This window comes from Rhipicephalus sanguineus, chromosome 1, assembly GCF_013339695.2.
Source record: "Rhipicephalus sanguineus isolate Rsan-2018 chromosome 1, BIME_Rsan_1.4, whole genome shotgun sequence".
Classification (NCBI taxonomy): domain Eukaryota; kingdom Metazoa; phylum Arthropoda; class Arachnida; order Ixodida; family Ixodidae; genus Rhipicephalus; species Rhipicephalus sanguineus.
The window spans coordinates 219692292-220715207 of NC_051176.1; the positions used below are offsets into that span (position 1 = coordinate 219692292).

At 45.5% G+C, this 1022916-nt stretch overlaps 15 protein-coding genes, 1 long non-coding RNA gene and 3 other non-coding genes across 27 annotated transcripts; 10 read left to right on the forward strand and 9 right to left on the reverse strand.

The window, feature by feature from the left end:
* Nucleotides 1-577: 577 nt before the first annotated feature.
* LOC119372433 (transforming growth factor beta regulator 1) lies at nt 578-30418 on the reverse strand. Its single transcript, XM_037642916.2, has 5 exons — nt 29700-30418; nt 18002-18298; nt 12256-12470; nt 5295-5502; nt 578-746 (listed from the first exon to the last, which is right to left on the reverse strand). The coding sequence occupies exons 1-4, from the start codon at nt 30174-30176 to the stop codon at nt 5313-5315; spliced, it is 1179 nt and encodes a 392-aa protein (XP_037498844.1). The 5' UTR covers nt 30177-30418; the 3' UTR covers nt 578-746; nt 5295-5312.
* Nucleotides 30419-33474: 3056 nt separating this feature from the next.
* Nucleotides 33475-63422, reverse strand: LOC119372443 (uncharacterized). 3 transcript variants are annotated; one of them, XM_037642926.2, is made up of 4 exons: nt 63021-63422; nt 55510-55894; nt 44278-44424; nt 33475-33834 (listed from the first exon to the last, which is right to left on the reverse strand). In XM_037642926.2, exons 1-4 carry the CDS (start codon nt 63245-63247, stop codon nt 33499-33501), a joined length of 1095 nt encoding a protein of 364 aa, XP_037498854.1. In that variant the 5' UTR covers nt 63248-63422; the 3' UTR covers nt 33475-33498. The 3 variants fall into 3 exon arrangements, with proteins under 3 accessions (XP_037498854.1, XP_037498861.1, XP_049275582.1); XM_049419625.1 differs by lacking the exon at nt 33475-33834 and adding an exon at nt 33980-34096; XM_037642933.2 differs by lacking the exon at nt 44278-44424.
* Nucleotides 63423-64022: 600 nt separating this feature from the next.
* On the forward strand, nt 64023-109737 carry LOC119372457 (GMP reductase 2). The gene is made up of 7 exons (XM_037642936.1): nt 64023-64293; nt 64403-64522; nt 75864-75947; nt 77109-77282; nt 97977-98165; nt 100777-100979; nt 104515-109737. Exons 1-7 carry the CDS (start codon nt 64207-64209, stop codon nt 104702-104704), a joined length of 1047 nt encoding a protein of 348 aa, XP_037498864.1. The 5' UTR covers nt 64023-64206; the 3' UTR covers nt 104705-109737.
* Nucleotides 98458-98530, forward strand: Trnas-gcu (transfer RNA serine (anticodon GCU)). The gene has a single exon. It is a non-coding gene; the product is annotated as a tRNA-Ser (tRNA).
* A 2887-nt stretch (nt 109738-112624) lies between the features above and the next one.
* Nucleotides 112625-178009, reverse strand: LOC119372469 (heat shock factor protein 1). 2 transcript variants are annotated; one of them, XM_037642950.2, is made up of 11 exons: nt 177820-178009; nt 172799-172907; nt 169013-169134; nt 159384-159743; nt 152021-152301; nt 151174-151342; nt 146173-146462; nt 141554-141656; nt 126643-126681; nt 123599-123635; nt 112625-113626 (listed from the first exon to the last, which is right to left on the reverse strand). In XM_037642950.2, the coding sequence occupies exons 1-11, from the start codon at nt 177922-177924 to the stop codon at nt 113301-113303; spliced, it is 1941 nt and encodes a 646-aa protein (XP_037498878.1). In that variant the 5' UTR covers nt 177925-178009; the 3' UTR covers nt 112625-113300. The 2 variants fall into 2 exon arrangements, with proteins under 2 accessions (XP_037498878.1, XP_037498870.1); XM_037642942.2 differs by having other exon boundaries at nt 112626-113626; nt 141512-141656.
* A 1520-nt stretch (nt 178010-179529) lies between these two features.
* On the forward strand, nt 179530-193956 carry LOC119372501 (programmed cell death protein 6). Of its 2 annotated transcripts, none has more exons than XM_037642979.2 (6): nt 179530-179782; nt 180037-180098; nt 183813-183857; nt 185632-185808; nt 188112-188221; nt 191600-193956. In XM_037642979.2, exons 1-6 carry the CDS (start codon nt 179715-179717, stop codon nt 191699-191701), a joined length of 564 nt encoding a protein of 187 aa, XP_037498907.1. In that variant the 5' UTR covers nt 179530-179714; the 3' UTR covers nt 191702-193956. The 2 variants fall into 2 exon arrangements, with proteins under 2 accessions (XP_037498907.1, XP_037498915.1); XM_037642987.2 differs by having other exon boundaries at nt 185650-185808.
* Nucleotides 193957-195066: 1110 nt separating this feature from the next.
* On the reverse strand, nt 195067-217633 carry LOC119372493 (E3 ubiquitin-protein ligase RNF166). Its single transcript, XM_037642966.2, has 5 exons — nt 217372-217633; nt 214923-215076; nt 214639-214857; nt 201633-201740; nt 195067-199586 (listed from the first exon to the last, which is right to left on the reverse strand). Exons 1-5 carry the CDS (start codon nt 217491-217493, stop codon nt 199521-199523), a joined length of 669 nt encoding a protein of 222 aa, XP_037498894.1. The 5' UTR covers nt 217494-217633; the 3' UTR covers nt 195067-199520.
* A 211-nt stretch (nt 217634-217844) lies between these two features.
* Nucleotides 217845-233065, forward strand: LOC119372483 (uncharacterized). Its single transcript, XM_037642955.2, has 6 exons — nt 217845-218066; nt 218662-218692; nt 221984-222142; nt 228134-228249; nt 229833-230004; nt 232638-233065. The coding sequence occupies exons 1-6, from the start codon at nt 217927-217929 to the stop codon at nt 233046-233048; spliced, it is 1029 nt and encodes a 342-aa protein (XP_037498883.1). The 5' UTR covers nt 217845-217926; the 3' UTR covers nt 233049-233065.
* Nucleotides 233066-244769: 11704 nt separating this feature from the next.
* LOC119372530 (F-box/LRR-repeat protein 8) lies at nt 244770-246429 on the reverse strand. The gene is made up of 2 exons (XM_037643013.2): nt 246211-246429; nt 244770-246048 (listed from the first exon to the last, which is right to left on the reverse strand). Exon 2 carries the CDS (start codon nt 245992-245994, stop codon nt 244786-244788), a length of 1209 nt encoding a protein of 402 aa, XP_037498941.1. The 5' UTR covers nt 245995-246048; nt 246211-246429; the 3' UTR covers nt 244770-244785.
* Nucleotides 246430-246463: 34 nt separating this feature from the next.
* Nucleotides 246464-247038, reverse strand: LOC119372546 (cancer-related nucleoside-triphosphatase homolog). The gene has a single exon (XM_037643031.2). It carries the CDS (start codon nt 247030-247032, stop codon nt 246469-246471), a length of 564 nt encoding a protein of 187 aa, XP_037498959.1. The 5' UTR covers nt 247033-247038; the 3' UTR covers nt 246464-246468.
* A 358-nt stretch (nt 247039-247396) lies between these two features.
* LOC119372557 (ubiquitin-conjugating enzyme E2 C) lies at nt 247397-260507 on the forward strand. Its single transcript, XM_037643040.2, has 5 exons — nt 247397-247631; nt 248009-248036; nt 253500-253586; nt 254926-255130; nt 260108-260507. The coding sequence occupies exons 1-5, from the start codon at nt 247531-247533 to the stop codon at nt 260224-260226; spliced, it is 540 nt and encodes a 179-aa protein (XP_037498968.1). The 5' UTR covers nt 247397-247530; the 3' UTR covers nt 260227-260507.
* Nucleotides 260508-293113: 32606 nt separating this feature from the next.
* Nucleotides 293114-301026, reverse strand: LOC119372568 (uncharacterized). Its single transcript, XM_037643048.2, has 3 exons — nt 300886-301026; nt 296682-296748; nt 293114-293766 (listed from the first exon to the last, which is right to left on the reverse strand). The coding sequence occupies exons 2-3, from the start codon at nt 296746-296748 to the stop codon at nt 293414-293416; spliced, it is 420 nt and encodes a 139-aa protein (XP_037498976.1). The 5' UTR covers nt 300886-301026; the 3' UTR covers nt 293114-293413.
* Nucleotides 301027-400357: 99331 nt separating this feature from the next.
* LOC119381606 (uncharacterized) lies at nt 400358-818003 on the forward strand. Its single transcript, XM_049419611.1, has 24 exons — nt 400358-400453; nt 483825-484666; nt 584920-585130; nt 618602-618666; nt 667873-668000; nt 723292-723490; nt 724404-725331; nt 760278-760381; nt 767995-768195; nt 769140-769338; nt 769829-770019; nt 770605-770762; nt 771652-771811; nt 775733-775876; nt 777428-777689; nt 777830-778042; nt 779310-779599; nt 797383-797730; nt 798499-798645; nt 799257-799484; nt 801804-802001; nt 802338-804762; nt 815378-815512; nt 816455-818003. Exons 2-24 carry the CDS (start codon nt 484453-484455, stop codon nt 816672-816674), a joined length of 7368 nt encoding a protein of 2455 aa, XP_049275568.1. The 5' UTR covers nt 400358-400453; nt 483825-484452; the 3' UTR covers nt 816675-818003.
* On the forward strand, nt 473715-473787 carry Trnar-ucg (transfer RNA arginine (anticodon UCG)). The gene has a single exon. It is a non-coding gene; the product is annotated as a tRNA-Arg (tRNA).
* On the forward strand, nt 775328-775399 carry Trnat-ugu (transfer RNA threonine (anticodon UGU)). Its single transcript has one exon. It is a non-coding gene; the product is annotated as a tRNA-Thr (tRNA).
* A 4819-nt stretch (nt 818004-822822) lies between the features above and the next one.
* Nucleotides 822823-829249, forward strand: LOC119372584 (uncharacterized). The gene is made up of 2 exons (XR_005179581.2): nt 822823-826077; nt 828200-829249. It is a non-coding gene; the product is annotated as an uncharacterized LOC119372584 (long non-coding RNA).
* Nucleotides 829250-840472: 11223 nt separating this feature from the next.
* Nucleotides 840473-932100, forward strand: LOC119372590 (protein FAN). 2 transcript variants are annotated; one of them, XM_037643070.2, is made up of 32 exons: nt 840473-840701; nt 849709-849807; nt 849882-849960; nt 850826-850881; nt 850988-851081; nt 856470-856538; nt 862382-862426; nt 865071-865123; nt 867289-867421; nt 870551-870622; nt 874781-874889; nt 875291-875384; nt 875724-875806; nt 880114-880193; nt 880766-880856; nt 886811-886874; nt 886969-887077; nt 890813-890882; nt 890982-891113; nt 892610-892652; nt 893577-893761; nt 894413-894512; nt 896585-896643; nt 900672-900739; nt 902764-902828; nt 905833-905894; nt 907788-907849; nt 917550-917733; nt 926499-926537; nt 926704-926806; nt 928684-928793; nt 931840-932100. In XM_037643070.2, exons 1-32 carry the CDS (start codon nt 840670-840672, stop codon nt 931935-931937), a joined length of 2742 nt encoding a protein of 913 aa, XP_037498998.1. In that variant the 5' UTR covers nt 840473-840669; the 3' UTR covers nt 931938-932100. The 2 variants fall into 2 exon arrangements, with proteins under 2 accessions (XP_037498998.1, XP_037499005.1); XM_037643077.2 differs by lacking the exon at nt 862382-862426.
* Nucleotides 932101-932196: 96 nt separating this feature from the next.
* LOC119372624 (transcription and mRNA export factor ENY2) lies at nt 932197-939989 on the reverse strand. 3 transcript variants are annotated; one of them, XM_037643100.2, is made up of 5 exons: nt 939744-939989; nt 939295-939375; nt 935232-935302; nt 934731-934805; nt 932197-932439 (listed from the first exon to the last, which is right to left on the reverse strand). In XM_037643100.2, exons 1-5 carry the CDS (start codon nt 939782-939784, stop codon nt 932360-932362), a joined length of 348 nt encoding a protein of 115 aa, XP_037499028.1. In that variant the 5' UTR covers nt 939785-939989; the 3' UTR covers nt 932197-932359. The 3 variants fall into 3 exon arrangements, with proteins under 3 accessions (XP_037499028.1, XP_037499038.1, XP_037499034.1); XM_037643110.2 differs by lacking the exon at nt 939744-939989 and adding an exon at nt 939486-939666; XM_037643106.2 differs by lacking the exon at nt 939744-939989 and adding an exon at nt 939482-939644.
* A 3138-nt stretch (nt 939990-943127) lies between these two features.
* Nucleotides 943128-946375, reverse strand: LOC119372605 (ras-related protein Rab-30). Of its 2 annotated transcripts, none has more exons than XM_037643085.2 (3): nt 946109-946375; nt 945551-945746; nt 943128-944577 (listed from the first exon to the last, which is right to left on the reverse strand). In XM_037643085.2, the coding sequence occupies exons 2-3, from the start codon at nt 945728-945730 to the stop codon at nt 944143-944145; spliced, it is 615 nt and encodes a 204-aa protein (XP_037499013.1). In that variant the 5' UTR covers nt 945731-945746; nt 946109-946375; the 3' UTR covers nt 943128-944142. The 2 variants fall into 2 exon arrangements, with proteins under 2 accessions (XP_037499013.1, XP_037499019.1); XM_037643091.2 differs by having other exon boundaries at nt 946125-946358.
* Between the last annotated feature and the right edge of the window lie 76541 nt (nt 946376-1022916).

Sequence of the window (1022916 nt, forward strand, 5' to 3'; positions counted from 1 at the left end):
CTTGCTCTTCTCTTGATAGTTGATGCCACAAACCCAAATGGCTGTGGCACAAACACAAAGTCCATGGCGATTGGCTGATTCGAGCATCGTGAGCTGCATAGTTACCGCGGCCGCTGCGGGATGCCGCAATGTGCCCGCATACTCGCTCGCGATCACACTGAAAGTAAGCCGTGCATTCAAAGAAAAAAAAAGAAATGAGAGTGCTCAAGGTCATGATGCACGCTGACAAACGGACGTAGCTTCTTGCCCTCTTGTCATTCACCACCTGCGTAGCTTTCAGCGTGGTCACCGGTACGAAAGGAGAGAGAAAGCGCTTAAAGCGTGCGACAAATCCCTGTAACTCAGCTCACACCTGACAGATTCGAAAATTTTTTGCGGCAATAGATTCATGAACCAATAAACTCCCAATAGTGAGGTCATTCGATGGTTAATTTGAAAAGTGTTGCAGGGCCCCTTTAAGTAGACCTACTAGCAGGGTAGCTTTAGATCATGGTTGCGCATCGCGGCAGCAACCATGATCATCATTACAAAGCGTATGTGCACAGCAAGATGCTCAGTTCAAAGCAACAACTTTAAACACAATGTAGCTGGCATCAGTGCCAGAGAATATTTTATTTGCCAGTAATATAAATAACATCAAGCTCAACATCTGCAGTCCTCGTCCTGATGTGGTCCTGGCATTCGGCTTCCACTGGTGAGCATGTGCTCTTGATTCCACCCCTGATCAAGCTACCTCACATGAGAACCTGAAAGTCCGTTCAAAGCATGAAAATAAGGACTACCTTAGTATAAGCCTCAAGTAGAAAAAAAAACAAACAAAACTTTTCGTAGTTCTATGGAACTGGTGCTTTTAAACCATTACTCCACATCCTAGTGTCACATGCCCTTCACTATTCCAACTTGAATATGCCTCCTAACAGGTATGTTTATTGTGTTCCATTTTTTTGAATGCCAGCTTTTTAGCATTTCACACATATAGAACTCACACTATCAGCTCGCAGAACATTTCACATCACACAAAATTTTAGATGCAAATCCTTTCTCCATTCCTGACTTCCAACTGCTGAAGGTCACAAAAGGTCACAAGAGCACTTGAAAGCATTATAAGAGAAAGAAAGTTGAAAGAAATTTGGAAATATTTTTTTACTAATTACATTTGTATATGCATATACCCTGTACGATCGTATGCCATGTACTTTTGTGTATTTTTGCATTAAATCTGTGCTGAGTGTATTCATATTGTAATTCCCTATTCTGTAACAGCCCGAGAAGGGCTCACAGTATGCTCAAATAAATAAATAAATAAATAAATAAATAAATAAATAAATAAATAAATAAGTTCCTCAATGGTGGAAAATAGACCACAAACTGCTCAGTTGCAAAGCTCATATCGGCACTATGTGTCATTGATGACAATGCTGTGAAAGGCCCTCTATTCATGTACTTTTCATGGAAACTCCTTCTATATCTGACCACTCTCGTTATAACAGTTGCATTTTCATTAGTCTGCTCGCTCTTTGTATGCCACCTAGCAAAGAGCTGATTCTTTACTGCCGGTATTTTTTTCCAGTGTTAGTCCTATAAATGACAGCATTAAGAAGTTAACAAATCTTTATTTTGAATCTATTATTCATATAAACACAGCTCTTGTGGCCAGGAGCATGATCTTATGATCCAGCAGTGTAACTCGTTGGCCTAGGAGATAAATATTTTTTTGTAAATACACAAATATCATGCGGCCTTCACATAAGTACTGCCATAAGCAAACAGTCACGACAAGAAGACCACGCAATAAACGCACACATACAAACATACGGCTAACAGACGACACTGAGAGCAATCCACTCTAACCGTGCTTCCACTGCCAACAACTGTGCTTGATTTATAGGGGCATAGTGCTCTGGAACAATCCCTGCAAACCGTTCTACAAGTGTAATGCTTCAATAATTCAGCAGGGTAGATCAACTAACACCAACATGCGGCCTTCACATAGCAAGCAAGCGCACAGCGGGACAGTGGCATCCCCTGGCTGAAGTCACATACATGAGGCCACCAAAGCCCTGAGGGATAATACAGGCTAAACTTACAGGGTTCTATTCATTTTAAGACGGCATGGGTAATTTGAAATGATATAATGGCAATCAGCGAAAGCAGAATTAATTTTCAAGCACCTACAACTTCTCTGGCATTACTTCATCTTTGGACTGAAGTGTTACACAGAATCCTGACATGGTGGCATACAGATAACCATGATTGGGAATCATTTGGAGAATAAAACAAATATATGCATGCATGCATGCACACACTCGTGCATGCAGCCAGACACATAACAATATTGCTTTAAGTTTATGCCCATCATGCATGAGAGATGCCATGAGGAACTGGCTTCCTCCTCTTCTGCTTAAGATCAGCGTTGTAGATGGTCAACTTTGTACATTCGACGAGGAGCTTTGCAGAAGTGGCTCACAAATGCCTTCCCATTCCTTCAAAGGTGCCTCCATTTCTGAGACTTCACCCGCTAATGACATAGGCGTGGATTTCTGGCAGGGGCAAACGTTACTCGCTCGATATCTTGGCGTTTTGAGTTGTACTTCCTCGATACTGTAACATATTACATCGGCATACAATGTTGGTTGCATAATTCGGCTAGCTGGGATACTGTATAGAAGGTGCAATAAATGCCCTTCTGTTTGTTTCCACTACTGTGCACTGTGTCCTTTGATCTATGAGTGCAAGCGACCCCAAAAGATGAAGGAACAGAGCAGTGTCTCACTTGTTTGGCTTTTTTAATGGTTGAACAACCATAGACTTTTGACGCACGCCCTCACATACATTGTTATTATGCTATAGATGTGTGTGTCTGTTGCTCTGCTGCAAGTGAAGAGGCATTTCATGCAGTGCAGACTACTGCCCAAGTGCCGAATCGGAATTCCATTCATTTGATGTCAGCCCTTCAGATGAGAGATAACCAACTAGTCTGGATTCCGAATCTGCTCAAGGAGCACCTTCCCAGTGATGTGCATGGCACAATAATGCTGACTGGGACAAAGGTGACAGCAGTCTAATGTGTGCATTATTCCACACCTGTGAAACATATTCACTACACTGCATATACTTTTTTAATTCTTATTCTAAGTTTTTACTTCTATTGTCATTACTCATGAATAAGCAACACATCTATAACTATACAATATTTTTTTTGCCATTTCATGGTCACTGAAGACTTATGGTAGTTTTTTTCTTTTTTTTTTAAATAGGTCATTCTGGTGATTTTTAGTATGCAATAAAACAATCAATTCTGAGGGGTTGCACTTGGTAACAGTAGAGTGAATGAACCCTCAGGGGGTTAGAATTCCATTTTTTTAGGCATTGTTTACAATCTTAAAATACAACTTCCCTTGGCTATTCTCTGTGCTAGCTGAATGACCAAGTTGCATTAGTTCTACCAATTTTTTTGCTTTCTGCAGATCTTTATTAATAGCAATATATACCAGTATATTTGCAAGGAAGAACAAGACTGCAATAATTCACCATAACATAATAAAATATAAAACTGTAAGAGCCGATAAGTAGGGGTGTGTGAATATTCGAAATTTCGAATATTTTTCGAATAGTGTTTGCTATTCGATTTGATTCGCACTGGAATTTTACTATTCAAACGATTCGAACTTCTCAAAAACAAATACAGTCAACGTCCGATTGAAAGTCACCCCTTCAGATTTTCAATATGCTTCACCTCGTTACACTCCCGTATTGCGGCAAAGCTGCCTTTCAAGCTCCGATACGGTCGAACTTTGCCAAGACACAGGCAACGTCCGATTGGAAGTGGTCTCTATATTTTCAATATGCTTCACCTCATCACACCTCGGTATTGCGGCAAAGCTGCCTTTCAAGCTCTGCTACGGTCGCAAATGTACTAACTTAAGAAAACGCTGGTTCCAACATGGAGATGAAAGATGTGCAGAGGTGGGGGCTCAATTAATGCTGTTTTGGACCTGAAATTTGGGCAGGAAGTTCGAAAAATCGGAAGCCGCAGCTTTTTAGCATCCAAAATTTCAGATGTTCTTATATATCGACGTCTACGAGGCAGGTTTGGAACTCCGGACTTGGAGGGAGCACACCCTTGTCCGCCACATCAGTCGGGCTTCCACAGAAGTTGAAAGAGGAGGAGAGGCTCAGGAAATGGCATCTTTGCCTATCACATGTAAAGTGTTGTCGGCAACACTTTGGTTGCACCAAATCATCTACATAAATAGAATTCCGCCTCTACATTACCTCATTCTTGATAAGACAACCATGAAACACCACCCTGCCAGTGCTTCATCAACCTAGTGAAAAGAAACACTTTCATGTTGCTGTCTCATAAGGATATGCTTAGGAATCCTCTCCAACTTTTTTTCTGCAATTTCGCTTCGAAGTATTCGAAAAATATTCTAGAAATATTCGGAGAAATATTGTAAAAATATTCGATTCGATTCGCACTCGAACCACAATATTCGAATTCGCTTCGCACCCAAAATTTTGCTATTCGCACAGCTCTACCGATAAGTATTTCTGATTTAACTCACTACTTTACTCCACTGCTCTGCTTTAAATTCTGATTAGCTTTATTAAATGCTTTGGCTTTTGGGCAAAACTACCAAATGCTTTCTTCCTTGGTCAGACGCTTGCTACACTAGTAATGCTTCCTACTGGCCAGAAGGTGCATGTCACTCTTGTAACAAAGACAGCCAAAATATGAAGAATAAAGAAAACAAACCAGAAAGAGAGAAACATGTGTGTGCATGCAAACAATTTTGCTGTCCATATAAACCAAGACCAACTGATAATCTTGTGTCAGGAATGAAAGGCTAACAGAAGAAAATTTGGATGCTAAGGAAGGGGCTTTCCCTGTACAAAGATGGGCTTCCCAACAGGCTTTGTTTTTCTTCAGTGTAATTTTCAACACAATGTGCTCTATTGAAAAACCACCCTCGCATAAGTAAACTAAGCTCTCCAAATCACTACGCTTTCTTTTCTTTTCTGCATGACTCCAAGTGTTCCCTCATCTCGTAGAGCATGCCATTTGTAAAATATATGGCTGGCAACAATAATACATTGATGACTTTACCCTTCAACAAGCTACTTGCACGACCTAGCCTTGTCTACAAGAAGCAGAGAGCAACAGATGAGCTCAAATTATTGTGAGGGCTGCAGAAAAAATAAAACAGCACCAGATGAGTTGGTCTCTTTTTGCTCAACCTGCCTTATATATAGAAAGGGGTGATGAACATTTTCTGAAAAATTGAACTTGCCATTTGTTTTTGATGTGCCTACACAGTGTCCAATGGTTCCTGTTTGATGGTCACTCCTCCAGGCAGGCTGGGCTCAGATGCCGCAGCTATGGCAGCTAGTCGTGGCTGAAGACACAGTTGCCGAAAGGCTGCGTAGCTCAAGTAGGGGTCACTGTCAAGCCGCTCAGTTTCATCAGTCGCACTGCGTGACACCTCAAAACGCACCCATCTGCCAAGAAGAACATGTTACAATTAAAACTAAGGAGCAGCACTACATGCTAGGGTCATTTGTGAATTGCCAATACTAAAAATCCCCACCCCCCATTTTAGTGTACGAATCCCCCCCCCCCCCCAAAATCAAATGCACTACATCCTCCCACATTTGCCTTTTTATGGATCATATAACAACAAACCACAAATTTACCAATGCATCGTTGAACGATTAAGTTATTTAGCTCCTCAGGCACAAATTCTTACAAAACATTCTCAATGCACAGGATGCTTTGTTCCAAGAAAGTTAAGGTGGTAGGATGTTGCTTGGTACACCCTCTAATGAGCAATGATAATTATGGAGTAGATAAATATCTACTATGCAGCCAGTCATATTGAATTTTTGCATACAAAGAATTGAATCACTGACTCAAAGTAGATGCACAATTTGCTTACTGGCTGTGACCATTATGAGGAATGAAGAACTTATTCTTTTGCCATTGCTGTTGCTAGCGCCACGTTGAACATCACGGCAAACGTGGTAGTTCTCCACCAAAATGATCAACTTGAACAATGCATAATAATAATAATATCTGGGGTTTAACGTCCCAAAACCAAGATATGATTATGAGAGACGCCGTAGTGGAGGGCTCCGGAAATTTCGACCACCTGGGGTTCTTTAACGTGCACCTAAATCTAAGTACACGGGCCTCAAACATTTTCGCCTCCATCGAAAATGCAGCCGCCGCGGCCGGGATTCGATCCCGCGACCTTCGGGTCAGCAGTCGAGCGCCATAACCACTAGACCACCGTGGCGGGGCAACTTGAACAATGCAGACATTGCAAATTAAATTAATGCACGTTAAATAAGGAAGTGGTTGAATTCATCCCAAGCTCAATTTCTGTTGCTTTTTCTTTGCCATTGCTGGTCACAACTGGCAAAAAAAATTGCGTATGCAAATGTGTACGTTTGAAGGGGTTAAAAGTGAACCTGAAGGGGTTACACTGAAAATTTTTTAATAAATCATGGTCATTATGTTTTATCGAAACAAATAATTTTTTATGTACAACAGTCAAGGACATGTCGTGCAAACAGCCTATTTAGTAAAAAAAATTACCATCAGAAAAAAAGTGGAAGATAAGATAAAATGTGGTCGCCCATGCATGAGATAGTTAGTTGGTATTCTTCAGGCTGCAAGGAAATGCACAGGTGAGCTAAAAAAAATTGCATGAAGCACTGGTGTTCATATATTCCTGCTGCTACCAGTCATCAGTGACTCTATGGTGCTTAAAGGGGAACTCTGGCACAGTTTCCATCATATTAAGATGTTGCCGTCTTCAAATGGTATTTACAGCCCTGTAACTGCTAGGATGGCTCAATTTGCTTAGAGACTCATCAATAGGCGCTGCGCAAAGCGCCGACAACGCCGCCTGTCGACACGGCTCGGAAGCGTAGGCGGGTTCGGGCGAACAGTGTTCCCGTGAGCATCAAGGCACGAGTGCTGTAGTTGCGTTATCCATCGCAATTTAACACTTCTGTCAGCCTTCAGCGATGTCCAAAAACAACTGCTGTGTAGTTGGCTGCTTGAACACGTACAAAAACTCGCGAGGAATACACTTTTACAAGTGTCCGGTGCTGCTTCAAGAGGAAGAGTGGCAGCGGCGGTGGATTGCCGCTGTTCGACACAGAAGGTAAGCAATTGCGCTTTGTTTACAGCAGTGTTAGAATGATTACCGTGTTTTTATTTCTACATTTATGTCGCCAGGCCTTTAGTGAACGCTTCCATGTTTACAGTTGGTCGCCTTGTCTAAATTCTGGAAGCTACAATGCACATCAGGTAGTTGTTACTCATGAGACGCGATGCCGCTCTTTGAAAAAAAAAAAACGAATGATGTGAAGCGCAATGCCAGACAATGCGGAGTAAAGCTATGAAGAAGTAATTGCGCTTAGACACTTTAAAGAAAGGACTTGGAGTTAAAATGCTGGTAACGGTGCTTCAGAAAAGCGCCGACTGAATCACACATGTGCCGCACGGAATCGGCTACATGCTCCAACCTATCGATCGCACTGGCATGTGATCTTCGGTGCAGAATGTTCACTGTGCGCTCGCCTGAGCTATCTGCATATTGGCTGTACAACCTGGCATCTGTGAGCATTGAAGGCTTTGGACAAGACATTAAACCTCGTTTTGAATGCCTCTTAACATGACTTCGTGGTATTAGGAAACGCCCGAACTTTAAGCCCTGATGCCTGCCACTAATGCACACTTACTTTACGTAAGTTGTGCAATGCATGCGGTCGATTCTGAAACCTTCCAAGTTTTTTTTTTTCTTTATTCTTGCTAGTGGTGCTAGCTACTACTTTTTTTTTTTGAATGAAACTGGTGTACATATGTTTATGTTGCTGCATTGTAGTTTTGAATCTCCTTTCAAAATGATTGCAATGAAGCATGCGGTTTACAAGCAATACTTATGACCACTCTTCGCATTTTCTTTCAAGCTGTGAATATTGCGAATATGTATTTTAACTAATTCCTTGCTTCTTCCACTTTTCTGTAACCTTATGGACCTTTTAGAGAGGATGGGAGCCCCTGGGAGCCTACAAAGAACACCAGGATCTGCAGCCAGCATTTTCTGAACGGCGAAAGATCAAATGATCCAATAAATCCAACTAACGCAATTATTGCTGGAGTCCTATACGTGCTATCTTTCTCAAGTTTATAGTGCTGCTTTGGAAGTTTTACGAATGCTTACATTTCACGTGGCCGCACCTGTACAAACCATTCGGTAGCGCGATAGCGCTCCCTCGAAATCTACTATAAAACACACGGCATATAAACGAAGCTATTAATGGTCGGGGCGTTATAATGAAAGCGGCACATTTACGATGAGCACCACTTCGTAAGGAAGCTTGTTGATGCTCGTTTGTGTATGGCCTTCGAGGTTGCGCGCCGGATCTCGGAGGCCATGGTCTGTGGCAAACACTTGGCGCGTATGGTAACAATGTGTTCCCATAAAGCTATGAAATTGGACGTATGTCCACAATTATAAGGTGTGGTTCCTTTGCGCACACTGTGACCGCAGAATTATTTGGGATGCGCACAAGTGGCAAATCATGCGCACGCACATCACCCATGCTTGTGGTGAAAGCAGGCGTCTCCGGCACGAAGCCCGCCTGCGGTTCCAATGGCCGCCGCTATGTGGCTTTCAGTGGCACCCCTATAGGCACTGCACACCGCCTATAATTTTAAGTATTAAAAAAGAATCTGGGAAATCCAAAACTGAAATGGGCAGCTGCTTTGAGCAATGTTTACAATGACGTCATGGAATACCCTGCCGCAGTGAAAACACACACAAAAGAGTTTTTGCCAGGGGACAAGTTCACGCACCGAAAAGCAAAAAGCCACTTCTCCTGAAAAGCACTGCTGGAGGGAAATGCGTTACAAAACAGACACCCCTGATCTTCATTGCTCTATTCTTGGAAACTTCAGCACTACACCAGCTTTAGAAGAACTGATAGCTGTGCCAGTTGGTGATAATACTTGAACATGTTTAACTTAGCGAGTCAGCGATTGTCCCCTCTTCTCTTGTGTCCACGTCGTCATTGCGCTAAGTTAAAGATGTTCAAGCACACCAGCTTCCCCCATCGCTTTTTACTGCACACAATGCAGCTTAAAAAGCCAAACAATTATCTGTGGTGGCTGTCACTGCCACTGTCCTGTTGAAGAAACAGCCCGCTTTGTCCTTCATTGCTTCACCTCCTTGGTTAGATGGGAGAGATAGCGAGGCAGGGTATGTAATAATAATACCTGGTCTTTTACGTGCCAGAACCACCATATAGTTGTGAGGCATGCCGTAGTGGAGGGCTCCGGAAATTTCGACCATCTGGTGTTCTTTAATGTGAGGTAGGGTATGTAACCAAGTCACAAACACAGGGTAGCCCACATTTACAGGTGTGATTCCAAAATTTGCTAACAATCTTTAAAATTCATTATCAGAAAAACTAAACGACTTACAACCATATAGCTTGGCACATATCATCAGTGTACTAAAGAAAACGGATGTTGCAAATTTTATTGAAATTTTATTGAAAACTTTCAAGTAAACGCACGCATCAATTTCAGTATGCTGTCACGATTATCAATGGCAAATGCGGCAGTGCTACGAGCCGCGGGCCCCCCACAAATTCCCAGAAACAATCCCTTCTTCCCTCAGGGCCTTTCGGTAATCCTCAGCCCCTCAGCGTTCACTGTGACGTCAACACAGTCGTCTGCTCATGTCATCCACGAAAAGAATCTGTTTGTCTGCACACACGTGTGCACGCTCACCACTCTTCCTCGTCGCACGGTGATGAGGAACACTTGCGAGAAGGAGAGACAAGCCAGCGAATGGAGTATAGCGAAGGAAAAAGCGAAATGAACGAGGGCCTCTTTTGTATCATCAAACACGTGCAACTCCACTATTACGGCACAGTTTTGAAAAATTATCACGGCTACAGGTTCGTTGTAGACTCGTGCACAAGTGCAACATCACAACTAAATTTTGACCTCTGGGTGGTTTAGGGGCCCTTTATTTAACAAGTCCTGCTGAGTATGAAGTTCCATGAATATTTCTAAATTAAACATGAACGAATATTTACAGGGTTAAACCCTTCACTGTCCCAGATCAAGAAGCATAGACAGATCGGCACCAGACAAACAACCAAAGAAGCTGTGCCACCATAAAAATATTGCTTCATTTCAATGTTTAAGAAAAACCTGGCAATAGGCTAGTTGGTTAAAGGACAACTTTGTTTGCGCAAAACTACAAAAATGTACTGGATATAGTCAGAAAAAGGCATTGGACTGTTGTTCAGTGCACGTTTTTTTCTTGCTGTGTCCAGTACAGTTTCTGTAGTTTTGCACAAACGAAGCTGATCATTTATTTCAATGTGTTTACTGGCAAAGCACATTACATTTTCATTTAAAAAACTATATATATCAGGATCCCTGGCTCAACAAAGTGCGAACTTGGACATGGGGAACCTATGCAGCACTGAACCTTTGATCAAAGAGTTATGACATATGTTTTATATCCGTAGAATCTTCCTTTCTTTTTTTTTCTTTTTTCATTAGCATGCCCGTTCTGTACACTAGCCATAATAGGCAAGGCATATGGAAGCCATGTGGACTTCATCCAGTACAGTTTCTGTAGTTTTGCACAAAGGAGGTTGATCATTTCAATGTGTTTAGTGACAAAGCACATTTTCATTTAAAAAACTATATATCACGAACCCTGGCTCAACAAAGTGCGAACTTGGACATGGGGAACCTATGCAGCACTGAACCTTTGATCAAAGAGTTATGAGCATATGTTTTAAATCCTTAGAATCTTTCTTTCTTCTTCTTTTTTTTTTTCGTTAGCATGTCCATTCTGTACACCAGCCATAATAGGCGAGGCATATGGAAGCCATGTGGACTTCATGCACTTTGGATAAAAAAAAGACAAATGAGCTTCAAGTTCCAAAGCCCTCTGCTACCCAATTGGTAAATGTCTCAAACACATTCGCATCTTAGATTTACAGCGTTGGCAAGAAAAGCAGCAAGGAAAAGGTAAATACATCAGCAAATGCTAATGAAAACAAGGAAACAAGGAGGTAAACTCTGTGAGCACGTGTCAGACAGCACGAAACACGCACAAATGATCTTGAAAGTCTGTCAATATATCGGGAGCTTAAGCAGTGCTTGTGTAGGCTTCCATGACAGCAGTGTAAGTGGCAATGGCAGAAAATAATTTTAAGTGTTAACCTTTTTGCCTTTAACCTTCATGTAGCTTAGCGGAGTTGTTCAGACATGCTCAATAAAGCTGCCAAGAGCATGCCACGTCTATGCCCCGTTGCTTCAAAGGGACACTTCAGGGAAAAATATTTTGTGCTATGTAAGTAAATTAGCTTCTATCAATTCTCACAAATTCTCACAGACGTCACTTTAGCAGCTGTGACAATGCAGGGAAGAAAGCACTGGCAATCTACTTTCTTATTCACTGCCAAGAAAACCTCACGAGTAGGAATGCGATGGACGTTCACATACATACTCATGGTGTCAGATGGAGCCGACAGTGACTTGACGGCACTTAACGATAATACTCAAAGAGCTATAATTGTCTGAAGGGGCCTGGTCAGCCAGAAAAGGTAGAAAGGCAAAAGACGGGTGGCGCCACCACCTCGAAGTTTCCATTGCCATGTCATGGTTTTTGACGGCACCTGCTCGTACCTAGTCAATTTTATTAATGACAATGATGAGCTACATTTTATTCTAAAAAAGCCATAAACTCCACTAAACAATATTCAAGAACTTCTACTAAGCCACAGTGGCCCAAACACGAAAAATTATTTGCAATCCATGACGTCGCACTCACGTATTGGTGCTGCAGATTCAGTGTGAAATTTAAAAGTTGAAGTATCACTCCATTAGGAATAAAAGTTTTACCATGAAGTTAAAAAAAAGCCAAGTTTGTAAAAATACCTTATCGGGCTAAACAGATTTAGAGATCCCCTTTATATGTCCTTTAAATGCTTGGTTCCACTTAGTGAAACATCCTCCAAAAGTATTTTCAATATCTTTGCACCTCACCCTCCTTTCCACACAGTATGTCCCAAATCGCCGGTTATTTTTCACCTTAGCAGCTATTTCTAGATCGCTCTCCTTAAACCCTAACGCATGAGAAATATTCCTCAAAATTGAAGAGAACCCATGACATATGCAAGACGCACGAGTTAAAGCGAAATACTAACCTGTAATTGGGGCACTTGCGTGCACCAGGACAACTCTGGACCAAATTCTGAATGGTTGGATGAGGCAAAGCAAAAAAATCTGCACCTCGTGCTGCAGGCACAATTACCTCTGCCCCACACGTTCGATTCACTGCTCGTAGAAGAGCAACATAGCATTCATCTGGACTGCTGCCCACAAAAGGTCGCTCAGGTGCATCCTCTGCAACAATTTCGAACTAGAAAAGAAAAGTGAACAAGACAACATATTGTTCATAACACCTTACTAGCATGAGCTAGACATCCGCCTCTGTTGTAGAGATTACTTTAAAACAGTCATTTACTCCTACATTCTAAAAACACATTTTACCTTGCTATACTTGCAATGATTACATACTCTCACTATAAAAAACAGCAATTATTAAATAAAGATACTGTTATTTGCTTTGATTGACTGTTATATCACTGCATATGCAATGCACAAATATCTTACGGCCATTTACGTACAGATCTTGATATGTACAGGCGTGAGCATAAGTATATGGACCACGGGATCGCGTGGCAGAATGGATCAACACGCCATCTACCGACAACGCATTGTCGAGAGAACCACTGAAGCTGCAGCTGCGGTGCTCATGCGCGTCCTGTCATATCAGGTGGCCTCTCATTGTCTGACTGTCTGACGTGGTTATGGTGCTCGTAGACAAAACATCAACTGGGTGTCGCTTTCCTTGCCCCACCGTATCTTTGCGTTGTTTTACGTAGCGCTGCAGTGGAGCCAGCTCGAGCGCCTGGCGCGCATCGCTTTTCACAACGCATAGCATAGCTAAGCATAACTAAGCATAATTAGCATTCTACTGTCTAATAAAGCCAAGCATATTTAATTAGATTTTCTGATGACGCCGTGCGGCGTCACCAGATAACTCAGCCCTGCTTGACTTTGACGCGTTAAGCGAAATCAAGCATAGATGAGCAAGTTAAGCCAAGTATAGCCGACCCTAATTAAGCCTAGTTAAGCATGGTATCACCTAATAAAGCCAAGCATAAGTAAGTTTATTTAAGGTAATCATAATCAAGCCTAGCCCAGCTTGCCATTGCTATGCTAAGCTGGGATTAGTTGAGTCAAGGTAAGTATAGGCAAATCTAATTAAGCATAGTTGAGCATGGTATCTCCTAATTAATTCGAGCATAACTAAGTCTAAATAAGTCAGATCTGATGGTGGCTAATTAATCCAAATCGAATTCTTCATCAGCCTGGCGAAGCCAAGCTTATGTAGATCTAATTACCACTGAACGAGTGGATCATAATTAGGCTCTATTAAACTTAGTTGGGGCTAATTAATACAAAGTCTAATCAGGACTGATTAAGTTGTGTGATATCAAAGGCACTGCACTCGAGATAGATGAGTTTCATGCGGCCTAGTTATGCTAATTACTCCTAATTAAGCCAATTAGGTAGAGCCATGTTTAGTCCAGATAAATCTCAATAAGCATAGTTCAGTATGGTATTATACATATATTAATCTGAGTATATTGATATATAATTAAGCCAAACCTAATTAATCCCAATTAATCCAAGCAATCCAAGTCTATCTCTTAAAAGGGTCGTGAAAAGAAAACGAAGCTGCCCAGTTGTAATTTTCCCTGCTTTAACAAGGATTAGACGTGCCGATTCCAAAATATTTCGGCGCAATATTCAGTCTGTAATTAATGACGCCCATTTGAAATCGCAGTTTAATTTAGCTCCCAAACGACTGTGCGGAACTACCGGCTGCCTTAGGCACTAACTTCTCTTATCGTGACGTCATGGTAAGGGAAGTTATAAACACTGCGTTAGCTTTGATTTGCTCTAAAATAATAGATTTATAGAAACCTAGACAAGAAACAAATGAAAGAGCAACTTTTGTGCTCTGAGTTATATACATTGTACACTGCACATACAGCACGTGATCTGCTTGCTTCCGCTTTCAAGTACATCCAGGCTCCGTCGCGTGTGTATTCTTGCCTTCGCTCGCTTGGTGCAACGTCCCAGTTTTTTCTTTCTGGTTGCGTTAAGTTGTGTTTTACAGCGTGTTTTGGGTGGCTTAGTCCTCGCTATGCCAACTGTGTGCATCTTAAAATCTTAAAGGCGTTATGGTGACGTCTTTACTGCGTATAATGCTACTGTATGATGCAACGAACCTCGGCCAACTATGGCTCAGCAAACATTGCTGCGTCGCCATGTTTTGTCGACGACAGAGACTTTTCATTGGCTGACTTAAAGTGACGTCAGCTGTATAGTTGAGGGGAACGTGAGAAGGGAATCGTAATTGTGCTTTTACAGCTATTAAATGAACCCGGATGATGAAACGAGTCGAGGTATAGTATTGAATGGATGGCCAGGATTCCAAATATACACGTAGTTCAAAATTTTCGGAAAACGTTTCATGACACCTTTAATGAAGCTAGTGAAGCCATGCTCACAAATATACTGATTATCACTGACCAAGCTGAACTAATTAAGCTCGAATAAGTCTAATTAGTGCTACTAAGCCTTAATCTCATGCTAATTAATTCGGGTTGGCTTAATTCGATTTAAACATGTTTGAAATAATTAGGCAATACTATTCTTAACTATAATTCATTAGATTTGTCTGTAATTACCATGGCTCCATCTAATTAGCTTCATTAGATGCAATTAGCCTAACTCTGTTTGAGATAATAGGTGTCTTTGGCGTGTTTCGTTTGATCTCGGACAACTTAGACCTAAGTAGAATATTTCTTAATTGGCGCTAGTTAAACTTTATTTAGCTTTATTAGGCTTGACTCGGTCAGTGGTAATTAGCATCTTCAAGGGCTTGGCTTCAGTAGCTTCACTGAACGCTCGACTGGGATTCTTTTGGTGCAATCGGAATTAATTCGGTTTGGCTTAATTAGATGTAAATATGCTCGGAACAATAAGGTGATACCATTCTCAACGGTGCCTAATTGGATTTAACTATTCGCACCTTGGACTCGTTTAATTAGATTAATTAGGCTAATTCGCATAATTATGCCTCGCAAAACTCAGTATCTCGGGTGGATTTCGTTCGATCTCACACAACTTATTAAATTCTTATTGGCTTTATTCTTAATTAGCAATTATTAGCTTGAATGAGCTTACACTATGCTCGATTCAGTTAGGTCAGAAGTAATTAGCGTCTTCCTGAGCTTGGCTTCTCCGGCTCATGGTGAATTCCACTTGGATTAAACGCCACAGTTAGGCATGACTGATTTTGACTTGAATGTGCTCGGTTTAATTATGAGCAGTAAAACAACGCCGGTGAAAACAACAGGCCAGACGAGAAGGACACGTAATACAAGGCGCTTTGTGTTACGTGTCTTGTGTTACGTGTCCTTCTCGTCTGGTCTGTTGTTTTCGCCAGCGCTGTTTTGCTGCGATTATGAACCAACTAGCCCAAAAGTACATTTTAATTATGAGATACCATGCTCAACTATGCTTAATTAGATTTGGCTATAATTACCTTCACTCAAGTTAACTCACCCAAGCTTAACATAGCAAAAGCAAACTGCACTAGGCTTGATTAGGATTAGCTTAATTAAACTTACTTATGCTTGGCTTTATCAGAAGATACCATGCTTAAATAGGCTTAATTAGGGTCGGCTATACTTGGCTTAACTAGCCTCATCTAAGCTTAACTTCGCTTAAAGCGGCAAAGGCAAGCAGGGCTGAGTTTTCTTGCGATGCCGCAGGGCGTCATCAGAAAACCTAGTTAAATATGCTTGGCTTTGTTAGACTATAGGACGCTAGCTATGCTTAGTTATGCTAATTAGCTGGTGTAAAAACCGATGCGCACCAGGCGTGCCAGCCAGCCCCGCCGCCGCCGCTACGTAAAACGACGGCAAAGATGATAGAGCAAGGAAAGCGACACCGAGCAGGCGTTTTGTCTATGAGCACCATAACCACGTCAGACAAAGCCACATGAGAGGCCACCTGATATGACAGGACGCGCATGCGCACCGCAGCTTCAGTGGTGCTCTCGACAGCATGTGCTACGTCGGTAGATGGTGCGTTGATCCATTATGCCACGCGATCCCGTGGTCCGTATACTTATGCTCACGCCTGTACCATCACACAGAGCAAGACAACAATGCTTTACTAACAATAACTTTACCTTTTTACCTTTTACTTACTTTTAACTCTAACAGAACAGCAAAAAATTGTCACGAGCTCTGGCACAGAATATTATAAAGAGAGTGCACATGACTACTGAGATGTAGAGCATTACTCATTTATTGAAAATACCTCAAGGACTCTGTAAACAGGGTTTTACATGAGTATCAGAAAAAGACATCATTCAGCTGGCTGTCTCTGTCCTGGATACAGCTGAGATAAACCACCCTGAATCACTTGCTTCATGTTTTCACAATTTAACACCCCTTACATGGAGGTGTATGGTTTGAAGGCACAACACAAGTTACTCAGGACGGTTGATGTCAGCCGAGTCTCGGACAGAAATGGCCAGCCAAAGGTTGTCTCACTATTCCATGTCTCAACAGTCATTCACATCTTGTATGTATACTGTTAGAGAGCTCATGTCATCACAGCACATGAGTAGCACACCAAAGGATGCACTTTACAGTCTTTTATTTGCTTCACGGTGCTGTATTTTGTGCCTCTTACAAACATGAATGTTCCAATGGTTTCGCAGTAAAAACTCTGGTCTGATGGTCAAATGCTGCCTTTGCCATGCCCTTGTGGCCATCCCCGCTTTTCGCCACACACACAACTATGACACTGTGCTGATCGTCATGCAATCTCCACGCTTCTTTGCCAATCATCATCAAGGTGGGCATTGCTATCAACATAGCTTCTAAGACCAATCAGTCGTATTTTATTATATCAGAAATTATTGTGTAAGCAAAGTGGCATTGTACTATTATTCTCTCACCAGATGGTGCCACTGCTTTTTCAGGTGCAGTATTTTTTTATTGATATTATTATTCTTCGCCCTGCCAAAGGCACTTTTTCTTCACGATGTAAAATTTAGCTATAACATACAAAAAAAGGTGGTATGAATTTGACAAAGTCAAGTCAGGCACTCTTCTGAGCAAAGTTTGAGGTCCTTTACTACATGTGCATCGACATTTGGATCAGGTTTTCATGAAAGTATTGCACCGTGAACAGGCACACTTATCGAACATATTAAAATTATGCGACTATAACACTATTTTAGCAATAAAAAATAACTTTATTCATGGGGAGTATGCACATAGTTCAGCATGTTTAGCTAAAGCAACTGCCGCCCGTCACATAAACCATTAAATAACGAAAGCAACCACCGTATTCCTGTGAGCGCATTTACATGGACAACAAACAACCACCACCCCTAGCACCATTTGGTACGTAAAAGCACTACCGACAGTTAAGTCTGCTGTTTTGTGCATGGCGTGCAGCCTTGTCAAAATAAAACTAGGGTCGTCACTAGGACAGCTAGATGTTTTAATGTGATAACATTACAGTGTACGTCCACAGAAAAACCTGTCTGTTGCGAAATTGGAAAAAAATCACTTCATCCTTTACTCATTTATTTCAGGAAACATTTCGTTAAACCGGGTTTAGTGCCATGATAGCTTCATTAATTCAAGTCGGCGACAACACTGAACCCTATGAGTATGTGCCGGGGAATGGAAATTTCTTCATTAGATTGGGAAATTTGTAAAATCAGGTTTCGTTAGATCAAGTTTTAACTGTACAAAAATATGAAAAGTGGTAGAAGCGTTACCATACCCGAGGTCCAGTGCCAGCATCCAGAATGGTGCATGTGTAGATGCAGGCGTGATTGGCATTCAGAACACTCGCATAAATGCGGGAGCTGCAGTAGCCAACAGGGTACAGGCTCTCCTGACAGTGGAATCCAGCTCGATCAGTGACAATCTCCCCAAGGCTATGTACTTTGCAACCGGGCAGCACAATGGGAAACAAGGGTCGACCACATGAGTCCAGAGGAATAGGTGCTACAAGACGCTTGTCCGCTCCTGCTGGCTTTCTCCGTTTAGCTCTTGGTGCTTCCTCAGCAATCCCCTCCTGTAAGACACACAACACTGCGTTTCATAGAGGTACCTTGAAGACTGGTCTGATGTCCACACATTCACAAATTTCCCAGACTACATATGTGTACTTCATGAGAATTGAAACTTGAGCTAGTTGGTACGGATTCATCATGATTTAAGTAGCGCACTGACGGACGAGGACAGAGAAAAAGAAGGTGCACAACACGGGCGCTAACTCGCAACTGATTTTATTCGGAAGAACATGCTAATATAAAGGTGAAGAACAACACAAAAAAAAGGGAACAGAAACATACAAACTTTGTAATCATTTGCAGGTTCCGCTTAGGTATTGAAATTCCGCGTCACTTAGCACGATAGATGGTAGACTGATACATTTTTCTCCTTTCCTTTGAATGTGGAACGCTTCGATGACTTCTCTTGCCATCTGTTGTCTGTGACGTGACAGAATCATAGTGTCGGCGAAGAATGGTGTGCAGCCGCATTGTTTGCAATGGGTGGCGAGTGAAAATGGTTTTGTGTCTGACAGTGAACGCTCATGCTCCCTAAGACGGATATTGACACACCTTCCGCTCTGTCCAATGTATGATTTTCCACATGATAATGCACCCTGCACAGCATTTGCAGGGTGTTTGAAATTACCTGAACAGAAATCCTAGAAAAAGTAGCCCCTTGAAGATAATTGTGGGGTGGGGAGTTGGGGAAGGAACTAAATTCTGGATTTTACAACTGCCAAAAAGCCAGACTTAAACCTCCTAAACTGAGAAGGCTTGCAGAAACAGGCTGCACTTCAAAGGGTAACTATGCACCTGATAAAAAAACTCACTCTTAACAACTATTGTCAGGTAGAGGACACCAATGGTCTTCTCCCACAAAAGCATGCTGAACCTCAACTCTGTCTTTCCATGCTTCCAGACATTACAGATATGTAGGTTAGGGTACCTCAAGTATTGAGGGATGCAAACCACAGGGCACACAAAAGTGTGTAGAAAGCACAAAAGAATAAAAGGGGCCTACAATGGCATCCCCCACTGTTTGGGCAACCTAACCAAAAACTCTAATGATTCCCTAAGACTTAAGAGGCATGAAGAGTAGGCAACCCAGTGGCTCCGCATCAATAAAATATAAAATAATGTAGCCGTGCATGGCTACATTTTCAGTAGTTAACAAGACAAGAACAACGTGTTAAGAAAAAAATAAGCTACAAAGATTTAAAAAAAGAAGACAATTTGGATACTTTGCGTGCCAAAACAATGATACAATTATGTGCCAGGTCGTAGTAAGGGGCTCCGGATTAATTTTGATCACTTACAGTTCTTTAATGTGAACCTAAATCTAGGTACACAAGCTTTTTGCATTTCACCCTCGTCAAAATACAACTGCCATGTCTAGGAATCGAACCCGTGTGCTCACGCTTAGCAACACAACGGCAAAGCCACTAGGTTACCACAGTGAGTTATGAACTAAATAGATCATAATTTACAATGTCTTTCTTCAAAGCCTGCAACATTAAAAAAGTTATATGATGTGCCTCAGCATCCTTCTTTTAGCCCTTTATCATGAAAAGCAGCAGAAACACAATGGATGAACACAAGGAAAAGTATGAGCGCTGATTTCAACTGGTTTATTTTTCCAGAAACACACAATTTATAGCACTGACATCACAAGAAACACAGAATTACAGCTTGCGCAGACATTCCTTTTCTTTAACAAGAAGAAGGATTGAAGGGCTGCTTACACAGTGATTGGCAAGTTTTTCTATCATGTCAGCTTCTATAATCTCACGTGTAATCTGTTTCCAGCATCTGGAGATGACACATGACTTGACAAATATTGGGACGCACCCGCAGCGAGTACAGTGATGAGCTAAGTTGCCTTTTATACAATGTCATTGTACTTGTGCTCAGATAGTCTAGAATTGAGGCACCAACCCGTCTGGCCTATGTGCAATTCACCGCAATATAATGGCACACAATACACAACATTCACTGTGCACAGGAGAAACTTATTCTTGAGCTTAATAGTGCATGCTGCATGATCTTTGTGGTTCAGGTCAGTGATGCTGCAAATGTATGACTATTTATCAGGCGCAGAAAATGCAACGCAAACATTAGCTCACTGAGCAATCACTTTCAGAATGTGGGAAAGCATGCATATAGGGAACAACCATGGTTTTACCCTTTTCTGGAGGCATCCTGCAAGACAACTGCTCAGACCTGTGCTCATTTCTGAGCAAACCCTCAACTATTGAGGATAACAAAATCTTGGAATACCCCACGTCTGTTAAGCGATCAACTTGTCTGTTAAAGACTTTCAATTATGGCCTGAGAATGAGATTTTTTAAGCACATTAATGAAACATAGCTTAGCTTGACGAGTTTAGAATGCAGGGAGTCATACTGAAGCAAAGGTTTGGTAGCATATCGCTCATACATCCAACATGTGTGTTCATCAGTAAATGTTAGTTTAAGATCTAGAAATCTGATAGAGTTGTCTACTACGATTTGATGCATGGTTACTAGTGCATGCAGAACTTTCTGGAAAATTGTTAGTATATCTGCTACGTTGGCAGTCCGCAAGATGCTGAAGTCAAATAAAATCAAATAGTCGTCTACAAATCTAAAAACATTAAACATGTTAGTGCTCTTTAGACAGACCAAAACTCGTTTGTCCAGCAAAGCTAAAACCAAATCGCCAAGTACGGGTGCAAGGCAGAAACCTACCCACACACCTTTCTTCTGAGTATGAAGGCAATCCCCCCATCTTACGTATGTTGCATGCAAGTAAAAAGCGAGTAACTCTAAAAAAAAAATACTCACAGATAGCCCAGTGGTGTTCCGAAAATCAACGGCACCAAACTGGTCAATGCTATCTTCTACATGCTTCAAAATTAGATCTTGTGGCGAGGAACACCACAGATCTTTCACGTCTACTGATATGGCAGTGAAATGTGTCTTATCATGTTTCCTGAGGCACTCAACAACTGCTTCTGAATATTTAACCATGAACAGATCAACAATAACGACATTTCAGCTTTTTCTGTAGGAACCGGGCAATATATTCTTGCCATGTTTATTTCTCAAAAAAAAAAAAAAAAAAAAAAAGACCCTGAAGAGGCAGTCAGCGCTCGTATGTCTCCTTGTGTTTGCGCTATTTTTTAAGATCATGAACAACCAACTAGCCAAAAATATCGCCCTTGTGAAGTTTTAGCCCTTGTTGGTCAGCATCACCAAATCATCACTTATGATTTTCAGCCTATTTCATGTCCAGTGCACCACGTAGGCCTGTCCCAATTATCTTCAATTACCTTTATCTTGTGCGAGCTGACTCCATTTTGTGCCTGCGAAATTCCCGATTTTGTCACTCCATCTAATCCTCTGCATTCCTCAGCTACATCGCTCATCCCTTGGTATCGATTTTATTGCTCTAACTGACCACTGGTTATCTGTTCTTCAGATTACATGACCTGCCCAGGTCCACTCTTTCTTTTTAATGTAAGCTAGAATGTTGGCTGGCCCTGTTTACTCCACTCTCTTCCCGTCTCTAAGTGTTATGCATACCATTTTTTGTTCCACCGGATGTTGCGTGATTAACTTCTCGAGTTCCTCTGTTATCCTTCCAGTTTCTGCCCTATACGTTGCCTGCCATTATTTGGGAATATCTGCTGCAAGTTCTCCAGCCCATCCTTATTTCTCAGTAGATTTCCTTAGCACGAGTACGCTCCCCTGTCAGTAATTGCCCTAGGTACACATACTCTTGAACAGACTTCAGTGGTTGGTTGCCAATAATGAACTCTCTTTCTTGGCAGGCTATAAATTTGTCCTTGGCATGTTCATATTTAGCCCTACTTTAGCACTTTCTGTTAAGGTCTTCGATCATTTTTTCGTAATTCATTGCCATCATTGTTGAAGAGCACTATGTTGTCTGCGAATAGTAAATTGCCAAGACATTCTTTATTATTCTTTATTCCCATCCCTTCCCAACTAGTCATTTGAACACTTCTAAGCATGCAGTGAACATTAGAGAGATTATATCTCCTTTTCTGACCCATTTCTCTATTGCAATTTTATTGCTTTTATTGCGGAAAATAATAATTATTATTGTTGGGGTTTTACGTCCCAAAACCACAATATGATTATGAGGCAAATACCACGACGAGAGAAGATGGGAGACGAACAAGCGCAAACTATCAACTGATTTTATTCGAAAAGCACACACATATATAAACGAGCAAAGAGGAAACTTTTTGTAAGCATTCTGTAAGTTCACGGTGTATCCCATAGGTTGAAAAAAGTGGATAATAGGTTCGGATGCAGTGTGGTTTTTTCTGCTGCAGACAAGCTTGGGCGGGTATGCGCGGCCGTTGGTAAGAAGCTGCTAGGGCAGAGCAAGCGGGACTACGGGTGCGACATCAGGCACCGTGATAAATTGGTCGACTGTGGCAGAGGGGTAGTGTATCATATACTGTTATCGTGTGGTAAATGCTATGTCGGCTAGACGGGACGATGTGTGAACAACAGACTGTTAGATCATAAAGCTTCATTGAGGGGAACACCTTGTTCTACTCTGTCTTTACATTGCAGGGAGTGCGGCTGCGCACCCTTGCTATCAGAAGCTAAGGTGCTCTCAAGATTAAAAGAGAAGGTTGCGCGAGAAATTGATGAGGCTTTTTTCATTAACAGATTGGGCGAGGCATGCGTAGTGAGGCCATCTATCACGTTGCATGCCACAGAGGTAGATTACTTGAACGCCTGCCCCTAATCGAGTTTAGTGTTTGCTAAGGTGACTCGTGACTATGACTTTGCTCGTTTATATATGTGTGCGCTTTTCGAATAAAATCAGTTGATAGTTTGCGCTTGTTCGTCTCCCATCTTCTCTCGTCGTGGTATTTGCGCTATTCTACCATAAGAAAGTCACTTTAATGATTATGAGGGACGCAATAGTGGAGGGCTCCGGAAATTTCGACCACCTCGGATTCTTTAACATGCACGTACGTAAAAGTGCACGAGCCTCTAGCATTACACCTCCATCAAAGTGCGGCCGCCACAGCCGGGATTCTTTCTTGGGGAGCAGCGAAGTAGCTGTGGAGTCCTTGCAGATGTTGGCTAAGGTATTTATTTATGTTCCAAGTGCTCCTTGGTGATGCAATGCTTCTAAGACTGTTGGTATCACTACCGAGTCGAATGCCTTTTTGTAGCCTATGAAAGCAATATAAAGAGACTTGTTTTACTCAGCAGATTTCTCAATTCCCAAGCTGAGCCATGCTCCCAACTAGGGCTGCAAAAATATAGTCATTTCCTCAACTTTTTCGCGCGCTTGACATAGTACATGCAATATCTGGCCGGTCATGAACCGCTTGAGCTATACCTTCAATCCTTTTTCATGATTCAGCCACCGGATGCACTCTGCTCAAACAAGCCAAACAAACCTGCAACTGGTTGTTTTTATATTCTATTATTGAACAGCATGCCCATTGGTGCAACAGATGAAAAAGATAACAAATAAATGCAAGTCAGATAAATTTCTAGATGGGTGTTGCGAAGCCCCATTATCATAAAGGTCCATGTTTTACATCATGCATGACATGAAATACCGCAATGTGACATTTTTGCATCACTATGTAGAATTGGATATCTCTTTCCTTCAATGTGTTTGATGGATCATGCCTACCACACTTTCCCCTACTAGCAGCTCGTGAGGAAGCCATATAAACTAGGGGTGTGCGAATATTTGAAATTTCAAATATTTTTCGAATAGTGTTTGCTATTCGATTCGATTCGCACTAGAATTTTACTATTCGAACTTCCCAAAAACAAATAGAGTCAACGTCCGATTGAAAGTGACCCCTTCAGATTTTCAATATGCTTCACCTCATTACATTCTCGTAATGCGGCAAAGCTGCCTTTCAAGCTCCATTACGGTAGAACTTTGCCAAGACACAGTCAACATCCGATTGAATATGCTTCACCTCATCACACCCGGTATTGCGGCAAAGCTGCCTTTCAAGCTCCGCTACGGTCACAAATGTACTAACTCAAGAAAACGCTGGTTCCAACATGAAGATGAATGATGTGCAGAGGTCGGGGCTCAATTAATGCTGTTTTGGACCTGAAATTTGGGCAGGAAGTTCGAAAAATCAGAAGCCGCAGCTTTTTAGCATCCAAAATTTCAGATGTTCTTATATATCGACGTCTACGAGGCAGGTTTGGAACTCCGGACTTGGAGGGAGCACACCCTTGTCCGCCACATCAGTCGGGCTTCCACAGAAGTTGAAAGAGGAGGAGAGGCTGAGGAAATGGCATCTTTGCCTATCACGTGTAAAGTGTTGTCGGCAACACTTTGGTTGCACCAAATCATGTACATAAATAGAATTCGGCTTCTACATTGCCTCATTCTTGATAAGACAACTATGAAACACCACCCCGCCAGTGCTACATCAACCAAGCGAAAAGAAACACTTTCATGTTGCTATCTCATAAGAATATGCTTAAGAATCCTTTCTAACTTTTTTTTCTGCAATTTCACTTCGAAGTATTCGAAAAATATTCTAGCAATATTCTAGAAATATTCGAAAAATATTCGATTTGATTCGCACTCACACTTCAATATTCGAATTCGCTTCCCACCCAAAATTTTGCTATTCGCACAGCTCTAATATAAACCATATACGACAAAGGGACACAAGTTCTGCATATCTGAAGCGTGATATCATTGATGTGACCTTATTCGTACTCTTCACCGTTGGTGTTAAGTGCAGCAAATACGTAATGTATGGACTGCAGCATGAAATTGCAATCTTTCATTCTCTGTAATACGTAACCCAATGACAAAACATCCACGATGGGGGAGACCCGCGCTGTGGAGGGGCGCTGCAGTGCCAGGTACTGCCGCTGAATGTGGAGAAAAAACTCGTAACGCGACTGTACACCTCGCCGCTCTCTCATTCACGCTGCCTTGAGTTCCCGTTTCTTTGCACACACTCTGCCCATGTTTTCGCGGGTCTTGTGGCTCATGAGACGTTCTAAGAAGATCTGCGTGACTGAGGACTCCTTTCGTAGCTGCAGTGTGGCGAAAGGGTAGCGTCTACTTGGCCTTATAGGAGATGCGGAGCAAGTATTAGCAGACAACATCATCCTGGTCTGAGCAAAGGGCTGTTTGCATAACGAAATATTTGTGGCGCAACTGAGAACGAGGAAGAAAAATGAGAGAAGACAGGATAGAGTGCCAGATTCATTACATTTGCCCCAAGAGACAGGATTGTGCTGTTTACCACAAAATATATCTGCTACAAATCAGTGTCGCCTCTGTTGGCTACAATGCATTTCTATTGGCGCTGCGTAAATAGATAAAATATATGACTCCACAACACAAATACGACATATGAGTACACGCCTTTTGCTAGTACGTCCTCTATGATATAATCAGTGATGCTACTGGCTTAGGCCACTTTGGAGCAGCTTTTGGAGCAGGCAAAATTGCGTTTTGGAGCAGCAAAACTAGCTTTTGGAGCAGGGGCTCTGACTTGAAAAATTAATTCTGAGCCGAAGAATTCTTAAAAAAGTAATAAACATTGACCACAGCAGCGTCGACATCCGAGCCAATGGCACTCAAGCCGCGGGCAAATGAGTTGTGCACTTTGTGCAAGCAGCACTCTCCTACATGTCAGGGTATGCTTCCTGCATTTTTTTTTTGAAGCTTTTCATTGCATTAGGGCCATCCGTAGAAAACCAAATGACATTTTTCTGCGGCAGGTCCATCATTGCTCTCCACACTTCATTAGCCAAAATTTCCGAAGTCGCAGAGCCCAGCCGGAAAGACTGTAGGTGTTCCACAACTCGCTGCATTTTGCTGGAGAAATGCCTAACTACAACATCAAGTTGTTGGCACCTCTGTTCAAGAAGAGGGATCTCGTCAATGCTAACAGAAAAAACCGCATCCGGCTTGTTCAGCTCGTCAAGCACAAGTTTCTTAATATATGGCCCGAGGCCATCACTAACTGTGTAGGATGCCTTGAACCTCTTACAACTAAACTGCTTCGCTGTTTCGGAATCTCCAAATAACTTGGGAAACAAGGCAGGTGCTGTGTCGGCCCACGAGTATGGGATGCCCTTGAGAGTCATGCCAAGCACAAACAGTTTCTGCGTTCGTCACGCGGTCGTACGCGGACGTACATCGCGCTGAAACTAACTACATGCATGTAGTTAGTTTCATTTCTGAAAGTAGGAGCACACCCCTTTGGCGCAGGCTTGGCGCAGAATTGCCAAATTTTGAGGAAATGTAGCAGGTTGTAGCAGCCAGGGCACTTTGGCGCAGTCTGGCGCAATTGGCGCAGCGGTAGCATCACTGTATACTGTAAAATCTCAAGCAAGCATCCCTACCTGAGCAAGCACCCCCTTCCCCTTTTCGGGAGACTTGAAATACGAGATAATGATCGAGCAAGCGCCCCCCCCCCCCCCCTCCACCATTTTTTTCAACCTGTTCTCCACTATAGATTCCTGCAGCAGTGGTTCCTGGGAACCCGAGTTCTGAGAGTCTTTAGATATGGGCACGTTTTCTTAGTACTTTTGCAGTGTGGTACCTCGGGGTTGCATTCCGAGTTGTCATAAATTGTTGGAACATTTGAAGAACATCTTTCCCCCATGTCACAACACATCAAATTTCACATTAAGATTCCCACCAGTTCAGTAAAAACAGTAAATGCATGCATATTCAATAAAACACTTCATTAGAAACACAGGTGTGCATTCATCTTAGAGGCATTTCCACCACCATCCTGAATTTTGGTCCGCGACCGAGCAAGGGCCCCCTCTCCAAATCTTGTCCGATTACCTTTCACTGTAGGGGGGGGGGGGGGCGCTTGCTCGGGATTTTACAGTAGAATAGCGACAGCAGCGTAAATACAGGGGTGGCACTGAGTCAACTGACATATTTTAAGGGCTCATTTCCAGTGGCGTAAATCCAGAAAAATCTCAAGGGGGGACACACATATTGATGCCATGGTGGCCATTTTGTTTTTGATAAATATGCCTTTTATTTTTAATTATATAAAAATTAAAATAATGTTGTCAAATAAATTAAAAACAAAACAGAGCCCGGGCCTGGGCAGCCAATAGTTGGCAAAGTCAGTGGCTAATATGTAATTTGGATTAAACCGCAAAATGAAAATGCTGGCACTTTTTTTTCGTTATAATGCGTAAACGAACAGCTTTTCTTTAACTTCATCTCTAATCGTGTATACTGCCAGCCTTCCAAGATTTACCCCTGGAATATTTCTTGTAAAGCGTGTTTATATTGACCAGTGGTTTTTTTTAATGACACAGTTATACTCAGGCAATCGCATTCATACTTAATTGGCAATGTTTTCCACAAATCGTCGACATGAATAAATAACGGCAGTGATTGGACATTCTTTACTTTGCGCTTCAAAGGCCCGAATAATAAACTTCTGCGGCACGTCAGAAGCCACCCGTAGCATTTCAGAAAGCACGACCTTTACAGTGCCTTTTGAAACCAAAGACAGCTTTCACTCTTGTACTTCGTTTCTACTTATTAAAAAGACTTAAGATTTCAGAGTTGCTTTTAAGGAGAGTGCACTATGTTTAACTGTCAAGAATTTAAAATATGCTGTTTGAAAGGTAAATCTCAGGGGGGGGGGGGCACTTGCAAGGGGTGTCCTCCCAGCCTGAATACAAGGGGGGTCAGGACCCCCCGACCCCCCTATGATTTACGCCACTGCTCGTTTCTTTGTTTGATACAACCTTAATGAAAACCAACAGATAATGAAGCCACGGCAGGTACAGGGGACGTTTTCAGAATTTCATAATCAGAATTTTATTAATACAGATAAAGGAATATTATATGTGTTTAGTGTACATAAGGAGGTCCCAAAGTCAAAGACTGTATCAGGACCTCGTTAATTGTACTGTTGTAACTGTATTGTAAAAACTGTGATATAAATGTGAAAAAAAAGTAAAGTGAAAGAATATACAGTTGAAAAAGTTGTTTTTTCATAGCAAACGGCTGGACAAATTTTAAATAAAGTTTATTGATTCATTCATTCACCTTATTTTCTTCACCTTTATATCACAACTACTGCAATACAGTTAAAACAGAACAATGAACGTCCCCTGTAACTTCCTTGGCTTCATTATCTGTTGGTTTTCATTAACATTATATTTCAAGTAGTCGTATATTATATACGCACACAGGAAAAAAATAGGTAAGTGTCTATAAATAGGACCAAGTATGTCATTCATTTACCACCAATTACAAGGTAATTTCTTGAAAACTACATCTGACAGATGGCCTCCTTTTACATCAATGCGTTGTTGCAAACGCTTCTTGAAGTCGCACATGCACCCCGTAGGTTCTCATAAATCGCTGCAACTTCGTCATTAATGGCTTGCAATTGCCATCAGCAGCCTCGTCAACAATTTGAAATGTGTAAGTTGGTCATCAAATAAATTGCACGACGAAAACACAGACATAAGAAAGGTACAAACACAGCGTCATATATGCCGTCATAAATGTGTCATAATGCATGTAAAATGCGTCATAAATGCATGTAAACGGAGGCCATCTGCGCTGTGTTTGTACCTGTCTTCTTATGTCCGTGTTTTCGTCGTGCAATTTCTTTGATGACATGGATCACCAACTAGCCCAAAATGCTGCTCTCGTGTAAGTTGGCTTTGCACCAGGCTGTATATAGCTTCGTAAATTTTTATTATTGGTGAAACGACGGAAGTTGAACGCAGTGTAGTAATTTCTGCTTCAATGCTGGCACAACCAAGACGCGGACGTGTACCACCCAGTAACTCAATTGATCAGTGCAGTTGTGAAGTAGGAATGAATTCTGGTTATGTTCAGTGCTTCCTGCAGATACTCATTTTCTCTGCACGCGTGAACTCCAACCACGCACTGCTAGCGCATGCAACAATATTTGTTTACCTTGTTCAGCGCACTTCAGTAAGCCGTGCCTGTCGTCTGCTTTCTTGGTGCCATCTATTTTGGAATCAATAGAATTTTATGGGTGGAACCAACCCCTTCGTGTTCACAATGCGGTTATGGCAGTTAACAACGCAGCAGTAACCAGCAGTCCTCCGTCGGGGCGACATCGCAGAACGAGAGACGTTTCACGTTCAGCGCGAGCTTAGCAAATGTGTGGAAACCAAAGGGAGCGGAGGAGTTGTAGCAGGCGGCTTAAGTTCGCTTTCTTCGGTAGGGGAATGGCAAGCACTGGTGTCGGCGGAGAAACTTGAGCGGGTTTCCCCTATCCACACTAACACTCAGGTCAAGTTAAATGTGCACTTGACATATTTTACTGCTCAAGATAAGCGAAGGTTCTTAGCTTGCGCACAGCACCATTGTAACATAAGCAACACGTAAGTAGATACATTTCGCTAGAATTTGCTTACAAACCTTAGTGTTACGGCGCTTAAGGACCTTTTTTGAAGACTTTGCTGGCGGCTTGTCGATGCTGTCCGAAATAGCCCCATGTGTTGCCGTGGACGGTGGCGTCGAACAGCGACTCTGCGCCGGTGCGCTGACGAGTGTAGGTCGCACTGTTTCAACTGGTCCATCACGTTGCTGGCGATACTGGAGGAACTTCTTTAACAGGAAACGTCGCTCTTCTTTGGCCACAAAGATAGACTCTTGTACGCGTGCCACTTGGTCACACAGCGCTGCACTCTCTATTACCAAGTCCTTCATAAAGCGCTCAAGCTTACGGCACTTAGTGCGGTAGCGTTCATTTTCCATCGTGAACATAAGGTTTGCGCGTTTGAGGGCCAAATTACTCGGCCCTTTCTGACGACCGCTACGAGGAAAATATTTGATTGTGTGTGCTGGGACTCCAGAATCCAAGTCGCTAGAATCATCTGATACGTCGTCAGTCATCTCTACTTTTTTTACCTGGCTGCCTACTTATAGTGGAAACAAACTGACTCCAACACCGCGCTACTAATGAAATGTTCTTGCACAGATCAGGAACCGCTTACAAAAGGTCTTCAGGAACTTCCAGATTCGGCTAATCACTTTGCCATCGCTTTTAATAAACTGTAACCAGCAGAAGACATCAGTACCCACATGCGAATGCACACGAAATGAAACACAGTAGTTACAGGTGACAATCGCACACTAGACAGGTAGACAAGCTTGGCTTGGCTGGCTAGGCTACGATATTCGATTCATGGCTGTCAATGGCTTTGTGGGAGAAATGATAATGGGCAAATATTTACGTGCGTTTCTTTTGCATGCGAGCCCCGTACCTTTCAAAAAGTTCTTCAATATGTTTTTTTTTTTACAGCGCAGCTATTAAGCTTTTCAGTATACCGTACGGCGACACCAGAAAACTATCATCATCATGAACTAGAACGCGTTCTTTCGCTGAAAAAAAATGCGCTCTCCACGTTCTCCCCTTTCAATAGAATTTTCTCCTTTCTAGCCACCCTACTAGAGGGTACTAGAACTACGGTCCCTAGAAGGGACCGTACTAGAACTGTAACCCTACTCTCTCCGTCCTCCGCTAGGGTGGCTAGACTACCTGTGCTTTGCTCCTAGAACACGCGTGCCGATTTGTCCGGCGTGGAATGCAATAACTCTGATGGGCGGGAGAACAGGTACAGAGTGAGGGAAAGGGACGAAAAAGAGAAAACGAAAGCGAGCACGAGTACCGAGAAAGGACGAGAGGTTGAAAGACATAGAAAGAGATAGAAACACAAAAAAGGTGTAGCAAAAAGGGAGAGCAAGCATAGTCATTCATAGTATAGTCTACAGGTTTCCCCGCTGAATTTAATCCAAGCGCCAGCCAAACTAGCTGGCGCTTGGATTGAATTGAGTGGGAAAACATGTAGTTTAATAAGGAGGAGAGAAAGGAGGTGAGAAGGTAAAGCACAGCATAGTCTTGTATAGTGTGGTATAGCAAGGGGTGGGAACCCACGAAACACAAAAACCTCTATAAAACGTTTAAAAACCTCTATAAAACGTTTTATATAGGTTTCGAGTTTCATGGGAAAGGGAAGTCCCTGTCCTGTTTAGGCAATTCAACACTTTTGATCATGAAGCAATATGCCCAATTGTCAGCCATTCTGAAGAACACAGGTGGGTATGCGCCACAGGAATTGGGCAAGCCACACTACCGAGTACAGCAGGTGCGAGCGTTAAACGAAAACTTTGCTCAGCAAAGTAGAGCACGTAAAACATGTGAAAGAGACAGAGAGAAAGAAAGCGATAGAAATAAAGAGAAATAAAGGCAATGCAGACATAAAAAGATAGAAAGACAGAGAGAGAGAGAGAGACAGACACGAAAAAGAGAAAAACAGAGCAAGAAAGAAAGAGCAATAAAGAGAAACAAAGAGAGGAGATAGAAAGATATAGAAAAAACAGAGCAGGACAGAAAGAGATATAGAGAAACAAAGAAAGAGAGGAAGAAGCAGAGAGAAAGTAAGGGAAGAAAGAAATAGAGAGAAAAAGAAAGGAACAGAAAGCAATGGGTACAAAAACAGAAGAAACAGAGAGAAAGGAAGAAAAAAAAATAAAGAGAAACGAGGAAGGCCACCCAGCTCCGCTCTTCCTTCAGGCTTGGCACCTGCAATGATTTTTGCACTGTTTTTCACACTTTACAATGAAGCCTAAACTGGCTCATCTGACCACTGCACTGCAGTGGCTCACAAGCAAAGTTCTGCAACTAGGTACAAGGTCACCACTTACCACAGTCATTTTCTGACAGGGATGCAATCAAAAAGCTCATGACCCAAGCATTAATTTTGTTCACATTAAAAAGTAAAAAAAAATCCAGGTAGTCAAAACTAACCTGCAGCCCTCCACTATGTCATCTTTCATAGTACTGTGTTCCTGACAGTAGCCATATAAAGGCAGGTGTTTTCTCTTAACGTAATGAACACGAAAAAAAAAAAAAAAACAGCATTGTCAACATTCAGTACATATTGGATGGCCAACAGTGTCCTGTCAGGAAGAAATATGACTATATTACTCAGTTACCAGAGAAAGTTGAACAGCTTGCACATTATTGTAAGGCTGAAAATCTCATTCACTACTGCCCTCATTTGTAAGAAGGCTACAACAACATGCACGATTACATTAGTGGTGCAAGCATGATGACAACCCTTGATCACATTGGTTTAAGCGCATTTTATTTATTTACATTAGAGACTCACGCGTGAACATTACATGAGGGAGGCACGTACAATCCGTAAAATAATGAACGTGTAAGAACAAATAAAAATTAAACAGATGTGTGCATATGTGTACATACAAACTAAAAAAAGATAACAAGGCAGGTCAAGACAAGGACAAACTTGTTATAACAATGATGTCAGTGTTCCGCTCAGCAAATTTCAAAACAAGGAACAAGTTTTGAAATATTTTCGCTTCATCAAAGATACCTTATAATTTTATTAGCACGATGGGTACAAAGTGAAATGCAAGGGGTAGTGAGATATGGTTGTGGACATGAAGTGAATTGATCTACAGATGAATGCTTGATATGTCCCCTCGACAGAAGTTCGTGAAAAAGTAGTAGCAGCTGTGCTGGACTTGCAGTGAGCATCCATAGATGCCAGCAAAGAGCCACCACACATGTAGCATTCTTCAGGCACACTTAAAATATAGTCCGGAATGCCTGGCCACAAGCTACATGACATTTTCAGTTCTATGAATCATGTTATAACAACATGCCAAAAACATAACAGTATTGAGTCAAATATGGCAGTTTCAGTGTACCACAACATCTTTCATGTAATGAAGCTTTGTTCTAGATCATAGCAGATGGCATTTTCATTTTATTTCGAGGTGCAAACGTTTTTAGGAATAGATATAGGCAATTTTTATCTTATGTGATGAAAATGAAGAGCTATGGCCATATACCATTCTTTTTTCTATTTTGCGGGCTTTTAGTGTCATTTGCAATCTGGCGTGTTACATTCAAATTCATATTATACACAATCTTTCAATGCACTTTACTTGTATTTGGAACTTCATATAATACACAATGAAACACAAGCACAATTATTCCAAATTCCAAACAAAACACTCACCACAAATCAAATGTAATAAGTTCAACTCGAAGATGAAGCAGAATAAAATCCATTAAAATATATAGCTCTTTTCATGATTTCTTCACAAGTCAAGTAGTTTAGCATGTATTGATCCAAAATAGTCAAGCACTATAATACTAAAAATTAATAAAAGATTAAAACCTTTAGGAAATGCAGCCACTCATGGTGCCATAATTTCTCAGTAATGTGAGAAATACATCCAAGTCCCTGTTCATAATGGTCACACGACGAGAATTATGGGCCACAACGTTGGTACCTTCTAAAATTGCCACAATCACAGCCTCGCTGGCTTCATGGAGGGCACTCAGGGCAAGTTTCTGCATCTTGAAGTCGGTTCCCGCCAAACGGAAGAGCACTTCCCGCACAAAACGTGCAAACGGAAGACGTGGAATCAAAGTCTCAACAGATGACTGATAGCGTGTTATGTCTCGTAGCGCTTTGTATCCTGCTGGCCTTTTGACGGATTTCTTGCGTTTCTTCTGCAGGAAACAAAGCACATAGGTTACAATGTAATTACGCTGGCTTCAATGAAGTATCATAATCATCATCATCATTTTCGGCCTCACTGCAGGACGAAGGCCTCTCGCAATGATCTCGAATTTGACCTACCCTGTGAGAGCTGGTTCCATTTGATGCCTGCTAACTTCCCGATTTCGTCACTCCATCTAACCCTCTGTCATCCATGGCTACGTATCCCATCCCTTGATATCCATTCCGCAGCTCTAACAGAAAAATGGTTATCTAAAAAAATGGGCCTGGTCAGGTCACAATGTCTTTACAAACCTGGGCAGGGCACGTTTTGAATGTCAACTACAACATAGGCTACCCCTGTTATGTAATCCACTCTGCTCTCTTCCTTTTTATTTATTTATTTATTTTTTATTTCTTCACTCTGCTCTCTTCCTTTCTCTTAAAGGGAACGACAACAGCTCAGAACATGAATTGAGAAAACCCCACTAATAGAAGAATTGTCTATTGTATTGTCTAAAACGAACCCTGTTTTTCTGTTTAAGTGCGGATTTATATTTTTATTTCTTCATTCAAGATTACTGTTGGCGCCTCTCGCGGCAAAAAAGTGAAGGTGCACTTGTAGACGATCATGTGACCTTTTATTGGTGTACATAGACGTGTGCATGGGGGGGCGGGAGCCCTAGCAGTCACCTAAGAGGAGGGCGCAAGGTCTGCACCATAGATTGGCTTAATAGGGGGGGGGGGCGCCACGATGACCCCTTGCACCCCCCCCCCTGAAGGGGAACCCTGCACACGGCTATGCTGGCGTACACTATTGTCTGTATATTAGCACTGAAATGCAGCACACTTTTCATTATAATCTTTTCCAACTTAAAACGTGCAGATATGTCTTCGTGGTAAAGGGACCTCACGTGACGACGAGCATTCGGAAAACTTATTCTACCTGCTTTTTGTATTCCAAAACTGTCAAAAATCTCAATGTGAAGGTGGTTAACCACAGTTTCACTCATTCCTGTGAAAGCAGAACCTTGAGCATAATGCAAGGAGGGCTATTGGCATCGCTATCACTTCACAGCGTTGCTGGAGGGCGTCTACGTACAGTATAGGGGCTTTTAAGATTTAAAAAATACTTCTTATAAAACAACCACGCGCTTTTGAGATCAACGGCTGCAGCTACAAACACTACGAAGGGTGAGCTTTCTGTTGCGTCGTAAAAAACTGGGCTGAGAAAAATCAGTTATCGTTCTTAACTTCTTGAGTTCCTTTGTTATGATCCAAATTTCTACACCACATGTTACTACAAGTAGTATACAATGGTTGTACACTTTCTGCTTTAGGAACAGCAGTGGATTGCCTGCGATTGTTTGGGAATGTCTACCGTAAGTGCTTCAGTGCATTCTTATTCTTCAGAGGATTTCCTTTTCATGAGCAGGCACCAGTATTGCGGAATGGGCGCCTCCATTCCATTCCAATTCCATTCCGGGAATTAGAACTTGCCGCAATTCCATTTCTTTCAATTCCTAGGAATTAAAAAACTTAGCCCATTCCCACTCTGGGAATGGCCTGGCAGTTCATTCCATTCCTGTAATTCCTCAACGTAGGAAAGGCATCTTCATAGTTTTAGCGAGTTAAGAATGAATGCCCCATAAAGCTGATGTCATCAGATGCATCAAGAACAGCAAAAGTATGCAAAACACGTTACCAAGGTTGAGGGATAGTAGCTTGGTGACATATCTCGTGCAGTACAACCACCCAACTAATTCCCATAGAGGCAGTTCTCCCGCTATCTGTAGCATTTGCATGGTCAGCATGTTTGAACAAATGGTGATGTTGTAATATTGTTTATGCTTAAATGTGTTAATACTAAAATGATGACATAGCATATTTTTATGCTGACAAAAGTCGTATTCAAGAAGACTAAACAGTTTTGCCACGCGGCTGGAGCGGTCGTGAATATGGAGAAAACTAAGATTTGGTTAATGGGGAGAAAACCCTCTAGATCCGCTCGTATTAGTAGGAACAGTGCAGTGCTCGGGCACCTTGTGCCTTTGCATTAAATACGGAACACTGGGCCGCACTGCTCGTCGGCACTCACGCTTGTCAGGCGCGCCTCGCAAGCATGAATGGGGTGAGGCGAACTTTCTGTGTTCGTCTGTGGGCAGGTATGCAATGTCTTGTTAAATTGTTAAATTCGAGGCTCTGACTTACTGATGTTTGAAGTTTGAAAAACAGCGTGTAGACGAAAACGTGCTCTATTTAAAAAAAAAAAGACTTAATTCCATTCCCATTCTATTCTGTGCAAAATGTGCTTAATTTTATTCCCATTCCATTTCTCCAAACATTGTTCCCATTCCATTCCGGGATCGCGAAGATGTGGAATGATTCTGGAGTCATTCCAATTCCAGAGTGGCAAGTCCGCAACACTGGCAGGCACCTCTGTGCATAATTGTCCGAGGCATACATACTCTTGCACACACTCCACAGGTTGGTTGCCAATCATTAACTCTTGCTCTTTTGATAGGCTACTAGTCATTGCCTTTCGCATATTCATACAGTTGAAACTCGATTTAACGACAAGATCGGGGTGCTCAAATTACTTCATTAAATTGAGGAAGGGCTTTCTCGGTCCTTCGAAACCTAAAATTGCACCATAGCGTGACCTGAATGCTATCGTGGCATTTTATTTACCAATAATACACGCTTGCGCGTGTGAAAAGTCTGCAATGGCAGTCCGAGCATGCATTCCTCCCATGTCCGGGCGATGCAGGAGAGACAGATGATCACGTGAAGCTATGGCAAGCTGCCGACATTCAAAGACTTGGAGAATGAATGCAGTTATTGTGCGAGCAGGAAAAGCAAGAAAGTTCCAAGGAGACGATCAGTGCCATCTGTCACATAAACCATTAAATAACGCAAGCAACCATTATGTTCCTGCGGGAGCATTTGCAGGGACAACAAACCACTACTGCCCAGCACTATTTGATACGTAAAAGCGCTACCGACTGCGGCGTGCAGCCTCGTCAAAATAAAACTACTAGTGTCGTGACTCGGGTGGCTAGATGTTTCAATGCGATAGCGTTACAGCGCATGTCCAAAGAAAAGCCGTCTGTGTAAAAATTGGAAAGAATTCACTGCATTTTTGCTCATTTATTTCCGAAAAAACTGTTAAATCGAGTTGATGACAACACTGAACCCTATTGGTACCTGCCAAGGAATGGTAATTTCTTCGTTTGATCAGGAAATTCGTAACATCGGGTTTCGTTAGACAGAGTTTTACTAACTATTTCCAGCCCAACTTTAGTACTTCCTCAGTTTAGGTCTTTAATCATTTTTGGTATTTTCTCACCATCACTGCTGAAGAGCACTACGTCGTCTGCGAATAGTAGATTGCTAATATATTCTCTGTTAATGTGTGTTCCCGTTTCTTCCCAATATAGTCTTTTGAACACTTCTAAGCATGCAGTGAACAGCACTGGAGAACTAGTACCGCCCTGTCTGACCCATTCTTCTCTAAAGTAGCTGCAGAGTCTATGTAAATGTTGGCTAAGGTGTTCATATATGTTCCAAGTTCTTGGTTACACAATGCTTAGACTGCTGGTATCTCTACAGAGTCGAATGCCTTTTCGTAGCCTACGAAAGCAATATTAAGTGGTTTGTTCTGCTCAGCAGATTTCTCAATTATCTGGTCAATCACTAGGCTGTGATTCACTGTAGAGTATCCCTTCCTAAAACTACCTTGATGCTTAGGTTGGTTAAAGTCAAGCATTTCTCTTATCCTGTTTGAAATCAACCTCATGAAAATTTTGTATAATACTGAAAATAAGCTGATGTGCCCAAATTAAGTCTTTTATGTTGCCATTTTTTCAGCTAACTGGCACCTTTGGTCTAAGGCATTCAGTATGAAGGGTTGCAAGTTTCTTCTACATAAAATCCCCTCCATCAGCTATGCACCATCTCGCTGAATTTCAAGTTTTGTTAAACTTCTATTATTCATAAGAGTCAATACCACAGTTACCAATTGCTTCTTCCCCTTTCAGTTTTCTTCCTACTTTTGCATTCAAGTCTCTTCCGACTATGGTGCAGCAGGTGCACGTCTTTTGCACTGCTAATTCAATATCGTCGTAGTGTTCTACTTTTTCATTGTCATGGTTGGACGTTGGAGATTACACCTGCACTAGTTTGAGTTTATACCTATTATTTAGCTTTATCATGAGGCTTGCTACCTTTTCATTGACACTATAGAACAGACCTTTTTCAAGCAATCCAGAACGCCCCACGAGCACGCGGAGCACTATGGGAAAAGTGTGTACTTTGAGCGAGCCAGCTGTTCCGTTGGCTGCTGCTCATTGGCGCCGTAGGAGCACGAAACGAAAAGAGCATGCCGCCGCTTGTTGCCTATTGTTAAATCGTAAATATTACGCATGTCCAAATGAACCTGCATGTATCTCTACGCATAAAATGTGAAAGGAATAACGCAGTCAGAGTATGTATTACCGAGCAAATGTATATAGGATTTAGCAGCTAAACGGCATGCGTGTTACCGCGTGCCGATACAGTGAAAACGTACTATCATGAGCCATATGAGTTAGAACACCGAATTTTTGTTTATTCAGTGATTACTTGCAATGTAATGATATGAATGTGAAATACGAAACTGAAAGAGATACCTTTCCTTTTTAGCACTTGGCAGTGGCGCATATCCAGAAAAATCTCACGGGGGCAAACATTGTTTTTATAAATATAGATTTTATTTTTAATTTGCTTCAAAATTTGTACTCATGTTTTTGAATAAAATTCTGCTCTTTGGAAGGCCTCCAGATATAAGAGTTATCGTGTTGACTGCTGACCCAAACGTCGCGCGATTCAATCCTTGCCACGGCAGCCCCATTTCTAAGGAGGTGAAACGCTAGAGACCCGTGTACTTAGATTTAGGTGCCCATCAAAGGTCCGTAGGCGGTCGAAATTTCCGGAACCCTCCTCTACAGCATATCTCATGATCATATCTTGGTTTTGAGGCATAAAACCACAACGATATAATATATTTCAGTGTAGGCAATGTTACTGTCAAATAATTTCAAAAAATTCTGGGGGGGGGGGGGTGTCAACGAGCACAAGGTGGTCAACAACCACCTTGTGCTCGTTGACAGTGTCGATGGACGCTGATTCCAAGTGAATCCATGAATTATAGATCACCCCTGTACTTCATAGGAAACCGAGTTGTATCTAATAAATGCTGTAAGACATACTGGCGATCACTTCATCTTGGCTACACTTGCAGAAGTCATCTTGCTGGTCACTGCAGGTACCAGACCATCTAAGTAACGGCTCACCCTGATTACAGAGCATCATTGAACTTCTTGCACACTGCAGAGTTGCTTATTCATATTTATAGGCTTTTCTTTTATGATGTAAGGCAGCCTTTCTTGGAAAAAGAAAGATATATAAAGAGAAGGACCTATATATTAAGGTTGAATTCGAACGGCAGATTCACAGCAGCCAACTATGCAAGCAAGTACTCATATCTGGAGTAAAGGAATGCCTCCTAATCTCCGATTGGAACATAACTCCCACCACTGGAGCAAAGCAGGAGTGGAAGTTTTAATTGCCAGGTGCAGGCACAACATCGTGGCGATTCATAGCACTGACTGGAACTTGAGCCTTCATACTTTGAGCTGTCACTGTTGAGTAGCAGAAGCAATGCCACACGCCATGCCAAGTCCTTCATATCATTATTACCACTAAAAATCGCGACTACTATGGCACCACAAAGCAGGTAAATGTGTCAAAGAGCCACCGAAGGAGATGCGCCAGACAACGTTATAGTCCACTTCAGCTCTTGAACATCTTGAAAACAACGCAAAATACGGCACAGACAAGAGGAAACAAAGACACGGCATGGACAAGAGGAAATTCAGCACTGCAGTGTATTTTGCATAGTTTTAAAAGTGTTCAAGAACTATTACCAACTAGCCCAGCTGTCAATTCTTCTACGGTCCACTTCGACTTTCACGGTGCAATTTTCCCTGCTCCACTGAGTGACTGCTGCTCTGTATCTACTCATTGGAACTGTATCTCATTGGAACACGTGACTTGCACACTCACTTTGTCATTAAAATAAACTTGCTCCAATAGAGCAGAAAATTTACTCAGACTTCGAATTCAACGTACCTCATGGAGAACTGGTTCCTGTATACCACCAAATTTCAAATATATGAGCATGATATGTATGGTACAGTCAAATTAATGGCATTTTTCACCGGGAGATTTGGAGAGGCCGCCAAATCCTGGAGTGAGCAGTCTGATTGCACCAAGCCAAGTATGCCAATGGAACACTGGAATATGCTCCATAGGAGATTACACCGGAAGTTGTTTATGCACATGTCACGTTAACCAGTTCTGGAAACTATTCCTGCTTCAGCTCTGTACATTTCCATGGCAACCTTGGTCACCGCTGAAAAGCGCGAACATGGTTGCTCGAAGAATGACGGAAGTGACGTATGCTGCTCGTACCATTCCTGCTCGAATCTGTGGCTTGGCGGAGCAAGTGAGAGCAATCCGGTGCGGAGCGACTTGCTCTGAAATGACCAGCGGAATGCGTGAACCCGCTCCAGATCGAGCAGTGAAATACGGATTCGCCACCGCGGAGCAAAAAATCCTGCTCCGGATCGACCAGTGAAAAACGCCATAAGAGGGGGAGCAGGGTTTTAGACAGCAATGTTTTTAAAACATTTCCTAAGGAACTAATTTTTTGCAAAGTTCTTCAAAGATGCCAAAATGCCTTTATTGCAAGTCAAGGAAACTTGCAACGAGGCAAACATATGAAACAAGAAATAGACCTTTCACCATTATGTCATCCCTCACCTTTGCCAATTACTTATATTCTTTCCATCTGACCAATAAAGCAAACTATTATCATAGTGTACGCTCTGTCCTCTAGTTTTCATGAGCGTGTGTGTATGCGTATGTTTAGTGGCCACAGTACCTTCACACAGTGACATGGTTTAGCCACTTTGCTACCAAATACCATGCAGTATTAAGGAGGCAAGCAGATGGAAGAGTGAGGAGAGGGTAGGTTGAGCTCAAGATGACATTAGTTTGCCTTCTTAAAGAGCAAGACAGACTAAGATGTTCCATAAAAGTGCCCTAGCTGCCACTTATTTTAATTATTTGTTACTGCCAGCCTGACTACCAGGCCTTGGGCAGGAGTGTGTGGTGCAAAGACATATGAGTATGCTGTTGTCAAGAGAAAAAAGGGGCAAAAAAGGGCATCCGTGAGGACAATTTCATACATATACCGTAGTAGCATTGTAACATTGTAAAGATAAGTATCAAATATTACAAAGGTCAGGGACAAATGTCACAGTTCTTTAGTTGGGAGTGGCACCAGCTCTGCAGTGCTCCAACACAACTTGTGGCGTGTTATGGAAAGAACAAAAGCCTTAGGCAAGCAACTGCTCTGGGTCTTGCCTTTACTCATGTTCTTCACAACTGGGATGTAGACATTAAAACATTATTTTTAAACTTGTAGTCTTAAGAAAACAACTACCATTTGATTTAAGGGGGGACCCTGCTTCGGAGACATTTCTTTGTTTTTGAGTACATTTTTATGAAACTTTTGCAGCTTATGTATTTTTATGTCCCGATTTCAAATGTGCAATTATTTTTCTAGTGAACTATGCTGTTTTCAAAATATCAAATATTTCATGTATATTGCTGGGAGCCAGATTTATTTCTAAATTGTGAGAGTTATAAAGCAAATCTGCATATCACAATAAGCTGGAATTAATACTGTGTGCAGTAAAACAAGAATGGATGTTCCAGGCGCATTTGAACAAAAGTTATGTGTAGTGTCGCCGCCGGAGGTACCGTCCGGCGGGCCAAGAAGGGCAGCTCAGGGCCGGAGTGCACGCAGCTGCGTCAAGACAGGCCGGGAACGGGGAAGGGACTCCAGTTTATTAACAAAGAGATTGGTCATACGAGTTCGTACATGAAATGCTCGTTGTGTGGCGTTCTGCGTCACACAATCGAAACCGAAACTGATAAGGCGCGACACCACATCATCTCCCCCTAAAAAGGAAAGGAGTTGTACTCTGTATATGACATTATACAGTGGTAAGGCACTGAAACGTTTGTATGAAGTAACATGTTGGCACACAATCCTTGAACATCTTGTAAGAAAATGTGCAAAAATAAGTAACATCATTATACAATAGTTATCATATGCAGGAATGTATTTATTATTAGGACAATATTTATGTGACCAGAGTTGACGTAGTTTGACTAAACTTGATGTAATGGATTTTTATTTTTATTGCATGAACCCATTTACGAACTGGTATAAGTAGTAATTAAGTGTCAGTCACCATTATATGTTCCCCAAAAACAGGAATATGCAGTATATGAAAGTATTACATAAAGTAGTATATAAGTATGTGAAAAAGAGTATATTATGAAAATATATATATATCAAGGAACGTAGTCTTTGTACCGCGTCTGCTTTCTTCGGTGCCGTTTGGGACGAAGGGGACGGTTAGTAGATGAATTTGAACCTTGGGGCTCACCTACACGCTCATCGGAGAGCGAACGCGGCAGAGTTTCAAGATTTTCCGTAGTCGGCATATTAGTCGACATATGTACCCCCCCTTCGAGAAATGTTGCATTGGGGCTGGGCACATCAGCCGATTGTTGTGAAGGTGCCTGCAAGGTGGTTAGTGGAAGTCTCACTAACTGTGGAGCTGCAGAAGAACATGGAGGTGGGGAGGAATTATGCTGATGCATGGACGATGTGTTAAGTGAAGGACATGAATTCTGCTGTGGAGTTGCGTTCTGCTCAGCATGAACAACAACCAGCTTTGATGCATTCCAGACGTTGCCATCACTAAGGCGAAAGGAATTGAATCCAGTTTGACTAAGGATTGTATAAGGACCTCTGTATTTATTCTGCTTCCCTGGCAGACGAACTTGAACTCTGAGGCCCACCTGTAGCTTAGGAGGTTTTGCTCCACGCTGAGAGTCAATGCGCTGCTTAGTTGCCTGTTGCTTGTGGAACACTCGTGTTCTCACAGGATCCAAACTGGGCGAAGGAACGGAAGAGTTTGGGTGTAACCCTGCAATGTCAATTCCAGAACGCGGTTGGCGGTTATGCAGAAGTTGTGCAGGCGACAAGCCTGTAGTAGCTTGAGGCGTAAAGCGATACGTGCCTAAGTACTCTGTTACAGCTTGTTTCAGTGGGCGGCATTCAAGTTGAGCGAGCTGAATTTGCTCTTTCAAAATGCGGTTGAAGCGTTCAATCTGACCGTTAGATTGCGGATAGTAGTTCGAAGAGCAAAGATGCTGTATGCCTCTATCGGAGAGGAATTTCTCAAATATTTGAGATTTAAATTGAGGACCGTTGTCCGTGAGGATTGCTTCTGGAAAACCTTCCCTACTGAAAAGTGCTGATAGAAATGTAATTACTGCTTCTGAAGTGACTGCATGGGTAAAGCAAACCTCAGGACACTTAGAGTGGTAGTCAACTAATGTAACTGCAAATCTGCAGTCGAAAGGAGCACGTTCGAGTGGACCGACAATGTCCATGCCTAGCTTTTCCCAAGGTTTGCCTGGCCATGGGACAGGCTGTAAGGGTGCAAAAACTGGTTTAGCAGATTTATCTGCTGTTTGGCATACGACACAGTCGCGAACTGCACGTTCAACTTGGCTATCTAAGCCAGGCCACCAGTATCTTTCTCTAAGTCGCTGCTTAGTCCTGATAATTCCAGGGTGACTTTCGTACTTTGTAGTGTCGCCGCCGGAGGTACCGTCTGGCGGGCCAAGAAGGGCGGCTCAGCGCCGGAGCGCACGCAGCTGCGTCAAGACAGGCCGGGAACGGGGAAGGGACTCCAGTTTATTAACAAAGAGATTGGTCATACGAGTTTGTACATGAAATGCCCGTTGTGTGGCGCTCTGCGTCACATAATCGAAACCGAAACTGGTAAGGCGCGACACCACATTATGGTATGTTGAACATTCCCAGCTTCATCCCAGTTTGACCGAGCTCGACATTGCTCATTTGCCAAATTTGGAATGAATACATGCATACAGTATTCATTCCAGGTTATTGTGACATGCTGATTTGCTTGATAACTCTCACAGTTTAGAAATAAAGCCTGCTCCTAACAATACAAAAACTATTTAATAGTTTCAAAACTACTTATTGTATTAGAACAATAATTGCATGTTTGAAATCAGCACATAAAAATGCATAAGCTGTGAAAGTTTTATAATGATATGCTCAAAAACAAGAAACATCTTTCAGAAGCAGGGTCTCCCCTTAAGGACGATGCTAAGCAGTGCTGTCCATTCACAGAACATGTGTTTAATTTCTGATTCTCTAACTCTGCAGCAGCTTGAACTATATAAATGCATCCATTAAATTTTTTTTTTGTCTTCTTAAAACAAATATGCACACTCACCTGCTCATCTTTTCTAGGTGCTTGTGAATTAGGAGGTTGCTTCCTCAATGTGCTCAACTTGTCAGCAGACATTTCTTGCTCCAAGATCCTGCAGCTTGAAGTAAATGGCGGAGAAGATGCCCCCTCCAAATTCTTGCGCGTCTTCATCTGCATGCAACAAGGCAGTCTGGCTGTCAACTGAGAGACTAACAATGTTATTTAAAGGTTTGCAAGTAACCATACACACATACTGTACCATACCATGAAAAAGTACTTGTTACAAATGCAGCAAATCTGGCGACAAAGATGGGCAGTGTGCATAGGCGTGCACAGGGTTCCCCATTAGGGGGGGCAAAGGGTCGTCGCAGCAGCCCCCCACCCTTCTAAGTCAATGTATGGGGCAGATTTTGCGCCCCCCCCCCCCCCCTTAGGTGACTAGAAGGGTCAATGTACAGGGCAGATTTTGCGCCCCCCCCCCCCTCTTAGGTGATTAGGTGGGGCGGCCGCCCCCCCTGCCCCCCCTGTGCACACGCCTATGGCAGTGTGGAAACAACAAGCACCACAGGAACAACAACAGCACGAAACAACAAAAAGGGAATGTTACATAAGGCGTCGCAGCCAACTGACAAGTTGTTCTTAACTCTACTCTGTAGTTAATTTAGTCAATATAGGCTTAATAGAAGAGTAAATGAACGTCAAAGTTTCATTTTTAAATTTTGCACCAGAATATCATGTATGCTTGATGTCACGGATTTCAAAGTGTTTCTGCCACACTGGCTCAACAAAATTTGCTGAAACTTTGTACATTAACTCTCTGGCCTTTTCAGAGGACAATGTACTTCATTTTTACTGACTAAAAACTGCATGCCCTGGCAAGCGCAGTCAAAATTTATGACGTCACAGCGAGTTGGTGCAGGAACTTTCAGGTGGTGTCGCCATCTGCATTTTCGTTTTCCACGTCTTCTTGAGGCAAGGCTTGAGCTTTTGTGAAAGGCGAACTCACTAATACAGGAAAAATCACTTCTCTTTAGTGTCTTTTTAATGTATTGAGTAACGGCATCACACAGACGTTGATCACGGCGCCGCTGCAGTTCGATTCGGCGTCAGAATCGCGGGTCAACTACGTCGAACAGCTGGAAGAATTTTTCGAAGCAAACGACGTAACGTCCAACTCCAAGAAGAGGTCTGCCCTGATTTCGATCTGCACTACACCCCGCGAGCTATGCGACCTTTCGAAGCTCGGTAGCATGGATGAAGCCAGCCAAAAGGTGAACCGTACGACACAATCGTCCGACCTCAGTCTTGAGCCATCAGAGATCCACGAAACCTTCGATTTCAGACTCTGATGCAGAACAACAGATGAGTTGCCAACTACCTAGTGAAACTACGACAACATGGTCATTCACCAGAAAAATTTTCGCGGCGTTTCGTCATCTGACTGCATGAGAAGGGATTGTAGAGGCTGCTCATTGCTAAGCCGTCGTTTGCCGGTAACAGTCGGCGTGACCGTTTTGTAGAAGCATCGCGTTAACCTTAACGCCAGACGGCCACTGGACAAGAAGTTGTCATGACAAATAGCATGCATCAAAACACACTAGCGACAGAAGTCATACAGCGCCAGAATGCCCGTTTGATAACACAAGCTGTTTTAAATTCAACAAGTGCAGGTATTTAGCAAGCCAGTGTTCTGGCAGTAAGCAAGTTTCAGTCGAACATGGTGCTTGAAGAGGAACACAAAAGAGGTACCTAGTAACACATAGTACAATTATTACTACTCAACCTGGGTGGCGTGGAGCTGGAGATACAACTTCCCAAGAGACGTACTACAAGCGTTGGGCACATTCGACGCTGGCAGACAAAAGGCTGGGAAACTTTCCTTGGGGTATTGAAGCTTGCAATGTTCGTCCTCGCCGCACGCGATTGGTCGAGGCTAGCGTAAGGCTCGCGCGAACTGGAGGACTAGAGCAACGCCTCCTCTAGAAAGATGCCTGCCGCGTGAGCCAAAAACCTCCTGCCCTACCCTTTCCCTCCTTCACAGTTTCTAATGAGGGCAGTAGGTGGCGATCCTTGTGGTGGCCCCTTGCAACACACATTTGTGCATGCACACATTACCCCCCTCGACGTCACACCACGCCAGCCCCATTGAAAAGAATAGGGGAGAACGTGGCGCCATCTCTCGACAAGCGACCACAACTCAAGGCAGGACGGCTACAATGGGATAGCCAGCGACTCCGCAGGCATCTTTCTAGAGGAGGCGTTGACTAGAGACGTAGTATGCATGAGCGTCGACCAATCGCATGTGTCCAGGACGAACGTTCTAATAGGCAGTTTTAGAATAGGTTGTATTCACGTGACGTCAGGTTGGCGGAAGCGATAGCGGAAAGTGCGCCGGCTGTGCTGGCAACCGTGTGACCGCCATTTTGAAGGCCGTCCGTCCCGACCGGTGCATTCACCGTCCGCTGCCTACAAGCTGTATTTGCTCCACATTCCTCTTGTTTTAATTTATTTGGCTCAAAAAGTATTGCATTTACCGGTTGTGAAGCTGCTGCAGCCATGAGCGATGAGCACTCGTCTCGCTTGAGCGTGTACTCCGAGAAATTGGACGCCGATGCGATACAGCGATGCACAGACAAAGTGGCTCTTAGCGGTGGCGTTGACCCACTCATTCTGACCAGCTGTTCTGACGAGCAAGGAATTAAGCCTGATTCGAGATTGCACTCGTACCGAAGGTGGAACTTTCAGACATCAAGGAGTACTTGGTGCACGCTACCAGTTTTGTGACGCATGGACGACTGAAAGCCAAGAAATCTTTGGAAGAGTGGGTTTGTCCAGGAACCCTCGCCGAAAAGTTACGGCGACTGCGTCGTTGTGCGCGCAAAGGTAAGATAATCTTTAGCGTTGAACTTAAATTTCAGCTGTAAGCGCGAAGGGTGAGCGTACCAAACAATTTGATGGCAGTGCAATTCTCTACGAACCTGGTTGAAGCAGCGGTGTTAACAGCGCTTGCGAAGTAATGCATGTAAAAGCACCGCTACGCGGTGTACTTTCGATTGCAGTCGAGTGTGAACGAGACTTAAATTTCGACGTGATCGACTCACCTACAGCTTTGATCGATCGCGATGAAAATGTATCTCTAGGGCGTTAAATTATTTAACGAGACCAAGGTTGCAATTAAGTCACCTGTGTTTTGATGCAAGTGTACAAAACTCGCAGCCAGAAGTCCACTTTAGCGAGAAAAACAAAAGCGTGTGCGTCTCATTTTAGCTCGCAATGTACCGCGCATGTGTAAATATGAACAGTCTAACGTTGAGTACTTTACTGTGTTATGCTTTTCCCAGATGTTTTCGCCAGTGCAGTGCGGCAGAATCTGAATGCATTTACTGTGTCAACGCGATTTTTTTTCGTGTTTCGTTCGCGGGTTTCCTCCTTTTTTATACACAACTGTCAGAATATGAACTCAACTGAGTTTCTATTCACAGGTAAACCACTCTCAGGCGCTTACCGCACAGCCTTTGGAGCGCGGCGAAGGCGGCTGAAACATTCGTCACGACGCTTCGCCGAGACCTCCAGAGCACGGCTACATTGACCGCGAATAACGTTCGGCAACGAATAAAATTTAACCGTTCTTGCGTTCTTACGCGTGTAACTCTCCGATTTTGTGCGATTGCTGCACCCAAATACGGCGCAATTAACCGTGATTTTGGGTGGTGGGCGCAAAAAACGGCTTAACTCGCGTATCGCGCAGAGGCACACATGGGGGGCACGGCCTCAGATATGGCGGCGCAGAACATGCGGGTATGCTGCGGGAGAACAGGGTTGCTCGGGGGTGAATACCACCTATAGTGTACGACGCGTGCGCAGTGGCGACAAACACTAACGCAAAGCTTTGCGTACGCTATTCTAAAACTGCCTGCAGAAGGCATACAACAGGTGTGCGATCTTGTACATGTCCATCGCTCTGCGGTCGCGATATCATTCAGAAACTTATTCTTGGGCAAAATACCACTTTTGTGCAGGTGGGCAGCTGTGTTCAGGAAACAGTGACACAGCTGAAGCGGGAATGCAATGACTTGTTCCAACCTGGGACTGATGAAACGGCCACAGCACACATCAAGTTAAGAAAGAGGTAAACCACAAATTCATCAAAGTACATTCGCTGCCATATGCAATACATGACGAAGTGGCTATGGAGCTCGACAGGCTGTGTGAAGAAGGAATTCTGTCACTTGTCACCCAGTGAGCAGGCCGCACCACTTGCCCCAGTGCTCAAGAGTGACGATAGTTGGAGATTGTGTGAACATTTAAAAGTCACTTTGAACACATCATGCAAGGTAGATCAGTATACCCATTGCCTAAAGTGAATCACATGTTCACCACTCTGAAAAATGGCTATTAAATGCGAAGCATTTGTTTGTGAACCAGAGGCACTTTGTTCGTTCCTTCCTTCCTTCCCTCCCTCCTTCCTGTCTGTCTGTCTGCCTGCCTATGTCTGGGTGCTCCCGTGGTCATCTTCGTAGCTTGGTATATACCAAAATTAGCAAAGGAGGACATGAATGCATGATGAACAAGATTAACAGGATGACACGAATAACGTGAAAAACCTGTCGTGTACGTCATGAAACCCTTTCCCACAGTCACGTGTGGTGCATACCCGCATACCACAGCCCATGAAATGCAGGCATGCACCACGAACGATTCACGGTCTACACCAACCCAGGAACGGCGAGAATAGACTATGGAATCTTAACATGATGGCGTTAAGGAGCCCGTGTCGCAGAAGATCTGTTGTCGGCGGCATTGGTGGTGAGCAAAACATCTCGATCAACAAAGAATTAACACAATTTGAGCTAGAATCAAACCAAAGTGATCTGCGTGAAGTGTTCTACCGCAGGGCCACGCCAGTGCTTGGAAGGGCTTCAGGAAAAGACCCTACACAGATGTCATGTCAGGGCAACGTCGCTCGTCCTTGCAGTGTTGGCTACCAGATTTTATAACAATGTAATATGCTCTCCTATGACTCAGCAAGCTATAGTCAAGCATTGCTTGAGCCTGGAGGAATACACTAACGAATGCTACTTACGGTATGCACATAATCGCATGGCAGTGTGCAATTTCTTTCGATAAAACTGACGTGTGTGCTCTAACGCGAGGCCCGCCGTTACATCAGACCATAAGCTACCCTTCAGGTGCCAGTGTAGTCAATGTGCCAGGCAGACCCTCCATACACCCACAATCAATCAATTTACAAAAAGACGCTGATTCATCTCTTAACACTTGGCTCAAAGAAAAAAACCACAGCATAGGCAGCCACTCATTGACTGCTTCGCGTGACATCAATTCTCACAATGGGCGAGATCTACAGGAACTTTCGGTTTACAAAACTTGACTTAAGTCATACTGCCATGTGGCTTTGGATAAGGAGTCAAAGAAGACAGCAGTTCTAAACACCCACAAACCTAAAGAAGGTTTTGTCAGCTCTCTGGGATAATGGTATCAAGTGCCGGAAGGAGAAATGTGTTCTTGGTGAAGGAGTGAGCTAACTGGGGCACCAAAGAGACGAGAAAGACTTTCACCCTTGCGAAAAGGCAATGAATGCCATTATGAAGGCACCCAAGCCATGAAATATCTAGGAACTTTGTTCATTTTTTGGACCTCATCTCCTACTATTGGAGTTTATTACCTAATATATCCACAATGCTTGCCCCACTACATCAGCTTCTAAGGAGGGACTCAAAATGGAGATTGGGCAAAGAAGGAATGGATGTTTTTAGAATAGTCAAGCAAACACTGCAAAGTTCCAACCTTCTGGTCCACTATGACTCAAACAAACAACTCCTTTTCGAATGTGATGCATCACGTGAAGGAATTGGAGCAGTACTTTCACACGTCATCGATGGTGCCGAACGGCCAGTTACTTTTTATTCAAGAACACTCACAAAGGCAGAGAGAAACTACTTGAAACTTTAACGGGAGGCCTTAGCGCTTGTTTTTGTGGTCGCAAAGCCCGGAGATTACCTGTTAGGTCACTCTTTCATTCTGAAGACTGATAATGAGCCTTTGGTTAGATTCTTTAAAGAAACCGAGGCAGTACTGGCAGTGGCAGCAGCCAGAATCCAAAGATTGGGACTGGTCCTTGGAGCACATCAATACACTATTACACATAAACCAGGTCATCAGAATGGAAACGTCAATGCACTCAGCAGACATTGCACATGGAGACTCCAGCGGTCAAACTAAGCAAGTGCTTTCTACGAGCCTTTGGGACACCAGCCAACTGTCACATCAACAGCTGGAGGAGTTGACCCAAAAAGACCTTGTGCTAAAGGAGGTGTGTCACTGAATCCAACAAAGATGGCCAAGGAAAGTTAGACAACAAATTGCAACCTTTCCGGAAGCTGCGATATGCACTCACAGTTGGCAGTGGACTGATGCGTCGAGGTGATTGTGTTGCAATTCCACAGTAGGCAAGGGAAGCTTTCCTGTTAGAACTACTTGATACCCACCTTGGAATTAACTCTACTAAGGCTCTTGCAAGGGCACCCATGTGGTGGCCTGGCATTGACTCTGATGCAAAAAACTCTTGTATGAATGTAGCATGTGTGAACAAGCGGAAGCGATGCAGTCATTAAAGAACCACTGAGTTGGACAGTTATGATACTGCCATGGACCCACGTCCATGCTGACTATGCAGGCCCAGTGGAAGGCAAGATGAACGTGGTAATTGTGGACAGCGATTCTCAATGGACAGAAGCCATTCCAAACCAGTCAGCTACGGCAGCGCCGACAATACAACTTGGTTGAGTAGCGTTTGGTGGCACAAAAGCAGCTAAGGCTATGATGTGTCAGCCATATGGTAATAAAATTTCACTGGTACACACAGCATACACTGCATGCTTAACCCTTTCATACACGACCTATGAAGAACTGTCTGTAAATGCATCAAATTTATAAAACATGATTTCAAGGCACTCAATATTTTGTTGCAAAAAAAAATATTGTCATATGTTGCTTTATGACTTTTATAATAATTAATCTGAAATAAATTGTCATTAAATATCTATTTATCCTGAAGTAATTCATGTTCTGTTTTGCATAAACGGAATGAAATCTCTGGCTAGAAATAATATAGTGCAATTTCATTTTCGGCTATGTTTATTTTGAGCAAAGAAAAATACTTTTTATATGGCTCGCAAAAAGTGGCACGTTGAACGACTGTACGAGCATGGTAGTGCCTTCAGCAAAGTGATTATATGCAGCAGTACACTGTGAAACGAAGTTACATAAAAACCCATTTATTATGCAGCAGGTCAAGTTCACCCAAAGAAGAATTCATCTTGCTCTTTCCTAGCCACTAGTAAACACACCTCACAAACACCAATTGTGTACAAAGCATCCGAAAGGGTTCAAGCTTATTTAAAAAATCTCTTCTACGAAAGTGATCACGTCATTTGAAGAGACCAGTGCATCAACTACTATGTAATTTTTTTAAAGAACACCCTTTAATGATGACTGATTATTATGAATGTCCCTTTAATGATGACAAAAGGAATAAAATGAATAATGTAACACGGCTGCAGAGAGGCATAATAACTGCTGTATGTGTAAAATATATATACATCAATATTATAAGAGTGGCACGTGCGGTGGTCAGTGGTATGGGCTGCGTGTGAAGTGCTCATGTTAAACATGCAAGATTATGTACAGGCTGTTTCACTTAGGAAAAATTTTGGAGCACATTGCAACGTGCTCCTAGTGCTGCACCATACAGGAATAAAATATTGCTATATGGTGCAGCACCTAAAGCTGATTTAAAGGGACCGTGCAACGCTTTTTCAGCGTGGTCAGAAAACGCTGCCAATCGGTAGTTGAGCACCTGAGAACATGTGAGCCAAACATAATGCAGCCCCAACGTGTCCAACATTGCTCAAACGTGTCCACGCACTCACTCGCGATTCCCCTGAAAGATAATTATTGGGGTTTAAACGTCCCAAAACCACGATATGATAATGAGGGATGCTGTAAGAGGGCTCCGGAAATTTCGACCACCTGGGGTTCTTTAACGTGCACCTAAATCTAAGTACACTGGCCTCAAGCATTTTTGCCTCCAGTGAAAATGCGGCCGCCACAGCCAGGATTCAATCTCATGAATTTCGGATCAGCAGTCAAGCACCATAACCACTAGACCACTGTGGCAGGTGATTACCCTGAAATAAAGACACGCGTACAAATAAAAGAAAAAAAAGTGCTCAAGGTCATGACGCACACTGATGAATGGACGTAGCTTCTTGCCCCCTTCTCATCCCCCCCCCCCTTCCCCCCGCATAGCTTTCGGCGCACTCACTGGACAAAAGGACAGAGAAAGCGCTTAAAGTATGCGACAAATCCTTGTAACTCTGCTTGTATATTTGACTTAATCTAAACATTTTTGTTGCCATCAATTTGAGAGGAAATTAACTCCTTTAATGAAGCCATTCGATGATTACTTGAAAAAGTATTGTAGGGCCCCTTTAGATATCCTGTGTCGTCTAAAAAACAGATCATGGCAGTCAGTAGGTACTAGTGAATCACTTGCTAAAATTAACACCGGGTGAAGGGGGGCGTGTGAATTCCACAGCGCGCGGAATTGCTTTTGTCTTTGTCTTTCGGGATGTAATGAAAATGTGTATTACTGTCAAAAGTTCCTGACATTTGTCGCGCATTGGTGGTTCCTGCTCTGTCAATAAATAATTATGTGTGGTTTGTGTATGCTATTGCAGTCAACATGGAACTATGAAACGCTACTGATGATAACATGTCTTCCATTTGCCAAGGGCAGGTTTCATGCGGTGAAGTTTATTGCTCTCCTTTGACCTCCATTCATGTTGCCAGTTTCAGGTTAGTGATTTGCAAACAGCTTTAATCCCATCCCTAACAGGTATATGCACTTTCGAAAATGGCAGATTTTTCGTGGTTGCTGCACATTAATCCACCTTTTCATTTCCGGGGATATGAACGTAGCTGGGGACACAGGAGATATGAGCGGTCTGGCCATCACTTAGGCTTGGAAGTATGTTGAGGATGTCGCCCATGATAGGTTTGTACTGAGACCGTATGTTGAAGGCCTTCAGGGCACTTAAAGAACCTGTATAAATTACTGATTTTCTTTGTTTGGCACTTATGATCTTTTGTACAGCCATACACAAGGCATAATACTCAGCAGTGTAGACAGAGACAAACTGTGGTAGTCTAAATGTATGTTCCCAGAAACCTTTGACCACACTGCTTCCGGCAAAAGTAGCTGTCTTGGAACCATCTGTTCCCGTGGTGTATCTTGTTTTCTAAGGTGTGGTCAATGAGAAATCGAGGAATTTCATGACGTCGTTCCATGAAGCTACTCTAGTTGGCTTTTGCCTGACAGTGCTTTGGCAGGGACCTTGCACAGACTGCTATTTTCTTCAAATCTAAGTATGAGCGATGCAATGGCATTTGGCTTGTTAGTGTAGCGTAGTCCTGTGTCACAGTGCATGATAATGTCATGGCATATGTGCCATGTGTGCTCTGGAGATGAATGAACTCTCAGAATGGTTTGCTACTCTCAGTGTACAAGGTAAGAATGGGTGATGTCCTATATGCACTGACTACTAATCGGAGTCATTTATTATGCATGAGATCTAGCCACTTAAGGGGAGATGCGGGGCTAAAAACACGATTTGACAAAAATGTGCATTTTCAAATTTTAGTTGTTTTGGATGGATGGTTCATTAAAGAACATGCTCACCAAGTTTGGTTGTCATTTGTACAGCAGAAAAGACTTAAATAATTCTTTTTTCAAGAGGGTGGCGCAAATTTGCTGGGGAGAGTGTCTCTGAAACACCCCTTTCAAGACCCGGCTCCCAAGCGGGCAAGAAGCCGAAAGCAATGTGAATGCCCATGTTAGATTGTTTTTAGCACTTTGTCACAGAAGACCTTCTGTCCAGAGTACATCAGAGGACAAAGAAATAAATTAAAAAGGCACATTTTGAGCCGCACGCCAACAGCAGAGTCGCTAGAAAACTGAAACTGAAGCTCAAATTGGCGGAAACGTATCACGTGACCATCTGCCGCGGCTTTCATGCCAATTATGAGTCACTCCTGCTGTGTTTGTGTGCCACTCGGCTTATATGTTCCTCTTCCGCGGAGATCATTGTGATCAGCACGTGGTCTGTTTTGTGACCAACACTTGTTGTGAGCAACATTTACAGCTCGAAAGCTGCGAAAAAATTGAAGACAATTGCACGAAATTGTCACAGAGCAGTGTCATGTTGATGCGGAAGGCTGTATTTATGCTGGAGGTCACTTTGATAAATTTTTTTTTTACCATCAAAATAAATAGCATGTTGTGAAATCTAAACTCATTTTTCTCAGCTCGCATTTTTGGGGGAACGAGCCTTTTTGGAAAACTATCACTTCCAAACTATTTTGCCAAAAGCTGCTTACAAAGGTCGTTTCTAGACTGAAATTTTTGTCAGGAACAAGATAAATTACTTCAGTGATCCCTCAGTAGTTTGTAACAGAAAAAAGAAATCACTAGTCTGACATGCAGTGACAATGAAAAAATTAACCTTCACTTTTAGAGCGATGGCATTTTTACAGAAACGTCATAAAAAATATGTGACTAGCCTTGTCCTGCGCTACAAACCTTCTAGAGGACTTAAAATGATAACTCGTACATTTTCATTATTTTTATTGAATTGAAATCATTGCATATATTTAAACAGCAATTACCTTCCGCTGAAAGACAGCTAGCCGTTCCATCCTCACTGCTACAAGTAACTTCTGGGAAATTAAAATCGCCCATGATAAATATTTGAGAATTTGGGTATCTGACAGAAACTGCGTGCAAACAGTCATGGAAGTTTTCGCAAAAGTCTGAGGAGCAGCGAGGTGGACGGTAGCAAGCACACAAAAGTGAAGTGTGACCTCACACAAAAGTGGAGCGGTCATTTCATACCTTCAGACCAACATACATTCACATGATTTGTAGCATGTTGTGCAATGAATCACTGAATATATTGTTGCAAAGCGGCAACTGTAGCAGTCATAATTAAGTTAACAAAGCTGATGATCGTAGCTTTACATCTAAGCCATGTGCAATCGAACCAAGCAGAGAAAATGCAGGATTGTTTTTAGCTGTTACCACACTCTTCCCCATGCACTAGCATTAACAGTTTGAACATTTTTTTTTTTCTAAGTCAGTTGTGCTTTCTATCCTAATCAACTGGTGCTCTTACTTACCGATTTCCGTTGACTGCTAGCAGAAAGTTGTAAGTGTATATCACTCAGTCGCTGCTCTGCTCTGGTGAACCCATCGGCAGACTTTTGTTCAGGTGCACTTTTCCTGCCACTCTGAACAGCACTTTGTGCTAAGGAGTCAGAAGCAGCCTCTTTACGCCGAGGAGAACCCCAGAATGACCTGCGAGGCGCTGCAACTGCTGGACCAGCCAGCGAAGCACTCTTTCGAGGTGTCATGGAGCTTGCCACTTTCTCGGACTCTGGTCGGGACATTTTTCTTGGTGACATTTCCGGAGGTGAGCCGGCTTCTCTCAACGTTCGCTTCCTTTTCACATTTTCATTCTGTAACCTGGATGTTGTGTCGCCTCTCAATGAACGTTGGGGGCTCCTGCACAACCACACAACTGCTACAGGTATTGGTAAAAAATTACGGGCTTTGCACTTTTGGCCTACAATTTCAACACTTAATTTGATCTTTATGTTGCAAAATGATAGAAGCTAATACAATAACGAGAAAAATTGGTTGAACTGCTTTCTGTTGCAGGCTAACTCACAAATTAGCCCAACTCTCTCTTTAACAGGAATACTCACCAATTAGCTCAGCTCTCTGTTATTCTGATCTCTCCATTATTTGCACACAAATATGACGTCTTCAAACAACGTAGCCAATACAATGTGCAGTTTTCACTAGGTTGGGCTGTTCTAACCTCAAACCATATGACAAACAGCTACAGAAAGTTGCAACACCTTAATGCCTATGGAGTGCATTATATCATAAAAGGCCACTGGAAAATGTTTCAGCTGAAGGCAGCACCTTCAGCATAATTAATACTTGTATTTTTTTCATACGTCCTTATTAATATAAAATAATTCACAGGAGATGAGACACCAAAAGAGCAATAGGTTACAGAAGATGTCAGAGAAGGAAGCTCTTAATTTTGACTGTAACAGTGTAGTGTACATTGCATGCTCAGCCGCTTTTACACAAATACAAGCAACACAACGAACTGTGGCAGCGCTGATCTTATTTCCCAGCCTTTGTAGAATCTCTCTTAGCTTGAGTGACACCTTTCACGTTTTAGCAAAATGACACCAGTAATACAAGTCAAGGTAGTGCATAGAAAAGCCAAGACCAGGAAGTAATTAACTTTTTTTTTTAGGTACCACCTGCAGTACAGAGTTGGCCTGAAAATCTTTAATGGAGCACTGACACAAAGATTTTACATCTTGCTTTTTCTGTTGCAATAGGTAGCCAACTACCCACTTATCACGGCTGGAAAGCTCGTTTGCTCGAGCGTGTGACAGTTAATTATTTGGAGATGGTTTTATGGCGCTCAGTCGCAGTTTCGGTTTCAGAGAGCACCGAGTAAGGTGGAAACCAGAGTGGTTTTCGTATAAACATAGCTGGCTACGTGAGCACACAAAACCGCGTGCACATGTGCACTGCGTTGACAACTCTTTTCAATGAAGGCTTCCTGGGTGCTGCTATAATCTCCTCCGAGGCATTGTAAATATGCGTGACCCCCCATTCTGCCCCCTCTTTCCAATGAAAAGATCTACTAGGAGAGAGCACTTGCAAGGATCGTGGCACCCAATAGAAACTCTTGGCTCGGGGACAGTTGGTTGTTTACTCGAAAACCAAAGGCACGTTTCGCATGCAGTGGCGCGACACGCACTTTAAAATTTACTTTAGGCATGTTCTAGGCTATACTATCCATTGATATTTCGTAGATGCGTGTGTGTCCACACAAATATATCCTGCAAGTTATCTTGCCTTCAAAATTTTGTGTCAGTACTCCTTTAAGGATTAACATAAAGAGCACAAGTGAAGGTATGGTGACTGCTCTATTGCTCTTAGCAAGAAAATTACAATTACAATATTATGTCTACAAATGTGTGTGTAAAAATGAGCGGTGAACTTTTGTTGTTTCTGCAAGCTTATATCCCAATAACAAAAGCAGCTTTAATCGTCATCAAAGTCAACTTGGATGATGATCACAGTACAACTCAATGCTCAACAATATGTTGATACTGGTTGATCAACCCAATATCACCATACAAGCGCTGAAAGCTTGGCGAGTTCGTAAGGTTTCATCTTCTAGCAAACTGCGCAGCAGATGGGACACAAAGAAGAAACGAAAGGGACAGATGAGACTGCACTCGTCTGTCCCTTTCGTTCCTTCTTTGTGTCCCGCATGCTGCACAGTTTGCTGGAAGATGAAACATCACCATAAAAGTCTGGAACAGAAGGCTATTGCTATGGTAAGTGCCCATGATACAGTAAAAGCAATGCAGAATGGAATCTTAAGGTAAAATGCAATTTTAAACATTTAGGTGGTAGCTGTGCTTGGGCAGGTTGATGGATCAGTGTAAGGAAAAAGTTGAAATGGGAATGATTCTTGTATATGAGAATGTGACATAATAATAATAATAATAATAATAATAATAATAATAATAATAATAATAATAATAATAATAATAATAATAATAATAATAATAAAAACTTTAATGCCCGAATGTATAATCCAGATATCTATGAGATGCTGAATAAAATTTAAGTCACCTATATGATCGAAGTGTAACAAATATGCACTTCAACAGTGATGCTACCGAGGACTTCTGATTTGGAGCAATTTTTGGAGCAGCAAAATTTCCGTTTTGGAGCACTTCGGAGCAGCAAAATTTTCATCTTGGAGCACTTTGGAGCAGATAATTTTGCATCTGGGAGCACTTTGGAGCAGCGAATTTTACATCCTGGAGTGCAATACAGAAGCATATTGCATTAACATTCAAGCACCTGAGTATTATTATGGGGCTCTTATGAAGGCTAGAAATATTTCGATTCATTGCAAATCTCATGGAAAAAATCATCTCAGGAGAATAGACGTGCGCACAGGGGGGGCAGGGGGGGGGCGCAAAATCTGCCTCATACATTGACCCTTGCGATAGCAATTATATGGACACTCTTGGCGGATTTTTGCCGTCGCCGTTGCCGTAATTATCCGTATAAAGTCCAAATTAATAACATCACCACGCTTATTCTAGCCGCGGGTAAAAGCTCGCGAGCGCTGGCGACGAACGCGGCTGAAGCGAGATTAAACTAGCCGGCCGTCTGTCTCCGCCGCACGGACAGCGCATGAGATAACATCTTCCCGCGTGCGGGCCTGCCGTCGATTGCTCATCAAACAGAGAGGAAACGCCCCGCCCGTCTTTCGTAAGGAGCATGAAGGGACGCCAGGGGAGCGGGGGCATCTTTCGAAGGGCGCAGTCGCTTGCGCGCGCGCTATCTCGAGGCATCAGGAGACGGCTCGAAACTTGCTGTGCTCTCAACGCTTACTTCGCGCTTAGAGAACTCGGAGCAAGAAAACGCTTCAATTCCTGGAGGGGCCATATGCCCTTAAACCAGCGTTCTGTTAAGTTACGCGAGATCGGATCCAAAAGAGTTAGCTGCTAGTCTTCGTTTGACAATACAATTTTTTGGTATCGCATTCATTGCTTCGCTCTTAAGCGAAACTGAGTTTTTTTAACCGTTAGCTATTGACCCCCGAAAGCGAGGGGCAGACGTGTAACATGGCGTAGCCGCTTCACTGTGGGCCGTCAGCGACGGTCCCGCTACTGACAGCTGCGCATTTGCGGCTGCTCCGACCAGGAGATATGATTTTACTAATGAGATGACATTTTTAAAAAAAGCAAGCGAAAAATTCGAATTGGAACCCTAGCACGTGAGCTCGAAAGGGCAGGGCCTTTTAGGGGGTATTCACCGCAGTGATTACAAACTCGGACGTGCTGGCGGAAGGAATTATGAAAAAGCTGTTCTGGATGAAGATCCATGGATAAATTATATCCGAGGAAAAGTGTCAACGCGTTTCCACCGTTCACGTGCTCTTCCATAAACGCGAAGCAAGGAAAATTCGATATTGTCCCATATATCTACTGCGAGCGATCACAGATTTCATTCCGCGATGTCCGGAAACAGAAGTGACAGACATTTTAGCGGCACTCATGTAGTTATTACTGAACATTGCTTTCCTTACGTGCCGTGCGACGCTTGAAACGAGCTATCAGCAGCGTTTCTGGAACAGACGACGTCCGCCGATGAATCGCCGTCGCACTTTCTCGCTACCGATAGGCCTAGACATCACGAGCCTCTGCGGAGAGCGCGTTTTGCTGTCGAGCTGACTTGCAGAACAGAAGCTGCGTCGGCACAGTGCATGGCATCGTGGCTTAAGGGCGAGACAGACGGTACGATTTTTCATGCGATTCGACGTCCGACACGGCGGAGGGGAAACCGGAATGGTGACCTTTCATAGCATCGTACAGCCACCATTCCCTCTCCCCCACCGCGGCGTCGGCCGTCGGATCGCATGGAAAATCGGACCCGTCTGTCCCCCGCTTTACTCGGAACGCACGCGCTAGCGCTATTTATTCAGCGGAATAATTCTTGGTCCATGACTGCGACTTTATTGGCAGCCCCAAGATCGAGCTGCACATGTTCTGACGCGCCGGCGGTGCGATTGCCGGTGATAGACGCCCCCAAACCCGAGACTTTGGTGCAGTTTGGTGCAAATTTCGTCGATATTATCAGGATGGCGCAGTAAATACAATTTGGCGCACTTGGCGCAGGAGTGGAATCACTGACTTCAAAAAAAAAAAAAAAAAAGTAGAAATTTCTTTCTACAATAATTCATAGAAAAACCTTTTCAAGGTTATTTCCCAATACAATGCAGTTTCTCTCTCGCTCTCTCACTTTTTAATGTTAATCACATCTTGCATTGAAACAAGTTTACCTGGGATGGAAGTATGTAACAAAAAAATATATGTATTATTTGAATATGATTATTCATACAACAAAGAATTGTTAGGAGTATGATTTACTGTTGGCCTAGTTGGTATTCGTTCATCTGGGCAGAAATGACAGAGTACAAGATGACAAACAGGAGTAGACAACAAAAAAGGCTGGACACAATCCAAACACATAAGTGAATCAAAATATCACACCTAAACACACCATATACAGCTGAATGAAAACAGTGTTATTTGTTGCACAGTGCAGGTAAGACATTTTGCCTGGGTTTAAAAAGTGCGGGGCATATCAGGAGAATAGCTGACACCCATTCAGCACATTGCAGCAAAATGGGACCCATCATTGTTTAGTGCCCCCAGGTTACCTACGTTCTATAGACTGATATCTTGATGATGTTTAGCGACGATAATCTGACAGCTCTACATATTGAGCACATCATGAGGTTTAAGCCTAACCAAGGACACTTCATTTTTTTTCTTTCCTCTCTGAGAGCAAAGGTAGCTCCTGAAAGGCTCAACACGCATGAAAGTGTTATTAGATGGGCATGTTGCATTCTACTCCATTTAGAATAGTGGCTTGAATCTTTTACATCAGGAACCTAGAGAAGTGGCCATGTGTGGTAGGGTACAGTTATACTTCTGCTACACCTTGTTCTGAAAAACATACACAAGTTCTTATGTGAAAAACTATGAAGAAACAAGATAATAAACTTCGATATATCGCTGAAAGTAACAAAGAGCATAGGCGAATAATAGGACATGTTTACTAGCGAAAAAGACGAGGACGAGAAGAAGGAATACAGGACAACGCTAGCGTTGTCCTGTATTCCTTCTTCTCGTCCTCGTCTTTTTCGCTAGTAAACATGTCCTATTATTCACGTTACCAACTAGCCCAACTTTCCGCCTTAAGAGCATAGGCGTGCACAGGGCACCCCATTAAGGGGGGTGAAGTTTCACTACAGCACCTCTTCATAGCCCTCCCACCGATACCTTTACATTCAGTATACAGTGGAAAACCAAGGTTTTGGGGGGAAGGGAGTGCTATTTAAAAGCTGGTGACAAAGTACAACCTCAAACACTGAAGTAACTCCTATATACATCCTACAGATAAAAAAATACCTCGAAGGCTCTAGTCACTACTGTATACAAGCTTACCTCAGTTTACATAATTGTGGTATCTGTTGGTTAAATGTAACAGTAATGTTACTGTGTTAACATTTTTGAACACTTGTTTGAAATAAAAATTTGTGGAATTTCAGGCCTGTTGCCTGAAATGGTTGCCTTACTATTCGAAAACTATGTAAACAGCATGCAATTCGCATTCGGTATTATCACTATTCGATTCAGTTCTAAATTTCACTATTCGCACACCCCTACATACTCGTGCGCAGGAAACATGTGCATTAGCTGCGTGTCAGTGGCACTTGAAGAAAAAGATTGCCTTCATGTTGCGATAGAGCCTTTGCGCATCAGGACAGTGATGTTCGATTTTTCATGTATAAGTTTCGTGTTTGTTCAAATAAACTCAGTTGATGGTTTGCGCTCGTCTGTTGTAAGTGTTCTTTGTGGTCCTCGTGCTTTTTGCGCATCGTTTTTTTCATTCAGTACTTTACATATTCACCATCATTTGGGTTTTCATGCTGGGTTGTGTAGAAGTCATGCTCGTAGCTCCTAAGGTGCTGCAAAGAAAGCACATAGCACAAATGGGCAGTGCCAAAAATGAGGACACAAGGCAGGAAGGACCATCTTTTGCGTTGGCTTAAGAGGCACTTGCGCGAAATAAAGTGCTTGTGTTGTTATACCCTACTGCAAGTTGGGCATCTAGATTGTAGCAAGCTCGACACACAACAGCGCTGACTCGCAACCAACTTCATTAGAAAAGAACACACACGTTTAACCTATCGCCTACATTTATGATGACATTTTCAGTGTAACTACAAACAGTAAGCCCACAAGAAGGCAATACGTATTCGCATGCTGCTAGGCACTGTTCATAACACAGGCTAATCCCAATCTTTGGTGATACAACTGTTTCCACACATGGCAATCCGGTTACCAGGGAGATTATTGAGGCCTGCCACATAAACAAAACAGGCACTTGATGCGTAATTGCTCTGCGCGATAGCGAAATTTCATCTTATCATCGCTTCATTTCACAGTAAAAGAATGAACAGGTCATTTCTTTTAACTGTTTGTAAGTGTACTGAAAATGTCATCGATGTGAGACGACGTGTGTGTACTTCTAATGAAATTAGCTGCGAATCAGTACTGTCCCGTATTCCGTCCTGCCTTGTGTACCCATTTTTTGCGCTATCCCCTCAAGATGCGCAAGCACGGCTATATGCAGGCAGGGTTCTGTTTGGTGTCACAGAAGTCTGTTGCCAGACTGAGAAGCGCGAAGCGGCTCGTGCGTTACGTGCGCCCCAATGACACGCGCATACCACGGACGCTGGCAAAATACTGAGAAGGGCGAAGCGGCTCGTGGGTTACGTGCGCCCCAGTGACACGGGCATACCACGGACTTCAGTGACACCAAACAGAACCCTGCCTACGCCCCTTCCCGCCCTGCTGGTAGCCTGTTTTCGCAGCTGCTTTGGCCGTCAGAAACGCGTTATAAGCGAGCGTCTTGACCTCATTACGAAGTATATACTAATCTATTACCCTAGTGCACAAATGCAGAGTTTGTGCCCAACATGCGCACGAGCACTGACCTTGTTAGCGAATGTGGTCGATGCATCTGCGACTCGTTACGCGAGTCATCTTCCTCATTACTTCCTTTCAATATAGTCGAGCTGAGAGACGAATCTGATGAGGAGGAGGATCTCGACATCGCCCACTTTGCAAGAGTTTGCCATGCGTCCTTGCCTGAACGCGACTTCTGGACCGATGAGCTCGAGCTGCTGCTGAGTGTTGAAGGCATGAATGGTCGAGCTGCCATGTCCGTCAACGTAACAGTTCCGGAGCGTTGCGGGGGTACCAGGCTGAAAAAAACTGGTTGGAGAAATTTTCAGCAGCACGAATACACGGCTATTGTAGTTACTGTGTAATACGAGCACTCGTTGAACTCACTACCCTGCGCGGCATACTCGAAACCGCGGTCCAAAACGCGCGGGAATAATTTTGCTTTCTCCGCTGCCATCACACGTGATCATACAACCGCTGTTGCCAGATTAGAATAAATTTCTGACAAACTGAAGCTAAATATATCGCGAACGCGGAGAGACGTTGGTTTGACTGCATTGTGAAAAATTTGCGCACACCACACGAAGACACAAAGGAAAAGTTCACAAGGATCAGCGCAGTCTGCGCTGGTCCTTGTGAATTTTTCCTTTGTGTCTTTGTGCGGTGTGCGCAAATTTTCCTCAAAGAAAACCTGTCCGCAAACGCACCTGGAAGATGCGGTGATGCGGTCACCTTTGTTCATGAAATCGCACTGGTGCGCACCGGGGTGCCCCGGTGCACCGTTTCGTCCAATTTCGTCCAATCATCCTTGGTGCCCTGCTGGTGCGCACCGGGGCGATTCATGGCATCTTCGACCAATCGCACTGGTGCGCACCGGGGCGCCCTGGTGCGCCGTTTCGTTCAATCGTCGTAGCGCCTGGGTGCCCAGGTGCGCACCGGTGCGATTTGTCGAAGATGGCATCAGATGCCATATGTCCATATGTCTGCCGCCGCTGTTTGGGAGGGGCGCTGCTGGCCACTTTAGCTTCGGGTTTCTATGGTTTATGTGGCCGGTGCATTTGGCGCCATTGAGCGTGCATCGTTGTTGGCACGTGTTGATTTCGTGCACATCCTATGGTTTCCCGTTTCTGAACGAAAGCGGAGGAAGTGAAAGTACAGTCGTCTTTACAAGTGCTACCGACTTGAGGTGCTCATAAGCTACACCTATCATTCAATATGCCGCACATTGACAACGATGTGAAGCTTGATTTCAAAGACGTCTTGCTGCGACCGAAGCGCAGCACGCTCAAGAGCAGGGTGGAGGTGAGCTTTTCTTGGCGCGCACTGTCCTTTGGTGTATCATTGCTGCGCGCGTTTTTAAACAAACTTGTTCGTTACTGGTTGCTTCTCTTTTCTTTTTCTGTTCCCCTAGGTCGATCTCAACCGCACATTCAAGTTCAGAAATTCAAAAGCGACATACACTGGGATACCCATTATTGCCGCTAACATGGACACCGTGGGGACATTTGAAATGGCACAGGTGCTGGCTAAGGTCTGTACACTTGCGTTAAATCATTTGCTGTGTGCTAATAGCACGAAGCTTAACTGGTCGTAAACGCAAAAAGAACAAGAAAAAAAAAGAGGGCTGCAAGTTTTACGCTTAACCAGAAGTTAGTGTGGATTAACTTCGGTGCACGTGCGTGTTATTAATAGAAAATAAGGTGTGAATATTGTGCTCGCAGCCGGCATTTTACCGTTCGTAGTCATTGTGCCGGCAACAGCTGCTGAAGTTCCGTCCAGCGTGTTAATTGTGCCTTCGGCTGACACCGTTTTACCAGTGCCATTGGCTCGCCCGGGTTTGTCCAGTTACAGACGGTGGGTGCCGCCCAGCTCGTGTCGGCAGTGTTGACGTTGGCAAAATACTGAGAAGCGCGAAGCGGCTCCTGGGTTACGTGCACCCCAGTGACACGGGTACACCACGGACGCGCCTGCCCCGTCGTGGCAGGCGCGCGGGCTAAACAGCGCGTGGCCGCGACAGCGGCCATTAGCGCGTGACGGAGACCCTGCCAACCGGCCATTGAGCGTCAGCGAAATGGCCGCACTCGCGAAGCGAGGGCGAAGCCACGATTAGTTTTCCGCGCCCGAAGGGCGCAGAGGGCCTTCACTGAGCAACAGGGAAAAACTGCCGGCAACTTTGCGCGCGTCTGTGCCAGCCATGGTGCCAGTACGGTCCCTAGAATATACTGGCTAGTCTGCCGTCTCCGCGCCGTCCCCATGCAAGGCCGCGTCCGCGCAACTGATGCTTGCGCAGGGGGCGCTGCGGTCCATCGGAGCGCCTGCACGGTGCATGTCGCGCAGGAGGAATCGGTGGAGTGTCGCGCTCTGCCTTTTATTTTGCGCTCCCGCATGAACTCCACGTTTTCATTCTGTTCGTGTGGGCAGAGACTGGAACATCTTGAACCGCCCAAACATTGCATTCAACGTAGTCTCTTGTCTGGACACTGCCGTGATCACACTAAAGTCAGTGGTGGATCCAGACGCTCATTTAAGAGCGCGCAGTTACTCGAAGCAAAACCAAAGGGCCAAAAATTGGCTTTTATTTTTTTTCTTAAGGAGTTACTGTTATCACAAGACTGCCATCATTATATATATGCTGTTAAATTGTACTTACGAAGGTACCAAACATTTCTAAGATCAGTTTTTAATAAGCAAACAATTCTGACTCTGAGAGTAAGAACGTTACATCAGATATATTTAGTGTGCTAAGTCTCGTAATTATAAAGGTTGGTTCTCGATGTGCTACGGAGAAAATAAACGCAATGCAGTTCTCAGAATGGGTGAGTATATTATTTACAGACATTGTAATGTTGGAGAAGACTTTTTTTAACGATAAGCTAACTTCATGCGATTTCGCTCAAAGTGTTATTAGATCTATTTACTGTCCTGCAATATATATATATATATATATATATATATATATATATATATATATATATATTGCCACGTACGTTTCTTATCATTACTTTTGCTGTATTCGGTTTTTCGCCCACAAAGGCTGTCAGCAACACTCAGCGCAAACTGCGCCTCATTGTTCGAGAAGCTTCGCGGTTATTGTAGATCATTTTGTTAAGATTGCGCGCAAGACGCGAACACTCGAGCTTATTCTAGAGATTGCGCAACAACCACAGATATCGCTAGAAAGTTCGATAGCGACTGTATAAAAGCCGACGCGCTTGACCGCTTGTCAGTTGATCGACCGGTCGACGCTCTTTCCGCCGCTATCAGTGTATTGCTGTAGCGTTCAGTTTCTCGGCCGCAAGTTCGGCCTAATAAAGAGTTTCATCTCGACTTGCTGACTGCTGCCTTGGTCGACGTCACGACCACGTGACAATATATATATATATATATATATATATATATAGACAAAACTTTATTTTTGTCCAAGCTTGCTGCGGTCCAGGGAGGCGGCAGCCGGGAGACTATATAGCTATAGTGCCTAGAATATACTGTATATTCTAGGCACTATAATATAGCTCTACAATGACGCCACAAATAAGTTGCGCCTCCAACAGGCTGAGACATTTACAGCAGAAGCTTGCCAGATCAAAACCATGTGTATCAGCCGAAGAACAGACATATGGTATATATCTTTTCCACGAGTACCTTGCCACAAGGTTCGAAATTATAAAATGAAAGGGGTTTTGGCTTTCATAATGTGCGTTGTATTTGGTTTTCGTCTCCTCCACTGAAAATATATAGGTCCGTTCTTTAATGACACTGTTGCATGCCGAAATGAGCGGGAAATAGGCTCGAAGCGCAGCACAAGAAATACTCATTCGCGGCACAAGAAATACTCAACCAGATGTGTCGTTCAATGTAAGTTTGTCGACTGCTCTCCCACCGCACATGTTTTGTACTCACTGTCACGTTCTGTAATAAAAGCAAACACCGCAGGCCTTCGACGTGAAAAGGTAAGCAAACGCGAGAGCGCGGTTGTAAACGGCTCCGCCAGCCCACCCGTAAGCGAGAGTCGCGGGCGGGGCGTCTGCTCAAGGAACTCCGATTGCGCGCAGCGCCACCGCCGCAGGCATCCCCGAGAGGACGCGGCGGAGAGCGGAGACGGCAGACTAGCCAGTATATTCTAGGGACCGTAGTGCCAGCGTCCGTGGTGTGCCCGTTGGGGCGCGCTGCCCCAAGTTGCCAGGCTTCTGCGACACCAAACAGAACCATGCCCTCGTGTCACTACTGCCAGAGCCCGGATCGGCAGCCGCTGACACCGTAATTCATTTAAAAAAGAGTTACTGTTAATATTATTGTTAGCTTCAATGTTAATATTGAAATACTTTGAAAACACGCAGTGGCATAAATCCAGTTAAATCACAAGGGGGGGGACACAATAGAGTTTCCTACAATACTTACTAGAGGGAACTCTGGCGCTAGTGTCTATGGGAGCTGCAACGCATGGCGCTTCAGCCAGCATGGGAATGATGGGTAGTACACGGATTTGTTTAAACTTCGTTCTTTCGGATCCGTTTGGCTCCGCATCGCCTGCATATGCTTAAAGTCAGCAGTTACACTTCACCACTTTAAAGGGACCGACAACTTATTTTTCTCGACCCAGTTTATTACGGCGCGACAGGAAGCTCGCCCTTCGTAGCGTTTGTAGCTGCGGTGGTTTATCTGAAAAGTGCGTAGTTATTTCATAAGCAGTATTTTTCGATCTGGAAGGCTCGAAACACGCATGGAGGCTTGCTCCAGCAATGCTGAGAATTGATAGCGATGCCGCTAGCCCTTGTGAAAGCTGTCGTTGTTCTCCTTTCGCTGGACTTGCTGTAACTATGCTTAACCACCTTTATTTTGAGCTTTCCAACCATTTTTGAAAATACCAAGCTGTTACAATGAGATGTGTGGCTTTATACACCTTCCCGGTATTTGTACAGCGTTGTGTGCACCTGCGCCCAAGGTTGCCTGCGCCTGTGTCATGGATGGCTTGTCCCGGCGTCGTTACTCTCTCAATACACGAGCCAAGCCAAGTAATCGAAAACGTAACTGTGCATATGCACGGCCGCACCGAGTAGCAGCGCACGTCATTTCTGAGATGAAGTGTAGGTAGCAAAACTATGTCGCTCCAAAATTTTAGCGACCTGGAAACTGCGTGCACGGTTGCATGAGCATGCTGAAAAGTTGCTCAAGACGCGCTGACGAGCATGGGATCATTACGTCACGCGCAGGCAGCGCCACTTTAATGCATACTACTAACGCAGGCCTATATGTACATTATTATGAAGTAATACCTTTTAATATAAAGAAACAAACAATATTTCAATACTAACAAAAAAATCGTCGACTGCGTACAGCAATCAACGGTCACGTGGCCGTCTGCATCGGATCGTTCACGTTTTTGCCGCGCCACAGGTCACTTTTCGAGACTTTCAATTAAGAAATAAAAATATAAATCCATCTCTCACGAAAAAAACAGGGTTGGTTTGAGTCAGTGCAACGGACAATCTTTACATCAGTGGAGTCAACTCATTTCATATTCTGGGCAGTTTCAGTCCCTTTAAAGGGACCGACAACTGGCCAGAGCGTGGGATTAGATCCTGCTATAAATGAAAAGACTGTAAAATATAGTGACCGATTCCAGCATCCTTTTCGTGTTGTGAGTAGGATTTATATTTTAAATCGTGTGTAAAAGTAACAAAAATCGGTATGTCATGCAGCCTAGTGGAAGAGCCGTGAAGCTCGATTATGAAGTCGATCACATTGCTGTACCTAGTCTGATACTGTCATGAGTGCCATAATTAGTCCTCAAAGTTAGAGTATGTATATTATTATCCAGCCCCACTCAATTCAGTGCTGCTTACGAGGTAAAAGGAGCTGCACGATGAGAAGCAGCGCTGCCTTCGCGGCGGCCAGTGGTCCATGTCGAGCCGTGGCGCGTGCACGCATGCGCAGTAACTCACTGCACTCGAACACGAACCGCTCTTGCGCTCAGTGTCTGCAGCATATGTTGTCTCGTGTGTAAAATGACTTCATATTCGCCGCAGATGGAAAAATTCTGATTACAAATGTTTCACGGCGTTTTCCACGTTACCATTTCGTGATTAGGCACTCTTGACTGGTGAGCTTTCCGCTGCTCTGAAGAAAATAGGTGCCATGAAAATTGGTTGTCGGTCCCTTTAATCTTTTTAAGCTTGCTAATTCGAATCTGGTCATGAAGTTCACAACGGTCTATTCTTTTATCTGAAACAAATGCCAAAACACAGCAATAAACAAAGCCACAGGTGCGTTCGAAGCCGTAAGCACGAAGGTTAGGCAAATCCGTGTACTACCCATCATTCCTATGGTGGCTGAACGATCGCAGCGCCGGAGTCCCCTCTAGTTAATTTTAGGAAACTCTGTGGGACACACATCACGCAGTAATGGCTATTTTGTTTTTATATTTATTTATATAAATATTAAAATCATGCTTTGAAATAAAATATAAAAAAAAAACACTCATGGGTTCCCAGCTCATGTAATCGCATTGTAAGTTCTATTGAGTCTTCTCCGAAAGTAGCGAAGTGGCAGCTGCGATATTAAATCGCACACTACAAAACAAACAGGCCTTAACACAAAAAGTAGATTGCACTATACTTAACTCGCAAGCAATTCAAATATATTGCGTTTGAAAGATAAATCTCGGGGGGACAATGCAAGGGGTGTCCCCCCCAGCCTGAACACAAGGTGAGGGTCAGGACCCCCCGAACCCCCCCCCCCCTCGTGATTTACGCCAGTGAAAACACGGCCCGAGAGGTGCACTGTTCGTTAGTCTGCTGCGCCACCACACTCAAACAACGAGAGTACTTGAAGGGTTCGTGAAAAGGTCGCTCCTAAAACAATGCGGAACCGCTGGTCGACATACGCACTAACTAGGTGACTGTCAGCCTAGACACTGATCACATATGGCAAAGACGCCGATGAGCATCCGTTGTGCGCACTCGCAGGTGCCGTGGAGTTCTGGGTTCCTCGATAGGCAAAGCATCCTTGAAGGTCTACTCTACTTAGGCTGACGTCGCCTAGTTAGTGCGTGTGGCTGTCGGCGGTTCCGCCTTGTCGTTTTAGGAGCGACCTTTTCACCACCCCTTTAATAACTTGCATTTATTGACGAACAGTGTCTGCACAATATTTTCAAACTATAGAATGCCAGATGCCGGCAATATATTCACTTCCTACAAAACATACTGCGATTGATTACCGTATTTACTCGAATCCAGGCCGGCCCCGATTCAAAGCCGAACCCCGAAATTCGCAAAGCCAGAAAAAAAAAAAAAAAAACCTATTCATTGTACTCAAATTTAAGCCGACCCCTCCCACTTCCGCACATCGTTTTTTTTTCGAAAAAAACATCGGCTTAGATTCGAGTAAATACGGTGCATGTTAAAATAGAACACCACTTCCCTGCTTTGCGACATTCTTGACACGCGTGTGAGTTAGGGGCATTAAAATTGATGCCTACATAAAGGACTATTTTTCCTTTTTCCCATGTGTAAACTTCACGTTATGTACACCCTTACATTTTTTTAAACATCACGCTAGCATTGACCCTGGCACATGGTGGGGCGAGAACTAGTGAGACCTTTATAGGGTGTGCAAGTGCACAAGGTGGAAAGTGCACAAAGCATTATCTATGCGATTATGTGTTCAGACAACTGGTATGAAGCTGTTCATTGTGTCACTGATCCTGTTGCTTCTTGTCGATATTAAACATTACTGTATCATGGGGGGTCAATGCGCATGCAATATTATTCATACGTTGCAAACAAGTGTACACAAGCATGAACTGTAGGTTGAACGCTGTGTATTGAGTGGCTGAGGGCATCGAAAGAGCATTTCTGTGACTTCCCCTACCCATTTTAGCCTGGCTGGATGTCTGGCATTTAATAGTGTATAAACTTCGTTGATACACATTTAAATGAATGTATTTAAATGAATTTTTTCCCAGGTGAGAAATTGAACTCGGGCCTGCATAGTGTTAAACTGATATCTTTACTTTTAGCCACACCTACATTCTTGGCAACAAATGCTAGTATGGGCAACTACAGAAGCGACATACTCTCATAACGTCCCCTCACTACATGCCTGCCATGTGTCGCACATGGTAAAACAGGCTCCCACTATTATGACGCCAATCAGCTGTGCACTCTACATTGTCTGCAATGCTATATCAAGTTGTGCTAACAAATGCTGTCAAGAATTCTTGAAGGTTTAGTCATTCGGATTATAATTCTCTGTAACAGACTTGATACATATACCACGGACATGAGGTGTAATGGATCGTCTTTGCCGGAGTTATAGAACAATTGAAAGCATTCATATATAAAGTATTCACTCTCGCAAAGGATATTTTAGAAATTGAAAATAAAATTTTAAAATGTACACATGAATGATGCTATATTTTTCTCTGATCAAGACATAATGCACATACTTTCATGAAATGAAACCTTTTCATTTCAAACATTTCAAGCACAATTTTGTTTCATTTTGCAAAGCTAATTTGTCTGGTTTTAACTAGACAAATTTACAGTATTCTTTGCTCGTCATGCATCTTCACAGAGTGGAATGGTCATGAACTTTGTGCACCAGTTGCATATGTGCAGAGCTCGGACTTGACTGGTGCTGCTATTGATGTTCAGTGCTTTTAAGAGATTGGCCCAGCCTTTGCATCTCTGAAGCACGACAACAGTAATAAACTTAACTTTCTGTTTGTTTACTACTGCATAGATTGCTCCAGTAAAAACTGGACAATATACTTGTCCCAAACAGAGGAGTTAAATCATGTCTTTTAGCTAGTATGCTAAGCGATTGAAATGGTAGCACTGAGTAAGATAAACAGGATTTTTGAACGAGCTAGCAAGTGCCAGTTTGAAATGCCACATTAGGTTGGGCTATTCTGCGCTTAAGGGCTACCGACATGAAGTGAAATTTCGGCGGTGTGGCTTTCTTAGTGCTGCACACATATGAAAAATAAGCGGCTGCCACCACCATGATTTCAGTGTTCTGGGGACTGGAAGTAGTGTGCAGTCAGTGTACGAAAGCACTGCAGCCACTCCGTTCACCGGTTGCCTTGCACAGGCACAAGATGTCGGAATTTCACGTCGCCATTCACTAGATTTGCAGCCCACAAAGCAGCAAGGGCAATTCATAATGTTCAAAAAGGAAATCATGTGCTCAACTCTAGTTGTGCATTGCTAACACAAACAGCTCACAGCTCACGGCAGCACCGTCGCCGCGTTTGTGTGGATAGGCGGTTGGTGGCGCGTATACAAATGTACGCAGCGACGCTTCGCCGTATGCGGTTTAAGTCTATTGTTGGCGAGTAAAGCGCGTTGACTGCAGCCTAATGGTGATGTATGTGCCCTCCATTGCCACATCAATGCGCGCAACCGTCCTAACGTACCTATTTATTGTGACAGAAGTGCAATCAGCCAATCAATGGGGTACTGGCCTTCAGTCGCATTCGTGTTTTGCCCCGTGCTCGATGTTTTTTCTTGCTTTATTTGCACGTGTTTAAATTGTGTTTTGCCCCTATACCACAATATAAACTGTGCAGGGATGCAACAGCTGCGCCAATTGCTCCAATTTGATGCAATTCCTTATTTTTGCGCCAAGCTGAGCCAAAACCATGAAATTGCGCCACGTTGCGCCAAAATGCCCGACCAGCTTAAATTTTTCTCAGTTGCGCAAATTTGAGCAAGAAATGGAGGCTGCGTTGGTCATCTGCAGTGTGGGCATCGTCATTCAATACAGACGCGCAGACCCTAACCCTAAACCCTCGCGAAAGAAAAAAAAAACTCAGTTTCACTGCAAGGACGAAGCAATGAATGCGATAGCAACAAATTGTAATGTTATACTAAGTGAGGCTGGCAGCAAACTCTTTTGTATCCGATCTCGCGTAACTCTACAAAACGTTGGTGTAAGAAAATACGGCCGCTCCAGGGAAAGATGCTCTTTCTGCACAGTGTCTTCGCATTGACAGCGCAGCACGTAGCAGGATATACGAGCAGCCCGCTGATGGCTGCCGAGATAGCGCGCACGCCAGCGATCACGGCCTTTGAATCAAAGTTCAAAGTTGCTACTCAAGCGACAGCCCCCCCGCCCCCCTCTCGCGTCTTTTCATGCTCGTTCAAGACAAGCGGAGCGTTTCCTCTATGCTTTGATGGCAGGCTTCCCGAGCTGAGTGGTGTTATCGCATGCGCCCTCCGAGCGATGGAGATGGGCTGGCTCGTTTGATATCTGCTTCAGCCGCGTTCGTCGCCCGCATTCTCGTGCTTTTATCCGCGGTAGAACATACTATGTACAGGGATATTCTAAAAAGACAGGGCGTGCAAACACGGACACAAGAAAGAAGTCAGGACACCACAAACGCCGACTAATAGCTGAAGAGACGCACAACGGCTGAAAAGACAGAAGGCACGAAAACTTATCTGCGCATGCCCATGCAACAGGCGAACCTATCAATCCGGCACGCATGGCGGTCTACGTGGAAGATAACTGTTAAGGCATTTGATTTCATCTTTATGCAAGTTAATCGACGGTTGGCTCACGCATGCGCTACCACTATTCTCGATATGCCATGCTTCAATCATCAGGCGCGTTTCTTCATTTCTATGCCGGTATATCAAATTTTGGCGTGCACTTACAATCTCGATAATGTAAAGATAGATTAGAAGGTTACAGGGATATGTTATAAATTTGAACTTTATATGGGAGGTGACAACAAAAACTTGTCGAGAGTGTCCATATAGTTGAATAAAAAAGGCCATAGTTCTGCAGAACGCTTTTTAAGCCACTTTTGCCGCAGTACACTGGTGTCCTGCGGAAAAGCATACTGAGATTTAGAAGGGGCTATTAGTACTAGCTGTCAGAGACTCAGCACATGTTTGTTCCTTAATTACTCATTCGTGCACGCACCGTGTAATTACGAGTACTAGTATGATCGCTGACGTCTACAAAATTATTGGCAATCATTTGGAGCTGCTGTGTATGGCGTTTCTGCGGCCTTGAGAAACAATAGACAAAAGCGTATGCCAGTTTTCGTTTAGGGGCGTAGCTCCTCTTAGTCTAACCTTGTCCCATGTCAGGCGTAACCGCGGCAGTATCTCCCTAACAGTATAATAGATGGCGCTGTCCCATAGAGATGCATGCAAACTGCAGTTGGGTGACGATACACTAGATGGCGCTGTCCCATAGAGATAGAAAAATAAATAAATAAAAGAAATTAAAAATAAATAAGTAAAAAATAAAATAAAAATGAAAATAAAAAATAAAAATAATAAATAAATAAAAATATAAAAAATAAAGAAAATAAAAAAGAAGGAAAAACGGAAAAAGGAAAAATAATCAAAGCGCCGTATCACTTTGATTACTGCTGGGCGAAACCACTGAACATTTCACGGTGTACACATGATTGCTTCAGGAGCTTCGCCCAAGCTCTTCATCATTCACCCGTGGATATGCTGTAATTTTTTTTTCACTACCCCCACTTGCTCCTGCTTTACGAATCTCCCAAATTTCCAGGTTGCCAGGTTCGCAGGTCTGGATAAGCATTTCCAATGCCTGTTGAATTATTCGAAAGCTCCTGCAAATGCTAATGTGGACTTAGTCATTGTTTGCACTCTGGGGTGGCTCAACACACTGCTTATATTGAAATAGCAGTGTTCACGTGCACCGTGCACGAATTAGCTGATGTTGAATGGTTTTTGCATATTTTTGTTTTTTTTTTCTAAAAATAAGCCTTCTTTGTTATACTGCTCCAAATTTGGAATTTCAGGCTAAAAAATTCAGGTTTTTTTTTTCATAACCTGCTACAAATTTGGATTTTTGTGCTCCAAAAGCAATATTTTGCTGCTCCAAAAATTGCTCCAAATCCTATTTCGACTGTTGCATCCCTGACTGTGTTGCGCGACTGAGCCATTAAAGTATTTACTTCTTGAACATGTTTAACACAGCGCAACGACGACGAGGACACAAGAGAAGAGGAGACAAACCACAGCGCTGGTTTTCTCTTGTGTCTCCTCTTCTCTTGTGTCCTCGTCGTCGTTGCGCTGTGTTAAACATGTTCAAGTATTATCACCAACTGGCCCAGCTATCAGTTCTTCTATTTACTTCTTGCTGTAGTGGCTACAAAGAAAGAAAACCTGTATTTCTGTGTAATTAGATGAAGTAGAACTTTGTGCACTCTGCTTTTCTGTTTGCATGAATACGCATATTGCTGTAGAAATGCGTGGCTTCAGGTCTTTTTTACCGCTTACCATCCTCTGCAGATGATAGTTCATGCTTTGCGGTATCACAAGGATTTCCAAATCGCCAACACATTACGAGATGGTGTCACTAAAACTCTGCATTCACACCTCGACATTTAGTACTTTATTTTCGTTTAGGACGCCACCGAATGAACTGTGTGACGTGCTTGAACAAGGAAGCGGTACCAACATTGAAATGATTTTGGTGAATATACGGTACGATGGTTAGACCTAGCGCCATACCGACACGGGCGTGTACTCACTTATTAGAGTGCATACAAGTCTTGTAAGGCGAAATGCTTATGTATATCGTGCAGGCATACGTACAAGCATTTGATACTGTGCTAGCACAACGGAATAAGCTGTAATCTGTCGACGCGCATGACGTACGCACACATGCGAACACGGTGTGGCTAGCAGACGACGCAAGGAGCCATCCACACCACGGGGTTTCGTCCGCTCGCCGCTAGGTACCGACTCTGCTCGATCTCGCCGCCAGTAGACTAATGGCTTTAAATTTTCACAATGACAACTTAGGATGGTGGTTTTACTAATCCTTATATTCAAAGAAAAATGTGTAACATTATGTTGAATGGAATTTTATTGCAGCATTCAATGTTCACAGCTATTCATAAGCACTACTCTGTGGAGCAGTGGAAAGAATTTTATGCATCCAATCCAGGCATTTTTGAGGTGAGACATGCCCTTGTTTGCTAGCCTGTTCTTTGTGAACTGTAAAGTATGGGGTGAGAAACATGTGATAACCCTATCACAGAGCCCATGCAATTTCATTTGCAGCGAATGTGATTAGGTGTTAATGCCATTTTCATTGATGTTACACGGGCATAGTGAATGACATTCACAGCTTATGGCATTCACCCATAGAATGCATGTCCCAAACTCGTGCATGTGTGATGTCTGTAATGTCGATGACAGGGGCTTGGCAAAAAGTTGGCAAAACCGATAACTTCAAGCGAAATGTAATCAATGTTTTTTATTAATGGCTGTTAACTTTTGATATCTTTTTGATATATAGAATGATAGTTGAATCAATCTGTGCAACTGTATTCTTGTTCTCAGACTCAGACTTGATGCCAGTGCTTCCTGTAGGCCACGTTTACAAACGCTCACAGTTCTTTCTTCTTTTTGAATTCCTCCATGTTTTGGTGAAGTGGTGCCACAGTAGCAAGGTCAGAATTTCGCACGCAATATCTGTACACCAGCCATGGATGCAAATTCTCTATCGTCGGCAGAAAATAATAATCAAAAACTGCACTGGAGTGATGACGAGCATTGACATCAATTGTGAATGCCATTTAGTATACCTGTGTAGGCTAGGAATACAAGACTGCAGTGACATTGATTATGAATGTCATTTACTGTGAGTGGCATTACATGTGCTGCATGATGTTTATAAAATTAAGATGCTTCTGTAAACCGTGAAACTCCACTCAAATTTCAAATTATTTCATTTACTGCACGCTGATGTATTGCCACCTCCCGCTCATTTTTTAGTTCTTGTGCTGACTAGTCATTATGAAAGTTCTACAGGTGTTTTCAGTGCAGATTGTTCAGGATGTCTGACCTGTCTCTGTCATTATTATTCAATGTTTTTAATATACACATACTTTTTAAATCGCTTGTGATTGCACAGTTGTGGTCCTTGAGATCGATTACTCGAAGCAGCTGACATTACTTGAAAGGTTAAGCTTGTGACCTTCAACAGGTTTTTCCCCCTTCATCTGTAACAGTGCTTTCACATGAGAACTCTTTCATACCATAGTGGTTATATAGAGTGTTATGCCCAATTTTCGCTCATTTTATAATCACAGCATCATAATTTCTTACATTCAGAATATTGCTGTCAGCTCTGGCTCGGGTGAAGCAGACTATGAAAAGATGAAGGCCATCCTGAGAGAGATCCCCGCATTGCGCTACATTTGCCTTGATGTTGCAAATGGTTACTCTGAGGCATTTGTACAATTTGTGCGATCCGTCAGGGCAGACTTTCCAAGCCACACAATTATGGTAAGTCTTTTTTTTTAGGGGTGTGCGAATAGTGAAATTTCATCTCGAATCGAATAGTGCCGAATAGTGACCAAAAATATCGAATATCGTATAGTATATTTACACGAAACGTGTACTGCTATTTATGGCAAGACAAAGGAAAAATCACTGACGCTACGGCGTGGCGACAGCTTTATTGAGCGCTTGTTCGGGAGTCTTTTTTTTTTTTTTCAGCTTTTATAGGCGTGCAAGCATGTTTATAGAGGAGGCGCCATCCCAGTAAGCAGCGCGACTCCTAACGGCTAAGAGAAGGGGTTACGGTAACCAGTGTGTCGGAACGGAATGAAAACGGGGGAAAAAAAAAACGATATTTTTGACCGGAATGAAAACATAACCGAAACATCATCTATTATTTCGTTCCGGAGTGACACCGAGATGTTTTTTATCGCTTTTCGCTTCACGGGAAAACTTGGCGATACGGAACAACTGAGTTCATGCAACGTGAGCAGTAATGCACATCTCGGGGTACAGTATTAGCGCGTGTCTCAGACAGGAACTCCAAAGTAAAGATGTGTACAGAGCATTCTCGGCGCTGAAGTTTGTTTTATCAGAACAGCGCAGTGTTGCGGAGTTGCCACTCCGAAATCGGAATGACTCCGGAATCATTCCACATTTTCGCGACCCTGTAGGAGCACCGTCATCCAGTAGTAGAGTGAGAGCGCTTTTGCTGCGCCAAGAGCAGTGAAGAGCAGTTCAGTCTGCTCCCCGTTGTAAAGCGGAGTGAGCGGAGAATGCAGGAAGTCACGTGACTTGTTAACATCATATCTGGCCATACCCTCCCAACAATCCTCCTCACTTCTTTGTATTTCGCTTCCTCGTGTACGGCGGCAATGCCGGCAGCAAAGCATGTGTGGTGCTCTGGCTCCAACAATATTGACGTCGTTGCGGTAGATTCTGGTAGTGTTCGTCTACCTTGCCTGTCGTCAGATGCACGGGGGACGGAGGCAGCAAAGCGTTGTTGTCTTGCCGAAATACTTGACGATCTTGAATTTCGGTCCGGGACAAGCAAGCCCCCCCCCCCCTACAAATCTGGTCGGATTATCCTTCCCCGTAAGGGGGGGCGCTTGCTCGGCATTTTACGGTAAGACTAGTGAGCTAGGGTCCCTACACACAATCACTAAACGCGTGGCTACGTGCGCAAGAATGCATGTGCGACGTGCACGCTCAAACAAGCAAAAAAGCAATCAAATTCACTTTACCTTCTGTAGTAGACGGGTGGCTGGCATCGCATCAAAGAAAGCAGGATGCGCTGAGCTTGCGATTCCATCATGTAATAGTAGGAAGCGGCAACATTGCAGGATGGCGAGCAAGCGAGTGCGTCCTACCGATCACCGCCACATGTGCTTTCCCCGGCTGCCCGGCTCAGACCACACGTGCTTCGCAGCAGAGGATGCTGGGATGCATAACATTTCTCCTCGCTCGTTTTTTTTACTCTCTCCCACCTGCTCTCCGGAAGCGTGTCGCATTCCAGTGGCAGATCGAGTGACACTGCTCTCAGTGCTCTGCCCCCCACTCCTCACTGCACGGCGCCCCTACTCCTCTTCTCTCAATGGAATTCGCCATTAGAGGAATAGAGTGGGAATGGAATTAGGCGCCTTTTGCACGGAATGGAATGGGAATTGTGGGGTCTGATGCGATAAACGCCGCCCTCGGAACACACGTACGCAGTTCACGCGGTCGTGCAACAAACGTGGGTGTTTATTAAACACTTCTTTAATATATGGCAAGGTTGCCGGCCGAATTAGTAACACGTAACACGCTCAACTTATACACCATAACATAAGACATACAATAAGACGGCATAATACAATACAAATGCGGCGCCGCAGATGCACGACTCACCACGAGGGCCCGAGGGAAGCGAGCCGCGGTACCGTCACCCCCTCGGACCCACCGTGGCCGACGTCCATCACGCGCGGCAGTGTGGCAGTCTGAGCGATAAAACGCCGCCGCCCTCGGAACACACAGAGACAGTTCACGCGGTCGTGCAACAAACGTGGACGTTTATTAAACACTTCTTTAATATATGGCGAGCTCGCCGGCCGAATTAGTAACACGTAACGCGCTAAAACTTCTACACAATATAAGACATACAATACACCATAACATAAGGCAACATAAGACATACAATAAGACGACATAATACAATACAAATGCGGCGCCGCAGATGCACGACTCACCACGAGGGCCCGAGGAAAGCGAGCCGCGGTACCGTCACCTCCCGGACCCACCGTGGCTGACGTCCATCCGCGCGTGCAGCCACACCCAAAAGAGACTCCTTGCCATTTCTATGCGCCGGCCTAAATTCTCCGCGGCGGCGATGTCGGCGCCACCGCGCTAAACTCGGGTTACAGCCAGCGCATCCCTGACCTTGGTCGAACGTCTCCGCTTACGCGCAAAGCACGTGCGTACCAAACGCAGTGGCTGCACCCAACAGTCGCCTTTACAGGGTGATATAGCACCCCCACATAATAGAATTACGTCTTTTTCTGAAAATGGAGCACATTTTCGTCTACGCACTGTTTTTCAAACTTCAAACATTAGTAAGTCAGAGCCTTGAATTTAACCATAAAGCAGTATTTTTAAAATGACTTGGCTGATTGCAAGCACGGTACATTTACTATAATCAACGCGCCTACTACAATTCTGTCCTTATATAGACTGTGTCGCTCCTAAGTTTGTCTGTATTCTTCGTGTAACCGCGGTTCTGTGCCATTGGTATCCGTCGTGCGGAACTACGGCGGCGGCATAGCCCTCTTGCGCCTTCTGATTTTTTTTCCTCGCCCCAGCCGCCTGCTGTCTCCCCACCCTTCACTTCATTGTTTTTGCTTCTGTCGCCGTCAGCGACTCGGACGCATGTTCAAAAAAGCACTTCTCTAAGCTTCTCTAAGTTGTGATGCGTATTGATGCTGGTGCGATGTCTGTGTTCACTTCAAGCTTTCGTATACCAGCTTGCGCGCCATCTCTGGAATGGTCTTGACGGCGCACTTCGGCAGTCACCTTCTGCGCAAGTTGGGGAAGAAATTCATCGTGAAATGTCTCATGAGCTTTAAATGTGATGTGTGCATTTTGTGTATTTATGTGATTTTTTTTCTACCATTCAGCACGTGTATCTTGATGCAATGCTGATTTGTCACACACGTACTTGTACTCGTACAAGATGTTTTTCCATTTGCATGCCCATTCACGCAGTTTTGCGTTACTTTTCATGCTAATTTGTCCTATGTTATGTCTGATTTCCACGAAACTTCTGTACCCACCCCTGCAATGTCTCGCAAAGAGACAGCAGTATATGTAAATAAAAAAAATTAAAAAATAAAAAATACCCCCCCCCCCCTTGCAATACTGTCCCCCCTGTCTAGACACACGGTTTCCTTTGCCCGAAACTGTCGGCGAAGGTCTATAGGTCAGCGCAGCACACAGCCGCACACGATTAACCATGTGCCCTCCCCCTCTGTACAGGGAGAGCGAGAGGCGCGGTAGACAAAAGCGTGAGTGCCGACGAGCAGTGCGGCCCAGTGTTCCGTATTCGATGCAAAGGCACAAGGTGCCCGGGTGGTGCACTGTTCCAACCAATACCAACAGATATAGATTGTTTTGTTCTCCATTAACCAAATCTTTGTTTTCTCCATAGTCACGACCGCTCCAGATGTGTGGCAAGACTGCTTAGTCTTCTTGAACACTACTTTTGTCAGCATAAAAATACGCTATGTCGTCATTTTAGCATTACCACATTTAAGCCTAAACAATATTACCATTCGTTCAAGCATGCTGACCGTGCAAATACTATAGGAAGTGGGAGAACTGCCCCTATGGGAATTAGTAGCGTGGTTGTAGTGCGCGAGATATGTCACCAAGCTACCATCCCTCAACCTTGGTAACGTGTTTTGCGTACTTTTGCAAGTCTTAATCCATCTGATGACATCAGCTTTATGGGAGACCAGCGTATGATAGGTGGCGCGCCGAAAAAGGGTCCTTGGCGGAGAGTCGTGATATAACACAGCCGCTCGCGCCCAGACGGCGGACTGCAGTGTATCGCGGTGAGCGCACGCGCGTGCGCCGTTCCCGCGACATTGGCACAAACAGACAAGCCTCCATTGTTAAGTCCGTGCTGTGTCGATACCATGCTGCCCAATTCTGTAGTAAAGATTAAAAAAATAGAGGCAAGGGGTAGTTGCGTCTTTTTTTTTTTCCCCCTGCCATGGTATGTATGCATGCGGACGTTGATCAAGCAAATCGCCGTGGTAGCACAGTACGTATGGTGTCGCGCTGCTATGCTTGAGGGCGTGGGATAGAATCCCTGTCACGGCTGCCGCATTTCAACGGGGTCGAAATACAAAGAACACCCGCGTACTTAAATTTATGTGCACATTAAAGAACCCCAAGCGGTCAAAATTAATCCCGATTCCCACATTACGGCGTGCCTCATAATCATACCATGTTTGGCACGTAAAACTCGCCATTATCGATGTTGATCAAACGCATTTATTGTAAGCAGACACAGGCACGCGAAAAAAAAAGAGTACGTTAGGCGAATTAAGCGACGAGTTGAAATCCAAGACATTTGAAACTTCTCTAGCGAGGCATAAATTTCGATGTCACTTCGCCACGCCAGCCAATGCACAAAGAAGCTTTACCGCATCGGCTGACTGCAGAAATCTAAGCTTCGAGTAGTCCGCTGCTTTATTCCTAACAAGAACCCTGTCTGCAGCACAACCCGCCACGATGGTCTAGTGGTTATGGTACTCGACTGCTGACAAGAAGGTCGCGGGATTGAATCCCGGCCGCGGCGGCCGCATTTTTCATGGAGGCGAAATGCTTGTGGCCCATGTACTTAGATTTAGGTGCACGTTAAAGAACCCCATGTGGTCGAAATTTCTGAAGCCCTCCGCTACAGCGTCTCATGATCATATCGTAGTTTTGGGACGTAAAACACCGACAATTACATTATACTATGTGTGTAGCACAAATTATGTTAAATGTAGGCATCTCACCATCGAGTATCCATTGTGTGTGTTTTTTTTTATAACAGTTCAGCGGCTTAGGCGAACGTGCACCCGCACACGTCTTGTAGATAAGGCAGATTTTCTTCTAAGTACCTGTTTGCAAATAATGCAGACTACTTGCCTATCGTATCATTCACTTCACGTGGTGGCATCAGAACGAGCTTAGTGGTGCTGCAGCAGTCAGATGAAACAATTGTTACACGTGCCGTATGCTGCATTATCTGCGGCAAAACACCGGCTAAATTCTGTTCTTTGGCCTTGGTTTCCACTGGTAGCCGTCTTCACTATCGAATAAGACTATCGGACACGCGCAATTCGGTTTATAAACCAGCGCGACGCCACTTGAGAAGGGAGCAGAAGCAGAACATACACTGCTCGCCTGACTGCCCGGATGCAACGCCGCCTCCGTTCTTATTCATGTGGCTTAGAAGGGAAAATGTAGCAGGATACGTCCTCCCTCATTTCTATGTATTGTGGCACTTGAATACGCAACAGTAGCACCAGCGTCCTTTTGTTTTCTTTTGGCGATCCGCGCCCGCATCGTTTCTACCAGTCGCCGCTCTCGTCCGTGGGAGCGGCTGGGATATGCGCGCTTTGACCACCAGGGCGGCGCTGCCCGTACCGCGGAAACTCGAGCGCTGGTTCCCTATGGGGCGTTCATTGTCAATTCGATAAAACTGTCAAGATGCTTTTCCTACGTTGCGGAATTACAGGATTGGAATTCTACCCGACCATTCCCGGTGTGGGAATGGGCTGTTTTTTCATTCCGAGGAATTGGAAGGAATGGACTTATGGCAAGTTCTAATTCCCCGGAATGGAATTGGAATGGAATGGAGGTGTCCATTCCGCAACACTGGAACAGCGGTCTCGCATATCAGAGAGTGCACTCGATGGCGGTCTGCTTCTTAGATCATGCTCACTCCCTGGACAAAAAGCATTGAGCCTGATCTGAAAATTTGTAATTCAGTTTTAAGAAAATTAATTCCTATAACTTAAAAGTGTGCTAGTTTGCACTAGTTGGTAGGAATTCGTGGCGCAGTTACTTACGCTCCTCTTAACAACGAGGGAACGTGTTTTACCCCTGCCCACGTTCTTAAAGGGACACTAAAGTGAAACAGTAAATTAGTTTAGGCCGATAATGTACGCGCTGAAAGCCGTAGTGTCTCTAATTTCACCGTCATAGCTTTATCAATAGATGAGAAAATCTGTCAAAAACTTCATATTTAAATTTCCCGCCAAAACTTCCGATGGCGATGCCACGGATTTCAGTGTTTTTTCGTATTTTGGCCACATTTGCTCAACGAAATTTCAGAACCTTGATATGGTAAGTCTCTGGCTCCCTCGGAAGACAATGGAGTTAATTTTTACCTATTAAGGACTACGTAGGGCCTAGTAGATGCCGTCAGAATCCATGACGTCACGGTGACTGGCGCGAAAACTAGAAAAGTTCGGCGAGTACCAACTAGCCCAACCTTTTATCCTGTTGCGAAAACTTCAAGGCGGCGTCTCCACCTGCATTTTCTTTTTGCTAGTTTTCTTGCTTACCAAACGTCCTCGCGGCAAGTGTGAGGACTTCGTTATTGTGAAAGAGTAATTTACTAACACGAGAAAAATCGTTTTTCTATTTAGTGTCCTGTTAAGAGGAGTGCAAGTAACTGCACCACAAATCTTGCGTTTTTATGGTTACTTTAACTTCGAATTTTTGCATACAAATAGAAACCGTTACGGAACACTTTTTTTTTCGTTCCGGAATAGAAATGGAGCGGAACTTTTTGTGGTGGAACGAAACTAAAACCGAAACGAAACACATTTCGTTCCGACACCCTGACGGTAGCTAGTTTTTTTTCCCCCCTATGGTAGCGTAATATGGCTTGTCTTGAAGCATTGATGTGCTCCTTCGCAATGGGTGCTGTGGGCTTAAAAATCTTTGGGTGCCCTTTCACAGCAGCGTTTTAATTGAGCGCAAGAACGATGGGAGTTTCTGAATGAGTGGTGCGGTGCGGCAGTGGCGACTGCACAGCGTGAACAAATTTTCACATGTTAAGCCAACCAGCGAGAGTTTTGCTGGCCAAAGTCGGGACGTTTTACCGCGCTTGAGGCATACGCGACCGAACTACGCAAGAAGTCCGTGGATTCGTTTCGGAAGCGAAGTTATGAAGGGCTTGACTCGTGTTTTTTTGTTTTTGTTTTTTTCATAAGCAAAGGACATAATCTCGAGAAGTACGGACTGCTGGGCGAGTTGGTAACTCATCTTAATGCTGTGGTGCGCAAAGGAACGAAACACGAAGGAAGGCAAACGAAACACGGCGCAAACTATCAACTGAAAATTTATTGAAACACCAAACATATATATATGTGGTTAGATGACCCCGTGTTAAAGGCACGTGTACACACAACGATTGTCTCACTGACGCGCTTCCAGAAAATTTATCTCCGCAGCAAGTAGTGTGACGGAGGGCTTCGCGTCAGTGAGACAATCGTTGTGTGTACACGTGCCTTTAACACGGGGTCATCTAACCACATATATATATGTTTGGTGTTTCAATAAATTTTCAGTTGATAGTTTGCGCCGTGTTTCGTTTGCCTTCCTTCGTGTTTCGTTCCTTTGCGCACCACAGCATTAAGACATAATCTCCTTTAGTATAAACATGCGGTCGCTTTTGAACCAGGATATCTGCGAAAATTTTAACCAAAGGCCTACTGCAACGACGTAAGCGTTGGTTTTAACCACCCCCACCCTAACAAACTTGCACCATTGGCCTTTGTCGTGTGTTAGGTATTCGTCCTGTCGAATTATTCGAAACTTCGAATACTAGCTATTCGAAAGTCTAATCAAATTATTCGGTTAGCTATTATTCGATTCGAATTCGAAACTCGAATATTCGCACACCCCTACTTTTTTCACTTAATTTTTCATGAGTTCTCCCAAGGCTAAGATTAATAGTTGTGCTGACCTTGATTGCTTCATTATAGGCACTTGACTGGCATTTATGCCTGAAATACATTGATGAGTGTACTATGCAGGAGGGCTGTCCTGCATGGATCGGGCAACACATTGTGTGAAAGCTAGAAGCAATGTGTATTGTATACATACCTGACAGCTCTCCTGATTTGTCCTAGAAATAAACTTCTGAATTCTGACCATTCCTTCCAATTGTATGGCTGTGGCAATCTTGTGTAAACCGCCACTTTGCACATGGTTGTTCCCCCAGTCATCTACCTGTGTAGCTTCCAATGCGCATGCAGGATGAAAAGAGGAAAAGTGCTTTGAGCCTGCAGTAACTACTTGTAGCTCCGCATGTACTTGATGAATTTGAAAAATTTTAGCAGTGGGAGATTCGTGAACAGAGACCAATAGCAATGTCATTCTATGTTTACTTGGAAAGTGCTGCAAGCTCCAAGCAATTTGTCCTTTTTCATCCCGCATGCTCATTGGAAGCTACACAGGTAGATGTTTACTTGAAAGTGTTGCAGGGTCCGTGGTCGCAGTTTCGCACACAATTGTGCTGTTTGAAATGAAACTTGATAAGTACATTCTGCAAAAAATTTCGCTGTTTAATTGCTCGAGTTATTTTTATTGTAGTGTTTTGTAATTTTTAAGAGTATATTTTACAGGTGAGAGTTTTCATTTTCCCGGAGGGTGTGGGGGCCTGACTTGCTTTTCCACATTTCTGTCTCACTCTCTCCGTGTGTGTGTGTGTAGAGAGAGTGTCCAACTTCCAAACTGAAGAATTTAATGTAACTTTAGTCTCATAGGTGCCGACACCCCGATATCATTATGAAGATCTCTAGTGGCAGACTCCAGATTTATTTTACAATTTACACAGACATTGGAAGCCCATTCTCCGCCTATGGTATATTCTTTGTGCAGATATGCAGACAATTCATGTCGTTGGGAGTTACCTTGCCTGGCAACCTGGAAAATGCAGTGTGGAAGCACCACTGCTTTTTCTGGGCTGTCGGCTAACGTTGCCATTTGAAAGAAGGCCTTTCCTTTATCTTGTATATGGGTCATTTCTGAAGGGGATTTGGTGTCGGGATTTGAGAAACATGTCTGTACAGATATTCAGAACGGTGAAAATCTGGACACCGAATGTGAAATATAGATTTTTTGACTCCTCAGTTATGTTTCAACACATGGCGACCACATGGATTGCCTCAGGACAAGAAAAAATGCTTGGGACCAGTCATGTCTTTGTAGGTTACCTGAACAAAGCCTTGTAAATCCCATCAGGTGTGAAAATGTCAGTACCGTTTAGTAAAGTCATAGAACTTTATTCCTCTGTGAAGCACAAAATAACTGCTAAAGTTCTAAACATGCTGGCTTGATGCTTGGCAACACTTAGCTGCAACAAGAGATGTTCACATTAAAGGGGCCCTCCAACACTTTTTTTGAAGTGCCTACATCGCTGCTGACCGCATCAATGCGTAGTGGCGCTCGCCAGAACTATTGCGCGTGGAAATGACGAAGATGAGCGCTGGCCTATGATTGGATAAATGTAACGTTAGAAGTAATAGCGGCATTGCATCACAAAATAGTTTTTCTTGAGCATGCTTTTTTCACTGAACACCAACTAGACAGACGATCTTAGACATTTCAGCTTTAAAACTGCAGCGCCCGGCAAAGAATGCGCCGAACGCCATGGCGCTGGAGGGAAACGCGCTTGGGACGCTCCAGGCGCTGTTGTTTGTAGAAACTGAAGGGAAAAAAATGTAAGAGCGTTGATATTGTCGCGAAGCATTTTACTGCTTGTTTTGTGCATGCCGATAACCGACGGCCCGTACCTTTATCATCTAGGTTCGTGATACGAGACGTGCCGCGCTTTATCTGGGATGATCGCCGTCCCACGCATTGACTTCGCGATAGTTGCCGAATGTAGTGGCTGTTTTGGGGGGCGTATCTCGAACGTTCTATGCCGTCTTAAATTGAGCGCTGGCGACTACAGCGGGCATTCCTGTTCGTCCACGATATTCGTGCTTGCTGCTGCCGCAGCAGAGTTGTATGTAGTACTGTTTCTTTTATTCGGTGCAAGTCAGCCTAATAAACGTATTCTTTTCTTTCACGAGCCTTCCAGTCTCGTGTGTTCCGAACTACTGTCACTGCTACGTGACATCTGGTGGAGGTGCTGGGTATGCACCAGACTGATCCAGCAACAGCCGACGAAGACACCGATATTCGAAGCAGCCGCCGTCTCCGCAACCTGCCACCTGAGCTGGGACCACTGCCGAACCCCACAAGACAGCAAAAGGAAGCGTCCACATCCACCATGACTCCGCCACCGACATCCGTTCCTGTCATTCTGCAGCAGCCCCGCGTACCTCCAACGTTTCATGGCTCCCCTGGCGAAGACCCGGAGGAATGGCTCGACCAATTTGAGCGAGTCGCTACCATCAACAGGTGGGAGGATGACATGAAACTCCAATATGTCTTCTTTTCCTTGGATGGCCCCGCTAAAACGTGGTACGAAAACCACGAGAATACATTGGCAACTTGGGAATTATTTAAGAATGAGGTGCTGAAGACGTTTACTAGCATTATGCGGAAAGAAAGGGCTCAGCTACTGCTTGAGTCAAGGACTCAACATCCAAATGAGACATTGAACGTGTACGTGGAAGAAATGACACGCCTTTTTCGATGAGCGGACCCAAACATGACGGAAGAGAGTGGGGTACTTGATGCGAGGCGTAAAGGAGTCTCTTTTTGCCGGCCTCATAAGAAACCCACCCAAAACTGTCGCTGAATTTGCACAAGAAGCGTGCACTATCGAACGAACTCTCGACGCCCGGACTCGACAGTACAACCGTCCACTACAGATCAACTCAGCTGGCCCCGAACCTTCCACCACCCCCACCGACTGGCGAGAAGTTGTGCGTGAAGTGGTCCGAGAGGAACTACGTCGACTGATGCAGTATTTTGCACAGCCTCAAGCAGCGTCACTTTTCGACGCTGTGCGTGAAGAAGTGCGGCTGGCGCTTGGCTCTCCGTTAGCGACGACTGGAATAGAGACCCAAGCTCTGAACTACGCCGCCGCAGCGCGCAATCCCCCAATCCGACGGGTCGAGCCCAGCCCCCCTCGACGCGAGCCAGCAGCGCCAAACCGCCGGCCCCTAACTCCTGATGCAGTCCTGCCCGTCCAATCTACGAGTCCACGACATACGAACAACGCCCCAGCCCCCGAAAGTGCGACGCCTGGCGAACTCCCGACGACCGTCCGCTGTGCTTCCACTGTGGTGAGGCCGGCCACATCCTTAGACACTGCCCCTACAGGCGAATGGGGCTAGATGGCTTCTCCTCCGGGGCACCACAACCACGCCCTGGACAGCGACCTCCAGCCATCGAAGACTACTTGCGCCACGCCGAATACATGTCCAGCTGTTCACCATCGTCATTATCCGCACGGTTCACGTCGCCGGACCGCAGCTATGCAGCAGCCCCACGAGGTAGGTCCCCAAGCCCCCGTAGGGGAAACTAAAACCAGCAGCCTTTGGAGGTGAGGTTGCTTCAAGACGAAAAGGCGAAGATCCTCCACCGACGACGACGCACGATGATGCTGCCTCAAGTACAACGACGATGACGCGACGCAGTTGCGATAAAAGCCGCGCTCCATTTCAAATGGCAACGGAAGGGCCCAACAGTCGTCACAGTACCCGATGAAGCCGTGACCCTACACCCAAACCTACTTGCAACTCCAGCACACGGACCACTGACATTGAAGTGTCTATCGATGGTCGCACGGTAACTGCCTTGATAGATACAGGCGCCGACTACTCCGTCATAAGTGGCCCATTCGCAGGTCAGCTGAAGAAGGTAAAAACGGCTTGGGACGGCCCCCAGATCCGCACAGCAGGAGGCCACATTCTCACCCCATCGGGACGATGTACTGCAAGGGTGACATTCAACGGACACACGTACCCTGCGACTTTCTTGGTGCTACAAGAGTGCTCCCGTGATGTGATTCTCGGCCTGGACTTCTTGATCAAGCATCGAGCGGTTATCGATCTGAGGTTCAGGTCCATCACACTTTCCAGGGACGAGGCCATAAATTCACACTCGGCACTGAAAAAGCAAGTAGCCCTCCATGTGCTCCAGGATGACGTGAGCGTCCCGCCCCGATCAGCAATGCTAGTCACCGTAACGGCTGGCACCGCTGAAAACATGCATGGCATTGTCGAGGGAAACATGCAGCTTCTTTTGGACAGAGAAATTGGAATCGCAAGAGGCGTTACCGAATTCAAGAATGGGCAAAGTGCCGTGATGGTAACAAATTTCAGCCAAGAGTACCGTCACCTGGTCAAAGGCGCAGCCATTGCATTTTTTGAAGAAATTGCCGAAGTGAGCAACACCCTCGCCCTCTCGTACCCGACCGCAGTGACCACACTGCCTCAAATCTCGGAGCCGACTTTCGACATCAATCCGTCCCTACACCAGCACAGGCAACAACTGCTCCAGAACCTTCTTCAAAGTTATGGCGACTGCTTCGCTGCTTCTTCAAAGGTCAAACCAACGTCGGTCGCAAAACACCGAATCATAATACAAGAAGACACCCGCCCCCTCCGCCAAAGCCCTTATCGTGTGTCAGCGCGTGAACGCCAAGCCATCCGCGAGCAAGTCGAAGAAATGTTGCATGACGATGTCATCCAACCATCTAAGAGCCCTTGGGCAGCACCGGTCGTCCTTGTCAAGAAGAAGGACGGAAGTCTTCGGTTTTGCGTCGATTATCGCCGGCTGAGTAGCGTGACTAAGAAGGACGTCTACCCCTTACCCAGGATCAATGATACATTGGACCGCCTCGGCGAAGCAAAGTACTTCTCGTCCATGGATCTGAAGACTGGGTATTGGCAAATCGGAATCGATGAAAGAGATAGAGAAAAGACTGCCTTCATTACGCCGGATGGGCTGTACGAGTTCAAGGTGATGCCATTCGGGCTTCGTTCTGCTCCAGCAACCTTCCAACGTGTAATGGATACAGTACTGTCAGGGCTCAAATGGCAGATTTGTCTGGTATATTTGGATGATGTCGTCGTGTTCTCATCCAACTTTAGTGATCACCTGATAAGGCTTCAGACAGTATTGGACGCAATCAAATCATCAGGGCTAAGCCTGAAGCCAGAAAAATGCCACTTCGCCTACAGAGAGCTGCAGTTTCTTGGCCACATTATAAGTAAAGAGGGGGTACGCCCAGATTCACAGAAAACAGATGCTATCGCACATTTTCCTCAGCCAGCAGACAAGAAAGCCGTGCGCAGGTTCTTAGGTCTGTGCGCGTATTACCAGCGGTTCGTCAGAAACTTTTCGCACATTGCGGCGCCTTTGACTGAGCTGACCAAGTCAGACGTACCTTTCAAATGGGAAGAAGCGCAACGTCAGGCATTCGAAGAACTTAAACGCCATTTACAGACACCGCCTGTGCTTGGACACTTTGACGAAAACGCCGAAACTGAGATTCATACGGACGCGAGCGGTATTGGCTTGGGCGGTGTTCTTGTCCAGAAGAAAGAAGGCTCCGAGAGCGTCAAAGCATATGCCAGCCGTTTTCTGTCGAAGTCGGAGGCTAACTATTCTACGACAGAGAAGGAGTGTCTTGCGATAGTCTGGGCCACGTCAAAATTTCGACCATACTTGTACGGCAGGCCCTTCAAGGTTGTCACTGACCACCACGCGTTATGCTGGCTGGGCAATCAGAAAGACCCATCCGGTCGCCTAGCTCGATGGAGCCTACGGCTTCAAGAGTTCGACGTCAGGGTGGTCTATACATCGGGCCGTAAGCACTCCGATGCAGACTGCCTGTCACAAGCTCCCGTGGGCCAACCTCCAACGCACGATGATGACGATGCCTTTCTTGGGCTTATCAGCAGGAGCACTTTCGCACAACGGCAGCGTTCAGACTCCAACCTGCAAGAGCTCATCAAGTACCTCGAAGGCAAGTCCTCTATTCCTCCTGCACCATTCAAGCGTGGCTTATCTTCCTTCAGTGTGCGAGACGGAATGGTCGTGAAAAAGAACTTTGCACCCAATAAGACCGCTTACCTGCTAGTCGTTCCAAGTAGCCTCCGAGAAGAAATCCTACAAGCCTTACACGATGAACCCACCGCTGGCCATCTTGGTTTTACTCGTACCCTCCGCAGAATCAGACAGGTACTACTGGCCCCGGCTCTCCGCCGATGTTGCTCGCTATGTGAAGAGTTGCCGGGAATGTCAGCGCCGGAAAACACCACCAACAAGACCAGCTGGATTCCTACAGCCAATTCAACCACCCTTGAGACCATTCCAGCAGATCGGTATGGACCTGCTTGGCCCCTTCCCAAAGTCAACATCAGGCAACAAGTGGATCATAGTGGCGACTGATTACCTCACACGGTACGCCGAAGCGAAGGCTTTACCGAACGGCACAGCAGTTGAAGTCGCCAAATTTTTCGTGGAATCCATTCTCTTGCGACACGGCGCCCCTGAGGTACTCGTTACAGACAGGGGAACAGCATTTACAGCGCAGCTGACTCAGGCCATCCTTCATTACAGTAATACAAATCACCGGAGAACAACTGCGTATCATCCGCAAACAAATGGCCTCACAGAACGCCTGAACAAGACCATTGCTGACATGCTCGCCATTTACGTGGACCCACAGCACAAGACCTGGGATTTAATTCTACCTTACGTGGTCTTCGCCTACAACACCGCCGTGCAGGAGACCACCAAAATGACGCCCTTCAAACTTGTTCACGGGAGGGACACCACCACTACTCTAGACGCCATGCTGCCTAATGTCACCGACGAGGACAACCTAGACGTCGCCGCCTACCTCCAGCGCGCAGAAGAAGCCCGACAACTTGCGCGGTTGCGCATAAAAGACCAGCAGCGCACCGATGCCCGACGCTACAACCTCCGAAGACGCGAAGTGACATACAAGCCAGGTGACAGAGTATGGGTTTGGACGCCCATTCGCCACCGCGGATTAAGTGAAAAACTCTTGCGCCGTTATTTCGGCCCATACAAGGTCATCCGTCAAGTTGGTGAACTGGACTACGAAGTGGTCCCTGATGGTATTAGTGCATCACAGCGACGCCGCGCACGACCAGAGGTGGTGCACGTCGTCCCTCTGAAGCCGTACCACGCGCGCTAAAGGACGCTCCCTGTTTGCATTTCTATTACCCTTTTTTTGTGCGATCCGTGCTTATTCGTGTGTTTACCTTTGCACATGCAGTCTTTTTAGCATCAGGTCGATGCTTTCTTTTGAGGGGGGAGTAATGTCGCGAAGCATTTTACTGCTTGCTTTGTGCATGCCGATAACCGACGGCCCGTACCTTTATCATCTAGGTTCGTGATACGAGACGTGCCGCGCTTTATCTGGGATGATCGCCGTCCCACGCATTGACTTCGCGATAGTTGCCGAATGTAGTGGCTGTTTTGGGGGGCGTATCTCGAACGTTCTATGCCGTCTTAAATTGAGCGCTGGCGACTACAGCGGGCATTCCTGTTCGTCCACGATATTCGTGCTTGCTGCTGCCGCAGCAGAGTTGTATGTAGTACTGTTTCTTTTAGTCGGCGCAAGTCAGCCTAATAAACGTATTCTTTTCTTTCACGAGCCTTCCAGTCTCGTGTGTTCCGAACTACTGTCACTGCTACGTGACAATATAGACGCCGTCGCAACAAGAAACACTACTAAAACTAGAAAAAATGTAGAGGCGTTCACGATCTGCCTCGTTTCGCACGTGCAGTTCACTCCTAATGCACCACATTGTTTGTTACTATCGCAACGGCGTCATCAATACGTTGGAAAGAACGGCCAACATTGTATGCAAGCTTCCCATACGTAGGATCTTTCAGTTCGTTTCATTGGGGCGCCATCAGACGTCACAGGGCGAGTGAAACATGGTCAGGTGACCCCGCGAAAATCGAGTTGAGGGTAGGCTTCCATTTTATTGTATTTTGAGTGTTCTAGGCTGAATAACTTCGGACTGCGTGCCCCTACCGCTGCCGTTCTTGCTGCACTAATCTCTTCAGCCTCCAGTCTACGCAACCCGAAAGTAAAAACTGTAAAACAATGAAGTCAGGAAAAGTGTTAGAGGGTCCCTTTAATTTCTTGTGCCGAGACAATCCTTATGGTCAATCGCAGATGTTCATCAGTCATCCTTGACCGTAGGCTGACTTGTTCATTGGGGGTGGGGGGGGAGTAGGACGAACACAGTCGTGCGGGCTGGGCCATTAGCGAAAGGTCCTCGGGCCACATGTTTGAGACCCCTGGTATAAACGTATGCCACCGATAACGGCAAGACAAACAAGAAACTAGGGATCGTATGGTGTGGTTAGCGAATGATTGTTCCACACTATTATTCAAAAGATGTTCTTTTTTTTTTCCCCCGATCACTTACGGCACAAACCATAGAGTTGGTATATATTGAACTATTTATTGTGTGCATGGCTTTTGTGGGAGTGTCAGTCGTTGATTGAAGAGCTGCTGTTCCAATCAGCAGCGGTACCCTCAATGGCGAATGATGGTGATTTGTTTGGGGAGTACCGGTAGGGCCAGTAGTTGACGGTACAGTCCTTTTGTCTCTTCAACACGTTTTTTTCCAACGGCCGTGTGCCAGTGTTGTGCTTGATCGTCGTGCTTTATTGTCATGGGTGCTCCATGCCCAGAGCGCGTTAGGCTCACATTAATGGCAGCGTTGATGAACGCTGCTATAACATGGTGAGAAAGCTAACAACTGTGCAGCGGGATGCAAGCTAGGAGTTTCTAAACAGGTGGTGCGGCAATGGCGACTGCAGCGTGATGAAATTTTATCAGGTGACACCTTTTGTCGAGGATTTCGCGGGCCGAGTTCGGCATGCTTTCCGGAGCCTGCGGCATGCGTAACCGAACTATTCGATTGATTTCTACTGGTCACATGTGAAATACATGTGACATGGGCAAGAGGCCCATGTCTTTACCTCAGAAGTGGGAGTACCAAGGACGCTCATCAAAGCCAGCGGGGCCTGGGCATTGAAGTTCATGAAGAAGACTGGCTTTATGATGACTGTAGTTAGGACGCATAGTCAGTCCAGCGACTATGTGAATAAACTTCTGCTGTGGGCTCTCGTGTACTTTTTTTTTACGTGCAGCTAGAAGGCATTGACAGTGCACTTGTAATACTGACCTCAGCATTGCAGAACTGTGGAAGGCCCACACTGTGTTCTCAGACTAGCTGATATGTCAACTTGTCAAGCATTGGGCTAAGGGGCAGTATAGTGCAGTAATATATTTACCATTTTCGAATCCACTATACAGTGAAGGTATATGCAGTGGCATTTCTATGTGCTTTAAAGGCCAACTCTGGCTATTTTTTTTGCCATGTTAAAGTAATGGTGATTGCATGTTCCTGAGACACTCCTGTCACGGGGCCCGATAGCAGAAATTTCAAAAATAATTTTAAATAAGCAGAAAAATTTCACTGACGATTAGATACTGCCTAATGCCGAGCACAGCTATTTAGGTGTTTTGATTTTGCGATAAGTTGAGCAAATGCGCATGTGTCAAAGCGACGCGGCCCGGTGCGAGTGGGAGTATAGAATACCCAGTTTTCGCGTCAACGTAATGTGGTGAACCTGGCATCACCAACTTGCGCTGCCGCTGGCTGATGCGAACGTTGCACCGGACTATAAAGGGCCCGGACTCTTCCGCTAGAGCATTCCACGTACGATGACAGCGCCGCGCTGCGGCTTTGGAGAGAAGCTCTGGTGCAACTGTGTGCAAGCGCAGCCAACTCAACCTGTTTGTTGGCAGCGGGAACACGCGCGTGTGCGCTGCACAGTCGGTGCGGGGAACTGGGCACGCTGAACCGAGAGGCTTGATGTGCAAAGCTGCATTTCCAGGGTGGCAGAAGCGACCCCGCAGAAGTGCAAGCGAGGTCCGAAGTATTGCGGTGTCATGGCCTGCCACAACAGTGCAGACAACACCAAGGCACGCGATTCACGTGCGAAACTGTATTGGTTCCAGGGCGTGTGACACGAGAAATAAAGGCGGCAAGCGTGGATAGCTGACAGTGCTCTCTCGCCTTCTATTTTGGCTGTCTGAGTTCATCGCTTTCGTTCGTTTCGACTACCTGAATCGATACGTAACGCAGCGCATGCACGCAGCGACTACAGTAATGATTACTCGCTGTCTTCTCGCATTGTGAAAGTCCATGCAGTTACGGTTGTAGGTGAAACAACCTTGTGTTTTGATTCCCTGTGTTCGTGAGAGCTACCCGTCGTTGTTGAACGTTCACACTCGCATTATACCGTTAGCGTTGCACGGTTGGTTGAATTCAACTGAACTCGGCACATTGTCAGAAGTTCGGAACCTGCAATTCACGCGTCGGGAAGGCTACTTTATCACGCTGGAACGGACGTCTGTGCGTTTTCAGCAAGCTTTGACATCGTTCTCCAGGTTTGCTTTGTTTTTGTCACTTTATTAGGGTGATATATATTTAAGCCGCTAAATATAACTGGCACTTAATACATGCTTTGCAATTACAACCTTGAAGTAACCACCTTCTGACTTTGTGCGATTTTCTAGCCGCGTTCGCGCAGCAGGTTTTATATGCCTGTCAAGTCGATATCCTCATAAAGAGAGCGCAAGCATGACGCGAGAGCCGAAAAAACGAGGCGAGCAGTTCATCTTGCTTCACAGTGGGTAAAGCTCAGCTAGCTGCCTCGTGTCTTAATCGGTGGGTGATTCTCCAGCGGCATGGAGGACTTGACTCTAACCTTCTCAGGAAACAGTGCCATGGCCGTATAATTTCTTTTTTTCGCACGCCGCAAGCGTTTGTTCACGAAAGTACACAGCTGCTACTGTAAGCATGCCATATCAAAACAACAATCATATGATTCGTAGTCCACACTGCCGAACATCGATAGCGTGTACGGCTTCATTTCAGAGTGCATGTGGACGATTATTCCTCTTTAACATGACAGAATGAGACTTACCTCTAGGTATACGTCCTACACGGTGTAATCAGAACTTCGGAAATGCATTTCGCTTTGAGTCAGGCGTCGTTGTCGTCGATCGTCTGCTCTTCACCGTAAACGTGATTGACGAGCCTTTCTCCTTTTATCAAGTTCGCTTTACGGAAGTGCCAGTCAAGCTTGAAGATCCTTTTGAAGCCGCACTGCAAGCGGTACATTGTGAGGCGCCACAAGTGCACCGCGAGAGCTCTGCACTTGCACGGAAGCGAGCGGTAGCACGTTGGAGAGAAGGGAAAACGCGCGTTGCTTGCTCCCAGTTTGTATTTTTATGCCAGAGATGGCGCTGCCTGTCAAGAGCAGCAGCGCCACTAAGCGATGCTTGGGGAGCCTATGTGGTAAAAAGCGGAAGTCTTGCAAGGCATGCCAGTCCCACTAGTGCAGAGTATAAAATAGAGCACTGCATGGGCCGTGATTCTCTGCCTGGCCTGAGCCCGGAACTCATTGAAGTTTACCCACCCGAACACAAATCGGGCCCGACAGGGGCCTGAGCCAACAATCTAGGTGGTGCTGCCCGTAGATGGAATCAACAGCAAGGCGCTTTAAGTAGCAAATATCTATGTTTTGTTGGCACATGCTACGCTAAGCAGTACACTTTAATCTAAGGTAATTCCTTGTACAAAAGGGCGTCCGCCACGGTGGATCAGTGGCTACGGTGCTCAGCTGCTGACGCAAAGGTCACGGTTCAATCCGGGGCATGGCGGTCACATTGCGGTAGAGGTTAAATGGTAGAGGCACGTGTGCTACGCGAGGTCAGTGCACGTTAAAAAACACCAGAAGGTCAAAATTTCCGGAGCCCTCTACTATCGCGTCTCTCATAATCATATCGTGGTATTATTATTAAACGAAAGGGGCCTCACTGATGTTCGATATATCAAATGTTCCAGCTATTTTTGTTCAATGTAACCGTAGATTTCCAATGCATTGATGTCAAAGCATTGCCGTGTTCGTAAATAGTTCAATATGAAGGATAATTCGATTTACCCGAGTTCGATATAGTCGGGTTTGACAGTATGGGCTACAAAATGGTCGTTCGTTTAGTACCCAGGTGGCGGGATATAGGGAACTCTTGGGTGCGCCACCTATCCAGTGCTACTTCCCCATAGAGCATGTCTCATCAAGCATGATGTATGGCTTTACGTTACAGTTATGGTTAGTTGAGTTGATGTGATTGACATAATATGGTTAATGGTGGTTGACCTTGGCACAATTCTGCTCCATGTAGAAGCATATGCAGTAACTTAAGGCAGTAAAGGGAAGTGGCACAGTCTATTTGAAGCTTCGGGGAGCTCTTGATAAAGAGCCGATGGAGCTTTGTAATCATGTTACTTTTAAGGTGAATGATCTTGAACTCGAGACTTGCTTCAATGATATGAACATTACCTGTTCATTGGTTTGATGACATGGTAATGAAGCAGCTTTTTGTGTTACATTACTTTTGGTGCATTACTTTTAGTGGGGCAAGAAACTATGAAATGGAAATTAGCAGAGTTGTCAGCTTTTCGCACAGCTTGCAGTTTTTCATTTTACATACACTGATATGAGGGCTTTTACTTGTGTGATTACTTGTCACTATTGTTGGTTTACTCTTGTGTATTTTTATCGCCAGGTTCTGTGTTCAGTGTGTGGGCAGAGTTCTGTGATTTTTTTTTTACGCATTCCTTTCAGGCTGGTAATGTTGTCACTGGAGAAATGGTAGAGGAGCTTCTTCTCTCTGGAGCAGACATAATTAAAGTTGGCATTGGACCAGGCTCTGTCTGTACTACGCGCAAGAAGACTGGCGTAGGCTATCCACAGCTCAGCGCAGTCATTGAATGTTCTGATGCAGCTCATGGCCTTGACGGCCACATAATTTCGGTGAGTGGAATTTTTTTTCCTTGCTTGGGGAATGAAGAACGTGGGTTCAATTCAGTGTGAAAGCATGCTGCACTTCGATTGGGGCGATATGCAAGAACACCTGTGTTTAGATTTAGGTGCACGTTAAAGAGCCCCAGCTGGTCAAAATTAATCAGCAGCCCCACAATACAGCATGCCTCTTAATCACATCATGGTTTCTGCATGCGAAACCCGAGAAATTATTGTAATCATTGTTCAAGCTTTTATCATGTAATTTCCCTTTTCAAAGGAAGCTAAAATTGATTGATTCCCCGCCACGGTGGTCTAGTGGTTATGGCGCTTGGCTGCTGACCCAAAGGTCGCGGGATCGAATCCCGGCCGCGGCGGCTGCACTTTTGATGGAGGCGAAAATGTTTGAGGCCCGTGTACTTAGATTTAGGTGCACGTAAAAGAACCCCAGGTGGTCGAAATTTCCGGAGCCCTCCACTACGGCGTCTCTCATAATCATATCGTGGTTTTGGGACGTTAAACCCCAGATATTATTATTAATTATTGATTGATTGATTGATTGACATAGCAGAAGATGACACTCGGATAAATTGTGGTGTGCTTTATTATTTCATTTGTAATATCAGCAAGGTTCATGTAAAATTTTACCTCAGTTTTTCATGGAAAGTTGGGATGGTTTTATATTTTAAGCATATTGGTAAAAAAATTGTTCAGGGCAATTGGGCACTTCATGGGGCAAAATATGAGCACTGAGCACCTCTATCATCTATCAATGGAATATTATCAGGGCCATTAGCTGGTGATAGTGGTTTCCAGAACTATAAAACACTTTTCTGATTACATAAACGAAAAGCTGGAAAGAATATTGCTGTGCTCTCTGGAAAGTTAAATAAATTTATTTCACGTCTGTAATCAGTTGCAAAATTTTTTAAAGCTCTGGATTTTAATATCACCTGCTAATGACACTGATGTTTAGCCCCAAATGCCTTGGTTGTCATGCACTTTGCAACCTTGAAAAGGCTTTTTTCTCTCTCTCTCTCTCTCTCTTTAAAGCATGGAAAGGCCTGTAGTATCAAAAGAAATAAAGATATGTGCGTGCATGAGACCCTGAAACTTCCCATTATCATGGAGCCATTTTTGTTTACTGATTGGCACAAAAATGTTGGAACAGAAGATTTGATAAGAAGTTTATAGACCATGATTGGTGGTGGAGTAATCTGCTTTATTATAGTTTAATGTATGTTTTTTTCTTAAGGAACATAAGCATGTAGCAAAAGTAATGGAAATACAGTTAATAGAAAAATTATTTTTTTAATCTGTGCCTAGTAACACTTCATATCGCACGTTACACCATGGCCACCACTGCCGATGGCATGTATATATGGTACTTATAGATACAATTTTACTCCAGGTGTTTTTTAATATTACTGTACTTGTAGAAGTACACTTTATCTATATTCATATTCAGCTACATGGTATGTGGAATTTACAGCAGGGTACAGGGTAAATGCCACCCACTTCTACAATTTGCCAACCCTAGTGAACCAGCTCTATTAGAATTCTTTCTTCTCCTCATGATCCAAGGTGTTTTATTTTTACTTGTGTCGTTGAGTTGGGTTTGATCCCGGCCTTGGCAGTCACTTTTCGATGGAGGCGAAATGCTAGAGGCCAGTGTACTGTGCAATGTCAGTGCACATCAAAGAACATCAAATTGTTGAAACTTCTGGAGCCCTCCACCATGGCGTGCCTCATAATCATATCTTGGTTTTTGCATGTAAAACCCCAGATATTATTGATTGTATGGTTGAGTTCATTTCATTTTTCCCTCATGATCTTCAATAAAAAGCCAAGCTTATTCGACTGTGTAGCCTTCTTCCTCAGATTACAAAAATTAAAAAAAAAAAAAAAAAAATCCGAGTACACTGAGCTCAGTACAGTACTCACAGATTCAAACGCGACATGAACATTTTTAGTATAAGGACTTCTATGCGCAATAGCACGAGATAACCATGTCATGTCGCGACGAATCTGTTCTCTAAAGATAGTGTTGGCTCTGTTCTACACGCTCGAGTCAAAATTATGCCGCTATCACCCGAAATGAAGACAGTAGAACCGAAAACATGTGCATTACTTAGCCCTAAATTGTCCTATTTCAATCCGTGAGTACTGTACATTCTAAACGAGTTGCTTAAATTTCGAATTGTATGCCTATATTTTTTCTGCCAGAGCTCTTAGCTAGCATTGGTGCATACATGTGTAGCTCTTGTCTGTATTTTTTGTACCAATCTTTTAGCACTGTTTATATGTCCAACCTTTCCAAAATAAAGAAGGTTGTATATGCTACAAATATGGTGCAAATCATGAATTTTTCAGTCCCTTTTACTTTTCTGTAGCAGTAGGCCTTGATAGGTTCTCAACCAAGTGGATCTACTAAACAGTTGTACAACATGCAGTTGAGAGACAAGCTTCGGCTTAAGTGACAAGCTTTTCAAGTCGTCAAATTTGTCGCCAGGCTCTTACAATGCAGAGTTATGCCTGGCCTGCTTAGGAATATTAAAGGTGTGACAGTGCTGATGACAGTGCATGCTGTGCTTGAAAATATGGGACTCCTTCATGCTTTCAGGACGGTGGTTGCACTTGCCCTGGTGACGTGAGCAAGGCATTTGGAGCAGGTGCAGACTTCGTCATGCTGGGTGGCATGTTGGCAGGCCATGATGAGTCTGGTGGAGAGGTTATTGAGAAAGATGGCAAGAAGTACAAGATGTTCTATGGCATGAGTTCTGCCACTGCCATGGAAAAATACCACGGAGGTGTTGCAGAATACAGGTACAAACTGTGACTTGTAATTTTGTGTCTGTTGTGTTGGGAATGCTCAACTTTTTAATCGTATCGAGGCTATGGCAGGTATTGCACTGATTCTTGCACTCCTGTGGCTTGAATTTTAAGGGGTGTGCGGGACTGAAGTGTCACATTTGGAATGGGTAAACAGATTTCAATAATCACTGGGGCAACCTATTTTCTAGTCATCAGAATATATTCAGATTTTCATCACACCAGTGCAAGCAGGAAAAGAAAAGCTATGGTTGTAGCATTGTACAATAATATCTCATGAGAAAACTATCATTTTAAAGATAATGCACTCATTGAATTTTTTGTTATACAGTTGAAACTTGATTTAACGAAGTGATGAGGGCACTTGAATTATGTAATTAAATTGAGGAGTTTGTAAAATTGAGGAAGGGATTTTTCCGTCTTTTGAAATCTAAACCGCGGCATTTTATTTGCCACTAATACACGCTGCACTTGTGAAAAGATAGCGAGGGCAGGCTGAGTATGAATTCCTCCCATATATGGGTGATGCAGGCGAGGTAGACAATCGCGTCAAGCTACGACAAGGTGCCGATATTCAAAGATAGGGAGAACGAATGCAGTTAATTGGCGAAGCAGGCAGATCAAGAAAGTTCCAAGGATACGATCAGTGCCATCTGTCGCATAAACCATTAAATAATGAAAGCAACCATCGTGTTCCTGTGGGAGTATTTGCTGGGACAACAAACCACTACAGCCCAGCGCCATTTGATATGTAAAAGCGCTACTGACTGTGGTGTGGTGACTACAAGGGGCACCCTCAGTTGCAACGAGGGGGATGAGTAACTCGGTGGGGACAAGGTTGCTTTGGTATGGACCAGACTGATTTAGGTCAGACAGGGTCAGCTAAAGCAACAGTGTGTCACCACGCATGAGTTACGGGCCTTACTGTGCCTTTGGAAAAGCTAGGGCTCGTCTGGAAAATCAGTTGTCATACGCAAGTCCGCTGGTCCGATCCTGGGGGGGCCTACGCAAACTCATCCGGGAACCATCGGGTCAATGAGGGCTCGTCTGGCAGGCAGTGCCCATACGCCAACTCAGACGGTCCAAGGCACGCTAACTCTCCCAAAGCTCGGGGGTTCTCTGTCCCCCTTCGTTCCTGGCGGCTGCTTTGATATGCCCCTGCACTCAGAGGTCAACGAAGCTGCAAGGGGTCATTGGCCCTGCTTAGGTCTCCCCCTGTCGGACCTTAGAGCAGGCTTTTATTTATTTTTGTCTTAAAGACATAAATAGATGGCGTTGCTGCACTACAATGGTGTGCAGCCCCGTCAAAATAAAACTAGTGTTGTGACTAGGGTGGCTAGATGTTTCGATGTGATAGTGCTGCGCACATCCGAAGAAAAGCTGCCTGGAAAAATTGGAAAGAAATTGTCACATTTTTTCTCATTTATTTCTAGAAAAACTTCATTAAATTGAGTTCAGTGTCATGAAAGCGTCATTAATTCGAGTTGATGAAAACATTGAACCCTTTCGGTACTTGCCAGGGAATGGAAATTTCTTCGTTAGATAGGAAAATTCCTAAAATCGGGTTTCGTTAGATCGAGTTCTAACTGTATAACTTCCATGTGGTTTCCTTCTATACTACTCACATACTCGTTATGACAATATAGGATTATCGTCACTTTCAAAACTATGTCCATTTTTTATTGTCAATAAATTTCACGTCTAAATCATTTTGCTAGATTATTTAAGAATCTTAATGTACCTTACATTGTTCCTTACAAAATTTGTGTAGATGTCTAGAAACTGCCTTAAAAGCAGGTTAGGGCAAAGTAAATTGGAAATGATAGTCTTTTAAAACAGCTGTTGTTTTGCCAAAATGTGTAAGCTGAGAAAAGTAGGTTAAAAAAAAACTTAGAAACTTGCTATTTATTGTAATTGCTTGCAAAAACTATTGCTAACACTTGCTATTTTGCAACTGAAAATTTGTCACAAACTGAAAAAGTGTTGCAATGAGAGTGTGAGCTATCCTCCGTGTGGCAGATGCATTCTCCCATTTGTACAGCTTCTGGAAACATTTTTCACTGCATTCTTTTAGGAGTCATGAGTCAACATCGCATTTTTATCACAAGCCTCTCTCTCTTTTTTTTTTCTTCCACATTTTGGTTAATGCTCCAGCAGCTGAATGCCGCAATCTGTACCATGTCTGATGCTTCGTGATATGCGTCAGCGCCAGCCTGAGTCCCTTGAGCTGATACCTCTAGGGACTGTCTGCAGGAAAGAGTATAGGAATGAAGAGACAAGGAACTATGTAAATCTTAAATGTACAGGGAAAAAGAAAGCCCAGTGGACATTAGGTTTGATATCTCTAAACTTATCTATTCTTGGTTACAATTTCAGACACCGCAAAAAAAAAGTTTGTCGTGCTCCTAAAACTCTTAACTTCAAGGTGTAAATATGACTTTAATATATACTTTATATCTTGATGACTGGTTTGTTACAGCTCTCATGATGGGAATGCTGAGTAGCACTAACAATTGGCCGAGTTGGTATGGATGCATGGATTTAGAACGGCGCTTGTGTTCGTGTGATCATTTGTCTTTTCGTCTGCCTTGTTGCGCTGTTCTAAATTTATGGATGGGAATGCTACAGCATATACCAGTTCGAGAGAAAAAAAAAAGATAGCCCGCGTGCCTTCTACAATGCTGCACATTGTCTGCTATACTGCACGTCATCCAATGGCAGGGTCACTGCCCATTGTGTTCACATCAGTCTGGAGTGTGCGCCCATTGGTGCAGGCTTTTGTGCATCCGCCTTTGATGTGGAAAATACTACTGCTTTCTGCAGTTGTAACTGGCTTATAGTAGAGCAGAATGGATCGAACAAATAACCACTGCAGCATTGAATGAATTAATCGAGTTACGAGTTGCGATGAATATTATTGTGTGCAGTTCATCTCACATAGAGGCTTTTATGACCTCCTCCTTGTCTTCGGTGGGAAGTGGGCTTCCCTCGACCAGGAAGCGCGCACTGCTTTTCATTTGAAATTTCAGATGTCGCACCAAGTACAAGTTTGTCATCATCGTACAAGTACATCATCGTCAGAGTGTGGTCTATGCACTGTGGTTGTCTGCATTACCCAGATATATTGATAGATCCTTGAAAATCATAAATGTAAATAAGTTTCCAATTTGGAATGTTTTAACCAAGCTGGCACCAAGCAGTGAAGCAGCAGGGAAATGGCTTCAGGTGTCATAAAATATTTTTCTTAGATTTTTTTTAACTAGCACTTCATGTGTCTACATTGAGTGGGTTCATCAAAGCTAGTTGCTTTTTCTTATATTGGTACATAAGTGCTGAGGCAAACGTTCATGTGAAGATTTGACTTGCTTGTATTGTTTCTCTTTTAGAAAGTACAATGTGGCTGTTACTGGCAGAAATAATAGATTTCATTTGGTCAGAGTTCCCTTTAAAGTCTGTTAACTTCTGTTGAATGCACACTTTCTTCTTGCTGTGCCATTTTGTTGTAAACAATGGTTTCGTTTTGATACAGGGCATCGGAGGGCAAGACCGTGCAGGTGCCGTATCGTGGTGAAGTCCAAGCAACAGTGCTCGATGTCCTGGGTGGTCTGCGTTCGGCTTGCACCTATACAGGAGCTGGTCGGCTCAAGGAGCTCACTCGTCGAACAACCTTTATCCGAGTGACACAGCAGCTGAATCAAGTGTTCTCTCAAGAAGCCTGATAATGTACTTGTATCTTCTGGGCTTGACTGGTGTCTGTTTGATATAGGTTCTGCGCTGAGCATTGTTTTTGTGTTACTAAAAGTGGAAGAATCTCATGTTAAAAAGTGTGAAAACTGTTAATGTTGTTGTATGGCATACTTTGCTGCCTCTAGATAATGTATTATTTTTCTTGAGATTGACTCACTGGTGGCACCAAGCAGACATGCAAGCAACTACTGTTGACAGAAGTGACACATTAAATGATGCAGTTGTTAAAATGAGGCAGACAGGATAGTTTTTTTCCTTTCTCTCTTCACAACACCAGAAATGTCAATTTTATCTAAGTTTTTTTTGCAGCTGTTCAACACATTGAACTGCTGGAAGGCGTAAAAGAAATGTTAAGGTGAAGCATAGCACATTAACCGGAAAGTATGGTGTATGCTTTTAGGTGGTTATGTTCTATGTTTTATGTTTGGTATTGCCTTGCACGGGGCTTTTTTATTTCCAGTTTATATGCTTTTAAGAATCAGCTGCTTCAGACATTATATGGTAGAGGTGGTTATATTTTACATTACACCAGCTTTGGCTTACATTACCTAGGCAATTTTGATGTGGCAGTTTTTCAACCATGATTGGAATCAAGGGCATGGCTTTAAAAGCTTTTTGTTGCATTTTATTTTTAGCTGTCTACGTTTGTGTGGAAGCCTTCAGAGATTTCTTCGGAGCACTTGGTTTTATGTGCATGTTTAATTCATTTTATCAACTTTTTTTTTTTTTTTCATTTTATCAAGAAATGGTCTGCTCATCCGTGCAGGTGCCAGTGCGATATGTTTGAAAAGTAACATTCATCCTGGGTTATACCTTTCATAGTGTGAACAAGTTTGCTTACATCTAATGTTTGGAAACTGCTCAGTTGTGAAATTACCGGCCATGTGAGGTTATTCCTTGCTCTACATATTTGTGGTTATAAATTGTCTTTAAACTATGTTCTTAACTGGAGACAAATCATTGCCCTGCCCTGTGTTGCATTCTTAGCTGCTGTAATGGTGGCACAGGTGCTTGTGCCAGGATTATCTGTAGTGTTGACAGTATGAAAGAAAAGTGGCTAAGGATAACTACACTATACCACTGCAAATACTGCAGTTGAAAGGTATGAATACTAACACAGAAATGGACAGCAGGCTAAATAGACGCAAATAAAGTAAGAATTGCTTGGGTGCCAGATGGATGCTTTGTCTAGAGTTCACCGCGCTCTTTGAATTGTACCACATGTAGGCTCACAGCTACACACTGATGACTCCTTTCTCTTGTAAATATGCTACCATTGACCCTATTCTGTTAAAACCAAATCCCCGAAAAAAATTAGCGTAACATTTTCTTCAAATTTAAATGCTGAAAACCATTGTTTGCACTAGTTTCTACTTATGGATGGTGTTATCATTTTAATTTTCTCGTCTTTTGTTGAGCTTTGCATAGGTGTGAAACTTTAGTTCTGTTGCTCACAGTAGTGAAAAAATGGTACGAGTTGCGATTTGGCCTTGCAATGGCTACCAGACCAGCTTTTGAGTTCAGAAAGTTTAGAAAGCCATAATGGGCATTGGCATTCGCAAGTCCTACAAAGGATGTGGTAGCAAGTGCTTCGTCATACTTAACTTTAGCTTGTTGCACAGGGAAAGCTGCTAAACCTTCATGTAACAGGGTAAAGCAAGTAATTTTTATTTTATGGTAGTTTGTACTGATTTACAGTGTTGAAACACTTTCCATAATTTTTTTTTTTTCCATATGATATTTTTTGCCAAAGGCACCTTGAATTACTCCATTCCTGGGAATGAAAGAAAAACGGATTGACGGGCACATCGTTGGTTGTTAGACACAGCCATTATGGAGCCAAGGAAAAGCATAGGGGTTATAGTTTTTAACTGAACTGTTGTAATTATGACATAAAGGGAAACTAATTAAAGCAGGCAATAGAAAACTTCTCACCGGTGAGCACCAAACCCAAATTATCTGCATTTGCTTTGTGTGTAATACGAATGCACGTCATTTCAGTTATAACACCCCCTATGCATCACTTAGCATCATACAATTCCTAAGAAGCATTTCTTTGTCATGTTAACATTTAGCAGCATTTGCCTTTTGAATTTGAAATCGCTTAGGCAGATGGCCATCCTAAGCATTAAAGTGTTTTGTTGCATCGGAGTTCTATACCGTGGTACTTGGTTAGACGTGGCACCTTGCATCAGGTGTCTTGATTCAACTTGGAAAATTGAATAACACTGCTTCATGCTTATGTAGTGGGCAAATTGAACTTGCTGAATGGTCAGTGCTTGACCATGTGTTGCTCTACACATGAATATTCTCCATAGTTTGATTAGATGAAATAGCCTTAAGTCTTATCATGTGATGTCGTACTAATTCTTGATTTCATGCATTGCATAGCTCAAGAGGAGAAAGAAAAAGTTGCTGTTAGGCAACTTGACAAGAACAACTCCTCATGGGCCCCTGAACGACCTCGATATTTTTTTCAAACATTTCGAGTAAACATGCGCATCGTGTACAGAATGCCGTCACGATCAACGATGCCACAAGTGGCAGCGCTACAAGCCGTGGGCGCACCACAAAATCCAAGAAACAATCCCTTTTCCTCTCTGCGTCTTTTCGGCCTCCCTAGTGACGTGTGTGATGTGAACATGTCGAATCTGTGATGCGGTATGCAGGCGATGCTGCGATTGGTCGAACAAGAGACTACGACTTCCGGTTACTCTGCAAGCAGCTGCCCGCGCTCGTTGCTGTTCACTTGCGAATCGGTAACTGCGGCCCGTAACGCAACTGCCAAATCGCTGGCATACCAGCACAGTCACGCCTAGCGTTCTGACAAGCTGCGCGGACTGATTCCAACAGTGTTTTGCGATGGCTTTCACGTATCTGTGTGCGGTGCTTGGCTGCAAAAGCACTGACTGGAAAAACGAAAAGACGCGACACGTCACCGTATGGGTCCATCATGTTTGGCGATCCTTTGAAGGCGTACGCACCACAGAGAGGTCCATACCGGCACTATTCGTAGCAGCTAACGCCGTAGCAACGGCGTTAGCCGAGAAGCACGGAGTTCATGGAGTCACGGCAACCGGAAGTGCCCGCTGTTTCTAAGAGCGCGTCAGCGATGACGGTATGTCACTTAAGATTGTGAGGGGCACTCGGCGAGGAGGGCAAAGCGGCTTTGGGAAAGGAGACCAGCCGACAAGCGGAGGGTAGCGAAGGAAAGAGTGAAACGAGCAATTGCAGCTTTTCGATCATCAAACGCGTGTAACTCCGCTATTATGGCACCATTTCGAAAAATTCTCACGGCTACATGTTCGTTGTCGTGTGACAGTTGTGCACGAGTCTACAACTAAATTGCGACCTCTGGGTGGTTTAGGGGCCCTTTAAAGAGACACTAAGGAGAACAGTTATCCAACCTGTGTTGGTAAATTGCTGTTCTGCAGTGCCACAAAGATCACTCTTACCATGATAAGGCTGCTAAGGCAGGACTGCAAGAGCTGAGCCAAACCGTGAAAATTGTTGAAATTGCACCACGCTATGCCGACCAGATTTAAAATTTTCTCAGTTGCACTAACTTTAGCAAGAAATGGAGGCCGCGTTGGCCATGTGCAGTTTGGACATCATCATACAGTCCAATCCAGATGCGCAGACCCTAACCCTAACCCCACCGCGAAAGAAAAGAAAAAAAGGACAGTTTCTGAAATTTCCTGGCTTTGCTCTATTGTCTGCAAAACACTTTTTAAGCCACTTTCACTGCAGTACATTGGTGCCTTGCAGAAAAGTGTACTAAGATTTAGAAGAGGCTATTGTACTAGTTGTAACGGGACACAACCCCTGTCTAAAACGGGAGAAAATGTGTTAGGATGAATGCCACTGTTCTGTTAGCTTTCTTACTGGTTGGGTGTTGTCTTTAAAAGTGGATTTGGCTGTGGCGAGGCCTGCTTTTTCGACTGTGAACTTGCTGTACATTATTTTGTATTTAGTAGTAATTGGCATCTGCAGGGTGCTGTTGTTTAGACCAAACTTCCTAATCTTTATGTGCTGGCAAGTGCCATGTTTCTTCATTTCAACTCTGTATACTCGTTGGTCTGGCTATGCATGATGCTCATTTTCCGAAGGCAGATCTGCTATCGCTCGTTTATGCATTTACAATAAAAATAGGATGTTCTTTCTTAAGTCTTAATGCTGTCTAGTCACTGCATAGATTTTGTGATCGGAAGGTTTGTGCAGCATTCTCTGGTAGGAGTGTCAATGTCATGGTGACCGACTGTGTCAGATATGTGAAGAGTAGCAGAGTAGGTTGAAAAAAGTTGTTTGAGATGCATTCATATGTTGTGCGTTTCTGTTGAAATGTTGCATACTTCCTGCTCCACCAAAGTTTTCATTCTAGGTTTGTTTATGTATTTGTTTTGTACACGTCACTTCTATTTTTTTTATAAGGCTGTGATTTTAGGTCCAATGCCACTGTAGGGGATGACATATTTGTTGCAAAGTTTTCTGCACCCACTTTTCATGAACGGCCTGTCTCTAATAGGTTGTTTTGCTGTTTTGTGACTGGACGTTGTCACTGGTCATAAGTGGTTGACAGGTATTTTGAATGGGTGCAAAAATTTCAGTATTACTGTATCCAGAAAGTTTAGGTTTACTTGACCTCCTAGAAGGCAACTAGTGGCAAAGGTCAAGATGAACTTTGTAGTGGCTTCTGAAGATATAGACTTAAGCAGTCATTTTGCCATATTGAGAAGGAATCTCTGGTAACTTTGATGTAGTGTATTGCATGTTTTGCAACTATGCTTCTTTTACACATCATTGGTATCAATTCTTGCTGCACTTAGTCTTGGAATGTTTGTTTAATCAAATGTGTATGTAATAGTCACGAAGGCCCGAATCTCTTGCAGTCTTCCAGTGACTAGTCACTTAAAATTGTGATTTTGTTGTTGCCCGATGCTGTTCGGTTTGCTAACAGTCTGATTACTATTTTACTGTATACACAATAAACGGTTTTCACAAGTTGCTGTTCTTGTTAAGTTTGTTCAATTATAGTGATTGAAGTGTTGGAACAATCTGTGAAGTTTCTGACCTTTGCATTGTGATTTTTCATCAGTTTATTTACCGTCAGGTCTCACAGGTATTAAAGGGGAATGGGATTAGATACAGGATACCTAAACAAACATTGGAAATGCTGCTTAATTATAAAACTGATTCTGTAAGATGAAAGTAAAGGTGGTTCTAAAGATCAGAGGTGCTTGGAACAAAACCATCTAAAGCTGTTTGGTTTGTTAAAAAGGAATTCCTATTTTACTGGGATGATCGGTGCAGGTTGTACAGCAAGTAGCTAGGTGTAGTTTAGCCTGCAATGGATTATAGAAAATCTTGTAGAAAAGACAAAACTGGTAATTAATCTGCATTGTGACTGGTAATGATTGTTTTATAAATAACCCACATACTACAGTGGTAAGTATGAAGTGCAATGCTCTGTATTGGCCAGATTAAACTTCAGATGGTAGTGAACCAATGCCAGGGTTCTAGGCAGACGCTGTGTGTTCCAATATAGAATGGACTAGACCAAGTAAACTTGCCGAGTGATAAGGTAGAAGTTTTATGTACACAGAGGTATATGCATGAAGTCGTAGCTTCAAGAGGAGTATTGTTTCCAAAACTTGGTTAGTATACCAGACTGACGACTCATTATAGTCACTATTTCACAATAAGACATTCATCAGCTAAAAGACATTGAAGAAGCAATGTTACAAGGCAAGTCAATAACAAAATGCAAGGACAAAGAACATATCTTTCCATGGGAAATTACCACGCACACTGGTGAGGAACGGTAGTTAGTTTGATTAGCTGTTGCAAATAGACAATTCAAGAGGAAAGACTGCGCCTTCAGTATAACTCAGTCAAGATTGGTTACCTATACATGTTGAAATGGGCAGCACGAAAAACAAGGCCACAAGAAGGAGCACACACCACAGCACCTTCTTGTGTTGTTTTTGACGCTGCCCATTTCAATTCCAACATGCCCAAATATAGATTCTTAAGATTACTTAGTTTGAAAAGAAACCACTGCTGTGAAAATTTCAACAAATGCTTTTTTTTCTTTGAACGAACAGCTTTCAGTGTGATTGCAAGCGAACATGCAGGCATGTTGCGGCCATAGAGTTTCCTAAAATGACCTAGAGGGAACTCTGGCGCTGCGATCGTTCAGCCACCATGGGAATGATGGGTAGTACACAGATTTGCCTAGTCTTCGTGCTTGTGGGCTTCGAACGCACTTGTGGCTTTGTTTATTGCTATGTTTTGGTTTTCTTTCGAATAAAAGAATGGATCATTGTGAACTTCGTGACCAGAATTGAATCGGTGAGCCTAAAGAAGTTAAAGTGGTGAAGTGAAACTGCTGATTTTTGCTGAACTTCGTTTTGCGACAAAGCGGATGCAGGCGACGCGGAGCCAAACGAAGCCGAAAGAACGAAGTTTAGACAAATCCGTGTACTACCCATGATTCCCATGCTGGCTGAAGCGCGATGCATTGCAGCTCCCATAGACACTAGCGCCAGAGCTCCCTCTAGTAAGTATTGTAGGAAACTCTATGGTTGCGGCATCCCGCGGTGGCCGTTGCAACTATGCAGCTCACGATGTCCAAATGAGCCAATGGTCATGGACTGTGTTTATGGTACAGTCATTTGGGTTTATGGAATCATTTGTCGAGAGAAGAACGAGCAATTTCTCGCTGACCGAGAATTAATTATAAATTCCAGGCCGCGTGCTGCACTATGTTTGGCTCGCATGTTATTAGGAACCTCGACTACCGATCCGCAGCATTTTCTGACCGTGCTGAAAAAGTGTTGCAGGGCCCCTTTAAGGTTCTGGAGTCAATCCAGAGCTGGCTTGGTTTGTGGATTGGAAATGGATTGGGAAATGGCTTGGTTCTTATAAAACTAAGTTGTGAAGCAGCCACTGTGAATACTCATTTAAAAAATTCAATCTGTGTTAATTTGTGTATATCGACCACCTGTTCCGTAGGTGGTCGATGCGAGCAAGCCCGATTTATCACTCACCTAACAGGCCTTGTTTCATAGGTACTTTTTTTTTTTAGGGGTCATGACACCTTGAATAGTATTGAGGCATGAAAAAATGATGTTAGCATGAAAGCACGGAAGTAAACGGGAAAAATCTGAAACTTAGGTTCTTCTTCCCGCTTACTCTCCTAATCCGACACACAGGCTATTTGAATAGCCCCATACTTAGCTCCCCCACCCCCCTTTCCCACTTGCTCTATTCTCCTCACCCCCTTCTGTCGTTGGGGGGAGGGATGAAGGTGTACATGTACGTGGTGCTAAGAAAAGCACTTGCTGCCTTGACAAAGGCAAGTCTACTTGCTGAAAAATGTTGACTCCCGCGACACCCCCTATTCAAGGATTTTTTATCTATTCATTGCAGAGGAAGCATAGTTTTTGGAGTCAATTTTATGAGGAGTGTCAACTCATGAGAGCAGCTTGGTCTAGTTGGGAAGGGCACTGGTAGCTGCGGCTTATGGTGTCCTAGACCGAGGACTCCAGCTCAGTAAAGAACCCCATGTGTGCTCCTCTTGTGTCCAGTCTTCGCGCTGTTTTTTTCCTTCAAAGACTCCACCCACACCTAGGGCATGCCAAAGGACCCTGCGGCTTCTCTTCATTCTAATAAAGTGTTCGTCGCTATGGGAAGTGCTAGGCAATTTTTTTGCATAAACATTGCAAATGGTAAAAAATCTGTTATTGTCTTCAAATAAAAAATGTTTAATTCCAAGATTTGCCTGCTTCAAATGTTGCTCTGAGAGCTACTTCTACACAGGCAGATGTTTATTGGCTTCAGTGTAACGTATATTGTGATCACAATGCAGAGCGTTGGTTGCAAAACTAGGTGTAATACCGCATCTGATGCAACTACAAAATTATAAGCCTGTAAGCTTAAACTATGTTATGTTCTATTCTGGAGACATTTTCCCAATCATATGTGTGTGAAAGCATGCAATTATTTCTCTGTTCTGTAGCGGTACAACCCACCTAAGAGTGTCTGGAGCGACTGTACCTGAACTTGCTTCTTTGGCTTAGGCAAATTGAAGAGATCTTCCAGTGGTATCGAATTGTCTTTTATTATTTTGTCCAAGCGCCCAGCCCCGAACAACAATGGAGGTGCACGTCACTGGGTCACTAATCTTGTCAGTCTGTCCCTCTTGACTTCGCTGTACGGTGTGACAAGCGTCCTCTCCATTTTTGATCAACCAGAGCTTGATCCACAACAACGGCTATAACAAGGGGTGGCCAGCTCTAAATTTGAAGTGTGCTTATAGTGTTCTTTGCATTTGGTGCATTCTAGAACTAGTCTTGTTCTTTCAAGCCATCACAGTCTGTGATGTTTCCACTGCTGCTGATTGTATAGTTAACAGCAGCAGCATTTTAGAATTCTGTTCTAGATAGAATATAACATTAAGTGCAAATGCACAACCGTACCAGCCTGACTCGCAACATGTCAGTGCATTAGTTGCTAGCCATAGGGCTAGAATGTGTACTTCATATCCTGTGGAGACCACAATCCATTTCACTTCTTGCTACCACCACGACGTTTCCTGCCTGATGATGTGCCCTTTTTTCCAGCTGAGCGGGATTTGGTTGGCGCAACCGATTTGAGGTTGTGTTGAAACAGAAAGGAGGGGGACGCACATTGTGAGCTTTGGCTTTGCTCACACGTAACCAGTGAGCTGGACCTGGGTGCTGAAGATTCACTATTAGCAGCATTCAGTGCAGCTGAACTGCTTGGAAGTTCATCATCATCAGACAGCAATAGTTCACTGACAGGCTGGAATGCAGAGCTTTCTTCAATGCCCAGGTCGAGGAGGCTTGGTGTGTACTGCACTAACTCATTACCTGCATTGGAAAAAAGACAATGCACAGTAACAATCTTTTTCTAGACAATGAATAATCAAAAGGGATGTCCAAAATTTTATATGCAGTTTCATATAAGCAATCTCTCCTCTTGAACATTTTGAAAATACAGATTGATACAACAGGCTTTAAAAAAAATAATGCTTTCAATTGTGGGCCTTCTGGATCAACACTGTTTGGATGACTTGGCTGTGAAATGAAAATTTTCTCTCACCACCTCTCTCTTACATAACTTTGCATTGGCACCATCTACTGAGCTGATTGCTTGTTGCTCCTCCTAATGGTGTACAATAGGTGTTGACCTTAACTGCCACAATTTCGAGCCCTAAGCTACACATAGAAGTGAAAAACTAGTCAGTCAAAATCTTCAACCAGTTTTAACAATACACTGCATACAGTTAAACCTGCCTATAACAAACCTCCATACAACGAATTCCTCGATATTACGAAGTTTCTCTACTCCCCATCTTTACTCCGTAGAAGCACATGTATTTGCGACCTCTATGTAACGAAGAGGCAGCAGGAGACACCCTTGATATAACAAATTTTCGCCACCGACAACCTAGGGATTTTGCCCCGAATTTTGTCATTTCGGCATGAGCAGGAGCTGCATGCATTTTCTGTGGTTGCTCCGCCGCCGACAGAGCGCAAAGCAGCGGCGGCGGGCATGGAGTGCTCGAAACCCCGGGACTGCGAGCGCTCGTTTGTGCGTGCGGGCATGCATGAGATGGGCAGGCGGGCCTGTGCCCCACGAGCCAGCGTACTTGACGCCGCGGGCGTGCCCTTCTCCCCATCCCTTCAAACCTCATCCAGCTGCTCGCGGGTGCCGCCACGCTAGCCCTGCCGGCTTGCGTTCGGTTCATCTGAATTGCCCCGAGGATGCCAAGGATAAAAAACAAGGGCAGAAACATGACTGATGGAGTGGTGAAGGCTCTAAACAGAGGAACTGTCTCAGGAGACAGAAGGCGATGAGGAAGACAATAAGTCTCCGAACTGCACCTCGTTAACAAGACACCTGGTGATGCCACTAAAAAAAAATTCTTGCTTTGTGTTGTTACACTTTGAGTTCGCGCCACATGTGCAGGGTCGCACTAGGGTGGCTAGAATGGGGAGGTGTGATGAGCGCAGAACATTTCGCTTGCTGGAGAGGGTCCCTCGGCGTGCCGATGGCGCTAGGCATGCTGATGGCAGTGGAGCAGGTAGGCGCGGGGCGCCACATTCAGTGGCCAGGGCTGTTCGCTGGATTCTCTTCGCAAGCGGTCACTTATTTCCAAGTCTATTGTCGTTGTGTGCTTGCGTTCGGTTCATCTGAATTGCCTCGAGGATGCCGAGGATAAAAAATAAGGGCAGAAACATGACTGCTGGAGTGGTGAAGGCTCTAAACAGAGGAACTGTCTCAGGAGACTGAAGGTGACGAGGAAGACAATACGGGAATTCCATCTTATGCACAATGCGTCAGTAGATCATTAACGAAACAATGCCTTCCTTACATATTACGTTGCAACTAACGCTGAGAAAAACCGTGTACCTTGTAATTATTGGGGTAAGTGCAATTGCCTGTCTTAATTATTTTAAAAGAAAATATGCCAAGAAATTAATCTACCAGCTCAGACATGCAAGCAGAGGGATCCCGGTGGACTTCGCATCTGTCGAATTTCTGTACAACCTTAGTTAAAAGCAGCAAAAAGTAAAACATGGACAACGATGCAGGCAGTGTTTTATTTTCTGCTATTTTTCACTATAGATACGTACCAACTGGCTTGCATTCAGACGCTATTAACTGTACAACGTTAACGTGACCCTTATGCACAAAATCACGCATTTCTTTAACACAAATCAAAAATGGAAAAACAGCGCGAACACAGGACGAAGGAAGATGACACGCAGACGGGCGCTGACTGCTGAAGACTGGTGCTGACTGACGAGATCTTTAACAGATCTCGTCTTCGTGCCCAGTAGATATCTCGTCTTCGTGCCCACAATGTAGATATTGGTTGCTCACCACACACTTACGCATTTAGCAAAAGTGGTAATGTTTTATGTATTGCCTTATTCCGGTCCACTTTCTTTTTTTTAGGCATAAATCAAAATAAGACGAAAAGAAAATGAAAAGAGTCAAGTCATGTGAGCTACAGTGGCAGTGCACGAATGCGTTGGCACGCATAAAACAAAACTTGCGTGGTGGGTGCATGAAAATAAAATAGTGCTCTTGTGAAAGCATATGAGGGGTATTCATGAAGTAACGGCCATTAATTTGTAAAAAATTATTTCATTAGTGAAATTATCTTTAAATTTATGGCACTTTCAGTTTTAATCACAGAAAATTTCTTCATTAACTTCATTTTCTCAGCACCTTTCATAACTCTTAACAAGCTTCCTTATCCTTAATCATTCAGATTTGTAGTTCGGCGCCTGAGAATTGAATTAGTTTATGAGGGTGAAGACAAATGGCGCCACAAGATTGGCAGTGTCTTTTTGTTTCAGTATATTGACATCTCGTGGCAAGAACATGGCAAGATAAGTTGTCTCTGTTGTGTCGATAGCGGTCCAAAAACGGTCTTCCACGTGACAGTCTGTCCTCTCTGTGTTAACTGGTTGTGAAGCATTTTTATTACCCACCTAATACACAGTATTGAAACGCCTGAGGTTTTATGTTACACTCGAGTAAATAGTGGAGCGTCCAACAAAAGAAAAAGTATATCGATCAGTCAGAACACTTATCGTCAATCGTCGATGAAATCTCAAATCTTGGTTCTCTTGTCGAACTGTTTCATAGGTCTCGCTACTAGGCCTCCCACTTCGTTCTTTTTATAACGCACATTTGTGCTGCCATTTTTTATTGATGTCATATTGTATAGTTTCCTTCACTCATCGCTGTAGATCTTTAACCTAGACAACTCTCTATTAACACAACCCATGACCCTTTCGCTCACAAAAATCGGATCGCAGCATGCACTCGGCAACTGGCAGGAGTGATGAATTCTGCAGACGTTGCCGCCTGCAATCACCGACACGCTAATTACTGCATGGATCCCAATAATAACTTTAGTGCATCTAGAAGAAACCTGTACGTGGCCCTGCATGTGTACAAGTTTTGTTCTGAACCTCAAGTAGTTAAATACAGTCGGAAGGCTCTTATTTTCTGAATGTGCTACGTATTTTTCTTCACTCAATTTGTACTCCCGGGGACAAGCCTCAAGACACAGGCTTCATGGGAAATGCAAGTTTTGCACTGTTAATACCTGAATCATTGAATTCAATGCATAACTGTTGGCCGCAAAAAATACTATAGGCTCATACCTTTAATTACAGGCTAAGTGAGCACTAAGCTGCAGTCTGAGAAACTTGGTTGAGCATTGCAACAAAGCGAGGCTCTTGTGCAGATATTTTTGTGTGTGCATGAAGATATTTAGTGTATTCACAAAAATATGAAGCTTTGAAGTACTAATCATTGTCTCATAACCAGCATGACATTTTGACGTGAAAATACGCGATGGTACTTAATCCACACAGCTGGCGTCGAGCATTGAGTCTCGCTCCGACGCATCCAGGGGACTTTTTTTTTTTTCGAGATCCAAGAGTGATGTATTTAATCACATTTGCTGAACTAAAGAGGTTTTCACCAAAAAACTTGTGAACGTCAGAGGGCATGAGAAAAATTTCAATGGCAAGAGCAGCATACACTCACACGTATGGTGGCTGCACTTACCCTGCGCCCCTGCCTAGAGTGCCCCAAGTGGCATCAGCGTGCTTTGGGGACCAGTTTCGGCGGCCGCTTTTCACACCTTAAAACTTCTAGCCACCCTAAGCAGCGCCGTATATGGAGAGTGCTTTTCAGAATATTCCGTCGTATCTGTGCCATTCGCTCTTCGTTTTCGACGCCTTGCCGCATGTATGGTTTCAGTGCGTGCGCATAGAGCAGCCCGTCAACGTGCAGCTTTGCGATTTTTTTTTATGCGGACAGCAGTGTCATCACTACCGAGGAGATGTTAGGTTAGGTGCTGGTGGAAACTGACAGAGACCACGGTGACGACGACGGATCTTTGGAGGTCGACTCATCATACGCTTTGCCGTCTTGCGCCACGCCGCGGGTTTGCTAGACCATGGCCTCCGTGATTAGCTCCGGCAACGCGCCGGCGTGTTGCCAGAGCTAATCGCAGAGGCCACGGCTAGACGATGACGGAGCAGCATTGTACTGATGTCCTACGAACGTTCAGTATTGCCATCCCTCACGAACAAGCAATAGAGCAAAATAATGCAGTTCTTTGTGGCTAAATAAATGTTATGGGTGAGCTCTGCCTTCAGTTACCCATTCATTTAATTTGTGTGTTTCTTTTCTGAATTTTCGTGCATATCACTGCATATAACGAAAACCTGTTTGTAACGAATTTTTTCAGGAATTGGTCAATTTCGTTATATCCAGGTTTAACTGTACAACAATGAGCAGCCAATGCACTGTGAACTTTAATGTGTTTTCAATTGTGAAATAAACTGCCTACTGCAATGTTCCCATGCCACATTATGGGTTACAACAATTAAACCTGGCTCCTAGATGTCTGCATGAAAAGAAACATCCAGAATGCTGGAATAGACAAACAAAAAAAGTTGCAAACGATTACAATACTCCCTAGCATGAAATTTGAGCGCATCAGGATTCCTGGGTCAATGAAGCTGAGCCTCTGCTTGGGCAGTTTGTTTAGCAACAGTTCATCTCCACTAGTTGCATCACTCAATGTTCAGAAAGCGTGAACATGGGATCACATGGCTCACAGAGTGCATTCTCTAGTGGCGGCAGTGCAGGCTATGTTTTCTCTTTATACCAGGGTGTCTAGCAAATTTCATATATCAAATTCCCTGACTTTTCCAGGTTTTAATTGACTATTTTAACTAAAATTTCCTAACCAATGCAATGGACGCCTTTTCGTAGAAATCGGTCATGAATAAGATAAAAAAAATTGCAGAGAACATGGAAGATATTTATAGCGATTGCCCTTATTTTCCAAATGCACTTGTATTACGCTTTGAGAGTGTTAATTTCTTTCTGAAAAAGAAAAGCTTTACCTTGCACTTCAATGAGCACCCTTTGCCTTATTTTTCCTTGTAGCTATTCGGTCAGCATTGCTATTCTCTTCTTTTTTTTATTTCATTCAATTTTGATGTTTCCCCTCTTTGTTTCCAGCTGCTCTTTGTGGGCACTGTAGGCACTGTGAACTGCCTTCACCATCCTGTCAGTAGCTTCTCATTTTGTTACACCACCTGCCGCTAAGACAGCACTGTGCATCACTATATGTGCTATAAACGATTTCTCCAGCAAATTCTCAAAAAGACACGCCTTGTTGACAGAAAAGCCTGTCTCCTTATACACCTTTTCAAATTCTCACGCCAGGGGGGTGCCATATTGAAATGCGCGCCGTCTAACGAAATCGCCATCTTGGGCTGCACGTACTCGAACCGGCACGCTATCTGTTGGTGCGAGATCCCTGCTAAAGCCTGTGTTTGCTGATTTTTCGTTTCTTTAGACTGTTTTGTTTGATATCGTCGCTGCCACTGACTGATTCGCTGTCTGAACCGTTGTCGCTGTCTGAACCGTTCAGTGGTGTGCATTCGCGCTTGCGATGCAAGAATGAGCTCTGCGTCTGCGAACAACAGTGCTTCGTTGTCGGTACCAGTAGCAGCAAGCGTAGTACCAGGTCGATCACGGCGTGAAGTGTTAATAATCGGTAACTAGAGCATTCTTGCAGCTGTCTACCGCTTTCCTTTATTGGCATACTAAAAGTCTACGGATTATCCATCGGTTTCACACCTCCCTGCGTACTCGTTCGCGGCGCGTAAGTTTGTCAGCTGTAAACTGTAAACACCGCACAATCCTTCTTCTTCACAGATCCCTTGACCTACATTCACCCTGACAACGTCAAAGACTAGGCCGAGGACACGTGTGAGTGGCCAGAAATACAGCGAGTGAACATTGTTTATATCTTGTTGAGGCGAATGCGTGGGGTCTTCGCCAGGTGTGCAACTACGAGGCACTGGAGTCGCACAGCTACGTGCAGTCTGGCTGGGTCGGTCAGTCGTGCTGGTAAAGGGGAATGTGACACGGTCAGCAGCCGTGAACAGTAGGCCCCATCGCGCATGGGCTTCCGCGAAGCCCTCCGATGAAGTACGGTGCACGCAGGCTGGACATGCGTAATCAGACAAGGCGGAGTTTGCAGCCGTGTCGGCCGCTGTGTTATAGACGATATGAAGTACGAATCCGCAACATTCTTACGAGTTACTAGGTGAGTCATCAGTGGCTTGCATACCTTTCCAGGATACTACACGAGAATGTTGTTCTCATCGGTTTTCTTGCTGCCAATGAAATACCGGGAACAGAGGCGTGATGACAGCGACACGCAGAAGTTCTTCCGATTTACTGAAGCCACCTACTGTTGCCGCAATTCAGGCGACCAAGGAAAATGATGCAGCGTGAACATGCCACACTTGCACTCATCGCGTGGCATACTGTGCTGAGGACACACGATTGCACCTAAAATATTTCTCTTCTGCTGCTTGTTCGTTCACCCGTACACGACACAGTGATGGCCAGATGACTTGCTATGCGAACGCAGCAAATTTTCTGCAATGACAGTCACTTCGTAGCGGAGACAGGCGCATAACACAGTCACACTAACACATACCAAAGCAACACAAACACAGCAATGGCACAGCCCAAAGCACGATGGCAACACTGAGAGCATACCCTCTACCCCTGCAGCTCACTGGTTCGAGGCTGCTCCTGTGAAAAGGTCTATAGCAGTATCTTGTTTTGCAAGCAAGACACAAGTTTCACAAAGAACTGCACCTTCTTGTGATCCTGAGAGTACATTTAGCTCTGTGCACTGAGTATGAAACCTCTGTTGAAACCTCTATGAACCAACCAGCCCAAATGCATATCCTACTCTGTTGCTTACTGTCAAAATGTGCGAGTTGTGCTTGTGCAGTGCTTTCTGAGCACACCTTCATGTAGGAACGATGGGCTAACTTTGCTTGCAAGCCAGTCATCCACTGGTGCTCAGTAAGAACTCCAAGTGCCAGGGTGAGTTGCCTGGGGCTAGCCACCAAAGACAGTGCACATACAGGGTCCAAACAGCTTGCACCCAATATCAATTTGCACTTGAGTGGCAATCTCTGCACCACTTTATGTGCACAAGCGTTGGCAAAAGACATGCAGCTTATCTTGAAAATTAAAATTGCAAGCTGCGACAAATTCTTGTTCTTGCAGAGCTTATCTTTTGCCAAAATCCAATGTCTGATGAGGTTACATTTATTACATTTTTTACCATTCTTCAACAATAGAAAGGGAAGACCAGCTTTGCTGACATAGTGTTGCATGATTTGCTCCACACAGAAATCCCAGCACGCATGCACAGGAACACGAAAAAAGAGGAAGCCACCTTTCTCTGTATCTCCAATGTCTGCATATTTGCATTTATCTAAAACCCATCAAAGTGTTTAGCTGAAAAGACTGTGCTCGAAAAAATAATGGAGTCAAAACAGACTATGAAAAGTGAGCTCAAGATCGTGCAAAAAACAAAGTTCAAGGTTGTGTTCCTTGTTTTTCCTGTCGCTGAGTGCCTCTATCTTGGAATTGTTCGAAAGCTCACACTTTCACCTTCCCATTCACACCATCATCGCATACAATGGCTGCGCATAAAACAAATGGGGCAAGAAAAAATGAATAATGATAAAGGCAAGTCTGATGAAATTTGCTGTGTATACAGACCTCTGAATTGTTGTGGCTGTGGCAAATTGTACACAGACGCCACCGGCAGGGTGTTAACCTGTAGGCCTCCTTTGAAAACTTCGCCAATCCGCCACTTCTTTGTTGTATATAACTTTGCAACCGTAAACAGCGGTGTACTGAGAGCCGAGAGAACCTTAATCTGATCATATATGGCAAAAGGTAGGGGGTGCTCATCAAAAAGCTCAGACGATCTAACGATCATGCCAGACCAAAGAAATCGAACACGTTATGTAATCCCCTACCGTGTCAGCAAATTAGCGATAGCAAACCCATGTTATCGAGTCATGCACTACATGGGCTGATGCAAAGGTTGTGTAGGTGGGAGCGCCGACGATGCGCTTGTTCCTGCACCTCGCAGCTGCAGGTTCTTGCGGACTCTTTGCTGTACCCAGAAGCATAGCCTTTGAAGTTGGTAGCTGTTAATCAGAGGAAACTTTCACTGGGATGTGATTTTTTACACCACCTAGAAAGGTGGTGAAGAAAGCTGTTTTTCCTGACTTGTCTTGTTTCATGAATGAAATCCTTGACCTTTCACAGTAGCTCAAAATTCCCAGACTTTTCCAGGTTTTCCCGGTCGCTAGACACCCTCCATGCTTTCGCTGTATCCTCCTTGAGCTGTTTTTGCTGTCGGCATCTTTCATCCTCCATTAAGCTGCATTTCCTCGGTCGCTACTTTTCTCACCATGCTTCCGCTGTACTTTCCTCAGCTTCTCACTATCTTCACTCACTACCATTCAATCTCCACTGCACTCTGCATTTGCCTTATTTCATCCACCCGTGCTAATTGTTAGCTTGGTTATGCCGACGAGGACAATGCAAAACACTTGAATGCGCACAGCAGCACTCCAAAAACAATACTAGTTGGCGCACCCTGCAGAGTACCATATGTTCCGAGAGTTCATATTGCTACGTAACAGCAGCAGTTACAGAACTCTTGAAAGAAGACACTTCATTCATGATTAAGATGATGAGAATGATGAAAGAAACTGGCACCGGCTGTTCATCTTGGGCAGTTCATGTGAAAGACCCTATCACATGCCACTATAGCCCTCCAACCCTTTTCAAGCCCCTGATTTTTATTTGCAGGTTGCACAGACTGATTGGAGGTGCATTTAGTGTAGGTCCATGCATCATAATGAATATATTTAATATTTAATGACATCAGCAGTCACTCATCTGTAAGTGGTTGCAGATAACCACTTCACTGCTGCAAGATCATCTTTGAAATTTTGTTTTAGTTTGGTTTTCTGTCTGCACTGTTCATATTAATGCAAATAGATGTGTCCAGAAAAAAAAAAGAAAAGCACTGTAACTACATAACACAAGATAGGAATGCTGACCACATTCTCGCCTGTGGCTTCCGGGCGTAGAGAAATGTGCACATGAACAGTTTATACATGTTAAAGCTGCTCTTTCGCTTGTGTATTCCTGCGAGCAGCCTTGTTTGATGCACTGATGATCTTCAATATGTTTCTATAATATGTTCATACAAAAACACCCTTCCACAGTCGGGTGTTTCTGGCCATGAGGCACGAGTGTCTGCTTGGTTTTGGGAATGTCAGGGAAGCTTGAAATGCAGAGAAATGGCACGTTGTGAAGTCAAGATGACAGATAGGAATGGAAAGGGGATACAACAACCTCGTTTACTGCTGACAGCAGCAAGCAAGGCCGCGGTGAGTGAGCAAAAGCACTGACTGAGCCACGCTTCGGTCAACTGGAGAGGCAACAGAGTGCACCCCTGAACTTGCCGCATTGTAGCAGACAAACCAACAAAATTTTAAAAAACTGCAAACCTGCGACAGATGGTAGAACAATCCTTGCACCCGTAGTTGCATGCACGCCGCATGGTCGCTCAGCCCGAGAGAGTAGAGTGTGCGGAGCGAACATGCCCCCAAGCAAAGAAGAGTGGGCGCGGTCATTCCGTACTCTTCAATAAACGTACTAACACAGTGAGGGGCAATCATCCATGCTTCTAGAAGGATCCGACAGATGGCACAACCAGTAGAATCACGCTAAATCAGGCCAGCTTTCCGCTTCGATGCAAATTTATCACACGACGGAGAACATACCATTATGTCAGTGACACTGGTGAAGGGGGGGGGGGGGCGAAAACGTACCGATACGTCAGTGACAGCAAAAGGGTTAATATAAAAAAAGATGCTAAAGTTGCTTACCAACAGCATCTGATGATCTATTTTCAGTGGCCAGGTCCTAAATAAAGAAATAAAAAAGGCTTAAATTTCTGGACAAAGTCTGAGAATTCTGCAGAACAAGAATAAAGCTAAAAACCTGAGACAGAAATTTATATGGGAAACACTTTGGACTAAAAAATAAAAATATTTGAAGGAATGTGAGGAACAAGTACTAGATAGGTCAAACCTCAATTAGCAAACTATTTTCATTGCCCAATCTTAGCTCTATTGAAAACCATGTATTTGTTTCCACAATTTAGCAAGGTAACATTGTGTCATAGTTTCAATTTACTAAAATCCTTGCACAGTACATACACACACCTGGTCTGTCTGTGACAAATAAAAGGTCGGTAAACATGCGTTGGGAGAGAATCATCTTTCACAGGAGACCTTTTGCGTGCAAACGTTGCTGGTGGGTGGCAAAAGCACCATCAAGCAAATGGAATAGAACACACTGGTGTGCTATCACTTTTTGTCACGAGAAAGTTAACTGTACCCCACAATTTGCAGCATGGCCGACACCATGCTGTACTGCAAAATATGGACATTTTCGGTTGCAAAGGTCAGCCGACCAATGACTAAAACACCGGTGTGATGTGCATATGGATAAGCATTGGAAATGGTGGCAAAAACACCGAAAACACCATCAAGCAAATGGAAGGATGCACCGCCGTGCTGTCACTTTTTCTCATGTAAAAGTTAAGAGCGCTCCTCTAGTGTGATTGACTGTATGCTGTGCCTTTCTGCTGCTAAGCAGGCCAACAATGATTATGACTCATGGCGTGATTAGACTTACACTTATGGCATGACTATATAGAGTTAAGTATTGGGAGTGCATGGAGACGTCAAGGCGGCCACTAGGAAACGCGCGAGTACGACTTTTACCCGAAAGTCCTACTGCAATAAGCATCTTCAACCATCTGCTTCGCTGTGCTTCTTATGTGGCGCTGCTGTATTATCTATTGCATGTTTTTAACAGACGACAATGCTAACATGCCACTCCGTCGTTTGCTGTTGCCTCCTTGCACAGGAGCGCTTCAACAGCGCATCACACTTGCAAAAGTGAACAGCTCGCTGTATGGTGTGTTCCGCACAGCCTCAACAAGATACTCACTGAACCCATTTACGGTCAGGCGTGGCATGGGCATGAAGAACAATTCCTGCACAGACACTTCGCAGCAAACGTGTGCATGCGGTACAACCACCACCTCAGCACAGTGATAACATTCAGCAGCAGGCACATTTCAATGAAGCGATGCCCGTTGAAGGAAGTCAACGAATTGTACGGTCTCTTACCATTTCCCTGTCAAGGTTTTGCAATGATCCTTGGTATCTACCGTGTGCCCTCCATGCAGGAGCGGCGGAACTTTTCCGCACTTTGAATTTCATCACAGCTTTTGTGGTGAGCAGTTGCATTACTCTGCTCTGTTTGATGGCTTCTGCAGTTTATTATGCTTCCTAATGAAATGCATGAATGATTCTAGAAACCTGTGGGGTATTTTATAGTTGAAGCATAGGAACATCAACCTAATGAAATTCGTGATATCATAACTAGGGGTGTGCGAATATTCAAAATTTCGAATGTTTTTCGAATAGTGTTTGCTATTCGATTCGATTCGCACTGGAATTTTACTATTCGAACTATTTGAACATCCCAAAAACAAATACAGTCAACATCCAATTGAAAGTGACCCCTTCAGATTTTCAATATGCTTCACCTCATCACACCCCGGTATTGCGGCAAAGCTGCCTTTCAAGCTCCTTTACGGTTGAACTTTGCCAAGACACAGTCAACGTCAGATTGGAAGTGGTTCCTAGATTTTTCAATACGCTTCACCTTGTCACACCCCGGTATTGCGGCAAAGCTGCCTTTCAAGCTCCGCTACAGTCTCAAATGTACTAACCCAAGAAAACGCGGGTTCCAACATGGAGATGAAAGATGTGGCAGAGGTGGGGGCTCAATTAATGCTGTTTTGGACCTGAAATTTGGGCAGGAAGTCCGAAAAATCAGAAGCTGAAGCATTTTAGCATCCAAAATTTCAGATGTTCTTGTATATCGGCGTCTACAAGGCAAATTTGGAACTCCGGACTTGAAGGGAGCACACCCTTGTCCGCCACATCAGTTGGGCTTCCACAGAAGTTGAGAGAGGAGGAGAGGCTGAGGATACGGCATCTTTGCCTATCACATGTAAAGTGTTGTCGGCAACACTTTGGTTGCACCAAATCATGTACATAAATACAATTCGGCCTCTACATTGCCTCATTCTTGATAAGACAGCTATGAAACACCACCCCGCCAGTGCTTCGTCAACCTAGCGAAAAGAAACACTTTCATGCTGCTATCTCATAATAATATGCTTAGGAATCCTCTCTAACTTTCTTTCCTGCAATTTCACTTCGAAGTATTAGAAAAATATTCTAGAAATATTCGAGAAATATTCGAAATTTATTCGACTCGATTCGCACTCACACTTCAACATTCGAATTCGCTTCGCACCCAAAATTTTGCTATTCGCACAGCTCTAATCATAACGTTTTCTGCCACTGCTACAACTATGGCTTCATTATAACTAGGCTTCATTGTATATAAATTCAACCTGTTACTACACAGGTCGTGACTCTAACGTGCAGAAGCTTGTTTCTAACAAAAAATGAAGATCAACCTTACTGTAAAATATGCAAAACATTACTGCAGACATTCTTCATTGATACCTGTGTGGAATATCTTCACCCAAAAATACAGGGAGCATTACGCTGTCAGCAATTCTTGTACTTAAACTAGCCCATATTTTTCATGTTAGTTTTAAGTTCTCACAGTCTTTATTATATAGAGCTCTATGCATAGTTCTTTTTATGTTTATAGAGTTCAACAGAGGTGATATTTATAGGCATATCAATACTTTTAATATGAAATAAAACAATTTTTAGAAGGTGGATTTTCAAGTTCTTGCCAGAATGTTAATTTTGCGAGACAGACAACAAAACTAATTTTGTTATGAATGAAGCGTGCAAAAAAAATTACTTACTCCTAAGCGAGATGTCAAAGTGTCTTCTGGAGAAAACAACTGAAAAGGAATAGAGATGCCACATGTTTTCTCTGACTGCACAATTTCAGACTTCATGTGCTCATTACATTCATCGTAAATGGCACAATGGCAAGGGACAACAGAAAGGAAGAAGAGCACAGGTGCAAAATTGACAACTGATTTTACTGAATGAATGAACAAAAAGAATGTAACAAACACTGCAATAAAACAACAATACACTGAAAGCAAAAGCTTTTTCTTGTAAGTGCCCCAACAAACCTACAGACACATGTGTACACACTCTACGGAGTAGTAATTTGTTCACAGCATATTTTTAAGATGATGATGCTTATCATACAGGCACAGATGTGCATTGCACGTACAGGTGTTCACGGAATAATTTGGAATGCAAGACCGGCTGCCACTCGCTGGAAGAGCGCACTGGCAGGAAAATAGTGCTATAGGCCACCCATGCTCAAGTTTGCGCAGCGCCGTCCGCCCCCCCAGCGGGGAAAGCTCCGGTAGCTCAGATGGGTTGCTCTTGCTTGTTTTTCCCATTGCACGCGCGGAGAACGTGCTCCCCGGGGCTTTTATCTATGGGCGCCGTTCCTTCGTCGTATTGGAAAGCAGGCACGCAGTCCTGCTAGTCCTGCTGCATTGTGAACTGTCACAAAAGTTTAAAAATGACGAACAGCTGAAAACTGACCGTCAAGTTCTACCGTTTCCAATGCAAGCAGTGCGAGGAGCAGAGACGTCAAGAGTCAAGAGTGGATTATGGCAGTTCGCCGCGATGCTTTCGCGGTCTTGTCATCTTGAAGCAATTTTTGTCGTACACAGTATTACGAACTATTAACAGGGAGAAACGCGACGATCGTTCTCATTTGAAAGGGAAGTGCATTTGTGAACCGAAGCTACAACAAATAGACAGCCACTGTACGTTTCTAGATTGCGCGCTGGCTTTCCGAGTCAACCATTTGTAATGTGACAGCAGCAGAGCATGTGGGCTTAACACACCACAGTTTAAATAACATACCGTGAGTACTAAGTGTTTAATTCAGCTGACTGCGGTACATTTCCCGTCGCGGCTCACTGTAAACAGAATTAAGCTGCATGTTTGCACTGAGCATTCATATTGGCCTTGCATGGAACACGCCGTGATTGCTTAGCAGGCTGAAGTGTTGCGCTGCTAAGATTGTAATCATGGGTTCGATTCACGCATACGGCAGCTGCATTTCAATGGGAGTGAAATGCAGTAACACCGGCGTAGTTACATTTAAGTACACGTTAAAGAACCCCAGGTGTCCGAAATTAATCCAAAGTCCCCCACCACGGTGTGCCTCGTAATAATGTCGTGCTTTCGGCACATAATATATAGCCTTGCATGCGCGTGAGCCGTGGGCAATATACCGCTGCCGCTTTGGAAACGAGCTGAAAAGAGAACCAAGGCGGCAATTAAATTTTCGATGGCTTCGCAAAATCAGACGCGCTTATCATCGGGCACAAATCTCGGCATAATCATAAACATGCGCGATCCCAGTGGGTATTGTATAGTATGATGCAGACCAAGCGAACTGTCAAAACAACCAAAGCGACATTCGAATCAGCAAACGCAGTGCGTGATCAGGCATCGATACTATTCGAAATGAAACATGCCTCGGCAAGAAACAAGCATCGTCAAAGTGGGCATAAAATGTATACTTTCTTGCGCGTATCATTATGCTGTCAAATGGAGCTCTAAAAAAATTCAAGGTGACATTAAACTTGCGATCCGACGTTGTTATCATTCGATGCAAACCTCGGCAAAAGTGAAGGTGGTCAATCAACTGCCCTCCTCTGGTGAGATTCCCACCGTCAAAACGTTTTTTCCATCTCTGCGATTTTTCTAAACCTTTACAGCAAGCGACACGTGAAGCTGTACATGCAAGGCGAGAGGAGAACAGCACGTGCAGGGTGCATGAACGTGCTGAGCCAGCGCAGTCAAAAGGCAGGTGCGAGGAGAGGAGCGACCGATTTTTGCAAGAAAGGCGGCGAAACGCATGCGACTCAGCGCCCTCCGGCCGAGCTTGGGAGGCCTATGGTCTGCACGTGCAAGGTCTACCTAGCAAGCAAACCTCGCTTCCTAGTGCAGCTAGATTAGCGCTGCCTTGGGCCTAAAAGCTTGCGTTAGGTGCTCTGTGACAGGGGTGCTGGACGGCTGATGCCTGGGATAAGCTATGTGTGCACGTCGCGTGCCCACATTGGATCATAAGCATTTGTGCGTGAACATTCGTATGTTTCGGCACCCTTTATCTTTTGTTACACTGGGCACCACATATATTTTTGACACCACTTGCCTGATTATGATTAGTCAGCAGATTTACAGTGTGCAAGTGTGACTAGCGGTGACAAAGCCCGGTGTCAAAGTGCTAATAGGGACCAAACGTTACCCTTTTAGCGCAAGGCATGCCATTCTAGACGCACTATGGAGAGCGCACATGCGCAGATCATGACTGTAATTCCGCTTTTATGCTTCGCCGGCGAGCGGCTGCCCATCTGGCATTCCAAATTATTCTGTGAGCACTTGTACAGTGCTCACAGATACAAATGCGACATCAAATTTTTTAGTATCCGCCTCGTGCATCGGTATGGTGGCGCCACCGCTCGGCTAAGGCGGTTGTACCCTCTCCCAACCCCCCATAGGATCCCATGCATTTTGAATTAAGTTTGCGATTTCTTTGCGCAAAAACAAACTAGCGCCATCTCTCGACAATACGCCACACCGACGACGCAACACTTCCTCTTGCTTCCACCGATACGCGATGCTCGTAGGTGCCCCTCTCTCCACTTTCTTTTATTTCTTTCGGTGGCCGTGAGAGCGCGCGCTGTGCACTGTGCTGTAGCGCACCCGACAAGACCGGCTGGGCTTGTCGTTTTCGTCGCGTCTTCCTTGAACGTTGCAACGTTAATATTGTGTTAAGGCGGTGGCCACACGTCGGACGATGAGCCCTGATTTCGTTCACCTGCCATCTCATCAACGGCAATGTTTCAGACGCCTCAGTTGTGTACTTTTGTCCGTTGGTTGCGGGACAAGATGGCCTCCTGCAAGACCGCGTTTTTCCAAGTCAGCTGTGTGCGTAGTTCTCGGCGTCGTAGCAGTTTGATGACGCGAGGACGTCAACTGGTGCTACATCGTGGGAACCGCTGAAGTGACTGCAAGCTTGACGACATTGTGCCAGAAAATTCTAGCGTACTGTACGCGCACGATTGTGATACACTTAAAATACCGCGCTTGGCCTCGAGCGTCAACCTGGTACGCCTGTGTGCAACAAGCGTCTTGTTATCGTTGTTGCGTCGGTTAATATTGAATTGCAATTGGAATACCGTTTTTGCAAAGGTAAGTGAAGCTGTAAGTAGTTGTCCTGCTATATGCTCGCTACTCCACGAACATTACTTCTAGAATCGCATTTTATGTTGAGCTGCACGTACCAAAGGAGAATCTAGCATACGAGATATATTGCACGCGTGCGCATTTCCTATATAAATCTGAGTAATGCCACGCGTGCGAATTTCCTATATAAGTCTGAGTAATGCCATGCTCAATTTAAAGCGCATGTGTTAGAGGATTGTGGCTTCAATGGTGAAAGTGATTAGATATTCCGAAATATGTGATTGCAATGCAGTTAGAACTTCCTCATATGTTAATACGGTCTGTGAACAAAAAAAAAACGCTGTGTGAATGTTTGTTGGTCATTTGCTACAGTACTTCACGCATTATTATGCAGCTGTGTGACGGCTGTTAAAACGTTCAGCAAGTTAGATTTTGGTTTTCTTGGCCTAGTTGAGTGCTACGAGTGTTGGGCGAAGATAAAATCGCGTGTCTTTTGTGCGTTTCTTAAGCAGGCATACAGCCTTAATAGTCATTGTTGTTGTACTGTTTGGGGTGTTCAATAAAACAAGAATGCTGTTTTGTACTGCAACAATTTTTATTTCATCTGTGTTAACAGATTACGCAAACAACTTGGACACATGCACGTAAGAAACGTACGCAGTGCATCGCGCGCACGCACAAGAAAACGGGCCTGTCATTTTAAAACAAATAATATAGAACAATCGACATAACAGACGGCATGGTTGTCTAGTGGAGCAGCGTCTGCAGTACAAATATCAAACCAGAATGAAACATGAATAGAAAAACGGAGAGTAACAGGCGCTTTGCCCACGGCTTCTATGAGCCGCGCATATCCACCTATCGCCACCGTCCGCCGTTGGTGGCGCCACCAGTACCACTGAAAGCAGCAGCGCACGAGGCGGATAACAAATGGTATGCGCAATTGCTCGAGATAACCACACCATGTTGAGACGAATCTGGTCTCTGAAGATAATGTTGGCTCTGATCTACGCGTTCATGTCAAAATTACGCCGATATGACCTGAACTGAAGACGGTGAAAATGAAAGTATATCCGTTCCTTAGCCCTAAATTGTCCTGTTTCAATCCGCGAGTGCTTAACAACTGCTTCCTGAAGCCATACATCTTGTGACACATTATTACCCAATGGAATTCGAATTCGAAAGGAAAAGGAGAAGTCTTACCAAACACAACAACGACAAAGAAAAAGTCTGCAAATTCTATATACAGTAAAAGCTCGTTAATTTGACTCTCGTTAATTCGGAAAATCGGTTATTTCGGACACATCAGCTGGTCCCTGTAAATATATGCATCACTCTATGAGAGCGGGCGCTCGTTATTTCGGACAGATTTGACCGCAAATCGGATAATTCGGCGACTTTCAGGCCGTTGGCGAGGCTCGAAAACAAAAAAAGAACAATTCGGAACAAAAGTGAAGCTCAAATGCAGTATCGCCATGGACATCAATTATCGACTTGGCTTGGATTGAGACTGGTTGAACGCCTTTTTTTCGCATGTGGGTTTTGTTGCTTTGTTCCCGTTGGTGTGCTGCATCGTTGATCGCCGATTTATCGAGGAACGTTTCAGTACGGCTCCTTTAGCTTGATCGTTGCTGGTGCTTTTGTGCTGACTTCTCGTGTGACCGCACTCTCCGCCGATGGCAACGCCGGCGAAGCGGCCCAAGTACGAGGCCAAGGACTTCACCACCAAAGTAGAAATTTTGCGTGCTCTGAATAATGGGCTGTCCCATCAAGAAGTGATGAAGAGTGATGAAAGGGGATCCTTGTATCGGTGGCAAAAGAAGCCAGGAACGAGTAACCGTACTTTTAGCTGCCAACGTGACGGGAACAGAGCGCTTGGCGCTTCTCGTTATCGGAAAGGTTCAAAAGCCACGCTGCTTTAAGAACATCAACAATCTTCCCGTGGATTACCGTGCCAACCGAAAAGCATGGATGACGGGTGAAACTTTTGCGGACACTGCAGACATCATGCGAGCTGCTGTGCACCTTGAAGGGCTCAGAAAAATTGTGTCCGCACGAATATCTGCTCGAAAACAGACAAGCATCCGCGATTACTTTGTTATGTAAAGGTATGTTGAAAAAACTCGTGCATTTATAGTGTTTATTTTGACCATTCGATAATTCGGACATTCGGTTAATTCGGACATTTTTTCCGGTCCCTAGAAATCCGAATTAACGAGCTTTTACTGTATATATATATATATACATACATACAGGGTGCTTTTTTAGACAATACAGATTTTTTAAAAGTATCCTAGGACAGTAAGGCTCCTGTTTTCACACACGAACTCCACGTCGAGGCGGAAATACTTTGCCACAGTTAAAATGACACTGATGCAACTAATTAACAAAAACTCGTTCATTAACTTTTTATTATTGATCCGAGGGCAGTTTTTCATATTAGAAAGTTGTAGTGCTTGCCAATTTATGGCACAGTACCGATTTTATACAAATAAAAAAAGTTGCACAAGATTAGAGATATTCATCATTGAATTTTAAGGCTGATACCAAATTGATCGCGCCCGGCACGCGAAAAACGCGACCACTCTGTTACATCAGATTGGAACTACACATGACAAGGTGGTGACGATCGCACACTTGAGAGCAGCACAATAGCAATGCGCCAATGCTGAGTCATGGTTTTTTTCATATTTGGCGGGCATTCTTTGCAACGCAGAAAAAAATGACTATCGTACAGGAAACAACTCAATCGGTGGTTTTGTAAGGTGCTCTACAACTATGTGTTCATACTTCAGGTTTTAAGCCAATAATTAAGAAGTTTGGCAATTAAACATAATTAACAAGTTAAATGGAAAATAAGAAATGGCCTGATTGACTATAAGCCAGTGTGAATAGTATGTGTTCGGTTCAATTCACTTTCGACACACCTTTTATTTTCAAAGTCTTGACCCAAGTTGCGCAAGACAACCTGTATAAGCATACATACATACAGTTAAACCTCGTTATAAAGAAATTGAAGGGCCGCCGCGATTTGCTCGTTATAACCAATATTTCGTTATAGCCGCAGCAGGCATTTACTGCAAATATTATGCGCTGTACTTACCGAAAACAAATAGCGGGCGAAATAGCATCTCGCCGCACGCTGGTACGCAACAAAATAACTGCATTCCGCAAATAAAAAGGAAAAGTCACACACCTATTTTATTACACTTCAAAATACACAGCTCGCATTTCAAACAGCCGTAGCTGCAAAGAAGTCCGTAATTGGACGTTGCTGCATCTTCCTGATGCGAACGATGGCTCGCTCAGCTGCGGCTGCAATGTTCATGCCATCTTCGCCGCCCTCGTGAGCGCCGTAGTAGCGGCGCAGTACGTCCACCGCGTCTAATGCCTCCGACGCTGTCGGCACGTTGGACGCTTTTGGCACGGTGTCGGCACGTTCGTCGGCAGAATCATCGTCGCTGGTCTCATCCGGATCGTTGACAGCGCGCACAATGTCGTCATCCAGGAGCTGTTCCGTTACCACCACTTCCGAGTCCGCACTCACATAGTCGCAAAACGACTCGCTGTCAGGCACGACACCGGCATCACGAAGTGCCGTCCATGATGCTGCGACTTCGTCTGATGTGGCGAAACCGTCTGGCATAGCGGGCTCGTCTAATAATGGCTCATCGCTGGCGTCTGGTGCGGCGGCAAATGAGGCATGTCGAAAGCAATTTGCGATCGTGGTCGCCGTCACACTCATCCACGCCGCTTGAAGCATTTAGAGTGCAGCGTACAAGTCAACATCGGTGTTCCGCTTCATCCTCATGTTGAGCAGGAGCCTGTCGATCAGGCGCTTGCGGTAACCTGCCTTCAGCGACATAATCACGCCTTGGTCAAGCGGCTGTATTTTTGCTGTGCAGTTGGCAGGTAGGAACAGCAGCTCGATGTTTTTGAGCGCGGCAGTGGTGTGGTGGGCGGTGCAGTTATCTAGAACAAGGCACACTTTGCGGTTCGCCTTTGCCAGCTTCTCGTCCCATTCGCGAAGCCATTTTGCAAAAATCTCCCTGGTCATCCAGGCTTTGCGATTGGCCGTGTACTTGACTGGGAGCTGCCTCTTCCCCTTAAAGCAGCGGGGGGATGTGCTTTTGCCAATTACGAAAATTGGCAGCTTCTCAGAACCAGTCATGTTTGCACAAAGTAGCGCAGTGATCCGCAGCTTACTTTGTTTGCCGCCATGACACGGCTCACCTTTGAGGGCTAAAGTCTTGTGCGGCAACATCTTGAAAAAGAGAGCGGTTTCGTCCGCGTTAAAAATGTCCTCCGCGCTGTATCTTTCTAGCAGCCGCACAATGTTTTCTTTCGCCCACTTTGTAGCCTCTGCTTCGTCGACAGATTGCGATTCGCCGCAGACCACTCTCCCGACAATGTCATGGCGCTCCTTGAAGCGTTGTAGCCAACCCGAACTTGCTACGGAGTTGTCATAGCCCATGATGCAGGCGAAGTCTCTTGCTTTTGTTTGTAGCAAGGCGCCGCTCACCGGCAGATTCATGGCCCGCGTGTCCAAAAGCCATTTAAAAACGGCCCTTTTGACCGCTTCAAAGGCAGGAGCCCTCATCCTTTTAGCGCTTCCTTTCACGCCACGTGCAACAGCGTCGATGATGGACTGCTGCTTGCTTAAGATGGTGGACAGTGTACTCGTCGATATGTCAAAGTCTCTCGCCACTTTGCTTTTCTTGGTCCCCGATTCGACGGCTTTTATCATAGCCGCCTTCTGATCTAGCGTTATACGCTTTCGCTTCCCGCCTGGCGCATTCATGTTGCTGGAATCACGAGCGCAGCACGATAAAAGCACGACAAAGGCACTGCGGAAGCACTAAAGAAAAACACGCACGCAAAAACAATGCGGCTCACGTCGGCGAGTGACAACACTTGCAGTGGTTGCAGGCGCGTCGCGGCCTTGCGCACCGAGGCGCCGAGGCAACCGAGGAGAAGGTGGGAACGGGCTCGCGGGCGCAGAGAGAGAGAGATTGTGAAGAGGAAGGGGCGCTCTTTTCTGCAGCCCTTTAGGGAGTGCGACTCAGCGCCATGAGGAAGGAGAGAGGGAGAATATAAAGAAGACGGAAAAGAAAAGGGCGAGATGTTCGCGGAGTTGCCGAGTCCTCGGCTGTCGGCGGTAGCCAAGCGGACACCAAGCGGCGCACGTGCAACGCCCTCTCCTCCAGAAACGGCGTGCGCATGGCGCGCCTTGCTGGAGGATGCGTGGCGGGACTTTTGAACTGCTAAATAGTTGTCGCGTTGCGCACCATCTCAAATTCGCGTTGTGCACTGTCGTGACATCGGCTCAAAATTTTATTTCCTAACAAAATTTGTTCGTTATATCCCATAACAGGCAAATTTTACCTCGCTAAAACAAGGTTTTTAATGCATTGGTTTCTATGGGGACTTTCAAGGGAATTACGATTTGCTCGTTATATCCATTATTTCGTTATAGCCCGTCTCGTTATAACGAGGTTTAACTGTACATACATAATCGAGAGCGCCCTCCTGAAAGGGCACCTTGTTCCTCAGCTATCGCGTGTGCCAGACCCGTGCGGTTCGAGCGCAGAGAGGTGGTCGCAGGGAGGTGGCGCAGGGAGGTGGCCATGTTGCCGTGTAACTGCCGTTACATGGCAACATGGCGACCGTAGCTACAGCGCCAGGCCTTTTTGTCTGGTGCAAGCCATGCGTCGCTCTTTCCCAGCGTGCAGACACGCACCTGTTGGGCACTGCTCGCCACATGTCACACTAGCAGACATCACTGACCACGCACGCCTGTCCGCACTGGCCTCCAGTGACAGCCCCCGAACCTCCTCTCCACCTGAGCTCGCTTCTGTCTGGCGCTGGCTCGCCGCATCAGATGCTCTCAGGCCAGCACGAGAGACTTATGTGCTGCTCTGGCAGGCGGTTTCTCATTCATGCGCTCGACTGCTGCCCTTTGTGTGATATCCGTAGCGCCGCCGGCAAGCGCACACTTGATTGGTCTTGCAGGGTTTCCCTGGCAAGCCCGTGATTGTTGCACTGTGCTGCATCTTGGGTTAATAAACTCGTGTGTGTTGACAACCTGCCTCGAGTGCCTTTTCTGCGCCGTCTCGGAGAGTCGATGAACCCGGCTGCAGTGTCTTTGTGCGCGGTGGCGGAGGAGTATGTCGCATCCCTACCTGGTCGCACTTGTAGGGTAAGCTTCTCACACAATACATACATGGGTTATTCTATCTCAAGTGTACAGGGTGCTTTTTCGACCACCTCCAATAATTCAGGTAAAAAAAAATCATGCTATCATATCAGAACTTGGGAAGCAGTTATTCAAGTGATATTTTTCGGCAAAACATTTTTTGATGCCGTTAGGGTGCTTCGAACTTTGCACACAGAATAATTTATACAAAATTATCTCTTTAGACATTACTGCGAGAAAAAAAAATTATTTTTCAATCTAAGGGCCGGGCAGTCCTTCAATTTGATGATAGTTGATTTATATTTGTTTTAATTCAAATTATTGTTGGCTATAGGAAAACATAATACAGTCGAACCCGTTTATAACGAACTCGAAAGTGTCGCGAAAAGTGGTCGTTATATCAGTAGTTCATTGTATATAGACTCGCCGTTAAAAACGTGCGCTTTGCGGCCAAACCGTTTTTTTTCCCCTTTGTGCACTTTTAAAGTGCTAACAACTCCTTCCGTGACAAGCTAAGCCTTTTCGCATCGTGAAGCGACGCCCGCTGCGTGCTCACGAGTGAACTAACCGCCTTTGCAATGAGCTGACACCGTTTCACCGAAGCGCGGTACCGCGACGTGGAGCCGATCGTCCCTGGCTAATTGCGTGCAGCGCGTCGCCTACTCGGGTCGCGGAATTACTGCCGGGCCGCTTGCTGTATGCTGTATGCGCGCGTTTGTGCTTGCTTCGTGCTTGCTTCACTCCGGATCGTGCACAAATGCGGCGACTAGCCTCTTCGGTAAACGCGGCGAAAACAAGCATTTTCCAAGCAACGCGCACGTCTCCGCGATGCTCTCGCGGCCCTGCACGACGATGCGCGGCGCACTTCAGTTGTCACCTAGTCAAACACGCAGTATACGCTCGCTGTCAGTGCATCGACGTTTCTCGGTGCTCCCGCCACTCAAAAACAGCGAGCTACTTTCGTTTCTACAAAGCGACGCGCACTTTAAAGCGGTCTCGCACGACGCGGAGGCGGCAAACTTGCGAACGGCAGCATGGCTAAGCATGGCGCGCTCGTACCGCCGTCAATCAGCAGTGTACGGTGTACGCCACACGCGCAGCCGAGCACATATCTACAGATGACTGTGATAATGTGGTAGGCTATAAGGCATAACGGCACATTTATCGACGGCCGCCACCTCGCCTTCGCTCTTTTCTGATGCTTATCCGCGAAGGCATCGCCGCAATCGCGCGGAAGTCGACCGGTTTCTGCCGTTACCGAAAAGGCAGACGACTTTTTGCGGCACATTGTGGCGTCGACGAGTTTAAGGACGCAGTGAACCTTTTTGCGATGGAAAGTTATCGCGGTTATCACTTCTTGCATTTATGCCTTCTTGCGTTCCAAGGCATTGTTTGAAAGCTGACCGCAAGGCTTCATGCTGCCTACTATTTTTTTTTTCCTCACTGCCATTCTACCACTGAAGAAACGCCTGGAAAGTGAGCGACCTCGCTCGCAGCGTCCGAAATCTGCGTGCGGTGCTCGCCGATCTGGGTATCTTAGTCGCGAGTAAACGGGAACGGGGCACGCGCGAGCGCGCGCCCCTGTCACGCTTTAGAAGGCATGCTTTAACTTTTTTTCGCTTCGTATGCGCCATATTTTTACCGCGACCGCGTCTCAAGTGTTCGTTGTAAAAGTAGGAGGCTTTGAAAAATGTTCGCTATATCTGGACACAGCTTCAATGGTTAGCATAGGAAAATCGTAAGTGCACCCAAATATGGTCGTTATAACCGATAGATCGTTATATGTGGGATCGTTATAAGTGGGTTCGACTGTAAATGCAACATTTTTTACTTTTATTAGAGAAAAATACAGGTTCTTTAATGATGAATATATTCACACTGGAGAAGCAAGTAAAGCAGAAACGTGACAAAATTATGACAAAGTTGGCAAAAATGACGTTTTTGATGCATATTTCGGCATCAATTTTGCAAGATAGTGATTCAAGTAAAAATGTGGCCTTTACATAATTGTCTAGTATGCCTTTTAAAACAGTAATTTTTGTTCAAAGTGAGAAAAAATATTTTGAAGTGGACAACCAGAAAGTCAACTAAACAGCATGCTGGCGGTGGATTTCAGAGGGTGCCATATTATCTATCTCCTGTCAAAAATACTTACTTTTGGCCAGCCCAAGGAAGATATTCAAGCTAAATGGCAAGTCACAAGGAATAATTACCATATCTACCTTACTTTAAAGCACAAATTACTTTTTAACTAAAACCAAGAAGACCTGCCTGCATGGTGCAACAAAATAAAAGCCACACTGAGTTTGTGATGTTCGCAAAACCGCACCACCAGAGCCAAAATTTTAGGCACTGTCATCACAAGATGGTGACAAATGTTCTTATATGCAAAGGTGACAATGCACTGCTTGCAGTCCTCGATTATGTGGCAAAATTTAATCATAACCCCAAATTACAAAAGCAAAATGAAAATAGTTATAATTCCATTCTAAGCTAGTGCAAACAAAGTTATGTCATATTTATTATGTTGTGGAGAATTTTCGTTCAAGATCGTTTTGCTTTTTTTTTTTTTGCATTTACTGGTCAGCTTCGTTATCATCGCCTGCTTTACAAAGACATTATAAATGTTCACTACTATGTAATTACCACATTACTTTGTAGGTTGTTCAACATTTTGTTATCCTTTTGCTTTGTACTATTTTCTATGTATATCTATGCTAATGATGATATGGTAGACCTACTGCCTCATCGTAGTTGCTAAGGCATAGTCAACCTATACACGTCTGGGTGCTTGACATCCAAGGAATATGCCTACCTAGCAGGTAAATAAAATGTGATATTAATTTCATGGGTAGTGGGAGGAGATGATGTGCATGTATGGGATGTTTTGTGCAGCAATGTACATTCCAATAAAACACAGTTGAAAGTCCAGCATTCTTCTATATCTAACGCTTTTTTCTTGTGTACGTGTCCTGTGCATTAGCCGGCACCCCCGTTTTCAAGTTAAGTGTTTTGCTCTAGCTTCCATTTCCTAACTATACTTTGGAATTAATGTGACTTCAAAGAATGTGTTGCAAAGGATTTGCCTCATCATGGGCCACAACCTCGTATGCAACTGTTGTGCAGTCATTCAACAATGAAGAAAAGCTTGTGGCAGATAAACAATGATAAGAGTTTTGTCTGAGAATGGTGACAAATAATGAGCTTTAAATGTCAATACACTACCATTCTTAAATGGTTTGACCTTTTCTGGTGGCCAGAAGTGGAGGCAGGTTACATATTTCGTGTTAAAAGATAACATGTGCAAAATGGTATTTCCACTTTGCTAAGTGAATAGTGTTAATATGATTTTTTAAAACAGGTTTCTGCTTTGAAACAATAAGACGGAGTTTGCATTAGGTTCAGTGGCATGACAGATTTAGGTAAATACAGTAGAACCTCATTGATACGTTCCCACTTAGTACGATTTCCTGGCTCCTACGCTCGAAATCGCGAAAATTAAAAATAACCCAATACAGCTGTGTGTAATTCGTCCCGGTTAATACGTTCCCGGAAAATACAATTATTCGGCAGCAACATTCAGCACCGCGGAAAACTGCGGTCGTATGATACGTTTTGTACTCAGAAACTTTCACTCAGGTGCGCAAAAAGCGCCCTCTCGTGTACTTGTGAAGCGCAAAGTGGCAGACAGTCGCCGCGCGGCGACGGCGGCTTCTCCGCAGTGCCTTTTCCCCCCTCCGCGCTCTTACTGCTTTGTTAAATTGTCCCCTCCGCACTTTCTCTGCTTTGCTCAATTGTCCCCTCCGCGTCTCTTCCGAATTGCTCGATCACCACTCTCTGTCAACCACACACCGACCCGAAGGCAGGCGGCGACGCTGGCCGTCGAAATCTTCAAACGGCTTTAAAAAAAAATAATAATACTTTTCTGTAGCACTTGGCACGATTTTGCTGAGCATTGCAAATCCTTCATCCGAAGCCGGTACACAGATGCACACTCGTTACACACACTTTTGTTCAGACCCCAAGGCTACAACAACAGCCGGGAGAACTAACAATGTGGCCCAAAGAATGGAGGTTGTCGCTTCTCCAGTCCGCCACGGTTCGCTACAAGACCTACGGAAACGTGCATGCCGCCGCCGCATCGTCGCCGCTGCACAACACGCCGCGACACGTAACCATAGCAACGCCACCATTGTGCCCAGTGAATATGGCCAATAATTTGCCCCACACTTTTCTCCCGGAGCGCTTGCAATGCGGGCGCTTGGGGACTTCACCTTCGGTTGCCATTACGCCGGGCGTTATCTTTTAAAGCCCGTTCCGCCTTGCAAGATGGTGTGATTACGAGTGGCGGCGAACATACCAGCACATGTCTCAATTAAGACAGAACGCAAACTGATCAGCGCGAGTGTGTGACGATATCCGCGAACAGCTGTCATTTTCGGGGACGCTTATCACTTTCGCAAGATTTCACATATCGTGTTGTACCGCGATTGTTACATGCACTGCGAAGAGTTGAGCTTGTTAAGCCTTTAGCGGGGCGGCAGCTTTTTTCACGGACGGGGCGAGTCGCGCATGATCTTGCGAACGTACATCATCAAATGCGTATGCTCGAGAATATCACTTCCGCTCTTCGGCAAACCTAGCCCCATATTTCCAAGCGGCAATGCATAAAGAACCGACGCTCATGCAGCAAGAAGTTTCGTCTGCTGACACGGCGGTAGCGTTTCTTTACATTTACGCTGGTTGTCCCAGAGTTCGATTTTGCAATATTCGGGTTGTCTCGGGATTTCAACACACGTGACCACGACATTATTTCCGGTCAGGACCGGAACTAGCTGGCTGACCTCTGGCTGCCAGCGAGATGCCAGGGGTTCGAAAATCGAAGAGTCCCTCCATGTTTTTTTAGAAACAAATGTTTTTTTTCGCACTTGCACCTCAATATGGGCTTGTCAGCCTCAATTTTTACTCGATTCGGATCGTACGTTTTCCCGGATCGTACGTTTATTTTCCGCATTTTTTTCGAAAACGTATCAACGAGGCTCTACTGTACCTACACCCAAACAAAGCAGTATTCTTGTGTTGGGCATCTTTTCTGCCGCTTCAGCTTGATCAGCTGAATAACTTAGTCAATTTCACCTATCTTGTCAAGGTTAAACCAGCCATAAAATCTACACAGTATAGAAGTACGACTAAGCATAGCAACATATTCGAATGGAGAACTAGAGCAGGCTGCTTTGTGCAATTCACACAATATTTTGTGTGGGCAAAAGCACAAGCGCAGCACTGTGATCATTCAGCCCATCTACCTTTGGTGATCCCAAGAGAAGCCCTGTCCACTCTGGACATACCCCCATGAGTGTGGAAGTGTCCAAGTTCAGCCCTCCACCGGACAGCTGGTCCTGCAGCCAGTCCAGGTCGCAATCTATGGATTCCACATGATCTGCAAAAATCCTGCACGCAAAGAGAATCAAGGCTAAATGAATGCAAAGAGAAACAGGGAGTAATGCTGCAGAAGGGAGCATTAGCTTATTCACCACACAGGATGACTGACATTTCATATGCCTCATGGGGTGTGCCAGGATGACAATGGTCAAAATACAGGTAGCATGCAGCGTACTTGCATACAGCAATATGTGAGAGCTTTCTTTTCGCCACTCATGAAATAGAGACGCTTCTTACAGCAAATTCACATATCTTGACATGCTTTTCATGGTCTCTTGCAGACTTGAGGCACTTATTTTTTGGTGGATTCATTATTTTGGTGATTATTTGGAATTTTATGGCAGTTACTTAGTCCGAATTGTCAGTTGGCAATTGTGCTATACAGCATCAAACAAGGAAATAAGTGTGACATAAGTTTCTTCGAGGTTAAATTCAATAGGAAGACAAGAAGAGCATAACAAACAGCACTATCAGCATACAACAGCCTATTCTTGTAGCACTCCACAACAGAATGTACACAAAAGTTGGGTTGCCAAGTACACCCATGAAGATAGCTGCCAAATGATTAAAGTTAAATTTTAAGTATACCAAGTTAGCATAACAGGTGTAAGGTGTTGGCAAACAGGCAAACAAATTTTGCTAAATATGTGGGTATGATCAGACCCGAAATGCAACAGATTTTGGGGCACTTTTCGTACTTAGAGAGTCATGATTATTGTAATGGACGAAGAGAAAGAAGAAAATAGTTAAGAACACAAAGCAACAATACTGACGACAGAGAACGCAAAAAAATCAGGCGAAGCTTGCACTAAGCCACACAAGGCTTGAAACAGCGAAACTGCACAATTCTGAAGACTAATCTGGTTGCGTCTAGGTTGTTTCCAGGCCTTAGCTAGGTGATGCAGGTCGTTTCTACGTTGCTTCTAGGTTGTAGCTAGGCAATGCTCAGTTGTTTCTACATCGATTCTCAGCGCAGAGTGGTTCGAGTTAAACCACAGACAGTCACAGACACGACACCGATGTCCAAACTCCACAGACAGAACCTCACGCTGAAACCAAGCGTTTGCACCTCTAATAGATCTATGGGCACGTCGTCATTGGCATAGGCCTACGATCACTTTGGGGTCTTCTCGCAGTTTCCATTGCCTTTCGTGTTCCCTAGTACTATTCTCTCCTTGTACATACTCGGGGTCTTCGGCTCGCCGCCGTCACTTCGCAGTCATTTGTTGGGCTAACTGTTGCCTTCTTCCTTTTTAGTGGAAGTTGTGTGTAGTGGGATTTACCCAATTTCTGAGGCACAAACCCCTTTTATGATGATGAGTTTTTTGATAGGCCGCACAGTGGCACATACCCATTTGATGACGATAGTTTTCTTTATTTTTAGTGGACCAGGTGGTGAGTAGTGGGATTCACACCCAATTTCTGTGGCACATACCCGTTTATGATGATAGTTTTTTGGTACGGGGTGAACAAGGAACGATTTGCTAAACAGCTTCGCTGTTAAAAAGTTATGCATGGTGAAAAGAGAAATGAAAACTGCCAAGATGGCACAGACAGTGCCAACATTCCACTTAAAATTCATTAAATTTTAGTTAAGAACCCTGCCGGCGGCAAGTCATCTTTTCGTCCACTTTACTTTCTTCACATTTATATTCTAAATACTACAGATAACACCCCCTGTACTTTCCTTGGCGTTATTGTCTGTTAGTTCTCATTAATATTAAATTTTAGTTTTACATGCCAAAGCTATGGTACAATTATGAGGCATGTTGTTATGTGGGACTCGAGGTCAGCTTTGAACATCTGAGGTTCTTGTATGCACCTAAATGCACCACACAGGCATTTCTGGATTTCAATCACTCTGAAATGCAGTTACCATGCTTGGGAATCGAAACCTGCACCTTCCCGCTTAGCCATGCCACACTACGATCATTAAGCCACCGAAACTGTGTCTGCACTGTTGTCCTAAAATGCCGTGTTCTAGACATATAAACAAGATGGCGTATGAACTGTGCTCGAAAAAGGAACGGAAGTGAACCTGTGTGCTCTTCACCTCTTGACCCATGGACATGGATAGGACCATATGCTACGTTATCATCTTCAGAAGCAGCGTTTAAGGTCTAGGCCTATTCCTCCCTGTAGCTCCATCATGCACTACAAACATGCATACAAGGAGGCACCCAGAATTAAATGAGCCTAGCCCTGCGTTATCAGCAGTAAAACGTTGTGGAGTGTTCAGAACATTATTCGCTTCGTTTCTGAATGTTAGTAGTTGTGAACAACATTCCTTTCATAGTTCAAGCTGACTTTCGCATTTAAGTTTCATGATTTATTCTTGCATTGTTGCTCTCTGTACTGTGTTTTTTATCAATGTTTCATTCTTTTTGTACTGCTTTTTGTACATTTCTCAGTAATTCAAAATCCATGACAATATCACATGCACCAACATCAGATTTGCAACAGGTGTGATCGTATATCATTGAAGGGACACTAAAGAGCAAAACGATTTTTCTCATATTAGTAAAGTACTCTTTCATGATACCTAAAAACACCACGCTTGCTGGAAGAAGACGCTTAGTAAAGGAGAAAACGCGCAAAAACAAAATGTAGGTGGCGACGCCACCTTGAAGTTTCCGCACCACTCGCCGTGACGTCACATGTTTTGACAGCGCCTTCTATGGGCTACGTAGTTCCTAATTGGTAAAAATGAAGTACATTGTCCTCTCAGGGGGCCATAGATTTAACATACCAAGTTTGAGGTAATTTTGTTGAGCCAATGGCGCCAAAATACGATAAATACACTTTGAAATCCGCGACGTCACGCGGAGAGATTTCGGCGTGAAATTTAAAAATGAAACTTTGAATTTGATTTTCTCCTCTATTAAGAAAGCTATGGCGGCGAAATTAATGACATAGAGTTCTCAGAGCACAATTTATCGACCTAAACCGATTCACTGTTTCTCTTTAGTGTCCCTTTAAGATTTCATGGTAGCAACAAGGTCTAAAACAAGCAGCATATGCAGATGTCTGAACATCAAAAGCTTCAGAAACTTAATTTGCCCAACCAATGAATTGCCCAACCAAGAAACTTAATTTGCCCAACCAATGAATAGTGTCTTCAATCCTGCAGTTGATTTTTTTCAAATAACATATGTTTCAGAGCTCATTCGTAAGGTATCAGCAATTACTTAGTTGCCTCCAGTTGAACAAGTGAAAATTACTACCAGCGTACCGGAAAACTACAACCGTGCAGCTATTTTCAGAGCGCCTAGCAATTATTCTTGTTTTGGCTTGCACATGCATCAGGGTCAGATGGGAGCAATTGATATCTTGAGAGAGAGACAGGGAAACCCAGTTCCAAAAATTCTCTATCATAAAAGTATAAACGTATTCAAACTTCTGAAAATCCTAGTTTTTTGTATCAAAGCTATGATCTGTTTAGGAAATACACCACAGTGAGGGACTTCGAAATAATTGTGACTAACTGGGGTTTTTCAGTGCACGACTAAATCTTAAAGGGACAGACAACCGCTCACAACACGAATTAAGATAACACCACTAATGGAAAGATCGTCTATTGCATTGGCTAAAACGAGACCTGTTTTTCTCATTAGATGTGAATTTATATTTTTATGTCATCACTAAAGTCAAAATAAGTTTTGGCGCCCCACACGGCAAAAGAGCAAAGATGCATAAGAGTCCAGTCACATGACCTTTTACTGGTGTTAGCGGTTAATGGCCTCTAAATTAGTCCTGAAATGCAGTACACTTTTTTTTTATTATCATCTTTTCTATTCTAACTTAAAATAAGCAGATACGCCTTTGTTTTAGTGAGCAGAACAACAGCGCCGCCTTCGCTTGACATATGATCCGATGCTCACGAGCAGCAGCATGGAAATTGTTTGCATGGTTGTTTGTTACCCGAGAGACTAGCGACACCTGCCTAAGAGTTGGCAAAGTACCAGGTGTTCCTGGCTCACGAGACGGTAAGGGGACCTCACGTGACAACGAGCCTTCGGAAAACTTATTTTACCTGCTTTTTATGCTCAAAAACGTTTGAAAATGTCAAAATAGAGGTGGTTAACCACAGTTGCACACCCTCCTGTGAAAGCAGAATGCTGAACGTAATGAACAGTTTGCAAGGAGGGCTATCAGAATCACTATCCCTTCTCAGTGTTGCTGGAGAAGGGATTAACTTTTTTAGTGGTTTCTTGGATCGAAAAATTCTGCTCACAAAACATCCACGCGCTTTTGGAATCAACTACTGCAGGTTTAACCACTATCGAGGGGGAGGTTTGCGCTGCACCATTGAAAAACTGGGTCGACAAAAATCTACTGTCAGTCCCTTTAAGTACATGAGCTTTTTTTTGTATTTCACCCCCATCAATATGCAGCCACAACAGCTGCTATCGAACCCGCAACCTCAAGCTCAGCAAAGCAATAACATAGCCACTGCACCACCATAGCAGGTAACGCATACATGCTTAATTAATTAAGCACACCAGACTCCAGGGGCTTCCCTTACTTTGTGTTGCCAGAATTTTTGTCCTGCAATGCCACCTCCATTCCCAGGCTTGGTGGTGAATCTGTAGCATTCTCCTTCTGTCTGGAACTATCCTCTGTTGCAAGCTCAGTGCTCGAAGTAGCAAGGGTTGAAGTAGGAACGGCTACAGGCGATCTCACACTGCCTGCGAAATTGGGAAGGTCTTCCAACATGACACAGCTATTCAGCACATCTGAAGTGCCATTGGTGGCCTGCTTGTCACCAAGTAGTGTTGTGTCGTCGTCACCAATCAAGTCAGATGAAGAAAAAGCCTGTTAGAAAATGGAATAAAGAGAAAAGAGAGTATGAGGGAATATTGCATGCACAGATTTAGAAATGGCACTCTCAGGACAGGTGCACTTCCATAACACACAGCCTAACAAACTGAGGAAATAGGCACGAGTAGCATAAGCTGTAGCTTTATGACACCATCTCCCATGTATCAACTATATGTACTCAGTCGTGCATTAGAACAGGTGTTGCTTGTGACAGGGCACAGTTAGCTCTAGCCAAGTCAGACCAACTCAGATATTACAATTCTACACAATTCAAGAGATGCTCCAGGAGGGTCAATAAATCTTAAAACAGCTTCAGAATACTTAACTAGGTTAACCAGAAAGACTACATAGAAAAAAAAGTAAATTAGGACTGTAAGCAAGCAATGTTTATAGCACAATCCGCTACAATTAGCTATTTTTATAGACACATTAAGGAGTACTGACACGAATTTTAAGTATTTTCGGACTGTCGCTCCAAATAATAGCACTGGTGTCGAGAACTCTAAAAAGAGTGTTGTGGTGCCTGGGAATGCACCGAATATATGTTTAAGAGCGCTACCTTAAAAAAACACTTTCAGTTTCAATATCGAGGGGGCGGCTTCTCAGTGATGTGTCATGGCAGTGTGACGTCACCGGGGAGACAGTAACACGCAACGTACTAGCGGCAGATCTGTCTCCTGCTCGTGGTGCACTAAACAACGAGTTAATTGGCATCCAGTGACCACGACAGTGATTTTTATGATTTAGGCTGCATGCAGGACACAGAGTTCGCAAACTTAGTGGAACTATCTTGACTCATCGTGATATTGTCCATTGCAGTGGGGCTGGCTTGCCGTGCTCAGCGACGAAAACTTTAAAATCAAAGTAAAATATTTTATACGTGTTGTCTGACTCTGGTGTTTGGAGAGCGTTAACACTGCACACCAAGGAAACGAAAAACGTCACTTTTACTATGTCTCAAAATTGTGTCAGTACTCCTTTAAACAACAAAGCTATTACAGTTAATGAGAACTAACAGACAATAATGCCAGGGAAAGCATCGGGGATGTTATTTTTAGTAATTAGTATATAAAGGTGAAGAAAGTAAAGTGGACCAAAAGATAACTTGCCGCCAGCAGGGACCCTCCCGGCGGCCCTTGAAAAGTTACCTTCTTTTCTTCATTCATAGCGAGGGTCTCGTTCTGGCAGACTTGATGCCTTCACATAGTATGTGAGGCATTATTGGTCGGCTCCCAGCTCGTAAAAAGATCACGTGTTACGTGACGCCAACAGGCAGAAAAAGAGTGTTCCACACTCACCGCAATAGTTAAATGCACACATATACCCAAAAAGGTAGACGGGAAGACGACCGCCACTGTAGCTCAGTGGTAGAGCATCGGACGCGTTACTATTCGAAGGTCACAGGTTCGGTCCCTGCTGGCGGCAAGTTATCTTTTCGTCCACTTTACTTTCTGCACCTTTATATACTAATTACTAAAAATAACATCTCCAATACTTTCCTTGGCATTACTGTCTGTTAGTTCTCATTAATAGCGTGTCTAACAAAGAAAAATAAGCCCTTGAAAAGTTACCTTCTTTCCTTCATTCAAAGCTATTACAGTGGTACTTACCCTGCATGCTTCCTTAAAGGGGTGGTGCCATCAAATTTCGAGGCTATAACAAGCCTGTTATGGGTTTCCTCTGTATGCAAGGACACTCCACACGAAGGGTCGGACACAGCAACCGTTTAGAATTCACTTCCAAAGTGTACCTAAATGCCCATTCTCCCGATCGAAACCCATCGCTAGCGCGCCAACACTGACGTAGATCTGTAGGATGGGCAACGAAAGTTGTAGTGACATCACACCAGACCTGCTGTAGTGACGTGAGTGACCTCCGGACCTCCACCACCTCCGCAACGTACGTACCGGCTGTAATGAACTAGAATATATTCTAGTTCACTATAGTACCGGCAAAGCATCGGTTGCTACATCACTCGCTGAGTTTCAATCGCTTTCTGGCTTAAGTGCGTCACAGCCTTGTGTGGTCACGTGACCAAGCCCCCTACACTTCTACGTCACTGCCCAACCTCGGCGCCCAGAAACCGAAACCGAAAGTTGTTCCCATCAAAAGGCAATATTAAATTATTTAGCGAGAATAGATTAATCTTGGTGTGCGCATCACGCTTCCTGGAGATATAGGGAACGCTTACAGCAAAGAACGCGCAAGCCACAAATTTGTTGGCACCACCCCTTTAATGTATGTTCCGTTGTCTTGAGCTATATTTTCACAGCTTTTTTGTGACACTACAAAACATTAGTTTAAACTCTATTACCAAATTGCTAAGCCTTTGCAAATGAATATTCAGTTGAATATGTATAATGCTACTGAGCATTTGCTTTGGTTAAAATTTCAGACCTCAATATTTTCACAAAGTATTTGAAACAAACAAACCTAAATTTTGGAACATGTATGATCAACACTTTCGGTGCTGGTGAGCATGTCGCAGTGCTCACTTGTAGCTCGGAGCCAAGTCAAGTCAAGAATGAAGGATTTTGTTTAGAGTCGCCAACTGATTTAGACCTTTTCAAATATTCCAACACTTCAAGGAAGGAAACAAACTACGAAGGATTGTTTCATCATTCAGCCAACCTTTGCAAGCAAATTCTCCTTGATACAGCACTCTTCTTTTCTTCTGTATCTTAAAAGTCGGCCCAACATGTGACCTTTTGCTTGGAAAACTCTGCCTAGCATTGACCTTCTTGCAATATTATCTAGAGGATGCTGTGCTGCCAAATGCATGAAAATGTCAGGATGTAGTATATTCAGATGGAGATTTATTCTTGAAATCCAAGGCACTAAAAATAGAATCAGCTAGCAGTGTTGTGTCTGTACAATGTTTAATTCTTTACTAAAAGTGTCCGTAAAATACAAATATTCTTTATCATTTTTTGAACTTGAAAAAAATTAAATCACAAGAACTTGTGCGGGGTTGTGTAATTAAACCAAACATGAACAATGGTGGCAGCCACTATTGTTGGGAGAACTAAAAAATAAAAAGCCTGTGCTTACTGAACACGAGTTTTAATTTTCTGCCAGTCAGTCTTCATTTATTTCACATGTCATACTGGGACACGCATATTTCACTTAAAATCTCAGAAACAACTTTTTACACTCACTGCAGCTTTGTTCTGGCTCAAATTTCCCTGAAAGATAACATTTTACGGCCTTGATCATTTATGTAAAAAAACACTTGGCAATAGTATTACTGAATTTACGCGTGCAAGTTGTCACGCTTGCATGATTGGCACACCGTTAAAGGGATCCTGAACCACCTATTGGGCTTAGCAAAAAACCACATTCTACAAACAGCAAACACTGCTGTGAACATTTTAGCTGATGAATCAAACAGAAACGAACAAGCAGCATTTTATGAAGTCTAATGATGCACGGAAGGTTTTTTTTTAATCGCAACTAGTTTGATTAGAAGTGGTTAATTGTACTCAGGACTCTTGATGTCAACGGGATCATTTCCAAGATGTCCCACTTGTGGCGCACGTCACGTCCTACATTTACCTTAATTTCTCGATTAGTAGAGCACTGCTGTTGATAATATTGACGTTTTAAACGTTCTCACACACTGACCTTTCACCCTGAAATAAATTCTTATTTGCCTTTAGTGTCCCTTTAACAACTACCCACGATTCAATAATTAAAAAATTAATTACAACGTTATTGCTAATTAGTTGCAACAGTGTTATTTCAGCTGCGGCAAAGTATTTCGCCCGGACGTGGAGTTCATGTGCAAAAATGACAGGAGCCTTACTGCGACAGGATTTTTATAAAAAATCTGTATTGTCTAAAAAAGAAACCTGCAGTTCGCTTACGCTGTAAATGTGCGCGCCGGTTGCTCTGCTGCTAGTGAGTCGAGCAGCGATTCTTCCAATGTGGACCATTCCCCGAGTGTATATTTGTATGTCTGTGAGCAATGTTTAATACAACACATAACTTTTATTTATAAAAAATCGTAGAAGTGTTTTTTTTTAGGATTTTGCTTGATGTTACTCATGAATAAACCATGTGTATGTAACAACAAAAATGACTTTTTTTTTTTGTCACTTTACGGTCACACGAAAAAATTTTAGATAATTTTTTTCTCAGATAGAATCATCTGAAGAATTTATTTCAGCAATACAAAAATTACACATTTTTGGAGTGCATTTCGCAAAAAAATTCAACCCTCAAAGGGTTTTAAAACCTACCACGACACAATCACCTAATAGGCTGACTTGCTGGCTTCGATCTAATGTCACGTTCCTTCCTGATATTTCCTTTCTCCATGTTCCAATACACCTATCATTTTTCTTTGTGTCATTTATGGCGCACCAGGGTAACTATGCTACTGACAAGGGCACTTGTGCCAGTAGTTTGAAGGTCTCTGAGGTTTTGATCGAGTGCAGTACAACTACGCTGTTGACTCTATGGACATACTGATTCAGTGACTATTTAAGCTGACTATGTAGCAGTACCCCTTTCACCAATAAATCTACGGCACACCAGTTCAGACACTGATATGCCTGTGTAAGACTAGAATAGTAGTCCCCTAAAACATCATCAACACAGGCATGAAAAAAAAAATGTGTAAAGCCATATCAAGCACTGCTAACATAAACAAATTTTTGTGAGCACATTCGATAAATACTCAGATTATGCCATAACAACTTACAGGAATTGGAGAAGTGACCAGCTTAATGGAGGAAGCAGCAGGTGTCACAACCTGTGAAGCCTTTAGAACAGGTTCTCGTAGGCCTTTAGAAGAGGCTACATGTGGATCTTGTGGACTAGGCTGAGTTGAATCCACGACTTCTTCAATGTCACATGGCAGCACATCCGGACTGCACAAAACAAAAAGAAACATCTGTATATAACAGTAAAACAAACACATTGAAGTGCAATCAATAGCAGCAAAGTTGGGCGTAACCATTTAAAAAGAGCGAAAGAAAGAAAAGAAGAATCATACATGCAGCAGTGGGTGCACTTGTGAGCTTGAATCGACAATTAAGCTAGACAAATGCACCATAAAGAATAGGAACCCAAATGTTTTGGAGCAGAAATAGCTGTGTGAAACCCACTGACTTGGGCAAATTTCTTAACAGATATGTTATTATTTTGAAGCAACACAGCTGTAAAGAAAGTTCACATCCAATGAATTACAGTTGGGGTAATTTAAAACTGCTTAGATGTACATTCCATATCATTACTCAAGAACATATGCGATGTGTGTCATTAAGCATATGACCAAGAAATGCTGCATCAAAATAACTACAGCAGATTGACATTGTGGATTTCCAAGTTTCAAATGCAAGACACTCATGGAGTCATTGGTAGTGGGTACAAAAGGTACTGCCAGACAGTTTAATTCTTGAACAAGAGTCCCACATTGTACACTGCTTTTCATAAGAACTCTGGCTACATCGCAGAACTGATACGACACTTTGTGTTACTTTGCAATCATAAAGGATAATCATAAACAGTTGATCTTGCTACAGCCAGTAATGAAAGCACATGGTCACCTCTGAGCATCTTGTAAAGGGTCGAGCAGACACAGAGGCTCCATAACATCCTCTGTACTGAGGGGACTGGACACTACAGGAACAGTGTCCAAATCACTACAGGCCGCTGGTGAAGCCGAGGACCGTGCAGGCGTCAAGGGTGTAGACACCAAAGCTGCCCTCGGGGACTGGGCAGAGGTCATCGGCTCAGAAACAATGGTGCTGTCTGTGTCACCAAGGTCTTCCATCAGGTCAGTAACATCATGTATTACAGGGCCTTCAGAATACTGGGAACTTCCAGGCTGCACAATGAGAAAAAACTTTAACTTACAGAGTTTGTGCACTAAAGTGCATTGTGATCCAGAGAAAGAGAACGACAGTTTGCAAGAGTTGTTTCCCACAAAGTGTGTGTGTGTACACACACACATACATAATAAATACACAATTAGCTTACTTGACAGGAGCGACACATCAAATCACAAAAATTCATTATTAGCCTCTTTGAAAGCTTGGTCTAGATTTTGGCCGTGGGATCGGCCTTCTGTCGAAGGCTGGTCCCATGGCCGTAGCAAGACTTCTGTACAAATAAGAATGGTTTCATCTGCATCCATTACAGCAGAGAAGTTGCTTAACCCTTTGAGGGATAATGGGTCGAATCTGTCCCACTTTTTCTTCTTCAGTAAAAGCTTCCCCAGCCGCTGCGCGTCATTATCAGCGCTATGATTTTTCTGCTGCCGTGGGTAAGAAACATATAGGAAACCAAGAAAAAATATTTCACCCGTTTACAATATGTGGTGTTGAGATTAAATTCATTTTGCTCTGTAAAATTTTCTTAGAATTGTTGTTCCATTGCGTGCAAGGTAGCTAAAGCTCAAGATTTATGGTATTTTTCTCTTTTTCTGAATTTCGAGAGAAGTAGTTCTTGCATAAATCTATGGACTTTGTTTCAAAATTGGAGCAGTATATCAGCCAATAATCGTGTCGAAGCTTACTAGAACGAAAAATAAAGCACTTTCTTTATAACCCTAACTACAAAACAGGTCCCCATAAATGCTTTTTCAAGTTTTTTGGGCACTATTACGTCGCAAGACACGCTTTCTGAGGGAGAAGGCGCTGAAATTCCTTTTTTTTCCTGTTTTTACGATTATGGTACCAGTGGCAGTCAGACCAAAAGCTGTGGCTAAGACGTTGTTCCTGAAATTGAGAGGCAAAAGAAAATAATGACGAGATTGAAGCTCTAGACAGCCAGGAAGTGAAAGAGAACGCAAATATACAAGATCTAAGAGAAAAGCTAATGCCTCATGCATGAATGGAGTTCATGAATGCATTTACCAGATTCAGTGCATTCGTTGACACCACACTGATGTGGTTTGCCTTTATTGATAGCCGCAATGTACTTGCGCATGTGCCGCGGCTTTCCACCCCTGAGCAATGTATGGGTAGGGGAGCCCTTGTCAGGCAGTTGCATCTGCCTTTAGCCCCTTCATCCCAGACAATGTCTGTCTGAATAAAGTTCAAATTCAAATTCAATATTATATATGAGTGGAAATTCAGGCGTAACTGAGGTGCTTGTCCTCATCTACAACGAATGAAGAGACAGAAAGGAGCCAAAGTGGTTGGTGTATGCAAAGAGGTCCGACAGAGCTGCTGACACAGCACAACAGGCGCTAATGCACATTCTGTACCACAACCGGAAATGAGTTGCGCCAGAGTCTTCTTTTTTTTTTTTTTTTTTGCAGAGTTTACGAAGAATGCAGTGCCCCTCTCTACCACTTACTTCGAGCCTTTTCGTGCCAGAAATTTGGCGAAAGGATTGCAGCTTGGTGCGCTTATGAGGCAATGGGACAGGTGTTGTCCCACTTTTTTCTCGTAAACTAATGGTCGTATTTTGGGGGAAGTTGTTTCATACTATTTCTAAGTATGTTAAGTGGATATTCCGCAGGCATATTTTTTTGTTATCGTGTGAAAAATATAGATAAACCCACAAAGGGTTAAGGCACTGGGAGGATCATCTACATAAAAATAAAATAAAAAATAAACCATCAGCCCCAGTACCAAGCTCTGGGGAATGTAACTAAAATAGACACAATGAAAAGTCAACAGTCTTGAATGTGGTAAGTGGAATAGTTTCCTACACTGCAGCTATGCTACAATAGAGCTCCCGATAATAATTTATCAGCATGGTTTTCATTATGGCCATTGCAGTGGGGGCTCATGTGACAACATTTAACAGTGGGCATTTTGCTGCCTCACTTTTCTTGGCCGTGTTCACAACACTTTCACACAATGGCGGGTGATCAAAGAGGATTGAAAATGTGCAAAGACCGAGTTCCCACAGTGTAACCCAAAAACAGCAATAGTGTTGAACTCCTAGTGACATAATCCACAAATAAAGGGCACAGAAATAAACATCAGTGGTCTTTTGACCTTTCATTGGCAGTGAAACATATCAGAGAGGTTGTCTTCTGTCCTAAATTCTGAGCGCCTGGTAAACATCCTGCCTGAGGTGCCTGCATTCAGTTGCTTGCATTCAAGCACCTGAGTAATAATTGAACGTTAACAGCCTGGCTGTTAACAACCTGGCCTTACATACGAAAATGGCCTCAAACATGTCACTTCTGTGCCATGCGCTAAACAGCTTTGCTGGTTGTCCACCTCACAGAGTGGAATGGCTCATCAGTTTTTTTTTTTCTTTTTATTGCGATGGCAATTTTATGGACACTCCCGACAGGTTTTTGCCGTCGCCGTTGTCGTCAGTTTCCTTCTGAAGTACAAATTGATAACATCACCCCGCGCATCCTATGTTCTATCCGCGCGTAAAAGCTCAGAGTGCTGGTGACGAACGCGGCTGAAGCTGAGACGAAATGAGCCAGCCGTCTCCGTTGCGCGGAGGGCACATTCGATAACATTAGCCCACGTGCGAGGCCTGCCAACGACTGCTCATCAAACTGAGAGGAAACGCCCTGCCAGCCTTTCGTAAGGAGTATGAAGGGACGCCAGGGGAGGGAAGGGGGGCTGCTTCATTCGTAGGGTGCAGTCGCTGGCGCATCCACTATCTCGAAGCATCAGGAGACAACTCATAAACTTGCTGTGCTCTCAACGTCTTCACATTCAGAGAACTGACAGCACGAAAACCGCTTCGGTCCCTAGAGCGGCCACATTTCCTTAAACCAGTGTTTCGTTGAGTTACGCGAGATCAAATCAAATAGAGTTAGCTGCTAGCCTTATCTCGTATAACAATACAATTTGTTGGTATCGCACTCGTTGCTTTACCCTTAAGCGAAACTGATTTTTTCTTAACCGTCAGCAATTGACCCTGGAAAGCAACAGGCGGACGTGTAACCTGGTGTAGCTGCTTAATAGTGGGCCTTTCTACTCCAGGGCCGTCAGCGACGGGCCCATTACTGACAGCTGCGCATATTAAAACCGAATTTCTGCTGCTCCGACCAGGAGATGTAGTTTTATTAATGAGATGATATCTTTTTTAAAAAGCAAGCAAAAAATTCGAATTGGGACCCTAGCACTCACGAGCTCGAAAGGGCAGGGCCTTTTAGGTGGTTATCACCGCAAAGAGCGATTACAAACCCAGATGTGTGGGTGGAAGGAATTACGAAAAAGCTCTTCTGGACAATGGAAAAAAGTATATTTGAGAAAAAGTTTCAAAGCGTTCCCACCGTTCACGTGCTCTTCCATGGACGCGAAGCATGGAAAATTCGACATTGTTCCATTTGTCTATCGCTAGCGTTCCCAGATTTCATTCCGCAATGTCCAGAAACAGAAGTGACAGACATTTAGCGGCACACGTCTAGTTATTACCGAACATTGCTTTATGTGCCGTGCGGTGCTTGAAACGAGCTACCACCAGCGTTTCTGCAACAGACGACATCCACCGATGAATCGCCACCACACTTTCTCGCTACCGATTGGCCTAGACGTCACGAGCCACTGCAGAGAGGGCAGGGCACTTTGCCGTCGAGCCGACTTTCACAACAGAAGAAGCATCGCATCGTGCATGACATCGTGGCATACTCGGGACGCATGCGCAAGCGCTGTTTATTTAGCAGAATAATTCTTGGTACATGGTTGTGACTTTGGCGGCCCCAAGATCAAACTGCCCATGTTCTGACGTGCCGGCGGTGCGACTGCTGGTGATAGACGCCGCCAAACCCGAGACTCTGGCACAGTTTGGTGCAATTTCATTCGATATTATCAGGATGGCACAGTAAATCCAATTTGGTGCACTTTGGCGCAGTTTGCGCAGGAGTGGAATCACTGCAGTCGAATAAATTTCATATGCGTTCACACTTTTTGTACACACTTTACAGTAATCTGTTAATGAAAATAAAACTCAGTCGTATGTGTGAGTCCACAAAACAAACTAAGAATGGTAGACTTTGCTTGTAACACGAGGCTGATAATTGGGCTTTTGTTTGGCACTTTTTCATGCCGTCACATCCAGAGCAGGCACCCCCTTTCAGAAAGTTGAAATTACTGGCAAATTGAAGGGGGGAGGGGGGCACTTTCTCCGAACGGCATCAAAATTCAATATGGCATCAGCAAAGTTTGCATGTCAGAAAAAAAGTGGACTTCCTCAGAAGTCTTCTCCCTTTCGTTCATGGCATGGCGCATTACGACGGCTCACAAATACAAGAAATGCAATCGCAATGTGATCAGACCGCGGGAATCATGGCACGGAAGCGTCTCCAATGATGAGCCAATGCAACAACTCTAAGCAACAAGCGCAGATCTCAGAGGCCCTACTTTTTACTGCATACGTCGTCATAAGCACCATCTTGAAACACAGATCTCGAAGACCATACTTTTGGTCGTGGAACGCTGAAAATTCTCATGGATGTCTTGCGCTAAGTTTAGGGTGCAATCATTATGTGGGGGGGGGAAAAAAAAAATCAAATTTTGACAAATTTCAGATGCAGGCTCTTTGAGATCTAGCTGATAAGCAGGACTGGATGGGATTCATGCAGGCCAGTGTTACGTGGGTGTGCGGTGCATGACCGGGGTGCAGAGTGAGATGAGAGGGAGGGGGGGGGACGCGCTCCTGGAACAGCGTGGAAATTTTGAAATTGGCAGTGAAATTGGAGGAGGCGCTAGCTCGGGTGGGAGCACTTCCTCGGAATTTTACTTCACGGTATGTATCTGCTCATTCCATCAACAATAAACTGTTGCAAGTCATCACTGTGTGTGTGTCTTTCTCTCTTGTCCATTTCTTTTTTGTGCTGTGTTTGTGTTATAATGGATTACCAATACGCCCACGCTTCCATCTTAAATCGCTCCTTTGATGGCACATTACAACTTCCAGTGTGCACACAAAATTCGGGCTCAGTGTGTGATTTCGATCTATAGATGAAGCTTATGTGAATATGTGGGCCAAAAATTACTGCACTTCATGCATCAAGGATTCATACTGTCATGTCAAAAACAGCAAGAACACTTGCACTCTTCTTCACAATGCTGTCATCAGGTATGCAGCAAGCAGGCTCAGCAGGTAATTGCTTGTTTCTCGATCACGAAAATGTTCTCACAAATTGTTTATTGCTAATTGAGAGTAAAATAAGATCTCAAATAGAGTAAAAAAGTATGTTATTTCTGTACAAGGGTTCTTCACTGATCTAGTTCTTTTACGTTCATTATGGTAAAACAGCGCAGACATTGGGATGTGTGGGAAAAAGAAGTCTTTGGTCGTCCGTTCTCAATTGATGTTCATCAGCTTACGTTTGGTTTTCAGCTGCAATAATGAAAGGTGGCACCACGCATACTGCATGCACGCTCTTTTAAGTATAACCCATTCGTTGCCGCCTGCCGTGCGCACATGTGGACCATCCATTTTTCTAGTTTTTTCATCACAAATGTATGCGCGTGCCCCAGGCCCACTATTCTTTGAAATGTGAACACCCAGGCAAAGTTTTGCAGGCACTATATATAAAAGCACATTTATTTACACTTGAGAAACCTCCAGGTTTTATGCTGCGACATTCGTGAAGCCACAGGCACTTCATGAGTAAGAAAGTTTGAAGCATTCAGGAATGTGCAGAGCGGCACCGTACTTCTCGCATTCCCAACGCCTTTAGACTTCTCTTTCCTTTAGCCTTACTAACTTGCCATTGCCATGATGAGCTCTCCTTAACATGCTTTGGAGGGATATGGCACAAGAAATCAAGTCATTCGGTCGCTTCAAAGCGCATCCACTGGATGCCACCATTACTTCTGCTGCTGGAGATGATCACGAAAATAAGAAAAAACACAGAAAAGTGCATTCAAAGCAGCACAGGTAACTGCTGTCATCTATCGACAACACATCCAGCAACGTTTAGATGAGCTGGCAAGTGCTGCCATTCATAAACATCCATCAACAGGAAGTATCTAATGTGTCTACCCAGCAATTTACAGTCTTCTACAACTTTGCCCCTGCAGGTGTGCTCGTCGATTCGCCAGCTTTGGCAGCGAATGGGTTAAACCTTTTCCTACTGTGAAAAAAGAAGTAAATTGTACCAAATTTACCAGAATTTTTTTTTCCACTTAATTTGTAGAACCATTTTTTTTTTCTGAATAAAACGGTACCACGATTTAAATTCAATGGGGTTCTTTTATTTCGCTACATGCACAAAAAAAAAAAAAAGATAGCTCGAAGATGGCTTCATCACATCGCAATACAATGAAAGATGGCAATAAATGAAAGCCGAGACACAAATGGCACAACATGGACAAGTGTGGCCATCTAGCGTCAAGAAAAACAGCCATGATGAGTACAGTTGTCACTGGTTCCACGTGGGACCAATTTTTGTTCATGACAAGTATAGTCGTCACCGGTCATTTTGGTAGAAAATCTCATGACGACTATACTGTCAGCGAGAGGGAAAGGGTTAAGTGTGTGAGTTGATCACTTGTCTCATACGGAGTTCACTATAACAGTACTCACCGCTGCATCTTGTTGCCTCCCAGACAACATGTAGGCCTTGCCAATGCAATGCATGCTAGCTCTCTTAGCCCCTTGCGACCTAAACATCTTGGCAGATATAGCTTCATATTGAGTTAACTGATAGTGCTTCAAAATGCGCAACTTGAATCTAGCTACCACCTGTCAGTGAAGCTGATGCACAAAGCTGGTCTGTATCATGTAGCACTCGCATAGCTTGGCGAGACTGCGGTGCACAAACATGAATTTAAGCACTGTTGTGCACATAGCAAAAGCTGTGCTACAATAATCATTTTGGGAATATATTCTTACAATGCATCTTGAGTTGACAAAATGCTTAGGGGTCTTTTAATTAAAAATAGAAAAGGCAAGTAAAAAAACAGACAAGATCTAGCTCCCAGCAAAAACTATTGCTTCTTTCATAGTTTCATCAGCAAAACACACTGAAGTTACCTGGTAATCGGTAACGAAGGCACCCTTGGTCAGTCGGGGCCTCTTGGAGGTGGAGCTGGGACTATCATGCAGCATCAGTGGCATCTTGCGCTTTACAGTAATGTTACGGTTGGCCTGCACCATGGTGATAAGAAACTGGATGAGCTTCTCAACAATCTGCTGCTGCTTTTTGTGCTTCTGGCGCAGCCGAGCCACTTCCCGCCAGAGAGCCTCATTTTCTTTTTTCATGTCGGAAAGCAACTGGTCCATTTGCTCTTGGCGTTCGTGCATGTTGCCTGCATTGGTTAATAGTTCTTTGAGGACTTCACTGTGAGCCTGTCCATCTTCAGGACCGTGAGCCCCAGCCCTGCTCGATGGCACCTGCAAAAGCATTTGACAGTTAATGTTAGTTCATGATCAACTCATCTATAATGGAGGGGGCTACTTCAAGTGCACTGATGATAGCCAAGGTTAGAGATGTTGAAACTGATGAAATTATCAATGTAACTATGCATCATCATTATGACAACCAATACATTGCTCATGAAGCATGAAATAATTCAAATAGAAAACATAACAGTGCTATTTTCATTCTCTTTGTCAAAACGTGAGAAGCATGTCATGTTACAACAGCAATAGTCGCACCCTATGCATTGCTGATGCATGCCCGCTTATGATTATGTCAAAGTTGTCCTTGACACATAATGAACTATTTGTTGTGTTGTGATTGTATTCACCAGTTCCGGTTTCTCAAATGTTCTGTGAGAATGCCAGGAGGCGCCGTTCTGGCATTCATGTTTCAACAGGTGACGTGTAAATAAACGCAGTGTGTGAAGAGTACTCTTGGAGTGCGGATGTTTCGTTCTTCTTCGGCGCTTCGCGCCAAACTGCGTGTTCGTGGCTGGACGGCGTCCCTGCCGGCCGCATCAGTCACCTCCGGTCTTCCTCGACTGCTGCTGCGCCGGGACTTGCCACACACTACACAGCAATGGCGGCAAGCACTTGTAAGAACCACATTTCATTCTCGGTGTTCTTTTTCTGCCTTGCAACGAACCCGCACAGTTAAGCCTACACGCTCTTTGTTCTCGGCATGGCGGCTGCGGCGTCTTGAGGAGATTCTACTGCCGTCCCTTTCTTCTTTCCGGCCTTCATCGCTTCACTTTCTTCTTCTTCGACATGGCATCTCCCATTTTCCCACCTTTGTTTCTTTCTTCGACCGGGGACCCTCCAATTCTGTGGTCGGATTGGAAATTAATCTTTCAGGCTTACGCCGACACTGCCGGTGAGGACGCCACCAAGCCCAAGCGTCGCAAAGCCCTTCTCCTAAATGCATTAGGCCATGCCGGACTAAAGCTTTTCTATACTCTTAACGCCACCAACGCATCTGCGTCTACGCCGGCGTTGGATATGTTTCAGGACGGCGTCGCTCTTTTCAACGGGCATTTCAAAGACGCCTCGTGCGACTATATCGCAAGGCTCAAATTTCAAGAAAGGCGACAATTTCGGGGCGAGCCTGTCACCAATTTCATTACTTCCCCTCGAACGCTCCCCGCGTCGTGCGGCTTCAGCGCGCTCGAGAATGACATGCTTCGGCATCAGTTGTTTACCGGCATAGCGTCGCAAAACGTGCACTGCCGGATTTTGCAGAAAGGCGCGTCCATTTCCTTTTCTGAAGCTATTGCAATTGCCTGGGAATATGAGCTCCTTCGCTCACAGTTGGAGCAGTTCGTTCCGCACTCAGTGCAGCAGCTTTCCGCTGCGGGGGCCCAAGGCGGCGGTTCTTTGTTTCACAGGACGCGTCAACATGGCGGCCCTTCTTCGTCTCGGCGCGGCGATCAACATGGCCGCCCGTCTCCAGTCTTTCCGTGGCGGCCAACATGGCAGCCCCTCCGCTTCGCGGGGGCGAGGAAGCCGTCAAAATGGCGACCCCATGCCGCCAAATTCAGTCTTTCCGGATCAACATTGAGCTTTGAGCTCGCGTCCGCAATTTTTTTCGCAAAGTTCAACCAATCGGCTCGGCATTTAGCCAATTTTGCACAGTGTCCCGCAACGAACCGCACTTGTCTTGCGTGCGGAAAAATCGGACATTTTCAGTCTGTCTGCAATTGTTGTCCTGCAAATCTTCATCAACCAGTTTCTTCAGCTGCTCCTTCGAGCACTGGCCAGACCAATATGGTCACGGTTTTAAACGTGGATGGTCTCCACTTAGCTCCGGAACCCCGCGTCGTGGCTTCTGTAGAGCGTGTTCTTTTGTCTTTTTTTGGTTGATACCGGTGCTTCAGCATCTTTACTTAGTACCGAAGATTTTTCAAATAATTTTCCTGGGATTCGCTTGGCGAAATCGAACCTTCGTCTTCAGAATTATTCTCGGCAGGTCATTCCCAACTGCGGACAGTTCGTAGCTAACATTTTTTACGGTGACACCAACGCTCCGGTCTTGCTCCACGTCACTCCGCGTGGTCCATCCCTTCTTGGCCGTGACGCAATTCGTGCTTTGGGCATCAACATCTGCGGTGCCACGATGTCCTGCTTTCCCTCGGGAACCGGTGTGACTTTGCCCGCAACTACAGCAGTGACTCTTTGCTCTCCTTCCGAGCCGGCTGCTACTTCCCCTGCAGTTCCTCCTCCTGTGTATGCTCCGGCTGCACCTTCTCCGTGTGTACAGCCTCCTACAGCGCCTGCATCTTCTACATGTGCTCCGCCCGTGCGTGTGCTTCCATCGACGCTGCCAGTTTTGCCCCTGTGTGGTGAATCTGTGTCTCCGACGGATGCCACTACCGTGTTCCCAGCCAGTGCTTCCATTGTGCATCCGACAGTTCCCCCTCCGCGAGTGCCTCCCTGTACCAACAAAACTTTTCTTCAAGGGGGGGGGAGGCCTTCCCAGCTCGTCGAGCTGGATCAAAGATGGAGCATCGGCCTGCAGCTCGGGCTACGAACTCGTCTGAGGAGGCAACGCAATCACCGTCTCTCACCATTCTGAGTGTTTCAACACTCAGTCCAGGTGGCATAACACGGCCACCTAGTTCTTCAAAAAAGCGCCGCTCTCAGCGGAAGCATCAGAAGCCGCGTCGATTTGAGGATTATGTCACCTAGTTCAGTGTCATAGCAGGTTCTTTAATCATGTATCATTACTGTGCTGTGTGCAGTGTTCAGTGCATTATAAACAATATGTGGACTGACTTTTCCGTGTGCATTTTTGGCAATGTGTATTGCAGTGTTCAATGCCTTAAGACATGAACTGACTTCCGTGTGCATTATCATGTATCATTTCTGTGTGCAGTGTTTCAGTGCTTCATAAACTGACTTTCTTTTGAGGGGGGGATGGTTATTGTGTTGTGATTGTATTCACCAGTTCCGGTTTCTCAATTATTCTGTGAGAATGCCAGGGAGCGCCGCTCTGGCATTCATGTTTCAACAGGCGACGTGTAAATAAATGCAGTGTGTGAAGAGTACTCTTTGAGTGCGGACGTTCGTTCTTCTTCGGCGCTTCCCGCAAACCGCGTGTTCGTGGCTGGACGGCGTCCCCGCCGGCGCGTCGGTCATCGCCGGTCTTCCTCTACTGCTGCTGCGCCGGGAGTGCCACCCACAACACAGCACTATTTGCATAAATATAGCACAAAAGAATGAAAAAGACTGTTCTCTATCCAAGAATATTCACCCAAGGTCTAACAGAACAATTTGCTTGCATTCAACCCCTTCACTTTTACTACCACCAATTCTGTACACCACCCTCTTTACTCTTAGAGCTAATTCAGTGATAAATGCTATCGAATGACAAAAAATGTTTCCTGTCATTAGGAACAACATGCCACATTTACATGGCTATCACCATGAAACACCTTCCATCACAGGCAGTCATTTTATCTTAAATATAGCTTCATTTCTTGGAACAACTCACCTCACATTCACAAGGATGGGATCTGTATTGGTTCATGTCTAACTCCCATTCTAAGCGACATATTTTTAGACAACTTCGGATGTACCAACAAGCCCGCATTAACACTTCATATCAGTTCATATTTTTAGCCAAGACTGACAAAATGATTGCTGCTCGTTTGTCCACAACCGATACCTTAAAGGTATTTGGGTATGTCGATGACTACCCATTGTAACCAGCAAGTCTGATGACACATCCTCATGGGTTCATAGCATTTTATCCGTTTTCAACACTTCGCTTCATCCCCTTTCATTGACACATGAATTACCCATGCAGGACACAATCAAGTGTTTAAATCTAACCGAGTTTTAACCCTGTCATGACTTGCTGGCGCTACCAGCCACATAGTGACAAATCCATCCTCCTATTTCAATCAGCCCATTCCAAGGAAGGGATCATTAACAGCTGTTTCTGCAATGCATGTGCATTCATAAGATGGCTTTCAGTCTGAAAATGCAGTCACTAACGTTGTCTGATGTCGCCTACCCTCTTCATGTACAGACTTGTGTAGTCGAGTCTGTGCTGAGAAGTTTGCAGCCCCATGCTTCTGATACGCAACTTCATTCAGGCAGTGGAAAGAATACAGGATCCCTTATCTTTGCAATCTGTCCCACAATCTTAAAAAGACAGGTGTATGTTCCAAAGCTAAGGTATAGCCTTCTCCACTCCATGCAAACTTAGAACCGCCGGCACAATCTTGTACACATTCTCTGATAGAACGGAACGCAATGTCACGAGAGAATGAGAGGGAGCAAACAGCCAATAGGCTGTTTGCTCCCTCTCATTTTGCTGTCAGGAGTCCTTTAATGTCTTGATTAGGTGCTAGGTGGTGTTGCAATTTTTCGAGACGTTTGGATGGGGGGGGGGGGCTGGTTGTTAGATTAAGCCAGACGCAAAGCAGGCAAATTAGATTCTCTGGTGCGAGCGCTTACGTTTCGATTCAATCCGAGTCTTCCAGAGACCGTTCTTTATTTGTTCCATTGGACGGAACGGTGTCCCCGTCCATTCTGTGCCCATTCTTTGCCTAGCAGACGACAAAATGATTAACAGCACTGCTTTTTCCGGTTGCTGTTCTCACATCTGACCGTCAGACGAGCCTCGACGAATCCCGTGCTGTGCAATAGAACGTTCTACAGTCGAACCCACTTACAACGATCCCACGTATAACGATCTATCAGTTATAATGACCATATTTGTGTGCACTTACAATTTTCCAATGCTAACCATTGAAGCTGCGTCCACATATAGCGAACATTTTTCAAAGCCTCCTACTTTTACAACGAACACTTCATACACGGTCGCAGTAAAAATATGGCGCATACGAAGCGAAAAAAAGCTAAAACAGGCCTTGTAAAGCGTGAGAGGGGGGCGTGCTCGCGCGTGTCCCGCTCCAGTTTACTCGTGACGAAGATATCCCTGATCGGCAAGCACCGCAAGCAGACTTTGGACGCTGCGAGCCAGGTCGCTCACTTTCCAGCCTTTTTCTTCAGTGGCAGAATGGCAGTGAGGGAAAAAAGAAAAGGAGGCAGCATGAAGCCTTACGGTCAGCTTTCGCACGGTAACCTTTCCTGACGCTGTTCTCTGCAGCTACAACCGCCTACGATGAACCAAACAATGCCTTGGAACGCAAGAAGGCATAAATGCAAAAAGCGATAACCACGATAACTTTCCATTGCATAAAGGTTCACTGCATCCCTAAACTCGTCCACGCCACAATGTGCCACAAAAAGTCGTCCGTCTTTTCGGTAACAGCAGAGACCGGTCGATCGGTGATAACGATTTCAACGCGATTGCGGCGATGCCTTTGTGGCGATGCCTTTGTTATCTACCATCTACCGTGCAGAAGCAATGTAACTTAGAAGGGTAGCGGCTTGGGCTAGTTGGTAGGTCTTGACAATTATTATAGCGCAAAGCAAGACAAAGACTTTAGCACTCGTCTTTGTGTACCTTTTGTCTTCGTCTTGCTTTGCGCTATAATAATTGTAATTGCAGAAGCGAGTGTGGGTCGATAAGCTACGCGTAGATTCTCTGTCACCGCCAGACTTGCGCCAGGGTTGCTCCATGTGCCACTGTTGTGCTTGATCATCATGCTTCATCGTCATGAGTGCTCTGGGTGGAAAAACTTTCGCTACTCATTCACAACAGCATTCAAGAGGGCTGCCAATGCTTTTCTCTATGACAAAAAAACGAACAACTGTGTGGCAGGACACGTACTTGGAGCTTCTCAATGGGTGGTGTAGCAGTGGTGACTGCAGTGTGACCGAAGTTTCAAGTAACGTCAAGCACTAGGGGTTTTGTGGGCTGAAGCCTCGACGCTTTCTGGAGCTTGCTACACATGTGAACAAACCATGCAATCGGTCTCTGTTGGTGAAACGCTGAATTTTCACTCAATAACTCCGCGTCTTCACTTTGGAAACGGGAATACTGAGGATGCACTTGAAGGCCGGCAGGGTCTGGGCATCGAAGTTCATGAAGAGGGCTGGCTTGACAATGATGAGCGAAAACATGTAGTCAGTCCAGCAACGACTTCAAATAAATTTCCATTAAGGAACGTGCTTGCTTTTTCTTTTATGCGCAATTTTGGGGGGTCGACGTACATTCAAGTCGACTTACAGTTGTGTAAATACGGTAGTTTGTGTCTGAGATGTGGTCTCGATATAATGAATAGCTGTAATAAAAAACACAGCTCAGTTTGTCAGCTGTATTGAAAATGTGGTTTATAATATTCCGCTTTCGTGCGGTAAGATGTACGCAGGTCAGATGAGCCAATGCCTAAATGATCGGCTCCATGATCATGCAAATAATGTGAAAAATGCTCGTGGTGGTTGCTCACTGATTCATTGCATTAGCTGTGGTTGCAAGCCTTCTTTCAATGCATGTACTGTATTAGTTCATAAGGATTGTGACCAGCTCACACACGAAATTATAGAGCCAAATCTCGTTTTAGGCCTTGGCCCAGACTGTGTGAGCAGTCCGTCACTGCTACTGTCTGATAAGGCAATCGAATTCCTAAGAAGGTGATTTATGCCATCACGTGACATCACTTATATGTGTTTGTGTTCTCTCGCACCTTAAAAGCATTATGAACGTTCACCAACTAGCCCAACAAAAAGTTCTCTTAAAACTTAAATGTACATTAGCCACTGTTTTATCAAATAAAGGTTGTTGTAAGTTAGCGCTCTTTCTGTACTGAATTCTTGTGCTCTGGCACTATTTATCATCCTTCATTATGATGTACAGGGGTGGTCAAAAGTTCCCAGGCCGCAACGCCCGGCCGTGGAGCAGCGGCTCGCTACTATCGGGGCGCTGTCATCGCAATCACGCCTTGGCGCACGCTGGCGTCCAGCGTGTGCATGGAAAGGGAGGGGATGGTGTATCCCTCTCTCTCTCTTTGTTTCTCTACTTCATAAGGAACCTAGGTATAAACTACTACTGTGCAGCACTGCTTATTCCACTAAGATGTTCCAACTAACCCCAACACAAGCTCTTCTGAATACCTTTCGGGCTCCGACCAAGCTCCTATGCAGCGAAATGGCCTGCGAAGACGGCTGATAGAACCACCGCAGTGCCAATGGAAAGTTAAACGCACGATATTTTCCAGGAAGCCGATAAGCACGGTAATGTATATGGTGCCTAGCTAAATGTGGCCACAATAATGATGCGTCAGTTTTCCAGAAGACTGCCGCCTCGCTACACGCTGCACAGTAGTAAAACATCGACGAACGGACAGTGAGGGAACACGACGCACCAAGTTTATACGTCGCTTTCTTATCAAAGAGAGCAAGAAATAGAGAGGGGTGCCCCTCCCCCTTCACGCACACGCTCGACGCCAGCGTGCGCCAAGGTGTGATTGCGATGAGAGCGCCCCGATAGCAGCGAGCTGCTGCTCCTCAGCCGGGCGTTGCGGCCTGGGAACTTTTGACCACCCCTGTACATACAGGCCTAATATGCTGCTGTAATGAACTCCTCATGTGATACGAGAAGGGCTTTCTCATTACAGGACTGTTCTGATATAGGGCGGTGCGTGTGATGTCACTTATGGTTTTATAAGATGGTTGTTCACAGTTTGCTTTTACCATCACTAAATATGTTAGGCTGACATATGTCCTTTGGAGATGAAGAGACCACTCACTTGACTCAACATAGAGGTTCTTTATAGGATTGATTCCGATGACACCAGTCGCAAGGTGGATACGAAGATTATGAACAAGGTACAATATGCTGAGGGCACTCAATGCAATGAACTGGTACACTACAGCACCATACTCAAGGTGTGAGCATAACAGACTCTCATACAAACCCAGAAGGCATCTCCACGTCGTACGCGCCAAGATTTTCAGTAGATTCATCTTTGGAGGTATTTTCTTATCAGATGTTTCAGATAAGGAATGAGTGTTAGTTTTGAACCTAAAATCATGCCTAACAATTATTGCTCAGAGCTCAGATAGATGTTTGCCACTGATATCGATACTGGGATCCGGTACCATACCAGTCTTCTTTGAAAAAAGAACACAGTCACTCTTTAGAGCATTAACTTGAATATATTCTCATATCTGTCCACTTATGCTGTTTGTTAAAGGGACATAAATCATTGTTGGGGTTTCATGTCCCAAAACCACGATATGATTATGAGGGGTGGCATAGTTGAGGGCTCCAGAAATTTCGACCACCTGGGGTTCTTTATCGTTTAAAGGAGTACTGACACGATTTTGAGACATCGCAAAAGGGACATTTTCTGTTTCTTTGGTGTGCACTGTTAACGCTGTCCACACACCGGTGTCGGAGAACACGTGTAAAATATTTTAATTTGACTTTGAAGTTTTCGTCGCTGAGCATCTGCAAGCCAGCCCCACTGCAATGGACATTATCCCGACGAGTCAAGACAGTTCCCCCGAGTTTGCGAATTCTGCGTCCTGCATGCAGCCTAAATCGCAGAAATCACCGTCAGGGTAACTGGACGACAGTTCACTCATCGTTGTTTATGTGCACCACGAGCAGATGACCAATTTGCCTCTAGTACGTCGCGAGTTTCTGTATCCCTGTGACGTCATACTGACATGAAACGTCACTGAGAAGCCGACCCCTCGATATCGAAACCGAAAGTGTCTTTTTAATGTAGTGGTAATTAAAATATATACGATGCATTCCCAGGCATCACAATACTCGTTTTAGGTTTCTCGACACCAGTATTTTTATTTAGAGCAATAATCGGAAAATTTTTAAAATCCGTGTCAGTACTCCTTTAAGTACATGGGCCCCTAGCATTTCGCCTCCATCGAAATGAGGCCGCGGCAGGTGGGATTCGATTCCGCAACCTTCGGTTCAGCAGTGTTAAAAGGACATTAAAGGTAAATAACATATAATGTCAGTGATAGGTCAATGTTTCAAAATCTCTAAAACATCAATATTATGCACAGAAGCACTTTAGTAGCTGAGAAATTAAGGTGTAACATATTCTTTCAGAGTGTGCATGTTCTATACACGCACAATATTGAACCCAGCAGCCAACACTACGTGCCACCCTGTAGAGCTACATGGGCTGTTCATATACTCTGCATGTAGCAGACGGCACTGCACATTCACTAGAGCCCTAGTGTGCAACTTACTAGAGCACATGGGTCTGAGTGGAGTGGACTCTAAATGCTAAGCTGAGCTTTGTATTACTGGCGGTCATGACAGAGCAAGTGACAAAAGAAAAACTAATAGCATTTACCTTTCGCTTGATGAGACCAAGTAGACATTCTTGACCACGGACAAAGAAGTCATGAAAAAACTCTATCTCCTCTCGCTCTGTCCTCAATCCCTGGTCTATGTTTGCCACTTTGCGAAAGCCATCTGGGGATTAAAAAACAAAGTTAGAGGGGGCATAAAAGTAGTTTTATCCTCACCTAATGTGTGCACTGATGCGTGCAACAAATTTAGATTCGGAAACAGCGGAAACTGACCTAACATAACTGCAATTCAAAGATTCTGCAAACACATTGGATCGTAACCCGGCAAACATTCATTCAGAATATTCTATAGACAATTTTCATCATGCTCTTGTGGTCGCTGTTGCATGCTGAATCATGCAGTGATGTGCAAATCGGTTGTCTCAGGCAGCCTCTGCTGCCTCTGTTTGCATGGGCAATGCATAACACTGGTGCAGAGCAGCAAGCTGCCATTTGTCACTCACAATTAGTACTGCACAAATGGCATGCAACCTTGGCCAAAGCTTTAGAAAATTAGTAAACATTGCATAATAATCCTTCTGAGCTCTTAACAACTTATCAAAATGGTGTGTTCTGAAGTTTGGCAGCCGTATACAGAAAAAAATATTTGATATTGCTTAACACTTGTTTACATTGCTGCTCCTTCCAAAGCACACAGCTTTGAACATTCTTACATGACATACAAACTACTCGTTAGTTGGTGTATTCCCTGAGTGCATTAATAAATAGGGGACTGTAAGACTGAATGCAATGACGGAAGTGGCTTTTGGTGTTTTGAAGCTTATTTTTGAGCAGAAAAAGTTATTTGGAGCTAGCAAACCACTTTTTGGAGCAATTAATTGTTGACACACAGCTAGCAAACTGTGCATGTAATTACTATGACAGAGAATGGAAGACTATGTGTGGAAAAAATATATTTGCATTTACCATTTCATCACCAACCTTTGCACTTTCTTCTTTCAACTACAGAATGAGTGTTTTTAAGTACTGTATGCTTCCTGCTGCTGATGCGTCATCCACATATCATAAGTTGGTTAGCTTTGTTCCTTCAATTTTCACTTCTAGATCCCAGTTCTTGAAGTCGCAGTTTCTAAGTACATAATCTGTATATAAGTTGAATAAGGATGGTGAAAGAATATATTCTTGCATGACTTCTGTTCGAACTTAAACCAAGCTGTGTTACTGATTTGAGGGGTGTTACTGATCTTAAAGAGTACTGCCAAAAAATTTTACGCCTTGTTCTTTCTGTTGCAGTAAGTAGCTAACAACCAGCTCATCACAGCTGAAAACCTCATTTGCTCGAGCATGTGACAGTTAATTATTTGGAGGCACTTTTATAGAGCCCAGTCGCAGTTTCTGTTTGAAAGAGTGCCGAGAGAGGTGGCACCCAGCGGGGTTTCTGTATAAACACAGCTGGCCATGTGAGCACATAAAACATTGACAGACTCATGCACGTGAGCACCACGCTGACAACCGCGGCAGAGAGCATGCACAAGCAACACATGGCAGCCAGCACTAAGTCATGACGCAGGTAGTTGTTGGTTGTTCACATTAAAACCACGTTGGTGTTGATGTCGTGCCAAGTTGGTGTTGATGTCGTGAAGTGGTCCGTCTCTTGTGCAGCTGCACAGCACATACTTAAAGGGACACTAAAGAGAAACAATGAATTGGTTTAGATTGATAAAGTGTGCTCGGAGAACTCTTGTGTAGCTTATTTCACCACCATAGGTTTATTATTAGAGGAGAAAACCAAGTTCAAAGTTTCATTTTCAAATTTCAAGCTGAACTTTGTAATTCGTGACGTAAAAGATTTCAGAGAGCATTTAACGTATTTTGGCACCATTGGCTCGACGAAATTTTCCCAAACTCGTTATGTCAAGTCTCTGGCCCCCTCAGAGAACAATGTACTTCGATTTAACCGATTAGGAACTACGTAGGCCCAAACAGGCGCCGTCAAAAATATGTGACGTCACGGCAAATGGTGCAGGAATTCCAAGGTGGCGTCACCACCTGTATTTTATTTTTGCGCGTTCTCTTGCTTATTAAGCGTCTTCTCACAGCAAGCGGGGTGTTTTTGGTATCGTGGAAGACTACTTTACTAATACGAGAAAAATCGTTTTGCTCTTTAGTGTCCCTTTAAAATGTGATTTCAAATATGTCCTAGGCCATATTAAGCGTTGATATTTTGTTGATGTGTGTGTGTCCACACAAATTTATCCTTAAAAATTTTGTGTCAGTATCCCTTTAAAAATACTTCCTGTCTGGTGTATGGGTTTCTTAGTAGAATTACAGGCTGTTCAGGAAAAAAACCAGCGAGGCTGCTTTTTCTCTAAACAACAACAACAAAAAAAGATAGTAAAGTTATGATAACAGGTAAAGTACAGAGCAGTAAGATAAACGACCTCATAAATGTTGAACACATTTTCCTAGGATGCTGAATAGACACTGACAGCAACTCTACAAAAGGAACACAGCAAAGATTAGTACTAGGAATGAGAGCAATTGGTGGACTTTCAAACGTTATGAAAGACAAAGATGTCAGCTGCAACACTAATTCGTCTCATAAACGTGCTGGCTATTCCTGCGGTAATGTTTGGTGGGGACCATGTTATGCTAGCCACACACATACAACAGTGCAGCTGCAGCTCTCTGTGCATGGCTAAAAGGTCACTTGATCTCTGCAGGCATATTTCCAATAATTCGGACTCTAGTTAGCCTAAATATGCCTTGTGCTTCCACCACTAGCAACAATTTTGTAAATATATGTTCTGAGTAACTGAAACAAAGTGCTTTGGCATTCATTCCATGAATGAATGGGCATGCTTGCTGATGCTTTGAATCCAACTAGAAGGGTGAATCTCCCAGCATCGTTGACACATGTATTACTAAGGCAACGGTCAACATGGTCACTCAAGGTACATTATTAATGAAGTTAGATTTCCAGTATGAGTTCTTCTGCATGTTATCAGTCTCAATCAACATGGCAAACATTTTTATGGGTTAATGAAGCAAGTGTAATAGCCATCGTTCGGCGAAAGAATTACGATAAGGCCACTACTAGCGTGCTTCAATTGTGGTTACGCAGTTGCGGTGCTATAATTCACAGATTTCAGTGTAACTTCATCATCATTATTAAAGGACTCCCATTACTTCAAACTCTCTGTGATCTCCTTGGTGCTAGTACATGGGCAGAAGGCAAGCAGTTTGTATTCAACAAAAGTGACAACATTATTACAAGAGTGCTTCAAATGCCTTTTAAACAAATGTCCTTAGACTGAAATAAAACTGTGCTGCTGCCCTGTTCTTCACAGGCGATACACAGCCTATCCGAAGCTTTCCCATTCACATTTGACAATGAGTACTTGTGCCATCGTCAACAAAATAAGCGAGCACAAATAAAATAAATGTACTGTGCGAGTTTTACCAGTTGCTATAAGAAAAATCATTAAAAAAACTAAGGCATTTCTCAGTGTCAGGGCTCAAGAAGCAAGTTTGGCCTACCGGCACAAATGGCAGGCACTTACGGGCTTAACAGTGCGAAGATATAACATTTCACACTGCTAAGCCAGTAAAAAAACATAAACATGGGTTGCATATTATTGCCAGCAACTGCGACAGAATGCAGGCTGGAATGGCAATATACTTGACAACTGCGGCGAATCCCATTATCCTCAGGATGATTTTGATAAAACTCACTTTGGCACAACTGGCAAAGCTGTACCCAACAATGATATGTCATCATCATACCCAATTGTGATTACAATGAGTGGCATAAGTTTGATACTTACACATGTTAAGCTGCCTGATAAAACTTGCCATGTTGCTGTGCTTGAAGTAGAGTGGCAAAAGGTCCTTGGCGAACTGTATTTGGTTGTGTATAATAAAGCTCCGGCCAGTCTGCACATACACAAAAACGTTTTCCATGGATTTGGGTTGTAGGCATTCAAAGGGCAACTCCCGAGACTCTCATTACCTAAAAACTTGTAAAGTTCCATGGAGCACATGATTCATGGATGCAAAACGGTGACAGTTGCCTTTACAACTTACAGTAGCAGAAAGCTTTAGGTAGGGGACCCCCAAGCGTTGGGGCATGCAAACTGCGGGGCAAACAAAAGAATGCAAAGGGTTAGGGGGCCCCAATGCTTGGGGCCTCCTAACCCAGCAAGAACAATAATACCTGGGGTGTTCAATGTTTTGAAGCAGCACAGTATGCCAAGTTGCACTGTAATGGAAAGCTGTATCTCTCCTCTTCTGGCCACATCTTTTTTTTTTTAGTTCGCATATAAATTAAGCACATGAGCATGTTTCCACACTGCCACCAAAGGAATGCAGACGTTGCAGAGACTGTCTCAATCCACCATCTCGCACTCAGCAATTTGATGAGCAATGCTAAGGTCACAATTAATGCCCATATTAAGTACACCCTACATGGCAGCGCCCATCAGGTAGAGGCATTTTTATTGTTACTACTGCGTGCTGCAGATACACCATAAGAGATGCTCAGTGCCTTTCAAGCGGAAAGAAAACACCACAAGTTCTGGGGAATTATTGCAGTGTGAAGCACTATGTGAATAGTTGCACAAGACACCAACACGTGCATAGCTGGTGGGGCCCATTCATCCATGGCAAAGTCATTCAGTGGGTAAATGGAGAGAAAGTCCTGAGCATTACCTTTCCATAACAGGCAGTGCTTGGTGCATACATGGACAGACCTTTAAAGTCATGAAATGGGAATTTCAGGCAGCCAGCCACAAGAGTGGGCCTATCCTACAGATAGTGCAATACTAAACTGCACTTTAGTGGTGCGCCCAACCACAAGACTAGGGAAAGCAGGCATGCTTCCTGGGTCTCCTTGCGCTCTTAATCGAGTAAATGCCTGTGTATAATCTATGCTTCCACATCTGAGCTCTCTGCCAGAACTGTGCTAAAAGATGCTTTGGTAGTTTACCTTGTGCTATAGAAGGTGTCACAAGATTTGGTGAAACGAATAGTAAGCAGTCACACAGATGGCCCTATCGTGTGGAGGTTTTCTAAAAGGGCTCCTTACTCGGCCCTATCTCAAATTTTGCTTAATCAGTGGAAGTTGTAAGGTCCCATCTGGGGAGTGTTTCACAGAAAGAATTTTTTGCAAATTGTTTCTTTACAGGACACATTAAGAAAATTTGAACTGTCTGGTTACCAAGCTTCCAGGGGACGAGCTTCACTACCAGACCTGACACTCTCCCTCTTAAGACGTGGCTACCATTCACAAGCGGCTTATTTCCTTAACATAGCGGTGGCCAAGTGGTCAGAGCGTCTGCCTCCAATGCGGAAGGTACTGGGTTCGATTCCCAGTGCTGCCTGCACCCACCAGTTTTTCTAATGGGGAGAGAGGTACCCCGGCCTGGCGCTTGGCGTTGTAGGTACTTCTTTCTCGAGAAGGTGGCCTCTCCTTTCCGCTCTGTTCTTTTCCTCCCCTTTCCCCTCCACCCAACAACGCTGAGCCATGCAATGCTTATGCGCGATGGAAATTCAAACAGTGTAAAATCAAATGCAGACTAAATAAAGATCAAATGGACACAGCACAGCCACTGGCACTCAACTAAATTTTTTATTGAAAACGCAACACTATTCACCTCGAGATATTTGAGTGGCGCCATCTCGCGTGTGACGTCAGAGGGAGGACTCGGGTTCCGCTCTTCGCATGCACGCTCGCTACATGAAGGCTGCGTGACACTGCCAGCAAGTCTGTCCTACTTGAGTTATTGAAACATCAGTGGGCAAGTTCACAGAACAACTTGTACTTAATGTTCAAGCAAAATGCCCCACGAAATGTAGTGGAGTTGCCATCAGGAGCACGTTCAGTGTCGATTGCTGCTGGTGTCATCTGCTAGCTATCAATGTGTACAGCTGAATGAATGGCGATGATTTCTTTTGGCGACAGTTGTGTCGAGTGTACTGGACATAAACACATTCTTGCGTTGCAAGCAAACTTATTACAAAGGCTACCTTTTCACAACACTGTTCTAAGAGGACAATAGTTAGCTCGCATGGTTTAAATTATTTGAATTGCGTGAAGATAGCTCCTAAAATTAGTTCGCATACTTCAGCACACCGAGCGTGCGATTCCCCTCATGAGCGATGCCATTACTCCGAGGCGCCCACATAAGAAAATGCAGCTGAGGAAGGAACCGCATCAAAACGATATTGCTCGCCTCTTGGGGAAGATGTGAAAATGGTTTCGGTTCTGATTTTAGCTTTGCTTGCTTTTCTGCGCCGCTTCTATTCTTATGTCCAGTACACTGGTCGCAGGGTTAGAAAGGGATATAGGCAACAGGCTCCAATGGGAAACTGCTTGCGGAATGTTTCTCTCAAGCTATATGTGGCTAAGCGTTTGACGTGGGAAAAAAAGTAGACAAAAGGCTGACAGATCAGCTGATTATGTATGCCAAAAACTTAGGAAAGCATGAACTTTGTGCAATGTTCGTGAGAAAAGTGCATCTGTAAATCGTTTTTATGGAAGTTTCTATGCTAGATGCCCTCTTTCCGAATCCTGCCATGAAAAAGGTTGTTATAAATATCACCATTCAAAATTCTACTACCCAAACAGAAATATAGCTTAGAAGGTTTCAGTGGAAAGTACCTCTATTAGCATTTCACCTGTTCTATACATGTTTGCCACATGCTTTCCTGTAGAGAATAGGGTTGCCACCTGCCCAATTTTAGACCGGCCCGACCGGTTTTTTTATGCAGCGGGCCGGTTGCCTGTCCGCACCTAAGACCGGCCATCATTTGGCAGTTTTTTGGCCATGGTATCGCAATTATTTATTCTTTTTTTTTTTCTCCATTTTACCTCGCACATTTAGCAACTTCGAAGATACTAAATATTTCTCGTCAGTCCCTAAAATTCAGGCAATTATCAACCAATTGCAATCTTGTGCCCATGAAAACACGAAGTAATTGACCCCTGCAGTTATACCGATCATTTAAAGGGGTACTGACACACTTTTTCGATGGCGAGTTTACTCTGCCATACAAATCTCCTGTACACAGAGACAGCGCTGAGCAAGTGTAAAGCTCAGCAAGTGCTATTTTATTTTGATATTAAGGTCAATTTTCCCATGGCGCACCTACCAACATCGACACTAGCATGACGTCAGGCTACAGTACTAATCTTGACTTCACACTTCTGACTAGGCAAACAATGTTACAATACATGAAATTGCATGTGAAATACTGAACACCGAGTCTTCTTTTTTTCACCATAAGTTCAACCACCTGTACATGTGCCCCCGCTTCCCTCCCCCCAGAGAGCAGTTTTTTTTTTTTCTTCTAGTGGTAAGGTGGCAACCCTAGGAGAGAATAGAGAAAAGGCCAATAAATGGCCTCATGATGTATCGAGGTTCTTAAGTGAACATGCAGCTTGCACAACTTGGTGTTTCAACACCAAATTCTGCCAATATGTATGCAAAAAATGCATTTTCAATTGTCTGTAAAGGAATTATAGGTTAAAGGCCTTTAGTGCAGAATGAAATGTTGCTGTATCAAATTGAAACAAGTCGTGTATATGGTCCAAACATACAAGGAAAATAAAAAGTCAGGAGCCTATGCCTTATCAGAAAAATGGGGGCAAGTGAAGCTTGGCATGTGTGTGCCTGACGTACTAATTTTCTTTCTATCGCACTGCGCAATGCTCCCTCCTAAATTTTTCCTTCCTCCATGCTGGAAATTGGGCCTTCACCCACGTGCTTAGCAAGCACAACACTTCTGTTTCTACACGCAATAACAATCGTAATGCGTTCATATCCAGGCAACAATGAAATGTGGCAATGTGAAATGACAAGTCGCTTCAATAAAAGATAACATTGCCATATCCGAAACGGCTGACGGCCGACAAGCCCACGATTGAAAGAGCATCAATTACTAGAAAATGGCACATACAAATATGCATGCGACCGGCGCACCTGCGAGGGCTGCATTTCTGCACAGTCGCCGGGTTTTTCGCGTACTATGCCGTTGCCGAAATCTGTAACTCGTAACAAGCTTCGCTTGAACGTCAGAATATGATTACGAGGCACGCTGTAATAGATGACTTCGCATTAATTTTGACCTTTTGAGGTTCTATTTGAAAATCACACTCTTGATCGCATGCGGGGGCCCCGAGAGACGGCGTGGCGAGACAAGTGCGTCAACGTATTTTTCTTTTTTTTTTATATATGTACGATTTCTCTACGACTCTGTTTGTCCAAAATTTTGCAGGACCAAATAGAGAAAAGTGTCACGAGCGGCGTATCCCCAAAATTTCATTCGCACTTGGTTGAACGGCGTGAATGATCTGGGCAACATGATTATTGGATTGGTGTGGAAAAACAAAAGGGTGGTTAAAGAAAAAGTGACATGCACCAGGCATAATCAAAACAGAGGGAAAGGGTGTGCCAGAATGGCTCGTGCTGCTTTATTATTACGCCACAATGCAGGTCACGTTTACGGCGCAGTATAGCTCGAACAGTGCAGTGAAACAAGCAAGGCAGAGACTCCGCAGCGAATCAAGCGCTTCAGAATACATGATCCGCTCGCGAAGCGCGATTGTAACGAGCGGTTAGTACATACATGCACACTGTTCGGTTGCCGGCTAACTTCAATTGACGAAATAATTTGGTGCACTAATAAACTCTGTTCTGTAAACGGGTGACAAACGCTAGCAGATCCGTTCTACGAGCGTCTGATGCGATGACAGTCACAGCTTAACATGGTAGCATTCCAAATAGGAAAAAGCTTCGTTTTGGAATTACCTAGCCCTAACCGATCAACAGCGAGGAGTGAGACATACCGAGCTCCAGCTGATCAAGTCGTTGCATTTCTCGTCTTCGACAAGCTTCCATAGTTTAACTAAAAATGCGGGTACGTTACTGATGCCAACTTCTGTGGTATGCATCGCCGAGCTGTGAGCTACTTATATTACGGTTCTGCAAAATGCGACACTCATTGGCACGGTATATATCAGTATATATTGTAGTTTCGCCGTTTCGCCTTCGCCGTTTCGCCAAACACGGTTGCTAGCACATCCACCCTTTTGGTCGGTCTTTAGCGAAGTCTAAGACCACTAAGAATATGAGCAGTGGCAGGCAGTGGTACCTCTATGGTGGTACTACAAGTTAGGACGTACTTTCATGTAAGGCGCCCGCCAGCATTTTACTTGCTACGATGTTCGAATGATAAATGAATGTTTAAAGTCCAGAAACATATGGAAGGTACTTCACGTCTAGTATGAAAAGGTTCAGCGCTTGACAGTCACATCGTTTCTTTCAGGTTGGCTGTTTTATTAGGGAGGGGTACTGCAAAATGGTGTTGCTGAGGTGTGTAAGAATGAGGAAACTGTGTTATAGAATGTTCAGTTCGTTTAGTCTAAACCGTTTGTTCTTGCTGCATATGCGATGATCCCGGCTGGAATACGAGCCACACTTTATCATTTCTCCATGAACGCTTCCGCAGCTTCCCAACTGCTCCACTGACGAGTCCATCGAGTACGTCAACGTTCCGCACAAGCGGGAATGTCCAATATGTAACCTTATTTGGCGAGCAGGTTCTCTGCCTTTTCCAGCCCTTCTCGTATTTGGTGATGAGTGTTGTGCGATCGTCCCCTGGTTTCTCCTGGTCAAGGGAGCGTTTCGAAGACGAGACGTCTTGGACGGATAGAATCTTATACAGTTAACGATATAACGAACTTCAATATAACGAAAATCTCGATATAACGAAGTATTTCACTTTCCACAACTTTGTCTGTAGAACATGCATTTTTTGAACCTCAATATAACGAAGCGTGTTTATCCGTGATTTTTTATATAACGAATAAGTTCCAATGCTGCCGCACAGGAAGACCGGCCGAGGAAATAAACTGAAACTTCTGCTGGGGCCAGTGGTAATGGTTGAGTAATTCGTCGCCTTGCTATTACGCGATTAGACCGCAGGTCCTTTTGTGTGTGTGTGTGTGTGTGTGTGTGTGTGTGTGTGTGTGTGTGTGTGTGTGTGTGTGTGTGTGGCGTGTGATCACGGTTATCATAAAGTCCCTAGATTTTAAATATAGGGACTTTAGGTTATCAATTTTGTGCGTTCATCGAAGCGAGTGGAGAGCAAGTGATTAGGTCTCGATAAACATGCTAGCATCGGCGTCGCACCACTCCGGGCAAAAATGTTTTGCCCGGAGTGGTGCGCGACGGCAGAACAGCCACGTGCTTATTCGCTTATGCAATATTACCACAGTGTGTCTGGCCGGCATTTTTTTCCGGTTTCACGCGTGACGTACAGCCGCTGTGAAGAGGTCTTCACCGGCGCACCCAACGTTTTTAGAACCCCAGGTTCCAGAAACGTTGGGCGCACCATCAAGCCGCGGTCTCCGGATCACAGAATCAAATTTTTTTTGCCGTTATTTTCTAGGGTAGGAAGGCAGCGCCACTGTATTGAGGACGCGCTTAAATGAGGAAGCTCTCTGACTCATGACTCTACTCATTGGCGGCGTCATGCTATCCTATCCGAACCAATCCAGTTCGAAGTCATCGTCAGTCATCGTGGTCAGTACCTGATTGTGTGCTGTGGTTTGTGGTGGTTGTTTCTAGTTTTCGTGTGCGGGCTCCGTTTTCCGTATTCTCTTTTAAGTGGTGTCACATTTCGACGTAAGGCAGGACATTTCGGTACATTTCTGTTGTAGGCGAAAGGGCAGAAGAGATTATGTATTCTCAAGCCCCACCTCAAGCACCGAAGGCCGATGTCGGCTACCTCCAGGGTCTCTTCAGGAAGTACGGTGATCTTGTTTCATTTGTCATCTGAAAGTGTGCGCAATTTTTGTTCGAATAACTGTCAGCACTCAGCACAGTTGTATAGTGGTAAGCGTTGGTATTGGGAGTCTAAAGTCGTCGTGCGTGGTTCAGCCCCCTTCGATGACGTTGTCACTGATTTGAAGCGGGCAGGACCGAATCGGTTAATAAGTTTTAGTCAGTTTCGCACATAAGATTCTAGTGATTTGCTAGACATGTTCGAATGGCTGTTTCAGTGTCGACAAAGATCGAAGTGGAAACATAAGCGCAACGGAGCTCCAGAGTGCCCTGTCAAATGGTGAGTTGACGTCCCTTATCTTGACGGGATGAAAGGGCTTGCGTAACGCTCTTAGGAGCTATGCCAGCAGTAGTGCACCCACTGGCAGGACCACCCGTGTGTAACGGACCTTATCGACAGGGTCAGACTAAATGGGATATCCTGACTGCAGGCAGCGCTACAATTACACATTTAGTATTGGCTCCTAGTCAAGATGTATATCAATGGTCTAATTGGTGCTGAAATACTGACTTTAGCAGCTGGGACACCGTGATGCAGAAAGCACTGTCGAGATACCTTATCCACTGCCATGAAAATGTGATAAGTTACCTGTATACCTCACACGATCTATTGCTTTTATATTGACAACTTTTGTTAACTTTGTACAACTAATGTAAATAGGACAAGCTATCCTGGAAAAATCACTGCGTCCTCTGCAGTGCTTCACACATTGTTTATCTTCATTGACAAGTGGTTTTAAAAATTTTCAACCATCATCGTCTCTGGTTTTTTTAACACATCAGCATACTGGAGGGAAAGACAGCATACATGAACATTCTGTGCCTGTCATTGTGCTTACATTACTGGTGATGCTCACTTTTTGGTCCTCTATAAAGGCAGTGCTTTATAATACATGGGCTTGGACTGCCCTGGAGAAGGTGCTCCCGTTAGGCTAACGGAAAGGTGAAGTTATCACTATTACTGAGCCGTATCAGCACTGGTTCAGCCTAGGTTTGACTGTCAAAACATGTGCACCAGTGAGGCTGCGTGCGATAATACTGGGGGCGTTCTGCTGAAGTTCCCACCAGGTTCAGTTGCACAAGTAACCACATTATTGTGTGCAAGATGTATGTATATGTTACAAAATTAACAGTATTTTCACCTCTAACATGCACATCTAGCCTACTAGACCCTCTTGACAATAATGTAACCGATTGCATGCAACTGGTTACAGAAAAATGTGATTGAATTGCAGTGGGTGTTACTGACAAAAAAGAGATAATAAATGACAAAACTGAGAATTCTACTAAAACCCTCATTTGTTCAGACAAATGTTGGCAGCACACACTGGTTCCAGGTTTAAAAAAGTGTGAGGCAATATTGTATTATTATTTCTACTAAGCAAATTTAATGAAGACTTTCACTAGAAAAGAGAACAATATGTGCACTTTCCAATATTATGAAATATACAAATGTTAGCCTTAAAACTATTAATATGTCTATAGTCGGGTACAACTTTAGAAGGCAGCGGCATTTCCCCCTCAAAGGCGGATGCACACGAGCCTCCACCAATAGGCGCGCACTTCGGGTGACGCCATGAGCCGGACGGCCGGTGACCCCGCCGACGGAGAACATGCCTAATATGGCCGCCCGGGACTATTTCTTTAGTCGCTGAGGCAATCAGCTGCTGCACTTGGGTCATCTGGGCGGGGCCTTTCCTGCCTTCTAAAGTTGTACCCGACTACAGTTAATGCCCCAGTTTTTCCTGCGGTGATCTACGAGTGTTTGCTGCATAGTCTTGAGCACCAATGTTCCCGTCAAGTCAAAGATAAGGTCCTAAGGCTTATTCTACTCACGTCATGCGGGCTGCCGGTTCAGTGGAGCATAAATTAATGCTAGCCAAAGTCACAAAATACAGGGTCACCAGTGCATGAGGTGGTTAGATAAGATTCTTCAAGCTACCGGGAAGCACCTCGGTGAGCTCAATAGCTTATGTTAACTCGACAGTATAAAATGGTTGCTTTATATACTATATTTTCTAGCATATAACCCGCACGAAAATGCTGGAAAATGTGCCTAAAATGTGGGGGTGTGGGTTATATGCATACTCTTTTTTCTTTTTGTAGCATTAAAGTTAGGGGTGCGGGTTATATGCGAGAAAATTCGGTATATATGCATGCATCCAGGATTTTATCTTATGGTGGGGGGGGGGGGGGTGAGGGGGTTGATATTTTAATAGTATGTGTGTGTTGAAGCCTACATATGTGTGCATAAACATACAAACTGAATTAATATTTTCTGTAGCAGTGTGCTTGACTAGGCTGGTTGGTGCATTATGAAAGGAAACAAAACAGTGCTTTTGACAGGACAAATTTTCATGAAATTAGGTAGGGGTGGAACCCTCCCCAGCCTCTGGTTGTACCTATATGTGTGTGTACGTGCAAATGAGCACACATACATACATATTGTATTACTGAAAGCAGTGGACATTGTTTGTGCAAGAAATTGAAATGAATAATTAACTGATTACCTTATGACAAATATTGCAATTGGTAAATTGAAGCTGGTAAGACTTCAAGGCATATCCACTTGGAAATAATTCTATGGATGACACAATTTCAGTATATATGCACTGTCAGACTTGTGGTAAAAATTAGAGCTGTGCGAATAGCAAAATTTTGGCTGCGAAGCGAATTCGAATATTGAAGTGTGAGTGCAAATCAAATCGAATATTTTTCGAATATTTCTCGAATATTTCTAGAATATTTTTCGAATACTTCGAAGCGAAATTGCAGAAAAAAAAAGTTGGAGAGGATTCGTAAGCATATTCTTATGAGATAGCAACATGAAAGTGTTTCTTTTCGCTAGGTTGATGAAGCACTGGCGGGGTGGTGTTTCATAGTTGTCTTATCAAGAATGAGGCAATGTAGAGGCCGAATTCTATTTATGTATATGGTTTGGTGCAACCAAAGTGTTGCCGACAACACTTTACACGTGATGGGCAAAGATGCCATTTCCTCAGCCTCTCCTCCTCTATCAGCTTCTGTGGAAGCCCAACTGATTTGGCGGACAAGGGTGTGCTCCCTTCAAGTCTGGAGTTCCAAATCTGCCTTGTAGATGTCGATATGTAAGAACATCTGAAATTTTGGATGCTAAAAAACTTCGGCGTCCGATTTTTTGGAATTCCTGCCCAAATTTTACTCCCAAAACAGCATTAATTGAGCCCCCAACTCTGCCACATCTTTCATCTCCATGTTGGAACCAGCGTTTTTTTGAGTTAATACATTTGCGACCGTAGCGGAGCTTGAAAGAAAGCCTTGCTGCAAAACCGGGGTGTGATGAGGTGAAGCATACTGAAAATCTAGGGACCACTTCCAATCGGACGTTGACTGTGTCTTGGCAAAGTTCGACCGTAACGGAGCTTGAAAGGTAGCTTTGCCACAATACGAGAGTGTAATGAGGTGAAGCATATTGAAAATCTGAAGGGGTCACTTTCAATCGGACGTTGACTGTTTTTTAGGAAGTTCGAATAGTTCGAATAGTAAAATTTCAGTGCAAATCAAATCGAGTAGCAAACACTATTCGAAAAATATTCGAATTTTCGAATATTCACATGCCCCTAGTACAAATGCACTTTCATTGCACCTAATTTTTAAAATCTTGCCTAATGCACTTATGCACAACGATAAGTGGACCACCATTTTATTTCTTAGTTAAGTTGAAGAACTAAAAATACAGAAACTAGTGTCATCTTGTGAATTTGGGGTGGATCCACCTTGTGAATGTCCTGGAATTTGTAAATTACTGTATGTGCCATGGGGTAATTAGTTGCAATGATTAGTGACTTGTATTAATTGTGTAATTATGTATTTGTTTCTCGAGCTAATGATGCCTGCTTCTTTGAATATGGTATGTGTGTGTGCATGTATGTGTGTTAACTGCTCTTGTGACACCAAGCATTGCTAGTACAGTCTGCTCCCATGACTTTCTAAATCCTGTTGTCATCTTTGATAGGAACTTGGAAGCCATTCAACCCAGAAACAGTGCGAATGATGATAGGTAAGTCCTTATTGTTAATTCATTGTTTTTTGCACTTGCTTGCATACTAGGACCTGTAATGTTATGTTAACTATGGCTGTTATTTAAACATTTAGCTTTTTGGTTATTCCTGATTGTTGGAATTTATTTATGTAGAGCGATATTTACAGAGTTTGTTTACTAAGCTGTAGCCTAATATGTAGAACATAGGGCTTGGTTGTGTGAGTTCCATGGTTTGATCCCCATCTTGTATGGTGCTTATTGGAGGTGTGTTGCCCAAGAGAGAGTTGCATAGACCACTGTGGTTGCTTTACAATAACTGACAAGCCACGGACAAGCCATGTGCAAGCCTCCACGTCTTTTTGAAATTTACGTGACGAAAATGACTGTGCTGATGCTTTAATATGGGAATGCAGGGCCAGTATATTGTAGTGATGCCTTTTCAGATGTTGATGCCTTTTCATGCTCTTCGCACTTTGCTCTTCACACTTTGCCAGTGGTCAGAGCGACAGTCCCTTTACATTATGAATGGGATCAGCCGACTGTGAGTGGCGGATGATAAAACAGGCATAGAAAAAAGCATAATGGATAGCTACAAAATGCCGGCCTTGACTTTGGCTTTGACATCTGCTTGATTGTGTGCTGTCTGATAGAAAACTTAGCTATATCCATATGTACATTTTCAGGACATATGCCTGAATATCTAGTATTTGAGTGGCTCAGTGGTGTTCACAACTGCATGGCATTGCTCTTGGTGCAAACTGAGCACTAAAGTTAGTGACTTTGAGGTCCTGTAGGTATCACCATTCTTTTTCTCTAATCCTTGAAGTGGAATAGACAGAACTGCTTGGACAGCTTTCATTCAACGCATTTTAGCCAAATACATGCCACATTATGGAGCTGAACCTCCATAGAATGAACACGGATGTAGCGAATTACCAAACATAACAAAGCAACTAAAAATTGTCCCACCGCTGTCACAGTGTAACATATGTTGTATGTTTATAATAAGTGTAGAATATCTTGAAGCAATGTTTGCGTCAAATGCAGCCTCATTATAATGAGCTCGGACTCTAGTGCATTGTTGACGACTATCAGCCTGCCTCTGGCTAAGCCAAAATAAATTATTGAAGTCTACTTTTCAGAGAATGGTAGAAAATGTTTCTCTACGCAGTGCAATGTCATCTACACCACATGCTGAGACAGCATGGTTAGCTTCTATGTGATAATGCTTGGTTGTGCCATGCTCACAGGTAGCCATATAACACTATTACAGTGTGAACCATCAGCTTGAATGTATGGAAACCAGGTCATGGATTTACTACGACTACCTTAAAGCCATTACAAAATTTTAAGTGGGTGCATAACAATATGAAGCTTTTACTGTATAGGGTGGCTGATTTTTAGGTAAACATTTTGGTCTTGGTACAGGAATTAGCCAATAAATGAATACATGTTAGCATAATACTTCAGCTGGCAGTCACTATTGACTTCCTTAATTTGCCATACGTCTTCCTACAAGCTCTTTTGTCCTAAAGCAAGACAACAGCAGGTAGGTGCACACAAATGAACATTAGGTGAGCATGTCATCCTATGTATTAAGCCTATGTGTTAGAACACTGTATAAGTCTTTGCTGTAGTTGTGTGTCTTTCTGCCAGTGTGCTTCCTGTGTTGTGGCATGACTTTCTGTGCACTTTGGCAATGCAAAGATACCAACTTTGTGGCGCACTCCTCACCATTCTTGTCTCTCTCCATTATCATCATCATGTGTGCTGTCCTCTTCCTCCAACACAGACATGTTTCGTTCACCAGGCATGTTTGACCGCAGCCGAACTGGCACAGTCAACTTCGACGAATTTGTCTCTCTCTGGAATTACATCACCAACTGGCTCAACTGCTTCCAGAGCTTTGACAAAGACCGTTCCGGTGCCATAGACAAGGGCGAACTCACTGAGGCTCTCACTAAGTTTGGTGTGTACCTGCACGTTTTATACTGTGATAAAGCTTATTTGACTGCTAAACCTTTTTTTACTATTATTATTTTTTGCTGTTACATGAAGTTTTGTCATTCTAGGGTTGCCATCAAAAATGGTACAGGTATGCTATGGTATGCAGTGCATTGCCTTGTAGACTGCCATGATGCAGTGATGTGATCGCTGTGCCAAACTGCACCAAGAGGTGAAACTTGCTAGATTTTGCTACATTTTGGCAAAAATTCCATAATTTGTACCACGTGTGCATCAAGATGTCATTTTTGTGGCCTTTCATAGAGATAGAAGACAATAGCTGCTTGAAATTCACATTTAAGTTAACACTAATTATGAGTGGCCACGGGAACAGACGATAATTGTTGGGGTTTTACGTCCCAAAACCATGATATGATTATGAAAGACACCATAGTGGTGGGCTCCAGAAGTTTTCACCATCTGGTGTTCTTTAATGTGCACCTAAATCTAAGTACATGAGCCTCTAGAATTTTCGCCTCCATCGAAAATGTGACCGCCACGGCCGGGATTCGATTCTGCGACCTTCGTGTCAGCAGTCGAGCACCGTAACCACTAGAACACCGTGGCAGGTGATGGGAGCAGACAGGCAAGTGCTATGTATTATATGAAAAAAACCTCTAAATACCAATAACTACCTACTCAACAGGGACAATTGTTGGATTAAGCTATTGATGATGAGCAAGTAAATCGCACTTGTCGCATCGTGATGGTACCAGCCTACCATAATGTCCATGCCCGACTACCATTCGTGTTACTATGTTGCCTGTGGCGACCACCTTGACCAGCTACAAGAACACGTGCACACAGCATCTCGTAATGGTGACATCAGCATTGAAGAGTGTGCCCTTTCATAAGCCACACCACCATCACTTTGCAGAGCAAGATTGCTCATGGAATGTTTTCCCCAGAAAGCACGATACCACAGTATCCCATTATCTCAGTTCCGCTTCTTGAATGTGGCAAAATTGCATGTTTAGGAACTTGTAAAAATTAAACATAAAGCTTTCCATTAATGCAAGTTTTATAGATTACAAAGTAGGTTTCTTAATAAAAGCACCAATTAATCATTAAATGCAGTATTTTATGAACTTCCCATGAACGAGGAGCTTAACAATTTTGTTTGTAAAGCGCAACAGCATGTATTTCACCAGACAATGTGAACGCTTGCCTTGTACTAAAGGTACAAACATCATTAAAATAATTCTTTTCAACAGTATAAAGAATGCATAGAAAATTTATGCAGCTAATGCTTCCAGTACTGCAAGTAAAGTATCGTGGAAAGCCTCACTGAAAGAGGAAGTGTATTGCGGGGAAATCTTACGTGATCTGAGGTCATCGAACTACAGAAGCTTGGGGCTGTCCCACAGGAAAATGAAGAGTGGTAAGTTAATATCACGTTCTGGGACGGAGGCTTCAGATGGGTGGCACCCCCCCCCTTTTCTTTCTTGTTTGGGAGGGGTTGGGGGGCCTCCACCGGACTAGATACCTCAGCAGCCTTAACTATGTGCTACATTTTGTTCAAGACATGTAGTACAATTCTGCAGTGAAGATTGTGCAAACGAATTCCAAATTTCGGTCACAACAACTTTGTGCACCTACCTCTCAATCCGTACCATCCCCTCCAAGAAAATGGGAAACCTACGCCTCTGTTCTGGGACATCACATATAGAGAAACATGTACGTGTGCTCATATTGACTTTGTTAAGCATGTCACAACTGCTTGTTGGAAAATGTGCGACTGGTAACTGCTCTGAAAGGCTGATTTGCTGCTCCAAAGTAAGGTTTTAGCTGCTACAGAAGCTGTACCACAGTGGCTTAAGTCAATCGCATCACCGCCAACATGGCTGCTGTGTGTGCGAAATAGTCGAGGCTGATAATATTTGATTTATTTGATGGTATTGGGAATGTTGGCAAGCTTATTACTGGCTTTAACATTTAGTTATCAGACAAACACACAGAAATGACACAAGGAAATGAGAAACAGACTGACATATATGCATGATGATATGCATTTAACATAACTTGCTGTCAGTTGTGCAGAACGAGGGGGCATTAAGCTCTTGACATCACTAGAGAAACCATCAGTCTTGTAACTAGAAGGGGAAAAGAAAAATTGAAGGTTCGTTTGAACTCTTTCGTCACTCGGCAACTGAGGAAGACAAAACATCTTTCATATGATGTACAAGTGGTTCTTTATTGCTTTAGTTTACTGATACAAGAAAAACAATATCGAGAATGTGACAAAAGTTCGCCCATTTTGTGATGCAGGCTATCGTCTCAGTGAACCAACCATGAGTATGCTGCTTGTCAAGTTTGACAGGGATGGAAAAGGCTCTATAAACTTTGATGACTTCATCCAGTGCTGTGTGACATTACAGGTGACATTTGTCTGTTCCTCCTTTTTTTACTCTTGATATTTCAGGTCTGTGCATGTACGAGTCCCATAGTCATAATTTATAACTTTAGGAACTGTTTTCCTTTTGTGTGGCATAATGCCCACGGTTATGGTTGCTGGGGCAGTGGTCATGCTGTCACTATCTTAACCAACCAGTGTGCTGATAAAGCGATCCATAGTGGTGTCATGTGTAGCCATTGTGGTGAGTCCATAACATTACATATATATATATATTGTATGCATGGTATGGAACCTTAGCTGCACTAATAGACTTCTTTGCTAAACTACAATAAGCTGGATTTTAAAAATGTTTGCTGTGTTTAAAGGGGCCCTATAACACTTTTCAAGTGTTATAGGGCCCAGGGGCGTAGCCAAGGGGGGGGTTGGGGGGGTTCAAACCCTCCCTGAAATTTTTCAGTTTTGCTTGCATATATATACACGCACACATACAAACGCACGCACGAACATACATAAAGTATGGTTGAACCCCCCCCCCCCCCCGAAAAAAATTTCTGGCTACGCCCCTGATAGGGCCCCTTGTGTTTCAAGTGTTTTTTTTTTATTTGTGGTGTAAGTAAACTGATACTTGGAGGCAGCTTTAGCATAGCTCAAAACATCAATATGAAAATATTTAATACTTTCATCAGGCATCTCTGTCATCTTCATCAGTGTGTAGTAATGCTTGCCAGAAGCATTTATGACAAACGTCACCAGTTGCTTGTTCACAATTGTTTAACAGAGTTGCAGATAACCGCCTCACTGCTGCAAAATTTTACTTGAGATTTGGTTTAAGTTTTGTTTGCTGTTCGTTTCATATTAATGCACACTGGTACGGTCTTAAAAAAAAAAAGCACTACAACTGCAAAACACTGTGTGCACATGAGCAGTGTATCTATGTGAAAACTTCTCCTCGTGCTTGTGTGCACTTGTGAACAGCCTCATTTGGTGTGTGCTGTACACTCATGAACGTTCAAGTGATGAATGTTTCTCACCTCAGCACATTGCCTCACCCTTTCGTTGGGGTGTGGCACCACAACGTTTGCAACTGTGGTAACTGTGTTATCAGCACATAGAATGGGCAACCATGGAGCGCAATCTTCCGCTACGTAGGTGCTTCAAGCTCTTGCCATTGGCAGTGCTGGGTTACGTCTATGGGTTAAGGAAATAAAGACATGTGACTCCATGAAGTTCGAGTTGAGGACACGCATTTCTTTTTCTGATATATTTAATTTTAGGCTGAATAACTTTGGACTGCATACCCCCTGTGCTGCCATTCTTACCACATTTGTCTATTCATCTATCAGTCTACGCAGTGTACAAAGAATGCAGGCTTAAAAAGTGTGAGTGGCCTTTTAGAGAGTTTGATGACTTGCCATTGTGCTGTGATAAAAATATAAAATAGGAGCCATATTGTTGTTGTTTGTATTACTAGTCAAATGAGCTGGACTTACAAGAGCTTTTGGCAGCTGTTCTTTTTCTTTCAAGTTATATCACAAAGTATTGCTGCGGAGTTGATTTTATGATTATATATACTGCCAGTGATCTTGTTTTGATAGTTTAGGTCCTTAAAGTGCCAGTAAACAGGCTCGGACTTTTTTTTTTACACCTCCCAAACAAGCTTGCTAATTCGTGCGAAAGGCTGCGGCGATCATATTTTGTGAATATCACAGCACTGCGCGCAGCGCAGACGCTCCATTTCGAACAACAATTCATGCGCCCCTCTCCTGCACCTGACCAGTCCTTTGCGCCCACGCAGTGACATAACCTTGTCCATCAACATTACGAGCACCGACTTTGTCGATTGGTTCTTTGCGCTACGAAACAGCGTCTTGGCCCTACAGTGATGCAGTTTTGGGTGCACAGTCCGCATTTTCATTCTCCTGTGCTGCCCTTTGCCGTTTCGGTAGAGCCCTGAGACTACTGGAACAAGCAGTATCGCCAGAACCATGGCTAGAACGAAAGCCTCTGAGATCAACAGGAGTCTTGCGACTTTATCGCTAGGGGAAGGGCGCTTGCGCCGTGGCATATTTGTTTACTATGCCAGTGCCTTGCACCGCGCTTCCTCACCGCGCCGCTCTGACACGGACAACATGTAGAGGAAGCCTTGCTTGGTAGTTGGCTGTGCACTGATGAGGTAATCGCTGACGCTGTGCTATGTTGTCGAAGTGGGCGTAGTCATGACAGAGGGCTATGCCTACCCCTCTTCGCTGCCCAGAAGGGTGGGAAAGCCAAGCGGGAAACTGAAACCAGCCAAAGCGGGCTGTTCTATACCCTGTAACTTCCTTATTACAGCACTTATTCACAAAATTCTTGTGGCAGCGTGTTCATACCGTACAAATGCACAGTTATCTCTCCATCTCAAATTTTGAACTGTGAGGTTGTTTGCTGGCTCTTTAATGATCCTGCATGGGATGAAGGTATTAACCCTTTGCGGTCCGTTGTCGGGCAGCGCCCGACAACGCAACACGGCCGTAGCGGTCCGCTGTCGGGCCCCGCCCGACAAGGGTGTTCGTGGTTTAAATTTTGCTGTTTTCTCACCGCGAGTCGCGCGCATTTTTTGTATACATGAAGGGCCATCTCTTGAGGAATAAGTGAGCTTTGTTTGTTGAGGTTTTACTTTTTTGACACTAGGGTGCAGCACTATGATCAGCACGGGGCCTAGAGCGTACCCACTCGCGCGCGCGGTTCGCTGAGAAGCATGGCCACGTTTTCACCGCGTGCGTTTTACGGCGGTGCTTTTAGCGAAAGCGAGGATGACTTTAGTGAGGAAGAGAATTACGTGCCTCCACCAGACAGTGATGACAGTGATTCGACAGAAGTGAGTGACGAAGACGACGACGGCGGCGGTGGAAACCTGCAGTAATAACCCTGGCCTGCACACAGGGGAATGCTTTGAGCGGTATCATACGTTGCCCAAATATCACTAAAAGAGTTGCCTGCAGAATGCAGGAGCAAAAATAAATATCCTGTGCGTTTCTCTTCCACAGCTTGTGTTTTTATTCGCGGCGCCAGAAACTGGCGAAATAGTTTCGGACCGCTAGAGCCGGAAAGTGGGTAAAGGTTTTGGACCGCAAAGGGTTAAGGGATGTGATCTGCAGATGTATGCACCTGCGAGCAGATGGCAATTACATATTGCTTTGTGAAAAAAAGTGCACAGGTAGTACTTGCCTTGAATACAGTAATGTTTCGCACTATAAATGCCTGTATTGTTATAGTTCTTTCATTTCAGTGTATTGCAAACATTTATTAGCCAATGAAATCCACATTGTTCTCCGATAGTTTACATTCTCTCAGACCAGCTTTACACAATGCTGCATAAGTAACTGGTTTTGGTCAATTTGCTTGCTTTTGTTGCCTTCAGACTTTGACAGCGGCTTTCCGGCATTACGACACCGACCAAGATGGGTGGATCACCATTGGCTACGAAGATTTCCTCAAGCTTGTATTTAGCCTGCGGATGTGATGATTGATTGCATTCTGTTAACATACTGATAGACTGCTGCATTCATTCCACCTATTCTTTTACGGACACAATTTCTTCTATGTGATCTGCCCACATCCTGTGCTGGCATTTGTATGGGATGGTTGGCCTGCGATTATTTTAAAAAGTATATCTGGATGTTTGCTTACTGTATCTAAAAAAAGATTGCCAGCTGAATTTTCGCACAGTTTTCAACCAACAATAAATTTGTCAGAGTGCTTTTATCCTTGATCTGTTTATATATATATTATTAAATATATGTGTGTGTGTGTGTGTGTTTGTGTGTGTGTGTAGGAAAGCAGATGACTTAAGTAGGGATGGGCGAATAGTGAATTTGAGGTTCGAAGCGGATCCGAAGCGAATAGTGATTTGGTCGAATAACGTCGAATCGAATAGTTCGAATAGCATGTACCACATATTATTATGTGGTACATGCTACATACATGCTACATGCCGCCCGTCCTGTCGTGTGTTTCTTTGCTTTGTGTATGTGCTCTTTCGCGGCTAAAAGATGTCACTAAGCAAGTACCAACTAGGCCAACAAACAGTCTTGTTAAAAATATTATGAAAAATGAACATTTTTGTCGTGACCTTTGCACAATATTTTTTAGGATTGGAGCTAGGTATGAGTGAATGTCACTTTTTTGGTTTGAAATGAAGTGGAAGAAACCTTGAATAGTATCAAAATTTGAATAGCAGTAGGGTGCAAGTTATAAGTGATACAATACGTTAAAATTTAAAAATTGCTATACTTAGCGCATATAAGCCCATATCACACACTTTTAAACTTAAAAAAATATGTACATTTAACCTTGAAGTGTGGCTTCGCGGCAGTGCAGATTCCCCTTGGGTGGGTGGTTTCACGGCACAGCAACCTTACGCTGCAGTGAAACCACCTTTACAGGGCGTTATGTGCGGTTAAACATGCATATATTCGTTCATTTCGAATACTTCGAAATTTTGAATAATATAAATTCGTATCGAAGTGAATTCGAATACTTTAATATTCGTTCGAATATTCGAAACGCCCGAATATTTGCCCATCCTTACTCTTAAGGGCTCGTTTTTCTTTGTTAGACACAATATTAATGAGAACTAACTGACAATAACGCCAAGGAAAGTATAGGGGGTGTTGTCTGTAATATTTAGAATATAAATGTGAAGAAAGTAAAGTGGACGAAAAGATAACTTGCCGCTGGCAACCGAACCTGCGACCTTCGAGTAACACATCCAATGCTCTACCACTGAGCTATGGCGGCGGTCATCCTCCCGTCCACTTTATGGGGTATATATGTGCATTTAAACCTAGGAGTGTTAGTCAGCACCAATTGGAGCCATGGTGGCGAGTGTGGAACACTCTTTTTTCTGCCTGTTGGCGTCAATGAAGATAACTTGCCACCGGTCCCTGCCGGCGTTAAGTAATCTTTTCGTCCACTTTACTTTCTTCACATTTTATATTCTAAATACTACAGATAACACCCCCTTGGCGTTATTGTCTGTCAGTTCTCATTAATATTGTGTGTGTGTGTGTGTGTGTGTGCGCAAGAATCTGCCCTGTTTATGGCAGTTGCTTTGCACACAGCTGGAGCACCATTGATGTTGCAGTAGTGAGTGTGCTGTTGTTTCAGAAGTAACAGATGAAGTGATGTTTTTCATAGATAATCTATGCACAGCACTAATTGTAAATGCTCAGTAAAGAGAAAGAAAGTGTGAACAACATGCGTTAAAAAGGCCATGATGATGTGTAGTGCAGCATACATTACATTATATAAATACCACTGTGACCACAACATTAACCATTTTTAGGTTATAAAAAAAGTGGAGAAATATGGTCATTGCACTGTTGGAGCTAAATCTCTATTTGTGCTACGTTAGGACGACTGGGCATCCCGTCTGTGTGGGTGAAGGCGCATGTGCGCTTCTAATAAAATTTTCACTGCTGCTGTCATTAAGCTTACCCCTTATTTTTGTAACTGCAACTGCCAACTATTTGCTGCCATGTACATACAGAAAATTGGTCCTTATACGTTGAAATGTTTGTGCTATTCTTTCAGGGATAAATATTACTGATGTGAATGTTGTGGACAAGCACATCATTTGAGGAACACACTGTGAGAAGCGGAAGATAAACCATATTTTAAGGGAGTATTAAATGAAGCATTTCCGTGTTCTAGATTTTTTTATGGCACTTGTGATATATTCCGCACTTTAAAAAATAAACATGTGCTAGCAAGGGAGTTGTGTTTCTTGCGGTGTTAAAAGAAGCCAATCTGTTCTTTTTCTCTCTCTTTTTTTTTTTTTTAGTATGCGAACTCTATCCAAGTTTGTTCTCAACCTTGAGCTTTAAAAGGCTAGTTTGCAGTGTTCCAGGATGCCCTTAAATGGAAATAGCAACAATTAATCGTTTCATTTGTGTGCGCTCTCAAAACGCACAAATGTGTGCTTCGGGAGAGCACACTCAAGTTTGTGTTCTTTCATTAATTTAGCATGAGAAAAATTGAATAGAGGAAAAGAAAATGGTGGTTAAACCTACCCATCTTGAATTTCTTGCAGCCTTGGTGCAGTTAAGATATCGGAGTATATGCTTGTATTTGAATCATTTTGGTACAGCAGGATCATATGAAAACATGCCAAGCCGAAACCTTTAGAATGCAGTTACAACCACTTAAAGGATGGTGCATTTGTCTTTGTATATTTCTCATGTTTGTTCTCAACAGAGTATTGTTGACGCAAGATCTACATTGTAGGATCAATGAAGCTCGCATCCAACAGAACAAGCCCTACCTTCATTGTCTGTTTTTAGATGCAGAGGCAAGAAGTGTGCAAAAAGTCTATTCGGTGGCCAAAAAATCACATTAGCGTCTGCCAACACTTATAAATGGGCAATAAGAACCTTACAAGAACCCCAACACTCAGAAATGCCTGGTCAGCATTGTCTGCTTGCACAAAGGAAGTCAGTGTGCACTTTGGCACGGAGTTCCTGAGCCATAAGTGCTACTTACATATTTAGAATCCCAAAGTTTGAAGTGGCCCAGTGGTAGTTCTGCCTTCCTTAGTCACTGGCTAATATGTGGACAGTGCCACTGTTGGTGCTCCCTGCAAATTGTTTATCGGAGGAGGAAACTTCTACTGGCACACTGATAGCTTCTCGAGCTCATTTGGTGCATTGTTTTGCACTAATCTGCCAACAATTCATTTTAAGTGTCTTTTAAAATGAGCTTTTTACACTAGCATAATGTTTGCAGTTTAGAAGTTCTAAAACACTACTTGGGCAGCGTTGCAACATTTCTTCTTTGCAGTAGGTTGCAAGTCTGTAGCAACTTATTTAATAACTTACAGGAAACCAGTTTCTTTAAAAGTTTTATTGAATAGAGGTTATTTACAAACGGTGTACAAAAGTGAAAAATGAAAAGTGTCCATCACACACATGGGAAGACTCTCCACTTTGCAAGAGCAGCAACTCCTGCATACCAATATAAACGCGGTTGGGCAAATCATGTAGTGCACTGAATAACATCAAACAAGTACGAAGTTGTCTACATAGTGTGGAAGCTCACTGTAAATTTACAGCCCCTGTAAAATTGCAAGCGAATGTTTTTCACCGGCTAAAATTTGGCCTGAAATGATGCTTGACAAGGCTTCATACATGGGCACACTGCAAGGGCAGGGCAAGGTGCCGTTGACACACTTGAATGCACAAGATGCACTTATGGTAACATACTTGACAAAAGCTGTTGTAAAGAAAAAAAGGAGAAACCTCTTGAGTTTTAGAAGTAAGCCCAACTTGCACAGCACTCAACTTTCCTCTACAGGTGATGAAAGCAAACATGGAGACATTCTATATCTTTCGCTGTGGCAAGAGGCAGTGCCAGGCAGGTCATATTAGCGGAAATATTCACCAGCTGGGAATGTATCCACTAAGTTATAGAGCAGTGCTCTTTTTTGGTAGGTAGTAATTGTGTGTGTGTGTGGGTGCGCAGGAAATTACTGAGCTAAATGGGTTGCTTGCTGTTGAAAACTGAATACTCCCATTATCAACATAACATAGAAAAAACAAATTGTTGCTACACACTCCTGGAAATATAACGTGCACAAAAGGGGCCATAAATTTCAGTCTGGCACTGGGCTGTTAAACATGGCTGCTTGCTGGCCACAGTTTGACATGCTTGGCAGAAAGCAAGGGAATTTGCAAAGGCCAAAATAAGAGAACACTTGAGACACAGGGGTTGCGTACACGCAGACAGCTGAAACCCTTGGTATACAGTGGTATTAAATGCATACCAATTTTGTGGTCAAAATGTATCTGAAGCCAACCACTGTGTAGTCTTTTATATACCAGGCATTCTTAGTCAATTGAGCCTCATCAATCACTTTGTTGACTTGAATGTTTTTTTTAGCTTATGGTAACATTAAGCAAAGACTTATATGGAGAAATACTTGCTTGGCACCTCTTGCACAGAAAAAAAAAAAGCTCAGCACAAGTGTCTTAAACCCACTTTTTTTTTTCATAGCCAGTTAGCTTTATTTTTTCACAAGGATCCCTATCTTGGTCATAATTTATGGCATCTGTGGGACAGTAGATTCAAAATAGCAGCCAAAACAGAACAAAATATGTTTCTGTGAAAGGAACACAAACAGCTTGTAATATGGCTATGGGATACTTCAAAACATGAAGGGCAATGCATGGTTTATAAAAACAAGCTTTGCAGTTTGTGAAAGTGTACCATGTTTTACTGTAAAGTGATGAAATTTGTGCACCATGCTGCAAATCTTTCTTCATAGGAAATGTGTGTCATAAGCTCTATGTTTGCTTTATACTCTGCTCATTCAATGGCACATCTGTTGAGAACTGGAGCTTATGGACTTGAACAAAGCACAATTGTTTCTCAACGATTAGAAGTTGCTATGCAGCATCATTTTTACAGACCTTTGCACTGAGCAATCAAGGAAATGAAATATGACGTGACGAAAATCAAATTCTAAGAGCAATGACCACTACAAAAGTCTGGCAGTTTAGGCATATAGCCCTGCACAGATGTTAGGTTATGTAGATGTGAGAGAAACAGTATAAAAGGCCTGAACAATACAGGTTGGTCAAGGCTGACAGCAGCTTGCTTGCTCGTGTAGGTTGATGGTACAGCATAAAACCTTGTCTATTTCACAGTTTAAGTACATTGTGACTACAGTAGTCCAAGCAATTGCACTTGTGTACAGGTAAAGACATTCACCATTTTTTAATGCGCAGTAACAAAATACAAGCAAAAATGTAATGTACCTGCATTACAAAAGTGGAATGCACAAACCTACGTAAATCTCTGCAGCTAATCACTTATGTGACTAGCACACTGGCAATAAACCAGCAACAGTGTCTCATTGGCAAGTGAAGCATACAATGGTTTCCTTGGGGATTGCAACATAGAGATGTCGAGGAAAGAATGTTGGTAAAAGCCAGTCACCATGGAGGTTGTTTAACTTGCACAGCTATAAGGCTCCCAACGAATACCACCCTGGACCACAGCAACTGAACTGTATGTCCAAATGAGTCTATGTAAAAGAGGCTGCATAAGGGAGACTAGAATTTGTTTTGTACAACTATTTGCAATAGTCCTGTGTCCCCTTTGCAACAGTAAAATGAAGGAAACTGAAATGCACAGTACCTGCAATATAAAGAAGTGCAAATGGCTGGTGTTTTTAAAGGCTCCTTAAGGGCAATCATCTTATCCAAATTAATTCTACCCACTGCATGAGGTTTTAATTTTCAATAAAGTACAAAACCAAGAGCAAGAGTACCACCACTCGGTTTTACAGAACAAGTCATGCAGTCTCTCTCCACAGATGCAGCTTCACAGACACCTGCTGCAAGACACAGCTATCGTTGTATACAGTGTATCAACCGACAGTCAACAGACATTGGTGGCAATTCCAAACACCATTTTGTAACAATGCTGCGATGCACTCTAACGACAACCTCTTATGCAATCCACAATAGCCATCACAACACACAAATGGCACGATCTTGAAGGCATCACCAAGATGACACACTTGACATCAGATTGCTGTAGCATGCCCTTTATAAGGACATCCCACACATACTATTAGCATGCTGTCAATTACTTGACCGGAGATATTACTCCAAACACCGGGTGCATTTCTAAGATTAGCAAATAACGACGATGCACAGTATGGCCACACTTGACCATGTTTTTCATACTTGCCAAAATGTGTTGCAAAAGTTTCAAGGAATACAAATCATTCTTGTGAGCAACACAGAAAACAGCAACATGCATATCTACATTTACAGCTGGCACATTTGTGAGTGGGTGGACATGGAGTGCCAGGATTCACATGTCTGCAGAGCAAGACTGTACTTTAGTCAATGATATGCACGGCTCGCAAAGTACCCAGACAACGGGGCACAGAGACTTCCTCCCTGTCTTGTATTCTCTTGTCCAGGTCAAAAAGGGACCGACAATTGACCAAGATACACTTGTGATGCAAAGTAAAATACAGTGAAACCTCATTGATACGAATCTCATGGGACCACAAAAAATATTCGTATAATCCGAAATTCGTATCACCAGAAAGCATGGAAAATTAGCATGCGACAAAAGAAAGCTGGCGTAAATTTTCATTTATTGTTTTTCAGGGCAGCAGCAAACGTCGGGAAGAATCCTGAATGATTTTATGCATTTAATTTATGAACCAGGTGCGTTGTGACCCGCGACAGCAGTAGCCCCTTCCAAATTTTTAGTGTGTTTTTTGCATGACACCGGAGTCTTAGGAACCACGGTCCTGTGTTATGATTTTGTTATCGCGTAGGTGTTGGGGATGTGTTTTGGGAGATTTACAACCGTGCCCGCACAAGTGCGACCTCAACGGTTGCGCATGTTGACATTGTGAGGCCTGACTTTTTCACCAAGACCGCCCTCGCCTTCTTTCGGTCCTCGTCCACCTTTAGAGGAGTGTTTTTCTTAAACCGCGATTCTGGCGATTTGGCGGTGCGGCGCGCATGCCCACGCTTGCGTTCCCGCGCTGCACGTGCCTGGCGCGTCTTCGCGACAGCACCTCTTCGTACCTGGGCGATAGCGTACGTTCGTATCAAACGTCGCTGGGTGAAAATCGGTTCGCAACAACCGTACTTTATTATATTGCAGGCCAATGGGCCTTGGCCGGGACCAACGAAAAATTTGTATCACCCCGAAATTCGTATGAGCTGTGATCGTATCACCGAGGTTTCACTGTACATCTTTATATTGACAACTCAGTCCTAGATGGATGGTTAAAAAAAACAGATTGGCAGAGAAGGCTGCAAGAATGCACAATGGAACTTTGTCCTTATGTGCACCATACAATTATAAGGCAGTTTATAGTCAGATGTATGAAACTATTTATGCATAAAAATACCTTTAAAACATGCCATTAGCCCCCTCTATTCCTCCTTGCCACTTGTTGGTGGTTCAACAGACACACCACAAATGAGTTAAAACAGTTTTGCCAACAAATCTTCAGTTGTACTGAACAAACCCTTTAATAAAAAGAAAGCAAGATGCTATTTCCAAACAAGATCCTAGGTCAACCTCACATCTCTGAAACACTGCTAACATTGCTAAGATATGATGCTGTTCCTGCAGCAACAAAAACCTATATTTAAAAACTGCAATAGTAGAAAGAAGTGGCACCCAGGATCTGTAGAGAAGGACTTCTTTCTCTTATGCTGTACATGACTGGTACAAAAAAAAAAAAAAAAAAAAAGCATAGGAAAGCCATGTCTTTCAAAACAGCTGGAATGCCACTTTGGCCTTTATTTCTCCTTCAGGGAAGCTTCCAGGGCCTGCTGCAGGGCATCGTCATCATCAATGCCATAGTCCTGCATCAAAAAACCCACAGCCATTTCTGCATTACTGATGCACGCAACATTTTACAATGCTGGTAAAGCTGCATGGGTTTCCATGCAGCCTTTTCCTACATAAGAAAGGGTGGGTAGGTCAGTGAAAACAGCATTCAGTCATGGTGGCCATGACAATATATTCAAAGAAAAAAAGAAGCTACGATTTCTTAATGAAAAGAATGCATTCTAGTTTGAAATCTTCTCGAAATGGTACATACTCTTTCAGCAACTTAGCGCCACTGCCCAAGCCTTACCTTCACCAGCACTTGTCGTCGCATACATAATCTTCAATGACTAAAACAAAACTTTGGAACGTCAAAGCTGTGCCACACCCTGCATCACTATAAAATATAAGTTATCATTATAAAAAAAAAAAGAGTCATGGTTGCATCAACTGCCAAGCCCATGGCTACATCACACTATACCAAAGAAAGAAAGACAGAAAGCTGAGCAAACCATAATTCCTTTTCATATGATTATAAAGGCAACTGCAGTAAACAAGATGGCAAAGCAAACCATATCCACCAGGTACAGACGGTGAAGAAATACCCTGCAAAACATTGGTGAAAGGCATTCAGAAGGAAGTCTTTTGCAGAGAAAAAGATTAGAACTTCTATTTTAATGTGCTGTAAGCATGTGCTGGCCAAGCTGTAATAGTATGCAAAAGTATGAATGCCTCAGAACACTGCCAGCAGCAATACACGTACAGTGCTTATTCACACACAAACACTACTGGTTGTAGGCTTTGGTATTTCATTTACCCCCTTTTAGTACAGAAAAATACATGGGGACGCTATAAAACATGTAGAAAAAGTGCTCTTTGTTTCCGTGTCAGCATTTTGTCTACATCTATTACACTGTCCCCGAGTGTTCTTGTGCTTTAAAGGGACCGACAACAGGCCGGAACGCGCGAGTAGATCCTGGTGGAAATGGAAAGACCATGAATTATAGTGACAGATTCTAGCATCCTCTTTGCAATCAGAGTAGTATAAATACATTTTTAAATAGAGTTTAAAAGTATATATATATGTATAAAACGGTATATCGCACAGCCTAGCAGACAAGCCTTGAAGCTGGATTAACGAGTCTTTCAGTTTGCTGTATGTAGTCTGATGCTTACATGCTCACCATAACTAGTGCTCAGAATCAGAATATATATACATTAATATCCATCCCCGTTCTATTCTGTGTTGTGCACGAGGTAAAAAACGTTGCATGCTCGGCCTTCGCGGCCACTAGTGGGACATGTTGAGCCGTGGTGCATGTGTACACATGCACAGCAAACGGCTCGCACAAACATGGACCGTTCATGTGCTGTGTATATACGACTTCATAGTCGCCGCAGATAGAAAAATGTTTATTATAAATGTTTCACGGCGTTTTCTGCGTTACCATTCCGTAATTAGACACTGACCTGTAAGCATTACGTTGCGCTAAAGAAAACAGGTACTATAAAAATTGGTTGTCGATTCGATCCCTTAAAAAAAAAAGTTCCACTAATGCCTGCCAGCCAGCCTTTATCTTAAAAGTGATAAAACAAATACTTGATGTTATATTGCAAGGGTTGCAATGTGGGCTTGTTGGTGATCATCTGAACAGCCTTGATGCAATGTGAAACAACACACGGGCATGAGAAGGCACATAAGGGCACCACACAGCGCTGTGTGGTGCCCTTATGTGCCTTCTCATGCCTGTGTGTCGTTATGCGCTACATCAAAGCTGTTTAGTTACACTGTAACTAATAGCGCATATAAGCAAACATGCCAATGCTTAGTATGCAGAGCAACAGTCGGCAGAAACAGGAATGCAGCAAATACACTACAGCTCAAGAATTTTAATTTTTTTATGACGTCATGGCAGAGGCAAACTACATTTTGGAAACAGAGTGCAAGTGCGGTGCAGTTTTATGAGTGGACTTTGTATTGAATTATTAGGTTGGCACTGAGCATACACAATACCAGAGTATTTTTTTTTTGCATCACCATTACCATTCTTTTTGTAAATAGTGCAAGGACGTTAACTCACCACGTAAGTGTCATACTCAAAGCGGTGCCTGAGGTTGAGGTGACTTAGAAAATTGATGGATTTCTGGTGAGGATTCCCCCATGGCATGGATGCACACACTGGGCACACCTGCACAAATAAACCAGATTACTGTTCTTGCGTGCAATGCAAACCCTCTGAAGGTTCACTGTTTTTTAGTACATAGTGCTTCATAAAAAGAGAAAGAGAGAGGTGTGGCTAGTTGCATTACCTTATCCATGCACACCCTTCATAGTTAAATATCTGGTCAACTGAGGAGCTTGTAAATTGCGAACTGCTGCTTTCAGTAACACAGGGAATTATAATATTGTCAGCATTGAGATGAGGAAACAGCTTGTTGCCAGATGCATGTAGAGTGCTGTGTTCATCGAAGCAGTCAGGTGCCTGACCTAATAATAAACTATTTTTCTCATACCAAGACAGAAAATCACAAGCTGTTCAAAAGTGAGGCATACTTATTTAAAAATTGGAAATTATTTGCTACTACAAGAGTATGCGATGCAGCTTGTGTTTCTATGAAAAACCATGGCTTCTTGCAGCAAAACCATCTGGAGTATTCATCAATAGCCCCATCAGTCTTTTTTTTTACCAAAACCGTATCATTCTTAAGGTTTGCAGTGCTAAAGGACACCATGAAAAAGCAAAAGATACAGACACAGCACTGACTATCAACTCATGTTTTCACTAAAATCACAAATAGAGGCACCTTTGGACAATGCAAAGATGTTAACAATTAGCTCTGATTCAAACCTTGGTTCATCACCTAATGGTGCACATATAGACACTTATCTCGAAGGTCCCGTGAGATGGTGTTTGTTTTGCTTCTTACTTTAGCCTTTGTTCGGTTAAAGGGACTACCACTGGCCACAATGTACGATTAGATCCTGGTAGAAATGAAAAGACCGTGAAATATAGTGAGAGATTCAAGCATCCTTTTCGCGATGTGAGTAGGATTTATATTTTTAAATTGTGTTTAAAAGTGATAAAAAACCAGTATGTTGCGCAACCTAGCAGAAGAGCCTTGAACCTGGATTATGGAGTCGATCACTTTGCTGTACGTAGTCTGATGCTTTCAGCAAACCATAATTAGTGCTCAAAATCTGAGTATGTATATTATCTATCCCCGCTCTATTCTGTGCTCAGTGGAGTATCAACTCGTGCGCGAGTGGGAAGGGTGTGGGGGGCAACCTTTGCTCACTCGTCGGCCACACACACGCACACAAATGAGAGAGAGAAACTACATTTCTTCAGAAATGAACATGATTTTTTTTATATACAGACAGATAATTTGCTTTTCAAAACTGTTGTCTGAAATCAAGGAAGGAGCTGCACAACCAGATTGTGCAGGCTGCGCTGCCCCTATACCACGACAACACAGCAGTGTTTAATAACATTATGGAAAAATTACCGTCAGTTTTGGAGAGTATGGCCACATATGACCTGTTCTACATTTAACCTGTTCGTCATCTGAGCATTTTATCCGCAAACTTCAGTCTCAGCTTGGCGTTGTATATACGATGAGTATGAAGAACATTCTATGACTCTAGTACCTTAAATTCTCACTTATTAAACAAAACATGTGGCTGACAAAGCAAGGCACTTTGCAGAAGTCTTCAGAATAAGCCGAGTGCCAATTTGTTTACTGTAAGAGCCCTCTAATTTAAAGTCTTTCTGAAGAAGAAGACCAAGTTCAGTTGATTAGTTGTTATGGAAACCACATTGAGCTGGCTGTGTATATAATATCATGAATGACTATGAATTAATATACAAGGTGTCGTTCCTTGCCCTCCTACGTTTCCCTGCTTGGGCGAGGTATGGAAGGAAAAGCGGTGAAGCGGCCCTTTTTCTCATCCTCCCCTGCGGCTCCTCCAAGTAAATACGTCAACGTAAACTGTACAAGCTCAAATTTTGCTTGACAAAATGTGGGTGATTGTAACATTAAACTACCCCGCATCGTTTTCTTCCGTATAGGTCGTTAGCTGTTAATGATTGGTCAAAGTTTTCTGGGTCATGCTTGCAGCACCTGCTCGTGACACGATGCAACAAATGACGCACAAGTGATCCCACTTACGCACGACAGCGTCGAAAAAAAAAATATATATATATATTTTCAGTATGGCATATTGTTGGTAGTTTTTTTGCTATCCGTCAAAAATTTTCAGTGTACCGTAAAATCGCCTCCTTGTTACGCAACATCACAAGTCTGCAAAAACTAGCGCCGTTAAAGGAAGTGTGCACAATAAACAGCGCATTACTATGCAGAACAATAACTAAACATTTCTTGGAATAGCCAGACAGTGTCTCATTCTCAACGTAATTCAAGAAGGCTGCCCACCAATCATATTGGCAGCGCCTTCTTAGAGGAGCTGGGGAGATGAATTCATATGCGTATAATAGATACTTTTAGTTGTAGCATAAAGATGTTGAGCTGTTTTTGCGCGTATACAACTCTCTGTGAATCCATCCTTGTTGAGAGAGAGGTAGAGAGAGAGAAATAAACATTATTAGGAACAGACGCAATCTTTTGCAGGTGGGCAGTCTTAGTCCAGAAAACCGTGGACCCTCACAATCTCACTGGTCAGGTAGATCAAGTTAAGGGGCAAACTTGAAAGCTGGGCTTCTCAATGTGCTCGAGTCCACTGCCTTATCTATAAGCCACCGCTATCGCTGCAGGCTACGATCTGATAAGCAAGGCGAAGCAGGTTAATCGGACACTAAAGCGGGAAATTTTTTTAGCTGTTCTGGCTCGGCACAACTAAAATACTCCACACTTCTGCAGACTAATCAACTCACAGCAGCTTGGATATGGTGCAGCGGCGATGCCATTCGTTTTGAAAGAAAGCGACTAAATTTCCTGAAAGCGAAAGAGCATTCGATCGGGCTATAATGCATTTACTGGTTTCCGCCCATATTTGCGCTGCCGATTACGTAAATTTCAGGACAGACAGAACAAAATAAAATCATGACAGATTGCTATAATGTTAAAGAGCCCCTGCTGAGCTATGGCGTTCTCTGCAATGCTGGAGTGCAAGGCGCGAAAGCGTCGCATAGGCAGCCCACACTGCAGAGAGCCTACAGTGCGTGGTTATGAAACACTGAGGACAGCCATCACAGCAGAATTGGACAAATTTTATTATATAATTATGTGATTGCTGCGCTCAAATAAAACTTTGCCTCACTCGTTAGTTTCCCAGTCTGCAGCCGGCAATGGCCGCAGTGGAAAGTGGAGGGGGGCTCTGTCCCCCTAACTTTTCTTTTGCTGAGGAGGGAGGGGGGGTCTGGCGCCCCCCTTGCCCTCTCGGCGGCAGATACGCCTATGTGTGTGCTGCTTACGAAGTAAAAGGAGTTGCACACGGAGAAGTGGCGCTGCCTTCACGGCAGCCAATGGAACATGTTGAGTCACGGTGCATGCACAATAAACCGCCACGCTCAAACATGAGCCGCTCTCGCGCTCAGTGTTTGTAGCATGTGTTGTCACGTTTGTACAACTTCACAGTCGCCGCAGATTGACAAATACGGATTATGAATGTTTCACAGCATTTTCCACGTCGTTACCATTCCGTGATTAGCCACTCCAACCAGTAAGCTTTCTGTTGCGCGAAAGAAAATAGGTACCATAAAAATTGGTTAATGGTCTCTTTAATATTTTCCTACATTATTGTTTAGAGCACACATACTTGTTTTACTTCAGTAATAACTAGGGGTGTGCGAATATTCGAAATTTCGAATATTTTTCGAATAGTGTTTGCTATTCGATTCGATTCGCACTGGAATTTTACTATTCGAACTATTCAAAGTTCCCAAACACAAATACAGTCAACGCCCGATTGAAAGTGACCCCTTCAAATTTTCAATATGCTTCACCTCATTACACTCTCGTATTGCAGCAAAGCTACCTTTCAAGCTCCGTTACGGTCGAACTTTGCCAAGACACAGTCAACGTTCGATTGGAAGTGGTCCCTAAGTTTTCAATATGCTTCACCTCATTACACCCCGTTATTGCGGCAAAGCTGCCTTTCAAGCTCCGTTACGGTTGAACTTTGCCAAGACACAGTCAACGTCAGATTGGAAGTGGTTCCTAGATTTTTCAATACGCTTCACCTCGTCACACCCCGGTATTGCGGCAAAGCTGCCTTTCAAGCTCCGCTACGGTCGCAAATGTATTAACTAAAAAAAAAACGCTGGTTCCAACATGGAGATGAAAGATGTGGCAGAGTTGGGGGCTCAATGCTGTTTTGGGAGTAAAATTTGGGCAGGAATTCCAAAAAATCGGATGCCGAAGTTTTTTAGCATTCAAAACTTCAGATGTTCTTGTATATCGGCGTCTACAAGGCAGATTTGGAACTCCGGACTTGAAGGGAGCACACCCTTGACCGCCACATCAGTTGGGCTTCCACAGAAGTTGAAAGAGGAGGAGAGGCTGAGGAAATGGCATCTTTGCCTATCACGTGTAAAATGTTGTCGGCAACACTTTGGTTGCACCAGATCATGTACATTAATACAATTCGGCCTCTACATTGCCTCATTCTTGATAAGACAACTATGAAACACCACCTCGCCAGTGCTTCATCAGCCTAGCGAAAAGAAACACTTTCATGTTGCTATCTCATAAGAATATGCTTAGGATCCTCTCTAACTTTTTTTTCTGCAAGTTCGCTTCGAAGTATTCGAAAAATATTCGATTCGATTCGCACTCTCACTTCAACATTCGAATTCGCTTCGCACCCAAAATTTTGCTATTCGCACAGCTCTAGTAATAACCTCATTTGATAATCAGTGCTGTGCTGGTGTTTCATGCCTTCATAATGTGTCTTTTCGCACTGCTTACCTCAAGAATTAAATATCAACTCGCTCAGCAGAACATCATTCTGGACTCCAGTAAGCGTCCTTATGATAAAAATATAAATATAACACAGTGCTTTACACACAGGACAAAAGAAAGAATTGGTACACACGGCGCTGTGTGTAAAGCGTTGATTCATATTTTTATCATAGAAACTCACCAACTCACCCAATCTGCCCACCTTCTGCAGTGTTATTATCTCTCCTACATTCAAACAGACACAAATGTTTGACAATCTTAAACGATAAAATCTGACACTCAACACATATTAAACAGCAAAGAATATTAAAATCATAATCGAACTTTCAAATATGTGCACAACCCTGACTTTACCAGAAAGCCAAGATGATGGTTGGCAAGTGTTGCAAGCACACGTGCAATCTGATAAAAGGTGCTGTGACCAATTCAGTAGATGAAGTGGGCAAGTTCACTCATGGTAATACAGGGTTGCATGTAGGTGGTCAAATATTTTTTTTCTGTGTTGTTGGTTGGCCCCTCATGTTATAGACAAAAAAGTATTTTGGTTGGGCTCAACGATGACGTGTACTATCTTAATTACTGCATAGTCATATCATTGTATGGTGCTCAGCCCACTGCTTTTAAAAAAATTGTCATTTCATGCATTGATTGCAACCACAGCACTGCAGAGAAGGACGGCTAGTCAGCACATTCCAGCGTTAACAATATTAGCATTGAGCTGGGTATTTACTAGAGCAACGAGAATGGCAAGTTTGACATGAAAAACTATCCACTAAAAAGAGCTGGCGATTATCTAAAAAAGTATTCGACAGAAAGAATTTTAGAGTGCAATGCTAATCCTAAAATCCTGTGTTACGAAGATGTGGTGCACCTCGTGCATAATTGCGTATGCTGTATGCCTTTATTCCAGATGATGCAAAAACTCGCCAGACCTCATAGATTTTGATGCTGTCTCTCAAGGCCTGTAGATTTTTATTGGCAAAAATGATTTACGTTGTGTTGTAAAGGAGCCAGAGGCTTAACATAGCAAGTTTCAGGAAAGTGACTTGCTTCAATGTCGCCAAAATATACAAAAAGGGCTTTGAAATCTGTGATGCCACACTGACAAGAAAATTGCTGTCGAACAAGGAATGTTGCGGGTGCCAATCTGCAAAAAGTAGACATCGACTCTAGCAACATTCACTGCTTGATGATTCATCACTTCAAGCCTTCGTCTTCCCCCGACATCGTTTTGTGACATCACGCTGACACCAATGTGACAAAGTTTCGGCACAAAATGAAAAACTTGGAGGATGCTTGATTTCTGCCTACAAGAATAGAACGCGGCAGCGTAATTGGACCCCATTCGCATCGCCTTCTCTAGCCAGGCTTTGCTTCTCAGTGGGCACCACAACTGCGCCGTGAGGGAAGGAACGTCTGTACGGGCAACATTAACCGTTTAAAACTATCCTAGAATGCCTACTGCAAGTAAAATTGCAAAGTGCCCACTATGCCATAATTCAAATTTCTGCTAATTAGTGAAGAATCCACTACGCATCCGTAAAGCAATACGCGCACTTATGCACCTGTATGCTTTGTTCATGCTGCTACAGATGTTAATCATGCCCAAGCACTTGGTAATGGGCAATGTATTTTTTTATTGCTGAATTAAATTCTTCAGACGATCCTATTTAAGAAAAAGCTGTCTAAAATTTTTTTGCATGACCGTAAAGTGACAAAACAATCATTTTTGTTGTTACATACACATGGTTTATTCGTTACTAACATCAAGCAAAATCCCCCCCCAAAAAGGCAAAACACTTATACGCTTCTTTATAAACAAAAATTATGCGTTGTATTAAACATAGCTCCCAAACATACAAAAATACACTTGGGAAATAGTCCACATCGGAATCGCCGCTTGACTCACTAGCAGCAGAGCAACCGGCGCACACTGCCATAGCGTAAGCTAGCTGCGTGAGTGAGAAAACTGTACAGTTGTGCGCCCATCCGGAAAGCAAAATGAGTGAAAAAGCTAAAAAAATCCTTCGTCTTATTGCCAACGAGATGGAGTTAGTTAGAAGAAGAAAAACAACGGTGAGACATCGGCATATGAAAAAAATTCCACGTATTCCCGAAGTGTGGCAGCACATGCCAAGCAAGAGAAATGATCGAAAAAGACTCGCGTTTTAAACATACAGGCAATGTCGTACGTGTACGCTGAAAATCCTTTGGTGCCTGTTAGGTGGTGCCATTACATGTATGGCCTAAAACCTCAAGTGGCTAAACCACCCCCTCGTTACGCAATTCACATGGTGTGACATTCTACGTTTCTGCCACGCAATATTACATGTGTTAACACGACTCCTCGCACTATATAAAAGCTATATAGGGCTTTTTTCTGAGACAGTTTCAAGCACTGGCATGGCTCTGTGGAAGAACACCTGCTTGCCATGCAGAAGGCCTGTGTTCGATTCCAGCTCAGACCCATGATTTTTATTATTTGCATCCATCGCGATTTTTTGTTCATGGACAATGCCGATTTTTCGCTCACAACCCAAACACTGACACCAATGCTGACATCGCAGTTTCTGCAAAAAAAGTTCTTTAATGCTATAATGTTGAAAGTGAAACTTTCAAGTTCATTTCCTCATTTGATAATTGCCTGCACTAAGGTGACACAGCCCTCTCACCACCTTGGTGTGTGCACGAGATGAGACAGACGGCAAATCATCGGCATGGCGAATACCCATCAACCGCCTCAGTGAGGCCTGAACAGAAAATATAGGCTTGCTGGCGATCCATTACAAATACTCGCTCTTGCTTCTTTTGTTCTTGTTCATTTTTACATCCAATTTCCAGACATTATCAGTGATGGAGAAAGTGGCTTTTGGAGCAGGTAAAGTTTCCATTTGCAGTGATGCTACCAAGGACTTCTGATTTGGAGCAATTTTGGAGCAGCAAAATTTCCGTTTTGGGGCACTTTGGAGCAGCAAAAATGTTCATATTGGAGCACTTTGGAGCAGATAATTTTGCGTGTGGGAGCACTCTGGAACAGCAAATTTTACATCCTGGAGTGCAATACAGAAGCATATTGCATTAACATTCAAGCCCCTGAATATTATTATGGGGCTCTTATGAACGCTAGAAATGTTTCGATTCATTGCGAATCTCATGGAAAAAATCATCTCCGGAGAACTCCATACTTCACTCACTAATGAAAAAATAAGGGCTCATGCAGTTGACTGTTCTGGATTGACCTCTTCGGCAATTACTTTCGACACTAACAAATAAACAGAATGCCGGATCAATTAAATTACATTTTATGAAATAACACTCTAAGTACATCTATGTGGTTATCAGCAGACATGGTAGACAAACGCCGTGATGTACAGCAGTGCCTCAATGCCAAAGAGCCACACTGTCCCTAATGCATTCCCCTAAGAAAACTCCAAGGCGAAAGCCAGGTTCTTTTTCTTCTCGATCGACGGGTAGATCCTCCCCTTCCCTCTCTGCAAGCTTTCTGCACCACACATGGTTTTGCACTAGCTCCATGATCGACGCACCGATCACGGAAGCAGTGTAAAGCGACAATGTCATGTGATGACGTCATCATGTGACATCACGATATATGACGTCGTGATGACGCCATAATATGATTATTATTTTTTGCATCAATCGACTGACGACGCCGACGGTCAATTTTCGTGTTTGATAAAGCCTCTAAGGCTTTCGCATTAATATTGCGTATTGAACGTTAACAGCCTGGCCGTTAACAACCTGGCCTTACATACAAAACTGTCCTCCACCATGTCACCTCTGTGCCATGCGCGAAACAGCCTCGCTTTCATCCACTTCACAGAGTGAAATGGCTCCTCAATTTTTTAAAATTTTTATTGTGATAGCAAATATATGGACACTCTGTGGAGATAGGTTTGCACTAGGCTTACCTACGAGCGCGACCATGCAGGGACGCGACGTTCTCCACTGCCGCTGCGTGCGACGACGCTGCGGCCGGGTTCGTCGTTTTCTCCGACACGGCGCAGAAACCACGCACGAGGCAGGTAACAGCAACAACGGGTTTATTAACCCAAGATGCAGCACAGTACGACAGTCACAGGCTTGCAGGCCGCATGGGGAACTCCGCCAGACCGATCGAGTACGCTTGCCAGCGGCGCTAAGACTACCACACAAAGGGCAGCGGTCGAGCACACGAACGAGAAGCCGCCTGCTAGAGCAGCGCGTCAACCTCTCGTGCTAGCCTGAGAGCATCCCACGCGGGCAAGCCCGCGCCAGACAGAAGCGAGCTCAAGGGGGAAGGGGGTTGTCACTGGCGGCCAATGAGGAGAGGCGTTGCGCAGTGACGTAAGCTAGCTTGGTGGCGTGAGCCAACGCCTCCTCTAGAAACATGCCTGCGGCGTCGCTGGTTATCCCATTGTAGCCGTCCTGCCTTGAGTTGTAGTCGCTTGTCGAGAGATGGCGCCACGTTCTCCCCTATTGTTTTCAATGGGGCTGACGTTGTGTGACGTCGAGGGGTGTAACGTGCGCATGCGCAAATGTGTGTTGCATGCGGCCACCGCCAGGATCGCCAGCTACTGCCCTCATTAGAAACGGTGAAGGAGGGAAAGGGTAGGGCAGGAGGTTTTTGGCTCACGCGGCAGGCATCTTTCTAGAGGAGGCGTTGCGTGAGCATGTGGGCATGTCGAGGCATACCCGGACGCGTGCCCGCGCACCGGGAAGCCGACGCATGGCTCGGACCAGACAAAGAGGCCTGGCGCTGTCGCCGTACTGCCGATTAACGGCGGTCCCCGGCGCTCGTGCCGCGCGGGGCCAACACATGCGCTAGCTGGGGAACGAGGCGCCAAAGGGGAGGGCGCGCTCGATTCCCACAACTCTCGGCGGATTTTTGCCGTTGCCATCGCCGTAATTTCCCGTATAATGTCCAAATTAATAACATCACGCGCATTCTAGCCGCGGGTAAAAGCTCGCGAGCACTGGCGACGAACGCGGCTGAAGCGGCCGTCTGTCTCCGTCGCACGGAGAGCGCATGAGATAACATCTTCCCGCATGCGGGCCTGTTGTTGATTGCTCACCAAACAGAGAGGAAATGCCCCGCCCGTCTTTCGTAAGGAGCACGAAGGAACGCCAGGGGAGCGGGGAGGGAGGGGACCGCATCGTTCGGAGGGCGCAGTCGCTTGCGCGCGCGCTATCTCGAGGCATTAGGAGACGGCTCGTAAACTTGCTGTGCTCTCAACGCTTACTTCGCATTTAGAGAAATCAGAGCACGAAAACGCTTCGGTTCCTGGAGCGGTCATATCCCCTTAAACCAGCGTTTTGTTGGGTTACCCGAGATCGGATCCAAAAGAGTTAGCTGCTAGCCTTACGTCGTTTAACAATACAATTTGTTGATATCGCATTCATTGTTTCGCCCTTAAGCGAAACTGAGTTTTTTTAACTGTCAGCTATTGACCCTCGAACGCGAGGGACGGACGTGTAACATGGCGCAGCCGCTTCACTGTGGGCCGTCAGCGACGGGCCCACTACTGCTGCGCATTTGCGGCTGCTCCGACCAGGAGATATGCTTTTATTAATCAGATGACATTTTTAAAAAAGCAAGCAAAAAATTCGAATTGGAACCCTAGCTCGTGAGCTCGAAAGGGCAGGGCCTTTTAGGAGGTATTTACCGCAGAGTGATTACAAACTCGGATGTGCTGGTGGAAGGAATTATGAAAAAGCTCTTCTGGATGAAGATCCATGGATAAAGTATATCTGAGGAAAAGTGTCAACGCGTTCCCACCGTTCGCGTGCTCTTCCATAAACGCGAAGCAAGGAAAATCCGATATTAGATGCGAAGTATCTTATGGCGGAGCTCAATCCGGTGGTGGTGGTGGTGTGCGGCGTGACCACCCTTATTACGCATGCGCATACCCTCTCCCCTGCCCCTCTCCACTTCCTCCGCTTTCCCCTCTCCACATCCCCTCTCCCCTCCTCCTCTCCACTCTTCCTCTGAAACGCGGGCTAGACATGCCGAAATTCTCTCCTGCGCAACGCCGCGATGAGCACCAGCCCATGCGCATCCCCTCCCCCTCTCTCTCCTCTCCTACACTGCCCCTCTCTCGCACGCCTGCCGACCGCGTTCCCCGCTCGCCCTGTGAGAATTAACAGCCAGGCTAGAGGGAAGACAAGATGCGCGTAGCATTCCTCTTCGCGTTCCACGACGCGAGGTCGGTAACATGCCCAAAGAACGCCAACGGAACGCGATCGTGCAAGTGCTCCGGCTTCGCATCGCCTCATGGTCCCCTTTAGCGGGAAATGGTGTAATTTTTGTTCCATATCTACTGCTAGCGATCCCAGATTTCATTCCGCGATGTCCAGAAACAGAAGTGACAGACATTTTAGTGTCACGCATGTAGTTATTACTGAACACTGCTTTCCTTACGTGCCGTGCGATGCTTGAAACGAGCTATCAGCAGCGTTTCGGGAACAGACGACGTCCGCCGATGAATCGCCGTCGCAACTTTCTCGCTACCGATAGGCCTAGACGTCACGAGCCTCTGCGGAGAGCGCATTTTGCTGTAGAACCGACTTGCAGAACAGAAGCTGCGTCGGTACCGTGCATGGCATTGTGGCTTACTCAGGACGCACGCACGAGCGCTATTTATTCAGCGGAATAATTCTCGGTCCATGGTTACGACTTTGGCAGCCCCAAAATCAAGCTGCACATGTTCTGACGCGCTGGCAGTGCGATTGCCGGTGATAGACGCCTCCAAACCTGAGACTTTGGCGCAGTTTGGCGCAATTTTCGTCGATATTAGCAGGATGGCGCAGTAAATACAATTTGGCGCACTTTGGCGCAGGAGTGGAATCACTGCATTAAATTGTACAATAAAATGCTTTATTGCGCACACGTATGCATTACATAAATTATTTTTTTGCGGTTTGCATGTACTTGGTACATATGGATGTCAACAAAAGCAGGGAATGAAAGAAAGAACACGGGGATGAATGTGTAAAGGCATCGCACTGTGTCCTGAACACGTAATGGAACTGCATAAAATTTATGTAGTTGTATAACATTACACTTCTTCAACTGATACTGATGTAGAAACATTAGTCGCGGTCTCCAATGTTTTAGGTAGTGCATCCCTTCCTTGTCCACCTGACAAAGTTCGGCAGCACTACATTGTGTAGCCCAGTGGTTCTCAAATGGGTGTCTGAAAAGCTATTTTTGGGAGTCTGTGAAACCCATGGCCGAAACAAAAGAAGAAAAATAAAGAAAAAACAACAACAAAAACACCCTATTGAAGGCACATATGTCCCCGTCACAACAGCCCCTTCCGACTTTTTTGTATGCTTCGGTGCACGATACGTTTGCATTGCGGCAGAGCTGACTTTATGTTTCTCCTTCTCCATGAGGTGGGTGTAAAGTTTTTTTGCAGTTTTCTACGACATATGCATGCAAGCATGCTTTTTCCAGGCTTGCATATTTGAAAAGCAAACATAGCTAGAAACAGGTTGAATGTTGCTGCAGACCACACAACTCATTTACAAGCTGTTGAGATCAAACTGACGTGGCACTTTTGCTTGGCCATTCTTTGCCAGGTAGAAATAAAAGGCACCTATTTCACGCTGCATGTGTTAATTCACAACCCCCACCCCCTTTCCCTCACTGCAAGAAGTCCCCCATCAGTTTCACCGGTCTACAATGAGTCCCTGAAACATCCAAGGGTGAGGACCACTGGTGTAGCCGGGAGAGAGAGAAAAAAAGTGGGCTGTGACAAACTGCTAAAGTGTAACAAATTGGCTTGTGATCTTCAATTTTTAAGATTTATCCATACAATAACTGAAGCGGTACAAAAGTGGTGCAATCACTGAACCCGAACCAAAACTGGGCCGATTTATTTTTCTGGTTCGATACCCCAGTTGAAATCGCAGGATCCACAATTTTTCTCAGCACGAAAATACATTTGAATGTTACACACAGGCCCTATGTTGCAGAGCTAACAAGAATTAAGTGAAAACAATACGTCTATGTGCCCTTCACCACTCTCCTTTCTCATATAAACTTCTATGTATATGCAGGCAACTCAATTCTCTGTTAAAAGCCTTCCTCTCTGTCATTCTCAACAAAAAGAAGCACAGAGGTTGGTTTTAACAAGGTACAACCTCCACAAAATAATGACTCACCACAGAGTGCGGACTGTTGTAGTGGTTTGCATTGCAGTGGTCCCTTAGGGCAGCAAGATCCAGGTTGTCCACATCACAGTAGGGGCAAGGAAAGGTGAACCGGTTTTCCTTGCCAGATGACTGACTGTGTGGGGGCTGATACACTGGAGGCGCGGCTGCAGCACCCTCCATTTCATCTGAGCAGCTGCTGTGGTGGGCCCGCAGTTTCGACAGTGAGAGCTGGGCAAGTAGGTTCATTTGGATAAACACCTAGTGGGTGCAATGGGCAGTGCTAGTAACCTTACCACTTTCCTACAGCCTGAGCAGGCAGCCTTGAGTGAAGAAATGTTCTTGGCAAGGTCCTTGGCCCGCACTGTCTTGCTGGGATCAAAGGTGGAACGGCAAAGTGGGCACTTGGGATCATCTAGCTTGCACTGGGCCAGGCAGCCACTGCAAAAACTGCAATGGCGTTTCCCTTAGGGCCATGAAACTGTGCAACACAGTAACCAAAACAATGGCAAGCAGTCAGTTCAGTTGAAACAATGTAAGCTTTCATGAAATGAGAGTGCAGGAACAGAGGACTGTAAACATGAAGCTAGAAACCAAGAAACCAGTTTAAACATTTTTGATACAAAGACAGCCTCATCTGTGCGTTTTTTTTAAATGACTGAAATGAAAATAGTGCACAGTCAACAAAAACGATGACTACCACTTTTTATGCAACAATAAAAACAGTAGTAAAAAAAAGTACAAAAAAAAATACAGCACAGCTTCTGGAAATGTAGAGTAAAAAAAAGTACACACACAGTTCTAGAGAATGTATTGCCTATAACATGTCCCCAAGCGTACATGAGGCCATGACACATGGTCCAAGATGAACAGGTGTACACATTAAGAAAATACAAGGATGAAATACATGCACATAGTTTGTGCATATATAGATGGCTTGCATTGACTTCACTGAAACCACCATGTTGGAGCACCAGCATGTGGAGACGTGACATTTGCGATGTCACATTAATGCTGTCAAAACATCACATGCAGGTTCTTTCGTTATTCATGCACAGAGACGCTCCTGCCACGTTTTCACAATGACGCAATTTGTTTGTCATCAAAACCACCATCGTGGAGTACCAGTACATTCAGAAGCTGCGTCCATGATGTCACGTGCACGCTATCTCTAATCCTACCATCAGCAATGGTATAGAAGCAGACAAGCTCATACATAAATGTGTAACACACGCAGTTTCCTTATGTAATTTTTAGCAAAATAGAAACTAGATAGTTGGCAGCAGATTGGCAATCATGGAATGATTTAGCTTGGAGGCATGTTTGGTTCCCCTCTGTACACTACTCATGACTTCCAGTGTGCTATTTTTCTTCAAATCCTACACCCTTATTTAGTGTAAAATTAATATGAAACATCACATCAAAATGGTACAAAAGGTACTTAAATATTGCAAGCATTTGTTGAAACACAGAAATAAAGTTATTGACCACAAAGGCTTCTTGAACATATTAGACAATGCAATGCAGTGATCATAAATAATCAAAGTGTTAACTAATAAACATGGCATTAGCATGAAAAGTTTATAACACATTCTTTTTGCCAAGCTTTTCATGGGAGCCATCTTGCATGTCTATCCCCTTCTCAATTTTATGAAACACATACCGAATAAAGCATGACTTGAACTAATAGCAAGTAAGCATCACTAGAACGACAAATTATGAGTGTAGCAGCAACTTAGTGAGCAAAGTTATTTTGGCAATGCAAGAAAAAGCATCTAAAGCAGTGATGTACGACGCGGATAGCGCATCCTCCATAAAAATAGTATTTACTCAGAACGAGACAATGTATTTGGAACGACAGCTGTTTCGAACTCTACCTTTTCTTTTTCTCACGTGTTTTACAAATAGAAAAATAAATGCGCTGTGAAGACAGAACACAATCGCGATTTGTTTTAAAAAAACGAGAAAACTATATACGCACATACACTTGTTGGCGTTACGAGCTAGCTAAAGCGTTCGGCATTTTCTGCTACACCAGCTTTTCTCAAAAGTGAGCAGAGATTCATCGAACACGATAGCAGCCTAGCGCGCGCTGCCTATCGAACTGCGCCGGAAGTTCGTGGTAACGCGCCGCCGCCGTTCCATTGAAATGCGCAGATCAGCTGTTGCGTATGCGTACTGTTGTAACAAGGGATGCACGCACCGTTGCGTAACCCTTCTTCTCTAACTGCGTTTCGCCAGTCACTGCTGCTGTTTACGTCCGCGCCTCGGCTCAAGGCTGGTCTTTACGTGGTTCCCGGCAGCCTGAAAGGCGTCCAAGACCCCCCGCATAGCAACAGCACGCTTCGGAAGAAGGGAAGAACGCCAAAACCGAAACTCCCTTTCCAACAGCTCAACGACGCGCTGTCCGCAGACATCGCAATCAGCTGTTCACTGCGGCCGCTCCTCGGCACTTTCGGGGGAAAAAATAAACGCACCAGCAATCGGCTGTGAGGACCAAACGCAAGAACAAAGGAGCGCGTACGGCAGCGAGTTCAAGTCGCAACGGACTAGCACCACAACGAACGCTTTAGGATTACTGAAAAAGAAATCTAATAGTCAAATAGAATAAGCGCAAAAAACATATTACTGTTCCCTGTGATCGCAGCAGCGTTAAAGAATGAACCAATTTAAAATGACAAGAGAACACGGCATGAACGTGCTGCGACACGAGCCATGCCTGGAATAGAACAAAGCGATCCTTACGTGTGGCCGCAGCTGATCGTGACGGGCTTCTGAAAAATCTCCAGGCAAATGGGACAGATGAACTCTTCGGTGTTGCTGATCATGCTGCTGGTTGCCTTGAAAAGGGACAGCTTAGCCATCATTCTGATTTGTGTTCGATGCACGGGGGGTTACTGCATGAAGTCACGAAATTAGTACGCAGCAAAGCGCTCATCCTCTAGAACGCGCTCCTGATTGTCGTGGTCTGTGTGCGTTCCACTGCTATGGCCCTCTGTTTTCGTCTCTCAAGCCTGCTCCTCGTGCGGAAGAAAAAAAAAAAAGAAGTTTTGAAGAAATACAAGCGTAACGTGTTGTAAAATACTTCCTATACCCAGAATAACTTTTCGTATATTTAGTATTTTTATGTATATTTATTTATATGAAATTATTACTTTAATTGTGTTACGTTCATTAGTGGCGACCTCTGACGTAAACTTTCTATTGTCGCGAAAACAAGAACTAGAACCACTAGAACTGCTAGAACCGCTAGAACCATGTGATTGTTGTTGTGTGTGTACGGTGTACGGTGGCATAGGTATGGGTGATATCTGTTGCTTTTTACGACGGTTTGTGAAAGCGCAGTCTACCTATGTGTCTCTGCGAAGACATTTTTCCCTCTGCAGTCATGACAAAGCGAAGCCTGGCGTCTTTTTACATAAGCTTCTCGACAAATCAAAGTAAGCGAGCCCGGCTCAGCTTTCGCTGCAGCCCTGCTTGTCGAGTGCTGCTACGCGGTCTTTTTCACCAATGCTTGCATTGTGCCTTCGTATATTCATTCAAACTTCAGAGAGAGAGAAGGAAAATGATGTATGTCAACAGCGAGAGAAAAAAAAAGTGTTTAACAAGCGGTAAAAGGAGGTTTCCGATCCTTCTACACGTGTATGTTAATTGTGTTGTGCGTGTGCGTATATCTTAAATCAAACGAAACATTTCTGGAGGGGGGATTCGAATGCTCCCCCACCTGGCTTGGATTATGCAAGCTGGCATTCCCATAGCTATAATTTATGCATGCACAAACCAACATTCTTTAGGGCATGAGCTGGTGTTCCTGCACCAAAATGTAAAAAAAAAAAAAAAAATCATTTGCAGAGGGACTGACGTTAATATGCAAAAGGGGTCGCTCATAAACTGCACCTTTATTTCGCAATTATGTCTATGGCAAAAGAGAAACAAAAATATTATAATGATTGGGCATCCTGCAAAGAAATGTTCAGCTGAGTAAAGGGACTTGCAGTGGAATATTGTTTACAAAATTTTTTATTTTCTTTTCAGGAAACGACACCCGCAGCAGTATTTATACGTGGTATGTTTGGCCTTGCTGTTGAAATTCTAATACACCGGTTTATCCTGCAGCATTGGTGAACCAAGCTTTCACTAGCTGTTTTTAGAGCACAGCTCTTAGGCACTCATTCCTGTATTGAATGACGTTGTCCACCGTTATAACTGAGTGAACGAGCATAACGAAAGATTTCCTCATGCACGCACCTCGAGCTATGCAACGCCCTTCTTCTTTTGCCAAGGCCAGCTGGATTATTCTGGAACCTTCGCTGCCAAAACTCGCATGAAAGAGAATAATAACAACAAAATGTCAAGGCAAGTGAAAGATCTGGCTCGCGCATCTTGAGCCACGTGACACTCTTCCTCGTTTGCTAACATTACCTGTGCCTCCAAAACACACACATGCACTTAACAACAAAAAATTAAAGAGTAGGTAAACTACTTTATTGATTCATGAGAGAATCATGTGACAGGGGTGGGGGGTGATGGAGAAAAGGAAGCAGAACAACGCTGGGCCCTTGGGCCGCTCTCAATGACCATGCACTTTTGTGCTTCGGTGACCCCTCTGCACTCTGGCCCAGCTCACTGTCTAAAGCTGTAGCTCCGGTTGCGAGCTGTGTAGAGCAGCCCCCCATCGCTCCTGCTGTTTTGACCCTTACCAGGTGGCTTGGGCTTGTTTGGGCAAATTAGAAAGACGTATTTAAAGTCGGCTCTGGTGCTAGGACGCAAGTGGCAGTGAGGAGAGGTTTCGTCATGAGTTACAAGGGAGAGAAGGAAAGGCATCATGACTGTGAGACGAAGACTGAAAGCACTGCGAGATGAAGATAGGTCGCTTTCAGCCCAGTTGACAAGTCCTTGGGCCTGGGTGGGAGCGGCCATATTGCCTGGGTGCCCGCTGTGTGCAGATTGGTGAGGTGATTAGGTGGGGGAGATGATTAGAGAATTCTAGCAGAAAGGGAGTGGATTTTGCAGTTGGCATAATTATTAATTGTGGTTTTATAATCGGAGAAAATATACTCAGCGAAGGAGTGAGCAATTGCTAAGGCAATTGCTGGCTCTTCCGAATCCAGGGATTCTGTCAAATTTTGAATCGATGCACTGACAGTAAGGTTTTGGAATCTCTCTACAACTGCTAATGCAAAAGTTGGCCGGTTTGAATATTCAGCCGCATATACATAAACTGCCAGAGTATCAGGAGGGTAGTTTTTGTGCAGAGCGTTGGCTCCATTTTGCTCGATGATGCTCTGGGTGGGTGTTTTTGGGAAGTGGCAGGATGCAGATTTTATTGCTAACGGCAGTGGGAGGAGAGCATGTGGCCATGGTAGAAGCAGGAAGTTGATCCCGAGTTGGTGCAAGAGTGTTTGACCAGTTTATGTATGTGATAGCATAGGCGTGCGCAGAGGGGGGGCAGGGGGGCGGCCGCCCCCCTAATAACCTAAGAGGGGGGCGCAAAACCTGCCCCATACATTGACCCCCCCAGTCACCTAAGAGGGGGGGGGTGCAAAATCTGCCTCGTACATTGAGTTACAAGGGGGGGGGGGGGGCTGCGATGAACCTTCGCCCCCCCCTAATGGGGAACCGTGCGCACGCCAATGTGTGATAGCCTTTGGTATTGACTTAAAGAGAAGCTGAAGTGGTTTTAGAATTCGGTAAAACTGTTGTTAATGAGGGCCAACATTATTGTTGACGATGGCATAATTTTTTCTGTTGTTGTGGCAGCAGGAGCTATCAAATGCGCAAAAGAAAAGTTCATCTTGCTTGGCCCACACGAACGCACTGAAAGTGTAGGCGTGGAAACAAACTAACCAGAACTACGTCATCGTCGGTAGCTTTGGCGGAGCCTCGCAGCACTGTCGTATCTTCAGCCGTGGCCTCCGTGACTAGTTCTGGCTGCACACATTGGTGGAACTGATCACGAAGGCTATGCTTTAACAGTTATGATGTTGCCGATGACGTGGCGCACCGAAGATGACGTGACCGCGTTTGCTCAACATCTCAAGAAGCCCTGCGACTGCAGCCACTGTTTTTTGCCAAGAAATGCTATTTGCGTTCACTTCTGTGAACTCTTACATTGATTTTCGAATTCTGCAGTAATGAAACTATGATTACACACTCCAAAGTCATTTTTTTTTTAAATGCTTCAGCTTCCCTTTAAAAGGTGTGCTTCTGCGAGCTCTCCCTGGGTGTTTTCCACCCGTAGCTCAAGGAGTTTCACCATAGGCATTGATTTAGGGACTCTGCAACTGTACGTACAGACGGGTCCACTGTTAAAGGGAACATTTGCGTGCAGGGCATGTTTAGATTTCGCTCTCTTGCAAAAACATAGTGGCTTAGATTTCCTTAAAACTACTGGTGGTTGACAGATCTGCCTCTTTTTGACAGACTTGTGCAGTGCATGAACAATATTTCCCTGTCCACTTGCTGTTGGAGGGCCAGCAAAATGAAAGGTGCTCATTGGAGTGTTCCATTTAACAGTGGACCGTACTGTACATACGGTCACAAGTGAATGTTTAGGGACCAACTTGTTCCACGAGTAATTTTTTTTCTCGGCAACCTGACTATGTTGCTTGAAGTCAAGTGGTGGAGCCTATGCGCACATGTTTCACCAATGCAGTGCATTAATGCAGTCCTACGCTGTGAAGCTGTGCTAGAAGAAATATACATTTTTCGGGTGCTGTGGACCCTAAACTTTTGCTTGCAACTGTACATGTATGTCTCTCACAAATTGTTTGCCTCAGTATCTGCTAAATGAAAATGTGTACAGTTGCGCTCACATTTGTGAGTGTTGCAAATGTGAGCACAAATGCGATTACGATACTGCATTGGTGAGTATCGTAATCGTTGGTAATTTTTTTAGTAGTCAGTACAACAAAATATCAGCAGTGTTACACACACAGGCTTGACCACGGCAACACAAGCATCGAGTAGTCATGGCTGCAGCAGATCTGTCTTAACATTGTTCTCTTTCTAACCACTTCAGCATAATAGCACAAGTAATAGCGTCAATGCCACATTGCTCATATTTAAGTTGTATCAAGCAGCAGTACTTGCACCAAAAGGCGCTGGTGTTTTGCAACTGAGCTCAAATTTATGGATTCAATTCTAGGTATCCACATTCTAATGGCAATGATTTGCAGAAGAACATTTCTACTTTAATATATGTGCACACTAAATAGGTCTGAGTCATCAAAACTTATTCCACAGCTCTCTGTTACCCATATGCAGCTTTGGCATCTTTATCTCCATCGAATAAATCAACTTTGCTATATGGATGGTGTGCCATGATCATTAGCACATCATGTTTGTTTTCTTGTAGCTGCCCAACTCTGCTGTGCCATCAACACCCAAAAAGGTGCAGGAGCGCACTAGGAGGCAGCGAGTGCTGAACACTGTGTTCATGGAGAGTCTGTCAAATATTATGGTTACGGGGACCATAAGTGAAGAACTGAAAGGTTTTGCCATTGAACTTACACAGGTGAGCAGAATGTTGATTCTGCTAATGTAAAATTCCTCTCTGCAGCACCTTGATCACTTAGTCAAAATAATAAGCTCAGTCTTATTCCTATTATTGTAGTTCTACTCTTACTTGCGAAGTTTCAACTATTTAAAGGGACCGACAACTGATTTTTCTCAACCCATTTTTTTTACGGCTCGACAGAAAGCTCACCCTTCGCAGTGTTTCTAGCTGCAGTAGTTAATCCCAAAAGCACATAGTTATTTTACAAGCAGCATTTTTCGATCTGAAAGGCTCTAAACACGGACAAACCTTTCCTCCAGCAACGCTGAGAAATGATAGCGATGCCACCAGCCCTTTTAGCGATTTGTGAAAGCTAACATTGTTCTGCTTTCGCAGGAGTTCCTGTAACTATGCTTAACCAACTTTATTTGTAGCTATTCAACTATTTTTGAAAATAACAAGCTGTTAGAATGAGATGATATGGCATTATACACCTTCCCTGTATTTGTACCGCATTGTGTGCGCATGCCTCCAAGGTTGCCTGCGCCTGTGTCATGGGTGGCTTGTCTCGGTATCGTTACTCTCTCGATGCACGAGCCAAGCCAAGTCTTCGAAAACGTCACTATGCATATGCGCGGCCCCGCCAAGTAGCAGCGTGCGTCATTTCTGAGACGAAGTGTAGGTAGCAAAACTACGTCGCTCCAAAATCTTAGTGACCTGGAAACTGTGTGCACGGTTGCATGAGCATGCTGAAAAGTCGCTCAAGACGCGCTGACGAGCATGGGATCATTACGTCACGCGAAGGCAGCGCCACTTTAATGCATACTACTAAAGCAGTCCTATATGTACATTTTTATGGAGTAATACCTTTCAATATAAAGAAACGAAAAATATTTCTATATTAACAAAAAAATCGTTGACCGCGTACAGCAATCAACGGTCACGTGGCCGGGCTCATCGGATCATTCATGTTTTTGCCACCAGAGGTGCCACAGGACATTTTTCGCGACTTTCAATTAAGAAATAAAAATATAAATCTATCTCTCACGAAAAAAATAGGGTTGGTTTCAGTCAATGCGACGGACAATCTTTCCATCACTGGAGTCATCTCATTTCATGTTCTGGGCAGTTGCCGGTCCCTTTAAAGGGGTCATGAAGCACCCCTTGGGCTTGTTGGAAAAACACATCCCGCGGAAAGCTGACACGGCTATGAACTGCTCAGCCAAATACTGCAGTCGTGCGCGCCGCGTAAGGGCTGCAAGCGGAGCGTGAAGTTGCTGTTTTCTCAGGCGGCCTCTTTTCAAACAGAGGCCGTTTCTCACTCTCGTCGGTGGGCGGGGCACCTGCCGGTTGACGTCGCGTATCTGCCTGTCCGCGTCACAAAAGACATAGCATCCTCATTGGCTGATAGCCGACATAAATCGAGAGTGGCATTCAGATCAGATGCGCTTCTCCACGGTGGGCCGCCACTTGTCGGCGCCGCACTCCTCAGTCTGCTAACTTTACACGGTAGCCACACTCGCGCACGCGAATCACAGCAGGAGAGCGATCGCGTTTCACGACGCGCGCTGACGTAACTTCCTTCCCCCGTGCCATACCTCCCCGTGTAACTTCCAGTGCGCTCATTGGGTCGAGAAAAGAGAGAAAGTGCTGGGAGCGTGCGCCAAACCCCCGTAACTCCGCTCGTTCTTGACGGATTCGAGAAATTTTTTCGGCAATCGATTCGGGAGGCAGTTAACTCTGATACTGAGGTCATTAGATCATTACTTGGAAAAGTGGTTCATGACCCCTCTAAACAAAGACATCACTCAAAAATATTGCTGTTGCTTCTGTATACATTTCATTGCAAATTGCTTTATTATTTCCATTACATATAATAGTTATTGTCGCAGTTCTCATCTGTGCACACTCTTAATGTCTCTATTTTCACTTTTTTATTGAATAACAATAATTGTTGTGGTTTTACGTCCCAAAACTATGATATGATTATGAGGGATGCTGTAGTGAAATGGTCCGCAAATTTTTACCATCTGATGTCCTTTAATGTGCACGAAAATCTTAGTATACATGGGCCTCAAGCATTTTGCCTCCATCAAAATGTGGTTGCCGTGACCAGCATTTGATCCCACAACCTTTGGGTCAGCAGTTGAGCACCATAACCACTAGACCTCTGTGGTGGGTACTATTTTTATTGAAATGATTTCAGGTTGATTTTTAGCTTAGATATGGGATTGAGTAATGGATTCTAATGGGATGTTTTTGCATTTCACATTTCATCAGTGGTCCTAATGGTGCATTGCAACCATTATTGTTGGGGTTGGCTGGCCATGAATGGTTTAGGGTAAGAAAAGTATGGTATCAAGTGAAAGGAGTCAATGCAATATACTAGCCTTAGGGTAAGAAAAGTATAGTATCAAGTGAAAGGAGTCAATGCAATATACTAGCCTTGTTGTTCGTGCTGTGGACACTGTAGGGATGAAACTACTTTAGCCGGCTGACCTCGGTGATATGTGATCAGCTTCACACATGTACTGCTTTAGCTAATGTTTATCCTAAACGTTGTCATATCTCTATGGTCTCTCATGTTGCTGTTCTTGGTTTTGCTCTTTATTATTATTATTTTTTGTTGCTCTTTATTATTATTATTTTTTGTTACTCTGTTATGGCTTGCTACACTTCTATCTCAAAAGGCATTTTGAGGTAGATTAATGTAATAAATAATGTGAATTAATTCACATGTGAAGCCAAGTGAATTAATAAACAAAGATTATTTCTTTTTTGCTCACCATTTCAAAGTAGCATTTGAATAAATGACTCTCGGAAAGGTGATATGTTTAAGATGGCCAATGTGATACGTGATGGATGCCTGCTAGTCAATTGCATACCTTGTAGAACTCTAGTTTTTGCCATTGTCACTGTTGGAATCATTTTTCTGCGATTATGCACATGCAATAGGAAAAAAGATCGTTGTTTGATGTGATCCATATGAAATATATAGTTTATTATGACTGGAATGATTAGGAGTGAAAAGTATATGACAGAAAATGCATTAAATAAGTACTACTCATTGTACGAGGCCTAGTGCACGCCTATACAAATACTGTCAAGCCCGACTATATCAAGCTCGGCAAAATCGATTTATCGTTTATATCGAACTATTTTAGAACGCGGCAATTCCTTAACGTCATTGCATAAGAAAATTTACAGCTACATCAAACAAAAATAGCCAGAACACTTGATATATTGATGGTCGGTAAGTGCGAAACGCCCTGATAAGTTGGCTTTCTCTCACGGAAGGGGACTTTCCCGCGTACATTTGGGAGAGCGAGCAGTGCATTTAGGAGGGCCGTATCGATACTGCATTTTCTCACCTACAACCTGCCCCTGCATATAACTTCCACCACCAACTACAAAGCGCGCAAAATTAAGAACTTAAAAAAAAAATTACAGCATATCCACAGGTGAATGACGAAGAGCTTGGGCGAAGCTCCTGAAGCAATCATGTGTACACCGTGAAATGTTCAGTGGTTTCGCCCAGCAGTAATCAAAGCGATACGCCGCTTTGGTTATTTTTCCTTTTCCCGTTTTTCTTTCTTTCTTTATTTTTATATTTTTATTTTTTAAATTTTTTTATTAAAACATTTTTTTTCTATCTCTGTGGGACAGCGCCATCTATTATACTGTTCGGGAGATACTGCCGCGGTTACGCCTGACATGGGACAAGGTTAGACTAAGAGGAGCTACGCCCCTAAAAAAAGAAAACCAGGTCCCCATGTGTTGTCCTAAGGCACCTTCCTTGCATCATCGTGAAGCAGTTACGTGAAGCCAACTTGTGCACAAAAATTTGCATAGAAAATATAGAAAGATCTTTAAAAGCTTTCTATCAAATTACAAATTATACGATATATCAAACTAATTCCCATTTTTTAGCGAGTGCGATATATGCGGGTTAGACTGTATGGGGAAAGCATTTGCTGTTGCTGCCGATGGCTGTTTTTAAGTGGTATTTGCTTCTGATTTTGCACCTCTACTGATACATCACAATAGAAGTGATTTTTATGTGTCAAAATTGTCTAAATACAAATTTCCATTTTGAATTTAGACAGCAGATTCCCAGGTTGACGCTGTTGCTATTGGACATGTTATATAACGAAGCAGCTTAACATTTTTCTCCCTGGCTGTAAAGTGCTAGGTGAACAATGGCAGAAAGGACAAGAGACACATAAAGCATGTGTCGCTCATCACAAAAGCTTTGTTTGTCGTATTGCCCTCCCTTTTGCCGTTCTTTCCCCTGCACTTTACAACCCAAAGATCATGAACCAACGACCCCAAATTTCCATTTTTTCTCCATTTTCACGTAAGAGCTTCAAAAAAGAAGAAAGAAGCATCCCTTGAACTTTAGCGGTTTCATAGCATTATTAACACCTTACCAGCGCAAAGAGAGCAGCATAAGTGATCAGCCTGCAACCATTTGAGCTTTTTAGTATTTCATGTTGCAGACATACCACTCAGGAGCTTATATTTATGAGGTTCAATGTTAATAATGTATATTACATTATGAAACAACAAAGTAGCAAGAGTACATTAATCATGCACCAAGAGCCATCTGTACCCACTGGTACAGAAAATTAAGGTACCCACTGAGATGCCTGAGTGGCTACAGTGTTGTGGCTTCCAAACTTGGACATGGTTTATATAAAAACATTTTGACAGAGATCTGTCTGGCTGCGTGAAAGAATTTTATATGTTGAAATGGCTGCAGCTACAGTTTTTGAAATGGACCTTAAAGTTTTGGGATCCATTTGGTCCCTTCCTCAGGGATTGACTGTACTGGTTGTGGAAGTGGCTCATTTCTTCTCCACACACCTCAGCTATTCCTTTCCATTGCATTGCGAAGGCCGCGCTCTTATACAATGGCGATTGTTCAGTACACCCTTGGCAACATTAACAGCTCTTTGTGAACGATCCCATTGAGCGGTTCCAAATCAGCTGCCATAACAGCAGCTGAAAAAAAAAAAGATAAATTTTATCACTTGCTCCTTCTGTCATTTAAGGCACTAAGTGCCAGGGTGTTCATTTTGGCTGTATGAGGCACTTAGGATATGAGTGCTCTTTTTCAGTTGTAGCTAATCTTATGTAATGTCTGCAGTTAGCTTCTCTTGGTACTGAATGCAAATGTTTACGTTCTGCATATCTGTCATCTGCTATGAGCATGGCAGCAACAGAAGCGTTAGTCATTGAGCCATCCGTGGCTCATTGCTTATTAGTTTACCTGACCAGACGGTATTCCGTTGAACTCTCGACTACGTAAACAACTGTGGCTGTATTTGAAGTGTAGCTTGTCTCCCCTTTTAGTAGGTTGTTGGACTATGCTACTTATTGATGTATTTGCCCTGCTGGTGCTGGTATTTGTCCTGCTAGTGCACTTTGTAAATTAAAGGGACACTAAATAGAAACAATGAATTGGTTTAGATTGATAAAGTGTGCTCGGAGAACTCTTGTATAGTTTATTTCACCACCATAGGTTTATTATTAGAGGAGAAAACCAAGTTCAAAGTTTCATTTTTAAATTTCGCGCCGAACTTTGTAATTCGTGACATAAAAGACTTCAAAGAGCATTTAACGTATTTTGGCACCACTGGCTCGACGAAATTTCCAGAAACTCGTTATGTCAAGTCTCTGGCCCCCTCAGAGGACAATGTACTTCGACTTAACCGATTAGGAACTACGCAGGCCCAAGCAGGTGCTGTCAAAAATATGTGACGTCACAGCAAATGGTGCGGGAATTCCAAGGTGGCGTTGCCACCTGTATTTTCTTTTTGCGCGTTTTCTCACTTATTAAGCGTCTTCGCGCAGAAAGCGTGGTGTTTTTGGTATCGTGGAAGACTACTGTACTAATGCGAGAAAAATCGTTTTGCTCTTTAGTGTCCCTTTAAGTGTTGTACATAACAAGCATTCTGTAGCCTTGTCTCTGTCATACTAGGTTGTCATGTATTCGTGAATTTCCAGGTTCGTGTATCTTCTGACTGTACCCACTTGAATGTGTATTGGGTTACTGCACTTAAGGAGCCTGGTGTGGATGAAAAGGTTGCCGAAATTCTCCATTCAAATGCTGGCTATCTTAAGTAAGTGAATAGTCTGTTTCAGATAATGGAATGATGTGCCATTTGCCAAAACCTGTAATTACCTAGGGATGTTGAGTATAACCTGAATAAACATGGTTCGCGTGTGCTTATTGGTTTGTGAGACAGAGCAGTAGAAATAGACGTGAGTACTTTAGCCAACTTCTACAAAAATTTCACTGACTGCCCTGCTTTTCCACAAGAAAAGCAAGAGATATTGTAACCAAGAAAGGGGTCAGGCAAGGAGGTACAATCTCCCCAATGTTGTCCACTGCGTGCTTAGAAGAAGTTGCTAAATGATTAGATCGAGAGGAAATAGGAATAGGGATTATTAGTAAACATCTTGGCACCTTACGGTTTACTTATGACATGATGCTCTTCAGCAAGAATGATGGTGAATCGCAAAAAATGATTGATGATCTAAACTGAGAAAATGTTGAAGTAGGGCTGGAGATAAATATGATTTTCCCGGGAGACTCCCGAATTTTCACCAATGCTTCTGACTGTATGGGCACAGCCATAAATCTCCTAAGAACAGCGCTCTCGCCACCGTAAAAAAAAAAAAAAAATTAACTAAGGGCATCGGTTCTGAAATTTTCTAATTGCGGGCACAATGCTTAGGTCACTTTTGCTGTAGTACACTAGTGTCGTGTGTAAAAGCACACAAAGGTTGGCAGGGGGCTACTAGATGTCATAGGACGCAGCAGATTTGTCCCTTAAATACACACGCGTGCACGCGCCATACAATTTGAAGTACCAGTGTAATTGCTAGTGTTTACAAACTTAATTGGAAATCATTCTTTTATGACGTTGCTGCGGCTCTGAGAGACAGTAAATTAATACGTACACCAGTTTTCTTCTGTTGCGTCCCCCCACCCCTACGAAATTTCAAATTTAGAGGTCACCAGGTTGGCAGGCATGCAGTACTAACGTATGGGACAAAAAGTTGGAGGATAACAAAGACACTCTAGAAGTTCAGGACCACACAGTGTGCGATGGAGTGAAAAGTCATAGGCGCAATGTTAAGAGATACAAAGCGAAAGAAGAATTTTTTTGAGAGGCCTGTTTCTTTGTTAGATGTAACCAAATGAATCCAACAGACAGTTAAGCCAAGAAAAGCATAGGGGACATGATTTGTTGTTTTTAACTGTAGTTTAATAGTTATGACATAAAAAGGAAGGAATTAAAGTGGACAAAAAAGCACCCTTTTCCATCAGTGGGTTCTGAGCCTACAACCCTTGAAGATTGTGGGTTTGGATCATATGCCACATGAAATCCTCTGTCTGTTTTTGAATTGGAAAAAAATAAAATTGATTGATTGATTGATTGATTGACGATGCTCTCTGGCGTAAAGAGCGTTCCACACTAGCCGCCTTGGCTACGAGTGGCACTGGCTAGCACTCCGAGGGATTACACATACAGAAATACCCAACGAAATGGACGGGGAAGCGCCTTCCGTCATAGCTCAGTTGGTAGAGCATCGGATGTGTAATTCGAATATCAGTGTCATGTTGAGATGTGACACTGTTATATAAATTGCTGCGAGTGATTGCTGTGCCTTGCTAACCATGTGGTGTAATTTTCAGGTCAGAATTGATCAAGAATGGTTTTATTGGCAAGGCACCAAAAATTACTTTTGTGAAAGATGTTACCTATGGAAGAGCTTCCGAGGTGGAGGCCCTTATTGACAAAGTTTGTGCTGATTTGCCACTTGATTTGGACAATCCTGCTCTTGCAGATCAGGAAGCTTCCAGTGATGTGAGTAACCATCATAAAAAGATAACTTCATAATTGTGCTGCTTTGTGTGAACATTTGGTCTCTTATGTTGTCTGCTTTGACCATGATTTCTCAAAGTTTTGGTAAGATTTGTGAATTCGTGCAGTTTTCGACAAATGAAGTGTCAACAGGAGTACAATGCTATTCCTAGGTGACAAATTGAGAGCATGATCACATGCCACTACTTAACTGGTCACAAAAGATGGTGGAGGCCCCTCATAGAGCATATGAGCTGAGATCGCATTGATACTACACGAGTTGATGAAAGTAGAAATTATAGAATACATTTTTTCCAATTAGCCCTAACTTGTTCTTACTGTTTCACTTGTCCATGAACAGTACAAATCTTGTCATCGTAAACACGAGACGTCTGAATTTTTCTGACCTGCTAAGCGAGAATTTTTAGGTGAAAATTCTGCTTATACAGTGTCTAAACATTTGCTTACTAAAAGAAACATGGGGGGCTTGCTCCCTGCAGTGAATACTATTTGTCCTTGTGGGAGTAGAAGGAACACACTTTGCCAAGATATTATATTGTAACATTTTAATAAGTTTGCACTGCCACTAAAATATTAAGCAATACATCTGCACACAAGTAATGTTTGTTATATGCTTTGAACTGATGCTAAATGGAGCTACTACTGCAGTGGCCGTAAAAAGAGAGAGAGTGAGAGGAAACTGTATTTCAGGTGAGGCAGAGAGGTTGGTATAAAGTTGAAACTCCTGTGGTAGGCTACATACCGTACATCACAAGAAGGGAAAGATTACGAGAGAGTGTTATGCAGGTTGATGATAAGGTGAAACAGTGAGGCAGTAAGATGTGAAGATTAACAAATTCATGTATGGGGGGAGTGCTCGTTGAAAGTGACAAAGCTAAACCAGAGTCAAGAAATTTAATGCGGCATTTTTCTGTGAGAATGTGGCAAGTATTCCAGATTATGTGGCCATCTGCAGCTCTGTGTGCAGGTTGCTACTGCTGCTGTTTGTGACCAAAGAAAAGTAAGTGCGTATGTAGGATTTACAATTCATATCACATCCCTAGAACCAAAGGATGCTGGCAATCGCCCTCCCAGTCTTTTCCGAAATGTTTCTGCTAGTGTTTTAGTGCATTTCTTGCCTATTTTTTATAGTCGCTAATAAAGTGAGAGCAAATATGTATTTTGGATATCGAAGGTATGATCACGCACTTTGTGAGTGTCTGCCTGCATGCTCTGTTGTGGTTCACCAAGCGCCACGCTTTTGTCATTAATCATCAGCACGGCTGAGCGGGACTGCTGACTATGCATACATTACATTCCTGTCAGTCATTTTGAAAGTGAAAGTGTTGCCTGCTAGGATTACAGTGGGTAGTGATTTATTATTGGTGTGTAAGTAGTACAATTTTTTAACACTTCATGCCATAGCATTGCAGATGGGACTAGTAGTTTTTGAAAAATTACGGCAAGACATTAGAGCAGTTTATTTTGCACTGTGACCCTTGTGTGCAGCTACATACTTGGGAATGCTTGGTGTCAGTCGCCTACACATGAAAGGACATAACACTGAAGGCCCAATTTTTGTGGTAGTGTAAACTTTTGAATTAGTTTTACTCTTTAATAGAGTGATGTAGTTAATTCTCTTGTGTCACACAAAATTCTAGTAACATTACTTTCTGTGGTTTCTGTCACAGAGCATATGCAAGCACTGTATTGACATTCTGTTAATTTCTCTAGCCACTGTGTGTACCATTGAATGAAATTTGTGGTAGTATGTTCACAGTTTTATTGCCTATTTGCATCTATATCTGTGTGTGTGCACTATTTAAGCATACCATATATGTAATTTTGCTGTCTAAGGTGTAAGCTTTTTTTTTTTTTTTTTGATGATATGAATTTGAAGGAAAGGTTGGCACATTTGGCTTCCATTTTCTTTTGGTGGCTTTACGATGCACAGCACACACAAGAAACTGAAAGCACAGATTCCCTGAAAAATGCTGGAGCTAGTCCAAGGTCATGAATGTATGCAAAGCCACACATAAGTCAAGGCGGTTACAGAAGAGAGCACAAGAACATGTCCAAACAAGTGCAAGTATTGAAAATAATCCAGAAGGTCACAGTTCTCTAGATGAGTGGACAAATGCAGTTACACATAAATCCATATCACAAACACAAATGTGCGGATACTTATGCATTCTCTATAGTCGGGTACAACTTTAGAAAAAAAGCGGCATTTGCACCTCAAAGGCGGATGCACACGCGCTTCCACCAATGGGCACGCGCTCTAGACTGACGTCACGAGCCGGATGGCCGGTGCCTCCGCTCAAGGAGAAGAAGCGGGACTATTTCTTTGCCGCGGAGGCAATCGGCTGCCGCGCTTCGGTCATATGGGCGTGGCCTCTCCTTTTTTCTAAAGTTGTACCCGACTATAGTATCAAGATAGTTGTAACGGTGGGATCATACATGAAGATTTATCATTCAAGCCTAACACTGATGTATGTTACTGGAAAATTTTCAGAGCAACATATACTATCCATTGTGTTACAATGAACTAGCATTTTGTTGCTTGATTGCTGCTTGCAGCTCATAAAATGGTCTACCAATTATGACAAGTAACATACTTCTCATTCTATGTGCAGGAAGAGAGAAGCACTGTAGACAGCTCACAAACTGGGCCCTACGTTCCTCCTGAAATGAAGATGGATGTTTATGGATTGGACCGTGCAGCCCTCATGAGGCAGGTCCTGCTAAAGAGCAGAGGGCAGAGTAGAACTCCTTTAGAGGAACTGGCTCCCCTTAAGCCTGGTACCCTTCACTCGGAGGAAGCGCAGGCCAGAATGATGAACCTTGCGGAATACGTGCGACAGAGGAAGCGAAAGAGTAATTTGCAGACGAAGGCTGAGAGAGAGGCACAGAGGAACTTGCAAAGTGTGCAACTGAGTCCATACGAGGAGCATTTGTCGTCTGCCACACCAGACCCACTGGTGGAGCCTGAAGACACGTATGACGAAGATGAGCACTGCAATGTGTCATTTTTAAAAGAGGATTAAAATACTTAAAAAGGAAATATGTTTTTTTTATCTTCTTTTGAATAGCTGCATATTAGGTGAGTGCAGTTTGGATGTCTTGCATAATGAAATGCAAGTTCTTATTCAACATAAACTGTTGAATTTTCTAAAATTCTAAATAATTCCTGAATACTTTGTTAATATTATTCAGTATATATGTATGGGCTGGGTGAATTCCACCATCTGGTAGTACTATTGCTAGTCACGCATGGTCCATCATATGTGCGCATGTGTATATGATAAATGTGTGTGTGTTGAACAGCTAAGATTGTAAAAAGGCAGAGAGCAATAACTGGGGCGATGATACTATTGGAAAACATGCAGTCATAGACTACTTAGCCGTTGTAGGTCTTGGAGAGAGGTCCTTGTTTTGCAAGGTACAGTGCTCCTTGAAATGATTTAAATGCAACACCATTTTTTTTAGTATAACAACTGCTATGAGCAATTGCCTGTGGTAACTGCGTCGTGTCACTGCAAATCTGGCTGTGGAAAGTAATGTTGGCTCTGATGCAAGTGTTCGAGACAAAATTATGCCGATAAGACACAAACTATAGAAGCTGGAAATGAAAGTATGTGCATTACTTAGCCCTAAATTTTCATGTTTCAATCTGCGAGTACTCTGCTTGAAAGGGTCCTGCAGTAACTTTTATAAAAACTGTGGAGCATGTCTTCTAATTAAGAGCATCTCATTATGGATTTTTTCCACCAAAAGAAAATTCAGTATAAATCATCTCAAGACGACTGATGATGCCAGTGCTCTAATTAGTATTGAAGCAATGCAGTGGCATACTGCGTTACCACTGTCAAAATGCGTCAAATATGAGGCATGTACTACAGCTGGGTTCCTCTTGTGCTTCCCACTGGACACATTGTAGCATCTAGCAACACCACTGCAGAGCCCATTTGTGGCACTTGTTTACAGACAAGAGTGTCCAAGTGCATATAAATGATGCAGTTTCAATTATGGCCACCACTGGAGGAATTTTAGAGGATATTGTTCTGTTCTTGAAGAGAGAGACATTTATTTATTTGTTGACTTATTTTCATACTTCAAAGGGCCCGAGGGCATTACAGAGAGGAGTGCTCTAACAATATATCATTAATTGCAACTTTGATGGCAGCAAGTTCTTCGATTGCAGCAACAGAGACAGGAAGGTGGTTCCAGTCGCTGCTTGTTTGCGGCAAAAAAGAAGCATGACATATTAGTGACCCAAGTTTGTGTCAAGGAGGTTGATTGAAGAGGAGCACATACCCAATGACCAAAGTTGGCATGAAAAGAAGACAGGTACCGACACAGGTACAAGGAAGTGTTTGAAGTGTTAGGGCTCTGATTACTTTGTGTGAAAGAAGAGTTGTTGACATTCATTGCTGCTTTTTGCCAAGCCCTGGCGGCTCCCAGCCCCTTTTTCTGTAACTTTGGCTGTAATCAAAGCTGTGCTGCCATCCCAAGCCATCAAGTTGTGACAAACAAGAAAATGCCAATGCCTATATGTTTAAAAATGTGTTAAATGCACACAAAATAGTGGGGATTTTAGGAAGTCAGAAATAGACAAGGCCGTTTGAAAGAAAGTCTAGGAAATCTAGGCTACTTGCACCAGGGTTTCAAAGACTGCTTCTGCAACTTGGGTAAACCATGACTTGACCTGCTGCTTTGTTTATTATAAAGAGAAAGAAAAATCTTTATTGAAATAAAGACCATTTAGGCAACATCCTTGTGCTGAGTCACTCTTTTTTGTCATTTTTAGATTATGAGCACTAGCATCAACTAGTGGCACAGCTGTGAGATAATTTGATTTGGCGAGTTTTTTCTCTTCTGGTATGCTTCTTTTTCATGCGAGACCATGCATTATTTGTTTCAGTTTAGTAAAATTGAAAATGTCTGAGGCCCGTGTACTTAGATTTAGGTGCACGTTAAAGAACCCCAGGTGGTCGAAATTTCCGGAGCCCTCCACTACGGCGTCTCTCATAATCATAGCGTGGTTTTGGGACGTTAAACCCCAGATATTATTATATTTAGTAAAATTGTATGTTTAATTGCAGCCTTTGCACATTGCGCAATATAAAGTGTGGATACCAGTTAAAAGGCTCCATCAGGCCTTTTTAAAAACTTTTATTATACAGAGCAAGGCACCCTGCATAGGGAGTGTTTTTCTGAAATAATTTTAAAAATTGGTATTATTATTATTATTATTATTATTATTATTATTGGTAATTTATTATTAGACTGGTTGGCAGAAGTCGAACAGTCTTGTTGCTGCACTAATGAGAGGTGAGCTTCACTGACAGATAGTGCAGACACTCCCTTAGCCTCGACTTGCAAGTGGCGTTCCTTCCTTGCCTTCTTGCATGTAATAAAGCCCATGGACATATTGCACTCGTGTGGTGAGCCCCACCTCATTTTTTCTTCTCTTTCTATTCTGCTTCATGGAGCATTGTATTCAAATGTGCAGTGCAGAACAGCATTGCACGTTTTGCATCGCATGATTAACAGAACTTATGGGCCATAGCCGGGCATTTGATGTGTTGTGCGAGTTGCAACGGGTATTTGCGTGTGTGACCGTAACTTTCGTTCTTAATATGGCTGTTTTGAGTGAAAGGGTGCACAGCCTTCTGCTTGAAATTTTGGCGTTTTCGTGCCATGCAACCATCTCATACTCTGCAGCTTCGATCACTATCAAATGATTCATGAACGCGCTTGTTTGTTTGCAATCTCCATACTTGGTGAGGTGCTCTTAATAGAAACCACCTGAATGCAGCTTTGCAGTGGACAATTTATAATCACCTTAAATGTAAGCCACGTGCCTAAATGTAAGTCCAATGCCTCTCACGTCATATTGATCAGAAATTGTCTGAAAGACTGTGTACAGACAGCGTTTTGACACTATGTCACACGTGGCTCTCGCGTTGAGACATGCGCCACTGTGTCTACAGAATGAGATTATAGAGTGCGTCCTACCTTGGGAAGAAGAAGAGGAGGAGGAGGAAGTAACCCTTGTAGAAGTACCAAGAATTTCAGCTAAAGAAGCACCGATGTACTTGGAAAAATTGAAGCCCTTCGCTGCTCAGCAGAGTGTTGTGCCGGAGAAGGTTTATGAGAGCTTGTACACAGTGACTCAATTCATGACCACCGCAGTCTTAAGTGCTCAAGTGTGGCAAAAGATTACTACATTTTTCAAAACATGCTAAATAAGCGGTAATTAACGGTCAAATAAGCAGCACTGCATATAAAAAGGTTTAAATAAATGTCATTTCAACAACTGATGTTTTCTTTAGCTCCTGATAAGTTGCAACATAGCTACTTCAGTTCAGCTAACTTTCACTAAAATGAACATTTTCCTGGGGTCCCTTGAAGTGCGTTCAAGTGGAGTTTCACTGTAATAATAACAATAATACCTTCCATCCATGAGCTACGAGTGGAGTGATGCTATGTGGGTTGATATTGAATGGCTGAGGTTCTCTACTACGCACTGCGTGGGTGTTTTTGAATTCATCGAAGTGCAACAACCATGTCTCATAGACTAACTACCCGACGTACTTACATATATATAAAACTGACCAGACTACTTGAAGCGGATGGTTGAATAAATTCCAATCACTATCACTTGGTTTTCTGGCTTTTATTCGTTTTCACTGGTTGTGAACAGGTGTGAACAACTTGGAGCAATAGGTTCCAATTAAACATTTTCACCCGGGATCAGTGGTTGCTGTGACAAGTGTGCGGTGAGAAGTATGAGCTGACAGTAGCAGATTCTAGCCACATTTCATGACTAATATATATGGCCGATGTATTAGCGATTCTCATACTCCACACATAATGAGATGCTGGCAAGCCAATACTAACTTGTGTTTGTACACTGACTTTGCCATGCGAGATGTTTTGTGCAGACCAGTGTGGTATTGCCCATTTTTACATAAAAGCATGTTGAGAAAAGTATGACAAGTGTTTTTATTGATGATTGTACCTGTCTCGTGATCCCAAGATGCTGTGTTGCATGAGCTATTACTGTCAAAAGGCCACATCTTAGTGTGGAGCAAATAACCATTCATAACATTTCCATGTTTAAAATTGTAATAATCATGTTTGTGCTCATCAGGAACAGAATAAATATGCCATGTGAAAATATCGGTACTTTATACACATCAAACGAAGGCATAAAAGAAACAAAATGTACAACCAAAACCTTTTATTTTGCACTGTTTTCTGTGTCATCCACATTTGTAGACTTAACACCTGAAGCCAGAAAAAAAAAACTTTGCATGCAACAAAACTTTGCAAGTGTTCCTTTCTAGCTCAATGGTACAAAACATTTTTTTCTTAATTCCTACTTCATTTATTGATTCATGCACATTAGACTTCACCTTCCATGAAATGGGTAAAACCACTTGCTTTGAGTGGACAGGCACACAAAAATGATATATAGACTGTTTAGAAGGAGCTTCTTCACATATTTGCACCTGTAAGGTTCCAGCTGTTGCAAAAGTGAGAGATCACCCACCATTTCCTCATTCTTGCCTGTAGGGAGTGGGGCGACATTAAATCACATTTATCAATAGCAGAGTGGCTTCCTCATGCATTGATCTTTCTTGAGACAGATACATGCATTTAAGTGCTACTGGAATGGAAGGCTTGTGCCACGCACACCACTGTGTTCTTTTTTGATACGTCAGGCAGCTGCTTGTCCTATGATCCCAAAGCTGCAAGAGAACTTTTGTCACTATGCACTGCAATGCTTGTAGTGGGATTGCAAAAGGCACCACACACACCAACTCGAGACAAATATCTATGGAATTTTCTGTGCCCCACTCATAGTCTGAGAGGTCTGTCGCTGGAAGGATGCCAAGTTAAAAAAAACAAACAGTTTGACAGTTCCAGCATTAAGCCTACAGCTCATTTTTGGCTCCATGCGTGGAAATTGGCAGGAAAGTGTGAAGTTTCAATTATTCAGTTATATCTCTTGAGAAACAGCTGGGGCACCCTAGAGAAAGCAGTCTTGGGGCACCATGTCCACAAATGTAGACATTAGTGTTTGGTGGTGCGTACAATGCTGCTATGAATGTGACTCTTGAACCTGCACCATGCTGCGCATGCTGTCATTGACACTGGCGTAAATCATGGGGGCGGGTCCTAACCCCACCCTGTGCTTGGGGTACGCCCCTTGCAAGTGTCCCCCCTTGAGATTTATCTTTCAAACATCAACCCTGAAACCCTTCCAAAGAGCAGAAACGAAGTACAAAAGTGAAAATTGCTTTTAGTTTGAAAAGGCACTGTAGAGCATAAGCTTTCTGGAATGCTACAGGTCACTTCTGACATGCTGCAATGTTTATTATGCTAAAGTAAATAAAGAATCCCCAATAATCTACTGTTACTTATGTGGATGATTTGGTGGAAGCCATTGACAATGAAGTATGAATCTGACTGTTCGATTGTGCCAAGACTGACATCAAATAAAACCTGTATTTTTAAAACCAAAATGACCACCATGGGAAGATGTGTGTCCCCCCTTGTGGTTTTCTGGATTCATGCCACTACTCATTGAACCTTATTTTGATTAGTAAATCACCAAAAACAAGCAAGCCCATATATTAACAGGTAAAAAAAATGTCTGCAAGACTTAAATGGTGCAAGTCAGTGATATGCTGAAAACACATGGGAAATATATGTATATATCTACAAGTGAACTACTCAAAGGTTTCGTGCTCATACCTGCCAAGTGAACTGCAGATGTAAGAACTCTGATTTTGCCATAGCAGTCTTGGAGTAGAAAGCCGATTCAGTGGTTGAGAGAATTTGTTGTTTTCAATGGCATGAACTTCTAGCATGGTCTGGCGCCCTGTCTCCACTAGTAGCATGTGCTGCAATGGTGTTGAAACAGTACCTGGTGCATAATTCAACATACTGCCATGAGCTGTATTAGTGGGCATGTTTAGACACATCATTTGCGCTGCCAGTGTGCGTGTGAGGCCTGTGACCGGTAAGTGTCGAAGTTTATATAACAGTGCATTGGGGGGGGGGGGGGGGGGCATGAACTACATGAGTGAACATATTTTCATGAATTGTAGGGTGTTAAAAAATATTAACTTTAGCCACCAGAGCATTGTTGGCAGTTCTCATAACAGTATCGTTTCCTTTTTCCTTTGCACAAGTACATTTTATTAAAAGGTCATATTCTTTGGCTTCAATTATCGGTGATGACAGCGACAGAATTTTTTTCGTGGCAACATATTTGTTGCCTTGTCACCCTGCCAACATATATTATTTCACATATTGCTTTGTCAGTGGAATCTAAAATTTCTATGAAACTTACTGAGAGTTTCACGACTTTCATAAACCATGCGTTTCCACCAAGTTATCTTGGCATAAACCAGTTCTGTCTTTATTTGGGAATGGAGCCTAGATATCTTGCAAGCATTCTCACAAAGAGCTGGCCGAGAGATTTATGCTAAATGCTTGACATGGCAACGATAAAAAACAAGGACACGATAATGTATTATGTTAGTTACTATTTTAATGGCTCAGGCATGCTTATATTTGTGCCAAATACAAGAGAGAGTGCTTTTAAGCTAGCAGTCAGTTTACTCTGGATTAACTGCGGTATTACTACTTATGGTAGCTTAAGCAGTGGTTTCATTCATTAGTGTGTCCAGAATTTCTGTATAGAGGTTACTCAAAATATTGGCAAGAAACCAAAGAGCCTCTTAAGAGGCGGCAGAAGGAGCAGCATCTGTGTGTGTGTGTGTGCTCTTTCTTGCAAGCTTTTGGCGGCGAGTGTCGGCGCAGGGACACCGCATGCTTTTGTCGTGCCATTCACACATGCAACGAAAAACAGGAGACCACTGCCGCCATGACTTCAGAGATTTGGAGACCATATGTCTGATGCAGTCAAGCCCTGATTAAGCCGCACTCCCCGCCTGCGTTTGCTGCTTCCGGTGGGCTGCTGGATGCCGGCTTGAATAAGTCCGACTTGATCAGCAGTGAACAGCTCTGTTTTGGCTGCTGGGCACCAAGTTGTCGCCTTCTGGCCTAAAAAATTGTCTGCGTGGGTGGGCCTTGATGGCTTCACCTAGGGACTAACCTTTTTGGGTGGTCCACATATAAAACTGTTTGGAAAATAAGCACACATCAGTGGTCACAGTCCACTGATGTATGCTTGTCGGCCTTTCTGCATGTGCAGCCCCAGCAAACAACTTCCAAGGAAGGGGGTAAAGGTACTAGCTTGGTTTATGGTCTTTTTGGTGCATTATTGGGTTTATGTGTATGTTAAGCAAACAGCGACTCCTAAGCATCAGTTTTTTGCACATTTTGGTGAGTGAATTTTTCTTGCATTCTGTCATAGAAATAATTTAAAATAATACCTAATTAAATCGGTGCTTTTTTTGTTACAGCCAGACAAAGGCAAGTGCCTGAAGATTCTGAAACCATGAATTGTAAGGTTAAGTCAAATAACTATGTCAAATTTACTTCATATTGGTGTTTCAAGCAGAGCTAGAATCTTGTTAGTTGGAACCTGAACGACCGTGAAAAGATGTTCTATTTAACTGGAGCTTTGCTTACTGAAAAGCATACACACACACACACACACACACACACACACACGCATGCGCGCACACACACACACACACACACACACACACACACACACACACACACACACACACACACACACACACACACACACACATGGGTGCAGCACCCAGTTACTAAACCAACCACATTAGAGGTAGTTGTTCTGTTTAAGCAGCAATCTAATTTAGGTGAATTCAATTTACCAAGGTTATACTGCACAATTCACCTGGTGCGCCACCAATGGCGGCGCTGCGAACAGTGCTCCGGTGACGCAAAGGAGGGGATTCGGCTTTTGTCGGCTGCGGCTAGAACAGCAGCATTTTCGTTATAGTTCGCTCATGTCGCACGGCGATCCTCGACTAATAGCTGTATTTTCTTGTAATGATAGTTCTTTAGATGGCTGCTAGCATTACAGGAGGTAAAAAAACGTTAACATTTAACGTATCTTCTATATACACAGAGCCATCGCGGTCAGGCTCATGCCATCGAGTTTGTAGCGTCACTCACTGGGCTGGATGGCGTTGAAATAGCTTACGTGAAAGCGAGTTAAAGAGAGTCTGCGCTGCTTTGGAAACAAAGCACAATAAATTTTATGGCTTATTCGCAAAAGTTGGCGCTTTGTAAACAGACTTGAATGAAAGTTCACGCTCCACTCCCAATTGTAGTCACGTACAAAAAACGTTTGCCGACAAAATAAAATTGATAACTTCATCGACCTGCGGGTTATTGCGAAGAACTAGCGTAGACTGGGCGAGTTGGAAACACATTAAACCTCGTTACATGTACTATCGGCTCCGAATGAAACGCCAGCAGTGGTACACGTGGTACAGTTCGCACCCTTATGATTAGAGATAGATACGACCTTGCGCTTTGCCGCTCGTGAGCCAGATTCATGCTTTCGATTGCGCAGCGCTGCCAATTCGGGTGTGCGTGCATGTCAATGGTGATGACAGGACGGTCAGTGGTGATGACAGGACGGCGCGCATTATACTGTTCCTAATGCTTGGGGAATGCGCTCCGCTGTTCGTGTTTCATTTGTCACCGATAATACAGCTTGGTAAACAGTAGGAAAAATCGGCAAATATGTCCAAGAGGAGAAAGAGAGCTCTTTCCACCATTCTTTTGGCCCCTTTGGCTGGTTATTGCTATTCTTTACCGCGCTGTAACAAGATTGAATATGTTACGGTGAAAGCTTTAGATTCCTGGTCAATCACGAAAATTCACCGTCGGCGTCCGTAGTTGGCAGCGTCAACACGAGTGATGCAAAAAATCATCACACGATGACGTCACCTTATGACATCCTCATGACATCACAGACCGCCAATATTTGTGACGTCATAACGTCATGTCACATGATGACGTCATCATATGACATCGTCGATTTGCACTGCCTTCGTGATCGGCGGATCGATCACGGAGGCAATGCAAAACCAGGCGATTTGTAAAAAACTTGCAATGCCTCCGATCCTGGCGGCAGTGCAAAACCACGTCGCGTCCAAAAAGCATTCGGAAGGAAGCGGGGAACATCGACTGAACATTGACGAACAAAAAGAAGAAGATAAATTTCGCCTTCTAGTCATCTTAGGCAAATGCATAAGGGACCCTGCGAGTCTTTTTAGTACAGTGACCGCATCATGCCCTATCAGGAGTCGACCGCTGAGGGTGATTTGCACTATTTTATTGCAAATACATATTACGACTTTTGATGCAGAAGCTTTGTCTTCATCTACGTTAGTATGATTACACTAATTCTGTTCAGCATACTTTCAAACGACCACGAACAAGTCAGCAAACGTTGATTTATTAACATATGGGTTAAAATATGCTGCAAAAAAAAAAAAAAAAAAAAAAAGCTCCGCACAACCTACGAAGTATTTCATATCACCGTCTTGCATCTCCTTTTGACACGTGCTCTCAACCTTTTCATTTCTTCTTTAAACTTCAAGTACTTGCGATGCGCTTACACGGCAGCTGCTGAAAACTTGGATTTAATCAAAGGTTATTGCCCGTAACGACCATTTAATTTATTTGAGTGACATCACACGTCGCTTGTCATGCGTTTAAAACTCCAAACAACGAAAACGAATCGAAGGAGCAGGCTTGGCAACTGAACACGCGTAGCACGCGGTATACGTATATTGCGCTTTAACGCAGGCATGGTAGCCGAAGCCCGATCGCTCAAATCAGTGATTGAAAATTGGCCGGAAAGTCATTTTGAGTGCGCCACAGCCATAGGACAGTCGCGAAAAGAAATCATCGCCATACATGCAGATGTACACATTGATGGCAGTACAAATTGCTTTATGAACTTGCCCACTAATGTTTCAATAACTCGAGCAGGAGGGACTGGCTGGTAGCGTCGAGCAACCTTCATGTAGGGAACGCACGCGCGAAAAGCGGCACCAGAGTCCCCTCTCTGACGTCACACGCGAGAGGGCGCCACTCAAAGATCTCGAGGCAAATACTTGTGTCACACAGGCACTTTTGATTGAGATTAAGCCTGATTAGGACTGAATTTTGCTATCTTAATTGGCTCTAACTGCAAAAAAGAGCTTATTGGAATTGAAAAATGTGCTTGTAGTTGGGCCTGATTGCACTCGAATGGTGTCCTGTGTGACTGAGTACAAGTTACACAATCTTTTTTACTGTTTGCTGAGCTTTGAATCAACTTGTAGTTGCAAAACAATGAATTGACCGATAGAGTGACGTAACGTATTGCTATTTGCATGCAAGGTAAACAAAACGTAAAGTATCCTAAACACCAGTTTCACACTACTTTGCTGAAGCAACATTATTGTTGAGTTACAATGATATTAGTTTAAGATTTACAACTGAAGTATGCTTGCAACGTGTACCACTCATGTGCTATGTAGCATCACAACTTTGGGCAACAGTTGTTAGGAGAAAAAACAAACATACTCTTCTTTTTTTTTTTAAGTACCCAAGGTTAAGGCTACTTCTTTTTAGTCCTTTGCGATACGAAATCGACTTAAAAGACTGTAGCACTAGGGCTACAGCACAGAAGCAGGGCACAGGAAAAGACTACAACCGATAGATACTTCGTACTGCACAACCAACTACACAACTGACCATGGATGTACGGAGAGGGGCAAGGGGTGGTGGCTGCCCCCCCCCCTACCCCTGGATTTTCGGATATTTTTCTATGCAGTCGCAATAAGTTACACAGCTTGATTAGCACACTCCGGTCCCGCATATTCATGTGAAATGGCCTTCAGGATTGCCAGGCAATTTTGCACATTATACGGTCATGTCACGGAAAGGCTACCTGTGCCGATTGCTTCCCTCCCCTTCCGCCGAAGCACGCCCCTGGAAAAAATTCTGTGGACGCCCTTGCAACCGACGAAGGCAACTGATGAGAATTTTATCCTGTGTTTTGTTTTTGCACTGTAAGCCTAGTAGCACTCCCAACCACAGTGGCCGCATTTTCGATGGAGGAGAAAATGCTCGAGGCCAGTGTACTTAGGTGGTTGTTAAAGAACCCCAGGTGGTTGAAATTTCCGGAGCCCTCGACTATGGCGTCTCTCATAATCAAATCGTGGTTTTGGGATGTTAAACCCCATCAATTATTATTATCAAGCCTAGTAACACAAGACGTTACTCTCAATAGCCCACACCTGCATAATAAAACATGCAAACAACAATACACAAAGAACAAGGGAAGAAATGGTACAAGTGCAGTCCATTATGCTAATTCACTAACTCACCCAAGCCATAATAGTCTAAATCCAGCAATAGTGACCAGTATATTGGCATTGTGCAACTTCTTAGTGAATGCACCTTTTCTTTTCAGTCATCTAGCATAACCGATGATGCAACACCTTCAGCTGGCTTAGGCTGTTTTGATGCTCCAAGAAATAAGTGTTTAAATCATGCTCACATATGATATATTAGTTCGTACTGAAGCTGAGTGTGTCGACATACAACTTACAATAGAAACTGCAATATTTTTTATTCATGATGCATTCATAATTATATGCTGTAGCTTCGCGACTACAATGCTTAGCTGTTAACTGCATTTGAAATGACTTTGCCAAACCATAATGTTTTGGGTACTTCCTCCAACATTTATGACTAGACTGAGAGGGAAAGTTTATGGTTTGTCTTGCTTATAAACAGCATTTTTGTCCAGGTGCACTATGCATTCACTTTTTCATCTGTTGCCCATGGCCCATCAGTGCCTCTTTCTGATCTCAGTGTGTAAAGTCCACTAGCTTTCATGTGTGGGTGCTCTCGCAGGATGTTATCTATCGTGTGCATGCTCAATGGGCAAAAGACATGCAGTGCCCTTAGCCTAGAACACCTACGCGAGAGTTCCAGCAAGGCACTTTCCAGTTCAGCACTAGGTGGCGCTTGCAAGATAAGTTTTTCAAGTGTTTCTGAGTAGTTGTATGCAGCCTGTAACACCATGTCATGTATTATTGTGAAAGTCTCCAGCCTCAGTACAGCGCAAGGTACCTCTGGCTTCATAACCAAAGGAATGACCACAAGAGGGCAAGTCTGGTCAAAATGCAGGGTAACACGCAGCTTGGGCAAGCGGCCAACAACACAAGACCACAGCTCCGAGCTCAGTTGTGTCTTTTCATCCTGTGGGTGGCTGGCAATAATCTCCTCACTGCGGCACTGCAGGGAGAGGTGCTCGAGAGCAACACGCTTTTCTTCAAGGAAGCACAGAAGCACATCTCGGGAAAGGCTGCACTTGTGTAAACACAGCTCACGAAGTCGCCGGCAGCGCTGAGCAAGTCTGAGGATGCTTTCTGGTTGCACCAAGCAAACTAGGTTGTCATTCTGAATGTTCAGACTTTCTAGCTGGGGGTTGTGCTGGGACAGCACATCAATGGTATGTGAATCAATCATCATTGGAAACTTGCTGAGATCCACTTGAACCAAATGACTGTTAGACCTCTTGAAAAGAGTTTCCAAGGCTGATACAAATTCTTTTCCTGCATAAAACAGAGGATTCTCACCAGTGCAAATGATGCTGAGGTTTGATAACCTTGTAGAAGAGCAATTGGCAAGCAGCAGAAGTGCTTGCACTGCATTTACACGATTGACATTTTGGAACTGGTTCAGTTCAATGACAACATGGCGCAGGTAAGAACCATATGATACAATGCATTGAAGAAACCTCGTGTCTTTGCGGCCATAGAAGCGAAAGTGGAAAGTGGTCCACGCAGCTGGAGAAGTGAAAATGTTGCACCACTGACGACAGGACAGGGCTGCTCGAAGGCGATCAGGTAGCGAGAGCTTCATAAAAATTTTTAAAAGAATAGTTTCAGGCAGGCTTTCATATGAAACAACTTTTTGATCATCTTCCATGACGACAAAGCACTGGAAGTAACACATCTCAACAGTCCTCGTTCAACGTGACGTTCCACCTGCCCATGTCATGGCGTGAATCTGGACAAAAGAAACGGCACTTATGTTAAAAACAACGTGATTTTAAATCCACCTTCCCACAACGGACACGAAAACAACAGCGTCAGTACCTTACCACCTACGCGGCAGCGCAACACATTCCGCCAAGGCATCTAGCAAATTAAAGCGCAAACATCTACTTACAAAGGTTCTAAGGCAGTATTCCTCACGCGCTGTTCGAACGACGTCCATATCGCAACTTAAAAACGTGAAACGGAAACGAAGCTCACCCCCTCCCCTGTGGTGAAGTCGAACAGCTCAGAGTCTAAATTTGACTCCCGACACACTCTCGATCACGCATCCAAAAGAGGAAGCTCGCCTTCGCGAAACTTGAGAGATTGGACCTGCGCAGTTCATAATTGGAAAGCGACAACAAGCTACGACGATGCCCTTAAGACTGTTTTATTTTCCAACAGCACTGCGAATAATGTCCAGCACTTCATTCACGAGATGGTCCCGATTTGAGCGGTTCACGGTCAAAACTCGTGCGCGCTTGTGACTTTTGATCTGGTCCACGAGAGGCAGGCACTGCGTTCCAGTACTCACGGGTACGGTAGCGAGAATACAGTTGCTTTCGTCAGAGAAGAGTTCAGCGACCTGGTTCCCAAATGGTTTGGAGAAAAGTTCCATCTTGCCAACTTCGTCGATAACAAGTACATCGCAACGTGGTTTTTTCAAGGAGTCCAGGGCAATCTTTTCGAATGCTTGCACAGTGACACAGTACTTTCCGACAAACGGACCTTTCCCGCCGGGGCACATTTCGCGAAGCCGAGCTAGCGGGGCCCTTTTGCCATCTGTCGTAACAACATCAAATCCAATTCTGTTTCCATCCTCTCGTAGTTCGGTCGTGTAGAAGCCGGAGACAGCGTTACCTTGATCAGCAAGAGCCTTCACAGCGCTCTTTACAATGGTGGTTTTGCCAACACCTGGAGAACCGGTGAGAACGACGAACCTCGGCGAGGCCATGATAGTAGTGTAGTGTAGTGTAGTTCCTATAATTTGGCACACACCCACGCTGGGGGATTGGCGAGGAAGCAAAATACACGAAAAAAAAAGGAAAAAGAAACGAGGCAAAGGCGGCAAAGCAGAGCAAATTGAGCACGTGATAATGTTTATACCAGGGTTCGCTGATCCTTGAAACCAAGTGCCACACCTGAACGACTTGCAAACTGATTAATACTGCTTGCTCATAGCGCTTTTTCTAGGAATGTCATTTATAACATTTAAATCACAACGCCTTCACAAATTCTCCGACCGAACATACCTTTCGAATATATCTGGAACTGCTCGAGAAGTGCAAGCTACGGCCACGATTGCAAGGCGTCGTCGTCGTCGCGTCTAGCGCTGTACCGATTGGCTAGTTGACATAGAGGACCTACTCGTTGGGTTTTGAACGCAATCAACGCAATCGTGTAAGCTGCGTAAGTTTGGACTGACTGCTGACTGCGCGGCATTGTTTTCGTAATGGCTTCACAAAATGTTGACCCACTGGCCCAAGAAGAGCACGCTAAGAGCAGCGACGAGCTACGGAGGGTTGACTCCGGAAGGCATTCGGTTGCAAAAAGGTAACGGTCCGGTGTTTCACAGCTCGCTGCGAGTCGTAGGCCTAGCTCACAATTAATCCGTAAATTGGCTTTGTGTCCGCAGAAAAAAAGTTGCCAGGGCAGCGCATTTTTTGCGCTTGCTGCGTAGCTGTGTAAATAGTTTATATCTTGTTCCCGTCCCCTTATTGTAACTCTGCATGTTAACCGTGACCAACAGAGCATGTTTCGATTGCATGCATAATGTAGGTTGCGGTTGACACGCAATATCTTCGGCACGTGTAACTGTGCTCGATTTTTCGTTGCATAACAAGACACCTGCTGACTAGCACGCACTAGCAAGCATCTACTTGGCTGCTCTTCAACGTTGTTGCATTGCTCATATAGTTTCTTTTTTTCAGGCTTCAACAGGAGCTGATGACACTTATGGTACGTTGCAATTGGACGCATAAATCCTATGATCGCGTCATCCTTTTTTTTCCCCTATGAGCGTTGTGTGTGTGTGTGTGAGCGAGCTTTCTGCGGTTATGAGCAGGTCTTTGCGTAGTGCTCTGTGGCTTTCATTTGTTAACCGACGACATACAAACTCAATAGTCAGTAGTGGCGGGAATGTAGCAACCTGAAAATTTTGTTTTCAACTTTTTTTTTTGGGGGGGGGGAGGGGGGGGGGCTCTGTTGTGCCCTCGCATATGGGAGAGCGAAAAAAGGAAGTATAGCAGCGAATTGTAAAATTAACTATTTCGACATGCAGTTGTGGTCATTTCGGCAAAATTTTATTGCATTCCTTGTCCGCAGGCCCGTAGCCAGTAATTTTTTTCGGGGGGGGCACTTGCTGAAAGCCTTGACTATTTGAGAAAAATGCCTATTTTCATTATTTATTTTCGGTAAAACACCATGTATCATAAAAATTTCGCCCCCCCCCCCCCTGGCCACGGGCCTGCTTGTCCCACTCTGCGCAAGCGACTTGCCACATACTTCAGAGGCCAGCCCAACGTGGGCTTAAAAATGCTTCGCATGTAGCAATTTCTACATGTGGCAGCCATTTAGAATTCTGTTTCTAGACATTAAAAACCATTAGAGCTTCCCGAAAGTACTTGGGACTCGCGAACTGTTTTCGCTTCACCATCATTGCGGCGAATTGTCATCCTGCATCTCCTATGTACTGTACTGCACAGGCCCTTTAATACCGAAAGATCGAACAAAACCCTTATGTTGCCGTAAGCTATCATGCCACTCTTAAAGATGACATTTTTTTAAAGTGAACTTTTATTTTTGACATTTTAAAAATGCCCAGACATTCAGAGTTGTGGTGCAGAAAAATTATGTCTCCATTTGGTTGTGTTCAAAAGTTATGGTCATTTTTTCTGACTACCCTCAAACTGAAAATGACATGTTTGGAAAATTTAATTCTTGTTTTTCTTAAAACCTGGTTTTCACACAGTTTTTGTTGCACGAAAGGTCATAACTTTTGAACAAATTAATATTTTCCATTGAAGCTTTCCATGCTTCTTGCGTAGACATTAACCTGCGCAATGAACTAGGGTAATTGAAAACGGTAAACAAGTTTTGATGTTATAATATTTCACTTTAAATACAGCCTTTGAAAACGACACAATTATTGATTTTTAGGCTATAATGTACCCAATATTGATGATAACGCAAAAGATCCTAATTCATTGCACAGCCTCATACACAGCTATAACGCTGCCAAGCCATTTTTCTTTTTGTATGGTTGGATTGGTAGTTATGAATGTTGGCGTGATCGGCATGTTTTGGTAATTGTATTGTAATTAGTTTCAATTTTTTTTCTCAATCATCTTTTTAAACCTTCTAAACAGTCCTATCCAAAGTAAACACAAAACAATCAATTTTGGGTCAACAATCTAAAAAGATTTCTAAGAAGGTGGCAACATGCCTTAAACTTGAGAACGAATGTCGCGTGGCGCACTTTTGATCACTATCGTGATTTTCAAGAGAGCGACGAATTGCGTTAGTTGGTGGCTGTTCATGGTTGTGATTGAATTGTAATAAAATTGTTTAATCGCAATTGGCTCATTTGCGCAAGCTGTGGAAAGGAACCAATCGCGATAGAAAAATTCTATTTGTCTGCCTTGATCACGATCAAAAATAACTGAGACACCGGTATTAAGCTTGCATGCATAATGCCCCAATAGCTCATTCAATTCAATTTTGTTTTGCAGGCATAATTTCTTTTAGACATTTGGCATATGCCTCAAGGGCCAGTTTCTCACACTCTTTCCATGTTACAGTTAGTACATTGAGGTGCTGTACTAGATTTCTGCACTCTTTTAGAATAAGCCCACATTCGCCAGTTCGTTCCTCAAAGCTGCTAACATTACTCAGAGCTGTGCAACATGATCGACCAAACTTGAGCAGGTTTTATCACTTATTCACCAAAACACTAGTACCGTTTTCATTTATGACGTAAACTGCATGTCACGGGTGATTGTATTCACGACTTTCACGTACCGTGGCACCGCTGAGCTGTTGCCGCTGGAAGCTCTGTTGAGATTATTGAAGTGTTGGACCTGCTTGAGACAGCAGATGTTGCCGCTAGTTTTCTCTCGTTTGCGGTTGTTTTCAACATTGTGAGTGGTCTCGATATTAGCATGACAGTTTGAGTTCAGTTTGAATGGAAAGTAGAAAGAAAAAGAGAAAGGCAACTCATTTTACTGTCGGTTTCGATGCTCGCAGCGTACATTGGGAAGTAAAGTAAGCCTTCCGTTCAGATTAGCGCGTCAAAAAGCCATGAGTTAAACTTGGCAAGCAAATAACCAAGACCCATGAATGTATGAATCAACCAATTTGTGTCAGAGTATAGCTACTTCTAGGGTTGCACCTCATACATTTCTCGTGCTTCGTTCCTCTGCTCGACACTGTCGCCGTGCAAACAGTGCCAGAACTGGTTAGGAATGTGTTCCGCCTCTAGAATACGATGAAAGGTCCGGTTTCAAAACGTTCATCGCATCATTCCACTTCTGAAGAGTCTGCGAAGTGCCTCAGTGACCTTCACATCTCCAGCACTTTTTGTATGGTATTACTTGCATTGGCGCTGGTTTTGTTGTCCCTGCCCTGTACCATGTTATTTCTTGCACTTCTCAGACACTGAAAACTTAGAATGATGACTGGAACGTAACTTAAACGTGAAAATTGCATCTTGCCGTTGGTTTCACTTGCTGCTTGCCAACTTGTGGTATTCCGCAGTTTTTTTTTTTTTGTTTTTTTTAATCGAGAAAGCACAATAAAATATTTCCGGTAATCAGGCATGCGTCAAGTGGTTCTTGCAGTGGTACAAGTGCTGCTGCAAACTGCTCCAAAAGCAAAAGGCTGATACATGCTGCTCCAAACTGTGGTTTTTGTTAGTAACTGCTCTGAAACTGCTCCTAAACGGCACTGAGGAAATGAAGATCAGAAACTTTCACCCTCTGACCAACTGGCAAACCCTAAAGGAACCGAAAACAATCTGTGTATCATCCTAGTATGCAGCTTTATCGGCTCTGAACTCGTGTATTCAACAAGAACTGCCATATGAAGCATATAGCTCCTTTGGCTGTTTTTTAAATTTTACATGCAGGCAATATATTTTGTTGACGTGTGAAAATGACTGAGATTGCATTTTAAATATATAGCTCGTATTACGGTGCATTCGATAACCAACCATCTCTTTTTAATTCTTTTGTTTCTTGTCATTTGCATTGTCTGTGAACTATCTTTCATAATAATAATTGAGACACTTCAGCGATGCTTTGAACTCCAGGAGTTGTATGGCATATTTTGCAAACTGCTCCAAAAAGACCAATACCTGCTCTAAACTAGCATTTTTCCTACTGTGAAAACACTTACGGCTGCTCCAAAGAGGTCCTTTTTCTGCTCCGAAGTTGGCTCCAGAAAGTAAGAAGTCACTTCCATCACTCTGTTCTTATGCTTCTGTCTCAAAGGGCAACATTTTTTTTTTCGTCTGCCTACTCCACTTCGTGCTTTTAAGTGAGCTGAACAAGCTATGTGGCAGAAGGCAATGCAAGCAAAAATAAGATTAAACGTGTGTCCTAGAATATCTCTGATATTACTGAGAGATTTTTACCACGACTCCCGTAGTAATATTGTTCTAAAACACAGCAGGCATTGCAAAGTGCGATTAAAAGCTGCTAACAAAGCAATGAGTGTGTTTGCTTTATTTACATTTCTGCTGATATGTCTGCTCTTATGCCTGATGTGGTACCCGACATTACTTATTACAATATGTTACCGCTCTCCTGCTTTCACAAGAACATGAATCGGATGGCAACCGAAGCACAAAGAACTGCACTCTTTGCGGAATGTGCATGTTCCTAAATCGTCTGTATCGGTGCAATAATCTCGGTGACCGCCATGTTGGATGTACAGTCACGCCATTTATAATAGGCTGTGAGAGTTGCGAATAACACTTAGTCATAGATTGTCACAATTGGCCCACTCAATATCAGTGTAGAACCCAACAGTCTGCATGTCAAAGGGCCAGAGTAGCAATCATGCCATTGCACTTTGTACGAATTTTGTCACCATCGTCATTGCATGCACACATGCACGCATCTGCTTGCCTTACACAAGCAGGTTGGTCTAGCGAGTTCCTCTTCACAGAGCTATGAATGATGCTGGATATACTTGGTGACAGCTCATCTTGGCAGTGGAGCGAAGGCTACGAGGCGGTGCTTCTGGCACACTCTTGTTACTCTGCTTTTTAGTCCGGCAGCTTGCAGCAGCTTTCATTTGTGCGTGATTGCAGGGTCAACATGTTTAGAAAAACACATACATGAAAAATGCGAATTCCGATTATTCATTGTGCATGTCAATGTCTCATTTTGAGCATATTTTTCTTGGAGAAGTAAATGAGGAGTTTGGGGTTGCAACAGGACCAACACGTGTCAGGGACACCATGTTTACTGTGGAGAACAGGCATGCAGAAAACGTGGTGCTGCCTGAAAAAAAAAAAGCGAAAAAAAAAAACTATTGAAAGTCAGCAATACTTTTATCTTATCTGTGACTTCCCATAACTGTTTTAGTTTTGCAATAAATGAAGCAGTGTTTAATTGAGCAAGGCAAACAAGAAAATCGTCAATGCCGTTAGGTACTATTTCTTGGTGTGCTAGCAGGCATGCATTTAGTTTCTTTAGCTTCCACAGCACTGCCAAGAAGAGTTGTCCTTGAGTATAGTTTGCAACCTGCAAAGATGATTAACATAACATTCATTCCCATAGTGCTGAGGACCTGCGTACCTTCTTGCGTTGGTAATCTTTGCGACTTATTGTGTAAACTCGACTAGACTGGTGCTAAGCATAATATAGGAATTTGTCAAACATATTTATCCTTATCTCTATTTGAAGTTCTATTTATAGCTAAGCAAGGTGTGGATGCCACTATGGTTGGTTTTCATTAACTGACTGATAGTGTTCGTGGTATGGCTGTAGCGAGTCTTGAGTCCATTGTTTTATAATTTTGCCTGCTATCCGTCCTTAGTGGTGTGAGAATGAGCAAACCCACCAGTTGTGCTGACGCATTGTGCGATGAGTTCAACCATCACACTAGCTTCTGTGCAATAAGTACTTCCGCCAGAGCTTATGAAATCGGTAAAGTTGCCATCAGTCCCTGATGGTTCCATGGTGCTTGAGGAGTGGTGAATTAAAAAAGGGTGTTGCGAACAAAGGAGCTCTACAGTATTAACGGTTAAGTGTTGTGTGTAAAGTCTATTTTTAATCAAGATTACTAATGTTTTTGGGATACAAAAAACGTTGGTTAGCATCAGCTGAGGTAGAAGCAGAAATTACAAAATATTGGTGATGTTACTGTTGCTGGCTGATAGTGCAGTTTAGTTCTTACACTTTTTTTTCTTACCAGATGGGTGGTGACAAGGGTATTTCTGCATTCCCTGATGGTGACAATCTTTTTCGATGGATCGGCACAATACATGGACCACCAGGAACAGTGAGTGTTCATTTTACTCAGTTTGCAAGGCTCTTGTTGGCAACACAAAACACCTTTGGAACATCCTGTAGTACAGAGCTATCTTGGGATATTGTCTTCCTGCTGATTTTTCCCCCCCGGTGTATATTGGAAACAGCTGCTTTTTTAAATCTAAGGTACATTGTGGGTCCACGAAATACTGTCGTGGAAGCCCGGCTATGACCATTTCCCAGGAACCATCATCGTCGGTATAAGACTACTGCCTGTACAGGATTTGCTACCACTCATCCTCATTTTTGTTAACACAAATCCTGTTTATTAGTTCCACTGTGAAAAAGATGCTCAAAACGCCGATTTTCCTTGTGACACGTATCACTTCATTGCGCAACACTAAATTGGTGTTAAAGGGACTAAAGAGTCCCTTTAACACCAATATCTCGCATAATTGGTGCTCTACTTGGTGCCTTTTGACCTCGTACCTTCAAATATGAGTTACCAGTGGATGCAATCCAGTAAGGACATCTTTATTGAAAGAGGTGCCTCACACGAGATATTTTTATCAAGAACTTCTTGTGAAAGACATTGCGGGGGGGGGGGGGGGTCAATCTGCTCCCCCCTCTTCGTAACTCACGCCCTTATTAATAAATATTGAGCTACCGTATGAACGCTAGTGCTTTGAAGTATGTGTGAGTCGACGGGAGTATAAACGTGAGCCGAAATAAGGTTGATAGTAATGCTGTACTTGTGTAGATAGAACCATAGGTCGGCAAAGCAGAGGAGCTCACTCAGACTAACTCAAGGAATATATTTTGCACTTAGAGCTCACTCGGACTCGCCAAAATTTTCCTCAAGTGAACTCTTTCAGACTCACTGAAATTTTTCTCAGCCTGACTCACTCGGACTCAAACTCACCAAAATAATACTCCCTCGGACTCACGGCTCTATCAGAGTCTGAGTGAGTACTCATAAGTGAGTTTGCTGACCTATGGTCACCGGTGACCCACATTCTATATAGGCATGGTAACAAAAGAGTTAAGTGGTCAGTAAGTACATCAGTCTCTGCGGAGACTTGGTGAGGGATTCGTCACTACATCTTACCCATTAGTATGTTTAAAATGGATACTTTTTAACAGTTTTCATATAACAATACAGTTAAGGAGCTGCCATCATGGACAGGTTCTATTATTAATGTTAACCTAGTTGTCAGTGTGCTTTTCACCACCATCGACAATTCTGTTTCATTATAGAATGCCAATAAGTGTGTGCACGTGTGGTTGGGGTTTCCTTGCATTCTCTTTTTGTCTTGTCACAAGCAAATTCAACATTACAGAATGCTTACTGCAGAATGTGTTTTTTCCAGGTTTATGAGAAATTGGTGTATCGGCTGAGGCTGGAGTTCCCTAGTGCCTACCCCTATGAAAGCCCACAGGTCCGTTTTGAAACTCCTTGCTTTCATCCCAATGTGGATGCTCAGGGGAACATATGTCTTGACATCCTCAAAGAAAAGTGGACTGCTTTGCTAGATGTTCGCACTGTGCTGCTCTCTATTCAGTCATTGCTGGCAGGTGAGTTTTCGACGTCCTGCTCATGTTTTTGCTTTGTGCGTGTTTCTTACTTGTGAAGGCAGTGGAAAAATACATTGCTTGCCGTTTCATCCCATTGCTAAAGATGACAGTGATGAGCTGCACCTTGCCTTTTTTGGTGGGGTTAAGGTTATTCATATATGCATAAGAACGAAATCAACGTGGGTGTAACTGCTGCGATTGTCGCACCAGGCAATATCAATACAATTTCCTATGGTAATGTAGATTGTGCCACAAGAAATCTATTGCCCTACTTTAGCTTATATTGTAAACCTCACATAAAGACAGGCGCTTTCTTTTCTTGTGTGTGGTCATTAGCAGCTGCTTTGGTTTTCTTTTGTTTGATGTTGCCCCTTTTTTCTGCTCTGCAGTGCAGTCACCATCAGCTTAGCCATAATATTGCACATGGTGGTGGATGTTTGGGCTTGTTGGTTCATGATCTTAGAATTGTATAGTGCAGGGATAACGATGACAAAGGGACAAGACACACACACCCCTGAGTTGGGTTGCTTGCTTGCTTGTTGACTATGCATGTAGAAGCTGCATTGCTTCAGTCCGTTCCGGTTTTCAGGTCTGAGGTAGGTTCAAGTTATACCTAATGTGATGGCTGAATGGCTCACCAATAATGTGTCCGAGCAGGAAGTAAAGCCTTATTTCTAATCATTTTTTTATTGCGATAAATTGCTTATTGGGCCCGAAATAGTGTTGAGTATTGGATGGATGCTTGGTTTAAGGGGCCCATGTGACACAGATTAAGCATTTTGTTTTCACTGCTTCTGTTACTGTGGGGAGCCTGCCACGGTGCTTTAGTAGTTATGGTGCTTGACTGCTAACCTGAAGGTTGCGGGATCGAATCCCGGCTGCGGCAGCTGCGTTTTCGATGGAGGCGAAAATGCTTGAGGCCCGTGTACTTCGATTTAGGTGCACGTTAAAGAACCCCAGGTGGTCAAAAAAATTTCCAGAGCCCTCCGCTACGGCGTCCCTCATAATCATATCATGGTTTTGGGACGTTAAACCCGAACAATTATTATTACGTTTCTGTGGCATGCAGAGGCATTGTAATACCTGTATGAATGCCGGAAAAAAAAAAAAAAAACAATTTCATTAGAATATAGAAAGCACATTCTGCTCCAACTAAAGCTATAACTAAACCACCAACATTGGTTTTTGGCATCAGAAGTGACACATGGTCATACGACAGTAATTTCAGTGGCTGTGCATTTTGATTGGCTCGACACGACAAATCGCACCTAACATTCTTGTGGTCCCAGCTAGGCCACACTATTGTGTGCTAAAAATTGTAAAAACAGTCTTGATAGATTATCAGATATGAAAGCATTTGTTTTTCAATACAGTCGCCGACCGATAAATCGGACACCGATAATTCAGACATGCTCGGTAATTCGGACTGTCGCGCGGCACCGCCGATGATCCCATAGAAGCAACGTGTAAAGACGACCGATATTTCGGACAGCTGCGAGATCTACATTCGATAATCTGGACCCTGTCCGAGACTGTCGCGCACGCCGAATCGCCAGCCATTATCTCCTCCGGCACCCGTACCATACAAAGTATGGCCTCAGAGATCAAAACGAAAGCTAATTGGTGATCTATGAGGCTCTATTTTGATCGCTACTTTATGCCTCAGATTTGTGATTGGAAATGCCGATCTTGGAGGCACTGGTCAACTGTGGGAAATCGTATCGACATCGCGAACATCGTACATTCCGGTTCCTGTATCTCCGCGCTGCGCTGCCATCACCACCATTCTGTCGAATGTGTCTGCGGTAAAGCGTTCTGCGCGCGCGTTCTGTTTTATCTCGAGACTTGCTTTATTTTACGATCTGCTGTCTCAAAAGATCTGAGTTAAATGGCGCCAACGGTGCCCTCACAGCCAGCGCCAAAGGCCGCGCCGACGACAACGAAACGCGGCAGATGTCTGCCGATTTTTCGGGCGCCCGATTTTCCGGGCATGCTCGAAAATTCGGACGCTTTCGCGGCACCGTCACCAGCCCCATAGACGTAAATGGTCAAGAATGTCTGAAATTTCGGACTTTCTGCCCAAATTGCAGGTCCAAAAGGCAATAATTGAAGCCCCACCTCTGCCGCGTCTGTCATCTCGTAGGTTCGAACCAGCGCTTTCGCGAGTCGACCTGTTTGCGACAGTAGGAGAGTCCGAAAGTCAGCTTTGTCGCGATGCCGAAGTGTTATGGGGTGAAGTGGACCGGAAATTCAAAGGGGCCGCTTTCACGGCGCCGTGCGGCGATGTCTTTACGGATAAGCATTGGAAATGCACGGAGGCGTGATGGCGGCAGGCGGCAAACGCGCCAGTACGGCTCAATCGCTGACAAGCCTTACGATAAGCATCTTCACTCAACTGCTCGATAGTGCATGTGGCCTGGTGCAGTTGCATGCGTAGTGCACGCATTTAATAGGCGAGAACCCAAACGCGCCGCGCCGCCATTCATGCTGCCTCTTTGTGCGACCGCTGAGTGCGCGGCACAGATGCGTTGCCTTCACGAACGAAACCAGCTCGTCATCGTATAGCGATCACATCAAACTGGCGGAGATGCAGGCGGACTTGGTTGCACGTAAGCGGAAGTGCGGGCAGCAACGCATTGACAACTTTTTTCGGCCACCGGCACCCTGAAGTGTCAATAAGTGTTTTTTTTTTTTTCTGACGCATTCGTTTTTTCGGACATTCGATAATTCGGACTTATTTACGTTCCCCGTGGAGTCGGAATTATTGGTCGTTGACTATTATATTTTAAAAAATTGCAACACATCACAAAGTGCACTGTGCAACGACTTGTAAAAACCACCATGAGGTGAGACTTCTGGTATAATATCTCATAAGAGGCGCCCAGTCATTAGAAACAACCAGTGATGTTACTGGCAGAGTGAGATGCAAAAGGGGATGTTTTTGCTTGTCTGCTTGGGTATTGAACTCTGAAGACTAACTTCAGTTTCCGTGCACCAATTATTGTCACTCTTTTTGCATTTATCTCATTATTCAATAGTACGCATACACACTCCAGTGCTATAGAAGGCAATCGAAAAAACATTGCTGGGCTACTTCAACTGAAGTCGCAGAGCAAGCAGCTTTTTGGGAGTGTTCTTGCTACTCCAACAGGGTTGATTGGTGGTGTAGTCGTGCTTTAACAGGAGGAAAGGTCCTGCAGCATGCGGAAGATGGTGCCAGGCTCACATCGGGGCTGTATCACAGCTGCATCAGCCCTGATGTGAGCCTGGCAGGTTTCTTAGTCTTCCCAAAGCTCAAGAGAAGCCTGAAAGGTCACCGTTTCGACGGTGTTCCTGCCATATGATGGGCTGTCACAAGAGTCTCTAAAAGAGGCCGTAGCAGCTGATTTTCACTGAGCTGTTGCAGTACGGGAATCGCTTTGGAAGCTCATCTTATTCTCTAATTGAACTATAGTGTAATTCAATTTAGAATTGCAACTGCTTTGAAATGACAGGCGCCATGTTGCTTCTGTTCCTTGTGTTATAAACGTGCAATGACCGAAGTTGCCATGGATCAGTTGCAACAATATAAAAGACAGCAGCAGTCGCAACCTAATAGCACCATAGTGTGCTTAATTCTATATTTCACTTGCCCTGAACACAGGTTAGACTTGATAAAATCCATTTATTATTTTTTATTACCCCAAAATTGCTCGCTTCAGGAGACAGTTATTGACATCAGGCCAAATGCCATTAAGTAGACTTGTGGGAGCTCCATTGAAGAAGAAAAAAAATTGTCATTCGGGAACTTGAGGCCTTAGCTACTGAATGTCATTTCCTTTGCCTGTGTGGCACAGGTATTAGAAGCTGTGGCATTGCACTTCCAAGCACTAGAGCACAAATGAAAATCCAGCTTTGATGGGTTTGTTTTGTTGCTTATTATAAAGAAAAGCTACAGCTTTTGAGATAGCACTGGTATGGATTTGTGCTATCTTGAAAGCTTTGGTAGAGTGCAGAATGTCTCTTGCATCTAACAAGATGACTTGTCTGGCTTATTAAAGCCCCAAAGTAAGGGGTGTTGGTGAAATGATTTGGCCATGGGGTAGAGGTTTCCCCTCGTGATATCTTGCTTTGTATTTGAATTGGATGCGTGTAGCTTGTGCTCTGGTTATCTAATTGCTTCTGTAGTGCAAGGTGCATTAGTGATGCATGTCACTGTGTTATGATAGTGTGCATGGCAGCATATAGCATTTTCTGCATGTGGTAGTTATTTGTGTGCCATGTACTCTCACGATGGCTGCGTCCAAGTGCCTTAAGCCATTCGCTGCCACCCACCGTATGCTTGTGTGGGCCCTCCGTATCACGTGTTTTTCAGCGAAAGTGGCGTGCTTGCAACACGCTCACTCTTCTCTGCGTCGTAAGCGCCTAGGCGAAGTATGTGCCAGACAAGACATCAAAATGCATTTGTTCACATCTCACAAAATTCACGTTTCGATATCTGCAGTTGTTTTAGTTCATGGGTGTTTCAAAGTGAAAAAAGTTTAAAGCACTGTGGCATATGGAGAGCGGCACCACACTTTTTGCACTCCCAGCGACCTTCACTTTTTGTTTTTCCTTGTGCCTTGCAAACATGACACTGCCTTGAGGGGTTCTTTTTCACAGGATTTGGAGGATTCTGGCATGGAAAATGAGGCAATTCAGTCGCTTCAAGGCACTAGGCACCATCATTCTTTCTGCCACTAAACACACACACACACACAAAATCATCAAAAAAAAAAGGAAAATAACATCACCACTGTAACTCTGCCATCTATTGGTAATGTATCCAAGCATCTTTAGATAAGCCGACAAGTGCTGGCACCCCTCAATTTCGAAAATACTAAATACAGGAGTCCGGCGATTCGCCGGCTTTGGCACTGAATGGGTTAACTATGTAATTTTCTGCGTAACATTTGGGTGCCCTTCTGACATTGGCTCTTGCACATTCTTTTTGTCCAGAACCCAATGTGTCAAGCCCCCTGAATGGCTATGCTGCTGAGCTCTGGAGTAATCAGGTCCTATACAAGAAGGTGCTGCTGGAAAAGTATGAGAAGAAAAACAAAAACCTGGAATCTTAGAGTGCCACGAGTGGTCACCTCACTGGAGTTTCTCTGGCAAAAGTGCTTTTTTATGGGTTTTATGGGCAGGGGGACCAAGGCAGGCGAGGTGCAAAGTGTGCACTATTCTTGGAAACATGCAAGAGAGCACGAGCTGTAAGTTATTTGAGCGCATTTTGGATGCACAAAAGTCTGTGCTGGTTTGTTGCCAGCAGATGCAACTTTTACATATGAAAGAAGTCATGAGTAGCAAAGGAGTCATTTTTATTTTTATGTGTGCAAATAAAGTTCTGTACAGTTGATTCCCCCTTGTCTGACATCAGTGTTGCTATAATTTAGTACTTACGGAACATATACAGAGGCGTACCTTGTTTCATACATGGAAAACAACACTGCAGTGCAGTTCTTGATATGCACTGTTTCTACTAAGCTCAGACCACTTATAACGTAACCGCTTACAGTGCAGTACCGGCTATAATGCGCTTTTTTTTCTGACTCCCGTTTACTCTCGCATAGGACTCCATATATACGCATGCCGCTTATTGTGCAGTCCCCCGAGATGAAAGACCGGTTATAATGCGGCTGCCGGAACGTTCTCAGATGCGAGGGAGCGAGCGTGCTTCTCGGCGGAGATGCGCCGCCGGGGGAGAGAGCGGCGACGGCGTTACGAAGGAGGAGGGGACGCGGAACGAACGAACCAGGAGCGGGGGGAGTAAAAAAAAAAAGTCAGTTTCGCCGCAAGGCCGAAGCAATGAATGCGATAGCAAGAAACATGCTATATGAAGTGAGCAGGGGCGTAGCCAGGAAATTTTTTCGGGGGGGGGGGGGGGGGTTCAACCATACTATATGTATGTTCGTGCGTGCGTTTGTATGTGCGCGTGTATAGGTATATACGCAAGCAAAACTGAAAAATTTCGGGGGGGGGGGTTGAACCCCCCAACCTCCCCCCCCTGGCTACGCCCCTGGAAGTGAGGCTCGCCAATGGATATTCTCAGTTTGAACAGCGTTCCTGTTGCAAAGGCGGCCGAAGCAGCGAAGGAAACTAGCGTGCTTCAAGTGTCGAGCTGTGACACTTTAGTTCGCGCTCATCTTCTGTTTGTTCGTTTAGCGGCGTCCCTTGAGCTCGAGTGGCTTTCGTACGCTCCGTAACATGAGCGCGGACATCACGGTGAAAGCGTGAAACATCCCTCTTCCCCTCAGCACAAGAAAACCGCGCGAGCAGACAGCGGTAGGGCAAGGTTCTCCCTGCGCAAGTATAAGAAGAAGCGAGCGAGCTCGCCGACGACCTTTAAATGCGCCTGTCGCGCTCCTAACGCCATCTCGCTGGTAATGAACAAACGCTTATAAGCGCAGCCGTCTCTGAGTCCGTCCAGCGGTAAAGGGTGTGTATATAACACTCGCCGTTACCTACGTGGAGGATCTGCGTTTCGTGGCGTAGTGGCTAGCGCCACTTGCTGCGGAGGAAGAGGTCCCTGGTTCGATTTTCTGAATTGACTTTCTTTGGGGCTTTTATATATATATATATATATATATATATATATATATATATATATATATATATACTTATACGGTGCATGACGACGGCGACGGCAAAATCCAGCCGAGACTGTCCATATAATTGCTATCGCAATAATTTGCAGTGGCTTAGCTCGGCTATGCCAGGATATACGTAGCGTTAGCAAAGGTTCAGCTGAATATTCTTAGCTTTCCAGATTGTCTAGGATTATTAGCTTTCTTCTGTTCATTCTTCGTACACTGACCCGCTAATTGCCAGGCAACTACACTCTAAGAAAAAAAAAAGTATGCGTGACTCTTTTCGGAGAGTTCTGATTTGCCACGTATAGGACTCTCTTTAAATAGTCACGGTGACTCTCTTGGTGGGTCAGGGTCGGCTCGCTCTAGGACAGTCCCCTGACCCTCTAGGAAGAGTGCAAAGACTCTCATCGGGAGGATCACGTTACCACTTATAGGGAGTCAGACGATTCTTGCCGGTAACGCTCCTAGGGGGGTCAAGGGACCCACACCGAAGCATCAAGCGACTCCACAAGTATTTTAAGCTACTCATTTGATCCTTGCTCTACTTTTGCGCGACTACTGTTGGAAATAGTGGAGTATTCATTTTAAGCAAGTCCAATAATACTTGCCGTTCTGCCCAGCGACTGTAAAAAAAGAATAGTTCAGTTTTAGCATTATTTTAATAAAACTCGTCAAAACAACACATATTTTTTAGCAAAGTTATATAGAAAGCGCGCAAAGATGGTCTGTGATTTCCAATTAAGAAGTTTGGGTATTCCTCATTTACATGCTTCTATGAGTATAGCCAACTAAAATGTGTGACTGTGATGTGCACAGTGTCATATGGTACTAAATGAACAGCAGAAATCGCCATCATGTTTCCATATTTATTCCTTGTGATTAAGAATAAATTAAAAAAGTGGTAACGGCTTGAGGCATCAGACTTGTGGCTTGCTAGGTTGTCGCTCCTGTCCAGCGTGAGCACAATGAAAAACGGTATCTGAAAAGCAGAACGTGATATTATGATGAGAAAATGAAATTGCAGTAAAGGTTTGCAAAACCTACACAATAAGTGGTTCACACAGACATAATAAAGGCTAACAACAAAGCACATCCTCCGGCAGCCAGTGGCATGCTGCGAGCGGTTATTGACCGCACGTTTTGCAAACGTAATCCATCCTTAAATACTCGGATAAACAGATGCGAGTACTAGGGCCCGAACGACACCCAGCGCGTGCGTACGCCGTCTACGTCGAGATCAGACATGTCATATGCTAGAATTAGCGCACATAACTCCCACAATCACGTACACTCACTCGACTCTGTTATAGCGCCCAACGTCATCGCAGTGTATGCAAACCACGAAAACACCGAACAGAAACGCGGGAAAAGAGTGCACGCCGGCGGCCGCAACAACGCGCGCCGTCGAAAGTCTAGAGCTTTTTCACTTTACCGTCGAGGCGTGTCCAACTTGAATGACTACCGCGTGCGTTCTGGAATCCACCGTACTATATCTGCACCTCAAACTACCGTCTTTAAAGGCCAACTCCGGCGATTTTTTGGCCATGTCAAAGTAATGGTGCTTTTATATTCCTGAGACGCTCCTGTCACGGGTCCGATAGCAGAAACACTCGGCAAATTGGAGAATAATTTTAAATAAGCAAAAAAGCGCAACACCGAAACCGAAACCCAACCGAGCATACTGTCTTCGCGTGACGTATAAGTGGTTACAAAACCGGAAATCATGCAAGGCATGCCGGTCCCGCCAGCGCGTAGTATGAAAGCTGCGAAAGCGGCGAAGAGCAGACGCTCATTTGAAAGCTGACTCCGTCGGAAATCTTGTGTGTGACTGACCGTGTCACGTGCACAAGCTGAGCTGTCGGAAGATGACAGCTGCGATTCCGACGCATTTGGAGGCCAACTGTAATGGCCATTCCTCTTTGATGAAGTGGAACACACCTGTTTAGCTCTTTGCTTGCCTGGTTGCACATTCCACCGCCAGATGGCACCACCTGTCCAGGGAGCTCAAGTTTGTGGGGCCGTGATCGGGTAAAATGCTATCGCTGAGAAGTTCGCGGACTAACTAAAGCTTCTTAATATTGCTATGGGAAGAGTGCATAAGTTTGGCAATAGCGGCGTTCAACGTCGCGTTGGTACGGCCGAAGGAACTTAACATAAGCCAAGTATGAGCCACCTTTCGCACCATTAGGTTACGTTGTTTCGCACGATGCGAAGCTCACCGTATACCGATATAGGACCAGTCACGGTGCACCCTGTATATGCTACGGGAAGTGTTTCCGTGGTGTTCACGCATGTGCATTCTTTAGCCGGTACGGTATTACCGTACTTTCCGTGCGGTAAACCGGCATTGCTAGCTAAAACACTCTAATATACATAGTTTTCATGTGACGTCACACCGTCGTCTGCTGGCGGTGTCCGCCATGTTGGAGAACAGCGACAAACGCGCTCGAGCATGCCCAAGCGTGCGCACGAGTGTTCATCGCTGTCTTCCTGCAGTCTGTCGGCGTGGTAGTCATTGATTTTGCTACTTGCGAGCTATCGAGTGTTTGAATGATGGCGCCTGTCAGGCGGAAGGAATTCTGCCCGTCATATTTTGCCGAGCTGGTGGGTCCGACGCGTGCACGTTATGAAGCGAAGATCAGCATGTGCGATGGAGTTGACCCCTACACGTTGTGCGCCGGTACTGACATGACGACGGACGTGGAGCTACTACCGGTTACGACGCATGCCGACATCGTGATTTGGTGCTGTGGACGAACCACGTATCGCTCACCGAAATGAAAGCTTACATGTCACTTGAGGCTCACAACTACTTCACCAGTGGCCGTGTGAGCGGCGTGACAGCAAAGCGGCTGCCCTCCAAGCGCGTCATCGTGTTGAGCGAGGTAAAGTTATTCAGCAGGCGTCTCTTGACTGAAGTGGTCGTCTGCATCGACCATTTCAGGCGAAGGATGGTCAACCTCTGCCGGCTGAATGTTAGCTGCGTTCGCGGCTGTGGCCACCTTTCTTTTCTTTTTTTTTTTTGCCAGCCGATTTTTGGCGCGCTTGTACCGAGAAGTAGAGTTAACGCCCGGTGCTGTGCGGTTGCTGTATCCCAAGTGTTGGCTCGGCACCCAATCCGGGTTTGTGTTGTCCATTAGACTCGCTGGATGTCCTGCAAATTACAAAACATCAACAGTGAAAACCTGGCGTGCTGTTGCATGTGAAATTGCGACTTCAGCGCGAAAACGGTCTCGTTACAAGCTGTTACGAACAGCGCAAAATTACAGAAGGCACTCGCGATCATTAGCCCGATGTGAACGGCATTTTCAATGCACGGTACAAACAACACGCATCGAGCACGTTAAACTCAGCAGTTTGGTGCAGACAGTGACATTTTAACTCGATTGCAGTACGCGCGGATCGCAGTCGAAGGTGCCCGTTAAGCAGCAGAAGATCCGGAACGGGCTCGAAAGCGACCCGGAGAGCTCCTGCGAGGTTTAAACCGCTGCACACACAGCGACGGCTGTGTTGCAGGCGATTGTAAGCGGTGGCGTTAATTTTTTGAAGTTTTCGCTTCATCCTGTTTTGCTTACCTGAGATGAAACGCCGACCGCATACACGGAGGTAATCCAGGTTCTTGAGGCCCTTTCTGTTGATGCGAGCGAGCCAGAGACGACGACGCTGCTCCGACAACACTTTCGTGCGGTCGCATTGCCGAGTTATCACTTTCGGCAATCGGTAGAGCCCGGTTCTTGGCTCCAGGTCCATTTTCTGTGCGGCAGACGTGCTTCTCGCACTGCAGCCAGTCATCGCACACATCGGCATTGCGACGCCGCGCTGTTACTGAACCCTCACAACGCGAAAATATCGGACCTGCACACGCACCCAACGATAACACCGCGCTAGCAGTTCACCATCATGGCGGCCACCTATCCCACAAGCCCCAGTTGTGACGTCCGTGAAAACTATGTATAGAGACGCAGGGTAATCGTTAGGTACGAGTGTTTCGTGACTGCCAACGGGGAATTGTGTGCAGCCCACAACGCGACACCACTTGCCACCCATTGCACGCATTACCACAAGGAACTGAAATTCACACGCCCAGCCAACGAAGCGCTAGCCAAACACTCGCGATTGTTGCCTTGCGGATAGCAGACGCTCTAGGGGCCCCTCGGTTCCGTCACTTCCGCTTAACAAAAAAGACGTCACGCACCCAATGTTGCCAATAATTTTGGGAAGCGAGGTGGGGAGAGTCGGGGCAATCAATAAAATTCATTTTCAATGAATCTGCGTATGTCTCCAGCTTGTAATTTGGCATATATAACGGGAACGTGAAAAGGAACGTACCCAGCGAATTTTATTGAGATCCATGAGCCTCGAAAAATCGCCGGAGTTGGCCTTTAAGCCAACAAAAACCATTACATATAGTGCGTCTGAGCATTCTGTACACAAGCTTTTTTTTTTTTTTTCACGTTCCCACGCGCGGAAGCACGCTGCACGCTCAAGGTCGATGGAAATGTTATTATGAAGTAGACTACAGTGCATCTCAAAACGACATCTTGCACCTTCAGTAGTGCAGACACAACGTGCGATCAGCAAGAAATGACCCTCGATTATTGTTTGCATCGCTCCCTTTATGGGAGCTTGTACAGCAACGCGCATAACGGTGGTAACTCGTTAACTGACAGCTTTAGTTGGGCATCCGCAACAGCCCCGCGGATGCAGGCTGCTGTTGGAAATGGCTGGCAGATAACTTCAGCAAGGCTGCTGCGGACGCCAAGCCAAAGCTGTATAATTAGTACCTACGAAAGCAGTACACTCACCGTTAACTGGCGCCCGTTGTCGGTGTCCGCAGCTCCATGAATATTTCGCCCTCCAAGCGTCACTTCGTGCACGGCTCGAGCCGGCGTCAACACCACCGAAGACGCGCAACCTACGCAACCACGCAACGCATTCCAATAGACCAGGAGACTGAGACGACTGAGACAGGAGAACGGCGCGCCACCCCGGCGCCAACCCCGCCTGCGTCGCCGAGCAAGGCGCCACAACGGCGCCAAAGGGCGAGCGTGCGATATGTATGGCGTATACGGCGGCTCTTCCGTATACCAAAGCCAATCGAAAAGCGCTTCAGGAGGGTCCAGTGACTCCTTCCCAAATGCGAACTCTTTTTCTCTGCCTGTACCTTCCAAAAGGGGTCAGATGGACACCCGAAGAGAGTCACGGTTCCATGACCCTCTTTTGACTCTCTTTTTTCTTAGAGTGTACGTCAGGATCCGATAAGCTTCTCGGCTCTTCTGCGCCGTCGAGCAGCATTTGCGCTCTCCTCCATGGCGTTACCCACCTGCAAACGCCAGTCAGAGGCGCAACCAAGCGGCCCCAGCGCAGTGTCAGACGGCGACTGTACAGCGAAGGCGGATAGCTGCGCGCGCGCCGGCGCCACTGTGTCTATGGCTACGACGTCACTCCTCGAATGCGGCGCAGACCAGCAGCGGCGAGCCGCGCGCGGCGGTGGCGTAGTCTGCGCGCGCGCCGGCGTCAGCATGTCTGCCGCGCCTGCGACGCCACTCCTCCAGAACGCGCAGACTAAAGCCACTAAAGCCCCTCCATCACGTCTACTCATGGAGGGGCTTTAGCGCAGACCAGCAGCGGCGAGCCGCGCGCGGCGGTGTCGGAGAGCGCGTGAGATGCCAGCTCCGGTGACCTAGCTGTGTGACATCACTGATCCTCGCGCATGCGCAGCACGGCTCATGACCATCCACGCGAAATCTGCTCCGGCTAGGCAAAAAGGGATGGCGGTGAGGGGCAGCAGCCCGGCGCGGATGCGTGGTTTGATGAGGGGGAGCGGTTGCGTGGCCGACGGAGAAAAAGCCGCTTGACATGCGCGCTCGGCTACGTACGGGCGCCCGCGTCAGCAACAAGAGCGCGTTACCGCTGTTTGTCTCCGTCGGCAAAATAGTTGCTTCGTCGTAGAGCGCAGATATCGCGCGTGCAACCTCGATTCCCCCGCAAGTAACAATGTTTTGAGACGCGATTGAGCTTTCGCCTTTGCCGCCAACAGGCGGACTTGCAAGCTTGAAAGACTCTTTCAGGATAGTTGCCGCGGCTGTTCTCCCAACTAGAGGTGTGCACGGGCTCCGGGTAGCCCTAAAGCCCGAGCCCGACCCGGCCCGCGGGCCGGGCTCGGGCGGGCCGACGTATTTTCACCTCGGGCCCGGCGCAAAGCCCGACCCAAGCCCGAAATATAGAGAGTGAGCGGGAATTGTTTTCCAGCACGCATACAGCGCCTGAGCTAGTGCGGCGCCACGCGACTGTTCGTGTTAGATTTAATGCCGAACCCCGTATGAGTGAAAATGCACGCGACAGCGACGAGCGACCCGACGTCGATCACCTTCGTGCAAGCTGACGCTTGCATGGGCATACGCCACACACGCGACGGCTTTGGCGAGCGAACTCCATTGTTGCTGGCATGAGGCCGTCTACTTGTATTCGCAATGCCCACGAACTATAGGTGGCGCGCCGTGCTTTTCAAGATGGCGCCAGGAGGAGGGTCAACCCGGGTCAACCCAACCCGTTTGTTAGCATAGGAACAGATAGGACGTGCGGACGTACGGCCAGTACCACTTTCACCGGATGAAGTCATGAGCTACGCTGAAATGGATATGAGACGAAAATACTTTCCCAAACCATGGAAAGTGCAAGGACTCGCCACCTAATTATTTGCTGCGGTGTGAAAGGTTATATTTCAGCTCCGTTACCATGCATAACGATGCTTCGCGAAATCCTGTGCGTGCTACACAAAACTGCATGATCTAGAATTGACGTGTGAGCTGAACGGCACTCCGAGGTATAGTACGTACCGAGCCTGCCTGGCGGATTTGCGGCAGTAGTAGGCCGCCAGCGAGTAGCGCCATCGCTGCTGCACGGGACCACACGTTTAACGTGGTGATGGTTTGCAAACATAATACGTACGCCGTCGTCATTACTTGCGCAGTCGGGAACGCGGAGTTACGTCTTCAACGGACGGAACACAAGCATTTAACATACCATTCAGTAGCGCTTGTGTCACAGCCATGCTGAGACTCTAGCCGTGGGCAATTCACTTCACTCGCATGTTGCAGGTTCGATCAGCACGATCGAAACATGAATATCGAAAAGAATGCACACGTATGCGTTTCGCAACGTCGAAGAAGTTAGCCGAGAGGCGTGGATTGTGGCCATTGTGGCCGTGAATGCACGTTCCATCGCTCAAACCATTTCGCTTCGCTGGTCGAGCTCGGGCGTGTTGGTGGCATGCGGCGCTCCATAATATCCACAATAATTGTGATACATGCAATGCACAAGAGGAACTACGGTTTTATTTTGATCTCGCTCAAGGATATTATACACTAAATACAATCAAAGTGACTTACGAGCGTGAAAGAACATTAACGCACGAGGGGACGTGAAGTGCAACTCGCTCCTCGTGAGTTAGCAGTTCTGGTTCATCGTCGCTGTCACTCTCGGTGCTTTCAGTCTTCTATGTCCAGTGAAAAATCCTCGTCGTCAAGATGGTTTCCTTCAACATCACTTCTGAAAGCAATCTGAAGAATTTCCTCCGCCGAACGACTTCGACCACTCCGCGTCACCACGTTTACAATTAGAGATACATCTGGGCGCGAACATTTTGCTCTCAAACCGGTCAACAAGCAAATCGCTTGCAGCGTGCTGCCACCTATCAACAAACGTACAAAAACAAGCGGCGCCGCGGTGGCCGCGGTGGCTATGAAACCCAACACTACCAACACACTGGCGAAGGAAGGCGTGGATGGAAAGCGTTCGCTCCACGAAAGGCGTCGAGCAGACGCGTCCTCGAATGATTGAAACGTCGCTCGCACGATTCGTAACAGCGCTTTGCTGACAAAGGATAGAGGTTCTATTTTAATGTGTCGCCAACTTGAGATCGCTCAGTTATACAAGAGCACATCGCGAGCCCGCGCGACCGCCCGCGTACAGTGTTATGAGACTCAAGCACTACAAGAAACACTCACCAATGCTATATGCAAGTAAAACAGGGTGAGCTTCAACTGAATATGTCAGATGATAACATTTAACTAACCTACGGGGCTACAGAAAGCCTCGCGAAGCTGATAGTATGTGTACGCTCTGGGCTAGCATTGAAAGCGCGAGTTGCCACGTATTTTCACGAAAACTTCGCGTCTCGCAAGAACGAACCAGATTTCTCGTGTCACGGAGGGCCCGGTTTGTTCACTCATGCAGGGAACATGCAAAGTCGTAGTGTTCCTTTCTTTCCAACGCGTTAACACTGAGAGCCGAACAAGGGAGCGACTGCGTAGTGCCGCCATTTTGTCGTCTACTAACCCTCCTCGAGAGGACGCTCCTGAATTCCGCTCTGCGGCACGACAGTCTATGGGCACTGCGAATAGCAAAAGTGCCGCGCTGTCGCAGGTATGCAATGCAAATAAAATTCCCAAGCTTGCCAGGCTCGCAAAAAGATATTAGCGATTCCGGCGACGAGTGCAAGCAGCGAACGTAACTTCAGTTCGGCGGGCTACGTAATGCAAAAGCGCCGCACTTCGTTAAAGCTGGAATCCTTGGACTGCTTGCTGTTTTTGCACGACAATTTGTAATCCGTGTAATAGAGACTGTTCGTCGTGTCTCGTTGGATCATATTCGATATGCTCAATAAAATGCCAAATTACCGAAAAACGATGTTTTGTTTTCGCAGCGAACCTTCAAAAAGCCGGGCCGGGCCGGGCCCGGGTTTGTGTTTTCGTACGTCGGGCCGGGCGGGCTCGCAGCCTTTTGCCGTCGGGCTCGGGCGGGCCTTCGACAAAGTCAGCGGGCCCGGGCCGGGCTCGGGCTCGGAAATACGGCCCGTGCACAGCTCTACTCCCGACCGCGAACCGAAACTTCGTTTCACGCGTGATGCCTTCGGTTTAGCTCGCGAGTGCGATCTCTTCTACGCCCGATCTCCGTGTTGTCTATGGCAAGCTTCTCTCGATGGCATGCGAAGTTGCAACGCGCACGCTAGGCCTAACAAGCGCTAGCTGCCATGTCGGCAGCCGCAGACTACAGAAGTTGTGGTTTGGTGCCGAGAATAGGCGTGCGCAGGGTTCCCCATCGGGGGGGGGGGGGGGGGGGGGGGGGCAAAGGTTCATCGCAGCGCCCTTCCCACCCTACAAAGTCAATGTATGGGGCAGATTTTGCGCCCCCCCCCCCCCCCCCCCCCCCCCCCCACTCTTAGGTGACTGACTAGAAGGGTCATTGTACAGGGCACATTTTGCGCTCCCCCTCTTAGGTGATTAGGCCCCCCCCCCCCCTCCCCTGTGCGCACGCCTATGGTGCCGAGTCGGTGAAACATTTTGCAGTTGCATTTAGAAGGGGTGACTTATATCTTTAACGAAGACGCTTGCGTGCGTGTGAAAGGGTGGCAAGGGTGAGGAGGAAAGCAGATAGTCGCACCAGACTACCGAGATGACGTCGTAGTATTTGTAATCTTATTCAATGCGTGACGCGAATTGTGTAGTACTTTCTCGAAGCCACGCGATTACTCCGGAACCTTGGACAAATCTTGTAAAAAAGCGGATGCGCTTGACCCGCAGTTCACGTTTTCGCCAGTGCTTTGTGAACAATAAGCGACGCAACCGGTGGAAGCAGGTAGAAGCGCTTCAGTTGCCGCAGCTGCTAAACGAGCAGCCCGTGCAGGGGCTCGGCAGCGGCGACGTCCCAATGCAGAGGTGCGCGCCTAGGGTTCCCTTGCCGAGAAGAGCCGGAAGCCTCAATATATCTCCAAATATACAGGGTGTCCCAGCTATCTTTAGCCAAGGGTTAAAAAATACAATATTAGAGGCAGGCGAGTGAAATGACTTGCAAATTGCTGGCAGCCACCTTGCGCACTACAGACAATTTTTTGTTTTGTAATTAACTAATTTGTTAATTAGGACGATTTAACTAAATTGCTTAATATTGACTTTAGGCAAGAAATGCTGCTTGCAAAGTTCGAGAGCGTCTTCAGAAACCCCAACTGCATTATTTGCGATAAAGAAAGTCTCACGTATACCATTTTTTCCCAGCTGCAAAGAAAGCCCGCGAAATACAAAAAGAACCACGTGACTAGCGCGCTCGCGCGCCGCGAGAATGCTGCCCTCAGCCGAGGTTTGAGCGAACGAAATCACCTGCGGCCGGGACTCGCCGGCTCCGTTGCAGCGGTAGGCCTATAAGTGGGCGGTGGTTTCTTGGCCCGTTGCCAGCCAGCTGCGCGCGTGACGGTGCAAGTTGTAGCGAGCGCGGGCCAAGAAACCACCTTTAACTTATCGGCCTACCGCTGCAACGGAGACGCCGAGTCGCGGCCGCAGCTGATTTCGTTCGCTCAAACCACGGCTGAGGGCAGCATCCTCGCGGCGCGCGAGTGCGCTAGTCACGTGGTTCTTTTTGTATTTCGCGGGCTTTCTTTGCAGCTTGGAAAAAATGGTATACGTGAGACTTTCTTTATCGCAAATAATGCAGTTGGGGTTTTTGAGGACGCTCTCGAACTTTGCAAACAGGATTTCTTGCCTCAAGTCAATATTTAGCAAATGAGTTAAATCGTCCTAATTAACAAATAAGTTAATTACAAAACAAGAAATTGTCTGTAGCGCGCAAGGTGGCTGTCAGCAATTTGCAACTGATTTCATTCGCCCGCCTCTAATATTGTATTTTTTAACTCTTGGCTAAAGATAGCTGGGACACCCGGTATATCCTGCGCCTCAGTGAATTACCAGATTAAAACGCGTACACCTGCGCTCCACGTTCGCATTGTAATCGTCGGTAAATTTTTTGGTTTGTTGACATATAGGGTCATCGGTGTGATGAATATGTTATATTTAGGTAAACGAGGTGTTTCTCAAGAAATAAATGCCTCTGGAAATCCTGAATAATACAGGAAATACGATGTTCGCTCGCTGCCCTCATAATTACTAAAGTTAAACATCGATCTAACGAACTTCAGTGTAACGAAATTCTCGATATAATGAAGTATATCGCTTTCCACAGCTTCATGCCCGTAGAACACCATGTATATGGAACCGCCAAATAACGAAGTGTGCTTATTGTGCTTATCCGTGATTTAAATATAACGACGTCAGCGCTGCCAGAGGTCGACCAAGGTGCTAAATTTAAATTTCTACCGGGGCCAGTGGCAATATGGTCGAGTTGCATGCGGTTTTTGCAAACGCATTCTCCAGCTTCTTTGACGCAGCCACCCCTCCCCCACCCCCGGCGCCCCTTCATGCTCCTTTCGCTCGATGAAGGACGGGCTGGGCGTTTTCTCTCTGCTTGGGAAGCCGTCGACAGCAGGCCTCGCACGCGGCGCAATGTTATAGCATGCGCCCTTCGTGCGACGCAGATGGCTGGGTCGTTTCATCTCTGCTTTAGCCGCATTCATCTCCAGCGCACACGCGCTTTGACGCGGCACGCGTAAACGTACGATGCGCGGGGCGATGTTATCGATTTGGACTTTATACGGAACATGACGGCGATGGCAAAAGCACGCCGAGCACTAGCGTAGCTAGAAGGGGGGGGGGGGGTTGAGTGACTACAGCGCCGCTGCTATGATCGCCCGTCGGAGCGTCACCCGAGATGCGGCGCAGGCGCTTCGTCAGCGGAGCAGCGCGCTTTCGAGTAGCAGCTTCGAGGGAAAGGGGGCGACAGTACTCTCATTCAGAGCAGCGGAGAGAAAGAGTATGCAGGAACCGTTGTGGCATAGCTTTCTGTATGGTTCTACCGTCTCTACGCAGAGTAGTTCCGTATTCTGTGCTGGGTGTGCCGTGTGTCAGCGCCTGATATCGTGTTTTTGTTACCGCCGCGTATCAAGTAGCATGTATGATTAGCAGCAGCACTAAACGCGTGAGCTCTTGTCGTCTAGCTTAGCGATCGTTAACGAAATGTCTGCGCGGCTCGCGTCTGCAAGCGACCTCGATAAGCGAGAAAAAGGACGTATTATGTGGATGATCATTGATAAATCTGACTTATAAGACTGCTGCATAACGACCGAAATTCGTGACGCCGTACCGGGTCTTGCTCGATTCTTCGGAAATCTGTGCGCGCGATGTTGCAAAAGAGAAAATGTCCCCTATACCTTCCTTCCAGGCTTCACTATTGGTTTACATTACGGTTGTTCCATACGAATAAACACTTTCCTAGAAACCGGGGCTGCTTCATAGCGCAGCAATTGACAGGTTAATGACAAGGTGGTGCATGATAACTCCGAAATTTCATTTTACATTTAAATTGCATGCGCCTTTTATGTAGTACGTAATTCGAGCGATAGAACATGTTTGAACAGCAAGCCTAACAGACAGACAGACAAACAACTTTATTGTGGTCCTGATAGGCGAGGCAGCGGGCAAACTAGGTAGGTCCCCACCCAGCCCTTGCCTAGTCCCATGTCGGAACAGAGAGGCCATGCCTCTACGCTCGTTGACGTGCCCTCTGGACAGATGAATTGGTTTGAGTCAACATACTACCTTATGTCAACTTTCTCCGTCAACATAGGGTAATGAGCGTTCATAAATGCTCGTTTCCATATGTTGACAGTAAATAGTTATGAGCGTTTATGAACGCTCATTACTGTTTTTATTACTTTACTTAATGCACTTTTATTGCGATAGCAATTATATGGACAGTCTCGGCTGGATTTTGCCATCGCTGTCGTCATGCACGGTATATATATATATATATATATATATATATATATATATATATATATATATATATATATATATATATATATATATATATATATATATATATATATAGTGTAAGCACATTTATCGTACTTCATCGTTCTCACTTGTACATAACCATCATCATCGCCATTGGGTTGGTTGCTGTTCTGAGCCGAGGCAGACATCGCGGAATAAACGCTGCTGCTGGCCCTGCCTGGTGAAGTCTTCCTGCGTCTTTCAGAGTGGTGGAGGTGGGTCAAGATCCCGACGTCCTCCTACGTTCGTGTCCCACCTGGAGCTACGATCCGGTCGCCGCTTGCGCCCGGCCACCCCCACAGCTATGCAGACAACGGAACCAACACCTAGCCCTAACCCTACCGCGCCGATGCCTGCGGCTGCCCTCCCTTCGTCCACTGTCACCAGCCCTCAGCGCGAACCACCCGTATTCGCTGGTCTCCGCGGTGACGACGTCGAGGACTGGCTCGACCTTTACGACCGTGTGGGTTCAGCCAATCGGTGGACCGAAGCGGAGAAATTGAGCTATCTCCCATTCTACCTGACCGGCGTTGCCAAAACGTGGTATTTCAACCACGAAACTGACTTCGTCGATTGGTTGACCTTTGCCACCAAGCTGCGACAAATCTTCGGATGCTCGTCAGGTCGTTCCGAAACCGCCAAACAGAAGCTGGCTACGCGGGTTCAACTTTCACACGAGACATACACTTCATATATCGAGGATGTTTTGGCCCTCTGTCGCCGTGCGAACAGCGATATGACGGAAGCCGAGCGCGTTCGCCACATCCTTAAAGGAATTGGCACGATTGCGTTCAACGCCTTGGCTGTTAACAATCCAACTACGGTTGAAAACATCATTTCCACATGCCAACGCCTTGACCAATTGCAGTCCCTCCGCCTTCAACAAGACAGCGATCCTCGCCTTATGCCTCCCTCTGATTTGAAAGCTCTTATCCGCGCCATCATCCGTGAAGAACTTCGAGACCTGGAACAGCAGCGGTCCACTGCCGTCTCAACTCCACCCGCACCGTTCGACCTGCGGAATCTTGTGAAGCAGGAGTTGGCGGCCATGACAACACCGACAGCGCCGGTCGCTCCACCATCACGCCCGCTGCCCACATACGCTGATGTGGCCTCCCTGACGACACCGACAGCATCAGTTGCTCAAACACTGATGCCCACATATGCCGATATAGCTGCAATTCCGCCTGCTGCGGTCACATCTGGGCCTGCTGACATTACTTGTGGCCATTTGGCTTCTGTGCGAGGTGCGGTACCTGCTCCACCCTCGTCTCCTCAGTGGCGTCCGTCTCGTCCTGTTTGTTTTTACTGCGGTATCCGAGGCCACATATCTCGTTACTGCCGTCGCCGCCAGCAGGATGAACGACGAGGCTATGCTGAGTTCGAGCGGGACCGGTTTCGAAGACCCGATCATTATGGTCCAGACTCCTACCCATTCACGCAGTACCGGTCTCCGTCTCCTCCAGCGTCCCCGCGTCAACATCAGGACTACCGCTCCTCCAGACGACGCTCTCCATCACCCTACCGCCGCTCGGCATCGCCGCTTCGCCCCCTCTCCCGCACTCTTGAACCACATTCGGAAAACTAAGGATTGCAGTTTTTGGAGGGAAAACTGCGTCCCGTCGATCATCAAAAATGCCTCCCGTTTCCCCGGCTAACCTGTTGTCAGTGACTATTGAAGGTGTTCCTGTGCAAGCGCTTGTTGATACCGGTGCCGCTACTTCTGTTATACGTAGTGACTTGTGCTCGCGGCTCCGTAAAGTCAGAACACCTTATGTGGGACCTGTGTTGCGTGGCGCAAATAACGTACTCATACAACCTGATGGACAGTGTACGGCTCGCGTTTTCATCGACGGCATACGTCACCACATCGAGATGATTGTGCTACGCACGTGCGTTCATGAACTTATCCTGGGTTGGGACTTCCTACATTCTGCCTCCGCTGTCATATCATGTAAAGAACACGTCGTTCACATCACGGATACATCGGATGCATCTGTGTCAGCCCCGCCTTCATTGATCTTCAACTTGGCTGTCGCTGAAGACTGTGTTTTGCGCCCTGGTCATGAACACGTGGTAGCTGTTGCATCTAGCCAAGTAGCCGATGGTGACGCCCTAGTTGCCCCTGCTCCTCGCTGCACCTCTCGTGGAATTCTCGTCGCCCCCTGTCTCCTCCGGTTGTCCCATGGCCGCGCGCTTCTGCCCATTTGCAACACAACTGCAGAATCTATGATGTTGCCCAAGGGGATGACTGTAGCGACGATAGACGCATCTCCACTGACCTCCATTGCAGCACTTTGCCCGTCTTCATCGTCAGTACCCACGTCAGGTGCGAGTTCTTCCCCTTTCCGAGCAGTAATCGGCTCCGATCTAACCTCTGCACAATCCACAGCGTTATTGGCGCTTTTAGCTAAGCATAAGGCCTGCTTCGATAGCTGTGCCACGACACTGAGTCAGACTCCCGTGGCCGTACACCGCATTGAAACGGATGGTTCTGGTGTTATACGCCGTCGGCCTTATCGTGTCTCACAATCGGAAAGAAAAGTCATTGAAGAACAAGTTGATGATATGCTATCACGCAAGATAATACGGCCATCTTCCAGTTCCTGGGCTTCTCCGGTCGTCTTAGTGAAGAAAAAAGATGGCTCCGTTCGTTTCTGCGTTGATTATCGAGCGCTAAATAAGATCACGCGCAAGGATGTATATCCTATGCCTCGAATAGATGACGCCTTGGACACACTACAAGGAGCGCAGTATTTTTCCAGCCTTGACCTACGATCGGGGTATTGGCAAATCCCTATGAATGAGGCTGACAAAGAGAAAACCGCCTTTGCTACGCCGGATGGGCTCTACGAATTTAACGTAATGCCATTTGGCCTGTGCAACGCTCCGGCAACATTTGAGCGCATGATAGATACTGTTCTTCGTGGCCTAAAATGGAAGACCTGCCTCTGTTATTTAGATGATATTGTTGTGTTTTCATCTACCTTTGCCCAACACCTTCAACGATTAGACGAGGTACTTCAGTGCCTTTCAAACGCTGGCCTTCAGATAAATACCAAAAAGTGCATGTTTGCCAGCAAAAGTATAAAAGTCCTCGGTCACGTCGTTTCCAAAGACGGAGTCCGGCCAGATCCCGACAAGATAGCCGCTGTATTGCAGTTTCCTCGGCCTTCCACCCAAAGACGTTGCGCAGTTTTCTTGGCCTGGCGTCATACTTTCGCCGCTTTATACGCAACTTCGCGACTATAGCGGCTCCCCTAAATAAGCTATTAGTCGCTGGTGCTCCTTTCGCTTGGTCCGAAGACTGCGAGATCGCATTTGAAGTCCTTAAAGAACGCCTGACTTCCGGACCAGTGCTTCGCCACTTTGACGAGAGCGCGCCTACTATCCTCCACACTGACGCAAGTGCGCAAGGTATTGGAGCAGTACTTTTGCAGCGTGATGCCGCCTCTAAAGAGCAGGTTGTGGCATACGCCAGCCGGACTCTGTCGACAGCGGAGAGGAACTACACGATCACGGAGCAGGAATGCCTGGCTATTGTCTGGTCGATACAGAAATTCCGCCCGTACCTCTACGGTCGGCACTTCACTATCGTCACAGACCATCACGCACTGTGTTGGTTGTCCTCGATGAAGAATATGTCAGGACGTCTAGGGCGCTGGGTCCTGCGCTTGCAAGAGTATGACTTTACCATCACATATAAGTCTGGCAAATGTCATCATGATGCCGACGCGCTGTCCCGATGCCCACTTTCACTCTCTCTTCACAATACGTCCTCCGCATCGCCTCCTGAGAGCTCCGACATCCCGCCTGCCTCACCACACCTGTCGATCACCTCACTGGACCAAATTCAACCTTCTTCGCAAGCCGGTTTCCGTTCACTTCAGCGGGCCGACTCCTACTGTCGAACTTTCCTTGACTACCTTCGCGGCATCACTAAACCACCTAACAGCCGCTTGAGACGCCAGCTTAGACAATTCCGCCTCGACGACGGTGTGCTCGAACGCTATGTTTATCATCCCACGGGTAACAAGTGGGTGCCGGTCCTTCCCCGCTGCCTTCGTCTTCGCGTTTTAGAAGCATTTCACGATGACATTGCTGCTGGTCATCTAGGTTTTCGCAAGACCTACGACCGCATCAGGACCCGCTGTTTCTGGCCCGGCTTGTCCACGTCGGTAGCCAAATACGTGGGCTCGTGCGCGTCATGTCAGCACCGTAAGCGGTCCACGTCCCCACCCGCCGGTTTCCTGCAGCCTCTTCCCTGTCCGACAACACCCTTTGAATTTGTCGGAATAGACTTGTATGGTCCCTTGCCGTTGACGTCTAACGGTCACCGTTGGATCGTCACTGCAGTCGATCATTTGACAAGATACGCCGAGACTGCGTCTCTTCGGTCCGGTACTGCTACAGAAGTCGCCGACTTTTTCTTGCAGTCCATCGTCTTGCGCCATGGAGCTCCTCGCGTTCTTCTGAGTGACCGGGGCAAAGCCTTCATTTCGCACGTCCTCGAGGAAGTCCTACGGGCCTGTAGAACGACGCATAAAACCACTTCTACGTACCACCCACAGACGAACGGTCTTACTGAGCGCTTTCACCGAACGCTCTCTGACATGATCTCCATGTACCTACGTCCAGATCACAAAAACTGGGACAATATTTTGCCGTTTGTCACCTTCGCATATAATACCGCGACACAAAGATCTACCGGCTACAGCCCTTTCTTCCTTGTGTATGGACGACCTGCATCATCAGTCTTCGACACGGCATTCTTCTTTGGCCCAGCTCCGTCCAGTACTCCTCTACCAGAAGAGTTCGCAGCTCGAGTCGCGCAATGCCGTGAAATTGCTCGGCGCAACACGGAAGCCACTCAAGAAGAACGAAAACGTCGCTGCGATAGCAAAAGACGCGACGTGACATTTCATTCCGGAGATAAGGTCTTACTATGGACCCCGACTCGAGCGTCAGGGCTCTGCGAGAAATTTCTTCACCGGTACGTTGGCCCATACGCCGTTCTACGACGAACTTCCCCAGTGAACTATCTCGTCACCCCGCTTCAGTCCGTCACTGACCACCGTCGTCGCAGCACAGAAATTGTTCACGTGTCACGCATGAAGCCTTTCATTACTCGTTCAGCTGATCTTTGATTTGCGGCCAGGCTGGCCGCTTCGAAGAGGGGGGGAAATTAGTGTAAGCACATTTATCGTACTTCATCGTTCTCACTTGTACATAACCATCATCATCGCCATTGGGTTGGTTGCTGTTCTGAGCCGAGGCAGACATCGCGGAATAAACGCTGCTGCTGGCCCTGCCTGGTGAAGTCTTCCTGCGTCTTTCAATATATATATATATATATGTATATATATATATATATATATATATATATATATATATATGCCACAAAGAAAAATAATTCAGAAATACTTTCCGACGCGCGGAATCGAACGGCCGACCTCTCGCTTCGCAGCGCGCGGCGTTAGACGGATATAGGCCACGAAGAGTACCGTCTTTCAGCATGCTAACGGCGAGTTATTTATATACACCATTTACTTCAGCGTGCTTTCTTACTCACCAGCGAGATGGCGTGAGAGGCGCGCTTTAAAGGTCATCGCCCCGCACGTAGCGTTGTGCGTGCGCGCCTCGGTGCACTTCGCCCTAGGGGCGTGGTCGCCTGCGTGCGCCCCGTGGAGGGAGCAGGGGGGTTTGTGTGTTGTGCTTTCACAGCGATGTCCGCACTGAAGTTACAGAGCGTACAAAGGTCACTTCGCTCGCTGCAGCGGCCGCGTTTGCGAAACGAGCACGCTGTTCAAACAGAAATAAGTAACACTGTGACCAGGGTGTCGGAACGAAATGTTTTTCGTTTCGGTTTTAGTTTCGTTCCACCGAAAAAAATTCCGTTCCGTTTCTGTTCCGGAACGAAAAAAAAGTGTTCCGTAACTGTTCGTAACGACTTTTTTTTGTATGCAAAAAAATGGAGTTAAGATAATCATAAAAAACATTTGATTTGTGATGTAGTTACTTGCCCTCCTCTTAAGAAAGTGGGACAGGGGTAAAACGTTCTTCCCACGTTCTTCAGAGGAGCAGAAGTAACTGTACCACGAATTCCTGCTAAGTAGCAGAAACCAGTATACCCTTCGAAGTCAAAGTATTCATTTTCTCAAAAGTCAATTACGATTTTTTAGCGGGCTCAATGCTTTGTGTCAAGGGCGTGAGCACGATCTCACAAGCAGCACGTCATTCAGTGTACTCTCTGATGTGCGAGACCGCTGTTCTGACAAAAAAAAAAAAAAAGTCGCCAGGCCTGCGCCAAACACGCAGCACAGTCACAGCGAAAGCTGGAAGAGCGGCATTTCTGTAGCCCGTTGTAGACTCTCTTGGGGCAACTAATACAAGTACTTCAAAATTGGATAGCGCGAAATCGACCAGGACTACGAAGGAACACAGAAGCACAGGACAGACGCCTGTCCTGTTCTTCTGTGTTCCTTCGTAGTCCTGGTCGATTTCGCGATATCCAGTTTTGAAGATTATGAACCAACTAGCCCAGCAACATATTCTGTTAAGTAATACAAGTACTATTGGCGTCAAATGAAACGCGAACAGCGGAGCGCGTGGCCCGAGCATTAGCAAATGTTTAAAGGGACACTAAAGGCAAATATTAAGTCGACGTTGATTGGTGAAATAGCGGTCTAGAAACCTCGTAGTGCTACTTATGTGCCAAGTAAGTGCTTATATTGAAATAAAATCACGTTTTAGTGGTCCGCATCACGTTAGCGCACTTCAAATCACCCGCCTGAAAGCGGTCTTTCTCACGTCACTGTTGCCGTGCCCAACGTTGCCCGCCTTTACTTCGCGGCGGCGTGCACTGGCGGCGTGCACCATTCGGGCATCCGGCAACATCACATGCATGCGGCATTTTGTCGAACTTTCTGTCAGAGCGAGTTTTACGAGCGCACAAAACACACGCGACAGTGCGCGATACCGAAACTACCACTGAGACGCGACCGCGTGAGCGAAGCAGGGCGCCGGGCGAAGCGCAGTTCGGCGAAAACGGAACCTTTGAACCACGCGCGCCGTTACCCATGACTACGCCAAAGATGTTCTTTTTTCCATGAATCAAACAGAAACGAACAAGCAGCATTTTATTACGTTTCTTGATGCACGGAAGGTTCTTTCTTTATTGCAGCTAGTTTGATTACGAGTGATTAATATTAGTCGGACTCTCTCTCGTCATCGGGATCATTTCCAAAATGTCCCGCTCGTGGCGCTCATTGTGTGATACATTTAGCTTAATTTCTCGGTAAGTAGGGCATTGCTGTTGATAATATTGCCGTTTTAGACGTTGTCATACATTGAGCTTTCACTCTGACATAAATTGTTATTTGTCTTTAGTGTCTCTTTAATGCGCACCGTCCAGTCACTGCCAGGCGCGCACATCGGGTTTGTCAGCACACTGCGATCCCCTTATTGTGCGATTTTTCGCTTCTGTTCTAGTTCTGATATAAAGGCGGCCGGCGTGAGAGTACCTGGCGCTTTTGGCCGTTTCATTTTCTTAGGAGCTGGCTCGCCAGGTTCTTAAAGGAGTACTGACACGATTTTGAAGTGCAGCAAAACGGACGTTTTTGTTTTCCTTGGCATGTAGTGTTAACGCTCTCCCCACACCGCATCCAGGAAACACGTATAAATATTTAAGTTTGATTTTAAAGTTTTCATCTCCCAGCATCTGCAAGGCAGCTTCACCGCATGGAGAGCCCTATGACGTTTCAAGTCAGCTCACTTGGTTTGCGAAATCTGGGTTCTGCATGCAGCCTAAATCACAGAAATCGCTGTCGGAGGCACTGGACGACAGTTCACTCATCATGAACCACGTTCGACTGACAGCAAAGGACAGCAGCTGCATATTTCGTGGGTTGCAGTCTGCCCGTGACGTCACGGGCAGACTTGACACGTCACTATGAAGCCGCCCTATCGAAACCGAAACCGAAACTGCTGGTTGAAAGAAGCGGTATTAAAAATATATGCAATGCATCCCCAGGCACCACGACACTCTTTTTAGGGTTCTCGACACCCGTGCTTTCATTTAGAGCAACAACCCGAAAAATTTTAAAATTCATGTCAGTACTCCTTTAAGCTGGGGCGAAGTCCCGCGCCGTACGCGTAACCTTAGTTCCATAGGCGACCGCTACAGGCGCAGCTCGCGCGAAGGAAAAGTCTTCCTCTTGTTCTTCGAGCGCCTTGATGATGATATTAACGTAGGCAAAACCACATATGGCATAGCCAACTGTAGCATGCGACGCTCGCTCCACGCCGGCGCGTGCTCTCGTTTGATAGGCGACCGCTAGAGGGCCACAACTGCGCGCTTCCTCTCTCTTTCGGCTGTGGTCAGTCAGTGCGCTTCGATACTAATAGGCACTTTTAGCTGGGCATTTACTATCCACTCCGGTTAGACCGGCGAATGCACACGAACGCGTAGAAGGAACTGTAGTGCGCGTGACCCAACTAACACACAAACATGTTGAAAGAACTGTAGTGCGCGTGCGCAGAACGATCGTGTGACCGGCGGAACGTAGAACGCGTCTCTCGCTCCGTTCGCGTAGCCAACTGACCAGAGCCTGAAGGTGCGTCTACTTAGTTTCGCCGTCGTTTTGCACCCAAGCCCACCGCGTCTCGGCAAGACGCGCTCGTCAAAAAGACGAAATCTATGCAGTTCCCGGCACTCTCTCGGGACGCTACATCTGCGAGGGGCTGAGCGTAAGCGACGCTCGGCTAAAAGAGCCCAATAACATGAACGAAGACAAGGCGGTGAAGCGGAGGGCTCGCAAGGCTCAAGCTCGCCACCAAGATCCCGCGGTGAGCTCGCGAGGCCGCAGAGAGACGTCAGCGTCGTGCGGACCCCGAGATACAAGCCCGCGAAGCCATCAGTTTGATGTGCACATCAGTTTGATTTGACTGTTCCTAATCCAGAACCAGCCATTCCTAATCCATAACTGGCAGCCATTGATTGAAATTTTTAAACAGTCAAATCAAACTGATGTGCACGTTTTTTCAATAGACGTAAAAGACCTATATTACTCACTGCCTCACGATGAATTATTAGAACGTATAAGGGATAATATAGATGCCTTTGGTGAATTGAATTTCCGATTAAAAACGGGTATTAGTGCACGGGATTTCTTTGACCTCGTTTTGATGTACCTTACCTCTACGTTCGTCGAATGGAACGATTGCATTTATCTGCAGAAAAAAGGGGTTTCAATGGGCTCGTGCATAGCACCTTTACTGAGCGATTTGCTGTTGGCTAAAATGGACAATTTACTGCTGAAAAAGTTAGAAGGTACGCATGTCATCAAAGTATTTAGATACGTGGATGACTTTTTGGTTGTTCTGAAGTGTAATTCTTCTATGTTCCACTCGCTATCGGCCCAAACGTTAAGCATGTTTGAAGATTGTTTGAAGCCTCTTTTGCTGACACATGAGATGCCCGAGAATGACAGTTTAAGATTTTTAGACTTAAGACTGTTTTATGCGCACATCATATTTGTTGGCGTTACGAACCACGTGCGCAGAAACCATTGCTTCCATTTTCTTCCGCCCACAGCAAGCTATAGTGCAGCGAGGCATATAGCACGTACCTGCCTTGTGAATGCTTTGAACAGGTCGTGCCATCACCGTATTTCTGCGAGTTTCAAAGCTCAAGTGTCCCGACTGATGGCTTCAGGTCTTCCAGAGGCGTTCATCGCGTCTGTCGCAGAGTCCATCTTCCGGACTAGTAAGGCAGAGCAGAAGAAAGGACAAGCTCCGGGCAACACAGCAAAAGAGCGTGAAAAGATAGCCATACAAACACCGTATATCTCACAGACTCAAGAAAATCGGGAAACGAGCTGGCGTTCGAGTGCTGTTTTCTGCACCGTTCAAATTAATAAGTCTCGCTAAAACAAGAGGTCCCCTCAAGAAGCAGTCATCTGCTGAACGTAACATTAAACATAGGACTACGTATGTGCATTGCTCGCGGGAAGTTGTATATCGGGTTCCCCTTTCCTGTGGTGCATGTTATGTCGGACAGACCGGAAGGTGTCTAAACGACCGACTATGGGGACATGCTAACAATGTTAGAAACGGGAAAGATGGGTTTCTTGCACAGCATTGTACTGCGTGCAACTGTACGCCTCTTTTCGAGGACACAGTGACGCTGTATAAATACAGAGATGACCGCACCCAAATCATCGTCGAGGCTGCGCAGATGGCGCGTGAGCACGACTCATGCGTGAGCAAGCCTTCCTTGTCTCTCTCAGAGAAAGAATTAAGGTTTCTGGAAAGTGTCGGCGCGCGCAACTAGTGATAGTTTTTTGTGTTTTTTTTTTGCTTTTCCTTGATGTTTTCTTTGGTTTCTTTTTGTATGTCTTGATGTTTGAATTGTTTGCATTGCTAATCTTTTGTCACGTGGTTGTGCCACCTATATATTTTCGTGTTCTGCGCAATAAACCCAGTTGGAAGTTAGCGCTCGTCTTTGTGTACATTTTGTCTTTGTCCTGCTTTTGCGCTATAGCAATTGTCTTAGCTTGGTGTAGACCAAGATTGGCATGGGAGGGTAAGAGGGTTTGGTGAATATGACTGTCTGGTCATGACATGAATAACGTGAAAATCCTGTCGCGTACGTCGTCACGTCAACCCTTTCTTTCAGGCACGTGTCGCCCGTATACGATGGGCCACGGCAAGCGGGTATGCGCCACAGGAGATTGACAGTTCATATCTTCCCAGGAACAGCGAGAACAGAAATTGTTAATTTAAATGCGAGAGCGTAAAGAAAAACCGACATCGGCGGCGTTGGCGCGACAAATAAAAATAAGGACCCCAGCTGGAATCGAACCCAAGCATTCTGCATGATAGTCAGGTATTCTACCACAGAGCCACGCCACTGCTTGAAAGTCCTTTGGAAAAAGACCCTATGCAGGCGTAATATCGGCGCAACGTCAATTGTGGTTGCGGTGCTGGCTATCTTATTTTATAACAGAGCAACAAGTACTGCAGATGTACTCTATGATACAGGCGTCATACCGGGTTAACGTCAACTGTGGTCACAGTGTTGGCTCCGCTTTTATAGCAGTCTAATAAACATTACATTCGCATGTCTGATTAAGCAAGCTATATTCAAGCGTTGCTCGACCCCGGAGCAATACGCTAACGAAAGTTACGTATGATATTCACATCATCGCACCGTAAAGTGCCCTTCGTTTCGATAATAGGGAGCTTTAGAATAGCGTACGCAAAGCTTTGCGTTGGCGTTTCACGCAACTGCGCATGCGTCGTACGCTAACCGCTTGCGGGCTCCCGTTAAGTGACGGAAATAGCGGGCCGCAAACGCTAACGCTAACTTAGCGCACGCTATTCGAAAGCTCCCTAATACGTTTGTGCTCCTTAAGTTGCCCTTTAAACGCCAGTGTAGTTGACGTGCCTGGCAAGGCCACGATGTGCACACAACTACTACGCTTACAAAAACAAGTCGATCCACCTCGTAACGTTTGGATCAAAGCCAAAAAATGCAGCATAGATAACTACTCGCTTAATGCTTCGCATGAATCCGATTCTCACAAGGCGTGGGATCTGTCGGTTTGTTTTTTCTTATTTCACGCTATAGCGGTTACGGACACTGGCGGCGACGGAAAACTATGGCGCCAAAATCGGCTGTTGTGATCTCATAACAGCTTTCGCTGTAACAAACTTCAGCGCAGACAATCGCCTCCCCACGCTCGCCTGCGTGACAGGCGCGCAGTCCACTTGCGTTAATATAAACATCTCTGGTTGCCACTGTTTTCGTGTTTCGCACAATTTCAACATATCTTTGCTTTGAATTCCTGCCTAAGGTACGCGCTAATACGTACTGTACCCTGAGATATGCATAATTGCTCACGTTGCATGACCTCAGTTGTTCCGGATGGTCAAGTTTTCTCGTGAAGCAAGAACGATTGAAACAATTTCGGTTTCACTCCGGAACGAAATAATAGATAACGTTTCGGTTACGTTTTCGTTCCGGTCAAAAATATAGTTTATTTTTTTTTTCGTTTTTCGTTTCCGTTCCGTTCCAGCACACTGACTGACACTTGATAGTTCGCGCTCGCCCTGTGTGTGTTCTTTGTGTTCTTTTCGTGCGTCCTTTGCGCTTGAGCGACGCGCTGGAAATTTCGAGCTGCTTTCCGTTCTTCGCGTTACATTCCAATTTGTTGCTATCGCATTCATTGCTTCGCCGTTGCGGCGAAACTGACTTTTTTAAAAGCATGGTAAATTTTGCGTGTTTTTATCATGCGTAGTATGCGTACACCAGCGAGATACTTCTCTGCACGGCTGAACACAGCGTAAGCCATGTCGACTCGCTTAGATCTTAGTATTGGTAAAACACCATCGGATGGGGTGGGCTTATCTGGGGCTGAAGACTAAGGAAAAAAAAAGACAGAGCTTGGACGCTTGAGCTTCGCGTTCAAGAGTAGAACGCGATAGCGTAATCGGGCCCCGTTCGCATCGCCTTCTCATTCGCTAGCCTGGCTTCGCTTCTCGGTAAACACCATGCCACAAGGAAAGTAATGTCCGTGCTTCGCGTTAAAACATGAATGTACTCATTCGCAGTGCGTAAAATTGCCATTAGCCATTTCTAACTATCCTAGAAGGCTTACTGCAAGCACAGTTGCGAAGAGCCCACTGCGCCATGATTCTTCCTTTTGTGAATTGGCGAAGTACCCACTGCGCATCCGTATGAAACTCGCGCCGCCGCGCAGTTTCACACTTGGTTGAGGCTGTTGCTGATTATGATAATTAATTATGACTGTGCGCTTTGTAATTGATGGGCATTTAAACCAACCATTCGTTACGCAATCCGCCTTTTTAACGATGCCACGGCGCATATGCGCCCTTCCCCTAGTGGAAAGTCGCGAACGCCTTTTCATCTCGGAGGTTTTCGTTCTGGCGAGACCAGTTATTTCGGCCTGTACCAAAATCCGTTATGCAGCGCAGCTTTTCAAGTCAGCTCTATCAATGATCATCCACATGATCCTCAATCTCGCCCGAATCAAGCAGCTCAGGAGACTTGGGCACAGGCTGGACGGTAGCGAAGAGAGGAAGAGAAATGTGGAGGCGAAGATCGCGGAGGCGGCCAAGTAGTACAAGAGGAATGCGTACGCCAGGCCCGTAGCCAGGAATTTTTTTCGGGGCGGGAGGGGGGGGGGGGGCACTTGCTGAAATCCTTGTCTATTTGAGAAAAACGCTCATTTTCATGATTAATTTCCGACAAAGCCAGCCCCCCCCCCCCCCCCCCCCCCCCCCTGGCTACGGGCCTGGCGTACGCAATATGGATGGTGACTGCTGCATAGAGTTTCTCACCGTTATCTAGAGGGAAAACTGGCGCTGCGACGCAGTTGTGTGCAGGGAGCCTTCATGACAGCCTGGTTTAGGGTGATGTCAGCTTTTGATACACCACATGCCGCCAACGCGTCGCCGCCCGCCAAATCACATTAGGCAGTTTTAGAATAACGCACGCTAAGTTGGCGGTCCTTGCGGTCGCCCGCTATTTCCGTCACTTAACGGGGGCCCGCAAGAGGCCAGCGTACGACGCATGCGCAGTGGCGACAAAAGCTAACGCAAAGCTTAGCGTACGCTGTTCTAAATCTGCCTAATGTTGTCAGAGACAGACGCCGCGCCATAGCTCCATCTTGTTCCTCGCACTGCGAGTGCCTTTGTTGAGAGTCTTTATTGTTGCCGCACCGAGTAAGCGCAGCTCGTTCACGACAGGACGGCGCCAAAGGTAGCAGTAGCGTGTTAAACGCTGCCAACGAATTTTCAGGAGCAGAGATACCAGGATGTTGCGTACTGCTGTGCAGTAACCACTCCAGGCAGGGCGTGCGAATATTCCGCTTCCCAACCTGCCCGAGCCTACGAAAACTGGCCCGCTCAAGTGAAGCTGGACTGCCGGGAGCCTGCGTCTCATGTTTGCTCTGTATCTGCGTATCTTCTTCACAGTTTTTCGCTGTGGGATGAGGAAGCCTATATACGGGGCGCAGTCATATAGAGACGAGCTCACTAGTCGTGAGCTGTAGCCTCCTTCGCGTGTGCTCGCCTCAGTGTTGCGGCGCTCGGCGTTATGTCGAAGGAGTTGGCGTACGGGCCGATACTTTCTTCGTGCGCTCGCTTTGTTCGAGAACCATCGCTGTCTGATGCCCATGTGTTTCGGGTTGTTAGCGGGCTCGGCATCGACGCCGTATGGACATATACATGGTCGGTCGCTTCTCTACAAGAATGGTGATGAGTTCAGCTACAGTGAACCCTAGCAGTGTGGTCACAAATACGTCTGAAATGAGACGCCAGATCAGTAGTCTACACGACGTGCGAATAGCGTTCAGCGTGTGTTGCTGAAGCACGCCGTTGTCTGTAAAAAATGCTCCTCCGCCTGCGCCACTCTCAGGACGCGTGATTTGACGCTTCTCCTTTTACTTTGTCCCGACCTTGGGGACAGCAAGAGAGCTTCGCCTTGCTGTATAATATAGCCTTGCTCAGGCGGGTGGCGGTGGAGATCGTAATGGCGGCGCACCAAACCACGCCAAATTTGACGGAAGCTGACAACTGCGTGCGCATCACCCGCGAGTTTTGACGGATTCTTTTGAAGGCACTTTTTGAAGGCTCTTTCTTGGCATTACACAGAAACGAGTTTTACTGAACTTTGACAACTTCTGTATCGATGTACAGTTTCACGAAACGCAAAAGTTAGCGAGCGGTCGCTAATGTTGGAAGACAGACGACAAGGTCAGCGTTCACTCTGCGACAGCTGTTTCTTCCTTTCGCCGTTTGGTCATGCCCTGCGGGTGAGTATGAAGGTTTTGAATATTTTGTTTTGGAGACATATACCGTCATTCCCTTGACGGCACAGCGCCCCTTAGGAAGCTCGCATGGACGGTGGCGCAGATTTCCCCCTAGGTATCAAAGTGAGAAACTCTGTAGACTGCGGCGACGGTCAGAACTCAAGACGCGGACTTGGTAGAAGAGGCGGCCGGAGGTCGCATGCCGTCCCTCCAAAATACACCAACATACTTCCCCACTACCGACAGACCAGAAGACTCCGTCTTCCACCACATCACAGGCTGAGCAGAGACGAAGCGGACGACTTCAGAATAATTCGAGCCACCTTCTTGAGACATACCATGCTCCTAAACAGAATGCACTCAACGAACTGCAAGAAGGAATGCAATAACTGCAAGGTTTCGGACTCCTTACATCACACGGTGCAGGAACGTGACGGCACCGACGCACAATCAATGAACCAACTGTTTAGCAGTGGGAGGCCCGGCTGGTCAACCGCGACCACGAGGACCAAGCGAGCCCTGTGAAATAACGACGCCGCCCAGACTGGGCGAAAACGTCGCCTGGTCCTTAGGTGGAAAGCGTTTACTATAGTATACTACTACAACTACTACTGATAATTCTACTACTACTATCTTAATAAGTTAATTTTCTGGTTTCGGCACTTAAAACCCCAGAAATTATTACTATCTTATTGCCAGTTTAAAGCAGCAGAAACGTGCGTTTTGCTGCATCGCTTATACCGGAAACAAACGAAACTGCATCGTATAACGTGATGTGCCAGCTGCAAAACTTTTCGATTAAGAGGTGCTTCAGCGTAACAGAAGGGATTTATGGCATGTTCATCAAATTGCACCGCTGCGCCGTTTCGTCCAACTATCGCAGCGCCTGGGCGCCCCAGTGCTATTTGTCGAAGATGGCATTACTTCAAAGCAAAACGAGCAAATCACGAAAGATGACGCAGATGGGAAGACACGCAGGGCGCTGAAGTCCAACACTTTATTGTTGGAAGTAAGCGCCGTCTGTCTTTCTACCTACGTGCATGTCTTTTGCGCTGTGCTCATTTTCGGCGCATACCAACATTCCTAATCCGCTGGCCTAATTTACTTCAAGGAACTCCAATGCACCCGTGGGTGAGGGGCGAGGAAAGCTTCTCTTTAATGCATAAATCCCATAACTATATGCGGTACTTCTCTGTGCATACACATCTCACCATTTTCCCATCGACCAGCATCAAACGCTGCCGTCGCTTAGGAATGCTTTGGTTTGGGCAAGTTGGCGTGACATCTGCAAAGTTAATCAGCACGAAAGACGAAGAAACGAGAAAACACGCACACACGGGACCAGTGCTGACACCAGTGCGCGCACACACCACTGGTCATGTGTGTGCATGTTTTCTTGCGTCTTCGTCTTTCGTGCTGTTTAACTCGGCAGATGCCTGTTGCCTCTGCGACAAAGCTGCGCCGGCTTCTTAGATTGTGCGTCCACTTTAGTTGGTGCATTTCTGCATTTCGGCATAGCTTGCTGTGTAAACAAACAGTATACACACGATTACACGTTGCATAGGACGTCACTAACAATTGTGTACATATAATTTGGTTGAATGCGACACATACATGATTTTACGAAAGGTTTGCTTCACAAAGGTTGCTCACGGGCGCCAAATAGATAACCTGCCGTCTTGCTTTCTGATAACCTCAGTTTCGCACACTCCTTATTGCGATCACAAACTGTTCTGACGTCACGCATGGGCACCCGGTTCGCCGTCAGCTAAAATTTAGCGGCTGCACGAAGGTCGGCGTTCCGACAAATCGACAAACTTCGGAGTCATGTATGGGCTGCTTTTTGAAGAGGTGGCAAAGGCGTAGCTTTGCCATTTTCCTTGGATGTGGGGGCGACACTGGCGGCGTCGTCCGAGGCAGGGGAAACAGAAGAAAAGGCGGGAAGTGTTACCAAGTGCGCATTGAAGGGAGCCCTTAGCCAACCCTAAGGGGAGCACAGGCGAAAGCCCTACGCCCAGGAGATACTCATTGAATTACTGCGACGTTCTCAGATTGCACTGTTACTGCCTATAAGTTATTTCGGGGTCGCCTAGACATCTCCACTGGTTCTACATGCTGAGACTTCGTCGCCAAGGGGTTAATTCTCATTTTATCCACCTTTCATTCACTTTAACATATATTCATGCTTCACCTTAATATTTCACCTTAATATTTCGCATTTTATTCACCTCAATATTTCATTCATCTTAGTACACTTCGGCATTTGATTCGCTTGCATATCCTCACTACTACAGTTCATTTCCACATTTAATTCACTTGTATATTTGATTCACCTCATGCGCAAATCGCTTCTAAATCACTTTGCGTGCCCTTACGCAACTTTCGATAACTTTTTTCCCTCATGCCCCCTGCGCGTGCACCTCCACACGGTTAGTGACTGAAAGGAAAAGACTGTTCTACAGGGGGAGTGGTTCGTAAGGCAGGTCGCCCTTCATTGGCTGAACTAATTTTCTTGAGCAAATTTTACCCAGAACTACTTCCCGTTGAACCTACCCAGTCGGGCGGTCTGCTCGCGATGCAAATTTCTAGAACAGTTTACTAAAACGCCATCACTAGTGTGATATGTTAAATGGAATAACTCAAGTACACAGACGAGAACACCGTTTGATGCATTTCCAGCGCTTGAAAGAAAAAAAAAACACGACATAAAAATACGAAAAACAGTATGAACGCTATCAGATTTCAGTATTACAACTAGACCAGCTAGCTAACCGCTTTAAAGAGATGCTGAAGTGGTTCTAGAATTCGGTAAAACTACGTGGTTAACCACGGCTGACATTATTGCCGACGATGCCTTAATTTTTTTTCCGCGGTTGTTGCAGCAGGAGCTTTAAGATACGTGAAAGGAAAGCGTCTTGCTCCGCCCTCGCGAGTGCGCCGAAAGTGTGGGCGTGGAAACGAACTAAACGAGCTACGCAATCTTCGGTAGCTTAGGCGGAGGCGCGGTGCACTCTGACGGAAGGTTCCCGCCACTCACGGATCCGAACCAACTGCGAGAGCCCTGTTTATATACCCGAGGCTCAAGCAAGTATACAGACGCTGAAAGTTCTGCCGTATAAGGTTACCATATCTGCCATAGCGGCAAACAACCTAGTGCAATGTGAAGAAGAGTTTATCGTATCTGAAACCGTGGCCTCCGCGACAAGCTTCGGCTATGCACCTTTGCCGGAGCTAATGGCTAAGGCCACGCTTTAACAGTGCTGCTGTTGCAGCTGACGCGGCATACCGAAAATGGCGTCACCGCGTTCGATCAGCATCTCAAGAAGCCGCGCTTCCGCAGCCGCCGTTTTCTGCAAAGAAAAAAAAGAGAAAAGCTATTTGCATTCACATTTGGGAACTATCTCATCACTTTTCGAATTCAGCAGGGATCAAACTGATTAGTCACTACAAAGTCTTTAAGAAGTGTTTCAGCTTCCTTTTAAGAGAACACCGCCGAGGAGGACGCCAAAGCCAACACTGGCGGAGATCCCCCAGCAGTAGCTGTTACAGACGGTACAACTGAAAGATTTGGCTACCATGAAGCTGTACGGATCTTTAAAAAATATACGCATTTATCGTTCAGCTTGACCTAGCTGCTGCAAACCATTCAGTACATTTTCTCAGCCGTGATAGCCGGCCATTACGGGTGCGCGATTTTGGCCCAGAGGGTTCATTATGAGCTCGTTGCACTGATAGCAATATTTTGTGTCTATACCAAGGACTGCTGGGTTTTTAGGAAACCATCGCTTCTCCATTCCCGCAGTCGAGGTGCTCATTTATTGCTGAAGGGTTGATAGGCGGTCTAGTTGGTATAAATTCATTTGCGCTTGATTGTGTCCCTCTCCTTCTGTGTCCAGTTTGTTTGCGCTGCCACGTTTACATAATGCTCATTTCTTGCGAACAAATTTTTCTTTAATGAACAGCCGGAACCTTATATTTATTGACTGATTGGTCCACGCATTAAAAACTCGCCGCAGTTGTAAAGACAAACAAAAAAGACGAATGACAATAAAAGCAAGCCGAAAGTTGTTCGGTCGTTGGCACATAGCACGAGAGCAAGCATTACAGCTTGTATTACGAGGCGTAGGCATCGTGGATATGCTTGAAGCCTGGGACATGACAGGGCATTTCCAAGGATGTGTGCAACTGGGGTGGCGGTAGAGGAGGTGCTGCGCCAGCGTTCAGGTGCGGCTGGAGGTAGTGCGCGTAGACTTGGCTGTGGGCGGACGACGGCCGCGGCGGTGGCGCCTGGACCTCGCCATCAGCCGAAGCTTCGGTTGGCGCGTGCAACTGGTGAAGGCAGGCGTAGAGTCGCTTGCGTTTTGAGGCAGCGTAGAAGCCGCACCAGCAGCAAGCCGTCACCGCAGCCAGGATGGCCACAGAGACAAACAGCAGCGCAGTCTCAGAGTTCAGCAGTGACGAAGAGTCTGCGAGAAATGAGCACGCATAGTGAATTGTGCATGACGAAGTAGCTGCACAGCGCTGAACAAACGAAGACGGAAGGACAGAAAAGATTGGAAGAGCGCCAGTTCCGTCCTTCCTGTTCTGTCTTCGGTGCTGCGCAGTTTAATCATGTCTTAAGGACTCGCTCATGCTTCTTCGTGAAGGACACAGCAGCTTTACGGCAAGCCAGGACACAGCTCGCATCTTACTTTGTCCTTGTAGACATCCATTTACCGAATCCACCAGCTGTTGCGAGTGAGCAGCCAAGAAAGGCCATCGCGCAACCTGTCAGCTAGAATTAGAGCTTTCTCATCAGGCGAGTTGTTCCATATTAGGTCGTAGAACAAAGATAGATCAAGGAACGTCAATGAAGTTCGACAAGGAGACTTAATTGTCTTCGTCAGTGCAGCAAGGGCTTTCCCGAATAGCGTTTATGCCCTCACTCTTCCTCAGCCTTAATGGAGGAGGAGGAGAGTGCGTGGAGTTACGAGAATCACTATTAAAATAAAATCGAGAAGAAAAATTGGCCGTGGTCTTTAGTTGTTATATAGAGGCAGGTAGATTGATGTATTCTGTTGTTCGTTTTGTAGTAAGGCTGCAAAAAAAAAAGAAGATATACAAACAGGAATGGATTTTCACATCTTGCAGATGAGCTGAGTGAAGCGCTTTAGTCATTTGAAATTCGGTGTTGTGCGTGTGTGCGGATTACATCTTAGGCAGAGATGGATAGATGAATAGAAAATGAGAAAAAAAGGCATGGATGTTAACCGGAAGAGGAACTTCTGGTTTGCTGCCCTACACTTTGAGGAAGAGAAAGATGGAAGAAAGAAAACGAAAGAAAAGGGGAGACAAAAAGCAAGCGCGCGAAAAAAAAAAATAGCGGTGAGGTACTGTATAATTAAAGCCTGCAATAACAGCAACAGTGGAGGATATTCCAAATGATTTTTTTTAAATACTTGCGTGGGTTTTTCTAGCGCGCATACAAGTCCAAGCTTGCACAAATAAGTTTGCGTTCGTGGTATGGCTGGGGCGCATATGCATTACCATGTGACCGGATTCAAACCATGCGCCGAAATATTGGGCGCCCACTACTTTCACGAAATGGCGAGAGATCTCGCCACCGACATCATACAAAGGTCGGGCATGGTCGGCTCGCATCGCATGTTAGAGTGAGCGTGCGCTGCGGGCCAGGCACCTTCTGCGCTAGTTCCGCTCGCGTTGTCCGGTGTCGAATATCTTGCTTCTTTCTTGCTGTTCTTCGCGCTTTCAAACTTTTATCAGTCTTTTTCTCGGGCAGTGCGATAGTCGAGGCGGTTATTGTGCTCGCAGCCGTACACCCACTGTTCCAGCGCGCTTCGTCCGGTTTATTTTTCTTTCACTCTTTTTGTTTTGCAGCATAACACTTCATGAATCGGGCACCTGTAACAGCGACGTAATAGTTGGCACAGGCGTGTTACGTTACGCTTATCTAGTGGATTGTCCAGCCATGCGCGCGTGATTGGACAGCGGAGACACTATGAGACGTCACGCCCGTACCCTCCGCACGTCTGACCCGGCTGCTGTAAAGCTTTATGAGAGAAAAAAAGAAAAATCGTTGCGTGTGACCTTCTGCATGTTGCGCATGAAGGATCACTTATACGTGTTGCCTCAAGTCTCATATATAGAGTACGTGACCAACGGTGTCGCAATGGGCGCAGCATGCAGACGAGGCACAAGCAGCACTGCACAAACAGGCTTTTATGTCAGAACAGACTCCCGTCACCAAGCCGTACCTTTGTGATACGGCTTAGTCATGCAACACTCAAGAGGAACAATTTTTAGCTCGGGAATGTGTCTTCCGTTGAGATACCCTTCATTTAGGAAAAAATAGATGCGTATTAACTATAGGCAGTCCTTTGCTTCCAATTTTTTTTATCCAAGTTCTCAGAATTTCTCGGCGTTACGAAGTTGACCTGAAGCACGGGACAGTGACTTGTTTCATTTTCTGTACACTGTGGGCTCTCTTGGACAGCTAAACGACAGATTCAGCACTAGCCCTTTTCACAGAAATACGAGTAAAAACAGAAATGCTATTCAACAGCTCGGGCGATTTTAATGATAAAAATTATCTTTTAAACAAAAAGGCGAAATCTTGGTAAATGGTAACAATAGCCATTTTGTTTTGACTCTGGAACTTTAAAGAAATTGCTGAAATTTGGGAAGTTAAAAACTTAAATCAATTTAACGTCTATAATTCCGCATCGAAAACGTAATAACAGAATTTTCAAAGCTGAATATATCAGACTAAAACGTAAGGAATTGACACGAAGAAAGCAATATTTTGTGAATAAAATGACTTGCAATGCACAAGTGAAATATTTCCGTTGCTTAATACGGTGTGCGTTTATATGGCACCTAATACAGTGTCGAACGTTCGCCAACATTCTACCTAAAGAACAGCGGTATCTATTCTTGAGCGAGGCTAGTCTAGATTCTCGAACTATTTTTGGGAGGCCTTGATTTTGGCTAGATTTAAACAGAACTTCAGGGCCTGTATTTATATATATAAAAAAAAAACAACCTAAAAGTCACTCGAACTTTTGCAACAGGCAATTCCTATAATTTCAAAGGCCTCCAAGAAGTGTTTAGAGTTATGTACTGTACACCCGGAGACAAAGGTCATGCCGACGTTTGTGAATGCGAATTTCTGCTCTGTTAATGCATGAAGCTTCTGATTTAATGGATAACTGTGCAGGTCACGAAAGCTACTACAGGATGATACTTTTAATTAGAGGCTATGCTTCCTGCAGGCTAAGCAGGAATTGAGCATTTTCTGCAAACCCCGTGTCTAGTACACTTTTGTTGCTTGGTGTGGTTAACCAGGGCAATAAAAGCTTTCTATCAAGTAGAACATACTCACGATAAGGCTCGATGAGAATGCGTTCTCCCTCGCCATCATTGTCAAGGTCGCCGACTACGAGGCTCATCTGAAACGAGAATCGAACATGCGGGTGTTCCTAGAGCAGCGTGTTCTGGAACGTACAGCGGTGAGCACTGTTAGGGTGAACACGCGAGCGCGTGGCCGACGGCACTATCAGCGCCGCGTAACAGCCATCGTTGGAAACATTGCACATGCGCAGCATGTGCTTTGCGATACACTCTTTCCACCACGCGCACTCCGTCATAGATATGCTTGTCGGGGATACGCTTGTGTGCGCGCGGTGGAAAGAGTATTTCGTTGAACGCATGATGCGCATGCGCAATGTTTCCACCGATGACCGTTACGCGGCGCCGACAGTGCCGTCGGCCACGCGCTCGCGTGTTCACCCTAACAGTGCTCACCGCTGTACATACATACACTGTGATGATAGCAGCACACTAGCGTTTTACTCTAGAGCAGTAGAGCAGGGGTCTCAAACACGCAGCCCGCGGGCCGCATGCGGCCCGCACATGACTGTCTTGGCCGCACATTTCGTTTTTATTTTCTTAATAAGTATGTTCGTGAGCTACACAGGCATGACTGGTTTAAAGCATTGTTTTCGTGAGGCACCCCATGGGGTCACATGTGTTGAAACATAACCGTGAATAAAAAAAATTCGCCGACGATTACGATACTCTCTAATGGGAATTCTGAGCGCAGGTTCGTGTTGGGGCTGCGCCAAATGTGTTTGAAATTTTTGGCTATCCACAGTTGTAGCAATGTAACATTCGTTACATATTGCCACAGAAACTGCCAGCGCTCGAGTGCTACGCACACAACTCTGTGCATTGCAGGCGTCGCGAACCAAGCGAAACGGCGACAGCCCCGTTACGACAAGCGAAGCTAGCCGCAGTGCACGTGCCAGCCCTGCATGCGCACGAGCTCAGACCGATGGACCAAAGCGCTTGACGGAGAAAGAAAGCGAGGTTAGAGGCCAGTGGCTCGTGATATCGACAGACTACGCGTTCGCTCTCTTTCGTACTCGTTCGCTCTGTCGGCTACGCCGACAACGCCAACGCAAATGGTGACGCCGCTCAACACAGGAACGGGCGCCTACAAGCTGCGCCCTAAAACTATATTTCAGAATCGACGCCCAGATTTTACTCAATTTGGAGATAGGTACAGACATGTCGTTGGAATTCTGACACCAAATCTCCTTCAGGAATGGCCCGTATATGAGCTATGGAAAAGGTTTTCTTTCAAATGACAACGTTTGCTGACAATTTGTGCAATTCGCCCTGCAGTGGGCGTAGACAGGCTGATCAGCAGAAGAAAAAAAAATGTACTGCGTGAAGTATGGGACAACTTCACGTGCGTAACTGTACGCATGTGTCCAGTTGCATATGGTATAGAATGACGCTTATCGCTAGAGCACACGCCAATCTGTCGGATCAAGTTCGAAGGGTGGTAGATAGGGCTTGTCGATGTTGCATTATGTTATACGAATGTGATTACCGCCGTTGGGAAGTCACTAGAGAGAAACTCGAAAGAGTGTCGTTCTGTTTCTGCTTCGGCCTGTTCATCTGAAACAAAATTTAATATCAAACAAAAAGTCGTGCAACTCTCCGTTGCACCGTCTGGTAGACACGGCCACTATGGCCAAATGCTTAAAGGGGCCCTGCAACACCTTTCTTAGTTATATTGGAATAGTCTCATTATTGACGTATGACTCTTCACGAGTCATATGCCGCAAAAATTTTTCGAATCCGTCAAGTCTAAGTGGTGTTACCAAATTATAGAGATCACGTTCCGCAGCTTTCTCCCTCAACGCTGCGAGCGCGCGGAGAGCTAGGCAGCGAGTCGAGGAAGGGAGCGCAGACGAGCGAGGCTCCGCCCAAGAGCGCCGGCGGAAATTTTTTCTTCATTTTTTTCTCTCTGACGTCTGGGCGCAACCACGTGGTCCGTGCCGCCACTTCCGGTCGGCTTGCGTCGTTCTCGTCGAGCGGAGTCGATCGCACTGTGTATCGCGCGTGCTTGAAATCTGCGCGTCGGTTTGGTAATGTTGGGTGTGCACCTCGAACGCCGTAGTGTTTTCATCGCTTTGCCAACCATGGAAACAAACCTGCGCGCTCGTTTGGAACGAATGACAGCTGAGATCGGTTTCGGCCCATACTCCTATACACCGCCTCGTAAGACGGCACTGGCAGACGACCCCGAAGCGCCGTCATTACCGGACGCCAGCATTGTTATCGGAGACATGCTGCACGGCTGCCTCGGTCGGTCGTGAGAACGTGCCGACGATACAGTTCCCAGCTGACGAGGCAACACTCGAACGGCTGCCACTCTCAACGGCAACCGGCGATGGTCAAAAGCACAGAAATATTCACGTTTTCGGCACTGCGCATGGCGAAGAAAACGGAACCACGCAACTACGAGCAGACGAGCTGTCGGTGAGACCGGAAGTGCTAATATTAATGTTTGTTCGGTGTTTTTAACGCCATAACAGAATATAAACATACATATCTACTTATTGAACTCAAAATTAACAACGAAAGTAATAATGAGGGTGTTATCGTGATTATAACATCAGCCAATGGTGGAACTGCCGACAATCGCGTCATATTTTGCGGACTAATACATCATTTGTCGAGAGAAGAGGGAGCGATTTTGAGCTGATTTTGAGAATTTATTGTAAATTCCAGGCCGTGCGCATCGCTATAATATTTGGCTCGCGTGTTCTCGGGAGCCTCGACTGCCGATCGGCAGCGCTTTTTGAGCATGCTCGAAAAGTGTTGCAGGGCCCCTTTAAGAGTGCGTATCGCATAGCTCTGTGCGTTGCTCCGCGGCCAAGAGGCGGGCATGTTTCCACTGTACAGCCAGCGGAGACTTGGTTTGTTATAAGAAACCAGGCAAGAGCGCCGCCTTAATCAGAGTACCGCCTTTTCCGATTTAGTGAAAGCACGATATTGTTATTGAAAAAGAAACAACAAAACACTGCCTTTCCCTGAAGTTGACGTGCAAATATTATTTTTGGCCCGCTGTTCACGTCGCAATGCGGCCTCTTGAATGCTTCTCAGGAGGAGGAAAGAGAAGGACGCGGCCGTGAACACGGGGATAAGCTGATGACGCCAGTTGTAGATGGTGGTTCTGTGCCTCCTGATGCGACCACGACATTGAGAACGCGCACACCGCCGTAGGCGGACATGGGTGCACGGCTTGAATTACGATATGCTTGAGCTGGGGTAGTATCTGCATCACTTTCCTCTGCATTGTTGCCAACTCGACAAAATGGTTTCATTAAAAAATATTATGCTATTCCCGCGACACCAATAAGATAAGAGTTTACTCCGAAACTAATATGTATGTTTCTGACTGCGTGAATGAGAATCTTGGTATATATATATATATATATATATATATATATATATATATATATATATATATATATATATATATATATATATATATATATATATATATATATATATATAGAGTTATTCCCAGATCAGCATTAGTGAATGCTAATCGCACACGATTCGGTAAACGAAGCGAAATTATACCGAATGGTACTGGCTTTGAAAAACACTTCCATTTGTTCTAAAATATACGCAAACTGGTCATACTAGAGGCGGAAAAAAAGCGGCCTATGGCTGATTATGTTCCGATTGTCCAGTGAAAATACCTGCTTTACTGCATTTATGGATACAGCTTGCTTATGCATAACTTTCTAGGATATGCAAGTTTTTCTTTCCTCTAGATTGCGTTTCGAACATATTCGTCTGTCTTTTTTTTTTAATTGCACGGCATACCAATAATACCAGGAGGAAAAATGTTCGCCAGTTTTCCCATTTCGTGAAGAACACTGTCAGTCGAAAGCGGAACGGAACCCTTAAAAAAATCCGGATATACAGAGTTAGCCTCGAAATCATCGTCCGAAAAAGAAATGACACCTATACGTAAAAAGAAAGTCAAACCGAGTCACTGCTTGTTGCTGGCTTAGCGCTGCATAGACTTGTCTAACTGCGATGACAGACTTCACCGCTGTTTCGTGCTGGTCGCCCTGCAGCTACCGAATGCAATGCCACCGTGTAGCGGACGGAGACACGGCCCTAGTCCGCTCGAATTACGCCCATCGGAAACTCGGCCTGGGCGCGCTGTCCCCGCTCGTAAACGACGTCAGGCGCATATAGTCTATGGCACTCACCTTGTGCGCGCGTTGTGGCCTTTGCCGACGGCTTGCGAACAGTTACGCGCTCTTTCGGGTGGTGTGCACGCAGGATGGGACGTCGTGTGCCACTGTGCATGAACATGAACCGACTGACGGTGGCCCTCCAGTTAGTAGCGCGTAGCGCTCTATCCCCCCCTCCCCCCTTCTTTCTTTTTCGTCACTAGGGGCTTATCACCTCGCACGTTCCGGGACCTCAAGAAACGTTTCGTGTTGTTTTCATCAGTGCGAGCCAGTAACACGTATACCTGCGTATACTTTCTGGCACGTTTCGACTGTCCTTATAGGAAGTACGAATGAAGTTGCGTCAATGCAGCCACACTCATCATTTTTTAGATTATTAACGCTTTCAGACGCCACCTATGAAGAACTGTTTGTAAACGCGTCAAACAGATACAATGTTACTTTAAAGCACTCGATATTGCATTGCAACAAAAATAATGTCGTAATACGTTCATTTATGTGTGTTATGGTAGTCATTCCTAATTACTTTGTAATTAAATATTCATTTATTTTGAAGCTATTGGAGCTCTATGTTTGCATACATAGGATGAAATCTCAGGCTACAAAAAATAGTGCAAATTTGTTTTCGGTTATGTACCTGTTGAACAGAGGAAAATTATGCTTTTGACGTTGGTCGCGGGAAGCGGCACGTCGAACGACTCGTCAAATATGGTAGTGCCTTCAGCAAAGTGATCATATGCAACAGTACACTGCAAAATGAAGTTAAATGAAGGCATATTTATTATGCAGAAGGTTCAATTCATCCAAAGCTCAGTGTATCGTGCTCTTCTTTAGCCCTAGGTCGATACAAATAGCAAACACAAGTGGTGTACACAATTGTGTACATTGCGTCTCAAAGGGTTAAGGCTGGCCAGGCGACTCCGGCCACTCTTAGCGACCGTGGAATCAGGCTGGAAAAGCTTTGCTTTTTATAGAGTACTTGAGCATAAGGTTCCTTCTGCATAAATCTATTAGACCCTTCTTTTAGGTCTTTTTTTCTTTGTTTATTCACTTTCAACCGGCTCTCCACCAGTCCAAGAAGATCTTGCAGCCGCAATAAAAACCGACGAAAGAGAAAAAGAAGGGAAGGTTTCCGTTAAACAAGTAGATGCACCTCCGAATTGCGAAGCGGTGGTTGAAGACCACACCAGAAAAATCGGTCTGGTACAAATATGTCTCCTCACAGCATCTCATCTTCGAGGGAGGTGGAGAACGAATGGACGACACAACGAAATAATTTGTTCGAAAGAAAATGCGGTGGCCACAATGATGCCTATTATAATACGAAAGGCGCAAAACATTCCGTACGCTTCTCAAGAATCTTACGGAAATCTTTGTCAACTAGGAGCTCACTACGACCGCAGTGATCGGTTTGACCACAGTGCCTGTGCAAGCCAATATACTGAAGCTTGTACTTGTGACGGCGGGTCCGTGTAAAGGCTGCACCCGAGTACAGGAACGAAGGTGGATCCTGCAGTTTAAGTGCCGGTCGCTCCAGCATTTTTGCAACGTCCGGGGATTGAAACTAATGCTGCAGTATTACGTGCCAAAACCACGACCCGAGGCACGCAGTAATGAGAAACTTTGCATTAACATTGACCACCTGGAGTACTTGAACGTGCGCGTAGCTCTGAGTACACCGGTGTTCCTGCATTTCACCTAAATCTAAACACGACCACCGTAGCCGGGAATCGAACCTGCGCCCTGGAGCTTAGCAGCGTGACACCTTACGTGCTAAGCTGCCACAACGGGTGGAGGCATGGATTCTTCACGCGATATGCGGGACCAACATGCAAGGTTCCTGAGTGGCATTCAACTCATAGATACAACGATCATGCAGAATCTACATATCCGCAACGATCAAGAAAACTACACAAGACGGCGGTTGAAAGCGCCTTGCGGACTGTAAAACAGGAAGACTGCTAAACTTAACAAGGAGCTTCTTAAACTTGATTAAGAGTACATATATAGGAACAAGAAACCACGAACAGCCATCAACCGGCGCAATTCATCGCCTTTTTGACCTTTCTTAAGGACAGGGAATAAAATGCCAGCGTTCTGCAAGGAGGCGACGTCATTTAAACTAGCACTGGCGTGGCTTCCACCCAGATTAGCGAGAAAAAAAAATCAGGATTACGATACATTGTATATGCTGGTAATATCGCAATTTGGGCTACTATGTTGAGTATGAGTGCGAAAATAGGAACACACTTCGGCAAATGCTTCATACAGTCACCGATTTCTTCCATGAAGTAAATATGCCAGCATTTGACCAAAAGATTGGGTTTTATGTCGTGGTCTTGAACAGACCGCAAGAGTAGCCGAGGAAATCCGTCATATGTTCTACCTACAATAGACGAAAGCACACGAGCTCACGGCGCTCCTACATCAGTGTTGCGGGAGCTTTCACCAATCAAAATAGGAATAGGACACAACAGGAACGACACAGATCTTCGAAATAACAAAGTACCGCGCAATCACATTCTTCATCTAATACGACATATCAAAACAATGTAGTGGGGCACGCAAGAACGAGAAACCAGGAAAATCGTCCAAGCACTTATTGCTCCACGCATATTATCAGGGTGCGACCGCCATAACCTGACGCCAAGACAAGCAGTACTGACAAAAAAAAAAAGTCTCAAAGGGATGCAGGCCTATCGATGCACGCGAAGCTGGAAGACCGGCATATACGCACCAATTAGAACACGCTAAGAGAACACGCCGATGAAGCAAGACATGCACAAATTAATCGTTTGCGAATGACCTCATCAGGAAAAAGGAGCAACGCCAAGCTTCGCAATCCAGTAACAATACGCGGCTGCACGTTAATGGCAAGCTCTCCTACTTGGAAGAGCAGAATAACCATGAAGCCATCATAGAGGGCAAACTTTTCATGCAATATGTTAGAAAGTAAAAGGCAGAATGAAGAAGCAGATGGGCGAAAGCGAATAGCCATTCGCTGTGCAAAAAAAAAAAAAAAAAATCCAGGGAGTTCGTCATTTTTTACACCGACGCAGCCAAGAATTCCTCTCAAGCCGGAGTGTAGTATGGCAGAGATATTGTGGGTGGCACTTTATGATTTCGAAGCTCATTCGACCAGAACAGAAGCAGATACGGCCGTGGACAGTAAACCGCTGTGGCTGTGGTAGACATGCTCCTAAATCGACGGGCAAGGGGATAATATAAAGCCTGCAATGCAAAGAACAACATCCCAATTTGTACTTACTCGCAAGCATTGCGCAATGCCTGCCCTGGCCCTCAGTTCAAAGAAATGACATACCGTCTGTTGGGGAAATTCAGCAAATTGAGCAGAAGTTATTGAAAACATGCGGAAATGAGCTTCAAATTAAGTGGGTACCAGCACGTGGCGGAGCAACAGGAAATAAATGGGTAGACAGCGCGGCACGAACGGCCCTTAGATGACACTTCGTGTTGCATACCCTGCCCATCTCCACCCACCGAATCTGCGCTTCACAGAGCAAAAGCGGAGAGGGAATGAGATGTCCCTTTCCTCTAAATGTCGAGGCTGCTACCAAAAGCAACACACGTAGGCTGATCACGAACGCTGTGTCGCCCGTCGAGAGGCAAAACGAAGGGGTGTGCACGACGTGCTAGTAACAAGCTGCTATGCAAGACATGTGACGTGGGATTTTCCGAGACACGAGGCATACCACAAAAGCATGATCGATGGAATACCTCTAGAAATTCAGCCAGACAGATTGAATGACTTCATTCAACTGCGCTACAGCAATCAGGAAGACGTTTCTTTTCTGTGGACGAAGCTCGCCGAATTCGTCTACGATGAAGACGGACCAAGCCATCGTTTTTTTTTTTTTGGACCGCTCGCAAGGACACGCTCAACCAAAGGGCTATCCGCGCACACCTGTAACGATGATGACGCTCCTAAGAATATTGCCCTCTACCCACTCAGGGAGATTGAACAAGAATGATAATGTCTAAGTCAATTGGGGTTTTGTTTTCGTTGCGACAGTAATTAAATGGACACTCTTGGCGGGTTTTTGCCGTCGCCGTCATGTTTCGTTTAAAGTCCAAATCGATAACATCGCCCTGCGCATCGTATGTTCTATGCGCGAGTAAAGGCGCGCGAGCGCTAGGGGACGAACGCGGCTGAAGCAGAGGTGAAACGACCCGGCCATCTCCGTCGCACGGACGGCACATGCGATAGCATCAACCCGCGTGCGAGGCCTACCGTCGATGGCGCCTCAAGCAGAGAAGAAACGTCCCGCCCGTATTCGGGCAAAGGAGCATGAAGGGGCACCGGTGGTTTGGGGGGGGGGGTGCTGCGTCGTTCGAGCAGCAACTGCGAACTTTGATCATAAGGGCGCGGTGGTGAGCGCTATCTCGACGGACGTCAGTAGACGGCTCATATACCCTTGAATGTGCTGTGCTCTCACCGCTTACTTTGCCTTGAGACGACAGACAGCACGAAAGCCACTTCGCTTCCTGGAGCAGCCGTATTCCCTTACACCAACGTTTTGTAGAGTTACGCGATATAGCATCCAAAAGAGTGAGCGGCTAGCCTTACTTCGTATAACATTACAGTTTGTTGCTATCGTATCACTGCTTCGCCCTCGCGGCGAAACTGTGATTTTTGTATTTGCTTTCGTTCTTTTTTTTTTTAAATAAAGATATTGCCAATTTTCCTTTGTACATCTCGACATGAACGAAAAAGAAAAAAAAGAAGACGAATACGACACAGATTGGCGCACTTTTTGTATGTCCTTCCGGTGGTGCTACAACGTTCTCATTATAAACGTCATACACCGACTCAGCGCATCGTATAAACCGTGAGGTAGTATGCCATGTATCTGGCTGGCATATCGTCTTCACTTCTAGCGAATATATACATGTATATACACAGATGCATCAAAATTTTACGTCGTAAGCGCCATCAAACTGGGATTCAGTGCAACCAATTTATGTAAACAAGAACGCGGTTTCCGTCGCGCTCATGTACGTACATATAGTTGAGGAGCTAGCGTTAATCGGATTCAGGCGCGAAGGGTCGGGCCTAATGCGTGTTGAGCAGCGGATTAGGCGCCTATTCCAGAACATATAATGACACGTGAGGTATGTCCGCTCGAAGTTCCTCTCCACGCGTTTTATTCTGAACCGGTGTTTGTGCCGGGTAAACGTATTATTTCGAGGGGCGCAGCTCTTGTGTTCAAGACCTGCTACGAGTTATGCTTCAACACAGAATAATTAAATTAAATAGGGCATTGTGCGTGCCAAAACAACGACATGCACGCTGTAGCAGGGCAATTGCCTCTAATATTGGTCTTTGAAGTGCACCTCAATCTAAGTGCACGGGCGTTGTGGTCACCTCGTCTATAGGTACGAACCCATTGCCTCGAACTCAGTACAGGTGCAGGACCACCACGGCATCTAATCAAGAGCTTCCGATCGTGTAACCCACAGACCCTCTGCTCTGTACGTTATTTAATATTGTTTACAGATACTGTGATCTTGCATAACGATATGAAATATGAGAGTGCAGTTTAGAGCTACATTCGAGATAGAGAGAGAAGATGGGAGGAGAGGAGGAAGCCCTACGCATAAAAAGAGGAGTCCGTATCGAATTGGTAAGTTCGCCAATGGTAAATCACGCATTGAACCTTATTGCCGTCTTTAGTTCTGTAAAAAAAATAAAAACAACAACAACAGCTTTCACATGGCATAAGAGAGATGACGCTTTAAATGCTGGGCGCCTCGAGGGTTTTTTTCTTACGGAACTATTTTGCCATCTGCTGAGCACTGCGGTAGGATCGAAAGTCAGGCTATAGCTGGTAGATTAACATGTGTAGTGGACCCGCCGTGGCAGCTTGGCACGTAAGGTCTCGCGCTGGTAAGATCGAGAGCATTTCGATCGAGGCGAAATGCAACGAACACCCGTGTGCTTAGATTTAAGTGCACGTTAAAGAACCTCAAGGTGGTCAGAATTGTACGGAGCCCTCTGCCACGGCGTCTCTCATGGCCTAAGACGCTTTGGGACGTTAAACCCCATAAATAAACCATTTGTAGTGCAGCGCGGAAAGACTAAAGAGGTGAGTGTGCACAAAAAATAAAGGCATCCGGAACAAGAAATGCCTGTGTTTATTGCGCTAATTTATATTTCACGTAATGCAAGACCGACTAACACAACAATTCGTTCTTCTAGAAAAGACAAAAGGCAGATAAAGACGTCCTGTTAATTTTTTTCACGCTGCACTAAACGTAAGCAATGCGGTCCTGTGTGGTGTGCAAGCTACTCTTCTGCAAGACATTATTGCTCTGTATGACCCGCCGTGGAAGCTTAGTATGGTAAGGTGTAGTGCTGCTGAGGCCGAGGGCGCGGGTTGGATTCCCGGCCGCGGCGGCCGCATTTCGATGGAGGCGGAATGCGACGAACGCCCGTGTGCTTAGATTTAAGTGCACGTTGAAGAACCCCAAGGTGGTCAAGAGGAGTCCGGAGTCTCCCCCTGCGACGTGCCTCGTAATTATATATCGTGGTATTGACACGTAACACCCCAGAAATTATTTATTTCTCTACGACGTTCTGCACAAGCGAACCAACTAATCGCGTACCGTTATTTTTGACGTAGAAGCAGAGTAGCAGGAACAAAAATTCGCGCCTACAGCTACGGTGCTCGCATTTCCTTCCGGCGCGATGCATCCACGGGATGACTGAAACGGCCGCCGCTGCAGTCGGTCATCTCGGCAAAAAAAAAAAAAAAAGTTCAAGCAGCACATTGACTCGTTGGGAACACGTGAACTTACGCGTTCAGCGCTACGCTAAAGTGCCGATCATTGGTCACTGCGAAAGCCTACGATAACGTGTTGAGCCTTGCCGAATGAACGTGTGTGAATGAACGAAACATCGATTGGATATAATTTAATATCTTAAATGTAGGAACTGTGGACAGAATATGGCTATCTACAGGAGCAGTCACCTTTCCGGCCTCCGCACGACACGGCTTCCATCGCACGAGCGGCACGTTTGCAGTTGGGATTTTCTTGCATGGCAAAGCCAGCAAGGAACCCCGACTTTCAACTATCGGATTCGTAGTACCTACACGCGCGGAAAGTGACCGGTGCGCAGTATTGTGCATTGGTTGTGTCTAACAATGAAACGAGTCCCTCAAATAATTTTCCTCCTTCTGGTGTGCACTATAATATACACAGCACGTATAAATAATGCACACACAGCAGTATAAATAGAACATTCTTAAAGCTTAAATGTAAAATGTATGACGCTCGTGCCGTATAGTTTGCATCACAGATGAAGTAGGTTGCTACGTCCCTGAAAAGCACTAAAAAAGTAGAAGAAAAGCAAAAGAAATTAAATTTCTCATTTATACCGGCGCACGTCAATATATATATATATATATATATATATATATATATATATATATATATATATATATATATATATATATATATATATATATATATATATATATATAAATTTTCTTTATGACTATAAAGAAAATAAAATCCCAGACTCGCTCGTTAGTCATGCGCAGCGACTGTCACTTCTGTCAGGATAAGCCGCGGCTGTCGCGCACGTTCTCGTGCTCGTCTAAGCGTGAGACAGCTCCCGAATCAGGCTAACACATGAACCCAATTCGTAATGTAGTTTGACGTCTGGCTGGTAGTGTCGCGCTCCGGGTCGGTGTCGTGCGCTCAAATTGTTTGTGACGGGCCGAAATTGCGGGCGTCGTAAGTGGGCCGTGAATGCTTGCCACGTTCGTTCTGGCCGTCGAGAGGAATGAGGAAAACCAAAAAAAAAAAAAAAGACTAAAGAAAGATAGGGTAAGGGTTATGTATTACATGACAGAAAGAGTACGTGTGCGCTAAAATAAGACTTCCATGAATTTTAGTGATGGCCTATTTCGCTTTCGCAGTTTGGAAAGTACGCCACCAAGAGAAGCGTGTGTCTCATCGTCTTCTCACGACTCTGCACTGCAGCTGGTGCACGATAGTTCGATTAAGCTGTAAACCGGCCTATGCACTGCCTGAAGGCAGCAGTCATAGTGCTATGTATATATATGCACCGTCCGTGGGTGACAGGAAGGAGAATGGAGTTATATCTACGTGTGTCGACAGACCGCTGCACGCGTATCAGCATCCTATAGTCCTACTGTGCTCAATGTGATTATGACTAAGCTCGGTGGGTGGTGTACAGTACTATTTGTTCCATCAGAGAAGTAAAAGATAGGAGAGGAGAAACTTCAGAAGATAAGCGGAGGAAAATAGACGCCGACAGCGAACACATAGCGGACGGGCGCCTGTCGCATATATTTTAGTTCAAGCAAAAGTCCCGGAAGAACCATTTAAAGGGACACTAAAGAGAAACAATGAATTGATTTAGATTGATAAAGTGTGCTCGGAGAACTCTTGTGTAGTTTATTTCACCACCATAGGCTTATTATTAGAGGAGAAAACCAAGTTCAAAGTTTCATTTTTAAATTTCGCGCCGAACTTTGTAATTCGTGACGTAAAAGACTTCAAAGAGCATTTAACGTATTTTGGCGCCACTGGCTCGACGAAATTTCCACAAACTCGTTATGTCAAGTCTCTGGCCCCCTCAGAAGACAATGTACTTCGATTTAACCGATTAGAAACTACGTAGGCCCAAGCAGGCGCCGTCAAAAATATGTGACGTCACGGCAAATGGTGCGGGAATTCCAAGGTGGCGTCGCCACCTGTATTTTCTTTTTGCGCGTTTTCTCGCTTATTAAGGGTCTTCTCGCAGAAAGCGTAGTGTTTTTGGTATCGTAGAAGACTACTTTACTAATGCGAGAAAAATCGCTTTGCTCTTTAGTGTCCTTTTAAGCGCTCTTCAGAACTCATAGTTTTGAAAACAAACAAGCTGAGCGCTTTGAATACATCGCAAATGTCGGGTATATACAGGGGCCTCGCGCGGGCGGGGTACTGGCCGGTTTCATGGTGGCCGTTGACTCGTTTCTTTCCTTAGTACGAGTTTCAATGACTGTGTCACGCCCTCGCCCAGTACAACGAGTGTGTATAGAAAAAAAAAAAAAACAGCTGCCGGTAGAAGAGGTCCGGTCGACCAATACGAGTGAGAGAAGTGGGAACGGGTACGAAGTCTGTCTGGCTCTTCCGCTTTGCACGTGTAGCGTTAACCAGATTATGTGGCCTGTCTGCACATCGTAATCGGAGAGTGCGCCACTAATTTAGAGAGCGAAATAACCTGCACCGGCAGCTCGATCGAGCTCGACTTGACGCGGCATTTGCTCTGTTCTGACGCAATAGCACACGTTGCTTAGAAATATTTAAGTTATTAGACTGGGAACTTGGGACGTATTAGGCGTGATGATTAATGGCGCACATCTCTACATTCTTTGGTTTAGAGAGGACGTTGTCCTCTTCAGCAATGGTGAGATGACGCGGATACATGAACTGTGACATTATGTATAGCCGACCAAATAAAAATATATATACATAATGTTTCACGTAACGAGACCCAATTATTTACAAAAAGTGGTTAACCGCAACTGAATGAAGCCAACGACACGTAGTTTGCCGTCATGTGGCGCTAGTTAGGGTATATTTATATTGCGCTTGATAAGTTTATTAACTAAGAGCAATTATACAAAAATATTTAGAGCGCAGCTCTTAGGCGCCCGTTCTTGCGTTAAGCGGCGTCGCCGACGGTGGCATAACCGATAGACATGAAAAAAATAAATGAGAAAAAGAAATGCCCAGGATCGAATGGGATTTGAACCCGAGCTCTTTACGTGACAGTCGAGTATTCTACCACAGAGCCACACAGTTTTTTTTAATGCATGGGAATAATGCCATCAAATCTTGTCATCCATTCCAATAGAATGCATCGGTTTAGAATTACATTCACATGCACGCATGCACAAAACACACATAATTTCACACAGTCCAAGGAATCTTCAAAAGTCCGGTAAACAAACACAAGCGTCCAGAAGTCCAAGCCACTCCGGACCCGGGTCAAAAGTTTCAGCAACACTGTGCACATATTAGCTGCTTCCTCTCGAAAGACAGACCTTGTCGAGCGAGGCGGCTCAGCATGCCTGTCAATCATGCGGCTTCTCCATAACGAATAAAGACACAACAACATGATTAAATCGTATGGTGCATTATTGTTGATGCTCTTTTTGAACGGGAGGAACCGAACACGATGAGATGTAATTGGAAATTCTTTTCTGAGGGTTCTCTTAAGAATGTCCCAGAAACGAAATGCATCACGGCTGTGAATAAAACAATGCTCTATTGTTTCAGGCTCGTTGCATAGCCTGCAGTTTTCAGACCAGGGCACGCATATCCCTTTTTCATGAAGCCATATATTTACGGGTAAAGTCGATGTGTGCAGCTTAAAGAAAAACATTTTCGCTGCTGGCGATATACACATTTTACGTACAAAGCAGAACACACAGGTGCTTCAAATTCCTTCCTAAAAGACCCTATGCAGGCGTTATGTCAGGCAAGGAATCGTGTTAACCTATGTAATATACCGTGGCAGAACAGTAAAATAACCAGTCATCACACAATGCTAACTGCGCAATGGGTGTGTGGTTTAATGCTTCCCACCCGCTGCAAAGTGCTCAGGCATAATTCTTCATCATCACCAGCCACATGCAGCATTAACAAAGTGCACACAATACCTTACAGATGTGTAGCGGGTACCTCGCTTATCCGCAGAAAGACAAATAATGGCGTAGTGGGTGCTGTCCTACTTCACTAAAAGTATGATTTATGGCGTACTCGATACCTTGCAGAAAGTCAAAACTTCAAAGACAGTTCGCCTTCACTCTAAGAAAAAAAAAGAGTATGCGTGACTCTTTTCGGAGAGTTCTGACTTGCCACGTATAGGACTCTCTTTAAATAGTCACGGTGACTCTCTTGGTGGGTCAGGGTCGGCTCGCTCTAGGATAGTCCCCTGACGCTCTACGAAGAGTGGAAAGACTCTCATCCGAAGGATCACGTTACCACTTATAGGGAGTCAGACGACTCTTGCCGGTAACACTTCTACGGGGGTCAAGTGACACACACCGAAGCGTCAAGCGACTCCACGAGTATTTTAAGCTACTCATTTGACCCTTGCTCTACTTTTGCGCGGCTACTGTTGAAAATAGTGGAGTATTCATTTTAAGCAAGTACAATAATACTTGCCGTTCTGCCCAGCGACTGCAAAAAAAGAATAGTTCAGTTTTACCATTATTTTAATAAAACTCGTCAAAACAACACATATTTTCCAGCAAAGTTATACAGAAAGCGCGAAAAGATGGTCTGTGATGTCCAATTAAGAAGTTTGGGTATTCCTCATTTACATGCTTCTATGAGTATAGCCAACTAAAATGTGTGACTGATTAGCATAGTGTCATATGGTGCAAAATAAACTGCAGAAATGGGCATCATGTTTCAATCTTTATTCCTTATGATTAAGAATAAATCAAAAAGTGGTGACGGCTGGAGGCATCAGACTTGTGGCTTGACAGGTTGTCGCTCCTGTTCAGCGTGAGCGCCATGAAAAACGGTATCTGAAAATAAGAACGTGATATTATGATGAGAAAATGAAATTGCAGTAAAGGTTTGCAAAACCTACACAATAAGTGGTTCACACAGACATAATAATGGCTAACAACAAAACAACAAATGCAAACAGGCATGGTCAGGAACGAAGTTTTTTAACGTCGAGATCAGACATGTCATATGCTAGAATTACCGCACATAGCTCCCACAATCACGCACACTCACTCGATTCTGTAATAACGCCCAACGTCATCGCAGTGTATGCAAATCACGAAAACAGCAAACAGAAACGAGGGAAGAGTGCACGGCCGCGGCCGCACCAACCCGCGCCGTCGAAAGTCTAGAGCTTTTTCACTTTACCGGTGAAGCTTGTCCAACTTGAATGACTACCGCGTACGTTCTGGAAGCACCGTACTATATCTGCACCTCAAAGTACCGTCTTTATGTCAACAAAAACCATTATATATAGTGCGTCTGAGCGTTCTGTACACAGGCATTTTTTTTTCACATTCCCACGCGCCGAAGCACGCTACACACTCAAGGTCGATGGAAATGTTATAGACTAAAGTGCATCTCAAAACGACATCTTGGACATTCAGTAGCGCAGACACAACGTGCGATCAGCAAAAAATGACCCTTGATAATTGTTTGCATCGCTCACTATAAGGGAGCTTGCACAACAACGCGCAAAGCGGTGGCAACTGGTTAACTGACAGCTTTAGTTGGGCATCCGCAACAGCCCTGCGGGCACAGGCTGCTGTTGGAAATGGCTGGCAGATAACTTCCGCAGAGCTGCTGCAGACGCCCAGCTAAAGCTGTATAATTAGTACCTACGAAAGCAGTACACTCACCGTTAACTGGCGCCCGTTGTTCCTGTCCGCAGCAGCCGCAGCTCCAGGAATATTCCGTCCTCCAAGCGTCACCGCGTCACTTCGTGCACGGAGCCGGCGTCAACACCAACACCGCCAACACCACCGAAGACGCGCATGAACAGACACACAACCCGCGCAACCAACACGCAGCGCATTCCGATAGACGAGGAGACAGAGAGGAAAACAGAAGCGGCACGCCACCCCGGCGCCGTTGTGGCGCGTTGCCTCGCCTCCGTCGTCGAGCCAACGCGCCACAACAGCGCCAAAAGGGAAGCGCGCGATATGTATGGCTATACGGCGGCGCCGCCAATCGAAACGCGCTTCAGGAGAGTCTCGTGACTCCAGTCGAATTGCGAACTCTCTTTCTCTGCCTGTACCTTCCAAAAGGGGTCAAATGGACACCCTAAGAGAGTCACACGGCCGTGACCCTCTTTTGACTTTTTTTTTCTTAGAGTGTTGCCCCAACACCAAGCTGCGCTCATAATTCGCATTGGGCGGTATCGTAATCGTTGGTGAATTTTTAATATTCACTTTAGGGCCAAGTGCGCTTCGTTAAGTTGTAAAGGGCATTCCAAAATGAACGACCTCATTCTTTGTGGCACTGTATACGTGCGGCGTGGTGATTTTTTTCCCGAAGTTTAAAGAAAAAAATGCGCAGCTTTGCGCTAGTGGCGTAAGGCTAGAGCCATAAGCGCAGGTAGTGTTCGACCTAGCTAAGTTTTGCTAGTATTGCCAAGCTTTTGCTGAGAGGCTAAGTTTTAGCTAGTAGTACTACGTATGCCTAGACTTCGCTAGACATGTCACGTGGCTAGCTGTTACGTGGTTTATGGCGGGGACATGTCACGTGAATATCTATTACGCGATTTTGCGTGATTTTAGTCGCGTGACAAAATGTTACGTGATTTTTAGTCGCGTGACTAGATGCTGCGTGACTTTACGTGATTTTTAGTCGCGCGAGTAGCTACATGATGTTACATGATTCTATTCACGTGGCTCATTGCGTCATGTTACGTGATCTTAGTCACGTGAATGTTACGTGTTTTTAGTCACGTGACTGAAATTTACGTGATGTTAAGTGATTTTAGATGTTACGTGATTTTTGTCACGTGACTAATTATTACGTGATGCTTCGCACTAGTGGTGCCAAGCTAAAGGGAGTGCGGAGTTGGGCAGCCTTATTTGTTTCTCTTTCCTTTTCTATTTCTTTCTTCCTCGCTTCTTTGTCATTTCTTTGTTTATCCTATGTCTTTTTTGCCTCTGTTTATTTCTATTTTTTCTTTTTCTCTTTATGGACTTCTTTGTCTTTCTCGCTCTTTCTACCTTTCTCCTTCCTGCCCTTGTTTCTTTCTCTCTCTCCGTTTATCGCTTCCTTTTTCTTTCTCTCTCTTTACACATGTCTCTATCTTACTTTCTCTTTCTGTCTTGTTCCCTTTCTTTCTCTCTGTTTCTCTCTATGCTATGCTTTACTCTCTCCCTTCCTCCTTTCTCTCCTCCTGGCCCTCACTTTCCTTTACCGCCACCTTGCCATACTATATTATACTAAGTCTATGCTATGCTCTTCTAGCGTGCCTGGATAGCGGAATGGTTAGGACGCTCACCTTCGGATCGTGGTTACGCGGGTTCAAATCTCACAGCCTCATCAGAATTTTTCCCCCATGATTTTCTCTTTCTTTATTTCTTTCTTTCTGTCTCTCTGTTTCTTTCTCTCTCTCTCTGTCTCTCTCCGTACTCGTTCTCTCCTCTCACCCATCATGGTTATTACAGGCGACGCCGGAGAAATCGGCGCGCGTGTTTTGGGAGCGAAGCAGAAGTTGAAAAGGACGAAGTGAGCGCGTACCGGTTCGTGATGATGATAACTGCCGGCACAGCGAAAAGCTAAAGAACTCCGCTCTTAAAAGCCCGCGAAATATGAAAAAAATTACAGCATATCCACGGGTGAATGATGAAGAGCTTGATAGAAGCTCCTGAAGCAAACATGGTTACACCGTGAAATGTTCAGTGGTTTCGCCCAGCAGTAATCAGAGCGATGTGCCGCTTTGATTACTGCTGCGCTCGCTTGCTGCCGCAGCGGCCTTCCGCACCCGGCGCTCCTCGTCGTCCATGGTCCGCCAAGCAGCACGATCCGGCAAGCGCACTCCTCCACGTACGGCGACGATCAAGGAGAATGAGAGATAACAGGCGCAGCAGCCAATCTGAGAGCAGCGGCACCTATAACGCCATCTAGCATGCAGGATGCCGCTGCTTTTTTTTTCTTCTTTCCCCATTTTTTCTTTTTTCTTTCTTTCTTTTTTGCACAGATATTGCACACATCTCTATGGGACAGCGCCATCTAGTATATCGTCACCCAACTGCAGTTTGCATGCATCTCTATGGGACAGCGCCATCTATTGAATGATGCGGGAGACGCGACGGCGGGGGAACGCCGGACGGAGTGACGACCGACCAGGTGATGCTATAAGCAGCTTCGCCCCTAATAAAACCACGTGAGAGAGAGAGAGACAGAGAGAGAGAACAACTTTATTGAGGTCCGTTACAGATGTGGGGAAGAGCGGCCCCCGCGCCCACCCGGCTATTCCCACGTGGGGACCGACAGGTCTAGCCTGTGGGCCCTGTCGCGGGCGTATATACCAAATCCTGACCACGTGACTGCACTCATCCGCTACCATGATCTCAACCATGCTGCCAGCGTAACCGTGCGCGCGGACCGTCAACTTATCGCTTATCAGGGACGACGGCGCTTCCTTGCTGTGTGCCGCCGTCAAAAATGCTGTAGCGATCTGAAGCCGATATAAAGCCGCGGCCCCTGATTCTGCCATGGTTCAATAAGCCCAATAGTTGCTAGAAACACGGAATACGAAAAGAAGAACAGAAAAAAAAAATGCGTTGGAGGGGCGTATGGCAGGCATTGACAAATCATGACATGAAGCATACCGTTTTTGAAACGGGAAGTATACAAGTGTACAATCACTGAGTTATAATGGTATTAACATATGCGGCAGAAACTTGGCGGGGAACAAAGAAGTTCGAGGAGAAGGTAAGGACTACGCAACTATAGCCATGGGGTGAAATGCGCAAGGCGCAGTGTGCGTTGCAGTATAACTCCACCTTAAATGTCGTCGAGTACGACAGAATGTGATGGGATTAGAAAACTTAATTGCAGGCATAAGACAGGGTCGTATGATCTGGCGCAAGACACGTGCGGTTTTGTGGTTGAATATCACTGGAAGAGCACGTCGTCCTGCAGGGGATATAAACAAACTGTTGCTGCCGCTGATGATGATAATGAACGATTACCTCCTTCGCAAAACAGGACTAGCCGATCGGATCGGACTAGCCGAACAGGACTAGCCATCACAGTCTGACTGACCTTGGTGGCAATAAAAAGGTTCTAGAGTGGTCCTTGATTGTATCACGGATGACTGTAGTGGCTTTTTATTACTATCCAGGCGACAGCCGCTTGAGCAGAAATGCGAAACAGCAGATAATGTAGATGCCGCACTGTTCGCGTTTCTTTCAATCCCCACTGTATGTTCATATGTTCTCATGACTTCCTGGTGACCGCGGTACATGGCACCTTAATTATGTTCTTCAGTTTTATGTACCGATTAAGAGGCACGCCGTAGTGAGAGACTCCAGAGTACCCGGGGTTTCTTACCGTCCACCTGAATATACGTAGACGAGCGTTCTCCTCCCTCTTTTTTCATTCGGCTTCCATCGAAATGCGGACGCGGCCACCGAAATCGCAACCGTGACGTCGTGCTCGACAGCGTAATGTCATATTCACTAAGATACGGTGGCAATGATTACAGTGGCTACAGCGCCATGGATAGCGGTCGTCTGTGACAACTAATGCAACCCGTGCGTGCGTGATCAGTACAGCTGCACCTTAAGGAAAGACAAAAGGGAAGGGAGTGGGGAAGGGGCACTTCTTCATGGGCAAGGACGCGGCATGGTAAGACCGCGTGTCTTTGCCCTCCTACAGCGTGAAAGTAACAGGAGCACGGCGCTCGCTTTGCATAATTGACCAAACAAGCCCGGCCACCGTTAATTTTAGGCGACTCTCCTAATTAGAGAATGGCTAATTGGCAGCGTCCGAGAGAAATCCGATAGCGTCCGCCTGCAGCTCGCAGGCCTGTCGATGAGAGACTGCCGGAGTGGGTGTAAGAGACCCGCGTGGGGTGCTTATGTATACTCCACGCCGGACACTTGGTACAAGAGCACTTTGCTCCCACATCAAAACCCTCCCTCACTCTTTTTGCGGATCACTCCACCAGCAGCAGCAGCAGTAGCGCGCCTGTATCTCAGAAGGAAGCGAGAGCGAACGGTTTCGTAGTACCACAGGCACGGGCAACAACGAGCGCTTGCGCTCCGTTCACGAAAATCGGGTTGATATAGGCGCATGCAGTCTGACAATAAAGTTTTATGGCTTCTGTTGTTAGCGAGGAAAAGAGGACTCTGCTGATGCGCACGCGCTATTGTCACACGCAATCTCTCCTGGCTCCATATCGAATCATCTATCACTGTTCTTGGAATCTGCTTCAACTTTGCAGTCACGGCTTCATTGACGCGGACCTCTGAAGACCGTCGGGTATAGGATGTCTGGAGACGTAATACCGGAGAATTAATCGAATAACTGTCGACATGAAGACGTAAAGCTGTGTGAATATGGTTGCCTACAGCATGGGAAGTTAAGTGCGGGCGAACTGATATCGGTTTGCATTTTACCGATAGACCAGTGTGCGTTTTTAAATTAGGAAGTGACGAGCGCGCGGATCGACCATTAAACTCAAATAAGCTCAGCAGTTATCACGTTACATATGATTGATATGACATTATTACGCACAACAGTCAAACACTTAAGATGATATAACGACATATTTTATATATATAATATGTCGTTATATCATCTTAAGTGTTTGACTGTTGTGCGTAATAATGTCATATCAATCACACTTACCATGATATAACGATATATATATATATATATATATATATATATATATATATATATATATATATATATATATATATATATATATATATATATATATATATATATATATATATATATATATATATATAGTTTAGAGAGCTAGAAGAAGCTAAGCAAAGAAGAAATACGATGTATAAAAAGAAGTTCTTCCGTGAGACTTCCTCGTTTACTTTTTTCATGCAGGTTTGCTGGGATCTGTATTCTCTAAAGAGAGGGATATGGAAATAGAAATAGAAATGTAGTTATACAAAGAACTGGATATATAAATGGGATATATAAAGAGTTGGCCGAAGCATAATATAGCATACGGATCTGGGGCGCTGATTCAAGGCGTATGTCATCTGTATTTCTTAAACGGACGTACAGAGAAAAATCTTTTGTGCGCGTAACGAAGGACGTCTTACAATGGATTCAGTTACTCTGCTTACAGTCATGCTAGTAGTTCATATGGCTCCACATTTTTTTTTAAACACTACTATGGCGAAGGAGGTTGGAATGTTGAGGGGCATATGCTTGTATATAGGTAAAAAAAGAAGTGAAAGCCCCTTTCATTAGGCGATCCTTTGAGAGGATTAATCGAATCGGCGTATAATGAAAAAAAAAATTACAAATCTGGGTTCATGTGAAATGAAGGGCTGAAGAAGAAGTGGAAAAAGAAGAAGGAGCAGAAGAAATCTCCCTATCGCTAGTCCTCCTGTTGCATTTGAGGTGAATATATGCTTCACTCTACAAGAAAACGCAGCGTTACGAATAAATTTGTTATCTATTCTCGTTTGTCGAGTACAATCTTGTATTAGTCTTCAGTAACAAAGTTGCGTGGGCAGCAACAACAGTCCCTGCTTCATAAATGACTGGCTTCATTTCTGTGTAGTGTCTAATGTTTCTTTAAGCGCTAGGGATTGGCCTGCATATTTAGTTTTCTTCGTCCTGTATATTTCTTGTCCTTTGAGTCCGATGGGCTTTTCAAAGGGACACACTCGGTGGGGTTCAGAATAATGTGCAGACACGGAAGCGCGGATGCCTGAGGGGCACTGGGCTCAGTACCGCCATTTTCTTGATATTTTGTTTCGTTATTTGCCGCTCAGTGGCTCTTGGAGTATGAAATTAAATTCCTGAGCGTGAAGCCGTGGGTTTGACTAACGCCTACGGGAGTCACATTCCAATGGAGGTGGAATGGAAAAACGTCTCTACACTTCGATTTTGGTGCACAAACTCCACTGCCGCTGCAACGTCTCTCAAAGACCGCTGTTGATTTAAGATGTTGAAATCAATCAATCAATCAATCAATCAATCAATCAATCAATCAATCAATCAATCAATCAATCAATCAATCAATCAATCAATCAATCAATCAATGACCGAGTGGGGTTGGCTAACCATAGTAGGCATTTCTGGCAAATTGAGCGCCTCAGAGGGGTGAAGGAAAGTGCGCTCGAAACTGGTCACATAGCACGCGATTTTGTAAAAATGAGTATATAAATATTCGATTGTTATGCTCGCACTGTTCTCTGCGCTTTTCCCTCACGACCTCAGCAAGCTCGTATAAAAGTCCCGGTGCCGTGGGCTGCCGGTCGTGGCGTGTGGTTCTGCATCATGTCAAGAAGAGCATTCTCGAATTTTTCCCATAAGGACAGCTACCGTTCTGAGATGGTGTCGTTTACAAGCCAGGACATTTGGTCGCAGGCACTGCACGGAGTTCTGAAGTGGCCCTCGAGGAACTGGCGCGCTTAGTACCGGTGGGTTCTCACGTGGTAGTGTGTGGTAGTGTGAGCTTACACGTGATAGTGTGAGCTTACATGCAAAGAAGCGCTTGCGTTCAGACTACCTGGCACGGTGATAGAACGCGTCCAGCGTTTCTAGAAAACGTTGCGCGCGCCCGACCTTTGCTTTGCCCTGGTCGCCCGTGCTCGCGCGCTTATCTCGTGAGGGGGGAGGTTTGTACGCCTTGTGCTTCCACCGCAAAGTTTGCGTTGAATCTATAGGCCGCACGAAGGTCACTTCGGTCGCTACAGCGGTCGCGTTTGAGAAAGGAGTGAGCTAGAAGAGCCAAAGTAGGGGATAGTTGGCTGTGCATAGTCGACACTTGCAGCGCGCTGCTCAAACACAAAGAAGTAACAACTGTGACAGTTGTTAGTTCGCGCTCGTCCTGTGTATACCTGGGCGTTCTTTTCGTGCGTCCTTCTTTGTGTTTGAGCAGCGCGCTGAAAGTGTCGACCCGTGACAGTTGTTAGCTCGGTGGTCGTGGTGCAAAACTTTATTTGTGCGAAGGCCAAGAGATATATTTTTTTTAATTTAAAAAGAAGCATTGTGGGTGGCCTTCGGGCTGCTGGTTGTGGCGTCCAGGCCGTGCCTAGTCGCGACGTCCAGGCTGAATCACCAGCCGAAGTTGGTGATCCGGCCTGGTGCTGGACAAAGCAGCCTCCCCCTGCTGCGTACTTAGGTGCCAGAGGCAGGGGGCAAGTGTGCCGGGCGTGAGAAGAAGATATGGTCATAATTGGCGATGGAGCTGCCACATAAGCGGCAGGCCGGCGAGTACGTCCCGGTGTGGAAGAGGGCAAGACGTGCGGGAGTGAGCAAAGTGTGGGCCTGAATTTGGCGCCACAAGTGTTGGTGGTGCTTGGAAAGAGATTCGCGCAGTGGGGGGAAAGTGAGGCGAGAGAGGCGGTAGTGCAAGGTGATGTCGTGGTACGTGAGGAGCGCGTCGCGCGTATCCATTCTCGGCGGGCGCGGGCTTGCTCGGTCAGTCGAACCGCGAGCGATCGAATTGGCCGCCTCGTTGCCAGGATGACCCGCGTGAGCGAGTACCGAGATGATTTGTATGGGGCGAGAGGGAACGGGGCCAGAACTCAAGATACCGGTGGCCGGGGGTGCCGCCCGTTCAATCGCTTAGTTCGCGCTCGCCCTGTGTGTGTTCTTTTCGTGCTTCCTTTGTGGTTGACCGGCGCGCAGCAAGTTTCGAGCTGCTTGCCGTTCTTCGTGTGACATTCCAATTCGTTGCTATCTCATGCATTGCTTCACCCTTGCGGCAGATTTGTGACTTTTTTTCTCCTTGCGTTGAAAATAACGACTACCGAGTTCTCAAAGCACGATAACTACATTTTTAGATAACAGTTTCGCTTGGTTTTCAATATATTATTTTTACAGCGAAGCTACCTTAGTCTTCCCTGCGTCGTCGTCGTCGTCGTAGTGGTAGTAGTAGTGGTAGTAGTAGTTGTAGTAGTAGTAGCAGTAGTAGTAGGTGTCACGCAAGTCACGTGGCCAAAGGGGAGAATGAATAAAGAAATAAATGAAACGAAGTGATGACCTTTTTTTTTTGTTGCGAAAGTCATCATCCTCATCATCATTACAGCTTCGCTGTCCGACGGCTTTCGCGGCGTGTAACTGGCTGAGTTTTTCATGGTTTTTCGTTGTTATTATTCGTGCTCCTTGTTTTTATACTTGTACTTAGTAGACGTCGCTTTGTGAACAACTTTTCGGTGCTTCTGCTCCTAGTTGGCTGCCTTTTCGTTTACACTTCACAACTAGGTCCCATAAAATATGATATCCCTTCACTTTTATTGTCTTGCTTCTGAAGCGCTCAGTTTGGAATATTGACAAGGCCCCCGGTATGTCTTGCTGAATATGCTGAGTCTATTCAGTTCGCCGAAGCATGCACCTAGTTCCCCGGACAGTACTTGGGAGAGAGACTACCCTTATCTCGTCTCTCATCTATATAGTTTGAGTATCTATAGACTTACCGAGAAATATCTTTCGATGGCAGTGGATTCGAACACCCATCAGCCCCGCCACGGTGGTCTAGTGGTTATGGCGCTCGGCTGCTGACCCGAAGGTCGTGGGATCGAATCCCGGCCGCGGCGGCTGCATTTTCGGTGGAGGCGAAAATGTCTGAGGCCCGTGTACTTAGATTTAGGTGCACGTTAAAGAACCCCAGGTGGTCGAAATTTCCGGAGTCCTCCACTACGGCGTCTCTCATAATCATATCTTGGTTTTGGGACGTTAAACCCCAGATATTATTATTATCGAACACCCATCACCACTAGCGTTTGGCATGACCAACCAGGAAAGCGCATGCGCATGCGTGTGGAATGCAGTTGCGACCTGCGGCCTTTCGCTTCGCAGCGCCAAACGAACGCTATAAAGATCAAGAAGGTGACAAATAGAGAGGGTCCTGTGTTTGTCTCATCTTTCAGCCTTGATTCACACTACTTCTTAATGCTTTCAAGTGAATAACATCTCAGACTAATTAGAGTAACACTGCGTCTCGACCAGACCTGCCGCGAGCACATATGCAGCGCTGGCTGCACCAAACGGCGAGAATACCATACAGTTCGTGGCATAAATAACACGGGAAGCGAGGCAGAGGATGGCGCCCGCACTCGTAAGTGGCCCGCACCACTCATCCTCGGCACTGCCGTGCCCGCACAGCGCAAGCATTCTGCATTCGCAATCTGCTGGCTGATGAAGGCAAGCTTTCTATCCTCAGACTGCAGCTGGCGAGCCTTCCTTTCTGGCCGCTCGAGGGCTATCTCCGCAAACTCGGCTAATTTATTCGGCCCCTCCTGGCAGAGCTCTAATGGGAGTAAAACGTTGGCCGCGCGATCTGTCGCAACTGGTCACTTTTCTTAATGCTACTACACTGGGCGGCAGTGCGGACGCGCATAGGGAAAGCCAACTTGCGGCTAGGCCCTAATGCGCTATACGACAGGGAAAGCGCGCTAGTCGAGAGCAGGGCGATCGCATTTGCAGTTTGACCCATGCGTATGTACAGTTGCTTCGGACATTTTTAAGCGGGCCTAGTAGAATCGCGCCGGCCTGAATGCTGTGCTCACTCACGTCCACTGAGCTTCGTATACTAAATACTTTCTATGCATAATTTTCTGCGGCAAATTTAAGTCGCGCAGTTACGGGCTAAGTCACAAACACGCCCTGTCTAGCTTTGCACAATCAGTGAACATGCAAATATCTGAAATTGCCGAGCGACGACTCTTTGTGGTCGCAACAGCGGTGTTATTGTTATCCATGGTTGTTCGAGCCGTTCTTATGGTATTGAATGTACACGTTGTACACTGTGAACAGGAGGCGGCTGTGCTATCTGTAACACACATCAGATGCGGCACGTTCATTTTGTCACTCGTCGCGACGCTGTCATGTTTGCTTCATCGTCGTCATTCCTTACTTCATTATTCAATTATCAGGTCATTCTTATCACCCTGTCGTCATCATATCATGGTCATAATTCCAACATCGTCATCCCGTTGTCATCATACGGTCGTCGTCACGCCGTGGTCAAGATATCACAATTTCTTCTTGAACATTTCAGCGTCTTCATTCTGTCCGTCATTACACAGTCGTCGTCAACTTGTCATCAAACCGTTATCGTTAATCCATCGTCGTCATGTAGTTGTCATTTCTTCGCCATTATGATTACTACATACTCTACCTTAGTAATTCATCAAATGCTCACTCGCTGATGGAGAGGCGAAAGACAAATTTCACTGAAAAGCGTAGCTGTCGAGTCAAGAGAGTTCCCGGAGGTGATAGCCCGGAAAGTATGTCGGCGTTGGCACTTCGCGTACGCCGATCGCCGTCGTCGGTCATCGTGAACCAAATTACTCCGACTGGTGCCGTCACGAACGAACCGCGTGCGGTTGGCGTGCCCGAGGGCATTTGGGGCCGTAAATACGTGCGGCGGGTGGGGGTGGAACAGCGCAGTTTCACACGGGCCGGTACGTCGGGGATGGGGTGGCCGTATCCCGCAAGAAGCTGACGCAAGATGGGCCTCCGCCCAGTGCCGGTGTCGCTGGGTCGAATGACCGCGGGCCCCATCAATCAGGGACCATTACGCCCGCGGTGTCCGTCCAAGCTGCCGCCGCCTCGGACAGAGCGTCTCCTCTCCAGCGTTGCGCTTCTTCCGTCAGAGCGTTCTCAGGACGTTCTCCTATAGAAACGTGCGTCTTCGCACCTGCACACGCAGCGCTTTATGCTCAGGTACGAGGTATTTATGAGGAGAGAAAAAAATTGCAATAGAAGTGGTCCGGCCCGTATTCTTAAGAATGATGTGGTGGCCTTCCTTCGTGGAGTACGTCTTCTGGTGTTTCGGGGCTCAAGACGCCTGTGGTGTCCACTAGCAACGATACTTATGAAGCGCCTAACTCTCATTAAGGGAAACAGTCCGGTTTGCACATGACGTGCTGGGTTGGGCGAAGGAAGCAGGAATGCTTAATAGCTCTACTGCTAGCCGCACTATACGCGTTCACTATTCTTCGAACATTTCACAGTCTTTTTATCCAAGGCGCTGCGCCCGCCTGGGTGTGGCCGAAATAGACGATACTCGCCAGCACGCGACTGATAGCTATGCCTCGCCGAGGCTCGTTAAAAAGGAACGTGCTCGATGACTGATCTGCCCGCCGATGTTGTCGCAACATGGCGTAGAAATTGTCGCTATTTCGCCAAACCATCTTACTGGAGTTGCTTGGGAGGAGCCTTAAATCGCATTTCTTTATTGGAGTTACGTTTCGGCTCTAATATTTCCTCAATACCAATTGGAGTACTAGCAAATCCACGACGTAGGACGGCGAAAATTGGACAACACACAGTGTTCACCTCTTTGATGAGCTCTCGGATAAGTGAAACTATGCATTAGGCCAAATGTCTTGCTAATACTGTACATATCGCTGTGATTAGTTATGGTCGAATACAACTTAAGAAGGCAAGAGAGGCCCCACCCATATGGCGGAAGCGCGGCAGCTGATTGCCTATGCGACTAAAGAAATAGTTCCGCTCACTTACGTACTGTTCTCCGACGACTGGATCTCCGACCGTGCGGCTTATGACGCCAGTCTAGAGCGCGCCCTCACTGGTGAAAGCTCGTGTTCATCCGCCTGTGATGTGGAAATTCCGCTGCCTTTTAGAGTTTTACCCGACTCACAGTTTATTGAATGATACAACATTGTGTATTCAAACAAGGGAAGGAAAATGAATTTCCTTCGAGGAGCCTTGCAACTAGCGCTCAAACACTTTTTTTAACTGGTTCATGACCAAGTTACCGCAGAGTCTTCCACCTGCGCTGCACTACAAGCTACATACAGAGGATATGTCTGTATTCGGGCCTTTGGTCTATGCGTCAGCCTTGTTCGGTCAACGTTGCAGAAAGATTTGAATATACTGTGCATAACTTAAACGAAAGAGGAATGAATGTGCTTCTCTTGTTTAATGAACTTTACTTTAAATTATGTGTGTTTGAATTAGTGGCATGAGCTCGCTGCACCTTTGAGAGTAATTCCTGTAACTCAATCACACCTGTGGCTTTCATTACATGTATTTTTATGTAAAAAAGAAAGAGTAGCCGGGGCCAGTTATATGCATCCATACCTCATAAACATCATGTATATATTTTTTCAATTATGGCTTTAATTTGTGCGTCGTTATGTCTTGATGTTCGTTCTTATGCCACGCAATAAGTTACAGTTGAGGGCGAGTCAAGTGCGGCGCGTTATAGTTTCGTGTGCGTAAGTCACCGACGTCTTGCCGTTTTAAATTCCAAGCGACCCGCCAGGGTGAACTAGTGGTTATGGTGCTCGACTACTGACCCGAAGGCGACGGGATTGAATCCCGCCAGCGGCGGCCGCATTTCGATGGAAGCAAAATGCTAGAGGCCCATGTACTTAGGTTTATGTGCACGTTAAAGGGGTCCCAGCAAGAGCTATTACCGTCAGCTTTAGGACTGACCACTCCACGACGTCGACAGCTGCGGAACTAGCTGCTCTGCGCGCTGCACTTTGTTTGGTCAATCGGGAACCACCTCAACATTGGTCTATCTTCAGCGACTCAAAGGCAGCCCTACAATCTGTGCTATCTGCTCTGCGTCGCGGGCCATACGAACAGCTCGTATTTGAAATTCGATGTCTTCTCCATACTTCACATGAGAAAGGGCACCACGTGACGTTTCAGTGGCTGCCAAGTCACTGCGGCGTCATAGGGAACGAACACGCCGATAATGCCGCTCGGGCAGCTCATGAAAGCACACAGGAAGATACCATCCTACTTTCAAGGTTTGACGCTGCCAGCAGTCTTCGAGGGCTTGCACATGAGATAACGCTCGCTCTATGGTGCCTACCAAGCAGCCGAACCAACCGGACCAATCGTCAACGCCACTTGTCCTCTTTGATGCATCTCTGTATGCCAACTGGACTCCGCCGAAGAGAGGCCACACTGCTTTATGGCTTATGGCTAGGCGTGGCATTTACGAAGTCCTATTCCTTTCGGATTGGAATGGCCAACAACGCTCTTTGCGATGCCTGTCGTTGCGAGGAGACGCTACACCACGTCCTGTGCGACTGTCCGGCATATAATATTTAGAGACAGTCACTGGCGTCCGTTCTAGCGCGCCTTGACAGTGGACAAATGTCTGTAGAAACAGTTCTTGCATGCCGTCAACAGAAGACATCACAGCTGAAGGCGACGAAGGCACTGCTGAGGTTTTTAAGAGAGACGAACTTGGACAAGCGGCTGTGACAGAAATGTCGCGTACCACGCAAGAGTGACCGACTGATTTTGTGTGTACAGTGTCGTGCGCTCTTTCTATCTTTCTCTCTCTCTTTCCTCTCCATCTTTAATCTCCCACACCCTGTCCCCATGTGTAGGGTAGCAAACCGGTTGTCCTATACTGGTTAACCTGCCTGCCTTTCCTTCTCTATTATTTCTTCTTCTTCTTAATTAAAGAACCCCAGGTGGTCGAAATTTCCGGAGCCCTCCACTACGGCGCCTCTCATAATCACATCATGATTTTCGGACGTAAAACCTCAACAGCTATTATTATATTATTTCCAAGTGAAGTCACAACTCTTTCTTATGCCATACTGACGTGCATAAGCTAATACAAAAATAATTGACATTGATATTGAATTGAAGAGGCAAGAGCGGCTCGATGGAGAATCAAACAAGTTTTCGTACCATTGGTTTCCTGAACGAGTGAGATTGCACGTGGCACCTATAGGGAGTTGCAAAGCCGTAAAGGAGGTTTGCCCTTTTGAACTGTTATAAGCCTGATGCCCAAAGTTGCTGGTCAGAAACGTGCTAAACAATGGATGATTTCTGGAACTTTCCAAAGCAAAGCAAAGCGAAATGAAAAAAAGTTACACAATAAGTCGAGTGCCCAGGCCGCGAAACATAACAAAACCGCCGCTGTTGCTTTAACTAAATTTCCGTCGCCGCTGGCTTAGTGGCGGTGCATGCTAGATCACGGCCGGTGGTGTTTTTAAGGATAACAGCACGCGGCCTTTGCTTTTACGAGTTCTTGTATTTAAGAAAAAAAAAAAAACTGCTGGGACCTGTGTTTCATTATCAGTGCTGTTGCGTTTTCGTTAGAGCGCCACAGCGGCCAAGTACGCTTGAAAAATAAACATTGTACAGTACACTGTATTATAATTTCATTTTTATAAGTTAATTTTTGTAATTTCATGAACGAATGGGTATTATGTCGTACACGGCAGCCCAAAGGATCATCTGCGCGGTCATTTTTATCTACTGCTACAGTCTTACTGGATCCGTGTGTGCTACACGTAGCGTTCATACATCTATAGAAAGCCGAGAGAGAGAGAGAGAGAGAGAAGGGGGGAGGGGAGGGAGAGAGAGATCAGTCGGAAACTTCACTTGGGAAGAGTAAGAGAAAGGTATCCCCCATTGGTTAATTACTGCTACGAAAGAAAGAAAGAAAGAAAGAAAGAAAGAAAGAAAGAAAGAAAGAAAGAAAGAAAGAAAGAAAGAAAGAAAGAAAGAAAGAAAGAAAGAAAGAAAGAAAGAAAGAAATGTTTACAGCGAATCTATGCAGAGCAGAAACACATCTGTTCTTTTTTACGTATACAATACGCGTGAAGCGGTGCGTAAACTTATTAGTGGTACACGCTCAGCTGTACGTTTATTAGACGCTGCCGTGCAGGCAGTAAAGCGAGGTACTGTTTAAGTGAAAGAGAGATAACGGTAATAACATTTTTGTTTGTTTAATTGCCGGCTGCGTACACTCGCATATGAGTGATGCAAGGTGCTCGTATTGTTGCCTCGTCGGAGTGTGGGCAAAGGGGGGAGGGGCGAGGCACGCCTGTTCCCGAAGGGCCGTTCCTTGACATTTACATGCTCTTTCGCTGATACGAATGTACGAGAATTCTAAGCACTGGCGCTCTGCGGTGAAGATGCTCGGCTGTACGTTTATGGAACTGGGCTTATAGTATAGTGTAAGCAACATCGCGTAGTGAGGTAATACAGCTGGCGATGAAAGGTCACCCAGCTAAAATAGCAGCGCCCTCGCGGCTTACCACGACCGACGAAACGGGGCGTGCGGATAAAACGTGCATCACTGCGTGTATTGCGAAAGTGCGCACCGCGCAAACGGCGCGCGGTATTCGCGGGAATGTGCAGAATTGCACTTCGCTCGCAAGCTCAGGCGTAAGCGCACGACTCTTTAACAATTCACCGAGGACGCTCGAGAGCGCGGAAGGCCGTGGTGGGCCTTGGAGCACTGGGAATAAGAATCGTAGAGGATGACCCTCACAGACCAGAGAGGGAGAGAGCGTCGTTTGGGGCTCACTTTGACGGCGAATATTTCTCCACCCAACACCGACTGGCCCGAGCGAGGGAAGAGGCGCGAAGATGAGGCAGCCGACAGACGCAGGCCCCCTTGCGCAGTGCGGCGGGCAGCCGCGACGAGCTCGCCCCGATTTCCCGCGGGACAGGGTGACTCCCGTCAGCCTCGGCCTGCTCTGGCTCCAAGACCTCTTCGCACCACCCCGCGTCCGGCTGCTTTTCTCACACGCAGGCCAGAGAGTCGGGGCAGCTCGCGGACCTAGGCAACGGGCTGTTTAGTTTACGAATAACGGGATGAGAACATAACCGCGCTCCAGTCAGGCACAGCGTGTGCGAAGGGGAGACTTTACACGTTCGTCGCCTGCCTTCTTTCATACAGACGAAGGCTGCAGACGTAAAACAGCTAGCGTATATAGCTGTTTGGCAAAGAGGACGAAACTAATCAACCGGTGTCGGGCTCAGTTTGCGCGGTTGTTGGCTAGTTTTTCTTTCCTGAGCCTGTTTAACTTCTGTTGTCGATTGTCACAGTAACCGGGATGCGTGCATTGAAAATGTAGAACGCAGAGAGTCTGGCAGCCATGGTTGTAAGCAATCTGCACTCTTGCGGCGAGGAAGCTCTGATGATGATAAATGCGCCTTACTGGAAGCTCTTCAACCGTTGGGGCCTTGCGGTGCAACGCGTTAAAACAGTGCGCTCATTCATGTGAGGTCCTCAGATCGAATTGCGCGTGTTTTGACCTTTCTTAAGGCGAAAGCCTTAATTGTTAATGTTTCAAGGTCGTGTGCGGACCAAAAGCAGATGATCGAAAAGACGAAGTGAGCTGGCCAGCTACGCGTGCCCTTCGTTCTCTTCTTCTTTGCGGCGTTCGCGTGAGTAAAAAAAAAAAAAAGAAAAGAAGAAAGTACATAAGCGCCCGAACTGGGCGGCTGCTTCGTCAGCTTCGTCTTTGCGGCGAATCTTCGCAGTCTGCTTCGCAAAACTGAGCAATGCCTTGGCTCGGACCAGTTGATAATCCAATAACTATCAGCTTTGTAGCGCAGAATTTACACCACAGGCAAGGAGACGCAAGACGTTCGTACACGCGCTAACTTCCAACTAACGTTTAATGTCAGATGCTCAGAATAGATGCAGTAAAAAAAAAAAAGCACGTGAGCGCGCGAGCTGCGCGTCTGCTTACTCTGCTTTGTCAACTTCGCCTTCGCGGCGTTCGCGTGAGCAAAAAATGGAAATTCGGAGGATGCTTGTAGTTTGCTTCCGGCACTTTCCTGGGTGGAGCCACCTGGCTGAGCGAGCGGGACCTCCAGTCGCGTTCAGCTTCTGCCACTTTTGGACCACAATAAAGTTCTCACTCACTCACTCACTCACTCACTCACTCACTCACTCACTCACTCACTCACTCACTCACTCACTCACTCACTCACTCACTCACTCACTCACTCACTCACTCACTCACTCACTCACTCACTCACTCACTCACTCACTCACTCACTCACTCACTCACTCACTCACTCACTCACTCACTCACTCACTCACTCACTCACTCACTCACTCACTCACTCACTCACTCACTCACTCACTCACTCACTCTAAGAATGTGAAGACGTAAACCTATTTGGACCTTCTGTCGATCTAGGGTTGAACTTTCTGCTGATGTGCCGAACTTTATGATGAATGACAACTCCTAACATAGGCACGTGTATTTGGCATTTCATAACCGGGAACATGTAAAAGCGATACAGTATGTTTCATGCTACATGGCAGATCGTAATGTAATGCTTGTGAGTGTGGATATCGAGCGCCCGCTTAGAGTTGCTGGAGGCCACTTGGGCTGTGAATCAAGTGTACAATGATATGTTGTTGAAAGTGGATGTGGAAGAGATGTTCTGTGTTGTTTGAAGCGTATACAGGGAGAGTTGGATCTCATAATGATCTCGTGTAAGATGCAATTAAACAGTACAGTTGGCGTGGTCTGAGTTAATCGTTACTTAATAAAGAGAAAGTGCTTTGACAGATGCAAGCAAATAGTACAGTTGGCTTGTTCTGAGTTCATTGCAACTTAATAAGGAGATGGTGTTCTCAGAGCTTACACACACGCTATAATGGTCGTGACCGTAGTACAGCGTCGGCTTCAGACGACTCTGGCAGAAGGTAAAATAAGCGCCTGCCTCTTCTTCGCTCTCGTTCTCGACATCCGTTTCTTTGCGCTTTACCCTCAAGCGTCAAACCCGACTCACGCAGAAACTGTTGCATTAACTATAGCTTCTAATTCCTATGTCGTTGTCCTGACAGGCTCACAGAGCGCCTGACGCAACCTGAATAAGGCGTTGAGCAAGGGCTGTCACTGCTTACAAAGCATCAAACCATCCAGGCATCAGTCATCTGGTTCCGCGGTCACCTGGAACCACCAGGAGGAAACGAAGCCGCTCATAGACGTGCCCGAGCTCGATGTACCGGGCGTCTCCCACCGAAGACTGCAGAGTGCTGTGACTTAATAGTTTCAACGACGTATGCCAACTAACTCGTGCCGCCTAGAAAGGCCAGACAAGCGTGTCCAACGTCACATAAATCTCTTAATATGGTGGAAGAAAACACCCTTAGGAAATTTCAAACAAAAACATCCAACACCGGCAAGGTTACACCAGTGGTGCCCCACACAAAACTCTCCAAAATGTCAGCACTGGGGAGAGGTAGCAAACTTATACCGCATGGTGCGGCCATATCAATGCATCTCCAAAGCTGACCGCATTCCAAACCCCTCGGAGAGTAGTGGGAGACCATCTGCTCAGCGATGACCGTGGCCGCCAGCGATGGTTGGTAAAGAGGGCCAACGCGGCAGCGATAACCGGTGGATTACCGGGCTAGGCAGCTCACTCACATGCTACAAGAAGATTTTGTGCAAATAAAGATGTTTTCAATCAAAATCACTAACGGACTGGAACAAATGATCCCTTGCTTGAATACTAGTCTGAGCGCGCTATAGTTGCAGCTCAACATTGTTCTTATAACGATCTCTCAACTGCATTGCGAGCAACAAACATTTTCGCACTTATTGTTCTTGTACCGTGGCCGCAGCGATCACAGGACCGGGTTATTGGCGAAACATGGGACAGGCCTTTGCCCTGCAGTGGGCGTAGTCAGGCTGTTGATGATGCTCACGATGATGGTGGTGGTGGTTCTTGTCGGTTGTCCCTATGTGCTCCAAAGTAAGGAATGAACCGTCATTCATTATCAATAGAGGTAAAACATGTGATAGATCATCCTGTACTCCCGGACAGAATTGAAAAAAAAAATGTCGCCGCTATTTTGCTACTGATAACACCTGGATTATAGCTTGCCAGGCGATCAGCCAGGCTAGCATCCCCACAGTGTGAGAAGCCCATGAAAGACGCTATCAGCGGCGCGGCGACAATTAATACACCATGCAATAATAATAATATCTGGGGTTTAACGTCCCAAAACTACCATATGATTATGAGAGACGCCGTAGTGGAGGACTACGGAAATTTCGACCACCTGGGGTTCTTTAACGTGCACCTAAATCTAAGTACACGGGCCTCGAACATTTTCGCCTCCATCGAAAATGCAGCCGCCGCGGCCGGGATTCGATCCCGCGACCTTCAATACACCATGCAAGATGATGTCTATTAGTAATACGCTACCCAGATTATATCGAATCCGAGCTCCTGTTAGGTGGGCTATTGTTCCTGGGTGTATATACAGGCTGTTTCAGGAAATGTGTCCGAAAATCCTGAAAAGTGAGGCAAATGGAATATTTGATCGTTACCTTCATAATTACTTTTTTCTGTAGCGGCAGATATCTTAAGACGGCTAGAGACATATATTACGTTAGGAATCACACAAATTAAGTTAATTACCGTTTTAGTTAATGGACACAGGCGGTCGGGTCAAATGGGAGAATGAAGCGCTTTCTGCGAAGAGCCCATTGCCGATTTGAGATTTCCAAAAAGCGGCCACTGGTAATTTTAGCCGGGTGTGATGAAATCCGACCGAATCCGCCGGTTTTAACCGAAACCGAAATGCGGAAGAACGCAACTGCCGTACTCTTCTGAGACGTCCAGAATGAGCGAGCGTCGTTATATCAACCATCGATCGACTTCGCTTCTTGTGTGTGCGGGCTGCGCTTGGGATTATAGCGCGCATGGCGCACGTAGTACGTTAACGAATGTAGAACTAACACCGCTGCTGTCGTTGTCGGGACCAGTGACGTCATTCTGGTCGTATGCTAGCAGCGCTTATCGGCGCTTCGGTTTCAGTTTCGCTGGTGAACTTGGTCTAATTTCATGTTGAGTTGAGTTGAATAAACTTTATTTGCCCAACGGTTGACATTGTGCCCGGGGCTAGGCTGCCAGGGATCCACCATTCGAGGAACATCTTTCGAGGTCCTCGGCCGACGGCCCTGGCCCGCTGGACGGCCCACTCCTGGTCTTCGGGGGCCTCGCTGAGAAGGGCGGTTCGCCATCGCTCAGCAAGGCGCCTCGCTTCAGAGGGTTTTTCAGGTGTCCTCATCTTTCCTCGTAGTGCATCGTCATTTCTGTCGCATTCCCAAAGTACATGGGCCATATCTAATTTCATGACTCTGCAATAATTACCAAAGGCCACTTTTTCGAAATCTCGTAGCGGCGATGGGTTCTTCGCAGGATGGACTTCAATTCGCCCATTTGACCCGGCCGCCTGTCCACTAATTAAAAAGTTAATTCGTTTAATGTCTTTAGTTATGTCATAATTGATGCCTCTGGTCATCTGAACGTGCCAGCAGCTACAGAAAAATAACGATATAGGCAACGATCAAATACTGCATTTCCCCTACCTTAGAGGCTGTTCGTACACATTTCTTGAAACACCCTGTACATTGTTCGCGCTGTGGGGAAAAGCCGCGAATTTTCAGTGACAACACCCGTGGGAATCGAGAGCGTCCTCCTCTTTGGCGCCTCGTTCCCCAGATAGCGCGTGTGCCGGCCCCACACGGCTCGAGCGCCGGGAACCGCCGTTAAACGGCAACATGGCGGTCGTGGTGACGACACCAGGCCGTGGCATGCACCACCGACGCGTGGTGCATGCCACGCGTCGCTCCTTCCCGGCTTGCAGACGTCCGGGCGCCGCTCGCGCACGGCACGCTGACACACGTCACTGTGTTACGTCTGTCCTCATTGGCCGGCAGTGACAGCCTCTTGTCCACATGAGCTCGCTTCTGTCTGGCGCTTGCTCGCCGCGGGAAAGGCTCACACGCCTGTAATTTGAGAGTCACGCGCTGCCTTTGCAGGTGACTTCTCGTTCGCACGCTTACTGGTCACCTTTTGTGTGGTAGCCATAGCGCCGCGGACAAGTGTACTCGATCGCTATTGCGGAGCTACTATGTACGGCCCGAAATCCCGTGATGGTCGCACTGTGCTGCATCTTGGGTTAATAAACCCGTGTCTGTTGAGAACGTGCTTCGAGTGCGTTTTCTGTCGACGAACCCGGCCGTAGAGTCTTTGTGCGCGGCGGCGGTGGAGTACGTGGCGTCCCTTCCCGCTCGCGCTCGTAGAGTAAGCATCGTGCAAATCTCTACACACTTGAGCGAGGTTCCTGTAGCATGCAGGATGTAAGTGAGCACGCAAAGAAAGTGATGCAGTCTCGAAGTTAGCCCCGTAAGGACACCCGTCGCGCTTTTCAGCAATTTTGTAGACTCATATGTATATATAGAAGCTGAAAGTTATGGCATTTGGTGTGTAATGCACTATAAAATAAATCACAACTAAACGTGAATCGCCTGTCACCGTGTTTCGGCAACACCTTCAGAGACAACTCAGCCATCGGTATGGAATAATCTTTCTCATTCATGAACTCGAGGCGGTCGTGTCAGACGCACTAAACGAATTTCTGGAGGAACGACGCGGATAAGGTGGGCTTGCCCGCGGGGGCCGCACTGTTGGGCAGCGGAGCAGCTGCCATCTCGACAGTGCAGCCCAGGGCACGCACGTTGCAGCACGAGTGCTCATATAGTCTCGTGGGGCCTCGAGTGCCATTTCGCCGCGCGCACACGGCTTTGTTTTGACGCCCCTACGAGCGCTTATTTATTCGGCACTCAGCCGGTGTGCTGCGTGTCATCGCAGACGGGGTGAAAAATACGAGACCCGAGAGAATTTTCGCTTCTGCCGAAGCCGTGGCATCCATGCCGCTCGCCCGCGGCGCGAAAAGGCCGCTTCGCTCCACCATATACAGCTTTTGCCGTAACCTCAATACGCAATGAACAGCGAGCCAGCGTCAAAAGTGCCGCAAACGGAGCAATGATCGGCAGACCTGGCACACTTTTCTTTTTCTTTTTTTTTTAAACGGAATATCGAGCATGGCAAGCTCCATGCCTTGCATTGAGCGCAGGACTCTCAGTCACTGAATTCCCGTTTGGGTATTGCCGAATAACTATAACCAAGTTGGGACTCCATCACGGCTGGATAGAGAGAGAGAGAGAGGCAAAGGAAAGGCAGGGAGGTTAACCAGACTGTACCCGGTTTGCATCAGTTTGGAAATTCCGGTGCTGCAGCAGTGTGCCGTAATACGCGCCATGATTTCACTTTTATATGCTTTGTGCACATGCTTTATCTCAAACGGACTCGTGTAATTTTTGCTCAACTCGAGCCACGTTCCACCTATCATATTATACAAGAATGGGATGAAACTTAGGCAAAAAAAAAAAGAAAGAAAGGAAAACCAGGATAGCCAAGTCGTGCTTATTGTTCCGAAGAATCTGTGAAACAATATGTATACGCCGTTATTTTTGCACTTATTGAACGTAATTTCAGATGGCTTGTAGCATTGTGACCATGAAAGTTACTATTTTTTATGTGGCATTGTTTATTGTTCCTCCATCTTAGTTCGTCATACCTTATAGTTTAGGTGATCATTTGTTATAAGCGAAGACTATAAGGTATGATGACCTTCACCTATAAGATATTGCCACGTGAGTTTCTTTATCGCTTTTGCTGTATTCGGTTTTCGGCCACAAAGATTGTCAGCAACGCTCAACGCGAACCGCGCCTCATTGTTCGAGAACCTTCGCGATCATTGTAGATCGTTTTGTTAAGATTGCGCGCAAGACGCGCACACTCGAGCTTATTCTAGAATTTGCACGACAGCCAGCGATAACGCTGGAATATTCGACGGCACATGTTTAAATAACGACTCGCTTCACCGCCTGTCGGTTGATCGACGGTCGACGCTCTGTTCGCCGCTTTCAGTTTATTTTTGTAAGCTGGAGTTCCATTTTCCCGGCCACAAGTTCGGCCTAATAAAGAGTTTCATCTTAGACGTGCTGACTGCTGCCTTCGTCGACGTCACGACCACGTGACATCTGGTGGAGGTGCTGTTCCTTCATGATCCGGACGCCCCCGTCAAGCCGTGAACCCAGTCCACAGCGCGGAGAAGACATTGCAGCCAGCTACGACCAGCGAGCTAGCCGTAGGCAACAAGGTCTACCACCGGAGTATGGGCCTCTACCTGACAAGACCAGGAACACCCCGACCATGCCCACCACATCAACGACGGCGACAGCACCCATGGCGCCTGCACCTATGCTCCTACATCAACCGAGGGAGCCACCTACCTTCCGCGGGTCACCGCTCGAAGACCCGGAAAGTTGGCTTGAAAGGTACGACCGCGTCGCTCGTTCCAACAACTGGACTGATCTCAATAAGTTACGACACGTGTACTTCGCCTTGGAAGACGCCGCTCGAACATGGTTCGAGAACCGAGAGGCCACGCTCACAACCTGGGACCTTTTTCGTGCCGCTTTCCTGGACACCTTCACGAGCGTCGTCCGGAAGGAAAGAGCCGAAGCTCTGCCAGAGACTCGTGTACAGCTGCCGAACGAGAACATCGGCATGTACACTGAAGAAATGGTCCGCCTTTTTTCGCCATGCTGACCCCGCTATGTCCGAGGAGAAGAAGATCCGCTTCTTAATGCGAGGAGTCAAGCAGGAACTCTTTGCCGGCCTTGTTCGTAACCCACCTAAGACGGTCGCGGAATTCGTCTCGGAAGCATCAACGATCGAAAAGGCGCTTGAAATGCGCACGAGGCAGTACAGCCGCCGGATTCCCACGACGACCTACGGGGAGGTTCAAGCGCTGCAATCTGAAGACCTGGAAGACACGATCAGAGCGATCGTGCGGGAGGAGCTGCGAAAACTGTTGCAGTCCTCGCAGCCTCAAGTAGACTCGATTACTGACGTCGTACGCCAGGAAATACAGCAATCCCTGGGAGCACCTCAACTAATGCAGCCTGAGCCACAAGGGATCAGCTACGCCGCTGCAGTCCGCCGCAACACTCCTCCTCGCTCGCGTCAAGACGCCGCGCCACCGCAGCAGTTCCGCCGCCAGGCACCGCCGCCACCACCACCGACGCCATACCGCCCGCCGACAGGACAACGCTGCGCCCCCCGAAAGACCGACGTTTGGCGTGCCTCTGACAACCGACCGCTCTGCTATCACTGCGGGGAAGCCGGCCACACATACCGCCGCTGCCAGTACCGTCAGATGGGCCTACGTGGCATCGCCGTCAACGCACCGCCCCCACAGCATGGTGAGCTGCCACGTGACATCGCCGACTACTTGGCCACCACTGAATGAGCACCTCGACGTACCTCGCGTTCGCCGTCGCCTGGACGCTACCGTTCCCCTCAGCAACGGCAGATGTACAGCGGCCCAAACCGGGGCCGGTCGCCTAGCCCGTATCCGGGAAACTAAGGGCAGCAACCGATGGAGGTGCGGTTGCTGTACGACGAAATGCCGAAGATCCTCCGCGGCCGCCGCCGACGACCACCCGACGAGACCTGCAGAACACGACGCGAAGCAGACGAAGCCCTGCCGACGAAACCTCGCGGACCGAAGAAGACCCGACGGCGCAACATGGAAGCAGCGGAACCTACCGACGCAGCCGTGACCCGACGCCGCGACCCAACCGCAACGCAAGACGACGAACTAGTGACCTCGACGTTATCATCGACGGCCACAACGTCACCGCTCTCGTCGACACTGGGGCCGACTATTCCGTCGTCAGTGGGCCATTCGCCACCAAGCTGAAGAAAGTAAAGACCGCTTGGAGTGGACCCGAAATCCGGACAGCTGGAGTCCACTTGATAACGCCGATTGGTGTCTGCACGGCGAGAGTCACCATCAATAACCGGACTTATCCTGCGAGCTTTGTAATCCTACAAAATTGCTCCAGGGATGTGATACTTGGAATGGACTTCCTAAGTGACCACGGCGCCATCATCGACCTTAGGTCTGAGTCGATAACACTAACCTCAGACAAAGCGCTCCCGCCCCGTGCGACGCCAGGGAACCATGCATTGAATGTGATAGAAGAGCAGGTGACCATTCCGCCACGTTCCAGCGTCATTATTTCCGTCGGCACCGAAAAATCTGCGTACCTTGAAGGCGTCATCGAGGGCGATCAGCACCTACTCCTGAACCGTCAAATTTGCGTCGCACGAGGTATAGCCGAGCTGCGTGACGGTAAAGCAAAGGTAGTGCTGACAAACTTCAGCCACGAATATAGGCACCTCAACATTGGTACGACGGTCGCCTACATCGAAGAATGTGTAGCCGCCAGCGATGCTTTCGCCCTCTTCGAACCTGCTTCGACGAACCTGCTTCGATGCTGCCGAACCTGCTTCGACGAGTCGAGGTCCCGAACCACATTTCGACGTCAACCCGAGCCTTCCGAAGGTCAAGCAAGACCAGCTCAAAACCCTGCTCCTGCAATACAAGGACTGCTTTTCATCGTCTTCCAGACTTCGGCAGACACCGATCGCAAGACACCGCATCATAACAGAAGAAAGTACCAGGCCACTTCGTCAGAGCCCGTACAGAGTTTCGACGCGAGAACGTGAGGCCATAAAAAAACAAGTCGACGAAATGCTACGCGATTACATCATCCAGCCTTCAATGAGTCCGTGGGCGTCGCCCGTGGTATTAGTGAAGAAGAAGGATGGGACCCTACATTTCTGCGTCGATTATCGTCGCCTGAACAAAATCACGAAAAAGGACGTGTACCCTCTCCCACGTTAGACGACGCCCCAGATCGACTCCACAACGCGAAGTACTTTTCTTCGATGGACCTCAAGACCGGCTACTGGCAAATCGAAGTCGACGAGAGGGACCGAGAAAAGACTGCCTTCATAACACCGGACGGCCTGTTCGAGTTCAAGGTCATGCCCTTTGGTCTTTTCTCGGCACCTGCGACTTTCCAACGAGTCATGGATACTGTATTAGCTGGCTTGAAGTGGCAGACTTGCCTTGTTTACTTGGACGACGTCGTTGTGTTTTCCTCGAACTTCGACGAGCACCTCCAGAGACTTCAATCCGTACTTCAAGCAATCAAGAACTCCGGGCTCACCGTGAAGCCAGAAAAGTGCCGCTTCGCGTACCAAGAGCTCTTGTTTTTGGGTCACGTGATCAGCAAGACTGGAGTGCTCCCAGACCCGCAGAAAACAGCTGCCATCGCCGCTTTCCCGCCACCCACCGACAAGAAGGCCGTGCGCCGATTTCTCGGCTTGTGCGCCTATTACAGACGCTTTGTCAAAGACTTTTCACGGATAGCCGAGCCACTAACGCAGCTCACGAAGACCGACGTCGAATTCAGGTGGCAAACAGCGCAAGTCGAAGCATTTCATGAACTCAAACGACGCCTGCAGACACCTCCGATACTTGCGCATTTCGACGAATACGCCGATACGGAGATTCACACTGATGCAAGCAGCGTAGGACTCGGCGCCGTCCTTGTGCAGAGGACGGGTGGACTGGAAAGGGTTATCAGTTATGCTAGCCGGTCGCTGTCTAAGGCAGAGGCAAACTATTCCACAACAGAAAAGGAGTGCCTCGCCATCATCTGGGCTACGTCAAAGTTTCGCCCCTACCTCTACGGCAGGCCCTTCAAAGTTGTGAGCGACCATCACGCCTTGCGTTGGCTAGCTAACTTGAAGGACCCTTCAGGTCGCCTCGCACGGTGGAGCCTAAGGCTTGAAGAGTTTGACATTACCGTCGTGTACAAGTCCGGAAGGAAACACTCAGACGCCGACTGCCTGTCTCGTGCCCACGTCGACGCACCACCGCCCGACGACCCGGATGATGACAGCTTCTTGGGAGCCATAAGTGCTGACGACTTCGCCGAACGACAGCGAGCCGACCCGGAACTGAAGGGCCTTGTGGATTACCTCGAGGGCAGGACCACCGTTGTTCCGAAGGTATTCACGCGGGGACTGACGTCGTTTTTCTTGCGCAAGGGTGTTCTCCTAAAGAAGAACTTCTCACCGCTTCGAGCCGATTGCCTTCTCGTGGTACCCTCGACATTGCGGCCAGAGGTCCTCCAGGCTCTCCACGACGACCCGACGTCTGGACACCTGGGTGTTTCTCGCACGCTAGCAAGAATACAGGAGAAGTACTACTGGCCGCGCCTTTCTGCCGACGTCACCCGTTACGTAAAGACCTGCCGGGACTGTCAGCGACGCAAGACACCGCCCACTAGGCCAGCCGGAGTTCTGCAGCCTATCGAGCCACCTCGACGGCCGTTCCAGCAAATCGGGATGGACTTACTGGGGCCGTTCCCGACGTCCAATACCGGAAACAAGTGGATCGTCGTGGCAACTGACTACCTCACCCGCTACGCTGAGACAAAGGCCTTGCCCAAAGGCAGTGCCGCCGAGGTAGCCAAGTTCTTCGTGGAGCACATCGTCTTGCGTCATGGCGCCCCAGAGGTCCTCATCACAGACAGAGGTACCGCCTTTACTGCGAACCTAACTCAGGCGATCTTCAAGTACAGCGAGACGAGCCACCGCCGCACCACCGCCTACCACCCGCAGACCAATGGCCTCACCGAGCGTCTAAATAAGACCATCGCCGATATGCTGGCCATGTACGTCGACGTCGAACACAAGACATGGGACGCCATCCTTCCGTACGTGACCTTCGCGTACAACACGGCCGTACAAGAAACGACACAGATGACGCCATACAAGTTGGTCTACGGACGGAGCCCGGCAACGACGCTTGACGCCATGTTACCAAACGTGACCGACGAGGAAAACATCGACGTGACCACCTACCTACAGCGCGCCGAAGAAGCACGACAGCTCGCCCGCCTACGGATCAAGAACCAGCAGACGACTGACAGCCGCCACTACAACCTTCGACGACGCCATATGGAATACCAACCCGGTGACCGTGTACGGGTATGGACGCCAATACGCCGACGGGGACTTAGTGAGAAGCTTCTTCGACGATACTTCGGACCGTACAGGGTACTTCGACGCCTCGGCGCCCTCGACTACGAGGTTGTCCCTGACGGCATTACGAACTCTCAGCGGCGCCGTGCGCGACCTGAAGTCGTCCATGTCGTGCGCCTCAAGCCATATTACGCGCGTTAGTGAATCTGAGGACTGTACTTTTGCTTATTGTTTATTGTACTTTCTTGCTTTACTCCTGTTGTTTATTGTTGCATATATTGGCCACCCACCCCTCCCCGTGTTCTGTTTGAAGCATCGGGACGATGCTTTTTCAGAGGGGGGCATCGCCACGTGAGTTTCTTTATCGCTTTTGCTGTATTCGGTTTTCGGCCACAAAGATTGTCAGCAACGCTCAGCGCGAACCGCGCCTCATTGTTCGAGAACCTTCGCGATCATTGTAGATCGTTTTGTTAAGATTGCGCGCAAGACGCGCACACTCGAGCTTATTCTAGAATTTGCACGACAGCCAGCGATAACGCTGGAATATTCGACGGCACATGTTTAAATAACGACTCGCTTCACCGCCTGTCGGTTGATCGACGGTCGACGCTCTGTTCGCCGCTTTCAGTTTATTGTTGTAAGCTGGAGTTTCATTTTCCCGGCCACAAGTTCGGCCTAATAAAGAGTTTCATCTCGGACGTGCTGACTGCTGCCTTCGTCGACGTCACGACCACGTGACAATATCATGATTGTGAAATGATGGTGTATTTTTTTCAGTGCTATGCATGGTTGATTTTTTATCCAAATCTAATCACGAACACTCCGCCATCGAGTCCGCCATCGTTGTCAGATATAAAGGGCAGTTTTTTAATGAATGCAATGAAGGCGATGTTTACACCATTACGGCAACATACGGCGTGTGTCATATAGTAACATTAACTAAGGTTCGCTTTATGTAAAACAATTACGTTTTCAGATCCTTCCAACAGATTACGCCTAGTCACGATTCTAGATAAGGCTGACACTAGATCTAAACTTGATGTTAAACCAAATGCACCACGAAATACCATCTCCGTTCAAAATTCGAGCACGGACCGGTCGGTGGTATAGATGATTCTCACATGACGTCACAGTCACAGCTTCCCATTGTGCTCGTACCAGACATGACGGCCATGGTGACGTCAACACACATTATCATCATGGGTATACGTCGCAATGCGCTTGACAGTAGCAGTTCTTGCGTTGATCGTCGCTAAATCGATTTGAAAACGAAGGACGTGCCGGTCGTGCTGTCACGTTTCTTGCTCCCACAGCTTCTCGATATGTCGGTACCTAAAGATGGTGGCCACAGCTGCGTCAATGCAAGCTATCTACTGAATGTGCCAGAATACACAAATTAGGCAGGCTCGCCCTATAGTATCTCATTTGTGGCTGTAGAAGAACTCGCAAGTTTGGCAGCCGCGACAACAACAAAACGCGTGATAGCACTAATGATCATGAAAGCGGCTCTTTGGATATGAAAGGAGTCCTGAACCACTTTCCCAAGTAATCACCGAATGACCTCTGTATCGGAGCTAATTGCCTCACGAATCGATTGCCGCACAAATTTCTCCAATCCCTGAAGAACGAACGGAGTTACAGGAAGTTGTCGGGCGCTTTAAGTGCTTGCTCGCTTTTTTCGTCCCGACGAGCGTGCTGGAAGCTTCACAGGGAGCTCGGGTGGCACGGAGAAAAAAAGCTACGTCATCGCGCGTCATGACCTTGAGCCGGATCGTCATGACTGAGTCGGGACATTGTGCCGGGATCGAACGTCAATGTGCGTTAAAGCCAGTCTTGAGCAGCGGCATACTGAACGCACCTAATAAACGCAATATTAGAATAATTATGGCGAAAAGGGGGGCGAATGGCAGAGGTGAACGGCAAGTAATGAATTTTATGGATTTCTCACGAATAGTTCAAACGCGTTGAATCTACGTCCTCACAGTACACTGGCATGAAGCAGGAATGGCATTTTTCGCTTCTTATGACCCTGACGCTTACGTGGGCGAACTTTAATGAGGTATTCATATGAAGGCGATTATTTCTCGCTATGCCGAAAAGGTCAGCGCACACGTCATCGAACAGTGACGTATGTGGAGGACACCGTTTTCACCGCGAAAATTGAGTCGACGAGCTTGCTTCAACCGTTCGTTAACTGGAAGGTGGAATGGATTTCATAATCGTGCGCTTTTCTGCCAGCGTGCAAAATAAGATTGATCAAAATCTGAGCATCTTCTGTAGGCCAGAATTATTCGTCGGTATAATAAAAAATGCGCCTGTCATTGCTTCAAACCCAACTGATATTGTATGCTGCTTGTTTTTTTTTTCTCGGGATGCTTCTCGGGATGCTTCTTTCTCCCGAATATCGATTTATTCACCTTTCCCATTCTCATTATTTCTAATCTTTTTTCCCATTTGCCTGCAGTAACGTATAATGTGCCAATAACATAATTACGTTTTGTGGGTGTAACCTAATGTTTGTTATTTCTTTCTGCTGCCGCTTATGGTTATAGTGTTCTGTACCTGCCGATCATTTTCCTTGCAGATTTGGGAGAAGAGGTAAAAAATATATATTCGTGAGAACTATTTGTCCCGCAGTGTAAGTGTTACTAAAACAGTGACGTACACAACGCACCCTAGCGTTGTGTACGTCGCCGTTTCAGTAACGCAGCTGTTTACATTCTTTTCAGGCACGCGTTTCTAGTCAACGCTCGTCTGGGGCTCCGTCACCTAGGGGAGAAGAAAATAGGAATGCTTGAGGCTTGAACAGGTGCTTTCGACGGAAAACGAGGACTTCCCACATTTCTCATAACGCCGTCAGGCTCGTCTGTTTTCGGTTCTTTTAAAAGTGATTCTAGCCCACACAGATTGAGCAAGCCTAGTTAAAACGCCAAAACGCGCCTACGCGGAGCTTTAGAAGAACTCGCGTGTTTTGAAGCTTTTGGCCCACACAGATTGAGGAAGCCGAGTTTTAAACACCACAACGCGCCTACGCGAAGCGGTCATCCGGCCTGCAGTCGAAGACAGCGCCCGGAATACTTGGCTTCGTAGCTGAGTCCGTAAACCGGCCGGGTCGAGCTTCAGCGGTGTGTGGCAACGGGCCGCTGCATCACGTGAAGCACCGATGATGCAGTAAAATTCACCAGCGCGCCGCATCGGCACCACATGGCCTGCCGCAGCTTTCAGAAGCCCCTCCGAAATATCAGCCTTTCGTTGAGCTCCCCTTGGGTCACTATCTCGTCACGACGCCTCAGGACGCTATTGAGGGCTAGACCAAAAATCTGAACTACCAATTTCTTTCTTTTGGCTTGTATGTCAAAGCATCCATATACCTGACGCGTCTGCTGAGCGTCCATTATTCAAGTAAGTTACAGTGCATCCATACTTTCACGCCGTTTTGACCCAACCGCACTATATGGAGGTTCACAGAGACGTCGACTGCGTTGTGCTTGGATCTGTCCTCGCTCAACGCAGGCTGCTTGAATTTATATCGTTCCGTACAGAAGCCGTGTCATCAACAATGCGTAACTGGATTACGCTGTCTTAGAAAAAAAATTGCTTGGACTACTGTGGGTCCAATATAAATAGCACTCTCTCCCCATTCTCCCGCACGCGCGCGCGCCCGTGTGTGTGTGTGTGTGTGTGTGTGTGTGTGTGTGTGTGTGTGTGTGTGTGTGTGTGTGTGTGTGTGTGTGTGTGTGTGTGTGTGTGTGTGTGTGTGTGTGTTTGTGTGTGTGCGCGCATAAGTGGGTCGGTGATGAAGTGTGAAATACATAAGCGCGACTAGAGCAGTTCGTGGAATGCAATTGAATATGCCCTGTGTATTGAGAGTTTTCGTCATAGACCATTTTACCTGTCTCGCACAGCGCATACGCATCGGTATAGTCCCCGCTGAACAAGTACAGATTTTACTTGTGTTCACGCTGACGTTGGAAGCATATTTGTGCAGCTGTCTTTAGGCCTGAAAAAGGAAATAGTCCGGCGTGCTTATTTGCAATGCTTCGACGAAAAAAACAAACAAACAAAAAACACATGCATGCTCTCTAATTTTCTTTGTGTCGTCTGTGGGGGAGAAGCACTGGTGGCTGGTCGATCTTTCGTATGCAGACATCGACGTGTAGTGTAGGATCTACTCCCTCCGATATAGCTTGAGATCGATGTTGGACTGCCTAGAACTTCAATTAAGTAGAACGACTGAATTTAATTATTAAGAAGGGGTCGCAGTAATTAGCCTGTTCGATCGTCCGGCTTTCCGCGAACTCCGCCCGTCATCGCGTGCGTGAGTAACCGGCTGCCTCGCTCCATTGTTGACGATCCGAATTTATAACCCCGACATGTGTATAGATTTGTGTGTCTTATGTCGGGCAGGGTGTATGCTTGCTTCTTTTTTCTTGCACTTAAAGAATTGGTTTACTTGTGGAAAAGATAACTGAACCATTCGAATCGAATATTCGAACCTTTGAACATTCGCACAACACTAGTCCGAAGTGTTTTAAATGATATACTACTGAGAAACTAGTGCAGGGTATCGATATCGCTGCAGGTGTTCTGCTCTCGCTAGCATAAAACGACGAGGACCTTTTTAAAACTTGATCATCGTCTCGCAGTACATATTGTGCGCACTTAGATAAGTGGGAACAATAACACAAACGAATGCGCGAATTTATTGCGTAAATCGAAGAGTAATTCTCTGAGTAGTCTTCGTCGCATCAGGTTAATGATGCGGCGAGAGCTAATGTATGTAATCCAATGACAACATCAGTAATATTTTCGGATGACATTCTGGAATTCTTTAGTGATCAGCGTAATGCTAAACTGGTCTCCACTGTTGTGCATCCTCGTTACATGTCGTCATTTTCATCTTTAATTACACACATAGAGAGAGAGAGAGAGAGAGATAATAAAACGAGAGAAAGGCAGGGAGGTTAACTAGAATTGTAGCATCCGGTTTGCTACCCTACACTAAGGGGAGGGGGAAAGGGAAAGAAAGATGGAAAGGACAGCGGAGAGAAGAGCAGGCGCGCGATCAAAAAAAAAAAGGTATAAACAAAAGGAAGTTGTAGAGCGGGAGTACTACAGCCTCTTCAATAGACGCAATAAGTTCGCTGTGCAGACAGTTCGGGTCGGCATTCCAGCACTGACTGTTCCGACAGGGGTCTGTCATCAAGGCGGGCCTAATTGCGCTTCCGTAGTACAGAGTGTGCTGCAATATGCGCTAGCTCAGATCGGCCTCTCCGGAGCTTTCTTCAAATGAGTTTTCTTTTTTTCTTTTTCTCTCTCTTAGTGACTTCGTGACGAAAAGAAGACTTCGATTTAAAAGGTAGAATATCATAGGGTCAGTTGTACTTCTCGCCTACTTGGACAAACGCGAGAGCAACCGTCCTCTAATTTGGAGCTCTCGAAGCGTTGCCGGAGGCGACAATTTCACGCCACAAGCAAACAGAAGTTCTTGACATGCTAAATGCTGAATTGCAATAGTCGGGAAGTGTCAAGCAGTAATGCATGTCCTTTCATTGATGCCACGTTGCAGGCGAGTGACAAAGTAAAAGTATTCTACCTTCTGAAATAGCAACTGATCTTACAGCCGAGCTGGTATGGTCGAGGTTTGCCGTGTGTCGTAGATAGAAAATCATCATCATCATGAACCGGCACGCGCTCAATCGTCGCCCAAGCATTCTGCATACAGATGGTTGACAAGAGAAGCTGAAACGCGCCCAGCAGCTCTGCTGTGACCCAGCCTTGCACGGATTAGTTCAAGCTGCGTTAATTTTATTGCGATAGCAATTATATGGACAGTCTCGGCTGGATTTTGCCGTCGCCGTCGCCGTCGCCGCCGTCATGCACCGTATATGTATAAGTATGTATATATCTATAAAGTCCCCACAGAAAATTAACTCAGAAAAATGCTTCCGAAGCGCGGAATCGAACCAGGGACCCCTTGCTCCGCAGCGAGCGGCGCTATCCACTACGCCACGGAACGCAGATCCTCCACGTAGCTGACGGCGAGCGTTATATACACACCATTTAGCACTGGACGGACTCAGAGACAGCAGGCGATAATAAGCGTTTCTTCAATACCAGCGAGGTGTCGCTAGGAGCCCGACGGGCGCATTTAAACGTCGTCGGCAAGCTCGCTCGCTTCTTCTTATATTTGCGCATGGGAGAAGCTTGCCCTTCCGCTGTCTGCTCGCGCGGTTTTCTCGTGGCGAGGGGTAGAGGAATGTTTCACGCTTTCACCGTGATGTCCGCGCTCATGTTACGGCGCGTATGAATGTCACTCGAGCTCAGGGACGCCGCTAAACGAACAAACAGAAGATGAGCGCGAACTATCAAGTGTCACAGCTCGACACTTGAAGCACGCTAGTTTCCTTCGCTGCTTCGGCCGCCTTCGGTCGCGTTGCAACAGAAGCGCTGTTCAAACTGAGAGTATCCATTGGCGAGCCTCACTTCGTATTGTTCCTTGCTATCGCATTCATTGCTTCGCCCTTGCGGCGAAACTGTGACTTTTTTTAATAGAGCTATGAAAACCAAATGAGTTCGCACCGAAGCCGGCCAAGCTGCATGGCCGTTCGCGAGGCTTTGCTGTAAGAGAAGACTGGAGAGTGAGGGCTCTTTCTTTCTAACGGCAGCTCCTACGAAAGGAACGCTCGTATGTCTTCCTGTTAGGAGCATTACTAGTTGCAGATAACGATTTCTGTTCCCTGCAGTCCGTGACCTGGCCATAATTGCGTAATGGCGTTAGCCTCGTAGCTTTGTGCCTCTCGACAGATCGAAAGAAATCGCCGGTGCCACTAAACAAGGCAGCACGTCTGACGCAAGCAAGCTGCCAGAAAGAGATCTTCGTAACATTTTTGGCTTTTTACATTGTAGGATTGAACTGCGGTATCTAGCGAAGTAACGCAGAAGTGTTCTTCGTTAGTTTCTGAAACGCTTCCTTTTATCGATAAATCACGTAAGTGATAGTAGTTGAATGCAGTCGCCCAAATATATGCCATTTATTGAAATACTAAAGTTATTTTGTTTTGCACTCAGAAGAAGATGTTTGTGCAGTAACCAACACATATTAAGTGTATAAGTTCGTAAATGAAGAATGAGTAGAGAACGATGAGTGATGTGCACGTCGTCACGACTGCCTGATATTGCTGGTCGTCATTCCTTACGACAATAGAGAGCCGGAAAGGCAGCACTGCGGAGTCCAAAAATTGTTGTGCCTCAGATTTTATTATTTTTCCTCTGCGTGCTTGTAGCTGACATGTTAGGTTTCTCCCGTTTAGCCAACGTTCGTCCGACGTTAGCGCTCTTTCTTTTTTTCTTCTTCTCGTTTTTTTTTCGGCACTGAGAGCAACGCGTTCTTCAGGAACATTTCACTGCAGTGAACTCTATACGTCGAGATAATCCTACCCCGAGGGCTGCAGAGAAACGTCTCGATGGCCCAGGCTGGGTCAGCTCCTCTGGCTTATCTTCGTGGTCATCTCTTTATACTGGACGGACGCGCAGCCCACGGCGATGCAAGCGAGATAAATCTTCCTTGAGGCAGCGCTCATATCCGTCGTTGCGCCACCCAGGTCGCCCGCGGAAGTCACTGAGCTACCACAATTTCTGAAGTGCCCCCGAAAGCGCCCCCTTCCTTACTTGAACTCATTAACGGTGGGATGGGTGTCACGTTTCTTCTTTCGGCGGGCCCGCGGCAGTGAGCGGAGCGCGGAAGCATCTCTTGCACTCGTAGAGAGACGCGACAGTGGCCGAGTCGCCGCGGGCAGAAGCGCTGAATTGTCCGGAGGGAATTAAACGGCCTACCACAACATCTTCTGCTGCGTCAGCAGGAGGAAGCAGCGATCACCATGACGCGCGCCCTCCTGTTTTTCTCGCGCGGAATGCGCTTCCCGTCCCTTCTTTCAGTACGCGTATACGCTGCTTTCCAAGTTCCACAAATGCCCTCGACACAGGATCCCAACGCTGTTTTGTCAGCGGCGCTGTTAGTGTAAGTTCCAAGGAAGAAGGCCAGTTTTCGGTCCGTAACTTGTTTTAGTGTGTGTATATAGACGCTTGAGTCTGAAAGTTTGTTGATGTTTCTGGTAGGAGTGCGAAACACTCCCAAGGTGGTCCTTATTATAACTCGCTGAAGTGGCGACTCTGAACACATTGGACGAGATGGCCGAATACGCGGACCAGTTTGTAGAGGCACAAAGATTTAGGAATTTGGTGAAGGTTGATCAGGATACACCCACTTCATCAGAGGGAGAAGGTAGTCATAGGACTGAGATGCCTGAAATGCAATAGAGATGTTTCTTGTATCGTCTTGAAGAGTTTTTTTTCTTTTTTTTAAAGCCAAAATATGCTTCTTCTTCCCGCCAGCCTCGTTTGCCATGAACTTGACCCTTACCGTGTGACGTTTGCGTGCGTGCCTTGCGTCCACATGTGCGTTCTGTGGTCAGTAAGCACCGCCACACATAATCACGAACGCTTGACAAACTACCACATCAACTCTTCGGCCTCGTTCGTACTATAGAGCTCGAAGCAGAAGAAAGTTGCAAAAGTCACTAGAAATCTGCACGATTCGCCGCCTAAGCTGGTGAAAAATCAGCCCAAGTGGTCTCGGTCCGATTTTTTCGCTACGCCAATAGCGGAACATCTTTCCGCTTCACCGGGAGCTGCACTTTAGCTGCACTAGATCATGTAAAATCCAGTCACAAATTCAAAATAATGGCCAGAGAGTCGGCGGTAATTCTCATCGACGCAATCCCGAAATACCGCGTGCTGAACAACAAAACTCACAGCCTCTACAAGGACGCAATCCTCACGATCATGATTTGGGTGAAAATTGCCGAGAAGACGGGACTTAGCAAAAGATGCAGCAGCGATGTGTTGGCTTGCCCCAACATATATCGCTTTTGCACAGCCAGGCGAATACACCACCGCCATTAATGGGGTTTCCGATTTTGTAGCCTCTATTCTCCTGAAAACAACAGCTTGAAAAGGTCTAAACTATTTTGTCTCCGCGTTGTGCATGCATAAATAAAATTCAGTACCAAATAAAAACCTCAGTAAAGAGTCAAAGTGGCATGTATTCACTTCATTCGCTAACGAAGAGTGGGTAGAAGTGGCGAACGTGGCGGCGGCAGCGGAGGACAAATGTGAGCACCTCGAACCAGCGCGAAAAAAGATTTGAGCCCGCCTTGGCGTTTTCGCTCTCCTGCCGCTTCCCTAGAGTGAATGAAGCATTCACCTTGTTGATGAGTTCATTGCGTTTAGTTCTCATTCATGGAAGTCGTCTATACACTTTGCCGTAACCATCCCTGTATGATAGGTCGTTTCCACATGAATGGGGGCTTCTGGCATATATATCTCATTGTCTTATCAACAAAGGTCACTAGTTTAACCTGTCCGGTCATGCTTTCAGTGTACACATAAGGCTTTTTCGTCCCAGTACTGTATTAGCCACTGAGTATCGCGCCACGTAGCTTTGGATTCTGTTGCCGAGACGTTACCAGTACATGCCGACATACTGTCCAAGCATACTGAGGTATTATCTCGGCATTAGCGGCCAGCACTTCGCAGCGGGCATCAGTCAAACCAGTCCATGCCACGCTGCGGAGCGTTCGTGTTAAGCCTGCTGACGGCTGTTACATACGCAAGTTTCCCATTCACTGCTCCATCTGTAACCGGCATTTGCGCATTTTCCTGACCGGATATTTCCATAGCTATGCTTACTAACGCAAGTTTTTCTTTGTCGCTAGCTTCACCTATTTCTCGTGGTGCTATGATTTCTGCACCTTGGTCTCTTGTTCTCCCCCTAGGCTACTCTCTGTTTTGCGACAACTCGTGTTAGAAGCCTGACGAAACCCTCGTTCACCTTTCTGTCATTTTTCCTCATCAAGCAAGCTACCTTGTCTAAGGACTCAGTCCTACCATTCCACTGCGCTATGGCCTTTCTTATTGCACAATTGACAAATCAACTGAGGGTCGTGCACGACTTCCTGCCCATAGCCTGATGGCCAATCCGGTAGCACAAGGAACACCTTTGTTGTATTCGCGCAACAGCGCGTGGCGGTATAGGATGCTCTCTGTACGAATATTAGCTGGAACTTATGATGCAACTTATGATGGTTTTGAGGTACCTGGCGTATACAGGGAGTACTGGTCTGCTTGATTTTACCGATTGCAGGATGTGCCTTATGCAATTCACAACCAATTATTTGGTGAATTTTAAGAGTCGATAAGCTGATAACTTGTGAGTCATTATTGTCTTCTCCACATTGTCTACAACAAAGCTGCCACTTGCTGCTTGAAGTAAAGAAATTGAATCGTTAGGCCGAAGAATAATGTCAGTTCTTATACCTCTCCGTTACGGTCCTTCCCTACTGAGTCCCACTAAGAAGATGTTATGCTGATTGGTTGTAATAATAATTGCTGGGGTTTTACCTCCCACAATCACGATATGGTTATGAGGGACGCCGTAGTGGAGGGCTCCGGAAATTTCGAACACCCGGGGTTCTTTAACGCGCACCTATATCTATGTACATTGCCCGCAAGAATTTTCGCCTCCACTGAAAATGCGGCTGCCGGGATTCGATCCCGCGACCTACGGGTCAGCAGTCGAGCACCATAACCACTAGGCCACCCGGTCCCGGATAGGTCCAGTGGATGTTTACAAACCTTATTTTATCATGATGACTGGTAGTGAACTGTAGTATAACGGTATCAAGGCGTCCAAAATAACTAAAGTACGAATTTAACCCTATGTATCCCAGCGTCCACATATGTGGACAAAACATATCAGTGAGGTGGGATCAGGCTAGCCAACGCATTGCCTTAATTATTGATTTGAAATGTTGGCATTGCTTCAGCATTTCATAAAAAATTTCGGCAGATCCCACGTATCGTGGGAGTCGATGTTATGCGAAGCATGCGGTGGGAAGGTGACTGTGGTGTAATTTTTTTTACTCAGTGACGCTAAAGATTTGTATGAATTTTATACGCACACATATATGTTGAAGAGTTGAATATGTGCTATATAACCAGCTGTTTACAGTTGGGTAGCGCTGCCAACGGCAACGTGGATATTACCAACACCAGAAGCGGTTTGCTGATACGTAGTGCTTATATTTGTCTCTTATGATGGAGAACGCACGCACGTTTCACGAACCCGTGTGCATGCGTGGAAGAGGTTTTTGACAGTTCTTGAACAAGGTCATCATCACCGTGGTCTGTGAGCACCAGCTGCTGGTCATGACTTGTTATTGGATCCGGTCGTGATCGCGGTGATGAGGGATCCATGTGTAGCGAAGTATGAAGTATACTACAGCTGTTGGAAATCGTGGATGCCTCGGTCATTTCGTCGATAAATCGTTTGTCGATAGAGCCGGCGAAATGTCGGAACCTGAAGTCACCCGTCGCGTTGGTGACATATAGGCCGTCGAGGCTGCTAGGCGTGAATAGTGCTACGTAGACCAACATCAGTGGATGGCGCTTGTATTCGTAGAATAACCTGGGCGCATGTGGCCTATGTAGCCTAGTCTACAAAGAGGCCGGGAATCAATCTGGCACCATCATCGGTCAGCATGAGGCCATCACCCAGCCTCGTAAGAAATGAAGAGGACACTGCGTCGTTCTGGCGGACTAAGTGCACTTTACGGTGCGATGATGTGAATATCATACGTAACGTTCGTTAATGTATTCCTCCGGTGTCGAGCAATGCTTCGATATAACTTGCGAAATCATAGGAATACAAATGTAGTGTTTATTAAACTGCTATAAAAGCGGAGCTAACACTGGAACCACAGATGTTAATCTCATATGACGCCTGTATCGTAGGAGTATCATGTAGTGTTTATTGCTTTTTTACAAAATTATAGCCAGCACCATAACCACAATTGACGTCGCGATAACATTAGGCCTGCAGAGGCTGTTTTTCTAAACCAGTTTATATACCTGGCGTGGCTCTGTGGTAGAATATCTGATTGCCACGCAGAAGGCTTGGGTTCGATTCCTGCTGGGATCCTAATTTTAATTCTTTCCATTAGTCGGGTCAATGCTGCCGATGTCGGTTTTTCTTGACGCTCTCGCATTTAAGCTACCAATCTCTGTTCTCGCCGTTCCTGGGTAGATATAAACTGTCAATCACCTGTGGCGCATACCCGTACATCACGGCCCGTTGTAAACGGGTATGAGCCACACGTGTCTGGAGGAAAGGGTTTGACGACGTACGCGACAGGATTTTCGCGTTATTCATGTCATGACCCGGCAGTCATATTCGTCAAATCCTCTTACCCTCCCTTGCAAATTTTGGTCTACACCAAGTTAAGGAGGCGATCATGAGAGCACCCAGACGTAGGCGGCTAGATAGATAGATAGATAGATAGATAGATACGTAGATAGAAACGCTCAAAGTGCCAGAGGTTCGCTAAGAAATGCTTCGCATTTAAAAACATCTATGTGTGTCCACTTCTGTGAACAAACAGCGGTAAGTGCGCACAGAACAATGGCGTTCTTATCAAGTCACCGATAGAGGTGTATGCCTTAATTTTTTTATGTTTTTATTTTTATTTATTTATTTATTTATGAATACTGCAACCCTAACATATGATTTTTGCAGGGTGGATATACATTTGCTAAATTTACACATAGACAAACAAATAAATATAAAACGGGTAAGGTATGTACACGCTTTCAGAAGAAAAAAAAAAGAAACAATGAAAAAGACAATGGTTTGTAATAAACAGGCATACGAGCATATAATGAAATCAGCGCTACATTCAAGATGATCACGAGTGGAGAATCGTTGCAGTGATTGAAATAAACAGCAGTAGCACATGTAATAGAATTCAGACACTCACTGCTGGAGCTGCGCAGCAAGAAGGTTCAAGGATGACTGGGAAACAACTTCGTTACTAAGATTATTCCATTCGGTAATTGGCCTAGGGAAAAACGAATACTTGAATGTGTTATTACGGGTAGAGAATGGGGTTATTGTAAAGGCATGCCTCTGCCTTGTGGCATATCTTGTGGAGAAATGAAGTATGTGTGATAAGTCTAACTTGAAATAACCTTTAACTAAGTGAAATAAAAATTTCAATCTCAATACTTTATTTCTTTGTGTAGGTGTTGGGAGGTTGGCTTTTGCTAATAAACATGTTATTAAAGTGCGGCCGAAACTGTTATAAATAAACCTAACAATTCTCTTTTGAGTTTTTTCCATTTCGGTGATATTTTTTCTAGTGTGAGGGTACCAAATTATGGATGCATAATCTAGAGTAGGTTGAACAATTGCCTTAAATGCAATAAGGCGAACGGCGGGAGTGGACAGCTTGAGAGCTCGTCTAAGATAAAATAGTTTGTAATTGCACGAGCTTATTACAGTGTTAATATGTCTCGTCCAGTTAAGGTCATTCGAAATCCAAAGACCAAGGTACTTGTAGTGTTGTACCTCCTGCAAAAAAAAAAAAAAACATTACTGGCTGAATATGCAAAATGAAGAGGGTTACGTTTGTGAGAAATTTTCAGGAAAACAGTCTTTTAAAAAAAATCCGGCAGATCCCACGTACCGTGGGAGTCGATGTTCTGCGAAGCATGCGGCGGGTAAGAGATTGTGGCGTAACTTTCTTTTTACTGAGCGACACGTTACAAAATGACGCTGAAGATTTGTATAAATCTTAAACGCACACATATATACGTTGAAGAGCCGCATATGTGTTATATAACCAGATGTTTACGGTTGGGTAACGCTGCCAATGGCAACGTGCGTATCGCCTACACCAGAAGCGGTAAGCTGATATGTAGTGCTCATACGTGTCCCGAGAACGCACGCACGTTTCACGAACCCGTGTGCATGTGTGCAAGAAGTTCTTCACAGTTCTTGAACAAGGGCATCATCACCGTGATCAGTGAGCACCAGCAGCTGGTCATGACTTGTTATAGGATCCGGTCGTGATCGTGGTGACGAGGGGTCCATGTGTAGTGAAGTATGTGGTGTAGTAGAGCTGGTGGAATTCGTGGATGCCTCGGTCATTTCGTCGACAAATTGTCTGTCGACCGAGCCGGCGACATGTCGGATCCTGAAGCCACCCTTCGCGTTGGTGAGGTATAGGCCGTCGAGGCTGGTAGGCCAGGATAGTGCTACGTAGACCAACATCAGTGGACGGTGTTTGTCGTATTCGTAGACTACCTGGACGTATGTGGCCTACGTAGCCTAGTCTACAAAGCGGCTGTCAATCAATCTGGCATCATCCTCGGTCAGCATGAGGCCATCGCCCAGCCTCGTAAGAAATGAAGAGGACACTGCGTCGTTCTGGTGGATGAAGTGCACTTTACGTTGCGGTGCTGTCGATATCATATGTAACTTTCGTTAATGTATTCCTCCGGGGTCAAGCAATGCTTCAATATAGCTTGCTGAATCATAGGAATACTAACGTAATGTTTATTAGACTGCTATAAAAGCGGAGCCAAGACTGGAACTACAGACGTTAATCTGATATGACGCCTGTATCGTAGGAGTACACATCGTAGGAGCATCATGTAGTGTTTATTTCTTTCTTGTAAAATTAGATAGCCAGCACCACAACCACAATTGACGTTGCACCGCCATTACGCCTGCATAGGCTGTTTTTCCATGGCTCAGTGGTACAATACCTGATTGCCACGCAGAATGCTTGGGTTCGATTCCTGCTGGGATCCTAATTTTCATTCTTTCCATTCGTCAAGTCAACGCTGCCGATGTTGGTTTTTCTTAACGCTCTCGCATTTAAGTTACCAATGTGTGCTCTCGCCGTTCCTGGGTAGATATAAACTGTCAATCACCTGTGGCGCATACCCTTACACCGCGGCCCGTGGTAAACGGGTATGTGCCGCAGGTGTCTAGTGGAAAGGGTTTGACGACGTACGCGACAGGATTTTAACGTTATTCATGTCATGACCAGGCAATCATATTCGTCAATTCCTTTTACCCTCCCATGCAAATTTTGGTCTACACCAAGTTAAGGAGGCGATCATGAGAGCACCCAGACGTAGGCGGCTAGATAGATAGATAGATAGATAGATACGTAGATAGAAACGCTCAAAGTGCCAGAGGTTCGCTAAGAAATGCTTCGCATTTAAAAACTGACATCTGCCATTTATCGCACCAACGAATGACCTTTTGAAATGCATCGTTTAAATAAATTTGGTCTGTATGGTTTTCTACTTCCGAGTATAGGAAGCAGTCATCCGCATATAACTTCACTTTTACAGGTATATCAGGTGATATATCATTTATAAACAATAAAAAGAGGAGGGGCCCGAGCACGGAGCCTAGGGGGACACCCGAGTCAACCGGTACTGTAAGAGAACAGTGATCATTGAAAAAGACGTACAGTTGTCGATTCGAAAGGTAACCGGCAATCCAATTTAGAAGCTGAGTATTTTTAAGAATTAAATCCAATTTGAAGAGTAATTTATTGCATCTACCTGTTTTCCGGAATTTATAGATAGTGCGAAATCATGAACTGTAGTTACCAGCTGAGTACAAGTAGAAAATCCTTTCCTGAATCCGTGTTGTGAACCTGACAAAATATTGTGCCTATCTAGGAATTTTGAAATATGCTTAGGTATTATATGCTCAAGTAGTTTACAGGAAGGTGCAATTAATGAGATCGGCCGATAGTTAGTAACAGAATGGGGATTTCCGCTCTCATATAGGGGCTTGACTTTAGCAGTTACCCAGTCATCCGGAACTTGACCATCTTTCAGAGATTTAGAAAAACGAATTGTTAGGTGCTTTGAAACCCATTGTGCATAGCGTTTTTAGAACTCATCCGGTACTCCATCAGGACCTGAAGATTTTTTAACCTCAAGCTTCAAAACCAAATTACAAACTCCCTCTTCACTTATGACAATATCTGATAGGGGTGGGCTTGCCACATCAAATGTTTCCAGGACTCCATTATCCCTCGTAAAAACAGACTTAAAATGATCATTGAAAGTACTAGGAATAACAGAGGAATCACTAGTTTCTACACCGTCAATTTCAAAAACATCAGTAGTCACAGGATTAGGCGAAATTAAACTCCAGAACCTCTCGGGAGACGAAGACATGAGACTCGGAAGTTGTTGGCCATAATAGCGTTCCTTATCAGACAATACATTTCCTTTCACTTGACACGCAAGTTCGGAAATTCTTTGCTGGAGGGTACCTACGTCTTTAGAGTACTGTCTTTGACTTTTTAAACGTTTGAGCCGTCTTCGCAACTGCAACGTTTCCAGAGAAATCCAGGGGTTTTTTCCTTTCGATTTTTTTGCAATGTGCGGAACAAATCTTTCAATACTCTCATTTGTAAGCTCCTTGAAACGCTTCCACAAATAATGAATATCAGCAGTGCAACTAAAAAAAGAATCAAATTCAAATGATAGTAAGTCTAATACTGAAGTGTCATCTGCACGTGAAAAGTTTGGGAACGAAACTCTCTTGCAATTTTTCTTTAAAACAACATCAGAAAGCGTAATTATCACAGCCTGATGATCAGATATTCCAGGGAGAACAGAGCAGCTAGCTTGAGCAGAGATTGAGCCACTAATGAAAGAGAGATCTAGAATTGAACAAGAGTTTGCCTGTATTCGAGTGAATTCATCAACGATTTGCATCAAGTCAAAAGAAAACGCTGTATCGATCATTATTTCACCAATTATATAGTTAGGTTGTTGCAAAGAGAATAATGACCAGTTAACATGCGGCAAATTAAAATCTCCAGCTAGAATTATCCGATCCTCAGGCTTCACATGCGCGACAAGGTAGTTGTGTAATTCATCCAGAACGTCCATGGAGGAATTGGGTGGACGATAAATAGCCCCGATAACATACCTGGTCTTTCCGTAATACGCTTTGCAAAATATGCCTTCGACATTACGTATGTCATGCATTTTTGTAATTTGCAATGACTGTCTAAACAGGATCGCCACCCCATCACCTTTACTCCCACGGTCATTCCGGTACACATGGTAGCCCCGAGGAACAAATTCACTATCAAGTATGTTATCGTGCAACCATGTTTCGGTTAGGATATCAATATGGGGACTATAGGCCAGGAGGGTTCCTTCTAATTCTGTGGTTTTGCTAATAACACTTCTACAGTTTAAATTTAGTGTTTTCAGCGACTGAAGGCTGCACATGTTCCGTCATTTTGCATTCTTCTTTAGCTTAACACGTGCATTTGTCGCTTCATCCCAACTAAACTAAAAATTCGTGAGCGTTTTTAAATTATTCGGCTTTATTCGAGAAAAGGAAGGGTCTAGCTTGTTTTTGTGTGAGTTTTGTTGCACTGTGAGCGACCAAAGTTTTGTAAGTTGAGTTGTCGATGCGGCGTCCACGTTTGTGGATGCCATACCGAGTTCGTTTATACACGAACTCGGTATACACGAACTCGGCATACCGAGTTCATGTATACACGAACTCGGTATGCCTGGCGTCCACAAGCGCTTCTTATAAGAAGCTGATAGAACGCCGCATGGTAGTAGGACCCGCTTCATTGCCGTGCGGCTCTACACAAAGCATTGTCTGTAATATAGCTAAATACGCCTTTTTGGAAGTTATATTTACAATTTATTTGCTATATTCGGGACGTGGATTAGGTGATGAAGACGCACATGCAATAAGTTTCGGGCTGACTAGCGGAAGCGAATGTTCCGATTTGGAGAGCACCGGTAATTAGCGCGTTGAAACAGAACAATCAACAAGCAAAGGACTCTTGAACAATGCTACTGCTGATGATCAGAGCATTCAGTTTGAAAGTAACCATAAACGCATTGGTAATGATGATCAACAACGATAAAGATGATGACGAACACGTTGAAGTAGAGCTGTGGGCAAGCAAATCGGCCTTGAATGGTGATAATGATGGTGATTATGAAAGCGTTGAACATGAGGATTAACGCGTTGATGATAGCTATAATGAACGATGATGATGAAAGTGTTGAATCAGAGCCACGTGAACGTTTGTGATGATGATAATGATGATAATAATAATGAACGCGTTGAACTGATGATGAAGGCGTTGATTATGGTAAGTGGTGGTGATGATAATGATTAATGCGTTGAAACAGAGCTGCCGGCAAGCAAAGTTCCCATCTACGATGAATAAGGATGATCGACCTAGTGTAACTGGTGCTCCCATCGTCCACATATGTGGACACTTGTTTTCTGCTAGAAGTAAAGCTAAATTTTCCAGGTTTCGGTTTATTCCCGATTTCGTATGCATTGTTATTGCATATACGCAAAAAAAAAAAAAATTGGCCGCGTATCTGCGTGCTTCGCTGCAAATGTCGTCTAAAGACGATAGAAGAGGCGCTGCGTGAGATATGGACGCCATCTGGCAATACGTCGGGAAACATGAGTGCTGTGTTGCGGGCTGGTAGTCCCGGCACAGCGGCAGGCGAAGACCGGCGGTGACCAACGCGACCGGTGGGGACGCCGGCCAGCCCGAACACGCTGTTTGACGCGATGCGCCGAAGGAGAAGAAATGTCCGCACTCAACGAGTACTCTCCACAAACTCTGTTACTTACACGTCGCCTGGGTAAAACAGGAATGCCAGAGCAGCGCCCCCTGTCATTCGTACAATGCAATACTGAACCGAAACCGAAACACAACATGAGCTTGTGCAGAGGGCACGGAGGAAGACAAGTTTCAGCGCAGTCGCATTTTCAGCGCACCTTAAGAAACTAGGGTTGTAACATTGTAGGGCGAGTAGGGCCAGAAGGACCGTCACGACGAAAACCTGCCTCCTCAGCCGTATTCACCTGGAACGTTGGTGTGGCTTCGCGTTCCCTCCTCCGCTCCTGGCCTTTCCACAAAGCTACTGCCTAAGTACGAAGGCCCCTACCGCGTCCTACATCAAGCATCCCCAGTTAACTATATGATTGAGCCTCTTCAATCATCTACGGACCGCTGTCGTCGCGGCCGCGAGACTGTTCACGTCGATCAACTGAAGCCGCATTATGACCCACCAGTTGTACCTGTTCCTTAGGTCGCCAGGATGGCTCCTTTTCCGCGGGGGAGTGATTTGTAACATGGTAGGGCGCAGACAAGAACGCCTGCGAAAGAAGAAGACGAAGACGGTTGTAGTTGGCGCTCGCGCTTGCTCGGCTTGGACCGCTGATCGCTTCAGCTGTGGCAATCTTTTAATAAACGCGTTACTGTCTCAACGTTAAACGCATATCATCAAGGTCTTTAAAATTGCGTATCTATGTATTTTCTATTAAAGGAACACACCAACTAATACTTACCTAATGATTTTACGCCTCAGATATGCGTAATATTTACTTTTTGATCGACAACGTTCACAAGTATGAACAGCCGTACCAGTTCAAGATGGGTGGGCGGTAAGCAAGTGGTTCAACTTTTGCCGGTTGGCTGAATCGGGTGACGTGCCGACAAACAGAAAGACAGAAAGACAGACCAAAATTTCTGCGTTTAAGTTCCCCAAGAAAGACTATCGTCTTTAATATTTGCTTGCGCTGCTAGATTGGCTGTGGGACACAAAGGGTTAATTGAGAATTTCTCTTAAGAAATTCACTTCAGTTTTACTATACTACACGGCGCCTTAGCCAATAGGAAGGGTGATTAGCCCCTCCACATTCATCCGCGTCGCGTCGTCTGCTCAGCGTCTCCTTGGCGTCTGCTCGCATGCGTAGGGCGAGTAAAGCGAACAGACGGCATCGCTGAAAAAAAAAGAATGGTTGCACCCACCGGAGCTGGGGCCCTCCGTTTCGAATTTATCGAGTCGTCATCGTGCACTGTGTAACCCGTAAGTTACAAACTGACGCTTGTATTTGCTTCAAATGAATCTGCTGACGCTTCGACAACAATGTACTCGCGAATATATTGCGTTAATTTCATCAACCGTTATCAAATTCTCGGCGAGTTAGGCTTAGCAGGCTTGGCTAAACAAACAGCTGATCTCGCAAATAACGGCAGAATGCGCCTCATGTTTTGTCTTCAGCGTGAGATGGCACAGTGCGATGGCTCATTTCACCATTTATTTGCTGCTTCCAACACAGTGGGCGTACAGCAAGCGCAAGTTCGGGTCGAAGCGAACGGTCGCGTCTGCATGTGCGCTGTCATGTTGATTTGTAACCGCAGTTATCGGCGGTTACTGATACAGCAATTAAAGGCACATGACATCAATGCGAAGAAGAATAAACATATAACGCATCGATGTGACGTACATGTTACAGACAAGCGCAAATGTCTCAACCCTTCCAACTGTAAAACAATTATATCTGGAACTAAGTTTTACTGCGCAAGTGGGTGGCTTGCTTATACCCCGTAGCCTTGGTAGTGCTGAATGGTAGTGGCCAGATGGAGTATAGCTGTCATTGGGGCTAAAGAAGGGAAAAATCATAAATAAAAAAACAAATAAGACGACTTGCTGGCTCATCATGTCTGCGAAAGGCCACGCCTAGAGGGGGCATTTTCGGAGAGCATTTCGTTGTTAGAACCATAGAGTTTCCTAAAATTAACTAGAGAGGACTCTGGCACTGCGATCGTTCAGCTACCATGGGAATGATGGGTAGTACACAAATTTGCCTAGTCTTCGTGCTTGCGGCTTCAAACGTACTTGTGGCTTTGTTTATTGCCATGTTTTGGTTTTCTTTCGGATAAAAGAATGGATCGTTGTGAACTTCGTGACCGGATTTGAATTGCTGAGCCTAAAGAAGTAAAAGTGGCGAAGTGAAACTGCTGACTTTTGCTGAACTTCGTTTTTCGACAAGCGGATGCAGTCGACGCGTAGCCAAACGGAGCCGAAAGTACGAAGTTTAGACAAATTTGTGCACTACTCATAATTCCCATGCTGGCTGAAGCGTCATGCGTTGCAGATCCCATAGACACTAGCGCCAGAGTTCCCTCTAGTAAGTATTGTAGGAATTTCTATGGTTAGAACAACTCATGTCTTGTTATAGTGTCCGACAAGAGCAACTTTTTTTTACATTGTCTCTAAAACAGCTGCTGCTGTCCCAGCTGTCCCACATAGTTCGAAAGTCGCCTTCGCAGCGCTCTCACAGCCACCTGGCCCTGATTGACGCGTAACGCCAATTGCCGTTTACCGGCGACCGTCTCTCCAAATGACTCCGTTGTTTTTGTTTGACCCTTCCGCCCTTCGTGTGCACTGACAATCAGGAGGTGTCCACACCAATGGTGACGTAAGCGCGCTTCGGTCCGCTGCTGCGCTTTTTCGCGCACACTGCACAGGAAGTAGACCTCCGGCGGATCTGCTATTGGGGATGGAGTGGCCTTCATCCCTGTCGGCTGCCGATTTCTTCCTGCGTGCGCCCAGTCTCGGCTCCAGTAGATCCCTGCTGAAGCGGCTAACCGGATTATAGCCGGGAGCTTCGATAGGCCGGGGGAATGTCTAGGGGGGTGCAGTAGTAAGAAGGCAGGGGAAAGCAAGCAGTCTGCGCTAGATGGAGACACACCCTTTTGCCTCCCCATTCTCCCTTTGCCGCAAAATTACTTCTCGAGAATCGGTAGTGGACGCTCTGTTTGTTGATGCCTCAGCCGTTCTCTAGCTGGCCGAACTTATTCTAAATGTCGCGTTGTTTCTACTTCGTGCGCGCTGTAGTGCGTTCCTATGCGCCATTTTTGTTTTGTCTTTCTTTTTATCACCGAAGCCACGTTCTTTACCTGACCACCGAACCTGCCCGGAATTCAAACGCACCCAGGAGCCGTCTTGGTCTACTTTCCTTCTAATCTCGCCGTTTATTGCGTTTTTTTTTAGTTGGCGCAGATAGAAGAGAAAAAGTATTTCTTTTTTAATTTGCTCAGTATAGTTTGCTTGTTCTTTCTGTTCGCGCCCTTGCCGAGATATCCGAGTGCTGTCATATTACGCAAGCTGTTCTTTTTTTTTCTCCTTGTGTGCACCGCTTCTCTATTATCGTTCCGATCGGTTACCCTTCTGTGCGCAGTTTCGTGCCTGTAGCGGCCTCTACCTTCCCGCTTCGCCGCTCTTCATGCATCGCTGGTCTGAGCGAGATTTTATCTGCAGAAGTGGCTCTGCAGCGGCCGCAAACCCGAAAGTCTTAAGGCTGCAGCTCGCGGTGCACCACCGCGACGTGCTGGGCTACTGCCTTGTACATTGCTTCTCCCCCGTCTATGCCTTTCCTACTTTCCCCGCCATATTATTCGCTCTGCGATTTAAGAAACCTTCCTTTTTTTTTTCTCCTGCCGCACTTAACGCACGACTTCTGTCCATTGCATTTTTTCTAAATATTTCGTTATTATTTGCTCCCTCCTTTTCTGACCCAGTCTGGTTTCTGTTCCTGGCCTGTTATGTTTATAACGTGTTTCAATGCATCAATGACAACTTTTCTTTCCATAGGTGTAGGTTTTTGCTCCCGTGTCGCTTTGCACATTCGTTTCCTCTGCTTGCTGCAGGGCGTTCGGAATGGTGTCGCTGCTGCTGCTGCAAGACCTCTTTTGATTTTATTTTTTTCTTTCTCTGTCTCGACCGAGTACCTCTTGATGTTTGCATTATGCACCGACGGAGCACAGCTTTCTGCGAACCACTGCCAAATTCGAGCTTTTCCACGTGTGATGCCTCCACTTTTTATTTTTTGCTTCTGCGCCTCCATTCGAGGTTTCTCCGTTGCGCTTTCTATCTTTGGAAAATAACTACCTGTCCGGTCAGGACGTCTGTCGACTGCATCCTTACAAAGCCGTTTCTTTCTTTTTCGTTCAGTATATTGAGCTGAGGGAATCTAGCGCATGCCGTCATTTGCAACCGCGCGGATGACAAATCGCTGTGCTATGCTTGGACGTCTGCGGCAATGAGAGACGTGCCGGGAAGTATATGCGCAACAATTTTCTGGAAGCCGTCGGCATAGCTGAGCGAGGCACCGCAAGCAGCGATTGCGACGTGCCGGCTGCAGTTCGCACGAAGCCTGCTGCCTATGCTAGCGCTTTTTAATGATGTTGAGCTAGGAAAGGAATATTCGTATGGCTTCAGTACAACCATTGATCCGATCGACTAGTTTAATGAGTGAGTGAGTGAGTGAGTGAGTGAGTGAGTGAGTGAGTGAGTGTGTGTGTGTGTGTGTGTGTGTGTGTGTGTGTGTGTGTGTGTGTGTGTGTGTGTGTGTGTGTGTGTGTGTGTGTGTGTGTGTGTGTGTGTGTGTGAGTGAGTGAGTGAGTGAGTGAGTGAGTGAGTGAGTGAGTGAGTGAGTGAGTGAGTGAGTGATATGCATGAAACCGGCAGTGTTCACAACCGACGTCGCCAACTTTTCAACAGCAATAAATTACAGCATGCGCGGAATTAAATGAACTCAGTTCTAGCATAAATAAATGAGACAATTCGTTAAACATGGGAGGTCGTATGTTTATAAGTAAATAATAATAAACCAACGAAATGGTTTATGACAACCGAAGCACGAACAGATACAGTGGTGGTGCTCACACGCTGCACTCAGATGTCATGCGCAGAGAAGTGCATTTTGACTGGCATTCTGTTTTTTACAAGATATGCGAAATAATTCACAAACTAGTGCACGTTCAAAGAATACAATTCTTTATCCTACAGTGACAGGGACGGCGTACTTCACAATAGCTCCCGTGTCGCTTTTTGTTGAAAGTTAGCGCACGTGTTGTGTCCTCCCTTCTAGTTCTTGCGTTACCTTGCGCTATATATCTCTTCATGTATTACCAACAATGCCGAATTTCTCCCCTTGTGCGATATGGCATGTTTGGGTGCAACCTGAATGGGGTTAGCATAATTTATTTTAAAACATTCTACCATATATAAAAAAACAGGAAGCTGAATGTCGTAGTTCGAGAAAACCAAACCCAAATGAATGAATGCCTGAACCATTGCACATCAGCGCCTTATCACGAGTTTGTCTACTGATTTGTAAGGGCAGCGCTAAAAAAAACATAAAAAATGAAATTACCTATCTATCAAAGTTATCCGATTTCCCTTAGCTGCCACTACGTATCAGTAGCGTAACTCCTTTGTAAGGCATATGGATTCTATAAAAAAAAAATGGTCGTACCCATCGCTGCCTGCCTGCATGCAGCGTGAAACTTCAGAGTAGCACCGGCTTCAAGGGAGGAAGCTCATAGTTCTGCAGCTTTGAAGATATAATGCACTACCATATTGATGGCGTAGTTCACAAAGACATTTCAATCCGATTCTCATCTTTAGCTCTTTGACCATATATCCTCCGCAGTCCTCCACTTTACCATGTTCGTTACCCTTATCCGCTTATCGGAGACTAAGCTTGACAACCTCATTTATGTCGGCTCAAAGAATACGGACTTCTCTGTTCCGTTGAACTGAACAGAAAAGTCAATATTATCATTTCTGTGTTTATTCGGCATCCTCCATATAATACGATTTTTCGTGCTTTCAGTAGCATTTAGTGGCTAGCACGTATAAGAATTTTTATAATTGGTAGGCGCAACATATAATGCGAAGAGATGGGTTCGGATCTCACCAGCGAAAAGTTGTTTTTTTTTTGTAAACTTTCCCATTCCGTGTACCTTATGTCATCGTAATAAGTCTTGTTAAGCATTTATTTGTAGTGAGGTTGCTCTCACTGTATTCTCGCTGTCTGCTGGGTGCATGCTTGTTGGTCGTGTATCTTCGCTCGGAGGGATGGAGGTACACGCTGTGGACGCTTCCGTTCTTCCTTGATGGTTAAACCAAATCTTCTCGGGAGTATTCGACCGGTAGTACTAATTTCCATCCGTTCACTTTGGCTCTTCTTGTGAGCCCCTACTAATTCTTCCCAGGCATTGTGTACTCGTAGTTTGAGCAATTTTTTAACTAACAGATTTTTAAAACAAATACTCTATGGAAACAGCGCAGATGTCGTTTTCACACAAACGTTTTCTGAAGAGGGCAACATTACGAGCCGAAAAGAAAGCCACACGAAACGTTTAATTAATCAAGGCTTGCTAATTAACTTTTAAACTATTAGATTGGCGCGATAATTGCTGTTATGGCGGAAATAATACATACATACATACATACATACATACATACATACATACATACATACATACATACATACATACATACATACATACATACATACATACATACATACATACAAGCAAGCGTTAGGTTGAAAGCATAATTGCATGCTGCGCCACTCAAACTTTCGGAATGCACAGACACTAACACAGGCAAGTGAACAATGAAGTGGACCTCTTTCGTCCAGCGCCTAAACAGGTGGCGGATGTGCCTAGGCGTGTTCTGCACAGATCGCAGCGATATGTGCGCAGCCCCGAATGCCGCCAGTATTGCCGCGAGTACCGCTTTTTCCTCCACCGTCTCGCAGAGTTCGTTGTCGTAGAGCTTCGCTTTGCATTGCGGGAACAAAGAACCGGGCGCGCGAATCGATGCCGCCACCGGCGGCCGCGTTACTGCTGCCCTTCTGAGTATCCTTCGCGACCCGCCGTCTTTCACAGCCCGTTCCGAACTGTCCGCGACCCACGTGTTGCACGCCACTCGGTCTCGGCAGGTGTGCGCGAAGCGCGCGGCGTCCCTGTGGCTGGCAGTTTACGCGAGCACACAAACACACGCGCATTGCGCGCGACCACGCACGCGACAGAGGCGGACGCAGAGCCGAAGGCTAACAGGTGCCGCCACCCTGGTCTCCTTTTTTCTCTCGAAGATCAGGGACTGGAAAGACAAAGTGTAGGGGGTGGGTGATGGTTACGTGGACGATGGAAGAAGCAGGGATGCAGTGATGGAAGGAGGAAATGCGACAGCGTGTTCGTTGATGCCTTCTACCGAAGTGTCACCCTGCCCAGGAAGGACGGTGCGGCGTAATTAAGAACAGACGCAGCCGTGGCCCTTCGTGTGCCCGAGAGAACGGCTTAGAAAACACGAGGAACAGGCGAAAACTTGTAGTGATGCGCCCATTAAGTGTAGGCGCGCCAATCACGCTATACACGCTTGGAGGAATAGGAAGAGGACACGACGGACGTCATGCCCCGCTGGTTTCGGTGCAGGATTTTCATCAAAGCGAGGCCGATCCGCATACAGTGAAAAGTTACATTCGCAATCATTTGTGTCTCGCTATCTTATGAGAGGTAAATGCCGGGAAACGTCTGTGCTAGCGAAGCGAGAGCGAGAGAGAGAGAGCGGGGGGGGGGGGTGGCAGGTGGTTTCCATAAAGAACTCAACTCATCCCAGTCCTTCTTATAGTCGAGAAACGACTTTAGGAACTTGTGGTCACTAAGACTTCATCAAAACTGATACAATGCGCGAAAATACGTTGTTTTGCTGTCTACCCGCCGCGGTGGTCTAGTGGTTATGGTGCTGGCCCGAAGGTCGCGAGATCGGATCCTGGCCGAGGCGGCCGCATTTCGATGGAGGCGAAATGCTAGAGGCTCGTGTACTTAGATTTAGGTGCACGTTAACGAACCCCAGGTAATCGAAATTTCCGGAGCCCTCCACTACGGCGTCTCGTACAATCATACCGTGGTTATGAGACGTAAAACCCCAACAATTATTATTGTTACGTTGTTTTAGTGCCGATTAGGCTTGTTTTCAGGCCTGCTATCTTCGGTGGTGTTCCACCCTTTTATGAGAGTATTTCGATGGAGGCGAAATGACCACTTGCTTTTTTTACGGGGACACGAGTTCGAATTTTAAGAAGTTGCATTGACGAGCCTCAAATCTTGATCTCGTACAGAGCACTGTCAAAAAAGCGTGTCCAACTGCATTTGTTCAGGGAGCATAAGAGAGAGAGAGAGAGAAGAAGAGAAGACGCCGCGTAGCAAAGCATTCGACATTTCGACACTTCAACAGGACTGCTGGCTTCCAGGTTACGCGTTTGTGCCTTTGCAGCTTGTATTTTATCCATCTCATTCGCTTGGGCGGTCAAGCATTGTATTCCGAAAAATAAAGTGTATGTATACACGTGAAATTAGCCCGATGTTAGAAAGTAAGCATAAAAAATTATTTCTTTGACCACGACGATTTTCTTGCCGCACTGCGAAGCTATTCGGTGAACGGATTTGTTTTCATGGTGCTTCATACTACTTAAGGACGGATTTCAACCCTCTATTCTTAGAACCTATCTCCGCCTTTTGAAACTTTCTCATAACTCACGTGGTTAAGCATTGTCCTTGAAAAAACTGCAAAACAGTAACCTGCCACTTTGTTTTTCGTGCTTGACTTGAAGCGCAATAAAAACAAAATCCAGCCGAGACTGTCCATATAATTGCTATCGCAATAAAAAAGAAACAAATATGAAGACACAAGAACGAAAGCCTCACAGGACGAGCGCTCGTTTTGTCCTGGCTTTCCCTCTTGTGTCTTCGTTTTTTTTTTTGTGCTTCATGTTAAACGAAATTTTTTACACACTCACCCAAATTTCATGCCTTGTTTGTTAGTTTTTTAGCGCACCACAGGCGCGCTTTATAGACGTGTGCGTTGAGAGCTCTGGGCGTGGATTTGGATTATGCCCATGCCAACAGTGTGGGTCGAGTGCTGTAGTCTTGTCCAGTCATTTGTTATATATGTTCTTTCTACGACTCTTTTTATGAACGTAGGCTAATCGGCTCGCCTAGGCTTAAAAAGTTCTGTTGCGAACGTGCGTATATGGAGGCTGGAGGGATAAAAATGAAAACATTGTGCTACCGTACGAAGTGCTTCTGAACGTCCTGGAGATAGCGCGAGGTGCGTTCCCTAATGTAATTACATTAGGCAAAAGCCAACAGAAGATCTGATAATAGAGGTAAATGTAATTACATTAGACAAAAGCCAGCAGAAGAACAGACAATAGAGTTAAACAGCTATTAAGACTTGAGCTCCCAAAATTTTCTATCCCTTTCCCGTTCCCATTTCAGTGTAGCCAACCGAGCTCAGCTGTGGTTAACCTCCCTGCTCTTTACCTATACACTACCCTTTTTGTTGTGCTTGAGATGTCTGGAAACATCTCAAGTACCAAAAAAAAAAGCAGCAGCGGTAGGTGATTGTGTTCTCTTTCCGTCAATTTACAGGAACTTTTACGGCAGAGGTCTTAGAGTACAAATGTCGCGTAATAGCATTTGTGACCCAGGCGTCGTTTGATGGCCGCCAACTCGTTCTCCAGCCTTTTGGCCTCCTTCCAGCTCTGCCAATAATCCTTAGTTGACAGCCGACGATGTCCTTTCTCTTCGTTCGCACATCACTTGGTAGCTTTGTTTCATTTCAATTAGACGTACTCTTTCATCGGTGGGCTTCAGCCTTGCGTTTACACGGTGCCACAAAGGACTTGATTCTATATATGGCGACAATAATGAACAGTTCCAGCAGTATTTTGTCTGAGCGAGAACGAGTGAAAAATCGGTGTAATCACACCTCGCGGAATCAGGTACCCTATAGGGGACTGCACGTGTCACGTATGCGTGAGGCCATTGATGCTTCTGGCTGGTTCATTAAGCGAAAGGACAAGATTTCCACATAAATATACGCAATAGAAGCTGTCACCGCACCAAAACTCGACGACGGGGGCTTACGTACGGGGAAGCAAGAGCCTGTACATTCATCTACGACAGGGTGGCTTACTGGAGACCGGTCGATATACCATAGACCGAGGAAGGCAACCGTGGGCAGAGCGTTCGTGGTCACGAGCGGCGGATTCGCCGTAAAATGGTTACATGTATGTCACGGTTGAGCGGCCGGGCGTGGCCGCTCCAGCATTATTTTTCCCGCTGACATGGTTGTCGACGCTCTGAATTCGCGACTTTTCGGTCTGCGTTGCGCTAGCCGTCAAGCGCCCTTCTTTTACTTCGACTATTTTGCCCTTTATTGTTGTCATTTGTAGCACCTATCACTTTCGGACTTGACATTCAGCGAATGCGCGTGCAAGGATCAACAGGCGTGGTTGACGGCTACCTCCTGTGCGTGGAAAAAACAAAAGCAAAAGGTACCACCGAGAGAGCCCCATTCAAGGTCAAGAAACTGAAATATGGTCCTCTGACTTGAAGGAACGCGAAATCGTTGAACAGGTAATGTCGCTGGAGCCAACGCTTCGAAAAGTGGACTCGTTTTCATTAAAGCAGCAACTTGACGAAGACAAGTCCACTTGCTGAAACGTTGGCTTCAGCGAAATTTTTCTTTCAATGATTTCTGATCACTTCAAGCCCCCGCCTTCCCCTGAACGCCTTTCTTGTTTGGATTCATTTAAATGGAAAAATTCCAGTCTTCTTTCTAATTTAATATCTGGGGTTTTACGTCCCAAAACCACGACATGATTAGGAGGGACGCCGTAGTGGAGGGCTCCGGAAAATTCGTCCATCTGGTGTTCTTCAACGTGCACTGACATCGCACAGCACACGGGCCTCTACCATTTCGCCTCCACTGAAATGCGATCGCCGCGACCGGGATCGAACCCGCGACCTTCGGGTCAGCAGCCGAACACCGTAACCACTGATCCACCGTGGCGGACCCAGTTTTTTTTTTGTACTTCGTTATATGTGGTCCTTAAGTATGCTAGCACATCACTCAGATGCCCCTGCCGTTCATATCCACCACTGTTGTAGTATCTGCATGAAACTGGCCTTCGTGCTTGCGTGCGGTTTCAGTTGGTCATTATGCTGCGCCGCAACCCAGGCAAAAAAAAAGCGTTAGTGTTTCTTGGTTTAAATGAGTTGCTACCTCGCTTCCACATAGAGTCATATTGATGCGTTCTTGCGGGCCACGAACCTTAACGAAACTTTGTAAACAGTGTAATATATGTGTATGTGTGCAATCTATCAGTGTATATATCATAATTATCACCCAACACCTGAAGTAGCATATCAGGAGAATAGCTAGGCTAACATCTCCAGCATCTCTTTAAAGTATTTCTCCCTTGCTCTCTTTAAGCAGATGCGCATCCCATTTGTGCTTACCAACGTATACCAGAAGAACTGAAGGCAAAAACTTGAAAGCCACTTAAGGTTCCCCTTTAGGAGTATAAAGCGCGACGGCCTTATCTGGCCCTATTCACTGCCTTCTCATTCGCTTGCCATACTTCGCTTCTCGGTGGACACCTCAGCCGGGGTCGTGAGGGAAGGTACATCTGTGCGCGCGACAATGGCTGTTCCTGCTCATATGGCCAATGGTCATATGAGCAGGAAACCATGCAAGGGTATGAGCTGTAAGCGACTTCTCACCAAGTATGTATTTGGCCTCTCTGCACACAGCGCAAACACTGAAAGCCCGAATAGCTGCCCTAGAATCACTAAACATATTTGCATGATTGTCATCTAAGAGAGCCATGGCAATGGCAACCTGCTCGGCTGCATTGGCAGTTTGGGCGCATACCAACGCCGCATTAATGGTAACCCCCTTGTGGTTAACTGCCACTACCGTAAACCTGCCCCTAATGTCATATTGTGTCGCGTCTACGAAACAGGCACCCCGTGGAGACCCGCAGCCCGGCGGTGAAGGGCCTGAGCTCGCGCTCTCCTCCTTCCTTCATTTCGCTGGGGATGCATGTTCCGCGGGGCAGGCGAGACGATAATATTCTCCTGATCGCTCGTCAGCCCTTGGTACAGAGCATCAACCTGAACCGGGAGAGTACCCATATCCGCGAGAATCCTCCTTCCCGCTTTTGAGCTAGATAGCCTAATTACCTGTGTTTTCTTGCACTTCCACGATTTTCTCTAATGTATTATGAATCCCCAACTGTATACGATCCGTGTGGGTATAATTGGGGAGCCACAGGACTCTCTTGACCCCCCTCCTAATCATCGCATTAAGCTTGTCCCTTTCCGCTCTCTTCCAAAAGTGCATTGCCGCCACATATGTAAAGTGGCACAACAGAAAGGCATCTATAAGCCTGATCGAGTTATACTTTGATAATCCTGCCGTTCGATTAGCCGCCCTCCTAATTAGCCTAATAACACGATCTGTCTTTTTCGCCAGCCGTTGAATCGTGATTTATTGGTGCCCGTCGCTTCTAGCGTCATACCTAAGATCCGAATGGAAGCGACCTTGGGGATTAACCCTCCACTCTTGGTACGTTGGTGGATGCCGGTCTCTATAGAGGCGGCATCCAACCGTTCGGTCGGGGGCCCTTCCTGACCGGGTTTATACATATTACGATTCTCGCTTATTTATTGAATGCTTCGTCCGTCACTGTGGTGTAGTGGTTATGGTGCTCGCCTGCGGACCCGAAAGTCGCGGGTTCGGCCGCGGTCGTTGCACTTCGATGGAGACGAAGTGCTAGAGTGCCGTGTACTGCGCGAGGTCAGTGCACGTTAAAAAACACCAGAGGGTCGAAATTTCTGGAGCCCTCCACTACGGCATGGTTGAAGCATCCACCGAGATCAGAAGCCAGACTAGCAATTGAGAAGGCGATGCGCACGGGGCCTGATTACGCTATCACGTTCTACGCTTGAAGCCGGAGCTCAAACGTCATCCAAGTTTTGTGGATTTGACACGTAAACCCCCACAAATTATTGTTATTATTATAAGTCAATATTTCGAAGATTTCAGCTTTGGTGAAAAACAAACGTAAGCTAGTTGATTGTCCAAATATTTGATCTCCACGTCACATGAATTGATGGACATTCCTGCGTGTCGTGTCGTTGGACTTTTATGACTATTTTTGCTATGGACCATATTGGCCTTGTGACTATGAGTGAAGGCACTCGTATATTTAATTATAATTTAATAACATATTATTACAATATATACCCGATCTTCTTTTTAGAAAATTGAGTCGTTTTGTTTTAACAGCGTAGCTCTTTATACTCGGAGAAACTCCGTTAGTCGTGAATAAAAAGTATCATCATCGTGAACTACGCGCACTCCATTCGTCCTCTTCGTGTTCTGCTTCGCTCCCAGGACACGTGCGCCGATCTGTCCGTCGTGGGATGCAATAAATCGGATGGGTGAGAGAACGAGTACACAGAGCGAGAAAAGAAAGAGCGAAAGAGAGAAGGAAAGAAATAGATAGAAAGAGAGCGAAGAAAAACAGAAAAAGATAGAAAGACAGAAAGAAATACACAGAGAGAAAAGAGACGTCATGAAACATACACACAAAATAGATAGAAAAAACAGAGAGCAAGACAGGAAGAAAGAGGGAGAATAAAAAAGAGAGGACAAGAAAAAGAAAGAGAGAGAAAGAAAGCATACCATAACCACGCATAGGATAGGATAGCAAGAAGGTGCGAAAGGGAAGTGACAGTGAGGAGGAGTGATGTGAGGATGAGGATGAGGGTAAGGAGAAGGGAAAAGGGTGAGGCATAGCATAGCCATGTATAGTACAGTATATCAAAGGGGGAAGGGAAGTGAGGGTGAGGAGGAGTGATGTGAGGGTGAGGATGAGGGAAAGGAGAAGGGAAAGGGTGAAGCACGGCATATCCATATATAGTACAGTATATCAAGGGGGGAAGGGAAGTGAGGGTGTGGATGGGGGAAAGGAGAAGGGAAAAGAATGAAGTATAGCATATCCATGTATAGTACAGTATATCAAGGGGGGAAGGGAAGTGAGGGTGTGGATGGGGGAAAGGAGAAGGGAAAAGAATGAAGTATAGCATATCCATGTATAGTACAGTATATCAAGGGGGGAAGGGAAGTGAGGGTGAGGAGGAGTGAAGTGAGGGTGACGATGATGGAAATGAGAAGGCAAAGGGTGAAGCGTAGCATATCCATGTATAGTACAGTATATCAAGGGGGGAAGGGAAGTGAGGGTGAGTGATGTGAAGGTGAGGATGAGGGAAAGGAGAAGGGGAAAGGGTGATGCACGGAATAACCATATATAGTACAGTATATCAAGGGGGGAAGGGAAGTGAGGGTGTGGATGGGGGAAAGGAGAAGGGAAAAGAATGAAGTATAGCATAACCATGTATAGTACAGTATATCAAGGGGGGAAGGGAAGTGAGGGTGTGGATGGGGGAAAGGAGAAGGGAAAAGAATGAAGTATAGCATATCCATGTATAGTACAGTATATCAAGGGGGGAAGGGAAGTGAGGGTGAGGAGGAGTGAAGTGAGGGTGACGATGATGGAAATGAGAAGGCAAAGGGTGAAGCGTAGCATATCCATGTATAGTACAGTATATCAAGGGGGGAAGGGAAGTGAGGGTGAGTGATGTGAGGGTGAGGATGAGGGAAAGGAGAAGGGGAAAGGGTGATGCACGGAATAACCATATATAGTACAGTATATCAAGGGGGAAGGGAAGTGAGGGTGAGGATGAGGGAAAGCATAAGGGAAAAGAATGAAGTATAGCATATCCATGTATAGCACAGTATATCAAGGGAGGAACTGAAGTGAGGGTGAGGAGGAGTGAAATGAAGAGGGGAATGCCAGGAGCTCCGCCGTTTCCTCAGTTTTCGCATCACTAATGCGTAGCTGCCCCAATTTTTTTCTGTAAAGTTTCCTTATTGTGCACAGAGTGGGCATCCTGCTTGGTCATCGACCCGTGGGTTGCACGAGATTAATTAATTTTGCTGGTCGGAGCATTTCAGGGACGCAAATGAAGGGGTTGTCGCCCTAACGAAACTAAATGTATGGTTGAATTTAGCCTACCGCAGATGTTCCAACAGACTTCCGATTTCACTAGTTGAATTAGTCCGCTCAATTTAGCGGGTTGTAAATGCGTTTATTGACGGCGGGATCGACGGCGACGATGCGCAGCGACGACAGTAACGACAGAGCGCAGACTCACAGACTCTCACGAGCAAGAGCACGAGGGGCGTGCTCTCCGAGAAGAGGCGAAGGGGGCGACCCACTAGAAGGCGCTCAAGAGGACGGCCCATTACAGAGTTCTAATGCTTCTGTACAATTACCCCGGGTACGCAAAGGGAGCCGCCCGGCGACCTAACAGCTGGTCACTATGAGTGGGTCATGGTAGGGCTTGAGGCGCTCCACGTTCACAATGTCGCGCCCTCGACGGCGCATGTCCGAAGATGGCTCAATGGGTTCAATCAGGTAGTTGACCGGGGACGTGCGTTCGACGACACGGTAGGGGCCCTCGTATTTGGGCAGCAGTTTGGAAGAGAGGCCAGTTGCAGCGGTCGGGACCGAGAGCCACACGAGCGCTCCAGGGAGGAACGTGGACTCAGAAGTGGTGGTGCCACCGCGAATGCTCTTCTGCCGCTCTTGTTCGTGCGTTGTAAAGGTCTTCGCAAGCTCGCGACATTCTTCAGCAAGCCTGGCTGTGTCCGAAATAGGCGCGCATTCAGATCGATCCGGCCTGTAGGGAAGGATGGTGTCGATTGTGTGCGACGGGTGCCTGCCGTACAATAAGAAAAATGGCGAGAAACCAGTAGTGCTCTGAGAGGCGGTATTGTAGGCGTACGTGACGAAGGGCAGAATGGCATCCCAATTTGTGTGGTCGGCTGCGACGTATATTGAGAGCATGTCGCCGAGCGTGCGGTTAAAGCGTTCGGTGAGGCCATTCGTCTGCGGGTGGTAAGCAGTAGTTTTGTGGTGAACGACGTTGCACTCTTTGAGAATGGCTTCGACGACTTCCGACAAGAAGACACGGCCTCGATCACTGAGCAGCTCCTGGGGCGGACCGTGACGAAGCATGAATCGGTGGAGCAGGAAGGAGGCCACATCGCGCGCTGTAGCCGCTGGGAGGGCGGCGGTTTCGGCGTATCGCGTTAGATGGTCAACAGCGACGATGGCCCAGCGGTTACCAGCCGAAGTCAGAGGAAGTGGTCCATACAAATCGATGCCCACGCGCCCAAACGGACGGTTAGGGCAAGGTAATGGTTGCAGACCTGCTGGCGACACGTGCGTTGCAGGTCTTCGGCGTTGGCAATCGAGGCAGGAGCGAACGAACTTCTGCACGTAGCGGTACATCCCTCGCCAGAAGTATCGTTGTCGAATGCGGTGGTAAGTTTTGGATACCCCAGAGTGCGCGCATTGCGGGTCAGAGTGGAAGGCCTCGCATATTTCAGCACGCAGACTGCGGGGTATCACTAGTAGCCACTGGCGGCCGTCGGCGTTATAATTGCGTCGGTGCAGTAGGTCGTCACGAATGGCGAAATGGTGGGCTTGACGACGCAACGCGCGAGTGGATGGTGTTGCCGACGGATCCGTCAGCAAGTCGATCAGCGAGGTGATCCATTTATCGTTGCGCTGTTCGGTAGCAATGGTGTGAACGTCAATTGAAGCAACGGCTATGTGAGATACTGAGCAGGGGGTATTGTCGTCAGGCAAGGGAGAGCGCGAGAGGGCGTCGGCGTCAGCATGCTGGCGTCCGTTGCGGTACAGCACGCGGATGTCGTAGTCTTGCAGTCGAAGTGCCCAGCGGGCGAGACGGCCTGAGGGATCCTTCAATGACGACAGCCAGCATAGTGCATGATGGTCAGTGACGACATCAAATGGGCGACCATACAAATAAGGTCGAAACTTTGTAAGGGCCCAGATGATCGCCAGGCACTCTTTTTCCGTGACTGTGTAATTGGTCTCGGCTCTGGTAAGCGTACGGCTTGCGTATGCCACGACATATTCGGGGAACCCTGGTTTGCGCTGCGCAAGAACAGCTCCGAGGCCTACACCGCTGGCGTCCGTGTGTACCTCCGTTGGGGCCGTAGGATCGTAGTGGCGTAGTATGGGAGGAGACGTCAACAAACGACGGAGCTTTGCGAACGCGTCGTCACACTTGGACGACCATGAATTTAGGGGTCCGTTACTTCCAAGGAGCTTCGTCAGCGGCGATATGATGGTGGCGAAGTTTCGTATGAAGCATCGAAAGTACGAACACAGTCCTACGAAACTGCGCAGTTCTTTGACGGACGTAGGTTTGGGAAATTCGGCCACGGCCCGAAGCTTGGCCGGATCGGGAAGGATTCCGTCCTTGGACACGACGTAGCCGAGGATTGTCAGCTGCCGCGCTGCAAATCGGCACTTCTTCAGATTCAGTTGGAGGCCTGCGTTGCTCAAACGCGTCAAAACATGCCGCAGACGTTGGAGATGCGTGGAGAAGTCCGGAGCGAAAACGACGACGTCGTCTAGGTAACACAAGCACGCGTGCCATTTCAAGTTGCGCAGAACGGTGTCCATCATGCGCTCGAAGGTCGCGGGCGCATTACACAGACCAAGCGGCATGACGTTAAACTCGTACAAGCCGTCAGGCGTGACAAAGGCTGTCTTCGGTCGAGCGTCATCCGCCATGGGTACTTGCCAGTACCCCGAGCGCAAATCAAGAGATGAAAAGAATTCGGCTCCTTGCAGACTGTCAATCGCGTCATCGATTCGCGGCAGCGGGTAAACATCCTTGCGAGTGGTCTTGTTGAGCCGTCGGTAGTCCACACAGAACCGCACGGAACCGTCCTTCTTCGCAACGAGAACAACGGGAGACGCCCATGGGCTCTCCGAGGGCCGAATAACGTCGCGTCGAAGCATATCGTCGACTTGTTCATTAATGACCCGGCGTTCTGCTGGAGACACGCGATATGGACGTTGCCGCAGTGGTGGTTGGGCGCCAGTGTCGATGCGATGGGTAACAGCGGAAGTGCGGCCGAAAGAAGTTTGTCCGGCATCGAAAGAAGAACGAAATTCTTCCAGCAGGCACAGAAGTTGGGAACGCTGGACCGATGTGAGGTTGTCAGCAATGGAGGACCTAAACACATCAGCAGGTGACGAATCGGACGTGGAAACAGCACTGAGCGTACGGGAGCTGGCGCAGTGCGTGTCACCCGGTGCATCTATAACTTGGGCGTCTTCGAGGGGTTCCGCTCTGCCGAGACATTCCCCTCGCACCAACGTAACAATGAACGGGGATGCGTTGGTCACAAAAATATCCGTGTCGCCCTGAGTGATTTCCACGGTCGCAAATGGCACCAGCAAGCCTTTCCTAGTGAAAACGCGGTCACATGGAGAAAGGAGTGCAACGGCGTCGCAGAAACCGGTGCAATAGACTGACACAGCCGTTGACGAATTTTCAGGAACTGTGATGTCGTCTTTGACGAATACCTTGGTCGAAGCCGATGAACTGTCTGCCGGCGTCAAATCTGAGAATGGTGAAAGCTCTATTTCGGCTGGCGCGCAATTAATGACGGCGTCGTGGCGGGAGAGAAAATCCCATCCCAGGATGACGTCGTGAGAGCATGAGGAAATTATGATGAATTCGAAGGCGTACAGAGCGTCCTGAATGATGACACGGGCTGTGCATACCGCCTTCGGGTGAATACATTGGGCGCTGGCTGTACGGAGGGAAAGACCGGAAAGTGGCGTCGTCACTTTTCGTAGCAGGCGGCTTAGTTTAGCGTCCATAACGGATACGGCGGCTCCAGTGTCGATAAGGGCAGATGCGCGAACACCGTCCACAAAAACGTCTATTACGTTCGATGGGCTTCGCTGAGGGCTTTCGCAGTTCGATAGCGTCGCAGCCCTTGCCTCGTGGACTGCGACGACTAGTTTTTCTGGTCGCGTGCGACCGGACGCGGGCGCATCGGCGACAGTGAGCGACGTCGGGGAGACGGAGAGCGCCGAGTAGATGGAGCTTGGCGTGACGTCGGTGACAGAGGCGTAGGTGGGGCGTAAAATGTGCGGTTCGTCTGGCTGGTGGCGGGCGACACGACTTGAGGCGGCTGGACGCGATTGCAATAACGCGCCACGTGGCCGGTGTAACCGCATGCGAAGCATATGGGGCGGTTGTCAGGTGTGCGCCATCGGTTTGCTGGAGCAGGGCCCGCCCATGGCGCAGGACGTGATTGACGGGGTAGCGACTGATATGACTGCATCGTGGGCTGCGGTCGTGGCCTCTCCATTACGTCGGCGTAGGTAGCCGGCACAGCCGCTTCGAAGGACTGATGTCTAGCGGCGGCTTCGGCGTAACTATGTAGGGCTGCCGTAGGTATTACTGGGGACGTCCTTGCGACAACTTGGGCGTAACTCAGTGGTGCAGGAGCGGGATGGTGCTGGTGGTACTCAGGCATGACCTCCGCGATTTCCTGCTCAATCGCTCGATGGAGGGGAGGGAGAAGAGTGGTTGACGGCTGGTGAACGTACTGAGGTTGAGCAAAGTCCAGCAGAGAGAACTGGCGCGCGATTTCCTCGCGCACGAATGACTTCACCTCTGCGAGCAAGGCGGAGTGGTCGGATATGGTCGACAAGCCAGCGAGCTCGGCGTCGCGGGATGGAGAGCGACGGGCACAGGTCGGCAAACTCACTCATGAGTCGACTCACTCAGACTCACTCGGACTCAGATCGAGCCGTGAGTCTGAGTCCGAGTGAGTCCGGGTGAGTAATATTTTGGTGAGTGTGAGTCCGAGTGAGTCCGGTTGAGAAAAAAATTCAGTGAGTCTGAGTCCGAGTGAGCCCAGTTGGCGAAAATTTTCGTGAGTCTGAGTCCGAGTGAGCTCTGAGGGCAAAATATATTTCATGAGTGAATCTGAGTGAGCTCCGCACTATTTTGCCGACCTATTGTTCTATCTACACAACTTCAGCATTACTATAAGCTTTATGTGGGCTCACGTTTGTACTCCCATCGACTCACACATATTTCAAAGCACTAGTGTTCATAAGCCAGCTCAATATTTATTGATCAGAGGCATGAGTTAGAGAGGGGGGGCAGGTGCCGTGACCCCCCCCCCTTGCAAACTCCTTCACAGGAAGTTCTTGGTAAAATATCTCGTGTGAGCCTCCTCTTTCAATAAAAATGTCCTTACTGGATTGCAACCACTGATAAATCATATTTGAAGGTACGAGATCAAAAGACGCCAAATAGAGCACCAATTATGGTCTTGCAGAGCATTGACACCATGGTCGAAAAAGGTGATTCTACGCTAACGGACTCATGATTCGACTCACTCAGACTCACTCAGACTCAGATAGAGCCGCGAGTCTGAGTCTGAGTGAGTCTGAGGGAGCAATATTTTGGTGAGTTTGAGTCCGAGTGAGTCCGGCTGAGAAAAATTTCAGTGAGTCTGAGTCCAGTTGAGCCCAATTGACAAAAATTTTCGTGAGTCTGAGTCCGAGTGAGCTCTAAGGGCAAAATATATTTCATGAGTGAGTCTGAGTGAGCTCCAGATTTTTTGCCGACCTATGGCGACGGGTCATCGACCGCTGCCGGCGCAGCTCCTCGTAGCTCTGGCAGAGCGTGATGACCTCGGCCACTGTGCTGGGGTTTTTGGCGAGCAGCATCGTGAAGGCATCGTCGTCGATGCCTTTCATAATGTGCCTCATCCTGTCAGATTCCGACATGGTGGCGTCGGCTTTCTTACACAAATCGAGGACGTCTTCAATGTAGCTGGTAAAGGTTTCGCCGGCCTGCTGAGCTCGTTCTCGCAAACGATGTTCGGCCTGCAGCTTACGAACGGCAGGGCGGCCAAACACGTTGATGATGGCGGTCTTGAAAGCGGACCACGTCGGGAAATCGGATGCGTGGTTGTTGTACCACATGCCGGCCACACCCGCGAGGTAGAAAACCAAGTTGCTCAGCTTGCCTGCTTCGTCCCATTTATTGGGGACACTCACCCGTTCGTAAATCGTGAGCCAATCCTCCACGTCGGTGCCATCCGCGCCGGTGAAGACAGGAGGGTCGCGGATACGGGGAACACCGGGACAAGTGGTCGGGGCAGGAGGCGGCGTTTGCTGAGCGGCGTCTTGCGGCATGGTAGATGGCACGGTAGGGATCGAAGCTCCAGGGGCATCAGATGGAGACCGAAGTTGTGGGGACGGTACAGCACTCTCCACCACTTTGTAAATGCGTTTATTGACGGCGGGATCGACGGCGACGATGCGCAGCGACGACAGTAACGACAGAGCGCAGACTCGCAGACTCTCACGAGCAAGAGCACGAGGGGCGTGCTCTCCGAGAAAAGGCGAAGAGGGCGACCCACTAGAAGGCGCTCAAGAGGACGGCCCATTACAGCGTTCTAATGCTTCTGTACAGCGGGTAATTACTGCTGCAAACCTCCAAAGCCAGTTTTCCCCTTTACTTAGATAATGACATTCCCTAGATTTTCTTAGACTGATCTATTTGATACGTTTGCCCAATTTTTGTCAATATAGTTTTGCAAAAGAAACATTTTTTTTTCGCTAAGCAAATACAGGGCAAAGTTTTAATGCGAGTGTATTTCTAAGCTCGTTTTACAATGTCTTAACATTGAAGTCGCTCCGCTGAAGCTGAAATGATGTCGCAGTGAAAGTAGTGGGGCTAACAACAAAACCTCCTGCTTGAATTCATGTGTTCAGTGCGTTTAGCATGTAGATTGCTCTACATGCTAAACAAATTTTGACAACAAAAATGTCACCAATATTTTCGTGGAACCTTACTCGAATTGTAAAAGTAACGGCTGCCGCATCGCCCTTATTGAATGTAATAGTGTCAGAATAGCGTGACACTGAAGAATGTAAAATATGCGCAAAAAAATTTATATAACGCCGCGTACTTACGTAGCACCTATACGCTTGCACTTATACGCAGTTCTGCGGAATCTAGCAAGGTGGAGGAAATGTTATGAAAAGGGAAATCGACAACCACCCGTTTGTAGCACAAAAGTAGACAGAAATCAATAAGGATTTCTGAGAAAGAAAGCTTATGAGTTGACGAGAAATACGTCCTGGTCCAAATGTAGAACCCATGACCAATGCGTTACCGGGGTGGCTGCGCTACCAATTGAGCTAACCAGGATGCAAGCGACTTGCACCGCGAAGGCAAATTAATCGGCAACTCGAAGCACACGGACGCTGAATATTGCTGGTTAGCTCAGTTGGTAGAGCAACCGCCCCGGTAAGGTGTTGGTCCCGAGTTCAATCCCCGCACGAGGACGAACTTCTCGTCAACTAACAAGCTGTCTTTCTATGTTGTAGCTTTCTGCTACGAACGGGTGGTTGCGAGTTTCCCCTTTCACACAGTGTAGTACGCTTATGCGCTCCCACGTCATTTGCAGCGATGCACGCAGATAAGCGGTTGATATATCGTTTCTTCCCCATGCCAAATTTACGTAACCACGTGACGAGTGGAAGTTTAGAATTAAACTTTTTTTTTTCATTCTTTATTTACAAAATACTTTACAATATACAAAAGCATTGCTGGACCCATAGCCAATTGGCTAGTTCCGGGTCCACAGACAACTTAGGGTATGAAATGCAGCACGCGAGCAAACAGAAACAGAAGACGTGATACATAATAGTAATATTACCATACATAACTCATACACAAATATAAATATAACATCAGTGTTCTATTATCCTTCTCGCACGCGAGCGAACAAAGCAAATACATAACAATGAGTATGACATGCACAACTTAAGCATTGACACGCACAACTTATGCAAGAATGTAAATATAAAGAAGTGTACTCTCATCGACAGTATTTTTCAAAAAAGTATTTTCTGACAGCAGACCTGAAGTTGCGGGCTTCTTTTATATGTATGGGCAGAGAATTCCAAATAAGTGCGCCGTTAAATTCCACGAGCCTTTTCCCGTACAAATTATGACATGGAGGCAGATTAAAACACTGATTAGTTGCAGCTCTTGTATTTCGTAGCGGGATCTTAACAATGTAATTGGAAGCGGATCATTGGTATCGATGATACTATGAATGACCTCAGCAATTTTCAATTCATATAATGCATGCACTGGCAACACATGCAATGAGCTGTACAAGTACGTACTGGATTAAGTACGCGTAGAAGTGATAATTCTTAATGCCCGTTTTTGCCGACGGAATACAGGATCAAGGTAAGTTGTAAAGGTGTTACCCCATGAATCAATACAGTAAGATATGTGACTTTGTATAAAGGAAAAGTACAGAATGCGTAGGACTGGATATTCGAAACATTCACGAGCCTTAAGAAGAATATAACATCCGTAAGCAAGCTTGGAACAAAGGTGTTTAATGTGAGTTTTCCAGTGCATGTCTGAGTCTAAGAAAATGCCTAAATATTTATAGGAGAAAACTTGTTGTAGTTTTATACCTTGTAATGATATATCCAGTGTTTCAGTATTGAGTTTTTTCTTCCTGGAATGAAAAACTGTATACTTAGTCTTACTAAGATTAAGGGTCAGCTCATTGGATGTGAACCACTTAAAAACATTTTCTAACTCAGCATTTATTTTATCCTGTATATCAAGCAGACTGTCACCAGTAAATAGAAGAGCGGTGTCGTCAGCATACATCAAAGCCTGTGAATGCCTAAGCGTTGCAGGGAAATCATTTATGTAGAGTGAGAAAAGCATGGGTCCAAGGACGGAACCCTGTGGCACACCAGTTAGTACGGTTTGTGAAGTAGACGTATAATTTTTAAGTATTACTTGCTGTTTGCGGTTACTGAGGTAGCTTCGGAGCAAGTTGTGGATTTTGCCCCTCAACCCTAGATTGTTAATCTTGTTCAGTAATATATGATGGTCAACTGTATCGAAGGCCTTTCTAATGTCGAGATAGGCAACGACCGCAATTTTATTCTGCTGGAGAGCCGTATTCAGTAGGTGCGTAAGGGTGAAAACAGCGGAAGAAGTAGATATCGAGAAGAAGTAGATATAGAACTTTGTGTTGTTTTCCTCTGCCTGTGGGCGCTTCAGGATAAACTTGCGTGCATAGTCAGCTAATGTGACCGCTTGCAGCATCTGTCTGTCCGCCATTCAAGAGTCCCCGCGACCTGATCGGCACCGCTCGGAACATCCGTAAAAAAAAATAAGTGTTTTTTTCTTCCTAAGCTGATTTAATTTATGCAGAGCAATGATGTTTGCGAATCACCCAGCGGAGAGGTGCTCACTGTCAACATATGAAATGCAAAGCAGAAAGTATTGCATCAAGTTCTCTCGTTGTGGATGTTGTAAAATGGTAAAGATTGCAAGTCAAACTGTTGGAAAGCAGCGCTAAATATACACCGCCTGAGACACATAGTAGACACGACGAGCGCTGACTTACAGGTGACCTTTTTTGCCATCACAGGCGCAAATATATGTGCTACAATCATTAATATTTTTCCCCTGACAAAGTTCTACTACGAATCACAAACACACCATATAAGCAATCTATTGCCACGGGGTCGTGACGTCTACGAAGACAACAGCTGGCGTGGTCAAGATGAAACTCTTTATTTGGCCGAACTTGTGGCCGGGAAATGAAAACTCAAACTACAGCAATACACGTTGTACACTGAGAGTGGCGAACTGGGCGTCGGCCGTCAATAATCTGACAAGCGGTGAAGCGCGTCGGCATTTATACATGTGCCGTCGAATATTCCAGCGTTATCGCTGGTTGTCGCGCAGCTCTAGAATAAGCTCGAGCGTTCGCGTCTTGCGCGCAATCTTAACAAAACGATCCACAATAATCGCGAAGCTTCTCGTACAATGAAGTGCGGTTTGCGCTGAGCGTTGCTGACAGTCTTTGTGGGCGAAAACCGAATACAGCAAAAGTGATAATAAGAAACGCACGTGCACTAAAAGAGATATCGTACAACAGTGGCTTTGTTTGGAGCATGTGTGCGGGAATAAATGAGACCACTAGCAAACATAAAACAAACGAAAACGTAACAACTGATGGACGCTTCGCATGAAAAAGCATACGAACTACGAAAATGTAAATTACATCCAAAAACAAAATCTGCGGGATATGTGAACGGTGTAATTAAATGAAACTTTTGAGATAATCCATCTCTGCGTCATACCTGCAAACGCACTTGTCGCCTTCTTCATGGATGAAGAAAGCGTCAACGGTCTCAGACTCCAATTTATCTTTTCCCTGTTTAGAACTCGCGTTCGTTGAAAAATCACTGAAACAGCCGCATCGCTTACAATGCTCACCCTAAAAACCTCCCGTCTTATTGCGGACGATCAAATTATGCTCTTTAGCTCTCTCATCAAAGCATCTGTCAGTCTGACCTATGTACTGGCGATCAAAGCTTAATGGGATGTTGTAAACCACGTAAGAGACTCGCGCTGCAAACCTGTTCCGGTGTCGCGGGATGCTGCGATGTTGTGGAACTTCGGCAGTTTGCACCGCGTGGAAAATACAACTTGAACGCTGCGCTTTGAAACAATTCTCTTGATATTGTGGGATAAATGGTGTATGTAAGGAATAACCTGCACGGGCTCCTTAGCTTTCTCGGGCTTGTCTCTTGCTCTGGAACGTTTAACATTTTGCAAGGGGGATTTGCATGCGGCAGATATAAGTTCTGGAGGGTAACACGCATGCTTCAATCTCGGAACTTGGGCACAAGAGCATTCAGAAAGAGCATGAAAACAAGTCTTGCTCAAGGCTGAGTTCAGGCGGTTCATTGCATTACACCGCTTGACAAGTTTGGAATGAGCACTGCTATATGGCAGTAAAGCTCTTCATCCTACCTTGGATTATACATGCAACAAATATGATGATCTGCAAAACGCAATATAACGCCCAAAAACTAAAATTCATTATTTATAGGCCTTTCATGCGCAAACTTGAGGCATTCGCCTTAAGTTTTCGCATGCTTTCCCGAAAGTTCGACCATGAACCAACTCGCCCAAACCAAAGTTCTGCTAACGATTACAACCTCTTTGTTCTTCAAGCAGAAAAAAAAAACATTTTCCACGCAAAAGTGATATGTTGTAAAATACACACTATCTACTTGAGATATTATGTGCACAATGCCACTATATAAGACCAAATCGTTCACACTAAAGTACACCACCACGTACAGCCCACTACAGAAAAGCAAGGGCTATAGTCAGCCGTTGTCCGATATGGGCGGCTGTCCTTTACTTTCTGTGAATGAGGCGTGTGATCGATTCATGCCGGCGACCGTCCATCGCCAATGATGGACCAACGGTGCTGGTATACCTGTAGATTGATGACATGGCGGCCCGTGCTTGCTTCGATCACTCAAGGTTAATCTTTTGGGGCGTGAAATGGCAAGGCGTGTACATAGACTCTCTGCCAAAAGACGTCAGCGTGATACAAAGTATGCTGAAGTTCTGATTTCTAAGACTTCGTGCGTAGCAAATGTTTTAGAGAATCAATTATGATAGCACTCCCACTGAGAACCGTCAAACGAATTGACAGTAATGCATGGGTACCACCGCATGACGGTATCACCGTGCGGTACCACCGGTGACAATATCGTCAGTAGCGCCGTCGTACCGATGCCACAGGAGCTTTTGCGGTATCGATATCACTGGTACCACCGGCAGTGGCGTAGGCAGAATTTTTTTTTTTTTGGGGGGGGGGGGGGGGAGGCGCGCCCTTGATCCGACATGGAGTCTCGGCAGGTAAGTGTGGTCGAGTGTCATTTTGTGCTCTGTATACCATGGGAGAAAAAAAAATCGGGGGGGGGGGGGGAGGGCACGGGACCGGTGGGCCACCCCCTGGCTACTCCACTGACCACCGGTATCACACGTATAGCGCACGAAACCACCGGCTCCTCAGCATGGTGGCACCGTCCGTACGACCGTGTTGTTTATATGTGTACTGCTGCGTTAGACAATTTTCCTCGTGATCGGCCCACGAGAATGATTAGACAAGAGCGTGAAACCGGCGTCAGCTTCGAAAGAACGGCAAGCGCTAAGCGTGCGTGCATACGAATACACGTGGCGATGTGAAGCACGCATCGCAGTTTGGACGCTGATCTTCAGAGTCCAGAGGTTGCCGCTCCTAGTGAGACAGAGCATTGCTTCTGCGCAAAATATGGCGTGTGTATACTTTGAGATTTAACGGAGCGCCTTAGCAGCGTGAAAAAGTTATGTTCGGGGATGTTTTCTGAAGGCTATGCTCGAGATTGAAACCGGCCAAGTTGAAACCAGCCAAGAAACTCGCGCTGCATACGTGAATGCCTCGGTGTAGCAAGCGAGGCGACGCGGGGCAATACTTTTCGGCTCGCCGGAGAGTAACACATGAAGAATAGGCGAAAAGAAAGCGTTTTTATCAAACCCAGGCCGACGACGCTGAATTGTGCGTCCCGGAAGCACGAGAAGCAAGATGCTCTTGTTTTTCTCTTGCTTTCTTTCGGTTTTCTGCTCAGAAAAAAAAAAAAGGAAACGGTACGCGATGTGCTTATGAAAAATGGATTGTTGAATGGAGTCTGTCATGGATAGAAGGGAGCCCGGACAGCGTGCGGGTATTCGTATGCGGACGAAATGGAGGATTCCCAGCGTCGCGGGCCCCAGTCGTATTTGTTCCTTTCTGCGGCGCCGCTGTTCTGACTGAATTCGTTGCTCGGGGTTAGCTGCTAACGCTGTGGGCGAGTCGAGACCCAAGAGAAGTATATACGCAGGAGTTAAAAAAACAAAAACAAAACAAAACAACAAAACAGAATGACGAAATGGAAGGGGAGCCCGTGAGGCGTAGCTAAATGGAAATCGTTCTCGCCACTTGTCAGAAGTGCGGGCGGCGATGCTCGTTCGGCAATATTATTGCCAGGGATCATCGCCGAACAGAGGCGAAGACAAAGCAAACGCTAAGATCCCTGTAAATGCGCAGGCTATCGGTTATTCTGCAAGGAAATAGCCGGTTGGGAAATCCTATGGATGCAGAATGAGGAAAGGAACAAAACACTATCCAGCCTTTCTTTTCCCTTTTGTTTTTCTATAGAGTGAAGATGGGAGCTTAAGTTCGAAGCTTTGTCCTGAAACAAACCGAAGGCTGCTCGAGGTACTATATATATATATATATATATATATATATATATATATATATATATATATATATATATATATATATATATATATATATATATATATATATATATATATATATATATATATATATATATATATATACGTAAAAAAACTGAGTGACTGAGTGGCAAATGTCCCTCAGCAGCAATGGTAAGGTTCGCTTTCTGGAATAAACGCGAATGTCAATACGCACGTATCGCTCTTTTCTGCCACTTCTACCGCTCTCTTCTTACGTAACGGCTGTTCAACTGCTTGTATACGCAGTCGAAAATCGAACCATAGTGAACTGCGCGTGGGCGATACTGAAGCAGACGGGCAGCGCCGTTTCGAAAACGCGGTTGTTGGGAGATTTCGTGCGGGCGAGCTTTCTCTTCCTGACACGACGTGCGCCGCCCTTGATCAGCACGAGTGAAATGTTTTTGTTCCCCAAGAAAGCAGGGCACTTTGGCGTCTCGCATTTGTGAGCTGCCATTCGAAGTGCATGATGATCGACGGCGCCTCACGGAATCTTAGCGGCTACTGCCGTGGCGCTTGCTGGGACGGACGCTTCGAGCATGATATTTGCACCTCAGTCGCCTGGAGACTTTGTTGTGAAAAGACTGGAAGAACGACGGCTTCCCGTACATCTCCTATTGTGTTCAGAGAAAGACAGGCGGTTAGTCCACTAGCGCTTCGTCTTGCACTGTACTTCGCAAAGCAAGCAAGCAAGCAAGCAAGCAAGCAAGCAAGAAAGAAAGAAAGAAAGAAAGAAAGAAAGAAAGAAAGAAAGAAAGAAAGAAAGAAAGAAAGAAAGGAAGAAAAGTCACAGTTTCGCCGCAAAGGCGAAGCAATGAATGTGATAGCAACGAATTAAAAAGTCACAAGAAGAACACCAAGCAGCTTGATACTTGCAGCGCGCCCATCAAGCGCAAAGGACTCACGAAAAGAACACGCATAGGATGACCACGAACTAACAACGGTAACAGCTCGACATTTGCAGCGCGCATCGGTGCTCCAACACAACGAAGGACGCTCGAAAAAAACGCACAGTTATACAGGACAAGCGCGAACTAATAACTGTCCCAGTTACTTATTCGTGTTTGAGCGGCGCGCTACAACCCAACGCGCTTAGATATTTTTGTTTTATTGCGATAGCAATTATATGGACAGTCTCGGCTGGTTTTTGCCGTCGCCGTCGCCGCCGTCATGCTGCGTATATGTATAAGTATGTATATATACATCAATATCCCAAAGAAAAGTAAATCAGAAAAATGCTTCCGAAGCGCGAAATCGAACCAGCGAGCTCTCACTTCGCAGCGCGGTGCGCTAAGCACTACTCCACAAAGCGCAGATCCCTCAGGTAGCTAACGGCGAGCGTTATATACACTCTCTTTACCGTTTGCAGTCCTCCGAGACGGCAGGCGCTTATAAGCGTTTCTTCATTACCAGCGAGATGGCGCTAGGAGCGCGACGGGCGCACTTAAAGGCGTCGGTCAGCTCTCTCGCTTCTTCTAATATTTGCGCAGGGAGAACGTTGCAGTTCCGCTGTCTGCTCGCGCGGGCGCTCGAACAAGCTACCACAGTGTTCATGATTCCCAGCCAGGTTGTCGGAACGAAATGTTTTTCGTTTCGGTTTTAGTTTCGTTCCACCGCAAAAAGTTCCGTTCCGTTTCTGTTCCGGAACGAAAAAAAAATGTTCCGTAACGGTTCGTAACGGTATTTTTAATGGAAAAATTTGAAGTTAAGGTAATCATAACGAACATTGGATTTGTGATGTAGCTACTTGCCCTGCTCTTAGGAAAGTGGGACAAGGGTAAAATACGTTCTTCAGAGGAGCGGAAGTAACTGTACCACGAATTTATATCAACTAGTACGAACCAGTATTAATTTCAAAAGTCATAGTATTTATTTTCTCAAAAAGACAAATACGAATTTTTTAGTGGGATCAATGCTTTGTGTCAAGGGAGTGAGCACGATCTCAGAAGCAGCACGTCATTGAGTGTACCCTCTGATGTGCGAGACCGCTGTTCTGATAAAGAGATCGCCAGGCCTGCGCGACACACGCAGCACAGTCACAACGAAAGCTGGAAGAGCGGACTTTGTAGACCCGCTGGGGAGTCTCTTGGGGCAACAATACAAGTACACATGCAAGGTACCCACTACGCCATAAATCATCCCAATTCTTCTGAAGTAGAGAAGTTCCCACTATGCCATTTTTCGTCATTCTTCGGAGTCTCGTGGTGCACGCTACACAGCTGTAAGGCATTATGTGACCTTTGCGCTGTGAGTGTGATGATGATAGAGAATTATGGCTGAGTACTTTGCAGTGGATGGGAAGCAGTGGGGCGGAATGGGCGCCTCCATTGCATTTTAATTCCATTGCGGGGAATTAGAACTTGCCGCAATTCCATTCCTTTCAATTCCTCGGAATGAAAAAACTTAGCCCATTCGCACTCCGGGAATGGCCGGGCAGTTCAATTCCATCAATGTGATTACTACACGTAAGAAAGGCATCTTGATAGTTTTATTGAGTTAAGAATGAACGCCCCATAAAGCTGATGTCATCAGATGCATTAAGAACTGCAAGAGTACGCAAAACAGGTTACCGAGGTCGAGGGATAGTAGCTTGGTTACATATCTCGTGCAGTACAACCACCCTACTAATTCCCATAGGGGCAGTTCTCCCGCTACCTATAGTATTTGCATAGTCAGCATGTTTGAACGAATGGTGGTGTTTTAATATTGTTTATGCTTAAATGTGTTAATGCTAAAATGACGACGTAGCGTATTTTTATGCTGACAAAAGTAGTATTCAAGAAGACTAAGCAGTTTTGCCACGCGTCTGGAGCGGTCGTGAATATGGAGAAAAATAAGATTTGGTTAATGAGGAATATGACCCTCTAGATCTGCTGGTATTAGTTGGAACAGTGCACCGCTCGAGCACCTTGTGCCTTTGTATCGAATACGGAACACTGGGCCGCACTGCTCGTCAGCACTCACGCTTGTCAAGCGCGCTCCTCGCAAGCATAGAAGCACTAGCGTGGCACTGTGGGGGAAGACCCGACTGCCACGCAGAGGGCGCGGGTTGAAATGCCATCCGATCCTAGAAATTTGTTTCTCATTTATTTTTTTTATATCACGCGATAGCGGTCACGGACACCGGCGGCGGTGGACAACTGTGGCGCCAAAATCAGCCGTTGTGATCTCATAACAACTTTCGCTGTAACAAACTTCAGTGCCGACAATGCCCTCTCTACGCTGGCCTGCGTGACAGGCGCGCAAAAATCCACTTGCGTTAATATAAACATGTCTGGTTGCCACCGTTTTCGTTTTTCGCACAATTTCAACATATCTTTGCTTTGGAATTCCTGCCTGAGGTACGCGCTAATACTGTACCCTGAGATATGCTCACATCACTCACATTGCACGAGCTCAGTTGCTCCGGATTGCGAAGTTTCTCGTGAACCGAAAAACGATTGAAAAAATTTCGTTTTCTCTCCGGAACGAAATAATAGATAAAGTTTCGGTTACGTTTTCGTTCCGGTCCAAAATATCGTTTTTTTCGTTTTTCGTTTTCGGTTTTCGTTCCGTTCCGACACCCTGTTCCCAGCAGATAGAGCTACGTGGTAGCTCTCACCGCGCGTCGCGTACGTGTAGCTAAAAGCGTTTCAGATGTCGTGCACGTAACGTACGTGTACTTTTCACGTTTGCGTTCGTGAAGTCCCTCCTACGTATGTGAAATTAAAACTGTCTAGTAGCTGCCGGGTAATGATGGACGCGCGCTAGTTGCAGCGCGTACATCACGGCCCGCTTTTCTTGCTATCGCATTCATTGCTTCGCCCTTGCGGCGAAACTGTGACTTTTTCTTGAAAACTGCGGCGCGTGGAGTGGCTCCTCCACGTCGCATGCCGCGTGGTGGCATTCGACGCATTGTTTACCTAGAGTCACTGGAAAATTTTCCAGTGACTCTATGTTTACCAGGCGTTCCACATCGCGTGTGGGTATAGAAATGGGCCACTTTTTAGTGTGTGTTTCAAGGACAGTTTTCAAGCAGAAGCAAAATTTAGGATCATTGCTTTAAAGCGCACCCTACGGGCAATCTCGCGGGTGATACTGCACACGCGAAAGCACTTCCGAGATATGCATACCGCCAGCGTTAAATGGTGTACATAAATAGCTCGCCGCTAGTATTCTACACAACCGGTGGCGCGTGGCCGAGTTGTTTAAAGCGGTGCGCCGACGAGCGAGGGGCCGCAGGTTCGTATCCTCGTGGCGCACTTCGGAATCATTTTTCTTCTGATTTATTTTTCTTTGCTGATTTTGTTTATATGTACATATATATACATATCCGGAACATGACGGCGACGGCAACGACGAAAGCAAAATTCAGACGATAGTGTCCATATAAGTGCTATCGCAATAAAGGAAAGAAAGAATTCATGAAGGAATAAACTTTAATTGATGTCATTACGGCAGTTTCGTTCGGGCGGGGTGGGGAGAGAGGGTATCAACCCCTGTCCCGTCCCACAGAAAGAAAGAAAGTTCTCGTACTACTTCGAATCGAAGTGATTCGCACGGTCTTAGAAGATCGGACGCTGTATTAGCTGTTGACCAGTGGTCGTATTGAGTATAATTATGTTCCATTACCATTATACCCGTGCAGAGTTTGTATGTTTGCCCGACGATATGCTAATGTTTTGGTGCGTTGCAGGTGTTTGGCGCGCTCTAACAGTGTGCTCATGCTGTAGGCACCCGCCGTGGTTTCGCACATACTATCGTGTTCTGCCGTTGAGCCACAAGGTTCTTCTGGCCCGCGGCGGCCGAGCTTCGATACGGGCAAAAGGCAAAATTGGCATTGCGAAAAAAAAATGAGTAAGAGAAAACAGATTGGTCTATGTGAACATATATATGCAAGTTCTAAACCTTGGAGTATGGAAGCTCTATGTATGTGATTAGTTTAATTATGTTAATTTAACGATAGCCCGATCATGCACCCTATACTTCTCTCGATAAAATGATCACAGCGCGATTGATTCTGCTTACCCGCATACACGCACGAATTCAATCATTCAAGACACTCACAGGCACTTACTGTGAATGAAGTTGGAAGTGAGAGCCTTCAGTGTTCTGAATGATTTAACGTGCGCGTGTACGTGAGAGTGATTTATTTCGCTTTAATGATTTCATCAAGAGGAGTTACCAGATAGCCTAAAAACAAGCTATTCTGCTGTACCTTATGATAAAATGCATAAATGATCGTGAACTTGGATTTCACCGAGATAATCATGATCCCTCTTCTACTGCGTCTGCCAGGCCCTTAGGTTGCCTTAGGACGTCAAACCAAATGAGTGAATCGGTGTACTGTAGCTAAGCCGCGGTGGCCGCATTTTGACCTGAGATGGCATTAGCTAGTTGATATTTTACTTCTTAAGCCATTATTTTGGGGCCTTCAGTTCTTTCTCATAGCGGGTTGGGTTTATTACTGACAAATTGTAAATATCATGTTCAAATATCAAGCAGCTCTTGCTTTGCATCTCTCAATGGACTTCGAAATATACAAAACGCGACTGCACAGAGATAATGAGCAGTACGGGAGTAAATGCCGCAGCCTGTTTTCCAACACGATACTCGAGCAATGTTTGAGCACCATCGCACTCTTCCGTACAAGTGCGCGTGGGCTCTGTCACAGTTGGTGAAGACACAGTCACTCAGTGTCTGTGTTTCACCGAGAGATGCAGGGAGAAAGGGAGAGATGAAAGAAATAAAAGGCAGGAAGGCTAACCGGGAGCAAAAGTCCGGACCTTCCAGGGGTGGTCCGTTTTCTAGACCTCAAGCTAAGACTCCCTCTGCCAATGATGTCTGCTAGTGCTATGCACCACGAGCTAAAATACGCTCTTACCTTTCAGCTTTACATTGCAAACGGGTCACACGGGTTATCGTGAACACGTGTTTTACTCAGTTCGTGCATTCGTGTTTATTCCCGCGCTGTTGAAATTTTCTTCACGATGAACATCCAACTCGCCCAAACACTCACGTTAATCAGTTAAAGTTTTCATGCGCGAGTGTTTAGACTTCAGGACACGGTATACCCTACGCAGCTACTCATTTCAGCAGCGAAAACAATTCTTAAGAAGTCAATGTGTGCGCGGAACCGTCGTTGATGTATACGGGGCCAGCCAAGAAGAAACATCGCTGTGATCGCGTGCGTTCATTGTGTCTCGCATCGATGGAGAAAGAGCCAGTATACAGACCTCGTCGTTTCGGCTCCTAATCAGTTATGTGAATTTTCTGGGCTGACGTATAGACAATAAAATAAAGTACGTGGCTATAACGTTAAACATCTATAGGAGCCCGTTCGCTGGATGCACCTTCAAGACCATCACCGGAAAGTTTAGAAGGGCAGCGATGTTTTTTTGTGCGAAACTTTTCCTGCGCATCGAATTTCTGGGATGCGTGGGAAAAGATACGCTGGCGATTTGACAACACCCAGTTTTGTGCGTTTATGTAGTATCATTGCATTTGGCAAGTACAGTCGGAAATGGTCGCAGTGAAATCACGCGTGTGTACTTTTCTATGTGTGTGTGTTTTGTCGAAATGTGAACGTCATATCGAAGTCAGCGCCTGTTTGTGTTTGCCTTTTTCGGCGTCCTTTGTCCCATGTCGCGCTGGTAAACGGTATGAAACCTCACCAACCAGCCCTGTCGCATACGTTACCCTACACTGAGAGATTAGGAAGGGAATATACAAATAGATGAAGCAACTGGACAGAGAGAGAGAGAGAGAGAGAAAGTGAATAGTCACTGCTATTCACAGTACTGTAGCCGCTGCTGAAGGTTTACTGCCTGTAAGTACTCACCCGACTGTGCACCGCTCTTTTCGTTCATCACAAACTGCTCCTCTTGCAAACGCGCTTCAATCTAACGTTTGGGGAGGGTGAACAACTTAAGCAGTTGAATTAACCTGAAGATATAAGTTTTCTTCATTTTTGAGTATCAAGTCCAACCAGCTCAAAGAGAATGCTCCGAGGTGGGCTTGAAGTCGTGCCACTTCCGAGTATTTTTTATGAAAATCGCATTCTTATGCCTTTCGGCGACGAGCAGCTTCATTCTGTCAATAGCGGTTTTTGATACACATATTGCCATGAAACTGGTGATATGTCAAGATTAACCTGTATAGGGTCTTTTTAGGCTCGATTTCGCTGCTTCACCGTTCCTCCTATACGTCGTCACGAGCACTCTTTCCATGCGATGCTGCGAAAAAGTTCCACTCGGCTGAAACTTGAAAATCCGTGGAGGCAAAGATTGATGAAGTTCTTTGTGTTTTTATACTGAGCCGCAGCCTCATGGAAAAAAGTAGTAAATCAGCGTGATTTCGGGAAGATCTTGTTTTAATACTTTCGGTATTGAGTCCTAGAATGGAAAGACTACAGTAGCGTCTTGGTCGAGACTGTCGGAAATCACTGGGGACATTAGGTAAATTGTATCGCAGCGGCCTTCCGTAGCTCGGTAATAAATAACTAGCGGATGCAATCATGCCGGTGGGTTGATCCAGTGGGATTGCTGCGGTGCATTCTGTACCACAAAAGGACCATTTTCGGCAAAATCTATAAATATTAGCGCAAGTTCTTCATTCTTGCTTTGGCTTGCTTTCAGCTGTCTGACGTGGTGTGCCTACTGTTTGTTCACGAAATGGTCCCCTTAGAGTTTTTTCAACATCCCCATGAAACTAAAGGAACACATCAAGTGAAAGAATTGATACTGCACCGCGTGCCACTGACCCACTGCTTTACCACGCTTTCTCCCGGCAGCGGCGCTCGCGTTTGGATGGAGTTGAATTGCTAGAGGCCCGTGTGCTGTGCGGTGAGAGCGCGCGTTAAAGAACCCCAGATGGCCGAAATTATCTGGAGACCTCCAATACGGCGTCTCTCATAGCCGGAGTCGCTTTGGCACGTTATACCCCATAAACCAACCAACCTCCACGCTTTCGTTCTCTTCAGCGTCAATGTTCAGGTTCTTCCTCTATAGCAATTCGGCTTCCTTTGTGGTAATGCAGTAGTTCGAATTTAACCGTGCCGGAGCTTTTAGGGATGAGTCGTCACGGTCATGGCGCCTCTGACTTCATTGTCAACATGGCAGCTAAAACACGAATCTGTTGGCTCAGAGTTGCAAAATATCCGCCCTTCTAAAGCGATTTATTCTTTTACAGCGAAAGCTATTATGAGATCACAACAGCCGATTGTGGTGCCGTAGTTGTCCGCCGCCGCCGCCGGTGTCCGTAACCGCTACCGCGCGATATGAGAAAAAAAAAAAAAAAACTAAGGGAGAAAAAACATCCAGGATCAGATGAGATTAGAACCCGGGCCCTCTGTGTGGTAGTCGAGTGTCCTATCCCAGAGCCACACCGGTCCTTCAAACACCTTCGCGAAAAGACCCCATACAGACGGCATGATGGCCAAGAAATCGCGTTAACATATGTAATATGGCGTGGCAGAAGAGTAAAATAACAGCCAGGCGCCACACATTGGGACTGCGTAATGAGTGGGTCGTTTAAAGCTTCCAACCCGTTGCAAAGAGCTCAGCCACAATTATTCATCGAAATCAGCCACGGCATCAACAAAGTGCATATAATGCATTACAGATGTTTAGCGGGCACCTCGCTTCTCCGCAGAATGTTCTTACATTCTTTCAAATCATGTAATGTCGGCCAAGGAATCTCGTTAACATACGTATTATAGCATGGTAGGAGAGTAAAATAAGAGCTCGAGCGGGTCGTTTAAAGCTTCCGACCCACTACAAAGGGCTCAGACATATTTCGTCATCGTCATCAGCCACAGCATCAACAAAGTACACATAGTGCCTCACAGATGTGTAGCGGGCTGTGGCGTAGCCAGGGGGTGGCACACCAAGTTCGTGCCCCCCCCCCCCCCCACCGACCTAAAGCATTTGAATGAAGACGCGAGATGCTGATTATGTTGTTTAGATGTTCCTCCACGGAAGCAGGAACCCTCGCGTCTGTGCGAGCTGTACTTACCGCTAGGACGCCTTCCTACGAAGACGATACACGTGCAAGCATGCAGGCTAGTCGGTACAACTCAACTTCAACTTCAAAAAATTTTGTTCGCTTAAAACAAAAAAATTATTTGATCAAAATTATCAGTCTGTAGACAGTGAACGTTGCTAATGTGCTATTTGGTATATTTTTATGAAGAACCACCTCAGTGTTAAATTTATAACAAACACCAGGCAAAAATAACTTTCCCGCAAACTTTTCGCCAGTTGTGTACGCGCCATTTCACGCTATGTCCGCCTCCAACTATATTTGTTGACAGCAAGATTTCCTGAGAACAAGTTAATATCGAATATAATCGTTCACTGAAAGCTATCTTTCTACAAGAAAAAAGTTTCGATATGGGCCATATTTTCTATATTCAAAGCGGTACAAAATATGCGCGGAAGCGTAAAAATCAACAAAACTTTTTTTTTATATAAACTGTGTAGCCTATGATCATTCTCTACAGGGAATTTTGTCCTAACCTTGTTTAGGAACAACACATTTTCTGACAATGCGTTTTACGAGTCATAGTATCGAGTTTTTTTTTCCCCAAGAAACTTTATATGTGGCTTTTGCGATGCTATTTTTCTTTCGCGAAAAAGTGTTTTCAAGGAAAACTTTTTGTTCCAGATTGATAGTCCCTAGCTTAGTCTTATTTTTTTCAATCAGATCTCAGACGGTTGAGTGCCGAGGTATTGACAGCTGGCGTGCAATAACTCTATGCTCTTCTGATATACATCATGATTCATGGCGTAATGTACTGCAAGTTACCACTTTAGAGAGAAGAAAGTGTTTTCTTATTCTCCACTATGCGATAACGTTTTTTTTTTTTCGTGCTGCTTGGTATTTAGAACGACAGCAAACCAGCCTCATATTTGAGACATCATTCTCGCTCCACAAATTTTGGTTTTGAAGTTTTAACAACTGCGCTGCAGTGACGAGGCAACAGTTTTCATACACGTGCAGCGGCCGAACCGTATCGGTACGCAGCGTTGTTTAGGTTTCAGTGGTCTGCCCGTGTCACTTGGGCCCGCGTTAAGTATTGTTCGGCCACCGATGCAGAATTTTCTGGCGTCAGTGTGGTCTGCGCGTGTCACTTGGGCGCACGTAACATAGGGTCCCCTTCTCTCGTCATCGTCGTCGTCATACCTCAGCCACCGGTGAAGTCGCACCGGCATTCTCATTGCCGTCGTGCCATTGCCGTCGTAGTTATGCCTGCCACGATTCCGTAGTCGTCTCTGTTATCATTACCGTGGAGTATTGCGGAGTAAATGATTTTTTGCCCCGCCACGGTGGTCTAGTGGTTATGGCGCTCGACTGCTGACCCGAAGGTCGCGGGATCGAATCCCGGCCGCGGCGGCTGCATTTTCGATGGAGGCGAAAATGTTTGAGGCCCGTGTACTTAGATTTAGGTGCACGTTAAAGAACCCCAGGTGGTCGAAATTTCCGGAGCCCTCCACTACGGCGTCTCTCATAATCATACGGTGGTTTAGGGACGTTAAACCCCAGATATTATTATTATTATTCAGTAAATGATTTCAATATGTCAAAAAAAGAAAAGAAAAATGGGGCAGCTACGCACTAGTGGTGCGAAGACTGAGGAAACAGCGGAGCTGGTGGAGTGCCCCTCCTTCTCACCCTTGCTTCCCTTTCTCACCCCTTGCTATACTATACTATACTATACTATACTATACTATACATGGCTATGCCATGCTTCAGCCTCTACCCTTCTCTTTTCCCTCCTCCTCGCCCTAACTTCCCTTTCCCACCCCCTTGCTGTACCATACTATACAAGGATATGCTGCTTGCACATCACAGAAGGATCCTGCACTGAAGAACCTGCGTTTTTCATCTCGCAACTTGGAGAAGAGGGAATATGTAAACTGCCACATCAATCTACCTCTACGGCATCGTAACTGCGCGCTGTTCTTCAAGCAGTGGAGTTTCTCTGCGAGATACTCAGAAGAGAGGCATTAGGGTCATTTATGTTGGCAGAACACACACACACACACACACACACACACACACACACACACACACACACACACACACACACACACACACACACACACACACACACACACACACGCACACGCGCACGCGCGCACACACACACACACACACACACCAACACGCGCACGCACGCACGCACGCACGCACGCACGCACACACGCACACACACACACACACACACACACACACACACACACACACACACACACACACACACACACAAGTGAAAGGCAGGGAGGTTAACCCTCGGTTTGCTACCTGCACTAGGGAAGGGGTAAGGAGGACAGAAAGGCAGAAAGAAATTGAAATGTTTTCCGAAGTTAGGCTAGCAGCTCACTCCTTTAGGAAACGCAGCCGCTGTGGCGAACGAAGTGACCTTCGTGCCGTCTATGGCTTCAACGCAAACTTTGCGACTGGAGCACAAGCTATATGCTGATCGCTTCTAAAGATACGGGACATGGTGCGCGCCACCACGCCTGGTCGGTCAAAGTACGCCTTTCTTGCCGGAACCACGCAGCCCCGCTACGGCTCCTAGTTCATGCGCCTTTCGCGCGGCGGAGATGGACGGCTTGTTTCATCTCTGCTTGAGCGGCGTTCGCCGGAAGCGCTCGCGCGCTTTCAGTGGCACACAGAACATGCGATGCGCGGGGCGATGTTATCGATTTGGACTTTATACGGAACATGACGGTGCCCGCGTCGTGTTCAGTGGAGTGCCGCGGAGTGTCGTATGTGAAAACGTTCGTGGAGTGTCCATATAATTCCTATCGCTATAATAAATTTCTGTGCAATGAACGCCGCTCCACGACACCTGAGTGTTGCTGTCGTCATGAAATTGACAATGTTTGACGCGTTCTTCTTGAGTGCTCAAAATACGCAGAAAGAAAAAAAGAACGTTAACGAGAAAGCTATCAAGTTTGGGCAATCTGAAGAATGCGCGAATTGCCTAGTTCATGGCCAGAAAGTCGTCTCCAGAAAACGGTATTCATAACAGACGTCTATGTGGACGCAGAGGTAGCAAAGCGCTTACGATAAGCAGAGTCATTTGCTTTTATATATTAAATGGCGCGCTATGATCTTAACTGCGAGCTTGACTATGAACATCCACAGAGGTGTGTGTTCGAAGTCGGTCCACAGATGGGATCATATCGCGTGGTGATAATGAAACGACACATTGCAAAGTACAAACTTGAAGTGCCATTTCTTTGGAACAGCGTTGGTGGGAACGAGCATGTTTCAATCGCGATAACCAACGAAACTGATAACGAATGCTTTGCAAGCGAATATCTTCGAGCGTCCAGTTAACGTATGCGAAAGTTATAACGCACTATCGCAGCGCAACCCGGTGACGGACGAATTTCCTCGGCCCTCGATATGCGTCCGCAAACATCGCGACTGTGGCGAACCTCTGGTACGCGTTCGGCTCAGCGCTGTATACACAGGCGCTGACGCGGCATTTGTAACCTGCGGCGGCACATTCGGTTGCGCGACGGGCGTCAAGGTTTGCCTTCCGCTTGATTCTCCTCGACGCAGATCGGGCCGATCGAGGCGCAACAGCCACCCCACGCCCGGGCCTGGGGCGCTGCGCGTGGCGCCGCCTGGCGAGCGGGCCCGGGGCGCTCGCCGGTGGGACCCCACCTCCTCTTCGACGCCAGAGCGGCCGCGCGCACACTCGCCAGCGGCTGCCGAGAGACCCGCGTGCTCCCCGGCCCTGCAGGGAAGCCCCGCGTGCTCCGGCTGCGTCAGCTGCGCCGGTACGCGCGGCCCAGGTGAGACGTCGTTTCTGCCTGCCTCTCGTGCGACGCCAGCCTGCGCACGTACAAAGCGACGCGTGCATTTCAGCGATTGTGCATGCGCTGTCGAGGTGTTGTGCACATCACCGTGCGTCACGAACTCAGCATCTTAGCAAAGTGCTCTTGCGGGCACCTTTGAGCGGCAGTAGAAAAGCATTGCCGGGTGTGTAGTCGGTTGTCAGAAGTGTGGCATGCACTCGCGCTTATGAGACGACGTGGTTTTTCGGGCTGACGCGCTGAGTCACGTTGAGTTGTCAGTGAACATGGAGCTACTCCCGGCTGGGGGTCCTTTGAGATGCCGTATTCAAACAGAGTGGAGCGACCATGTAGATCTTGACAGCAAGCAAGCTGGGCCGTTTTTGCTGAATGTCTAGCTTGCATTTAGCAAGTCTTAATTTTGCACTCATTTTGGAAAAACAAGGTTACAATGTGTTTTTCTTTTCTTCCTCGACTCAAGGAAAAATTTTGTTGATGAAATGACAAATCGTGAACACGGGGTGTCGCTAGAACCGACGTTTTGACAAGCGCACTTCTCTTCTTCAAGGCTGCAACATAACTTAACAACACATAAGGAACGTAAATTTCTTGTTTCTTAATTTTTTATATTGAACGATCACGTATGAAGAAAAGTTGTTCACTTCAGGTTTAGGTTCAATCGTACAAACATGTTTTAATAAAATGAGCGCGAACTGGCAAAATTAATATACGTGCTTGCCTTAGCTTTATTGCATGACCGAAATAATTTGACTAACGCCGCCGTCGTTTCTTTTCTTTCGTTTTTGTGTTCACGAAGTAACACAGCAGCTCTCAAATCAATTACTGTTTAGCGGTTAAAAGGTGGTTTAGCGGTTATATGCCTGCCGTTTTAAAAGTTAGTGGGCCAAAAAATAGTAAAGAGTATCGTTTTTTGTCTCCTCGCTTACAGGGGGTACGTATGCTGGGTACATCCGAAATAATTTTTGAATACACTGTACATACACCTCATTTAATTCAGAAACGAGACTTGTAGAGCTGTTCTATGACAATATTTTTTTAGCCGTAAAAAACAGAAAATGCCTGCATTTTCGGTTAATGATGGCCACGTCTGTTCACTGACTTGAATGAAATGCGAATAATTGAACGCATTCGAAACAAGTGCGTGGCATAAAGTATTGCAGACATCACACATTGAGCTTCGTTCACTAGAATACTAATGCCCGTTGTGTTCCCATTTGAAGGTAGCTGAGGTGCGTCGCTGAATAAATGATCAGCTTCCCCATGACCGCATTGGGAGATGTGGTGGACCTTGTTTTTTTTTAGGTGGCACTGCCTGAGTTTGCTTAATTCTTTTTATTTTTGGACAGAGAGTAGATTAATTATTCCGTTCGCATGAAAGCACGGATACTTAAATCGGAAGAGTCAAAGAACAACACCATGGCTGATTTGACGACAATCGGAACAGAAATAGTTCGATCCACGCTGGAAGATTCACTACTGCGTAGGCGCTCGTCTTATGAGGAATACATGACACATTAAATATTTGTAACGCAAACAACTTCGTGGCGTCTGAAGCGTGCGTCCCCCCCCCTCCTATGTTCGTCGATTTCGCGTCGACTTGTACGAGCCAATGCATATGAGCTGTAGCGTTTGCTGTACACTGATCACATTGGCTACCTGAATGTTCACGCTTAAAGTGCGCTATGTGCATGGTTAGAACATGTTTGCACAAGGTGAGCACGTAACCACGCACGGCGCCTTTGATTATCCCTAGGCGAGTGCCTCGTCAACGAAGCACTCGTTTAGGTATTGCAAAGGCTGCGCACACTGATCGCAACCTTATTTTTGTGGAGTTGTTGAACACGGTAACGATTACGTGGTTTTCGCGATGCTGTGGTATTGGAAATGCCGAGAGTGTATAATGTTGATCTCGTGGCTTTTGCAGTACTGTTACTGGGCATGCCGGGAATGAGAAGCAACGCATTCACTAACGTGCTTTCTACGGTGTACGGCTCACCTCTTACAAATTTAATGCAGTAAGGCCCGTCCGACGTGCGTTCGTTAAAAAAAAAACACGCGCACACACAAAGGATAGTAGAAACGACGTCGAAGGGGTCGACTGCCTTAGGTATAGGGACATGAAAACGTGGTGGTGAGTTAGCGTTCGACGCACGCGGCTCTGAGGTACGCCCGCTGAATTCTGTTTTCGTTCGAAACGCAGACAGTGCTCGGAGAAAGCGCATTAAAAATGCAAAGGGCCCCAGGCGGCGGTGTCCCATCGATACACTGGCGGTAGCCGCGTAAGACAAGAGCGCCTACAGCGGGACTTGGCTCGCGAACACAGCGAGCCAATCTGTGAAACGCGTTTCGAAATAACGCCGCGGCAAATGGGGAGGGATGCACTGGCGACGATATTTACCAAAATTTCTTAGCATTTTGAATGGCTGAGTTACTCCGTTACGGGCGACTCGTGAAACCAGTAAGGCGATACCTTGCGGCACACCGCAGGCTGCTCCTCCGAGTTACTAATAAAGGCGAGCAGAGATTTATGGAGCCGCCAACTGCGTCATGAAGATTTATGGAGTGCAAAAAAAAAAAAACAAGTATCCCGAACTCGGGGCCGACGTTACAGCCATTGGTTATCACTCTTCGCGGTGATTGCTCAGCGCGTCTCTCAATCTCCCTGCAGTGCCTCGTGGCGGCTAATCGCAGTAGCCGAGAATAGAAAAAAAGAAAGCGTAACCGTCTCCAGTGTCGGGAGGAGAGATCTGTCACACTATTTATTCTGAGCATAAGCGTGTTACTGCAAAGCTACATCACTCACGATTAAAGCCGCTCTCCATTATAGGCGCACTCTCGTGGTGGTGCAATGCGAGCAAGCCTATCAACAATGAATCGGACGGAGGCTTCTCGAAATGTCTGAAGAGAATAAATCTATTTCCCGCATCAGTTGTAAGCAACTGAAAGAAGGGAACGCCGGCAAAAGAAAAAAGAGATTTTGCTCGCTTACGAAAGGAAGCGAAATGTACAGCCTTTATTTTGTTTACGATACGCGAAGTGAAAATTGAGTAACGGCGATTCCTTGGGTTTAGTGAGGTAAATATAGCGTCAGCAGTACCTGAATAGCTTGAGACAAGACAGATGTATTTCGGCGCGTGAATGTTCGAAAATGAGAACACGAAATCAATACTTCTGTTTCGAGCTCAAGTATTCGAGTAGTTTCGCTTCCAGCATTTGATGTTCCATTTTTTTGTAATATTAAATATTCGCTGATTATGGAAGCCACAGCGAGATTACTGGAGCCCTGCCGTCGCGAATATGGGGGCCCGTTTAACTTATTAACTCTCTCAGGCAGTTGGTTAAAGGAGTTGCGCTTATTTGAAACTCACTTAAGCATTCACTTATTTCTCATTGAATAGTGGCCGGCTAAATGCAATTGTACGTAATATAACGCATATTGATGGGAAATAATTTCCTCGTTTCTTTAGCGTATCTTTCCGGTTCCAACTTGCTTGATGTGGGGAGGTTGAGGTACATAGCACCTCGGCTACTTCGTTGCTCTGTGTTATTTGCAGTTTAAGAAGTAGAAGAAAAACGCCATTTCATTCAGTGTTCCAAGTGGGCACTTTTTAAAGTATATTTATTCGTCTTGATTCGAAACTGTATTACGTCAAAGACACCTAACGGATCTTGTTTTTGAAAGAAATACTGTGTGGTTAGCAACGTTGCTTTACTCACCACGGTAGTTGCGCAGTAATATTATTCTGCGGATTGAGCTCCTGGTCGCAGCAACCATATTCTTCTAGAGTTTGGAATTGATTCTCTATTATGACAATTCTTATCGCGGGAAAGGGGTGAAGAAAAAAAAACTGAAACGTTCCACTGCACAAGTTGTTATACGGCCTGGTACAGATAGATTTGGGATGTCGAATGTCTGGTTGATCCGCATATACAACATTTGGAAATGCTATCAGCTGTAACTTCAAGAGTTTCTTGGTGTGTACAAATTGTCTGGCGGTTCAAGTGAAGAATGACGACATGAAATGAATAAGCACATTGAAAAGCACTGAGGCTTTCTGCATTACGCCGTAAACCCTAGAAACAACCTATCGTTGACATAAGAGAAATCACCTGGCAGTTGACGAAGGACGTGACATCGTATTTCAGCGTTTGCCAAGTCATTGTGGCTTCGTACCAAATGAGCAAGCGGACGCAACCGCTCCGTATGCCCGTGACAGTGTCGACAGTGTTGCTATCTCGATGTCAAGAGCAGGCGCAGTGGCAAAGCTCCGCGAGTTTGCACGCGATCGAGCTTGCGCTGGCGGCGCAATGGGATTCGGCAGACTTTACAAACCTGCGCCTTTGTTCCCTATATCCCCATCTACATATTCCGCAGGCCTTACCACCATAGGCGTGCGCAGGGTTCCCCATCAGGGGGGGCGAAGGTTCATCGTAGCGCCCCCCCCCCCCCTACTAAGTCAATGTATAGGGCCGATCCCCCCCCCCCTCTTAGGTGACTAGAAGGGTCGATGTACGGGGCAGATTGTGCGCCCCCCCCCTCTTAGATAATTAGGGGGGGCGGCCGCCCCCCCCCCCTGCTCCCCCTGTGCGCACGCCTATGCTTACCACGATGGGATGTGCTTAGCTCTCGTTTGCTGTCTGTGGCTTGCAGTATCATTATTTAATGTCAGGTGCTTCCTTCTGGGAATTCCAGAAGGTGCAGTCTGTGGATGCAAATAGACAATCACGCACGTTCTGTGCGATTGTCCTTGTTTAGGCGTACAAAACAAAAAAAAAAGAGAAAAAAAAGAGCAAGATAAACCGCCTTGCACCAGGCTCGACAAGCTTCCCAAATGTTTCCTTACGCAAAGCAGATTACAGCACTTTGACGTCAGCCGAGATGAGGCGCAGCTGCTCGAAAAGCCCTGGCTTGGTTTTTAGTACATTCAGAAACTGTTTGAAAAATTACAGTCACCGACACTGTGTCTGTGCGGCAAGGTTGACTTCGTATCTGTTTTTCTCTTAATTCTGCCTCCCCGTTCCCCAGTGCTGTGCTCGCAACCAGTCACTCAACTCGATAAACAGCCTGCCATCGATTTCTTATTATCTCATTATGCGAGAGATGTAGCTTTTAGAGAAGCAAGAAATACTAGATCGAGTAGAAAATGAGCAAGTACGATACTTTCTGCATTTTCTGTGATTTCCCGCAAGTATCCAGGCATAGCGTACAACGAAAAAAAAAAAAAAAACGTAAACAGGAAGGTAAGCGGCAAACAAAGCCGACGAAAAAAACACACACAAAGGAAACTGGCCAGATGGACAAACAAACTGTATCGGTAATAGTTAAACGATGAAACTTAAATAAAGATCGGTGCACTAGAGTTGAAGGCGTAATGTGTCTCGCAAACAAGAGATTAGCTGGCAGGTAAGCGGGGAATATGCAGGCTTGCCACTGAATTCACGCAGTCTTTGGTCGTCGCACCTTCAGATGGCCCTAACGTAATTAGGATTTATTGGATTATCTCTCCAGAGAAGGGGTCGGATGTTCGGGCTAATCTTCAGACATAAATTCATGCTACAAATAACAAGCCATACTGCGTACGCGTCACGCACGAGAGCCTGCGATGTAGTTTAATGACAGCGCTAATTTTGTTTCTGCAGTTTAGTCTTGAACAAAAGAAATAAAATCTGAGAGAAAAGGCCGCCCGTGAAAAGTATATATAAAAAAGACACTTTTGCCGGATCTCGTTTTAGTCCGTCATGTTCATTCTTCGTTGACCCCGTAACATCCACCGAAAATCTTCCAGTGCGCTTTTGCGTTGGTGCCCGCCGTTACGGTTACAGGCCCCGTGAACTTTCAATACAGGCGCAACGGACAGTATTTTGGGCCCTCCCTTCAAGAAGAAGCAACGGTCGCTTTCGTAAGGCGCATAGGCGCTCGTTGAAATTTGTGCAAACAAGGATCGTTTACATTTCACGGGTGCTGTAGCTATTAATGCATGCGGACGTGCTACGCTAGTTCGCGAACTCCGCACTGACGTTAAAAAAGCCTGTGTACACAGGGGCTTGTGTAAACGACATTCAACCTTCTACATATTCGCCTGTCCGGGTTTGCGATGCAAAATAAGATCCTCGAATTACGCTTAATCATTCTAACGCATTCTGAGAAAGCCAATTAAACTAAAAAAAAAGCAATCTTCTGAAGTTATCGATACAGACAACTCACCGACGTGCTTGGTGATATAATGGCGGGAATGAAAGAAAAGCTTTTGTTCTATTGCACGGTTAGAGCCGCGCTTGTCCGGTTCTCTCTGAGGCTCGCCTAAAATTGCTATCGCTGTCGTTCTCACTTGGCGTTGGTGTAGAAAAGAAATGGGTAAACACGATCCTGACTTCATGCAGGAAAGATATCATAAAGAAAATGGCGGCGGACTTCGCTACGGTGAATTAGGCTACAGTCAACGCCAGCTAATCATTACACTGGGATCCGGTTAATTGTTACAATATTAGGATATGAAAACGAACAAAAATAAAGTAACAAAGTCGTCCTCGCGTCACTCCGACACCAGAACGCCTGTGATACAGAGGCCTGTTGCTCGCCGCTTTGAGGAAGCAAGGTGTCCGATTTAGTAATCTATTTTTTTTTCTAACTTTCATTTCTTTGCGTTTCCCTGCCTATCTTTTTAACTACTTTGCTTCTTTTTGCTGACATCAAGATAAATTAGGCAAGTTAGTTTAGACGGTACATGCGTCCTAACACCATTTGCTCCGCGCTATGAGGGTGCGGAGTTCGGTAATCATTCACGTCCTTGTCGGGATGACTGCAGGGTATTTAATAATTAGCTAAGAACTTCCGTTTTTCTCTTATTAGCACAATTTTAGAGTATCTTTCACGAGGTTCTCTAAAGGCCTCTCACTTAAATATGTTCCGCTGCATTTACCGCCTAACCGCTGTAATAGGGGACACTCTGAAGAGCAAACGTCTTGCTAAATAAAACAAAAGGTAAACAAAAGTATCAACTGTCGGTTTCTGGGACCGCTCGTCTGTGGGCGACGTTTGGCGGCGCTTTACAACACGCAAGGCTACCTTTTGTGACACACGTGGCAGGATCGAATAAAAGGAACTTTATTTTTGGCTGACTGAGGAGTCAGAGAGGTACGCAAGAGCGCTATTTAAAAGTTTCTCCGTCATAATATCGTCCAAGAACTGTTCATCCTCTGAACCTATGCGGCGTGTTGTGCTCGGGACGCTCAATCCGTTCTTTCAAGCAAGGGCCTGCGCATGTCAGTTCGATGCTGAATGCGACAGAACGAGGTCGCTGTTTGATTTGCTTGCCAATATTAGAACAGTAAACTGTTGATGGCGCTTGGTTGTGCGTAATTGCTGCTTAGATTTTTATAATGTGCGAGTTATGAAATGCCCACCCCCGAATGCTCAGGTATCCTACGAGCGTGGAAAATAAACCCCAACGACAATCACGTATGTCACCACTTACGTCAATCATAACCTGCCACGAATATAGTCACAAATTTAGCGCGACATGTTCGTCACATAAGAACGATTAGACCCGCCGTGGTAGCTTAGCCCATAAGGTGTCACGCTGACTAAGCATGAGGACGCGCGTTCGATTCCCACAATGGCCGCCGTATTTCGATGGGGGTGAAATGAAAAAAAAAAAAGCACCCGTTCGCATAGATTTGGTTTCACGTTAAGGAACCCTAGGTGGTCAAAACGAATCCGGAGCCTCCACTACAGCCTGCGTCATTGTCGTATCGTAATTTTTGCACTCCAGAATTTATTCTAACCAATAATATTTATCCCCATACGTAGCTCATTCTTTATTAAAGCACACCTGAATATGTCTTTGCAAATTTCCTAAACATATGGACAGTGTTTCAGAACAGCCTATTCTAGTCTTTCGAACTTTCGATAATTTTTGCTCCTCGCCTAAGCATTTTCGATCAGCAAAGCGAAGTTTCAGTGTCTTTATGCTGCAATAAATTTAATTCTCCTACGCTGTACTGAAAAGGCCTCTATCGGGCCTTTACTGCTTCCACATTTATCGCTTTACATTCATGTCGTCGTCATTCTTTATATCATTCTTTACATTTATATCATAATTACTGCACTGCAGTTACAGACTACAAATATGCCCCCTATACCTTTTTTGGCTTCATTGTACCGACTTCAGCAGTCATATTTAGATCATATTTAGATTTTGAGGTTGAGGGAATAAATGTTGGTGTACTTAAATTTTTCTCTGTGAATTTACTTTTCGCGTTTTGTCAATGGTTTAAGCAGCACTGAGGTGTAGACAATAGCAGGTTGCGAGCGGGGGATAATAAAGGAGCCGGATTGTGCGAACGAAATTGCTACAAAATTATTGTGTAATGTTTTGTCTTTGTGTAAAATGTATGTTATATCCATTCAAAAGATGATACTTTGCCGTATGCGGGCATACCTTGAGGTCAATGAAATATGCAGCTTATAATAAGTATTTTGTCATCCCTGTACCTATTATCTTAAAGCCAAGTTTGTTCTCCAGCATACAACAATTTTCATTTTTCCCCTAAATCTTATCACGCGTTACTTACAGCACATTTGTCTAGACCTGAATTATGCGATATCAAAATAGTTGAAAGTGCTAGTGTTGATATAAGAATGAATGATAATGAAAAGCAATTAACTTTTGGGGTTTACCGTCCCAAAGCCACGGTATGATTATGAGGGACGACGTAGTGGAGGGTTCCGGAAATTTCGACCACCTGGGCTTCTTAACGTGCAGCTAAATCAAAGCACACGGGCCTCAAGCAATTCCGCCTCCATCGAAAATGCGGCCGCGGCGGCCGGGATTCGATTCCGCGACCTTCGGGTCAGCAGTCGAGCGCCATAACCACTAGATCACCGTGGCGGGTTAATGAAAAGCAAAAGAAACGGTGATCAAGATTGTACTACTACGCATCAGCTATTGAAGAAAACTTGTTCGTACTTAAAAAGGCCCTGTATGTAATTGCGAGAAAGGCGCCGTTAATCACCGCAAATTGCGCATTTGAATCTTGGTTATTTTTACTTGTGTGAGATTGAGTGCCAGGCACCTTTCGAGAAGGGGTTTCTCCATCGAACCATTCGGTTCAATCCCCTCTGGCGGTCTCCTGCATTTCCTTGTCCCGTAGTAGCATCCCGCGCCTCGGCGCGGACTCACCGGGTTGAAAGCATCTATCCGGTGAGCTTGGTCAGGAACGCGGAGAATTGGAAAGGAAAAGTTCCCTCGCGAAGCGTAATCGGCGTGCGCTTATGCCGGCGGCTCCCGAGATATACGCATGTACGGCGAGAGGCGCTGCAGCGGTTTTAGACCATTACCGCGGCATAAGAACGCCAGGAGGCACGCGAGTGCACGGCGCTCTGTGGCTCGCGCGTCTCTCAGCACTTCGCGGGGCTTAAGCCACCTGCGTCCCGCCCACTTCGCGCAGCTCGCGTTATGTTTGTGCGCGCGCTTGGCCACCGCAGGCGGCCGCCCGTGGGACTATACGTGCCGGCCGAGCTTTTGACGCCGGGTCGATTGTTGCTGGCGGTCCAGTCCCGTCGGCCGGCGCGGCCGGCCCGCGGTGATCACTTTTTGTTATGCGTTTTTGTTCGTGCGGACCGCGGCAACAAATCAAACACCTGAATTTCGGTGCCAAGGTTCCAGGCAATTTCAATATGGGCCTGGATGTTGCCACCGTACTATCAAATCATGCTACAGCGTTGCATTTTGAGTTAAAAGTATACAATACATGCGCCAGACAGCTCGAAGGACTGGCTCTCCCGCAGGCGGTGGTGTGATGTGTTAAACTTCAGAGGCATATAGTCTCCGTGACAAGAACTAATTGACCTTCGTAGAGAGCTGACGTGTATAGTTATAGCGGTGCGCAAGTCTGGCGAAAGTGGTCGATAGTTCGATGCCGCTTTTAGTTGTACTATGAATATCCGGAAAAGAAAGAACGAAGCACAATCAAGGCCCACGCGTCCGAGGCGATCGGGGTGATGGGAAGGTTCTTGTTTTGTACTACCCTGGTCGACCATAATCATAGTTCATAAATATGTGATTCCAGTGGAAATGATGTGTTTCGCTATCACCTGGCTGATGATGTGTTTCGTTATACTTTCTGTAGTTGAATGAGTGTATTGTTGCGCGATGATTTCGAGAGGTCGTCAACGTTTCCCTGAAACAAAATATTTACGAAGATCGACGATAGTGAGCATGTGCCATCGTTGGCCGGTGGAGATCTGTGTGGTACGAGCGGTATAAAATGACGCTGTCTAAATATCCTGAATTTCACAGTTTTCATGGGGGAGGCCCAGCACGATGTGAATTTGCGTGTATTTGTACAGCTCTGGGTCAAACATCGCAGAGCATGGTCACTGCCATAGATCCACTTTGTGACAGTGTATAGCGGAAACGGCGCATAATGAATTTGGTTAGCAAAGGAAAACAAACAGTTCTGATTTCAGTAAAGCAGAGTTTCAGCCAACGGTGACTCCCTGTACCTGTACTGGCGTGATGTCAAGATTGTAGTCGTCATTGTTCTCTTCGGGGACCGCGGTCTCCATTTCGCCGGCACACGGGAGTATAGCTATTGAGTTACGTGGCGCAGCACGCAATTAATTTCGCAAGCGGGCTGCCCACCATGCGCTGGATTTGTGTGTCGAAGCGGGCGTGGATTTCGTGGCAGTAGGATCTCGAGATTGGGTTCTTTCGTGCCGTATATAGTTACCATGATTCACAGCTTCACGAGTTTCAGCGCAGGTTTTGAGTTTCTTACGTTCTACATGCACCTACAAATCAGGCCAACAGCAAACACTTTTGAACTTTGTAACCCTCGTGTTCGGCAAATATCTACAAGCGTGAGGTACTGAAACGGCGTAGTTTATGATTTTCGCATCATACCGTATAGTTTGTACAGTGGTAAACTGGCGCTGAAAGCAGAAACTTATCTGGCGGAAAGACACATACTGCGACCATTCGACGAAAAGCAATTACGTTGGAAACTGCTTCATTACGGCATATAGGCGAGAGAGCGCTTTATGTGCTTGACGTTCTCAACACTGACCGGTTTTGAAACTCTGTATTATTCGTATCAAAGCTGCCACAAATGCAGTCCTGGCTTTTCACACCACATCTCACGTTTGATGAGCATCTCGCTCAAACGGGCCATGTCGTGGTCGCAGCTTCGGCCTCAGCGACTGAATTAAAGACTGCTGTTTTTATAACTCACTCTACTTCGTATTCTGAATGCAGCATCACGTTTGAAGTCTTTCGACATCGCCTATGCTTGATATTTGATGGCATAACTGTCGATATCACTGTTGCGAATGCAACATACAGAAGACAACAACACTCGCAAGAAAGAAGTAGTTTGTCCCTCGTTATTGCTGCTGCGTTCAGCCAAATGCGGGAAGCAAAAAAAAAAAATAAAATAAAAAAGTATAAGAAAACCGTCGACAGCGCCAAGGATGGAGCACACGTAGTCCGCGAATCGGTGGTCATTAGGCGATTCTTTTGCAACAGAGCGCAGAGAAAGAACGGGGCAACTGGGTGTCTTTCTATTACAGGCGCGAATGCGTGAGGCGAACGAAGGTGGCCGGGTAGTTTACTTGTTTTTCTTTCGTGCCGCATGACGGCGCGCCCGAGAGCGCGCTGTAATTAGGCTGAAGCTCGGGCAATGGGTCGCTGGTGGTCGGGTGACACCGACATGCCGATTGACCAGAGCTCGGTGACCGAAAGGGGTGGTGTCACCTTGACGGGGCTACGCTGGGGCCAGGTGGGGCCACGACGGCGGGCCGGCCGAGGCCCGTCCACCGCCGGTCGAGGTCGTCGGGCGTGCCGGCCGCCGGCACGAACTGTCAGGGCGGGGAGGCCACGGCTCTGAATGACTCGCGTGCGCTGTTTTCTTTTAGGAGTTCGCTGATGGGATAGTCGGACGGCGCACAGCGTCAACACTGTACGCATCGCGATGGCGCGATTACAGCGAGCCCGGCAGTTGTGATTTGCGATGTTCGAAGACTGCGCTCCAATGGGATGATGCGCATTCACTCTTCATTACGCGTAAATCTTGCACAGCACCTCGAGAAACCTAATTTTCGGTTGAATTTATACGTTATTCGCGACGTGTGCAAAAAATCGCGTTTATGCCTCACTGACAAGTGTAGGCAGCAAGCATACAGCTTGACGGAAACGAGAGGGCCGGTATCAGTGACAAACAAGAGAATGTTGTCTACATGTTTAATTCACACACACACACACACACACACACACACACACACACACACACACACACACACACACACACACACACACACACACACACACACACACACACACACACACACACACACACACGCACGCACGCACACACGCACACACACACACACACACACACACACACACACACACACACACACACACACACACACACACACACACGTACGCACGTATATATGATGGCACAGAATGCATCCTCACACATGAAAAAAAATTGTTCCGTTAGACGAAAAGGATAACTGCCCTGAATGAGGTCTTCATCAGCAGCAGCAACAGGACGAAGGCTATGCCAATGATCTCCAACTCACACTATGTTGTACGAGCTGAGTTCATTTTATTCCAGTGATCCTCTTGATCTCACCACCCCACCAAACCCGCTGCCGACATCGGCTACGTTTCCTATTCCTTGGTGTCTATTGCGTTGCGCTGACCACTGGTTCTTTTTCCTGCGGATTACGTGGTCCGCCAAGGTTCCTTTTTTTTTCGCCTAATATCAACTAAAATATCGGCAATCCCTGTTTGTTCTTTTATCCATTCTACTGTCTTACGATCTCTTAATGTTACGATTATAGTTACCGCTTCCATCGCACACAGCGTGGTGCTTAACTTTCTCTTCAGTTTCTTTGTTGTCCTCCACGTTTTAGCACCGCATGTTGCTACTGGCAATATGAAGTGATTGTACACTTTTAGCACTTTTAGCTACAGGGACAGCGGTAGGTTGTCTGTCAAGGTCTCGGAATGTCTGACATATGCGCTCCAGCCCATACTTATTCTTCTGTGGATTTCCTTTTCCTGAGTAGGCTCCCCCGTTCGTTATTAACCCTAGATATACTATTGCACAGATTCTAAAATATGGTTGCTAATCTTGAACTCCTCTTGTTTCGCCGGTCTATTGAGCATTATCTTTTTCTTTAGCATATTATTTTTAGCCGTACATTTACACATAAACAAAGAGTGGTGTTTAACGGGCTATTAAATGAATGAAAATTTAAAATCTAAACGTGTATTGCATTGAATGTACCATTGTAAAGGAAAGAAAGGTGGTAGACTTTGAAGTACGAATTCAGAAGGTCATTCGAATTCATAGAGGGGAACATATATGCGCCTACATCTGAATAACACGCCAAGAGTTTTGAAGAATCTTTTTTTTTTTGTTAAATAACAGTCTTTATGTGCGTCTTCCACAGGAAGTGGTTTGAAAGTACTACGTCTGACGTATCCTACCCTCGCACTAACTCAACAGCATCCAGCCCTAGTTAACGGTGGAAACGAATCTGTCCTGGACGGGGAAAACCATACCCATGCATATTTCGGCCTTAAGTTGAAGACAGTTTTTCAGTGACCAGTAATAAAACTTGCACCATACGTTGTTCTCGCAGTAAACGAAGTGGATTTCTAGCCGTTAGGAAGAAAAAAAGACGCACGTCACTGGCGAGCAAGATGGATTTAACGTTGCTGTCAGTATTGGCTAAATAGTTAGAAAGGGGGCTATCCTCAGACACTGAACTTGCTTAATGGTTACTTGACACGATACGTTTAACGTCCTCGCACTCCCGCCGACCAGTCAGGTAAGGTCGTCAGAGTGTCACTCTTATCATCATCATAATCATCGTCATCGTCGTCGTCATGCGATGACAACGTTTCGTCTACTGAGTTCTTACAGAAAAAAACGCGTCTAAACTGAAAGGCACCTCATGAACAGCATCGCATTTCTGTAGTTGCATACGTCGGAAGTGAAGGTGAAAAAAAGAAATAGGAAAGGGAGTGCGGGGGCGAGCTGTGCCAATCATGGCAAATAAACTTGCTAGGAACTTTGCATGCTCTGGCTGCTGTGCGATTATATATACATTTCGGAGGACGGAACGCAAAAGAGCGAGCGGCAAGAGGTTTTAGACATTGAAGTGTGATTGAAATTTATTGCCCTACAAATTGCTCTAATGTGAAATGAAGACTCTACAACTTTAAGGTGGCAATTTAGGCGAGTTGGTTTTGCATCATGAAATTGTATTGCAGAAATGACGAAACGGATGCAGAAGTGTCCCTGTCGCTATTTAGGTTTACTCTACTCTACTTTACATTTAATTCTGCGACTTTAACTGTTTTTATTTCTCTGATTGCAAGTTGTAGTAAGACTGATAATTGGGCAAGTTGGTATGTATCCATATATAAACTTTTTTTTTAACGCGCACAAAAGACAAAGACAAGAAAGAGACACACGAGCGCTAACTCTCAACAGTTTATTTTTGAAAGGAATGATACATATAAGTACCCAAGAACCAGCGTAGAGCATGTGCGGTGCAAGTCACGTAACACACTGTCAGAAGGGCTAAACAGAATGTAAAAAAACGAACTCCTTATCTATTAGAGCCACCGAAGGATGACTAATGCATTTTTTGCACACCTATTGATATAAAAGGCTTCCGTAACTTCACGTGTTAGTTTGTCTTTATCTGCAAACAAGATATCTGTATAATGAAAAACGGGTTCGCAATGGCATGATTTACAATGATCAGACAAGTGTGAAAATGTTTCTTTCCCCAGTGAGTTAGCATGCTTTTTAAGTCTTGTGTTGATACAGCGGCCAGTCTGTCCTATGCACATACTTCCACAGGTTAACAGTATCCGATATACCACCCCTTTTCGGCATTTCGTTAACTTCGATTCTTCTGTTAAGCCACAGCTACATTTCCTTTCCCCTGCTTTAAACTTTTTAGCAACGGCCTGGCACAAATGTAGCGCCTTAATGGCGGTGCTGAAAACAACTTCAATGCCATGCCTTCCGCCAACTTTTTTTTTAACCCGTGAGAAAATTTATGAACGTATGGCAAAACCGCACAGTGCTTTTTTTTTCTTTACTGAAGCGGTTCCTTGAAGGTGATGCTTGCACGCCCTGCACTATCCTTATAACTTTATCAACATCTCTGGTGATAGCCTGTTCCGGGAAGCGTACTGAGGATAGCCCTGCTACTTGTTTTGAAAAGCTTTCTTTCATTGCATGATAGCAAGACTTCATCATAGCCCCTCGAAGACAAGACACTGCTATCCATTTTTAACAATCTCTGAATGCCCCGACTTGTACTAGGGCAGTGGTTTTTCTGATCTAGGGCTGCACATCGAGCACATGTGGCTCGGTAAAATTCTTAGTGAAATGTCTAAAAACTGTAGTTGTTTGTCTTTTGCTGTCTCATGGGTAAACTTGAGTCCCAGGCCACATTCACGAGACACTTTCAGTACATTCACGGCATTGTACCCATAGTCAGCCCGATCAAATATAATAAAAAAATCATAAACGAAGCAGAAAATTCTTTTAGCCATGCCTTGAACGGCATGATGAATTTTTGGTCCACTCGTGCCGGAAAAATATCACTGAGTAAGGGGACTACCTTTGGACCTATAACAAATGCCGGTTTTTTGCACATACATTGCTTCATTCCACCCGACATAAGCAGAATACAAATAAAATACCAGTATTTCTGTAAAACATCCCATCAGTATTTCTGTAAAACACTGGCAAGTCACACGAACGCAGATAAAAGAATCGTATAAGTGACTGTCCACGAAGCATCGATCCCATTCAGTGTTCACTAAAAAACCCCATGGATTTTTGAGAACCCATCTCGAGTTGCAGGGCAGTACAATAATCGAAGCATTCCCACAGAGAAGGGATATTCTAACTAAATCATTGAGACGTCTGCGAAGTATCTCTCGCATCTGGTGATGCCCAGGAACGGAGGGGAAGGGGGTGGGGGATGGAGGTGGCGATACTGCCACAGTGCTCTGCGGTATCTTCTGTGGCGCAGTGTTGCGCTTTTAAAATTCATCTGATGTTCTTATAACTCGATTCAAAAAGTAAGACGTATCGTTAAAAAGGTTATGACCGCGTGCAGCGCCGGATCACTTGTGAGGCTTAAAAAGAATTGAAGGCCAACATACGCGACTTCGCACGCTCATGAAAACACGTCCATACAAAAATTTACTACCGCTGGCCGCAAACGATTGGCATACAAGGGCGAAAAAACAACAGGTGTCATTATGTCTGAAACATACGCGTCAGCAGCCAGTTTATCCCCAGCTTTATTGCCTATTGTACGAATGCGGCTCGAAATGCACTGAAAGGGAATTCGACTATCGAAGGATTTCGAGAAAGTTGATGATTTAGCAACTTGCTTAGGTAGTGAGGAGGAACCGTGACATAGAGAATTATTGAGCTATTTTGATAACATTAGCGCCGACTGCGGTACCGAGTCAGGCTGCGTATTCTTACAGGCATCGCTAGTGGACAGCCAGAGATATCGAGGGAAACAATTCAGCGAAGCATGGAACAGTCTTTCTGAAGGCGAATATATATATATATATATATATATATATATATATATATATATATATATATATATAACAGGCGCACGTAGCCAGGATTTGTTTCGGGGGGGGGGGGGGGGGCAAGGCCTCATTGTTCGAAAGAAAGTCTTTCCATGGCAAAAAGAAAAACAAAACTTGCCCAGGGATATAGAAGGCTAGACCAATTTCAGGGGGGGGGGGCTTGCCTACGTGTCTGATATATATAACAAAGACGTGTTTTTTGAAGGCACACTATGTCCTGTGACAGCGGCACCTTCTGATTTGTGATATGCTTCATTGCACGACCCGTTTGCGTTGCGCCGGAGCTGACTTCCCCTTCTCCATGAGATGGCTGTAAAGCTTCTGTTGCAGTTTTCTATGGCGTATGCACGCGAGCATACTTTTTCTAGGCTTGCATATTTCAAGTGAAAACATAGCTAGAAACAGGTTGAATGTGACTCAGACCGCACAACATATTGACAAGCTGTTGAGATCTAATTGGCGTGGCACTTTAGTTTGACCATTCTTTGGCAGGGACAAATAAAAGGCACCTAATTCACGTCGTAATGTTAATTTATGACCCCCCTCTCCCTTTTCTTTTACTGCAAGGGGTCCCTCATCACTTCCACCAGTCCACAAGGCGTCCCCGCAACAGCCATGGCTGAGAACCACTGGTCTAATGCTATGTCTTCTTGATTTCTGGCGCTGTTTTCGTAAATAGAAAGTTTTGTTTCCGTGACCTGCCGAGCCTTCCTGATGCTAACACCGGATGAAATTTTCCACAGGCACAGCATCGCGCATAATTAGCCCTAAATAAGCACACTTAGTTGACTCTGAAAAAAAAAACTAAAGAAAAAACACCATGTGATTTGCATATATTATAAATGTTTCTTGCAGACTCGGCCCGGCCTAAAGTTGCTCATCGAGTGAATGAATAATCAAAGATCCAAATGGTCTGGTCGCACTCCGCTCGGAGCCGAGAATATTGGCGACCGAGAAGGTGTCTCGAAGCTACACGCAGGCAGTTTGAAGTCAGGGGCTACTTCGCACGATTTCATGAGACTGTTGAATGCTGACTCTGCGCTAATCAGAGCAACGCTTTGTTTAATTCAAATCGCTCAAGTGGGCGACTACGCCAGCCGAATAACGACCCTGAAGACAGCGTTCGACCAGAGTAAAGTATGAGGCTTCATAGACAGCCTCTAAATGAAAGCATCGTAATGAAGATGAAGTAATATTCGATGTACGCGTAGTAGGCCCAGCTCCTTTCGAAAAGACATTTAAAATTGTCTTGTCGATTAGACATATAAGGCAACATGTAACATCATTTATGACGGGGCAAAACAAAATTAAAGTAGACAAGTCTCCTTGTGGAAATGCTGGCTCCAGCGGCATTCCTTGTTTGAGCACAGTAATAGCTTCGAGCCTCCATCTTCCTCCGAACTTCTGTTTTGTTTGAAGCAGACGTTAAAGCATTTTATCGATGAGCGAATACGGCTAAACATTCGGCGCACGTGCCCCGCGCTCAGGCTTTCCACGAAGTGCAACTGCTCTGGCTGGCCCACTATTGTCCCGCGAAAGGAGAGAAGACGGCGTTTATTAAATGGCACTGTTCTCACGTGCGGCATTTGCCTTTTAAGGCGCGAATAAAAGGCCCGGGTAGTGAGAGAGAAAGCAAGCTTTCCTATAGTGGCCGTACTTCGCATTGATTGCATCCCTCATCGACTGGCCAACGCGTCGCGGTTTCCTGGGGAACGAAGGGCTTTCCTCAGAAGACGTATGCATTAACGCTTCGCCGGACGGCTTGCGTCTCAGACTGCCATCGATCTCAACTGGCTGGCGTGAGACGTCAGGGTCACGAGCAAAGTCGGCCAGCACCTCGTCGATCAACGCTCCCGGGGACTGGGATCGTTTAAACATTTCAAATGGAGGCCTAGAAACCTACAGAAACGAAAAATAAGCTAAGGTTGTGGTTACTTAGCCACTGACATGACCGGTTATTCTAGTTATTGCGACAATACTGTAATCGTATGTCAAGACTAGAACAACGAGTAATAACGACGCAAACAACAACAGTTCCCAGTCAGTTCCAGTTACTACATGTTATTACTGAACGAAGCCGTTGGTTCAGCTCGCTCATTTAAACCTGGCTCATCTTCAGTGTGGCCACTGAAGCGTTCTGCCTTTCGCAGATGATATATAGGAGTGCTGTTCGCGAAAACGCTAACAAGTCGCTGTCGAGAAAAAATTGCTGACGGTTTTCCGTTGGCCTTACCTCGTGCACCTTTGCGGTGCGGCGCCCGCAATGGCGGAGCTGCCTATCATTCGAACGTTGTGAGATGCCTGGCAGCTACGAGCACGCTTTTCCTCCCGCGCAGCGACAGCAGTTGCTTCGCTCGTTGCGTATTGCCGACATGCCGTCATCGCGCATTGCATCACCGCCCGAGGAGCTCGCGGGCCTTGTTATCGCTTTCCCTCCATCGAACAAAACTGTTGCTCGTGCATAGGAGACGAGCCTCTTTCAAGCAGCATCGCGAATGCTTTGCTTTATCTGCTCGTGCTGCTGGTGTCTTTCCAGACGGTGCATCATACTGCCTCGCCGTTCCGGCCCGCACCGTTCTTGTCTGGTAGCACTTCCGATAAACCTCGTATCGTTTTTTATTTCCTTTCATTTTTTTTTTCGAGCTCCATCGACGATTGTAGTTTGTGTCGATTCCCTTCTCGAGTAATTAGCGGTTTTCTCCCAGTGCTTGACATTGAGGGTGACGCGGTGCAGCGAATCGCACGGGCCTTCACTCCTAAAACAACGTATACGCGATATATTCGAGTGTCAGACAGGCAAAAAGGGAAAATCCCTCTGTTCAGTGAACTGTAAATATCGCAGAATACTTGCGCAATTTATCGGTGCATTCATTCGCATATCTAAAGCTATGCATGTTGTTGCTGGTGTTAATGTAATTATTCGCAGTTTGGGAGTTCTCGGGAGTTCATCGTCTTTCGGAGAGCGCACAGAATGCTGGCACGAGCTCATGTTACTCAACCCCCCCCCCCCCCCCCCAAAAAAAAAACCCCAAAAAACCGAGTGGCCATTAAAAAAAGGGTTACGCCAGGCACAGGGCGTTTGAGAGTTCCGCTGCATTCCTATAAAGACTCAAATGTTTCTTGCCTTAATGACTTTACTAGTGGTACGCAGCCGCCACCGCCAGCAATGAAGTATGTAAAATCGAGCAGAGACAGAAAACACAGTCTAAAGCAGCTGAAAAGGACTCAACTCCTGAGATCTTACGACTAGTAAGGACGATACTTGTAGCGTCACGACGTCTTTCGCTAGCGTCAGAATTAAAGTGCGTCGCGACTGCGCCGGGTAGAGAGCTCCAACAAGGGCCTCATTAGGCGCAAAGTGCGCCTCTGTACGCACAGAGCTCGCGCCTGCGCCGCCAGGATATTGTCCGTTACGCTCGCCCGTGGGCGTTCGTGCATGACGAAGAAAACTTGAAAATATGAACGAAACAGAGAGTTACGTAAAAGATACAAGGAAAGACTACGTAAAAGATTATGATTATGCGCATGCTGATAACGTTCATATGGCAGCGCGGGGTCGGACGGGGCGGACATTGAAGAGGCCACGCATAAACGGCACACTCACTTGGAATAAGGAGCAAAAATATTTATGCAGGACGCCATGCGCTCATTGCTCGCCAGGTGGCTATAAAGAGCACGCACCATGCTCGCTCACATTAGAAATTAGCTATACGTTGGGGAACTAGACTCAGCAAGGCGAGTAGAGACTGTTTTCCTTTAAAGATAGAAGAACAAAACAAAAACCCGCGGGGCATCACCTACATCACCGCTGTGAGAGTTTCGCTGCTCAAAAAAAAAAAAAAAGTCACAGTTCCGCCGCAAGGGCGAAGCAATGAATGCGATAGCAAGAAACTAATGCTATACGAAGTGAGGCTCGCCAATGGATACTCTCAGTTTGAACAGCGCTCCTGTTGCAAAGGCGGCCGAAGCAGCGAAGGAAACTAGCGTGCTTCAAGTGTCGAGCTGTGACACTTGATAGTTCGCGCTCATCTCCTGTTTGTTCGTTTAGCGGCGTCCCTTGAGCTCGAGTGACTTTCGTACGCTCCGTAACATGAGCGCGGACATCACGGTGAAAGCGTGAAACATCCCTCTTCCCCTCAGCACGAGAAAACCGCGCGAGCAGACAGCGGAAGGGCAAGGCTCTCCCTGCGCAAACATAAGAAGCGAGCGAGCGAGCGAGCGAGCTCGCCGACGCGTTCCTCGCGCCATCTCGCTGGTAATGAAGAAACGCTTATAAACGCCTGCCGTCTCCGAGTCCGTCCAGCGCTAAAGGGTGTGTATATAACGCTCGCCGTTAGCTACGTGTACGATCTGCGTTTCGTGGCGTAGTGGCTAGTGCCACTCGCTGCGGAGCAAGAGGTCCCTGGTTCGATTCCGCGCCTCGGAAGCAATTTTATTGCGATAGCAATTATATGGACAGTCTCGGCTGGATTTTTTTCTGAATTATTTTTCTTTGGGGCTTTTATATATATACATACTTATACATATACGGTGCATGACGACGGCGACGGCAAAATTCAGCCGAGACTGTCCATATAATTGCTATCGCAATAAATTTGAATCGTTTGAAGGGGCGATCTGCTCTCAGCGACGGAAACTGGAGAAATCGAAATAGACTATACCCGATAGCAAGCGATGCACTCACGATACAGTTTCTAAACGTGTATGGTGAAGGGTCAGTTTCAAATGTTGTGCGAAGGTACAAAAGGGAGTCTTTTTACAATATTCGCGTCAAGTCTGCCAGCATTTATTCGTGGGATTGACTAGTACCGCGAATACACTATGTGCCCGTGTATTTATGTCCGCCGAGTGCTATATATGCTGATGAATACGTGCGGAATTTATGCGCGAGAGGTCACACATTTGTGGTACCTCGTTCAAGTTCGGCAGGAAAGCTTCTGGCAACAGCTCCGTATACCATTCTTTATTTTGTCAAGTTCCGAGGCTGACCTTGTTCTTTACAGCATTTTTCCCCACGTGCAGCGCAACATCTTGGTCACCCTCCATAAAAAACAGAAGCGGTCGGTATAATAATGAATGTTCGTTAAACACAATACTTAATAATTTACTCCGATGACTTAAGTTAATTTCTCCTCTACGTGAACTGTTCCTTAAATACCTTCCTATAATGGTAATCATCGCCTATCGTTTTGATCTGATCTGTTTTCCTTATTCGCACTGTGCCGCTGTTCCTGGTATACGTACTTTATTTCTTCAGCTGGGTTAAATATTGTACGAATCACCAAATACGGTGCATGACGGCGGTGACGGAGACGGCAAACACCAGCCGAGACTGTCCATGTAATTGCTATCGCAATAAAAGAAAAAAATAATGTTTTAAACTTTTTCTACTATGGCAGGTGTCGTTTCTACAATACACTGCTACATTAATTTACTATGTTTCTTTTTTTATTTTTTTTACAACTAGTAATAAAACATTGGAACACGACTAAGGGCCGACAGAATCTTTACCATCCTTGAGAAGGTGCAATCTCCGTATATTGTTGGCTGCTTGCGTGGCTCGAAAACATGCAGAGGAAGGGTCGAGGATTCATGACAGCATAAAAAAAACTTGGAGGACGCTTGAGCTTCGCGTTCAAGAGTAGAACGTGATAGCGTAATCGGACCGTGTTCGTATCGCCTACCCAATCGCTAGCCTGCCTTCGCTTCTCGGTCGACACCTAAACCGTGCCGCAAGGAAAGCCAAAGTGCATGCGCGTGCCGGCTCTTGTACCCGTGCATGCGGCGCGACAGAACACGGAAAGCGCTCCCGTGGGCCCTTTGCGCCATGTCGCGGGCCGCTGAAGAACCTCCGAGGTGTGCGTACCACCAACGCCAAATGGTGTATACAAATAGCTCGCCGTTAGAATGCGAAAGGATGTATACGCGCGGTGGCCGAGCGGCTGAACGCATCGCAGTATGGAGCGATGGGTCGCAGGTTCGAATCCCACACGAACCGAAGATTCTTTATTGTTTCTTTATTTGCAACTACCTCGAATTTTCGCTCACGGACAATGTTGATTTTTCGCTCACAACCAAAGACAACGACGCCGCCGAAACCGGAATTTCTGCGAAACGAGCTCTTTAACGCTTTCGCGTGAAAGCCTTGAGGAAGCCTGTTCGGTACAGTGCGGAATACAGGGCTTGCGCGCTTCAAGTAGTCGAAGGCTGCTACGCCGAGAAATCACAATTGAGGCCCAACTCCAGAATTAGTCGACGCTGTCTCGCATGCTTTTCGTGGTTTGGCGAATGAAAGTGGCCTTCATTCAAGCACTTCGGATGGATTAAATCGACTTAAAAAAAGTCATACAAGTGAAGAAGCCGGCCAACAGTAATAATCTTACTCGTAGTCAAAGCTTAGGCCGTTAGGACTTACAACGAAGAGTGAATATGAATATTCGCGTACATCTTGTGTGTTTTAGATTTGTACCCTTCCTATAATTCGAAAGGTAGCACGGACCACACCTCGTTTATGGCGCTGACGCATTTATTTCGTCATGCACCCAAAATTACCATCATCGTGAACCAACACGCGCTCTCTTCGTCCTCTTCTTCTTCTTCTTCGCTCCCAGAACACGTGTGCCGATTTGTCCGGCGGATGGCAAGGGAGAAGCGCAAAGCGAAGGAGAGATGTGAGGAGGAGGGCGAAGAAAGAAAGATAGAGAGAAACAGAGAGACCGAAAGAAAGATAAAAAGAAAGAGGAAAGCTTCGCGAAAAAAAATTCCTCATGAGGCGACGGGATTCGAACCCGCGTACCCGCGATCCGAAGGCGAGCGTCTTAAGTACTCGGCTATCCAGGCACGCTAACGGAGCACAGCGTAGACTTGTATAGTATCGTATAGCAAGGGCGTAGAAAAGGGACGTGAGGGTGAGGAAGAGTGAAAGGAGGAGGGAAGAGAGTAAAGCATAGCATGTAAAGAATGAGAAAGAGAGAAATTGAGAGAAAGAAGTGCCTTTACCATACATATGTTTAAGGACGGCTCATTTTGTAGAGTAGTGAACGCGTAATTCGAAGGCTGTGGTTTCGATCCCCACCGATGGCGAGCTATTTTTTCGCCAAGCTTAATTGAAACTCAGTTAGAACTGCTGAGAGGACGTGACACAAGTAGAAGTAGACAGGACGGGCCTACTTTACTTGAGTTCGTCAACATTAATTCATTTGGCCTTCATGTCATAATAGTTACACTTCCATAAAACGTTACAAATAACCAAGCAACGTCCTCTATGATCTCCGGCTTCGTTATGTGTCGTCACTCATATTTGTATATAGTGCTCAAATATCCTCTGCTCTTTCATGTTTTAATATTGACAAGTAGAACCCAGTGCTTTATACCGACATGTTTTGTAATTAACCTGCCGTAAATGTACATGGCATTGCAATACTTAAAGAAGCCGCTCGCACCTGCTTAGTAAAAGCTTCCTCTTGAGAAGGTACACGTTTGTCTTGAGTGCATTAAGTTTCAAAGCTGATTACAGGACTTCAAAAGCAACTCTAAAAAAAAATAGAACTGATATGTTCCTTGCGCGAACTGCACGTGCGTACTATAAGGAAGGCATGCCGGAAGCGATTCCCCTACGATGAAATATGACGCGCAAGTTAGATTCGATATTTAATCCCTAGGGCCGAGCTCCGGCACGCTGCTGTAAGAATTTCATGCTGGGCGAATCGCGAACAGGATTGGTTTGTTCTTTCTAGTTTCGAGACGTGCTACTTACAACAGAGCCGTGCTTCGAAGTTCTGAAGAATATTTGCATAAATGCCATCGCACGCGAGAAACATTCTCAGAAAATATATCACGATGCGGACGGCGCTAGAGGATTAATAAATTTCATTGCATAAAGTCTGTAGGCACGAATTAGCCGTCACAGCCAGAATATAGCGTAATTAAGGAAAAAGCCTTGGATGCCTCATCAAACGCGAAAATTGACCGTCGGCACGCCGCGGCGCCGGGCATAGCACGAGTGATGCAGAAAATCATCATCACGTGATGACGTCGCCATTTCACGTCATCATGACGTCACAGAGAGCAAAAATTTGTGACGTTGTCATGGTGTCACGAATTCTGGCGTGGCTTCACGTTACGTAACGTCACATTATGCCGTCATCTCATGACATCGTAGCTTGGTCAAAAGTGGGCCTATAAGACACACACACACACACACACACACACAGACACACACACATACATATATATATATATATATATATATATATATATATATATATATATATATATATATATATATATATATATATATATATATATAAGATAAGCGAGCGCCGTTATCATCCGTTGATCTAGATCCTTCGTCTCGTTGTTGAGCGAGCCGGACATCCTCCTCCTCCCCACCTACATCCCCCCCCCCCCCGTGCGAGGGAAACAGTGTCGTCACTGAGGGCGTTTCCGCAGTGAATGGCAGAGGCGCTTTTTGGTGCGTAGGTTTCGTTATCACCAGCAAAATTAACCAGATTTCATCGCTCCGCGGTGATTACCAGTGGCCGCCTTTCAAGAGAAGAGAAGAAATAGTAGAGAAGGAAAGGCAGGGAGGTTAACCAGTATAGGACAACCGGTTTGCTACCCTACACATGGGGACAGGGTGGGGGAGATTTAAAGATGGAGAGGAAAGAGAGAGAGAGAGAGAAAGATAGAAAGATAGCACATGACACAGCACACATAGAATCAGTCGGTCACTCTTGCATGGTAGCATAGCACACATAGAAACAGTCGGTCACTCTTGCGTGGTAGTTTGTCACTTCTGCGTGGTACGCGACATTTCTGTCACAGGCGCTTGGCCAAGTTCGTCGCTCTCAAAAACCTCAGCAGTGCCTTCGTCGCCTTCAGTTGTGATGTCTTCTGTTGACAACATGCAAGTATTGTTTGAACAGACATTGGTCTACTATCAAGGCGCGCTAGAACGGACGCCAATGACTGTCTCTGAGCATTATATACCGGACAGTCGCACAGGACGCGGTGTAGCGTCTCCTCGCAACGACAGGCATCGCAGAGAGCGTTGTCGGCCATTCCAATTCGAAAGGAATAAGATTTCGTAAATGCCACCCCTAGCCACAAGCGATAAAGCAGTGTGGCCTCTCTTCGGCGGAGTCCAGTTGGCATACAGATATGCATCAAAGAGGACAGGTGGCGTTGACGATTAGTCCGGTTGGTTTGGCTGCTTGGTGGGCACCATAGAGCGAGCGTGATCTCCTGTGCAAGGCCTCGAAGACTGCTGGCAGCGTCAGACCTTGAAAGTGGGATGGTATCTTCCTGTGTGCTTTCATGAGCTGCCCGAGCGGCATTATCGGCGCGTTCGTTCCCTATGACGCCGCAGTGACTTGGCAGCCATTGAAACGTCACGTGGTGCCCTTTCTCATATGAAGTGTGGAGAAGACCTCGAATTTCAAATACGAGCTGTTCATATGGCCCGCGACGCAGAGCAGATAGCACAGATTGTAGGGCTGCCTTTGAGTCGCTGAAGATAGACCAATGTTGAGGTGGTTCCCGCCTTTCAAAAATTTCAAAGCGGCTATGGGCTATTCTCAGGAAGGACTTCCATTCGCCCATTTGACTCGACCACTTATTTACACTGGTTAAAAAGTTAATTTTCTTAATTTGTATAATTACTGCCGTAATTAATGTTCGTACGCATCTCAATATCCCCTTTCCCACAGTAAAGGTAACGCCGCAGGTAGCACACAGATATCTCATTTCTGTGATTTTTAAAAAATACTGGACACATTTCTTGAAACACCCTGTGTGTGTGTATATATATATATATATATATATATATATATATATATATATATATATATATATATATATATATATATATATATATATATATATATATACACACATATATATATATATATATATATATATATATATATATATGTGTGTGTGTGTGTGTGTGTGTGTGTGTGTGTGTGTGTGTGTGTGTGTGTGTGTGTGTGTGTGTGTGTGTGTGTGTGCGCGCCAAAATCGCGACAGGATTACGAGGAACTGACCACCATGGTGTGCTCTAACGTGCACCCAAATCTAAGTACACGGGTGTTCTTTGCGTTTCGCCCCCATCGAAATGCGGCTGCCGTGGCCGGGAATCGATCCCGCGCCCTCGAGTTTAGTACAACGACACGTGCCAAGCCACCACGGCAGGTATGCAGAAATTACTCAATGTATGCAACAGGAATACGAAACCGAAGTAATAAAACAAAGAAAGAGCAATCAATAACTGTCGACGAATACAAGTGTATGAGAAAACGGAGATAAAAAATTTGGAATGTACAACAGTGGCAGGCCATAGAACACAAGATAACGGGACAAATGAACCAAGGAAAAAAAAAATATTTATTTCCCTCAGTCGTCCTTGTCCTTTCATCCTAGTAGAGAGAGCACGCACCATTTTGCCCTCACTGCCTTCGTTACACCTACGTTCTCTTTACGCGCAACAAGGACTTAAATCCCGTTCCGGATTCCTTTCCGAAGTGGATGGAGGCTTCACCATGAGGAAACAACCACGTTGCGGAATACTTTAATCTGTAACTGTAGCACGCAGATAAAGGTAATCGCTTTGCAAACGCGTTAGCTGGAACTTCAACGTAATGCATCTCAGTGTTGATTCCAGTTATTCTCGAGCGTTATTTAAAAGATGTAGGAGCAGAGCTGTCGGCACAGAGCTGTGTGCGTAAAATAATACACAGTGGTCTTAAGAACCATCTCCAGCCGCAGAGTTATGAGAGCTGGAACACTGCAGATGAACTGAGAAGACGCGACAGCAGATCCTGTAAGTGATATTGTTATGCAGTAATGCCAAGGTTTAGATCTAAAGGACCGTGGACAGCTTTGTTTCAAAAAATGGAACCATACAATATACAGCGGCTCTATAATTGACGAGTCATCAGTGAACTGTTGTCTCCTTCTTCCTAGCTATATGCAACACTAGTGTTGGCATTTGTGCCCGGTTAGTGCGGAAGGTCAGTCATACGGCTGATGCCACCAGAGGCATCAGGCCAACTCTTGTATCGCGAGAGTAATGCTCGGGTGACCACATTATCCGTCCATAAATCCGACGAACAGCTGCCACTAAAAGTCTACAGGCATGACCTCGAACAGATTATTCTGAGACGCCTCTCGTAAACCCAGATTTGAGCGAAGTAAATATTTCAGTTATAACGCTGATTTCGAGCCCACGCTGAGCGGAGCGCAGACAGCGCAAAAAAGCGTCGCCACAACGAGGCGGCAGCAAGCGAGAAGAAACGGCACTAGTGTGCTCTGAGACGCGAAGCTACTGGCTCTTCGTTTCCGCGCTTAGTTTACATGTCGGGTCTGTGCAATGCGATAACGTAACCAGGAAGCGAAGCATGCGAAAGGTCACCTTATTGAAATGCATGGGAGGTAGGTGTTGACATCTTCATGAGCGCCGGCTGCACTTCTTCTCTTCGATATTCGAGATACACACGCCGCGATGCTTAATAAAAATGCGTTGCGCTCGAAAATGAAAAGGAATAGTAAAAAATAGCTCCTCATCTGACGGGCTTTCTGTACTAAACATGTGATATTCCACCAGCACATGATATGTGACACTGAAACTTGGAGTTTAGGGAATAGACTGAAGAAAAAAGCTGAGAAAGTGCGCAACGAGGATCGGAAGAGAAAATTATGGGCGAAGCGCTGAGAGACCGGAAGGCAGCGATTTCGGTTAGGTAAAAGACGGAGGTAGCCGATATTCCGGTAGACATTACAAGGAAGAGGTATATAGCTGAGCAAGCCTTTGACGGCGTTGCTTTAAGTATATCGCCACGTGCCATCTCCTGCTAAAGTAACAGTAAGCGCCAAAAGCAGGGATAACGTTAGCAAAGGTGCAGTTACAAAATGTTCGTTCCCTGTACAGGGATAATGTACGTACAGCCGGCACACTAAATAACCAACCAATTTGATCGGTATAGTTGGTACAAATCAAGGGCGGTAGGTAGCGCAAATTTTTACAGGGATGAAGAAAGCGCTTACATACAATTATGTAGACAGGGAGGAAACTATAGCGAAATTTAGTTAAGTAGATGAAGATAAGAAAAAAAATCACAGTTTCGCCTCAAGGGCGAAGGAATAAATGCGATAGCAAGATATTGGAATGTCACAGGAAGAACGGCAAGCAGCTAGAAACTTTCTGCGCGCTGCTCAATCACAATGGACGCAGAAGAGGAAACACAGAAGGCGAGTTCGAACTAACAAATGTCACATCTCGATACTTGCAGCGCACTGCTCAAACCCAAAGAAGGACGCACGAAAAGAACGCACAGGTATACACAGGACGAGCGCGAACTGTCATAGTTGTTACTTCAACTAGCCCCTATACTTTGGCTCTTCTAACTAGCAGCTCATTCGTCAGGATTCTGGTCACGGTGTAACATATATACTGTGATTCTGGTTCAGCCGTCTCGTTTCTTCCCTCCTGTAGCATAAGCCTACAAGAGCCAAAGCGTTCCCACTAGCTCCCGCTACCACGGGCCACGGGACGCTCTTCTTTTTCCCTGGCCGACTGGCCACGAGGGGCGCGGCGCTACAACCCCAAAATGGAAAACTAGCGTGGGTCGCCAGCGATACGACGTAAGCGCAGCGCCGGCAACGATGCAGCATGGCCCGCGTCTCGCATAATTTTAATTTCGCCATGTCCAGCGTCCCGCGTGTTTTACCCAACGCCGCGTGCGTTTGTATTCTGCCGTTAGTATCCTGGATACCGAATGACGCATAGTGTAATTGTCAAAGGCAGCGCGCTGCGGAGCGAGGGTCGCAGGTTCGAATACCCGGTCCAGCGCTTTGGAATTCTTTTCTACTGGAATATTTTTATTTGCGGCTTTCATTTATATATACAGACATATACATATACGGGACGTGACGGCGACGGCAGAAATCAGCCGAGAGTGTCGATATAATTGCTATCGCGATCCCGAGTACTTTCTTGTATATTTCTTTTCACCCGAGGAACAGTAGTCAAACCGTTTAGGTCACGTCGCTCTTCTCTCTCTGCAAAGTTTTTCTTTCTTCGAGATGCGCTGTTTTATGACACCGTAACGCAACAAACTTATATTGTAAATTCCTCAGTGGTTGACCGATGCCGTAGGTCGCACGCAGGTTCTTTTGCCTCGAGTCATATTACCCCAGGAAAATTTCAGCGGCTTGTATATTTACCTCGCGCGTCAGCTTCCCAGCAGGACGCGCGGGCGCATCTTCGAGCATGTTTTCCAAACAGTCAGTTCAGTGGAAGCCGTTGGCGCAAAATAGAAACAAGAAAGTTCAGGCGCGTTCGAGTTCTCCGAAAAGCGAGGGCGGAGCGCGACAGTCCCGCGAATGACGCTGATGTGCGTACATGTGGATCATTTGAATACTCGCACTGCCGACAGCGTGCTCGCAATGTAAACACGGTTGTTTGCGTTCCCGCACTTTCTCGAGGAAAGAGAAAATCAGCCGGGCTAGGGAGGTTCCAAATGAGCACATAAAGGGCAAGGCTTAACGACGAAAAAAAAAATAGTAATAGGGAATGGGCAGCAGCGGATTCCATGGCGGCTTCATGTACGCGGCTCATGCAACGGCATCTTTTTAGTAGCGTGCTTCGGTTTCTTGATTTCCTTGCATTATAAAGATTCAAAGCGAGCATTTACGAGAAGGCGTTTCTCCTCTTCCTTTTAGGTTCTTGCCGGTGTTCAGTGCCTTGTATTTTCGTTTAAGACAAATAGGAGAGTGAGAAACAAAGAGAAAACAGGCTTGAGGCCTGTCGCATACCCTATCTTTACACAGCATTGAAAATATCACGAAATTCGTTTTTATCCGGAGCAGTTGGGCCGTTTCTTTCTCTGTATTTCTAGCTCCCATGTAATATGTTTCCTAATATCTGCTCTGGAAATACCAAAGGAAGCAAGTATATTGCCCGAGTGATGCAGAGGGCATGCAAGAAAATGGTGAGGCATAAATCAGCGTAGAAAAAAGGGAAATGTCGACGAGTATCACTCTCTCTCTCTTTTGCGGCGTACATTATGAGCCTTTCTGTTTTCTTGACGTACCAGAGCGGAATTGTGACCTCATTTATACCTACGTCGATAATAAATGCCATTGTGACGTCACTGTGGCTATCAAAAGTACTTGGGTAATTGGTTTGTTGCTTTCTGCTTCTCCCTCCTTCCATCTAACGCTTATGGACTGGTGTTCACGAAAGCTACTCTCGCTACTATTGGTCAGAGGACCAAATTTCAACCAATCCTGATGGCGGACATACCGCTAGTGAAAGTATTTTCCAGTGACACAGAATTACGAACCAAAAACTTTGTGAGTTTGGCCCCTATTTTTATTTTTGTGCGTGCGATGGCCAGGAGCCGAATTCGCAAAGCCTTTAGTTGGTAAGTGCCATTGGCCTGCTCGCTTCGCTAATGATACGTTCAGAATCACGATTGGTTGAAATTATTTCTTTCGGAACAATTCTAGCGTGAGATGCTTTTGTGAATACATGTACGGATTTTTTTTCTTGGCCGCCGGCTTACTTGCCGCTTTTTATATAATGTTATTCTTGCGCGCTACATGTTTCTGACCACTGGCACGACCAAATCTAAAGCACTCCAGAACGCAATAAGTGCTCACGGCTTTAACTGTCTGCTAAAACATTAAGCTGAGATAAGTGTTATAAATACGCAATTAAAGGTCTATACTCTAAAATTAACAGGCTTATGTACCGATCACTAATATCTCGACGTCGCGTTTGGTATACTGTGCTGTCGTCTCTGTCTAGTTTTTTAGTACTGAAAAATTTTCAAGCACTTCTTTGTTGTTCAGCGCATAAAAGAAGTATGGTCAAATGACTAATGTTAAATGGTAACTGAGACATTAGTGAGGAGTTGTAGCACATTGCATTAGCCCACTTTAAAATCATGTACATTGATCTGCTATCTCAACAACTTCTTGAAAATACGCGACTATTCACTACACGGACAAGTACGAACGAAAGTCGTTTATGGGCGGCAACCTTTCTCTGCGTTGTGACACATACTCAGTTATAGAAAATCTCGAAGTTACAATGCAATACGTCAACGACAATTTCCATATCCTCGGCAGTATTTGTAGCTGCTTCTTGATTGTCTGAGGGTTTTTTTTTTCTTCAGGTAAATTATTAGGGCATGCATTCTTGGAAGCGCCACGTGTGCTTGATGGCCTGAATAGAGAGAAAAAAAAAAGAACGTTAAGGGAGCTTCGCACTAGTGGCGTCAAGCCAGAAGGAAGTGCGGATCTGGGCGGCCTTCTTTGTTTCTCTTCAGCTTTCTTTCTTTCTTTCTTTCTTTCTTTCAGTTTTCTTTCTTTCTTTCTTTCTTTCTTTCTTTTTCTTTCTTCTTTCTTTCTTTCTTTCTTTCTTTCTTTCTTTCTTTCTTTCTTTCTTTCTTTCTTTCTTTCTTTCTTTCTGTATTTTTCTCTGTCTTTATTTATATTTATTTCTTTCTCTCTCTCTATCTGTTTCTTTCTATTTCTTGCTCTTTCTGTGTCTCACTTGCTTCCCCTTTTTCTTCTATTTTCATCCGTGGTTTTGCCTGCGTTACGCCAAGCGACGACAGCATCCGCACTTATCATAATCAAGGCGCTCGAAGAACAAGAGGAAGAAGACTTCTCCTTGGCGCGAGCGCGCGCTCAATGTGCTACAGATGGCTACACTATTCGTGGCTTTGCCTGCATTACGCCAAGCTACGACAGCATACGACAGGCCGGGCCCCTAAAATGCTCCGCACTTAAAAGCCCGTTCTTATGTCAGAAGAACAATACTGGTCTAGGGAGAACCATACTACAAGAATACATTTTTAACTTAATTACTGGGGGGGGGAGGGGGTTCGACATTGGCATTGTTTGCACGAGCTTGCAGAGTTTAATACTGTTCACCTGCTTCTTATTCATTCGCTTTTGCACTTACTGTACTGCACTTAAGACTTGCGTGTATAAAAGTTTACTATATTATAGGACGCATCCCGTAACGATCTTGCCAGTGTATATTGCAAACGGTGTTTCTTGCGCTTTTTACCTATTTCCAGCCTAGCGGGCACTAGTTGCGCGAATTGTGAATAGGAACTGCTAGTGCTTAGCTTCGTATGTTCTAGGGAATACTATATGGCAGCAAGAAAAAAAGAACAAGAACAAAAAGAAAGATAGAAAAACAAAATATTGTTTATGAATGTAAAGGATAGGTTAGTGCCTTCAGTCGACCCGGCTACTCATTTTCTTAAGGGAAACAAAAGCTAAAAGCTCGGAAAACCGTAAACGCACTAAAAACTGTGAAATGACATTAGTTTTTGTAAAATTTGGCAGGTGCGTAAAGAAAGGTCTAGAAAAAAATAAAAGAATACTGAAAAACGCATAATGTTGCGCAAAACTATGTTCACTGCCTATTTACACATTGGCTCTTATATGTAACGTAATATCTAGCCTACAAACGTGCAAGTTGCGAGAAATATAGTCCAACGCTAAAGGCAGTAGTGGACACCCGAATTCTTTAATTACCACAGTGGAAGGTCGCGGGATCGCATCCCGGCCGCGGCGGCTGCATTTTCGATGGAGGCGAAAATGCCTGAGGCCCGTGTGCTTAGATTTAGGTGCACGTTAAAGAACCCCAGGTGGTCGAAATTTCCGGAGCCCTCCACTACGGCGTCTCTCATAATCATATCGTGGTTTTGGGACGTTAAACCCAAGATATTGTTATATTATTACCACAGTGGATAATGCATTAGGTACCGCAATGGGAACGACGGAAGTCTGATGATGCGCATTGCCTCGGGCGGTCAGAATCGGGCTCAGTTTGTTGTTTTCTCTTTCACTAGAAGCTCCCCCCCCCCCCCCCCCCACACACACACACAAAAAAGAAATCAGATTTCTACATTCAGCGAGACGTATTTATTTTCTGCCCCCTACGCCTGAAACGCGGACTATAAAGGCCGCACTTTCTCTCAGCATCAGGGACCCCGGAGTCACGGGGTTATAGCTGTGCGGAATGCTCGTCAGCGGAACGGGTTCCGGTGTCAGCGCCGCAGGTGGGCCCCGGGTCCATCTATTATTGCGCCGACGCCGGTCCGGCCCAGTGGCGTGCCGCGGGCCGTGGTGCAGACGGGTGGCGGTGGAGGGTTGGCCGCGACCAGAGCGCGGACAGGTGGGCCGTTGACCCCACGTTTGGGACCCGCTGCCGGGGTCCTATTTTTAGGCGGCCCAGAATCGCGGCGCAAACGGTTCTCGCCGGCTTTTTGGGCGATCGAAGCGAACAGGTAGATTCTGGCTAGCGACGCGGAACTCGGGCCACTTAGCGTTATGTACACGCACTGGTAGCGTGAGTCTCCAGGTGCCTCCCCCCCCCCCCCCTTCGGCGCGCGCGCCCCACGTGCTTGCGTCGATTCGGCCACTGTCCCAGTTGGGACTCGGTTGTAGCCAACGACCTGCGCATTCGGCCAGCGTCCTCCGGAGCACGCGCTCTTCTTCCGGGTACGTCTTGCCACGCTTCCCTTCCAAGGCTCGCACGTAGGACGAGTCTCTTAAGAGCACACTCATTGCACGAGGCAAGCTGTACTTTAAATCTGCGATTGAAAGAAAGCTTAGTGGTCTTCAGACCCGGGAAGGTCAGCTTTATTGGTGAGCGACTGTACAACTTAGAAGGTCGGTGAAACATGAAGGAGGAGGCTGCGTGGCTTGGTGACAGATTTTACCCCTGTAAGATGCGTCGGGATTCTTTTTCCGTTCAATGTTATATACTAGATACCCGTGACATTATTAGTTTACGCCAAACAAAACTCGAGATTAATGAAAACGCAGTTTGATTTACTGTTTCAACTCACCACAGTATGAAGTTGTGCAACACATTGCATGTAGGTATAACATTCCGGACATGTCTCAGTCTGTCGCTGCTCACTTAGGTACTACGATTTCGTCTTTTTTTTTTTTTTTGCGGTTACAACAGTTTGAAAACTTCAGCCACATTGCATAAATTTTCACTCGAAAAAATGTTTTGTTAAGTAAGCAGCATAGACTACAAAATAATAAGCTTTGTTGCCTAATCTATATACTGTCGTAGTTTCACTGCATGAACAATGGTATGTGACCGTTATGGCCTGAATATATTGTAGTGAAGTTACCGCTGTTAGGCTTTATACTCCGTCATGTATTTGGTTTCTGTGAGAGGGTCCTCGTTCCTATACTTTTGCCTTCACGAGGGGACACGCATAGGAAGAAATTTAAGATTCTCGAAGCACTGCACTAACGTCCCCCGGGCGACGCTGTTCAGCGTCGTGTAACACCTGCTCATTTATTCCAGGTCCGTTGTTGCGGCGGATTAGATCTTCTAGAGTTTCTTTATCTCTCCTAGCTCGATCAAGGCACTTCCTTCCATCAAGATGGGTACGTAATGTATGGAGTAGAGGGAGAAAAAAAAAAAAACCTTCTGAATAACGAGAGAACTCGTTATTGGTGAAAAAGTATTTTTGAGCCAACTTTCTTCATTTTCATCTTCTCTGCATCGCGTACTATTTGAAAAAGAAAGAGAAAAAAAAAAGAAACTCTGCCGAGAGTCTCTAGGTTCTAGTTTTAACGAGAAAAAAAATGACGTCATTCATCGAGCCACTTACTCGGGATTTCCACATACTCTTTACGGATGTGGGAAATTTACAGGTGCGCTACAGGTACTCAAGATTGCATGTTCGGGAAACTAACAACACAAACCGATATTAATTGAGCGCGTCGTAAAAGCCCAACACACGCCCGTCAATACTTCCATAGCGTTATGCCCGCGCACATTTGCAGCTTTTGTTCGCGAGTCTTGGGCAACTTATCGCTTCAGGTATCTGACGTGATCGCCGCTACAGGCTCGTTCCCTCATTTTATCCGTAAAGTGAGACGGTAACGGTCCTGAAAACTTCAAAATTATACGTAAACGCATATAACGAACAACACTGGCTGCTTGTGATTGCGCGAAGGCAGCATAAAGTGTTGATTAATTTTTTCATGCGTTGGATTACTGGCTTTCGAACAACAGCGTCTATACGGTTACACCTTTGGACCGAATCCCACTTCCGAAAGCACGATTTTGAAGCGTCAACCGGAGGACATCGCTGTACTGTTTTCCCGCGGTTCGCCGTGGCTCGTGGAGCGTAAAACCGCATTCACGTCCTATTGCGTCTTACACAAGCGCGGATTGTCTCCCGCTCCACTGCGACCATCAACTCTAGTGCATGGCACGATGGCTGTTGTAAAAGGCCGAGAAAGGGGTCCCGCTGGAATAATTGACTTCAGCCCAGCCTATTGTTCGCAACGGCAGCATCGACATTGTCGTTGGTTATACAGGCTATTATATATACATATATATATATATATATATATATATATATTATATATATATATATATATATATATTATAATATATATTATATATATATATATATATATCTATATATATATATACTATATATTATATATATATATATATATATGTATATATATATGTATATATATATATATATATATATATATATATATATATATATATATATATATATATATATATAATATATATATATATATAATGACCACTTTCTATCAGGGCGCCATGATAGCGACGAGGAATGCAAACTGAAGGCTCGCAGGGAAGCGCTTGCCAGGGAGACGGATTTCTTCAATCGCTTCCTCCGTGTGGGAAATGTCAGCGCTAACGGTATCGAACAATGCGGGGTAATCCTCGAAGGTTTTGACATTAGGGAACACTCCAAGAACGTAGATGCCGGAAAGCTCGGCCGTAACGCTCACGTTCTCCTTTCTGCGAGGCCATCCACCGACACAACGCGGAGTTTGGCGTCTTCGTCAATATATGCTCGTCTTAAAACGATATTTTTCTCTGCTGTATAGCACTTGACAAATGAAACTTGAACTTGCAGCTCTTCTTGAGCGGATGCTGCTTTTGTGAAACCGCCTCGTGTGGACAGTGAGTTGTTCTGTATCGCAGACAAATGCAGGGATAGTGGCTGCAACTATGTGATGCTTATATTATTGTCTTCGCGAACAGCTTCGTTTTGAGCAACCCGATGGCAGCCCGCGCTATTCACAGTGAGCCAAGGCGCGGTTCGTATAGCCGGATGAAAACTTGGAGAACATACGCGGTGTCATTGGCAGCAGTTGAAGTTTAGGCAGGAATGACTGCGTTTTACGAACTTTTCTATAGGCGAGAATGCTGCGGGATTGATAAGCTTAAATTACAGGAATTTAATGTGCCGAAACCACGATATGGTTATGTAGGACGCTGTATGTACTTGAAGACTGCGGATTAATGTTAACCACCTGGAGTTCTACGTAACCACTTTAAACCATCTTGTTTAACGTGGTTTAACAATACACGGCGCACGAATATCGCTGCAGTTCAACTCCATCGACTGCCTTCATAGATATGCGGGCGCTGTGATTGGGAGCTCAGCGCGATAGATTCTAATACGGTAATGTCACGTGGTCATCACTTGCGGAATTAATTGAGGCGGAAGCCTTAGATGCCTCACCAAATGCGAAAATTGACCGTCGGTGTCGGCGGCGTCAACACGAATGACGCGAAAAATCACGTGATGACTTCACTATATGGCATCATCATCATCATCATGTGACGTCACTATGACGTCACATGATGCTGTTATTACATGACATCGTCGCGTGGTCAAAGGTGGGCCGGTCACGGAGGCAGTACAAAACCAGCTGAATTGAAGAAAGCTTGCAGTGCCTCCAGTCCTGGAGGCAGTGGAAAACCACGTTAGATGCAGAAATATTTCGGAGGGGTGCGGGGGAGAACATCGACTGAGCAGAAAAAGAAGAGGATGTATTTCGCCTTCGAGTCGTCTTAGGTGAACGCATAAGGGACCCGTGAACCTTGACAGCAAACGATAACCTTGTTGTCATGCAACGTTACCAAAACACACATACCCTGATTTTCATTTTTGAGCAGTTAAGTGATCGGTTAAATAAATATATCAATAATACAGCCGCCGGAAGATACACCTAATGACCAGCTGGGATACACTCCTAGCTTCGGTACCAACAGCGCTTGTTGTAGCTGCGTGTGAATTTGCGTCAGAACATGATTTTGAACATGACAACAAGTTGGTGCGGCGCCTCACGAATTTACTACGCAAATTCAGTTTCATTGTTAACTCTACGAACAACTTAGAAAGCGGGTACGATAATTCTAGGTGACAGAACACGAGCACAAGCAATAGGAGTACTTGGGAGAAACGCTTGCATTACAAATGAGGTTTCGTCAGATAACATGCTACTGTTAAGTGGCGCTCAAGCGTATAGGAAATAACAAACAGTGACGAAATGTAACGAACAAGGAACACTTGCTCAGCGTGTTATATTTTGTTTGTGGTTTAAAAGCTTTGGTTACGGGTCAGACGCTTTTGGTTATGGGTCAGGCCCATGCCGAGATGGCGTCACCTTTGTCTTCTTTGGCTTCACGTTTCTGGCAGAATCCACTTCCCTCCCAGGATTCACTTTCCTGATTCTTTTCTAAAGAACGTTTCGGTCTCTGCCTTCCACAGTGCAGCGGGTTACCATGCGGCTGCACTGGCTGATAACCTGGCTGCCTGAGCGAAGAAAGTGACCTGAATTAAGTGCGTTCAACTCTTATGTAAATCATTCTTTGAAGTACGGACGTTTTATTACTGCTGCTGCAATCATCATACCTCCATTATATACCAGCTCGCCCAGCAAACAACGCTACTCAATCTCGAATGAGCCCACTACTAAGGCGCTGTTTACTTTAAGATATACTGCATCCCGTAATGCGTGCATGCTGGTTAACCAACAGGTCTACGAGAGCTGGGCAATAATTCTGCGTTCGAGTATTGAGCGTCGCGGGAGTTTCGTGGTCCATGATTGGACCGGCCGCGAAGGCTTGATCCCCATTACGAGCTTGGGGAGGCTGCGCTTAACACAGCCTTTCATGGCAATGATGCCGGGAAGAAAGCATTCCCTGCTAAAATTGAATCGCAAAGGCCCCGGTATCGATTGGCGGGGCATTTGAGGGGCGCCGCACCGGTAGCGCGTCCACCGTGGCGTGCACGCCAGCGCTGCGAGCTAGAATGGGCGAAGCGTGCACGGCCTTTCGCTATTACCTGCTGGAGCAGGAGGAAAAAAAAAAAAAAACGAACGCTGCGATTCATAATTAATGCCAGCAGAAAGTGCAGATAGATCGAATCGGGCAAGCAGTAAGGCTGCTTATGTAGCGGCAACATTTGAGTTTTTTCTACAGTTTTCGGACGTTGTTTGCTTGTTACTTGTTCTTCCAGTTATCACGCTTGAAGGCCTGAAAATTTTGCCATATAAGACAACTCTCTTCCAACTACAAAAAAAAAGCGTTCTATGTATGCAAATTCGAGGGATTTATACATGCAATAACAGTGAAGCTGTGTATAAGGACGATCTGACACGTCTCATTTGATACTGTCCGTATATGGACTCTGTAGACGTTTCACTATATTTGAGCTTTGACTTTCTACGACGGTCGCTCAGGACATTAGTCAAGACAGATCTTAGCCTAGAACAAGCTCACACACATTCAAAACTCAATGCAAACTAACTCTGAACTGTTAAACGCCGTGTTTGAATGCATCCCGAAAGGGTCTTTGTGAGCGAAATTGAAATAATTAACAGTCAGTGATTTTGTGTCGTTGATGGAATTTTATACGAGCAACAATTTTGTGTTATTTAGTGAGCGCACTTTATTTTATGTGAGATATTTCTGTCATCTATTGATCACTCACTGCAACGTGTTGAGAGCATGACCCTTATTTTTGAAGTGGTTAGTCATGATGATTTTTTAATTGTTGTAGGACACGATGTTCTTTTCAGGACGCCGTCGATTTAGTTTTAGCTGATGTTGAACGATGCGGACAGGGACGATCTTTTACGTTCGAGTTACACATCACAGTCTTTAAATATGAACCTAACATCTTTCAATCGTCATGTTTGCTTTCTGTACAGCTAAGCGTCGTCAGCCCCGCCTCTTCTTTCAGAACCACGCACGCCCTATCATAGCACCTGGGTTGGTCTCTTTAAAGTGATAAAGAAAAAGAAAAGCAATATCTTGCGAAGTAAAACATGCGCGCGACAAGATTGGCGGCATTGCTGTTGCTCGCAAGCATTGGAATAAAGAAAAGCGAAATGTTCGATACGTTGCCATCTGTTACTGTACACAATGCGACCGCGCAGACAAGAAAGGCAGGGAGTTGGACATGACCACTTGCTGGACATGTCGTGACCTCGCTTGTGCCGCCACTTGAGGATCCTGAATTCGAGTGCAGCCGTAGTCCGGCAAAGTCCCACTCGTCTGCTGTAAGCTCTTCGGACGCAACTGACAATAAGCTCTCGCACAATTTCAAGAAAGTCGCGGGTAGGCACGGTGTATCGATGGTCTTTTCGGCGCCCGAGAAAATCGGGAAGTTGTGCCAACGTATTTGCTGCGAGAAGAAGCATGAGATGACTTTTGTGAAACGTTCCACGGGGTCGTGTACTCGATACCCCTATATCCTGCGGCAAGGTATACATCGGTCAAACCGAAAGATGTGGTAATGACCGGTTAAGAGAGCACGCCCAAAAATTAATAAAACGAGACGACAAGTATGCGCACCTGGTTGCGCATGCTATAATGAGTGGCTGTGACGCTGGATTCTTTGAGACAAAGATTCTCGGCGTAAGCAAAAGAAAAACTGCACGTGAAGTGTTAGAGGCTTTTTCCATAGAAAAAGACAACGACCGCTGTGCAAGCACCCCGTCGCTATCTTTGTTTCCCAGTGAAATTCAGTTCATCAGATCTAGACTGTGAGATGGAAGGAGCAGGAAAGAAAATGTATGTCTTGTTAGTGTGTGTGTTGGCTTTATTTGATGTTAACCCTTTCAGGCCCAGTGATTCCAATTGGAATCATCAATTTTCTAGGTCACTCAGCAAGCACCTGGTAAAGATAAAGCGTTGTTCTTTTTCAAGAGCTCATACTCAGCATCTGCTCTACGTATGGTGCCAACCTGGTACGTACAACAAAGCAAGGTCACCTGTGAACAAAGAAATTACAGAAGCGGTCATGCTGTTCGCGCATTTCGCTGAGCCAGCTTCTTCTTTCACGATGCAGAGATAGGGCATTTATTTAGTTTTGCGTCGAAAATTGGAATGTTGGCTATTGGGCATTATGCTATCCCATCTAAATAATTGTTTGAGTAATGAATTAAGTAAAAATAATGGAAGTATTATTAAACACTAATAATTAAATTAATTTCGACATTAATTACTTTTCATTCAAAAGTGTGAGCAAAGTTTTTTTTTTCATTTTTTAGTTACCATGATCATGCACATCTCAAAACTTAAAAACCGGTTGCTTACATTTAAAATAAATTAATTTGGGACTGAAAGGGTTAATGCGCGCATGTGCCCCATGCATATATTCATGCCTTCGTGCCATGAATAAATCAATCGGAAGTGAGCGCTGTAGTACGTGGTTGATGCCTGGGTGTGTGGGTGTGTGTGGGTGTGAATGTGTCGTGTGCTCTAATTACGTTTTTTGGAAATGATCTACCAACTAGCCCAACAACAACTTCTTTTACACAGATGAGTACGCACTCCGCGCATGCTAAGTCTCGGCTTCATCGCAGTGTTGCGACGATAATGCGAGCATTCTTCTCGTTGCACGCAGCTGTAGCAGGGAGAGGGTTCACCTCATGCTCCAGGAAGTTCTGCAAACGCAGCTAGAATGTATAGCAACGAGGTAAAACGCTTACGATGCGGCCAATCAATCTCCGCTCGAAGGATATATGCAAAACAGCCGCGTTACTGATATTGGTTCTGGATTTGTCGGTTACGAGTAATGTAAAGTGTGAACGAACTCTTATCACAAACATCTCCTAACTGGCAGTAGCTAAACGCGACACTTCAACTTGCAACACCGCCGAAGGCTCTTCACGTCGCCTGCAGCCGTCGTTCGCGAGCGGGCGTGACAGTTGTCACAACGTTCGCCTTTGCCGCTCTTCAGCTTTCTTTTCACTACCGCGCTCTAAATTTAGGTTGCTAAGCAACGTACAAACTACCGTTAATGATAACGATTGAGAGCGTTGCAATGAGTAGATGGTATACGCGTGTTCTCTACCAATAGCACGGCGTTTCGGCGGTGTTGTATCAACCGCTCTGGTGCTGCGTACGTTTAAATCTGTATTCAACCACGTCAACATTTTTTATTACATCCCATCCATATGTACTAGAATGCCACGGATGCGTACCTGTGGAAACATTCCAGCTGCTATAACTCACTTTGGTGGTAACCAAGTCCAGCGAGATTGAAGGATTGCTTTTATAATCAACGAGGCGTTTAGGTGTGATGGTAAGCAATAACTGCATTTGAGGTGCGAATTCCCCGTAGACTGTGTACCAGATATACGCGAAAAATGGCATTCGCAAATGAGAAAACGAATGAAAACAAGGAGGTTAGTAAAAGAAATTGTATTTATTATTAAATCACGCAGTGTGAAGCCAGCACGAATTGCTTCATTAAGTGTTTGAAGGAAGGGAACCTTGAGGGCTCGTTTCTTTGTTTGACACAGCCTTAATGAATACCAACAGATAATGAAACCAAGCAACGTACAGGGGACGTTAGTTGTACTATTTTAAGTGTAGTAATTGTGATATAGATGTGAAGAATGCAAAGTGGACGAAAAGAACACTTTCCGCTGGCAGGAACCGAACCTGTAACCTTCCGATTAAGTGATGCCACATAACGACGGAGTTTTTCCCGCGTCAACTACGTCTTGTTTTCTTACTCCACAGGGGTAAGCTTGAAGCGCCGCGTGACGCGCAAACAAAGCAAAATAAATATTTAGTGTCTTGCTTGAGAAGGCTTGATGCAACCCAATTCTGTAACATCGTTGTTAAGGAGTGACATTTGGCATACCTACGCACGACGGGTATATAAGCGCTTTATTTAACGAACTACAGCTTATGATGAACTTAATTTCCTCTTAGCGCGACTTCATTATGACGAGAGTCATTGTCTAATTAAACAAGCATATGAGCACACAGGTTTTTTTCATCCATCTTGCGGTTGCAGTAACCGTTGACAAAACGCAAAAAAAAGAAAGATAAAAATGTTTCTGCACTTAAAGACGACGAACAACCCGAAACAAAGGTTTCTGACAAATATTTCGTCCTCGAATAGGGGCCCTGCTCAACTGTATCGAACGCTGATGCGCCACAAAATTTATCACGTCGAAGTGAAGATTAATGTTTACCCCGAGTCATCGCGAGGTTGCAAAAGCATTTGCCGATCGATGTGGCATATTGAAACATAAATAAAAACCACCTATATGCTGGCTTTTCCCGCGTGCCTTTAGAACAAACTCCTGCTTATGCGTCTGTGGCAGGCATTATTTGGCAGGCACACTTTCATGAAACTACATGGACGATAAAAATACGCTTGCAAAGTCATAAAACAACAGGCACGAGAAATCGCAGATACTTCCGTAAATGCGTAAAACGCGTGTATACGCGCAGGCGCCATCAACCATGCTTTCACTTCTGGACGGATGACGCTTGAACTTTCCCCCGAGGGCGCACGTACATGGTTGCCAAGTGATTAGAAAACAACGTTGCGCCGTTGGCGAGGGACAGTATTTATCCTGCAGTAGTACAATTAGAAGACGGGCGCCTTAGCCACCAAGCTATGGGAGCTCGTCCGTGCCGAAGTGGGCTCGGAAAAGGTAATGGAGTGGCGTAGGCGTCGGGAGCATGTCGTCAAACGATGAAATTATGTGCACTTTCTGGACAATGCAGAACGACTTAGACGCGAGTCAGTGTAGTAAGGGATGCGTACAGTGTTTTATCGTGCTCAACGACCAACCATCAAAGGGAAAGGAAATCGCCAATAAATGAAGGCGGAAAATGTCGCCCTGAACCTTTGAGTTGTTGGCAGCTCACATAAAACCGAAAACCCGACCCTAAAGTGCCTCAGACGTGAAGGCACGGCTTATTTATGAATCATTTTAGTGGCATCGTTTAGTGGCATCGGATAGTGGCGAACCCAGAAGAAGAAATTGGCCTGGAGATGCGCAGTGTGCGAGGATGAATAAATAATTGATCCCGAAAAAAACTTCCTCATTAAGCTATAGTTCTCATTTTAGTAATGCTTATTGAGGTTTTCGGGTGCCGATTGAAGCGTTATCTTATTTCGCAAAGCGAGATAAAGATCTTTTTTTTTTGATATCGTCGTACACGAGGGCATGACGCTGGATGCATTAATTATGTATTTAAAGCCTCTATAGTTAATGCAAAATAATTTTTCGGATTTCGTTTAGCCCTTTAGTGTAACGTGGCAAACCAGAGATATCTCTTACGATTAACCTCCCCGCATTTCGGTCAGTTACTCTAAAAAGAAACTTTGCAAAGTAAAGGTTATTACGCCAAACTTTTCTGCGCAGTTTTCTTTTCCTACAGCATAAGGTATTGTTTCTATTTACCCTTGAAAGAAACCAGTGCCATAGGTTTGCAATTTCGAAAACTTGCGCTCAATTAATAACACGGCATTTCAGTCCAAAAACTTTCAGCCGCATGACGTTGAATCCAGAGTTGTACGTAACGAGTTACAAGTAGTTGATTACTTGTAATCAATTACATTTTTATGTATTTCGTAATATTATCGATTAGTTTTTGGAAACTGTAATTTGCTGTGTAATTCAAATACATTTTCTTATAATTGATTACCGACAATCAATTACCTTTTTTGTGAAAAATCAAGTTGTAACCAGTCTTCTACGGCAGTTGTCGTCCCGAAAATTATGCGACCGCTCTGCAGGGGCCCGCCGTCCTAAGAGACGCGGCGTCCCTAGAGTGTTTATTTTTTTCACCTTTTCCTTGCCCTTACCTGCAACGCTTTACCCAAGCGCCAGCAACAGCGAAGCGCGACGCTTCACAGAGGACACGGACAGCAGAGTCGAAACACTGCGAAACTACGAGCTGGTGGGCAAGGTGTTCGAACGTTATAATACCGCCAATCCTTCCAACGCATGCATTGCGAGAGTGTTCACTGTAGCAGCTGACCTCCTAACGTGGAAACGTGGAAGAATAAGCGACGTCAGCTTTGAAAAACAACACCTGTTGGAAGTTAGCAACCTCTAACGCTATATCACAGAAGCCACAGTAAGCCTCCCAGCCTTCATGCAAGCCTCCAGCCTTCTCTCTACCATGCCAGCCACAGTAGTTCGTTGTAGTTTGTGTAAACTTGTGTTATTGTGTTACGGCAATAAAATTTTGAAAAAAGTAACGCAAAAGTAATCGATTACATTCCTGTAATTGCTCAGTTACTTTTCTGGGGCTGTAATTGACCACTGTAATAAATTACATTTAAAAGTAAGTAATTGTAATTGTAATCGGTTACTTATTTTCTGTAACGTGTACAAGTCTGGTTGAATTTGATGCTTCATCCTGTGGGAACGGTTTAAACTTTGCTTTCAAGATGACAAATTTTATACTCCTCGTACTGAAGTAATACACTTTCAAAGTGATGGTCATGCTTATGCGACGTACAGCCGCACGTGTGCGACCTCGTCATATAATTGCCAGAGCAACAGCAATACTTGACGACGTAGACATCAAGCATCTTACGATACCCTCAACAAAGCAGCGTGCGCACCGGATAATTTCTTGCCGATGCTTCCACCACAAATAACGCAATTTCTCCGATTGGATCAGGATATCCGAAATGAGTGTCTTGAAGAGTAAACGGCGCCAGGGAAGGAGCGCTGTCTTATTCTGTCACCAAACTAAGCATGCCGTTAAGGCGACTTTTTTGCACCATGGGTCTTGTTGCAGCAGAGTACCCTTTACAGGGGCCAAGTTTCCTACAACATTAAGAGAAATCGTCAAGCAAGGAATCTCGCTGGGAGCCGAAGTTTCGACAAGCGGGCGTTGTCAGGGCAGCGGCTGCTTTACTTAGTAGCGTTTTATCGCGCAAACATTGTTGTTCTGCTACCCGTACCTCCGTTCGCCGGTCTATCCGACTGTAACGTAAAGCGTTACGCTTTACGTTAAGTGGGCCGACCGTCCGGGCCGACCGTATTCACTCGAAGACTACCGGCACTTACCCTACCGTGTTTACTCCGACACTACCAGCAGTGCTGGGCACTGATTAATGTCGGCTAGCGTTGCCTTAGTAGAGACTAATGCTTGCTAAATTACAGCGGATGTATTGGCTTCCCCTCCTCCTTTGCCTCTTCCTCCCCCTCACATCTCTCCTCCTCACCCTCACTTCCCTTTCCCATTTCCTTGCTATACTATAGTATGCAAGGCTATGCTACGCTCTGCACGCGTGCCTGGATAGCCGAGTGGTTACGACGCTCGCCTTCTAATTGCGGGTACGCGGGATCGAATCCTGCCTCGCAAAGAAACTTTTTTCGCCATGAATTTTCTGTTTCTGTTTCTTTCTCTCCCTGTACCGGTTAGTTCACTCGCCCATCAGAGTTATTGCATTCCACGCCGGACAAATTGGCGCACGTATTCTAGAAGCGAAACATAAGATGAAGAAGAGGACGAAGAGAGCGCGTGCGGGTTAATGATGATGATAGTGTTCTGTTCGCTCTGCAAGGACTAACGGTCGGCTTAAACAGCTCCGCTGTTAGAGGACTTCGATATGCACTTTAATAAAGATTTTAAGATAGACTTCAGTATAGCCTCTAATATAACGACTAAATTCAAGAGCTCCGTTTGATACGTTTATACCGGTTCGTTGGAGTGTTTAAAACTTGTGAATGAAAGGAAACTATATTTTTTCTTCCTACGGGAACGAAATTCTTACTGTATTATATAAAGTCTGACTTCATTTAAATTTTGACCTGGCATGTAGAAGTGTTGTGCGACTGCTTTCGGCAGTTTATTCTCCGTGTTCGCTTGATGGCTGTCTTATGTAACATTATTCGGTTGTCCTGCTTCGTAAATGTATCGTCTCTGACAGAGTGCATCGTTTACATAACCTTTCAGCTAGAGCAGGTAAAACAGCATTTTATTAAGGCGAAGGCCTTAGATGCCTCACAAAACGCGAAAACTGCCTGTCGGCGTCGGCGTCCCGTGGGGTCGGGACAATAGGGATGATTAAAAAAATCATCACGTGATGACGTCACCACATGACGTCATCATGACGCCACAGATCGTCAAAATTTGTGACGTTATTATGACACCACGTGACGAGGCGTCACATGATGACGTTATCACATGACATCGTAACTTGGTCAAAGGTGGGCCGACCACGGAGGCAGTGCAAAACCAGGTTAGGTGCAGAAAGCTTTCGGAGGGTGGTGGGGCAGGATCAATACATTGACTGAGAAGGAAAAAAACAAAAAACAAAAGATGGCTGTGAGTTTTTTCATACACGTAATAACATCCACTGTCTTTAATTATGGTGTTACTTCGAAGGTGTTTGTGAGTCTTATATCTTGACCGAAATGAAGATGTTAAATTGACGGACTGGATACACTTCAAGCGTACCATGGAGTCGCAGAAAGGCGAAAAATAAAGAACACGAAGGCAAGGCCGTCGAAATCGATAGTGTAACGACAAATGCACCTGTCTGCGCCGAGTGTTCAACAAGAGCCCACAGGAAAGTCAATATCTGTAGCCATTTTAAACACCTTGTTGTATTTGTTAATGCTTTAATTGTGAAGTCCCGTCACTTCAAATTGATTCAAAAGAGTGGCACTACGTTCGGGACCGACTGCGGCAGCATAGATCGCGGGGCACCGTTCGACGGCAGGGAAGCAACGACGCTGCACCAGCGAGATCCGTCTGAGTTGCGGGAGTCCCGCGGGCTCCTAACTAATGCGGGCCGTCCGGCACAGGTGAGACCGAACCGGGACGGCTCCGGCGGTGTGCACCACAGAAAAGGGGCCTCAATCGATGCCTCATCGACCGCCATCGAGCGGCGGCTGATCTGCGCGCGCGACGTGCTCCTCCAAAGGGCGAGAGCGTCCAAGTGGGTCTTTGACCAGCAGACACCGGCGCGCCTCGCACCGCGTGCATCGCAGGCCGATTCCACCGCTTTTGCTCTCTTTTATTCTTCCTGCGCAGGACCCTTAGAAGTGGTTTCTTTCTTCCTCTCCGTCTTTTGCTGCTGCAGACGAACCGGTGCGCGCCGAGTAACTGCAGTGTATGCCTTTGTGTGTGTATCAGTCACCCCGCGTCTCTACGAGCTGTTATCTTGTTGTTTTCATTTTTAGCGCGTCTTCGTTCCAGAGTCTATTTCCGGAGCAGGGTGGCAAAAGCTGCGCGTTCGCCGTGTCTAGCTGACAGCTCGAAAGGAGTTGGGCAGGCGCGACAGAGATCGCAATGGACTTTTTCCGAGATATTCGCCGTGCTCTTACGCTTCAAGTACGCTTCCTCACGTTCACTTTTTCTCCCCCCCCCCCTTTTTTTTTCTAGGAGAATATATATTTTTTTTTTTGCGCCGGCATAACATTCTTGGGAGAGCGGATAAGCCGTCGTGGCGAAAAATGCCACGTTTCTCACAGTTGCATTGTAGAATTTTTTTTTAGTCTGGCAGCCTCAACAGTGAGCGTATGCACACGCATGTTTAGAGGCCACGCTGTCTCGCCGCCAGCGATTTTTATCTTCCATGTGGTGACGCGCCTACATCTCTGGTCCTGAATGTTAAGCGGGCGCGGCTCTGAGCCACTGATGGGCATTCGGTGTCGCTGCCACTCTTACTCTTGGGTGGCTGAAGAAACGAAAGCATGGAGCAGTTATTTTCGACTGGCATGGACGAAACCGAACAACAAGAACAACAACAAGAACAAGAAAAAGAAGAAGAAGAAGAACAACAACAACAACATCATCATCATCATCATCATCATAATCAACATCAACATCATCATCATCATAATCAACAACAACAACAACAACTTGAACACCTCTTCGTATGCTAATTGTACAGCTGCGAGAAAATAATGATGCTCAAAAGAAGAGTAATCGGGCGGATATTCGAATACTTGCGAATATACTCGAAGAAATATCGTAAGACGAAGAGTCCACTTATAGCCTCTCCTATTGGCACCGATCTTAAGTTGCTTTTACTGCCATATATAAGCCGCGTTATGAGCGAAAAGCGCGGGAAAAGCTTGAGTGAGTTGCCCGTATCTGATAGCATGCCCCATAACGTAAAACAAAACAGGATAAAAATAAACCATTATAACAACAAAAAGGGGGAAAAAATAAATACAAACAAATAGGTAAATAAAACTTAAAAGTTGAGAAAGGTAAAAAATGAAAAAAGTTTCCAACAGGAGCTATTATCATTCCAAGTTACTTCACCAATACGCCCCTCTTCCTTTTTTTTCTTTATAACTGACTGAAAGGAATTGGTTCTTTCCTTTTCAAACCAACTTGAGAAATGTTAACATTTGAAACGTTCAAGATACAGAGATATAGGCGCAGAATTGGGGCTGCAATTTTTCTGCAGCTTGCAATTTTGTTCAAACTCCAGCAAAATGGCTACAGAAGAATAGGAAAGGCAAAACAAACAAATATGAAGCATATCAAATGGTACGTGTAAGCAATAGACGTATGGTGGCCTTATTTTTTCCTTGGACAGCCCACACGGCGGTCCCGAAGATGGAAGTAAAAATTCAGGAGACGACCTAAGCCATTTACGTTAGTAGACGTACGAGTGGGTAGACAGGGATGCCTTTCCGTGACTTCCTTGAAACACTGAACAGCAAGGTCGACAGGAACCCAGGCAAACATAGACCGCGTCGAAAACAGCATGGTGAAATCATAGTCACTGGTGTACTCTTTAAAAATCGCTCGACGACATGGCTGGAGCCGTTCATAAACGTGGAAGTTGATCCAACTAGCGGGTGCGCTACACTGTGAAGATACCCGGATAGCCGGTGAAGAGGTCGGCAGGTTAAAATCCACTATCGGTCTTAAAGACACGTGTGCAAGCCCATGCATAGAAGATATTTGCTCAGTTCGTAATTGGTCCACTCGTATTTACCCACGCATCTCGCAGATAGCGTATAGGGCAATGGAAACGGTCATTAGTGAAGCAAGGGCGGAACGTCGTGCACGAACCTTGCATGCACGACATCACGATCTACACTGGGTACGGGAGTCGAGAATGAGCCGGTCGGACTCAACGGCCGGTGTTCAACAACACTAAATGCAAGTATTGCCTGTTCGCTTGCTCGAAGTAACTATTGACTTTTAATGATTTGAACGCACCTGGTAGCTTGTAACCACTATATGCCACATCTCCCTTAAGGAAGCTAGCGTGTGGCGTTGTCAAAAGCCGATGGCTTTGTTCGTCCAAGAGGCTCAATATTTATTACCTACAGTGGTATGCGGTTTGTACAAAATCGATAAAGAAGACAAAGAAAGCACAAGGGAAGTTAGTTGCTGTGTTGTAAGTGAAGTATAAAAATAAAAAAAAAAAATCCAGCCAGCTCCACTTCGCGAAGACTGTCCAAAAAGCGAAGCTGATGCCCCCCCCCCTCCTCCTCCCTTCATCAGGCTATGTCGTACTTCTATGTTTTTCAAGTCTTCCCTTCGTTGGCGCTTAGCTTCGGCCTCTCCTGCGTGAACATTGCGGTTGGCTCGGCGACGACATGTCCGTTATCGCATCTCTCGCTGACGCCCACATCGGGCGCCTTCTTCATTGGGAGAACGAGAAATGTTCGCTGAACACTGACACTGACACGCTCTTTTATACTCCATTGAGCCTCGCTCTCAACCCCACTATGGCGCGTTTCTCGAAGGTTCACCCCTCCTACGAACCTCGACATCATCCGCCCTTGCCCTCGCTTCTCGCAGCACGGCGCAGCCCTCCCCTTCCTACCGAGCCTCACTCTCGCCATACTGCGAAGCCACGTGATCACCGCTACGCCAACGGACGGGGAAGCCTCGACTAATAACAGCTTCGCTGTTAAGGAACCGTATGACAGAACCTAGATACGATGATTGTGTAAGTTATTGCGAGGGCACAGAATATATACTTTTAGTTGTAAGATTGTGTCGTAGCCATAGGCCGGCAAAAAATGTGGAGCTCGCTCAGAATCACTCATGAAATATATTTTACCCTTAGGGCTCACTCGGACTGAGAATCACTGAAATTTTTCTCAATCGGACTTATTCGGAATCAGACTCACGAAAAAATTACTCAGCCTGTCTCACTCAGACTCAGACTCACGGCTCGATCTCAGTCTGAGTGAGCCTGAATGAGTCGACTCATGAGTGAGTTCGCCGACCTATGGTCGTAGCATGACGTCCATTTGGCTAGGTCACTTTTCAACACGTCTCTGAAGGCCTTCTAACCCTTTATGTGCGAGCCACTCGTGCGCTTCGATGTCATGACAGCACGACGGTGGTGTTCTGCCACTCTACCGCGCCGCTCTATAAGGGGCTCCGAGGGGCTCGATTTTCTGTTGGTAACAACCATATAAAGATCCAGGGAGAGATCAGTACTGCATCGGTCGTCTGCGCTCGCGAAATGATCGCCGACAACCTACCATATACTTTTCCATTATCGTCGACAGGAGATACTAAGGCAGTGCTTCCGCAACACACTTCGACAAATGTACGTTCACCCAATTTCCGTTGAGGCAGTACTTCAGCACCGACCTCAGTGCTCGTCAGCCCACTCGGTGTTGATGATACCTTTGTCTTCCTTAAATAAGACTGCGTCTTTGGAGGGTGTTTGCCATACTTTCTATTCTCCTGTCTAACATAGTCAATCGGACGTTTTTTACTGGTGGACGTTGCCACCTTTCTCCTTCCTTGCTTTTCTTTCTCTCGCCAGAAAGACTGAAGCTGCCACTCCCAGATGGCGTTCCTGATCGCTTGCAAAACCTCTCGTAAGGCAAGTGTTGACGAGATCGTCGGCACTGAGAACATGCACGCATTCTAGCAATCATGGCATCGATTCCCGAAGGACTCGGGGGAAAAAAATACACGACATTAACCGGGCCGTACCACGCTCTGTGCGAAACCCACTCACACTGACGATGGCCTCGAAGGAGCACGCTATGATCAAATCTATAGGGGCCTGTGGCCCGCGTACAGCGCGGAGAAACAAAATATCGGGGAGGTAGTTATGTTTCAGAGACGAAAAACAGGGCGTTCCTCTCGACCGTGCACTCCGTGTTTGCTGAAAGTTCAATATCCTGCTGGGAGCATTCACCGCGGGCTGACGGGCCGAAGCTGTAACGTTCGAAACGTGCACGAGAGAAGCCGACAGGAACCAGACTCTCTTGTTTTACTGCTATGTCTGGCTCGCGAATTTCTCACGCGATTGTTAATTCTCAAGTCGATCTGTTAATTTAGTTTTTTTTTTTTCATTTTGAAAGAAATGCTGAGAATCATCATGAAGAAAAGAAGCGGTGCTTGAAAACACGGACAAGAACAACACACCAAGATGAAACAGCGCTGATGAAACATGCCACAAACAAGTGTTTTTTAAATAGCGCGGCGCAATACACGAACACGCCATGATCAAGCAGCGCCGCTTAGTGGGACTTAATGCCGTTGTTGCGAGATCAAGTGAGGACGCATATGGTTTCTGAACCTATGGACCAGTGCTGGGCAGTATCGAAGATAGATGTATCTTAGATACTATCTTAGATACCCTATGGTTATCTTGTATCTGTATCGCGGTACTTCTCGAAAGATGAGTATCTGTATCTGTATTTCCGATATATTCAATAATGTATCGTGTATCTTAAGATACAAGATACTTCTATCGCAACACAACCGTGCGAAACAATAATCGCTGGCCAAGCACCGCTTCTCAAGCTGGTACTGGTGCCACTAAGCCATCTGAATAAGTCTAAGGGCAGTGACGCAATTTTATTTTACCGCCAGTGTCCTCCAGTGTGGGCAGAAGGTGAGGAAGACAATTAAGAGCGCGGACGTCTATGCCCAGCCCACGTACCTTTTGTTTGCTCCATTTCTTTTCTTTTTAGTTGCGCCAATGCCGCGACACTTGCTCTTAGCCACTGTCTTGCGCCGTGTCTATCGTCCAAATTCTGATGTTGCTACAGTGTCGTTATTGAAGATTGTCTTGCGTCTTGCGCCTTGCTCCGTAACGAAATGCGATGCGTGCAAGAATGGGGTTGCTTTGCGTCTTGTGGATTTTACATATCAGCGATTTGAAGGATCTTGTGATGTAAGTTTGACTTCCATGCAATGAATTAACTTATATGCAAATAAGATTGTAACAACTTTGGCCCCACTGTCTGATGCTGGATCTAATAGAGGAAGCGTTTCCCTAACAGAAAATATCTTTGCGTACCGTATTTTTCACTTCCTCCTACATTTATTCAAATAATTTATGAAATCATAATTTGATTATTAGCACAAGTGCTTTCTTAGCTGTCATTTTGCATCCCACACAATACCTAGGTCTCTTCACTGTTTTTCCGGTCTGGTCACTGCAGTATGTCTTTTGTAACGCGCTTCCAAAATAAGACCTCTGCTTTATTCTTCTAACTGTCTGCTTTATGTTTCTACTATTGTTTACACATTTACACGTTGCCAAGGCGATTTTCAAAATAAATATATAATTATGTGGGCGTCCCTTGAGTTAAAGTACAAAACATTTTGCTACCGCTTAGGAAAATAGCGAAATTGAGTTTGCATTATAATAATGTAAATAATTAGCAGCCATAATTAGCAGCCATGTTAAGAAGGGGATTCGAGAAACGTTGTTTTACTGAATGCTCCGTTTTACTAACGAGCGTCCCAACGAGTCGTTTCAGGCAATTTTCCATAGGCACTGAATTTTCTATTGTCTCAACAGGTAAGTTGACTTCATGCTCATAGCTATTAAGGGCACCGTCTGTATTGTGTTTCTGTACTCATTCAATGTGAATGTTTGATACACAACCCCTTCTCTGTTTTACCTATATTTGTTTCTCTGTTTTAGGCATTCTTGAATATTTTTCGTATTAGTAATAGCCACGTAATACAAGTGGCAATAGCGCGAATAGCGGCGGTGTCCTGCGACGCTTTGTGCAACAATGCAAAATGTCTGAGACGTTTCTGTGTTGCACATGTTCTCTCGTTGAAGGAAAATTGCTAAAAGATTGCACGTTAGTGAGTATATCAACAAATAATCCCTTATGCCAGCAGATATGTAGAATATGAAAATTCATTGCAGTTTTACGTCATCGTTTTACGCATACACCAGGGGTCTCAAACTCAGCTTACAGCCAGCGGGCCGCAGTCACAAAATTTAGTTCCAAGGGCCGGGACAGTGAGGATGGTGGGAGAGAGTTTGAACAAAACAACGTTGCCATTTGAAAGAAAGCCTTTCCCATATCTCATATATAGGCCATTTCTGAAGGGGATTAGAATTCAGGATTCGAGAAACATCGATACGGATGTACAAAACGAGCGAAATCTGGACGCGAATTGAAATATAGAGCTTTTGTTCCACGGTTATGTTTCAGCGCATGGTGACCACATGTTCCTCACGAAAGAAAGGCTTGAGACCAGTAATCAAGGGCGTCCGCAGAAATTATTGCAGGGGGGGGGGGGGGAGAGAGAGAGAGAGAGAGAGAGAGATCCAGCACTAACAGCTTTCACTGCCGCGACATGACCTGCAAGATTAGTCAATAGTGTGCAACGTGCGAAATTGGTTGGAAATAGAGAAGGCCGGGACCCGAGAGTGCTAATCAAGCTGTGTAGCTCATTGCTACCGCGTAGAAAAATATCCGAAATTCCAGGGAGGGGCAGGTGCCCCCCTTGCGCCCCCCTCCGGACGCCCATGCCAGTCATGTCTGTAGCTCACGAACATACTTATTTATAAAATAAAAACAAATGTGACGAAGACGGTCATGTGTGCGGGCCGGGCCGCTAACCAAATTTCTCAAACCCCTAGTATACACCATGCGTCCCCCCCCCCCCCCCCACAACCCACCCAAAAAATTTTCGCTACCAGTGTTATTGCTGCTGTACACCTGTCCGGATGTACGGTATTGTGCAAACCCGTCTTTTCCGGACAAGGTAAAAAGTCCACACCGGTATTTGCGCCGTCGTGCGAAGGCTTCTCATAGAAGCTATTGTGATTATATGGTAACCCGCTAGCTGGTCGGCTGCCCCGCCACGGTGGTCTAGTGGTTATGGCGCTCGACTGCTGACCCGAAGGTCGCGGGATCGAATCCCGGCCGCGGCGGCTGCATTTTCGATGGAGGCGAAAATGTCTGAGGCCCGTGTACTTAGCTTTAGGTGCACGTTAAAGAACCCCAGGTGGTCGAAATTTCCGGAGCCCTCCACTACGGCGTCTCTCATAATCATATCGTGGTTTTGGTACGTTAAACCCCAGATATTATTATTATTTTAGCTGGTCGGCAAGCTGAGCAGCGACTCCCATCAATGGCAAAAATGACAAGCAAGAACCGCTGTCAGCGAAGTGTATAAATAGTTGTCCTGTGAAGAAGCTAAAACAAACCCCAATAAGTTGTTTTGGAAGGAAACTAATGTACTTTGAGCAAGAAGGGCAAGAGTTTTGAGACACTAACAAACATTTCATTCAAATGAAACAAAATACGTCATAGTTAAGAAATTTTCAAGAAGACATTTTCGTGCATAGGCGTTTGCTGCTACATTATATGGATCTGTAATAACAAATTTGAGAATGTATCGATGTATCTTAAGATACAACTGCCAAGTATCGTATCGGATACAATTATTGCAGCAGTATCTTGTATCTGTATCTCCAATACTTCTTGCCTGTGTATTTTGTATCGTATCACGATACAATTTCAAAGTATCTTTGCCCAGCCCTGCTATGGACAATTGAAACGCAATGTCATAGATCAGGGGTCACAAACACGCGGCCCGGCCCGCACATAACTGTCTTCGTCCTATTTGTAATAATTTCCTTAGTGAGCATGTTCATGAGCTACACAGACGTGACTGGTCTCAAGCATCCCTTCCGTGAGGCCTCCCATCCAGTCACCATTTGTTAAAACATAACTGTAGGACAAAAACTCTATATTTCAGAATTGGGTCCAGATTTCAGTTATTCTGGAGATCATTATCGATATGTTTCTGGAAACCTGACGATGAATCTTCTTCAGAGCTTATCCATATAGCGGATATGGAAAAGGCCTTCTTTCTAATGGCAATGGTAGCTGACACTTTGCTCAAACTTCACCCCCCCCCCCTGCCTATTGGAAGACTAAGTTTCGTGACTGCGGCTCGATACCTGAGGTGAGTTTGAGACCCCTGTTATAGATCCTTCCATCAACTGCATGGAACAGCTTCTGCACCTTCCGGTATAAGGTAGGTAGAACAGAGGCTCGCTATAGGAGATGGCATGCAGAACCTACGAGTCTCGTACTGCGCGAAGCGATGCGGGATAGATGGGAAATATATTAGACGTTTAATGTACGCGAATAGCAAGTACTTTGCGGGACAATAAACTGGATGTCACCTGAATATGTTCAATTTACCATACGAAGAAAGCAAGGAAAAGTAAGCCAGGCAGTCTACTTGATCTGCTCCTGTTTCGCTGTTCTGCAATTCTTTGTGTGGAATCCATCGTTAACTGCTCTGCCAGCGTGAGTCACATGCTATATGTAGTGGAGGTGGGGAAAATTGAAACAGAACTCCTTCGTTATCTAATTTCAGCTTCTTTTCCTACCATACTGGTTTGTTGTTAAGGTTCATTTTTTCCTCGATTATACCAATAAGTTATTTCGTAAACTATATATTTATAAACATATTTAGAATATAAAAAAAAATCATTTATAAAACAAGGTACCGCCCGTTTCATGGTTGTTTCCCCGCGGTTGGTTGCGCCAGGTTACTAAGGAAACACCAACCAATCAAGCTTCTTCCTTTGCGCTACCAAGCAACAGGTGACGAGAAAGTCGGTGATGGAGTCAAACCAGCGCGTACCCGAATGCACTAAAAACAAAAAAAGGGGGGGGGGGGGGAAGGGAGCAACGGGCTGCGCTGCTCCTCTGGACTTTCTCCTTTGCGGAAGCTTCACTCGTCGCGCCCTCTTGCGACAAGCGGAGAAACGTTTCTCCTCAACTCAGTCTTGCGCGCACGCCGAGTTACGTCGTGATTCCGTGCCGCGGAGAGCGGTGTTCCGGTGTATATTTGCCGCCCTCTGCGCTACGGGTATTACATCTCACTTCACTTCCTTTCGCGCTAAGCTGGCAGTGTCAGACTATCCTGCACTACCCGTCCACAGCCAGCCGCGCACAATTACTTGCACCAAGGGTTGATACGAACAGTGGACAAGTTATGTTTAGAGTTTCATTTTATTTGTGCGGTAATGGGTGCGCTCGATGAGTCGCATACTTCCGTATGTCTCGTGTTGTTTGTATAGATTTGCGTGTTATCTCTTTGTCATAAATACAAGTACTGCTTCACAAAACAGTCTTGTTTTATAGAATACTCTAGACTGTACATCAATAATGCATTTTTTTTTTGCCGGTGTTAACATACTTGGCAAATGCGCTCGTTTTGAGTTTTGCACGGCGCTTGTAGCGCTTATCTATACAACAAGCAATGTAAAGAAACACCACAATTTTCAGCGTTTTAGCAGGCGTGATACCATTGCAGAGTGCAAGCGTGAAAGTACGACAATATATAATTGCTAAGGTTTTACGTGCCAAAACCACCATATGATCACGAGGCACGCCGTAGTGCGGGCCTCCAGATTCATTTCGGCCACCAGGGGTTCTTTAACGTGCACCCATATATGAGCAAACGAGTGCTCATTGCATTTCGGCCCCATCAAAATGTGGCCGGGAATCGAACCCGCGCCCTGGAGCTTAGCAACACGCGTCACCTTACCTGTTAAGCTACCACGGTGGATGAAAGCACCTATATACCACTGCAGGTGAATGCACAAAAAGAAATGGGCAGCAAAGTTTCAATGAGCGTTTATTTTCCAGACTGGATTACAATAATCAAAACGTTAAGCTGCATCACAATTGCACATTTCTCAAAGATAACCCATTGACTTCTTTCGATTAAGCTAAAATTCTGAATCACATGCGTTTTGAATGACGCATGCCATCACTGAGACTTAGAACGGAATAATACACGCACGCAGTCTCGTACACAGGATTCTGCTTTGGCATGTGAAACTCAATGCAAAAATGCACTTTGACAGCTCTGCACAGTAAGCAATTATTTACGAGAACTGTGTCTTCGTATTTTTCGCCACCTGCTCAAGGAAGCAATTACTAACACTCTCACTCACCTTTGTGAAAAGAGTATTCCAAATCTGAAGCAATAGTAACACCGCCACAACGATAACGACACGGATGTCGCACATTGACCGCAAGTTGACACGCTGCAGGCAAAGGCCGTGACATAGCTGCAGCAGATTAGTACGTAGGTAAAACATACTAAAATATTCTAGTACACGTAATGTGGGTAGCGGCCATCCATAATCCCCGCGGTATATAGCGCTAGTTCCTCTACTCATGCAATCGCGCTGCCGCGGCGCCAAGAGCCACTGACATCTCTCAAGGAATAACACCGTCCGGTGCGAGGCCATCTTGTCTTCTTTCTTCGCTCGACCGGCCGAGTAACGGCCGTCACGTCATCAAAAGTGTTGCCATTGAAGGGGTGACATTTGAACGAATCCATGGCTCATCGTCATAGTTTTGGCGAACACCTAAACAGAATGTTAACGCCAAAAGACCCACTGAATTCGACGCTACGAAGGTGACAGAATCTGTCTGCACGCTGGCCACTATCGTCCGCTGTGCTTAGAGTTACTGTAGCGTGGCCTCCGCGATCAGAGAAGAAAAATTTGTCTGTGCGCTGTCGAGAGATGACGCTGCTTTCAACATCTCGGCAGAGTATGTATATGGCGCCGGAGGTGGTGATTTTCACATGAACTTAAACAACTCTGTAATTATAACGATGGACATTATGCGGCTTTAGATTCAGAAATGAGCTTGGTCAACTGATAGCTACAATATAATTATGTCTGTATTTTTTTATGCAACAATGAAATGTCAAGAGTTCAAGAAAAATGACGCACCACCTGTACCACCACAGTAGGTCGTAATTCAGCGACTAAAAATACTTGAACGCTTCATACCAGTGTATGTGTACAATAAAGAGAACAAGTAAACGCACCTGTTTCTATGCGATTGACTGCAGTGGTTTGTTCATGATGTGGATTCTCTGTAGAATGGAATGAATTGTGCATTGTATTCAGTGAGTGCGTGTACTATGCACATGTCTCGCATGCCGTGTGCGTATTCTTGAAGAAGTGTGTACTTGCTCTGCGTTAACCTCCGGCGCCCTTGCGTAAACCATAAAATTGCCTACCTCACCAACTGTCCGTCAAAAGCCCATTCTGTAGTACGGTGCCTTGATGCGCGCCTAGAGGGCGCACGCATCGAGTTACACTGTTCTATAGTATCATTGCGCCCCGCCTCACTGATAACGTTTTATTTCATTTTAGTACCGTTGACTACCTCCAGATGGCGCCAGCTACTGTCTACTTCACGGCTTTGGCGCCGTCGCAGCTCCATCTACCTATATATTCTTGTACACCTTGCCACAAAAACTGCTCTGTGGCAGCGGTATTGTTTTGCTGCGACCAAGCGCACATTAGGTACATGTCGGGGCCGATTGCCCCGTAAACGAGTGGATAACGCCGCTACGCCGTGTGATGCTTCGAAAAATAAAGACAGCAAGCTTAACATGCAGTGGGGTGACAACTCTTTTGCAGTATCCGTCTCTTCCAAATTGAATGCCGTCTCGCTGGCCGAGCGAAACGTACGAGTTCCGTCGCTCCTTTTCGCGAGGTTTTCGTCACCAAAGGGTTGTCCGCTTGATTTTGTTGTCATATCGTCTGATATTAAGTTGAAGGGACCGTTTTTTGCGATCAGCTGTGGCGCATACTGTTTATCTGTTGAGAATTGATGCAACCGGTAGGCCTAATTGTATCGCTCGCTTCGCTGGGCTGGAGTCAATCATCTTAATTTTGACGGGGAGGAACATTTCTCTATGGCAAAAGGGAGAAGCGTTACCCATTTATAGACGAACATAGGGGACATCGCCGTTTCTTCCTTAAAGGAGCGAGGGCCACTCCATTTTTTTAGAGTGTGTAGGTAACACTCCATTGGGAGCACATGTACCTGATTGTATTACTTAATGGCGTCAGATGTGATCGAGCAAAAATTTAGTTCCACGAGTGTTTTCTGCGTAAAAAATTGAGCAAGAGCATTAATCCGGAGATCTTGTGATGCCCAGAGGTATTAGCGCGTTTATCGTCTTGCGTTATTGCGTGACTTATTAACTGGCCACAGTCACTGCGTAAAAGCAAAGCGGAGAATAAAGTACGGGCTAGCTTCTCAGTTATATAGCATTTTTCGGTCATTTTTGTTCCTGTTAATCACGCGTGCTACAGAAGATGTGCCGATGGGTGCTCTGTGCCGATGGGGTCCCGTTAGGGCATACTTATGTCCATTAATTGCGAGCTATTTTTAAGCGAAGCTTTTATATAACTCACAGATTTCGGCGTCATACGCGAAAAGCCCGGCACCGGCGAGCATACAGAAATGCGGCCCTCGAAGGTGCGCCGGTCACGTGCGTGTTTGCGTGCTCCGTTTTACAATAACTGATGCTCTCCATGTCATGGGCTTGTCGGCGATGAGCCGTTTCTGATGTGGCAATCTCAGCTTTCATCGAGGTGACTTGTCATTTCACATTGCCACCTTTCATTTCGACGTATGACCGTCGCTGTTGCCTGTAGCAACTGAAGTGTTGCCTTGCTAAGCCCGTGGATATAGCTCCGCTAAGTATGATAGTGGTTTCCAGCTGTTATCCATTCCAGCTGTCCCGAGGAGAGTTTCGAATACCGGATGCATTTCATGTCCAGATCGTCTCAAGATGTCTTCGGTTTCTTTTTTTTTAGTTTCTTGCAACGTTTTCGTTTCTAATTCGTCAGGCCTGTGGTTTAGCTTCTTCGCGTTATATTGCTGTATACAGGCGATCTTCTAGGCCCGCGTTGGTGACTCAAAAAATACACCCTTCGGTGCGAGCCTCGCATGTTGAAGTTTTGAATTTTATTCTTTTCATTCGTTCGTTAAAATAGATTTCTCTTCCTTTTCGAGGTTCTGACAATCGAACGAAAGCCATACGTTTTCTATGTATATACGTTTGCCCTGGTTTGGCAATAACATTCAACCGAAAGATTGCGTTTGCTTGTATTCCCTCCGATAATCACGTTATCGTAAAGTTAAGGAATTCAAACGAGGGCAAATTATCGTTGAGAAGGTTTGTGTCAAAGTCAACACCTATTAAAGTATGACGAAGGAAACAGTTAGGAGGGAGCATTGCGCAATGTGAAAGAAAGAGAGAAAGAAAGAAGGAGGGGCAGTAGGCCAGGCACGCAGACGCCAAACTTCCAGGGCCCCTCTTTTCCCGGTAAGGCGAGGGCTCCTGAATTTTTTTTATTGAAATAAACAGAAATGAAGAAGTTGTTGCCATTTCTTGGTGACGGCTACCCTCTTTCACTTGGTTATTGAAATAAAGATAAAATTAAAAAAAAAACAAAATAGCCTCGCGTTCGGTGAGTTCAAAAGTTCTCGTTTTAACACCGCCCACTAATGTTAGGAGCGCTACTTGAGAGGAATTCACGACAGCTTTGCTGGCCATTGACAAGATGCGTTTGAAAAAGAAGAAAAAACTTGGCACGCAACATGTACCTTTACAACTTTTCTCACTAGGTAAATGAGCTAAATAAAAGGAACGGTGTAAAAAACGTACATGGACTGAGACAAGAAGTAGAAATACTAACGGCGAGTGTGTGCAGCACAGGGACGACATGGTTTTATAAGTATCTCCAGCTTCCAAATAACTGAGAATTCTAAAGATCATTTATTCCTGCCGTCACCAATGCAGCGAAACGAGTTCTCATTCATCGTACGGCTCGATCGGCGCTCACAGATATACGTCGCCGTGGGTCAAACAATGGCGAAGGAAAGGTGCGCGGAGGCGAAAGAGAAATGAGAAAGTTGTTGACACAAAAGCCAAGCTGATAGACGTGATGTCATCGAGGGCCGGCGCACAGAAGGCCTGTCAGGTGGCAGTGGCGGAAAGACGAGACAGCGCTGGAATCGAAATCTGGAAGATAGTGCCGTCAGGGGACTGTGCAATCAAGGCAGAGACGACGGGGGTGCGTAAGAGGACAGGCGCATGGACAAGGTAAAGCGGCGAAGTGCAGACAAAAAGCAGCGGAGCGCGAAAGCGGGACGAAGGACGGACGGGTGCCAACTCCTGGCCATGGCCGAGCCGCCGAGGCTTATGTGTACAGGCCGGCGGCAATGTGGGTTACAGCAGGTGGTGGTGGTGGCGGCGGCGGCGGCAGCTCTGCTTGCCGCTATGGTAACGGCCAGCCACAACACTGTCCTCACCTTTTCGCTGTGATCGAAGGCTCCTGGCGCGACGCCGTCTGCTTTACTGCGGGTAGCGGTGCCGATATGCTCGCCGCCTGCCGCCACTCGACGCGGACACGTTCGTAGTCGCGTGTTTAGAGGCGCTGTTCTCTCGGCCATGAACAAGCGCTGTCCCGAGGAGAGTTTGGAATACCGGATGCATTTCATGCCCAGATCGTCTCAACATCTCTTCGGTTTCTTCCTTTTTCTTTTAGTTTCTTGCAACGTTTTCGTTTCTAATTCGTCAGGCACGTGGTTTAGCTTCTTTGCTTTATATTGCTGTATACTGGCGATCGACTCCGAAAAGATCTTGTAATATCAATTGTTATCTCTGTAAGTGATAAATTTTTGAGATTTAACTGCGGCAGATAAGCTCAGTGCTTGTATTTGACTTGCATTGTACTACGTCGTATACGGGCAACTAAACTTGCGCGATATGTGAAAATGCCGCCCGCGATACATACTTAATAATGGCCTATGCTTGAGAAGAGTCAATTTAGCGATATGTCCCAGTAATTATTATTATAGGCACTCGCAGTCATTTAGTAAGGACGATGCTTGACAGGCATCCAACACAACGAAAGAAAATTTTAATAATGCGTTGGTCGCCAAACGTCCGAAGTAGACAAGGCAAACCCACTGAGGCCGCACAAATCAGTGGGTTAAGTGCCGCAATACGGCCTCGACAGGCTTATCACACACGACGAGGGTTGCAATGTTTGCTTGTTGGTGTATCATTATGACAGCTTTGATGTAGCGCAAAGCGACACGCGGACACGAGAAGGCACTGTGCTGTGTGGCGTCCATATGTATCTTCTCGTGTCCGTGTGTCGCCTTGTGCTACATCAAAGCTGTTCAAGTTTATCACACACGCAAAAACAAAATTGAAATTGTTTTTCACAAACAATAGCTCTTCTTCTAGGCCCGCGTTGGTGGCTAAAAAATACACCCTTCGGAGCGAGCCTCGCATGTTGAAGTTTTGAATTTTATTCTCTTCATTTGTTCGTTAAAATAGATTTTTTTTTCCTTTTCGAGGTTTTGACAATGAAACGAAAGTCATACGTTTTCTGTCTATATAAATTTGCCCTGGTTTGGCAATTACATTCAACTGAAAGATTGCGTTTGCTTGTATTCCCTCCGATAATCACGTTATGGTAAAGTTAAGGAATTCAAGGGAGGGCGAATTATCGTTCAGAACGTTTGTGTCAAAGTCAACATCTATTGAAGTATTATAGCGATGAAATGTTGTGTATTCTAATATTTCCGCAATAATATTTCCTCAGTTCTAGTTTTTACTCAGTTCCAAGAAGACACCCATGTCACCAGAAGGTGGGTGTTGAAACGCCACGCGTACAGTCAGCGTGAAAATTTTGGGGACCACGAGACGCAAGAAAAAAAGCTGAATATTCGCGCTACCTCGTCAGGCAGCCTTGAATTTAGATTAGCGTCCTTGTCTAAAACGCGCTACCAACATGTACTGTGCAGTTCGACCGAATACAGTCACAGATTGCTGAGAAATTCAAAGTTTTATCATACTCAGCAGTCTCTAAGCTTCTGACGCCGACAGTACATGTTAATATGGCTCTGTATATACAAATCACTTTGTAATCAGTTGAAACGCATGTACATTCCGGGATTACGTCGCAGAGCACCTTTTTTGATTTCCATCGTTGCCATTCCGCTACCACCGAGACCACTACGATTAAAGAAACAATTATTGCATACATTCAACAATTATTGCATATAGGCATTCTTGTCGAGGTCAGAATCTGTTTCAGTGCCCACCACCCGACAGGACTGAGTCGTGAGCTCGAAGGTCCTTCGATTATTCGTATACACGTACTGCCAATGATTATCCCGTTCTGTCTTTTTCCTTTATTTTTCATTTTTTTCAACTGCCTGCGCAAGCAGCCGCTTCACAGATATATGTCTTTTCACAGATATATGTTTTTTATGGCTTCACACATGTCTTTTTTTCAATCAGTCATATCGTATTTTTCATATAAAGAATAAAATACCGGGCTCGAATGAAGTCACATGCACTCTTTATTATCGGTTTCATTAATTCTGATAAAATAAAAGTGAACTTTTCCCGTAGTTGTCGGAACGCGGCACGTCGAATGACTTGTCGAACATGGCGGTGCCTTCAGCATGGTGATCGCCAGTAGCAATGCGCGGCATATTGAACTTAAATGAAGACACATTGAATATGCAGGAGGTTCGATTCGTCCAAAGCTGAATGCTCCTTTTTCTTCACCACCGGTAGGCAGAACTTGCAACAAAAAATAAAATAAATAAAAATAAATAAATAAAAAGTAAAACAAAAACATGGTTTCCCCCACAAATGTGGACACCGCACCCGGAGGGTGGCGACAAGGGGCACGGTGTACGCAGTCTTTCCGTCTTTGACGCCGTGACGCTCTTAGTCAAACTCTTGTCACCATGACTACGTAGTTACTGACCGCCGCATATATATATAAGGAATCTGTGGAGGCAACGTGAAAGCGAGCGCACTGTGATATCTAGGCAGAATTTCCTTGTTTTTTTCCCCAACCTAATGTACCGAGAAATAATGCGCTGGAAAGAACGTTAGGAAGATTTCCTGGCCGGCGAACTGGTGAACCGAAGCTCAAGTTAATGACAATTTGATCTTCTACTACCTACCTTGAACGCTCCCTAGATCGAAATATGGGATCTCATTCCGGTTTTCTTTAGGTATACTGTACCGACCATGGCGTACCACAAGTGTGCACCCACGTGGGCGAACGGTCGAAAAAAAAAATCACCGCCGTTGTGTACTATTCTGTCTGAACCTAATCAAGTTCTCTCTCTCTCCTTTTTTCCTGAGGCAGCTGCCTATACGCGTGCGCACGTTGTTGTGTACCTCACGCGTACCTTGCAGCACTACTGTGTGCGGACTCCCTTATTGGGTTAGCGTGAAAGGTTTGCCGTTTACGACCAAGCACCCCCCTGGAAGCTGAAAACGAGCCACTGGGAAATTGCCCGGAGCAGACACTGGCGGATTCCTTTCGGTTTGGTTTCAAGATCCTTTTATTTTATTTATGTCTGCGCTCTAACGTAATCAGCTTCAGTCTAAAGTGACCCGAACTGCATTTGAGTTTGAATAGACTCGTAGACGACGAACTTGTTGTTTGGCTTCCATTTGCGTTCGAGAACGTTTTTTTCTTCGATGTCTGGTGGCTTAATCAGCCGGTGTTGTGTTGTATCCATTTTCTGCTCCACGAAGAAGTCTAGGGACAGCAATCTCCTGTTACTATCAAAACCGTACGGATGGTGTATAACGAATTCCACCGGCATTTATTTGGCGCTAATCGTATGTAACAAAAGTTAAGCCAGATTTGGCGGATTGAACTCCCTAGCACAGAGAGAGAACAACTTTACTATAAAAAAATAAAGTAAACGAACCCCAGTTCGGGTCCACTAAAAGAAGCAAATCCTAGTCATCAGACAGGCCTAGAACTTTGAGGTGTTCGAGTAGCGCCATCATGATGTCTGGGGAGGAGTCCGTCAGCCACCCCTCTAGGGTCGCAGGCCTTAGTTTAGTAGGTATGTGCCCGCGGCTCCCGCCCCTGGCTGCACGGCCACCCGAACAATCTTACAAAACATGACGGGTGATGGCTTCCCTTGTACATACAATTTTTTGCTTCGTGTTGCAGTGATTTTAACGGTTAAAGAATAACTGCGATATTTTTGCTAACTCCACTGAATAGAATTAAAAATAAACTTAAGCCATGACCTAATTATCATCTAACTACTTCTTTCACTACCCTGCTCGGCATATATGTTCCAGACTTACAGAACACGCGTAGAGGTGAAGTTTATGACCGGATTAGTAGCTCAATTCATGATGTCCCGCGGCTCTGCGTGATGTGGACTAACGCGAATACCCTTTCGTAACTTTATGGTAGGCTTTTATGGTGTAGTCGGCTAGGGGACGCGGCAGAAAAAGGCGAAAAAGTGGACACTTAAGAAGCCTGCGTTTGGGCCCCTCGAAGCGAGCGCTAAAGTGGTAGGCGGGCGCTTCGCTTCGTCTGGTCGGTAATCTGGAGTGCTGGTATGTGGCTTAGGAGGTGGCCCTGTACACCAGAGCCGCATTATCTAATGGGAGCCTGCCTCGTATTGGTGAGGACTCAGGCTGCCTCTGGGTTTCGGAAGTTTTCGCGCTGCGTTGGTTGGGCGTGCCAGTCGTGGAACTCAGACGGGCACAAATGTTCGTGGTGCTTTCAGTGGAGTGTGCTACCCAGCGAACGCTGTTCCTCTTCCAGGCGAAGTAAACCGGGAGCTCCGCTTACTGCAGCTCCTTCGTTGATCAAACATTTGCTTTCTCCATAATAAATAAATTCAGAAACAGCACTAACGTAAAAAGTTGCTATCTTTTTTTTTTCTTTTTGAATGCACGACATATGCAGCCCCGTTTGGTTGCGAGTTCTTGTAGATATCCACTTGCCCGCATCGCATTAGCTTGTGGGTGAAAAGGGTTTGAAAAGTCCTGCCTCCTTACTGGCCCCACCTTGCAGAAGTGGTTCCAGTGGAACATGCCGGTGAGCTCGAAAGAAGCGTTTCTTGCAGCATATATAGTTGAAGGGCACTATTGCGTTCCATGCAGTGATAGGGGCATTTTGGTTTCTTATACAAGGAACGTCTTCGCTGTGACACCTAGAGAATTGGAAATATTGTGCATCAGGACATGCACTCAGAAGCCCAGGACAAAGGCCCAACCTTAGCGCATAAACAGTAGGCCTTAGCTCTGGCGTCGCCAATAACCTCCTTTGATTACATAATGAGCGTAAGTCAGGGCACGAAACTATAAGTTGACGGTACAATTTTAGCTAAGACGCTGTTTTTCATAAGCTGATCGCGACGTCGGTGACCGCATCTGTTGTCAGAAGTAAAGCGCACGCGCGTGTGTGTATGTGTGTGTGTGCGTGCGTTTTTGTGGGTACGTGCTTGACAACACAACATGAATCATGTCTGGGCAGCTAGATAACCGCACTTTCTAAGGGTCTAGAAAGTGGACTGTCCATTTCAGCGTGTACTGAATGGATAGAGATCGGAGTTGGTGCTCACGACTTGTGCCGATCCCTTGACTCTCGAGGTAGAGCCAATCAGGGCATGCTGAAACGGACAATATGTTTAGTATAGCGCCACAATAGCTGCTACGCTGCTATGGCGCCAGAATAGCGCCATAGCAGCGTACCGAAAGCTTGTATCCAGAGTTCGGCACAAAATGACAATCTAGTGACCGTGTATACTCTAAAACTCCCCAACAACGCCATTTTTTTGCGTAGCCGTTCTTTTTTTCCTTTTTTTTTATTGTCATACGGGGCCAGTTTGGACGCCGGCCAGACGAGCGGCAAGCGCCACGCCAGACAACTAAATACGCACCTGCTGTCGGCGCAGCTACCGCGCCATGCATCCAACCGTGCTGCGCCTCTCAAGACTCCCTGATCGTGCGTTCCTTGCACTTAGGAAGGAGGGAAGATATGAAGGTGGGCAAGGGGCGTTCTATTGATTTTTCCATTAAGGTCTTTTGCTTCCCTCTAAGACTAGTCACAGGTAGCGCATTTTGGCGCGCCACGCCGGTGCGTGCCGCCGGTCCCAGACTCCGCACGCAGTCGCGTGCCGCCGTTCTTCCCCTGCGTCTTCCGACGGCGGCGGGAATATGTCTTTCTTCACTGCACGTGCTGGCTGCTTCTTTCCTTGTCTGCTTGTCCTTTTTTTTTTATCCCAGAAGCTGCAATTTATGGCTAGGTTTCTCGCGGACTTCCAGTGTCAGGAGAAAACGGAAAGAATGTCATTACAACGTCATCGCTCTGACGCACATGGAAAATAAAGGGGCCTAGGGAATAAAGGAAGAGAAAAACAAACAAAAATAAAAAGAATCCGCTGAAGCTTGTCGGAAGTTGTGTTCACACCATGCGCTTAAACGTCGCGTGCTTGTACAGCAGCACCGCAACGCTCAGTCCAGTGAGAGAAGGGCGCATTTTTCAGTAGCACATGTTTCGCGCCAGCGAGCTTACCGCTCATTCGCAGGCACAGCCTCACGTGTCCAGCTTCTGACTTAACTTGACGTGACCATGCTAGAACGGGAGCTCATGTATACTTTCCCGTACACAGGAAATGCATCGCGCGTTCCCTAGCCTTGCCTCGCCTGGAAAATTGCTTCTTTCGGAAATCGTCGGAGAAAAGCAGATGCTGTGCGGCTCCGTGCATTTTGAGTAATAAGAGCCTTTTGAGACGACAGATTGCTACAAGACAAAAGTCAGAAGGAGCGTTTTAGACGGAGCTTTTATGGGACGGCGACTAAAGAGAGTGGATTCGCAAACGGTTGTGAATGAACAGCTCGTGTCGTTTTCAGCGTTACACGACGTTTCAAAATAGCGGGAGAAAGAAACGTCTGTGCAAATGCGTAAGAACAGCGAAGAAAACGACGATTGCTCGCGCGTTTGATTCACGCATTTTACTACATTGAAGAACGCCAAAGACGGACATTACTATCTCTCTATTGCGGTTACCCAAACTTTGGTGTAACCGCCCCTTAAATTTGTAGGGGGCCACCGTTAGGCGGTCGGTGAAGAGAAAGAGAAGAGGCGGTCGGTGAAGGTGGCCACTACTAATGCATGAAGTTACCTTTTAATGCACTCATTAGAGAACACGAGAGAAAGGGCGAAAACAAGAAAAAGAAATTTCTGAAAAAATTGCGCGAATAACAAAAGTTATGATGTTTCCGATAGAACGCTCGCTTTCGAACATTTGCATATATGCCTTGCTCTTCCGCTTATGTCTTACGCCACTCATCTAGGGATTCTCGACTCTATATTCCGTGTAAATATATTCGCGATAGAAGTATGATTACAGTCAGGGTCTCAGTTCTTTTCGTCGCTTTGCACACATGACCGTTGTCCCCAATGAGAATATTATCTATTTCACTTGAATCAGTATCTTCTATTAACTACAGTGTTATAGACGACGTTCTGCACATCCATAGGTAAAGAACACGCCATAACGGGCTTTCTAACTTCACCAGTAGTAGTGTCCCCTGTGTGAAAAGTAGTGATACCGGTAGAACGCTTGCGCAGGAGCCGATTTGTGCTCACCGGACAACTTGATCCTCTTCTCGCTTGCAGGTTTCGCTTTAGACCTAAACAATGACAAAGCAGTGAGTACTTGCCCATCGGTTTTATATCGTACGTGATTTGCGAACGTAATTTACGCAACAGAATCTGCTTCACGAGGTCTTTATATTTAGTGTAATGTAATTGTACAATTACCTTAGGAAGATTACCGTTTACTTTGATTTCGATGTGCTTCGACACTTTGAGAACTACATCTAAAGTGCCATTAATGAATAATTTTGTGCCCTGGCAAATGTTGCGGTTGCTGAGGGCCTACTTAAGGAGCTTCGACATCGACAGGAGCAACGATGATTACGTAACGAACTAGTTGATCTTAAAGAGATCACCCGCAATTGAAATATAATTATGTATCGTGTTCTAAGTTCAGCTTTGAAAATCTTTAGCGAATCAGCTAATCCCCGCAAGCACCCGTCGTATGTTTGCAGAATTGTGACTGCATGCGGGTTATCTCGACAGTTAGAAATCTCACACTCCGTCGAGGTCGTAGAAGTGTCGACGCACCAGATTAATCCTGTCTGAAAACAGTGGGCTCAGCATTCCAAGCTGCAGCTCTCAAAAGCCACGCGTGAACGCATTCTGTCCTCCGTTGGAGTGAGAGGGGGCTTGCGAAACGCAGAGGCATTTTTCGTCACCTGCAGTGGACAGCGTTACATATTCTACACCTCCCAACCAGAAATGGGCTTCGCGACCTGCACTTCAGTGATTAATGACGTGACAGCTTGGTCCACCTCAAATGGAAGTATTCGCGACTGACTGTAATACAGTAGAAGCCGCTGATACGTTTTTTGAAGGGACCGAAAGAAATAAACGTAAGAGCCGGGAAACGCAAGAGCCGAGAAACAGGAAAAACTAAAAAAAATATTTAGTGGTACAGATTTCTGTTTGTGTGCTTACGCTTGAAAAAAAAAACGTTGCCTGGTTCATTTACTCATACCCGAGCAGCACGAAGAGTTTTTCGAGCACCTGCAGTATCGTATCGTTTCAATAAATCCAGTGCCAGCACTGCCGACACTTGACAAGCGATCACTTTTGGCGATACCTTCGCGAGATTGTGAACGGATGCGTCGGTGTTTCCGAGCGATAATGCAGCACTGTTGGCATGGTGTCGGACCACCGTGGCTCGTCGTAGATAGTCGATTGCCTCGCGAAAGTGAAAGTACCCCCGAAAGCGATCGTAGAAGAAAATGACCCATGCTCCACCTGCTCCTAAACTTCGTCACTGGTGCACGCATTGGTGCGCTCAGCCACGATCTAGTCGACGGATAGAAAAACGAAGCTGAGAAAGGTGTCATTCACAGCAGTGTAATCAACTTATGCGGTTCTTTTGGCACCAACAGTTGTAAGCGTCTAAGAACTAAGCCCACGCAACACGACCAGCGCTACAAGTCCGACCGCGAACCACGCGAACTGCTCCGACAAATAGTGATGATGAGTCCACGCCAGTGAAACAAACGCCGATCTAGAAGGCATTACTTTCGCGAGCGCTAAAAACAAGCTTAAAACCAATTACGTCATACATGTCATCATTGCAATACGAATTTGGAAGGCTATGTTTTTGTTTGTGGCAATCGAAAGTACGTTATGCGAGTCGTTTGCGCCGGTCATGCGGCTAATCTTACGGTCAAGGCAGGCCAAACTGCGTGAAAAGTCAACATGGCCGCTCTCTTCCGTGGTCGCTCGACCGGATCGAGCGCACTTCGCGACGTATCATACGGGAACGGTCCCGCAGTTGCGACGTAACAGCGGGGTTTCCAATACATTGGATCCTATGGGAGCTATACCGGGGCCGTCCGAGAACGACGTAACAGCCGGGAAAACGCAGCACCCGGGAACGCAACAGCGGGGTTCTACAATGCATCTTTGCATATAGCCCCATTACAGACGTTAGCATACCTTTCAAGTTAACTGGGTAGCTGCGTCCGCGAGACGATGCATAGGAGAGCCGTGAAGGAGAATCACGGTCTTTACCCGGCGCAGTCACGAGATCAACCTAGGTGTTCATCGATCCTTGAAGGTGTGGGCCGTTATTGTCTTAACAACACCGTAATTATGCCCTTGAAACAATTTGCTTGTGGCATTCATATATAACAAAAGGGCCCATTACAATATAGCTCATTATATTATTCTGGAGATTTTGGAAGTTATAAAAATGTGCATCCCACAAGAAAAGTCGCTAGATTTCCTTGAAAATTTTAAACGCGATTGCACTCGATAGAGGTGAAATCCCTGCTGGAAAAGAATCCGAGGGAGGATGCCGGCAATGGAGTAAGTTTATTCGTGATAGTTGTGGCACAACAATCATTTAAAAGGTAAAGAGCCCTATTAAACCAATATAATAACAACAAACTGATTTGTTGAATACTCGTAAAGGGGGAAAATCGGATGCGGCACAGAACTTGATTATACTATTTTCTCTTTAGAGAGTGCAGAGTATCTTCACAATCTCCTGTGACAGATAACACATGTGCGGTCGCTGAGCTCTACAACTGAAAGCGGGGAACATGTAAATGCGCGAGGAATCCGATTCTAAAATCGACTAATAAGGAAGAACATTAATTACTTTTCTAAGTATTTACTGTACGGCACACATTGAGATTTACGAATTGTAGCCCGTGAATTCCACTTCCCGTCTCTCCCCATACCCAGAAAAAAAGAATTTACAAGCGAAATTGACAGAAATTGACGTTGTTAAATCGTGCCAAGCGTCTCAGCGCGCTGGCTCGCCCAGAGGAACCTCTAGAGGAAGCCATCGGCGTTGTGGAGCACGCGTCGAGCGTCTGAACGCGCTTGCTTGCATGCGGGACATTCTTAAAATGCCTTCTATTACTGCTAATGAGGCAAGTGCCTGTGGCGGAGTGGTTAGAGTATACGGTTTTAGAGGCCCATATTTCAAATGCCGCCGTTGGAGCGTTTTGAACATTTTAATTTATGCTTATTTACGCTCATCCGGTGTAGATGTGCGCTACGCTGACGTCACCGTGCGTCTGTAATTGTTTCGGTGACGTCACAACGAAAGGTCGATCGTCCACCCACCCGGAATCCGTCGTGCTATAGCGAAAGAAATGCTATTCGCAATTAAAAAAAAGGGAAAAAAAGAAACCTTGCACGGCTCTTGCGTACTTTATTTCAGCAAATATATTATAGTAAGCACCTCGAACACGAACTGCTTTCCGATCCACCTCACATACCACCGTGCACTTATCCTGTTGATTCATGCGCAGATTCATGCGCAGATGTCATGTTGATTCATTCGCAGAACAGACCATGTGCTTGTACACATACATAGCCGCACCCAGGAATCCAAGCGCATCATACCAGCTATGAACAGTTTGTTTCGTCCTGCTTAATGGCATTTGTATTTGTTTTATTTTGTATTTCTGTTATCAATACCTGCTGTTTTCATTCTGCCCCCCCCCCCTTTCTGTAACGCCCTCAGAATATAAAGGTAAATAAATAAATAAATAAATAAATAAATAAATAACTCATCATGTTTGTACGAACAAATATTGAACGCGTTTTTGAAAATTCCAACATAAGCATGGCGCTTCGTGGATCTTGGCGAAACTTTGTTTTGCAGTGTTTTAGGAGGAGGATGTGTATTCGCGCAGCACATTTCCGTGTCATTAAAGATAGCCGCTAAAAATTTTGCGACACGTGCGCAAATTATACACCTAAAAAAAAGCTAGTCAAAGCTCAATCAAAACTCAATCGAGCCCCCCCCCCCCCCCCCCCCCCCCCCCCCCCCCCCCCCCCCCCCACTCACTTCGAAACCACATATGAATGAACAGATTAATTTTTTTTGGGTGGAAATGAAAGCAAGTGTAGACAGAATGTTTGAATAAAACCCGCAAACTATGAACCCTAGTTATAAAGCATAGCACTGTAAGTTAGCCCTCGCGTGGCGTGTTCGTCCGCGTGGCCTAATGGATAAGGCGTCTGACTTCGGATCAGAAGATTGCAGGTTCGAGTCCTGTCGCGGACGCAATTTTTTTTCTTTTTTTTATACGTTATTGTAACCTATTACTACGTTTTATTTTAAATGTAGTCTGCTCGACCGATTGGGTGACTTACTTTTTTTTGTTTTTCGGCCATTAGTTCCGAAGTGCGCGTGCGGTACCACTTATGGGAAAAAAAGAAACTTCGTGATTTCGCTTGCTACTTCTCACTCGTGTTTTTTTATACAAATACTTTGTTTCACAACAAAAGTACTGATGCAGCATTTCTCCTGCATCTGCTCCATAGAATTGCTGCACTCATGCCCAATCACGTCAAGATGACACAGAGGTCCAGGCTTTGCGTTCAGGTCGCAATCGCGCCTCGCGTATGCGGGTTGCAATCTCACTTCCAACAAACCCGCGTTGCATCCATAGCGCAAGGAGTTTTCGATGATTTCCTAAAGTTTTACGGTTGTAGTTGTTGATAAACTTATTACCGCTTACGCATTACAAGCTGCGTTACGCAATCCGAGCACAGAGCAAAAAATGCGAGCTGCTGCAATACGTTATGACGATTTGGACAACTACAATGTGTTTGAAGTATGTTTGTGCTGCGCAATATGACAGCATTCTAACGAGTGTATTATCAATGTGTTACACTCCGTGGATCAAAAGATAACAGACTGTGCACCCAGCACGTTAACCATCTTTGAAGACGGAAGCCAACTGTCCTTATCAAATCCTTTTATGCTAAAGTAAAATCTCTTTACATCCCCCTCCCCACTCTCCCTGCAACTTTCCCGCACCCCTTGTGATGCCAGAGAGGTCACCGATAGGCAGTTTCTACACAGGTGCCCCTGCTCCACTGAATGACGTGTCTTGTCACAGCTGTTCAGCCCCTCCTTCCTGCCAGCCTCCCCCAACCCACGTGAAAAATGCTGGTGTTGTCCAACAAGCGATGAGAATATGGGGAACCGACGGGCCGAATTTATAGCAAAGACCATATGAAGTTGAAGGAGTGTTTAGGCTACATAGAATAGCGCAAACAAAAGAGGAAATGAAGTAGACCTAATTTTTTTTTGGGTTAAACTGCTCTGTTTATTAACGACGAACCACACATTTTCACTAATCAAGTCATTAATGAAATACGCGGAAACTACAAGTGGAAGAAAATGTGTAGCTTTTGTTAACCCAAGGCAGACATCTGCACGGTGTCTTCGGCGCTTGCACGCTTTGTTTGCGTTTGCGTAAACCCGGTTTAATGCAAAAAACCACTTCTTTTTGGAGGATAGTTTTGTGCTGCCTGCACCGGTCACCATTGACCGCTACTATGATCACCTAATTTTAAGCTAACAAACCGAATTAAGTAACCAGAGCAAGCTCCTGTAGACTACCACGCATCAGAAAGGAGATGTAGAGTTAAACTGATTGATCAAAAGAAAGAAACGACGTGGCCGCATTGTCTGGGGACCGCACAACGTCGTAATAGGCTGCTAGAGAAATCTGTTGATTATACATATACATAACGCTTTTATTGTTTTGCATGCGTATGGCTGCCGGAAACAAAGTCCTCGATCTCCCTTTTATGACATGGGATGGTTGCTCAACATGTAAAAAGCTCAGGCGAGCGCTTTTCACGGAGCTATGAGAAAGTATAGCAGAAATACCTTGAGAGTAAGTGAAATCGGACGTTGTCCAATTACACGATACGCAAGTTTCCTGGATCTGGGATTATGTGTAACCGGGCGCTACACGTAATGGCCGTACGCCGTATGATCATGCGTGTATTTTGTTGTCTTGAGGCGGCCATTGGAATGCCAAAAGAAATGACTTCAAAAGCATGTCTCTCTTGTGAAGGCAAAACAGCTTCAACAGCAAATATTCACTGGTGCGTAGTATGTCGGCAAAATAACGTTGTTTCACATCGTCGAAAACGACGTCGCTCTCAGCTACGATAGCCACAGATATGATACATTAAGCAACGAACTCCGAGATTCCCAAAGCTCGTCGTTGTGCGCATTGATCTTCGGGCGGTTATTTTGATCGCCAGACTGGGCATGTTGTTGGCATATGTAGGTGGCAATGCGAACATAGCAGGCAGTGGAAGGTCATCCAGTCCACTATAGATCCGCGCTGTGATACCAGGCAAGGCGTCGAAAGCTGTGAAAAAGAGCGCTAGAAGGTTCAGGCGAGTTTGGAAGCAGATCGTCCTTCTACGCGTCTCCCTGCATATACGGGCGTGCAATAAAGGCTCCTCGGGTGGCACCGCGAGACGTAAATTTTTGAGAAGGGCTGCATGGCCGGGCCGGGATAGAGCGGGGAAGTGAGGCTCTAGGGGGCTCGAGAGCACGTGCCTCGCGGGCCATAGCCCCACGCTCAGCCGGGTGATTCCGGCGGCGCTCGAGCCGCGCTGTCCCCGTCTCGACGGCGGATTCCCACCGCGGCTAATGCGTTGTCGGTCGCGTTTCTTGGGTGACCGGAATGCGTGCCGCCGCCGTTGTTCCTTGCGGTCGTCTTCTTCAGTGGTGTGCGCTAGCTGCGTGCCTCCGTCGCGTCCTTCATCTAATGCCCGGATATGGGCGAAACGTGCGATCTTAAGGGATTCTCGTCGAGCGCAGGCGTCGCAGGGCTTTAGAGTTCGCGAGGAGTTGCGTTTAAGCAGCGAGGGACCGGAACTATCTCGCCAGCTTTATGAGTTGTGTTGCCTCTTAAAGGCCCCTTCACGTTCCGCGTACGTGCTGCACGAAGCCGGTGTCGTTATGAGGCGCTCACTCGATTCTTTGTGCGCTGGCTCCGCTTTGTTTTTTACGCGATAACAGCTCGCTCTAAACTGTCCTGCATGTACGCAACACGCCGTGATGACGTTGAATGCACGTTCGCTTATGATGCATGGCTGCTGACTTGTAATGACGATGACAGTGATAGATGGATGCCTGACAAAAAAAAAAAACACTTATTTGAAAGACCAAAATGGGAATAACAAGCCCATGGAGTCTATAGTTACGCACGAACGCACTCAAAGGCCCTCTAGCTCTGTGCATGTGCGTTGCCCGCCCACTGTGCGGACCGCCTCTGAGATAGCTAACGGTGGGTGAAGATTTCGGGGAAGTTATTCAGCACTAATAGGCTGTTCAAGCTTTGCTGGACATGGTTCGAGTCAGCCGAACGCGCTTGAATAGACTGATGCCGGGAACCCGACTGGCAGTGACTGATGTGTCCCTGTCATTTACTAATCGCCAGTTATTGGTTTTTCTTCGCTTACAGGAGAAAAAAAAGAAAAGAAAGCTGCTTGGAAGGAGCCATTATTTGCCGTTTTCGCTGATAATAGGGCGTTCACTAAGCTTCGTCGCTTTGAGGGCTTTTTCGGTGACTGATCAGCCTCCTAATGAAAGAAACGAAACAGGGTAGGACGGGAGTGGGGTAAAGGGAGAACATGAGCCCGGCGCTATACAATTTAAATTCGCCGCTGTATAAAAGCTCGTGATCTCCTTGGCTACGTGGTGTGTCATTAAAGGGACCGACAACTGCCCAGAACATGAAATGAGATGACTCCACTGATGGAAAGATTGTCCGTCGCATTGACAACAAACCAACCCTGTTTTTTTCGTGAGAGGTGGATTTATATATTTATTTCTTAATTGAAAGTCGCGAAAAATGACCTGTCGTGCCTCTGGCGGCAAGAGCATGAACGATCCAATGAACCCGGCCACGTGACCGATGATAGCTTACGCGGTCGACGACTTTTTTGTTAGTAGTGAAATATTGTTCGTTTCTTTATATTAAAACGTATTACTCCATAAAAAAATGTTGCAGTGGCTTAGCTCGGCTATGCCAAGATAACGTAGCGCTAGCAAAGGTTCAAGGTTCAGCTAATTATTCTTAGCTTTCCTGATTGTCTAGGATTAGCTTGATTATCATGCTTGCTGCTGCTCCAATGACACGCACACGGTGTACGTATTATGTGGCACATGTATATTTATTTTGCCAGGGAACTACTTCAGGATCCGATGAGTTAAGCTTCTCCGTTCTTCTGCGCCGTTGAGCAGCATTTTCGCTCTCCTTTTCCATGGCTGAAACACACTGGCAAACGCCAGTCAGAGGCGCTATCAAGCGGCTCCAGCGCAGTGTCAGACGACGACTGCACAGCGAAGGCGAATAGCTGCGCGCGCGCCGGCGCCAGTATGTCTACCTCGGCTACGACGTCTTTCTGGAAAGCGCAGACCGGCGGCAGCGAGTCGCGCGCGGCAGCGGCGGAGTGCGCGGGAGTTGCCGGCTCCGGTGCGTGACACCACTGATCCTCGCGCATGCGCAGCTCGGCTCTTGAGGAGCCACGCGAAACTGGCTCGGCTAGGCCAGTGTAGCTAACGCTATAAAATGTACATATAAGCCTGCGTTAGTAGTGTGCAATAAAGTGGCGCTGCCTTCGCGTGACGTAATGATCCCATGCTCGTCAGCGCGTCTTGAGCAACTTTTCAGCGTGCTCATGCAACCGTGCACGCAGTTTCCAGGTTGCTAAGATTTTGGAGCGACATAGTTTTGCTACCTACACTTCGCCTCAGAAATGACGCGCGCTGCTACTCGGCGCGGCCGCGCATATGCGTAGTGACGTTTTCGGTGACTTGGCTTGGCTCGTGCATCGAGAGAGTAACGACGCCGGGACAAGCCACCCATGACACAGGCGCAGGCAGCCTTCGAGGTCGGCTTGTGTACTGTCCCACCTGGCTCTTGTTCGTGCGCCATCTTGTGCGTCATATTGTTCACTCATGTGCGTTGCGCTTTTGATCGGTGACAAATTCTCCTCAAGGTTTTCGAAAGGTCAGACATCTCGCAAGACCGTATTCGCCTTCTGCAGCCTACAGCACCTTTCTCCTGCTTCTGCGGGGCACCTTCACCTCGTTCCCCGCAAACACGTGATGGCAATAAACCGCGTTAAATTTATTGTATGAACTGCTCTGTAAGAAGGACATCTGGTAGAGGCTCACGAAATGTCTCTTGGGAATTTAACCGAAGAGAGTCCTCTATGCAGAGAGTCGATCCTTCCCTTGCGTCATTGAACCGTGTTGTCTAGGACAGTTATACGGAAAGTTTCCACAATATTTGCCTATATGTCATTGCTGACCAGAGCAAGGATGTGGGCATCGCCATGTTTAGTGACCCACATTGCTATTTCGCGTATGCCGATGTGCCAGGATGTCCGCTCCGATGCGACATCATGTGCGCCAAATTCTTCGCTGTGCATTGTCCGCGACCGAAACAACCATATCGGTGCATTATGTTTTTGCTTGGATGCTGTGTACAGGTGAAAAATAAGCGGCCACATGTGTCTCATATATTGCTGTCTCGCACGTATACCCGCTTGTTTCCTAGTGTGTATATATATATATATATATATATATATATATATATATATATATATATATATATATATATATATATATATACATACAAAGTCTCGGGTAAAACTAAAAAAGTGATTAGAGACTACAGTAAGGCCAATTATAGTTGTATGAATTCTGACTTGGAAGAATTCTATCACAGCACATTCTTGCCCTCATTGCCAAGTCGTACCGTCGATGAAAATTGGTCATTGTTTAGAGATGAGATTACTTTATTAGTCGACAAATACGTCCCTGAAATTGCCATATCTAATGATAAGAGAAACCCATGGTTTAACAAATATTTGCGAACTTTGAGGAATCGAAAAAAAAGGCTGTATAGGACCGCGATGCACGCTTGTAGTGCCTCTGCTTGGAATTCATATAAGGAATGTCTTAAAAGTTATACTTCTGCGTTATTCACTGCTAAAGACAAGTATTTTAAACATGACCTACCTTCATTATTAAAATGCAATCCCAGAAAATTTTGGCAACAATTATCACCAGCTTCTGCTGTGACAGATATTACTTTGAAAGGCAAAAATCAATTACCTCTCCCAAGAGACCAGTGTGCAAGTGCATTTAACAGATTTTTTTCTTCTGTTTTCACACGGGAAGATCATTCTAGCATTCCTGAGTTTCCGGAACTTGATTACCCTTTCATGGCACCCGTAGATATTAACATTGAGGGCATCACTAAACTAATCAACAACCTCAAAGTTTCTACTTCTAGTGGTCTAGATAATATCAATTCAAAGATACTAAAAAATACAATTCCCACGTCGTCTCAAATATTATTTCACATTTTCAGACAGTCTTTGTGTACCGGTCAGCTTCCTAGGGACTGGAAAGTCGCAAAAGTTATTCCCATATTTAAAGCAGGATGTAAAGATGAGGTTGAAAATTATCGTCCCATCTCGTTAACCTCTATCAGCTGTAAATTACTAGAACATATCATTGCTTCTCACATTTACAGTCATCTTGAATCAAACGATTTTTTTAGTTCCACCCAACATGGCTTTAGGAAAGGTTTCTCTTGCGATACACAACTACTTGAATTCACGACAGATCTACAGACTAACTTGGACATGAACACACAGACAGATTGCGCTTTCCTCGATTTTTCGAAGGCCTTTGACCGTGTCGCCCATTGTCGCCTGATTTCCAAACTGTCTTCTCTTAAATTGGACTCCTTAACGCTATCATGGCTCCGAAATTTTCTTTCATTTCGTGAACAGCTCACATTTGCAAATGATTCTCATTCAGATATCGCAGAAGTCACTTCAGGAGTGCCGCAGGGTAGCGTTCTTGGCCCTCTACTCTTCTTAATCTTCATCAACGATCTGCCGACTAACATTTCATCCCGTATACGCCTGTTCGCAGACGACTGTGTCATTTATCGAGCCATAACATCTTCCTCTGATCATGAGGCCCTTCAAGGTGACCTAGACCTCGTTGGCAGTTGGTGTAATAAGTGGTTAATGAGCTTGAACACTTCAAAATGTAAAATAATGTCGGTTTCCCGAAAAACCTCGATTTCCACTTTTTCATACAAAATTAAAAATAGCGAAGTATCTCGAACCACATCATACAAATATCTAGGGGTTATTATTGACTCTAAACTTTCATGGTCTTCCCACATAACTTCCATTTGTTCCAAGGCATCCAAAACACTAGGTTATTTACGTCGAAATCTCCATTACTCCACATCGAGCGTCCGCAAAATAGCCTATTTAACATTCGTACGTCCACAGTTAGAATATGCCTCACCAGTTTGGTCACCTTATCAACACTATTTAATACAGATGATCGAAGCCATTCAAAACAGAGCAGCCCGCTTCATCACTCAGAACTACCAATGTCACAGCAGTGTATCACAAATTAAACGCGAGATCCGTTTACAACCATTGGATATCCGCCGCAAGATAGCCCTCCTTGTGTTGTTTCACAAGTACATTAATAGCAGAAATCCATGCGCTTTCCCTCTACACACACCGGATCGCATGTCTGCACGCATGCGAAATCAGCGCAGCTTTAGGCGTATTTTTGGCAGAACACGCGCGTTCAATTTATCTGCTTTGCCACAGGCAATCTCACTGTGGAATGATCTTCCCGACGTGATAGTTTCAGTCACTAACAACAACGCGTTCCGCGAGAAACTACTCTCTCACTACACCTAGCATCATTTCATAGACATTTGTATGGATGTGCATATACTTGGTGACTGTATTTTCCTTGTAATCAATGTTCTATTACTGTTATTAGTGTCGCTGTTATGTTGCATTTATTTGTATATTTGAACTGTATACGTTCTCATTTTTCTTTCTTTTTTTCTGTAAGCCCCCCTTACCCTATGCTCTAACGAGAGCCTGTAAGGTATGTTAAATAAATAAATAAATAAATAAATAAATAAATAAATAAATATATATATATATATATTTATATATATATATATATATATATATATATATATATATATATGTGTGTGTGTGTGTGTGTGTGTGTGTGTGTGTGTGTGCGTGTGTGTGCGTGTGTGCTGCTTATAAGGCCAGCATTCCCCTCGAATAGCGAGAATCGCTCAAGTGCTCTCCGAGCTCAAGAACACAGTCTGATTAATACCTCTGTCACGCACAGTACAGGACATCTGCGTCGGGAGTAACAGTGTAACGTTGGCGGTATCTGGTATTCTTTTGATGAGTGTCTTACAGAAACTCCTTTAACTTTCACTATCACCGCCCGCTTCGTTCTGACTCGGTTATTATGCATAATCGCGCGCACTCTATAGCTACGACAGCGCATGACTGTATTTTTTTTCTGTTGTAATGACGTATGTAAGTCCTGATAAGCATAAAAGGAGGCGCTCGCAACTTTTGTATTCCTTAATGGCATTTATTTAATAATAAATAATAATATCTGGGGTTTAACGTCCCAAAACCAAGATATGATTATGAGAGACGCCGTAGTGGAGGGCTCCGGAAATATCGACCACCAGGGGATCTTTAACGTGCACCTAATCTAAGTACACGGGCCTCAAACATTTTCGCCTCCATCGAAAATGCAGCCGCCGCGGCCGGGATTCGATCCAGCGACCTGCGGGTCAGTAGTCGAGCGCCATAATCACTAGACCACCGTGGCGGGGAATGGTATTTATTTGTCGTAATGCTTTCGAACACGTAATGAAGTTACTTCGTACGGCATTCAGGATCATAAAAAAAAACAAAAGTCCGTTCCACAAAGTGACGTCTGATCATTTTCCCACGATAGTTATAATAATAAAAACATTTCGAAGTTAGGAAAACGATGTCGTGGGTTCGAAAAATCGAAAGCATACAGTCCTATGCATACGTGAACATACATAAATAAACATTCGTGAAAATAACTAGCGCTACACTTATTCCATAGATATGTATACGCGTACGAGCTTGAAATGCCTGAGGGCGTGATCCAGCCTAACATAAGCAGGTTCACAGATTAGCAAGCTACATGCATATTAAGTAATGCACCCAGAAGTATACGAGAATCAAAAGTGAGCCTCGTCAAACGGGACGCAAATTTAAGCAGAATATGACCCACATAATATACAGGTGCACACACACACATAAAGAAATGAAAGACGGTTGTAGATACATTATTCTATCCAGCGCAGCAACTCGTACCCGTTAAGCATGTCTAGGTCTCCGAATAATTGTTCGAGTGCGTTTAATGCTTCTTGTTCTATTGTTTTCGATGGCCCAGGACCCAGCAATGTTGCCAGTAAGGAATGTGAAGAACAAATTTGATGGATAAATCTGAGCACACCATATCTTTTTCTGTAGCTGTCGTCTCTGTCTAGTGTGATTGAGGGCAATCGAGGACAGCCTTTTTTTCTTATTAGAAAACTTGCTTTTATAATTGTGTTTACGTGCGATTTCATTATTGTTTTGGCGTGTGAACTTTGTATGTCCTGTTCCTGATTATTCGGTGTAAGTAATTAAGTGGTTTAATAATTAGACCCACTAAGATCAGTTGATAACCTCGAACAGGCAGAAAGACCGCAGGGAGATCACCGCAGGGGAAAGACCGGTACGACAATGTTTAGAGGCGGTTTTTACAAATTCATACAATGCAAAGCGTGTGTGCGAGCTGACGTCAGTAATGGAAGACTTAACGAAATGTCGGCTAGCACATGTAGTGGTAAGAAAGTCCAAGACCGACTCCGCACGAGCTATGCTTGGTTGCCTGTAAACACAATTTCTTAACGTTATGGCGCAGTGGCAACAATAATAATGAAGTTTTCGTGCGCTTCTTTAAGCAGAAAACTGCCTGTTTGTTCATTTTTGTGGATTTTTTCATGATTAAGATCGTTCACTTTATTAGTGTCTGAAATAAGGCACATGGTATATAATCCAAGAAATCGTCTTGTTGCATCGGTACTAATCACGCATAGTACACTTTGTACTCATGTGAAAACTTCCGGATAAGAATCCGGTGTACATGTCGTGCAATGTCTGGCCAAACACACAAAGAAATAAAAAAAAAAAAGAAACGTCATGGGCTGTCGGAGGCATTTGTTATAAGGTTTTAATGACAGCACGGTATTTTTCTGGTGCCACAAAGCCAGCCAAACTACTACGCACATGTGCACACTGGATTTAACATTGGTCGCTAAAATGTCTGCTTGTAATTTGCTCAAGGAGGAATTCTTTTCTCTGTCTTTTTTTCTTGCGCAGGCTGCCTTCCGCGGTGGGATTGGAAGTCGATGTCATTTTCGGCCAGCGGCATGAGCAACACTTGCAGAGCCTCCAGTCGCGCCAAACTCATCATCCTGCACCGCAAGAGAAGATGCTTACCCACCTAAGCGGAGCCCGCGGCACCGTAGGCGGCCGCGACGCTTAAGAAGCTGGGCTCCTCGCTTCCCTTCACGTCTAGTTGCAGACAATCTCCTTTCACGCTGCGCCCTCTTTTGCTTTGCGGTTTCGACGTCTACCCTCTAGAGAACTTCTATTGTGCCGCCGCCGTTACCGTTTGGTTCTCAGGGTTTTGGTGTTGGCTGCTTTCGGTGTTAGCGCTCCTGTCTGGTCTCGCTGCGAGCTCATTTCGGCACCAATCTCCCGCACTTGCTTCGAGACGGCTGTAGGTAGGCAGCAGCTGACCCGCGCCTACCGCGAACACTTTCTCGGGACTTCCGCCCGCGTGCTCGTCGCTCGTGCGCCCGAGGCTCGCCGCGGCGCGCTTCCATGGACCGAGCAGCCTCGGTAGACTGGCGTGCCAGGCCGCCTCTGCTCCTGGCTGCCGCCTTGCTCGTGGCCTGGTGGCGGACGGCGCTGGCCGGCGTCGTATTCGAACACCCGCCCTCCAATGGCACCGACGGCGGTGGCGAGCGCGCCGAGGACACCGCCATGGTCTCCCGGCGACTGGCAACGCCTGCTCAGGGGGTGCGACAAGTTCGTGGACGGTTCGTGGTGGAACGGATCCTCCGCCGCCGTCCGCAGTACCGACTCGTCACGGCTCCGTCTGCAGCATCCTTTCCTGTCGCTAGCGGAAGGTGTGGTGCCGGATGTCACCTACAGCGGTGAGAGCACGCCCAGTGGCTTCCTTTTTATTGCTGCTGAGTGTACGTTCAATCTTGCGACATTAAGAGAAGTGTGCACCGACAGCTGGTGAACGGGAAAATCGTCTTTTGCGAGTTTCAAGGATGCTTTTCCCGGTACCGGAGTGTCTTCTTGTAAATATACATGCTTTTACCCTTTTCAAAGTGTGTTCGCGTGTTATGTGTGTTTGTGCTGCGAATATGGCTGTCGTGTGAGGATGGTGTAATAAGCAGCGTATAAAAGGAACGTATCATGTGTCTCTTATGCTGCCCAGCGGCAACAAGGTGCCTCCGCATGAAGCGTCGGATACTTTGCCACTTGCTCTGTATAGTGGCAGCTGCAGCCTCCGGGAACTTTCTTGTGCTTTCGTGTGCATTCGTGTACACGTAGAGACCCTATTTCATCTACTTACATCCTCGTTGGTCTCTTGTTCTTTCAGTGTGACATTAACTAGAGAGCCGACGCAGCCGCGGTTCCATAACACTCACACATGTGCATACGCATGCATATGCGTGCACGCACATACACGCGCACACGCGCACACGCATACACACATACATGTACGCATATATGCACGCACGCACGCGCTCATACACACGATACATACGCACACATACGCGTACACACACGCACGCATGCACGCACACATAAACGCGCACATGCGTACATACACGCACACACACGCATATAGTCGATGAGTAACAAGGGAAATGCCGCGCAGTCGGTGAGCTTTCTCATTCGCGACATACAAGCAGGCTACAGTGCACCGGTGCGCAAATATGCCGCGCGCGACGAGCGGTAACTCTCGGCGTGTCGCGGCACGCCTGCTGGCGAGTGCACATTTGCATGCTACCCGGGACACTGCCGTGGGGTGTACCTGGCGCCATTCGATCGTTGACGCTTCATTACCGAGCCATTAAGCGGAAACCAAACTGCACGCACAGACACTGATCGGCGACGCGAAGTTGTTTTCTCCGAAGCGCTTGGGCATCCAACCACCTGGTTCGGCATCCGCTCGGTCGGCTTCACCACCTGGCGCACGCCAGTGTTAATCCCCTGGTGGAACGCTTCTCCCGGTCGAAGTGGCGGGCTCTGCACGCCAGGCTGCGGCTCTCTGCGCGAGCTACATCTATGGTGGCACGCGTACTGCAGGCTACGCGGAAAACACAACCAGTTGTGTTAATCACCCGCGAGGAAGCTGTTTGGGCGCTTGCCACTCGCCCAGCAGGTTTCCTCAACCGGTGCTCCCCAAACACTGGTTCGGCGCTTCGACGTCGCTTGAATACGTTTGATGAATCTTTTTAACGAGCGAATTTGTTCGTGTGAGTAAGCGCTTGAATCCTCTTCCGATTGGACTGAGGGACATGAAATAAATAAAAAGGGATATAAAATAAGTGAAAGAAAGTAAATGGTAAATTTGCGCAGGCTTCCAAGACAATACAAAGGATGAGTAGTACATAACGATACTGTAAACGCAAAGTTGAGACACAGTTCAGGATTACTTAATGTGCTGCTAAAACAGAGTTAAGACTTAGTCACGGCACAATTAAGCCGTAGCTAAGCAGGTCAAACTGGCCTTTTCTCCTTGTAAACGTATAACACATTGACCAAATGTTCCTAAGCTTACAAAAACAAAGTTAATAAGCACTAAGTTAACCGTGCTGGCTTTGCGTATCCGCTGGCATTAATTAATTAATAATTAATAAATGTTTATGCCACTGTGAAATGGAACACACAAACACACAGATAACTTGTTCAAGCAAACCTGGAGAAAACATCTAATGAAACTAGAGTATGCAGCGAAACCTCAAGAAATTAATAAGTCAAATTACAGTGCTCTTCACAGAGATATACCGTAGGCAGGTGAACTCACATTTTAGTTTAGTGGTGCATGACCAGGTAACAGGTACATTGTCCGCATATGGATGTATGAATGTGTCCTTTTTTGAAAGAAGAGGACGGCTCTTTTTGGGGACTAGGTTGGTAAGGGATCTGGTTAAGGGGATTATTGGGTGAAGAGCAACCTAATGTGACGGTTTGCTCCTTCATATTTCACCGCGTTATGTAGAATAGATGTTGAACTCGATCGCTTTCGCACTAGTGGGTGTGTCCAGATAAGATCGAACACGAGATCCCGGTCACCATTCCAGATTTAGATGAAATTTGCTGTAGGTCTAGGAATTACACGCAGAACAATGGTTTCGAAGTTAGTTCTGGGAAAAAAATTTTGTTCGTCTGAAAAAAAATATACAAATTCTGGCCGCAAAAAACACTTTTCCGCCAATTTCGCGATTTCCGAATTTTGAGCGTGCCCAGGGAAAAAAACGGTGCACTTCTTGGACACAATATTTATTCTCCTCGAAGAACGAGTTAAATACAATCTTATGAGTCTATTATATTTCTTGCTTGTCGAAGCACTTTTGAAGGAAAAAATCACAAATTTGGCAAATTGCACAAATACCTGTATTTGAGGAATTTATTGTTGCAAACAAGTTAAAGTGAGGATAATAAAAATCAGTGCACATTAACTTTGATGCTTCCGCTCTCTTTTAAAATAATTTTCGTGGTTTTATCACGCTCCATTTTACTCGATAATTGGGCTGAAACGTAAGTGATTAGCCAAAAGCGCCAAACTTTGGAAACAGTTTTCTCAAAAAGGCCATTTTTAATTTTTTTTAAATCCCTCTGATTGAAGTCAAGGACGTCATCTATTATTCTGCATAAAAAAAACGTTGCATTATTTTGATTGCTAACAAGTTATAATGCGTCAAATGTGACCAAGTCGGCCTAGCGTCCGCGTCGTTCGTTATGGGCTGAAACTCGGATATAAGTTGTTCAAAATACTTGTACCTGACATAATCACGAATCAGTAGCTCGACACCAACAAATGCGCAGCCAGGTGTCGTGGTTCAGCAAGCTTTGTCTTGCGATCAGCCGCTTGACAAACCCGCAGTAACGGCTGCTCGATGCTGCGGGCGCTCACATTACATGAGTTCCGCTTCGACTCCTGATGAGCCCCGCTTGCGCGCCAAACTACGCTCAGAGGACGAAAGAGAGAAAGAATGCATCACTGTGAAATATAAAGGCTGTTAAGTGCCAACAGATGTCGTTATATGCAACGAAACTCTGCCGGCAATTTCGCAGTGCGCGCCTTCAATATAGCATGCATGTAATTTTTTCCCTCCTGTTATGCCCGCAGCCGCAAAATATCGTGGAAAATGCCCGGCTTGCGTGGAAAATATATGCGGAGGCACAACAATACAGCATTGTAAAAGCGGTGCTTTAATGAAGCAAAGGACTTGCACTCGCTTCATTTCACAGCCGGCTGACACAGGTGTTCTGGCACGATCGAGATAGAGAACAACTGCAATTTGAGTTGTTCGACCATCGGAAGCACGTATGAGACGTTTCTTTAGATGTCAATGGCTTGCTCTTGTGTCATATATTGCTGATAGAGTGAATCTAATTAACTTTAGGCCATCAGAAGAGAAAGAAGCAACACATGAGCGCATTACCATGGAGGCGCTCACTGCAAAATTACCGGCAGAGTTCTCGTTGTATAATATGGCTTTTGTTGGCACTTAACAGCCTTTAACTTTCATAGTGATGCATTCTTTCTCTCTTTCGTCCTCTGAGCGTAGTTTGGCGCGCAAGCGGAGCTCATCAGGAGTCGAAGCGGCACTCATGTAATGTGAGCGCCCGCAGCATCGAGCGGCCGCTACTGTGGGTTTGTCAAGCGGCTGATCGAAAGACAAAGCTTGCTGAACCATGACACCTGGCTGCGCATTTGTTGGTGTGGAGGTACTTATTTGTGATTATGTCACGTATAAGAATTTTGAACAACTTATATCCGAGTTTCAGCACATAACGAACGACGCGGCCGCTAGGCTGACTTGGTCACATTTGACGCATTATAACTTCTTGGCAACCAAAATAATGCAACGTTTTTTTATGCAGAGTGATAGATGACGTCCTTGACTTCAATCAGAGGGATTTAAAAAAAATTAAAAATGACCTTTTTGAGAAAACTATTGTCGAAGTTCGGCGCTTTTGGTAAATCACTTACGTTTCAGCCCAATTATCGAGTAAAATAGAGTGCGATAAAACCACGAAAATTATTTTAAAAGAGAGTGACAGTATCAAAGTTAATATGTACTGATTTTTATTATCATCCCTTTAACTTGTTTGCAGCAATAAATTCCTCAAATACAGGTACGTTGTGCAAATTGCCAAGTTTGTGATTTCTTTCTTCAAAAGTGCTCCGACAAGCAAGGAAAATAATAGAGTCATAAGATTGTATTTAACTCGTTCTTTTGAGGGGAATAAATATTGTGACCTAGAAGTGCACCGTTTTTTCGCTAGGTGCGCTCAAAAAACAGAAATCGCGAAATTAGCGCAAAAGTGCTTTTTGTGGCCAAAATTTGTATATTTTGTTTTCAGGAGAACAAATTTTTTTTCGCAAGACAAACTTCGAAATCGTTGTTCTGGGTGTAATGCCTAGACCTACAGCAAATTTCGTCAAAATCTGGAATGGTGACCGGGACCTCGTGTTCGATCTTATCTGGACACACCCACTAGTCGGTCTACGTCTATTACACAACCCTATAGATGAGCCTCTTTGACTGCCGTACATGTGTTGTGAAGGCTTTCTGTACTTTATTATCAAGGCGAAAGCCTTAAAAGGCTCACGAGAAGTGCCCATCGGCGAAAAGCCGGTGTGTGGTACAAAAAGTCCCATGACCATTCGCGAGCCTCACGGATCGTTGCGCGCGAGTTGCGCGTTCACTTCATCTTTGCTGCGTTCATGTGAATTTAAAAAAAAAATATGAAAAGCGGCGTTCGCGCGATATAAAGTGCACTGTAAAATAGCGCCGCCGGATGAATTTCGCCTTCGAGTCGTCTTAGGCGAACGCGTAAGGGACACTGCGAGTTTTTACTCTGTAAACAGGTACGTATCGCCCAATCTCGCCCTACATTATTCCATTATATTTCCCAGTTTTTAATTAAAATATCTCGTTATGTTATGTCTCTCCTCTTTCCAATACTTCTTATCTTCAATTTCTATTTCTTCTTTTCTATTCGGTTTAAAGAGCAGTAAAGGCAAAAAGATTTGGTTCCTGCAGGACTGAAGACCCTTTTCTTTAAACTTCACAACGGCACCCTACCATCTGAAACGTGGCTGCTTCTAGATCTTTACAGCCTGTGCTTCTAGGTCTTTATATTCGAAGCGCTCACCCTCAAGCAAGATCGGTTGACTCTCTTTTTTTTTTTCGTTTTTGAGAATATCGCGAAACTCAGTGATGTGCTGAAGCTCCAAGGGGCTGACGAGGAACTGCTTCGTATATTGCATGCCGTGCCCCTAACTAAACACAACCCGCGTCACACATGTTGGTGGCTGATGTGTGTGTTATATTTATAAGTGCGCTTTTGTTACATATCACATTTAAGAAGAAAATGCACCTGTGGAGTAATGTTTCGACCATCGGGCTTCTGTATAGGATACGTGTGAAATACGCCCGTCGAAACATCTTTATTTATTTATTTATTTATTTATTTATTTATTTATTTATTTATTTATTTATTTATTTATTTATTTATTCATTTATTTGCGTACGAGGACGTCACAACGTTGAAGTATAGTTTACGTGGTCTAGGTAGATAAGGGAAAAAAAATGCCTTTGATTGACCAAACAAATGCTTCGCACGGGATAATAATAGTAATCCTAGTGTCATGCAGCACCCCCTCACATATCGTAATGTCGCGAAATGGTCTGTGAGCATTCTCACTGTCTTTGACGACCTAACTACAAAAGACAAACAGTGCATTAGGTATACAGCTCTGTACCAGCAACAGTAGCTGATAGGCTATGACCTCTAGCAATTTCTACACCGTCCGAGGCATATCTTGTTCCCCAACAACAGAAGCCGCCAACCTTGCTTTCGATTCTCTCGTTTAATGCTCCGATATCGAGACTCTCTTGGAGATATTGCGCGTGCATTGTTAAAGGAAGTATACGCACACAACATAAGTGACTGTTATCATTGGATGACAAGCTGCGGCAGCGGCAGCAACTTCTGGTAGCGTTCAGATGAATGCAGAGTACAAAAAAAAAAAAAAAAAAAAACTTGCGCACCGTGATTTGCTGGTACGTTTTATTGATTCACGTGCTCTAAACAACACTCGAGTTCCTTTGGCACGTTACACACCGCTAATTATTAGATGGTTCTATATCGCGAGCATTTTTTATTTTTCGATGTCCAAAATTCGGAGGAAGAAAGAAAAAAGCCCCGTTAATTTCAGATTATTGCGGTAATTCGGATTATTCGAGAACTCTCGAGCAACTAGCCATTTGCAGTACGCAGAAAGTAATTTTGAGTGAGATGCGCTGTGAATTTCAATTCCTTCAGTGGCGTATTGAATTGGGCTGGTTGGTACATTACTGAACTTGAATATAAAAGTGTCAGAAACGAGACTATGACGTAAGAGGCAAACATGTGTTGTATGAGAGTTCATTTGGTCCCGTTCCTGCTAGATTGAGCTTGTCAGAGATTCTCAAACTTCACGTTATGCTTCGTATAGCGTTTTTGTCCCACTTCCAACTTTCGTCCCAAATCTATTTTGTTAAGATGCGGCATTGTATGAGTTTGGTTACATCGATGCGGGTCAACTTCACGAGGGTATCATACCGGTGCGCTTTATGTCTATTTGTTTTCCTTCTTTCTGTCTTTCTTATTGAGTGAACAATCAGCCGAGTGTCCATTATCCTTTTCTGGCTACTTCTCGAAAACTCGCCGACGCGGAGCCCAATCCTATTTACAGGCTGCCTCCGAGGCAAAGGCCTGCGCAGCCAACCGAAGTTGCGCAAGCTCCGTTTCCTTCTACGAGGGACCAAAATCAGGCTGTTGCTCCGTGGGCTGTAAAGAAAAGCCGGCGCGCTGTAAAAAACGCGCACGCACGCGCGCAGATAAATTTTTGAGTGGGCCAAAAGGAAAGGGGAGACCAGACGCGCGAGAGAAGAGGCCTAACTCGCGGACCTCGCTTGTCCACCGGGATAGCTGCTGCACCGGCAAGAGCCCCACCTTATGGCTATTTATCGGATCTATGTTCTTTCTTTCGATCGGCCAAGCTGACGACACATCAAACGACGGTACAGACAGACAAACACACACACACACACACAAAACAAGAAGTAAAGGAAGGTTTAGGGGAGACGGGGCCGTATGTTCTCCGTTCACTGGCCGCTGGGAGATTACGCCTTGCTCAGGTCTTGTTCATTTTCTTCCTCTCTCGCTCGCCATAGCCGTCTGATAAACCGACGCTGCAGGATGTTCAATCGACGAGTGCGTCGCGCTGCACGAGGAACGTACGCCGGCTAACAGTAGTGCGTGCACGTACCGCCGTCGTCCTGTAACAAACAAAAAAAAATAGAGAGACAGAAAGAAAGAAGGCAGATCGATTTTCTGTGTGTCCCGTGGTGGAAAGTGACACCGGCGAGTGTGTGTGGCATTCGTGCGAAGGTGTTGCATGCGCGCATAAATTGGCGGCCCGCGGGGCGATGTCACATCTTCGAAACGCGCCGGATGGCACTGTATATAGCGCAGTTGCTACACCGGCGTACGTGCAGAAAATAATGCCATGCCCCATTTCAGCCGCGCGTGTCTATGAGCGCCGCACGGCTATGGTGCGCTTACACGAACAGCCACCGTATACACGACCAGTATTTTCTCACTGTCCTCTCCTCAGATCGAAATTTTGTATATGGCGAACATATTATAGTTGTAAATTTTCTTCCTCGTTTATTCTGCTAAACTGTTCTGGGGATCGGCATTTAGTGACTGTCTGTAATGAAATACAGTATCCTCTTCGTGTGGCTTAGCTCTTGCAGGTGGCTTAATTGGTTCCATGAGGAAAGCCATATAACAGGGACGAGGAAGGACGCAGGACAGGCGCAGAATGCGTGTTTTTAGACTACCAAGAACGTACTGTCAAGTTGTAGGGACGGTGAAGAACATTCGAGGAGCTTACGCAGATTCGATAATGTATATGTACGACAGTAAACGCGTTGCACGTGATATCTTGCTTAGCGAAAAAAGAAAAACTAATCCACTACAAATTCCACGGTAATATATGTGTGGTGACCTCAAGTAAATTTATAACAACGAAAGTTGTTGCGGCCCTGGAAGCAAATCCCGCAAGGCGGAAGCATGGCTGGAGTGCTTGCGCTGGCACGCTTAGTTTCACCGCTTCAGGTTGCATTGCTTCCTGCATCATTGTGTCTTTAGCCACAATAATGCAGAATGCGCACACGTTTACACGTGGCTTCACTACTACGAAACGGGCTACATCAACATTATGGTGCTCCAGAAAGTCGTAGTTTTACGTTTTCTGTCTCTCTAATACACGGACTTATATTGAGTAGGGTAGCGATGCGGGCTTGTTGGTCTGCCATGCTTCTTGGATGTGGGCGCGAAAAGACACGGACGAAGGGAAGAAAGTACGCGCACACTGGCATTACTGACAGTGTGTGTGTGTCATCGGGCCCTTTCTTACTTGTGTTTCAATATCCCAGCCGCACTGTTGCCTTCCTTGCCACGGCTATTTGCAGATCACGAACGCTCAGTTTTTGCATTCGCAAAGGCTTTCTTCCAGATGACGTTGTAGCCATTTTTGGTGGTGTTACTCCGTCCATCGGACATGGAAAGAGGGTGTTGAAGATTTTGCGCTCTGAATGGCAACGCCAAGCTCGATTGCTTCGGGCGTACCTCAGTGTGCAGCTGTACGCTGCCTTTGAGCCTAGCGTCGCCTCGTGTCTTCTGAAGACGCATCTTCGTCTAGCGGAACAAGCCACCGAGAACCTTTGGAGGATAAAGTTAAGGCATCTTTGAGACCCCAAGTTTGGTGTTGAGACTTCAAGGACAAATGCCGAGCTGCTTTTTGTGGTGCGTCAAGTGTTTCGGCGTGCTTCCACGGAGGACGAATTGAGGATTAACTCCGAGGATGTCGATGTGCTGCTGCGCTGCAAACCAACCGCTTCCAGACTGCCTGTAAAAAACGTATTTTCCTACCTTGAACGTCACCTTCTTTGTGTCATTCCCGCCGACAAAGAGGGAGGCTTTGCTGTCTTTTCGCGCAACTGTTTTAATGTCAAAGCATGCAAGGCTGTTTCTGAAGTTTTTAACGAGCACAAAGATGTTGCCCTACGTAAAGTAAAACCTAAGCCGTAGAAATTTGCAAAAACCTGGGAGTTGAAAAATTACGAAAAAGCGCCGAAAAAAGCGAAATACTGTCCTTGGATGTTTTCTTTAGTGCAAAACGCACAAATCTGACATTCCTTTCAGGGTCATCATCTCTGAAAAAGGCACATGGCAAAAACAGATTGCAATATATCTGCTAGGTAAACTCAGTCTGCTTGAGATTCGAGATCCCTTTCTTATAAAGAACTCTAACCAGGTTTTAGATTTCGTGAATGCTCACGCTAATGAAGGCCTTATGACATTCTCTGCTGATATTAAAGACCTTTATTACTCCCTGCCCCATGACGAGCTTCTGCAGTGCGTTGAAGAATGTATAGACGAACTGGGGCCTGTTAAGTTTTCCTGTGAAGCCGGTGTTTTTGTAGGTGCTTTTTTAGAATTACTCGGGTTTCATTTATCTTCTGCGTTCATTTTAAGAAATGAGACTCCATTTCTGGAGAAAAAGGGAGTTTGCATCGGCTCTTGCCTGGCTCCCATTTAAAGTAATTTATTTTTAGAAAAAATTGACCGGTCGTCTGTCTCTGACACTTGACCTACGTACTAAATGTGTAACCATTTCAAGATTTGTTGATGATTTTATGGTGTTTTTTAACAGCACGTTGGATATGTTCCATGGTCAGTGTGATGACATTGTATGCATTTTACGCAGTTGTCTTAGTCCTCTTGTCATCACTGTCGAGTTGCCGGTGGATGGAACTATTAGATTCCTGGATCTGAAGTTTGCTTTTACAGATATTCACACCTGCTGGTCGTATGAGCCCAGGGCTAAGAAGGGGTTACTCAGTTTCAACTCGAGCCACTCAAAGCTCATGAAAAGGGGCACTGCCAAAATGTGCCTCAACAATGCGCTCATCAAATCATGTTCACATTTGGTACACACGAATTTCAGGCATCAAGTGCCACGGCTACACTGCCGGCTACCACTCCCATATCTGATCGTTTCTATAGCAGAAGGCCCACTCCGCCGGACTGAAGGCACGCAAGACAAGTCCATCACCGTAGGTTCGTCCGCCCTTAAGAAAGAAATTTTAGCGGTGGTTCCCTACATTCACCAAGTCTCGCATAACCTTAAGAAAATTGCAGGCAAATCTAAGTCTCGTGTTCTGTTTCCTGCCCCATGTAAACTGGGTAACTTGTGCAAGAAAACTAATCCCGGTAAGAAGGTTAGTGTAGTATGCCAGAAGAAGCAGAGTAAGCCATTTGTTCCATGAGAAACTTGCGTCATTTACCGGATTCATTTGTCCTGCGGCCCGTTTACGTTGGGCAGACGGGCTGCTGCCTCAATGATAGGCTCAGAGAGCACAGCAACAAAGTGGGCAAATCGCCCCTTAGCGGGTTTTTGGCACTACACTGCCATAAATTCACGTGCCGACCCAGTTTTGAAAAGACTGTTTTAGTGGGCAAGAGTAAGTCTGAAATCACTAGATTAGTAATCGAAGCTGAACAGATCGACTATTTCGGCGAAAGTTGTTTTAGCAAAACGTCACTGTCGTTGTGTAAAAAGCGCATGTGCTAAGGCCTGTCTTGTTTCCGGCTATCCAGAACCGTTCAATTTCGTCGTAGGAAGTTTTCAGCCCTGTCATTTTGTTGATTGTGTTTTTTTTTCATGTTTTCTTCAAGTGGTCACGTGGATGTCGTGTGCAAAAATAGGTATATAGTCGGCTTGGTGATTGAAATAAACGTTTTTGTTGTCAGTAGCGCCAGTGTGTGTGTACCTTCTTCCCTTCGCCCGTGTCTTTACGCGCCCACATCCAAGAAGTATATTGAGTGTTTCTTTATTATGCTAGCCCCTTTTTTGTTTTTTATTCGTTCAACCTGTGAGATTGCTGGCCCTGTCAGCGTCATAATTTTATGTTATCGATAATAAGGAATGACAAAAATTGGGCAGGTCCCACGCGTTGTGGGAATCGTTTTAACGTGAAGCAGTCAACGAGTACTTCTATGCTGTACCTTATGGCTTTGAGCCAAGCGTTATGAGGTGGATTGACGTGTTTTTGTAAGTGTAGTAGCTATGTGCACATCGTGGGCTTACCAGGCATGTTGACAACACCGGCGTTTAAAGGGTAACTTATGGTGCGACGTAACGTCAGCCCTCACGTTAGAGTACCTACGTCAGTATTATCGAAAGTAAGTGCACTTTTTGGTGCAATCATGTGAATATCACACGTAACTTTCGTTAATGTATTCCACCGGGATCGAGCAATGCTTCAATATAACTTGCTGAATCACAGGAATACAAATGTAATGTTTATTAAACTGCTATAAAAGTGGAGCCACCACTGGAACAACAAACGTTAACCTGACATGACGTCAGTATCGTAGGAGTACATATGTAGTGTTTATTGCTTTCTTGTAAAATTTAGATAGCCAGCACCACAAACAGAATTGACGTTGCACCGACATTACGCCTGCATAGGCTGTTTTTCCAAATCACTTTATAGACCTGGCGTGCTGTGATATAATACCTGATTGCTACGCAGAATGCTTGGGTTCGGTTCCTGCTGGGATCCTAATTCTTATTCTTTCCATTCGTCGGGTCAACGCTGCCGATGTCGGTTTTTCTTAACGCTCTCTTATTTAAATTACCAATGTCTGTTCTCGCCGTTCCTGGGTAGATGTAAACTGTCAATCACCTGTGGCGCATACCCGTGCACCGGGACCCGTGGTAAACGGGTATGTGCCACACGTGTCTGGAGGAAAGGGTTTGATGACGTACGCGACAGGATTTTCACGTCATTCATTTCATGACCCGACAGTCATATTCGTCCTATCCTCTTACCCTCCCATGCCAATTTCGGTCAACACCAAGTTGATGAGGCGACCATGAGAGCACCCAGACGTAGTTGGCTAGATAGATAGATAGACAGACATATAGATACGTAGAAAGAAACGCTCAAAGTGCCAAAGGTTCGCTAAGAAATGCTTCGCATTTTATAAGCCTCTTCCCTCATGTTGGCAAGGTTGAGAGAGCAGATTTGCAGTGCATTCTTGAAGTGGCTGTTACTTTTGCACATTGCCTCAAGGTGATTTGAACCAGCTGACCGTGGCCGTGCCAAACGACGCTTTGATGGCGAGCGCTGCATCAATTTTGGTTGTTCTACCAGTCCCTCCAAGCTGTACGAGTTCTGCTTGTACCATTGAACTTGGCTTATCAAAGTGAAAGTTGCTCACACTACATGACGCTGATGGCTGTGTATTTCCTATTACGTCAAACCAACAGACACCTATAATAACTCCGATTAAAAAAATAGTAATGATCTGTGTTTTGAAGACAGTAGTCCAGGTTTTATTTGGCCCGAGTCAGATTCCATGAGCGTCTCAAATCAGGCGCGTGCACCACAAAGCACCATTCACATTATTCATGGCTTGCCTTGACTCTTATTTGCGACTTCGCCAGTCCCAGCCGCACTCACATGTGGCGGAATAACTTTGTCCTGTGGCATGCGGTTGGGCGTCGCATTTTCGAAAGCGTATTCTCCTCTCAACGGAATGCAAACAGCGCCGCATGCAATTCTTGCGCCTGTGACAAAACTATTGACCTCTTTTTGTGTCACTGTCTCTTAATGATTGTTGGGGTTTAACGTCCAAATACCACGATATGATTATGAGGGACGCCGTAGTGGAGGGCTCCGGAAATTTCGACCACCTGGGGTTCTTTAACGTGTACCTAATCTAAGTACACGGGCCTCAAGCATTTTCGCCTCCATCGGAAATGCGGCCGCCGTGGCCGGGATTCGATCCCGCGACCTTCGGGTGAGCATTCGAGCACCATTGGCACTGTCCCTTAGTTTACACCATAAACGGCATTCCAACAACAACAACAACAACAACAACAACAACAACAACAACAACAACAACAACAACAACAACAACAACAACAACAACAACAACAACAACAACAACAACAACAAGATTCTTGCCTTAAGTACACGAAAGTGTTTGTTTGGACTATCCGCAATAATCTGGAGGCTTTTTGTTCCTCCTTATGAGAAAGGAGCCTATGGCGCCTCTCCCATTAGGCGAAACAAAAGTTGAGGCCCAGAATTCAGTTGCAGTTACAGTTACAGTTGAAGTTACAGTTGAGGCCCAGAATTCAAATCCCGCCGTTGAAACATTTTTATTAACCCTTTCCGCACCGAGCCCATAGGGCATCCATAGCCCGCTGTCGATGCTTGAGTCGCCACTTTCGAGACATTCCGCGTCACTCACGGACACTGCGCCATCCGTTTGAAGGAGAAGAACTATAGTTTTCTTCTTTATGTGGTTTTTCTTCCGCGCGGCCTTCATTTTTGAACGCGCTCCGAATTTGCGCGATCGTCTAAGTGGAAAGCAAAAATGTCCGCCGCCGGATGCAGCGCGTGCGCGCGCTTGGAAAGATCGCAGATATCGGTTTTCCGGCGTGCTTGTAGCTGATTTTATCAATTTAGCAAGCAGCAGCGAGCCTTGGGATGCTGCTTTTTGGCCTGACTTTGAAGAACGTCGGTGAGCTTCACTTTCTGCTTCGGGCCGTCTCAGTTCGCGCTTAAGCAGCAGCCTGCCAGGATGGAAACTTATAGAAACTGTAAGAAATGCGAGTGCGGCTGTAGAAAACAAACCAGAAAACTAAGAGTTTACTACAAGTCATGCGACGTTACGCTATGCTTTACATTGAGGAACTGTTTTGCCGCATGACACGCTCACTTGTAATGCTTACAGTAAGATTTTTGTCGGGAAAGTCCTGTTCAATGAAAAAGTTTGAATTTTTCAGGCATAGTGCCTATCAGACGGCAGTACATTTTGTATATCTCATAATTCCTGTTAATTTTTTTCTTAGAAGATAGAAGCCTGTCTTTACAAACTCTGCTCAGTTTCGTCGTGTAATCTTGAATCTGGCAATTTATGTCGCTCACGTAACATACATCTCGTTTATGAAACTTGCATGCGTGAAGAGGTAATTCATTCTGCTTTTTGTTGATGCATTACATAAAATATTAGGTGCAGGTAGTTCCTTCAGCAAATAAGATCTCGTGTAACCTAAAACAAGCACCTGCATTCTACGCGGTACGGAAAGGGTTTAGGCGAAGACCTTAACTCTTCGTTCGACGTGCCCGCGAAAATCCGGCACGTGGAACAAAGAAGCGCATGAATCGCAAGCCGCACGCCTCGTGGCTCCAGGCGCGCGAGCTGCGCGTTCCTATCGTCATTGCGGCGTTCGCGTGACTCTCACTTTGTATTTGCGAAAGCGTGAAACCGAGGCGTTAAAGAAGAATATAAATAAGACGATCCCTGGAGCAGCAGACGTCATCGAAAGCTGCCGCGGAGCGGCACCGGCCGCTTGGAGAGCAGAAAAAAAAAGCGGCCTTAGCGTGACGCGGCTTGGAGAGCAAAAGCAGTACAAATGCGATTGGAAACATGACTGTGCCTGTATATGTCAATAATAAAAGCCAAATAATGATGATGATAATAATAAAATGATAATCAAGAACAGATTTATTGAGTATTGCGTTAATTAGAGAAAATTGATTACTGAAAAGTGAGATTAGCGACAGTTAATTGTGATAGTTATTTAGTGATCTTTGGACGTGGATACAAAGTCCACGGCAAAATAGCCACATCTGCAGGCGTTCGCCTTGGAGTTTTATTAGGCAGATGTATAAAGGACCATGCAAATTTTTTATGTTTATGTTTATCCGGTGCACACATGCGTTGTTCCGACGTCCCTCACGCGCTCATGTGCTGTGGATGACAGCACACCTGAAAGCAGGTCGTCCACTCATCCGGAATGCGTAGAGCTAGCAACGGAAAATTTGTTGCCATTTAAAAAACAAACAAACAAACAAACAAACAAACAAAAGAAGCGCTACTTCAGGCATCTCTTGCATTCACTAACAAAAAAAAACAAAAAAAAAAACCGTGAAAGCGCTCGTACACGCTCGCACCGCGATTATACTGCAATGGAGCCGATAACGAACACTTCATCAACTCATTCATCACATGGTTACTAGTTCACGAACCGAGGCAGTTGTAGCAGCTATATTTGGCTCAGACTCCTGCAACCGCGGTGCATATAAGGCTAATCAAACACGGGCCTAGAAATCCTTCTACGATTTTCTACGACCGCAATACCTCCCTACACAAGCAAGAGGTACAGCTTGGGCGTAACATCTACAATCAGAACTTTGTTGCAGCGCATGCTCTCTTGATGTCGACGGCTCACCAGTTGTTGCTATATTTGCCGAACGCGCGATGCGCAAACCACTCCTTTGAATATTGTGCCTCGTAGATATCGCTGATCTTAATTAAGTGCCCGACTTTAAAACTCCTGTTTGTTTTCTTTTCGCACTTCTTCACTCGTCCATTTCGTAATCCTGTCACTCCTGATATTCTGGAAGAGAAGACTTAGTGACACGTAAGTACTATTCCCTTCGCATGATTTCGCGTGACTCAGAACCATATGCCTCGGCGTCTACAGGTGACAGCGTTTCTTCAACAATGCCAAGCACGAGATCCTATAACGACTTGTTTTCCGAGCCGTTATAAGATCCCGCCCCAGCTCGCGTAGTAATACATCAAAGGTGCTATTAGCAGACGCCGACGTGTCTGGTGCACAGTCATGCGAAATCTCGCGAAAGTAATAGCAGAGCCAAAAAGAATTGACCTAAAATACTGCTGCAGGGCTGGTCGATCATATTTCTAAAAGCGACACCTTGGTAGCTTAGATTTGTTAGCAGTTCGTAGCCGACACCCAATCTGCGGACAACCACGGGCGTTAAGGACGGGGACACGAAAGTGTGCCGCGAAAACCCGGCCCTGGTTAATGGGTCCTTTGTGCCCCGTTATTCTTATGAAGGAAATCAATAGCGACTTTCGCACGCGATGGCTAGATTCCGATGGGCGGAAACGGCGGGCGAGGACTGGCGAACACATCTAACGGCGTGGGCATCAGGCGAGTGCTAGGTCATTTGTGATCGCACGCGTCCTCGAATCGAACTGTCTTAAGCAGGAAGAGCAGCCATCTTACCTGCGTCAACGAACAACAGCCGCTGTGTTTTCGTGGCATACGCTCTGTACCCTCGCCAACAGTGTCATTGCTTATGAGAAGGTGACACGCTGGCACTGTTGCCAATGTGGTGGAGGCCAACGGTGAAATGAAGCGCGGCACTCCCCGCGTGCGACTGGGCACCTAGCTATCTCTCTCTCTGGGGCCAGAGCTTTCTCCTTTCACCACTGTGCTCGGTTTCACTTCCCTTCTATATTTCTCAGCCTAGAATGCAGAAATTGTGACCAACAGTTTCACAGGGGTCAGCTACATATAATCATCATCGTCATCGTCCATAGCGCCAGCGTATTGCCAGGTCTCTATGAACATGCTTAAGAATGTGTAGACTATTTTCCGTATTCTCAAACGAACTTCGACTCGAAGTTCTTCCTTCGCTACATGATTATTATGGTTTTTATTGATATTTCCTTCAAAACGGGATGTTAACAAATGGTCAGCTAGCCTGCTTGATTTATTCACGTTTTACTACAAGGCATCGCACTCAAGGATTTTGACCCCTTTCTAACTTCTTATTTTCCACCATTAGTGCAGGGTAACAAACCAGCTAACCTCTCTGCTTTCTCTCTTTTTCTATCCCTCTCTGTCTCCTTCTCACTATTGTCTATCTCTTCTTCAAGTCAAGTTTTATTTCCAACGAGCACTAAGTACAATGTTGAAGGCCACCCTGGCAAGAAAGCTGTAAGCATACAGCTTGACGAGGCCAGGGGGCCGTAACCAGGCATCTTTTCTTGATCTTTTCTTTATTCATTATAACATACGTTTATCTCATATCGTTCTGTTACCTACACCAGTAACGACTCCAGTTCTGTCGGTATCTTCCCCTCTTGTTTTCTTTGAATACCTGCGTCCTTTCAACACATTTTGTGTGACTGTCCTCGCAACAATGACCAGAAACAATCGTTCGTAATTGCACTAGCTCGCCTTGACCAAAGATCAAAACCAGTGAGATTTCCGACCTTATAATTTGTTACAGTTAGATGCTGCGAAGCACTGTTACTTGTATTTAAGAGCAAAAGATCTCTGCGCAACGACGGTAGTCGGGATTGGTGTCCATTGCGCTTCAAAAGTGACCTTGTACTGCCTCAGTCTGCGGTGATAGTGATCAACTTCATTCGCACGTCTGTGCTTCCTCTTTCCTGCCCTCTACTTAATTTTTTAACTGCCTCTTTCCGTTCCCTAGGTTACATTAGAGAAACGAATTTTCCCTTCTGGTGAACCTCCCTACTTTTACCTTTCTTCTTTGCTTGTTTAGACATTTATTTCTATATTGTACATCTATTAAAACTCTGCTTCTATAAATCTCTTCCTTGTTTCTTTTTTTTTTGCTATTAGTATTTTAAACGTCTCGTCCTTATACTACTGCTGACAAGTTGATGCTTCAATCCGCTTTCAATCCCAGCGCCTCTGGAAAGTGAACGTTTGATCCGGCTCTTACTGGTTGAATATGCTGTCTTTCCATTAAGATGCGGAGTACTTTCTCATCTATTGCTGCAGCGCACATATGCCTCATTGTGTTCAAACTACTTGATCTGGTGATTTTTTTTCTTCAGGCAGTCTTCTTGGACCCCAAAAATACCAAGACTTGGCTTTGTGTTACAGTACGGATTTTCCCTCCGTGTTTTTTTGTCCTCGGCCAATCTTCTGGGACCCCAAAAAATACCGAGACTGCGCATTATGCTATCGCACGGATTTTCCGCCTCGACTTCCTTCTTGTTGTGCTTGCTAATTAAATTCTGTGGTTTTAGGGCTAAAGCAAGATATAGGATTGCGAGGAACGCCGTATGTGGGGGATTCCAGACGTAGATGCGCGTTGAAGAACCTGACGTTACTTAACGTGCACCTACGCCAAAGTGCGCGGGCGTTTTTGCATAATCGCCGCCAATCAAAGTGCGGCCGCCGTGGCCGGGAATCAAACCCGCGCTTCACGTCAGCGCGACAACACGATGGCTCAAGACGTACTCATGGACGAGTTGGTTCATACTTGCGAAAAAAGAACGCCAGCGAAAACACAGAACTAGACAAAGAGGAACGACAGATACGCGGGCTGCCCTGTGTATCGTCTGGTCGCCTCGTGTTCTCTGGCGCTGTTTTACTGCCACCATGATGACTGCTTAGCCACCACGGCGGGTTGCCGTACGTGTAAGTCTCCGCGACTGTCGTCGTCGTTGTAGTGCCTGTTCTTTCTTTATTTAGATGTGAAAACATAGGAAGCTAGGCTGCGTTAGATCTGGCTTCCCAGCATCGTAACATTGTCATTGAATTGACAACGGTGAAGATCACGCCCAAGCCCGCCTAGTAATCTATGCGGGCTTGGGCGCGATATGAACAGTGTTATCTGCAGACGTCCACGTGTCTGGTGCAGAGTCATGCGAAATCTCGCGTAAGTAATAGTATAAGGAAAGTATGTGATAATCAAAAGCACTGTGTACACATATAATCGCCAGCATGCAAGGGATGTGTTTGCGGGCAGAGCCCCAAACATATGAGGCGGTCACACAGATCCCCCAGGTTACCGCGAATAGTCTAAACAAACACTTTGATTCAGGCTGCGTGCACTTTCCTTGCAAGTGCACGCAGCCTGAATTTTTCAACGAGTGTTCCTTTATAATATTCGTTAAACAGCCTGGTTTGGACTACTTATATCTTCCCGTATGACAGTCACAACCTGTAAACAACGAATGATTGACAGTGAACGTATCAGTGCTACCTTATGGCGCGGCAACTTGGAGGATAAGAAATAATATTGAGGCTCATTTAAGGGCGATGCTACTCGCGATTGAATTTAAAAAAGAATGGCAGCTACATTTTTAAGAGATATGTAAGCGCGAATGTGCATTAGCGAGCAAACGGGGGCACAGCTGATATTCGAATTAAGAGTGTGAAACAAAGTCGGGGCAAGACATGGGTGCAGGGATATGCAAGATCGGTGCAAGAGAGACAGATAAGTTATTTGAAGGCAGAGAGGTTGGCTTGAGCTAGTGCGCTATAGCCTGCTACTCTGCACGGGGGTAAATGGGAAGGGAAAAATAAAGGAGGGATGAGGGGTGATGATGGGGAGAGGAAAGAGTTATGCATATATATAATAACCGCGTACCATAGGGGTTTCGCTAGAGTCTGATGTCCAGTCCTGTACTATTCAGAAAACCTATAACAGCCTTGACAGCAGCTGTTGACTTTGTCTGATCGCACATTGCTGAGAGAATACCCGTCTCACTTAGCGCTGCCACACCGATTCCTGACAACGTTGAAGCAAGCGTATTTCGTTGCGACACGTAAAGTGGCCAATCACAAAACAGATGTATTTTGTTCAGCGTCCACGGTGGCACTGCGGGGATGATGGCTGGTGTAAAGTCAGAAGTGATGACGTGCCTGTGTGTGCCTAGGCATCGTGAGTAGGAGCAAGAAAAGTGCAAGAACCACCGAAGACAGCGATGGAGTAGATGTAGTAATAAGATTGTGAAATTTATATCAACACAATGGAGATACGGGCATATAAAAAGGGTAGTGGGACTCATTCGTCTTGCAATGTACGTACGTCTGATAGGCTAATCATGTATATGACTTGGGGATAAGACACTGAAGGCGCTTGAAGAGGCTGAAAGTGCCCGTTTGTGCAGGTGTCTAAAGAATATGTGACCCGCCGCCACGGTGGTCTAGTGGCTATGGTGCTCGACTGCTGACCCGAAGGTCGCGGGATCGAATCTAGGTCGCGGCGGCCGCATTTTCGGTGGAGCTGAAAATGCTTGAGACCCGTCTACTTGAATTTAGGTGCACGTTAAATAACCCCAGGTGGTCGAAATTTCCGGAGCCCTCCACTACGGCGTCTCTCATAATCATAGCGTGGTTTTGGGACGTTAAACTCCAACAATTATTAACGTAAAGAATATGTGGACTTGTTCTGCTGGTAGATTTAAGCATAATCAGTAGAACCCTTATGGCCACGAAAATGCGCCGGATTCGCATTGAGCCGTCTTGAAGGCGCGGCGCTAGATAACATCGTGCATCAGGACATTCGAAGCTCACGAATGTCGTGCTGCATTACAGACAATGCGGACGCGTGCCTGCCTTGGCACGCCGTTGATTGCAGGATCGATCAGACTAATATCCCCTCGATCTTGCCGCTGCCATCCACTTCATGGTCACTATAGCGCCGAGTAGGCTCAATTTTCCGAGGAACTATATTAAGAATCATGATTGCGTATCGCGAATGATGGCACATGTCAGGCTTGTGAACGTCATCATGGAGATAATTAGGCGCGTCCATTCCCTGCATAGCGATCGCCTCAATAGAGAGAGGAGGTACAGCGACGCTCATCAAATATAGCCACAACAACGCTCATTGGCTACGTACATAGGCCCGATTTATTAAAGTGTCAAGAATAGAGTGATGCGTTTATGCGCGACCATTGAGTATAGTAAACGCTTTGAAAGTGGGTTACCTGGAAAGCCGGGGCTTGCAGGGTTTTCAAAAATAACAAAAGCTTAGCAAAATATTTTACTTTCATATTGCTTTCTATTTTTTATTATTCATGAGTTCCGTGATTATGAGGGCACTTCTTGGAGTTAGACGCGAGCTTGTGACGCTTTTCACCGTCGGCGAATTCTGAGCGCGTGATTTGTTTTACCTCTTCGCCATTCATGAAGAGAATGACAGAAGCTAGGGAAAAAAAAACAGTTTTTCATTACAGAAGCACACGTTGTTGGGCTAGTCGGTTCATGTTCTTTCAGAAGCCACGGAAGTGGCTATTTCGCGCAAAGAAAACACAAGGGGAGGGTTAAGGGGAGCGCAAACTTTCGACTGTTTATTCCAAATTTACTGCAGTAGTATATATATACATATATGCAAACGCATGCGCAGAAAGCGAGGCAAACAACGAACAGATAACGTTTTGTGCAATGCAATACAGAGGTATAGACATGCGCAAAAGGGCAGGCTCACAACAATCAGATACCATCTTAATCACAACCTGCGATGCAAGAACGTGCTCTCTGCCTGCGAAAGGAACAATGAAGTGTCACTAATGCATAGTAAACCTCGTGCTTTTATGTGAAAAGCTTCCAACAGCTCCCGAGCAGTGGTGTCCCTGCTTCTCACAAGAATCTGAATTTTATGCAGATACGGCTCACACTTGTGGGAATTGCAGTGGGCCGGCAAATGTGCCCCATCTTTACCTTTTAGTGACAGCTCGTGTTCCCGCGCACGCTCATTCACGCATCTTCCCGTCTGGCCGACATATGTCTTGCCACAGGAGAGCGGAAATTCGTAAACAACACCGGTGGCACATTTTGTGTATGAGTTTGCGTGCTTCTTGCCACAGCCACTTTTCTTGATCCCGCAATTTAGAATACGCGGGCAAAGCTGAGATAGCTTCCGTGGCGCGGAAAAAACAATTGGCACGCCGTGCCTGTTTGCAACCTTCTTGAGGTTGTGTGAAATCCGGTGCATATACGGGACGACCTCAGGTCTCACCGTTCCTCGCTCTTGCTCAACCCCAGCCTTATGGTGTTCACATTTGAACTTCTGGAGGAGCGACTCGGCGACGGCGTTAATGAGCGTGCGAGAGAAACCAGCCAAGGTCAAGCGATCCAATTGGTTTTGAAAGCCCTTCTGCATGACGTGTGGGCACGACCTGGTTAGTGCAGACTCTAAACAGTGTTTGGCTATGGCCCGTTTCACTGTCTTGGAATGCGCCGACTCGAATGGCAGCAATTCTTTTTTAGACCTGGGCGAATAAAGCCAACAGGCGTGGCGCTCCTGCAGGTTGATACTCAAATCCAGAAACTGCAAGGCACCATCGGTCGGCAACTCGTGCGTAAACACCAAACCCTTCCCGAGACGGCAAAAGGCCGCTAAAACATTGTTAACGATGGGCTGATATGAAGTGGTGGTTAGTTGCTCTAAAATGATCAAAAAGTCGTCAACATATCTAAAAAGTTTCAAAACCTCCCCCCCCCCCTATAAAATGTTGGTGCAAGGCACGGTCAATAGAACACAAAAACAAATTACACAACATAGGAGCGACACAGGAGCCAATGCAAATGCCTTGTCTTTGTATATAAAAATCTCCTTTAAAACTGATGAAGGTGACTTTAAGATAAAACTCGAGAAGGGACAAAGAAGCTTCTATGGTCATGCCCGCGGCATTCTGAAAGGCAACAGCACCACTCTCTTCTATGCAATTCTTGACACATGCAAACAATTCATCGTGCGGCACAGAATAAAACAAGTCCTCAACATCAATCGAGAATAAGTAGCCTATCGTAGGATTTGAGGAAAGAAAGCGGGTAACACACGATGAATTCTCAGTCCGAAACGGGTATTTCACAGCAACACGGTTTGACTGTTTCATTAAAAAGCTAACATTTTGCCAGGTGCCTCGTTCGCTAACAATTGTCCTGAAAGGAACATCCGGTTTGTGCGTTTTGGCAGTGAAGAAAACCGAAAGGGCGTTGTTCTTGCTAGTTCCAACGGACCGGGCAAGTTTAGCAAGATCTAAGTCCTTACACAGAGCCACCGCCTTGCTTTTCACTCTTGTTTCACCTGCTTTTATCTTGATGAAGTTCTTGTCGACTGCCTTTCTTGCCTTGGAACTGTATGTATCTGCATCCAATGCCACGAAGCCACCGGTTTTATCTGCTTGAAGCAAACAGAGATTGCTGCGCTTAAAAAATGAAGCTACTGCAGCCATAGGGTCCTTGTTACGTGAGACGGAGTGTTCTTCTCCCATTTTTTCTAGAACTTCCACGCCCTCTTGTAAGCACCGGTCCTTAGCTTCTGTGTCCGCTTTTCCAGCCACTCGTCTGTTCAATGCCAGCAATTCGTAAGCCGGCAGAGAAGGTTCGTGACTAAATTTCGGGCCTTTGTTGAGCACACTGCGTATACTGTCTGGGATCCGAACGTTTCCCAGCACAACCAGGCCTTCTCGGACCGTGCGCGCAGGCTTCTTGGTAATGAAACGTCGGGCATCCCTTAGAACTTGGCTCCACTTTGCCTCAGTGATGCAGTAAATTTGGAATAAACAGTCGAAAGTTTGCGCTCCCCTTAACCCTCCCCTTGTGTTTTCTTTGCGCGAAATAGCCACTTCCGTGGCTTCTGAAAGTTTTTCATTAGCAGGAATAAACTAAAATAGCTTGAAAGCCGCCATACCAACTTATAAAAAATAATCTGAACCATTTTTATTCCACTGTAACCGCGTGCACTTTTTAACAGCTGACTGTAGACAGTTGTGCGCAGTATTGCTCCTTATCAGCGTTCTCAGGTTTTATTTTTTTTGAATTTTAAGCTAAATAGGTGGTCTGCCCACTGCTGTGTAATCAAGAGTGTTTTCCCTAACTTATTCCCCCAAAGTTTTTTTTGGATGAATGTCCATTGAATTTAATGGTTACGGCACTCGACTGCTGACCCGAAGGTCGCGGGGTCGAATCCCGGTCGCGGCGGCTGCATTTTCGATGGAGGTGAAAATGCTTGAGGCCCGTGTACTTAGGTTTAGGTGCACGTTAAAGAACTCCAGGTAGTCGACATTTCCGGAGCTCTCCACTACGGCGTCCCTCATAACGATAGCGTGGTTTTGGGGCGTTAAACCCTAACAATTATTAATTTCCATTGAATTCAATAAGAAGTACATAGAACGAATTATGAAAGCTCCGAGCCTGTCTACAATATTGGCGTTACAGTAAACGCTGTGCATGCCGAATCCGCACAGTGTCTTAAACTGACGTTAGCGACAGGCTACTGCACAGGCAAACATTCAAACGAAAGCGCACCGCTTCAACCGATGCTCCGTCTTTGTAAAAATCGAGTGCGGCCTCCTTGAATGTCGTTCTCGTAGATGGAGGCTTACTTCACACGTTGTCCTTTACTGGGCGTGTACACTCTGTCTCGGGTACGCTTGTTATTTTTTCTCATCATCATTTAACGGCTAGAACTTCAGCTTTAGAATATCTTAATTACAAGCTTGCACTCGAATAAACATGATTTTGAAAAAAGTTTATTCACTTGCCAATTCATCGTGAATTTTTAAAGGGCTGCATTAGGTATACAAAGAGCACAGAGTAGTGCGCCGGCGCCCATTTACTGTACACTTTTGAACTGATTTGTTGAGTTGAGCGATTTGAACAATTATTTCATATGAAAATCAAAATAAGAATGTTTATGCAGCCCACACATTATAATGCGCTCACTCGCTAAAAAATCGAGTGGATAAGTTCGGTTGAGAAATCGTTAAGATCTTTCGGGCAAGTTACGGAATAGTATACTATTGTAGTCAGTTTGTTAAGGAAATATACCAAAAGCTATAAAATTGAAACTGCCGTAAGCTGTACTTCAAAACACTGGTCTCCTGCGGTTGTTAAAAAGATTTAAAAAAATCACAGCATATCCACGGAGTGAATGATGATGAGTGGGCGAAGCTGCGGAGGTTCATCGGTAAACCGTGAATCTTCCGTGAATTCTGCCCAGTACATCATCACCGACGTGAGATCGGGCGCGTTTATACTAAAGGTTCGATGAGTTATGACGACTTGCAGCTCACTTTAATTTTACATGTACGCTGTGAATTTTCATTGTTTAGAAAACCATTGCTTTAGAAAACATCTGACGTCTTTCGTTAAGCAGCTGTCGTCTTTTCGTTTTTTGCTTTAGAAACATCTGGCGTTCTTTCGTTTTGCTTTTACAAAACATCTGGCGTCTTTCGTTGGTTTATTTCATCAATCAACGGCGTTTTGAACAAAATTTTTATTGTTTAATCACGCGCAGGAGAAATCTCACCAGGCACTACCTTGGAGGTAAACAATGGCTGCTAATGGGAATGAGAGACAGAAGAAGTCGGCTTTTAGCTAACACTTACACTTCTACTTCTACTAACGTTTCCTACTGGAACATGCCAATGGCTGCTAATGGGGAATGAGAGACAGAAGAATTCGGCTTTTAGTTAACGCGCACGCTGCGAATTTTTTATTGTTCAACAACGGGCAGGAAAAATCTCCCACCGGCACCACCTTGGAGGTCAAAGCGTAAGACTGGTTATGCACTACGACTACTACGACTACGACTACGAGGGACGAACGGGTGCCGCCTTAAGGAGCTTCGCCCCTAAAAAACGACTTCGGACCTACGCGACTACAGGCGAATGTCCTTGCTCTCCAAGCGGGGACTGTCATCATTTTCTGAGAAGACGTAACCAGGTTCTGTGCTTGCACAGCCCTTCACACGCCCACGGACAGGTTTGACGAGCACCTCGTTCGGGATGTCGTGTGCTCGTTGACGAGTTTAATCGAGAGCCCGCTGACGGGCCTTTCCCGCCACTGAACAAACAGTCCTGAAGCGCTGACGGGTGCACACCGACGGCATGAAGAGCGGAGTTGGCGTTGTTTGCGCGTGTGCGCTCGCTACACATCTCGAGCGCTGTCTCTTATACCGTGAGCTCCAGCAGCCGTGGCGGGAGTACCTCTCATTGTCTCAGTGTGTGCCCCTGCACTACGATTGCGGACTCCTTGGAGGTTGTGCGTTCGCGTCCCTTGGATATGTGTGGGATCTATAAATCGGATGGCCTAGATGGATTTTTTTTTACTTCCCGCGTATGACGCAACAATCGCAAAGTGAACTGGCGGGAAGAAATAAGCGGATGTTGATAGTTGAAAAATATTAGAGGACCCGAAAGAAAGCAGCGCACAAAAAATCCAGGCGTTCCCCTCCACGCCCTACACGGCGAGGGACCGCGTCTCTCGCCAATGTCGGGGTGTGGTGAAATGCTCTGCCTTCCCCTTTTTTTTTTGCTTTTACAGTGAACCCGAACGTGCCTACATTTTTAATAACCAATGTGCGTGGGTATTTCTTGTCTCTTGCACGTACTTGTATTAGAGCCGTCTAGGCCACAAATCGATGCCGTTAACCGCTGGGCGCCCTGCGCCCCTAGATGCCCGATCAATGCGCTAACCACCGGGCGACCCACGGCTTCTCTTATACCTTTTCGGTCGCGCCGTGGGGAGAGTCGGTCGAGCGGTAATAACCTCTCGTGTTTCACTATTTTACGACTTCTCTCTTGCTCTCGCTCTATGTGGCTTATCTTATACACTTGTTACCAGCACGCCAGGGTTTCTGGACAAAAGGTATGCAATACGGTGCATACTCTTAGGGTGATGTCCTCTGTGCACGCGTGTACACAATATCTGAAACGATATACAAAATATCTGATCTTTCTTCTCTGCCGCTGCTGCCGTTAGTTTAATTAAAACGACAAAAACGCACGACCCTCGCTACGATGTCTTCCCACCTGCTTTTCTAACGCGTCATTGCCTAATTAATCCCCAATGACGAGAATATGCCACGAAGTTTTGCTTTTTTGTTCTTTTTTCACCTCGACAGTTTCGTAAATTAAAAGCAGATTAATTACGCTATTTCGGTGGCCCATTTCACAAAGATTTTCTTTCGGAAGCGTTACTTGCCATTGGCCGGCTGTCTTTGCTTATGATATGTCCAACGTCAGGGTTGGCTGATATTTTCTCTTTCAGACAATTCAAGCGTGAGATGTTCTTGAGAATATGGGCTCTGTTCTTTAAGAAAACGATATATTTATGCACGTTTTATGTATGTATTATTGATCGATTATTTTCCGCTTTCCTCGTTACAACTCACACGTGCAGTCAATCGCGACTGGGCCACTCGGTAGCCTGCCGATTTCACAAGAAACTATTTTGGAGCGGTCGAACTTAGCATGCATGATGGCGGCAGGACCCGAACCTGTTTATCTGGGCTTAACTGACTTTGCCCTGCGGACGTCTTTAAATATGGTCACAGTTAACTGACCCAGAACGCTTTAGTGCTGTGTTCCTGTCACCGCTTTTTCCTTATGGTACCGAACCAGAGTTGCTATTTTAGTTGACCTACCTGCTTTCCTCGTAAGCGCTAGGAGTTTCTAGCCTGTGCGTCTCGCGCGTGATGGTACCATAACTTTCGATTCACTGCCCACCTAAGTCAAAATGTCGCAGTGACATGTCCCTCAAAACAGACACTTCTGGTGGTAAGAACATTGTTGACTAATCGCAGAGCAAAGGGAAAGCAGTGCCGCCGTATTGCGATACTTGGATTGGTTCATACTTCCATATGACGTTTTATGAAGGCGTTTTAGGAAGGTCGACGGGGAAGGAAACCGGTTTGGGAAATACGCGAGCGAATGCTTCAAAGGAAGGCTTGGCCTTCTTATGGGCCTGTCGAGTGTATACGCGTTTGAAAATGCTTCTTTCCTGTCGTTCTGTTCGATATATTTTGTTGATTCCGTCGAGCGTAAACGGCTTCAGTTTCGTCGCTGAACGTGATGTCGTCGTACCATCATTTATAGACGGAGGCAGCGGCCAGAACCATTGTAGGGTGCGGTAATGATGTGTTGCAACAACCGACTCTTGACAACGTTTCTTATATAGCAACTTGGTGCGTGCTCCTGGGGTAGAACCAGGAGCACTCACGCACGCACGCACCCATTCCAATTCATACGAACTGCGTGAATTAAATATATTACGATGTGTCAAAGCCATTCGGGCAATTACAGCAACGTGGCTTTGGCTAAGCTCAACACCTTTGATTGATGTTTATTAAAGCAACGAACGGGGCTAGCACGATAGTATTGCGCTTAGTATTACACGGAGAAAGGGAAAATTGCCATCCGCGCGTTTGTAACACTACGCTTCAAGCAAATCCATATAGATTTCTGATATTCTGGATTTCTGATCTGCCTTAGTATTACTCTGCCGAAACAATTAACAAGAAAACCCCTGAGCAAAAATAGCAAAGGACAGCCGTACGTGGCACAAGCTACAATTTCAGTTAAAGGGACTGTCTACCGTCCTTTGTCGCTTTTCTGTTTGGTACCGCAATCGAAAGCGCACTGTCTGAAGTGCCCAACCTTGCAGCGGTTTCTCTGGAAAGTGAGTGGAAATTTTTAAAACAGAATTTTTCGATCTGCGTTCGGTCTTCTTCCGTTGGCGTGAAACATGCCCACAACACTGGCTGGTGGACGCGATGATGATTGTAGTGCCGGTAAAAATTAAAACCGAAATAACATGTGATTTCTGTAGGATTACTTTATTTTCGCTGAACACTATTGTAATGAATGTAACAGTCGTTTTCAGCTTGCCAGTGGTTGAATGAAGCCTTATTATACGATTACAGAACACTTGTTTTGCTGTAATCGCCGTCTGCGTTTATTCTAGCACTGCTGCCTCAATCCAAGCCAAGTTGATTCATCAAAAAGAGACGATAAATGGACGCCTTCACAGTGCAGCACACGTGCGACATCCTAACAACAATACGGCGGCACAGTGCGACCAGCGCGGAGGGCCGCATGGCATAGCGCATAAGTTCAAGTAGACGAAATCGAAGGCGGCGCCGCAAGCAGCGCCACCGGGCGCCTTTTTGGATGCGCGAGAAAAAAAAAAGCAAGAAATTACTCTCTGACGCAACCGAAAGCTGCCTTAAGTGCGTAAAATACAATTTCACGTTTTACATGTTCGTTTTTAAGCAAAATAAGTCTACCTGCGAGGATTTCTTGTCCTACCAGTAGATTGACCACATCGCTGTTGGTTGACGCTAGCGGTCATTCTTTCACGATTTTCGACATCAAATTAAAAATATAATTCCTTTTTTATGGAGCAAAAGCATGCTCGTTGCCGCCGATGTGACGAACGATCTTCTCATTTTCACCACAATCAGAAAAATTTTTCCAAGCGGTAGGCAGTCCCTTTAATATTGTTAGTGAACACTCTTATAACTTGCTTTGAGGGATCTGAGTAAAATACGTATAAGATACGGCCTGCAGGATGATGACTTGTAGCAATTTTCCAAAAGCATGTTTATAGATCTCAAGAATCGTTATCACGGGGAATGTTACATATTAATGTAATTTTCTCTTGAGGTTTAGTTCTCCTGGACCCGAATAATGAAAACTCAGCCACTGACAAAGCACCACTACTAGAATGCTAGAACGATGAAGCTTTCGATCCCGTTACTCTTACCGCGCATCTCTTACGTTATCGTAGGTTTCTTTTTTTATACACAAACTGAAACACTCCCGAAAGAGACGACAAAGCCGCAAGCTAGCTGATCTTGCCCGCCTTGCCACTCTCAGAGTACAGAGCCCACGGGAAAAAACAAAATGGGAGAGTAAAAAAAAAAAAAAGGGAAAACACCGACAACAGCGAACGAATTCATAATCTTGACGAATCGAGCAAGCCAGCTCTGTCGCCGTTCCAACCGTTTGAGCGCGAAGTCCAACAAACGTTCCCACTTCCAACGTATTTATTTTGCGCTGGAAATAACGTTCCCTTTTCGGCGGTATTTTCGCCGTCTCTGATGGTCTCGCCGGCTATTTCATCTCTTCGAGCCTTCTGTTAGTACTTGCCGTTCTCACTTTTGTTCGCGCAGTTTTCGAGCTTCGTACATGCAAGTTTGAACAGCGCCTCTTGCGGAATCCCAGCGCGCCACGATGCCTGGATGAAGTTCCATGCGGCAAGCCACCGCGGATGCCCACGAGCGTTTTATTTTCCTTTCTATGGGGTTGGGCAGGTTTACTTTATTTTATTTTCGTATCCACTGGAATCTCTCGCAGATGAAGAAAACCGAAGATATACTTACGCTTTCATCTTTGTTCTCCCTTTTTTTTCGCAGCTACTTTCGCTTTTCGAACGGAATACGCTTTTTTGTTTCACACGCTGGCGACGAAATACCACAGGGGCATGCTGCGTGTTTGTGCGCAACCGCGCGCGTTTACTACGCCACGCCGGCCAAACCGTGTCCTCGCCGCTTCATCCGCTCTTCCTTCTTCGCTTTGCGAGCCGCTTTTGGGAGCCGAGAAGACCGGCTCGCGAATGCTTGATGTGATCTCCCCGTCGTCTTTTTATAGTATGTGCGCCGGCACATATGTGTTCGCTGGCGTTTCCAATGCGCGCGTGTGTATGCATCCGATGATAGCGCGGCTGCTTTCTTCTTCATCTCGTTTTCGGATTCGACGGGCACCTGCTGTTTCGCGAATGTATGATGCAATTCCCCTCGCGTTCGCTTCTTTTGCTTCTGGATCAACGCAATTTTTTTTTCAAGCAGGAAACGTAGTACATATCGTTATGTGGTCGACGTCATTCGCTTCTGTGGAAGGATTACCCAAGCGCAGATAACCATGGTCGTCCGAGTTACAGGTTACATATGTCTGTAGAGGTTGCATTACTGGCATATTCTTTGTTTTTCCTTGTGAGTGACAGTTAGCAAGCAAGCTTCGATAGGTTACTACGCCTAACTGTGGTTTGGTCGTAAACAACGTGAAGGTATCTACATTGGAGAATGTTGCTCGAAGGAATTAGCACTCTTTTTTTTGCGGTCAGCGCCTCTAATGACTGTTTAGGGCCAACGAAAAGAAACGTTATGAACGCTGCTTCGAGAAAAGTCTGCTGCGCGCTAGTATGTTTCCTAAGCGTATGGGATTGCAGAAAGAAAAATGAAGTCATCGCCACGGAAACCAACAAGTGCTTTTAAAGCGCCGTGAAGAAGCGTCCCAGCTCATAGAGTTCGAATGACACCGTTGTGGTCAGTCCGAGCAGTTTCTGCCCGCTTATATAGCACTTCACTCAAAACGCCGACAATTCCAAAGGAAGCAAACTGGCTACATCCGCTTAAGAGCCGCTTTAGCATAACCACCATTAGAAAGACAGATTGGTGAGATTAACTAATTAGCGTTCGGCCCCGCGCCATCTTCCACGCGTTTAACGCGAGGCTAAGAATAAACCGCGCCGGTTTCTTTCACGCGTGCTTAAAAAAGAGGAGTGTTTTGTAAGGTGGAAGTCTTTTTATAGATTGAATGAATGTTGCGCAGGGTATGGTCATCTTTATGGCGTTATTGAAGCAAGAATAGTAGCCTCGCATGTGGGATGCACCCTGCCGAATAAGTTCGCATTCAAACTCTACTGATGCGTTTTATTCAATGAGCTCTCACTCTGTATGCACGTAAAGGAGTTTCTGCGTTTCTACTACGGTGAAGCTGTTTTAAAAAGAATGCCGTAATGGTCGTCGCGGGGCGTTGAAGGTCGGCGGGTGGTAGCGTGGTCGATATCAAATGTAAGTGCAACGCAACGTGGGCCGTAGCGCGCAATTTGTTTCGAAACGCAACGAGGTACGAGAATATATTAAAATTTGCGTTGCGTATGCCTCAGACAAATGTACGGCTTCACCGAGAGTTTTTTTTTTTTTTTTTTTTTTTAAGGTGATATATGTATACGTTGCTTCTCGCGCCGAGTTTTACGGTCTCCACGTGGCGGGCCAACTAGGAGTTAGTACGACGGTGATGAGAAAGCTGAAGGCGTTGTCCAGCAACGCCGCCTGCGTGGGAGCCCCGACTCAGCGGTACGATCTAGGCATCGATTACAAATCATCACTAGAGCCACCACAAACAGACACTTAGTACATACTTCTGAAGGGCATGATGGGTCGCGTACTCGCTATTTTTAATGCAATTATTGGTCTGATTGGCATGTACCTGTGAAGCTTTTTTTTTTCTTTTTGTCAGAAAAGGAACACTTTTTCGCTGTTTCTTTCACTAGACGTTTATTCCTCCTCCTCCCACCTATTCAGGAATGAGTCGCGCAGCGCTGAAACCAAACAAACGCGTGTGTATTAAAAATTAAGTCATTGTGAACACGGGATGCGATTTTAGATAAGTTTCGTTTTAGGCAATAGAGGAAAATATATTTAGATGCGTGTACATTAAATGCGCTGCATATTCGGTGAAGAGTGAGCAAGAAACTTCAACGCGGCCGTAAAGGAGTGCCTATCGGTTGAAGCTATTGCTGTAGTAATGCAGTGGAGCAACACTTTGCATTAACGCAATTGCTATATTTTATCCTTCACCCGATAAAGAGGATGCCAAAGGATTTACACTACGAGATATTCTCGAGCCGCTGTTCGAACTGCAACGGTTTTTTTTTTGTTCACTTGTAGTTTTTACGTTTCATTCAATTCAGCCGCTTCGGAAGAATACATCTGAGCAGATGTCCTATGAATGAGAACGATATTAAACCTGGAGTGTGCATGTGTAGGATATAACCTCGAGCCGGAAACTGAAATTGCAACCGAACTGCAATGACAGCGTCATCCAGCTCATTTAATTTTTTCTCTTTGCCTGCTACTTCTACGCAGTTCTCTGTTCCTCCGTGGGGCTCTTCTCACTGTTTCGCAACATTTGTCCCATAGTAGCTCATCTGGCATGATTGGGCCGTGATGAGCCACTATTATGATACTGCGGCAAATTAGTTAAGTCAAGTGTATATTTCGTTTTAAGGAATAAACAAAGGAGTTTCATCTTTTTTTATCCTCTATGCTAAGTGAGGACATAACGTCGACAAGGACATTACGAGGTATACGGGGACATGGGCATGTTTAGAGGGCGTAGAGAATTGCACGAATTTATCAGTGAAATTCAAATCAAATACGTAAAGTGCGCATAAAATACGTATGCGTACATGGAGAACATTGGCAGGGGCTTTCGTCGTGCAGTTCACGATTATGATGATGATGGTGGTTATGCTCACGATGATGTTGTGTTACCAGAATCACTGTGTTTTCATCGAGCGAACAACACGTACACATCGACTAGTACGCTTTGTTCGCCACTGCAATTGAGCACATTTCCCTATTAAATCCGAAGCATTTCTTAGCGAACCCTAGGCACTTTCAACGTTTCTATCTATCTATCTATCTATCTATCTATCTATCTATCTATCTATCTATCTATCTATCTATCTATCTATCTATCTATCTATCTATCTATCTATCTATCTATCTATCTATCTATCTATCTATCTATCTATCTATCTATCTATCTATCTATCTATCTATCTATCTATCTATCTATCTATCTATCTATCTATCTATCTATCTATCTATCTATCTATCTATCTATCTATCTATCTATCTATCTATCTATCTATCTATCTATCTATCTATCTATCTATCTATCCGCCTACGTCTGGGTGCTCTCGTAATCGCCTCCTTAACTTGGTGTACACCAAAGTTGGCATGGGGAGGGTAAGAGGATTTTGCGTCGTCAAAACCCTTTCGTCCAGACACATGTGGCACATACCCGTTTACAACGGGCCGTGGTGTACGGGTATGCGCCATAGGTGATTGACAGTTTATGTCTACCCAGGAACGGCGAGAACAGACATTGGTAACTTAAATGCGAGAGCGTTAAGCAAAGCCGACATCGGCAGCGTTGACCTGACGAATGAACAGAAGAAAAAATTACAGCATATCCACGAGGGGAATGACGATGAGTCGGCCGAAGCTCCGGAGAGAATCATCGGTAAACCGTGAAACTCTTTCGTGAAATTCGCCCAGTACATTATATAAAGAGTGTGAAACACCATGCATATATTAAGCATCAAACTTTTATTGTACTGTTGGTTTACGTGGTCCCTTCATTATCACCGCTTTGTGATCGGTGAAATGCAGGGAAAGTGTCCGCTCCCGAGCGAAAGAGAAAGCGCGCCAAGAGCGACCGCGTTCCCCGCTCGCCCTGTGAGAATTAACAGCAAGGCTAGAGGGAAGACACGACGCGCGTAGCGTTCCTCTTCGCGTTCCACGACGCGAGGTTGCCCAACGAAAGTCAACGGAACGCGATCGTGCAAGTGCTCCGGCTTCGCATCGCCTCATGGTCCCATTTAGCGTCCCAAAACGAAACATCTTGCTCAAGGTGTGCTTTGCGTTTTTCGTAGAAATAATTTCTTTATCATGTACATTAAGACGAAAAGTTGAAAGCTCACTAGAGTATATCGCCCGCAAAGTATGTCTTTTAGTGTGATTTAACTCTCGTACGGCAGGGTCCTCACGCCGTTGCCGATCCGCGCTCGCCCGTTGCCGATCCACCTCACCCATTGCCGATCGGGCGAGTTGGCTACATACTACTACAGAGGAGGGAACGACCCACACCCTAAGGAGCTTCGCCCCTAAAATTAGGATCCCAGCAGGAATCGAACCTAAGCATTCTGCGTGACAGTGAGATATTCTACAGCAGAGCCACGCCAGGTCTACCCTTACAAAAATCTCATATATGGACGTATATAAAAATTCCCATATATGGCCACCTCAGGAATTGGGCATATCAGGGCTATATATGAATATTCGCCATATATGTACCATATATAGACATATATGGCTTGATATGCCCAATTCCTGATATGTGCCATATATGGCCATATGTGGCCTGATATGCCCAATTCCTGATATACCCATATATGGATGAGACCTATATATGAATGCAAGCCATATATGGCTTTATATGGGTACTTTTATATATAGCCATACATAGATGACTGCTACATATGAATTCCGCTTGTGAGGACGACATAAATTAAAGCTGCACAAAACATTTTACAGCTAGAATTAATGCTTCCTGATTATTGATGCCACCCAAAGGTCTGCAGTAGCAGTCGTGTTTTCAACACGAGGGTTGTGGGCTGTTTCACACCCTGCCAAGAAAAATTACAGTTATCCTCAAAGCTTTATTACTAGAACTGTCATTTTGCTGTTTATTACTGTTTGGGGTCAGCACATGACTGTTAGTCAAGTTATTTTAATGTATGGAGACATTCACTGCACAACAACAGTTTGGCAAGGCAGCTAAGATTCAGATCAGTTATATTCTTTTAACATGCACGATCGAAGCATTCTGTGCCCATGTAGCTAAAAAGCATGTAAATAAGTTGCTCTCATGTTTCTTTTTAGTGATTTCATTCAGGCTATATGAACTTTTCACGAATAGATACATTGTGTTTAAATTGAGTGCTTATCGACATATTCTATTCAGTTTCAACAGGGTGGCTACTTGGGCTGGTTGGTACTGCATTCTAAAAGAAAAAATACGTTCTTTGTGCGCAAAACGTTTCAGAAAAGACAGATAGGAGTGCGCTCTGTCCTATCTGTCTTTTCTGAAACGTTTTGCGCCCAAAGAACGTATTTTTACTATTCAGTTTCATAAACACATTGTCCACCGTGTTCTTATTGAGAATATTTTTGCGCGTCAATTGGGATTGTTTTGCGAGACAAATTAAGTTATCTACTTGCCACTGACCATGTGGACTGCGTGTGCATTGAATGATTTAGGGAACATGATATTTAACCTTTATTGAGTTCGACCAATAGCGGCTGGTATGCAAGCTTGTAATGTGCAAGTATAGTGGAAAAAATGGCGGCTATAAGTCTCTGTGCGAGTAGAAATTGAGTGACATTTCTTGAAAATCAGACGCTAAAAAATTGTGTTTTCAAAACGTTGCCTGCTTTTGATACAGCTACCAAAACATTAATATTTTAATCATTTGCAAGCCCTAAGCTGATCAGTCGGGTTTAATTTGTCGACTTGTACAAAATTACGTACAGTGCTCACGGATTCCAAGGCGACATCACATTTTTTAGTATAAGGACTGGTATGCGCAACCGCTCGAGATAACCACATCATATCACGACTAATCTGGTCTCTACATATAATGTTGCTCTGGTCTACGCGTTCGAGTTGAAATTACGCCGATATGACTCGAACTGAAGACGGTGGAGATGCAAGTATGTGCGTTAATTGGTCCTAAATTGTCCCGTTTCAATCCGTGAGTACTGTACACCGTCTTCTAGAATTGCCCTCGCAAGAAGTTTTAGCCGTGTGCACTTATCTTCAAGACAAGCGTAATTCTAAAAACAATGTAAAAGCTGGGCGACAACCGACAAATTAGGACACAGGCACATAAATGTCATGACACATACTTGGGGATGCGGATTGCCAACTGTTTTTCATTTGTTGATTGCGTAAGCAAAAAAATATATCCAGATATATTTATGTTTTTTTTATTTTTACGAAAACTACAATAACACGAAAGCCATAATTTAGTTGGTACAGCGCTTGCTTCCGATAAATTGGGGGAGTCATGTCTGGAAGAAATAGAAAAAACAAAACAAAATGGTGTTGTAAAAAATAATATAGCTAGAATACGACGGCTTAATCACGTAACCACAATTATTATGCAGTCATATACTAATCAAAGCATGCAATGCACTACGCTTTGTGAGTTTTAATAATTTTCGAGTACAGCGTAAGAAGGCAATGAAAACGATAAACTTACCTTAAAATTTAGCAGGGGCTGTGATGTACAGAGCCAGTAAGTCCAGAGGAACTTAATCACAACTTAAGACGACCACACTTATTCGTACTGCTTTTCAGAAAGGAAGAAGCGAGGAAAACTTGCACGCAAGCTTAGGCGTCCATTTTTCCGCACCAAAAGTTAACGATGGTCAAACCGACGGCCTCTCCACAAAAACACACTTGCCTCTGCATCCACAATTGCACCACATGCAGAGAAGTAAATTCCTCAGGTCTGCGTTGAAGTCAGTGCAAAATCAAAGCAGTCGCTGAACACGAAATAAGCGCAAGAGAGATCACAAGTGACGAACACGAGACGCGCATGCTGCTCCGGTCAGCAAAGAAGCAACAGCGGCGCGGATGGATACAGACTCGATCATGATGCAGCGCTAAGGTGTCCGTGAGATCACCAATTTACACAGTTGTCGCTGCAGTAAATCTTGCGAAGCTTATTGGCAAGCAAAGTTTCAACTCTTCATAATTATTAACGCGATATTAAAACCTTACAAGTTAAACTTTTCGTGTGCTATTTTCTTTATCGCAACCGTAAATGGGCCTACGCGCCTTCTGGTCGTCTGCGTTCCTGTGTGCCGTGGAAGTTTCCAGTATGCATTCGCCGAATTGCTCACCCACCAGACCGGAATCGCTCGTCCTCGCTTGTGTCCGCCGTGTGCAAGCAGCACCGCCTTTAACTAGTCACGCTGGTTTCGGGACAATAGGGCTCGCTCTATCCCCGCTGGCTACCGAGAGGCACAGGTGCATGACCTTTGAGGGAGGCGTTCGTAGAATCTGCAATTCGCTGCTTCACGTACGCTGGCTGCCACGACGTGTTCGATCTGGATATTTATCTTACTTCTCATGCTTTAATAATAATAATAATGGTAATAATAAATGTACTGTTCCTACAACCCCTAGATGGACGTTGAATCAAGGATATTACTCCCATGGCAAAAATTATATGGCCCCATTGAAACAAACGGGTGTGTCAGCGTAACCATGAGCCGCTGCACGCGAGCGTGTAATTATGCATGTGCGCGCATATGTATACGTATTCGCGTATAGTTCACAAGCATATGCGCCACACTTGTTAGTGTTGAAAGGATATAGCCCCATGTAGTTTTATTTATTACGTGGCTGCTCTACGGAGCACTGTAAATAGAATGGGCAGTCTGGTTTATGTAAGGCCCTTAATTATTCACAAAAACGTCTCGTGATAAATGCATTCGCAAGGTAACATTTAAGGCAATTGGTGCACGTTATTAGCGATCCCGATCAAGAAATGACATACACAAAATAGAAGTCTTGTGAATTCGGTGTTATAAAACTGCAGCATTCTGAGCGCTTAATAATTGGTGAATTAAATGTGCATCGTGTGTGCGTCAATTGGACACTTCTTAACGTATACCCCTTAAGTATGTATCGAGTGAGATTCAACTGACGCTTTCAAACCTCGCATCAAATGAATTCTTTGAATGTACTCATTACAAATGGACATTAAGTTGACGATCTGCACATTCAAGAAGTTTATACGCAGCCAAATGAAACGCAAGGCCCATTTTTGCAAGACATGAGCACGACACCAATTTTTAATGTAAGCATAAGGCCTGCGAGTTGTACTGTCTCATTTTTGTTTTTGAAAATACTGCCTCAAATATTGCTCTGCGCATACTAGTACTATGGTAAATGTCAACTGAAAGTGATCCCAGATGTGAGTAAACAACGTTCACAGAAACCTCGTTAAATGAGGTGTCCAGCATATAGCCATCACATACTTCGAATTATCAGCAAGTTTGTACACTGATGTGCGAGATAAAAAGCTGCATTAAAACTAGCTTTTATTTAACCATGCATTACTGTGAACAATAGAAGTTGCATGCATGGCGTTTTTTATATACCACAACTATACATATCGGCTTGGGTAATGAGAATAGCGAGGTTTGGGAGCTTGCATGTATTATATGCGCGGACAGGATAGCGCCCTTGTAAAAAAATCTCCTATATATAATAATGACGTCGTAAGAATTGCCACTTATTGTTGGAAACCTAAAGTTCATGTAAAACCATGGAGGAAGGAATACTAAAGAGAGGCCCTGACGTCACATTCGTGAAGCCTAGCTCCACATCGCAAACACCCGCATCGCCTCCTAGCGAAGGCGCAGCGAAACATATCGCGATTTCCGTCGCGACGTTTGCAAGCGCATGCGCGCATCACGAAACTTTGCAGCCCTTTTTTTGTTTGTTTGTTTGTTTTTCGCTGTGCAAGCGGTGTAGTCGATTCACGCATGCTGCTCTTTCTGTGTGTTCTTTAGGAAAGCTACGCAATGCCCAGCTGTTGCGTATACCCGGTGCAAATCGCGTGCACTGCGGACAGTACCGGGTGTCACTTTTCATGTGTACGTATACGTTCGCTTCATTGCTGATCACTAAGGCATGGTATTTGCGTGCGAAGCTCTCGGATGTGCGCTCTGTTGCATGTTACTCATTCTGTCAACTCAGAACTCATGTGAACTTTTGTTTTTGGCGTCTGACGCGCTGTACATAACATGCGCTGAAGGCATCGTACGTTTTAGAGGCTGTGTCGTTCAACGAAAAGGCAATAAACTTTTGTTGTTATTATCGGACTACGTGATGTATGTATTGTTCGGTGTGCGCTCGCTGCGTGCTTATGTTGTGCGCGCACTGGAATTACAAACTTTACGAGCACGATCCCGTATACAATACAGCGGTGTCTTCTTTTCGACGTGAAGTTACGTCAACTATTGGTTGGCGTTGCGCCGAATAGCTACTGCGCTCACTCCATATACACGAGCAAAGAACCTCTAATCGGGCAACAGATCTGGAAATCGGGCTACAAGAAAGGAAAAGAAAGGCCTAACGCCCAGCAGAACGCGTAAGTCACTGCTAGATGAATTCGAATACGATGAGGCAGGGGCTGAATGCTTTTGATTACGGCACGTACCGGTACTTTCTGTACTGTTGAACAAAAACGCTCCACGAAGACCTTCAGCACGCAGCGCTCGGGCCTGCCACGCACGAACAGCCTGGTAAACGTGTGCTTGCAACATTTTACTGCGTGCGAACCGCACAATACGTGCTAAGTTTATGCCGGGACTACAAATCCGAGCAGAAGCGAACCACCGCGGAGAGCACGCCGAGCACGCCGCGGGGCGTCTGCTGTTTTGTTTGCCCCATATCGGTTTGTTTGCCCCATAAATCTGACGTCGCTTCCGCCACACTTTTCGCAATGCATTGGGATACGATAGGGCCTCTCCTTAGTGTTTCCTTCCTCCATGTGTAAAACTCAGTACAAGCTATACACGAGTGAACCATGCACTGACACGTACATAGACCTTATTATTTTTTCTTTTATGATTGCATTGCAACAATGTTTATACTTGATACTCTTGTTGGTGTAGATACCAATTAGGCCACTTTCCTGTACGGCTTGCCATATATGACAATCCCCATATATGTTAGTAACTCGTGCCGATATACGTTGTTCATCCCATATATGGTAGCACAACCCCATATATGGATCTACTTGATGTATACATATATGGCGTGGCCGTGCCATATATGACTGCATTTCACTCTATATATAGACCAGCTGCGCCATATATGGCTGTATTTGTCTCCATATATGGGCCAATCGCGCCATATATGGCCCTATTTACATCCATATATGGTAAGCGGTAGCCGCATATGCAGACATATATACTCATATATGACCGCATATAATTTATATAAGTGCCATATATGACATTTCCGTAAGGGTATAAAGTGATTTGGAAAAACGCCCTATGCAGGCGTAATGTCGGTGCACCGCCATTTGTGGTTGTGGGGCTGGTTATCTAACTTTATAACCAAGCAATAAACACAACATATGTACTTCCAAGACACAGGTATCAAGTGAGATTAACGTGTGTGTTTCCAGTGTTGGCTACGCTTTTGTAGCTGTCTGATAAACATTACATTTGCATGCCTATTATTTAGCAAGCTATATTCAAGCGTTGCTAGACTCCGGACGAATGCATTAACGAAATGTACGTATGATATCATATCACTGCACCGTAAAGTGCACTTCGTTTCGGTAATACTGACATATGTGCTCTAACGTATGTGCTCTAACATGAGTGCTGGCTTTACGTCACACCATAAGTTAACGCTAGTGTTGTTGTGTTGTAGCGCCAGCTTAAACGCCAGTGTTGTCGACGTGCCTGGTAAGCCCACGGTGGGCACACAACTACCACAATTACAAAAACGCGTCGCTCCACCTCGTAACGCTTGCCTCAAAAGCCATAAAATGCAGCATAAAATACGCTAACTGCTTCGAATTAAGCAGATTCTCACAAGGCGTGGGATCTGCCGAATTTTTTGCTAGAAACTGCTTGATGGGTCATGTGGAACTTTGTAGGGCCGGGTCGGATTAACTTTCATCACTTAGGCTTCCGTATACTCCTGTCACACAACAAATCTAATGTCATTTACAGCAAATGTCATTCGTTTGTAATGTCATTTGTTTGCTGTCCCGCGGGGAAACTGATGCCATTCGATGAAAACGACATTTCTTGTCGAATGAGTTCACAAAACACATTCGCATTCGATTTCGGACCGAATGCGTAGTCTTGACGCCAGGGACCTTCTAGGGAGATGGCTATTGACTTATGTATACGTAACTTTCGTAATTCATAAATACCTTATTCTTTACTATATTAACTTATTACTGGTTTGATGACGTAATAACACGCGCGAAAACTTCTAAAAGAAAGCTACTCTCACCTACAGCTGCTGGACGCCGGACATGTTTCATTCATACTATGTTGTTGCTTGTATCGCCGGTGTTGATCGCCCGATTGCACGTGTATTGGTGATCAATTCGGTGGTGATTACACGAATTAGCTACCGCCGTCTCATTTCTGCAGCCGGAGTGTCAGTCGTGCTCCCACGCTTCAGTTCACTGTACCCATAGAGTTTCTTACAATTGCCTAGAGGGAAAACTGGTGCTGCGAGCTGTTGTAGGCATGGGAATGCTGGGATATGTGAGCTTCGGACTTGGCTCGGATTGGTATCGTTCGCGAAGAGCCCGGACACCTCAAAGACGCGTCTGGCTTCAACGCGTTCCTGGCGTCAAAGTGGTTTATTTCGTACTGAAAGAGCACGTAGTAAGCTATTTCTTTTTTATCATTGCACAGAAACGGATTTTATTTAACTTTGGAGATTTATGCGTTGATGTACAATTTTACGAAGCGTAAAAAGTAAGGAACGGCCTAAACTTGGAAGCAGGGCTGGGCAGAGATTGTCAGAAAAGTATTCCGGAATACAGATATCGAAATACATGAACTGGAAGCCTAAAATACAGATACTGAGATACATTTGCCTATAACGTAACGGGATATTTCGGAGATACTTTGCAATAAGAAGAAAAAAGTTTTCCGGAATACAGTTACAGCGATACAGATACCGGAATACTTTTTTAAATGCGAAGCATTTCTTAGCGAACTTCTGCGACTTTGAGCGTATCTATCTATCTATCTATCTATCTATCTATCTATCTATCTATCTATCTATCTATCTATCTATCTATCTATCTATCTATCTATCTATCTATCTATCTATCTATCTATCTAGCCGCCGACGACTTTGTGCTCTCCTGGCCGTTTCGTTAATCGGATGTATACCAAAATTGGTGTGTCATAACATGGCCTTATTACGAACATAAATGACAGGTCATATCATAAAAATCATGACACGCATGTCATGAACAGCATGATTTACATTCCACGGCCTTTGGGCTCTTGCGGCCGTTCCGTTAATTTCATATATACCAAAATTGGTACGGCGTGACAAGAGTTCATGAGGAACATAATGACAGGTCCTAACATGCAAATCATGACGCGCATGTCATGTGCAGCATGATTTACATGACATGGTCTCGGGGCGCTCGCGGCCGTTTAAACGAAGGGATACATACGAAAACTGGTATGACGAGACATTTCTGTATGACGAACATAACTGATACGTGGTAACATGAAAATCATGGTATGCATGTCATGTATGACATGATTTACATGCCACGCTCATGGCGCACTCGCGGCCGTTTCGCTAGATTGATATACACCAAAATTGGTACTGTGCGATGTGACTTTACGAAGAACATGAATAACAGGTGGTAGCATGAAAACCATGATATCCATGACATGTATGTCATGATTTACATGCCACGCTCATGGTGCATTCGCGTCCGTTTCGCTTGCGTGATATACACCAAAATTGGTGTTACGCGACACGACAGTATGACGACCGTAAGTGAGACGTGGTAGCATGAAAATCATGACATGCAAGTCATGTACGACCTGATTTACATGCCACGCTCATGATGCACTAGCGGCAGTTTCAATAGATTGATATACACCAAAATTGGTATTGCGCGAAGCGACTGTATGACGAAGGTAAATGAGACGTGGTATCATGACAATCATGACATGCACGACATGATTTACATGTCATGCTCATGACGCACTCGTGGCCGTTTCGCTAGGTTGATATGCACCAAAATTGGTATTGCACGATGTGACTGTATGAAGAACATGAATAGCAGGTGGTAACATGAAAACTATGATATGCATGCCATGTATGTCATGACTTACATGCCACGCTCATGGTGCACTCGCGTCCGTTTCGCTTGCTTGACATACACCAAAATTGGTATTGCGCGACGCGACTGCATGACGAACGTAAATGAGAGGTGGTAACATGGAAATTATGACATGCATGCCATGCATGTCATGACTTACATGCCACGCTCATGGTGCATTCGCGGCCGTTTCGATAGCTTGATATACTCCAAAATTGGTATTGCGCGATGTGACTGTATGACGAACATAAATGAGAGGTCTTAACATGCGAATCATGTTATGCATGTCATGTACAGTATGATTTACATGCCACTGTCATGGTGCGCTTCCGGCAGTTTTGTTAACGTGATATATACCAAAATTGGTATGGCATTGCACGAGTGCGTGATGAACATAAACGACAGGTCATGCATTTATATACCAGAATATGCGTTTCATTGGCATGGTGTACGCTAGATTGTGCATGCATGCGCACGTGCATGGCAAACATGCGATATATGGTGGACTAGATGCCATGGCATGAATGATTACATTTGGCTCAAAGACAAAGAAGGCGATGTGTGCAGCTCTTTGCTGACTGCTTCGCAATACATCGATTCCCACAGTGCGTGGGATGTGCCGAATTTTTTTTATTTGAAGGATGCTCATACTACGCAAAGACACTTATTAGTGCAGCATAATGTTGTAATTAAAGTTACAGCGCATCGAAACATTCAGTTGATTTATTTATTTATTACAGTACCCTCAGCGCCATTAAGACATTGCAGGGGAGGGGGTGGACAAAGTACATAATTAGCAATAATGACATAATTACAAGTATCAATTGCAATAAAAATACACTATTTCACAGCAACAGGAACAAGCATTGGACACCGAAATCGACATACTTGGCGAACAAACTATGCTATGCTGGAAATGGCACACTTTAAGCGAATCACTCGAATCACTAATGAACGCCAGTGAATTGAGAAAAAGTATACATTTACTTTGCACATAAGATCTGCTTTGCTGAGAAGGTTGCTGTGTGAGCATCTCAAATAGGCTGTCTTCTAACAGCGTCGGTTCAGCCTCAGCACAAGACTCACGAAAGAAAAAAAGTCTGTCTACCGCTGAAGGCGAGCACAAATTCGTGTTGTAGTGAATAAATATCGCCTTCATAGCCGGATTGCCCTGCAGCGTGGCGATATCTCTTCTCGGGTCATCTAGATACCGAAACGTTTCCGCCCTCACTTGGGTTGTTCTGACTGTTCAGAATCCGACGTCTGTCCCCATCTTCGGAATCATCAGCCGTCTGACCCTGTCGGCTTCAATGAAGCTGTCACCACCACCGACGCTACCAGCACCCATTTCAGAAAGCCGCAACAGGCGAAGTCGGCTCCGGCGGTGGGGGAGCCTGCTACCACAAAAGACCGTTTCACGCATGTAATCAATTAGGAACGCACCCTGACATTGGAGAGGTGGCTTAAGGCGCGTCAAACATAGCCATCTTCTAGTCACTTCCGCCGCGACTACGGGAACTGCTTTTGGAAGTGCCGCCGCTTTGAGAACTGAATGCACGCGAAGCATTGCAAAGCCTGTTCCAAGGTGGTATCCGCGCGGGGGGTCGCAAAGTAATAGTTTGCCACCCGAAAAAAATTAGGCGTGCTGCACTGACCATGAGAGACAGCGACTTTCGTCGGCAGAGGCCGACAACACTGCCCCCGCGATTCTGCCGTCTTCGGCGTCGCGCGCTTTACCACATGGACCATTCTGTGCTTGAGCGGAAACCATCGACGCTCTATCTGTCGGCGACCGGCGGCGCGCCTTTGCTTGTCTTGGCACAAAAAGAAAAAAAAACGCCATTCCCCCATTGGAAACACGCCTCAACTCATTTCCGACACAAAAAAACAATGTAACGGGATACCCGTGTCCAGCACAGTATCGCGATGCAGGCGATACATCGTAAATGTATTTCACTACTGAGATACAAATACATTTTTCAAATGTATCTCGATACAGAAATACAGATACTCAAAAGTAACTCTGAAATACTATCGCGATACTATTGTATCGCGATAATGCTCAGCCCTGCTTGGAAGGCACACGACGAGGCCAGCGTTCACTCTGCGACTGCTTGTCATCTGTTTGTTTCTTTCATTGTTTGGTTATGCCGTACAGGTGAGTGGACTTTTATTCTAGAAAATAATGCGCGTGAATAAGATCCGTTTATAAAAGTTTTGTTTTAGAGAAGCTTTGTTTGCGCAGTCGTATCCGCTTTTTAGCTGAAGCCTCGCTCAACACCAGCCAACACAAGCCTCGCAGACACATGCACCGTCATTCCCATCGCGGCAACGGCGCCCATTGAGAAATTCGCATAGACGGTGGCGCCAGGTTTCCCTCTAGTTATTATTGTGAGAAACTCTATGACTGTACCCACATCCCGTCATATCGTCGGTCGTGTTGGTTTTCGATTGCCTCTTGGCTTGACTTCGTTTGTGTCGTGCAGCTGGGGCAACTTCTGTAAAACGGCTGCGTTTATATTCTTGGAGCAGCTTTTTAGTGATAAAAAAATATTTTCGAAGATACAAGCATGTTACATGCAAGTTTTAACAGATTTTTATTTCTCCCAAAGTCACGGCTCGGGGGGGCTAGGGTCATGGTCATCATTTTAAATTGATACTTGTTTTCGATGTGTGCCAGCAGGCAGATTAAATAACATTAAGCTTACCTAATGTCATTCTTTGCAAATGACGTTAAATTTGCCGTGTGATAGGGGTATTAGATGTAGGTGCACGTTAAAGAACCCTAACTGGTCGAATTATCCAGAGACCTCCACTACGGCGTGCCTCATAATCATAACGGGGTGTTGGCATGTAAAGCCCCATTAGTGTACACCTAAATCAAAGCACGCGAGCTATGCTGCCATTTTGCACCCGCCGAAGAGTTTTGATATCCTAATGCCACAAAACAAAGTTATATAACTACTTTCAATCTGCGGAACAATAAAGAAGGAAATACTTCTTTTACGACAATGCTCTTTGTATTCCCCAAGCAGCTCAATGCAGCGGTATTCAACGGAAGGGAAACACAAAAGGTCGTTCGCCTGATCGGCGCGGACTTCATTGTCCGGCAGTGCACTACTTTAGTTTCGGTAAACTCACTTTCGGCCAATATTAGCTGCTGGCTCTCTCAACATTTTGCTTCTTTGCGCATTTGAACGCTCTCTTCCAAAGTATTTACGAAAATGCGGCTAAACCAACTCGCCCAGTTATCTTCTGTTCGTAGTTTTGAGCTCGTTTTGCTCAAGTGGGTTTGAAAGCTGCGGTCTGTTGTATCTTTAGAACGCTTCTCACAGCGCATACAAGATTATGCAAGTTTAAAAAAGGAAAGAAAACGGACAGGATAGGCAGAGGGAAAAAAATGTTTACTTCCAAGTAGTTTTATTTCAGTGAAGGATCATTTCGAAGGAGGCGAAAGGCCCGTGTACTTAGATTTAGGTGCACTTTAAAGAACCCTAACTGGTCGAATTATCCAGAGACCTCCACTACGGCGTGCCTCATAATCATAACGCGGTGTTTGCATGTAAAACCCCAGATATTATTATATTATTATTATTATTATTATTATTATTATTATTATTATTATTATTATTATTATTATTATTATTATTATTATTATTATTATATGCATGACGAGGGGAAGGGAAACAAGGCTGGGAACGTGAGCACGTCATTTCGCAGGCATCAAACATGCAATAACATTTGCCCTAAAGCATGTCTGGGGAACTAATTTCATGATTCGATAGCGCGATTGAGAGCGCGCTAACACACATGCCACCCGTCAAGTTAATCAATTGAGCTTCGATATATTCACGCGTAAGCTGTATCCTACACGCTTGCCATCACTCTGCATTCATATTTAAAAAAATAAAAAAGGTGCGCACCCGCAGTCGCTGTAGTGAAAGTCGATATGACCCGACAGAATCACGAACATTGTTCTAATGCTCACGCATTCTGCCGTTTGCGCATATGCCGGTTTGCCCAACGTAAATTTCTCTACTTTAGAAGAACTTCTTGCTGGGCGAGTCGGTGCATGTCTATAGATGGTGGAAATCAGTGCGCATGTGGTTGGACGGACACAGAAAAATGTATAATAATTGCTGGGGTTTAACGCCCAAAAACCACGATAGGATATGGACGACTTACTGGAGGGCTCCGGAAATTTCGACCACCTGAGTTTCCTTAATGTGCACCTCTATCTAAGAACATGGGCGTCAAGCATTTTCGCCACCATCGAAAATGCGGCAGCAGCGGTCGGGATTCGATCCCGTGACCTTCGGTTCAGCAGTCGAGCACCATAACCGCTAGACCACCGTGGCGGCTACAGCAAAAAAAGAAAAAAAAAACCAAGAAAACGATGTACACGGGAGGCAAATAAAAACAATTCATAGGGCAATATCAATTTCGTGCCTGGAATCGGCTTTTACTAAATCATGCTCGCATGCCATGCATGACAGCGTCTATAGTCAGTTTCGTAGGCTGCTTTCAGCCGGCTTGTCCTGCGAGGTCATCACGGCTGTGGCTGAGAAAGTTCTCAGTAATAATAATAATATCTGGGGTTTAACGTCCCAAAACCAACATATGATTATGAGGGACGCCGTAGTGGAGGGCTCCGGAAATTTCGACCAATTGGGGTTCTTTAACGTGCACCTAAATCTAAGTACACGGTCCTCAAGCATTTTCGCCTCCATCGAAAATGCAGCCGCCGCGGCCGGGATTCGATCCCACGACCTTCGGATCAGCAGTCGAGCGCCATATCTACTAGACCACCGTGGCGGGGCGAGAAAGTTCTCAGTAAGTTTTACAAAAAAAAATGAAAACTTGGCGGCACGTTGCGCCTGCGTAGCAAGAAGTTCACAGTTGTGCCATATATGCACTAAATCCCAATAACTTGAAGAAAGCGGCAAACAGGCATGGTGTCCAAGTGGTTTTTTCTGCCCCACAAAAGCTTGCCCAAGGATCGGCGGCAACAGAGAACGACAGGAGTAGTTTATCAAATCCCGCTGAAGTGTGGGCGATCCTACGTGGGTCAAACAGTGCGCTGCTGAATGTACGTGTAGGGAAACATGCAGCGTCAATTACAGAAAGAGGAGGAGAGAACTTACCCGCTCATTGCAGTTCACGCTTGGGATGTGAGCCAGCATTCAAAAAAGGTAAATATTCTAGGCAGGAGCAAGGACAGAATGTGGCGGGAGGTAACACTTGTGTTGCTTTGCACACAGTGAAGTCCTTGGGCAACGATACGTTAGGATTACTCATGGATATATACGACATCATCGAGACCTTCACCGCCTTTAGGCACTGTTGCGAGTGCCAGTGGGATGCGTTGCCATGGGCAATTAAGGCAGAAGTTCGCGGTCGTGCTGAGGATAACGTGGAAGTCAAGTATGCTACAGAGGCAGTGCACTCGGCCGGGGAAGCGTTCGTGGCAGCAACGCGCTGCAAAGTGTCAGCGCGTTGCTGCCACGAACGCTTTTATATGTCGTCGGGAATTAGGCTACGATATATCGTCGCCTGTCGCATTTGAAGCAACCCGACCCCCATGGGCGACGTTTGACCAGATCATCGTCGAACCTGTACCGCGGCACATGGATCGAGATACACAAACAGGACGACGCGAAGCACGCGTTCAACATCTCCAAGAAACCACAGGAGAGTGGATCTTGTACACGGACGCATCTCCGTCTCAGACCGGCGAGGGCTTTCGAACGGGAATAGCTTCCGAAGGACTACCACTGTCATGGGGCTTTCATCATAACATTAGTACGCAATGCATGGCAGAAATCACGGCCATAGTAGAGGCAGTCACCATACCCAACCCAAATGCCCGTTGTTTACTGATACGCACAGATAGCCAAGCAGCCTGTCGAGCCTTCACGACAGGTGACATTCCAGACGCGCATTACAGCACATTAACGAAGCATTTAGATGCCCACCCTTCGTTACGTGTTCGAATACAGTGGATACCTGGTCACTCGGGGATCAGAGGGAATGAAGTGGCACACGCCATGTCCCGTGTAAGTCTCCCGGGCCCTCCCCTGTGGTGGCCGGATTCCCTGAAGCGAACCGAATTACTTGCTATGGCGTGTTTAGACAGACGCGAACGATTAGACGAGATGCGCAACAACCGCAGGGTTTATCCCGATCCACCTCACTCCATGACGAGACGCGAGGCAGCCCTGGTGAGGCGTGCCCAAACTCACTCTTTGATGACACCCCACATTCAACACTACATACAAGGCAAGGACGGGTCTCCTGCCTGCGTGGCATGCGGTGGCTACCCGGATAACGCTCACGTTCTGTGGGATTGTCCGGGGGGCCGTGCAGCCATGGGCGAGAGCCTTAAACACATACCTACCAATCTAAGACCTGCGACCCTGGAGGAATGGCTGGCGGACTCTTCCCCAGACATCATGAAGGCACTACTCGGACATTTGAAACTTTTAGGCTTGTCTGATGGCTAAGTCTTGCCTTTTTTATTAGCGGACTCGGACTGGGGTTCGTTTATTATTTTTTAAAATAAAGTTGTTCTCTCTCTCTCTCTCTCAAGCGACCGTGTCGCCTGACATATAAAGGCAGAATGAAGGGGCGGAAGCTTCTTAAAGATGAACAAGGTTGTGTATTACTTGTTTCTTGTTGAATCACGGCGCTAGCTGCGCAGGAAGGTAAAATTACGAGAGAAAAGTGTATCAGTCTGAGGGCGCATGCTGATTCCTTGTGCCCCTCAATCAAATAAACGTTGCAAGCACATGCGTCACCAGTTGTCCGTGCATGGCAGTAATGAGGTTAAAAATTGTTGCTACAGTTATTGTCTCTAGAGATCTGCTGCCTCGTTTTCGTCACGACGAGCAACAATCTTGCTGTTGGCAGCACAAATATTAAGGAACATGCCAGCCAATGCTGAGATATGAATCTAAGAAGGCTGCTGCGTTAGACAGCAGATAAAGTTGCCACAAGATGGACCATACTCAGTGCGGGCGTAGGGGCGCATGGATGCCCAGATATGTGTTGTAAGGGCTTATGGAATCCATTTAAGAAGAACGGCGATTTGGGCTAGTTGGTTAAAGTGCATTTTTAAAGGTGTTTGTAGCGCAAGCACGTAAGTGCTGAAGGAAAGGCGACACAGCAAAGAACGGAAGGCAGCGATCGTGTGCCTCTCTCTTTGTCTTCCGTTCTTCTCTGTGTCGCCTTCCTTTCAGCACTTACGTGCTTGCGCGGCAAGAGAGAGAGAGAGAGAAAGGTTAAGTGAAAGGCAGGGAGGTTAACCAGAAAAAAGTTTTTCGGTTTGCTACCCTGCACTGGGGAACGGGTAAGGGGGGATTGAAAGGTAAGGAAGGAAAAAAAAAGAGTAAATAAAATAAAGAAAAAAACGCACATGAACTCAAGCACGGGAGTGTCATAGTCGTTTAGCGATGTCGGTTGAGCGCAGAAACTTCAGCAGCGCCTTCGTCACTTTCTGCTGGGAAGCTCGAACGTTCCGGCACTCCAAAATTGATTGTTCAGATAGCGGCTGGTCATCGAGGTGTGCTAGCGTTGCTGAGAGCTGCTGTCACTGGGAGCTGTAGTGAGGGCAATGGCACAGGACGAGCGCAATGGTTTCCTCGCTGCCACGGTGAGCACAGGCAGCACTGTCTACCATTCCAATTCGGTAAGCAAAGCTGTTCTTGAAAGTCACTCCAAGCCACAGGCGGCAGAGGACTGTTGTTTTGGATCGGGATAGTTTGGATGGAATTTGAAGTTGAAGTGACGGATCCAGACGGTGAAGGCGGGTATGCAGAAAACAGCACGTATGCCACATTGAATGCGTTAGATCACGTGTGTGTGAGCGAAAGTTTGATGCTGCATCGGTTTGTGATAAGGGAATGGCTTCCTGCACGCCACTTTCATGAGCATTCCTTGCAGAATTATCGGCATGTTCGTTGCCGTCGATGCCACAGTGGCCTGGAAGCGACTGAAAAGTTATGTCGTGCCCTTTGTCTTTTAATTGCTGGTAGGTTTGCTGGTAGGTTTGCTGGTAGGTTTGCTGGTTTGCTGGTAGGTTTTCTGTAGGTTAATTGCCGGTAGGTTAATTGCTGGTAGATGTCAATCTGTATCATTTTTTCCCACTTCTGTAAGAGCCTGTTAAGGCTTACAGTATCAATAAAATAAAAAATAAAAATTTCCAATACTAGTTGGTCTTGTGCACCACGACGTAAAGCTGATGACAGACACTGCAGGGCTGACTTGGAGTCTGTAAATATGCCCCCTTTTAGTGGTGACTCTAGTCCAATATTTCGAGGTGCACTGCGCAGTGCTGCAAGCTCCATAGCAGTCGACGTAGTCCTATGTAACGCTCTGAAATTATAGATTTCGGCTTTTGCAGGGAAGATAACAGCTCCTGCAGATCCCCTGACAGTTGTAGAGCCATCCGTGTAAGGTTTAACGTGGTCTGCGTATTCCTCGTGTAGCATCAGCAGAGACAGCTGCTTTAAAGCTGGCGACGAGAGCACCGCCTTCTTCTGAACCCCTGGTACTGTCAAACGAAGTTTAGGCTGATACAGGCACCAAGGTGGTGTCAGGATCCTTTCAGGAGGTGTGTAGTTTGTTGGAAGGCACTCTCGGAAAGCCGAACTCTTCTTGCAAAAGGAGGCACCGGGCCGGTCTACTGGAAGCGAGGCTAGGTGGTGGGCAGGGGCGCGAGCAAGGTGTCTAATGTGTGCCCTAAGCACGTCTATGGTTATGTGAATGTTAGGAGGTGGACCAAGCTCCACGCAAATGGAAAATACTCTCTGATGCGAAATCCGCATTACAAGCCCTTCATTCATGCTCAAGAAAAGGACAATATTACGCATTGGCTTCCGAGATCATACAAGCATTCAATATCACGCAACGGAATGGTCACTATATCATCTTCCAATGGGTACCTGGAGACTGTGGCTGGGCAGGCAACATGCTAGTTGATGCTACAGCGAAAGCCGCCGCTGATAACAGCGCCGTTCTCGTAAAAATTCCGTATTCGCGAAGTGACGTGAACTCTTTGTTAAGATCGCTTATGCGAGAGTTCACGACAACTTACTGGTCTAACCCAGACCATCGGCATAGGCGTTAGCGGGAAACAGACCCTCACATGACCTTTCGACTCCCGGCTAAAATAAAGCGACGCCACGCCAGTCAGCTGCACCGGATTCGACTAGGCGTCGCCTTCACCCGACGCTACGCGCACCTTATCGGCCGTGCGGACAGCCCGAACTGTGATCGCTGCCAAGTAGATGAAACTTTGGCCCATATATTGTGCGACTGCCCTCTGTACGTGTCCCAACGGAAGACGCTGGCTTCAACGTTGGCCGGCATCGGTGTGAACACTCTGAGACTAATCTGTTGTCCACAGTGTCCGACCAGACAGCATCACCGACTGCTACAAGAGCATTAATCGATTTTCTCAAAAGTACAGGACTTCACGATAGACTTTAAGAAGACCACTGTGCTACGTGGTTATTGTACATGCGCATTACCTCTTCCTGTCCCCATCATCATCCTCATTACTCTTTTTCCCCCTTCCCCTTTTCCTCCTGTGCAGAGTAGCAGGCTAGAGCGCTCAAGCTCAGGCTGACCTCCCTGCCTTCTAATAAATTCGCTCTATCTATCTAGCAGGATGATCCTTTGCGATGGCAATGGCCTCCGCTGTTGATGCGCAGCGTGGCAGTCCGAGACAAACTCTGAGTGCCTGGCCCTGAACCATTTTCGATTGTACGTATGTTGCTTTTACAAGTGTTCGTCAGCACCGGTAGACTTTACCGCAGCTACCCAAGAAATAGAGTCTGGTACAATTGCAACTTAGCGTGCACCGATGTACCCCACGTTTTCCCTCCGAAGAATTTGAAAAGATGTGAGATGCCCGTCAGGCGCTTCTTAAGACCAGCCACAAACGATGATGACGCCCAGGAATCTGGTGGTCCTGGCGTAACAAATTTGCCCCATTGATGGATACTGCATATGCTGTCATTGGCTTCCGCGTAAACGCGACCAACGCTAATTTCTCACGTGAAGTCTCGAGGCCTTGTTCACTAAGGTACGCCGATATTGAAATCGCGGCTTTTTGGAGCCTTGCACGCACCTGAGGCCGTGTTACACCTGACGTCCAAACACAGATGTCATCGGCATAAAGGAATATATGAAGTGAACTCGGTATGCGTTCCACCAGTCTGATCAACGCAAGGTTGAATAATATGGGGCTTAAGACTCCACCTTGAGAAACACCAGGGTGTGTGTAGTGCTGGGACGTTGGCCCATCATCAGTTTGCGCAAAGAATGATCTCATGTGCAGGTAGCAGCAGATCCAACGGTACACTCGACCACCAAAAGTAACCAATTCGAGGGCGTCAAAAGTATTTAAAAAGGCTTATGGATTCGTTGCGATGTTCTAAATTCTACCTGCATAAGTTCAGTGTTGTGTTTTGGCTGCTTGGACAGTATAGCGTTCGAAGGGCTAACGCAGGGACGCAATACCAATGCGGTGAACTGTTGGGTCACTACATACCTACTGCATAAGGTGTAGAATAGGGCAGGTACAAGAAAGCAGCTGCACGGTGGATACATGATGCCATCGACGACATGCTGTCGTGGCCGCTGATATAACGCTCGGTCAATGTCGGCTGGGCTCATGGAAGATATAAACAAGATCACGGGACAATGTCCTTATGTCACAATTCTCATACTCGAACTAGATTAAGTCGATTAGCTCTCTGAAGCGCCCGCAAAGAATGAAGACAGAACTAACGATCATGACTCGGACCACGATGGTGAAAATTTCTGATAAGTGTCATCAAATGGCCTCTGAAAACTTTGACGTTAGGCTAGGTTCGTGGCGTCTTCATAGTCACTCCGCGAGCTTTTGATTTTTACGGCGACTTGGTACTCAATGCGTTGGACAATATATGAGAATCATCCAAACAATCATGCTTCCCAGTTGCGCTCGCCGTCATGTCTTCAACGTCAGCTATGCGCAATGCACGGTAGATATGGTAACTATGTGGAAGTCTCATTCACTGCTAGTATAATCGCAGTTTGCCTAGATGACAGTCAGTGTCCAAGACTACCTAGTCCACACACACAAATATATATATATATATATATATATATATATATATATATATATATACGCACTACCTAATGTCACTAATGGGCGTAATCTGTGTGCTTTATTAACGCGGTAGCGTTAAAGAGCCCGTGTTGCAGAAATTTCGGCATCAGGTTCAGCGGCGTTGGTCGTCCGAAAAATAAAAGTGCGATTGATACAAACAATAAAAATCAGGGGTTCGAGCCCGAATTGAATCCAAGCATACTGCGTGATAGTCAGGTGTTCTACCACAGAGCCACGCAAATGCTTTAAACTGCTTCTGAAAAAAAAAATCCTGTACAAGCGTCGTGTCGCGCGAGAAGTCGTGTTAACACACGTAATATTGTGTGGAAGCGAGGAATCAACGCAGCATCAACAAAATGTACGGCCGCTTAGGTGCGCCTATTGCCTTACGGACGCGTTGTAGGTACTTCGCTAATTTGAAAAATGATGAACTATGGCGTAGTGGGCACTTCGCAACTGTACTTGCAGTACGCATCCTTGGAGAGTTTAAAACGGCGAATGCTACGCGCACAGACGTTCCTTTCCTCGCTGCACAGTTGAGGTGTCTACCGAGAAGCGAAGCACTGTAAGCGAGTGAGAAGGCAATGTGAACGGAGCCCGGTAACGCTATCGCGTTCCACTCTTGACGGCGAAGCTCGAGCGTCCCCCAAGTTTTTTCAACGACCGCATATTGAACCAGCGACTCAAAAGTGACGGTATGTATTCGACACACCAAGTGCGTCGCTCGCCTCTCTCAAGTAGAGAAATGATCCACAAGGTGTCGTAATTTAATGTACATGAAGTGGTTGTTCAGTACGAATGGTGTTCTCCTGGTTACATCATAAGTACTACACGAACGCCAATGGGATCTATTTATGCGACTTCTTGAAGCTCACCGAGACGTTTCCCTGCGAGCTGAAAGGCTACAATCTAACCACATTGCATTGTGCACGGGTGTCCTCTTAAGGCGGCGTGGGCGATTGTCAGCGCAGGAGATCCGGTGCTTGCTGCGGAAGACCGAACTGTGCGAGCGATTAACCGCTTTTATTTTTTTCCTGCCGCTAGTACAGTGTCGCAAACCGATGGCTGCTTATCTAGCTGGTCGGCCCTCCTGCCTTCCTTTTCATTTTTCTGTCTCTTTTTCCCTCTGTTAGACTTGCGACCACAGAGTTCGGCGTAGTATCAACTGAAGCAGTCAAGTGTGTCCCCAGCGGAAACGAAAAAGGCGCGGACGGCGTCGACAGCAGCGTTCGTCGCTGGTGGCGGTGGTCGTCGATATATCGTCGAGGCATATATCGTGTAGTGGGCACGGTGCAGTTATCGACGTAGTGCTACGAGAAGACAATAACTTTCCTTCAGATAACTGATAGTCGCTGTCATCGCACGGCTTACGTATGTAACTGAAGAGTAACCTGCACGACCACCACATTAGTCACGCTGCTTAACGGACGGTTATAAAGCTAACCTTATGAGAAAAGGGCGAAAGCCTTCCTCCTGCTGCAGATGATTAACGGGGACGCGCTCGGTTTTGAAACGACGTAATTGGCGATTTCAGTCGAAGTCAACGACGTTGCGATTGAATCAGTACCTGTACACATGTGTAATCCAAGCCTTGGAATATACCACCTGTCGTGTGTAAGTGATAGAGATCGGCTGCTTTAATATTTGAGTTCTTCACTGGCAATACCTCGACTAAAATGATTCCGTTGGATATAACTGGATTGTTCCCCAATTACCACAGATAAATCGATAAAAACAGTGTTAGTGAATATGTAAGTATTGCACCATGAACGGCGTTTTGTCCTCACAGCATCCTTGCCGAGTGACGGATCTCTTTAGACCAACCCGCTTCTAAATATTTACATAATTGAACAGTGGAAGCGAATGGCAAACAACAGCTGCAAACTAGAACCAAACACAAATCGACATTAGGCAGGAATTACGAAACGACACGTCATGAAGAGCGCGCTGGTCTGTGCGAGTTGTTTGCGCGCGCCCCAATGCAGGCTATAGATCGTTGGCTGCGGACTCATTAAACAAGCGCTCTTGGCAGCCCGTACGGAGCCGGGTGGAGAGCAGATAATTTGCACCGTCTCTGCGTCCACTCACGCCAGGAAGCGAGGAAACACATTTCTTTCGCCGAACCCGGAGGCCTGGAGGAATGAGCTTTATATGCGCAATCGATCCTGTCGTACTTCTAAGGTGTTAATGACTACGTCGGGCCATTCAACTAAAGCTGGCTGCCTCATCCCTGTAGTGTTTATGCTACAAACGTGTCTCTGATTGTTGCACAACTGTGCTTTGGTTTTCAAGATAGACGATCGGGGTGTACGCGGCGTGTACGCGGAGTCGGTTCGAATGCAGTACAATGGCGTTGCTTCTTGGCGGGTAAGCTCACGGATCACAAAAGGCTTGATGTGGACTTTTGTGGATCGCTCTAAAGGGATTGTGGATTGCATCGTTAGTGTTCTCAAAAATATTTAGAACTCTCAATTTTGGAGAAAATAAAAAAAAAATTATTAACTACTGTTCACAAAAGGTATATGAGTTCACTGCCTATACGAGAAAGTCTCGTGTAGTCCTGAGAGCCAATCTTTATTTGCTGGAGCACGACCAGAGTACGAGCAATTTCTGCACAGATATGGGACGTCGATTGAATGTACTCACACTAATGCAGGGAGAGGGCAAGGAACTCTTGTAAAATTGTTAGTTCCTGCGTGCGTAAACGTGTGCTGAACGCACGAAAGTAAAGGTGCCAGCTTGATCTGTCGACAGAGCGCGGATTCACTCAGCGAGTTTAAAGATAATTACAATTTCCCACCTAAAATTTAAACAAATCATCGCCTCTATGTACTGTTCATCGCGTGTACGTCACATTTCTAGCAATTTGCGCACGGCATGTCCCCTCATCATTTCATTAATACATCCCCAAAAGCCTTCATGCGTAAACCATCAGATAAGGATGGTGACGGCGCACCTATGACGCAGGTCGATTACGCAATTAGCTGCAATGAACAGGCTGTGAAACTAAGACTAACGGATCTTTAAAAGCGATATGTATATTTACAAATTTATATGAAGGCAAGTGATGAGGGCCTATAATTCCTCACGCTAAACATGTATATGTGGCATCGCAGCTTTTGTTGCCATCTAATTTACGAGAAAGTGTGCGATCTTAGTTATTGGCTGTGTATACCGTCTTTCATGATGAAACGGCAGCGCAACCACACAGGGACCGAAGAAAGAAGGAACACGGAACACAGCGAACCGAAATTCAGTGAGGCAATTATTTTGAAGAGACATAAGAACCGGTTTGTTAGAGAATTAAATGAGGCTTACTACATTAGGAAACAATCTGGTTCATGCATCAGTGAACCATCGGTGACGTTACTTGAGTGTGAGTATGAATATTTAAACCAGTACATGTGACTTAGCTGTGCAAGGTTTTTTGTGTTCGCTTGGGTTTTTGTTGATACGCAGTCACTGGGGAGTTCCTTCAGTTTGCGCATGCGGGAAGTTTACGGTGGTTGTTCTTTTAAGTGTCCTTTCAGAAATGAAAGATTCAGCTGTGAGTGGGCTGTGTTCCGTGTTCCTTCTTTCTTCGGTCCGTGTGTGGTTGCGCTGCCGTTTCATTATGAAGTACGACCAACGAGCCCAAGTTTCAGACTTAATACCGTCTTTGTCTACTGATTTTGTCACTGGGCAATCTTTTTCTCCTATAGAGTAAAAGAAAAAGAAAACAGTGCCTATATACTTTTTTATGCATTTCAGATGGTTTTCTCACGACTCATTTACCCAGAAAATTGCCGTCCTTAATTTGCGAAAGTCTGGACTCATCCAGGCAGTCAGGCATGTAAATATTTCCGGATAATAACATGGTATAAATAGTGAAGAAAAGGCAGCGTGCTACGCTGCGTCTCTAGAAGGGGAAGGTGGGATTTCCTGTCCTCAAATGAGCACTTGAGTAGCTGACCATCGCATATAAATCATAAACAGAGCCAAAAAATAAAAGATCGCAGTGTCAAGGTGCGGAAAAAAAATAATGACGGCATATATCTCGACGCGAAGCGCGCACCTGAGATTCATTAAGCCACAGTTACGCTTCGATGAACAATGAGCGCACGATCTCATGCGTAGCTGGCGTTTGGATTGCTCTTATTTGATATTTTTTTAGTTCTTTTTTGTTCTGTTGAGGCATTTAAGTTTAAGGGTACTGTGTTAGTGGATGCTGCTGTGCCAGCAACTGTGGCTGCTGGTGTCATTAAGAGCTCTGTAATCTATGATGTGAGGTATTCCTCCGCTGCTTTCTCTATATTGATAGTCCCGGTTGCCCTTACTACATGTAGATGCATACATGGCACGTAGTACCTAATTTGTTATGTTTGCCACTTTCATCGGTAGCTTGGAGCCATGTTCATTATACGCTGCCTTCGTTTCCAAGCTGTATCGTCTCACTTACGCGATGGAAGCGACGTGCTTCGCGGGAAGTACGTAAGGCGGCTCGAGACCAACGAGTGCCCGAAGTACATTGTTCGTATGAAACACGCAGCAATGCCCGTGCGCAGTGCACAAGACGTCTTAACGATCGTATTTCGCTGGATACAACTATACTCACGTGTCGTGTATGTGGTACGTCTGTACAACGTTTTAATCAATCAGCACAACTACGAAAAAGCGTAGGAAAGCGAAAGGCTTTCATGAAAGTTTATGAAAGCTTTATCAAACGCCAACTCGGCCAAAATGCGACCCTTTTCGTTCCCCCTGTGTTCACCTCTTCGCAAAGAGAGAGAGAGAGAGATACGAAGAGGAAAGGCAGGGAGGTTAACCAAGCTTTGGCTCGGTTGGCTACCCTACACTTGGGGTGGGGGAGAGGGGGAATAATAGAAAGGAAAGGGTAGAGAAGAAGAGTAAGAAAGAGATGGATGAACAGCGTGAAACTCGCGCTGTGTAGTTCACAGGCGCTCGTGAAGTCCGGTGGTCCTCGAGAAGCACAAGAGGGCTTTCGTGGCCTTGCGCATATGCGAGACCGTAGACCAAGGTCCCAAGATCTTCTTTTCTGTCAGTGGTCTTGAGTCCAGGTGACGGAGCTTGACCTCCATACTACGCCGTTGAGTCTGATATGATGGGCAGGGAAATATGTACACTCCGAGTCAACCGGCGTATCGGGAACTTGAGTTTGCAGCCATCTTTTTATGTTAGAAAGCTTCGTTGGCCTTTGTCCTTTTTGAATTTTTTTAACAAAAGGCATTAGTTGTAGCATACAGAGCACGCGAGGTTAGCTACATGTTTGCATATCGGGAGATATTGCTTGTAAGCAACTGAAGGAACAGTGCTGAAAAGCATGCACGCGAAAAAGAAAGTGAGCTCCTTCTGATGCCCTTTTTTTCTTATAACTTTGCTTTCAACTGCTGCCCGTATGGCGGGAAAGGAGTCATATTGTTCTTTACCGAATTTTCATATTGCTTTTTTCATTAGGCAGCCGTGGAGAGTATATGCGGCCACGCGCTGGCGGCGCTTTCACACGCTGCCTCGTGTGTTCGACTTCTCTTTTAGCGGCAATTTAGAGGTTGCGCTGATGTGCATCCTACCGCGGCGGTCTCATTTTATCGGATAAAAGACGAAAAAAAAGCTAGTTTAATTGGAATAGGTCCACAATAAGGAAGCCCAGCAAGTCAAAATCAATCCGCTTTGCACTCTCCCCTCCTCCTTTCTGTCCTCCGCACCACTACATCTCTCCTCCTCACGCTCACTTCCCTTTTCCACTCCCTTGCTGCACTATGCCATACATAGCTGTGCTCCGCTGGTCTTCCTGTATAGCCGAGTGGTCAGGACGCTCGCCGTCGGATCGAGAATACGCGGGTTCGAATCCCCTCTCGTGAAAGGGCTATTACAGGCCACGCCATAGCGGTGAGTAGTGGCATCTGCCCAAATTCTCTGGCACATACCCGTTCAAAGTGAACGCTGTTAAAAAAAGTCCTTTGTCTCTTTTATTTTGCGAGTCCTGACATTCCACGTGTATGACTCTTTAAAAAAAGACACGTGAACTCTCTCTGGGTATCATTATGCCCTCGTCGGAGAGTCGTCGGACCCAAAAGAGAGTTAACGTGTCTCCTTAAAGAGAGTCATATACGTGGAAAGTCAGGACGCAGCAAAAGGAGTCACACATGCGCTGTTTCTTTTCTTGGTGTATACACTGAGTGGGCGAAAAAGCTGCGACACTGTTCTGCGAGACACGCAAGAGGGTCGGTAAATGTCACAGCAAGTAACCGAAGAGAGAGAGAGAGAGAAAAAAAAAAGCGAGACCATATAAATGTGCGTGAACTTGGGTCAGGGAACTACACCGTGCGTCGTGCTTACTGTGCACCATGAGAAGCGTAGGCTGCAGAGGCGCGCGATTGTTTCACAACACTGCTGCAGTATTCATGGCCGTCGTTAAGGTGGTGGCTGAAGCGTGCTTTCCACTCGCATAGACTGACGATTGAGAGCAATCTAGCACTTGCTGTCGGTAGCGTTTGTTACCCCCGCGTTGCCGGTTCTTTTTTACCCTCGTACAAGTCACCGTTTTTGGCGTAAGAGTTTTTTTTTTTCTAGTGGCGCGTTTGCGCCGCTCTTTAACTGATCCTGAAATTAGCGATTAGAGAAAGCCGAGAAAGTTGACCGGGCTTAGTTCGGTTTGCTGCCCTGCAGTGGGGAAGTGGACTAAAGAATGAAAAGGAAAATATTAATTCACACTTCGCACGGACACACACAGACATGAGTGTTTACTGTTCACTTCATCACAAGTAAAACCGCATGGAGCCCGTCGAGCAAAAACCGAGTAAACGTGGTAAGTCCATGGCATACAGGTACCGGTTGTTTAACTTTGGTGAATTCTCTTTTCCTAATTTGGTCGTATGAGATGACCGGTGAATTACCGAGCTGTGTTCTATCTCGACAATGAAATCAACGTGCGTTCACTTGCTCCGTGTGTTTCACGGGCAGCTTTGCAGGCACTTTCATTGTATCCGGTGTACCCAGCGAAATGCTATGTGAAGACGTCATGAGTTCTGTCAAAAGCTTGACGGTAATATAATCTCATCTTTGATACTAAGTGCTCATGTGGGCCGTGAGAATGGAGAGATCACAGAGTTGCCTTTGAATCTCAGAACAAAACCCAAAGGTTTGGTCACTGTCAATTCACATCAGATTTGTACACGTTACAGAAAATAAGTGACCGGTTTCCCCGTAATGTACCAGCCTTTTATAGACGGGACATTTATATCGGCGTCTGATCGCATTATATATCACAACGTCTCAGAAATAAATCCTCCTGCCGGTATTGATAGATTTCACAGGAGGCTTCATAGTGTTCATATACGCAAGAAGTCGTCGAACGTCGCACTTTTTCGGAATGCAAAAGCAGTCGTCCAGTAACTTCAAGGAGACTTTAAGTTGGTACTGGAATGGATTTAGTGTGCTGGACTGAACTGCCTCCGTCGCCAGCTTTGCCGCGCATACAGAAATAGAACAACCCTTGGCCATTCGGTGCGTCAGTTTGCAGAAATCCGCTCCGTTTCTGAAATGCGTGTTCTTCTTGTAGAAGCGCAGCAGTCTGGGGTTCTTTCCTATAACGTCGTTTCTGTACTCGAGAAGCCCTAGCAATGCAATATTCGACCTAAGGTTGACTGGAACGCTAGTAAATAAAGACGACATGTCGAGAGACACCAGTAGGCTTCATGTCGTTCGACGACACTATATAGGCCCACCCGAGTCGAAACTATTTAGGTATGCATGCTACATACTACGTGATAATGAAATAAGGGAATCGAAGCATACGTGGTATTTTCAGGTGTAATACACCATTCAAAACAACTGAGATACTTATGTGTAACTTTGCTATATTTTATTAGTACCAGACTGATTTTTCTGCAAATGCATTTAGTTTATGCACACAGGTTCAGGCTCTTCTCAGCTTTATTCTTACAGTTTCCTCAGGAAAAGCTTGTCAGCCGTTACTCATAATGCATCCTACACTCTAAGAAAAAAAAGAGTCAAAAGAGGGTCACGGCCGCGTGACTCTCTTCGGGTGTCCATTTGACCCCTTTTGGAAGGTACAGGCAGAGAAAGAGAGTTCGCAATTCGACTGGAGTCACGGGACTCTCCTGAAGTGCGTTTCGATTGGCGGCGCCGCCGTATACGCCATAAATATCGCGCGCTTGCCCTTTGGCGCCGTTGTGGCGCGTTGGCTCGACGGCGGAGGCGAGGCAACGCGCCACAACGGCGCCGGGGTGGCGTGCCGCTTCTGTTTTCATCTCTGTCTCCTCGTCTATTGAAATGCGCTGCGTGTTGGTTGCGCGGGTTGTGTGTCTGTTCATGCGCGTCTTCGGTGGTGTTGGTGTTGACGCCGGCACGCCGGCTCCGTGCACGAAGTGACGCGGTGACGCTTGGAGGACGGAATATTCCTGGAGCTGCGGACAGGAACAACGGGCGCCAGTTAACGGTGAGTGTACTGCTTTCGTAGGCACTAATTATACAGCTTTAGCTGGGCGTCTGCAGCAGCTCTGCGGAAGTTATCTGCCAGTCATTTCCAACAGCAGCCTGTGTCCGCAGGGCTGTTGCGGATGCCCAACTAAAGCTGTCAGTTAACGAGTTGCCATCGCTATGCGCGTTGCTGTGCAAGCTCCTTTATTCGCAATGCCCATAGACTGTCGCGCCACCGAGCGGAATTCAGGAGCGTCCTCTCGAGGAGGGTTAGTAGACGACAAAATGGCGGCACTATGCAGTCGCTTCCTTGTTCGGCTGTGCTAGCCTCAGTGTTAACGCGTTGGCAAGAAAGGAACACTACGACTTTGCATGTTCCCTGCATCAGTGAATAAACCGGGCCCTCCGCGACACGAGAAATCTGATTCGTTCTTGCGAGACGCGAAGTTTTCGTGAAAATACGTGGCAACTCGCGCTTTCAATGCTAGCCCACAGTGTACGCATACTATCAGCTTCGCGAGGCTTTCTGTAGCCACGTAGGTAAGTTAAATGTTATCGTCTGACATATTCAGTTGAAGCTCACCCTGTTTTACTTGCATGTATAATTGGTCAGTGTTTCTTGTAGTGCATGAGTCCCATAACACTGTACGCGGAAGGGAGGTCGCGCGGGCTCGCGATGTGCTCAGCCTCATGTATAACTGAGCGATCTCAAGTTGGCGATACATTAAGATAGGACCTCTATCCTTTGTCAGCAAAGCGCTGTTACGAATCGTGCGAGCGACGTTTCAATCATTCGAGGACGCGTCTGCTCGACGCCTTTCATGGAGCGAACGCTTTCCATCCACGCCGTCCTTCGCCAGTGTGTTGGGTTTCATAGCCACCGCTGCGCCTCTTGTTTTTGTACGTTTGTTGATAGGTGGCAGCACACTGCAAGCGATTTGCTTGTTGACCGGTCTGAGAGCAAAACGTTCTCCGCGCCCAGACGTCTCTGTAATTGTAAACGTGGTGACGCGGAGTGGTCGAAGTCGTTCGGCGGAGGAAATTCTTCAGATTGCTTTCAGCAGTGATGTTGAAAGAAACCATCTTGAGGACGAGGATTTTTCACTGGACGTAGAAGACTGTGAAAGCACCGAGAGTGACAGCGACGATGAACCACCAGCTGCTAACTCACGAGGAGCGAGTTGCACTTCACGTCCCCTCGAGCGCTAATGTTCTTTCACGCTCGTAAGTCACTTTGATTGTATTTAATGTATAATATCCTTGAGCGAGATCAAAATAAAAGCATTGTTCATCTTGTGCATTGCATGTATCACAATTATTGTGGATATTATGGAGCGCCGCATGCCGCCAACACGCTCGAGCTCGACCAGCGAAGCGAAATGGTTAGAGCGATGGAACGTGCAGTCACGGCCACAATCCACGCCTCACGGCGAACTTCTTCGACGTTGCGAAAAGCATACGTGTGCGGTCTTTTCGATATTCATGTTTCGATCGTGCTGATCGAACCTGCAACATGCGACTGAAGTACACACGGCTAGAGTCTCAGCATGGCTGTGACACAAGCGCTACTGAATGGCATGTTAAATGCTTGTGTTCCGTTGAAGACGTAACTCCGCGTTTCCGACTGCGCAAGCAATGACGACGGGGTATTATCACAGAACACTTTTATGTTTGCAAGCCATCATCACGCGCAGCAGCGATGGCGCTACTCGCTGGTGGCCTACTACTGCGGCAAATCCGTCAGTCAGGCTCGGTACGTACTACCTCGGAGTGCCGTTCAGCTCATACGTCAATTCTAGTTCATACATGTTCATGTATATAGCACGCACAGGATTTCGCAAAGCATCGTTATGCACGATAACGGAGCTGAAATATAACCTTTCACTTCGCAGCAAATAATTAGGTTGCGAGTACTTAGCACTTTCCATGGTTTGGGAAAGTATTTTAGTCTCATATCCATTTCAGTGCAGCTCGTGACTTCATCCGGTGAAAGTGGCACGGTTCGCACGTCCTATCTGTTCCTATGCTAACGAACGGGTTGACCCTCCTCCTGGCGCCATCTTGAAAAGCACGGCGCGCCACCTATAGTTCGTGGGCATTGCGAATAGTGAGCGATGCAAACAATTATCAAGGGTCATTTTTTGCTGATCGCACGTTGTGTCTGCGCTACTGAATGTGCAAGATGTCGTTTTGAGATGCACTTTAGTCTACTTCATAACATGTCCATCGACCTTGAGTGTGTAGCGTGCTTCGGCGCGTGGGAACGTGAAAAAAAAATGCCTGTGTACAGAACGCTCAGACGCACTATATATAATGGTTTTTGTTGGCTTAAAGACGGTAGTTTGAGGTGCAGATATTCGCAATGCCCACCAACTATAGGTGGCGCGCCGTGCTTTTCAACATGGCGCCAGGAGGAGGGTCAACCCGTTTGTTAGCATAGGAACAGATAGGACGTGCGGACGTACGGACCATGCCACTTTCACCGGATGAAGTCATGAGCTGCGCTGAAATGGATATGAGACTAAAATACTTTCCCAAACCATGGAAAGTGCTAAGTACTCGCCACCTAGTTATTTGCTGCGAAGTGAAAGATTATGTTTCAGCTCCGTTACCGTGCATAACGATGCTTTGCGAAGTCCTTTGCGTGCTAGATAAACCCGTATGAACTAGAATTAACGTATGAGCTGAACGGCACTCCGAGGTAGTACGTACAGAGCCTGCCTGACGGATTTGCCGCAGTAGTAGGCCGCCAGCGAGTAGCGCCATCGCTGCTGCGCGTGATGATGGCTTGCAAACATAAAGGTGTTCTGTGATAATACCCCTTCGTCATTACTTGCGCAGTCGGAAACGCGGAGTTACGTCTTCAACGGAACACAAGCATTTAACATGCCATTCAGTAGCGCTTGTGTCACAGCCATGCTGAGACTGTAGCCGTGTGCAATTCACTTCACTCGCATGTTGCAGGCTCGATCAGCACAATCGAAATATGAATACTGAAAAGAATGCACACGTGTCCTTTTCGCAACGTCGAAGAAGTTAGCCGAGGGCCGTGGATTGTGGCCGTGAGTGCACGATCCATCGCTCTAACCATTTCGCTTCGCTGGTCGAGCTCGAGCGTGTTGGCGGCATGCGGCGCTCCATAATATCCACAATAATTATGATACATGCAATGCACAAGAGGAACTATGCTTTTATTTTGATCTCGCTCAAGGATATTATACATTAAATACAATCAAAGTGACTTACGAGCGTGAAAAAATATTCACGCACGAGGGGTCGTGAAGTGCAACTCGCTCCTCGGGAGTTAGCAGCTGGTGGTTCATCGTCGCTGTCACTCTCGGTGCTTTCACAGTCTTCTACGTCCAGTGAAAAATCCTCGTCGTCAAGATGGTTTTCTTTCAACATCACTGCTGAAAGCAATCTGAAGAATTTCCTCCGCCGAACGACTTCGACCACTCCGCGTCACCACGTTTACAATTAGACGTCTGGGCGCGGAGAACGTTTTGCTCTCAGACCGGTCAACAAGCAAATCGCTTGCAGTGTGCTGCCACCTATCAACAAACGTACAAAAACAAGCGGCGCAGCGGTGGTAGCCATCCTAGCGGTGGCTATGAAACCAATGAAACCATGAAACCCAACACACTGGCGAAGGACGGCGTGGATGGAAAGCGTTCGCTCCACGAAAGGCGTCGAGCAGACGCGTCCTCGAATGATTGAAACGTCGCTCGCACGATTCGTAACAGCGCTTTGCTGACAAAGGATAGAGGCCCTATCTTAATGTATCGCCAACTTGAGATCGCTCAGTTATACATGAGCACATCGCGAGCCCGCGCGACCTCCCTCCCGCGTACAGTGTTATGGGACTCATGCAGTACAAAAAACACTGACCAATTATATATGCAAGTAAAACAGGGTGAGCTTCAACTGAATATGTCGGACGATAACATTTAACTTACCTACGTGGCTACAGAAAGCCTCGCGAAGCTGATAGTATGTGTACACTGTGGGCTAGCATTGAAAGCGCGAGTTGCGACGTATTTTCACGAGAACTTCGCGTCTCGCAAGAACGAATAAGATTTCTCGTGTCACGGAGGGCCCGGTTTGTTCACTGATGCAGGGTACATGCAAAGTCGTAGTGTTCCTTTCTTGCCAACGCGTTAAAACTGAGGCTAGCACAGCCGAACAAGGGAGCGACTGCATAGTGCCGCCATTTTGTCCTCTACTAACCCTCCTCGAGAGGACGCTTCTGAATTCCGCTCGGTGGCGCGACAGTCTATGGGCATTGCGAATAGTACGGTGCTTCCAGAACGTACGCGGTCATTCAAGTTGGACACGCTTCACCAGTAAAGTGAAAAAGCTCTAGACTTTCGACGCCGCGCGTTGGTGCGGCCGCGGCCGTGCACTCTTCCCTCGTTTCTGTTTGCTGTTTTCGTGATTTGCATACACTGCGATGACGTTGGCCGTCATTACAGAATCGAGTGAGTGTGCGTGATTGTGGGAGCTATGTGCGGTAATTCTAAAATATGGCATGTCTGATCTCGACGTCAAAAAACTTGGTTCCTGACCATGCCTGTTTGCATTTGTTGTTTTGTTGTTAGCCTTTATTATGTCTGTGTGAACCACTTATTGTGTAGGTTTTGCAAACCTTTACTGCAATTTCATTTTGTCATCATAATATCACGTTCTGCTTTTCAGATACCGTTTTTCATGGTGCTCACGCTTTACAGGAGCGACAACCTAGCAAGCCACAAGTCTGATGCCTCAAGCCGTCACCACTTTTTGATTTATTTTTAATCACAAGGAATAAATATGGAAACATGATGGCGATTTCTGCTGTTCATTTAGCACCATATGACACTGTGCACATCACAGTCACACATTTTGGTTGGCTATACTCATAGAAGCATGTAAATGAGGAATACCCAAACTTCTTAATTGGAAATCACAGACCATCTTTTCGCGCTTTTTATATAACTTTGCTGGAAAATATGTGTTGTTTTGACGAGTTTTATTAAAATAATGCTAAAACTGAACTATTCTTTTTTTACAGTCGCTGGGCAGAACGGCAAGTATTATTGGACTTGCTTAAAATGAATACTCCACTATTTTCAACAGTAGTCGCGCAAAAGTAGAGCAAGGATCAAATGAGTAGCTTAAGATACTTGTGGAGTCGCTTGATGCTTCGGTGTGGGTCCCTTGACCCCCTAGGAGCGTTACCGTAAAGAGTCGTCTGACTCCCTATAAGTGGTAACGTGATCCTCCCGATGAGAGTCTTTGCACTCTTCCTAGAGGGTCAGGGGACTCTTCTAGAGCAAGCCGACCCTGACCCACCAAGAGAGTCACCGTGACTATTTAAAGAGAGTCGTATACGTGGCAAGTCAGAACTCTCCGAAAAGAGTCACGCATACTCTTTTTTTTCTTAGAGTGTATGTGTTCTCCCAGGTGGCAATGTTCGTCTTGCGCAGCAGGAAAGCTGAACAGATAGGCACCCCCGCTTTCACTTAAGTGGCACGCGCAAATACAGTTCCGTACAGGGTATACGTCACTGAAATAGTCTACGTTTGCTGCGACCTCCTTTAGCGCTGAAATATTGTACAAAAAATTATTGAAGAAACTAAGTCGATACTATGCACGAAAATGGCTGCCATATTCTTTATCGTCACGAACAAAGTGCATATGCAGTGTTCTATTTATTTATTTATTTATTTATTTATTTATTTATTTATTTATTCATTCATTCATTTATTCATTCATTCATTCATTTATTTTACTGGCCTCGTGAGACAGGACTGAAGTGCAAAAAATGACGGTTTCGTAGGAATGGCGAAGCAATGAATGCGATAGCGGCACACTGGCATATTATACGAAGTGAGACTAGCTGCTCTGGGGGCGATGTTGTGCTCCCGAACCGCGGGATCCTGCCGACAAGTCTCCGGCGTTGAGCTGCAGCATGTCTCACGCGCAGCTGCACGCTTTTCCTGCTTGCGGAACCGCATGCGAGCGCGCTTTTTCTTCAGCGCGACTAGCGTTTCTCTGAAGACCGACGTTGCGACGACACGCGAGGCGGGCGGCACAAAGTACGGGATCAACGCGCTGATGCGCTGGAGAAACGTCGGCACAAACTCATCGGCGAGAACGTTGCGCCATCTCGCGGGCAATATGTAAACAATTTTATGCGGCGCTGATGCACCTCGGAGGCGCCGGAATGACCTTGGATGAGCTTGAAGGTCACATTTACGCAACCAGGCGCTTTCTGGTTTTGTACTTGCAGTAGTAAAGCTATCGCCCTAAAAAGAATTATTAAATGTGGAGCAGAGATGCATGAATGCAGCAAATGTGTGGCGAGCGACCGATGACTGCAGACAAAAAAAAAAAACATATATACATTCCTGATGTGATACAATCAGCAGCTATAAGCCAGGCATATTACAAGTACAGCACATGTGCTGCTCAGTGTTTGCAGTAACATGTGTGTTCAGGTGCTCTTGAAGTGGATCGCGCCGCTTGCGCCAATTATTTTATAGGTGGTTTAGTCCATTCGCAGGTTGTCCTTAGGCAAGGGTGGTAGGGTGTGGAATGTTTGAACACAGCACGGTATGCCAGCGGCAAGAAGATTTTTTTAATGCTGAATATTACGAGCACAAAACAAATGAGAACAAATTGATCCGAAGTAATCACAGGTGGTCAAACCCCAGGTGGTCAAAGTTAATCCGGTATCCCTCACTGTGGCGTGCCTGATAATCATGTTGTCTTGGCACATAAAACACAACATTTACTTGCTTGACACATTCTTTGTATTTGCTCTTCTCTTTATTATCGCAATCTTTCATTATTTTCTTTCTCTCTCTTTTATTCCTTTTTTGCTGCCGAACGCAGAAATGCACTAGAGGATTGCCTGGCTTTATCCACAGAAGTTAGCTTACAACAATAAAGAGCGAGAGAGAGAGAGAGAGCGAGACAGAGAGAGAAAAATACGTTTTTCGTCCGCAACAGTTTCTGCGCAAATAACCCATTCAGGCATTCGTGCCTGCGTTTTAGGCACTGCCAGAAACATGATTGCAGACTTGCGAAAGGACGCGTGGTTTTCACAAGCGCGAGCATGTGGTCGGTCAAGCTACGAGTGCTTGCGAAATGCCCAGCACCTGTCAGACGAAGTCGCCGCTGACAAGAGAGAGAAAGGGAAGCGTTGGTAATGACGTGCCCCATGTTTTGAGGCAAACCAAAGAAGGTGGTTGTGCCAACGTCAGATTACGTAATTGGAATTCGCATCCCGGTGCGAAAACCTTGGAACTTAGTCCAGCGCATGCGCATCTGGCAACACTTTCAGTGTAGAGAAACGCGCGTTTATCATCCAATTCCTATGTATAATCGGCAAATGAACCAGGAAAAGTGATGAAGATAAGTACTCATCACAATTAGACCACGTTAAACTCGCATTGTGGCGTCGCCAACATCGAGTGAAAATTGCCATTTCTGCAACTAAGGCTGTGCAACTTGCAACAAGTAATGCGATATCCAATGTATTCATGTACATAGATATCCACCTTCAAATACCTCGCGGTTTATTATGGAAGGTGAACATAATACCACCACAAGTAGGATGCGTACAACGCTCGGTTTAATTTAAGGCATTCCTTATTCGATCAGCTTCTTTACGAAAATGACAGCATAAAGTAGGCTTGTCATTTCTGGTGCAAAATACACCCCCGTTATCTGGCATGCGTGAGACGCGAGACGATACAGAATAAGAGGTTTATCACAACGAAATACACGCGCATCTTTACTGCATTACATAGTATATCGAGGAGCCACTTCCACTGCCTTGACTTCAATGCGGCAGACCAATAATGCTATTATAACAATTTCATACGCTTCATCATACTAATTCCGTGTTTTACAAATCTCGCGTCATTGCGGTGCTTTCTAAATTTTTAAGCGTTTGGATCACCCACTTAAAGTACTTAAAGTACAACACCTTTTTCTTTTTTTGTTGTTGTTGCACGCGCTAACCCTTATTCACCACTTTTTGGGATATATCGTTCGATTAAGCTACTAAAGCACGGTACTGACCACGTTTATGGGAAGCACCTAATTTGTACTCAGGCCGTTATGACACCAACATTTTTCCTACGGAGGAAAATTGCCGTGTATGACGCCTATAATAAGGACGTCGATAAGAGAATGAATAATTTGCTGAATTTTGCGTACAACACAAGCTGCTATAAGCTCTATGGTCGGATACGACTTAAGAAGGCAGAAGAAGTCCCGCCCAAATGACGGAAGCGCAGCAGCCGATTGCCTCTGCAACGTAAGAAATAGTGCCGCTTATGTACTAGGCGATGTTCTCCGACGGCGGGGTCACTAATCGTGCAGTTCATGACGTCAGTCTAGAACGCGTGCTCATTGGTGAAAGTAAAAGGTTGCGCGAAAAAAAAGGGCACCTTCACAAGGAAGGATACGTGGACAAGCGCGAAGTCACACAAGAATGAGAAGAATGTACAGTGGAGAGAAAGTTGAACAGGTGTAAATATGCATCTCATGCTTGTTTCTTGCGCATGTGCTCTTGATGCTGCTTTTTCCGATTCGTTCAGTGCTTCCGCCCATGAATAAACGGTGTGAGTTTGCGCTTGCCTCCGTATGCTTCCTTGTGAACGTGTCTTTTTTTTTTTTTCGCGCGACCTTTTACCCTTCTAAAGTTGTAGTCGACTATAATAATAATAATAATAATAATAATAATAATAATAATAATAATAATAATAATAATAATAATAATAATAATAATAATAATAATAATAATGCCTTTTATTTCTTCAAATAAAGCAGTACATGTGGCTAGGCCGGTCAAAGCCAATTGGTGGCTTTGACCGGCCTAGAACCTGGCAGACAGCAAAACAAACCGAACGCGTTACAAGGTTGTAGTACATGACATAAGAGGGATGATAGGACAAAAACAACGTGCAAATTAGATTAGAAGCAACAGGGCATACAAGCGATAGTTATTAGCAATATGTAATAATTACGGAAATTGAAAGTGAACAAAAAACAGAAATACAGCAAAAGTTTCTTAAGCAAAGTACCACACTAGATGATTGTTCAGCAGCGTGCTGGCAAATGAGTGCATATGAAATAACACCTAATAATGATATACTAATAAGGGGTTTCTTTTAAATTTGGCGAACCCTGAACAGTGTACATGCTATTAATTCTCGTACTTTTATTTATGTATTGACATGCCGTGAATAAATTCGACATTAGAGCTTCTTCATTACAAGAAAATTTCAACATATTTTCTGACTGGCTCTCTGGAATAAAGTTTGAGCCACATGAAAAAAAAATTACAGCATATCCACGGGTGAATGATGAAGAGCTTGGGCGAAGCTCCTGAAGCAATCATGGTCTCGGGATCGACTTCTCGTTGAGCCCGTTTCGCAGCGGCGTCCTTGGCGCGCACCGGCCCGGGATGCGCCTGGCTGCCGCCAAGCGAGCGCCCCCCGCTGCGCATCGTTCATGCTCCACCAACGATCCGACACGTACGGCGACGATCCAGGAGAATGAGAGAGGCGCTCGCTCCCCGCGCATGCCCGCGCAGCCCGCGCAGCCCGCGCAGCAGCCAATCGGAGAGCAGCGGCACTTCTAGCGCCATCTATTGTTGATTCACACAAGCGCCATATTGCATACAATTCTATTGGACCAACGCCATCTAGGAAATGAGACGAGAAATGGTGATAACGACACGGATTCTGTACAGCGCCATCTAGAATATCGTCCCTGAACTGCAGTTTCTATTTACTTCTATGAGACAGCGCCATCTGCCGTTTACGCCGGACAGAGATACTGCCGTTGACACCGGACAACGGAGACGTGACAAGGTTAGACTAAGAGGAGCTACGCTCCTAAAACTTGTGACCTATCTATTGGGCAACCCCCAACAGCGGCATCCTTCTACCGACGTGCTTACGGTTGGAGGACGTCAAGTGATGTCCTCAAACCGCAAGATAACACCTCCCTTCGCTGTGATGAATGTTGGGGGACACCTCCGCACGCTGTAGTATTGAGTATGATTTATAATATAGCGATCAATTTATTTCCATCCCGACTGTGACCTAACGTGGCATGATACGTTAACGTTAAGCAGAGCTTAGCGCGTCCGTGAAGATCTGCCAGCTTAACTAAAATTTTTCCCAAAATAATCTTCTTTTTTTCGTGTTATAAAATTGGCTTGGCCTTTTTCGAGTTCAAGATGTTTTGATTTGGCCAGCACGCAAAGCCAATATCTTCGAGATAGTACACGCCATTACTTAACCAATTGCCTCGTTTAGGAGGCACTTGTATATGGTTCCGTGAGCTACTTCTGATATTAGCCTTGGTAGCCTTGGTACCTTTCAGAACTTGAAGCTACAGGTGCACGGAACTGTTTTTCTGGAACACATTTAGCCCGGAAAACGTTTAGACCGGTGTAAATGGAAATGTCTTCGGCAATAGCTTGTCCCTCTGTGCACGTTCTCTGCCTTCCCAGGAGCAATGTAGAGTACGTAGCTTACGCTATAACACACTACCGTGCACATGATGAAATCGCTTACCGCCCGCTCCGAACTCATGCGCCCCTTTTTGTCGCGACGAGAGAACTCCTTCGGTGTGTGCGTTTGTTCTGTCACGTGCCACGTAGAGCCCCAGGCATCTACGCGCCCTCTATACTGCTTTGAAAGGTATAATGCCCTTGTTGCAGAATTATTACGGTGCATGCAGCTTCTCACTGTAATAGTTATCGAGCGAGTCTTTGGGTTACACGACGTAGGTACGACCACCATGTGCAGAATAAAAGGTGCAGCGATGCCGCCTGCATATATATATATTAAAGCGAGCAGAGCCAGCTAAACTATCATCGTACGGTTTCCTTGCCTCTAAGACGCCGCCCACGTCTATAAGAAACTATAGGGCCGTGTCTCGCACGTACCAGGGGTGTCTTTAGGAACATGCCGACAGTGTTAATGCTCCAATTTACGAGGTATTCTTCGTGCAAAGGCGTTCAAAGAAAGGGGTTCTGTTCTGTGAGAGACGACGTTGTAGAGAGTTGATTGTGATCATTAGAAGTTTCTCAAAGGGCACCGTTCCTTCTAATCGAACTCCTCACTTCCTGCTTTGCCGGAATACTCCACACCAGGTAATCTGCCACGGTGCATCCATCTCCTCTCCATAACTGAACGAAATAAGGTTATGATACCTTTGGCTTTTGTGGATCAGCTGGTTGCTTCGATGCAGGACACGTCACACTAGTCAACATTCTGAAGCGTTTTTATAAAGATGAATGGCTTTTGTTTTGCTGCGCTTTGCCGGTGGACGATTATCCCGTTTGGCAGTAGTTTAACTGCAAAGGAGGTTATTGTAATTAATTGCAAGTTGGACGCTCTGAAATTTTCATCTGCCAGGTGGCGACGCGGGGCAGGCACAGATACGTCATCACTTTAGCCAAATGCAGTGCCCGTATAGAGGTGATCATTACAAGGGGAGGATAGACAGCCATGCTTTTCCTGTATTTTTACTCACCGATCTTCTCTCTACGCGTGCTTACTCGTCCGTTATTGAAACCAGGAAGTTGATCTTACTTATCTTATTGATTTTAGTTCGTCCAACTAGTATTTTCTGTGAATGTTGTTGTGCCAGCACTTTCACCTCTATAGAATTTATTCGGAGGCGCCTCTCCTTCATCGATGCAACTTCAGAACACGAACGACGGCGTTTAACAAGAAGACGCTTTGTGTAACACCGTGATGTGGTCCCGCAGGCCTCACTACGAACTCCAGGCTTCCGCTTATCGCGGGGGCAGAATCGGCAATTGCTTTTTTTTAATACATTATACGTTGATTTGGTTAACTAGACGTACTTCTGTAGGGTGTTTTTTTCCACCTAAAGCTATTTGAGCTACGCTGCCTTGACACTGTGTCATACGCTAAGGAAAACAGTGTAACGTACTACTAGTAATTAGTTATTTATTATCCGTTTTGAGTGTCCGAAGGTTGTATTTGTACGTCATTTCTCAGCCATGAATTCAAAATGCTACGATATTTAGCGCGTTTATTTCAATTTAATCATCTTCAATCTTTATATGTTGTTCGAAGTAACAGTTATATACTACGTCATAATAGTTACAAATTAGCTACCGAGGAAAAAAATGCACTAATCTCCACGAAGTGAATCATGACGAGTAGGCGAAGCTCTGGGTATCATATGGGTGAGTAACCGTACGTTAGCAGAGCGTTGCCCCACATAATAGAAATTGAGTGACATAAAGTGACATAAAGAGTCGACGACAAAGCTAGGTCCTAAGGTCCATAATGTGTACGTTGAATCGCCGACTAGTATAAAGGGTTTGTGCTTTTAGGTGTTTTATATTGTTCTGTGTCGTTTCGCGTATTATTCTTCCTTTTCTTTCTTCCTTTTTTGTAACATCTCTTTTCTATAATCTTTTATTGACCTTACCCATTTCCCCAGCGCAGGGTAGCCAGCCGGTCTGAGAACTGGCTAACCTCCTTGTCCTTCCATTTTTTTCTTTTCTTCCTCCTCCTCCTCTGTCACAATTATGATTGATGTTCGTCTATTATAAATCTTTTTTTACTCATATACACACATATATGTTTCGACTATAGCAACGGTTTTCTAGATACCGTGACAGCGGACAGTGAGAGTCAACGACAAAGATATGTCCTAAGGTTCATAATGTGTACGTTGAAGTCGCCGACTAGTATAAAGGGTTTGTGCTTGTAGGTGCTTTATATTGTTCTGTCACAATTATGATCGATGTTAGTCTATTGTTAAACCTGATGCTTCGATTTTACACGGCGATGTGCCGTGCACACAGACGCCAAACGGACGGACAAGCCTCGGCCTTAAGGTGCTTCGCCCCTAAAACACCCCTCTCCACCTAGCTTCTAGAACGACATGATTGGTGTCGTCCGCATATAAAGGGCCTTGATTTTGTTTAACGACTGTAGTTTGAACACCCCTGCATAGTCCAGTTACAGTTGCGTCGGAGGCAAGCACGCCGCAATATCGTCATTGCGACGCTGAAAGCGAGATGAAAAATGATGTAAAGAACAATATATATATAAACGGGCTGTGGCTCTCGCTAACAGCGTGTGCGCGCGCTTTTTTTTCTCTCGAATAAACGTAAATCTCGGACGCATTTATTCGATTGGCCGGTGCTGTGCGGCACGCACTTAACTGGCCCACGCCCATGGCAACTTCCTCCCGCTATTTTTGCCGGCGCACATAGTCCGTACCTCGCGCCACTACGCTTGCGCCACTAAACATAAGTTTAAAAGAACACTAGTCTGGCTTGCGTGCGTGCTCGCATCACCCTTTCAGATCTGGTCCTTAGCTTTCTTATCTTTGTGTTGCATTTCTTTCGATGAAGGTAGAGAAGCTATACCCAGATTTGCTTCGGTTTACTTTATTCTCTGTCATGTCTTGTTTTGCTCGATTCATAGTTTTTTGCCCGTCTTTCTATCGTTTTCATGTCGCATGAAAGAATCACGGCATATATATATATATTTTTTTTTCACTGAGGATAAGGAGAATCCTAACGACTACTGAAGCAATCAGTAGACAGGGTAGGGTTAGCTGTTCCCAACGGATGCGTTTAGGGCAAGTCAAAGGGCACGAATGTGTAGGAAAAAATACAATAAAGGGAATTGAACGTCCACGGCTAAGTGAGAGCATCAAAAAGTATCTAGAATTGAACGCTCTTAGTAATAAATAAACGCCCGTGATTGTTAAACAAATAAAGAAAGAACAACGCCACACAGTGAAACATGGAGCGCGACAATTAAATGAGTCAAATACTTAACTGTAGCACACGGAAAAGATTACCACACAGAAAAAAGAAAACAAGTCCTTCAGTATGAACTGAGTGCTCAAGCACCATTGTGGGAAAGTAACTATATAGCGTAATCGTAACATGGCACAAATATTGCTTCTAATGTATGAAATATTCTTGGCGCCAATATATTCTACGAAAAAAAGAGGTCGCGGCACAGTATCGTTATGGCCTACACGTAGCTGGTTCAGCTACCTAACCTTTTAACGTAAAAGAGAGATTTCTAGAGTATCAGCGAAAAAAAAAAAAAAAAAAAACGAGGAAGAAATTGGTTCAACTTGATTCGTTAGAGTCTTAGGTTAGAGTATAGAAATATGTGCAGCTTTAATGAAGAATGAATGGAACAGAGTTAAAAGGCAAAGCGCTGCAGATTGAAATATATGTAGCAAAAACTGATTAGCTGAAACCGGCTAGGTGTCTATTTGTAGGGGCGTCGTTTCTATAAGAACGTAATTAAAACAGCCATGGTTTGAGCGGAGTTGTTTTGATTGAAGCTGGGCCACCATATATGCGTTGGTATGCGTGCCACCTGGGAAACGCGGTTCTGTGGTCCCAATTCTGGGAAGAAAATAGAAGCTCGAGTCACGGTGATATGTGGCCAGAAAAGTTTAAGGGGGGGGGGGAGCGGGGGAGGTGTTTTTCGCTTCGTTGGAAACGAAATTTGCCTGTAACTTATTATAGGGCGACGGATCGACAAATTTGGTTTCGCTGAAAACGAAATTCCTTCCAGACTAAGCTTGTGTAACAACAGCAAAGCATATCGCTTGGTTGTGTTACAGATGAGTACTTTTTTTTTTTTCATTGAAACGGCTGGACGTAAAACGCGGACAAATATCAACGAAGTGCGCCTTTGCGATTAAAGTTGAAATAGAAATAAATAATTGATGAAAGTAAGACGGCGTAAGTGCGGATTTACTATGCACAACGGGAATATTTGGAGAAATTTCTGGGCACAACAGCCTTTTTCTCCTATGCTTCTTTTTACCCGCATTTGGCCTTCTACTTAGGCTTCTCTTCCGCAATGCTCGAAACTCTTAAATTGCTTCCGAGAAATGACTCTCATGTCCGAGGCCGATAACAATGCTTCAGTTGAAAGCGACTGCAAAGTCCGGTGTTACGGCAGAGCTCCTTGCAGGCTGTTCTCAGAATGCGCAGATGCGACGTGGCACGACAAATTGCGCGAGCAGTGCGCTCTGGAAGACACCTAGCTCGTCGCAACAAGTCATAAGTAAGTAGGGCTCCGTGTTTTCGTAGTTTGTTTTTCTTGAAATTCGGAGCGTGTTTTTCGGAGTTTATCTTTCGGGAGGAAATTCGGCGTTTATCGGAGTTTATTTCACGTAAATCTCCACTTCTCAGAAATTCGGTGTTTTGTTTTGCATTATAAGTTGTTAAAATGTATTCTTATTAATATTATTTTCAATGAAAATGCGTTGCATTGTTGCTGATAATCCTGTTTCTCCATCTTTTCATTTTTTCTCACTTCTTAATCATTTATCGTGTTAATACATGGCTGTTGATGTGCACTGCTGTAAAGTCGCCAAAGTGTACTTTGGGTATGGGGAAGGTGGGCGGAGCTAGTCAAGCTGCTTCTCAGCTTTTTCTCCCAGCCTCCCTCATCTTCTTGATGAAAAATAAAGGACCTATTATTATTATTATTATTATTATTATTATTATTATTATTATTATTATTATTATTATTATTATTATTATTATTATTATTATTATTATTATTATTAATATCAATACTCCGAAATCTTAGATGAAATGATATCTGAACACAAAACATGCAAGCACACTAAGTGTATTTTAGATGTCTGGAAGGTTTGAACGCACAAATACTCGAATACAAAACACCTACGTTTGTTCGCATTGCAACCTAAATCTTGTTGTAATAGACGCAAGCATATTTTACGAGGTTCCTGCCGCTGATGGAGGTGCGCTCTTTTCGATCAATGATTCTCAGCTTTGAAAATGCCATTTCAACGTTGAAAATGCCCTTTTAAAATCGAAGTTTGTCGGATAAATTCGAATGGTCAAAAATTTCACCGGCGAGTTTTTATCAAATTTTCTCGGATTTATCCGAAAACACGGAGCCCTTGTCATAAGGATGGCGCGAGGATGAATGCCTTCATCAGCGCTACAGGCATCGCATCTGCAGGAGAAATAAAGGAACGGAAAACTGCTGGCAATGCTTCGACGTTCAAGGGCACAGCTGCAGGACATGCGAAAGTGGGGGTGCTTCAGGCCACTCAGCCTGATCCCCATGTTATTCAGCCCTGCATAAGCGACAACTGTAAACACATCTGAAAACAATAGGACTTTATTTTGGACTAACCAAATCGTACTTCACTGCCCAGCTAGATATTGTAATTACAACCGACTCTGGTACAAGTTGTGCGAAAAAGTCACTAATGTTGCGGAATCCCCTGTCCATGCTTGTGCTGGAGTATGCCTTCCGGTCTAGCTTTTTCCGCCTTGATCGGTTTGCAAAACTGTGCTAAAAACATGATGTACTAACAGACAATAATGTAAAGGAAAGCATGAGGGATGTTATTTGTAGTAATTATGATACAAATGCGAAGAACGGCGCATCAATATTGTGCCTAACAAAGAAAAACGAGCCTTTGATATTTCCCTTCTTTCGTTTATTCATAGCGAGGGTCTCGTTCTGGCAGACTTAATGCCTTCAGGTAGTATGCGAGAGATTATTGGTCAGCTGCCAGCTCGCAAAAAAAAAAAGGAGATCACGTGCTACTTGACGCCAGCAGTCAGAAAAAGAGTGTTCCACATTCGCCGCCATGGCTGCGGTCGGCGCTGACTAACACTCAAAGGTCTAAATGCACAGATATACCCAATGAAGTGGACGGGGGGTGACCGCCGCAGTAGCTCAATTGGTCGAGCATCGGACGCGTTATTCGAAGGTTGCAGGTTTGGTCCCTGCCGGCGGCAAGTTATCTCTTCGTCCACTTTCTTCACATTTATATCATAATTACTACAAATAACATCCCCTGTACTTCCCTTGACATTATTGTCTTTTAGTTCTGGTTAATATTGTGTCTAACGAAGAAAAACGAGCCTTTAAAATTTCCCCTCTTTCTATGCAAAAAGTTCCTCGGCTCTCTTCAAAAATGAACGCAACTTGGCTCGACATTTGAAGGCAAGAAGAGAACGCAATAGCGAACCGCCATATGAAGCAACAGATATGCGACGCCACGTTCTTGTTCTCTTTTCCTTTTGTAGCCGCTGCCAGATTGGAAAATGAGACGAGGCATGACACGATCACTTCTCCAGGGGGCGCCTTCTACGCGCGGTCGACGCACGTATTGCGGCGTGCGGTGATCACGCAGCGTCAAGTACGCGAAACTCCATCGCTGTACGAGCTATCGCGCAGTGACTCCCCGTCGACCGACGAGGTCGCGTAGCGCAGCAACAAACAGCGGGCACAGTCGCGCGGCCCGTGCTATCCTGGCGCCTAGGGACCTTGGCGCGTGTTCCAAGTATCCTCGTCACTGGGCAGGCAGCGGCCGTGATAGACGCGCTGAGCGCAGTTATTCTTTTTCACGAACGGCGACGACCGCGGTCCGTCCGTCCTTGATAGGGGGCGAACATGCTGCGTGAGGCGGGCGTACGCCCGCCTACAGGCTCGCCTGACGGAGTCGTACGTGACCCGGGAGTGTCGGCAGCAGCGAACAGCAATCGCGGTCGTGCAGCAAACCGACTCTTTGTTCTTTTTGTCTCGAGCGGTCTCTAGGGCCACCCGATGGGCGGCGGCCAGGGCACGGTGGCGAAAATCGCCTGCACTGTGAGATAGGCCCCTCGCGGCTGATAAAACGCCGGTTCCGGAGACGTCAAATGGCACTCCAGGGCTGCTTTGTGTTTTTTTCCCCTCTTTATCTCTTTTCAGCTCTCGCTATGTGCGGGTAGGTTACTTGCGCTTAGATTCCCTCTTTCATGTATGTTGGAAGCAATCAGTCGCTTTCTGATTGACTGCTATCACTCTTTGCGAATTGTTATTATTTAAGCACACACGATCAATCGGCCTTGGGCAAGTTTATTGCACTGTAAAGCACCTGTTGATTACTTTTGCTGGCGCCCCTCCAATTGACCTTATCATCGTTGACCATATACTCAGTGATCTTACATTTGCCGTCTTGGAGTGCTCGGTCACAGTTAACAAACTTAGAATGTAGCCGTTGCCTTGAACGTTCGCTATTCCTGTTAAAGCTGAATTTCAAGGCTAGCATTCACAAAGTGTCTGCTATAATTGTCACCAAAAGCACATTTCTTTGTAAGAGAAATTTTCAAACTATCCATGAGCTATCGCTCAAGTGCAAAGAGTGCTTGCGAACAAAAGGCATTGTTGGTATACGGATCGAAGACGGGTATTCACAAAAACTTCTTACGCCAGAATTTTTCGGAAGACAGAATTCCAGGCAATCCTGAGAGAGAGAGAGAGAATAAGAATAAAAGAAAGGCGGGGAGGTTAACCAGGGCTGAGCCCGGTAGGCTACCCTGCACTGGGGAAGGGGGAAGGAAAGTTAGAGAGGAGGAGAGAAAAGTCACTCTTGCAGCCTACGTAAGAGTTCCGCGTTTGACATCACAAACGGCGAATCAGTCCGGTGTCCTTGAGAAAACGCAACAGCGCTTTCGTTGCCTTTCGGAACTCTGATGGGCAATCCTGAAGTTCGACATACGTCATTAGGGAAGGCGACTGACCAATAAAAATAAGAACTTACAAGTGAAAAATATTTGTCAATTGGGCCCCAGGTGCTTATTTCTTCCATCTTTTGCACCCTCGTGTTTAGAAATGCGACTTGACTTGGATATCTGACATAATCGCAATGCCTTTCGCTTACGTGCCGAAGTAAACGTATTTAGTGTCTTGGACGCGTTCATGACAGGCGCTGTATTATTCGACCTTGACAAAGTCAAGTCGAGGCTTCAAGTGAACGCTCATTTTTTTAGCACGGGAGAGGGGGTGGGTAGAAGTATGTAGCATAAACTAAACTGTCGTCATATCCTTGTCGGCCAAATAAATTACTAAATGAAGCTATAACTTTGTAAATTATAGCTTAAAATCGACTCCCGCAATTTTATGCATTGAGGGAGTCGATTTCATTGGAAGCAATGAACAAGTAGCTGCATATGCCTCAATTTTAGGCTTTACTCTTTTTACGTTTTAACAAGGTGGATCGACGTCTTTTTGTACATTCAGTGGTTCTGTGCATATCATGGGCTTACGCGGCATGTCGACTACACAGGCGTGTAAAGAGTAGCTCATGGTCCAACGTAACGTCGGCACTCACGTTACAGCGCAGACGTCACTTTTATCGAAACGAAGTGTAAGCATTCTAAAAAGACGGGGCGTGCAAACACGGACACAAGAAAGAAGTCAGGACACCACAAACGCGTTTGTGGTGTCCTGACTTCTTTCTTGTGTCCGTGTTTGCACCGCCCTGTCTTTCTAGAATGAATACTTACCATCTAGCTCAGCTCTCTGTTATTCGAAGTGTAAGCAGCGTTTGTTGGTGGATTCCTACGGGGACGAGCAACGCTAGACTGTAGTTTACTGAGCCATAAAAGTAGAGACGCAATGTTTATTACCTTGTTCGAAGAGAGGATAACCAACTCTGCCACCACAATTGACGTATGACACAACTTATGTAAGGCAAAGGTTGATATAAGAACTTGGAGGACGCTTGAGGTTCGCCTTCAAGTGTGTTACATATGCGCGCAATATTCCATTTCCTTCTCTAGTGCCGCCATCTATGCGCCGCCTTCAACTAAAGGACAGCTACTAGCGCCACCTATGTCACGCGTCTGTAACCTTGTTCTGGAGAATAAACAGTTCCACTTCTGCTCTCGACTGGGCTGGTCCCGTATTCATCGCGGCCCAACAACAACGCAACATAACATGGTGTCAGAAGTGGGATCGCAACCACCCCGCAACTATGGCCAGCGCCTTCCTGCAACCACCGGCACATTTCGAGCCAGGCGACAACCCGCAACAATCCTGGGAGGACTGGAAAGAAGCGTACAACATCTACGAGCAAGCTTGTGAGTACGCCACCAAGCCTACGACTACGCGTAGGGCCCTACTTCTCCATGTTCTCGGGCCCCAAGGCCGCCGCGTCGCCCAGGCATTTCCCTTTCCACCTCCAACCACCGACGGCGAGCAGCCGACGGATCAAGTTACGTACCTCCTGGAACAGTTCGACGCCCTCTACAGACCATACAAAAACGTAATACAGGCGTCTGCTGTGTTCAACACGATGAAGAAAAAAGAAAACCAGACATTCGACGAGTTTGTAACGGACCTTCGGAGGCAAGCAGAAAAATGCGACTTTGGGGAGAAAAAAGACCGACTTATTGGCGACCGCATCGTCGTAGGAATCAGAGATGCAGCATTAAGAGAGCGCCTTTTTCGCGAACGGGACCTCACACTCGTCAAAATCATAACAACGTGCAAGGCAGCGGAAATATCCAAGAAGCACGTAAAAGAGCTCCAAGAGCCGAATTTCGAAGTGCAAGCCCTACAGAAGCCGAAACAATGGAACTCACAAAAACCAGCAACAATGGAGAACCGGCAACAGCAACCACAGCTGAAGCTGCAACAAAAGTGTTCACGCTGTGGAACAACGCACAGACCACGCGAATACCCTGCCTACGGTTTCAACTGTTACAGCTGTGGCAAATTCGGGCATTTCGCCAGCCTGTGTAGGCAAGGCCAACGAGGCAGCAGTACCTCCCGCCAGCGAACAGGTCTCCTCGAAGATCCGCAGCAACAGGATCAGCAGAAAGAATTTTTCTTGGAGAGTCTCGACCTCCACAACATCAACAGCAACTCGAAGTGGACAGAAACGGTCAACGTAAATGGTCACAACGTCAGCTTCAAGCTAGACACCGGCTCCGACGTAAATATAATGCCAAAAAATCAGTTCAGCGCATGGCCATCGCAGCCTGCATTCAAGCAAAGAGCGGCACGAGTGACAACTTATACGGGACAGCAACTTCCCATCGACGCTGATTGCGAGCTGCGCTGCTCAACGAAAGAAAAAGAGTGCACCCTGAAGTTTCTCGTCGTCAGCCAACCGCTGAAGCCGATTTTGGGCGCCAACGCATGCCAAGCCCTCAATCTCGTCACGAGAAGGCAACCGCAGCAAACAACTGTAGATGCGTGCACAGCAACGCAATGACTTGGAAACGTTCTCAACGACTTTCCTGATGTATTTGAAGGCATCCGAAAACTACCTGGAGTTTATTCCGTACAACTGAAGGAAGGAGTAACTCCCACGGTGTCAGCTCCACGCCGTGTACCCAGCGCATTAGAGCACAAAGTGAAAGCAGAACTGCAACGAATGCAACAAAATGGAATCATCACCGAAATCACAGAGCCTTCCGAGTGGATCCATCCGATTGTTATCATCACCAAAAAAGACGGCAGCGTCCGACTGTGCTTAGATCCTCGGAACTTAAATAAGGCCATCAAAAGACAACACTACCAGGTACCTGTGGCGGAGGAACTCTTCGCAAACTTGAGCGGTGCAAAGGTATTCTCCGTCCTTGACGCAAGAAGTGCTTTCTACCAACTGGTCTTGGATGAAGAAAGTTCACGTTTGTGTACGTTCACGACGCCCTGGGGAAGATAGCGATTTCTTCGTGTTCCATTTGGCCTCGCAACAGCCGCCGAGCTCTTCCAGCAAGCTACTGACAGGGTCTTCGAACGGCAACTTACCGTCAAGCCCTACTTCGACGACGTTCTGGTCGCGTCACGAAACCTTGAAGAGCATGAGCAAGACCTCAGGAATGTGCTCACAAAAGCACGCGCCAACAACCTAAAACTCAACAAGGCCAAGCTCCAGCTGGGTTTGACGGCGATTACGTACTTGGGCCGCCAACTCTCACCTCAAGGGATCGCTCCAGACCCAGATAAAGTGAAAGCCATCAAAGCCATAACGATGCCATCAGGCAAGCAAATGGCAGCAGCAGACACACTGTCACGTGCACCAGACTCATCTAGCCAGATGCAAACAGCGGATCATGATCAAGGACTTCTCGTATCAACGTTGATCCAAACAACTCCAGCAAGACTTCATCAAATTGCAGAGTCAACTGCGCAAGATCCGACCCCACAAAAAGTGGCAACCCTTCCAAGCACGCTACAACCGAGCTTTCCAACCGCAACTCACCACACGCTTCTCCACGAAAGGCAAAAGCAGCAACACAAACACGGAGACTGCCACACAAGAAATCTCTCTGCGCTAATTCCTGGTCAGCCTGTGTGGCTCCAGCTGAATCAAAAATGGGAAAAAGCCACTGTGGTGAACGTCGGTCTAGAACCTCGAAGATACGCCGTAAAGACAGACACCGGAGGCATCTTCTTCAGAAGTCGCATCCATCTGCGACCAAGAAACACACAGCAGACTGTTGCAGAGGCTTCGCCAGAGGACTACGAGATAGCTGAGCCGAGCCCACCAGTTCCAACACAGCAAGTTGAGGAACGGCCTCGCCCACCTCAAACAACCCGCTCCAGAAGAAGGATCAAGCCTCCTGCACGCTATCCCAGCTTAAGAAGCGACTTCACTTAAAACTGAAAGGCTGGTTTACAAAAAAAAAAAAAAAAGGCGTGTTACATATGCGCGCTATATTCCATCTCCTTCTCTAGTGCCGCCATCTATGCGCCGCCTTCAACTAAAGGACAGCAACTAGCGCCACCTGTGTCACGCGTCTGTAACCTTGTTCTGGAGAATAAACAGTTCCACTTCTTCTCTCGACTGGGTTGGTCCCGTATTCATCGCGGCCCAACAACAACGCAACATAACAAAGTGTAGAACGCGATAGTGTGTTATCGGGACCATTTGTATCGTCTTACCTATCACTGGCCTATAGCTTCGCTTCTCGGTGGACACTTCAACCGCTTCAACCACGGCACAAGGAAAGGAACGTCTTTGTGTGTAAAAGTGGTCGTTTCAAACGTTTCAACTAGTGCCCACTACGCTATAATTCTTCCTTTTGAGAATTGACGAAGTACCCACTAGGCGTCTGTAAGGCAGCACGCGCACCTGCGTATATAGCTGCATTCTTTGCTGATGCTGTTGCTAATAAGGATGATCAATCATGCCTGTGCGCTTTGTAATTGGTAGACCTATAAACTAACACGACTCGTTGCGAAATTCACATCTTTGGACGCCTGGTGCGATTCTACGCTTCTGCCACGCAACATTACATGCGTTAAAGACACTCCACGCACTACATAATATTCGTATAGGTTTTTTTATTGCGATACCAATTGTATGAACACTCTTGGCTGATTTTTGCCGTCACCGTCGCCATCATGTCCCGGATATGTATGTGTATGTATATGTAAATAAAAGACACAAATAAAAATAATTCAGAAGAAAAAAAATCCGGATAGCTCGACCGGGGTTTCAAACCTTCGACACCACGCTCCGCAGCACGCTGCCTTAACAATTACGCCGTGCCTCATTCGTTAACCAGGATACTAATGGCAGAACACAAACGCACGCAGCGTTGGGTGAAACGCACGGGAGGCCACACATGGTGAAATTAAAATTATGTGAGACGCGGGCAATGAATAGTAACACCAGAGAAAAGTTTTCAATGCAAAAGTTGTAGCGCTTGTTCAGGAACATCGAATTTTTCAATCTATGTTAAGATTACTCCCCTGCTTAATTTTTTTTCCAGCCTTTCCTTAAAGCGCGCAAATTTAAAAAAAATACCACGTGACTGCCGCCAAACGCGCGGCGCTTTTGGTTCCCTCAAATGTAAGTTAAACGAATTATCAAAGGCTGCTTCGCGCACGCAGATTGATGAAACAGGTTATCGGTGACCGAGATCGACATTAAGCTCTTTCGTAGACTTTTTTTTTTTTAGACGGTACGCCCCTATCATCATTTAGCGTCCATCGCAGTCACCGGTAGCCTGCTCAATTGACCTTCGTGCGCGGAACAGACTTTGATAGTTCGTTCAACTTACATTTGAGGGCACTAAAAGCGCCGCGCGTTAGGCGGCGGTCACGTGGTATTTTTTAAAAACTCGCGCGCATTAAAGAAAGGCTGGAAAGAAATTAAGCAGAGGAGTTAGCATAGATTAAAAAATTCGATGTTTCTGAACATGCGCTACAACTTCGTATTGAAAATTTTTCTCTAGAGTTACTATTTAAAAAGTTCATTAAGCAATCTTTGTTAATTACCGAGCTTGGTGGATGGGAAAAAATATTGTGACGTGCTCTCTATGGCTCAGTACAATACTGCGCTAATTGGAGATGCGTAGCACCTATGTTTAATATTTTTAATACCTGGTGTTTTTTAGCTGAAACACCCTGTATATGTTACACCGTGACCAGAATCCTGAGGCTAAAATTACAGCGCAAATGCAAAAGACACCCACGAAGAAAAGAAACGTCTGCTTATTCTTTCATACGCCAATGCATATATAAGCACAAGGCAACCTTAACGCACATGTACACACAACAATAGCTCTAAACCAAAACGTGTAACAAGGATGATAGTGTATTCGATACGCGAAGACGTGAAATCATATTCAGATAGGTGCAGGGACAAAGAAGTAAAAAAGAAGTAAGAAGGACAAAGAAGTGCGTTTGCGCTCTAATTTCAGCATCAGGAATATGTACCAACAAAAGCCAAATGAAGTGTTATCTTAGTGGCGAGAATCGACGCGCGCAGGGAACGCGAGCCGTGACTTCACGTAGCACTGCCAAGCGCCGTCTTTATTTTCTTCTCTGGAGGCCGCGCGCTCTGCGGTTTTGTTTGCCGCCCAAAGGAAGGCTCTGCAGGGCCTTGGGACAACGCGAGCGCAAGAGTCCGAGAGTGGCGTGTGTTCTGCGCATGCCGGCTTGCAAATTTCTTGGGTCCCCGGTTCTAAAACTGTCTAGTGTTTCGCCGGAGTTGGGAGGTGCGCCTTCGACTTGTACTTTGACATACAGGGCGTGGTTGACCGTGCTCGCACCATTATCTCTTGAGGGGGAGTTTTGTACGTCTTGGGCTTTCACCGCAAAGTTTGCGTTGAAGCTATAGACCAAATGAAGGTCGTTGCTCGCTGCAGCTGCCGCGTTTGCGAAAGAAGACGAGGAGGGGTCACTCCACGCGTCGCAGTTTCAAGAAAAAGAATGTAAGAGCGTTGGGTTGTAGTGCGTTGCTCAAACACGAAGTTGTTAGTGCGCGGTCGTCCTGTGTATGCTTTTTTCGTGAGTCGTTTGCGTTCGAGCAGTGATGGTGGTGAAAAACTATTTGTGCGAAGGCCAAAAGGTAAACAAAAATATTTAAAAAATTAAAAAGCAGTGCTGTGGGCGGCCTTTGGTCTGCAGGTTGTGGCGTCCAGGCTGAGCGGCGCACTGCAATTATCGAGCTGCTTGGCGTTCTTCGTGTGACATTATAATTTGTTGCTATCGCGTTAATTGCTTCGCCGGTGCGGCAAAATTGAAAATTGTGACCTTTTTTTTTTTTACAAAAGCAGACTCAAGCAGGGGCGTGGCTTTGTGGTAGAACGCCTGTTTGCGACGCAGAGTTCGTGGTTTCGATTCCCACTCAAATCGAAGATTTTAATTCTTTGTCTATCTGCACGTATCTCGATATATATATTTTTTTTTTTTTGCTCACGGACAACGCTGATTTTTTGCTCACAACCAAAGACGCCGGCACCGGAATTACTGCGAGACTTGCTGTTTAACGCTATCGCGTCAATACATTCATTTGCAATCTGCACCACTTGGTTGCTGTTTGAAGGTCGATGCAGCACGTTTGGCAGGGTTTGTCTCCTGCATTAAAATCGTAAACGGTATGCATTTAACTCGTTCCACCCACGCAGCATGTCTTACAAAGTTTTAAGTGCCTATTTTCGCTATTCCTGGGTTGATACAGACTGTGAATCAGGTGTGGCGCATGCACGCATACAAAGACCCGTGGTATGCGGGTAAGCGCCACACGTGAATGGGGGAAAAGTTTCATGACGTACTCGACAGGCATGTCGCGTTATTAACGTCATAACCTGTTAATCGTGTTCGTCATACACTCGTACAATTGATGGAGCATCTGACGGGTTATCCGAAGGTCTCAGGTTTCGTCCCTACCGGCGGTCAGTTGTCTTTTCGTCCACTTTAATTTATTTACACCTACACTGTAATAACTACACTACAGTTAAAAAAATACAAATAATGTCCCTTAGACCTTACTTGGCTTCAATGTCTGTTGGTTTCATTAGATCAGGGGTCTCAAACTCACCTCATCTAGCGGGCCGCAGTCCCGAAAATTTAATCGAGGTGTAGTTTGTACAAAATGTCAGCCAACGTTGCCTTTTCAAAGAACGCCTTTCCCATGTCTCATGCATGGGTCATTTCTGCAGGGGATTTGACGTCAGGTTTCGTGAACCATATCGATACTTGTCTACACAATGACTAAAATGTTCTGAAGTATAGAGTTTTGGTTCCACGGTGCTGTTTCAACTCTTAGTGACCGCATGGGGTGCCTCGCGAAAAAAAAAAACAAAAAAAACTTGAGACCAGTCCCGTCTCTGAAAATCACCCGAACATAGCGTTATTAATCGCAACTGGGGAGAAAATAATGCTTGTACCATTTAGCCACAAGTCACAAAACTTTATTCCTTGTGAAGCCGCGAGCCGCTAGCGAAAGGTCTGCAGGCCACATGCGGCCCGCGGGCCGCGTGTATGAGACCCCTGCTGTGGAGTTTTGTTTCGCTGTTATGTATCAACTAGGTGTGCACGAATATTCGAAAATTTCGAATAACGAATCGTATAGCGTTCTATTCGATTCGGTGCTCGAATCGAATAGTGAATATATGAAATATTGAATATTTTTCGAATATTTTTCAAATAACAAGCACCGATGAAAGAACCTCAAAGGAACGAAACGTTGGAACAGAGAGGCGTAACGTTTCTTGCTTTAATCGTAGAATTACCAAGATGCATGCAGCCAAAGGTTTTACAGCACCGTCGACGCTATATTGATCACAGGATGAAGGCGTTTTTGCTCAAAACTCCAGTGTGGCCGACTCGACAGAGTCATCAATCCGCTGTTTTCACCATGACATTCGTGATGATGTTCACTCACGAATTTGTTTAATATTTATGAGTTTTACTTAAAATCTGTTGACACGGTGCCACGTTGAATACTGTAGTCACTTCTGTATTTCAACCTGTAGTTACAAAATATTTATAAGGCTCTAGTTGACGCTGTATACGAGCTTGCGTCAGTTTACATGATTGTGCTATTTCTGTCGGTTAAAAGTAATCGTAATGTTTCTTTTTTGGGCATGGGCGGTTTCGACAATGGTTGCATTGTCATTCTAGGGCTGCTTTGAAAACTGTTGCCTTGCTATTCGAAAACTATTCGAATAGTATTCAATTAGTATTCGTATTCGATTTGGTGTCATCGCTATTCGATTCGTATTCGATTCTGTTCTAAAATTCGCTATTCGTACACCCCTAGTATCAACACGTGGTGACCGTAGTCGGTGCCTCACGAGAGAGAGAGAATAAACTTTTGTTAGGGAACGCACGGAAAATGTTCGTTGAGTAGGGCCCTCAGTCCAGGGCTCATCCATTTCCTAGCGCGACCCTGCGAGCCCGCAGGACCAGCTGCTGCTGTTCCTGCCAGCGTAAGCTGCGCAGTGCAGACTCCCAAGAGGAAAGGGGGGGGGGGGAATCGGAGATGGGAGGAACGCCCCGTGGGCCAGGGCATTGACACGTGGGGTGGTACACTGTTGGTACGGATCCACAGAATCTGGAGTATAGAGTTGGATAAAAAAGATGGAGCATGTAGAGGCAAGGAAATGAGTTAGTCTGCAGTTGCCGCCAAGCGACAGCAGAGCAGATGCCTCACGAAAACAATGCTTTAGATCAGTCATACCTGTGTAGCTCATGAACATACTTATTAAGAAAAGAAAATAAAAAAACTATGGGATGAAGACAGTCATGAGCGGGCCGGGCCACTAGCGAGAGGTCCGCGGGCCGCGTGTTTGAGACCCCTGCATCAGATTGTGTCTAAAAAAGAAAAAAAAACGAGCCCTTGATCCAATCCCCTTCCGTCGTTCATTCATAGCGAGGGTCTCGTTCTCTCAGACTTCATGCCTAAACGTAGTATGCGAGGGTTAATTGGTCAGCTACCAGCCCGTAAACAGATCACGTGCTATGTGACGCCAGCTGGCAAAAAAAGAAAGAAAAAAGTGTTCCTCACTCACCGTTGTGGCCACGAGCGGCGCTGGCTAACACTTCCAAGTTTACATGCACAGAAGTACCCAATAAAGTGGACAGGAGGACGGCCGTCGCTGTAGCTCAATTGTAGAGCATCGAACGCGTTATTCGAAGGTTGTAGGTTCGGTCCCTAGCGGCGGCAAGTTGCCCTTTTGTCCACTTTGTGGCTAACGAAGAAAAACGATCCCTTGACCCATTCCCCTTCTTTCGTTCACTGACGTCCTCCTATGCCGATTTTGGTATATACCGAGTTAATTAGACGACCACGAAAGCGGCCAGATGTAGGCGGCTAGATAGATAGATAGGTAGATAGACAGAACCGCCCAAAGTGCCTTTGGTTCGCCAAGAAATGCTTCGCATCTAATAGGTAAAGTTTGAAAAAGATCAAGCTATCCCGATTTCGGGTCACCGCATCAGAGCCCGTATGCCCAATGTTCTTACACTGGAACTGTTCGTAAGATAAGGCACAAAATAGTCGTGATGCCAGACATATAATTGGTGAAGGGAGGCCGGCCAATGTCAAAGAACACTAACGAATGAAAAGCTTTGTGTTTCTAGCGTGCAGCGCAGATAATAAATCGGAAGGAGTACTGCCCTGGCAGATAAATGCTCTGGCTTTATCTTTCTGATGAAATGGTTACTGAGTCGACTCTTTTCCACAGAAGACGTTCTTTGCTGCGCAGCACAGAGAAAAGTGGTACTGCACCTGATTGAACTTGTTCCGAGGTTATAGTTGGTTCACATTTCAGGGTTTGATCACTTAGACGAAACAATGAAGTAGGCACGAGACAGCCGGAGTTAGCCAACTCCCAGCTAGCATCATGCATGTACTTCACTGTCTCGTCTATGTCGGGCACTTTTCAAACCTACAAAAGAGAGAGAGAGATACGAAGAGGAAACGCAGGGAGGTTAACCAAGCTTTGGCTCGGTTGGCTACTCTACACTTGGAGTGGGAGAAGGGGGAGTAATAGAAAGGAAAGGGTAGAGAAGAAGAGTAAGAAAGAGATGGATGAACAGCTTGAAACTATACAACACGAACTCGCGCTGTTAGTTCACAAGCGCTCGTGAAGTCCGGTGGTCCTCAAAAAGCACAAGAGGGCTTTCGTGGCCTTGCGCATATGCGAGACCGTAGGTCAAGGTCCCAAGATCTTCTTTTCTGTCAGTGGTTTTGAATCCAGGTCACGGAGCTTGACTTCCATACTACGTCGTTGAGCCTGTGATGGGCAGTGGCATAGAATGTGTTCAAGCGTCTCCTCGCAGGTGCAAATGTTGCATGCCGCACTGCTGGCCATACCAATGAGACAGGAATACGCATTCGTAAATGCCACGCCCAACCACATTCGGCACAGCAAAGTTGCATCGCGTCGTGAGAGCCCGGATGGCAAACGAAGTTGCAAATTTTGGTCAATCGAATACAGGCGCGCGTTGGAAAAACCCTGCGTATTCCACTGTAGAAGAGTGATACGCCGTGCAAGTGATTGTAGTCGCCACGCGGCGTCCGTTCTCAAGAGTGGTATGGGTGTCCGCAGGTCTTGATCATGAGCCGATCGTGCAGCATCATACGCATGGTCATTGCCGACAATTCCGCAATGGCTCGGCAACCATTGAAATATAATATCATGTCCTTCCTCGAGTGCTTGGTGGTAGTCGTGCCTTATCTCGTACACGGATTGTTCGTGTAATCCATGCCGTAAAGCAAACCGTAGTGTTTGTAAGGCTGACCTGGAGTCGCAAAAGATGGAGTCGCAAACGCACAAGACACCCCCGAAGAAAGGGATTCTGGCAATTCTTGGATTCTTGAAAGGATTCTTGCAAGGAGACAACACAAGCACTGACTAACAACTGCTTTATTCTTTCATACGCCAATACATATATCATCCCAAGGCAACCTTACCGCACACGCGCACACTACAATAGCTCTAAACCAAAACGTGTAACAAGGATGATAGTGTGTTAGGTACGCGAAGACATGAAATCATATTCAGATGGGTGCAGGGACAAAGAAGTAAAGAAGAAGTAAGAAGGACAAAGAAGTGCGTTTGCGCTCTGATTTCAGCATCAGGAATGCGTACCAACTAGACCCAAATGAAGTTTTACTTTAGTGACGAGAATCGACGCCCGTAGGGAACGCGAACCATGGCTTCACGTGCCACTGCCAAACGCCGTCTTTATTTTCTTCTCTTGAGGTCGCGCGCTCTGCAGTTTTGTTCGCCACCCAAGGAAAGGTGCTGCAGGGTCTTGGAACAACGCGAGCGCAAGAGTCCGAGAGTGGCTTGTATTCTGCGTATGCGTCCTGGCGGCTCGCAAATTTCTTGGGTCCCCAATTCTGAAGCTGTCTAGCGTTTCGCCGGAGTTGGGATGTGCGCCTCCTGTACATTGACATACAGGGCGTGGTCGATCATGCTCGCGCGATTATCTCTTGAGGGGGAGTTTTGTACGTCTTGTGGTTTCACCTCAAAGTTTACGATGAAGCTATAGAACGCATGAAGGTCACTTGGCTCGCTGCAGCGGCCGCGTTTGTGAAAGCTGCTAGCTAGAAGAGCCAAAGTAGGGGGTAGTTGAAGTAACATATGTGACAGTTCGCGCGCCTCCCATGTGTACCTGTGATTTCTTATCGTGCGTCCTTCTTTGTGTTTCAGCAGCGCGCTGCAAGTATCTTGCTGTGACAGTTGTTAGTTCGCACTCGCCTTGTGCGTTTTCCCTTCCTGCTTCCTTTGTGCTTGAGCAGCACGGAGGAAGTTTTCCAGCTGCTTGCCGTTCTTCCTGTGACATTCCCCTTTCTTGCTTGAGAAATTCTTCCAATAGACCGATCTCACCAGATCTGCGCATGCGCGAGTTTCCGACAGCGGCACTGCCACCATCTTAGTTGGAGTACTCTGAGCGCTGCTGGTGCGGCTGCTTGCTGCGTGCTTCAGGTACATTGTCGTTTGGCATGAATCCTCGGCACAGAAGACAATTGAACGCTGTGTTAAACTGTGTCCGGACCTCTCATGTATGTTATTTTACTTCAGGTTACACTGCATATCCTAGCTTTAAGAGAAAAAAAAAGAACAGTAGACAACGTTTACATGTGGCCAGGTCGTCTCGTCGTGTTCATGCGCGCGCGTCGCTTCGCTGAATACGTATTAGTTCAAAAAAAAAAAAAAGGCGAGAAATCATGTTCCTGTCGTCATGAGAGCAAGAATCTTTAGTGAACGTCAGCACGCGAGCGATACAAGTTACAGTGTGCGGAAAATAACTTGCCCAAACGTAAAGCTCTCCGCGACTACGAAGACGAAAAAAAAACAAAAAACAAACCGATGGGACGAAAAAAAAAAGAAAGCTTTTTGCACTTCTCTTTTGTTCAAGCAGTACTTTCAATGTACGTACACTGTGTTGGTAGCGCAGGATTTCGAGCACAGTGATGCGTTAAAGGTGAATGAATATGAGACGGTCGCCGTGAAGCAGGTTAGAAGCCCGCGCGCAGGGCGACGACTGGCCGCATGCCGTTTGCAAAAGTTTAACGTCACGGAAATCTTGTGAACGGCAAAATATTTACTGCTGCACAAGGGATGGATGGGTCAATAAGAGGTTTTGGTGACACACACAATGTGGCGGATGAGCAGTAGCCCGCTCAGGCCGGCGGCGGCAGCCTCAGCTGATTGCTCGGCGCCGATATCGTCGCTATAGGCCTATACGGCTTCGAAGCTGCAGTGTATAGCTACGTTAAGAGTCGCCTACGCTGATATAAGAAGCTAAGCTTTGCTACCGCTGTTGCTGCTTTACGCTGCGTTCGCGATAATGTCACATTTTGAAAATAATAGGGAAATCCCTGCGGCGAAGTTGGCTGCGATACCGGCACGGTCGAATTTTCGCCGTGCACTCCATGGCGCGAGCTGTACACATAAGTTTGGCTTGTATCACAGGTATCGTTCACGCTAGACACTTCACAGTCGTCATCGTGTTTGATGAGAGGTAGGTTTAGGTGTCGCTATATATTTAAGCAATCTCTATTTTGCCCGGAAAACACGTTGTATCCAACCTGTCGCCGCTGGCGGCGATCGCCCCAGCGAGGGGATCAAGCACACGTTGTATGAAGTTTTGCTGTCGCTGATCGGCACATCAGTAGCGCAGAAAGCTTGTTATGGCGCAATAGATTGTTGCTAAATTACCATGTATTATACACACGGAATTCACAAACACGGTGAACAATACGTTGAAAGTGCGCGGTAGTTGCCGCTCCGTCCGACTTCGTTGACTGTCGCACACATTCCTGTCGGAGCTTGAAATCCTTTGAAAACACGTAAAATCCTAGTCCTTTTGCTTCAGGTTGCTGTTGAGCATCTCAGCATGCAGCACGTGAACCCAACCATCGCGATTCATCCAAATACGGCCCCTAAAGCTCGATAATGCAGCTCTCCGATGCACCAGCTATAGGCAGCTGAACGTACCGAGTACTCTAAGTACCGGCATGCACTGCGGCAGCGGTGGCGTAGTGCAACTCGCGGTGAGATCGGTCTATTGAGGCGAAACTGACTTTTTTCATGTCATGACCAGTGAATCGTGTTCGCCATACACTGATCCCCTGCTATGCCAATTTTGGTATATTACAACCAGTGCTGGGCAGTATCGAAGATACATGTATCTTAGATACTATCTTAGATACTCTATGGGTATCTTGTATCTGTATCGCGATACGTCTCGAAAGATGAGTATCTGTATCTGTATTTCCGATACATTCGATAATGTATCGTGTATCTTAAGATACAAGATACTTCTATCACAACACAACCGTGCGAAACAATAATCACTGGCCAAGCTCCGCTTCTCAAGCTGGCAATGGTGCCACTAAGCCATCTGAACAAGTCTAACGGCTGTGAGGCAATTTTATTTTTCCGTCAGAGTCCTCCAGTGAGGGCAGAAGATGAGGAAGACAAGCACGCGGACGTCTACGCCCAGCCTACGTATCTTTTGTTTTGTAGACTTCTTTTGTTTTTCGACTTCTTTTCTTTTTAGTTGCGCCAGTGCCGTGACACTTGCTCTTAGCCACTGTCCTGCGCCGCGTACTCCACTGCGTGCAGCGTCTATCGCGCAAATTCTGATGTTGCTACAGTGTCGTTATTGAAGATTCTCTTGCGTCTTCCTCTGTAACGAAATGTGATGCGTGCAAAAATGGGGTCGCTTTGTGTCTCGTGGATTTTACATATCAGCGATTTGAAGGATCTCATGGATGTAAAGCTTGACGTACATGCAATGAATTAACTTATATGTAAATAAGATATGCAAACAACTATAGCACCACTGGTACTGATGCTAGGTCTAATAGATCAAGCGTTTACCTAACAGAAAATATCTTGGCGTACCGTATTTTTCACTTCCTGCTACAATTATTCAAAGAATTTATGAAATCATAACTTGATGATTAGCACACGTGCTTTATTGCTGTCATTTTGCATCCAATACATTACCTACGTCTCTGTACTGTTTTTCTGGTCTGGTAAGTGCAGTATGTCTTTTGTAACGCATTCCCAAAATATGATCTCTGCTTTATTCTTCTAACTGTCTGCTTTGTATTTCTACTACTGTTTACCCATTTATACGTTGCCAAGGCGATTTTGAAAACAAATATATAATTATGTAGGAGTCCCTTGAGTTACAGTACAAAGCATTCTACTTATCGCTTAGGAAAATAGCGAAACTGAATTTGCATTATAATAATAGAAATCATTAGGAGCTATCTTAAAGATGTTAGGAAGGGGATTCGAGAAACGTTGTTTTACTGAATGCTCCGTTTTACTCATGAGCATCCCAACGAGTCGTTTCAGGCAATTTTCTATAGGCACTGAATTTTCTATTGTCTTAATAGGTAAGTTGACGATACTTCATGCTCATTGCTATTAAGGGCGCCGTCTGTATTGTGTTTCTGTACTCATTCAATGTGAATGTTTGATACAGAACAACCTCTCTATTATACTTATATTAGTTTTCCTGTTTTAGGCCTTCTTAAATATTTTTCGTATTACTAATCGCCACCTAATGGGATCTATAAGCGGCAATAGCGCGAATAACGGCGGTGTCCTCCGACGCTTTGTGCAACCTATACAATACGTCTGAGACGTCTCTGTGTTGCACATGTTTTCTCGTTGAAGAAAAATTGCTAAAAGATTACACGTGAGTGAGATATCAACAAAGAATCATTTACGCCAGCAGATAAGTAGAATATGAAAATTCATTGCTCTTTTACGTCATCTACGTATACCCCAGGGGTCTCAAACTCAGCTTATAGCCAGCGGGCCACAGTCACGAAATTTAGTTCGAAGCGCCGGGACAGTGAAGATGGTGGGAGACAGTTTGAACAAAATGACGTTGCTATTCGAAAGGAAGCCTTTCTCATATCTCATATATAGGTCATTTCTGAAGGGGACTTGGAGTCAGAATTCGAGAAACATCGATACCGATGTACAGAATGACTGATATCTGGACGCGGATTCTGAAATATAGAGTTTTTGTTCCACGGTTATGTTTCAGCACATGGTGACCACATGTTCCTCACGAAAGAAAAGCTTGAGGCCAGTCATGTCTGTGTAGCTCACGAACATACTTATCTAGAAAATAAAAACAAATGGGACGAAGATGGTCATGTGTAAAGGTGGGGCCGCTAGCGAAAGGTCTCAAACCCCTATCATACACTATGCGTCCCCCCCCCCCCCCCAAAAAAAAAAAGTCGCTACCAGCGCTGTTGCTGCTGTACACCTGTCCGGATATACGGTATTGTGCAAACTGTCTTTTACGGACAAGGCAAAAGTCCACACCGGTATTTGCGCCATTGTGCGAAGGCTTCTTACAGAAGTTATTGTGATTATATGGCAACCCGCTAGCTGGTCGGCAAGCTGAGCAGCGGCTCCCATTAATTGCAAAAGTGACAAGCAAGAATCGCTGTCAGCGAATTGTATAAAGAGTTGTCCTGTGAAGAAGCTAAAGCAAATCGCAATAAATTGTTTTGGAAGGAAACTAATGTACTTTGAGCAAGAAGGGCAAAACTTTTAGATATTGGCAGACATTTCATTAAAGTGAAACAAAATAGGTCACAGTTAGCAAATTTTCAAGAAGACATTTTCGTGCATAGGCGTTCGCTGCTACATTATATGGATCTATAATAACAAATTAGAGAATGTATCGAAGTATCTTAAGATACAATTGCCAAGTATCGTATCGGATACAATTATTGCGGCAGTATCTTGTATCTGTATCTCCAATACTTCTTGCCTGAGTATCTTGTATCGTATCGCGATACAATTTCAAAGTATCTTTGCCCAGCCCTGATTACAACTTATGAAAAGGACCAGGAGAGCGCCCAGACGTAGGCGGCCAGATAGATAGATAGATAGATAGATAGATAGATAGATAGATAGATAGATAGATAGATAGATAGATAGATAGATAGATAGATAGATAGATAGATAGATAGATAGATAGATAGATAGATAGATAGATAGATAGATAGATAGATAGATAGCAAGTCCAGCTTTCTCCAGAAGGCCGTGAAGACCCTAAGGATTAGGACGTCTCCCAACCTTGTTAGAAGGCGCAACCATCGATCATGTTTGTTCTCTTGAACTCAGTGACTGCCGAATTATTGCTAGAATGTAATAGAAGCATTCGGTTAGGGACAGTGGTCCGTTGAGCAATTGGAAGTGGAGTAGGCTTGTGCCAAGATTGTGCCGAGACGGCTGACGCTTGAGCAAAAGTTGCAACGAAAAATATGTTGCGTTGATTGGAAAACTTGAGGTGACAGCAATGGATTCTTCCAAGGACACGATGCGGGCGATGAAAGCTTGACTTAGGAATACCGCAATGAGCTGAAGTGGCAAACCAGAAAGTGCGAAAAGAAAAATAAGCGAAGACCAAACAAGCGAAAAAGTATAAAGGAAAAACCGATCGTGTTGATCCTATCTTTTGGTTTGCACTGAATGCTGCACCACAAATTTGCACCAAATAATCAATATAACTTTCGTTTAGAGGCCCCGAAGCGTCTTAACCTCTGTGCGCTATTCATTGAATGTGAATTCTCGGCATGCGATTGTGTCATTGTTTGAGTATGCGTTTATTTGTTATAAACTTGTTGGGTGTTTGCAGGCTGTATCAGGATAAAAAGGTGTCTTGGTGAAAACACTGCAGTGGGACCTTTCGTCAGCATGTAGCACACAAGTAAAGATAGCACAGAGGCAATCCTGACTTATCTTTATTTGTTTATATATTATCAAAAAGTACAACTGTCGCTTTGTTGCAGTGCAACATAAACCGGGCAGACCTGAAAAAAAAAGTCTGGTCTCTCTATTGCCTTACAAGAACGACTGCTGTCGTAAATCCTTAATCATGAAGGGATGACTGTTACAGACGCACCTCATATGTAATTAAAATGTACACACTAAAAGGTAATAAGCAAGGTAGCGTGATGTGATGTGCAGATATCAAAGTAAAATTACAATTAATAAAAAAATGCTATATATTAACCATATGAAAAACAAGCTTTGAGAGAGAGAGATAAGCGAGGAAAGACAGGGAGGTTAACCAGACGCACGTCCGGTTTGCTACCCTGCACTGGGGGAGAGGGATAAGGGGACGAAAAGAGGGACTGAGAAAGAGAAGAGGGATGGACACAATCACGAGGACACTTGGGGGAGCACACTTTGAAGGGTCGCGCAAAAGACAGGGGGATAACAATGTGGTTGTTATAGCGGCGTTACACCAATACCATGCTTCAAGTGAGCCACTAAATAAATGAATGAAACGAAATATGGGATACACGAATTTCAACGAAATAAGATGTTCATGTAGTTGAAAAAAAATTATAATACACTCATGATTTTATTTAAAAATGCATATAGTAATTGTCACTGTTTTCTCGTATTTCTCCAGTTTGATGTATGAAATATTTATAGCAATCCTATTTTCATCTTTTTAATTCAGCCGGCACAGGGCATCTGTATTACTTATAGGGCAGAGATTCTCGTCGGGAGATACAACATTTTTGTTTTATAATGCAACATTTTCGCTTTACACAAACTGTTCTTTTTTTGCGGGTATTGACTTAAATCAGATAGTTCGTTTATGTGGAGTAACCCGAGGAGCAACAACGAAACCGCGAGCAAGCCCCCCCCCCCCCCCCCCTTCCCCGCCATCGTTTCATTCGTTATTTCAAAGAAAAGTACTGGCAACGGCTCGCTTCACTCGAACGAAGTTAGGGCAATACGGTTTGGCTCCTACAACAAGTTTTCGGAGGTCTGATGGGCGCTAGAGGAAACAGAACTCACTGTAGCCCCAATGAAGGCCCAGGGGACCATCGGCAGTTAGTCCCTGGACGCATTTGGTTCGTGTTGGTAGCAGGCGGCGTGAGTGGATCTCTGCTCGCCTGCGGCAGCGATTGATTGTCGGTGCTCTTTCATCTCGCAGTGGCTGTTCGGTCTGGTGCTCAGCTAGAGACGCACCCGGTGCTCGTGGCCGCGCAGCCTCCCGGCGAACTGGTGGAGCTACCGGAAAACAGCAAGCGCTGCGGCCTGAACGGAAGCTTTGCGGTGCTCTACCCGACACGTGATCAGCCACTGCTGCGGTGGAGGCCTCAGAGCGGCGCCAGGGACGGCCGCAACGAGTCAACTCTACTGACGTAAGCGGCACGTTGTAGCCCTCCGTATGTACTATCGCGATGGAAAGAAACGCGAACAGTGTGGCGTCTACGCACTACGCTGTCCGCATTCTTAAAGCGGTTGTAGCCCGGTTGGTAATAAAAAGACACTATAGTCATCCATGACACATTCAAGGACTACTTTAGCATCTTTTTATTTCCACCAAGGCAAGAGCGATATGAACAACTTGGAGAACGCTTGAGCTTCGCCTTCAAGTGTAGGACGCGATAGCGTGATCAGAGACCATTCGCATCGCCCTCTCAATCACTAGCCTGGCTTCGCTTCTCGGTGGACACCGTGCCCCAAGGAAAGGAACGACTGTGCTCGTAACATTGGCTGTTTCAGACTATCTTAGAATGTACGTAGAGTTTCCTAATAATACACTAGAGGAAAAACTGTTGCTAGTGTCTATGGGAACTGCAACGCATGGCGCTTCAGCCAGCGTCGGAATGATGGGTAGTACACGGATATGTCTAAGCTTCGTTCTTCGGCTCCGTTTGGCTCCGTGTAACCTGCAGCCGCTTTGTCGCAAGACAAAGTTCTGCAAATGTTCAGCAGTTCCACTTCACCATTTTGACCTTTTTAGGCGCACCAGTTCAAATCGGCTCACGGAATTCACAATGAACCATTCTATTAGCCAAAATACAACAATAGACAAAGGCACAATGCGTTCGAAGCCGCAAGCACGAAGATTAGGCAAATCCGTGTACTACCCATCATTCCCATGGTGGCTGCACGATCGCAGCGCCAGAGTTCCCTCTAGTAAGTATTGTAGGAAACTCTGTGAGAATGCCTACTGCGAGTAGAGTTGAGAAGACGCCCACTACGGTGTAATTATTCCTTTCGCTAATTGGCGAAGTACCCACTACGCGTCCGTGGGGCAACACTCGCACCCGCGCAGCTGCACACTTCGTCGATGCTGTTGCTGTAAATGATGATTAATTATGCCTGTGCTCTTTGTAATAGGTGAACCTTTAAACCAACCACTCGTTGCGCAATTGACATGTTTTGACGCCCAGTGCGATTCTACGCTTCTGCCACGCAGTATTACGTGCGTTAAGGAGACTCCTCGCACTACATGACATTTGTGTAGGTTTTTTTTTCTAAAACAGTTTCGGGAGTGGTGGCGTAGCTCTGTGGTAGAGAACCTACTTGACACGCAGAAATCCTGGATGCGGTTCCCACTTGAGCTGAAATTTTTATTTATTTATTTATTTATTTATTTATTTATTTATTTATTTATTTATTTATTTATTTATTTATTCGTTTATTTATTTATTTATTTGCATTTCTTTCGAATTTTCGCTCATGGACAAAGCTGATTTTTCGCTCACAACCAACGACGCCGACACCGACACCGACATAGGAATTTCTGCGAAACGAGCACGCGGAGCTTCCATGCAGCTCGTTTCGCAGAAATTGCTCGTCATTGCAACACGTCGCAATGGAACGAGCCGCACTTCAAGCATGCGGGACTATATTCCCTGGACCCAACTCTCAGCCTTTAAATTCCTCCAGGCCTTCGCCGAGGTGACGCTGGCCTCCTGCGCAGGTTATGGTTGGGTGTCGCGTTTACGCGCGCGTACGCGTGCCGCATAGGAATGGCCGACACCGCATCATGTGACCACTGCGGCAGTGATGAAACAATTCAACATATTCTGTGCGACTACCCACAGTACTGTTCACAGAGACAGTCACTTTGCAACGCGCTCGATAAGTTGGACGACCGCACTCTGTCGGAAGAAAGAATCCTGCGCCATCGACCGGAACAAACGTCACAGAAAAAGGCTGTGCAAGCGCTACTGCGCTTTCTGCGTTCAACCGGTCTCTCAGAACGGCTCTGACTGGAACGTCTTGCGTGTTTGTGCATGTGTGCGTGTTTTTTTTTTCGTTTTCATTTTATCTCTTTCTCTCTCTGCCCTCTTTCCTACCCCTATTTCCCCACCCCTGTGCAGGGTAGCAAACCGGTCACTCGCGCCAGGTTAACCTCCTTGCGTTTCCTTTTCATCTATTCCTCTCTCCTCTCTGCGAAACGAGCTCTCTAACGTTATTGCGTTAAACCAAATGTGAACAGCGGAACACCAGCGCGCCGCGCTTGTCTATGCAGACAATACTGTGGGCACTGGCACAGAATGTGGCTTCTGTAGCTTTTTTACTGGGAACCTGTATGTGGGTAGGACATTTCCGTCGACCCCGGGACGTTTGTTTGTTCCACACAAATTGGGTAAACTCCACTACTCACCACTGGTCCACTAAATAGGAAGAAGGGAACACACGGGCGGGAAGCCCCAATTAAGGTCGTGCACGAAACGCCAAGCGCATGCGACAAGACAGGCAATGCGACGCATGCCGAGGCAAAAAGGAGCATGCTGCTCAAATGGAAAACCTTAAATGAGCATACGCTAAATTCAAAAGGAACTTTCTAGACTGGCGCCTCGGGTTTGGTTGCAGGGTGTGGGATCACCTATGGTTCGAAATTCTGTGGCACCTCTGTCTTATGTGCTAAACAGCTTCGCTCGTCATCCACTTACACAGAGTGGAATGGCTCCTCTTTTTTTTTCTTTCTTAACAGCACTGGTAGCAACCTTCCGACGTTGTAGACTCACATGAAGGCAACTTTCCGTGAAGCGTCTAAAGATGAAAAATGAAGGCTGTCGTCGTGTAAATTGTTTTCTTTTTTATGTTACTGAAACATTTATGCAGCCATTTATACACGCACTTCGCTTGTTGAGTTTCGCCTGACTTCATCGCCTTTGAAAAGGCGTTAAGTGCTGTACTTATAGGAGCACGTATACATGGCGCCAGCATTAGTGGCAATGTTAACTACGAATGAGAATTTGTAGCATCATCACCGTCTACTTTACTCGTGCAATATCTTTTGATTAAGCTACCCATTTCATTTCTGGATGCTTTAAAGACATCTGCAGTAACCAAGATATATCCACACAGATTTCCTCCGCTTGCAACCGAAATTCCTGAATAGGTTTCTTTCGTGAGATTCCAGGGTAATTTTTTTTTCTGCGCCAGCACCAACAAACTCATTCGAAGAGCGAACTGCATTTCGGCCTAGTTGCTGTTCGCTACTGGACATGTTTCGCCGCAAGTTAACAGATTTTTCTTTTTAGTTTCGAAAGTTCGCCCAACGGCATAGACAATTAAATATAAAATTGCGGCAAGTTTCCGCGATATATATTAACACTACTCTATGGTGGGGCCCATAAAGCCACGAATCATAGTCTGATGATCTCGTTGTATGAAGGCCCACTGTTTTCATGTAGCGCCGTCGTACGTGGTTCAGGCCAGGGCGTGTTCGTAATAAGTGCTTGATGGTAGCCGCGGGCGCTTCAGCTGTACAATATGGGAAGGTATCGATACACAAAAGGAAGTTACACACATAGCGGCCCGTGCTGCCGTGTATGTGTGTTCCCCTTGTGCGTGTGTTAACTTGCGGCAAAATATGTGCTGTAAAAGCGAAGCCGGAAGAGAATTCATGTCCGAAGAGCACGGTCTGTCTTGCCGAGAGCGTTTCAGCAAAAGGAAGTAAACTTGTTTAGGCTAAAGGATGCATTTTGTAGGAAAAATTGTTCTCTGCTTGATAGGCGCTCATCCGCATTGGTTGCGAGTTCTTTTCTTGTTTTTTTTTGGCTAACTCTTGAGAATCATCCTTGCTTTCTCTATTCTTTTTCTGCCCTCCCCCCGTGTAGGGTAGCAAACCACTTACAACCTGGTTAACCTCCCTACCTTTCCTTTGCCTTTCTCTCTTTCTCCCTCTTGAGTTCCATGCTCGCACGATGGTTGACCAAACAGACTCGGGCGACCGTCCATACTAGACTATTTACGCGCAGTACGAAAGTGCTGTGTCATGAGAAAAGTGATATAGTATAGCCAGCTGGTGCCTAGTGCTTTCAGGCTTCGTGCTTTGTCTTTCGTGCGTTCGTGCGGGAAACGTTTGCAGGCTCTATCTCTTACACTCGACTGGCCACCGGAGCCGGAGTGGCGCGCGTATGGCCGTGCGAGTCCTCTGGCCCCTGGTGGTCCGCGACAGGCGACACGGGGGAAATTAAGGCCTGCATTATGAATGGCGCTAGAGACAAGGAGCCCTGAATATTTCACTTCGGGCTCACGTTCTTCCGCTCCTCGCCATTCCACTCCATACACACGCGTTCTATATATAACGAAGCATAGAGAAGTGCGCGACAATAAAAGAAGGAAAACGCGCACGTAGAATCTATTTGCCACGAGAGTCGCCGAATGTGACATGCGGATGCAGACAAAAGTCCGCGTCGGTGCGAGATGAGTCGCCCGCCATCTTTTTCTTTTCTCAGATTATATTAATATTGGAGCAATTTGTCGTCGGTCCACCCGTGGCATAGTGCGTAGCACACGCTCTCCCTTCTCTATCTATCTTTCTTTCTTTTTTCCTTACGTAGGCACTCTTTCTGATAGCTGGCCGCCTTTTATCGGAACGAAACGGGCGCAAAGACCGTGCTGTGTGTTAGTGCAAAATTCTCGAACGTACAATCGATGCCGCTTCGCGTATGGGCAGCACGATCATTGCGCTGATTCACTCCGAGCGGGCGTATTCTTTCTTTATTTTGTCGATTGCCGCATAGCGAAATTCGCCTATTATCCCGGAGCGATATCAAAGTGAAAAATGGGCGAAATCCCATTTCACCCATTTGGGCGATGTCGAAATGAATTATGGGTGAAATAGTGGAGAAAACGTCGTCACAGACGCGCGTAACTTGGCATGAAGGAGACTGAGAAATCTAGTTGGCGTTATTCATAGATGGCAGTGAAGCGCGTGTTGTCGAAAGCGAATGACGTGGCAGCGCAATTTCAAGAAAGTACCGTGATAACAAGCGAAACAGATAATTGGAAATGTGTACATCTCCAAGGTTGTTACTATAAAAATCAATGCTCTACCCTGGAGCGATGGCTTTCCAAGCAGGGCGATCTGTTGCCTTACGGAATGGCAAAACGGAGCCGGATATTACTTACTCTCCAGCGCTAAACAGCTGTTTGATAACTGGCCCACAGGAAGCAGCAGCACATTTATATGAAAAAAAATAGGATTACCACCAGTTGGTAGGAGTCACGTGGCAGAATTTTAGCTGTGCTGCGTAGGTGAAGAGCGCCCGTTCAAAGATCACTACCGTACACGCAAGAAATGGTACTTGCTGACCCCACAGGCAGAACACATTAAGTACTGAGACTCTGAGATAAGTTCATTCAGTGCCCGTAAATGCATTCTTTAATGCATTCTACGTCACCGATAGTGCTCACGTGCGCGAATGCTGAATTGCTGCAGCTTTGAAATTATTCTTGATATCCGCCGTAAATCGCAGGCGACTGTTTGTCCCACGTTCCAGTCTGTTTCTATGATATCAGGCTGAAAGATTGACATCCCCCCCCCCCCCCCCCGCTGATATTGTCTTTGAATTTGGTGTATACAATAATGGTCGATCCCACAGGTTCTCGTGAACGACGTGAACAGGAACTGCGAGCCGAATCTTTCGAACCCGCGAATTACACTGCAGTGTACTATAATTTCAGCTGTCACATAGAAAACCGTAAAACAAGCAATGCCCATGACGGTCACTACGAAAAGTGGTCCTATATAGGCTGCTTAACATTTATACAATCTTTTCGATGTGCTCCCCCAACGCGTGCGCGTGATTCTGTCCATCTCTCTCTGTTCTTGTGTTATCGCCCTTTTATCCCTTGCTCCATCGCAGGGTTGCAAACCGGACGTGCCTCTCCCCTGCCTGTCCTTGCTTCTCACTCTCACTCTCGCACTCTTATACAGTGAACATGTGCTCAATTAAACTTCTAACAGGATGAATGGATTTCAAACTCTCTTCAATTCATCTTACATGGTGGCCTGCTAGCTAAGTATAAAAGCATGTGTCTATTTTTGGAAATACGTGGTTAGTTTGCCTTTATTCCTCCAACTAAAACCCACATGTTTCAGTGTATACCTATAAACAACTATATCCGTGGAGTCCACTTCTGTTAGTGCGAAAAATGTATCACAACAAGTTTACAAAATCAGTTAACGAAAGTAATGATATGATATTTGTCGGGGTTTAACGTCCCAAAACCACGGTATGATTATCAGAGACGCCGTAGTGGAAGGTCCCGGAAATTTTGATCATTCAGTGTTCTTTAACGTGCACCTAAATCTAAGCACACGGGCCTCTAGCATTTCGCCTCCATCGAAATGCGGCCGCCGCGGCCGGGATTCGATCCCGCGACCTTCGGTTCAGTAGTCGAACACCATAACCACGAGACCACCGCGGATAGTTAACAAAAGTCGAAGGTATGCTTGAGGATGAATTCTGCGCTAGTTACCAAAACGACTATGCCCATCCCACAGGTATGTCTGCTTCAAGCTCACGCATTCTCATGATCCCCCCGTCACATGACGAATTCGCGCCCCCTTGCTGCGAGCTTCACACATCAGTACATAGAGCGAAGAAACGGGAGAAAGCGCGTGTGCTGTCATTGTTTCGGTTAACATGGACCGTACTTAACCCAAACTAAAACAACAACAAAAGAAACAATACTAGAGACCATTCCACTCGGTGAAGATGGGTGACCAGCTGAGCAGACGGGCTCAATATCTTCTTTGGAAATTGTCTAAGGCAGGGGTTGGCGACCTGCGGCCCCAGGCCCGTCAGAACCCTACACCCCTTGTCACTTCCTATCTGAGGCCGATATGGCATTTTCTGTCTCTCCTGTGTTGGGCGTGTCCTGGTACCACGTTTTGAAAGCTCGCTCAGTAGAGGAGAGACAGAAAATTTCTGTCATCCCTTGCGTACACGGTGTGAGCCATGCGCTCAAGAAGATTGTTGGCAAGGCAGGCGTGAAACTCGTTTTCTCGGCTCCTCGTAAACTCGGCCGCCTTTGCAAGAAAGTGAACGTTGACAATACTAAGGAGCATGCGTGTGTCAACAAACACAGGACGCAGTACGTCGAGTGTGTGAGCATCGTAGTGTACGACATTCCATTGTCCTGTTGTCTGTCCTATACTGGACAAACTGGTCGCTGTTTGAACGACCGCCTGAGAGAGCACGCAAATAACCTCAGGACTTCAACGAGCAGCACCTTGGCAGCCCATTGCTCCTTGTGCGGCTGCGCCCCGCTCTTTCATGAATGCAAGATACTCTCGAGATATCGTAACAAGACAGAGCGCGAAATTAACGAGGCTTTTCGTATCAAGACGAAAGGGGACATGAGCGTTAGTGAGCCTTCACTCGCCCTCCTGGAAAAAGAGATAATGTTTTTGAGCAGTTAACTTGTACTTTTTGACTCGTGACAGATTCGTTTTTGCCTTTCACTCTGATGTCCACGTGATGGTTCTTGTTTTCTGTTTTCAGCTATATATTTACAGGTGTAATAAATTTACACACAGTTGTTCGTCAGCGCTTGTGTCGTGTGCTCAATCTTTCTCCGTCCCGTTTTTTGCGCTGTTCCCCTCAGCATCATGTACCAACTGGCCCTTCAAGAAACCCATCGGGCAGGAGCCGCGACAGGCGCGCCACCGCACCGGCAAGACCACTGTCGCTCTTGGTCTACGCACTCGGTGTACGCACCGAGCTATCCGCTGGAAACTACCGTATAACAGCTCCACTGTAAAGGGAAGTAACGCAATGAACTTGTGCTACTCTCTGCGAACGATAAGCAGAACACGGCTCACGGCCAACAACGCCTTGAAGGCATGCAACGCCTAATGCTCGTTCAGGGAGCACGCGCAGAGTACATATGCAAAACCTTGCACTTAACATCACTAGCGCCAAGGTTCTTGAAGCAAGCGCTACTATCAAAACACGATCAAACTCGGAGTACTCGCCCACCTGTAGCGGCGCGGAAGACCCGAAACATTCGATCCTAGAAGCCGAGTCAGCAGCTGGAGTGGAAATCTCTTGCCGCCACTGTTCGCGCGCTCGATCACTTGCTTTTCGGCTAGAAGCAAATACAGCGAAGTGCTTCCGTGCTCCCCGCATCCGCTACGCCGACAGTGGTGCCTGGAACTATAGTGTCCCTGTATATGGCACCCACTGGGGGCCAGAGTTGCGCGAAGGTCCACCATCTAGGGCGACAGTGCTATGTTGGCAAGCCGCTTTTCGCACGCGCAGGAACCACGCTTACTGTGATGGTACGACGAAGTTATTCAGCTTGTTCGTTAGCGTGGTCCCGAGAGGCGGTCTGTCTCACATCAAATAAACGTGATTTTTCTGGTCGTCTGTATACGAGAAAATGCAATTGGAAATACCAGACACGCTGTGCACATATGCCGGCGCAGACATCGTTGAAAGCTTTTACGTTGCTAAACCACACGAACCCCGCAGTTGCTCGCCGCCTTTTTCAGACAGCGAACAGGGATTTGCCGTTTAGTAAACAACGCAAAAAAAAGAAAATGAAGCCTGAACAAAAAAAAGCAAAAGCATGCCACCGGCCGCTTTGTCAACTGCAACGTTGTGGCTGTCTACGAGATTGAACTCTCATGTGGAAAATACTACATGGAGTAAACAGGGAGATGCCTGAATGACCGTCTTAGAAAGCAACGGAAAGCTGTAAGCGCCGTAGCCGTAGCTAGCCATTTGGCTGGCTACTGACGAAAATGTGATTGCTCCCCGCATTATGATAACATACGTGTGCTCACCGTGCTCGCAAGAGACAAGTATAATCGGACATCCTGCATTTCAGAAGCTGCTGTTGAATGTATAAGCGCATCAGATGAGGCACTCACAGAAAAGGAAGTGTTATACCTTAAAGGGGCATTGCAACACTTCTTCAAGTAATCGTCTAATGGCTTCATTAAAATAGTTTATTACCTCACGAATCAACTGCCACAAGAATTTTTACAATCCGTCAAGTACGACCGGAGTTACAGGGGTTTTCCACACGCTTTATGCGCTTTCTCTCTCTTTTCGTACCAGCGAGCGCGCTAAAAGCTACGCAGAAAGGGGGAGGACAAGGGGGCAAGAAGATGAGTTTCTTTGCCAGCGCGCGTCATGACTTTGAGCACTTGCTTTCCATTTTTTCTGCGAACGCGCGGCTTACATTTACTTTCAGTGGTATCGCTTGCGCACGCGCGGACTCGTGGCGACATCCGGCGGCGGCCACGGTAACTATGCAGCTCACGATGCTCAAATCAGCCAACGGCAACGGCCATGGATTTCGGATTTATGGCGCGGTCATTTGGGTTTATGGCATCATTTGTAGAGAGAAGAGGGAACGATTTCTAGTTGACTTTGAGAATTATTTGTAAATTCCAGGCCTCGGTGCTGCGCTATAATGTTTGGCTCGCGTGTCCTCAGGAGCCCCGACTACCGATCGGCAGCGTTGTCTGACCTTGCGGAAAAGTGTTGTTGGGCGGGCCCCTTTAAGATGATAAAAAAATATGGTTGATCCCTCCGTCATAGGAATCGCAATAACACGAAAGTAAAACGTGCCCTTATAGAAGTAACTGAATGTTTACTGCACGTTGATATAAGAGAGTTTGCACAATGTATATTGATGTCTGGAAGCTATAGCACCATTTAACGTAGATGCACCCACTTTGATGCTTGGTGGTGCATCTCCATGCCGACGACTAACGTGCATGTTCAATGATTAAACAAACCCTTGTGGTAGCTGTAGTAGTTAACGGTGAAAGCGTAATCAGAGAACGAGTTGTGATTGCCAGAAAAGCGTCGCATACTAGACGCAGAACTTAGTCGCCATCGTGCGGCATGTTAAAATGTGATTGAACACCACGGCCGGATTAGAGGGAAACGCAAGGCGCGTCGTGCCGCCCCAGTAGCCCGGCCGCGATTTTTCTAAGGGCGAGCGCGTGAGCGGGGAACGCGGTGTTACTGCCAGGTGAGGCAGGCGCGCATCGCAGAGCTATGAGCGAGGGCGACGCTTTTAGGACGCTTGCGTTAAGGTCGCCACCTCGCGATGTGTTAAGGCATTGACAAAATTGCACTTCTATTGAAAACGCGCCGAATGGGACGAACGTGTAACGCGTTGCAGGTACTAATCGCGGAGGACAAAGTAATGATGAATTACTTTGCCGCTCCCAGAGGGCAACACCACCCCGCCGGCCGGGAGAGTGGTAGATACAAAAAGCGCGTTTGTAATGCCTCCAAATTCTGTGTGTGACCGTGGCGTAGTGTATAGCGCGCCCGGCATCTTTTGTTGCGGACCGAGCGGTCGTGGGTTCGATGCCCGTTGACGGAACTTTTTTCTTTGTCATCTGATCGTGTACATTTTTTCGACGTCATTTCCGTGACGGAAATACGTCACTGAAGTCTTGGTGGACCCCGGCATAAAACACTTTCGTGTTAAAACTCGCAGGGTCCCTTATGCATTCACCTAAGACAACTCGAAGGCGAAAGCCATCATCTCATTCTTTTTCTTCTCAGTCGATGTCTTGAGCCTCCCCCACCCCTTTCCGAAAGCTTTCTGCACCTTGCACCTTACGTGGTTTTGCACTGCCTCCGTGATCGGCCCACCTTTGACCAAGCGACGATGCCGTGTGATGACGTCATTGTGTAACGTCACGATGACGTCAAAGGGACGTCGTGATGATGTCACGAATTCTGGCGATCTGTGGCGTAATGGTGACGTCATATGGTGACGACATCACGTGATGATGATGTTTTGCATCACTCATGTTGACGTCACCTACGCCGCCGACGGTCAGTTATCCCGCTTGGTGGGGCATGCGCCAAACCCACGATATGATTAAGAGACACGCCGTAGTAGGTGACTGCGGATTAATTTCGACAACCTGGCGTTCTTTAGCGTGCGCCTAAACTTAAGCACACGAATGTTGTTTGCATTTCGCCCCGATCGCAATGTGGCCGCAGTGGCAGGGAATCGAACCCGCACCCTCGAGCTTAGCAGCACTGCACCTCACGTAATGGCTCGTCATGTTTTATTATCCCTTGTCACTTCTTTGCGTACTCGGCTTCTCCTTTGGGGTTCGCTCGTTTGCGCATCTCTACACATGGGTTTGTGGATACGGTGGCTTCTTTGCATGTTTAATGAATAAGATTTTCATGTCTAGTCTAGCTTCTGTTCTGCCCGATTTCTTTTTCATTAAGGTTTCGTTCTAGTAAATATGCCTGTGGTGAACTAACCTATGCCTGTGAGACATATACATTAAAAAGACTCACGCAAAACAAGGATGAAACAACGGAAACACGACGACAGGGGTGGCAAATGCTTGTTGTAGGACAAGAACAAGTGTTTTTGAAGTATACCCACGCCTGTGATGACTGCTTCATCGTCGCTTCCTTACTTTTCGCTTCTTCTTTCGTGTCCTCCACAATGGCTCGAATCCGCTACTTGCTGATCTCCACCGCTGACTAGTTAACGCGCCAATTAGCGCTTCTTGTAAGTGGACATACATTCCACTTCTAAGAATAATAATATTAACTGATGGGGTTTAACGTCCCAAAACCACGGTATGATTATCAGAGACGCCGTAGTGGAAGGTCCCGGAAATTTTGATCATTCAGTGTTCTTTAACGTGCACCTAACTCTAAGTACACAGGCTTCGAGCATTTTCGCCTCCATCGAAAATACGGCCGCCGCGGCCGGGATTTGATTCCGCGCCCTGCGGATCAGCAGTCGAGCACCATAACCACTAGACCACTGCGGCGGGTCTACATTCCATTTCTGTCTCGATGAGTATATTAACATTCTAGTGATGTGCTGGACGGTCCTTGGCGCTTTTTGTTCAGCAGATAGAGGTCTGCTGTCGTTTTAGTTTTCTCACACTAATTTACGCTCGAGGCTTGTGACAGCTCTTTCCACGTATGTGGTACCCTTCTCCGTACATGTGCCACCAGTGCTCACAAGTCAGGCTGTATATCACACACGCACAGAAATGTACACATTGTTTTTCCTGATTTGGTAGCCCGCCTGTCTTTTTTTTTTCATATTGTCGCCTGCCCTTTCTCTACACCCTTTCCTACTGAGTTATATGTTCAAAACAATATGATGATAAGTACCTGATTAATATGATGATGATATGATGATAAGTACAAAATTGTCTTCTCTATTGACAAGGTTGAGAGGCGCCACCTAAGGTAGCAGTGAAACACCCCTACAAGCATGAAGATAAGCTAAAAATAGCCGGCACCGGATTGTTCGACCTTGTAGGATCGCTGTAGAACATTCAGCGAAGCTCTTAGTGCGATGGCATAGCTTCTACCAAGCTGTGACGTCAAACTTTTCTGACGTCGTACTTGCACGCCGTATCCGCTATGGTAGCTTAGGGGCCATGGCGCGGCGTTCCTCACCATGACGTTGCGGGTTGTAGTCCCCGCCTTGGCGGCCACATAACGATGATGATGAACTGGATGAGTTGCAAAACTTTCCGTGTAAAGTGTGCATTGGGAACGCATTTAAGATCCCCAGGTGGTCCAAATTAACTTGACGTTCTCTACTACGGTGTGCGCCATAATCAGGCAGTGGTTCTGGTCTCGTATTTAACTTTAATTTTGTTGTACGCCTAATGGGCGATCTAAGCTGAGATTCCAGCGCAAATTTAACTATACACGCCGACTGTCGTCCAGTGTCAGATAGTGCACGGGAAGGAAGGGGCAACTTACGTGAGGTTTTGCTAGAAGTCGCTGCAGATATCGCTCTAGGTCCTTGATAAAGCTTTTCTGACGAAGCCGGCCATTTATAGAAGCAGCAGCTCGTTGTTCATTAAGCTGATTTTCAAACATCACCATTAAGCAATGGCATTTATGAAAAGCTGACTCAGCGAAACTGTACTCCTCATTACCTAACTTGTCCTCGACGTCGTTTTACATATCACCTGAACAAATGGTAAATTTTTCCGCAGTTTTACCTTCTGGCAGTCAACATAATGCGCATCGAATTGGAGTACTTTCTTTCTCCTTGATTTCACGGACAGTAACACAACCTCAGTTTTTTTTTTCTTTTTTGATTGAGTAATGTCATTCCCGTGTTTTCACAATCAAACAAAATAATGTACTTCGCACTGAAGGTGTCCATGTATACGATAGCCGCAGAAATGAACTAGTGGAAGTAAATAGAACAGCATTCAAGTATATAGTGCACGCAACCTTCGCAATGCCGACCTGAATCATCCAATGACAGAGGAGTTTCGCAGCGCACCAACACGCCATGTAGTATTTACCGAGAGCCCCATGACGTATAAGCTGCATTTCAGGCATTGCAAGCTCTACACGCCAACACGAGGTCCATAAGTCAGTGACGTCTGTGTCAAAGGCCTCGCGTGTCAACACCGCCTCGTGCGCCAGCACATATGTCATCTCACTACCACTCACTACCACATATGTCATCATTGCCGAGGAAAGCTGTTTGCTGTCGCCTTGTTTGCCCGTATCAGACCTTGGCTTGGAACATTTCGAGCTGTCTTCGCTGGTGCTCGTTCATGGTGCAAGGCCACCTACACTTTGCGAACGATCTTATAGTGTCTGTATCGGCCGGCGTGCTGATGCAGCGGGACGCGAGACGCATGCGATGATTGCAGGCACTTATATGTGTGTTCGTGACTGGTCTTCGACCGCGCCCCACCTCTCCTGGGACACCGGATCCACGCCCCTCCATTGGCAAGGTTGCCACATTCACCGAGCCTCACGTGGTAATCGAGCGAAATTAAAGGATAAACTACGGCGAGCCGCCTCACGCTCTGCGAGCGAGTCCCATTTAATAATTGAGTAACTGCAGCAATCTATGAAATTCTACTGGTGCATTCTTTCTTTCACGCAGCAGGCTACAAGTGCGAATTATTTTTTCGAGTTGACGTTTATGTTGATTATCGACGGCTGCAGAAGGGACGTGCGCCTGTTCTCTCATTGGCTTCGTTTCTTGGGAGGCCGTTCATCAAGACTATAGGAATACGTTCGAGCGCTGACGTGGTTGAAAAGCAATAGAGACAAGTAAGATGTGGAATAGGGCAAAATAATTGAATGGCCGAGCTCATATGTCAGGCTATTTTAAGCGAATCTTAGTAGCGTTATTCATGGAGCTATTGCCGAATACCATCGGTCATAGCAATGTGCCCCTTCGTTCTTGAGGTGTATACTACACGCGGCGTGGTGTGCGTGCGACAAAATTGCCTGTCCGGCAATGCTGAAACTTCAAAATAGTGATCATGCAAGTATTTTCAGCGCAACGACACCAATTTAGTTCAGAAGGGTGTCTTGCTGGGCGACTTGGTACGATAACATCATTAAAGGCAGCGCAAAAAACACGGACACAGAAAAGTAGCACACAGAAAAGTAGCACGTAACGCTGTGTACGTGTGCTCCTTTCCTGTGTCCGTGTTTTTTGTTCTGCCTTTAATGACGCAATTTACTTCACCGTGCAGGACCTATGTATGGCTATGAGATGTATGGTTATGAGGCTGCACTTCCGAAATTGGGACACCTCATTTTAGACGTGGGATGCCAGAAGATAGATAGATAGATAGATAGATAGATAGATAGATAGATAGATAGATAGATAGATAGATAGATAGATAGATAGATAGATAGATAGATAGATGGATAGATAGATAGATAGATAGATAGATAGATAGATAGATAGATAGATAGATAGATAGATAGATAGATAGATAGATAGATAGATAGATAGATAGATAGATAGATAGATAGATAGATAGATAGATAGATAGATAGATAGATAGATAGATAGATAAAGGTGCTACGGAATAAGGCAGGGAGGTCCAACCGCGCTCATCGGTATTGTTAAACGAAAGGGGACTACATAAGTAGTAATAGGAGAGAAGCAAAACGTTCACAACATGCACACAGGCGCAGGCAGGAACGAACTTTTCACTCAGCTGTAGAGGGAAACATTAAAAGCAGGGGATATGCGAAAATTAGGCATTTTCCTGTGGAGCACTTTTACGGCAGAGACGTGCACCTTATTGCTACTCGAGGTAGTAATTACAGAAGTACATATCAATATGAAAAAATTGGCTACATTTCCCGTAAAAAAAGTCAGCGCACTGATTCTAGTAGAAAACTCTAAGTCCGTCATTCCAGTGTTTTCCTAAAGTACAAATAAAGCTTATGTTTTTCTGTAGAGCAATAAGCTTCTACACTTTAAATCTAAAAAAATAAAATAAAAAAGAGAGCCAAGTGTCAAAAGCAAGCTGTCACGCTTTTAGCAGACACAGATTAGTGGCTTGCTGTTTACGTCTTACTTTGAGTCGACCATGAACCTGTAGTCGGTGACAACCTGGGAATAAAAAGCAAAATTTACCACTGTCCTTGCGTAAAATGGACGGACAGTGGTATTTTGCATAATTTGCAGTTCAAGCTAAATTTATTTCCACAAGGTGCATATTATTTAAATAAGACAGGGCACACTAGAAAACATTATCCAACACCGGCCAACACCTTTCATCGTTTCGTCCTCTCTATAATCATAAATAAGCAGCACCAGCATGTATGGCTTGGTTAATTGTTGCGGCAGCTTTCGTTCTGCGCCGACTGTATGGCATGGTAACTTGTAGCGCCGACTGTATAGTATAGTTACTTGGTGCGGCGACTGTACTGTCGTGTGTTCATTCTTTGCCAACTTTGTGGCATGGTCGCTTATTGTGCCTACTCTATCATGCAGTTAGTAGTTGCGCCAGTAGTATGATATGGTTATTTATTACGCCCACTCTGTGCTGTCCTGCTTCCTTTATGCGCCAACTGTGCGGCGAGGTTACCTGCTCCTGCAAATGTACTGTTTATTTTTTTCTGCAATAGCCCGGCATTGTCATAAAATACCAATACCCCGTGTATTCACATGAACCTTAGCGCGTTATCTGGACGCACTGTTTTCCGAGGAAAGTAGCTCGCGAATTCTTACACATATTATTACATATATTATAACGCATGTCGCATCTTTGTGATAAATTTCAGGGACCGGTGCAAATAACGCTGATGGTCCAATTGCGCGAGTCTTCAGTGACATATCGCGCAGTAAAACTTCCGGTAATCAAGCGTTTTAGAGCGCAGCTCTTACGCGCCCGTTCCTGCGTTGAGCGGCGTCGCCGTCGCCGTCAGTGGCGTAACCGATAGATATGAAAAAGTAACCGATAGACATGAAAAAATAATTAGAAAAAAATACCCAGCATCTAACGGGACTTGAACCCGGGCCGTCTGCGTGGCAGCCGAGTAGTCTACTACAGAGCCACGCAGGTGCTTTGAACTCATCGGCAAAAAGACCCGGCAGAGGCGTCACGTCGGGCAAGGAATCGCGTTAACCTATGTAATATAGTGCGGCAGAAGAGCAAAATAACAACCAGTCATCACAAAATGCTTATTGTGCAACGAGTGTGTGGTTTAATGCTTCCCACCCGCTGCAAAGTGCTTAGCCACAATTCTTCATCGTCATCAGCAACATGCAGCATCAACAGAGTGCACATAATACCTTACAGATGTGTAGCGGGTACCTCGCTTATCTGCAGAAAGGTTAATGATGGCGTGCTGTGTGTGCTGTCCTACTTCACAAAAATTATAATTTATGACGTAGTCGATACCTTGAGGAAAGCCAAAACTTCAAACACAGTTGTCCCAGCACGAAGCTGTGCTCAGAATTCTCACTAGGCAGTTTCGTAATCGTCGGTGAATTTTTGACGGAGCAGTTTAGAGCAACTATCTCACATAACACCATCGCTATTTATACAAGGAATTCCGGACATTTTAAAACACTGCTTAGAGTGAAATCATCGAATTTTCTTTGCGTTTGTTGTATTTCTGTTGCTACTCGTAATCGCAGCTGACTAACAGCAAGAAAAGTTTGGCCCGCTTTAAACACAGCACGAGGGGACCGTTGTCAACAGAACCACCGAATACCGCACAGTGCTACAACGTCCTATCATTAAAATATAGAAACAGGAAACTTCATGTGAACACTGCTTCACAACCTTTTGAAGGTTGCGCATTGGCGCTGTCTCATCTCTTATTTCTAGCACGTTCTAGTTTTCGCTGAAGTCTTCACCTTAAATTATGTAACAACAAGCCCCAACCGAAGTTTTATTGACGCTTTAATATCATAGGACGGAAAAGGCGCTTAAATAGGATTTTATTAACAATATTCGAAAGCGTGAATTCCTAATAGTTCCTATACACTGGCAATGCAAGTCGTTCAGAACGTATGGTCGCTGGTGAACAGCCGAAAATGGAGCCTATTTGGAAGGCCGTTCGGTGCAGCGTTGAATTCCCTAGTCAAAGAAGTGGATCCCAGTCTTGAACACTGCTTGCCCAGTCAGTGAGAGTAAGTTCACTGGAAGCACTTCCTCCTTTTGAGTCTTCCTCTTGCGCATTGCGGCTGCTGTGGCTCTTGTAGGCTCGACGTAGATGCAAGGCAACACTTGGTAGGAGACAGGAGCAAGCCATTTGTCGGAGAAGGAATAGCGGAGCCTTGTACGAGTTCCTGCATGGTGTTAACAAGGTATATTTATTGATCACCAACGTCACCAGAATGGATGCTAAAGCGATGGAGACGAACAGTTTTGTGAAAGGAAGATACCACAAATGTAAAATTGCGCGCTGCGGACCAAAGCGGAAGTGTGGAGCAAGCTTGGATAAACATTATTTATCTGCGCCTCAAACATCGCAGCGGATGGCTGCTTTCTTAAGGTCCACTTATTCACAAGTTGACACAGTTGCGTCATATGTGAGCGATTCACGTTAATAAGATCGATAACGGGGCTCACCTTCTGCACAAGGGTTTCTTGCGTGAGACGTCCACGTCTCATTGGCTCCTCCGATGTTGCCCTGGATGTTGTCACGGATAGCTTGCAGTGTGGTGGCTGCCTTGCAGGAAAACGAGTAGCCTCGCCCTGCCAAGCCTTGCTCCGCCAGTTGAAGTCGCGCTCCCGCCGCGTCATCGGTCTGCTCCGCCGCGGTCCTACTCGCCATTTGGTGGTCCACCTTCTCTGCCACCATTCCCGCTACGAACAGGCTTCTTCGGGAAACGGATGGAATGACAGCTATGCACTCCTGTTGCATCCTGGCTTCTTCGGGGCAGACAGTGCTGACGACGCGTTTCCTGATTGGCTCTCCAGACGCCTTCGAACGCGCGCAGCGTGGGCCCGCGCCTCGTGCCTCAGGTGACCCGTCGTCTTCATCGTCTTCGCCCCATGCAGCCTTGGCCGTCACCGAGACCATTTCTTTCTCTTTTTTTCTAATTTTCTAATTATTTATTATATGAAAGCGAACATAATATAGTGCTTAAATAAACTCAACCAGTAGTGCTGAATGATACGGTGTGCCACAATAGATTTGCGAATGGATCGACATCAGTGTTGTAAAAGGAAAAGTAAAAAAAGTATTATGTTGTCGCCCATGCCCAATACATATATTGGCTATTATAGTGTGCAAGGTGGGGCGAAATGTGGCGCGAAATTTTTTTCTCAATGACTGTATAGATTTTTTAGGGAAAATTCGGAATGGGTGCCTAATTGACAACACAATTAGCTAGTTCCTCATAGAGCGAAAGGAGATGCATGCAATTCTAATATTTTATTAAATTATATAAAACAAAAATAAAGTTACCTCCTGCAATGGGTTATCATTGCAGGGGGCATCTTTGCAGGGGGTATCTGAGCCCTCGAGCTCAGACGGTGTCACACTTTTGAGCTCGAGGGCGCGGTTTAGACTCTAGGCCATGGCGGCCGCTATTCGATAGGGGCGAAATGTGGGAATGCCCGTTCACCTAGATAGTACACTCTAACCTAGATTAAGTTTATGTTAAAGAACCCCAAGGTTGGTTGGTTGGTTGGTTGGTTGGTTGGTTGCAAAACTTTATTGAGGTCCTGCAAGGCGCGCGTCAGTGCGCAGCGGGCGACTCCCACGTCGGGACCGTCAGGCCAAGCCTGCCGGCCGCTCCGCGAGCCTGCTGGACGGCCCAGAGCTGGTCAGCCAGGAGGGAACCTAAATTAATTCGAAGTCTCCTACTAAGTCCTGCCTGATAAGGGCATCATGGTTTTTGGTTTTTGACGCGTAAACTCATAGAGATAATTCATTTATTTACTATTTATAAAAAATTAATTCTACAGTTTTTCTGTTCCAATCCCACGATGGGCTAATAAACCACGCCATAGTGCAGTCTCGGGCTTAGTTTTGAGCAGCTGTTGTCATCATTTGCAATGTGTAGCGTCATGCCCACACACAAGCACAACTCGCAAATTCAGTATCATGCCATTTATGTTTATGTACTATGCACTTTCAGAATGTTATCATTGTCATACACACATGACCGAATAGAATTTCGCAGTTTGAAATTCACTTCGGTTGGTTCATGAGGTTTGTCCCAAAGCGACTCGGGCTATGAGAGATGACGTAGTGGAGGGCTCCGGATAATTTCGTGCACTCACATTGCACGGAACGAGCCTCTAGCATTTCGCCTCCATCGAAATGCGACCGCTGAGGCACCACGTCGGCTGGAAAACACTTTAAATATTATCGTAGCTTGGAATTCACTACCTGCATACAGGTTGTCTCGCAAAGATTTAAATGTGTTAATGATTTTTCCTCCGAAATAATGCGTTAACGCCACTGAGGGTCATGCAAGAATAAACAATGAAAAAACTTTTCGATTGCTTCATTATCGTTGTAATAATAGAAGAGCGGGAAACATCGCGTAAACATTGTTTCAAATCATAAAAAAGACGCAAATGACGCATGAATAAGATTTTATTAACGATACTCAAAAATGTTAAGCGCTCATACTTCGTAGACACCGGCGATACAAATTGTTTGGATTCTCGGATCGCTTGTGGAAGTTGGAAAGATGAGCCTATCTTCAAGGCCGTTCACTGCAGTGCAGTTTGCCCTTGTTGAAGTGGACTTGAACTGCGAGACCTTGCTCGTACAGCCGGTGAAATTGAAGTTAACTTGAACCACTTCCTCGTTTACGGCCTCCTTTCGGGGTTCGACGACTGCGGCTGGACTGGTAGGCTCGACGTAAATGGAGGCAAACACATGGCAGGGCACAGGAGCAGGACACTTGCTGGACCAGGGCTGATCGATTCCTTGGACGAATTTCTGCATAGTGTTAAAAATCTTTTTTCATTACTAACGCCATGAATACAATGCAGAAGAGATGGAGTGGGACACTTAAAGAAAAAGACGCGCTTGCAAAAGTGCGCTCGCCAGTCGTGAAGGGCCGTGTGTAGAGTGGAGATAATGTTTATTGATCCGGCACTTAATTCACGACAATATAGCATCCGACAACTGCTGCTCTAGCTCAATGACTCAAATACGGTACTTTCAGGAGTTCAAATTGTTGCTTCATAGGTCACTGCTTTTCGTTCATAACATTCATAACGGAACTCACCTGCTTCACATGGATTTCTTGCGTAAGGCATCCACATCGCATTCGCTCCTCCGATGTTAGTCGCCGATCTTCAGCAGTGTGCTGGCCGCTATGCAGGAATTCGCGTAGCCTCGGCCCATCAAGCTTTGCTCCGCCAGTGCACGCTGGTGCCTCGTTGTGTCATCGGTCCTCTTCGCCATCCGAGTTGCCATGCGGCAGTCAACCTGGTCTGGAAGCAATGCCACCGCGAACAGCTTCTTCTGCAAAGGAGTGAAGAGACGGCCGTTCACTCCTGCAGCAGTGTAACAGTGCCTAGCTCCTCCGCGGCAGTCAGTGATGACGACGCGCTTCCTGGTTGGCCCTCCTGGCGCATTCGAACGAGGCACGTCACATCCTGCTCCCAGCGTGGCCCCGTGCCTCGTGCTCAGGTCGCGCGCGATCTTCGTCGTCTTTGCACCATGGAGCCTTCGCGTTAGAGGGAAAATCTTTTTACAAAACTTTACAGTCATTTGTTGGGCGAAACTGAATACATGTAGCAGTTAGGGATAACTTTGGAGCCTATCTTTGAGGTCCAACCAGTCCAACCATGTACAGATAATTCCGCGTATTTGCTGAAAAGACTACAGCTCGTTCTTTCGTTCGTTCTCGTTCGTTCCTTTGTTTGTTTTCGTTTATTCGTTCGTTATTTTGGTCATTCGTGCATTCTCGTTCTTTCGTTGAAGTCTCATCGCCCGTTTCTTCGTTCTTTCTCTATCGTTCTTTAGTTGGCTCGTTTCTTAGTTCATTCTTTCTCGTTCATTCATTCGTTCAACAGGATCGCACAGATAAACAAATCCGGGCTTGTGTCGTCTTAAACTGAACAGCGTAACAGATATAGCGCGCTTTTAAAGCATGCACGTATACTATCGCCAATCTCGCCGTTATAAGGCACCGATATATAATGCGGTCGACGCTAGCGCGGTATTATTAAAACGGCTGTACACCTTTGTAATAAAAAAAAAATCGCCAGGCCTGCGCGGAACAAGCAGCACAGTCCACTCCTTTGGGGAGCAATAAAGAATTCACCACCACCTCAGTCTCAGTGAAAGCTGGAAGCGCGGCCTTTCTAGAGCCCGTTGTCAACTCTCTCGGGGCAACTAATAGACGCACACATGCAAGATACCGACAACACCACAAATCGTCGTAATTTTCGTGAAGTGGGGAAACACCAACTATGCCATTTTCGTCATTCTGCGGAGAACCGTGGTACCCGCTACACATCTGTAAGGCATTATGTACACTTTGTATGTGCTGTGGCAGATGACGATGAAGAATTACGGCTGAGCCATTTGTAATGGGTTGGAAGCATTCAATGACCGACTCGTTGCGCAATTCGCATTGTGTGACGCCTGGTTGTCATTTTGCTCTTCTACCACGCTATGTTACATATGTTAACGCGATTCCTTGCCCGACATGACGCCTGTATAGAGTATTTTTGCGAAGGAGTTACAAGCACCAGAATGGCACTGTAATGGAATCCCGTCCGTTTCTAGAGATTTTTTCCTGATTTCATTATTTCTTATTTCGCGCGATAGCATGTACGGACGCCGGCGGCGGCGGCGGCGGCGGCGGCGGACAACTACGGCGCCAAAATCGGCTGTTGTTGTGATCTCATGACACCTTTCGCTGTAATAATACCGCGCGAACGTTGACCCCTGCACATGGTAGCGCCTAATATAGGCGAGAAGTAACGAGACTTTACACATGATGCGCATGCGCAGAGAGCACACTCGTGTGCGATCGTCTTCTGCTACGCTGTAGCAGAAGGCGATCGCCTGTATGCAGATGGCGATCGACTATAGTCGGTAACAACTTGAGGATAAAAAAAGACACTTGCACGGCTGTGTTCAACAGTGCTAGCATTTGTGCTTTGTACCATTATCAACAATATTAAATGCGAAGCATTTCTTAGCAAACCCAAGGCACTTTGAGCGCTTCTATCGACGTATCTATCTATCTAGACGTCTACGTCGGGTGCTCTCGTGATCGCCTCCTTAGTTTGGTGTAGACCAAAATTGGTATGGGAGGATAAGAGGGTTTGGCGGATATGACTGCCTGGTCCTGACTTGAATAACCTGAAAATCCTGTCGCATACGTCGTAAAACCTTTTCCTCCAGACACGCGTGGCACATACCCGTATACCACGGGCCATGGTAAGCGGGTATGCGCCACAGATGATTGGCAGTTCATATCTTCCCAGGAACGGCGAGAACAGAAATTAGTAATTTAAATGCGAGAGCATGAAGAAAAACCGACATCGGCAGCATTGACCCAACGAATGCAAAGAATAAAAATTGGCCGCGTATCTGAGTGCTTCGCTGCAAATGTCGTCGAAAGACGATAGTCTTGTGCCGGTCGTACTACACGAGACCTCCTCCTCTATGTTGAACCGCCGCATCTGCCTCATAGCGTCGCATTTTCAGCACAGCCTAAGAAACACTAGAATTTTCAGCGCAGCCTAATTAGAAACATTAGGGTCTTTAGAATTATCTACGTATTTTCTAGTAAAGGAACACACCACCCAATACTTAGGTATTGATGTTGCGCCTCAGATATGCGCAATATTTACTTTTTGATCGACAGTGTTAACAAGTATGAACAGCCGTACCAGTTCAAGATGGCTGGGCGGTAAGCAAATGGTTCAACTTTGGCCGGGTGGCTGAATCGGGTGACAGACAGACAAACAGAAAGACAGACAGACCAAAATTTCTGCGTTTAAGTTCCCCAAGAAAGACTATCGTCTTTAAAATCAGGATCCCATCAGGAATCGAACCCAAGCACTCTGCGTGGCAGTCAGGTATACTACCCCACAGCCACGCGACGTCTTAAACCAGCTTTGGAAAAAGACCATAAGCAGGCATAATGTCGCTGCAACGTTTCAGTTTCAGTGCTGGCTATCTATGTAATTTTATAACGATGCAACAAACATTGCATATGTACTGCTATCGTACAGGCATCATGCCGGGTTAACGTCAATTGTGGTTCCAGTGTTGGCTCCGCTTTTATAGAAGTCTTATAAACAGTACATTTGGGTTCTTGTGATTTAGCAAGCTATATTCAAGCGTTGCTCGATCTCGAAGGAATAAGCTAACGAACGTTACGCATGATATTCACATCATCTCACTGTAAAGTACACTTCGTTTCGATAATACTGACGCATAACTCTAACGTGAGTGCTGATGTAACGTCAGACCATGAGTTGCCCTTTCAACGCCAGTGTTGTCGACGTACTACCTGGCAAGGCCACGATGTGCACACAACTACTACGCTGACTAAAACCCGTCGATCCACCTCGTAACGCTTGGCTGAAAACCGAAAAAAATGCAGCACAGACAACTGTTCATTCAACTACTCGTTGTATGCTTTGCATGAAACCGATTCCCATAAGGCGCGGGATCTGCCAATATTTTTCTTTTTCTTTCCGGTCGTAGATAAAGGTCGCGCACGTCTTTGCTTTGAAATTATTTGCATTTATGTAAACAAGCTTGCACTAAGCCGCGCATAGCTCAGACACAGTGAAGCTGACGGGTGTCATGCTTATTTATTGCTGTAACGAGGTTGAACTTGGCTTTATCTAGGCAGAACTTGGCTGTAACGGTAGACCACGTGGTACGGTAAACCACGTGATTATATTGGTGGGAATGGGTTGCATGACCAATAACGCTACTTTTGGCGGGAATGTGTCACATGACCAGCGGCGCCCCTTTTTGGCGGGAACGTGTCACGTGACTCCTAGCTGAACTTGGGGTCACCTTGTTCATTTTTAGTGGACCAGTGGTGAGTAGTGGGATATACCCAACTTCCGTGGCACATACCCGTTTACAGTGGTACATACCAGTTTACAGTGGCACATACCGTTGAGATGACGATAGTTTTATGCGATCGACTCAAGGGGAATGGTTTGCTAAACAGCTTCGCTGTTACAAGTAAAATGTACCACTGTACTTGCGTAAAATACGCGTCCAATCACGGCCGTTCATTACTAAGACATAAAGGTAAAGAAGAACCAACCAAAAATTCAACATCGAATCGTTTGCCTAGACAAAAGCTGAGGCCCCGCTGCATCGGTAGCTGCCATCCGGATTTTATTCTTATGTTTGTTTCTTCCAAAAGAAGGTCTCGTGCTGTTATTCGCAGGTACTACCTCAGCGTCATTTTCGCCAGTCGTCATTCGATGTTGTAGAAGCTTGTGGTTGTGCCGTTTTTGAAGCATAGCGAAGCGGCAGCGGTCGTTGTTGGTTTCCACGAAGAAAAATGCAGACGCTTGGTGCTATATTCATGCAACTTCTGCTTCTCTCTTTGCTTTAACTTCACCAACCGACAATATAGGTCAATTAGCGGGCTGTACTTTGGAGGTAATGCAAGTTTAATTGGTGCGGAATGCCCTGCCAAGCCAGTTTGTAAGACCGATCGAATATACGTGTGCTCCTACGCCTAGAGTTCCTTTTGGCTTTAAATATCAGCAATAAATTGCGATCGAAATGCGGAGCGCATGGAGTAGTATACTTAATAAGAATTTCTAAAGAGCACTGGCAGTGCACGCGTTCCTTTGTTATAGTCGTCTGCGTTAAGCTTCGTGCAACCTCATATTGTGTAATTCAGCTTGACAGTTCTCAACTCATGCTGACGCCTCCACTCTCCATCGAAGCCAGCATAGCCCTTTGGGTGTCAAAGTCCGTATGCGGTCCGAAAAAAAAAAAACGAGAAGCTGCAGTTTTCAGCATAGGCATGCGCAGGGTTCTCCATTGGGGGGGGGAGGGGGGGGGGGGAGGAGTTTCATCCACCTTTCCCTTTGTTTGAGTCCAAGAGAAAGCGAGCTCCGTGATGGCTGCAAAAATGAAAATGAAGCGATGACGTGCTTTTCACAAAGGCCTGCCACTGGTCGCCGGCTTTTCGGTTTAAAGGTGGGAAGCAAACAGTTCTTCGAATGCAACATCAGGGGTCCTTGGTCTCCACTGTCGTCAAAAAACATGCGTAGCCACAGCCATAGGCGTGCAAAAGGATCCCCATTAGGTGGTGGTGGGGGGGGGGGGGGGAGCAAATCTTCATCGCAGCCCCCTCCCCCCGCCCCCCTTTGGTCGAGTCCAAAGGACACCATGCTTCAGAATGTATGAAAAAAAAATTAAATTAAGCAATGACGTCCTCCCCACAATGGTCTGCCTTTGGTATCTGGCTTTCCTGACGTAAAGATGGGAAGTGAACAGTTATTGGAATGCAAAATCATGGGTCTTCGGCCGCCATTATCGTCAAAGAGTCTAAAAGTCTGCATTTCAGTCTAAAAGTCTGCACAGTGCGCGTTTTTCGCGTCGTAATTACGCTTCTCCTGTAGCACATCCTCGAGGAGGAACCAACTCCTCAGAGGCTTCGCTGCCGTGCTTGACTTCTTCGCGCCGAGAGCGTGCATGGGCAAACCGCTCTATCTGAGTCGTGGACTGCTGACGACATTCTTCCAGGAAGCTTTTAGAGCCATGGGCGCGAGCCTTGACCGTCCGGCACGGCCGACCATTTGTTTGCGCGTGCGATTTTTTAACGCGTCTCTCGGGCGGCAGCCATTAGGCAACCCTGTGGCGTGCGCACGCGACGCGGGTCGTAAATTAGACCGTGCGCGGACGTGGCCACGCAGAGCCGACCTGGGCCGACGCCACTGGGCTCATCAGCCGGAGTGGGGGTCCGGACGGGGCCCACCCCGCGTTGGCGCCGACGTGCTTTCCCCTCCCAGCGGCCTCACTTCGACTAAAAAACGCGGCCAGATTGCGCGCGCACTGCCTACAGTTTTGACCGGTCGTCCTCGGCATATCGTATTAAAAGCGAAATTATTTTAGCTCCCATGGCAAGGTTCTTCGAACTTTCCTCACGAAAACGTCCGCCCGCAACTGGAACGCGTGGTATCAGCCCGGGATTAAGTGTCATATATATATATATATATATATATATATATATATATATATATATATATATATATATATATATATATATATATATATATATATATATATATATATATATATATATAGCTAGACATTCCTGCTTAAAATCAACCAACCATTGAAAATACCTAAGTTTACATGGATCAATTTTAGCGTTAGCTGTAAGCAGACGTACTACGTTCGATGCTTCTGACACAGGCGCGACAATTGTGGCTTTACGAAGACACGCTACAGCAGGGAAAATTAAAGAAATGATCCATATACATAGGCAGGGAGGTTAATCAGAGGCAGTTCTGGTAGCCTACCCTAGCGAGGACACGCGGGGTCTGTGTAAAACTTCAAGGTTTAAAAACTACCGTTTCTCAGAAAAAAAAAGAAAAAGAAACGTTCCGAGGCCTCATGCAGTGCGCCAAACACCACGGGCTCCTTTACTTTAATTCCCTTTTGTTAGGATTTATGTTGTAAGTCTGCGAAGGCTGAAAGTTTGCCGGTGCAATATTTTTTTCCCTTATTATTGATGTCCTGGTTCACACAAATTGCAATTTGCTGGTTAACCTAAGCGTCCAGCGTTAATAGGCACTCTCGATTGTGAGTGGAGAATCGTTAGAAGAAGTGCCCTGAAAGTTTGTCAAGCTTGGTGCTATTTGCATGGTAGCAAAATTACAAATGAGCAGGGCTTTTTTGCATTGGAAGAAAGTAATTTCCTGAATAAGTTGAAAACAAGAGGTTAGAAGAGAGGCGTTTTTGCACTAAGCGAAACTTAGAAAGAAATACACAATGAATATTCACTTGTTATTTTCCGTTGTATACACGGGTTCTCACTGCTTGCCAGGCACTGACACTCAAACTGAATTGTTTCATTTGCAGTATTGGCACGTCTGACACAGCATATTATACAGCATATTAACTAAACAGCGTATTATACGATGAAAGTGCCACCAATTCGTTCCTACATATGAAACGTTTCTGGTAGCATGAAGCAAACTACACATTCTTGCACGCATTCAGATTACACGCGCAATTCGTGTAGCAGGACTCAATGGAAAACACGTTTGGCTCATTAAAACATTTCGCATTAAATACTGGGCCACATACATCCCTTCATAACATGTTCAAAACTTCTCGAAGCATGCCGTACACCACGAAAAATCGGACAATATACTGATATATACCAGTTCGTTGTATTTCGCGACAGTCTTCTTCGAAGTGGGGCCAAATGACTAGCGGTTGGCTTCAGAGGGCATTTTAGAAATAAGCGAAAAGACGAAAGACAATATACTGCGGGGTAGTCGCTCCGTATATATGTCCGCGCCGAGTCTCCAAAGCTGAAGAACAGCGGTCATGACTCGGTGCGAATGTGCACTTTGCAGCGACGAAACGACTGACCGCCGTGCGGAAGCGCGTGAAATGTGACAAGACCCTTAGCGGATTCTTCCTTTTTTTTTGCCGCAAGCAGGCAAGCATAGCATTTTTTTTTCGTTTTATTTTATGCAAGAGAAGTGTTATGCGAGGTGTGACAGTTCACTTGTGGCCAGGGTGTCGAAAGTGAAGGAAAACCGAAAACTAAAGTCGAGAAAAACGATGTTTTTGACCGGAACGAAAACGTAACCGAAACGTTGTCTATTATTTCGCTGCGGAGTGAAACCTAAATATTTTTTCATCGGTTTTCGGTTCAAGTCTTGTTTTACTCAATCTTCTCTGTAATGCGACTGGCCTTGAGGGTATCAATAAATGAAATGACATGGTAGGAATAAGTTGTCAATCAGGAACAACCGAGGTCATGCAACGTGAGCATTAATGCATATCTCAGGGGTCAGTATTAGCGCGTATCTCAGGCAGGGATTCCAAAATTAAGGATGAGTTGAAATTTTGCGAAAAACGAAAAGAGTGGCTACCGGAGCTGTTTATATTAAAGCAAGTGGACCTTGGTGCGCGACTGTGGAGAGGGCATTGCCTGCGGTGAAGTTCGTTTCTTTCAGAACAAGGGTCCCGCATATTTAGTTCACTATACGCATTTCAAAGACTAAGCATGATAACGTGCTGCTTCTAAAATCATGCACGCTCTCTTGAGGCCAAGCATTGGGCTTGCTCAAAGAATTCGTAATTCACTTACCGAGAAAAAAATAGCGCTTTTATCCACTATTTTTTATTGTTACATTAATTTCAATTTTTGTGCACAAATAAGAACCGTTATGAACCGTTACGGAGAGAGGAAAACGTTTATTGGGTGGCCAGTAATTTTTTTTTTCTAGTTCCGGAACAGAAACGGAACGGAACATTTTTTTCGGTGGAACGAAGCTAAAACCGAAACGAAAAAAAAACCTTTGGTTCCGACAGCGTGCTTGTGGCGAACGTTTGGCAGCACAACTTCGCTGTGCTCAAATTCAGTATTGTGCGGACGTGCTAGCTTACAAGAACGAACAGGTAGTGTTCGTTTCAGCTGTTTGCAGCACGTGACGATAGTTTTGAACTTCAAACGACGATTTGTTTTCACGCTGGGATGAAATATTAGACTAATTGTTAAGGAGCCACCTGCGAACAGCACCACTTAGGAGAGTGACAAGAAGAGCAGAAGAACCAAAGGACACGGGCCCAGTTAAGCACGTGCATTGCGCTTCTTCTCGTCGTCTTGAGTGGTGCTGCTCGCAATGACCCCATTTCAGTCAAACAAATGCGTCTTACATCCTCATAGGGGCGCTTTTATGCTACGGCGATCAAGTATCCAAGTCGGGCCATTCGCGTGTTAAGTGGCACGGTGTTACCGGATGGCTGCCATTATAGAAACCGCTTTCTCGCAACTGCCACTTTAGCGAAGTGGCTGAAATACGCAGACGTGGCTAACGTACGTTCATTTTTTCGTTTCATTAACTTTCGCGCAGAAAAAGTAATGAACGAATTATGTTCTTAAATTTAAGCGACGTGTTATGGCACTAAGAATATTAGTTCGAGTTGGGAAAACGAAGCAGCAGGTGCTTGCACATTTGATGCAGAATAAATGAAGCAATATTAGACCAGCTAACATACAGTTACCCAGTCCGGTGCTGCACAGAACATGAATGCGGAAAGAAGCGGCTGGGCATTTTCGTGCGACGCCTTCCTTTATGTCTCTGTCATCTCACGCACGCAGCAGGTATTGCTATCATAACCAGAATACCGGGCGCGCACTTGTTTCATGGCTGAAGTTATCTTCGGTGCTGGGTTACTTGCGCAACCTTGAGTGTGCCTTCCGTCTTATTGTCGCTTTTTGCTCCTTCCGCCTCTGACCCTTTCGCGTTTTCTTCTTATTTGTTTCGTTTGCCGTAGGTAAGCGATAGCTTTAAATTTGTGTCGTTTACCCTTTACACGCCGTAAAATTGGTGCGTTCGGGAGCTCTCGACTTTATAACCAATTATCTGACATTTGCTCTTTAGTTCCTTTTTTTTGTTTTCTCTTTTTCGTTCTCTTTTTTTTATTGCTCATCGCTTTTTTACGAAAGCTTTATATCGCCATTCTTTTCTGAAGCCTCATTACCAAACTAGTAAACTTTTGTCGAGAAACCTACGATATAGTTTGCAATAAGCGCAAAGCTAAACTAAAGAATCAAATATATTCTTTTTTCCCCATTGGTCTTCGCGATTAGTGCGGCGTAAGTGCATACTCATGTTATCGTTAGCCGTCACGGTCGCGCTGTTTTTCCTAAGAAAACACTTCGTGCGGCGGGTCACTGTATGCTTGCGTGCTTCCGCTTCGCAGAACAAGCACATTCGTTGCGCTCTTTTTTTTTTCTTTTTTACTGGAAGTTTATTTGTTTTGTGCTCTTTTTCTTTTCTTGAGGCAAACCATCAAGTAAAACTTTTATCCATAAGTGTGGCAGGGCGAGCTGAGAGGCAACTTCCCGGACATGTCGCTAAATGAACTTTCCTCGGTGCGATGCCTCGACCGTGTTTATTTATTTATACGTCAAAATTGAGCGTGGTGCGCTTAACCGCTGTTATATTAACTTCTGTAGCTTCTGTAGCTATTTCACTTGCTCTTGCGTCACATATGGAGTAAGGAGCATTTGACTTGATCTGCTTGTGAAACGCCACCATACGCACGCCCGGTCAGCATGCTTTGTTATTATCGCAACACTGTATGCACTGTCCGGCTAGAGAGATAGGGGAAAAAAAAGTACATATCCTGGCAGAAAACTTGCCCTTCCTGTCAGGCATATAGAGAATCAATGTTTGATCAACGGAGCCGATTCCGTCAGCGCATATGCAATGACAAAACCCGCCACGGTGGCTTAATGGTTATGGTGCTTGACTACTGACCCGAAGGTCGCGGGATCGTATTCCGGCCGCGGCGGCCGCCTTCCGACGGAGCCATAATGCTAGAGACCCGTGATGATGATTATGATGATTCATCTGGAGGCAATGTACTTGTTTGGCTAGCAGTCGCAATGAAAAATGAGCATTTGTGCTAACACGCTCTGATTAAAGATGGTTACTACAGCAAACCACTTAGCAAGTCTCACCTCACTGCAAGACACTGTTACACTTTTTAAGCCCTACAGATAATTGGCTGTCGTCACAATCAGCGCTCATCTTGGTACACGAGTGATCATGCGCTGTGATGACCTGCGGCGACAGTGACCGCCTGTAATCGTGACGGTTCTCGTTGCTTGCTACCCAGTGTCTACCGCAAGACTGAGAGCCATCTTAACCTTTGAAATATCGGTTGGGAACTATTTCATTGATTTTCCTACGTATCGCTACTTCTCCCTTTCGCGTTAAGAAACTCACAGGTTCACCTATCTCTCCGCACTAGCGCCTATCCTTAAAAAAAAGAAGAAAGAAACAAAACATAGTGGGTCAATGGGCGACGATGCAGGAATGAAAGGATTCATTACCGTAAGCTGCCTTATATGATAGCACAGGAGGGGAAATGGTTTTCTATAGGCTCCAACTCTACGACTGTGCCATAGCGTCATATTGCGCAATCATTCTGTAGCGCCCTCGTTCGGGCGGCGCGCAAACCGGAGAGCGTGCGATGGCCAGAGAAGAAAATAAAGAAGGTGCTAGGCTGTGGCACCTTTTTTATTAGTTGTAACATACTGAACCGGATCACGTTCTATATGACATTTGATGTTATTTCGGACTTCTTACCCTTTGTTGACTTTTATTCCCTTTCATCCTCATTACAAGTTATTAGAAATTGCAATTTATCAGAAAATTCGTAAAATCGGGTTTCCTTAAATCGAGCTTTAACTGCATTTCAAAAATTATTTTTTGAAAGCAAATGACTACACTAAAATTTGGGGAGTATTTCTGCCACATAACAATAATCGTCATCTGGCTTGCTCGCGTTTCCTTCCTTGAAAACCCGGCTGTAGTCACTTTCCTATGAAGAATGCGATGTCACGCTGATAACGCGCGCGCCGTTCGTGACCAGAAAGTGCCGGGACCGCGGTGATAACGCGAGGAAATTACGCGAGGTGGATGACGATTATTGTTGTGTGGCAGAAATACTCCCTCAATACTCGATTTTTTCTTAGAGTGGTACAAAATAAAAAAAGAATATTAGTCCCGGGATTTTTATCAAAATGTCACTCTATCGTAGTGCGCACTGCAGGTAAAGAGGTATAAGGTTATGTAAGATCTGACATTTTGAAACTGCGACTAAGAATTAGAAAATACATACGGTTGCCTGAGAGTAACGTAACTAGAGGAACGCGTTGTAACACTAAATGTGATCTGAATTCACACTAGGTGAGCTTCAAAGTAATACATAAATATTTAAACAACAAATAAATGACGGGGAATGCAGAAAACCGAAACTGATGCTCTTACGGTGTGTGCGCTCACATGTCCAGATTTACTGGACGAAAAGGTCGCTGGCATTTCCCAGCGCTGCTCATAGAGGATGTTTCTCGTCTCGACACTGTAGATGAAGGGGCTTAATGAGATCGTAATTGGCTTGCAGCAGATCGGGATAAGCAAGAGCCTTCAAGTGGCTGTACACAAAGCGAGTATGCAGTGTCGACGTTACATGCATGCCACCGGAATATTGGTGATGCCGAGCATAAATTGCGCAAATGTTTTGGAGTTTCTGGAGAGTGAAATGCCGGCACTCGGTGGGCTAATTCTCGTTCAAGCAGGCACTACTCGCGCTGTTAACGTAAGGTTTCCTCGAGGGCACTGTACTCAAGTTTAGGAAGGAAATGGTTCGCGCCCGTTTCAAGTTCTTCAGTGATGCCGCCTAATTAGTGAGTGATAATGACTACCGGCGTTGTTTGAAAGCGTTCGGTGGGGATAACAGATAAGCGGTCGTGCGAAACGTGCCTTATAGCTCATACACTGCGACTTCACGCTCCGTATGGCCCCGTTTTTTGTGTGGTGGTGCTGCTGCTGGTGATGATGTTACTATATAGGTGCACGGGTTTAGCCAGGCAGACCTGGCCGGCAGTAGTGTGATACAAAGCTAGGAATGCGGATCCCTCGCGGTGTGCGCGTGTGTGCTTGCGTGCACTCTTGTGTGTGAGTGAATGAATGAGTGAGTTAGAGAGTGTTTGTGCATGTTTGTCTTCGTTAATGTCCGTGCTTATATATAGGGGGCGCTAGCCAGAAATTCTTTTCGCGGGGGGTTCAATGCACCCTCCATGTATGCTCGTGCGTGTGTGTCTGTGTGTGCGGGTATATATGCCCATGCAGACTTGAAAAATTCCGGGGGGGGGGAGGCGGGTTTAATCGCCCCCCCCCCCCTGGTTATGGCAGTGTTATATGTGCATAGGTTGAAGTTAGGAAGTGAGAGTATGCGTGCGTGCATTTGGTAAAGTGAGTGAGTGAGTGAGTGAGTGAGTGAGTGAGTGAGTGAGTGAGTGAGTGAGTGAGTGAGTGAGTGAGTGAGTGAGTGAGTGAGTGAGTGAGTGAGTGAGTGAGTGAGTGAGTGAGTGAGTGAGTGAGTGAGTGCAATAGATGGAGGAAGGGAGTGTGTGCACACACGTGTGCGCTTCTTATACATTTCCACCCCAACCACCATAGAGCTATGTGTGCTTAAACCGGTCGAATCACCGCAAGGTTGCATGACCTTTTTCTTCCTTTTTCCTTTCCCCCATCGTATTCTACCTCATATCCTCTCTTGTAATCCTGTAGCATACGAAAAGGAAATCAGGGGATTCTCATACGTCAGTGTTGTCTTTCTTTGCAGGGTGATTTACCCTTCAGGACCAGGGGGTTTAGAAGTTGAATACCTGCGCTATCCTCTTCGTAAAGGTAAGGAGCCCCGTTGTTCTTGTGGAAATGCACGAATGTACTGCGGAGAAGTATTTATTGTAGGAAATGTAGGGAGGTTTACTTGAGTCAGTTCGACCTGGCCTGCTAGTCCGCACAGGAGAGGAGTGACGAGAACATGAAAAGGGACGCGTAACCACCTAACTCAGTGGTTTTCCTGCAGTCTCGAGTTTAGTATATGCGCTTGGAATAAAGACCCTAACAGCTCTTTCTTCAAGCTGTTTTTTGTTGCTATATCCAGAAATTGCGGCCGTGACAACTTTTGGCCAATGCGAGCCACTATGGAATAAAGCTTCTTCCAGTGTGGTCCGTAGAGTGGGCTGTCGAAGATGTTGTGTTGAAGAAACTGGGCCTTTTTTTTTTTTTCTAGTATGGGTAGCACTGCCGATAAGATGTGCGTAGCGCCGAGTGATGGTGGCGTCCAAGCGAATCCAATGAAGCGTGTTTGCTTGGCTTCGTTCGACTTAGCCCCGCCACGGTGGTCTAGTGGTTATGGCGCTCGACTGCTGACCCGAAGGTCGCGGGATCGAATCCCGGCCGCGGCGGCTGCATTTTCGATGGAGGCGAAAATGTTTGAGGCCCGTGTACTTAGATTTAGGTGCACGTTAAAGAACCCCAGGTGGTCGAAATTTCCGGAGCCCTCCACTACGGCGTCTCTCATAATCATATCTTGGTTTTGGGACGTTAAACCCCAGATATTATTATTATTATTCGTTCGACTTTGGCCGAAATACGAATAGTACACTTAGTGAGTACTTATTGTAGTACCGTGTACCCAATGGGCCGTGATGGAGCCCAGTAAAATGTGGTGAAATCTCTCGCGAACAAACACTGAGAGAACCGCTTTGTCTTTAGGTGCACATCAGAACCACACTTACTCTTCACTCACGAGAGATTACACTGTAGCGCATTCGATGTGGAATGACAAACGCAGATAGAAGGAGTAAACCAAACTACTGTTACACGCGGACCAAGTATGCGCGTTTCCAGATTGCTTTTTCATCTCTGCATAGTAATTAAGAAAATAATCAGCACCCCTGATTAATATACTATGAAAGCGATAAATACACAAATCGCGTGTTAAATGGTTCTTGCACGCATCTGCTGCAATTTCCTGACATCGTCGGCTGCCAACCATATGACGTAAAGGTAACAATCGTCTTTTCTATCGTATTTCACCAGTCGAGAAATCATGCCCGCTTCCATATCATGTTTTCCGAAATTTTCCTGTATACTAGAATCCTGTATCTGAACGTGAGGATAGCGTTCGCAGGTCAATTTCAAAGCGTTGCGAAATCGCGGTTTTCTGCAGAAGTGTCCTTTGGTGATTGTTTCGCTAGTTACTGCAAGACGAAATGATGCGGCTGCTTGCAGCAGTTCGCGTTATTCAAGTTTTCCGGCACTGTCTGTAATAATACTAATATCTGGGGTTTAACGCCCCGAAGCCACGATATGATTATGAGAGACGTCGTACTAGAGGGCTCCGGAAATTTCGACCACCTGGGATTCTTTAACGCGCACCTAATTATAAGTACACGAGTCTCAAATATTTTCGCCCCATCGAAAATGCAGGCGCCGCTGCCGGAATTCGATCCCGCGACCTTCGGGTCAGCAGTCGAGCGCCATAACCACTAGACCACCGTGGCGGGGTGGCACTGTCTGTAACGACACAAAAAGTATATGCTATTGGTGACCCTGACACACTCGACTATGCAAGGGGACAAGTTCTGGACAAGTGAAAACCATGTGGTGCCCAGCGTCGTAAAACTTCTAGTAGCATTAAAATGCATGCTGTTGCATAGTTCAGTGCCTCATTATTCAACTACATAATATTATAAGCGACCGAAAAAAGCTGTTTCGAATTCAAAACGATCAAACTTTACATTGCAAATTCGCGGCTGAGGACGCCATATGCGGTTTGACAATAGGATAACTAGATTACGTGACGACAATCGAGGCGAAGCAGGTGGGAGTGGGAGTGGGGGGGAGGGAGGGGGAGAGGGGGGGGTCACCAACTTCAGAGCAAATATATGACCCAAGACATCCGCGGACCGGCAGCGTTGCCGTTGCATTTTGCATATCAGTCGCCGAGATACCCATGAGTGCTAGAGTTTAAAATAATAATAAATAAGGAAATGCAGTCGCCCATGTCTAACGCGTGCAAAAAGGAGTGCTTCCCATGAACGCGTGAGAAACCTAACCATGGCGTCATAAGACCTGCACAAGGTGCGCAACAAAAAGTCATAATCAGAAAAAAAAAAAACAACGGTCTCGGGAACCGAAAGCAATTTCGTTGCCGACACTTTCACACTGCTGCGCTTGCGCCGTCGCTGTTGTCCTGTATGTGGAGGGTTAAGATCACAGGCGTTTAACAGCATGCTTACCAAGTGGTGCGATTATATCATTGCAACTGTTGCGAAACATGCTCAGTAGCGTAAGAACACTGCATAACGTGCTACACACGACAAATGCCCAGCACAGACCATTTCCTGTTCGTATGCTTGCTTTATTAAGGCACCACCCATATAAGATCATGCGTTTTAATTAGTCACATTCAATGGCAAATAGCGCGGAAGATAATATCGCTAATGAAACAGATTCGTGCAATAATTGCGGCTCGATAACCGTCTTTATCTGCGGGAACTAATGCGCATGTCGAAATTCGTCTGTGGGGTCATCGAGCATGGTACCGCGTTTTCGTCTTCCTTATAACGTCGAACGTTTCATTCTTTGGACTTGAACGCATTGGGGGAGAGGAGTTACGGAGTCGACCTCTATTGGACACGCCTCGATTGCGTGCTATGAAGGATACCGCCGGCGCGCTGCCCATAGCCTTGGCTCTGCACTGCATCGTATGCTATACTTTTGAGTTGTTAAACGGAGTTGATCGCATGCTGTTTTTCGAGACAACGGTTCTTGACCGAGCGAGTACAACGATGACATTGAACCACGGCGTACCAGGCCCGCAGAAGGTAACGCAGGCGTTACTCCAGTTTGCGCAATTAGCTGGTCTCAGGAATCAACTGATGAACAGCTCGGTATGTTCATTGCTAGTGCCTTTATTGCCCCTATTCTATTCTTTTCATTCACCAAATTATACTACTGTTTTCCTACCCCGCTGCACTCGGATGGTCGATTTCATTGATGATGTTGGCGAAGCGAAGCGCGGGACATTGACGAAGCGAGAAAAGGAATAGCATGGCGAGAGGATCGTTAAATTGTAGCAGTGCTGTTTTGTTCTAGTAAAGATGCATACGCTTGAAGTATTAGCGAACTTATTTTAGGATCATGTTGCTAATGCCGGCCATTCTCAGCGACGTGGTCGTGCCATATCGGGTCGAATTTACAAGATTCATGATTAGAAAAGACAAGGAGGTTTGTATTCACACTATTATTATTATTATTATTATTATTATTATTATTATTATATTATTATTATTATTATTATTATTATTATTATTATTATTATTATTTAGCTGGAGTGCTGTCCTAAAATAAATCGGAACTCTCGGTGTCTGGTATCACTTCTTTTTAACTACTTTCAATTGATAAGAAAAAAAAAATGCACCTGGTGTCACTAACAGGTGCCAATGTCTTCTGAGGAAGTGAAATTAAAGAAATCACTAACTCTGGAGTTTTCTTTCCTTTTTTTTTCTTTTTGGCAGACAGCTAAGCCCCTCAGTTTTTTTCCCACGGTACAATACAAAACGTCGAAATGAAATATTCTTGTCCTGAATCTATTACCGTATTTCGTCTTCTACAGAAGGCGCGACACTTTCTTTTTTTTTGCGAAGCTTCTGCCACTTCCTTTTTTTGCTCACGCGAATGCTGCCTGATGTAAAGTAGAAGTGACTACTTTGCAATTCATGCGCGGGATCGGCATCTCAGTGCGAACCATAGCTCGGTTGCCCAACAAGGCGGTAAGCGTGTCTCTTCTTCGACTTGTTTTGCTGAATTGGTCGGGTAGACATAAAAAATGTGTTCCCGAATGATAGGTTTCTGGAAACTTCTGAAGACTTAATATATATATATATATATATATATATATATATATATATATATATATATATATATATATATATATTAAAAAGGGGGGGGGGGTGATAGTAACGCAGGAAATGTAGCCAGTACTTAGCCCGATTAGTTTATTACCATTTTCGTGCTTCATCACATGCACATACATGTCGGTTTCGCTTCTGCCTGCCCTTTTGTGGGCTCAGTGTAAAAGTAAAATTTTTCCATCGCTTGCACACGTGAACGCACGAACACGAACAGATTTCCATACAAAGCCTTCAATGTATACAGTGAAGGTTTTGCATGAAGAAAAAGAAGGAAAGATTTTTTTTTTTCTGATGATCGAACGCGGGAAGTTCTGCAAGATGGTGTGCGGAAAGAAAGAAATCGCAGCTTCGGTGAATCTACGGAAGCGGACGAGGAAAAGCAGAACGTACGGACGTTAACGTTTCTGCGGTGTGTTTAAAGCCGCAATCGCACTGAACGTATTGCTGGCGTGGTCTGAAGACGACGGGCTCTCACGTGCTCATTTCACGGCCCGCGTGACTTGAAATACTGGATACGCGATAGTGTCGCATAGAAGTCGACCATTGTCCCCTTTGTATTCGTATCCAGTTTCAAAGCCACACATTTGATAGTTGTGGGATTTCTCATGGACGGAATTTGGGTGTGCGCTGCTTTTCTGTTGCAGTATATTGTGGTACCATGCCCACTGCCCAGCCTCAAAGCCTTCTTAAAAGGTGAATAATTAGTAAATAATTATGGGTGTTGAAAGTAAACTTTAATAATTTGGCGTATAAGTTTTCCGTCTATCCAGATGATTGTGCATGTGAGGGGTAGTTGGAAAACCATACAGAATAAAAAATCGCCCATAGGTAACCTATACAAATCATTCAGTTCTAGAGGCACGCATGAAGACGCCATGAAAGGGAAGGATGTCCATGTATTGAGCCGTCTTTTATGGTATACTTTTTTTTTAATAGACTGTGTATTTCTGTAGAGAGAGACTTCTTGTGGTACCCAAAAATCTGCTCGGGTTGTATTTTGGCTCTGCAATCGCACAAATTTGAAGTGAACGACACCACTTTTCACTATCGCCCACCCTGCGATTTCTTTGACAGCGCTGCGAGAGCGCAAGCTTTATCGCGGTTGTCGGCGTTGTTCAGACGCGCGGAAACGGAAGCCGCCAGCGGAGAACAATGATTGGCGGTCCGAGCATAGCCTCACCTATGAGCGCCGGATGTGCTGTTATGATATGTGGAAGTGCGCAACTGCGCTTCTTTTCTTGTCCGTTATGTTGTGCTTTCCTTCCTTCCGCGTCATTGCACAGTTCTGCAATCTAAATTCACTGTCACTGCGGTTGCACTCAACTTTTTGGGGTGTTTGGGACGGGGCCACCTCTGATGCTGCCTAAATAGATGCATGTAAGAAGCAGGAAGGCTTTTTCGAGACAATCACTGGACCAACTTGAAAGATATTTGTTGCATATGAGAGAGAATCTAAAGTTCTATTGACTGCTGAAAGCAGAATTTTGCCTTGAGCTTGTAATGTTTTTTACATAAATTGCCTAAATTTCGTCGGTTATAAAATAAAAACACCAAATTTGCAAGTCTGTATACTCTGTACTAAGATGGTATGCTGCAGTTACGTGAAATGCACCTGTTGGGGCATCTAAAACTGACAATCCTTAATCTTTATATGGGAATATACAGCTTATGTGAATTTGTTTCATTGTTTATGAGGGATTAGCAAAAATGATACTCACATGTAAGTAGCAAACCTTACAGCAAAATGTAATGCATCGGTTTTGTCTGATTTAGATGTATGGTTGGGATGGTTGGTTGGTTGTCTTACGGGGTTTAACAAACGACTCGGTTCTATTTCTATTATCTCGATGACGAGTCAGTTGATCAATATCGATTGTTCTTATAATAACCAAGTGTTTATTCTTACGATCCTCCCTCACAGCGAATAGTAGCACTCAGTATATACGTACGCTGAATTTTGTAGTGACAGCTCGCATAAACTTGGGTTGGCATCATTGCTTTCGCGATACGGGCTGAATAATGAACGAACTGGACTGGTGGCCCGACGAGAGCGGTCCCTCAATGGCCCTGTTCTATCACTACTTCCTGCCGTCAACTTACGTAACTGCTCCCTGATTTAGGTGACCTGCCGTTATGAAATACTCTTCGAACCCAACTATGGCCTATGTCTCAAGGTATCGACATTCTTGTTTTCGTTCGGCACGATTGGCGTTTTGATACAAAGGTAAATAAAGTAATTTTTACTCCTATTATGTCGTCCAAATACCTGCCTTAAACCTTTATCATCCTAAGGCTATTCTGGCGCCTTTCCGTCCTGCATCCAATCTGTAGAGACGTGACGATCGATCACTTTTTCTTATTCATCTCCTTGTTTTTCATCTTTAACAAAAAGCAATTCAAAGAGCGTTTTAAATAACTAGGAGGCAAAAGAAATTGTCCCCTTCCGTACGTTCTCTTAGGTAGTCTCCTTTCCTTGGCACTCGCACAGAGATGCTTGATTAGTGGGTATATGTTTAGCTGTTTCGAGGCGTTTAAAAAAAATGTAGTGCCGAGGTAATTTTCCATTATGTCTTCCCGAAAATGTCTGTAGATTTAATTAATTGCTTCTCTCCTAGCACTAATCGAGTATAGGCTATTCTTTCGCACAGAGTATGTGCCATCAGTGATGGAAGACAAAATAAAACACAGCTTTACGCGATATGTATTAAACTCGCTTCGCGCGTCGCTAGTGGTTATGGTGATACGTGGTCAATGGCTGCGGAGCCCAGACGAAAAACGGCGGCTGCCGTTAGCTCCGGGGCTGATTCAACGCGAGCCTTATCTGTGCCCGATTAACCTGCGGCATATTGAGTTTAGAGAACACTACAAGTCGTATCCCCGAGAAGGTTATGGTCCGGCCTATACTGCATCAGGAATGCAGCAGCACGCCAATGTATTGGCGGTCGTATTATCTCCGGCGTATACGAAAGGCTCTATAGGAGCATAGAGGTACATATCGGCTAGCTGCGCTTCGCAACGGCGTCTCGCAGAATGAGACAGCGAGGAGCTGCAAGAAAAGAAGAAACATTCCGAGGGCTAGCTGAAGCAGTCAATCGCGTTTATGGGCCCGTTTCTTTCCGGATGGGGCCAGACGGACCGGGTGGACGCCGTTAGGCTAGCCAGTGGCTGTGCAGGTGGCGGTGCGAGAAACATCGCCATGGACGCATTGCTGTGACGGCGGGAAATAGACGCCCCAAAAGGCCTAAGGCGACCTGGCAGTCTGCACGGAGCGTGAAAACAAGATGGAAAGAAAGAGGGAGAGGGGGCATTGAGAGGAATAGAGGGATAATGATGTAGAGAAAGCTGGGAAGTTTAGCCAGGGATAATTCCTGATGCATTCCTGATGCATTTTTCTGCGCATTGGGACGGCTGAGGGACGCAAAGAGAAACAGAGAAAATGAGCGCATACGACGCAAATCCTCAGTCTTGCACACAATCTTGCGGTAATGAGTGTTCTTCTGAAAGCGAAAGTAGATATCAGGAGACTTGAGCAGCGTAGGTATATCTTTATGTGTTATATTAAGGGGCAGTGACGTAGGACTTTTTTTTTTCGCTGATATTGGAACGACTGTTGTGTCTATCAAACACTACACAGACTACTTTTCCTCTCGCCATAGCGACGGTCATGGCAAGCATAAGGCGTGCGACTATCTTCACAGGTGCATGTAGTACGTGTTGCACGTGGAGCTGTCGGTCATTTTAATGAGCAAAACGTGAGTTAGCAAATGTAACAGTTAGAAGCAAGTAGTGCAGCGCAGGAGATCTATTCGCATTGGGGTAATTCAGGCGGTAGACAGGTTGCAGGTCTAGGATAACGAATGTAGACGAGGGATGTTGTAGACCTTCGACTTCAGCAGAGATAACTCGCTTTCAGTGCACGCCGAGTGTAACCAAGCTGCGGCGTCACTTCGTCATGGCAGAATCAGAGCACGCCGACGGCTCTCATTTACAGATCTGGCGGTTTCGTCGGCTTTATCATTGCCGTCAATCCCGTATTGTTATGGTAGCCATATAAAATGTACGTCGTGTCCTTTGATAATAGGTCCGTCGAATCTTCGAAGCCAGCTGCTCATTTAGTAGGCGGATCTTTGTAATTTTTACAGTTTTAGGGCCTTCATTGGAGTTACAAAATACTCTATTTGTTGGGGGGTTGCTGACGCTTTCTTTGTTTTTAATTCAAAGACCTTAAAGGCCCATGCACGCGCTGCATTGGTGCGATGCGATGCATCAGTGATATTTACAGTACATTCATTCAAACAGATAATACATATTAAAATAAAAATAAAAAGAAGAACATGAAATAAAAACAGAACAAAAGAAGAAGACGAGAGAAAAGCAGTACGACACATCCTAATCCTAGATGACCCACACGGTCATTAAACAATGGATGTTTACGCAAAATGTCAAGCCTACTTAGAATGCTTAATTCAAATGCTTGCTAAACTAGGTAAACATTCCAGCAGACATTGCATGTAGCAATACGTAAAAAGTTAAAGCAGCAGAAGGAAATCGATGTTAATCTAAAGGAAAACCACGTGGCCAAGGAACATCAAAATGTGGTGATAAAAAAAAAGTTAAAAAGAAAGAAAGAGCACAAGAACACACTGACATCTTGAACGAATGAACAAGAGGATCCTACGTGCGAGTATATAATGTTTTAGTTTGGCTATAAATTTACCATGGTCTAGAGCGGATACGTTTCCATTTGGTAATACATTTGGGGTCATGCCACGCCAAACGTATCAGCCATTTTTGCAACGATCCCAAATGTACTCGAAAAAAATCGTGCTGAGTTCTTGCATTGAAAACAGTGAACTTATAGAATATTTCCGACAAAACAAAAATTTTGGTCACGCGGTAGCCTTCTGAATCTCGCTGAATATCATATCAGTGTTGTTTGTCAGAAAACTTATTCTGAGAGTATCGTTTCAATACCAAATTTGGTTTAGATACTAAGCAAAGGCGTTTGTGTAAGGTGTGTGAAGCGCAATAATGTTACTGCGGTTTTTCAGTATCGAATAACGGAAAGGTGGACGAGTTGGTTAGGGTTCATAGTGAAGTGTAAGGGGCAGCGCTAGAACGAATACAAGGACGGGAAAGACAGGACATGAAATAAAAGGAGTCATATACGCCTCCAGAAAATTTGCCAAAATGTTCCATGTTTGTATTGTTTTCCTTATAATATTGCGCTATGTATGAATGTTTGAGTAATGAATACTTACTCTACAGAAGGTATATTTTGTGTTAAAAATGTTTTCAGACCAGTGATGTTTCTAAACTTTACGAGAAGAAATCACAAATTCGAGAAAATCATCATTTTGGTCCACACTGAGACGCAATTTACGCCACGTGCTGCTCCAATTAAAAATTAGCTTTATACCTCAATCGAAAGCAAATAAATAGTTCTTCTTGTATTGCAAGTTTTATCATTACAATTTTTGTTTTAGGGAGCAAATAATTTTTGAAGTTCCCAGTTGACGGCTATCCTCCCTTTTTGGTCATACGGCAGCTTCCTCATTGAAGTTCCTCATTCTACGGGGCTGGCGAAGAGGGCTTAATTTTAGACCTGGGCAAGTCCACAGCAAATGTGTCACTGTCACATCGCGCTTTCCTTCGCTTCATTATCTATTGGCTTCATATGTTTGAATTCGGTGTTAGTCATGCAGTGTAGTCAAAATACTAACAGTGGAGCTTTCATTTCCCGCTCGAGCGGGAAAACCATCAGAAACTCTACAGGTGATAAAGAACATAAAATTAGATTGTATGCAACATGTATGCCGAAATTCACTCGGCGTTTGCCCTGGATCGACGTCAGCCGTTGCGAGCAGCTGTCACATGAGGTAAGCTCTTCACTTCATCGTTGATGTTTTAGCTGCGAGCCATGAAAACACCCACTGTATCGATTTGCCCTTCTTCAGACGGGTAGCGTCACAACTCCAGTGTGAACAAAATAATCAACCGTTCGGAATCAGGCGGCTTGGTTGCAACGTGGCGACTGCGAGACAGCTTACGACACAGGCCTCACCGGCAGGCACAGTGCGTGCGCCGCGTCGATGTTGCCCGCTGGTTCTCTCCTCGATAGAAACGGGCAGGAGTGGCTATGAGCTCCTCGCTGTGACATTACGGCCGTGACGCTCAGCTTCGCTTTGTGGTAATGTCTTGTTTGTGGTTGTTCGTCTTCCATTTGGGGCCAATGCTCCGCGTAGTGGTCGTCGACGCTCTATACAGAGCCTCTTCTCGTGTGAGCGCCAGAAATACTCCCTCCTTCACCACATCACAACCGCGTTCCATGCAAAAGCGCTTGATGTCCTGTAAGAGCACAAGACGACTATGCTGTCACGGAAAGCGCCCTCGTAGCCACACTGCGAGAGTCTCACGTAGTTACGTCAGAGTATCAAGCTATCACATTTGTGCCGCCCATGAGCAAATGGAGCAAAGTTAACGCAGCAGGACAATGCGGAGCATGTAGTGTGATACATACTCGATGCCCAGAAATGTATCCACGCTAGTCAGCGTCAATCTAGCATAAGGTGAGTTACTTTCAGCAATGATATGACATGTACGAATTTAAGCAGGCATTATGCTGTAATCCATATCGCTGCTCCTTTCTATTCTGGTGATAACGCAAGCGAATCAGCATGTCAGTATACTACTTGAGAAATGCGACAGTGGGGGGGGGGGGGGTCCACTTTCGCCCGAAATGCAAAGCATTAACCCCGTTTAGCAATTAGACAACTGCATGAAATAAGGTTTAGCAAACATTAACCTTACTAAACTGATGAACCAGCATTGTTGTCACGCTCACAGGACAAACGGAACAAGCAGTAACGCTTTCGTTTGGGCTAGTTGGTGTAAACTTGGAACGTTATGCACGGCTGCGCTAAAAAACACGGACAAGGAAGAGGTGTACACGGAACAAACAGCTTCGTGCACAAGATACACCAATCCAGCTCACCAGAACGCTACTGTACTCATGAAGATAATGTTGGGCATATTCTCTAGGAATGCGTAAAGTACGCAAATGGAAGAAAAAAACTTGCAGAAGAAACTAACATGTTTCGACAGGCACCCTTTCACCTGATCAGGGCAGTTTAGGGGGACTGACAAACCACAGTACTGACAACACACCGCCTCAATACAAGTGCACACCGCCTCAGTACTTAAATAAGTGGAAACCCTAAGTCAATGTAAACTATTATCCTAGTCTGGCAAAGTCCCACCTATACCCACAGAGGACATGCGCCTCCGTAATTCACAATAAAGGTCTTTCCATCCATCCATCTCACATTACAGAAATTACTTGGACCAGTGGCCTGAAAAGCATGCATCTTCAGCAAAAGGCAAACATCTTCCTGAAATACTTCTTAGTGGACACTGGACTAGACTAAGTGCTTGTGATTAACAGCTATGTGCTACTACATATGGAATGATATGTTAGTCCGTATACTGTGGGCCAAACTAGAAATGAGTGTTTGTGAACGCTTTATTGCAATGTGAACGCCTGCAAGTGAACTGTACATTACCATGTTATTTTTTTTAACTTGTTTCAGCTTGCTATATGTTGTTTGCTTGTTCATTTTTTAATTTGGGTAACTACATTTTTTTTTCGTTTTCGCTGCAGAACTTATAGAAATGGAGTAACAGAGGTGATAAAAACCTCAACCTCTCCACAGCGAGCCAGTTAAAACAAAATAAAATAGAACAGAACAGAACAGAACAGAACAGAACAGAAATCTCACTCCAGTCGCGAGCATACGCTGTCACAACGCTGGCGCAATGAAGAGCGCCGTCAGCGGGGAGCGAGCGCTTCGTGTTGCCTCTCTCTTCATCACGTTGCAGAAACTACATCACACGACTTTCAGCCCTAAACCCACGGGAAGACAGTGCGCATAAGATACCAGTCATCTCGGCTTGTCTTTATAGCCTTTGCACTCGCCGCAAATTACCTCCAAGAGACGGCGGGCAGACCACGTATGCGCTCAACCGCGCGTACAACCATGTCGGGCAGCGACCGGGCTAAAGGAGACGCGTGTCAGTAGCGCAGGCGGGAAGACGGTGCTACTGGCATGCGTCTGGATGGGAAGCAACCATCCTTGTGGCCTCATCATTGCTAGCTTTCCCACAGCATACAGAGCACGGGGCCGCGATCTTAGCACTCTTCGACTTTAACGTAACATCTAGGCGATAACGATCATGAAATGGTTCGAGTGTCCACATAACTTGTATGAGAACGAAAAACAGAACAGGAGAGTTGGATTCTTTCGACCCTGCATGCACTAGTGGTGAAAACTGGAGTGAGCGTCATATGTCGTCTCTTGTGTTGTTTTTTTTTATGAGCCTTCGTGCCACTGATACCGTGCCACTGACATCGTGCACCAGTGGCGTTAGCTAAATGACCGCGAGAAAACTGTCTCAGTTTCAGATGCGTCAAGCCTAAGGACAACTGTAGTCTCGTTCAGCGCACTATTTCAAGATTAGGGAATTTCTGAAATATATATTATATTCGCGGTGGTAGCTTTCGACTCAGGCGCCGGCAGTGAATGAGAAAGAATCGCAAACTGAATACAGTTGAAAAATGTCGATTGAAAGGCGTAGCATCGCACTAACGTATATAGCATCTTGCACATGTACGTGAAAATGCGTTGCGCGCCACTCTGCTATATTTGTTTGCACGGGAAACAAAGCTACCCTGACATACTGGCAGATTTTCCCAATCACTTCGTTTCACTGCGCGTCGATGACGGTAGATCACTGTCTAGCAGATTTTCCGGCAACAACTACCAAGAATGAGACTCCTGCCTGTTCCCGGCGACGCCCCAAGACGTGCCTAATGAGTCCTGCAATCACACTGTGGTGATTATTGACTCCCGCCACCTTCTTTCCCGTACGTAGCGTTGTCTCTGCCTTGGTTAAACGTATGCTGATGCTCTACTTAGCGTAATGAGTTCCCAGTCATTAGAGCGGGCATTGTGTTCGCTTGCGGTCCTCCAGTCACGTTCGCCAAGTTGGCACCGCTTCCTCGGCGCGGAGCTGCCGCGGCGTCAGACGGGCGAGGTAGTGAAGACGTGGAGCTCACCGTCGCACTCGCTAACCTTACCGTTCTGCCACCTCTGGAGCGCATATGCAAAAGAAGGTCACGAAACGACTCCGCGTAATCATCATAGCCGTATATTACCTTGCCCTGCTATTTTGCCTCGCCGAACTGTAGGTTTCGTTGCAGAGAATGTTACGTTCTCACGATTTTCAGGCTCACAACATGGAGCCGAGGAATATATATATATATATATATATATATATATATATATATATATATATATATATAATGGACGGAGAAAGATGGAGACTGCCACCTTCCTGCTGCAGTAGTAGGACCACTTGGGTCGAGGTCGTGCTGTCGTGCTGCCTGATGAGCTGAGCTGTGAGCTGTTCAGACGATTACTCCTTACCGAAATGGCTAACGTTCGGTGGCTTCGAAGACGAACCTACATTTCCCCACGATGATTTGCCGTCATTAGCCAGGTGATTGAAAATGAGCTCTGCTGCTCGTTCAGACTTCAGGCGCGCGATATACGTTTTAGGATGGTTTATCAGCTTGTGCTGCTGTTTCCCTATCAGCTGTAACAGAAGCTGTAACATAAGCTAATAATGGAGTAGGGACGCTGGTTGAGACAAGACTTGAGTCTCCATATCTCGCCGTTCAAGCAACCACAATCAAGCATCATGAAGATTACAGGTAATAAAGTGCTCGTATTGCACCTGGCATCACGAACCAACTATGAACGAGCCTCCGAAGGCGAAAAAAAATTACTCACTTGTATTGAGAAAAATGTGCGAGCGTAATTATCATCACACCAGGGCAGCAGCCTCGATACGCAGTGGGAGGACGCATTCATGTCTTATAAGAGCCTTAGTACGAATGATTCACCACAAAGGCTTAAGTACTCTTTTGAAATATCAGCGTCGTGTAAAAATATCTAGAGTGAACTCGCTAACGTTGCCTTCTTTATATTAACCAAGTGTGGCGTCGAACTTCAGTCTAACTAGAAGAAGACATCGAGAGCTCAGCAATGGGCTGTCACAGTAATGCGACGCTGAAGCAGCCGATTAGCGTCTTTGAGCAGCTGTGCTTGCTGGTTCGAACAGGCCTGTGGCTTAAACATCAGTGCAAGTAATGCAGGCTGCGGAAACGAGGCTGGCTGCTGTCGATTAGCCTTGAGGTAGGAAGTAGATGTTGCCATGTGGAGAAGCAGGAACTATTTCTCTCTACGGAGGGTGTACGTCCGGCTACCACCGATGACAAGCACATATTCAGGCTGGTAGCGAAGGCCCAGGACGCGGACCGAGCTCGAGGCATCCGGGACTAAGGACGCCTTTCCTAAGCTCTCTTCTCAAATAAAGACGTTTGTTATCTGTCTCTGCGCTGCCTTTATTTTTAGCTTTCTTCTTTTTTTCCCTCCTCCTGCTGGATTTATGGGCAATCCCGCAATGTAGGTGGAGCCGTATCGAAAGTAACTAACCAACAAACCGATGTGCTAAACTATGGAACGTTTCTCATTGGCTGAAAATCACGCACATGCAGGAAGAAAAACTTTCGTGAGTCGTTTAAGTAATTAAGCGATATGAAATTAAGCCACAGTACATAAAGTCATGTTTGCTTTCACCCTATGCAACGCGTGAGCGTACGCCACAGTTATGTTTTTGCTGTTTATGCACCGCAAAGATCACAACTTCTGCATCAGTTGCGTAGCATTGGCACGCACATGTAGACGAATCAAGGGTTTGACGCCATACCATCTGGTCGCAGAGAACATAGTAACAAAAAAAAAAAAAACACAGACCCGACCAAGGTAAAAAAAAAATGTTTTCCTTTAAAGCACGTTTCGGCTCCCACACGGAAGCGTTGTTCGCAATAACATCAAGAACGCGAAGAACGCGCATTTATAAGCTCATGGTATCACTTTCGCTTGTATGGGGAGAAGAATACCGGTGCTACTGTTTAGCATGATAGTTTTAAAGACTTTCTTCTCCCCATCATCACCCATCATCACTCCTTTTTCCCCTTTCTCTTTCCCCCTGTGCAGAGTAGCGGCTAGTGCGCACTAGCTCAGGCCGACCTCTCTGCCTTCAAATAAAATCTCTCTTAAAGATTTCAAATGCATGCGCGGAAAAAGCTCCGTTTCCGTGGCGATGACGAAGGCGTCCTCCCAGTTTATCTCACGTGCTCGGGAGACAACGTGCTTTGCGACGGCATTGGATGTCAGCCTTTTGTATTCTCGTAATCTCCTTATCGAATTCAACGTCTTCCCCTACGTAGAGACGTTCGCAGTCTGCGCGCAGGATTTTATACACAATCTCGAAAAAGTTCTGACCATCTAATTTCTCCTTCACATTTGTGAAGCTGCTTCCGATATTCCGTCCAGGGACATGTGACACCTGTGCATCACTGGTGCAGAGTACTCGAGTGTGCACCGCACTAAAGCCTAGAACACGCGGAAGCGGCACTCTCTTTGCGGAAGGTTTGCTTGGTTGAACTTGACGTCACTATTGATGATGTGCCCAGTTAACGGACGAAGAAGAGAATCCGCACGCGGCAAGCGCCTGAGGGACGGTCGCCGTCACCCTCTGCGTCTTCCTTCTTGAGAAAGTCTGATGACTTTGGCGGGCGCTCTTTATTTTTTTCTTTAGATATTAACACGTACATGAAGGTGTAATGCTTTATACTCGTTGTGTCACGAGGATACATACACACAAAGTGGCATACGCTGAATGTCTAAATAGTAGAAAATGAAATAAATAGCGTAAGCTGCTCATATCATACGCTATTTAATTAAGACGAAGGTAGGCTTTAGAGGTGCCTATGAGCCGATATTGTGTATTCAGGGTTTAGGAACGCCTTTTTACGCAGAACAGAGGTGCGCCTATTCGCAATGATTTGGCAGTCAGCATAACCGGTTTATCATAAGCTGGTCTGCTGCAACTTAGAAACGGTGTACAGCCGCGCGCAATATGAGTTGCAGCATGGTGCCCGTGGTCAACGCGGCGCCAACACTGCGTGGTGGCACAGACAATCAGTGACGTAATCACTGTTTCGACTGCTGATACTCGCATAACCAATTTCATGTTTGCTGGTGTTGCAGTGTAGGCTTGGTGCCCCTTCAACAATGGCCACCGAGTTGCAACTCATATTCAACGCCACTCTGCACTCGAAGATACGAAATACTCAGAGATATACTGACGCGGAAACCACGAAGAACGCGAAACCCCTGAAAAAAAAGCAAATTAATCTTTGCTTTCCTCGTACACAGTGACGAGGACACGCATGTTTAGACACTTGCGATGTGTTGTAAAAGCTTAGGCTTCTCAAAAAGGACAGCTCTATGAATTTAATAGGTCTTTTTTTTTTCTTCCCAAGCTTGCTTTTCCAAAGAATATCGATTGAAGAAAAACGAAAGCACGTGACACGTATACTGGGAGGCACATAAGCATCGTGTTGCGCAATGTGTTGTCTCTCTTTGTTGTTCCGTTCGAACCATTACTTCGAGATGATTGTTTTGCGAGCGATGGCGAAGGACACGTTCGATCCATACATGTTTGTGAGCGTACAAAATGTATGGACAAACACACACCTTTCGCGCCGCACGTCGATGTCTATACGCTGCTTCGCTTGTTGCGCAGGCAAAATAAGAACACGGAATTTCAACTACAGCGCCTAATACTCGCTCTACCTAGTTTAATGGCATGTCCTCGACATCGCTTTTCGCGCCGTTTTCGCGCTCTAATGAACCCCTTAGGACGCGTGCAACGCAGACAATAGCGCGCGTGCGCGCACGTGTCCCATCGTTGGCCGGCTGACGTTTCACTCGCAGTCTCTTTCAGCGGCAAGTGCTCGCATATCGACTTCCTTTTGTAATGGGAAACAAAGAGAGACGCATAAATATGTCGCAAAAAAGGCGGCCCCTGGCACGGCCGGGCGAAGGCGGACGGCGGTCGACCAACGCAGACGCCCTGACACCAGCGAGCGGATCGCGTGCCGACTGGCTTCCGCACCTCGTGTGGTTGACACGTTCCTCGTCTGAATGTTGTGTCGAGTATGTGGCTCAAGGCCGCAGGGTGTCGATACATCGATCCTTTCTTTTCTTTCCCTCCGTCACCTTTTTCCGGCAGCTGACCATAACGTGTCCGCGTGGCATATATATCGTCGTACGTCATACTTTCTTTACTTCAATTTTTGTTAAAAATATATTGTTCCCGATTCAAACCGAGCTACTGGACGGCGCGTGTGCGCCCATATAACACGCGTCGCCTCCTGGTAGTGCGCCGCTTTGTTTTGACCCTGAGGGTATCAATTTTCCTGGCGAATAATGATTTGTTTCGACTTGCTCTTCCCGCTGAGTCGTTCCGTCATAAGGACGTACAGAATTATCGTCGCTGCTAGAGCTCGCTCGTCGGCAAAAAGCGGAAATTCATTCGCGTCGATGAAGAACGTACTTCGTGTTTAAATATAGCATCCGAATGTCCGTGGGTAATGTTGGTTTCGCAGTGCATCAGCCGTAACGATTATGTTTCTCAGCTCCATTCTAAATAACAACGCGTAGACATGCTATGAGAAAGTGTTACTCCGAAATAAGGAACTTAATTAATTGCGATCGCAGACATGCATAAAATAATAGCAGGAGACGCAGGACAGAACAGCATATCGGGGGATCAAATGACCGTACATCCACTTCATACCTCCCCCCCCCCTTCCCGTCGAGAATGAGAGAACCTATACGTGTTCTCCAATGCATTGAAATAAAAAAAAATCATACTTTAAGATCTTAAAAGCAGGTTGCCAGCAACAGCCTCAAGGTTGCTATATGGAAAGAAGGGCCGATAGCAACGGCGAGCGTTGCCGTGGGCACGCCGCGCTTTCTGCTCGCGATATTTGTGGTCAACGGTGATTATGCTGGTTGTACTGGGCACTTAACGCGAATAAGCACGAAACAGAAACGAACCGCAATGAAGTCGATGTTTCCTGGCCGACTTGTCAATTCTTAATACAAACGGCCTCCTCGTTCACTGGCGACACGGCAACGGAGCGTTGTAACGCATTCAGAATAGTGTGTCTCTAGGCCCGAAATCGCAATGTTCTTTTGTGTATGTTTGTTTCTCAAGTGCGCTTTGTCATTGGCCAATCGCCGTCGCTGAAACATGCCCAGCATCGGGACTGGCTGAAATTATCTCTTAGGAATAGTTCTAGTGGAAAAACTTGAATACGCGTCCTGTACAGTTTCTTTTTTAAGTGATAGATATAAATATCTAAAAAACTGACGAACTGTCAAAAATCACAGTTTCACCCCAAGGGCGAAGCAGTGAATGAGATAGCAACAAATTGTAATGTTATACGAAGTAAGGCTGGCACCTAACTCTTTTAGATCCAGTCTCGCTTAACTCTACGAAACGCTGATTTAAGAGAATACGGTCGCTCAAGGGAGAGCAGCGGATTTCGCAGTCTCTTCGTGTTGAGAGCGCAGCACAAAGAAGCCGTCCGCTGATGCCTTCTGAGATATAGCGCACGCGCCAACGATCGCGACCGCGCCCTTTTAAAATCAAAGTTCACAGTTGCTGCTCGAGCCCCCCCTTCCCCCCCCCCCCCCCCCACACACACACCCACGCGTCCTTTCATGCTCCTTCAAGACGTGCGGGGCATTTCCTTTCTTCTTGAGCAGCATTTGACGGCAGGCCTCGCACACGGAGTGATGTTATCGCATGCGCCCTCCGAGCGACGGAGATTGGCCGGCTCGTTTGATCTTTGCTTCAGCAGCGTTAGTTGCCCCCGCTCGCGCGCGTTTACACGCGGGTAGAGCATGCGGTGCGCGGGGGGATGTTATCGATGTGGACTTTATACAGAACATGACGGTGACGGCAAAAACCCGTCGAGATTGTCCATATAAGTCCTATCCCAGTTAAAGACGACGACGGCAGCGACGAAAAAGGCGACAGTGACAACTGCGCGTTCACATTTGTTATACATATACGCGCACATATGTAACTGCAACAGGGTTATATATATTTTTTTATAGCACGCAAAACAAATGTAATCTCCGACTTGCTTCTGAGGCGACGACGGTGAGAACTTTCGTCATCCACTCCCCGATTGGCCAACACAAGATACGCATATAGAACAATTACACGAAAAGAGCTACATGCGAATTACCACCTTTCACACTGGTAAAATTGCTTGGATCGTCGGTGGACGAATCTGCCGAATGGAAGCTACGTTACGTAGGACTAGAGGTGTGCGCCGCCGCGCCGCGCCGCCGCCTGTTTTTGGTCACGCCGCTTGCGCCGCCGCCGAAGTCCCAAGAGAGATCACGCCGCCGCCGCCGCTCAATAATTGCGGCGCGCAGCCGTTAGTCTTTTCTTTTTATTGGAATGGGGAATCTGGAAATAAAATACAGCACTTCGCCGGAGGAGCTCTTCTCGGTGTGTCCATGTAATGAACTATCCATCTCAGCGGCCGCTGAATGGCGGGAGCTCGGCGAGAAGCGCGCCCCCTGTTTCCGGTTCTTGTTCTGCAGCGCCATCATGGCATCACGAAGCTTTCACTCTCGACACAAATGATAGGGACGGAATGCGCTTCAATGCAACGAGCGCAGCCCTCAGAGATCCGATTTTCGGTGCACATGTCTTTTGATCATGTTAGCCATCGATTTAAGTTTAATGCGGCCGCTCGTCTAACGCAGCTGTAAGGTCGGTACGCGTTCCCTGCATCGTTCTCAAACATCTGGGACACATTCATATGCAAATTCAGACTTGAAAAGTTCCTGTTTCTGTGCATTTCGTCCACTCTCTTCTTACGCTAGGAACGTGCTGGCGGGTTCGGTGAGGCGACGTGGTCGAGAGCGAGGTGACATCACGGCTCACCGCTTTTTCGAATCACTGAATACGCTCTGCCGAAATGGACTGTGGACATCTCCTTTGGATGAACGCATCGAGAACAGCTCCCCAGAAGTTGTAGTATCTTTTTCTTCTCCAGAAATATCACGAGTATTGCCTGACCTTAACGCTGCCGCGTCCTCCAGCCTTAAAGGGCGACGACCCAACTCGCTGGATAACATATTCTTGGAGTCCTGGACCTAGTCTACTGTGCATAAATAAATAAAATAGATAAGTAATATATATCTGTCGGTGCGTTAGTACGCTTTTTCTTTTCATTCTTATTCGAGTAAATCGATAAATAAATACAGAAGTAAAGATAATGGCAAACTTAGAATATAGCTGATCTAGCTGGTAGGTATTCATGTTAAGAAGACATGACGTGGAAACACGGACATAAGAGAAAAGTCGAGAGAGTGAACAGCTATCTCTCACGTAGACCAGTACTCGCACTTGATTGATAGGTATGGCCTATTACGTGGGAATGCGCAGATAAGTATTTGTGTCTACCTTCGGTTCCGCCGCTGTGTGATTTTTAAGTTGTTAGCGGCGTTTCTGGTGTCTTGACTACTCTCCTGTGACCGTGTTTGCTCGCCCTGTTTTTATAAAGGGCCCCTAGCAGCCTCTGAAAATACAACAAAAAACAAAAACAACGAGCGCGTTATTCTCTCTTTTCGTTTCTTGTCTTTTGGTGCACTTCGTGATGCCAGAACAGTGATTCACGTGACATTATCAGGGTACATACTCTCGACTGGTCCATACCAGTCGAGAGTACGAGAAAGAACAGTTTTGAATTGTCTCCCATATTGCTTTGATATGCAGCCGCCCACCCGCTCTTGCTTCTCTCGCACGACTATCATGCGCGATTAACTGATTTCGCTCCATTTTGTGCGTTTGCCACCGCGCATACAGAGATAACAGACTGTAGCTGACAAGCGCGAAATCATGATAGGCTCAACGTTTAGTGCTGACGTTGTACGCGTGCTTTATGAAGAAATAAGTGGCGAGGAGATGTCCCTTGTAAGAAGGGTATTGAAGGTGAGAACGAAACCAATGGATAAGGCGCCGGATTATATGATTCTTCCAACGGACGCACTCTTTACAGTGGAGACGATGCAGCTTTCCAGGAAAAAGGCGAGCCCGCTTCGACGGTTTTCTGTATATTTTTATTGCGTTAGCAATTGTATGGACACTCAGGACAGGTTTTCACCATTGCATTCATGTTCCGTATAAATTATAAATTGATAACATCGTTCCGTGCATTGTATGTTCTACACGCGAGTAAAAGCTCGCGAGCGTTGGCAAGGAAAGTGGCTAAAGCAGAGATGAAGCAAGCAGGACATCACCGTCACACGGAATAACATCAACCCGCGTGCGAGGCCTGCCGTCGATTGCTCCTCAAGCAGAAGGAAACGCCCCGCCCGTCATTTGCTGGGCGAAGGAGCAGGAAGGGATGTCTGGGGAGAGGGACTGCGTAACTCGAGCAGCAACTGTGGGCTTTGACTATAAGGGCGCGGTCGAGAGCGCTGGCACGCGCGCTATTTCGGCAGACATTCCCCAGCGAACGGCTCGTATACCTTCTACGCGCTGTGGTCACTGTTTCGCGCTCTGACCACTGATACGACAAGGTGGCCAAAAACCGCTTCTCTCTCGGGAGCGGCCGCCCATACACCAGCGTTTTGTAGAGTTAAGTGAGATCGGAGCAAAAAGAGTTAGCTGCTAGCCCTCGTTCATGTAACATTACGGCGTATACTTATCGCATTCACTGCTTCGCCCTCCCCCCTCTTCTTTTCTCCCTCTGTTTCTTTCTTTTTCTCTGAACTCTGGTTTTTCTGTGTCTTTTCGTCTGTGTTTATATCTGTTTCTTTCGCTCTCTCTCTCACTCTCTATGTATTTCTTTGTCTTTTTCGCTCTTTGTTGCCCTTCTTTCTCTCACTCTCTCTCTCTATTTCTTGCTGCCTCTTTCTTTCTATCACTCTTTATTTGCTTTCTCTCTCTTACTTTCTCTTTCAGTCTTTCTTCCCTTTATTTTCCTCTAGTTCTCTCTTTCTCTTTCTTGCCTTCGTCTCTCTTTCTCTCTCTATTTCTTCCTTCCTATTTCTTTCTATCTCATTCTCTCTCTCTTTATTTATTTCTCTCTCTTACTTTTTCTCTCTGTCTTTCTTCCCTTTCTTCCTCTCTATTTATCTTTTTTGTGTTTTTCTCCCTATTTCTTGCTTCCTCTTTCTTTCTATCTCTTTCTATTTATTTCTCTCTCTTACTTTCTCTTTCTGTCTTTCTTCTCTTTCTTTTTCTCTACTTATCTTTCTTGCCTTTCTCTCTCTCTCTATTTCTTTTTTCCTATTTCTTTCTATCTCTTTCTCTCTCTCTTACTTTCTCTGTCTTTCTTCCCTTTCTTCCTGTCTATTTCTCTCGTTCTCTTTCTTGACTTTCTCTCTCTCTATTTTTGCTTTTTCTTTCTTTCTACCTCTTTCTATTTGTTTATCTCTCTTACTTTCTCTTTCTGTCATTCTTCCTCTTTTTCCTCTTTGTTTTTCTCTTTCTTGACTTTCTCTCTCTCTCTCTCTCTATTTGTTACTTCCTCTTTCTTTCTATTTCTCTCTTTTTTATTTATTTCTCTTACTTTCTCTTTCTGTCTTTCTTCCCTTTATTTTTCTCCACTTCTCTCTTTCTTCCTACGGTACGCTTCTTTCTTTGATTCTCTCTCGTTCTGTCTTTCTTTCTGTTTCTGTCTTTCTTCTCTTTCTTCCTCTCTATTTCTCTCTTTCTCTTTCTTTTTATGCTATGCTTTACTCTCTCCCCACCTCCTTTTCCTCACCATCACTTCCCATTCCCGCCACCCTGCTACACTATGCTATACAAGGCTACGCTATGCTCTGCTAGCGTGCCTAGATAGCCGAGCAGTTAGGACGCTCGCCTTCGGATTGTGAGTATGCGGGTTCGAATCCCGCCTCGTCATGAATTTCTCTCTCTCTCTCTCTCTGTCTCTTTCTCTTTCTTGCTCTCTCTCTGTACCCCTTCTCTCAACCATCAGAGCTATTCCATCCCGCGATGGAGAAATCGGCACACTTGTTTTGGGAGCGAAGCAGAAGATCAAGAAGAGGGCTGAGAGAAAGAATAGGACGAAGAGAGCGCGTGCCGATTCGTGATGATGATACTTTATGTTCGCACTACCCGGCGCAACGAAAAGCATAAAGAGCTCCGCTCTTAAAAATGAAACACGGCATTATACAGCCGAATTTATAACAATGAAAGGATAAAATAGAAAGATGTATAATATCCGATGAGGTTCACCATGCGACAGGCCTCGCATTTGCTATATAGATGCAAGACATATCAGCGAAAAGCCAAAAGCAGGACGAAGAAGGCACACTCGCTGACGCATCATGCCTTCTTCTCCGTCCTTGTTTTGAATTTTCGCTGGTTTTTCTTGCATCTAAACACGAACCAACCGGCCCAGCATTTCACTTTTCACATTTGCTATTGCTTGTAAAGATGTCGAGACACGGAAGTAGGGGAGAAAATGTAAAAGGACATAGACACACGCTCTCGTTCTTATTTAGAAGCATTCGGCCCCGTTTCACTCATCACTGATACCACAGAGTCTAGCAGGTATGCCTTGCTACTGCCAGGGGTGAAATGTTAGCATCGCTATCATCATTGAAGAAGGCTTATACTCCGGACGTAGGAGAGGTTCCAGCAAATCTTATATTTCTTTTTGAAGGGAATCATAGTGTAGCGAAGAAAATGTAGTTACTACTGGACCATACTGAACACTATCGAAAACTTTTGAAAAGCAGAGTAGCGCCCGTTCGACAACTAGCTTTTATCCATGTGTATGAAGAGAACCCTAGTTGACGTTAGGAATTGTGTTTTGCACAAGGCTCATTTTCTAAGACAATGCTGGTTGAAGAATTAATTTATCATAATATTTCATTTCGTGATTTGTCGTGTTGTATAGGTATCTGTGGTAAGAGGAGTAGCCTTCACAAATATAGGGGGATTAAATTTTCCAGATGCCTTAATTTCAGTAAATAACGTGATGATCTCTTGCGCGTTAAATCATGATGCTCATTCGTCTAAATAACAAGTTTCCATCGTTTCAGTTATAATTTTTTTCTGTTAAAAAGTGTAACAGTGAGATGGGATCCGCTCTTAATACCAGAGTCATGTCCATCTAGCCTTTCTGAGATAGCGCTCACTGGAGTGGCCTGCAAGACACAATGGCATTTCCCACGTCCTCCAAAATGCCTGCACGGCGAGGCAAACACGAGTGGAGTACCACATCCAGACACTTAGTCCGGCCGCCTGGCCTACCTGAAACTTAATAGCTGCAGTATCCCACAGGCAACTGTAAAAAATTATGGCAAGGAAAGTAATTTTTTACTTCAAGATTCTTGCGAGAGTGTAGCTGGCAGCGTTGTAAAAGACCTTTTACAACGCTAGTCCATAATTAACTTCCCAGCCGCTCGCCGTACCTGCGCCATTATACCAGCTACCGGCAATATTTCCAGGCTGTTTCGCGGATCCATGTAGCGCCTTTCGTAGGAAACTCTGCGCAGTTTCCCTCACGAAGGGTTGTTAAAGGCCAAGATTCTTCTTTGTAACTTGTCTTTGCGCGGAGAGCAAAGGCAAGTTACAAAGAAGAGCAGTAGCCACCACAAGCCCGAGTCACGGTTCATTTTGTCGCGTATATAGTGTGCGGCCAGAGTACTTGGAAGTAAAGCGCATTATGAGCGCGGGCGCGGCTGCAGTTTTGGAGCAGAGCGATGCGCCTTACATTGGCTCCTCTACGGCAACCGTGGACGTCGAGATGGCCGGGCATCTAGTGATGCACAAAAGCGCGAGTCTTTTACAGCGACCGCCGCATGAAACGTCGGGCGGCCACGCGTCGTTAAGCCGTGAGAGATGTGCGGCTCAACTTAAGGCGCCGCGCTGCGGCCTGTTTCACGCCGCCGCGCACTCCACAAAGAGCCCCACAAACGCAGCCGCCGCCTCTTCGCGCTCACGCGCAACACCGGAGAAATAGATGGAGACAGGGGACAGCGGTGCCATACATCTCCGCGGCAGCTGTTGCGCTTTCTTACGCGACGCCGCGTCGTCAGCAGGAGGGGCTGCCTAGCTGAGGAGAAGCGCCCCGTGGCCGAGGCGCGCGTAGCCGCCAGCACCAGGCGCCGTCGCCGATGATCACCGGGGCTTCGTCGCGCACGCTGCCGCCACGTTGGACTCGCCGAGCACGTTTGTCTTCCCGTGCTACCTTCCGGCCCCTCCCCTATTCTTCCACTTCCGTCGCCTCGAAAACAAACGCGGAGCGCCAAAAGAAAGACAGTGGAGGAAAAGAAAAAAGTGAGTGCCGGGAAAGATGTATGGCGACAACGCGAAACAAGGAGCTCTATAGGCCGCCGCACAATGGGTGCGCACCCCTCCCCTCCCTTTTTTTTTTTTCTCGGGCTGACGGCGAACCCGTACACGGCTTCCGACGCTATATGCCGTCGACGACAAAGGACGCTCAGCCGATTCAGCGCGAGCGCACTCTGCGTGCAAAGGCAGTCCAGGGGCTTACGAAAAGTACACGCCGGCAGCGCACCTGCGAGGCCGCTCTGTACCGCCTACATCGCGTCGGCCGAAAGGCCAGCGTTGCCAGGGGCTCTACACCGGGTGGACGATGAGGAAACAGAACATCGCGATTACACTACGCCTGCCTCGTGAAGAATGTTCACGTGCACTCGCTGCCTCTGGCGCACTTTGCGCATGGCTCGTCTGTGTAATCCTGGTGTCTGTAATAATAAAATATGATATAGGTAACGCGGGAGAGGTACCCTGTGCACGTAGTATACCTGGTCCCACAGCAGTACTTCAGCACACTTTACTTCAGCACACTTTACCCACGGCAGTCTCTGCCATTACGTTTATGAACTCTTCGGGTGGCGCAGCTTTCCGGACTTCACGCCCTCTTTATTTATTTTAGCAACTGCATTTTCCAGCCTCGTGTGTAAATTGAAGGCCACAGTGTCTACCGTTCTTCGCTCTAGAACCGCTCAAACCGACGGCATAAATGGCAAGTTAGACGGCGCACGTAAACGACTATGCACGTAGCGTTGTATTACTTTTTTAATCCTTTGTGCTTCAGTGTTACCTATATTTCTCCAACCGTCTTTTTTTTTTTTTCACTTTTCTTTCTCACATCGGCAGGCCGGGTAAAATAGTCAAGACCTGCGCGTTCTCAGATGATGTGCCTTGTCGCGGTCGAAGTGACCAAAACGGAATAGACTGATCCTTACAATCATGCTTTCTCGAGAGAAAAAACTGCAGCAGGGCGCTATTCTCGTTCGACCTAATGACCCGGCTGGGGGGAGGAAATCGTCTTTAGAAATGATCGCCACTGCTCGTTAACATGTCTGCTATGGAGGTGGTAGCCTGGGGGTATGAGTGGGCATAAATCATGACGTGGTCAGAACAGCAAGACAGAGCGTTGAGATCGTAGCGGGAACTGCCCATTAGAAGCTGCTCGGCAACAGTACCTTGGTAACGGTGTCTAAGAAGGCCTTAATAAATGTGGAGTATGCGTGATTAACGGATCCAAAAAGGTGCACGCCTGGGGCGTGCCACTAGCGAATTAATTACTGTCAGAGCTCCAATAAGTTCGCGTCGTGTTAGGCACTCCCAGAAAATATTCTACTCGGGCAATTTCTCCTTAGCGTAGGTGTTGAGCTCGGAAAGCATTATTAACACAGTTAATAATCAAGCGAAATGGCACCTTATCCTGGCCTTCATCGCCAGATTGCGTTGACATGTGGGCATCTTCGGATTCGGCAACACACGGCGAAGAAAATGGAATGACTGATATTTAAACTTACATTATCTTTCGAGACGAGCTATTCGCAGTCAGGCAGCAAGCAGTAGAAAACGGTCATACGGTTATTTTTATGCAACTACTTTGAGCTCTTTCTGTGTATAACATATAAATGCTGCGGTCGTTGCACTTCTGGGAGGGTACTGTTGCGGATGATCAATAGCGGATGAGGAAACGATTCTGAATTTTACCTCCACCACCAATGATGCGAGCGACAGGGCCTAACGTCGCAAGGATATCACCATGGAGTGTATAGAGTTACGAATAAGTTTCCCAACGGCGGAAGAAGGCTATTTCGTGGGCTTGTAAGGAAAGCCGCGAATTTTCTACGCGACCGAGAAAAGTAAACACAAGTGTCAGGTTGCGGTGCTTTCAGCAGTTTATCTTGCGCCCTAAAAATAAAAAGAAACGTTAAAGTTTACGCCATGCTGGCGTATCTTGTTCTCAACCAACAATCATCTCTACACTTGCGCTCCTTCTCTTTGAAACTAAATGTATCTACTTTCCTCTGTAGAACGCTATGTCACGCTAACAACGCGCATGGCGTTTGTGTCGTGGAAGTATAGCAGTTGCTCAGAGTTTTAAAAAGGAAAAGGTACGCGAGATGGACGATGATTAGTAATTGGCGACACGGTGAGTCCCGAAGCACGCCAATTTTTTTTTTAAAGTCTTTATGACAGAATACAAATAATTGTCCCGCATTTGGAGCGACTAAGTACATACACCCACTAATTCAGTGACATGCAGTATCCTGTGTGCGATCCTTTTGTGCATATTTGGCAGTTTACGTTCTTTTGCGTTTTCTTGATCCGAAGCAGATGTCAAGCTAAACATCATTCGCGAGTCATGCGCGGCTTATTGGCTTGCGTAGCCGCTATGCACCCATTTTCGTAGTTTTTCTTTCAATAATGCGTGCTATATTTCTCAAAATAACAACCATAGTCAACACCTCGCAAGAATGTTATTGCAGGTTTTCAGCTGATGCAAGAGCCTCATTGTACACGTTCTCTGCCCACGGGATCAAAGCCTGGGTTGCGCTTTTGATTAACAGGAACGAAATAATTTTGTTTTTTCAAAGGTTTGTTTGGATTTAAAATACCTCCTCATGGCAAATGGGCTTATCTAGGGAGTGCCAATATAATAACGCGCTGGTATTCTTGCGTTTCGCATTCAATAACCGCATATTTCCCATCGCTGTCTATAGATTTAACGAACTCTCTTGTCAACAGAAAGAGAACGCCCCGAGTTACAGAAAAGTGCGGTAAGATTAACACAATGTTGAGGGAGTTCGTTTTTCATTTGCGTTTCCTCTTATCTTCTGATTGCTACATGCGTAAATGTCTGGGTATTGCGTCTGGGCAGTGTGTCTTTGACTTTGTGCTCTTAAGATCGGGTATAACCTCATTTGCCTCGAGAGCGGGATTTTGGGCCTATAGCTATACAAGTCTCTCCTATTGCCTCAGGCGGTGGTACGGGATACACAGATCGGTGGTACGGCATACACTATTTCTAATGGATTCTCTGGACGCCGGTCGGCCCGTATATCTGAGCAATACCAGGGTGCCAGAGATGGCGGAGGTGGAGAGATGGGCAAAGAGGTTGCGTGTTTTAGAGCGAAGCTTTTAGGCGCCCGTTCCTGCGTTGAGCTGCGTCGGCGTCGTCGTTACCGACAGAGGGAACACGAAGCGCAGCGGAGGATGAAAAACAGTGATAGCGAGGAGAGCGGGAGGAGGAGAGAACGACAGCGGCGAGACGACAGGTTCCGCGGTGGCCCCCCGCGGCGCCACAGTAGCGCACGCCGTCGTGCGGTCGCCAATGACGCCATCACTAAGGTATGCGGCGAGAGCGTCTATCGATACCATGCATATATGGAAATGAAGCGCTGCATGAACGGAGGCCTGTGTGCGGCGGCTGCTGTGGAACACGCCCACGCGCTGCCTTCCGCGGTCTCCCGGTTAGCGAGGCAGTCGCGTTACGCTCCGTCTGCGCAAGTTGTGGAAAATAAAGAGTGGTATGCAACTGTGCATACATACATGTCTCTCTCAAACTGTTTGCCTCAACTTATCGCAAAATCAAAACACCTATACAGCTGCGCTGAGAATTCGCATTAGGCAGTATCGTAATCGTCGTTGAATTTTTTGCGTAAGAACACGGCAAGAAATGTTCGCGGAACTCATGAAAACTTCATCATAATAAAAAAAGTAAGAACCGCTTACAAGCCTGGAAACAAGCAGACATTCAGGGAGTCTACTTACACGCGCGCGCTGACACCAAAAGCACATGATATCAGTCTGACGCGCGCACCCTGGTTCAGTGAGAGATGCGCTACTTAACTGCGTTAGCTTTTTTTATTATTATTACTATTGCACAATGGCCACGGAGGACCAAGAGTGGCGAATACGCCTTTTGCACAGTTGCCTTAGTTGTCTAGTTTGCGCTTCGGACCAAATGGAGTAAGAAATAAACTCTTCACGTAAGTCGTAAGCCGCTTGCGCAGCGTCTTCAATGTAGCAGAAATGAAAAAAAAAAAATTCATATCAGCAGAAACGTAGCAAGAAGAAATAGCGCGGCAACGAAAAATGCTATGAAAATGGGCTTGCGAACTGAAGGTGCAAGTATGTTACCCAGCATGCCAAAATGACCAGTCTCACCATGCCAAAATTACGCCCTGCCCTGCCTCATAGCATACACATAACTGACCTATAAATGTGGGTAACGAGTGATAAATGTAGGCAGTTCAGTTGAATAATGCCGTTTGAGTATATCTATGTTAATGCTGACGTCGTGACTCTTGAAACCGAAAAAAGAACGAACCTAAATCAGGGTTGTTTTTTTTTAAAGCGTTAACTCGTTTTACTATGCGTTTTGCGAAGCGACATGCTTAGACGCAAACAAAGGCTTCAGTACTTCGGTACAAAGCGGATTCAAAGTACGACACACAAGATTTTACATAAGACACATGGGCGCCGCGACCTTGGGCTGTTAAGTGAATGTTTTCCTATTTTTGTATATATCGCGACGTGAATGAATCAGGCCATGAAACGTCGAATGAATCAAGCCAACCGTTTTCCTGTGTACGCGTCTACAGTATTGGCAGCGAGATCGACCTGTAGGTGGCAGCAGTGTCGCTGTGTTAGTGTGGATACGTCGCCCTTGCGGCGTGTGAAAGTGTACGGGGCTGTTGTTTCTATATCGTCATTCTGCGCTCCGTAACTATCGAAAACGTTTGAATTTCCAAGGGGAAGTATTGTTCGGTTCCGCAATGCTGCACATATTGCACAGAGCCAGAGATAAGCTTTCATTTCTATCCCGGCGATGCGCAACATCGCCAAGAATTGCTTGTCAGGTGTCGGAACGGCAAGGCGCTTTCCGATGGTGCGCTGCAAGCACTTCGATCACGGTGGGTTGAAGCGTTCTCTGACGACAAGTGTTGATGCTCAGTCCAATACGCTAACCTGTTCCTCACTCTTCTGTAACCTGTGCATTCATATTTGTTGCGTGCGTAGTTTCTGCGCGCTACGTGCGTGAACACCGTTGCAGTCCGCAAAAGTCGTGGTGGCTTGGGCAGGGCTGCCAGTCATGATCTGCTTACGCTTTTGCGAACTTCCGCTAATAAATGAATCGAGTCTCCAAGTACGCAATTCGTTCCACATCCTTCATGCGCCACCTTCGCAGCGAATGCGCAGTTTGTTCGCGCTAGCTGCGAGTCCTTTTAAGTGCGAGTCACCGAGCCTTACTGTAGTTTGCGCGTTTTCTGTTGCGCTTACTCAACTACGACAAGTTCCGTTTTCAGTGTTCCGAAGCATAAATATGAGTGCCGAAACACGTCCAGTTTGTGCATGATCTCGTACAGAGTAAAAAAATCTCGTTTCGCGAGCCAAAAAAAGCGCAGATCATGTAAGCGATGAATGAACATGCGCGATCGAGTTCGTCGCCACTGCTCATGGTGATATATTTGTTCTCTGAATCTTTTAAATGGATCTTCCAGAAATGATTTAGGTCTGATATACTTCTAAAGTTGAAGTTATCGCAGCGTATATTTGATTAGTAGAAGCTGCCTCGCGCTACCTTCGCTAAGTGCGATACAACAAACTGCGGTAGGCGCCGCGACCAGCCATATATCCAAACAATTCAAGGTTTTACTATAGCATCCTGCAGGACACGAGCAGTTAAATTCTGCTCTTGTTTTTTCGTTAGTCAACTTGTCGTGCACTTTTTTTTGGGGGGGGGGGGGTCTTTGCTAAGCCCGGAAGGCTGCAGCGCGAGTACGATAACGTGCACGGCATCGTCAGAGCAGCGCCTAGAAGAGACGACACTGAATCAAGTGATGCGGCCCGCCGCAACAACTTTGTCGCCATCGACCATAATGGTGACACAGTCCCCAACATGAGTCAGAATTGTGCTCAGAGGCAAGGGTACTGTGACAAGGAATTACAAATGTTAGTCTCACAATGCGTTGAAAAGCGACAAGCGTATGTGGTGCGGTCGCATTAAACAAATGATTTTCGCGTCGCTACTCAAAGAAAGCGACTGACTTAACGAACTTAATAATAATATCTGGGGTTTTACGTCCCAAAACCACAATATGATTATGAGGGACGCCGTAGTGGAGGGCTCCGGAAATTTTGACCATCTGGTGTTCTTTAACGTGCACTGATAATGCACAGTACACGGGCCTCTAGCATTTCGCCTCCATCGAAATGCGACCGCCGCCGCCGCGATCGAACCCGCTATCTTTGGTCAGCAGCCGAGCACCGTAACCGCTACAGCACCGCGGTGGACTGACTTAACGAACTTCCATTACAAAAAGCAAAGAATGAGTTTACTCAACGTCGACAAAATTCTCGAATAAACACAACACACACTACTGCTGGAGCGGCGACCAGCCACCGGCATCCACACTCCGGGGCTTCGTCCGTTCGCCGCTAGGTGCCGACTCTGTTTGTTCTCGAGGCCAATAGCACTGGTCGTTTAGTTGTTAAAGATATGAAACGCAAGGTTAACAGCCAGTATGGCTGCACCGTAACCTATCCGTAAAATAGTGTATACGTAGTCAAGAAAGGGCAAGCAAAATTTATAGAATCTCCAAAAAGGTTAGCAACTAACCTCGCGAAGGCTATATATATATATATATATATATATATATATATATATATATATATATATATATATATATATATATATATATATATATAGGGTGTTTCAAGAAATGTGTCCAACCTTCTCAAAAAATCAGGAAAATGCGATATTTGATTGCTGCCTTCAGAATTGGTTTTTCTCTAGTGGGCAGGGATTTTAAGATGGTCAAAGAAATTATATGAGGTCAAAGAAATTATATGAATTAAAAAGTTAAATTAATGCACTTTTTAATTAGTGGAATTAGGTGGTTCTGTCAAATGGGAGAATTGAAATTCTTCATGCCAGAAACCCAACCCAACTTTGAGATTTCGAAAAAGTGGCATCTAGTAATAATTACGAAGTAATGAAATTCAACCAAATTCAATGGCGAATCCTAAACAGTAACATGGAAGAACGCAACTGCCATATTCTTCTGAGACGTCCAAAATGAGTGAATGAATTTTTCTGTAGCGCTAGGCATCTTTAGATGGTTAGAGACATGACTTGAGACAGTAATTAAGAAAGTTAAATTAATTAACTTTTAATTAGTGGAGTTAGGGGACTGTGTCAAATTGGGTAATTGAAGTTCTTCGTGCCAGAAACCCATCCCAACATTGAGATTTCGGAAAAGCGGCCTCTAGTAATAATTACGAAGTAATGACTTCAACCGAATTCGATAGCTTTCGCTGTTGAAAGCCGTTGCATTTCGTTGAATTTCATTACGCCACAACAATTACTAGAGGACGCTTTTTCGAAATCTCAGAGCTCGGATGGGTTCCTCGCATGAAGAACTTCAATTCTCCCATTTGACACAATCGCTTAACTCCACTAATTAAAAAGTTAATTAATGTAACTTTCTTAATTACTGTCCTACATGATGTCCTTATCTACCTTAAGATTCCAGAAAAAGCAATTCTGAAAGCCCCGAGCAAATATCGCATTTTCCTAATTTTTTTAGAAGGTTGGACACATTTCTTGAAACACCGTGTGTGTGTATATATATATATATATATATATATATATATATATATATATATATATATATATATATATATATATATATATATGTGTGTGTGTGTGTGTGTGTGTGTGTGTGTGTGTGTGTGTAATGAACTTGCACGTCACTGACGTCACTGATGTCCAGACAGCTTGACCGATTTACCGATTTGTATAGTCAAGACGAGACAAGAATCGGCGTTTGCCTTCTGGACTGCTCCAAGGTACTCTGACAGCCGTGCTGTGCTCGCGGGCGCTAGTCGTCGATAATGGAATGTATTTTCAGGCTGGCGCCGCGGATCGGTATACACGCTTCCTTTAGATCTCCCAAAAGAGATAAGGCAAAGCAAAAAAGTTAATCATAAGTTTCCGGTTTGCTACGTTGCACGTCTGTTTTGTGACCCCGTCTTCGACCAAGCATCGCAGGTGGAGATCACATCAAACATTGGCAGTTCCGTCCGAAAGCGATGCATTTAATGCAACAGCAAGGCTTAACGTTGCAGTCTACTTCCTCGGACGGTGCTTTAGACAGAATAGCAGTTGTTTTTCAGCGCTTAATGATAAGCTTACATATATATTTAGCTTGAGCCGTACACTCCTTTCCGCTCTGGCCAGTGTATGTACAGCCGCCCATTTTTTAAGCCTGAACGCGCGAGCATCGCCCGCCGAGTGTATAAGCGCCGTACAATGGAGCGCAGCGGCGAAATGAACGAAAATACGCGCATGCGCGCTATGAGCAGTTTTGGGCAGCTATCGTCTGCGAGGCTTTTCCGAGAACCGGATCCCACCCCCGCTTCTTTTGACCACCGCTATCGTCATCTTTTTTTTTTTCTTGTCTGAACGCAGCCATCAAGTTATAAAGAAAAGGTAAAGTGGTCGCGTTTGAGATGGATGTGATGGGATTACACCCGCTAATTATGCTACGTATCTATCAGCATTTTTACACAGGAGCTGTTAAGCTGTTCGTTATGCCGCGCGGAGTCAACAAGGAATTCTTATCATCAGCGGCCGGCGCGCGCTCTGGCTCTCTTCGTCCTCTTCTTCATGGTCTTAGTCAGGCTTCATGCTTAGTCAAGCCAATTAAGAGAAGGTATGCTAAGATCAAGCTAATTAAGACATGCCATGCCAAGGGCAAGCAAATTGAGACCATGCTAATTAAATGCACTGTAATTACGCCTTTGTTAAGGGCACAAAAAATAAAGCATAGCTAATTAATAAAATGATAATTAAATTGTGTTAATTGAGAATATACTAATTAAGGACATGTTAATTGAATCATTCTGAGATCTAACTAAAAGTTTGGTAATTAGGATCGTGCTAAGTAGGACTATAATGATTAAGGTTCGCGTTTAGCAAGGTCTGAATTAACATGGCCCTAATTTACGAGGTCTTCATTAGCATGATCTTTTTTTTTTTTGGCATGATCTTTTCATTAGCATGAAAAGCCTAGGAGACGACAGCTGCCCAGAGCTGCTCATAGCGCGCATGCGCGTATTCTCGTTCATTTCGCCGCTGCGCTCCGTTGTACGGCGCTTATCAACTCGGTGGTCGACGCTGGTGCGTTCAGGTTAAAAAAGAATGGGTGGCTGTACCACAGCGTGTTGTGCACAAAGCTGCTCAGCAAGATCTCAAACATGTGGTTGCGCAACGCTCGGGCCAGCAGCGGAAGTCAGAATGCTGACCTGGACTCGGTAAGGCCTCTGTCAAGTGTCCCACTGCTGAGCTCTAGGAAGCGGGTTCCATTCCCGGCCACGGCGATCGCATTGTAACGGGGGCGAAATGCAAGAACACCCGCGTATTTAGATTCAGGCACGCATCAAGGAACCCCGGGTGGTGTAAGTTAATCTGGAGTCCTCCGCTGCGGCATGTCTTATAGTCATATCGGCGTTTGGGTGCGTAAAACTGAAAAAAAAAATTAAATCGGTAAAGCTAGTTGAGAGGACCGCCACGTTGCGTCTACTTGGTGGCTTTGTTATCTAGCACATATCACGCGTTTGTGCGCGTTCTAAACCTCGGCGCACGTACCGCGCACGTGTGTCGATACCACGGCAGCACGACGGCGACAGCAGTGACACCGACGGTGCGAACGAGGGTGAACTCACGTCGAGATTGAATTTGCGCATGTTCTCGCTTTGCTAAAAACTATGTGTTGACGCACCGGCGGCGTCCGCTAATATATACTGTTGTCTCGAGTGACCTGCTTGTCTTTTTAGGAGCCTTTATTAGGCACTGCCATGTGAATATTTTATCGTCTGACTTCGTGCTACTCTTTAATTTTTCTTTTTTTTTCGCGTTTCGATCCTCGTCCCTTGGAATCAAACTTACTTATGCCGCAGTGGTGGATTTGGGTCCCGGATGCGCTTACCTATCACGCGAATTGCGCCCGCGGCTTTGAGCAGCACGCTAACTCAGACGGCGGTGACATGTACGCATGTACTGTGGAGGCGACAAGAGGCAATGATGTAGGGAAGGAAGACTACGTTGTGTAGTTCTTTGCATGGTAGAGTAGCTCCTGAGAAGATCAAAGTCTATGCTACCGAGGCCAAAGTAACGACGACTGTTGTGGATAGTACATTGGTTCACAGTCGCAGATATAGCTGTTGCTAACCGCTCTTTTCTTTTCTTTTCTTCTCTTCTCTTTTTTTCTTTCTTTCGTTTACAGTGCATATTATGAAGAGCTTTCGTGCACGAGACGCTTTTGTAGCCGTGGTTGAGCGAGGAGTGTGCGTTGCAACCCTGCCTTGTGAACCCGGACCTTCTGAACCCAGAGCTCGAATAGCAAGAAGTGGTAGTGGGCTACTCGCTAATGTTTCACGCTTTCAGGTTCCCCCTTTTATGCAAGGACGTTTCATCTCGTGAAACATAATTTCGGTTATTATGTCTTCCAGTTGTTGCAATAAACGCTTATGCAAGTGCGCCGCTTGCGCAGGGGGACACACGAGCTCGTTTGTTCGTCATTCGCATTCAGAATTGCAAAATTGTCATACTTGGGAGTAAATGTTCGGCCTTCTGCTCTACAGTTGCGGAACGAGAATTGCCGCACTATTGCGTCATTTCAATTATCAGTGGCGAAAATATTTATAACTGCGTGTCAAGTTTGACGCCTTTAAATACGAAGAATATCTATGTAGCGATTAGTTTGTGAAATGCTTCGCATATTGTGCGACAGCTTTGTGAATGAAATAGAAAGGATGTATCCTCAACCATGTCTGTCACCATTCTTTTGCCGGAGAGCCGCCGTTTGATTGGATGGCGGTAATAATGGCCCGCTTAGCGTGTGCCCCCTTGGCTACTTCATCTTTTACGTGTGTACAGGAAAGAGACTGCGATGTTTTTTTTTTAGGAACAGGACTGACGCAAGAAAGAAAGAAAGAAAGAAAGAAAGAAAGAAAGAAAGAAAGAAAGAAAGAAAGAAGAAAGAAAGGAAGAAAGAAAGAAAGAAAGAAAGAAAGAAAGAAAGAAAGAAAGAAAGAAAGAAAGAAAGAAAGAAAGAAAGAAAATCGGCCGAGAGCAGTAACAAAAGCGAAATCTCAAGAAAGAAAAGCTATGTGGGACAAGCATTTCACGGCGTATTTCTGCTGGAAACACCTCGAGCCAGAACAAACGCTCACGGCCTGTCCCTTGGCGATATCCTTTCTGTTAACGTCGCACAACGCGCCTGCCTGTTCTTTTCTTATTTTTTTTCTTTTAATATACCACGCGTTTGACTCACTTATGCGACGAAATATTGAGCCATACTCTGGGGATTTCCCACGCTTTCACGCAGGAACTCATACATAAAATGAACATTGAGAAAAAGAGAACGAAAACAAATGAGAAAGTGTTACGCATGGCTGGACGCGGTAATTACGAAACAAAAAAAGTCGTACAACAATTCTGTGAATGGTGACGGAAAGACGCTGCGCACGAGAGTAATACACTCGCGGCGCTTTACAGCATGCTATATTCGACCATTTGTCGCCAAGTTAAAAAAGAAAAAAAAAAATTAGTTTTGTGCATTTTTAGGCATGATCTTGACTTTGTTTTTCTCAGAATTAAAATAGAAAAATTCGGCCGTATACTCCCGGAAAACATTTTTTATCGCAGTCATTATGCCGGTATGGCTGGTTATTTATTTTCATTTAACTGTATGAGGAACGTCGTTCGGTTTTCGGATTATTTCGATGCTTCGCCTCAGTACTGTCGCGTATATCATGTAGGTTTGGTTCTAACTAAAACTTGTGCTTCAGTTTAGAGAAACGAAACGAGCTGGGAGTTATGGGGAGCGTGCCCGCGTGTGTTGGGCGTGGGCAAGGGTGTTACGTATAGGAGTGTAGCCGTTATTATATTACAGCTTATTAGCTACATTTTTTGCAGCTACCTATCTCAGTGCATTGACAAGACTTCTGGGAAAACACGTTCGCGTGGTTTTCAATGTATGTCGATGATCTCGAAGGCGTACGACATTGACGATTCGCGAAACGCCACATTCAGCTTCGTAGGGAAAGCGAATCCTTGGAATTCAAATAAAAGGTTGCGAAAGTGCGCAACAGAGATGGTTGCGAAAGGGAAGAGTGAATCGAACCCATTTACACTAAGCGTCTCCGGTAGTCTAAATCTAAACCTTTGTCCTGCAAGTACTCTCGCACAGTCTACAACGGGCCAAGAAGAAGTGGCTCGAGTTTTGCGCCTCCACGAGCCGAACGACTGAGTTCATCTGGCAGCACGTTCTGGCGCAGCTTCGGGCCATCACCCCAGGAAGAGACCCATGCCGAGGAACCTAATCCACACAGCGTGTGCCGTGCCTATCCCGGACAGTGTGCAGAGTGTGTTGAGCTTGGGTCCCAAGTTCGCCGTACAGCCTCAGCTGGCTCCGCTGGAATTGCTGACCCTCGTTCTCGTAGCGCTGTGCAAATATGTCGATTACAAATCACCAACTAGCCCATGCTGCCGTTTTCTCAAGCTACAACGGAGGTACAGTTTGAAATCAACGTCATTAAATTAAAACTGTGAACTACGATAGTAGTCGACCAATGAATCTAACTTTGTTATGTTCCGTTTTATTCAGTGTATGTGAAAGTCACCAACAGTTCATTAGATTTGCATTGATCAGGTCTGTCACATTGTGTGTGTGTGTGTGTGTGTGTGTGTGTGTGTGTGTGTGTGTGTGTGTGTGTGTGTGTGTGTGTGTGTGTGTGTGTGTGTGTGTGTGTGTGTGTGTGTGTGTGTGTGTGTGTGTGTGTGTGTGTGTGTGTGTGTGTGTGTGTGTGTGTGTGTGTGTGTGTGTGTTGTGCGTGGTCATTTTACGAACTTGGTTTAGGAGAGTCCCAAATGCTTATTTTCACATTTGTGTTTTGGATTACTGTATTGATCGTAAGCCATGGTTACTTTCTTTGTCATTTACAGAGACATACTGTTGTTTCGCTGTCCTGTCAGTGTTTATGCTAGTGTATATTTAAAAATAGCTTACATGAAAAAAGCGTGTAATGAGTGTCTTATAGTTTACCTTACTTTTCTCTCTACTTACTAGATAGCAAGTAATTACGTAGCGTCCAAGCATTTCGAACTTCTATATAAATACGGCTGCCACGACGTCCTGCATTGGGTGTGGTTACTAATGCTAGAGCTATTTTCAGGCAATTTGATTGCCTTTAGCCGTACCTCCCGAGATTTTTGCAAGTCTCACAGTATAAAAAAATTAATAAGCGTACCGCTGAGCGCATCATCTGCGCACGCGTTCCTGACGTATTGTGAAGGCAATGAGAAATGGGCTGGTCGAAGGCGCTACCAGCACAATAGAGAGTGAGAGGGAAGTGAGAAATGTAGAGAGGTTAACCAAGCACGTGCTCGGTTGGTTAGCCTGTACGTGGGGAGGTGAAAGGGGGAATAATAGATAAGAACAAACAAACAATCAAACAAACAAACAAACAAACAAACAAACGAACGAACGAACAAACGAACGAACGAACGAACGAACGAACGAACGAACGAACGAACGAACGAATGAATGAACGAACGAACAAATATAGCAAAACGTAAACCCCGCATGTTTCCCCGCGTGTTCGCCTGGTAATTTCCAAACGTTCTTGAAGTCCGTACGACGTCAAGAAGCACCATAGAGCTTTTGTGACCTTGTGCATGTACGAAACCGCCGGCCAAGATCCCATGGCAGGATCTTGTTTTCAGAAAGTGGTCTTGCGTTAAGGTGGTGAAGTTTAGGTTCACGTCTAGAACACACGCTGTGCCGCACGTGGTTGGGAGTGTCATTTACGAAGCCATATTCTTTTCTCGTTGAAATGGCTAGCAATGCGACATGCAACTTATGCGGCTGTGAGGAGACGATTGAACACACTATGTGTCACTGCCCATCCTACCAAACTCTACAACACAGTAAGTTGTGGACATTGGTATATGTACTGTAACGATTGCATTCAAATTCGGTTGCTCGTCGCGGCATTGCCGGTTTGTGACTTTAGCGGCATACCGCTCACGATAGCACCAGAATCGGTTGGTCGGGAGAAGTGGTCGGAAATATCAGAACACAGTTACGCAGAAGAAAGCATGACGTAATGCGGGGTTTACGTTTTGCTATATTTGTTCGTTCGTTCATTCATTCGTTCGTTCGTTCGTTCGTTCGTTCATTCGTTTGTTTGTTTGTTTGTTTGTTTGTTCGTTTGTTCGTTCGTTCGTTCGTTCGTTTGTTTGTTTGTTTGTTTGTTTGTTTGTTTGTTTGTTTGTTTGTTTGTTTGTTTGTTTGTTTGTTTGTTTGTTTGTTTGTTTGTTTGTTTGTTTGTTGCCGAGGGCTTAGGGAATTACAACTTAGGTGTAAGGGGTGGTTGCATATATATAAATCAAAACGGGTAAAATCACACGGGCCCACTCCGAGCAGTTACATACCTCAAGCGAGTTGGGAAAAAGAAGGCTACAAATCTGTCAAGACATCCGCGTACTCTACAAGACCTCCCACCTAAGGACTGAAGCGCAGCGGGTACAGGCGCATGGCCGGAATCTTTTCAACAACAAGGCAGTCCAACTGGCTCGATCATTTGCCTCATCTGAGACACCTGAATCCCTACTGTCCAATGCCCGTGCTTTCCAAGAAGCACTAATATCGAACCTTCGACGGGATCACGTGGAAGGAGCACACGCACCGTAATTACCGGGTGTGTCCGCTTCCTGGCCCGTAATCTTACGCGGGCTCAGGAACTATATCTTCGGAGGATTCAGGCTGGATGTGGCCCTTACACATTCCATTATCTGGGCTCTGAGATCGGCAAAAGCCGACTAAGAAACCTGCCCCAAATGCTTGGCTCCAGTTGCGACATTAGATGCTAGGTACCCGAAGAAAATTTGACAATGGGCTAGTTTGTTAAACATGATCAACGTTTCTTGCGCAAGCTTCACAAAAAAGAAGCTGAAGGCACCGACGAAAGACGCGTCAAACGGTGAAAAAGACGGTGAAAGCAAGCAAGTGCGGGCGAAGCGCGCTCGCACGAGCAGGCAAACTCTCTCCCGATAACTCGAAAATATGCCATGATCGGCACCACTGTACAACCTTGCAGAGCGCTAGGCCACGCGCTCGCGTGATGTAGCTCATAATGAGCGCGATAGTACCTTGCCTCGGTTCATTACAACTGATATCACTAATTAATGTAATTATTGAAAGTGCGAGCGAATTGCTTTCCCGGTACTCTGTATCAAAGCTCAGCGTCATCATCATCATTCCGTTTTATTTATTTCCTTATTCACTCCCCCCCCCCTGGTCACGTGACCTGCGCGACGCCTACTACTACTACTACTAGTACTACGACAACTTCTAAGACGACGATGACGGCGGCGGTGGCGGCAGAGGGTCGGCTAAGACAGCTTCGCTCTAAAGAATTCTGGAGCCCTCGCCCTATCGGGAAAAGGGGGGCAAGCGAATTTTGGCGGGTGCGGGCCTGACCTGCTGCTATTCTTTCTTTCTTTCTTTCTTTCTTTCTTTCTTTCTTTCTTTCTTTCTTTCTTTCTTTCTTTCTTTCTTTCTTTCTTTCTTTCTTTCTTTCTTTCTTTCTTTCTTTCTTTCTTTCTTTCTTTCTTTTCCCCCGATAAACTTTTCCCTCCTTCATGCCGGAAATAGGACTTTCATCCACGTGCTTAGCAGCGCAACACTTCGGTTGCTACAGGCAAAACCGTCGGTCATGCGTTCATACCCGCAGGCAACAGTGGAATGTGACAACACGGATTGACAAGTCACCTCGATTATAAGCGTCCGCAGGGGGGGAGGGGCTGCCCCCTAATCACCTGAGAGGGCGGGAGGGCGCAAAGTCTGCCCATTACATTGACTTAATAGGGAGGGGGGGCGCTGCGATGAACCCTCACCCGCCTTCGCCCCCCCCTCCCTGAAGGGGAACCCTGCGCACGTCTATGACCTCGATGAAAGCTGAGATCGCCGTATTAGAAATGGCTGATCGCCGACAAGCACGCGATCGAGAGAGCATCAGTTATTGGAAAACAGTGCATACGAATACGCACGTGACCGGCGCACCTTCGAGGGCCGCATTCCTGTACGCTCGCCGGCGACGGGCTTTTCGCGTACGAAGCCAACACTGAAATCTGGGAGTTTTAACAAAATCCGCTTGAAAATAAACAAAAAAACGTAAAAAATAAAGAAATAAGAGGCCGGCTGAATTACTCTGGAACTATCGCCGCCGAAAGAGGAAATAACAATAACAAAGATAAGAACAAAAAAGTTAGACAGAAATAAGAATTAAAATAAACATAAAAAATAGATAAATCTAACAAGCAGTCTCCGACTGTATATAGGTACTAACTTACATGTCTGAAATTCTTTGCCTCTCTGTTTCTGAGAGCACGCGTAGAGCTGCGCTCACATTTCGCATTAGGGAATATCACAATGATCGGTAATTTTTATTCCTTAGCGATTACTTTTTTAGCGCAGCGAGATATTACGTGCGCAAGGCTTGAGGAAACCACTTTAATCCCTCGGTGAACCAAACGTCTCCTGAGGGACTGAAGCCGTCAAAGAAGAATTTTATAACGGGGGTATTAATTAAAAATAAGACTGTGCCTCTATGTACTGTCATGTTTTGCTCTGATTGATCACATGGGATTGATGGTGGAGAAAGAAAACTGAGCTGAAATACAAAGTTGCACTTTGTCTTCCACGTTATGAATAATGATGCCGTAATATGTGTGAGCGCTAATAGAAAAACTGCATTTTTAAGTATTTTCAGAATTCCTTTCGGTTAATTTTAATGCCAGAATGCAGATATTCAAGGAGGGGCGAGTGTGCTTGGTATAACGTGACATTTTCTTCAGAGGTTACTTAACTTTACTTTCCCTTTACGGCTAGTTTTGTTTCGTATTTCAACGAAGGGTTAGCACTTTGTTCTATTTGCTTGAGTGTGTGAAATAGTTTTGTGACTCATGGTGACTTTTTTCCCCCTTTACCTTCTCTGTAAGCGTCTGAGCAGAAATAACCATGGTCGCGTAGTGCCTGTATTTTCCCCCCCTAATTGGGGACCAATAATCACGCGCGTTATGAGTTTCATAAGCCGGCGCCGAATATTGTACTTTAAAACTTTAGGCAAGGTGGTGAAAGATGATGAAACAATTATTTAAACTCGTCACAGTCTTTGTTTTAAACCTTAGCCTTTGCGCAATTGTGGATTCCATGACGGACGTTGCCATCACTTTTTCATTTTGCAATATTTCGCAATTACTAACATAGTACAGTCGTAGTTATTTTTGCTTATTCACTTGTTAGGACTGGTGGTTAAAAAAGACAATAAAAAATCATAATTTGTCCGTGGCTTATGAATGATGACGCCGTGATTTTGTGAAAAACTTAAGCCGGGTATAACTGTAAAAAAAATAATAATAACTTCGTCTGGCCTATCAGAAAATGAGAGAGACTACGAGGTGATCCCTTTCTGTTGACTCATTCCCCTTCTGGGTCAGGATTGTGAAATTTATAAAATCGGCTACTGGGGGTTTCATTGTATAGAACGGAGGTTCCAGCGCACTTTTTTCAAAATCTACGAGATTAAACTTAATATGTTACATCGCTCGTTGCCTGGTCCTTAACTTCTTTTGATGTTTTTTTTTTATTGGTTAACCTTTAAGTTTTTGCCACCTATGTGCCTGTGGAATGCAATGCAATTAGAAAAAACCCGTCTCATTTTTTTCCTCCCATAAATATACGAGCAAGAAACTGGACGCGTATATTCCAGTGCTAGTAATGTCGTCGTGTGACACTGCTACTCACTGCTAATCAGGCATCTCAGCTTGCCCTTACCTTCTGCATGCACCAGATATTCCATCCAAGGTAAGGCGCGAGGCCCGTGTATGCGATCATCCGCGCGGAGAGTCATGCGCAGCCATTGCCGTGCTTGAAAATCGAACGCGCACACACACACTTCTTTTTTTCTCAACGAACCCTCCTGACGTCTGAAGAACCTTATCATGGTAAAGCTGAGCATCGAAGGCGTGCCTTCTTGCTTCGTGTGGTCTGTGTTCCAAGAGAAACATCATTTTCCTGCGCGATAAAATGTGCCCGAAGTGGAAGCCTTCATGGAGACAGAACTCAGTCATGACAACTTAGTACTCTATGTTTATAGCGGAAGCGGCTAATTTCAATGGCCAGACTATTGTTAGTGACGTCTGGTCAGCCTCTAATTCGAGTAATTATTTTTAAGATGCGAATATGTAGATTCGATTCAAAATCGTCTCTGCCCAGTGATCCGGCCACATGGCACGACACACCATCCGGACTGTGGGGCTATCGCACTCTAGACAAGTGCGATAGGCGCAGTTCGTATCTGGTTTTTTGAATTCCGTCTTTCTCAAGATATAATTACCATGCTCTCAAGGCGTCTATTTCTCCTTCAGATATCTGTAATGGAACAAGGAGTTTCTTAGGGAGCCTTCGGTTGTGCCACTTCTAGTTCTACATAGGTATCGAAAATACATAAATTCTTCTTTTCTTTTTTTTTTCCTTGAGAGTACTGCCCAGCGCTAACGTTTGAGCAAATATGGATCGAGAACTTAAGTGACCACGAAAGCCTGGCGAGACAGACCAGACATCGTGTCGCATGGGGCAAGTGCCTGATAACCATGGTGCCGTATATTCGCCGATTAACGACGCACAGTTTGGTGCCTTCAGCACTAGCGGCCGAGTGAACATCAAGTCCTTAAGCCATCTGCGGATACGTTCATAGTGGGCGGGATGGCTTTCTCAACCAGCTAACGAACATTCTGGAGCCATCGTAACCTTCTTGGTGGGAGAGAAACGGAATGCGTTTTAGCTTTTGCAAATAGCCTAAACGCTTCCATTACCAAGCTTATGTTACACAAAGCTGTCTCATTAGTTATGCGACACAAACTACGTATTAGAAAAGAAGCTTACTATTTCAGCGTAAACTGAGCCATAAGCTGCTCACGCAGTGTTCCAGAAAAACAGCAGTGTTAAGTCCAGCAGCCGTTGTAGCTTAGCGGCTGTGTTGTTGAGCTCCTAAGCACTATTTGACGGTTTCAGTTCCTGGCCACGGAATGTACGCAGAGAGAGATACGAAGAGGAAGGCCAGGAGGTTAGCCAGATATTATCATCCGGTTTGCTACTCTGAACTGGCATGGGGAAGCACGGAATGAAAAATGCAAGAACAGTATGGGTGCTAATTAAAAGAAACCCAGTGGTGGTGGTAACAACTTTATTAAGAACTCCGGCAAACTTGTCGCCTGGGCCTCGGCCGTCCCCGAGGAGGACCGGAGACCCTGTCTCCTCGCCGCTTCATGGCCTTGCTGGATGGCCCATATTTGACCTTGGAGGTTTGAGCTGCGCAGCACGGCCGTCCACCACACCGCAGCTTCATCTGGGGAGATTGCATTTTCTTCACCTATAACCTCAATTCCCAGAAAATGTGCCTAAGAGATGCGTGAGTCCAGCCGCATCGCTTGCAGTTATCGTCTAGCTGGCCAAAATTATTCCGGCGTTCCCCACAACGGCGTGCCTCATAATCATACCTGGTTTCGACCCGTAAGGCCCCATAACTTGTTTTAGATTGAGCGATCACTCCCACCTCGAAGCACACGATCCATCTGTAGTCGAACCGTTTGCATGACGTTTAATTGTCGCAGTGGCTGCCAGACAGAATATGGCCGACGGGATCTTAGTAGGGCGTCGGCGGGCCCCGCGGCCCCGCTACATTTCCGAACTGCCCGTGCAGTTCGTCGTCGAGCGCACCTCGAACTCTCTTCTCAAGCGCAGCGCCATCGTTGATCGGCGCTTTGTGGCACCGACGAGCGCGGGGGAGTTGCAACGCCGCGCAGCGTTTAGCTTCGTCGGCTGCGGACCTGCCTAGGTCGATGACGAGGCGAAAGGCGATCTGTCATCGCTGGGCGCTTCCGGCGACCGCCCGCCGGTGCCTTCACGCACGCACCGCCGCCCACGGCACGCAATCACGGTCGCCGAATTCGCTTTCGCCATTCGAGACGTATCGCCTACACAACAGCGCCAAGAAAGACGCGAGCGAGTGCAGTGCGCGAGTGAGGAGGAGAAATTGAATGCGATCCGTTTGCGTATTTGTCCCGTTCAGCGTCCCTTTTAGTCTTCGGTAAGCCGTCTAGATATTGCGAAAGTGCAACCGATACTGGTGAAGTCATACTGCGGGCGTGGTGGTGACCGAGCGAACAATGCCCACTGCCTAAAAAAAAAAGAAATAATAAGAGGAGAAAAGCTCTAATGTTACCGACCTCCAGTTGCCAGAAATACACAGTGTAATATTGGCACCTACTATACGTATAGCAGGCAACACAGCCCCTCTTCTAGTGAGTCTATGTAGTTCTCCCATTTGATAGCAAATCTAACAACTTCTGATTGTGCATTGTGATGCAGGCGCTGTTTCTTTAAGAGACGTTGAACAAATGTGAGGAAGAACGGTGCTCTTTTTTTAAGACAGATGACACATACCAAATAAGGAGCAAAAGCGAAGAAATAAGTGTCACGAAGAAGCGGCAGACTCTTTAATCGTCACGTTGACTTGCGTTTTTTTTTTCTAGTATTCTTCGGCCGTAATGTAGAAGGACCGAATGCGAGCATGCATGCCATCATAGAATCTACACGTATCGAAAGTCTTCAGTTCTCGCAAAAGAAGTGATTGATATTGTCGCATTTTGGCGGTAGCGACAAGCAGCGAGCTTCCTCCTCCGATATCAATATAACAACGTTTGTTATGTGCGCTAAAAAACAAAAACGAAGGACACATTTCCTCAATAGGCAGGCATAACACCCAGCTGAGAAAACGGAAAGCCGTGATCAGAAGCCGAATTCACAAAACTTTTTTTTGTAAATGCTTTTTGTAATTGGCAGGCCGGCATCGCTGATGATATGTCCAGCATCAGGATAGGCTGGAAATATGCTCTTACGAACATTTTAAGCTATAAGACGTTTCTGCGAACAGTGAACACGGGCTCTGAGCCGTGTGCCAGGGTCAGCCTTCCATTTCTTGTCTTATAACAATTATTTGAAAAATTTGTCTAGAATAGAAAAACCTGTTTTTGGCGTTTGGAAACTGACTGCGGCCTTCGAAACAGAATGGCGTGGTGTTGGCGTAGGGTCCCATTTCAGCCATGTAACGATCTCTTGTGTAGCATGAACACGAACTTTTTACATCAAACACCTACAATAACACCATTTCACAGCGTAGCAACCTACTTGTGGCCATTTTATGTCCGTCATGCTGAGGAACGTATTCTCTTTATAGACTGCCCCGCGAAGCCGTTGGCGGCGTTGGAACAATGAGTACTCGTCTCTTTTGACAGTGCTTACTGAACTTGGGAACAGCGGAGTGAGCGCGTGGAAGCGTAGTGATTCAACCCGCACTTGCGATGTGTCAAAGTATTCGAACTCTTCGCACCTTTCAGCGGTGTACCATAAACAGAGAGACATAAGGAAGCAAGGAAAGCGAGGAACAATTAACCAGACGTCTGTCCGGTTTGCTACCCTACACTGGAAGAAAGGGATGAAAAGAGAAATAGATATTAGTGCTTTGTGCATTACTACGCATGAAATTAAAGTAGGCAGGCATTGTGCCCAGTCACTAGCCCCCCCCCCTCCATTTTTAATAATAATAATAATAATAATAATAATAATAATAATAATAATAATAATAATAATAATAATAATAATAATAATAATAATAATAATAATAATAATAATAATAATAATAATAATAATAATAATAATAATAATAATAAAGATAGAAACGGAAAGGCTCATTAAGTTCGTCTTCTCCTTTGTGACAAATAGTTCAACGCAATTTTCCCGTGTTGCCTCTTGGACTATACTTCTAACGTTTACTTTTCTATTTGAATTGTGTACCCCGCCACAAACACACAAAAAAAGCTCGCGCATATATTTCAGCATTGTTCAGCCCACATGCATTAATGCACTACCATAGTTTTTTTTTATGCTCGCGTGTTTCTGTTGTTAGAAACATTTTATACGTTATACTTTTTAAAACCGGAAAGATTACAAGGATAAAATTATCAATGCCTTCCTTGAGATGTCACATCTTGGTTATTATTGTTACTTTATTTTGATCTGACTGACAATGCGTGATTGTCGTGACGCTGGAGACGAAAGTTGATGTCAATCGCTAACCTGACTGATCCTCTCTATAACAATAATGTTATTGTAATCATGTATAACTGTTTTAAATATTAAGAATGGGCAAAATGATTTCCATGTAAATGTTCCACAGGTAAGATTATTTGGGTCAATATAAGTGTACTAGACTTCCGTCTCAACCAATTTCAACATACGTACTACGAAATTATGTTTGGCTTTGCCGCTGCAATACCTTTATTGAGGCAAAGCACGCTCTACAGTACGAGCGTTGCGTACGTACGTGATGTTTTCCCGCCAACATACTCTTAGGCAGGTTAAGCACGCTTTACAAGTACGAAAAGACCGCACGTGGGCGTCGTACGACGCGTGCGCAGCACCTAATAGTCGTTCTGACCGCAGGTAGCCATATATCAATGTTTAAAATGGGGCCATATAACGCGTCCCCTCCCGCAACAGTTTCGATGAAAACGATTATTTTTGTTATAGTATATGACGATCGAAGCCAGGGGGAGAAAAAAAAAACATGCTTTTTTTTCTGCTTTCCATTTCAAGTATCGTATTCATTAAGGATTCATTAGTTGGTCGGCCTTTGATTTTTAAGCACGCCTGGCTTTGCGAGAGAGTGGCTGATCACGGCGGTGGATCGCTGCGATATCAGGTGGGGAGTATTGGGCCAGTAAATGGGCATAGAGCAGGAGGCGTATGTGTGCTGCCTCAAACCGTTAAAAAAAGAAACTGGTGTGATATAAGGTACTGGAAGCGAAGGAGTTTGGTAATGGGATCTCTTCCACCGGCAGAAGACGTTTTCAACTAATTACCGATCTAGTATGTGATATACATTGCATAAAGGTGTCTTGTGACATGACGTAGCCACAGCAACAGTTTAGTGGTGAAGGCGTTGCGCTGCTATGATACACGTCGCGACTTTGATCCTGTTTGTGGCGGCCACATTCTGACGGGTGCGAAATCTAAAAGCGCTCGCGCTCTCAGCTTTCTTTTCTTTTCTTTTTTTTTTTTTTTTGAAGCGCACGTTACATTAACCATCCTTCGTCAAAGTTATTCCGGATTTCGCCTCTACAGCTTGCTTCATAATCAAAGTATGAATTTTTACTGTGTAATGCCATCATTGCACGCACACCTTAATGGAAAAATAAACAGAAACTGGTTCGTATATCCTATGGTAAATTATTTAGTACCCTCTGTGGCTTGCGGCTTTTTTTTACTTAGGTATGAAGGTTCGCGACGTTGAATAAATGCATGATTTGAAAAGTGAGAAAAGTCCTGGCTGCGCTTATTTAGATCATCGGCACCATCTAAATTAATCTTCCTATGCTTGACGTATAAATAGTCAAACCTTCTTCACCACACCCCTTACCCTCCAGCTTTCGCGTAGGAGGTGAGGGCAGGAATAGAGTGCTTCATAACTAATACACTAGATTCAGCTGTATGGCTCTTCCTTACATTCTAAGGATTCAAAATCGTCATAAGAAGGAACTAGCATGCAAGATTTACGTCGTGTATTCTGTACTGCTCAGTTAATTCAAAAGAAAGTGGCCGAAAAAAAAACTTTCACGGTTATGACTTTTCCTTTGCAGATTGTTTAATCCTCTTTCGAGCTCAGTATGCCGTCATCCAAAGCACTGACTTGGACAAAAGACACCTCGAGTGCCCTAAGCTAACCATTCTCTTCGAGGCTCCAGCAGACACAACGCCCACCGTGCAGGTAGGTACCCCCTATTTTGTGACCCCTTTTATTTTATTAAGAAGCAAGAATTTAAAAAAATACTTATGCTGCCGTGTAACTTCTGTGATAGTTGTGTGTCTACTTGCTTGTTTAATACAGATAAAAAGAATCGCAATAGAATGTACATGCCAGTGTTTAATACTGCAAATTAAAGCTTACCTGCGACGTCTACCTGCGACTGCATGCACACAACTGCTTTTCGCGTATTAGGACTTATGAACAGATCAGTCTCACATAGCCCTAACTAATCCAAAACCTTCGAAACGAATATTAGGTGAAGAAACCAGATCACGCAGATGATTGAAGTGTTTGCTTTAACTAGCATAAATACGTAAGTGAAATTAGAGAAGGCATATAAAACGTGCGGAAATTTGTACGTTTTTTTTTAAATTTAGGGATATTCATTTTCAGTGCACTAAGGTTTTAACTTGTGCTGGTTGGTGCATAACAGAATTGAACAAAGGCGCAAGGTATGGAACAAACAGACTGAAACAGACGAAGCGTTGACTATCAATCACAGTTTATTATTGCCCAGACAGTAATATATACCGTTTCTTTCTTAAAAGGGTACTTAGAAGGGAGTGGAGAGGAATGCCAAAATGAAATTTCCACGAATCAGGTCAGAGCTCACAATCGCCTTTGACTGTGGTCAATATATTCAATTTCCTGACTAACTATAAATAGTGAGGGAACACTTAGGCACACGTGAGATTTTTTTCCATGCAAAAGGCTTCGAAAATTTTGCATGGACATTTGTCGCTATAACGCCTCAGTTGGTTGGTTGGTTGGTTGGTTGGTTGCGAAACTTTATTGAGCTCCTGTAAGGCTCACGTCAGCGCGCAGCGGGCGACTCCCACGTCGGGACCGTCAGGACAAGCCTGCCGGCCGCTCCGCGAGCCTGCTGGACGGCCCAGAGCTGGTCAGCCAGGAGGGAGCTGCGAAGGGCCGCTTCCCACATGGCCGAAGCAGTATCGGGGTTAGTGTGCGTTGCTTTGCACTTCCAGAGCATATGTGCTAGCGTGGCTACGTCCCCGCATGCGGGGCAAGCGTCATTGGGGAACACCTCGGGATAAATGGCGTGTAAGGAGCTCGGATTGCTCCGCGAAAGCCCTGCGCGTGCTCCAGAGTGGCGGTCGCGACGGTATCAAGCACCACGTACTTATATGGTTTCCCGCACACGTTGGACAGTTCAAGGGCGCTCCCCCCAACCTCAACGAGTCGGCCCACGAGACCGCGCGCGCGCTAACCGACCGCGCCGGTTCCGGGGAACGGCTTGGTGACAACGAGGTTGCGGAGAACAGGGACGCGCCTGCCACGTACAACCAAATAACGAAATATTTTTACCTCGCGCGAAGAGTGTACCCACTCCCTCACCCCAAACTTAATAGGCCTCAGGCCCTTACGCTCAGACTACTGCAGACGGAGATGTACCCTAATCCGAGCTCCCTACATGCCATTTATCCCGCGGTGTTCCCCAATGACGTTTGCCCCGCATGCGGGGACGTAGCCACGCTAGCACATATGCTCTGGGAGTACAAGGCAACGTACACTAACCACGACCGCCACGCCAGAGCACGCGCAGGGCTTTCTCGGAGACGACGCCGTTCTCAAAAGCTCTGATAGCTAACCTCGAGTACCTTGCATTTATTCAAAGGCAGAGAACTTAGCCAGCATGCCAGCATACAGAAATTGCTGACACGCTACATTGCGTAGGGAAGGGGAAAAGGGAGAGAAAGACGGGAGGACAGAGGCGCAAAAAATATGAAAAGTTAATATATATATATATATATATATATATATATATATATATATATATATATATATATATATATATATATATATATATATGTATATGTATATTAGCATTATTCATATGCTTCATCCTCTCACCTGTAAATACTCATCATCACCACTTGGGTCTGAGTAGCGGGGCTCAGGCTCGAGATAAATAAAGAAGAGTCTTTCGGCTTGACCGTCGTCTCACAAGTGGTGGATTGTGCTGTACGATTCCTCAGTCCTCTGGCTCTACCGGTGGCGCTACGCCTTCCACTTCGCTACACCCCTGGAGCTCCGTTCAGGTCGCCGTTTGAACTCGGAGACATCGGCAATGTCGCACGACGAGAACTCCAACGCTGGACCATCCACGACACCTGCCCCGTCAGGAACCCCTTCCTGCTTGGTTACCACCCCTCAGAAGGATCCACCGGTGTTCGCTGGCCTTCGTGGGGACGACGTCGAAGACTGGCTGGAGCAGTACGACCGCGTCAGTGCACTCAACCACTGGGACGACCCTGCAAAACTTACTCGTGTCGCCTTCTACCTGACGGGTGTAGCCAAGACTTGGTTTTTCAACCACGAGTTGGACTTCGTCGATTGGACCTCCTTTAAGCACCAGCTACGACAGATTTTCGCGAACCCTTCAATCCGCTCCGACATCGCGAAAAATAAATTAGCGGAGCGTGTCCAGCAAACCGGCGAGTCATACACTTCTTACATAGAAGATGTCCTCGCCCTTTGTCGCCGCGTGAACAGCTCAATGACGGAGACGGACAGGGTGCGCCACCTGCTCAAAGGAATTGGCGCTACGGCATTCAACGCCCTTGCAGTGCAGAACCCCGCTACCGTCTCGGAAATCGTCGCCACGTGTCAGCGCCTTGATGAGCTCCATCTGCTCCGTTTGCAGCCTGAGACATCTAATCTGAGCGCAACCAATGACACCGAGCTGCGCAGCTTGATTCGTTCCATCATACGAGAGGAACTCCAAGCACAGGCTATGTCTTACCCTCTTGAGCTCCGTACGACATCTCCGGGCAGCAGCCTCCGCAACATCGTCCGAGAAGAACTTGCTACCATGAGGTGTACGGAAATTCCCAGGCACGACCCCGTACCGACACAAACTTACGCCCAGGTTGCGGCCCTAGCGCCTCCTCAACAGATACCACCCCACGCGCCCACAATGCACGGTTCCGTGAATGCTTTGTCACCACGAGCGTCGCTTCCCTCTCCCAACGCCTGGCGCCCACCTCGACCAGTATGCTACTATTGTGGAGTCCGTGGCCATATTTCCCGGTTTTGCCGACGCCGTCAACAGGACGAAAGACGGGGTTACGACTACCATGAACGAGACGAGTTTCCTGCTCCGGTTTCACAATACAGTCGCCCCTACCAAGCTTACGAACGTCGTTCTGCATCTCCGCAGAGCCTCAACGGAGCCGCTGCTTCCCGTTTTCCGCGTCGCCGCTCTCCATCACCCATGCGCCGCTCCTCTTCTCCCCTTCGACCAGCTACTTCGGCCCCGGGCCATCGCCCGGAAAACTAAATTGTGCAGCTTTGGGAGGGGAAGCTGCATTGTTCGGGCTAAGTCAAACTCCTCCGCAGCGGCCCTCAAATGTACTGTTAGTATGTGCTGAAGGTGTATGGACTGAAGCATTGGTAGACACGGGGGCAGCACTTTCCGTTATTAGCATCGAACTGTGCTCTCGCTTGCGAAAGGTAAAAACCCCGTATACTGGCCCTCCCCTTCGGTGTGCCAATGCAGTTCTTGTTCGGCCTATTGTTGTGTGCACAGCGCGAGTTTTCATCGACGGCATACTTCATCATATTCAGTTTCTCGTCCTGCCATCATGTACGCACACACTAATTTTGGGATGGGACTTTCTCTCCTCAGCGTCGGCCGTGATATCTTGTCAACAGCGAGTCGTTCATATGACGGACACGGAATTTTCATCTCATGACGATGTTCGCAAACTGCGTTTCCTCACGGCGGTCGATTGTTCCATTCCACCTGGCGACGAGAATGTTCTGACGTTGACGTCCGATACCATCGTTAATGGTGATGTGTTTCTCGCTCCATGCGATCGCTGGATATCCCGAGGAATTGTCATTGCGCCTAGCTTGGTCAGGTTTCATGACAGCAGAGCATTGGTCACTGCACGTAACCCTACATCCCATTTGTGAGACGACGGTCAAGCCGAAAGACTCTTCTTTATTTATCTCGAGCCTGAGCCCCGCTACTCAGACCCAAGTGGTGATGATGAGTATTTACAGGTGAGAGGATGAAGCATATGAATAATGCTCACAATATATATATATATATATATATATATATATATATATATATATATATATATATATATATATATATATATATATATATATATATGTATATATATATATATATATATCAATCGGGCACTGATTGTGTGTATCGTCATCGTCCTACAATGAGGTGGCAGATGTCTCTGCATGAAAGGTGAATGAGGGTGACAGACAAGACAGAACTAAAGTTTTGTCGAGCTGGCTGCTATTGTCCCAATATGTAAATAGAAAGATCATTGTATGCCTCTGCTGCGTGAGGCAGGCTAAAGGGCCTGTGACACAGTCAAATGATAAAGGTCTCTGTGCGATTGAAAGCATGCAATGTTCTTAGAGCTGTTCTCTGCAAGACTTTGTCGTAAAACGGCACACAGTATCTAAATATCCCCAGACAGTATCTAAATATCCCCAGTACACCAAATATGCGTGATAAAGAACACAATTCCCTTAATAGAGCAAACCCCTGTGTGCATGCTTTATCGGGACTTGTAGTTTGTTTGGTGCGTGTGCTTGGCCGGTCTCTCACCGCTAAAGTGCAGTTCAGTCTTGCAGTGTCTCCACGATCGGTCCACATCTGCGGTCACATGAAATAGCTGTTCCGCGAGCCGATGACATAAATGTAACACCAGAACTTTTGTTTCGTCTACAAACTGAAATATTTCGCGACGGACGCATGTACCCCCCACATTGCTGTCCAGTGGTAGACCGATTCGAGCCATTTTTCGCACCACGATAATTACCCCGAATTTCGGCAGCATTAACAAAAGTTTTACTATGTTCCAACTGCGTATACGAAGTCAGGATTGTGCGGTGTTAGTTTAACTTACAAATCGCCGGGGCCGTAATGCGGACAATGCTCTAATTTCACCTGCAGCTAGTCATCTTTCCAGTCGCTTTCGTTGCCCTATACGCTGATACTTAAACATTGCAATTAAATATAATTCTCAATAATTTCTGTTATTTAGCATGTCTGTTTCACAAACTCATGAGAAACAACCTCCTTGATCTCATTATTCTTCTCGCTTGTTCTATGGTGTATATTCACGGGCAAACAAGATGACTGTTCAGCACGGACATTTCTTTCTTGTTCTTCTAGGGATGATAACAATATAAGAATACGTTTTGCTAAGCGAATAGAAATGATATTTACTCGCCATCGTCTCCTGCGACGTTTCGTGTGGCTATTTGTCTGAAAATAAAAATCTGATCTGACGATTTCTGCTTTAGTGCTCCATGACAACGTGCTAAGCGAATCTCGAATTCTCCCATTCTTAGGTCGTGTTCAATAACGCACCCATCGAAAAAGATGGAGCGATCACCGGAAGTTGTCAGCAAGGTGTTGCGAATAATGTTTTTTTTTTTTTCAGCGGTGGGGCACTGACAACGAAAATAGCTTGGTAGGCGACGGCGGGAGAAAGCTTGAGCTCCCGAAAAAGAAAGAAAGGCATATTGATATTTCGGAAGAAAAATGAGGAGATGGTATTAGGGCGCTCAGCGAGATTAAATTTTCTGCCGTGTTTGTGCGAGTGGAATGCTAGAGGCAGCAAGCCGCACCAGCCTCGCACGGCCCTCCTCCCGCCGTCGAAGGGCTCGTGTGCCGTCGTCTCGGGCAGGGTTCGGCGGAGGCATGGGAAATTCTCTCTCGAATTCTGCCGGGCTTCGCCTACTGCCCCACCAATCCTCCCTTTTCGCCCTCTTCCCACGCATTCTTTTCTCGTGCTTCCTGGAACACGAAACGGCGTGTCTTTGTAGTTAAACGAAAAGCCCATTCTTCATCTTCAGTCAGCTCACATGTTGAGCAGTCGTTACGAATGCTGCATTGCTTCTTAAGCATTACTTTTAGCGATAAAGTAGCATCCAATTTCAGTAATGTAAATCCGAACTTTTATTTCAGGTTACCATTAGTTAGCGCAGCTGAGATTCCACATGCTACTGCATATAGGCGGGCGTATTACGGCTCGAAAGGTACAATGAGAGTGCACTAGCACGAGCGCTTCCCGCTTTCACACGAGCTTCGGCGTTAAGGCCATTCGTTCGTACTGGTACCACTGCCGTCGGACAAAATACGTATTGCTGTTTAAGATTCCAGTCTGCGGATGAACGTTCTGTCTTAAGAGCAGCGCGATACTTGATTACTGTTAAGCAAACTACGCTTGTGCGAGCGAACTATTCTTCTCATAGCTACGCCGTACATATTATTCTTATCACGCCGATCACCGCAGCGCTATCCGAGCGCCAAAACGCCGGCCAATTGGTAAACGTTGCTGCGCATGAAAACTATTCCCAGCGAAACTGTCTATGGCTAGGATGTAGGATTTCGGGGTGTCTGCTTGGAAAGACTCTTCCCTAAAAAGTGAGAGTGAAAGAGTCAACAAGAAGAGCGAACGCATAATGATGAAGCTCAGTTCGCCAAAGCGAGTACCGAGATAAGACGCACGGACAACCGCTGCGTCGAACCGTGTCACGTGATATACGTGGCCGTGAAGGTGAGATGCGCTTCGACTATCGTGTATAGATTCGGCACTAGCCAAGGACATAACCGGCCTCGTCCCGGAGCCACTGACAGTGTACACCACAGCGACCACAAGGCCATCATCACTTGCGCGACAGAATAAAGGAGACGAAAAGAAAAAAAAATTCAAACGCAGAGAAAATTGTGTATCTCTCTGTATTTGCACAAAAGGTATACATGGTAACCACAGAGTTGCATAATATGAGTCTCATTACATACTGCGTAACTACTAAATAGGGAGTAAAAGCTCTACCAACCACCATAGCAGTTTCGCTTGTCAACCACCTGCACAAAGTGCAATGGCCAATGATCTTTTTTTCTTTGAAGCGCAACCCTCGGCGCTATATTTGGGCATATAAAAAACGATGTGATAAGGTCCAATCTCTTTGAATTGTTTTTGCAGCTCGCACAGAGATCCGCCTTGTGCTGTTTCATGCATTGATTTTTCCTTGGTATTTCGGCATCGCGTATTCAGTGGTTGAAGAAGAACAAAACTTTATTGGCGCAAGACTTCGTTGCCTCGAAAGCAAGGCAACGCTGTGTGGTCGGGCCCCTATTCCAAGGCACCGCTGGCCCTCGCCATCCTTTCGGCCCTCCGGACCAGCTTGAGCTGGTCACTGAGTGCAGGGCTGGACAGCAATGCCTCCCACCTCAATCTGGTGTTATCCACCTCTTGCTCTTCGGTATGAGCCGTGCATTCCCATGTGATGTGGTAGCGCGTCGGTGTGCTCCCACACCATGGGCATATGTCTTTGTATGCTGTGGGGTAGTACACATGTAATCTATGAATGTGTGTATATGTGTCCGTTTGGAGCCTACGTAACGCCGCAGAATCCATGGCTGAAAGGTTCTTGTGCGGTGCTGGGTAGAGTCTCCTCAAATCCCTGTAATATTGCAGGACCGCTTTGTAACTAGGTTCGATGGGTGTCGGGTCCTCCACAACGTTGCTATCGGCAGCTCGGTAATTAGTGAAACCTCGAGCCGCCTCATCTGCATAGAGGTTCCCAGTAGCACCCTCGTGTCCCGGCGCCCAAGTTTTATTGTTTGGGTATAGGTACTGTCCAGTTCTCTGCTGCTTTCGGTAAGTATTCGGTGTGCCTTGGCGCCGACTTTTCCTTTCTGATAATCCCTGCATGCGGCCTGAGAGTCTGTTATAATTGTTAGTGGAGCGTTGCGCTCCATACCTTCTCTTATAGCTAAGGCAATGGCTATCTCTTCTGCTTCTATAATGGTTGCTCGAGAAACCGAAGCACAGGCCGTGATTTTACCTCTTTTGAATCCTGTCAGTATGGAAATAGCTAGCGCGGTTGTGTGTTTATCATTATGTGATATCATGATCATCACCCAGCACCTGGAGTAGCATGTCAGGCGTATAGACAGGCTAGCATGTCCAGCATTTCATTAAAGCATTTCTCTCCATCTCTCTCTCTTTCAAAAGCTACATTATACCGTGACCTTTTTTGTTTCAGAGCAATGCTCATTTATACATTATAATGTGTGAAGCAAAATAACTTGAGTGGCTCAGGAGGGCAGTGAACAATACTAAGCTTCTGGCTTTCTGTAGCACACACATGGATTTTTTTTCGACTTGCCACACTTTAGATGGAACACCATGCATACGGGCTAGAGTGTTATGAGGTATGAAAGTTATTCATAAAAAATGCTAACACAGAAAAACTGTGAAAGAAACAAATATTGCATGATGTATGCCGCACTTCAGCGATAGCTTTAAAAAACAAAACAAAGTTTGACGCATGCAGTCTGGCAGTACGCTGAGCCTATGTTGCAGGAATCAAGAAGTTGCGCACGGCGAGTAGTGTCCTCCTTGGAATATCTGGGCAATACTAAGGTCGAAAAAGTAATCCTAGAACCGAGAACACACAGCTCTCAGTTCATAGGATCATAGTGGATACTAGTCAGTAGTGGATATGAGATATCCTCATATTGACCTGTATTTACTCCCTTTACTGTAGCATTGATCGTAATAATTCCAGCTAATTTCTATACAGGACATAGTATTAGGAAAGTCAATAGCAGGGAGCGCTTACTAAGAAAATTTTTGTGAATGCAATCCCAGGATCGTCTCGAGCATGTAATTACGTTTCAGTGTGCTTAATTTTATGTTGGAAGTTGTTGCTGATGGTCACACCTAGCCGAATTCCATTAAGCAACATTTGTAACGTCTCTTGGTAAGTTAACAGGAACTCCCTGTCCGTATTAGGCTAATGTTCACGCTGAAACTCAAGCAGGGAACAACGAAAACGCTGTTGTATTCAAAGCTGATCCATACACTTCACAAGCCTGCACGTGTAAGTATAACCGCCTACTCGTGACCATAATTGTGACCCTCGGAACGACAATGTAAATCTTTACTTGTTCCGTGTGAGCCCTCCACTTTGTCTTTTCTCTGAGCTTCGTTGAACACCGGAAAATCTATTCTCCAGTGTGACACGGGTGCTTTCGACCCCCCACCTACCACCGTGCGTACAAACATATCAGCTTGCTTTTGGGCCAGGCTCGTCACGACACCAAACATAACTTGTACTTATAGTCAACCTTCTGAAGACCAGCGTCCAGTGTGCGAAGTGCTCAGCTCCTACGTTTGCAACGGATGCCTGTCATGTGTTTCGGGCATGTCCTGAGTCTAAGGCAGTCTGCAAAGTGTACTTAGGTATATGCTAAGTTGAGCAATGAGAAGATTGAAATCATTGTACGATGGCTTCTGAAAAATACATTGTACAAGTCACTCTCGCAGCACATGCATGAAAAAGAAAAAGGCCTCCATGCTTCCATGTAATGTGATTCTGAATTAATGCCACGTGGAAACCACCACGCAAATAAAAAATTGCTTTAACAAAAAAAAAAAAAAAAGAAGAGGCGACAGGCAATCGCGATATCCGTCATAACAGCAAAAGCACCCGGCCAACGATAGAGAGCACTCAAGAATAAAAAGCACTGCGGATTCGGCCCTTTAACTCTGGACCTGGTTCCACTGCACACCGAATCGATATTGCTACATAATCAAACCAAAGTCTGACTCCAACTTAAAATTTTGAAACAGCGCAAAAGACAGAAGACCAGCTAAATAAGGATAGAGACAACAGCGGTGACTCACTACAAGTTCTGTTTCTCACAAATGCGCAATATCTCCTTGCGCAGTAGATAACAAAACAAGGAAATAATGATGAAATAATGGACGATAAGAAGAACACCTATTAAAAATCGTAACCGTGAGCCGTACAGATTTAGCGCACAAAGATTCAGTGTCACGAAACAAGGAAATCAATTTTATTGTTAGAGAGAGCGATTGAATACCTTGTACGATGGCTTGTGCGAAGACTCCAAAGTAAAACAGAGTACTTCGACTCGCGTTCACAAAAAGCTAAAATTCGTAAGGGAAAACTTCAGCCATTCGTGATGCTAGACATATCGCTAGCAGAACCGTCTGACCAACGGCTGCGAGCGTTTACGAAAGAACATCTTTGTGAATTCGGCACCAGAAGAACGCGTCAGCTGCGTGAATTCACCATGTTTGCGGGATCAAAAGCCATCGCAATAAAGTATTTCGGTTATTCTACTGCTTATAATTACCTCCAAAGTTATGGCGCTATTCAGGCATATTTTAATGTAATTCAGCTGATGAATGAGCGAAAAGCTGTTCAATTAGGAATAGCTTGTACTGAATCCCAACTTCAAGTCACAATAAGACGCAGCTGTTCGAAGAAAATGAAATGGAAAAAAGAATACACGTAAGTTACCTCTTACACGCTACATGCTACGAGTATTCTTTAATTTCTTTCAATGCCGAAAGACGCCTCTTTCTGAATTCCGCGTGAAAGGGGAGTACTATAGTTGACTCGTTTTCGCTAAATGTTCCTTTTCTTTTTTTTCTTTTTTTTTAAATACAAGATATCTTGTGGTGGTCCGGCAAGATAGAAGGCAGTGACTGCGAAGGTGCTCGTCGCCGAGAAAAGGGGGCGAAACAATCAGACACGGGCGGCGTCGGCTTTTCGCTTTCATTCGCTTATTTCCCGGAGGTCTCTGGCTACGCAAGCGGCGCGCCAACGTGCCTGGAATAAACATGAACCCCGGAGCTTTGTCGCTTCTCGCGTGTTGCCCTCCAGTGTCAATGTTTGTTGATCACTCATAGGCAGAGATCTGCGCCACTGCTCGCTGCTCCCCTGAGCACCGCACGCAGCCAGCAGTCTCTGTTTGCCTTTGTACCGAGACATTTGTCTGCTGCGGGCGTCTCCACGAAGAAGCACCAACGGTGGAGAAGCACCACAGCGCACGGACTGCCTCATCGCAGCCTCGCCTCGTCGCTCTTTTCTCCCGCGAAGAGCGAATGCTGTTGCGGTGCCCGCCCACAGCCCGGCTCCTCGCGATTCATTGGGATTCTTCTCTACACCCCGCACTCGAATGCCGCAAATGTAACGCAGCACGCGAGAAACTACCACGAGTTTCAAGATACACAGAAGCTGGCGCTTGAAACATGAAAACAAGCGGTCGCCCTGGAAAAGAAAACAAAACAGGGCCTCGTCCACATTGCCCCCTGTCTCCACCGGAATTTTTTTTTCTATTAGAACGTTACGATCTTCTCTAGTTCGAGAACAAGAAGCGGCCCCATTTGCCGAGCATTTCTTTCCATTTTGAGCTCTCCCGAACGGTGGACCTCTGACACGAAAACGCGCGCTGCTAAAGTACACGCTTGGCCTTGGCCGTGCACCGGGATGCGCACGCAAACAGCCGAAGCGGAGCGAGCGCCACATTCCGCGCGCGCCTCTTAGTGAAATTGGCGCACTCCGCGGCTGAATTGTTTCGGTTGCTTCTGTTCGCGTGCCTCGTTTAACCGCGAGCGGGGCTTAGCCGCCGTTGTCGGGGAAACGCTCCTGCAAACCTCCTTGGCGCTGCGTTATATTCGGCCGCAAGTCTTTCCGTTTACGCCACCTTTCTCTCGTTTATTTCCTATTTTTTATCTCTTGTCTGCACTCTAAGAAAAAAAAGAGTATGCGCGACTCTTTTCGGAGAGTTCTGACTTGCCACTTATAGGACTCTCTTTAAATAGTCACGGCGACTCTCTTGGTGGGTCAGGGTCGGCTCGCTCTAGGAGAGTCCCCTGATCCTCTAGGAAGAGAGCAAAGACTCTCATCGGGAAGATCACGTTACCACTTATAGGGAGTCAGACGACTCTTGCCGGTAACGCTACTAGGGGGGTCAAGGGACCCACACCGAAGCATCAAGCGACTCCACAAGTATTTTAAGCTACTCATTTGATCACTGCTCTACTTTTGCGCGACTACTGTTGAAAATAGTGGAGTATTCATTTTAAGCAAGTCCAATAATATTTGCCGTTCTGCCCAGCGACTGTAAAAAAAGAATAGTTCAGTCTTAGCATTATTTTAATAAAACTCGTCAAAACAACACATATTTTCTAGCAAAGTTATATAGAAAGCGCGAAAAGATGGTCTGTGATATCCAATTAAGAAGTTTGGGTATTCCTCATTTACATGCTTCTATGAGTATAGCCAACTAAAATGCGTGACTGTGATATGCACAGTGTCATATGGTGCTAAATGAACAGCAGAAATCGCCATCATGTTTCCATATTTATTCCTTGTGATTAAGAATAAATCAAAAAGTGGTAACGGCTTGAGGCATCAGACTTGTGGCTTGCTAGGTTGTCGCTCCTGTCCAGCGTGAGCACCATGAAAAACGGTATCTGAAAAGCAGAACGTGATATTATGATGAGAAAATGAAATTGCAGTAAAGGTTTGCAAAACCTACCCAATAAGTGGTTCACACAGACATAATAAAGGCTAACAACAAAACAACAAAGCACATCCTCCGGCAGCCAGGGGCATGCCGTGAGCGGTTATTGACCGCATGTTTTACAAACCGTAACCCATCCTTAAATACTCAGATAAACAGATGCGAGTACTAGGGCCCGAACGACACCCAGCGCGTGCGTACGCCGTCTACGTCGAGATCAGACATGTCATATGCTAGAATTAGCGCACATAACTCCCCCAATCACGTACACTCACTCGATTCTGTTATAGCGCCCAACGTCATCGCAGTGTATGCAAACCATGAAAACAGCAAACAGAAACGAGGGAAAAGAGTGCACGCCGGCGGCCGCAACAACGCGCGCCGTCGAAAGTCTAGAGCTTTTTCACTTTACCGGCGAGGCGTGTCCAACTTGAATGACTACCGCGTACGTTCTGGAAGCCACCGTACTATATCTGCACCTCAAACTACCGTCTTTAAGCCAACAAAAACCATTACATATAGTGCGTCTGAGCGTTCTGTACACAGTTTATTTTTTTCACGTTCCCACGCGTGGAAGCACGCTGCACACTCAAGGTCGATGGAAATGTTATTATGAAGTCGATGTTATTATGAAGGTCGATAGAAGTGTTATTATGAACCCCGTCTACGTTGCCGAGCAAGGCGCCACAACGGCGCCAAAGGGCGAGCGTGCGATATGTATGGCGTATACGGCGGCTCTTCCGTATACCGCATCTCAAAACGACATCTTGCACCTTCAGTAGTGCAGACACGACGTGCGATCAGCAAGAAATGACCCTCAATTATTGTTTCCATCGCTCACTTTATGGGAGCTTGTACAGCAACGCGCATAACAGTGGCAACTCGTTAACTGAGAGTTTTAGTTGGGCATCCGCAACAGCCCCGCGGATACAGGCCACTGTTGAAAATGGCTGGCAGGTTCCGCAGAGCTGCTGCAGACGCCCAGCTGAAGCTGTATAATTGGTACCTACGAAAGCAGTACACTCACCGTTAACTGGCGCCCGTTGTCGGTGTGCGCAGCTCCATGAATATTCCGCCCTTCAAGCGTCACTTCGTGCACGGCTCGAGCCGGCGTCAACACCACCGAAGGCGCGCAACCTACGCAACCACGCAACGCATTCCAATAGACCAGGAGACTGAGAGACTGAGACGACTGAGAGAGGAGAGCGGCGCGCCACCCCGGCGCCAACCCCGTCTACGTTGCCGAGCAAGGCGCCACAACGGCGCCAAAGGGCGAGCGTGCGATATGTATGGCGTATACGGCGGCTCTTCCCTATACCGAAGCCAATCGAAACGCGCTTCAGGAGGGTCCAGTGACTCCTTCCCAAATGCGAACTCTTTTTCTCTGCCTGTACCTTCCAAAAGGGGTCAGATGGACACCCGAAGAGAGTCACGGTTCCATGACCCTCTTTTGACTCTCTTTTTTCTTAGAGTGTGTGAGAAAGCACCAGCGAGATTGAAATTGTGCTGGTCAAGCTAGATTTTTTTTAAGCCTCAATAACTATCAGTAAAAAAAAGTGTAAGTATGTTTAGTCACGCCGCTTCCGTTAGCTCACGAATCCTGGGAAATTAATGACAGACACTGCTGACGTAGACTTAACACCCCCTGCGCTACCTCGTGTCCCACTGAAAAAAACAAAACAAAAAAAATTCGGCAGATCCCACGTACCGTGGGAATCGATGTTATGCGAAGCTTGCGCGGGATGGTGACCGTGGCGTAATTTTTCACATTGAGCGAAACGTTACGAAATGACGCTAGAGAAATGTGGAAGTAGCATACGCACACTGATATGTTGAAGAGTCGCATATGTATTATATAAACAGTTGTTTACAGATGCGTAACGATGCCAACAGCAACATAGATGTTACCAGCACCAGATGCAGTAAGCTGATATGTAGTGCTTATATTCATCCACGCTCGATAGCGCGAATTCGAACAGGACAAAGAAGGAACACGGACGCACAATGCAGGCGTAACTCGCAACTAAGCTTCCTTCAGGAAAGTTTCCCTAGTTATATACCCAGCCGAATGGCACGCGCAGTCACACGTACGTTACAGTCACAGTTCTAATGCTTGTTATACTTGTACGTTATGACAGAGAGCGCACGCACGTTTCACGAACCCGTGTGTATGTGTAGAAGGGGTTCTTGACAGTTCTCGAACAAGGTCATCATCACCGTGATCAGTGAGCACCAGCAGCTGGACTGGACTTGTTAATCGGGTCCGTTGGTGATCGCGGTTACGAGGGGTCTAAGTACAGTCAAGTGCGAGGTATAGTAGAGCTGGTGGAAATCCTGGACGCCTCTTACGGTGAAATGATCTATAATGCCTCCTGTCGTCGACGTGGCAGCTAGGTCTTTTGATTCCCTCTCCACATCCAAGCCGTCGTTCACGCAGTATTAGAACCAATCATTTTTGGGTCTTGTGAAATCAATGTTGAAGACACCGGCAATGATGATAGACCTGGTTTTATCAGCTGATTTATTATAGGAAGCATTGCCGCCGGTTTTTGCGTAGTCCATGTGGTCCACGTTTGGGACCACGTGGACGAGTGAATTGTAGTTGAGCGTCTTCCAGGGAAGTTCTGCCTTCAGTTTCCTCACTTTCCTTGCGTCCGCCGCGGTGGTGTAGCGGTTAAGGTGCTCGGCTGATGACCCGAAGGACGCGGGTTCGATCCCGGCCGCGGTGGTCGCATTTCGAAAGAGGCGAAATGTTGGATGCCCGTGTTCTGTGCGATCTTGGTACACGTTAAAGAATACACTATAGTCAAAATTTTCGGAGCCATTCGCTACGGCGTCTCTGATATCATATCGTAGTTTTCGGACATAAAACCCCAACAATTATTATTATTATCACTTTATTTGTGTCTCAATGTGTGTGTTCGCGGTTACTGTGTTCGTTGAGACTCTGTGTCACCTGTGGCACATACCCGAATGACATTAACTCTGCTTTACGGGTATGTGCCACACGTGACTGAGAGAAAGGGTTTCATGACGTAGGCGACAGGTATTTTGCGTTATTCATGTCATGACCAGTAAATCGTGTTCGTCATACACTGATCCCCTGCTAGGCCAATTTTGGTATATTACAAGTTATCGATACGACCAGGAGAGCACCCAGACGTAGGCGGCTAGATAGATAGATAGATAGATAGATAGATAGATACGTAGATAGAAACGGCCAAAGTGCCTGAGGTTCGCTAAGAAATGCTTCGCATTTAAAAGAAACCCATGATTTGCGTGAATGCGCACAGTATTGCCAATCTCTGAGCAAGCAGGCTGGTACTTCCTTCTTCGACAGCAATAAATATGTGGTAACGAAAAAAAAATGTGATGTCATATTTTATTTTTGTTCAGCATATGCTTTTCTTCACTTTTTCGAAACATAATTTTGCCAACTGCTTCCCTAGGAACACTAGCCCCTAAATTATTTCACGAAGGTGCCAACTTTTGCAAAGCTAGTGGTAAGGTGTACAGAGACGGGCAGAAGGGAGGAGAACAACATAAACGCCGACTATCGACTGAAACGGTGAGTATGACTGCGATGGAGATGAAAGTAGGCGCAATAACTTATCTGCGTATGCTCAGGTATGGTAGCGCCACCTGTCCATCAAGCATACGCGGGAGTCTGCGCGAGAGATAACAATTTACGCACTTCATTTCCTCTCTACTCAGCTTAATTGAAGGCTGGTTAATAATAATAATAATAATAATAATAATAATTGTTTGGGTTTAACGTAACTGAAGGCTAGGTGGTTCACGCATGCGCTTCCACTACTATTGATACACGAACACTCCAGAGACGTCTCGTCGTTATTCTGCCTGTATAAAACTGCGCATTCATAAAATTTTGACGTACATTTACCATGTTACCAGTGCAAGGAAAAATTAGATGGCGATCGATCCTCCGGTTAATGACCCTTTGTGCTCCATTAATCTCTAATTTACACAATGGCGTGTCTGCCCTACGTAGAAGCGGCCACAGCTCGAAGAAACTGTACACCACACCAGTGCGGCAATCTGTAAATTTTTTGGTTTGTTTACGAAACAAATCTATTTCCTTCTTTTGTCCTTTATTTGTTCATTCTTTCTCTTCACGGCCGCGCACATTCTACCTGGCTTATTGGCGGCCGTAAAAACGGAAGTTGACAGCGTATCTACTTCCCAGTTTCTTCAGCCTCTGCAGTAAGGAAGAGTGTACACCTGCGACTCTTTTTTGTTATCATTGCTTTCTGCAACCATGTTCGAACTTGAAGAAGTGATGCATTTTTTATAAGCGTTTAGCAGAAGTGTCATCTGCAACGCAATGGTAACGTATTTCTAAAAGACGCGTAACTTGCGCATCAAAGCGCACCCCGTGTAAATGCGACACCAGAAGATAGCCTAAACATCGATTTAGCAAAGAACTCACAGGGTCCCTTAGGCATCCGTTAAGACCACTCGAAGGTGAAAGCCATCCGGTCTGGCTATTTCGCCGTGCACTTTATATCACGCTGTCGCCGCAAAGACGAAGCGAACGCACAAGACGCGCGCTTTGAGCTGCTACTCTTGAGAGAAACGACGATCGGAATTTTTGCTTCACTCGGGCTCACCGTGTTTTTTACATGTCCGCTGCATGATGACTTGCTTAAAGCTTTCGCCTAAAAAATTGAGAGAACATTATGCTTGAAAAGCTTCTCTGGAGACACACCTCTGGAGACTTCATCTGTACTAGACAGTAAGAAGAATACCAACGTTAATGCAGAAAAGATGAGCTATTAGAAATTGAAATATAATGGGCCCATTAGGGGGTGGAAGGGTTGGTTGTGTTCTCTGTTGTAGAATTATGTACGAACGTCATTTGCAATAGAATCAACGCAATCATTGATTTCGTCCCACCGAGCGAACATTGGGATTGTACAAAGGGGTAGTCTGAAGCGGGTCGTATCCATCAACCAGGTAAATCAGGTAATTGAATGCAACCAAAATACGACTTTCATGGCTTACGAAAGGCCGTTCAATCCACTAAAGATACCATCAGACACATAGGCATTGCGTAGTCAAGGAGTACAGGATGCAGACGTTGACAGCTTACAATTATATCTGAAGACGCCCCAGCTACTTCAACTCTCCAGATGAAAGCCATACGTCCTTAGGAAGGGGGTCAGGCAAGGAGACGAAATCTCTCCGAAGCTTTGAATGCATATTAAATGTGTATTCAAGCTTACACATTGGGAAGGACTAGGATTAGGGACCAACGGTGCATATATCAGGAACCTACGGTTTGGAGATGACATTGCCATGTTCCATAATGCTCGGAAGTATACTTGGAACATGGATGAGACCCTCAGCCCGACAAACTGTAAGAGTATGGTTAAATATTATTATGGCAGAAGACAATTGTAATGTTCAATAGCCTGCCTAGTGAACGATAATTTATTAATCGCCAGCATCTAGAAACCGAGCAAGAATAGTTCGTATATCTGTGTCAATTATTAGCGTGGGGCCCTGATGATGAGAAGTATATTTACGCAATAAATATTGGCTGGAACGAATACGGCAGGGATTGCTAAATCGTGGCCGCCAGCTTGGCGCTATTATTGAACAGTGTACAAAAAGGGCATTCTGTCGGTTTTCACAAACGAAGTGATACTTGGAGGTTAACAAACAATCCCGAGAAGTTAAGCCGTGCCCAACAAGAGATGAAACGAAAGAAAGCTACGCGCAACGTTAAGACACAGGAAAACAGTGGTGGCAATGACAGACAAAGCAAAGAAGCTGATATTTTGGTTGATATTAAGAGGGAAAAATGAAACTGGGCAGCGCGTAAAATTCGCAGGGCAGATAGCCGTGGTCTGGAACGACACAAAATTAGGTGGGTATGATGAACATTTTAATTCTGCGGTCCTACGTGCCAAACGATCGTATTTCCGTCTTTCCCCCATCAAAATACGGCCGCCGTGACCGTGATTTGGTCCCGCGACCTCGAACTCAGCAACTCAAGAGTGTAGCCGCTGGGCCATCACTGCGCTTTTGGGCTGGGAAAATGAGGAAGTTTGGAGGCATAAGATTGGATCTGCTCCTGCAAGAGAGAAGTCATTGGAAATTCTCGGAAGATTATTTCGTTCTGCAATATGCAAGGGTAGGCTCGGGATGACGATCGTCTTTATACAAATAAAGCGAAAAGAGAATGGAAACATGCACGTATAGTTTGCTCTATAATGCCCGTATTATCTGTTACTGACCCACCTTCCTTAGGTTCTTCCTCAAAATCTTGCACGTTTGTGTATAATTCCACTCTTCCAAACCGGTGTTTTCGTCTTCAAACAGCAATACGGGCATGCATTGGTGGCCGCTTGAGGCCGCGAAGTGTATGGCTTGCCCGGAAGAGAGGAATTGTCGTCCAGTTAACTATAGCACACATATACAAGGAAAACCTGCTTTCTTCAGCTTCACGCTGCAGTCAGGCGGAGGAAAATTTCTTCATTCGTGAGCTTTTCCCCGCCTTGCGGGCTTCTACAAAACTCAGTTGGCATATCAAGAAACACTTGACGGCGTCATGCAGAGTTTTCGTGCATCTCCATCGGAGACACTCGCAGCGGCAGACTGGAACGAGCGAGAGCTGGCCCGCAGGAATTAATTCAGCAGCGTCGCTGTCTAATGGGTCCCGGCGGAGCAGAGACCCAGGGGCCATTGCCTCCTCTCTGGACACCGCCATCACTCACTGAGCCTAACCCCACCACCTCCCTGACCAGTGACAACGTTCTTCCTCTCTGCTATCCTCCTCTTCTCCTCTTCTCCTCCCTCTATTCCCGTCATCACCGACACTGAGCGATGCTCTCTATTGAATAGCGTCTTTTCCATACCTCGCCCGCATCTCTCTCTCTCTCTTTCTACATACGGCGCGATTGTGACCTTCGCGGTGAAGGTGCGCTCCCTCGAGGCGTTGATTCGTGATCGCACTTGGCCGTTTGGTCTATCTCACGAGCTGAACCTGTCAATGCCCGCACGGGCGGTCCATATACCACAGCACGTCCAGTCTGGTAGATAGTGGGGTCACAGGTGTAAACCTTCAGTGCGGCGTCGTATAGGGGCGTTGTTGTTGAAGAGGATTAACGTTTGGCCACGCACTCCATTGATGTTTGTGCCTAGCGTTGAGCGAATGAGTAAATGGGGGTTTGTAATCGGCTGTTATAATGTAATGTAACAGCCGATTATAATACGTTGATAGGACGTGAATGTTTGCATCGCCGTTGCTTTCGTGTCGCGTTCTTGCGATCGCAACGCCAAAGTATGGCACGGACTTCATTCCGCCCATATCATGCAAGTGGCGGCAGCGTTCTTAATTTTTTTTTAAGGCAACACGAAAGAACATTGGTTTTTGGTCGCGGTGTATATACGTTACGATATCGCTTCGTTGAAATCCAAGTTGGTGAGTCTGTAAGAATACTTGTAAAATTAACGCGTACGCGTATGCCTATTTCACAGTGTTTGGTAGACAAAAGCATAACTCTGCAATGGAAGGTCGAGTTCTTGGCAGAAGTCACGCGCTAGTGTTCGAAAACGAATAACAATAACGACACTGTTTAAAACTCGACTCTCTTGTATGTCTTAAAGGCGCATGCGTGCAGCTGGAGTAAACGTTTTGACAAAGGGACTTTCTTTCGGCGGGGTACTCTCGGAAACGTGGTTCACAGGCGCAGTCATTGCAGTGCTTATGCAAGTGTGCCAATTCATCTTTTTTTTAATTTTTGTTCGTGTTCCCTGGCTCGACCGTTGAGGCACCGCCCCGTCTGCCCTACGCAAGAGCCACGCGTCAGGGGGATCTCCAACAGAACTCCTCTAGAGCAATTGGCATACCGCTTGGCATGCTTCTTGCCACAGCCTTGCCTTCCCTTAGGTTCTCGGGAAGCGCGAAGACAGAGCCGTGATAGCTTGAAAGGCGGAAAAGACAAGAGAGACGTCATAACTGCCTCCCACTTTCCTTAGGTTGCGAGTAACGTTGTGAACATAAGGCACCGCTTTAGGTCTTACGCAAATAGCGGTTGTCTTTTCTTCGCTCCTTGAACCTTTCAACCCTCTGCAAAGGTTTACATCGAGTAAAGGTTTCCTGCAAAGGTTACCATCGAATCGGGAAACCCTACCGTTTTGAGACGGGAATTCTGAATGCCGATTGTAATTTGAATCCTGTGCAAGCACGACTTTCGGAGAGCCGATTCCAAACAGAGCATAGCAACTCGCCGTTTTACAATCTGTGACTGGGAGGAGTCATATGGCACCAAAATCCTTCTGCGCCCGAGGGAAATGCTGTTAACATGCATAACCTTAAGCACACGAGATGCTTAGGTCTGAGAAACGCTGGGTATTCTCAAGTGGAAGTTCGTGAGTAAAATAAATGCTTTTACCGAGTTGTCTAAAAATATTTAATATGCTGTCACAGGTACTTAAAGTGCCTTGCCCGTTAAAAACAATTAAAAAATCGTTCGTATATCTAAAAACTTCCTAAATGTTTAAAACGCATCACTTCTAAACGCCTCCTCAAGTTCCTTGTCAATTTAAGCTAAAAAAATTGTTACACATTTGCACAAAAGCGGCGCAATACACGACCCGATGCAGATCCCATGTTTCTGCAGAATGAACTGCTCGTCAAAACTCATAAAAGCTTCCTCCATTGATCAAAATTTATTCTTGCGAGCTCCGATTTTGTGGGCTCCTCTTTGCAAATGCGGGCTCCGTTTCCTAAAGGGGTGCCCATTTCATGTTCGCAATGCTAGAAATAGAGAAAGAAAAACATTTTTTTTTGCCATACGCTACGGGCAGAGCATTCTTTTCTTTCTCTCTGATACGATCGGGTTCGATTGCGCTTGGTTCAATAGGGACGCTAGGCTGAGCGTCAGTAATGCAGAACAAGTTCTCAAAGCTTTTGCTTATGTGAGTTCTCTTTGTAAGAGGTCGACTGCCTTCGCCAATATTGTGTCCAATATTGCGAGTGGCTTGGAGTTGCTATGCGAGCAGCTCTATCGTAAGAACATTTTTCAAAGTGCAGGTTGAGGAGCCGAATTTTCAGAGCGTTTCGTTTTTAATCCATTAGTCATCTGCCTTCGCTATTGACATGTCCGATATCGCTATTGGACAGCATATGCTCTTGCAACGAGAACTGGCCTAATACCATTTCTTTGTGAAGTACGGCTGGGAATTCGAGGCCGTACTCACGGCGCCCTTCGTTCGTAAGAGCTGTTCGTCGTTGTCCGGCCACCTTCACTAACGAAATTTTAGCGTTTGCTTTTAGCTGGTGTGTCCTTTCTACAAACCCATCTAGCATATAGAAAGTGTAACCAAATTGAAAAAAAAGGAACGTACTTACTCGTGGACTGCTTGTAAAAGAAGGCGGCTACCCAGTCATGACATTGGGTATATTACCGAAGGCTGCCAACTAATGGAAAACAGCACAAAACGCATCGTAGGTATTGCGCCTGCTTCGTGAATGCCTGGCTAACTGGTCGCGCTTATCCGTCGTTCTTTTGCTCTCAGAGTTTTCCGCTTTGCTTGCTGCAGAATTATCAGAGAGAAAAACATTCAAACAGCTGTATTTAATATTAGAGGTTTTTTTTTTCGACCATGTTTTCCTTCGTGGTCTATAACCTGGGCCCGTTGGACGAAAAGGTCTTACGCTAAAAATGTTCGTAAAAGAATATTCTATCCAAACCTGTTGCTGGACATATCATTAGCTAAGCCAGCCGGCCAATGGCAAAGAGTATAGTTACGAAGGGGAAGCTTTGTGAATTAGGCCCCTGAACGTCCGGCAAAAGGTGCAAAAGCGGCTTTTGAATATCTTCGTGGTTCCAACTAACCTTTCAGGTTGATTCCCTCATTTATGCAATCATTATCACACATGCAACGAGCGTTAAATCGTTAAGCGTTTCTTTATTGTTATTTAGCTCACTCCTGTAGTTATAATTAAGAGAGTTAACGATAGAAACCCGTCTGGTGTCGGCATCACACACGCGGTTAGAATTTCTTTATGACCAGAATTGCCGAGCCGCAAAAGGACGAGAAAACCGACATGCACAGGCGCACGACCTGCATTTTCGAAGACCGTACTGACCGGGAAAAAAGGCGCGTGACTTACTGCGCTAAAAAATACCATCAAATGTGATAGTTTTCTCGTATCCCAGAATGTTTTCATGCAGCTGGCAACAAATCGATAATTTCGGTGCTTACCATAAAAAGACAGCACAGTAATGCGGCACGAGTAATGTTATGGGGAAATAAATAGCAACGATGCCACCAAATACTACGGTCGCAATGGTATAAACGTGTTCACGGCCGCTCAAACGAGCAGAGGAGACAATATGCGGAGGGTCGTCGACACGTACAGGGCCTCGGGCTTCGTTTCGTAGCCTTTTGGTATCGGGCAGAATTGTTTTTTTTTTCTCACTGGTTAGGAGCCTTCACTCATGATACGTCCAAATGATATTTCCAGCGTCAGGATGGGCTAGACATTTTCCTTCACAAACATTTCTTGCGTAAGAGGTTTTATTTTTCCTTGAGGGGCAGTATAGGGGTGGAGGGGTATCCCAGATTTGCAAGTCTGACCGTTGGCACTCTTGGAATAATCCGAGAAAATTGTGTTGCTGCTATTTAAGACAGTAGCAGCTGTAAAGCGCTTTGCGGTGAATGGCGCGCAACCAATCCGGAAATCATCGTAAAATCTTGAAGCATTAGGGCATATACAAGTTAGGGCGTACACTACATATTTGAAGAAATACAAAAACCTGGAGTTGAATATAAGCATTCTACAGTGAAAAAGTGCGACGATTATGGAAGTACTGTATAATAAAATAAATAAAAGGATGCAAAAGGAAATAAAATGTCCAACTTTGGAAATGCAAAGGCATGAAACATATTTTAAATGGCCGAACAAACCATCCATTTACCTTTTTTTTTTTCACGAAGAGTAGGGGCCAGGCGAGCAGGAACGATGTGTTCAAGGAGCTCAGAAACTGCTAGATCATGGTTACACTGCCACATCATTGCACAAAAATGTTGCACTAGGACTGCTAGTGAAGCTTCAACAGATCCTGATGCTGGTCATGATTAGCGAAGCCGGCTGGCCAATTGTAAAAACTGGCAAAGAGCGCTTGCAAACTGAAATATTTCTGAATTCGGCTCTTAGAACAGTATTGACCGAAAACGTTGCGCCAGAGTTTTTAGTAAAAACAAATTCCAGCCTATCGTGCCCTGGACATGTTATTCGAGTATGAAGATTTCCCATAGCAAGCAGCCCATGCGATCGAGAGGCATTGTGAAGTCAGCCCCTGTTTCGAAAATTCACCTCAAAGAAGAAGATAGCGGTGAGGGAGTCATTTAAGCCACGCGTTATGCAAAATGTTACACTCATCATGTGCTAGAAGCGTGGTCTGGTGACGGCGACATCAAGTCTTCGCGACTGCCATGTACAGTGGTCGGCGATTGAAACGCGATGCACGGTTGGCACATGAAAGGTCAATAGTGGCGGCAGTGCATGTGTGCGTTCGTGTTAACATACAGTGCGGCTCAGTGCTTATTGGAAGATGTTACTCTCTCTTTTTTTAATGAAATGTGGGAAAAAAATGGAAGTTGGGTCACAAGTTAGGTTGGCCACCTATAGGTACGAGAACAACTTCAACAACAGTACGAAAAAAAGCAAATCAAATGAACATTTGCTACTTATTTCCATTTAGTACTTCATTCCATGCTTAAGTTATTTGAGTATTATGTCTTGGTTATTGCTTATTTGGACCAACTAATTGGATTTAGATTTTAAAATGTCCATGGCGGTGTGGGTACGAGGGCAAGGTTTGAATCCAGCGGACCGGAATCGGGACGGGCCTGTGTATAACACTCTCAGACTCGTTCCGTCCCTGGGCGAGATAAAACGGCCCGGTCAGCACTCTAAGGCAAGCGGCTCCGGGTCAATGTTATATAGTAAATACGATATTGTACAGTCGTCGAACCATATCGTCCGGCATATATGGCTGCAAAGGATCCTCGCATTATCTGATGGCGAGAAACCGAGAAATGTCAGTGTTTCAGAGGTAATTGCCTCGGTTTCCAGTTTGTCGGCATCTTCATGGCCTACTATGCGTATAGCTAGTACTTTATATGCATAGAGTACATATTGTATAGTACTCCGTTATATATACGGCTTGGAATCCACCGTAGATAAAGCTCAAAACGCATAAAGGGCCGTGAGGGTTGTTAGCATCGTACGTCAGGACGTTTACCCAGCCTGTGGCCATGCGTCGTGATGCACTTTTTCAGATTTATCTATCAATCATCAATGAGTGTCGTAATCAGTATCCAGCATTTTCTATTTCTTGAACATATTTTGATTACACTTAAAAAAACTACGTCAAACTTATTCTTGGTAATGATGTAACTTTTGCTATATTGAACTAAGATATAAAACAAAGGCGTCTTTTCTCACTAATCAGTACAAATTCTTATCTACGTTGCTTGGACAACTACCAACAGGAACTACAAATAATTGATGTACCTTAGTAAATTTTACTGTACTCAGTAATTCCCTTACAGTTCTTACATTCGTAATAACAAATAGAATGCGTAAACAAGATGAAAAAAAGTTGACTTTCATTATTAGAGAGAGAGATAATAAAACGAGAGAAAGGCAGGGAGGTTAACCAGAATTGTAGCATCCGGTTTGCTACCCTACACTAAGGGGAGGGGGAAAGGGAAAGAAAGATGGAAAGGACAGCGGAGAGAAGAGCAGGCGCGCGATAAAAAAAAAGGTATAAGCAAAAGGAAGCTGTAGAGCGTGAGTGCTACAGCCTATTCAATAGGCCATTGGCACGCAAAAAGTTCAGTAAGGCCTTAAATGATTTTCGCTGTGCAGACAGTTCGGTTCGGCATTCCAGCACTGACAGTTCCGACAGGGGTCTGTCATCAAGGCGGGCCAACACAGCAGCTAGCGACTGTCTGTGCGAGCTGTAGCGAGGGCAGCGACAAAGAACGTGGTCTATCGTTTCTTCGCTGTCACACTGGCTGCAAGTAGCACTCTCTGCCATGCCGATTCGGAAGGCAAAAGATTTGGTGAAAGCAACACCAAGCCACAGTCGACAAAGCACCGTTGCCTCGAGTCGAGAGAGTCCGGACGGAGGCCGAAGTCGACGACACGGGTCCAGTCTATGCAGTCGTGTGTGCTGTAAACTTGGTGTGTTCCACAAGGCTTTTATTTCTTCATTGGCAATCTCTCGGATTTTCATCGCAGCATACGTTCTTGATAACGGGATGGATTCTTGTACGCCGTCTTCGTGTGCAGTTCGAGCAGCAGCGTCGGCATGTTCGTTGCCCAATATGCCGCAGTGACTTGGAAGCCACTGAAAGGTGATGTCGTGTCCATGCACGAAGAGGTGGTGGAGCAGCTCTCTAATTTCCAACACGAGTTGCTCGTGAGATCCACGGCGTAAGGCGTATATCAGGCACTGTAAAGCTGCCTTGGAGTCCGTGAACGCGCTCCATTTCTTGGGTGGTTGGTCATAAATTACTCTAAGTGCGCTACGCAGAGCAGCAAGTTCCGCAGCTGTCGATGTAGTCTGGTGGGATAGCCTAATCTTCAAGGTGGTTGTTCTTGCAGGAAAGATCACCGACCCTGCAGACCCATCCACGGTAGTTGAGGCGTCAGTATATAGATGGCTATGCTCGCTGTACGTCTCGTACAACAAAAGAAGAGAAAGCTGCTTGAGCGCTGGTGACGAAAGCTGTGCTTTTGACCTTACAGCTGGAACCGTGAGTCGAACTTGTGGATGAGTCATACACCATGGGGGAGTTGGAACTCTTGCTGGAGCTGTATATCCTGTTGGTAGGCGTGTACGGTAGGACAAGACTGTCTGACAAAATGAGGCACGAGGTCGGTCTTCAGGCAGAGAGGCTAAATGTTGGGTAGGGGCGCGAGCAAGATGCCTCACGTGTGCTCTGAGCGCTTCCATTATAATATGCGTCTTGGCCGGGTAGTCGTTTGCAATCGCAATGGTCTCGGCTGTTGACGAACATCGCGGTAGCCCCAGACAAACTCCAAGAGCCATAGCCTGAACGCTTTCGAGTCTGCGAATATTTGTTCTGCAGGTATTGGTCAGCACAGGCAGGCTGTATCGCAAATAGCCGAGAAAAAGCGCCTTGTACAGTTGCATCATTGCATGTACTGAGGTCCCCCAGGTTTTCCCTCCAAGATACTTGAACAGATGGGCAATGTCCGTCAGGCGCCTCTTTAGGTAGGCCACGTGAGTACCCCAGCAGAGGTCCCTATCAATGATTACACCTAAAAATCTGTGCGTTCTGACATAAGGTATGATTTGGCCGTCGATAGATATAGCGTATGGCTTCATTGGCTTTCGGCTAAAAGCAATCAATGCACATTTCGCTGGCGAGATCTTGAGACCTTGTTCATTGAGGTACATCGATATCAACGTCGCAGCTTTCTGAAGCCTTGCGCCTACCTGAGGCCGGGTCACGCCAGATGCCCAAACGCAGATGTCGTCAGCATACATTGATAGCTCGACCACACTCGGTAGTCGTTCCACAAGACCAATGAGTATGAGGTTGAAGAGAGCTGGACTCAAGACGCCACCTTGCGGAACTCCATGGTGCGTGTGATGTTGGGAGGTTGGACCATCTTCAGTGTTCACAAATAGAGTCCTTCGTTGTAAGTAACTGCGTGTCCAACGATACAGTTGACCACCTAGGCCCACTGACCCCATGGCTTCTAGGATGGCGTCATGAAGAACGTTGTCGTACGCTCCTTTTACATCAAGGAACATGGCAATTAACAGATAATCTTTTACATGTCTTCTGATGTTGGACATACGTGACAAGATCGATAACATTGTCGATGGAACATCGGTGACGTCGAAAACCAGCCATGGCGTTCGGGTATATCTCGTAGTATTCAAGGTACCATTCTAGTCTTGCGAGGATCATTCGCTCCATTACCTTTCCAACACAACTTGCCAGCGCAATGGGTCGGTAAGAGGTAATCTCTAGGGGAGACTTTCCAGGCTTAAGAAGGGGTACCAAGCGGCTGATCTTCCAATCTTGGGGAACCATGCCATCCTGCCAGGACTCGTTGAATATATGAAGGAGCGCATCTCGTGCCCGTTCACCAAGGTGGCACAATAGCCGGTAAGATATGTCGTCCGGGCCAGGCGACGACGACCGATTACATAGGGCGAGCGCCGCGTCAAGTTCTTGTATTGTGAACGGTAGATCCATGCGCGTGTCCCGTGAATCTGGGATATCGTCCAAGGTATGCATACTTGTGCACGTTGATGGGCCCACAATCATAGTGCAGAAATCTTCTGCCACCTCAATTTCTTGTCGGCGCTGGAAGAGTGCGAGGGCCTTGAACGGAAAGCGCTGTTCCGGAACAGAACGTAGGCCTCGCACAGTTCTCCATATCTGAGACAGGTCTCAGTGGTGTACGAGGATCAAGCGACGCGGAAAATTTTTTCCATCGTTGTGTCTCTAGTTTATCGATGCGGCGTTGTATCTTCTTTTGCATGCGCCGGGCTGTTCTTAGATCATCCATGGACTTGGTGCGTCGGTGTCTTCTTTCAGAACGACGACGAATCGCACGAAGTCTCTCTAACTCCTGGTCGAATTCAGAGTACTTTGGAGAGCACATTAGTGTGGGCATAGCCATCTGAGCCGTTTCCTTAATAGCTTGATCAAGTCCACAGGGAAGGCCTTGCTGACAAGCGTCCTCAAGTTGAGTTTTGAACTTCGTCCAATCTATTCTTCGTATTGTGGTAGATGAATACGTGTTGGAAATACCTCTGATCTTCAGGTAGGTGGGAATATGGTCGCTTCCATGTGTTTCAATGTCCAAAAACCACTTTACTTGCGTCGCGAAGTGGCGTGACACGAATGACAAATCAAGGCAGCTGCTGTATGTGGTGCCTCGCAGAAACGTAGGACTTGCATCGTTGAGGAGGACGAGACCATGACTGGCGACCAATGAAGCTAGACGCCGTCCCGTTGAATTGGTCCTTGAGCTTCCCCAAATGGTATGATGTGCATTGAAGTCCCCGGTAATAACCCATGGACCCGGATGGGCCTTTAAAATGTCGTCCAGTCGTTTGGCGTCGAATCGACTTGATGGGGAGAGGTACACACCCAGGTGTGCGAAAGTGACCTTTCTATTTATAACAGTCAAGCACACATACTGATTGTCGTCGTGACGTTGCACTGGCTGAACGACGTAAGCAAGCTCTCGGCGAATAAAAACAACGACCTTGCTACTTTCGGTGTCGCCTGATGAGAAAAATGACTCGTAGCCGGATAGTCTGATTTGGTGTGATAATTTCGGTGCACATATGACAATGACTGGAAATCGGTATAGACGAACAAATTGGCGGAAATCGGAGATGCGAGATCTTAGACCTCTCGCGTTCCATTGAATGATCGACGATTCTCTGACCTCCTGTCGAAATGACCAGTGATTGTCGGCCATGGCCTTACTCAAGGCTTGCAAGAACTGGGCACAACGCGTCCAGCACCTGTAGCCCGCTTCGAGCAGATGGCGTATCGATGCTTGTCAGAAGACCTCTGATGACACTCACGATAGATCGGAGCATAGGAACGATTTGACGATCTATTTTCGAAGCCTCGTCAACAACAGAATCCGGTTTCGATGGAAGCACGGAGCATGGAAGCTACTTGGAAGTCCGTGTGCTCGTGAGGGCGGGCCAGTCTTCCGGGGGGAGAGGCTTCGTCGTTGGAGGCCTTCTTGTGCTGTCCGGCTTTCTACTAGAAGTTATTATTAAATTACACATAAACCTACTGCAACTTCGTACATTCGTTCAAGACGCTGTGTCAGGTTAGTTAAATAAAGTACCTGATTCTAAGACGGGCCAACGAATGCTTCACTAGTGCGTCGAGAAATGCTTCACAATGAGAAATTATTCAAAACTAAGTACTCTGGCAGGTTCATTGTGTTGAAAAAACTTCAATGTAAGCTTAAATGCATAGTTGGAAGAGCTCAAGTGAACCAATAGGAACTATTGTGCACACATTTTTTTCTGAACAACGAAAAAAATAGACAGACCTTAACACCGAGACTTATTGTCGGCAAAACTTTAAACAGGTAGGCTGGAGCTTATTCACTAAGCTAATTCAGATGCTCGAACTGAATGGCTCGAACGTATAATGAAGATGCAGTTTTTCCTGTGATAGGCATGAATAACAGAAAATTATTTACTAGGACGTCGTGTTTTCGGATAAATCCGAAAAATTCGTTAAATCTCACCGGTAAAATTTTTGACAATTCGTATTTATCCGATAAACTCCGATTTTAACGGCCAGAATGACACTCTTCCGTTCTTTATCCAAAGGGCATGTTCCAAGCGGTCATTGATACATCAGCCGCTTTGGTCGACATAAACTTTACCTCACGTCAACAGTATATCGTGGACCGCACCCATCGCACACTTAACAAAAGGCTTGTTGCGCTAGGAGCGAGAGACGTCAAGATATCGGAGTATTAAGAATAATGCAATATTAAACTCCGAATTTCGGAGAATTGAGGATCCGCAGAAGAGGTAAAGCTGGGTTTCGATGGTGCAACGCGGACCTGGATGCCTGCTTTACTTCCATTCAAGGTGTAAATTCCGGAAAAGGGGTTAATACCTGGCCGACACATGGTCCAGCATTCACCCTTTTCCAAATACAGGGATAGAATGCGCTGTTTAAGCCCATTGTGTGCGCGCCTGCCACTGGACGCATAACTATGGTCACGGAACACATGCAAAACATCTAGCCTAACGTAGCGGAATAACGACGCATAATTGCGTATCGTAACACGCATAGACCCGCACTCGGTATAGTGGGATCGAACACAAACAGGAGTAAACACAAAGCACAAGACACAGTAAAAGAGAGCAAACAACGCCATCTATCTATCTATCTATCTATCTATCTATCTATCTATCTATCTATCTATCTATCTATCTATCTATCTATCTATCTATCTATCTATCTATCTATCTATCTATCTATCTATCTATCTATCTATCTATCTATCTATCTATCTATCTATCTATCTATCTATCTATCTATCTATCTATCTATCTATCTAGCCGCCTACGTCTGGGTGCTCTCGTGATCGCCTCCTTAGATTGATGTGGCCCAAATTGGCATGGGAGGGTAAGAGGGTTTGACGATTATGCCTGTTTGGTCATGACGTGAATAACATGAAAATCCTGTCGCGTACGTCGTCAAACCCTTTCCTCGAGACACGTGTGGCACATACCCGTATACCACGGGCCACGGTAAGCGGGTATGCGCCACAGGTGATTGACAGTTTATATCTTCCCAGGAACGGTGAGAAAACACATTGGAAATTTAAATGCGAGAGCGTAAAGAAAACCGACATCGGCAGCGTTGACCCGGCGACTACAAAGCATAAAAATTAGGATACCAGCAGGAATCTAACCCAAGCATTCTGCGTGGCAGTCAGGTATTCTACCACAGAGCCATGCCAGGTCTTGAAAGTGCTTCGGAATAGAGACCCTATGCAGGTGTAATGTCGTTGCAACGTCAATTGTGAGTACAGTGCTAGTTATCTAAATTCACAACAAAACCATAAACATTACATATGTACTCCTATGATACAGGCGTCATTCCGGGTTAACGTCAATTGTCGTTCGATTGTTCGCTCCGCTTTTATAGAAGTCTAATAAACATTATGTTTGTTTTCCTATGATTCAGCAAGCTATAGTCAAGCGTTGCTCGACCCCGGAGGAATACGCTTACGAAAGTTGCGTATTATATTCACACCATCGCACCTTAAGTGCACTTCGTTTCGATAATACTGACGTCCATGCTCTAAAGTGAGTGCTGACATTATATAAGTCAGACCATATATTACCCTTTAAACACCAGTGTAGTCGACGTGCCTGATAAAGCCATGATGTGCACAAAACTACTACGCTTACAAAAACACGTCGATCCACCTCGTAACACTTGGCTCAAAGCCAAAAAATGCAGCGTAGACAACTACTCGCTGATTGCTTCGCATGAAACCGATTCCCACAAGGCGTGAGATCTACCCAATTTTTTTATCACTGGACCTGAATCTTTATTTATTATCACCAACATGGGCTATATCTGAAATCGCAAATGGCCGAACTCATAGAAACGTTTACTGTGGTTGTGATGGCCACGGTGACGTAGTGGTTATGCTGTTTTGGTCATTTGCATTTAAAAAAGACTGAACGGTGGCCACCGCGGCCCATTTTTGTTAGAAAGGCGTCGCAAAAACGTTCCTGTATTCAGATTGAATAGCGCTTTGAAGAATTCCAAGGTGGTCAAGAAACATCTGGATCTCTCCACGGCCACGTGTCTCAGTTTTGACGCTGTTCTCGTACTTTAAACCCCACGCATCAATCAAAAGTGGCTTTCAATGCCTTAACGCTGTGCGACATCCGATAAGACGGTTGTGTAAAGTCCTTCGCCTCTCCGCTCAATGCTCGGCCACCACCAGTCTCCGTTCACCGGGTCGCGGGGATTTCGAGCAGTCGGTTGGTGAGGATCAAGGTTGAGTTCTGACGAAGATCCGTGCGGAACAAACACGAATAGAGAACTCGGCTCCAAGAAGTGCGAGCGGCACGGGTCACGTCCGAGCGAGAAGCCCGAAGAACGAAATGTGTGTGTACCACACTTGTAATCAGCGTGCTGCTGCAGAAATTTATTATCTCCTCTCCAACCGAGACCATTCTCGTTTCTTCTGACACGGAGGACAAATTAAATATAAATTATTTATATCCTGCAGACTTACATACCAAAACCGGGATATGATTTCGAGGTACGCCGTAGAAGGGAGTCCCCGCATTAATTACAACCAAGTCGAGCTTTTTTCTCTGTGCCTGGATCTCTTATTTTTTGTATTTATATATGAAAAAATACACGGGAAGGTAATCTAAGTGCACAGGTTTTTTTTTTTTTTTTTTGCATCTTGCCTTCATCGAAATGCGGCCGCCATGGCACCTGGGAATCGAATCTGTGCCTTCGAGCTTTGCAGTGCAGCACCTCAGTCTTAATCTACCGCGGTCGGTAATCTGGCGATCGAAATGTGTTTAAAAATTATATTCCAATATCAATTTTGCGAGCATGTATTCTATAGCCATTGAGAAGGTAATAACTAGTAGAATCGTGATGTTTTTAAGCGTTGATTATTAGCTAATTTGCAAGATGTTTTTATTAAACGATAGTGCTAGGGTTACTCATCTTACATTTCTTCGCAAACCGTTCATCAACGTTTATCTTGATATCTTTGTAGGTTTGGATTCGTTGAAAACGGATATTTTGTCAGAAATAAAAGGAAATCGCTAGAAGTTTGCACGATTGCGCACATTTTCCGCAAGATAAGAAACATAGATCCGGCCTATTTTGCGAGTAGTGAGTAATGCACCCTCTTCAGTCTAAGTATTCCGGTGTCTCCTATCTGATACGCGGATTGCAATGCGTTGTATAGAAAAAAAGACTACAATTTTGTGAGCGCCGTCACGTTATAGCTTGGCTAGATCGCATGCATGGTTTTCTTCTTTTGTTTTTTTTAACCCCGCCTCCCTGCTCTTCTCCACTCTTTTCGGGTTTGCGTACAATCTGCGCTTGCGTAAACGAACGCTAGCACAGTTAACGATCGTCCTCATTCTTCGTGGTGCACCATCTAATCTCGCGCTGTTTCACGTAATGAAGAAACACCAAGCTTGAACTCAGAACCTTTTAACGAAATAAAAGTGGGCGATATAGAACACTTCGTCAGCTCCTGCAAGAATTTCTGTCGTATAGCCCCTTCAGTCACGGCGTACACAATTGTGTACGCGAACTTTGGAGGCGCGTCACACGCCGCGCCTTTCTTCAAATGGCCTGAAACTGAGCGTGCACATTCTTACAGGCTTCCTGAGTGGACAACTAGCGGTCACTTAACTTCATTGTGCTGTGTATTGCTGTAGAGGGTCACTTTGCTGGACACACCGCCATGTTAGACGATCGTTCGACGTGCCGCGTTCCAGGACCAATGTCAACAGGATTTTTAGATGCGAAGCATCTTATGGCGGAGTTCAATCCGGTGGTGGTGGTGTGAGGTGAGGCGTGACCATCCTTACTACGCATGCGCCAACCCTCTCCACACACCTCCTCTCCTCTCCACTACCCCTTCCCCTCTCCTGCGCAACGCCGCGATGAGCGCCAGCGCATGTGCGTCCCCTCCCCCTCTCTCTCCTCTCATACGCTCCCCCCCCCTCGCGCGCCTGTCGACCGCGTTCCACGCTCGCCCTGTGAGAATTAACGGCCATGGGCTAGAGGGACGACACGACGCGCGTAGCGTACATCTTTGCGTTCCAAGACGCGAGGTCAGTAGCATGCCCAACGAACGCCTACGGAACGCGATCGTGCAAGTGCTCCGGCTTCGCATCGCCTCACGGTCCCCTTTAGCGGGAGATGGCGTAATTTTTTTTTCTCCGCTCGAAACGAATACAACCAAAAAAAAAAAAAACAAGCTGTGCATGCATTTCGGGCCTAATAGTTGATTCTTTTTATGCAATTATTGAAGCTGACTAATGGCAGAATAATGAGATAATTAGTTACACTCAAATTAACATTAATTACTGAAACTCACACAAGACAACACATTCCTTCATTTTCTTTCTTGGAATGTAATACTGGGTGCCTTCGAATTATGCCATGCGAATTTGACGCATTTGCAGACAGTGCATCATAATTCGTGACTGAAGAGTATACACAAATTTCACAAGGAGGCTGCCATTTTTAAAGCACTCCACCGCCGCAGCGCCGTCTATCGTCTGCGACGTTTCGCCGCCCTTCCGCTGTGTGGGGTTCCGCGGCGGTGTATGCAGCGTATGCGCTCGGTTCACAAGGTATTGCTGTTCTTCGCGGTACACGGGCAAAACAGGGCAACGCTTTTCGAGTGTAAAGGCGCTGATAAATAATCGCTAGGCTGTCAGCTTCAAAATGGCTGAAACAGCAAGCAGCGGCGGCCCACGAGACGTTCCCGCAGCAGCGCCAACGATGAGAATAATGCCAATGCAGTTCTTAAGCAGCATGTGTAAATTGGTAATTGCTTTGTATGTTTTCTTATAGCTGGCCGGGTGAGGTTCTTGGAATAATCACTATAAAAGAGCGTTAACACTTAGGACAACTGTCGAAGTATAATCGGAGAAACGTAAATGGAGACGAGCGAACACGTAGGCCATTGTCTGGCTGCGCGCTAGGTGCGCGGATTAGTGTTTAAGATGGCTCCCGGGTTTCCGTGCCGTGATTATTCAAGTTCAACGTAACTCTAATCCCTAACAGACCATTTTGGTTCCGCTTGGCACGTTGCAATACAATGTTCACGGAACGACAGGAGCACAAACACCGATGCCTGTGTTTATTCGTGTCGCCGTCGTAGCTTGTGGCCTCTGATCGTTGCACAGGATAAGGAACAGAAGTACGACGGGTGAGCTCAAAGTTCGGCGTAGAAACAACGCCGATGATAAAATAAAAATAAGCCTGTTGCACATCTGGAAGCGTGGCATGGCGTGAGTTCGCTTCGGCGTGAGCCGCCGCCACTAGCGATACGCCGAAAGGGCGCTCGTTTTTGGTAACATTACTGTCAGTTTGTTTTCTGGCGAGTATTTCAGAAGCATTACGACAAGCGCACGTGTCCAGGTAACGACCTGGCTTTAACGAACGTGGGCCGATTATACACGACACCCAGACTGCCGCGCGAAAAAAAAAGTGCGGTTGTCATAACGCTACCCCAGTTATCGTCGCAAAATTGACAAGTCGAGAAAGAACGTGCTCTCGACGAAACGTTAGAAACGCGTACCTACGCCAAAGAACACATGTCATGCAGGCCTTTCTGTCATGTAGATTGAAAAGTGCCCATTCAATAATCTCGAAATTTCACGCACTAAGATGGAACATTTTCTAGCCGCAGCCATTGTAAATCATGTGCTGTAGCATAGAAATCAGAGAGGTTTATGAGAACAACTCTTGGCCAAACATTTTGTGTATTAATCGTCAGCCTTGACATTGGTTCTCTTTGATGCAGATGATAAAGTGTACCAGCACCCAAGCACAATCACAAGCTGGTGTGGTGACTTGGAGAAATGGCCATAAGTGCAGACACCCCAAATAATAATATACTATTTGTCGGAGAAGGCGTGCGACCTGGAGAAGCGAAGTCATTTAAAAACATAGTGCACTTCGCATGCCTTGGCTGCCAGTCTTTCAGGCTTCCGTAGCTGTTGCCGCAGCCAAACACAGCGCAGTGGTAGCTTGTCGACGTGTTCTCGTCCGACATTTCGATCTGCGGCAGCACAATTGTTTCAGCGCGTCGAAAAATGGAAACATGCTGACCTCTCACGCACCACGCAGTGCAAAACTCGGGAATCCGCACACACCAGCGGCAGCGGTCGGCCGAGGTGGAGAGAGAGAAAGCGGTGAAAATACACCGGTTCGAGGCTACGCTCCTCCTCTCCGTGAAAACGGTCTATAGGTAGGAAGCTTCCATACAGCATCAAAAGAAGGAGGGTTTTAACCGCGTATATACGTAGCTATGTGAATGCACAACACGCAGCTTAAAAAAAAAAATGATTGGTCAACACTACACACCACAATCAATGCGACAATCCCTACACAGCACACCGCTCCGCAATCAACCGCGTAGTTTTTCGTCGGCCTCTCATCGTCGCTGTAGTGTGCATTTCACTGTGTACAGACACATTTTTCTGGGCATCTCAGGCCTGTAGAACTGTTCCGAGAGTGCGAATTCTCGAAATCCTCATATGCGCCGGAGCTGGAGGTCGCAATAATAATTGTCCCGCATTGCGCAGAACAGATAACGATAGTCTCTGGCTATGAGAGAAGCAAAGCTTTCTCATTTGCTTTCTACCTGATCGGGATAACTATTCGGTAGACGTCGCAGTATGTTCGGAAGTTATCGCCTTATGAATTGCCGGCCCTGCACACAGTGAGCCACACCTGAGTGAAACATTGCAAGTTTTTGTAAATGCAGCTGTGGAACATCTCAGTGAATTGTGTCCTTCAATTTCTAATATTTTGCCTCAAACGGATTTAGCATTTCTTCACTAAGTGCTCGTCAATCCTAGAAGCCAATGAAAGGCTCTTGCACCGTGTAAATCCCGTCTGTCGTGCGCCAAGAAAATCAATTTTTTAGTTACTATAGTGAGCAGATAACACCTACTTTTTTTTTTTTTTTTTTGAGATCGGGAATCTCGAAGACGGTTATCCTGAGTGACCAAATCAGCACCCATAAATTTCTGGCTTCAGAAAGGAAAGAACAATATGCCTTGCAGGCCTGCGCCAACTGACAGATCCCCTTTTATAGGAGACGCGTACGTTGACTTCAAGAGGTTGACAATGGCTCTTCTGTTCACAAAGACAGCACAATCTCCGCTTTTTTCTACTCTTCAGTCTGCGGTATATCGTTCTCTTCAAATAACATACTATACGGTGATAACAACATACGCAGAACTGCTGAACATCAGTATACCAGGTTGAAATATATTATGCAACAACCGAAACATTCACAGGCTGTTCTAAGCGATTGCCGTGGGGCGTTTAATCGGTTGCCCAATGCCAACATTGCATCTCCTCCGTTAAGGAGTGACTCATGAGGTTGGATCTCAGCTTCGAGCGCTAATATTTCAGAAAAATGCCATCAGCTATGTTCGTTTAGGGAAACCAGACGGGCGACTTGAACAATCAGTCTTGACGTCGCTGGCGGTATACCTTGAGCAAACGTACTGAAATTCGCCTGAGTATGCTCCACCACGAGCAACCCTCGCACCATGATGAACGTATCTCCTAGAAACTATCAATGTTTAACCGTGCCTGAACTGCAGAGCAAGATTCCCTCAAGTTGTGTGCATTAAATTATCGTGGTGCATCAGCTGAACCAGTGATGGCGCGTGGAGAGGTTCTTGGTGCCCGCATTTCGAATTCTACAAGGAAACGTATGAGCAGTTGTTTATGCAAATACACTACTGCCAGCAGTCCTCCGGGTTTTGCCTTTGTTCGTTGTTGAACCTTTGGTTTCTTTAATTATTACTCAAATCATTTGAGATCCAGCGCGGTGCCGTCGTTTCTTCTGCTTTTTGTCACTGTTTTTGCTGCGTTATACGTTCAGAATTAGCAGTTTTTACACTTACTACAATACTTGTAGACAGCCCGACGCAACAAGAACAACAAGGTGCATAGTGTTGCTGTGTAGAAGCCGGGCTTAAATTGTATGAGTAGAATAGATAATTTATCAAAAGGTAACTCTCAGCCTATGCGTAATCCGTATCGGGTGAGTTATGATCGACAGTATCACGAATACCGCACTTACCACAGCCTCCAAGCTCTCCGTCATCGCATATAGGGCCAAGTAAAGGTGCACTCATGACATAGCTAGGCGACTACACTAAAGCGGTGCAAAGCACATGCTACATAGCTGGGCGGCGTCGCGCAAGTTTGTAACAATTTCGTTACAAGAAAAGAACAATCTGCCATCGATATAAATAAAAGAACACTGGAAATAAGGAACAAATGTTTTATATTCAGAATCGCAAAACAGCCGTTACTTCGGTACTTTGCAAGAGGAAGCATATTTTTAGTGACGCTTCGCAGCCATACGGTCATTCTCTGGGCGCCTCGAAATAGCATACAGCGTTCACACGGGGCTTATCTCGACCAAAGGCGCGGCTAGCACGCAAGACTTTATTGCGTGGTAAACCTTATCTCCTGTAATACTAAACAAAAAAATGCAGAGACGCCCAAGCAATAAACAAGCTGAGAGATGCTGTGTATTTGCAGTGTCGGCAGTATTGTTCTTTCGCGCAGCTGCCTTGTGTAGGACGTCACGAAGGCACGGGCGCAGTAAAACGACATAAAACGTCCGAATATCAGCAATACACTCGTGACGAGCAATAACATTACTATGCTCTCGGCATAAGGAGAGAGAATCACAAAATCTTTGATGGTGGTACTCTGGTAGCGCATTTACGATCTATAGCAATAAGCATAAGGAGTTGCACTGCGAGGATCGATCGAGGAGGCGGCCGATTCTTTCGGTATAAGAAAAACTGGACATTTACTTGCGTTTATCAGTGGTCTTCGCTTTTAGGTAAACCACATTTTGAACCGCAATCGAGGTTCCTAAGCATTCATTCATTCATTCATTCATTCATTCATTCATTCATTCATTCATTCATTCATTCATTCATGCAAACTCTCGATCGTCGTGTTTTATCGCCAGCGTCAAATATTGTAGGCCATCGGTTTTCTTCCCCGAAAGTGATCTCCTTTTATCTAACGTCCGGATCGGCTTTGTTTTTTCCATAAGGTCCCATCCTACGAAAAGTCAAAGTTGACGGATCAATAAAAAGAGAAGGAAGTAATTTTGTCGCCGTGCCAGCGCTGCGCACACGAGCATGCCCTTAACAGAGCCTTTCCAGAGTTATCGTTTACATCAAGGAACCACCACTGGGTGACTGTAAACTGGGACGGACGGGCCTCGCGTGCCGCAGCCCATCAATCCCGTCTTCTAGCAGCGAAAGGGGGAGGGGGGGTAGGGGAGAGTACTTTCTACAATAAGTTCTCTCCCATCAATTGGTTTCCTCAAGGTAATAAAAACAATTTGATGGGACGGTGCCTTTATCTTGTTTCTTTTCAGATCGAACATCCCGAAAAACTGATCAATGAGCGCCGTTTATACGAGACGGCCAGCGGGTGTGTGGTGTATGTACGGGGCCCTTCGTTTCGTCTTTTGTGCTGTTTAGGTCCGTCCAGCCGTGCGTTCGTATCTCGTGTAAGCAGTCCGCAGACGTCCTTTTTCTGCAGCTGCTATCTTCTTCCCAGCCGCCCGCACAGACCTGTTAACGGGTCGAGTCATCAACGGAAAAGCTATCGCGGTGCGCACGATGGCGTCTTGCGCACGGGGCCGTGTTCCGGACGCCGTTTTCGGTGCCGCCGCCTCGGCAGAATGCGCCGTACAAATGGCAATTCGAGCGCGCTTCCGGGATGGTGGCGACTACTCGTTTGTGCTGGCTGCTTCCTGTCCCGGGCGAATGTCGGGCTGCTGCTGCTTCCGCACGTGACGCCTCGTCTTCGCGATGTCCCTGTTTCTCGCTGTTTGTAACTTTTTTTTTCCCCTCAGTGGTACAGGCAGTACAGGCTGTCAGGGGGAGCAGGTGGTTAGTAGAAAATGGTTTCAGTTTTCTGCTGCAGTGTTTGCATCACTGTCTTAGTTGTGAGAGGAGGCGATTCTACGCTGTTTCCTTCCTGCTTGTCATGCTTGTTGAGGCCTTGTCACGTGTGGATTAGCAATGGTTAGCCATAAGGTGCCCCTTCTTTCGTAGTGAAACGGGATTCGACGCGGGGATATGGACCCTAAGAATTTTATGTGTACAGTGAAGTAAATATGTGCGCCACATGAAGTTATTGCTAAATACAAATGCCGAGAGGGTGTGATATCTTTTTTTTTCTTTAATGTAAGATAGGATGTGCGTGATGCTTCTTCAAAGTACAAACATTTGCAGACAACCGTACCATAACCAGTTTCCTTCCCTTTGCCTTATTACTAGCCCCTTTTCTAGTAAAACATACAAAAATAAATTTAAAGATCAATTGAACCAGCAATGAAACTATACAACTGACAACCCGCTAAAACTGTGGCGTCTGACGGTACAAGTGCGCCGGCCTCGTTCTTGCTGTTAAATGCCTCGTAAACGGTGCTAACACCTAACCTAGACATTTGTTTTAATGTACAGAATTGTTGGTTTCCAATTTTTAGTTCTTTTTCCTCTACGGCGAATCGGGTAGTATAATTGAGTTTCGACGGACTAAGCGATGCGAGTAAAGGAAATGATGGGTTAGGCTACGTATTGAAATAATGAATCTAAAACCTGTGCTTGCAATGCCGGCTCATGAGTATATAACACACCGACCTATCATTGTGATAGCGGGTGATATCCAAGACCTTGCTTTTATTTCTGCTATTTTATTGATACCATTCTAATATGTGCCATCGGTTGCTTCGGCTTGTGTAACACGGAATTTAGACCGTCGAAGTAGCACTGGCGAGCGCGTCTCAGTTCTGCATTGTCAAATATTAAATCGCGGCTCAAAGTGGGCACGTGTAATGTCCGAATATATGTGTCGCTAAAGCACACGGACTACTTACCAGAAGCTCATGTGACAATCAACAAATTACTTCATTTTACTACATATCTTGTATTGGGACTACCACGCCCTTGCGCCTCTGGGTATGCGTGTCTGAACCTGTGCTCGTGAATGAAAATAGGGTACAGTGACGCAAAGGGTACAGAATGCTTGAGTATATTTATTTAGGTCTGAAGTACACCTCTTATTCCTTCCTCGATGAACATCACATATCGCTTCAGCCTGGTCGCATTATTGCTTCGTCGTATTACAATGTGCATGCGCCTGATTCGGTGCTTGTATTTCGGCCTTGCTTGAGAGCCATGTACTGCTTAAATGTAAGCTGTCAACGGAAGTAAAGTTGTGCCCACTGTGGCACAACGCAACATTGCTTCGCTGGAGTACAACAAATCAGTTGTCACAGTCTTGCCGTCACGGTTGTCGTCAGACTCGCGTTACACAAGCGTTTTAGTCTGTATGGTAATGCTTGACAGAAGCACAAACGCTACGTTTGATAACCATTTCAAATGAGCGTCATTTGATCATTTGTAGCATGGCGTAGCATGTAGTGCAGCACTTCTTGTGTATTACACAGATTCTCGTAGTGCCCCTCATCTTTATTCTCTCGACTCGAGACAACGGTGCTATGCCGATTGCGGCCTGGTGTCGCTTCCACAACATATTTTGCCTTACGAATAGGTATGCGAGATAGTGCTGTCGCAAAGTGCAGTCGGTACGGAAGATTCACTGCCACAGCGAGGAAACTATCGAACATGTTCTTTGCCACTGTCGTCGCTACAGCGTGCACAGGCTGTCAATATAGCGGCCCTCTTGGGCCGCCTTTGCGCAAGGCCGCTTTCGGGACAGGCAGTCCTAGAATGCCGACCGAAACCCCGGAACTGTCGTTGCACCGCAAGTCTATCAAGGTTTTATTGAATTTCTTACTTGGCAGTGTCTTGTTAGAGAGACTGCAACAGTCCCGTTCCTAACCTTTTTTTTTTCACGCTTGCTTTTTCTATCCACCCTTCTCTCCATCTTTATTTCCCCCTTGCCCATAGACGGCAGCAGAGCAGATGTATCAATCCTGTTGAACCTCCCTGCCTTTCCCTCATTCACATTTGCGCTATCTAAACGACATGACTACTAAACAATGGAAGTTAACGGTGGTTTCTTGGCCCGCGTCAGCCAGCTGGCGCGCGTGACGGTGAAAGTTGTAGCGAGCGCGGGCCAAGAAACCACCGTTAACATATCGGCCTACCGCTGCAACGGAGCCGGCGAGTCGCGGCCGCGGCTGATTTCGTTCGCTCAAACCACGGCTGAGACCAGCACGTTCGCTGCCGCGCGAATGCGCTAGTCACGTGGTTCTTTTTGTATTTCGCGGGCTTTCTTTGCAGCTTGGAAAAAATGTTATACGTGAGACTTTCTTTATCGCAAATAATGCAATGGGGGCTTCTGAAGACGCTCTCGAACTTTGCAAGTCGCATTTCTTGCCTAAAGTCAATATTTAGCAATTTAGTTAAAGAATCCTAATTAACAAATTAATTAATTACAAAACAAAAACTTGTCTGTAGTGCGCAAGGTGACTGTCAGCAATTTGCAACTGATTTCACTCGCCTGCCTCTAATATTGTATTTTTTAACCCTTGGCTAAAGATAGCTGGCACACCCGGTATATGCGCAAGCATGAATAATTATGCTGCAGATATAATATCCTGCTTCGTCACCTGGCTTTGTATTCCAGGTTCATATTGATAATTCTACTATATACGGTCATCACATTGGCTCAGGAATAGCGCTGAGTCAGACACACACACGCACACACGCGCACACACGCGCGCGCGCGTGTGTGTGCAGAAAAGAGTTATTCGCAATGTTTTCTTGAGGTCTATCTACCTCAGAAACCTCAGCCGCGTTTTCGTGTCGCGTTACATGCCCGTGGTTGCCACCACCTGCATGGCCTGGTACGTGTGGTTTGCAACAGATAAGCGAATGTTGACTTAGTTTTACGTACTGTAGAAAACGAGCATTGCTATCTTATTTCATACAGCTAAGCGCGCTCTGATTCATCGCGCACTCGCTGCGCCTCCTCTTTGATACGTCCCTATAGTGTTTCAAAGGTGTATGGGCATGAAGGAGGATATTGTATGACTAAAGGTTTGTCAAAGGGCGTTCTCCATATAAGAAGACGGGTCAAATCCAGAACGTGAAACTCAGTGTGAAGCCATAGTCGCAAAATAAAAATATATCCTTGAAACCGATATGTAAGCGGTTTTGAGAAAAGTTGCATCTTCTACCAGTAACCTGAACGAATGTTACTGCGTTGCACAGGCTCCCAGCACTCAGCGGTTGTTTTTAGCATAGATTATCTTAGCCGTCTAACGGAAGCGCTTGATAGGATGCCTTTCTGCTTTCCTATCTCCTATTCCCTACATGAAAGCTATATCCGCGTATCAGCTTTGCTCTTTCTCCCGCCCGTGTGGAATCTTTCATTTGACGTTTCATGCTTTGAGAATGAGATCAGGCGTCCATAGCTTAGCTTCAGTTTTCGCAGAATCTTCGAGAAAGGTGGTACCTTTGAGAAACCCTGCAGCTGCATGAACATCTCAAGCGTAATTAAGGAATACCTCAGAAGGTCTACAGAGTGCTCTGCAAAGAGATCGCGAGAGATAGTAGGACACTTTAAAGAAACCAATAAGCACACTCAAGAAACATTGCTCCAATCTCTCATCCTTTACCGACGTTTACTACCAAATTCGATGGTAATGCCTTAATGCTAATTTGTAATATCAGAACGTATGACTCTCACTACCTGTCACCATGTAACTAATAAGAAAAGGCAGATATGCGACGCAAATCTAAACAAATTATTTGCAACACCTGTAAAAAAAAAAGACATTTTTATGTGTGATGGTAATGGAATGCTGTTAAACGCATATACTTAGAAGGACCCTGGGACAGCGCATATCCTACCGGAATATAAATCCCGACAAGCGTCACTCCCATCAAAAATGCAACTAAGCATATCCATGTTTGCCTACCGCAGATGAAAAGTTAGTAATTAATTATGTGCCATCGAATCGCTTTCGAATCTTGGCGGCACCATGGGCATAGAACCCCCAGTCCGATCTGCTTACATCGAATTCCTTGAACTCATTGAGACGATTCCCTGGCGCCTGAAAAATTCCTTCTAACCATCTTATACACTAACGTCTCAGTTTTCTCTTTTCTCTTACCCTCAATTTTCGTGAGCATAATTTTTCCCCTACAACCGGCAGCCCGAATGACTTCACGAAATAAGAATTCCTAGTTTCATAACATGTCATTCGAAGAAGCATTAGTGTTTAATCTCGTTTAAGATTGACACGTTCGTTCGCCTGGCAGTCTATGGAATTCTTAAGGCCATACACCAGCCCGTTCCCTCACAAGAGCTCTGAAGAATAAGTTTTTTTTTTCTTTCATGCTTCCGCAGGATTTAATAGTGACGCACGTAGATCACATATCGTGGTTCATCGTAATCATATCGTGGTTTCGGGACGTTAAACCCCAGACATTATTATTGGATCACGACAGGGGAAACTAGAGCGTTAGCCAGTTGTAGTTAAGATTTTAGGCATTGGAAAGTGCCGAGGAACAGAACAAACGCGCAGCCGAACACGAGCGTTTAAGTTTGTCGGGTCTTGTCCTGTTGATCAAATAGATTTCAATATGTTAATCGATTTATACCAATAAGCGCAGTATAAAATCTTCTTCAAGGACTTCGGGCTCGCACTTCTATATTTCATGTTATTTGGGGGTCCACCCATTCTTGTCCTTCTTAACCGTTACTTTCGTGGCAATATACATCGAATTCGCAATGATTTGAAGGACCACACAAGATATGCGTTAAGAAACCTTGTTATATCCTGTAATCTGTGATAAATAACGTTACGTTGTCTTTGTTCACTTCTGTGCTCCTAACCCTGTGTGCAAAGTTACGGCTCAGACTAAAAGGCGCTGTTGAGTGCAAAAATGTAGTGGCGCCGAATCCTTAAAATAAAGCATTGCGCCCGCTTCTGTGTCAACGATCAGTAATACGTTCTGGCAGGCTAGTTGGTTCATTGCGATAAACTTTCTTAAACTGCGCGAGAAGACGAAGACACAAGTAACGGAACATGAAATGATGTTCTGTGGCAGTGGTTGAAACACGACAATCGTCGAGCATATTGCCGTTTCAATGCAGGGCTCGCACAATGAAGTTCTGGGCCCCTATCTCTCCCCCACCCGCCCACCCCCCCAAAAAAATGTCTTACGCTAAAAATTTTCGTGAGAGAATATTTCAGCCAATCACGACGTGGGTCATGACATTAGCGAAGCTGGCTGACCAATGGAAAAACGCTCTTATGAAAGAGAAGTTTTGTGAAACTCGACCCCTCGGCCCGTACTCACAATACCTTCTTACGCTAGAATTGTTCGGAAGAGCAAATTTCAGCCAATCCCAATGCTGGGCATATATTCACCAAAACCTTTTACACTGCAATTGTTTGTAGTAGTGAGTCCCAAAATGGGAGAAGAGAAACACGATATATATGCACAGAATTTTCTATGGTGACTTTAGTGGCTGACAATACGGCGTGGTTTCGCGGTGATGATGATCGTGATGACTGCGGTGACCAAGGAACGTTGTCTTCTTCTAAGTAATCTTCATTGCCTTCTCCCTCAATCTATTACAATATTGTCAGCGATGGCGATAAGCCAGTATCCATGGACACTTAATAACGGAAAGTTTTGTCAATTTGGACCCTAATAGTAACTCAAGCACATTGGAGAACGATCTGTAATGAATGAAGGTAGCATACGCTTTTGTTTCGAAACCTTGACACTGTCATAATTTACAGTGTATATTGTCAGCTCCCTGACCAATTTACGTTAAGAGAGAGAGAGAAAGATAAAAAAAGACAGGGAGGTTAACCAGAGGAAGTCTTCGATTTGCTACACTGTACTTGGGAAAGGGAAGGGGGTGTAAAATAATTAAAAAGAAGTGGAGTCTGTGACGACACTACAAAGTCCAAGTACTACACACCAACGTTGTTTGTGAACAGTCACGATTTCTCATTCAGACCGATTTCTCGAAGAAACCGCCATAGCACTCCCAGTGCGGCTCGCGTTGAAGACCTGGTAGGCCAGCGCCCTAGGATTTCGTTATCTGTGAGAGCTCTGTGAGAGCTCTGTGATTGTCCAGCTGGCCTAGTGCGGCTGGGAGGGCTGCTCTTTCCGGTTACAGCGGGTGCATTCACGGAGAATGTGTGCGATTTTTTCGCTGCACCCGCAGAGTTCACATTGCAGGCCATCAGCTATTCCAATAATAAATTAATGCGCATTTGAGAAGGTCAGTCTAAGTCACAGACGGGCCAGCAGGGTAGGCTCACGTCGTTATAGGTTAGACAAGATACTTAGTTGGAGATCATAGTCCAAGGTACGCAGTGGGCTTGTAAACGTGGTTGAATTTCACCTTTCAAGATCCGGCGCCGCAAAAGAACTTCGTGTACTAGCCCGTCATCTAAAGCTTATCTTGAGAAGTGTCTTAAAAAGAAGGCATTATGCCTGCTTCAGTTCAGCATCGTGGTCCCCGTAAGCTTCGAAAAGTAACTTTTAACAATATTAAACGATGGCCTCATCAGGTTAGTGCAGTAAATGAACACGTATTCATCTTTAGTAAACGAAAGTAGACCACCTGCGAAAAATAAGCTAAATCATTGAGGTTCACAAATCGTCTGCAGAGATGTAATTTCGATTGTAGAAAGGAAATCAAAGCTTTTCTTTCTACGAAGCCAAAGTGGATCTGCCGAAAGAGGTCACCCGCCACGCCTTCCACATAAAGACGAACGCGACGAGTGATAAAGGCGCCCCGCCCCGGTGAAGAAACAACACAAGTACTACGGCGGAGCGTTGTGCAATCGTTTGGATGAAGGAAAAGTCGCGAGCTCTCGAAATGAACATTCCCGAGTGGAACAAAACGACGAAAGAAAAGATGTACTTTACGTACTCGTCGTGCTTTGGTGATCAGAAGTGAGGCTTTACCGATCCTTGTGCCGTGGGGTGTGACAGGTGCTTCGACTCTTGGCTTCGGCTGGGGCTCTCCGCAAGAGTTTGTTTCCGGCGTCTTCTTAAGCCATCCCGAATGCTTTGTTGTTGTTGAATAAAACAAGCGGGTCATACTTCCGCCAGTATCCCCTCTTCTCTCCCCCTCTTTTTTTATCATTTGTGTGAAAAGAAGTTCACGAGAAAATCAAGAAAGGTAGAGAGATCTAAGTTTATTCCTCAGCGAATCCGGCGTTTCGCCGCTCTTTCCTGCATTTCAGTAAGCTCATTTCTCGAAGCAGGAAAGGCTTCTTTCCATTTCGCTTTTTTTGTTATTCCTTTCTTTTTTTTTTTTTTTTGCTGGGCGACTGAAATTTAGAGGGAAGACAACCTGAAATCTCACGACAAGAAGTGTAGTCTTTTTTTTTTAGTATCTAAAGATACAGCTATAACACTAAAATTAAAACGAAAACTGCAGCCCGAGGAGTAGGGCAGCTTGTCTCTGTATGCATCCCATATATTTCTAGGTAAGCGGCCGCTGCTTCAGAGGCGGTTTCTTCCCTACATTTATTTTTTCTGTTTTGTTTGCCATGTCTCGCACTCTAATTCTGAGCGGTTATGAAGTCTTTCTGGCGTTATTTGGATGAGAAGTGAGAAAGAATTACTTAAAATTACAAAATCGTTCTGATGCGAGGAAACGCGTACGCCGATATATTTCTCGAGAACGTTGTGGAATGAAGCGGGATTTTTTTTTTTTGCACTGTTGTGTGGATGATGGAAGCCCTAGAAGAATGCTTTAGCTTGTTCCTTGCCAGCAGAAATTCCGCGGCACATTTGCTAACATAGTTTGTAGAGTTATGCTTGAGCTGGCAACAGTCAAATGCTGGTGCCATGCCATTCACTCACTGGATGTCTGAGGCAAGAAAGCTGGTGAATTCTTTGATCAGACACTGCAATCGCCGCGATAGGGTCGGCAGAACTCAAATAATGAGCCTGCTTTGTTGACCTTTTGTACGCGTTCGAAAGTATGGGCAATGGAAGCAGCGCATTCGGCCACTTACAAAAGTACACAGGACTGTACACACTCTTGCGCGAACTCTTAAAATTCAGCTTTTCTGGAAGAGCTCAAAAAGGTCGCGAATTTGCTTGTCATTACGGGAGTAACACCCTTGTTTTTGTGCTCCTCCGCTATCTTTGTTTTAGGGATGCTATCGCGAGGCTACTGGAGTTCTTCTCGATAAAAAAACAATTGAATAAGGCACAAATGAGTCTCGATTCACATGTGCGATTAAGTTGAAAAGTCAAGGGCGCCATGCGAGAGCTCTGTTTACTAGCGAGTCAGAGTTCCCTCCCGCGGACGTCACATTGGGAACAAAGAGGGACATGTTTCGTTACTCCTTCGTAAATCTGGCATGACTTTCCGCCGGGATATACCGAGACGCCTGCGCTCCGCGATACGACGGTTTCGACATTAAGGAACGCGCCAGTTCACAAATGTTTCACATTCGCTTGACGGCTGCGAGTGCGCAGACCCCTGGCGCTTAGACGCGTTTACGAGCTGGTGCTCACGTGCTCGGATTTCCCAAACGATGCGCTCTATAGGGTCCTCGTTTTTCTGCGTAACACACCCCGTCGTGGTAATCGCAAAACTACCCGCGAAATCTAGCACGTGACAAGCAGTTCAGAACGCCTCCGCTGCCTGTGTTTTGACATTGGTTGGCCTGCTTTTCTGTCCTGAACTCACGTCAGGACTACAACTGAGCTTTTGAGTATGGCACGCGGGGTTTGGTTCAAGCGAAAATATACGACTGTTAGCGCTCATTTCATAATCAGCAGCAGCCTCATTTACGGGCACTGCAGGACGAAGACCTCTCCTAATGATCTCCAACCTACCCCGTGCTGCGACCTGATCCCATTTTATGCCTGCAGATTTCTTAATTTCGTCGCTCCACCTAACTCTTTGCTGTCCAAGGCCAGGCTTCCGATCTCTTTGTATCCATTCCGATGTTCTAAATTACCATCTCATGTGTCGTGTTCCAAATATTGTTCGTATTTGTGTAATGTCAAGTAAAAAAATATAAAAGACAAATCATACATCTTCACAGGATAGCGCGCACTTACTACGGGGACAAAAGGAGAAGAACACGACAACACAAGCGCTAACTTTCAACTAAAGTTTAATCACGCAAAAACTAAAGAAGAAAATAACACAGAGTCCCACGCATGCGTCACTGCGGAGAAAAAAAAACAACTAAACTACATGTCACACATCACTTCAAAGCCTAACAACATGGCGAGGTGATAACGCATCTGTCGACCCCTGCAAGGCGCTAATCGGTCAAGAAAAGAAAGTTCTTTATCTGTTAGTGCCAATGACGTCTGGCTCACATATCTATGTCCTTCTTTTTGGATGTGAAATGCCTCACAGGTCTCCCATGTAACCGTGTCCTTGTGACGGAATAAAGCTGTGGTGCCTGTGAAATCCGCGGAACACCCGCAGTCCCTGTAATGCATGCCAAGGTGTGTTGAAAATGCCGGGCCTTTAACTGTGTTCCTATGTTCATTAAGGCCTGCCCGTCTCCTGCCCGTCTGGCCAACGTAAACGCCGCCGCATGATAACGGGATGCTATACATCACTCCCGAGGCGCAAGGCACGTGTCTGTAGGTGTGGTTAATGCTGCATGCTTGACTGGTCCCAGAACTCGACTCTATGCGTCTGCGCACCGCGGTGCATACGCCGCGCACCTTGTGTTCACATAAATTATAGTTGAAAAGAAACTGCGCTGAATATTCTTAAGGAGAACTGTCGTGTATTGCAAGCATTACCTGCTGCCAACAGCGCCAGTTTGTGTTAGCAGTGCCATGCATTGCCAAGAGAAACGCCAGTAGCCAGTGTTAGCGAACTTAGGAACAATATTGTTTTGTGCCTTATTCTTGTATTTGACCGCTTCCTTCTGAAATATTCTTTTTATCATGAGGTTTAATAAATAAATACGCTTAAAACTTGATACAACGAAACACAACTTTACGAAGTTCCCGACATAACGAAGAAATTGCCATTCCCAGGCCGATACCCACAACTGTTGTCATGAATCCGAATTAACGAAACTAACTTCACCGCGAAACCGCATTTAAGAATGTTTTCCTGGTAATTTGTTAAAAGACTTAGATGCCCTTAGCTGCGCTTAAGTGACTTAATGGTGCTAGCTGGATTAACTTCCTGTGATGGCAACACTGTGTGGAAGGTACAGTTTCGGTAAAATGTGAGGGCCCCCTATGTAATCTTGGGCTGCTCACTATCCGCTAGGACCTAGTTTTGTTGACCGTCGTCTACCACCATTGCACTCGAATGGAGCGAGCTAGCGCCAACACAAGCGCGCTCATACGCCTTGTGAGCACGTGAGCGCGCCGAGCACGTCGGACTATAAACGCGCCTTCTGAGCGCGTGAGCACGCTCACAAGGCGCATTTAAGGCTCGTTCACACCGAAGGCGGGGCGGCCAAAGTGGACCACGGCCGGTCTGGAGGCGCGGGCTCGGTCCGCCTCCAGACCGGCCGTGAGCGGACGAGCGGGAAAGCGGAGGAAACCTACAGGCGGCGATAGAGGGCGGAAAACAGGGCGACGAGCCGGATTGCTAAGGGACCGATTTTTTTCCCGCCCGCTGAAGGTATCAGCTTTATCGCAGCCAATCAGAATGTCATGCGGCGGTGGCGGATGACATTCATGACGACTAAACGAGGGTGCGGAGTGAGCGCCGCCACGCGGAGTAGATCGGCACTTCGCCAAGCGATCGCCGCATGAAGCGCACGTTACACGACACCTGGCTTAGACGTCACCACGGAGCCGGCGCGTCGGAGCGAGAGCATCGGGCGCGTGCGATGCGAGCAGAGGATTTATCTTGGTATGGCTGTCATTTGATGCCTTAATTCAGACGCCAGCGCCAAGTGCCTCTTCAGTTACGGCCCTTGCGAATGGGTGGAATTCAATAAGGCGACGCATACAGCGTACGTCGTCGTGGCAACAGGTACAGCAGCCGCGCGGCGCTTCAGACACATTGAAGGAAGCAGCATGTCTCCCTGTCTGAAAAGACTGGATTACCCGCGGAACTTCTTTAATGATTGGGTTAGGGGCTCGCAATTTTTCCCCTTGAACGAAGAATTCCCAGTAAGTACGAGTCATAAGTTCGCTTTGATTGCGTCTCTGCCCTTTGTACACACCGCCCGTCGCTACTTCCGATTGAACGTTTAGTGAGGTCTTCGAGTTCGGACCGATGTCGGGCGCGGCCTTTCGGCTGCGCCGGTCTGTTGGAAAGATGACCAAACTTGGCCATTTGGAGCAAGTAATAAATAAATAAATAAATAAATAAATAAATAAATAAATAAATAAATAAATAAATAAATAAATAAAAATATAAATAAATAAATAAATAAATAAATAAATAAATAAATAAATAAATAAATAAATAAATAAATAAATAAACAACCCAGTCCTCGTATTATGCGTGCAGGGGTCTCTGAACCACACCTAAAGTGACAGAACGTTGTGGGGATACAATACACCTAAAGCACAGCGACCCCACCTAGAGCACAGAGCGTTGTGGGGATACAAAAGTACGAGGTGCTTCGATGTCTGTGGAAAGGTGTAATGGTTCCGGGGCTTACTTTTGGGAACTCAGTGGTGTGCATGAGGTCTGAGGTGCAATCAGGAATGGATGTAAATCATCGGACTGTGGGACGCCTCGCGTTGGGTGCTCATGGGAAGACGACAAATGAGGCTGTTAAGGGCGATATGGGATAGGCAAGTTTTGATGCGAGGGAAGCTCAAAGCAAAATAAGGTTTGAAGAGAGGCTAAGGAATATGAAGGGGAGTAGATGGACAGAGAAAGTGTTCCGTTATTTTTATAGGAAGAGCGTTGACACAGAGGGGAGAAAAAGAACTAGGAGGCTCACTGGTAAATATACGGCTGGTAGTGTAAGCAATATGTCAACAAAGAGCGTTAAGCGAAAAGTCAGAGAGGCGGAGAGGACTTACTGGACGGCAGCTATGGAGAAAAAACCGGCTCTGAGTAACTACCGAAAGGGCAAAAGCGAAGTAAGGAGGGAGGCATTTTATGATAATTCAAGGGGAAGCGATTTACTGTTTGAAGCGAGATCGGGTTGCCTTAGAGCGCGTAGTTGTACAGCGGTATTCATTAAAGAAGATGAACAGTGCACATGCTGTGGGGAAGATAAGGAAACGGCGGAGCACATTCTGATTGAATGTGGAGATATTCACCCAGGTGTACGTTTGGGCACGATCCTACATGAAGCCTTGGGTTTTAGGGACAACAGTGGAAAGCTGAACACACCCGCAATTGAAATATTTAAGGGACGGTTAGAGTATTCGTGGCAGAAAATTAGAGAGAAAGGACAAAATTAAATAGTGGGAAAAATAAGGACATTCTGCTGCAAAAGACAGATAACTGGGCTGTGAATTTGTTTTTTTTTTCTGTAGTAAGATAGATTTAATCGAAGTATAGGCAGTAGGCCAACACTAAAAAAAAAAAGGAAAAAGTTTTTTTTTTTTATTTGTCGAGCCTGGTGGCACACTTGTCACAGCTCCCTTATAAAGGGGACGCTCATAGCATCCATCCATCCAGTCCCTATAACGACTTCCCAATGAAGTTTCTTTAATGTTATGTAATCCTATAAAATATTATTCTGTTTTATCACACTTTCATACGGTAGTTGTTCATTGCTACTTCACTTCAGTAGTGCTTTTCTTGTTGCTATTTTTTCGCCCTGGAAGTGGTGTTTTTAAGTGCTCCGAAGAAGTTCTACTGAAATACCGGCTTATATCACATAGCATTCTGCGTACTGAAACAGAAAGAACATCTAAAAAAGACGCTTAGGCAGAGAAGGTTGTTTGTGGCTTCATAGTGTGCCTTTTATGTGTGTTTATATAAGCAACATTGCGCAACTAACTTTACTGTCCATAAAATTTTTATATCAGCATTGTGGACTAACCGAAATTTGAGCGAACAAAACGACGTACGTTGGCGGCGTGGTACTTCATACGTATACTTTGAGGCTGAAAATAGACCTTATCGGACATGGCCGCATTCTCAGTGTCAAATGGTCGACGCTCACTATACACATGTTTGTACAAGCACATCGTTGGCCATGTGCACATGCCCAGAATAGCTTTCCAAGCGAGGAGACTGCAAAAAAAGTTTTGTGTAGCCCCAGCATTGATATGGGGACGGATTACCAACGAAGCTGTACTCGCGTTTCGGGTGTATAGACGACTGACCGCTTGTTTTTTCGGCGTGAGCGATCTGAAGACGGTGACGTTCTTCCTGAGACTCATTCCGGACGCATTCTCCGCCATTGCACGGTCTCGCTTTCGCTGTCTGTACTCGCGTTGCTGCTGTCGACGCCTCTCCGCCTTCTTCGCATTTTTTATCCGGCACGAACGCGCTGCGCCGTCTCGGCGAGTCGCCTTCGGTTTCTCGCAGCGCTCTACGCCACATACGTCACACCGCAACAGAGCCACCACACTACCGCAACGCAAGCGCCTCCGCGGGAGCGAGCTCCGCCAGCTGCACCACTTCCATTTTTTTTTATATCTTGTTGTCTACGCTGTCTACATATTGCGTCTACATGCGGACGTGAACAGACGACAATCCCCCTCCTCTGGGAACGCATGGGCTAGAGGTAAACTGCTTCGCTGTAAAGAGAAGTGAATTCTGGAGAAGTTCGCACGGCGGCAGGCCTACAGCCTTCTCCTCCGGGGAGGTACGATAAAAAATAGGGCGATACGCATAGTTCCCGTCACCGACAAAGAGCACAACACGGCTCTAATAAAATATTATCCATGAAGCCGGTCTCTCTAAGAAAGGTTAAAGGGACGGACAACAGGTTATACGTGTGATTAGATCCTGGGGGAAATTAAAAGACCGTGAATTACAGTGACAGATTCAAGCATCATTTTCGCGATGCTAGTAGGATTTATATTTTTAAATCGCGTTTAAAAGTCACATAAAACCAGTATTTCGCACAGCCTATAGCGGAAGAGCCTTGACGCTGGACTACGGAGCCGTTTGCTTTGCTGTACGTCGTCGGATGCTTTGAAGCGCACCGTAACTAGTGCTCGTAATTAGAGTGTGCGTTTTATTATTCATCCCCGCTCTATTCTGTGCTGCTTAGAAGGTAAAAGGAGTTTCACGCTGAGAAGCGGCGCTGCCTTCGCGGCAACTGGTGGAACATGTCGAGCCTCAGAGCATGCGCGCGGACTGCTCGCATGCGCGGCAAACATCCGCGCACAAACACGAAGCGCTCTCGCGCTCACCTCCCACTGTTTGCAGCATGTGTTGTCTGTATATACGACTTCATAGTCGCCGCACATCGAACCACTAAGAATAAGTGTTACACGTAGTTTCCCGCGTTACTATTCTGTGATTACACATTCTGACCGCTAAGCTTTCCGTTGCGCTAAAGAAAACAGATGCCATTAATATCGGTTGTCGGTCCCTTTAAATGTACGTTTCTTGGCATTATAGACACAGACAGCATTGGTTCATAAGTCAAATACGCGTCGTAGCTTGAGGCATGATGACCATGGATGACTATTCAGTGCGGAAATCTCAGCTTCAATTTCTGGTGTAAATAGCCTGCAAGCGCAGGTTAAGTGGGCTATGTCAACCAATACGTTGCTGGTAAGGCGGAGTGGTGATCTTATCAGTTTAATTTTAAATGGTAAGCATTTAGTAATTTTATTGAAATGAACCGTTGGTGTAGATAGAAGACCCCGTAAATAACAAAGAAATGTTGTTCAATTGGAATTATTAAGTATACCCTTCAAGTGAATGCATACTCAACGCTGCATTATTCTTGTAAATACACCAAGCACTAAACCACATCAGGTTAGATAACAACTCATCGTGATGAAAGCGTATTAAAACGAACAGTTGAAACACGGTAGAACAGGTAAGTACGCGCGATCGCAATACTTTTTCGATTTTGAGGTTTTGTAGTTAGTGTGCACTTATTTCCCGTTCCCAACATTCAAATGTGCATGACAAGATGGCATATAAAAGGGCGTTACATTCTGTTGAGCACTGGCGTGATTACCAATGTTGGTGAACCCTCATATGAACATATTATAAAAAGCCTGAGAATTCCATAGTTATATCGAGTAACTTCTATGTAACGTGTGCGTACACTCTCTAGACATATGGTCGTGCACGTTTCTGCGAACTAATGTTTAGCGACTTAACAACAAAGTACGTATGGATGTTCACAATAAAACACTTCTGCAAGCCTACATTGCGAAGAACTAGAGAGAAACAACTAGACTGGATGGCGATTTTGATTTGCAGGCACAAAACTTTTCAGATATCGTACAGTCGAAAGGTCAAGACAGTTGAAAGTCAAAGGAAGTCTGTTCATATGAAACCTGAGCATCAAATATAGATCGTGGAAATACGCCTTTATAATAATTGGGTAGACCGGCTGTGTATTCAGAAGCGAATATGGTGGCCGCCGGTACTGATGGCTACGTCGTAGGAAGAGATCTACTTAGTAGTGCGACAGTCACTTATATTTCTTTCCCTCAGTTCCAGGAGGTGCGTCTTTCCGGCAGCGCAGCAGCGCAAGTCGAAGTCTTGGTGGAGACCGAGGCAGCTAAGGGTCTCGTTTTAGGCAACAGCTCTGTGCTACGGGCCTCGGGGAGAGATCGCTGGCTCGCGCTTCGAGCACGTTCATGCCGCTCCTGCTACTACCGAACCGTTGTTTACGCCTTGGACAGCCGCGAAGGTGAGTAGGCCGCCCTGTTTGAGTGCTCACGCTTGCATCTGTTGTTCCTATGCTTAAAAAGAACTGAAGCCGCCCAGATATAAAACAATCCTTAACTCTTCAGAATGGCGATAAAAGCGCAGTTCAATACGACTGCGGGCACTTAGAAGAGGTCATAATCCGTTCATTGAGTGCGTATAGTACTCAGAAGTTCAAACACCCCCCAGACTGCGTTTTATCCCAAACTAAAGTTTCCCTTCGTTACCTTAAGTATTGAGACAATCCTAATATAGGAGGAACATAACCTTTAACGGTTCAGTGTCGCAGCAAGGCGACTTGGTTCACCTTTTCGGTCCCAGGGTATTATACTGCCCACGTATCTTAAGACAGCGAGTCAATATATGGCCGAAAGTTTGCAAGCGATCCCGTGGGATTAATCTCAGACAGCATTGCAAGCCACTACGCTGCGCTTCCTCATAAGGGAGTTGGAGCAAAGAGTCACGGCGCAAAGCTGATCTACGGCAGGGTCTTCGCCGGGTCACTTTATCCGCAACCAAACAACGCGTGCGTTAGCGCAGCTCGTTATTCTAGTGCTCCGCCTGCGTCCCTGCAGATTGCGCCACTCGGCAGGTAGGGTCATTCGTCTCGGCTCGCGGAGCGCGCCAGCGGCGAAGGTAACAGCGTCTTGTGCGAGCCACCGTCCACTACTTACGTAGCGGGTACTTATTAGAGCTGGACACAAGTACTCGCCTCTTAGCGTCGTGCACACTGAGCCAGGCAACAGTCTTTTCATTGTTCTTTATTGTATTGCAAATGTTCCTGCTGCGGGCATGCCTGCAGCTTGTGCCAAGGAAAAGCACCTTAATGTAGAAGCATTATAGCTCAAAAGAAGTGTTGACGCCGGAACAGAACACACGCTTTAACGCCCGCGCAGGTTGCAACGCGACACTCACCAGGACACGAGGAGAATGGCACAGCCCCCACCATCCGGATTTCTACCCTCCGGGCTTGCACTGTTTCATCACCATACTGGCACCCATCGGACACCGCATACTGCTCCGCATCCCGTTCCTCGAGCTGCCGCCCGCAAAGGACCCCCGCTGTGAGCACGACAGCCTGGAGATTGGACCCCTGGCGGGCCGCGGGCCCAGCACCGTCGTGCTCTGCGGAAGCCGGCGGAACCTCACGTACCTGTCTCTCGACGAGAGGCTCTCGATCGCGTTCCACAGCGACCCCCTGCTGGAGGCCGAAGGCTGGACGGTCAAGTACGAGTTCGTCAGGCTCTGTCGGAACGAAACCCACGGCGAGGCAAACGGCCGCATCTGCTACCCGCCCGGCAAGAGCACGTCGCTCCTCTACTCGGCCCCTGGCGACTGCCACTTCGCGCTGGTCATGCCGCTGGGCTACGAGCTGCAGCTCAGCTTCAGCACGCTCCAGGTGTCGGCCGCGCGCGCTTCCTCGTCCTGCCCTGACAGCTTCCTCGAAGTGTCGTCCGGAGGCGTGGAGCACCGGTTCTGCGGCAACTGGACGGGAAGCCCCGAGCTGGCGGCACTGCGGTCCGCGGGCAACGCAATGACCATCCGCGCACACCTCGAGGAACCACTAGGGGGCCCAAGCTTGCTGGCGCCCAGTGCCGCCAGCCTAGGCTTCTGTGCCACCTACAGCGCGGTGCTCGTGAACCAGTCTCTGGCGGAGGACTGCGAGTTCGGCTGGGTCTCCTGGGGGCTGCACTGTTACCGCGTATTCAACGAAAGCCTGTCCTGGGCCAAGGCCAACGACGTGTGTGGTGTGCATGGCGGCCACCTGGCCAGCGTCACCGGAGAAGACATACAGTCTCTTCTGGATGCCATGCTACTAGCGAGGTAAGAATTTCCATTGTGCCATCGTGCCACCACGAGTGTTTATTGCGAGCGCAGTGACATCGAGTAATGAGCCTAAGTTTAGTGAATGAACCAAAACTTCAGTTATAGGCTTCTATACTACACAGCGCATGCGTACGACCCTGACATTATAGACTGCATTACACGTGGGTTGCGTAGACAAAGAAACAATAACACAAGTAAACTCTGGAATAAAACAGAGCGAACAGATCACGACTGATCCAAGTACGAATGATGCATAGTAGCAGTATTTTTGCACATGCAGAAAAGGTTCTGGCTAGTCCGCTACGCTCCATCGGTCACGTACGCAAAAGCCACCTCGTTATAAAAGCCATCGCATGGGGGCTCATTATTATTTGTTTTGCGACAAGTAACAGTAAATTCTGTGCCAGGTATTTTTTATGCACGTGTCTAGGATGCGTCGTGTTACTACGTGTTGCTTTTGTATTGGTGATTACTTACGTGGAATGCTTACGTGACTTATTTGTGTTTGAGTGCGTGACACTTACGGGAGTGTTTATTCTAGTTCGTTTACATTATTTTCTTCATTTTTTGTTCTTCTGAAGTCTCCTTGAATATTTATACTTAAACGTCATGGTGGTATTGTAATATATTTCGTGTCACTGCATGTCTGTGAAGCTAACGCTGCGTCTTTAATAACCTTCTCATTTGGTACGCTGATAGACATCTGCGTTCTTTCTTTTTTTTTCATGTGGCTTTTTTTTGTAAACACTAAGAAAAGCAGCAGTGCGCAACATCTACAGACTCCCTAATATAACTTGGATTTAAATAAAACGAGCCGTACAAATCTACCACTACTATCAAAAGCTGAATAAACCAGCCTCCGTCTCGATGTCGAGCCACATTTTTGAAAAACTAAACCATTAAAACTGCCAACGCAGTGCGCGAAATATTGAGGCGGAGAAAAGAGACGCGATAGGAAAGAGCGCGGACTACGAACTCTTTTATTTCTGGAGCGCCAACGAGGTAATATAAAGTCAGGATATAATTACGCCACCTGGTGAGAGCCTGTCAATTTTTCCAAAAATAATTTCATCATTGATACATGTATATCTTGTTTGCCTACCTGTACATCAAGACCATTTCATAGATCCGCCAGCCAATGCTCATAATGCGCATTGTTTACAATGCTCATAAAAACCTTGCTTGCAACATCGAACCAAATTTGTGAAATACAAAATGTGATCCTATACAGGGTGTTTCAAGAAGCCTGTGCAAAATACTCAAAAATAAGGGAAATGGAATATTTGCTCACTGCCTCCATAATTACTTTTTATGCAGTGCCAGACATCTTAAGATGGTTAGAGACATCACTTACGGCATTAATTAAAGAAATTACATTATTAACTTTTATATTAGTGAAGACAGGTGGTCGGGACACATGGAAGAATTGAAGTCATTCTTACGAAGAGCCCATCGCCGCTTTGAGATATCGAAAAAGCGGCATCTGGCAATTATTCGGAGTAATGTAATTCGACCAAATTCACCGGTGAAACCGAAACCGCAGCGCAAATGAGCGCAGCTAGCAGACGACCATAATTAAGTAACTTTTCACGACAACGATTGCCGTGCTGTCCTACCACATACGTTAACGCACTGTATACGTGCACCATGCGTGCTATAATCCCATGCGCAACCCGCACCCACGCGAAGCAAAGTCGATCTATAGCTGATATAACGGCGCTCGCTCATTCAGGGCGTCTCTGAAGAACAGTGTAATTGCATTTCGGTTTCGCCGGCGAAATTGGTCAGATTTCGTCACACTGCTAAAATTTCCAGCGGCCGCTGTTTCGAAATCTCAAAGCGACAATGGGCTCTTCGCAGGAAGGTCCCCAATTCTCCCATTTGACCCGACCGCCTGTCTCCACTAATGAAAAAAAAACAAATAATTTAATTTCTTTAATTACTGCCTTAATATACGTCTCTAGCAATCTTAATATGTCTGCCTCTACAGCAAAATTAACTGTGAAGGCGGTGAGCAAATACTCTATTCTCCTTATTTTTGCGGATTTTCGGACACATTTCTTAATATACCCTGTATATATTGCGCGCAGTGTATTAGCAATTTCTGCATGAACCAGCTTGCTTGTAGGAAAGTACTTCTTCAGTGAACTTTTTTTTTTCATTTTACCTCTTATACTTTCCAATATTTACATCATCAACTTAGCATTACTTTATTCTTTTCCTGGATGCTTAAAAGGAAGCCTGGAAAGAGAGTTTGGCTCACGAAATTTGAGACAGCAATGCTTTCTTTCCAAATAAATTGGCGACATCATCTTTTTTTTTTTTTCAATACCTGTCGCAAACGCAGCTCGGTGCTCGGCGATGACGGCAGCCACATACGTATGCTGGCAGAGAACTCATAACGAGCTGCATATACGGGAAACTGCTTCGGCAGGGGAAATCACTAGCAATAGCAACAGACATAATGAGACTCGTGTCTCGAAGACACGCGCGCGGCTGTTCTCTGGCGGAACACCTATAAAGGAAGCAAACGGCGCTGTCGGCACCGCCCTGTGCAGCTACTGAGCGGCACCGCCTCTTCTGAACGTCAATTTCTGCGCGGCCGGTACAGTGCGGCGTGGGCATTATAAAACTCAAGCGGCTGAATAGTGCGGCACCGCTGCCATGCGTGACGCCACGGACTTGTTTGATCGTGCAGGCGGCAGCGTATGGCAGAAGCAGACAAGCACGTAGCACTCGTTCTCCCAGAGCACTTGTTGAACAGCAAAAGTACGCTCGGTTCGGCCGACGTTGGCGGCGGGAAAATGGGCGTCCAGTGCGCGTTCCAGCTCTCTGAGTTTACCTCAGCTCCACGCAAGCGGTGCCTTCAAACAAGTAACGCGGCGAGTTTCGCCATAAATCACGGTGGTCGGCGCAATCCTTCGGAGTTTGTTTTTCAGGGAAGGGCATACGGCTGTAGACATGCGCCTGGCAACGAGCGTAGCTGTGGGTTCGAAGCGGGCAACGTACCTACGCGATTGCAGGTACCACACATGACGACAGGAAAAAGAGAGTCAAAAGAACCAAATTTTTGAACAGCATATACGACTTTTTGTTTGATTCTAAGTCACTTTTCTTTAACTGCACCAACGTTTCAACAGCAACGAGAAATAGTGAAAAGAGAGAGACAGTAAAAGGCGGAGATATGAACGAAAGCGTGTCCTGTTTGCTAGTACACATTGAGTAAGGGTGACAAGGATATGTAAAAAGCACGTTAAAGAACCCCAGGTGGTCTAAATATCCGGAGCCCTCCAGTACGGTGTCTCTCATAATCATATCATGGTCTTGGGACGTAAAACCCAGCAATTATTATGTAAGCCATGGAAAGAGGACTGTCGATTCAAATGTAGTTTCTTGAGCTGGAGGTATTGTTTCTTACCATGGGGCTCCACCAAACGTGTTGCAGCGTTATGGTGCAGCCTCATGGAGAGGGGCTACACCACGCTTATGTTCGGTGCGGGTATAAACAGCCACTGAGGTATTCATCGGATGTTGAAGCGCTCATGAATTCGTAGCCAAATAGTGTAACGCCTCTAGAATTTGCTGGCATATCTGAACTTCTCACATCTTTTGAAAATGAGTTATCCACGATGACTACTGAAATACTGGACGAAGAGTGTCATGTTCTTGCAAAGGGCTTCGAGTTGGCGTAATGTGCAACTTAATAAAAAGCACACGACGCATATCTTCAAGTCACAGCTGTATAACGACGACCTGCTGGTCTTGCTGTCGCGTGTTTTTAGGAAAAGATAAGGAGTATCTTGCGAAGCAAAGGATGGATGGGGTTGTTGAAGTATTGGTGAAGAATCAGCATCCTTTATATTTGGCTTCTTTGATCTTGGCATTGAGTCTGCTTCGTATGGGGGCAGTGATGTCTGATGTAGAATGCGCTTCATAGAAGCTGCGATGACCAGAACTGCTTTACTGTGACGGCAGCAACTCATAGTTGAATATCACCTTCGAACCTGGCTTGACAATACGAGAAAGAAGCGTTTATGACAGCTCCGCCTGTAGCCGACTTAATAAATACCCACATATCCGTGTTTAAAATGGCCTCATTGATGTCGCAGATAGCACCGGTACCTCCTTACCGAATGGAACATGAGAGCGGACATGTACATGCCACCGAGGTTGGTGACCTGGCGCAAGTTCTCTAATGCGGCAGCTTGATTAGCATATCCTTCGACCGTTGGCATAGATGTCATTTAGTTATTTGGTATCAGTGCCTCGAGGCGCATAGACACGCTTTGCAGGCTCATGAGGAGGAAGAAGAAATAGACGGAGAGACAGGGAGGTTAACCAGTTCTTAGACCCGCCGGCTACACTGTACTGGAGAAAGGGGGTGCAGGAAACAAAACAAATAGAAAGGTGACGCTAGAGAGAACAGAAAAGGACAAAAAATAGAAATAAATACAGGAAAATGCGTCACTGCTTAGCCTGTCTCTAAGACAAGTTATTCGTAAAGAGGGAAATGACGTTTTCAACGCCTTCTGCTCTGAGAACGCTCTCGGCTGGTTTCCGAAGACCTTTTCTTCGGATAAAGGGCGATTATCAAGTCTATGTCACGCTTTTCAAAGCTCTTGTTTCGGAGCACTGACGCAGGGACACTCACAGAGAAGAAGGGAATCGTTTCCTGGAAGCTACAATTATCGCATGTAGGGTTGTTAAGCGTTCCGATCCGAAATGAGTAGGCATTCGCGAAGGTCACGCCAAGCCACAGGCGGCACAGAAGCGTCTCCTCAGCTCAAGATATTCCTGACCGTCAGGAATACCTCGACAGCTTGCATCCGAACCTTAAGCTTCTTCTTCCGGGAAGACGAAGCTGAAGGTTCGGATGCAAGCTGTCGAGGCAAGCATTGGTGAAATCTGTCGAGTGTTCAAGTGCAAGTTCACGTGCCAGCGAACAAAGCCTTGTAGGTGCGTCGGCTCTGGATAACGGCATATGGCCGCGAAATCGAGCAGAGTCGGCACCTAGCGGCGAGCGGACGAAACCACGTGGTGTGGATGGCTCCTTGCGTCGTCTGTTAGCCACACCGTGTTCGCATGTGTGCGTACGTCATGTACGTCCTCAGATTACAGCTTATTCCGTTGTGTTAGTACAGCATCAAGTGCTCGTACGTATGCCTACACGATATACATAAGCATTTCGCCACACGAGACTTGTATGCACTCTAATAAGTGAATGCATGCACGTGTCGGTAGGGCGCTAGGTCTAACCATCGTACCGTTCATTCGGCAAAATCATTTCAATGTGGGTACTACTTTGTCGTTCAAGCACATCACATAGTGCATTTGACGTCGTCCTAAACGAAAAAAAAGTACTAAATGCCGAGGTGTGAATGCAGAATTTTAGCGACACCATCTCGTGAAGTGTTGGTGATTTGGAAATTCTTGTGATACCGCGAAGCATGAACTACCGTCTGCACAGGCCGGTTAGCGGAAAAAAGACCTGAAGCCACGCATTTCTATAGCAATACGCGTATTCATGCAAACAGAAAAGCGAAGTGCACAAAGTTCTACTTCATCTAATTACGCAGAAATACACTGCAAGATCTCTTCTTTTGTAGCCGCTAGAGCAAGAAGTAAATACTTAATTGGCTCAGCCGCACAACACTATTTATATTGTGGTAGAGGCAAAACACAATTTAAACACGTGCAAATAAAGCAAGAAAAAACATCGAGCACAGTGCAAAACACGAATGTTACCGAAGGCCAGTACCGGCACACTGCGCTTCTCTCGCACGTAATAGGAACGTTATGCCAGTTTCGTGCATTAATGTGGCAATGGAGAGCTAAACATCACCATTAGGCTGCATTCAACGTGCTTTATTCGCCGACAATCGACTCAAACCGCCTACGGCGAAGCGCCGCTGCGTACATTGGTATACGCGCCGCCGACCGCCTATCCACACAAACGCGGCGACGGTGCTGCCACCTATAGCCCGATCTCGCGGCGAATAGAGCGAATACCATCATGGGCAGATCTGGCGACCTCATCTGCATGGTCGTTACCGTAGATGCTGCAATGGCCCGATATCCATTGATACGCAATGTCGTGTTTATTATTTTCTCGATTGCACAGTGAAGAAGCGTTATGTCACAACTGATTGTTCATTAGGTCCATGACGAAAGAGGGACATAAGACAGAGTCGGTAACGTTGAGCATGTTTTTTGAGGGTTACGAACTCTAAAGCATGCAGTACTGAGAGCGGCAAATTTTGCAGCCGTCGATTATGTGAAATGTGACCTCTTGACATTTGTGGTGACGGAATTTGTGAGAATAACCGCTGCTCCTGCTGAGCTTGCATAAGAAACTCAACCGTCCATACAAAGGTGAAGGCGCTCACTGTGTTTCTCATGCAGGAACACTAGCGTGACTTGTGGCTGGACTAAATATGACAAGTGGGTTTTCATTTTGATCCCAGTAGTGGATACAAGGGCTTTCAGGGGATGTGGGCACCAAAACTGTATTGGTGGTCTTGCTGCAGGTGTGAAGTAGTTCGATGGTAGAACTACATGAGTTCGATTATGGAACCGCACGAATTTTGTTAAGAACTGCACTATGAGCAGCAATAATAACACCGAACACAGATTGCTGCATACAAGCGCGAAGTAAGGCGAAGTAGTGCGACGGAGTCCTGGTAAAATATCTGATGTGCATTCTTAAAGCATTGACATGAATGTATGTTTTGATTAGATGATCACGCGCGATGACGACTGTCACTGCTAAAAGTGCACATCGGGCCAAGAAATATTCTCAATGCTTGAGCTTGAATTGACGGAGGACGCGTACGTTTGATCTTCGATTCTTCCCAGCAAAGGTAACCTGTAGTACATGAAACCGAGGAACAGTACGGTGTAAAGTTGAAACATCGCTCGTACAGATGAACGCCACAATTTCACCGCAAGAAATCTTAGCATGTGAGTGATTATGGTGAGCCTATATTTCACATAGGGGATATGCGGGCTCGATGAGACGTTGCGATCTATCATTACTTTAAGAATGTGGGGGGGGGGGGGTCTTTTCATAACCGGTGACGTGTTCATTGATCCTAATGGCGTATGACGTCTTGTTGCTTTGCACACGTGGAGTTAAAGAGTGGACATTTCTCAAATGACAGCTCTAGTCTCCTTGCAGCAAGATGGCAAGTTGGGCCAGTTGGATTACGTTCATAATTGAAAATTTTGTTGAAGCGCACTATCCGTCTGTTTTTTAGTGCGCTTCAACAAAATTTTCAATTAGTCTCCTTCTTTGGAGGTAATTTTACATTAGTGTGGTCGCTCTTTAAAGCCTGGCAAGTGCACGTAGACGCATCACCCCTGACGCCCAGATACAGATGTTATCTGCATACATTAACAGGTGAAGGAACGGAGGATGTGCATCAATAAGGTCGATGAGCGCGCTGTTAAAGAGTGTGGAATCAGGACTTCACCTTGAGGCACATCCCGACAGGTGCAACGGTACGTTGTTGCACCATCTTCTGTCGTTACAAAGAAGGTCTGCCCCTTAAATGACTAAGTCCATAGGTAAACACGGCCACCCAACGCAACATTTCTCAAGACATCCAGAATGGCTTCATGCAATACATGGTCGTATGCACCATTCACATCCAAGAACATCGACGTAGATGATCTTTTTGAAAAGGCTTTTAGGTTGTTGAACAGAAGGTATATCAGGTCAATAACCTTATTTATGAACGATCGTCCAGGCCGAAACCCGGCCATAACATAAGTGTATATCCGATAGTGCGATGGGGCGATAGGAGACCAAGTCCAGAGAACATTTACCAGGTTTGAACAGAGGGACGAGGCGGCAAGATTTCACCGAAGGAGGAACCACTCCAGTGCGCCACGAGTCGTTGTACACGGCTACAAGGGCACGCCTGGCTGCTTGACAGAGTTGGCAAAGGACCATGTAGGTGGTACCATCATGTCCACATGTAATGAAGAATGCTTGCGTGCTGCCAAAGATGCCTGACGCTCCTCAACAGAGAACAGATTGTCCATCCTTGAATCTCTGGAGACTGGCGCATTTCCTAGATGCTCGGGGGGATCGCGGATCCTTGACCAGAAACCCTCGCTCAGAATTCGTTTGCTACTTCAGTTTCGCGACGACCTTGGTGGAGAGCAAGACTCTTGAAGGGGCGGTGCTGCTATTGGAAATGTTCGTAAGCGGCCCACAATTCTCCATATTTGTGATAGGGTGGAGTGCAGTGATACGACGCTGAATCTTATTCTGCACATGTCTCGCCTCTCTGAAGTCGTAAATGTTTTTGGTGCGCCTACACCGTCGTTCACCACAACGACGAATTTCTCGGAGCCGCTCGGATTCAGCATTATATTCGCAAAATGTTTATGTAGGCGTAAAATTATAGGTAGCGCTTTGAACAACATCTTTGCTTAGACCGTCTAAGTTCTCAAGAGGACATTCTTCATTTTCCTGGCACCACGTACGTCAATATCGCAGCAATATCGCAATAATATCACCATTTCTCCACGCATCGACGGGCCAAAGTACAGGTTACTCATAGAGTTAGCGGTTTTGCTGGTGAATAGTACTCCAATTAAAAATATGGTGAATCACGCAGGGGTTCTCGTCGTTCTTACATTAATTGGACTTGCATGAAAAGGTTGACACGCTGAGCATTCTTCTCCATGTCCGGCGGCTCAGCACAACCTCGAAGTTCTTGTGAGCTGGTTAATCACTGTGAACTGAGTAGAAGTGGTATCAGTGCTACTTCCGTCTCTTCCGGTTTCCTGGAGGAGGCTGCCACTAAAGCTGCTGCGTCAGGAGAACGGGTGTGGGCCTGGTTTCTCACAGCAATTCGGCTGGCGGCGCGAAATCAATCCCGCCACAGAAAAAAAGGCGAAGTACTCGCGACCTTGAAGGCACATCGTACGGCAACAAAAACATTTACTCAACGAAAGTATAGTTCAACTAACGCTAAGAGACCCGTGTTGACGCAGCTGCAAAAAGAGTGTTCCACATTCGGCGTCATGCACGGCAACGAGCGGCGCTGGCTAACACTCCAGTGTTTACACATACACAAGTAACCAGTGAAGTGGACGGGAGAATGACAGCCGCTGTAGCTCAGGTAATAGAGTATCGGACGCGTAATGCGAAGGTTGTGGGTTCGGTACCCACTGGCGGCGAGTTGTTCTTACGTCAACTTTAATTCATTTCCTTTTCCCTCATTATTACTATGCTTGACTTAGAACTACATATGAGGCACCCCCGTGCTTTCCTTTTCTTCATTATCTGTTGGCTTCTTACTAGCAAGCCGGAATTACGTCGCAATATAATGGGATAATTGAAAGTTCTTTCCGAATTGTTCTGCGCTACTGGCTTCAAGCAATATCGATTGCTTTTACTGCGATAGCAGTTATACGGACAATTGAGGCACGTGCACACTGTCACAGTATTGGCGATGCATGTGCTGCCCTCGCGCGAAGGGTTAGAAGGTTTCCAGCAGGGCTGGGCAAAGATACTTTGAAACTGTACCGCGATACGATACAAGATACTCAGGCAAAAAGTATTGGAGATACAGATACAAGATACTGCCGCACTAATTGTATCCGATACGATACTTGGCAATTGTATCTTAAGATACTTCGATACATTCTCAAATTTGTTATTATAGATCCACACAATGTAGCAGCAAACGCCTATACACAAAGATGTCTCCTTGAAAATTTCTGAACTGTGACCTATTTAGTTTCACTTGCATGAAATGTCTGTTAGTATCTCAAAAGTTTTGCCCTTCTTGCTCAAAGTACATTTCCTTCCAAAACAACTTATTGGGGCTTGTTTTAGCTTGTTCACAGGACAACTCTTTATACACTTCGCTGACAGCGGTTCTTGCTTGTCATTTTTGTAATTGATGGGAGTCGCTGCTCAACTTGCCGACCAGCTAGCGGGTTGCCATGTAATCACAATAACGTCAATAAGAAGCCTTCGCACGACGGCGCAAATACCGGTGTGGACTTTTACCTTGTCCGTAAAAGACAGTTTGCCCAATACCGTATATCCGGACAGGTGTACAGCAGCAACAACTCTAATAGCGACTTTTTTTTCTTCCTGGGGGGGGGGGGGGGGGGGGGGGGGGGAGTGGCGCGGGGAACGCATGGTGTATACGGGGCTTGCGACCGTTCGCTAGCGGCCCGGCCGGCACACATGACCGTCTCCGTTCCATTTGTTTTTGTTTTCTAAATAAGTATGTTAGTGAGCTACACAGACATGACTGGTCTCAAGCATTTCTTTCGTGAAGAACACGTGGTCACCATGTGCTGAAACATAGCCGTGGAACAAAAAATCTATATTTCAATCCGCGTCCAGGTTTCACTCGTTATGTACATCCGTATCGTTGTTTCTGGAATCCGAACTCAAAATCCCCTTGAGAAATGACCTATATATGAGATATGTCAAAGGCCTCCTTTCAAATGACAACGTCATTTTGTTCAAACTCTCTCCGACCCCACCATCTTCACTGTCCCCGGGCCTTTGGAGCTAAATTTCGCGACTGCGGCCCGCCGGCTATAAGCTGAGTTTGAGAGCCCTGTTGTATATGTAGATGACGTAAACCTACAATGAATTTCCATGTTCTACTTAGCTGCTGGCGTAAGGGATTCTTTGTTGATATACTCACTAACGTGCAATTTTTTAGCAATTTTTCTTGAACGAGAGAACATGTGCAACACAGAAATGTCTCAGACGTATTGCGTAGCTGCACGAAGCATCGCAGGACACCGCCGCTATTCGCGCTATTGCCGCTTATAGCTCCCTTTACGTAGCGATTAGTAATAAGAAAAATATTTAAGAAGGCCTAAAACCGGAAAACAAATATAAGTAAAATAGAGAGGTGGTTGTTTATCAAACATTCACATTGAATGAGTACAGAAACACGATACAGACGGCGCCCTTAAAAGCTATGATCACGAAGTATCGTCAACTTACCTGTTGAGACCAGGCCCGTAGCCAAAAATTTTTTCGGGAGGGGGGGGGGGGGCACTTGCTGAAAACCTTGACTATTTGAGAGAAACACCTATTTTCATTATTTATTTTTGGTATAACCACCTACTTCAACAAAATTTCGGGGGGGGGGGAGTGGCTCGGGCCACTCCCCCCCCACCCAAGCCCTTAGCCGCCCCCCCCCCCCCGCTAAGGGCTTGGTTGAGACAACGTGAAATTCAGGGCCTATGGAAAATTGCCTGAAACGGCTCGTTGGGACGCTCATGAGTAAAACGGAGCATTCAGTCAAACAACGTTTCTCGCATCCCCTTCCTAACATCTTTAAGATGGCTCTTCCATTTTTATAATGCAAACTCAATTTCGCTATTTTCTTAAACGGTAAGTAGAATATTTTGTACTGTATACTCAAGGCACGCCCACATAATAATATTTTTGTTTTCAAAATCGCCTTGGCAACGTGTAAATGTGTAAACAGTAGTAGAAATAAAGCAGACAGTTAGAAGAATAAAGCAGCAATCTTTTTTGGGAGCGCATTACAAAAGACATACTGCAGTGACCAGACCGGAAAAACAGTGCAGAGAAATGTATGTGAGGCAAAATTACAGCTAAGAAAGCACTTGTGCCTTGTGCTATTAATCAAATTATGATTTCATAAATTCTTTGAATAATTGCAGATGGAAGTGAAAAATACCGTACGCCAAGATATTTTCTGTTAGGTAAACGCTTGCTCTATTAGATCTAGTATCAGTACCTGTGGTGCTAAAGTTGTTAGAATCTTATTTGCATATAAGTTAATTCATTGCATGCAAGTCAAACTTATATCCTCGAGATCTTTTAAATGGCTAATATGTAAAATCCACGCGACGCAAAGCAACCCCATTCTTGCACGCATCACATTTCGTTACGGATCAAGACGCAAAAGAATCTGCAATAACGACACTGTAACAACATCAGAATTTGCGCGATAGACGCCGCACGCAGTGGAGTACGCGGCGCAGGACAGTGGTTATGAGCAAGTGTAGCGGCATTGGAGCAACTAAAAAGAAAAGAAATCGAGAAAACAAAAGCTACGTGGGCTGGGCGTAGACGTCCGCGTGCTTGTCTTCCTGATCTATCCTCACTGGACGACCCTGGCGTAAAAATAACGTCACTGCCCTTAGACTTATTCAGATCGCTTAGTGGCACCTGTACCAGCTTGAGAAGTGGAGCTTGGCCAGCGATTATTGTTTCGCACGGTTGTGTTGCGATAGAAGTATCTTGTATCTTAAAGGGCCCCTCACCAGGCCACATTGCAAATTTTAGTTAGACGCTGGAAGTTGTTGTGTGCCTAATGAAGAGCAGTATGCCGCAAGAATTTTTCAAATTGGTTCATTACGAGCTGAGAAAAACAATAATTTGTAGCGGCGCGAAACCATGATGCGAGGAGGCGAGTTTCAAACCCTTGCCACTCGCCCCGTGTAGCCTTAACAAGCCAAATCCCTTCCCTGCCCTCTTCACTTGACACATACGCATGAACACGTCATGCGTATGCATGGTCACGTGCGCATGACGTGCCCGCGCCAGCCCGAGCACGCGAGCGGCGTTGCACGGTCGCTACCTTTTTTTTTTTTTTTCTGTAGCGGCCGTGGGCTTTTTGTCGGCGTTCTCTGTGGTGTACTGCCTGTTTCTGCGGGACGGGCATGAAAGTTGAGACATTTGTACGGGCACGAGAGCGGCGGTATCATGAGCCAGTGTCGCATTAACGTTTACTTGGACGCGGTAGAATAAATGAGCATAATGAGTGCTCGAACGCGCCAGAACATTACTTTCGTTTCCAGGTCTAGCGTCTGCTCGATGTGCTAACCGCGGGAACACGAACTCATGGGAAAGGGAGGCACATTAGCCCCGCATCTCGCTGCAATTCACGAAAAAAAATGAAAAAGACGCACACATTTCTTTTGTGTGTATCATAATTTCTCTCAAGTTTTACTAATATATTCAAGCAACAAATTACACGAACTACACATGTCGTTTCAAATAGTTATCGCAGTGTCACGTGCTACTGTTGGCGACGTCAGAGCACAGTCGTCTACGTAGAGGAGCGATGTCACAGCACTACCACCTACGTAGGGCCATTTTCTCATGTACGTCATCCCCTCATTCTCTAAAGCGCGCGCCCGCGAGAGGAAGGGCAAGCAGCGTTCACCTTGAAATTTGACCCATTTCCGCGGCGCGTAGCGTTGCAAATTTTGGCAGACGTGATCGTGAACGCCCAGTGCATGCATTGCGCTCGTTAGCTCAAAATTGTCAAACCTGGTGAGGGGCCCTTTAAGATACACGATACATTATCGAATGTATCGGAAATACAGATACAGATACTCGTCTTTCGAGACGTATCGCGATACAGATACAAGATACCCAAAGTGTATCTAAGATAGTATCTAAGATACATGTATCTTCGATACTGTCCAGCACTGGTTTCCAGATATGTGCGAGATGCGCGTAGCGTTTGCCTGCAATAAACAAAGATATCCCGGGAAAGCATGTAGGGTCACATTCCTCACTTGAGGGAAACGTTAGTGCTCGTTCCATCATCTGCGACTTGTTTTAGAACTTGGCGACCTTATAAAAGACGTTCAGCTAAAGCTACGTAATCATTTCACCGGTCGCTTACATACGCCGACATTTTTTTTTTTTTTCGTCGGTCTCATGCACTGTAAGTGCGACGCTTGGAACGCCACTGGCTGTGTGGAACCCCTGGTAGCTACTATGGCGCTGTTTCAGTTGCCCGTCAGCAGTCGCTCGACCTACTGCGTCGCGCCGGCATGTCTCATTCGCGTGCTACAGAATACCGTTCCTGGATTTCGAGATCAACGGAAAACTTTGAAATCACCTTTTTTTTTCTTTTTGGCTTCGCAAGACTACTTTTCAGCGGTAGTGCATCCTTATAGATGACTTCGGATTGAAGAACGAAAGTAAGCATCCCCATTCATAAAACCCGCATGTCTAACGCATTTATTCCTCTTTCAAAGAAAGAGAAAGAAACAAAACAGAGGAACAGAAAGACGTGACACCGTTTTTCGTACCGAGCATTCGACAGGCACCGAACTAGTTTCTCGCTGGGAAGTAATCTGCAAGAAAGCAGAATTCTGTATTTTAGTCACGTGACAAGTGAAACCCGACACGCGGACTCGCAAAAGCGTGTCGCCGATGTGTTTGCGATAGAACTCCGTATTTACCGCGGTGGCTCTGCGCCCAACTTAATAAAAGTATGCGATGCTTACGCTCACGTTTTATTTTTGCGAATATTCTGGCAAAAGATATCACGCATATCGATAGAGTACTGTTTATATGACAAGCGAAACAGGTCGAAGGAGGAAGGAAGACAAACATGCGGAATGTACAAAGTACTACACGCTGACCGCAGCCTGATGCGGGCCTTTCTATCCTTTGAACGAGCTGTGCGGTAATATTTGTTGGTTGCCGGTGTTGCCAAAGCGTCCGCACGCGAGGGTCATTGAAACCGGTGAAATACGATTCCCTCGTCAATGTAAGCAGCGGCAAGCTGCTTGCATACATAAAAGATTAGTGAGCGTTTCCTTATTCCATGCGACCCGGGTTATCATGGAGAGTCAGCGCATAATAATAAGTACACTCGACTGATTTTACATCGTTGCAGCAACTTCCCCCATTTCCCCGTTTCTACTGCATATCATGTACAATGCATATCATGTACAATATTTAACGAGGTCCTCGCTGATTGTGACTGTCCTCGCTAATACAGAAATGCTGGTCGATCATGGAAATGAGGAGTAAACGGAAATCATCCGAAATGCAACGCGAACGGCAGCCCGAAATTAAGGTCAGACGAAACTGGCGGTGTCTTAATTTTCTCAAGCCCGTTAATCAGAAGTCGTGTTCAGTGCAGGCGTCATGCTAAAGCGCCTCCTAATGAGAGCTAACACTTTTGCGCAAGAGGAGTCTGCGGAACAAGAGGACACGCATTTGATGGCACCGCCACGCACACGCGTCTCCGAAACGAATCAGTTGTGACGAAAACACACGTTCTGCGCACACGCCCTCCAGTTGAGCGCTCGCGCGTACACACGTGACACGACCACAAGCACGTATACGTGCACATTTACAGACATGCGCGCGCGCGCGTTCGTATAAGCACTCACTGGTACCCGCATTCTACCGAGTCATAAAATAGTTCATGTTCAGCTGGAAAGAAAAGTCAACCAAAGCAGGAGCCTGAGGTAAACGTAGCAGCGCGAACACACAAGACACCCGACATAGAAAAGACACGACGCACACAAGCGCTGAGTATCAATTTCTTTATTTCTTTGGATCGTCAAATGCATATATATATATATATATATATATATATATATGTGTGTGTGTGTGTGTGTGTGTGTGTGTGTGTGTGTGTGTGTGTGTGTGTGTGTGTGTGTGTGTGTGTGTGTGTGTGTGTTTGCGCTGCTAATTTTACCTCAGGAGTACGCACCAACTAGGCTCAAATGAAGTTTCATCAAAACAGGAGCGCACAAGAAAACGCAAGCGCGTAGAAGAAAACAAATGTACGGCAGCACCTGTCTCGCACATTTGTTCTCCGTGTGCGTTTCTCGTGCCGCGCTGATATATGAACAAGACCCAACTCGCCTGGTTTTTCGTTCTTGCCTATATAGTTAAGAAGACAAAATAAAAAAAAAACCCGAGTACATATTTTTCAAGAAATTGTAAAAGTTTGCGACATTCGAAAGTGCTTATTCGGGAAATGGTAGACACTTCCCCATTTTCTTTCTCTATTTTGAGTCCTTCTTCACCATACTCAAGTGGAAGCTTATTCTTAGGCGGATCTTAGTTTCTCAGTTGCGGCGACAAGTGGGGCGACGAGCAACTTTCGGTAAAAGTTGTTACTCCATAGAAACCGATGTATACCATGTAAATGCTATCCGCAGACATAGAACATTCTGTCTTTTTTTTTTCTTTTACCTAAACTTATTGAGATGTTCGCTTCTTGTTCGTCTTTCTCTCACACATGTGGCACATTAAATTTCCGCTACATGAGCTGTCCTTACTGAGTGGGTTACTATGAGTGAAGAGCGTCCATTGTTATGTATTCTCATTTTAGTTGGGACACGAGAAGTTATTGTTTGCCTAGTCAAACGTGATTGGTAACAACTGCGGTGTATTGGTCATAAATGGGCGGCTATAAGCGCTTCTTGACACCACCATTTTTTTTTTTCGCTTCCCTGGCATTTTCGTTTTCCGCCGGCCACTTAATTCGTACTGAATGTTGCAGGAATTATTTTAAAACGTATCCAGTCGTTGAACTTCTGGTAACGGTTCTCATCTCTCAAGCGCTTTTGACAAAGCTGAGATGGCAGATGTAACACAAAATTTCATGCATTAATTCACACCACGATGATGGTGGGAGTGTACCGTAAGTATGTCTTTAAGAAAAAGCGCGTATCCTAGCATGCACAAAAGATGTGCAACACGAACGAAGTCAGTGCTAAGCGAATCGCAGTTTTATCAGGACAATGGTGTACTGCATGCAGCCAACTAGCACTTCGATCATTGCACATCGAGCCGTGAGCGGCATGTTTTTTTTTTCTCCTGATACCTTCTTGTGTATACTTGGTGAAATTTGATCCTTGGTTTATTTTTCACATTTTTAACGCCCGCACGAGCGTTTAAAGCAGCTGCTCGGCGTTCAGCAATAATTAATCATAAAAGGCACTCCGCGCACGAGTTCGGGCCGAGTGACTCCAAGGACGGACGAGCTCTCGGTATGATTGAGTGTCGTTTGCTGGACGTGTGGCCTTTGAGTTCCACGCGTGGAAAAGGTCTGTGCACATACTTTAAAAAGATATCATGCCGCCGTTAATCATCCGGGGATCATTATTCCGGAGAAGAACGCGTGTTTAACGTGCGCAACTCATCAACACTGTGAAGTCTGACCACATATTGCAAAGATGTTCTTAGAGTAGTACGTCAAGAGGGGGCTTTTATGGACACATTTGAGCAATAATGTCCTACAACATTCATAAACGTAGGATTTCCGAAGAAATAAGCAAATCTCTTCGTAAAAGGCTTTAGACGTCTACGGATATTAGTCACCTTAAGTACCAGTTAATTAACTCATGATCTTTTTTTACATATTTATACGTTATGGTGCATATTAAAATAAGTGAATAGAGCTGATGAGTTTGCAAACCCATCAGCTTGGAGCACGGTGCAAGAAATACTTTAGGTGAGTGAACGACGCGGAGAGCGCGCTTGTTGGGGAGAGGCGGATTATGTTCTCGTTTTCCGCGTGCCGAGAGATGGCGCGCCGGATTGAGGACCGTGGCGGGCTGCTGGCAAATTCTGCAAAGCACCTCCAGCACGTGGGCGACGGTTTCCAAATCTGAAAAACCGAGTTATCGCGCGATATCGACCACGTGACACGTTGAGCGAACGGCCCGTTTCGTCGCTCATAGCGTCGCTCGTCGCTGTGCAGTGCATTTCCACGCATATGGGGTTTGGCCTTCACAGCCCACGTGCTACGTTAGCCGTGCAGTGCAGGCAATTTTTCTTGTTGGTGCCGTTGCTTTTTGAGCTCGTTTTTGAAAATGTCATAGTGGCCAAGTGTTTCTGCGCTGCGGAAGAATGGGCAAGGGATTTGTGCCCTTTTGCAATAGTGGCCACAAATCTTGCAAAGAAAAATGCGTGCTTCTCACTTGACCAGCCAACGAAGAAAGGCTTCATGCGTGGTGGAGTGCAATACCGCGTGCTGCAAAGGCCGCGTGCTGCAAGACCGCGTGCTGCAAAGACCGCATGCTGCAAAAAGACCGCGTGCTGCAAAGGGGCAGATCATGCGTGCGAAAGACATTTCTTGCACCGTGGTTTTACCTGGGATTTACATGAGTTCTTCAAAAACAAGGACCCATGGGACCGGGACGCTCCTTTAATAAAGTGAAGCCAACATTGGCATGCGTTTGTTTAATTCTAGTTGCGAAGTTTAATGTCACAGGACTCCAAAGTTGGAGATCCGGTGCAGCATTTTGAGTTTCTGAATTAATTTCGATTGCTTGGGATTCTTAGGTGGGCGAGAAATCAAAAGAAACGGGATATTTCTGCATTTCGCTCGTTTCGAAATGTAATCGCCGCGGTAGTGAACGTTTGACAAATAGATGTGCTTCGCCTAAGCGACCGTTTCAGTTGACTGAAGGTGATAAGAGGGTGCTATTTCTTGCACTAAATACTTCAGGCACCGTTTCATTCGTCATATTCGCCACATGGAAGAGCTGCCTCAGTAGGCGCAGGTTCCGGCCGCTGTGCACACGGTGACGTTGCGTCCGCTTGAACGGGTCGTTGAGCGCCTTGATGCGCGCGGTCGTCAAGGCAGCCCACCGGGTCGGAGTTGGTAGCGCCATCTCTCGGGTTGCTTGCGAAGCAGAACATACTCGCGCAGCGGGTAGTCCTGGCGTTCGCTCACCTAAAGTATTTCTCGCACCGTGGCTTGGAGTGAAATCTGAGCAAGTGTAGGCATTTCAAACAAGATGTGCGCCATCAAACTTTCCGTGAAAATTAACTCTTGTACCAGTTAGTTTTAAAAAAGACAGTTTTGTGCGTGTGTGTGTGTGTGCGCAGGGAGGAGAGAGGGAGGGGGGCGAGCTATCACATTACAGTGGTAGCGGCGAGCACGGTGCTGCACCGGGTGATAACACGTGTAATTTTTTTCCACTAAATTGCGTCAACGCATATCTTCACTACAGACGCTGAAGCAAAAGAAAGTCATTGTAAAGCTGCTCCAGTTAAGCATGCGTAAGGCGTCTTCCGAAGATCAACAGCATTTTCCCGGTATATAGTCACTTATCTGCAGTCTGTGTAATGGTGCATCCATTGACAGGTCTTGCTGTTACATTTCGAACGGCGGTGTTCTTCAATGGCGTAGTTCTTTACTCACCCCGTGTCACGTTTCGGGCGCGCCCCACAACCTTCCCTGTCGGCTCCTGTCAACGTGGCACCAAGAGCGAATTCACTTGGCCCCAAGTGAGCGGCTCCTCTAGTACACAGTCCTTACGTCTCCGTTTTTCTATTAACGCAGACATCGCCTGAAAATTGCGCATCTCTACTCACTGCAGGAACAGATTGAAATCTTGAGACTCTGCGCACTCCACACCGACCTTAGTTAGTAAATGATGTACGTTAAATTAAGCCTTTGTAGGTTCGCTTACATTGTTGACATGACATTATAAAAACCGGCTGTGGTATATACATACAAAGCACGAAGAAATAGCATAAAAATATTTTACCAATATCAAACCACTGCTTTGCTGGAAAAAAGTGCGACACGTATGTCCCACTGAGTCATGAAGGTATCACCATGCGATCGCATCACCCGGTGCTTGGGATGAAACGGCCGAGACAAGTGACGCAGAGGAGCACTTCTCAAGTTGTGCAGAGGAACGGTGTGCGCACCTCATTTCCAGCAGCAGAAGAGCACCTGAACATTCGCCTTACAAGCCTTCATAGGGCTGTGGTCTGTTCCTGTAAAGCTTACTTCACCGCATACACCAACCAGTTCTTGTCTGTTTCGTTGCCCCTTCTTCCGCTGTCAAAATGGTCGAGTACTGATGTTGTCCCTGAATATCTGCCCACTTTTCAAACGGTATATGATATCACAAAAAAAATTATTCCCATACGCCATTATCGACAATAGGCTTAGCGAAAAGCCTGGCAGTTTCGCGGCAGACTGTTTTTCGATGCATTTATCAGTCAAGTTACTGCACAAGTCTACAAAAGCACATGATGACTGGTAGCTGAAATCGCCTGTCTAGAAAACCAGAAAAAGAGAAAATTACCTGGCGTTTTGAATGACAGGTTTTTTTTTTTAACTGAACGAGAGGAAAATCCAGAAGCTTCCGTGAAAATGAAACACATTTCAACGGCATTGTGGCACTATTGCCAGCTCCTGAAACTGCGGTGAAAATTTTTTTCTCGAGCTTACATAGACTTAGGTAAGATAGCAGCCGCTTAGCGTTGCGCTAATTGCGACAGATGATGTGCATATGTCGGCAAACTCGCTCATAAATCGACTCACTCGGACTCACTCAGACCGAGCCGTGAGTCTGAGTTTGAGTGAGTCCGGGTGAGTAATATTTTGGTGAGTTTGAGTCCGAGTGAGTCCGGTTGAGAAAATTTTATAGTGAGTCGGAGTCCGAGTGAGTCCTAAGCGCAAAATATATTTCTTGATTGAGTCTGGGTGACCTCCAGTTTTTTTTTTTTTTTGCTGACCCATGGTTTCCGTGGGACGGCAAAAAAAAAAAAAAAGAAGTGGGACGTATGTGTCCCGCTGATGCACAAAGGGTTAAAAAAAAAGATACTTTGCCATAAGATGCCGTCAGCTCCTAACTAGAAATGTATGTCTTTCCTTTCATTTGCCTGCGTATGGTGAAGAGAAAATTAGCGTTACAGCTTCCTGTGCACTCAGGTATGACACGAAAGAAAAACCAAAGGAGAATTTTTTGTAGGGAAGATGGGTATTTATGTACATACAAAAAGAAAATTAGAGTGAAAGCCGAAAAAAAAATAAGCATAGAGGGAAAGTCGTTTGATGGAAGTACTCTCTGTTTAAATTACGCAAAAAAATACATTGTTTGAATTGCCGTCGTGTGTTTGAGCCATTCGGCAAGACAGCAGCCATTAGGGGCCCTAGCAAATAAAGTTTGGCTTCAAAATACGCAGCGGGAAACTTTTCCTTACACTGCGTCACAAACTAATGAATATGAACAGGTTCAAAACAACACGCTTCCGGCAGTACTAACCGCGCATTTTGGAGAACGAACACGTGTGCTGAGTGCTGCCATAAAAACGCATAGGTACTATGAGTGTATATCTAGCAGCTAACTGAACAAATAAATTAAATATAACACAAAAAGTTATTTTCCGAAGCATTTGCTCCGCCATCTTTTTAAAGTTGTCTTTCAGAGACTGTGGAAGGCTGAAAAGTCTACACCCTTGAGCGACGCTATTTACAAAACACTCACAGAAAAAAAAATAATGACGCAGTTTTGATTGACCACGCATAACATCATTCTTCGATAGAACATACATTACCAGGTGTTGCGTAAGAGACTGAGCAGCGTAACGTAAGAATTTGAATAGTGTAATAAACGCGAGGCGAGTGCAGAACGGCTGAGCAAAAATGTCGCGGTCAGTGAACCCTTCTTTCATGCCCTGTGCAATCGCTGAGCGTGCGAAATAATCCCTTTCGCTAGTGTCCAACACCGGCGTCCACCACGGAGGCTGGAATTTGCATAGGATTGCATGTCGAACTTGATGTCACGTCGTACTGTACAGCGCAGCCGACAAAGCAGGACGCGCGACACACCCACGCCAACACGCAGAAAAACATACACCGTGTTTCGCAAACTGCGGGATGCAACCAGTATTTTGTCGTTGACGCCCATACCGTGTGGCAGGTAAGACAGTATATGGGATATGCAATATGGGCGCATACGATAACAGCACGCTCCAATATGTATGGGGATGCATGTCAATGGAAGGTGCGGATATGAACAACATTTTTAGAGCATCTACATGCCTAAGTGCAATATCTTGTTGACGGTGGCCGCCCAAGTTCTATTTTCATAATCCGCAGCGCATACATTGAGTGAACGGGTCACTTGTACTTCGTTCACAGCGACTCAGTCAAAGCCCGCTGCCCAACGAAGTGCCGCGCGCCTGTAGCTCTCCAAAGTGCGCCGAGGCGCCATCGACCGCAGACAACTGTGCGTTATTTTCGGCTCCTCATTGCGCGGTGATTGACGTTGTTTCACGTTGTTTTGGTCAAAGGGAACCAGTTCAAATGTGAACAAGGCCGCAATTCATAAGTGTCGGCTTGGCTGATGTGCGCATCATTTTGAAATCGCGTAGTTTGTTGCTTATAATTTCTTAGCATTGTACCACGTCAGGAACATTTTGTGTATGAGCATACCTGTTCTTATTGCAATGCAGTACAAAGTGAAATGACAAAGAGCAATTGTCCAGCAAATTGACTGTATTTTGGCCACGCTTCAATCCTAATTATTTCAGAATTTTTGCTTCTGCGGTACTGCCATCATTAAACGAAAGAAGAGCATCCAATCTCGCAATCCTGAAGACTTTGAAGCCTAAACAAAGAGAGCAGGGACTCTGCGGCCTAATTCCCATTAGTTCAACGCTTGCATCACACAGTTTGCACGCGCAATTCGGTCTAATTGCATCACAAATAATATTCATGTCCATTAGAGCATACCCGTTGACACCTTGCACGCGATTCACCTCGAAGGACGTTAAAAAAACTGAGAGATTCAACGATGAAGAGCTTGCTGGTTCAGCGTTCAGCACCGCAGTACGTCGCCGGCATTTATTCGCACTTACAAGAGAGCTATATTGGTTGGCACAAAATTTGCACTTGCTGAAGACCTTTACCCTCAGCATCTCAACTTATGGACACGCACGACAGACACAACGTGTAATGAGGATCCAAAAATGTTCGAATAGACGCGCTCCGAATAACAGGTGCGAATAAAAAGACACACAACGTCTTCGGACTGCCTTAGAAGTTACCCGACGATTTCTTATACATAGCTGACTCCAGACAAGCATTTTTGCGTTCGCACACGCAGTTTTTTTTTTTAACACGAAAGTGTTTTATGCCGGGGTCCACCACGGCCCCACTGACGTATTTCCGTCACGGATATGACGTTGTAAAATATAAAGACTAACAGTGGGCAAAGAAAACACACCAGAAGAAAAAGTTCCGTCACCGGGAATCGAACTTACGACCCCTCGCTCTGCAGCGCGCAGCACGAAACGATTCGGCCACGGACGGCACGCCCTTCGCGATGCTAACGGCGAGCTATTTATATACACCATTTGCCGGTGCCTGTACTCAGAGATCTGTGTTGCAGCGTGTTTTCGTTATCACTAGCGAGATGGCGTGAAGGGCTCGAAGAGTAGAAGAGCGCGCTTGAAAGGTCGTCGCCGTTGTGATGAGCGCTCGCGTCTACAGGGCATGGTCGCTTGTTCGTGCGCTTATCTCGTGATCGCGGTGGTTTGTACGTCTCGCCTTGAGAGCACGAAGTTCACTTGGCTCGCTGCAGCGGCCGCTTTTGCGAAAGGAGCAGAATTAAGTTACAAATGTGACAGTTAGTTCGCGCTCATCCTGTGTATGTTCGTTCCGTGCGTCCTTTCTGCTTGAGCAGCGCGTTGCAAGTTTCGAGCTGCTTGCCGTTCTTCGCGTGACATTACAATTTGTTGCTGTAGCATTCATTCATTTGTTCTTGGGGCGAAAGAACGCGCAACAAACGCTCAACTACGTCTGTGAAGACACGTTTCACTTTCGTGTTATACCGATTCCTATGACAGAAGGATCAGCCATGTTTTTTATATAAAAATGGACCGTAAGCACGAAGCGCATAGCAGAGTCTTGTCCTGGGATGTGTGTTCACTCATCACTTGCTTTGGGAAAAACTGGTTTTCAGCCACAAAAAAAAAATACTTCTTAAGAAAAGCACGAATGAGGAAAACAGGCATAAAGATACACATTTCCCAAATTGCAAAGAAAAAAAAGGTGATTTTTTTTTAAATTTATCTTACACTTTGCCCTTAATGACCCGCGGTTATCTTGCCCTGCCCATGCCCATTTCTTCTTCTTGATTTCGACCAAGGTGTCCTTAACGCCCGTTTGTTCTCTGACCCACTCTGCCCTCTTCTTGTCCCTTAAGGTTACACCTATCATTTAATGTTCTTTTCCATTGCTCGCTGCGTCGTCCTCATTCTCTTATGGCGAATCGTTAACAACTAGCTCAACTTTCTGTCATTCTAAAGCTGTTATCGCTTCATTTGTAGTGTCGGCGTTACAAATGAACAAATGCAAGGGGGCGCCAGCGACGAGAATAGGCGAAACCTCACTTTATTCCTGCGCACGGTTACGCCGTTAATGTTTATTTTTTATTTATTTTTTAATTTTCAAAGATGAAGCCATGAGGCGAAAATAAAAGGAATTTTCCGTCGGTTACCAAGGACATGGTGCCACTGTTGCCGATAGCGAAGCTATAGCCCGAATGTCGACCCAATGGCTGTGAGCCGAAGCACGACTCCGCGCGCCAGTTGTATGCTTAATAGCTCCTATAATGTGTCGCCATGTCACCGCTCCTTTCTTCGCCTTACCTTTCTTAACTCACCTCCCTCCGTTCTTCCTCCTCTTTACTTGTGACCTCACGCACGTTCCTCCTCTCCACGTTTTCTTCCTCTCTCACGGCACGAAGGAACCGGCGGGATCTGTCGGGTTTTCATTAGCGTGAGCTTTCTAATACTGACGCATTAAAAGCAGAATATGATTATAGTGCCTAGAATATACTGGCTAGTGTGCCGTCCGCCACCTCTTTTCAATGGGGGAGGGTGGTGCCGGTTGGGATGAATGCCCGCGGTGACCGCCAGGGGCGCGACCATGCGGGTAGGGGCGCAAAGAGAACGTTGAGATTAGCAAGGGGCTGAGACAGGGATGTCCTTTGTCCCCGCTGTTATTCATGCTGTACATGGTGAGTATGGAAAAAGCGCTAGAAGGTAGCAACATTGGTTTAAATCTGTCACACAAGCAGGGCGGCGTGATGATTGAGCAGAAGCTTCCAGGTTTATTTTATGCGGACGATATCGTCTTATTTGCCGACAGTCGAGATGATATACAGCGGCTGGCGGATATATGCGGAAGGGAAGGTGAAGCTCTTGGACTAGGATTTAGTGTAACGAAGTGTGGATTGATGGTACTCAATGATCCCTGTGATCAGACGGTGTCAATACATAGGCAAGAAATACCAAGGGTAAGCGAATACAAGTACCTTGGAGTATGGGTAAATGAGAGTGATAGATACATGGAGGTATAGGAAAAAGCCTCGGCAGCAAAAGGAAAGAGGAATGCTGCAATAATGAAGCACAGAGCGTTGTGGGGATACAATAGGTACGAGGTGCTTCGAGGTCTGTGAAAAGGTGTGATAGTTCCGGGGCTTACTTTTGGGAACTCAGTGGTGTGCATGAGGGCAGAGGTGCAATCGGGAATGGAAGTAAATCAAAGGACTGTGGGACGCCTCGCTTTGGGTGCTCACGGGAAGACGACAAATGAGGCTGTAAAGGGCGATATGGGAAGGGCAGGTTTTGAGGCGAGGGAAACTCAGAGCAAAATAAGGTTCGAAGAAAGGCTAAGGAATATGAAGGAGAGTAGATGGTCAGAGAAGGTGTTCCGTTATTTGTATAGGAAGAGTGTGGACACACAGTGGAGGAATAGAACTAGGAGGCTCACTAGTAAATATACGGCTGGTAGTGTAAGCAATATGTCAACAAAGAGCGTTAAGTGAAAAGTCAGAGAGGTGGAGAGGATTTACTGGACGGCAGCTATGGAGAAAAAACCGGCTTTGAATAACTACCGAAAGGGCAAAAATGAAATAAGGAGAGAGGCATTTTACGATAATTCAAGGGAAAGCGCTTTACTGTTTGAAGCGAGATCGGGTTGCCTTAGAACGCGTAGTTATAAAGCGAGATTCAGTAAAGAAGAAGAACAATGCACATGCTGCGGGGAAGATAAGGAAACGGCGGAGCATGTTCTGATTGAATGTGGAGATATCCACCCAGGTGTACGTTTGGGCACGAGCCTACATGTAGCCTTGGGTTTTAGGGCCAACAAATGAAAGCTGAACACACCCGCGATTGAAATAAGTAAGAGACGGTTAGAGTATTGGTGGCGGAAAATTAGAGAGAAAGGACAAAAATAAATATTGGGAAAAAATAAGGACAGTCTGCCGTAAAGGGCAGAGAACTAGGCTGGGAATTTACGTTTTTTTTTTTCCTGTAGTAAGATAGATTTTATCGAAGCAGAGGCCAACATAAAAAAAAAGGAAGGAGATTTTTTATTGTCGAGCCAAGTGGCACACTTGTCACCGCCCCGTTATAAAGGGGACGCTCATAGCATCCATCCATCCATCGGGCTGTCTACGCGTGTCGTCTGCTGCGCACAGCAGATTTGCAGCAGTTGCGTTGATTTCTGTTTTCGTGTTTTCAGCGTTATTACCGGGTTTTGTGTTTGTTGTTCGAGTCGTCAAAGGGTGAGTGAGTGGTTGTCGCGTTTCTGTGCCTGTCATTACGGGAACTATGCGGTGAATCTAAGGGAATGTCGACGCCAAAGCAACATAAGGAAAGGGCCTTTTTTGTACCGTTCTGCACCACTGGTTACCGCTCGAGCAAACAGCATATATGGTTGTTCACTGCCCCATCTGATGAAACATGTCTCGCAGAATGGGGCAGAAGAATAAAGAGGGCGGACAGGAGACTGACGCCAACTGCTGTACGTGGTTTGCGAAAAACATTTTGAAGAGAGTTTAATCGAGCGCACGTTCACCATCACCGTGAACGGTGTTGTCAACGAGATCCCCCGCGACAAACCACGCCTGAAACCTGATGCGGTACCCACAATATTCCCTGAATATCCTCAGCACCTTGTTCCAAAATTGCCTGCAACACGAAAAACAAGAAATCTGTGCCAACAACATGTAGGCATTCCAGCAAAGAGCCGCAGGAGCACCGAGTCCATTGCCTTCGAAGCGAGTTCTGCCTTTGAAGGATCTTGTGTTCAGGATAATTCTTCTGCACCTGAAGAGTGCACCACACCCTTTGTTTCCGAAGCAGCAAGTGTGCAAAATACTGAAGCTCAACGGCTGCAATGCACCACTGAAAGTCGTCACCCACTGCCAGCAGGAACAGTGGCGTACGCTTATTGTGAAAGTGAAATGAACAACTTTGGCACCCTGTTCATCGAGAAAATGGTCTACTCCGAGAAGCCTTTGCCTCAACGGCAATCAGTAGTAGCAACGGTGTATCTCAGAGGACGGGAAAAATCGAAGCAAATCCTCACACGTAGTGATGAGGCAGAACCCCTCATCAAGGAAGTTTCGATAACAGCTCTTTGCGGTGGTTGTGGCTTAAAGCCAGCTTCATCGAAACACTACTACTCATCTAGAGGCATGACTTTTTTTCTAAAAAAATGCTAAATGTCAGTGCGGTCAGACGGGAAGTCTTGCGTTTTCTGCAAGTACCAGAGGGTTCTCGTCCAAAACCAGGCCTGCAAGAGAAAGAAAAGGGGAAAGAAAAGGGCAAGGAGCTCGTCGCGCCAGAAAGCGCGACGAGCTCTAAGTAAGCGTTTCATAATAAAAGCAAACCCTTAAACCTCTGATCACTTTTCAGCATGAGAACTGAGAAGCCGCTGCGGCTTAATAAAAACAGAACCTGCAGCGGCCCCCTCGCTGATGCTGTGGAAACACGGCGCACCATGAGGAGCGAGGGGCGCCACGGCACGGATGGATGGATGGATGCCATGAGCGTCCCCTTTGTAACGGGGCGGTGACATGTCTGCCACCAGGCTCGAAAAAAAAAAGGAAAAAAAAACTTCCTTGTTTCATGTTGGCCTAATACCTTATCTACATTGATTAAATCTATGTTATTATACCAAAAAATACAAATTCACGGTCTATCTCTCTGCCTCTTAAGGCAGAATGACCTTATTATTCCCCCATTATTTATTTTTGTTCTTTATCTCTACTTTTCTGCCACCAATACTCTAACCGTCTCTTACTTATTTCTATCGCGGACATGTCCAGCTTTCCATTGTTGTCCCTAAAACCCAAGGCTTCATGTAGACTCGTGCCCACACGTATACCTGGGTGAATATCGCCACATTCTATCAGTACATGTTCCATCGTTTCCTTAGTTCCCCCGCAGCATGTACATTGTTCTTCTTCGTTACTGAATCTCGCTTTATAACTACGTGTTCTAAGGCAGCCCGACCTTGCTTCAAACAGTAAAGCGCTTCCCCTTGAATTATCATAAAACCTTTCCCTCCTTATTTCCTTTTTTCCCTTTCGGTAGTTACTCAGAGCCGGCTTCTTTTCCATCGCTGCCATCCAATAAGTCCTCTCCGCCTCTCTGACCTTCCGCTTAATGCTCCTTGTTGCCATATCGCCCGCATTGCTAGCCGTATATTTACTGGTGAGCCTCCTAGTTCTTTTTCTCCACTGCGTGTCAACACTTTTTCTATACAAATACCTGAAAACCTTCTCTGCCCATCTACTCTTCTTCATTTTCCTCAGCCTCTCTTCGAATCTCATTTTGCTCTGAGCTTCCCGCACTTCAAAGCCTGTCCATCCCATATCACCCTTTACAGCCTCATTTGTCGTCTTCCCGTGAGCGCCCAACGCGAGGCGGCCCACCGTCCTTTGATTTACATCCATTCCTGATTGTACCTCTGACTTCATGCACACCACTGAGTTCCCAAATGTAAGCCCCGGGACCATCACACCCTTCCACAGCCCTCGAAGCACCTCGTACCTATTGTACCCCAATAAAGCTCTGTGCTTCATAATTGCAGCATTCCTCTTTCCCTTTGCTACCGATGCTTTCTCTTGTACCTCGATATATCTATCCCCCTCATTTACCCATACTCCGAGGTACTTGTACTCGCTTACCCTCGGTATTTTTTGGCCCTGTATAAAGACCGCATGGTCTTCGTGATCATTGAATACCATCAATCCACATTTTGTTGCACTAAATTCTAGTCCTAGAGCCTCACATTCCCTTCCGCATATATCTGCCAGTCGCTGTATATCATCTTGACTGTCCGCAAATAAGACAATATCATCAGCATAAAATAGACCTGGAAGCTTCTGCTCAACCATCGTGCCGACCTGTTTGTGTGACAAATTAAATCCAATGTTGCTACCTTCTAGCGCTTTTTCCATCCTCACCATGTACAGCATGAATAACAGCGGGGACAAAGGACATCCCTGTCTCAGCCCCTTGCTAATTTCAACGCTGTCCTTGCTACTTATTCCTTCCCATTCTATACAAACTGTATTTTCTCGGTATATTTCCCTCAAAAGCTGTATACAGTCGTCACCTATGCCCACTTCTTCCAATATATCCCACAAAATTTCCTGATTAACGTTGTCATACGCCCCGGTAATATCTAGATAAGCTACGTATAAGGGCCTGTTTTCTATTTTCGATATTTCTATACACTGAGTAAGAACAAACAGATTATCGTCTAACCGCCTGTCGATTCGAAATCCATTCTGCAGTTCTCCCAAAATATCATTTTGTTCCACCCACGCTTCTATTTTTAATTTTACTGCCTGCATCGCCAACCTGTATAGCACCGATGTAATGGTTAGCGGTCTATACGATCGAATGTTATCCTTTTCTTCCCTGCCTTTATATATTAAGTTCATTCTACTTTTTCGCCAACTGTCTGGTATTTCCCTCTCCTGTAAGCACTTTTCTACGGCTTTCAGCAGTGCTTCTTTAGTGTTATGTCCGAGTTCGTTAATGAGGCTGACGGGAACCCCATCTAAGCCCGGTGTAGTGCGCTTAGGAATTTTTCCTTCGGCTTTCTTCCAATTGAAATTCTCTAGTACTACATCTTCGTCGGTTGCACTCCTTTGCGTACTTTTACTCACCGGGGGAATCCCCTGGGCGACCTTTTTAAACGAATCGGCTGTTATCTTTCGGATGTAACCTAGCGCTTCATACCCTTCCAATTGATTTCCTCCTTCATCTACCATATGTTGTTGCATTGTGACAGACTTCCTACCCAGCGCTTTTAGGTGGCTCCAGAATATCCTAGGCGCGGCCTTCTTCTTTTCGTGAATCTCTGTCATCCAGCGTTCACTTTCACCTTTAATTTTTCCCTCGACTAATTTCTGCACAATGAATTTTTGCTCTAAATATATTTCCCATATTTGGTTGACTTCGTCCTGTGGCCGCTTCTCCTTTTTTGCTTGTCTGTGCTCCCGTGATGCCTCACGTCGCTTCGCCCGCGCCGCAGCGCTCCAAGCGGCAGCCGCCGGCATTCATCCCATCTCATGCCACCTGGAAGGCCGCGGACGGCACACTAGCCAGTATTCTAGGCACTATAATATGATGGTTCACGAGATTGTTCGAAGCAAGAAAGAAGAAGTTGCGGTAATATCCTAATCGATAGTTATGGGCTCCTAGAAATATTAACAGCCATACCGGCGACGCATGCTGACACTACAACGGCTGCTTTCTCTTTACAGACTTTTTCGTGAGGCCCAATAACTCGGGCAAAAAAAATACAACTATTTTTCTGTAAGCTTGTTCCATCGTGGCTTGCACGTGCCAGCGACGTGGACGACGAAGAAGCAGAGAGCGGCAGCGAGGCGCTCGTGAAGTGGCATAATGCTTTCATTGCTTCCGTGGCTATTCGACCTCGGTTGTCATCTGCCCTATCTGGCTAAGGCCCTTTCGCAGAGTTCCGGAATGGACAAGGAGACTTATCTGCGCACCGTAGCTCAGCTCCAGTCCAGGATCCAGCGTCTAGAGGAGAACCTGGAGAACTCGCGCCTTGAGGCGGCGCATAAGAACGCCATGCTCCAGGAGCTCCACCGACTGTGCGTCGAGAAGGACGACCAGCTGCAAAGAGACATCGATGAGGTGAACGAGATTCGGAAGGACTTCGAGGAACTCAAACGGCTGTGCGCTGAACGCTGCCGTCGCAAGAGTTGCGTCATCATGTAAGAGCAACTGGTGCCACGCGCAGCCGCTGGACCTTCCTGTCCGAACGCGTTCCGCGGCACCAATTCCGCCCGCTCTGTCGTGAAATTCGAGCTGCCACGAAGTTCTCGCGTAGCGCCGTCGGCACTGCTCGGCAGCTACGTAGTTGTGACAGACACACCTGCTGGCTGCAGGCATCGCGTTTTCCCCCCAGCACAGTTTTGTCACCGACCACGTGCCGCCTCGCTAGCTGCAACAAAATTGAAGATTGGCCGCACCGCTCTCTCAAGCCTCCGCTTGGCGTCCGTAAAATTACAGGAAAAAGACGAAGCAAATCCTACATTTGCTGCCTGAGACTGGTGGGATGCGCGCAGAAGAGTTTTTTGCGCTTCCGGAGGACTTTGCCGATGTTCTTCACGTGCTTTCCTTCTTTCGTGTTTTTTTTTTTCTCACCTTTGTCTCTTAAGCGGACTTTGGTCTTACGAGCCAACTGTACTGTCACTGAAAATAAAACCGTGGTGACGTGACTTTGGTGAATGTGAGCCTACATATATGACACCTGTTTTAGTCTGTCCTTCCTTTGCTATAGTTCACAGAGCGGAATGATTCAAAAACGCATGTATAAATGTAGGGGGTGCACTACAGTAAAAAAATAAGGGTTGAATTTTAATTTAAGACGTTTCGATATTTCTGCAATACATTTCCGGTTTGGTGAGGTACGCGATATCAAACCGGTGCGCACCATTTGGCCTGCTTGCGAGTCGGTGAAGTAATGCCTGAAGGCAACGTTGAAGACACCTTGGCCCATATTCGTAAAGTTCTTCGTCCAAAACTGTTGTTGTCGTTCGAAGGCCACCTTTGCTAATATTTCTGACATTATTGCATGACGTGTGCTCTAACGAACCGGTTTAATGTGAGAACATTTTGTTTGAGTACGGGCCCTTCTTTTAATGAAATGTCTGACTCTCTTCGCATTACAAGGGATAAAAAACACCGCCTCCGTCATTCATACAGACCTACACTAGAAAAAAAAAATTGCCAGACCTGCGCGGAACACGCGGCACAGACACAGCGAAAGCTCGAAGAGCGGCATTTCTATAGCCCGTTGTATACGCTCTTGGGGCAACTACTACAAGTACCCTTGCAAGGCACCGAGTACGCCATAAATCAAACTTTTGCAAAATAGGGAAGCACCATTATTCGTCATTCTGCGGACAAGCGAGGTTATCTGCTACACATCTGTAAAGCATTATGCGCACTGTGTTGATGCTGTGGCTGAAGACCATAAAGAATTATGACTGCGGACTTTGTAGTGGGTGGGAACCTTGAAACGACCCCTCCCCCCCCCCCGTTACGCAGCTTGCATTGTGTGACGCCTGGTTGTTGTTTACTCTTCTAGCACGCTATATAACATCTGTTAACGCAATTCCTTGCCAGACATCACGTCTGCATAGGGTCTTTTTGCAAAGGAGTTTCAAGCACCGGCGTGGCTCTGTGGTAGAATACTCGCCTACCATGCAGAGGCCCGGGTTCAAATCTCGCTCGATCCTCGAGTTTTTTTGTTTTTTTTTCAGTTTGCGCGATAGCGGTTACGGACACCGGCGGTGGCGGTGGCCGCGGTGGCCGCGGCGGACAACTGCGGCACTAAAATCGGCTGTTGTGATCTCATAACAGCTTTCGTTGTAAAACATTCATAATTGGCTACTTCTCATAGGGGAAAAAACAAATGGATTGACGCGAAGCTCTCCTTTGAAATGGTTTTCCAATTTCTACGCCATCAGTGAATGTCTTGGTTGCCGTTGGTGCTTTCTTCTAACCTGGCCACGGGTCACGCCTTCGACTGCCCGCTGAGAGTGCTCACATTTCTTTTAAAAGCAGGCGCAACCCGCCGCGGTGTTCTATAGTGGTTACGGTGCTCGACTGCTGACGGGATCGAATCCCTGCCGCGCCGGCAGCATTTCGATGGAGGCGAAATGCTAGAGTCCCGTGTACTTAGATTTAGGTGCCCGTTAAGAAACTTCAAGTGGTCGAAATTTTCGGAGCCCTCCACTGCGGCGTTCCTCACAATCATGTCGTAGTTTTGGACGTAAAACCCCAGCAATCATCATCAAAACAGGCGCCGACGATGATGACGTTTTTCCAATTGCATGCGGAGGATTCTTCGAACTCTATGTGCAGGATAGCCACCGCGAACCGGCAACCCCAGAGCAAAGGTTAGCTACGGGCACTTGTTTCCCTTCCTCAGTACGACAAACCGCGTTCATCACCTTATATAAAAGCGTGTGATTCTCTTTTTTTTACGCTAATATGTTTTATTATACGTCTTTCTATGTCGATTTATTATTCAACGGCCGTGGTTCACCATCGAACGACTTCAGTTGATTGTTGTCTATTCACCACTCATCTGTATGGCCCGGACAGCCATACCGAAGAAGTGAGAAAAAGGGTCGAACAACTCCGAATTTTCGACTTCGCGTTTTAGTTTGCCTCGAGAAAACGGGTGTAGAGAGCATCAAGTGTAAAGACAGGCTATTGTTCTTCTTTTGTCAACATCCGACTTAACCTACGCAAATATAAGTAAAAAAATCACAGCATATCCGCGTGGTGAATGATGATGAGTGGGGCGAAGCGAACTGACGCTGCAGCACGGCGATGGCATTGGCGCGAGCGTGGTCCTTCTTGATGGAAGATATTGTGACTAGATTGTTTGAGAACCACAATATGTTGCACACAATGCAACTATGGCCGAAACTGTTATCAAGGAAGTCCCGCTGGAAGCGCGCGTCGGCGCCTTCGGGCAGAGCCCACCTGATGCGTTTTGCAGCCACTTCACGTGCTCGCACAGCCTCGGGCTCTGCCTGCCGGTACGCGCGCTTTCTCGCCGCTTCACGGTCCTTCACATTTTGAAGATCCGATTCGCGCCGCAGCCGTGCAGCTTCGGCCTCGCGGGCTCGAACGGCGGGGTCTTCGCGCCGCAGCCGTGCAGCTTGTTGAGCAGCTTCGGCCTCGCGGGCTCGAACGGCGGGGTCTTCGCGCCGCAGCCGTGCAGCTTGTCGAGCAGCTTCGGCCTCGCGGGCTCGAACGGCGGGGTCTTCTCGCCGCAGCCCTGCAGCTTGTCGAGCAGCTTCGGCCTCGCGGGCTCGAACGGCGGGGTCTTCTCGCCGCAGCCGTGCAGATTGTCGAGCAGCTTCGGCTTCGCGGGCTAGAACGGCGGAATCTGCTTCGCGGCGTCGACGTGCAGCTTCGGCCTCGCGGGCTCTCACCTCAGGAGCGTGCGCTGCCGCCGCCTTCCGTGCCCTCCGTTCCGCAGCCTTGTCTTCCATCTGGCGACTCCGAACTAAAGAGAAAGCGTGCCAAGAGGAAGCCTCATGACGCGTTACCTCTGAAATGTTGTCTTCGGGTGTCGTTGAAAACACGAGACGTAGTAAAGAAGAAAGAACGCCACACAGGCGAACACGCAAACGAGAGTGTCACTCGTCAACGTCGTCTTCTTCTTCTACTGCATACCAGAACGCGCGCAGTAAAGAAGAAAGAATGCCACACAGGCGAACACGCACGAGAGTCTCGCTCGTCAACGTCGTCTTCTTCTTCTACTGCATACCAGAACGCGCGCTTCTCACGAGCTAGAGGTGGCTACTACAACGCTACAAACAAACGGAGGATGGACAGACCCACGGCATAAGGAGCTTCACCCCTAAAACAAAATCATGCCGGCTGGTGCACTGACAAGGACGCGCACGGATAACCGGGTTACCTGTATACGTACGGAGTCGGGTAATGCGCGCTGTATCTATTGCCTTGGAATGTGATGCCTCCTTTCGCTGGGATAATAATGTTATAGAGAACCCTTGCACAAAGAATAATCGCCCCATCAACTTTGAAACTTTGAAACTTTATTCATTCCAACATTCCATAATTTGGGATGCTGAGGGCCGGGTTCTTGTAAGCGCCACTGAACCATTCAGTTTCATTTCTTTGCTGAGTTAACTTCCTATGTGCAAAATAGGCACCTCCTTGTATTTCCATCATCGCATCTCGTTCCAGCCTCTCCAAGGCGTTAGCAATTTCAGACTTATGCTCTTTAGCCAAAAGTGGCCCTTGCGCCGTCAGAAATCAATCAATCAATCAATCAATCAATCAATCAATCAATCAATCAATCAATCAATCAATCAATCAATCAATCAATCAATCAATCAATCAAATGAACACACTGAAAAGCACTATTTGAGGTTCTTGTGTCACGAACACACTTTTGACTGCGACGCCAAACAGTAAAACCGAAAATGTTGCTCGAGCCACGTGTGACATGTGCGGCAAACATAGAAAGATATGTATATGTATTTATTAGGTATTTCTTTTTCAGTGCCGAGTACAAGAACCATCATCACACCTTCTGGATTGGTGGAAATGACCTACAGTACGAGAATTGTTTCACCTGGGCTGACGGCCAGGAATTCGAGTACACACGTAAGTTCTGATACTTCGCCAATCTAGATATCAACAGAAACTACTATGTATTCGTTTTCTCCGCCCCTTGAGATTATGTATGTATTCTAGCACGTACCAGCGACCTTGACTCCTTACTCAATAGCTGAGTCTCGAAGCCGCTATATTATTAACACTCTCTCATTGAATGCCTTCATCATCAGCGGACGAGAAGACACTTGACCATCCCTTGGACACGCGTGCGCTAGATGTGATCACGCCACTTTCCAAAGACGTAGACGTGTCTCTCAATTTTTTCCTTTGAAATCCCCCTCTCATCGCATTTTCATTTATTCTTAGTTAGTTAGTTAGTTAGTTAGTTAGTTAGTTAGTTAGTTAGTTAGTTAGTTAGTTAGTTAGTTAGTTAGTTAGTTAGTTAGTTAGTTAGTTAGTTAGTTAGTTAGTTAGTTAGTTAGTTAGTTAGTTAGTTAGTTAGTTAGTTAGTTAGTTAGTTAGTTTCTCTGGATGACGTCTTTCTGCGGTTATTGTGACATCTCAGGTTTGTATCTATCGCAGTAAACAAAATCGCGGTAGTTCTAAGTAAACATATTGCACGCTGCCAGAATATCTGCAGTTTTATTTAAAGATGGCAACTTTTGAATGTCGAGTAAAGATATATCCGCAGGTGCCAAAACGGTTCAGACAGGACACAAGTGTGGCTAACTTCGAGAAGGCAAGATGCTCCCAAAGACGTACTGAAAAAGACGACGTCTGTGTTTGACGGCCGGATTGTGAGGTTGCCGGCAACATTAAGAGAACTCTCGCGCCTTCGGCTGGCATGGCGCGAGCATTCAAGAAGCGTTTCTGCTCTTGAAATAACGTGCGCGTGCGTGCATCACAGGAGGGGAGAGGGGCGAATGAGAGTGAGGAAGAAAAGGCACCGAAGCTTGCAGCGGAAGCGAGGGAGGAGCTCTGCGCCGCACGTCTGGCCAGCAAGGGCGCCACGCGGAGATTACTTTCACGCGATCGCTCGCAACGTGCCCCTACCCATGCCTGTAACACGAGAAAGCACTCGCAGCCTCCGCGACTCACTATCCTTCGATAAGTTCTCGTTTTTGTTTTCTGCATTCGTTCAGTTCCGAAGGGAGCCGCCACCTTCTTAACTCTGATAAACGAGGCAAATCGGCTGAGCTACATCCTTCGAGGCCTGGAATCTGCATCCCCCCCCCCCTCACCCCACCGTGCCTTTCCATCGGCGCAACATGAACAATAACGACCCCGTGGGCCGTCCACGCGGATCCTTGGCGAACTTCACTGAGCGCGCCAAGTTCTTCCGGCGCGGATAGCCTCGGAGCTTGGCAGTCGGGTCTGCGCCATTCCTCGTCGACTCTTCTCCTCGTCGCACCCGGCCGTTGCACCAGGGGCCGGATGCGGGCTTCTTTTCGCTCCCGTCTGGGAAAACGGCGCTCACCCTGCTGCTGTAGTATATGCGAGCGCCGTCGTTAACTCGTGGCGGCCTGTGGCTCGCTTCGCGCGCGCGCGCCCTGAAGAGGATCAGCGGCCGGAGATACCGGGGATCAGCAAGGCCGACTGTGAGAGCGGGCCCGGACGCTTCTCTTGCATGAGTCGCGGAGCGCGCTCGCCTTGCCGGTGTTCTGCAAACTGATTTACGGTCGCGGAGGCGCGCACCAGCACCGACGAAATGGGATCAACCACTGGGGTCCGCGGCCTGAGTTTTCATATGCTTGCTCAGGTCTTCGTCGTGAATCAACTCGCAATGTTTTTTTCAACGCTGATAATATTTCTCCTCTTCCTTTCTTTCTTTTTCTCTCTCTCTCTTATTGGTTTCTGTGTAGCAGGCAAAATAGCTTCAATGTTGTACAAGCGCGCATACTGTCGCAGCCCCCGATTTTCCGTATGTTTTAAGGCGAAGGCCTTAGATGCCTCATCAAACGCGAAAATTGACCGGCGTCCCGTGTCGGCGTCCACGCGAGTGATGCAAAAAAAATCATCACGTGATGACGTCACCATATGACGTGATCATGACGTCACAGATCGCCAAAATTAGTGACGTCATTATGACGTCATCACATGCTGAGTTAGCTTGGTCAACGGTGGGCCTATCACGGAGGCAGTGCAAAACCAGGTGAGGTGCCTCTGGAGGCAATGCAAAGCGACATTAGGTGCAGAAAGCTTTCGGAGGGTGGCGGCGCAGGAACAGTACATCGACTGAGAAGAAAAAGAAGATGGCTTTCGCCTTCCAGTCGTCTTAGGTGAACGCATAAGGGACCCTGTGAGTTTTTTGTGGTGCCAAGTACTCGTGATAGACGGATGTAGAAAGCGAAGTGGAGAAAACCGAATTTCCATCACGCGCCGCGCGTGCTCTCTTCTTTAAATTCCGAGGATAGTCTTATGCATAAAATAGCTGCTGCAGCATTACGATAGTGTTCGTTTCTGCTCAGTGTCTAGCTTAGGCATTGTGTGTAGTGTGAATTGGTACGCTCAACACTATGAATGAGCTTACTAGCGCAAGTGCTGCGTTATTCTACAATCTCTCAGCCAAAATATGTCAAACGAATGTGTAACGCCGCTCAGAGGGAGTTCTTTTCGCGAAAACACATTTTCTCTCCTTGCATTATAGCGTAACAGCGCTCGCACGAAACTGCAGTGGCTGGTCCCGGTGTGTACACTGCAGGCAAATTAGTAAATACGTCACAGGGCGCTCGTATGGCTTCACGCTGCTTCGGCACAACTGCGTTTCATTAACGTAATGTTGTGCGGTGCCTTACAAAATACTGCCGAAAATATAAACAGCAAAAGAGAATGCATCAGCAAAACCCATCTTCACGTGGCTTTTACGCAAGCATTAGAAAGTTTTTCCTCCTATAACACAAAGCACGCGTGAAACTCCCTACCTTAGTTGGCGTCGCCCAAACTTTTTCAATCCTGAGAATCAGTCTCACTTCTATCATAATTGAACTCATCTCATTTTTCTTTCTTTACTCGCGCACCACGGATACATCAAGGCCCATGTTGCGACAAGTGCGTCCTCGTATCCCGACCAGTATGCATGGCCGCAGGGGCCGCAGCAGTTCTTGTTTGTTCGCCGCGCAAAGCGACGCTCCTCTAATCTTCCATTCGTGTTCGTTCTTACCGCTTTGTTTTCATTTACTCTTCCGCAGTTCGAGCGCGCGCGCACAGCGGTGGAGCCACCCTCGCGAACGATGTGCATCGTGTGCTCTGGCCGCAATAAATGTGGAATGCTGTGCGTGCAGCCCAGGAACGCAGAAAGAATTTTGATGCTCTGCCGTCGGGCTTCGGGTATAGCGTGTCATTTTCATGTTTAGTTTCTCGTCGCCCATGTTACCTCTGTGTTTATCTGCACCTTCTCTCTCTCTCTCTGTCAATTTCTTTCTCTTTCCAGTGGTGCAACGTGCCCATGTTTTTAACAGCACCTTGTGCAGTGGTTCGGCAAAAATACCGACTTCCACGTCGAATCTCACGGCCTTTCGGGCCTCAAAGAGAGGAATCAATGAGAGAAAAAGAGGAAGAGGGAGGAGACGATTCAATGTCGGCGCTCGCCGCCGAGGAATGCACCGACGCGAAAGTATTAAACGGGAGCGCCCCCCGCATTGACATAAATAATTCAGGGCTCTGAATCGTCGTCGGACATCGGAAGACGGCAGAAATAGAAGCGACTTTAAAAAGCAAACGAAACGGCACGGGACAACCGCCGCAGAGAGCAAGCAACGGAGAAGCCGGGTAGCGAAAGCAGCCGGTTCGTCGAGGATAGCGTGGTCGAGGCAAAACTAAAGCACATTTTCTGGTAATTGCGTTTTTTTGTTTTTTTTTTCTTAGCGTCGCGCATTCTTTTCATTCTGCCGCGGTTCATGTTAAGCAGCATTTCTTTTTGGTAGGGAAGAAAGGTGGAAAGAGTACCAGCGGGGGAGAAGGTGAAGGGTTCAGAGGCAGAAGGCCCTTTTCTTTCACCCTAAATAGAATCGCGCAAGGGAAAAAAACGGAAAAGGAGGCATATATTGTGCGGCGAAAAGCACGCGTTTTATTCGGTGGGCGCAAGCAACGTAAATCCATATATATACTGAAGGCGTGTCCTATAAGAAAATATGCGGAAAAACATGATTTTCTTTCTTTCTTTTTTGCTTGCGTGCTTCTGGACTTCGCTAAGCTGATCTGAGAAAACAGGTGCGTGCATCTCAAAGAAAACTTTTCCCAAGCACAGATTAGGACTGCATCATTATTAGTTCAACGTTTCGAAAGCGCTGCTGCCGTGTCAGCAGTTATGGCTCGTAAGCAGCGTTTATCTTACAGTATGCACAAAAACCTAGCCTCGTAAGGGATACGTCTGTAGATAGAGTGAGGGATGGAAGATTCAAAGCAATAACGCGATGAGCGCATATTGGCTTCGTTTGGGCACCTGCGTTTTGCACAACATACTCAGCATAAGAGCGAATCGGCGGCTTTGTCTGAGAATATTTTTACCCATTTCCCTTTCTGTAGTGTTGTCCCATCGCAAAAGAAGCACGCATATTTATCTTTGGTTAGATGGGTAACCGTTAACCCTCTTTGTATGAAGCAAGCAAAACTTAAAGAAGAAAAGGAAGAAAAGCTGTATGTTGACGCTTTGCAGGAAACTTGTTTAGCTTTACGTCAAAGATTACGCACTGCCGTCGTTTAGAAAAGCTTGTACGAGCTTTAGAAACGCAATTAGCCTTTGGTTCTTTCTTCTCGGTGCTAGGCATGGTAAAACTTATAGTCGCGCTGTTCGTCACTTGCAAGGGGTCCGAGTTAAGCTAATTTAAAATGAGTGAGCTTAACATGTCTTCCAGCCATTTCGCCGTGTAAACAGTGAATAGAAAAGATGCTGAAATACATTGCCTTTTTAGCATGCGTCTTCATTCTTGCGTGCTTCTCACAAAGGAGGCGTGTCATGAACTCCAGCTTTAGTTTACGGAGGCTGACCGGGTCTTTACTAATTGCCCTCCCGGGAGGCCGTTACCGACGGCTGCACGGGGGCCACAAAGGCGTCTATGTGGCAAGGCAGCACGCGGGAAACCAAGTCACGTCCCTGTCCTGGTTTGCGCTCGGCCATTTGACGAAAACGACAGTGTTCGCAGCCTTCGCGGAAGGAACCTGCACGCAGTTCTGTAAAAGAAAAAGAAAAGGCGTTGCACCAGGGCGGCCCGTATAAACAAAAAGCTCCTGCGTTTTAATTGTTCATAAGAATGATAGAGATAGAAGGAGAGAAAAAAAAAGAAACATTGCAGAGAATATTCCAGCCAATCTCGATTCTGGACATTCTGGGCATATCACTCGTCAAGGCAGCCAGCCGATGCCAAAGAATACTAATGAATGAATAGTTTTGTGAATACGACCGCACTTTAACGGCACCCGTAGCCTTCTTCTTCCTTCTTTTTTTCAATTCGATTGTTTTATAGCTGTGCGCAGATACAATTTGCTTGGATGATGCCTTTTGGTTGTTCAAAGAAATGCTAGCAGTATGTCTCCCAAACGTACACCTCTGTCCGACTTCCTTGTAAACATGGCTCGGACGGAGAATTTGACGGCCGCTAGTTCAAGACTATGCGCACGTCTGCAGTAAATTGTTCTTGTCCGCCTGTTCCCTGTGGCTCACACCCACTTTGGGGGATTGTCCAAGGATTGGGTGGTTTTATAATTTTATATAAAAGCTCGGAACAGTGTAATTTCCAAAATATACTTATTTGATCTCCCTCTGGTATATGCGCACCATGCAGTCCTTAGTTCCTCTTCACCATCATTCATCGCTACACTTTCATACTTTTTCCCTCTCTCCACTACACTGCATCATGTTAGATCGCACCATCCCAGGCCCAATTCTGTGCCGTTTCTATAAATAAAATTTATCGCCTTTTCTTTCTGTACTTCACCGCAGGCATGGTTGAAATCGATATTTTTTATTGGCTCGAATTTATCAGGCTTCCTCAAGGATAAAGGAGTGTACACATCGAATTATCTGATAATGATTTTTTTAATCATTGGTACCACACAGCTTCTTGGGGACCATAATAACAGTACTGGCACTTATCCGGTAATTTAATATAACACGGCTTTTATCACGCAGTTACTAGCTTCGGAACTCGCATCAGTACGGGCAAGTACCCCACGCCACAGAGGTGAATTGAACGAAACAGCAATGAACTCGCTCGATTTCACACTTGCGCTCGACATTTACCGCCAGTACGCGGCCGGAAGACTCGCACTCGCGTCTCCCATCTGGGGGTTGGGAAACGCACAAGCGTGGAGATGTTCTGAGACGGTCGTACAGAATTACCTCAGTATACCGTCCGCTGTTCAAAGAGCTGTTAATGCAGTGCAGATTGTGAAGTAAACGTATATACGCATACTTCGCGCCAGTCACAAGTTAGACGCGTGCAGGTGCCCGTGACGAGTACCAAAATAAAGTGAATGCAACAAAATTTTGCCAAGTCTTTCTTGTTAAAGGCTACAACGCACACACTTTGATGGTATCATATAAGACAGTCGCCAATCTAGTCAATACGCTCGCTTGTACATGTTTCACGATGTCAACACGTTGTCATTAACGTGTAATTCATGACAGGTGGTGAAGCCCTAATGAGGTAAACTGAAGCCTGTAGGATTGGTGGCTGTAAATTTCGGTTACCTTCCTGCATTCCCTTTCACGTCGTGTATGTCCTAAGCGCCTTCGAGTCAGTGTTTCCTGAAATGCCCTTTTAAGCATAGAGTAACAGGGTGAGAGAAAGCACGAAGAAAAAACTCACAGGGTTTCCTATGCATTCTCCTAAGACGACTCCAAGGCGAAAGCGATATTCTTTTTCTTCTCAGACGATGTATTGATCCTGCACCGCGCCCCTCCGAAAGCTTCCTGCAGCTAAGATGGTTTTGCACTGATGGCAGGATCAGAGGCATTGCAAGCTTTCTGCATCTCACCTGGTTTTGCAGTGCCGGGGGGATCGGCCCACCTTTGACCAAGCGACGAGATTATGTGGTGACGTAATCATGTGACCTCACGTCATGTGACGTCATAATGATTTTACGGATCTCAGCGGTCTGTGAGGTCATGATGTCGTCTTATGGTGACGCCATCACGTGATGTCGTCATATGGTGACGCCATCACGTGATGATGATTTTTGCATCATTCGTGTTGACGTCGACGGTCAATTTTCGCGTTTGATGAGGCATCTAAGGCTTTCGCGTTAGAATAACAAGCGCACACAAACTAAAAGTCACAAACACTCATGTATCATCATTATGGGTACCAGCACGGGAGGCGAGGCGGAGTAGTAGTAACACAACCGTCGGTCGTCGTTATGGTCTACAGCGGAGTTATGCCTTCATTTCTGGACCTCTGCATTCACTAAAAAACTGAATTTTCCAACCATTATTCACAAGCAAATACGTCTTCCACACCAGGCCTCGCGCCTGCTTGTCTCGTTCTTTTGACAGTCTTTATTACTTAAGGCACGGGCGTTCGCTGAGCCACACAGCGCACTGCGTGTACGACGTGCTGCCTTACAGCCTGTAAGCAATACAGTTCTAACATTGCGAGTGAAACCAAAGCGAGATGGGGATTCGTTGCGAGCTCACTTGGCTGAACATCAAGCGGTTCTCGCAGATTGGTTCCCTGGCTGGAGCAGTCACGGTGGATATGGCGCCCAGCCCAGCGACGATGGTTTGGCACAGCAGGACTGCGTCGAGGTGCGCGACGTGTTCCTGTTCCCCAGCAAGGGCCAGGGACGCACGGCTACCTTCTTCTGGAACGACCGACACTGCGCCGTCGCCAACCCGTTCGTCTGCCAGCGGCTGCGCGAAGGCGGTAAGGACATGCACGTCGCATCGCCCCCGTAGGGCGAGGAGGCACGACGAAGCGCCATGAGCTGGAGACAAGATATTTTGCACTATAACTGTGTGGGCGTGCTTAAGGAGCTCTTCGTTTACTAGAACCATTTGTTGGTCATCGATCGTGCGCACAACAATATTTTGGCTGTCGCGATCTTTCGGTGCCTGTTCTGCGAATCCCTCACGCCTACGTGCCGCGTTTTGTTTATTATTGTGCACGGCCCCGTATTCACAATAACGTGTTACGCTATCACTTCTACTTATGGGCGATCTTGTTCTAGCTACGACATATAATTAGCGAGGGTAACCGGCAATTGACACTTACGTCCATCCGTCCGCGGCCAAATAGCCTATGTCACAGATAGTGTAATGCCGGGTCGATCCGCAGAAGAGGTAAAGCTGGGTTTCGATGGTGCAACGCGGACCTGGATGCCTGCTTTACTTCCATTCAAGGTGTAAATTCCGGAAAAGGGGTTAATACCTGGCCGACACATGGTCCAGCATTCACCCTTTTCCAAATACAGGGATAGAATGCGCTGTTTAAGCCCATTGTGTGCGCGCCTACCACTGGACGCATAACTATGGTCACGGAACACATGCAAAACCTCTAGCCTAACGTAGCGGAATAACGACGCATAATTGCGTATCGTAACACCCATAGACCCGCACTCGGTATACTGGGATCAAACACGTACAGGAGTAAACACAAAGCACCAGACACAGTAATCTATCTATCTATCTATCTATCTATCTATCTATCTATCTATCTATCTATCTATCTATCTATCTATCTATCTATCTATCTATCTATCTATCTATCTATCTATCTATCTATCTATCTATCTATCTATCTATCTATCTATCTCTTTTTTTACCATGTAGCCTTCTCACTTGGTCGTCTGTGTCTTTTTTTATTCTCAGCCACTTTGGAGGTTGGACGCGTTGTAGAGTGCAACCGTACGCTGGTGCTGACCCCTGAACACAGCCGGGGTGCGGTGTCAAGCCCCAACTTTCCCGGTGCCTACCCCAACAGCCAGCGATGCTCCGTCGAAATCCAGGCTCCTGCGGGGTTCCGCGTGGAACTGCGCTTCACCGAATTCCTGCTCGAGGACCACCCTGGGTGCGCCCACCTTATCAGCGTCATTTCCGCCGACTACAGGACACGTCTGGTCGTGCCTGTAGTCGGCAATGATTTTGATATGCTTACTACTATTATGATCGCAGCATGAGCCTTAGTTATGCGTACACTTTTTTTCTTTCCCTTTTCCTCTTCTACATGCGCTGTAAAGCCTCAGGTTAGAGTGTAAATGCGCGTGCCGACTTCTCTGTCTTTCTATAAACAAATTAAAGCTACTCTAACTTGGTGCCCCTGCTGGTGAGCTGCAAAAGTTATGCTGTTAGCCACTGCGCCGTCATTGAGTACCATTTTTTTTGTCTGCTTGCGTGTTGTTCTTTCTGTCCCCTCTCCATCTACTTGTATTCGAACATGTACTCAGTCTTCTTTATTTAGTTGCTATCTGGACTGAAAATGAAACATAACGAGCGCCTCGTATTTGCGTTGAAAACGATAGGTTTTTGGGCAGTTTTAATTGTTTCTAAACCTTGTGCAGGTGCGAATATGACTACGTGGAAATCGATGAACCCGATGAGGAACGCAGTAGTGGCCGCCTTTGCGGCGACTGGAGCGGACGGGTGAAACTGCTGCGTCAGTACAGCCATGGCCGACGCCTTCGAGTTCACTTCGTCTCCGACTTCTCGCATGCCTTCAAAGGCTTCAAAGCAGAGGCTGTTCTCAGGCCTGGTACGGTACCTGCCTTTGTGTGTTCCGATCTCGAAAGATGTAGTCTTTGGTGTTCACCGAAAAAAAAAAATAAAGTGCTCATTTCAACCTGAATCTAGTGACCGAAAGGTGTGGCGCTGTTAATGTTTTCTTCCGCAGAGCCTGTGTTGTATATCGCCACGGATCAATTTTCTAGTTTATTCTGCTTGTTCATTCACTGAAGCGCTGGTATTTTTAAGCAGTTGCAAAAAAAACTAAATATGTCATGCCTGAGAGGTTTTGCTGGTAACCAAAAACGTTCTCTGACCTCCAAGAAGTATCTGCAGGTAGACCGCACTGGAAGCTTAGAAAAAGTGCCATTCATTCTTACTATTGTCAGAACAAGTTAGCGAACTGTCATTGCTTTTACAATGTGCGTTTTCATGGCATGAATGTTGGGAAGAAGTCGCGAGGCCTGGAATAGACTTTATCTAGAGAAGTAAACTACAGCATATAAACAGCTGACAGTAATATCATCCGTCAACGATAAATCCCAGTTTATCGACATGCAGATCAAATGCCAATGGTTTGGCTCATATAAATTAATGCAAACCTGTTTGCTTGCAGAGGCGGTGCCGACGCAGCTGTGCGATGCGCGTCAGTTCCAGCGTTTTGCTGACCACTGCTACTTGACGGCCAGTTTCCCTGAAGTGTCCTGGGCCACAGCACAGCGTGTCTGCAGCGAATCACAGGCCACACTGGCCGCCGTCCGCACGGCGGCGCAGGTACGCCTCAGTCTTACGCATCGCTCAGACGTGCGAGAGTCGCGAGAACTCTAACGACACTGCTGACTCTCGTAAAACGTTCGACAAAACTCTGCGAACGAGTTTCCCTGAACACGTTAAGTTACACAACCAACACGGCCAAGCGCCATGGCATGCGTGCTCACCTTCATGTTTTGTATGACACAAGAGGTGTTCCTGTAATGTGGAAACTCCCGTGAAGTTCCATTCTTACGGCCTTCCCACCATCCCAGGATCATAACTGAATTATGAGCTGTGAGTTGGGCCGGTCGTGGTGGCGGTGGTGGAGGTGATAGTGATGATGATGATTTTGGTTGCCCAAGTGCTATATTAATGCTTTCCAGGAGCGCCGGAAAGTGCTTCTCAAGGTCAGACGGGATTTCATAAGCCTATCCAGAAGTCATCGGTTCGTAACTGTTCTTCCGAGCGATTCCATTATGAAATTAAATAGTCACTCAATTGTAGCAATTTTTCTCCAACTTTCAGGCGTCCTTTTAAACCTCTATTTTGTTTAGTCTACGAGAGTTGGGGTTTCCTGTAAGCATTGGACCTTAAGCAGGGCACCCAAGCTTACCGCCAGACATACGGGGCCTGAATGGAACCGCCATGCTCCGAAAGTGTTTCGCAAATGAGTATTTAACATTGACATAATAACTCCATCATCCGGATTATCTGTAATTTTCTCGTATGAACAGTCCTAGTGCAACTACTTTTTGCTAATGCAGGCCCAACTGTGTTGAAAAAGTACTGCCCACGACGCTACTGACCTTTCGCTTTCACAGCAAGTGGAACATGTCTGTTTTGCCTCGGTTTTAACTGGCCACCGACGTCGTAGTTAGCATTTCATACAGCCTACTTCTCCTTGGTTCAGGAAGCCCACCTGAGGGCGCTCGTGGCCGCCACCGAGGGCTCCGCTTCCGGCGTCTGGTACTGGCTCGGCGGCCGCAAGGTGGGCCAACGGGCAGACGCTGGCTCCTGGGTGGACGAGGCGAGTGCCGAGAACGCCGCCGACACCACCAATGAGCCGCCCGGTGAGATACTGAACCTCCGTGAAAGCTTCTCCCTCTCCTGACAGACGCTTAGCTTGGCGCTCTTATCACACCAAAACAGGCACTCTAGGACGCGAGCACATTCACTTAAACGCGTTGTCTCGTTCTCATTTCGCCAGTACGCGGAAGCGGGCGCCTGTAACTTTGACTCGGTATCGGTAGCACACATTTACTTGCGTTTGCGCTGGATCAATATCTCAACTCTTCTTTACCAAGCGATGAGAGCACATGAACTCAGCTTTTATTTTATTTATTTTCAAAATACTGCCAATCCCTCAAAGGGATTATTACAGGGGTGGGAGTTAATTCATACATGAATGTACAGAAGTAATGCGAACAGCAAATTATGCGCTCTGTAAGAAATAGACATTTACATGTATAAAAAACAAAAACAAAAATGCACACTCTAAGTAAGCAATTACATCAAGCATACCACAGCAATAACAATAAAACAACAGTATTAAACATAGTAACATGTGTCCGCGTCAAACAGCTTCATCCACGAGTTCAGAGAATAATTCTAGCGTAGGCTGAGTAACAATAAATTCATCTAAGGCATTCCAGTCTCTTACAGCTCGTGGAAAAAAAGAGAAGCGAAATACATTGTTAGTAGGACGAAATTCTTCTAACGTGAATCTGTGTTTGTGTCGCGTTTCTCTCGCAGAGCTATATGTAACAAATGACCTGGGGTTGATCTTAAAACTATTTTGTAACAACAAATACAGGAATTTCAATCTGTGCACTTTCGCTCGGTTAAACAAAGTAGCGAGGCCAGCCAGCCGAAGAAGTTCTGTTGGGGAATCACTACGCCTGTAACGATTGAAAATAAAGCGGACAGCTTTCCTTTGTACCCGCTCAAGCGCAGCGATGTTGTGTTTAGTATGCGGAAACCACGCAATACTGGCGTATTCCAGTGTCGGCCGGATGAGACTGGTGTAGGCAAGAAAACGTGTTTCAAAGGTAGATCCGGCAAGCGATCGTTTGAGGAAGAACAATTTATTCATTGCTTTTTTAGAAATTTGCTGCACATGCGCATTCCAGCTTAGGTCACTGCTTATCGTTACACCCAGATATTTGTACTGTGAAACGTTTCGTAGTGGGGTACCGTTGATACTGTAAGGAAAGGTAAGTGTTGATTTCTTGTTTGTAATGTTCATGTAGACCGTCTTTTCTGCATTTAACACCATTTGCCAGTCTGAACACCACTGAGCCACTTCGTACAAAGAATTACTAAGTTTTGTTTGGTCATCTTCAGTTTTGATTGTGTGGTACAGTACGCAGTCATCTGCAAATAGCCTAATGTTTACGTCTACGTGCTTAGTTATGTCGTTTATATATAGTAAGAAGAGCATTGGGGCTAATACAGAACCCTGCGGTACACCAGATAAAACGGGAACAGTATCAGATACGTGGTCATTGTACTGTACGTACTGATAACGGTCTGAAAGATAATCTTCAATCCAACACGTGAGTGGTCCTTCTCCTAATAGACATCTTAATTTATAGCTAAGCTTGAGGTGGGAAACGCGATCGAAAGCCTTGGAGAAGTCCATAAATATTACATCTATTTGTAGTTGGCTGTTAACATCTTTGGCAAAGTCATGAAGCGTTTCTACTAATTGAGTAACAGTCGACAGGCCACTACGAAACCCATGCTGATTGGAGTGTAATATGTCGTGACTTTCGACGAACTCTGTTAAATATTTCAGGATGATATGTTCCAGTATTTTGCAAGATGTGCATGTCAGAGATATTGGCCTGTAGTTAGCTGGGGAAAACGTATCACCTGATTTGTGCACGGGTATTATCTTTGCTAGTTTCCAGTCAGCTGGAAGATGACCAACGCGAAGTGACTTTAAATATATTAGCTGAAGGAACTTGCTTACAGGCTCAGCGTATCGCTTTAAAAAGGCATTTGGAACGTCATCTGGACCAGTGCTTTTCTTTTCGTCGAGGTTTAGCAAGAGGGATAATACACCCGCCTGCGATATGAAGGGGGTGTCTAATGGTGTATCTACGTCACTTGGTCTGAACTGGCCGCGTTGAAGTAGGCCGTTATCAGCGGTGAAAACAGACTGGAAGTAGCTGTTGAAAAGATCGGCTGTCTGTTTTCCTCCCGGGGTAGGCGTATACGCTTTGTTAGTATGTTTCACACTTATGTATCGCCAGAACTTATGAGGCGCTGTTTTGATAAAACTGTGTAAAGAGTGACTGAGAAAGCGTTTTTTCGCTAAATTCACTTTGCTCTAAAAGCTTTAAAATGTGGTGAAAGCAAACACAGCTTGCAGGCGATAGTTTTCGTTATTTTTTCATCAGGTTGTAATGAAAAGCTTTTACCCCCTTTGTATCCCAGCGTCCACATGTGTGGACAAAGCACACCAATGAAGTGGGATCAGGCTAGCCAACGCATTGCCTTAAAAATTGATTTGAAATGTTGGCATTGCTTCAGAATTTCATAAAAACATCTATATGTGTCCGCTTCTGTGATCAAACAGCGGCAAGCGCACACAGAACAATGGCGTTCTTCTCAAGCCGCCTGTAGAGGTGTATGCCTGCAGACATACACGCCATAATTTTCGGGCTGACTAGCGGAAGCGAATGTTCCGATTTGTAGAGCACCGGTAATTAAAATAATGAACGATGATGGTGAAAGTGTTGAATCAGAGCCGTGAGCAAGCGGCCACGTGAACTTTTATGATGATGATGATGATGATGATATTAACAATGAATGCGTTTAACTGATGATCAAAGCTTTGATTATTGTAAGTAGTGATGATGATAATGGTTACTGCGATGAATCAGAGCCGTCAGCAAGATAAGTTCCCATGTCCGGTGAAGAACGATGCTGGACCTGGTGTAACTGGTGTTCCCAGCGTTCACATACGTGGACACTTGTCTTATCCTAGAACTAAGGCTAAATTTTCCACATTATCAGCTTATTCCCACTTTCGTATGTATTGCTTTTGTATATATGCAAAAAAAAATTTACTTGCGCAACTGGATTGGCTGTGGGATACAAACGGTTAAGGTACTACATGCTCGTAATATTTAAAAAATGTAAGAGGCACCAGCCCATATGTATTACCTACATATAAGTTCGGTCCCTGCCGGCGGCAAGTTATCTTTTCGTTCACTTTACTTTCTTCACATTTATATTCTAAATACAACAGGTAACACCCCCCCTATACTTTCTTTGGCGTTATTGTCTGTTATTTCTCATTAATATTGTGTCTAACAAAAAAAAAACGAACCCTTAAGAGTCATCTCCTTTCCTTCATTCATAGCGAGGGTCTCGTTCTGGCAGACTTGATGCCTTCAGGTAGTACGCCAGGGATTATTGGTCGGCGTCCAGCTCGTAAAAAGATCTCGTGCTATGTGACGCCAACAGGCACAAAAAAAAGTGTTCCACACTCGCCGCCATGGCTGCGATTAGCGCTGACTAACACTCCTAAGTTTAAAAGCACATATATACCCCATAAGGTGGACGGGAGGATGACCGCCGCCGTAGCTCAGTGGTAGAGCATCGGACGTGTTATTCGAAGTTCGCAGGTTCGGTCCCTGCCGGCGGCAAGTTATCTTTTCGTCCACTTTACTTTCTTTACATTTATATTCTAAATACAACAAGTAACACCCCCTATACTTTCTTTGGCGTTATTGTCTGTTATTTCTCATTAATATTGTGTCTATATAGAGTACACACGTGTATAAGACCCGTCATCTTCTTTACCTATAGGCACTGCATCTCACGCCTCTGATTATTCCACGCCTGACTTCGAGAATATAGCGAATATCACTATCCTGCCGCTCCTCTCGGATTTTTAGGTTATATTTTCGCGCGACGAAAACGCCAATACTATTAATGTGTCTTGGAGAGCACGCCCGTGACTTTCTCACGCTCTCCAGGGGAAGCGGCCAGCTCTGGGACCAAGGGGACACCTCTGTGCCTGGCGTTGCAGTGGAGGCCCCAGCAGAACGGAAGCGACCTGCACTGGGCCTGGAAGCCGTGCGACCATTCCGGCCGATATATCTGCCAGAAAAAAGCGTTCAGTGAGTGCGCGTTGTCGTAGATCGATGCTCTTCGGGACTAGCGCTTGTGTGCGCGCGCTGAACTGATGCATCCCATGCTATGCGCGCCCGGTCGATAGCAGTCAGGCCGACTTAAATGTTTTCCAATCGTGAAGCAGCCAACAGGATGGCGCCCTTAGGGGCCGATAGCGTGGAGGCGCCCTTTATAGAGGCGCCTGCGTGAACTTCCGCATTTTCTTCCCATTCAAACTGTAGGTTTTTTTTTTCCTGTAGATGGTAGTTCAACTGATTTATGACAGGTTTCTCTCCTTGAGCACTTTGGTTACTCTGTTTTGTAATCGCGAGGACCGGTGGCCTTATTCGTGGCAATTGCTAAAGCTAACTCTAACACAGTCAGGGTTACTGTCGCGCGCTCTGCGAAAGAACGCTTAGCTCTCACCCAGCGAGGGGCCGCACATAATCTCTCATGCCAACTGACTTTGTTTTTGTTCTTGTTAGCGATAATACCTTGGGATGAACATATCAAACCTTTTCGTGCGTAAGTGCTGGTCGACATTGGCGAACCGCTTTCGCTAATGTTATTACAAGTAGAGCGATTGGCCGGAACAGCGCCTCCTCTATAGAGGAGGCGCTGGCCGTAATCTGCACTTGCGAGCAGCTTTGCCGTAAAAACACTTTTTATACGAAGCATCATATTTAGTAAGAAGAGAATTAGTTTAGAAAGCATGTATAGAAAAGCTACGTCCTTTGGCTATGACGGAGTACAAACAAATTCTTTAAATATGGCGCGTGAAGAGGTTGTTGCTCTTTGACTGTACACCACCACAAAATCTGCACTCAGTGATGGAAGCTTTCAAGAAGTACGCATGCCGAAAATAACTTTGATCTTATTTCTCGACGGGGCACTTAAAAGAGTGGCTGCACCCTGATATTCTTCTTAAACTGGGAGCGATTGAGATTGTGACGCATATGAATGACAAATGGCGAAGGAGGAGAAATACTGTTGAATGCATGCCGTGACTTATCTTATACCACTCAGCACGCAGTAAATCAGAAAAGCTGATCTGGATTACTCAACGTAACGCCTCTTTAATGTTATGGTTGTCGTGACCTCAGTACCTGGCTCATATAAACGAGAAGGATTGGTTGCATTGGAGGCAATGACATACTTAACACCGTATCTTCTTTGTCAGTTTCTTCGATCTGTCGTAGCACCGATCGCGTACCGGCGTTCCAGTATTTCTTTATGCCCCGAAGGACCTTAATAGAGTTTTTTTTTCATCCATCCATCTATCCATCCAAGGAGTACGTATGGATTAAAATTACATCAGGTGTATTCTCCTCGAAGATGAATGTTTAGGTAACCTTCAATCAGTGCATCTGCCTCGTGGGATGTGTCGCCGCCGCCTTGCCAAAAGATAGCCTTGGTTCAACATCCTCTCGACGCGTTCACGCTGCATGCCCAAGTGCAGCCTAGTTGTATCGAGTTCCTTGTGCGCCATATTCACCTTTCATTGAGCGATACACGCGCGACAGGTACACGACGGTGCACTGTTTTCGTCCCTCCTGCAGCACTTCCGGAAGACTTGAATTCTACGCGCACGGAGCCAACGGGCACGCTTACGTCGTTGCACCACCCAGCGCACTACTTGAACGACCTGCACTACTCAGTGTCCATCGTGGGGCCTCCTGGTTCGCGGGTACTGCTGTCCTTCTCTCGTTTGGATCTCGAGTGGCAGGCTGACTGCCTATACGACTACATCGAGATCGAGAGCCCGCACAGCCAGGCTGATCCCGTGCGCATCTGTGGACAGCACGAGACCGACCTGGACAGGTGAGTCGACGGCGAGTCCCAGTGTCCAATGGAGTTAAATAAAATATTGCATTTGTGCATACGGCGACCACTTTTGCGATTTCCTCAGGGTGCTCTTGGCACACTTTAAGTATAGAAACGCTGCCGTTGCACTTGCGCAGGTTCGACCACTTCTCGGAGTCCAACGAGCTCAGACTGACTTTCCACTCGGACTACTCGGTCACAGCCACGGGCTTCGCAGCTAGCTGGACGACGGTGGACATGGCGTCGCTGTGCCACGACCCGCCATCTACTCTCACTGCGTACAAGGACCGGCCGCAGTCGCTTGTCTCGCCGCATTACCCGCTCTTCTACCCAAACAGCATGCACTGCAGGTGAGCAAGGCGCGAGCCCTTTTTCATATTCTTATTCCGTGAGGTAGTTTTACGTACGTACATGTATTATTAGCATTTTTTTATTGTTAGTATTCATTTCACTTAGGACATCGACCATGCACTACTTTCCCCACCCTTATTTATTTTCCTTCCCTATCTAGTGCTTTCCCTACCAAGTAAATTTATATGTAGTTACGCGAGCGACCGCATAAGGCAACTATATTTTATTCTTTTTACAATTTAAACGCTGAGGAGGCGCGTCTGGCGTTTACCTCTTAACGGCATATTGCGGGTACGGATCATACGGTTGGAAGCGCAGTGTCAGCAGGCGGCGACATGATGACAAACGTGAGTGACAGCGTAATTAAAAATAGGCCGTATGCGTGTGGCGGTGAACGCGTATTCGTGGCAACTGTATGGAAAGATGGAGGTATTAGCGTGGCTTAATAAGCGTCTAAGGCGCATTTTGTGGCATATAAAAACGGAGACACTTGTGGAGTGACCCGTCTAGGTATGACTTGAGCAGAAGGGCATAACACGTTTCATCGCTTTAACGAGGCGACGCGCAGTGGCAGCTGTGCAGGTCGCGCTGCTAAGCTCGAGGACGCGGCTTCGATTCCAGGCCACGGCGTCCGCATTTCGATGTGAGCGAAATGAAAGAACGCCTGTGTATTTGGATTTAGGCGCACCTTAAAGAACCCCAGGTGGTGAAAATTAACTACTAATTGCTTTACATTCATCTTTATGCAAGCCTTTTGTTTTATATGGGAAGTAGTTACGCGAATTATTGTGGGAATTCTGAAAGGTGACAGGAGATGACACATCACCATTTTTGAAATGGTTGGGTCTTCGTTGTGCTTTAGTCGTGATATCTCTGCCAGATTTTTCTAACAGTAGAATCGAACTAGTGCATGGTCTCGGTTAACCAAACAAGTAGCACAGAAATTCGCCACCTAAGCGTAGATTTACGAGAGCAATTATATTTGCGATAGCAACATTTCACTTCACTAAAGAGGTGAATATTTAACGCCTTTAAAGCATGTTCCAGAGTGTAGTTTTCAAAAACAGGCGTTACAGGTTTTCTGTGGTTCGTTTTATCATCATTCACTATTTAATCGTAAGTGAACTTTCTTCTACATGTTTTACTTTATCTTACATTCACTACCTCGCATCGAATAGGTTGCGAGGGACGCTGCCTTGCTGATTGCGTTTGTCTCGCTTGCCTTTACAACGTCTCACACTTCAAGCGGCGACCTTTCTGTGCCAGGTACGTGATAAAGTCCGAGATGCCCAGCCTTCCCGTGTTGGTGACCGTGGAAGACATGGACGTGGGCGTGCGGGACGCGTCTGGTCTCTGCCTGGGTGACCGGGTGAGCGTGAGGCTCAGCGCCACCACGGCCGTGGGGAGCCCAGCCACAATCAGCCTGTGCGGCGGCGACCAGAGCGTGCAGCGTGGCTTCCAGCTGCTCTCGTATGGCGACACACTCAAGCTGACTCTCGAGGCCCAGCCGCAAAGGACGCGGAGGCACCGGGGATTCAACATCACTTACCACGCACGTGAGTCGCACGCATATATTGTCACGCCTAATCATCCTTCTATGGAAACGCATATCTTTACTATGTTACCCCGGCGGAGAATTTGCCACTCCTGGATATGAATAAATCGCTCGCAATGTACAGACGACTTCTGGTCTTTTGACTAACTTCGTATCACCAAACAAAAACAAAAGACATGGCTTTCTTCAACGGAACCATTCCTGATTCCGACGTCTGCACTGAGCCGATTGCCATTCTTGAAAACGTTATACGTACATCGTTATCGCACGTGTGCAGGTGATAGACGGGGCCTTCGATTAAATAGACAGTCTAAAACATCATATTCAAGCAAGCGTAAACATATTACGGATGTTAAAAAAATACTGTTATCATCATTGCCTGTGCTCCACGCGTTATTCCTCTTTTTGCGTTTAACTTTTTTCTGTCCTTTTGAGCGCATGTGTGGATTACGTTCGCTACGTTGACGCACGTTATTCAGCCAGTTTAACGCGTGTATAGCTTACCTGTGCCAAGAAACAGCGTTATGTTATCAAGCATAGAATGATCTGTGGCTCTCCCTTCAGCGAAATGATCACAATGTCCACTCTCTCGCTATCAATGATCACCACTAACTGTTTAAATTAGCTATACTCTGCTCTGAACACGCCTATAACGCAATTTGTTGGTACGCATTGCACATCAAATTTTCGTTATCATTTGCCAATTCGGGCAACTGTACGTTTGACGAGACGCGTCGGCATAGAAACGACAGGATGGATGCTAGTGTATTGTCATGGCTTAGACATGTGTGGCTGGTATTGATGTTTTTTTTCCTTTATTTTACGTTCGCAAATGCGTACGTAAATCTCAAAGCCTTCAACGGACGCGCTCCGAAGTGTTCTGCAAAGGACTGGCTCTTAGCTTACGGAAGGTGCCAAACGCTTTTATAAAACTGCGTAGGCCTAATAAGAAGGATTAGCGTAGCAACAACAACAAAAAAGTGGAAGCAATCAGCCGTGTAGCGAAAGGACCCGGGCCTCTCCTCGGGTCCGCTCTGCACTGAACGCTGCCACCGTCGCTATTTTAGGGTCACACTGTGAAGGAGGAGGAAGAGGAGGAGGAGGAGACGGTCTGCAGGCGGATCTAGCCTTTAAAAATACGCCAGCGATTGCGTCGCCATGGCGCCTCGATCTTTCAGGAAATTTTTGTCACCGTTCAAAAGCACTGCACAGACGGGTGTCATACGACGAGAGTGGCTCCATCCGGCAATTTCTAAAGCTTTGCAATCAGCAACTGTACTTCTACTCTTCTTTTAAGAATAGTTTCCGGGTGCACGCACCGGGAGCCAGTTCCCGCCAGCCAAACAATGACGGATTACACTCGTAATCTTTGTAAGTGGGGGGTTTGCTCTTTCCACTTAGTGACTCCCAGTAAAATATAAGAAGGACATCTGATATAAGAATGAACCAAGCTGCTGAAGAAAGGGCGGCCCAATATACGATAATGAGGCGCACGGTGTTCGGTAACTTGTCTAGCTCCCCCGCCAGGATAATTTTCGTGTAATAATTAACGAGTTCATTAGAAAATATTAATTTAGTAGCTTATAACTTTTGAACTCATGGTGTGGCTTCCAATAGGAGCAACTCGCGTTGTTTTAGGATAGAGTAACTTCGCCCGGTCGCTGATATAACTGCTGTCCTGAAAAGGAGTTGAAGGAAATAAGTGGACTCATTGCGTTTTTCAGCAACTGCCCGGAAAAATTTAATTCCGGGGTTTAGGTGCCTGAGGCCCGATTTTGTTATAAGGCATACACTAGTGTTTTGGACTCGTAATGACCTCACGGGGCTCCTTAATGTGCGCCTCGATCTAAATACGTCGTCGTTTTTGCAGCTCGTCCCCGTCTAAATGTAGTTGTCGTGGACGACTTGCTATTTCTAGCTTAGCAGCCCACAAAAACACGCGTACGCACACGCGCACTACTTTATCCACCATCTTCACCTTCTCCAAACGTTGATTTTCTTCTCCACATAAACACTATTGTAAAGGTGAAGCACGCTTTCCGGAGCTCAATTCACGTTTATCTTTAGTGTTCGACATTTCCTATAAGACGTTCTGTCAGTTTATTAAGGAGAAAGCCTCAGATGCCTCATCAAACGCGAAAATTGACCGGCGTCCCTCGTCGGTGTCCCCCGTCGGCGGCGACCGCACGGGTGATGCAAAAGACCATCACGGGATGACGTCGTCATGACGTGACTGTGCTGTCACATAACGTGACCTATCACATGACATCCTTGCTTGGTCAAAGGTGGGCCGATCACGGACGCAGTGCAAAAACTAGCCGAGGTGCCTCTGATACGGGAGGCACTGAAAAACCACGTTAGGTGCAGAAAGCTTTCAGAGGGTGGCAGGGCAGGATCAGTGCATCGACTGAGAAGGAAAAGAAGATGGCTTTCGCCTTCCTGTCGTCTTTGGTGAATGCATAAGGGACCCTGTGAGTTTTATTTTTATGTGGAATGAAAACAAACTTTCTTTTGTTGCTTGAAGTTTGCTTCTCTGACAGTTCTCCGCGACGTAAATGGACATGGCAGTTCCGTTTTCCTCCTCCCTTTTCCGCGAGTACACATGTATCATAACTGTCGGTATTAGAAGAATGTGAGCATAGAAAAATTCTTAATAGGAGAAAGACAACGGAATTAAAGACAGTGCTTCTCAATTGCGATCGACAGAGGATCACTCAAAAGGAAATTTCATAACGTACATTCTCAGGCTGTCCGATTATTTGCAGAAATGGGTGCAGAATGTTGTTTTAAACATCGTGTTTTATTTGCGAGGCTCTGCGCTCAAACAAATCCTGCGATATATCACTAAAGCAAAAACAAAAAAAAGAAAAACACCCCGACCAGTGTGCCCATAATGTGGTGGTTGTTGTATATAATGTTACGTCATGTCAGATATCTTATTCCTGCTGTTCATTGCTTGAATATTAAACTGCATTAACATGCGAATGGCGTTAAACACGTGCGTGTCGGCCGCATAGCTGCCCAGTCCAGCATGTGTATCTATCTTCTGCACTTCACGCAGGTGTATGGTGAGCCTTCTGTCTCGTCCTTACAAGCATGCATGCATGCATGCCCAGAAGCATGTTCTAGAATATAACAGCATTCAACATTTCTGCGTAAGGGGAAAAAACAACGCATGCAGTATATTTAAGATGCTGTCAAAGACGAATCCGTACAGTGTCTTTTGTTTCGTTCTGCCGGAGTGTACGTCACAGGGCCATAACTAAACGGTGCACTTCTGCACAGGTACCATCAGCTAATTATAGATGACCATGTTAGCGGAGCGTTTTCCTGGGGCCCTGTTGATTTTTTAGGGGCGAAGCTCCTTAGGGTGTGGGTCGTTCCCTCCTCTGTAGTAGTAGTATGTAGCCAGCTCTAGTTTAATTAATTGCTCACTAGATGGCGTTTCATGTATTTTTTAGAGCTCTAGTTTAATGAATTGCTCACTAGATGGCGTTTCATGTATTTCTTAGAGTTGCTGTTTAAAGATGACAGATGGCGCTTGTATAATGCGAATGGCGCATATCATTGGATGCCTGCGATCGTAAAAGGCACTCGCTCTTGGCGCGCTTTCTCTTTCGCTCGGAGTCGCCGGATGGAGGCAGACAGGGCGCTCACTCTTGGCGCGTTTTCTCTTTCGCTCGGGAGCGGACACTTTCCCTGCATTTTGATCACAAAGCGGTGATAATGAAGGGACCACGTAAACCAGCAGTAGAATAAAAGTTTGATGTTTAATATATACACGGTGTTTCACACTCTTTATATGGTGTACTGGGCGAATTTCACGGAAGAGTTTCACAGTTTACCGATGATTCCCTCCGGAGCTTCGCCCCACTCATCATCATTCACCCCGTGGATATGCTGTCATTTTTTTTCTCTGCCTGCCGTGAATTAATTTCCAACAACTTTATGTTTTGAGCATATTTGATTTTGCACACGTTATCGTACGTTAGCCGATAATTATTTCAGTAAGCTTAAGCGTTGTCATTTTTCATCAAACGGGCTGTTAAGATCGTTAGGACCGTATCGGCGACTGGAAGCGCACCCGAAAAAATGCAAGCGTCTGGTTATACTAAATACCTTGAGGCCATCTTAAATGCAAAAATGGGCGCACTACTTTTGCATTTAAGATGGTCTCGCCCCATTTTTGCATTTAAGATGAACCAACGACAACTAGCCCAAATGGCTGTTTTGCTACCTTGAGACCAATCGTATAGAGTACTTAAGGCAGGTGAACACAATGCCGGGTCCCTGCAACGTCTGACAAATGAAATGGTAGCCGTCTAGAAGCATCGCAAAATGTCGAGCCGTTTGTCGTGGTCAGCTTCGCCGCATGACTGTATATGACCATATGAGCAGGAAGTGAAACGCGTGGGTGCAGTGGCGTCGGACTTTTTCTCACAGGGGGTCGATTCTTAAATGGAGAGCGATTGTGAGTCTTTCTCTCGTCTCCTCAATTCTTTGCTCCTTAATGGCGTTTTCTCTGACGTCTGATATTTTGGCTCCTCATCAGATTCATATTTTTGTGCAAAAAAACGAGATGTGCGAGTATTCATCACACTTCGTATACTGCACTATACTGCCTGCTTTGTGTACAACGTTCTCAATATCGAGCTTTTTTTTTTCATTCACTTTTGCTCTACAAGTTTTGTTCGGCAAGAGTAAGTAGAAAACTAAAGTGAGAGACGAAGAGATGGAGAGAGAGGGTCTACAGCGTCTTCGACAAGCGCTTGCGTTTCGCGTGATTGCCCGCGTAAGAATAAAACCCGAGCAAAATCTAATCAGGGATACACAAGGCGTGTAATGAGAGCTCCGTCGTCCTCTGCAGCCGCCGTCTCCAGCAGTTCAACAAGAAAGGCACTTCAGTGATGTGCCGTGTAAACGCTTTCTTTGTTCGGCCCTCGGGGCAGCCCTTGGCGCTCGCAGTGAGGCCCCGACCGGGGGGACCGGCTCTACATGCTACGAAACTCACCGCTTAGTTACCGCTGCAATCTGCCTCCGCTGTAATTACCGGGAGAGAAGGGGAATTGCGACACCCTATCGGGGCGGCCGGACTCTGGCCTGTATGAGCTCGTTAGCGACCTTCGCGTTATCCAAATTAAAAATCAATGCCCACCTCCGGCCGCAGGCACCGTAATGGCGCTCCGAGATGTTATCCAGTGCCCAGGCACCAAATTTTTGAGCTTAAAGCGCGCACAGCGCAAATAAACGTCACTGCGGCTCGGAGGTGTAAAGTGACCTCTGTTTGCCTTTAACGGAGAACGCAAACGCCGGACGATGCGTGACAAGATAATCTGCAGCAGGACGGCGTCGCATCACGGGACACGTAGATCGCCATCCAGTTTCGTTGTGTTGTTCTTCCTTTTTTTAAACTTTGAGCGTCGAGCATGAAGTTCAGGCGTCCGGACCCATGACGTACATGTGCGATCTGCAGCGTGGAGAGCGCGAGCCGCCTAATTGAGCTAGAGAGTTGTCGGACATGTCATTACGCAACTTCGCGCAGTTTCAATTAACGGTTAGGGTGAGCGTAAAACACTCGTCACGATATGCGGGGGATGCCAAAAAATTAATGCCTCACTTTCTGCATTCTCATAATAACTTGAAGCCCCAATGAATATGTAAATGTTGATTCCCTCGCAGTAATGTCGCTTCGACAGGGAACTGAATAGGCTCTTTTGTCCTCAGTCGCGAAAAGCCACATCGTCAGCTATTAAATGGCTCCGATGACAGAAGATGCAAACTACTAGTATTGACGTCAATTGATAGAGTGAGAAATTTCGTTTCAGCTTGTTAATACGGGGTGAAAGAGCTAGCTGGTATTCTGCACATATTGTAAAACTTTGTTAAACAGTGGATTAGTGATTAATGAAAGAAAGCAGATCTCTTTGGCAAATTATAGAACCACGAAGGAATCCCGTCTTCTTTAAAGCCCGCCGTGGCCGCTTACAACTGATAATTCTATTTTCAGCTGGCAACTGGGCTAAAGAGCATTTGCAGGAGCGCCGACTCAATACAAGATCTGCTGCTTGTCATATTTTGCCAGCTATAACAACACTGATTCGAAATACAAATTATCTGCAATAAATTTGTAGGTTCACCTAGCAAGTTCTTGGGCGTTTTAGGCGGTATGAATCATGGTTCGGCGCCCATAAGCGTGCCCTTCCTGAGTGCTTATATTTCTATACTGGAATTAATCTGCTAAGACTTTGCGTGCCTTCGGAGAAATCTGAGCTTGCGTCTTAATCCTACTCTAAAGTTCCCTTGATTTATTTATTAGATGCGAAACATCTTATAGCGGAGTTCAAACCGGTGGTGGTGGAGGTGGTGTGCGGCGTGACCACCCTTACTGCACATGCGCATACCCTCTCCACACACATCCTCTTCAGTCTCCCTCACCACTCCTCCTGTCCACTGACCCTCTCCCCTTTCCCCTCTCTCCTCCCCCTCTCCACTTCCCCTTTCCACCCTTCCTTTGAAACGCGGGCTAGACATGCCGAAATTCTCTCCTGCGCAACGCCGCGATGAACGCCAGCGCATGCGCGTCCCCTCCCCCTCTCTCTCCTCTCCTCCGGTGCCCCCCTCTCGCACGCCTGTCGACCGCGCTCCCCGCTCGCCCTGTGAGAATTAACGGCGAGGCTAGAGGGAAGACAAGACGCGCGTAGCGTTCCTCTTCGCGTTCCACGACGCGAGGTCGGTGGCATGCCAAACGAACGCCAGCGGAACGCGATCGTGCAAATGCTCCGGCTTCGCATCGCCTCATGGTCCCCTTTACCGGGAAATGGTGTAATTTTTTTTACAATGCTATCGTAGTGACTTAGCACGACCACTCAACCATCACAGCTTTTACCAAACCAGTTTTACATGTGAGTGCGTCTCATGGCTTAGCTATAGCGCGCGCTTTCGTCGTTTTGGCACGTAAACCCCAAGAAATTACTCATTATAGCGTGCGCAGATCGGGCTTCCATTGTAAAGTTAGTAATTGTAATAGTGCGTCTGAATGCTATGTAAAAGCATTCTGTTGTTTCTGTTGCACGAATAGGGTGCCACTCACCATCTGGATAATTCCGAACACTGCACCGCTCGCTTGGCACCAAGTGCCTCGCAATCTGCAGAGGCTATGGTGTTTGTAGTTCCGTAACTGTCGAGGTAGCGGCGTCGCCACCAGACATCGAGCCCGAGCTTCTCGGGTGGCCGTAACCGAGTGCACCTTACACTGCTCGTGTTTATACAGGGCGACAGAGCCTGGATCATAGACTATATTAAGCCCAGCGCTTTTGATTACACAGTCGCCGAAGCACAGCGCTACCGTTTTGCCGCCACGGGTGTATTGTCGCAGTCATGTTCAAGCAAGCAAATCGGTGCTGGAAAACTTCAAAAGGCACCCCCCAAGGCTGGAGTTCGGCAGCGGCGTGGTGTACTAAAACCTTGTTAAGCCTAAGTAGACGCAACCGCTCACCATTCGCGTACACGAGAACGCGTCATGTTTCTCGGCGCGCCATTCTATACTGCCACGTGCACTCCTTTTTTGTATTTCTGCATAACCGATCCGTTACACGTATAGCCACTTCCTTTCGCAAACCGCGCCCGAATGTCTGGGAAGTTTACAGATTATTTTAGAATCTTTTGATAGGCTTGAGCGCGCAAACGCGAACAGTTGAGTTTGTTCTGAAACTAGCGCAGCCACCAGCGATAAGACTCGAATGTTCGATGCCACATGTATAAATGCCGGCACGCCTAGCCGCAGAGCAGATTATCGACGGCCGACGCTCTGTTCGCCGCTATCAGTGTACAGCGTGCTTTGCTTGCTGTAGTTTGAGTTTCCGTTTCCCGGTCACAAGTTCGGCCAAACAAAAAGTTTCATCTTGGACAAGCCGACTGCTGCCTTCGTCAACGCCACGACCCCGTGACAATACCACTGCACGTTCGGACAAAATCGCTAATAGGCACCTTCATAGGCCGACCATTCGGGCGCGTACACGTTGTTCTCTGCCCTTGTGACTGCGCCATGGGGGCAGCGTATAAGGAGCTTCCCCTGCACGCTCGACGGGCTCACGGGGTTCGCGCACTTTGCCGGCTGTGTGCGCGAACGGCACAGAAAACGAAACGGCCTGGCGATTTCCTCAAGACGACGGAACGCAAGTTCATTCGATGGGAACTTTTCAAACTTGCTTCTTTCTTCTTCCTACCAGTATTTACTGCGGCCGTACGCTGTATTTTGCTTGTTTGTAAACATCGCTTTTTTGTTTTGCTCTTTCTGCCCCTTAACTGTCCGTGCGCAATCATTACTCAGGACTTGGGCGAGCCAAGTCGGACGGAAAGTACGGAAAGTTATTACGAAATGGGAGCTAATTAGCGGGACTAATTATTACTCACTGAAGAAAAGAAAATGAGGAACAAGGGCTGCTTCGTTAATGGTTTCTCTAGCACATCGGGATCCTTTGCCACTGTTTTTCTTTTCTATCTTCATCTGCCCGCTTTTCAGCCAGCACTGTTGTCGACTCCTCTCCTCCCTTCACCGTGTACCGGTTCCTTTTCTTTTTCTACTTTCGTGATCTGCGGAATTGCTTGCTGTTTCGAGCGAGTGACTATGAAAGGGAGGCCCTTCTCTCCAATTTCATCGCCGGCTCTATTCGCGCGCCCTGCAAATCTCTTATTTTTCCCTCGCCCGCGTGTCTGCCGTTTGTCGCCCCCTTTAATTTTTTTTTTTTTCGTTTTCATTTCTCTCGCGTAGCGCTCACTTTGCGCGATCTCCACACAACGGTGCCGTGGGACTCTCATGCAATATCTCTTGGAGAGCGTAAGGGAAACGAAGAGATTAGTAAAGAAGAAAATGAAAAACAAAATTGAGTGCTTTCAGTGTTCCTATATCGTGCCCCCGATGAAATTCCTCACTTCGATGTTCATTCGAACGATTTCCTATCCGGGGTCTTCTCCACCTGTTCCGCATTCTTCTTCCCCCTTTTCTCTCCCGTCCTCGTCTCCACAATGGAGCGATGCAGTTTCCTCGCAATTAGTCCCGGGCGCTATCTTCTCGCGTGCTGCACGCGCGCACGCAATTATATACGGCGCGCAAGACGCAGTTCCATGGCTTTCGCAGCACTTCTAGGCTCTGATCCCCCCCACTCCTCTTTCGTACTTCATTTCCCTCATCTGCCCCGCCTTTTCTTTTTGTTCAACTTCAGCCCTGCTCCCCATCCTCATCTGATGGAAAGTGATTAAAATTGGCCGTCGCTCGTCCCTGTCTGAGAGAACACAAAGAGAATATGCGCGCGATTTAATTTCCCCGTGCCGGTTTATTAAGAAATATTGTGAGCTCTTCGCAAGGAAAACGGGTCTCGGATAAAACGAAACAAGTCAAGAAATAAGGTCTTGCCGCCTTATATTTTGGCTGCCTGTTGAAAGCGCCATTCCTCGCCGTGTCGTCGCTGTCTCTCCTCGTGGCAGTTGAGAAACGCCGAGTGCGCCCTCGTCTCGGCGATTGCTTTCTCTGCTTGCGATAAGTAAGATGCCACGGGCAGATCCTTCGTGGGGAAGGAATGGTAGACTCCGTCCTTATATATCTTTCGCTTCCATTTCTTCTCCTGCCGCGCCCATCCATTCCGAGCTCTTTGTCTCGCTGCTGCGCCGAAGCTAGACGAGATATCTTTGTCTCTGTGTACGTGCGCTTTTGTTTTATGTCTCGAGATCCACGGCGCGCGGGTTCATTCCATCTTGATACTCATTTTTCTCGCAAGAAATACTAGAAAGATTCCGCACCTTGGCGGAGCTGCACATGCTGGAACCATCGCCGGCGGAGTTATCTGTGAGCAGGGGCTGACGTTTCCGTTATATTATTATCTCTCTTTTTTTCCCCTCTCTCAAACTCCAGCATCGTTACTTTCTTGGGCGAACCAGAAAGCGAAGAGCTTGTTCCCACCTGTCGGCGCCTTTGTTGAAACTAATGCTGATTATTTCCAGCACGCTATAGGAACCGGGCTATACGTCTCAAACAATGGTGAGCTATAGTCGCGCAGAAGTATAAGCCACAATAGCCGCATAGAACCATGCGGGAAGCAAGCATTGTGTAAGTTGGGAGACTTGCGCCATCACCATGTTCTTGCGCTTGTGTATTCCTTAAATGGCACCGAACCACGACATTCGGTTTCGTATCGAAAAAGCTTACAAGCGGTTGACGGTATACTTTAAAGAAAACATGGAGAAAGTGTCACTGAGGCCACGACTTTTGGATAATATCACCAATGATGCATGCAATTCATGGACAATATGTAAATAGAATTGCGTATAGGTAACTAACTGCCCCCTCCCCCTATGAGGGGAGGATTGGTCAAAAAGTGTTACGCTGTCACTCAAACTCTGTCGCATTTCATGCAACGATCAGCGCTTGCCTTGTTTCTCCATGAAAGCAACAGCAGCGCTGATTACACTATGCGGAGACCAGCGCTTAAGCAACGTGAACGTAGGAAGATTCGTTGTTTTATATGAAAAGATAGGCTTTGCATTAGAGACGGCTATCCGAACACATCGCTAAACTGTTTCGACTCCTCGTTTCCCCATAAATAAGTATGCACATCGCACGAACAAACAACACGCTACGCAATAGCGCAGCTTCGCGGATAGTTATGTAGGCGCATGCAGAAGGATCAATTGCCTTACAAATCGGCAGACCACGCCGCGTTGGATAAGTGGCACTACAACGCGTGGAAACTGCCGGAAACTTTTGCGAGGCTGCAGGCCCATGCTGCAGCAAGCGACGCTTTTCTTACTCCTACAAAATTTCAGGCGTTTTGGGGGGATCAGAAAACTCAATATTATTCACGTTAATCTTGCGAACGACCTTCTTCATGCCGCGTATAGGGAGAAACCGTGTGGGCGCGCACAGAAGGTTGCGTGGCCTTTCTTGTAAACAGAATATTTGAACTGTAAATGGAAGGTAGGATGAGGACAATACGAATTTCAAAAGATTACTAATCCCGGTGTTTTACGTGCTAAAGGCACGATCTGATTATGAGTGGCGCCGTATAGTGGGTGCCTTCGGATTAAATTTTGCTACCTGGGGTTTGTAACGTGCACGTCTATATAAATAACGAGCTTTTTTTTTCACTTAGCTTTCATCGAAATGCCGTCGCGGCGGCATGTGTCGATCAAACCCGTTACAGACAGAATAGCGGAGGCATTCGGGACGCCTCGCTTGTGTTTTTTCTCTCTCGCACCGTGACCGCCTAAGCCGATTTTCCGTTTTGCTTGCAGTGCCCTTTCCCGCGGACCAAGTATTCTATTCGAGATCATTGAAAGGGGCGACCGGAGAAAATGCAACCTGGAAAGCTTTTCCTACATACAGCGGCGTCTGAGCAAAATGTCACTCAACGGCGCCAGCCAGTGGCGTAGCAATGGAGGAGGGAGGGGTGTCGAACCGCCCCCCCCCCTCCCCCGAAATTTTTCAGTTTTGCATGTGTATACATACACGTAAACATACAAACGCACGCACGAACATACAAAATGTATGGTTGTAACACCCCCCCCCCTTCCCTAAAAAAATTTCCGTCTACGCTGCTGGCGCCAGCTGTTACGAAATGAACCTCTGCAGGCTTCAGTATAGGGAACCCAAGCTCAAGTTTGCGGCGCGACGACAGCGCCGCGCCAGCCGCGCTGCGGCTCTGTCGGAAAACTCTGAACCGTCGCGCGGCCGACTCAGCCCCTTTCACGGTAGCGGTAGCGCACGTGCGCTCGCGTTCTTCTCTCGGTGCGGGTAATTGTGGGGCCGTCAGCTCGGCACGTTGAACCGAGAGGCTTGCTGTGCGAAGCTGCGCATTTCCACGATGGCAGAAGCGACCCCGCGGAAGCGCAAGCGTGGTCCGAAGTATTGTGGTTTAGTGGCCAGCCACAACAGTGCAGACAAGGCACACGATTCACGTGTTAAACTGTGTCGGTTCCCGGGCGTGTCCCACGAGAAATAAAGGCGGCAAGCGTGGATAGCTGACAGCGCTGTCTCGCCTTCTATTTTGGCTGTCTGAGTTCATCGCTTTCGTTCGTTCCGACTACCTGAATCGGTAAGTAACGGGGCGCATGCACGCAGCGACTACAGTAATGATTACTGGCTATCTTCTCGCATTGTTAAAGTCCAGTTACGGTTGTAGGTGAAGCAACTTTGTGTTTTGATTCCCCGTGCTCGTGAGACCTACCCGTCGTCGTTGAACGTTCACATTCGCGTTATACCGTTAGCGCTGCGCGGTTGGTTGAATTCAACTGAACTCCGCACATTGTCAGAAGTTCGGCGCCTGCATTTCACGCGTCGGGAAGGCTGCTTTATCACGCCGGAACGGACGTCTGTGCATTTTCAGCAAGCTTTGACATCGTTCTGCAGGTTTGCTTTGTTTTTGTCACTTTATTGGGGTGATATATATTTAAGCCGCTAAATATAACTGGCACTTCATACATGCTTTGCAATTGCAACCTTGAATTAACCACCTTCTGACTTTGTGCGATTTTCTAGCCGCGTTCACGCAACAGGTTTTATACGCCTGTCAAGTCGGTATCATAAAAAGAGACTGCAAGCATGACGCGAGAGCCGAAAAAACGAGGCGAGCAGTTCATCTTGCTTCACAGTGGTTGAAGCTCAGCTAGCTGCCTCGCGTCTTAATCGGCGGGTGATTCTCCAGCGGCACAGAGGACTTGACTCTAACCTTCTCAGGAAGCAGTGCCATGGCCGTATAATCTTTTTTTCGCACGCCGCAAACGTTTGTTCACGAAAGTACAAGGCTGCTACTGTAAGCATGCCATATCAAAACAACAATCATATGATTCGTAGTCCACGCCGCAGAACATCGATAGCGTGTACGGCTTCATTTCGGAGTGCATGTGGACCATTATTCATCTTTAACGTGACAGAATGAGCCTTACCTCGAGGTATACGTCCTACACGGTGTAATCGCGACTTGGGAAATGCATTTCGCTTTGAGTCGGGCGTGGTTGTCGTCGATCGTCTGCTCTTCACCGTTAACGTGATTGACGAGCCTTCCTCATTTTATCAAGTTCGCTTTGCGGAAGTGCCAGTCAAGCTTGAAGATCCTTTTGAAGCCGCACTGCACGCGGTACATTGTGAGACGCCGCAAGTGCACCGCGAGAGCTCTGCACGTGCACGGAAGCGAGCGGCAACGCGGTGGCGAGAAGGGAAAACGCTCGCTGATCACGCCCCAGTTTCTCTTTTTCTGCCAGAGATGGCGCTGCCTGTCAAGAGCAGCAGCGCCGCTAAGCGTTGCTTGGGAAGCCTATGGCGTCACGCATTCGTCTTTCTTTCGCGGTTGCGTAATTGCAAAGCGAGAACGCTTTCCATTACGTATACATGTCCCACGTTTTTGACCTCGAGATAAGTTTCGTAATAACGTCATCTTGTCGTTTTCCCTGTTCTTGTCAATGACCGAGAGCTGCTTTGTTCTTTTCACCTGTGTTCTGGCATACATGTGGACGGAATCACGGAGGAAATGCTGCCATTACAGATCATTTTATCTTATCGTTGCGGCTACTCTGCGTATAGGCGCACTCAATCTCCGACCCCTATAGTACACGCATGTTGACGGCCAGCGTTTTAGTAGGGAGTTCGGCATCCCAGAGCCGTGGTCAATAATGAATACTATCGCACCATATCTTAGATACATATCGAGAAAAAAAAACTCTATTGCAACTGAAACTTTAATGGAAGCAGTGGCGCCTTTTGGTATATTTTGCAGCCTCTAAAGCATTATAGACAAAGTGTTTATATGTTAGTAAATAAAAAGAGCAGACGCCGCTACATCGACACTTTTCGCCTCTCTCCGCTTCGAATTGCAATAATTTGCGATGTAACTTATGAAAACATGGTCATATTCAAGAATCTTGCCTGCCAAGATCAATGATGCCAGCAAGATTTTTTTCGCGCACCAAATGTGACGCCGCGTGTTCGTGGCGTCAAGCTATACAGCTTTTCTATATAGTGCTTGTAATGGGTCTACGTACGCTATAATATAACAAAGCCGCGTAGATCGCAATGGGAGTTTTGCAGGTTGCTTTCACGTCATGTCTTGTGTAATTGTGGGGCTTGTGTAACTACACAGAGCATAACAGCATGGCGGTGCATAGGCTACCCGCCTCGCTCGAACTTCGCACTTGTCATTTGCTATTTAGATCGACGGCAAGAAACAACCCTTTGTCTCAGCTCGTTTGGAGAGAAAAAAAAAGTATATTTTACTGATATTATTGAGACCAATCGTCTGTTCTGTTCTGATATAATAGCTGAATATTTCGTAGCGTTTGCTTACTTAACCTATAATATCTTATAATTTAACATATAGCTTTTATCGCGTCCGATTAGGATGCGAAATAGAAACGAACAGAAAGTAGCAAATATGTATGCTATAACGGCAACCGAGTATATTTGTCCGACGCTGCTAGACAGTGATACAGTGCTTGATGACACTGAATGCTGGCAGCCTTACACTGGAAGTGCATGATTGTTAAATAATTAGACACGCTGCCTGACATATATCGTCAAAGTAAAGCACACCGGGGATGCACTCTGCCGGCCATATACCCAGGCAGCGTGGGACAGGAAGAAACCCTGGCGGAAAAATTGGGGGACGCTTAAGCTTCGTATTTAAGGGTTGAACGCAATAGCGATATCTGGCCCCATCCTCATCGTGCTCTGTCACACACACACACACACACACACACACACACACACACACACACACACACACACACACACACACACACACACACACACACACACACACACACACACACACACACACACACACACACACACACACACACACACACACACACACGACATATCTATAGTAAAGGTAAAGGTTTCCGCCCTCTTCAACAGCACTTTTATGACAACAGTGTACCCACTACGTGCTCTGTCATCCTCATCATCATCCTCATCGTGCTCTGTCACACACACACACACACACACACACACACACACACACACACACACACACACACACACACACACACACACACACACACACACACACACACACACACACACACACACACACACACACACACACACACACACACACACACACACACACACACACACACACACACACACACACACACACACACACACACACACACACACACACACACACACACACACACACACACACACACACACACACGACATATCTATAGTAAAGGTAAAGGTTTCGGCCCTCTTCAACAGCACTTTTATGACAACAGTGTACCCACTACGTGTGTGTAAGAAAATGCGCGCACTAATGTGTATGCCCTTTCTAATGGGTGGCATGCTTTAAACCAGCAGCAGTTACGCGCGTGATATTTTTTTTTTTTTGGAGTTGCGATGCATGACAACAGTCATGCATTCTCTTAGACCCACTACGTGTGTCTAAGAGAATGCGCGCACTAATCTGTATGCCCGTTGTAATGGGGGGCATGCTTTAAACCAGTAGTAATTACGCGCCTGATACTTTTTCAAAGTTGCGATGCACCCACTGCGTGTTCGCAAGGGAATACGCGTAGTATAATGTGTGTGCCTTTTGTAATGGGTGGCCGGCTTTAAACCACCAACTCGTGATGCAGTTCACATGGAGTGACGTCCGATGGCAATATACGCTTGTACCCCGTTTTACTGCGATATTACATCTCGTACTGTGACACATGTACACAAAACGCGTATGTTTGTAGTTCCAAGCAATGGAGCGGCTCTGTGGTAGAACACCTACTTGCCACGTAGACGGCCTGGGTTCGATTCTCACTCGAACCTAAGATTTTTTTATGTTATGCAAGATAATGATTTTTCGCTCACAACCAACGACGCCGACACCGACGCCGACACCGGAATTTTTGCGGAACGAGCTCTTTAACGCTCGCGTTAAAGGGACACTAAAGAGAAACAATGAATTGGTTTAGATTGATAAAGTGTGCTCGTAGAACTCTTGTGCAGTTTATTTCACCACCATAGGTTTATTATTAGCGGAGAAAACCAAGTTCAAAGTTTCATTTTTAAATTTCGCGCCGAACTTTGTAATTCGTGACGTAAAAGATTTGAAAGAGCATTTAACGTATTTTGGCGCCACTGGCTCGACGAAATTTCCACAAACTCGTTATGTCGAGTCCCTGGCCCCCCAGAGGACAATGTACTTCGATTTAACCGATTAGGAACTACGTAGGCCCAAGCAGGCGCCGTCAAAAATATGTGACGTCACGGCAAATGCTGCGGAAATTCCAAGGTGGCGTCACCACCTGTGTTTTCTTTTTGCGCGTTTTCTCGCTTATTAAGCGTCTTCTCGCAGCAAGCGTGGTGTTTTTGGTACCGTGGAAGACTACTTTACTAATGCGAGAAAAATCGTTTTGCTCTTTAGTGTCCCTTTAATATCTACCGTGTTGCCTGTAGGCGTCGGGGTTGAGACCACGCATCACCTTTTTTAGTCTCCGACTCATCTCCCTTCATTCAGCTGGGAAATACATTCTGCTCAGTTCAACTATATTAAGTTCCCGTTGTCTTGCCTCAAGGTGGGATGAGTTTTTGGATCTTATGAAAAAATCCTGCACCTTAGATAGCGATGCAGGCAAGTTATATGTTATCCCGTCCTCACTTCTGTGTGGTTAAAACGGAGATGCTTTAGTGATTGATAATACCGATGCATTAAAAATGCTGGGAAAGAAAGAGTAGCTTGTAAACAAGGGCTCTAGCAAATATATTTTCTCTTGAAAACTTGAAGCCGCTAGTTCGCAACCGAACTTCGTGGCCGCGTCTTGTGCGCACTGAAATGTTTCTGAATTCGTCCAGATATATTTCATACACAATAGAAAACATAACAGCGAAAACAAACGCAGTACACGCACATGTTTTGACAGTGCCTAAACGTTGAATGCGTGTAATACTATTCGCGTGAGTTTTTAAAAGCGTGCATTGCTTGCTTTTCCTACCAGGAAGCCTTAGCTTAGCCTAGGCAACTGAGCATATAGCTACAGTCTGCAGTTGTACCATGAACGCCGTTGTTTTTGCGCCTCTCATGTGTTCGTTCTTTCTATCTGCTTTTCACTTTTCCTCCTCTGCCCACTTCTCTGTTCCTCAGTGTAAGGTAGCGAACCAGGTGCAACCTGTCAACCTCCTTGCCTTTTCTGTGCGTGTTGTACATTGCATAACATCGCGTTGTTTTCGAGTGCTAACATTTTTGTTTGTTTTTTGTGCGCTATTTGTAAACATTCCCCAGCGCCTCAGTTAAAACGGGCTGTATACTATAAGTATGCATTAACTTGAATTGTGGCATTTTACGAGCCAAAACCACGATATGATCATGCGGCCACATAATTATGATTATGAGATAAATATGATTATGAGTCCACACGCCGCAGTGGAGGACTTTCGAGTAATTTTTTACCCCATCGTAAAGACACAGCGCGAAAATCGGACGAGGCACACAGAAAGGTAGGGACAAGAACAAGCGCTTGGTCTTGTCGATACCTTTCTGCGTGCCTCTTCCTATTTTTGCGCCGTTTTTTTTTTTTTTACAGTGGATTCATACAAACTAACCCAGCTAACCACAGCTGTAATTTTGACCACCTGGGATTCTGCAACGAGCACCCAACTTTAGGTACACGGCTGTTCTAGAGAAGTATACATTTCAGTCATCCGGATAAACTGTCATGCTGCTCGTACATGTCTGTACCAGGGGCCACCACGACTGCGTCGTCAAACTGAGGTAGCTGTATATATTGTGGCGTTCATCGCAGTGTCCACTTCCTCTCTGGAGACCACCCTGCAGCTGCCGGCTCGTTCTCGGGGCCTGGTGCAGAGCCTCAATTACCCGCACCGGCCGCCGCAGGGTCTGGCCTACAGCGTGCGCCTGCTGGCGCCGCTGGGACAGCGTGTCGAGCTGCGCTTCGTAAACCGCAGCGCCGCCTCTGCCGCCGCCGCCGCTAGCGCGGTCCACCTGTGGGACCCGTATCGGACACCGCAGCTGGCGCTCAGGCTCGGCCCTGGCGCCGACAATGCCACCGTCTCGTCCACGCTCCACACGCTTCGGCTGTCGTACGGCGCCCCGGCGGCCCCTTTCCAAGCCTACTTTATCACACGAAAAGGTGCCATTGACTTCACTTTTTTTTTTCTTCGAGTGGAGTCAACGCTTACTCAGCTGTGTCGATTATGCCATCGCCTTTGTATTTCCATGAATTTTCTTTCTACTTTTCTTGTCTATTGAAGGCGCTGTTGTCCCTTCCAGTTGACACTCGTTATGCTGAGTGGGTACTTTGTTAAAAGCTGTGGCTTCTTGCTGTAAACAATAAAAATGCATTAAACCAATTCGTGACTACATTTTCGCTGCATGCATAGAAGCACGCGTGTAGCACGAAGTGGTAAAAGCGCAAACACTCGTCTTTATTCCATCGGAACGAGTAATTGTAGTCAAAATAATACTACGCATCGTGAAAATAGCGCGTCCAGTCAGTTACTTTGCGCTTTACATACTGGGACAATGGAGGCTAGGGAATAAGGTAGAAAATACGAAGAACAGAGCAGTCATTCGTTCAGAACAGGATTATTTTAGGTGCGTTAAGGGCTCATTAAGAGGCGTTTCGAGATTAACTGAAGCTCGTAAACCAGTCGTACTGCATTGCCTAATTCACTTCTAGCAGTTAGAACCTGAAAGCCCCCTGTTTCTTGGGGGAGCACATCTTCACACCTATATGGGAGCATGGCCACAAGTGAGGCTTAACTAATTCATCACTAAAACTCCAACAGAAGCGATAAGCAAACAGGAGTGATGGTCGACCTATTACGCAAGATTAACTGTAGTGAGTGCATGCTCGTGCCATGCGTTCATCCCCTCCTTGAATGTCACTCCTGCTCAGATCCTCTGTACCTGGACAAAACCGTGACATTGCTGGCAGATGTCTCTTTGGACTCCTGCACGCCGAACCCTTGCCTTAACGGAGGATCCTGCATCGAAGACGTCACTTCCAAGAAACGCCTCTGCAGTTGCACTCCACCATTTGCAGGTACTCGACGCTATACTCGACATCGATAGCAGTGCGGTGAGCTGAATGGTTGTTAGGCGCAACATTCATTGTGGTAGCGAAGACGTGCATGGACAATTAAGCAGGCATGCGGACATGTATGTTGTCTCCCTGTTTCTTTGTACAGCACCATGAATGCCGGCGCGTAACCAGGCTCGATATCTGCCATAGGATTGCGGTGCAGTTAGAAAACCTTACTGGCGCATCCTGTACAACCACTAGCACGGAATTTAGCAGATACAGAAGAAAGAACACTTCATAACAATTACAATTTCGCCGGAGTTGCAGAAAAGCAAGATTTCCTGTTACGCCACATCAAAGCAGTGTAAGATTTCTGGTAAAATGGCGGAGAAACTTGAAGAGGTTTGGAATGTTGTTCCCGATATCAGGAAGCAACATTCGGTGCTAAGAGTTTTTTTGTGGCTAGCAGCTTCTGAGGTTCGCGCTCTTTCTGTTCGAAAACACGCGGCACAGAGAAAGAGACAAATAGGAATAAGCCTACGCACAGTTCTTTCATTGACATTGTGCACGTGTTTTGCGTTACTAACGAACTGGCCCCAACGAGTGAACGAAAAACATGCGTTCTGGCGCAGCTATGTTCTGCCACGTGCACGTGTGCGACGTAGGCGACGCCTGCAACGGCCGCGGCAACTGCAGCGTGTCGCCATCAGGGGCGTTGCAGTGCTCGTGCCAGCAGGGTTTTCAGGGTCCCGACTGCACCCAGACAGTGGACCCGTGCGCAGGACATCCCTGTGGGCCCCAGGGCCGCTGTGTCGCCATTAACGGATCCTTCGTCTGCCAATGCAACATCTTCTTTGAAGGTACGCTCCTGTCTTTGCTGTACGCATGCTGGCGAAAACCAAGGTCGCTGTCAGGATGTACTAATTTTTGCGAAATTCCTTTTAAACGAAACACTCAAAGCACCTGTGCCAATCTTTGCATTCCTTGCGTTTGTCACAAAACCCTGCTATCATTTCGCATTCTCATGCAGTTGTGTACTATAATGGCATAGCTTAACGTTTTGGCCTAAACCAAGAACTTCGCACAAGCTGGATTCGACACGAGAATAGGTAGCAGAAAGGTACGCGTTCATTTCAGGGGATTAATTACGACATTATCGGAGCACAGTCCTACTGCCCGAAATCCTATGTCACCTTGTTACGAGGCCATATCAATGCGGGTCCGTAGGCAGTTCTGCGCTCCCTGCAAGTCGTATCGTGTAGAGCCTGAAAGTGTGTTTGAGAACAAGGCGTTCTTTTCATCCACTGCCCAACGAAAGCTTTGTTACTGCTGCTTTTGTGGTCGTTGCTGTCATTGCTATTGTCATTGCCTGTTAAACATAACACCCGTTTTAGAAAGTAAGCGAGCAGACTACCTGCGTGCCACAAACGGCTCATTCATCAAATTCGCTTGAACTTCAAGCCATCCCACAACGTCACAAAGCCACGTAGCCTCGGCCTTCTTTTCAAGCGCTTTTGTGATGTTTCGTACGTGATCGCTCTTTTCAACTTAACATGTAAATCCGCATTTTACACGGGCTTTCAGTTATCAAAAGACGACAAACGTAGGAACATTACCATATCATTCATATCTCTTTCATTCTCTATGGGAAGACACTGGATACCATGGGGCGTCATTGGTAGCTCCTTTTGAATTGTTCTCTGATGTCTGCCCCAAGGGTACCTTTCCACAGCAGCTATAAAGATATGTTTCACAGTCTTTGCACGCGTTGCAAGCACTGGAAAGGTAGTCGCAGCAGTCAACAGTATCTGTGTGAGCAGCCATATTCCCTTCGTAGTGTATTTTGAACCTGAAACTCTTGTCACAGTAAGTGTTGCGAATGAGCGGTTACATGTGTGTCGTACTGTAGTGTCGATGCCATCGTAAGTGACATAACGCGTTGTGGCGTGAGTGTTTAAGTGGGTTTTTCAAAGAAAACATATGTTCCGTGTCCGCTATTGCCATGACGTCTCGTTCGCTCTCAGGAACAAAGAGCATCGTACGGAGTTAGCTGGTAATCCGATTACGTATGTAAAAGTGCGCTGTTGAACCAGTTTTCGTGCTTCAACCGATGGGAAACGTTAGATGAATTCTTGTTCGTTAAATGTTGTTTCTGCGGAACGCTCCAAACTGCTTGTCGAAACGGCATTACGCATAATTTATTCACCGATCGTTAAACAGGCTTGCGCAATGACTGGGATAGCTTATTTTTGTAAGCTGTCCAGCAGAATAAAAAAGTGTGTGGCGTACTTTGGCATGGGCGGGGTAACGATGTTGTGAGTGGACTCTCACGCTGACCGTGCACATCACAAGCAATACAGTCCATAACTCAATTGTTCTCGGTGCATTAAAATTAATAATTCGCGTCTTTGTCGGCAACTGCTATGAATCGTAATGTCAGTGTGGGAAGGTTGGCGTTACAGTGCACTATAGGGTCCTCCGATAATACCGCACCGAAGTAATCTTAAAGGGTCTGACAACCAATTTTATGGTACCTGTTTTCTTCGGTGCAACGGAAAGTTACCGGTCGGAGTGTCTAATCAAGATATAGTAACGCGGAAAACTTTCACACTTTTTGTCAGCATTTTCCGATCTGCAGCGCCGATGAAACCGTATAGGTAACACATGCTGCAAACAAGTAGTGCTGCTCAGGTAGTGTCGCTTCCACGGGCACTAAGATTTCCGGTTCCACAAGTTGCCGCGAAGGCAGCGCCGCTTCTCTTTTTAACTCTTTTTTACCTCGTAATAAACACAAAATAAAGCGGGGATGTCTGATGCTAAACCGTCTGTAATTTTAAGCACGAATGAGGGTGCGTCTAAACAACCGCAGACTACGTACACTAATCCTACAGGCTCCTTCGCGCAGTCGCAAGGCTTGTCCACAAGGCAGAACAATGTACCGGTTTTTGTGACATTCGAAAGCAATTTAAAAACACAAATCCTACTGAAATCGCGAAAAGAATGCTTGATTCTGTCGCTATAGTTCACGCTCTTTTCATTTCCACTAGGGTCTAATCATACGTTCTGACCGGTTGTCCGTCCCTTCACCCGGGTTCATACAATAAACCTGGGGGTAATGGTTAACAGTTTGGTAATTCGATACCTGTATTGACGACGATCAAACATTCTTTTTCTTTCAGGGCTGCGCTGCGAGAAGCAGCTGTTCCGTCTGCCGTACCGTCCTCTGAGTCAGAGGATGCTTGAAGAGCCCTTCTGGTTAGGGCTAATCACCGTCTCAGCTGTTCTTTTGCTCATATTGCTTGTCTACTGCATAAAACGCAAGTTCGCCGACAAGATTGAGAAGTTTCTTGCCGAAGAGATTGAACGCAGCAAAAACAGTTGAGTAGCATGCTCATTCTCTTATTCTTCTTTTTGAATTGTTTGGTACTTATGATAACTAAATAACTGCTTGTTTATTTGCACTTCGAAAATATATCGCCACTTCTAGTATAGAAAAGGGTACAAGTATTTGATCATTTCACCGTTCATCGTTGTGCCTATTTGTTATGTGCAATGTGAATCATGTAGCTTGATGGTGCCGCTCGCCAAAGTTATAAAAGGTACCGCTAATATAGCTCACAATGGCGTATTCGTAAACACAACGTCCAGAATGAACAAGCTTGATCTAACCAATGACGATGGGCTTAGTCGGGTGCGTGTATACTTGTTCGCAGATCCGTCGCCGCCCGCGACACGTTACAGCCTGAGTTCCACCCAGCCGAGCCTGACGCCCGCTAGTCTGAGCCCGCAGCCATGTCAGCGGTCACTGCTGAGCCGCATTCGACGACACAGCATCCGAAGTGCACAGGGCGGTTCCAGCCCGTCCGACAAGGAGCAGGGGGCCTGCACGTTCAGCTTCGATGAGCTCCTCAAGCGATCGTCGCAGTCCTCCGGCTCTAAAAAGCAGTCAGCCAATTCCAGCGACAGCGACAACCCGATGCCTGGTACCAGTGGTCCGGGCCCGGCTCCTAAGGAGAAGGAGTCCGAGACCTCGCGAATCCTAGCCTCGCTGGTCACTTCGTCGAAATCGCCGGGAAAACGGAGGATGAGTTTGGATGAGTTTATCAAGCTCAGCGAGCGCAAGATACAGAGCATCAGGCGCGAGGAGACCCCCGGGGACATATCAGACGTGTCCATTGCCAGCGAGGGAAGTATGGAGACTAGTTTTATCCAGAGGACCACAGAATTTCACTCCATCCGGGAGCAGTCGCAGGAGCAAAATTCTTCTTCGGACAGCATAAGTGCGGGACCTAAGACCAGCGAGGTGCAGGTCGAGGTGACGCCTATACCCGAGTCTCCTTCGCGATGCTCCATCGGGGCTGAGACCTTGTGTCGCCAGGACGCCGTCGCCAGTGGTGGCTCACGCTCACCGTCGCCGCGCTCTTTTGTCGAGCAGCAGTCGTCCTCGCTAGAAGAGAAGGCCAAGGAGACGCCGAGTGCGACGACGGCAACAGAGACGACGATGGTGGCGGAAACACTGGCAACTCCCAAGGCTGAGCCCGCGTCGCCAAAAGCCGCAGGAGGGGACCCAAAAGGGGCTTTCTTGGACCTGCTTCAGAAGACAATGATGGCCGCCTCACCGGCCGCATTCCCCAAGTCCCCAACGAAGCAGCAGCAACAACAACAGCAGCAACAACAGCAGCAACAACAGCAACCACAGCAACAGCAGCAGGACACGACCCAGGTGTCTATGCTGAGCCTACCGAAGGTAGGCAGTGGCTGCAAGCAGAAGGCCACGGATCTGAGCGTCCCGAGGAAATATTCCGTCGACCTGCCGATGCCCAAGATCCTGATCACAGCAAACATGAGCTCCTGCGAGTCCGAGGAAGCGCCGAGCCCACCCAGAACTCCGAACCCATCCTGCAAGACCATGAACTATCTAAGTCCGCTAACTATCATGTGCTCCTCAGCGGACCGCACCATATCGGAGTCGAATCTCAGCACGTCCGGGTACTCTTCGCTCTCCAGCCCGGGACTGTCCAGGTGCAACTCGAGCAGTCCCATCGCTGACGAGCTGGAGAACCCCGCGCACCAGGGCCGGCGCGCCAGCGTCTCCCCCAAGAGCGGCCATTCGCTATCGCCAAATTACCTGTCATGCGGCACCAAGGCGTTTCAATTCCCGGTGGCCCAGGCCTATCCATATCTCGAGGCACACCGGCCGACGTCACCACTGCTGCAGAAGCGGAGGTCGTCCATAGGGGGAGCCCTGTGCCCTGCCACGCCGTCGCTCAAAGACCGCGTGACGCTCAAGGGCAAGTACCGCGCGACGCGGCACAACTACCAGACCACTAGCACAGAGGACTCTGTCGATGATGAGGGCATAGGCATCGACATCGCGGAAATTAGGATGAGCAAGTCATGCATCCGGGGCGGAGGCTCCGTGGACATCATCCTCGACACGGGAAAGTTCGACGTCCCCGAGCGAGACGTGTCCAGGGCCACGTCCCCGTTCGCCAAGAGCATCAGCTTCGAGAGCCCACGCTGCCGTAAGGCGGACAAGCACCGCAAGGGAGAAAAGCACCGCCGTCCCACGCCGGGAAGCTCGCCCGGCATCACGCCCAGCTCCGAGTCGCTGCCCAACGAACTGCTGGTGGCAGAGGCCAAGCTGTCGCGCAACCCGTCCAAGAGCAGCATGGCTGCCGCTGTGGCGGCTCACTCCACCTCCGACTCGGACGACGGTGAGCAGCGGCCGCGACGGCCGTGCAAGAGCCCCCGGACCAGCAACGCCCGGAGTCCCGTGGATGGCCGCGCCGCATCGCCTCTCTTCGTCTGCCAGCGCTCCTCGTCCTCGGACTCGCTTCCGTCCACTAACGAGGAACATATGGGCACCGACTGCTCGTCCACCGACTGCAGCGCTGACCGCCACCCCTTCTCCGAGCTGGCCATCGTCATCGACTCGTCGCACTGCGCGCCTGGTCAGACCATCGAGCTGATTCCGTGCCTGCCTCGACTGCGCGTGCATCCGCCGCCCCAGCGTCGGGAGGAGGCCACCAACACTCAGCCGGCGCTGCCGTCGCTGCGGCTCATCTCGCCCGAGGGCAGCACCAGCAGGAGCCTGGACGAAACCGCGGAACCACGCTCGCCCAGGCCTCCTAGAAGGTAAGTGCAGTGGCTTCGCACTTCAAAGCAACCTGTCCGCGTGCTACAGCTTCACTGATCATTAGCAGGCCTCGTGCATGATGGTCACCATTTAGTAGGGATATCGACATCGCATCGAGCATTTCACGTGAGTGCCTTTTCGAAACACCAAAAAAGAAGTGTCTTTAAATTGGTCCCGCTCCCATGTAAATACCGGAAAAATTGAAAGATCGACTCTACGGTACGTCCTTCAAAGCACTATGATATTGGCACCCATCATCTTACTGCTGAGATTCATAAGATCGCTTATTTTCTATCTGCAACGGAGCTTGGGCGAATGAATGTCGCCACCCTATTTGAGCATCAGTTCCTATTAGTAGACCTGCTTGGCCTCAAGATCGTGGGTATGTATGGCGAGGAGCGGCCACATGAGGTGTTGAGGACTGCCTATGGACATCCCTTTACTCCGCTCATGAGTCATGACCCCATGAAGGGCGGGTGTTTAATAAGGAGGTAAGGTTAAGTGTCCATCTGTGCAAACGTCCGTATACATCACCAATCAGGGATATATATACACCCCCTGAACATCAGGTGGAGCCCGACATCCCCCATACTGAAACCAGAATCCTGGATAAACGCCTGTCGCTAACACGTCTCAATACCATTTCTAGTGACAGCTCTAATGACAAAACATTAGTTCGGCAGTTAAGTGGATATTTCAGTTAAGTGCATCGTGCTCATAAAAATTATCAGCTTAAGCAAATGCACAGATTAAGAGCCATCGTAAGTCTGTGTAAACTAGCGATTCGTTTTAAGTCTGTGTAAACTAGCGATTCGTTTATGTGTACGTATCAGTTAGTATATGTTTAAGGCTTATTTGAGCCAACCAGGAAGGAAAAAAAAATCCGTGTTACTTGGAAGACGAAGCATCAACAGCTATTGAACAACTCCACAACCGAGAGCGTAGCCAGAATTTTTTTACAGCGAAAGCTGTTATGAGATCACAAGGGTCGTTTTTTGGCGCCGCCGCCGCCGCTGCCGTTGTTATTGTTGTCCGCCGCCGCCGCCGCCGCCGGTGTCCGTAGCCGCTATTGCACGAAATAAAAAAAAACGGAAATAAGAAAAAAATCCAAGATGGAACGGGGTTCGACCCATGGGCCCTCTGCGTTGGAGCCCAGTATTCTACCTCACAGCCATGCCGGTTTTTTTTCTCTTTAATGCATGGGAATAATGCCATCAAATCTCGCTGTCTATTACAACATAATTCATCGCTTTAGAATTACACTCACATGCACATATGCACAGAACACACAATTTAACATAGTCGAAGGAATCTTCAAAAGTCCGGTAAACAGACACAAGCGTCCAGAAGTCCAAGCCACTCCGGAACCATGCCGGTGCTTGAAACTACTTTACAAAAAGACCCTATAACGGCTTCATGTCGGGAAGGAACCACCTTAACATATGTAATGCAGCGTGGTAGAAGAGTAAAATGACAACCAGGCGTCACACAACGCGAATTCTGTAACCAGGCGTCACACAATGTGACTTGCGCAACGAGCGGGTTGTTGAATGCTTCCAACCCATTACAAAGGGCTCTGGCATAATTCTTCATCGTCGTCAGCCACAGCATCAACAAAGTGCACATAATGCCTTACAGATGGTACCCGCTTCTCCGCAGAATGACGAATAATGGCGTTGTGGGAGGTTCCCAACTTCACAAAAATTATGATTTGTGGCGTGGTGGGTACATTGCTAGTGTACTTGTCCCAAGAGAGAGAGAGAACATGCTACTCTGTATGGCGGGGGGGGGGGGGGGATTGAGGACAGAAAGGCGTTTATAACGGGCTCTAGAAATGCCGCCCTTCCAGCTTTCGCTGCGACTGTGCTGCGCGTTCCGCGCAGGCCTGGCGTTTTTTTTTTTTTTTTTTTTTGGGGGGGGGGGTTCAGTTAATTTTCATGAATGTTCATGCGTATGCTTTTATGTGCGTGGTTATTTTGCCACGTGCGCTTCTTTTTGTATTTCTATGTAACCGGTCCGTTACACGTGTAACCACTGCCTTTCGCTGACCGCGCCCGAATGTCTGGGAACCTTCCAGGTTATTTTGAAATTGTCGATAGGCTTGAGCGCGCAAACGCGAACACTTGAGTTTATTCTGGAACTAGCGCGGCCACCAGCGACAAGACTCGAATGTTCGATGCCGCATGTATAAATACCGGCGCGCCTAACCGCAGATCACATTACTCGACGGCGGACTACTGTTCATGCCGCTATCAGTTTACCGTGTCAATCGCTTGCACGTTGCCTTTTCATTTTCCTGGCACAACCCACGAAACACGAAACCTATATAAAACAATTTATAGAGGTTTTAAACGTTTTAAAGACGTTTTATAGAGGTTTTGTATTTCATGGGAAGTTCGCCCAAATAAAAAGTTTAGTCTTGAACACGCCGTCTGCTGCCTTCGTCAATGTTACGACCACGTGACAATATGTGCACATGCCGAATTGAAAATTTTCAGTTTGGGTGCGCAGGCAAACATGACCAAATTTCACTCGATGACCACGAATATTTGCCACCACAAAGTTGGCCTGATAAAGAGCGCAGACAGCAGGGAGTGAACGCTTCACGCTGCATGTCGCTTCAGCGGCGTCACTGAAACTTAAGATTACGCAAACTCGGACACTCGGCGCACACGAAGACAGCGCACATGAAACCACCAGCAATGTCGGCTCGCCCTATAGCCTGTAGCCCGGAACATCCGCCACAGATTACGTCCAGGTTATGGCATGCGGGGCACGTTGCCACGACCGGCCAAGAAATGGAGACTCGCGTTTTTCTGCACAAGCACAGTCTTAGTCGCGTTACACCCAATATACGTGGCGCGCGAGAAGACTGCACGCACCAAGCCACTATTTTTAAAGACGATAGTCTTTCTTCGGGAACTTAAACGCAGAAATTTTGGTCTGTCTTTCTGTCTGTCTGTCTTTCTGTTTGTCGGCACGTCCCTCGATTCAGCCACTCGGCCAAAGTTGAACCACTTGCCCAAGGGCCAGCCGTCTTGAACTGGTACGGCTGTTCATACTTGTGAACGTTGTCGGTCAAAAAGTAAATATCATGCATATCTGAGGTGCAACATCACTAGGTAAGTATTAGGTGGCGTGTTCCTTTAATAGAAAATGCATACATAGGTAATTTTAAGGACCCTAGTTTCTTACGCTGCGCTGAAAATGCATAAGAATGGAAGCTTGAGCGAGTTGGTATGCGTTCATCTTTGTTGAAACAGCGCTCACTAGACGACGACGAAGTAAAAGAAGGCACAGGACGGGCGCTGCCTGTCCTGTGCCTTCTTTTACTTCGTCGTCGTCTAGTGAGCGCTGTTTCAACAAAGCTGAAAATGCGACTGCGCTGAAATTTGCCTTCCTCCGTGCCCTTCGCACGAGCTCATTGTTGTGTTTCGGTTTCGGTTCTGTATTGCACTGTACGAATGCCATGGGTTGGTGTTGAAAAACTTTAGTTTTGAGAAGGCCAGGAAGGTGAAAAAAAAATATTTAAAAAATGAAAAAGCAGCATTGTGGGCGGACTTCAGGCTGCCGGTTGTGGGCGCCGCTCTGGCGGTCCTGTTTTACACAGGCGACGTGTAAATAAAAGAGTGTGTGGAGAGTACTCGTTGAGTGCGGACGTTTCTCTGCTTCAGCGCTTCGCGCCAAACCGCGTTTTCGGGCTGGCTGGCGTCCCCGCCGGTCGCGTTGGTCACCGCCGGTATTCGCCTGCTGCTGCGCCGGGACTACCAGCACGCAACACAGCACTCATGTTTCCCGACGTATTGCCAGACGGCGTCCATATCTCACACAGCGCCTCTTCTATCGTCTTTACACGACATTTGCAGCGAAGCACGCAGATACGCGGCCAATTTTTTCTAGGCTCGCCCTCGCTAGCTCCCTCAGCAGACGGTGGGCGTGCGGTTCGTGATAACTGCAGCACTTGGACATTATACAAAGCCCGCCTCGGTGGTATAGTGGTTACGGTGCTCGTCTGCTGACCCGAAAGTCGCGGGTTCGATCCCGGCCGCGGCGGTCGCATGTCGATGGAGGCGAAATGCTGTTCTGTCCGATCGATGTCAGTGCACGTTAAAGAACACCAGATGGCCGAAATTTCCGGAGCCCTCCATTATGGCGTGCCTCATAATCATATCGTTGTTTTGGCACATAAAGCTCCAGACATTATTGAAGCGGTCTGCAATAAGCGCACGGAAGAAGATGAAGTGGAATAGGGGTAGAAGTGAAGGGAGAAGAAGTTTTGAATAAAATGGCGGACGACACCCGTCTGATTGAAGCCATGTCTTTTATGTATTAGTTCCTAGAAGGAACGCTACATTTTGGCGCAGCCGACAGCTTGCGAAGACTGCAAATGTGGGTTACCTTTTTCATCGACGAGGCGTCATCGGAGCCTCTTGTTTTCACACGGTACCAAGTCCACGGTGAGCCAGCGATGGACATTCCTCGCGAAGTGAGCTCTACCGGACTGATCGACACGGTACTGCGAGAAGCTTCGATGAGCCGTCAAGCCCTCGTGCAAACAGGATCGGTGAAAGTGAATCTGCAGCTCCAGACACTGAGCGAACTCATTCTGGAACCCAGTCGCCGTGGCACCTTCAAGCAGGAAACGGCTTCCGGGGAGGTGAGCAGCGTTTTATCTGCTATTGAGCGACAACAATGGTGCATGATGCAACAAGCTGAAAAAATGGGATCGTTGGTCAAGTCACTTAGTCAGGAAAAACCACAACGACAAATTGTTGAACCAGACCTTTTTGATGGAGACTCGAAAAATGCGGGTCATTGGATGTGGTTTTTTGAGTATGCATGCGAAAGGAATATGTGGAAAAGTGACGACACGAAGATTGTAAACATGCGCCGTTATTTGGTTGCCATCGCAAGAAAGTGGTACGATTTGCACCTTATGGATGGAGCACCAATGTGTTGGGAAAGGTGGAAGAGTAACTTTTTGGCGTCTTTCCAAGGCAATGCTGTAGAAAGATGGGATGCAGCACTACACTTCACATACACGTCTGGTTCTTTGCTGGAGTACTGTCTTGAGAAGCGCCGCCTACTGCATTCCGCAGAACCAAAGCCGTCGTCTGCAGTTGTTGCTTTGGTAACGCAAGGTTTTTCCGTCAACATCCGCAGTCAAGTACAATTAAGTGATCCACGATCATTTGATGAACTGCTGCGATGCATACAGACGTCAGTGACCACATTTTCTTCGCGAGAACAGCATGGTGGTAAACAAGCCCTTGATCTTTTCAACCAAAGTAACAATGAAGCATTCATTCTGTCATCTGAGCCTGACAACGAGTATCGCGGATGTGTTCACCAGCGGAACAATGAAGAGGGGCGATTTTCAGCGTTAAGCAAGGCAGAGCTTCCACGTGAGCTAATTACGTTCGATGACAAGCCCCAAGAAAAAAACCTACGCCGAGACAGTTTACTTAATGTCATCAACCTTACTTTACGCCCCTATTAGCGTAGACGGCACTGAAATGAAGGCCCTTGTTGATAGTGGGGCTTCTGTCTCTATCATCAATAAGATTCGAGTAGATGGCGGTCGCTTGCATACTGGTAGAGCATTGCGAGTGCAAGCCTACGACGGGTCCGTGAGCACGCATAACGACTGGGTTACCCTAACCATTGAATATCAAGGACAATCAATTACCACTGACGTATTGGCCATTCCTGACGTCAGCTACGATTTCCTTTTGTCCCGTCCAGACATGAAGAAGCTTAAGGTGAATATCTATTGGGATGACAGACTAATGGTTGAGGACAACGTTGGACCAGAGGATCTCCATCGGGCGCCTAACAAAACAAGGATGATTTTCGACCAGGAGGACATTAAACGAAAGTACCCTGAACTTACGTGCATGGGCAGCTACCCTCCGGCGATGAAATCTCACGTCGTCCCTTTCGAACTTAGTGACAAAACAGTTGTGCGCAGAGTTCCCTATAGCATGTCTAGAGATAAAAAGGTGTGGCTGAAAAAATTCGGCAGATCCCACGTACCATGGGAGTCGATGTGATGCGAAGCATGCGGCGGGTAGGTGACTGTGGCGTAACTTTTTATACTGAGCGACACGTCACAAAATGACGCTAAAGATATGTTTAAATTTTAAACGCACACATATATATGTTGAAGAGCCGCATATGTGTCCCGAGAATGCACGCACTTTCACTAACTCGTGTGCATGTGTGGAATAAGTTATTGACAGTTCTTGAACAAGGGCATCATCACCGTGATCAGTGAGCACCAGCAGCTGGTCATGACTTGTCATAGGATCCGGTCGTGATCGTGGTGACGAAGGGTCCATGTGAAGTGAAGTATGTGGTATAGTAGAGCTGTTGGAATTCTAGGATGCCTCGGTTCCTACACCTACACCCGTTCATTACGTCACATTTTAGCATAAAAAAGCGACACACGACTCTTGCCTGCTTAGTGTGAACAAGGAACCCGTATGGGTCCCGAAACGTCTCGGTGTTTTTCACCTTGACTTGGTCAGTGACCGCATCTACATCCTCATGCCTCGGTCATTTCGTCGACAAATGGGCTGTCGACAGAGCCGGCGACAAGTAGGAACCTGAAGCCACCCTTCGCGTTGGTGAGGTATAGGCCGTCGAGGCTGGTAGGCCTGGATAGTGCTACGTGGACCAACATCAGTGGATGGTGTTAGTCGTATTCGTAGACTACCTGGGCGTATGTGGCCTACGTGGCCTAGTCTACAAAGCGGCTGTCACTCAATCTGGCATCATCCTCGGTCAGCATGAGGCCATCGCCCAGCCTCGTAAGAAATGAAGTGGACACGGCGTCGTTCTTGCGGACTAAGTGCAATTTACGGTGCGGTGATGAGGATATCACATGTAACTTTCGTTAATGTATTCCTCCGGGGTCGAGCAATGCTTCAATATAGCTTGCTGAATCATATGAATACAAACGTAGTGTTTATTAGACTGCTATAAAAGCGGAGCCAACACTGGAGCTACAGACTTTAATCTGATATGATGCATTTATCGTAGGAGTACACATCGTAGGAGTATCATGTAGTGTTTATTGCTTTCTTGTAAAATTAGATAGCAAGCACCACAACCACAATTGATGTTGCACCGATATTACGCCTGTGTAGGCTGTTTTTCCAAACCAGTTTATAGACCTGGCATGGCTCAGTGGTAGAATACCTGATTGCCACGCAGAATGCTTTGGTTCGATTCCTGCAGGGATCCTAATTTTCATTCATTCCATTCGTTGAGTCAACGCTGCCATTGTTGGTTTTTCTTAACGATCTAGCATTTAAGTTACCAATGTCCGTTCGCGCCGTTCCTCGGTAGATATAAACTGTCAATCACCTGTGGCGCATACCCGTACACCGCGGCCCGTGGTAAACGGGTATGTGCCACACGTGTCTAGTGGAAAGGGTTTGACGACGTACGCGACAGGATTTTAACGGTATTCATGTCATGACCTGGCAATCATAATCGTCAAATCCTCTTACCCTCCCATGCAAATTTTGGTCTTCACCAAGTTAAGGAGGCGATCATGAGAGCACATAGACGTAGGCGGCTAGATAGATAGATAGATAGATAGATAGATAGATAGATAGATAGATAGATAGATAGATAGATAGATAGATAGATAGATAGATAGATAGATAGATAGATAGATAGATAGATAGATACGTAGATAGAAACGCTCAAAGTGCCAGAGGTTCGCTAAGAAATGCTTCGCATTTAAAAGGAGTTGCAAGAAATGTTGGAGGCTGGTATTATCCGCCCTTCTGTTTCTCCATTTGCTTCTCCCATAACTATTGCCCCCAAAGAAGATGGAACATTCAGACTCTGCACAGATTACCGGGCTCTTAACCACCAAACAGAGTTGATACCTTATCCAATGCCGAGGATCGACGATATCATTGACGAGACTGGTGGTTGCCATTGTTTTTCAAGAATAGACCTTTGTAAGGGGTTTTGGCAAATCCCACTCACGGAAGAAACGAAAAAGTACACCGCATTTATAACCCCTTTTGACTTATTTGAGTACAACCGCCTACCATTTGGTTGGAAAAATTCTCCGGCATGGTTCCAGAAAATTATGACTGATATTCTGAAACCTTATTTGGGTGTATTCTGCAACGTCTACACCGATGACATCATCGTGTATTCAAAAACAAAAGAGGAGCACCGGGATCATCTTTCAAAAGTTCTTCAAGCTTTGAGTCTGTCTCAACTCAAAGTCAATTTCAAGAAAAGTGCTTTCTTTGAAGACAAAGTTGTATTTCTTGGAAGGGTGTTTGACGGACGTACTAAAAGCACGAAACGGGAATCAGTAGAAAGAATTTCTCAGCTGGCAAAACCTTATGATGTGCACTCTCTGCGTGTTTTCCTTGGTCTCGCAGGACACTTCAGGGCGTTTATCAAGGACTACGCACTGAAGACACGGTGCCTCACACGTTTATCTCAAAAAGACACACCCTTCCAATGGAATGAGGAGTGCGAAGCTGTCTATTGTGAGCTTGTAAAGCTAATATCGTCGGATCACATCCTGCGCATACCGGACTTCTCTCTGCCTTTCGTACTGAATACGGACGCATCACACTACGCGACCGGTGCAGTTTTGTATCAGAAACCCTCAAAACAGGCCGATCCAATGAAGCATTACGTGGTGGGATATTACAGCTACACGTTGAAACCAACTGAACTTAATTATTCTACTACAGAAAAGGAAGCACTGGCAGTCTTAAAAGCAGTTCAGTATTTCCGAACTTACCTTGAAGGGGCTAAGTTCATGCTATTTACGGACCATCAGGCGTTGACACAACTTTTGAATATGGCACAACCAAGAGGACGCATTGCTAGATGGGTCAACTATCTGCAACAGTTTGATTTCACCGTTTCGCACCGTCCTGGCCCGCTTCTAACCGATGCTGACGCACTGTCTAGATTGCTTGTTCATGCGTCCAGTGAAAATCCAGAGATGATCGATCATATTAAGCTATGGGAAGGTACAGAAGATCTGCAGTTTATTAATGGAAAGTACCATGTACCACCCACCCTGGTTCAAAAGATTCTTAATCTCTACCATGACACCCCTGGATCAGGTGGACACGATGGCTTCTGGCGCACATACAAGAAATTGCTTATGAGGTTCACGTGGCCAGGTATGAAAAAGGACGTCACTAATTATATCCGGACATGCCATGTTTGCCAAGTAAACAAAGTGAAGTACAAGCAGTCGACAGATGTTATGACGAACCCCGAATATTCAAAGGTACCTTTTGAAGTGGTTCATCTAGACTTCGCAGAGCTTAAGAAGAAGGGGGAAGGAGTCATGCGAACGCAAGCTTTTCTGCTTTCCATTGACGAATGTACAAGAACAATCGTGGCTAAAGCAGGGAAAGAAGATGCGAACAGCGTCATCAATCTGCTCACAGATGCGTGTTTTAAGCACACCAAGACACTAGTCTGCGATAACGGTCCTGCTTTCCGTAGTGCCAAGCTAGCAAGATGGGCTAATGACCGAGGAATACTTCTTAAGTATTCTTCTCCGTATCACCCTGCAGCGAACGGATTAGCAGAGCGGGCCATACGGGATATCAAACAGTTTTTGAAGATGTATCCAGACTTTCGCGGAGGCTGGAAGTGCTGCCTTGAAGCCGCTGTGAAGCACCATAACCGATCCTACACCACGGGTTTAGGCTGCAGTCCTTATTTTGCTACAACCGGAACAGCACCCATACTACCTGCAGATCGTGACCTAGGCCTCCTAGAAAAACTTCAACTTACTGAAGCAGAGAAAAGTGCCGAAGGTCAGAAAGTATACAAGCGCCGGATGAAGAGGAATTTTGATAAAAGGCACAACAGTGACATACCACACATCCAGCCTGGAGACTATGTTCTTGTGAGAAAAGGAGTTACACCTTCAAATGCTAAATATTACGGACCGTTCCAAGTTGTCAAGATAGCATCTCAACGCGGGATATTGAAGAACGTGTGGTACACTGCAGCCTCGGGTCAAAGAGAATGTGCTTCCATTGGCAACATATTTAAGTATTACACCAGGAGGTGTAATCAAAGAAGTCAGGAAGAGTGAAGCGGTCTGCAATAAGCGCACGGATGAAGATGAAGTGGAATAGGGGTAGAAGTGAAGGGAGAAGAAGTTTTGAATAAAATGGCGGACGACACCCGTCTGATTGAAGCCATGTCTTTTATGTATTAGTTCCTAGAAGGAACGCTACATTTATTATTACATTATACGGAATTCGCATCATGGTGACGGTGACAGCGAAAATTCGATTCGAGTATACCCTATGATTGCTATATATGGGAACAAAATTCACAGATATCTGGGTGACTGGCAATATGGAAAAAGAACCCTGAAAGAGTGTTTGCCTCCTCCCCTCCCCCGAGAAAAATGTTCAACTTGCCGTCACCTGGATACCACGCTCTGTTATAATTCCATCAAAAAAACTAAACCGCGCACAAAACGGCGTTAGGCCTCTGCATTTGAAGCCCAACGTCAACATTTCTTTTCCGTGCCGTAAACCCGTAAATGTTGCACGTTGTGCTTCTGGCTCAGGGTATTTTACTTTTCAGATCTTCGCTGAGTCCGTCTGGAAATCAGAGCTCGTTTTCGGCCAGTGAAGGTAGCAACAGGACTCCAACGTCTCCAACACCAACACATCATCAAATACTAAAGCGGCAAGAGGCGCTCGTGGAAGACGATGGCAGGTCAGTAGAATGAATATTATTTGGGATTGAGCTTGCGTAAAGTAGAACAGGTGATAAACCTCCATTAGAAGGCATCACAGGATATAAAAAATTGCGGATTCCAGGCTTATGTGTGAATCAGTTATCAGGGAAGCCTTCTTTGAATTTTACTAAAATGCCGTCATTTCTTCACGTCACTGTATGTCAACGCTTCTCGCTCAATGCGTTCACCGATCACATTTTGCATCCCTTTGTTATTTTGCCACACTTGACTGATTTTGTTGCCAACTTCTTTTCTATGATTATTATTTTTTTTTGCCTGACGCGATAAGTGACATTGTTGCCTTTAAGTGGCACCAGCCACCCTTCGTCGTTGAACGAAGAAAAATTTCTAAAAGTGTTTAAAAAAAGAACGCGTTCGCGTGATACAGAGTGTACAACAAATTAGCCACACCGGATGGCTTTCACCTTCGAGTCGCATTAGGCGAATGCATGTTCCCTTTCAGTTTTTATTTGTTAGTCATATTTAGTGTAACAAATGTTAACGGTGTCTATCGCTGTTGATTTTAGCAAAAGTATGTTTTATTTCATGTTTCATGCGCATGCTTCTTAAAGCCCCTGTTAGCTTTACGTTCCTCTGATCAGCTGCCACCGTACTTTTCTGTAGGGAATGTTGTCTTCCACCGTTCTACTTGACAGAAGTGCTTCTGCAAGTTGTAGAAATTTTGATCAGCACTGTAATAGCGCTTGTTTCCAGTGGCTACGGCTACATCACTTTGTGACTCCTAAATATCCTTCTAGACGCTCCTGATGAAATGCCTGTTTAGACAGCGCTGTCGCACATTTCGTAGACGGCATGCGTGGAGTCTAAAAGAGCAGCGAAAGAGAACATTTTCTCCGCAGGGCTGTGGTACTAACCATGTTTCTAAGCCATCCGTTTGATTGCTCTCTCTCGCATGGTAGCGATGAATCGGTCAGCGAGACCACGGTGCTCCTGCCGCGCAGCCCCAAGCAGCAGCCCGGTAGCGCCTCCCCGAGGAGCGGCGGCGACAGTACCAGGGCGCGCACGCGGATGGGCTCGCCTTTTCCCTCATCCTTGGACTCGGCCGACGGTGGAACTCAAGGCGGGCGGGACGGTGACGCGACCGAGGACCTCTACGACTCCCCGGGGGACGTCGTCTGAGGAGCGCTAAGCGCCCCGCGTGACGTGCGCGTTTTAGGCGCGCGTTTCAAGAGGTGCGGCTGCCTCGCTCTCGCGTTCCGAAGGGAGAGGCGCCTCAGGGGCTAGCGAGCCATTTCCGAGCCCGAGATTCGCTTCTCGAGTCGGCTGTGGATAATGTTGTTCTTACGCCCCCACCGAGCGCCAACGTGCGAGCTTCACTTTTCGGTTTACTGCCGTTGGAAGCTACTTGTGAGAAAGGCTCCCTTTCGTACTGCGATATTTCCACATTCCACGTTTGCGAAGGTCAGAGACACTGGCGTGAAAACGCACGCATACCTTTCGTCACCTTCGGGTCGCTATCCAACCCTCCCGTCCATTGAAGTCGACCATGTTTGTCCACCGTTCTTTCGCAAATCCCTCACTCGGGCTCGCTGAATGGTCCCTGGCGTCATCAGCATGGCCAGAAAATGGGCTCCGTAGTAAATATTCGCCAACTGAACGCAGTCTGGAAGGGGCGCTGGAACCTAACAAGTAAATAAACCAGTGGCAGCTGCAACCACGACTCAATGTAATGTTTCCCTGGAGATAGTACGTGTCTCTGCTGAAAAATACTTTCGAGAGCCACCACTCTCTCACGTTGCTCAGCCACGTGCTTGGCAGATTGACGCCTACGCTGGCACAAAACGTTGCAATGCATGCGCTGCTCGCGGATATAGTCGTCCCAGTTTCGTAGTTGATCGTGTCGTTTTATGGGGCCCCTTTATGCAGCTGACCGACAGTACAACACCTTCTGTGTATGTGTGTGTGTGTGTGTGTGTGTGTGTACCGGCCGCGCGTGCGACAGCGATAGCGAGCACACGCACTCTAACGGCGCCACTCCCTCTAAGAGCGCAAGCGAGGCAGCCGCGCCGTTACTTCTTTCTCGACCGGGATGAAGCAGCGAATCGCCCTTCTGTGCGGAGGTGAACAGCTGCCCGGCCCGGACCGTTTTGAATGGCTCTTGTTGTTTGCGATTTTGCCGATTCAGCGCTACGCCGCGGATACTGCGTGCGCCATGCGTTAGTCGTAGTGGCCAAATGGAGCTCATTTCCTCTCTCATGCTCGGAAGCACAGGTGTACAAGGTGTCATGCTGCATCATATTCTTCTCAGCTCAGAGCCGCTGCTTTAGAGTGGAAGGAATGCACGTCATAATTTTTATATAAGGTCATTTTCATTGTGCATACGCTGTTGGAGGTATTCTATATGCAAGTACTGCGGCGGGAGTCGCTCACCTCGGTAGAACTCTGTATGGGTGGGGAAGGAACGCGGGGACGATGTTGTTTTTGTTTTCTATATATATATATATATATATATATATATATATATATATATATATATAATGTTCGTGTCTGGTGCGGAGTCGTCGCCATCTTTTTTTTCATTGACATGGTGCTGAATAGCGAGGAATTTTCAGTCTTTGTGATTGAAAGCAACGTTTGCTTTTCTTTTTTGCTTTAATCCACTGCAGTCGCATCCACCTCACCCTTGAAGAAAAAGCACCCACCCCTCCGCAGGAAAACAGATACCGTGCAGTGATTTTTGCGTTCTATGACTAACGCTGTTTTTTTTTTAAACTATGGTACTTGTCTGAAACAAACGGTACTTATTTCTTGCGCGTAATGCCATTTCATTGCACGTTCTGGCATTCGTGTTCCGTAGATCGTAACTCGCGTAGTGACGCAGCGTAGCAACCTTATAGAAACCATCAGCGATTCATTGCTGGAAAGCGTGCGGATCGTGGTGTAATACAGACCCTCAGGGTAGTACGTATAGAGTCAAGGTGGGCAAACAGTGATCCATTCTACGAATGCGAGTTAGTTATCAATATCGCAGTCAGATTGTTAGTAATCATGTTTAGTTTTCGGTCCTAACAAAAAGGTGATAAAGTCTATCATGCATGTCTTCTTCAGTGTACAAAAAATCTTCTTTCTTGTAAAACAGCAGATAGCTGCCTTAGTCAGTCTTCAGTGTTTCTTGTTGCATCTGAAGTCGCTTTCTTTCTTCTGTCTCGCTCATTAGGTAGGCGTGTTGCCTCTACATTTTTTTGTGCTTTTCTGGGCTTTCTCGGTGCGGTGTAAATATTTCGATCTCTTCGTGTGCAAAACAATTGCGCCTGTATACGCCTTACTACATTCAAGTAAGCAGTGGCGCGTTATCTCGCACAGCTGCGGTTGCTGCATAAATAGATGCGAAAAACCGCGCATGCGCACATGCGTCCGTGCTCGCACCATTGTTGTGTAGGTTTAATCTCGTAGTTTATTTATCAAAGTCATAAACCGCCAAATTTAGCGTTCAATGCGGTCCGTAAAGAAGATTTTCCTCTTTTTCTCTTTTTTTTACGAGTTTGGTGCTTCGTCGATTTATTGAGTTATATTGGAAAGGTTGCCAACCAGTAAGCTACCATCCTCTCTACAATCGGGGCTGCTCTATTTCACTGGTTCCGAGCGTTTCTGTCGTCTTGGCAAAGGGCACGTCGCCCCTTTTTTTCGCTGTGCGCGTAATTCCTTTTCGAGCGGAAATAACATTGCTTAAGTCATGCTTATGTATGCAAGAGACATCCAATACGGTGATATTTAATATATAAACGTGACAATACAGAGATACTTACCGGAAACACGGAAAAGTAAACGGGGAAAAAAGTCTACTCTCCCCAAGCGGTGAACCTATTGGGATGCGCGTATTCCTGTCGGCAGTGTCAGTGCCTGTTAGTGAAATGCCTGTAGGTTCTAAATTGCGTGCGTCAGCGAGCGTCACACTTGTTCAAGCAAGCTCGCTTAGTTACCACCTATTTTTGACAGGAACCTTTAACGTTGTGATAATGGTTTGAAATGTGATTTTGCTTGCCGCCTACGGAGCTCTTCTTGCGCACCAACCGCGCACTACAAGGAGAGGAAATAAATAATGCGCCGGTAGGCATAGTTGCGTAATGTTGCGGTTTACTGAGGTGTGACATGCTGCCACACATGTAGAATACGCGTCAGCAGAGTCAGCGTATAGTGTGAGCCTCAGGAACGCTTGAGCTCGCTAGCCTTCTGTAAAACTGCACGGATGCCACTCCAGCATATACAGCAATTCCGCATCACTGGCTGCTCGCCTTTCTTTGAAGTTGTTAAAGCAGGCTATCAAGAAAGCCGTCCTTCTTTTTCTCTAATTTGTTGAGAACAATTAAGTGCACTGCTCACATCGTTATAAAGTTCAGCCAAGCTGCAGATTATAGTTAGATGATAGCGTAGTCTCGGGAAAAGAATTTAACCCGAGTGTTCAAAAATTATACAAACCCTCTTTGCGCTAGTCCCTGTATAATGGTTTCTTCTTATGATATTATTTATTTATTTATTTATTTATTATTTATTTATTTATTTATTTATTTATTTATTTATTTATTTATTTTTAGTACCCACAGCGCCAGAAGGCATTACATTATGGAGGGGGCAGGGGGGTTTACAACTAGTTTGAAATGGTCACAATGGTTTTTATGTTTTATTCTACACAACGTGTGAAGCAGAGCACGATAAGTTAAACATGGGCAATACAACAAAGTTAAAGAAACGGAAATTGGATTATTATTATGGATTGATTGATGATGGAGTTTATTGGCGCAAGAGCCATGGTTGGCCAAAGAGCGCCATGAATTTATTATTATTATTATTATTATTATTATTATTATTATTATTATTATTATTATTATTATTATTATTATTACTATTACTATTATTATTATTATTATTATTATTATTATTATTATTATTATTATTATTATTATTATTATTATTATTATTATTATTATTATTATTATTATTATTATTATTAGAATGTATCGCTAGTTACTAATCCACCTCTATTAAGGAAGTGACTAGCAAGAAAACGAAGTCTTGTTAGATTATTTCTTTCTAGCTCGCTCTTTGAGCGCAAAGGTGCTTCTTTTGCAAGTTCAACTGTTGAGATGGTCATCAAACTTCATTTTCGCCTAGTATTAAGTTGTTGTTGTTTTGTTTTTCTTTTTAACAAAAACTGGTTTGCAGCTTTATTGCTTCCTTGCTTATATTCCCTCGGAGATTACGCGCAGTGGCAGCCAATCAACGCTACAGAAAAAAAAAAAGTAGTTAAGAAACGCTTAACAAGTAATGGCGCGACCACAAGGACATAAAAGATACCTGTTTGCTCCTTCGTAAAACGTGTGCTTTTGCAAGAAGAAAGCACGCATTGGCGTCAACAGAATGATAGAAAGGGGGAATCTCTCAGAGGTGTTTATGTTTGCCGCTTAACCATACGTACAGTTGTTGTCAAGGTCTTAATGAAAAGAGAGTTAAGTTTACAATCTTCAAGAAAAAAAAGAAAATAAAGTAAACAAGAAGGGGCAGATTGTGGGCAATCGATGACAGACAAGCGACGCAGTCTCTTTCTCGTATTTGACCCAATCGTCTTAAAAATTTAGCCGCAATGTTGCAGTTGAAGATTATTCTTAATAATTAGCACTAATAGTCTGTTGGTTCTTTTTTATTTGTATTTTGGCTCGGTCTTTTGCGTTAATCGGATAGATTCCCTTACGTACACAAACGAGGGTCCGACGGTTTTTGGGAATCGCATGAATTTCTGTCTCAATTTCAACGCTTCCGGGGAATCGCAGAAATTGCAGCTCGTCGGGGTGTCCCGGTTGTAAACGCACTGATTTTTAGCGACGGAACGTGCACCGTTTCATCTGTCAAGCATTACGCGCTACAGATATAGGCTATTCTCGATACCTTTTTTTTTTTCAGACTTACTGTCAGCTTCATCTAGTCACTAAAGTAGGGACGCGTCAGTGACTGGAGTCTCCTGCGTATGCGCTTAAAAGCGATAATACACATCACCCTATGGAGCCGCTTGTACGTGTACGCTTCTCGACGCAATCACTGTGTTCAGGAGATGTCGTTATGAGATTATTAGAATCGGACTTAACGCAGTCGTTTCTTTCTTCTTTAAAGATTATTTTTTTCTTCCTTACCCCAACAAGCCTTAATCATTCAAGGCTTTTCTTGCGCGCACGCACACACACACACAGATGCGAAGCGCGCAGCCACGTTTCTCAGTAATTCCACGCTCCAAGAACGACCGTCCAAATTTAGGTAGGAAGTTCTTTGTGATCTTTCGAAGCAGTTCCAGCGGAGGGCATCACGTGCACTGCACGCTACGAAAGGCACACTAATACCGTTGGGCAAGCCAGCGCCTGACCTTTAACGAAGCACGATCACTTGTCGACAGCCATTTCCTTGCGCCTTCTGCCCTTGTAGCATAATATGGCTGTGAGTGTCAAAGTGTGCGCATCATTTCTATTTTGTTTTGCTTGCCGAGATTGAGAGGAGCGGGTCATTTACCGAGGCCTGTGTATGGACAGTGGACGTGAATAATCAGCCCATGCGCCTATTCTTTTTTACGAGCAGGCGTCACCCAAACGAGCTTGTTTTGCGCATTGCCTACAGTTGGCAGTCCGCTTTTTGAAGAATAACACGGGGCAGGTCACTGAAGCTCTGTCTGGTTGACCGACTAGGACGACGTCCATGTGACGGTGGAGGGACATACTTTTCTGGCATAGGCGAATAAGACAAACGGCTTTGATTTAACAAGAAAGTTGGCATTCAACTGAGAACTCTGATATGCCGATTAATTCGCCCTCGCCATGTCATCTGCTGTGCCATCCTGGTAAGCTCTACATTTACTTTACTGTACTACTTTATTATATAGTATACCGACTGCCTCGAAATGCGGAGGTGCCAACTCTGAACCCGTATCAAGACTAATTTCTGTTTAACTTCTGAACTTTCTGAGTAACCCGTATGATTTTCTATTTAAGAATAGAAACTTGAGCTCGTTGGTATGCATTCATCTTTGGTTGATGCACGGGACGAGGAGGAAGAATTAAGAAGCTCCGGACAGGCGCTGTCCTGTGCTTCTTAATTCTTCCTCCTCGTCCCGTGTGCGCGGCATCGACCAAATATGGTTTTCTATTGTCATATCTTCAGGCTACTTTCATATGGATGCCAACTTTCGTACGTACTAATCATCTGGAATTACGCATTTGCGCGTACGACGCCACAATACCTCTGGGTGCTTGACGAGAAGGCCCCTATAAGCGGGAGAAAATTGTTTTTTCCTATCTTCGTGCCAGGTATACGCATCTTAAGCTGGATCCACACAACACATCAGCCCACTTCTATCGCCCGTGACCGTGGCGTCGCACGACCCGGAGTTTTCCGTTTCTTGAGGGCCACAGCGATCTGAGGGTCGCCCCGCCAAAAATGCCAACTTTCTCGCTGCAAGCCAAGTAAGGTATTGAGGTGGACCGCGCAACTCTGGAGCAGCGAATTTATCTTGGTCTTGAAAATGAGGAGACTCTTTACTTTCTTCGCACCCAAAATGTTGTCATTAAGTTTCCGCGGCCAGCATAAGGTGCCTTTCTTTTGAGAAAGAGCAGGGCGCCCCGTACTGTACGTGTGTTCCGACTTTTCGACCCGTTGTATGAAGGCTACCTGCAGACGGACCAAGTCGCGGCACTGCCGTCGGGCAATTAATGGGCCCACTGTCCAGGCCATCGCGTGGATCCAGCTCTAGCAACACCGCTGTTCTCGCTCAAAACACGATCGTTAATCGAACTGCATGAGCGCCACGAGAACCCGATTCACTTTCATTGAGAGCCGGACGCACTGCGCACAGGGACCACTCGGTGACTGACTGAGGGGCGCGCGTGACGCAGCCCAGTGCGCCAGCTGTTTCGTTTCGGGTGAAGTGTAGGAGGTTGCAGCTACTTTGGTGCTACCTGAGTCGTCTCGTGCTAAGCAATTTGCAGCGTTAACGGCATGCAGTAGCCAATTTCGCCCGAGTCTTTACCACGTTCATCGTCAAACCCCCTTTTCGCAAACAAGTCAGTATTACATAACTCCTACGCCTCTTAGCAGTAATGAGGGAAGGACGCTTCTCGATGTTTGGCTTCTCTGCATGTAGCCCTCAACTTTAATGCGTCCATCTGTGCGTTCGCCATGTCACGCACCCTTTGCTCCCCATTCCTGTCCCTCTCTTTCTCTCTCTGCATTATTTTCCGTAGGAGGAGGGAAGGGCATTTGCCAGGGAACCATAAGTGACGAAGGATGGTGGCCCGAGTTATTTGCGTTCGGAAACATGTGACAAAGCTACCTTGTTCTCCTGGTGGCAGAGAGTAATTGTCGTTAAGGTATCTCAAATGCCTCACGCCTGGTGTTATCTGTCTTTCTTGATTGTATTTTTCTTTCTGCTTTTTCTTCCTATTCAGTGATTTTATGTCGCGAACCACACTTCCCTTTTGTAATTGGGAGGCTTGTAATTTAATCACCTTCTAGGCAAGACGTCCTCCTCGATAGTGTTGCTATGGCCTCCAGTCTCTGCAGCAAATCAGCAAGTTAACTAAATACACGTCTACCCCTCGTGTGATTTGATCGTCTTTCTGTTCGAGAATAACTGTGTGCCTTCAAGTGCTTCTGACTATGTGTGTTGCAGTGGGGTTCCGGTGTCATTTTTGTGTATTCAGTTGTATGTTGCTTTAAGAAGTTAAATGTATACACGCACATCCTGTACGCTCCCTCTGTGTATCTGTCGTCTCTCCGCGAGTTGTGCCCTATCGATGATTGTACATATCTATTGAGGCAGTAGTCAACACAGCTGTTCATTCACTGAAACGCGTAGGTAGGCAGGTGTTTTTCGTTTATTACAGATGACATTTCGATATGTATCACTCAATTCACGTCACAATGTTAGAGCGAGAAAAAAAGTTGAAGTGTGATCCGAAGCACTGACCATAACGATTTCAGATCGTGCTTTTTTTTTTCGTTGCAGATGTGAGGCAGTTCAGAGTTTAAATGCATTCACGTCATCGCTCTCGTTTCCATGTTGTAATTGCCGGCTCGTCCAATGAGGTGATAGCTTCTTACGGTTATATATTCTCCCAAGCGTTCTCGAGAGAACACATATGTCACTGTACAATAATTGTTCACATTTTTTCGTGGGCTTGAATCACGGCGGACTCAGGCGGTACAGCGCTTTGCCACCACTGCACGAGAGTTGTGACAGCACAATCGATGCTCTCTTTGGGCTAAAACTGTCAAACATGTTACTCTCTTGTCATTCTTGGTTTCTCGCACGTGTACTGTGTACGCGTTTTCAGCCTTGTTCGCCGAGCATGTGTATGTGAAAAAGAAAACGTGGCACATAGTTTGTTACTCCCACACAGATTCGTGAAGATAAATGTGTTGATTCTTCCTTTTCTTGTGACATGCGGTTCAGTTGTTTGTATCGAAATGCCCGCGTCGTGTTGATAACAAGCGTATTCACTTGGAGGTGCTTGTTCGTCTAGCTAGTCTTCTTTTTCACTTCCTTTCTCCTTGCTGGTGTCGGTTGCTGCAGTGTAGCAGCAGAAAACAGCTGTGGGCAAACTCTGAGTTTGTTAAGATATTTAGCCATACTTTGAGGAATAATTGAGTCACTTGCGATAGCGAAAGCTTTTCCTCTAACGTCGGTGTGCACACTGTCGTCGAAGCGTTCTCTTAGAGGTTTCTTTTCGTTTATTTCACTACGTCAACAAACGTAATCCGAAGCTTTCTCATTAGGAATAAGTTGCAGAAGCTGCACGATTTTACCACAACAATGTAAAAAACAACGCAAAAAGCGCGGAAGGTTATGTATTGAACGGAAGTACAAAAAAAAAGTGCGCTTTCACCTCTGCAATGTATCATACAGTCCAGGTGACACACCCCGAGCATCCGCAGGCATAACGCTGCTGAACTTCTGTGTAACCCTTGTTTTATTTTGTCGTAGAAGTGATAAATAGATAGGTGCGTACAAAACTGAACCAGCTAGAGTTAAATCACCAGTAGAAATGACAGGAGCTCTAAGTCTCTCTTCGTGTTTCCCGCAGTCCCTCTGTCACCCTTTCTGTGACTGTCATTGACCCAACTTATTTTACATACTGTTCCCAACTAAGTTCATAGCACTCATGGAATGTGGCGAGTTCGTTTATGTATTTAGCACTTTTTGGCTTGCCCGATTACGGGCACAGGACTGCCTACGGGTCACGCGAAAATCGGGGGGTAATGAGCGTGCGACACAGAAGAGACGCCGTCGTAGCTGTGAGAAAGCCTCCAGCGTCACAAAACGTGACCCTACAGTTTTCTCTCTTCGGTGACGCCAGTATTCCCCGTTACAGCCATCGCCTTTTCGTGCGGAGAAAAGCAGCTGCACCCAAGCTTGGCAGGTTTACCTGGGACATTTATTTTTCTATGCACGCATATGTTCCTTGTAGTTAATTAAAAGTGACATGCGCTACAGAGGCCTTAAATGCACCGAATGCGCTTCTCAGTTTTGTCTCCGAAAATTCTGGACGTATCCCTATTGCAAAAACCAGCGCCGTTCCAGTACCCCCAGCGTGATACCAGTACGTTTTCTGGCGCTGGACCGCACTGGGAACACTGGTATACGCTCGAATTCACTGGGACTCCGGTGAAAGCACTGGGAAAGAGCTGCGTCGCACTGGTAGAGCCACTGGCTTTGCCGCTGTGACGCTGGCGCCCACTGGGAAGCGCTGGAGACGCTGGAATTCTCACTGGCGTGCGCTGGCACATACTGGAGCCTGCACTGTTCTGCCAGTGCCGCGCGCTGCTTTCAGTATCGTGCGCTGTGGAATGCTTTGGTATCGTTGAATATCGAATATCTGATTCGATGGTACCGATAGATGCTATCCTAACGGGTCTCAAACATGTGTCACAAATTCTAGCTTGGCAGAGAAAGACGACGAGATGCGCACTATTTTCATGATATACGTGATATGATATACATATATATGTGAAATCACGGTCACTTTTATTGTTTCCCTGTCGAATGTGAAGAAAAATATGTTAATAACCCAAAGCAGCCAACACTGATCATTTTGCTTTCTACCACGCTTTTTTTTTATTCATGCAGTGCCAATAACGTCGTCAATTTTTGCGGAGCACGTAGCAGCAATGAATACACAATTGGTGCATGCCGATCGTATATCAGTTTTTCATCCGTGATGTGTTGCGGTTATGACTTCATATTGTAATGTTTCTAAGTCTGAAGGCGTTGGTCTGAACATACAGAACAAATCGTTACATCGCCGTGCGGTTGGCAAGAAGTAATGAGCTCTGGCTTCGCGACCCCTCCCAACGGAGGCCAGAAAAACAGCCGTCGTTCGATATCGCCACACCAGAAACGCATCTCGCGCAATTCTTGCACTTCCACTTACTTCAGCTATACGTTAGGTATCAGTTACAAAGGTTTCGAGGCTAAAATGCAGAAGCTTCAACCATCGCAACTCATCTGCGCCGAGATCGGTCTTACCCAGTGCGGCTCCCAGCGAGCGTTAGGCCTCGCGTACCGGCCGAGTCCGTCTGCATGCCACCGGCGCTTCTTGGTTTAAGTACACCCAATTCGAACGTGTAAGATTTACTGTAAAGTATAGTCTGGACATTCGTTAACCTAAATTAACCATTTTTTCTTGTGTACGGTGTTCGCACAAGGAGCGATGACCATCGATGCGACGCGCTTTCAGCAACGAACGTAGGCTCACCGAAAGCAGCCGGCCGCACTCGCCGGTACTTCTCTGACTCATACGTCAGAACACATACCTGTCAACTGGTACGCGTTAGTGAACTAACACACCGGCATCTTTTTCAACTAAATGTATTTGTTTTTGCTGAGCGGTTTTATAGTTGTAGGTATCGCTAGAAGTGCAAGTCAGAATACAGACACGCCCGCCCCGCAGTAATATCGTCGCTAGCGCGAGAAAACTGCTCAGTATGAATTCATGTAGGCGCGTGTTTATCGAACGAGTCATCATGAAGCTTCTGTACATGTTCATCATTAGCAAGGGCGAGAAACGGCTGTTAAAAATCGGCAGTAACAGCAGTCAAACTGTACCCGGCTCCTCGATCCATTTGATAGTTTTCGGAGTTAAAACGGGAATTCTTCAAGGAACCTAGTGCTCATCCCATTTTGGGCATTTCATTCGTTGCCGGCCACCCCTGTTTGTGTCTAATAAAGAAGCAAGCGTGATCTGGAAAGGAAGATCGCGTCTTCCTTTAATGCACGACACCGAAACATGAAACGAAACGCTTTCCTACTGTATTAACTAGCTCTTTTACAGCGCTGTTGACGCGTATCAGCGTGGCGCAGTGGTAGAGTACTCGCTTGGAGATTGAGAGGTGGCGAGTTCGAATCCTCGTGGGTTTTTTTTTTTTTTCGTACGACTTTTTTTTTCTTTTTTTATTGCACTAATGCTTTCTATATGACCTTTTTTAGTAATATATTTATGTAGGGAACGTAGGCACCGCTGTTTTAACGCTGTAGAGCCGTTTTGAGCTTGAGTACCCAACGCCTCCCAGTAAAACACCGCTCCAGCGGCCCAGTATCCAGCGCGACGCTGGTCCCATAATCAGGCATGGCACTGGACGCTGGTACCCAGTGGCGCTGGGTTTTGCAATAGGGATTGCACACACTTTCGTCTTTTTCGCGTACTTGCTTTTGTTTGTTTTCTTATCTTTGAAAATATAGCGACGCCATTCCTTGTATCGAATTCTTTAACCGCCCCACGCACTTTCTCCTCCTCACTCGACAGCGCCATAAGGGAAAAAAATGAAGCAAACGGGCGGAATTTAAATTTCATCGGTGCCACGTCGTTCGCTCATATGCAACGCCTCATTTTCCATGTCAGCCAAACGACTGCATTCGTTGTACAAAAGAGCCTTCTGTTTCCGTTGCCACCGCAGTAGTTCTCGACAGGCGTGGACTGTAGGTGACAAAACGTTCTGGAAGGGCAGTGCTAAACACGCATGTCCAGGCGACTGTCTATCTATATACTGGTTCAATGGTGCAATACACTCTGCACACGCGCGCATGCATATGTGTGTACGTGTGGTATACATATGAATATATTATATACATAAATATACATATAATATATACACGCACACGCGCAACCTTTAGTTCCGAGTCGTTTCCGGCGTTGTCGGCGAGCGCAGCAAAGGGCGTTGGCGCGAAAGGCGAAGCGCGCTTCTGGTCGAGAGGGCACCGCGCGCGTGCGTTCGCGCGAGAAGCTTCAGTTGCTGCGCTGCCAAAGAAAAAAAAAACTGTTCCCACCCTCACCTATCCCCGTATCCTAAACTCCACTAACCACTGCGGGTGTGTGTACATACGATGCTCGAAACTCAGATATCCCCTCTTTCTCTCGTTCGGAAATATCATCCGTGTATAGTGGACCGTGCTGTGGCCGTTAGCTCTATTTTTTCATACATTATTTTCTCCGCGACATGCACCGAAAGGGCAGACATGTCGCTTCGATGCATCACTCGCCAGAACCGGCGGCACTTCGCGCCGTCGGCGCGAAACCACGCTCATTCATGTCTGCACACGCCTGTTAACAAGTGCATGATTGTTTTCTGTTGTACTCGTCCCGTTTCTTCTTTTCCGCGTATCTCTCTTTCTCTCGTGTAATGCGTTTCTTTCCAAATAAATTTATTACATCACCTGTTCATAATTCTCCTTGCTTTCGTTTGCTCGATGTGGATGCATCCACGCCGCACAGCTGGTCGGAGACAAGCGGCCTTACAAGTGCCGTTTGCCGCAGGGGCGTAGCCAAGGGGGGGGGGGGTTGGGGGGGTTCAAACCCCCCCCGAGATTTTTCAGTTTTGCTTGCGTATATATACACGCACACATACAAACGCACGCACGAACATACATAAAGTATACATAAAGTACGGTTGAACCCCCCCCCCCCCCCCCGAAAAAAATTTCTGGCTACGCCCCTGGTTTGCCGAACGTCTTTTCCAGAAACAGAGTGCAGAAACCTTGCAGAAAATTCGAGAAAAGTTGCATGTGAAGGTTTAGGGTAAGCCGGTGAGTCACAAACTGGAAGATTCGTTTGAAGCGAAACTCAGTGTAGCGTTTACAGGTGTAAACGTTTGTTTGAAACGCAGACACGGGAGGCAGCCGGCGGCTGCGGCGCTCCGGCGGGTGAGGGAGAGAGTGACGTACGCGCGCACTTGCGAGGGAAGCGTGCGAGGGGTGCGTGACGTCAACGCCCAGCTGCGGCGTGACCTACTTGGCACCGCTCCAACACCTGCGCCGAGGGAAGCGCGTTGCCTCGCGTTTGTGCGGAGGGACAGCGTTACGCAGGCTAGTCAAGGAGCTGCTACACATCTAAAAATTACTGTATAACTTCACAGTCAGTTGACCACGTCGTACTTATGTCACAAACAGACCATAAAATCAATAGTCGCATATGTATACTGCAGTGAACGTCGGGTCGGAATAAACATTAGCAAAAATGCAAGAAATAATGCTCATCTGTGTATGTATGGATGGATGGATGGATGGATGATGGATCCAAAACTTTCTCGAAAAAAAATTTTTTTTCCACTATGGTAGCTTTCCTGATTCTTTATTAATGATACTGAAAAGTGCAGGTTTTCAAGGTATAGTTATTTCTTACTATGTAAAAGGTTTCACAAGGTGTTATTGATGTTCGAAGTCACCGACTATCAAGATGAGCAGTGTTAATTATAATATATATATATATATATATATATATATATATATATATATATATATATATATTAACTAACGTTGCGGCCGCAACGTTAGTTAAGAAATTATCAGGTGTGTGTATCTTCACTTGCATGCATATATATATATATATATGTGTGTGTGTGTGTGTGTGTGTGTGTGTGTGTGTGTGTGTGTGTGTGTGTGTGTGTGTGTGTGTGTGTGCGTGCGTGCGTGCGTGCGTGCGTCGAGACCGTGCTTCTGTGTCACTGTTTCCGCATCGACTAACGACACCAGACTCTCCATGCCGTTTCTCTCTTTATGTCTTCCCCAGCGTGCGAGGAATGGCACACTTCGGAGTTGTAGTCAACTTTATTTGGCCTTCTCTATTACCCACTCCCTCAAGCTCGCGCTCACAGGCATGCGCATAGTCACGCCAAGCACACGCACACACGTACACGCGTGACGCTATCTTGTGTTTGAAACTTTTGATTGGTTTCGGGAGAGGATAGCAACCCCGCCCATCCCGTCGTCACTGCGGCACAACGACTGCAGGCGCTTTTCGACGGACAGATGCAGAAATATTTTTGTCGGAAGGCCAGGGGCGTAGCCAGGGGGGGGGGGGGTCGAACCCCCCCCCCCCCGAAAAAAAAATCACAGCATATCCACGGAGTGAATGATGATGAGTGGGCGAAGCTGCGGAGGTTCATCGGTAAACCGTGAATCTTCCGTGAATTCTGCCCAGTACATCATCACCGACGTGAGATCGGGCGCGTTTATACTAAAGGTTCGATGAGTTATGACGACTTGCAGCTCACTTTAATTTTACATGTACGCTGTGAATTTTCATTGTTTAGAAAACCATTGCTTTAGAAAACATCTGGCGTCTTTCGTTAAGCAGCTGGCGTCTTTTCGTTTTGCTTTAGAAACATCTGGCGTTCTTTCGTTTTGCTTTTACAAAACATCTTGCGTCTTTCGTTGGTTTATTTTATCAATCAACGGCGTTTTGAACAAAATTTTTATTGTTTAATCACGCACAGGAGAAATCTCACCAGGCGTACTACCTTGGAGGTAAACAATGGCTGCTAATGGGAATGAGAGACAGAAGAAGTCGGCTTTTAGCTAACACTTACACTTCTACTTCTACTAACGTTTCCTACTGGAACATGCCAATGGCTGCTAATGGGGAATGAGAGACAGAAGAATTCGGCTTTTAGTTAACGCGCACGCTGCGAATTTTTTATTGTTCAACAACGCACAGGAAAAATCTCCCACCGGCACCACCTTGGAGGTCAAAGCGTAAGCCTGGTTACGCACTACGACTACTACGACTACGACTACGACTACGAGGGACGAACGGGTGCCGCCTTAAGGAGCTTCGCCCCTAAAAATTTCTGGCTGCGCTTCTGCGGAAGGCGTATCATGACAGGACGAGGGCAGAAAAATTAGGTTTGCGTTCGTTAAAAGTACAAAACCGCCGTGTCGCTGCTTAGTTGAACAATCTAGTTAGCGCAATAGCTGAGTTCAGTACGTATGTGGATTGCTGCCCACTCCGTCGCAGAGGAGAAAGATATGTGGCTTTTACCCACAAAATCCCGAAAGGAGCAGTCATATGGCCACGTAAACTCAATGAAGAAAGCAAGCATATAATTATTGATAAAGCGGTGTATTCTGTCCAACTGCATATGCGCGTATTTCTTGCATTTTGTTCAGTTGCCCTGAACACCTATCGAGGCTTAGGCTAATTAATCATGAACCCTGAAGTACGCGAGACAGCTGCGCTGGTACGAACACACGGAGGCAAACATCTACGCAAGTTTCGACCAGCTACACTTCACTCTTTGGCTGCTTGGCAGCAATTTACATTTAAAGATATGCGTTCCATGAAACCTGGACGAATACCCGCCTTCCATTCAACTCTTCTCCCCACCCTCTTTGCCTGTCAAGTACAAGCTCACCACCCCACCCTCAAAAAAAAATAAAATAAATAAAAGTTCCTATCTACGCTACAACATGGTTTCGGAATGGTTTATTGACCCTGAAAAGATGCATAGAAGGTCCACAGCCAAACCTACAAGAAACGCATCTGTTTATTCAACCGTGATGAACCACAGCATGACTGTCAACCTTGTGACCAGTCTCTCGCAAGGGCGGTCAGGTAAGCGCAGCTGCTGTGCTAGGCTTATCGCGTAGTGGTTCACCGAACTCGACAAGTCACGAGAGTTAAGATATAACATGTCCAATTTGAAATCAGTGTTTCTGGAGCATAAGTGCATCTACTGCGGCATGTGATCAAATGAGACTCAATAATCCTTCAGAGCTTCTCTATCACATGATTTACAGGGACCGGGATATACCGAAAGGGTGATCATTGTGAGACTAATCAGAGGCCAGTCCCATGTGGCATTCTCACACATGTGACTCGCCTCACCAGCAGAAAGAAGCGCGGTTTGCACGTAAGAGCTGCCGCCCAGAAATTGAGCTTGAAAATATCCGTGACTATTTGAAAAATGCTGCATGCATCACTTCTGTAAAAGCAGCAAGACAACTCTTCATTCTTTGTCCCACTAAATAAAAAAAAAAGGAGGAGTCATTCCACTCTGTAAAGGTGGATGACTAGAGAAACAGTTTAGCACACGACACACAGGTGACACGCAATATTCAACAAAGGCACAAACTCATTCACTGTGTTGTGTGGCATTGGGCGGCATGGACATGTGTTCATTTTCCTAGCGTTCGTAAGCTTCTTGAGCGACCCCTTTAAATGCGCATCGCGTGACCACAGAAACACATGTTTAGCATCAAAATTTCTTAAGGCCGGAATTTTGCTGACGTGTACAATTCTCCATGTCGGCTTTACATCTTGTCCGGCAGAGGGCTTTGATGCAACCACCACGAAAATCAACGAAGCCTATAGAAAGTGTTCTCTTTTTACATTTGTTGTGAATGGGATACCGAGGTATTTGACATGATCGGTTGCTATTAATAGACGAGATTTTAGTACGTAATTACTACATATCGGTTTTGTTCTTATTGGTAAACATAACGTGGAAATACTTTGCTTCATTTAGGATCATGTGCCAGTTATCGCACCAAGACGAACGTTTTGTGGAGGTCGGACTGTAATAGTCATTGACATATTTCCTCGGATAATACAGTACACAGTCATAATTGCAGAGTCTTTCAGTAGATGTAAGGCCATTTCAAAAATCATTGATGAAAATTAAGAACAGCAGGGTATCCAGAACCGAACCGTGGGGCACAAGGGCTCGGTTCAATATGCTTGCTAGGGCCAGGATGTTAGCTCGGGGGTAGACGTGTGAGGGAGTCCAACCTCCTTCGATTAAATAATTATTCGCCAACAGTTTCGCGCGGGGTCTTCCCTTCGTCAGGGCTTGCGTTAAAAGTGCTGTCGGGCTGGCTTCTCTCGAGCCACGACACGCATCGAGTCACGCATCCTCTCGAGCCACGCTTTCCTGACCATGTTCAAACCGCAACAACCGCTGTATATCGGTAAAGTATTCTGGATACTTGAACGTAAGATAATTGAGCGTCCCTTCTCACCACGCTGGAAATTCTATTGTAAACAACGCTTTTCTAGTCAACAGCCTGCATAGGAAATAATAAGCTTTCTTAATTTTGCAAGTTCAAGTCAGTGCAAGTGCAAGTTCAAGTGCAACCTCGACAGAGTGGAAGGCAGGAGCGGCAGTGGGGTAGGTAAAATGTCACGGGGGCAACCATCCAATAAATACCCCTTTTCCTTGAGCCGTTTTTTCAGTGAAAAAAACAACAACAGAAAAACAAAGAAGAACCGGACAAGACAAAGGTTACTGAACATCAGTAGTATCATATTCCGTATGCCAATATCCACATCCCCCCCCCCCCCTGTGGTAACGAACCAGGGACACACAGGCAGTCTTTTTACAGGAAGAAAGGAAAAATATTTATTAACAAGAATAGGTTTGTGGTGCGGGGCCAGCTTGGTCAGCAAGTACCATCTAGCAGTGCTGGCTGCCCTCAGTCCAGGACGCCACAGGCAGTTGCCGCCCTGCGTGCCCTGTCGATCAAACTGATCTTATCTTCAAGGATCGCTGGCGAGAAACTCCTCCCACCGCTCCACACTCGCTTGGTCAATGGTGGGGGCAGGCCGGGGATGGCCCGGCAGGTCCATGTAGTGTGACTCAGAACAGTAGCGCAAAGAATCCTACGGACGGCGACAGGTAATGACGGGGCACAGCGCGTAGTGTGCATTAGTGTTGCTTTCTCAGAGCACCATGGGCAGCGCGGAGAGTATTCTGTTGGGTGTATATTATTGAGAAAATGTAAGTTTATGTAGGTTCCAGTCTGGATTAAGCGCCAGCTGGCAGCTTCCTCCTTCGTGAGCTTCTTGTGGGGGAGGGAGTAGATACGTCTGAGTCCCTTGTGGTAATTTAGGATGGCCGCATGCTCACACGGGACCGGGATAGGCTCCTAGGCAGAGTCATGGGGTGCTCGGTCTGTTCTGAACCCTCGAGTCATCCTTTCTGCCTCCTGGTACTCTTCCAGCCCCACGTGACCCGGCGTCCATATTATCCTGTGCCAGATGACAGGGCTTCGTGTGTCAAGTGTGTCGTTGGGATCTGGTGCACCAAGGAGAATGCTAATCGCCGCTCGACCGACTCGCCCATTACAGCCAAGCTTTGTAACTCTACCCCGGAACGGTTTCGTCTCCGTGAACTAAAAACGAAACGCCAGGCCCCTAAACCACCAACAAACGCTCGCGTTCGCGTGCTCCTCTGCTAGCAAATGCTCGCGTTCCTTGCGTTTTAACCTCGGACGCTGAGGAAGGGCATTCGGATAGGTGGACAGACGAGCCGACGAGCGCGTTCGCTGTAGACTCGTGCTCAACTGAAACGTCACAACTAAATTTCGACCTCTGGGTGGTTTAGGGGCCCTTTAACAATTGCAGGCAAACAGCATATGTTTCTTTGCAATCAGGCATACAGCATACAGCTCAGCATTCGTTTAACCACAAAACAAGCATCAAAACCGCATGCTGGATGATAAGGCGCCTGTGAACAATGAAACACCCTTCCACGCGTTCCCGGAAAAGATTAGGTTGCAGCTGCTTTGCACGTCCCACTAGGGCTTCGAATGACACGGCCCTTCCTTATCTCCTCGTGTGTTTTCCGATTTCATACGTGTTTCAAGAAATGTGTCCAACCTTCTCAAAAAATCAGGAAAATGCGATATTTGATCGGGGCTTTCAGAATTACCTTTTCTGTAGCGGCAGGAATCTCAAGGTAGTTAAGGACATCATTTAAGACAGTAATTAAGAAAGTTACATTAATTAACTTTTTAATTAGTGGAGTTAAGTGATTGTGTCAAATGGGGGAATCGAAGTTCTTCACGCGAGGAACCCATCCGAGCTTTGAGATTTCGAAAAAGCGTCCTCTAGTAATTGTTGTGGCGTAATGAAATTCAACGAAATGCAACGGCTTTCAACAGCGAAAGCCATCGAATTCGGTTGAATTTCATTATTCCGTAATTATTACTAGAGGCCGCTTTTTCGAAATCTCAATGTTGGGATGGGTTTCTGGCACGAAGAACTTTAATTCCCCAATTTGACACAGTCACCTAACTCCGCTAATTAAAAAGGTAATTAATTGGAGTTTATTAATTATTGTCTCAAGTGATGTCCCTGACCATCTTAAGATGCCTAGCGCTACAAAAAAAGTCATTCACTCATTTTGGACGTCTGAGAAGAATATGGCAGTTGCGTTCTTCCATGTTTCTGTTTAGGTTTCGCCATTGAATTTGGTTGAATTTCATTACTTCGTAATTATTACTAGATGCCACTTTTTCGAAATTTCAAAGTTGGGTTGGATTTCTGGCATCAAGAACTTCAATTCTCCCATTTAACACAACCACCTAACACCGCTAATTAAAAAGTTAATTAATTAAACTTTTTTGATTACAGTCCCAAATAATTTCTTTAACCATCTTAAAATTTCTGCCACTACAGAAAAACCAATTCTGAAAACAGCAATCAAATATCGCATTTTCCTGTTTTTTTTGAGAAGGTTGGACACATTTCTTGAAACACCCTGTATATAAAACAGAGACCCGTCTGACAACTCATTTAAGTTCATTCTAAGGCTGCCATGGGTAGACCACGGAAATTACACTAGAGGAACAGCGTGAATGCAATGCTGTAGGAAAGGAACAAATTTGTCTTGCTGAAGATAGTCGCGGAACCAATCACGGTCTACCACAGCGACCACAAAGCGATTATCACTACCATTACTCTAAAGTAATAATAAAACATACCCCCCCCCCCCCCCATCAGCATGTGTCGTGTTTGATACAGCTTCGCTGGACATTCAAGTTCGCAGGGCGGGATGGCGGCCATTTTTTTTTTCCAAGTTTCCGAAGGCGGAGTTATTACGAGTGACTAGTGCGATGGACTAGTGCAATAGCGCAGTGGTTATCTTTCAATGACTTTTTAAATTTTAACTCGCTGTACTTCACTCAAGAACAACTTGTAACGCATAAAGGTTTTCATAACGTTTGGGCATTCAACAATCAAGTGAATATGCTAGTAACAGCTCGAGTGGGGCGAACCACAATGCATCAGCAAGACGAACTTCAGTAAGACGTTCTGGCGGGCTAGTTGTTTCATAGCTTTTAGACGCTATTAAACTGCGCGAAAAGACGAGGAATCGAGTAAAAAACATACAGAACACCACGAGCGTTGCAGACTCGGACTTCAATATCTTGGCTATTCTTCGGACGTGACCCCAGGATGGAACCAGATGACCAAATAGTGCTTGCACTTGCGGAGGGACAATCCTGAGCTTCAGGTAATATGTGCACAACCAAAGCGAGAGGCAGTTATATCCTGCGTGAACTTGATCGCTGTGTGTGTCCGTCTGCCAGACCCGTGTTTTGCATTATTGCCTGAAGCTCAGGATTGTCCCTCCGCAAGTGCAAGCACTACAGTAAAACCTCGGTGATACGATCACGGCTCGTACGAATTTCGGGGTGATACGAATTTTTCTGTGGTCCCGGCCAAGGCTCATTAGCCTGCATAATTGTATTGGAGTACGGTTGTCGCGAACCGATTTGCCCCCGCGACGTTTGATACGAAAACGTATGCTAGCGCACAGTTACGAACAGGTTCTATCGCGGAAGACGCGGCAGTCACGCGCGGGCGCGGGCATGCGCGCTGCGCGACCAACGGTGCGTCGCTGCCTCCATGGGCGTCCGGAGGGGATTGCAAGGGGGGGCGGCTGCCCCCCCCCCCCCTGGAATTTCGGATATCTTTCTATGCAGTAGCAATAAGCTGCACATGTTCGTTAGCACACAAAAGGTCCGCATATCCGTGTGAAACGGCCTTCAAGATTGCCAGCTAACTTTGCACGTTATTACACATTATTGACTAACCTTGCCGGTCAATTAAGTCACGGTAGTGACCCCCCCCCCTCCCCCCCATGGATGCACCCCCTGGAAAATTTTCTGCGGACGCCCTTGGCTGCCTCCATAGAGTTTCATACAATACCCTAGAGAGGAAACTAGCGCTGCGATCGTTCAACCACCATGGGAATGATGGGAAGTACAGGCTTCGGATTGGATAGCGTCAGCTAGCGAACTGTCTACGGATCTTTTTCTACAGTTTCAGTTTCGTTCTTTGCGAGGCTTGGGTAGTGGGGTGCGTTTCAAAGCATTCAAGCAGCGCCTTTGTTGTTCAAAGAGGCTGAAGACCGCTAGATCTCTTGGTTTGCTGCGACGCTGCAGCTTTACAGGTTGTATTTGACAGTTTTAGCAAAGCGTCGTGCACTCACCGCTGCGCACAGATGTAGCGTCCCATGTCAGTGCAGCAAACTGCATCGAGTACACGTTTGTTTGATAAGCGCGTCTTACCAAAACTCGTTCAAATCAGCTGCAAAACGACGGCGAAGCTAAGTAGACGCACCGTCGCGTTCCTCTGACTCGACTTCACAACAAAACGAGAGATGCGTTGGAGGCAGACCATATTTGAACAGACGCACCTGGCATCGCAGCAGACGATACGTTAAGTGTTTCTCACTCAATACAGTACTGTTATTTCCATAAATAGATAATGCGTACTTTCGAGGGAAAAACAAGCGTGTTTCTTTTCAAGTGTTGTACAAAAATAATTCATTATTTAGTGATGCCAAATCTGGAACACAATTGCAGAGCAATGCATACCCTGGTGGTTAAATTTGTCCAGGTTTCAGTTCCATCTCACGGTCACGCAAACTTTTTGCAATAAGTTTTACATAGAAAAGAATGAAGCAAGTTTTAATTGGAATTAACTTCATATCCCTTTGTTTTACACTCGCCAAACAAGCGTTGCGAATCTCAAGAACCTAATCCATCCGAAGCAAATCCGAAGCCTAGCGCCACTAGGCTTCGGACACTAGCGCCAAATTCCCCTCTAGGTATTATTGTAAGAAACTCTATGGCTGCCTCCGAGACAGTGCGCGCGAATCTTGGAGGCCTTTAGGCGCCTTCGCGTTTAATTACAAATGACGCTGACCTCGCGCTTTTTTTTTTCCGACGCGTTGATCCGCGCTCCCGTGCTCGAGGCAGCAGCGTCTTTGTACTCTGTTAACGCGTGCCTGCCATGTCGATGCAAGCCATGTCCCCGCAATCAGACGTTCTATGAAACAAGAGTGAAACTTGGGCTGGGTCCGTCATGAAGCCCCATGAAGGTGGACGAAGATCCGAAGAGACGAAGCGGGCGGTCTTGGCGAAGGAGTTTAGCCTCTTGTCTATCGTGTGCAAAGCACTTCTTAAGTCACTTTCGCCGCAGTACTCTGGTGGCACGCAGAAAAAGCGTAGTAAGATTAGGAAGGGGCTACTAGCGGTCACGGGGCACAACGCACCTGGCCCACTAATTACACGCGCGCGCATGCACCGTGTATTTACGAGTACAAGTATGATCGTTGACGTCTAAAAACTTTACTGGCAATCATTCAGAGCTGTTCATGACGTCGCTGGGGCCCTGAGAAACACTAAATCCAGGGGCGTAGCCAAGGGGGGGGGGGGGGTTCAAACCCCCCCCCCCGAAATTTTTCAGTTTTGCTTGCGTAAATATACACGCACACATACAAACGCACGCACGAACATACATAAAGCGTGCATAAAGTATGGTTGAACCCCCCCCGCCCCCGAAAAAAAATTCTGTCTACGCCCCTGACTAAATCAAAACGTATGCCGACTTTCTTATGTTGCATACTAATTTTCCATGTTTTCTGGTGATATGAATTTCGGATGATAGGCATGATACGAATATTTTTGCTAACCCCACGAGATTCGTATCACCGAGGATAGCCAAGATATTGAAGTCCAAGTCTGTGCTCGTGGTGTTCTGTATGTTCCTTACTCGTTTCCTCGTCTTTTCGCGCAGTTTAAAGGAGTACTGACATGAATTTTAAAAATTTTCGGGTTGTTGCTCTAAATGAAAGCACGGGTGTCGAGAACCCTAAAAAGAGTGTCGTGGTGCCTGAGGATGCATTGCATATATTTTTAATACCGCTTCTTTCAACCAGCAGTTTCGGTTTCGGTTTCGAGAGGGCGGCTTCATAGTGACGTGTCAAGTCTGCCCGTGACGTCACGGGCAGACTGCAACCCACGAAATATGCACCTGCTGTCCTTTGCTGTCAGTCGAACGTGGTTCATGATGAGTGAACTGTCGTCCAGTGCCTCTGACAGCAATTTCTGTGATTTAGGCTGCATGCAGAACCCAGATTTCGCAAACCAAGTGAGCCGACTTGAAACGTCATAGGGCTCTCCATGCGGTGAAGCTGCCTTGCAGATGCTGGGAGATGAAAACTTTAAAATCAAGCTTAAATATTTATACGTGTTTCCCGGATGCGGTGTGGGGAGAGCGTTAACACTACATGCCAAGGAAAACAAAAACGTCCGTTTTGCTGCACTTCAAAATCGTGTCAGTACTCCTTTAATAACGTCTAAAATGCACGAACTGAATTCAAATAGTGGCGCGCCCGCGGAAGCCACCTACCACGAATGAGAATTTCACGCTCGTGCACAATTGAAACTTGCTTGTTTTGTCGCTACTAATTTGTGAGAATTTTGCATTATCAGATTAAGACTGACGATTAACATAGCCCACCATCACTGGTTCGAGTCGCACTACTTTTTGTAGATGAAATGCGGATCTAGCCGCAGTTTCGGGGTTGAGGTATCAGGCGGTGAAAGCCGGTGTGGCCGGTGTATGCAACAGGGCGAGAGTTTCGAGTAAGGCAGCAGCACTGCTTGGCGTTCATGTATTGCTATGGGATTTTCGAAGTTCTGTGTCTCGTGTGGTTGCTGAGTTGGCGTATGATGTCATATGAAAATACATGTGGTATGCAACAAGCCTGACAGCGATTGTAGTTCGTTGTAATGGCTTTCATCGAACCTCCCAACTCGGAGAGGTAGGTGTTTTGTTTGTAGTATACTCTGCTGCTTGCTTAAAGTAAACTCTATTCACTCTGACTACTTGCAAACTCGCAGGAAAGCTGGTCTGCGAGTTTATGTTAGGGTATAGTCCGTCCCTCTATTTTTAAGGGTCAATCAACGGCGATTTTCGAGCTTCTTGTCATGTGTCATTAGTTTCCCACTCTTTTTGAGATAAATTTGGCTTTAGAATTTCCCTGTTTATATTTTAACTGTGCAAGGATAGGCGTTAATGGTGTTTTAAAATGCATAGGCGTGGCACTAGACGCTGCTGACAATAAGATAACGCTGCTATTACCGAAGGTTGCGAAACCTAGCGAAACTTGTTTGTTTCGTTTTTTAGTTTTATTGCTCGTCTAAGATGCTGAAATACATTTTAACCTGACGTGCACGTTCCTTGCGAATAGCGCCATTGAAACTTCCTTACAACGTTCGAATGGCCAGTCGAGTGCGCACTTTATTGCAATAACATGCTGCGGCAGATTTTCCAAAGAGCGTTGCGTGTGGAAATTTATGAAGTACTGCTATCCAAAATGGTCTAGATTATTTGCTAAACTAGTCTATCAAAGCCCTTAAATGTTACGTTCGACATGCCACTTCGAATCGAACAGGACAATATTTCATTCGTTATTGAAAAGAGAAATGAAAAGAAAACCCTGACAATAAAACGCGGACACACCGAAAAGTGGACAGCTCTGCTTTCGTATGGCACAACACACACATATCTTGCTTTGGTGAAATGCAGATACTAGGAAATACGCTAGAGAATAACTTCGATGAAATGAATGCTAGTCAGAAGTGACTGCTACTTCAGGAGACAGTAAAATCTCCTCTTGCATTAATTATCCTTGCGTGCCGCATGTGTGTGTAAAGGATGCTTCCATAATTTTTAACATATAAATTTTAGTGTGTATTTCTATTTATTTAGTTATTCACTTGTTTATATTTTACATTTGGCAGTGCAGCGACACAAAAAAAAAAACAATGAAAAACGCAGACTATTGTGTAGGCAGCTTTTACATAATACTGTGTCTAAGTCATTGTTTTGCTTCCACACAAATTTTATGGCTTATGCACAAACAATGTGGCATGAACAATGGCCCTTTTATTTCTCGTTTCCATGATGTTATGGGCGGCACCACACATAAGAGGGATGTTAGCTGTCTTGCTTTTTATTCGGTCTTTTTTTGTAGGTGGAAAGTGCCGCTGAAATGTTCAACTGCAACAGTCGCAGTTGCAATTTGCAAGTAGTGTCAGATAGTCTCTTTGAAAAATCTAGCACATATGTGAAAACTGTTGATCTTCCTTCACCCAAGGTTCGAAATTGGGCTTTGCTGCACTATTTCTCACATATATAAGACATTGTTCACCACTGATTCCCTGCAAAATGCCAATTTCTCAGTCTCCACCATTATTGACTCTTACGAAAACCCCTTTAGGCAGTGCCGCATCATAGCTTACCCAAGAGCATTAAGAGAAGCTTAAAGAGGTTATAGATGGCATTTTATTGCTCATTTGTCTGTGTTCTTTACAAAAACCACTTGTTTGATCAATGCATTGATGTGAACACCTTCCAGGGCCCAACAGTATTGTTTAGAGTCCCAAATCAAAATTGCTGAAAAAGCATACAAAAAATTTGAGCATCATTAACAGCAGTCACAAAACACATTTTATTACACTATAGAGTTAATGAGAGTATCCTTCAGGATTTTTTGAAACAAGTAGGTGAAATGAAGGCACATAATAGTAGAATTCAGGTTATTCCAACTCAAGGCCCCTAAATATTCAGACGTAAATTGACTCCAATTAGTGCATACTTTTGGTAATAGGAAATAGTGCCTAGCATGTGCATTATTTAATGTAGACTGATGTAAAGTAACTCCAGTTAATTGAACTTTCTTGTAAGTTCGAACATCAATGTTATACATGATCAGGTCATAGTCATTTAGGATAGAGAAGCTTTAAACAAGTATCTTGAGTTTGTAATGGGTGAGAAATGTGTTGTTATAGGATGTTCTATAAGTCAAAAATGGGTAGCAGGTGTGTTAAAGCTCCAGACTGATCTAGTTGAGGTGGGAATTAATGAAAGCGTAATAGAGGCTAACTAGAATGTCTTTGGTAAATAAATGTTATTGTAGAAGACCATGTATACCACACGAAGTCTTGTGAATGTTTGAACATATGTGATGTGAATTTTAAATGAGAGTTAATAAGTGTACTCCAAGAACTTATCGGGTCAGTAAAGTTGATAGGGCAGATATTGTACAACAGGTAAATCTATGATTCTCTTAGCTTCTAAGTGGAGTCCTGTGTAATGTTTTATTTAGCGTAAAAACAACTTTTCTTGGCAATGAAGCAAAGGCTACAGAGCGCAATTGTGCAACCACTACTGATAATCAATGTTGTCCCACAACTGTGTCCATGTTTTCTGTGTGAGTAATAAAAGAAAACATTACTTCATTTTCATTAGGAAGCTATTTGAAAGAGGACGCAGCACACACCAGGGATACATTAATATTTATTTAACTTTACATAACGTCGTTTCGCCTTTTTGCACATGTGCGAATGTTGTACCTTTTACATGTACTATTCTGATGGAAAATAATGTGAACATTGCGGCACTTGTGCACTTGGCTGTTCACACTTCTTTCTGAGCGCTTGTAACTTAGCTAGTAATAATGACATCAGTCATTCACGGTACAATCAAGGGTGACTCTAGCGTATTTTATTACCACCATGGCAAAAGTGCAATAAAAGCAAGTGTGAACAGCGGAGCACTAATTTGCCGCACTGTTCGCACTTATTTTTATCACCCCAATACCTGTGTCTGCATCTTCTCATGAGTGTCAGTCTCCTTCTGGCTCGTCTGTCTTCTCACCTCAAAAACTTGCAACAAAGTTCATTCACAAATGGCTGTCTAAGCAGACAACGCAAATGGTATTCAACGCTTAATGCCACGTAGCCATCACTTTTCACAGCGGTAAGAAACCCATCCCAAACACATTGTGCAGGAGTACATGTGCAGAAGCACCAACCCTCTCAGCTTTCCCTTCACTGCCATGAAAAGTTGTTCATGAGTATAGTATTTGCTTTACACCAGTGATGCAGAATCTCTTAATTCTCGGTTAACTTTTGTGACGAGCTTTTTTTTTCTCTTTGCTTGTAATGAGTAAATAGTGTCATCGGCATGAAGTGCAGGTCTAGCTTGATATAACTGTGAGGGCAGGTCATTAAAATGTATTAAAGAAAAAATAGGTCCAGTAATTGAACTTTCTCATAAAGATTACCCAGATTAATAGTTCTATAATCAGACCTTCAACAACACAGATTTTTTGGCAGTCTTTTATATAACTGAAAAAGTGCAAGCGGTGTTTCATTTATACAATAACGATAATTTAGCTTTAGGTATATCATGACGGCCGCGGCAGCTGCATTTTCGATGGAGGCAAAAATGTTTGAGGCTCGTGTACTTAGATTTAGGTGCACGTGAAAGAACCCCAGGTGGTCAAAATTTCCAGAGCCCTCCACTACGGCGTCTCTCATAATCATATTGTGGTTTTGGGACGTTAAACCCCAGATATTATTATTATTATATAGGTATATCATGATGTAATGAGCCACTTGCTTTTGCAATGTCTGTGAAAATTCCTGCTACCAATAATCCAGCATAAATTTTTTAATCAGCCTGTATTATGTCTACCGCAGGATGAAGGCCTCTCTTAGTGGTCTCCAGCCCACCCTGTCCTGCGCGAGCTGATTCCATTTTATGCCTCCAAATTTCTTAATTTGGCCATTCCACCTAACCCTTGGCCGTCCCCGTCCACGCTTCCCATCTCCTGATATCCATTCTGATGTTCTAACTGACCGTCTCTTGTCTGTCCTTCTCAAATGTAGCCTGCCCTATCCCATTTTTCCCTTTTAATATCTACTAGGATATCGGCTACCCATTTGTTTTGTGATCCACTCCACTGTCTTCCTATCTCTTATGGTCACGCCTAACATTTTTTTTTCCATTTCACGATGTGTGGTCCCTAGTGTCTTTGAGTTTGTTATTCTCCAGGTTTATGTGCCGTTTTTGTGTAGAAGCCACAAAAATTATATTGCAACAATAGCTGAAAATTCTTTCCTAAACAAATTGCTAAGGTGAAAGAATGTCGCACTTTTTTCTGAAAATGGGCTAAACCAAAGAACTGGCAACCTTTGAACAACTTTACTAAGGACAAGGAGTATCGAAATTTGTCAGCAGTTTTATACTTCTTCTTTATTCTTGGATTTATGCATTGGTAATACTTTTGCAATTTAATATCTGATAATTTTTTGTTTTATGCTGAAACCACGATATTATGAGACACCCTGTAGTGGGGCACTATGGATTAATTTTTACCACCCGGTATTTTTTTAATGTGCACCTAAATATAAGTACGTGGGTGTTCTTGCATCTTGCCTCCATCGAAATAGAGCCACCGTGGCTGGGAATTGAACCCTTATCCTTGAGCTCAGCAGTGCAAAACCTTACGTGCTAAGCTACCACAGTGGTTTTTTTTTTATTTGAGCTGTAATATAGCTGTCACAAAAATTGTATTAGCAGGATTAGCAAGAACGAGTGAACTTTTATCCTTAACTGATTTTAAATACATATATATGCAGAGATAGTGTCCTTACATAGTGCAGATATTGCATACTTTTCTACTTTTGTAGAGCTAGAAGAAATATATTGTAAATGAGGCGTGTGAGTTGCATCACAATCATTGAACGTATTTCAAGGGAATTAGTAATTGCTAAACGCATTGGTTTTATCTTGACATGAGGTATTGTAGGTATGTACAGTATAGTATATGGCAGATATCTTATTCGTGTTCCTAGGTACTTCTGTAAAATATCCTAGATCCTAACACAGCTGTTCCCGGTGCAAGGAATACAATTGTCAAAGTAAGCTTAATTTATCTCAAGAAGTCTGGGCATGCAAATGCGGACACATTCACTAGTTGGTAGGTGTTCATTAACGTGAATGCTCAGTGCTCTGTAATTGTAAGTTTTGTTTGCCAAGAACGCAACATTGTAAAAAATAAAAGAATGCCGGGAGTGCTTCATTTGCAATAAACAATTGAAAAATTGCTGTTTATCTTTTTTATGCATGTTATATTTCTTTTAAAGCGATAATGTTAAAAAGCCTGTGTCGAAGAAAATGTGGTGTCAGGGTCGGCAGCGTTGTCTGTGAGCGAAAATTCCTGATGCAAGGAATAAAAATCAGCTTGTAGGTGTCAAAAAAAAGGTGTCATATCATAAAAGACGTCATGTCAGGCAAGGGGTCATGGTAGCAGACGTAATATTGCGTGGCAGAAGCGTAGAATTGCACCAGACATTGCACCATGTGAATTGCATAACGAGTGAGTGGTTTAAAGCTGCCCACCATTACAAAAGGCTCAGCAATAATTCATCATCATCATCATCAGCCACAGCATCAACAAAGTGTGCAGCAATGTAGGTGCACATATTGCCTTACAGAAGTGTAGTGGGTGCTTCACTACTTTTACGAAGGGAGAGATAGATAATAAAATGAAAGGCAGGGAGGTCAACCAGAATTGTAGCATCCGGTTTGCTACCCTACACTAAGGGGAGGGGGAAGGGTGAATTATGGCGTAGTAGGTACTTCGCAACCATGCTTGCAGTAAGCACCCTAGGAGCGTTTACAACGGCAAATGTCATGCACACAGGCGTTCCTTTCCTCGTGGCATGGTTAAAGGGACACTATAGAGAAACGATGAATTGGTTTAGATTGATTAATTGTACTTTGAGAACTATAATGTCGTTAATTTCACCATCATAGGTGTATTAATAAAGGGGAAAATGAAGTTTAAAGTTTCATTTTTAAATTTCGCGCCAAAATCTCTGCGCATGACGTCACAAATTTCAAAGTGTATTTATCGTATTTTGGCGGCATTGGCTCAACAAAATTTCCTCAGACTTGGTATTTTAACTCTATGGCCCCTTCAGAGGACAGTGCACTTCATTTTTACCGTTTAGGAACTACGTAGGCCATAGTAGGCGCCGTCAAAATACGACGTCATGGCGAATGGTGCACAAACTTCAAGGTGGCGTCGCCACCCACATTTTCTTTGTGCAAGATTTCTCGCTTACTAAGCGTCTTCTCGCAGCAAGCGCAGTGTTTTTGTTATCTTGAAAGAGTAGTTTACTAATACGAGAAAAGACGTTTTCCTCTTTAGTGTCCCTCTAAGGTGTCCACCAAGAAGCAAAGCATAGCAAGCAAATGAGGAGGTGATGAGAATAGGGCCCAAAATGCTATCACATTCTACTTTTATATGCAAAGCATAAATGTCCTCTAATTTTTTATTCAGCTTAATAGTGAGCATGTTGCTCATAGTTGTCATAGCTCCCAGTACCAGTAACTGTAGTTGTTCACACAGCTGCTCAAGAAATAGGCTTCAATGGCAACTCATAACTCCTGTTTGGAGAATCCAGTTTGTAAGCGGAAGACCAATCAACATCACATTCATTACTGCTAAACAGAGTTTGACAAAACATGATAAATGCTAGCGTTACTATGATTTGTAACAGGTGTTTTTACATCAATGCAGTTCATATAGCCATTGGAACATTTGACAGGAGAGGTACTCGTAACGTGAATTTACATTTGTACACTACAAGACAAAGAAGGCCTACTTGGGACATCTTTTTTGCTGCACAACAATAATCATCTCACGTGCTTCTCTTGCGTTATTGCCGCGTGCCCAGTCCTTTCCGGACACGAACAACGTGTGGCTATCAACGTGACATAGCACTCTTGATAGGAAAGTAGCAAGTGCAGTTTTCAAGAATGAAAACGCAAGCAGGAGAAATGACAATTATTGTTTTGTGGCTGAAAGATGCCCAAAATATGCCTCTTTTACCTTTGATTGTAGTGTCTGCGTTAATGTCTTTCACTGCAATGTATTTATTTAAAAGTATGCAAACTATATGTTCAAATTGTTGATTGGATGCAGAAGGAGACCTGTGTACTACTCTAACAGGGATATTCTGTTTGGTTTTTACCTTAGTATGTTAATTTTGACCTAAACTGACTCTCATTGTTCAGTATGTAAATTTATATATGTCATCTTCTTTTATGTATCACAGACCTATCTCTATAATGTTTAGCGCTGCGATACAGGCTATTGGAACCTTGGTCACGTGGGCAACATTCTGCCTCTTGGTTGTAGCCAGGCAGACAAGAATGGGGTACATTGTGATAACCGCTTCATTCATATCCCAACAAAAGTAAACTTCTTGAAATCTTAAAGGCTTACATAGATTGCGTCTGACACAAGATTTTCCCTCGAACTCTACAAAGGAGTGGTATTTGGCGTTCTTTCAGTGACTACTGAAAGAACGCCAAATACCACTCCTTTGTAGACTCAATTATATTTGCATCTTCACTTGTGTGATGATCTGTGATGAACTGAGATGCTGATACTCTGAAGGTCACTTTTGGTAGCTATTGTCATGACTGTCAGCAGTTTTGCAGGTTTTTTTATAGCCGTAATTTTTAGTATCCACAAAATCTTTAGCTATGCTGCTGGTAAACCTTTACAAAGCACATCATTTATTGGAATTTTGTTGGTAGTCACACACACTTTGCTTTTAAGCATGGATATATTTGCCACTTTCTTGAATGAAGTGTGACCTTTTTGGGTGGTGGGGTGTGGGTCTGTGATTCTAGATTTTCTGGTACTTGATGTCAAGGAGGTTATGTTCTTGAACTGTCATGGTACTTCACCCTTCAGAACTGAGTAACAGGCTGAGTTAACTGGCCATGTATATGCATATATGTAATTACGGTGTAGATGTTTAAAAAATAATTTGTGGTGGTAGCATACTTATGTATTTTCAGTTGGATTACTTGCAATATCGGTGCATTATTCAGCTCTATAATTATTTAAGTGCATGCTGGAAGTGTAAAATTGAAACTAGCCAGTTCACAAAGCGTTCTCTTGGAACCCCAAGACTTCAGATTTATGAAAGATGTGCTGAAATGCACAGACATTCTGCATTATTTTACAAAAAATAAAGCCTTTCTTAAACATGCAAAATAGAATTATACACAGGGCCACTGTATTCTGTTACACAAATTGGGCACGGTTACTGTGAACCCTGTGCTAATTTCATGATATTTACTGAATGAACATACATATAGTCGGATACAACTTTAGAAGGCAGCGGCATTTCCTCCTCAAAGGCGGATGAACACAAGCCTGCACCAATGGGCGCGCACTCAGGACTGACGTCATGAGCGGGACGGACGGGGGCTCCGACTTCGGAGAACATCGGCGCATGCATGAGCGGGACTATTTCTTTAGTCGCGGAGGCGATCGGCTGCCACACTTCGGTCGTCTGGGTGGGGCCTCTCCTGCCTTCTTAAGTTGTATCCGACTGTAATTACTACTTGCAAATGTCCCGAATGCAAGCGGTTTAAAACTAACTAAATGTAAGTTATGTTTGTTGTGAATGTAATGGCCACGTCTTCAGGTGATTCAGCTTAAGTTGTGCTGTGTGCTGCGAGCAATTCTTAAAAATTGTGCGCATTACAACAAAACTCTTTTACCATATTGAGTTTTTCACCTCATTAATTATTACTATGTGCGTAGGCGCCAGATGCGGGGGGCCAGGCGCGCATTCCCTGTCCAAAAAAATGCACACAATGCCCCTTACACACGCACTGGTTTGCAAACCTACAACAATGGTACTCACCTTAGGCTGTGCATTTTTCACATTGCAGTTTTTTTTTATGTGTAATTATTGTTCTGCTGCAGTGAACTATTCTCTTGTCTACCACTACCCCTTTTTCCAGTCTGTTCTCCAGTGCTTTTTTTCCCCTAGCTGGAAACATCATGTAGTGTAAAGGCACGCAACTAAAAGCTATGTCATTGCACACACTTGTTAATGGCGCTCACAGGTGTACTGACTGTAACCTTGCCTATCTTATGGCAGATTTTCTCTCTTACTCTTGGAGCCTGGGGAAATTTACTTCAAGGATTACAGCGTGTACCTTTATCCTGATAATGTGAAAGAGGCAGAAGCACAAAGAAGGTGAGGATTATACCTACATGATTGTTTTTGTCTGCTTATCTGTATTATGGCCTTGCACGAAACCTTGATTGCAGGAAGCAAAAGGGACGGCTCAAGGTGTGTTCAAAGTCCATTCTTTTCGTACCTGAAGAGATAAACCATCCAATACTTAAGGTATGTTTCCTTTTTTATTGAAAATAGCACTGTTAAAGCACCCCAAAAAGCCATGAACAGATTCTTAATTTTACTTCGTGAACTGGTTTATAAATCATGTGCGTGTATAGGAGCTGCAACCTTCATAGGGCCTGACATGTAGGTTGCTGCAGTGCTGTGTGGATCAGGTTGTATGTGTAAAGTTGCAGCAGGTCACAGGAGCTATGAAAAACGCTGAATTTACAAATTGTTTTGATTTGAAAGCTTGAATCAAGCCTACTCATTTTTTTTTAAATGACATCCTGTGGAAGTTCGTGCTCTGGCTGCTCGTTTCACTTGCAAACTTGTCTACACTCATGTGTCCACAAAATGCGTTCACACAATGCAAGCACAGCTCATTGCTGGGATGAGTGACCTTCACCTCAGTAGTACCATACCAATCACCATTGACTGACTTTAGGTGGCTCTGCATCTAAGCAAAATGTCTGAATACTGCTGTCTGCTGCTTTTAAGTAGAATTGAAAAATGTTGTGAACATGAAAAGGGATTTTTAAAAGTGTTGGGACCGTAAAAGGGTGAGGCACTGATTGTGTCCTTCAAAATTATTTATCAGCAAGATGATAGGCCCATTAATTTGATATCTTGCATACTAAGTTGTTGTCTCACTAGAGAGCTAGAAGCAGCAGCACCATAACCTATCATGGGATGGGACACAAAATATATAGCAGAATAATCCATAGATAGAAAGCCAGCAGTTTCTCGCCTTTCACTATTGTCAAGTTTTCCTTTCTTCAGTGCAATGACCTTAGCATTCATTGATTTTATCTTGTGTTTAAATTGAAGTGTGAACAGATATTTGAGCGAATGAACTGTTTATTGTTTTCAGTTTCCGCTGAATGAATCCAGTATCGTGAAGAGATGGACAGGACCTCTGCTCTCCAAGTACGTTGGGTTTGATAAGTTTGCTCCTCAGGGTGTCCATCCTTTGATCTGCACCTAATGCTTAGGGTTGGCCACTGATGTGTCTTGTGTGTTTTTATGTTAACAGGTTGTACAGCAAGAACAGTGTCATGAATCTTCAGAATGACCAAGTGGTGGAAATGCTAGAAGGAAACTTTATTAAACCTTATGTGTTCAAAAGGGTATGTTCAATTTTTCATAAAACCATTGTCAAGTTCTCTTAAATTGTGGTACCTTCTCACTGTGCTCAGCGTTTTAGCTGTGACTGACCCGGCGAAAAACAACTGGCTAAATGACCATGGGCAACAATATTCACCTACTGTTCACATGGTGTGCCGCTTTTCTTGCTTTTGTATTTTATTTGAGACAGATTTCATTACTAAATGAGAGCAGTTAGTTTTGAATTCTTTTGAGTTATGACAACCCAGGCTTCATGGTTTGCTTCCTGTTTATGTACACAAGACGCCTTGCTGTGCAAATTCACAAAACTTGTTGTGCAGCATTTTTTTCTTTATTGTAAGTGCAACATGTAAAAGAGTTAATTCATTGCGTGATTTAAAGCAACAATTTTACACCGCATTGATGAGAGGGAATATTTGATTGATTGAGTTCAAAAGCACATGTTGTGTGAATAATAAGCAGTACAAAAATTAAATTGAATCTGTCAGAATAAAACATGACATTACATCTGATCAGTTCAACATAGAGTGCTTTTTTTAGACAATACAGATTTTTTATAAAAATCCTATGACAGTAAGGCTCCTGTCGTTTTTGCACATCAACTCCAGGTCGAGGCGGAAATACTTTGCCACAGCTGAAATGACACTGTTGCGACTAATTAAGAAAAACTTGTTAATTAACATTTTCATTATTGACTTGAGGGCAGTTGTTTATATTAGAAAGTTGTAGGGCATGATAATTTATGGCATACTCATTTTTTCGAAATCACAAAACTTGCATGTAGTTTGAGAGATTCATCGTCGAATTTTAAGAGCGATATCAAAACTGATCGTGCCTGGCACACACGAAGCACGACTACTCTGTTACCTCAGACCGTAACTACCCAAGACAAGGTAGTGACGAAATTAAAATGAAGACACATCGCGGCAGTGTCTTTTCGCGAAAAGCGGCAAGTCATCTCACTTGTGCCAGCGCCATGGTGTTAGAATAGGTTAGGTGTACCGACGCTCCGCCTCCGCTGCGCAGCCTCTGTACCGAACATGGAGACGCGCTTCGCATTTATTCCGACAGGCTGCGCTGGGCGTATCGAGGCTTCAGGTCAGCCGGTTCAACGGGGGCCACGTCGTTTACAAAGACTGTATTTGCGACAACTCTTCAACTGCTGGCCGTTCGTTTATCAGGGTAACCGCACATATCACCCTGATTTGAAAGTAAATGAACAACATCAAGAAAATCCAGTGGCGGTAGCCAACAGATGGAAGCACATAGGAAACATAGCTTCTGCGAACAGCGATAATGAGTTTACAGGTGAACACGAATTTCAAAAACATTTTAACTCGTGCACAAATAAGGCCACCGGGGCAAATTGGGTGAGGCCGCCGTGGCGAACGGGGTTGTTAATAATAATATCTGGTGTTTTACATCCCAAAACCACGATATGATTATGAGAGACGCCGTAGTGGAGGGCTCTGGAAATTTTGACCATCTGGTGTTCTTTAACATGCACTGACATTGCACAGTACACAGCTAAATTCAACTAGGACGTTCTTGAAAAATTCTTTGGCGTCATACGCCAAGCAAATGGTCAGAATGACCACCCTTGCTTACCTACGTTTTTGCAGTTATATAATATGCTTTCAATATATAGCCTTGTGAGGCCGCCAAAATTTGGCAACTGCCAGGTGCAGATTAGTGAAGAGCCACACGCCATATGCCTTTTAAGCCTCTCTGACCTAATGTCAGCATTTCAGGAATCTGCTCCTATAGAGTCGTGTCCGGAGGAACTAAAACTAGACGGCTTAGTGGAAGAAGAAGCTGAGTGCGAGAATGTATTTTTGGATATATCCTCATCAGATAATGTGACCGACTGTATAACTTATTATGTGGGAGGATTTTTGTTCAGGAATATATTGAAGAACACCAGTTGTCAACAATGTCGCAATGGCCTGCAAGACGCGAGGGGGACTGGTGTACCCAAACACTTGCCTGTTTATGTTCAAGGAAGTTGAAGCAATATTTTGCAAACATGTTGGAGAAAAGCACGCATATGACATGACAGTAGACTATGTCATAGAACATTGCACGTTATGATTTCTCTGTCATGAGCACAAGGTTGATGTTACATATGTTGAAAGTGCTTCATTATTATGTTGGAGTCAGGATGAGGCAATACTGTAAGCAGCTGCGGAAGGTTGAAGCAGACAAGATGCAGAAGCTACGAAAGCTTTCGTACCTTGTCTAGTGTTTTGTGGCTTTTATCCTGTCAATGCATGTTGTGCTGGTACAGATGATGCACTGTTGAATGAATAGAGTGTTTTCTCTTTTTACTACCACACACTCTCTTGAGTACCATTCTACATTCTTTCGTATCATTTAGCCGCACCATACAATACTTGAGCTGGAGCAGCTTCTTCAGGCAAAAATATTTAAAATTCATAGATCGTGCCAATGCTGTGATAAAATTCTTGGCGCACCATAACGTATATATCTTGCAGTCTATTTTGAATATATCAAAGAGCGGCCTATATCAAGCTGTCGCCCACTTTATTGCATTTTCTTTCAATCCTGTATTTTCCGACGTGGGAGCGGCTCGTCACGTGCTAGTGCACGCCCCGAAAGACCTAAATAGAGTTGTTCTATTCCATTACATTAAAGCATTCGTCTCCTTGCAAATGTTTACGCAATTTGCAAATAAGCAGTTTATAGTAAACGATTCTGTTGGGTCACTTGATCTGATATGTGAAATTCCCCTTACACATGATGCCTGCTCTTTATATGATGCTGACTGCAAATACATCAATTAATCTTTCGAGGGCAAATGAAGGGTGAATTCAACACCCGTCACACAACTGCAGGTTTACTTTTGTAGACAAAATGCGGGTACGATCGCCTAGGCCAGAGTCACGGTGTTAGAATAGTTGCCACAGTGTTGCCGAGGCCAAAGGTGGTGTTTATGAGCTTCACGCCACATGCCGAACCATCATGCATAAAACACTACTAAGTTTTTATATTTAACTTATGTGTTTGGTATTACAATACTACACAATCCTCACAGGGCCTTGCGATATCGCTAAACACCGAATGTTAGAAGCGTCAGGTTTGCGCTGGGTGTAGCCAGGCGGCCACTGTCTCGCGCACATCTCCTTTCGACAAGAAAGGGAAAGAGGTCCCCGATTTCTCCTCATTCCAGTGCACCGTCGCTCCACCTAAACTATTCTAACACTGTGACCAGCGCGTCGCCTTACCTTTGCGTGTAGTGTTTGGTGCTCATCTGTTTCTTTTGAGCCGTATACAGGAAAACCGCAATATCAACTTTTTCTTTGTTTGGGAAGCATAAGACTCAAGGGCAGCCACTGTGGCGCTCCTTCTTGCACACAGGCGAAATAGTTTTTTGCACCTGTTCATAGTTTAAGAAAAAAACAGAAAAGCACTATACAATGCATGCAAACAATAAGCTGTCTACTTGTGTATTTGAGAATGCCTGCTGACTTTCCTGACCAGATTCTGCTTCAGCATGCCTTGATTCAAATTTCATCACTTCCCTGTCATGGGTAGTTCCAGTCTGACAACAGACAGGCCGCGTGCCCTGCGCGCCGGGCACAGTCAGTTTCGATATCGCCCTTGAAGTTCGATGATAAATATCTCTAATTACGTGCAACTTCTGTGATTTCGAAAAAATGGGTATGCCATAAATTGGCCTGCACTACAACTTTCTAATATAAACAACTCTCCTCTAGTCAATAATAAAAAGTTAATTAACGAAATTTTGTTAATTAGTCGTGTCAGTATCATTTTAGCTGCGGAAAAGTATTTCCGCTTCAACATAGAGTTCATGTGCGAAAACAACAGGAGCCTGACTGTCATAGAATTTTTATAAAACATCTGTATTGTCTAAAAAAAACACCATGTCGGTGTCCTGTCTCCAGGAAAGGAGAAAATATTGCTTTAAATCACCCAGTGGAATTTGACATACGCATTTTTACTTGAAACCTAGGTGCTGCACACTTTATCCTCTGAGTACTTATATTTTGCGGAATACATTTTCGTAAATATATCTAAAACCAATTTTTACCAAAGGCATTTGATGCAAGAATGGTTATTCTTTAGAGGCCCTACAACTCTTTTTGAACATGGTCAGAAAATGCTGCCGATCAGTATTCGAGGCCCTTGGAAACATGTCAGCCATCATTATAGCACAGTACATGGCATTGGATTTACAGTTAAATTTCAAAGTCAACTAGAAATCGCACACTCTTCTCTTGACAAATGATGCCACATACCCAAAATACTGCGTAACATACCCAAAAGCACATGGACACTGCCATTGGCTGATTTGAGCATCGTGAGCTGCAGAGTTACTGCGGCCGCTGCGGTGTGCTCTATAGTGCATGCTAGAAGTACACTATAGAATTACACCAGCGTGCTTGGGATAATTGTGCAAGTGAGCTGCACGTTTGAAGAAAACAAGAAAAGAAAGTGCTCAAGGTCATGACGTGTGCTGACACATGGACGTAGCTTCTTGCCCCCTTGTTGCACTACACACCAAACGCAAAGAATAAGCAGCTGTCCACTTGTGTATTTGAGACGACTTGCCGTTTTTCGCGCCTTTTTTCAAGGTTTGTCACGTGAACTTCCGGTCTGACATAACTCAACCGTCGCCAGCATGCTCACTTTCAGTATCGCCGTGATCGGGGCCTTGAATTTCGGTGATTAATCTCAAATTACGTGTGTATATTGCAATTTTTAAAAAATGGGTATGTCATAAATTGTCACATCCTACAACTTTTCAAGATAAACAACTGCCCTCATGTAAATGATTAAAAATATAATTAATGAGTTTTGTTAATTACTCAGTTCAGCGTAACTTTAGGTGCAGCAAAGTTTTTCCACTTCAACATATATAGTTTGTTTGCGAAGACGACAGGGTCCTCACTGGCACAGAATTTTTATAAAGAATCTGCATTGTCTAAGAAAAAAACACCCTGTATACACCTTGTCTTAGAACAACTGAGATGCTGCAGGGATGGCTGGTCTCAATGCCTGTTGGAAACTAAATCTTAAGAAACTGAATAAAACTGATGTGAAGTTTTTGATGTTGGTCAAGAAAACATCTGATCTTGTGAATTCTCAAAAAGAACAAAGTGCAAAATCTTCCTTTAAAGCTGTTGGAATGAAAACAGAGGCCACTGTGTAATGTAAATTAATGGCTACACTGAACACAAGAAGCATGCCATCATAAAGCAGGTGCATCGCTCACTAATGACTATTCCCTCATCTCTTCAATGTGAAGCAAATTTCTGCACTTTACGGTCGTGGTGTTTGCCTTCATTTACCTTTGGTTCTGTATGATAATCGGGAGTTCACAGTGTTGAAATGTCCATGTATTTCAGGAAAAGGTGTCCTTCTTGTTCTCACTGGTGTATGGAAGCATTGATGAATGCCTCATGCACATTTCTCAAGTAAGGCTTCACATTTTACATATTTTCTTATGAAACATTTGGGACCCTGTTTGCTAAAGGTTTCACTTGAATAGAAGGTCTAAAATTATTCAACTAAAATGATCTTGTAGAGACGAAAGCATGGACTTAGAGTAACAAAAAATTGTGAAAAGAATGTGCATGAAGAAACATGAGTAAGCTGCAGCATTGGCAGGACATAGAAATGGCTAGAAAGTGAAAGAAAGTTGCAAAAATGTTATAGGTAGGGGTGTGCGAATGTCAAATTTTTTGAATACGAATTGAATACGAATATCCACCTTCGAATATCGAATCGAATATCGAATATCAAAGGAAAAATGCCTCCACAGTAACAATATTTTATTTAACATGTAGCTATTTGAAAAAAAAAAAGAACATTAACAGCTTGACTGGCAACAAAACATACACTGCTATCTCCAGAACACAATGTCCAGGTAGCACAATGCACATCACAACGCAAGCAAATATCACGGCACAATGAAGTAATGACTAGATGTTATCATGAAGAAATATGAGTTGCTCCACATGATCAGGCAGCGGGCGCTTCCTTCTAACAGAGACAACCCCCCCTCCCTGCCACTGAAAAGGCACGCTCGCTAGGAACAGACAAAGAGTGCTTAACAGCGCAAACGACCGGAGGGGATAGAAGAGACGAGACAGAGCGCTCTTTGTCATGTTATACCAACACACCCAATCCTACTGTCGCTAGGAACAGAAGTGGCTGGTATAGGGAGGTACATGGGGCAAAGCTTTGCCAGACTGGGGTATCTGAAGGTGCCTACAGTCCGCCACCAGTCACATGGGTCACTGTCTTTCTTCAGAAGTGGTCCCGCGTAGTGAACGAGTGGTAGTGCGGCACGTTACGGCCGCATAATATTGAAAATGTACGGTTACATGATCGCCAACAGCGCTGCACATCGGAGATGCACCAGCAATAAATCATACGTATTGGGGCGCTCGTTGCAGGCAGATATCGTGGCTCCGTGTACTTACGATGTGTATCGCTCCTCTCGGCAACGTTTTTAGCTATACGAACGCAGCAGAAATGTGGGCAACGAGTTATTTTATGCATGATAATCGAATCGCATATTCGAATTTTTCGAATATTCGAAGTTATCAAATATTCGCAACTTTTCGAATACACGAGTTTCGAATCGAATACGAATATTTCGAATGTAATATTCGACAAATATTCGAAGCTTTCGAATATTCGCACACCCCTAGTTATAGGGCACATAGGCGTGCACAGGGTTCCTCATTAGGGGGGGGCGAAGGTTCATCGCAGTGCCCCCCACCCTAAAAAGTCCATGTATGGGGCAGATTTTGCGCCCCCCCCCCCCTCCCACCTCTTAGGTGACTAGAAGGGTCAATGTACGGGGCAGATTTTGCACCCCCCCTCTTAGATGATTTGGGGGGGCGGCCGCCTTCCCTGCCCCCCCTCCCCTCTGCGCACGCCTATGATAGGGCATATGTCTTAGACAAATACAGCAAAACCTCGTTAATTCGAACTCGGTTATTTCGAAATCCCGCATAATTCGAAGGGTTTTTGTGGTCCCGTATTTTGCAATGCAAATCTGAGTGGATAATTTGAAGCGGCGGTCAGCGCCAGCCCGGTTAATTTGAAAACTTTGGGCGCCATGTGCCTATTCCCGATCCCGACTTCGCCGCAAATCCGCGGAAGCCACGGCCCTTAGGAGCCACAGGGCAATGCAGTGTAGTGATATTATAAGTGACAGTTGAAGCAACCCAGCCTCGCTGCTGCTAGCGCAAAAAAAAAAGAAAACACGGTCTCGTGGTCAGCTAAAAACGTGCGCCTGCAGAAAAGACGTGCTTCACTGCAACACTGCGTTGACACGCGGGTAGCATGTCGCATGCTTCTCGCAACGTCAGCACGTCACGATTTACCCATTCTTTTTGGGAGAACAAAGATAATAAAGGACGGTCTGACGGAATTCATGATGTATGCGAACCTCCGATTGGCGGTTGCTTCGGCAATTTCCGCACTTGCACTGCTGGCGGAGTTCTTGCCTGTAACGCCTAATTCGAAAACTGAATGAAAACTTCAATGATCATGTTTTTCAGCCAGAACACATTGCGGATTCTGTCACACTCGCCATTATCATATTCTTTATTTTACCAGAAAGAATGGGCGAATGGTCGCATCATGACGCGCTGAGGCTGCGAGGAGCAGGTGACATGTTGCTTGCGTGTCACCACTGTGCTGTAGTGAAGCACGCCTTCTTTTCCGCAGGCACGCATTTCAGCTGACCACGAGACTACTTTTTTTCTTTTCTTTTTTTTGCGCTGATAGCAGAGAGGCCTGCCGTTTTCCCGAGTTCGCGGCAAAAATGGGACCGGGTATTGCTGGAAAACAACCCTTGGAGCCACAAACTAGAAGGCCAAACGACCACCTCTGATTACTTTCAGTAATTCAAAGTTCCTTGCATCCCGCTTTTTGTATGTTTCGCTAATTCGAAAACCCGCTTAATTCGAAAGTTTTTCACAGTCCCAGTGACTTTGAATTAACGAGGTTTTACTGTAACAGTAAAAAAAGGCACTGGTATAAAAGTAGAATTCACACAATCTCTCATTTTAACTACACCAAACCTCATGGTTTAGTATTTTTTCCACATAATGATTCTTTAATTTGTACTCTGTGGAGATGCAGGAGAGGGTTGTAACTTGCCTTTTGTCTGTATGGGAGAGAGAGAGAGGGGCGAAGGACTGCTTAGTATCAATCAAACATTTAGATGTCTCTCACAGGTAAGTGGTGCACAGGCATTGTCTTAGCTCTTTGCAAAGCCATGCTACCTTTGGGGTTTCCTTTTTTAACAAACTAGTGAGTGAACTGCGCATGCTGATGTCAGTTCATGTTTGCACTCAGTGATAGTCATGTCATAAGATAATGCTTCTCAGCACCTAAGATGGTGATAAGTGCAAACTGGAATTTTAGTGCATCTTGCTACTGTTATGTAATATTCTGAAACTGCCGCTGAATGCCGGATTTCTGTTAACACGTATTCTTCTGTAAAAGTGCTCCTTGGCTTCAGTTCCTCAAGCGATGCATGTACTCTAAATTCATTGCATTCGAACCCTCATATATCGAACTCGAAAAAAAGGGGGGGGGGGGGAATTACTTTCATATATTGTATAATTAGATATAAAAAATTTTTAAGAATTTACTGACATTTTCAAAGCAAATATTGGTGTGCAAGTTGGCTTCACGGCATCGCTTCACGATAATGCAAGGAAGGCGGCTTCACGGCAATATGAGTTTTTTTTTTTTTTTCTTCCCGCTTATTGGGTAGTTGGGGGGGGGGGTGCGGGTTACATGTAGGGGCGGGTGCCGGAAGCCTCTAGTCCACCTTGATGGCCTTGTCCTTGAATATCGTATTCAGTGTGCTTTTTGAAATGCTGTATGCCACGGCGATATCAGACTTCTTTTCTCCACGTTCGACTGTATTGATCATTGCCAGCTCTGTGGAGAGCAGCAGGTTCTTCCGTTTCACAGAAGAACCTCCTTTCATTCATGTAAACAAAGGGAGCGGAGAATCACGGAGAAGGAAACGGCGACCATGCACGATGGGCCAGTGGGTGCGACAGGGAGGAGAAGGCACGTGGGGGGCAAGCAGTAATTTCTATTTGTACCACTCGCGTTCTAGAATGCATGCTGGAAAGCCCCCTTTGTCCAGAAAAAGCTGTCTTCTTGTGAGGGAAAGCCAACTTCTCGGGGTTTTTCATGCTGCCCGATGTTCGATGTATGAAGCGTTATAACTATTTTTCTTCGGTGTAACTGTACATTTTAACATACATTGACGTTGTTAGGTTCTAAAATAGTTCGAAATAAAGGATAACTCAATTTACCCGAGTTCATAGATCGGCAAACTCACTCATGAGTAGACTCACACAGACTCACTCAGATCGAGCCGTGAGCCAGGGTGAGTGATATTTTGGTGAATTGGAGCCCGAGTGAGTCCGGTTGAGAAAAATTTTGGTTAGTCTGACTCCGAGTGAGCCCCAAGCCCAAAAATATATTTCATGAGTGAGTCTCAGCATTTCTTGCCGACCTATGGTCCTACCTACTCAACTTCATCACAACTTCAGCCTTATGTCGGCTCACATTTATACTCACATAATTCAACACACTAGCGTTCATAAGCCAGCTCAATCTTTATTCATCAGAGGCGCGAGGCATGAGTTACGAAGGCGGAGGGAAGTGGGGCACCTTTACCCCCCCCCCCCCTCCCAATCCCCTGGCAAACTCCTTCACAGGAAGTTCTTGATAAAAATATTTTGTGTGAATCATCTCTTTTTTTTCAATAAAAAGGTCCTTTTCTAGATTGCAACCACTGATAACTCGTATTTGAAGATACCAGATCAAAAGGCGCCTAGTAGGGCACTGATTATGTGAGATATTGGTGTTAAAGAGCATTGACACCTTGGTCGAAAAAGCTAATTATACACTAACGGACTCATGAGTTGACTCACTCAGACTCACACAGACTCAGATCGAGTCCTGGGTCCGAGTCTGAATGAGTCCAAATGATCAATATTTTGGTGAGCGAGTCCAAGTGAATCTGGTTGAGAAAAAGTTTAGTGAGTCCAGTCGAGGAAAATTTTGGTGAGTCCGAGTCTGAGTGAGCTCCACACTTTATGCCGACCTATGCCCGAGTTCAATATAGGTGGGTTTGACTGTAATTACAAGGCTAATTAAGGAATCTTCAAATAAACTAAGGTTGCCTTGCAATCAGTTTAGCAAATAAGCGGGGTCTGCCTGTTCAAGGAATCTAGGCGACATGACAGGAATGCAGTGCTGGAACAATCGCGTCAATTGTGTCAGCTTGTGCTCTGAGTGGTTCTTTGTGCCATCCGGCTCCAGAAACAGCATTTTGGAGAAAAACTGCAACAATCCTCTGCCAAAGAAGCACACGAGTTCCTTTGCTAGAAAAACTAAAACCAAAACTTCTATTGTGCTATCATCTTCATAAAGGTGAACAAAGTGTCATAACCGAGGGTATAACCTTTGATGTCCATCCTGCATTTGCCGTGATTTTGCGGGAAGACACTCATTAGGGCGGAAAGGGCACAGAAAAATAAGACTGGTCACATAGCTGCCTTGGAAATTCCCACACCAGCACGCCATGATGTCATAGATTTGTACGATGTTTGCTAGGACCTCAGTACGAGTGAAAATGTATTGCATTGTGTTCTATATGACAGGTTTTAGGAACTTTTATTTAGCTAACGTGACTAAAGCACAAAATAGGTATACTTAGAAATTCGCGACATTATGCGGACAAAACAGTGCTGCAGTTTTGGCACAAATCTTAAAATGGAGATGGGACCTTAATTCTCTAATAATGAAGTTGTGATTGAAATTAATTGTAATTTAGTTCACAAACAATATTTTATCAATCTAGACCTATTTAGTACATTTTCATTTATTGTACCTTTAACATGTTGTTCTACCATCTAACTGACGTCTAATATTTACACATGTCTAATAAAAACTTTCATTTTATAGTAAATGCTCATCCTGTGTTTTGCAGAAATCTTCTATATTTTGTGCCTTCAAGTTCTAAGTTATGTACTGTTTGTTGATGTATTTTTTTCTAAGTGTTGCCTGATAGTCATTTTAACTGCTATGTATTTCCACTGTGCATCACCTTTGTTTTTGCGTCATACTAATCATCTAGTTAATATGACCTGCTGCTGGAATCAACCAAATTTTACTGTAAAGCCACATTAAAAGCTTAGAAATGCTACTTTGAAGTTATGTCTTGTATTGCCTCTCATTTCTTCTTTCTATATTCCTAAATCCCTAGCTCTCAAGGGCATCAACACTGTCACCACCGGAACATGATTCCATGGTAATTCTGATACTTGTATCTTGTCATGAGTACACTTTTGTTGCTTGCACTTGCTTTTGTTTCATTTTCCTGCTCATGTTATTTTCTTGAAAACTCCTGCAATAATATTGTGACTAACAGCATGATAGTTTATTCATTTAACAAATATGGCGAAACATTTCTTTGAAGGGGCTATGCAGCACACTGCCAGGTAATCATAGAATGACCTCACTGTCAGAGCCTATCGCCTCATGAATCGATTGCTGCAAAAATTTTTCGAATCCGTCAAGTATGAGCAGAGTTGCAGGGATTTGTCAAAGCTAAAAGCAAGCGGGGAAGGGAAGGTGGGGGGTTAAGATGAAATCAAAAAAGAGTGTGCATGCCACAGTATTTTTCTTCTCAAGCACTGGGCCAATCATATCTGCTTCTGATAATGGTGCACACATTAAATGTCCTGTGCTTAGTGCCCACTCTGGTGTGTGCTATGCCAGTGTTGTCTGTATCGGTGCAAAAGCTTTGCAACCGTTTGTGACTGTATTGCACAGGTGTACCATATTTTCCAGACTATAGCCCACATCCAATGCAGAGCCTGTAAGTGTGAATATGGGTCTAAAATAAAAACAAAATAAGTTTCTTTAGATAGTAGTCTGCATGCACCATATAGGCTACAGGCATGAGCCAGTGCACAGTAGACTGGCAGAAATTTTTGTCAGGCTTTGCCCAAGCTGATGTCGTGCTTTCCACGCAGGCATTTCCTTCAGGTATTCTAGAGAAGTAGCCCATATGACAACACTGTTTTCATCAACGTCATATTCTTTCACAACTGCTCAATTGGACTTCAGTTCTTGGGCACGCACGATATGTATACAGTGAGCTTAAGAGATGTCGTGAATGCCTTGCATCATTTTGGTGCCATTGCAACTGTGTTTGTGCATCAAAACAGAGCAGCACATCAAATGGGACGAAGTGAAGACGCGAGAGACAGCACTGTTGTGTCTGTTGATCGATGTGTTAATCGATGTGTTGTAAAGATAGAGGAGGTCCCGATGCAGTCTCTTGACTATGGGACGTCCTCCTGTATACCAAATGCTTGTAACTTCACTCAGCTTTTAATAATAAAGTTCGGATTCTGAAAAAAAAAATAAACAAGCGAAGGTCAGCGCACTTCTTGTGTTTTGTGCATTTACGAAGTTGTGTCGAGGTTGAGGCTGGCAGAGAGTTAGGTTGGTTGATGAAATTAAGAAATTCACGGGAACTATATGAAATCGGCTCACACAGGACAGGGTAAATTGGAGATCATTGGGAGAGGCCGTTGTCCTGCAGTGGACATCGAATAAGCTGATGAAGATGAATATACCAGGCATTTACCTATACATCACAATGATGTTTTGCACATACACTCAAAGCACTTAAAAGCAACCACTTTACAAATTGCATGCAGTTTGCTTATCTCGAGCTGCCTATGTGGGATGGAAATATTGCTCATTCGCAGTGTGATCACTGCACAAGTGATTTCACTACGTTTTAGTGCAGGAAGGAGCTGAAGGTGCATTGTGAACTTGTTTACCTCAATTGTTCTTCGGACATTAAAAAAAATAAAATAATTGATAGTACAGATCCATCGATAATACGCAGTCTGCAAAATTTCTATTTCTAAAGTTTTATATTAGTAAAGTGTGATTATAGTCTGGGAAAATACGGTAAATGGTAATGAAGCAATAGAACACTACTGCACAGAAATTATTTATAATGCTTCTACCTCAGGTGACTAAACTTTTCGTTGTGTGTCAGAGAACAAGATGTTCAATTAATTTTGCTAACGATAAACATTTCTTTCTTGCACTTACAGTCAGAGCACTCCTATTGCAGCATGCAAAATGCATGCAGCCTGGCCAGGTTTCATCTGTGTACTACACACATCCATGCCTCTGCATGTGTGCATGTCAGCAATTGGCGCTGTGCATTGCAGTATATAAGTTTGTCAGACTAGCAGGAAATTTTGCAAAAAGAATCCTTCATAGCACTTTATAAGTAGCAGTTGCATTAGAGGTTTATGCATGACACATTCCTGCCTTTGCCTCTTTATTATTACATATATTGGTTCTGACTAATGTCATCAAAATATGGCCAAGCCTTTCGACTGCCACTGTGGCTCAAAGGCTTTTATTTTCTTCTGACCTTAAAATTGCTGGTTTGATTCCTTGCTGCTGTAGCTGCATTGTGATGGCTAGTGGCACGCAGAAATGGTCATGTGCTTAAGTGTGCTTTGGAGAATTCCACCTGACCGTACTAGAGCTCCTCATTACAGTGACTTGTTGCAATAAGTAAGTTTTGGACCTCACACTGCTCGTAATTATGGTGTAATAAGTTTTATACATTGGCATTTTCTTCAATGAACATTAATAGTGGAATGTAAAAATGGTCATGGGCTTCAGTGCACTTTGTAGAATCCTAGCTGGCCAAACTCGAGCCATTCATAACAGTGACTCACTGTGATCATTGGGTCTTTGATCTTACTTTGCCAGTAATTGTGATGTGATAAATAATGAATGTCAATATGTTAAAACATGATGAGATATACCAGGAGCTCTGGAGGGGAATCTACATGTACAATTGGTACACATTGGTACACTACATATGTTGCATTTTTCTTTTTCCTGTGTAGATTGCTGCAATGGTTTTATCTTGGCAGTCAAGAATTTCCTTTGACCGAAGCTGGTGAATATATTTATAACGTTTTTCGTTGGAAACGTAGGAGCAGGACGATAAACTTTTTTCTGTGGTCCACATGTGAAGCTGACAACACTATGAGCTTAAATTTGATCATGTAGTGGGCCTGTAGTGTCTTCCAGGTGCAGATAACAAGCTTAAGCACTTCAATGACGGGCATTTCATGCAATAACTGCCAGGTTTTGTCATGTCGATATAGACAGCTTGGTCCATAGGAACTCTTCTTGCGTACATGTAATTTTTTCTTGCCTCCATGTCAAGTACATGGCAGGCAAATATATAGTGCTAACAGCTATAGAAAGAAAGATAAGCAGTCGAAGAGATCACTGTATAGCTTGGCACAGTACATCAGTATGCATTACTTGACTGTGCCAAATACATTTCAAGTTGATCTTGTTCATAATCCTTCATGGTGAAGGTGTTTCTTATTGTAAAAGCCTCTAAAACAATAAATTGCCAGTGATATCTACATGGGGCAGAAGACAGGTTGACACGACAGAGGTTCAACTTTGTTACTTCTTTTTAATGTGGTCTTGTGTAGCTTGAAGCTGCATATGGCTAGCGCAAATCCGTAGTCCACAAGCAAAAACACCTAGTGTCCTCTATTGGAAGAACTAATGTGTATCGAAACATTTTGGAGCATGATGCCCTCTGTGGAGTGGCCCCTGATGTCCTCTATGGAGTGGCACAAGAAATTCATGCATTAGAGCAGAAAATACTGTTATTGGCACTGGGGTTTGTACCCGGGCGCTCTGAAGGCAAGTGTGTTAACCCACATTTGCAAAGTGTGAATATATCAGAACCATATAAATGCCTTGTATTTTCGAAAAGCAATGTCCCTATGAGGAAAGTTGAAGGGAACAGAAATGAGAATGTCAACAGTGCCAGCGGGTGCCTCTGGGCAACAGGAAACAATAAAATAATAAAAAAAAAGGTCCTTCATATTTTGATATGACGGCTTATATTGCTCCTGGAAAAAATCTCTTGCCAGCAATGCATTTCTGTTTAGAAGTGAAGCCGATTTTAGGGGGATGGGTGTAGCTTGGTCTTTGTAAGCTGGTTTTCCCACATGGTGAAGCCTACTCATAGCCTCGATGGCGGTGTGTCGTTATATCGCGGTAGACTCTACACTGTGGTTTGAATGCTGACGGGCACATTCACAACCTGGCGTTTGATACCAAACTGGCCTCTGCCATGTTAATTAACTCTGTGCCCTATGCTTTGCTATGCTATGCTTTGCTGGTCATCCACATTTACAAAGTGGAATGGCGTGCAAGTTTGTAGTTTGCAGACTAGCTCATTCCTTGAAATCAGTGTAAAGACTTTAGAATGCATACAATCTCACTGCTACTAACTCTTGTTCTTTATGCTTGAAGCATGCCTATGCTTAAAGCATGGCTTTTCTTGATGTAATTCGGAGATAAGGTTGATGAATTAGCGGATACACTGACGAAACATCTGAAACAGCAGCTAACATGGACTTGTGTGTGTTCTTGTGTAGATGCGTGCAAGATTTCAACTTGTAAGGGGGCTGCATTATTTGAGTGCCATTGCAGATAAATTTTGGGGGGGAGACCAAGAGTCCATGAGTTGTTCACAGTTTTGGTGAAGCTTGAAGACTTGCTGATTTTTGAAACAGGCTATGGCACCATGAAACAACTGATGTTGATGAAGAAATTATCATCACATAGTATTTTTACTTAAGTATATAGTATATTTTTTAACTTATAACCCACTAAAAGGTAGAGCAGATTTCCTTTGTGTATGTAGCTATTACTCTTCTCATGGCTAGAAGCAGCGACAGAGAGAGCAAGACAACAAATAAGCCACAACGTTTGTCATCTCGCTCTCTTTGTCATTGGGCTTTTTACTGGTCTCATTCATGAATCTTAATTAACTTGCCCAATTTGCTGCTGTTCTAAACGTATCAGAGATTTAGGTTTTGCGTACCCAAAGTTAGGGACACAAACCACCAAGCATACAAAAGAACCCAAACCGGTTTCCAAAAGTGTGTAAGCAGGATGTGGTGCTTCAGGAATGCAAATATCTTTTGGGATACTCAAAAGATGCAAAGTCTAAAGCTCTCTATTATCTCTCTCTCTCACGAAGGAGTTCATATCCTTCAAGCTATGAATTTTTTTTCTCTTGCTCAGCTTGGAGGATTTGTATGAGAGCATTGTCCTGGAAACAAAAGCCAACAAAATATCGCCTCTGGTGATCAACCCTGGATTGGTGCTGCTTACTTCCCTAAGGCTATACTTTCAGCCTTTCAACAATGTGGAACCTGTAAGAGACTTACTATTTCCATCTCACTGTCTTTCCCATTGTTGATGGGTTTTGTTTTTCTCTCATTTTGTTGAAATTCTCACATTGACAATTTGTGGGCACTGCATGTTGTTCCTACTTATTGCATGAGGTGAAGGCATAGTATTCGTCACTTTTAAACTTGTGTAGTTTGCAGTCTGTAGTCTGAAGAATACAATAAATGGTAATCAAATGGCACAGCATCATGAAAATTGTTAACAACACTGCTACTTAAGTGACATTTTCAGAATAATTAAACTTGGCGCTCAGCAATATCCAACTGTAGGCTTCCTACAGTCACTCTTAAAACTGGAATTAAAAAGCTACTTCCACAAAAGTGCTGTGCCTGGCCTTCGTATCCGTCCTAGTTAAATAAAAAAAAAAAAAACTTCCAGTTTCACCGCTAAGGCTAGCAGCTTTAGGAGCTATACGAATTGTAGCAAACATGAGCTTACTTAGTAAGCAGGTGTGCTGTGGCGTGGCCAGACCTGTATGAAGAGAGAGACTCAATGACTATGACGCTGTGTGTATAAAGGGATTGTTGATGGCAAGCAGCTCCTGTGGGCAGAGCACTTGAGGTCGTAAAATATAAGATGACTTGCACTTTGACATAACACATGCAGTGCCCTATGATGCTGGTGCTCCAACATGGTGGCTACAGGGTGACCGTGATGACAGTATATCGCATTCAGTGCCACGGAACGCTGCCGGTGTGTATGCGAAAACATTCAGCAGAGCCACCATGCAATTCAGTATAGCCAAGACGCAATTAGAACACTGCTGGCATGTGTACGAGAGCTCGTCGCTTCGCAGATTGCTTTCAAAATCGGGCCCGTGAGGCTGCACCATAGAGAAAGGGAACCAACGATGGTTCCCCTTCTCAACGGCCGCACTAAGCCGCTCCCTAGGCTCTTTGAGCCATCTTGCAGGCATTTAGTGAACAAGCCTCTGCGACAGCTGAAGTAGCTCGGAGACCTATGCATCACCAACTCTAAAAGATGTTTATAAATAACTTGCCGTTTACATAGAAGAGAGTCTATGAGCTTGTGGCTGAATTGTCTGAAGCGTCTCATCATGCTTCAGACCCAGTTTTCAAGCGCTTCAGACAAATTTTCTTAAACTAAAGAGAAACAGTGAATCGGTTTGAATCGATAAATTGTGCTCTGAAAACTCTAATGTCGTTAATTTCACCATCATAGGTTTACTAATAGAGGAGAAACCCTGGGTTATATATTTCGTGTACTTCCTTCAATAAACTTAGTTGTGAGTTCGTGTCCGTTTGTCTTCTCGCCTTTCGTTTTCGTCTTTTGTGTGCGCGCCGAAATGTTTCCAAGAATGTTCAAAGTTTCATTTTTAAATTTCGCGCCGAAATCTCCCCGCAGGACGTCACGGATTTCAAAGTGTATTTATTCTATTTTGGCACCATTGGCTCAACAAAATTACCCCAAACTTGGTATGTTAAGTCTATGGCCCCCTCAGAGGACAATGTACTTCATTTTTACCAATTAGGAGCTATGTAGTTCCTAGTAGGCGCCATCAAAATGTGACGTTACGGCGAATGGTGCGGAAACTTCAAGGTGGCATTGCCACCCACAGTTTGTTTTTGCACGTTTTCTCGCTTACTAAGAGTCTTCTCGCAGCAAGCGTGGTGTTTTTGGTATCGTGAAAGCGTACTTTACTAATATGAGAAAAATCGTTTTGCTCTTTAGTGTCCCTTTAAAGGGGCACTGAAGAGCAAAACAATTTTTTCCGCATTTGTAAAGTAGTTTTCCACAATACCAAAAACACCGCGCTTGCGTCGAGAAGACGCTTAATAAGCGAGAAAACGTACAAGAATATACAGGTGGCGACGCCACCTTGGAATTCCCGCACCATTTGCCGTGACGTCGCATATTTTTGATGGCGCCTGCTTGGGCCTACATAGTTCCTAATCGGTTAAATCGAAGTACATTGTCCTCTGAGGGGGCCAGAGACTCGACATATTGAGTTTGTGGAAATTTCGTCGAACCAGTGGCGCAAAAATACGTTAAACGCTCTTTGAAATCTTCTACGTCATGAATTACAAAGTTTGGCGCGAAATTTAAAAATGAAACTTTGAACTTGGTTTTCTCCTCTAATAATAAACCTATGGTGGTGAAATAAACTACACAAGAGTTCTCTGAGCACACTTTATCAATCTAAACCAATTCATTGTTTCTCTTTAGTGTCCCTTTAAGGATTATTTTTCTTTATGGCATTTGTATATATATGGATGCCTGTGCATATACGGAATGTCATGCCAACGGTGGCAGTAAAATTGTGCCTGGAGTGCTCATATAATAATTGCTATTGCAATAAAATTAATTTCGTATCTCTGTCGCCATCCCAATGACTATAAATAGCAAGGGCCATATTATCTTGGCCAGCAGATCAGTGCTGATTTAGCTTTGAACACTTCTGCTGCTGTTATTCATAAAGTGCACATCATGGGCACTTCTCTCATATTTGCTGTATAATGGTGGTCCCTATCAGCACTTACCGTCTTTTGCTCCAGAACACCTTTTTCCACCCTCACCCACAGCTTAATCCTAAGTGGTAGGGGTATGGTGATGTTTTGTTTACCGATGAAGAAATTGGTGTATACAAAAAAAAAATATTTGGGTACAAATAAGAATTGCTTTTAAAATTCTATTTACTAGCACATATACTACAACATAAATTTGGCAGCTTCTTCGTTACGTTTAGTTCCTTCTGATGAGTGAACTTGTATGGGACTTAACAGTTCATTTGCTTGGCTCTAAATCCTCTGGGCTTTCATATCGTAAAAACAAAAGACGCTATAGTAACCTCAAAGTTACTTTGGGGTTACTACAGTCTCTTAAACGAGAAAAGTGTTACATGACACTTTTTCCGCTTGAGGGACAGTGCTCTTCCTTCAATCATTATTAGTAGCAGCATGTAAGGATGCCACTAGAGCCCCTAACTTTTGTTTTTCCTTTGTTGATATTTTCCATTTCTCTCCCCTTTAATGGTACGCTCTTAGCTGTGACATTGGACATATTCAAGGAGGAGCTACGTTTCACTTCGATGCTATTAAAGCCTTGCATAATAGTTTGCACACCATCTTTCCAGTGGCCACACATCAGGATCAACCTTCGAGATGTGAAGAGAGTCATTAGGCGTAGATTTCTTTTGAGACAAGTGGTGAGCATCCGGTCTTTATTGTCTTACTGTATTAGTTCTCACTGTATTACCTTGCATATTTCCGAGTAGTTTACTTACTCTTTCTGTTGTGAAACTTACTTTTAGGAGTGTACAAGCAATAATATCCTCGTTAGACACACTTAGCACGTGTTTGAATTAAAGTTTATTTTTATTGGCATAGAGGTGGTTTGTTAGTATTTAGAAACCTAATAATTAGCTACATGACAGGATAATATGTAAGGCAGTTTGCTGAGCCCTGTGACAATTGCTAGAATGTATTTGTCCCATTTCTCAGAGCGGCTTCAAAGTATTGCAGTTGTAATGTGTAAAAATTGTGAGGGAACTTTTACTTATCACTGTCCCTATGCAGCGTTTGAACCATTTTTGTTGTTTTGTTTAACTTACATCCAGTGATGAAATAAGCACTTCTTCCAACTTCTTACTTTTTTCATTTTTTTTTTCAGCTACTACTATGTATTGATCTTTCATTGCATTTCTCCCACGCTGCTGTAAATATAAAATACACAACCCTCCTGAGAATTTTATTATATCTCTTGCACTAAAGAAAAAATGCACAAAGAGTGTGAAGCATATTTTCCTCTTCTATACTTCATTATACAGTGTGCTTTTTTTAGACAATACAGATTTTTCATAAAAATCCTATGACAGTCAGGCTCCTGTCCCTTTCATACGCGAACTCTGCGTCAAGATGAAAGTACTTTGCCACAGCTAAAATGGCACTGATGTGACTAATTAACATAAACTCGTTTAAGGTATGTCTCCACCCTTCAAAGGAGATCTTTTTGATAAATTTCGTTTCCTTTTTTTTCAGCATTTTTGAGGTGCCTGTATATTCAAGACTATTTAGGAAAAAGAAATATGTTTTTATCCGAAGCCTTTCAAGAATTATCAGCATTTTTCCTCCAAAACCAGAGCTGAAAGCTTCCAATACAATAATGCATATTAACTCATCAGAAATGTTGCTACATATGGATCTAGTATTAATGCATAAAATTTGAGGTACTAACTTTTTATACACTCACCTGTGCTATGAATTAGGATAAATTATAGGTTTGTGCGAATATTCAAGCAGTTCGAATATTCGCATGAATATTACAGTATTCAAGTTCGCTTTGAAACGAATTTAAATTATTCTAAATTTCGAAATATTCGAAATGAAGGAATAGGCATATATAAACCGCATATAACCCCCTGTAAAGGTGGTTTCACTGTAGTGGAGAGGTGCTATGTCATGTTCAAGGTTAAATGAACAAATTACCCTCATATCCATTCATCACTTTTTTAAGTTTAAAAGCTTGTTATACCGGCTTATATGCTCTAAGTATAGTAAATTTTAAAACGTAACATATCTTACAGGTTACCACCTGCATTCTACCGAAAGTCAAATCCTGCTACTATTCAAAGTTGCTTCCACTTTCCTTTGAACCAAAAAGAATGACATTTGTGCATGCCTTGTTTCAATTAAAAAAAATATTGTGCAGGTTAGTTGGGTCATGACAAATATGCTGATTTTTCTTTATATGTGATATATACTATTCGAATTCAAATCGAAATTATTCGACCAAATCACTATTCGCTTCGAATTCGTTTCGAACCTAAAGTTTACTATTTGCACAAGCCTAATAAATTAAAGTGACTGGTAACATTGTATACTGTGGGCAATTGTTTTGAAACTAAATATGCAGGATTTAATGTTTTTCAGGGTTTTCGTAATAACTCAATTTAGCTTATAGATATTTCAGCTATCCTAGTTCATTGCACAGCTCATTGTACTCATTACTTTCCTGCTAAGTCACTTTTGATTTGTGCCATCTCCTTTTTAGTTAGGACTTTCGGTGTAACGCCCGCTCTTCAGCAAATTTTAATTATTATAAAAATATTTTTTTTTTACAGTTTGAATAATTTTTTCATCTTAAACATTCTAAATACCTAAGCTGTACAAGATAAAATATCACAAACTTTCAGACTAAAACTCGCTAAAGCTTTTTTCCTCAAGGGTGGCGACGTGCCTTAATGAAATTTTTAACCCATTGAGGGTCAATTCTTTTTGTGAAATGCACTGCCAAAATCTGTATTTTTTTATTGCTGAATTAAATTCTTCAGACAATTCTGTTCAAGAAACAAATTGTCTAAAATTTTTCTGCATGACTTTAAAGTGACAAAAAAATAATATTTGTTGTTACATACACATGGTTTATTCATGAGTAACATCAAGCAAAATCCTAAAAAAAACTTATACAATTTTTAATAAATAAAAATTATGCGTGGTATTAAACATAGCTCATAGACATACAAAAATAAGCACACCAGAGTACTTTTCCGGTAAAAAATGTTCTTGCTCTAACACTAAAAATCACCGTGCACGCTTTCAAGATGTTGCTCCTTCATCATCATCTGAGTCTGAACTCGTAAGTAAATCCTCGTCTGACGAACTGACATCCAATGAATCAGATTCTGATTCGGCACTTGGGGAATAGTCCACATCGGAAGAATCGCCGCTCGACTCACTAGCAGCAGAGCAACCGGCTCGCACTTCCATAGCGTAAGCAACTACGTGAGTGAGCACACGGAAGAAAACTGTGTGGTTGTGCACTCGTCCAGAAAGCAAAACGAGTGAAAAAGCTATAATAATTCTTCCTCTTATCACCAACGAGACGAAGTTGGTTTTTCCGAGTCCCCAAAACAGGAAACACAACCACAGTGGCATCGTTTGTGTAATTTAGCACCGCACGGAAGCAGATGAAATCGCACCCTGGTGAGCATTAAATGAGAGTAACAAGCGGTCACCCTTTGAGAGATTAGAAACCTGACAGCCATCAGCTTTGCGGGCGCAAGAAGCGATAACCACTGGAAGGATGAAACTGAAACCAGCCGCTCCGCGCACACGCTCTCGGATGCGCAAGCGAAAGCCGGCGTGCTGCTTTGGAAAGAAAACAACGGAGAGATATTGGCACATGAAAAAAATTTTACGTATTGCCAAAGTGTCTCAGCACATGTCAAGCAAAAGAAACGTCGAAAAAGCCGCGTGTTTTAAACATACAGGCAATGAGGTACATGTACGGTGTAAACCCTCTGGTGTCTGTCAGGTGTTGCCGTACATGTACGACATCCTTCAAAGGGTTGATTATTGACCTGAGGGCAGTTTATATGGTAAAGTTGTAGGCTATCGCAAGTTATGGCATAGCCATTTTTAGAAACCAGAAAGGTTGCACTTAGTTCGAGATATTCATCACCATATTTTAGTGGCGACATCGAAACCGACCGTGCCCACTGTGCAGAAAAGTTGGCCACTCTGTTACATCAGGCCGGAACAATATGGGGAGAACATGTGCTTGAATCAACCACAATAGAACTTGTCAAGCAGTGGTCGACCATGGACCGCTGCAACCATGTTGCGTTGTTGGGCAGGGCCCGACAACGGACTGTAATGGGTTAAATGATGAAATTGGGGATGAAAGAGAAAGTTCCAATGCAGCAGCTGCGTCATTCCAGCAAGTTGACTGCAATTGGCTTGAAAAGAAATGCACTGATATTTGGCAGTTACTGTACTTTTATCTTTGTACTTATGACAGATGTGCGATTTGCATAAGATGCATATGAGGCATAGGATTTCCGAAAAAGAGGCAAAACCGAATATATGCAGCCCATATATGCACCGTGCACTTATATAATGTAGCAATTATTCCCCCTACTAAGTCAATGTATGGGGCAGATTTTGCGCCCTCCCAATCTTCGGCGACAAGAAGGGGAGGCGGCTGCCCCCCCCCCCCCCCCCCCCCCCCCCCAACGTGTGCACGCCTATGGCAGGGTGCTGTTCAAAAAGCATGAGAAAGACAAGAATTAAAATAGAACAATTGCATTATGATCATGCCTTTGTAATTCAGATTTGCAGTCTATGCTAATACATATGAATGGCCAACATTCTTCCAATCTTATGCCACTTGGCAACCCATGCAAAAGAAAAAAAAAATGATGGCCAACATAGCACTGTGCTGTCTCACTGGCTGGAGGCACAGGCTCCGGGAAATTTGTCCTCCCAGAAAAGGCACGAAAAGATATTGAATATGTGCACTAAAATAAATTATGGCTCACATGTCATTTTTGAAATTAAGTGGTTGAATATTGCTTAACCTTCAGGGCCTTGAGCTGTATTGCTCGGAAAGCTCCATGCTAAAGCACCTGTTCCTTTCATTCAAGACCCAGCAGGAGCGAGATGAACTCTACGAGAAACTTTTAAAGCAAGAAGGTAAACTCTTCTTTTGGCTTGTGGCCCTTCACGCTATTTTGGGTACTGTTAATATTGATTTGAAAAATCGCAATAATATTGCTGCTGCAGCATGTGAAAGTAGTATTTTTCATGGAGCATTGCAATAAGAAGGTATTGAATGGGTTTTGTATGCCTTCTAGCAGTTTCATATGCAGTCCTTAGTCCTGCTTTCATCCTCAGTTGTGAGTGAAGTCATTGTGTTGGTATTATCGGCATTAATGGCTATACATTATGAAATGTATAAATTTTGGTAGGTGTCAGTGTATTTGTAGTACTAAAGCCACCTTCCTGGATGAATAATGATGATGAACGAATGTAATTAATGTGTTCATATTGCTCTGGGTGTTGCTGTGATGCTGTATTTTTTTTTTCTTTTGCAGCATTAAACCTTGAAGACACTGGGCAAGAAAACATGATGTTGCTTTGGCAGACTGGTGTCATTTCTAATTACGACTACTTGCTTTACATCAACAGGTGTGTTATGTCAAAGTATATATAGTGTAGCATTTGTTTACCACTTATGCTTTTGTGGTGTATGTGTCATTTCTTGATGCACAAACAGTACAGATATGTTATCGTTTGTTCGAGTAACATTGCAGAACATGCACTTATTAAATACCTGAAGTTGATGTGCAGTTCTAGAATTAATACGTTGTGCTGGTCATATACAATAAGCTAGCTCATTAGCTAGCTTGTTGTTCATGATAAGATATTGTGTCAAATTTTAGCCTCCCTTTGATGCTTATATACATCTCAGTGAAATTTCTTATACTTCCTGCAATAGTATAACCTTTTCTGCACCCTTGATTACAGTCTGGCTGATCGCAGTTTTAATGACCTCACACAGTATCCAGTGTTCCCATGGGTAATAGGGGACTACAAGAGCAATACTTTAGGTATGATGTCAATTCAGTTCACTTTTTTTCTCTAAACAGTAACCGCAATATATAAATCTAGCGTGCATTGAAGTTTGCTAGTTATGGTTGTTGTGATTATAAATAGTTGAACTGGGAATGTCACTGGAGACGATGTTTCAACAAGGAGGCTTGTCTTCTTTTCGAAACCTCGTGTTTCCATGTTGAAATGTTTGCTCTGGCAACATTCCCTGTGATGATTTCTCCTCACTTCAAGGCTTCATCTTCCTCTGAACTTCAGTCCTATTTGGATTTGTAATAGTGGTGAGCTTTTGTGTCAACATAGTGTGCGCATATTTTATCACATTTTTTGTTTGATAACATTAAATTTTGATAATTCTCACCAAGATTTTTAATAATTGCTTACATTTGATAGACGTTTCCTAACGCAGAAGTGAACATGCTAGTGATCAGTTTGCTGGAAGAGCACCCTTTTAAACTGCTTTTTGTCGTGTTACTAAGACCAGTAAAAATAAATCATTTTTGGAATTCTATAATGTGGTACCAGAGATGCAAACCTAGCAAGGCCATTTAATCAATAGCATTTGTAGCATAAAATGCATCAGCTCCACTCCCGTGACAAAAAGAGATGTACTAGTGTGTGCTCTTATATTTTATGTCTCTATCCTTCAAAACTTCCTTTACGCACTCAGTAGCTATCGTGAAACAAGCCAGTACTGCTCACATATAGCCCAGTTAGCATAGCTTGCAAGTTATGTTGTTACTGTGATCTTTTAAAATTGTTTTTAACCACCGACAATAATTTATCTTATCTGATCTTGATGCACTATTATGCTGTGCCATCTCCATTTTATATGCCACAGTTTAGGTGCTATAATCATAAAAGATAGGGTATTAGGCAGTAAACAAAAGAAATAAGTTTTACAAAGCAGCAGGACATATTGTTACAGCTCACTGGTAGGGGTTTACCTTGCTGTGGACACACATTGCTTATTATGCGTGCTAAGGACAATTCTGCATGTGACAGAGCATACCATTATGGCACCATGATCATAATCATCATTTGTATCTTCAGAATTGTTGCCATTCTGTTGGCAGTTATTTTGTGGCAGTCCAAGATTTGCATAACAATTACTGTGCACCTTGTTTCGTGCAACGTATGTTGTGATAATTCTACTGAATCACAGATTTACGATTTACGAAACATGAAACTGGGGTAACAGCCACGACCCAACTTACTTTGAGAAGGAACTCTTTCCTTGAGGTAAATGGTCACCCTGTGCCTTAGCACAGTGCATCTCATGTACAAATGTTGATAGGAAGCTGGAATGCCTGTCTAATCTTGGGATTAACAAAAGGTGTTGCTGGCCTGGCTAGTTGGTTCGTTCTAGTATGGTGTAAAAAGCATAAACCTTATGTGCGACTAACAGACTGTGCTTGCCCTTTGTGGCTCTCTCCTTCTCCCACATAGAGTTTGCACTTTTTTATACCATATTAATCTTGGGCATATTTTTTTCACTTATAGCAATTATGTTTCGTTACTCACTGACAGCTGTCAGCACCTATTGCTGGTGGTGTGGAGCAGATTTTTCTCATATGGTTTATAAACGCAACTGACTTCTTGTATGCGGTGTACAGATGCCTTCAAAAGTTGCAGGCATTGCTTCCATGATTGAGGCCATTGCGGGGACATGTAACGTAGCACTGGCTATGCCACCACTGCAAAGCTTCAGTGGACGTGGGCCTGAGCTCTTGTCATCCTTTACAGTTTAATTGTCAAGATTGCAATGAAATATGCATGGCCCATAGCCTGGAGCTCACTTTGGTTGTGTTGACAGTGGTATGCAGCAAGTTCCCAAAACTGTAAAAAAAAAAAGACAATAATAAGGACTATTGGTCTTGATGGAAAAAATATTATTAGGCAGCATTATGCAAGAAAGAGAATGCTATAACACAGAAGTGGACTCTGAGTATATTACTTACTGAATGCTCATTGGCTCAAGATCTGACAGTGCATAGGTGGAGCATACCTGAGTGAAATTGAACTTTGTGCAGTAAACATTCACCTGTTAGTCCAGTGCTTATAGCATTTGTTATTATGTCTGCTGTTTCACTGCACAGTACTACCGAAATATTGTGAATTCTTCCTTAAGAATATGTGAAGAAATAAAAAAAAATGAAACAGGCTGTTTGGTAGTGAGGTTGAGATTTTTTATCCACTTAACCTTCAAAGAACCACTTATGATACTCATAAAGATAGTGTGAACATATGTACATTGAAAAACGACACTGCCTTGTGCAGATTCCTTCCTGTAACATTCTTTTTCATGCGTATTTCTCCCAGTTTGAAAGCATATTTGATTTCTCCACCTTTGAAATAGTTGCTGACATTTTATCTGTTGCATTACTCTACAAGCTGTCTGCCTCCACCTCGCATGTCAAAGAAGTTTCTTAAGCTTCTCATTACTTCCTTGTCATGTTCATCTCGTAGCTTCACTTTTTCCAGTGCAGGTAGCTTTCTTTTATTATGACCAGCAGGTTCGCAGTGTGCAACTTGCCACTCTTGCTTCCTCTACTGCTTCCTTCTCTTTTAGTTGCTTGGTTAGAATGGTGGCTCTTTTTGGCAACTCATCATCATTAGAGTGCTCATCGGAGGCGTGTGAAGGAGTTCGAACAACTTATATTTTTTACTGGTTTATATCTGTCCATGCAATCATGATTATTGAATTGGACAAGGAAAGCAGAACAGTAGGTCTGAAAATTAATATGCAGAAAACTAAAGTAATGTGCAACAGTCTCGGAAGAGAACAGTGCTTTGCGATAGGTAGCGAGGCACTGGAAGTGGTAAAGGAATACATCTACTTAGGGCAGGTAGTGACCGTGGAGCAGAACCATGAGACTGAAGTAACTAGAAGAATAAGAATGGGGTGGAGTACATTCTGCAAGCTCTCTCAAATCATGAATGGTAGTTTACCACTGGCCCTCAAGAGGAAGGTACAGAGTTGGTCAAAATTTCCCAGGCTGCAACGCCCGGCCAAGGAGCAGCAGCTCGCTGCTAACGGGCCGCTGTTATCGCAATCACACCTTGGCACACGCCTCCCTTGCACCACCCTCCGGACGCCCATGCCCATGAGTGCACTCCTAGAAGCACATTAACCCTTTCACGATCGAAAGAAAAGAACGTGCCAAAATTGCTGAAAAAATTTTTTCGCTCATTTTGTAGAGCTTTTTTTTTTCTGAATAAAACCGTACGATTCTTTCAATTCAATGGGGTTCCTTATTTCACTAATCGCGTAGAAAAAGATAACTTGAAGGTAGCTTCACCACATGGCAATAAAATGAAAGCTGACATAAATGTCCCAACATGGACAAATGTGGCCATCTAGCATCAAGAAACACAAGTATGACGAGTATAATCTTCATTGGTCATTTTGTTAGAAAATCTCATGACTATACTCGTCCACGGTTGTGAAAGGGTTAAGTGTGGAGGTCTAACCTTACAATCCATGGTGACCATTGTGTAGTGTTGCATCACAATAAATGTTCCCCAACTTAAGTAACATCTGTCTTCCAAAGGCAGGGGCCTAACTTTGAATATGTTTACAAACTGCTAAGAGTAATCAAATTGCAGTACCCCTATTTAGTGTGTGTCAGGTTGTTTTAGATTAAAATGCACCATTTCTGATTGCTTATTGGGTGCAATATTGCTTGGGCTTAAGTACAATGAGAAACCTTGCATTTCTTGCATGAATATTTGTGCATACTAACTCCTATGGCCTATGGGAGTTGCCTTCTAAATGATTTTATACTGCATTGCTGTTACTTTGTGTGGCATATGAAGCTATCTTTTAGAAGTTACGTGACTATATATTAAAAGTAAACTGGTTATTAAGAAATATATTACTGGTATAATTTAGTGATTCATTTCCCATGTTTATACTTCAATTTTTTTTCCTGGTCTCCTGAAGAATATGGCTAGAGGCCCATGTACTTCGCAATGTCAGTGCACGCTAAAGAACACCAGATGGTCAATATTTCTGGAGCCCTCCACTACGGCGTGCCTCATAACCATAGCGGGGTATTGGCATGGAAAACCCCAGATATTATTTAAGAGTGTATGTGTGATTCTCTGAAATAGCAAAAGAAGCAACAGCCTATAATTTCTACTGTTATTGTTTTTCTTATATGTAGAGCCGTTAATGCTGCATTTCTCCAAAGGATTCTGGACGCTCTAGTAGCCCTTATGTGGAGCACATTGGTATTTGTTTTCTAATCATGCTATTTAATAGCAACTCTGTGCTGTTGTATGGTTCTTGGGTGTTTTGCAGACTTGAGCAGTAGTGCAAGCTACCGAGACCTGTCCCGACCATTGGGCGCATTGTCTGAGAAGCGTCTCAAGAAATTAAAGGCAAGTCTTATGACAGCTGAGCTAAACCACATTACTTGATAAAATGTTGCTGTCTATTGAGCAATTTTCATAATTTGTAAGGTTACCTGAAAATGCTGGAAAAATTGCATATTTTGGACATATTGAAGAGAAGTAAATCCCCGAGGAGACACAGAATTGCTTTGAGTTGTCCATTGCTTGAACAAAAGGAAGTTCTAAACATGTATGGGCGCCTCCTAAACATGGTGGAATTAAAAGGCAGCTCTCATTAACCTATGTAAAGGTAATGCAATTCATGTATCTGGTGCTCAGATACTGTGAAGCCCTCATTGGGTCAGAACTTCAATTTAAGGAAGCTGTTTTGAACAGTTCATTCCAACAAAAAATGGTCTGGACATATTTATTACCTGGTGGATGAGATCAAAACAATACAGAAGTTTATCGAAATACGGAGGCCTGAAGTGATGAAAAATGTTGTACCACACGGTGTACTAAACAGCTGTACTAAACTACTAAGCAAAGTAGTTTAGTTTTGTCAAATCTTTGGCAATTGTTTCTAAAATGTACAAGCTGTAAAGCATGTTTATTTGTAGGATCGCTATGCTGAAATGGCCGAACCCAAGTTCCTGTATGGATCCCACTATTCTACTCCTGGTTTTGTGCTCTACTACTTGGTGCGCAAAAGTAAGTTTGTCAGTTTTGCATATGTAGGTTTTTCACAATTGGAGACATGCACAATGTACATACCTAAATATGGTTGTGGCATTTTTCTTTCGGCTTTGTAGTGTTATTGTATGGTATATATACTTAGTGTAGTTATTGGCTCTCTTGACAATGTGGTGTTCATGGTGGCTCAGGACTTTCAAATCCAGCTTAATTCGGAATGTTTGTTGACTGTTAATTAATTTTGCAGACACATAGTCCAAGCAGGGAGGGTGACAAATTGCACATACAACTAAAGTAAGCTTGATAAAATAGAACAGAACAACATTAAAGGGGCCCTCGAGCACTTTTTCAAGCCCCCCATTGCTTATTTGCGGGTAGACTAATATAGTTAGAGATGCCTTCAGCATAGGTAACAGCATTGATACTAAAATATTTAGTATTTTAATCACACATAAAAATTGCGACATCAGTGCCGACCACATCAGCACGTAGTGGCACTTGCCAGAAGCATTTCTGAAGGAAGTGACATCACCAAGTGCTTATCCGTTGCACATAATCACTTTATTGCTGCGACACCTTGCTTGAGACTTGTTTTATTTTGTTTTCTGTACTTTTTGTATTAGTGCAAAGGGATACTGTCGTAAAACAAAAAGCTCTCCAATTACAAAACACGGTACAGGCGCTGACTGATTCTCAGCCTGTGGCCTCTGGGCATAGAGAAATGTGCAAACATGGTTTATCTCTATGTGAAAACTTTCTTCTCGCTTGTGTACCCTCATCAGCAGTCCCTTTTTGTGTGTGTTGTACACTTGCGAGTGTCATTGAAGAGATGAATGTTTCCCACCTTGGCACACTTTTTTTGTTTCACAGTTGTCTTTGAGGTGCGGTGCCGCAGGCACTTCGAGCTCTGCCGTTGGCAACACGATGTTACGTAGTGGGCAAGAGAAGTCGGGACACGCATACCCGCAAAATTCGAGTGAGACAGCAGCATGATTCCATATTAGCAGCATATATATGAAAGGGAAAATTGAAAGGGGAATTCATTGAGCAGTGATTCCACTCCTGCGCCAACTGCGCCAAAGTGCGCCAAATTGTTTTTACTGCGCCATCCTGATAATATCGACGAAAATTGCGCCAAACTGCGCCAAAGTCTCGGGTTTGGGGGCGTCTATCACCGGCAATCGCACGGCCGGCGCGTCAGAACATGTGCAGCTTGATCTTGGGGCTGCCAAAGTCGCAAGCATGGACCAAGAATTATTCCGCTGAATAAATAGCGCTCGCGCGTGCGTCCCGAATAAGCCACGGTGCCATGCACGGTGCCGACGCAGCTTCTGTTCTGCAAGTCGGCTCGACAGCAAAACGCGCTCTCCGCAGAGGCTCGTGACGTCTAGGCCTCTCGATAGCGAGAAAGTGCGACGGCGATTCATCGGCGGAGGTCGCCTGTTCTAGAAACGCTGCTGATAGCTCGTTTCAAGCGTCGCACGGTACGTAAGGAAAGCAATGTTCAGTGTCACTTGTGTTTCCGGACATCGCGGAATGAAATCTGGGATCGCTAGCAGTATATATATGGAACAATGTCGAATTTTCCTTGCTTCGCGTTTATGGAAGAGCACGCGAACGGTGGAAACGCGTTCACACTTTTCCTCGATATACTTTATCCATGGATCTTCATTCAGAAGAGCTTTTTCGTAATTGCTTATACCAGCACGTCCAAGTTTAATCACTCTGCGGTAAATACCCCCTAAAAGGCCCTGCCCTTTCGAGCTCACGTGCTAGGGTTCCAATTCGAATTTTTTGCTTGCTTTTTAAAAATGTCATCTCATTAATAAAAGCATATATCCTGGTCGGAGCAGCCGCAAATACGCAGCTGTCATAGCGGGCCCGTCGCTGACGGCCCACAGTGAAGCGGCTACCCCATGTTACACGTCCGCCTCTCGCTTTCGGGGGTCAATAGCTGACGGGTAAAAAAGCTCAGTTTCGCTTAAGGGCGAAGCAATGAATGCGATACCAACAAATTGTATTGTTAAACGAAGTAAGGCTAGTAGCTGACTCTTTTGGATCGGATCTCGCGTAACTCAACAAAACACTAGTTTAAGGGAATATGGCCGCTCCAGGAACCGAAGCGTTTTCTTGCTCTGAGTTCTCTAAACACGAAGTAAGCGTTGAGAGCACAGCAAGTTTACGAGCCGTTTCCTGATGCCTCAAGATGGCGCGCGCGCAAGCGACTGCGCCCTCCGAACGATGCGATCCCCCCCCCCCGCTCCCCTGGCGTCCCTTCATGCTCCTTATGAAAGACGGGCGGGGCGTTTCCTCTCTGTTTGATGAGCAATCGACGGCAGGCCCGCACGCGGGAAGATGTTATCTCATGCGCTGTCCGTGCAACGGAGACAGGCAGCCGGCTAGCTTAATCTCCGCTTCAGCCGCGTTCGTCGCCAGTGCTCGCGAGCTTTTACCCGCGGCTATAATGCGCGTGGTGATGTTATTAATTTGGTCTTTATACAGAAAATTACGGCAATGGCGACCGCAAAAATCCGCGGAGAGCGTTCATATAATTGTTATCACAATAAACATTTAAAAAAAGTTGAGGAGCCATTTCACTCTGTGAAGTGGATGATAACCGAAGCTGTTTCGCGCATGGCAAGGAGGTGACATGGTGGAGGACAGTTTGGTATGTAAGGCCAGGTTGTTAACGTTCAATACGCAATATTAATGCGAAAGCATCAGATGCTTTATCTAACACGAAAATTGACCGTCGGCGGCGTCAATCGATTGATGCAAAAAATAATCATGTGATGGCGTCATCATCACGTCATAGATCTTCAAAACTTGTGACGTCATCATGGCGTCATATATCGTGATGTCACGTGATGACGCCATCACAACATCGTCGTTTTACACTGCTTCCGTAATCGGTGCGCCGATCATGGAGCTAGCGCAAAACCAGGTGAGGTGCAGAAAGCTTGCAGAGAAGGAGGGGGAGGATCAACCCGTCGATCGAGAAGAAAAAGAACCTGGCTTTCGCCTTGGAGTTTTCTCAGGGGAATGCATTAGGGACAGTGTGTCTCTTTGGCATTGAGGCACTGCTGTACATCACGGCGTTTGTCTACAATGTCTGCTGACAACCACATAGATGTATTTAGAGTGTTGTTTCATAAAGTACAATTTTTATTGATCCCGTATTCTGTTTATTGGCTAGTGTCGAAAATAATCGCCGAAGAGGTTAATTCAGAACAGTCAACTGCATGAGCCCTTATTTTTTCATTAGCGAGTGAAGTATGGAGTTCTCCTGAGATGATTTTTTCCATGAGATTTGCAATGAATCGAAATATTTCTAGCCTTCATAAGAGCCCCATAGTAATATTCCGGTGCTTGAATGTTATTGCAATATGCTTCTGTAGTGCACTCCAGGATGTAAAATTCGCTGCTCCAGAGTGCTCCCAGATGCAAAATTATCTGCTCCAAAGTGCTCCAAGATGAAAATTTTGCTGCTCCAAAGTGCTCCAAAATGGAAATTTTGCTGCTCCAAAAATTGCTCCAAATCAGAAGTCCTCGGTAGCATCACTGATTGAGCCATTGTAGCACAAAGCTACAAGGAAATTGGGTTCCTTGAAGCTTTGTGTTACAAATGAAATTGTTCTGTCTCATGAAGCTTCCTCCACCTTGTTGGCTTCAGAACTCATTTGTCGTAGTATATATTAAGGTACCGTAATAAATCATGAAACAGCATTATGATGGGACTTTGGAAATTTTTTTATGTTGGCTGTACAAACTTCAAAATTTTCTGATTATATATGATACAAATATTTCAAATAGAAAAAGCTTTGAATATCAAATTTAAGACAAAATATTTTTACATTTCTGAAGCGGAATCGAGTATGAAGCTCGTGCAGACTCTGTGTGATAAGAAGTCAGGCTTATGTACATTGATGTATGTATGTATATAATGCCATTTACAATTTGACGTCTAAATAATCAAGGAACATAATAAACAAATGTGTTAAAATATCTGTGACAGCAGAGCAGTGACAGTACTGAAACATGATATGTAGAAGGAGAGAAGTGATTCTACGGGACCGCACATTGTTTAATTTACGGTCCTGTGATGTAAACATGTGAAACTGGTGAAGTAATTAATCTCAACAAATCTGTGTATGAGCTGTATACTGTGGTAACCTCGTGACTCAAAGGAGCAGAGGCTACCGTCGGTTCAGGCTCAGCGAGCCACAAGCCGTGTGGGTGGTCGCCGCGTTTCGTCTAGCGCATGCACTCAACCATAGTAGACCTCCGCAGCGAAACACATAGTAGACCTGCACAGCGCAGCGAAACTCATAGTAGTCCTGTCTAAGCACAACAGAGCACTTTATTTGTTTTTGGCGGCACCCCAATTACACAATCAAAAGCCTGCTCCCGGAGCGGCGAGGAAGCAAAAGGCTTCTGTGCCCAGAAGCAAACTCATATAGGGTGCTGCCAGCATGTTGCGGCAGACAATGGCTTGCGTTGACATGCCACTACAGGGAAAGTCGTGGCTATTCTGCTTGCTCTCACAATGACTGGTGGGTCTGTTCACGAGAGTTGGGGCAAATCTTCATTTGTGTGGACCTTGGATAAGTGTGGCTCGACGCAGTACGACCATGCATCAGCACTAGGCACTGCTCTTCGGCTTAGTGTTCGGAAATGGACTTAGCATGAGGTACTTGCTCACCGCGACTGCCAAATCACCGTAGGCAGTCACAGTCCAAACAATTCCCAAAGGGGCCAATGGATAGGAAGGAAAACGTGACCTTACCGTGTGCTTTCTGAGGAGAGAGAGAGTCCCCCGCGTGCACGTTTCCAGTCGCATCAAATCCCTCTACGACCGGGACCACGTGCATCACCACGATCGAGAACCGGTTCATGGCAAACAGTGGCTTTCCCTTGCCTGCTCACCACTTGCTGTTGCAGGACAGGAAAGAGGCAGCGGAAAAGGCAAACGTCCACACAAGAGCAATGGGTGCGCCTAGATCGCGACAATACCTAAAAGCAAGCCATTCTCATTGAGTGGAAGTTATATGCCCTGATACATTCGTCAAGAAAGTTCTGCCCCTGAACAAGAGCTGCCGCGATACTGCAGACTAATCATTAAGACAATTGTCACGTCCATCGTTCTTGTTGCTTTCAGCCGCCAATATGTGCTACTATTCCTTATATGTTCTATAGAAACAAACATTTAACAATTGAGTCAACAATTGATATCCAAAACAAGAATAGTGAATTCTCGTATTGGATATGAATTGAAGAGCAGGAGTTGGGCTGGTTGGCACATGATTAAGGCGGGAACAAATAATGCCGGACACGGGACGGTGAAAGAACGACGGACGAGGTCGTTCTTTCACCGTCCCGTCTCCAGCACTGTTTGTTCCTGTCTGAATCGAAGAGCACGAACTACTCGTCGTGACATTTCGAATATTTGTACACCCCCAGTTTTATACATTGGTTCTGGCACCTTATATGCCTTGGCAAAACATGTTATCGCCAGTATTAGTGGGAAAAGTCATCACTTGATTTGCAAGATTGATTGCAGGAAAGCACTTGTGAAAATTCCTTGCCATGATAGCTCAGAGGTTATGTCGTTTTGTTGGGGGATTGCAAGGCCGTAGGCTCAGTGCCCCGTTATAGTAGCCACATTCCAGTTGGGGTAGAACACAGAAACATTTGGGCACCATTCTTTAGATGCACATTAACTAGGTAACCTAAGATTGGCATCTCTCATAGCCCATGTGTAGCTTTAGGACATTAGGCATTCGTCGATCAGTCATATTATGGCACAAAGCATCATGGCATTTAGCTGCAAAACATGCCAATTTTTTGTTACTCTTTAGTTTAAAGAGTAGCAAAAAAAAAATGATTGCATGATACCTTAAAACTACTGTAAGTGTGTATAGGTATTTTTTTTGTACACTATGGTTGGCTGTAATTTTCCTGTATGATTTCAGTGCCACAGTATATGCTATGCCTGCAGAATGGCCGCTTTGACCACCCCGACAGGATGTTCAATAGGTTTGTTTTATTTGTACTCCTCACTGCATAGTCTTGGTATGCTGCGTGGCTTTTGATAATGATTTTGCATATTTTTTTTTTCTTTTGTTTCAAGTATTTCTGACACGTGGAGAAATGTGACTACAGACGCAGCAGATTTTAAGGAACTTATTCCTGAGTTTTATGACCTGACTTGCAGTGGGGATTTCTTGATCAACTCACTGGTGAGTATCTGTGTTACCATTGTGTAAATGGCCTTGTGACTGTGCACAATATCATCATCATCATTCATAGCCTGTTTCAGTTCACTGCGAGACGAACGCCTCTCCCAGTGATCTCCAGTTCACTCTATCTTGTGCGAGCTGGTTCCATTTTATCCCTGCGAACTATATCCCCCTGAACTTCGAACTTCTGCACAACATCGTCTAACTTTATTTGTATCCATCATTATTAAATGTGAAGCATTTCTAAGCAAACCAAAGGCACTTTGACTGTGTCTGTCCATGTACCTATTTATTTAATGACCTACATCTGATTGCTCTGGTGGTCATCTCCTTAACTTGCAAAATACCAAAATTGATATTGGAGGACATGAGTGTATGACAAACATGATTAACAGGTCGTGGCATGCATAACATGACATGCCTGTCACATACGTCATGAAGCCCTTTCCCCCAGTAATGTGTGGTGCGTACTGGCATACCACAGCCCATGGTATGCGGATATGCACCTCAAGCACTGCAGTGTATATCAACCCAGGAATACCAAAAATAGACATCAGAAATTTTATAAGACACTTTATGGGGGTAAAAAAAAGAGAAAGACATTATTGTAGTTGGCAATTTGGTTGTAGGAGATTAACGCTGACAAACATGCTACAATGACCCTCAGCTATCCACTACATGGTGCACATTGTAAGTAGTACATGTAATAGATCAGCAGTTGTTAGGCAACCACCACTACATCACTTGTGGCAGTGGTGCTTGTCTAACGTCAGTTGCAGTCATTGTGCTGTTATGACAATGTTATAAGCACAACAGATGTACTCCTACGACTCAGAAAGCTATAGTCAAGAGTTGCTCGGCCCTGCAGGAATGCGCCAAGGAACACTGCTCATGATACACGCATCATTGCTCCGTAGTGTGCACTTCATTTTGTTAAAACTGAATTCTGTGCTCTAATGTGAGCGCCAACGTTCTGTCTGGCCATAAGCTATCATTTAGATGCCAATGTAGTCAACGAGCCTGGTAAGCCCATGATATGCACACAACTACCCAATTTACACAAAGGCTTCAATCCACCTATACTCCACCTCAGAAGTTCCCTTCAGCACTGTGGAGGCTACAGGGCCCCTTAGCTAATCATCCGTGTCACGTCGTCTGCTCAACATCCCCCTGGCATCTGCGCGCACACGTTATGCGAGTAAAGCGTGCAGACGGCAGCGCCGAAAAAGAAGGCACATGGCTGCACCCATTGACGCTGATGCCCTCCACCTCGAGTTTATCACGTCGTCGTGCGCTGTGTGGCCCGCAAGTTCCAAAGTGACACTTGTGTTTGCTTTGAATTTATGTCCTGATGCTTCGACAGCAATGTATTGGTGAATACATTGCACTATTTTCATGAACCGTTATCAAATTTTCGGCGCGTTGGGCTTAGCATGCGTGGCTAAACAAACAGAAAATCTCTGTAATAATGACAGAACGTACCTGATGCTTTGTACTCAACCTGAAATGCCACAAAGCGATAGCCCATTTCACCATTTATTTGTTGCTCTCAGCACTGTAGGCAAGTAGAAAGCGTAAGTTCAGATCGAAGCGGGCAGTCGCGTCTGCATGGGCGCTGCCACGTTCACTTGTAACCACAGTTACCCGCGGTCACTCATACAACAATTAAATAAATACGACGTAAATGCGATGAAGAATGAGCATATCGCGTACTGATGCGAAGTGACACATGCTAAACGAGTGCAAATGTCTCCACCCTGCGAATTGTAAGGTAATTATAACTAGAACTATGATTTGCTGCGCAAGCATGTGGCTTGCTTACACCCCGTACCTTTGGTAGTGCTGAGCGGTAGTGGTGAGATGGAGTATTGTAATGCTTGGTTCAGAACTAAGAAATTTGGCATGGGCAGCTACTCACTGACAGCTTCACATGAAATCAGTTCCCTTGATGCGAGGGAACTTGTTTGTGATAAAACAAGTTTCATACTGGTATACTGTCATTGAAAATCTTTCGAAGGGGTGTTTACTAGCACTGTCAATATTTTTTTAAAGAAGGTACATGGAAAATTACTTGTAGAACCAGTTCTAAACTTGGAGGGGTTAGAAGCGGTCAGGGAGCATAGGCATTGTCACAGAGTAAACAAAACTATAGTGTATGTGGGTAGGAGGAGAATGTTTGGGGGTACTGGGTCCACAGCTGCAGCACTGACTTGAATTGGGGGCCCTTTGAGGTGGTGCCTTGTCAGATGTGAGCTTTAAATTTTAGTATGTGGATATAAATAGTAAGTCAGCACAGGTCTGAAAACTATGCAGTCTATCAGTCACTTTAGCACTATATATATACCTTTACATTAAGAGCTCCCTGAACTTTGCTGTACTGCCCTCTGAACTGTTGCAACTATAGGCGTTCTGCCCAAAAAGGCTTTGCAGAGGCATCAGCACCTGCCTTTGTACTCGCTGAACAGTCCAGAGAAAAGGTGCTGTCTAGTGTGTTGTCTTCTAGTGAGCTTAGCACTGGCATCTGGAAGCAGAAAACATTGTCGCATTTATTTCAGCCTCCAGGCCATCGTGATGGAAGATCTCCATCTCAAAAAGCTTGGTGGCCTGTTAGTACACATTAGTTTGAGTACAAACATATTTCTTCATTTGTTAATTTTTTTTGGCCCTCTTTCACTTAAGTCAACATGTGCCTTTTAAAAAACTGCTGCTATGAATAGTGCTAAATAGGTTGACTGTTTGTAATGGGTACTCAGTGTACTGTTGTGCCCAGTTGACCTTCTATACATGAGCATTTTGCCATGTGCGAGGTCATTGTAGCTAATGCTGAGCATGGTATATTGCTTTTCGCAAATTCCAATGGCACATCCAGTGCAGTTCTGTTTGCTCTTGTTGAAGCAACACTGTTGCCACGGTAGACTGGAAAAGAGACTGCATGTCCTGATGAGAGATGAGTGCATGTGGAGACCTAGTCATGATATGGAGCAGCTGAGACTGCTCTGCTGAAATTGAAATGGTCCAGAACTCTTGATGCTTTTTTTCCCCCTGTTTTTTGCTACCCTTACCTCTGTTGATGCCTGTGTAAAAGGATGTCATGGGCACTAGTACTGTGCCTCTGTGTGTGTTTTCGTTTGTGCTGCTTTGAGGGTCGCACAAGGGATGCTGGGTAACCATACGTCATGTTAGAACGGGTGGCTATGCGCCTGATTTCTGCGACAGTGATGCTTAAGTGTGTTCTACTTGTGGATTTGGAGGCATTGCTCTGCATCATAATGTAAGAAAAAAAAAAGGGGGTTACGGACACTACGTATGCAACTTATCGTCTATAGTACATGCGCCGGCCGCAGTTGCGTGGGGGGGGCGCTGCGACGTGGGGGCCTAGAGGTACCGAAAGCGCAGAACACAATCTGGACGCGCCATGGGGTGGAATGTCAACACCTAAATTTTTTTTCTTACACCGTGGATGGTACACTTGCCGCACCAGAAAGGAATAGGCTCTGGGTTCAAATCCCAGAACAGGATTACTTTTTCTTCTGCACAGCTTTCTTTCTGAGAAATGCATATGGATTTCTTTTATGGCTGACAGTTCCCCCTTTTTTTCTTTCACGATACACTTGGTTGAAAATGCAATCTTCTGTAAGATCTGGTCAGATTTGTGAATATTGTTTAATAAATAGCAGCATAATTCAGCAGCACTCTTACTATTCATGTTTATTGTCCTTTTTTGATATGCTTCAGAACTTGGACTTCGGAAAACGCCAGAATGGCTGTGCTGTTGGTGATGTTGAACTGCCACCATGGGCTGAAGGTACTCTTGTTCTAACTAATCTGCTGCCTTTCCTGCTTTCCTTTCCTTTTGTTCATTGGCACTTCAGGCTTACTGAACACTTTGTATATTTTTTCACAGGCCCTGCGCATTTTATTCGCACATGCAGAGAAGCTCTTGAGGCACCTTTTGTTTCGGAGAACCTTCACGCCTGGATTGACTTAATCTTTGGATACAAACAGTCTGGACAAGAGGCAGTTCTAGCTGACAATGGTGTTTTATTGTTATTATTTTTTTTACATTGTCGCTTTTCGTGGTGTGATGTCTGAGGAACTTAAACAAGTAACACTTCAAGGAAATCTGTTCTGTCATTGGCCAAAAAGAGTGCAGTCCATATAGCATTGCTACTCTATCCAGCTTACTTCAACACATGTAGTAATATTGCGATGCTGTATATCATAGTAACCAAAGAATTTCTAATTAACCATCCTTACGGATAGGTTTAAGCTTAAGTTTGTGGTGAAAGTGGTGAAAGTGGTGAAAGGTGAAACGGCTGTAAAATTGTATGCTACAGTAGTTACCTTTTGTTCCTTTGGCTCTCTGTAGTTGTCATATGAGAGTAGCGTTGACCATTGGTAGCTATCGCAGTACAGCAAAAGCTTGTTAATTTGAACTCGAAGGGGACTATAAAATTGTTCGAATTAGTGGGAGGGCGCTAGAATGAATGGAAATCGCACCACACTGTGCGGGCAGAACCCAAAGAAGCCACCTCTGTACTTGTTATCGTGAATTAGGCGCTACTACACGTTTGTGCTAGGATATTTCGTAAATTAAGTTTGTGGAACTCTAACAGCGAACAGAATTAATTGATCAGTCAGTGGTGCGCTAGAAATAAGCACCGACATGCATTCATGTGAGCAGTGAACCTTAATGTCAGTAGTTATGCTCCAAAACACGTTTATTTACGTGGCAGAGTTAACGCAACCAAGAGTTCACTTGCTTGCATTTCTTCTGTTGCGACTCTATGAGCATTGTTTGAAGCTTGCCCAAAAGCTCCAGTGTAGTGTCCAAATTCTCATCTGCTAAGAAATGCTGCTGTTTCATTGTTTAGAATCTAGTAAATTTGGTATGGTTTGGTTTTGCAACACATTGTGATCACTCTGGGCCGACTTCTGCGAGGAGCGATTTAAACCAGGCGCTCCCAATTCGAATTAACCGTTGTGGATACCAACGCGTTGAAATTATCGGGAGTTTTCCTCCATAAAAGTACACAGGGCTGTGTTGGGACCAGGGCGCGAGTTCAAATTAACTGCAAGTTCAAGTTAACTGAGTTCGAATTTACGAGTTTTTACTGTATTAGGCTTTGCAGGACATTTTGGGAGGTAGAGAAAGTTGGCCAGCTCGTATGATGCTGTAAAATAGCACTTACTGTCATATCTTCTGTGAAAGTTGGTGAAGCGAATTCACTAAGGTGTGCAGCTATTGTTTTTGAGTTGAGAGATAGTCTAATTAATTTTGATGCTCTCTAAGCAACATGTTGAGCTTGGCACTGGCTAAAACAAGATGCTGGGCCTACATATTCACCTGTACTTTTCTTTTTTTTTGTACCTTTTATATTGCTTTGTTAGATAATTCATAGGCGTCAAGAGGGAAACATACTTTACCTATCAAGGGAGTTGCATGTTTCTGTTAACTGCAAAAATGCAATAAAAAGTCGTCTGCACTGTGTCTTAATACTGTTTCCTAAAGCCAGCATCTTTTTTCTGCAGTTTTCTATCATCTCACATATGAAGGAAGTGTTGATCTGGACAGGTGAGACGTTTATTTCTTCTATATATGTTTGAAGTTTCATTAAGGAGAACGTTGTGCGAAACTTCGAGATTTTTGGCCAAAAAGTGTGTCATGTTAAAAAAAAAGTGTCATGTTTCTTTGAGGTTGTGCTAGCAAAATTTAGTCCGCATGAGTATGGCAGAAGAGGTGTAGTGGATTATAGAGTTCATACTTATCTAAATGTGTAGACTTCACTAGTGGCTTCTGTCTAGCCTTTGCACAGGATTCAAAGCTGATCACAGTTTCAATGTTTAGACACTTTTAAGGCTTTCTACCTGAATATTCCTGAAGGAAAAATCATGATGTGAAAATCACAATGTCTCATCGCGCGGTTGGCCCTAATTTTTCAGCTTTTTCTTTTTTTCATGAATATGTATCAACTCATCTAGCTGTCAATCTTTGTTAAATTTCTTTCCATCTGTACTGTTAAACCCCTTTATAACAGACACTGATGTAAAAGACATTTGGGTATAAGAGACACAAGAGTGCCTACATTGAAATACGGGTTAATCAGAAAGTTGGAACATGGTACCCTACTTATAAGAGACACCATAATGAAACGGCAGCACAACCACACACGGACCGAAGAAAGAAGGAACACTAAACAATGCGCTAAGTGTTCCTTCTTTCTTTGGTCCGTGTGTGGTTGCGCTGCCGTTTTATTATGAAGTACGACCAACCAGTCCAAGTTTCAGTCTGATTATAAGAGACACTTCATACAAGGGACAAGAACTGCTCCGTGGTGCGTGTCTCTTATAAAGGGGTTCAACTGTGTATTTATTGCTTCTGGGCACAATTACTTTAATGTGAGATCTTGTAAGATGAGAGCACAGCACATCATGTATTACAGGGGTGTATCAGAGTCCCACAAATTGATACCTTAAAATTGCTTGTTCTTGTTTTTAGCATCCAAGATATTCATGAAAGGCACTCTCTTGAGGTCCAAATAATGGAATTTGGCCAGACACCAAAGCAAATATTCAAGTACCCCCATCCGCAGCGATGCTTCACTGTTCTTCCAAGATCACTGAGCACAGCAAGTGATGCTACTCCTGACGGTATGGCTGAGAATGTCACCAGTAGCAGCGAAGGTTAGTAGCAAGACTTGTGTTTTCTTTCTTCCCATTTAAGAAAAACACAAAAATGAGAGAGGGAAAGGGTCAAGAGGTTGATGTGCAGTGTAGATTTAACACTGCATAGGTCTGCCGTTTCAGTGTTATAAAATTTTATTTTTAGTGAGCCCATGTACCATAAAAATTTATAAATCACGATACTTGCAACTGTACAGATTGCTTTGTATGAGTCTTATTTATAACCAGAGAAAATTCATGCTTTTCTGTGTTTTTCGTAGCTCTAACAAGCATAAAATATAATTCTGTTTCTAAATTCCTCATGATAAGCACATTGTAAGAGTGCACAGTGCATTATTTTATTTCCAACCTATCAAAACCCCCACCATAATACCTCACTTCCACTTCCAGAAATTGTTGATGTATGTTGTTGCAGTCGGCGAGGAAGCAGACTTCCGCAACAGATTAATATATTGAATGCCTTGCTTTTCCCACTTGCACTGGTACTACATCATGTTTCATATTAAGCAAACGAACGATGGAAACAACATACGTAATTTGGGGTGAAGGACCTCTTTAACAAAAGTGTCAGCATAATTATCAGCGAGTTGGAAAGTGTTTGCAGATCACTGTACAATTTTTTTTTCTTCTGCCTGTTGTTTTTTCTTCTAGAAACTGCTGCAAGAGACCGGACATCTTCACTTTCATTATTTGCATGGAAGAGGAACATGACGGATCTGACTAAGTTGACAGAGCACATGCTTCACAAAGAGTAAATAAATTTTGAAACAGTGCAGCAATTTTGAAGGGACACTCAAGAGGAGAAGTTTCTAGTAAAAGCAGCATCGAAACCTGCCAGGTGTTGCAAAAAAAAGTTTCACTTTAATGATGACATGGACAACCTGAATTACAGCAATATTATTTAAAACCACCACATTTTTGTCTTTCAATGTTGGGTGTGCAATATGTCCGAAGAATTGAGGAAGCTACAGTATGCAGCGTTGGAAATTTTGGTTGTCTTATGAATCAGTTTGATCACAGAACACCAACATGGTTTTATGCAGTAGGTAGTGTTGCCATGGGAAAGTGCAAACAGTTCTGAAAAATTGGTTGGCTACTTCAATCCAAAATTTGCTGCAGTAGCAGTTCACTCACTGAATACCCTTTATTTGTGATAAGAGCACCTGTGCTTTGTTCAATGAGATTTTTTTTCATTGAGTCAGTAAATCCAGGATAGTTTCTTTCAACTTCAAGAATATAAAAACTGAACGCCTTTCTATCCCAAAACAAGCAGTGACATCCTTTTTCTCGTCAATTATATAGCTTGCAAGACACTATTGTCAGTGAGATTATTTTTGTCACTGATTGAGATTACTTGCAAGATAAAAAGAGAGGGCATAGCATTTAGTACTATCGCCTCTGAGGCTTCTCACTACTCATGCTTGTCACTTGCCACAGAGTGACAGTAACAACTCCAAACTGGGTGCTGGATATGGAACTATGTTGAGTAGAGTGTGCGACATGGCGCATGATACAGTGTGTTAATGCATGTGTTCTCTCTGATAATAAAAGGTTACAAAAAGTCAAATACATACTTTATTATATTGATAATTTGGTTGCATTGAAATTCTGAACTGCAACAAAGTAGTGTTGGAAGAACACTTCATCAATCTGAGCAAGATTTAATGTTCTCTTTAGTGTCCCTTTAAGAAAGGTGTAACTTGCATCTTAAGTTAAAATGAGCAGTTAGTTTATCCTTGTTGGCACAGTTTTTTATTTATGTTGTAAGTGATGTTGATTGATTACCTCATTCTTTCAACATGAGTGAGAGATCATTTGCCTTTTAAGCCATAAGTGACTTCACACATATGAAGTGCTCATACAAAGTCACTAAAGACTGACACTACTTGCTAGCATTTTTTTTTTTTTTTCATTTGCAGATGTGCATTTGATGTTTTTTGGGTTACAAGTGCTAAGTTAATTTAGTACTGCATAAATGGATAGTGTCACTAAATCTTCTTTGACTCAGCTCTAAGTTCGGATATGTCAGTATCACTGAGCATTATCCAAAACAAGGGTCATTGCAGAAACGTAGCTGTGAACAGGAATGCCAATATTCTTTCAGTTCACTTCACAGAGATGCAAATTTCAGTATTGTTGTTACTAAACTGGATTTCTGGTGGGCAGGTGTGACTTCACAGCTGCTCAGTTGTGGAATTTCAGCATATAAGAACGAGAATGAAAGTTCTAATTTTGAAGTCTTTTTTTATGATGCCTACCTCGACATAGTGGTTTTTTGTACAAAGTATGTCTGCCTTCTCATATGACCCATCTGAACAAGAATAATTGCACTTTCAATACAATTGCCTAAAAATTATTCACTAGAATCAATTAAGCGCATTGTATTGCAAGCTTGGTATAAGGCTTCACGCCCAAGTGACGAGAAAAGCAGCACAATAAAGAGCAGACGCAATTTATTGATGATCACTATACTCCATCTAAGTCATTGTTATGTTGAAATGGTGAATATAACTGATCATACGAGTTAATGCTGAAGGTTAGTGTTGTCACCATTAGCACTGTCACTGTCAGTGCTAATATTGTTGGCCAAACCCTCCCCCGACCTCCCCTCTGGCTACGCCTATGGTTTAAAAGGTTTAATCCATTCTGCAAATGAGAGCTGTACAAGCAGGCTCGTGTACTCTTAGAGTGAACATTTTTGGCCCAATCAACTGCATTGATGCTAGTAAACATTTATATCTCGACCTACGAATGGATGATCCTCTGCAGGCAAATGCTTGATATTTAAAAATGAACAATAAATGAACAAGTCTTTCTTTACAGAATGGTTACAGATGTCTGCTTCTCAGCTAGCAAAGGCAATGTCTTCTCAGTTTCTCAAGGTAGAGTATTGGTTTCTACTCGTGTAGTGCAAGATTGACTATAGCTGAGGTCTTTCTTGTACTCGTGACTTGAATAGATTATAAAGGGGTCCTTCTAACACTTTCCAAGCACCTGTTTTTTTATTGGCGGGCTGTATAGTGCGATTGTTGGTGATGCTCTTGGCATAGTTGAAAGCACTAATGTCATAATATTTGATACTTAAATTGTGCAAAGAAACCACTGCATTGCTGCCGGCCGTATCAACACATGTTTGTGCTCACCAGTACTATTTATGGTGCAAATGACGACACCAAGCACAAGCGTGGGATTGGCTAAAAGTATTGGTGGCTGTAATCACGGCACTGCATCAAAAACTGGAATATTGTTTCTTATTTTGTGTGTATATTTTAATTAAATGCCAAACAGATGTGGTTTTAACAGAAAGATCCATACAGCCATAAAACATGGTAGAGGCGCTCACTTTGAGCACCTAGGCAAACACGGAGTGCCAACTTCTCCTACTTAGGCACTTCAACCTCATTCCACTGGCAGTGATGCGTGACATTGGTGGGAGAAAGAAATGTAGTCATGCCACCTCATGAAATTTGATTTGAGGGAAGGCATATTTTCCCTTTTGTTTTGAATTTTCTAGGCTGTATAACTTTGGACTGGTGTGCCCTTATCGCTGTTGTTCTTGCTGTATTTATATGTCCATAATTCAGTCCATGCAAACCCGCAAATAGAAAAAAAGAGGGGGGGGGGTTAGAAATTCGTTGGAGGGCCCTTTAAATATTTGTAAGGTGTCTTATTTAACTCTGAACAAAACAGAAGTTCAGAAAAGATAGTGGCTTGAAGTGATGAAGTCATCGAAGGAATGTCGCTAGAGCCAGAGTTTAAAGGGACACTAAAGAGAAACAATGAATTGGTTTAGATTGATAAAGTGTGCTCAGAGAACTCTTGTGTAGTTTATTTCACCACCATAGGCTTATTATTAGAGGAGAAAACCAAGTTCAAAGTTTCATTTTTAAATTTCACGCCGAACTTTGTAATTCGTGATGTAAAAGGTTTCAAAGAGCATTTAACGTATTTTGGCGCCACTGGCTCGACTAAATTTCCACAAACTCGTTATGTCAAGTCTCTGGCCCCCTCAGAGGACAATGTACTTCGATTTAACCGATTAGGAACTACGTAGGCCCAAGCAGGTGCCGTCAAAAATATGTGACGTCACGGCAAATGGTGCGGGAATTCCAAGGTGGCGTCGCCACCTGTATTTTCTTTTTGCGCGTTTTCTCGCTTATTAAGAGTCTTCTCGCAGCTAGCGTGGTGTTTTTGGTATCGTGGAAGACTACTTTACTAATGCGAGAAAAATCGTTTTGCTCTTTAGTGTCCCTTTAAGCGAAGGCACTTGTCTTTGTCAGGGCAGCTGCTACGTCCCTTACCATCGTTTTGTGTATGCCTAGCTTACCCAACTCCTCTTTCAGTGGGAGAGGAGGAAGAGAATAAGCTCCCCCATTGAGGTTTGGGAAGAGTAAGCTAGGCATAGATAAATATGCTGCATAGGAAAGCAGTTGCTGCCCTGATGAAGACTAATTTCCTTGTTTAAACATTTGCTCCAGTGACATTACTTTTTCTTCTTATTTGACTACAAATATCTTAATTTGTGTGTTCACATGAACATAAAGCTGACATTTCTGTCGTAGTCTAGATTGTGCTTCATTTATAGGCGTTCGTGAACACCACACAGCATATGCAATTTCAGTGATGCCCACTCTTCTGCAATAATATCGCTCCCTGTCAATGATTCTTACACCTTGTCATGGTCCGGTGGCATTTCCATCCCTCTTTTTGCTGCATACAGTCATAGTAGAGTGGAGGGCTTTGTAGATCTTCTCTAAGCTGTATTATTGCTTGGAAATTATTAGACATGTTCTCTAACAGAAAACATCAGCAAGGAAATATGCCTTAAATCTGTATGCTATGCGGTGCTTAAGCTTAAACTATTGTGGTTTTGGCACGTAAAACCCCAGCAATTATACTATTAAAATTATAAACGTGCTGGATTAGGCATTCACTATGGTGAGGGGGCCTGTGACGGGGCAACAGTTATTATATCTGTATGATGGCTGAACGATATCGAGACACAGCATTTTTTTTAAGGTTTTGAATAGTCTGCCAGTGTCACTTAGGCACACATAACGCACGGTTCGGCCACTGCACATGTATGATTACTGTTGCCCCATCACTGCAGCACAGTTTTTATAGTGACGAGCCCTCTCACTGTAGTCAGTTCCATTCATTATAAGTGTGCTTCAATAGTGTTTCATATATATAATAAAAGAGGTATTCTTTACGAGGTGGATTTTGCCACGGACACAAACCTTAGTATTCACAATATGTAATATGCAAGTTGCATCAGTGGAGTTACTAGCTGTGTTGCTTGCCACTAGATTCTGGCCTATTCAATAGCGCAGTATTATTAGTAAATATTTTATTATGAATTAAAGAAAAGGATCATTATGTTCATTTGTTGTGAATTTTCTATTCATTGAAAGGAGATTTGCTCACTTTGGTGGTTAAGCAGTTTAGGTGTTAAACGTGTGGTCTCTGGCTTAGCAACAAGATTCCTGACCACGGTGGCTGCATTTTGATCGTGGCAAAGTTAAAAAATGTCCATGAACTTAGGTGCATGTAAAAGAACCATGATTTGTTAATGCATTTCTCTAACTACGGCTATACTCGTGGACAACTTTTTTTGGCAACGAAGGGAAGGCTACAGAGCCAAACTATGCATGTGCTACCGCCGAAGAATATAGCCCCAAATTGCGTCTGTGTTTTCTGCGTGAGAATAAAAAAACATTACTTTATTTTCTACAGGGCGCTGTTTGGAAAGAGGGTCAGCATGCACGAGATATTTATATTTGTTTTACTTTATGCAGTTTCATTTCACGTTTTTGCACATGTGAAAACGTTGCACCTTTTACGTGCACCTCACAGTCAAAATGGCCTTTTCGGCTTCAGGTGAGCGCTCATCACCCTCCAGCTTTTCCGACGACTCGCCGGAGGAACTTGTGACAAATTTCACTAACAAATGGCTGTCTAAGCCTGTGATGGCCACTCGAATAATCAAATGGCCATCACAGGAGATACGGAAGGTTCACAAACCAAAACTAAATTGGAAACGCGTACCGAACCGGACTACTTGGCACAGCAGTACATGTGCAGTGGCTCCGCCCCCGTAGCCTTTCCTTCATTACCAAGAAAAGTTGTCCGCAAGTATAGCTGAATATGTTTCACAGCTACTCAGGAGGACCTTGAAACTGCTTTTGAATACACTGTATAAGGCCCTCGTGCCTTTGGCATTTCAGCCTTGCTGGAGGTGTGACACACGTCGTCATTCAAATATGCATGCTTTTTAACGCAGGAGCTTCTCAGTTAATGTCAGCGAACCAGCTGGCAACATAGTCATTCATGCGCGCAACGAAAATGAAGACTGCTTGCCACACATTGTTTTGCACAAGTACCAAATGCATGCTGCACAAAATCTGGCAAACAGAAAGATGTTCAGTTTGTTATTACTATGAAAGTTTACTTGCCCGAATTTCAAATGTTCACACTGCTAGATATACACAATGACGACAAATTGCTGCATGTAGTTTTGTTGTAAGCTTTAAGAATAAGCCCCGGTTATATTCTGTTGTACTTGTTAGATGTTTCTTTGAGTTGTCATAACACACAATGAAGTTTTTGTGGTACATCAGTTCACTTGGATGTGTGTGTGTTTTTTAAAGCATCACTGTGTTTGTGGCTTAGCTTGTATGTAGTGGACAATTACCTTGTTTTATTTTGCTGGTTGGGGTGTATATTTAACTGCTCCTTTTTTCACACAAATTTTAGTTCTTCACCTGTGTTCTTAAAATGAAGTAGAGGGAGAATACTACTCTATCTTGGTTGAATCTCGTACATGATTGATGATGGTCTTAAGTGCTCGGATACTTTTTACTCTTGGTGTAAGCGATTATGGCCTTTTTTTTTTTCTGATTAATTTCAGACAGCCTTCTTAAATTGTACTCTCTTGAGCAAAAGCAGCAACTAAGGAGTGCAAGTGTATCCGACATGGTGAGGACTTTGTGTTATTTATATTCTTATGAAAGCATTTAGGTAAGATTCTGTATTGTAGAAGCCAAGCTATTGCTGAAGGAAGTGTACATGGTGTTCACCGTGTTCACTTTTATCAGCAATTGCTTGGTTTCTTTTGCTTCACTTTCTTCAGCAGTGATAGATGCTGAGGGGTGGCATCTCAGTCACTTGTTTTGTTTCCTTTGAGAAGAGAGCTAAAGTCTGCATGAACTGTGAAAACAAAAGTTGTGTTGAGATTGCAATCTGTGTCGGCTTCAAGAAGCACATTAGATGCTTGAAAGGGCATCTGATTTTAAGGCAATTTTAGTGGCAGTAGTAAACGTTGTCTTCTTTTGTCCATGTTTTGTTTGTGTTATTTTTAAGGTGAAGCCCAACAAACTCATCTAATTGTCTTTTCTATTAAACACCCACATGAATTCAGCATGAACCTATGTTAGAAAGCGATCTGGTTCCCTCAGAAATTCACAATTTAAGAAGAAAAATTTGGTAGAAAAACCTGGCCATAATGCTTTTCCGGGGCACTCTGCAATCTGAACTTATCAAGAGGCTGCCAATGGTGTTGGGAGTTGCTAATTGACACTTGCTTTCCGATGAACTTGTGCAATATTCCTTTGTATCTTAATGCTAGTACTACAGGTTGATGCCAAGATTCCTTTTTATTACTCTTGCTCCATCTTGTGGATTCCCATAGAAATCACTGCTTTAATTGCTGAAGTTAGGAATTTTAGCTCACAGTGTCATTGATATGCTTTTTGAGAGGTATCTGCGATGCCTGGAAGGGAAAGGTGTAATAAAGACAAGGTTGACACACATACTAGGGGAAATGATGCACTGCAGAGGTGCACACAGATGAACAATCATAAAAAAACACTAAAAACACACAGATCTTGCACACTAACAACTTTTATTGTTTGCTTTCGCTCATCACGTATGTACACGAATAATGAAAGATGACATGTGCAGTGACGCAAGAATGTGTGATGTTACGGTTACAAACTCTAAACAAGCACGCGTCTAGGCCATGCTTAAAGTTGTTAATATGCACGAAACCTGTGGTTTAAGAATTTCATTGTCTAAATCTAACACTACAGGTGGCCCACTTACACATTTTTAACCCAACATATCATACATAAAAGCCACTGCACTTATTTCCCTGTTCTTCCGGTCCTTTCTGACATGCGCTAACCTCTTTGTCTTGTTAAATATTTGTTTGCACTGACATTTTGAACAGTTTGCTTCTAAATTACCTGACAACTTGTCAATTTGTCTACAGGCATATGAACACTTGGCTGCACCTTTTGAAGACACACTTTTCATTTTCAGTTTTTTTGGAACCCTTCGCATATCCAATATTTTTTCTTGTGTCATGTTCAAAGCTTTTAGACATGTATCACTGCATGCAGAGGTGAACTCTTGGTTGGCATTCAACATGTTTTAAAAATTGCACTATATTGATAGATTCTCAGGTTTTGTGGATCAAAATTGAACCCCAAAAGAACTTGTTGTTGGGCTAGTTGGTAGATCATTTTCAAAAGTTAATTAGAGCGCAACCACACGACACATTCACACACCCACACACCCACAACCCAGACATCAACCTGCACTGTGCGTGGTTGATGTCTGGGTTGTGGGTGTGTGGGTGTGTGAATGTGTCGTGTGGTTGCGCTCTAATTAACTTTTGAAAAAAAAATTGAACCCCCTCCCCTCCCCCCCTTTCACCATAATGTGGTGAAATCGATAAGTTTTGACTGGCTGGAGGTTTATTATGTATGCCCAATGCATGAGCATTTTTGCATTCTGTTCCCATCAGAATACAACTACCATGGCCAAGATCGACTCCATGATCTCGTGCTCAGCAGCGTAATACTGAATTATTACTCTTGTGTGTTAAAAGTGCATTACTTAAATTGCTTAAATGTTAAAGTGCATTACTTAAATTGCTTCATAGCTAAGTGCATAATTTGAATATACAGAGCCATTGTATTATTGTTCATTTCCTATAGGCATTATCTTCATGCATCATAATGAATGACAAAACAGTTGTTGTGGCATCATGGGATAATCATGTGTGAGTACCCTTCTTTATAACTAGAGTGTCTTGTTCACCTCTTGACCTCATATGGTTGTGACTAACAAAAATCATGGGCCCTGCAGTTTTCCTTCCCATTGTTGATTCAATGTGGTGTGTGTACACACCGGCAGTTATAAAAGCAAACAGAACAGGAAGTTATTGGTTTCATTTAAAGCATTGCGAGATTTACCTCTTGAATTGACATATATTTGTTTCCCGAGTGTGCTTAATATGAACTGCGAGACCAATATAGCACTGCTTGATAGCATGCCAGTAATACTTCCCTCACTCCAGTGTGCACCTTATTTTAAAAACCGAAAAAGAAGTATTTATGCATTGCCATTTCTTTAGCTGTGTTTACAAAAAAGTAATGTTTGGCTCAAGTATTTGTGATGGCATGGTGTCTGAAACTTTTTTTTGAACGGAGGAGTGCATGTATGAACTGAAAATGGGGCATATTTTGTGCTGTAGTTCTGTACATATTAGTTTTGCCTTTCACAATCCAGGACTGGATCCATACTCTTGTTCTGGGGTAGGGGGATCTAGAGCCAGACAGAACACTTTCTATAAGTGATAAATGACATGAGCCATTTATCTGATCAAAATAATATGAAAATGAAAAGCAAGCAAAAAAGTAATCCTATACTATACACAGCAAATCTATACACACATGCAAGGAAAATATCTGCCCCACCTACACAAACAAAACACACTGGTACCTACTATGTCCTTGAGTTTTCGTAGAACAGAGAAAAAAGGGCAGAAATGTTCTGGCCATCCCTAGTCATCATGGCAAAAGTCAACCCGGTGTAGCATAACATATCGATCTCCACAAGTTCGATGTAGCATAAACACCAGCTTCCATAGTGATGATTGAGGCATTCATTGTGATATGCTGAGGGTTTACCTGCATTGCACTGGACGTGGTTTGTAATGCACTGGGCTAATGATGTAGCCAGATGATTGCCTAGTGGCATTGGGCATAGACATGTGTACGAAACGATGAGACAGCCCAGCAGTCAAATATGTCATGCTTTGGAGTCATTCGCCACCATCTCCAGCTTGGCCCATCCTCAGTCCGGGTTCCTGCAGCTTTTGTTCACTTCTCCAGAACACCCGCCCTGCACCGGCTTCATGTCTGCACTCCCAGCTCTCCTGTCTCCTGTTGTTCTAACACGGCCCAGGTCATGCACCTCAGGCCTCTTGTGCTTAAAGGGACACTAAAGGCAAATATTAAGTCGGCGTTGATTGTTGAAATAGCGGTCCAGAAACCTCGTAGTGCTACTTTTATGCCAAGAAAGTGCTTATTTTGAAATAAAATCACCTTTTAGTGGTCCGCATCACGTTAGCGCACTTCAAATCACCCGCCTGAAATCCGACTTTCATACGTCACTGCTGCCATGCCCAACGTTGCCCGCCTTTACTGCGCGGCCACCAACACTAGTACTAGCAGCAGAGCGAAAGTAGCAGGACCCACAGCAGCAACAACGGCCATCGAAGCCATCGAAGCTTGCCACAATCACCGCAATGAATGTGGACGGAGAACTTGACAACGAGACATTGGCTCGCGACGCTGGGCTCCATTTCAGCGACTTGAGCCCCGATGAACGCGGTATGCTGCCGGTCATAGTGCCGGCGTCGTTGCATGCGGCATTTTGTCGAACTTTCTGTCAGAGCGACTTTCACGAGCGCGCAAAACACATGCGGCAGTACGCGATCCCAAAACTACCACTGAGACGCGACCGCGTGAGCGAAGCAGGGCGCCGGGTGAAGTGTAGTTCGACGAAAATGGAACCTTTGAACCACGCGCGCCGTTCCCCATGGCAACGCCACAGAGGTTCTTTTTTCCATGAATCAAGCGGAAACGAACAAACAGCGTTTTATTACGTCTTTTGATGCATGGAAGGTTCTTTTTTCATAGCTGCTAGTTTGATTATTAGTGATTTATTGTAGGCAGACTCTCATACGTCATCGGGATCACTTCGAAAATGTCCCACTTGTGGCGCTCATCATGTGATACATTTAGCTTAATTTCTCATTAAGTAGGGCACTGCTGTTGATAATATTGCCGTTTTAGAAGTTGTCATACATTGAGCTTTCACTCTGACATAAATTGTTTGCCTTTAGTGTCCCTTTAATGTGCATGCCCTTGCATCTCTCTTACTGTCATAGTCTTCTTTCTTGTGCCGAAGCGGTGCCTATTTCTTACTCAAAACACTACATCTCCAATTCCTAATCTACGCTTTAGCAAAATAATTTTGCTGAGAATGAACTCAAAGTGCCAACAAAAATAATTTTGTTAGCATGGACAGCAAGAAAGGACCTCAAAATTCAAACTTTAGGGAAGCTTCTCTTGTCTTTCCCACCTCCATGTGCCAATTGACTGCACATGGAGGTGGGGGGAGCCTCCAGTTGTCAATTACCACCCACCTTGGATAAGGTGACCATATAGAAAGTGCAAAGAAAATATTGGGGGTTGATCTGGTGAAGTTCACAATGCACACGGCTGTCCCATTGACTGAGTGTGCCGGCATGCTTAGAGGCACCTTCTGATACGCTGTTCCTATGGCAGTGGTACACCATAGGAACAGCGTATTAGCAGGTGCCTCTAAGCCATGGCAGTGGTAGAGAGCTCACCTGCTAGGCTTTCCATGGCTTGCCTCAATGAATTGGTTGATTCACTGTTTCTTTGTTCGATCACATTGTAATTGTAAACAACGGCAAATTGACCCAGGTGGCATTGCCCTGGGAGGCGAGTAAAAAGATGCTGAAAGCCAAACGAACCGTGCATTGAGGGGGGCGCAAAAAATGAATCACTTAATGTCGTGATCAGAATTTGGAACATTATTTACCGCAATGTTCATTCCAGCAGTATACGACATGTCTACAACACAATTCAACCAGTAATTGGGGCTGCTAAGTTATGCAGCCCTAGTGGGCTCCACTTCTTTACTTGCTGTGGTAGCTTTTGCTCTACAAGGCAAATCGTATTTCTTTGCAGGTATGTTTACAACATGGAATATGGACGTGTCACTGAATCGGCTATGGCTCATGAAGATGCAGGCAAGTTTGCTTTCCTGGTGGAGATCTTTGTAACATGTTTTAAATATTCATCAAGATGTGACCAACTTCACTGTAAAGTAATATTCAGTTGAAAGAGCACTACTACTGTATGTTTCATAAACTGACATGCAAAACTTAACCATGCATGATTATACTGCAAATACATACAAAGACAGTAGTTATTGTAGGTGGCAGTCATGATGAGCTTAAATCTGAAACTAATGCATACTTAAAATATTTCAGAGTGGCGTTTAGCTGATTAATAAAAACAATTTCATGTGCACAGCAGTTGTCAGTTTCGTTGCCAAAGGCAGAGTTCACTGTGTCTACATTAGGAACGAAAAGGAATATGTCGCTTGCCATTTTTCGTAAGCTCATTTTCTTCAAAAACCATAAAATTAGCCTTGGCAAGGTTAGTAGTACACTGAATAAATAGCTGTGCTCTCTGGCTGGTGTTTTCTTGTGGCATTAAAAACATTGCATACACAGTTATTTTTTGTCCTATATATACTGCTTGTTTCTCATTTACTGTTATCCAGTTTTCCTTGGCTTCATGACAAGCTGTATTGCTAATTCCTTCACCAGGAAATGTAATTTGGGGAAGCAATTTCATGTGCATGCATAAGCTAGTGGGTGCCCAACCAAGTTGTGTGTACTTAGCACTACACAAAACATGGAATGGAGCTCTGTCTCGCGCTTGCATTTTACATGCATAAACTACTCCATGAGCTTTACAACAGAATATTGCTTATCATCACTGTAATTCACACAGTGTGAATCTAGATCGAATCCCTACAATATCCATGGATTGCACATTGCAAGGTCATAACAAATTTGTTTAATTAAGGTCAGATTTATTTTCTAATTGTTTGTATCATTGTATTATATTTATGTTTAAAGCACTTTAGTGCTTGCTGTCTCTCTGCTAATTTATAATCGCCAATTGTAGCAAGCCATCACTACTGTGCACATAACTTCAGTGGTCGCACAGAAATGATGTATTACATTGTTAGGTATGACGTGTGGTTGGGAAAATGTGGGCAATATAACTATAGTTTTCTCTTCCATCTTCTTCTTTAAGAGTCGTAAGTGGTGCAGCACAAAAAGTCATGATCACACATATAGACTAATCGAACGTGCATCACTATCGAGGCAGCCAACATGGGATGTGAAAGGAGCTCATGTATAACCAAACGATCAATTGCCTTAGCACAAAGGATGTTGGCATTTTTTGAGAATGCCAGTACGAGCAATGGGTGATAGGATAGGGGTATAGCATTCTTTTTTCTTGTCCGCCGCTGTGGTACAGTGGGTACGGTGCTCTGCTGCTGACCCAAAAGTCGCAGTTTCGATACCCAACTGCTGTGGTCACATTTCGATGGAGGCGAAATGCTTGAGGTCTGTGTGCTGTGTGATGTCAGTGCACGTTAAAGAACACCAGATGGTCAACATTCCTGGAGCCCTCCACCACAGCGTCCCTCATAATCATATCGTGGTTTTGGGAAGTAAAACCCCAGATATTAATTATTTATCATATTTTTCTTGCATTACCTCGGGGTTTTTTTTTTACATATATATATAACCTCTTGTATCGAATAATAAGATTTCAGCTGGCAGTAAGTGCCTGCCCATATCTTTTCTTTGTACTCCTGTCTTGCTTCTCAAGACACCCCTTGATATGACGGCAAACAAACTAGCCCAGTCTGCTACCCTTATTTTGGAGGTTTGACAAGGTAGTTGCAGACAATATCAAGTGGCTTCATAGGCTGTCTGAAATGACTGGATTTGTACATTGTCTTATCTTCCAGATTCATTAGGCACCAAATAAAATGTATGTAATGCTTTTTGAAGTGGCAATTGCTGCAATGGCATGCTGTCTTGTTTTACTCACAGTGACTGACCTGTCTTGGAAAAATGGAATGTTGGCCACTGCATCCTGGGACTCTACAGCAAAGGTTTAGTTACACCTTACTGATTGACACAGTGCTGACAGATGCACAGTTCGTCCATTTTTATCCTGATGTTTCCTTCAATTTTGCACCAAGACAATTTTCGGCTAGCTGATTCATTACAACAAAAAAATGTACTGGAACAATAGGTCGGCAAAAAAGTTGGAGCTCACTCAGACTTACTCAACAAATATATTCTGCTCTGAGGGCTCACTTGGACTCAGACTCAGCAAAATTTTCCTCAACCGGACTCACTCGGACTCAGACTCACCAACATATTACTCAGTCAGACTCACTCAGACTCACGGCTTGACTTGAGTCTGAGTGAGCCTGAGTGAGTCGACTCATGAGTCCGTGAGTGTAAAACTACCTGTTTTCGATCTTGGTGTCAGTGCTCTTTATTTCCATTGTCTCACGTAATCGGTGCTCTTCGATACGCCTTTTGATCTTATACCTTCAAATACGAGTTCAATACGAGTTATACCTTCAAATACCCCTCCCACTTCACATCTCTGACCAATAAATATTGAGGTGGCGCATGAACGTGAGTGCGTTGAGATATGTGAGTATACTTGAGTGTAAACGTAAGCCAATGTAAGGCTGACAGTAGCACCGATGATCAGTAGATAGGACCATATAGGTCGGCAGTAAAAGTTGGAGCTCACTCAGACTTACTCAAGAAATATATTTTTCGCTTAGGGCTAACTCGGAGTCAGACTCGCCAATATTTTCCTCAACCGGACTCACTCGGACTCAGACTTACTAAAAATTTCCTCAGCCGGACTCACTCGGACTCAAACTCACCAAAGTATTACTCACCCGGACTTGCTCAAACGCGGACTCGCTCAGACTCAGATCAGGCTGTGAGTCTGAGTGAGTCCGGGTGAGTAATATTTTGGTGAGTTTGAGTCCGAGTGAGTCCTGTTGAGGAAAATATTGGTGAGTCTGAGTCCGAGTGAGCCCTAAGCGCAAAATATATTTCTTAAGTGAGTCTGAGTGAGCTCCACTTTTCATTGCCGACCTACGGTCCTATCTACTCATCTTCAGCATTACTATCAGCCTTATATTGGCTTATACTCAAGTCTATTCACACATATCTCAACGCACTAGCACGTTCATGCACCACCTCAATATTTATTGATCAAAGGCGTGAGTTAGGGCGGGGAATGGGGGGGTGTGCCATGACCTCTCCCGTAAACTCTTTCACTGGAAGTTCTTGGTAAAAATATCTTGTGTGAGTCGGGTATGCCATAAAAATGTCCTTACTGGATTTGAACCATTGATAATTCATATTTGAAAGTACAAGGTCAATGGCGCGATTACAGTTGAACCCCTTTATAAGAGACACTGATATAAGAGACATGTGGGGTATAAGAGACACCAGCGTGCTACATGAAAGTAAGGGTTGATAGGAAAATGCATAATTTAGTACCCTGCTTATAAGAGACGCCTCATATAACAGGCAAGAATTTCTCCCCCATGCGTGCCTCTTATAAAGGGGTTCAACTGTATGTACGCTTTCTTAAAACGGACGGAGGCGGTCCGTGCTTAACGTCATAAGCTAGAGCAAGTGCTAGTCCTCGTCGTTTCTTCGTCCTCGTGTATTACACGCGCTGTTCACGTCAATAAAGTCAATTAACGTCATAAACTGGTTCGCGAGAACAAGAGGAAGCAAACAGCCAGTGAGCGAAGTGGAAGCCTCCGTCACAATTTTGACGTCTGCATGGGGACCGTATAATAGGTTGAGAAGCGTTTCTAACATGTCGAGAAATGTTTGACTATTATCACTGAGTACCAAAATGTGTCGGTGTTACTTTTGAAAGGTTCAATTTGGAATGCGGAACGACTGAAACAAATCATTGCGGTTAATGTCTTGAAATTATGCTAGGTGACGTCACAGTTTTTGCGAAACGCTTAGGGTGGCGCTAGCCACTACCCTGTTTCAAGCAATGTTTCTAATCATGTCTCCACCACTATTAAAATTCAAACAGCTCACATGATAAAACGTCACTGCACAGTTTGTGACGTAAAGCACGGACACCTCCGTCCGTTTTAAGAATGCGTACATAATCGCACCACAAAAGGCGTATCATAGAGCACCGATTATGAGAGATATTGGCGTTAAGAAGCATCAACACCATGATCGAAAAGGCTAACGTTACGCTAACAGGCGCATGAGCCGACTCACTCGGGCTCACTTAGACTCAGGTCAAGCCATGTGTCTGAGTCTGAGTGAGTCCGACTGAGTAATATGTCGGTGAGTCCGAGTCCGAGTGAGCCCTCAGAGCAAAATGTATTTCTTAAGTGAGTCTGAGTGAGCTCCAATGTTTTTGCCGACCTATGACTGCAACATACGAACAAGTACGTAATACTAATATCAAGGACTATCACATGCATCCGACTTTATCATGAACAAATCAAGTCAAGAACATTTGTAGGGGGGAAGCGCATGTCAAAACACTGTTAACAGATAAAGAACCACAAACCAAAAAAAATGTAACCACTGATAGTCCATCATTTGCAAATTTAGGCTAACTATACTTAAAAGGGGCACTCGTGATAACTAGGGTTGTGCGAATATTCGAAATTTCGAATATTTTTCGAATAGTGTTTGCTATTCGATTCGATTCTCACTGAAATTTTACTATTCGAACTATTCGAACTTCCCAAAACAAATGCAGTCAGCGCCCGATTGAAAATGACCCCTACAGATTTTCAATATGCTTCACCTCATTACACCCCCGTATTGCGGCAAAGCTGCTTTTCAACCTCCATTACGGTCTAACAGTCAAAACGCAATCAACGTCCGATTAAAAGTGACCCCTACAGATTTTCAATATGCTTCACCTCATCACACCCCCCGTATTGCGGCAAAGCTGCCTTTCAAGCTCCGTTACGGTCTAACTTAGCGAAGACACAGTCAACGTCAGATTCGAAGTGACCCCTACAGATTTTCAATATGCTACACCTCATCACACCCCCGCGATGCGGCAAAGCTGCCTTTCAAGCTCCGTTACGGTCGAACTTAGCCAAGACGCAGTCAACGTCAGATTCGAAGTGGTCCCTAGATTTTCAATATGCTTCACCTCATCACACCCCCGCGATGCGGCAAAGCTGCCTTTCAAGCTCCGCTATGGTCGCAAATGGATTAACTCAAGAAAACGCTGGTTCCAGCATGGAGATGAAAGATGTGGCAGAGGTGGTGCTCAATTAGTGCTGTTTTGGACTTGAAATTTGGGCAGGAAGTCCGAAAAATCGGACGCCGAAGCTTTTTAGCATCCGAAATTTCAGATGTTCTTATATATCGACGTCTACGAGCCAGCTTTGCAACTCCTGACTTGAAGGGAGCACACCCTTGTCCGCCACATCAGTTGGGCTTCCACGGAAGTTGAAAGAGGAGAAGAGGCTGAGGAAATGGCATCTTTGCCTATCACGTGTAAAGTGTTGTCGGCAACACTTTGGTTGCACTAAATCATGTACATAAATACAATTCGGCCTCTACATTGCCTCATTCTTGATAAGACAACTATGAAACACCACCCCGTGCCAGCGCTTCATCAATCTAGCAAAAAGAAACACTTTCATGTTGCTATCTCATAAGAACATACTTAGGGATTCTCTGCAACTTTTTTCTGTAATTCCACTTCGAAGTATTCGAAAAATGTTTGAGATTCGATTCGCACTGAACCTTTATTATTCGAATTCGCTTCGCACCCAAAATTTTGCTATTCGCACAGCTCTAGTGATAACACATGGCATTGAACAGGAAACTTTAGGCTAAAATAGCTTTGTGTGATGCATGCCATGTATAAGAACAGTCACACTAAGAAAGAGTGGAGTATGTATGCTGCAACCTTCGTTTTAAAAAAATGGAACGAACAGCTATGTATATACATAGAAGATATATGACGTTGAAAACTAATAAGTAATCTGCATAAATTAAGCACTAAAATGAGGTAACAGACCAGCTATAAACCAGTGTTTTTAGGTGAAAACAGCTATCACACAAAAGGATTGTACAATAAAAACACCATTGGAAACTTGGAACATACTTCCCCCCCTTTAAGAAAGGGAAAATAGACAACCACCCATTTGTAGCACAAAGCCACAAGGAAATCCATACGGATTTCTCAGAAATAAACCCTCTTAGTCACCGAAAAATTCGTCCTGGTCCGGGGACCCGGGACCAACGCCTTTCCGGGGCGGTCGCACTACCAAATAATTTGTAGAGCGACCGCCCCCGGACCAGGACGAGTTTTTCGGCGACTAAGAGGCTTTATTTCTGAGAAATCCGTATGGGATTTCTTTGTGGCTTCCTGCTACAGATGGGTGGTTGTCTATTTTTCCTTTCTTAACCCTTCTGCCAACTTGCGGGATTCCGCAGAACTGATTTTCAATGCTTCCCCTTTCCATCCTTCTTTTTTTTTTCTTGGCAGGATTGTTTGCATGTATGGCTTTTTAGCTGCCAATTTCTTGTTCACTTTCATTTTCTTATACGGCCCTTGCTCTTAAAAATCTTCAGCAGATCTACCTGGCTGGGTAAAGCAGTCTCTAGTAAATGACGACTTGCCACCCAAGATTTGTTCAAAACTAAAACCCAACATTTCGAACCCAATTTGGCCGCTTCTTTAGGGTGACTATTCCGAACGACACTAGGGATAGAGTTCTTAAAGGGACAGACAACCGCTCAGAACACGAATCGAGATAACTTGCAAATGGAAAGATTGCCTATTGTATTGGCTAAACTGAACCCTGTTTTTCTCGTTAAACACGGATTTATATTTTTATTTCTTCACTCAATATTACCTTTGTGCCTCACACGGCAAAAAAGTGCAGATGCATGTGATGGCGATCATGTGACCTTTTACTGGTCCACGCTGTTAATTTTCCCTATACAGTGAAACCTCGGTGATACGAATCTCACGGGACCACCAAAAATATTCGTATGATCTGAAATTCGTATCACGAGAAAGCATGGAAAATTAGCATGCGACAAAAGAAAGCTGGCGTATATTTTCATTTATTGTTTTTCAGGGCCTCGGCAACGTCAGGAAATACCATGATTGATTCTCATATAAGTTTTTAGATGTCGGCAATCATACCAGAACTCGTAAATATACGGCCCGTACGCGCGTATTTAATTAATGAACCAGGTGCGTTGTGACCCGCGACAGCAACAGCCCCTTAGAAATTTTAGTATGCTTTTTTGCATGACACCGGAGTACTACAGCGAAAGTAACAAAAGAAGTGCTTTGACGCAATGGATCAAGGCCACAAAATTACCAAACCACGGTCCTGTGTTCTCATTTTGTCATCGCGTAGGTGTTGGGAATGTTTTTTGGGAGATTTACGACCGTGCCCTCACGAGTGCGACCTCAACGGTCACGCATGTTGACTTTGTGAGGCTTGACTCCTTCGCCAAGACCGTCCTCGCCTTCTTTCGGTCCTCGTCCACATTTAGAAAAGTGTTTTTCTTACATACGATTTGGCGGTGCGGCGCGCATGCCCATGCTTGCACGTGCTTGGCGCGTCTTCCGCGACAGCGCGTACCATAGGCGTGCGCAGGGTTCCCCATTAGAGGGGGTAAGGTTCGTCGCAGCCCCCCCCCCCTTCTAAGTCAATGTATGGGGCATATTTTGCGCCCCCCCCCCCCTCTTAGGTGACTAGAATGGTCAATGTACGGAGCAGATTTTGCGCCCCCCCTCTTAGGTGATTAGGGGGAGGGGGCCGCCCCCCCTGCCCCCCCCCCCCCCCCCCCCCCCGCCCCCCCGGCCCTGTGTGCACGCCTATGGCGCGGACAGCACCTCTTCGTGCCTGGGCGGTAGCGTACGTTCGTATCAAACGTCGCTGGGTGAAAATCGCTTCGTAGCAACCGTACTTCATTACATTGCAGGCAATGGGCCTTGGCCGGGACCAACGAAAAATTCGTATCACCCCGAAATTCGTATGAGCTGTGATCGTATCACCGAGGTTTCACTGTATTAGCATTTCAATGCAGTACACTTTTTATTATAATCTTTTCTAACTTAAAACGCATAAAGAAGTATCAGTATAAAGAAGCTGCTTAGCAAAGCAAACAGAAATATTTCGGCTTTGATCATTTAAGCAATATTTTATTTGCCTATTTCACCATGATTTAATTGGCATGTTGCCATCGATGTAGTTGGGCGTCTTGCCGAGTGCAGTAGTTACTATACTGGGGAAGTTCTGCCACGGGTAGTAAAGCTGCTCCGATTCTGCCAGAGTACTACATTTTCAACAGCTGTCAAAGTTGCACCAAAACTGTAAAGATGCCTCCAATTGCACAAGAGCTGCTCTAAAACACTGAGCCAAATCCTTGTAAGGCACCCGCGAAAATCGTAGACAGCAAGTGTTGTTAGCATGTATGGTTTGTATTCAGCCATAATTTAGAGACTGGTGGCATACTGGGAACCTTAACATATTGCAACATTCCATCATGCGTTCCACTGCATTCAGATGCCACAATGCACAAGTGTGTTTAATGTGCTTTGTTGGGGACATGTGTAGCAAATTATTTCAGAAGCCAACGCACGTACAGTATGGTTCACTGTTAAAGGGAACACTCAAATGAGCACCTAAATGCGAGTGCACGTGGAAACTTGGCTCGTGCACAACACTAGTCTGTCAAAAGGGGTCAGAACTGTCAACCACCAGTAGTCGTATGCAAATCTAAGCCACGATGCTTTTCCAAGTGATCTAAATCTAGACATACTTCACGCGAGTGTTCCCTTTAACAGTGGACTCATCTGTACATGATCATAACTGTCAGCAGAGCCAGTAGACCAAACGTGTTTTGCAGGCTTGGACACCTGCCGTCGGTAGACGCTTCGTTTCCTTTAAATGACTTTTGATGTGGCAACTGTTGAAACTGATTCCAAATATTAATATTATTTATGCACATTTTTTACCTTTTTGCTTTTTGAATGTTAATGGCAAGGGCTTGAATAGGTGGGCCATATCCCTCATGGAACTCCATAGCCACGCAAAAGTATTTTGATATTCAGTATAGTCCTTTGAAGCGTCTATCTTTTAACTTAAAGGAGCCGTGCAACACATCTTCTACGTATTCAGAAAATGCAGCTGATCGGTAGTCAAGGCTCTCGTGAACATATGAGCCAAATGTTATTGCACTGCACGCAGTAGGGAATTTGCAGTTTGTGCCAGAATCAGCTGAAAATTGCTCTCTCTCCTCTTGGTAACTGCATAGTCGAAGGGACCGACTACGCAGTAGAAAGGCTGGTCACTGCCATTGGCCGTTTTCATGATCACAAAAACATCCTCAGCAATATTTATATTGTCTGTTTTAAGTTCAATAAATAAAAAGTACAAGTTTCTCTCTTCAAAAACACTGAGAAATAACTATCCTAGTACTTCCAATATCAATCAGCAGTCGCCTGTTTAATGTTGTTTCCTCCTACGTCTATGTGAGGAGGCACACCATATACTGCATCCGTGCTATTTCAAACATTGTGTGCCTGACATGCTCACTTGTGTCACACTGAGCCCACTGCGACAGTACTTACCATTGCACATCATTGTTTCCAAAACCACCAGTATGATGCTTGCTTTGTACATGCCTCGCAAGCAAGACTCCTTGCCAGGCATTGCTTGGTGTTTAGCTAATTGAACGGGCTTCAAATTGTACCATCTGTATTTGGCTGCTTTCTGTTGGTCACGCTGATGCAAGACACAGCCAGTGTGCACCAGGTTCAGCTAGACTTTCACACGACAGTAGCACTTCTTGTGCTGCATAGGTAGTAACCATGGCTTGAGGGGGCTATCACAAGCTGGCCGTGCACTCATCATTGTACCAGTAGCATGCAAACATTTCCAATGAAAAAAAGTAGGGCTGTGCGAATATTAGAGTTTCGAATTCGAATCGAATTATGCCTAATCGAATAATTCGAAAGGACGAATATCTAAAATGCGGCAAAGGCCAATGGTGCAACTTGGGTAGAGTGCGGTGGCTAAAAGTAACGCTAACGTCGTTAGAGTAGACCTTTCGTTGAAAATATTCCCAATATTCTGGTTTTTAAAAAAATGCGCGAGAAAACTTTCAAGCCCTTCTCAACTTCGCGTCAGAAACGAAGGCACGGACTTCTTGCGTAGTTCGGTTGAGCTTGCCGCAAGCACCGTAAAACGCACCGAAAAAAGCACCGAAAATTTGTTCACGCTGTGCAGTCGCCACTGCCGCACCGCCAAGCATGGAGCTGCACTTTGTCCATGTATTGTCGAAATCACTTTGTGATACCTTGCCATTCCTGCTACTGAGGTGCCCAGTGAGCACATGTTTTCAACCGCAGGAAACAACGTAACATCACAGTGAGAGAGCCTGAAAACAGGCCATGTGGAACAGCTTGTGTTTCTGCATGACTATTTGTAGTCTTTCGGTAGTAGTCACTCACCACGTTATGTGCTCGAGGACATGATCAGATTTTATTGCTTTGTTTTTTCTTTCAATTTTCAATAAAATCTTTTGTATTCGATATTTGATTCGATATTCAATATTTTTGGCCACTATTCGGCACTATTCGATTCGAATTCGATTCGAGATGAAATTTCACTAGTTGCACATGCCTAAAAAAAGGGAAAATTGTCAAGTTGATGACATGCACTGATGTAGCTTCTTGCCCCTTTGTCATCCCTCCCTGTGTTACTTCCAGCATGCTTGTCAGGATGAAAGACGAGAAAAAGTGCTCAGAGTATGAAACAAATCCCTGTAACTTCACTCATAACGAAAAACGTGAGCACTTCTGTTTGTGAGCAGTGCAGATAATTCTGTGGCTACTGAACAGGGTGCCCATTTACAGCAACCCTCAGAACAAAGTCTGCTAAATTTGTAAGAAACAGCAATCGTATCTTGAGCAATGAACTCACTAACATTTAGTAGATATTTCTTGGCTTTTGATCGCAGCATTATTCCAATTTTGAGGTTGGCAGATTGGTTGTGCTGTGACAGTGGATTTTAATTCAATAGCGTTAAGGAGTTCTTGTCGTAGAAAATCTAGTGTCGCCGGCATTGTCCGTGAGCAAAAAATCCTGACGGATGCAATGAATAAAAATCAGTGTTCAAGCTGGAATTGAATCCAAGCATTCTGTGTGGCAGTCAAATACTCTGCCTCAAAGCAATGCCATTGTTTGAAATTTCTTCAGGAAGAAACCCTACAGAGGCATCATGTCGGGCGAGGTGTCATGTCAGCAACCATGTAATGCGTGGCAGAAGTGGCGAATTGCACAGGAGTCACACCATGTGAATTGCATTATGAGTGAGTGGTTTAAAGCTGCCCACCCACAACAAATGGCACAGCCATAATTCATCATCGTCATCATCAGCCACAGCATCAACCAAGTGTGCAGCTATGTAGGAGCATGAGTGGGCCTTTTGCTACTTTGCAAAATGTTGAATTACGGCATAGTGGGTATTTCTCAACTGTACCTGCAGTAGGCACCCTAAGAGAGTTTACAATGGCTAATGTCATGCGCAAGGACGTTCCTGTATGCACGGCATGTTTGAGCTGTCCACCGAGAAGCAAAGCATGGCAAGCAAATAAGAAGGCGTTGTGAACGGCGCTCATAATGCTATTGTGTTCCACTCTTAAAGGTGAAGCATAAGCATCCTCCAAGTTTTTTGCTTATTTATTTATTTATTATTATTATTATTTTATTTTATTTTGTATCCTTTCAGATTTGGAAGCTAAAGCATCGTGGTGACAAGAGCGGTTTCAGCCTACACCTGGAATTGGAACATGAGTCGGGCGTGGCCTGTGTTTCACTAGATTCTGAAGGGGAGAACTTGGTCTCTGGCACCGTGGAGGGTTGCATCAGCCTCTGGAAGCTGCAGAATGCTTTTTGCAGTGGACAGTTTCATAGTCAGTCATCTATACATTCTTGTTACACCTGCATTTCTTCCTTTTCTCTAAAGCTAGAGATGTTTTCTGTGCAGCTAGTGCATTCCTTATCAGAACTGCTGTTATCACTGCTGCACTCTTGAGACATATACATAATATCCCTTTTCCAAGTACACGAGCGCCACCAATGAGCACGCAAGCAGTCATGGAAAAAGTGTGTATGCCGCAACGACGAGCGCGCGGCCTCACACTTCAGCTTTTCCCCTGTGCAGTGTCAGCACTTCTCAGATCAAGTGAATTTGGCAAGGTGCAATATTTTGGATTGGAAAAACTTTATTTATGTCTCCTGCAGGACTCGCTTGGCGCGTAGCGGGCATCTCCCACGTAGGGATATATTACTGCGCAATTCGAACATAAACTACTTCTGTGTTTAGCTGTGACAGTCTCTGTATGATTTCCATCTGTCTAAAGTTTCCACATGCCATCGTTAGATCACCTCAGTGGCTCCGAAGCAATAATTTTAAAATTTTATTTTTGGCATCAGTATGCCTAACAGCATAAATTAAATTTAAAAAAAAAGGTGCAACTCAGTTTCCTAGACGAAGTCCAGAAGCGGTCTATGCAATTCACAAATGCATTTGGAATCGGTGCCCATCGACATTGCCGATGAGCAGAAGGTGAGGTTCTAAGATTTAAATATTGCGCGAGAAAGTATAATCAGCATTTAGTAAAATAAGGTTCACTAGACAGCGTGCGCATCGCTCGCACCATAGGTAACATACGATAAGCATCTACCACCCTTCGTTGACACTAACTGCAGATGTTGCATCTTACGTATGGCCACTTTGTTTTCACATGTTGGCTCATAGGTGACCATATATATACCGTACATATCCATTGTCATGAGCAATATGAGATGGAGCACTGAAACCTTTCAAAGGCCATAGCTGCTAAACGCAATTGGCAAGCGCAGAAGTTTCATGACGCTAAATGCTCAAGCGGAAAAGGTTCTCTTGCAATTCCATATGTCACATTACATTACAAGTAATCGTTGAATCAAGGTGAGTTCGGTGTTCCGGCTTATATGCTGCTCACGATAGTATGTCTTGAAGTTATCGGCACACGGTAACGCACATGCCACTTAACTGCAACATCCGGTATACATCCGCTCAGTAATAACTACATTGACTGCATTATTCCTTTCATATTTCATATATAGGGATACCGCGTTCAAGAATGGTCAAGAAGCAGTGACGTGTTCTTTTCGTTTCGTGCTCCCATGGTGCCAGCAGGCATAGGGCGACCGAACAGCCAGCTCCCTCGACGTACACACTTTTCCCATAGTGCTCCGCACGCCCGCGGGTCATTCTGGGATTGCTTGAAAAAGGTCTATTAAAGTAGGGTATTCAATTAGGGACAAATATTAAATTTTGCTGAGTAAGATTCGCAGCAGTGGCCGACGGGAAAATTTTTTTTCCAGCTGCCACTAAAGCAATTTATTTTACTTGCAGTTGCAAAATTGAGGCTGGTCAGTGCTGAAAGTCTATACCAGTGGCATAGCCATGGTGGGTGCTTTCTGGGGTTTTAACACACACACACCCCTCCCCAAAAGTTTTACATTATGCATGTGTATGCATATATGTGTGCATATATATGTGCACACACAGAAATGCATGCACGAACATACCTAAAGGAGGGTCGGAACCCTCCAAAATAAATTTTCTGGCTACACCCCTGGTCCATGCCATGTAGACACAAATGAGGCCAATGCCACGTTCTAGGGGCTGACCTCCCTTCTCACAAAAATGCATTGCGATTCTTCTTACCATCTCCTCACAAAGCGTTTCTTTGGCAATGCCGCACCGTTTTATTTGGTCACTGAAATTTGGGGACAAATATCTCAAAACTGTTTCTGTTGTCAGAACTCCTACAAAGTGGACATGTTCTCAGCACTGAATGGCTTCAATTAAGCAGTTGCCATACGCGTAAAATTTAAGGAGGAAATTGACCATTATTGAATGATACTTGATATACATTTTTTCTTTGAATGAGGCCAACAAAAGGTATATTTTCTCAAGCCTTTTGTTTTCAGGAACTCGTAACTTGTGATTGCTGAAACGCCTTGTGTAGGGACCATTCACACACGTACACACATGTGCACTTAAGCTCTGCTTTAGGGTGATGACACCTTCAAAAGTTCTGCCACTATTTGCTACCAAATATGGAAGGCCAGCATTTTGTGTTATATTCGTCTGGAAGGTGTGTGACATTGTTCCCTCTCTTGTCAGACACCGATGTGTGTCACTAACGGCATGCAATATATAAAGGTTCCTTAGGTGAACTACATTGCAGCGAGTGTAGGAAACCTGTATATCGCCGTACACCTTCATATTTCACCTTTTCCTTTTGTTTGAGTGCATCAAATGTACTTTATGGCTACATGGTGTGCACAGCACTAAAAGCAACAAATTCTGGAAGGGCATGATGGCACACGCTGTGTAGATGTCTCACATTGAGAAAGTGTAGCCTTACTAGAAGAGAAACTTGGGCAAGCTGGCTGTAATTCATAATTGACCAGCTACAGCCCTGAAGAAATGAAGACAGAAAAAAAGGGAGTCAATTGTGTTTTTTTTCTCACACTTGCACACAAATTTACACAGCTAATGAAACCGACAGAGAATCAAGCTAAGGAAAGCATAGGGGATATTACTTGTGGTTTCTTAACTGTAGTGTAATGATTCTTACACTGAAAGTAATTAAAGCGGACGAAAAATCACGCTTTCCGTCAGTGGGATACGAACCCACAGCCTTCGAATCCCACCGACATAAAGGGTGATCATATTTCATCCACTTTAATTCCTTTCAGTTTAAGAGAGAATCATTAATTATACACAACATTTAAGAAACCACAAGTAATGTCCCCTATGCTTTCCTTGGCTTAATTCTCTGTCGGTTTCGTTAGTTGTGTATATAATACAGAAAAAACGAGCCCCTTGGACAATTCCCCTACTTTCGTACTTGCACACAAGATGTTTTTCGAATTGTTAAGTAACAAACAATATTTTTGTTAGTATAATTATGCAGTAAATGTGTCATGCATATAGCTTGCATATGCTATATTTTTTGGTGGCTTGATGTGAAGCTCGTTCCAGAAGTGATTTCATTCATGGCACGAACCATCAGAGATCAGCCGAAAGAGATAGGCCAGCATTGTGGCCTATCTCGGTTATGGTGTAGGTAGCCTCTTGCAGGGCCACCATTTTGTGTATCAAATTCAATAAATTTACTGGAAAAATTTACCTCAAAAATAGCAAACATGTGCCCTTTCAAAGTCTGCCACTTCCCTATAAACAAGGCCTAAGTGTGCATATGAAGGTGCCCTACCTTGTGTAGTGCAGTTCCCGTCTGGACAGTGTTGTAGTCTTAACCTTCCCTCCCTGCATTGGTGCAGCTTAGTGTAACACTTTGATAGAAAGTACTGCAGAAAAAAGAAATTTTATTCTTGTGCTTTTGTGGGAAACACCTGTTTCACAGTAATAATGTGGACCTATCAGGGCTGCACAAGAAGTGACTATAACCCAAGGTCATGGGTATTGCCATAGCAAGCATGGAAAATTCATAGAAGTTTTCATGTACAAGGTGAAAGTTGCACTGTTGCTATTTTAAAAGAATCCTCAGACTATGCTCTGGGTGAATGTAGCAGGTATTTGTTTCTGGCATCTCTTACACAGTTTTCATTTTTGGTATTCCAGGCTGCATAGCTTTGTAAAGACTGCATCTTATTGTGGTATACAGGTACACATAAAATGTCTGCTCGCTGGTTGGTGGAGGGTGTTAGGGATGAGAACTTCGCAGTAATTGCACGATTTTCTTTCTTTTCTTCACGACTGGTCTTCATATGGACATTTTAGCAGCCTTAGCATGCATTGTAATGTATTATGGATTCACATATAGTTCCAAGTAATAAAAGAGCATGTACAGTCGTGCTCAGTATGACTTCCAACACTGGAGCTCACAAGTTCAAAGATGGCGCGTGGCTACAACTTGCCTTAATTTCCACAACTAAATTATATTTTCTTATTTGGGATCATCCCCAAGTTAGATGAACAGCGTTTAGTTGTGGAAATAAGGAATAGCGGAAGCCATGGGTGATATTGAAGCTTGTGAGGCCACGCGCTCCCGTGTTGCAAGTCGTAATGAGTGCGACTGTACACTCCTATGTTCTGAGGGGTTTCACCAGAATTGAAGTGAAAGGGTGTGTCGAAATGTCTAGTGGCTTTTTGACTAAACTGAAAATTGTAGTTACATCAAATTTTTTATTTGTGTCGGTATGTTGCATAGTACTAGATATGTTTCTGTGTCAGCATGTTGCATAGTACTAGATATGTTTCTAACTCTAAAACTCAAGACGAAGATTGTGAACAATGAGTGGTTTACACTACAAAACTATTGAACATAGAACTACACATAATGTGTTCCATGTTCCGCTGCTTGAGAAAAACTTGGCAGTGGGCTAGTTGGTTAAACATTATCGATCATTTTTGCGCAGACTTTACAAAAAGTGACTGGGGACAGAGAAAGACCACACACACGGCACATATGAGCGCAAACTAACAACTGTGCAACAACTTGCAACAAACTTGCAACAATTAGTGGAATATGTATGAGCATCAAAACTTTGCACATCCCCTTCTTCCAGTGCTATTGAACAAGATTTGTCGTCACAAGTAAGAAAAAACATGGCTGATCCCTCCGTCATAGGAATCGGTATAACACGAAAGTGAAACGTGTCTTCACAGAAGTAGTGCTTATGATATATGAGAGCTTGTACAATGTCTATTCGTGTTTGGCAGCTATAGCACCGTTTGACGTGGATGCACCCATGTTGAGAGCATGTCTCTATCGCGACGACTAACGCCCATGATCATGATAAAACCGTTGAGGTAGCTGACGGTGTGAACATATATTTGGACACAGCGAATCGTGAATCGCGCGTAAGGATGATATCAACAAGCTCATAATCAACACTGGTACCCGGTATGCACTTCTTCAAAGCGTCGTCAATTAAGGAGAGAAACGGCACGGTGTGCGCTTTCTAGTAATGGGTAGCCGACGCCTGTGCTCATGCATACATGACACACACTGCACTTCAGCAACGCGGGAGGTAGAGGTTCGTAGCCTGAGCCGCAAACGCGTGCGTCCCGCTGGCCTCTGTCTCGCAGGCGCTGCTCTCGCTCCACCAAGGCACGACATTCGCCCGTCGAAATCGCGTCCTTTCTGCAACGCATATTGCAGCAGTTTTGTTAGTCGGTGCTCTCGCATTTGAAGCAGTCGGCGGCAGAGAAATCCCGTTCGTGTACGTGGAAGCTGCACTACTCCGATGAGCCGACGCACGCTAACACGAATCCAAAGGCAAAGAACGTAACTGCGTCAAGGCTGCCTCGGCGACGCCAGCGCGGCCAGTCTACCTCTCTGGTATCGAGACGCTTTAACCATGACCTCCGATATCACGTGCAATCTCGGAGTAAGCACTAGTAAGTGTCGATCGTGAAGCATTACTTCTTTCCACCTCTCACAGACGGCGGCACCGCCCCGCTCCGCCCGCCGCGAAAGAGAATGTGTGAAAGATATAAGGCGCGTTCGCGCCGTGCCTAGCATCTCCCGAGTTGGCTTAGTCGGTAGAGCGTCGGGCGCTTGCCGTCGCGGCCGCAACGTCGTGGGTTCGATTCCCAGCGGGGTATCTTTTTCTTGGTTTTTTTCTTTCTCATCCGTTGGCGTCCATTTTATCAACGTCATATCCGTGACGGATGTACTTGGTGGACCCCGTCATAAAACACTTTCGTGTTAAAATTGGTACGGATTGAGGGGGTGCCTTCAGAAGAACAAGAGGGTGTCTACATGCCTCTGCTCATTCCTCCTAAGGGGTCTGTAGGGCAATCTCTATACAGTGCCATCTGGCCAGTGCACTATGCCTGTAGCCAACCTTGAACATGACTTCAGTATAAACAACAATGGATCAGCCACAGCCAGAGTAAAATGAAAACATGGAGAACGACTGCATTCAGCAAAATAGCTTATCCATATCACGTTGCGGCTCAAATTGCCTGTTTAGTTTGGCTTCTGATGATGCTCACAGTTCCGTTTATCTGGAATTGCAAAAGTGATGGTACCATTTAGTGAATGCTTTTTGCATTGCATGAATACAAAACCAGCTAACCACAAGAATCATGTTCTATTTATTTAAATGGCAGTTCTGTTTAAACAATTTCCGTTTATCAAGATTCCACTACTTGGGTTTAGGCGCACGTTAAGGAAATTCAGGTGGTCAAAATGATTGTGGAGTCCTCCAATGTGGCGTAACTCGTGATCATATTGTGGGTTTGGCATGTATATCCCCATGACTGAATTATGAGATGTGCTATAATAGGAGGCGCCAGATCAATTTTAACCACCAGGAGTTCTCTGATTCTCAACAGATATCATAGCTGCTTGTAGCGCGCAAACAACTACTCTCATCTGCTGAAGTGAGTAGATTGATTTCCCAGCATTGCTTGTGCAAGATAAAAAAGAGTGGACTCGAGTATTGTTATTTTCTGGAACATGTACTACTATTAATGTTCCCCTTGTGGGTCATTGACCCGTTATAAACCTAGTGCACTGCAGCTTTGACTGAACAAGTGGTGCCGCCCACGGCATGGCGCGCTACTAATCAGTCGCGGCTGAGAGCGGGTGCATACGGGCGGAACCACAGCAGCTCGAAAGGACAAAGGTAATTCGCGGTCAAACAAGAGTGTAACTATGCTATTGCTGCGTGTATGGCTGTCACAACAGCTACAGAAATGCTGCCGGTAAGCTGTCAAAAATAAAATTATATGGATAAGTATGGAAGGCTCACGAGAATGAGCGATGAGAGCGTTGGATGAAGGCGGTGCAACGTGCGAGATAAACAGACTGCCTCCAAGGTCGGAGTCACCTCACCTGGTTTTGCATTGCCTCTGTGATTAGACCAACTTTGACCAAGCTACGATGTGATGTGATGATGTCATCATGTGACGTTACGTCATGTCACTGTGACGTCATAAGGCCTTCACAAATTTTGCTAATCTGTGACGTCATCCTGACATCATATGACGATGTCATCTCGTGATGATTTTTTGCATCACTCATCCCCATAGGTCGGCAAAACAATTGGAGCTCACACAGACTCACTCAATAAATATATTTTGCTGTGAGAGCTCACTCAGACTCAGCAAAATTTTCCTCAACCGGACTCACTCGGACTCAGACTCACTAAACTTTTTCTCAGTCGGACTCACTCGGACTCAAAGCTCACCAACATGTTACTCAGCCGGACTCACTCAGACTCACGGCTTGACCTGAGCCTGAGTGAGTCGACTCATGAGACCGTTAGCAAATAATTAGTGTTTTCGATCATAGTGTCAATGCTGTTTAACGCCAATATCTCACATAATCGTTGCTCTACGATACACCTTTTGATCTTGTACCTGCAAATACGAGTTATCAGTGTTTTCAATCCAGTATTGACATTTCTTTATGAAATACGCGGCTCACACGAGATACTTTTATCAAGAACTTCCCATGATAGAGTTTGCAGGGGGATGTCGTGGCACCCTCCTCCCCAACTCACCCCTCCGATAAATAAATATTGAGGTGGCGCATTAACGCTTGTGCATTGAAATATGTGTGGATAGACTTGAGTATAAACTTAAGCTAATATAAGGCTAATAGTAATGCTGAAGATGAGTAGATAGGACCATAAGTCAGCAAAAAAAGGTGGAGCTCACTCCGACTCACTCAGAAAATATATTTTGCGCTTAGCAGTTACTCAAGACTCAAACTCGCCAATATTTTCCTCAACCGGACTCGCTCGGACTCGGACTCACTAAAATTTTCCTCAAGCAGACGCACTCGGACTCAAACTCACCATATTACTAGTCACCCAGACTCACTCAGACTCAGATTCTCGGCCCGATCCGAGTCCGAGTGAGTCGACTCATGAGTGAGTTTGCCGACCTATGCTCATCCCCGATGCCGCAGGACGCGAGATGCCACCAATGGTCAAATTTCGCATTTGATGAGCTAAGGCTCTCGCTTTAAAAGGCGAGAGTAACGCAACAAATGAACTTTTATCTTGCTTAGCCCGAACACCGACTACCAACAGAATGGATGCAAAAGTCAAAGGAAGCTCTTCGCATAATAGATGAAAAAAAAAACTTTAATGTAAATAATGCAAGACCTTGATAAAACTTTGATAACCTGAAGGTGGACGTCCTAGCCGACACTCTTCATCTGAGCAATACACTTGCCACTGAATTCGGAGGGCCCCTTGGCAGACACAGTTTCCACCCTAACGCCGTAAACATGGTTGCCGGCGTAAAGATCATTGCCGTGAAGAAGACAGCTTGCATTTTAAATATCTTTCTACCTATTCAGTTCTGCGGAATCCAGACAATAACGCGCGCTGCTCATTCTGCAATGTCATTGCAAAGAGCACCCTAAACATGTCACGATGGGATCACGCGCGCGGCTGCCCTAGTGCCGCAGTGCCACCATACCAGCTGTCGAGGCCTATTGACTGTAGGTGCTTTTGAGCTACAGTGTACACATTTGTTTGCTGCATTGAAATTACTATTTGCTTACAAATCCATAATTTTGTGCAGCAGTTATTTTGCTGCGTTTCTGGTATTAATTATTATATATTTACATGTTACCAAACTTTTTATTTATACATACAAAGTACTTTATTATTACTTTTTTTTTTCCAGTTCACAAAGGTTCTGTTTCAGCCGTGTCTTTCAGTCCAGGTAAGCAGAAATTTTAGTTCTACAATGTAGTGGTGACAACATTGATGTACCTCATGCAGTGATGCTCTACAGTAGCAATTGTTAAACTTTAAAAGCATGCTTTTTAGCATGTTTATTTTTTTATGCTGTTAATACTGCAAAGAGGCAATGCTTTTTTGTCTTTCAGATGGTTACAGGGTAGCATCATGCAGTGAAGACAAATTCCTAAAAGTTTTAGACGTTCAGACAGGCACAGTTCTCTTCACCAAAGATGTTGGTTCGCCAATGAGGTAAGCATGTACCACTTGTGGTATGTGGGAACATGTATATATTTCTAAATATTTACGAGCTGAAGGAAGCCACACAAGCATAATTAGTAGCTGAGGTGGTGTAGGACTTTTGTCATCAGTGTTGGCTCACCTAACACTTCGGCTATCATCAGTTTTGCAGCACTATCAACGTGCAGAAACATGAACACAGGCCCCGTCATGCAGACAGCCACGTCAGCAGAGTCTAAAATGACTAGTAATTGATGGGTACCAAAAGAGGATTAAAACACACTTTTAAGTAACATTTTTACAATGGGAATGCAATGAAGAGCTCTGCATACCACACAGGCAAGCTAGACAGTTTTGTACGCTTTTTGTTTTATCGTTAACCCTTTGACGGTCAAAGACGTACACGTGTGTCATCTCCAACAGCCACAAGACTGTCAAAGATGTACATGTACATCATTGCATGTATGTTTAAAACGTGCATTTTTTTCAATCATTTCTCTTGCTTGGCACGTGCTGCCACACTTTGAGAATATGTGGAATTTTTTTCATGCGCCAATGTCTCCCCGTTATTTTTTTCGTGCTTTACTACAGCGGTGCACCGGCTAGTTTAGGTTTCATTCCTCGGGCAGTTCTTGCTTGTTGTGCCCGCAAAACATTTAGAATCCTTCAAAACGTTTATTGCTTCCCGGTACGCAATTACGTTTATTGCTTCCCAGTATGCAATTACGCCTGTTTCCGTGCAGGCGCTGAGTGACACAAACGATGCCACTGTGGTTGCGTTTCCTGTTTCGGGGACTCACAAAAGCCGCTTCCATCTCGTTGGCGATAAGACGAAAGATTATTATAGGTTTCAGACTTGTTTTCGCTTTCCGGACGCGCTTACAACTACACAGTTTTCTTCAGTGCGCTCACCTGTGCAGTTTGCTTTCGCTATGGAACTCAGCGCCGGTTTCTCTGCCGCAAGTGAGCCTAGCAGCGACTCCTCCGAATCGCTGCTCGACTGCCAAATCAGAATCTTATTCAGTAAATATCAGCCCCCATCATAAAAGGAGTTGCTTACAAGTTAAAACTCGGATGTTTATGAGTGAGCGACATCTCAAAAGCGTGCACAGTGAGGCGATGCTGACTGGATCAAAAGTGGCTTTTCTCCCCCCGTGTTTCCACTTCATGCCACTTCGTGCACTTGTTTTTGTACGTCTGTGAACTACACAGACGTTTATTGCAACACATAATTTTTTAACAGTCGTATAGGTTTCTTTTTAGAATTTATCTTGCTCTTGCTCATGAATAAACCACGTTTATGTAACAACCCAAATGATTTTTTTTGTCACTTTATGGTCACAAAAAAAAATTTTAGATTGGTTTTTTCTTAAATAGATTCATCTGAAGAATTTAATTCAGCAATAAAAAAATACACATTTTTGGGATGCATTTTGCGAAAAAAAATGGACCCTCAAAGGGTTAAATTTCATCAGAAGGTAGGGAAAAGAACAGCACGTAGATGTATGTGTAAACTAACTTCATTTGGTGTCTGCGAACATTTGCAACAGTTACAACATTTACAATTACATTTACGTGCTAACATAAATATTTAAGGTTAGCATAAGTGAGCTTATGCTAACCCCCCAAATTTTCAATTTTGCATGTGTATATATACACACACACATACAAACACACGCGAACATACATAAAGTATGGTTGAACCCCCCGAAAAAAATTTATGGCTATACTACTGCTGCATGGTATAATAATCATAGTGGCCACAGTTCTGTACAATGCACCTAAATATGCTTCAGGAACAATACTAAACTGTACTAAACTTCTCCTTGATTGATAGTGACCATTTCTTTCTGGGCATTTTTTGTTGATGTATAATGGTTCATTGCCAGGTGCCTCTCCTGGGATGGTGCCACAGTGTTTACTGGCTGTGATTCAGGAAGCATCCTGGTCTGGGACTTGCTAAGTGCAAAGCTTGTTGCAACTGTACCAGCACATTCTGGTGAGGCTTCCCATGCTTATCAGCCATCAAATCTGTTATGTCTGGGAATGAACTAGGTTCATTAGATGTGTTACTCTTATCACTAAAAGCACTGTTGAAACAAGTGAAGTTTGTACTACTACATATTGCCATGAAGGAATGTATATAGTGACACAACTTCATTGGGAGTTTCTCCTCCCCTCAGGGCTATGCACCAGTAAATTAGCTGCCACAGGCCATCACTGTAGAACTTGTTTTGAGAGTTCGGAAAGAGTTCCACTTGGATTATCACTTCTTTGTTGTCTCAGAAAAGGCTCTTCATGCGAGGGAAGAGGAAGGAGTCACTGGGATGGGTGCTAGGTCAAATGAATATGAGGATTGGGCAAATTCTTCTTCATGGAGTAGATGGATGCGATTCTTGAGCTTTCACTCGTCATAACTTGGTGAATGACTCAAATGCTAGCTATGCTTGGGTCTCTTTGGGCAGAACCTGTCAAATGTTCACCACAGCTATCGGAGAATGCACTCAGCATGACCTTTTCTCTGCGCTTTTTTTTGTGCTGTGAAATTCAGATGCTTCCCCTTTGTTCTTAGCTTTGTCACTGGGTCATAATGGTGGGCCCAACGTTAATTCCTAGTCGGTCATAAGGTAGAAAAAAAAAATCACGCATCACACAGAGCGTTCATGTTTCTGCCATTGTTTTCATCTATTAGTCTTTTTTGCACTGACTTCAGCAGTTGAGGAACACAGCACGCACAAACTTGGTCATGTGCAGATTCTTTTGGAAGACGGGCACTGAACCCACACTGATGTTTATGTGCTATTGGGTGCGAGGACATACCGTGGCGCCGCCATGCGGAGGCATCCGTGTGACGTGCAAAGTTGGATTGCTCCGCCAGCCCCTTCCCAATCAGCCCGCAGCCGCTTTCACGTGTCCTTTTTTAATTATTATTGTTGTACGTCACTTTGACGAAATTAGTAAAATACTGCTGTGGCTTTGTCACTGACTGTACAAAATGTGAAATAACTGCTCCGAAAAAAATATTACGTTCCATAAAATGACTGACACCACCTTGACTGCCCGCGTCATCTGACACCCCCACTATTATAGATAGTGAATCAGTGTTTGAAGCTGTCCACGTTGTCGCATATAGCGCAACATAAAGAGGAAGTCACACTTGATGGGCTCACTCTACAGACGCCTTCTATAAGCAAGCAATCCCATGAACTGGAAATAACAATAAATGAATGTCAGGTGACAGTGGTATCATGCTCTTGCAAAGCAAGGTAACGGTGAAAGTGAAAGCTCTCGCTAGGCTCGCACTGTGGCACGGAGCAGTATAAAGTACCATGCCGCAGATGACTTTGACTGCACTTTCCCAGATTGTGTAGTCTCTAGGTGTCCACACACATGAAGTGAGAGCAAAACAATGCGGTTCAAAGGGGAAAATGCCATAAATCGTGGTTTGAAGCAGTGCATTCAACCGTCCGCTTCCCTTCACTGGAGCAACGCGAGATTACGTGATCCAACCCTGCATGTCACAAGTATCGCAGCTCCCGTGTCTACAGTGGTGGGCCTCGCGCCCAATTGCTTAAACTGTCAGATGGTCAGAGAACACTGGAGCCTTGACTTGTGCAGCAATTTGTGGTCCACCATAGAGCAACGATCGGCCAATCAGTTGTTGTCCAGGCTATTGAACCACATTGAGATAGTCTTCTCCATTTCACAACATCATAAACTAGTGTTATCATAGTAAACCACTACCGGCTTAGCATGAATGTACTTGCTGTTGTACCCTTTCAAATGGAGGAAGCGAATCACTTCGTGTACTGCAACTCCCCCAATGGATGCCGCCATGTTTCTTTCAACGCCCTAGCAGCGTTCTGTGGTAGTACTGGTGTAGAACAACTTTTATATTTGCTGGAGCTAGAGATGTGCAAGCTTATCCTTATCATGTAAACCTGCTGCAAACTTTATGAATGCCCATCGTATATGATTTGAAAGCACCAGTTTCATTTGCCAAATTTTCTCTGACCAGGATTTTACAATATTTGATGTAGAGTGATTACGTAGTGCTCACCATTGCCTTTACCTTTTAAAAATGAGCCAGGTGGGGAATGCATCAGCTTCTATCTCTGAAGTATCATTCTGAACAAAATTTTTATAGCACAGCGCCTTTTCGAGGGCCTTGTGTTGTCCTCGTCCATAACTAGGGCTCCGTGTTTTTGGAGTTTATTTTTCTTAAGTTCGGAGGGTGTTTCTCGGAGTTTATTTCTCGTAAATCGCAAACTCTCCAAAATTCAGTTTAATTTTGCATTATTCTCAATACTCAATGTCTTAGGCGAAATGATGTCTGAAAACAAAAAGATCGGAACAGACGAAGTGTATTTTAGTTGTTTGGAAGGTTTGAACACACAGACATATTCATAGGCACAAATACTTAAATGCAAAACACCTACGTTTGTGCGTATTACAACCTTAAAGCTTGTTGTAGAAGACTATCCGAGGTCTGTATATTCGATGAAGTCTGGCACACCCCAGTGCTGCCAGGGCATCTTGTATCAAGGTGTCGCATCGCGCTCCCGGGTATCCCACGTACGCAGGAGTTGATGTCTCTCGCTCGGTACACGACAAGCACTTTATTAAATGTGCGATGGGTGTGGTCTACGACATACTGTTTGCGTGAGGTAAACTTTATATCAGCCAAATCAGCTGATGTATCAATTACCACTTAGCATACCCTTTCAATAGAGAATGAAACAGGTTAATATTGGCCTTTAAAATCAGAGCTTGTCGGATAAATCCGAATTGTCAAAAGTTTTTTCAGATTTATCCAAGAACACTGAGCCCTAATTGTAACCAAGTGAATAATTGGCACAGGGGAGTATGAAAGAGAGCGAAGGCAGAGTGCAGTGGAGGAAAGTGGAAGATGAAATATGGCAATAGTGAAGGAAGCACCACTGCCACTAGAGAATGCACAAGCCACGTGTTCCAGTGTTCACACTTCCTGAAATCTGAATATGAGCGATGCAACTATATATACATACATGTATTTCTGTTTACAGGACCTGTGACTTGCATTCATGTATCTGATGACGGAAGCCTTATTGCAACAGGCGGAATTGATGGAAAAGTGGTGGTATGGCAGTCTGGAGAACCCTGACAGCCATCCTCGTTTTTTGGATGCAAAGAACATTTTCTTCAGTGCCACTACAGCATGCCATGTGTATTTTTCTGGGAATTAAGGCACACAGGAAAGCATGCATCAACCTTCTGCTTGCTGTACAGTATTTGACATTTTGAGAATATATACACCACTTTTTACCGATGTTGGCTGTTGTTCGGATAGAATACACACTTTTTCAAATTTCGGTGTTTATTGAAATATCAACGTGTTGTCAGCCTTCAATCTTCACATAATTGTTTTATTATACAGCATTGGGTATGCATTAATCAGGTCCTCTCCATCATTCCTGCAATAAAAGCTGCGCATGAAGTGCAATCGTGCGCTTTGACGTGGTTGGGCATAAGTCACAAGTTGCGCAATCAAGCACATCTTTATAAGTGCAGTCTTCAGCTGCAAAGTCAACTGCCTGCTTGCTGATCCATCAGGAAGTTCTTGATCTGGTGAAGGAGTTCACGCTTGATGATGTCTGGCACAGTGGCTGAAACAACACAAAGTTTGCAGTCCATATTTCGTAATGAACTTGCTTTTCAGGAATGTGGCAGTCACATATTTAGTGTTTTAGTCGTGATGCGGAAATACAAAAGTCATGGGCACAAAAAAAAAAAAAAAGTTTTAGAAACTCCTTCAAGTATCAATTATGTTCTATGAATTTTAACAAACACCAGGATGTCCAAATAGGATCAAAGTATTTTTTGGCACACACCTACTTATCAACAGTATACAACATGCTGCCGAGGCATTTGCCAACTTAGCAGAACATGTTGCAGCGCTAGTTGGTACATAACTTTGAGAAAAACCTAGATGTCTAAGCACCACCAGCAGAAAGAAGAATCACAAAAAAAAAAGATGCTTTTTTCTTCTTTCTCCTGGTGGTGCTTAGGTATCTAGGTTTTTCTCGAAGCATTTGCCAAGTCTTATTGTGCACAAAAGTGCGATGGGTCAAAGTGTTTCTTAGTTTAAAACTACAAACATTCCAGCTAAGGAAAACATAGGAGGAACTACCAAGTGTTTTTTTTTTTTTTTTACTGCAATGTATCAAGGGTAAAGGAATTTTGTTAAAAGAGAGCTGAACCCACATATTACACAATACCCATATCATGCAGTGGATCAGGAGGACACTAACTCACGGTGTCCTGCTAATCACACCGCTTGCTCACCGAATTGCACATGGGAAAGACCTATTCAGTGAGGGAAAGCAAACTTCTTGAGTCCATTAATGTTACCCAATGTTCAATGTATGAAGTGTCCTGGCTATTTTTGTTCCATGCAGTTGTAAAATGCATACACATTGACGTTCAAGCATTGTCATGTTCGATATAAGGGATGGTTTAAAGTACTAGTTGGGTTTGACTGTACATCCTGCCACAGCCATGCGAGGCCATTTCTTCTCCACCGATGCCCATCAATGCGAGCACTCAAGGTCAACTTCGTACAACTATTTTCAGTGAGGCCCGTGTACTTGGATTTAGGTGCATGTTTAAGAACCCCAAGTGGTCGAAATTTCCGGAGCCCTCCACTACGGCGTCTCTCATAATCACATGGTGGTTTTGGGATGTTAAACCCCAGATAGTATTATGTATTATTATTACAACTATTTCATGCTCGTTACTTTTATGTACTGTCTACACACAAATTAGTGCAAGTTGGCACTGGGAAAACAAGCACATTAAAGATGATCACAGTTTCATTATTGGCACAAAGACTGATGAAGTCATCAAGCTCAGCCAAATGCTGGAAAGAAATGCCTTACTTATTGGTTGTAATAATGGCAACCATTGCTGCAAGCTATTTTAGTTTTGTCTTAAAAGGCCTTGCAGCACTTTTTGAACTTAGTCAAAAAAGTGCTGCTATCTGTGAACATTGCAAATGAGTTCTGCGGAATCCCGCAAGGTGGCAGAAGGGTTAAGAAAGGGAAAATAGTCAACCACCCGTTTGTAGCACGGTGCCACATGGATTTCCTCGTGGCATCGTGCTACAAACAGGTGGTTGTCTATTTTCCCTTTCTTATCTGTGCACATGCGAGCCAAATGTCATTTTGCTGCACACAGCAGGGAGTTTTGCCATTTTGTTTCCTTTCAAAGACAGCTAGAGATTGCTCACTCTCCTCTCAGCAAACTGCATATACAAAGAGGGCACTGTCATAGGTTGGTTTCATGATCACACAAACATCCTCAGTAATATTAGTATTGTTTATTTTGAGTTCCATAAATTAAAAATATACATGTCTGTATCTTCGGTAACATCTTTTAATATGATTAATGGTCATCTGCTAAATGTTTCATTTTCTCCTATGTTGGTGTGAGGCAGCACATGGTGTACTACACCAGCCATGCTACTTCATTCTCATGCCTGAGCTGATGCCTTGTCTCGTACTGAACCCACTACGACACTACTTACCGATGCATCGGCCAGATTTTCACACAATAGTGCTTCAAGTGTTGCACTGTTACTGTGGCCGCGTTTGTCATTATACCAGAAGTATGCGGTCAAAGAAAAAAATAAAAGCTTGAGGTCATGACATGTGCCATGTCATCCCTCCCTGTGTAGCTTCAATAGCGCTTGTCTGAACGAAAGGAGGAATAACGCTCGGATTCCTGCAACTCCACTCGTATTTGACTGACCTGAAAAATTTGTGCCAATTGATTTGTGAGGCAATAAACTCCGACAGCTAGCTCTTTTTGAGGATTAGTTAAAAAGGTGTTGCAGGGCCCCATTATGAATTACATGTCGAAGAGATTATGCGTTGATTCAAAGCCACTTAACACTCACCTCTTCCCCTAGGGGTAACTGCTGCGATAAGGTCATCGACAGAGACGTTTTCTACGCCCTTTTCTCGGATGATTTCTGTAATGGAAGAATACACACGAGCAGCTTTCAGACAATGGCATTCCAAAATTAGTGGTATGAATATAATAAATAGCATCAATGCTGACCAGCAATATGCTTTTTGCTTAAAAATTCTGTTCTAATGGATTTTTAGACTGCCTTTGCCAGGATAGCCAATTCTGCAGAAGTAACACTCACGGCTAATTATCATTACTGAGTTAAGGCATTCCAAGCAATGTATTGCAGATGAAAGGATGCTTTTGCCGAGTAGCTATCGCTGTCTCTTCATTTATTACTGGTTTTAATGGTCATGTCGCAATGACAGTATTGCAAGAGGTAGTAAAAACAATCAAAACAAAACTTTTTTTCAATATAGATTCCAAAATTATGCGTACAAAGAGTGCAAGAAGCACTTCCTATACGTGACACAAAAGTTTCACTAACCTTTGCAGTATGCTTTCAGCTGGTCCTTCCACCCACATTCTATTAGCCTTGTCCTTAGCAACTCCTTTAATCTGGAAATGAGAACAAAGGTTTATATAATGAATTCTCTGAAATGCAAGGTTCTTAAAGAGACTCCAAGAATATTTTTACAATTTGTCCTATGTCACTACTAGTACACAAAAAGTTGATAGGCTAATACTCCTAAAACAGCCACTGTGCTTCCTGAATGTAAAAATTGAGCCTGCATGTGCAACATGCAGCATTATGCAGAAATACTATTGGCCTTGAGAACATAGTGTGGTGCCACCTAAGTTGTGATGTCACTCATAGGATGCCGGATTGTGTCATCCATGGGCGTCCGGAGGGGGGTGCAAGGGGGGGCAGCTGCCCCCCCTTGGAATTTTGGATATTAATTTTCTATGCAGTAGCAGTAAGCTACACAGCTTGATTAGCACACTCCAGTCCCGCATATCCGCGTGAAACATCATTCAGGATTACCAGCCAACTTTGCACGTTACATACTGCTATGGACTAATCTTGCTGGTCATGTCATGGCAATGAAACAAAAGCTACCTATGCTGTATGCCCCCCCCTCCCCCTCCCTCTGCTGATGCACCCCCCTGAAAAAAGTTCTGCGGACGCCCTTGGTGTCATCTGATGGAACACCACATTTCTGCGCTTTTGCCACCACGTGTTTTAGTTATGGGCACTGTGCGTGCTTCACCCTTGTTTTGAAGCCTATTAGTACTTGAAGAACAGGTATGACTTGATAATCCGGGCACGCAAATTACGACTCTGTGCCCCCCCGGTGGCACCCGCGTGTAATTAGCATGCTACAATCATGACCTAAAGCCGGTACAGCTGACGCCATGGATGACAATGCAAGTGATGTCGTGAAAGCTAAGCTGCTGATACATTTTGAAATATTTCCCCCGTCGGAATTCTCAGACTTTGTATAAAACGAACAAGTGAACTTGCAACAACGAGAGAAACGTGTGACCGTACAGTAATACCATAGCACGTGTGGTGCACGTGCACTATGCTGATACATTTTGAAATATTTCCCTCGTCGGAATTCTCAGACTTTGTATAAAACGAACAAGTGAACTTGCAACAACGAGAGAAACGTGTGACCGTACAGTAATACCATAGCACGTGTGGTGCACGTGCACTATTCTCAATGAACACGTGGGAATGGTGAGCGGAGTGCATCGCCACACATTCTTGGAAGTACTGTGGGATCTGCAAACCAAAGGGCCGATTTCCCCTGCATTGCTCTTTTTAGTTGTGCTCAGACTTCATTGATGATGATCAGCACTTTTTTTTTTTAACTACCAATACGTTTACTTTCCGCCTTGGCTTACACTTGTCGGAAACGTATCGATGTTAATTTTCAGCGCCTTCTACAGACCCACGAGTTAGCGTTGACGTCCATTCCCATCTTCAGCTTTACCAGCCAAGTCTCACACTTTTTTTTTTTTACATTTGGGGTAATGATGAAAACTTACAGCGGGATCTGTGACATACGTCTGGCACTGCAGCACCGAACAGTGCACCAACAACCTGAAGCTGCTTGCACACAACCTAGCACTGCTTATACGGTGATAATATCTACAGCTGGGCAAAGTAAGCTTCGCATGTTGAGAACTAAACGTCACGCACGTTCGCGTTTCACAACAACTAGCGTCGCGTTCCACAACAACTACGCAGCGAGGCAAGCAGGAGCATCCTATCTGGGACATCAAAATAATTGCAGCGCTGGCCTCTCCAGTGGAGGCCCTCGAGGCCAATACTGTTTCAAAGGTAAAACAGAATCTTGCGCACTGTCGACATCTAAGCAAAGCTTTCTCAAGCCAGCAAGGCAGAATAACAGATTACAAGAGCTGCACTGCAGATTTCAATGGTGAACATGTCTGAAAGACATGTTTGCCATTGCAGAGCAGTAAGAGGTTTTCTTTAGTACTATAATGTTTTGAGTGGCAAGACTGACTGTGCTTACCCATGTAAAAAGTCAAACATTTATCACCAATGAATGTTCTATGTACTACTATTGTCACAGTATCCAAGTACACATCACTAAACTTTACCTCTCAAAAAGCACATACACAATGTAAATCAATTCCTTACTTTTCTAGTACCCCATTCAGCACTTTGTCCACTGCTAACGTTGTGCTTCACAATCACAAGGAAATTGCAATTAAAATACACATACATCTAAAAGGGGTCATGCAACACTACCAAGAAAGCTTACTGGGCAGCACCAATAGCAGTATCCCAATGTAATGAATTTGTCTGCTTTGCACAACAGATGTGACATCAAAGAGTAGCACTAAAATCATTGGTTGAATATGTAATGTGCATTTTACATTGGCATGATATTGTGAGTGCTGCAAAAAAAAAAAAAAAAAGCTATGACATGTTTTACAGCCATTCAAACAAAGTATCCCATAGCCACGGGTGAGGTGTTGCAGCTATGGGACTGATGCATGAACACGCTGAGTATTTATGCGGAAGCTGTTCTAACCATAGAAGTGGCGCCATGTTCTTCTGAGGCCAGACTGAGCTGCCTGGTTATGGAATGCCATCAGCAGGCAATGCAACCACGGCGCACTGACTTCAGCTAGCATCCCTGCCACCCTTTGATGTCATGAAAAAGTGTGGCATCTACAGAAGTAATATTGGATTTCAGGTGAATTCTCATTTTGGTCATCCTTTCTTTTTTGTTTATTTTAAGTTTCGCTGTCCACTAGGTTCATGTGCACTTTCATAATTCCTTTAGTTCTTCATGCTGAAGATAGATCAAAACAAATTATCATGGCTAGAAGGAAATGTTGGAGGGCCCCTTTAAGATAATTCTGATTACTATAACTGCACTGCAAGATGTTTGGCTTGTTGGTGACAGTGCCAGTTTGTGGTCAAATGGCAGACTATTTTTGTTTTATAGAATAACAACATATGAAGAGTTTCTGAAACTGCTGGCCTCTGATACGCTACACCCGAATTTGGGTTTTGTTCCCATACCCAAGGTTATGGACCCATATGGAACCAAAGTTCGTGTAAGGCACGGAAGCCACATTTGTTGTTTTAATAAAGCTCACCGAAAATTCTACATTTTCATTTGTGCTATGTCAATGCCTGTAGCTGCTCAATATGTGAGCAGATACATATGAAGCAATTTAAACATTATTAACTGGGATGAACAGAATATGCAATTTATACTAGAGTGGTATGGAAGTGCAGTATTCTATTCACACACCAGACCTTGTCAGTATGCTGGGATGCACTCTTAGCAACTGTCATTCCCAGAAAAGCGGGGGTCATTACAGGAGGCTAAAACCGATACACATACACAGCGGCATGCATTTCGCTCCCATAGAAATGCGCCAATAGAGATTTGGAGCGCGACGCCTTTGACGATGCGGATTCAATTTTAGCAATAACTGTAGAAAACTTGTTTATGTATTTATTATTTCGAGATTTGTGAAGGCATAAAAACAGGCAACTGGGGGCTTAAATTTTATGGGAATAACCACTGGGCAAACAAGATAGGCACAAAAACGTAGCAATAGACACATGCATAAAATGGAAAACAAAAAAAAAAAAGGTTACATGTTACTGCAACTATTTAGTGGGGGAAAAAAACGAATGCAATTACACCTGTTTACACATTAACATTCACCAGCGCGTAACTGCTGGCTGAACGCGCTGTCCAATGAAAGGACAGCGCGTCAGATGCCGAATTTAAGAGAAACATTTTTTATGTGCACCTCTCTGTTTCTGTCAGTTTCAACCGCAACAACAGACTTTGCTACATTAGCAAGCGTCAACTTATTATGCAAAAAAAAAAAAAAAACTCCAGCGGGTTTTCAGAAATGCAGCATTCGGTAGAGCGACTAGCAACTTGATGTTGATACAGCCGACAGAAAAAAAAAAAGAAAGTTACTAACCACAACTGAATGCCGTACACTATGCGAACATTTCAAATAGCACAATACATAAACGCAGCGGACAGTCAAACCGCGTGTCCGTGCTTGATGCATGCCTACGGCGCAGTAGAACTCACCGATCTCGCTCTCCACTTTCGATGAGCCTTTGGTTTATGCTGGCTTTCATTTGATACACTCTTTGTTGGCGCTCAATAGGCCTGAAACAAAAGATAGCGAACAGTTGCGGTTAATTCACAAGGATTCATCTTCAATCATCAGTTGTCAATACGGACTGCCGTTACCACAGGACACGAAGTTACGTACTTACTCGCCCATAACCTTCCGGCAGGCAATAGATTCGACATACGTCGATGCTCAGTTTATACTCCGGACGATTTCTACGCCAAATATCAGCGCGATTGCTGCAGGAACCGGAATAAAATGTCCGCACCGCTTTGCGGCTCGTTCGTCAGATTACGAAGTTCCCACGTATTGTCGTATTCCAATCCTGACCAACGTATTAGTTCATATAACTGTGTCCCGCGTCTAGTTTTATCTGCAAGGAATAGGTGTATAATATACTCACCCAAGAATTGTGGGCTGCACTTGTGCAATGCCGAATACCATACTGCGCGCGTACTGTTAGCACAATCAAAGGCTGAAACCTGTCGCCTTGGGCGATTTGTGTAGTTGCGAGTAGCGTGCTTGATCGCTGCTAGACCCTTTCTTCGTGTAGCAGCCTGCTGTGACGTACCACTGGACGGCGAGCACGACGCTATCCTACAGCAGGAACGGACACAGCGCAGCTGCGGACATGTTGAAATTTATTGTGAGTATCAGCGCGTGCGTGGCGTCGCACGCGCACTCAAATGTCCAAGTGCAGCGTGCACATGCACTCGGCGCGACGTAGCATTACGACCTTGAAATACTCTCATCGATATATGGGATTTTTGTTTGTCGTTGAAGCATTGTACGATATACTGCAGTTAATTTCATTATTTTTTTCTCTAGCGATTGTACTACAACTTGGAGGGTTTTAGGCGATAGTCATGTCTCCTGCTGAGTGTCGGGGGCGGCGCTACTTTACAGTTTACTTGGCCACATTATCTATTTATCGATCTTACTAGTTGGTTGCTTTCCGTCTTGCTTCAAAACTTGGCGCAACGAAAGAAGAGTTACGAAAAACAGCAGGACAAGTAAGCGAGTACCGGGCACAAGATACCTCAGGACGCGGCCCTTACTCCCCGTCTTTTCTTGTGTCCCGTCTTTTGCTGCGCTAAAGTTTGACAGGCGCTGGTTCTGAAGATGAACGCGTACCAACGCATGTTTGCCGAGTGATGAGTGATCTATAATTTCGGATTACTATGCAAGCAACGCCTGAAACTTCAACCCTCTGATTCTGTTGATATGCTTGCAGGTTTCCTTCGGCGCTGGAGTCTACGCGGGCGTGTATATAGCCCAGAACTATCAGGTTCGCAAATACGCAAGGGCCGTGTGGAGGCTCCGCGTTTGTGCATAGGTTCCTGTATGTGTATAGTTTATGGCCGACTGCCCAAGAAGTGCCAAGAGCTTTTGCTTCATGTGTCGAAAAGAAAGGTCATTGCAGAATAAGCATAGGCTCCAATAACTTAAAGTGTGCATGTTAATTACTCGTGCAAAAAGGGACGGTTACCTGCTAATAATTGACTATAAAGAACAAAACAAGTAAAGAGTGCTGTTGGAAATTTTCAGCATTCTGACAGTAGTTTCATCGATCTGGTAATTTTAATCATTCTGACAATGACGAAAAGCCTTTCCATCAAGTGGGCGAGCTACACTCCTCCAAAACGGTTTGGCGACAGTTTGGCAAGGATAAGCTGTACTCGTCCGAAATGGGGAAAGGGTTAAACTATCGCATTGGTGAGAAGTTACGGAGAGCAAGAAAAGGCGCAATACACAAGGGATGAGTGCTACTTTTAACTTGAAAAGTAGCGCTCGTTCCCTGTGTATTGAGACTTTCCGTGCATTCAGTGACTTTTTATCGTTATGCACCAGCTAGGCACTCAAAAAGTCCCTTTAAGCTATCGTATTAGATTTATTCAGGACTAGTGTTTTCAGCTTGTATTTACCATGCACTTTCACAGAAACCTTTCATAGTCCCTTTAACTAATGCTCATGATGGACCTAATTAGTGAAGCTGGCTATTTGCAAACATGGACAGTACTTGGGCTAATTAGCACAAAAATTGTAGGCACAAGACATGGCATACACTAGTAGTAGAGTCTACAATTTGCATGTACAGATTCCAGACTCTTCTTTGGTTCTGTGTGTGTGGATAGCATATGCTAATTTTGACAATGTCTGCAGGTACCACGTGTGGATGAGCCACAAGAACTCTGGCGAAAGATAAAGGATTTCGCTGATCAGTACAGGAAGTCTCCCCCTGGTGTCTAGAATTCCAATTTTTGTATAGCTCTGGCTCAAACTTTGCAATGTACTGTACTGGATGCAGGCTGTGCATTTGCATTGCATGGGCACTTAAGTCTACAGTAAGTGTAAATACAACCCCAGCCTTTACTGCAGCTCTGTCATGCAAGGACTATTGTAGGAAATGAACTTGTTTTATCAATGTGCTTGCATCGTGGTATTTTGTTATACATAGGGGCATGCATTTTATACTGTGGCTATCTGTACAGAAAACAAGTTATCGTCTGGAATAGGCATTTAAAACTGTGTATTGAAGTCTGGACTTGCCTACTGCAAGCTAGAGATTTCAGTCTAGTTGTGGTGGATTGAAAGAAGCTGATATGCAACAAATTAGTATTTTGTAGCATGAACAATTTTTTATAAGTGAGAAAATGGTAAGAAATGAATTGTAGTGGTGTCAGGTTTTAGACTATGGTACATCACGTGTGAAATTAGCATTGGCAGATTTACAGAAATCGGCACAAATGGAAATCGCATGGGAATTATGTCAACTCACTCTTGTCGTGGGCTATTCTACTTGTGGAGCCACAGTGAGATGTGGCAATTTTCTACGTAACAAAAGTTATATATTGCCACACATTCAAGATGGATTATCTACTGCTTTGACTTTATTTCCCTTTGATGTGCCAGATTACTGAAATCTGAGCCCTTTAAGGGACACTAAAGGCAAATATTAAGTCGACGATTGTTGAAACAGCATTCCAGCAACCTCGTAGTGCTCGTTTTGTGCCAGGGAAATGCTTATTTTGAAAGAAAATCTCATTTTAGTGGTCCGCACGGCGTTAGCGCACTTCAAATCACCCGCCTGAATGGGCTTTCTGACGTAGCAGTTACCATGCCTAACGTTGCCCGCCTTTACTGCCCGGCCACCGACGCTACAGTTTCTTGCACAACACCAGCCATCAACCTTGCCAAAACAGCCACGGGCCACTCCGAAACTGTTTAGTTCACTGTAACGGAGCTTAGCTTGGCCAGCAGCAGCAGTAGAGTATCAGCAGTGTGAAAATAGCAAGAGCCAAGCACACGCAGCAGTACGCGATAGCAAAACTACTATTGAGGCGCGCAGCTCGGCGGAAAAAGAACTTATGAACCACTCGCGCCGTTCTCCATGGTAATGCCAAGAGATTCTTTTTTCCCACAAATCAAACAGAAACGAATAAGCAGCATTTTATTACGTCTTGTAATGCACGGAAGGTTCTTTTCTAGCGCAACTAGTTTGATTACTAGTGGTTAATTGCACTGTGTACTCTTGACATCATTGGGAATATTTCCAAAATGTCCCATTCATGGCGCACATCATGTCCTACATTTACCTTAATTTCTCGATTAGTAGAGCATTGCTGTTGATTACATTTGACATTTTACACATTCTCACACATTGACCTTTCACTTTGACATATTGTTATTTGCCTTTAGTGTCCCTTAAAGACATTTAAGCTCTTCTGACGTATTGCTATTCTTAAAATGCAGTGTGTGCATCAAAAGACGATGACAACGCAACAACTTTACTGTTATAAGCACTTTATTAGCAAAACTTGAAAATTATACCCAATGATTAACTGTACACAGTGCATGGTGCCATAAGGGCTCCTTGTTTAGCAAGATGCATGTCTGTTCAATGTCTGATACGAAACTACATGATATGTACATAGCACAGCTGTAATAAAGGCATACGACAATTGGTTTTATAACATTTTGTCAACTAGTAGCATTTCACTGACAACAAAAAGTGTTACAGACACCATCTCAAAAAACATGGTTTCTCCACTATGTCCACATATGTTTGGCACTTTGTTCCCTCTGCCTCAATGCAAAGGAACGAAAAACTGCACAATCGGCACATGATCGAACAATATTTTCTCTACAAGCTTTCTTGCACAACAGTAATTGAGCTGGCAAGGAACAAGAATGAAATGGCTGCAAACAAATCTTGAGCCATGTGGCTGAGCAACATGCCACATAGTCCAGATGCACGTTAAGTCCCATTAGGCAGCTTTGTAAACCAGCAATACACTCGAAAAGTGCTTGCACAACATTGGTTACTTTACAACACTATTACAGAAATGTACAATCTATTTCAGCATGCTTAAAAGTTTGTAAATCTGCAGAAAAAACTGGCAAACTGATCCACAATGACACGAACAGCCCTTGTGCAGGCACGCAAAGAAACTCTCATAGACATAAACCAGCACTGAATACCTTGTCAAAAGAGAGCAGTCATAATTCACAGCATGGAAGTGACTGGAACATTCTAAAATATGGCTTGTGCATCGGCAAAAATGGCCTTATAATAAAACAGTCAAAACAAACACCTCTGAAGGACGCATCAAATAGTGCCTTTGTGCTGCTATACAGAAACGGCCATGATCACTAACAGGCACAAAATAATGCACCATTTTGAGAAAAATTGGTAATTGGTCTGTCCTATGCAGCAGAAAGCAGGTGGGTTTGAAGGACTTCAACTTGCTCTTTAAGTCAGCTGCTATTTCACATATCTTCAGTGTGCTGATCCTTCACGCCTAGCAACTACACGATTCCTGTGTTTCTTCTGGCTGGGTGACCTTGAAAGAGTCTTTGGCCACATCATCCAAATCCTTCACTCTGCAAGACATAACAAGCTGCCGTGCAATGTCTGTGAACATCTCCTCGATGCCTTGACCAGTTTTACATGAAGTGCGGTAAACCCCACTGATGAGGTTGTGGCACTGCTCACAGAAGGCTTCTATATCTGCTTCAGAGACGTATATGCGGCCTACTAAGTCAACTTTGTTTCCACAGAGAAAGATCTTTGCATTCTCAGCATAGCTTACGATGTCCAGCAGATGCTGTGACAAGATGTTGAATGAGTCGGGATTGTCCAGGCTAAACACCAACACGGCTGCCTCGGCAAACTTGTAGTAGCTGGACGTGACGGATGCCACACGCTCCATGCCCCCAGTGTCCCAGAGCTGCAGCTACAGTCATTCACAAGTCAGAAAGTACAGTTCACAGAGTGGCGATGAAAAGGAATGTGCAGTGACCACTCCTGTTAGTGAACTGAAATGCATTGCACGAGCATGCAGAACTCTGGATTCCAAATGCAACAAAAATAATTGTTTATAATCAAGACAGAGACATGGAACATATGAGGCCATACTTATGTCTTTGTCTAGATTATTTGCACTCATTTTTCTTTTACAGTTAATATCTCAGACAACAAGCCTACTAATTCTTAACATTCTTAACAAGGTTTCTTAAAATGCTGTCATGATTTAGGCATGTTATTACAAGCTACTTCCAAATGCTGCACACACGTTTTGTGCATATATGCGACACCACTGTTACAGGCAGCAGTATTAATACAAGTCGCCCTCGAAATTTCGTAACTTCCTTATGGAATATAACAAAATTTTGACACAGGGCAGCTTCAGAACCAAAATGTCGCAAGTAATAAAACTAACTTGCCACCAACGTTTATTCATTCCCATGTACCTGGCATTTGCTGTGATGAGAAATTGTCCAACAGAGAATGTCTTTGGAGCCAACGTGTTGACCAGGAAACTTGTCTATCAGCGCAGCAACTGGTGAGAAATTGTTGAAATGAGACTGCAGCCAACATTTTCCAACACAAATGGACTTTTCTGGGAGAAGTCCCCTAGTCAAAAACGCTGGCTCCAGTGACATTGCCTGCTCGACTATTCCTCACAACTTCCAAGCCTACATCTTCCCCTGAACTTGTGTCTCGTTTTGACTTTTACTCTGTCACTAAAGCTCATGATCATTACTGGAACACGCGCACATGCGTGAAAACACGACAGTTCTCATTCCTCCAGAGTGTAGCCTTTGATTCAGCTGAGAGAAACTGTGTTGCATGGAGCGCACTGATATTCCTTCCCGTCCGATAAAAGGAAAACACCTGAGGCTCGCAAGCAAGGCAGGAACTCTTACCTTGAGATCCCGTCCCGCAACTTTATAGACTTTGTCAAAGTGGTCTAAACCAAGCGTGGAGCTTCGATCGTTGCTTGCAACGAAAGTGTTAGTCGTGAACCTACGAAATAGCGAACTCTTCCCAACGCCGTACTCTCCACAGAGGATAACTTTCTGTTCAGGTAGCTTTGTTGATGCCATTGCTGAGAGGAAAAATCTGAAAGCAATTGATATAACATGATCATAAAGTGAGCGGCATATTCGGAGGCATACAAAGTCCAGAGGATCAAATGTAGTTGAAATAACGCAACGAACTCTCAAAAGAGAAGCCGGTCCTATTCGTCACGAAAATTCACTACATGTTTGTTATACAAGGCCAGATCAAGCAATGTGGTTGGTGCAGATGCCTCAATAAGGTATGAGGGAGACCCTTTCGCGAAGCCACGAGGGCGAGCTACAACCTTTAAACGCCTTCTTTTCTGATGCGTTTCACGCACTTACAAATCCGACTAGCTTGCATTGCAGCCTTACAACGCTTTTAAAATTTTACGTTTCATGCTATAGCAGTAATATACTCACAGAAAAGTCGCCTTACGTCGTGTTTTCAGCGGTGATTGTAGATGACCATGAGAGAATATTAAGTAATTTAGTGAGGACGTCAGCTTGCACAAGATACTCAGTGGCGAACACACAACTACAGAAATGAAATTATTGAATTTTTCTTATTAATTTCAAGCAGTTTGGGTCAGCGTCTTGGCAAAGTAACATCTTTACGTAGAACGCAAACCTACGGCGACACTGCGCTTTTCTAATGCCATAATGACCATAATCTGCACGCTGGCGCCATCTCTGGCAAGTGAGCAAAGTGAGGTCACGTGCTTCATGGCGCGCAATTTAATGCTCATTCGTGCACCAAGTCAGCGCAACACTTCAAGGGCATAGGACGGTATATGGTCAGGGGCATGTTACTTGCAATTGCTAAAAGTTTTGCCAGTTTGCCGCAAGGTTCATTCGAGCATTGTGTACTCGTCTGGAACAAAATGCAGCCGCTAAATAGGGCTGCTGAGTTTTGCGGTCCTGGGGGTCGGGGTGGGGTGGTCGAGCCCCCCACCCACCTTGTGAACTAGTTTGGGAGGGGAAGGGGTGCGAAACTGGACGATTCTGAAGACTAATCTGGTTGCTTCTAGGTTGTTTCTAGGCCTTAGCTAGGTGATGAGGGTTGTTTCTATAGGTTGCTTCTAGGTAGTTGCAAGGCTTTAGCTAGGTGACACTAGGTTGTTTCTACGTTGATTCTCAGCGCAGAGAGGTTCGAGTTAAACCACACAGAGTCACAGACACAACACGGATGTCCAAACTCCAGAGACAGAAACTCGCGCTGAAATCAAGCGTTCGCACCTCTCATAGACAGGGGCGGATCCAGGTGCCTACTGGGCGGTGACAAGATTCTCCTTCGCACTTTTGGGCAGTAGTAGCCGAGACAACTTGATAAAGGAGGTGGACGACAGGCACTGAAGGTAGAGGGGGGGGGGGGGATCACCCCTACCGCCCCCCCCCCCCTGGATCCGCCACTGCTCATACATCTACGGGCATAGGCGTGCGCGGGGTTCCCCATTAGGGGGGGCAAAGGTTCGTCGCACCGCCCCCCACCCTACGACGTCAATGTACGGGGCAGATTTTGCGCCCCCCCCCCTCTTAGGTGACTAGAAGGGTCAATGTACGGGGCAGATTTAGCGCCCCCCCCCTCTCTTAGGTGATTAGGGGGGGCGGGCCGCCCCCCCCCTGCCCCCCCCCCCCCCTGTGCGCACGCCTATGTCTATGGGCACGTCGTCGTTGGCGTAGGCCTTCCATCGCTTCGGGGTCTTCTCGTAGCCGCCGTTGCCTTTCCCGTTCCCTAGTGTTGGGCTAACTGTCGCCTTCTTCCTTTTTAGTGGACCAGTGGAGAGTAGTGGGATTTACCCAATTTCTGTGGCACATACCCATTTATGATGATGAAAGTTTCTCGCAACCACCATTGCCTTTCCCGTTCCCTAGTGTACGTTGGGCTAACTGTTGCCTTCTTTTTTAGTGGACCAGTGGAGAGTAGTGGGATTTACCCAATTTCTGTGGCACATACCCATTTATGATGATGAAAGTTTCTCGCAACCACCATTGCCTTTCCCGTTGGTTGGTTGATCCTAGAGGAATGGCCCAACCCACCACGGGGGATCGGCCACGAATCGTGCGGCAGTAGGATGTGTGAGTGAAAAAAAAAAAAAAAAAAGGGGGGGGGGGCAAAAAAAAAGGATAATTCTAAAGAGATAATTTTAGGTAAGCGAAAATGTTATTTGTGTTCGCGGTTTCCCAATTGAATGCTAAAGAGATAGAAAAAAAATGTCCCTAGTGTACGTTGGGCTAACTGTTGCCTTCTTTTTTAGTGGACCAGAGGTGAGTAGTGGGATTTACCCAATTTCTGTGGCACATACCCATTTATGATGATGAAAGTTTCTCGCAACCACCATTGCCTTTCCCGTTCCCTAGTGTACGTTGGGCTAACTGTTGCCTTCTTTTTTAGTGGACCAGAGGTGAGTAGTGGGATTTGCCCACTTTCTGTGGTACATACCCGTTTATGACGATGACAGTTTCCTAATAGGCCGCACAAATTTATGTGGCACATACTCGTTTGTTGGGCTTGTTTTCTTAATTTTAGTGGACCAGTGGTGAGTAGTGGGATTTACCCAATTTCCGTGGCACATGCCCGTTTATTTTTCGAGATAGCGTCAGACACACTACGGCTAGCTTAAACAGCCTCGCTGTTAAAAAGACTAAGGTTAAGACAGCAAGTGAGGAACGGATTTGTTATACGAATAATTCCGGCGTTATCCCACCCTATGAAAGTGGATGTATGGAGAAGCTGTTAGCGATGATCGCCTTGTGGCCACTGTGATACACTGCGATGGGTTCAGCTATCACCTTCGACGCATTTGCGGCCAAGACCGAATACATAGTACCCGTATAAACGTGGGTATCTGCCACTGCCCACAGCAACCAACCACGCGGTACATATCGTGCCTGGATTAGGTATTGGCAGCAAACGTGTAGAAGGACGCAGTGACATCAACACATACACCCACTTCGCCAGCTGCTGCTTGAGCTCTGAGTGGAGAGGCATTCAAGTGTCGGGAGTTTTTCCTTTTTTTTTTTATGAGCACAACGATATTGCGACAAAAATCCCGTCAAACTAGAGGCTAACAGCCTCGCTGTGTATAATATGACTAAGAAGAGTTACTTGAAATAATGACACCATGGCACTTATGTACGTAGACCGGAGATGTCACAAGATTGTCATCTTTTCGGTTTTGGAGATGTTTTCAACAAGTAAAATAAACAAATGATATTTTTTTGTCAGTTCAGTGATTAAACATTTTTTACACAAGGCCATGGTTCTGCCAAGATAATCTGGTAGAGATAGGGAGTCATAATCTTGATAGGTCAGATTATAAAACAAGAATAGTAGGATATGATGCCGTATGTTAAAAGGTATATTTTATGGCAGATCTTAATATAATATCATTTATAAAAATAATCGGCCCTTGGACAGTGTTTTGGGATACTGTGAAACAATAGTTTAGCTTAGAAACGAATGCAATCGGAAATAAAAAGGGTTTAAGTTTTAATTCAACAAGTTTCAGAAGGAGCCGTTGAGCGGAACTTTAGTTGTCAAAGGCCCTGCTGAAGCCAATACAACAGAGTCAACTGAAACGTTTAGGCCAAGTTTAAAAATTTATATCGTTAGCAAACAGAGGTAACTGCTGCATCGCGACACAAAACATTCTGAAAGCCATACCGATTCGGATTATTGAAGTTAACAGGTGAAACATTTTTATGTCGACATTGGTTGACATAACGCAGGATGGCAACTACTTCAGATGGAGGACGTATCTCCGAAACGAGGACAACCTTGACCACCTCCGTAAACAGTCCTGTTATTAAGAACTGCTGCAGAATATGATGGAAGATCTCCCTGATGTGTTTACTTAGTTTCTTACACAATTTTTTCCATTTTATGTCATCTCTGCCGGACGAAGATGGTAGCATTATGAGATAAATAACCTTCACGATGCCTTCAGCGCCGGAAGCGATGTCAGACGTAGCGTTATTATCGCAAGATGGGAGATTAGGAACATCGTTGTCAGCTACACTTGTAAATAATAATAAGATTGACGGTTACGTGCCCTGACGTTTTCACGCACATGAATATTTTTGTTTTTAATACGCAGTGATTTTGCTTTTAATACGCAGGCAGCAGTCGCAAGAGATAAATATTCAACACTTTCAAAAAACGTTTCGAGTTGTTTCGGGGTATGTTAGGAAAGCGGCTGAGAAAAGCGGACAATTCATTTTGCTGAGACGAAATTAGAGTATTTTCTTTTTTTTTTTTCGCTGCGTGTCATCTTTGCCTTATCCATTTCGCCTTAAAACGTTTATCTGCGTAGAATTATGTGCTCTCTTTGATAATGAGACCCTTCCACCTTGTGTTAAAGAAAGTGATTATTTATTATGGTCACTGTAGGCACGTGTGCTTTTATGAGATTGTGCATCTCGTACAACGCTTCAGGAAGTCAGAAACACACAAATTTTTCTAGTTATGTGTTCTTATGCAATTATTTACCATTCTCATGGACTGTATCTTGTTTTCTTTTTTATTATTTTTATTACTTTTTTTGCAAATGAAAGTATTTCTCAGTAAAATGGAGCATATTGAAGGACCCCTGACACCAAACTTGCAAACTCAAGATGTTTGCGTTGCCTGATTGTACTGCATACGTGGATACTTCTGACCGATTATTGGTGGCGAACGTTGCTTTTAAGAAATTTTAATTTGGTTTAAGGGGAACTGTGGTGATTTTTCGCTGTCCACTGATCTCAATAAAATTTTAAACATATGTTCTCTTCGGTACCCTGGTGATATGTGCCAAAGAATACGACTGCAAGTCAATTTGATTTTTTCTGAAAATGAATTTTGAAGATTGGTAGTCAATTCCGGAATCAAGCATTTGAATGCAGGCCACCCTTTGTTTGTAACATTTATTTCCTACATATCACCCTAACCCTATCTCATTCTTTCCCCCGTTAAAGTCCCTAGATTTTTTTCTCCACCACAAATAATTGTTCGGTTTTGTAAGCTGGATTGCATACGGTAACAAGCGATAGGGTGAAGCTGGTGTTGCGCTGAAGGTGCCATGAACATAGCAGGGAAGACTAAGTGTGTCTACTGTCACTCGTTTCCCTCCAGCAGCGCTCTTCGGGAGAAGTGGCTTTGCGCTGTTCGGCACGAAAACAGGTTCTCCGCTAAAAACGCTATCGTGTGTGCTTACACTAATGTGACATCATTGCAGACGTTGCGCGAAGCAGCTGTTCATTTCGGTTTCGCTTTCGACACATATTTTTTCGGTTATTTAAAGTTATTGACGAGTCTCTAAGCAAACTGAACCACAATAGCAGTTACAGGACTGCCAATCTGAGTTGGCGACATCGCCACTAGTGTGATGCCTCACCTCTGTGACGTTGAGCGAGTAGGTGGTAAAGCGAGTGCTGTCGATGTCACAGACAAGTTTGCAGGGCGCACACAATACCTTGACTGGCGCCTGACGGAGCTATTAATTGTTCCTCCCCCCCCCCCCCACACACACACACCCTAATTATATCAAGGGTACCACAGGGGTCAGTGCTGGGACCACTTTTGTTCCTAATCTACATTAATGACATATCAACCGACATAAATGCCTCAATTAGACTGTTTGCAGACGACTGCATAATATACAAGGAAATAAGGACTTCTACCGACATTGTTCACTTACAGTCTTCCCTCAGTAAACTAACAGATTGGTGTTCCTCATGGCAGATGCAAATCAACATAGATAAAACAAAACACCTTAAGTTTAGCATGAAAACGAATTCTCAGACCAATTCATACACAATTGACAACATCATAATTGACTCAATTTTGACATATAAATACTTAGGTGTTATATTCAACTCGACCTTGACCTGGAATGACCACATAGAATACATAACCTCTAACCTCTGGGGTGTTCCCCGCCAGAAATTTTCAGCTTTTCAAGTGTATATATACAGGCACAAATACAAACGCACGCACGAACATAAGTATGGTTGAACACGCCCCCCCCCCCCCTTCCCGCAAAAAAAAAAAAAAAAATCTGGCTACGCTACTGCCTGATGGACGCACTACTTCCAAAACAATGAAGAATAAACTTTTGACTCACTCACCCGGCAGGAGAACCTTTCTGGTGCGTCACACCCTAACCGCGGCGCACATGTCGTTTCATTCTTTCCTGAGCCTTTTGAACAAGAAATGAAGTATTGAATGAGTGAACTTGTTGGCCTTATACTATGGTATCTTTGTCTTCCTCGCTGCTCGCCTACAAGGTGTTCAACTAACTAGTTCATCATTGTTTCCTGCACGTGCGGCCCCGATTCAAAAAGTGCGCTCTCAACGTCACCAAAGCTGGAGCGCAAGTGATCTTACGGCGCTCCACCGCGATGGGACGCTAGTTTCTTATAGTTTTAGGCGGGCGTTGTGAAGTTACGCCAGAATTGGTCATAATTAACGGCGCCAGGATTAATTATACGATACGTTAGAACATTTACGATGCAATATCAGGATTGTCAGGCACAAAGCTCTAATTAAAGCATAAAAGTCACAAACAAAAATTCGCTAAGTCGATGTAAGTTACAGTGTCTCGTGCTTGCGCTCAGTGCCATAATAAATGAGTGTCTGCGACGAAATTTATTAGCACTAGAGGTGAAGATGGAACCCAGCATGATGATCAGACAAGGCTGTGACATGTTGATCTGCTAACAAGTTGCGTTAATTCGTACGACAAATAAAAGTTGACGAAGTCGCTTTCAGTTCTGTTCTTTGAAGCCGTAGAGGCGAGGTTTTCTTATTATATGGCGGGAATATTGGAGGCTTCAGATAACGTGATATAAGGTACTGCAGTGTCACGACCGAACGCCCGTAGCGCCACATGGTCATACTCCACAACAAAGCTGTCAGCACTGGCGTATAGACAGGGTGTGGTATGAAGGTCCCCCCCCCCCCCGAAATTTCGACATTGTGTATAACACGCACACACAAACATACGCACGAACATACATTAAGGAGGGTCGGAACCCCCCTTGAAAAACTAAATAAATAATAATATAATAATAATAATAATAATAATAATAATAATAATAATAATAATAATAATAATAATAATAATAATAATAATAATAATAATAATAATATCAGGCTACGCCCCAGGCTGTGAGTATCACGCCGGCCATAGCAGGCGCCTATTGCGAATGGACCCTTCCTTAATTGGACGTTCGTGGCGCAGCGTGCATTCGTGAGTGCGAGGTCCTCGGTTCTAATGGCGTAATTGGCTTTGCTTGCCGCAAGTACAACTTCTCCAAACGAAAACGCAACAGGTTTCACGTGCGTATATGAGAACACTACCGCCACATTGGTTCGCTTGATCGAGTCGAAATTACAGCGGAAATATTAAGAAAAAGAAGAAAGAAGGAAGAAAAAAAATGTCGGAGTTGCTAACCAACAGGATTAGCCGAATTTCTCCGACAACGTTCGACTTGAAGAAGACATCAAGTTTGGGCAAAATGTTTCTGGGGTGTTATTCTCAAGAAGCGAAAACCTTGCAATGATCGAAACCAGATGCTGTGAAGAGAGCGACATCTTCAGCATTTAGTTTAAGTGTTTGTACACTTTGTTACAAATGAACATCTTATCACATTCAACATTAAATGGTTTCTACGCCTTAGCGGCTCTGTCATTGGCACTGCGCTGCTAAACCCGAGGGCGCGGGTTCGATTCCCGGCCGCGTACATCGAAAAGGCAGACTGCAGAGCGCCTGCAGAGCGCGAAGTGCAAAGAATACCCGTGTACTTATATTTAGGTGAGTGAGTGAGTGAACAACTTTATTGAACGATCCGGCAAAAAAAAAGAAAGAAGAATCCCCCGGATTTGAAGTATAAGTAGATGAAGTAGAAATTTTGCTTACTTCAGGAAAGATACGTCCGTTTCAGTAGTTGCGTTCGGCTGCCTTGGACTCGCTGACTACATGGCAGGCGCGGGTGGAATCCAGTGCCAGCTCTATGGCCGCCTTCTCAGACACTTCCGCACTGCTGTAGTTTTGACAAAGGCAGTGACCATGTGCCGCTCAAGCTGCTAAACTAATATTTCTGATGAATCTTGAGCACAGTTTAGCATTTTCTTGTAATCAGTTTGGGCGCATATTCACGGGGCTGGGTCACATTATAAGTAAAATGGTATGGTAGGAAAGCAGTTTTAGGGCAAAAATACCCTGCGGCTGGCGCAGCACAGTCTCAATCACTTTTACGCCGTTAAATCCAGAATATACATATATAGTTTTAGGGCAAAAGTCTTACATGGCTCATGAGTTTAAAAAAATCCGGCGTCGGCGGCATGAACACGATGGTACCAAATTTAACGTGGGCCTAGGTATTCCGGAGGCAATGCAACACTGGGTGGCGGGCAAAGAGCTTCAGGGGGAAATGGAGGGGGGCTCATGAGCAAAAAAAAAAAAAAAAGAAACATGAATGACACCAAAAGTCAGTAATTTAATGATTATCTTGTGAGAGCGTAAAATTTGGCCAGAGCTCTCCTGAAAGGGACACTAAAGGCAAATATTAAGTCGACGTTGATTGTTGAAATAGCGGTCCAGAAACCTTGTAGTGCTACTTTTATGCCAAGGAAGTGCTTATTTTGAAATAAAATTACGTGTTAGTGGTCTGCGTCGCGTTAGCGCACTTCATATCAACCGCCTGAAATCAGACTTTCATACGTCACTGCTGCCGTGCCCAACGTTGTCCGCCTTTACTGCGCGGCCGCCGACACTAGTAGCAGCAGAGCGAAAGTAGCGGGACTCACAGCAGCAACAACGGCCATCGAAGCTTGCCGCAATCGCCGCAATGGATGTGGACGGAGAACTTGACAACGAGACATTGGCTCACGACGCTGGGCTTCAATTCAGAGACTTGAGCCCCGATGAACGCGGTATGCTGCTGAGGGCTCGTAGTGCCGGCGTCGTTGCGTACTACGTACGATACACACTCTTGCACTTTCCTTTATCAAGAAGAGCAAATGTCGAACTCACCGTGTTGTCGTCTTGCAGAAGTAGTTGCAAGTCGTGGGACACAGACAACTCGGGCAGGGTGTCGAGCTGACTCTCGGACTCTGGAAATACCGATGGAACGGCGCTGGGGTAAAGACTTGCTCGGATGGGCACATTGAAAGCCTTGACCAAGTTGCGGTTGGTCTCGTAATCCTCAGTACGAAAGTGCAGCGAGCACACACGCAGAGTTTTTGACTGTTTAGCACACTGGCGCAATGGCATGACACTAAGTCACTTCGAGCGTAAGGGTTCATTCCGCGGCACCCAGTGAAAAGACACATCGGTTTCCTTGCTGCAGCACTGGCGTTGTGCACCATTCGGGCATCCAGCAACATCACATGCCTGCGGCATTTTGTCGGAATGTTTGTGTCGGAAAACGGAATGTTTGAACCACGCTCGCCGTTCCCCATGGCAATGCCGCAGAGGTTCTTTTTTCCATGAATCAAACGGAAACGAACAAACAGCATGTTATTACATCTTTTGATGAACGGAAGGTTCTTTTTTTTTCACGGAAGGTTCTTTTTTTTTTGTTTGATTACTAGTGATTTATTGTAGGCAGACTCTCATACTTTGTCCTTCAATATGCTCCATTTTAATGAGAAATACTTTCCTTTGCAAAAAAAGTAATAAAAATAATAAAAAAGAAAACAAGATACAGTCCATGAGAATGGTAAATAATTGCATAAGAACACATAACTCGAAAAATTTGTGTGTGTTTCTGACTTCCTGAAGCGTTGTACGAGATGCACAATCTCATAAAAGCACACGTGCCTACAATGACCATAATAAATAATCACTTTCTTTAACACAAGGTTGAAGGGTCTCATTATCAAAGAGAACACATAATTCTACGCAGATAAACGTTTTAAGGCGAAATGGATAAGGCAAAGATGACACGCAGCGAAAAAAAAAAAGAAAAGACTCTAATTTCGTCTCAGCAAAATGAATTGTCCGCTTTTCTCAGCCGCTTTCCTAACATACCCCGAAACAACTCGAAACGTTTTTTGAAAGTGTTGAATTTATCTCTTGCGACTGCTGCCTGCGTATTAAAAGCAAAAATATTCATGTCCGTGAAAACGTCAGGGCACGTAACCGTCAATCTTATTATTATTTACAAGTGTAGCTGACAACGATGTTCCTAATCTCCCATCTTGCGATAATAACGCTACGTCTGACATCGCTTCCGGTGCTGAAGGCATCGTGAAGGTTATTTATCTCATAATGCTACCATCTTCGTCCGGCAGAGATGACATAAAATGGAAAAAATTGTGTAAAAAACTAAGTAAACACATCAGGGAGATCTTCCGTCATATTCTGCAGCAGTTCTTAATAACAGGACTGTTTACGGAGGTGGTCAAGGTTGTCCTCGTTTCGGAGGTACGTCCTCCATCTAAAGTAGTTGCCATCCTGCGTTATGTCAACCAATGTCGACATAAACATGTTTCACCTGTTAACTTCAATAATCCGAATCTGTATGGCTTTCAGAATGTTTTGTGTCGCGATGCAGCAGTTACCTCTGTTTGCTAACGATATAAATTTTTAAACTTGGCCTAAACGTTTCACTTGACTCTGTTGTATTGGCTTCAGCAGGGCCTTTGACAACTAAAGTCCCGCTCAACGGCTCCTTCTGAAACTTGTTGAATTAAAACTTAAACCCTTTTTATTTCCGATTGCATTCGTTTCTAAGCTAAACTATTGTTTCACAGTATCTGCAGGAAGTGTTGCATGGCCAAACTCTTGGGGCTATGGATGACCTCTATTAGTTTAGCCAGTTCGGGTTACACCGATGTGTTTTGTTTTAGATGCGAAGTATCTTAAGGCCGAGCTCAATCCGGTGGTGGTGGTGTGCGGCGTGACCACCCTTACTGCGCATGCGCATACCCTCTCCACACACCTCCTCTCCCCTTCCCCTCTCCCCTACCCCTTTCCACTCTTCCTCTGAAACGCGGGCTAGACATGCCGAAAATCTCTCCTGCGCAACGCCGCGATGAGCTCGAGCGCATGCGCGTCCCCTCCCCTTCTCTCTCCTCTCCTATGCTGCCCCCCTCTCGCCCGCCTGTCGACCGCGTTCCCCGCTCGCCCTGTGAGAATTAACGGCCAGGCTAGATGGAAGATACGACGCGCGTAGCGTCCCTCTTCGCGTTCCACGACGCGTGGTCGGTAGCATGCCCAACGAACGCCAACGGAACGCGATCGTGCAAGTGCTCCGGCATCGCCACATGGTCCCCTTTAGCGGGAGATGGTGTAATTTTTCTCTAGCATCATCCAGTGGCTCTTATACGAACGGATGTAAACTGTCGCAGTGCATGACACTCGTGATAGGTGCGAATGTGAATTGGCTACGCGGCCTTGCAAATATTTTCGAATTACGACTCCCGATGTGCCTGTTTCGACTGACGACAGAGGGCGGGAGGCTGACACGGCAAAAGACGACCTGTTTATTATCGCATACTCTTTTTATGCTCGACCTTCGGGCCATAGTTACTAGACCACATGCCGATGCATCATCCCTCCTTAGGGCAAAAATAAACAACAAAACATCACACAGCAAATGAACAGCAAACAGCAAGGGAGAAAGAAAAAAAAAACAAAGAAAAAACGAACAGCTACACAATTTGTTGAAAGTCCTTTGCGTATGAAAGCCTCACTGGCGGGCGTTTGTTGCGAGCCGATTTTCTAATACGCTGTCCTGTATCATTGCACGTCTCAGCTGCTCCTTGGTTGTTGGCCTGGTTTTCAACTTGCTCGGGTGCTATGGCCTGCATCAGAGTCGGATGGTGAACAGCGGTTGCTGACGTGGCATCTTCGGCAGCTGGCGTCATCTCTAGACGGTCACCCATGCTTTCTCTGGTTGAGCCTGGCTGGACGACACTGCTTGGTGGAGGACAGTCTTCTGCTGGCTGTGGTTTCCCTGCATCCCGCGCTAGGCCGTTGCCTTCATATTCTTCTTCCATGTCACGCAGCATGAATCTCATTTGTTTTGCGGATGTGCTGCCTGTTTCATCTTAGGGTGCGCCCCTCCTCGGTCCGGAGCATGTAAGACCTGGGATCGACGCGGTCCTGAATGGTGGCTTTAACTGTCCACCCGGAGTCATCCAAAATGCGCACGGTGTCTCCCCTGTCCAAGACTGGGAGCGAGGTTCCAGCTCTGGGTTTTTGCATGTGCTTCTGCACCTCTGCTGCCGGTTGAACAGCGAAATCTGGTAGGCGTCCGCGGAGTCGCCTCCCCATCAGCATCTCAGCCGGGCTCTGGCCGCCCTCCAGGGGCGACAGATGATAGTTCAGGAGGGCCACCCAGAACGCCTCCCTGGCGTGCTTCGTTTTCTTCAGGAGGCGTTTGACCACCTGCACCCCCTTTTCGGCCAGACCATTCGCTCTCGGGAACCTGGGACTGGAAATCACATGGGAGAAGTCACACACTTGCGCAAAATTACGAAAAGCACTGGAGGTGAATTGCGGACCCCCGTCGGTGTGTATCTCCAGCGGGATGCCGTGCCTTGCAAACATCATTTCAAGTTTTCGGATGACGCTTTCACTCGACGTCTGCACCAGGCGCTCCACTTCCGGGTAATTCGAATATGCATCGTACGCTACCAAGTACGAAACCCCCGAGTGTTCGCACAGATCTATTCCGACCCTTTCCCACGGAAAGCTTGGGCAGGGCTGCTGATTACCGGCTCAGATGGTTGGCGATAAGCAAACTGGCAGCACGTGCTGCACTTTGCACGTAACTCTTCAATCTGCTTCTGCATGCCCGGCCAATACATTAGAAGCCGTGCTCTTGCTTTCGTTTTGCTGAGGCCGAGATGCCCCTCGTGCAGGCGTTCCAGCATCTCCCTGCGCAGTTGCCTTGGAACAACCACTTCGCAACCCTTCATTAATATTCCCTCCACATATGACAGCTCCGATTTCACAGTGGCGAATGGACCAATCACTTCACCCTGTTCTAGGCCCGTTATGACTTGCCTCAGCTCTTCGTCTCGTTGCGTCTCTGCCTGCAGCTTCATTTTCATCTTGTCGCTCACGAGGCTTGCCAGGACTTGGGCGGCGTGTACGCTGACGTCCTCATCTTCCTTTGTCCGCATGTTGTCTTGAGCAGGGATCCGAGAGAGTGCATCGGCCAACAGTAGTTTCTTTCCTGGGACAAACTGCAGGGTAAGTTCAAAACGCATTAGACGCAAGAAAAATCGCTGCAGACGAGGAGGCATTTCACAGAGTTCCTTTTTCGCGATCGCTAATAGAGGCTGATGGTCAGTCTCTACTGCTATCTTTGTGCCAATTATGAACTCGCCAAATTTCTCGCACCCAAACGTGATTCCCAGCGCCTCCTTTTCTATCTGGGCGTATCTACTTTCGGTGTCCGTGAGCGCACGCGACGCATACGCTACTGGCCGCCAGCCCTTATCGTGAAGCTGCATCAGCGCTGCTTCCAGCGCATTCCTGGAGGCATCGGTGCTAATCTTGATTTCTTTGTGTGGGTCGAAGGCTGCAAGGACGGGTGCTGATGTTAGCAACGTGCGAATACTTTCCCACTCTCTCTGGTGAATGTCGCTCCATTGAAAACGCACACTTTCACGCATTAAGGCCCGAACACACGCACGCGTTGCAGCGCGTCAACGCGTGACTTTTTGACGCGGCGTCGCGCCCTCTCCCTATGGGGAGAGAGGGCGCGCCTACGCGAAGCTGCGCGCCCTCCCTCTCCACAGGGAGAGGGCGCGACGCCGCGTCAAAAAGTCACGCGTTGACGCGCTGCAACGCGTACGTGTGTTCGGGCCTTTAGACTGCGCAGCGCCTCAGTTTTTTCAGACAAACAAGGGATGTACTTCCCGAAGTAATTCACTGCGCCTAACATTCTTCTTACTTCCTGCTTTGATGCGGGTGTTGGCATACTGGCGACACATTGCACGAGTTCTTCGTCCGGTTTGATTCCTTCACTTGAGATTATGTCTCCAAGAAATTTGATTTCTTGCGAGCCAAATATGCATTTCTCCGCGTTAAGCGTGAAACCGGCTGAGCTTATCGCTGCCAGTGCTGCCCTCAAACGCTTGTCGTGCTCTTCCTTCGTGGTTCCCCACACTAGCACATCGTCTATGTAGACTCGTACACCAGGAATTCTGTCTAATGCGGCGCTGATTTCTCTTTGAAATATTTCCGAAGCAGAACTTAGACCAAATGGTAGTCTCAAAAATCTGTACCGCCCGTGCGGTGTACTGAACGTGCAAATTCTTGACGATGCGTCGTCCAACGGTATTTGATAAAACCCTCGATTTGCGTCCAGCTTGCTGAACCATCTGGCTCCCGCTAACTCTGCCTCGATGTCTTCCCTTCTCGGAAGCTCGTACCGCTCGCGTTTAATGTTTTCGTTTATGTGCCGCGGATCCATGCAGATTCGAATTCCTCCGCCCTTCTTTTCAACAATGACCAGCCGACTCACCCACTTTGCCGGTTCCTCTATCTTCAAGATGATGCCTTCGGCCTCCATGCGCTCCAGTTCCTCGCGCAAAGGGACCTGCCTCGCGTGAGGCACGCGCCTTACAGGCACCGTTACCGGCTTGGCTCCGTCTTTCATTGTGATCCGGTAAGGTCGCTTGACACAGCCGAGTCCTTTGACCAACTACGGAAATTCTTCTGTTATCTGCTCTCCCAGACTTGGCTGACTTGAGATGGCGTGGGCGCGTTTCACTAGGCCGAACGACTCGCAGGTTGACAGTCCCAACAATGCTTGCTTGCCTTTCTTTACTATAAAGAACGTAATCTGCTGCTCCTTGTCGCCCAGCCGTAGTGGCAACGATGCTGTGCCGAAATGCTCGATCACCTTTCCTTCGTAGCTTGTCAGCGTTGTCTTGCTTGGGCGCACTTTCGCAGCTGTTTTTAGCTTTACGAAAAGAGAATGAGGCAGCAAGTTTGCCTGCGCACCAGTGTCGACTTTGAATGTCAGTTTTCGTGCCCACCTTTGCATCAACTGTCCAGTCTCGACCCACGGTACTTTTCACGCCACTTATTTGCACAGCCAGAATTTGGAAGTCATGATCAGATTCTTCGTGCTCCTCGTGTGCTTCACGCTCCACTTCATTAACTTTTTTCGCTCTGCAGCAAACAGCGAAATGGTTCTGCTTACCGCGGTTTCCGCACGTCCTTTTCCACGCTGGACACTTCTTAGGTGGGTGGAACCTGCTGCAGTAGGTGCATGGACGGGTCGACTGTTTTCGAGCTTCACTTCTGTTACGTTTCTCCACGACACAGGTCTCCGCTGTGCGTTCTTCCTTGTCCCACAGTTGTTCTTGGTTGGCTGCAAGCTCAGCGGCTTTGCAAAAATCTATAGCCTTGGAGAGGCTCAAATCTTTTTCCCTTAGGAGGCGGGACCTGAGTTTCTTATCTTTCGTGCCACAAACGAGTTGGTCACGCACCATTTAATCCCTCAGGTCTCCAAAGTTGCACGTCTGCGCTGCTATTTGTACGTCTCTGAGGAACTGTTCGAATGTTTCGTCTTTTTGCTGCAGGCGGGAACGGAAAACATACCTTTCATACGTTTCATTGCACTGTGGCGTGCAGTACTCCTCAAATTTCTTGACGATGACATCATAGTCCTCTTGTTCTGCTTGAGCCAGCTGAAATGTGTTGTACACTTCTATGGCCTCCTGGCCAGCTACGCGTAGGAATACAGCAGCTTTTTCCGCACTCGGCTTACTGTCCTTGCCCGTCGCCTTGAAGTACAGCTGGATGCGCTGCTTGAACCTTTTCCAATTTTCGGCGGCGTTTTCCGAGAGGACGAGTCGGTCGGGGGGCGGAAGTGTTTCCATCTCGGCAGCTCGGGCGACGCTGGTCGACGAGAACACTGCGCAACTGCGCGCGCACCGCCTATCTACGGCGAGCCACTTCTGACACCATGTTTCGACTGACGACAGAGAGCGGGAGGCTGACACGGCGAAAGACGACCTGTTTATTATCGCATGCTCTTTTTATGCTCGACCTTCGGGCCATAGTTGCTAGACCACATGCCGATACAGTGCCTGCGCGTAGTTGTCAGGTTATGAATTGTGATTTGTTAGTCCATGTAATGTCTGTTGTGCTATGGCAAGGTGATTCTCCTTGATCGCGTGAGGCACTTCGTCGTGGTCTTAGAGCGTTTGCATGTTTCAAGCCAACTTGTTGGTCGCTCCTCAGCTCCGAATGCGTGGGGCACGTATCGAAACCACCCCGATGTAAAAATTATCGGGCACATTTGCGCATGCTCGTATTCGACTCGTTTTTAGAATTTGGGTGCTCTCACACCCTTATTTCCTATTATTTTCCCCAGTCCTATAGTCTTTTATTTGCAAACATTTCTACGTTATCGCTTTCGTCTTTATTTTTCTCCAGCAGTAGACGATATTCTTCAGTCCATTCATTCATATCCTGCAAAGTAAGCTATCAGAATGATGTTGTGGTTAGCCCATCTGTTTTTTTTTTATTTTCTTCCCTTTTCCTGCTATTATTTTTAAAAATTCATTTTATCAATAAGGCTTTTTAGCGTTCATCACCACGTCGTCAGTTATCATCACCAGTGCTTAGAGGTTTCATCTTCACCAGGGCTCGCGTATTGAGGAGAAGGAGGATGGACGTGAGGGCTGTTGGCAGTCGTCCACACGCCGCCGTGTTGTTCATGTCCGTGCTGGTGGTGACGGTGGTGGGCTCCGTTTGCATCATCGGCGTCTGCATCCGCCGCATCTCCATTGTGCGTCACGAGATCATGGCTGCCCGCCAGGTGCACTGGGCCACGGCCCCCAGCGTTCCGCCGCTTGCCGAGCTCGATGAAGTCGTCGACAGCACCATTGTTGCTTCCGGCAACGTCACAAGATACTCACCTCAGCAACAATTTCCGCTGAACGACACAGTCGACGCTTCTGATTCTGATTTCACGCCAGGCCAGTTTTTAGCGACAGAGGACCTTTCTAACATAACAACCAGGTTTTCAAGGTCTCTCTGAAATGTGAACTTTGGGATGGTGTATTTTGGCGCAGCTGCATACTGTTGGCCATACAAGTGGCGTAACACCATGCTTGGTCGCTGCTAGTCGCAAGGAAACTGCTTCCTGCCAGTAACTTCGACTAGTGGCATGTATTGTGACAGTCTTGGGCACGCATGGACCTTTTCGTGATTTGTAGATCCGCTAAAAGCGCTTCCAATAGCGAACATCGCTCTATGACGTTTTTATTGCTGCATGATGTATGCATTCACATGACACGCTATAAAAGAAATTGCCGTCCACTAACTACTTTTTAACCAGAAATAGAAAGGTGCTAACAAGCTGAAATCGTGGCTATTTTTTTTTCTCATTCCGTTCACTTGCACATGCAGAAATATTGTAGTAAATTTCGGAACAAACAAAACTGTAAGCCTGTTCGAAGGACCTCAATATATAATTAACTGTACTTCTCCTTGGTAACCTATCGCTTATGGTGATCGAAACAGCTCGTGTACAACAGCCACGGCTACTTTGCAGAATTGAAGCCTGGTTTTTCATTCCAGAAGTTTTTAGATATCGTAGGACTGGTTAGATTTAAATCTGATAGGTGAAAAAATTACGCCTGTTTCCACGCATTCTGGAAGTCGACGTTATGCGAAGCTGAAAGCAAATAGCAGCCTATGCCGTCTTTCTTTTTTCTTTTTTTGCTGCAGCCTGCAGCGTTGCGAAGTGGATCGACGTCTCTCTGCACTTTGATTAGTTGTGCGCATGTCTTGGGCTTAACAAACACGTCGACTACCCTGACGCCCAAAGGGTAGCTTCTAGGCGGACGTAACGGCAGCACTCACGTCAGTTTTACCGAAACTGTGCACGCTGGGGTGCGATGATGTGCATATTATAAGTAGCGGTTGTTGGCGTATACCTCAGGGGCCGAGCAACGGTTGGCTATAGCGTGCGGAGTCATAGTACTTATGTAATGTTTATTGCATTTTTATGAATGCGGGTAGCCACCACTGCAAGCTATCCACGTTGCCCCGATAAGACGCCTATACAGGGTCTTCCCCGACGCAGTTATAACCACTGGCGTGGCTCTGCGGTAGAATACTCGACTGCCAAGCAGAATGCCTGCGTTCGATTCTAGCTCGAACCGTGATATTTATTCTTTGCGTCCATATAATTTTTCAAATCCGGACTGCGTAGCGCGGCATCCCACTTGGACGACGTAACGTCTTCGCCACCCCGACGCGGGGCACCGCCAGAGCATGTGTTCTAAGTTGGCACGACGTGGCGAAGAGGCGCCTGTCTGTCCCGACGCGGGAGCGGCCCACTGCAAAGGACCTAAATAAAGTTTGTCCATTCCATATCATTTTTTGCTCACTGACAACGTTCCGGCGCAGGCACCACATCTTCTGCGACACGGGCTCCTTAACGCTTTCGCGTTAAGATTTCCAAAGTCTGTTCTCGCTGTTCTTGAATTGATATTGACTGTGAATTACGTGTGGCGCATACCCGCATACCAAAGGTCATGTTAACCGGGTATGCGCCACGCGTGACTGAAGGAACTTTCATGACGTACGTGACAGCCATGTTACGTTATTCCTGTTATGAGCTGTTAATCGTGTTCGACGTATACATTCATGTCCTCCTATGCCAATTTTGGTATGTGTGACGTTAAGGAGACGGCCACGAGAGCGTCCAGACGTAGATAGATAGATAGATAGATAGATAGATAGATAGATAGATAGATAGATAGATAGATAGATAGATAGATAGATAGATAGATAGATAGATAGATAGATAGATAGAAACGCTCAAAGTGCATTTGGTCCGCAAAGAAAGCTTCGCACTTAAAAAAAATACACCATCTCCCACTCAAGGGAACCGCGAGGGGATGCGAAGCAGCATTGGGGGCGCACACCAAGTTTCCGTTACGTTCACTCGGTGTTTCCGTTAGTGTGTGAGGTTTGTATTTAGTGTTTGTGTTATCATTACGTTGTGTTTGTGCGTTGCTTTCCGTTAGCGCCGTGTGAACGAGTGGCGCCGACGTTGACGTTACAACTCATGCGAACGGGAGCGAAGCGAGAATGACGGAAGCCGACCGAGCGCACGCGCGAAATGGGGGAGGGAGAGGAGAGAGTGGGTTACAGGCTGTATTTGGCTGCGGCGCGGCTGCATCACGTGGGAGGAGAGGCTGCGCCAAGGCTGCAGCGCGGGGGAGGAGAGGAGAGAAGCCGACCGAACACCTGCGTAAAGGAGGAGAGCGGGAGAGAGGGTTGGCGCATGCGCAGTGGTGCGCGGACGCCACCACCGCCGCCGGACACAGCCCCGAACAAAAGCTGCTTCGCATCTAAAAATCATGAGCCATTCCTTTTTGGGAAGGTGGCTGACCAGCGAAGTTGTGTTGCACACGGCACAGAGGTGACATAATTTTGATGAAAGGTACAGAAAGGTACTATCCCTCAAGAGGAAGGTATATAACAGCTGCATCTTACCGGTACTTACCTACGGAGCAGAAACCTGTAGACTTACAAAGAGGGTTCAACTTAAATTGAGGACGACGCAGCGAGCGATGGAAAGGAAAATGATAGGTGTAACCTTAAGAGACAGGAAGAGAGCAGAGTGGGTCAGGGAACAAACGGGGGTTAAGGACATCATAGTTGAAATCAAGAAGAAGAAATGGATATGGGCCGGGCACGTAGCACGTCGACAGGATAACCGGTGGTCATTAAGGGTAACTGACTGGATCCCAAGAGATGGCAAACGCGTGAGGGGGAGACAGAAAATTAGGTGGGTAGATGAGATTAAGAAGTTTGTAGGTATAACGTGGCAGCAGAAAGCACAGGACCGGGTTGATTGGCGGAACATGGGAGAGGCCTTTGCCCTGCAGTGGGCGTAGACAGGCTGATGATGATGATGACGATGATAACAGAAAGGCATAGATTTCTTTAATTTAGCGTATGCTCCTTTAACGCACTTTCACCTCAATTTGAATGGGTTGGGAGTGCAGCGCGGTTTGTTTATTCATTCATTCATTCATTCATTCATTCATTCATTCATTCATTCATTCATTCATTCATTCATTCATTCATGTATTTATTTATTTATTTGTTAATTATTAATTAATTAATTAATTTCTGTTTATTTTTAGTGGTGACCAGTGGTGAATAGTGGGGTTAGCCCAATTTCTGTGGCACATACCTGCTAGGGGTTTTCTCTTGAGTAGGTGACTGTTCACGTAGTTACGAATGGCCCAGTTATGTACAGCTTTGCTGTAAAAGAAAAAAAAAAAAGGAGAGAGCGTGCAACTCCTTAAACGCCTCTCTGTTGTGCACATAGGAGAGGCTTCCATAAGGTTCAATAGCATGTCCCGTTATAAACTGCATGTCGCTGGAGATCCATTTAGCCTCTAAAGTCATTTGTTGAAGTTAATTGTTTTCACATTTTCACGTAGATAAAGGAATGCACACACTTCTGCTTAGCAAGGATCATGTTACATTTCTGAGGGACCATTTATTGATGAGGGGACACCCTCTGATTGATTTTTTGACAGTGTATGTATATATAGCGTGTCATTAACACACTCTGGCAAGTGCGCTGACAATTGGATTATATTGATGAAACGAAATTTTGTCCACGCAACAAAGCAACGTCTTATTTACTGTTGGCAAACTACAAGTGTAAATATCCAGTGTTCACATATGAAAAGAAAAAAAAAACAAGCTTAGTGTTGAAGCTTTATACCGCTCATTCGCTGCCCTGATCCTTTTGTTTTTAACGCTTGCTGTCGGACTCTGTTTTCAACAAAGATGGCCTTGCTTCTGGGTGCCAGCGCCCTCGAAAAACTCGGTGTCCTTGAACCCCTCGAAATCCAATAATGCGAGTATTTGACATTGACCGGCGGTGGCATAGCAGAAAAAGTGCGGTATTAGGAAACTGGGGATAAAATGATTAAAAAAGAGCGATCTGCGAAGAGGGAACTCTTGGCTTTCAAATTTCACCAGTTCCTCTCTCGATGGATTTTTCGCAAGGTATGCTAAGCACGCTGTGCTTGACGGAATGAATGCAGCCTTTCATTTCCCATTTTGTTTCACTCTACGTTGCGGGGAAAGTCAACGTGAAATTGGTGTTGTCTACCGGTGGGTGGCTTGGTTTCTAGTTTTGAGTGAGATAAACACGAGGACGATGGGAGGAAAACGGGAACTTGGCTTATATATTTATACTTGGGTCTTTTCCGCGTCTTGCATCAAGCAGAAAGAAATAGAGAACCACTGAAGCTTTCGGGCAACACAATGATAATAGGTTTTCCGTTCACGAATCGGACTAATATTCGAATAGATTTAAATGCGGATAGGAAAAGAAGTGAGGCATGGTTGCGCTAACCGACATTAAACACCCTGAAGCCCCCAAGCTCGCCAGCACGTCGGATTAGCACGTATCTTAATTAAGCACAGCCATGTCAATTTGCCTGCTTTCAATTTGTTCTTTTTGTACCGTGCGAGGGGATAGTTGTAAGTTTCTTGTGTGCGCAGAAGGGGGGAAGGGAGGCGCCCCCCCCCCCCCAGTCACCTAAGAAGAGGGGGGCGCAAAGTCTGCCCCATACATTGACTTAATAGGGAGGGGGGCGCCGCGATGACCCCCCCCCCCCCTGAAGGGAAACCCTGCGCACGCCTATGCTTGTAGCGCAACACGTTGCTTTGAGGTCCAGTACAGTAGGCAGGGAAACCGAAAGTTCGTGACGTACAGGAATGACGGCGGTGTCATTCTTATGGATCACATAATGATAACTGTTGGGGTTTAACGTCCCAAAACCACAATATGATTACGAGGGACGCCGTAGTGAAGGGATCCGGAAATTTCGACAACCAGGGTTTCTTCGTGCACCAAAATCTAAGTACATGGGTCTCAAGTATTGTCGCCTCCATCGAAAAAAATATTAAGGAGGTTCGCACTATATAGTGGTGCCAAGCCTGGATGAAGTGCGGAGCTGGGCAGCCTTCTTTGTTTCTCTTCGGTTTTCTCTTTCTTTCCTCCTCTCTTTCTTTTTCTATTTTTCCATTTTCTTTCTGTCTTTTTCTCTCTCTATTTCTACTTATTTCTTCCTCTCTCTTTATCTATTTCTTTCTCTTTCTTTCTCTCTCGTTCTATTTGTCGCTGGCTTCCTCCTTTTGTTTCTATTTTTATACGTGGTTTTGCCTGGGTTACACCAAGCGACGACAGCACACGACAGCACGGGCCCCGAAAGTTCTCCGCAGTTATCATCATCAAGGCGCTCGAAGAACAACAGGAAGAAGACTTCTCCTTGGCGCGCCACGCGTGCTCAATATGCTACAGATGGCTATGCTATTCGTGGTTTTTGCCTGCGTTACGCCAAGCTAAGACAGCATACGACAGCATACGACAGGCCGGGCCCCTAAAGTGCTCCGCACTTAAAATGCGGCCGCATTTATTATGGTGCTCGACTGCGGGTCAGCAGTCGAGCATCATAACCACTAGACCACCTTGGCGGGTCCCTATGCATCACGAACGCCTTGATGAGAGCCCTTTATTACAATAACATTCGTCAAGCTTCACACGACATTGTGCAGGAAATATGAAAAAAAAAGTAAATACTAAAAAGAAAACACTAAGTACAAGAGGCGCCTCCTCAATTTTTTCAATGCCAGTCAGATGCGCCCGATGTAGCCGTTCACCACCCTCTCCTCTCGTCCTTTCCTACTCTCCCCCGTCGGCCAGCCTTCGCTAAAGCCTCTCGCCTGCTTTAATTGAGCTCATAAGGGAGAGTACCCTTTATGTGGTGCTGGTGACGGATGTCAGATGAGGAATTTTTTTGTTCAGTTGTGTTCAGATCCGTGGGGCGGCGTCTTGAATCCCTCATGATCACTATAGTAGCTCTCACGCTGGCTCTCTTAAGGGACGCGGTGTTTCATGCTGGCGCGTCTCGGCTCGTGGCGCTATGCGGGATACCAACGCGGACGCGTCACCGCGACGCTGCTGCATGGGCTGGCTTTAAGATGCTTTAAGATGTGCCACACGAACGCTGTGAGGCGGCGGCGGCATTGCTTCGAGCCACAAAGGAAGGGGTATGAAGGAACAAATCTGACAGACGAACGATATAGTGGATGGACGGCGTGTCTATTGCATCTGCATGGGAACGCGCTCAGACGCATGTGTGACGCAGGCATTCCTACCGTTTAGGTGGCATCGCACCACGATCATTCCTTGAACTAAAGTCCCGAACACACGTACGCGTTGCAGCGCGTCAACGCGTGACTTTTTGACGCGACGTCGCGCCCTCTCCCTATGAAGAGGGAGGGCGCGCAGCTTCGCGTAGCCGCGCGCCTTCTCTCCCCATAGGGAGAGGGCGCGACGCCGCGTCAAAAAGTCACGCGTTGACGCGCTGCAACGCGTACGTGTGTTCGGGCCTTAAGGCGAACCAACGGTTCCCATTGAGGAGCGTATGTGTTACGTACACGAAGAAGAACCTTCCTGCCGTCCACAATCCGCTATCTTCAGATTCATTCTCGTGCATTCAGACACGCACCGAAATTGAGGGCATAACATATGAAGTATTGAACTGCTACAGTTGTCCAAAATCAAGTAATGCGAAAATTCCCCTCAGTAAAATGGACACTAAAGCTCCAGCTTTAATTCTGGGAGACTTAAACGCGCCTAGCGTCTTCTGGGGATACTCAAAAGAGTCTCCAAAAGGGAAGCAACTCAAGGAAGCTTTGGAAGACACCGGTTTTACTCTTCTTAACACGCCAGACCAGTACACATCGGTGGCGCGAAGCAGACTAATACATCGCCGGACCTCACGTGGGTTAGGCACCTACCACAAGGTACGCACTGGGACACATGGCCCGACAATATTGGCAGTGACCACTTACCAATTGTGATTGCTTGGGGCAGGATTTTTTCTCAGGCAAAGGAGGGTTCATTCATTGACTGGGACAAGTATCGGTCTTATATGGACGGATGCCCAGAAACAGCGACCCTTAATGAACTTACAGAACATATACGAAAAGCGACACGGAAGGCAAGCAAAACCTACAAGAAAGTACCTCAAAAGCCTGCGCCCGACAAGCACCTCCTTAACTTATGGGAGGCACGCATAGCTGCTTTACATGCATACAGGACAGAAAAATCAGCTCGTAATCGTCTGAAGCTTAAGGTTCTCACGAGACAAGCATCAAAGTACGCGTGCAAGTTACGTAGGCAGCAATGGCAGGATTGCTGCAACCAGCTACACGGTCGGATAAATAATCAAAGATTATGGAACATTGTCAAATCATTGGAAGGCCGGGGCAAAACTGGAACAGCCGCTGAAAACCTATGCTTGGCTTCCCACTCATCAGCGCAAGCCACTGCCGATACCTGTGCCAACACATTTTTTCCACAGCCGGCAAGGGATCCGGAGTATCCAAAATGGCCGGAAGAAAAGCAAAGCAACGACGTAATGGATGCTCCTTTCACAATCCAAGAACTTATGACAGCACTAAAGGAGTCAAACAGTAAAACAGCTCCGGGTCCCGATATGATCACGTATAAACAATTACAGCAACTTACAGAAAACCAACTAATCCCCGTTCTTGCCATCATCAATCAATCATGGGAAGATGGCAAAATTCCTACGGAGTGGAAACATTCCAGTGTTATACCACTCCCTAAACCAAACAAACCTCCTACAAGTGCCAGTAACCTCCGTCCCATTTCATTAACTTCAGTAATCGGCAAAGTGATGGAGCGAATGGTAAACAAACGCCTCACATGGATGTTGGAAAATGGGGAACACTATCATTGGACCCAAACTGGCTTCCGACCCCACCTATCTACGCAGGACACACTCCGGCGCCTATACGTGGATGTACTAAAGGACCCCTCACCATATTGGCCGAGCACTATTGTAGGCATTGACGTAAAGAAGGCCTTCGACTCGGTGCCTCATGACACTGTACTACGAGAGTTGTCAGAACTACCTGTAGGTAGAAGGCTGTACAATTACGTTCGAAGTTTTCTGCAGAGCAGAACCTTTTCTATAAAAATAGGCTCATTTACCAGTGAACCATATTCAAACAAAATCGGAGTTCCGCAAGGGGCTGTTATCTCCCCAACGCTGTTCAACATAACAATGCGTCCACTTGCCTACCTTTTAAGTGAAGTCCAGTCCATCTCGGCGGGAATCTATGCAGACGATGTTACAATATGGTCTAACGCGCGAGACACCTCTACCCAACAACAGCAACTCCAAAAAGCAATAGATGTTATCACCAATTTCCTTGACAGACAAGGTCTCCAGGTTTCACCAGAAAAGACCGAGTTTGTAGTGGTTCTCAAACCCACAAACCACAGAAAGCAGCAATTCATTCGAGATAAAATCCAACTTGCTGTTCGAAACACGAGCATACAACGCAAAGAGCACATTAGGATTCTAGGTATAATATACCAACAAAATGCAAGGTCTACCCAATGGGTAGAAAAAGCGCTGCACACGGCGAAACAGACAATAAGAGTGCTGCGAAAGCTGACAAGCAGTGCCTCGGGCCTATCCGAAGGTCAAATTAAGAGGCTCGCACAAGCGCTGGTCCACTCAAGGTTCCTATATGGGCTACCCTTCCTGCCAATGACGCCGACCCAGCTTGACATAATTGAATGCATCAACAAAACATGCATTCGTATCGCCACAGGGCTACCGAAGTACGCCAAGCTCGAAGACCTTTACGGAACAGGTCTACTTCTTCCAATAGGCGACTACGTTGAGCCAGCACTGCAAGCCCAAAATGAGCGCCTCAAGCTAACCCGTGCGGGAAGAGCCATCAGAAGCGAACTAGGCCTAAGCAACGAAGACCTACCTCAAATTCTACCCACCATTCCACCATGGGAAGATATTACCGTGACAGACAATCGGCCGCTTCCGAAACATATGAACCAAGCCTCGGACACACAGACAAGGGACTACTACGCTCAGCGGCATATTGAGTACCTAAAAACTATATCTGACGAAGAAGAAATCATTTACACGGATGCCTCGTGCACTCTAGAAGGGTCCAACACTGGGGCATTTTTGAACCCTGAGAACAGGGGAAGCATCCTCATTCTCTATTACGCATTCTTGCTTGCTACCCGAAGCAGCGGAAGGGCACGCTATTTCGGAAGCTCTAGCCCACTACACTCAAACAGAATCATCGCCAAAAGCTATTCACATCTTCACAGACTTTCAGCAAGTGATTCGAACGCTCCAAACTCGAAGTAAGCTACCAGAATACGCCAGGCACATCCTCAACTATGCCGCCCAACTTCAAGAACGATCCATCCAGGTAAGGATTCATTGGATTCCTGGACACACCAATATACCGGGGAACGAGCTAGTTCATCACCGAGCCTTGCAGCATCAAAGCAAGGAACAACTCGAGGATGGCAGCTCGGAGCAGACCGCAACGTTAATCCAAGGCGACACCCATGACGCCAACTACCGAGCAAAAGTCCACCGCCGGCGAAAGTTAAGGGCTAAATTAGAAGAAGCTACAAAACACGACGCCCCGCCACCAAGATCCACCCGCCCCTACGAGGTCATACTCAGAAGACTACAAACACGAAGCTTCACAACAATCCCAGTGCTACACAAGATGTACCCGACTAAATACCCTGACCCCAACTGCGACTACTGCCAACCACGGAGCATATCCTCTGGGAATGCCCAATTCACGAATCAAGCCGAGCTGCTTTCATAAAAAGAGCCCAACGTACGCTGCCCCACCTACAGCAAGACATGGAGGAAACCACCCACTGGATACTCGAAGATCCACTCATCAGAGCCAGGCTAAATATATGGAGCAATGACTTGCGCAATACGGCCATCCCCTGCCCAGCAATAACAAGCACAACAAGCTCACCAGTTTGAGAAAAATCACCTTTTTATGTTTCTTTTTCTCTCTTTCCTTTCCCATTTTTTTTTACACCATGGTGCTGAAGCCAACAAGCGAGAGCACTTTGTATATATTTCAATAAAGTTTTCAATCAATCAATCAATCACCCACTGAGGAGCAAGCGTTTGCACTGGCATTGAAAAAATAGAGGAGGCGTTGGTACAAGGGACTGCACAATTCAAGGCATGCCGTTTTCGCAAAACAGTTAATTTTTCTTGTCACACTGCCTAAACGTTAGCCGATTTACTCACAGATTCGCAACCCTGGGTCCATACAGGCGCCGTACGGGGGAGGGGTGGAGGAATGAAAGGAGTGAATTGACATTTCGTGGATTGAAACAATAGGTGTAAGGAGCGTCGCTGCATTTATCCGTTATGAAGACGTGGCCGCTGCTGTTTGGAATCGAACCCATGACCTTGCACTTAGCAGCAGATCGCTTTAGTCACCGCAATGATTGAAATTTATGTGTGCTCAATTTTTTATGGCCTTTAACAAAATATCAACAGACGAGCATTTTACACTGCCTTGATATCTTTTAATACTGAAAAAATGCACACCTTACGTAAACGGAACTGGAGAACAAGAATGTATTTTTTATTATTCCGCGCTCTAATTAATTGTCCGAGCACTTCTTAATTACGTGAACGCGACTGTACATCAGCATGTTCGGCTTCATCACCAATTACATAGCATGCTTACAACTTTTCTTGTCCTGTATAGGGCATGAATTTGGGTACGCTCACTTGTGACCATTGTATTATTTATCTTCTCATGGAGAGTTGACCCATTTTGGAAAAAAAATGTATTTGCACACACTCGCCGTGTTCTTTTTTTAAGGTTACAAACTTTACCAATATGCACGACCCGAAAGTGGAAATGTATAAATTGAATTCTCCGTGCTTCATAACTCGCTCCTGATAAGGTGGAACGTCAAAACGTCGAATCAAATACTTGCTCGTATTGTTCTACGTGGGTCTGCACAGGATTAATCACCGGATCCAAAAAAGTTAGTTATGTTGTGTTTTGCAGCTCAAAAGCGTCAAAGGCTATTATGCGCCTGCGACATACTAGTGCTAAGTAAAAAAAAAAAAGATGAATGAAAGGAACAACACCCTCTTTTGCAGTTTATTTAAAATTCTCGTGGTCTCTAAGAACGTAGAAAGGTCTTCTAGGAGAACTAGTGCATGCTCTGATAATGTTAAACATGGATCGCGAGGTGTCAGCGATTATTATAGTTCCTGAAAACAGTTCTTTCTTTCTTTCTTTCTTTCTTTCTTTCTTTCTTTCTTTCTTTCTTTCTTTCTTTCTTTCTTTCTTTCTTTCTTTCTTTCTTTCTTTCTTTCTTTCTTTCTTTCTTTCTTTCTTTCTTTCTTTCTTTCTTTCTTTCTTTCAATATCAGCAATGTTACTAAAATGTGACATATGTTAATAGGTTCTTTGCATTGTTCACACTCCGGTTTTTGTTCTTCTCTCGGTAAGAAATGGTGATTAAAGTGTATGTGTCCTATGCGAAAGCTACATAAGGTCACTTCAATGAAGCGTTCTTGGTGGCAACACAACTTACAATCACGCTGAATACGTTTTAATGATTTGTAGTTTGGTTGTGTTATTTGAGTCCCGTTGCTCCTGCCACTTTGATATGAACGCTGTCCAAAAGTTGTGGATATATTCTTTGAAAGGCACCTTCATATGTGCAGCAATTATTGCTGATTTTTCTGCCCTTTCTTTTCCTTGGATACCAGTATGGCTCATAACCTAGGCCAGACGGATTATCTCGCCATGTTACTTAGCTCTTCGCAGCATCCGCAAAAAGAAGAGATAAAACTCACGTCCTGGTTTTGTGTGTATTTGGAGCACTTAGGGAATCGTGTATGTAACTTTCTTTGTGGGCTTTGCTGACAGTGTTGCTTTTGCAGCTACAAACAAGGAATGTACTCTAGCTGTGAAGACAGTGACAGACTGTAGTAGTCCGACGCAATATTCAAAATATTCGGAGAGAACAGCAATCCTTATATATTCGGCAACGCAAGCCCTCTCTCACTCCAGCAGAGCTATGGTTACGAAGCATATAGAGCGAGTGCGGGGACCACTGCCGCAGGCCATGTCTCAACCATTTCTGTCTGTTTCCGCTACACTATGAGAAAAAAAAAAGAAGTCTTTTGACTCCTTTCGGGGAGTCTTGACTTGCCACGTATATGACTCTCTTTAAAGAGATGAAAAAATCCGTAAACAGGGGGTGGGTGCTCGTACCTCTCTTTAAAGAGGTCAACTCTCTTTGGAGAGCATTATATTCTCTTCCGAGAGTCGTGCGGCCCACAAGAGAGTTAACGTGCCTCTTTAAAGAGTGAAGGAAAGAAAATGGCATTTAAGGGCTCGTTTTTCTTTGTTAGACACAACAAACATGAGAACTAACAGACAATAATGCCAAGGAAAGTATAGGGGATGTTATTTGTAATAATTAGGATATAAATGTGAAGAAAGTAAAGTGGTCGAAAAGATAACTTGCCGCCGGCAGGGACCGAACCTGCGACCTTCGAATAACGCGTCCGATGCTCTACCACTGAGCTACGGCGGCGGTCATCCCCCCGTCCACTTTATAGGGTATATATATGTGCTTTTTAAACCTAGGAGTGTTAGCGCCGATCGCAGCCAAGGCGGCGAGTGTGGAACACTCTTTTTCTGCCTTTTTGGCGTCACGTTTGTTGTGTCTAACAAAGAAAAACGAGCCCTTAAAAGCCATCTTCTTTCCTTCATTCATAGCGAGGGTCTCCTTCTGGCAGACTTGATGCCTTCAGGTAGTATGCGAGGGATTATTGGTCAGCTGCCCGCTCGTAAAACGATCACGTGCTACGTGACGCCAAAAAGGCAGAAAAAGAGTGTTCCACACACGCCGCCTTGGCTGCGATCGGCGCTGGCTAGAGTGTACTAGAACAGGGGAGTGCTCGGAACGGCCGCAGCACCAATGTACAGAAAGTGAAGCCCTAACAGGGTCAATCCACCTGCAGCGCTGCGATCGGTAGTCTGGAATGTGTCGTCGTTTAAGAGCTGCGCGCGGCTTCGGCAAAGTGGTTCAGGGGTAGAATGCCCACTTCCCACTCAAAAGGCCCGGGTTCGAATCGCAGCTGTAGATGGTGTGTTTTTATTCTTAGTGTCACCTTTTATATAGCTGTGTTCATTTTTCACTTTCTTTCTTAAAACTAGCTTCTGTTGCTAGGTATTGCTACAAAAAGTAACGTAAAATGTGAAATCTTGTTTCGAGTCTCGTCTGCGCGAAAATCTCGGAGGCCATTCTTTACGTTTTTGTTCAATCCCGGGCGGTGGCGCTGGAAATAACTGCGCTGGCTCTCAAATTTCTTCTATTTTACTTCACATATTGCGTTAATTTTTGAACCAACACGTAGTAACTTCAGGTAGTCTTAAGAAACAAAGGAAAACCAATTCAGCTACAAAAGGTGACACTAAGAATAAAAACCCACCATCTGCAGCTGCGATTCGAACCCGGGCCTTTTGAGTGGGAAGCGGGCATTCTACTCCTGCACCATTTCGGCGGAGCCGCGCAGCCGCGCGCTTCTCTTAAACGACGACACATTGCAGACTACCGATCGCAGCGCTGCAAGCGGATTGACCCTGTATGGGCTTCACTTTTCGAAGCTCGTTCCGGGCACTCCCGTTTTCTAGTACACTCTAGCGCTGACTAACACTCCTAGGTTTAAAAAGCACATATATATACCCTATAAAGTGGACGGGGGATGACCGCCGCCGTAGCTCAGTGGTAGAGCATCGGGCGCGTTATTCGAAGGTCGCAGGTTGTGTCCCTGCCGGCGGCAAGTTATCTTTTCGTCCACTTTACTTTCTTCACATTTATATCCTAATTATTACAAATAACAGCCCCAATACTTTCCTTGGCATTATTGTCTGTTCGTTCTCATGTCTCCTTAAAGAGTGTCATATACGTGGCAAGTCAAGACTCCCCGAAAGGAGTCACACATACTCTTTTTTTTTTTTTTCTTAGAGTGTAGGGCTCATTCTCGATGCACTTGTCGAGGAAGGGCAAAATAAGTGCTAGAGCTGTAAGCAATGATCTTTATTCACGCTCTTTCCCCTCACAGGGTCTAGAAACTAACTTCGCGAACTGCTGTCGTAAGAACGAACGGTCTGCGATCAATAATTGTGTTTCTATCAGTGGCCTAGGCAGAAATCTTTTTCGGGGGGGGGGGGGGGGGGGCACGCCCTTGATCAGATGTGGGGTCCGGGCAGGTAAGTGTGGTCGAGTGTCATTTTGTGCACGGGCCCGGTGTGCACCCCCCCCCCTGGCTATGCCACTGGTTTCTATGTAAAGTGGGCTGTCAAGTTCTATAGATGTCCTCGGGGCAGAGCGAATTGAAGGCCGGAAGAGAAAGCGCTGTGCGACTTTGCTTTGCAAACTCCCTCGCCTTCATAAGTTATGTTCCGTGGCCTGCGCATCAATTAGGCGTGCCGGAAGCCGGGAAGTTGGAGATGGCTTTGTTTCATTCCGCCTACGTACTATTTGTGCTCGCATTGACATACAAGGACCTCGTTTTTTTTTAACAGCGAAGCTATTTAAGCTAGCCGTAATTTATGTGTGCGGCCTACCAGAAAACTATCATCATCGTGAACGGGTATGTGCCACAGAATTTGGGCAGATCCCACTACTTACTGCTAAGGCGTGGCCTGTAATAACCCTGATAACGAGTACAGAGAGGGATAGAGAAAAAAAGAAAGAGAGAGAGAGAACCAGAGAGACGGAAAGAAAGATATAAAGAAAGAGTAACATTCCTGCCGAAAAAAAGTTATTCACGAGGCGGGATTCGAACCCGCGTACCTTCGACCCGAAGACGAGCGTCCTAACCACTCGGCTATCCAGGCACACTAGCAGCGGATAGCATAGCCATGTATAGTATAGTGTAGCAAGGGGGTGGGAAAGGGAAGTGAGCGTGAGGAGGAGGAAATTCCACTACTCACCACTGGTTTACCAAGAGAGAGAGAGAGCGAAAGCTATAGAAAGAAAGAGAGAGGGAAAAGTAGAAAGAAATAATGGGAATAAAGACATAAAAAGATAGAAAGAATTGGCACGACTAGTGCGAAGCTGCCACACCAGGGAACGGGAATGGCAACGGCGGCTGCGAGAAGAGTCCGAAGCGATGGAAGCTTTACGCCAAGGACGACATGCCCGTAGATCTATGAGAGGTGCGAACGCTCGGTTCTGGAGTGTGGACATCCGTGTCGTGACTAACCTAGCTAAAGCCTAGTACCAACCTAGAAGAAATCAGAATAGACTTCAGAATCGTCCAGTTTCACTGTTTCAAACCTTGGGCGACTTAGCGCAAGCTTCGCCCAATTTTTTGGTCAGGGGACTTTAGTTCCCGCCGCAGCGCAAACATCAACAAGCACTTGACGAGCTTCAGTAGCCTCTCTCACTATACGTATGCACAAACTACGGCGTGCAACATTCAACGAATGGTACTCTTTGCGCGCTGAGGCACATTTACTTGAGGCACGCGCACTTGTGCAGACGAGTAAAGCCAGGAGGAATCGAAACAGTAGCAGCGCATGCGCGCGCGTCGGTGACAGCATTTGTGACCTTGGACGGCCTCGCGTTTGACCTTGGCTCTGAAAAGCAATGGAATGCTTCGCATTTCAAGAATGTGTAATAGGTGTATGCAACCAGTCAGCTATACACGTATCAGTTATTGTCAATCAAAGAACCAGTACTATCGGAATTATCTGAGGTATTCAGGGTCCTTGGATGTCTGAAACGTCCGTACAAATGGGAGCCCAAATAGCAGTGCAGCAAACGCGGTGCGCTAAGCCGTTACACTTAGTGATTCATTACGGGCCATTGCTTGAGAACACGGCGGCCGGATTTCGCTGCTGTCGGCGCTGAAGACGTATGGAAGCGAAAGCAGCCAACGCGATGATATGCCCACCCTGACTTGACTAAGGGGGATGTTGTACGAGTTCACAAGAACCACGGGTGGGAATGCAAGGTACGAGGCAGCACCGAAGTCCTCCTACACGGTAGTGACGGAGGACGAAATCTAACTGAGCAGGAACAGGCAGCATCTGTTCCTGGCCAAGTAGAGCTGATATAAAACCCGATTTCACCGACATCAACGACCATAGATAAAGAACTCTTCTTATCCAAGTAAAGGAGTCCATAATTGAACCGCCAGTAACGTCCAACTGGTAAGTGAATGACCCTTCTACAGCTTAAAAGTCACCGCAATTGAGCTCCGGCTTCAGGCGTCGCAACCTGCTGTGGTTTGTAGGCTTATGCCTCAGGAGCGAAGTGATGTCTGACCAAGAATCGACGCCAGCAGAGAACGCGAGCCGTGGCGTCACGTGCCACAGCCAAGCGCCGTCTTTTTTTGTTTCCGTGCGGTCGCGCGCTATTCGGGTTGTGCTGGCCGCCCAAAGGAGGGCGCTACAGGCTAAAAAAGAAAAAGAGGAAAGAAACGAAGACTAACCAGGAGGCCAAGGCCTCGGTTAATCTGTTACGAAAACTTTAACCAACTGGCCTGGCACTTTGAGAGTGTGCGCAGTGTGGTGACACTACGGACGAAACCAAGAAACGGATTGCTTATTAACGTCTGTGACTTGACATTTCTTTGGTTGGAGTGCGTGTGACTTGTTAGAGCAATTCATTTCTTTATTAGTTGCCGCAAAAGAAAGGAAAATACATCGTGTGTAACCATCCAGCTGCCAACCAACCACTTTCAGCTAGTTACCCTGGTAGGCTACGAGCCACAGATCTATGGAACAGAGACAGAATAAAAATCATTTATCATCTTTCACGTGTCGTTCCAGTTGAATCGAAAATATGCTTATTCACATCAGGAACTTCATTTTTCTGAAAAGCGCGAGAGTGCTGCGGAAGTTCTTCCATGGCTAAATATGAAAAAAAAAGAAAAAGCTATTCTTTTAGCTAACGCTAAAAAGAGCACAGGTGAAAGCCTACGCTCTCACTAGACTCTCATTAAATTAATTTATCGCTCTCAATTGATTGCATTGTTACTTCCGATTACTTGTTCTCTTTCTGTTGCCTAAACTACACCATTGGTTTTACATGCTGAGAGTCGGTCGCCGAGTTGTAATTCACATTTGATTGACTTTATTCACCTTAACATTTGATTCACTTGCACACCCTTGCTAGCATAATTCACTTTTAATTCGCATTTGGTTCTCCTTTAGTTCACCTTTGATTCATCTTATGCACTAAGTATAATTTCTTATGGTTAGAACGTCCTTACAGTGCGTTTTTTAGAGCGTAGAGCTTAGACATCCGTTCCTGCGTTGAGCGGCGTTGCCGTTGTTGGCGTAACCGGTAGAGCGAACGCGGAACGCAGCGAGCCGCTGTGTTAGCGTTTGCAATGCCTCGTGCCTGCTCGCGCTTCTTGTGACAGCGCAACGCATGCCTCTCGCGCACGGGTACGAGAGTGTGGGTTGACCTGCGAGGCTTGGGAAACGAAGAAGACGAGCACGGGACTCCGAGTGACGCGTCGCGAAGGTCTGCAAATGAAATACCAAAACAAAGAAGGCAAATAGAGGCTCAGCGATCCAGATGCATAATAACAGACGTATAACGGCGTTTGTTTGTTTGTTTGTAAAGCATAAAACACCTTCAACTACTACTCGTCGTAAAAACAACAAAATTCTGTTCTGGGTGGTAGGAACATTGAACTGCTTCTTCATGCGAACGCATCTATACTGCAGGAAGTCCCGCTAGCTTCCACAGCGTTGCACGTGATGTGTGAAGCGGAGCCTGCAGCGCGCACAGTGGCGTGCGTAGCGCAGGTAGTTTCTGTGGCACCATGTAGCGAATGTTACATTGCTACAGCTGCGGATAGCCAAAACTTCAAACACAGTTGGTGTTGCCCCAACACGAAGCTGCGCTCAGAATTCGCATTAGGCAGTATCGCAATCGTCGGTGGGTTTTTTCATCTTTCTTTTTGTTTTGTCCCCCTATGTGCATGTGTGTTTTATCTGAATGCCTCCGCGCGCTCTCTTTCCAGCCCCATTTTCCCACCCCACTGCAGGATAGCAAACCGGATGGTATTATCCGGTTAACCTCCCGGACTTCCTCTTCATCTCTCTATCTCTCTCACTGTTCACTTGGCATACTCTTACCGCATTAAAGCTGTACTGACACGAATTTTAGGTATTTTCAGATTGTTGCTCTAATTAAGAACACTGCTGTCGAGAACCCTAAAAAGAGTACCGTGGTGCCTGGGAATGCATTGAACATATTTTTAATACTGCTGCCTTAAAAGAGCACTTTCGGTTTCAATATCGCGGGGGCGGTTTCGCAGTGACGTGTAAACAGTCTGACGTCACGAGGAGGCAGCAACTCGCAACGGACTAGGAGAAACTCTGTCATCTGCTGTCAGTCGCACGTGGTACCGTAAACAACGATGACTGATTGTCGTCCAGCGACTCCGACAGCGATTTCTGCGATTTAGGCTGCATGCAAGACGCAGACTTCGCAAATCCAGTGAACTGTGTTGTCTCGTACGCGGGATCGAATCCCGGCCGCGGCGGCTGCATTTTCGATGGAGGCGAAAATGTTTGAGGCCCGTGTACTTAGATTTAGGTGCACGTTAAAGAACCCCAGGTGGTCGAAATTTCCGGAGCCCTCCACTACGGCGTCTCTCATAATCACATCGTGGTTTTGGGACGTTAAACCCCAGATATTATTATTATTATTATTATTATTATTATTATTATTATTATTATTATTATTATTATTATTATTATTATTATTATTATTATTATTATGTGTTGACTCGTAGTGATAATGTGCACTACGGTAAGGCTGGCTTGCAGATGCTGGCCGACGAAAACTTTAAAATCAAAGTAAAATATTTTATACCTGTTGTCTGACACTGGCCTGTGGAGAGCGTTAACATTGCATGCGCCTCAAAATCATGTCAGTACTCCTTTACGTGCCCACCGGGGGAAGTTTTCTGTACTTCTCACAGTGTCGCACGTATATGGTTGCACTACCTGTGGGATCGGCCTACCTGACTCTTGGTACCGTTCGTGTTCACGCCGCCGGACGCCGGATTTTTTTACTCATAAACCATATAACACTTTCGCCTTAATAAATAAATCGGGGCGCGGCGAATGTATAAGCTGGTGGGGTATAAGCGGGTGCGGCTGGTGCATCATATTCTATATTTAAAGACGCTTTAGCCAATACATGCATATGTCGCCCTTCTTATGCTCCCTTCCTCACTCCCACCTTTTGCGTCAAAAAGAAATGCTTGTTTTGGGCGCCTTATAGTGCCGGCAAACACGTAGGCTACAGTACTCACGGATTGAAATAGGACAATTTAGGGCTAAGTAACGCTCATACTTTCGTTTTCACAGTCCTCAGTTCGGGTCATATCGGCGTAATTTCGACTCGAACGTGTAGATCAGAGCCAACATTATCTTTAGAGACCAGATTCGTCGCGACATGACGTGGTTATCTTGAGCAATGGCGCGTACAAATCGTTATACTGAAAATTTTGATGTCGCGTTTGAATCGGCGAGTACTGTATATTGCATTGTACTATGCACAGCACAGGATGCATAATGAAGAATACGTGCAAACGAAAAAAAAAACGCATAAATGTCAGCGCATAGTGTGCGCAAGAGACTTTATTTGTACGCAAGCGATCGTACCTGTACATAGTGCTTATGACTATTTCTCTTTTCTTTTTCTTTGTTTTCGCGTTTGTTGATTTGATATCACTTTCATGTGTTGGGATGGTCTGCTGTGACACATTCTGCCTTTCCATCTCCTCCCCCCCCCTATATATATATATATATATATATATATATATATATATATATATATATATATATAATGTAGGCATCATTTATCAGGCACTTCATCATCTGTACATTATCATCATCACATGGTGTTCTTCTGGGGACATATCTTGAGATTGTTTTGTGCCTCCGATATTATGGGTTCGCCAAGTCTTCAAGGCATATTAAAGGCGTGTCAACTGCTACGTCAGAAGTGGTGGAGGGTGCTCGTCGGTTCCCCGTCCTCTACTCGTCCCCTTTACCTCCTGGAGCTTCGTTTAGGTCGCCGTTTGTGCGAGTTGTCCGCCAGAATGCCGCAGAACGACCTCAGGCACTTCATCTACCACCTCGGTTACGACTGCCGCAGCTCCTCCATCTTGGATCATCAGCGGGCCCCATCGCAATCCCCATCTATTCGCTGGACTTCGCAATGAAGATGTGGAGGATTGGCTAGACCAATACGACATAGTGAGTGCTGCGAATCATTGGGACGATCCACACAAGCTCCGCCACGTCTCCTTCGACCTCACAGGCGTGATGAAGACTTCGTTTTTCAACCACCAGATCGACTTTCCCGACTGGAGCACTTTCAAAGAGCACCTTCGAGAGGTGTTTGGTACTCCGGCAGTTCGATCCGCCCTCGCGAAGAGGACACTTGACAGTCGCAAGCAAGAGACCGGCGAGTCTTATACCTCGTATATAGAGCATGCCCTCTCTCTTTGTCGACTCGTCAACGCTTCTGATGATGATGATGATGATGATGATGATGATGATGATGATGATGTCCTCGACTTGATGGCGCTCACCCACAAAGGGGGATGGGCCAAGAACCGGGCGGCAGGATGCTTAAGGTAATCACCAATTATACTAAACAAATCTTTAATTTAGGTTAAAAAATGTAATTGTTGAAGGAGCAAGCGGACAGACTATCGTTTCGGTAGTTTCTAAGATAAACAATAACAGATTTCGAATCAAGATTATGTACAGAGATAAATAGACTAACACGGTAATCTTTTTGTTTCAGTGATGTAATCGAACACAGCAGAGCAGACATCCCTGTGGCTATACCCTAACAAAGTGCCGCCAAATGATAAAATTTCTGGAACATTCAGTGCTAATCCTAACTTCTTAAATGGCGCTACAAGGTATCTTTTTCTCTGATTAGAGTAGCGGCGACAAAATAAAATGATCTATTGTTTCAATTTCATTGCAAAACATGCATAACGAGGACGCCTTGAGGCCAGCTTTATGTAGGTAATAATTCAATTGCGGAATCCTACAACGCAATCTGGTGTATGAAACTTCTAATTGTCGAGATAAACACCATTGTTTATTCCAGCCATATCTTAGATGTTCGAAGTCTTTAAATTTATCCAATGAGAATCTTCCTATTTCGCTTTGCAAACAAGCATTTCTGAATCTTAATGCTGTCGCGTAAGCCGTATCTGGTAAAATTGGGATGAGGGGTCCACTCAGGGCGATTGTGGCTAATGAGTCAGCCATTTCGTTCAAAGATAGTCCGCGGTGTCCTGGTACCCATAGCAACTGAACTTTTTGTAAGTTTGCCGGTATTAGGTGACTAAACAAACGAATGAGTGTGAAATTTGTTGTCGCAGAAAGTGCAGTACATACTGAGAGAGAATCTGTAATTATCACTGCTGTTGATTCACTTGAGGGAAGTTTGCGTAATGCTAGAACAATTGCCAATAATTCTGCAATGAATATAGGAGTATAATCTGGAAGTCGAACCGAAAAAGACCAGTCAAGAAAAGGAGAGAAGATGCCAACCCCCGCCTTTTCCTTTGATACTGATGCATCAGTCGCAATTATATTGCTTATTTTCAGGTGAGCTATATAATCTTCTAACTGGTTATTTAGATACCGAAATGGCATTTGTTTCGCATTAGAAGGGAAAATATCGTCAAATTGTATGTGAAGATTTGAATTAGGATTACCTGTTGAGCCAATATGTTTAATTTTTACATTCAGTGGTTCTAGCAATGCTTGTACAAATATAATCTGTGGGGTGTGTAGTCGCGACCAATGTTTTTCAAAGAATAAACTCGGTTCTTTAATGAAAACATAAAATGATCGTCTCTGAGGCGAATCGTATATCTTGAGGAATGTTTGAACAGTAAGTAATTTGAATCTATTTAACAAAGAAGGTAGTCGCGCCTCCATATACAACACATTGTTAGCAACAAACTTTGGAAGTCCAAGGCACAAACGCATAGCTTCCCTTTCCAATAGTGCTAAAGGTCTCATTTTATAAGTTGCGCTGCCAGAAAATAAAACGTATCCGAATTCCAAGATAGGCCGCAAATACATTTTATAAATCATTATCAGCGTATCTCTTCGCAATCCCGTTCTGCGGTTACCAAGCTTCCGCAGCCACCCCATTGCATGTGTTGCCTTAGAGTAAACTTCTTCAATATGGCATCGCCAGTTTAATGTTTTATTATATATGATGCCCAAATATTTAAGGGAATCTACCTGTGGAATGAGCTCTTGACTATAAATCAGCGAGATGTTGACAGGCTCCTTAAAAGAGAACGCAATAAGCGCGCTTTTCTTAACGTTCAACGTCATATGAATATTTTGCAGCCATGATTCCAGCGTATTGAGATAATTTTGTAACGTCTGATATAGTGAGTGCAGATCATTATTTGACGCGAAGAAAGCAATATCATCTGCGTACACATACAATTGAATATCCTGATGAGTAGGAATGGAGCTTAAGAATATATTAAACAATACGGGCGACAGCACAGCCCCTTGTGGTACACCACGTTTCTGCCTATATTTATTAGATGAGCAGCCATCTTTAAAACAATAAAATTCCCTTTCTCTTAAAACCTCTGAAACCCACGCTGTTATGTAGTTTGGAAATCGGTAATTTTCCATCTGTTTAATGAGTATCGAATGCTCAACCTTATCGTACGCTTTAGCTAAATCCAGAGTAACTAACGCACAGTATTCTCGCCGACGCCGAGCCAGCTGTATTCGACTCTCTAAATCAACATGCGCACACCATATTGAGCATCCAGCTCTAAAGCCAATTTGACTGGGGTTTAGTATTGATTGATCATCTATATATTTATTTAACCGGACATTCAAAACTCTTTCTATGAGTTTAACCAGGTTAGACGTGAGTGATATTGGCCTTATATTGTCAAGGGCAAATCCAATTCCCTGTTTTTTAAGTATCGGAATTACTTTGGATAGCTTCCAATCTGCAGGTATCCAAGCATTTTTCAAAGAATAATTGACCAGATTAAGGATTTCATTTGGCGATATTTCGAATATTACTTTGATCATTGCAGAGGTCACCCCATCTGGTCCAGGTGCTGCAGGAACTAAATGCCTTATTACATCCGCCAGTTCTTCTACATTAACCTCATCGAAGTCCTCACCTGCAGTTGGGTTCACAATGTATTTTGGCATAGTTGATGTAAATCTATCTTCTAATAATTTAGCAATGTTTTCTAATAATTCAGAGAGTTCACGGGCAACGCTTGCCCATCGCAACGCTTCTATGGCAGAGTCAGACAAAGTGCGTCATTTCCTGAAAGGCATCGCGGGACTGTTTCCTTCAATGCTTTGGCCATAAAGGACCCGACTACCGTAGCTGATATTGTAGCGACATGCCAGCGCCCATGGACGAGCTCAAATCCGCACGGTTGCAGCCGGACATCCCTCATAACAACCCTGGTGAACAGCTACGTCACTATATATATATATATATATATATATATATATATATATTGTAGTGAAGAGGAATGTCCAGCGCTGCAGCCACATCGCCAGCCCTGCGCGAGGCACGAGCTGGAGCTGCCTAGCCCGTGTTTTTGCTGCAACGCTGCCCGCGCCCGTCCAGTTCCTGCTGCTACTATTACGACGAGCACCGCTTGTAGTCCAGTGTTTTCATTATATTTTGGTGGAGGCTGCTGCGGTTTTCCCCGGCCCTGGAATTGCGTAGCCGAAAGCTCCCGTCCGTCATGCCTGACGACGCCGTCTCGACACCCCCACCGGCTTCCCCGCCCATGTGTCCTGGTGCCCAGCGTCTGCGAGAGCCCGCGATTTCAGCGGCACCGACGAAAAAGACGTTGAGGATTGGCTTGAATCCTATGAACGCGCGAGTGCCAGCAACAAATGGGACGATCCCATGAAGCTCGGCATCGTGATGTTTTACTTAACGGATGTCGCCAAGCTATGGTACAAAAACCACGAGGCCGACATCCCCACTTGGACGACCTTCAAAATCAGCATCGCAGCTGTTTTCGGACGCCCTGGTGTGCGCAAACTTCGAGCAGAACAACGCCTCCGCAGCCGGTCCCAGCAAACTGGCGAAACATTCACCAGCTACATCGAGGACATCCTCGACCTCTGTCAACCCAACCATGTCGGAAGCGGACAAGGTACGCCACATCATGAAGGGCATTTCCGATGATGCCTTCCAAATGCTGCTCTCGAAGAACCCTGCCACGGTCTCTGAACTTATCGAGCTTTGCCAGAGTTTCGACGAGCTCCGCAGACAGCGTCTTCTCACGCGGCGCCAGCACGTTTCGGACGAAACCATTTCGAGCGTCGTTACCGCTCCTGACCTTTAGTCACTGCTGTCCAAGATCAAGGATTTCGTACGTGCTGAGGTTGCTCGTCAGCTTTCTCTGCTATCACCAGCTGGACAACCACCGTCGCCTTTGCCAGCAAACATTCGCCAGGTAATCCAAGAGCAAGTTTGCGCGGCCCTGCCTTCTGCCCGCGACACTCCGCCGTTGCCGACCCCTGTTGTCTGTGCTGAGGTGAATGCGCCTCTCAGCTATGCTGAAGTTGCCGCACGGCCACCGCCTCAGACGTTTGCGTCATTACCCTCAGCCGTTCCAGTGCGACCAATTCCCCGCTTAGATCAGGCAAGGTACCCACAGACTAGTGGCCAATGGCGCACTCTCGACAACCGACCGATCTGTTTTGCGTGTGGCCTACCTGGCCACGTCGCGCGATATTGCCGTCGGCGCGTACCTCCCTACCACCAGAGCTTCGATTCTGACCCGTATGTGTCACCGCGCCCACCGTTCTCAGCATCTCGGAACCCCGGCCAGATGTCTTCTTACACCGACCACCGCCCTCCTGTTAACCGCCGCTCGCCATCGCCTCGACGCCGCTCGCTCTCGCCGATGCGTCGTCGTTCATCCACGCCGGAGCAGGAAAACTAATTGCCGCAGTTCCAGAGGCAGGAACTGCGTCACCCGCGAAACGACTAAGACCTCTCCCTTCACCGACGAATGTTATTGATGTATCTGTGGACAGCGTCGCTGCACTCGCCCTTGTCGACACTGGAGCCGCAGTTTCAGTGATGAGTGCCAAACTCTGCCGCTTGCTAAAAAAAGTTACGACGCCGCTACCGAACATATCTCTTCGTACCGCCAGCGCAGATCGCATCACGCCGGCCGCTGCATGTACTGCTCGCGTTGTGATTAATGGCCTGCTCTATGTCGTCGAATTCTTAGTGCTGCATTCGTGCTCCCACGACCTCATTTTGGGCTGGGACTTTCTCTCCGCTAATAAGGCCGCCATCGACTGCTCTCGCGCTGAGGTGGCATTTGAAGTGCTTTGCGACGCCCCGTTATTTGACGCTCCAGAAACCGAGGACAAACTATTGGTTGCGGAAGACGTTTCAATACCGCCGCACTCTTTTGCCCTTGCCACGGTGTCCTGCAACAGCATCGCCGAGTCGACCGCTCTTTTTACGCCATCTGCCATTTTCGCCCGTCGCAAATGCTCCCCGCTGCCTTTTGCCCTTTTGGAAATTCGTGACGGCGTCAGCAGACTGCTCGTCTCGAACCTCCTGTCATGTCCTTTAACACTGCTTCGTGGCGAGTGCGTTGGGCGTGTCCACAGTGTCGACACTTCTACCATCATTGACCTTCCAACTGGTTCTACCGCCGAACACGAAGTCGCCGGAGTGTACTGTGACTCCTCGCAGCAGACTACTACGCCCGACGTACTGAGCAGCTCCATAGCCGACACGCTAACCGTTTCTCAACGCGCCCAGTTTCTACGCCTCCTCGACAAGTTCCGCTCTTCCTTCGACTGCCAGCATGCTTCCCTCGGCCGCACCTCAGCTGTAAGTCACAGCATCGACACGGGTACCAATGCGCCACTGCGACAAAGACCCTATCGTGTGTCCGCGACAGAGCGCCAGGTTATCGACGACCAAGTAGCTGACATGCTGAAGCGCGGCGTCATCCAGCCTTCGAATAGCCCCTGGGCATCTCCAGTTGTCCTCGTTAAGAAGAAGGATGGGTCAATTCGCTTCTGCGTTGATTACCGTCGTCTTAACAAGATAACTCGAAAAGACGTTTACCCCTTACCGAGAATTGACGACGCCCTTGACTGCCTCCAAGGCGCGGAGTTCTTCTCTTCTATCGACTTACGGAGCGGCTATTGGCAAGTCCCCATGGCACCTGACGACCAACCTAAAACGGCTTTCGTCACACCTGATGGCCTTTACGAATTCCGTGTCATGCCTTTTGGTCTTTGCAACCCGCCCGCAACATTCGAGCGGATGATGGACAATCTTTTGCGTGGTCTTAGTGGAAAACCTGCCTCTGCTACTTAGATGACGTAGTTATATTTTCACCCGATTTTCCCACACATCTCAGCAGGTTAGAGGAAGTACGGCAGTGCCTAACTGACGCCGGCCTTCAGCTCAACCTGAAGAAATGCCGCTTTGGCGCAAGTCAGCTCACCATCCTCGGCCATGTTGTGTCCAAAGACGGCATTCTTCCCGACACCGCCAAGCTTCGGGCAGTCGCTGACTTTCCTCGACCTGCGTCTTTAAAAGAACTTCGCAGCTTCCTTGGCCTCTGTTCGTACTTTCGCCGCTTCATTCGTAATTTTGCGACCATCACCGCTCCCTTGAATCAACTCCTACGAAGCGATTCGAAAACTTACGTTTGGTCGCCCGCCTGTGACGATGCCTTCCAAGAGTTGCGCTGTCTGCTAATCTCACCGCCAATCCTGCGTCACTTCGACCCTTCCGCTCCGACTGAGGTACACACCGACGCCAGCGGCGTCGGACTCGGCGCCGTCCTCGCGCAGCGCAAATCGGGGTTCCAAGAGTACGTCGTCGCATACGCAAGCCGTACCCTCACTAAGCCGAGAAGAATTATTCTGTTACGGAGAAGGAATGTCTGGCCATAATTTGGGCTCTTGGCAAATTTAGACCCTATCTTTATGGCCGCCCCTTCGACGTAGTGACAGATCACCATGCCCTTTGCTGGCTATCTACGTTGAAGGACCTCTCCGGCCGTTTCTCGCTGGGCTTTGCGGTTGCAAGATTTTGACATGCGTGTCGTCTACAGGTCTGGCCGCCGCCACACCGATGCCGACGCCCTATCACGCTCGCCTGTGTCAACCGAAAGCACTGCCTGCCTATCTGCCGTAGACGAAACACTTCCGTTGCCAGCAGGCTGCGACATGGCGTCTGAGCAACGCAAGGATGCCTGGATCAGCGCCCTTCTGCGATTCATTTCCGACCCGTCGACTTTTTCTTCAGCTTCTCGAGCATTGCGCCGTCAAGCTTCCCACTTTGAAATCCGTGATGGTCTCCTCTATCGCCAGAACTACACGTCTGACGGCCGCAAGTGGTTACTGGTCATACCTCGCCATCTTCGCGCAAAAATATGTTCAGCCTTCCACGCTGACCCACAGTGCGCACATGCGGGCGTCTTCAAAACATACGCCCGCCTTTCCTCCAGGTTTCATTGGCGAGGCATGTACACCTTTGTGCGCAAGTACATTCAGTCCTGCCCACAGTGCCAACGACGCAAAGCTGCTCATCAGCACGCCTCTGGTCCGCTCCAGCCAATCCCTTGCCCGGCCAGGCCCTTCGACCGCATTGGCATTGACCTGTATGGGCCCCTTCCGTGCACGGCTTCTGGAAACCGCTGGGTAGTTGTCGCTGTTGACCACCTGACGCGATACGCAGAAACAGCCGCTCTGCCTGCTGCCACGGCCCGCGACATATCATCTTTCCTCCTGCGGAACTTCATTCTCCGTCACGGCGCACCGCGCGAACTTCTGAGCGACAGGGGACGTGTGTTCTTTTCCGAAGTCGTGAACGCAATCCTTGCCGAATGTCGTATCGTTCATCGTACTACTACCGCCTACCATCCTCAAACTAATGGCTTGACGGAAAGATTCAACCGCACCCTTGGCGACATGATCTCTAAGTATGTTGCCTCGGATCACTCTGACTGGGACCTAATTTTGCCCTTTGTGACGTACGCCTACAACACTGCTCCACAGGCGACTACAGGCTTTTCGCCATTTTTCCTCGTATATGGCCGAGAACCCTCGACCACACTCGATACCATTCTGCCGTACCGACCCGATGCCTCCGAATCTACACCCATCTCTGAAGTTGCCCGCCGCGCCGAGGAATGCCGTCAGCTCGCCCGGTCGTTCACAACCGTCGAGCAATGGAGACGAAAATATCGGCGCGACGATGACCACCCGTGTCCTCACTTTCTTCCGGACTCCCTTGTGCGGCTTTGGGTTCCAGCTGTCCCTACTGGTCTCTCCTCCAAGCTTGTTTCCAAGTATCAGGGACCCTACCGTGTTGTTGCGCAGACGTCACCTGTGAACTATATCGTCGAACCAGTCACACCATCTACGGACCAACGCTTTCGGGGTCGTGAAACTGTTCACGTACAGCGTCTGAAGCCCTATTACGATCCGCTCGTAATAAGTTCACCTTGAGTCGCCAGGATGGCTCCTTTCCGACGGGGGACGAATTGTAGTGAAGAGGAATGCCCAGCGCTGCAGCCACATCGCCAGCCCTGCGCGAAGCACGAGCTGGAGCTGCCTAGCCCGTGTTTTTGCTGCAACGCTGCCCGCGCCCGTCCAGTTCCTGCTGCTACTATTACGACGAGCACCGCTTGTAGTCCAGTGTTTTCATTATAGTTATATATATATATATATATATATATATATATATATATATATATATATATATATATATATATATATATATATATATATATATATATATATATATATACCGCCGCTGTAGCTCAGTTGGTAAGAGCACCGGGCGCGTAATCCGAAGGTCACAGGAGGGGTTCGGTCCCTGTCTGCGGCAAGTAGTCTTTTCGTCCACTTTACTTTCTTCACATCGATATCACAGTTATTAACAGTACAATTAACGTCCTCTGTACCTTCCTTGGCTTCATTATCTGCTGTTTTCATTAAGCTTGTGTCAAACAAATGAAACGAGCCTCCGAAAAAATTACCTTCCTTAATTTATATATATATATATATATATATATATATATATATATATATATATATATATATATATATATATATATATATATATATATAATATTAATGAGAACTAACAGACAATGATGCCAAGGAAAGTATCATCATCATCATCATCATCATCATCATCATCAGCCTGTCTACGCCCACTGCAGGGCAAAGGCCTCTCCCATGTTCCGCCAATCAACCCGGTCCTGTGCTTTCTGCTGCCACGTAATACCTGCAAACTTCTTAATCTCATCTACCCACCTAATTTTCTGTCTCCCCCTCACGCGTTTGTCATCTCTTGGAATCCAGTCAGTTACCCTTAATGACCACCGGTTATCGTGCCGACGTGCTACGTGCCCGGCCCATATCCATTTCTTCTTCTTGATTTCAACTATGATGTCATTAACCCCCGTTTGTTCCCTGACCCACTCTGCTCTCTTCCTGTCTCTTAAGGTTACACCTATCATTTTCCTTTCCATCGCTCGCTGCGTCGTCCTCAATTTAAGTTGAACCCTCTTTGTAAGTCTCCAGGTTTCTGCTCCGTAGGTAAGTACCGGTAAGATGCAGCTGTTATATACCTTCCTCTTGAGGGATAGTGGTAGATTACCATTCATGATTTGATAATGCTTGCCGAATGAGCCCCAACCCATCCTTATTCTTCTAGTTATTTCACTCTCATGGTTCGGCTCCGCGGTTACTACCTGTCCTAAGTAGACATACTCCTTTACAACTTCCAGTGTCTCGCCACCTATCGCAAAGCGCTGTTCTCTACCAAGATTGTTCCACATTACTTTAGTTTTGTGCATATTAATTTTCAGACCTACTCTTCTACTTTCCGTATCCAGTTCAGTAATCATGAGCTGCAATTCGTCTCCCGCGTTACTCATCAATGCAATGTCATCAGCGAATCGTAGGTTACTGAGATACTCTCCATTAACTCTTATCCCTAGCTCTTCCCAATCTAGGGCCCTGAAAACCTCCTGTGAACACGCGGTAAATAACATTGGAGAGATCGTGTCTCCCTGCCGTACGCCCTTCTTTATTGGGATTCTGTCGCTTTCTTTATGGAGGACTATAGTGGCTGTGGATCCGCTGTAGATTTCTTCCATTATGTTTATATAGGCTTCGTCGATGCCTTGATTCCGCAGTGCCTGCATGACTGCTGATGTCTCCACCGAATCAAATGCCTTCTCGTAATCTATGAAGGCTATGTATAGGGGTTGGTTGTATTCCGCGCATTTCTCTATCACCTGATTGATAGTATGAATATGGTCTATTGTTGAGAATCCTGTACGAAATCCTGCCTGGTCCCTTGGTTGATTGAACTCTAATGTCGTACTAATTCTGTTAGCAATTACTTTTGTAAATAGCTTGTAGACAACCGACAGTAAGCTTATGGGCCTGTAATTTTTCAGGTCTTTGACGTCCCCTTTCTTATGGATCAAGATGATGTTGGCATTCTTCCAAGATTCTGGTATCCTCCCCGTCGAGAGGCACTTCGTATACAGGGTGGCCAGTTTCTCTAACATAATCTCTCCACAGTCTTTCAACAGGTCTGATGTTACCTGATCCTCACCAGCTGCTTTGCCTCTTTGCATTCCCTTTAGGGCTTTCTTCTGTCAATACTGGTGGGATGTCAGATTCCTCTGCGCTATTACTCCTTCTTACGTTATCATCCTGAATGGCTCGGCTGCTGTACAGATCTCTGTAGAACTCTTCCGCTACCTCAACTATTCTATCCATATTGTTTGTGACCTTGCCTTCCTTATCCCTTAATGCATACATCTGATTTTAGTAATAAATGTAAGGTAATTGTGAAGAAAGAAAAGTGGACGAAAAGATAGCTTGCCGCGGGCAGGGACCGAACCTGCGACCTTCGAATATATATATATATATATATATATATATATATATATATATATATATATATATATATATATATATATATATATATATATATATATTGTTAAGGTGTTTAATAGACAGCACTCAACGACAATGAGTAATGGCGACAGTCACGGCAAGGCACGAACTCTCTGCGCGAGCGGCGTTCTTTCTTCAAGCAACCAAAGAGGATGACCCACTAGAAGGCGCTGGAGAGGGTAACCCATTACCATGTCCCAAGGCTTCTCTACAATTCCCTACGTCCGTTCCCTACAATTCCCTACAATTCTCTACGTCCGGCGACCTAACAGCTCGTCACTATGAGTGGGTCATAGTAGGCTTGAGGCGCTCCACGTTGACAATGTCGCGCCCTCGACGGCGCATGTCCGAAGCTGGTTCGATGGGTTCGATCAAGTAGTTGAGCGGGGATGTGCGCTCGACGACCCGGTATGGGCCTTCGTATTTCGGGAGCAGTTTTGAAGAAAGGCCACTTGCAGTGGTAGGGACCGAGAGCCATACGAGCGCTCCAGGAAGGAACGTGGGTTCAGAAGTGGTGGTGACATCGCGAATGGTCTTCTGCAGCTCTTGTTCCTGCGTCGCAAAATGTCTTGGCAAGCTCGCGACACTCTTCAGCGAGCCTGGCTGTGTCAGAAATAGGCGCACACTCAGATGAATCCGGCTTGTATGGAAGTATCGTGTCGATGGTGTGCGACGGGTGCCTTCCGTACAGTAAGAAAAACGGTGAAAAACCAGTAGTGCTCTGAGGGGCGGTGTTATAGGCGTAGGTGACGAAGGGCAGAATGGCATCCCAATTGGTGTGATCGGCGGCGACGTACATTGACAGCATGTCGCCGAGCGTGCGGTTAAAGCGTTCGGTTAGGCCATTCGTCTGCGGGTGGTAAGCAGTAGTTTTGCGGTGAACAGCATGGCACTCTTTCAGAATGGCTTCCACGACTTCCGATAAGAAGACACGGCCTCGGTCGCTGAGAAGCTCTTGGGGTGGACCGTGACGCAGTATGAATCGGTGTAGTAGGAAGGAGGCAACATCGCGCGCTGTAGCCGCTGGGAGGGCGGCGGTTTCGGCGTATCGCGTTAGATGGTCAACAGCGACGATGGCCCAGCGGTTACCAGCCGAACTCAGAGGAAGTGGTCCATACAAATCGATGCCCACGCGCCCGAACGGACGGTTAGGGCAAGGTAATGGTTGTAGACCTGCTGGCGACACGTGCGTTGCAGGTTTTCGGCGTTGGCAATCGAGGCAGGAGCGAACGAACTTCTGCACGTAGCGGTACATCCCACGCCAGAAGTATCGTTGTCGAATGCGGTGGTAAGTTTTGGATACCCCAGAGTGCGCGCATTGCGGGTCGGAGTGGAAGGCCTCGCATATATCAGAACGCAGACTGCGGGGTATCACTAGTAGCCACTGGCGGCCGTCGGCGTTGTAATTGCGTCGGTGCAGGAGGTCGTCACGAACGGCGAAATGGTGGGCTTGACGACGTAACGCGCGAGTGGATGGTGTTGCCGTCGGATCAGTGAGCAAGTCGATCAGCGAGGTGATCCATTTATCCTTGCGCTGTTCGGTAGCGATGGTGTGAACGCTGATTGAAGCAACAGCTATGTGAAATACTGAGCAGGGGGCATTGTCGTCAGGCAAGGGAGAGCGCGAGAGGGCGTCGGCGTCAGCATGCTGGCGTCCGTTGCGGTACAGCACGCGGATGTCGTAGTCCTGCAGGCGAAGTGCCCAGCGGGCGAGACGGCCTGAGGGATCCTTCAATGACGACAGCCAGCATAGTGCATGATGGTCGGTGACGACATCAAATGGGCGACCATACAAATAAGGTCGAAACTTTGTAAGGGCCCATATGATCGCCAGGCACTCTTTTTCCGTGACTGAGTAATTGGTCTCGGCTCTGGTAAGCGTACGGCTTGCGTATGCCACGACATATTCGGGGAACCCTGGTTTGCGTTGCGCAAGGACAGCGCCGAGGCCTACACCGCTGGCGTCCGTGTGTACCTCCGTAGGGGCCGTAGGGTCATAGTGACGTAGTATGGGAGGAGACGTCAACAAACGACGGAGCTTTGCGAACGCGTCGTCACACTCGGACGACCACGAATTTAGGGGTCCGTTACTTCCAAGGAGCTTCGTCAGCGGCGATATGATGGTGGCAAAGTTTCGTATGAAGCGTCGAAAGTATGAACACAGTCCGACGAAACTGCGCAGTTCTTTGACGGACGTAGGTTTGGGAAATTCGGCCGCGGCCCGAAGCTTGGCCGGATCGGGAAGGATTCCGTCTTTGGACACGACGTAGCCGAGGATTGTCAGCTGCCGTGCCGCAAATCGACACTTCTTCAGATTCAGTTGGAGGCCGGCGTTGCTCAAACGTGTCAAAACATCCCGCAGACGTTGGAGATGCGTGGAGAAGTCCGGAGCGAAGACGACGACGTCGTCCAGGTAACACAGGCACGTGTGCCATTTCAAGTTACGCAGAACGGTGTCCATCATGCGCTCGAAGGTCGCAGGCGCATTACACAGACCGAACGGCATGACGTTGAACTCGTACAAGCCGTCGGACGTGACAAAGGCTGTTTTTGGTCGAGCGTCATCAGCCATGGGTACTTGCCAGTACCCCGAGCGCAAATCGAGAGATGAAAATAATTCTGCTCCTTGGAGGCTGTCAATCGCGTCGTCGATTCTCGGCAGTGGATAAACATCCTTTCGGGTGACCTTGTTGAGCCGTCGGTAGTCCACACAGAACCGCACAGAACCGTCCTTCTTCGTAACGAGAACAACAGGAGACGCCCATGGGCTGTCGGAGGGCCGAATTACATCGCGTCGAAGCATATCGTCCACTTGCTCGTTAATTACCCGGCGTTCTCTGGGAGACACGCGATATGGACGTTGCCGCAGTAGTGGTTGGGCGCCAGTGTCGATGCGATGCGTAACAGCTGACGTGCGGCCGAGGGAAGTTTGCCCGACATCGAAAGAATGACGAAATTCATCCAACAAGCACAAAAGCTGCGAACGCTGGACCGACGTAAGGTTGTCAGCAATGGAGGGACCAAATACATCAGTAGGTGACGAATCAGACGTGGAAACAGCACTGATGGTGCGGGAACTGGTACAGTGCGAGTCATCGGGTGCGTCCAGAACTTGTGCGTCTTCAACGGGTTCCACTTTGCCGAGACATTCCCCTCGAACCAACGTAACAATGCACGGGGATGGGTTGGTAACAAAAATAGTGGTGCTGTCCTGAGTGACTCGCATGGTCGCAAAAGGTACCAGCAACCCTTTCCTAGTGCAGACGCGGGCAGATGGCGAAAGGAGTGCAGTGGTGTCGGAGAGACCGGCGCAGTAGACCGACACAGCCGTTGACGAGTTTGGAGGCACTTTCGTATCGTCTTGGACGAGGATCTTGCTCATTGCCGATGGACTGTCTGTCGGCGTCAAATGTGAGAACGGTGAGAGTTCGATTTCGGCTGGTGCGCAACGAATTACGGCGTCGTGGCGGGAGAGGAAATCCCATCCCAAGATGACGTCGTGAGAGCATGCCGCAATTATGATGAACTCGACGTCGTACAGAACGTCCTGAATGACGACGCGAGCAGTGCATACTGCTGTGGGATGAATACTCTGGGAGCTCGCGGTACGAAGGGACATCCCAGAAAGTGGCGTCATCACTTTTCGAAGTAAGCGGCAAAGTTTTGCGTCCATAACGGATACAGCGGCTCCAGTATCGATAAGGGCCGATGCGCGAACACCGTCCACAAGCACGTCGATTACATTCGACGGACTTCGCTGAGGGCTTTCACAGTTCGATAGCGTCGCAGCCCTTGCCTCCTGGACTGCGACGACTAGTTTTCCTGCTCTCGTGCGACCGAACGTGGCCGCATGGGTGACAGTGACCGACGTCGGGGAGACGGAGAGCGGCGAGTAGCTGGAGGTGGGCGTGACGTCGGCGACATAGGTGGAGGTGGGTCGTAGAATGCACGGCTTGACTGGCTGGTGACAGGTGACGCGACTCGAGGCGGCTGCACGCGTTGACAATAACGTGCCACGTGACCGGCGTAACCGCAAGCAAAGCAGATGGGCCGGTTGTCGGGGGTGCGCCATCGGTTCGCCGGGGTAGGTCCCGCCCATGTCGCAGTACGTGATTGAGGAGTCGGCTGCTGAAAAGACTGCATAGTGGGCTGCAGTCGGGGCCGAGGGATGGCGTCAGCATATGTAGCCGGCACACCCGCCTCAAAGAACGGAGGTCTAGCGGCGGCTTCGGCGTAACTCATTGGGGCAGCCGCAGGAATTACTTGGGGCGTCCTGGCGACAACTTGAGCGTAACTCTGAGGCGCAGGAGCCGGAGGTTGCGGGTGGTACTCAGGCATGACCTCCACAATTTCCTGCTCAATCGCTCGGCGGAAAGGAGGAAGAAGGGTGGTCGACGACTGTTGAACGTGCGGCGGGTGGGCAAAGGCGAGGAGGGAGATCTGGCGTGCAATTTCCTCGCGCACGAATGACTTGACTTCTGCCAGCAACGCGGCCTGGTCAGATATTGCCGCCAAGCCAGCAAGCTCTGCCTCGCGTGATGGGGAGCGACGGGTCATCGAACGCTGCCGGCGGAGCTCCTCGTAGCTCTGGCACAGCGTTATGACCTCTGCCACTGTGCCAGGGTTTTTGGCGAGCAGCATGGTGAAGGCATCGTCGTCAATGCCTTTCATTACGTTTCGGATCTTGTCAGACTCAGACATGGTTCCGTTGGCCTTCTTACACAAGTCGAGGACGTCTTCGATATAACTTGTGAACGATTCACCGGCCTGCTGAGATCGCTCACGTAAGCGCTGTTCGGCTTGCAGCTTACGAACTGCTGGGCGGCCAAAAACGCTGATGACGGCGGTCTTGAAATCGGCCCAAGTCGCAAAATCGGACGCGTGGTTGTTGTACCACAAGCTTGCTACGCCCGCGAGGTAGAACACCAAGTTGCTTAACTTGCCTTCTTCGTCCCATTTGTTGGGGATGCTGACGCGCTCGTAAATTGCGAGCCAGTCCTCCACGTCGGTGCTATCGGCGCCAGTGAAGATAGGTGGGTCGCGTATACGGGGGACACCGGGACATGTGCTCGTTGCGAGAGGAGGCGTTTGCTGGGCGGCGTCTTGAGGCATGGTAGATGGCAAGGTACGGGATCGGAGCTCCAGGGGCATTGAATGGGAGCAGAGCACTCTCCACCAAATTGTTAAGGTGTTTAATAGACAGCACTCAACGACAATGAGTAATGGCGACAGTCACGGCAAGGCACGAACTCTCTGCGCGAGCGGCGTTCTTTCTTCAAGCAACCAAAGAGGATGACCCACTAGAAGGCGCTGGAGAGGGTAACCCATTACCATGTCCCAAGGCTTCTCTACAATATATATATATATATATATATATATATATATATATATATATATATATATATATATATATATATATATATATATATATATATATATATGCACTTGTTAGATGTGCTGTGCACGTGTTTCACCAAGAGGCAACATGAGGCTCCGCCGTCTTCATTTGCCGCCTCAGCAGTCTCGCTATCGGCGAAATCGTTGACGCGAATGATTTGAGCCACCGCAGATGCGTCGCAGCAGCTTCGCAAACGAACTCCGTAATGATCGAGTGCTATTGATGACGGTCGCCGCGGCTGGCTCTCCTGTCACAATCTTCTGCGCTGGCTGGGGCAGCGGCAATACTTGTTTTTTTAAAGTTATGTGGTAATATCAGTAATATGGGACTCTGTGTAGCGGCGGTCGTCATCTTGAATAGTTGGTTGAAATTATTCGAAGTCGGTCGGCCAAGAACTGGAACGCGAATGAAGTGACAGATGTGTCGGATTCAGTCGTGCGAATTGCTTCGGTTCTTGAAACGCGTATGAAAGCAACGGACAAGCATATTCTTTGGGCGGCAGCCTTATGAGAAGCAAATTGAAGGTTGTGCAGCAGGAAAGCAGACTGTGTCATGGCATTGGGAAATGGCACTGCAGCTGTCTACTTCCCATTTAGTCCATTTAGACTGTCACGTCAACTGTTCAGTTTATGATAAGAGAGATGGATGAAGAATTCGCAAGTATTAAGAAATGGATCCTCACGAATGTATTTCCGAGTAACTCTTTGCTGTTTTGTATTCATAAAAAAAAAACATGTACAGTGGCAACGCAAAAAAAAGATTGGCACAAGTGCCCGGTGGGCTGGAGCGGCAAGACTGCGACACGCGGCGATGTTTTTTCCGAGCACGCCGATATCGAGAGTGCCAAGCACATTCCATTTTCCAAAGCAGGGGTGGCCGGCTGAAAGCACTCTATCAAAGAGCTTTTTCGGGGCAACTGTGATAAAGATACGGTTGCTCGCAACTCCAGCGAAAGAAGAAAAAAAAAAGAAATCATGTGCATAGTCACATCTGCCGATAAGCAATGAACAAGCGTTTCATTAAGAAATGGGCTTTCGGATGCGCCGACAGCAAGATGGGCTGCTTTCCGCCGGTCCGCCGGCCACCACTCCTTTGGAAAATGGAATGTGCTTGGCACTCTTGCTATCGGCGTGCTCGTGAACAACAACGCCACGTGTCGCAATTTTGCGGCTCCGGCCACCGGTCACTTGTGCTAATCTTTTTCCGTTGCGACTGTACGCTAGAAATGCGCCTACAGTTGTTCTTACCTTCATATACAGCGTACAACCTCATACAATTATTATCAATTTCGCTGTTCGTCTTGCTGATGGGCCTGGAGCGGATGCTGACGCCCTTCGTGTCATGTCCGACAAATTGAAAGAGGCAGACAACGAAATTAAAAATTTAAGTACCAAGGTGAATTCCTTAGAAGAAAGCAATGCTGCTCTGTCTGTGGCCGCACCTCCTGGTTCGGCTGACGTCCTACGCGACGTCACAAACCAGCTGTCGAAAATTACGAATAGGTGCGAAGATGCAGAAAATAGATCACGTCTGTCTAATCTTCTTTTTTTTTTTTGGCCTTGAAGAAGACCCTAATGAGAACTGGGCAGCCTCAGAAGATAAGGCAGTGAAGTTGTGCTCCGACCACCTAGGCATTACCGTAACAAGTCCGCAATTGGAGCGTGTGCACAGGCTGGGCAGATTTAACGCGGATAGATGAAGGCCAAATATTGCCAAGTTTACATTTTTCAAGGATAAAGAGCTGATTTTGTCAAATGCGCGCAAACTTAAGGGAACAAATTTTTACATATGTGAAGATTTTTCTATGAAAACGCGACAAGCTCGCCGTAAGCTTCTTTAATACGCGAAGGCTCAAAACAAACCTTTTAAGCTATCCATTGATAAGCTGCGCATTGACACAAACACCTACGTTTTTTATCATTCTAGCAACGCAGTTGTGCTGTCCATGAGATAGCTAGAGGTTAACACGCGCACGCGTAAGCGGTGTACAGTGAAGTCACCATCTTTATCTGTGTCCTTTACTAACATTCGAAGCCTACTGCCCAAAAGGGATGAATTGTGTTCTTATTTAGATGATAGTGATGCAGACATATTAATACTCACGGAGACCTGGCTTTATCCTGAAGTAACCAACGAAGAAGTGTTTCCAGATAAGGACAACTATATGATATATCGATGTGACCGTGTTGATAGAAGAGGAGGCGGCGTGTTAATAGCGGTGAAAAATAGTCCCATCATTTCACCTTGATTCTATAGAGATAACTTGGGCTGTATGCATTACAACTTATGCTAAAATACTTATAGGAGCATGCTATCGCCCACCTGATGCGCATTCCTCCTTTCCCGAGGTTTTGCGTCATAACACACAGCGAGCTACACAACTCTATTCAGCTGATATAATATACATTTTTGGTGATTTCAATTACCCGCTCATTGATTGGCCTACCATGTCTACCACATGTCCCATCTCATCAAATTTTTTAGAAGTAACTCTCGACTACAACTTATCACAAGTTGTTCAGCAATTCACCCGCGGTACCAACTTACTGGACCTGGTTTTCACTAATGCACCTGAAACTACTGGAGCGATTTCATGCACAGAATAATTTAGCGACCACAAGCTCATTAATTTCCAGATCAATTTACCTCTAATGTTTACAGGCGCAGTGACTAAAACTATCCGTGATTATAACCGTGGTGATTATGAACAATTTAACACCGAATTAGAATTTTTTTATCACGAGCATTTTCTACCGTAATTTGCCTCACGGACCGTAAATACCAACTTGGGTCTTTTTCAAGAAAAAATATTAGAGCTAGTAGACCAGTTCGTGCCTCTAATCACTATATCCAACGATAAGACTAACCCTTGGTTTACGAAGTAGCTTCGAACATTACGGAATAAAAAAAAAAAACGTTCGTATAATACCGCTAAACGCAATGATTCTGCTTCATGCTGGGAAAAATACAAGGTGTGCTTGCAAGAGTACTGTAGAGCTCTAGGCGCAGCGAAGAAGAAATATTATTCACAGGACTTGCCCTCACTTATCAAAAATAGTCCTAAAAAATTCTGGCAAATAATCTCTCCTTACAATAAGTCTTCTAATCGCGTTACATCACATGATGCTAAACAAACTCCGCTTTCTGACGAAGCTTCCGCGATTGCCTTCAATGCATATTTCGCCTCAGTTTTTACAAAAGAAGATTGTTCCAATGTGCCATTTGTCCCTGATCAGCCCTTCCCTTTCATGGCTCCCATCACCGTCACTGCAGAAGGTATCGCGAACCTCATCACGAATCTTAGTCTCAACTTCATCAGGCATTGATAACATTAACTCTAAAATACTGAAGAACACCACTGATATTTCCAGTCTCTTTCTGTGTCTCATCTCTTTAACCAGTCTCTGTCATCTGGTGAGTTGCCTAAAGACTGGAAGATCGGCAAGGTAGTCCCCGTATTCAAGTCCGGTGACAGGCACTCGCCCCGTAATTACAGACCCATTTCACTAACATGCATATCCCGCAAACTGCTTGAAACATATTATAGCATCTCATATCTATGATCACCTTGAATCGAATAACTTCTTTTTCCCTAATCAGCATGGCTTCAGGAAAGGCTACCCATGTGACACTCAGTTGTTCGAATTCACTACTGACCTTCACTTTAATATGAACAGTAACGATCAAACCGATTGCCTCTTTCTCGATTTCACCAAAGCTTTTGATACTGTCCCTCACTGTCGTTTAATCTGTAAATTGTCTTCTCTCTGTATCGATTCATTAACACTATCTTGGATACGCAACTTCTTGTCATCCCGTCAGCAATTCACGGTGGTTAACGACTCTTCATCTAACATTTGCGATGTCACGTCTGGCGCTCCCCAGGGCAGTGTACTGGGTCCATTACTCTTTTTAATATAAATTAACGACTTGCCTGCTAACCTTTCATCCACAGATATGTTGTTCGCGGATGATTGCGTCATCTACCGCAAAATTCAATCTATTGACGATCATTACACTCTCCAAAATGACCTTAATCTAACCTACAGGTGGTGCGAAGCTTGGCAGATGTCCCTTAACGCCTCTAAATGCAAGTTAATCTCGTTCACTAGAAAGCGTACTAACTCGTCCTTTCTCTATACTATTGATAATAACATTGTTTCAGCCACACTATCGTACAAATATCTCGGCGTTCACCTTTCATCAGACTTATCTTAGACTACGCACATAGCAGCTGTTTCTTCAAAAGCCTCCCAGTCTCTCGGCTATCTGCGCAGAAATTTGCGCAACGCTCCTTCTCACGTACGCGCATTATCATATATAACTTATGTTCGCCTACAATTAGAGTATGCTTCATCCACATGGTCACCACATCAAGATTACCTTATCCGTACGTTGGAAGCCGTCCAGAATAGGGCCGCGAGATTCATCGCCGGTAACTACAACTATCATTCAAGCATCACCCTAATAAAACAAGACCTTGCATTCATGTCACTGGATCAACGACGCGTCATTGCCCTTTTATATTTATTTCATAGGTACATCTACAGTAACAAATTTCACTGTTTGCCGCTTCATCTTCCTCTGCGCACATCTCGACGGATTCACAACGCACGTAGTTTCATGCGTATTCATGGTCACACACAGGCATTTAACTCATCACCATTATCTCGAGCCATAGCACATTGGAACGGCCTTCCAGATCACATTGTATCCATCTCTAATCGTGAAACTTTTCGTGATAACCTGATTTCGTTGCGTTTTTCTATTGTATAACTTTGTCGCACCTTGCTGTTTATCATTTGTATTTTTTTTGTTCTTTATTTTTTACTTTTTGTCTGTATTTTTTTGCAATGTATATACTGATGCCCCCCTTACTCAATGCCCTTTAATGGGCCTGTAAGGCATTTTGAATAAATAAATAAAAAAGTGAGGGGTATAGCCAGAGGGGGGGTTCAACACCCCCCCCCCCCCTGAAGATTTTCAATTTTTCTTGCGTATATATACACGCGCACATACATATGCACGCACGAACATACATAAAGTATGGTTGAACTCCCCCAGAAAAAATTTTTGGCTACGCCCCTGTTGTCTATGTTGTCTCGTGCAATTTTACGTTAAAACCCAACGCCGCTTCCAAGCTATGCCGAAAATTCCTTCTTCAAGAGGTTGCACATTGTGAGACGCATTCGTATCACGGGGACAGAGGCAGTAAATGGAAGTGTCAAACGTGTATGCATGAAGGAGCACCACGTGCATATCCAGCTACATTTAATTTTTCTGTAATTCGTGTGTCGCGGTGGTATGTTCCAGGGCGTATCCAGAATTTCATTATTGCGATATCAATTATATGGACACTCTTGGTGGACTTTTGTCGTCGCCGTCATGTCCCAGTATGTATATGTATGTATATATGTAAAAAAGGCACAAAGAAAAATAAAGCAAAAGAAAACAAATTCCGAAGTACCCGACCGGGAATTCGAACCAGCGACCCCTCGCTCCCCATCGCGCTGCGTTAGATAACTCAACCAAGCGCCATGTGCGCCGGCGAAATAACGGCGAGCTATTTATATACACCATTTACCGCTGGTGGTACGCATATCTCGGGAGAGGTTGAACGTGTTTTCTATCACGCAACGCTCCTACATTTTCTTGAGACGGGCACGACAAAGTGGCCCCTTTCTGTACCCATTCGTGATGTGGAACGAAAAAAAGAAAAAAGGTACACCGGGCACACCTTGCGTCAGACGCCCCCGTATGGCAGGAGACGCAGGGTGGTAACTCCACGCGCCGCAGTTTAAAAGAAAAAGAAATATCTGAGCGCCCGATTTTCCATTGTCGACACTTGCAGCGCGTTACTCAAGCACAAAGACGTAACAACTGTGACAGCTGGGAGTTCACGCTTGTCCTGTGTATACCTGTGCGTTCTACTCGGGCGTCCTTCTTTGTGCTTCAACGGTGCGCTGCAAGTATCGAGCTGGTTGTCGTTTTCGTGTGACATTCCAATTTCTTGCTATCGCATTCATTGCTTCGCCCTTGCGGCGAAACTGTGACTTTTTTCGGGAAGGTCCGACCCAGCTATATGTATGCGCGTGTGTATGTTTCTCTGCGCACGTGTATACCGCATATATATGCACACAAGCTGCAAAAGTCTCGACCATCCCCCTTCCCCCCTCCCCCCTCCCCCCCCATACCACCCCCCCTCCAATCCAGCTACGCCTGTTGTACTATATACACCATTCTAAAGCGCTGGACAAGAGTGAGCACATATCCAGTAGAACTGATAAATTGCTAAGTGAAACGAAATAATGTAACCCAAAAAATCCATTGAATATATTGAATCTTTGTATTAAAAGGTTGGCGTAATTTAGAGATGCATGCGAACTGACATTATCTGTTCAGGTGTTCAGGTTTTATGCAGGAATTTTTTTTTATTTTAAAGAATAGATATGCGTTCACAGGTACAGCGGCCATATTTCATTGCGACAGAGAAAACTTTATTAAAATGAAAAACAGGAATTATGGAATGCAAAAGCGCTGATCTTCAGTAATTTCGGACTACATTAAAGAAGTCCAGGTGGTCGATATTAATTAAAAACCGCCCACTGCGGCCTTTTACGCAGTCGCTTAGTTGCTTTTGGATGGGAAACGTCGTTATTTACCCTTTTTTTCACAATTATTTGTTTGGATTACGTCGCTGATCAACAGCACAAACACATCTGAAATTATATGCGCTGTATTTTCTGTTAGCAAGATCAAGTATGCGGTCGTTTTCTTGAGAACAGGAGAGGGCTGATGATCGCGATGCTTTACAAGGTAGATGACAGGTAATAATTTTGGCTGAAAGTTGGAATCAGAAATACCGCCTGACCTGCTCCATCTCGCTGCGGAGAATTCCGTGCCGATACAGGCAGCCCACATCTAGAGAGCTGTCGTGCGTATCGACGCGTTCATGCCCGAATTCGAAACTATGTCTCTGGGACGTTATCAAGAAAGTTTAAAAAAATGAGCTGAACATGCGTGGGATACTTTTGTTTTACAAGTATTTGAGAAAATGCATTTCTTTTGCCACTCGCTAAGGTCGTTGAGCTGAATAATTTTGCCGAAACGCGAAGTTCCACCAGTATAAGGACAGAATTTTACGAACAGGCATCTGAAGAAAAAAGAAAAATCAATCGCCAGACATCTTCGGAGGACGAATGGACCTGTACTCGGTGGTTTTTGTTTGGAGTGTTTTTGTTCGAAGAGCTAAACGAAAACTGTCTTTCATGGCCTTTTACTGTCACCCTGTCTTGTCGGTGATCCATGAAATCCACGTTTCAGTGTGCTCGAGAGGTCTTGCGACAATGGCAGAGAAAAGTTCTCTTCTTCGTGGAGCTAGAAGTTCAATTATGCGTACACTCACTGTAGGTGTAAGTCATCAGAACCAGGGCTCCTGCTCCCTCACTTCGCCAAGCATCTCGAGCTGGGCATACACGGCTCACATGTAAGAGAAGCGAGGAGCCGTATTGCACTAACAGGAACTCACGAAAAAGCAGCAAGTTGGAAAGCTCGAGACGATCGGCTAGTACCAATCCGCGCACTCGGAGGCCCAGCAAAACTTATAGCGACTGGTTATTAGGAGCTAACCATGACAATAAAACGTTTTGAAAGGAGGACCCTAACCTGAGGACTCCGCTTGCTACGATGATATTCGCAAGGCCCGTTCTTCGCTTCTGCGTTGACACAGAACCTTTTCTGTAGTATACGGGCAGTACGGTGTCAGTAAAAATGGATCTTAGCTTGGCGAGGTTGAGAACTCAGCTTCCGAGGCTGCACTCACGTTCAGTTCTCCGAACGAAATATCAGCGCCACTTGTGCAATGCGGCGTGTTGTCTGAACATTAATTTTGCGATCATGTTTAATAATAGATGCGTCAGCTCGGCGCGACTGAGTCGAGTTCATGTAATGCCGCTGCAGAAAAGCAAGCGAAACAGACAAGCTCAGACACAACCACTTGAAACGCCGAATCGAGCGAGAGGTTGCTGGAGCTTTGGAAAGGACTACAGCCGATAGGATCTTGAGCGATGAAGAAAAACTACATATTGCAGCATTCAAGCACACTCGCGAAAGAAGAAAACAAAAGAAGACGGAACAGGCGGTTCTTGGCCAATCCTCCAGTGTGGGTATGAGCCACAGCTTCTAGGGTCTACTCTACTCTACACTTGCGTTTCTTCTTTTTTAAGTGTGCTTCACCGATACACTATGTCAGTTACCAAACACCAACTTTCCCAGCAACACGTTCTTCTGCGATGAAGAAAAAAAGCATGTTATGTGATCACTGCGCACGCTAAAAGAAAGAATTTGTGCACGCGTACGGGTGAAGGTATACTCGTGACCCTGCATGATGTAACAATAAAAGGAGTACGCAAGAATAAACTGCGGTATGCTTGCGGTTTGTTTCTTCGGTCTTTCCTGCGTGATCTAATGATTGTCCCCCACAACGAAAGCGTTTTGCTATAAAATCAGCGGGACCTCCAGTCGCGTTCAGCTTCTGCCCCTTTTGGACCAAAATAAAGTTCTGACTCACTCACTTGCTATAAAATCTAACCAACCAGCCCTGCTTGAGCGCTCCTACCATTAATGGCGGCGTAGCCTCTACAGGTAAGCGATATAACGTTCACGTTCAGCGTCTCCGCCAGCCTAAAAAACGATCCTAAGCGTGATCCATGCAAATCATGCACGCAAAGCATGTAAATGTTCAGACATTTTTGTTTTATGAACCTGGTTTTTCATTTGGAAATTATACTACATCTCTAACTTAGGTTCTTCATTTCTTACCTAATTCCCGCGGAAAGCGTCGCGAAACACCTTCTGTACACTCACATGTAGATTTGGCCGGTACATTTTCTTCTCTTTATGTTATAAATATATTCTCTGTTGCTTCTTACATTTGCTCACAGGTACTTGTACTATCACTCTTTGCTGAATTTATTTTGTTAATGTTCTTTAAACTCCATTTTGACCTTGTAGTGAAGCCGTCAGGTCGAATGGCCTTTATATTCCGCTTCTATTTTCTTATATTTCTGCAGAAGCAAACGACTAATAAATAAATAAATAAATAAATAAATAAATAAATAAATAAATAAATAAATAAATAAATAAATAAATAAATAAATGTATTGTCCCGAACAGAAGACGAAGAGGAGCAGTAGCGACAAGAGAAGACGAAGAAGATCAACTTAACTCAAAGACTAAAAAGTACCAGAAAGATACCTTGTCTAAAGCCGATTTTCTAAAAGAAAGTATCTTAAGCAAGGCAGTAGCCGAGTCCATCTTAGCGAAACCATAGGGTCACTTAAAATTCTTCACTGGAATTGCCGATCCATTCACTCAGCTGTAACTGATTTGATATATTTGGCATCGAAATTCACTCCAGATATCATTGCTCTACAAGAAACCTGGCTTTCAATGAATCAGCCTTTTCGATTAAATAGATTCAGATCTTTCCGGCTAGATCGCCCTTCGAAAGGCGGAGGTCTGTCATTTTTTATCAATAATAGAATAAGTCTCAAGGCGAAAATTGCATATAAGCATATGTCACCTGAAAGCGAAATTTTTGCTCTGGAAATAACGTTGCCAGGATGCCAGCCCCTCTTGTTAGTCAATGCGTACTTCCCTACAGGTGTGCAAGAAACTCGATGCTTGGACGCCGACGTAACATCTATTTGTAAGGATAAAATTGAGGCGGGCGATTTTAACTCGCACCATACGTGCTGGGGTTTTCGCACTGATCTGTGTGGTAAACGATTGTGGGAGCGGACAGCAGATAACAATCTGCGTTGCCTGAATTCTCGAACGCCTACGTTTATTTGTCATCGATCTCGCTAAGCCTTGGATGTAAGCTTTGTGAGTTCGTCACTCACTAGTGTATCATGGACAGCCTCGGAGTGTGCCACCAACAGCGATCACTTGCGAGTGATGTTTGAGATTGCACAATAACACCGTCATGTTCTCAGACTCGAGTATTTATTAATTATAGCAAATTTAAAAAAGATCTAGAAACTGCTTTGACCACCCATTCTGAAGAACGAGAAGACACAAAAGCTATGAGACTAAGTGCATCGATAAAAAGAGCGTACAAAAAGGCAGAATTTGTTGTCGAAACTGTAAAGAGTACCGCCCATAGTCCTTGGTGGAATTCAGACTGTGCACGTGATTTCCGACGACGACAGGCAGCTTGGAAAAAACTTGTGTATAACCAGTGCCCCCAAAATTGGTCTGATTACAAGTTTTACGCTGCAAATTTTAAACGCACAGTTTCTTTAGCTAAAGAGGAATATGATAGGAAACACTATGATTACATGTCGAAACCTAAGAATAAAAATGCGCTGTTTAGATTTATGAGATTACGTAAAATTCTGCCATCTCCAACTAACATAGATTATGAAATTATGTCGTCAGAGGAAATGAAGAAATCTTTGGAAGTTATAGGTAGAGGACTGGAGTGTCGATTTACATTAACTAAGCCGTACAGTTTGCAAATACCAGCGTTAATGACAGATTTTGCCAAAGTTACATTGGAAGAATTGGCTGAGGTGATTCAAGATTTGCCCTCGTCAGCTCCAGGTCCGGACGGAATTACAGTTAATATGATAAAAATACTATTCAAATTGTCACCATGTGACCTCCTAAACACTGTGAATTATTCGTTAAATTACACCTGGATTCCATACGATTGGAAACTAGCTAAAATAATTCCGATAGAAAAACGACAAGGATTAGGCTATAACATAGAAAATATACGACCTATTTCTCTTACATCGAATATGGTAAAACTCATAGAAAGGGTGTTACATAAAAGAATTACAGTCTGGCTGGCAGAAAACGTAGTACTAAATCCAAAGCAAATTGGTTTTAGAGCAGAGTGCTCAATATGGTGCGCACACGTAGATTTAGAAAGCCGCATTCAACTTGCTCGAAAAAGAAGGCAACACGCTGCTCTAGTGACACTAGATATAGCCAAAGCATATGACAGTGTGGAACATTCAGTATTATTGGACCTCTTACAGAGCCACAATCTACCACAATATATGATTGCATGGCTGAGGGAATTTTTGAAGGCTAGAGAATTTTATTGTTTTAAGGATGGAAGCGCATCGTCAAAGTTTAAACAGACTCGCGGAGTCCCCCAAGGAGCAGTCTTCTCTCCTGTATTATTTAACATATTAATGAGCTCAATCCCCACTTGCCAGGACGTGCAAACATATATTTATGCAGACGATATTGCATTCTTCGCGGCAGATAGTGACATTCATTCTTTATATCAAAAATTGCAGACATATATAAATATGCTAGAGATATGGCTAGAGACAATTTGCATGACCTTAAATGTAAATAAAAGCGCACTGTTAATATTTCCATTAACAGACCCCATCTCAATTTCAATATGTTATAAACAAGAGCCCATTCCACAGGTTGAGTCGCTTAAATATTTGGGGATAATTTATAATGGCAAGCTAAACTGGACTCCTCACATAGAAAGTATTGCATTTAAGGCACAAAGTGCCTTAGGCATACTACGCAGACTGAGCAGCAGACGATATGGATTACGTAGGGACACAATGGTGATGATATATAAAATGTACATGCGCCCAATATTAGAATTTGGGTGTGTATTGTTCTCAGGTGGCCCTGCTTACAAACTTAAGCCTTTGATTCTGCTGGAGCGAGAAGCCTTGCGATTATGTCTAGGGCTCCCTAGGTTTGTAGCTGACAATGTTATGTACCAGGAAGCTAGATTGCCAACATTGCCTTGTCGATTCCGCATCCTAACGGTGCAGGCATTTTTAAAATTTTATAGCTATCCGTTAAGACGATCTGAATATGCTTTTATAAAAAACCAAGACTCCTTTTTTCTTGCTCATTGGCCACGTTTTCATACACCACAGATTATTTTTGTTCAGAAGCAGCTAGACCGGATAAACGTGAAAATTCGATATGTGCCTGCAGCAAATGCGTCCAATCAGAATCTAAAGATAGAATATGATGAGATTTTCCCCTCTAAACCTAAATTTCAACCATACAGGGTATTAAATAGCCGGCTACAAGATTACCTTGCACACGTGGAAACAAATAATGTAGTAGCCACAGACGCTTCAGTAATAGACGAAAAGGCAGGAGTAGGCATTTACTCCCCTTCGCTTGGTTGGTCATTTTCATTAAGACTACCGTACTTCACCCCCATTTTTGAAGCTGAACTCTTGGCAATTATTCTAGCCCTGCGTAAATTAGATTTGAACGCCCATAGCGCAATAATAATAACAGACTCCATGTCAGTATGCACGTCCCTTACAGCTTCATCAAAATCAACTGCCCTAAAGACGTTCCTGACGCTAATTCCTCCACAGCTGAAGCTCTTAAAATTATTATGGGTGCCTGGCCACTCTGGATTAGAATTTAATGAAATGGCTGACTCACTAGCGTGAGCTGCATTGAATGGTCCAGTTGTTCTTGTCCTTCCTGTAGTGGCCAGTATAACTGCGATTAGATATAGAAAATTTTCACTTCGTGCAGACGCCATAGAATCAATAAGAGCTAGGACAGAATTTAGTCATTTAAAATTTCCGTGGAAGATCCAATGGTGTCCTACTAGACAATTGGAAGTATTAGTAACTAGACTACGATGTCGTGTGCCCCCGTTAAATCTATATTCACACAGGGCTGGTCTGGCGGTACCGCCCCTATGTCACTTTTGTTTAGAAATAGAATCAATAAAGCACTACTTTTTATCATGTCGCAGATACAGATTACTCAGAAAAAGACTTCTTGATATCCCATTCGCTAACCTGGGGCTGCAATTCACAATTGACAATGTGCTTACCTTCGGTACTTCAACTCTGGGCTTCAGCCACAGAAATGCGTTTGGTGCCGTGTGTAGCTACATCCAAGAAACAAAACGAATACGGCTTTAAATTTCCGCTTGTATAAGTATTATTATAACAGAAAAAAAAGTTTTGATATTATTTTCATTATTATTGTGCTTCTTCTTCTTATTTTTATTTTAATTCCTATTCGGAACAATGTATAAAGTGTCTGATCTGTATGTTTAAAAAACTATTATTGCACTCTTTCATTGATGCGTACGTGTTATTTTTGTATATTCATTGCTATTATTTATTTATTTATTCTTTTTATTGGCATCAGCATTCAATACTCAAAATATTTAAAAAAATTTTTTTTGTAAGACAACTTCTTGGCCAATCCCACTGAGTGGGTATGAGCCATGCAGTAGAGGACACTACTACTACTACTACGTCGAGATTAAACAGTTAACAACAGCAACAGTTGATCAGTCTCGGATCCCTATTTTATATTTGGTGCAGCCCGACAGGATGTGGATAGAAGTAAGAGTTGGTACTACTGCTGCGGGACAACCGTACGTCACCTCCTACAAAGCTGAAGACGAGCGACAAGTCGAACTCCAGGAGTCAGCGACGTCACCAAGCCTGCTACAGTTCATCGCAAGCAAGGCGAATGTCAGCGAGGCGGACCTCATCAGCCGAGGTACGTGGAAAATCAATATCAAGATGTCAGACTATGAAAAGCACTTCAGGCAGCTAACCCGTGACGAGCCGTTTTCAACTGGCACAAACCAGCACATTGCGGTGCTTATGGAGCAGATGATGCAAGTGCAGGTATTACAGACTGAGCAACATGGACGATTACTTGCTGTGCTAACGGAGACACTACGCGCTAACACCGGTCCCAAAAATGATTTAGTCAAACCGGACATGTTCGATGGGGCGTCCTCGTCAGCAACTACTTGGCTAAAGTTCTTCGAGTACGCTTGTGAGAAGAATAGGTGGACGACGTCACAAGACAAAGTGCTGAATATGAGGTTGTTCCTCATTCACAATGCCAAGAAGTGGTACGAGCTCCGAATATTAGACCATCAGGACGATTCCTGGGATCAGTGGACAGCAAGTTTCATCTCGGCTTTTGACCAAAACCCTGTCGACCGGTGGGACAGGGCTATATTTTTCAAGCAACGTTCAGGATCACTAATTGATTACTTCTGTGAGAAGAGACGGCTGTTGCAGTTAGCAGACCCTAAACTGCCTGAATCATCTATTGTGCCTTTATTCATCCATGGTATGACGAAGGAATGTCAAAAGCAAGTGCAAATAAGATCGCCCAAGACTGTTGAATTATTGGGGTGTCTTAAGGACGTTTGCCATGAGACGTCTGGGCACGCTGCACAGCATAACTGGACTCATTCAGTGAGAGTTCCTGCTTCATACTATCGGCCTAGCAACGGAGACCCCCAGGAGAGAAAAAACTAATAAACGTGGGTGTAAAACAGCCCCACCTGTGTAACCAAAATGAGGCTGTCTACTTGATTCAGTCAAATGTTTTACAAACTGCACTGATTATAAATGGAAGAAAAGTAAATGCATTAGTTGACACAGGAGCTTCAGTAAGCCCGATCAATGAAATCATGGTGAAGCCAGAGGAGATGCGACAAGGTAAAACGATAACAGTTAAGAGCTATGATGGATCATCTCGTACACTGCATATATGGACTAGAGCTAATGTACATTTGGCTGGGGAAGACTTCACAATAGAAGCACCGGTCATGCGTGATGTCGAATTTTCGTTTATACTGTCAAGACCCGACATGAAGAAGCTAAGAATGAACATTTCTTGGAAAGATGAAGTCGCTCTATATTCCATGGTTTCATCTATCCAGACACCGACGCAGATGAGAATTGTCAAGTGCGCTCTTGATGTATGGACAGTTTTTCCGGAGCTTGTATGCTTGGACGCATATCCACCTGCAGCTTTCGTACCCAAAGTACCTTTCGAACTTCGTGACACGGCTATTGTGCGAAAAAGAGCCTATAGGATATCCCATGAAAAGAAGACATGGCTGAAGCAAGAACTGCAACAAATGCTAAACGCTGGAATCATAAGGCCATCGATGTCACCGTTTGCGTCGCCTATAACTATTGTCCCTAAAGAAGATGGTTCACTGCGACTCTGTACCGATTACCGGCAAATCAACGCCCAAACAGAGCTATATTCATACCCTATGCCCTTTGTTGACGACATCATTAACGACACCGGAGGCTGCAAATGGTTCTCCCGAATTGACTTGTGCAAAGGTTACTGGAAGGTACCTCTCCAGGAAGAATCGAAGAGGTACACGGCATTTATAACGCCATTTGACATATACGAATACAACCGCCTGCCATTCGGTTGGAAGAATTCAGGCGCATGATGAACACTGTACTTAAAGAGTTCATAGGAGACTTCTGCAATGTTTATGTCGATGATGTCATCATTTATTCTCGTACGGAGGAAGAGCATTGTTCCCACTTGTCTCAGGTACTAGAGGCACTGAGCAATTCACACGTGAAAATAAGAAGAAAGGTGAATTCTTCCAGAGAAAAGTAGTGTTTCTTGGCAGAGTCCTCGATGGCTCCACAAAGACCACAAAGGAACAGTATGTCCAACGCATCAAGGAGATGCAGAAGCCGTGCGATGTCCACTGACTGCGTGTCTTCCTAGGGCTAGCCGGACATTTTAGGGCATTCATCAAAGATTTTGCAGCAATATCCAGGTGCCTTACAAGACTAACTCAAAAGGAAGTCCCTTTCGTGTGGAGCGATGAGTGCGAACGTGCATATCAAGAACTGGTGCGTGCCATATCTTCAGACCCAATCCTCATATTACCCGATTTCACCAAACCGTTCGAGCTCTGCACCGATGCGTCCAATTACGGAGCAGGAGCAGTGTTATACCAAAGAGACAAACCCAAGACCGAAGCCACCAGTTGAAGGTCATCGGTTATTATTCCTACACCTTTTCAAGAGCTGAAGTAAACTACACGACCACGGAAAATGAGGCCTTAGCAGTGGTGCTGGCGTTGCGGTACTTCAGAACTTATTTGGAAGGCCGTCAGTTTAAACTTTTCACAGACAATCAAGCATTGACGTACCTTCTGAGCCTTACACAACCGAAGGGCAGAGTAGCAAGGTGGATAAGCGAAATTCAGCAGTTCACGTTTGACGTTAGCCACAGACCCGGCGACAAACTACCTCACGCGGACGCCTTATCAAGATTGCACATAGCGCAGACGAATGACTATCAAGAGGCGCACGTTGCAAGTGTATGGGAAGGCACCGAAGATTTAGAACTGATGAACGGAAAGTTTGTTGTGCCTCAAAGCTGCATATAAAAAATATTGAGGCTCTATCACGACAGCCCACACTCAGGTGGACATGACGGCTTTTGGCGGACATACTGGAAAATTCAGAAACGTTTTGCTTGGAAGAACATGAAGGCCGATGTAGAAAATTACGTAAGAACCTGTCACCAATGCCAGACGATGAAAGCGAAGTTCCGCCCCAAAGGAAACCAGATGGTGATTCCTTCATATTCAGATGTGCCATTCGAAGTTGTCCACCTAGGTTTTGCTGAGCTCAAAAAGAAAGGGGAGGGTGTACGCCGAACTCAGTCCTTTCTAGTGGCTGTTGACCAGTGCACACGTATGGCTGCGGCAAAACCCGGAAGATGCGAACAGTGTCATTTCAATAATGGAAAGACAGGCATTTAGGCACACTAAGGTAATTGTTTCTGATAATGGACCTGCATTCCGCAGTGAGAGGCTACGACGGTGGGCAGAGGAAAAAGGTATCACCTTAAGATTCGCTACACCGTACCACCCCGAAGGAAATGCTCTCGCGGAACGCCTCATTCGTGACTTGAAGACTTTTATTTCCATATACGATGACTTCCGTGGAGGATGGAAGTGTGCCCTTGAGGCAGCGGTGAGGCATCACAACCAATCTCACACGGCTGGACTTGGCTGTAGCCCTCAGTTTGCTGCTTTTCAGAAGACGACGTGGCTACCAGCAGATTACGAACTTGACATAGTAGGGAAGATTCATATTCCTGAACGCAAGAAGACGATCGAGGAAACCAACGAATATAAAAGTTCAATGAAGAAATACTACGACTTGCGCCATGCAACTCGCATGCCCATTATACAACCCGGAGACATGGTACTAGTGCGGAAAGGTCTTGATCATTCGAAGAATGCTTTTACAGGTCCTTATATCGTCTTCAAAACGATGAAACAACAAGGTATACCGAAGTCTGTGCATTTCGAAGGACCATCCGGCAAGACAGAAGTGACAACTGTGAGTAACCTAGTGCCATACCATCCGCGGAGGGATGGCGATAAGAGACTCGGAGGATGTATTGTCCCGAACAGAAGACGAAGAGGAGCAGTAGCGACAAGGGAAGACGAAGAAGATCGAATGTCGAGATTAAACAGTTAACAACAGCAACAGTTGATCAGTCTCGGATCCCTATTTTATAATAAATAAATAAATAAATAAATAAATAAATAAATAAATAAATAAATAAATAAATAAATAAATAAATTCGACTCCATGTCGCATAACCGCATAAGCAGGGAAGTATAAGAGGGCACAACTTATGGTAAGTCCACGGAAGACATCATGAGCGCAGATGGGAAAGTTTTAGTACCCAGAACACAACGCTGAATTATTTGTCCGGCAGTATCATGAGAGGGAAATTTGAAGACTCTGACGCGGGCTTTCGACAAAAAGGTATACGGGAAGATAAAACGTCGTTGTACGTTAAAGAGACCGATAAAGTGAGCTACCTTGAAACGCTCTTTTCGTGTCACCCGAATAAAGCACCGCGAAGAAGTGGTAGAGGGAGCCCGCTTTTTCCGCGGTGCCATTCAAAGTCGTTCATCCTCGTCGAACAACAATAAAAGCGAGTGCGCAAAGTTTCCCGGGCACAGAGAGAGGCGCACAATTGCAAGTCGCAACTGAGCACGGCAAAGGAGACATAAACCCCGTTGTTACGTGGCTGGAGTAAAACGTATTTATGAACATAAACCTGGTTTGCGACAACGAAACACCTTTCCGTTGTAAGAAGCTCGAAGAGTGGGCCGTCCACAAAGGACGCACTCAGGTGCCTGCGCTTCCTGCCTTCGAGAGCAAAGGGGGTGAGGTACTCTGTGGACCGAGCGACGTTTGTTTACCTAAATGTTTTGTTTCTTTGAAGAGCGTGAGCGTGCTGTGGAAGTTGTCTGAGGCATCACGAATAATGCTGACGTACGACGAGTTTAGGATGCACGCCGCGTTTAGCAGTGTCTGGCAAAGTAGCTTGCCGACAACTATGAGCTCGGAATTGCCGCCAAACTTCATATTCTAGGGTGATTTAAGAAAAAATAAGAGCTATTCCGCTATAGATAATTCATTAACAATACTGTGATTACAGAGATCGCTCTAAAATCTTGCACAGGAACATGTGCTTTCCGACTGAAGTAGTTTAAATGAGCAGTGGCAACGTGCTTCGGTTCATATGCAGCGACATGCGCCTGTGCTGCGCCTGTTTTTAAGTCAAAAGCCTTTAATGTCTCATACTCGCAGCGTCCGTCGTCCGTCCGTGCCCTGGAACGGTGCCGGCTGTGGCCTCTCCCCCCTCACACTCTCTCAGGAATCACGTGATGGCAAAGCGGCGCATAGCAACAGTTGCGCGTTGCTTCTTCCAACGCGCGTTGCACAACTGTTGCGCAACGCGGTGGCGGCGTCCAGCGGCGGCGTCCGTCCGTGCCCCCTCACACTCTCTCAGCAATCACGTGATGGCACAGCGGGGCGCGCGGCAACGCTCCTTCGTCAGACGTCTCGTTGCAGCAGTCGAGTTATTCGGATGGCTCCCAAGCGGCCCAGTGATGATTTCACGGCGAGCGGTTCGGAGAAGCTCCCCAAGAATGTGGATTCCCCCGATACCATGACATAGTCAGTCGAATGGCCACAGACTTTCGCCACACTTTGGAATTTACAAAGTGTCCTTCAATTTTTTTCGTGTGAATCAAGCGATGCGTTCTTTCATGCTTTCGGTGAAATTGCGAATTTCGATCAAGAAAGTATATACTGGCGAAGCCAATTTAACTTGCATTTCAGCAAGACAAGCGTTCTTTCGAATAGTGGCTGTGATTTCGCTTTCCTGCAAATTTCGCTCCGAAAAGACCCCCTTCACGTACTTTTCCTTTCAAATTCTTTCATTACGAGCAAACCACGTAGACACGAATTAGACATAGTACCCACTAAGGAAGCGAACGGTGAACGACAGACTTGAAAACTTATGCAGAGTTTCTTTCCCTGCTGTACACAAACCGTTTTTCATGAGGCATTTATAGTAGCTTTGCTGTATGATTGGCTGCACACCTGCGGATATTTGTGATATCAACTTGTATTACAGGGCTGATAGTGATCACTACTCGTGGCTAATGTGGATTGAATTGGCAAATACTTTCGTTGAACTTTCTGTCGTTGGCCGCTCGGCTGCATATATTAAATGCTCGCTTCCGCGTGTGCACCTGCTCCCTTTCTGACGAACTGTTCTAATGATGTTAACTGTTTCGTGGGCAACCACACGTAAGGTTGGCGTGCGTTGACAATGAAATTAGAGTAGACAGTACAGGATACATCGGTCACACAGCGGACAGCGCCGAGTGACTTGTTTGTGAAATATTTGGTTGTGATGAAACAACTATATGTTAGAAACCCCGGTCTCACAAACAACTGACTGGCGCTGAAAACAATCTATTGCTAATTATCACTGTCACCAAACCAAACTTCGACATTGAACTGGCGAGACTTCGCGCAAAAGCCCGGGGAACGGCGTTGTAGACGCACTACATCAATTTATGGCCCGAGACACGCACACACATTCGTGAGAAAATTCAGCGCCACATACCCGAACTAGAGGCTCAGTGATAGGAGTCATACTGTGTATCACCGGATATTCGCAAGCCGTTGCCATCTATTTAAAGGAGAGCGCGTGGTATTCGTTCAATCCCACGACAACGACACCATCCTTAAAGCTTCATCTTCTCACCTTGGCGTAACTGAGTTTCGTGCGGCGAAATATTTTCGCGCGAGAATCACTGGCGAGCTTTTCACTGCTAGCGATGTCGTAAGTGTCGTTCTTAAGACCTGAGTACCAGGATTAGACGCGCCTTTTGCCATGAAAGAAGTGGGCGCCCTGGAGGTATCTTAAGAGCTTATCGTATCAGACCCTGACACCGTTACCTATGCTGCCATGACCCACCTTGAACAGGTAGCAAGTAGATGCTCTTTTAATTTGTGAACTTGTCGTCATTATCGCGCCAACCAAATGATACCAAGGCATCTATTGAAAAACATGAGGGTCGTGTAATTACAGATGCTGTGTATCAGTCGCGAAACTATGTACATACATTTTATGGAAATGCAAATGCGAGCTTGCTTCCGGCGAACTGTTAGAAATGGAGTGTTAATTAAGAGCCGCTTTCATTTTCGTTACGCCCGCAACAGAGCGGCAATTTGCTGGTATAAAACTGACAGATTGATTTGTACTTCTTCGATTGCGCCAATTAATATCGATTGATGTGGGTCTACAAACCGATGATGCATGCCTATAGCTGAGGACGAACATGTGTGGTGTACCGAAATAATTTTTGCTAAGACAGCGCGAGGAAAAAAAAAGGTACCCTGGAGTAGGGTTACATACAGATAGGAGTTCGCCATCATGTTCCCATGACAGGTTGTAAGTTATGTGAATATGTCCGTCCCCCTGAAAGACGGACATATTTAATCACAGAGTTATGCCTGCAGTTTAACGTAATCGAATATAGGGAAATCAACATACATATGTAAAGGACCTGTATATGCGCGGATGACGAATGAAATACTGTTTTACTGAAAAAAAAATTGTAAACACAAATGAAAATGAAATTACATATGTATTGAGTATTTTTACGTCTGCTCAAAATGGTACACTATCTGTGTCAAATATGAAAACAAGGAAAATAGAACTTCTCCATGGACCAGTGGCGTAGCCAGGAGAAGGGGGGGCACACCGGGCCCGTACCCCCCCCCCTCCCCAACCCACGAAAGTTTTTTTTTTTTTTGCCATAGCATACAGATCACAAAATGACACTCTACCACATCTGCCTGCCCGGCCCCCACTTCAGATGAAGGAAGTGCCACCCCCCCCCCCCCCCCCTCGCCCCCCCCCCCGAAAAAATATTCTGGTTACGCCCCTGCTATGGACTAGGGGAAACGCTTCTGTGCCGCCTCTTTGACGTAGCCTTCACGCACGCTAGTTCATTTCGCAAAGGAATGACCAGCATCCTTACATGCGACAATTACGGCTGTTAAGAATGGGCAGTGCTCTCGTTTCTCAATGTTCTCGTTTCAGTGCGACCAGGAAAGAACTTTCAACTGCTTAAGGCAAACATGACAGTCGCCCTTCGTTCCGCTCGACAAGCATCCTCAACCCAGCGGCCGTTGAACGCTTTGCTTCGCGTCGTGAAGACAGGTAGAGTTGATGACAGGCTTTAAGATGTACGAATTTCTTTCTTTTTGTTAAATGCGAAGCATTTCTTAGCGAACCTCAGGCACTTTGGGCGTTTCTATCTACGTATCTATCTATCTATCTATCTATCTATCTATCTATCTATCTATCTATCTATCTATCTAGCTGCCTACGTCTGGGCGCTCTCCCGATCGTCTCCATAGGTTGTAACATACCAAAATTTGCATGGTATAGGATGAGTGTAGGACGAACACGATTCACTGGTGATGACATGAATAGCGCAAAATACCTGTCGCGTACGTCACGAAACTCTTTTCCTCAGTCACGTGTGGCACATACCCGCATACCAGTGTTCATGTTATGCGGGTATGTGCCACAGGTGATAGCTGAGTCTCAATGAACGCAGTAACCGCGAACATACACATTGACACAGAAGGAAAGTGAGAGTCACTGTTGGGGTTTTACGTCCAAAAACCACGATACGATTATAAGACACGCCGTAGTGCAGGGCTCCAGAAATTTTGACCATCTGGTATTCTTTAACGTGCACTGACATCGCACAGTGCACGGGCCTCTGGCATTTCGTCTCCATCGAAATACGACCGCCGCGGCTGGGATCGAACCCACGACCTTCGGGTCAGCAGCCGAGCACCGTAACCACTACGCCACAGCGGCCGACGCAAGGAAAGTTAGGGACCTGAAGACAGAGCACCCCTAGAAGACACTAAGCTACCATCCACTCGTCCACGTGGTCCGCAGCGTCGACCACGTAGATTACGCAATAACCGGAGTCAATGCGTCCTACATTAACTCTGCCGAGAGGACCATGTCCTTCACAATTAGCGGTGACTTCAGCATTGATTTATCAAAGCCCAACAACGCCTGGTTTTTAGACGGCATGAAAGATGGCTTGGATGTGGACAGGGCATCACAAGACCAGGTGCCACGTCCAGGACAGGAGGCATCATGGATCATTTCTTCGTAAAAGTCATCCGCGGATTCCAGCAGATCTACTATACCTCGCACTTTACTACACTTACACATTTCGTAGCAGCGATCACGAACGGATCCATAACAAGTCCTGTCCAGGTGCTGGTGCTCACTGATCACAGTTATGATGATCTTATTCAAGAACCGCCATGAACCCCTTCCACACATGCACACGGAATCGTGAAGCGTGCTTGCGTTCCCCTTCATAACGGATAAGTATAAGCTAACAACTGTAACGCAACTCTAACGATTGCAACTGTGACTGTAAGGTACGTGCAAAATTGCGACACAGTTACCTTCCTGCGCATGCTTCGCATAACGTCGATTCCCACGGTACCCGGGATCTGCCGAATTTTCCATTTTGCTAGTGTCTTGCTCTCATAATCATAAACCTTTTATTCCCCTTGCATCCTTTCTTCCCCGCCTCTGGGTAGCCGGTCGATGCACTGGATAGGTTCCCTATTTTTCTATCTCCTCCTCCTATAACACTTCGCCGTCCTAAAAGGTCCGGTCCGCATTATGCTGTATCGACGCTATATAACATAATTTAATATATTAGCCATAGCTATGACGCACATAAATTAGTTTGATCCGAAACTCTCTAAGTGTCGTCTTCATACTTTGAATCCATCTTTAAAGCTGCGACTTCCACATCAAGATACCTTCTGTGATGCGACGCAGGCTTACCGATTTCTCGTTGGAAATGATTACAAGCATGTGCGTGCGTGCGAATCTTTCGGAAGCGGACAGACTATTGAATGCTTTTTCTGCATTTGTGCTCGGTATGCCAACGAGTGTAGACCTAGAAAGCATTAAACCAGCTGGACTCGAGAGAGTGAGTATAGAAACTTTATTGAAAATGTCCGGCGGTATTGAGCAGGGTGGGGCTACATGCACCCCGGCCTGCTTTTTTATTCTTTTTTTTGTGAATAATATCTTTGAATCATGGTGGCACGTATTGCTGGCACGGAAAGCACTCACAGCATTACGGCAGATATTTCAAGTTTACAGGTCTGTGCGACCATTCATATGTGTACATATATACTGCGCTTCACGTGCGCGTTCAACCTGTGCACTTTCTCTCACCTTTTTTTTTCTTTTTTTTTTTCGTTTCATCCGCACATTCCGTTCCTACAGCGCAGGAATGCAAACCACACGTGCGTATGGTTAACCTACCTGCCTTTCCTCTCTACGCTCTCTCGTGATCACATTTCAATATGCGTTGCAAGTGAGACATTTCTTTTTAAAATTCCATTGGGGCAGACAGTGTGCAAGTTACCGTTGGAATGCTGTCACTGAGTCCCCTCCTTATCACAGTGCCATTTATGGCGCTGTTTTATAAGGTGCTTTTGACTCGAATGGCAAGGGAAAAGGCCCTTCTTTATACCAGGGGTCTCAGACTCACCTCAGCTAGCGGTCCGTAGTCACGAAATTTAGTCCGTAAGGGCCGGGACATTGAGAAGGTTAGAGCGGGGGGAGGGTACAGGGGGCGGGGTG

Bases quoted from the DNA above. Each gene is read 5' to 3' on its own strand.
- LOC119372433 (XM_037642916.2), bottom strand. From the start codon at position 30,176: ATGACTGACGACGTATCAGATGATTCTAGCGACTTGGATTCTGGAGTC. The intron at 12,471-18,001 runs GTATGGTAACGC...TTTCTTTTCTAG, and splicing joins ATGCTGGCACTGGACCTCGG to TTCGAAATTGTTGCAGAGGA. The intron at 5,503-12,255 runs GTTAGTATTTCG...TCTTCTTGGCAG, and splicing joins CGCAAGTGCCCCAATTACAG to ATGGGTGCGTTTTGAGGTGT.
- LOC119372443 (XM_037642926.2), bottom strand. From the start codon at position 63,247: ATGGCAGCTCGACCATTCATGCCTTCAACACTCAGCAGCAGCTCGAGC. The intron at 55,895-63,020 runs GTCAGTGCTCGT...GTGGTTGTGCAG, and splicing joins CGACCACATTCGCTAACAAG to GAGCCCCCAACGTTCATTGA. The intron at 44,425-55,509 runs GTAAGTAAGAGC...TGTTGCATGCAG, and splicing joins CTAGCAGTCAACGGAAATCG to ATGAAGACGCGCAAGAATTT.
- LOC119372457 (XM_037642936.1), top strand. From the start codon at position 64,207: ATGCCGCACATTGACAACGATGTGAAGCTTGATTTCAAAGACGTCTTG. The intron at 64,294-64,402 runs GTGAGCTTTTCT...CTGTTCCCCTAG, and splicing joins CGCTCAAGAGCAGGGTGGAG to GTCGATCTCAACCGCACATT. The intron at 77,283-97,976 runs GTAAGTCTTTTT...CATTCCTTTCAG, and splicing joins TTCCAAGCCACACAATTATG to GCTGGTAATGTTGTCACTGG.
- LOC119372469 (XM_037642942.2), bottom strand. From the start codon at position 177,924: ATGCATACCACAGAAGTTGGCATCAGTAACGTACCCGCATTTTTAGTT. The intron at 159,744-169,012 runs GTAAATGCTATT...ATGCTTTTGCAG, and splicing joins TTGGTCTCATCAAGCGAAAG to GTGCCATCGAGCAGGGCTGG. The intron at 113,627-123,598 runs GTAAGCAACTTT...TTTCCAATGCAG, and splicing joins TAGATCATCAGATGCTGTTG to GTAATGAGTTAGTGCAGTAC.
- LOC119372501 (XM_037642979.2), top strand. From the start codon at position 179,715: ATGTATTCTCAAGCCCCACCTCAAGCACCGAAGGCCGATGTCGGCTAC. The intron at 179,783-180,036 runs GTACGGTGATCT...TGGCTGTTTCAG, and splicing joins CTCCAGGGTCTCTTCAGGAA to TGTCGACAAAGATCGAAGTG. The intron at 185,809-188,111 runs GTGTGTACCTGC...TTTGTGATGCAG, and splicing joins TGAGGCTCTCACTAAGTTTG to GCTATCGTCTCAGTGAACCA.
- LOC119372493 (XM_037642966.2), bottom strand. From the start codon at position 217,493: ATGATGGCTAAGCTGTCCCTTTTCAAGGCAACCAGCAGCATGATCAGC. The intron at 201,741-214,638 runs GTGAGTCATTAT...TTATTTGTGCAG, and splicing joins ACAACAGTCCGCACTCTGTG to GTGTGCCCAGTGTGTGCATC. The intron at 199,587-201,632 runs GTGAGTTAACGT...TTTTTGATGCAG, and splicing joins TTGAGTATGACACTTACGTG to GACTATGGCATTGATGATGA.
- LOC119372483 (XM_037642955.2), top strand. From the start codon at position 217,927: ATGGGTGATATCTGTTGCTTTTTACGACGGTTTGTGAAAGCGCAGTCT. The intron at 218,693-221,983 runs GTATGTTTGGCC...GTTTTCTTGTAG, and splicing joins CGCAGCAGTATTTATACGTG to CTGCCCAACTCTGCTGTGCC. The intron at 230,005-232,637 runs GTGAGTAACCAT...TTCTATGTGCAG, and splicing joins ATCAGGAAGCTTCCAGTGAT to GAAGAGAGAAGCACTGTAGA.
- LOC119372530 (XM_037643013.2), bottom strand. From the start codon at position 245,994: ATGTGTTACTTCCAGTGCTTTGTCGTCATGGAAGATGATCAAAAAGTT.
- LOC119372546 (XM_037643031.2), bottom strand. From the start codon at position 247,032: ATGGCCTCGCCGAGGTTCGTCGTTCTCACCGGTTCTCCAGGTGTTGGC.
- LOC119372557 (XM_037643040.2), top strand. From the start codon at position 247,531: ATGGCTTCACAAAATGTTGACCCACTGGCCCAAGAAGAGCACGCTAAG. The intron at 247,632-248,008 runs GTAACGGTCCGG...TCTTTTTTTCAG, and splicing joins AGGCATTCGGTTGCAAAAAG to GCTTCAACAGGAGCTGATGA. The intron at 248,037-253,499 runs GTACGTTGCAAT...TTTTCTTACCAG, and splicing joins AGGAGCTGATGACACTTATG to ATGGGTGGTGACAAGGGTAT.
- LOC119372568 (XM_037643048.2), bottom strand. From the start codon at position 296,748: ATGAGCCTCGTAGTCGGCGACCTTGACAATGATGGCGAGGGAGAACGC. The intron at 293,767-296,681 runs GTGAGTATGTTC...CATTTCTCGCAG, and splicing joins CATTCTCATCGAGCCTTATC to ACTCTTCGTCACTGCTGAAC.
- LOC119381606 (XM_049419611.1), top strand. From the start codon at position 484,453: ATGGCACCGACGGCGGTGGCGAGCGCGCCGAGGACACCGCCATGGTCT. The intron at 668,001-723,291 runs GTAGGTACCCCC...TCTTTCCCTCAG, and splicing joins ACACAACGCCCACCGTGCAG to TTCCAGGAGGTGCGTCTTTC. The intron at 771,812-775,732 runs GTGAGATACTGA...CACGCTCTCCAG, and splicing joins CACCACCAATGAGCCGCCCG to GGGAAGCGGCCAGCTCTGGG.
- LOC119372590 (XM_037643070.2), top strand. From the start codon at position 840,670: ATGGCTTTCATCGAACCTCCCAACTCGGAGAG. The intron at 867,422-870,550 runs GTAAGAGACTTA...CCATCTTTCCAG, and splicing joins CTTTCAACAATGTGGAACCT to TGGCCACACATCAGGATCAA. The intron at 886,875-886,968 runs GTTTGTTTTATT...TTTTGTTTCAAG, and splicing joins CCCGACAGGATGTTCAATAG to TATTTCTGACACGTGGAGAA.
- LOC119372624 (XM_037643100.2), bottom strand. From the start codon at position 939,784: ATGGTATTCGGCATTGCACAAGTGCAGCCCACAATTCTTGG. The intron at 939,376-939,743 runs GTGAGTATATTA...CTTTTGTTTCAG, and splicing joins GTGCAGCCCACAATTCTTGG to GCCTATTGAGCGCCAACAAA. The intron at 935,303-939,294 runs GTGAGTTCTACT...TCTCATTTCCAG, and splicing joins GAAAGTGGAGAGCGAGATCG to ATTAAAGGAGTTGCTAAGGA.
- LOC119372605 (XM_037643085.2), bottom strand. From the start codon at position 945,730: ATGGCATCAACAAAGCTACCTGAACAGAAAGTTATCCTCTGTGGAGAG. The intron at 944,578-945,550 runs GTAAGAGTTCCT...GAATGACTGTAG, and splicing joins TTGCGGGACGGGATCTCAAG to CTGCAGCTCTGGGACACTGG.